At 51.4% G+C, this 1,069,699-nt stretch overlaps 399 protein-coding genes across 399 annotated transcripts; 203 read left to right on the forward strand and 196 right to left on the reverse strand.

Moving 5' to 3' along the window:
- Positions 1-1,013: 1,013 nt before the first annotated feature.
- On the forward strand, positions 1,014-4,248 carry N7532_005003 (Na+/H+ antiporter Nha1; the record flags this gene model as incomplete). The annotated part of the gene is made up of 2 exons (XM_056617497.1): positions 1,014-2,630; positions 2,704-4,248. 2 exons carry the CDS (start codon positions 1,014-1,016, stop codon positions 4,246-4,248), a joined length of 3,162 nt encoding a protein of 1,053 aa, XP_056473656.1.
- Positions 4,249-4,749: 501 nt separating this feature from the next.
- On the reverse strand, positions 4,750-8,035 carry N7532_005004 (tethering complex subunit PEP5; the record flags this gene model as incomplete). The annotated part of the gene is made up of 8 exons (XM_056617498.1): positions 4,750-5,136; positions 5,194-5,592; positions 5,644-6,135; positions 6,189-6,524; positions 6,589-6,777; positions 6,865-7,490; positions 7,599-7,845; positions 8,021-8,035. The coding sequence occupies 8 exons, from the start codon at positions 8,033-8,035 to the stop codon at positions 4,750-4,752; spliced, it is 2,691 nt and encodes an 896-aa protein (XP_056473657.1).
- Positions 8,036-8,524: 489 nt separating this feature from the next.
- On the reverse strand, positions 8,525-10,498 carry N7532_005005 (uncharacterized protein; the record flags this gene model as incomplete). The annotated part of the gene is made up of 1 exon (XM_056617499.1): positions 8,525-10,498. One exon carries the CDS (start codon positions 10,496-10,498, stop codon positions 8,525-8,527), a length of 1,974 nt encoding a protein of 657 aa, XP_056473658.1.
- A 1,897-nt stretch (positions 10,499-12,395) lies between these two features.
- On the reverse strand, positions 12,396-15,690 carry N7532_005006 (uncharacterized protein; the record flags this gene model as incomplete). Its single annotated transcript, XM_056617500.1, has 5 exons — positions 12,396-12,788; positions 12,861-14,567; positions 14,590-15,005; positions 15,062-15,323; positions 15,397-15,690. The coding sequence occupies 5 exons, from the start codon at positions 15,688-15,690 to the stop codon at positions 12,396-12,398; spliced, it is 3,072 nt and encodes a 1,023-aa protein (XP_056473659.1).
- Positions 15,691-17,154: 1,464 nt separating this feature from the next.
- On the forward strand, positions 17,155-22,399 carry N7532_005007 (type I polyketide synthase; the record flags this gene model as incomplete). The annotated part of the gene is made up of 2 exons (XM_056617501.1): positions 17,155-18,381; positions 18,434-22,399. 2 exons carry the CDS (start codon positions 17,155-17,157, stop codon positions 22,397-22,399), a joined length of 5,193 nt encoding a protein of 1,730 aa, XP_056473660.1.
- A 3,463-nt stretch (positions 22,400-25,862) lies between these two features.
- On the reverse strand, positions 25,863-27,638 carry N7532_005008 (sugar porter family MFS transporter; the record flags this gene model as incomplete). Its single annotated transcript, XM_056617502.1, has 3 exons — positions 25,863-26,608; positions 26,662-27,248; positions 27,337-27,638. 3 exons carry the CDS (start codon positions 27,636-27,638, stop codon positions 25,863-25,865), a joined length of 1,635 nt encoding a protein of 544 aa, XP_056473661.1.
- Positions 27,639-28,240: 602 nt separating this feature from the next.
- Positions 28,241-28,441, forward strand: N7532_005009 (uncharacterized protein; the record flags this gene model as incomplete). The annotated part of the gene is made up of 1 exon (XM_056617503.1): positions 28,241-28,441. The coding sequence occupies one exon, from the start codon at positions 28,241-28,243 to the stop codon at positions 28,439-28,441; it is 201 nt and encodes a 66-aa protein (XP_056473662.1).
- A 3,259-nt stretch (positions 28,442-31,700) lies between these two features.
- Positions 31,701-33,467, forward strand: N7532_005010 (alpha-1-3-mannosyltransferase; the record flags this gene model as incomplete). Its single annotated transcript, XM_056617504.1, has 2 exons — positions 31,701-31,827; positions 31,912-33,467. The coding sequence occupies 2 exons, from the start codon at positions 31,701-31,703 to the stop codon at positions 33,465-33,467; spliced, it is 1,683 nt and encodes a 560-aa protein (XP_056473663.1).
- Positions 33,468-33,680: 213 nt separating this feature from the next.
- On the reverse strand, positions 33,681-35,894 carry N7532_005011 (uncharacterized protein; the record flags this gene model as incomplete). The annotated part of the gene is made up of 1 exon (XM_056617505.1): positions 33,681-35,894. One exon carries the CDS (start codon positions 35,892-35,894, stop codon positions 33,681-33,683), a length of 2,214 nt encoding a protein of 737 aa, XP_056473664.1.
- A 2,949-nt stretch (positions 35,895-38,843) lies between these two features.
- N7532_005012 (Spg1/Tem1 GTP-binding protein) lies at positions 38,844-40,090 on the reverse strand (the record flags this gene model as incomplete). Its single annotated transcript, XM_056617506.1, has 3 exons — positions 38,844-38,942; positions 39,004-39,371; positions 39,430-40,090. The coding sequence occupies 3 exons, from the start codon at positions 40,088-40,090 to the stop codon at positions 38,844-38,846; spliced, it is 1,128 nt and encodes a 375-aa protein (XP_056473665.1).
- Positions 40,091-40,511: 421 nt separating this feature from the next.
- N7532_005013 (ribosome biosynthesis protein RRB1) lies at positions 40,512-42,230 on the forward strand (the record flags this gene model as incomplete). Its single annotated transcript, XM_056617507.1, has 3 exons — positions 40,512-40,815; positions 40,887-42,141; positions 42,206-42,230. Coding segments are annotated over 3 exons (1,584 nt in total), but the record flags the coding sequence as incomplete, so codon positions are not given.
- A 2,682-nt stretch (positions 42,231-44,912) lies between these two features.
- On the reverse strand, positions 44,913-45,791 carry N7532_005014 (uncharacterized protein; the record flags this gene model as incomplete). Its single annotated transcript, XM_056617508.1, has 2 exons — positions 44,913-45,465; positions 45,523-45,791. 2 exons carry the CDS (start codon positions 45,789-45,791, stop codon positions 44,913-44,915), a joined length of 822 nt encoding a protein of 273 aa, XP_056473667.1.
- Positions 45,792-49,297: 3,506 nt separating this feature from the next.
- amdX (putative C2H2 transcription factor (AmdX)) lies at positions 49,298-52,970 on the forward strand (the record flags this gene model as incomplete). Its single annotated transcript, XM_056617509.1, has 3 exons — positions 49,298-49,394; positions 49,461-52,811; positions 52,885-52,970. 3 exons carry the CDS (start codon positions 49,298-49,300, stop codon positions 52,968-52,970), a joined length of 3,534 nt encoding a protein of 1,177 aa, XP_056473668.1.
- A 2,597-nt stretch (positions 52,971-55,567) lies between these two features.
- N7532_005016 (uncharacterized protein) lies at positions 55,568-55,885 on the forward strand (the record flags this gene model as incomplete). The annotated part of the gene is made up of 1 exon (XM_056617510.1): positions 55,568-55,885. The coding sequence occupies one exon, from the start codon at positions 55,568-55,570 to the stop codon at positions 55,883-55,885; it is 318 nt and encodes a 105-aa protein (XP_056473669.1).
- An 836-nt stretch (positions 55,886-56,721) lies between these two features.
- Positions 56,722-58,248, forward strand: N7532_005017 (TLC domain-containing protein; the record flags this gene model as incomplete). Its single annotated transcript, XM_056617511.1, has 3 exons — positions 56,722-56,844; positions 56,972-57,709; positions 57,772-58,248. 3 exons carry the CDS (start codon positions 56,722-56,724, stop codon positions 58,246-58,248), a joined length of 1,338 nt encoding a protein of 445 aa, XP_056473670.1.
- Positions 58,249-58,853: 605 nt separating this feature from the next.
- On the reverse strand, positions 58,854-59,621 carry N7532_005018 (uncharacterized protein; the record flags this gene model as incomplete). Its single annotated transcript, XM_056617512.1, has 3 exons — positions 58,854-58,982; positions 59,038-59,395; positions 59,467-59,621. 3 exons carry the CDS (start codon positions 59,619-59,621, stop codon positions 58,854-58,856), a joined length of 642 nt encoding a protein of 213 aa, XP_056473671.1.
- Positions 59,622-60,453: 832 nt separating this feature from the next.
- On the forward strand, positions 60,454-61,419 carry N7532_005019 (uncharacterized protein; the record flags this gene model as incomplete). Its single annotated transcript, XM_056617513.1, has 2 exons — positions 60,454-60,683; positions 60,741-61,419. The coding sequence occupies 2 exons, from the start codon at positions 60,454-60,456 to the stop codon at positions 61,417-61,419; spliced, it is 909 nt and encodes a 302-aa protein (XP_056473672.1).
- Positions 61,420-62,045: 626 nt separating this feature from the next.
- Positions 62,046-63,491, forward strand: N7532_005020 (chitin deacetylase CDA6; the record flags this gene model as incomplete). Its single annotated transcript, XM_056617514.1, has 2 exons — positions 62,046-62,253; positions 62,317-63,491. The coding sequence occupies 2 exons, from the start codon at positions 62,046-62,048 to the stop codon at positions 63,489-63,491; spliced, it is 1,383 nt and encodes a 460-aa protein (XP_056473673.1).
- A 401-nt stretch (positions 63,492-63,892) lies between these two features.
- On the reverse strand, positions 63,893-65,725 carry N7532_005021 (uncharacterized protein; the record flags this gene model as incomplete). The annotated part of the gene is made up of 2 exons (XM_056617515.1): positions 63,893-65,328; positions 65,419-65,725. The coding sequence occupies 2 exons, from the start codon at positions 65,723-65,725 to the stop codon at positions 63,893-63,895; spliced, it is 1,743 nt and encodes a 580-aa protein (XP_056473674.1).
- Positions 65,726-66,907: 1,182 nt separating this feature from the next.
- On the forward strand, positions 66,908-67,366 carry N7532_005022 (uncharacterized protein; the record flags this gene model as incomplete). The annotated part of the gene is made up of 2 exons (XM_056617516.1): positions 66,908-67,213; positions 67,259-67,366. Coding segments are annotated over 2 exons (414 nt in total), but the record flags the coding sequence as incomplete, so codon positions are not given.
- Positions 67,367-67,410: 44 nt separating this feature from the next.
- On the forward strand, positions 67,411-68,219 carry N7532_005023 (Glucose-methanol-choline oxidoreductase; the record flags this gene model as incomplete). Its single annotated transcript, XM_056617517.1, is given in 3 exon segments — positions 67,411-67,552; positions 67,566-67,864; positions 67,929-68,219. 3 exon segments carry the CDS (start codon positions 67,411-67,413, stop codon positions 68,217-68,219), a joined length of 732 nt encoding a protein of 243 aa, XP_056473676.1.
- A 10-nt stretch (positions 68,220-68,229) lies between these two features.
- Positions 68,230-68,819, forward strand: N7532_005024 (Glucose-methanol-choline oxidoreductase; the record flags this gene model as incomplete). The annotated part of the gene is made up of 2 exons (XM_056617518.1): positions 68,230-68,534; positions 68,621-68,819. The coding sequence occupies 2 exons, from the start codon at positions 68,230-68,232 to the stop codon at positions 68,817-68,819; spliced, it is 504 nt and encodes a 167-aa protein (XP_056473677.1).
- Positions 68,820-69,299: 480 nt separating this feature from the next.
- On the reverse strand, positions 69,300-70,883 carry N7532_005025 (adaptor protein STE50; the record flags this gene model as incomplete). The annotated part of the gene is made up of 3 exons (XM_056617519.1): positions 69,300-70,342; positions 70,398-70,559; positions 70,616-70,883. 3 exons carry the CDS (start codon positions 70,881-70,883, stop codon positions 69,300-69,302), a joined length of 1,473 nt encoding a protein of 490 aa, XP_056473678.1.
- Positions 70,884-72,778: 1,895 nt separating this feature from the next.
- Positions 72,779-73,276, forward strand: N7532_005026 (uncharacterized protein; the record flags this gene model as incomplete). Its single annotated transcript, XM_056617520.1, has 1 exon — positions 72,779-73,276. The coding sequence occupies one exon, from the start codon at positions 72,779-72,781 to the stop codon at positions 73,274-73,276; it is 498 nt and encodes a 165-aa protein (XP_056473679.1).
- Positions 73,277-73,636: 360 nt separating this feature from the next.
- On the forward strand, positions 73,637-74,971 carry N7532_005027 (uncharacterized protein; the record flags this gene model as incomplete). Its single annotated transcript, XM_056617521.1, has 8 exons — positions 73,637-73,736; positions 73,784-73,832; positions 73,898-73,963; positions 74,018-74,175; positions 74,225-74,397; positions 74,450-74,556; positions 74,606-74,733; positions 74,787-74,971. 8 exons carry the CDS (start codon positions 73,637-73,639, stop codon positions 74,969-74,971), a joined length of 966 nt encoding a protein of 321 aa, XP_056473680.1.
- Positions 74,972-75,422: 451 nt separating this feature from the next.
- On the reverse strand, positions 75,423-75,722 carry N7532_005028 (uncharacterized protein; the record flags this gene model as incomplete). The annotated part of the gene is made up of 1 exon (XM_056617522.1): positions 75,423-75,722. One exon carries the CDS (start codon positions 75,720-75,722, stop codon positions 75,423-75,425), a length of 300 nt encoding a protein of 99 aa, XP_056473681.1.
- Positions 75,723-77,792: 2,070 nt separating this feature from the next.
- Positions 77,793-79,045, reverse strand: N7532_005029 (uncharacterized protein; the record flags this gene model as incomplete). Its single annotated transcript, XM_056617523.1, has 3 exons — positions 77,793-77,955; positions 78,010-78,778; positions 78,892-79,045. The coding sequence occupies 3 exons, from the start codon at positions 79,043-79,045 to the stop codon at positions 77,793-77,795; spliced, it is 1,086 nt and encodes a 361-aa protein (XP_056473682.1).
- Positions 79,046-79,389: 344 nt separating this feature from the next.
- N7532_005030 (SDR family NAD(P)-dependent oxidoreductase) lies at positions 79,390-80,296 on the forward strand (the record flags this gene model as incomplete). Its single annotated transcript, XM_056617524.1, has 2 exons — positions 79,390-80,010; positions 80,063-80,296. 2 exons carry the CDS (start codon positions 79,390-79,392, stop codon positions 80,294-80,296), a joined length of 855 nt encoding a protein of 284 aa, XP_056473683.1.
- A 169-nt stretch (positions 80,297-80,465) lies between these two features.
- N7532_005031 (uncharacterized protein) lies at positions 80,466-81,698 on the reverse strand (the record flags this gene model as incomplete). The annotated part of the gene is made up of 2 exons (XM_056617525.1): positions 80,466-81,309; positions 81,364-81,698. The coding sequence occupies 2 exons, from the start codon at positions 81,696-81,698 to the stop codon at positions 80,466-80,468; spliced, it is 1,179 nt and encodes a 392-aa protein (XP_056473684.1).
- A 682-nt stretch (positions 81,699-82,380) lies between these two features.
- N7532_005032 (zinc-binding dehydrogenase) lies at positions 82,381-83,749 on the reverse strand (the record flags this gene model as incomplete). The annotated part of the gene is made up of 6 exons (XM_056617526.1): positions 82,381-82,661; positions 82,721-83,068; positions 83,119-83,374; positions 83,432-83,499; positions 83,548-83,617; positions 83,684-83,749. The coding sequence occupies 6 exons, from the start codon at positions 83,747-83,749 to the stop codon at positions 82,381-82,383; spliced, it is 1,089 nt and encodes a 362-aa protein (XP_056473685.1).
- Positions 83,750-84,009: 260 nt separating this feature from the next.
- N7532_005033 (flavin-containing monooxygenase) lies at positions 84,010-86,019 on the reverse strand (the record flags this gene model as incomplete). The annotated part of the gene is made up of 4 exons (XM_056617527.1): positions 84,010-84,587; positions 84,644-84,899; positions 84,957-85,317; positions 85,379-86,019. The coding sequence occupies 4 exons, from the start codon at positions 86,017-86,019 to the stop codon at positions 84,010-84,012; spliced, it is 1,836 nt and encodes a 611-aa protein (XP_056473686.1).
- Positions 86,020-87,373: 1,354 nt separating this feature from the next.
- On the forward strand, positions 87,374-88,930 carry N7532_005034 (fungal specific transcription factor domain-containing protein; the record flags this gene model as incomplete). Its single annotated transcript, XM_056617528.1, has 1 exon — positions 87,374-88,930. The coding sequence occupies one exon, from the start codon at positions 87,374-87,376 to the stop codon at positions 88,928-88,930; it is 1,557 nt and encodes a 518-aa protein (XP_056473687.1).
- Positions 88,931-89,039: 109 nt separating this feature from the next.
- Positions 89,040-90,677, reverse strand: N7532_005035 (flavin-containing monooxygenase; the record flags this gene model as incomplete). Its single annotated transcript, XM_056617529.1, has 1 exon — positions 89,040-90,677. The coding sequence occupies one exon, from the start codon at positions 90,675-90,677 to the stop codon at positions 89,040-89,042; it is 1,638 nt and encodes a 545-aa protein (XP_056473688.1).
- A 455-nt stretch (positions 90,678-91,132) lies between these two features.
- On the reverse strand, positions 91,133-92,326 carry N7532_005036 (MBL fold metallo-hydrolase; the record flags this gene model as incomplete). Its single annotated transcript, XM_056617530.1, has 3 exons — positions 91,133-91,724; positions 91,784-91,924; positions 91,980-92,326. 3 exons carry the CDS (start codon positions 92,324-92,326, stop codon positions 91,133-91,135), a joined length of 1,080 nt encoding a protein of 359 aa, XP_056473689.1.
- A 616-nt stretch (positions 92,327-92,942) lies between these two features.
- Positions 92,943-94,829, forward strand: N7532_005037 (uncharacterized protein; the record flags this gene model as incomplete). The annotated part of the gene is made up of 6 exons (XM_056617531.1): positions 92,943-93,212; positions 93,279-93,561; positions 93,610-93,649; positions 93,722-94,428; positions 94,487-94,695; positions 94,803-94,829. 6 exons carry the CDS (start codon positions 92,943-92,945, stop codon positions 94,827-94,829), a joined length of 1,536 nt encoding a protein of 511 aa, XP_056473690.1.
- A 456-nt stretch (positions 94,830-95,285) lies between these two features.
- On the reverse strand, positions 95,286-97,288 carry N7532_005038 (putative PHD and RING finger domain protein; the record flags this gene model as incomplete). The annotated part of the gene is made up of 2 exons (XM_056617532.1): positions 95,286-96,916; positions 97,015-97,288. The coding sequence occupies 2 exons, from the start codon at positions 97,286-97,288 to the stop codon at positions 95,286-95,288; spliced, it is 1,905 nt and encodes a 634-aa protein (XP_056473691.1).
- Positions 97,289-98,334: 1,046 nt separating this feature from the next.
- N7532_005039 (60S ribosomal protein eL43) lies at positions 98,335-98,957 on the reverse strand (the record flags this gene model as incomplete). The annotated part of the gene is made up of 4 exons (XM_056617533.1): positions 98,908-98,957; positions 98,785-98,815; positions 98,497-98,661; positions 98,335-98,398 (listed from the first exon to the last, which is right to left on the reverse strand). Exons 1-4 carry the CDS (start codon positions 98,924-98,926, stop codon positions 98,335-98,337), a joined length of 279 nt encoding a protein of 92 aa, XP_056473692.1. The 5' UTR covers positions 98,927-98,957.
- A 244-nt stretch (positions 98,958-99,201) lies between these two features.
- Positions 99,202-99,482, forward strand: N7532_005040 (uncharacterized protein; the record flags this gene model as incomplete). Its single annotated transcript, XM_056617534.1, has 2 exons — positions 99,202-99,237; positions 99,339-99,482. 2 exons carry the CDS (start codon positions 99,202-99,204, stop codon positions 99,480-99,482), a joined length of 180 nt encoding a protein of 59 aa, XP_056473693.1.
- Positions 99,483-99,676: 194 nt separating this feature from the next.
- N7532_005041 (saccharopine dehydrogenase family protein) lies at positions 99,677-101,140 on the forward strand (the record flags this gene model as incomplete). Its single annotated transcript, XM_056617535.1, has 5 exons — positions 99,677-99,866; positions 99,927-100,074; positions 100,124-100,196; positions 100,253-100,377; positions 100,432-101,140. 5 exons carry the CDS (start codon positions 99,677-99,679, stop codon positions 101,138-101,140), a joined length of 1,245 nt encoding a protein of 414 aa, XP_056473694.1.
- Positions 101,141-101,387: 247 nt separating this feature from the next.
- N7532_005042 (alpha/beta fold hydrolase) lies at positions 101,388-102,797 on the reverse strand (the record flags this gene model as incomplete). The annotated part of the gene is made up of 7 exons (XM_056617536.1): positions 101,388-101,665; positions 101,717-101,768; positions 101,836-102,166; positions 102,220-102,329; positions 102,398-102,505; positions 102,595-102,647; positions 102,719-102,797. 7 exons carry the CDS (start codon positions 102,795-102,797, stop codon positions 101,388-101,390), a joined length of 1,011 nt encoding a protein of 336 aa, XP_056473695.1.
- A 1,037-nt stretch (positions 102,798-103,834) lies between these two features.
- On the reverse strand, positions 103,835-104,557 carry N7532_005043 (uncharacterized protein; the record flags this gene model as incomplete). Its single annotated transcript, XM_056617537.1, has 2 exons — positions 103,835-104,483; positions 104,547-104,557. The coding sequence occupies 2 exons, from the start codon at positions 104,555-104,557 to the stop codon at positions 103,835-103,837; spliced, it is 660 nt and encodes a 219-aa protein (XP_056473696.1).
- Positions 104,558-104,811: 254 nt separating this feature from the next.
- On the forward strand, positions 104,812-105,138 carry N7532_005044 (PHF5 family protein; the record flags this gene model as incomplete). The annotated part of the gene is made up of 1 exon (XM_056617538.1): positions 104,812-105,138. The coding sequence occupies one exon, from the start codon at positions 104,812-104,814 to the stop codon at positions 105,136-105,138; it is 327 nt and encodes a 108-aa protein (XP_056473697.1).
- Positions 105,139-105,355: 217 nt separating this feature from the next.
- On the reverse strand, positions 105,356-106,645 carry N7532_005045 (uncharacterized protein; the record flags this gene model as incomplete). Its single annotated transcript, XM_056617539.1, has 4 exons — positions 105,356-105,472; positions 105,551-105,781; positions 105,909-106,543; positions 106,627-106,645. 4 exons carry the CDS (start codon positions 106,643-106,645, stop codon positions 105,356-105,358), a joined length of 1,002 nt encoding a protein of 333 aa, XP_056473698.1.
- A 458-nt stretch (positions 106,646-107,103) lies between these two features.
- On the reverse strand, positions 107,104-108,357 carry N7532_005046 (putative succinate:fumarate antiporter (Acr1); the record flags this gene model as incomplete). The annotated part of the gene is made up of 5 exons (XM_056617540.1): positions 107,104-107,717; positions 107,784-107,982; positions 108,043-108,092; positions 108,173-108,220; positions 108,291-108,357. The coding sequence occupies 5 exons, from the start codon at positions 108,355-108,357 to the stop codon at positions 107,104-107,106; spliced, it is 978 nt and encodes a 325-aa protein (XP_056473699.1).
- Positions 108,358-110,119: 1,762 nt separating this feature from the next.
- Positions 110,120-111,462, forward strand: N7532_005047 (uncharacterized protein; the record flags this gene model as incomplete). Its single annotated transcript, XM_056617541.1, has 2 exons — positions 110,120-110,889; positions 110,961-111,462. 2 exons carry the CDS (start codon positions 110,120-110,122, stop codon positions 111,460-111,462), a joined length of 1,272 nt encoding a protein of 423 aa, XP_056473700.1.
- A 1,634-nt stretch (positions 111,463-113,096) lies between these two features.
- On the forward strand, positions 113,097-114,639 carry N7532_005048 (arylsulfotransferase family protein; the record flags this gene model as incomplete). Its single annotated transcript, XM_056617542.1, has 2 exons — positions 113,097-113,906; positions 113,962-114,639. 2 exons carry the CDS (start codon positions 113,097-113,099, stop codon positions 114,637-114,639), a joined length of 1,488 nt encoding a protein of 495 aa, XP_056473701.1.
- Positions 114,640-115,255: 616 nt separating this feature from the next.
- pex26 lies at positions 115,256-116,636 on the reverse strand (the record flags this gene model as incomplete). The annotated part of the gene is made up of 3 exons (XM_056617543.1): positions 115,256-116,126; positions 116,204-116,367; positions 116,397-116,636. The coding sequence occupies 3 exons, from the start codon at positions 116,634-116,636 to the stop codon at positions 115,256-115,258; spliced, it is 1,275 nt and encodes a 424-aa protein (XP_056473702.1).
- A 1,184-nt stretch (positions 116,637-117,820) lies between these two features.
- N7532_005050 (mitochondrial 54S ribosomal protein mL46) lies at positions 117,821-118,970 on the forward strand (the record flags this gene model as incomplete). The annotated part of the gene is made up of 3 exons (XM_056617544.1): positions 117,821-117,866; positions 117,925-118,595; positions 118,671-118,970. 3 exons carry the CDS (start codon positions 117,821-117,823, stop codon positions 118,968-118,970), a joined length of 1,017 nt encoding a protein of 338 aa, XP_056473703.1.
- A 1,377-nt stretch (positions 118,971-120,347) lies between these two features.
- Positions 120,348-121,508, reverse strand: N7532_005051 (uncharacterized protein; the record flags this gene model as incomplete). Its single annotated transcript, XM_056617545.1, has 3 exons — positions 120,348-120,725; positions 120,781-121,213; positions 121,270-121,508. The coding sequence occupies 3 exons, from the start codon at positions 121,506-121,508 to the stop codon at positions 120,348-120,350; spliced, it is 1,050 nt and encodes a 349-aa protein (XP_056473704.1).
- A 978-nt stretch (positions 121,509-122,486) lies between these two features.
- N7532_005052 (uncharacterized protein) lies at positions 122,487-123,140 on the reverse strand (the record flags this gene model as incomplete). The annotated part of the gene is made up of 1 exon (XM_056617546.1): positions 122,487-123,140. One exon carries the CDS (start codon positions 123,138-123,140, stop codon positions 122,487-122,489), a length of 654 nt encoding a protein of 217 aa, XP_056473705.1.
- Positions 123,141-123,791: 651 nt separating this feature from the next.
- N7532_005053 (uncharacterized protein) lies at positions 123,792-124,556 on the forward strand (the record flags this gene model as incomplete). The annotated part of the gene is made up of 1 exon (XM_056617547.1): positions 123,792-124,556. The coding sequence occupies one exon, from the start codon at positions 123,792-123,794 to the stop codon at positions 124,554-124,556; it is 765 nt and encodes a 254-aa protein (XP_056473706.1).
- Positions 124,557-126,218: 1,662 nt separating this feature from the next.
- On the reverse strand, positions 126,219-126,683 carry N7532_005054 (ATP synthase subunit C family protein; the record flags this gene model as incomplete). The annotated part of the gene is made up of 1 exon (XM_056617548.1): positions 126,219-126,683. One exon carries the CDS (start codon positions 126,681-126,683, stop codon positions 126,219-126,221), a length of 465 nt encoding a protein of 154 aa, XP_056473707.1.
- Positions 126,684-130,636: 3,953 nt separating this feature from the next.
- On the forward strand, positions 130,637-131,974 carry N7532_005055 (LLM class flavin-dependent oxidoreductase; the record flags this gene model as incomplete). The annotated part of the gene is made up of 1 exon (XM_056617549.1): positions 130,637-131,974. The coding sequence occupies one exon, from the start codon at positions 130,637-130,639 to the stop codon at positions 131,972-131,974; it is 1,338 nt and encodes a 445-aa protein (XP_056473708.1).
- A 392-nt stretch (positions 131,975-132,366) lies between these two features.
- On the forward strand, positions 132,367-132,873 carry N7532_005056 (GNAT family N-acetyltransferase; the record flags this gene model as incomplete). The annotated part of the gene is made up of 1 exon (XM_056617550.1): positions 132,367-132,873. The coding sequence occupies one exon, from the start codon at positions 132,367-132,369 to the stop codon at positions 132,871-132,873; it is 507 nt and encodes a 168-aa protein (XP_056473709.1).
- Positions 132,874-133,501: 628 nt separating this feature from the next.
- N7532_005057 (arylsulfotransferase family protein) lies at positions 133,502-134,794 on the forward strand (the record flags this gene model as incomplete). Its single annotated transcript, XM_056617551.1, has 3 exons — positions 133,502-133,762; positions 133,909-134,290; positions 134,370-134,794. The coding sequence occupies 3 exons, from the start codon at positions 133,502-133,504 to the stop codon at positions 134,792-134,794; spliced, it is 1,068 nt and encodes a 355-aa protein (XP_056473710.1).
- A 1,577-nt stretch (positions 134,795-136,371) lies between these two features.
- Positions 136,372-140,432, forward strand: N7532_005058 (PT repeat family protein; the record flags this gene model as incomplete). Its single annotated transcript, XM_056617552.1, has 2 exons — positions 136,372-136,396; positions 136,465-140,432. The coding sequence occupies 2 exons, from the start codon at positions 136,372-136,374 to the stop codon at positions 140,430-140,432; spliced, it is 3,993 nt and encodes a 1,330-aa protein (XP_056473711.1).
- A 909-nt stretch (positions 140,433-141,341) lies between these two features.
- N7532_005059 (uncharacterized protein) lies at positions 141,342-144,057 on the forward strand (the record flags this gene model as incomplete). Its single annotated transcript, XM_056617553.1, has 2 exons — positions 141,342-141,419; positions 141,526-144,057. The coding sequence occupies 2 exons, from the start codon at positions 141,342-141,344 to the stop codon at positions 144,055-144,057; spliced, it is 2,610 nt and encodes an 869-aa protein (XP_056473712.1).
- Positions 144,058-145,189: 1,132 nt separating this feature from the next.
- On the reverse strand, positions 145,190-146,980 carry N7532_005060 (nuclear export protein Noc3; the record flags this gene model as incomplete). The annotated part of the gene is made up of 1 exon (XM_056617554.1): positions 145,190-146,980. The coding sequence occupies one exon, from the start codon at positions 146,978-146,980 to the stop codon at positions 145,190-145,192; it is 1,791 nt and encodes a 596-aa protein (XP_056473713.1).
- Positions 146,981-147,194: 214 nt separating this feature from the next.
- N7532_005061 (ribosome biosynthesis protein NIP7) lies at positions 147,195-147,995 on the forward strand (the record flags this gene model as incomplete). Its single annotated transcript, XM_056617555.1, has 5 exons — positions 147,195-147,230; positions 147,290-147,585; positions 147,649-147,760; positions 147,819-147,848; positions 147,900-147,995. 5 exons carry the CDS (start codon positions 147,195-147,197, stop codon positions 147,993-147,995), a joined length of 570 nt encoding a protein of 189 aa, XP_056473714.1.
- Positions 147,996-148,538: 543 nt separating this feature from the next.
- On the forward strand, positions 148,539-149,707 carry N7532_005062 (defective in cullin neddylation 1 family protein; the record flags this gene model as incomplete). The annotated part of the gene is made up of 4 exons (XM_056617556.1): positions 148,539-148,622; positions 148,725-148,768; positions 148,918-149,220; positions 149,275-149,707. The coding sequence occupies 4 exons, from the start codon at positions 148,539-148,541 to the stop codon at positions 149,705-149,707; spliced, it is 864 nt and encodes a 287-aa protein (XP_056473715.1).
- Positions 149,708-150,177: 470 nt separating this feature from the next.
- On the reverse strand, positions 150,178-151,098 carry N7532_005063 (Mpv17/PMP22 family protein; the record flags this gene model as incomplete). Its single annotated transcript, XM_056617557.1, has 4 exons — positions 150,178-150,228; positions 150,285-150,551; positions 150,617-150,892; positions 150,973-151,098. The coding sequence occupies 4 exons, from the start codon at positions 151,096-151,098 to the stop codon at positions 150,178-150,180; spliced, it is 720 nt and encodes a 239-aa protein (XP_056473716.1).
- A 1,823-nt stretch (positions 151,099-152,921) lies between these two features.
- Positions 152,922-154,607, forward strand: N7532_005064 (uncharacterized protein; the record flags this gene model as incomplete). Its single annotated transcript, XM_056617558.1, has 1 exon — positions 152,922-154,607. One exon carries the CDS (start codon positions 152,922-152,924, stop codon positions 154,605-154,607), a length of 1,686 nt encoding a protein of 561 aa, XP_056473717.1.
- Positions 154,608-155,226: 619 nt separating this feature from the next.
- Positions 155,227-156,280, forward strand: N7532_005065 (uncharacterized protein; the record flags this gene model as incomplete). The annotated part of the gene is made up of 2 exons (XM_056617559.1): positions 155,227-155,390; positions 155,503-156,280. The coding sequence occupies 2 exons, from the start codon at positions 155,227-155,229 to the stop codon at positions 156,278-156,280; spliced, it is 942 nt and encodes a 313-aa protein (XP_056473718.1).
- Positions 156,281-156,649: 369 nt separating this feature from the next.
- Positions 156,650-157,070, forward strand: N7532_005066 (uncharacterized protein; the record flags this gene model as incomplete). Its single annotated transcript, XM_056617560.1, has 2 exons — positions 156,650-156,788; positions 156,853-157,070. The coding sequence occupies 2 exons, from the start codon at positions 156,650-156,652 to the stop codon at positions 157,068-157,070; spliced, it is 357 nt and encodes a 118-aa protein (XP_056473719.1).
- A 1,827-nt stretch (positions 157,071-158,897) lies between these two features.
- cdc48 (AAA family ATPase CDC48) lies at positions 158,898-161,657 on the forward strand (the record flags this gene model as incomplete). Its single annotated transcript, XM_056617561.1, has 6 exons — positions 158,898-158,947; positions 159,004-159,031; positions 159,089-159,144; positions 159,209-159,458; positions 159,523-161,014; positions 161,068-161,657. 6 exons carry the CDS (start codon positions 158,898-158,900, stop codon positions 161,655-161,657), a joined length of 2,466 nt encoding a protein of 821 aa, XP_056473720.1.
- A 728-nt stretch (positions 161,658-162,385) lies between these two features.
- Positions 162,386-164,093, reverse strand: N7532_005068 (MFS transporter; the record flags this gene model as incomplete). The annotated part of the gene is made up of 2 exons (XM_056617562.1): positions 162,386-163,283; positions 163,345-164,093. Coding segments are annotated over 2 exons (1,647 nt in total), but the record flags the coding sequence as incomplete, so codon positions are not given.
- Positions 164,094-166,404: 2,311 nt separating this feature from the next.
- Positions 166,405-170,926, forward strand: N7532_005069 (sister chromatid cohesion factor PDS5; the record flags this gene model as incomplete). The annotated part of the gene is made up of 2 exons (XM_056617563.1): positions 166,405-166,743; positions 166,823-170,926. The coding sequence occupies 2 exons, from the start codon at positions 166,405-166,407 to the stop codon at positions 170,924-170,926; spliced, it is 4,443 nt and encodes a 1,480-aa protein (XP_056473722.1).
- Positions 170,927-171,816: 890 nt separating this feature from the next.
- N7532_005070 (SWI/SNF chromatin-remodeling complex subunit SNF5) lies at positions 171,817-174,311 on the reverse strand (the record flags this gene model as incomplete). The annotated part of the gene is made up of 2 exons (XM_056617564.1): positions 171,817-172,260; positions 172,320-174,311. 2 exons carry the CDS (start codon positions 174,309-174,311, stop codon positions 171,817-171,819), a joined length of 2,436 nt encoding a protein of 811 aa, XP_056473723.1.
- A 1,717-nt stretch (positions 174,312-176,028) lies between these two features.
- On the reverse strand, positions 176,029-177,284 carry N7532_005071 (uncharacterized protein; the record flags this gene model as incomplete). The annotated part of the gene is made up of 2 exons (XM_056617565.1): positions 176,868-177,284; positions 176,029-176,812 (listed from the first exon to the last, which is right to left on the reverse strand). The coding sequence occupies exons 1-2, from the start codon at positions 177,248-177,250 to the stop codon at positions 176,029-176,031; spliced, it is 1,167 nt and encodes a 388-aa protein (XP_056473724.1). The 5' UTR covers positions 177,251-177,284.
- A 646-nt stretch (positions 177,285-177,930) lies between these two features.
- Positions 177,931-178,800, reverse strand: N7532_005072 (endonuclease/exonuclease/phosphatase family protein; the record flags this gene model as incomplete). The annotated part of the gene is made up of 1 exon (XM_056617566.1): positions 177,931-178,800. The coding sequence occupies one exon, from the start codon at positions 178,798-178,800 to the stop codon at positions 177,931-177,933; it is 870 nt and encodes a 289-aa protein (XP_056473725.1).
- Positions 178,801-179,247: 447 nt separating this feature from the next.
- On the forward strand, positions 179,248-180,830 carry N7532_005073 (curved DNA-binding protein (42 kDa protein); the record flags this gene model as incomplete). Its single annotated transcript, XM_056617567.1, has 5 exons — positions 179,248-179,275; positions 179,419-179,502; positions 179,590-179,694; positions 179,766-180,578; positions 180,646-180,830. 5 exons carry the CDS (start codon positions 179,248-179,250, stop codon positions 180,828-180,830), a joined length of 1,215 nt encoding a protein of 404 aa, XP_056473726.1.
- A 1,472-nt stretch (positions 180,831-182,302) lies between these two features.
- N7532_005074 (putative PHD finger domain protein) lies at positions 182,303-184,950 on the forward strand (the record flags this gene model as incomplete). Its single annotated transcript, XM_056617568.1, has 2 exons — positions 182,303-183,846; positions 183,915-184,950. 2 exons carry the CDS (start codon positions 182,303-182,305, stop codon positions 184,948-184,950), a joined length of 2,580 nt encoding a protein of 859 aa, XP_056473727.1.
- A 787-nt stretch (positions 184,951-185,737) lies between these two features.
- On the reverse strand, positions 185,738-187,352 carry N7532_005075 (uncharacterized protein; the record flags this gene model as incomplete). The annotated part of the gene is made up of 7 exons (XM_056617569.1): positions 185,738-185,865; positions 185,936-186,470; positions 186,522-186,716; positions 186,768-186,948; positions 187,011-187,080; positions 187,127-187,203; positions 187,267-187,352. 7 exons carry the CDS (start codon positions 187,350-187,352, stop codon positions 185,738-185,740), a joined length of 1,272 nt encoding a protein of 423 aa, XP_056473728.1.
- Position 187,353: 1 nt separating this feature from the next.
- On the forward strand, positions 187,354-187,763 carry N7532_005076 (uncharacterized protein; the record flags this gene model as incomplete). Its single annotated transcript, XM_056617570.1, has 2 exons — positions 187,354-187,417; positions 187,510-187,763. The coding sequence occupies 2 exons, from the start codon at positions 187,354-187,356 to the stop codon at positions 187,761-187,763; spliced, it is 318 nt and encodes a 105-aa protein (XP_056473729.1).
- Positions 187,764-187,850: 87 nt separating this feature from the next.
- Positions 187,851-189,640, forward strand: N7532_005077 (dolichyl-P-Glc:Glc1Man(9)GlcNAc(2)-PP-dolichol alpha-1,3-glucosyltransferase ALG8; the record flags this gene model as incomplete). The annotated part of the gene is made up of 6 exons (XM_056617571.1): positions 187,851-187,927; positions 187,987-188,065; positions 188,118-188,311; positions 188,379-188,872; positions 188,926-189,065; positions 189,116-189,640. 6 exons carry the CDS (start codon positions 187,851-187,853, stop codon positions 189,638-189,640), a joined length of 1,509 nt encoding a protein of 502 aa, XP_056473730.1.
- A 1,882-nt stretch (positions 189,641-191,522) lies between these two features.
- N7532_005078 (uncharacterized protein) lies at positions 191,523-192,373 on the reverse strand (the record flags this gene model as incomplete). The annotated part of the gene is made up of 2 exons (XM_056617572.1): positions 191,523-191,862; positions 191,928-192,373. 2 exons carry the CDS (start codon positions 192,371-192,373, stop codon positions 191,523-191,525), a joined length of 786 nt encoding a protein of 261 aa, XP_056473731.1.
- On the forward strand, positions 192,293-195,715 carry N7532_005079 (uncharacterized protein; the record flags this gene model as incomplete). Its single annotated transcript, XM_056617573.1, has 7 exons — positions 192,293-192,295; positions 192,395-192,460; positions 192,523-192,666; positions 192,733-192,835; positions 192,896-192,912; positions 192,970-194,579; positions 194,641-195,715. 7 exons carry the CDS (start codon positions 192,293-192,295, stop codon positions 195,713-195,715), a joined length of 3,018 nt encoding a protein of 1,005 aa, XP_056473732.1.
- Positions 195,716-196,421: 706 nt separating this feature from the next.
- On the forward strand, positions 196,422-197,775 carry N7532_005080 (coenzyme A transporter; the record flags this gene model as incomplete). The annotated part of the gene is made up of 2 exons (XM_056617574.1): positions 196,422-196,706; positions 196,780-197,775. 2 exons carry the CDS (start codon positions 196,422-196,424, stop codon positions 197,773-197,775), a joined length of 1,281 nt encoding a protein of 426 aa, XP_056473733.1.
- A 501-nt stretch (positions 197,776-198,276) lies between these two features.
- N7532_005081 (RNA-binding ATPase activator ESF2) lies at positions 198,277-199,384 on the forward strand (the record flags this gene model as incomplete). Its single annotated transcript, XM_056617575.1, has 3 exons — positions 198,277-198,848; positions 198,907-199,004; positions 199,053-199,384. 3 exons carry the CDS (start codon positions 198,277-198,279, stop codon positions 199,382-199,384), a joined length of 1,002 nt encoding a protein of 333 aa, XP_056473734.1.
- Positions 199,385-199,614: 230 nt separating this feature from the next.
- N7532_005082 (ribosome-binding protein NMD3) lies at positions 199,615-201,340 on the reverse strand (the record flags this gene model as incomplete). The annotated part of the gene is made up of 3 exons (XM_056617576.1): positions 199,615-200,506; positions 200,565-201,179; positions 201,270-201,340. 3 exons carry the CDS (start codon positions 201,338-201,340, stop codon positions 199,615-199,617), a joined length of 1,578 nt encoding a protein of 525 aa, XP_056473735.1.
- A 222-nt stretch (positions 201,341-201,562) lies between these two features.
- N7532_005083 (RsfS/YbeB/iojap family protein) lies at positions 201,563-203,575 on the forward strand (the record flags this gene model as incomplete). The annotated part of the gene is made up of 1 exon (XM_056617577.1): positions 201,563-203,575. The coding sequence occupies one exon, from the start codon at positions 201,563-201,565 to the stop codon at positions 203,573-203,575; it is 2,013 nt and encodes a 670-aa protein (XP_056473736.1).
- A 2,340-nt stretch (positions 203,576-205,915) lies between these two features.
- Positions 205,916-207,482, forward strand: N7532_005084 (RmlC-like cupin domain-containing protein; the record flags this gene model as incomplete). Its single annotated transcript, XM_056617578.1, has 4 exons — positions 205,916-206,275; positions 206,333-206,548; positions 206,610-206,733; positions 206,791-207,482. 4 exons carry the CDS (start codon positions 205,916-205,918, stop codon positions 207,480-207,482), a joined length of 1,392 nt encoding a protein of 463 aa, XP_056473737.1.
- Positions 207,483-207,773: 291 nt separating this feature from the next.
- Positions 207,774-209,405, forward strand: pex12 (ubiquitin-protein ligase peroxin 12; the record flags this gene model as incomplete). Its single annotated transcript, XM_056617579.1, has 2 exons — positions 207,774-207,831; positions 207,988-209,405. The coding sequence occupies 2 exons, from the start codon at positions 207,774-207,776 to the stop codon at positions 209,403-209,405; spliced, it is 1,476 nt and encodes a 491-aa protein (XP_056473738.1).
- A 209-nt stretch (positions 209,406-209,614) lies between these two features.
- N7532_005086 (MFS transporter) lies at positions 209,615-211,276 on the reverse strand (the record flags this gene model as incomplete). The annotated part of the gene is made up of 1 exon (XM_056617580.1): positions 209,615-211,276. One exon carries the CDS (start codon positions 211,274-211,276, stop codon positions 209,615-209,617), a length of 1,662 nt encoding a protein of 553 aa, XP_056473739.1.
- Positions 211,277-212,899: 1,623 nt separating this feature from the next.
- N7532_005087 (Monooxygenase) lies at positions 212,900-213,312 on the forward strand (the record flags this gene model as incomplete). The annotated part of the gene is made up of 2 exons (XM_056617581.1): positions 212,900-213,057; positions 213,198-213,312. 2 exons carry the CDS (start codon positions 212,900-212,902, stop codon positions 213,310-213,312), a joined length of 273 nt encoding a protein of 90 aa, XP_056473740.1.
- Positions 213,313-213,705: 393 nt separating this feature from the next.
- Positions 213,706-215,556, reverse strand: N7532_005088 (uncharacterized protein; the record flags this gene model as incomplete). The annotated part of the gene is made up of 5 exons (XM_056617582.1): positions 213,706-214,712; positions 214,769-214,962; positions 215,012-215,079; positions 215,131-215,174; positions 215,223-215,556. 5 exons carry the CDS (start codon positions 215,554-215,556, stop codon positions 213,706-213,708), a joined length of 1,647 nt encoding a protein of 548 aa, XP_056473741.1.
- A 1,209-nt stretch (positions 215,557-216,765) lies between these two features.
- Positions 216,766-217,757, forward strand: N7532_005089 (putative phosphorylase; the record flags this gene model as incomplete). The annotated part of the gene is made up of 2 exons (XM_056617583.1): positions 216,766-216,882; positions 216,939-217,757. The coding sequence occupies 2 exons, from the start codon at positions 216,766-216,768 to the stop codon at positions 217,755-217,757; spliced, it is 936 nt and encodes a 311-aa protein (XP_056473742.1).
- A 4,331-nt stretch (positions 217,758-222,088) lies between these two features.
- On the forward strand, positions 222,089-223,012 carry N7532_005090 (uncharacterized protein; the record flags this gene model as incomplete). Its single annotated transcript, XM_056617584.1, has 1 exon — positions 222,089-223,012. One exon carries the CDS (start codon positions 222,089-222,091, stop codon positions 223,010-223,012), a length of 924 nt encoding a protein of 307 aa, XP_056473743.1.
- Positions 223,013-223,042: 30 nt separating this feature from the next.
- Positions 223,043-223,645, forward strand: N7532_005091 (ankyrin repeat domain-containing protein; the record flags this gene model as incomplete). Its single annotated transcript, XM_056617585.1, has 1 exon — positions 223,043-223,645. The coding sequence occupies one exon, from the start codon at positions 223,043-223,045 to the stop codon at positions 223,643-223,645; it is 603 nt and encodes a 200-aa protein (XP_056473744.1).
- A 134-nt stretch (positions 223,646-223,779) lies between these two features.
- N7532_005092 (Six-hairpin glycosidase) lies at positions 223,780-227,611 on the reverse strand (the record flags this gene model as incomplete). The annotated part of the gene is made up of 10 exons (XM_056617586.1): positions 223,780-224,048; positions 224,104-225,314; positions 225,367-225,444; positions 225,891-226,029; positions 226,088-226,523; positions 226,564-226,821; positions 226,913-227,091; positions 227,157-227,452; positions 227,499-227,509; positions 227,561-227,611. The coding sequence occupies 10 exons, from the start codon at positions 227,609-227,611 to the stop codon at positions 223,780-223,782; spliced, it is 2,928 nt and encodes a 975-aa protein (XP_056473745.1).
- A 196-nt stretch (positions 227,612-227,807) lies between these two features.
- rad18 (E3 ubiquitin-protein ligase RAD18) lies at positions 227,808-229,151 on the forward strand (the record flags this gene model as incomplete). The annotated part of the gene is made up of 3 exons (XM_056617587.1): positions 227,808-228,342; positions 228,399-228,519; positions 228,590-229,151. 3 exons carry the CDS (start codon positions 227,808-227,810, stop codon positions 229,149-229,151), a joined length of 1,218 nt encoding a protein of 405 aa, XP_056473746.1.
- A 59-nt stretch (positions 229,152-229,210) lies between these two features.
- Positions 229,211-230,941, reverse strand: N7532_005094 (putative vacuolar sorting protein SNF7 family protein; the record flags this gene model as incomplete). Its single annotated transcript, XM_056617588.1, has 5 exons — positions 229,211-229,897; positions 229,956-230,150; positions 230,223-230,444; positions 230,513-230,801; positions 230,892-230,941. The coding sequence occupies 5 exons, from the start codon at positions 230,939-230,941 to the stop codon at positions 229,211-229,213; spliced, it is 1,443 nt and encodes a 480-aa protein (XP_056473747.1).
- A 543-nt stretch (positions 230,942-231,484) lies between these two features.
- On the reverse strand, positions 231,485-233,783 carry N7532_005095 (TRAPP III-specific subunit 85 family protein; the record flags this gene model as incomplete). The annotated part of the gene is made up of 2 exons (XM_056617589.1): positions 231,485-232,647; positions 232,706-233,783. The coding sequence occupies 2 exons, from the start codon at positions 233,781-233,783 to the stop codon at positions 231,485-231,487; spliced, it is 2,241 nt and encodes a 746-aa protein (XP_056473748.1).
- A 454-nt stretch (positions 233,784-234,237) lies between these two features.
- N7532_005096 (tRNA adenylyltransferase) lies at positions 234,238-236,199 on the forward strand (the record flags this gene model as incomplete). The annotated part of the gene is made up of 3 exons (XM_056617590.1): positions 234,238-235,288; positions 235,347-235,901; positions 235,961-236,199. The coding sequence occupies 3 exons, from the start codon at positions 234,238-234,240 to the stop codon at positions 236,197-236,199; spliced, it is 1,845 nt and encodes a 614-aa protein (XP_056473749.1).
- An 87-nt stretch (positions 236,200-236,286) lies between these two features.
- Positions 236,287-238,199, forward strand: N7532_005097 (Tti2 family protein; the record flags this gene model as incomplete). The annotated part of the gene is made up of 4 exons (XM_056617591.1): positions 236,287-236,436; positions 236,492-236,690; positions 236,743-237,185; positions 237,237-238,199. 4 exons carry the CDS (start codon positions 236,287-236,289, stop codon positions 238,197-238,199), a joined length of 1,755 nt encoding a protein of 584 aa, XP_056473750.1.
- A 198-nt stretch (positions 238,200-238,397) lies between these two features.
- Positions 238,398-241,379, reverse strand: N7532_005098 (phosphatidylinositol-3,5-bisphosphate 5-phosphatase; the record flags this gene model as incomplete). Its single annotated transcript, XM_056617592.1, has 1 exon — positions 238,398-241,379. The coding sequence occupies one exon, from the start codon at positions 241,377-241,379 to the stop codon at positions 238,398-238,400; it is 2,982 nt and encodes a 993-aa protein (XP_056473751.1).
- Positions 241,380-241,931: 552 nt separating this feature from the next.
- On the reverse strand, positions 241,932-243,410 carry N7532_005099 (acyl-CoA dehydrogenase family protein; the record flags this gene model as incomplete). Its single annotated transcript, XM_056617593.1, has 4 exons — positions 241,932-242,437; positions 242,490-242,579; positions 242,634-242,861; positions 242,918-243,410. The coding sequence occupies 4 exons, from the start codon at positions 243,408-243,410 to the stop codon at positions 241,932-241,934; spliced, it is 1,317 nt and encodes a 438-aa protein (XP_056473752.1).
- A 276-nt stretch (positions 243,411-243,686) lies between these two features.
- On the reverse strand, positions 243,687-246,008 carry N7532_005100 (putative protein kinase; the record flags this gene model as incomplete). Its single annotated transcript, XM_056617594.1, has 1 exon — positions 243,687-246,008. One exon carries the CDS (start codon positions 246,006-246,008, stop codon positions 243,687-243,689), a length of 2,322 nt encoding a protein of 773 aa, XP_056473753.1.
- A 2,690-nt stretch (positions 246,009-248,698) lies between these two features.
- On the forward strand, positions 248,699-253,563 carry N7532_005101 (DNA-directed DNA polymerase delta POL3; the record flags this gene model as incomplete). Its single annotated transcript, XM_056617595.1, has 7 exons — positions 248,699-249,091; positions 249,148-251,333; positions 251,396-251,957; positions 252,329-252,577; positions 252,661-252,882; positions 252,940-252,955; positions 253,046-253,563. 7 exons carry the CDS (start codon positions 248,699-248,701, stop codon positions 253,561-253,563), a joined length of 4,146 nt encoding a protein of 1,381 aa, XP_056473754.1.
- Positions 253,564-255,790: 2,227 nt separating this feature from the next.
- Positions 255,791-256,570, forward strand: N7532_005102 (uncharacterized protein; the record flags this gene model as incomplete). The annotated part of the gene is made up of 1 exon (XM_056617596.1): positions 255,791-256,570. One exon carries the CDS (start codon positions 255,791-255,793, stop codon positions 256,568-256,570), a length of 780 nt encoding a protein of 259 aa, XP_056473755.1.
- A 1,881-nt stretch (positions 256,571-258,451) lies between these two features.
- N7532_005103 (uncharacterized protein) lies at positions 258,452-258,859 on the forward strand (the record flags this gene model as incomplete). Its single annotated transcript, XM_056617597.1, has 3 exons — positions 258,452-258,598; positions 258,657-258,733; positions 258,814-258,859. The coding sequence occupies 3 exons, from the start codon at positions 258,452-258,454 to the stop codon at positions 258,857-258,859; spliced, it is 270 nt and encodes an 89-aa protein (XP_056473756.1).
- Positions 258,860-260,180: 1,321 nt separating this feature from the next.
- N7532_005104 (uncharacterized protein) lies at positions 260,181-261,055 on the reverse strand (the record flags this gene model as incomplete). Its single annotated transcript, XM_056617598.1, has 2 exons — positions 260,181-260,528; positions 260,597-261,055. The coding sequence occupies 2 exons, from the start codon at positions 261,053-261,055 to the stop codon at positions 260,181-260,183; spliced, it is 807 nt and encodes a 268-aa protein (XP_056473757.1).
- Positions 261,056-261,539: 484 nt separating this feature from the next.
- On the reverse strand, positions 261,540-262,062 carry cyn1 (putative cyanate hydratase; the record flags this gene model as incomplete). The annotated part of the gene is made up of 2 exons (XM_056617599.1): positions 261,540-261,989; positions 262,042-262,062. 2 exons carry the CDS (start codon positions 262,060-262,062, stop codon positions 261,540-261,542), a joined length of 471 nt encoding a protein of 156 aa, XP_056473758.1.
- A 1,028-nt stretch (positions 262,063-263,090) lies between these two features.
- Positions 263,091-267,039, forward strand: pld2 (putative phospholipase D (PLD); the record flags this gene model as incomplete). The annotated part of the gene is made up of 4 exons (XM_056617600.1): positions 263,091-263,273; positions 263,329-263,713; positions 263,778-266,284; positions 266,356-267,039. 4 exons carry the CDS (start codon positions 263,091-263,093, stop codon positions 267,037-267,039), a joined length of 3,759 nt encoding a protein of 1,252 aa, XP_056473759.1.
- Positions 267,040-268,802: 1,763 nt separating this feature from the next.
- Positions 268,803-270,764, reverse strand: N7532_005107 (uncharacterized protein; the record flags this gene model as incomplete). The annotated part of the gene is made up of 1 exon (XM_056617601.1): positions 268,803-270,764. One exon carries the CDS (start codon positions 270,762-270,764, stop codon positions 268,803-268,805), a length of 1,962 nt encoding a protein of 653 aa, XP_056473760.1.
- A 1,014-nt stretch (positions 270,765-271,778) lies between these two features.
- Positions 271,779-272,234, forward strand: N7532_005108 (serine palmitoyltransferase small subunit family protein; the record flags this gene model as incomplete). The annotated part of the gene is made up of 1 exon (XM_056617602.1): positions 271,779-272,234. The coding sequence occupies one exon, from the start codon at positions 271,779-271,781 to the stop codon at positions 272,232-272,234; it is 456 nt and encodes a 151-aa protein (XP_056473761.1).
- A 170-nt stretch (positions 272,235-272,404) lies between these two features.
- N7532_005109 (uncharacterized protein) lies at positions 272,405-272,602 on the reverse strand (the record flags this gene model as incomplete). Its single annotated transcript, XM_056617603.1, has 1 exon — positions 272,405-272,602. One exon carries the CDS (start codon positions 272,600-272,602, stop codon positions 272,405-272,407), a length of 198 nt encoding a protein of 65 aa, XP_056473762.1.
- Positions 272,603-273,357: 755 nt separating this feature from the next.
- On the forward strand, positions 273,358-275,065 carry N7532_005110 (rhomboid family membrane protein; the record flags this gene model as incomplete). Its single annotated transcript, XM_056617604.1, has 3 exons — positions 273,358-273,844; positions 273,920-274,944; positions 275,006-275,065. The coding sequence occupies 3 exons, from the start codon at positions 273,358-273,360 to the stop codon at positions 275,063-275,065; spliced, it is 1,572 nt and encodes a 523-aa protein (XP_056473763.1).
- A 793-nt stretch (positions 275,066-275,858) lies between these two features.
- On the forward strand, positions 275,859-277,542 carry N7532_005111 (DHHC family palmitoyltransferase; the record flags this gene model as incomplete). Its single annotated transcript, XM_056617605.1, has 2 exons — positions 275,859-276,057; positions 276,149-277,542. The coding sequence occupies 2 exons, from the start codon at positions 275,859-275,861 to the stop codon at positions 277,540-277,542; spliced, it is 1,593 nt and encodes a 530-aa protein (XP_056473764.1).
- A 394-nt stretch (positions 277,543-277,936) lies between these two features.
- N7532_005112 (ubiquitin-conjugating enzyme E2) lies at positions 277,937-278,881 on the forward strand (the record flags this gene model as incomplete). The annotated part of the gene is made up of 1 exon (XM_056617606.1): positions 277,937-278,881. One exon carries the CDS (start codon positions 277,937-277,939, stop codon positions 278,879-278,881), a length of 945 nt encoding a protein of 314 aa, XP_056473765.1.
- A 244-nt stretch (positions 278,882-279,125) lies between these two features.
- Positions 279,126-284,887, reverse strand: N7532_005113 (uncharacterized protein; the record flags this gene model as incomplete). The annotated part of the gene is made up of 3 exons (XM_056617607.1): positions 279,126-283,508; positions 283,566-284,674; positions 284,821-284,887. 3 exons carry the CDS (start codon positions 284,885-284,887, stop codon positions 279,126-279,128), a joined length of 5,559 nt encoding a protein of 1,852 aa, XP_056473766.1.
- A 1,552-nt stretch (positions 284,888-286,439) lies between these two features.
- Positions 286,440-287,833, forward strand: N7532_005114 (uncharacterized protein; the record flags this gene model as incomplete). Its single annotated transcript, XM_056617608.1, has 6 exons — positions 286,440-286,617; positions 286,683-286,801; positions 286,863-286,924; positions 286,982-287,007; positions 287,064-287,413; positions 287,477-287,833. The coding sequence occupies 6 exons, from the start codon at positions 286,440-286,442 to the stop codon at positions 287,831-287,833; spliced, it is 1,092 nt and encodes a 363-aa protein (XP_056473767.1).
- A 973-nt stretch (positions 287,834-288,806) lies between these two features.
- Positions 288,807-297,592, reverse strand: N7532_005115 (FMP27 family protein; the record flags this gene model as incomplete). The annotated part of the gene is made up of 3 exons (XM_056617609.1): positions 288,807-288,861; positions 288,916-289,010; positions 289,073-297,592. 3 exons carry the CDS (start codon positions 297,590-297,592, stop codon positions 288,807-288,809), a joined length of 8,670 nt encoding a protein of 2,889 aa, XP_056473768.1.
- Positions 297,593-298,549: 957 nt separating this feature from the next.
- Positions 298,550-299,367, reverse strand: N7532_005116 (uncharacterized protein; the record flags this gene model as incomplete). Its single annotated transcript, XM_056617610.1, has 4 exons — positions 298,550-298,839; positions 298,910-299,026; positions 299,086-299,199; positions 299,289-299,367. 4 exons carry the CDS (start codon positions 299,365-299,367, stop codon positions 298,550-298,552), a joined length of 600 nt encoding a protein of 199 aa, XP_056473769.1.
- A 1,182-nt stretch (positions 299,368-300,549) lies between these two features.
- N7532_005117 (translation initiation factor 4B) lies at positions 300,550-302,526 on the forward strand (the record flags this gene model as incomplete). Its single annotated transcript, XM_056617611.1, has 7 exons — positions 300,550-300,553; positions 300,670-300,726; positions 300,779-300,823; positions 300,886-300,888; positions 300,972-301,052; positions 301,124-301,417; positions 301,481-302,526. The coding sequence occupies 7 exons, from the start codon at positions 300,550-300,552 to the stop codon at positions 302,524-302,526; spliced, it is 1,530 nt and encodes a 509-aa protein (XP_056473770.1).
- A 1,730-nt stretch (positions 302,527-304,256) lies between these two features.
- Positions 304,257-308,413, forward strand: N7532_005118 (60S ribosomal eL32 domain-containing protein; the record flags this gene model as incomplete). The annotated part of the gene is made up of 11 exons (XM_056617612.1): positions 304,257-304,458; positions 304,601-305,181; positions 305,986-306,015; positions 306,064-306,242; positions 306,328-306,656; positions 306,716-307,189; positions 307,443-307,537; positions 307,597-307,636; positions 307,896-308,020; positions 308,083-308,204; positions 308,305-308,413. 11 exons carry the CDS (start codon positions 304,257-304,259, stop codon positions 308,411-308,413), a joined length of 2,286 nt encoding a protein of 761 aa, XP_056473771.1.
- A 1,022-nt stretch (positions 308,414-309,435) lies between these two features.
- N7532_005119 (uncharacterized protein) lies at positions 309,436-311,639 on the forward strand (the record flags this gene model as incomplete). Its single annotated transcript, XM_056617613.1, has 3 exons — positions 309,436-310,443; positions 310,521-310,849; positions 311,375-311,639. The coding sequence occupies 3 exons, from the start codon at positions 309,436-309,438 to the stop codon at positions 311,637-311,639; spliced, it is 1,602 nt and encodes a 533-aa protein (XP_056473772.1).
- A 644-nt stretch (positions 311,640-312,283) lies between these two features.
- Positions 312,284-314,007, reverse strand: N7532_005120 (pseudouridine synthase family protein; the record flags this gene model as incomplete). Its single annotated transcript, XM_056617614.1, has 2 exons — positions 312,284-313,693; positions 313,768-314,007. The coding sequence occupies 2 exons, from the start codon at positions 314,005-314,007 to the stop codon at positions 312,284-312,286; spliced, it is 1,650 nt and encodes a 549-aa protein (XP_056473773.1).
- A 521-nt stretch (positions 314,008-314,528) lies between these two features.
- On the forward strand, positions 314,529-315,114 carry N7532_005121 (acyl-CoA thioesterase; the record flags this gene model as incomplete). The annotated part of the gene is made up of 3 exons (XM_056617615.1): positions 314,529-314,608; positions 314,668-314,776; positions 314,809-315,114. 3 exons carry the CDS (start codon positions 314,529-314,531, stop codon positions 315,112-315,114), a joined length of 495 nt encoding a protein of 164 aa, XP_056473774.1.
- A 499-nt stretch (positions 315,115-315,613) lies between these two features.
- On the forward strand, positions 315,614-317,161 carry N7532_005122 (carboxylesterase; the record flags this gene model as incomplete). The annotated part of the gene is made up of 1 exon (XM_056617616.1): positions 315,614-317,161. One exon carries the CDS (start codon positions 315,614-315,616, stop codon positions 317,159-317,161), a length of 1,548 nt encoding a protein of 515 aa, XP_056473775.1.
- Positions 317,162-317,453: 292 nt separating this feature from the next.
- Positions 317,454-318,043, reverse strand: N7532_005123 (putative nucleoside-diphosphate-sugar epimerase; the record flags this gene model as incomplete). The annotated part of the gene is made up of 3 exons (XM_056617617.1): positions 317,454-317,519; positions 317,583-317,778; positions 317,835-318,043. The coding sequence occupies 3 exons, from the start codon at positions 318,041-318,043 to the stop codon at positions 317,454-317,456; spliced, it is 471 nt and encodes a 156-aa protein (XP_056473776.1).
- Positions 318,044-318,577: 534 nt separating this feature from the next.
- N7532_005124 (sugar transporter) lies at positions 318,578-320,038 on the reverse strand (the record flags this gene model as incomplete). The annotated part of the gene is made up of 4 exons (XM_056617618.1): positions 318,578-318,884; positions 318,937-319,447; positions 319,497-319,767; positions 319,832-320,038. Coding segments are annotated over 4 exons (1,296 nt in total), but the record flags the coding sequence as incomplete, so codon positions are not given.
- A 1,275-nt stretch (positions 320,039-321,313) lies between these two features.
- On the reverse strand, positions 321,314-321,814 carry N7532_005125 (uncharacterized protein; the record flags this gene model as incomplete). The annotated part of the gene is made up of 1 exon (XM_056617619.1): positions 321,314-321,814. One exon carries the CDS (start codon positions 321,812-321,814, stop codon positions 321,314-321,316), a length of 501 nt encoding a protein of 166 aa, XP_056473778.1.
- A 3,104-nt stretch (positions 321,815-324,918) lies between these two features.
- On the forward strand, positions 324,919-326,088 carry N7532_005126 (basic helix-loop-helix domain-containing protein; the record flags this gene model as incomplete). The annotated part of the gene is made up of 2 exons (XM_056617620.1): positions 324,919-325,215; positions 325,270-326,088. The coding sequence occupies 2 exons, from the start codon at positions 324,919-324,921 to the stop codon at positions 326,086-326,088; spliced, it is 1,116 nt and encodes a 371-aa protein (XP_056473779.1).
- A 58-nt stretch (positions 326,089-326,146) lies between these two features.
- N7532_005127 (uncharacterized protein) lies at positions 326,147-327,474 on the reverse strand (the record flags this gene model as incomplete). The annotated part of the gene is made up of 5 exons (XM_056617621.1): positions 326,147-326,546; positions 326,604-326,757; positions 326,810-327,119; positions 327,174-327,358; positions 327,426-327,474. 5 exons carry the CDS (start codon positions 327,472-327,474, stop codon positions 326,147-326,149), a joined length of 1,098 nt encoding a protein of 365 aa, XP_056473780.1.
- Positions 327,475-328,124: 650 nt separating this feature from the next.
- On the forward strand, positions 328,125-330,635 carry N7532_005128 (uncharacterized protein; the record flags this gene model as incomplete). Its single annotated transcript, XM_056617622.1, has 14 exons — positions 328,125-328,231; positions 328,302-328,498; positions 328,555-328,621; positions 328,681-328,779; positions 328,914-328,982; positions 329,034-329,228; positions 329,281-329,396; positions 329,449-329,546; positions 329,599-329,787; positions 329,839-329,941; positions 330,026-330,091; positions 330,144-330,299; positions 330,352-330,421; positions 330,476-330,635. 14 exons carry the CDS (start codon positions 328,125-328,127, stop codon positions 330,633-330,635), a joined length of 1,692 nt encoding a protein of 563 aa, XP_056473781.1.
- A 561-nt stretch (positions 330,636-331,196) lies between these two features.
- N7532_005129 (alpha/beta fold hydrolase) lies at positions 331,197-331,964 on the forward strand (the record flags this gene model as incomplete). The annotated part of the gene is made up of 1 exon (XM_056617623.1): positions 331,197-331,964. The coding sequence occupies one exon, from the start codon at positions 331,197-331,199 to the stop codon at positions 331,962-331,964; it is 768 nt and encodes a 255-aa protein (XP_056473782.1).
- A 1,381-nt stretch (positions 331,965-333,345) lies between these two features.
- N7532_005130 (putative amino acid transporter) lies at positions 333,346-335,326 on the forward strand (the record flags this gene model as incomplete). The annotated part of the gene is made up of 3 exons (XM_056617624.1): positions 333,346-334,630; positions 334,693-334,878; positions 334,935-335,326. The coding sequence occupies 3 exons, from the start codon at positions 333,346-333,348 to the stop codon at positions 335,324-335,326; spliced, it is 1,863 nt and encodes a 620-aa protein (XP_056473783.1).
- A 1,606-nt stretch (positions 335,327-336,932) lies between these two features.
- N7532_005131 (RTA1 domain-containing protein) lies at positions 336,933-338,102 on the forward strand (the record flags this gene model as incomplete). The annotated part of the gene is made up of 2 exons (XM_056617625.1): positions 336,933-337,095; positions 337,162-338,102. The coding sequence occupies 2 exons, from the start codon at positions 336,933-336,935 to the stop codon at positions 338,100-338,102; spliced, it is 1,104 nt and encodes a 367-aa protein (XP_056473784.1).
- Positions 338,103-338,815: 713 nt separating this feature from the next.
- N7532_005132 (putative DnaJ domain protein (Mas5)) lies at positions 338,816-340,779 on the reverse strand (the record flags this gene model as incomplete). The annotated part of the gene is made up of 6 exons (XM_056617626.1): positions 338,816-339,365; positions 339,430-340,076; positions 340,138-340,196; positions 340,263-340,289; positions 340,343-340,573; positions 340,737-340,779. 6 exons carry the CDS (start codon positions 340,777-340,779, stop codon positions 338,816-338,818), a joined length of 1,557 nt encoding a protein of 518 aa, XP_056473785.1.
- On the forward strand, positions 340,659-342,579 carry N7532_005133 (glutamate--tRNA ligase MSE1; the record flags this gene model as incomplete). The annotated part of the gene is made up of 4 exons (XM_056617627.1): positions 340,659-340,859; positions 340,909-340,981; positions 341,042-341,079; positions 341,134-342,579. The coding sequence occupies 4 exons, from the start codon at positions 340,659-340,661 to the stop codon at positions 342,577-342,579; spliced, it is 1,758 nt and encodes a 585-aa protein (XP_056473786.1).
- A 194-nt stretch (positions 342,580-342,773) lies between these two features.
- N7532_005134 (Arginine permease CAN1) lies at positions 342,774-344,473 on the reverse strand (the record flags this gene model as incomplete). The annotated part of the gene is made up of 2 exons (XM_056617628.1): positions 342,774-344,248; positions 344,305-344,473. 2 exons carry the CDS (start codon positions 344,471-344,473, stop codon positions 342,774-342,776), a joined length of 1,644 nt encoding a protein of 547 aa, XP_056473787.1.
- Positions 344,474-345,361: 888 nt separating this feature from the next.
- Positions 345,362-346,371, forward strand: N7532_005135 (phytanoyl-CoA dioxygenase family protein; the record flags this gene model as incomplete). The annotated part of the gene is made up of 3 exons (XM_056617629.1): positions 345,362-345,795; positions 345,846-346,073; positions 346,146-346,371. 3 exons carry the CDS (start codon positions 345,362-345,364, stop codon positions 346,369-346,371), a joined length of 888 nt encoding a protein of 295 aa, XP_056473788.1.
- A 1,737-nt stretch (positions 346,372-348,108) lies between these two features.
- Positions 348,109-349,927, forward strand: N7532_005136 (uncharacterized protein; the record flags this gene model as incomplete). The annotated part of the gene is made up of 3 exons (XM_056617630.1): positions 348,109-348,373; positions 348,415-348,636; positions 348,684-349,927. The coding sequence occupies 3 exons, from the start codon at positions 348,109-348,111 to the stop codon at positions 349,925-349,927; spliced, it is 1,731 nt and encodes a 576-aa protein (XP_056473789.1).
- An 879-nt stretch (positions 349,928-350,806) lies between these two features.
- Positions 350,807-353,297, reverse strand: N7532_005137 (putative microtubule associated protein (Ase1); the record flags this gene model as incomplete). The annotated part of the gene is made up of 4 exons (XM_056617631.1): positions 350,807-352,734; positions 352,794-353,008; positions 353,067-353,119; positions 353,181-353,297. 4 exons carry the CDS (start codon positions 353,295-353,297, stop codon positions 350,807-350,809), a joined length of 2,313 nt encoding a protein of 770 aa, XP_056473790.1.
- Positions 353,298-353,813: 516 nt separating this feature from the next.
- On the forward strand, positions 353,814-354,910 carry N7532_005138 (Mov34/MPN/PAD-1 family protein; the record flags this gene model as incomplete). The annotated part of the gene is made up of 2 exons (XM_056617632.1): positions 353,814-353,844; positions 353,910-354,910. The coding sequence occupies 2 exons, from the start codon at positions 353,814-353,816 to the stop codon at positions 354,908-354,910; spliced, it is 1,032 nt and encodes a 343-aa protein (XP_056473791.1).
- Positions 354,911-356,591: 1,681 nt separating this feature from the next.
- Positions 356,592-360,486, reverse strand: N7532_005139 (putative cell division control protein Cdc25; the record flags this gene model as incomplete). The annotated part of the gene is made up of 3 exons (XM_056617633.1): positions 356,592-356,929; positions 357,040-357,256; positions 357,316-360,486. The coding sequence occupies 3 exons, from the start codon at positions 360,484-360,486 to the stop codon at positions 356,592-356,594; spliced, it is 3,726 nt and encodes a 1,241-aa protein (XP_056473792.1).
- An 8,972-nt stretch (positions 360,487-369,458) lies between these two features.
- On the forward strand, positions 369,459-371,919 carry N7532_005140 (C2H2-type zinc finger protein; the record flags this gene model as incomplete). The annotated part of the gene is made up of 3 exons (XM_056617634.1): positions 369,459-369,594; positions 369,665-371,723; positions 371,778-371,919. 3 exons carry the CDS (start codon positions 369,459-369,461, stop codon positions 371,917-371,919), a joined length of 2,337 nt encoding a protein of 778 aa, XP_056473793.1.
- Positions 371,920-372,767: 848 nt separating this feature from the next.
- N7532_005141 (uracil phosphoribosyltransferase) lies at positions 372,768-373,592 on the reverse strand (the record flags this gene model as incomplete). Its single annotated transcript, XM_056617635.1, has 3 exons — positions 372,768-373,201; positions 373,257-373,356; positions 373,416-373,592. 3 exons carry the CDS (start codon positions 373,590-373,592, stop codon positions 372,768-372,770), a joined length of 711 nt encoding a protein of 236 aa, XP_056473794.1.
- Positions 373,593-374,138: 546 nt separating this feature from the next.
- N7532_005142 (FluC/FEX family fluoride channel) lies at positions 374,139-375,446 on the forward strand (the record flags this gene model as incomplete). Its single annotated transcript, XM_056617636.1, has 1 exon — positions 374,139-375,446. The coding sequence occupies one exon, from the start codon at positions 374,139-374,141 to the stop codon at positions 375,444-375,446; it is 1,308 nt and encodes a 435-aa protein (XP_056473795.1).
- Positions 375,447-375,860: 414 nt separating this feature from the next.
- Positions 375,861-376,421, reverse strand: N7532_005143 (uncharacterized protein; the record flags this gene model as incomplete). The annotated part of the gene is made up of 2 exons (XM_056617637.1): positions 375,861-376,177; positions 376,304-376,421. The coding sequence occupies 2 exons, from the start codon at positions 376,419-376,421 to the stop codon at positions 375,861-375,863; spliced, it is 435 nt and encodes a 144-aa protein (XP_056473796.1).
- Positions 376,422-377,463: 1,042 nt separating this feature from the next.
- N7532_005144 (uncharacterized protein) lies at positions 377,464-377,760 on the reverse strand (the record flags this gene model as incomplete). The annotated part of the gene is made up of 1 exon (XM_056617638.1): positions 377,464-377,760. The coding sequence occupies one exon, from the start codon at positions 377,758-377,760 to the stop codon at positions 377,464-377,466; it is 297 nt and encodes a 98-aa protein (XP_056473797.1).
- Positions 377,761-379,227: 1,467 nt separating this feature from the next.
- N7532_005145 (putative DNA-directed RNA polymerase III RPC4) lies at positions 379,228-381,036 on the reverse strand (the record flags this gene model as incomplete). The annotated part of the gene is made up of 1 exon (XM_056617639.1): positions 379,228-381,036. One exon carries the CDS (start codon positions 381,034-381,036, stop codon positions 379,228-379,230), a length of 1,809 nt encoding a protein of 602 aa, XP_056473798.1.
- A 1,729-nt stretch (positions 381,037-382,765) lies between these two features.
- Positions 382,766-384,758, reverse strand: N7532_005146 (putative C6 finger domain protein; the record flags this gene model as incomplete). The annotated part of the gene is made up of 2 exons (XM_056617640.1): positions 382,766-383,947; positions 384,036-384,758. The coding sequence occupies 2 exons, from the start codon at positions 384,756-384,758 to the stop codon at positions 382,766-382,768; spliced, it is 1,905 nt and encodes a 634-aa protein (XP_056473799.1).
- A 3,008-nt stretch (positions 384,759-387,766) lies between these two features.
- Positions 387,767-389,826, forward strand: N7532_005147 (cyclin family protein; the record flags this gene model as incomplete). The annotated part of the gene is made up of 4 exons (XM_056617641.1): positions 387,767-387,778; positions 387,957-388,922; positions 388,988-389,527; positions 389,584-389,826. The coding sequence occupies 4 exons, from the start codon at positions 387,767-387,769 to the stop codon at positions 389,824-389,826; spliced, it is 1,761 nt and encodes a 586-aa protein (XP_056473800.1).
- An 812-nt stretch (positions 389,827-390,638) lies between these two features.
- On the reverse strand, positions 390,639-394,895 carry N7532_005148 (RNA helicase; the record flags this gene model as incomplete). Its single annotated transcript, XM_056617642.1, has 3 exons — positions 390,639-390,898; positions 390,954-394,452; positions 394,530-394,895. 3 exons carry the CDS (start codon positions 394,893-394,895, stop codon positions 390,639-390,641), a joined length of 4,125 nt encoding a protein of 1,374 aa, XP_056473801.1.
- Positions 394,896-394,982: 87 nt separating this feature from the next.
- Positions 394,983-395,896, forward strand: N7532_005149 (DNA 5'-adenosine monophosphate hydrolase; the record flags this gene model as incomplete). Its single annotated transcript, XM_056617643.1, has 2 exons — positions 394,983-395,067; positions 395,133-395,896. 2 exons carry the CDS (start codon positions 394,983-394,985, stop codon positions 395,894-395,896), a joined length of 849 nt encoding a protein of 282 aa, XP_056473802.1.
- Positions 395,897-396,260: 364 nt separating this feature from the next.
- On the reverse strand, positions 396,261-397,213 carry N7532_005150 (putative translocon-associated protein, alpha subunit; the record flags this gene model as incomplete). The annotated part of the gene is made up of 3 exons (XM_056617644.1): positions 396,261-396,549; positions 396,619-397,043; positions 397,142-397,213. The coding sequence occupies 3 exons, from the start codon at positions 397,211-397,213 to the stop codon at positions 396,261-396,263; spliced, it is 786 nt and encodes a 261-aa protein (XP_056473803.1).
- Positions 397,214-397,632: 419 nt separating this feature from the next.
- N7532_005151 (CCCH zinc finger protein) lies at positions 397,633-399,224 on the forward strand (the record flags this gene model as incomplete). The annotated part of the gene is made up of 4 exons (XM_056617645.1): positions 397,633-397,707; positions 397,771-397,914; positions 397,975-398,317; positions 398,389-399,224. The coding sequence occupies 4 exons, from the start codon at positions 397,633-397,635 to the stop codon at positions 399,222-399,224; spliced, it is 1,398 nt and encodes a 465-aa protein (XP_056473804.1).
- Positions 399,225-400,120: 896 nt separating this feature from the next.
- On the forward strand, positions 400,121-401,095 carry N7532_005152 (ankyrin repeat domain-containing protein; the record flags this gene model as incomplete). The annotated part of the gene is made up of 1 exon (XM_056617646.1): positions 400,121-401,095. One exon carries the CDS (start codon positions 400,121-400,123, stop codon positions 401,093-401,095), a length of 975 nt encoding a protein of 324 aa, XP_056473805.1.
- A 1,229-nt stretch (positions 401,096-402,324) lies between these two features.
- Positions 402,325-404,401, reverse strand: N7532_005153 (uncharacterized protein; the record flags this gene model as incomplete). The annotated part of the gene is made up of 4 exons (XM_056617647.1): positions 402,325-402,625; positions 402,684-403,065; positions 403,123-404,059; positions 404,144-404,401. 4 exons carry the CDS (start codon positions 404,399-404,401, stop codon positions 402,325-402,327), a joined length of 1,878 nt encoding a protein of 625 aa, XP_056473806.1.
- A 461-nt stretch (positions 404,402-404,862) lies between these two features.
- N7532_005154 (karyopherin alpha) lies at positions 404,863-406,894 on the forward strand (the record flags this gene model as incomplete). The annotated part of the gene is made up of 3 exons (XM_056617648.1): positions 404,863-405,102; positions 405,420-405,929; positions 405,986-406,894. The coding sequence occupies 3 exons, from the start codon at positions 404,863-404,865 to the stop codon at positions 406,892-406,894; spliced, it is 1,659 nt and encodes a 552-aa protein (XP_056473807.1).
- Positions 406,895-408,369: 1,475 nt separating this feature from the next.
- Positions 408,370-411,989, reverse strand: N7532_005155 (cohesin subunit IRR1; the record flags this gene model as incomplete). Its single annotated transcript, XM_056617649.1, has 2 exons — positions 408,370-411,461; positions 411,518-411,989. 2 exons carry the CDS (start codon positions 411,987-411,989, stop codon positions 408,370-408,372), a joined length of 3,564 nt encoding a protein of 1,187 aa, XP_056473808.1.
- A 2,200-nt stretch (positions 411,990-414,189) lies between these two features.
- N7532_005156 (urease accessory protein UreD) lies at positions 414,190-415,584 on the forward strand (the record flags this gene model as incomplete). Its single annotated transcript, XM_056617650.1, has 2 exons — positions 414,190-414,202; positions 414,455-415,584. 2 exons carry the CDS (start codon positions 414,190-414,192, stop codon positions 415,582-415,584), a joined length of 1,143 nt encoding a protein of 380 aa, XP_056473809.1.
- A 592-nt stretch (positions 415,585-416,176) lies between these two features.
- On the reverse strand, positions 416,177-417,247 carry N7532_005157 (uncharacterized protein; the record flags this gene model as incomplete). Its single annotated transcript, XM_056617651.1, has 1 exon — positions 416,177-417,247. The coding sequence occupies one exon, from the start codon at positions 417,245-417,247 to the stop codon at positions 416,177-416,179; it is 1,071 nt and encodes a 356-aa protein (XP_056473810.1).
- A 99-nt stretch (positions 417,248-417,346) lies between these two features.
- Positions 417,347-417,661, reverse strand: N7532_005158 (uncharacterized protein; the record flags this gene model as incomplete). The annotated part of the gene is made up of 1 exon (XM_056617652.1): positions 417,347-417,661. The coding sequence occupies one exon, from the start codon at positions 417,659-417,661 to the stop codon at positions 417,347-417,349; it is 315 nt and encodes a 104-aa protein (XP_056473811.1).
- A 522-nt stretch (positions 417,662-418,183) lies between these two features.
- N7532_005159 (putative rRNA biogenesis protein RRP5) lies at positions 418,184-423,705 on the reverse strand (the record flags this gene model as incomplete). Its single annotated transcript, XM_056617653.1, has 3 exons — positions 418,184-418,732; positions 418,797-423,191; positions 423,253-423,705. The coding sequence occupies 3 exons, from the start codon at positions 423,703-423,705 to the stop codon at positions 418,184-418,186; spliced, it is 5,397 nt and encodes a 1,798-aa protein (XP_056473812.1).
- Positions 423,706-424,352: 647 nt separating this feature from the next.
- Positions 424,353-426,628, forward strand: N7532_005160 (uncharacterized protein; the record flags this gene model as incomplete). The annotated part of the gene is made up of 3 exons (XM_056617654.1): positions 424,353-425,001; positions 425,058-425,171; positions 425,226-426,628. The coding sequence occupies 3 exons, from the start codon at positions 424,353-424,355 to the stop codon at positions 426,626-426,628; spliced, it is 2,166 nt and encodes a 721-aa protein (XP_056473813.1).
- A 1,157-nt stretch (positions 426,629-427,785) lies between these two features.
- Positions 427,786-428,863, forward strand: N7532_005161 (uncharacterized protein; the record flags this gene model as incomplete). The annotated part of the gene is made up of 2 exons (XM_056617655.1): positions 427,786-427,823; positions 427,897-428,863. 2 exons carry the CDS (start codon positions 427,786-427,788, stop codon positions 428,861-428,863), a joined length of 1,005 nt encoding a protein of 334 aa, XP_056473814.1.
- Positions 428,864-429,057: 194 nt separating this feature from the next.
- Positions 429,058-431,279, reverse strand: N7532_005162 (chaperonin-containing T-complex alpha subunit TCP1; the record flags this gene model as incomplete). The annotated part of the gene is made up of 7 exons (XM_056617656.1): positions 429,058-429,441; positions 429,495-430,529; positions 430,586-430,690; positions 430,757-430,842; positions 430,899-430,946; positions 431,003-431,138; positions 431,223-431,279. 7 exons carry the CDS (start codon positions 431,277-431,279, stop codon positions 429,058-429,060), a joined length of 1,851 nt encoding a protein of 616 aa, XP_056473815.1.
- A 5-nt stretch (positions 431,280-431,284) lies between these two features.
- On the forward strand, positions 431,285-433,954 carry N7532_005163 (proline--tRNA ligase; the record flags this gene model as incomplete). The annotated part of the gene is made up of 16 exons (XM_056617657.1): positions 431,285-431,562; positions 431,617-431,639; positions 431,688-431,734; positions 431,792-431,865; positions 431,925-431,953; positions 432,012-432,078; positions 432,139-432,214; positions 432,276-432,292; positions 432,355-432,392; positions 432,455-432,647; positions 432,697-432,723; positions 432,784-432,828; positions 432,888-432,898; positions 432,957-433,312; positions 433,382-433,880; positions 433,944-433,954. 16 exons carry the CDS (start codon positions 431,285-431,287, stop codon positions 433,952-433,954), a joined length of 1,791 nt encoding a protein of 596 aa, XP_056473816.1.
- Positions 433,955-436,121: 2,167 nt separating this feature from the next.
- N7532_005164 (uncharacterized protein) lies at positions 436,122-438,345 on the reverse strand (the record flags this gene model as incomplete). The annotated part of the gene is made up of 2 exons (XM_056617658.1): positions 436,122-436,646; positions 436,726-438,345. 2 exons carry the CDS (start codon positions 438,343-438,345, stop codon positions 436,122-436,124), a joined length of 2,145 nt encoding a protein of 714 aa, XP_056473817.1.
- A 2,293-nt stretch (positions 438,346-440,638) lies between these two features.
- On the forward strand, positions 440,639-442,402 carry N7532_005165 (uncharacterized protein; the record flags this gene model as incomplete). Its single annotated transcript, XM_056617659.1, has 3 exons — positions 440,639-440,966; positions 441,092-441,747; positions 442,166-442,402. 3 exons carry the CDS (start codon positions 440,639-440,641, stop codon positions 442,400-442,402), a joined length of 1,221 nt encoding a protein of 406 aa, XP_056473818.1.
- Positions 442,403-443,114: 712 nt separating this feature from the next.
- N7532_005166 (glycoside hydrolase family 32 protein) lies at positions 443,115-445,192 on the forward strand (the record flags this gene model as incomplete). Its single annotated transcript, XM_056617660.1, has 4 exons — positions 443,115-443,276; positions 443,332-443,413; positions 443,727-444,286; positions 444,344-445,192. The coding sequence occupies 4 exons, from the start codon at positions 443,115-443,117 to the stop codon at positions 445,190-445,192; spliced, it is 1,653 nt and encodes a 550-aa protein (XP_056473819.1).
- A 628-nt stretch (positions 445,193-445,820) lies between these two features.
- N7532_005167 (NAD(P)-dependent alcohol dehydrogenase) lies at positions 445,821-446,657 on the forward strand (the record flags this gene model as incomplete). The annotated part of the gene is made up of 1 exon (XM_056617661.1): positions 445,821-446,657. One exon carries the CDS (start codon positions 445,821-445,823, stop codon positions 446,655-446,657), a length of 837 nt encoding a protein of 278 aa, XP_056473820.1.
- A 39-nt stretch (positions 446,658-446,696) lies between these two features.
- N7532_005168 (uncharacterized protein) lies at positions 446,697-449,488 on the reverse strand (the record flags this gene model as incomplete). Its single annotated transcript, XM_056617662.1, has 6 exons — positions 446,697-447,134; positions 447,200-447,763; positions 447,918-448,078; positions 448,583-448,621; positions 448,931-449,165; positions 449,270-449,488. 6 exons carry the CDS (start codon positions 449,486-449,488, stop codon positions 446,697-446,699), a joined length of 1,656 nt encoding a protein of 551 aa, XP_056473821.1.
- A 1,310-nt stretch (positions 449,489-450,798) lies between these two features.
- On the reverse strand, positions 450,799-451,142 carry N7532_005169 (uncharacterized protein; the record flags this gene model as incomplete). The annotated part of the gene is made up of 2 exons (XM_056617663.1): positions 450,799-450,924; positions 451,011-451,142. 2 exons carry the CDS (start codon positions 451,140-451,142, stop codon positions 450,799-450,801), a joined length of 258 nt encoding a protein of 85 aa, XP_056473822.1.
- A 719-nt stretch (positions 451,143-451,861) lies between these two features.
- Positions 451,862-452,881, reverse strand: N7532_005170 (3' exoribonuclease family protein; the record flags this gene model as incomplete). Its single annotated transcript, XM_056617664.1, has 1 exon — positions 451,862-452,881. One exon carries the CDS (start codon positions 452,879-452,881, stop codon positions 451,862-451,864), a length of 1,020 nt encoding a protein of 339 aa, XP_056473823.1.
- Positions 452,882-454,641: 1,760 nt separating this feature from the next.
- N7532_005171 (phosphatidylethanolamine N-methyltransferase) lies at positions 454,642-457,812 on the reverse strand (the record flags this gene model as incomplete). Its single annotated transcript, XM_056617665.1, has 5 exons — positions 454,642-454,707; positions 454,767-454,857; positions 454,913-456,517; positions 456,583-457,510; positions 457,638-457,812. The coding sequence occupies 5 exons, from the start codon at positions 457,810-457,812 to the stop codon at positions 454,642-454,644; spliced, it is 2,865 nt and encodes a 954-aa protein (XP_056473824.1).
- A 1,721-nt stretch (positions 457,813-459,533) lies between these two features.
- On the forward strand, positions 459,534-460,635 carry nbp35 (Fe-S cluster-binding ATPase; the record flags this gene model as incomplete). Its single annotated transcript, XM_056617666.1, has 2 exons — positions 459,534-459,618; positions 459,689-460,635. 2 exons carry the CDS (start codon positions 459,534-459,536, stop codon positions 460,633-460,635), a joined length of 1,032 nt encoding a protein of 343 aa, XP_056473825.1.
- Positions 460,636-460,883: 248 nt separating this feature from the next.
- Positions 460,884-462,454, reverse strand: N7532_005173 (DUF1593 domain-containing protein; the record flags this gene model as incomplete). Its single annotated transcript, XM_056617667.1, has 2 exons — positions 460,884-462,017; positions 462,083-462,454. The coding sequence occupies 2 exons, from the start codon at positions 462,452-462,454 to the stop codon at positions 460,884-460,886; spliced, it is 1,506 nt and encodes a 501-aa protein (XP_056473826.1).
- Positions 462,455-465,368: 2,914 nt separating this feature from the next.
- On the forward strand, positions 465,369-466,796 carry N7532_005174 (pepsin-like aspartic protease; the record flags this gene model as incomplete). The annotated part of the gene is made up of 3 exons (XM_056617668.1): positions 465,369-465,769; positions 465,859-466,613; positions 466,669-466,796. The coding sequence occupies 3 exons, from the start codon at positions 465,369-465,371 to the stop codon at positions 466,794-466,796; spliced, it is 1,284 nt and encodes a 427-aa protein (XP_056473827.1).
- Positions 466,797-467,040: 244 nt separating this feature from the next.
- On the reverse strand, positions 467,041-468,369 carry N7532_005175 (putative cofactor for methionyl- and glutamyl-tRNA synthetases; the record flags this gene model as incomplete). Its single annotated transcript, XM_056617669.1, has 1 exon — positions 467,041-468,369. The coding sequence occupies one exon, from the start codon at positions 468,367-468,369 to the stop codon at positions 467,041-467,043; it is 1,329 nt and encodes a 442-aa protein (XP_056473828.1).
- A 3,120-nt stretch (positions 468,370-471,489) lies between these two features.
- On the forward strand, positions 471,490-472,235 carry N7532_005176 (bZIP transcription factor; the record flags this gene model as incomplete). Its single annotated transcript, XM_056617670.1, has 2 exons — positions 471,490-471,871; positions 471,931-472,235. Coding segments are annotated over 2 exons (687 nt in total), but the record flags the coding sequence as incomplete, so codon positions are not given.
- A 161-nt stretch (positions 472,236-472,396) lies between these two features.
- Positions 472,397-473,064, reverse strand: N7532_005177 (uncharacterized protein; the record flags this gene model as incomplete). Its single annotated transcript, XM_056617671.1, has 3 exons — positions 472,397-472,718; positions 472,799-472,897; positions 472,952-473,064. The coding sequence occupies 3 exons, from the start codon at positions 473,062-473,064 to the stop codon at positions 472,397-472,399; spliced, it is 534 nt and encodes a 177-aa protein (XP_056473830.1).
- A 1,576-nt stretch (positions 473,065-474,640) lies between these two features.
- On the forward strand, positions 474,641-476,026 carry N7532_005178 (2,3-butanediol dehydrogenase; the record flags this gene model as incomplete). Its single annotated transcript, XM_056617672.1, has 6 exons — positions 474,641-474,724; positions 474,804-474,837; positions 474,888-475,136; positions 475,188-475,274; positions 475,330-475,815; positions 475,899-476,026. The coding sequence occupies 6 exons, from the start codon at positions 474,641-474,643 to the stop codon at positions 476,024-476,026; spliced, it is 1,068 nt and encodes a 355-aa protein (XP_056473831.1).
- Positions 476,027-477,156: 1,130 nt separating this feature from the next.
- N7532_005179 (uncharacterized protein) lies at positions 477,157-480,335 on the forward strand (the record flags this gene model as incomplete). Its single annotated transcript, XM_056617673.1, has 6 exons — positions 477,157-477,789; positions 477,859-478,283; positions 478,751-478,819; positions 478,948-479,630; positions 479,700-480,019; positions 480,072-480,335. The coding sequence occupies 6 exons, from the start codon at positions 477,157-477,159 to the stop codon at positions 480,333-480,335; spliced, it is 2,394 nt and encodes a 797-aa protein (XP_056473832.1).
- Positions 480,336-480,985: 650 nt separating this feature from the next.
- On the forward strand, positions 480,986-482,331 carry N7532_005180 (putative sister chromatid cohesion protein Dcc1; the record flags this gene model as incomplete). The annotated part of the gene is made up of 3 exons (XM_056617674.1): positions 480,986-481,104; positions 481,186-481,931; positions 482,006-482,331. The coding sequence occupies 3 exons, from the start codon at positions 480,986-480,988 to the stop codon at positions 482,329-482,331; spliced, it is 1,191 nt and encodes a 396-aa protein (XP_056473833.1).
- Positions 482,332-482,514: 183 nt separating this feature from the next.
- Positions 482,515-483,678, reverse strand: N7532_005181 (uncharacterized protein; the record flags this gene model as incomplete). Its single annotated transcript, XM_056617675.1, has 1 exon — positions 482,515-483,678. One exon carries the CDS (start codon positions 483,676-483,678, stop codon positions 482,515-482,517), a length of 1,164 nt encoding a protein of 387 aa, XP_056473834.1.
- Positions 483,679-485,033: 1,355 nt separating this feature from the next.
- Positions 485,034-485,791, reverse strand: N7532_005182 (uncharacterized protein; the record flags this gene model as incomplete). Its single annotated transcript, XM_056617676.1, has 2 exons — positions 485,034-485,369; positions 485,738-485,791. The coding sequence occupies 2 exons, from the start codon at positions 485,789-485,791 to the stop codon at positions 485,034-485,036; spliced, it is 390 nt and encodes a 129-aa protein (XP_056473835.1).
- Positions 485,792-486,477: 686 nt separating this feature from the next.
- On the reverse strand, positions 486,478-488,259 carry N7532_005183 (uncharacterized protein; the record flags this gene model as incomplete). The annotated part of the gene is made up of 7 exons (XM_056617677.1): positions 486,478-486,663; positions 486,722-486,850; positions 486,909-487,010; positions 487,066-487,692; positions 487,740-487,844; positions 487,896-487,981; positions 488,031-488,259. 7 exons carry the CDS (start codon positions 488,257-488,259, stop codon positions 486,478-486,480), a joined length of 1,464 nt encoding a protein of 487 aa, XP_056473836.1.
- Positions 488,260-488,967: 708 nt separating this feature from the next.
- Positions 488,968-489,290, forward strand: N7532_005184 (uncharacterized protein; the record flags this gene model as incomplete). Its single annotated transcript, XM_056617678.1, has 3 exons — positions 488,968-489,013; positions 489,049-489,143; positions 489,204-489,290. 3 exons carry the CDS (start codon positions 488,968-488,970, stop codon positions 489,288-489,290), a joined length of 228 nt encoding a protein of 75 aa, XP_056473837.1.
- A 2,639-nt stretch (positions 489,291-491,929) lies between these two features.
- On the reverse strand, positions 491,930-492,763 carry N7532_005185 (putative mitotic spindle checkpoint protein (Mad2B); the record flags this gene model as incomplete). The annotated part of the gene is made up of 1 exon (XM_056617679.1): positions 491,930-492,763. One exon carries the CDS (start codon positions 492,761-492,763, stop codon positions 491,930-491,932), a length of 834 nt encoding a protein of 277 aa, XP_056473838.1.
- A 3,656-nt stretch (positions 492,764-496,419) lies between these two features.
- On the forward strand, positions 496,420-499,679 carry N7532_005186 (uncharacterized protein; the record flags this gene model as incomplete). Its single annotated transcript, XM_056617680.1, has 3 exons — positions 496,420-497,238; positions 497,313-497,842; positions 497,906-499,679. 3 exons carry the CDS (start codon positions 496,420-496,422, stop codon positions 499,677-499,679), a joined length of 3,123 nt encoding a protein of 1,040 aa, XP_056473839.1.
- A 507-nt stretch (positions 499,680-500,186) lies between these two features.
- On the forward strand, positions 500,187-501,608 carry N7532_005187 (class I SAM-dependent methyltransferase; the record flags this gene model as incomplete). Its single annotated transcript, XM_056617681.1, has 3 exons — positions 500,187-500,225; positions 500,537-501,256; positions 501,309-501,608. The coding sequence occupies 3 exons, from the start codon at positions 500,187-500,189 to the stop codon at positions 501,606-501,608; spliced, it is 1,059 nt and encodes a 352-aa protein (XP_056473840.1).
- Positions 501,609-501,913: 305 nt separating this feature from the next.
- On the reverse strand, positions 501,914-503,462 carry N7532_005188 (Zn(II)2Cys6 transcription factor domain-containing protein; the record flags this gene model as incomplete). The annotated part of the gene is made up of 3 exons (XM_056617682.1): positions 501,914-502,602; positions 502,655-503,216; positions 503,388-503,462. The coding sequence occupies 3 exons, from the start codon at positions 503,460-503,462 to the stop codon at positions 501,914-501,916; spliced, it is 1,326 nt and encodes a 441-aa protein (XP_056473841.1).
- An 829-nt stretch (positions 503,463-504,291) lies between these two features.
- aglA (putative alpha-galactosidase) lies at positions 504,292-505,890 on the forward strand (the record flags this gene model as incomplete). The annotated part of the gene is made up of 1 exon (XM_056617683.1): positions 504,292-505,890. One exon carries the CDS (start codon positions 504,292-504,294, stop codon positions 505,888-505,890), a length of 1,599 nt encoding a protein of 532 aa, XP_056473842.1.
- A 293-nt stretch (positions 505,891-506,183) lies between these two features.
- N7532_005190 (phytanoyl-CoA dioxygenase family protein) lies at positions 506,184-507,122 on the reverse strand (the record flags this gene model as incomplete). Its single annotated transcript, XM_056617684.1, has 1 exon — positions 506,184-507,122. One exon carries the CDS (start codon positions 507,120-507,122, stop codon positions 506,184-506,186), a length of 939 nt encoding a protein of 312 aa, XP_056473843.1.
- Positions 507,123-508,004: 882 nt separating this feature from the next.
- Positions 508,005-509,525, reverse strand: N7532_005191 (alpha-L-arabinofuranosidase B; the record flags this gene model as incomplete). The annotated part of the gene is made up of 1 exon (XM_056617685.1): positions 508,005-509,525. The coding sequence occupies one exon, from the start codon at positions 509,523-509,525 to the stop codon at positions 508,005-508,007; it is 1,521 nt and encodes a 506-aa protein (XP_056473844.1).
- A 1,984-nt stretch (positions 509,526-511,509) lies between these two features.
- N7532_005192 (Het-C domain-containing protein) lies at positions 511,510-513,889 on the forward strand (the record flags this gene model as incomplete). Its single annotated transcript, XM_056617686.1, has 4 exons — positions 511,510-511,594; positions 511,641-511,788; positions 511,851-512,009; positions 512,062-513,889. The coding sequence occupies 4 exons, from the start codon at positions 511,510-511,512 to the stop codon at positions 513,887-513,889; spliced, it is 2,220 nt and encodes a 739-aa protein (XP_056473845.1).
- A 1,175-nt stretch (positions 513,890-515,064) lies between these two features.
- N7532_005193 (uncharacterized protein) lies at positions 515,065-516,483 on the reverse strand (the record flags this gene model as incomplete). Its single annotated transcript, XM_056617687.1, has 1 exon — positions 515,065-516,483. One exon carries the CDS (start codon positions 516,481-516,483, stop codon positions 515,065-515,067), a length of 1,419 nt encoding a protein of 472 aa, XP_056473846.1.
- A 586-nt stretch (positions 516,484-517,069) lies between these two features.
- On the forward strand, positions 517,070-517,873 carry N7532_005194 (syntaxin family protein; the record flags this gene model as incomplete). The annotated part of the gene is made up of 1 exon (XM_056617688.1): positions 517,070-517,873. The coding sequence occupies one exon, from the start codon at positions 517,070-517,072 to the stop codon at positions 517,871-517,873; it is 804 nt and encodes a 267-aa protein (XP_056473847.1).
- A 372-nt stretch (positions 517,874-518,245) lies between these two features.
- Positions 518,246-518,689, reverse strand: N7532_005195 (uncharacterized protein; the record flags this gene model as incomplete). The annotated part of the gene is made up of 3 exons (XM_056617689.1): positions 518,246-518,338; positions 518,401-518,513; positions 518,566-518,689. 3 exons carry the CDS (start codon positions 518,687-518,689, stop codon positions 518,246-518,248), a joined length of 330 nt encoding a protein of 109 aa, XP_056473848.1.
- Positions 518,690-521,449: 2,760 nt separating this feature from the next.
- N7532_005196 (DUF4452 domain-containing protein) lies at positions 521,450-522,154 on the reverse strand (the record flags this gene model as incomplete). The annotated part of the gene is made up of 1 exon (XM_056617690.1): positions 521,450-522,154. The coding sequence occupies one exon, from the start codon at positions 522,152-522,154 to the stop codon at positions 521,450-521,452; it is 705 nt and encodes a 234-aa protein (XP_056473849.1).
- A 2,705-nt stretch (positions 522,155-524,859) lies between these two features.
- On the reverse strand, positions 524,860-525,896 carry ssn8 (cyclin-dependent protein serine/threonine kinase regulator SSN8; the record flags this gene model as incomplete). The annotated part of the gene is made up of 3 exons (XM_056617691.1): positions 524,860-525,404; positions 525,478-525,687; positions 525,737-525,896. The coding sequence occupies 3 exons, from the start codon at positions 525,894-525,896 to the stop codon at positions 524,860-524,862; spliced, it is 915 nt and encodes a 304-aa protein (XP_056473850.1).
- A 387-nt stretch (positions 525,897-526,283) lies between these two features.
- Positions 526,284-528,384, forward strand: N7532_005198 (calcium-binding mitochondrial carrier protein; the record flags this gene model as incomplete). The annotated part of the gene is made up of 5 exons (XM_056617692.1): positions 526,284-526,413; positions 526,479-526,818; positions 526,944-527,542; positions 527,615-527,780; positions 527,832-528,384. 5 exons carry the CDS (start codon positions 526,284-526,286, stop codon positions 528,382-528,384), a joined length of 1,788 nt encoding a protein of 595 aa, XP_056473851.1.
- A 600-nt stretch (positions 528,385-528,984) lies between these two features.
- N7532_005199 (Glutathione S-transferase omega-like 2) lies at positions 528,985-530,834 on the reverse strand (the record flags this gene model as incomplete). Its single annotated transcript, XM_056617693.1, has 3 exons — positions 528,985-529,560; positions 529,634-529,831; positions 530,715-530,834. 3 exons carry the CDS (start codon positions 530,832-530,834, stop codon positions 528,985-528,987), a joined length of 894 nt encoding a protein of 297 aa, XP_056473852.1.
- A 53-nt stretch (positions 530,835-530,887) lies between these two features.
- On the reverse strand, positions 530,888-534,038 carry ubaA (E1 ubiquitin-activating protein ubaA; the record flags this gene model as incomplete). The annotated part of the gene is made up of 4 exons (XM_056617694.1): positions 530,888-533,670; positions 533,731-533,816; positions 533,878-533,966; positions 534,033-534,038. The coding sequence occupies 4 exons, from the start codon at positions 534,036-534,038 to the stop codon at positions 530,888-530,890; spliced, it is 2,964 nt and encodes a 987-aa protein (XP_056473853.1).
- A 1,146-nt stretch (positions 534,039-535,184) lies between these two features.
- Positions 535,185-537,509, forward strand: N7532_005201 (uncharacterized protein; the record flags this gene model as incomplete). Its single annotated transcript, XM_056617695.1, has 1 exon — positions 535,185-537,509. One exon carries the CDS (start codon positions 535,185-535,187, stop codon positions 537,507-537,509), a length of 2,325 nt encoding a protein of 774 aa, XP_056473854.1.
- Positions 537,510-539,308: 1,799 nt separating this feature from the next.
- N7532_005202 (putative short chain dehydrogenase/oxidoreductase) lies at positions 539,309-540,365 on the forward strand (the record flags this gene model as incomplete). The annotated part of the gene is made up of 2 exons (XM_056617696.1): positions 539,309-539,627; positions 539,686-540,365. The coding sequence occupies 2 exons, from the start codon at positions 539,309-539,311 to the stop codon at positions 540,363-540,365; spliced, it is 999 nt and encodes a 332-aa protein (XP_056473855.1).
- A 566-nt stretch (positions 540,366-540,931) lies between these two features.
- N7532_005203 (uncharacterized protein) lies at positions 540,932-542,875 on the reverse strand (the record flags this gene model as incomplete). The annotated part of the gene is made up of 4 exons (XM_056617697.1): positions 540,932-541,553; positions 541,608-541,675; positions 541,733-542,388; positions 542,455-542,875. The coding sequence occupies 4 exons, from the start codon at positions 542,873-542,875 to the stop codon at positions 540,932-540,934; spliced, it is 1,767 nt and encodes a 588-aa protein (XP_056473856.1).
- Positions 542,876-543,367: 492 nt separating this feature from the next.
- Positions 543,368-544,443, reverse strand: N7532_005204 (GILT family protein; the record flags this gene model as incomplete). Its single annotated transcript, XM_056617698.1, has 2 exons — positions 543,368-543,872; positions 543,956-544,443. 2 exons carry the CDS (start codon positions 544,441-544,443, stop codon positions 543,368-543,370), a joined length of 993 nt encoding a protein of 330 aa, XP_056473857.1.
- Positions 544,444-545,015: 572 nt separating this feature from the next.
- On the reverse strand, positions 545,016-545,726 carry N7532_005205 (early growth response protein; the record flags this gene model as incomplete). The annotated part of the gene is made up of 1 exon (XM_056617699.1): positions 545,016-545,726. One exon carries the CDS (start codon positions 545,724-545,726, stop codon positions 545,016-545,018), a length of 711 nt encoding a protein of 236 aa, XP_056473858.1.
- Positions 545,727-545,827: 101 nt separating this feature from the next.
- On the reverse strand, positions 545,828-547,115 carry N7532_005206 (fungal specific transcription factor domain-containing protein; the record flags this gene model as incomplete). Its single annotated transcript, XM_056617700.1, has 3 exons — positions 545,828-546,016; positions 546,074-546,343; positions 546,423-547,115. The coding sequence occupies 3 exons, from the start codon at positions 547,113-547,115 to the stop codon at positions 545,828-545,830; spliced, it is 1,152 nt and encodes a 383-aa protein (XP_056473859.1).
- Positions 547,116-548,253: 1,138 nt separating this feature from the next.
- On the reverse strand, positions 548,254-549,725 carry N7532_005207 (monooxygenase; the record flags this gene model as incomplete). Its single annotated transcript, XM_056617701.1, has 6 exons — positions 548,254-548,561; positions 548,616-549,066; positions 549,119-549,232; positions 549,264-549,416; positions 549,486-549,639; positions 549,718-549,725. The coding sequence occupies 6 exons, from the start codon at positions 549,723-549,725 to the stop codon at positions 548,254-548,256; spliced, it is 1,188 nt and encodes a 395-aa protein (XP_056473860.1).
- A 2,866-nt stretch (positions 549,726-552,591) lies between these two features.
- On the reverse strand, positions 552,592-552,981 carry N7532_005208 (uncharacterized protein; the record flags this gene model as incomplete). The annotated part of the gene is made up of 1 exon (XM_056617702.1): positions 552,592-552,981. One exon carries the CDS (start codon positions 552,979-552,981, stop codon positions 552,592-552,594), a length of 390 nt encoding a protein of 129 aa, XP_056473861.1.
- Positions 552,982-554,266: 1,285 nt separating this feature from the next.
- Positions 554,267-556,191, forward strand: N7532_005209 (hexokinase family protein; the record flags this gene model as incomplete). The annotated part of the gene is made up of 3 exons (XM_056617703.1): positions 554,267-554,907; positions 554,977-555,766; positions 555,820-556,191. The coding sequence occupies 3 exons, from the start codon at positions 554,267-554,269 to the stop codon at positions 556,189-556,191; spliced, it is 1,803 nt and encodes a 600-aa protein (XP_056473862.1).
- A 1,055-nt stretch (positions 556,192-557,246) lies between these two features.
- N7532_005210 (uncharacterized protein) lies at positions 557,247-557,665 on the reverse strand (the record flags this gene model as incomplete). The annotated part of the gene is made up of 2 exons (XM_056617704.1): positions 557,247-557,488; positions 557,554-557,665. 2 exons carry the CDS (start codon positions 557,663-557,665, stop codon positions 557,247-557,249), a joined length of 354 nt encoding a protein of 117 aa, XP_056473863.1.
- A 229-nt stretch (positions 557,666-557,894) lies between these two features.
- Positions 557,895-558,385, forward strand: N7532_005211 (transcription initiation factor IIA subunit gamma; the record flags this gene model as incomplete). The annotated part of the gene is made up of 3 exons (XM_056617705.1): positions 557,895-557,935; positions 558,000-558,147; positions 558,239-558,385. 3 exons carry the CDS (start codon positions 557,895-557,897, stop codon positions 558,383-558,385), a joined length of 336 nt encoding a protein of 111 aa, XP_056473864.1.
- Positions 558,386-558,821: 436 nt separating this feature from the next.
- On the forward strand, positions 558,822-560,075 carry N7532_005212 (uncharacterized protein; the record flags this gene model as incomplete). Its single annotated transcript, XM_056617706.1, has 3 exons — positions 558,822-558,984; positions 559,043-559,085; positions 559,157-560,075. The coding sequence occupies 3 exons, from the start codon at positions 558,822-558,824 to the stop codon at positions 560,073-560,075; spliced, it is 1,125 nt and encodes a 374-aa protein (XP_056473865.1).
- A 125-nt stretch (positions 560,076-560,200) lies between these two features.
- Positions 560,201-560,655, reverse strand: N7532_005213 (uncharacterized protein; the record flags this gene model as incomplete). Its single annotated transcript, XM_056617707.1, has 2 exons — positions 560,201-560,518; positions 560,581-560,655. The coding sequence occupies 2 exons, from the start codon at positions 560,653-560,655 to the stop codon at positions 560,201-560,203; spliced, it is 393 nt and encodes a 130-aa protein (XP_056473866.1).
- A 3,987-nt stretch (positions 560,656-564,642) lies between these two features.
- N7532_005214 (aldehyde dehydrogenase family protein) lies at positions 564,643-566,182 on the reverse strand (the record flags this gene model as incomplete). Its single annotated transcript, XM_056617708.1, has 3 exons — positions 564,643-564,756; positions 564,827-565,711; positions 565,769-566,182. 3 exons carry the CDS (start codon positions 566,180-566,182, stop codon positions 564,643-564,645), a joined length of 1,413 nt encoding a protein of 470 aa, XP_056473867.1.
- A 124-nt stretch (positions 566,183-566,306) lies between these two features.
- Positions 566,307-569,190, reverse strand: N7532_005215 (DUF323 domain protein; the record flags this gene model as incomplete). The annotated part of the gene is made up of 6 exons (XM_056617709.1): positions 566,307-566,379; positions 566,431-566,512; positions 566,665-566,825; positions 566,878-567,778; positions 567,857-568,797; positions 568,892-569,190. The coding sequence occupies 6 exons, from the start codon at positions 569,188-569,190 to the stop codon at positions 566,307-566,309; spliced, it is 2,457 nt and encodes an 818-aa protein (XP_056473868.1).
- Positions 569,191-570,480: 1,290 nt separating this feature from the next.
- On the reverse strand, positions 570,481-571,445 carry N7532_005216 (uncharacterized protein; the record flags this gene model as incomplete). Its single annotated transcript, XM_056617710.1, has 3 exons — positions 570,481-570,639; positions 570,936-571,198; positions 571,289-571,445. 3 exons carry the CDS (start codon positions 571,443-571,445, stop codon positions 570,481-570,483), a joined length of 579 nt encoding a protein of 192 aa, XP_056473869.1.
- A 2,000-nt stretch (positions 571,446-573,445) lies between these two features.
- N7532_005217 (inorganic phosphate transporter) lies at positions 573,446-575,382 on the reverse strand (the record flags this gene model as incomplete). The annotated part of the gene is made up of 3 exons (XM_056617711.1): positions 573,446-573,729; positions 573,790-575,232; positions 575,304-575,382. 3 exons carry the CDS (start codon positions 575,380-575,382, stop codon positions 573,446-573,448), a joined length of 1,806 nt encoding a protein of 601 aa, XP_056473870.1.
- A 1,091-nt stretch (positions 575,383-576,473) lies between these two features.
- On the reverse strand, positions 576,474-577,808 carry N7532_005218 (DUF92 domain-containing protein; the record flags this gene model as incomplete). The annotated part of the gene is made up of 3 exons (XM_056617712.1): positions 576,474-577,227; positions 577,278-577,510; positions 577,623-577,808. 3 exons carry the CDS (start codon positions 577,806-577,808, stop codon positions 576,474-576,476), a joined length of 1,173 nt encoding a protein of 390 aa, XP_056473871.1.
- A 768-nt stretch (positions 577,809-578,576) lies between these two features.
- On the reverse strand, positions 578,577-579,755 carry N7532_005219 (putative pyruvate formate lyase activating enzyme; the record flags this gene model as incomplete). Its single annotated transcript, XM_056617713.1, has 2 exons — positions 578,577-579,302; positions 579,360-579,755. The coding sequence occupies 2 exons, from the start codon at positions 579,753-579,755 to the stop codon at positions 578,577-578,579; spliced, it is 1,122 nt and encodes a 373-aa protein (XP_056473872.1).
- A 542-nt stretch (positions 579,756-580,297) lies between these two features.
- On the reverse strand, positions 580,298-583,367 carry xlnR (putative C6 transcription factor; the record flags this gene model as incomplete). Its single annotated transcript, XM_056617714.1, has 4 exons — positions 580,298-580,441; positions 580,505-582,774; positions 582,830-583,263; positions 583,330-583,367. The coding sequence occupies 4 exons, from the start codon at positions 583,365-583,367 to the stop codon at positions 580,298-580,300; spliced, it is 2,886 nt and encodes a 961-aa protein (XP_056473873.1).
- Positions 583,368-584,679: 1,312 nt separating this feature from the next.
- Positions 584,680-586,299, reverse strand: N7532_005221 (Peptidase S12 aminopeptidase DmpB domain C; the record flags this gene model as incomplete). The annotated part of the gene is made up of 1 exon (XM_056617715.1): positions 584,680-586,299. The coding sequence occupies one exon, from the start codon at positions 586,297-586,299 to the stop codon at positions 584,680-584,682; it is 1,620 nt and encodes a 539-aa protein (XP_056473874.1).
- Positions 586,300-587,179: 880 nt separating this feature from the next.
- On the reverse strand, positions 587,180-587,383 carry N7532_005222 (uncharacterized protein; the record flags this gene model as incomplete). Its single annotated transcript, XM_056617716.1, has 1 exon — positions 587,180-587,383. The coding sequence occupies one exon, from the start codon at positions 587,381-587,383 to the stop codon at positions 587,180-587,182; it is 204 nt and encodes a 67-aa protein (XP_056473875.1).
- Positions 587,384-588,729: 1,346 nt separating this feature from the next.
- Positions 588,730-590,139, forward strand: N7532_005223 (cytochrome P450; the record flags this gene model as incomplete). The annotated part of the gene is made up of 5 exons (XM_056617717.1): positions 588,730-588,829; positions 588,899-589,233; positions 589,284-589,423; positions 589,475-589,860; positions 589,934-590,139. The coding sequence occupies 5 exons, from the start codon at positions 588,730-588,732 to the stop codon at positions 590,137-590,139; spliced, it is 1,167 nt and encodes a 388-aa protein (XP_056473876.1).
- A 148-nt stretch (positions 590,140-590,287) lies between these two features.
- Positions 590,288-591,073, reverse strand: N7532_005224 (alpha/beta hydrolase; the record flags this gene model as incomplete). Its single annotated transcript, XM_056617718.1, has 1 exon — positions 590,288-591,073. One exon carries the CDS (start codon positions 591,071-591,073, stop codon positions 590,288-590,290), a length of 786 nt encoding a protein of 261 aa, XP_056473877.1.
- A 599-nt stretch (positions 591,074-591,672) lies between these two features.
- Positions 591,673-595,782, reverse strand: N7532_005225 (DNA-directed RNA polymerase; the record flags this gene model as incomplete). The annotated part of the gene is made up of 2 exons (XM_056617719.1): positions 591,673-594,942; positions 595,009-595,782. 2 exons carry the CDS (start codon positions 595,780-595,782, stop codon positions 591,673-591,675), a joined length of 4,044 nt encoding a protein of 1,347 aa, XP_056473878.1.
- Positions 595,783-596,514: 732 nt separating this feature from the next.
- N7532_005226 (uncharacterized protein) lies at positions 596,515-597,621 on the reverse strand (the record flags this gene model as incomplete). The annotated part of the gene is made up of 3 exons (XM_056617720.1): positions 596,515-596,724; positions 596,790-597,055; positions 597,135-597,621. Coding segments are annotated over 3 exons (963 nt in total), but the record flags the coding sequence as incomplete, so codon positions are not given.
- Positions 597,622-598,394: 773 nt separating this feature from the next.
- On the reverse strand, positions 598,395-603,170 carry N7532_005227 (sulfite reductase (NADPH) subunit beta; the record flags this gene model as incomplete). Its single annotated transcript, XM_056617721.1, has 4 exons — positions 598,395-598,424; positions 598,486-602,874; positions 602,937-603,076; positions 603,140-603,170. The coding sequence occupies 4 exons, from the start codon at positions 603,168-603,170 to the stop codon at positions 598,395-598,397; spliced, it is 4,590 nt and encodes a 1,529-aa protein (XP_056473880.1).
- Positions 603,171-606,637: 3,467 nt separating this feature from the next.
- On the reverse strand, positions 606,638-607,723 carry N7532_005228 (inositol phosphorylceramide synthase regulatory subunit KEI1; the record flags this gene model as incomplete). The annotated part of the gene is made up of 2 exons (XM_056617722.1): positions 606,638-607,624; positions 607,682-607,723. The coding sequence occupies 2 exons, from the start codon at positions 607,721-607,723 to the stop codon at positions 606,638-606,640; spliced, it is 1,029 nt and encodes a 342-aa protein (XP_056473881.1).
- Positions 607,724-608,152: 429 nt separating this feature from the next.
- On the reverse strand, positions 608,153-609,697 carry N7532_005229 (SNG1 family protein; the record flags this gene model as incomplete). The annotated part of the gene is made up of 1 exon (XM_056617723.1): positions 608,153-609,697. One exon carries the CDS (start codon positions 609,695-609,697, stop codon positions 608,153-608,155), a length of 1,545 nt encoding a protein of 514 aa, XP_056473882.1.
- Positions 609,698-611,401: 1,704 nt separating this feature from the next.
- On the forward strand, positions 611,402-613,338 carry N7532_005230 (MFS transporter; the record flags this gene model as incomplete). The annotated part of the gene is made up of 4 exons (XM_056617724.1): positions 611,402-611,735; positions 611,792-611,831; positions 611,889-613,007; positions 613,062-613,338. The coding sequence occupies 4 exons, from the start codon at positions 611,402-611,404 to the stop codon at positions 613,336-613,338; spliced, it is 1,770 nt and encodes a 589-aa protein (XP_056473883.1).
- A 381-nt stretch (positions 613,339-613,719) lies between these two features.
- N7532_005231 (uncharacterized protein) lies at positions 613,720-615,036 on the forward strand (the record flags this gene model as incomplete). The annotated part of the gene is made up of 1 exon (XM_056617725.1): positions 613,720-615,036. The coding sequence occupies one exon, from the start codon at positions 613,720-613,722 to the stop codon at positions 615,034-615,036; it is 1,317 nt and encodes a 438-aa protein (XP_056473884.1).
- Positions 615,037-616,100: 1,064 nt separating this feature from the next.
- N7532_005232 (Galactosyl transferase) lies at positions 616,101-617,483 on the forward strand (the record flags this gene model as incomplete). The annotated part of the gene is made up of 3 exons (XM_056617726.1): positions 616,101-616,231; positions 616,288-616,589; positions 616,648-617,483. 3 exons carry the CDS (start codon positions 616,101-616,103, stop codon positions 617,481-617,483), a joined length of 1,269 nt encoding a protein of 422 aa, XP_056473885.1.
- A 685-nt stretch (positions 617,484-618,168) lies between these two features.
- N7532_005233 (Rab family GTPase YPT6) lies at positions 618,169-619,099 on the reverse strand (the record flags this gene model as incomplete). The annotated part of the gene is made up of 5 exons (XM_056617727.1): positions 618,169-618,245; positions 618,307-618,709; positions 618,783-618,871; positions 618,957-618,982; positions 619,047-619,099. The coding sequence occupies 5 exons, from the start codon at positions 619,097-619,099 to the stop codon at positions 618,169-618,171; spliced, it is 648 nt and encodes a 215-aa protein (XP_056473886.1).
- Positions 619,100-619,458: 359 nt separating this feature from the next.
- N7532_005234 (H(+)-transporting V0 sector ATPase subunit c'') lies at positions 619,459-620,392 on the forward strand (the record flags this gene model as incomplete). The annotated part of the gene is made up of 5 exons (XM_056617728.1): positions 619,459-619,516; positions 619,591-619,625; positions 619,694-619,785; positions 619,876-620,184; positions 620,284-620,392. 5 exons carry the CDS (start codon positions 619,459-619,461, stop codon positions 620,390-620,392), a joined length of 603 nt encoding a protein of 200 aa, XP_056473887.1.
- A 626-nt stretch (positions 620,393-621,018) lies between these two features.
- Positions 621,019-623,378, forward strand: N7532_005235 (uncharacterized protein; the record flags this gene model as incomplete). The annotated part of the gene is made up of 5 exons (XM_056617729.1): positions 621,019-621,140; positions 621,248-621,287; positions 621,359-621,399; positions 621,466-621,503; positions 621,598-623,378. 5 exons carry the CDS (start codon positions 621,019-621,021, stop codon positions 623,376-623,378), a joined length of 2,022 nt encoding a protein of 673 aa, XP_056473888.1.
- A 331-nt stretch (positions 623,379-623,709) lies between these two features.
- Positions 623,710-626,813, reverse strand: N7532_005236 (DDHD family phospholipase; the record flags this gene model as incomplete). Its single annotated transcript, XM_056617730.1, has 4 exons — positions 623,710-624,179; positions 624,236-624,373; positions 624,422-625,730; positions 625,785-626,813. The coding sequence occupies 4 exons, from the start codon at positions 626,811-626,813 to the stop codon at positions 623,710-623,712; spliced, it is 2,946 nt and encodes a 981-aa protein (XP_056473889.1).
- A 715-nt stretch (positions 626,814-627,528) lies between these two features.
- Positions 627,529-628,566, reverse strand: N7532_005237 (uncharacterized protein; the record flags this gene model as incomplete). The annotated part of the gene is made up of 2 exons (XM_056617731.1): positions 627,529-628,128; positions 628,195-628,566. The coding sequence occupies 2 exons, from the start codon at positions 628,564-628,566 to the stop codon at positions 627,529-627,531; spliced, it is 972 nt and encodes a 323-aa protein (XP_056473890.1).
- A 13-nt stretch (positions 628,567-628,579) lies between these two features.
- N7532_005238 (uncharacterized protein) lies at positions 628,580-630,152 on the reverse strand (the record flags this gene model as incomplete). The annotated part of the gene is made up of 3 exons (XM_056617732.1): positions 628,580-628,583; positions 628,625-629,059; positions 629,119-630,152. 3 exons carry the CDS (start codon positions 630,150-630,152, stop codon positions 628,580-628,582), a joined length of 1,473 nt encoding a protein of 490 aa, XP_056473891.1.
- Positions 630,153-632,388: 2,236 nt separating this feature from the next.
- N7532_005239 (putative FAD monooxygenase) lies at positions 632,389-634,349 on the forward strand (the record flags this gene model as incomplete). Its single annotated transcript, XM_056617733.1, has 2 exons — positions 632,389-633,033; positions 633,096-634,349. 2 exons carry the CDS (start codon positions 632,389-632,391, stop codon positions 634,347-634,349), a joined length of 1,899 nt encoding a protein of 632 aa, XP_056473892.1.
- Positions 634,350-634,687: 338 nt separating this feature from the next.
- N7532_005240 (CXXC motif containing zinc binding protein) lies at positions 634,688-635,588 on the forward strand (the record flags this gene model as incomplete). The annotated part of the gene is made up of 5 exons (XM_056617734.1): positions 634,688-634,722; positions 634,871-634,985; positions 635,055-635,120; positions 635,270-635,392; positions 635,445-635,588. The coding sequence occupies 5 exons, from the start codon at positions 634,688-634,690 to the stop codon at positions 635,586-635,588; spliced, it is 483 nt and encodes a 160-aa protein (XP_056473893.1).
- A 702-nt stretch (positions 635,589-636,290) lies between these two features.
- N7532_005241 (small nuclear ribonucleoprotein F) lies at positions 636,291-636,742 on the forward strand (the record flags this gene model as incomplete). Its single annotated transcript, XM_056617735.1, has 2 exons — positions 636,291-636,586; positions 636,661-636,742. The coding sequence occupies 2 exons, from the start codon at positions 636,291-636,293 to the stop codon at positions 636,740-636,742; spliced, it is 378 nt and encodes a 125-aa protein (XP_056473894.1).
- Positions 636,743-637,259: 517 nt separating this feature from the next.
- Positions 637,260-638,063, reverse strand: N7532_005242 (MFS transporter; the record flags this gene model as incomplete). The annotated part of the gene is made up of 2 exons (XM_056617736.1): positions 637,260-637,575; positions 637,648-638,063. 2 exons carry the CDS (start codon positions 638,061-638,063, stop codon positions 637,260-637,262), a joined length of 732 nt encoding a protein of 243 aa, XP_056473895.1.
- A 957-nt stretch (positions 638,064-639,020) lies between these two features.
- Positions 639,021-639,242, reverse strand: N7532_005243 (uncharacterized protein; the record flags this gene model as incomplete). Its single annotated transcript, XM_056617737.1, has 1 exon — positions 639,021-639,242. One exon carries the CDS (start codon positions 639,240-639,242, stop codon positions 639,021-639,023), a length of 222 nt encoding a protein of 73 aa, XP_056473896.1.
- A 3,058-nt stretch (positions 639,243-642,300) lies between these two features.
- N7532_005244 (uncharacterized protein) lies at positions 642,301-642,555 on the forward strand (the record flags this gene model as incomplete). Its single annotated transcript, XM_056617738.1, has 1 exon — positions 642,301-642,555. One exon carries the CDS (start codon positions 642,301-642,303, stop codon positions 642,553-642,555), a length of 255 nt encoding a protein of 84 aa, XP_056473897.1.
- Positions 642,556-645,999: 3,444 nt separating this feature from the next.
- On the forward strand, positions 646,000-646,494 carry N7532_005245 (DASH complex subunit DAD1; the record flags this gene model as incomplete). The annotated part of the gene is made up of 3 exons (XM_056617739.1): positions 646,000-646,098; positions 646,171-646,233; positions 646,297-646,494. 3 exons carry the CDS (start codon positions 646,000-646,002, stop codon positions 646,492-646,494), a joined length of 360 nt encoding a protein of 119 aa, XP_056473898.1.
- A 568-nt stretch (positions 646,495-647,062) lies between these two features.
- On the reverse strand, positions 647,063-648,045 carry N7532_005246 (GTP-binding protein rhoC; the record flags this gene model as incomplete). Its single annotated transcript, XM_056617740.1, has 3 exons — positions 647,063-647,428; positions 647,486-647,689; positions 647,761-648,045. 3 exons carry the CDS (start codon positions 648,043-648,045, stop codon positions 647,063-647,065), a joined length of 855 nt encoding a protein of 284 aa, XP_056473899.1.
- Positions 648,046-649,332: 1,287 nt separating this feature from the next.
- Positions 649,333-651,212, forward strand: N7532_005247 (phosphatase PAP2 family protein; the record flags this gene model as incomplete). The annotated part of the gene is made up of 5 exons (XM_056617741.1): positions 649,333-649,387; positions 649,494-649,710; positions 649,784-650,554; positions 650,611-651,077; positions 651,142-651,212. 5 exons carry the CDS (start codon positions 649,333-649,335, stop codon positions 651,210-651,212), a joined length of 1,581 nt encoding a protein of 526 aa, XP_056473900.1.
- Positions 651,213-651,967: 755 nt separating this feature from the next.
- Positions 651,968-653,239, forward strand: N7532_005248 (SUMO protease ULP1; the record flags this gene model as incomplete). The annotated part of the gene is made up of 1 exon (XM_056617742.1): positions 651,968-653,239. One exon carries the CDS (start codon positions 651,968-651,970, stop codon positions 653,237-653,239), a length of 1,272 nt encoding a protein of 423 aa, XP_056473901.1.
- A 625-nt stretch (positions 653,240-653,864) lies between these two features.
- Positions 653,865-655,334, reverse strand: N7532_005249 (glycoside hydrolase family 16 protein; the record flags this gene model as incomplete). Its single annotated transcript, XM_056617743.1, has 1 exon — positions 653,865-655,334. The coding sequence occupies one exon, from the start codon at positions 655,332-655,334 to the stop codon at positions 653,865-653,867; it is 1,470 nt and encodes a 489-aa protein (XP_056473902.1).
- Positions 655,335-656,404: 1,070 nt separating this feature from the next.
- On the forward strand, positions 656,405-658,016 carry N7532_005250 (uncharacterized protein; the record flags this gene model as incomplete). The annotated part of the gene is made up of 2 exons (XM_056617744.1): positions 656,405-657,170; positions 657,229-658,016. 2 exons carry the CDS (start codon positions 656,405-656,407, stop codon positions 658,014-658,016), a joined length of 1,554 nt encoding a protein of 517 aa, XP_056473903.1.
- Positions 658,017-660,916: 2,900 nt separating this feature from the next.
- Positions 660,917-662,565, reverse strand: N7532_005251 (oleate hydratase; the record flags this gene model as incomplete). The annotated part of the gene is made up of 2 exons (XM_056617745.1): positions 660,917-661,961; positions 662,015-662,565. The coding sequence occupies 2 exons, from the start codon at positions 662,563-662,565 to the stop codon at positions 660,917-660,919; spliced, it is 1,596 nt and encodes a 531-aa protein (XP_056473904.1).
- An 8,058-nt stretch (positions 662,566-670,623) lies between these two features.
- N7532_005252 (uncharacterized protein) lies at positions 670,624-672,240 on the forward strand (the record flags this gene model as incomplete). Its single annotated transcript, XM_056617746.1, has 3 exons — positions 670,624-670,816; positions 670,896-672,027; positions 672,081-672,240. 3 exons carry the CDS (start codon positions 670,624-670,626, stop codon positions 672,238-672,240), a joined length of 1,485 nt encoding a protein of 494 aa, XP_056473905.1.
- A 2,647-nt stretch (positions 672,241-674,887) lies between these two features.
- On the forward strand, positions 674,888-675,435 carry N7532_005253 (uncharacterized protein; the record flags this gene model as incomplete). The annotated part of the gene is made up of 3 exons (XM_056617747.1): positions 674,888-674,970; positions 675,026-675,093; positions 675,152-675,435. The coding sequence occupies 3 exons, from the start codon at positions 674,888-674,890 to the stop codon at positions 675,433-675,435; spliced, it is 435 nt and encodes a 144-aa protein (XP_056473906.1).
- Positions 675,436-681,262: 5,827 nt separating this feature from the next.
- On the forward strand, positions 681,263-682,009 carry N7532_005254 (putative NlpC/P60-like cell-wall peptidase; the record flags this gene model as incomplete). The annotated part of the gene is made up of 1 exon (XM_056617748.1): positions 681,263-682,009. One exon carries the CDS (start codon positions 681,263-681,265, stop codon positions 682,007-682,009), a length of 747 nt encoding a protein of 248 aa, XP_056473907.1.
- A 2,337-nt stretch (positions 682,010-684,346) lies between these two features.
- On the reverse strand, positions 684,347-685,667 carry N7532_005255 (zinc finger HIT domain-containing protein; the record flags this gene model as incomplete). The annotated part of the gene is made up of 3 exons (XM_056617749.1): positions 684,347-685,064; positions 685,125-685,562; positions 685,624-685,667. The coding sequence occupies 3 exons, from the start codon at positions 685,665-685,667 to the stop codon at positions 684,347-684,349; spliced, it is 1,200 nt and encodes a 399-aa protein (XP_056473908.1).
- Positions 685,668-686,119: 452 nt separating this feature from the next.
- N7532_005256 (oxidoreductase, short chain dehydrogenase/reductase family) lies at positions 686,120-687,078 on the forward strand (the record flags this gene model as incomplete). The annotated part of the gene is made up of 4 exons (XM_056617750.1): positions 686,120-686,167; positions 686,232-686,527; positions 686,620-686,920; positions 686,989-687,078. 4 exons carry the CDS (start codon positions 686,120-686,122, stop codon positions 687,076-687,078), a joined length of 735 nt encoding a protein of 244 aa, XP_056473909.1.
- A 1,090-nt stretch (positions 687,079-688,168) lies between these two features.
- Positions 688,169-689,822, forward strand: N7532_005257 (class I SAM-dependent methyltransferase; the record flags this gene model as incomplete). The annotated part of the gene is made up of 11 exons (XM_056617751.1): positions 688,169-688,198; positions 688,252-688,310; positions 688,373-688,429; positions 688,491-688,520; positions 688,581-688,622; positions 688,676-688,751; positions 688,807-688,847; positions 688,902-688,927; positions 688,994-689,180; positions 689,239-689,667; positions 689,726-689,822. 11 exons carry the CDS (start codon positions 688,169-688,171, stop codon positions 689,820-689,822), a joined length of 1,074 nt encoding a protein of 357 aa, XP_056473910.1.
- A 943-nt stretch (positions 689,823-690,765) lies between these two features.
- N7532_005258 (putative endo-1,3(4)-beta-glucanase) lies at positions 690,766-692,064 on the forward strand (the record flags this gene model as incomplete). Its single annotated transcript, XM_056617752.1, has 1 exon — positions 690,766-692,064. One exon carries the CDS (start codon positions 690,766-690,768, stop codon positions 692,062-692,064), a length of 1,299 nt encoding a protein of 432 aa, XP_056473911.1.
- Positions 692,065-692,567: 503 nt separating this feature from the next.
- lys9 (saccharopine dehydrogenase (NADP+, L-glutamate-forming)) lies at positions 692,568-694,613 on the forward strand (the record flags this gene model as incomplete). Its single annotated transcript, XM_056617753.1, has 13 exons — positions 692,568-692,581; positions 692,634-692,713; positions 692,774-692,914; positions 692,973-693,025; positions 693,078-693,310; positions 693,362-693,444; positions 693,502-693,540; positions 693,636-693,720; positions 693,773-694,031; positions 694,088-694,176; positions 694,227-694,342; positions 694,399-694,514; positions 694,575-694,613. 13 exons carry the CDS (start codon positions 692,568-692,570, stop codon positions 694,611-694,613), a joined length of 1,347 nt encoding a protein of 448 aa, XP_056473912.1.
- A 697-nt stretch (positions 694,614-695,310) lies between these two features.
- Positions 695,311-700,434, reverse strand: N7532_005260 (WD40 repeat domain-containing protein; the record flags this gene model as incomplete). Its single annotated transcript, XM_056617754.1, has 5 exons — positions 695,311-698,642; positions 698,698-699,473; positions 699,544-699,852; positions 699,911-700,034; positions 700,107-700,434. 5 exons carry the CDS (start codon positions 700,432-700,434, stop codon positions 695,311-695,313), a joined length of 4,869 nt encoding a protein of 1,622 aa, XP_056473913.1.
- A 2,457-nt stretch (positions 700,435-702,891) lies between these two features.
- Positions 702,892-704,079, forward strand: N7532_005261 (FAD-dependent oxidoreductase; the record flags this gene model as incomplete). Its single annotated transcript, XM_056617755.1, has 3 exons — positions 702,892-702,923; positions 702,998-703,584; positions 703,649-704,079. 3 exons carry the CDS (start codon positions 702,892-702,894, stop codon positions 704,077-704,079), a joined length of 1,050 nt encoding a protein of 349 aa, XP_056473914.1.
- Positions 704,080-705,336: 1,257 nt separating this feature from the next.
- On the reverse strand, positions 705,337-706,571 carry N7532_005262 (translation machinery-associated protein TMA46; the record flags this gene model as incomplete). Its single annotated transcript, XM_056617756.1, has 4 exons — positions 705,337-705,742; positions 705,805-706,349; positions 706,430-706,447; positions 706,515-706,571. 4 exons carry the CDS (start codon positions 706,569-706,571, stop codon positions 705,337-705,339), a joined length of 1,026 nt encoding a protein of 341 aa, XP_056473915.1.
- A 941-nt stretch (positions 706,572-707,512) lies between these two features.
- Positions 707,513-708,471, reverse strand: wos2 (Hsp90 cochaperone SBA1; the record flags this gene model as incomplete). The annotated part of the gene is made up of 4 exons (XM_056617757.1): positions 707,513-707,584; positions 707,679-707,885; positions 707,945-708,270; positions 708,447-708,471. 4 exons carry the CDS (start codon positions 708,469-708,471, stop codon positions 707,513-707,515), a joined length of 630 nt encoding a protein of 209 aa, XP_056473916.1.
- A 549-nt stretch (positions 708,472-709,020) lies between these two features.
- On the forward strand, positions 709,021-709,781 carry N7532_005264 (ESCRT-III subunit protein VPS24; the record flags this gene model as incomplete). Its single annotated transcript, XM_056617758.1, has 2 exons — positions 709,021-709,068; positions 709,140-709,781. The coding sequence occupies 2 exons, from the start codon at positions 709,021-709,023 to the stop codon at positions 709,779-709,781; spliced, it is 690 nt and encodes a 229-aa protein (XP_056473917.1).
- Positions 709,782-710,905: 1,124 nt separating this feature from the next.
- On the forward strand, positions 710,906-712,785 carry N7532_005265 (putative RNA annealing protein Yra1; the record flags this gene model as incomplete). Its single annotated transcript, XM_056617759.1, has 5 exons — positions 710,906-711,130; positions 711,193-711,222; positions 712,158-712,319; positions 712,382-712,452; positions 712,506-712,785. 5 exons carry the CDS (start codon positions 710,906-710,908, stop codon positions 712,783-712,785), a joined length of 768 nt encoding a protein of 255 aa, XP_056473918.1.
- A 783-nt stretch (positions 712,786-713,568) lies between these two features.
- On the reverse strand, positions 713,569-714,301 carry N7532_005266 (EF-hand superfamily Ca2+-modulated protein; the record flags this gene model as incomplete). The annotated part of the gene is made up of 2 exons (XM_056617760.1): positions 713,569-713,935; positions 714,030-714,301. 2 exons carry the CDS (start codon positions 714,299-714,301, stop codon positions 713,569-713,571), a joined length of 639 nt encoding a protein of 212 aa, XP_056473919.1.
- A 653-nt stretch (positions 714,302-714,954) lies between these two features.
- Positions 714,955-716,949, forward strand: N7532_005267 (bifunctional C97 family peptidase/thioredoxin family protein; the record flags this gene model as incomplete). Its single annotated transcript, XM_056617761.1, has 4 exons — positions 714,955-714,990; positions 715,042-715,056; positions 715,130-715,351; positions 715,420-716,949. 4 exons carry the CDS (start codon positions 714,955-714,957, stop codon positions 716,947-716,949), a joined length of 1,803 nt encoding a protein of 600 aa, XP_056473920.1.
- Positions 716,950-719,006: 2,057 nt separating this feature from the next.
- Positions 719,007-719,648, reverse strand: N7532_005268 (uncharacterized protein; the record flags this gene model as incomplete). The annotated part of the gene is made up of 1 exon (XM_056617762.1): positions 719,007-719,648. The coding sequence occupies one exon, from the start codon at positions 719,646-719,648 to the stop codon at positions 719,007-719,009; it is 642 nt and encodes a 213-aa protein (XP_056473921.1).
- A 3,628-nt stretch (positions 719,649-723,276) lies between these two features.
- Positions 723,277-723,674, reverse strand: N7532_005269 (uncharacterized protein; the record flags this gene model as incomplete). Its single annotated transcript, XM_056617763.1, has 2 exons — positions 723,277-723,468; positions 723,579-723,674. 2 exons carry the CDS (start codon positions 723,672-723,674, stop codon positions 723,277-723,279), a joined length of 288 nt encoding a protein of 95 aa, XP_056473922.1.
- Positions 723,675-724,784: 1,110 nt separating this feature from the next.
- Positions 724,785-727,234, forward strand: optD (uncharacterized protein; the record flags this gene model as incomplete). The annotated part of the gene is made up of 3 exons (XM_056617764.1): positions 724,785-724,938; positions 725,024-726,874; positions 726,939-727,234. The coding sequence occupies 3 exons, from the start codon at positions 724,785-724,787 to the stop codon at positions 727,232-727,234; spliced, it is 2,301 nt and encodes a 766-aa protein (XP_056473923.1).
- Positions 727,235-727,438: 204 nt separating this feature from the next.
- N7532_005271 (uncharacterized protein) lies at positions 727,439-727,985 on the reverse strand (the record flags this gene model as incomplete). The annotated part of the gene is made up of 2 exons (XM_056617765.1): positions 727,439-727,706; positions 727,783-727,985. The coding sequence occupies 2 exons, from the start codon at positions 727,983-727,985 to the stop codon at positions 727,439-727,441; spliced, it is 471 nt and encodes a 156-aa protein (XP_056473924.1).
- A 1,244-nt stretch (positions 727,986-729,229) lies between these two features.
- N7532_005272 (MCM DNA helicase complex subunit MCM6) lies at positions 729,230-732,205 on the reverse strand (the record flags this gene model as incomplete). Its single annotated transcript, XM_056617766.1, has 3 exons — positions 729,230-730,330; positions 730,381-730,516; positions 730,581-732,205. The coding sequence occupies 3 exons, from the start codon at positions 732,203-732,205 to the stop codon at positions 729,230-729,232; spliced, it is 2,862 nt and encodes a 953-aa protein (XP_056473925.1).
- Positions 732,206-733,135: 930 nt separating this feature from the next.
- Positions 733,136-734,888, forward strand: N7532_005273 (uncharacterized protein; the record flags this gene model as incomplete). The annotated part of the gene is made up of 2 exons (XM_056617767.1): positions 733,136-733,229; positions 733,333-734,888. The coding sequence occupies 2 exons, from the start codon at positions 733,136-733,138 to the stop codon at positions 734,886-734,888; spliced, it is 1,650 nt and encodes a 549-aa protein (XP_056473926.1).
- Positions 734,889-736,771: 1,883 nt separating this feature from the next.
- N7532_005274 (uncharacterized protein) lies at positions 736,772-739,584 on the forward strand (the record flags this gene model as incomplete). Its single annotated transcript, XM_056617768.1, has 3 exons — positions 736,772-736,816; positions 736,880-738,677; positions 738,734-739,584. The coding sequence occupies 3 exons, from the start codon at positions 736,772-736,774 to the stop codon at positions 739,582-739,584; spliced, it is 2,694 nt and encodes an 897-aa protein (XP_056473927.1).
- A 3,099-nt stretch (positions 739,585-742,683) lies between these two features.
- On the reverse strand, positions 742,684-743,772 carry N7532_005275 (uncharacterized protein; the record flags this gene model as incomplete). The annotated part of the gene is made up of 1 exon (XM_056617769.1): positions 742,684-743,772. The coding sequence occupies one exon, from the start codon at positions 743,770-743,772 to the stop codon at positions 742,684-742,686; it is 1,089 nt and encodes a 362-aa protein (XP_056473928.1).
- A 2,287-nt stretch (positions 743,773-746,059) lies between these two features.
- Positions 746,060-746,503, reverse strand: N7532_005276 (uncharacterized protein; the record flags this gene model as incomplete). The annotated part of the gene is made up of 1 exon (XM_056617770.1): positions 746,060-746,503. The coding sequence occupies one exon, from the start codon at positions 746,501-746,503 to the stop codon at positions 746,060-746,062; it is 444 nt and encodes a 147-aa protein (XP_056473929.1).
- Positions 746,504-747,055: 552 nt separating this feature from the next.
- Positions 747,056-747,940, reverse strand: N7532_005277 (uncharacterized protein; the record flags this gene model as incomplete). The annotated part of the gene is made up of 2 exons (XM_056617771.1): positions 747,056-747,315; positions 747,403-747,940. 2 exons carry the CDS (start codon positions 747,938-747,940, stop codon positions 747,056-747,058), a joined length of 798 nt encoding a protein of 265 aa, XP_056473930.1.
- A 519-nt stretch (positions 747,941-748,459) lies between these two features.
- N7532_005278 (uncharacterized protein) lies at positions 748,460-749,649 on the forward strand (the record flags this gene model as incomplete). The annotated part of the gene is made up of 5 exons (XM_056617772.1): positions 748,460-748,732; positions 748,796-748,865; positions 748,915-749,170; positions 749,263-749,452; positions 749,479-749,649. 5 exons carry the CDS (start codon positions 748,460-748,462, stop codon positions 749,647-749,649), a joined length of 960 nt encoding a protein of 319 aa, XP_056473931.1.
- Positions 749,650-750,323: 674 nt separating this feature from the next.
- On the reverse strand, positions 750,324-750,608 carry N7532_005279 (uncharacterized protein; the record flags this gene model as incomplete). The annotated part of the gene is made up of 2 exons (XM_056617773.1): positions 750,324-750,344; positions 750,375-750,608. The coding sequence occupies 2 exons, from the start codon at positions 750,606-750,608 to the stop codon at positions 750,324-750,326; spliced, it is 255 nt and encodes an 84-aa protein (XP_056473932.1).
- Positions 750,609-751,733: 1,125 nt separating this feature from the next.
- fetC (putative ferrooxidoreductase Fet3) lies at positions 751,734-753,578 on the reverse strand (the record flags this gene model as incomplete). The annotated part of the gene is made up of 1 exon (XM_056617774.1): positions 751,734-753,578. The coding sequence occupies one exon, from the start codon at positions 753,576-753,578 to the stop codon at positions 751,734-751,736; it is 1,845 nt and encodes a 614-aa protein (XP_056473933.1).
- Positions 753,579-754,484: 906 nt separating this feature from the next.
- Positions 754,485-755,779, reverse strand: N7532_005281 (FTR1 family protein; the record flags this gene model as incomplete). The annotated part of the gene is made up of 3 exons (XM_056617775.1): positions 754,485-755,052; positions 755,108-755,678; positions 755,749-755,779. The coding sequence occupies 3 exons, from the start codon at positions 755,777-755,779 to the stop codon at positions 754,485-754,487; spliced, it is 1,170 nt and encodes a 389-aa protein (XP_056473934.1).
- Positions 755,780-756,817: 1,038 nt separating this feature from the next.
- On the reverse strand, positions 756,818-758,359 carry N7532_005282 (MFS transporter; the record flags this gene model as incomplete). Its single annotated transcript, XM_056617776.1, has 1 exon — positions 756,818-758,359. One exon carries the CDS (start codon positions 758,357-758,359, stop codon positions 756,818-756,820), a length of 1,542 nt encoding a protein of 513 aa, XP_056473935.1.
- A 585-nt stretch (positions 758,360-758,944) lies between these two features.
- N7532_005283 (uncharacterized protein) lies at positions 758,945-761,063 on the reverse strand (the record flags this gene model as incomplete). Its single annotated transcript, XM_056617777.1, has 6 exons — positions 758,945-759,696; positions 759,752-759,864; positions 759,923-760,533; positions 760,594-760,739; positions 760,792-760,872; positions 760,934-761,063. The coding sequence occupies 6 exons, from the start codon at positions 761,061-761,063 to the stop codon at positions 758,945-758,947; spliced, it is 1,833 nt and encodes a 610-aa protein (XP_056473936.1).
- Positions 761,064-763,608: 2,545 nt separating this feature from the next.
- On the forward strand, positions 763,609-765,500 carry N7532_005284 (GMC family oxidoreductase; the record flags this gene model as incomplete). The annotated part of the gene is made up of 3 exons (XM_056617778.1): positions 763,609-764,561; positions 764,622-765,238; positions 765,292-765,500. 3 exons carry the CDS (start codon positions 763,609-763,611, stop codon positions 765,498-765,500), a joined length of 1,779 nt encoding a protein of 592 aa, XP_056473937.1.
- Positions 765,501-768,060: 2,560 nt separating this feature from the next.
- Positions 768,061-769,721, reverse strand: N7532_005285 (MFS general substrate transporter; the record flags this gene model as incomplete). Its single annotated transcript, XM_056617779.1, has 4 exons — positions 768,061-768,435; positions 768,491-769,253; positions 769,313-769,518; positions 769,581-769,721. The coding sequence occupies 4 exons, from the start codon at positions 769,719-769,721 to the stop codon at positions 768,061-768,063; spliced, it is 1,485 nt and encodes a 494-aa protein (XP_056473938.1).
- A 460-nt stretch (positions 769,722-770,181) lies between these two features.
- N7532_005286 (uncharacterized protein) lies at positions 770,182-771,003 on the forward strand (the record flags this gene model as incomplete). The annotated part of the gene is made up of 1 exon (XM_056617780.1): positions 770,182-771,003. One exon carries the CDS (start codon positions 770,182-770,184, stop codon positions 771,001-771,003), a length of 822 nt encoding a protein of 273 aa, XP_056473939.1.
- A 106-nt stretch (positions 771,004-771,109) lies between these two features.
- Positions 771,110-771,322, forward strand: N7532_005287 (uncharacterized protein; the record flags this gene model as incomplete). The annotated part of the gene is made up of 1 exon (XM_056617781.1): positions 771,110-771,322. One exon carries the CDS (start codon positions 771,110-771,112, stop codon positions 771,320-771,322), a length of 213 nt encoding a protein of 70 aa, XP_056473940.1.
- A 187-nt stretch (positions 771,323-771,509) lies between these two features.
- Positions 771,510-773,982, reverse strand: N7532_005288 (fungal specific transcription factor domain-containing protein; the record flags this gene model as incomplete). The annotated part of the gene is made up of 5 exons (XM_056617782.1): positions 771,510-772,473; positions 772,528-772,698; positions 772,755-773,338; positions 773,391-773,679; positions 773,906-773,982. The coding sequence occupies 5 exons, from the start codon at positions 773,980-773,982 to the stop codon at positions 771,510-771,512; spliced, it is 2,085 nt and encodes a 694-aa protein (XP_056473941.1).
- A 1,602-nt stretch (positions 773,983-775,584) lies between these two features.
- On the forward strand, positions 775,585-776,571 carry N7532_005289 (uncharacterized protein; the record flags this gene model as incomplete). Its single annotated transcript, XM_056617783.1, has 2 exons — positions 775,585-775,803; positions 775,882-776,571. 2 exons carry the CDS (start codon positions 775,585-775,587, stop codon positions 776,569-776,571), a joined length of 909 nt encoding a protein of 302 aa, XP_056473942.1.
- Positions 776,572-778,953: 2,382 nt separating this feature from the next.
- On the forward strand, positions 778,954-781,313 carry N7532_005290 (putative nucleoside diphosphatase (Ynd1); the record flags this gene model as incomplete). Its single annotated transcript, XM_056617784.1, has 5 exons — positions 778,954-778,963; positions 779,026-779,060; positions 779,133-779,259; positions 779,339-780,802; positions 780,871-781,313. The coding sequence occupies 5 exons, from the start codon at positions 778,954-778,956 to the stop codon at positions 781,311-781,313; spliced, it is 2,079 nt and encodes a 692-aa protein (XP_056473943.1).
- A 764-nt stretch (positions 781,314-782,077) lies between these two features.
- Positions 782,078-783,111, forward strand: lea1 (U2 snRNP complex subunit LEA1; the record flags this gene model as incomplete). The annotated part of the gene is made up of 4 exons (XM_056617785.1): positions 782,078-782,156; positions 782,248-782,288; positions 782,408-782,668; positions 782,740-783,111. The coding sequence occupies 4 exons, from the start codon at positions 782,078-782,080 to the stop codon at positions 783,109-783,111; spliced, it is 753 nt and encodes a 250-aa protein (XP_056473944.1).
- A 786-nt stretch (positions 783,112-783,897) lies between these two features.
- Positions 783,898-784,107, reverse strand: N7532_005292 (uncharacterized protein; the record flags this gene model as incomplete). Its single annotated transcript, XM_056617786.1, has 1 exon — positions 783,898-784,107. One exon carries the CDS (start codon positions 784,105-784,107, stop codon positions 783,898-783,900), a length of 210 nt encoding a protein of 69 aa, XP_056473945.1.
- Positions 784,108-787,222: 3,115 nt separating this feature from the next.
- On the forward strand, positions 787,223-788,785 carry N7532_005293 (uncharacterized protein; the record flags this gene model as incomplete). Its single annotated transcript, XM_056617787.1, has 8 exons — positions 787,223-787,412; positions 787,463-787,482; positions 787,538-787,574; positions 787,628-787,698; positions 787,769-788,070; positions 788,141-788,215; positions 788,276-788,343; positions 788,406-788,785. 8 exons carry the CDS (start codon positions 787,223-787,225, stop codon positions 788,783-788,785), a joined length of 1,143 nt encoding a protein of 380 aa, XP_056473946.1.
- A 721-nt stretch (positions 788,786-789,506) lies between these two features.
- Positions 789,507-791,228, forward strand: N7532_005294 (FAD-binding oxidoreductase; the record flags this gene model as incomplete). Its single annotated transcript, XM_056617788.1, has 5 exons — positions 789,507-789,809; positions 789,877-789,980; positions 790,039-790,384; positions 790,436-790,671; positions 790,724-791,228. The coding sequence occupies 5 exons, from the start codon at positions 789,507-789,509 to the stop codon at positions 791,226-791,228; spliced, it is 1,494 nt and encodes a 497-aa protein (XP_056473947.1).
- Positions 791,229-792,276: 1,048 nt separating this feature from the next.
- On the forward strand, positions 792,277-793,991 carry N7532_005295 (uncharacterized protein; the record flags this gene model as incomplete). Its single annotated transcript, XM_056617789.1, has 3 exons — positions 792,277-792,954; positions 793,010-793,153; positions 793,209-793,991. 3 exons carry the CDS (start codon positions 792,277-792,279, stop codon positions 793,989-793,991), a joined length of 1,605 nt encoding a protein of 534 aa, XP_056473948.1.
- Positions 793,992-794,165: 174 nt separating this feature from the next.
- N7532_005296 (putative arsenite efflux transporter ArsB-like) lies at positions 794,166-796,455 on the reverse strand (the record flags this gene model as incomplete). Its single annotated transcript, XM_056617790.1, has 3 exons — positions 794,166-794,510; positions 794,573-796,305; positions 796,380-796,455. 3 exons carry the CDS (start codon positions 796,453-796,455, stop codon positions 794,166-794,168), a joined length of 2,154 nt encoding a protein of 717 aa, XP_056473949.1.
- A 1,295-nt stretch (positions 796,456-797,750) lies between these two features.
- N7532_005297 (uncharacterized protein) lies at positions 797,751-799,771 on the forward strand (the record flags this gene model as incomplete). Its single annotated transcript, XM_056617791.1, has 5 exons — positions 797,751-797,893; positions 797,957-798,093; positions 798,145-798,403; positions 798,426-798,832; positions 798,897-799,771. The coding sequence occupies 5 exons, from the start codon at positions 797,751-797,753 to the stop codon at positions 799,769-799,771; spliced, it is 1,821 nt and encodes a 606-aa protein (XP_056473950.1).
- Positions 799,772-800,424: 653 nt separating this feature from the next.
- N7532_005298 (uncharacterized protein) lies at positions 800,425-800,867 on the reverse strand (the record flags this gene model as incomplete). The annotated part of the gene is made up of 2 exons (XM_056617792.1): positions 800,425-800,469; positions 800,523-800,867. The coding sequence occupies 2 exons, from the start codon at positions 800,865-800,867 to the stop codon at positions 800,425-800,427; spliced, it is 390 nt and encodes a 129-aa protein (XP_056473951.1).
- A 285-nt stretch (positions 800,868-801,152) lies between these two features.
- Positions 801,153-801,941, forward strand: N7532_005299 (Ser/Thr protein phosphatase superfamily; the record flags this gene model as incomplete). The annotated part of the gene is made up of 1 exon (XM_056617793.1): positions 801,153-801,941. The coding sequence occupies one exon, from the start codon at positions 801,153-801,155 to the stop codon at positions 801,939-801,941; it is 789 nt and encodes a 262-aa protein (XP_056473952.1).
- A 1,174-nt stretch (positions 801,942-803,115) lies between these two features.
- N7532_005300 (arylsulfotransferase family protein) lies at positions 803,116-804,714 on the reverse strand (the record flags this gene model as incomplete). Its single annotated transcript, XM_056617794.1, has 2 exons — positions 803,116-803,796; positions 803,869-804,714. 2 exons carry the CDS (start codon positions 804,712-804,714, stop codon positions 803,116-803,118), a joined length of 1,527 nt encoding a protein of 508 aa, XP_056473953.1.
- A 2,009-nt stretch (positions 804,715-806,723) lies between these two features.
- N7532_005301 (lysophospholipid acyltransferase family protein) lies at positions 806,724-809,430 on the reverse strand (the record flags this gene model as incomplete). The annotated part of the gene is made up of 6 exons (XM_056617795.1): positions 806,724-806,883; positions 806,938-807,194; positions 807,250-807,561; positions 807,619-808,294; positions 808,353-808,608; positions 808,659-809,430. The coding sequence occupies 6 exons, from the start codon at positions 809,428-809,430 to the stop codon at positions 806,724-806,726; spliced, it is 2,433 nt and encodes an 810-aa protein (XP_056473954.1).
- A 354-nt stretch (positions 809,431-809,784) lies between these two features.
- Positions 809,785-810,958, forward strand: N7532_005302 (pantoate--beta-alanine ligase PAN6; the record flags this gene model as incomplete). Its single annotated transcript, XM_056617796.1, has 2 exons — positions 809,785-809,821; positions 809,868-810,958. The coding sequence occupies 2 exons, from the start codon at positions 809,785-809,787 to the stop codon at positions 810,956-810,958; spliced, it is 1,128 nt and encodes a 375-aa protein (XP_056473955.1).
- A 270-nt stretch (positions 810,959-811,228) lies between these two features.
- On the forward strand, positions 811,229-813,520 carry dbp7 (putative ATP-dependent RNA helicase; the record flags this gene model as incomplete). Its single annotated transcript, XM_056617797.1, has 1 exon — positions 811,229-813,520. The coding sequence occupies one exon, from the start codon at positions 811,229-811,231 to the stop codon at positions 813,518-813,520; it is 2,292 nt and encodes a 763-aa protein (XP_056473956.1).
- Positions 813,521-813,588: 68 nt separating this feature from the next.
- Positions 813,589-814,948, reverse strand: N7532_005304 (WD40 repeat domain-containing protein; the record flags this gene model as incomplete). Its single annotated transcript, XM_056617798.1, has 2 exons — positions 813,589-814,639; positions 814,695-814,948. The coding sequence occupies 2 exons, from the start codon at positions 814,946-814,948 to the stop codon at positions 813,589-813,591; spliced, it is 1,305 nt and encodes a 434-aa protein (XP_056473957.1).
- A 962-nt stretch (positions 814,949-815,910) lies between these two features.
- Positions 815,911-816,957, reverse strand: N7532_005305 (uncharacterized protein; the record flags this gene model as incomplete). Its single annotated transcript, XM_056617799.1, has 3 exons — positions 815,911-816,266; positions 816,325-816,670; positions 816,706-816,957. Coding segments are annotated over 3 exons (954 nt in total), but the record flags the coding sequence as incomplete, so codon positions are not given.
- A 1,305-nt stretch (positions 816,958-818,262) lies between these two features.
- Positions 818,263-820,410, reverse strand: N7532_005306 (Zn(II)2Cys6 transcription factor; the record flags this gene model as incomplete). The annotated part of the gene is made up of 3 exons (XM_056617800.1): positions 818,263-818,818; positions 818,872-819,578; positions 819,634-820,410. Coding segments are annotated over 3 exons (2,040 nt in total), but the record flags the coding sequence as incomplete, so codon positions are not given.
- Positions 820,411-821,247: 837 nt separating this feature from the next.
- N7532_005307 (putative MFS multidrug transporter) lies at positions 821,248-823,005 on the reverse strand (the record flags this gene model as incomplete). The annotated part of the gene is made up of 1 exon (XM_056617801.1): positions 821,248-823,005. The coding sequence occupies one exon, from the start codon at positions 823,003-823,005 to the stop codon at positions 821,248-821,250; it is 1,758 nt and encodes a 585-aa protein (XP_056473960.1).
- Positions 823,006-823,531: 526 nt separating this feature from the next.
- On the forward strand, positions 823,532-824,446 carry N7532_005308 (type 1 glutamine amidotransferase; the record flags this gene model as incomplete). The annotated part of the gene is made up of 3 exons (XM_056617802.1): positions 823,532-823,772; positions 823,869-824,095; positions 824,156-824,446. 3 exons carry the CDS (start codon positions 823,532-823,534, stop codon positions 824,444-824,446), a joined length of 759 nt encoding a protein of 252 aa, XP_056473961.1.
- Positions 824,447-825,269: 823 nt separating this feature from the next.
- N7532_005309 (OTU domain-containing protein) lies at positions 825,270-826,981 on the reverse strand (the record flags this gene model as incomplete). Its single annotated transcript, XM_056617803.1, has 4 exons — positions 825,270-825,407; positions 825,465-826,178; positions 826,232-826,644; positions 826,729-826,981. 4 exons carry the CDS (start codon positions 826,979-826,981, stop codon positions 825,270-825,272), a joined length of 1,518 nt encoding a protein of 505 aa, XP_056473962.1.
- A 1,084-nt stretch (positions 826,982-828,065) lies between these two features.
- N7532_005310 (FAD-dependent oxidoreductase) lies at positions 828,066-829,475 on the forward strand (the record flags this gene model as incomplete). Its single annotated transcript, XM_056617804.1, has 6 exons — positions 828,066-828,088; positions 828,186-828,323; positions 828,386-828,489; positions 828,542-828,645; positions 828,703-829,078; positions 829,132-829,475. 6 exons carry the CDS (start codon positions 828,066-828,068, stop codon positions 829,473-829,475), a joined length of 1,089 nt encoding a protein of 362 aa, XP_056473963.1.
- Positions 829,476-829,719: 244 nt separating this feature from the next.
- Positions 829,720-830,469, forward strand: N7532_005311 (uncharacterized protein; the record flags this gene model as incomplete). Its single annotated transcript, XM_056617805.1, has 2 exons — positions 829,720-830,089; positions 830,162-830,469. The coding sequence occupies 2 exons, from the start codon at positions 829,720-829,722 to the stop codon at positions 830,467-830,469; spliced, it is 678 nt and encodes a 225-aa protein (XP_056473964.1).
- Positions 830,470-831,083: 614 nt separating this feature from the next.
- On the forward strand, positions 831,084-831,692 carry N7532_005312 (TVP15 family protein; the record flags this gene model as incomplete). The annotated part of the gene is made up of 4 exons (XM_056617806.1): positions 831,084-831,103; positions 831,193-831,308; positions 831,364-831,453; positions 831,520-831,692. The coding sequence occupies 4 exons, from the start codon at positions 831,084-831,086 to the stop codon at positions 831,690-831,692; spliced, it is 399 nt and encodes a 132-aa protein (XP_056473965.1).
- A 1,930-nt stretch (positions 831,693-833,622) lies between these two features.
- Positions 833,623-835,334, forward strand: sreA (siderophore transcription factor SreA; the record flags this gene model as incomplete). The annotated part of the gene is made up of 3 exons (XM_056617807.1): positions 833,623-833,912; positions 833,996-834,516; positions 834,565-835,334. The coding sequence occupies 3 exons, from the start codon at positions 833,623-833,625 to the stop codon at positions 835,332-835,334; spliced, it is 1,581 nt and encodes a 526-aa protein (XP_056473966.1).
- Positions 835,335-836,205: 871 nt separating this feature from the next.
- N7532_005314 (PTH11-like integral membrane protein) lies at positions 836,206-837,550 on the reverse strand (the record flags this gene model as incomplete). The annotated part of the gene is made up of 5 exons (XM_056617808.1): positions 836,206-836,588; positions 836,645-836,712; positions 836,764-837,205; positions 837,262-837,298; positions 837,362-837,550. The coding sequence occupies 5 exons, from the start codon at positions 837,548-837,550 to the stop codon at positions 836,206-836,208; spliced, it is 1,119 nt and encodes a 372-aa protein (XP_056473967.1).
- Positions 837,551-841,854: 4,304 nt separating this feature from the next.
- Positions 841,855-843,693, reverse strand: N7532_005315 (uncharacterized protein; the record flags this gene model as incomplete). The annotated part of the gene is made up of 1 exon (XM_056617809.1): positions 841,855-843,693. One exon carries the CDS (start codon positions 843,691-843,693, stop codon positions 841,855-841,857), a length of 1,839 nt encoding a protein of 612 aa, XP_056473968.1.
- A 1,199-nt stretch (positions 843,694-844,892) lies between these two features.
- N7532_005316 (uncharacterized protein) lies at positions 844,893-846,437 on the reverse strand (the record flags this gene model as incomplete). The annotated part of the gene is made up of 1 exon (XM_056617810.1): positions 844,893-846,437. One exon carries the CDS (start codon positions 846,435-846,437, stop codon positions 844,893-844,895), a length of 1,545 nt encoding a protein of 514 aa, XP_056473969.1.
- Positions 846,438-846,926: 489 nt separating this feature from the next.
- N7532_005317 (RibD family protein) lies at positions 846,927-847,247 on the reverse strand (the record flags this gene model as incomplete). Its single annotated transcript, XM_056617811.1, has 1 exon — positions 846,927-847,247. The coding sequence occupies one exon, from the start codon at positions 847,245-847,247 to the stop codon at positions 846,927-846,929; it is 321 nt and encodes a 106-aa protein (XP_056473970.1).
- A 1,903-nt stretch (positions 847,248-849,150) lies between these two features.
- On the reverse strand, positions 849,151-850,168 carry N7532_005318 (glycoside hydrolase family 43 protein; the record flags this gene model as incomplete). Its single annotated transcript, XM_056617812.1, has 2 exons — positions 849,151-849,822; positions 849,878-850,168. The coding sequence occupies 2 exons, from the start codon at positions 850,166-850,168 to the stop codon at positions 849,151-849,153; spliced, it is 963 nt and encodes a 320-aa protein (XP_056473971.1).
- A 2,467-nt stretch (positions 850,169-852,635) lies between these two features.
- Positions 852,636-853,790, reverse strand: N7532_005319 (uncharacterized protein; the record flags this gene model as incomplete). Its single annotated transcript, XM_056617813.1, has 1 exon — positions 852,636-853,790. The coding sequence occupies one exon, from the start codon at positions 853,788-853,790 to the stop codon at positions 852,636-852,638; it is 1,155 nt and encodes a 384-aa protein (XP_056473972.1).
- Positions 853,791-854,229: 439 nt separating this feature from the next.
- N7532_005320 (SDR family oxidoreductase) lies at positions 854,230-855,347 on the forward strand (the record flags this gene model as incomplete). The annotated part of the gene is made up of 4 exons (XM_056617814.1): positions 854,230-854,666; positions 854,720-855,085; positions 855,149-855,257; positions 855,315-855,347. The coding sequence occupies 4 exons, from the start codon at positions 854,230-854,232 to the stop codon at positions 855,345-855,347; spliced, it is 945 nt and encodes a 314-aa protein (XP_056473973.1).
- Positions 855,348-855,903: 556 nt separating this feature from the next.
- On the reverse strand, positions 855,904-856,230 carry N7532_005321 (uncharacterized protein; the record flags this gene model as incomplete). The annotated part of the gene is made up of 1 exon (XM_056617815.1): positions 855,904-856,230. One exon carries the CDS (start codon positions 856,228-856,230, stop codon positions 855,904-855,906), a length of 327 nt encoding a protein of 108 aa, XP_056473974.1.
- A 716-nt stretch (positions 856,231-856,946) lies between these two features.
- N7532_005322 (uncharacterized protein) lies at positions 856,947-857,138 on the forward strand (the record flags this gene model as incomplete). The annotated part of the gene is made up of 1 exon (XM_056617816.1): positions 856,947-857,138. The coding sequence occupies one exon, from the start codon at positions 856,947-856,949 to the stop codon at positions 857,136-857,138; it is 192 nt and encodes a 63-aa protein (XP_056473975.1).
- Positions 857,139-858,519: 1,381 nt separating this feature from the next.
- N7532_005323 (Ras family protein) lies at positions 858,520-859,578 on the forward strand (the record flags this gene model as incomplete). Its single annotated transcript, XM_056617817.1, has 4 exons — positions 858,520-858,531; positions 858,805-858,919; positions 858,988-859,263; positions 859,340-859,578. The coding sequence occupies 4 exons, from the start codon at positions 858,520-858,522 to the stop codon at positions 859,576-859,578; spliced, it is 642 nt and encodes a 213-aa protein (XP_056473976.1).
- Positions 859,579-861,284: 1,706 nt separating this feature from the next.
- Positions 861,285-862,416, reverse strand: N7532_005324 (flavin adenine dinucleotide pyrophosphatase; the record flags this gene model as incomplete). Its single annotated transcript, XM_056617818.1, has 3 exons — positions 861,285-861,918; positions 861,977-862,143; positions 862,204-862,416. The coding sequence occupies 3 exons, from the start codon at positions 862,414-862,416 to the stop codon at positions 861,285-861,287; spliced, it is 1,014 nt and encodes a 337-aa protein (XP_056473977.1).
- Positions 862,417-862,655: 239 nt separating this feature from the next.
- On the forward strand, positions 862,656-863,390 carry N7532_005325 (GMF family protein; the record flags this gene model as incomplete). Its single annotated transcript, XM_056617819.1, has 4 exons — positions 862,656-862,658; positions 862,781-862,880; positions 863,000-863,130; positions 863,199-863,390. The coding sequence occupies 4 exons, from the start codon at positions 862,656-862,658 to the stop codon at positions 863,388-863,390; spliced, it is 426 nt and encodes a 141-aa protein (XP_056473978.1).
- Positions 863,391-867,611: 4,221 nt separating this feature from the next.
- N7532_005326 (uncharacterized protein) lies at positions 867,612-868,818 on the forward strand (the record flags this gene model as incomplete). Its single annotated transcript, XM_056617820.1, has 3 exons — positions 867,612-867,766; positions 867,883-868,668; positions 868,725-868,818. 3 exons carry the CDS (start codon positions 867,612-867,614, stop codon positions 868,816-868,818), a joined length of 1,035 nt encoding a protein of 344 aa, XP_056473979.1.
- Positions 868,819-872,323: 3,505 nt separating this feature from the next.
- On the reverse strand, positions 872,324-873,469 carry N7532_005327 (putative oxidoreductase, 2OG-Fe(II) oxygenase family; the record flags this gene model as incomplete). Its single annotated transcript, XM_056617821.1, has 2 exons — positions 872,324-873,031; positions 873,086-873,469. The coding sequence occupies 2 exons, from the start codon at positions 873,467-873,469 to the stop codon at positions 872,324-872,326; spliced, it is 1,092 nt and encodes a 363-aa protein (XP_056473980.1).
- Positions 873,470-874,037: 568 nt separating this feature from the next.
- Positions 874,038-875,270, forward strand: N7532_005328 (alpha-hydroxy acid oxidase; the record flags this gene model as incomplete). The annotated part of the gene is made up of 3 exons (XM_056617822.1): positions 874,038-874,113; positions 874,174-875,057; positions 875,118-875,270. The coding sequence occupies 3 exons, from the start codon at positions 874,038-874,040 to the stop codon at positions 875,268-875,270; spliced, it is 1,113 nt and encodes a 370-aa protein (XP_056473981.1).
- A 235-nt stretch (positions 875,271-875,505) lies between these two features.
- Positions 875,506-876,310, forward strand: N7532_005329 (RNase P/RNase MRP complex subunit; the record flags this gene model as incomplete). The annotated part of the gene is made up of 2 exons (XM_056617823.1): positions 875,506-876,037; positions 876,096-876,310. The coding sequence occupies 2 exons, from the start codon at positions 875,506-875,508 to the stop codon at positions 876,308-876,310; spliced, it is 747 nt and encodes a 248-aa protein (XP_056473982.1).
- A 588-nt stretch (positions 876,311-876,898) lies between these two features.
- N7532_005330 (tRNA splicing endonuclease subunit SEN34) lies at positions 876,899-877,825 on the reverse strand (the record flags this gene model as incomplete). The annotated part of the gene is made up of 1 exon (XM_056617824.1): positions 876,899-877,825. The coding sequence occupies one exon, from the start codon at positions 877,823-877,825 to the stop codon at positions 876,899-876,901; it is 927 nt and encodes a 308-aa protein (XP_056473983.1).
- Positions 877,826-878,310: 485 nt separating this feature from the next.
- Positions 878,311-878,646, forward strand: N7532_005331 (uncharacterized protein; the record flags this gene model as incomplete). The annotated part of the gene is made up of 2 exons (XM_056617825.1): positions 878,311-878,368; positions 878,444-878,646. 2 exons carry the CDS (start codon positions 878,311-878,313, stop codon positions 878,644-878,646), a joined length of 261 nt encoding a protein of 86 aa, XP_056473984.1.
- Positions 878,647-878,676: 30 nt separating this feature from the next.
- Positions 878,677-879,904, reverse strand: N7532_005332 (elongator complex protein 4; the record flags this gene model as incomplete). Its single annotated transcript, XM_056617826.1, has 2 exons — positions 878,677-879,403; positions 879,441-879,904. 2 exons carry the CDS (start codon positions 879,902-879,904, stop codon positions 878,677-878,679), a joined length of 1,191 nt encoding a protein of 396 aa, XP_056473985.1.
- Positions 879,905-880,195: 291 nt separating this feature from the next.
- On the forward strand, positions 880,196-880,699 carry N7532_005333 (DNA-directed RNA polymerase core subunit RPB8; the record flags this gene model as incomplete). The annotated part of the gene is made up of 2 exons (XM_056617827.1): positions 880,196-880,521; positions 880,594-880,699. The coding sequence occupies 2 exons, from the start codon at positions 880,196-880,198 to the stop codon at positions 880,697-880,699; spliced, it is 432 nt and encodes a 143-aa protein (XP_056473986.1).
- Positions 880,700-882,116: 1,417 nt separating this feature from the next.
- On the forward strand, positions 882,117-883,687 carry N7532_005334 (uncharacterized protein; the record flags this gene model as incomplete). The annotated part of the gene is made up of 2 exons (XM_056617828.1): positions 882,117-882,871; positions 882,988-883,687. 2 exons carry the CDS (start codon positions 882,117-882,119, stop codon positions 883,685-883,687), a joined length of 1,455 nt encoding a protein of 484 aa, XP_056473987.1.
- Positions 883,688-884,085: 398 nt separating this feature from the next.
- Positions 884,086-884,739, forward strand: N7532_005335 (uncharacterized protein; the record flags this gene model as incomplete). The annotated part of the gene is made up of 1 exon (XM_056617829.1): positions 884,086-884,739. One exon carries the CDS (start codon positions 884,086-884,088, stop codon positions 884,737-884,739), a length of 654 nt encoding a protein of 217 aa, XP_056473988.1.
- A 503-nt stretch (positions 884,740-885,242) lies between these two features.
- N7532_005336 (thiamine pyrophosphokinase-related protein) lies at positions 885,243-886,263 on the reverse strand (the record flags this gene model as incomplete). The annotated part of the gene is made up of 2 exons (XM_056617830.1): positions 885,243-886,208; positions 886,240-886,263. 2 exons carry the CDS (start codon positions 886,261-886,263, stop codon positions 885,243-885,245), a joined length of 990 nt encoding a protein of 329 aa, XP_056473989.1.
- A 300-nt stretch (positions 886,264-886,563) lies between these two features.
- On the forward strand, positions 886,564-887,289 carry N7532_005337 (OPI10 family protein; the record flags this gene model as incomplete). The annotated part of the gene is made up of 1 exon (XM_056617831.1): positions 886,564-887,289. One exon carries the CDS (start codon positions 886,564-886,566, stop codon positions 887,287-887,289), a length of 726 nt encoding a protein of 241 aa, XP_056473990.1.
- Positions 887,290-892,535: 5,246 nt separating this feature from the next.
- Positions 892,536-893,836, forward strand: N7532_005338 (uncharacterized protein; the record flags this gene model as incomplete). The annotated part of the gene is made up of 2 exons (XM_056617832.1): positions 892,536-892,600; positions 892,651-893,836. 2 exons carry the CDS (start codon positions 892,536-892,538, stop codon positions 893,834-893,836), a joined length of 1,251 nt encoding a protein of 416 aa, XP_056473991.1.
- Positions 893,837-893,904: 68 nt separating this feature from the next.
- Positions 893,905-894,868, reverse strand: N7532_005339 (PQ-loop repeat-containing protein; the record flags this gene model as incomplete). Its single annotated transcript, XM_056617833.1, has 3 exons — positions 893,905-894,454; positions 894,517-894,753; positions 894,834-894,868. 3 exons carry the CDS (start codon positions 894,866-894,868, stop codon positions 893,905-893,907), a joined length of 822 nt encoding a protein of 273 aa, XP_056473992.1.
- Positions 894,869-895,952: 1,084 nt separating this feature from the next.
- On the forward strand, positions 895,953-896,603 carry N7532_005340 (uncharacterized protein; the record flags this gene model as incomplete). The annotated part of the gene is made up of 1 exon (XM_056617834.1): positions 895,953-896,603. One exon carries the CDS (start codon positions 895,953-895,955, stop codon positions 896,601-896,603), a length of 651 nt encoding a protein of 216 aa, XP_056473993.1.
- A 2,727-nt stretch (positions 896,604-899,330) lies between these two features.
- Positions 899,331-904,422, forward strand: N7532_005341 (uncharacterized protein; the record flags this gene model as incomplete). The annotated part of the gene is made up of 6 exons (XM_056617835.1): positions 899,331-899,681; positions 899,741-900,596; positions 900,647-900,889; positions 900,949-901,046; positions 901,113-901,458; positions 901,538-904,422. The coding sequence occupies 6 exons, from the start codon at positions 899,331-899,333 to the stop codon at positions 904,420-904,422; spliced, it is 4,779 nt and encodes a 1,592-aa protein (XP_056473994.1).
- A 1,751-nt stretch (positions 904,423-906,173) lies between these two features.
- On the reverse strand, positions 906,174-907,979 carry N7532_005342 (uncharacterized protein; the record flags this gene model as incomplete). Its single annotated transcript, XM_056617836.1, has 1 exon — positions 906,174-907,979. The coding sequence occupies one exon, from the start codon at positions 907,977-907,979 to the stop codon at positions 906,174-906,176; it is 1,806 nt and encodes a 601-aa protein (XP_056473995.1).
- Positions 907,980-909,153: 1,174 nt separating this feature from the next.
- On the forward strand, positions 909,154-909,771 carry N7532_005343 (uncharacterized protein; the record flags this gene model as incomplete). The annotated part of the gene is made up of 1 exon (XM_056617837.1): positions 909,154-909,771. One exon carries the CDS (start codon positions 909,154-909,156, stop codon positions 909,769-909,771), a length of 618 nt encoding a protein of 205 aa, XP_056473996.1.
- Positions 909,772-909,934: 163 nt separating this feature from the next.
- N7532_005344 (GMC family oxidoreductase) lies at positions 909,935-911,905 on the reverse strand (the record flags this gene model as incomplete). The annotated part of the gene is made up of 3 exons (XM_056617838.1): positions 909,935-910,398; positions 910,472-911,761; positions 911,833-911,905. 3 exons carry the CDS (start codon positions 911,903-911,905, stop codon positions 909,935-909,937), a joined length of 1,827 nt encoding a protein of 608 aa, XP_056473997.1.
- Positions 911,906-913,248: 1,343 nt separating this feature from the next.
- Positions 913,249-915,127, reverse strand: N7532_005345 (flavoprotein; the record flags this gene model as incomplete). Its single annotated transcript, XM_056617839.1, has 2 exons — positions 913,249-913,788; positions 913,913-915,127. 2 exons carry the CDS (start codon positions 915,125-915,127, stop codon positions 913,249-913,251), a joined length of 1,755 nt encoding a protein of 584 aa, XP_056473998.1.
- Positions 915,128-915,315: 188 nt separating this feature from the next.
- On the forward strand, positions 915,316-915,498 carry N7532_005346 (uncharacterized protein; the record flags this gene model as incomplete). Its single annotated transcript, XM_056617840.1, has 1 exon — positions 915,316-915,498. The coding sequence occupies one exon, from the start codon at positions 915,316-915,318 to the stop codon at positions 915,496-915,498; it is 183 nt and encodes a 60-aa protein (XP_056473999.1).
- A 333-nt stretch (positions 915,499-915,831) lies between these two features.
- N7532_005347 (uncharacterized protein) lies at positions 915,832-916,803 on the forward strand (the record flags this gene model as incomplete). Its single annotated transcript, XM_056617841.1, has 3 exons — positions 915,832-915,925; positions 915,986-916,422; positions 916,501-916,803. The coding sequence occupies 3 exons, from the start codon at positions 915,832-915,834 to the stop codon at positions 916,801-916,803; spliced, it is 834 nt and encodes a 277-aa protein (XP_056474000.1).
- Positions 916,804-923,853: 7,050 nt separating this feature from the next.
- Positions 923,854-924,405, reverse strand: N7532_005348 (uncharacterized protein; the record flags this gene model as incomplete). The annotated part of the gene is made up of 2 exons (XM_056617842.1): positions 923,854-924,152; positions 924,204-924,405. 2 exons carry the CDS (start codon positions 924,403-924,405, stop codon positions 923,854-923,856), a joined length of 501 nt encoding a protein of 166 aa, XP_056474001.1.
- Positions 924,406-926,639: 2,234 nt separating this feature from the next.
- N7532_005349 (MHYT domain-containing protein) lies at positions 926,640-929,231 on the reverse strand (the record flags this gene model as incomplete). The annotated part of the gene is made up of 4 exons (XM_056617843.1): positions 926,640-928,127; positions 928,183-928,368; positions 928,420-928,984; positions 929,062-929,231. The coding sequence occupies 4 exons, from the start codon at positions 929,229-929,231 to the stop codon at positions 926,640-926,642; spliced, it is 2,409 nt and encodes an 802-aa protein (XP_056474002.1).
- Positions 929,232-932,366: 3,135 nt separating this feature from the next.
- N7532_005350 (thioredoxin family protein) lies at positions 932,367-932,758 on the reverse strand (the record flags this gene model as incomplete). The annotated part of the gene is made up of 3 exons (XM_056617844.1): positions 932,367-932,561; positions 932,612-932,660; positions 932,727-932,758. The coding sequence occupies 3 exons, from the start codon at positions 932,756-932,758 to the stop codon at positions 932,367-932,369; spliced, it is 276 nt and encodes a 91-aa protein (XP_056474003.1).
- Positions 932,759-934,218: 1,460 nt separating this feature from the next.
- N7532_005351 (uncharacterized protein) lies at positions 934,219-936,557 on the reverse strand (the record flags this gene model as incomplete). The annotated part of the gene is made up of 2 exons (XM_056617845.1): positions 934,219-934,950; positions 935,013-936,557. The coding sequence occupies 2 exons, from the start codon at positions 936,555-936,557 to the stop codon at positions 934,219-934,221; spliced, it is 2,277 nt and encodes a 758-aa protein (XP_056474004.1).
- A 2,914-nt stretch (positions 936,558-939,471) lies between these two features.
- Positions 939,472-939,717, reverse strand: N7532_005352 (uncharacterized protein; the record flags this gene model as incomplete). The annotated part of the gene is made up of 1 exon (XM_056617846.1): positions 939,472-939,717. One exon carries the CDS (start codon positions 939,715-939,717, stop codon positions 939,472-939,474), a length of 246 nt encoding a protein of 81 aa, XP_056474005.1.
- Positions 939,718-942,732: 3,015 nt separating this feature from the next.
- Positions 942,733-943,838, reverse strand: N7532_005353 (translation initiation factor eIF2B subunit alpha; the record flags this gene model as incomplete). The annotated part of the gene is made up of 2 exons (XM_056617847.1): positions 942,733-943,735; positions 943,789-943,838. 2 exons carry the CDS (start codon positions 943,836-943,838, stop codon positions 942,733-942,735), a joined length of 1,053 nt encoding a protein of 350 aa, XP_056474006.1.
- A 253-nt stretch (positions 943,839-944,091) lies between these two features.
- nuf2 (kinetochore-associated Ndc80 complex subunit NUF2) lies at positions 944,092-945,658 on the forward strand (the record flags this gene model as incomplete). Its single annotated transcript, XM_056617848.1, has 4 exons — positions 944,092-944,193; positions 944,259-944,519; positions 944,574-945,488; positions 945,545-945,658. 4 exons carry the CDS (start codon positions 944,092-944,094, stop codon positions 945,656-945,658), a joined length of 1,392 nt encoding a protein of 463 aa, XP_056474007.1.
- Positions 945,659-945,818: 160 nt separating this feature from the next.
- On the reverse strand, positions 945,819-946,460 carry N7532_005355 (uncharacterized protein; the record flags this gene model as incomplete). Its single annotated transcript, XM_056617849.1, has 1 exon — positions 945,819-946,460. The coding sequence occupies one exon, from the start codon at positions 946,458-946,460 to the stop codon at positions 945,819-945,821; it is 642 nt and encodes a 213-aa protein (XP_056474008.1).
- Positions 946,461-946,736: 276 nt separating this feature from the next.
- Positions 946,737-949,394, forward strand: N7532_005356 (AP-3 complex subunit beta; the record flags this gene model as incomplete). The annotated part of the gene is made up of 3 exons (XM_056617850.1): positions 946,737-946,776; positions 946,848-947,005; positions 947,079-949,394. 3 exons carry the CDS (start codon positions 946,737-946,739, stop codon positions 949,392-949,394), a joined length of 2,514 nt encoding a protein of 837 aa, XP_056474009.1.
- Positions 949,395-950,098: 704 nt separating this feature from the next.
- N7532_005357 (serine/threonine-protein phosphatase) lies at positions 950,099-951,202 on the forward strand (the record flags this gene model as incomplete). Its single annotated transcript, XM_056617851.1, has 3 exons — positions 950,099-950,114; positions 950,184-950,417; positions 950,493-951,202. 3 exons carry the CDS (start codon positions 950,099-950,101, stop codon positions 951,200-951,202), a joined length of 960 nt encoding a protein of 319 aa, XP_056474010.1.
- Positions 951,203-951,633: 431 nt separating this feature from the next.
- Positions 951,634-952,447, reverse strand: N7532_005358 (rho GDP-dissociation inhibitor; the record flags this gene model as incomplete). The annotated part of the gene is made up of 3 exons (XM_056617852.1): positions 951,634-951,764; positions 951,858-952,226; positions 952,354-952,447. 3 exons carry the CDS (start codon positions 952,445-952,447, stop codon positions 951,634-951,636), a joined length of 594 nt encoding a protein of 197 aa, XP_056474011.1.
- A 1,121-nt stretch (positions 952,448-953,568) lies between these two features.
- N7532_005359 (KilA-N domain-containing protein) lies at positions 953,569-955,222 on the forward strand (the record flags this gene model as incomplete). Its single annotated transcript, XM_056617853.1, has 4 exons — positions 953,569-953,629; positions 953,774-953,982; positions 954,044-954,206; positions 954,270-955,222. 4 exons carry the CDS (start codon positions 953,569-953,571, stop codon positions 955,220-955,222), a joined length of 1,386 nt encoding a protein of 461 aa, XP_056474012.1.
- Positions 955,223-956,113: 891 nt separating this feature from the next.
- Positions 956,114-957,810, forward strand: N7532_005360 (cleavage polyadenylation factor subunit CLP1; the record flags this gene model as incomplete). Its single annotated transcript, XM_056617854.1, has 2 exons — positions 956,114-956,251; positions 956,332-957,810. The coding sequence occupies 2 exons, from the start codon at positions 956,114-956,116 to the stop codon at positions 957,808-957,810; spliced, it is 1,617 nt and encodes a 538-aa protein (XP_056474013.1).
- A 452-nt stretch (positions 957,811-958,262) lies between these two features.
- On the forward strand, positions 958,263-960,009 carry N7532_005361 (cation diffusion facilitator family transporter; the record flags this gene model as incomplete). Its single annotated transcript, XM_056617855.1, has 10 exons — positions 958,263-958,344; positions 958,420-958,469; positions 958,546-958,590; positions 958,663-958,810; positions 958,865-958,945; positions 959,013-959,149; positions 959,203-959,434; positions 959,485-959,564; positions 959,623-959,920; positions 959,978-960,009. The coding sequence occupies 10 exons, from the start codon at positions 958,263-958,265 to the stop codon at positions 960,007-960,009; spliced, it is 1,185 nt and encodes a 394-aa protein (XP_056474014.1).
- A 237-nt stretch (positions 960,010-960,246) lies between these two features.
- N7532_005362 (Zn(II)2Cys6 transcription factor domain-containing protein) lies at positions 960,247-962,746 on the reverse strand (the record flags this gene model as incomplete). The annotated part of the gene is made up of 2 exons (XM_056617856.1): positions 960,247-962,598; positions 962,654-962,746. 2 exons carry the CDS (start codon positions 962,744-962,746, stop codon positions 960,247-960,249), a joined length of 2,445 nt encoding a protein of 814 aa, XP_056474015.1.
- Positions 962,747-963,436: 690 nt separating this feature from the next.
- On the reverse strand, positions 963,437-964,787 carry N7532_005363 (uncharacterized protein; the record flags this gene model as incomplete). Its single annotated transcript, XM_056617857.1, has 8 exons — positions 963,437-963,497; positions 963,567-963,712; positions 963,789-963,964; positions 964,034-964,102; positions 964,168-964,221; positions 964,291-964,391; positions 964,445-964,534; positions 964,597-964,787. The coding sequence occupies 8 exons, from the start codon at positions 964,785-964,787 to the stop codon at positions 963,437-963,439; spliced, it is 888 nt and encodes a 295-aa protein (XP_056474016.1).
- Positions 964,788-966,776: 1,989 nt separating this feature from the next.
- N7532_005364 (zinc-dependent alcohol dehydrogenase) lies at positions 966,777-967,977 on the forward strand (the record flags this gene model as incomplete). Its single annotated transcript, XM_056617858.1, has 3 exons — positions 966,777-967,427; positions 967,496-967,850; positions 967,931-967,977. The coding sequence occupies 3 exons, from the start codon at positions 966,777-966,779 to the stop codon at positions 967,975-967,977; spliced, it is 1,053 nt and encodes a 350-aa protein (XP_056474017.1).
- A 440-nt stretch (positions 967,978-968,417) lies between these two features.
- Positions 968,418-968,708, forward strand: N7532_005365 (uncharacterized protein; the record flags this gene model as incomplete). Its single annotated transcript, XM_056617859.1, has 1 exon — positions 968,418-968,708. One exon carries the CDS (start codon positions 968,418-968,420, stop codon positions 968,706-968,708), a length of 291 nt encoding a protein of 96 aa, XP_056474018.1.
- A 1,003-nt stretch (positions 968,709-969,711) lies between these two features.
- On the reverse strand, positions 969,712-972,027 carry N7532_005366 (uncharacterized protein; the record flags this gene model as incomplete). The annotated part of the gene is made up of 1 exon (XM_056617860.1): positions 969,712-972,027. One exon carries the CDS (start codon positions 972,025-972,027, stop codon positions 969,712-969,714), a length of 2,316 nt encoding a protein of 771 aa, XP_056474019.1.
- A 1,498-nt stretch (positions 972,028-973,525) lies between these two features.
- Positions 973,526-974,679, forward strand: N7532_005367 (quinone oxidoreductase family protein; the record flags this gene model as incomplete). Its single annotated transcript, XM_056617861.1, has 2 exons — positions 973,526-974,397; positions 974,457-974,679. The coding sequence occupies 2 exons, from the start codon at positions 973,526-973,528 to the stop codon at positions 974,677-974,679; spliced, it is 1,095 nt and encodes a 364-aa protein (XP_056474020.1).
- Positions 974,680-974,906: 227 nt separating this feature from the next.
- On the reverse strand, positions 974,907-976,481 carry N7532_005368 (uncharacterized protein; the record flags this gene model as incomplete). Its single annotated transcript, XM_056617862.1, has 5 exons — positions 974,907-975,861; positions 975,922-976,170; positions 976,228-976,245; positions 976,297-976,385; positions 976,443-976,481. 5 exons carry the CDS (start codon positions 976,479-976,481, stop codon positions 974,907-974,909), a joined length of 1,350 nt encoding a protein of 449 aa, XP_056474021.1.
- Positions 976,482-977,213: 732 nt separating this feature from the next.
- Positions 977,214-978,672, forward strand: N7532_005369 (inositol polyphosphate multikinase; the record flags this gene model as incomplete). The annotated part of the gene is made up of 2 exons (XM_056617863.1): positions 977,214-977,299; positions 977,457-978,672. The coding sequence occupies 2 exons, from the start codon at positions 977,214-977,216 to the stop codon at positions 978,670-978,672; spliced, it is 1,302 nt and encodes a 433-aa protein (XP_056474022.1).
- A 652-nt stretch (positions 978,673-979,324) lies between these two features.
- Positions 979,325-979,895, forward strand: N7532_005370 (mitochondrial 37S ribosomal protein uS19m; the record flags this gene model as incomplete). Its single annotated transcript, XM_056617864.1, has 4 exons — positions 979,325-979,367; positions 979,441-979,456; positions 979,579-979,761; positions 979,853-979,895. The coding sequence occupies 4 exons, from the start codon at positions 979,325-979,327 to the stop codon at positions 979,893-979,895; spliced, it is 285 nt and encodes a 94-aa protein (XP_056474023.1).
- Positions 979,896-980,585: 690 nt separating this feature from the next.
- Positions 980,586-981,505, reverse strand: N7532_005371 (putative TFIID and and SAGA complex TAF10 subunit; the record flags this gene model as incomplete). Its single annotated transcript, XM_056617865.1, has 2 exons — positions 980,586-981,068; positions 981,224-981,505. 2 exons carry the CDS (start codon positions 981,503-981,505, stop codon positions 980,586-980,588), a joined length of 765 nt encoding a protein of 254 aa, XP_056474024.1.
- Positions 981,506-982,063: 558 nt separating this feature from the next.
- On the reverse strand, positions 982,064-984,799 carry N7532_005372 (uncharacterized protein; the record flags this gene model as incomplete). Its single annotated transcript, XM_056617866.1, is given in 6 exon segments — positions 982,064-982,222; positions 982,255-982,839; positions 982,857-983,363; positions 983,417-984,076; positions 984,130-984,599; positions 984,721-984,799. The coding sequence occupies 6 exon segments, from the start codon at positions 984,797-984,799 to the stop codon at positions 982,064-982,066; spliced, it is 2,460 nt and encodes an 819-aa protein (XP_056474025.1).
- Positions 984,800-986,133: 1,334 nt separating this feature from the next.
- Positions 986,134-987,873, forward strand: N7532_005373 (uncharacterized protein; the record flags this gene model as incomplete). The annotated part of the gene is made up of 1 exon (XM_056617867.1): positions 986,134-987,873. One exon carries the CDS (start codon positions 986,134-986,136, stop codon positions 987,871-987,873), a length of 1,740 nt encoding a protein of 579 aa, XP_056474026.1.
- Positions 987,874-990,317: 2,444 nt separating this feature from the next.
- N7532_005374 (uncharacterized protein) lies at positions 990,318-991,133 on the reverse strand (the record flags this gene model as incomplete). The annotated part of the gene is made up of 3 exons (XM_056617868.1): positions 990,318-990,555; positions 990,606-990,687; positions 990,842-991,133. 3 exons carry the CDS (start codon positions 991,131-991,133, stop codon positions 990,318-990,320), a joined length of 612 nt encoding a protein of 203 aa, XP_056474027.1.
- Positions 991,134-991,851: 718 nt separating this feature from the next.
- Positions 991,852-993,935, forward strand: N7532_005375 (putative serine/threonine protein kinase (Nrc-2); the record flags this gene model as incomplete). The annotated part of the gene is made up of 4 exons (XM_056617869.1): positions 991,852-992,713; positions 992,771-992,944; positions 993,000-993,125; positions 993,202-993,935. The coding sequence occupies 4 exons, from the start codon at positions 991,852-991,854 to the stop codon at positions 993,933-993,935; spliced, it is 1,896 nt and encodes a 631-aa protein (XP_056474028.1).
- A 1,038-nt stretch (positions 993,936-994,973) lies between these two features.
- Positions 994,974-995,583, forward strand: N7532_005376 (DASH complex subunit DAD3 family protein; the record flags this gene model as incomplete). Its single annotated transcript, XM_056617870.1, has 2 exons — positions 994,974-995,213; positions 995,341-995,583. 2 exons carry the CDS (start codon positions 994,974-994,976, stop codon positions 995,581-995,583), a joined length of 483 nt encoding a protein of 160 aa, XP_056474029.1.
- A 400-nt stretch (positions 995,584-995,983) lies between these two features.
- On the reverse strand, positions 995,984-997,294 carry N7532_005377 (mitochondrial 37S ribosomal protein uS5m; the record flags this gene model as incomplete). The annotated part of the gene is made up of 2 exons (XM_056617871.1): positions 995,984-996,201; positions 996,265-997,294. 2 exons carry the CDS (start codon positions 997,292-997,294, stop codon positions 995,984-995,986), a joined length of 1,248 nt encoding a protein of 415 aa, XP_056474030.1.
- Positions 997,295-997,693: 399 nt separating this feature from the next.
- On the forward strand, positions 997,694-999,289 carry N7532_005378 (tRNA (uracil(54)-C(5))-methyltransferase; the record flags this gene model as incomplete). Its single annotated transcript, XM_056617872.1, has 1 exon — positions 997,694-999,289. The coding sequence occupies one exon, from the start codon at positions 997,694-997,696 to the stop codon at positions 999,287-999,289; it is 1,596 nt and encodes a 531-aa protein (XP_056474031.1).
- Positions 999,290-999,560: 271 nt separating this feature from the next.
- On the reverse strand, positions 999,561-1,002,315 carry N7532_005379 (glycosyltransferase; the record flags this gene model as incomplete). The annotated part of the gene is made up of 6 exons (XM_056617873.1): positions 999,561-999,781; positions 999,836-1,000,437; positions 1,000,503-1,000,856; positions 1,000,914-1,001,438; positions 1,001,496-1,002,174; positions 1,002,228-1,002,315. The coding sequence occupies 6 exons, from the start codon at positions 1,002,313-1,002,315 to the stop codon at positions 999,561-999,563; spliced, it is 2,469 nt and encodes an 822-aa protein (XP_056474032.1).
- A 771-nt stretch (positions 1,002,316-1,003,086) lies between these two features.
- Positions 1,003,087-1,005,440, reverse strand: N7532_005380 (uncharacterized protein; the record flags this gene model as incomplete). The annotated part of the gene is made up of 4 exons (XM_056617874.1): positions 1,003,087-1,003,662; positions 1,003,710-1,004,028; positions 1,004,077-1,005,008; positions 1,005,057-1,005,440. 4 exons carry the CDS (start codon positions 1,005,438-1,005,440, stop codon positions 1,003,087-1,003,089), a joined length of 2,211 nt encoding a protein of 736 aa, XP_056474033.1.
- A 1,002-nt stretch (positions 1,005,441-1,006,442) lies between these two features.
- Positions 1,006,443-1,007,555, forward strand: N7532_005381 (DUF2985 domain-containing protein; the record flags this gene model as incomplete). The annotated part of the gene is made up of 1 exon (XM_056617875.1): positions 1,006,443-1,007,555. One exon carries the CDS (start codon positions 1,006,443-1,006,445, stop codon positions 1,007,553-1,007,555), a length of 1,113 nt encoding a protein of 370 aa, XP_056474034.1.
- A 367-nt stretch (positions 1,007,556-1,007,922) lies between these two features.
- Positions 1,007,923-1,009,465, reverse strand: N7532_005382 (actin-related protein 3; the record flags this gene model as incomplete). The annotated part of the gene is made up of 4 exons (XM_056617876.1): positions 1,007,923-1,008,822; positions 1,008,905-1,009,263; positions 1,009,355-1,009,377; positions 1,009,431-1,009,465. 4 exons carry the CDS (start codon positions 1,009,463-1,009,465, stop codon positions 1,007,923-1,007,925), a joined length of 1,317 nt encoding a protein of 438 aa, XP_056474035.1.
- A 783-nt stretch (positions 1,009,466-1,010,248) lies between these two features.
- On the forward strand, positions 1,010,249-1,012,025 carry N7532_005383 (threonine aspartase 1; the record flags this gene model as incomplete). The annotated part of the gene is made up of 6 exons (XM_056617877.1): positions 1,010,249-1,010,355; positions 1,010,418-1,010,617; positions 1,010,678-1,011,508; positions 1,011,560-1,011,669; positions 1,011,727-1,011,869; positions 1,011,935-1,012,025. The coding sequence occupies 6 exons, from the start codon at positions 1,010,249-1,010,251 to the stop codon at positions 1,012,023-1,012,025; spliced, it is 1,482 nt and encodes a 493-aa protein (XP_056474036.1).
- Positions 1,012,026-1,012,401: 376 nt separating this feature from the next.
- Positions 1,012,402-1,013,613, reverse strand: N7532_005384 (TFIIH/NER complex subunit TFB4; the record flags this gene model as incomplete). Its single annotated transcript, XM_056617878.1, has 1 exon — positions 1,012,402-1,013,613. The coding sequence occupies one exon, from the start codon at positions 1,013,611-1,013,613 to the stop codon at positions 1,012,402-1,012,404; it is 1,212 nt and encodes a 403-aa protein (XP_056474037.1).
- Positions 1,013,614-1,015,110: 1,497 nt separating this feature from the next.
- On the forward strand, positions 1,015,111-1,017,717 carry N7532_005385 (UNC45-central domain-containing protein; the record flags this gene model as incomplete). The annotated part of the gene is made up of 2 exons (XM_056617879.1): positions 1,015,111-1,015,191; positions 1,015,279-1,017,717. 2 exons carry the CDS (start codon positions 1,015,111-1,015,113, stop codon positions 1,017,715-1,017,717), a joined length of 2,520 nt encoding a protein of 839 aa, XP_056474038.1.
- Positions 1,017,718-1,019,394: 1,677 nt separating this feature from the next.
- N7532_005386 (glycerophosphocholine phosphodiesterase) lies at positions 1,019,395-1,023,165 on the forward strand (the record flags this gene model as incomplete). The annotated part of the gene is made up of 4 exons (XM_056617880.1): positions 1,019,395-1,019,530; positions 1,019,593-1,022,427; positions 1,022,489-1,022,889; positions 1,022,950-1,023,165. 4 exons carry the CDS (start codon positions 1,019,395-1,019,397, stop codon positions 1,023,163-1,023,165), a joined length of 3,588 nt encoding a protein of 1,195 aa, XP_056474039.1.
- Positions 1,023,166-1,024,444: 1,279 nt separating this feature from the next.
- On the forward strand, positions 1,024,445-1,025,593 carry N7532_005387 (glycoside hydrolase family 16 protein; the record flags this gene model as incomplete). Its single annotated transcript, XM_056617881.1, has 3 exons — positions 1,024,445-1,024,541; positions 1,024,600-1,024,880; positions 1,024,943-1,025,593. 3 exons carry the CDS (start codon positions 1,024,445-1,024,447, stop codon positions 1,025,591-1,025,593), a joined length of 1,029 nt encoding a protein of 342 aa, XP_056474040.1.
- A 510-nt stretch (positions 1,025,594-1,026,103) lies between these two features.
- N7532_005388 (uncharacterized protein) lies at positions 1,026,104-1,027,908 on the forward strand (the record flags this gene model as incomplete). The annotated part of the gene is made up of 6 exons (XM_056617882.1): positions 1,026,104-1,026,293; positions 1,026,351-1,026,452; positions 1,026,506-1,026,585; positions 1,026,643-1,026,757; positions 1,026,812-1,026,982; positions 1,027,037-1,027,908. 6 exons carry the CDS (start codon positions 1,026,104-1,026,106, stop codon positions 1,027,906-1,027,908), a joined length of 1,530 nt encoding a protein of 509 aa, XP_056474041.1.
- Positions 1,027,909-1,028,558: 650 nt separating this feature from the next.
- Positions 1,028,559-1,030,531, forward strand: N7532_005389 (putative GABA permease; the record flags this gene model as incomplete). The annotated part of the gene is made up of 8 exons (XM_056617883.1): positions 1,028,559-1,028,678; positions 1,028,726-1,028,796; positions 1,028,858-1,028,881; positions 1,028,932-1,029,021; positions 1,029,072-1,029,154; positions 1,029,215-1,029,612; positions 1,029,675-1,030,004; positions 1,030,052-1,030,531. 8 exons carry the CDS (start codon positions 1,028,559-1,028,561, stop codon positions 1,030,529-1,030,531), a joined length of 1,596 nt encoding a protein of 531 aa, XP_056474042.1.
- Positions 1,030,532-1,031,663: 1,132 nt separating this feature from the next.
- Positions 1,031,664-1,032,816, reverse strand: N7532_005390 (Zinc finger C2H2; the record flags this gene model as incomplete). Its single annotated transcript, XM_056617884.1, has 4 exons — positions 1,031,664-1,031,780; positions 1,031,843-1,032,308; positions 1,032,368-1,032,501; positions 1,032,565-1,032,816. The coding sequence occupies 4 exons, from the start codon at positions 1,032,814-1,032,816 to the stop codon at positions 1,031,664-1,031,666; spliced, it is 969 nt and encodes a 322-aa protein (XP_056474043.1).
- A 5,338-nt stretch (positions 1,032,817-1,038,154) lies between these two features.
- N7532_005391 (putative MFS transporter) lies at positions 1,038,155-1,040,187 on the forward strand (the record flags this gene model as incomplete). Its single annotated transcript, XM_056617885.1, has 7 exons — positions 1,038,155-1,038,575; positions 1,038,627-1,038,844; positions 1,038,902-1,039,075; positions 1,039,133-1,039,239; positions 1,039,300-1,039,736; positions 1,039,791-1,039,919; positions 1,039,973-1,040,187. 7 exons carry the CDS (start codon positions 1,038,155-1,038,157, stop codon positions 1,040,185-1,040,187), a joined length of 1,701 nt encoding a protein of 566 aa, XP_056474044.1.
- Positions 1,040,188-1,040,762: 575 nt separating this feature from the next.
- Positions 1,040,763-1,042,030, forward strand: N7532_005392 (TauD/TfdA dioxygenase family protein; the record flags this gene model as incomplete). The annotated part of the gene is made up of 4 exons (XM_056617886.1): positions 1,040,763-1,040,991; positions 1,041,044-1,041,373; positions 1,041,437-1,041,811; positions 1,041,867-1,042,030. 4 exons carry the CDS (start codon positions 1,040,763-1,040,765, stop codon positions 1,042,028-1,042,030), a joined length of 1,098 nt encoding a protein of 365 aa, XP_056474045.1.
- Positions 1,042,031-1,043,006: 976 nt separating this feature from the next.
- Positions 1,043,007-1,044,042, forward strand: N7532_005393 (alcohol dehydrogenase; the record flags this gene model as incomplete). Its single annotated transcript, XM_056617887.1, has 3 exons — positions 1,043,007-1,043,146; positions 1,043,357-1,043,757; positions 1,043,807-1,044,042. The coding sequence occupies 3 exons, from the start codon at positions 1,043,007-1,043,009 to the stop codon at positions 1,044,040-1,044,042; spliced, it is 777 nt and encodes a 258-aa protein (XP_056474046.1).
- Positions 1,044,043-1,044,226: 184 nt separating this feature from the next.
- Positions 1,044,227-1,045,254, reverse strand: N7532_005394 (lipase family protein; the record flags this gene model as incomplete). The annotated part of the gene is made up of 3 exons (XM_056617888.1): positions 1,044,227-1,044,893; positions 1,044,948-1,045,116; positions 1,045,176-1,045,254. 3 exons carry the CDS (start codon positions 1,045,252-1,045,254, stop codon positions 1,044,227-1,044,229), a joined length of 915 nt encoding a protein of 304 aa, XP_056474047.1.
- A 1,770-nt stretch (positions 1,045,255-1,047,024) lies between these two features.
- Positions 1,047,025-1,048,396, reverse strand: N7532_005395 (uncharacterized protein; the record flags this gene model as incomplete). The annotated part of the gene is made up of 2 exons (XM_056617889.1): positions 1,047,025-1,048,235; positions 1,048,342-1,048,396. 2 exons carry the CDS (start codon positions 1,048,394-1,048,396, stop codon positions 1,047,025-1,047,027), a joined length of 1,266 nt encoding a protein of 421 aa, XP_056474048.1.
- A 1,503-nt stretch (positions 1,048,397-1,049,899) lies between these two features.
- N7532_005396 (PLP-dependent cysteine synthase family protein) lies at positions 1,049,900-1,050,856 on the reverse strand (the record flags this gene model as incomplete). Its single annotated transcript, XM_056617890.1, has 1 exon — positions 1,049,900-1,050,856. One exon carries the CDS (start codon positions 1,050,854-1,050,856, stop codon positions 1,049,900-1,049,902), a length of 957 nt encoding a protein of 318 aa, XP_056474049.1.
- A 1,420-nt stretch (positions 1,050,857-1,052,276) lies between these two features.
- Positions 1,052,277-1,053,211, forward strand: N7532_005397 (uncharacterized protein; the record flags this gene model as incomplete). The annotated part of the gene is made up of 4 exons (XM_056617891.1): positions 1,052,277-1,052,324; positions 1,052,388-1,052,683; positions 1,052,771-1,053,071; positions 1,053,122-1,053,211. The coding sequence occupies 4 exons, from the start codon at positions 1,052,277-1,052,279 to the stop codon at positions 1,053,209-1,053,211; spliced, it is 735 nt and encodes a 244-aa protein (XP_056474050.1).
- Positions 1,053,212-1,054,419: 1,208 nt separating this feature from the next.
- N7532_005398 (nucleic acid/nucleotide deaminase domain-containing protein) lies at positions 1,054,420-1,055,772 on the forward strand (the record flags this gene model as incomplete). Its single annotated transcript, XM_056617892.1, has 1 exon — positions 1,054,420-1,055,772. One exon carries the CDS (start codon positions 1,054,420-1,054,422, stop codon positions 1,055,770-1,055,772), a length of 1,353 nt encoding a protein of 450 aa, XP_056474051.1.
- A 1,971-nt stretch (positions 1,055,773-1,057,743) lies between these two features.
- N7532_005399 (alpha/beta hydrolase) lies at positions 1,057,744-1,058,916 on the reverse strand (the record flags this gene model as incomplete). The annotated part of the gene is made up of 1 exon (XM_056617893.1): positions 1,057,744-1,058,916. One exon carries the CDS (start codon positions 1,058,914-1,058,916, stop codon positions 1,057,744-1,057,746), a length of 1,173 nt encoding a protein of 390 aa, XP_056474052.1.
- A 1,165-nt stretch (positions 1,058,917-1,060,081) lies between these two features.
- N7532_005400 (MDR family NADP-dependent oxidoreductase) lies at positions 1,060,082-1,061,113 on the forward strand (the record flags this gene model as incomplete). The annotated part of the gene is made up of 1 exon (XM_056617894.1): positions 1,060,082-1,061,113. One exon carries the CDS (start codon positions 1,060,082-1,060,084, stop codon positions 1,061,111-1,061,113), a length of 1,032 nt encoding a protein of 343 aa, XP_056474053.1.
- Positions 1,061,114-1,062,069: 956 nt separating this feature from the next.
- On the forward strand, positions 1,062,070-1,063,100 carry N7532_005401 (NAD-dependent epimerase/dehydratase; the record flags this gene model as incomplete). Its single annotated transcript, XM_056617895.1, has 2 exons — positions 1,062,070-1,062,481; positions 1,062,538-1,063,100. The coding sequence occupies 2 exons, from the start codon at positions 1,062,070-1,062,072 to the stop codon at positions 1,063,098-1,063,100; spliced, it is 975 nt and encodes a 324-aa protein (XP_056474054.1).
- Positions 1,063,101-1,069,699: the final 6,599 nt, after the last annotated feature.

Below are 1,069,699 nucleotides of genomic sequence, written 5' to 3' on the forward strand. Positions count from 1 at the left end.
CGCGACTGCCGGTGGGATCATTGGCGACCCTCGAGCCCAATAGGATCAGCAGAGATGGCAATCCAGGCTTGGCGGTCGGCAGGGCTGGGCGCAGGGACTTGGCTGGCGTACGGCGAATACGGTATGGTAATTGAACCCATACTCCTTTTGATATCGGGGCAGCCTGCATGCCGGCGATCGGCAGGGATTGAATTTTCGGAGTATAAACAGTGCAGCCTCCCTATACTCTCAGCGGTCTATTTTTCATGCATTTGCCCTCTGCGACCAGGTGCCACCATCTACTCGGGTTGCTCTTAGTTCGCCTGCGAGGATTCTCCTCTGTCCGACCGCCCACGGACTCTCCGCCCGGCCAAGACTCGCTCCGCTTGCGACGTGGGGCGCAAAGTCTCGGCTGACGAATCCCGCCGCGTCCAAGAATACCTTCGCTCTGGGCAAATCTCTCCCGGGCGCGCAATCGCTTGCTCTCTTCCATCCGGCCAAGAGTCCCCCAAGACTCTTCGATTCGCCTGGTTCTTCTTTTGTTTCTCTCCTTCTCCTCCCGGACGCCGAGCCTGCTTGTCTTTGCTTGAATTTCCACGGCAAAACGCACCCTCCTACGCTGCGTTGCTCGGCGCATCAGCCACGCTCGGACTCGTCGTCCACCTTTCCAACCCGTTGATTCCCGAGACCGTCGCTCTTCCGAGAAAGGCAACGCGCCGCTTGCCTATTCCTCCTTCGCATTCAGCCCTACAGGGCTCCGGCACCCGATTTCCCACACCCCTCCCCCCAATCTCCACTCCCGACCTCCAAACGGATCCCCCAAGGCATGAGGAGCTACGCGGACACCAGACGGTCGAGGCGGAATTCTACCTAGATAATCGATTGCTGCGGGGCGAGGGAACCCATTCTAGAAGGAGGACGTACACCCACCGGGTACACATACACATACAGCAAAAGAAAACAAAAACACCGGATACACCTGCACGGCGAACAAGCTTGAGTGTTTGGAGACTCGTCGTGGACGAGAAGACACCATGGCGTGGGAACATTTAGATATCGATAAGCCGCATCTGGCGTATATGATTCTGGGTGGTTTCACAGGCCTGTTCATGCTGTGCTCCCTCTTCGTGAAGGAGAAGCTCTACATTGGCGAAGCCACAGTCGCCACCCTTTGCGGTATCATCTTCGGTCCGCATGCTGCCAATCTATTCAATCCCCACGAATGGGGAAACATCGACAAAATCACCCTTGAGTGCTCTCGCATTGTCCTGGTCGTGCAATGTTTCGCCGTCGGTGTCGAATTGCCCAAGGCCTATATGGAACGCCATTGGAAATCGGTTACCCTGCTGCTGGTCCCGGTCATGACCTGGGGTTGGCTCATCACCAGCCTGTTTATTTGGTGGATGGTGCCGCCGCTCAACTGGCTAGAAAGTCTTGTCTGTGCTGCCTGTGTCACTGCCACCGATCCCGTCTTGGCATCGTCCGTCGTCGGTAAGGGCAAATTCGCCAAGCGTGTGCCAAAGCATTTGCGAGACCTGCTTTCTGCCGAGTCTGGCTGCAACGATGGCATGGCCTTCCCCTTCATCTATCTCTCGTTCTACATTTTGCGGTACCGGCCTCATGCAAACGAGGTGTCACTGCATTGGTTCTGCGTGACCGTCCTGTACGAATGTATCTTTGGCGCCATTTTCGGCTTCACCATTGGTTATCTCGCCCGCCATGCCATCAAGCTTGCCGAGCGCAAGGGTCTCATTGACCGTGAGAGTTTCCTGGTGTTCTACTTCGTCCTGGCAGTCTTCTGTGCCGGTTCGGGTAGTCTACTCGGCATGGATGACTTGCTGATTGGATTCTCGTGCGGTGTGGGCTTCAGTAACGACGGTTGGTTCACAGAGAAGACCGAAGAATCGCATGTTTCCAACGTCATTGATCTGTTGCTGAACTTGGCTTACTTCGTCTACTTTGGATCCATTGTCCCTTGGGAGGACTTCAACAACCCCAACATTGGTCTTGTGCCATGGCGGTTGGTCGTGATTGCATTATTGGTCATCTTCTTCCGTCGTATACCTATCATGCTTCTGCTGAAACCTATCATACCAGACGTCAAAACATGGCGAGAAGCTCTCTTCGCTGGCCATTTCGGTCCCATTGGTGTCGGTGCCATTTTCGCTGCCATCCTTGCGAGAGCAGAGTTAGAGAACGATAGCACACAGCCCTTGCCGGAAGGTAGTTTGCCTACGCCAGGGGAGCCGGACTACTATGTCATCAGGCTCATCTGGCCAATCACCACTTTCATGGTCATCTCGTCTATTCTCGTCCACGGATCTTCGATTGCGGTGTTTACTCTCGGCAAACGAATCAATACCCTGACCGTGACGTTGTCATACACCCAGGCCAACGAAGAAGGTCCTTCTTGGATGAACCGTCTGCCTCGAGTCCAGTCAATTGCCAAGGGATCCATGTCTTTCCGCAAAGCAGACGAGTTGGATTCCTCCGACGAGAGGCTGCCCGAATACCCCCTGGAACCTTGCCTCCTATTGGTCTACCGAATAACTTCCTTCGTCGGCAGCGAGACGAGGATAGCGAAGTGCAAAGTACCCAGTCCGCTCAGCCCAAGCCTATGCGCCGTCGCAAGCGCCGCAAGCATCCCGCTGGTGGTCCTATCAGCCAGTCCGCCATCATGCCTGCTCCGCGACCGGCGGAGTCGGGAGGTGACGAGGAAAAAAGGAACTCGAAGAGCGGGATGCTGTCGATCGTGGTGCCTCGCCTCCTAATGCTGAGCGCGAGCGCTTTGGCCGTGAACCCGAGATGGAAGTCTTTCAAGAAGGTCATCACATGGTCATCGAAGATGAAGAAGGAAATGTGCTCAAGACCGAGGATACCACTGATATGACCCCTGAGCAGAAGAAGCAACACATCGAGGCGCAGCGCCAGCGACTGGAGAATGACACGACTGGGGAGTTTGCTCACTCTGCTAGCCACCCTCACGAGAAGAACGAAGGCGAGGAGGCGCAACAGGCTGTCGGCGCAAAAACTGGCATCTCATGGGACAAGGCCCGCAAGTGGATAGGGCTTGGAAAAGAGAAGAAGGAGACCACGCCCGAGGAATCCAAGCCTCCAAAGGCCGAGCCTCCGAAGCCAAAGCATCGCTCCGCTCATGCTTACCAGTTTGGCAATACCATTATTGTTGAGGATGAGGATGGCGAGGTGATCAAGAAGTACACCATTCCCTCTGGAGACAAGCCGCCCAAGCCCAAGCCCAAGCCTGAAGAGCAAGTGGCGGCTCCTCCAGGCCATGCGCCGATCAGACGTGGTCTGACTCGTATGGGTACCTGGTTCGGAATGGAGGAGGAAGGCGAGTCGTCCCAGGCCGGTCAGAAGAAGACCAAGCCCGCCCCTAGGACCGAAACCGAAGACTGGGCCACCGATGATGGTCTGCGTTTCACTCTGGCACAAAACCTGGATGTCAGCAGTCACGGCATTGGACACAAGGGCCGCCGCATGAATAAGCAAGAGTTCTTCCAGCAGATCAAGGGCTTGGATGCTAAGGCCCGACGCGATGTGGTCCAGCAGACCGATGCACCCGCTCCGGTCAAGCAAGCAGCCAAGGAGGACGCAAAGCAAGAGGAACGCAAGGACAGCCGTCTCTCAGCCGCCGCTGCAGCAACAGCCGCCGCCACTACAGGCGCCATTCCTGAGGAAGATGCCGAGGACCTCGAGTCCGTCACCGACAACGAAGCCAGTGAGGAGTCCGATGGCGATGTTCCCGGCCCCGACGTGGCCAGCTCTCTCGCCAGGATCACTCAAGGTAGTTCAGCCCAGGAACGTCGTAGCAACCTCAGCCCTGCGCCTCGTGTCCGTTCCCGTCGTGATTCCGACGATGATGGAACTGAGCGTATCCCTCCGTCACGTCTCCGCCAGGCTGCCGGTATCCCAGCTCCATCCCGTCAATTGGACGACGATACTGGTGAGACACCTGCCGAGCGTCGCCGTCGTCTCGCTGCCTTGGGCCAAGCGGATAACGACGATTCCGAATCTGAGGGTGACGATGCTATTGAGGAGGACTCTGAAAGCGATGATAACGGCGAGGAGCAGGAGCGCCATGCATCTACTTCTTCTAATACCAAGATCCAATTTGCGGATGTGACCAGTCCATCGAATGCTAGCCCCAGTGGCGAGCAATCATCTTCTTCTGGCTCTGGCTCTGGTCGCTTCACCCCCGGCCACCGTCCGCGTGTCTCGTGGGGAGGTGAAAAGGGACGTGACCCATGAATGTCTTGAACTATTTCCCGGGATCTTGCTTAGAATCGGGAAATTCAAGGGCTTATTGTTCTCTTGTTTCCATTTTCTCGTTAGATGGGCCTAGTACATTGCTCTGTTTATGCCTTAGTTTGCGCTTATTCTTCCTGTATCTTCTTTCCTCTCCATCTGTGCATATTACCGTTGCTCCTTGGATTTAATGACCGTTGGAGCGGTCTGCCCTGTTCGATATTGGTCTTCTCTTCACGATTGTGATTATTACTAGAATAGCGTGGTCGTTCCAGGAATGCATCTATCTCTGCATAGTTCTGCAAATTTAATCTAGGTCATAGCAGATGTCTGTTTAATTTATCGACTTGTAGTCGAGTGTATTACTACGATCAACCATCCTTCCCAGAGAGCATTGCATGGAAATCGTTACTGTTGTATTGGGCGTCTTGGAGGTATCAAAAGAAAGGAAGCCAACTGGCATGTAAACCAAATCTAGAAACAGGATCCGAGGTAGCTATTGAATCACGCAGACTCCTCCATCGTCGCCTGTGATCTCATAACACCCCTCCCAAAGAAGTCACTAACAACTCCGAATCGATCACGGGAACGCGATAACTCCGCCTTGAACAGATCATGCTGATCTGCCGAGTCTACCTGTCGCTGCCGAATAGCACGAAGCGTGGAGTTCGTCGGGGCACAGACAGGGCACTGGGCGTCGTCATCGACACGGTTGAGACAGCGTTCGTGGAAGGAATGGCGGCAGAGGAAGTGGACAGTAGGTAGGTCAAGGGTTCCACCACAGGACTGACAACGGCGGGATTGGAAGACAACGGGCTGGGTGGCTAGATTCGAGAGTTCTTGTTGTTTCGTTGCTGTTTCGGATTTGTAGCTTGAGATGAGGCGGCGGTTCTATTGCAAATGGTTAAATTATGACAAGATCGGAAATGTCAAGTTGGATGAGCTTACTGTCGAAATCTCCTTGCGTTCACGGTCGATATTTGCGCTAAGGTATTTCTTCACTCGGCCCATTGTTACAACTGCGTTGTTGCTGAGAGCTTGAATGACCTGCAGAGGGGAAAGGAGACCATCTTGGTCAATGCGCTGAAGTACCGCATCCAACTCGTCGCCTGCCTCTTCAAGGATTTGTGGACTTGAAGCGAAATATGCCAAGGCATCGACGTAGAGCTGGGGCTCATCGGGTCCGTAGCGCCGAAGCGCTTGGATGGCACCCTGTGTATCTTTGGCAGAGGTGAAAGAGCGGAATATGTCTAAGCGAAGGCCTTCTTGTTCGCGGACGAGCGTAGAACCTTCGCGGAAGTTAGAGAGGTCTGAAAGAAGGAGAACGTTTGATGTGGAAATTGGTATCTGTAAGAGTTAGATTTCAGATTTTCAGAGAGCCAGAATAAGAATACTTACGTCTTTCCCTTCGATGAGCTTTTTAGCCTTGTTATCCCACTCTTGCTTCTCAGTGGTATCTTTCTTGCTCTTTGCCGTGTCAAGATACATCTCAAAAAGCGTTGTGAAGAGATCCACTTTTGATTCCTGCTCTAGGTCTTGTTTCTCCACAAGCGTCTCCAAGAAGCCGACGAATTCATGTGGATGATCCACGAAAGCAGAGAAAGCGGTACGTGGCTTTGGAACTTTGTACGGCAGTGGTTCTTCGTAATTGTTCTCATCGGTGGTAGGAAGAGTCTCCGGTTGAGCACCAGTCCCGCCCGTCATATAGCGCAGTGGTAGGATGTTGGCGAGACTTTGTATTGAACTCGTTTGTTGGGTTTGGGGTTCGGCTTCAATAATCTCGGTGCGCGGTCGAAATTTGCCAGTGTAATAGACTTTGAAGAGTTCCGTTGTCGATTCCGGGCAATGGGCAAGTAATACGCGAGCATATTTCATCAAGTTGTGATAAGCCTGTTACTCTCGTCAGCTGGCTATCAGGGTGTCGGTACTGGGCATTGACATACCGATTCGGGTTCAAGTCGCCAAATGTACTCTACTGCCTCTGCATATTTCTTGGAGTCCTCAATCAGAATGTCAACAACCATGTCATTCTCGCCATGCTTGGTGGCGAGGTAGGCAGCCTGCTCGAAGTATCCTCCTTGTCGACACATTGCAATGGCAGTCTCCAAATCAAATTTCAGCTCGCCAGGAGCTTTGATGAATGAATCCAGTTTGCTTGTGTCTTTCAGTTTTGCATAACAGTTCAACAGCAGTGTTGTATGATCTACTGTGGCATGGCCATGGTCGTGCAGCTCCTCCAGATACTCAATCAAGTTATGAATGCGCTGCGTATCCAAGTACTGCATAAAGTATTAGCTGGTGTCTGTCAAGTTCGAGTAACATCAAAATTACCTTTCGAATCACCTGGGATGGCTCGGTATTGTCGATTGCTCGAAGATATTGCTGCATGGCAGTGTCATAGTCACCACGTTGATACAAAAAGTCGCCGTATTTGCGATAGATTGCATTCTGCTGCAAAGTGTCGATGCCGGTTTTCTGTGCGAGATTGATGGCCAAAATGTAGAGATTCCGCTCGTAGAGGATTTCTAGTCTCTGTTGAAGGCTTTTCTCCCGATAACGAAAAACCTGCTCCAAGTTAGCTCCTGGCCGCTATTTCAATGCAGAAAAAAGACCACAAACCTTTCCCTCTGTGGTTAGAAGAAAGAGATCACCCCATTCAATGAAAACATGCTTCATTGGCGAGAGCAACGACTCGCTATGCGCAATGAATTTTAGATCCGTGTCCAGCAGCGTGAATGTGGTAGTTCCAAGAATATCGTCCGCCGAGTTGACTCCATATTTTCGCAGTGTATCACCCTTGTCCGGCCCAGATTTTGGCGGGCAAACTAGTGCGACATAATCCCGGAAAGAATTAATGGAAGTCTTGGAACTCTCGAACGCATAGCTGGGACCACGACCGCGAGGGCCATACATATAAATTGCATCTTCTCGCGCGATGAGGATATCGCCCGTTTCGTTATCGACAGTCATACACCCAAGTGCACACCCAGTATCCTCCAACACTCGTGCCGGCTGACCCTGCCCTCGGCCGGCAATGACTAGGGTCAAGATGCGACTTGTCGTTGAGATATAGAGAACCGTTATAAGACCACTTTGCGTTTGAAGGCCGGTGATTGGCTCTTCTGATTCAAAGACAATCCGCTGTCGTGCGCCGCGATCATGAATGAGATCGCCTCGGATGATTGTCACGGATCCATTCGCGAACCCAATTGCCACTTGCGAGAGGTCGTCCAAGGCTGCAAATGCTGAGATCTGTCCGCCAAGTCAGATACTGATATTATCACATCATGCGAAAGGGGGTGCGCACAGGAAACTGCCGCCTGGCATTCTGCACTGATACGGTTGAAAGGCACCTCGGTCCTCCGTCTTTTTCTCTGTATCCAAGGCCCAGGCCTTCAATACTGGCTCATTAGAGAGGTCTTCCGAAATTGTCACTAGCAATGAAGTGCCGTTGATCTGTTTCATGTGCGTTATAGATCCCGTGTCGTGGGCCTTGAACGAGCGGACGACACGGAACGACGAGGTGACGATATGTACGAAGCCATCGACGGTGCCGAGAAAGATGTTTGAGGATCCGGTGCAGAGACTTGAGAGGTCACTCTAGAAGAGCGTGTCAGTGCGTGTTAACTGAGAGGGCTGAGGGGAGGCGTCTTACGCCGAATAGCGCGGAGCTCTCCTCCGGGATCTTGACTGGGGAGACATCGACGAAGTTGAACGCTTTCCACTGAGGACAATGTTAGCAGAGGTTGAAAACACAAGCGACGTGCTGCCGTACTGATGTAAGTGCCATCTCGGCGGACCATGGGAGATGCGACGGAGCTGGCGATGAGGCGGACTGGAAGCTCTCCCCGCCGGCGCTCGGGCCACCCTGTTCTTGCACGGCGCGGCAAGCAGACGGGCCGAAATAGATGAGCCACAATGACGCAGAAAGGATCTACGTACGACCTTTAAGCCACAATAACTAGGGTTGCATTTGGACAGTAAACGTTCATGTCTCTAATCATTGTCATTAATTCGTTAAGCTATGTAATATCCAGCACCGCCGTGTTTTGAAACTTAAACCGGCTGTACACGTCCATAAAAGAAAATCACAAGAATACGTGAGTCGCTAACAGGTATATGCAGAATAACGAAATAGATCAGGATAATTCCAGGTCCATGCCAGGTTCAGGGGCATCTGCGGATAATCGGTTCCGGGCATTTTGGCCGGGGTGTCGCGTTTCACTCATGAAATCGAAGCTTTGCTGTAACCAGCTGCCAGCGTCAGCAATCGCCTGGCTTAGGTTAAAGCTCTCGGCCCTGTGTATTCCACCTTGTCCATCCTGAGCAGTCGTAGAGGTCGATACACCCAAAGCCGATGGCAACGTGGTATTCTGTGTGGTTGGCTTGGGAGCATGTACCACGTCTGCTCGTTGCTGGCCGGGCGAGTGTTGGTTTTCACCCGCAGTCGTTGCATGATGGTCGTCTTGAGCGGAAAGCCATGACTTTTCTGGCGAAAAGACATCGGCCATTCCGGGACATTCAGGTACTGCATTCTTTTTTCTAGCATCGACATCACGGAAGGGTTTTGGGTTTTTTTTCTCTCTGTACTGAAAGTGAACGGCGTGGCTGCATCGATCATACACTGAGTGCTAAGTGCCCGCACTTTTTCGTCGTCCCAACGTGTGAGGCTACGAGGGATCACTCGCTCGGTGGTCACGGGATTGGGGAATGGCGTTTCCTGAGCCAGAAGAGATTCGTCGGCATTATGCCCTTCTTTCTCAGGAGATAAATTGTAGTCAGGCCCTGGGCTTGGGCTTTCCAGGTCATCTTGGAAAGACTTCTGAGCATGAAGAAGAGCCGCTTGGGTCGATAGCTGCGTGTCATGGTCATCTGAGAGTTGCTCGGTATTCTTAAACACCACCGTCGAGTGCAGTGATGGAACTCGATCCGACACTCCCGGGGGAACGGGGATCTGCTGAGCAGATGGCATGTTTTCATGGGTACTCTTCTCCGTTGATACGTCCTGAAACGTGCCACTCGATGTAGATTTTTTCATTTCATGGGAAACCCCGAGGCCATCCGGGCTCTCAAAAACCCCATCAGTTCCCAATGATCCCTGTATCGATTCCAAATTATCTTGCACCGGGGCGTCTGGGCCAGGTGGGTCTGCATCGGAGGCTTCAGACATAGATGGGGCTGAATGCTGATCATCGACACGTTGACTTGAATGCTGTACGGGACTTGAATGCTGTACGGGACTTGAATGCTGTACGGGACTTGAATCTTGCGGGTTCCACCGCCGGTATTGGAAGCGCGGTAGTTGAGAAGTGGATGCAACAACCTGAAACGAGGAGTTTGCATGAGTCTTGATATCCGGCAACGCATTCAGGTAAGGTGGCGCAGAAGTCATGGATCTTTTTCGGTTTTCAGTAGCGGGAGAAGTAGTCTGCCTTCGCGAAGCAGACACTGCAGAATCCACATGAATCTTCTTAGAAAAGTCGGGGGTCTTTGGCGTCTGTGGCATCTGAAGCTTGGAAGGTGACCTGCTTATCTGCTTCCCAGGAGAACATGTCTCAAAGCTGGTCGTATTTTCTGTGCCTCGTACACTACTAGTTGTTTGAGGCGTCGGTGAGCTTGGTGGGTTGAATCTGCCAAAATTCAATCTTCGGCCGCCCTTCTTCAGCCAATCCGAAGTTACAGGCTCAGCAAAAGTCGGCACCTCGACCCTCACGGAGGCATGTCTTGACCTCTTTGGGCGTCGTAATGGTGTATTATTCTCTTCGCCGCCGGCTTTCGAGGAGAAGGCGCCGTGCTTTGGTATGGATCGTGAAGAAGGTTTTGATTCTCGCTCTGATGCAGTCACCGTCGCCTCGTCGCCAGAGGGAGGCACTGCCGAAAGGCCCGAAGTGACCGATAAGTCCCTTCTGCGTTTTGTATTTCGCAAGTCGGTTTCTTGTACCACCGGTGTATCAAGATGATCACCATCAAGGCGTGTGTCCTCCGAAACTAACTGTCTGCCTCTTCTCCTCTCCTTTCTCCATGGATTCTTCCAACCACTCTCGAACGGACCTCTCAAAGAAGCAGAGAGAATGAAGACAGGTTTTCGTTTCAGGTATGATTCGGCGATCTTTTCAATCCTCCGCCATTTCGCTGCGCGCCCATTATCGTCTAGTTCGTCGTCCGACCCGAGAACGTCGTCATCGTCTAGATCAGAAATGGTAGGCGAGCATGTTTCGAGAGTAAGCGGGTTGACCTGCTGCGGGCGGGGCATTGAGCTCGTCGCGGCACTGTCGCACGGGTGATGTTGAAGAAGAAAGCATCTGAGGACTGCGTTGAGAGCAGCTTAGCACGGGCCTTGGAAGCTGTCGTCATTTCTGGAGGTTGCGTTGCGGGCGGCGTTGGCGCCTGACGCGAAAGCACCTAGTTAACGCGTGAGGTGCCCTAGCAACGCATTACGTAAGGGCTGCGGCGCGAACCAACTTAGAACGGTTATGCGCACACGGTTATGCATGCTGCGCAGCCCGCACACTACTAAAGATTCAGAATAAGATTAAACTACCAAAACACCAGTAAATTCATAAATCTATTCATTAGGGTAATAGGTCATTATATGACAAACCTTCCGGCAATTACTACAGGTTAGTGATGCGCGCCTGGCTAATAGGGGTAGCAAAATGACTGTTCAACCGGTGCGGGTGGAGGCTGTTTAACACGTTCAGCTGGCCGCCCATCTGCCAGCCGTTCTTCCACTCACCTCAGTGTCTGCACCCACGCACCCTCCACTGGAACCTCCGCGGCGGCGCCTTGGCTTGCACCTTCGGTCCACTCCCTCGTTGTTGCCCTTTCCTTGAGAGGTATGTCCTTGTGATCCACCAGAAGTGGCTACAGGAGAACTGCAACGTTCGATTTTACTACGGTTGCAGTCAAATCATCGTGAGCTTAATCGTTATCTGTTAGGAGGTTATGTTGCCAGCCACGTTCACGGCTTTCAGACATCCTTCGAGTTCTTTGGCAGTGAGAGCCACTATCTGTATTACGAGATTATGTATTATGGAGCCGTTGGCCAGGCCGCCTTCAGATCTCTCGTGGTCATCATGTCTGCTGTGTGACTTGTCGCATATGACTTATGCGGTCACTAGCAGATTACGCGCACCGAGCCTACAAAACAGTCAAAGTCGCGGCTCACAGTGCTTCGCGGAGTAAAGCTTTGAAGAACCAGATGGGATCATTGGAATGGACAATCACAAATTCCATAATGAATGTTCGATGGATGAAGGAAGGTAGAATTGGAAAATATTAGAGAGATGCGACGGAGTCATGCAAAGGATTGGATTTTATTACAGAGTTTTGTACCAAGATAATTAACCAGTTAAATTTCATGATTTCAGAATCCACGCATCTCCATCTTCTGATCTGACTATCCGACCGATCATAGCCGATCTGGAGCAGTGTTCCCATGTCAATACTCATCTTTGTGTGGCTCAATACAAAAGATCAGAAATGGTTGATGATCCGTCCTGTGTAAGTGTTTGTCAGCCTTGGTCTTCGTAAAGACTCTAGAAAGCCAAAGCTGGAAATATGTGAGCCCCCGGGAATCACATAGCCCCAGAAAATCGTACGTAACTTGTAGACTCACGATTCCCACTACTGTAAAATCAGTCACATTCCTGTTGACAATTCTATCAGGCCTGGGAGCCCTGATCTTGACCCTAGAAGATCCTTTGCCCCCGGGGGCTTGGCACAGTTATTGGGAGCACAGAAGCCGCTTCTCGGAGCAACGTAGCCCCAGGCAGCCCAACGCAGCTCCTGGGATCTTCTGCCCCCACCCCCAGGAACCAAAGCCATGTTCCTAATGCCAGCAATTGAGCCATGTTGTCATTCATTGTTCTTATTATTCAAATATACAAAGGATGAGTTTCCCGAGCAATCACCCCGCTTTGAAGAAAAACCCCCAATTAACTGTTCCAGCCGACTCATTTGGTGGCCTGATATGGGTGGGCTGGTTTTTTATTCTTTTGAATTAACTATAAAACCGAGAGTAGCGTGCTTTATTCTAACCGTAAAAAGGGAGGTCGTTTTCGCTATTTCTAATTGTAATTCAATCAAGGCCTAAGTTAATTTCACCCATCTAAACCCGTAGATCTAGAAGGTGTAATAATAAGTAACACCTAAAATGCCCACTGTTTCAGCCAATTTTCCATCATAGCCGGTGTGATAGAAGGCAGTGATCGCATTGTTTCACTCGCTGCCTTTGTGTGTTCCAATTCAAGTGGAACAGAGAGCACCCCTTCGCCTTCAACAAGGCTCTGGTAAAACCCAATTAGCTTCAATGCTGGCTTTTCTACCAAATCCTTTGGAGATGGATTTTTGATTTCCTTTAGTTCGTCAACCCATTCCTTCATATCCACTGATACTAGTTTATAGCGTGTACTGATCGGTTCCAGGAGACTAGACCAGGATGCCGCTGTGGGATTGACTAAATGAAAGACGGACAAAAGATCTTGTCGTTGTGTCTTTTGGCGGGTTTGAACTATATCCACAATTATCCTGGATAGCAGGTCCTATAAAGTCAAAAGTAAAAACGTTTTTGTCAAAATTCAATCCTTTTAGTGGTATTGACCGATTGTGCTTACCACTGGAACCCAATCAACTTTAAATCCTCCCAGAGTAGATGGCACCTTGCCCAGTGACTTTGATGTGGCCACTAGAGCAGGAATCCATTCCTGTACATTCCAGAAACCAACTCTTTTGCAAGGCCCGGCAATCTGGCCTAACCGATGAATGCTCGTTGGCACTCCGCTCGTTTGAGAAGCTGCCAGACAAATTCGCTCACATATGTGCTTGGCTTCACTATACCCCTGGCGAAGTGCCACGTCACAATCTTCAAATGGGAGTTCCGGGATGACAGGGCCATTAGAAAGGGTCCAGCCTCCGATAGCTCCAATCGAAGAGAGGAAATGTATGTGAGCCCGATGCGCACTTTGCAAGCTAAAGTCTATCAAGTTGCGAACAGTCCGTATATGAGCTTCTTCAAAGGATTCAACTGAAATGTTGAAGTCCATCTTCCAGGCATTGTGAATGACAGTGTTTACTGATCGAAGCATCTCTTTATACTTAGAATCGTCGATGCCAAGGTGAGGGGCGCCGAGAGAGGTCTGAACAAATTCAATCTTGTCTGGAAGTGTCTCGTCCAAACCTCTTTCTTGAAAACTTCTGAGCTGTTTCTCTTCTTTCCCATCGCGGGTTAAACAATACACTTTTCCAACAGACTTGTCAAATCGCAGTGCATCAAGTATGTAGCTGCCAAGTGATCCGGTTGACCCTGTGAGAGTCACGGTGAAGGATTCCGAGCCGCACAGAGAGTGTGAATACTCTTTCTTAGGGAGATAAGCTGTGTGTTTCTTGACCAGTTCGTCGATCTTCTCGTGTCTTGACTTTGTCTGCACCTGATCCCCTTTTATGATATGATGAAGATGGGTTGCGATTTTTCCAATGCTGGGGTGTCCATAGATTGTTTGCGGGACTATATTTGGAAATCCGGTTGCTCGTAGGGCTGCTGCTAGCTGCATGGTACGCAATGAATCAAACCCAGCATTGTAAAGGTCCGCATCGTCTGCACAGGAGCTGATGTTCGAAACATAATCGACAAGGTTTCGAACAAACTGGAGGGTGCTTGGGAAATTTGGAGAGGGTGGCAGGCTGAATGGTATTTCTTCCACGTCGTCCAAGGTGAAGAGCTGGTCAATTTCAACTTTATAACTTTCCGTCACGATCCTTCGCTGGGTGCTTCCTTTGGGAGTTGTAGCGAAAGGCTTGTTTTTGGTCGCTAAGGTAATCTTGGATTTCATGACGTGCCCGTGTGCAGGGCTGATTCGATTGGCTTCTTGCACTGTTGGCCAAACGAGCTCGATCAGATTACTCCCTGGCTTAATTGAATCCCACTGATTCCAGTTTGGCTCAATCAAAAGTGCAGTCTGAAATCTGCCGAGTCCAACTACCACTGCCCGAGCCACTAAAGGATGTCCCTCAATGACTTTCTCCATAGTGACGGGATTGAATTTCTCCCCGTTGTTGAATACAATCACATCGTCCAGTCGTCCATGAAACTTCCAAAGATTCGGAGCCGTTGGGTGTGGCGAGTACAGATCTTTAGTGTGGTAGCATTCGAGATCTGGGAAAGTATGGAAAATCGGCTGAAGCTCTGGTTTTTCGTGTCTGCGTAAGACCATCTCATGTAGACCATTTTCGACGTGCTCCATGGTTATCCCAAAAGTTGGACTCCATTCGAAATAAGACCAGTCTCCGTTTTCTGGCAAAAAGGGAGGGCACGAAGCCACCCTCTGTCATCCCAAGGAAACTCACCAGCTGAGTGGATTCACTGACCTTGCGACCAACATCTGGAGAGAGTGGTCCTCCTCCAAAATACACACGTCTGAGCTTGGACAAGGCTTCCATTGACTCGGTATTTGTGGAAAGATCCTCGAGGATAGAGGGAGCAAAGAGTGCTGCGGTCGGCTGGGTAATGGAAAGCACGTTGGTCACTAATTCCGTCGACAGCGGTTTATCCGGCAGTATGACGCAAGGAATTCCATGAAACACGGCCATTATGAGCAATGCAAATCCCATTAGGTGAAAGAATGGTGTTGACGAAAGAATCAAATCCTCGGGACTCAGCCGGTCAGGAACTCCGGCTGTTCGTCCAGGTGGAATAGGAACATGGGCTCCATAATCCAAAGCTCCAAAGTATCCAAATGTAAGCTGGATTGGTTTGGGGAATCCTAAGGTGACTTGTCAGTACAAGCTGTACGTGAATTAAGAGTTCAAACCATCCTACCCGTTGTGCCCGAGCTATGGGCTATGAATGCCACTTCATTCCTAACATCCTCAAAGGTCTTGGAAAACGGATACCCACCAGTATCCTGCTCCGACATCTCTGCAAAAGATGGAATTTCGCACTCGGTAACATAGGGGGCAGCGGAGCAGATATCCTGTGCATTCAGATGCTTCTCAGGACTGTAGGCGAGCTTGGAACAGTTTGTCATTTCAAACAAGCGAACATGGGCTGCCTGTGAGTTCCTGGTTGAAGATAACAACGGCTGGATTAAAATAAGTAATTACTCAGCTCAATCCTTGATTCATAGGATTTGGACGTCATTGTTGGGTACAAACCTTGTAACCAGTCTTATTACAAGCGAGAACCACCACCAGGTAACGCACATCATTCGCTCCCAGATACGCCAGCGTCTCATTGAAAGTGTCACTGTTGCCAAATTGCTCCACAATCCACCAGGACATATAGTTAACCGCGTGTGCCAGCTTTTTCACATTCAAGTCCACATAACTTCGAGGGTTATCAGGGATCTCTGGTATGGAACACACTTTTCTGCCGGGATCAGTCCTGGCCAAATTATCAATGACATGGGCCATGACCCTGTTGCCAATATTCGGAACCCCGAAGTCCATTGTGGTGATAAGAGAGATTGGATAGAATTGACGATACTTGGCTAGAGTGCCGAGGGAAGATAGGTAAGGTATATGTGGCACAGGTTATTCTTGGAGTACGAACACCCAAGAAGGGTGGTTATCATTGTGAGTTTATATAGGCTTTCTGCTGTGAGATGTGCATTGGCAGATCCATTCCGCCTTGAGTATTGAGCGCTCAGGATTCCTCATAGATGAAACAACAGTTCATCTCCAGAAGAAATATGTAGTTCTGCGTGGACTTTGTAGCCTATAGGGCCTCGTGTAGATTACGTATGATATGGCCACTCGTAATGATTAGAGCCATGCCAAGATACATAGAGGCTACATCATGATATATCGCACAGATCTTATGTTCAGCCGGATGGTAACACAAGATGCGTGGCAGAATGCAGACTTACGTGACACGGGATATAAATCCGTAGCTTTAAGTTCTGCTTCTTAGGCACTATCCATCAATCGATTTAACGAGGTGGTGCCTCTCAGCAGAATGATGTAATCCTGCATTACCCTCGGGCATCTCGAGTGATCTGACCGGCTTTTTGACACCCTCCATCACGCATAACATTTTATTTAACTAACTAGGTTACCAATAACATAATTACCTAATACACATACACACACACAGTCAAGCCTCACCGTGCCATTTTATCACGTGAATTTTTAGTTATGGCAGGTGGCCCGGGTAGGCCTCCCCAAAGCCGCAAGAACGTGCAGAGCAAGGTCCTCAGGTTCGAGAGTAGGTGGTTACACAAAGGATGCGGGAAGCTGCAAACAATTTGTGGTGGGTACAGATTTGTAGTCGTGCATCACTACAGTTGCCACATAATTACTGCATTTGAACATAATGGTGTGTAGTAATTTTATGTTTCCGAGCGAGGCAGCTCGAAACCTTCCAATACAATCCAAGAACTTTAGCTCAACCCGAAAAAAACGAATGTGACTGACGTTATAAGCGACGAAAATGTCCGACTAACAAGCTGATCAGCCGTCATTTCCTCCACACCTCATTATTCAAGGGACGACGTAAAAGGCCTCGGGTTGACGTCCACTCACCGTCAATCAGTGGCAATATCACTCTACCAACTTGTCTTCTGATACATTACTGGTTGCCTAGTGCTGTTGATCTTTGCTAGGGGGGCATGGTGGTGGCGCGAGGCGGCATATCGTGGAGGGCAATTCTTGATTTGCCGACGACGTGAGTAACAGACGATCATGAAATGCTCAGAATTGACCGTGGCTATTGCCATGATTGACTCTGGGTATTGACGCACCCTATAACCTCCCAAGACAGGAAGTTGAAACAGAAAATCTACATGGCATATAAGATCCTTTGGTTCGGTTGTACACATTAGAATTTGACCATTTCATTTCTACCACGTTCGATTTTGAGCAATCAACTTACACGATCAATTTTGAAATCTTTGACAATCAAACTTCATTACAATGGACGATATTGCTGCCATCGGGATGGCGTGCCGACTTCCTGGTGGAGTCAACAGCCCCAGCGAGTTATGGCAGATGATTCTTGAGGCGCGTGATGGCTCAGGCGAAATACCGAGCATGCGATGGGAGCCGTGGACCAGGAAAGATCCCCGAAACCCTAAGGCTTTAGAGAAAATTCCCAAAAAAGGATACTTCTTGGACCATCTGGAGAATTTTGATCCCGCCTTCTTTGGCATATCGCCCAAAGAAGCAGAGCAAATGGATCCTCAACAAAGGCTTGCGCTTGAAGTTTCCTGGGAAGCCTTGGAAAGGGCAGGAATCTCGCCAGATAGCCTCTCAGGATCTGACACCGGTGTTTACATCGGGGTGAACTCTGATGATTATTCTCGCTTGCTGCTCGGAGACCTTCCCAATGTGGAACCCTGGATGGGAATCGGCACAGCTTATTGCGGTGTCCCAAACCGTGTCTCCTATCAACTCAACTTGATGGGACCAAGCATGGCAGTTGATGCAGCCTGTGCATCGTCTCTGGTTGCGGTCCACCTTGGAAAACAGGCTATCCTCCAGGGTGAGTGCAAGCTTGCAATAGTGGGAGGCGTGAACGCATTGTGCAGCCCTGAAATGACCGCTGTTTTGGCAAAAGCCGGTGCTATCTCAAATGAAGGTATATGTCAATCCTTCGATGACGCTGCGAACGGTTATGGTCGGGGTGAAGGTGCTGCCATCGTTATCTTAAAGCACCTTGATGAAGCTATCAATGACGGTGATAATATTGTTGCCGTTATTAAAGGGAGTGCAGTTTCTCAGGATGGACATACCAATGGGATCATGGCTCCCAATGCATCTTCACAAGAACTAGTGGCTAGGAAAGCGCTCGACGATGCTGGAGTTGATTCCACGACAATCAACTACGTTGAGGCCCATGCCACATCTACTGCAGTTGGTGATGTCACCGAAATATCGGCAATTTCACGAGTCTACGGAGGCCCACAGAGATCAGAAAACCCCTGCTGCATCGGCTCCGTGAAGGCTAATGTCGGTCATTTAGAAGCTGGCGCCGGTGCGGTTAGCTTGATTAGGGCATTGATGTCAATTTCCACGGGCATTCTTCCACCTCAGGCCAAATTGGAACAGCTCAACTCAAAGATAGATTGGGGTGGCGCTGGGCTAAACGTTCTCCAGAATGCTCAGAGCTGGCCAGATTCCAAAATACCACGCCGCGCCGGGGTTTGCAGCTACGGGTACGGGGGGAACGGTTTCTCATTTAATAGTTCAACAGTATTTACCGCCAACATCGAACTTCTCGACGACACAGCTAGATGGACCTCATATTCTTCTGCTATCTGTGCCACAAGAGAAGCGTATGAGTGCCACGGCAGAGAAACTATCTTCTTGGATCCATAATTATGGCGAAAAGTATGCCCTGGCCAGCATCGCAACTACCTTGGCGACCCGTCGGGCTCATCACAAATATCGGGCTGCATTGGTGGCGGATAACCATCATGATGCAGTTACAAAGCTCAAATCACTCGCTGAAGGTGCGTCCACGGAATGGGTTACACAGAATCGGGTGTTGAGCAAAGACATTCGCAAAGGCGTCACCTTTGTCTTTTCTGGCCATGGCTCACAGTGGGCCGATATGGGAAAGAAATTGCTCAATCAACATATCTTTCATGATTTTATAGCCTCTCTTGAGCCAATTGTGAAAGCTGAAATGGGCTTTTCGGCTCTGGATGCTCTTCGGAATGGGGATTTTGAGACCTCAGATATGGTGCAAGTTCTCACCTACCTCTTGCAAGTGGGGCTCGTTGCCATTCTTGAGTCGAAAGGCTTACAGCCCAATGCTGTAATTGGACATTCGGTGGGCGAAGTCGCCGCAGCGGTTGCTGCTGGCTGTCTGACTCCCCAGGAGGGAGCCTTGGTTGTGACAAAACGAGCCAAGCTATACCGAAGATTTATAGGAACAGGGGCGATGGCTGTCATATACAAGCCCTTTGATGAAATGCAGAGAGAATTGGGCCCACGCACCGACATAGTCGCTGCAATAGACTCGTCTCCATCGTCGTGCGTTCTTTCCGGAGACAGACAGCCATTGGAGACATTCTGCCAATCCTTGAATGTTCGAGGCGTCAAGTCCATGTGGGTAAAGACAGACATTGCCTTTCACCATCCTAGCCTCACAGAGCTGGCTGAGCCTTTGACCTGTGCTCTCGATGGCCTGCTTGCACCACGCGTACCCAAAGTCGCAATTTACTCCACATCTCAGGATGACCCATGTAGCCTGCAACTTCGTGACATTGATTATTGGTGTCAAAATATGGTTCGACCAGTGAAACTCAGCTCTGCAGTAACTGCCACTGCCAAAGATGGCTTTCGACTATTTTTAGAAATTTCATCGCACCCTGTTGTATCACATTCTGTCCAGGAAACTTTGATGTGCTCGGAAACCAGTGATTTCGGTGTCTACCATACCATGCGTCGCCACAAGCCAGCTGACAAAACCATTCTTTACAATTTAGCGCAGTTACATTGCCATGGCTCTGACATTGAGTGGCACCAATTGATGAAGGCACCTTGGACACCAGAGGTTCCCCTAACTGGCTGGAACCACCAAATGATCTGGAAAGATGTTGAGACAGCATCATTCGGTGCCGCGATGACCCACAATACGGAGATACACGCACTCCTAGGGTCACGCCTCCCTGTGGCTGGTGAAGATATCGTTACCTACTCAAGCTATCTCGATAAGGATTCCAAACCTTTCCCTGGCAATCACCCTGTTCATGGCTCTGAAATCATCCCGGCTGCCGTCTTGATCAATACTTTCCTGCTCGGCACTGGGGCTCTCCAGCTCTCTGAATTTCACCTTCGGATTCCGGTTGCCACTGACAAGCCGCGAGACATCCAGTTTGTCGTAAGTCCGGGTCATGCGAAGATATGCTCTCGCCTTATTCGCGGCAATAAAGAGAGTCAGTGCGATGACAACTCGTGGGAAACCCATACAACCGGCTGCTGGTCAACCACAGAGGCTGCTGAAGTGGGGGTGCCGTACAAAGTTGACATTGAACTGATGAAAGCTGTAATCGGCAAGAGGCTGCCAGATACTTTCTCGGTTGATTATCTGTCAAACATCGGTGTCTCAAACATGGGGTTTCCTTGGATCGTGCTCGAACATTACGGAAATCAGGACGAGATGGTTGCGCTGGTCGATGTCGCTCCTGATGTCGATCACTCTGTAAGCCTTCCTTGGGATCCCCACTCGTGGGCGCCAATTCTCGATTCAGCGACATCCGTGGGATCAACTTTGTTTTCCAGCGAGCCTAGACTCCGAATGCCATCTCACATTGAAAGAATCTCTGTTCTGAGCAAACAGACTCCGCCAAAGATGTGCCATCTTCACATCAAAGCCGTGGAGAATCTTCCCTTCGCAGCCCACATCAATGTATACAACGAGCAGGGAGACCAGCTGGTATGTATTGAATCGATGCAATTTTCAGAGCTTGAGGGTGAAGTTTGCATGGATGCCGGACTGGAGAGCCTCGTGCATCAGATTTCATTGCCTCCAGCAATCTACACAGAAAAGGTCCTACCATTCAGCAATATTGTGTTGATATCGAGAGACTCATCTCTAGCCCACCTTTACAGAGAAAGTCTGCCTTCCAATATTCTCACAATCATTGTTTTGGACAATATAGGGGAACTCTTGAACCGGATGCAAGATCTAGAGGGCGACTCGGCAGTTTTATATCTTCCCACGTCAGATCCACGACTTGATTCAATCGCCACTACAGCCTATAATCATTCCATGGACCTGATTGGTATAGCAAGGCTATCTGCGAACTCGAATTTGTCAATCAAAATCTTTGTCTTGACAAACGGGGTATTTACAGGCCAGTCAACGGCTTTGGCTCAGTCGACGCTAGCTGGATTATCTCGAATTATTGCTTCAGAGCATCCCGATATTTGGGGGGCTCTAATCGACCTGGAATCACCTAAGATACCCCTCGAGGTCATGAAGTATGTTCAGGGAGAGGACGTTATTCGCATTTTTGATGGTATCCCTCGAGTCGCTCGATTGCGGCCACTTTCGCCTGGCCAACTGCTGCCCCAATGGAAGGTTCCGCAACTGTCTTCTCCCGGGGGTACATACTTAATTACAGGTGGCTTGGGATCACTGGGCCTGGAAACGGCAGAATTTCTTGTACAACAAGCGGCTCGTCGGCTTATTCTCGTTTCAAGGAGCGCTGTACCACCTCGCAAAAGCTGGCACACAAACATTGCTGAGTCGTCACCCATGATGCCTACACTTCAGAAACTTCTACGCCTTGAGGCATATGGTGCAACGATCAAGACATTGGAGTTTGATATTGGCTCGAGGTCCAGCCCACAATTGTTGTCCGAAGCAATTGATGCTTTAAACCTTCCTCCAATTTGTGGTGTTATCCACGCAGCAGGTGTGCTAGAAGATGAGCTCATCTTGTCCATCACAGCAAAAGGTCTAGAACATGTTCTTGCACCAAAGGTGTCCGGCTCCATATTACTTCATCGGCTTTTCCCACCAAAGACCCTGGACTTTATGGTCTTCTTCTCCTCTTGTGGACAGTTGTTTGGCTTCCCCGGGCAAGGCGCTTATGCTGCTGGTAACGCTTTTTTGGATGCCCTTGCAGTTCACCGCCGCAGCCAAGGTGGTAACACCATCTCCTTTCAGTGGAGTAGTTGGCGCGGAATGGGGATGTCCACAAGCACTGAGTTCATCAATGCTGAATTGGCCAATAAGGGCATCGCGGATATTACACACGATGAAGCGTTCCTGGCCTTGTTGCACGCCTGGAAATATGATACATCCCAAGTAACTGTTCTGAGGAGCTTGCCTATCGAACACGATGAACCAATTCCAAGCCCAATTCTCGCTGAGATTATTAAGCGCAAAATTCTGGCTTCAACTTCTTCTAGCGAGTCGGCCTCTACAAAAAGCCCAGCAAATTTGTTGCCCCCTTCCAAAGAGGAGCGTCTGTCTTATCTTGATCATACAATTCGAGGATGTTTATCACAGGTACTGCATCTATCTGGACCTGAGGAGATCGATTCAAAGGCAGCGATGAGTGATTTAGGTCTGGACAGCGTCTTGACGGTGAGTCTGCGAAGGGTACTGGGAAAGACTATGGGGGTAAATGTTCCACCGACACTGACATGGACTTGCCCGACTGTCCTGGACTTGGTTAGTTGGTTTGAAACTAGAGCCTGAGATTGAAATCCTCCATCTACGATAGAGTGTACACATATACTCATTGGTAGCCTTCCATTCCCGTCATGACTGGCGCTTTTGTGATAGTGGCAATTATGGAGCAAAATTGGATGCTGCACGGCGTTTTCTGACCAAGACTATGCTGGAATGAAGGTTTGAGAAAATCTCATGCATAATCTTCTGCCTCGATTCTACCTCGGCTTTCTGGCCAACCAGAACGCGGCTATGCCATTAGCTGCGGCTGCAGCCTTTGTGTGCTTTGGCTGATCATCAGAAAAGCTGTTGATCCGGTCCCATTTTTGCTTTGCTTCGATCCATCGTTGGTGATGCTTGGAGCCTAGTGCGGGATTGCAGCAGAAGATATCGCAACAAATCGGAGCAGAGCAACCCTTCGTCCAAGGCTGATTCCCGTTCTACCCGCTCTGTTGAATTTTGAGTTTTTTATGTTTTTTTCTATCTTACAGTTGAAATCAGAGCCAGCCATAAATGAATTAAACCCACAACTTTGTACTATCGCCTGGATATGTACCACCGCTCGAGATCGAGGCCCGAGTGGCTAGTGCATGCTGGACAATAAACACCAGGGATGGTCTTTCCTCTAGTGCGGCGACGAGTATGTATTCCAATCTGGCGATATCTGCGGACATAAAGTTATCATTAATATAGTGCCAGCGGGTCAAGAATACCGAACAGGTTACGCTGCAGCATTGGCCAGTCAGGTTTCTAGTATATAATTTCGTGGTTCGAACATAGCCTTTATATATATTATTATACTTCTAAGATTACTCAACAAATCCACTATCTTATATACGGTCTGTTTTGCTTCAAATTATACTAGCTCATAGAACGTACTAAGATTCACGTAATGTATCAATATAGAGTCATAATAGGAATATTTGCACATTATATTCAATGAAGAGTAAATGGTTAGTCTAATCGGGTTAGCGGAGACTCCACAAGAACGTGTCTTCGCGCGTACGTGCTTTTACCAAGAACAACATCCAAATCGGGTTTAAAAGCTACTGAAGAGCGTTACTTCAGGGTCCTCGAGGGTAAGCGATCGATCAAGACAAAAGCTGGACATACTAATATAACGTTACAGATGACTTCTCCACTTGCTACAACATTTTACTGTCCTAATACTAGGAAGAATAAACGCGATGATGCGGCGCTTAATAAATATGGCCTCCTTTCAGAGGATATACCACTTCCGCCTCCCCGAAAGAAGATAGCGGTCCGGGCCGCCCTTAAGTCGCCGACTCCTCCGATCTCAACCTCTCCTACAGCTCCCAGCAATGTCTCTATGGGTTTATCGAATCTTGATACGGATATACGTCCTTCGCAATCAATATCTCAGGTCGAATGCGAGGTAGAGAGGGTCGAAATCAAGCAGAAAGATGAGACTAGGTTGAAAGAGCGGAGCTGGGTTTGGAAACATTATGTCAGACTTTCGGATACCGGTATCGACTAGTACTCGTGAGGGCCTATTGAACCATCCCAGAGATTGATTGATTGACTGAAGAACTATCTGTCGGCTCCCGTTCAAGATGCTATCTATTCAGGGGTTTTTAGTGTGTTACAGCGCTGCTTTTCCGAGAATACCGGATTACCATACAAAACAGTAGAAGATTGGGTATCTGCTGAATCATCCTGCTCCTGATTGTAATATCAGTCTCTCCTATCGACATATTATTCTAACAGATCCTCGATCAACCATCTTGATTAGTCGACTATATTCGATACTGGCTGACGCGGTATCCAGCCTCCATACAATCTCCTCATTCGAGCAATTTGGTGCATTGAGATTGATTTGATTCTCCTCAAAAGGCCGGATGCTTCACCACATATGCAGCAATGAACTTGGATATTGAATAACGGACGATATTATTCCCTGTGACTATATCACCCCAACAGGAAGTGAACACTGGGTTGGATTCGATTTAACAATACTAAAACCAATCAAAGACGATGACCGATTGAATTGAGCCCTGTTCACTGCAATCTTCACTTCTCTGCGTGGCTAGACGATAGACCTTTCCAGTCTTCGATATTCATCTCATGCACTAAATCAGGTCCATATATGTGACGGATTCAATAGTCTAGACGGTTCTATCAAATGTCAATCATGCCCAACAATAACAACAGAGCTACTCAGAAGCAAGGCGCTGTGGCAGATCTGCAACCCTGAAAGCTACGCGACACACGCAGAGACATACAGTTACGCCTGCTATTTTCATCAAAATGACTTGAAGATTTACAATATTTCCAATGTCGTAAATCCAAAGACGCAAGATTAAAACACCGTAAGATTAACAGAGGGATAAGAGAACAAATGACTATTTTTTCTTGTGAGTTGTACTCCAGTAGACTTGTATTGACCCTTTGCTCCGCCCGGGGAATTGACGTGAAAATTGCTTGATCACCTCCGACCAAGAGAGATTTTGCTTTTCTCTTAGCTTCTTCAAAATGTGATGTTCCTCCCTAGACCACGGTAGTCCTTTTCTCGAAGACGTACCTTGCACTTCAACCCGTTCAGTGTTTAAGCTCGTGTGAACACAGTCGTAGGTTACATCATATTGGCCAGGGACAGGACTTGACGGAGAAGCGGCATCGCGGCTGGAAGTTTTTCCACAGTCAGCGAGTAGAATATTTGCCATTTCTCTTACAGTCGAGGGACTAAGTGCTGCACCACGTGAATATATAGAGAGTATTCACTGTACAAGCGAATATTCTTCAAATTCAGTCAATATGTGGCGACCATGGCGAGTATCACTATGATAACGCGTTTCTCTTATTCGCGCGTGTGCTGTAGCCTCAGTATACTGTATGTCCTAGCTTCAGCGCGGAGACTAGGAAACTGTCCGTTTTGAAAAGCCTGGATATCTAATAGATTCGGCCCTCACGATTAGCCGAATACTGGCTTGATCGAGTGCGTGTTGGTGGCATGGTGGGTGGTTGAAGATAGTGGGTATGCGTCGGAATGCGTTTTAGGGCGGGCTGCGCAGCCTAACGGTTAATTACTTTCTTTAACTTTAGAACTTACAATCACTACCTTAAGGTGCGACCGAAATAGAACCTTGTCAAGCTATAATTCATAACTTGATCCTTTCCTTTGGTCTGTATTGCCTACTTAGGGTAAAATTGCGATAGCAGCCCGCTCAAGATCCTGTTGTTACTATACTACCAGTAGCTAAGTGCCAGCGCCGAGTCTTTGGGCGCTGTTTTGGGTTCAGATAGGAATCTCACTGGAGACAGGTTATTGAATTAAGAAGCAGTATATTTTCGATATATCCAGGAGTATCTCATCATTCTTTCTACATGACATCATCCAGTAGGCAGAGCAATTGCAATGCAACTCAATTTTCCACCCAACCGAGGATAAAAGGAATACAAAGAAAAGAAAGCATTTCAGCTAAGCAGCGATAACCGAAATCACCAGAAGTTCAGGATTCGAGCCTATGCCTTAAGTCTCGGTGGTTTCGGCGTGCACGGCGGCGGACTTGTTTCCAGCAAGCTTCTCGCCCAGCACCTCGACATCGCCCTGCTCAGCAGCAACGGTGCGCTTGGCATCGTGGGAAGTCTTCCAGGCAGGGGTACCGATATAAGGAATGCCGTGAGGGTCCTCGAAGATAGCCTCAGTCTCCTCCAGGGTCTTGCCAGCAGTTTCGGGGAACAGGAAGAAGACGTGAAGAATCATGACAAACAGGAAGACACCAAAGATGATGTATGTTTGCCAGCGGATGTTGGTAAAGGCAACAGGCACGAACAGACCAAGAGCAGTGTTGAAAGCCCAGTTGGCAGAGGTTGCAAGAGCAACTGCCTTACCACGGACACGAAGGGGATACAGCTCAGGCGGATACACCCAGGAGACGGGACCCCAGGTCGGGGCGTAAGAGGCGACAAAGAGATAGGTGCAAGCAATCAGACCCTTGGCAGGAGCACCCGAGAGGCGCATAGATGCCTCAGCCACACCCTCAATGCCGCCAGGGACAACGACACCGTGAGCGCCCATAATACCGGCGTTGGCGAACATCCAGATCATCATAAGAACACCTCCAATAAGCAGGGTCGGGCGACGTCCCCACTTGTCGACCCAGATCAGGGCAGGAACGGTCATAATAACGTTGATGATGTATTGAATGGAAGAAGCAAGCAGAGTGGCGTCGCCACTATAGCCAGCCATGCTGAACACATAGGTGATGTAGTACACTAGAAATCGTTAAGAGTTGAATCAGTCTACATGGCACGGACAAAACACCTACTCATAACGTTCATGCCAGTAAGTTGGGACCAGATTTGGCAGAAGAGACCAATGAAAGTACGGTTGATCATTTTGGGCTTGAACAGCTCGAAGTAGGTGACATCGGCGTTCTGGCGCTCAAACTCGCACATCTCCCCAATCTCCTGCATCTCAGCAGCAACGAAGGGGCTGTTGGGGTCACCCTTTCCGTGGACGAGGGTAAGAACCGCCTGGCACTCTTCCCAACGGTCGTGGCGAGCAAGCCAACGGGGCGACTCGGGCAGGAACATCATACCAATGAAAAGCAGAACAGCGGGGACCATTTGCACACCCCAGGGGATGCGGAAGACCGACTCGCTGTAGGTTGACGAGGTTCTGCCACCGATATAACTGCAGCCGAAGGAGATATAGTACATGATCAGAATACCCCATGTGATAGCCCACTGTTGGGAACCGACCAGGCGACCACGCTTCGACGGAGGGGCAATTTCGGAAATGTAGACGGGAACTTGGGCGGATTCGATACCGACGGACAGGCCGTTGATGATACGACCAGCGATCAGCATACCCATGTTCTGGGAAGCGCAAATGATAATAGAACCGATAATCCTGCAAGAATCATGAGGTCAGTTGCTATTCTTCAGCCATCACTAGATCATCGTGTTGAGGGGTAAATAGCATCTCGCGAACAACATACCAGATAACACATCCCACCATAATAGAATACTTGCGACCAAGACGATCCGAGATGAAACCAGAGATCAGGGCACCGAGCCACGAACCACCAGGCATGGCAGCTGTCACACCACCCTGCGCCAGGGAGCTGAGACCACTGCAGACGTCGTCGTCATTGAAAGGCGGTCCCCTAGGACCATGGTTGAAATAGCACTTGTAGGCGGTGGTACTTATGATGGCCGACATGGACGAGATATCGAAACCAAACAGACCACCGCCAATGACGGAGACCGCCGCAATGGCGTAGATGTTTCCCACGACCATATTGGCTGAGCTATCCCAAGTTTGGGGGAAGTTGGAAAGGAAGAAGAGAAACGGGGAAGAAAGTCCTCACACTACATGTCGTCGCGATGCCGGAAGGGGGAGTATCCTTAAATAGACGTATCGTCATGCCCTCTGGCCTGCATGCAAATTCCTTTTTTTTTTTCTTCTTTCTGTTTCGTGCTGAACCCTCCTTCCCCAATCTAGATAGTGGGTTCCTTCTGCCGGAGCCGAAACCAGACAGGAAATTCGTTGCTAACTCGGATTCCCACTCTTTCTCGGGTAATCTTAGTCCGGGGAGGGCGAATGAACGGGGAGGAACGACGATGCAACGTTTCCAGGCCGTCGAAAACCGCTTAGCAGCCCTCCAGGCAGCCCCAGCTGTGCCAAGGGCCCGTTCGCAACCTAGGAGACGCTTAGTGGTGTCATTGGGCGAGGCAACCAATTTCATCCCCACTGCAACCCACACTGCCTGTCATTTAGCCCAATGATTGGTAAAACCAAGTCGATCGCTGAAAGGATCCGGGGATTCGACCACGAGGTAACCGGTCTAGACCGAAAACAGCAAGGCGCCACCCCCTAGAAGACCAGGGGATTGCACGGCGATGCCGCGGGCTGATGCCGTGAATGATGCCGCGTTCGGGGTTGGTTGGGGCCCCGGCGTGGCTGTTTTCGGCACGGCATTCATCGCATCTCGGCACGAACAGTCAACCACGAGGACACACGAGGCACACGAGGACCGAGTCGAGCGAGAGTCGATCGCAAATAAACATAAGGCCTTGTGGAGTGATGGAGAGGCGGAGTAGGGACCGACACCCACCGCCCGAAGCCAACCCATTTTTTTCCTGCAAATCATGCCATTCCGCCCTACCAGCGTGAACTAACAAGGACTCGGCGCAGCCCGAGTGACATCCCAACACCGCGCTGCCTGGTTTTTCCCCTGTAATCTTCCCGACCGTGGACACCACCGCATACGCAATATCCAGTAACACTTTCACCAGGAATTGCAATTAACCGATCCACCCCGACAGAAATTTTCCCGGTCCGGGGCCCCAGCCAACGGCCATTTACCCAGAACGGGACGTGCAGGCACGGCATTGCACGGCATCGCAGCGGCTTTGACACGCTCTGACTGGCCGGTGCCCGCCGATGTGGACTCGGAGGGGTCCCTTCGGCTGCTCCGCCCTTTCCCCAATGCTGTCCGCGTGGTTCACGGGGTTTCATCGAGCCGAGCGAGATCCCCGGAAAGGCCCAGTGCTGGCCTGACGCCGACGCGCGATGTGGGCCGTGTTTCTGCGAGACGGCTGCCAGAGCAGGTAACCCGGGTCTCAGGATTTTGGTCGGATCGAAGATGACTAGTCAGAATCTGGCCAGTCGTCTGCAGATGCCCTTGCTACACCATGGCCGGTTTTGCACACCGAGACTTCCCCAGACCTCCATCTTCCACATTTCTCTCCACGCGGAGACAAAGAGGCGGGGAAATCGTGGTTCGCAAAATGCCAGACTTCGTTGGACGGTCATCAACACTATATTTTGTGACCTATACTACCCCAATGCGCGTCAGCTAAGAGACTAACCCTGGTGCTTTCGGTAGCACAGACTCTGCCCAAACCCGTCATTTGTCCGAGCCTGGCAACACCCGATGCTCTAGTTGCATCCATGATGTAATACTGGCGGTTGGAAGACGCCCCATGCGGTTGGGGCTTGTTTTGACTTTTTTCCCTCCTGCTATCTGAACCTTGTACCTACCCGTTGCGACTGTGTTACACCTTTGCTATATATCCGGACCAAGCTTACGCCTCGCATGCTTCAAGCCGCTAGCCTGAGGATCCACTGTAGATTGCAAGCTTTCACATTCAGAAGTTATTGGATAAGCCTTACTGGTGGAATAACAGCGACAGGCCCCGAACGATTCCCAATCTGTAGCCGACTTCAGAATTTTGGTCATTACTTCACTATTATTGGCCCAGCGGGGATTTGGCTTGGTCTAGTATATCCACGGTCCGTTCAGATTGTTCGACGTGCTTCATTCGACTTCTATTCTTCCGAGTCGGCTACTCCCGTTTGCCAATCTCCCTCATAGGTCGGCATGATCCAATGATTCCGTCCCTTCCCGGGTGGCAATCCGAGTTCACTTCCAGAACTGGGGCCATGATGCTCCGGGCCTAAATGGAGGCATTTTATGCCTTAATGGATCATTGTCAACTGAAATATTCATTGTCCTGATATTTTCATGAGTTTGCCGAAATCCAACTTGCGATCCATATCGCGGCTGCCAATGGCGTTGATAATCCAGGCAAGCAACCAGGTACATTAGCCAGGATGAGCAACGGATTCTCCGCGTCTCATTCACTGGCTCCCGTGTCTCCAGGTGAACTGCCACTTTCGATCCGTTGCCTCTATATAGTATCAAAGAAAATTCAAAAAATCAGCAATGCGATGACGGATTGATAGTATTTGAAGGAACAAGAAGAGTTTCATGAAAACAACCATGGCAAAACGAACATGAATATGATTGCTATGTAGTCCACTCCCCACAAAAAAGTCAAACATTCTCGAAAAGCTCGGCTGATTGGAACATCCATAGGTTTGAGTAAGCACTGCACTAATGTAGCTCTAGACATTATCCTTCTATTTCTATGCATTTTTACATGCACTTTCTTCCGGGGCTCTATAGTTTGAAGATTGATGCTTCCACAACCCCTTTGTCTCAGACCACACCCCTGGCATGGATTCGCTTAGATAATTCAGAACTATAACCTCGATCGAACATGGTGCCCATTTCAACGCCAAATGTCACCTAGACTATGATGTTGATAACCTGAAACCTTCATTCTACCTACTTGCCAGATTCATTGTTCAGTCACCTACATGATCAGCTGTCTGGTGAGGGTGATGTGCGACCACAATGCCAAATAGATGGAGTTTTGGGCTAGAATAATTTACCCGGGAAGAGCAGAAGGCTCATTTTTTTTACTCGAATAGCCACGACGCTCAAGTTGAAGAACTAGCGGAGATGTAAAAGGCCAGTGAGGGTGTGTATTCTGAGGTAGAAGGGGTGTGGTTGTATCTATTCCCTATAGTTTGGCGAAGAGCATCTCTGTCTCAAACAATTAAGTTACGTTAAAGTATATAGAATTCTAGATCGACGCATTCATCACTGTCACATTTAATTACCATCACAGGGCTGGAAGTGTGAGTACCTGCTGTCGTTATTGGTTAGTGTTGTGGCGCAGTTCGCTCTTTTTCGGAGCGGAGAATGAAGTCCGAATAACCAGGGCCTGCCATGCCAAGAAAAATAAAAGATAAGCTGTCTTCATAAAATTTTGAAAGTATAATTCTAGATGTTTTATTGGTTTCCATGGTTGTACGGGGCGGAGTGCTCTTTGTTTAGACCTGCTAGGACACTACCTTGGGCTTTCCTGATCCTGGATCCTTCCATTGCATGTCACTGATAGACCGTCGTAATGACACAAATGATTAACGCGATCTAAGAGTGCAGTTCCTGCTCAATATTGAGCAGCATTCGAAAAATAACTCACGGGGGAGATAAATTGGAAAAACCGTAGTCTCCAAAATGTCACATGGGGAAAATAAAGTTGGGTTATTTTGGGCATCCGCATGGTCCGCGACCCGTTCTATCCATGGTACTCCGTGCGACAACCGGCTCCCATTCGACTGCAGCAAAGACCTTCAGACGACAGATGATTCATTGATATAAAAGATTTTCTAAATCTATCAACAAATATTCCAACCCCAAATGCAAGCTGCCAAGCGAATTGCTTGTGCCCGTTCCGCTTTGGGCGCGGGTGGACGAAAGCGGCGATGGCGGGGGATTCGAGGTCGCATTGGACAATGAACCCTCACAAAGGCGCCCCCGGAAACCCCAGAGGAAAATTCGACCTCTCTTATTTCTCCGCCGTTTCTCTTGTCATTCTCACGAGACACACATTAATCTATGGACCGTGGCACAGGCGTCTACTGAGCTGCTCGCCGATCTCGAGGAGCCCTTGCAAGCACTGGAATTCGCCACGCCGGCATCTGAGTGGATCTTTAGAGGGCGAAATGAGCAAATCAGTCGGATTTACAGAGATCAAGCTACAACATCGGCGACCGCGGAGAATCCTCGTACAGATCACGGTGATCGTTTCGACACTATGGGCCCTGTTTCATACATTGTCCGGGCTAGGAGGTGTGTACATACTAATTCCAGCGACGAGCGACCACCCAAACTCGCTCCAACATGCAATGCAATGATACTCACGATCGATAACAGAACAACTGTACCCGGAGCCCGCAAAAGAGAGCTCCCAGTCATCGGTGGACTGGGAGAGTCATGCTGCATTCACGCAGAGCCTATCACATATCCTGCAGCTGCTGCCGAACGAACACCAGACCAAGGAATTACTCAGCCCGATTAAATTGACGGGCGAACCGAGATTGAAGGAATACGGAATTCGCACGCGGCAGTACAAACAGCTCTACGAAGCCTGGGAGACATTGCACCTCAACAAAACAACTCCAAACCGATTCATCCAGGACAATGTGATTCAGCGCTTATACGAGAATCCCTCAATCGCTACGATTCTCGGTGAAGATATAACCAGCATTGTCCACGGCTATGAGACCTATCGCTCAACAATCACCCATCTAGCCACCCTCCTCTTCCCATGGACAACGCCGTATTTCGCCGACCATCTCCAGCTCCGACAGCAACTATACTCCGCCGGTCGCGGACTGGTCTTTACAGCAGGCAATGGTCAAGTACGCTACCTGCTGACTTCCATTCCGTCCATCCGCAGATTAGGATGCACCCTCCCGATCGAAGTCATGTACCTCGGCGATGAAGATCTCAGTCCGACTTCTCGCGCCGCCCTGGAAGCCCTGCCTGGAGTTGTCACGCGCGACCTGCACAAAATGATCAATGATTCAGGATGGAAGCTACGAGGATGGGCCGGCAAACCATTCGCAGTTCTCTTCTCCAGCTTCCGAGAGGTCATCTTCATCGATGCAGACTCCTTGTTCCTGCAAAATCCGGCAATCCTTTTTGATGACTTTGCATATCGCGACACCGGCGCATTGTTCTTCAAGGACAGACTAATAATGCCTGAGTCCAAGCGAGAGTGGATGCAAAAGGTCCTCCCAGAGCCTATTTCCAGCAAAGCCCAGGAGGTGCGCCTATGGGATGGCCAAAGCGGGCACATGCAAGAGTCCGGGGTTCTAGTCATCGACACATATAGGCACTTCTTGTCTCTGCTTTTGGTGACTCGTATGAATGGGCCTGATCGGGACGGTAACAAGGAGAAAGGCATTCGGGGAGTTTATGATATGCTTTTTGGTGAGTTTTCCTCCAGCATGAAAAAAAGATGCACAGGGCTAACGAAGAAAATAGGCGATAAGGAGACCTTCTGGCTGGGCTGGGAATTGGTCGGAGACACAGATTATGCATTCCACAATGGCAGTGTTGGAACGATGGGAGTTGCTCATGCTCACGCTCCAGATTCGAATTCGCTGCCCAGTCCAAGCCCTGATTCAAGTGTGCCTTCGAAGGTGTACACCGTCTGCGCACCTCAACTACTCCATTTGGATCGGATGGGGAGACCATTGTGGTTCAACGGATGGTTGCTTGAGAATAAATTCGCCGAAGCTGGCAAGAGACGACCTGTGAAATTCGAGACCTTTGTTCGAGAAGAGGGAAGAGAGCCTAACTGGGAGCTCAAGGAAGGCAATGTGTGTTGTCTCACATCGAAGAAGATGTTCAGTCTCTCGCAGGAAGAAAGTGATATCCTGGATATGATAATTGCGGCAGGAAGACGCGCTGAGGCATTCTAAGTAGGCCTGGAAATCAAAAATAACATAAATTGCCAATGACTAAACCAAGATGCTATGGTATGGTAAAAAAAGACCGCAGAAAACAGAAACAACCAAACCGAGGTATTCCAAGGGAGATGCTGAGAGAAGAAAAAAAAATTCAATGCATTATGGATATCGCTGTGGATAATAAAACGCTCCTCATTGCAGAAGGAAAGTCACCACGAAGGTCCATTACCGTACCAGCTCCCATTCGGCAATATACGCCCAGGCCATGCCCACTCGGCCGGCCTTGGTCAGGTACTCATCTCTCGTCACTCCGCGACAGTCCGTACGATCACCGAACTTGGTCAAAACGCAAAGAAGCACCTTCTGTCCAGGAGCTCCCAGCATGCGAGCATCGGGAACATCCACGTACCAAGTCGCGCCACCACCGCCATGTCCAGAGCCGGGAATGTAGTAGAAAGGAAGTCGTTCGTCCTTCCGCCCGTCAATACCCTTGATGTTCAGCAAGAACAATGCCGGTTCCCGACGACTGTGATGGGCCATCGTCCAATGTTCGCAGACCAATTTAAACTGGAAGCGCACGGGGCTGGACATGCTGTACACAGAAAGACGTCCATCAGCAGGGCGAATAGTACCCCGACCGATATCGTGCTTGTCGACGTCATTATAAATATTGATCGGCGAGTTACCCAAGGGGTTATCCGGGTTCGTGCGCATGTATTCTTCCCAGGAAATTTCTGGACGACCGTCGTCACGGAAAAAGTGCTCCTTGTTGGTGGGGAAGTGCTTCAATCCGAACTCGTCGTTTGGCATGGTGAATTGACGAGGGTGGAACTCCTGCTTGTATAGACCACCAGAGGATTCACAGATATGGCCACCACCCCAGCATGAGTCGATCAATTTCCACTGGCCTCCGTCGATTCTGACCGCGTTCCAGGCATGGCCGGCTTTGAAAGGCGGAATGGATTCTCCCGCCGCAAGCTCCTTGTGACCATATCCCTTGCCATGCCCGGAGATCACCACGGCTTCCAACCCAGCCTTAGTAGCCAGAGCTGCAAACAGCCCAGCGAATCCCTCGCAAACGGCCAATCCAGTGGCCAGAGTGCTTGCTGGCGTGGAAGGTTTGACGCAATTATTAAAGAAAGAATACGTATCGTACATAATATTGTGGTGCAGCCACTTGAAGATGACCCGAGCCTTGTCCGTTGCAGAAGGGAAAGGCGCAGTAAGCTCATTCGCCAACCATCCCAAGTCTTGCGAGGGAAGTGTCTCGCGAGGATACTGTCCAGCACGATGATCTGGGGCCGAAAAGTCTCGGCAAACCAAGCAACCAACGCCGGATGCGCCATCAGCAGCCGGAGTGTGCCCCGAACTATTGAAGAGTGGCTTGGTTGCTTGGATCTTTGAGAGATCCGGACGCGACGCATGGGGAATAGGCGGAGGTGCTCCGTTTGATGGTGTGCTACTCGGTCTTGTTGGTATACTCGGGGCCTTACTGGTCAAGCCACCGAAGCCGGTTTGTCGAATATTGCTGAGGTCGGACGCAGATGGAGTAGGGGGCAGTCTTCTGTTTGGAAGAGCAGGCGCCGGGGCATCGGCTCCGCTGGTTCCATTTGATGGTGAGTCGACCCCCGAGGGACGTCGAGGTGGGAGTTGGGGTACGGGAGGAGCATCTCCATTTGTCGACGGGCGAGATGGCACGCTCGGCCGTGGAGATGGAGACGAAGTCGAAGGCCCCGGCGACTTGCCTCTCAAGGAATTGAATTTGGCGGATGCCCTGCCCGACAGTCCACCCAGCGTTGACTTCGACTCGGAACGTGGAGTCGGCCTCAAATCAGCCAGGTCTTCCTTTGGACGCCGTGGCGGCAGCGCAGGCAACTCCGTCTCGCCCCACGCCGGTGCTTTGATTCGGCTATTCGCCGTACCTGTGGAATTCACCGATGTTGTCGAAGCGCCTCGCAAGCTGGTCGCGGTGGTCGCAGCGGTCGAGTGTGACGCGTCCGACGTGACCGACTCTATCGAAGGACGTCGTGAGTGATCTGTCGGTCGTCGCGGCGGCAACGATGGTCTGGACTCGGCATATGAAGGCGGTTGCTCCGAGCGCGATGGCGGAGGAGGGGGAGGAGCGCGGTCTTTTCTGGTCGGCAGAGGGGGAGGGGCCTTGGGCTTAGGCTTCAATTCCGGCTTCGGTGATGGAGTCGGAGGTGGTCGTGGGACGGGCCTCGAGGTCCGCTCGCCCGCGGGCTGGTTGCCGATAGCTGCGCTGTCCAAGACCAAGCCGGTGACATTATATGATGGGGGATTGTTGGCCGATCTGCTTCGCTCGGCGGGCGGCCGAGGATACGGTGGGGGTTCAGGGTTGGACGGGTGAGCGGCCTGTGATTGTCGCAGGGCGGCGATTCGCTCCTGAATGGAGCCCAGCTGGGGTTCCTCGGTAGCCATCGTGCCGGCGTCTCTCTTTCTCTCTTCTGTTTTATGGAAAGGTCGGGGAGTGAGCGGACGCAGAGAAGATCACCTGTAACGACAGTCGTGTCGACCAAATGGCTTGGCGGGTTCCGGGACGTAACGTCGACTGGCTGGGGCCACAATGCACAATCGTCACGGGTGGTGCACGAGGAAAGAAGGATTGCTGGGATCGAGACGACCGCTGCCGGCAAGTTGAGCTCGCGGAGGCTCAAGTGAGCGGGGCTGCGTGTTTCTAAGATTGGGGGCGGAGGACCCGATTCGATGGCCCGTGGTCCAACCATGATCTAGATATATTTGGCCCCAGGTACAACCACTCAACAACAATGGGACAAAGACAACATTTTGACCAGATGAAGATGTCAGCTACTGCGTGTCGGCGTGAGCCATGGGAGCGGATTGTCACTCGTACTGGCATCTTTCCAATTATAAAGGTAATACCTTCCCAAGCCTAGCGCCTGCAGACTTAAGTTGCCGAGATTGGGCAGGTCATGTTCAGGGTTCAATGGATCACGCATGGTGCCTATCCCACACAGCAAATCTCCCGTTGTATCAAACGGATGGTCTCCTTCTCCATAGAGGAATCCATGCACATCATCTTCACACCAGATTACCCCATTAAGTCCTTAGATGTGATGCGGAATCCTGATAGTGATTAGTGGTCACGATTTATATCTCGAATTAACCCATGAGCGATTTTCACGAATCTGAGTGCGCCCAAAAGTTGAATTCCATGGATCGAAGTGTCTCGGGCAAAACGAGAAGTAGTCGCATAATGTTGGATTGTATCACACAAAATCTAGATAGGCCGAGGTGACGCAGCGCCAACGATTGACCAATAGGGAACACAGTCTAATGGAATGAAATGAAGGCGGGAAAGGTAGCGGTTGTCCTCCCGAGGGTCTTCTGTGAAGGCCTTGCTGGCCGTGGTGTATAGTGCGAAGGATTTTATTTCCTTGGCTTGACTCTGCGTAGAGAAGCCTTCCATTCCGAAGCGAGCGCCAATCCCGCCTTGCCTTCTGTTGGCGACCAATGATCAGAGGCAGTTCGAGGCGGCGAAACCAGGATGTCGCAATATCGCAACGAGATTATCATACTCCTCGTGTGGCTCCTCAAATATTATACAATTGAGGCCAGTTCCGGATTGATGGGCTTTCAGAGCTAGTTCGGAAACTTGTCTGCCGGGCGCATTCTTCTCTCTGCGAAGCACCCGAGCTACAATTCGAAATGAACAGTATCGATCTCTGCTGCGCTCCCTGGCTTCGTTCCAAGGTTCTGCGGGTATTGCATATGAGTTGTCCGAACACGGCCAACCATGTGTAATTACGTAGTTGAATCTTTTTGGGAATGCGCGAATCATCGGCGTGGGGTGTGCAGAGGACTGACAAAGTCGTCCATGTGCCGCTGGTGTAGTAATGATTCTCTGCAGCCGCAGAAATTTCTTGAGGCCATGGTGAAATGCCGCCTCGTCACTGCCAGTAGCTATCACTGAAGCTTGCTGGCGGAGTAGCTCTCGCGAATATTCCCAGCATGTTCGGAGGGGGAGTTGTGCGAGAGTCTGCTCCCCTCGGGCAATCGTATCTGGGCGCTCTCCTATATGCATATCAGACATTTCCAGTTTGTCGATGTTCATTCGACATTCCCTGGCAAACCAATATGGACAACCACTCTCGTCGTCGCTCGATTCGGGTCCTTGGTCATCGGTGCCCAGAATGCATTTTTCGGCGGTAAAGCCACCTTCGTAGAAGCAAAGGCTCATGCCCCAAGAGAGCTCGCATAGCGGCGTAAACTTGGAGAAGCACGCATCACCCCAGATGATTCCGCTCACTCTATGTCAGTACGTCTTGTGGTCTGCGATGGCACGAAATACTTCGATATTCAATGAGTTGGCAGAGAGAAACACTCTCTCCATGCGGAGTATTGTCGCGGCGTGAAGCCATTTGCACGAGAGACGGGGCGACCTAAGGTCACACTATTCGGCAGATAAAGTATGATTATTTGCTATGCTTTCGGGGGGGAAGCAATCGAGTCGTATGTTCTGTTACATTGTGGCCGGGAGTGGGGGTTCAGCAAGAGGAAAATCAAACCTTCGACGATTGAGGACCACCCAATGCGGCGGAAAACGAGGGCACAATTGCTAGTGTAATTGTTGAGCGCATTGACGTAGGCCATGATATTATGTGGTATTTGATCTCTGATCGGGTCCGGGCATGGCATGAGTGAGCAATTAGGGTTGTCACGATAGGACGTCACGTGGCGCCGTCGTAGACAGCCTCAACCACCACACTTTAGCCTGTTGTAGCCATTATACCGATATCATCTTGCCTATTCACGCTTCCAGAGCAAGCTGCGCTACAACGAGACGCCAAAAAAATACATTACGGTGCTATGGACTGTTCAAGATTACACTAGTGTAGTGTAGAGTAATGTATTGAATGTTCCAGGATACATATTCACGTATGCACTTGGAAAGATAGCGCTGTTGCTTTGTTTGAATTTTATTTCCAGTTCGTTGCCTGAATTATTCGGACTCCCAAACGCCTCGAGGCGTTTACACAGGAACCCCGTTTAGGCAAAAGATATCAAATAAAAAGAAATAAGAAAAACCTAGGTACGTCCAGATGCGAAAGGGGATGCCCCGAAAAAGAAAAGAGACCATAATGCACAAAAGAAGGAGAATCACCGGCTGCGTCTGGATTCCAAGACAATCGAGATCAGGGTTCACTCAGCACAACCACTCAAAAGTCAGACACACTGGCATAGGATGGACATAAAAGAAGAAAGACGTGAAATACATCATGTGAGGCGAAGGGGAAGGATTCACAAGGAAGAGAAAGACCACGGCGGTCAGGAGTCAGGATCGATCGTCAAGAGCATCACTTCATCCCAGTGTACAAAATCATGAAAGGTTCATCCAACAGATTCACCCTAGACGTTCTTGTACAGGAGCAGTGGCTCACCGACGTTTTCGATTTCGGGGATGGTGCATTTGAGGTCGAATGCCTTGGCCAAAACAATCTTGAAGATCTGTCGGGAATGTGTTAGTCTGGAATTGAAAATCATGAGACAGAACGAGAGAATGATATACCTTCTGCACATTGATGCTGTGGCTGGTACTGCTGAAGATCAAGCTTGCCTTCATCGCCTTGGCAAATCGCTTGGCCTGGAGGGAAATCTCCTCCTGGTCCTCTCGAGGGAAATTCACAAAGTGGTCGTATTTAGTGCCAACCAAGAAAGGAATAGCGGTCTTGTTAAAGCCTCGGCCCTGACGGTACCATTCCTTGATAGAGTTGAGCGTGCTCTTTCGCGTCAAGTCGAACATGAACAGGATGGCAACGGCGTCATTGCAGACCAGCGGCAGCATGTTAACGAACTCGCGCTGACCACCAAGATCCCAGATGGAAAAGGTGATTTCGGTATTGCGGATTGAAATGGTCTTCTCCATAAAGTTGACACCTACCAAAATGTACCGGTTAGCCAACATCTACAAACTTTGACGAGGGCTGCCACTCACCAAGGGTTTGAATGTAATCTTCGTCCCAGCTGCCCTCCACATACTTGACCATGAGACTGGTCTTACCGATCTGAGCATCTCCGACCATGCCGACCTTGATGACAACACTGTTTTTGGCGGACTGACCGGCCTGTCGCTGAGCAACCTCTGAGGGCTGCGGCTGAGAGAGACCGGGACGCTCGGCCCCACTAGAGAGGCCGGAGCCCGGTCGCGAGGTATGAAGCTGAGGCTGTTGGTTCAGAGAGGGAGAAGAATTGAGACGAGCGGCCGACTCGGCATCCTGGGGATTGTACTCAGGTGCGGAGTGGTGGAAGTCGGACGACCGGGAGTGATAGTGAGCCTTGGAGTCGCTGTTGTAGCCGTGGTCGATGGCGGTGCGGCTGACGGGACGTTCTGCCACAGGCTCTTCGACATTAACACTGACGACAGCCGGCTGCTCAACAGTCGGTTTCTGGGGCTGTTCGGGTTGTTCGGCCTGCCGAGGTTGCGACTCGTCCGGTACAGGGGCCTGCTCTTCAACAGGAAGCTGCTGTGGCTCCGCGACAGCAGGAGCCTCCGGTACGGGCTGCTGCAGCGGATCCATCACGTTGATCTGGTCTTGGATCAGGATGAACTTTCGCGTGTGTGGATCCTGTACGATGCAACCCATCTCTGTTAGCATCTGCGGGGAAAGGAGACCCTGTGGCTACGACTTACTGAGCGATTCCCCGGAGGAATTCAATCAAAGCAAGGCCAGACCGGGTGTGAGCAGCTCGAGTGTTTTCACGGAAGCGTGAGATCAAAGGTTGACAACCCGTTCGATGGAATGGCGTCTCCAGCTCCGCGACTGGAGGGGAGATTGCGAGCAAAGGATCGAACAGTGCGTAGTAAACACTGGACCTGATACGGTAACAGGTGGCGCGGCGGAGGTGAAAGGAGGGATGATAGACGGTGAGCGGAAAAGGGGACGAGATGCAAATGAGTGCACGCAAACGCAGGAACACGAAAGGGCGCAAGGCGAAATGGCAACAGCTCGCGCCGACCTCAGCTCACATCGACGACGCTGCGGAAGCGGGATCTGCGCTAGTCCCCGATAGGCTTAGTGCGGTCAGCGCCCAAAATTTCCCGCAAAAAAGTTCTTATCGGCTTGTGCTTCCCCTCGCTACGCCCAACCCCGCCCTGCAAGAGGCTCTTTCTTATATTTCACGATGTCTAAGAGAGCTGCGGATGCCGTTGACGAGCAGTCGGCCGCGCTGAAGGCCGGCGAGCGCCCAATTGTCGATGCCACTCCGGACGAAGTGGGGGAGTTTGAAGATGAGTTTGAGGACGAGTTCGAGAGCGAGGACGAGATCCTCGAGGCCGGTGTTGATGGTCGCCCTGACGCAGAGCGCGAGGAGGAGGAGAAAGGTATTCACAGTTCTTATTCCTTTTTTCGCTTGTTGTACAATGGCTCTGTGAGCTAATATTTGAACCGGCAGAGGCCATGGAAGTCGACAAGGAAACCTTCATTCCTGGACGGACAAAACTGGGACCTGGCGAGACACTCTCGCCTGATCCCTCTACCTATGATATGCTTCACACCCTCAGTACACCCTGGCCCTGCCTGTCCTTCGACATTGTGCGCGATTCACTCGGCGACAACCGCAAGACCTTCCCCGCAACCGTGTACGCCGTCGCCGGAACCCAAGCAGAGGGAACTCGTGCCAAGGACAACGAATTGATGGTCCTCAAGATGAGTGGATTGAGCAAGATGGAGAAGGAGGGCGAGGACGATGACAGCGACTCGGACTCCGACGACGATATGGGCGAGCCCATCCTCGAACACAAGTCGATTCCTCTCGGCTCGACGACGAACCGCATCCGCGCCTTCCAGGCCCCTTCGCAGTCCGCCGACTACTCGAAGCCCCCGCAGACTCTGACGGCTACAATGCTCGAGAACTCACAAGTCCTGATTCACGATGTGACCCCCTACCTTTCTAGCTTCGATGTGCCCGGTACGATCCTTCCGCCTTCCGCCTCCAAGCCTCTTTCCACCCTCCGCATGCACAAGACTGAAGGTTACGCCCTGGACTGGTCTCTGCTGCAACCACTCGGCAAGCTTCTGACCGGTGATAACGACGGTCTGATCTACGCGACTTCCCGGACTGAGGGTGGTGGCTGGGTAACTGACACCCGGCCGTTCACTGGTCACACTTCTTCCGTCGAGGAGCTTCAGTGGTCTCCCAATGAGAAGAACGTGTTCGCCTCCGCCAGCAGTGACGGTAGTGTAAAGGTTTGGGATGTTCGATCCAAGTCGCGCAAGCCGGCTGTCGACGTGCAAATCTCCCAGACCGATGTCAACGTCATGAGCTGGTCCAACCAAACTTTCCACCTGCTCGCGACTGGCGCCGACGATGGCCAGTGGGCCGTCTGGGACTTGCGCCACTGGAAGCCGAATGCTGCCGGACAGATCAGCGCTTCGCCTGTCGCATCTTTCGACTTCCACAAGGAGCCCATCACTAGCATTGAGTGGCACCCCACCGACGACAGTGTTGTGGCCGTTGGCTCGGCGGATAACACTGTCACTCTGTGGGATCTGGCTGTCGAGCTGGACGACGAGGAGAGCCGCCAGGCTGGCATGGCTGATATCCCCCCGCAACTGCTGTTCGTGCACTACATGGAGTCGGTCAAGGAGGTGCACTGGCAAGCTCAGATGCCCGGTACCGTGATGGCGACCGGTGGCAACGGATTCAGGTAAGTAAAATCTCCGATGATCGATATGGTTTATTGTTTGACACTAATTCGATTTCTCCTACAGTGTCTTCAAGACCATCAGCGTCTAGAGAGCAACATCAGCTACTCTGACCAAAAGTATTAACGTGTGATGTCCCGCTCATATACCAGGCGAGTCAGCACAGGCTGCTCGTTATATCGGATTGAAGCTGTCGCCGCATCGGAGATGAAATGATGACCGGCATGAAAATAATCTCTTACATTTTTGGCGTTCGTAGATAGAAATGCATATATCTGTTACCAGTGACTTTTTCTTTCCTGTATCCATGTAAAACAGTCAAGAATCGGCTTACCTACCATCTCCTAGGGGACGGCACTCCGCGGCAGAACGTAGTATAGACCAGCCAATCCGAGCCCAGCGGAATCCCTCCCACCATTCCGCCCAACCTCGGCCGAGGAGATAAAAGATAAAGAGGACCAAGGCACTGCCAGGATGAGGGGGGAGGGGCAGCTACATCGAGCACCAACTGCAATGCACAACATCTCTAGTGTGGAGCTCGATTGACAGGAGGAGGGTACTCCGGGCGACGCACTAGACCCGATCGCAGAAACCGGCGGACGTGGGTACCTACTACGTACCCCGGGACGTAATGAGCACAGTGAGAAGCGTTGCCTGGCTCTTGCGAGGACTCGCTATTCGCACGACCGCACCGGTGCGCGTACCGTACGGCGGTACTGCAGGGTATGAAATACAGACCCATCTGGGATTGTCGCTGCAGCGACTAGCAGGCGTCCTTACTGAGGCGGGCAAAGCGTGGCCGAACGCCAGCTCGTCCTTATAGGCTGCGTGGTGGGAGTTGAGGGTGGATGTCAAGGACCGTGCCAGATCGACGTGCGCCATTTCGCTCGGCGCCGCCTTGGGCCCGACTCGGGTGCGACTTGGTTTGGTAGAGGATGTGAAAAGTTCCACTCTGGACTGTACGGGAGGTATAGCTCCGCTACTATACCTCATAGTACCCAAGACAAAGTAGTAGTAGGACACACTTGGTCGTACGTACTAGGGTACCGAGTACGCTACTAGTAGTGTCATAAGTAGTGAGTACTATATTGGTACCAATAATGCAGATTACCAGAATACCATAAACACTACACTGCAATGCGCCAATGCTTTTCATTTATGTAGACAGATGGGCTGACGATCGCGGTCTACTCCCCAAAATACACAGGAGGTTAGGCAGTGGCGAAATGATGAGCTGATCGCTCGCAGTGGTTGGGTTGATTCGAATTTCGGACTGTCTGTGCGAGTCGGCGATTTTTTCTACTGTATTCTGAACATTTTATCGAAAGCACGATACTCGACATCCATGGATTGACGTGTCTTTCGACGGCCCGGGGAGGAGTTTGGAGATCATTTGACACTACGTACAATACCTCATGTATTCCTCAGTGGAACCAGTGGGTTCGAGGGTATGACATGCATGGATGGCGGTTTTGTTTGCCAGACGCACGTCGCTTCCGACCTCGGGAGCCTTTCGTCCTGCTGTTCCATCGTTCTGAACCGGCAGGTCAGACAGATGCCCGCGCCGTTGTACTTGTGTCGCCCTGTCTGCGATCAGGAAAACGCACCCTCCACGCAAGGTACCGCCTGCCGTGTTCCTCGTGTCCCTACTATGTCCGCTCGAAGATGTTTCGCAAGCTGGCTGAAAATCGGAACTTCCAGGGCTCGCCCTCATACTACCACGCAGGAGGGTAGGTGTACGGAGAAAGCTACGTCCGAGCAGATTACCGCTAATGCACCACGAGAAAACCAGTCAATCACACCAGATCTAGCCGCTCTCGCCCGAGGCCTGCACGTTCCGTGGAGTGATCATGCACTGCGACCAAGTAGAGTTTGGCACAATGCTAGTCGGCATTTCTCCGGTGAATTTGGACTTGTGAGGAATGATATCAGTTGGTATCGAGGCACCCGTCGCTGTGCGCTGCCGTTGTTCAACGCCCTCTGCCTTGCTGTGGTTCGGCACCTGGTAAATCGGGGCCCCATTCTTTCGTGCTCGGATCGGTCAATGTCGCCATGTCACGATATCGCGGTCCATCTTGATCAGGACACCGGTCTCCGTTCCCATACATCTGGCAGCAACTTTGGGCCTGCTAGGGTTGGGGGGGGAGGTCTCCACTTGGGGTGTTTTGGGACGCGCTGATGGACACTCTGTTCCTAATTATAAGTTCTTCACAGGAGTGTCACCAGATTACAGATCCAGTACACCGGAGAGGACGGAAGTAGTGGTAATCAATACAACCGTGGTGGATGACTCCTGGCGCTGCAGCAGATCCAGCGCCTTGCGACAAACGGCCCGTCGCTACCACTGGCGTTAACTGGGAGGATTTCCAGGCAGTCCTGAAGACTGAGCACGCACCTTGATTGGCCCTGCACATCCTAGATGATCCGACGCTGTGCTGGATGTGTTGATCGCCTGCGCAGGGATTCAAGTGTGCGGGAGCTAGGACCAGCGCCTATACTGACGGGCCAATTGCTGCCTAGGCATTGTGGCGATTGCGAATGTTTACAGATAGATTTGAGCATACTGCGTACTATACAGCAAGTAAACTCGGGGTGAATAATATTGAGCGACATGGCGCCCCGTGTAGAGGGCGATCGTGCGAGCAGAATTTTAGTGCCACAATAGTATAAGGTACTACCCATAGCTGGGAGGTCATACACAAGCCGTGGGAATCTCCAGATGGAATCTAACCTAGGTGCGCAGCGCCTTGGTCCAGCACTGGCAGGTCCAGGCCTATCGGTCTACCCCAAGAAGATGAATCAAGAAATCGAGACGAAAGCCAATAGAATCTCGCGAGTGGTCCCAGCTGGCCTGGCCGGGTGTGTTCTCCTTTCCTAATCTTTCGGTCGGCTGGGATCCACCAGATGGCGGTCGTCTAGGCTCGACACAAATGGCGTTGTGTACGGATAGTCCTGCGCGTTTCAAGTTAATATGCCGACCAGTTGATGTGTGTCGGCATATCGCTCTATTTGGACTGCCGACTTTGGTCACTGGCCGTTGCTCGATCCTGGCACGAAAGGCAGCGTGGTGTCTCTCGATACCACCGAATCCCATAAGCAGGTGTAACAGAATGCCCAGTGTGTAGGTACGAGAAGGCAGCGACCGTTCAAAGGACTCGCTGTGAGTCAAGAGAACCAATGTTTGGAGTGCATCCTCCCATGAAAGCTGCGCCTGACAGGATCCGAAGGGACCCTCCTGAATCCACCCCTGCCGCAGTGGGACGTCGTTATCTTCCAGTGGGCCGCCATGACGCATAGGGCCGAGTGCCAGAGCCTCAGGGCAGCAGCTGCACCGTGTCCTTGCCTTAGCCTCGCAGCAACTCCCGCTGCGAGCCCGTCAGCACGGCCCAGCGTCGCCCCGGCTGATCCGTGCCAGGGGAAGTGCAGGTCGGGTGCGAAGTGGTTGGACCCATTCTTCGAGGGTGCCCGGTTGGGACTGGGCTGGGCTGGGCTGGAGACGACGGCACGGGCTGAAGTCCGATCTTCGCGGTGGACTAATATCCGAGCCGCGCACTTGATGCCATCGTGCACAAGCGGCGAGCACAGGCCACGAGGCGATCAGCCAGGGTTGACGCATCGGAGAATTTGTGGTGGCATGGGTTTGTTTGCCCATTGTGAATTAACGACCGAGTTGCTGAGACGCGGTGTAGTACCGGGGCGACACTGGAGGTAGCGACAGACCCCGGTCGCATCCGGACCGATCACCCGCAAAGCGCGGGTATGCAATAACGTTGCTGGACTCGGCCTGGATATGACGCAGGGCTGTATCGTGAGTACCGGTTGCTGACGCAGTCCAGGTTCAAAGTCGAGCAATCGTGGCGCTGAGCACACTGGGCCGAATGGGTTAGTGTCTGCGTAGGGATTGACTTCTTGCTGCAGCCATGCAGGTCCCCCAAGCAGTATCAAGACGAGGCACAGCACTGGCAATGAGCTTGGACAATTCGATCCGGGGTTTAAATTCAATGCCCAGAGACCGGAGTACAAGTACATACAATCTGTACTCCCGCAGGTACCTACTACTAGAGTGAAGAAGGTAGCAAGTGGCAGAGTGTACAACACTGCCGAGATTGTTTTGATCAGGTGGCTGCCGATGCATCGGCCAGTCTAAGGCAGCCGAACGATTACCCTAAGGGAGTAACATGTTCCCTGCCATTACTATTCCTTTCTCTGTCATAATAGCCACAGCTATCGTGACCATGACCTACGGAGTCGGCAGTACATATATGCAGTGCAGCGCAAATAGACTGGAAGTACCATGAAGGGCGCCGTTTCAGTCGTAACCTCGAGGCCACTCTGGTCACCTGCAGCTCCCTCAGAATCGCCCTTGTGGGCTAGTCCGTCTTAGCGCGCATGGGCACTTCTGGGGATTCTGCAAACGAGCTGTCCGTGCGAGTCTCGCGGGATTAGCGCTGGGAAATGTTGATGATGCTTCCTTTCCATGCATGAGGGCTGTCTACATTCCAGAACCTCAGGACGGCCCTGGATATGAGCACGAGACGGCACGGCGTCTGCCCTCCACCGGCGAACACATCAAGGCGAACCAGTCTAGGGATCTAGGGACGGCTCGCGAGCCTGTCGGGACCAAGCCTGCGCCGTCGAGCTTCCACACTCACGCTCCTCCGCGAGGATCCGGTTTATTGCTCACGCAAGACGAATCACACTGAAGGATCGTCGCGCACCGTCACCCCAGATCCAGCCGCATACTCGATCCGTCGCTGGGGGCCGCGCCAATAGTTGATCCCAATCACTGCCATCCGCAATCCTGGGGATGCGGCCTCGTTCCGTGCGACGAAACTCAAACGTGGCTGCAACGTGCGTCGGGTTGGATTCTAGAAAGGTTGGATCCGGGGTTGGTCATCAGCTCGACCCTGCTAGCCCCCAGCCACTTGACCGTAGCCGGCTGGTCCTGACTCTATTCCCTTTGGCGGCGAATACACTCTCATACACACACCCAATGCATCAAAGGCAACACCCATGTTTGGTCGCCCTTTGCCACGGAACCAGGCGCAAGCAATGTGCCGCATGAACCGGAGGATGTCGTAGACCGGCACGCCAATAGCCAACCCAGCGTCGTCCAGCGAGTGGTCCAGCCAGGACCAGACCTGGCGACGTCCCCCACACGAACCCTTTTCCGGTCGCAGCGTTGCTCCCCCACAAAAAATAGCGCATGGCCTCTTATTTGGGGACCATTTTGCGGATTCATCCGCCAGAGCTCAGCCCCCAGCCTCGCTGGTGGATCGGATGGGTACCTGGCCACATCAAACCGAGCGTCTCAGCGTATCTGAGCGTACGGGTGGACATACTTTACATCTTACCACGCCTTTGCCCTTTTGCCCCTTACCAGCGCCTATCGCCTGTGGGCTCGTCTGCCTACTCAAGAGTGGACTAGCAAGGCATGGCCAGAGTAGTGTCCACGATCGTACGGTACCGTACCGACCGTTTCATGCCGATCGTAGTCACGAGGCCGGGGATTCCCATCCTCGTATGGCGATGCGCAGGGACGAATGGCGATGCAGGCCCCACTGCAGGCTGGTCCGCTAATGCTGGCGGTGCATGCCGTATACTCCGTACTGGAACAGTGTACCTACATTGCGCCGACGCCGGTATAATCCCTTAGTACCTCTGTATCTGGGGGTACCATGTAGTAGCCACCATACCTGCCATTGTATAACGTTTCCTTTCTCCTACCTACTCAGCCATTAGGTCTAGTACTGCGACTAACAGTAGTCACGCCAATGCCGCGGCTATCATTCCTAGGACGGGTCCCACTGTTATCACCACTGTTTCAGGCTCCACCACCCCGGAGTCCAGCAGGTTCCGCCAGTCGAAAGCAAGCCAGGAACTGGTGGGCATCCGGTGCGCAGGCCAGTGCGTGCGCCCAAGATTGACCCTACGCCGCTTTCGGTATCACCTTGGGTAATCGCCGGCCAGCCATTCGCCAGCCAGGCCGCGAGCTCCACTCTGGGGAACCGGTATTGAAACCGTCACAATACCCGTCTGCACGCCGAGTAGCACGATAGTACCCGCCCTAGAGACGGTGCGTGGCGCGTGGCGGTTCTCTCGGAGCAGTGCTGGCAATCGCTCGTCGCCAAGTGCCACTCGCTGCCCACGCTACGCCCACCCGCTGCCGGCTACTGCCACGATCACCACCGTATGTAAGTCGGTACCCAGACCCAGGTACCTCGCTCCAAAGTCAAATGGTTGGGAGGCAACTTTCGATCAACTTCAACCTCTCCTTTCATCCCCTCGACATCTCCTCGTCGTTCTCGTCGACGTGCTTGCCTTTCGCCCGTGTCGCGCTCATCCCAATTCACAACTACACTTATCTGCAATTGTCCGCTATCTCGGTTATCTCCGGCTTATCCACTGATTGCGGACGGTGCCACTGGCGCATAAGGTGCTCCGATCAGTTCTCTGCTGGCTCGCATGGCTGAGGCTTGACATCTTACTCTCGCAAATCACCTCATTCTTCCGGTGAGTCGTCTGATCCTCATTTCCGCCCGAGTTTTGCCCTGTCTTCCCCATTTCTCCGGGCCTGGCTTTGCTGATTGTCTCCAAGCTCGACCCCAAAGACGTCAAGCACACCCGCATACCCGCCCACCGGCTGCAGGGCCTCTCTTCCTGCTTCGAACATACGACGCCCACTGCGACTCGATTCTTTCGAGAAGCGAACCCATTTTCTCCTCTTAGAGTTTAGGAATTCCAACGGGTTCCCATCCTTCCTTTACCCCCCTGGTCATCCGACTGTACAAACCGGCAGCCGCTCTTTGGTGGGTCTTGTCCGCTCCCCGGCACGGTCCATGATAAGCCTCGCTCGCTCCCCTGGATCGGGGCGATGACCGGCGCCGCGTTATTTCGACGCATCATCAAAGGAATATGCTGACCTGATGTCATTCGGACTGGACAGTTCGTTTTATGCGATTCTCACAGACCGTGACTTGCTTTTGTCGTTCCTCCTTCGCGGAGTGACCAAGCACCTCATCTTCTACCAGATCATACACCATCGCAAATTCGGCGATAATTCTCCTCAATTCTCAGCCCCCTTCACTGTTTTCTTCTCCTTGATCAACTCGGCCACCGGTTGTAAACTCTGGTTCAAAGGGGAGCGACGATTATCCTATGATGCTGTTAGGTGCTATGGTCGGTCAAGATCCTGATCACAGCCCCAAAGTCGCAGACCTCGCTAGCATTAACGAAATACCCGGAAATATGCCTGGTAAGTCGCTCCGTCAAAAAATGCCAGTTTTTCGGAGCTCCGCGAATTCTGAACTTCCATCGGTAGCTCCGACCAAGGAGAACAAAAGGACCGAGGCCAATGGTCAGACTGGCGCCAATGGCACCATTCCGCCCCCAAAGACGGACAAACCCAGACCGCACGTCTGTACCACTTGTGGTCGCTCATTCGCGCGATTGGAGCACTTGAAGCGTCATGAGCGCTCCCATACTAAGGAGAAGCCATTTGAATGCCCCGACTGCGCACGATGCTTTGCCCGTCGCGATCTGCTGTTGCGACACCAGCAGAAGCTGCACATGACTTCAACCCCGTCCTCGCGGCCTAGGAATGGTCGCCGGGAGAGTACAGGCGCCGCCCCGCCTGGCGCGGGTGCCAATCGTGTTCGCAAGAACTCCATCGCTAACAGTTCATCATCTATGCGTCCCAGGGCAAACACCATCAGTCACATCGGTGGGTCTGCCTTGGGACTGCCTGAGGGGGCTAACCCGTCCTCTGCCCCAAGCCAATCGGGCCATGCCTACCACCCCAGTTTAGGATCATCGGTCGGATCAAGCATGGACTATCGAGGATTCAGCTCTGGACACCCCCCGGTGAACGGACTGACCAAGCTGGAAACGTCTGGGCTCCCCATGGATATGTCCGGTGGCCTGCGTACAGCTCCTGTCTACGGTAGCTTCGACATGGGCATTGATGGGATGCTCATGGGCCATGGCAGCACTATCAACCCGGCGCAACTACACTTTGCAGGTTCTCCCCCGGGTTTTGGTGACTCGCCGTCTTCCCCGTTCGGTCATAATGCTCATGGCATGCACCCCGCGACGGACCCTATGATGGACGAGGAGATGAACTTTGACTGGATGAATGGTTTCGACGCGGCCGTGGCACTCGGGAATGGCAATGACTCGGTCATCGACGAGTCTTCCCCCTCTGCGATGAGCACAGGCAGCCAGAGCGGGATTAGCGAGGCCATGCTAGATGGTCCCAACCGTATTCCCATCTCTAATGGCTGGCATAATCCGTTCCCTTCGCACGCGGCCACCAACCAATTCGCGATTGACTTCTCCCCGAACACGCTGAACGAATTGGGGATTCCCCCAGAGACTGTGTCGCCCAAGTCACTGATGGCTCAGAACCCATTTGCTGATACCTATGCCACGCCTCCATCCATGACCTCGGTCGGCCAGCCCATCATGGGAGGACATTCGCAGAGTATGTTTTCATCCTCTATGGCAGCAAACGGAGAATCTCCTAATCCTCTCAACGTTCCTTTCCCGAATAGTGCCCTTCGAAGTCAACATTCCCCAGTCTCAACGGATACCTTTACAGACTCCACACGACAGGCTTTGTTAGCGAGCATGTCGCAACCAACTGGTTTCAGTCACCGCAAGTATTCCCAGCCCGCGAATGGCCTCCTGAGCAGTCGTGAATTGTTCGCCCGTTCGACTGGTTTCAACAGCTCCGGTCAACTGCCAAGTACCTCGGATATGCAACGTTATATTTCGGCTTACATTACTTATTTTCATCCGCACATGCCTTTTCTTCACATCCCGACCCTCAATTTCCAGGCTCCAGAGTACACCAGCAACTTGCGCACCCCCAGCGGACATCTCAATCTTAGTTCCACCGGTGTTGCTGGGGGTGGAGGCTGTCTGATCCTCTCGATGGCAGCCATCGGTGCACTTTACGAATATGACTCTGCGGCTTCAAAGGATCTGTTTGAAGCCGCAAAGAAGATGATCCAATTATACCTCGAAGAGCGAAGAAAGGCCGACATGTCTGCCGCCTTGAGTCGTTCGAGCTCTAGCCGGGATAATTCAGTGCACAATACCCCTCTCTGGCTGGTGCAAGCGATGCTATTAAATGTGATTTATGGTCACACCTGTGGCGATAAAACTTCCGCAGATATCGCCAGCACACATTGCGCAGCACTAGTTAGCTTAGCGCGTGCTGCGGAATTGACACACCATCTGGATCCCAAGAATCTTCCGCAAGACCATCTCAATGCAAACTTGAACAATGCGTCCTCCGATGCCGATTCTCCCGATACCGAGGATTGGATGTCGCCCTCGTACGGTCAACCAAAAGAGCGACGTGACTGGTTGAATTGGAAAGTGGTGGAGGAAAGGAAGCGTACTCTCTACGCCATCTTCGTTCTCTCCAGTTTTCTCGTCTCTGCGTACAACCACGCGCCGGCGCTCACAAACTCCGAGATTCGACTTGACCTGCCCTGTGAAGAGGATGTATGGGCTGCTGAATCGCCCCAGGCGTGGAAGAAGATGGGAGGCTTCACGGCATCGACAAAGAGCGTCTCTTTCTCGTCCGCTCTCACATCTCTTCTGACCGCCAGTCAACGCGAGCAGCAGCACCAGTCATCAAATCTCTTCTTCAGCGAGGACCCCACTACAAGTCCTGAAAGCCGACCTAGTACTTTCGGCTGCCTCGTTCTGATCTACTCGCTACACAACTATATCTGGGAGACTCGGCAACGGCACATGGGCCGACAGTGGACTGCGCAGGAAACTGAGGCCATGCAATCTCATATTGAGCCGGCCTTGCGAGCCTGGCAAGCAGCATGGGCAAGCAATCCTGTTCACAGCCTAGAGCGGCCTAATCCATTCGGCGCGGGACCCTTGTCGGCGGATAGCATTCCTTTGTTGGATTTGGCATATGTTCGGTTGTTTGTCAATCTTGGTCGGACAAAGGAAGCCTTCTGGCAACGCGATTGGAATGGAATGGCAGATGAGCTGGCCCGGGGCGCAGAAGTGTTTCAGCACATGGATACTACTGGCATGGGAGACATGGTGGACCCTTCTCTCAGCTCGTTGGGGGACCGACGGGAATCAATCAACGATCTCGGCGTCGGCGATCTGGCGATCTCCAACACGCCGACGCAAGAGCAGCCCATGCAAACACTCTCCGGTGTATACAAGACTGGTCAATCCAAGCGTGAAAAGCATCTTCGCAAAGCTGCCTTCTATGCCGCCGATTCCATTTCCATGTCCGACCGTCTTGGAAATACGTTCGCCGAGTTCTCGTCCCGAGAATTACCCATCCAGTGCGCGATGTGCGCTTTCGACTGCGCGCAGGTACTGGCTGAGTGGATCACGACTGTTCAAGAGCGGGTGGGGCCGTACCTCGGAATTCTGGGCCGTGAGGAGGTTGACCTCACCCAGGTGCCCGGGGTGATGTTACTTGAGGATGAAGATTGCAAGCTGGTGGATAAGATTAAAGAGATCCTGGCAAGCATTGAAAGAAAGATGCAACGTCAGGTGCAGAACAGTAATTCCATGTCTGCTCTGAGTGTGATGCAACGGCTCCCCAGCGTGGTGGAAGGTGGATACGGCTGTAAAATATTGATTGCGACGGCGAGTCTCCTAGAACGGGCTGCTGTCTGGCCAGGTGAGACAGAAATCCTTCCAAGTCACTATCTATCTATCTTTGATTGACAATACTGACTGATAATTTCAAATAGTGACAAAATTGATGGCCCGCTCCCTAGAAGCACAGGCCATGCGAATGAAAGAGCGAGCCGACCACTCCGTTATGATGAGCACCTAATGACCTTTCATTTCCTCTTTTACGCGTGCACGGCCGATTTCAAACGAATTTAAGACCCACGAGCATCTATCTACACATCTCTATATGCCCCCCTCGACTACTTTCTGACTCGATACCTGATGGCCCCCTGCTTCGATACCCCGATCGAATTTGTCATAGACGAATGCCCTGTCACGATTGATTTTGGTTTTGCCCATTTTCTGTGCTCTTTGACGTTCACACGTTCACCCTCTAACGAGCATTGATTGATTTATCTCTTGTATTCTGTTGTACTCTTTCTCAAGGTGTGTTGTGAAGAGGATTGTTACTGGTTCTTTGATTGTGTTGCGATTGAACTGGATGAATCTGAGACCTGGAATATTATTCCTTTGATCCTTACTCTTTTTAACCCTTTGATCCTTTTTTCTCTGTTTTTCCTTGAATTTTTCCATGTCTAATTACGCCGCTTATTTTCATGTGAATATGAATTATTTTTTTTTGAGTTCTATCCGTATGCCTTATCTGAGGGGCTGTCCCTATCATCTAGGCCACTTTGAGCCCCCTTAACGTGAGCGTAGACTGCCCTGGTGATCTGGTTCAAATGTGAACTTTGAGATCAAAAAATATGCACCATGCTCATTCACAATGTTAGTGTATGAAAGATGAAATAATTTCCCAAGCACTTGGTATGATCGGTTGTGCCAGATCCAAGGCGGCAAGCTACCTCAGTGCCCAATAGAACTACCTTGTAGTGACAGGTCATTGTCTTGGGTAGAAGTCGAACCAAGGATCGATTTGTTTAAGGAGAATCAGGTGAAAGGTTCAGAGTGGAAATGGTTTGCTCTGTATTTCCTTTGTCTTTTCCTTCGCCTAAGCGCTGGGCTGAAGTAAACATACGCATTTCCGGTCACTAGTGCAGACTATTATATTTGACGTGGTGGAATTTGCTCGAGATAGCCTAATTGAAAAGCGAATAGACAGCTTCGAGCAAAGCAACCTGCCGCTTTGTTGTACTTTTGTATGAAGTTCAAGGAAATGCGTCTTATGAGCAAACCAGATCAAATAGTTACGTCTAATCTCAACAAGTAATTGTTCTATTTTCATCCCTTTTAGCATGAAGTAGTTGGTTCATTGAGCACACAGTAAAGAGCAAGCATCGATGCTGTCTGAATGATTGGCTTGACAATGTCCCATACATCGAGAATTCCAAATGAATGGTCAGGACTTGATATCCCTAGAGATTTCTTGTTTTGAAGTCGACTCGGCATTCGAGACCGGACTAATGTGTTATACTGTTTCTGAACAACCCAAATTAAACCGACGATTCCTCCTAGGGGATCTTGCGGTGTTAAAGGCTCTTGCGAGTTTACATGAGGCTGTTCCACCGAGGTTCTTCGATGCAGCATAGACGCGAGTCGATTCCTTACGAGCCCGCGCATTGTGGCGTCACGGCTGAGCTTGGTCTGATGCGCGGGATTTCAGGGAGGTTCAACAGCGCTCCCGGACGAATCTTTGGCAGGAACTAGTTGCTGATCTTGCCCAAGTTTTGCCCATGACAAATGTGCAGTGGCGCCAATTTCAAGAGGCAGTCGTTAACTCATTCTGCTTCCGCCGGGGGCAAGAGGTGTTCCAGTTTTCCACCCTGGGCCACACCGACTTCAATGATCGTACAAGCACCCCCGACTGTGGTTCCCCTTGTTAGCGGTATTACCTTACTCGTTAACTATAATGACCGGATTCTGCGGTCTGGCGATCTTGTTACCTTCCGTTTCCTCGTGGCCAAGGCCGGATACTCTGCCTCCGGATGGCTCGTCGATCGACGTCTTGGGCAATGGGGAAGAAGCTATTAGAGGTGATCCGAAAGGGAGAACTCATCCCTCCCCCTGGTGGTCTGGTGGACCCGGTGCAACTCAATGCCCCGTTGCGCATCTGGATCATGAACCAGATGCCTGCTAGCCCTTGCTGCCTCTTATCAATTGCCCTTCGCAAACCCCAAAAACACGCCACCGGAGCCGAATCACCTGCCACGGCTTTGGCCAAGTGAGCGGCTTTCGCGAGAGTGGATCAACCTTGTCCATTGGAGACCGTTGCACCTCTTCCCGGAGAGGCGCTGCAGGTCTCGGGATATACTCCGGCGCAGATAACGGGGATGGCTGCCCCGTGGGAATGGATTCGGCAAACACAATTCCTCAGTGCGAGCAATTACGAGCGAAAAATGGGCATCGAGATTGGGGATCTCTCGACTCCGTTGCCAAACGCCATGCCGGTGTGGCCGTTGCTCGTCGACCGCGCGAGGACGGCGTTTGCCGCAACCGACATCCACCGCATAGTTCACTCGCTCTGGTTTCCCGGCCATGTCAATCTCTTAACCACCAAACTGGCCGGCCAGCGATCAATATTACGTCTGTGAATGGGACCATCTGACTTAGCGTTATCACCCATCCCTGGTTCTTCGCCCTCTGGTGCAAACAGCGCGTGATTGCCAGATTGATGGCCTCGTCGCCCGAAATCGACCCTGTCGCCACGAGCATACTCCGAACGGCCCAATCTCCCCGGTTAACAAGAGCTTTTTGATCGGGATAGCCGCTGTCCGCCATTTTGGCGTTGACGGTGTGAGTATGTTCCGGCACTGGGTCCTTCGAGCCTCCAGCGTCTTGACGCACCGGCGAATGCACTCCCGGTTTTGCGACATCCTCGAGAACATCCTCGACGAGCTGCATTGGAGGTACCAGGGAATCGATCAATGGATTACCACGCCAGCCCAAGCGGCTCGGGCGAAGAAGTCGGCACTGAGGGCGGCCGAGGAGATAACGAACCTGATCCTGGACGAGAGTATCAGAGAGATCCGGACCGACGAAACTCGACCGCCAGGGGATCAGTGGTACTTTGTGACGCTGAACGAGATTCCCGAGGCTCTCTGGACTAAGCCAAGATAGCATCAGCACTCGCTTGACACGGTCGACCTCGTACAGTTCGTTCGGGACCCTATAAAATGTTTCCGTTTGCTCTTCTTCTGCGTCACTTTCCAACCTTGGAAGTTGCCACTTGAAGGTTGTTAGTTCTTGTATATATCATAGTATGTTGATACGGTTCGTATGCTCGATGCTGTAACTAGGTAATATAGAATTGCTGCTCGTAGTATTGGAAATTAGAGGGCTACTCCTAGGATATATAGATGGCTCAACTTCAAAAATGTTGGAGCTTTGCCTAATATCGTGGAAGGGCTCTGAAGAATGCATTGATTGAAGCATACACTGATGCACAGCACCTGAGTAGCACCACGCATTGTGAACGATGGACGTCATTGTGGTGCATCACCATACCTCCTGCGACTCTGCTGCTCCACTGCCCCATCCGGCGATCAACACATGAGGTTACGACTGGCCCAAGACTGTAAATATAGTCAGTCGAACCGGAAGATGATCAGCTGCAGCTGTCTACGATCATGCAGTAATACAGCCATCAAATTGTATACTACTAGCATAACTACAATATACCTCTAGTACTCTATGTAGGCAGACATACTCCCGAAGTGCCTGGCGCCAAGACCGCTGACCCGCCCAAACCCGAAAAATCGAAAAAGGAGAAAAAGTTCACTGCGACTTCAACCCTCTTGAGTACGAATACGAGTGGTTCCTCGCCCCGAGGCCCGACTCGTCTTTTCTTTCTTTGCATCTGATCGGGCTGCAATTTGGTGTCCTCGACCTTCCCCCCCCCTTCCCAACCCGCCAGAGAGTCGCTCTCTCCCGATCTCCCTCATATCATCGCCAACATGGTCCGCCCGCGTGGACGATCAAACCTGGGGGTGGACATCCGTGGCGACACCAGCGCGCCCGCCATGTCCACCATGAACGAAGTGAGCCCGATTGAGCCCACCTCGCCCGACCAGAGCAAGGTATGTGTCTATATCGGTGTCTGCGCCCGCCCGCGCCCGCAGCTCCCCTGCGCATGAGAAGCTCCCCCGGAAGAAGAGAACAACGCCCCAAACCTCGTTGGCAGTTATTGACGCGATCGCGATATAGCAATTGGACACGCAGGTACAGGACAAATCCGCCACCAAGACACATTCGAAACGCCGCCGAAGCCGCTCGTACCTCCATCGCTTCGCCGACACCTGCCTCAAGTATACCTGGCTGCTCCCCCTGCTCATCATGACTTTTCTGCTGTCGCTGTACGCCGTCAACCCGACCACATCGAACCCTATGCACAGCGCCATCTTCCTTTCCTACCCACAGCCGCCGAAGACCCCTGGCGGTCCGATCATGTACGGCAAGGGTAAGAAGGACATCGCCTTCGTCGCCTTCTACACGGTTGTGCTCTCGTTCACGCGTGAATTCATGATGCAGCAGATCATTCGCCCGCTGGCGAAGTTTTGCGGGATCAAGGGCCGAGGCAAGACCGCCCGCTTTATGGAGCAGGTCTACACCGCGATCTACTTCGCGATTTTCGGACCGTTCGGCCTCTACGTGATGAAGCGGTCCACTCTGTGGTATTTCAACACCACCGCCATGTTCGAGGGCTTCCCGCATCGTGAGCATGAGGCCTGCTTCAAAGCGTACTATCTCCTCGAGGCTAGTTACTGGGCGCAGCAGGCCATTGTTCTAATGCTGCAGCTGGAGAAGCCTCGGAAGGATTTCAAGGAGCTGGTTGGACATCACATCATCACGCTTGCGCTCATTGGACTGAGCTATCGCTTCCACTTTACCTACATGGGCCTGGCCGTGTACATCACCCACGATATCTCGGACTTCTTCTTGGCGGTATGTATCTGGCGCACGAAAAGTTAATTAATTCGAGTAGCTGCTAATTGCACCTCCGACAGACTTCTAAGACACTGAACTACCTGGACTCGATTATCACCGCTCCATATTTCGCCACTTTCGTTGGTGTCTGGATCTACTTGCGTCACTACATCAACCTGAAGATCCTTTGGGCCGTGCTGACCGAGTTCCGTACCGTCGGCCCCTTCGAATTGAATTGGGAGACCCAGCAATACAAGTGCTGGATTAGTCAGTACATTACTTTTGGTCTCCTCGCCAGTCTCCAGGCCGTGAACCTGTTCTGGCTCTTCCTGATTTTGCGCATCCTGGCCAACTACATTTTCAACAGCGTGAAGAAGGATGAGCGCAGCGACGACGAAGACGAGGAGGAAGAGGAGGAAGCCCAAGTCGAGGCCGAAAGCAAGGCTACGCTGGCAACCGGCTCTCAGCAGCAGGAGAACCAGGCTCCCCAGGTTATGGTCAACGGCCAGCCCACGACCGAGCAGCGTGGTCCCCGGACCCGCAGCAAGAAGGCTTAGACATTGGATATGTTGCTTTGCCTTCCGGGTTGAACTCCCAGGAACCGTGCCGGAGACCCTTGTGTCCCGAGTACCTGAGACTTCATCACCCATGTTTTATTATTGTCACCGGTTTCATATTTGGCGGGTGCTCATTAGAAGCGCCTAGCCCCTGTTTATAATTACGCATGGCTCGAAGACCGGAATTGGATGTCCGGTATGGTGTTCGTTGTTCGGAGCGAGTCTTTTTCTCATACGGAGAGAGGGCTCTGCCAATTTCCTGTGATGCATTGGGTATCGGGGTGTACGTGTGGATCTTTTCTTTTATTCGATTCATGCACAGAGGAATCCCCGGGGTTTCTTTTTTTGGGTATGTGTTTATCACTACATGTTCCCCTTTTTATTGGTTGTCTGTTCTAGTATGATCGAGTCTCCGACTTGTGCGGATGAAATGAATATATCAATGATCTTCTATGAGCAATGTCAAGTGGAGGGTAAGCACCTATATTTGAACTTGGGCGGTGAATTGAAAATGGCAGCCATTTATTTCATTGTACACGTATAACTGCCGAATTAGACTCGTCATATGTAATACATCAGTACAGTCCGTTGACACTCCTAAAAGCTTACTCCTGTGACTTCTCAGACTTTGCGGACTCAGACTCTCCCTCGCTCTTGTCGTTCTTGCTCGACTCATCCGCCGGTTGGTCTTTGGATTGATTTTCCTGCTTGTCGCCAGTCCCCTTGGGAGCAGACTGGGATGCATGAGAACAATGCTGTGAACAATTGAGGTCAATTGACAAGACTTACCTCCTTCTCAGAGTTAGATGACTCTTCCTTGGAATCTTCCGCAGCGTTCTGCTTAGGCTCCTCAGAGTCCTTTTGCGCGGGCTCTTCCTTGGGCTCTTCCTTAGGCTCTTCCTTAGACCCCTTGGGTTCTTCCTTGGGCTGCCCTGAGGACTCTTCGGCAAGCTTGTCTTCCTTTTCGGCGGGAGCAGCTTCAGCAGAAGCATCTTCCGAATCTGGAGCAGTCTCGCCGGCATGCTCTTCCTTGTGCTCATCGCCGTGCTCATCGTGATCGTGACCATGATCATGAAGATTCTTTTCCGGGCCAGATTGAAGCAGGTAGTAGACCATGGGAACTGTAACTCCAACGGAGCCGATCAACCTATCAAACAAAATGTCAGCAAGAGTTTGTATATCGCAAGTAAACACTCAATTGCGTCTAATTGACCATACCAAGGCATATCACTGGTCGAGTGCTCCTCATATCCCTTCCCACTGGAGTAAAATCGACGACCCAGCAGCTGTCCCGATCGCCGGGCAACAGGGACCGCGCGAAATGTCTGGGCAGCCGTAACGGCGCCGCGAAGAGAATGGCGAGCAAAGACCATGCTGGACGAGGTACGAGAGAGAAAGGAATACGAATGAACGAGGAAGGATAGAGAATCAGGGCGGCGTGATAGGATGAGAGAGAGGTGATAAATTATTTTGAACAGACCACCTGCAGCCCAGCCATCTGCCGTTGCTCGTGACTTCCTCCGGCATCGTAAGACCGCATTCCCTGCTGCTTCCGATGGTCTGTGCGCGGTGATGTAATGCTCTCCCATAGCGGCAGATACCCTACCTATTCAATTTAGATGAAAAAGCTACAGAGTATTCCCCGGATAGAATAAGCAGTCTGGCTGAAACCTTATGAACTTCAATCATCCCTGCTGCTGGGAATCGTTCTGGTCGAGCTCAACCGTGGACCGTGGAAACGAAGCGCCCGACGATCAGATTAGATCAAAGTATGCACTGGAGTCCAATACAGATGGTATTTGTTTTTTAAATCCAGGAGCGTCCTCATTCGTTCTAATAGGTCAATCCTCAGCTTGGATCTCTTCGAGTTATATAACCTCCAATGCGGGACTTTTTGGAATAGTTTGAAAAGGCAGTTCGTGTAACCACCATCGGGTAACGAACTCATGTAATTTGTATGGTAGACCTCAGTGTACAAAGCACGGGCCACTTTATTTATGCCTGAGGCAGAAAGCACTTGTTGCAGCAGCTCCATGATGCCTGAATGCCTCAGGCCGCAAAACCCCACGTTTGCCTATCGAGCCGCCTCTATCGTGCTCGTCCTTAATTAGCTTGAAAGCCACTGGACCTTTCTTCCTCCGACCCCTCAACTCCAATTTCTCATCTCGGGCTAGCTTGCAGGTTGAGTCTGCATTTTTTTTCACCATGGGAGACCGACAGGTGATCCAGCAGAACATCCACAGCTTGCTGCCGAAGCTGGACGACCCCGACGCTGATCTGAGGTACATGTCTTTGAACGACCTCTTTGGGATTCTCAACGATCAGAGCTCTCTCTTTCTCTCTAACGAAAGCCGCACAACTACGCAGCTGGCCGATGGCCTGTTGAAAGCCCTGGATGATCAGCATGGCGAGGTTCAGAACCAAGCTCTCCAATGGTAAGCATCCCCGTCTTGCATCGTGAGGTCGAAATCTGCTAACTCAGCGCGTAACAGTCTTGGACCCCTGGCTCTACGAGTGCCTCCCGAAACGCTCGTGTCTATCCTCGAGAAATTGACCAACTTGACCTCCTCTCAAACCATCGACACCTCTGTCCCCAACACCGCTCTCCGCACTATCGTCGACACCCTTCCCCACCCGCAAGCCAACCAGCCCCCTCAGCCGTCGGTGAGAAATGCGTACCTTGCGATTTCCAGAGTCCTGATTCCCAAATTGGCCGGTTCGACTCCATCGTCCTCGGGCCGACGCGGTTCTGTTGTCAGAGGAATGCTGGAGAAGGATGCGTCGAAGGGATTCAGTAGCGATGCAATTGATGTGCTCATCAGGGTCGTCACTTGTTTTGGTCCACTTCTTCAAGAGACAGAGCTCGATTCCCTTCAACAATCCGTTATGGCTATTATTCACACCGACACTGCTGGCACCGTGGTCACCAAGCGTGCCCTTGCTGCTATTGGGGCACTGGTGTTGTTCTTCTCTGACAACCAGCTCAACATATTCGTAGGACGTCTTGTCGATGATTTGTCGTCCTCCAAAATTACTACCATTCACCGTCGTCACCTGATCGCTGTCATCGGTACCGTTACACGAAGTGCACCGGCTAAGCTGGGCCCGCATCTGGATCGCCTTGCGCCCTATGTGTTCGCTGCGGCGGGGGAGGACGGTGTTGGTAACTGAGCCCGGCGCAACTGGCTTGCTCTACACAGAACAGCTTTTCTGATCGGCCAGCCTACTTTATGGATGGGCTGTCCCTTCTAACCGTCTTGCCTCCTAGATACATGCAAAGTATGTCCATACTGAATGGCAATATAAGTCCTAGAGAGCATGGTATGTACGGCGCTAAAATTTGATACTTTTCGGTAGGCTCGGGGCTAGCCATCTGGAAGCGCTGTCTTCAATTTAAGAGGATTCTCTGTCCAACAGAAAAAATAACGATACCCACGTTGATATATTCGTCTCCTGGCTCCTGTCACCCTCGGGCTCTCTTGCCCAAAATCCCGGATATTTGCATTCTCATGGAGCATGGCGCAGTCGGAGACCATCTTGGGCGCGGTTTATGATTGTCCCGTTTGGTGCCTTCCTCCACGACAGTCATGCTCGCTACGGCTTTAGTGTTTAGCTTTAGACCCGCCCAGTTGAATGTGATCTGCTGCTTCCTTCTCTCTGTCCCTTCCTTTTCCATTTGCTGCTCTCTCTCCCCGCCTTCCTGTACTCATACCTCTCTCCGTCCAGCCCCCGACTACTGCAGCTCAGCTTATCATCCATTTTATCTCCCGTCCCATCTTCTCCCGTATTGCTTCAGCATGCACTTATATCATCTCTTTCTGACTCTCGGTATTCTTGTCTGCCTGGGCAGCTGCTTCGCTCCTCAAGCCCTCGATCAGCCTGCCTCACCCCAGGAGGAATCGAAGGATGTCCAGCTTCAGTTTCGGGATGTCTCTCAAAACCTCGACTACAGGTGTGGCCCGCGATGGGGTAAATGTCCCGGCGGCACCTGCTGCTCGTCCGCAGGTGAGATTTGAGCAGCATCGCGATCCACTCGTCGAATACGTTACTCACCAGCATCTGTTACAGGCTTTTGCGGTTCGACCAAGGCGCACTGCAGGTCCCCGGATTGCATGATCGATTACGGAATGTGTGATGCCCATCGATTGCCCAAAGGTCCGCCTACCAGAGATATCCCACGACCTCTCATCGGCAAAGTCCCATACGGACCCCAAGAAATCCGCACCTGCACTGAACCTGGAACAGTTGCATTGACCTTCGATGACGGCCCAACTAGGTACACTGGTGACCTCCTTGACCTGCTCGACAAATACGAAGCACCGGCCACTTTCTTCATTACCGGCGTCAACAATGGCAAAGGTCAAATCGATGACATGGCACTCCCCTGGGCCCCGTTGATCGAGCGCATGATGCTCAGTGGTCACCAAATCGGCAGTCATACGTGGTCTCATGAGGATCTTAGCAAGGTTACACCCGTACAGCGGACCGAACAGCTGGAGAAGAACGAAGCGGCGTTGCGAAATATCATCGGAAGTTTTCCGACGTACATGCGTCCTCCTTACTCCAGCTGCGTTGCTCACTCGGGCTGTCGTGAAGATCTGGGAAAGATGGGCTATCACATCGTTCTTTATGACATTGATACCGATGACTACAAAAATGACGACCCCGGCCTGATCCAGCACTCCAAGGATATCTTTGACAAGGCACTCTCTTTCGGTGATGCTCTTACCAAATCCTGGCTCGTCATTGGACACGACGCCCACGAGCAAACCGTCCACAACCTTACCGAACACATGTTGCAGACAATTAGGAGACTTGGATATCGCCCTGTCACTGTGGGTGACTGTCTGGGTGACCCACGCGAGAATTGGTACCGCAAGGATAGCCGGTGGCCAGGTCACGCGGGCAAAAAGAAGCCCAAGAAGGGACCTAAGAAGTCCCAGCCTACACAGCAAGTCTCAGTCGATGGAACATGCGGAGCAAACTACACCTGTCTTGGTTCTCCTTTCGGATTGTGCTGTGGCAGCTTTCATACTTGTGGGAACACCACCTTGCATTGCGGCGCTGGTTGCCTCAAGGACGCTGGATATTGCACTATCGAAGCCCCGCGGAATGGCGACGCGTGGGATCCCAGTTTTCCTAGTCGAAGTGGAAAATCAGAGGCAGACTCGGATCTTCGAAATGTTGGCACTGCTGCTGTGACATCTCTCCTCCTGGCTTTGATTGCTGCCATGTGGATGTGAAAAATGCCTTGAACTGGACAGTCTCATGATACATTCATGTTTCGTTGAACAAAGGTCTGAGTTGTCGATTTTATCTGTATGCTTACCCACCGTCGCCTCATTCCTGTCACTCATTACGCAGCGTTGTGTGAAATAATGTCCGAATGGGGTTCTCTACTGTCTTTGACCATTGCTCGTAAAACCGGCTCTTCTGATATTGCTCTATGAAGATCACACATCAAAGACTAAAATAAGGGTTATGGATATGTGTAGCCAAGGGCTTAAACAAGTATGAATTTTGGTAAATATACCAAAAGGTGACTCCAAAACAATACGAGATAAGGGGTATAATAATAAAATGGACAAGAACATTCGACATGCGAGAGATGGAAAGCAGACATCCTACGCAACAATCACTTCCATCACTTCCGAACAACCTTCAATAATGGAGCGATCCGCGCCCTCTTGCTCAGCCCAACGCGATAAGGTACTTTGCTGGTCGACGAAATGGGACTGTGTGTTTTCCTAGGGTTCTCGGGCTGGGGTGTTTGCGGTAAAGAGCCGGATGGAGTCTGCTTGACTGGCGGCTCGGCTGGCTGAGGTGTTGATTCCGATTGTGTTTCTTCAGAGGGACCGGTATTTTCCTTCTCATCCTCGTTTGGAGTTTGTTCGGGGATGGATAAAGGTTGATCTTTGGCTTTGGCTTCCACGTTCGGGGCCAGGTTGCCGAGATGATGCTCTGACTTTTCAGGCTCCGCCGGAGCTGCTTGGGTCTCGCTCGTTTGCTCCGCCGTCTTCCTCCGTTTACGCCCGCGCTTCTTAAGCGCAGGTGATTCAGTTGAGATGGGTGGGGCTTCGGGTGCATCTTGTTTTGTTGTCTCAAGGGTGGTTGAGTCGGTTTCGCCCTTTGCATCTTCCACTTCTAACGTTTTTGACTCAACCCATATAACGTCGTCATTGTCATCTATTTTGCGGCGTTTCTGGAGCTTGCCAGGCGCAGTCTTGCTCCTCTGAACTGGCCTTTTCTTTGGTTCTGGTTTCTCTGATGGCTCAGCATTTTTTGAAGCCTTACTTCCAAAAACAGAAGGATCTGCGGCCTGAGAGCCAGTCTCTTCGTGATCCCCAGTCGTACCCTCTGCTTTTTCTGACTTCGAAGGTCGGCCCGGCCGTCTTTTCTCGGTCTTGGTTCGCTCGGAAATCGAATTGTGAACAAGGGCCAATTCGTCATCTTCGTCTTCTTCTGGCAATGATTGTTTCTTTGGTCGGCCACGCTTCTTCTTAGCTGAGATCACATCAGCCGGTGCTACCTGGACGGTAACTGCCGGCATAGATAGCTCATCGCGTGTACTAGCCGGGGAATGCTGAGGAGACATCAAACCCGCTCTACCATTATCACTCTTCGATCTACTGACTTTTGGTGACCGAACGGAGGAGTTGGGCTCAGTGTCGTGCGGAGAGTTCCACTCGTTCTGCATGGACTTGGAACGCTGGGCAGCTTTCCCTGAATTTCTTGTATGTGTGGTCTCGGTCAGATTTGTTGAGGTAGCAAAAGTGGTCGTCGGCTCTATTTGGTCCATTGTGGAGTCGACATGCTTTGAGGGCGCAGGCGTGCTGTATTCAAATCCATTCGTGAGTGGCGGTGCAACAAGCTGAGTCGGCTCTTGAGGCATATTGGGTAATGGGCTAACAGGCTCAAAGGGTTCGCCCGGGCCTGCTGTTTGGTAGTGCATAGGATACGAGCCAGGTTCGGAGATTCCGCTCGGGTAGGTCGTAGATATCGAATGGTTCGGGTCGACGTTGGTACCTTCATCGTCGAACAGTCTCTGCTGCGCCAGTCCGATCTCGGTCATCATCGCTCCTGTTTCAAATCGTGTAAGTAACAATTGAAATTGCAAGTACAAAAATATGGCATTGCCGCCTATAAAGGCGCTAGGTCCCGTTCACGTACCAATAGAACCCCCACCATCACCAGTCGACGGAATCCACCTTTCCTCCCGTTGCAGCTGCGAAGACGTAACCGCCGTCTGTGACTGGTCCTGCGACTGCAGAAATTGATCGAAATTGACACCTAATTGAGGCTCCGGAAACCCCGCATGCTCTGTTCTATGTGTTGATTGCTGGACCGCGGGAAGGTCACGGGTCTCCTGCTGTCGCGGGGACTCAGGGCCCTGAAGCGGATCGAAGGAGGTCTTAACTTCATCATCCGCGAAGGGCTCATCCTCGTCGGAGTCCTGAATGACTCGTTTCCAGCTCATCTCGAAGTCGCGGTAGCCCAATGGGCGGAATGACGATGGACGACGCGTTTACATGGTCGCGCCGCAATGACCATAAATAGTGCAAACAGTGCAAACACCGCCTCTCCACATCGACTTGTCACCGTTTGCTTGTGCAGGCTAAATAGGTGTTATCCTAGTGTAGTGGCTCCACCACTAGAACTCTTCCTGGCCAAACCACCGTTGTGAATTGATGATTTTGAACGAATAGCTCCAACATCTGCCTACTTAGGAACCTTTTCCGTTTGAAAATTTCGATGCCAGTCTGGATTTGTCCGAAAATCATTAGGCTGCCATGTATTTCGAGATGCAGAGGGTCCATCAAACAAGAATTCTCTCATTGGTACCAAACCCTCCAATTCAACGCGAAGGATTCACAGTCGGTTCTTCAATAATTTCACGAGCCAAAACACCTTTGCCTATATAATTTTGCACGCAAGCCAAATGTCAACAGCCGATAGGAGTCTATTCTTGATTATTCAAAGGACTCAAATGAAATATGCCTGCTCTCATCGACGAGAAATGACTTGAGAAATATATTGCAATGACCTTTTGTCAGTCAACGTAACACTGGACACCCGCGCAATCAATGCGAGAGGACCTGAGGATGTTCATATCCGGATAGCGACGATATTACCTTGGTAGTAACACTCGACGCCGGATCCATCGCCTCGCCATATCTGTTTTCTAGGACACGAAACGAGACAGGATGCATAATTACTAGTGCGATAGAATGACACCAGTTATCAAACCATCTTATCAATGAGTCGAGCACACACGACGAAGGTGAAAACATATTTAGCTCCATCATCCCATTTGTCCACCCTAATGAACCAAAGCCATACTCAGCCGGAGAATTCGGGCATCCAGGAGAGGCATGTTGAATGTGAGCTCAACCAACATTACAGAAGTCCCGACTGAGGGAATTGACAAAAGTACAAGGGCAGCTGAGCCCAATTGATTATCGACAAGTCGTGACAGCCCTGGTGGGCCGCGGCGGGCCGTGCCAACGGCCCGAAGGATTATCTAGGTCCACGAAGACTTAGAGATCCTCTTCTTATTGGCATGATGATAAGCGAGACGTCTCCGAATTTCTATCCTGCTGGCACTAGGTTAATTTAGTCTTGTTCTGAGGAGAGACAATGACGCTCCTGCTAAAGACAGGTTAAAACACTCCTCTCCTCCCCGAGTCAGTTGCGATTGTTTCAACACCTCTCTGCCTTCGAAATCCGCAAAGCGAGGGCTCTCAAGATAGAAACAGGAGTGTATGACTATATCATCATCGGGGCAGGCATCGGCGGCCTCGTCTTGGCGAATAGATTGAGCAAAGATGCCTCCATTAAGGTCTTGCTCATTGAAGCAGGCGCCAATCGCATAGGGGATCCGAGAGTCGACTCTCCTGAATTTTTGGGAATGCTATACGGGGATCCAGACTTTGATGTGGATTATATGAGTTGTTCCTCAGATATGGTTCTTCGCATACTGTTATCTATTTCCAAACTCAAAGATGAATAGGTCCATGCAAACAAACGGCAAATCGGCCAACTCTGCGGGCGTGTTGTGGCCGGTTCTTCCGCTATGGAATTCTCGTGCATCGTCTATCCTAATGCCCCCAACTTTTGAGGCATGGAAGAATTTGGGAAAACCCGGGGTTGGGTGCACAGGACATGGCCCCATACCTCCGGAAATTCCACAGCTATACCACACCGAGTGAAGCGACTGCCGAACTTCTCGATACAGCTCGGTACATGAGAGATGGCAAGCATGGATCCAAAGTACCAGCCCCGGTGTCTCTGCCAGATGTGTTGGGTCCTTTAACAAGGCCTGGGGGGGGGGGGGGGAGACATTTGCGCAGCTGGTTGGCAGACCAACGCGGATCCAATTGATGGTCGTAAGCTGGGCGCTTTTACCTCGCCGTTGACCATTGATAGCAAAAGTGGTAAACGAGGATACGCAGCAGCATATTATTCTTCCAAAGTCGAAGCGCGACCGAGCCTGAAGTTGCCTGCGGAGACTATGGTCGAGCGAATTCTCTTGGAACACGAAAATGAAGAGACTCTTGTAACTGGTGTACAGATCCAAACGCCCAGCGGTATATGTCACATTAGAGCAAACAAAGAAGTGCTTCTTTGCGCCGGCAGTCTGAATTCCCCTCATTTACTTGAGCTCTCGGGCATTGGAAAAGTGCATATTTGTTCAAAAAGCACATGACATTTCGATGGTTATCAACAACTCAGGTGTGGGTGAGAACTTACAGGACCACGGTCTTGCCACAATTAACTTCGAGGTCGCCGACGGCCAAGTTTCCGGAGATATCATGCGCGATCCTAATGTTGTCCAAGCGGCGGGCAAGATATATGAGGAAACCCGCAGCAGACCGTTGGCAGGAATGCTTCTTAGCATGGCATATCTCCCACTTGTCAATGGTAGTGGCGCTGTTCCAAGGGAGGAGATTGGGTCTCTGTCGTCCAAATAGCTTGACAATAATGAGACTCCTACCTGGCTACAGGAACAGTATCGCCATCTCCACAATAGCTTGCTCTCATCTGAAGATGCCTCCTCGCACTAACTCTTCCGGCTCAGCTGAACATGAATCCAGGCAAGACAACTATGACGGATATGCTGGCCAAATCTCTTCTAGGGAACTTTATTTCCATCGTGATGATTCACAGCCACCCATTCTCAAGAGGCTTTATACATATTTCTTCTGGAAACAGCAACGACAAACCCACCTACGACCCCAACTTCCTCTCCCACCAGCTGGATCTGGAATTATGGCAGGACAGCTGCAGTTCGTGGAACGTATTGTCACCACAGAACCATTTCGACTCTTCTCAAACATGGGCAGTGAATGCCGGAGGATACCAGGGACTTGAGTGACCTGGACCACGCGAAGGAGGTCGTGAAGCAGCAGCTATATACATGCTTCCATCCCTCGGGAACTTGCTCCATGATGTTGAAGGAGAGTGAACGAGTGGTTTTCACACTCCGGGTTTACGGAACCAAGAATTTGAGAGTTATCGATGCGAGTGTTTTCCCTCTTGAGCCAAGTGGAATTATCCAGGCCACTGTGTAACCTGTTGCCGAGCGAGCGGCTGATTTGATCAGAGGGCGGGTATAGAGGAAATACTTAGTGTTCGTTTACTAGTGCAGTGTTAGAAATTGTGTTGTCCGTAGCCTGTCAATAATCGTCGTTATTCAAAATGTATGTTCTACGAGAATAAAAGGATAAACAATGACAGCAGGTCAGATGCTATGTTATCGACATTCACGGAGCCACAAGTATCTAAGGGAAGTGAAGAATGCTTATACACGATGCATGTAAAAAGGTGGACAGGACAACTGCCAAAAAAAGAAATGGAAAAAATCGCCAGGCTCATCCACGGGACTACTGATATATAGGTAAAGAACGTTGGCATCCCAACGACCAAAGGAGGTAGACAAAAATCCCGTGGACTTAATCAAATGCGATCAAAGATACATACAAGGCCTCGTCAGAAGTCACCGGGTATCACAAGCGACAGACTCAAAATGCATCACTAGAAAGTAGACAACATCACAGGACGCCCCCTGGTAGGTTGATCTGCCCTCCTCCGGCCGGTCTTCCATTGTCGAAGCCCGCGCTATTGGGGGCCGAGCCAGGGATGGGATAAGAAGGGTTGTCAGGGTGAATCTTGCGAAGCATGAACATCGGTTTTCGCCCTTCTTTCTCCAATTGTTTGAAGAGCAGTAAAGGTTTTTCGTCTAATGCAAGGCACCGTTCTTGGTCGCCATATACAATATACAGAGCATAGAGTTTGGGATCGGAGTGGATGTTGTACTTCTTGAGGGCGGCAGGCAGAACCTTGTAGCATGGATCTTCCCAAGATACTCGGAATGATTTGAATATCTCCACGCTGTTCGGTTCTCCTCCGGGCCCTCGTGACTCGATTCGGGATCCGGAAGACGGAGTTTCGGTGCGAGCCGGTGGTGGGCCGGGAGTGAGTCGATCGGCGCGCGATGACGCTCGCGGTATCTCTTCGGGGTGATCGTGTCCTCTGGAGCTAGGCTGAGTGTAGGACCTCGGATTAAGCGTCTGGTGCTGGTGACTCGGTGAGGTCGGAGATGGAACGCCAGGGGAATGCTGCAGTCCCCCATTCATAGAAGCAGTCAGATGCGACGATGCGGCCATGGCCGCAGCGGACGGGTCCAGACTGGACCCTTCATAGTTCCGGTTCTCATATATAGAAGGAGGTATATGCGTTGGGGAGTTATTTTTAGGTGTGTTCCCACCCGTGTAGGTGCGCTTGGAAAATGCTCGCGCAAGCTTCGACGAGGAGGAGTTGTCGACGAGAGTCAGCTGCGACGGTGATGTCAGGGTGGTGCTGTCGCGATATGACTCGGTTGGCCCTGACACTGAAGGAGGAGGGAGTGGTTGTGATCGATCCTTGGCCATCTTGATGACGGGCAGGATTTCTTCGCGTAGCCGCCGATAATCATCCGCTAGGCGACGCATTTCGGCTTCGACGGTCATAAGCTTCTCATCACGGCGTTGAATCGACAATATCAGCTTTGCGATGTCGTCCTGCGAAGCGTTCTCACTCATGCTCTGGTCCGCGGCTATGGACGAAGGTGTTAAGGAAATACAGTCAGAGCAGGGGAAGGCATTCCTTACAAAGTGGGATGTAGTGGTCAACATCTAGCGGGACTTGTTGTCGAACCTTGATTTCATAGACACTCTTTAAGATAGTCAAGCGGTGCCCGACGCTGTTGATGCCCATTTCCTTGAGTTCCTCGTGCTTCAGCGCAATCAGCGCTTCGCCCACAATCCCATTTTCTGTGGAGATTCATCATTAGCGAAAGCGCTCAATGCTGACATCCGGTTGGTCTTACCCCGAAACGGTCCACAGTATTGCAGTAAGCCGAGCGACGTCAGGAATTCCGAACATTCGTCGGCCGTCCAGTCCGAAATGATTGACCGTGGGGTACGTGGCCCTTCGCTGGAGTAGCCGAATTTGGTAGGCGTGTGTTCGGAAGAGGTGATGTCTGAGTCGGTGGGAGATGCCTCTGAGTCGGTCTGGAGGTGTGGTGAGGTGATCACGCTGCGCTCGTACTCGTCATCCGCATCGGAGTCGGCGTGGTAGGAGGTGTGGAGGGACATGACCGCGGATGGATAAATTTCAGGGTTGTATGATGCGCGCGAGGAATATATAGTAGTTATAGGCACCAAGAGCCACCACTAGCGCAGGCAGTTTGGAGCAAGTCGAGTCTGACAAAGAGGAGGTGTGGCCCAGACGTGCGGGTGGTCAGGTTCATCGGCGGGCGGCTGGAGCAGCGCGGGTAAAATCGAGCGCGTCAAGCAGACATTCACCGGCCCAGGACTGCCTTTTTGTTGCACGGAGATGGCAGTGGGGATAATTCAAGCCGGGTCAAATCCGGTTGAATCGAGTCGTGTCGAGTTGGGTCTCGAGGTGGTGTGCGATGCAAGGCTGGGTCTCGAGGCCCCTGTGACGATGGGAGCTGCGATGGTGTGGGACGGAGGGTAACCTCGGGGTAGGCTAGAGGAAATGACGGCTGACGGAGTGAGCTCGAAGGCAGGTATGGCGAGGCGACTCTCGGGGCGCCAGCGACGACAAACGGCGCAACTGCAGGACTTCGGCCTCGACGTCGTCTTCAATCGTCTTCGCCGACGTCGCCAACGGAGCGGGGCACGTGACTGGGTCTGGACTCGGAGCGCGCCTGGGTGGCCGTGCAAGTCGCAGCAACCAAAAGCAACAAATCGTCGAATGTCGGCTAGCATGCACGCTGGAGGGGGCCAGCAGCGACGGGGGTCTCATTGGGTCTATATACTCGGTGACCGAGTCATCTAGGGCTGCATTCTTCGGCACTTGGCCCTCGGGACCCAGTGTCGTGTCAGGTCTTAGATCCCACCCGCGATCCGCAAACAGAACGTGCCAGTCCCCCACCAAGACGCTACCTGGGTGTTAATCGGTTGCTATATTAGAATTCCATCAATCACTTTGTGCTAAAAGAGCTAGGTCCAAATAGTACACTCTAGTAACCAAGGTCTCTTCTGGGCAAAGAAACACCCTCTCTCTAGGAACTATGCAATCCGTCTGATGAGATGTATTTGACACACCCTCAATCAAGCGGCCCGATTTTGGCCTAGGTGGAAGCATCATCGAAGGAGGGGCTAATTTTTAGGGCTTCTAGAACCCGGATATGAGGGATCTAGAAAGATCTGATCGGTTTCGCGGAGATTGCAGGACCCAGACCCCGGGGTGTTTCAGCACCCATTCCGTCGAGATTCGAGATGTTGGCCGACTGACGTAGGTGGATACAATCTGCGATTCGGGAATAAAGTGAGATGGAATTTAAACAAAACAAACGAATGCAGTCATTTTCTATTTCCTTCATTTGCCAGTCGATCTGATCAATGCCGTATGCTAGTACACTCTTAAGGTAGTGTTATAGATGGAGTGACTTCTCACCGCCCGCGGGGCGTCTACATTCGGCGCCGGCATTGACTTCTCACTTGCGCGAGTCGACAGCCAAGGAGGACTGCATATACTCGCTGACCTGCCAGTGCTCCTCCGTGGTATATATTGGTGCAATGGGTACTTTCCTTTGACACTTTCTCCGCTCTCCTGGCCGGTCTCTTCCCACTTTCGCTCTCCGAATCCGCGCCTTTCAACCCTACCCGACAAGCATCCGCCGGCACTACCGTGACCGTTTGCGCGCTTCTGTCCCTCGATTCCTCCCTGCACCAAGTGCGGCCTTTAATAATAAATTCTTTACTTTCAACCGTAACGTGCGTCAACCAGGGGCAGGCCCCCTCCACCCGTTGTTCGCCGTTCGCCAATCCCGCGCGCTCGACAGCCGCCGGCGCATGCGACAAATCGCTGCGCAAAAAACTGGCAAAGCTGAAGTATTTACACTACAAGCTCTCTAAAGAGCTATCTGGCTGTGTTTCAACATCCAAAAAGCTCCACCGTTGGACTTCGAATTAAATCCTTGAGCCGAGGAACCGTCCCTACTCCCACCCGCGCCGACACCATGCCATCATCTACCCCCGCCGGCGCCTCTGCCACCCCCGATGCCCTCGAATCCGACCTCCTGACAAAGCTCTCTGCTACTTCTGCCCTGGAGGATCTTCAAGAGACCCTCCTCGGCTCCTTGCACCGTGCCGGATGGACGGAGCGGGTCACCGGTCTCGCTACCGAACTCCTCCGCGCTGGCCGCTGCGAGACGTTCGAGGAGGTGATGGAGGCAGTCGTCGCCTCCTCGGAGGGTCGAACCCACACGGCGTTGGGCTCGAAGAACGCCCCTGCCACGGAGAATGGCAGCACGGCAGCCAACGGCACAAAGGCCAATGGCACCAAGAAGGGGGGCAACGCCACCAAGGAGGCAGATATCCTTCAGCCCTACGACCCCCTCAAGTACATCGAAGAAGTCGATGTACGTATCCCAAACACTGTCGTTGACGAGGGGGTACGGGGGCTGAAGGATATTCTGCGGGAGATGGTGGACCTGGAGGAAGAGAACGGGACTTGAGGAGTAGCCCGAAGATGGGCATAGAAAGTTTTTAAAATAAAAAATTGGAACAAGAATTTTCTCTTACTTAACTTATTATCTCATTTGTTTCTATAACTTAGAACATTGACCAGCAGTACTCAAAAGGACGGGCATATGACAGGAGCCCCGCCGGTTTACTCGATTAGGGTAGCCGACACTTGAAGCCTACCAGTAGAAGTTAGATCGCGGGGAAATAACCGAGGATGTCAGGGACGTAGATCCATTTCAAGGGATAAATCTGCAGTGTATTACACCAACAGGAGGCACTAAGCAACCAAGGTATCTCAAAAAGGCGGTCCAACGCAATCTATCATATACTTGTACAAATTTGTGCAGACGATGCCGCAACTATCTCCTTACCAATATACTGGTCCAGTCGATTGCACTATTCCACCGAACTATGAGGTCCTAAAAGGGAAAAGTGTCATTATTACTGGAGGTATACTCACCGAATTCCTCATCGAGTCACCATCTGACATTTTCTAGGGGCTAATGGCATGGGCGAGGAAACAGCCCGCGCTTTTGCAGCGGAAGGGTAATCCCACCTTAATTGTCGGTCCATAGTATGATTAGAATACTGACTGTATTTGGCTCCAACAGAGCCTACGTCACGATAGCCGATCTGAATGAAGCCAGAGGAAAGCAGGTCGCAGAGGAACTTGGCCCGTTAGTGACCATAATGCTTTGTCCCGAGCAAAAGTCTTAATATTCATCCTACAGGAACGCCCAGTTTCTGAAATGCAACATCACTTCCTGGGACGAACAAGTGACCATGTTTGAGGCTGCGATCAAGAATTCCCCTCATAAGAGTTGCGATATCGTCATCGCAAATGCGGGAATCAGCAGGGCTTCTGGGGATGACTTATGGCCGTTGGATGGTATTTATCTCTTTGCGAACAGCCAATCTCTATGACTGACTTCCATTAGACCCCAATGCTCCTCCAGTCAAACCGGAGCTCAATATCGTCAACGTGAATCTGATCGGAACCATGTATACTTGGAAGCTTGCGGTGCATTACTTCAGGAAGCAGCCCGACACCGAGGATCGAGATCGGAGCTTCATCATTACTGGAAGCATGGTCTCTTGGATTGACTCTCCGGTATGGAAATACCCCTTTTGAGATTCTCACAGTAGCTAATCCTGAAATATAGGCAAATTGGCAATACACAAGCAGCAAGTACGGACTTCGAGGACTAATGAGAACAGCCCGAAGAAATTCACATGAGCAGGGCATTCGAATCAACTATGTGGCACCTTGGTAGGAGCCCAAGTAAATATCTCCCCGATAATCCCTGACAAATTTACAGCTACATCAAAAGCGCCATTCGCTCAGCCACCTATGAGGCTCAATTGATGTCTAAAGGGGTGGAATTTGCCCCTCAGAAAGATGTGGCTACGTGCATGATGAAACTTGCAACAGACAGGACAATCAATGGTATGTGAGGATTCTTCGAGGGGGACTTTGGACACAATGACTAAGTTTGCTAGGCCATTCTCTCATGATCGCTCCGAGGTCTGTTGCAAAGGAGGGCTACATGGATGTCGGTATGGACGACCATGTCAAGGAAGGATATTTCAAGCGTACGCAGGAAATTCAGCTGGATATTATCGAAGATAAGTGGGAAGTTGGCTGGAGCAAGGGACGGACTCCAGAGGGTGCCATAAAGTCGTAAGGAGACTTTCAATGACCTCTACGAGGGAGGACTCAGAAGGATGTGGGATCTACTAGTAAATTCGTAGAGAAGGAGGTACGAAATTCTATGACAATCTTCGGATAAGATGATAGCAAAGGGTAATATTCTGTAGATAGAATCAAAGATACTATAGTTCGGTGTCGATTCTAAGGCTGTATTCACGAGCCAGGATCCAATCTCAGAGCTTGACGCAAAAAGCTATCTATGCCACAACCGAGAAAGGAAGTACTCTAAGGGCAGTCAAAAAGAACACGACATCCAGAATCAGCCGAGATACCGAGGCCGTAAAAGTTCGTGTCAGACGTAGGTTCCTCGCCATCGATATGAGTCTGGGTGGCATATGCGCCGTGGCATTCACTATCAAACAAAAAAGTTCATTAGCCCATCAAATCTTCACATATGAAAATCTCTCAAGAATATCGAAATTAGCTTACGTGAATCCGCCGCCGTCGCAGCTAGCACCCCACGAGAAGGTGTCTTTGAGGTAGCCATTCGACTCCCAGGTGATGAGATCGGAGCAGGCCGATTTATCACCCTCGTACGAGCCGATGTTGTTCCCATCAGGGTCATAGAGAGTAATACTATCGCTACCAGTATAGGTGGTACCACCGATTCCAAAGCCTGCAGAGTTGGTGCTCCAAGTGCCAACAGCAGAGCACTTGGCTGCCATAGCAGAGGGAATGTTGGCAGCTGCGAGAAGCATGGCAGGAAGGACACCGTAGGTGATCATTTTGGCTGAAATATGTGGATCGGGAGATTTTGATTGGAATGTAATAGTAATCAGTGATTCTGATGAGATTGAATGAGTTGAAGTAGAGAAGGCCGGTCTATTAAGGCCTCTTATATACCATTTTGATGCTTATGGCCCCCATCCCATCGTCTGGTAAATCAGACGAAAGGCACTGTGTATCCAAAGTCCGCACCCCAGGAAAATCTGCTTTTGTCCCCCAAAGTGCCCAGTTTCTTTGCCCTGTCTCCCAAGAATTCCTGAAACCGATCCTTCGATGATCATATCCAAAAAAGTCTTTCAAGAAAGGATGTCAGTATGGTCTGAGCCACTTTTTTTGCATAATATTTGGGGGCTTCATCGTTGAGATGGTACTATTTTGCCTCAATCATCGGATGACAGAGATTTTGTCAGTCTCTAGCCTATTTCAATTCAGACTATGCAGCTAGCAGAGGCAACCGATAGTCTGCCAATTATATGAGCCTTGATGACGCCCCCGCATGTTTCCATTCATTCACAGGCAAGTCCGTGTGTACCTGGATTCTGATTCACAGCTTAGTGTCTTCAAATTTTAGCCCTGCTTGGCTTCCATCAACGTGCGGAACTACATTGTATGTGAGAAGCAGGTCGCATTGGGAAAATCCATGTCCTTCGTACCATGTGATTTTCTCGCATTGATCTAAAAATTATCCTAACGTCCATGTCATTCATCGCATAGAATGAAAATGAAATCCTCAGGCTTAGAGCAGAGATTTCACTTTGTCGTGAGCACCAACAGTCCAAGAAGAGCAAATATCGATTACTCTCCAACAGTAAACGTGCACTGTCATATCCATGATCTCATGCACGCACCGAAGAGGCTCCTTGTGGCGTACTTGGCACAAAATGGCCCCCGCGGCCCCCGCCCCGCGCCGCCTACGCCAAGTCCGCTTGATCCTTGCAGGTATTTGACTGATTTCAGCGATTTTTTAGTATGAACAGCATATAAAATATTGGGAAAGTGGCGAGGAAGGTATATCGACTTCCTTAAAAATAGTAACCTCGGGAGCCTGCTGCTGATTGACTCAGCAAGCAGTTGAGCCCTACATACATGTATAATCGGGGATCAAACAGGCGAATTATCGTATAGTGTCCTTTCCTTTAGGTAAATATCCCATTGAACTGCAACGGAGAAAGAATTGTCTGGTGCAAAGCTGATTTTGCATTATAACGGAAGAAAGCGTTGCTCGGGCTATCACATTGTCAATTCTGAAGGGCCATGGACCGACAGTAGTGAATTACAATAATGCATATTCAACAAACAAACCCGAGATCAACCAGGCCTCTGTATTCAATTCATCTCCACATCCAGTTCCTGGGTATTCTCCAGTCCAATTCAGCCCCAGCCGATCCCAGCAAAGACCATGCCAAGAAGTTGTACCAGATCTCAGAAGGATCCTCACCTGGGCAGAGCTGAAGACTAAAGTGGTCAGCCACATCATATTCCATACCAATCATACAAGATAGCTCAGCCAAGAATCCCATCAAGGATGGAATTGTTTGCAATGTCACCTGGGGGCAAACGCACTCTGTACGCCAAGCAGATGTGCCCTGCACATGCCGTTGCTTACGCTCAGCCCTACGTCATCAGATTTGATTCTCAGCAAAAGAATAGTAATATAAACGCTGATCACTACTGTATTTACCTACCCTGCAATCCGATATTGAAGTCCGGGCACGCTCGCCGAGAAAACCCAAGGGACGCTACAAACTATGCCAAAGGCGATTCGTAGTTGCTCAGGTGTCTGCCTTGTGCCCTGCGGGGAAATACTCAGCGGATATGCAGGGGCCAAAGTAAAACCCACTTCTTTGAATCAGGAACATGCAGCATGGCCCCAAACACTTCCTGGTTGGGTCACGATGAATGGCTTTGGTCTATGAATGACACGCAAAGATCTCTCACGTGATCTTGTCTCTTTGGTTTAGAGATGACGTCATACGAATCGGTTAACGTAACTATACATTCGGTCTAAGGTAGTTAACTATTCATCTGTTCGGCGCTGCCCTTCTCCCCCAGGATATTCTCGCAACTCTTTAATCCGACTTTATCTCAAAGGAGTCGTGAGCGGGATGCGAAAGAGCCCAGGAGATTCCATCACTCATCACTTCATCCCACCTCTTACTGGCTGACAGTCTATCCCCGTACCGACGGAATCCGTGCGGCACGCCGCGGAAGACATTGACATTTGTAGGCACCCTATGGAAATATGTTATCAATCGCGTTCAGAAAGAAGATGTATTGGTCACTCACTTGTTCTCGTTGAGTAGCTGCGCGTAGAAGAATCCCTCGTCGCGAAGCGGGTCATTGCCTGCAAGACCAAAGGTTGTAGGAGGGAGATCTTTCACCTCCTCAGCGCTCGCGTTCCCTGGGTTCAGTCTGTGATCGCGACCATTGTACTTAATTTGATCGACTCCAAGGAGTGACATGAACAGTTTGATTCTGCTGATGGGCAGAATAGGTGCTTCGGCACATTGCACAAGACTGGACAGTTCCGGACTACGCAACTTCTCTTGTCGTGGGGCATAGTTGTCCAACTGCACGAGACAAGGGATCATCAAGACTTGCCCCGCGATCTTTGGGCATGCAGACACATCGGGATTCTCGTTACGGAGCTGAGAAAGAGCCAGCGCTGCCGTCATCTGTGCTCCAGCTGAGATACCCCCGACGACCACTTCACCACCGCGACCACCAACTTCGGCGATGTGCTCATGGAGCCAAACGAAGGCATCTTCGACATCGTTCCAAGCGGTTGGGTATTTATATTCGGGGGTATGGCGGTAGTTGACGTTAAACACGACGATTGGGAAGTTCTTCTCGAGTAGATCGGCGACAATGCGCGAGCAGATGGCGTCCTCGGAATCAAGCGTGCCGAAAAGATAACCGCCACCGTGGAGATGGATGTAGACAGGAAGCGGGTGCGATATGGGGATATGGGCCGGGTGATAGGAGCGAGCATCCAGAACGAATCCATCACGAACAGTGATGCTAAAATCATTTGTCGAGACCTTGTCATTCAAGCCTTTGTTATTCATCCATTAGAATGAAGTATGGAATTCCTTCTGTGACGCCTTTGGAATATGGAGAAGAACTCCAGAGAATAAAGTATAGCTGTTCAGATCTGCAAATACTAACCTCGGTCGGCGATGCCCTTGGCGGAGAGCTCTTCGCGATTCTTGTTGACGATCTGCTTCAACTCCTCGATCCCGACATTAGGGATGGCAGGCAGGTTGGGTTCAAGAGCAAGCCAGTCGGCGCTCGGACCAGTGAATTCAGAGAAGTCAGCCATTGCGTCAAGCTTTAGATGTGGGTGCAGTACGGCAGCAATACGGACAAGAGAGGCGAATCTGGGGAATTGGAGTCTTGAGGGAGAGAGGTTCAGATGCGTTGATCCGCATCGCATCACATCATTGGCTCCGCAGCAACCGCAGCCCCTCGGAGAGCCTCGGCTCGGTTATGCGACTGCACTTATTACAATCACACCCCGCATATCAGGCCCAAAAAGGAATACCGGTGTTCTCTGCGACACGGTACTATGGGAATCGGACTAATCGCTCGGCCATCCTTTAAAGATATGCGATAGGCACAGGGCTTACCTTCCCCAGCTACCTGGTACAGATCTAGATCACAACCATGGATCCCGGTATTCCCTCGGAACCACCCTCGCGCTCGCTAAAGCGAAAAGCAGCCATCGTGACTGGAGCAGGTTGTCTTGGTGACGGAATCGGCAACGGACGCGCGATCTCCATTCTCCTCGCCGACGACGGCTGCGACGTACTATGCATTGATCTGAACGAAGAATGGGCAAAGAAAACGGTCGAAATGATATCATCCAAACCTGGGCGTGGACGGGCTCTCGCATTCCGGGCAGATGTCACATCCGCCGAGGACTGCGAGACTGCCGTTTGCTTTGCCATTGAGAAATTCGGCCGGCTCGATATCTTGGTGAATAATGTTGGAATCGGAGGCGCGCCAGGTACAGCGGTTGATGTCGACATGGCCGACTGGGCGAAAAGTATGGACATCAATGTCGCGAGCATGGTCCAGATGAGCAAGTATGCGATCCCCGCGATGAGTCGGAATGAGGGTGAAAATAAGGGAAGCATCGTGAATATGGGTAGCGTGGCTGGGCTGAAGGGTGGGACACCACATCTTCTCTATCCGACGTCCAAAGGTGCCATTGTCAATCTTACTCGTGCGATGGCCGCGCATCATGCTGCTGAGGGTATTCGAGTGAATTGCGTTTGCCCGGGTGTGAGTGTTATGCTCCTCTTTCGAGGGAACTATCATCACTGACTCCTTGCAGATGCTCTATACACCAATGATGTACGGAAAGGGAATGAGCGAAGAGGCTCGAGAGGCTCGCAGAAAGCGCAGTCTCCTAGGTACAGAAGGCAATGGCTGGGATTGTGCCGGTGCAGTTGTATTTCTAGCTGGACCTCATGCTCGATGGATGACGGGGGTCATCCTTCCCGTTGATGCAGGGACGACAGCTGCAGTGGGAATTGGAATGACGAAGAGTGCTAGTGTCAATGGCTAGGAGATGAATAGAATGCAGAAGTTCCACATCACGAATTTCGTTTTTGATTCAGGTAATATCATATCCACTGTGAACTAGATTTAATTCACATCGAGTATTAAATATTATACAATATTAAAAAGAGGGCCTATTTCCAACTCCTATCCTCTCAAGGAAAATGTCTTCTTGTTTATCTGAGTCGCTTCATGTTTTTGCTCAACCCCTGGTTACCCAAAAAGTCGGCAATCTGCTTATAACCACCAGTGGCATTGTAATGCATGTTCAGGCCATGTCCAGTGTTAGGCTGTATATAGGCAGAAAACGTCTTGGCATCGGGAAATGCCTCCTTCGCGGCTGCTGGGATCGATTCACTTGCTCCTCCGGTCGCAGTGCAATTACCTCCGCAGGAAGCCATGTCATTGGAGCCGGCCATCACCAGAACCGGGCCAGAAAACTTACTCTCCTGGGGCAGTCCAGCAATAGTCAACAGCTCGCCCACGGTCACGGGCTGCTTGATCTTTTCTGCAAAGGCCAGAATCTTAGGATCATAGTGTGGCGGGTCGAACAAAGTGTATTCAACATTGCCCATGTTGGAGGTGACCAAATATCCCAGACTGTAATTTAATCCCGGACGGCTCCGGATCGACGGGTCCAGGCGTGCTTGCTGGAAGTTGGAGCCAGCCACGAACTGAGGCGTAAAGCTGGAATTGGTCGAGAATCCAGTGAGAACGAGGCCGTCCGAGAGGTCGGGGTACGTAGCACTCAGAGCAAATGTCAGATAGGATCCGAAGGAATGTCCGACGTGAACGATCTTGCTCGGCCTAGTGCGGATTCCAGACAGGCTAGCGTTGCGCAGACTGCGGGTGATCTGGGCTAGAACCTCGACTTCGAGGAAGGCTTGGATCTCGCTCTTTGGGTCGCCGTGCGAAGAGTTGCCTAGGCCTAGTCGGTCGTATGAAAGGGTGTGGTAGCCACGCGACAGCGCATAGTCGACGTAGGAGTAGTTGAAGTTGTTGTAGGGTAGATCCCAGTAGCTGCACGTCAATTAGCATCATATCATTTCAAAAATTTTGTCTCCAAGGACATACGTCTTATCAAATCCAATTCCATGGGTCAAGATCTGAAGCACAGGTTGGCTGCTATTGCTAGAAGCAGAGCTGTTGGGCATGCAATACTGAGCTGAAATGTTGTAGTGCCCAGAAACAGTCGCGTAGCCCGTCAGTGCATCCTCCGTAAAATTCCCTCCTTGCCGGGTGGCAGCGATAGAGAACATGGTTGCCTCCATGTTGTTCTTGGGCGTGCTCAGGTTGTCGAATACTCCATTTCTCGCGGAAACAGGCACTGGCACGGTCGCATTGTAGCAAGTCTTGGCTGATACCAGCCCTGTGGCGAGGATCCACGCTCCAATTGTCGCAATGTGCATTTTTGTTCACCAGAATCGACGCGTTTAGTTGCTTAGGGGGCGGGAGGGCAGTCGGCGATGGCTCGCCGTCCGTCTTTATACTTTGGACCTCGCGTTGTGCCATGACGTAAATACTTTCCATCGTCTCCTGCTGTTGTCGGCTCCATCATCCACCTCGCGACTATGCTTAAGCAGAAAATTCTTCAAAAGACCGACTGTGGGCAGCAATTGGGTTTTTGGGTGGAGAGTCAAGCTCCTGACCCAAATTTGGGGATGGGATCTAGGGCGCACCGAGGACCACTTTTGGATCGGCGATGCAAGCGGAAGCTGCAGAGCTCTCCATCTTGCTGGGAGCTGATTTCCGGCCCTGCAGTGAGTGGGCTAATTGGCACGGAGGATCTATGATCGCGGTCGATCTTGGTTAGCAGGTCGAGTGTTTCCTGGTCCACGGAGGCGGGCGGAAAGCCTATTGGGCCTGCAGGGACGCGGTGACGGACAGGTGAATTCTTCCATGAGCTAACGAAATACAACTTTAACTACTACTAGTACCAGATCCAGGCAGTTGCATTTGCCAGACAGGGCAGAGTTGGCTGCTCTGCACACATTGGAGTCAAGCCATCATGACACCAAGCTCGAGCTGGGAACCGGCTGCAGACGCCAATGAATCATCCACTCCAGTCGTCCAGCAAAGCTGTACCTGGGGCTACCCATCCCTCGCCACCAAGTCAGACACCAAGGCCACTCGATCTCGAATCTTGCCATCTCCGAGGGCTTTCAAGACTGTTGGGAAGTCGCATAAGCGGCCAATCTCGACTTGTGGTTGAATCACCTTCCGAGCGATGAGATCGAGCACCTCGACCAGATCGCGCTGCTGTCCTCCATAAGTGAAAATAATACTCAGGCGCTTCCGAATCCCATTCTTCATATCGAGTTCATTCGTGCGATCCAGTGTCCCCACGCAGAGAATCTTGCCTCCCAAGCGGACTAGATGCCCAAATCTCACATTAGCGACGCAACGATCAGGGGAGGGTATCTGAACTCACCAATCTGTTGGGCATCTTGGAAGGTTTGATGCTTGCCAACAAATTCCAGTACAGTGTCGATCTTCCCCTGCAGTCCGCTCTCCTGTACAAAAGCCTGGACCGACGTTCCGACCGGTACAATGTCCTCTTGTGGAACTCCCAATGCGAGCGCTGCATCGAGCTTCTCTTGCCGGAGATCCGACACGATGACGCGGGCGCCGATATGTCGGACGATTTGTAAGGCATTAAATCCAAGGCCTCCAAGCCCGAAGAGAAAGATGATCTCCTCCCTTTTCACCTCAGCTCGGCGAGTAATGCCATGATAAGCTGTCGTGACGGCATCCGTGGCAACCGCTGCCACAGCAGGAGCTATACCTTCCGGAAGTGGGATTGCAGCGCGAATATTGACTGCAACCCACTCTGCATAGAATCCGTCTTGACCAATACCATGGTGCATGCCAGCAGGGCAAAGCTGTGATAGGTTGCGCGAGCACTCGGTGCAGTTTGGGAGTCCGCAGCCCGGAACAGCCACGAGAGCCACTCGGCCGCCCTAAATTTGATGATTCCATCAGTTACTAGGATTTTCGGTGTTGTCGAGGTCTTGGATACCACTTGAAATCTGGAATCGCTGATTTCCTCTCCAATCTCAACGATCTCTCCGCATCCCTCATGGCCCTGCGCAGGTGACAAGTATTAGTTTCATCGAGATATCCAGAGTTCCCTTAATCTTACTAGAATGTATCGCTCATTGAAATTCAGACGGTCTTCTATATCAAGCAACGGTTGATCGCTGTGACAGACTATCGCGGGTTTAGCAAGGGAAGGTCTACTTTGAAGCTAATACTAACCTCCAGAAGCCAGCAATTTGATCAAAAGTCCATCGGGAGGTGTTGATGGGACCGGTAAAATCTCCCAGACCTTGAAGCCCCGTCAATTACTTCCATGTTCACCGTGCCTATTCTGCGCACTGAAGTGTCGGCTCACCGGCTCTGTGTTTCCCTTGTGCTTCCTCCATGCATGCATCGTGTCAGGACGAGCGTTAATTCCCATGACGGCGACGTTAAGACGGCAAAATTTTCGGCAAAGTATAACTGATAGGCAGCTAGTATCCTGGATTTAGTCTACTCTTTATATTGATCGCCGTTGATAGACGCCGCGGTGACTTCCCAGAAAGGACAGCCGAAACACTCGGCTTGCTTTCCCGCACTTAATCCTCCCCGGAATGAGGCGGTGCACACCGAGGAAGACCTTCATAATCATTGTGATTAACGTGGAAACCATTCACTATATTCAAGTTTAAGGCAAATAATCTAAGCCGAGGGAGGAGTATCAGCGACATCAACATAAAAAGACAGATCATTCCCCTCCGTCATCTCAAACTCGGTGAACCCATTCCCCATAAACCGGAAGGGATTAGCACTATTGTACTCAACCTCAAAATCCTCAGGTCGAAGGTCACTAATCATCCGATTGAAAAGAATTGCACTTCCCCCAAACAAAGCTGTCACCCTACCGTCAACACGATTACGTTTGTACCAACTCTTGCATCCACCCGTCCATACCAGCGTCTTGTGAATCTCATCGGCGTATTTCCCAAATGCATCTTCGGCAGACCTTTTGGGTACCACGTATTTAATGTCTTCCGCTGCAATCTTCTTGATCCATTTCACAAAGTAGTCGCCAGTCCAGTTGAGTGATTCCACGAGGGAGCCATGGCCGCCCAGACAATTCGGGCCCATCATCATGAAATAATTGGGGAAACTGGACGTCGCGACCGACAGGTATGACTCAGGCTCATCGGCCCACTTATCTGCAAGATTTATGGCGTTTTGGCCGACGATCGGGTAGCGGGGGCGATGGGATACATCAAATCCAGTTGCGCAGATAACTGACAGGTCTTAAGTATGTCTTCGGCTGATAGGAAACAGATCAGGAATCACATACCAACATCACACTCAAATACATTTCCATCTGCAGTATGTACTGCATTTTCAGTTAACTTCGTGATGGGGCTGTTGCTGAGATTGCAATTCGGCTTGGAAAAGGCTTCCAAGTACCCAGGTCCCGGTGTGACTCGACGACAGCCAACTTCCCATTTCGGAATCAATTTCTCACACAAGTCGGGATCGTGGTTGAGCTTTTCGGCCATCTGTTGGGTTCCAAATTTCACAGCTGCCTCATTATTCTCTCCTTTGATGAACTGGAGATCATCGTCTCAGAACCGCTCGACCGATAGGGTATGTAGTAGGTAGCTTACCAAGCGGAATGCCTTGTTCGTTCGCGAAACAATCCCCTTCCGATAGTCTTTATGAGACTCTGGGTCGTTGAAACGGGCTATTTCTTCTACAGAATATGCAGGATTTGCGTCCTCGACGTCTCGACCCAAGTGCTTTGACGGTGGTACTCGGTAGTAGACCCACGCAGGACTCCGCATGAAATTGACAACTTCGGTTCCGGGCAACCCTGCCATCTGCGGCGTGATTTGGATTCCAGAAGAGCCATTTCCAATGACTGCAATTCGCTTGTTGGAGTAATCAAAGTTATGATCCCAGTGAGCGGAATGTGTGATATGGCCTTTGAAGTCGCGAAGCCCTGGGATGTCAGGCCACGATTGGTGACTATTGTCTCGAGTCAGTCAGATTTTCCATGCTGAACTCACGCATTTTTGGATAAACCTACACAAGAACACCCTGAGCCGAGATCAGAATATCGCAGTAGTCTTCCCGCTGCCTCCCATAACATTCGACAGTCAAGTTCCAGCGACCAAGGTCTTCTTGCCAGACAGCCCCAACGACTTTCGTGTTGAGTTGGAGGTCGCGATCAAGATTCCATTTCTTCACGGTGCTCTTGATATAGTCCTGGATTTCTTCTCCACTTGAATAGAACCGACTCCAGTTGGGATTAGGGTCGAACGGGAATGCGTAGATATGCGATGGAACATCACACTGGACGCCCGGATAGTTGTTGATCAACCAGGTACCTCCGACATCGCTGCGAGCCTCATAGATCGTATGCTCGACGAAATCTTGTAGCTCTGGGAATCGATGCTGAATTTTGTGCGCTATCAACAGCCCTGAGAACCCGGCTCCGATAGTCACCACACGCAATTTGCGAGGCTTATAGGCGTAGTCTGTGTTGAGGGGGATCGAATAGCTCTTCGGCGAGTCCGCTGAATAGTGCCCATTGGTAGGTGGGCTCTTCATTGTCTTAACTCCATTCGTTCCGTTCGTTTTGTGGACGCCATCTGCCCCGTTGACAGCTTGAAAGTTCGGTGTGCCCGGCATTCCCCCATCCGTTGGCGCAAGGTCTGGGACTGTCATTTTGAAGTATGTGATACGAGGAGTATATATCAGTTCTCTTTTTGGATAATTACAAACGCGAGGCTTTATAGAAGGCGGAAATTTGATCGACACCTTCGCGTCGTTGTGGGCCTGGATGAGAAAGATCAGCCATCCCACTTTGGAATATCCCGTAACTCAGTGTCGTGTCGCCCATGTGAGCGATCTTGCGTAATGGATCCGGCTATTTACCTGGATCATTGCTGTCTCTACATGTTATCGCGTACTGATCAACAGATCCTCCCCGGCCAGCCGAGTACCGGCCTGTAACACTCAAGTATACCGGGATATTACTGCCGGTATTTTCGACGCAGCTCTCCGACATCCCGGCGAGTCGAAGTAAACCCATGTTTACTTTCTTTGCTCAGGCGCATCTGCAGGGCGCTAATTCGTATGGGAGCTGTTTTGAGACAACGGGTAAAATGGTAGCCTCATTAATATGGCGGCTATCTTGGTGGATCGAGCTAAGAGGCCTTTCCAGGCGAATCGGTCAGAACGCCGCTGTGGGAGAGTGAGAGACTAGCAGCCAAGATGGAATTCTGGGCACAGCCACGCGATTGCGGAGAAGCTGGGGTTCCCCGCATCGCGAAATTGCCGGATCTCGACATTTCTTTCTTTTCGTAGACTTCTTCGCGGGGCATGGACTCTTTTTCTGTCTCGGACGCCCTTTGACACGGTTGTAGATGCCAACGGGATAATGTCGGCTCCACTCTGGCTGCAGTTTACCGGCCAGCAGCCAAAAAGGAAGCGAGCGGAGTTAGCGTGCATTGCATGCCACAGTAAAAAGGTAGGGACGTCAAATGCCCAAGTGAGCTAGCTGGTAGTGATAGTGGCAGATTCGCTGCGACCTTCAGGTGCGCGGCGGTCAAGGGTACAGCAACTGCAGCAAGTGCGCGAATACCGGGAAGGACTGCCGGTATGCGACTGTCCCATTCCGAGCCTCCTTGGGGACAAAAATCGACTGCATCATGCCACCCTCAGCGGCTGACTGTCTTCACTGTTCGCTAGCACCCGGCCGTCTCGACGAGGCCGACCCTCCGCCAGCACTGCCCGTCCCTTAACGCCGCCAAACAGCAATGCCAGCGACCGGGCTCGATCCTCTCGTTCGAAACAAGCCAAAACGCGAGTATCAACAAATTGCGATAATTTTGGAGAGTTGCCAGCCCGTTACGACCCGAGGAACGAAGGCCAGACCGCAGAGTACCCTGACGACATCCTTCATCGACCGTCGATATCCAGCGTTCACGATGTTCAGTCATCCATGAGCGATGGCTATGAGAGATGGTCGTCTATAAACGGGATCACTTCTGGTCATCTGGCTGGAGAACCCCATACCATGCCTCTGTCGACTGATTCGAACAACTCGCCAACAACGCAGAGAACAGAAGACCACTCTGAGCACAACGACAGTTACCCGGTCGGACATGTCTTCCTCCCCGAATTGCAAACAAATGCGAGAGATCAGGAAAGACTACTCGCCGAAATACCACCAGGAACCTCCAATCTCCCAGATCCAGGTCTGCAGCAGACATTTGCAGAAACCTACTTTGATTATTGCTATACATGGTGCCCTGTCCTGGACCGAGATTCCCTACCAGATGAGCTTTCAAGGTCACCCTTGTTGGTGAATGCACTGGCTTTGGCTAGCAGTCACATCAAGCCCCCGATGATCCCCCATGACGGACCAGCCTCTTACTACGACCGAGCACGTAGGCGATTCTATGATGACGAAGAGCCCGATGTAATGACCTCCCTCAAGGCGATCTCTTTATTCTACTGGTGGAGTCCACGCCCTCCTACAATTCTCCATCGACATTCATCTTGGTGGTGGACATCGGTGGTTATCCGCCATTGTCAGCAACTAGGCATTCACCGCGAGCCAGCTTTCGACCATCCTCTTCGCCAACGAATCGATTTAAGTCTACGACGACGAATCTGGTGGACGGCATTTGCGCGCGAGCGTCTGACTGCGCTTTGCCAAAGCAAACCATGCGCCATCCACCCGGAGGATTGTACGCTCTCCGAGCCTACATTAGAAGATTTCCCAGATCCACGAGATCAAACCAAAGCAGAAATATTCATTCATTGGGTACGATTGTGTGCGATAATAGGCAAGGTCGCTGAGTATCTTGCCAGAACCTGTACCTTGGCCCCATGCACATTCCCTGTGCGCCTAGCTCGAGAGCTCATTGCCTGGGTACAATCTCTACCGCCTCATCTCCAGCTTCCTATCGAGTCGGATCGAACAACCTCCTTCAATCGAGAAGTTCATCAGCTTCACCTCCCTTACCTCGCTGTCATCATTATCGTTCACCTCAAAAGGTCTTCTTCCTCCCAGCCACTTCCACAGGTTTATCCACCTGCGATACTGGCAGCCACATGCATGGCACGTATCATGCGAGACATCCTTTCTCGCGGAGGGACAAGATTCCTCATGGCCATCACAGGCTGGTACTGCGGTACAGCATTCATTGCCTTGCTCCAAGCACTCCGCATCGAGGGCCTAGCGAAGGGTGCGAATGAAGATCTGGACATCCTCACAATGGCTGTAGATCAGCTACGAGTGATGTGGCCTACTGCCGCAGTGTTCCATTCTGGATTTGATCGGATACGATCTAATGCTGCGGCATCAGATGCAGATTCCCAGCGGCCACCTGGTCCGGAGCTCGGTATAGGCGATAGGACTGGCTATATGGAGATGGCCGATGGCATTGACTGGACTGCTTATTTCCCCTTCGCGACGCCCCAGACCAGTGTTGTTGCAAACAGGCTTCTAGTTCCACATACAGAAGAACTTTTCTTCGACGACGATGTATTTACCGATGCAATGCTTCAGTTTCAGGATTTGTTTGAGCCTTGTGATACCCTGTCGGAGACGAATCTCTTCATGTGAAGTGCAGCTACTTCGCAGTTGTTCTCTCATAGATAAAATGAACCTGTTCTCATTCTTCGTGATTCGCTATCCCAACAAAACTGCAACTGTTAGTCCATTATTACAAACTTCATGCTAATATCAAATCCTCATAATTCCTCGTCGCTACATCCTCCGCCCGCTTCCGATATCCAGGAGCCGGACCCTGATATCTCGCAATAATCCTCTTCTGCTTGTGTGCCAGATTCTTATTGACACCCGTCATCCAGGAGTCAACCTCGTTGGCCAACAAGCCCACCGCGCAGTTGTGAACATGATCAGTCCAGTCCATTACACCCTGATGCGTTGCCGCGGCATACTTAATGCCGTGGCTCCGGCAGTACTCGATGAAGCGTGATACCCAGTCCACAGCATACTCGACGCTGCGGGGGATATTCCCAAACATCTGATGTGGCCCCATCACCATTGTCATGTTGGGGAATCCTTCGACGAACAATCCTAGGAAGGTCCGAGGCCCCTCCGCCCAGCGATCTTTCAACTTGACTCCCTCAACGCCTTGGAAATCAATTGCGGTGAAAGAGCCCGTCACGGCGTCGAATCCGGTCGCATAAATGATCATATCAAATTCGAATTCCTCATCACGGGTGCGAATACCTTTCTCCGAAATACACTCGATCGGGTTAGACTTGACATCGACCAGTCGAACATTGGGCTGATTAAAAGCTTCAAAGTATCCCGATTCGAGAGGAACACGCTTTGTGCCGAATCCATGGCACTTTGGAATCAGTGTCTCGGCCGTCCAGGGATCTTTAACTCGTTGCCGGATTTTGTTCGCGACAAATGCACTGAAGAGATCGTTCGCCTCTTTATTCGTGTTGATATTTCCAAAGTTTCCCAGCCACTTTGCAAATCCTCGCTGTTCATAGAGGTTTTCCCAGAAGGCTTCTCTTTCTTCGGGATCGACTTGGAGCGTATCGCGAGTGTCTGAGACATGCATGAAGCAAGAGTATGTCTCGGCGCATTTTCGAAAGATTTCGGGATAGCGTGTCCGGATCTCGTCCATCTCTTCGGGGCTAATCGGTGCATTACGCAAAGGTAGACTCCAGTTGGGTGTCCGTTGAAACACCGTGAGTTGTCCGACTGTCTTGGCAATCTCCTGTGTTGCCTGGATACCAGTGGCACCGGTTCCAACAAGTGCAACGCGCTTGTTCTCAAAGCTGACAGGCTCGAGAGGCCAACGAGCCGTGTGGTATGCTTCGCCTTGAAAATCGTGCACTCCGGGGATATTCGGCATGGTGTGCTTGTTCAATATTCCGATACAAGTCACCAAAAAGCGAGACGTATACTGGCGCCCTTGCTCATCTGTTAGCAGCCAGGTATTGGTGGAGTCTTGGAAGTGCGCTGATTTAACCCGCGTGTTAAACTGCATGTCTCGGCGAAGATCGAGCTTCTTGCATACAAATTCGCAGTATCGTAGTGTTTCCGGCTGGGATGCAAAATGCTCAGACCAGTTCCATTCGTCGAGGATCTCTTGTGAGAAGGAAAAATTGTATGAATAGCTTTCGGAGTCGAATCGTGCGCCGGGATAGCGATTCCAGTACCATGTTCCACCAACGTCGCCGCCAGCCTCGAGGACTTTCGTCCGAAGACCTAGCTTGTGCATGCGATGCAGGGTGTACATTCCAGACAAACCTGCACCGATGACGAGGACATCATAGTCCAGGTTTTTTTTCATCTGGCTGAAGCTGGGCTCATCAACGCTGCCCATGTTGGCTATGAAACAATGAAGGACCGTGTTGTGTTGTGGATGGACAGTGCAGCGAACAGTTCACTATTCGTGTGCCTTGGCTTCTTCGGGATTTTAACTGTCCATGAGCCTCGGCGTCATCTTTATCAAGTGGTATCATGGGTCAGTCCGGAGATGATGTCGTGGGGCATCGATCTGCGGAGTGGAGAGCTCCACCTCTCTACAGCCGGTACACGCTTGTATGAAGCCGAAACAGACGACTATCTCGGCTTCAGGCTTTGAGTTATAGCTCGTTCCCCATGAATGCCGATTGGCTCAGATGGACCCCGATCGTAAGTTTGAGAAATTTGGTCTCTGGAGCGGCATTCTTTATGCATTGCTCAAGTGTAGCTAGTGTAGACTTTTACACTGTCTAGTGTAGTAGGTACCCTTCTATCTCGAATATTCTTTGAGTCTGTCCTCTATTCATTTTAATCTCAGATTACGCCCTTGGATTTCCAGTATTCCTCTGCATCTCTCAAAAATGTCCACTTGAGATCCTTGGCCCAGCCCTTCTCCTTCCATTGATTCAAACTAACAGGAAATTGGTCAACAGCATCGCGCACAGTTGCATCGTGAGCTATGATAACGAAGATATTTTCCAGGCAATCCGCTTCCTGTAGCTTCCCAATAGTTTCAATAATCTGAGGAATGTCATGGCCGAATGTCGGAGTGAAGAGTGGGTCATTAACGCCTCGGCCCCGCGATGTTTGGAGCTCCTCCCAAGCCCCGCCGGGGCAAAATGCGACCTCGCTATGAGGATGGCATGGATGTGGTTTGATGGAAGCAGGTACAGGCAAGTATTTTGATGGTCGAAAAATGCCGCCATAGTGGCAGACGTCGCCTCCTAATAGGACAAATGTATCAGGATTGACAGTTGTCCTGGCAAGACCACATAGATGACCGATTGAGTGTCCGGGGCTGTCGAGGAGATAGAAAGATCCGTCTGCGAAGTAGTCAAAGGCTCGGAATCGGCCAATCGTGAGGCATTCGGGTCCTTGAAATGTGATTTCCCGCAAGTTTCGCCCTCTGAGGAATCGTGTAATGATTAGCATATTGTGTCTGTATCAGGATGTAGCAGGCCTCACGCGTAATCAGACTCGCTAAGCGGCGAATCTGGATTTGTAGGTGCGCCGGGCAGCATTGCATCTTTGAATCCGGGGCCAACAATGAGGTCAGTTGTATGGGGAAACGTGGATGGGTCGCCTATATGGTCCCAGTGCCAATGGCTGTTTCGATTATCAGTATTTTGTTCTATGTAGCTGCAATGTGATGACGACGTACCTCCAGATCACTGCTTCCACCTCGTCTCCGTTGATCCCCTCCTCCTCGAGTATGTCAATCACATTTTTGGTGACTTCGATCTTGTACTTTGTTGTGGGGATGTATTCTGCAACCTTCGGCGCGTAGTTCTGGTAGTCCTTTCGAATGCCCAGATCAAAAACCAGCTTCCGACCCGAAGTGTGTTCTAGAAGAAAAGAAAACGAGGGGTTGCTTGGGTGTGTTCCCATCCCAGGCACAGGCGGCGCCATGAACCTGTGAAGCTGAGCTGGTCCGAAATTCACGGGATTAATGATTTTCACGGTGATTGTCTGTCCAGCAGGCACGTTGAATGACGAGGTTTCCGCCATCGTCGCTGTTTGCATGGAATCTTTCTGGTTCAACTTAAGAGTTGCAGTGTAGTTCGGAGAGACGAGTCAGTAGCAGACTCCTACGTCTACTCCGGATGGCTCCAAGTCACAAGGACTGCCAGGACTCGCACCTCCCTAGCACCTCCGATTCTCCACATTCCCCTCCAAGCGCCATCAATACCGGCAACTGTCTGTCTAACCTGTCCACGTCGGCTAAACTCAACTTCGGCTACCGTTTCGTCTCGGCCATCCTTTACCACCCGCTCGATCGTGCTCCACATAACTTACCTTTCAAAAAAAAAAAAAAAAAAAAAAAAAGATGGTACTACAAGGCTCCAGTTCCTGCGCGCCACTCCCCACCCCCGGATTGACGCTCTTGAATTCCCGGGGTAAACTTTCGGGGCAGGCCGGTACAGCTCGGCATTCGCGACTGGCAGTCAAAGCTGGTAACAGCTCGATGTCATTAAGATTGCGCTCGGTTTTATAAAATCTCTCGATTCTTCCCGGACCCGAAGCGGACCTCTGGTGGGTCACTCTTTCTGAGAGCTTTTTCGAACTGAATCCGCCAGTATCTTCCACGCCGTTGCAAGGCCGACGCCGCCAATTCCAAGCCCACATGTCGATTTCAGATAAGACGCAAGAAGACTTCGTCTCCGAGAAAGCGAAGAGCTCAAGCTCTCAACTTCCCGAAATTGAAAAGTGCGCGACCCTCGATACGGTGCACAACGATGAAGCAATCAAAGTACTGGCCAACTATACAGGGGATGAAACTTGGACCAAAAATGAGGAGCAGCAGGTCCTGCGTCGCATCGATTGGAAGCTGATGCCGATCCTGTGCGTGACATATGGCTTGCAGTACTATGATAAGGCAATGTTTTCGCAAGCAGTAAGCTCTACTCTACTGACAATTTCCTCTTCCCCATCTGTTCCAAGCTAACGTTTCCTCTTTCAGGCACTATTTGGTCTTCGAGAAGATTTACACTTGGAGATTGGAAATCGCTATTCATTCTCCGCTGCGATTTTATACTTGGGTTTCATGGTGGGAGCTTACCCAGCTATGACCCTCGCCCAGAGATTCCCGATCGAGCGCGTTGCCTCAAGTATCATAACCCTATGGGGGATCTGTCTGATCTTGACACCCGCTTGTTTCAACTACAAAGCACTCTACACGCAAAGATTCTTTCTCGGTATGCTGGAAAGTGGAATCAGTCCAATGTTTATGCTCATCGTGGTAAGTGTACCGGCAATATCTCGACTGAAAAACAGATATTGACACGGGACAGGGGGCTGGTACAAAAAGAACGAACAAGCCCTGCGCATGGGGTAAGTATTCATTGAGCTCTTCTATTACCAAATGAGTAATTGAGCTAACATTGCTCACAGAATTTGGTATAGCTGTACAGGCTACGTCTCGGTCTTCTCGCCACTAATAAACTATGGTCTGGGCCACATAACCGGCTCCCTCTCTCCATGGAAATACATGTACCTTGTCGCGGGCGCAGTGACAATAATCTGGGGTCTAATCCTCGTCTTCCTTCTGCCATCCGATCCAGTTCGAGCGCGAGGATTCGACGAGCGTCAACGATACATCGCCGTCGCAAGACTGCGCGTGAACAATTCCGGCGTCCGCAACACACATTATAAAAAAGGCCAAGTAGTCGAGCTGCTCGGCGATCTAAAATTTTGGCTAGTTTTCTTCATCGCGTTTCTCAGCATGATCGCCAACGGACCCATTTCTACCTTTACGCCGATTATCATCAACTCGTTCGGCTTCAATACGCTCAATTCGCTGCTTCTAGTCATGCCACAGGGCTTTCTCGGAGGATCATATCAGCTCATCGCGCCGTATCTGGCCTACAAATTTTCCGATGAAGGTGTGCGCTCTTGGATTGTCTTCACTGCGCAAATGATCACCACCCTTGCCGCGATATTGCTGGTTGTGCTACCGCTTGATGCGACCGGTGGGCTTCTATTTGCTTGCTATATTCTCCCTGCAATTGGAGGCGGCTATGCGGTCTTGATGGGACTGCAAATCGCTAACATTGCTGGTTATACAAAACGATCTATCGCGTCGTCCGGGCTCTATATTGGATATTGTCTTGGTATGGTTCTCATTCCGCGATAATCGAAATCCTTGATCGTTAACGTTGATAAATATAGGAAATTTCACTGGGCCACTTGTATACAGAGAAGCAAATGCACCTCGATATGTGCCGGGTTTTACCACGGTAGTGGTCACTTCCTTCGCTGCTGGAATAATCATGCTGATCTATCGATTTGTGTGCGTGCGCGAAAACCGGAAGCGAGATCAGTCAGGGACAGCAGAAGGCTATGAGCATGCGTACCAGGATGACCTCACCGATAAAACAGTGAGCAGATGTTTCCTTATTCCGTCGTTTCTCCCTTTTCGTTTCTTCCAATTACAATTCCTATGGTCGATATTTCTCGTAGGCTCGCTAACCTAGAATCTCAATAGAACCCGCAATTCAGGTACATCCTATAAATGAGACTGCAAACCTTAGCACGGCTCAACCCTGGCTCGAAGAAACGAGCGGTTTTTATTTTAATCTAGAGTTTGAATCCCGTTCAATTGGCTGTGCGGTTAATTTCCTATGCTTAATGTATGTCTGTCTATCACACCTAGAGTAAATCGTCCGTTGAAGATAACCATTGCTGCGAACATCTATGTCCGAATCGTAGTGTCTTTGCATGGAAAGTGACACAGGATATAAGATCTCCCAAGGAAGTTTTTTTACTACAACATCGTACATTAATTTGAGTAAAAGTATGTCGAAAAAATGCATGTGTTCAGCATGGGATACAATAGACCCCATGGGATAGCCAAGTGGATTGCTCAGAGTATTAAACGCCATTGTGTTACACCGTACACCACCAATACATAAGTGAATCGCTGAAGAAAACGCCATCCAGATGCTAACGCATGGTCGTAGCTGTCATATCACATTACACTGCCATCTGAATCAGAGCTGGCATGTGTCATAGGTTGTTTGTCCTTCTTCTGGGTGCGAAGCAAACGAATCGCCTTTTGCACTTCGGCTTTGGCAGTTGCTACAAAGTCGGCCCGCGATTCATCATCAAAGGATATTGTGGCTCCGGCGCGCTCGTACAGCTTGAAGGAAACCTTCCAGTTGATTTCTTTGTACTGGTCCTTCGAGATGGTTTTTGCTGCGTAATACGGGTCGAGCGAGGTGCGGACCATTTTTTTGATGTCGGTCTTGACGGCTGGCGAAGGGTTTGGATTAGGACGTGGCGTATCACGTGAACGAGATTGATTTTCGGACTTGGCGGCGACGAACGAAGGACGAGGGCGCGAATTATTGCGTGAGGAAGAGCGGGCCGCCTGAGGAATACGGGAGCGTGGGCTGCCGTTCTTCATAGTTGGGGAGTTTGGACTGTCCGAATAAGAAACCTCAGGAGAGTAAGGGGGTGAAGAACATTCAGAAGGAGAGGAAAGCTGAAGAGGTGATATAGGGCGACTTCGAAGTACTGGAGGTGGTGTAGTCGCAAGGCGAGGCGAAGAATACGTTGAAGAGGCGGGCGAGATGGATGGTGAGGATGGCCCACTGGCAGGTAATCCAAGATCAGCTACAACTGGAGCAGCGGCTGGTGGTACATGACGAGTATTGTGATCAGCAGTCGAAGAATCTTCGACCTCTTTCAAGAGTGTAGACAGGAAGCTTACTTCCCCCGAGCCATCACCATTGAGACGAGGTCTCGAAGTAGCGGCCCGTGAGGAAGATTCTCCATTTCGTTGCGCCATAGCAGCGAGTTCTTCAGGTCGTCGAGTGCGAGGCCGCTTCCGCTGACGCTGTGGTTCAGTCGGCTCCGGGGATGGAGACAGAGTCGGTTCCTTTCGCTTCCGGGCAGCGTTAGGATTGTCTTCGATTTCCCGGGCACGCTCAAAGGCATTCCACGCTCTCATTTCCTCCAATGATTCGGGATCGGGCGTCGGCTCTCTAGGAACGCGAGGCCGCGATGGCCGAGGCTCAAGGCTGAGCAGAGTGGCTGCATCCTGAAGTTGTCTGCCCCCACCCTGCCGGTCGGCGATCTCAAATCGACGTTGCCACTGGCGGAACTCTCGTCGATTGGCTTCTGCACGACGGCGTTCCTGTCGAGCACGGGGGGAGTTTTGCTCATCGTCGAACGGGAAATCCAGGTCGAGTTGCAACCTGTTCCGGATTGACTGCCAGACGCGAGCCCATTCACGGTCGTGCACTTGGCTCCGATCTTGTAGACGGCGCTGTTCTGTACGAGTGCGGCGGCGACCAGGCCAAAGCGAACGAGGTGAAGTAAGCTCCTCAAAAGTCCCAGCAAGTGCGCGTTGTGGCTCACACTGGGCGCAGTACCAATCATCCGATGGGACCTCGTCTAAACCGATACAATATGTATGTGTAGGGACATCGCACTCATGGCAGAGCAGAAGAACATCTTCATGGTCCGCCTCCCCGCAGACTAGGCAGGGTTGAGACTCGGCGTTCAAGTCATCTTCGATGTCTTCGGTGATCATCGATGGGTCGACATCGGCCTGTTGCACACGGTCTTCGACGGCATATGATGAAGAGACAGGGTCTAAAAATGCAATAAAAAAAACATTCAGTATAAGAAATCCAACATGATACCAGGCCAGACGGCAGCAAACGGCGAAAGAAGAGCAACTATATACATACCTCCAAGTCGGTCGCTTAGGTTAATCTGGTGAAAGGAGCGACGACATATCGGACAACTGTTGGCACGCTCGATCCATGGCTTCAAACAGTTATGGTGTAAGACATGTTCACAAGGTAATAGCTGGGCGATCTCAGTTGAGTGGTCCTCCACGAGCCCGCGTTTGTCCTTCGTACCGGTATGCTTGGAAGGCTGATCGGAGCTTGGCACGGGCTCGAGGGGATCACTGGCGCTTTCGCCAAGGTCGCCTAAACAGACAATGCAGGTTTCGGACATTGAAGGGAATAACGGCAGGTGAGAAGGCGAGAGGTGGCATGAAGAAGAATGGAAGGAAGTGAGTACAGAGGAGGGAGTAGGAAGGTGGAGAAGAGGAGCCGGGCGTTTTGAAGGCGGCCGCAAATCCAGTCTAACGCAAAACAGGCAGCCAACGTGACGGAGGCGAATCACCCGCACCTCCGAATGAGATTCCCCGGAATCGCCCTCAATGCCCATCTACACTCGATTCTAAATGCCGGGCGACAGGCGACAGGCGTTAATTCGTTTGGTGCTGGCCTCCGTCGGACATCCTGCGCTGAGCCGGGAATCCTGGGCGATCGTCGGTGCCTGCGCCCTTACTGCAAGCGGGCCCCAGGAACGAGTAAAAGAGCCTTAGGTTTGAGTAATTAACGTTACGGGGATTCATATGAACCGGTGACCAGCTTCGTGACCGCTCGGGCGTGATCTGAGTTGGCGCGGGAATCCTCAGCCTTGATCACAGAGCAAAATCCAGAGGTTTCACGCCTCGAATGCCAGCCCAGGCGCCCAGCAGGATTGGTGGGCCCAAATCGGAGCCCTAGAGAATGGGCCGCGGCGCAGGAATACGAGTGTAATGTAGTAAGAACACAGAATCAATGTAGAGAATAAGCCAAATGATGATATCATCGTCGATTCATGTAATTTTCGTGTTCTGACAACCACATAATGGCAGCCAGACCGGAGGTTCAGCAAAGATACAGGGGCCTGGCATCTACGGCGATTGCCCTTGGCCGACCGATTTGTGACACAGCATGTTCAGAGCCGAAAGAGATCCAGATCACTTCTGAAAAAATCTTGTTCAATGCGAAATAGTCACAGCCATCGGTGCGGTTTGTCGGGCAATCGATTTTCAGTTGAGGGCTCGGATGACTTCAATGTGTGCAGACCGCGGTCGAGACACCAAAAAAGGTTCATCGAGTTACGCAATTGTTCGCGAAGAACGGAAAGGACACAAAATTCTCAGATTCTGGAGTTTTTCATTTTTGGTATCGTGACCGTAGAAGAGAAAAGGAAACCACATAAACCATTTAAACCTCAGCGATCTCACGGAGACGACGGATGGTGGAGCGGGTGGCAGCGGCGGCGGGGGTGCTGTGAATTTAGAGTCAGCTACGACTTCCTTTGAAATCTCCGAATGACGCTGCGAAATATTTTTTCCCGCCGTCCTTGGGGGGTAGAGTGTGACTTACGAGACGGCGTAGGCGCCACCAGCGACGGTCTTGTTGCAGCCCTTGCACTCCCAGATACCAACAGCCTTGCGCTTGACGGTGTTCTTTCCGCAGAAGGTGCAGACGTAGCGGGCGTGCTGGGTGATTTCCATCTTCTTCACCTGCTTACGCAGGGAGGCACCGTATCTGTTCAAAAGAGGTGGTCAATATTCGAATCTTCGTGGCGGGCGTTTTTTCTTTCCGGTCGCTTCTCAATCGAGGGATCATGGTGATTCGAAGGCGAGTCGGAGCATTGGGCGTTGAGCATACCTGGTACCATATTTACCGGTGATACCGACCTCTGGGAATTAGTTAGCGGCTGTTGCATCTTCTTTTTTGTTTTCTTCGGGGTCGGAAGCTCTTATGAGCAATGTTCGGGGGCATTCGACATACTCTTGGTGCGCTTGGTCATCTTGGCTGGTGTGCGGCTGGATGGTTGAAGAACGAAGGGAGATCGAAAAGAGCCCGGCTGAAGAGTGGTTGTGGGTGGGCTCGCTTAGGGCTCGAGGCCTTGGCGGTGTGTGGGTCACATGATGCGTTAGGGTGATCGAGATTATGTCATTCTCTCAATGGGGGCATTTTGCGCACGTGCCATATATCCAGCCTGACTGCTCAGGCATACATAAATGACGAACCCCTCGCAGGCATGTGACGCTTGGCGTTGGCATTTGGGTGCTGACCGAGACCATGCGGGAGGGTGCATCGAACTGGATTGTTCCTTGTGTAAGTCTATAGGAGAGACCATGACGTACCCTAGGAATACCACAGCTCCGTGTTGCACAAAATAGAAAAATCACATTTCTTCCACCATATTCCATTTCCAGCCAGCCCTTATCTTCCCTTTGGTCCTCGGCGCCATCTTCTCGCAAGCTTCCGACTGCATCAACGCCGTCGGCGAGACTCATCTTCCCGGTCACGTGGCAATCCTCTGGTCAGGCTTGGTCGAAAACATCAACCGGATACCTTAACTACCTTCTACGGGCTTTAAGACACGGCACTCTTTGCGGTCTCTTTCATTCTAGGTTTCATATTACCTACGTCGCTTCCTTTATTAGGAGCCATCGCCCAGCTCTGACGGCTGTGCTAAAACACCTTCCAGCGATAGCTTTAAGTGGGCCGCCCGTCTACCAGAGCTTCAGCTAGTGACAGCTACCCCTACACCATGCCCACGAATCCGAAGTACGACCTGGTCCTTCTGGGCCCTACCGGCTACACCGGTCGGTTCTGTGCAGACCATATTGTTCAGAATCACCCCACCAATCTCAAATGGGCTCTCGCCGGTCGTTCGGCAGCAAAGATCGACCCCATTGCTAAGGAGCTCCAAGCTCTGGTTCCTGACCGCGTGTCGCCAGGTATAGTCACCCACTCTCTAGCGCTCTGCCTGACAGTATCCTGCGCTAACAATAGAATAGAGGTTCTGCAGGTTCAGCTCAACGAGACCGAGCTAGATGAGCTGGCAAAGAAGACAAAGATCATCATCAATTGCGTGGGCCCTTACCACAAGTACTCCTCTCCCGTCGTGGAGGCGTGTGCCAACAATGGTACTCACTACCTGGATGTGTAAGAGATTCCCCCTCGTGCTTGATTTGGCACCCACTAACCTGTCCAGTACCGGAGAAACCCCTTGGATCAGGGTTATGGTTGACAAGTACCATGAGAAGGCGAAGAGTAACGGCTCAATAGTAAGCGCTTAAGTTACTCAAAAAAGAAACAAGATCGGAATGCTAACTTTGTCCAGATTATCCACTCGGTTGGCGTCGAGAGTGCCCCTGCCGACATGCTGGCCTGGGCCCTGGTCAAGCGTGTTCGTGAGGACATCTCGTGTAATACCAGGGAGATTTACAGCTGCATTAAAGAGATGAAGTACGAAATTTACCCTTCTCCTTTTTCTTTGGCTCTATCTAACCTCATATCCAGGTCCTCCGGTGCTAGTGGCGGTACTCTCAACACTATCATCAGTATTTTTGACTGGCTCCCAACTTCACAGCTCCTCAAATTCGCCGGTCCCTTCACTCTGGCCGCCTCCCCTCCTCCAAATGACCTCCCCCGCGAGACTTTCTTCCAGAAGCTTCTGGGCGTGCGCTCCATCCGCGACCTGGGCACACTTACCACTTCTCCCAATGGCATGGCTGACATGGCCATCGTGTACCGCAGCAGCTCGCTCATGCCAGAGTTCTACGGAAAGCGCTTCGCCTTCCACCAGCTGCTCAGCGTTCGCAACGTCTTCATCGGTGCACTGGTGCACGTAGGTATGATGGTGGGTCTCTCGCTGTTGTTGCTCTCACCGGTTCGCTGGTTGCTGCGAAAGCTCGTCTACGCCCCTGGCAATGGACCAACCATGCAAGACTCACTCAATGATCGACTTGAGTATCATGCTGTTGCGACCGCCGACCAGAACGTTCCTACTCCCAAGCGTGTCCTTGGTAAACTCAGCTTCCAGGGCAGCATGTACGTGTTTACTGGTCTCCTTGTGGCTGAGGCGGCGATGGTTATTCTCAAGGACGAGGAGAAGATCAAGAAGGTCTCGCGAGGCGGTATCGTGACAACTGCCGCTCTGGGCCAGGAGTACGTGGATCGCCTGGATAAGGTTGGATGCCGTATTGAAACCAAGGTCTTCGAGTATTAGCTCTCTTTGTAGTAGGCTTCGCTAGTTCGAGGTTTTTTTAATATGGTGAAATGGGCCATAAATCTGTCTAGTGCCTTTATGCCATTGTTTTAAATGACCCTGGTATGCTATGATGTTTATGTTTTGACGAGTCTTAGATACTTTCTATGCTCAATCCAGCAATCATATTTCGATAGCCATTCTGCGAGTATGTACTATAGATAAGTGCATACTACTAGTATCTACATTGATGATTACAACCCTCCGATTAGAGCTTCTCGGATCGCCCTCCAGTAAGCGCAACATCCTTCAACCACTCTTCAATGATCTCATTCACCTCCTGTGGCTTCTCCCACAACGCCCAATGCGCAGTGTTGACCTGCTTCAGGGTCAGGTTGGGAATATGCTTGCCCATTGATTTTCCAAGGTGCGGTGGGAGAGCTTGATCCCGCAGAGCCTGGATGAAGAGCACCGGGATGTCAATGCGGCGACCAAGGATATCCAGTTCCTCCGCGTAGTTGACCTTTCGGGTACGGTACCAGTTGACTATATTCGTTAGAAATCCAGCGGTAGCTGGGTTAGAGTGCAAAAACATACGTGGTCCATGAATACCGTTCCTCGCGAATTCGGCCGCATAGAAATCCAATTCCTGTATTGTGATGATTAGCAAAGTCAACGCAAAAGTCTCAGCCAAGGGCTGAACAATTACGACTTACCTCCTCGCTCAGTAGCCGAGAAGGCTTCAGACCCATGACCTTGTCCAATAGAACACCCTTCTCGGCATCGAATCCAAACTCACCCTTCTCAGTACGCCCACCGTAAAGCGCAGCCAAGAATTGCTTGATCTCCTCCTTAGATCTGAAAACTTTTTCCAAGTCCCCACTGGCAAACTGCAACTGATACGCAAAATGCGGTGCCACGGTATTGACCATTTCTTCGAGCGAAATGTCCTTTTCAAGTGGTCTAGCATAAGGCACGCAGACGGTGAACAGGTGGCTGATCAAATCCGGATGCCACAATGCGATGCGGTATGCAAGAGCCGCGCCCCTGTGACCTGTTAGCTGTGGTTTCGAGCATTTATCGAGTCAAGGTCTGTATACCAGTCATGGCCGCCCAGGATGATCTTCGATTCCCCAAGATGCGAGGCCAGCGCTTTAATATCGTCTGCGCAGCGTTTGTGTGAGTAGTACACGAAATCATCCGGCGCATCCTAGCAAGGATTAGTTCATAAATCACTGCGAACCTTGAATTTCACGGAGATACGGCGGGCCTACTTACTGTACGACCATATCCCAGGCAGTCGGGGGCTACTACCCTCATCCCCAGGTTCACGAGCATCGGGATCTGGTAGCGCCATCCCATGGAGATATCGGGAAAGCCATGAATCTAGAATATTTGATATGTCAGCTCAGGATTATCTCATCCGGAAAGAAACATCATTTCATAAAAGTGCACCAGTTGGGCGATTAACTCACCAAAAAAATGGTGTCTCGGTATTTGCCAGATTGAGGCTGGCTGAGAAGATAGCCTATAAAGCCGGTATTATTAATCTCATATTTCTCTCACTGAATGCACGCAAGGGGCTTTTGGAATACTGACTGTACTTATGGCCATTGACAGTGGCAGTCTTGTACTCAATGCGCGGGTCTCCCACAACGCGGATCTTGTCAACTGGCATGGCGGCTTGTGTTGGGGTATCCCCGAGTAATGCTAGTGTTGAGACAATGTCTGAGGCAATACTAGAGCACGATAATCGATTGTAAAGTCACGGGGCAGTCTCGTTGCCGTACGTAGTTAGGGAGACTGTGAGGTGGAGTGTTGTAACTTCGATATATATCCAAGCCTCCGCTGGATATCACGTGCGATCGGGGAAATATCCAAGTCTATTAGGAAACCCGTCTATCTTACACCTTGAAAATGAAAGATAGAAGTTTCTTCGATTTCTGAATGTCAAATTTATTCTCATTAAATTACAGGCCCCGAAGGCAGACGTGGCGACGAGCGGCAGGCCGAGGGCCCCTCCCGGGACGATCGGTCTGCCTCGGCTCAACCCAGGAAGCTGCGGAGAGCTCCAACTTCGCTAGGTGGGTCACGGTTTGACAAGCGGGCAACAAACATGAGGACCTCCGTGTCTGGGTAACACTGTGATTTGTTAAATCGAAGCTTAGGTACCTTCAGTTGGATGAATTCTATAGCCCTGTGGGTAAATATCCTCTATGATGCCATAGTGCAATGTACTGCTGTCAATGTGGAACAGGCCAACATTGGAGATCTTCGGCCAAGACCTGACCTTCAGCCTTTGTTCCAATGACGCACGCCTGCACCATAATTGGAAGAGCCGAGCTTCATTCAGTTGCAAACTCGAACTTGAACATCAGTGGTCGCTTGCAGTCTCACAATCTTTGCAGCACTGCTTGATCGTTTACCCTACAATCCCCGATCTCCGATCTTTGCGCCAATTAATATTAACGTACTTGAAAGACGATCTCTGCATTTGGCTACTGTCGTTAACGCATTCCTACTAGGATAATACGTACCTGCTGAAATTTCTTCACAGACAACCTTCCATCCACCTTGGCCTTGCGCACATATTGCACGGCATTCACATTCAAAGAGTCGATGCAATTCTGCCACCCACCCCACCCCAGATCCAGGAACGAGGAACGAGATAAACCTAGACAGGATGTAGCTCCTGCATGAGGATAAGGCAGGCCGTTAGTAGAGCACAAGATCCTCGACCTCGTCGAGGACCTCGTCAAGGACCTCGCCTTCATCGTCGTGATCAGCTGGACGAGAGGTTTCGTTATCTTCGTACGTAGCAGTATCCTTGTTCGCCGGAGTCGCATCGGCCACATTGGAAGCGGAACTCGGGTTTTGAGTAGTCTGGACAGCCACCAAATTTAGCTGAGTTTCCTTGACCTGAGTCTTCTGATGCCTCTTCACAGTATCTGCACGGCGTTGCTGCACCGGCGTAGGCGAGACTTGAGCGAGCTTACCACCGATGATATCCAAAGCTGGGCCGTAAAGCCGCTTTGCACGGTCTTTCTGGCTGGATCCACGACGTTGCTGCACCAATGTAAGCGAGATTTCAGCGAACTTACCAGCGACTATATCCAAAGCTGGGCCATAAAACCGCTTTGCATGGTCCTCCTCGCTGATTTCACGACGCGGCGCAAGTTGTTCTCCCGCTACGGTTGGCGAGTCTTCGCTGGTACCCAGGCCGCTTACCTTGCGACGCTTGAAGTCGTCTTGTTCGGGCTTGTCGTATTCACACGGGGAAGACAGTCGTCGTTTCAAACCCCGCTTGGGCAGTTGGTCGATATTGGCTTCTTCGTCGGACGGACCGGCTGCCGATGGAAAAGTCCTATAGATAGTATCTTCATTGCCCGTAGTAAGAGGTGACGTATCAGTGGATGATCTGTCATACTTTTCAGCCATCTTGGTTATCAGAGATGGATCAGCTCCGAGAGAGTGGAGAGAAAATGAAGGAGAAAACGCTGGCTGCTGGCACGCCATTGTGATCGTTTGGGTCGCGGCGGGCATATGCACGGACCACCGGCGGCGAACTTGGGAAAGCGCGCAGCTTCTTTTGCCAACCGCCTCCTCCGCGACCCCAGCTTCTCTTCTCCCCTCTTCGGCGCCGTCGAACCCTTCCTGTCACACTCTTTCCGGCAGAGCATTCTTCACCCATCATGTCTCGCCACCACCCTGATCTCGTTATGTGTCGCAAGCAGCCCGGCATTTCGATCGGTCGTCTTTGCGACAAGTGCGACGGCAAATGCCCCGTGTGTGACTCCTACGTGCGTCCTACCACCCTCGTCCGGATCTGCGATGAATGCTCTTTCGGCAACTACCAGAATAAGTGCGTTGTCTGCGGTGGCGAAGGCATCAGTGACGCATTCTATTGTTTCGAGTGCACACGTTTGGAGAAGGACCGAGATGGCTGTCCTAAGATTATCAATTTGGGAAGCTCGAGGACAGACTTATTCTACCAAAAGAAAAGTTTTCGAAATAATTGATCGCGGCTTGCACGCCCTCCGTGGCTGGCTTGGTTGTTCATCTACATTCCGGGTGGAGGGGAGCTACGTGCGGCCATGTTGGCCACAGCGTGCTGATTCAAATGGCTAGAAGGTATGTTTCTTACAAATAGTTTATCGGAGAACTTATTGACCAAGTTGATGTGGTTTTATAGTACCTTTATAACTGTGCTGGAGAGAGAACATAGTCTCTGGTGATTTACCGGCCGGGGCGACGAGGACGAGCGAATCCTCGCGCAATACCCGTGTTCTGTGACGGATGGACTTCTTCTTGCAGTCGATCTCCAGTGATTTCATCCGGCCCTGAAGCCTCGATCTGTCATTCGAATCAGCATATGTTCAGCAGCAAATACAACGACCAGGCGCTCTCCTACCTTCTTCTCGATCTTGAGACCCTCTTCTTCGGCAACCGCAATAGCGTTCCTACGCGAGCTAGCGTGCAGCATGCGCTCCTTAATCGAAGATCCAGTGGGGCAGGTGTACACGAAGACAACGACATCCGAGCCAGGGTAGTGGTAGAAGGAGTACCGGGGGAGGTCGAGGAGATGTGAGTGGCAACAGCGCCGGCGTCAACACCAGACTGGCTGTCGGCGAGAATAATCTTCTCGGTGGAAATATCAATCGTCTACCATATTGAGTGTTAGTTTCGGAACTTGAATGAGATAACGCCCCCATATCGCTCCCAAATCATCCACGCTCGATATCTATGTTAAACTGTAACGCCACGGGAGAGTAGAAACAAGTTGACTTACCAGTTGCACCAGGCCACCGTCTTGTAGCTCTTTCAAAGCCGACTTGGCCGCATCGTCAACGGGCATGGAAACCCTCATGCCAGACCCAGATCCCGGCCCAAAGGTACCTCCAATACCAATATCCCGCTGGAGGGTGCCGCTCCTCGCCTCGGCCTCGGCCCTACGCACAGCTTCAAGCTCGCGCTCCTTCTCGCCCATGAGTTCCTCCCGACGAGCAGGGCTGTTCTCGCCATCCCGCTCACGCCACGCATCCGGGCTCACGATCTCCTCTTCCTCGGTAGCGAAGACGGTGGAAGCAAACTTCTCTGTGCCGAGCTCGCGGGTCAGGGTTGAGCGAGTCGAGGCGAAGAGCATCTTAGGCCGAACGGGCGCATTGGAGGGGATGTAGGTCAGAGCGATCAGGTTCGAGGCGGCGGAGGTTGGGCGGCGGAGCAGGAGGTAGATTGGTGTCTTGGGCTGCAGGATAGAGGAGATCTGGGACAGCGAGGAGAAAAAGGATTCCGGACTAGAAGGAGAGCCGGAAAACGATAGCGGACTGAGGGGCGTCAAGCTCTCTCCGGTGATGGTCACCGGGAGACAGAAGCTCGAGGAGTTGCCGCTGAAGGAGGTGAAGGCATCCTGGAGCTCTGGGGAGACTGGTTGTGGTCAGGAGATTGCTCGGTGTGACCAATGGGTTTGGTTTCCCGTGGTTGAGAATAGCGCATAACGCTCGACGTACCTGAGATTCCCGACTGCATGATGCCGCGCTGTGCCTCTTGGGTTGGGTGGTTGTTGACGGAGGGAGGGGAAGCGGTGAATCGGGGCGGGGTGGCGGCGGGCCTGATGCCCTGTCACAGTATCCTTCCACAATGATCCACAACGGCAATGGCAGGTGTTGGACGACTACACCCTGGCACAATTGAACCTTTGCTACCCTAGGGTATGTTGTCAACGCCAACATCAAGCTGTTTACCGGCTTACAGGACATGGAGACTGATTGATCTATACATTATAGAAGCGCTACACCCGGACGAATCCAACAATGTGGTATACAAACAAAACAATATGTACATAGCCGTTCCAACCGGCCAGCCTTTGAACGACCAAGTCTTGACAGCCAAAGTCAACGCTGTCAAAGACAGAGGGGAAACGCAACGCCCACCATGCAGAGGGAATGGTATCACAATGCTTTCCAAATCATCCTCGAACAAGCACTTTACTCCTCGAACTTGCCACCCACAAAGGCCCAGTTGGATGCCTCCAGCTTACCCTTCAGGAACTCATACACGGTGAATGTCACGGCCTGACCAGGGGCCACACGCATAACACGCGGGGTGATACCCTTGTAGAAGGCGCGGGTGCCTTCTTGCTTGAACATGTCCTTTGCAATGACCAGAATGCGAGAGACGGCAGATTGGCCGGGCTCAGCGCGGGTCTTCTGGAGGCGGGTCTTGATGGTATCGATGGGGGCGTTGGAGAAGGGGCCGACGGCACCGGAGATGAGACCGATGACAGTGGTTTGGTAGGAAGGCAGCTGGGTGTTGCTGTATTCGGGCTGCATGCGCTGCAGGGCGGCCTTAAGCTCAGTATACGCGGTGAAGTTGGCAGCCTGGTTGGTTCCTTGTCGCAGCGCGGTCAGGGAGACACCACGATACAGCGCGCTGAATCCTTCCTCCTTGATCACGGTGAAGAGGGCGTGCGGGGCGCTGCGGTACTTGGGGGTGTCGAGGGGATCGGCCAGACTGTGATGTTGCGCTTGCAGACGGATCTTGACGACTTCCATGGGGTTGACAACGGCCACGGCTTCGGTGACACCGGCAGCGAGACCAGCTAGAGGATACCGTCAGCTCTGAAGCAATTTCGCATTTTTCGCGCGCAAATCGAACTTCGACTTACCCAGGAAAGTGGCTTTGCTGGTGACATGGCCAGTCTCGGGATTGGCCAGCATGCCCTTGTACGACTCGTACGAGGTGAAACGGATGGCCATCTTCGGGATAATACCTCCCAGCACGGCACCCAGACCCTTGTACAGACCCATTGCAGTCTCCTTGCGCACGATATCGGCACCGGTCTTGATGAATCCACGGGGCTTGGCCTATCGAGTGGAGCATGGTTAGCGACGGCATCGGAGAAATGGACACTGAACGGTACTTACTCCAGGGGCCGTCGCTCTCCTTGAGAGTTGCATGCGGACCTTGATGGTGTCTGCACACCGTCAGCTGAGTGTTCATCTTCTCCCCAAGACCAATGTCATGATTCTTAGCGGTTTTACACGCTATACATACCGAGAGGGTGGCAGACGAGAGCCTCCATCATACCAGCACCACCACCAGCTATCCCGTACAAGTCAGCATTCGGTTCTCGCACTGGTTCATTTAATCTGAGGGACTGGGCGTAATTTACCGATGAGGTTTACGGCGGGCGAGGCCTTCTTATTGCCGTTACCGGCCTGTACATTTTTGGCGGACATGTTGGTTGGTATGTATGCTGCTTTGTTGCAAAGCCGAGAGAAGAAAAGAAAGAAAGAGCGCGGATGTTTTTATTCCGCTGCAGATCCGACGATATTTTCCCAGTGATCTGCGCCAATCTTCGAGATCCCAAGCTCAATTGGTCGCAAGGGAGAAAGCTGTAGCCGAATTTCGTGGGGGCAAACCGAAATTGCGGAGAGGTCGGAAGTATACAATCCCGGGGAGTAAGAGCCGAAATGCAGGGTCGAGACGGGTCTGAGTCGAAAAAAAGTAGTGGGGAAATCAATTGCACTTTTAGGTCTTAAGAGAAGACCCGAGGATAAAATATTCGGTTCGAGTGGCGGCTTCTGAACCTTGTGGTGGGGGGGTGGTGGAACAGCTGACGGGGAAGCGGAGGAAGCTGGACGAGCGGAAGTACTGAGTACTACTATATACGCGAGGAGTCCAACGTAGTCGGCGCCAGATGGAAAAAAAAAAAAAAAGAAACCAAGAAAGGAAAAGAGTAGGACCGAGTCTAGCCAGATAAACCGAGGGCAGTCCGGACAGTCTTATATGAAGGTGCGGCGCGATGAGCAGCAGACAATCCCGAGGCCTTCGGGAACAAGGGCGGATGACTCGTCGCGGCCCTGTAGTGCGGCACCGCTGCCCCAGATCTCCATGATCTGACTTCACATGCTTGTCACTGCGTCATCGGGCGATCTACTCGCGATTCTGGCGAAGAGACAAAAGATTACAACGGTCTGATTTTGGGCATGCTCGTCCATGACTCCAGGGATACTCCTGCAGTATGATTGGAGTAATCCTCACCTCTACATCTCTGCTGCCACCGCAGCTCCCACCCGTCGGTCTCTGCCATTTACCAGCTGGGAAAGGGAGCTTGATTACTCCGGCTATTCAAGAGTCCCTGGACCGCCTACCGCCATCCGCTGCGAATTCCGCTGCAGCCCAGCTGGACACCCCGGAAGAATCCGGGCCAGCGTGAGCTCCCCTCAGCCGAGGTTCGATCCCCTCCAGCCTAGGCCAGTGTCTACTGGTCACTTGACGCGACGCGACTCGAGGCAAATTAAAGTACTCGTTCCGCCGTCGTGCAGGTCATCTGACGGGCGTCTGGGGTTGCCCGAGTCTGCTGCGATATTCGGAGTATTCATGCCCTCCAGCGAGGTGTGCTGGTCCTCGCCGGGTGGTTTCGCGGTTGAATGTTTTACCCACCAGCGGAGTGGCCGTGGCCTGTCCGGAGTAGACGGTTAATATGCCGGGGCCTTCACTAGTACCTTAGGGGAGAGCACCCCCCACAGACAAGCAGTCGTGGTTCATCGGTACCTGGGCGCAGTCTGGAGAGATGCCATCATGGCATGTGCGTTAGACTTCACATGTCCCCGATGGTTGCACCGACAGTCGCAGTCGGGTTCCCGATTTCGGCGGGTTTGCCGCGTTGGACCGAGAAGCTTGGCGGATCAGATAATGTCAATTAACCATAATACCGTGAGGTGCTATAGGAAGTCATGAGTAGGACGGAGGAGAGGGTCAGAGGCGGGGGATCTGTAGACCGCAGACCAGCTCCCTGCGGTGAAAAGAATCGCCGCTATCAAGTCCGCATCGCACATCAAAATGTTCGGATTTCCTCCGATCGCGCGATCCTATCGCTCTTCTCTCATCACCGCCCATTCAGCCCGTCGTCAACATCGATCCCTAGTAGGGATATCACACCGTCGGACCATTTGACATTTCAGTCAGATCGATGCCACGACTAGCAAAGTAAAGACAATGGAAAATTCCACGGGCGCAGCCCCAGCGCAAGAGCGCACCCCAGGTCGGCGGCTGGCGGTTGCAAAGCGAGTGTTGATGTTGATGTTGATTCTGCGGCAGTGGCTGCTGATCGGGATGGGCGTCGCGTGTGTCCTGGCCTACTTCTTCCCCAACGTCGCCAAACACGGCGGCATCATCAAGTCCGAGTATTCGGTCATGTACGGCGTGATTGCCATCATCTTCCTGGTCTCGGGTCTGAGTATCCCCCGCCAAAAGCTGTTTACGCAGTTCCTGAACTGGCGACTGCACCTGGTCGTCCAGATCATCTCATTCCTCTTTATCCCGTCATTGGTCCTGGCGGTGGTGCATATCATCTTGGCTGGGGACCCAAGCGGCCATATTGATCGTGCTGTTTTGGCCGGGTATATATTCACGGCGTGTATACCCACGACAATCGCGTCGAATGTGGTCATGACGAGGGCCGCTGGTGGCGACGACGCCGCAGCCTTGGTCGAGGTCCTCCTGGCCAATATCCTGGGTCCATTCGTCACAGCTGCATGGACCGTCGCTCTCATCCCAAACACGGCGGAGTTCGACGTTTGGCGGTATGGGGGTGGCAGTTTAGGCAGCATGTACAAGGACGTTTTTCAGCAGTTGGGGCTGAGTGTGCTGTTGCCTCTATTTGTAGGCCAGCTAGTACGCTGGACGTGGCCGGAACGCACGGCGTCGGTGGTTCAGAAAACGAAGTTGCCCAAGCTGGCGTCGGCCTGTATGCTTCTGCTAATTTGGTATGTCAGCAATGGCGATTCATGAGAAAGATGGAAACGAACAGCCAACATTTGCTAACTTGACCTGATAGGACTACATTCTCTTCATGCTTTGCCACGGGAGCACTGCAGACCCTCTCTGTCCAGAGCGTGATATTTGTCGTGTTTTTCAACATCGGCCTCTATATCGTCCTCACTGCAGTCTGCTTCTTTACCTCACGACCACCACTGTTTTTCTCTTCACGAGGCTGGTCCATATCCATATTCAAACGTATGTCTCCCGAGGAGACAATCGCTGTGTGCTTTTGCGGTCCCGCGAAAAGCACTGCACTGGGCATTCCACTGTTGTATGCCATGTGGGCCCCTGTTGACCTTTTCATCAAGGCAAAAACATCGGTTCCGGTACTACTTTATACGACCGAGCAGATCTGTGTAGCCCACTTTTTTGTCCAGCTCTTCCGACAGTGGCATGCTCGTATTGCGGAGAAAGGGGATGTTGAGCAAGGTCCTTCACACGAGGCTGAGCCGGAGATGGTACAGACACTGGCTGAGAGTCATGGTGTCTTGGGCAGAGATGAAGAGAGGAACAACTGATACCCAAGCCAATTCTAATGTCTGATGCATATACCCAAGCGTTGCTTTACATGATATAGAGAAATCAGCCTCGACTTTTGCGTCTTTGCGATCTTGCAATTTAACGTTTTGTCATGTTAAGACCAGCTAGCTTCTTGCTTTTTCCTAGCGTCTTATTGTGTCGCACAAGGCTTGTTGTCAATAAAGCAGTGGGCTCGCTGGTTTCTTTGACTGATACATTGTTCAAAGAGGCAAAGTTCCGACTGGAAGCGACAGCCCTTGCCGGCCGAAAGTCAATCCGAACCCTAGGGGTCTTGATATGTCTGCCATCATCTACCGGGATCCACCCTCATCTCGGCAGATGTATGTTGATGTACGGAGTACTCCGTACGGGACCATACTGAATCCCCATTCCCAGCGCTTGACATCTCTGACCACGTTCAATCCATGGACCTTGCAATTTCTTTGCCGACACATCCGAAAAAGGCAGCTGCAAACCCCACAGCGGACTGACTCGTGGATCTGAACCAGGTAGATTTAGTGCAGATCGGTGCATCTGATAGTGCTTAGCGTATCCAAGGAGGCTGGAGCAGGCGCACCACGAGGCGACTGTCTCCACGGACTAGCCACAATTCCCTCGGAATTGATCTAAACCGGACTCTCGGGATCCCTCTGCAGGGTACGGAGCCAATGCCATCATACGCAGACCTCAAAACACGCGGGGTCTATTGGCGATATGGGTCCAATGGTCCTGATTATTTGTTTATGGCCATTCTGGTCCCAACGCAGAAAGTCACCCGACACTCGTGGATAAACAGCCTCGATCTCGAGCCAGGTATTTCACATCCGGAGTCAGACTTGAGCACTAGATGCCCTCATCTTACGCCCGAAAGATATTGAGACGAGGCTATTGTCGCATTGGCTACTGAAGCGAAGAAATTGAGATCTTCTGTTCGCCAAGCTTGCTAGTCGGTGGAGTCTCGGCTTTCCGCCGCGAAACCCTATCTTGTGTTTTTTTCATGATTGTGCGGAGGGCTGGATATCCAGGAGCCTCGAATATGCTACCCTTGCTAGCAGTGAAGAAAATAGTCCCTGCCATCTCGGCTTCGCGAGTCAAAACTGGCCTCATGCATCCTCGAAGCGAATACGAATTTCCACGAATGCGAATCTTGCGGTCTGCCTGGCGGGTCTCAATTCATCCAATTTTGTGATCATAAACAATAATACACAGTGGAATGAGCACTTCCGATCCGACTGTGGAGGACGGCGGGCCTTGGAAAAAATCTCGAAAGGGGGTGGAGCACTGATATTTCCGCCGACTGGAGCTGATCCCGCCCCGAGTGCGGTATAGTCCGCCCCGTCTCGACTTCCCGGGTCGTTCTCGATGGGCTCGACTCCCAACCCTGGTGGAAAGCAGTTGGTCACAGCCTTGATCGAGAGGCCTGCGATGGGAAACGATTGACGTTTCTGGGCCAGGTTAAGCTTCTGTCGGGTTTCTATAGAAATCACGCCCGGTCCTCCCCCGGTTCCCCTGGTCGTTTCTCTATCGCGGTGTCTCCAGTGCTGTCACTTGTTTTGATATCACGCAATTCACCCGTTGAATTCGTCACTTTCTAATTCCACGTAAACTTTGGAATTATATGGAGCCGCTCATCATGCGGGGTACTCTCTTTTTAACTGCTGGCGCCCTCCTTCTGAATTCTCTCGGTGCGGCCACTGAGACAAATTGGCCGTATGCCTCCTTCAAGACCGGTCCTTGGGAGCCTCCCCAGCTGGCCCTGAACAAGACTGACGGTGTTGACCCTGGTCTGATCTTCATCCCCATCCGCAACGAGAACACGGCCGGTACCGCGGTGACCATCTACGACAACGATGGCCACTTTGTCTACCAGGGCCCTGAGGAAGCCACCATGGACTTCAGGGTGCAAAAGCTGTTCGACGAGGACGTGCTCACCTTCTGGTCGGGCGAGGTTGAGGTGGCCGGTGGCTATGGCTACGGCAAGGTTCACATCCTCGACAAGACCTACCGTGAGATCCACACCATCACTCTGACCGACAACTTCGTCACTGCCACGGGCGAGACCCGCGACTCCTACATCGATGTCCACGAACACCAGATCACTGACCGCAACACCATCCTGGTCTCTGCTATCAACGTCACCCAGCACAACCTGACCTCTCTGGGTGGTCCCTCCGACGCGTGGATGACTGTCAGCCACTTCTATGAGATCGATATTCTCACCAAAGAGATCCTCTTCACCTGGAACGCTCTGGATCACCAGGACAAGATTCCACTGTCTAGTTCTCGTCAGAGAATGCAGGCTCACCCTGTCCAAGCCACTCCCTGGGACGCGTACCACATGAACTCGGTCACCCCCACCAACGATGGCTACCTGATATCTATGCGCTTCTACTGGTCCGCCTTCTACCTGAACAAGGATGGTACTGTCCGCTGGCAGCTTTCGGTAACTCATTCCCATTGTTTTGGATGAATCCTAGCAATCTTACTAATAACCCTAGGGTGACGGTGACGGCGATGGCGACTTCACCGGTGAAGACGTCCGCTTCACATGGCAACACCACATCCGCGTATACAACGAGACCGACGAGAGTCTAGTCTTGAGTGTCTTCAACAACGCCAACAGCCAAAGCCAATCCCAAAGCGAGACAACCGGCATGGTCTTCGACGTCGACCTGACCAATATGTCCGGCTCCATGCTGTACAACCTGTCCGACCCCACCGACGCTATCTACACAAAAACCCAGGGCAGCTTCGAGTTCCTGGGTGAGGCCGCTACCACCTCCAATATGTTCATTGGTTACGGATCGGACCCCCAGGTGAAGGAGTACAACGGCAAGGGCGACGTCGTTCTCTCTGCGCAGTTCGGTGCCCGTACACACGCCATGTCCTACCGTGCTTTCAAGAGCGAGTGGAAGGCTACGCCTTTCTGGAACCCTGCCGCCGTTGTCGACGACGACACTGTCTACATGAGCTGGAATGGTGCCACTGAGTACGATAACTGGGCTATCTACTCGATTCCTTCTCTCGGCTCCAACGCTACCAAGCTTATGACTACGCACAAGCGTACTGGCTTTGAAACCAATGTCAGCATTGCTGACTTGGATGCCAAGTATATTACTGTTGCGGCCCGTCGGGGTAACACTGTTCTGCGCTTCAGCGATGCTGTTGAAGTCTAAGCCTTGCATATATGGTGGTGAGCTGGACTTGGTTTGATTGGCCCTTGTCCAGCTAATTCTTTGTTCCGTTGTATATAATTCATGTTGCATCATAGACTTCCTTCTTGTACATGCAGTTAGAACATAATTTGCATATAGACTTTAACTTTCCTCCAAATATGCAGAATGTAGAAGAAGCAATGTGTTGTGCGGGGAAGTGGATCCAGGCAATGCATGCCATCCCTGGCTGGAATTCCTGATACAAAATTTTGCATATGGATAATCGTAGTTGCTGGATTAAGCATACCCGAAGAGAATATCATGGACAAAAATATACGTGAGACAACTGACGGCCCAACATTTATGAAGGCGTGCCAATCAAAGACTCTCGTATGACTCGGTCTATCTTTTAACCCACTGGATAACCTAGATAGTAGTAGGCAGCCATTGACAGTATGTATTCCTGAAATCTGGTATTTATGCTAATACATGAGACAAAACAATCACAGATGAAAGAAGTGTATATACGACATCACTTCCCCGTAACCGAATCGGGGGAATATCCAGACCAAACATAGGAGATATACACGATAAGTGCTGCAAGGTTGAAGGCATCAACTCATTGCAAGCAGATATCTTAAATGTAGCTCACTTTAACGCCCATTCCGACTGTGCCCTTTACCTTCTGCCACGCACCACCCGTGATCCTGCGGACTCGCTCACGCACGTCTTGCCGGCTCATCGCCATCAGGATACCTAGTAGGAAAAGCAAGGTGCGAACTATTGACATCGGGTTCCCAGACACGCTCTGGACGATGTGCTTGAACAAGTTGCGTATAGCATTAGCCACAGCTCGGGATTGGCTGCGAGGCTCAGGCTTGAGCTGTTTCTTGGAATTCTTGGAGCTGGATGAGAGGGCGGTTCGGGCCGAGGATTTGCCATTAGGCGACTTGTCTGCCGACTTGGACCCCTTGCCCTTGGAAGCGCTGCGCGGGCTGCTTTTCTCGATCCCGTAGTCCACTTCACTGGTATTCCGCTTGTGGCCATTGGCTTTCGGTTGTGATGCGGCGGCAGCCTCCTCTGCTTGTCGGCGCTCGTCATCCCGTTGCCGGTCCAGCTCGGCGTCTTTCTGGCGTTGCAATTCAGCTGCGCGAAGTTCGCCTCTTTCTTTCTCTTCTTTCAAGCCTTCCAATGTTTGAAGGAACAGCTCTTTGCGCTCTTCGTCCAAAACTTCGCTCAGATTGATGAACTCGGTCGCGTACTCCCATTCTTCGTTTCGGGGAAGCACATGCAGGGTAAAGAGCTCGATGATCCGCACTCGAGCCGCTAGGTCCTTCGGTGTGTCAGCTCCACTCGACGCGGCCATGCGCTGCTGCTGGAAGCCGTTGGATACATCTTGTAGGCGCTCGGCAAGATCGAGATTGGGTTGTCCGTAGGATGAGAGGTATGTTTCGAGGCGTTGCTGGTTCAGAGTTTGAGAGGACGAGTGGGTAAGAAGCAATGTGGCGCTTTAAACATTTCATGGGTCAGATATGTCGGCGAATGAATGGATGGAGAATGGGGAATAGGGAATGGGGCTACTCACAGGTTATAAACGACCTCCGCATCCACGGAGCCTTCGCGGCCTTGGTAGCCAATCTGAACGACGGTGTCCCAGATTCCGCCCTCGCGGACTTGAGTCGCCATGTTCTTCCATTCCTTCTGGCCGAACTGGTTTTCCCCTCCTCTGCGCCAAGGTCGACTATTGCGCTGAGCAGTGTTATGTAGAGGTTCCACACCTTGATTCTCCACGTGCTGGGGGCAATTGCGATCGGTGCGACCGCGGCCACATAATCGCCATTGGTGTACTGTTCATCTTGTGGTGATTCGCCAGCAATGATTGGCTGAAGTGATGAAAGCGACTCCGGCAAGCGGCGCGTGAGGTACAGCTGGGACGCCTTCTTGTAGGTCTTGGAGCAAAGCTTCGTGGGGGAGGCGGGGGAAGAGGGGGAGGGAGAAGAGAGCTTGGTGGTAGACATCCCGTCAGTGATGTGGAAATATCATGGGAAATCGGGAGACAATCGCAGAGGAGACGTCCGGGTTGGGCCAGAGAGGAGAACGTGGAGGTCGGAAGTTGGGGCTGCGATCGGCTGTCGTTTTCCCTCGGCTCCCAAGTCCGGGGTCGTCACGGGATCGCCTCGGCGCGGGCAACTTTATCGTCTATAGCATCAATCGCGATGACTACCACCACAAAATAGATGTTGGGAAATGCGACGAATATGAAAAGAATTTCCCAGATATTGCGAATACTGCTGCGATGTTACATGAACGAAGGGAAATATGACTGGGCTCAAGGTACACGATGGAGAACATTCATGTGTGCTTTAGCGTAGGCGCTACGATATAATATATATAGCCCACGCTGACGGTGTATCATTCATGCCGCAGCAATATGAACATTACAGCATCAGATTTAAGAATACAGAATAAACAATCCATGGAGCCTGCATAGTGCGGCTCAATATTGGAATCTTTTCGGAAGATTTTCTAGGTCGAAACTGGTCCTAAGATGGCCAGCTCCCCGAGAGCATGAAAATCCAGGAGGAATGACAACAGTAATGAAAATAGATGATCGTTCTGCATGAAGTATTGCAAGGACCAGAAGCTCATTCTCATCAGACTCGTTTGTTTCCGACTGGCCCAGCGATGATTCATCTGATCCCTGCTATGACCTGATCGAAGGAAGGTTCATTTGCCCAACGACCTTCGAGGGACAAAGGGCCGAGAACAGGTTGACAAAGGATCTAATTTTGATACTTTTATTCATGCATACCGAGAGAGAAGTGTGAAGAGAGTAAACTTTGAATTCATCTGATATTTGATGGGGTCTACGTCGCATAAAATATGAGATGGATGCCGAAGTGTCCGCGACAGCTATCTAACAGTACACCTTAGGCGTTAAGAAGGTACCGCTAGCGAAAAATAGCCGCTATTCATTCTGAGCACCACTCAATGGTCGACCGGCCGTGGGAAACAAGACGCAGTGACGATAAGGTAACGGGTGCCTGGGAGAAGAAAAGAGAAGGCGGGCCGCCGCTGCGAAGTTTTTAAACAGGTGCCGTGGGCGGTCTAGCCCGCTAGGGTCTAGCGCCAACGTGACCAGGGAACTTTTCTCGGGGGACACTCGACATCACAGCACCAGCATCTGCGATAGCATCACATCATGTCGTCCGGATCCAATGGTGCTCGGCGCATAGCGTCGCTTCTACGTGTGTCTAACCTCTGTTTCCTCCGAGTTGAACGCTTGCTGACAATTGTTCTCAACAGGTTCCTCAAAACTCGACTCCGGCGTGTGCAGAAGCTGTCAAGAAACCCTGGGCCGCCGCAACTACGCTTCCGCTGCGACTACGAGCGCGACTGAGTCGACCCCGGCCACACCAGAAGTCTCCTCTGCGGCGCCTCCTTTCCCCTACACCATCAATGCCGGCGTGGTGCTGTCCCGCCCGCCTCAGGTGACCCGCGACCTTGAGCCCTTTGAGAAGGCCTTCTATTTCTACCAGAAGCGATTGAACGAGCGCCTAGCTCTTCCATTTACCAAATACTTTTATTTCAAGCGTGGAACCCCGGCGGATGAGGACTGGAAGAAGAAGATTCAGGAGCGCCGGACCCCGGCACGCGACATCGGCAAGTACAACGCGTACGCCAGCGACTCGTGGAACGACGAACTTCTTCTAGGTGCGAAGGAGGCTGAGCCCGAGCACCAGGTCGAGATGCTGGTGCAAGATGCCGAGTCGACAGCCAATGCTACCTCCCAGGATACCAGCAAGAAGGAAGAGATACCGCGGCCATTCTCGCGGGTGACAGAGGCCGATAAGAAGGGAGACCACAAGAGTTTGAACCGATTATTGTCGCGAACTCTATACCTGCTCGTTCAGTCGAAGGAGGGGTACTGGAAGTTCCCCAGTACACCTGTGGAAGCGAAAGAGACTCTTCGCGAGGTGCGTTTGACTCGATGCGATTCACCATCGTTCGAAACACAGTAATTGTACTAATGCGATTCTACCTCGGAAAAGGCTGCCGAGCGTACACTCTCCCAGACTGCCGGTGTTAATATGAACACCTGGATGGTCGGCTACCACCCCTTCGGTCACCAGGTCTACAAGAACCGCAAAGCCCACGTCGACAAGGCAACCGGTGCCGAGAACCACGGCGAGAAGACTTTCTTCCTCAAGTCCCGCATCATGGCCGGTCAGGCTGACCTGTCCGCCAACAAGGACCTGAAGGACTTTAAGTGGCTGTCCAAGGACGAGATCGCGAAGTACGTGCTGCCGCAATACTACAGCAACATCAAGAACATGCTTGCCGATCGGTAAATTGAATTGAATCGATAAAGTGCCCGGGTTTCCGGGCTTGTTTTGGTCATCGGAGAGATGCGTGAAGAAACTGAATGGGGAACTGGCCAGCAATGACTGGCGATTACCTTCCCTGAGCGCCATTGGCAGCGTTCTGCATATACTTCTTACTGCGCATGCCATGTATAACTAGATTTTTCTTGTCCCGTCAATCAAATTATTCCAAAGAGACTCCCTGTAACGGAAGCGCCTTCTACGGCAGGGTTCCTTTTTGGTGGAAGAGTACCTCAACCAAGCAACAGAATTTGCCTGCAAGCCTTTCAATCGACCCTGGCATTGACATTGGTACTTGGTTAAGATCTTCTGGCCCTGCCAGTCGCCGGTCTCGAACCTCTTTGGTCCCTTACTTGCGCGAGTCTTCTCGGTCTTCCGTCAAGGAATTCGCCCTTGTCATATCGATGGACTGTATCGAACGCAAGTTCAGCAACCAGCCTATCCGTGCGAATACGCACGGTCGGATTATCTAGTTGCCAGGCTTGCTGAGTGTCAACTAGAATCTAAAACGGCGAGACCTGCAAGTCAACTTGTTCGGTGTTAGACAGACTCGGCGATTCGTCCGTTGTACAAATCACTCTAAATGAGCTTGCAAACCTAACATTGCAGTGTATCCTCGAGATCCCGCTATATATACAGCCACCAGAGATCGCTCTTTAATAGATAATAAATGAAAACAACATCAGGGTGGAGTCCCATGTCATAAAGTGAGGACGTACGTAGCCAAACTGGGATGGTTGGAGTCAACTACTTGAGACCAATAATACCTTTCTCCACATAATATTGCAAGTGTGGCCGAGTGGTTAAGGCGTCACGTTTAGGTTTCGCTCCTTTGGAGCTTGATCCGTGATCCGAAAGGGCGCGAGTTCGAATCTCGTCGCTTGCATCATCAATATTTTTTTTTTTTTTCGATACAGGCTCAACCGCATCTTATTGGATACATCATCGGCTATGCCTCGGTTTATTTCAAGGGCTATTGTGGAATAGAAACCAGTGAGGACAGGTTTCATACTTCAATTTAGTAGCCACTGGCCTTCACCTCTTGCAGGGAAAAGTAATTTCATGCTGTAGGCAGCGACCTAAATTATCCGGTGATTTCCATGAGATTTGGCAAGATGCTATCAAAATGGGAATTTAGAAGTAATGACCAAAAAAAGGAAAGCCACCTTCAGCAGGAAAAAATCAGTTTGGGTATTCGTATACGACATCAACACTAATTAAAAGGATCGCCTTAAAACAATCAGGGCTAGGTATATTTGCAAGTTCACGACCATTCGTGACGCGACTTAATCATGGAGTATGAGGGCAGCTATGAGACCCCTCTGAGCGCAAATAATAATATCTTCACTTCTGTGGCTGCTGCTGATGTTCCTGTACAGGCTGCTGGAACTGCTGAGGATATTGAGGCTGCGGCTGGCCAGGATACGGTTGCCACTGTTGCTGTAATGGATAAGGCTGGTAAGGCGCACCGGCATACGGGTACTGCATTGTCGCTGGCGCTTTGTCCGCCGAATCATCGACATGGCGCCATTTCTGACAACACAAAAGTATACCAACGAGGGTACCGATGCCAAAGATAAAGGTCAAGACCGATGTGACCAGATTCAAGTAGCTGGGGTAGATGTAGGTGACCTCGAGATAGTAGCGGATGTAAATGACGGCATACATCAGGCAGAAAGCAAACCAGCAGATACTGCCGGCGAGAAGGGCATAGACGGGAGACTATTACTGTTAGCTGATATTCTCTTTGCTATTGGTAACATAGGATTCTACTTACCCTTGAGGTAAATCGGTGGGAGCCAGCCTTCATGGCCACAAATACGGTCCAGGCAAAGATCTCCAGGGAAATGAGCCACAATATGATGGCCCGCGCCGAATCCACTTTGTTCAGGTCCCGCGAGATGTCACTGAAGTACTCATCCTGAACAAACTTGACTCTGATAACTACAGACAAGGCCCAGGAAGCGAGAGAGACGGTTGTCACGATGCCGAGGATGATCCAGTGAACGATAGCCACTGTCGCATATGGCTTCCCGGAATCGGTGAGGCGATTCAGCATACGGTGGATCAGGTTGTAGAAAACAAAGACGATGATGCAGTAGGTGAAGACCGAGAAGAAGATCTGCAGCATAATGTCGATATTGTAGTATTGCGTCACAACCGCCTCGGCTAAGAAAAAGATTTCGTAGATGATATCGGTAATTTCGGAGCTAGATCCAATAGTCAGTCATTGCACCTCGCTCTAGAGAACAAATTGTATTCTTACAATAGCCAAAAAATGAGTCCAAGTATTATCCCCTTCATTTGGCCATGGTTTCGGATCAAGCATGCCCAGGTGAGAAAAGCAATGAGGGCGAGTGCAAAGAGGACATCGAAGGCAAAGTCCGCGATAAACATTGTCTTCGAAGGCCACATCTCCATGTAAAATTTCGTTTCCTGGGCCCAGGGATTTGAGTAACTCCAGTAGGAGCTGCTGTAGCCTCCAGATCCCCGTCGCGGTGCCATGCTGCTGTTGCGATGCGACTTTTAGTAGCAGGTGCAGTGAAACAGACCCAGGCGTGAATTCTTGCGTGCGAGAAAATGCCACCGCTTCTCTCGAGTCGACGGGCCTTTTAAGGAATCTTGACGCTGGGTAAGTCTAGAGGCTCTTAGACCCTGAATACGAGGCTGAGCCGACACGCAAGGGCTACAATTGGTCGAGGAGATGTAGGGCAGAGAAGAGGCGTTCTATGATACGAACACAACCTGCTTGGCGGACCCCAAGGGACCCTAAGGTAGGCCTGGATGAGATGCAGTCACGCCCACGAGTTGCCGGGAGCCCTAGACGGCCCCCTTGACACGTTTGGCGCGGTCGTGTCGATCGTGTTGATCTGGTGATGCCCCCCTTTTCCTGCATTTTGGCCCCAACCACACTAACGTTCTTATTTTTAGGCATCTCCTGCAGGTGGGATCGCTTGATTCTTTACGTGTGGGGGAAGTCTGGCCGCACTAGGGAAAGGCGCTCATCTAGGGAAGTTTAACGCGGGTTTCTCGTAGGCTATCCCAGCCTTGTGTGAAATTGGCCGGTGTTTGAGCCAGTTGTGGCGTCTTGGATGCCAACTCATCACTGTAGATAAAGGGGAAGGGGAGAAGAAGAAAAGTGAAAGGTCCTCGCAAAAAAAGAAAAGAAATGAGGGGAGGATAAGACGGAAGGTATAATTACTCGTAGGCCATGCGAATCAGTCATATTGCTGCTGTCTACCGCCATTCGCAGCACGACGGGGTCGATCGCCTTTTATCACCACCACCCGCTCTCACCACTTCAGCTCTGTCGTCAACAACATGAACTAACAATTAGCCACCAGAACGAGAACCAGTGCAGTCGTCCCGTTGTCATCTCGGCATTCCCGTGGCCCATCTTTTCAGCAAGTCTTTCTCTGCTGGTAGCAGATTACCTTCTTCAGCCAGTTGCAGACTTTGGAGAGAGGAGGGACTGTGGCTGAGTCACACCACCGCCACTGAAGCTGAAGCAGATGGAGATCTCATTGCTCCAAACAGACGCTGCCAGGGAATATCCCAGGGCATAATCTCAGCTGTGTCTGCACGAACGCCAGCCATGCGCCATGCATCGACCCGATAGATCGCCTTGGAACAGATCCAAAGGGCCCGCGGTCGCCGCTGTGGCGCTGCCGCCGTGGCGACAGCACCGACGTCGCACGGGCGGGCGTTCAGCAGAAGGATAATCCACCGATTCGAAGGCGTCTTCAGCTGCGTGCGTGCGTCGATCCTGATGGGTCTTTCTTTCTCGATGGGTCGCGGAGCTCGCGAGAGCGGATTTCCTCCTTGGCCTGTTCTCCTGCCACCTCTTACCGTAGGTGCTAGTTGCTCCGCTGCCTTCAAAGCGCCTTTGATGCAGTTCGGCACCGCATAGCCCCCCGGCCTGTCACAACGTGATTGATCCCCGGGGATGCATGGAGACCCGCCACTTGCGAACTGGTCCGCCGAAGCGAAACAAGCACGCGCTGGATGCGAGTCCAGAGGATGGCGACCCAACTTTCTTTTGCACTTGTAGATTCCGACGACGCGGTTCTTCCCAGATCCGTAGTGCGATGCCCGATCGATGAAGTTTCTAAGTGGACCTTTGACGGCACGGCCCATGGTCAAGATCCCCTGAATGACGGTCCCAAGGGGGTAAGAAGCCATTTCATAATATAAATAGGGTACTAGTCAGGATGCAATAGGACTATCCTTTTTCTTTTTTCTTTTTTTTGGCTAGATTTTCTTTTACCCTGTCTGCGGGCACATGCTGGTAGTCGTTTCGGACATTTTAATTCCCTTCTTTGTATCCTTTTTCCAGTGGTTTCTTTTGGTGTCGTGTTCCCTCGATACTTCCGTCCACTCTAAAGACCGCATTCGGCACCATCCGCGGCACCCGCTCCTCACCACTCCATCGCACCCCGAAATTTCGTGGAGCACTGTTCGAGAACACCTAAGTTATTGCAGATCACTCTGAAGAAAATAGAACCTGCAAAGTCGAGGTGGACACTGGTTTATACTTTCTGCCTAATGCTCTGACGCCCCTTTGTGCTTCGACCGGCCTGCCCGACGATCTGATGATCTGCAAAGAATCGGAGCTCATTCACGACGTGCACGATCTGAACTCGAACTTAAATCAAGCGCCACGAGCTCGCTCATGTCTCTCAATCTTCAGCGATATTCGAAAAAAAAATAACGTCCGCCTGTTCCAAAGATACGAGGTTGAGAAACTAGCTCTTTCCGAAGTCGAATAGCTAGCTAGCCTCTTTCAAGATGCCACCGGATGGATCCTCGTTCACAGCCCTGAACCTGCCACCGACATTCGCCCTTCCCCAATGCATGGAATACTTCACCCTAACGGCCGGCCCGAATACCGATCTATGGCGTAAACCGCCCAACGGCGATACATCCACTGCACCCATCGTCTTCACCTCACTGCGACACCCATTCGTCATCGCCGAAGTCACCGTAAGTGCCGATTGGGAAATGGAATGGGATCAAGGCGGGCTAGTCATTTTCGCTGGGGCAGCACCCCAGTCCTTCTTATCAGACACATCCGGTCTATCCCGTCGCGTCGGCACCCACAATCCACCTTGTAAGTGGGTAAAAGCGGGCATGGAGTTCTCCTCTGCGACCGTGAATGCCTCGAGCGTGAGTGCAACGGCCGATGGGGCAGACTGGTGTCTATCGCCGCTTGTTCAAACCGTTCCCGGTCCAGCGGTCCAGTCACTACGCATTAAATTGGAGCGCATCGGAGATGCCTTGTGGATCTGGTACCAGGTTCCGTCAGCATCACCGTATGCCCTCTCGCCCGGTGCCATAGGGAGTACATGGAAAAAATTACGTGAGGTGACGTGGTTCTTCTATGGGGTAGAAGATAAGTTCGTGCACGTTGGTGTATACGCGAGTCGACCGACGAATATTGGACGTGGACAGACGATGTGGGATGCGATGCACGGGGTCCCGGTGGAGCCTGCATCAGCGACTGGTTCAGCTGATGGGTTGGTGGTGGAGTTTGAAGATCTGGAAATCTTCTAGTTTTGTTAACTCTGGGGTTATTACACTGATCTGATATTCTTTCTTTTGCGTTTGCTTATTTCATGACTTGAATTTCTGTCTCTTCTTTTAAGGTCGTGATACCTCCCTGCGTTTGAGCAAGCGAGTCTTGTGGTATGATTGGAGTCGACTTTGCTTTGATCTTTTCGTGTTGATATGTTAGATCTTCTCAATTAATTCATCATTCTTGCAACTCGACGCTTGAAAGAGTGATCTGCACCACACTGAAGTAGGTAACTCACATTGGGAGCCTAGGGCACATGGACACTCGGATTGTGTCAGGCCAAGGTCGACAAATAATGAGACCACGGAAGGCCAACATATTTCATCGGAATGGGGAAAACCCAGATCAAGCTTACATCTATTTCCAACTGTATATTGTAGTTTTGGATATTTGATAAAAAAGGAGAAAGGCATCCCATAAAATGCAAACCGTTCTGTCAACGGGAAAGCTATGTATATAACCGATAGCATACCGTCGGTTAGATGTCACATGAACAACCTCTTTTATCTGATGCTTTACAAATTGAAACAGATCCAAACAAAAATCGAGAGGAATCATCCAAACCAAATGATCTTAATTGAAAAGAGATGATATGTATTGAAGAATTGTATTGCAGTATACTTTTAGCAAGTTGGTATTCCCAGCCACTCATACTTACCGGCGGCCACCATCACCATCCAATTTACCAAGGTTACCACGAACCACAATTGATCATTACACATTCATCCGATATGACTCGTGAACTCAACTCGGTTACTACGGGCCAAAATTATTGTCGCGAAAGGTCGTCATTGATGTCAGCTGAGTCAGCGCACCGGCGGACGGCGGGAGCGCGCTACCCGAGGAGCCGGAGCTAGTGCGAGTTTTCGCTGGGGCGGGGGTTCAAGGACAAGATTGAAGGCCGACGTCGCGCCAGGTATGGCTCCGGGTTGGATCTGACAAGCTCAATCAATAGATTGAGGCTCAGCGAGTCTACATTCAACGCATTGACTGTCAATGGATGGAGGTGGTGGTGTGGTGGTCGTCAGAAGTGTACACGTAGCGCTCCGTAGACCCGAGGTCGATTTGCCGGAGTTGTTATGAGCCCCTTACGTACGGGGGTACAGCTGCCCAGCACCAGCTCCATGAGCTAGTAGCAATTGGCAGTCCAGAGGCTCTTGAACGAACTCTGATTCTGTCGGTTGTACTTTGTAGAGGTTTGCATACGGAACCATGCTCGAGTCTCCCCATGGGGAAGCGAAGAGATCGAGATAGTGAAAAAACCTTGATCTAGGCTGTCCAGGAGACTCCAAAGTCGGCCCCGAAGTAGAAAGGGAATCCAGATACGACACTCAACACACAGAGTTTTGTGGCTCTTTCGAAGTTGGGATGGGTGAGGCCATATAGACTCTATATGTACAGAAAGAAATAGGTGTTGTAGATGACGCTGAAAAGTAGTACATGGTAATACATCACGACCAAATACCCTCCCCGGCGGAAACAAAGGAAAAGAGTAAGAAAAAAGGGTTCGAACAAACAGGAGAGAAACTGTCTATAATTTTCTTTCTTTTCTTCGTTCCTTCAAAGGCCGATTGCTCGATAGAGACTCGGCCACGTCGGCGGACCGCGCGGCGAGCCCGGTCGAATATATAGTGACACATTTAGACGTACTTGCACATCATGGCAACCATCAGGTCGAACAGACCCATGGCCTCGACGAAGGCGAAACCCAGAATGGCGTAGGAGAAGAGCTGGCCACGGAGGGCAGGGTTGCGGGAGACACTCATGAGCAGAGCGGCGAAAACGAGACCGATACCGATACCGGCACCACCGAGACCGATGGCGGCGGAACCCATACCAAGGTTCTTGGAGACCTCAACCATGGCGGTGGCGACCTCGGAGGAGTACTGGCGGCGGGCAGCGGACTGGAAGGCGTTGCGGGCGTTGGCCTGGAGGAGGGTGGGCGAGGCGCGCTTGGGGGCGGCAGCGAAGGGAGAGGCCTTCTGGGAGGTGAAGGTGCGCTTGGTGGCAGCGTTCAGCTGGAAGCGGGCGGCAGGGCGAGCGACCTTGGAGGTCTGGGCCATGGTGGTAGCCAGGCGGCTAGCGAAGACACGGGTGGCGGCCATTGTGATGGATTTGGGAGAGTTGGATGGGGAGGGTGAGGAAAGAGAGGAGTGGTATGAAGAGGAACTTTTCAGGGAGAAAAAGCTGGGAAACTACGGAAGAAGGTCTGCCTAGGACATAAATACTCCACGGCACAATTTTCGCCCGTCCGCCTCCCGGTCGAGGCTAGTGCGCGCGTGAAAAAAGCCCTACTCTGTGCGGACGACGGAGTATTTCACTTGCAAATCATCGGTATTGGGAATGCTGGGGGTGTGTATTGCGTGGTTTTACGTTTGCCATACGCGTATTGAATTTCTACGGCGGCGCTGGGGCAGTCGACTTGATCGGGTTCGTCCGGGCTGGTAATTCCTGGCTCCATCAGCTCCATCCAGTGGAGCTGGCTGCCAGTGTACGTTCCAGTCCTTACCGTGGGTGGGAGGAGTCAATTCCTCAACCATGTCTACTCCCTTCCCCTGCATGATCTGACTGTTGTTTCTCGTCTATCACAACTGGTGCAGTTCTATCAGTTAGGGGATCAGGGGAAGGGATAGAGCTGGGCTCTCTGGTGTGTAGGTATGATATCTCCCTTCCCTGCAGTGGATCATGCATGTTTCCAACCCAGTGGGTCGATCCACTGACCCACTGATGGCCAATCACTTCCTGTTTCGGCCTCACTAACGCAGCCCAGCTTTCCAGATTTCTTCCCGGCGCAGCCCCAAACCGGGCCGACTCGGATTCCAGCTCCACCAACTACAGTTCCACTGGGCCAACGGGATCCAGGCGACTCCCCTTTCCTCGGAAACAGCCTCACCGAGTGGTCTCAAGAGTCCAGCACTCGTAACTTTCGATGGATCCAGTCCACCATTGCCCAGCCATGGTATTTTACCACCCAGCCTACAAAATTTTTTTTACCCTGGCTGGCAAAAAAACACCCTTCAGAAGGACCTGCAGGGAGGGAAATCGGGTCGACTTTATAGTTGTCGGGAAACCGGAGTAGGCCGAGCGGGTGCAGTGACCAGGGCAGAAAAAATCAGGGAAATTAACAAAATAGCGAATTTTTCACGGGTCCGTCCTCGCTTCCTCGGCCTCCACCAAACTGGATTCCCGACCCGCCAGAACCCGACTATCGCACCCACAGATGGGACCCCCTTCCGGCTCACCCCAAAAAGCACTCCGGCACGACAGTAACAGACCCATTGTGAAGCTGTTCCCGAGAAGCCCAACGTAGGCCAGTTTGAACGGGGCCGGAGGGGCTTATATAGCCCTCCCAACGCCCCGGAGCATCGAGGCGTTTACCCAGGGTAACCGGCGGCTCTGCTCCGTGGGAAAAAGCGCCGGCTGCAGCTCGGCTGATCGCACGAGCTTGGCGGACCCACACAAGCTCGATTGAGCGATTCAGGCTGCGTCGCCGTTGGCAAACGGACAATTCTGAATCTTCGACTTCTATTGACCTGACAAAAATGAAGGAAGGCTTGATGGTCAATTGAGCTGTGTTAGAATGCGAGTATAGAATCAGTCTCCGTGCTGAGTTGATACTGTACGGGGCTCCGTCAGGCGGACAGAATACGAACGGGAGTCCAGGGGCTCGGGTGTTGTCGGGTGCTCCTAAATTACCAAAAATACTCCAAAAATACGATAGATTACGCAGGGACGCCCTCGACTCATCTCAGCATCATCGACCCGCCGGGAGGTCATGCGTGTCCCATGCTTGGCCAACCGGCCAGCTGGCCACGGCTGCACGCCGCCTGGCACGCTGGCATATTCTCGAACTCACCCTTGCATCCCGGAAGAAAATGACCACCAAAGAGGGAAAAACAAAGCATGCATGAGTCGGTTTGATAGGTTTGATAGACATGCATGGCTGTTGGTCCTCATCGTCCGACGCCGGAATCAGGGGCAAGTCGGTGGCCACGCTCCACTCACTGGGGCATACATGGTGGTCCGGTGAAACGAAACGACTCCATCACTCTCCACTGCGCTGTACAATATGGGGAGTGCTGTCTGTATCGACCTCGTTATCCTGTATCCAACACGATTGAATTTCACGAGACGCGTGCCGGCAGAAGCACCCTCTGTACCAGCAGAAAACCAGGAGACGACTGCCCGGGTGGGTAAATTTCACGGTCTCGGAGCTGGCGGCTGTTTCTTTGGAAACCGCTACCCTTACAGGAAGCTGCGAATGCCAATCCAAATTGGGGAGCTACAAGTCGTTGCGCATGGCAGAAGAGATGGGTGGGAGCCTATGGGGGTTGGCTTCCATGCGGAGGCGCCGTGCGGATTCAAGAGCCGTAGAGAATAGAGAGTTGATCGAAGGAATGCATGTATGGCGACTATGTGAGATACACTCCAGCAGAAGAAGGTTGGTATGTCCAGCAGTATTAACCCAGGGGATCGTTGTACGCCGTACATGCCAATCTCAGATACGGAGCACCAGCCCCATCCCATCGGGTCTCTGCCCTATCCCAAAGCCACAACGGGGGGCTTGTCTCTCCATCCCATCTACAATTCGACTAGCACGGGCTGCAGTAGTGGCCTGGAGCTCAGCTTTCCCCAGATCTTGTTGCCTCGCTGTGATCCACTCTCTTTTCCTAGACTCAATGGGCATAGCGTCCTTCCCGCGAAGCTTTATGCATGATTATTTTTGGCCTTAATATCGTTGTGCGAAATTAACCAATCCGCGGTACGAGAGGGCCCAGGATTATTTCCCGAAATGTTGTGATGGCTAAAATGTAATTTCGCGCTGGTATATGCATCAGTGTGGGGGCTTGGAGCTCTACCCGGGGGTTAACCTATGTTTTTCAACATCAAAAGAATCTTGTCCCTCCTTTCGTCTAATTTCGCTATACGTTGAATAATATCAACCGAGAAATCCTACCCGCTGGCAACAAGAATGGGACAGTAACACAAGAAAAGGACAGGGTGTTTGTTAAGAATGCAACCTCCAGCTGGTCGATTCATCCATGTTTCAGTCAAGTTGGTTGAGAAAAAGCCGGGTAACATCGATCAAAACTTGCAAGTTCTCTGAATTCCTGATATAGGTCAGAGGGTATTTTGGAGGTCACTTCAGATGAATTCAAAGGCCAAGCCAATACCATCGAAACGGCTCCATGGACAAAGACAAGCCGAATGTGAACGATCAGCAGTCATTCATGTTCAAGGGTGAGATACTCCAGACGGAGTTCCGTCTTTATAAAGACATAATGACAATGAACTGATATTATAAAAGCGACTTGCATTAAGAAGCCCATGCGAATCAATGATTGTTACCTAGGTATAGATGTCGATGCGTCGAATGACAGATCACGAGATTGCGATATGATGAAGCGATTCGCCAAGGAACTGAATAACCGACTTTAGCCAGTATCATGGAAGGAGGACTTAGATTATCTACACAGAACAACAACTTGCTGAACTAGGATGCAGTTCAGTCGTTGATCAATGTACTCTGGCCGTGTGATGGCTTACATCAAGAGCTTTCGTGCTTCAGATGACTGGAAAAAGGCGATGACTATTGTCGCGCCTTCCGCGATCTTGAATAACAATTGAATCGATGAAGGTGCTTATATGAACAAATACAGTAAGCCTACGACTTGTCTATTCACCCTGTCGCGTTTCTCTGACATGGTACAGACAAGAACAAATTACAGCGCCCGAGGCTGATTTGCATACAATAACCTCAGACACGTCAATATAAGGTGCACCGAAGTACTGTCCCATCAACAGTAAAACAGTCGTGGGATCTTCCATGATGATAAGTGAATATGCGGGGTTGTCCCTGTCACTCGCTGCGGCTGCTTGCGCGAGCAGCTTACCCACAAGCACGCCATAACTTCACAACGTCCGAAGACCCGACGATTATAAATCCATCTGATTCCCATCACGATGGCTATTTAAGAGCCTCGCAGTCATTCCAAAGGCTGAAACCCAAGATATTTCGTTACCCAGATTTGAAAAAGGCTAGTCAAGACAATCAAACATGGCAGACGCTCAACCAAGCCGCCAGCTCCATCTGACGGCCTTCATGCGACCAGTATCATTGCACACAGGCGCCTGGCGCTATCCAGGATCCTACCCAGATGCCAACTTTAACTTCAAACATATCTCTGCTTTCGCCCAAAAGCTCGAAGCAGCGAAGTTCGACGCCTTCTTCATGGCGGATCACCTGGCCGTGCTAAACATGCCTGTCGAGGCCCTCAAGCGCAGCCACACGGTCACCTCTTTTGAACCCTTCACTCTGCTGTCTGCCCTTTCATCAGTGACAAAGAAGATCGGTCTCGCAGCAACAGCGAGTACAACGTATGACGAGCCGTATCACGTTGCCAGGCGGTTTGCCAGTCTCGACCACTTGAGCGAGGGACGAGCGGCCTGGAATATTGTGACAACGGGGAATCCCGAGTCGAGCCATAACTTCGGATTCGACGAGCATATGGCTCATAGCGATAGGTATAAGCGAGCGCGGGAATTTTATGACGTTGTGACAGGGCTATGGGATAGCTTTGCCGACGACGCATTTACCCGCAATGTCGAGACGGGGATATACTTTGACCCCGAGAAGTTGCACACATTGAATCACTCAGGCGACGATTTCAAAGTGCGAGGGCCCTTGAACATTGCGCGGCCGCCGCAGGGATGGCCTGTAATTGTCCAAGCGGGACAGAGCGAACCGGGCCGGCAATTGGCGGCCGAGACGGCCGAGGTGGTGTTTTGTAGTCCCAAGGATTTGGAGTCTGCGAAAGCACTTTATGCGGATATCAAGGGACTAGTGGAGAAGGCTGGTCGTAAGCGAGATAGCCTGAAGATTCTCCCGGCAGCCATGTTCATTGTTGGGGAGAGCAAGCAGGATGCGTGGGAGAAGAGGCTCAAACTAGATAGTCTGGTGCATTACGACAGCGGCATCGCATCCTTATCCATCGCAGTGGGATCGGACATCAGCGGCCTTGACCCGGATGGACCCTTGCCGACAGATTTGCCCGAGACGAACGGAAGCAAGACGATGAGGGAAAGCGTGGAAAAGGTGGCCAGAGAGGAGGGACTCACGGTTCGTCAGCTTGCCCAGCGACAGGGCGGGTACTCGGGATTGGCATTCCTTGGATCTCCACAGGAGATTGCAGATGAGTTGGAAATCTGGCTGCGCGAAGAGGGTGCAGATGGGTTCACCTCTGTGTTTCCGTTCTTGCCGCAGGGACTGGACGAGGTGACGAATCGGCTGATCCCGGAGCTGCAGCGCAGGGGTCTCTTCCGTAAGGACTACACTGGCTCAACACTGCGTGAGCACCTTTGTCTGGCGAGACCAGGCAATCAATTCTTTAACTAGACTGATTTAGAGTAGTTGTCCAAGTCAGTTCAGTACCTCAATGCGGATTTCTATCAAACGGAGAGATCCAGAGAACAATGGTTTCACCGAGATGAAGTATAGTAGTAAAAGATGTGACTTGTCTGCGAGCGGATAGCGTGCATCTCTCAAATTGAAGAAGAAGACGCCAGTAATATGGAGAAGTGCGGTCGAAAAGAGAATGACCGGCGAGGTCGGCCAACTTTCAGATCGCCGGCCATCCGTCCAATCAGCGTCCACGGCACCGTGAGTCAAACCGCTGTCGCCGGACGCCCTGCCGATGACAGTCACGGTACAAAATTCTCCGACTGGCACAATGGACCAACTTCTGATATTCAATTCATTCCAAGCTCAACCTGAAAATTCCCCACAAAATGGGAAGCACAGACAACCCCCCTTTCACCCTTCGAAGCCACCGCCCGGGCGACATAGGCTGGATCACCTACCGCCACGCCACCATCTACCACGAAGAATACAACTGGAACGTGAAATTCGAGTCACTGGTCGCTAAGATTGGATCTGAATTCCTCGAAAACTATGATCCTCAATGCGAACGGTGCTGGATCGCCGAAAAGGACGGCAAGTTCCTCGGCTGTGTCATGCTCGTCAAAGACCGCTCTTCAGATCAGAATACGGCCAAGCTGCGACTGTTACTTGTTGAGCCCAGTGCGCGGGGCCTCGGTGTCGGGGGGACACTGGTGCGGCAATGTACAGAGTTTGCGAAGGAAGTTGGCTACTCACGGATTGGGTTGTGGACGCAGAGTATGTTGACTCCGGCGAGGAGGTTATATGCGAACGAGGGATATAAGATTGTTAAGTCGGAGGAGCATGAGAGTTGTGGGCCAAAATTGGTGGGTGAGCTGTGGGAAATGGAACTATAGTATAGCATGGGAGACTTTTTTTGTGCGCTTAAAATGTTGAATACGCATTTCGGACGGAGCATATAGAACAAATGGTTAATTCAAAAGTTGAGCTATCTAATTCGTTGTCTGCCAGACTTCGTAAGTATTCCCAATGAATGTTTCGGCCAGGATGGCCGATGGCCCTGACGATACCTAACGAATACACTCAATCGAAGATCTCCAGATCGGAGCTCCTTGCAGGGATCACGAATGGTGCAAGTGGAGAAGAACAGACGGCAACTAATGCACGGTCGGGAAACCCATGTTTCCCCGCACATGCAACCCTACAGTGTGTCTCAGATCAAGCTTAATCTCTGGACTGTCAATGCGCGGTAGCTTGAGAAAAAGTACCACATTGTTCCTGATCTTGAAGCGGAACGAATGAACTCGAACGCCCTGCCCCACCGCCGAGGAAGGACCGGCACGGCGTATTCCATGCCTATGGGGGCCCTTGCAGGGCCAGGTGCAGGAACAAACATACATATCAGTTGTGGCTGAATTGAGCGGGGAAAGCTCGAAAAGCAAAATCCTTCCTGTCCGACTCACATTGATAACTTCGGCTAAGTTGAACTGGAGTCGCTTCCCTTGGTGCGAGTCTCTGGATACCATGTACAGCCCGGGGATGTGGCTTCTTGCCCTCATACCGGTCATTTCGGTCATGTTTCTATCAATAGCAGAAGCTGCGTGGCCGGTCCAATCATTCAAGAGCTCCCCATTCCACCCACCCGTTCTCGAAGTTTCAAAGACAGGACAGACAGAGCCCGGATACATCTTCGGCGGCCCAGCCGACATAAAAAGCGACACCAGGCCCACAATAGTAGCTGACGATGGGCAGTTGATTTGGAAAGGGGGGCTTGGGCAGTTTCCAGTGCTTTAGCCCCAAATGCTGCATGGCGAGTTCGTGCTTACCTGCTAAAATGGTACAATTAGCTCCTCCGGCTTCGGGTATAGGTCAATCTACATATCGAATCAACACTATAAGGAGATCCATCGGATCGCACTCTCCAAGGAAAGTCAAAATTTTGTCACGTCTTTGACACCGGCCTCTCTTATCTTGACCTGCATGAGGCGGTGATTACACCCCATGGCTCGGTGTTAGTGACTGCGTTCAATACTACGCGTGGGGATCTGTCGGTTCTTGGTGGGTCCGCCGATGGTAGGCTGCTCGATTCCTTGTTCTATGAGATCGACATAGCCAGCAAAGAAATCCTCTTCCGCTGGAGCGTCTTGGAGCACCTCGACCGTACGAATTCGTATATACCACTGGCAGCGAAAGGCGACAGCCAAGAGAGTCCTTGGGATTTTGCGCATCTTAATTCCGTGCAGATGGATGGAGATAGGTATATTGTCACGGTGCATGGGTTTTGTAGTGAGTATATCATTGATCGGAATGGAAGTGTGAAGTGGAGACTTGATGTAGGTCGCTCCCACGTCTTTTCTTCATCATAAAAGTGACACTGACCATTTATGACCAGGGGCCGGGACGGTTGGCGATTTCACGCTTGGCCCAGGGGCCCAATTCTGCTGGCAACATGATGCTCGAATCGAGTCGCGGACCGAAAACACCATCACACTACGTATGCACAACAATGATAATGCGCCCTGGGCCAGTGGGACAGCCGTGACGACCGGGCTTCTGTTAGACGTCGATCTCGATACCAAAGCAGTCTCGGTGCGTCGCCGAATCTGGGATTCTCAGAACGCAATTTACTCGCCATCACAGGGCAGCTATCAAAGTCCCCGCAATGGCCATGTTCTCCTCGGCCACGGCACAATCCCGCAATTGGAAGAATACGATGAACACGGCCAGGTCGTGATGCGCGCCCGCTTCGGACAAGACGGGGTTATGATGTCGTATCCCATGTTTCGGTCGCCCTGGATCGGCCGGCCTCGTACCTAACCGAATATCTATGCCTGCGCGGCAAACTCGACCGAGGAGGTTCGAGTGTGGGCGAGCTGGAACGGAGCCACGCAGGTGGAGGCGTGGGGTGTGTTTCTGGGGGATGACGAGCAGAATTTGCAACATGCAAGCCGAACGGCACACCATGGGTTCGAGACGGAGATCCGCGTGCGTCACACCTATGGGAGGCGGAGGTGTGCGTTGGTCAAGGCGATCGGGGACGCTAGCGGGCAGTCTGCGGTGGTGCGGGTGGGGAGGTGCCCGAAGATTGGATTTGATAGATAGAAGATTTGCATTGACTCTGAATATTTGGCTGGATGGTGTGCTATCCCATCGTAGCCCTGGTGCTATCCTCTGCTACATACTGGACATAGTGCAGGACGGACCTAGCATAACACTCGGAGGGACCTTCGGGTTAGGCTTGTCTAGTCGAACCTTGAGGAGCTTGGGCCGGCCTGCAAGGTTTGCTGACCGCTCTAAACACTGAAGACTGTCCTATGCAGCAGTAAATAGACAGGCAGGAAACACAGACAAGTAGTAGTATGGAGTATATGACTCACTTCGATCGCATTCGTCTGTTTTCTCCATCTCCCGAAGTGTGTCATACCGTGGACTGTTCCATGGACGCGGCCGTTTGACCCGTGGAAAACAGCGGCTCCAGGGTCGAACCCTAGAACCACGGTCAACAATACTACTTGTAGTTGTTTTGAGGTACGTCGCAACAGTCTTCCCCTGGTATATTGGGATTGTTCTTTCTCTCTGCCTCCCTCGCGAAGATTCCTCGATGCTATGGCATGAGGGTCGCATGCAATTCCTGCGCGGCCGATCCTGAGTCAACTGACAGGTGGAGTGGTGCACTTTTGCGCCGCGCCTCCCTATTGGCACAGCATTATTAGTGATGGGGCCTGCATTTCTACCCTCGACGCTCCACTTTTTTTTTTTCGAGTGTGTATTCCTCCGCGTCCGAGCTGTCCCCCATAGCGAACGCAGTTGGTCTCCCCGCCGTCCGCTCGGGGTACAATGGACCAAGTCACAGCCCGTACTACAATCCGCTCGCTATTGTCACACTGTCCCTCTTAAGCGCAACGGGACGATGCGAGGGATGCCTCGGCAGCTCACCGCATGTTGGCAGTGGAGATCGGCCCAAGCTAACGGCCCATGGCCCGACTAGCGACTCGAACAGCACTTGGGCTTGCACTCATTGGGCCTCGATAGACACCCCCATCGACCATTGGAGCATAGCACGAGTTGGTCACTGTGACAACCTGGGCTAGAGTGGAGGGACGGTGGGGAGCTGCAATCATATGCGTCTGGTGTTGTACAGTCGAGTTGGGCATCTGAGTTTTTTTTTATGCGCGAGTTGCCTCTCTGTTGTCCCTCTCCTCTTTGTTTTCCTCTCAGCACATCTTAATCATATCCTCCAAGAGGGTCATCATTTTTCCAGTTCTACCTAATATCCTCCCCCGCTCTGTGAGCCCTGTACAGTTGGTCCTGCGTTAGTGTGCTTTGCTGGTCAAATTGCAAATCCTGCTCTCTCTTCCTCCCGCTTTCACGACCGTTACGACTTGACGACCACAATGGCGACCGCTGCGATCCAGAACGGTAAGTCTGCGAGTTTTCTTCTCTCTCCGCTACTTTTGAGAAGACAAATGCTAATTCTCTCACTGTAGTCTCTGACGAGACCCTACCCAAGGATCCTGTCGCCGTCGAGACCATGGCCGCTGCTCCCATTGTGGACGAGAAGGCCGCCACCAACGGCAATGCCGACACCGAAGGCACCCCGGAGAGCGGCAAGGACTCCGAAGAACCCACCATGACCGCCGCGCAGAGGAAAAAGGCCAAGAAGAACGCCAAGAAGAAGGAGAAAAAGAAGCAGCAGAGCGTCTCCGGTATTCCCGACGAAGAGAAGCCCGAGACCGAGGCCGCGGCCGCCGAGATCCCCACCGAAGCTGCTGCTGAGCCTACAGAGGCGGCTGCCGAGCCTGTTGCGGAATCGCTGCCTGAACAGACCACTACTTCTGCCGAGGAGCCCGCTGAGCCGGTGAAGGAAGAATCCACACCTGTTGAAGCTCCCAAGGAAGAGACCGTCGAAGCTCCTTCGACCCATGAGGTCCCCGTGAAGTCAGAGACTGCAGAGCCGGCTGTGCAGGAATCCACTGAAATCATTGAACCCGCGAAATCCACCATGGAGGAGTCTAAGCCGGCCGAGCCTGCACCGGAACCCGTTAAGGAAGAAGCCGCTGAGCCCGCCGTTGAACCCGCCGATGAACCCGTGGAAGAGTCTAAGCCTGAGCCGACCCCGGAGATCGTGAAGGAGACTGAGGCCGCGCCCACCTCTGAGGAATCTGTCCAGGAGACTCCAGTTGAGCAACCGGCCGCTGATAAGGCTGAGCCCGAAATCACCGAGGTCACATCCGCTGAGGAGAAGACCGAGGAGCCCTCCGTGCGTACTGTTGAGAAGACTGAAGAAGTTGAGGTGAAGGATGCTGCTCCTGAAGTAACTGCCCCCGCGGCTGGGGAGGAGTCGACGCCTGCTGCTTCAGAGGAAAAGGTTGAAGAGATCAAGGTTGAAGAGCCTGCTCAGACTCTGGTTGTTGAGGAAACCCCTGCCGAAGTCACTACTGAGGAGGCTGCTCCTAATAAGGTTGAGCAGCCTGCTGTCGAAGAGACTCCTGCTCAGGAACCTGTTACTGAAAAGCCTGTTGAGTCTACCACCGAAACCACTACTTCCGAAGATACTCCCGCCGACAAGCCTGCCACTGAGGAACCGGTTATTGAGGAGCCTAAGGTTGAAGAGCCTCATGCCGAGGAGACTCAAGTCGAAGAGTCCAAGGCCGAGGAGCCCGCCAAGGTCGAGGAGGCCGAAATGGAGGACCCTGCTGCTGAGCCCGTCACGAAGGAGCCTGCGGCTGAATCTACTACTGAGAATCCTGCCACCAAGCAGCCTGTCGAAGAGACCAAGATTGAAGATACAAAGGTGGAGGAGTCCAAGACTGAAGAGCCTGTCCAGGAAATTGCCCAGGAATCTACCACTGTCGCCGAGACTGAGACTCCCACTGACGAGAAGACCGTCACCGAGCCCATTGAACAACCTGTTCCCGAGGTGACCACTGAGCCTGTCAAGGAGGTGACTGCCGAGGAACCCGTCGAGGTCAAGGTCGAGGAAACAACGGCTGAAGAGCCAAAGACTGAGGAGCCTAAGATTGAGAAATCCAAGACTGAAGAAGCCTTTGTTCCGGTTGAGGAGCCCGTTGCCGAGAAGGCAGTTGAGGAGACATCTACCGAAGCTGCGCCAGCTGTCGAACGCATTACTGAAGTCCCTGCTGAGGAGACTCCTGCCGAGGAAACCAAGGAGGCTACTCCTGAAGCTCCCGTTGAGACCTCTACTGAGATTCCCGCTGAGGCTCCTGCTGAGGAAGTCAAGGAGACTGCACCTGAGGCTCCTGTCGAGACTCCCGTCGAAACCACCACTGAGACTGAGCATAAGGAAACCGTCAAAGATCCTGCTCAAGAGGCCACAATCGAGGAGCCCGCTATCACTGAACGTCCTGCTGAGTCTGTGGAGGAGTCGACTGCTAAGCATATTGAGGAGGAGGCTGAGTCTGCCCCTGCTCCTGCTGAGCCTGTTGTCACCGAGGCACCTGCTGCTGATGTTGAGCCGCCCGCTGCTCAGGAAGAGACTGTCCAAGACACTGAGGTTCCGGCTACTGAGGAAGAGGTTGGTGAGCCTGTCACTGCTGAGCCTGCTGCTGCTGAGCCTGCTGCTGCTGAGCCTGCTGCTGAGCCTGCTGCTGCTGAGCCTGCTGCTGCTGAGCCTGCTGCTGCTGAGCCTGCTGCTGCTAAGCCTGCTGCTGCTGAGCCTGCTGCTGCTGAGCCTGCTGCTGCTGAGCCTGCTGCTGCTGAGCCTGCTGCTGCTGAGCCTGCTGCTGCTGAGCCTGCTGCTGCTGAGCCTGCTGCTGCTGAGCCTGCTGCTGCTGAGCCTGCTGCTGCTGAGCCTGCTGCTGCTGAGCCTGCTGCTGCTGAGCCTGCTGCTGCTGAGCCTGCTGCTGCTGAGCCTGCTGCTGCTGAGCCTGCTGCTGAGCCTGCTGCTGTCGAGGAGCCCATTTCTCAGAGCACCCCTAAGGAAGAAACAATTGAAGATCCCGTGACTGAGCCTACCACTGAGAAGGTTGAAGAAGTCAGCGCTCTTACCACTGTCGAACCTGCCCAAGAGGAACAGTCAGAGAAGCTTGCTGCTGAGGAATCTGTTGAAGAACAAGCTGCTGAGCCTGTCAAGTCTGAGGAACCTTCTCTTGAGGACACTTCTCAAGAGGAGGTTGCTGCTGCTACTGCCGCTGCCGCCGTGGCTGCTACCGCTGCTCCTGTTGCTGTTGAAGAATCTGTCAAGGAGGAAGTTGCTGAGCCCAAGGCAGAGGACACCGTCGAGGCCAGTGCTCCTAAGGAAGAGCAAGCTGCAGTAGAGGAGCCCGCGCCTACTGAATCAGGTCCCGAAGCTCCTGTTGTCGAAACCCCCGTTACCGAGACCGTCACCGAGACACCTGCCGCTGAAGTGTCTGTTCCGGCCGAGGAGTCAGTCGTCGTGGCTGCCGCCCCTATTGTCGAGGAAACTCCCGTCCAAGAAAGAGTGGAGACCGAGCCTGAGGCTCCTGTTGTTGCTGAATCTCACGACGTTCCCCAGGATCCTGCTGAGGAGCCCGCAGAGGAGGCAACTAAAGAAGTTCTGGCTGCTGACGTGCCCGCTCCTGCTGAGGAGAAGGTCGAGGAGCCTGTTGAGTCCGCTCAACCTGAGCCTACTCCTGTTGCTGAGCCTGTCTCCGCCCCTCAGGCTGATGAGCCCGTTAAGGATGAGACTCCTTCTGCTGAGACTGAGGTAGTGAACAAGCATGAGGAGGTTCCTGCCCCTGCTGAGACCCTTGCTGTCGAGGAGCCCGCTCCTGAAGTTGCTCCTGAGGTTGCTCCTGAGGCTGCTCCTGAGGCTGCTCAACCTGGGGCCGTTGTGGAAGAGACACCCGCCACAAAGGATGTTGAAGAGCCCGCCAAGGATAGCTCTCTGACTCCCGAGATCCTGGCTGCCGGTGCTGGTGCTGCCGCCGCCGCCGGTGTTGCTGCTGTTGGTATCACCTCAGCTCTACACGAGTCCGAGCCTACCTCCGAGGCTACACCAACGGACTCTGCTACCGAGGCGAAGAACGAGAGCACCGACAACAAAACCGATACCAGTAAGCTTTCGCCATTCTCTATTGCGCAAAATCGGTCCGTTATGTCGTTCGAAGCTGATCCGGATCTCGCAGCACTTGCTGGCGACCGCGAGGCCCTTCTCCACAAGCTCAACCAGCCCTCTACCGACCAGTTGACCGCGGCCGTTGCCGAGCAGCCCTCCAACGCCGACAAGAAGGCTACCGTCGAGCCTGAGAACGAAGCTGCCGAGTCCAGCAAGCCGGCCACCGAACCCATCGCCCCTAAGGACAACGCAAACGAGGAAGATGCTCGCCCCACGAGCCAGAACCGGTCAGTGACAGCTGTTTCTCTGAATAGTGCACCTGACAACTGGCTCAAGGCGTTCTTGCGCACGGTGTTTGTTGGCTTCTTCGGCACGATCTTTGCGCCCTTCCGCCGTCGTGGCAAGGACCGCAAATAAGATCGTGCTGAATTGAATATTCCACCTTTCATCTTCCCTTGATGCTGCAAAGAGAGAGCCGTTGGGTTCACCCAGAAGCCGTGCGTACGGATCGGGCTGCAGATACTGACATTGATTGACCTCAGGGCCTCGTTCTGGATGACTGTTGCGTTGGTACCCCTTCTTGCGATTCTTTGGCGCGGCATGCGCCTGTGATATCACATCTGCTGCTGAATTGCGTTGCGTTCAAGGGTGATGACTGGCGAAAGAAAAGTTCAAATAGCCAGAATGTTTTCTTTTCTCTCTGCTATTGATTCCCCTGTATTGTTTACGATTTTCCTTTTTTGTGTTTCTGATTTCTCTCGGATCTTTGCAGTTATTTGGCCTCGAGTATTGTGAGGCGCCTGGTTTCCAGGCTGTGTTTATTTTCCTTGGTTTGATGATTTTTCCTTTGTCTCTCCTCCCGGCGTGCCTGGCCTGTCTATCGAAGAGCGTCGAGACGGGGGTTGATATTGCCCGGCTGGATCTAATGAGGCCCCCGATTATGAAGTTAATGAATGGATATGAAACAGTTTCAACTATAGGACCTTCCCTGTTTGCTATGATGGACCGTACTTCAGTAGCACTGCTGCACAGCATAGGGTAGGGTTGTGGTGGCCGCTGTCTCCCCCGTAAGGCAGGTGCGGCCTGGCAGGCGGCCACCCTCGCACCTTCCCTCCGCCAGACATCTGCGCACCTTCCGTCTGCTCTCCTTCAAGCGCTCACTATTCACTTCCAAAAGGCACTTTTCTGCCCCTCCATTCTCTTCCCTTCTTCATCACCCCTCTTCCTTCTCTCGTTCCCCGTTCACCCCATCACATTTCCATCACCCCCTCCGCTTTGTTTCGATCGAAACAACTCTTTTCGATACCTGCATCCCCATTACTCGATATGGGAGATAAATCGACCTCGGGATCTGATGATCCCCGCCAGCCAGGCCGATCGGAGGCCACTGGCAGCCCGCCATCCGTAAGTGCTCTGAAATCAACAACCACTCTCCTCCCCTAATCCCATACTTTCCCAGCCCTCCCCACTTCCGTTTCCACAATTGATATTGATTGTAATTACAATTCAGGATGCCAAAAAGGCAGCGGATGCAAAACAGGCCGCGATCGAAGCGGCGCTCAAGAAGGGCAATGCCTTTGCCCTGATGAAGGCACAGGGCATCCCATATGGTGCCGACGCGCTTCGCGCGAAGGCTGCTGCAGAGGTGGCTGCAGAGGCGGCTGCGAACGAAGGGGACTCGTCCCCTTCGCAGATCCCATGCCCAAGCTCCGGTAGCGCAAGCCCGGCCTCCTCTCGTCGTCCCAGTATGCCTCGCAAGGTAACGGACCTCGACTACGATGAGGAGCTTGCGTTACCCATGCCCAAGCCGCACCCCCGACGAGCAACGAAGCCTGAGAATGAAGCACCGAAACGGTACGTACACGCTCCTCCTACTTTGTACGGGGAGTTTCCCAAGGCAGAGCAGGATGCTCTTCAAGGATACCCTGATTCTGACGAGACGATCAGCCCGACCCACGAAGGCAAGAAAAGATCAAAGTTCGAGCTTCTTAAGTCGAAGCTCAGCTTCAAGGATCTCCGAAAGGAAAGCGTCAAGGACGAGACTCCCATGTCGGAGCCTCTTGCACAATCCACCGAGAATACCAAGTCTCAGGGCCGGCGTCCTCTCAACACTACTCCAACCCTCCCGGATATGCCGAAAATCAAACCCAAGACACAGAGAAAAGCTTCTGTGTCAAGCGGTCGCTCGTCATCCTCTACTTCTCGCGGTCTCAATATCGACGCCGGTTCTGCTGGTAGTCCGCTACCTCCTTCCAATTCGCCGTGCCATGCGCAAGGGGTGATTGCCCCGGTTGTACCCCAAACGACCCCCGAAACCACTACCCCGACATCGAAGTCCTCGACCCACCACAATCCTTCGACAGAGAAGAACAAGCAGAAGGAAGAACAGATTGCGGTCGCGCCAGGCAACACGGCCTCTAGCAACGTTGAAGGTATGTACCCAGACATCGTTTCTACGCAATCAAGCGTGGATAGTTCCTCACTTTTTGCGTCGCGTCCCATGCTGACTTTACCAGAACGAGTTACCCTGGCGAAGCAGTCTGTACGTGGTCCTGTCTCCCCAGAGAGGCCCGGTCCTAGTCTGGTTCCTCAAGTTGATGGCCTTGTGGAACGAATTCGGACACTTCAGAGCAAGTCGAATACAGGCTTCAAAGATCTCGAAAAGAAGACCAAGGAGTACTTGAAGCGGCTTGATGCTGAACTCAATCAAACCGAGAGTTTTGCGGATCTTTCGCGTATCCATGCGGAGATTTCTTCCCAGACTATGCGGTTCAATCATGAGTCTGTGGCATTCCAGCAGGATCTTTACTTGGAACTGGCCGCAATTGATCGTCTGTTCTTTGACTTCCAGACACACTTCATGGACGAGATACACGCACAGATCCGGTCTCTGAGGGATTCCTACAGACAACTGACTCTCAAAACCGAGTCCTTGATCCAGAAATATGGGAAGGATGAAGAAATGGACACAGAGCTCGCCTTTCCAAGGACTAATGTCCGACATGACTCAGAGCCATCTGCTCTTGCACCGCCGTTCTCACGCCCGAGCGAGTCGAGCATAGCCAGTAATGCCCCCTTGGCGAGTATGGACAGCCATGATCCTCTGATCAAGAAGAAGTCCCCCTTCAAGTTGGCTGCCAAATCTTCTCTGATCAAGTCTTCTCTGACCAAGTCTCCGCGTCCTTCCCCAATTTCGGAAGCTGTACTCTCAATCACCGCCGGCCATCCTCCGATGATGCTGACGACTGGAGGCTCTCCAGCAAGCCCCGCTAAATCGCCCAAGTCACATAAGTCAAGCAAGGCAAACGACGAGGTAACAGCCGAAGAGAAGAAATCTACGCTTCCACGCAGTCTGTCTTTCACCAAGAAAGGCTTCTTGAAGACCGCCAAGTCCAGCATTTCTGAGCCTGACAAGAAAGCTCTCCCAAAATCAGACTCCATGGACAATAATGATGACGCCAAGCGAGGTCTCCTCGGTCTTCGTCGAAACACAGGTTCGTTGCAATCCTTAAAAACCCAGGCATCTGGAAAGGGCATGGCTCGAGACCAGGGAAGAAGAGGAAGTGCCAGCAGTACGCGCTCTGTGACACCTCCACTTCCTCCAACTCCGGGCCAAATCATCGACGAAAATGGCCAGGTCCTTGTCCACCCGGCATTCCGAACCATGACTAACCCGCCAGCTCCAGCCAAACTGCAGAAGAAGTATCGCAGCTTTACTTCTCCTTCTCCAATTCCTTCGCCATCCGGTACTACTTCTGCCTCTTCGATTCATTCCGCTTCTGATGCTACGGCGAACGCTCCCGTTACTCCACCTCCCCCGCAGAGCCCGACTACCCCCGCCTCCAGCGAGACCCAGGGATCGTCTGAGGATGCTGCGGCAGAGAATCAGGTAGGTGATAATGATGGTTCATACTGGTCTTCTGATGCTGAGACGACTGTGTGTGATAGTGAATACCGCTCCTCCGAGGGAAGAAATCGCCGCCGTGATGAAGATGAGCAAGAATGGGACGAGAAAGTCTTCCTCCGAGTTCGACGCCCCTGAGGATGAACATTGTATTTCTATTTCGACCGGGACAATTTACGAATTTTTTCGCTGAAGGTGTGCTTTTTCTTGTGCGAGATCTTGTTGCAGGCTATTCACAATGGATGGTGGAGAAATGACATATAGCCAATATGTTAGGGCTCCGGAAAATCTTGGGTGAAAATCTGCCTTCTCGAATGTTTTTGTTTATCATTATGCTGGTGTATGTTTATGCTCGGGGATGCTCAGAGATTTTGATTCAGGGAGTTTACTATTATTTTTACGATGTATGATTATGGTGGATGTGAATTTTACTGTTATGACTCCCAACCAGTTGTTGCTATGGTTTCTCCACGTCGTGGCGGCATCAGTGTAAATGACCTTAGACTTTTCAGCGTTTTCAACTTGAGAGATCATGCGTATAACCCATACCTGCCAGACAAGCCAAATCAGTGCAGTGTCGGCGCAGGCATTCATACCTAGACACCATGTGACGTGTGATATGGATGTCTGAAGCTCAGATGATGCATCAATGCGGGGATGTGGTTCGTCAGTGTGGCAGTAATCTCCTATATGCATTCACACTAGTGTATGCAATCCCTTGAATGATGATTTTGTCTCTACACTTCAAAATCATCTTGAAACGCCGCATCCGATGGAGATCAAAATGCTCTGCTTCAAAATGTGAAGTCAGATATCTTGAACAATTGGACAGGCCCTCTCCCAAGGTGAATTATGATACGACGTACAATTGCGCGAATAGCTCACTGGTATTTTTATGCTGATTCAGAAGCATATTCCGCTTTTTCAGTTACCAAGAAATAAACAAAAAGCTATGCCACGGGATATATATTCACAAGATAAAGACAGAAACCCAGCATTTACTTCGTCGCGCCAAGCAATTTCTCGATATCAATAGCCGCCTCTCTAACTTGGGGACAATAATGCTGGCGCAGCAGCTCGCCTTCCCATACGGACCCAGCGTACACATTGGTGGCTTCAACATCTCTTGCGTATGGGTTGAACACACCATCACCCTTTCGCTCATCAGAATGCCACAACGACGAAATACGACGAGCATTGTGCTTCGAAACCTGATTCATGAGCGCCAGGGTCGCAAGGGCGGACTTTTCTGGCAGCTGGAGTGAGGTGGTCATGAGACGCTTCGAGAAGGTGGCGAGTCTGACGGGGGTGGCATTCCGTGGGCACGGGAAACCAGGGTGTGATGGAGGCAGCGAAGGAGCAGGACCATTGGCGTTTGAAAGTTGACCTTGTTCCTTGTTCGGGCCTGGGAGAGCTGGCTTTCGTCTTCGGCGTTGTTGGGGTCGGCAAGACGCAGAGAGGTGTTGGGATTGAATTCGACATCAGGGTTTGTGGAGAGGGAGTAAAGAGATCGGTAGAGGTGTTGTACGAAGAAGCCGAGGTCTAGGTGGAGGGTAGAGGCGGCCTTGCTGGCATCTTGTCCTTCCAGCAGGGCGAATGCAGTGATTGTACACAGCAGGGCCTCGCGACGAGTATCGCGGGTCTGTGAATCCTGTGTCCCAGTGATTTCTTCACCATCCTCGTTCTCTTCTCCTTCCGCCAGTTCATCACGTTCGGCGTGGGCAATGAGGTCCTTCATAGCCTCGAGCAAATCACCAAAGAAATCCTGGTTAATAAGGTGGGCGTACTTGGCCAGACCCTCAAGCACGGGGCCCATCAGTTTGGGGATACGCTGCTTGAGAATGCGGAAGTAAACACCAAAGACAAGCTTGAGCGTCTCTGCCTGGTTCTTGTCTCTTTCCTCGTGTGAGACCAGCGCATCGGCCTGCTTCATGTCCTTTTCAACCAGTTTGCGCTCTTTCAAAATCTTGCGCTCCTTCTTTGTACGGAACTCGCGTTGTTGCTTCTTCTTTCCACCGATAGGAGCCTCTTCTTCCTTCCTGTCCACTCTGTCTCGGGAGGCCTTTTGCGCAAATTCACCCAGGAGACGAAGATGGAGGAAGGTATCCAGGACTGTCTCGTGGATCTGGAAGTCCCGAGCCTTCATCATCTTCGAGAGCAATCGGACAGCTTCCAAAGAGACCAAACCGTCCATGTCCTTCTCGAAAATAGTTTCCAAGCTTTCCCGGCACTTGACAAAGTCCGTATCTACCTGTCTTCTAGCGAGTCGGTTCACAAGGATCTTCAGTAGTTCGTTGCGGAAGTTGAAGTGCGGCACGGACTGAAGCATGGTGCAGGTACAGTTGATGGCGATGCTCTTCAGACCAGGATCGACGGAAACATTCTTGCCCGGCTTGGTCAGGGCACCCAGCTTTTGTACGTAGTTCCGGTATCCAGACAGCAGCGACTGCTCGAAATTCCGCAATTTGCGCACATCTTTAGAGACCTTTCCGGACATTTCTTCCTCAGTGATAGGTCGAATTCGATATCCAGGAATAACATCTTTGTAAATAGCAGCCTGTGATGCGAGGGCCAGCTTCTTGACTGTGATGGGCGAGTCAGGGTTCTCCACCATGTCGGCCATGGTCTTGAACAAGGCGGTATTCTCTTCGGGGTCCTCGTTGATCATGGTAGCCATCCGAGCCAGTTCCTCCTTTGCCTGTGCAATCTGTACCTTCACCGGGATCTTAGGCTTCTTCTCTTCAACTCCCACCTCTTGCTCGCTCTCTTCGGACGCATCTTCATCGTCATCGTCGTCAGTGCCCAAGAAGCTGTCGGTTTCCTCAGCAGCATCTTCTTCTTTATCCTCCATATTGTGGACAAACCCCTCGGAGGTTTTGATGGGCAATCGGGTGCGCTCGTTGGTTTTCTTCTCCGCCTTGCGCGGCCGACGTTCATAGTCTTGCTCAACATCCCATTCGTCGCCATTGCTGTAGAAGTCGGACCTCTTTTTGGAAGAGGACTCCAACCCGTCACTGGGGGGACTCAATCTCCTCCTCTTGACTGTCGGTCCTCGCGCCATTTTGTCGTTCCTGGGGGTGTGCAATTGCGGGCGTTGAGAGAGACAGAAGGGTCTGCGGCCAAAAGGCGGTCCCAACTTTTTTTGACTTTTCTGCCACAAATCATTTTCACCGCCCACCTATCGGGGCTGTTTCTAGGATATTTTTTTTGGGCTTCGGCATCGACATCAACCACCTACAGCCTTTGCCCTTACATTCAATTCGACCGCAGCCAAAATGCGCCCCCTCGACGAGAAAGAGACTCGGACTATGGTATGATTCTTTGCGGCCCCTTCATGCCGACCCGCCAGCAATTACTGACATCCCGCCAGTTCGAAAAGCTCGCCAATTATACCGGTAGCTCCCTATCGAACCTCATCGCCCCGCCCACCGAAGGGTCTGCTACGACTGAGCGCATGGTTTTCCGAATGATTGGAACCTCCCGATGCTATTATATGCCCGAGCGCATCGCCAACCTCGCCACATCCATCCCCAGAGACGCTCTTCTTACATCCGGTACGCTGATCGGCAAATTCACAAAGACCGGAAAGTTCCGTTTGAACATGACCGCACTTTCAATTATTGCGCCGCATGCCCGCGTCAAGGTGTACATTAAGAGCAACGGAGAGTCAGTATTCGACCAGATTTTGCCGATTCTATGGGGCAGCCGAAACTGACTACTTGAAAATAGAATGCCCTTCCTCTACGGATCTAATGTCTTGAAAGCTCACGTGGCCCGTTGGTCTGAAGATGCGCCTGAACACTCGGGTTGCATTGTCTTCAATTCTAATGATACCCCTCTTGTGAGTTTCCACGAAAATGCCAAGGTCAAGGATAGAAACTGACATGCTCCTTTATCAGGGATTCGGTGTGACCGCCAGATCGACTGCTGTATGTACCACTGAAATTGAAGTGTTCAACCAGTTACTGACTAGATTCTAGGAAATGCGCAAGCTGGAACCCACTGCGATTGTCGTTTTTGCCCAAGCCGATGTTGGCATGTATTTGCGCGACGAGGATACTCTTTTCACTACTTAAACAACTTTCGATCGGCTTGAATCTCGCATGTTCGCATACTTGATCAGGGGTGGGAGTTTATGGAGTCATTTTTGTCATGTAAAAAGTGCTGTCCTTCGGGTACAATACCTAAGTACCTATTATATCACGATATTTGTAACAACGAATCACTGGAGATTCATCTTGAAAGAACTTCCCATCATAAAACATAGCAATACAACCCTCCGATCACAAGAATCAATTCAGGCTGCATTGGATAGGACTACTCCCTTTATACTGTTGAGAATATGACCTGTCGGACCGGTCCCACATTTTCAATCCTCAGGCGCCTATGAGCCGCCTGAGGCAGAATATTAGTCATTACGTCCCATCTGGTCGCGGTGCTGAGACCACTGGTGATTCCAACATAGGGCAACCTATACCTTCATACCGCCAAGGTGAAACACAATTTCTTGCTACAAGACAACTCACTCATTTCTTGCACCTTTCACTTCCGCCACGTGGTAATTTACCCCTCCCAGACCGCCTGTGCCCACGGCGGGGTGCAAATATCACAACCCCACCATGCCGCCTCACACTACGGCTCAGAAACAGGCGATCGCCCAGTTTGTCACTCTAACAAATACTAGGGATACCGTTGCCTCCAAGGTGGGTAATCATACTCGAAAATCATCCCGGCCTGCCGCCATGTGTGGTCTCTCGGCCGCATCTATGCACCTCTCTTGAATCAAGAGCTGACAGTCATTCTAGGCGTTGAGGGCAGCAGGATGGAATGTCGAGCGGGCAGTTGATGCGTATGTCCTTCCAGTGCCTTTGCTCCCGGATTTCTTTATTGTCACAGGAGATGGCGGCTGTCGGTCCCTTGTCTTGAACATCCTGATCTCTGAACCAACCTCTTATACCCATGACTCAGAAGTAACTAACCAATGTTGATCCCCTACAGATACTTCGGGGGTAACCAAGGCCCTTCCAAGAACACCAAGGTTCTTAATGAAATTTTTGATTCCTATCGAGGTAAGCGACGTTCCTCCCGGAAGAGATCACGAAAAAAAGCCAACCAAGCGGTACTAGATGACCCGGCGGATAACCCAGATGGCATCGGCATCAATGGCGCCATGAAGTTTCTCGAGGATATTGGTGTGCAGCTGGACGAGGTAGCCTGTCTAGCAATCTTCGAGATGTGCAAGTCCCCATCAATGGGTGAGTTTACGCGTGAAGGGTTCGTGGAGGGTTGGAAATCGACACAGTAAGATCCTCTATATACTTCTACAACTTGGCATGAATACTAATGATGATGCAGATGCGATTCAAAGGAGAATATGGCCCAATACGGCAAGAACCTCCGCAGCAACATTCCCAAGGATGCAGATCTCTTTCGGCGGGTCTACCGCTTCACATTCCTACTCTCTCGATTGCAAGGTCAGCGCAACCTGCAATTCGATATTGCCGAAGAGCAATGGAAGCTGCTCTTCACCGCAGACCGTGGTGGCGTACCCTGGAATACGAGCGAGACGCCGTGGTTAGATTGGTGGATTGAGTTCCTCGTGGAGCGGGGAAAGAAGCCTGTAAACAAAGACCTGTGGGAGCAGGTGGAGGTTTTCATGCGCAAGTCTCGGGATGATGAGGAGTTTGGATGGTGGAGCGCCGATGGAGCCTGGCCGGGAGCTCTGGATGACTTTGTGGCATATGTGCAAGGCAAAAGGGGCAAGAGCTCCGAGATGGAGGTGGAGTGACTGGAAGCCAATCTTGGTAGTGCTACAACAGGAGAGGAATGTTGTCCTATCTGCTTGCGTACATTCGCCCATGTTGGGCCATCTGTTAATTTATCTACGCATGGTCAGGTCAAAATAGCTTTTGCCTTAGAAACAAAGTGTATTTCTTTAGAGCCTGTCTGTATGACAGGAGGATATGTCACGACCACATGACTGTACTGGCAGATTAAAGATCCGGCATATGTACCTATCGCCAGGTGGAAAGTGGTGAGGTATATGGAAAGGCCATGCGTCGTAAGATTGAAAATAACATCAGGAGAAAGATAACTGGCCAAGGCGGGGGATGTGTACATGCGTCAAAACACCAGGACAAAACGTGAGTTACAAAGGGAAGATAGTAAATGGTTGCAGATCGAGTGGGAGATCCACGGAGGTATCATTCAGACGCGTCAAGTCTCGTAAGCCTCATCTGCAGGGACACCGCGGTCCATTTAAGGGTAGTCACGCTTCTCGTAGCCACCGTCGCGGCGCTCGTTGTAGCGCTGTATGTCGCATTAGTATCACGCGGTATCTAACCGAACCTGGGCATTTTACATACCTTGCGGAGAGCCTCGAGACGCTTCTTCTTGGTGTGGGTGTTAACGTAGGTTCCGATGAAGAAACCGACGATGTTGAAGAAGGGAACCCAGGTGTGCTCGGGCAGGAACTTCTGGGCAAAGGCCAGAGCCAGCGGGGAGGTGACCCAGCTGACCTTCATGACGGGCATGAAGCCCGCGCGGACGGTGGCGCGGACCTGGTGGAAGGTACGCGCACCGGCAATGATCGCCATCGAGGTCAGGTAGACCGAGTTCTGGATGGGAGAAATCTGCGGGAGGACATTTGGTTAGCCGTGCTGTTATCGGGGCTCGGCAAGCCAGGGGAGACACATACGATCAGGTTGCTAACGAGAATCTGGAGGATCTTGGCCTTCAGGCTGGTGCGGCCAGCGAAGATCTTCTGGAGAATGCCGATGAGAACGTGGCCGAGGGGCGCGGCGATGAACATGCCATACAGGGACATCTTCGGGATGCGCGAGCTGAAGTAGTGGCCGTGCTTGCCGACATCGTGAGCGAGCCAAGAGGCCAGCAGCTCCTGCAGACCCGAGAGCACACCGGAGGTGAGCATCTTGGTGCGCAGCGGGTTCTTCTGCAGCTGCTTTAGATAGGCCTGCGATCCACATTCCTCAGATCAGCTGGGGTTCCATCGGTCGGAGAAATCCAGGGTGCCTATTTTGAGCTTATACGTACCGCCAAGTACCCGGTCTGGGTCTTTCCACCGGTCAATCGCTCGCCGACGCGGTGTGCGAGGTCCTCGTGCTTGACGCCGGCGTTCGCGACCGCGCGAACGGTCTCTTCTTGGAATTTGACAGACATGTTGAGGAATGTGGATGGGGGTGGGAGAGGATTTGGGAATCCGAACGCGCCTAGACGGGCGACAGGTCAACAATTGCAGGATGAAAACGCAGCGCGTCGATGGATAATCGCAAGACGGTCTTGGGTGTGGAGGGAGCAGGGGGGCCGGTGCGTTGTTTGTTTATGAAGGTTGGCCCGAGGGGGGGGCTGGGCCGGGTCAACCGAGGCTGACGCCACGGGGCTGAACAGATCGGGATTGAGTAGCACCAGAGGCACGAAAAAATGCCAGTGGAGGAAACGACTCACCTGGGTCATTCACAAATCCGGGGATGGAGAAAAACCACGAGAACCGGGGTAGACCAGAGTATAAGAGGAAGCGGTCGGTCGCCAGGTCGGCAGATGCGCGATGGGGCTGTCTCCGGCGAGATCCATCCAGTTATTGGCGGACGCCATCGGGGGGTTCCGACGCCGTTCGCCGGAGCGGCCATCCTGTATTTACTTCTAAACTCGTCCTCGGCCAGCGACGGGTCTGAGGACCGTCATATCGCTAGAATGGGGTCCCTAGGTATACCATTTCTATTTGCATGGATCAGTGCACGGTCGATCCATCGGCGTGGTGGTCGACTGGGGCTACCTTAACTGCTGGCAAGTCGCTAGTCGACAAATTGGGCAGCTTTTCCCACTACGAAAACCCTCCACAAAATTCCTCTACTGCTTTCGAATCCCGAGTTCTTTGGACCTCATTGTTGATATACCAGTTATTCATGCTCTCATGAGTTCGGTTGTTCAGTTTTACTAGTACACTAATATGGTATATCTGTAGAATATTCAAAAGCCGACAAATCCACCTATTGGACGTACCAAGATCACCAGAAAATGTGGGGCAGTCTGCCCAGTCCAGCCCTACAGTAAGGGACTACCGTTTCCGTGCAAGGAATCCGCTAAGAATGCATCTATGCAGCACCAACCGATGCTCGGCTTGCCGAACGGCCTGTCTGCTTGTCGGCGATCGGTTTCCTTCCATGGATGGATATCATGGATACCAAACATGCAACCATTCTCCTGATGATCTAATAACAAACTCCGAAAGGAAGTGCCTGACCCTAGTCATTCAAGTTCAAGGTACCTAGGTATAGTATAAGTATTACCCTATATCTCAGAGCCCCTGAAGCGTTGAATACTTCCAATGCCACAGCTGCACATCATATCGAGTGAGAATCTACGATTCCGTAGTAAATCTGAACGTGAACACTACGAAATATGCATTTGCGGCGATTCATCATATCACATATGATTATGTGTTTTGGTGATATCCCACAATAGACCGGCAACTCATTGATACATCACTACAAGTAGGTCACATGCTGCCTGCGTACCTGAGCGGGAGACTCCTCGTTAACACTAGCATCAGTCACGAACAATACCGTGTTCCTGGCCTCTAAGAAGTACCAAAATAGTGTAAAAAGGAGAATGTTCTTCTTGAGCTAATCATTATTAGTATATTTTTCTTCCGTACGAAAGCAGCATCAGAGCAATTCCAATGATAGGTTGTAATACCTGAGGGTTCCGCGCCTCAAATTGGAGTATCGCCGCCCTCCACGCGCTCGACGCGTGGAAGGCCTTTCATTTGAGGCACCCAACGTCGTCCACCTCTGCACCGCATCTACCCTACCTTTAGGTGCTCTTCCACACTCTTCCACAATCCCCGACCATATGTGACGGACTTTTAACCGAGTTCGAGTTGAATGGGGTAATACCCCCAGGAGGTCTATTGACCTGTGACAATCCCCTCAGGATTCCTGGAGCATCAGACTGCCGCGCGATAACGTACCTCTCATTTGATCATGGCGATGGAGTCCGGCAGTGAATTAAAGGGCCACTCTCCGCAGCCACCCTCATCTTTGCTCAATCTGGATTCTGCCACTGATTCATTCACTCCCACCCCAGAGCCATCACACCCTCCCGAACTCTCTTTCAGCATGGATATCTCCTCCACGGCTGCACCCCTTCCCAATCCCAACTTCTTTTCTAACATGGATGAGTCCTCAGCCTCAGTGGCCCCTCCCATCCTCGACTCCGATTCCAGCATGGAAGATACCCCCTCAGAGTCATCTGGTTCTCTTTCAAACTCGAATCTTCCTCCCGAGTTCCCTTCCAGCATGGATTTCTTCGCCGCGACTGTGCCTCTTCCCGATCTCGAGTTCGAATTCACCACGGCCACTGTCAACCTTCCTTCGATCTCCTCAATTTCCTCTCAGGAGTCCCGTGAGGAAACACCTTACATAACTGCACCGCATCTTCGTCTGTCCGCGACAACTTTTGAAGAAAGCTCGGCATACAGTAGCTTAGACTCGCCCGAAGACCTGCGAAACTCAATGGACCGAGCTAGAGCAGGGCTGTACTGCCATCACGAAACAATCCAGCGATACTGGGGACCGCCTTCGAATCTTCCTCTGCATTGCGATAACTGCGGGGAGGCTACACGATTTCTCTACGAGTGCACGGCAGACACCGCGAACTTTTCGGCATACAAATCAGAGATACCCGAAAGAAATATTTTGATCCTTCCCGAGTGGGAGCAAAAGGCCATTGCGGAGAATCAATACACGGGCGAACAGGTAGAAAAGCTGCTGGACCAAAAGATGAAAGTCTTGACGCTCGCAGCCGAGTTTCGAATGAAGGTCCCGGACACGGATAAAGCTATGCCTGCAGGACAAGGAATCAAAAACGACATCAATACGCCTCTACGCCAGATCAATCGAGATATCATGCTTAAAGCAGCTAAAGCAGGCGACTACTCGCAGACGGAACCCTGTCGCATGCTGTGGTGTGCCAACTGCCGCCCTGGTTCGTCGGAAAATGCCTGGGGCGGCATCGATCAAGTCGTCGAAGAGCCATACAAAGAGCCTCCTGCCATTCCCCACAACCTGTATCGCCCATTGACTGACGCAAGTGTGTTGCGCAATATGCACAAAGACCCTACTCACTGGCGCCACTTCAAAGGTTTCCAACAGTGGTGGAAAGACAACCGATACCCAGCCGGCAATGATCTCACCCCAGTTCTGGACTGGGTTGAGATACATGGCCTCCCATCCGCTGCTCTTGGAGCAATCGGCTGGTGGGTCTGGTGGCAGCAGATGCCTGCTGACGAATATGAACTCTACCTCGACTGGTTGGAGGTGTTGAATGGGAGACAGTTTGAATGGCATGCCTGCCAAACGAGTGACCCGTCCTTCGTCTTCTTCAACGAAGACCTCATCTACGAGAAGTACCTCCCAGCGGAGATTACTCCAGTACCACTCAGCACGCACCCGATTTGGGAAGAAGCAGACGACGCCTATGGAGAACCAATCGCCATTCCTGATTATGAGTATGAAATGTCCGATCGCTATGCTGCGAGGAATCCCCCGAGGCTGCGAGGAGTAGCAGGTGAATACTACATCCGGCAAACCCAATTTCTCGTTCGGCAGCTGCCTAGACCACCGCCTCAGGCCAAGAAGCATCCCATTTGGGGAGACTCCGACAGTTAGAAAGATCTACGATTGATCCAACGCCAATCCGGAATTCACCAGATCGATTCCAAAAAGCATCCGAGAATCCGACAAGTCGAAAACCCCGATAAACATGTCTATGGGATCAAGTTCAGGCCGGTTAGCGAGAGGGGGAGAGAAGACAGCGGACAAGGGCAGGTCAATAGCCGACAGACATCGAGAGCCTAGAAGTACTTATTCGTAGGTACCCTAAGGTAGGCGGCTAGCGCGATCAAATAAACTTCCCACTGCCTATGAGCCTTTTTTGCACTTGACACTCAAGTCGTAACCTGCGGTGCAGTTCCTAAGTGTTATCCAGGCCATAGACATGTTAGCCTAAAGTAATCACGGGTGGAGCAAGAACAATTCCCGAGAGCCCAAAGCAGCAGGAATTCCGCCGTACAGGACGTCGGTAACCGCCCACCGCCCGCAGGCTCGTGCTGGCATTACCCGCCCATCCGCTGTGGGGCGTGCGCGTGAAGGATCGCCGAGTGAGGCAGTCCCAACCTTGTTCCGAGCCTCGGTTTCTTCCGCGGTCAACGCGCGATTCCGGTCTAGTCGACCCCAGAGGATCCTCTTGAAGCTGGTCTTCTCCCTTTCTCTTTCTGCCAGACACACCATGGCAGACTCTCAAACCCCTCCGGACCCTTCGTCACCAGCAAAGCCGGCGGACGACGCTCAGCATGTGGGGAATGGTCCAATAGCCGCGGGGAAAGCAGCAACACGACGACAATTAGCGGCGGCCTTGACGGCGACCGACGTGACCATCAGAAGATTAGATCTGTGAGTGTTTTTAATTTTATTTTACGGCGTGTGCGGTGCCTTGCTCGTTTTCAAAAGGCTCTGCAAAGTTCGACCTGCCGTCCTCACTCAAGAAACGCCGCTGATTACGCAGTCTCCTATCCACCGCCGACGGGCAAGAAAGAGTACTGGCGACAGTCAACTATGTCGCCTCGATTCTACACCATCTCTGTGCATCCGCTCCATGGATTGCTTTCCAGTCTCGCCTCAGCGTCCTCGCTCGGTTGAAAGGTAAGGCCGCCGAACCGAAAGCTTCCTCGGTGCCCTCGCCCTCAAAATGGAAAGCCCTCTCCTCCCTGGCTTCGGAGACCCGCTACACCATCCGCCTCTTTGGCCTCCTCCCGCTCTGGATCTGGGGCTCGGAGACACTCAAATCACCACCGGCCGACCCGATTATCCGTACCCTGACCATTCTCCAAATCATTTCGAACGTGATCTACCAGCTCCTCGAGAACGTCGGCTACCTCGCGGCCAAGGGTATTGTCTCTAAGCGATGGGTTGAAAAATACGGGACCCTGACACAGTGGGATATTTGGAGCACACGCGGCTGGTTTGGACACATCTTTCTCGAATTTTTTGTTCTCTGGCGGCAGCACATCCTACGGAAACGCCGTATCGCCGAGAAGCGCGCCGCGGCCGGCAACGATGAGAAGGCTTTCAAGGAAGAGGAGAGCGCCGAGATCCGCGCTGAAATCCGCTCTTGGCGCAAGACCCTCGTCAACAACATCTGCTGGGCCCCGCTGTGTCTGCACTGGTGTTTCGAGCAAGGAATCGGCGTTCCTGACAACCTTGTTGGAGTTGTCAGTTTCATGGCTGGTGCATGGAGCCTGCATGACATGTGGGCGGCGACTGGCAAGGCGGTTCAAGCTTAGGCCGCTCTTTTTACTCCTTCTCTCTAGACTGCATTGTTTTTCTCTGTTCAATATCCCATTTTGGTTTTGACGGTGCTGGACATACCCATCCTTGTATTTTCGTTGCATTATATTTAGATCACATAAGAATTTCAACATCTTGATCAGCAATCTTCCCAGTTGTTCTCATCCCGAAGTGCAGAAGTGCCGTGTTTGACAAGCTAACCGCTCCTGTATCTTTTTTAGACTACCCCACTTGGGTCCAACGAGGCAACGACCTGCTAAGGTGATCGATCATGATATATTTCCTATTACCAAACTGCGCCTGTAGAACTCCCCAGGGCTTCACCCTTCAGTGGTTGATCTGACTCCACCTCTTCATGAACAACCATGGCCTACAACGTCTACACCGTCGAATCACTCGGAAATGGTGACCGTAACCACATCGCCTTCTACATCGAAACAAAACCCCATGGCCGCTCCACAATCAATCCGCGGGCGCATATTTCATGTCACGGGCACCATCCTGGTCGGGATGACCTATGACCCGCGTCCAAGCGTGGACCCCGAGATCCTGCACGAGCACTAAAGAGGATCAAAGAAGCAAGTCGCGACGATTGCACCGGAGAACCTCGAAAGATTTGAAAAAGTGTGCTGTTTGATGGTTCCACCGCCCAAGCCACAAGTTACGCTTTCCAGCAAATCGCTGGTCCCCGGGGCCCCGCTTTATCGGTGCGCGGAGTGGCTGCGTGATGTGGAGAAATTGGCGGTTGAGAAGGGCATCTTTACGCGAGTTGCTGGGTCGATCTGAGCTGGGTGTTCTGCTTCAGGTGAATCCTTTGCAGGCGCGATTTCTAACATTCATTGGGTAATGGTCTTTCTCTCTCCCGACATTTCACGATCGTCGTGCGAGAAGGGAATTTCGGCGCTCTTGCTGTCGGCACTTATCACTCGGCTTCGGCAGTGGCGGCAAATCAAATATCGAATCCTTAGCCACTCGGTCTGACGGATCATCTTAAGAATCCTGCTTCTTCTGCTTCTTAGGGGTACGACTGTTCATTTTTTATCTTAAACACGAAGTACACAATAACCAAGCAGACCACGTGCTTTCCGCTCGGCGGCCTTCACACTTTACCCCCCCCTCTAGATCGGTGACATCAACTTGTTAATCAATGAACGCCATCGTGGGCATACGGCCCAATATCAGCTAATAAATACTCGACTTTCTATGTGACCCGAAGAGCTCATCATCTAACCTCACGATCATATGATTGTGCTTCTAATGTTGACGCGTCGAATGGTGAGAAAGGAAATATAGAACGTTCTACCACCCTAGGTAAATCGCCAAGACCGAGTCGAGAGATGTTTGATTGTGAAGTTCGACTTGGGTCGAGAGATAGGCAGCTCGTGCCATGGCGGTTTAATCATGCTTGGATTATCTGCTGCCCAAGACATATCATCGAACTTTCGTAGATTCTTCGCTGACCTTTCCATTTAATTACACCCTTCAACATTCGAAAAATACGCCGCGGCCCGGATGGTCTATAAGGTGAATTTGGACATATAATTGCCGGGACTGTGGCGCGGTGAAGAATTCATAGAGGGCACCATACCACGAAGAAGTCTTCCACGTCCTTGAAAGATTGTTTGGCAGAAAGATTTGCCTAAGGTCCTTCCAATACGGAGACATAGATGTCAAGTCGGGCTCCAAATGCTCTTGCGGACAGAAAATTGAAAAAGAAAGCGAAGGCAAGGCATTGGGATTTCGCAGAAATTTACCTCAGATCTTACCCGTTCGAATCACTGGTTTTCTTGGTGTACGCGATGGTGAGTGATCATGAATGGGTCCAGAGACGCTGTTGCCCAAGAAATTATGATGGCTCGGACGAGCTTTTAATAATGTGAACCACAGCACCTGTGTGTGGTGAACATGTAAGATAATGGCCCAGGTGTCATGATAGCATCCTTGTCTCGTGGTGGTTGTGATCAGGCGAAAAAGAACCATCATCTTATTGTATTTTAGCAATGATGTGGAAAGTAATGAAGTTGGAGCAAAAGGAATAGTACAATCAGTATGTAGCGTGGAAAGAGGATAGTACATACTAGTAGGCTTTGTATAGAATAATGAATATACCATGGTTCTTGAAAAGACGGCCCAAAGCATTATTGCCCCGAATCCATGGTATCACAAATCGGTGTCTACGGGGAGACATCACTGTCTGCCGTAGAGATCTTGATGATCCAGGCTGAATCTACTACCAAACCACGAGTACTAGTAATCTGAGTGAAACTATACCCAGTTCGGCCGCTCACCCAGGCGATCGGCAGCCTCAGGCACTCCGGATCGACCAACTTCCATCAGATTCGCTGGTGGCGGACGGCCGCTGACATAATACGTAGCTTAAGTCATCACATATCGTCACTCGGCGGTACCTGGAGCTCAACACCTCATCCTCATCTCCTCGCCGTCGGATCCCTTCCCTGGTCTGTCGGTTTTTACTTCATCCGCATCTTCACCGCTCTCATAGTTTCTCCCACATTCATCTATTCGAACCGTTTCGCTCGGTCGTGAACACTTCGACCTTGCATTTCCCTTAGTTCCGCTCCCATCAACGTCACACATTTCAGATCCTTCACCATGTCCGCCGAGCCGGATCACAGTCACGAGAAGAAGAGGGTCAACCTCCAGTATGTTCACGATTCACTCGCCCTTGCCCAATGCAACTCTCTAACGCTGGTACCAGGGATGCCTCGGGCGCCGAGCACAAGGAGGTAGGCACAGCCACCAACGGCACCACAGCTTGACCGCCGGATACTAACAAGTTACAGGAGCTCGACACCTCCACTGCTATTCTCAAGAAGAAGAAGAAGCCCAACTCGTTGATGTAAGGCCCCTGCTGAAGTGAATTGACGATCATCTTGGTAACGAAACTGACAACTTATCAACAGCGTGACGGATGCCGTCAATGACGACAACTCGGTTATCGCTCTTTCGAACAACACCATGGAGACCCTCCAGCTCTTCCGGGGTGATACAGTTCTGGTTAAGGGCAAGAAGCGCAAGGATACCGTTCTGATCGTCCTGGCTGATGACGACCTGGATGATGGAAGTGTCCGCATCAACCGCGTGGTGCGCCACAACCTCCGCGTCAAGCACGGCGATGTTATTACCGTCCACCCCTGCCCCGATATCAAATATGTATGTAACCAGTCTTGGTACTATCTCGAGCTCGCTCATTGACTCCATCTCTTTTACTTTCTAGGCCAAGCGCATTGCCGTTCTCCCCATCGCCGATACCATCGAAGGCCTGACCGGCTCCCTTTTCGACGTCTACCTTGCTCCCTACTTCCGCGAAGCCTACCGCCCGGTCCGCCAGGGCGACCTGTTCACAGTACGAGGTGGTATGAGACAAGTAGAGTTTAAGGTTGTGGAGGTTGATCCCCCGGAGTACGGTATTGTTGCACAAGATACCATCATCCACTGCGAGGGTGAGCCCATCCAGCGGGAAGACGAGGAGGGCAACCTCAACGAGGTCGGTTACGATGACATTGGTGGTTGCCGGAAACAGATGGCTCAGATCCGTGAATTGGTCGAGCTGCCTCTGCGTCACCCCCAGCTCTTTAAGTCTATCGGTATCAAGCCGCCCCGTGGTATCCTTATGTACGGTCCCCCCGGTACTGGTAAGACTTTGATGGCTCGTGCCGTCGCCAATGAGACCGGTGCTTTCTTCTTCCTGATCAACGGTCCCGAAATCATGTCCAAGATGGCCGGTGAATCCGAGTCCAACCTGCGCAAGGCCTTCGAGGAGGCTGAGAAGAACTCTCCCGCCATTATCTTCATCGATGAGATTGACTCTATCGCCCCCAAGCGTGAGAAGACCAACGGCGAGGTCGAGCGCCGTGTTGTCTCGCAGCTTCTGACCCTCATGGACGGCATGAAGGCTCGCTCCAACGTTGTTGTCATGGCCGCCACCAACCGTCCCAACTCCATTGACCCGGCTCTCCGTCGTTTCGGTCGTTTCGACCGTGAGGTCGACATCGGTATCCCCGATCCCACCGGTCGTCTCGAAATCATGTCGATCCATACCAAGAACATGAAGTTGGGTGATGATGTTGACCTGGAGACTATTGCCGCCGAGACCCACGGTTACGTTGGTTCTGATCTGGCTTCTCTGTGCTCCGAGGCTGCCATGCAGCAGATTCGTGAGAAGATGGACCTCATCGATCTCGATGAGGACACCATTGAGGCCGAGGTTCTCGACTCCTTGGGTGTTACGATGGAGAACTTCCGCTACGCACTGGGTGTTTCCAACCCCTCTGCCCTCCGTGAGGTTGCCGTGGTGGAGGTTCCCAATGTCCGCTGGGACGATATTGGTGGTCTTGAGGAGGTCAAGCGTGAGCTTATTGAGAGTGTTCAGTACCCTGTCGACCACCCTGAGATGTTCCAGAAGTTTGGCCTGTCGCCCTCCCGCGGTGTGCTGTTCTACGGTCCCCCTGGTACCGGTAAGACGATGCTGGCTAAGGCTGTTGCTAACGAGTGCGCTGCCAACTTCATTTCCGTCAAGGGTCCTGAGTTGCTGAGCATGTGGTTCGGTGAGTCGGAGAGCAACATTCGTGACATCTTCGACAAGGCTCGGGCTGCCGCTCCTTGCGTTGTTTTCCTCGACGAGTTGGACTCTATTGCCAAGTCTCGCGGTGGTTCTGTTGGTGATGCCGGCGGTGCCTCTGACCGTGTTGTTAACCAGCTTCTGACTGGTAAGTAGATTCTATCTTTGGCGTATTCAAACCATATACTGATATTGAAACAGAGATGGATGGTATGACCTCCAAGAAGAACGTCTTCGTTATCGGTGCCACCAACCGTCCGGAGCAGCTCGATGCTGCCCTGGTCCGTCCCGGTCGTCTCGACACCCTGGTCTACGTTCCCCTGCCCGACCAGGCTTCGCGTGAGGGTATCCTCAAGGCTCAGCTCCGTAAGACTCCTGTCGCCGGTGACGTCGACATGTCTTTCATTGCCAGCAAGACCCACGGTTTCTCCGGTGCCGATCTTGGCTTCGTGACTCAGCGCGCTGTCAAACTGGCCATCAAGGAAGCCATCTCCGCCGATATTGAGCGCACAAAGGCCCGTGAGGCTGCCGGCGAGGACGTCACTATGGGCGATGAGGAGGATCTCGATGAGGAGGACCCCGTTCCCGAGCTTACCCGTGCTCACTTCGAGGAGGCCATGAAGTCGGCTCGCCGCTCCGTCAGCGATGTTGAGATCCGCCGTTATGAGGCCTTCGCTCAGAGCCTGAAGAATTCTGGAGGCAGCAGCTTCTTCCGCTTTCCTTCTGCCGGCGAGGTCCAGAACAATGACACTTTCGGCGAAGCCGGCAATGATGACAGCCTCTACGACTAAATGGGTTCTTTCTTTCCTTTATGTTCTCCGCTCCGGTTGACGACTTCTGATTTCTGCTTTCTGGGCCGTTTATCCATGCGGCCGGGGTTTCGCGCTGAAGACGAAACGGATAGATCGTTCTTGAGGTTGGGGAATTTGCTCGCTGCTAAGCAGGTTTATTTCCTGTTCTTTTGATTTGATCTTTCCAGTCCATCCCCTCATACAATGTGCCATAATAGCAATACAAGTGGAGAAATCTCTACGTTAAAGCTTTCCCTCGTAGCCTGTATTGAACGCAAGTCTTCGAAACTGTAGTCGGAATTTCTTTGTAGGCCCAGGCCCCATTCTTCTTATGTTGCATCTTGTCGCTCCCAAGCTTTCGTTGTTTTGGAATCGACTATCGACCTCTGCATGCCTCAGGTAGATTTTCCGGTGCGCTTTTGGTAGTTTACCTTCCCCTAGTCTATACTGGAGAGAAAATATGCATGAGATGCGCCACTATGCACTTCAACTCTAGATACGTCGGACTGCTACTAGCACGTCTATTGTTCGAAATACAGATATTATAGTTATTGATTATCATGCATAAACGTAAGCTCTAATGTTAAATGCAGCGCTAAAAACAGGATAAGAATTGGGGAGACCAGGATATGGTATAATCGGGAAGATAAACCCATGTTTCATTATCCTGGATATCCGATATCGTGAACATGTGCTTTCTTGATTAAATGTTTCCCAGCAGCCCTGGCCTAGAACTTGGGAGTGAAGCGACTCATAGCGCGGATCTTCGCACCATAGAAGAAGAACAGGATGGGAATTGGGATCATTGCGATGGTGATGAAGCCTAGAACACTGGAAGCCCAGTTCACGCCCAGCTTATGGTACATCTGGGTAGCGAACAATGGGAATGCACCACCAAGAGCCGATCGAATCAGGGTGTTCGCAGCGATGGCACTGTTAGCGTACATCATGTACACATCGATGATGTAGTTCAGTCCTTGCATGAAAATAACCAGGATACCCATGCCGATTGGAATGCCGGCAATCACCTGAGGAGCCCAGTGGACGTTCGGAGAGGAGGTCCAGCCAAACCAGAAGAGACCGACAGGCAGGAGAACGGAGGCAATCATCATGGGCAGGAGACGCTCCTCGGGAACGACACGACCATGCTTAGCCAGCTTGCGAGCAAAACGGGTCTTAGTGGTATAGATGATCAGAGCGACACCGCAGAGGACACCAATCATGATACCGATGAAGGGGAGTGCTGCAACACCCTCGGAGGTCCAGCCGCGTACCTCGGAGAAGGAGACTGGGTAGGCCTCGAAGAAGAGATAGAGGATACCGTAGATAAGAGCGAGGTAGATGGTGATGCAGATCAGAATGGGCTCCATGGCCAGCATCTGGAAGGGTCGCAGCAGGTACTTGTAGACAATGTCGGACAGGCTGGGCTCGTGCTCGTCCAGGAACGAGTGCAAAGCCCAGTTGCGGGTTTCGCGGCGCAGGCGAGCAGCGCGCATCTGGAGCAGCTTCGGGCCATAGGTCTCGGGCACGATGATCAGAGCGAGGAGACCAAAGAAAGAGGATGCGATCAGGGTGATCCATGCGGTCCAGCGCCAGCCCAGGTAGGAGTCGGTTACAAAACCGCCACTATTCATCAAGTTAGTCACAATTCCAAGCTCTTTATACGGATCAGCAATATACGACTTACATGATAGGTCCAAGAGTAGGACCCAGGAAGGTAGCGGAGCTAAACATGGCGATTGCCACGGCGCGATCAACAGGGTCCCAGATATCAGCCATGGCACCGCCCACGACAGCGAGAGGAGAGCAGCCGAAGACACCCTGCAAGAAACGGCAGATCATGATGGTCTCCAGATTTTGGGCGACTGCGACGGGGATCTGGAAAATGGCGAAGATGGCATAACCCGAGAACAACGGGAGTCGACGTCCGTACAGCTCACTGAGGGGAGCCCAGAAGAGAGGACCCAAAGCGAAGCCGAAGACAGTCAAGCTAGTACCCAATACCATCACTTCCGTAGAGACGTTGAATTCCTTCGCAGTGACGACTGTAGCGGTCGAGAAGACACTACTGGCGAAGGTGATCCACATCGTCATACTGGACATGACGACAGTAATGACCCATTTGCGCACGCGAGAGAAGTTCTGAGGATTTTCGGGGTCCTGAAGGCCGTCCCATTCTACCAGGTTGGGGTCTTTGTCGGCCGGTTTCTCTGGGGCAGGTTGATTAGGCGCGCTCTCGACGTCGGTGTCATCTCGTGGTATGGGTGTTGGTGTTTCTTTCTCGATAGCACTGGGATCTGAGTTGGACTCAGCGGGGGCGTTGCGTAAATCCATGCTGTGTCGTGGTGTTGTTGTGGCAGAATCGAATTGGTTGGCCATTTTGGCTGATGTGGAGGAAGACGTGGAGGAGGAAGGAAACCGGTGAAGGGAAGGTGTGCCTGCCTCTGTCCAGCGCCACTAGGCTCTTACTATGTTTCGAGAGCGAGCTGATGGCACTGAAGGATCGATGATTTACAGAATCAATGCAAAGTAAAAATCCTGTTCCACGGCGGACAGATCAATATTTAAATGCCATGGATAGCTTTCCCCCGTGGGTCTTCCACGAGAAACATCTAGAACGAGATGCTCCGGAGCTAACAAAAATCAATCGAAGAGCACGCAAGAAAAGGGACAGCGTGGGTAGACCCATATTATTCGCTGGAACTATATCTCAAGGGCCATGGACTGCTCCACTTTGGCTGTTATGTCCGTCGAGGAACCCGGTAGGGACTAAGTCCGAGGTGCGAGACGCGAGATGCTGAAATAGTGCGCTAGTTCGGAGAAAGGGCCCTCAACGGCGCACGCGGGGCCAAGAGATCCCTGCATGTTTAGTGGGGGCTCGGTGCTTGGTGAAGCGCGAGACGTAGTTAATCGCTTTGCATCACTGCGACCAGGGACGTTGCAATTGCGTAAGTCGCCAAGGGCGGGAAAGAGACTAGGCGCTCATTCAGCAGGGCTTCGGCATCGGGCTTCGCGTGGGCCCGAATGGCCGAGTGGAGCGAACGCTGCTCGGCAGATGCCGTGTCTGTTCCGCTTCGCAAGCATCCGACATCGAGACTCCGTACTGTAGTCCTAGTACGATGCTAACAAGTGAAGGTAGGCGTGATCCATCCCACTTCATACAAATAATTGATCACGATACTTCGACGACAGCCTATCATAATGGTATTACATACAAGTAGCAGCTCAAAAGTCGTGCTGAATTATGTTGCATGCCGTTCGGATATGAAAGGGAAATAGGGTCGGTAATTCTAGTTTGATCTTGTTTCGAAATGACTAAACAAGATATACAATCATGACAATACCACGACATGGTGACTCATGCCGATTCAGGATACTGACTCGGATGTCGGATGTCAGATGAATCTTGTTCCCGTATGCAGGGCACAGACCTAGCCAGAGCGACTTACGGTAGGATTATACGAATCGGAGTTAATCCCCTAGCAATCCTCCTCGACCCACGGAAAATTCCATCTGATATCTCCGATTTTTCCTAAAGGAGCCATGCTCCACATGCCTATGTTTGTGGTATCCCAGCCTGAGGGTACAATATCACAATATGTACATACAAGGCTGAGCGCCCCAATTCGACCACGTGTTAACACATGCATGACCAGTGCTCATTGGCTGCATTGATGTCTTGGATTTTATTGGCAGCACTGAGACTTCTATTAAGTGCTGTGATATCTCAAATCCAGGTCCTAAGAACGAGTACGCAGGGATCTGCCAACACTATGATCCTGTACTAGTGTATGTTTTTTCTATCCGATATTTCCGTAAATGCCTAACTACTTCAGGGGTAGATCTTCGCCAGTTTTATCGCACAATATCGCCGCGATGTAGCTATGAAGCAAATGGTGCAATGGCAAGAGCACTGTGAGGAATACAAAAATTCGTAGAATCTAGAGATAGTTCCCAGACGTGACGTGATGTTTGGAATACCTAAAACGCCTGCTTTGTTTTCACTTAATAGATTGACTTCATACTGTGAGGACAGAAGTAGATGAACCGGAGTAAGAAGAAGCAACAAAAGAGGAGCATGAATTATGCAATATTATGCGAGATGTACTCATAGAACCTAAGTGTTAGACCGAGACCGAGACGGGGATGCCTGTTATTTTATTTTTATTTTTTTTGCGGGCTAACTTGGCCGCAAAACCTTGGAGGGTGAATAAAGATAGATAGTACACTAGTGTAAGTCTTTAGCAAACACTTGTGGATATTTACGGGCAATTCAAAGAGGGCCGTAGCGAAACTAGAGATAACACTGTGAAGCAACGGAAAGGAGACTTTTTATATCTTTATATTGCCTAGTAGTGCGTACTCTTTATACTTCGCATTTCCATGCCGTGATCCGCAGTGCCTCTAGCCTCTAAGAGCACCGGGCATATGTAACTTCGTGGTAGTATATTATTGCCTGCTCCGCAGCGGTTGCAGAATAGATGACACCAACAACAGCCAGCGAGTGGAAAAGATAACTTTGAATGATTTGCTTTCATTTTTCAACTAGGTCAACCAAGAGGGCAATCGCAAGAATATTAGTCATATGCTCGCGGTTTCATTGCAATGATCGCTGTCTGTAGGGTCGAAAGGACGCGATCCCGTGCGACGCGTCGGCGGGCGGTCAACCTCCCCTCTAAACCCTTTTTGCACCGCGTCGACTCTCTCTCTCCCTCCCATCTCCCATGTGAGCGCTGTTCCCTCGATCATGCCTTCGCGCACTCGCCAAGGTCCCGCAGATGAGGCGGAGGAGGAATCTGGCCTTCAAGGCCTGGCCTTCAACCAACCCCTCTCCTGGCGCGTGGGGCGCGCCGCCATCCCCATCGCCGATCTACTTGAACGTTTACAGTCCCTCGCCCAGGAGCTCCGTAAGCTGGAGCAGGAAGAAATCGACAAGGAGTCTTTGCGCAAAGTGTCCCAGGAGCTTTCCAGTGCGAACCTGCTTGCCCACAAAGACAAGGGAGTTCGTGCCTGGGCTGCGTGCTGTATTGTCGATGTGTTGCGACTCTGCGCACCGGACGCGCCTTTCACCAGGAACCAACTTAAGGTGTGTTTGATGATACAAGATCCCGAGTTTTGCATCAGGAAAACAGGATAAGAACGCTGACTCTTATCGCACCTAACAGGACATTTTCACCTGCATCGTCACCTCCATCATCCCCGCATTGGCCGATCCATCCAACGCCTACAATGCACAGCAAACTTACGTCTTGGGCTCACTCGCTGAAGTGAAGAGTGTTGTTCTCATGACCGACCTTGACCATCCCGACTCACTGATCGTGCCGCTCTTTTCCAGTTGCTTCGACATCGTCTCCGGCTCCTCAAAATCTTCTACTGGCGAGGAAATCGCCAAGGGCGTCGAATTCGACATGACTCGGCTGCTAGTCACCGTGATTGACGAAACTCCGGTACTCGCGGCAGAGGTTGTGGACACCATTGTCGCACAATTCCTGCGTGTTGACCCTAGGGTGCTGGAAAGTCCCAGGAAAGGCAAACGCGTCGACGCACCAATTGATGCCAAGCAGGACACTCTTTTGCTAAAGGACTACCCGCCCGCCTACAATATGGCCAAGGCCATCTGTCAGGCTTGCCCCGAACGCATGACCAGCCATATCAGCCAATATTTCAACAATGTCATCATTGATGCATCTGCTCCTGGCCAGGCAAATGGCTCCAAGGGGGCCCCACGCAAACCGAATCTCGACGACTCGGATGAGGAAGGCGAGGATATCAAGGAATTGAGCAAGGCGCATCGTTTGATCCGGGAGCTATGGCGTGCCTGTCCCGAGGTCTTGCAGAACGTCATTCCTCAAGTCGAGGCCGAGCTGTCTGCAGAATCGGTGGCTCTTCGATTGTTAGCTACGCAAACAATTGGAGACCTGGCGGCAGGAATTGGTGTTGCTGGCCCCCCTCCTCCGCCACCAATGGACCCAACGGCGTATCCACATGTGACGTTGGAGGAGTATTCCCAGATGATCGCTCAGCCCAATGTTCTCCTAACACCAGTGTCTCCGAAGCCCTTCTCGCAAGTGCATTCCTCGGCCTATGAAGCATTTCTGAGCCGGCGACTCGACAAGACACCCTCGGTTCGCGCAGCCTGGGCAACAGTGGTTGGACGCATTTTGTCGACATCTGCGGGTGGTTCTGGTCTGAGCGAGACCGAAGAACAAGGGCTTGTCGCCAGTCTGGCTTTGATGCTTCGTGACGCTGACGAGAAGGTGCGTGTTGCTGCAGTGGATACAGTTGGACAGTTCGGCCTGCATCATATTGTCTACAAACTCGGTATGAAAGGCGGCTGCTCCACCCCTGACTCCGTGCTCGCTATTCTTGCGGAGCGTGTGAAAGATCGCAAGCCGCAAGTTCGTGATCATGCGATGAAGATTCTTGCACGCATATGGGCCGTTGCTGCGGGTGACATTGAGCAAAATACCGAACCGGTTGTGTCCCTCCTGAAGGATGCACCATCCAAGATCTTCGACGCTTTCTACACAAATGACCAAGAGATTCACATACTTATTGATCGTGTTCTTTGCGAGACTCTACTCCCACTCAGCTATCCCCCGATCAAGTCGAAGATCTCCCGAGGAGGTTCAAACTTGTCGCAAAAGGGCAAGGAGAAGGAGAGCCAGGCCACCGATGTTGATCAAGAGAATGATGTCGACAAAATCCGAGTTCGACGTATTCTGACGTTGCTTCGCGGCCTGGATGAAAAAGCCAGACGAGTGTTTTTCGTTATGCTTGCCCGCCAATTGTCCATGAGACAGGCAACAACACTCTATCTCGAGGCGTGTGAGAAGTACAACGGTGGCGTTGTTGAGAAGGATGGAGACCAAGCCAAGGCGCAACTATCAAAGGTTATCGACTCTCTGTCCAAAACCTTCCCCGATGCCGCACGCGCCTCGGCGGACTTGTGGAAGTTTGCCAAGGTTCATGATCGCCGGAGTTACCAGCTCATTCGGTTCTCCATGGCTGCTGTTAGCGACTACCGAACTGTGACAAAGGCCATCAAGGAACTTCAACGGAGGGCACAGAGCGCCAACAATTCTCCCTTGCTAGAGACCTTAACGCCTCTACTGTATCGCTGTGGTTCGCTTGTTTTCAACCGCAGCCACATTCCAGCGATTATGAGTCTTTCTCGAACTGATGAGAACGGCTTAGCCAATGCTGCCCAGGAAATGTTGAAACAAATATCTTCCCAGAACCCCGAGGTTCTCGAGGCTCAGGTCCAGGAGATGTGCAAAGATCTTGAGACGCAAGCTCCGAAGGCTCGTTCGGCGGGCGACGCCAGCAACGAGGAAATTCTCAAGGCTTGTGCCGGCTTCGCCAAAAAGCTCCCCGGCAAGCTGCCCAAGGAGCGCAAATTTTTCCAGGCTCTCACCAACTATGCTCTCTACAGCGTCTCACCACAGTCTGCTAAACACGCGGTGTCGATTCTCATGGCTACTGCCGATAAGAAGGAGATGTATGCCAAGGATCTTGTCCAGAAGTGTGTGAAAAAGTGGACTTACGGTACTGATCACTATCTTACCCGTCTCGGGGCCTTGTCCCAACTAAATTTTCTTGCACCGCGGGAAGCAGACGAAGAAAGCGATGCCATAATCTCAATCGCTGTCAACCAAATTCTCCTTGAAAATCGCTCCCCAGAAACAGACTCCGGATATGTGTGGGCTGAGACCGTTGATGAAGAGACTCAAGCCAAGGAATGGGCGCTCAAGATCATTGTCAATCGCCTGCGAGCTAAAGATGGCTCAGACAGTGATGCGGACTTCCGCGAGCATGCCAAGCCTGTGTACGAAACCTTGAACAAACTTGTTGCAGGCGAAGGTGAACTTTCTAAAAAGAAAGTAACACCGGCAAATCAGAAATCACGACTGCGCCTTCTCGCTGCCAAATCTTTGGTCAAGTTATGTGCCTCCAACAGTCTCTGTGATCAATTGCTGGCTCCAGCAGACTTCAATTCGATTGCTTTGATGGCACAAGACCCACTCTTCCCAGTCCGAAGTGCATTCATCAACCACCTGAAAAAGAAACTGGTCCAAAGAACGTATTTGGGTTATCGCTGGTTCATTGTCCCCTGTCTTCTCGCGTTTGAGCCTAGCAGTGGTTTGAAGGAAAGCACCCTCACGTGGTTACGATCACGCGCTGCCTACTTCGCGCAGCAAGCCCAAGCTAGTGGGAAGCGAAATGAACAAACTATGGTCATGGAATTGATCTTCTCGCGTCTTTTGTCTCTCCTAGCTTATCACCCCGACTACCCACCCAACGACCTAGACGAGGCGACACAACTTGGTGATCTGAGCGATCTTGCACGATACATCGTTTTCTACCTTTTGGCCGTGGCTAATGAACAGAACATGTCTCTGATCTTCCACGTTGCCCAGCGCGTCAAACAATTCCGTGACGGCATTACAAAAACTGATGAAATGTCAACTCGCCTCCACACTTTGTCGGATCTGGCTCAGGCCACCATTAGGCGTTTTGCTGATATCTACTCTCAACAACACAAGTTCGGAGGTGGCAACAACGGTGCCACTAATCTTCTGCAAACTTATCCCGGCAAGATGGGCGTGCCTAGCTCTCTTTTCGCCTCCATGACGGGCCACGAAGAGGCCCAAGAGGTTGCTAACAAGAACTTCCTTCCCGACGAGCTGGACGACATACTGGAACGTGTCGTGCGCAATGCCATGAAGCCCAAGAGCTCGTCTCATAAGGATCAGGCTAACTCTGCGAAAAAGCGGAAGCCCCAACCCCTAGATTCCAATGGGAATTCGTCAGCGAAGAAAGCCCGTAAGGATAAGTCAACCCGACCAGCTCGGAAGTCATCTACCTCTGTGACACCCCGCCGCAAACGCAAGGATGATGATGGTTGGTCGTCTGATGGTGGCGATGCAAAGGATCTCCCCAAGTCCGCTCGCCGGCGTAGCAGCCGAGGTACCAAGGGTGTGAGCTACGCAGACAAAGACAGTGACGAGGATGATATCGAGATGGAGCATTGGGATCAAGACAAGGACGAAGAAGATGATGAAGAGAAGCAAGAAGGGAGTGATGAGGAAATGCAGGAGGGCGAAGACAGTGCCGAAGCAGAAGACCCTGCACAAACCAGCGAGAAGGAAAACTCATCCCCGGCCCATTCCAAGCGAGGACCCAGGCGGATTGAGACAAAGAAGAACGAAGCTGCAAAGCCAGCGACGACTACCCTGCCGACACGCCGATCGTCTCGACGGGGTTAGGAGAAAGGCTTATCTTGAGCACATATGGATAGGGATACCCTCTGGTTTACATTTTCAATTCTTGTCCCATGCTTTATTTCCCTTTTACTGCGTTCAACTTGCAACGACTAAGCCTTGCTTTTTGTGTTTCTTCCAGCTGCGTTCCCAATATCATTGATATCTTTTTGTATTTGCTGTTGACGACAATCGGAAATGTATACCCACTTGCGTTTGATTCTTCATCAGCCCGTTCTATGATTCAAAGATATGATCAACCCTAAGTTAGCTATCATCGTTTATGTGTGTATCCAGTATTTCGCATTCAAGTGAAATCTCTTCCGACCAAAGCGTCACATGAGTTTGACTTGTCAATTTTAGAATCTACGAGGTACTGACTACTACACTAGTGAAACACCATGGAACTACCAAGTATTAGTAGGCGGCACTAGTAACACCTAGCATACCGAGCACCAATGGCACTCCACTGCAGAGCCCCAGCACGAAGCAACTTGAACTTGTTTTAGGAAAAACAAGACGCAATCTCGGTTGAGACGCGGGGTTTGGGCAAATCAACTGGATTGAAGTGCGAGCGAGTATTTACTTCCAGGCCTACCTTTACATATTACACAGAACAAGCACAATATCATTAGAGAACAAGTCAAAACACCTTGATACGTCGGCATCGGACACCACTCATAATACAAAGACGATTCAATTCGCTCTGCCGCTGCAGACTCAAATCCTATACAAGACCAAAAAATACCAAGGAAAGGGCTAGAGTGTGCTCTTGGAGCGAGAGGGTGAGGCCAGGAAGTTCGAATACAATTCTTTCAAGAGAGGAGCGTTGAGTCGAATTTGATCAAACACGCACACAGGACGCCGTTGTCATAGCTTCGTCAAGGAGGGCCTGACTATGGCTGAGCACCAGGAGCGGGTGATGAGGCAGCGCCTAGAGCAGGGCTGGCACTGGCTGAAGTGCCTGCACCAGGAGCCGGGCTGGCGCTGGCACTGTGAATAGAATCTGTTTTCAATGGGACACCACCGGTGGATCGCACACGCTCTTCCACACGTTCCTTATGTTGTCGGTTGCGGAGGTGAACCTCAAAATTGTCGACGGTCGTGCCGGGACCAGGAGTGTACAGTTTCCCAGGGCAATCGAGACAGCGGATGCGAGGCAGGTACTGATACTTGACCTGCTGGCCTGGTGGAAGGTTGTTTGGGTTTGCGACAGGGGCCATGGTTTCAATATCGACGGCAGAATAGCGCATCACTCCCTCGAACGAGTCATTCGGATGGTCATGTTTCAGTTTTTGGAGTCCAGCTTGAAGCCAGGCAGGTGGAGGGGGCGGCTGGGGCTGAATGCATATGGGTCAGCCAAGGACCAGTTTCTTCGAAGAAATCAAAATCTACTCACTCCAGGGACCCCGGCTGGGGGCGGGTTTGGTGCATCGACTGCTCCAATTTGCTGAAATCGCGGTTGTTGGGCATTTTGGTTCTGCAGTCGTTGCTTGTCGGACGGGGGTGCCATTAGACCAGGTGCTTGAGCTGAACTGAGTTGAGGTGTGTCGACAATGCTTTTGCCATTCCGTAGATCATTGAGTTTATTACGAGGCACTTTGAGCCTCACGATCAACTTCTCGGCTTCTTCCACACTTTCCTCTCGGTATTGCTGTCGCCGAGATGATGTCCGAGTCGGTTCCTGTACCACAGGTTCTGGAGTTGCGGATTGACCCAAGCTGGCACGCAAGGCCGCATGAGCTGCCGTTGCAGCACCTCTCATGCCTCTTGTGCGAGCGGTTCCTTGAGCAAGGTGTGGACCGATTGCTGGAGAGCCGACAGAAGAGTCATCGCTGTCAATATCATCGGATTCATCATCCCCGCGTTGGGTGATTCCGCGACGGCGGCTAGAGCCAGAGCGTTTGATGACATTGCTTTCTTCGAAAGTCTCTGCCGAGTTGGGAATGACCGATGAGACGATCAGCGTACGGATCGTGCGTTGTCGGTCCTTCAGGTCTGGTAGAGCAGGGCCGCCACGACGGTTAATTGACCGCTTTTGACGGCGCTGTTCACGAGATATCGAAATCTCGGTGCGTTCAAGATCTGCCTCATTCAATTCGTAGAGATATGGCGTGTGCTCCTTGGCAGCTTGGAACGGTCGGAAGGCGGAGGTTACAGGGGTCGGGAGGAAGGAGGTGCTCAGGTCGGGATCTTCGATAGGACGGCCATCAAATGGGTGGGCGACAATGTAGAGAGACTTGGTGAAGAGCTGAGATTGTTCGCGGATGGAGTGGGCAATAGCAGTCGTAAACTCCCCTGAAAGGGAGAGGTCATCTGTCATCCGCAGGGCGAATTCTTCAGGTGAATTTTGAGGATCATTGATATCCCATTCAAACTGATCGGTGAGAGTGTGCTGGCCGATGGTGATATTTAACTTGATCAAAATACGCATTTCATCGTTCCGATATGCCGAGTACGGAAGATGCGGGTCGAGAGGTTCCTCGTGCATATAAATTTGGGGATAGTAGTCCATCAGCTGCTCTTGAATGGTCTGCGAGATCATGCGCATCAGAGGCCCAGAAGTCTCCAGAGCAAGTCCCAAGTCCTCTACCAACTTTTCAGCAAACAGGTCCGGTGAAACGATGCGATCGTGGAGGTTCCATGTAAAAGTATCCCGGATCTTGATCTTTTCCCAATCGATATCAAGTCGAATAGGCACCAGATCTTCGATCTGCTCGTTTTGTATTTTCATGTCTCGACGCGGGATTCGCAGTTCTCGAGTCTTGCGGTTTCCGGGGCGGCGTCGATTTGAAGGGTACAGCAGTTGCGGATGTTGGTTTCGCAGATCGGTTCGCGGGTTGCCGAAACCTTCGTAACCGAGGCCATATAGCGCAGCCGGGTTTCCTTGGGTCTCACGACGAAGTTGAAGGTAAAAATCGCGCTCTGCTCGCTTCTGCTGCTGTAATTCTTGGCTTGGGTTTTGCCATGCGGCGGCAGCCGAGTAGTCGAATTCGCGGTTGACGTACTGCTCAAGCAGGATCTTTTCCACTGAGGTCTCACGTGTTCTGACGGCCAACGTCCCCGAAGTATCGGTAGATTGTATCGCGGAGCCGTCGCGCGACCGTTTCCTACTTTGCGCGGAGCCGTTTGTGCCATTCGATTGGGGCGTACCGTTCGACGCTTCGTTGGGCTCTGAAGATGCGCTTACTTTGGCCTTTGCATTCTGTTTCCCCTCTCCGACTGCATCGGGCGTTTGGCCATTGGCCGATTGGTCGGCCGCGATATCAATGGAGTCTGCACCTCCGATTCCCGCATCGGACGCGCCAGAGCCATTCTGAGCGCCAGTTAGGGGGTCAGAGGGAGATTTCTCCGGTGGCATCGAGCCACTCGTCAGCTCAGGCGATGGCATTGTCCGAATATGATAGGCGAAGAGCACGCGTTTCGGAGTCACTGGTACGGATGGACGATAGGGAGTGGTATTTAACGCGATGGGGATAGCACCGGTTCGCCTAGGGCAGCATCATTGAGCAAGACCTACAATGGGCTTCGCAACTGTTAGCTAGAATTTCTAATTGAAAATGGCTTATCCCCAATCAGAGCGCGACCGAGCGATCAAGGCTGTCAGGGTGCAGTGTCGATCGAAGGGCGTGTCGCGACGGACGCCTCCCCTGAAGAAAACATAGCATTGCAAGGAAGAGCTGTACGGAGCGACACAGTTCCATGCGAGAAGAAATGCTTGCAAAGAAGCGACTGAGATAAAAGCATAGGCTTAATTCAACATACCAAAGATGAAGGGGGGTGGAGGTCGATTGCGCTCTCTGGCGGACGGACCCAACGCTGAATGCGATGGACCTTGCGCTTGATGATCAGCTAATCCGAGGATGTCAGATGAAAGGTAGCGGGACCTAAAAACGGCTCTGTTCTAGGCGTGTGGTGCGAGGCTTGGTGGCGGGTGGTGAGGGCGCGCCGCCGGTGGATGCGTGAGAGAAGTTCAAAGGAGAGGCCGGATTACGAGATGTCCGCTCCCGGGCAGAAAGCAAGCAGAGCGCCGGCGCGCTCGCCAACGCGGCCACAACTATTTAAGACTATAAGCTTGACGTGATTCGATCTACAAGGGAGGATTATTTGCAGCTATGGTCATTCTACTCCGTTCCTGCTGGCCGATGCGCCGGCAGCAGGACCGATTCGACGGTATGCTGGTATCATGTGATCTGGGAGGCTGGTTATGAGCGCCTTTTAATTAAGGCATTAATCTGGATTTCGGCCTCAGGCACCAACAGTATCATAAGTTAGTTAGCATCTTCCACTAAATCAGCTAACAGATCGACAGGCCAGGCATTCTTGTTGTGTGCGGATCTGTAATTTATGTAGAGTCATGGTGAATGAAGTCATTAAATCACTCATAATACTAATACTCAAATTAACGATGACACGGTGAGCAGGAGGCCAAAAACGGCCGCACTTGAGGCCGTTTTGAGCGTCTCGCTCACCGGAATGGGCCTTGGCGTCACTTGTGATAATGCCCACGGCCGACCGTCCCTACTTCCACCCGTGTGCGTGGTGCCTAGATGTAGCCGCCACGAGGGCCCGTTCTCGCTCACCCTGACTCACCTCCTGGAGGAGTTTGACGGGGTCATCTACTATCATATGAAGGAGTTGAAGCAGAGAGAACCATCAAGAACACGAAGAGTTCGAGTCTGGAGAGAGAAAGAAGAAAGAGAGAAAGCTACAGTAATCTACATGTTGAGGAATATACATAGTGTCACGTGGTCCTGTCAACTTGTCGGAATTCGGTGGGTACGCTATCCAATGGAATCATCAAGAACTCTGTGTTGCTAACTTCCCCCTATTTCTGGCAATTTTTATAGGAATAGTTAACTAGTTAATAAAAAATATTGGCTGAGTATGCTCATAGATCCTCCACTTCGATATCATATCAACTCGTCAAATCGTCACAGTGTATATTTATAAGAGGATCCTTTTCAAGAAGAATTATAAGAAAGAAAAATTCAATTTTGAGTAGAGTGGAACTCATTATCCAGGTTCGAAATAAGGAAAAGCAATACAAAGCAAAGCAAAAGGGGGAGGAATGGCAAATCACAATCCAAGCCTGTTCAACAAGACGGTCAACGCCCAGGACTACCGAACGGCTTTCTGTCGGGGCTTCGCGGTGGCTGATTTTCTCTTCCAGATGGAGCGCCGGATCGCATTGGTAGTGTGCTTGTTAGTGCGCTTGTTTGAGTCGGTGGCTGGGACAGGAGATTATGAGACGTAACGTGTCCAATAAATGTGTAGGATGGGTCATCAGCCGGCATCATGGTCCAGATCTCTATAGGAACAGTGAAAAGAAGGAGACTAGAGCCTCGAAATGCTCCTTCGACGGTGACTTTGGTGGACAAAACGTTAGCGGGAATATTGCGAGCAAGCCATTCTTTCCATTGGGTGAAATCTAGGGGAATCTCTTCCCGGACTTTGATGCTAAGTAGCACCCTGTAAGACTCTCGGTCGACGCTTCTTGTGACCGGCCTTGAGCGACTACGACCGATAGTCGCGCTTGGCGAATTCAGTTTAGGGATATGGATTGGTGCAGCCCCAATCTGATTCTGCTGTGCGTAGCGGAAAATTCGGGCATAGATACCAGCCAGCGTCTCGGCCTGGCCGTTCAACCGACGGAGCTCGTCGATGAGAATTCGGGTGAAGGAGAAATGGACATTCGATACTGCTGCCTGATCCCAGGTAGAGGCTGCCATAAACTCTGCGCCGTCGTACGCACCCAAGGCCCCTGATCCTGCGGAACAACAATCAAAAAGATAACAAACTTCGCCCGTGTATTGTTCAAGGTAGCCACGAACTTCCCACCAGTTGAGTTTGGGACCTTGCAGGTTACCGGTATTCTGATCGCATTTGCCGCTATTATTTGTTGGCTGGGATACATTGGTAGAATTAAAGATGGGGTATAACTCACGCCAAGTCCCAGCGACTGTCCACTGTTCCGGCAAACCCCGCATGCCCTGAGTAAACAAAAATTCGGAGCGTATCTTCTCCAGAACTTCGTCGTGACCAGGAAACAAGACGTTCTAGAAGTTTGAACTGGGACTCGATAAGCGGAATCGTGAAACTCTCGGTCTCAAATCCATAAACAGATTTGAAGACGTCCAGGAGTTCTCTCTCGAGGAGCTGGACCCCTATATCATCATTCTCCCAGTGAAAGGCGATTACAGCTGTCTTTCGATAAGGTTTGAATTTTGTCGCATGGTTTATGGCCGTTTCCAAGTCCGTGGAAAATTGATCAAGGCGCTTCCTGGCCTGGTGCGCTTGAAACGAGTCGGGTGTTTTTGAGGTCCTCATGGTGAAACGTCAAGTGTGAGGGTCGAGGGTCTTGCTGAGAGGTGTAGTAAGGTCAAGAAGGCGGTAAAAGCGATTAGGGACGGGGCTAAACCCAAACGGGGGCCCGGGCGAGGGCGCTTACCAAAAGAGGCAGGGAAGGGCAGATATCGCCAGGGGTGGCAAAATGACGGTTCAATAAGGGCCGTTTCTGGCGGCCCGCTCACCGTGTCAACTAATACTGTTGAACTATACTCTATTAATGGTGATCTCATTAGTAAATATACTCCTGCAGTAATCATAGTAGCAGCGTGAATTAAAGCAGATACTGGAGTAGGACCCTAGACCGGCTTGATTTGTTGTTGTGCAGCTGCTCGATCCTGGGGCGAATGAATGGCACCTTCTAATACCCTTGCTGAGTACTACAATCATTATAATAGTTCACCTTTCAACCATGTCAAAGCATGTCATTTGACGTAGTGAAGAGTATCTTATGGCATTCAGTCGCTACGCCGGCGATCAAATGCAACACCCCATGCCGCTCGATTCCGAACAGCTTAATGTGTACTCGAAGGTCATATATAGCATTAAAGATTACCTGCCTGCTGACTGCACCGGGACTCATTCACCAAGGCATTCATAGATGACGCTACAGCTGCACCTCAAATCAACCTAACAAGTCGAGTCGGCTTAAGATCGTACGGCTATCCCCGCAAGGCCAGATCGGCAACTACGGCCCGATGGTCTGAATTCATTACCCCGTCATCAAACCGGTTGGCTAACACGGAATATCCATCGACCTGCCAGGTCTGATTTCCACCAGGGGCCAGAAGTACATAGTCAATACGCTTTGACGGTTCTTTCTCATACCCGAACCCGGTGAAGGTATTGACGTTGCCATATTGCTTGCATGGTTCAACCATTTTGTAGGTGTCAACCATGTCACCGGGTCCCGTTAGGTTTGAGTATGCCTCCTGATATTCTTCGCTGTTCAGATCCCCAGCCAAGAAAGTACCCGATATCAAACCACCTAGTTGTCCATCTTGATACTCTTGGATCTTGAAGCGGATGATGCGCGCAGCCTCGAGACGAGCCCGAGATCCCTGGTCATCCAGATGTGTGTTCATCGCCAGGACTGTGTTCCCACTTCTTAGACTTGTAAAAAGGCCAATAGTGACAATGCGAATAGACGCCGCGTCCCAGCTCTTCGAAGGCTTTGTTGGAGTTTCGGATAGCCAAACCGTCTCCCAACGCTGCAGAGTCCAGGCCGACGGTCGGTAGAGAATCGGTGCGTATTCACCGGCCTGGTGGCCGTCGTCTCGTCCGACTCCAATGTAGGCCCATTCCGGATCGACACCAGGATTCAAGCCCTCGAGCAGATCCACGAGTTGATTGTGAAGAACCTCCTGTAAACAGATGAATGCGTCAATGCTGGCGCGAGTATTGTATTGAAGCTCATTCAACATCAGTTGCCTGCGCTCCGCCCATGGCCGCTCGCCTCTGAAAGGTGACGAAGTTGCATATCGGATATTGTGGGTTAATACACGGAATGGAAACGAGGGTGTTGATCTCATGGTGTTGGTGGCTGTACGCCGTAAACGAAGCAGAGGAGACGCTCGGGGAGCTGACGGAATGAGGGGAAAAGCATGACCATCTCTGCGCACAGCGCGGAGGTATCGAGGCTCACGCGACCTGTCCCGAGCCCGAGCCCCTCACTGACAGTGTAGTAATCGTGCCTTAGTACATGCAGTACCTAAGGAAAATTGCGTTGCTGGGACTCATCATTGGCAGGAAGGCGTGTTGCGCCTGCCATGACGTCTTTGCCGTAACCCTAGTCCCGGGCGGCCTGAATCGTCGGGCATCGATACAACCCCACTACAACCTTTAGCGGTTCTCGTTCGCTGCACACGAGTTGCTTTCGATCCATTCCTCTCCAGCTCCCTGCGGATTTTAGGATCTGCCGTCAAACCAACCTACATCCATCTCTTCCTCGCACTACCACGAGGCCATACCACTTCACAATGGCGGAGACTCAAGCTCCCGAGGTTGGTAAGTGCTTTGCAGCGTGTCCCACGAAAGCTCTGACGTTTGTGGGCATCCATGCCCGGCAACTCGAGCTTCGCGCGGACATGCTTCCGGCCGAGCGATGCCGTGGGAACCCTTCTCAAGCTAATTGTGCTGACTTTTCGCAGATTACACCCTCAACAACCCTGACACCTTGACCAAGTACAAGACCGCCGCCCAGATTTCGCACAAGGTGCTCGAGGCCGTCGGTGGTACGTTGCGCTCCTTCGCTCTCTCTCTCTCTCTCTCTCTGCTCTCTCTCTCTCCCTCTCGTTATGGCCACTAACAGTTTTCCTCAGCTCTGTGCTTTGAGGGTGAGAAGATCGTCGAGATCTGTCAGAAGGGTGACAAGCTCCTCGACGAGGAGATCGCCAAGGTCTACAAGGGAAAGAAGATCTCGAAGGGTGAGTTTCTGTTTCTCCTCTTCCTTCCAGCCCTAATGAGATTTGTAAATTCTCACACTCCTGGGATGTAGGTATCTCCACCCCTACCACCATTTCGCCTAGCTCCTATGTGACTCCCTACACCCCTCTGGTGTCCGACGCCGCCGAGGCCGAGACCACTCTGAAGGCCGGTGAGATCGTCAAGATCCAGCTGGGTGCTCAGATCGATGGTTTCGGTACCATTGTCTGCGACATGCTGGTTGTTGCTAAGAAGGACGCTCCCAAGGAGCCTGTCACTGGCCCCGAGGCTGACTTGATCGTTGCGACTCACTACGCTAATGAGCTTCTGCTGCGCCTCATGATCCCCCCTGGTCTGCTCGCTCAGGGTACCGATGAAGAGAAGAAGAAGGCTGCTGCCCAGCGCGCCCCGACCCAGGCTCAGATCTCTACTCTTCTGGAGAAGGTCGCTAAGGCTTACGGCTGCAACGTCGTCGAGAACACTACCAGCTGGCTGTTCGACCGCAACGAGATCGAGGGAAACAAGAAGATCATCCTGTCCCCTGGCGATGGTGTCCGCGGCGATGGTACCCCCGAGGTCGGTGAGGTCTGGGGTGTCGAGGTCGGCCTCACCCTGGGCAATGGCAAGGTCAAGAACCTCGACCACCGTGCTACCCTGCACCGCCGTACCACCACCACCTACGGCCTCAAGCGTCCTAGCTCCCGCCAGACCCTGTCCGAGATCGTCAAGAAGTTCGGTACCTTCCCCTTCAGCTTGCGCCAGCTCGATGACGAGAAGGCCGCCAAGGTCGGTGTTGTCGAGTGTGTCCGTGGCGGTGTTCTGCGCCAGTACGAACCCGCCGGCTCTGCTGACAACACCCCCGTGTCTCGTCTATTGACCACTATCGGTAAGCAAAGAAATCTCTATTGTATCTCAAGAATGAGGTGAAAGAAACCAGCTAATTGTCCTTACAGCTATTACCAAGAACGGTGTCACCAAGCTCGCCACTGCCAACCCCATTGATTTCGACCAGATCAAGAGCGATAAGAAGATCGAGGATGAGGAGATCCTCAAGATCCTTGAGCAGCCCCTTGCCCGCTCGACCGGCAACAAGAAGAACAAGAACAAGAAGAAGAAGGCCACTGGCGGTGACGAGTAATGCATTAACTCGAGCATCTCTTCTATGCACCTACCATAACCGATCTACAATACTGTCAATAAAAAAATTTTATCAAATGACGAAACGTCCCACTGGGTGTTCTGGTGTCCGTGCAAATCCAAAGCAGACAATATAGCGAATAGCCGACCGAGCCATGCCTGACGAAAGGCCGGCGATGGCGAGATTTTATTCTTGACTTCGAAATACATTTGCTGGCTTGGCTATTTGCCACTGAGCATTGGATGATCTGCCTATCATGGTGTAATAGTGTATTGAATTATCCTGTAATGATCCACCATCTTGGGAATTTAGAGATAATCCGTACCTTAGGCTAGCAATCGCAGATGGTAACTATCTTCCAAATTAGGGTGAAAAAGCATCCAGCATAATTATATGGGTGAGACTTTTATCGGTTGAAGGGCAAATTCTCGATGTCTAGAAAATCTTGATCTCGACTAGCCGAAGCAACATGCCTCACAGGTGCTGGTTCCCTTGCCATAATCGGCGGTAATATTCTAGGTTTTGTGCGTACTTTACCAGACGTCAAAATAGTTACAAGGGCTCCCCTTTTCTGTAGTATACTGTAAATACCAGTGGTGAGGAAGGACATGGGTTCGAAGAGGAATACGAGAGGCTCTTACGGTGCTAGTACTAGTTCCGGACAGGCCAAGTAATCCGATGGGGATGTGACGTGATGATGCACAAGTTACCACACACGAGAACATCTTTGCTTGAAACCGCTTTCGTCGGTCTCGTCTCGTTTGGACTTCCTCAGTGATACATTTGGTTGAGTTTCATGGATTCATCGAGTTTCGCCTTTTGTTGGATCGTCGAGGTTTGTGATTTGAAAGCATTCGAGAACCAAAAGAACGAGGCAGTAGCTCACATTCATTCCCTTCAAGCTGTGTATTTCAAATCAGATGGACATCGACTTGATTACATGGAGTTTCCGTCCGGCTTCTCGTATGGTGAGTGAACGGAGATCTCGGGGGAATGGACGGTTGCCTAATAGAGGCAGCAGGCACCGTTAAGTTACGACGCCATGTGGTTTGGATTGCTTTAAATACGAGAAATGGACATGGGCAGCTAATACTGCTACTAGGATATCATTTCGCGCCCCATCGGGCTGGACGCTGTGCTGGTGGTTGGCAGGAAGGTCTTCAGTTAGGACCGCGCGTGTGGCGCTAAACCCTAGCACGGCGCTTCCGCCTACCGCGACGGGCTGCTTTACTCGGTCCGCAAGCCGTCGGGCTAATTCTCAACCAGCCGCTGAACCGCGAAGCCTCGCAAGCTTGAAAAGAAAAATCCGCGTCAGAAACGCGTAGGTTCAAAACCTCCTGGCGATGCGCCTGTATCCCTGGCCGCCGCGCAGCTCCACGGGTCTGGATGTGAAGAGCCTGCCCTTGCACCCGCGCGCCATCCTGGGCGCATCCAGACGACAACTTGACCTGCCGGCCGTGGCCCCCTAGGCCATGAAGCCCATCGGAGAGTACCCGTCGCTTGCAGAGTACAAGCTTGCGGGCCTCAAGCCTCCGCGAAAGATCCCAAAGATAGCGCGGTCTGACGAGGATGAAGGCGCTCCCGGCACCCCCCTCACTCCCGTCGCGGAGGAGGAAGCCACTGCCGTCAAAATGCTGCGCACAGATGAATATGAGCAGATGAGCGGACTCAAGAAGACCGATATCCTAAACCATGTCAAGTCCTCTACTGAGGACGTGGTGGTGGCAAACGGGTTCGGAGTCAAAGACAACGAGGAGCTTGTAGTGAATGAAACCAACTCCGCGACTCCCACTCTCGAGGCACTCGACCCTCACCCTGCGTTCACTTCCATGTCTCTTTCTATTCACCCGCCGGATCAATTACCAGCCAGCGGTATTCATTCTTCCGTTCACTCTACTGCTCACTCGACCATTACTTCTCTTGATACCCCTGTTGATGAGATCAACTCTCCCCTTCTCACACTCTCCGCTCCCCCTACCAACCTCACTATCCCCGATATCCACCTTTCCTCAAACAAAAACTTGCGACAGCCCCTTTCTCCTGGTGCTCCGGTTTCTGGTACAGACGGAACCATGTCCAGCACCCCCGGCTCATCCGATTATCTCACTATCCTTCGCTCGCTTCCCTGCCCCGTGTCCACCAGATTTGATGTGGCGGAGCTGAAGCAGGTGATGGAGGTGGCCGTCACTCACACTGCCAACGCGAAGGCAGACAACGCTGCCTTGGCCCTAGTTTACTACTGGGCGGGGATCTCGGGAGACGAGTTCAAGTTTTTACTGCTCCACAATATGGGCCTCGAGAAGAAGGACCACATCCTTGAATTGGCTCTACAGACCATCCTCCGTCATTCCATCGACGAGGCAACCCTTTGGTACCAAACCTATGTCTCCGAGAACCGTCGTCTCTTCGCTGGGCCTAGGTCGCCCGCCTCGAGCTTGGGCAACTTCTCCCGGGCAGACATCTACCGAGACACGAGCGGCAAGAAGGCACAGGATGATTTTCTTGCCGGAAAAACCAATACCGCGCCCCTAAAGAGGGCCACGAAGCCGTGTCGGGCAGATGAGAACCCCTACAGGCGCCGCCGTGAATGGGAGGCGGACCCCACCCATGAGGAGAGAGTGAATGAAAAGCGTGTCCAGCTAGCTAAAGCAGCCAAGTCTGACTTAACGGTCGCTGAGACCAGCCACGTCCGTCCTCAACGCGGTCCACCTGACGCCATCCAACACCCATATTCTCATACAAGTGAGAAAGAAGACGACAACATGTCGTCTACGTCTTCTTCGACTGCTGTTAATTCTCGACGGACACGAAATCTCAAAAACCGGTTGAAGGCGAAGGGCAACTTCAAGGGTAAGGGTAAGGCCAAGGGAAAGGAGAAGCTCCTTCGACTTCATACTGCCCGTTCCGTGTCGCCAGACTCTGGCGTCGGCGACTCCGATGAGACCAACTCCTACTATTCGGACCATAGCGGCGGCTGGGATGCCGAGTTTGAAGCTCGCCAGATGCCCAATGAAATGTATGTGTGGATATTCGAAATTCCTTCACTTGTGAAGTGAGAATAAGAGAGCTGACATTGTCGTACAGCATTATTATGGATAATGACGATTTCTGCTACGTTTGTGGCGAGGAAGGTGAGCTGCTCTGCTGTGACAAATGCGACAACTCCTTTCACTTCGATTGTCTGGACCCCCCAATCGACGAAAACGACCCGCCAGAGGGCGATTGGTTCTGCGGGCCTTGCTGGGCGAAAAATCACTTTACCGAAACCATCGCGCGGGCCATTCGCAGTAAGAAAAAGAAGATCACTTTCTCTCCTCCTCAGAGCATCAAGGAGTACTTCGAGGGCGTTTCCGAGGAGATACTCACCGACACACACTACCCACCGGAAACGAAGCGGACCCATGGCTTTTACAAGTCCGTCCCGACCCTGCCACGGCTAACCAAAGCCCCGCGGGATAATAACTCCAACAAAACTCCTCTCTACGACGACCCTAACCTTACCAAAATGATGGAAAACGGACACGTCATTCTCTGCAATAGATGCGGGACATCTACTGATGATACCCGGCCGATCATTCGTTGCGATTACTGTGAATGTCGTTTCCACCTGGACTGTCTCGACCCGCCCATGGCCAAGCCCCCTAACCCCTACAATGGCTGGCAGTGCCCCAACCACGTCACTATTGATGACTTGGTGGTGACCAAGGTAGTCGATGGCCGCCTTCAGCAACGACGACCCCGCCGACCAAAAGACACGGTGACGGTCCGATCGCCCCGCTGGGATGCCGATCGTACCTGGCATGAAAGCTTTGAGGGTGAAGGAGCTGAGGCCGAATCCCCTGATCTTGCCATGAACTTCATCAACCATGTCAAGAAGCAAGTACCGCGCATCGACCCACAAACCCAAGAAGGACTCGAGGGCCTCCTTCAGTTGTACAATTCCGAGACGGCCAGCCCTGATGCGTACGATGCAGCGTCTTCTCTTCTTGATATTTCCCTGGGCGAGCCGATCATGACTAGTGAGCAATCAGGGAGAAAGAAGCGGTCTCGCGCTGAGTCGGAGGCTTCCTCGAGCACCGTGAAGCCGGCTCAGAAGCGCCAGCATACCGATGCTGATTGATTTACCCTGATAATTTTTCCTTAATTTTTTTCATTTCACTCTATATCTCCTTTCTTTTCTTTCTTCTCCGTGTTGTTTTTTATATCTATCATTATTATTCTCTTATCTTTCTTTGTTTCATTAAACATCATGATCATTGGATTTGTTGGGATTTGTTTTATTTTGCCGTTTCAGCGCGCATCTAAAGAGACAGGGCAGGGGCGCAATGGTGCCATCATGAATTTTGATTGTTTTATCCCATCGAGTGCATTGAGTTAAGGTGTTATGGTAACGTTCAAGAATGTTGTAATGAGGAGGTAGGGTATGATTGTATTTAGGGTACTATGTGAACCCTTTTTGGAGAGCAGTACTGCAATTGTAAATTCGTGTAAAGATGACACCAGACTTGATTTGGTAGATTTTTTGATACGAATTGGCAGTTGCTTTATGATAATAGAACTTCGAGTTCAAACTCGATCAACGTGTTCGAAGCTTTGATTGTCAGGAAAGTCACTACCACAAGATCTTAATGTAACCTACCTGCCTTTTTTTTTGAATTAGATCCTACCGACGGCACGGTCATGCATTCGTTGCTCTACATCAAGAAAGAAAAAAAAAAATAAGAAACCGAGACAACGTACAGGCCAAAGCATCTTGAGAACATACATCAAGCTAATAAAAGACATGAGAATAAAGACACCCTTTCAGTCATGCAAGTAGCAGGCGAATTGTGAGAACGAAATGGAGCGCTACAGAATTTGCAGGTTTTACTACCACAAGGTTGGGTTTGCGAAATCATACAGGGCATTTAGAGGAACTTCTTCGGCATGTTCGCGCGACGACGCTTGTAGACGATGTAAGAGACAGCGAGGAGGACCTGGAAGGCAATGACCAGGAAGATAAAGAATCCCATGCGAGGAGTGGAAGCAGTGATGGCTATGAGAGAGATTAGTATTTGTGCTTTGGTTATAGCAGGTTGTTCCAGTAAGAATTGAAGGACACGTACCGCTCAAAACGCTTCCCTGCAGGCTCTCGCTCAAACTAAGATGCGATGACCGCAGAGTATCGTGAAGCTGGTTAAACTTGCTGCTATAGTCCTTGCCCTCGAGGTCGCGCTGAACATTCTGAAGTAGCTGCTCAATGCGTTGAAGACGAGCGTCCAGGGCAGCAACTTGCTCCTTAGAGGCAAGCTTTTGCAGGAGTTCTGTTTGGCGAGCATCGCTCTTCGAGGCCTGGGCCTTAAGGTCTTGGATAATGTTGCTGGTGGCCTTGTTGGTAAGTTGAAGACGGCCGCTCAGGTCCACGAATTGAGCGGCGATTCCGTTATCCAACACAGTGTTGCCGGTGGACGGGTTAGGGTTCTGGTTTTGGTTCTGATTGATAATTGGCTGCTGCTGTTGCTGGGCACTTTCTTGGTGGGAGGGAATGGTCTGGCCCTGCCCAGCGGCAGACTCGAGGACGAACTTGAACACTTCGAAAGAGTCAGGGTTCTCAGGTGTAGCGGCCGTGATGCCGAAAGTGTTTCCAGCTGGAAGAGAGACCTAAAAATAGTCAGAGAGGTATTAAACGATAAACCATGGGCTGGGGCGTACCTTGTTCGTGGAGAAGCAGACCTTGTCGTCTACCGTAACCTCAAAGATAGAGCTGGTGTGTTTTAGCTTAACAACTGAGGGCCGACCGAGGTTACGGTAGGCGTAATCGCAGTGACCGAAAGCCAGACTATCGACGCTACGATGGGACTTGTAGTCTGTTGTCCCATCGTTCAAGAATCCGCGAATGCTGCCACCCTAACATTGTTTAGCTTTGTTCTTTCTCGATAGTTTGAAGGCCAGACATACCCTGCCTGCATGCGTATCAATGACAAGAGCGAAACCATCAAACTGGCCCACGGTATAGATGCTCGAAGTGCCAACTCGGGCCTGTCCATCCTTTGTGTACCATAGTTGGAGGTTACCTCCCGATCGTTCCTGGCCACTGCCACGGAATTGGAACTCTGCCGTCCATTCGGATTGTGTAATTCTGTATCATAGATAATAGTCAGTTTATGAAATAATTATATTGGAACCACAGAATCAACGAACGGGTTTTGTGCCCAGGCCGACCCGCGGACGTTTCCAGGAAAGGGGGAGTCAGGATGATCTTGTTCGACATCTGAAATAAGGATTAGCGCCAGGTCCGACCATTATGAGGAGCACACGCAGACTCACGATCTGAGGGTCAGCGCCCTCTCCACCAATGTTCCATCCCGGGATCGAGTCTCGCGTGGGCGAAATCCTGCCAAATCAATGTCAGTTGTTGGCCGAGGCATAGCATACGGGGGTGGGACGAATTGCGCACGTCTTGTCGTATCCGAAGCTAGAGCCCTCGATGACCTGGGCCACAGCACCAGCGGCGAACAAAGCAAGCGAAGCGAAAGTCTTCATAATGGCGGGGCGATCAAAGCACGGAGCAATCGCGCAGCACGTCCAGAGCAAACCCTTTGAGAGTAGTAAAAATACTTGCTCAAGATTCCAACGGTAACAATTTAAACACAACTATCTCCTCGGGTTTTTTTCTGGGCGATTCGAGTCGCAATCGCAGGATTTCCGGGGAAGATCGCAAAGACTCGAGACAACACGAGTGGTTATCCACCCAACCACAACGGCAATAACGCAGAGTCGAACTTCTTTAGCGATGGCAGCGGCGGAAGGAGAAACGTCGATAAAATGATGCAGCTGGACACTGTTGAGAATTGTGTGGCGGACGCCGACGTCCGAGAAGTCCATGCGGAGGGTTTAGCTGCGGTTGATACCTGGCCTTCTCTCCTGATTTGTTCTCCGCATGCGTGCACGTGACTGCGGAGGAGCTGCGGTTTTGATCGGCGCGTGTTCATTTTTGGCTCCTCCGCTTTCCTGCGATCGCCTGAGCCCAGAAGATGCGCAATGGCTGAGCTCTATCCGTTATTGGCGCAGTGCGCCATCGTCGCAGCAGCTTTCAAGGTGCTGCTGTTCCCCGCATAGTGAGTCGCGGCCGTGTGAGCCCCTCAGGCGTGTTCTAACTGTGTCGCCATGTTGACAGCAAGTCGACGGACTTCGAGGTGCACCGCAATTGGCTTGCGATCACCCATTCTCTTCCTGTTAAAGAATGGTACTACGAGGTAGGTTCTTAGACAGGTTGAATTCTCATGACTTGGTCTAATCGCAGCGCAGAAAACCTCCGAATGGACACTCGATTACCCCCCGTTCTTCGCAGCCTTCGAATGGCTCATGTCGCAAGCGGCTACACATGTGGATCCGGCCATGCTGGTTGTCAAAAATCTGCATTATGATTCCTGGGAAACGGTCTATTTTCAGCGGGCTACTGTAATCTTGACCGAGTTGATTCTGGTGTTTGCATTGAGTCGGTAAGACATACCTTGTCGTCTCGGGTGCTAGCATGGTACTAAGCGATTTTTGTTTCGAGAACTATAGATTCGTGAAATCGGCTTCCCCGTGGAATAAGCAAGCTGCGCATGTGGCCAGTCTTTCGATCCTCCTCTCCCCCGGCCTCTTCATCATCGACCACATTCATTTCCAGTACAATGGATTCATGTACGGTGTTCTTATTCTCTCGATTGTCCTCGCCCGCAAGCAGTCAACAATGCTTCTGAGTGGAATTCTTTTTGCCGCTTTACTGTGCTTCAAACACATTTATCTCTATCTAGCCCTCGCATATTTCGTCTACTTGGGTCGCGCCTATTGCCTCGACCCGAAAAATGTTCTCCGGCCTCGATTTGGTAACATTCTCAAGCTTGGCGTGAGCGTGATTGGTGTTTTTGGAGTTTCATTCGGGCCTTTCGTCCAATGGGGTCAGCTATTCCAGCTTAAAGATCGCCTTTTCCCTTTCTCGAGAGGCTTGTGCCATGCATACTGGGCACCCAATATCTGGGCCATGTACTCGTTTACCGACCGGGCTTTGATTCCTCGTATGTGCCACCTAATGCTGCTCATTGTCACAACCTGCTGACCTGGTTTATAGTCGCACCACGCTTGGGACTATCGGTGAATACAGACGCCCTCAATAGTGTCACCCGTGGCCTCGTGGGAGATACCTCTTTTGCGATTCTTCCAGAGATCACCAGTGGACAGACGTTTATACTCACTTTTGTCTTTCAACTGGTATGTGTTCCATTTCTGCAATATTTTGGCTCGTGGCTCATATGATACAGATCCCGCTTATGAAGCTATGGCTTCGTCCAGATTGGGATACCTTTCTCGGCGCACTCACGCTCTGCGGATACGCATCATTCTTGTTTGGCTGGCACGTCCACGAAAAAGCTGTCTTGTTGATCATCATCCCGTTCAGTCTGATCGCTCTCAAAGATCGCCGTTACTTTAGCGCATTCCGACCTCTAGCCGTTGCCGGACATGTGTCTCTCTTTCCCCTGCTATTCACAGCCGCTGAATTTCCGCTCAAGACAGTTTACACTGTATTCTGGCTGATCCTCTTCCTCTTTGTTTTCGACCGGGTCGCGCCAGTCCCAGAACGACCGCGTATCTTCGTGTTCGACCGACTTGCTCTGCTTTATCTCACCTTTGCAATCCCTTTGATTGTGTACTGTTCACTAGTCCACCAGCTGATCTTCGGGTTCGAGCGCCTGCAATTTTTGCCCTTGATGTTCATGAGCAGCTATTGTGCGCTGGGTGTTGTTGGTAGCTGGATTGGGTTTATGGTGGTTTATTTTACCGCATAGATTCCCTGCTAGAAAATTAAAAGAAAGTCTGTTAAATATCCACGTTAATCCAATAGTGTTATTTGACATTAGGTACATGTCATGTTCTCTTGTTGAAGATCTTCGTTCTCCCAGGTTGATTGTCGCTTCGGTGCTTGCCCACTTGTTTAGCGTGGCCCTGATCCTAGCAGTCGGGGAAATGGACCCGCACACGAGAAATGTCAACAATACTGGTAGATAACCCTGACCTGTGAGAAAAAACTGAAAGGGATCGGGAAATATCTTCTACTACATAGTACAACTAGTAGTAATCGTGGTTGATGAGTCTTTTCAAAGACAGCCATCAGCGGTAAATTGTGGGCTCAACGATGATGTAATCTGTTTGCACTGTTTGTGACACCACGTGGGACCGGCCCACCCCAACCATGGAGTCTATTTGGCGCTATACCAAAAGAGGCTAGCTACACCTCGACTCCATGCACGATGCCGGCTGTGAGATGCGGGCTAAATATGAACCCTGCGTGTCACAAATCGGGGGGAATAATAGGTTCTGCTAAGACTTGGAAATGTCGCCGCCAATCAGCACTCCTCCAATATATGGTCGGGAAGCTATAATGATTAGCGACATCAGACTGCATTGTTATGAATGCCTATATGTATATTTGCTGCCTTCCATCTGGTAGCTTCCGCGGAACAGTGGTTCACACCTCAACAGTCCGGATGGTTGATGAATGTTTCCTTCCGAAAGCAGGTTGAAATTTGCAAATATCATAAAGCGGCATCCTCACCCATGGGATAAATATATCACAAAATGCATTATCATTCTCTACCATATGCACAGTGCTTGGCACTTTAAACGCATCATGATACATTAGTTTCGTGGATACGCTGATATCATTCGACTATCCCTCGACAACTTTCCATTATCTCTCGCATGCAATACACCTGTAGATTACTTGGCGATCTTCAAGGAGATCGTATGACTGGGCGCTCATCTATCAATATTCCTGCAAGGATATATACAATGGCCAGTGTTGTAATGTACACTGTGGCTTGTTTCGTGTCCGTTGTCCGACAGTCCGCCTCGTAGTTTACATAGCCAGCGCCTTGGAAGGAGACAGTGCACAACACGTTCGCTTTTTCGAGAGATATTAAAGACAAAGAGCTAATACGTAGCCGAAGATTAAACGATTCAAGGCGTTATTTCCTGGAGTTGACCTTGAATTTCGGCGGTGGGAATATTAGAGTCGGCAAGCCGACGTGGCGGTTGCGACCGCTTTTACTACATTGATTACACGTAAAGGCACCAAGATTATCAAGTATAATTGAGAAGCACGTTAATTAAGCAGTTACGACGTATTTAATGATGATTGCGACCCGAGTCGTAAGGCGGGCCTGTTCGAATGTTGAATTGGGATTGGCAACGTCGAGATTTGTAAGAAGACGATATTGAATAGGGTAGGAAAGGCCTAGAGTATTTTGAAAAGGGTCAACAATCCCATTTTAAATTGCATTGGGTCTTTGCAGCTAGACAAAAATGAGAGAAAGAAATGCAGATAGTGAATGAACTTGTCCTTTGACTGAAAATATATGCGCAGACACTGGATCAACCATACTGAGAGGCGCTCTACTTAAAAGGAAAGAAGGGATTTGCAGCGTGATACTATAAAACAGAATAGATTTTGAAGCTGGCGTATTTTGAGATAAGCAAAGCCTGTGTGGTGGACAATGAACTACTAGTGAACATTGTCCGAGGCCAGATAAATTGCCTGCAAGAGGTGGATCCCCTCGGAGTAGGATGTTGATTGGAGAAACGATCGATTCGAGAAAGAAAGAGGTTATTCAATCGTCCTTCTTTAGATGGCTGATATTGGGCCATGACGGTGAGAAATGATCAGTCATTTTAAGTCTCCGTGTGGTCGATTGTGGAAATCCAGACTAGGTTTCGAGAAAGCACTCCATGGAAGTATATGATTGTCGCACTCGGTCGCGATATGAGTGCAATGAAAATTCCACGAACAGATCCAGAAAATTCTCCTGATCGCTGCGATTCGAACGAGGGGAAATACGCGGGTGGTTGGGGGCGGTGGTGGAAGGCCAGGCCAGGGGGAAAGGCAGCAGCGGCGGAGGGCAGGAAGTTCGCAAAGTCGAAAAGGAAAAAGTGGAAACCGACGGCTCCCGTCTGCTCCTCCTCTCCGCCAATCACCGCCCGCGGCCGAGAGCGCGGTTGATCGACCGCTCGTCTGCGCTTTTTACCTTTTGACACTTCCTGCTTCTTCCCCTTCCGCGACGTGCGCGTTCATCTCACCCACCTTCGTCCCCATCCCCGCCTGCCACCAAATATCCCGGGTTGTACCTGTTCCTACGACGCGTTCCTTTGTAAGTTTGCGCGAGTTTACTCCATCTCCTTCTCCACTGCTTCCGTGTCGCCTCGACCTCCTCCCCGAAACTTGCCGTGCCACTGTTCTGGACACCAATCTCGACAAAGTCCGGCGTTAATTGTCGTGAATCATTGTTGTGCCTGTCGCACGGTTGAAATTCATTGTCTGCACCGTTTCTATACTTCGACAAGCTTGCTAACTCTGTCGCGTGTTGTCCAGCTAGTTCATGTACGAGCTCAGTCGCGGTCGTCTCCAGTAGACACACGCGTACCTGCACCACCGTTAAGAGATCATGGTATGCGATATCGCCCATCCCGATTTGATCTTTCGCGGTAACACCGGACGCGGAGAAGCGACTACCAGTGACGGACATGCAGCTGACATGATGGGCTAGGTCTTTTTCAAACGAAAACCGGTCGTCTACCTCCCACGGCCTGTGATCCAAGATGAAAACGCCGAGGTATATATCTATGCAATGTGTTCCCCAGGGGAGGACTGAAAGGCTGACGGGTCCCTTTCTAGGTCTGGGTCATCCCCGCTACCAGCGAGGTCTTCACCAGCTACGAGGCGTACCTCTCCCGAATGGACTTTTACAAACAGCGTCGGTTTATCTGTGAGATTACGGGCCATTCAGGCTTGAATTTTTTCGAGGCACTGCGAAGCGAGGTACGTGCCCATGGCATTGCAACTATAATGGAGACGAGTAATGAGCTGAAATTTACCGGGCCCTAGACGGAGGAGTCGCGCGAGGTGAACAACACTTTCCCAGAAGCGCTTAAGGAGCCGATTCTGCGCCGAATTCAGTTCTCTACAGTATCGAGGGTCGACAATCTAGGTAAGTCTATTGACCCTTTGTTGAGTCGCGTGAGATCCAAGCTAACTAACGTTCTTGCAGTGGATGAAATCTTCGAAGTAAGAAGACCGATTGTAAACGCACAAGGAAATTAAAAATACTAACCTTGCAACTAGGAATTCAGAACTGACTTCTATCCCGGCGAAAATGTACTTATTCTACTGGAGGACACCACCAGACTACATGGGATCATCAGAGACAAAGCAAACTTCGCCGAACAGTTGTATGCTGATGGAACCATCAAGACTCCCGCCTATGCCAGGTATCTAGTAAAGATCCAAGACCGACAGAATGAGGAGGCGTTGCTTGACCACGACCACATCACCCGGGATCGAAAGGCATTCACCAAGCTGATGCTTCGTGGTTTCATCAAAAATAATGTAACCCGGGAATCATGGACCGGTGCCCCATGGCTCGTCAAGCCCTCCATCGCCGAGGAGTACAAGATCGCCACCGAGGTCCCCAAACACCTTCAGTATGGCGCCAAGGTCGCCGAAAAGAAGGCGCAGAAAAAGGCGGACCAAGAAGGATATTTTGGCTTCTTCTCTTCTCAGCAATTACCGGCACTAAAGCCGGCTACGAAGGCACAAAAGGCCAAACTGTCCGCTCAGGACCTCGCGAGGTCCAGCCAAGCACAATATGAGGAGTACCAGCGATCGCTCAACGGAAATCCCACGTTCCTACTCCCAAGCAACCCCCTCCGCCCATCAAAGCCTCCGGTGGTCGGCGACAAAAAAATGCAACCACCTTCTATGCCCTCTGGACCGTCTGCGGTGTCTGTACCTTCGGTGGTTATCACGAACGAGTCAGTGCCCCCCGCGCCGTCGCCTCCACCAATTCGCTATCCAGTGGAAGATTTGGAACTTCCTCCACCCCGGGACGGCAGTCACCGCCCTACTCTGAAGTTCATGATGGTGGGCGAGTCGGATGAGGATGGAGTCGAGAATCTCTTGCCAGATGACTTGGAGCCCGACTCGGTTGGTTTGCTTTTAGAAACCTGGGATACTCTCAATGTCTACTGCGAGGTATTTCAGATTGACTCATTTACCTTCGATGATTTCCTCCAAGCCATGCGATTCTCTTCTGAGGAAATGGATTGTGAACTTTTTGTGGAGATCCATTGTGCCGTTTTGAAGAAGCTGGTCAACTCAGAAAACGACAACGGTGCCATTCAGATCACGCTCCCAGATTTTCCTGTCGAAGAATCCGATGATTCTGAGGACGAGGAGGACGAAGATGAAGAAGAGCCGGAGGAATCGGCTGGGAGAATGACGACCCGGGGCAGCCTGGCCAAAAAGGAACTCGAGTCGTTGAAATCACAGGCCGATAAAAATGAAGAAGAAGAGGACACGCAAATCCACCGTGCCGCCGAGATGTTCACCAACTACGGGTGGATTGATCGCCTTCGTCGACGTGATTTCCGCAACGGTGGATGGGAGCTCGTGATGATCGGTCTTTTGCATCAGCTGTCTGTCCGTCCTCGGTACGAACAAACTTGCAACGACATTCTCAAGCACCTTGCACCCTTGGATGCAAAGCCTACACAGAAGACTGCCCAGGGACAGTATCGCACTCTCGACATCAACTTACGGGTTAAAGCTCTTCAGATTCTCACTACGCTCAGCTTGGAAACCAAGGCCATCCGCAATTATCTGGAAGAATGTAGCAACCAGATGACCGAATTTCGCAAGGTGAAGATTGAGCATCAGAAGGCGCGCAAAGCAGCGTAAGTGACATGAACCACTGACCATATTGTGTTTCTAAAAACTAATCTCATGCCTCGCCAGACTCGTTGAACTTCGCCAGCTTCACCAGGATCGGAAGGCACTTCAGCCGGAACCCGAAAAGAATGAGAAATCTCCCACGCCTGTACCAGACCTTGAAGGCATGGACGATTCCAAGTTAACTCTCGAGGGAGATTCCGAGATGCCCATGGACACCGAAGACGAAGACACGCCTCGCCCGCGCGCTCTTCGTGGTGGCGTTGACCGTGCTTTGGAACGCAAAAGGAAACAGGAAGTTGAGCGAGAACGCAAAGAGCAGCTGGCCAAGCAACCCAAGGGCTCGAAGCAGTACCAGAAAGTCCTCAAGAAGATCGATGATCAGAAGGCCAAGATCGAGAAGCTGCAGGAAGAAATCGACACGGTGGACAATGATTTGCGGGAGGCTGACTGTCCCCGAACGCGATGTCTGGGTCTTGATCGATTCTGCAACCGTTACTGGTGGTTTGAACGCAACGCCATGCCCTACGGAGGCATGCCAGATAGTTCAACTTCTGAGGCTTGCTACGCCAACGGCCGTCTCTGGGTGCAAGGCCCCGATGATATGGAGCGCGCAGGCTTTATCGACTTGACCGATGACCAGCGCAAGGTGTACCACAAGCACTTCCAAACAACCCCTGCCGAGCGCAAGAAGCATGAAGAAGGGTCCACGCATCTGCTGAACGCCCGTGAATGGGGTTACTACGATGAACCCGAGTCGATCGAGCAGCTCATTGCATGGCTGAATGGACGTGGCAACCGGGAATTCAAGCTCTTGAAGGAGCTTCATCTCCAGCGAAAGCACATTGTCAATTACATGCAGAACCGCCAGGCGTATCTGACCGAATCCCGTGACCGAGCCGAGTCGGAAGAGATGCCCACCAAGCGGGTGACAACCCGCACCAAGACCTATTTGGATCTGAACGAGAACGGCCTTCGCTGCCTCCGTTGGAGAAATACGACGGCTTTGAACGAGATTGGGCATCTTCACGTCGACCCAGACCGTCCAACCAAGCGCCAAAAGCGGAACACGGACGATGCGCGCGAGATCAAGGCGACTCGAGGCAAGCCCTTGACTCGACAAGGTTCGCGCAGAGGTTGATTGTTCTCCTTTCTAACTAGCTAGGTAAAATCTACTTCAAATCATGCGACCACGATTTTGTACCATTTTTACTATCAGGCTTCGGTGAACTGTATACATTCCGTGCATCTGCGTGGGAACGGGAGTCAGGGGGGTTTTGTGGTCTTCTTTTTTTTTGGCTGGAATCAGATAGAAACGCGCACATAGAAACGTTTATATTTCGAAAAAATTCGTAGTACGCGTATGCTCCAGTGTACTTTGGTCGTGAGACGCTGACCATTCGGCCTTTCGGGAATCGTTTGACTTGGAAGACTTACCCGCTTCCGCCACTCGGGAGTGTAACCATACCGTAATAACGCGGCTACACACGGCGGGCGGTTGGTATCGGCATGTCAGGCTCGTACGCCGAAGGTCCCACGGCGCCTGGCGAAAGACGTCAGTGCTTGTCCGAAGTTCAGCGTGGGCTTTTGCCTCCAGACAATCTCTATCTCTCCCTCTTGACTCTGCAACATCCTCAGCGCGGCGGAGAACAGCATACCACCACGGCATACGGTATATTGCACGGATTGACTGCTGTATCGCCCCGTCCATCAACCCGACGATCCTCCGGTAGCCCGAATCAACTTTTCCAGATATCGCCGAGTGATCACGAGGGGAAGACCGTTATTTCCCAGACCCTCCCACCCGGTGCGCCTCGGCCGCGCACAGCGCCCCCTCCCTTCCGCTCATGTCGACGGGACCTCAAGACCATGCGCAGTCCCATTCCGCTCTTCTTTCACAGCCACGCCACCGTTTTCCCTCAAGCGCGGATATCAGTCCGCAACCTAGCCATCCGATGAGTGTGCTCGCACAACAAGGATCGTCCTCGACGCCGGTTACAGGTGGCACCAATGGTCAGGTTGTGAACGTGGAGAGAGAGCAGAAGACAGGGCAGCAGCAACTTCCCTTTCAGAAGCGGAGTGTGGACTACGTATCGCGAAGCGGCCTAGCAGGAGGAGTCGCCGGCTGTGCGGTAAGTGCGCTGGAATAAAACACGAAGATCTTCTATCCCATTGAGCCTTTTCTGACGATGCAAATGAACACAGGCCAAAACGGTGGTCGCACCGCTCGACCGCGTCAAGATCCTCTTCCAGGCATCCAACCCGAAATTCGCAAAATACACAGGCAGCTGGACCGGACTTCTCGCTGCAATCAGTGACATCAAGCGCTATGAAGGGGCCAGAGGCTTATACAAGGGACACTCCGCTACCCTTCTGCGTATCTTCCCCTACGCGGCCATCAAATTCCTAGCCTACGAACAGATCCGTGCCATTGTTATAAACTCCCCGGACAAAGAGACCTCAGTCCGTCGATTGGTATCCGGCAGTTTGGCCGGTATTACCTCTGTATTCTTCACATACCCGCTCGAGCTTATTCGCGTGCGTTTGGCATTTGAAACAAAACGGTCGTCTCGGTCATCCCTGACGGATATTTGTAAACAAATCTACCGCGAACGCATCACGCCCCCATCATCCGGCGCAGAAGCAGCACCGGCCGTCGCTGCCAGCACACAGCAGGCCTCTGCAGGATTTACCACCGCCGAGAATGTCTCGTCAACCGTGACCAACGTCGTCCCCCGCTCCGGCCTCGCAAACTTCTACCGTGGCTTTGCTCCCACCATCCTCGGCATGCTCCCCTACGCCGGCGTGTCGTTCCTGACCCACGACACGATAGGCGATTGGCTCCGCTACCCATCTGTCTCCAAATATACCACGATCCCCGATGAGGAGAGTAAACCGAAGAAAGGCTCTCGACACCCCCAGCTTACCGCCGCAGCAGAGCTTTTCTCTGGAGCTATCGCTGGTCTCGTGGCCCAGACTTTTTCTTACCCACTTGAAGTCGTCCGACGACGGATGCAGGTCTCTGGCGCAGTCGGCGATGGCCATCGCCGCAGCATCCTTGAAACGGGCCGCACGGTCTGGCTTGAGCGAGGATTCCGTGGGTTCTGGGTTGGGCTGACGATTGGGTACATCAAGATTGTACCGATGTCTGCCACCGCTTTTTTCGTTTACGAGCGTATGAAGTGGTCTTTGGGAATTTAGGCAAAGCATCGTTCCCTTCGCCTTTCCATGTGGCGTTTTTCTTTCTCGCTGCATACCCTATGCTAGCCTCAGCATATCGCGATAGATCGACGCACACTTTTTACTTTTTCTATTTCTTGCGGATTTGATAAACTCTCATTCCTGGCTCTTGATTCCCACTTCTGGCGTTGTGATTTTCTGATCTCTTTTCGGTTGAGAAGCATAGAGAGGTCACTTGGCTTTTGGTGATACACTGAAGATGCACATAACTCGGGCAGGATAGACCTGTCCTTTCTGATACCAATGAACAACACTTCTATCTTTAACAAGAGAACCTCTCTATAGAAGCAAATATCAATCATTGGAGATTACTGGGAATACCATAGTTACCCCTCTGTATTTGATACCTTAGTTGAGTAGAGTGGGTGGGTCCTTAATAACGCACGGGCCATGTCAAAAAAAAGATTCCAGGCTTAATCGCGACTGACCTCCCGACTTCCCTCTCGCTGCAACCACAACAAAATGACAACACGCATGCATAACGAGTTCCTCGACCTCCCCGAAAGCGATGAAGAGCTTAGCGACCACGGCTATGAGTCCGAAGAGAACCTGACGAGGAGCAAAGGCCGAACGACCAAGCGACAGCGACGAACTGATACTCAGGATCTGCTCGGCCTACAGTCAGACCAATCAGACCAAGAAGTTTTTGACGATGATGAGCCCGAGGGAAAGGGAAAAGCGCACAACAAGACAACGAAGCCTCGTGATGACGAAGTCTCCGAAGACGACGACGAAGCCGAAGATAGAGATGGTGGCGTTTACCTCGACACCACGAAAGACAAGAAGCCTCTCTCCACAAAACAACTGAAGCCCACGAAGAAGTCGAAAAAGAAGCCGGGTGTCATTTATCTGAGCTCTCTGCCGCCATATCTCCGACCATCTGCTCTACGCACGTTCATAGAACAGCGTGGTTTCGGACCCATCACGAAAGTATTCCTGCAGCCGACCGTTCCCAACAGCTCCGCGCCGAAGCGTCGGTCAAATAAAAGAAAGACTTATTCAGATGGATGGGTGGAATTTCAGAGCAAGGCAACGTAAGTTTATCCTTCCCCGCTGTCCGGCCGAGCTGTATTAATTTACTTGCGAAAATAGCGCGAAGCTCGCTGCAGAGACGCTTAATTGCCAAATCATTGGAGGGAAAAAGGGATCGTGGTACCATGATGACATTTGGAACATGAAATACTTGACTGGTATGGAAACCTCAGTACCTCGATTCTTACTCATACTAATGATGCTAGGCCTCAAATGGGATCAGTTAATGGAGCAGATGAGAATCGAACGAGTGCAACGAGAGGGACGCCAGAGAGCTGAGGATATGAGGGCGAAGAGGGAAGAAAAAGCTTTTCTGGAAGGCGTGGAAAAGTCTCGGATTCAACAGGGTATCGAGAAGACGAAAGAGGCACAGAGAAAGCGGCGCTTGGATGCGGGAGATGCCGCGGAGGAGCCCCAACCGCAAAAGCCCCAAGAAAAGAAACCTCGGAGGACATTCAAGCAGAATGATATCGTTTCTGCGAAGAAGACGGAGAGTCTCGGAGACGACGCGAAGCGAGTCTTGGGCAAGATCTTTTGATCTATCTACCCTGCCTGGGCAGCTGCTATACCAAATACTCTACCAAATACTTGTATTGAGATATCCATGTGCCATCAATATTTGACGATGAAGGCACCTATTTGCATTTGTGCATTCTGTACACCATATGTGATGATTCTAAATATTCGAAACTTTTGATTTCTTGAGAGCCCATCGTAAAGAAATATAAACGCCAGCCATGATCGTCAAGGATATCACACGCAGAAAGCTCATTCGTCACCACCCATGTTCAACTCATCAAAATCATCAAGCAGCTCTTCCATGTTGATCTTCGGAGCCTCGTCTTCGCTGCCGCTATCCTCCTCCATGGCATCAGCCTGCTTACGAGTCTTGTAAAGATCCAGGGTCTGTCGGAGCTCCTGATCCTCTTCAACATCACGCAAGAACATCTCGAAGTCGGCTTCGAGGCGATCGGCATCTTGCTTCTGGGCGCGAGTGGGGGCAGCAGAACTGGCAGCAGCAGCAGCAGCCTCTTCTTCATACTCGCGGGCCATGCGCTTGAGGCGCCAGGCGCGGTTCTTGGGTTTCTTCTTGCGTGCGTAGTGCTTCTTAACCAAGACAACATCTGGAATAGTGGAGCCGTATTGACTGCTAGCTTCGATCGCATCGTAGTTATCGTCGTTGAAGATGGTATTGGTCAGGTGGTATCCGAGGACTGAGTCTCCGACGTGCAAGACGCCGCCAAGGTGGGTTCGTGTGAAATAGGTGGTGTCATTAGATCCAAGATCCGAGGCACGAGCAACAGTGGCCTCGGCCAGGTAGAAACGACCGTTTGTCTGACCGACAGGCTCAATATCCAGCACCATAAACTCCTTCAGCTCGGTAACATCGGCGAGACTCTTGAACGGAGAGCGCCAGTACACAGCCGTGGGAACGTCACATGTCTGGAGTGTCTGGGGGTCGATGAGGTTGACAGAGCTGCCGACGCGGTGGCAAAGGGCCAAAGGAGAAATGTTTCCAAGCTGACGGGCAAGCTTGATAGGGAGTGCAACCAAATCATCCTTGCAGATGGGGATGAGTTCGATTGAGAAGGAGTGCTTATACTGAGCAACACTTGTATGGATATCCATACTAATCAACTCGTGCGATTTGGTGACCTTGCTGTTGAAATAATTAGCATATATGCCTTTTCAGCATAAGAGGGAGTGGCTATCCGTACCATGGAGCCACACTACACAGAAACTCAACCATGCGCTCGGCTTCGTTACGCTTAGCGAAGTAGAAGTCCAGACCATCCTTTGCCTCTTTAATGTTGACAGTATCCTTGTGTGCGCCGTGCTTCAGAATGAGCTGTTCGAGGTACAAGAAGGTACGCTTGTGAGGGACCTTCTGTCGGAGTTGGATCGACGCGCGCCAGGCATGGTGGGTGAAACTCTTCTGACAGTCGGGGCACTGCTGCGTGGCAACCACATACTCAACCTCGAAGGACTGTTGAATGATGGTACCCTGGAAAGCCTCTTGTTGGATTGTGAGCTTGACCTTGACACGGCGAGAGTGAGGTTCAGTCCAAATGAAGCTGGCATCGATAATTCGGACTTTCGATAGGCCACGAAGGCGGCGCAAACAGATCGCTAGGAGTTCTTTCGATTCGGGAGCGGCGACAAGCCAGCTGTTAGGGGGTTGTAGCCATCGCTCGCAATCCCTGCAGAAATGCAGCGTCGATTCACGTTGCACGCCTTGCGAGACATCGACCGAGAGGCGAACACAGTCTTGGCAGAGTGCACCAGCAGCAGTAGTTCCATCAATAGGAGCACCGCAGTTGCAGCAGAGAATACTGTAAAAGTTAGCATACAGATCAAAAAACATCTATCGAAGTCTCAAAAAAAAAAAAAAAAAAACCCCGCGATAAGAGAAAAAAACTCACGTTGCAGTGACGGGTTGGTCCTGCTGCTGCATTCCCGACATGGGAACGGGGGCATCCAGATCCATCGACATCTTCGCGAGATTCCAAAAGGAAATTCCCGTTAGTTCAAAGAGTCTGTGAGAGGGACGGAGTCACGAACGAAGTCGATTTGTAACTTTTGCCCCGCTGTTGATCGAATCTTTTATCGCTGACTCAGCGTTTGCACTGTTTGCACCCCGATACCAGTTTCGCCGGCTTCTCGGTCGGGATGATCTCATTGATTTCATCTGATTTCTCTACACCGTTGCGCCGCCATGAGCAGAGCCCTGTTGCGAGGGGCCGCGTGCAATTCCTGCCGCCATGAGGTTGTCAGGTCATTCCTTGCCGCCTCCGGCGTTCCGATGCCTCGATACACCTTTGCTATCCGACCTGCCTTCACTTCCAGAGCTTTCTCCGCAGTAGGAACGCTACGGTCTGATCGTCCCCCTGTCTCGCAACCCCCGGAGATCAACCCGTCACCAGTGGAAGGGAATGCTGTGGAGTCAACACCCAGGAGCTCTGCTGCCACGCCGCATGTTCCTTGGTATTTACAGGAAGAAGCGCCCGTCGACGAGTCTCGTGCCGTACCTAGTGACCACATCCCGCAAATCCCTGAGAACTCTCCCGAAATGCTTCCGGTGCTCCTCGAATATACATATAAAGATCTTGGTCTGGACGAGTTGAAGCTTTTTGATCTGCGTGGACTTGACATTCCTGCCGCGCTGGGCGCCAATACCATCATGATCATTGGAACGGCACGCAGTGTGAAGCATCTGAATGTGTCTGCTGATCGCCTGTGCCGATGGCTTCGGAGTAAATACAAGCTCTCCCCATATGCCGACGGTTTGCTAGGTCGCAACGAGTTAAAGATCAAGCTCCGTCGTAAGGCCAAGCGAGCGCGTGCTGCCGCCAATGCTGGTAGAATGGTGGACGAAAAGGATGACGGCATCACTACCGGTTGGATCTGTGTGAATGCTGGAACAGTGGATAAGGGAGCCACCGTGACAGAGCTCAGCGATGCTGGATTTGAGGGATTCGGCCAGCTTGACACAGGCACCAATGTTGTGGTCCAAATTTTCACCGAAGAGAAGCGAAGTGAGGTTGATCTGGACGGCCTCTGGCAAGGAACCTTGGATAGAGCCGAGCGAAAAAGACAGCAGGATCTTCAAGACAGTACCGAGTCCACCCCAATCAAAGGCCGTGCACCCAAGATCGCTGGCTACCCTGGCGGCCAGACGAGAGGAATCCACACCGTGCGTGACGGCCCGAGCAAATCTGCCGACTCGAATATGACTGCCGTCTTTTCTACCCCGTCAGCCCTAGGGCAAGTTCCTGGAAGTGGAATGTCCACAGAGGTGCTACTCGAGATTCTCACTGGGCTGCCTCATGAAAGTGCCAGGAGTGAGCTTGGAACTGGTCCCGATGATTACCAATCTACTCTTTTTCTGCGACTGCTACATGGGAGTCTACCATCCGACATGTCCCACAAGGACATCGCGTCATTGCGCTTGAAGTTGCAATCTATAGGAATCTCACGCCAGCACCCGGCGTACAGCAAGCAAGGCTTATTTACTTCTTTTACCGACTATCTCGGCAATACCTATGATTTGAAGGATGATCTCGCGTTTGAGGTAGTATCAGCATTATTGACTCCCCAGAAGATGGAGGGCCAGTTTGGGCAGCCTGTCTCAATTCTGTCTGAGGCGGACATTGAGCTGGCTTTGCAAGTTCTTGAGCGCCTCAGTCTCCGCGGTGTCCCGATCCTTAATCTGAAAGTATTCAATATGCTATACCAAGTCGCCGGCACCACGGCTGACCTTCCATCGAATCAAGACCACCCACTGGAATGGACCGAATCCCAGCGCCAGATGCTGAGTCGACTGTCCAAAATTGTGGCCGCTGCCGATGTCCCTTTCGACGTGGAGCAGGCGCGCCAGCTTATGGTGACCCAGTTCCAATGTGAAGACTACGATGGGTTTTGGCGCCTCTGGCGACAATTTCCTCTCAAGGGAGTCAGCCGTACTCCGGAGGACTACAGGAGACTGTTCCAGCTACACGCTGATCTGGGTGAAGAAAAACGAGCGCGCGACTGCATCTCTGCGTGGGTGCCGATGATGGAGCGAGAAGCTATTCCAGTTCTGCTCCAGGGTTCAGTCGTGACTCCCCTCATGCACTGTCTCCTCGTCGCAGATGCAGATATCCAGAACCGGGCACAGGAGGGCACCGCGAGTTATTTCCTGGATGTTTGGACCCAGTGTCAAGAAGCACTTGTCCAAGGTCCCGGGTAAGGGTGGATGAAGATACATTGTATAGTAGCTGTAGCATATATTTGTCCTATACCACACGCGTCCGACTATGGTCCTTGCCAATTTAAGATCTTTTAGGAGATTGTTGTAGCCACACTCTTTTTACCTCGAATCGCGTCCTCCCGTGACATTTGAAAGCATGTAATAAAATCCAGACCCAAGTTGCAAGTATAGGAATAGTACAGGCCCAATTTGACCTGGATCCTAAACATCTTTTCTTTCAGACCAAGATATTATTCGAAGCCAGGGACGAAGATATGCCGTCATTTGAAGCCATGGCGGATTCAAGTTCCCGCTGCCTACCTAGGCTTAGTGCGACTTGACTTCGTCAAAATTCCCATTGAATTCAACCATGATAACTCCTCTAGTTGTTTACCTTCGCTGCCATGCTGTCGCATTCCGCTGATTCCGTTGAACGTTGGTAATTCTGCTGACAGTACTGCATAGCACGATCGGGCGCTCCGCAATGTACCCGGTCGATGCCGTTGCCCTTAACTCGCTTACGGACAGCGCCCCGCCCCGATTCGTGTTGTAAACTTTACTCACTTCGAGCATCTTAAAGTCGATACCGAGGAAATAAAGAGACTATTTATGGAGAATGGCGACGACAATCAGTGGCTTGTTGTCCTTGGCCTGCCACCTTCGGCGATACAGAGGCTCGACAACGAGAAGCGCAGCAGTCCCTTGGGTGTTGACTACCGCTAACAATGGGAAGGTTCCGCTGCACTTATCAAAGTGGTCCCGTCACAAGCTCATATTATAACGACCCACAATATTGCCCGCATTATTGACGATCAGCTTAACTCAATGGGACTGAGAGGAGAGGATTGGCAATGAGCCGCAACAGCTACCTATAAGCCGAATTCTTTCAAGGGGAAACAGACCAGGCGTTTATTTCATCTACCCGTCAATCCTTCGCCAACCGGCTTTCACGTTTGGGCAACGCTTGTCATTGAGACTAGTATGATCGAATCATATCCCCGTCTTCTTCGGGATGCGTACTGGTGGTTCTCTAGTTCCAGTGAGATGGTGCGGATGGTTTTGGTCATCAGCATCAGCATTAGCTCGAATATCCAGAAACGGAGCAGCATCTTCGAGAAATAGCAACTGGCTCCCCACACGATCCACATCCTCTCACCAGCGCCGTTATCAACAGACTATACCCGGACGGGCTCAGATGCTGTCTCTTGCCCAGCAGCCCGCAGCAAACCAGCTGGCATACTGTTCCCGTAAAGTTGAGGTGGCCCCCAGCGGCATCGTAAGTCTCCCCACGATTATCCCATTTGCGGCGCTATTCGACCGGGCCCCGGAAAAATGAGAGACTGACATTATCCTTGGAGAGCAGGAGTTTGAGATCATTACACGCATCCTGTTCTAGTTCAAGATTGTGAATTACTACCTATGGCTATCCAATCCCCTGCACCAGTTCAGCTGTCTAGCTATATAAATGTTTAGATAACTCAAAAAGTAAGTATTTTTTAAAAAATCCTCTGTACAAAGGTATCCAGGCGCCGCCCTGTACTACAATGTATGTGACTGGGTAGATGACCAGGTAGATAATTGTTTAACAGATGACTGGGACTTTACTCAGGTCTTCAGGTAATATATAGAGTAAAATAGCGAGAGCACTTTGGGCATGGGGCCTGAGCAATCGCTGTCACATTGAAACAGGCAACATCATTGGCGTAGGTTGCTTGGTAAGTATCTAAGTAAAAAATGACGGGAAGCGAGCGTGGTAGGAGAAAAGGAAGCGTGGCTGCAAAAACCTCCCTGTCTTTTATCAATTATCACACGAAACTGCGATCATTGCCATTGTTGTCCATGTCCAATTTTTGTTCGTAGGAAACTGGCGAAAGCCGACAGCTCTGCGGGTGATTCGTATTGCCGCGGGCTCCAGTCGGGAGAGCTAAAGCCGGGCGACGTGCGGAGACTGCGGAGTACTGTGGTAGAAGGAAAGATGCTGCCTTGGCTCGCAACATTCTACATCCGCGGTCTAAAACATTCCTAAGGGTTACTATGGCACTTGTGGATACAGCATTTGAATTTGTAATTACCAAGAGGTCATTGGATATGCTCATTTATCCTTCATTGCTGCTGAATGAGCCGTGCAAACACCGGCCCAGGAAGCCATCGCCGAATTACGTGCTCCTCACTCAGAGTGGCAAGGGATGTCTTGGGCGTCATTGCGCTCTTCCCCGCATCCCGTTTTGATCCGCCCTCCATGCTATCTCCTTCTTTTGCCATCTTTTCTTTTTACTTAAAAAGCCGCATCCCCTCAAGCCAAGACGCGTGTGACACAGAGCCAGCAGCCCTAGTGTCACCATGCATGCCCATTTTCTGCTGGCCCTTGCAGGCCTATGCAGCGCAATCCCTGTCCAAGATGGACCCCAGCAACGTCTTCTGAATGGTCTCGAGCTCCCGACTAATTACAACGGTGTCACCGGCGGCGGACGCATCCCGTTCACCCCCAGTCACCGAGACCCATATGACAAGGCCGTGGACTCTGTTGGCGATAAGCTTGATCCGCTCCCTTGGCGCAATGGACTGGGTGCATCTGTCCTCGGTCCCTGGAATAATGGGCGCTCTCGACAGAGTCCTGACCTCGTGAGGCCTCCCAGCACCGACAAGGGCAATCTGCCCAACATGCGCTGGAGCTTTGCCGATTCCCACATCCGCATTGAGGTAGGTACTGCTACTCTTTTTCAAGCGAGCCGGACAAAGTATTAATTATACATACAGGAAGGAGGATGGACTCGACAGACCACAGTCCGCGAACTCGGAACCAGCGTCGAACTTGCCGCTGTCAACATGAGACTTGATGAAGGAGTGATTCGTGAGCTTCACTGGCACAAGGAAGCTGAGTGGGCGTATGTTCTCGAGGGCGAGGTCCGCGTGACCGCACTTGACTATGAAGGGGGTAACTTCATCGACGACTTGAAGAAGGGAGATATTTGGGTGAGTTCTTGGCTGCTGCCGCAGCTACTGCTCTCGGTTCACAGCTAACTTATCTCTATAGTACTTCCCTAGTGGTGTGCCTCACTCTTTGCAAGGACTGAGTCCCAACGGCACCGAGTTCCTCCTGATTTTTGACGATGGCCGCTTCTCCGAAGAATCAACATTTATTCTGACAGATTGGTTTGGTATGCTTGTGCAGTGACCCCAACCCATGAACGACATCGTGTTAACACATTTCACAGCGCATACCCCTAAGTCCGTGCTGTCAAAAAACTTCAACCTGGATCCCAGGGTGTTTGCCCACATCCCTGCCGGGGAAAAGTACATTTTCCAGGGCTCTCAACCAGGCTCCATTGATGAAGAAGCTCCACGGGGCAAGCAGGCGAAGAAGTCCAAGTACCAATTCACTCATCGGATGCTTGACCAGGACCCCATCCAGAGCACCAACGGCGGTGGTGAGGTCCGCATTACTGATTCGAACAACTTCCCCGTTTCCAAGACGGTCTCAGCCGCACACGCAATCATCGAGCCTGGTGCGATCCGGGAAATGCACTGGCACCCCAATGCAGACGAGTGGTCATTCTTCATCAAGGGTCGTGCCCGTGTCACCATTTTCGCTGCCGAAGGCACTGCTCGAACCTTCGACTACCTTCCCGGAGACGTGGGCATTGTGCCTCGCAATATGGGTCACTTTGTCGAGAACATCGGGGATGAGCCCATTGAGATGCTCGAGGTTTTCCGCTCTGACGAGTTCCGAGACATCTCCTTGTTCCAATGGATGGGCGAGACTCCTCAGCGACATGTGGCCGATACCCTCTTCGCCGACGACCCTGAAAACGCGAAGAAGTTCCTTGATCGGATCCAAAATGCTGAGCATAACGTTGTGACCAAGCCCGACTTCCGTCGGGAGGGCCATTCGGGTCTGGAACTTTAGCTTTCTCAAGGGCTCGATCATTTTCGCTGTAGATATGCCATTGAATACTTGAATACCTAGGCATTTAGAATACTGCTTGTAGAGAGAATCAAAATGGCTACGTTCAAACACACTATTCTTCAGCATAATGTAAGTCGTGACATTGTAGAGTGGGAGGATGGAGGTGAATCGGATGTCAGGATGAGCCTCGGCTGCCGATCTCGTTCCGGCAATCGACCTCCGCAACTGCACCTCGCCCACCTCCGCCTCCGCCTCTCCTTCAGCCTTCGACGATGACTGGTGCTCCCCACCATGGAGTACCTTCCTAGTCTTCAACAGGAGTTCGATGAGCACAAGCCGTCGCTCTTCGGTGAGTCTCCCATGCCCAAGCCTTTGCGGGGGAGTCAGATCCCCAGACTGGGACCATCCTACGTCTCTATTGCGGAGTCTCTCACAAGCCGCGGTCGCAATCGCAGTCGCAGCCAGAGTCACAATCGCAGTCCCTAACCAGTCCATCACTCCTCAGAACTCCTCGCCGAGCAGCAGTTATCCGACCTCCTTCCCCCTTCCCTCCGATACCTTCTCGCGGTCGCGACTCACCGCCATCCTCGGTATCTTCTCCGGATCCTGAACTCATATGATGAGGTCTACGCCCTTCTATCGCTTATCGTCGAACGCTACTACCTCCGAACTTTTGGCGGCTCCTTCACAGAGAACTTCTACTCTCTCAAACGCGAGCGCGTCCTCCGCACCAAGAATGGCGAGATTCCACGCGCCCAAGTCGGCGCCGGCGGACCCGTCCGCGACGCCTTGAAACTGCACTCAGCCGACGTGTGGAAGAACTTGTTAGTGATGGTCGGCATCCCGTACCTGAAACGCAAGCTTGATGAAGGGTACGACATCCATGCTGCGCCACAGGCGTCTCTGGTCATGGGCGGCGGGCCACGATATAACCCCAGCGACGACCTGCCCGCCAACCCGACAGTGCGTCAGCGTATCTTCCACTATTACAAGTGGTTCTTGCGCAATGTATACCCGTCTGTAAATGCGGCGTACTACTTCTCTATCCTGGCGTTCAACCTCGCCTATCTCTTCGATAATACCAAATACTCCTCCCCATTCCTCTGGCTCATCGGCTCACGGATTCGCCGCCTCGGAGCCGCTGATCACCGTGCCATCGCTGAAGTGTTGGATCCTAAGCCGGCCCCTGGTGGTTCTCGATCTCAGCGTCCAGGTTCGGGGCTCATGGGCCTGCTCAGCCCGCAGAACATGTACCCGCAGCTCTTGACGTCGCTTCGATATTTCCTGCCGGCATCGATCTTTGCCCTAAAGTTCCTGGAGTGGTGGCATGCTAGTGACTTCTCCCGTCAACTCGCTCGCAAGGCGACAGAGGTCCTCGATCTACCGGCACCTGTGATTTCAGGGTTGACCAACCCCGCCGACCGGAAGAAGTCAGCCCAGGAAGAAGAGAAGAAGCAGGCAGTGGAGAAAGAGAAGAAGTCCGCTTCGGGAGATCTCAAGTCTGCCCTGAAGTCTTCTCGCCGACACCAGCCTCCCATCTCCGCGACTTCCTATCTCCCCATTTTCACCGTGCCCTTGCCCCCGGCCGATTCCTCTAGTGCCAATATGTGCCCCGTCTGTTTGAATACCCTTACCAACCCGACAGCCTGCCAGACAGGCTATGTGTTCTGTTACGTGTGTATTTTCCACTGGCTCAATGGCGAGCACCAGCGACAGCTGGATTTCATGAATGGAGAAGGCGCCGGTGCTCCTTGGGAGGAGGAAATCACCGGGGATGAGGAGAATGTAAAGCAGGATGATCATGAGCAAGAGCCAGGGTCTCGCAAGCGCGGCGGGAAGTGGGAGAGTGGAAAGGGCAGATGTCCGGTTACAGGGCGACGAGTCCTCGGCGGCACGGAGGGTCTGCGACGCGTGCTGATTTGATGATGATGCACATATTCAACCAGCATCGTATTCCTACATATACCACTTTGGCAATAGAGTCAATTTCCAGTGTACATTTGCATATTTTGAAATCAACGGATGTGGTCTGCTGAAGACATTATGCCATTATCTCAAATATGTGTAAAGTTCTATTAATAGACTCTGTATTTCTATAGCTTTTTTTGCCCAAGTATTGGTGCAGCGCTCACTCAATGCAGTGTCGTTGCCCGTTCCAGATTGGACTCTTCCTGGGGGGCCTTCATCGGCTCAGACTGATTCGCAGTCGCTTGTTTTTCCTTCAGAGAATGCGCCATGATGCGCTGCATATACTCCGCCGACTCGGCAGCATACTTGCACTTGGATCGAATAGCGGATCCGTACTTGTAGAAGAGGAACGGAATTGGGAGACAGGCCACGGACAGGAAAGCCGGGATGGACGGAGCCCAGTGAATGCCCAGGTTGCCATACATCCATGTTGAGATAATAGGGAAGATGGCGCCGAAGACAGAGCGCAGAACGGCGTTGGATGCCAGCACGGATGCCGAGTAGATTGTGTACGAATCGATCAGGTAGTTCATGATGCCCAGATAGATGAGGATCACTCCCGTGCCGAATGGTGCTGTCCCGATGATGGAGACGATCCAGTGGATAGACGGGAAATCGGTCCATGCGAACCAGAACTGGCTGATGGGGATCAAAATCGCCCCCGGCATGCACTGGATAAGACGTGCCTCTGGAGGCGCATGTCCTCCATGGGCATCCATGATCTTGATATAGTGGATATTGGCAGGGACCGTCCATCCAATTCCAATAATCATGCCAATCATGATCCCCAGGAACGACAAGCCACCCACGCCAGGGTTCCATCCCCGACCTTGCTGGAAAACGACGGGAAAAGCATCGAAGAACATGTAGAGGGTACCGTAGATGATGGCAATGTATACTGCACAGAGCAGAACGATCGGCTCTTTGAACAGGAGGACCCACGGGCGAAGAAGAGACTTGTTCAACAAGTCTACCAGCCGCACTCGACCGTTATCGATTTCGACCTTGCTTCGGTACACTTTGCCGGTCATTTTTGAGAGGGTCTCAGCGCGACGACGGAGCAGAACCGGCGGATACGTTTCAGGGATTACAAGTGTACTGAGGATCCAGACAAAGCCTGCCGTGGCAGCAAGCAGACCTTCCACCCATCTCCAGCCGGCCTTCATGCCAAGGAATCCACCGATGATGGGACCCAGGGATGGCCCTAGGAACGGAGCTGCAGCATACAAGCTGAGCGCCAGACCGCGCTGTCTCGCTGTGAATAGATCGGAGATGGTTCCGCCGGCATTGCTAAAGGGCGACGAGCCAACGCTACCAGCGAAGAAACGAAGAATACACAGCGTCCAGATATTCTGAGCGCCCGCACAGCCTGCCAGGAAGGCTGCCAGCGCAAACATACTGAAGAAGAACGTGACCTGTCGGCCCCAGACTTCGCCAACGGGGGCCCAGAGTAGTGGGCCGATAGCAAAGCCCAGCACGTACAGCGACAGTCCTAAGGTCGCAACCTGCGTGCTGACATTGAAGTCCGAGATGACCTCATCGATGCTGCCGCTGTACGCAGACGAAGCCAAGGAGACGATGAGCGTGGTCGCCGCAGCCGTTAGAGTAATGGATAGTTTCCTGAGACTACTAAACAACTTGGGATCGCGCGCGTCGTCGGGAATCCAGGTCACGGCGTAGGGGTCATCCTCGGTGCCCGAGCCAGCGAACTCATAGTCGAGGACCTCTTGCGTGACGGCGCCGTGATCGACTAGCACGCGCCAGTAAGGGATCCCTCGCGGGTACACCCCGGGCGCGGACTTGGGCGCACCTCTGAGACCCAGCATACTTCATGAGGAGAAGAACACAATTGCCGGAAGAAGATTGAGGGGAAAGAGTTTGACAGAATGTCGATCGACGATCGCGATCTCACGCAAGATAAGCCCGGTCTGGCCTTGGGCACTAGGGCATAACAAATCTTTCCATCGGATTCCCGGCACAGCCTCGGGGTTGTAAGGGGGTGGGTCGCTCGGCTACAGCAGCGGGATTGCCGAGGCGTTCGTCGGACTAGTTCATGCTGGCTATTATCGCAATCTGGGCGTTGTAGGGGGTCCAATGACGGTCGGGGACGAAGCGGTTTGCTCGAAATGGTGATTTTGAAGGGTTGCCTTGGGGTTGCATGACAATTGCATCAGCGGGATCGACGGAGGCGTCTTTTGGGTTTCAAATGGCCACATTTGGCTTTCTGGGCGGGCCCACTTTATACTACGACAAGTGTATACGTACACAATGTAGGGTAATGGGGAGCATCACTGGACAGGACAATCACATTGTCAGATTATGCTGTGGGACATCACAGAGGTAGATGAGAGAAGCTTGAATTGGTATGATGCTCAGAAACGGATCAGGACTGCCAGAACCTGAAGAATGTATCACATGATTCGTCCCCATATGAAGAGATAAACATCAGGATCCGAGGCAAGGGCCTGCACGAAAACGAGCACCATTGTACCAAAATCCCACATCGGACGGATCGAGCAGTTTTGGGCTAAATAAAGTGAATTTTGCGCCAATCAAAACAAGGGGCTGTCAGCACTGTGTAACCCCGAGTACGGAAGGTTATAGCGGCCAAAGCTCACTTTTCAATCTCAACAGGGTTTTATACCTGGATTATAGAGATATGTACTCCACCTGACTACCCGACATGCTCTAAGAATAGTCAAGACAGTATTACAAGCAGACTCCTAAACAGTCTTCTGAACGGTCAACCGAACGGTTAGCTGAACAGGCATCTGGACAGTCACCTAACAGCATGGATCACTCCCAATCTTGTACCGTCAATGAAGTCCCAACAGAATATAACGCCCCTTCGTATTTTAGCAACTGTTCGTCTGTCGGTGCCATGCCGGCCATAAATTACAAACATGGCATCAACATGGCGAAAAAAGGAAAGCGAGCTCTGACCGTGATAACCTTTCTGTACCCCAAGGGATCGTCCGGAATTCATTGTACCTGCGAGTAAGTACCGGCGACCGAGGACTTTCTAAAAATGATCTCGCAGCACATGTCAGACACTACGTCGGAACGTTCAACCTGAATATGATCACATCAGAACGTGTCAGGTACACTCAATATGACTCTGAGAAGGAGCGGTGGAGGTTAAGGTCGAGACGCCTCTGGATAGCGCCAAGTAGTCTCGAAGCAGCTTGTCTTAGCGACAAATATCGGATCGCAGAAGCCCAATGTCCCGCAGATTGCGAACAAGGACGCCTACCAGGGGATAAATATGGTCGACAGTTGAAAGAAAAGGGTGCCAAGGTGAGGCGCATCGTACATGGGAAAATCAGAAAGAAAAAAAAAAAAATAAAATGTACTGGCATGATGCTCCTCAATCCGTGATCGTGGTGGAATCGGCCAACACAGCATTCGATGTCCTGGAAGATTGCCACGCCGCAGGAGTCGAGTCCACAATGGACGTCCGGTCGCAGACCTATATCATGCCCGTCGAATACTGCTGCGACAAGATGAGTCTCGGCGCCTATGACGCGGGCGTAGAGGCTGCCGACAAGCTCTTCCTTTCTCTCCCAATGTCCGTGGACAGCCAGCTTGCCCGCGGCCTGTTTCAAGTGTTCGTGTCAGGAGCCAAAACGATACGCAGGATTGGAAGCGGCTGGATTACCAGTCCTCGACAGCGCCGTTCCCTTGCATGCGTTGATGCATAACCTCGAGCGTGCTGGTGGTTACTTATGTGGATGTGTGCGGTACCAGGTTGATTGAGGAAAGGAAGGTGGCTATCAAAGCCCTTGCCGAATCCGACGCATACACCGTGACCGGACTGCGCTTTTCGGAAGGGAGCACTCTGGAGGCGGATGCAATCATCTGATGTACAGGATTTGCCTATAGAAACATCTGCAACACCGCGCCAGAGATCCTGGGCGGCTCTGTTTCTCTTCACAGGTCTCGCTGTGTGGAAGATGCTGGCAATCAGGCCTGACTTGGTCCGCGAGAGATTGTTATGATAACATTTGGGTAATGGGCGGCTATACGCAGCTGCATCAATGGCATTCGCGGACGCTGGCGTTGCAGGTCAAAGCATCGCTGGAGAATGTGCTACCTCCAGCTTACCGCAAAACTCCACAGCCCGAGGCCAAGTAGAGGGATCATGAAGCTAACAGACGGGAATTCAGATTTTATCACAGATGTCATTGATATGCAAGAATGTACCACGCTGAAATACTACTAGCACTGCCATTACATCATGTACTCTCATCACGACCTAACCACGACCGATTCCTCCTCGGAATGAAAAACTACTAAAAGCACTGCGTCTTCTCAAAGAACTCATCACCTTCGCTTCAGCGACTGCCTCGACTTCCTCGCTCGTTGATTTTTCTGGCATTCTCTTCATCTTGGGCTCCTTGGCTTTCTGGTAAACCCACCAGCAAAACATCACTGCCAGCGTCAAAGGAAGTGTAACCACCAACCAAATAAACCACGATCTCTCCCTGACAGCATTCCCCAAGATCCCAGCATCGACCACTGTCGCGGTGAACGTGCCCGGCAGAAACGCCATAGTCAACACCGCAATCGCCGTCATCGACGTGGAGTCTGCCTTCATGCTGCGGGCAATCTGAATGTTATTGGCAGCGTCCTGCTGTGTCACGAGATTGTACACCAGAGACATAGTGCTGTCTTTGCGCTGCTTGTAATTGAGGAACCAGGTCTTCTGCTTCTCCATCGAGGAAATGACGTAGGCAATTGAGTCTTCGACTCGCTGGTGGATATAAGGACTAGACTCCGGTAACGCCGAGATGAGACGAAAATGGGCGTTGCGGATGGCAGTAGCCGTGAATATGGCAACATCCGCATTAGCGATGTGTGAATCTGCATTTTGCGATACGATTTGAAGTTGTTTTGTTAGGTCACCGAGTCTGGATCGATCGCTTGCTTCCAGTCCAGCCAGATGGTCGTTCACCTTGTTGATTTGAACCCACATGAATCGCTGGAATCGCTTGACGTGGTGCTTCGAGGCTTCCAGTGAGAGGGTCGATAATATGACGTGAATATCGAATGGATCGTCCATTAAGACAGCTGGCTTGTTGGAAACGTTGGCGGTGTTCATGGCAATGTTGAGGAGCGATTTTAAGGTGTTGATGGATGTATCCCCTTCTTTGTGAGAGATGACATATGTAGTTAAGTTGCGAATGATATCATGTCGCACATAGACGGATAGCGGAGAGCCTTGAACATGAAGATTCCACCGAGGATGTTGACAGAATAGGTCTAAGTAGGAGTGTTAGGTGTTTGACTTCCTTTCTTCGTCGGAAAGTTCTGCGTACCACAAGCTGTCAACTTGCCGTCGCTGTCAGATTCCCAGTGCGATTTAGGCGCCCAATAGTCGGGCCGCCCAATCAAATTCAAGAGAAAGAGAGGGTTAACTTGTAGGGTTTTCATAAGCTGAAGGGCATTTCCTTGTGTCATCATAGCTCGCGCGCCGAATGAGGTTCCGTCAATTGGCACCAGCGGAACAAAGCTAGGAGAGTTAATACTCAATAAACGGTAACAGGGAAGATGAAACTCACAATGCTAGCAGCCTGCGGCCGGGCGCGGATTTCCCTGGAGAGGGAGGGGAATGCTTTGAAGCCATATGCTAGCAAAGTCAGGCATAAGTAGAGATGCGGGTGAATTACTCGCTCTATACCTTGAGAAAGACATCCATGCCATGCTCGGTCAGGGCGTGCCATTCTACCCAAGGTCAGTCTGGGAAATACCAGAAGATACTAGTTGCCATACCTGCTCCCCGCGAGTCAACATTCAAGCATTCAACATTGGTCCCGAGCGAAAAGTTCGAGGAATTATCCAGATGCTGATGGAACTGGACGGCGTCGAAGACCTGTTGAAGCGACCTGAGGTCATCAAGAGGGTAGTCCTGGGCCCCAAGATTGAAGTTGAAGTCGAGCTCGTTGACGTTGAGGTCGGTGGCTTCCGCATGTCGATCGATATCATTTTGCGCTCTTGAATTAGGGCGCTGCTCAACCTCAGTTTGGACAAGCGAAGCCTCAAGCTTCGAGAACCTGCCCAGGTCCCCAGTCTCGGCTCGGCTAAGTGGGTCTCTAGTTTCTGTCATGGTATCGGTCTTGAGATTTAGACTCAACGTCCGGTGGTGCCAGAAAAGTAAAGAACAGTTTGGGATGTGGGGTAAGCCAGCACTTAAAATAGAGCCATTTTTTTTCGAGTCGCGGTGGCGTGGACGCCTCTCTCACTCAACCCGGGTGAAATCCGATTTCGAATTGTATGTGGACGAGAAAGAACGAGACATTTTGAACTCGCCTGCTGAGGCGAGCGGCTTTTGAAGGATTGGCTGATTGGTTGAATGGCTGATTTGGGGCGACAGGTGTCGAGCCTGTTTTTGGTGGCTTCGAGATAACATGACCGTCGAAACTCCTTGTTGGCCCAGTAAGCTTCTTAACAGCAGCCCACACGATCCTCTTCGACTCGCGCGTCACAAACTGTATGGTATTCTGCTTGATCCTTTCCTTGTCTTCAGAGACGTTTCCGTGGAATTAGTCACAGCACTGGATGTCTCGAATCGTTTCAATCCCGCGTCGAGATACGAGGATGTACAGAATTGGCATGTACGAAGAAGCCTGTGACTTGTCCAGATTCGGAGTGGATTGGCAGGTAAGCACTAGCGACAAGCCACTGGGGAATACGTACCGCAGAGAAACAGCAGCAGCCAATTATCAAGCCTGGATAGACACACGTGGGCCTCCTTTCCCTTGTGCCTGCCTGCCAGGGTCCGCGACTTTGCAGACACGAATTAGGATCACACGCAATAGCTGCAAGATGATCAGCCTTTTATACCAGCCTCATCCCGTTTCTATTTCCTCGCCCCTTGCCACTGTGCTGGACGGGGCACCCAATGCACTATGCGGATTCGCCTGATGGAATTTAATCACCGGAATGATTTTCTCTTGCTTCATTGGTTCTTGAGCTGAAATTTGGCGTAGAATGCTGGCAGAAGCGAAACAATGACTTGGACATTCATACACGTTGCTAATTTATCATTATTAGTTTTTCGAAACATTAACTGACACGCTTTTCGCTTTGGGATTGAACTTGCATTTGCTGTACTGAAGCCATTGAGTTCTCAGTACCCAAGGGGTTTTCCATTTGCATTGCTGATGAGGGCTGATATTGGTTGTTGTGTTGGGCTGAGTCGCGTGATCCCGCCGGTGCCTTTTCTGCTGGCACCGCCTATTCCGCCTGGAGCTTGCGCTTCAGCTTCATCCCAGCTCTTTGAGCCTGCGACAAGCCCGTTTTCTTGGCTTCGGAAATGCCTCTCAACATAAGCTACGACGAGATCTGCTCGAAATTCGACCGACTCGTCTCTAATGGAATCATTGTCTATCAGCCCAGCCACACGGTCGCGGTTACCGACAACGGCATGCTTGTTCGTTCTCACCGCTGCATGAACCCCACCATCCTCACCTTCTAATGAGAATCAAGTTCTGTTTCCACGTGGTTGAAGGTCTAAAGAAGAAGCCACAAGCGGGAGAGGGGCTTCAAATCCCTTCGGCCAACTCGGCCACTGTAGCCGATGAAGCCAACGTTCATCCTAAAACATTCGGCCCTGGCAGCGATCTGGCATACGACCACCCCGATGAGTGCATCACCCTTGTCAATGGAACACATTACCTCGTGATCAACAAATTCCCGGTCTTTCGACCCATGCTCCTCCTGCTGACGACGGATTCCTACCGCCGCCAAAATGAGTCCCTTGACTTCGCGGATATCGACGCTGCATGGAGTCTGGTCCAGGGACTGGAACGAGATCACTTTGCCTTTTTTAATTGTTCAGAGCTTGCGGGATCTAGTAGGGCCCACAAGCATCTGCAGGTTATTCCAGAACCAAGTTTGCAAGAGGGGTATTCGGAAGGATTCAAGTTCTTCCCAGACTATGATCCAGAGGAAGAAGCAACTGTGCCGCCTTTCGTTCACTTCTTGCAGCGATTCCGAGATCTACGTGAAGGTCACATCACAAGCAGCGACCAATTGTTGTGGGTCTATCAGCGACTGTTGCAACAGACGCGCGAGTCGTTGAAAATCGATCAGGATCCATGCCCCCACAATGTGGTCCTTACGAAAAGGTGGATCGTGATAGTTCCGCGAACAACCAAGGTATTTAAGGGTATAACATCAAATGCACCGGGAATGCTGGGGTCAGTCTATATCTCCAATCATGATCAGCTCCGTGCCTGGAAGGAGGTTGGTCCTACAAAGGCCCTAGCCGAACTAGGCCTGTCCAGTTCAAATTCCCGAAAATAGATCCCTCTTCAATGGAATAGAATATAGAGATCAAGTTTGAATTTAGTCAAATTTCCTATTCTTTAACGAACAATGCATTTACAAGGATACATACTACACCCTCACAGCCCTTTGTTCTTGTCAGACATGCTTCAACGGATGATATGATGAGATTTTGCTGCATTGGCAATTTTTTCCTAACTTGATCCTCCAAAACCAGCGTAGATCCAGAGTCACAGACGTAGACAATTTCCCTTTTTTTGGTATATGCGCCTTGTATTTGTCTTCCCGCCCGAGACCGGAAGTCCTATTGCATCTCAGACATCTGTATTTGTTTGGAAAAAGGTGTTTTGACTTTATGTGTCGCCATAAGCATGCTTCTCTTGAAAAGTGCCCTTGGTATCTGCAGCCGTCCCAACGACAAGAATAGGACTGGTTGTGGCTCACACTACACTTTATCAGTCGCTTTCTCCAAATAAGTCTTTACTATCTGAATAATTGACAAACTTTGATTTGATATCTTGTTGATGGCGGGATTGGTGACCTAGCAGGCTGTGGACTTGACCGGTAGGATCCGAAATCATTCTGTCTCCATAGATGGAATTCCATTGTGATGAACCGAAAATTGAACAGCCTGGCTCTTGAAATTGGAATGGTATGCTAGGCGTTGTGCCATGCGGATATCTGTCTTCATATACGCCTATTCCAAATGACGGTGACAGAGAGTATCCAGGCAAGGTATTCTCTGCGTTGTATGGAGAGTCCGAGATTGTAACGAGCTGCAGGTTGCCAGCATACATCACCGGGGCCTCGGGAGGGCACTTTGTGGCTTGGTATGCCTTTTTTGAATGGCAGCATGCTCGGTTCCCAGTTTGATTTGTCGCGTTAGAGCGGGCCGCCATTTGAATTAAATGGATTGCAGGGCGACATGATGAGAAGATGTTGGTATATAGAGTGAGGCAGAATATTTTCTGGACGCGACCTGAAATCACTGAAAAAGTGAGAAAATGCGTCAGGATCGGAACTGTGTTGCGTTTTAACCCGGGAAGACTGTCAGATTTACAGGCATACAAAACGGGCCAACTAACGGTCCCACTATGATTCTGAAGCGACCTATCGGTTCCTCGGGCTAAAAACGAGTGTCTTACTCCATATCCTAGTTAAGATTTCAGTGGCTTAGATCCAGAGATGGTCCAAGGCTTGAACGTCGTTCGTCCCTTGAGTGGGGCAAAACACTAGATTGCATTGTAAAGATCGCCAAAATATCAAGATTTAACTTTGTTTCTTGAACTAATCTGTAAAACGGGGACTAGGTACATGGTACTGAGCCGAATCTACTACGTCATTCAGCTTTACCTCCCCCCTCCGAGTCGCAGGATTCTGCTCAGCTAGCAATCCCTGAACGGCTTTTTGGATACTGGATTAGCGAAGATAAAAGTTCATCTTGATGACTAATGCTTTCACCCCAAGGGGTTCTCCAAAGGATGTGTGCCTGGAGGTGGGTATACTTGAAAGGTCCGAGTCTGTGTGGCAACTGTAACTATGGCGAGGGAAGCGTACAGCCTGTCTACTAGTCCTGAACGCCATGGAATGCACCCTGGACAGGGCTTTTGCTTTCAGCCAATAAAATATTGATAAATATTGGCCACAGGTTGGTCAAAGCTGCCAGTGTCCTTGTCTCCTGCGTATAGGCATATTCCATTTTAACCAAGGGGCACATGATAAGCTCAAAAGGAGGAATCATCGGTCGGATTTTGACAATGACGAATCACAGATGGCTGTCACACAGCTGGTGTGTCATCTCAAAGTCCGGGCGGTGCAAGTCGCCCACAAGGCGCAGCCAAGCATCCAAAACGGGCTGGGAATGGCATAGGACTTGACTGCCCGCGCAGAATGTTTACCAACCATGTGCTGACAAACAGACTGGATATGTTTCTTCTGATTCATTCTCTGATTAGATGTATCTTCGCAGTTACTGGATGCTACCAGTAATCCTAGTCGGGTACAATAACAACCATGATGGCCGGGGTTGCGGCATCTAGATCATGCACACCCTGATTGGGCGAGGTCAGAATCCTGGCTCCACGGATCGCCCGGCTGTGGTGTGGTGCCCACTCCCACTCGGCGTTGTCATTATAAGTGCCTGTTGACGTCTACTGAACTAACCGCATCCCTTTATGATCGCTCTTCCACCCAAGTCCAAATATACCAGCCCTGGAATGTTTTACATCTTACCGACGCCTAATGGCAGACTCAGAGTGGCTTGTGTGGCTTGTTCACAAAGCCGAGATCGAACGTCTCTACATTCGAGGAACGGAAACTAGATGTCAGACACATCATGAAAACTCGTCATGGGTTTGATAAATCGTAAGACGAGCCATGCTCCTCCCTATTTTGTGACTTCGGCTAAATGGCGAAATAGAAGGGGCTAGTATGGGACGAGATTCAAACACTGAGGTTTCGTCAAGTACAATGGAGGCCCTAAGACATGGATATATGCCGATAGAGCAGTAAAGGAAAAGAAAGAGGAAAGGAAAAGAGAGCGATATTTACATCAACGGGGTCTTGCAGCCTACAAAAAAGTCAAGTATGAGATTCGTCGCCACGCCTACCAATCTACAGTCAAGCGATTTCGTTCGGGTATGCTGAGAATCCCTGAACAGTATGGCTACAGGCTGCTAACTGATATGATATAGCTCCACCGCCTGAGACGCCCAATGGGGTCTTTGTATGCACTCCAGCTGTTGATTCTTCTTTGCCTGGTCCGCTCCAGCTCGAATTGCCTTCGGATCTCCCCTGGTTTCAGTTCTGTCACTCTCTAGGTATTACCGGAAAACATGGTATGAAAATACCTCAATGTGAAAAAGGCCAGGCGCTAACATACGCGCAGCAAGAAGATCAATTTCATCAAGATATTGCCACTTTGAACCTTCGATCTTGAAGCCATATCGCATGGAATTCAACGAGAAATTTTTCGAAGAACTTGAATCATTTCAATTATTGCTAGGAACAGACGAAGAGTGGCAGTTACAGAGAATGTGACTGGCATTTCCTTGAAGGCCCAATTTGATATGATCATGCCTGATGAACTAGACAGCGATCTGGTCCAGACCGATAGGGCAGCTCGAATAATGCGTTCAGACATTGTACCTGTGATGCTATTTCTTCTTTCGAAAATTTTTTTCTCTCGGAAAGAGGGATGAGAATGAGCTCGTGACGAAGTGGATTAAGCGAGAGGTCTTTCTTGTACTCGCGATCTTCAGAGGCTCTGAACTGAGCTCATACGAGGACTTGAAGTATTTTCTCCGCACAGGAGGACCGACGGCTGAATCAATAACAGAGAGGATATTTGCAAGTGCCATAAGATCTTGCGATATACGGACTGTCAAGGTACTGCTTCAGGCGGGTGTAAAACCAAACACGCTCATTCAAAAATTCAATGTGTCGGAAAGCTTCCCTTTGGAGATCGCTGCTAAGTTTGACTCGGAAGATCGCGCTCTCGAACTGACTCTTCTTCTACTATCATTCCATGCAGATGTGAGTCTTCACTCACGTCATTGGCCCACTGGTGCGCTTGGAAGTGCGATTGTTAGCAAACACAAGAGGTTGACAGAGACAATCCTATCACATGATGCTAGCATCAAAGAGGATACGATAAAAATTGGCTATTGAGACGGGAGATCCAGAATTTCTCCATCTGGTTCTTGCAAGAAGTCACCGAGATTTGGACATCATCCGCTTCGACATTGCGATGCATGTTTGACGCCCCTGGATCTAGCCGTGAATCTCTGCTTCTTGGAGTTGGCGCAAATCTTAGCTAACGAAGGAGTATCAGTTGATGTAATGCAAGTCATTGTCCTCGAGGACGATGAGCACTACGAAACAACGGCACTCGGTTTAGCTGCGCAGAAAGGTAATATCGAGATGACGTCTTTTCTTCTTTTCGAAGCTTCTGCTGTTGTCACCCAAACACAGTTGAGCATAAGCGCTTCATTCCACCACTGGTTCTTGCTGTGATGAATAGGGAAGAAGACGCAGCCCGACTGCTGCTAAATGTCGGCACCAATCTGAATACTGCAAACAATTTCAGAATGATCAATGAACAAATGCCAAAAACACTCATTGAGCGAGCGCTGGACCAGAACAACATCAGCATGTACTAGTTGCTTTTGAAAAGAGGATCCCAGGAAAGTTGGGATACACTGGAGAGATATTTCGCTTCTCATCTGAGGCTGGCTAGCATGGAGAACGACACAAACAGGGTTCGCGCGATGTTGATGATGGGGCCATCAGCCAATGAGGTATATCAAAGGTATTGCGATGCTCCTGATTGTGCTCTCGGCATGGCCATAATGCATGGGAATCTTGAAACGATTGCATTGCTCCTCAGAGCCGGAGCATCTTGTGTGGGCCGTGATATCCCTCGGATTGCAAATATGGAGACCGCCAATTTCTTGCAGCGAATAGGTCTTCTACCCAGTATCCTCCTCACGAACGGAACAAAAATTCTGATATCTGCCACAAAAGACAATAAGAGAGACCTCACAACCTGGCTTCTGAACTATGGCATCGATGACCAGGTCCATCACAGCAGATCATCGGTCCAGCGAAGCGTGTTGTGGTGGTCAGAGTCTCCTCTCGAAGTAGCACTTACCCAGAAAAACATTACCCTTACAAAAGCTTTGTTGGGTCGAGGTGCTGTGGTCACCGAACGTGAACTAAACGCGATAATTTGGCAGACTTTGGAGATGCCAGACACCCGAACGGCCGCCAACTTCCTGACATTGTTCCGCAATCGCTTCCCCGCGCCCAATTCAATTGCCGCGGCTATACTTGCCGACAGAACTGATATTGTGGCTCTCATGCTTCGATCTGGACTTGACCCTCACGGCAAGGTATTAGTCGTGGAGCCGGCACAATTGACCTTTGACGGCCTTGAAGATCTCGCAGGATGGTGGAATATTAACCCAGAGGTCCTGAAGACCAAATTCAGTCATTCATCACTCGGTGCTTTCTATGCTTCGTCCTCTGTACTAGAGGCAGCAGCCAGAGCTGGGAGCTTAATGATTTTGAAAATGTTGCTCCAATCGACGACATGGACAAGACAAGAAAAGGGACTTGCTCTCACCGAGAGTATTGTATCCGGGAACCACTATCTTGCGAGGACCCTTCTGGCTGCTGGAGCGTCGGTCAATCAGAAACTCATTAGGGTATACCCACTCGACGGAGAAATGAGGTATGTTTCGCTTCATCAACCCACATCAATAGATGGCTAATCGCTTGTTGATTTTACACAAAGGTCAACAATGGAAGACCTTCTACTACTACAATCTGCTGTCAGCTCAGGCAGTCTCGACTTAGCGCGAACTCTCCTTGCGGCCGGGGCCAACGTCAATGGGCGAGCGAAAGGCCCTGGCAGTACAACCGCGCTGGAAATTGCTGCGCAGACGGGGAATATCGAGATGGTTGACTTTCTCCTGGACTCTGGTGCCGATTTTGCTGCACCGGCAGCATACAACACCGGAGCGACCGCCCTTCAGTTCGCTCCTATCAATGGTTTCATGCGCATTGTTCGTCGGCTTCTAAATTCAGGTGCCGATGTCCACGCAGCCGGTTCTGTGGCATACGGAAGAACCGCTATCCAGGGAGCCGCCGAGTATGGTCGCATTGATGTACTTCAGCTTCTCCTCAGCCGGATAGATCCTTCCGAGCGACCTCAGCGGAAAGAACTTGCCAGAGCGGTCCATCTAGCCGAGAAGGAAGGCCGTTTCACAGCAGTGAAAATGGTGAAATCAGCCTGCGGGTGGTCTGACAAGCGGTCTTCCGACCTCAAGTCACTGTATTTCAGATCAGAAGGGTCCGGTAGAGCCGACGACTGGGACAGCTGCAGCTGCGCAAAAAAAGTCTGAGCTAGGCGATGACCCTTTGTTTGAAGAATTTGTGGATTTTGGCCAATAATAGTGAATCTGTCATTGAATTCGCTCGCTAGCGTTTATAATAATGCTTCAAAGGCCCGATGCTAGGAGACCTCTCTGTTTCACGACTAAATATTATATGGCTCGGCTCCCTCTCCGAAGATCAGATGCGGTCTCTCAGCCGCAACCTTCAAAAGGGTCTGCGAGAAGACCGAGTTCGCCCAGGAAAACCAAGGGCGGGTATAGGCCGTGATGTTGGTGACGTCGATGGACTCATGCACCAGGCCGAGTAGACTCGAATCACGAACCAAGTTGATGGACTTCATGATCTCGGTATCATTGTCGGAAGTCTGGGCCTGCATGAGTAGAGACATTGGCCAGGCGTTCTCAAGACCGACTGGAATGAGAGGAATTAGTGAGTTACTCAGGAATATAGACTGTGTGCGACTTACTGTGAGGACCACCGATACCGTGGAATTCAGGTCCCTCCAGGTAGTAGGGGTTACCGGCCTTGTCTGTGATCATCTTGCGGGTATTCTGATACACCTCGTCACTCTTGTCGAGGAATCCCAAGTAAGGAAGAGACAGAAGAGAGGGAATGTTGGCATCATCCATTAGGATACGCGACCCGTAACCGTCCACCTCGAAGGCGTAGACATCGCCGTACTTGGCGTGGTTAACGATACCGTGCTCACGGACAGCCGCAGCAAGCTTCTTGCCGCGCTGCTCCAGCTTAACGGCAAGATCGTCATGGCCACCAGCCTTCTTGACAACCTTGGCAATTTTCTGGAGCTGGACAGCCATCATAGCGTTGGGTGGGATGAAGAATCCCAAAATGGTCGCATCGTCGCTAGGGCGAAAAGCACTGCGAATGAGGCCAGTTTCGCTGTTGAGCGGGTTGCCAACACCCTGCAGGTTGAGAGTCTCAGTGCCGATATTCGTTTTGCGCTGGAAGGTATACTGGTTGGTGACAAACTGGTTCTCAGAATTGAACGTGGGCAGAGACTCCGCGTCAATGACTCGGAGAACAGTATTCAACGCCATGAACCAGCGGTCTGTCAGAAACTCGGTTGACCCAGTGTTCTCGTGGAACTCAGTACCCAACATCAGGAAGTGTGCTAGCGAGTCGAGTTCGTATTTGCACTCATAGACAAAGGACCTAGAATATGGGGGGCGAACAATGTCCTGCTGGGTGTTGTTCTCGGGTTTCACGCCGCTAATGGAAGGTGGCTGGAAAGCGTTGCAGTAGGGCGATTGAATGACAAACTCGGCCTGGGTATTGATTGCTCCGAGAATGAGCGTATACAAGTTCTTGTCCTGGCCCGTCAATTTATGGTAGTTGGTGAGTTGGTTGGTCGAGTCACGCAGCCACTCTGCATTGATATCTCCCGTCACGATGAAGGTCTGCGCGCCGCTCCAATCGGATCCATCGCGCCTGACATTTCGCTTAGAAGATGTCGGACTGGAGCCATTCACATGCCACTTGATTGTAGTGTCCAGGGTATTGGGGAAGGCGTTGCGGAAGAGCTGTGCGAGGTCCTTGTCGACCAGACGCGATGTCATATCGTCAATGACCTTCTCCACGGCCGAGGAGCTGAATGTACGGCATGCTTCGGCGGGGCGCTGGAAGGGGAGCTTCAAAGGTCCCTCGCTGTAGGGGCCGCTGGAAGGCATTAGTCTCAAATCAAGCATCCAGGTTTGGGAAGGGCACATACTGCGGCTTCGCGGCGTACGAGGTGTAGTCAGGGCAGGCACGCTTCGCGAGCGCAGAGCTGTCACGCCCAGAAACCGCGCTGGCCTGAGATGCCAGAAGCGCACCGACAAGCAGTGTCGAGAAGGTCATGGCAAGCAAGTTGAGTGAAGAAAGCCTGGCGCGGCGGGTCCGGGGTAAATAAGAGGGGAGGAGGCATCGCGGATGTCGATCCTAACCGTGCAGGGTCACGCATTCCACCGTGACAATCTGGGCTGATTGCCGATTACCGTGCTAGCATTAGTAGGCTTTGTACCTGGTAAACAGCTGTGTGCTCGATCCTGCAACGTGGATTTGATTAGATTGGGGAAATAGTGGGCGCAAGGTGACATCGCCCACGGGGATGTTGCACCGTCTCCACACAATGCGGAGAAGAGATCGGCGGGTTTACATCGGGCCACATCGGTCTACTTCAGCCCTCGCTACGCTGGGATATCGCAATGCAAACTTCCATTCATGACTAAACTCCCTATACTCCGGTGCGCTCACTTTTTGCCGAAGAACGACATGATGTTTCCTTGTCCTGGCTTGGCTCCCTTGCCCTTGGGCACGTTGCCGGCCGTTTTCTTCTTAACCGGCGCCGGCTCATCTTCGGAGAAAGACTCCCATGTCGGCTCCTCGCGGGTCACTGCGCATAAAGATTAGAATGATGAACCTGAAGGGGCTCTAGGTACGCTGGTACTCACCAAGGTACCCCTCTTCATCCTTGACCGTCCGCTTTTTCATGACTTGACGTTTGCCTCTGCGGCGTCCGCCTTGCGATGTAGCTTCCTCCTTGAGCTCAATGGGCTTTGAAGGCGGCGATGGCTCGACTGGCGTAGGCTCGCGCTGAGGCTCATCGTCGGCATCGGGCATTTCCTCGTCTGTGCTTGCATAAGGAATCCACTCGCTTAGTCTCCGGGAACTGGGGATCATACCGTCTGCATCCTCATCCTCCATCATTTGTTTGAGCTTCTCTTCCCGTTCTTTCTTGCTCTCGCGATTGGCAGATGCTGCTTTGTCTCCGGATTTGTCTTTGAAATCTGGGAATAGTTCCTCCTGCTCATCTTCCGAAGCATCGTCCAGGACAACTGCGATATGTAAGCTATTGTACGATGTTTCGGACCTAGTAGACTGACCATCCTGGCTTGTCTATACTTAAAGTTAGTCAAAAGAATTTTACAAGATACACAGCGTGGGTGACACGAACCGATTCAGTCGGAGTTGCCGTTTTTTGCTTAGGCTTGGCCTTCGCGAACGAATTGAAAAGGTTACTCTTCTCTCGCTTGGGAGCCGGTGCCTTCGTGGCAGGTTTAGCTGAAGACTGAGACTCGCTGCCGGACGTTGGCTGGCGCTGCTCCTCTGTCTTCGGAGTAGGCTTTGCTGGAGCCTCTTCTTTCTGCAGGGGCCGCTTAGCTGGTACCGACGCTTCGGACTTGGGCTTCGGCGCCGCAGGAGGGGGCGCGCTCCAGTTCGTCGCTGTAACAATATTTGTTAGCGTCAGGGGCTTCATTAATGAAGTTGAGACTGACCTTGACTTTGCGGTTTTGGATCATTCCCCATTGCGCGCCACACTCCAAGGGATCATCCTGCGCGTGAGCTGTCGCAACTTCCCGGCAAACATCTGTCAAAGTATTGAGGTCTTGAAGAACATCAGGCTGGAGACTGTAGATTTGAATTGTCGATATGGATTGAAAAGTTGATTTCGCATCTGTATATTGTGCCCCGGTGTCAATAAAAGGTTACCGCAGTGGAGGTTGCGGGGAAAGAGCCTACCTTCCAAATCCTCCTCCCGGGCAATTATGATCGATGAAACACGCGACGAGTCGGGGGAAGAATCGGGATTCGGCATTGAGCTTGGAAGGTAAGGACTGCTTTGCATAACCTCATCTTCGTCCTTCGCATGGCCATTTGTCGCGGGGGGACTCTGGCGGCTTTTGGAATCCGGAAATGACGTATGTTGCGTGGACGCTTTGAGGCCTCTTGGCATTTTCGCTGCGATGAAATTCAAAGAGAATCCTAAATAACAGGCATGAGTCGAAGTTTTCTTTCTCCAAGAAACACAGGCCTTACTGTTTGGCCCGACTGGCATGAACCTTCAACGCGCGGCTCAAAGACCGGTAAGTGACCTGGAAGTGATGAGTAGGAGACTTCTACACTCGTAAAGAGAGCATTCATACCGTGCGCCGCTCATTGAGCACGTTCTCGGCGAGATACATCTTGGGGTCCATGGTGCTTTGAAGCTCTGAAGCTCGGATGCTCGCAAGTTGCTTGACGCGTGCCGCAACCACTTAACGCGTATCAGTCAGCCGGTCTTGGCGCTCACTCCACCTACGCCTGCGCCGACTTCCTTTCGCGACGCCGCGATCCTGCGCAGTCCGCTACAAGGGGGTTCCTATTTGCGACCTGACCCCCAATATCGACCCGATGGAGCCGTCATTTGATGTCCCGGACTCCACAGACTGGCTAGATACGCCACTTTCACTCCTAGCGCCTCTCGAATCATCGCTACGATGTCAAGTCTGCAAGGACTTTTTTGACAACCCTGTCATTACCTCCTGCTCGCATACATTCTGCTCTCTTTGTATTCGGAGATGCCTCAGTACCGAGGGGAAGTGTCCTGTGTGTCGTTCGGCTGATCAGGAACTGAAACTCCGTCGCAACTGGGCTGTCCAGGAATTCCTCGAGACCTTTCAGAATGCGCGACCAAGCGTTCTCGACCTCGCGAGAAAGGAGGCCACGCGCCTCAAAGAAGGAGATAACCATGAGCCTTCGCCCAAAAAAAGGAAAGTGGAGAAAATGAGCTCAACAGAGCAAGTCGCGGTGGTTCAAGCCAGCCCGCAACATGTGCGGACCAGGTCGCAACGAGTGGCGGGAAACGCGTCAAAGCCACAGCCGAAGGAAGAGGAGGCGGTCGAGGTGATAGATGACAGTCAGGATGAGGAAGAGGAGTACATTCCCGGTCAGTATATTCGATTTCGCCCACATGGGCTGCGGACCAATCTTATACCTTCACAGAAGACGGAATGGTCGCGTGCCCCATTTGCGAGCGCAAAATGAAGGCGCACGCAGTTTTTGCCCACTTGGACAACTGTCAAGGGAAAATGGAGACGACGCCGCCTAGGGCCCCGGCTTTCGGGTAAGTAAAGATGTTAAGACCAGTCACATCAGCCTAGGTCATTGAATCTAATATAGAACGGCACGCATAGATCCCTACAGTCGCGGACAAGGCCTGTCGAAAAATCGCCCGGAAAAACACTGGACAGGATACCTGCTATCAACTACTCTTTATTGAAAGACAACCTACTACGGAAGAAACTGCGGGAGCTGGGAATCCCGGATTGGGGCCCCAGGCCACTCTTGCAACGGCGGCACACCGAGTGGATGAATTTATGGAATGCCAACTGTGATTCAAAAATCCCGAAAACCAAAAGAGGCCTACTGCAGGAACTTGACGTATGGGAACGAACACAAGGGGGTAATGCAGGGCCGTCGCCTTTCACATCAACCAACAATAATGTGATGCGCAAGGACTTCGATGCTGCTGGGTGGTCGGCAAGTCACGGCGATGATTTCAAGCGTCTGATTGCGAATGCTCGGAAACGAAGCGAAGCCCAGGTGCGATCAACGATCCCCGAAGCTTCTAGGTCGTCTGAGAGTGAACCAGCGATACGTCCTGCTGCTCCTGGGGACCCTCGGTTGGGAAATGGTATATCAGTAGAGACCAATCAGAACGTTGGATCCCACGACTCGCTTGATCCGTCGAGCTAACGAGTGAGCATTGTGTGATGCGGTAGGCCACAATGAAGACTCATCCCTCGATGGGGCTACTACTTGGCTTCCATTGGGCGGTCTTCCACCGATAGATTTGACAGTCTGCCAGTCAACAGAGCCTCGGCGTCTTTGTCTCCTTTTGCTTGACGAGCTGCTTCGGCCGATGCCTGTTTCAAGCTATCCAGCTCGGCCAGTCTCTGCCGTGTCTCTTCCGCTTGTTCTTCCTCCTTCACCCTTCGTCCACTCTCCTCTAGTGCCTCGAGCTCGTCATCGATTTCACCTTCATCGATTACGGGCGCAGTCTCATTCATGATACTGCCAACCTCGTCCACCTTACTCATCTCCTCACGCAATTCCTCGACCACATCTTCCACTCTCTCTGCACCTCCAATTTGGGCATGCAGGCCACGAAGGACACCAGTGCTCGCTTCCATGACTTGCACGATTTCGACCTGTCCAGCGGCTTGCTCGATTTTGGAATAGACCTCCTCGAGTTGCGCAAGGGCATTTAGACGTTGTTGCAGATTATGCTCAACGAGTTTCTTGGAACGCACTGCCCCAAGTGCTGAAATGCGGTTTTTGTTGGCCAGCGCCGTTTTCGCAGATGCTGTCAATTCTGCGATCTTTTGTTCCAGGCCCTCGATCTGCTTTGTCATTGTCGAGACGAGGGTCTTGATAGAAGCAATAGTCGTATCTTGTTGCGTGATATATGACGAGTCATCTGCAGACTTGAATTTGATAGTCTGTGTGCCCGGTGAGTCATCTCTTTATAGAAGCGTTGTGTATATAGTCACCACGTACCTTCCCATCATATGCGATCTTGCCAGTATCGCGAGACAAATAAGTCAAAAGAACATCAAAGTCTAAATCTGAGAGTTCTGTAATGTCATGTAGCACGTCGGCGAAATGTTCGACAAAGCTTTCTTTCGAAAATATAAGGTCAAGTTTTGATGGCTTGTGGCCAACGGCCCTTTTGACAACCAAGTCTGCTGCTTCCTGCCGGACGAAACGAGTTAATCAGCATAGCTATCCCATGGAATTGTTGATCACGGTAAAAACGCATCATACCTGTAAGTTTTCCACCAAGACCAACTCTTGGACCTGCAACTTGGGTGCCGATTCATCTGAACCCACCACAATGCCCTTTAACTGGCGCAGACCCCAGCTCATAACATTCCAAGGGTTCAAAGCCCCGGGGTCAATTATTTCCCACTGGGTCTTCTTCAGGAACCCTGCGTCGGTCTTGTACATCGGCAAGGGCACCATGGTTCGCTTCTTCATTGCCTCGTTCTGCGAATATCCATATCAGTATATTTCCTTGATCATTCACAGCTCAAGGCGTTCACTTGGTGACATACAAAGACAGCTCCAAGCGCAACTGGCCTCCCCAATTCTGGAAGTTCGAGATCTCGTAATAGTGACTCATCCGTCCGAAGAATGAGATGATCCGTCTTCTTGCGACTCGGTCTACCGATATTCTGTGACGATGCTGACCCGGAGCGTACGCGCACACCCCGCGAAGAAGTGTATCCACGCTTTGCAGCGCGGTTCAGTGCTTGTTCCCAGGCGGCGACATTGATGGCATACCCATCGGGGTTGGTTTTCTTCTGGAGGGCGAAATCGGAGTAGAGGGACGGCAGGCGGTTTCTACGCGGTCGATGCGGACCGGTTAGCTCGATGCAGCATTTCCAAAGGCTCATCTTGAGCTAATTTTCAGGGTTTAGTTGTGTTGAGTACCTTCTGAACGCATCCTCGTGCCGAAGGATGTAGTCGAGCAGCTCGCTCATGTTGGCGGTCTATGTACAGTGGTGGCCGGCTGCCAGCTAATGAGGAGTCCGAAGCAGTGCCACTAGGTAGAAATACCAGCTGTCGTGTGCTGTAGAAGGAAGAGGGGCGCGTGCGCTCAGTTTCGGGTGTTGCGGTGCGGAAGTCGCTGTCAACAACGACTCCAAATGGGCCTGTTGCGGTGGGATTGCGAGAGCTCCACAGCTTTTATCGATAAGGCCATGTGACCAACCTCAGATAGATCTGATATTAAGTTGGCTCGGGATCGATGCAATAACAATCTTTGTTCACAATTACGGTGAAAATGAGGCTAGTGCAGACTATTGTACCCCCTGAGTTCTTCAATTGAAGACTCAGACCGGAAAAGGAAAGCACGACAGAATGACTCCCTTGTGGCCTGAAAGACAATGATTCATAAGAGTTTCGAGTTGTTCTACTTGACAAGAACCAGAATCCAATTGGAAACTCAGTCTGCCAATGTGATAAAGCAGCAAATAAATATGTAGTCTATTCATATATGCTATGATGAGATATTAAGTTCATACTCAAGCTCGTTCAAAGTCATCATTCGGCGGGTCCTCAGGGTTCCTGGCTCCCGGAGACATGTTGAGATTTCCTGCGTCTAGTGTCGCCGGAAGCCCGATCAACGAGCGACGATGGCTGCGCTTGTCAAGCTTCTCGCTAGTTTCTTCAGTGCCGATGGGATCTTCTTCGGTCGGAGTTTTATCCGGAGCATCGAATCCTCGCGCCTCGAGATACTCTACCTTCACGGCATGTCGTAGGTTATCGACAAACGCTTGCATCTCTGGCATCGGAAAAACGCCATCGGCCTCCAGAACAACGGCATACAGACGTTCGGCTTCTTCAAGACAGGATGAAGCAAGAGACGGCTTCCCTGCCTTGAGCCACTGATCGGCGGCCAGAATACTCCACATGCCGGCCTTGCGTCGACGAGCACCCCATTTCGCTCCGGTTGCTGGTGTCTTGGAAGCGTAGCATGCGGCTACCCGCTCCATGAAAAGTATCTGACCGATTGACTCAACCAAGCCAAAGTCCATGACCCGCATGGCCCACCTGGCGGCACTTTCGGTAGCAGATCCGCCCCGGGATTTCAGAAGCTCGACAGCCAAAGTAAGGGACCGGAGGGCGTGTGGCGCATCAGAGCAACGTGTGAGATACGAGTAGCAAGCAGTCTCAAACATTTGATCAACGCTCTCCAGCTTGATCTTTGCGGACATGGCGAGTGGATTCAAGAGCATGCTCACCGCACACATCTCATGAGCACCGGCATGATACTTCCACGCTTTGTCATTGCCAAAATCCGAGCGAATCATGTCGTAGGTTGACGCAGCAAGCTTCCAGTCGCGGAGCATAAAAGCGAAATCAGCCATCTTCCGCAAGATGGCCTCCGGGGAGTCTGGTGAATAGAAATTCTGCGTGGAATCATAATTTCCACTGTTGCCACCCGAAGACCCAATGCCTGACCGTGAACTAGAACCGAAGCCAGCCCATCGTCGTGACATGGACATGAAACGGCCACTGATACCGCGCCGTCGAGATGCAACTTGGTCATTCCACACAGCCACTCGGTTTTCCATGAAGGGTATTACTGACTGCACGATCAACTCCCGGATGAAAGATTTGATTGCAGTGACGTCGGAGTCGAAGAGATAGGGGGTGCCATCGGTTCCTAAATCCACAAGTGTTTCTAGGTAGAGCATTAGTATAAACCCACAAAAGACAGTATAAAAGGCACGGAGACTTACGGGCTTCTCCTACTCCCGACAAGTGCTCTCGGGGTGATAACCATTCACACGAGGGTACTTGCGTACTATCATCATCGGTCACCACACATTGACTGCTCCGGAGTCTTAATAGATGGCAATGGAGCCCGAAATGGCGCTTCATCTGATCGTAAAGTCTGGTAGACTCAGCGATATCATCTCGCTCCTCGTCGTGGACCAAAACATAGTACCGGAGATACTCTTGTTGGACCCAGTCAGGTAGCCGTCTGTCACCTGTACTGCTCTCGGCATAAAGCTGCCGAAGAGTCTCCAAAGGTGCGGTATTGCGAGAGCTAATGGAGATTACACTGGCGACGGGATGGCCGAATGTTTCGTGGGGTGCGGCAGGCGTGGTCGACAGAAGCTGACGCAGGAATAACTTGCATAGTGGCGTTGTTGCCGGGAGCCCCAAGACATCTTTGGAAGAAATTGGGCCTCCAAGCGAATTTTCTCCAGAATCTAACTGTTTCTCCAGAACTTCCTCCATTTGTGCGAGTGACGAATCCCTACCAGGATCTCGTCCGGCGTGGGCTTCGCCGAACCCTTTAAGATTCACAAAACGCACGCCATAGTCTTCCCAAGCACGACTTGACCCAATGCTATCCCGAATGACAACCTTCCCTGGGACCGTCTCCCCAAATGGTCGTATCAATTCCGAGAAACCTCCCTTGAACCCCTTATTCCTCACCAGCTCATCGGTATCCTCGGAGGCATGGACGGCGACAGTAGGCGAGAAAGCTCGAATAATCAGTGACCGGATATCTTCTGAGCCATCAAAGCGCCCATCAAGAGGTGAGCCGATAGACGATCGAGCTAATTGCGGGGTGGACGATCGGCCAGAGCGGGATTGCGGTGACGCTGATCGAATGGCCAATTCGGCAGTCGTAGCTGGCAGTGACGAGGTTGGAGACGACCCTGTGCGAGTCTCTGCCAGCTCAGCATCCAGGGAAACCGTGGCGTCGTGCTCATCCGGGTACCTTGACTTGGACGCGTTTCGCGCAACGCCGGGCGAGAAGGACGGCGGAGGTTTCACCGGAGTACCATCTCCGGGCGATGTCATGGACACCGACTGCTTTTCGTGAACCTAAAGCTAGTTTCAGGAATCGGCAGGCCCCATGGACTGCAAGACCGAAGAATGGTGACTGCGGCTGTGCGGAAGAGGGCTGGGTAACAAGGTCGGGCTCTGATCAGATGGTGTTGTGGCGGGAAGAAAGCCAAGTTGCGGATGCGGGCCGGGAAGATGTGGTTGCGACCGGGGTAGTGGCGCGCTGCGGCCGTCAAGCAAGTCAAGGAAGTAGCCGATGGGCATTGGGCAGCAGAGTGCTGAATGCAACCTGAAGCCAGAGATAGTAGGATGTGTAGATCGTCCGAGGCGCCTCACGCATTCGGGGAGATTGCGCGTGATGCAACCACGTGAGAGCCGCAGCTTATCGATCAGCACTGAGTGAGTCGCTTTTTTTTTGTTCGCTTTGAGCCACTGACCTCTTGCCCACGGTCTTCGAGGGCCATAGTCAATGACCAGACTGCGCTCGTTGAACTCTTTGCTCGTGGCCTATCGCCTGTCCTCTGTCCACTCCCCACTCCGCCCTTGCGCGAGAACAGCTCTTTCAACACGCCTGCGCAGCTTCTCCAAATCCCCGCTCCGAACCCCCCTCACACCTAGCTTTCACTCTCTCATGCGCGTTCGCGAAGGTAATTCGCATTCTCCTGATCGAGCGAGCAAAAAGCGACGAATCACTACACCCACGCGGGGTGACCTGCACGACATGGCGCAAACCCACCCCGCCATTCAGCTCACGCCAATTGAAAGCGCACTACGAACCCTCCTCCTCGACGTCGCACGGCACATTCAAGAGAATGGAATAACCGAAGAAGGGAGCGATGTGACCAAGCATCCCGAGACGGTGTTGCGCTTCACGGGCGGCTGGGTTCGGGACAAGCTGCTTGGAGTGGACAGTCACGACATCGACGTGGGGATCAGCAGTATGACGGGTTATCAGTTCGGCTTGGCTTTGAAGGACTACCTTGACATCCCCGAGAACCTCGAAAAATACAAGAGGGCACTACCCAGCGGCGAAATGAATGATGCAATTGTCAGCCTCCACAAAATCGATGCCAATCCCGAAAAGTCCAAGCACCTGGAGACTGTCACAACCAAAATTTTCGGACTCGATATTGATCTGGTCAATTTGCGTAAGGAGACATACACAGAGGATAGTCGAAATCCCCAAATGGAATTTGGGACGGCGGTCGAAGATGCATTACGCCGAGATGCGACAATCAATGCGCTTTTCTACAATCTCAACGAGGCACGACTAGAAGATCTGACAGAGCAAGGGCTGAATGACATGAAGAAAAAGATCATTCGCACTCCAATGGAGCCCTATCAGACTTTCAAGGATGATCCGCTCCGTGTGCTTCGACTGATTCGGTTCGCTAGCCGCTTGGAATATCAAATCGACGAGGAGGCTGAAATGGCCATGCGGAATGAGGACATCAGTGCCGCCTTGAAGCTTAAAATCAGCAAGGAGCGCGTCTTTACTGAGCTCGACAAGATGCTGCGCGGTAAGTAGGTCTATGCCATTGCAAGAGGGCAGTTTCTAACGCAATCCCAATTACACAGGCCCCCACCCTCTCCAAGCTTTGCAGTTTATTGATCGAATCGGGCTTTACTCTACCATTTTCGCAAACCACCAGGATGATATAATGGCCAGCACAACCACCTGGCCATTGGCATACAACGCACTCCAGCGACTATTACATCCCGAGTCGGGGGATCTTCAGGCTGAGATCGAACGTCTTCGCAAAGCTCTTGTGCTTGACGAATCTAGCACCTACTATTCCTGGATAATCGCTGCCTTTGCTCCATGGACATCGATCCCTGCGCGAGTCGTCAAGAGCTCTAATTCAAAGCCTGTTCCTACACGTCCAGTCGAGGTTGGTCGCGAAAGCCTCCGTTGCGACAACAAAACCCTGAACATACTTCGCGATGCGACATTGAATTACGAGGATATTACTCGGTGCAAGGCTTCTTTAGCCGGCAACGCGATCCATGGGACCCCGGCAGAGATCCGGCAGCAGGTTGGGCTGCGCATTCGATCCTGGGGCAGAGATTGGAGACTGTGTATGATCTTGGCCATTCTTCAAGAAGTAATGCAGGGACGTAACTTTACTGAGGGTATGAATTGTCCAAACCGATCGATCTGCGTGCGCTAGTGAACTAACCTCTGTCGGCAGTGGTCAAAGAGTATAACCAATTTCTTGCGTACGTCGTAGATAATAACCTGGACGAAGTTTGCGAGCTCAAGCCACTCGTCAACGGTGCCGAGATCATTGAGGCGTTGGGCGCCAAGAAGGGACCCTGGATGAGCCGGGCGACGGCGATGGCGATGGAATGGCAGTTGTTGCACCCGCAGGGCGAGAAGGCGGAGGCGCTGGCCGCGATTTGCGGGCGCCGCGGCGAGTTGGGGCTCTGAAGGCGGGGCGCCAAATTCTATTTCTTCACCTCTTGTTTTTTCCCTTAGCCACCCAGTACTCTACAGGACTACATATCCCCATCCACGATGGACCGCATTCGAAAAGAGGCCCGCGAGGTCCTTCAGAGAAGCCCCTGGAATCGACCCACCGTTTTAGAATCGGCCCTGTCTGCTCGGCTGAGCTTGGCGCAGCTGTGGGAAGATGTCTCAACTCATGATAATTCCACCCGATTGAATGTACGCAGACCATTTTCTGGGAATAATTGAATGTTACTAAGTATCCTAATGGTAGATCTGCGAGAGCCTCTATGCTGCATTGTCTTTCGTCGATCTCGGCTACGATACAATGCTGTCGGATGATGGTGGACCAGCGCCATTAAACATGGCGGATGCCACTGCTTTGAGCAACTTGCTCCAGTGGGCCAGTCACCATGCTCGCCCTTCATCTGAATTTGCAGTCGATTTTGATGACCATGCCGAGATAGCCGAAGGTAGGATAGCCCCGATCGTGATCAAAGATCGCGGCTAATGAAAAAGCTACAGATCAGAAAATTGCCCAAGAAGAAAGCCGCCTGAAATCAGAGATTGCGGTGGAACTCATTTTAATTCTGGGCGCAAAACCAGTGAATGGCCTCCAAGACCGCTCAATCATCAAATCTCCCGGCGTCATTGCAACCATGGCCAGCTTCACTTCCAAGGAGGACCCATGGATCACCCAAACCAGCATGGACTCTGCTGAAACGCATATTAATGTTTCATGCCAATCCGGTATCTGGCCCATAATTGAAAGAGTTCTCAGAGAGGAAATTAGACCTCTTTTTACCAAGACCAGAAACCCTGCCATCACAAGTGAGGGACGCAAGAACCTGCATCCTATGCCATCCGCTCCCTTCGACGGAAGCAAGATTGATGACTCGACCAAGCCATGGAAGAACACCGATATCTATGCTACATCTGTGCTATCATGGGCTATCTCTCAATATCAGGTACTTCCAACGCGGTATCGACCTTAAACTTATTGAACTGACAACCCCAAGCCCACAGACAAAGCCCACCTCGAAGCACATTTTCCACTCCTGGTGCCAGCAATTCTCTCTTTGATAGATGATAGCAGCATCACGTTCAAGGCCAAAGGTTGCCACCTCCTCGTCAAGCTCCTAAAACCCATTCAAGAAAGTGGCTCTGATATTCTTCTCCGAACCAACCTCGTGTCTGTCTTCCAGGAAGCTGTCACGGCCTGTCTTCTCTCGCTACCAAGCATCACCCCCGAGGAAAGCTCCATCCAAATACTAGGAGCAGCATATCCCGCTCTCCTTGCACTCTTGAAAGCAGCTTATCAACCTACGCTCAATAATCAAAAACCCTCACAGCTAGAAAAGAACAGGGAAGCATATTTGACCAACCTTACCAAAATTCTTCGATCGCACCTCATTCCTTCCTTCCACCACATCAGCTTCTCCACGCCAGCCTCCGCCACTACCTCCGCTTCTTTCCCTTACCCACGTCTGTCTACCTTCCTTCTCGGGTGGATATCAACTTTCTGCTCTGAACTGAAAATCCACACAACAAAGTACCTGCAAGACATTGTTCCGGTACTTTACACCACCCTCTCAAATCCATTTGGAACTGCACATCTCCCACTTCTCTCTGCTGCCGTCTCAACCACCAGGGCCGTCATCTTGAACGCGCATCCTCGAGTATGGAAGTGGCGCGGTGAATTACTGGGTGGTCTTGCGGCGTGCTGGCTACACGTTGTTACAGACACGCAGAGTGAAAATCGGAAGAAGGGGAAGTCATCTGGATTGAAGCGGGAGCTTCAGAGTGCAGTATTTGCATTGAAACACGCGCTGCAAAATCCGGTTTCTGTGGTTGGGGAGACGCCGGATCCAGACCAGCAGGCTGCTAAGGAAGGGATTGAGGATGAATTACTAGCGCTTGTTGAAGCTGACGCAGCGCTAGAAGGCCTTTTATTTCCCAAAGCCGACGGCTTCAAGTCCTGAAATACTACAATGGAAGCGGAATAGTAATAATTGTTAATCGAGACACAATTCCTGCGATTACTCAAACATGCTTAAGAGTCTCTTCACATGACAAGGCTCTTGCTGAAGGAATCCTGTAGAGTACATGAATATCGAATAGCACATTCCGGGTATCAATCTCAAATAGCTCGTCCAAAGCTTGCATCACGAAGAGTAAAATCAGACATCCACACGTTGCTTAAAAAGGCTCTTTCCGCGCAACCATTGACGGTATCGTTTGTATCGTTTCTTTTCGTAGTCCTCTCCAACAACAGTAAGACCCTCCTCGGAAACGCTCAGGAATTCGGCGTAGTCAGCCATGTTTTCTTCAGCGTTGGTCTCTAGCGCAGCTTCCTCGACGTTGCATTTGTTGACATGCTCAACAAGATCAGAGTTTGGACCTTGTTCACGCAGCGAAACCGCAGTCACCTCGTCTTCCGATGTTGCGACCAGAGGAACCTTCAATGGATGATTGATGTATCTCTCGTACTCTTCTGCTTCTGTCCCTGTGACTGATGGGTTCAAAGAGTCAGTGACGAGCTGACCGAGGGTCCATTGAGCGATTTGCGCTTTGCTAGGAGCTGCCGGAGCATTCGGATGATGAATAGGCGGGATGTGAGAGGTTTGGGACGTCTCGAAGACGGGCTCCTTAATTATGCCTGTCGATGGAGGCCGTTTCATTGAAGATGGGGTCTGCTGCCTCCATATGTCGGTGATCTCTGAGATCGGTGTAGTTTGTGCGTCCTCGTCACGTCCGCTATTTGCTGGCTCCTGAATCTTTACACTTCGTGTGGGCGGACGATCACGCTGGACTTGTTCCGCTGTGATACGCGGTACGAATGGGCTGCAATCAGGCGGTGCGTGTCCAGGACGGGGCTGTGGGAGGTAATGGATTGTGGAATTTAGCTTGGAAGAGAACACCTTCGAAAGTGTGGACAAGGCGAATGGGCGGTAGTATTCCAACCAGTAGTCATCGAAGTGTGAAAGAGGCTTCTTTGGACGAGATGGAGGAGGAGGAACTTCTCGATCTTTCAGGTTTTCTGGCGTGTACCACGATATGTAGTTTGGTCGCTTTTTCTCCAGATATGTCCTGGGGTCAGTGTGATGCAGGTAATAATCGGTAGAGAGATCCCAAAGCATGGGGGCACCCTGTGTGAAGATGTAGTTTCCAAGGAAGAGGTTGTATGCCTCTTGACGCTGGGCATCCAAGAAGGAATTGTTGTAATATCGTTTGAAACTCTCAACCATGTCTCGTGAGTGACTGCTCCACTGATTTATCTTTCGATATGTCGCCATCGTATTCACCAAATGTGAGCCTCCATACTGGATCGCGATTGTGTCACCATGGTCATGCCACATATTGGTAAATAGATTGACCGCATCTGTGTCGTATTCAACTGTGGTCTCTTCAATGACACCGAGGGCATGAAGCTGATGCCCTAGCGCTCTTTTGCCGATCACAAATTGCGCAGCATTGGTCCGGTCCAGGCAATCTATGCAGTTAGTCCGCGCAACGCCATTTTGAATTTGCAATCCGGTTTCAAGGTCATGCCCATTCTTGAAGAACGCAGTCTTCGGTATTATGTCACCAGCTATTCCTTCCAATGTCTCTATAACATCTTGGTCTCGACTCTTTGCCGCGCGACTCATATCCCAGGCCTTGTAGATGAGCTTTTTGTCTGGTGGCAGGAATTGGTTGAGATATTCCACTGCATCAGTGAACTCCTTAAGTAGCTTGGACTCTCGCGGTGTTCGCTCACGGGACTTGACAAGATTGAGAATGTAGACTGGAGCGCCATATCTCTCGAAAAGATTGTCAAAGTGCAGCGCTGCAGCCGAATAGAATGGGTCCACCAGATTCAGTTCAATATCTGGCTTTGGCGAAACCCCAGTGTTCTCTTGGCTCCAGTACAGAGGGATACTGCCGCGGTGCTGGACATATGAGGTGTAGTTTGGGTTGGCATCGAGTGACGGGCCAGCGGAGTGAAAAGGTGTCGTTGTCTGCTCAGAGACAATCTGTTCGGTTTCCACATCATTCGCAACAAATCCCAGATCGTTCGCGCCGCGTTTGAGGAATCTCGCACCCGCAAAGAATCTAGACCGTCGAGCAATGATCGTGATGTAAATCAATCGTCCATATACACTCAGCTTGGACTGGTCCACGTAACCGTGGATGATGGGAATGCACCACTCATGTGGGTGCTTGAAAACCCCTTCAGCGGGGGAAAGTAGGTGGTTGTTCCACACAAACATCGTGTTGTAATCTCCCAAAGAAGACCGAGCCAGTCCATCTCTATGGTCCTTGCGTTCCCGAAAGATATTATGCTGGAGGGTTTGCGTGATGTTATATGAATAGCTAAAATAAAACGACCGAGTCAAGTCCAAGTTGTTGAGGATCGCCTTATAGCGATCCTCTTCGGACTGTTTTTCAGATTTCGGGCGAGATAATTCGGAGGTCGTCAACGAGATCAATTCGGTTTCATCGATCTGGAAAACATTGTGTCCGCCCAGAATAGCGACTTGACTTCGTTTGGTGACAAGCAGCATGTAGTATGCACCTGTAAACCGAATAAAGCCAAGCAATGCCCATGCACTACACTTTTGCTTCAATCCACCCGAGCTCTTGTTACCATCATCAATTGCATCCAACAACTGGCTCATCTCCCTCTTAGTGTAAACCATGTCATCCTCAGTGATGCTGAGCTCGCCGGACTCGGATGTACGATCAATCTTAAGAATCCGGAAGCGGGTGTCGGTGAGATTTATGCCTACCATGTAGAAACGGGTCGCCGTCTCATACAGAGTAAACTTGTACATCCGATTCATGCTTTCATCTTCCAGATACATTCCCGACCGATGTTTCTGTGCAAAAATAGGCGACGATTCCCGCTCGAAGGACGTAGCGACGCGGGGTTCTTCGTCTTCTTCCTCGGGTGGGATCTCCGACGAGACTGAGGGCTCTGCCGTTATTTCATTCTTCGATTCGGCTTGGGCGACACGGGTTGCAGTCACCGATCGATTCGAGGTGGGGGTTCCCGATTCCGCTGACTCGCCATCGCCTGGCTTTCTCGTCTTTGCATCATTGTTGGGAGGAGCTAGGTGCTCGTCAATAGTGGTATCAGTGACCGGACCGATCAGGGTCACATCGTCGAAGCTCTCCATCCCCACAGCGATGAGCCAGTAGCTGTCGATATGGAGATTGGAGCGGACCAGAAGGTTGAGAGCTTTCCCCACACGCGTAACACGGCTGCCAATGGGCCTCCTGTGCAGGAGGGGGCTAGCGTCAGATTCGCTGACAGAATTAATACGTCTATCATTGTTGTACTAGTTATGGTCAAAGCCACGTACCTGGAAAGTTGATGGGGATTGCTTGAGACAGGAAAAGGTAGGTCCTGTGCCATTTGTTGTTATGACGTAGAGGACAAAGGCGGTGGCTGATGATTCTGCCAACAATTTCTATGAGTACATTGTATATGCGAAATGGATATGCCATCGCGGAATGCATTCAAGTCAAACATTAGGGAATTCATTGCTCGTTTTGTGGAAACTTTGGAAATCTCTCAGAATCCCTGCCAGCAGCACTCACGTCTGCAGTCCGTACCAACAAGATGATAGTGAGTAGTCAATTATATCTTTGTAGCAAACGGATTTTGGAATACTCGGAGATAACGACTTGTGGCTATTAGCTCTTTGAGAAACGTCGCACCATGAGGTCTAAATCTTCGACTGCCGTTTCTCGAGAGCCTTTCTTCTAGTCCTCAGAGCCTTGGTCTCCTCTTGGAGTGCCAGTTTCTGCATAATTTCTTCCGATCCCCCACCCACGACATGGACACGAGCATCACGGCTGATTTGTTCAACCCGTGCTCCCTTGCCAGCTTTGTTATAGCCAGCACCGCCGAATATCTGTTGTGCCTCACGAACGCTTTTCTCCAGTGCTCGAGTAGACATTACCTTCAACAAGGCTGTCATACCACCGATCTTGACATCGTCCACCGGCCGGTCTTTGGTCAGCTCGAGAATATTGACGAGTTGCTCCATGAATGCATATGCTGGCTCAATCATCAGACCAAACTTGAAGATCTTCGACTGAATAGCCTCCTTCTGAATGAGAGGAGAGCCGAATGTTTCTCGCTGAATTGCATAGTTGAATGCATCCTCGGCACAGACACGAGCAAGTCGCAAGGATGCACACGCTAATGCTAGTCGTTCAGGATTGAAGTCTGGATTGCAATTAGACTGTATTCTTGAGCATGACTTATTCTCAAAACATACTTGACATGATCAGAGGGAAACCTCTGTTCTCCTCTCCAATTCGGTTTGCGACAGGGACGCGGACCTCGTCGAGTTCGATAAAGGTTGATCCTATTGTTTCACAAGTTAATAGTTATCCTGCAAGCCATGCTGGCGAAAACTTGCCGCTCGCGTTCACGCCCGAGTTAAACATCCTTCGAAGGGCCACTCCAGGTGCAGCCAAAGGAATAACAAGCAGACTGATTCCAGTTCTTCCAGGACCACCCGTTCGGACTGCTGCCGTACAGTAGTCAGCCCAGATACCATTTGTGATCCATTTCTTTGCGCCATTGACAATATAGTGGTCGCCGTCACGCGTCGCAGTCGTGCGGATATTCGCGACGTCGGACCCAGCTGTAAAGAAACATTAGCATTCTGCCTCGAAGGTCTTGGAAAGAAGCTGAACATACCATCTGGCTCGGTTATTCCTAGGCAAAATCGAATATCGCCCTTCGCAACACCAGGCAACCACCGCTTCTGCTGCTCGGGAGTCCCAAATTTAGCGATCGGCGGACATCCAATCCCATTTCCGCCACCAAGGCCCCAAATGACGCCGACGTAGCCCACGCGCGTCAGTTCATCTGACACGATCAGCGAGCACCAGGTGTCCCACTTCTCTGGCGGCACATTTCCCGGCAGCGACAAGCCAGCTGCGTTCTCGTTGCTTGTGAGAGGGTGAACGATTCCGAAGCCCAGCTCGCAATGACGGCGGCGGACCGACTCGGGGACTTCCCCTGCAGCTTCCCACTCTGCTGCATATGGAGCAATGGAAGTTTCGACGTATTCGCGGACCCAGGCGCGAAGGTTGTGGTGTAGGTCGGTGTAGTAGGGATTTCGTAGGTCGAGTTGAGGTAGCAGAGGCTCGCTGTAAGGGGCGGTTGGGGCGCGGAGATTGCGTGCCATGATGGCTGATTTTGAGTAGCCGCAGAATCAAAGTAAGCCAGTTGGAACCCCACAGCCATTCGACGCCGTTGTATTTCTACATGGCTTTGGGGTGTGACATGAATGCGGGGACTGCCTGTGAAGAACGGCTGCCTCCAGGCCGAGGCCCCTCGGTTATGTCGATCGTTCCCGTATGTAACAGTAGATTGAGGGAAGAGTGCATTGGTTTATGCTGGGTATATCTTTACTTTAAATTATGAAAAGGTCCATCGCCTCCACAATAGATCGTGATCATCCCTAGTGCGCCTCCAGTCGTTTCACGGCCTTATAAATCTGGCGTAATTGCTCTTTCACGTCCTGGCAACTCCACCGCCGCTTTGACTGCGGTGTCAACATGCCCTTAATGCAATTCATCAGAGAGTCGGCAACTCTGATTCCAATATCCAGATGCGTCTCTCCATGATCAATCTTGGCTGCAAAGTCACTGGGGAAAGTGGTGGTGCCCCGGGTCAAATCATTCAACACCATTTGTCGCTCCATCTTGGTGTTTAGCTGGTAAACGAGCTCGAAGAGAATCACGCCAAGAGCATAAACATCCAATTTCTCGTCGATCGTATATTCATCAAAGTAGCCGGGTGAATCAGGGCCCTCGGTGTTTGCGGGTGGTCGGTAGAATTCAGTGCCCACAACGCGCTGGATCTTCGGTCCATGCTGAAACGGTGTTACTGTACCCTCCGATGCGGTCGAATTCAGGTGCGAAATATCCGCGACCAGACCAAAATCACCGATGCGGGGGCGGCAGAATTGAGTAGGAGATTTCGATTCCAAGCTGCAGGTATGGCAGGTATCCAATTTGCTGTTTTCGGGCAAGGATAGGAAGATATTTGCTGGTTTTAGGTCACGATGCACAATGTTCTTCAAGTGGAGATACTCGACCCCCGAGATAATGTCCAAGATCAGCTTCAGTGACGGCATCAAATGGAAGCAATGGCGTCGTGCCGGAGAATATCCATCGTCATTATTTCTGGCTGTCGTTTGAGGGTTCAAATAAGAGCCGAGGGATATTGGGTGGAGGGACATCTGAATATGGAGGATGACCGCTGGTGGCTGACTCCCTGGCTGGTATTGGCGCTGTACTTGAAGTTTTGACTGATCCTGGCTCAATCCATCGGTGAAAATGTCGTCGGTCTGAGCGAAAGTTGATGTTTGTCCATATGAAGAGCTGTCGAAGTTGCGAGGAATAGACTCGATATCTTCATCATCTTCCCAGCCTGCACCGGAGCTCTTCTTGGAATGGTGGGATGACGTTGTTGCGCGACTATTCCAGCGTCGAATGTGATTCGACGATTCCTGGTCATCTGGATAAGAGCCGGCATGCGAGTCCACCGCAGAGCTCTCGGAATTTTCAAAAATGATGCCCATGCTAGGTTCATTGGTAGATTCACGGCTAGACAGATGAGGTTGAGATGGCTCACGGCGAGTGCGAGTCGGTTGCTCGAATGACGTGTGGTTTGAGACATGTGCCTGTTCAACCCAAGCTCCATAATATCGAACAATATTGGTATGCTCCAAGCGAGCGAGCGTCCTGATCTCTTTCATGATGGTCTCCAGCTGATTCTGTCCCCCGTACTGCAATTGATCCAATCTCCTCTGAGACAGAGGAATCATCTTTACGGCATAGTCTTGACCATCCATGTAGTTCCTGGCGTGGTAGACCTCTCCGAAGGAGCCTCGTCCAAGAATTTTGAGCTCCTTAAATTCGACAGCATAGCGCGACATGCTATTCAATGGCGGCGCCGAAGGTTGAGCAAACAGGGAAACGCCCACTGGTGAGCTCTCAAAAAGCGGTCGCGATGAGTGAGGAATATTTCCAGGGCCATTGGGAATACCGTCAAGAAAATCGACTTTGTTGATCGATGGAAGCTGCCGTCTGGAGCGTCTATCGCCTCCATTGTTCTGCCAGAATTGCGAAGTGTTGTCGGGAACAACAATTCCATGTGAGTTCCGAGGAACCAAAGCAAGTTCACGGTCATCCTCACCCTCTATTGGTGATCGGACTGGAGACTCATTGAGGTTCAAGCCTTCAAGGGCGGAAAGGCCAAGCATGTCAAGGCGTTCGCGGTAGGTTTGTCTTGTCGCACCGAGCTCTTCTTCGTCCACTCCGTCCGCTACCAGGCCGTGCTTTGCAAGAAATTGTGACTTATACTTGTAAAGCTTCTTCCCGAGATACTGTGCCTCGGGAGACTGTTTGGTGAAGGTTTTGCTCGAGCCTTGCTGGGCATTGAGGATATCCGCGGCACGGCTTTGGCAGTAAAATTCCAATAAAGCAGATGTCATCATGTTGGCATGGTGGTCGGCATTAAGGTCAATGGTGTCCTGCGACAACCCGGACACATCTTCAAGAGATACTGAGTTCCCTGCATGGCTAGAGCTACTACCGGGCTCTTTCCATTCGGATGATTTTCCAGGTAGCCTGTCCCGACTGGTTTGACGGGATTGCGATCTAGACTTCGCCGTTCCTTTGGTCACCGGAGATTCTTCTTTCTGAGATTCATTTCCATCTGAGTCGGACCCGGACTCTGAAGACGATATTTCTGCGGCTGATTTGAACATCGACATGATGGTATCGACCAAGAGCCCAGTGAGCAGGTGAGAGGAATTTAAATTCACAACATGAAGATGTTGAGGAGAAAGTGAGTGTTAAATAACTGCAAGCTTTCGTCGGATAATCTTGTTCTGGGTGAAATTGAATTCCGCTGCAATTGAAAGTGTTGTGTGCGGGTCGCTGGAATAGTGGGGTTATATATAGTTTTGCTTGGGCGAATTCATCAGAAAGCTCAGCCAGTCTCAAAATCAAGATGAGACCACTCGTGACGGTGTCGGAAAGAGCCAGTCCGAGACCAAGAGATCTTGTTGGGACTGCCTCAAAACATGCAAGGTGTCAACATGCCCTGCACAGGCGAAGATTGACTCAGAATTCCATCGGATTCTACTTGTCTCTGACAAGGCGTGTGATACTAGTCTTGCCTGTCTCAAGCATGTGTCAGGTAGTTGCAACGTCAATTATCACAGGAGAAGATGAGAGACAGAAAGAAGACGCGTGAGACAGCCGTATTCAGGAATGATATCCCATGCCGCGTTGATGGTGGACAGAAGGGTGCGCGGGAGGCGAATGCCGCTGCGACAAGTCTTCATTTTCTGCCGGCAAAACATCCCCGCCAGAGCCTCATGGAGTTCCCCGCCAAATGGGCCACTAAGGTGAGTCCCTGCAATAATGTTCTTGCAGAAAAGTTCTGGACATGCTAGTTTGCCATTGAAAGGACTACTATCCGAATTGCGGGCAGACGGGGATAGAAGAATTCGCAAAACCACTTCCTATGTAGCTGGAGTGATCAACCTTAGCGCCAGGGAGATAGAAGGGTGTTCATATGGTTCAAACTGGCCAGTATATCGGGGTTGATTCGATAAATAAGGATTTTGAAACGCTTTGGCAATCCCGTATTGCCGTATATTTCCCCTGCGCTCGTCCTCTCATTCTTGTTTCATGTCTAAAGGGGGGTTATTATTGCCGCCAAAGGCTCCAGCCTTGTTGCCTTCAAGTAGCTAACCACTTTGGGACGAAATACCTCTCGGATAGACTGTTCTAGCAGCGCTACGCGCTAAGTCCATCTTACATAAATCCCGGCTCGACCACGGAATCCACCACATTTTAGCTAACCAAAGCGGATCTCTTTTATTGCCTTCTGGCGTCGGCAAAGTTCGATCAATTCCGCTATCATGGACATCCAGGCCTGGACACCAGAAGAACGAATTTCGCGTCTCTCTCATCGACACTGCAGAATTATCGAAGAAATGATCACAATATCGGAGCCAGCTACTTTCTCCTCTGTCAATCGCCGAGACGGTTCTTCCCTGGGTTTACTGGACAGATTACCCGTGGAGATTCTCCATATGTGTTTTAAACAGTTGGATTTGCAGACATTGTCACGCCTAGCGTGCACATCTCTACTGGGAAAAAGAGCTGTCGAGGCTTTCCCCGCGTATCGTGACCTGATGAAATTGGTGCCTGACACATTGAAAGCCCTTGGTCAAACAGGACTGGCTCAAGTCCACTCCGCTGCAACTGTACACCAGGCTTTATGCTCAACAGACTCTGTCTCTTGTGACAATTATGGAGCTTTTCTGTTCCTCCCAGACTGTGGCCGAACATGCTATGAGTGTCTGCTGCATGTTCACGATCGCTGGGCGATGCCCATATCGGTTGCCAGGAAGTGTTTCCGGCTTCCTGGCCACCAGCTAGAACGGTTACCAGTTCTCCACAGTATCCCGGGAATATACAGCCGACATCTTGATTCGCGCCAGCGACGTCTTCGTCTTGTGGGCGTCAAACAGGCCAGGGAAATTGCATTAGATTTCCATGAAGATATTGGATGGCTTGATAATGCCGATCGAGAAGAGAAAAAGACGCTACCGAGAGAGACGGGTCTTTTCAAACTCCTTCGGACTGAATGCTCACACCCGAGCGCACTTCAGACGCCATCGGTATTTCATTATCGAGTAAGAAACCCACAAGAAGGAATGGGGTCCATTTTATTCCCTTCACTTTTACCTGGCGGTGAGCTCGAGACGGCGGTCTGGTGCCTGGGCTGCAATTGGATTTATAAACAGAGGTATACATCCTATTCGCAATTATACTGGCGTAAAGACATCGATCTTTATGCTATGAAAAACCGTGCCAGGTCCCAGTCTGAGCTAATTTCACACGTGCTGGACTGTCCTGGAGCCAAGAAACTCGCCGAAAGCTTCTCATTAGATGATCGCACTCGCGATGTCGGCTTACAAACCCTCTCTTGAATATGAGATAGCCAAAATATGCAACCCATTCTGTCATCTACCCTAGGGTACATAACCCATATCGTGCTTGAGACACTATTGCCATCAAGTTGGAATGTCACTTTCAGAAAATAAACTGATGCAACTATATTTTTTTCCCTCAGAGCGTATCACATTCCGTTTCCTAAATTGTAGTGCTGGCTTTTATGACTGTAATCTGAAGGTACCATCTAATGCTGCTTCGATTACCAGCTGACCCACTTTGTGAATAACGTGCGTTTTGATTGGTCGATTTTATCTTATCATCATGTGACCGCTCACGCGTTAAGAGCGTCACGTCGAAGTCGCGACTTGCGACACGACTTTCGGAGGTTCGGACAGTTGCCCGCCCAACCCATTCTCCTCTCTCCTGCGTGACACCCCGTCCAATTCAGCTTCGCAACGGTGCACGCATGCACCTGTGACAAGCCGCCACAATGCCCGAAGCCATCATGCCCCAGAAGCGGGTGCTGGGCGAAGCCAGCGCCAACCCTCGCAATGACTTCGTATCCCCCGCCGTGCTCAAGAAGCGTAAGATCGAAAACGAGTCATCCTCTCAGCTGAAGGCCCCGCCTATGGGCACCCAAAGAAAAGGATTCGGCTCTAGCCAACCACAAAAGAGCCATTTTGAGGAGGAAGTGCTGGAAAAGTTAACGCAAGATATTGGAGACCTGAAAGAAACCAACGCGGAGAAGGATCAGCAATGGGAACGTCCTCCCCTTGGAGATTTCAACCCGGCTACAGAGAACATTTGTTTCCAGCAGATTGACGCCGAAGAAGGCAGAATGGCTGGAGACAAAATTGCAGTTCGCCTATTCGGCGTGACCGAGGTACGTCGCCTCTTCGTCTGAATTAGCGGTTTCATAACGACTAATACAATACACAGGCCGGTCAATCAGTACTCCTCAACGTAACAGGATTTCAACACTATCTCTACGTCGCCGCCCCGGTCGGTTTCACCCAGGAAGACTGTAATCCCTATCGGGCTTTCCTTGAAACCAAAATGGCGCAGTCGGTCCCCGTGATCCAGTCAGTTCAGGTTACGATGCGAGAGAACATCTATGGTTTTCAAGGAAACCAAAAAAGCTGGTATCTGAAGATTACTGTAACAGACCCGAAGTTCATCGCCAGGCTTCGCAGCGCCCTCGAAACTGGAAGCGGGACAATGAACTACAAAGGCCTTTGGGGAAGTTCGGCCGACTCGGGTATTCTGACATTCGACAACATCCAATATCTGCTGCGATTCATGATCGATACGGGGCTGCATGGCATGTCTTGGGTGGAAGCTGCTGCAGGCAAGTATCGTCTCATTCCCGAGTGGGAAAAGGTGTCAACATGCCAGCTTGAAGCCGTGATGGACTATCATGATATGATTGCACATGCGCCAAACGGAGAGTGGGCTAAGATGGCTCCCCTCCGCGTGTTGTCATTCGATATTGAGTGTGCTGGTCGACAAGGTATCTTTCCAGAGCCCAATGTGGACCCAGTCATTCAAATAGCCAACGTCGTGACCCGCTACGGAGAGTCGAAGCCTTTCGTCAGAAACGTGTTCTGCCTCGATACATGTAGCTTGATTGTTAATACACAGATCCTCGAATTCGAAAAAGAGGAAAAAATGCTTATGGCGTGGAAGGAATTCCTGCAGAAGGTGGATCCCGACGTCATCATCGGTTACAATATTGCAAACTTCGATTTCCCGTATCTGCTGGATCGCGCGAAGCATCTGAAGTGTGGTCATTTCCCCTACTGGACTCGCTTAAAGGGAACGAAAACTGAGGCCAAAGAGGCCAATTTCTCTAGCAAGCAGATGGGCAACCGTGAGACAAAAGCGACGAACACAAATGGCCGAATCCAACTTGACTTGCTACAACTCATTCAACGAGACCACCATCTCCGAAGCTATACCCTCAACTCGGTGTCCTACGAATTTTTGCGCGAACAGAAAGAGGACGTTCACCATACAATGATCACGGAGTTGTTTAACGGCACGCCCGATTCACGACGACGATTGGCTGTTTACTGCCTGAAAGATGCCTATTTGCCGCAACGATTGATGGATAAGCTGATGTGTCTGGTGAACTACACAGAAATGGCAAGAGTAACGGGTGTGCCCTTCAACTTTCTGCTTTCTCGTGGTCAACAGGTGAAGTTTATCAGTCAGCTTTTCCGAAAAGCCCTTGAACAGCAGCTTGTCGTCCCAAATTCCAAGTCGCAAGATGAGCAGGACTATGAAGGTGCTACTGTGATCGAACCGAAGCGAGGATACTACAACGTTCCCATTGCGACACTCGATTTTGCGTCCCTTTATCCCTCTATCATCCAGGCCCATAACCTGTGCTACACTACGTTGCTGAACAAGAGCAGTGTTGATAAACTCGGCCTCAAGAAAGACGAAGATTACATTGTGACGCCAAATGGGGACTTATTCTGCACAAGTAAAGTTCGCAAGGGTCTTCTGTCGCAGATTCTCGAGGAACTCCTGAGTGCTCGTAAGAAGGCCAAGAAGGAGCTTGGTGTGGAAACCGATCCTTTCAAGAAGGCTGTGCTGAACGGTCGGCAGCTTGCCTTGAAGGTCAGCGCAAACAGTGTTTACGGTCTAACTGGTGCCACGGTCGGCAAGCTCCCCTGTCTTCCTATTGCCAGTAGTACCACCAGTTACGGTCGTCAAATGATCGAGAAGACAAAGGAGGAGGTCGAGGCTCGCTACACCATTGCCAATGGCTACTCTCACGACGCCCAAGTCATTTATGGTGATACTGATTCCGTCATGGTGAAATTTGGGGTTAGTGACCTGGCTGATGCCATGAAGCTCGGTGAAGAGGCTGCGGAATATGTCTCGTCCAAGTTCATCAAACCCATCAAGCTTGAGTTCGAGAAGGTGTACTTCCCGTACCTTCTTATCAACAAGAAGCGATATGCTGGTCTTTTCTGGACTAACACCATAAAGCACGACAAGATGGACACCAAGGGAATCGAGACAGTTCGCCGTGACAACTGCGTGCTTGTTCAAAACGTGATTGAGACCGTCTTGAACAAAATCCTCATTGACCGAGACCCCGACGCGGCCCAAGAGTAAGTACATTTCATCTCCACCAGATGTATCTGCCTGACAGATGCTAACACGTCTCATCTAGCTACGTGAAATCGACTATTTCAGATCTTCTGCAAAATAAGGTCGATATGTCGAAACTGGTCATTACAAAGCAGCTTTCTCAAAAGGAATATGCCGCCAAGCAGGCTCACGTCGAGCTTGCCAAGCGTATGGCGAAGCGTGATGCAGGTTCTGCCCCTGCCCTTGGTGACCGTGTAGCCTACGTCATGATCAAGGGTGCGACGAACTCCAAAGGCTATGAGCGAGCGGAAGACCCGATCTACGTTTTGGAAAATAATGTTCCCATCGACACGAAATACTACCTGGATAACCAGCTTGCCAATCCGCTCGGCCGTATTTTCGAACCCATCCTGGGCGAAAAGAAAGCCAACCAGCTGCTGACTGGCGAGCACACACGGTCAATCTCTGTTGCTGCACCCAGCTTGGGTGGATTGATGAAGTTCGCCAAACGGACACAAACATGCATGGGCTGCAAAAAGCCTCTCGCGGGCAAGGAGGAGATGGCCGGTGCAGTGTGCGAGAACTGCCGCCCTCGTGTGGGAGAGCTCTACACCAAGACGTTGATCAAGGCCTCTGATCTGGAGGTTCGTTTCGGCCGCCTGTGGACACAGTGCCAGCGATGCCAAGGCAGTCTTCACTGTGAAGTCATTTGCTCATCGCGCGATTGCCCCATTTTCTACATGCGCATGAAAGCGAAGAAAGATGTCGAGGATGCGCAGAAAGAGCTTTCGCGGTTTGACTTTGATGCCGCAGCTTGGTGAAGAATGGATTACTTGTCTGTAATATTTGCATTCGACTACGAAATGTTTTCTGCTTCGAGACTTTACGGTTGGGCTTGGTGGTTTCTGAGAGCGGCGTTGGGAGTTCATTCTGTACACAGCGTAATCAACAGAAGCATTCACATCTTTAGGATGGAGGGATATTTTCTTTCGCACTAAAAATTAATTCGATCAAGTCAATTCCCTCAGAGTCTGAACAGAATGACTTACAAGTTCGGCTCTTCACAGCGGAGATCCGTGACGTCGCCAAAGTCTTGGCGCGGAAGAGCTCCTTCTCCGCCGATCCCTTCGAGGTCTTCCGAGTCCTTTCGGCGAAGAGCATGTTCTCTAGCTCCAGCTTCAGGATGAACCCCAACGACAACGGGACCGGGGATAGGCTTCCGAATGGCCAGCAGGCAAATGGCTCAGCAATTCCGTGGGCAGAGGTATGTCGCATCGCCAAATTTCCTCGTCGCATCGGAAATCCGAAGTCGCGAAATGCGCTGGAGATACTCGACCAATCTACTAGCAAAAAGGACTTCTCGGGCGTAGAAACAGACAATGGCTAACACGGCAAACTCGAGCAGGTCTTTCATCGACACGAAACTGTCCTTACCTCTCATCTGGAAATGCTCGAGGCCGTGAAAAAGAAGTCTCGCTCGAGGGCGACGAGGCACTCCGGACGGTGTCGTCTATGGTGAGCAAGACGGTCCAAGCAATGACACAATTTAAGGTGGTGCGAAAGAAGGTGGTAAGTGGCTAGTGAAGCTCCTTTTGGATACTGCGACTAAAAATTCATGTGATCTAGTTGAACATGCACAACAGTACGTTGATCGACCTCTCCACCTCGCGATTCCACACCTGCATCAGTCAGAAGTACATGTCGGGGAAAGCAGGCTAACGAAAGTCTTCAGAGAAACTAAGCGAACCTGCCAACCCTACCGAAAACCCGAAATCCTCGTCCACCTCGCAATCCACACATACCGAATCTGGCAAGAGAAAAAGGCGCTCTCTGACAGAGAAGGAGAAAGAGAATACCCCTACAGACCGCCATATCAACCCCCCAAACGATGCGACAGCTGAAGGGCCCGTCCCAAAACAAAGACGAAACAACCATCGCACTTCAAGGGGTCATAGTGCTCTAAATGCTGCCGAAGAGCTCCCGCATGATGCCTCTCCCGCCTCTGATACCGAAGATATCTCTGCCGAGGTCCAACGGCGATTACGAATTAAAGAAGAACTGCGTCGGAAGAAGGACCTTGCGCAACCAGAGAAGCGTAAGCGGGAAAGCTTACTCTCTAACGAGAGTGTGTCGCCTGGAGGACACGGGCATCAGAAAAAGCGCGTTCGTTTGGACAAAGGCACGAAGAGAGGCGGAGGCTTAATATCTGGTCAAGAAGATCGCTGGATCCCCAAGAGACAGAAGAGGTGACTGCACTGTGGAAGCACGGACCCCGCAGCAAGATGCGATTTTGCTTCATTGCATTTATTCTTACAGAACAGTCGACTGTACCAACATCTTTATCACAATCAACGGGTCTTCCACCTAGAAATGAGACGAAACTCAAATATTGCATACAATGGGCGTATAGAATTAATGAGCCACTTCATCATTCGGTACTGTTACAGTAGTATGGAGAGAAAAGGCGAGAAACATACGATAATTTTAATTGCTATTCAGACCCTCTAACTACTCTCCTTTGTCCAGCCGTGAACCAAATGCAAAGCGACATGAAAGCCCATTGTGAGTCGCTTACCACTTTCTATTCAAATCAAATTTGAAGCGGAGGCGGCGAATTGGGTGGCGATAGGCATGGCGATGGGCATGGTGTTGACGGTGGTGACTGATTCTGTGTGACGGATGAACCTGGGAATAGCCTCATCTCGTAGAAGGGTGCCTGAGGCATAATTTTGGGTCGTTTGCACTACGCGTTTGCTGGTGCGCGATTGCTGGGTACTTAAGCCCTCTTTTTCTGGCGGACTTTCTTTCTTTCTCCTTCCTTCTTCATCTTGGTGCATCATCGAACGGGACTGTGCTGGTGATTGGGGGGGCGAAGGAGGCAACCAAGGAGGTGGAGGTGAGGGAGACGGGGAAGGATACAAGTGCGAATGATCATAGTATCCAGCGTCTTCGCTGTCACGAGGCGAACTCCTCGCCGATGAAGGCGGAGAGTCCTGAGATGAATTTTGCTGCAGCGAGAGAGGAGTCATTGAAATTAATCAGCTTGATGCTTGACCGAGGATATGAACTATTAGATTGCTCGATGGCGTTAAATAGTTCCTCGAGGGAGCTTGCTTTTATACCAGATCCCCCTCTTATTGCGGGACGCGAAGAAATACTCGAGCAATGCTCGTTGTTCTAAACAATGCGATTGAGTACAAAGAATACAATTCTTGTTTGTATCGCTGGCGATCATTGTCTAGTATCTCCCGGAAGCCAAAAATAGCGACTGGGGAAAGCTTGGCAGGGTCAGGAGCAACAGAGCGCGGCAACCGCATATGGCATCGGACCATGATTTTGTTGGAGATCCTTCGCAAGTCAAAATTCGAACCAATCCAAAGATGGCTTAGAACCCTCAGCAAAAGGGTTAAGTTAACTCGGAATAAACTTGTCGGGGGTCAGGGCTGTCTCGACAAAATGTAGACCACATATAGTATCGGACCATGAACAGTGTCGAAAGCCGCACCACTTACCTCGTTACAGCAAACAAAAAGCACACAAAATCAAGATGTCTGATAAATAATGATTTTCATTGTATAGTTCAATTGCCCTGTACGCGAGACTCATCTTGAAAGAATGCATTCATCTACATCAAAGATGATATCATGCGCTAGAGGCTTTTTGCCTCTACTTTTGGACAAGGGTATTTGAGCGTTGTGGAGTTATTTTCAGTTGTTTTCTGGTGAGCTATTTCAGATTGCTCTGGCTCAAGCACCCTGGCCCATGTAACATGTGATTCCCACATATCGTCGTCTTCATGGACGGCACCCATTTTATGTCATGGGCTACTTTTCCTATTCCAGTAGATTACTTTACTCGTTACAGATCCAAACCACGGAAATCTCATAAGGCTATCTAAGCTCAAGGCAGTGCAGAGACTTGACCTCAATAGGCGAAACTTCGCTCGTCTTTACCTTGAGTCGACCTATCTGGTATCGAATTGCAGCACTCCGCTGTCAATTCGGTACAGTTTTCCAGGTAGGCTTCGGAGGAGAGGGAGGATCTACAAAAGCCCCAATCGTTTCTTCCACCGGAGCCTTTCTCCCATTTCCTCCATCTCTCTCGCACTCTTCCCCACGCGCGATCAGAAAGAAAAAGCCCCTGGCAAATAACCTCCTCAGCAGCAGTACGACAAGGTGAGCCTGCGTCACTAAGTCGTCTTGAGTGTAGGACTTGTAGGAGTCACCGAGTCCGTGAGGATCTTGTTTCTGCGTTGCTTTCAAGTTTGTTCAAAAATTTTCAAAAAAAAAATTTCAACTGCGAATTGTCCTATCGAGATCCAAAAAAGGATAGGTGAATTCCGAATCTCGGAAGTTGAAACCCTGCTCTCCACAGACGGCGATAGGACCACTCTTGTCTGCTCCTTGCTGAGGCCCGACGCAGGGCTTCTGATCTGCATATTCTTCCACTGTGCATCTATCTTTCTTGTATCGCAAACATGAACAAAAATTCGCATTTCGTTGATCGCCCCCACGGGCCTCGGAGTCAACGGAAAAACGGTCCTGCATTCAACCCAAATCGTCAAACACGCGGACCAGGACCGTCGAACAATCCACGTCGAAATGGACACGTGCGATCTCAGCACCAGGACTGCAGCCAGCACAATCACCAAGTCACGCAATTTTCCAGCGTGCAAGACGGCTACTCGACTTACTCTGGAAATGAGGCTCGCCCTCATGAGCCGCCTATACCCCATCAGCAATACTCGGGGCAAGAAAATGGCGACCAGAACAGACGATTTAACCCAAACTGGCAGCGAAGCTCTCGTCAACGAGGCCAAAATTACCAGTCTCGCAACTCCACTCGTCCAGGTCCGGGGCGTGTGCACAACCACTTCCGCCAGAACAACAAGGGTCGTCTGAGCCAACAACAACTTGAGTACGCCATCCAACAGCACAGTGGTTACCAAGCCTGTACCGACCAGCAAGTGCATATCCAACCACAATATCCGGTCCAGTCTCAGCCAAACTGGTACCAGGAAATGGACGTCGAGATGTCAGACGCGCCACCTCTTGACGAAGAGATCTGCATCTCCTATCCGGTCAGTCACTACCATTCGACGATCATTGCAACAAACGAGAACTTGAAGCTGAACATGACATACAGACGCCCGATCCATTTGTCAACAATACCTCGGAGACATGCCAAATCAACGTGGGTAACCCCGTACAACCCCCTGTTTGATTCAAGTTCACCAAACCAACACCGTGACAGATGAACTCCGTGATCCCCGAGATCGTCTTTGAAATCCAAAGGCTCAAGGAACAAAACGAAGAAATGAGCGCGACCATCAAATTTGCGCTGTGGCACATTTGACGTCCCGTGATCGAGCCAAGCAGCATTTTCGACGCCAAAACTCGAAGGGACGACCGCTTCATGTGTTCCGCGAGGCATCGCGCCGCGCACGCCTGTCATTTTGGGAGACAAGGGGGCAAATTGAAACATGCGGGGAATTTTATTCTGTGCATATAATGCACAGCATCTGAACTGAGCAGGGCTTTTACCTCGTGAGACTAAGCCACGAGAAGGTTTCACCTGCTCCCGTGGCATTCGTCCTAATCTCAAGTCCACGACCCCAATGTGGGACCAGCCACTTATAACCACCCTGGAAGTTTCCTGTTGTCTTTCATTTATGTTTCTTTCAAGTGGTCATTTTTTCATCAGCGGTTCATTTGGGCGATGACATGCATGATGTGAATTGGAAATCTGCAAATTTGGGAAAACAAAAAGAAAAGAAAAGAAAAAAGAACAAAAAGAAGATAAGGTGAAGAAGAAAAGAGGAAGGAGGGGGAAAAAAGGCCAAGAAAAAAAGATGTTTGCAGCCAGTCGGAGAATGGTACCGAGGAGAGTCATGACTTTGAGGTACCTTTCGAAGAGTCCTGGTAAACTCTCGTGGATGAATATAATTTCTTTTCTTTTCCAGGACCACAGTAGAAGGCATCTTGGGGTGTTATGGCTCCGGGGCTTTTTCGGAACTGTTCCTGCTTGATATTCTGATGGTCGATATTATATCTATACTGGTCAATATATTTATTGTTTGAGGACTGTCTGTTTGATATCTCTGGTCTCTGATTTATCTGAGAGTTGTTGTGCATCGCTTAAATTGAAAACATATCATTTGTTTCCATTTTTGCGCCCATAAGCCGTAGGTTGTTTAGGCTCCACCCCCATGTACATTGCGTTCTGCAGAAGTGAATTGATCTTGGTTGATGTAAGTTGTTGAGAAAGTTGACCTCGTCCGTGAGAACGCTGTTCAGCCACACATGCGTGTTGTGTACTTGGAGATCTGAGCTACGGGCGGCGACTACAAATAGGGGCGATATGCACGAATGACGAAGCTTGACCGAAGCTTAGCGCTCCAGGGCTGAGTGGAGCCCGCTCACTTCCTGCGGTTGAGTCGGATGTTTCACCCCGACTCACTCGCATTGTGCATAAATTTGAATGCACGACAGGCACCAGGCCATTCGTCACGGTGGTGTCGTCATTCAGGGACCGGAACTCTGGGTCGGTTCGACGTGTAGTGCGCGGTATCGAGTATGTCATCTCTGCGAAACAGCTTGAGGCTGTACTTGCTTGAGGAGATTATTCCTCGACGTCACGTTGGGGCCCGGTGTGAATGTGACGATCATAGGTAAACGTGGCAGGCCTCCCGGGGGGTGGGTGGGGGAGGTTTCGAATGTGCCCAGAGTATCGCATCCCATGCGGCCAGGGTTGGACTGTCCAGGGTGGACGCCACTCGCGTTGTTAGACCTCCACATTACGCATGGTCATCATTCGCGACGCTGGGGCCTCCGATTTATCCGAGTGCTTTCCGTGTGGCTTCAAGCCGAGCTGGGAGGTGTGTAGAAGTGCGTGTGTAGAGTTTGCGCACCTACCTTACCCTCAGGTAGAAAGTAGTGCGAGTGGTATGAGCGTGGCTGGTATCAGGCGATCTATATAAAAGTTTCCGTCCCTTTCATCTTCCCTCAGCTGACTGCTCTCCTTTGATCTTTTACAACATAACGTCTGTCTTTCTCTCTCTCTCTCTCTCTCTCTCTCACACACACACACACACACATATTCGCTTTCACTTGCTTCTCTCACGCCAATTTTGCTCACAATGCTCGGCAACGTCTTCAACTGGTTCTCCCCAAAGCGGGTGCCCTCCCCGGAGGCTACCCGGGATGCGACCACCACTACTGTCCAGAACCAACAGCCGTCCAGCCCTGATGCTCCCTCCGCGGAGCGTGTCATGACGGAGCAGCCCGTATGCACATCGCCTGTACTATCCACTATCTTGCTTGGGAGCAATGATTGCTGACCAGATTCCTCCTTCCTCACAGAATTCCCAGGAGAACATGAGGCTTCGCGGTGGTGGTGCGGGCGATGTCTGCTGCGGCGTGTAAGTGGCAGGTCTATTTCTAGGTCTACAGGGCACTCTGCTAGGTCTCATCCTGGTACGGAAATGTTGACATGAAACAGCTGTGCCGGTCTTCTTTGCTTCGAATGCTGCGAGGACTGCTGCTAAGCCTCCGCCCGACCCGAAATTCCTTGACTATCATACCACGATCGACGACCCGAATACATCTTCGTTCCTACAACCATTGGTACCTTCAAGTTCCCAAAGCCGACTCTCCTAGTGGTCAATCTGGAATAAACTCAGCGGATTGAGGTGTCTGTCCTGTGTGCGGAATTCGGGGTATGCTTTCTTCCTTCGTGCTCTTCTAATTCTTTTCTTCAGTTGCGAGGCGTGCTTTGGATACTATCTCCAGCCAGGCCCGCTGCATCAATACCTTCTTCGCCTAGCAAATACTTTTCCGTTCTCCCAGTCAGATATTCTCGATAGGCCGTAGTACTCGAGGGGGGGGGGAAGAGTATAGCAATATGCACCTACCACAGGATTTATGTGGTCCTTGCAAGTCATGTCCGAAATTCAATTTGTCGGTATCCCTTTCACGTCGCCAGTATCAACAGAGGAGCGGCATATCTTTGCTCTCAGTGATACGCCCTTCACCGTCTTCAACTTTGCTCCGACACAACAAGCACAATCCTCTCAAACGCTTCTTTGATCGTCGAACCCATGCCCAACATTTATCAAGGCCGTTGGCAGCCGTCTTGGTTGCTCAAAACGGAAGTAAGCCAGTAAATAGAATGATTTTTCTCTCCTTGATAATTGTGCCTGATAGCCTTTGATTAATTCTCCCTCGCAGAAGATCATCCAGAAAGCCCTCATGTGTCACCTGTCTTGTACAGGTTCCTTCCAGCCGGAACCTGACCATCAAGTATACCTGATGTCCATGTAATTTGGATAGTCTCGACAGATGTGTCAGGGCTGTCTCGAAATAATACCTTGCTCTCTGTATCTTGAGTTTTTCTATGAATTTCAGAAGATGACTGTGCCGACACCCCTTTTGGCTCAGGCTACACCCCTTCTGCCTTTTCGGGCATCTAATGTATGTGTAGAGTAGGTGCCTAGGCAGTTAAATGTGCAGTTGATTACCTTAGGTATATGACCGTGTAGATAATCATATAGGCGATCGAAGAGGAATCCATGGCTAACCAAGATCGTAAGTGAGCACCCAAGGGGGCATAATTACATGAATCTACTTTTAGAAAGACATGACTCTTATGAGTATGACTCTCATTCCGAGATGATCGAAGAAATTAAAAATTTCCGAAAAAGATTTCAAAACACCACCCAAAAAAAATAAAATAAAATAAAAAACAGAAAATAAAAAAAAGCATGAAATTCCAGTACGCCTTCTTGTCCCAGGCAACGTCGGTCCCGATCACCAAAATACCACGTGCGTTTTCTGCTCTCCGTCGCAGTCTTGGGGGTCAGGCCTGCTTTAGGTTTGTCTGTTTTGGTTAATCAGATCATCCAGATCGATGTCAGTGTCGCTATCTGAGTGATTCTTACCTCGCTCGGGAGTGTCGGCAGGAGCGGAACCGGTGGAAGGACTAGAAGCAGCGATGGTTACCTCTTGGATCTTGAGGTCATTCAAGAGTTTGGCTATGTGAGCTTCATGCTCTTGCATGCGCCTCTCATACATGCGTCGCATCTGCTCCATGACTTCGGCCACGATACCCGATCCGCATTCGTTGGTACGCATGTGCGTCATGTGCTGAGAGCCGAATTCGAACAGCTTCCCACAGCCAGGGCACTTCGGCTTTCCGTATCGGACGGGGGGATGACTCTATGACCGGGGTCAGCATATCAGAACACAGAGTAACAACTGAAGGGAATTGGGGACTTTAGACTTACCGATCGGACATGGTTTCGGAGGGCAGATTGGCGGATGCAGTACTCTCCGCAAAGTGGGCATCGCCAGTGCTCAATCTTGGCGTCCTTCATCTCGTGGGCGAGGAGGTCATGGTCGTTCTCGAAGAGCTCCTCGCAGCCAGGGCAGTAACTGTGCCGGTCCGCAAGAACTGCATGTCTGAGCATGTCCATCCTGGTGTGGAACAGCAGGCCGCAATTCCGGAGACACCGGACAGAGGGAGGGCCTACTGGGTTAGGACCCTCAACCGTGTCGTTGTCATTCTCCTCCAACAGGCCCCGGGCTCGCAGGCTTTCTCTGGCCGCGGCCGCCTTTGCTCTGTCATGGAGGGGAAAATGAGAGCCAACCTCGTCCCTGGCCGGCGCCTCTCCATTGCCAGAGGCCTCTCCTGCGTTGGAGGCCTCATCTCGGTCAGGAGCCTTTCCCGGAGCGCCGGTATCCATGGTGAGCGTCAGTAACGGAATTATATTGGATGAAACTTTTTCGAGGGAGAGATTAGTTGAGATGGTGACTCGATGGAGGGGGAAGAGGAGTCGATGGGTGGGAGAGGGTGGAGTAAATCGCAATGGGTTCCAGTATTTATGGTTGCTGGGTGGTTGAGGGTGCGTGGCTTGCTCACTTCTCTCACTTTCCCGTTGCGGGCAGGGCGTCATGGAAGGTTGGTGACAGGGAAACGGCCTCACTCGGTCAAGTCCGCATCAAGCCTGTGTGCATGTTCCGTCTGTCGGTATCGGGGAACGAGAACTGCCTGGGCTACAATTGAGCCAGAAACTATTTGATCAAAAGTGATTTCAATTGCAGTAATACAATACCCTATGGGTTATGCTACGCTGGCAATCATCACCCTCCCATTCCCCCGTTTTAGAACCTGGAGAAGGGCAACCTTGGCAGTCCTGTCAGTCTCAATCTCTTCCGTTCTCCGAACATTCATACGCACCATTTGCCTCGCAGAGTGATCACAGCCCAGTTATTCCCCTCCTCGTCGGTCTCCTTCTCCACCTTTGTTGAAAACGAAATGGCGCTCATGATGCCGTCCCCGAACTTCTCGTTCAGCACCGCCTTATACGCATACCCATAGTTCTGCACGATCTCATACAAGCGATAAATCAACGGTTCCTTGGGAGGCATCTCCACCGACCGGCCCCGGTCAGGGAATCCGCTCAGCTGTTCCTCCAGCGGGTGCTGGGGGATTTGGAGCAACGAGGCGAGTCGGTGGATGTCTTCCGGCGAGGCCTTGGCCTGGCCGTAGAAGATGGCCGCCACGGCGACTTCATTGCGACCAAGATACTCGGCAATCCTTTCAAAGCTGAGCTTCTTGGCTTCCTTTGCCCGGAAGAGGGTCGCCGATGCGGTTGGCAGGTAGGGGTGTTGCGCGGTCTGTTGCGGTCAGTGGGGGTGAAAGAAAACCAATTGGCGAATGACTTCTTACATCAAGAGTGGCGAGCGACATGGTGTCTGGAATGGGTAATTGAAAAGATTTTCTCTGGAGAGAATAAAGAAAAAGAAAATTGAGAGACTCAGGGGGTTGAATGAGTTGGCAGCAACCTGTTGCATATCCAGCGGGGCTCTCTTAGATAAGTGCGGGGACGCAGCTGTTGCGCACCAGCTGGTTTTACAGCGACGATGCACTGCGTTTGCCTTTACCAGACAGGCTTCAGAGATTGTTGGATCTGGCCAATAATTGATTCGGTTTCTCCACGAAAGGCTTTCGAGTGTTTCTGCGTAGGTGTCTAGTTACTGTAGCCCCAACTATACACGGGGGTTAGCACGGGATCGGCACTCCCTGCTAAACAATCCGAATGACTTTGTAAGGCCGCGATCGTATGAGAGATTTGCCTTATTTTTGCAATCATATTGTGATCTTAGAGGTTCAAATTATTTATGACACTTAGTTGCCTTCTCTTTCCGTTTACAGGAGATTTTTCCAAGCTGTCTGAGGAGGTATTGGCTATATCTTGCGGAGACATGGTGGGGATCATCCCCGAGGGCGATTCCTCGGAAACCACCACGCTACCCGCCTTCATCAGAACGGCTTGGCCAGCCCTGCTTCTGCATACAGATCCCTGGATGCCGAACTTGACGTAGGCCAGACAAGGGTAAAATGGTAGAGGGAGAAATGGTCCCATGGCCGAAACGTGGCCGGTGTGATCGGCGCTGACGTGGAGCCACGGACGATCGCACGTTGCGAAGCGGATGTACATACAGCAGTACCTAAGGGTACTAAGTACAATGTATGCACCATGCTGGGACAGGCACCGCCACACTTGCCCGAAGCGGCTGCTGAGTGCGACGCGACAGCAGCTTGAACAACGTACCCGCAGTACATAAATAGCAGTAGTATCGGCTGAAGGGAATTTGGAAGCCTGGGGCCATGGGGGCTCAGCCACCACGGCTCCATCGTGGCTGGGCGGGGCATCGACAGCTGTTAAAAACAATCCCCTCCGCCTGATCCTCTCCCCACATTTCCCCTGCATCGCGATGTCGCGTCAAGAGGATGATCTGGCTTACGGCCGCTATTACGAGTCCTCGCGTGGCTCTACGGGTGACAGCGCCCGTGGACTCATGGGCGATACCTTCAAGAAGCTGAAGGACACCTACAAGACACACCAGGGCTCGTCGCAGCACTCCGGCCAAGGTTACAGCCAGTCCGGCTACCAGGGAGTATGTCGGGCCCATTGCCCCCCAGGTCGCAGAAAGCTTGCTAACACGAAGACAGCAAAATCCGCAAGACCACAGCCAGCCCCCGTATGGCTATAGCCACGGTCACGATGCCAACACCCCGCAGTACCAGCAGACCCAGTACCAGGGTCAGCACCAGGGACGACCCCCGAAGGAAGATAAGATTGGCGGGTTCCTAGGAAAGATCCAAGGCGCAGTGACGGATTTGGGTTCCGAGATGGCCCAGAAGCTGGGAACCACCATCGATCCCCAAGCGTATGCCCAGTACGGCGCCAGTAACCCGACCACCGAGCATCGGTTCGGAAGCTTTGCACCGCCGCGCGAGAAGAACGATGTGAAGTGGTATGTCGATGGATGTAGCTATTTCTGGGCGGTCTCCAGGGCCCTCGAGACGGCGCGGGAATCGATTTGGATTCTTGATTGTAAGTTGCGACCCCCTAAGCCTCGAGAGACGCACGAGTATGGCTTTAATGACATATTTACCAGGGTGGCTCTCGCCCGAGCTTTACTTGCGACGACCCCCGGCCAAGAATGAGCAGTACCGGTTGGACCGCATGCTGCAGGCAGCGGCCCAGCGCGGCGTACGCGTCAACATTATTGTCTACAAGGAAGTCACCCAGGCCTTGACCCTCTCGTCCTCCCACACGAAACATGCCTTGGAAGACTTACATCCAAATATCGCGGTCTTTCGCCACCCCGATCATCTGCCGGATCGCCAGGAGTTGGCACAGTCAATCACTAGCTCTTTCCAGAACATGTCGCTGGACTCGGCAAGTCTCAGTAAGATGTCCAAGGATGCGTTGAAGGGCCTGTATGGTATGAATGACGACGTCATTCTGTATTGGGCCCATCACGAGAAGCTGTGCCTGATCGATGGCCAAACTGCGTTCATGGGTGGCCTCGACCTGTGCTTCGGACGGTGGGATACCCACCAGCATGCCATTTCCGACCTGCATCCCTCAGATCTTAACGAAACGGTGTTCCCTGGTCAAGACTACAATAACTCGCGTGTGCTTGATTTCCATGATGTCGTTCACTGGGAGAACAACCAGCTCGAACGCAAGGCCATGTCCAGAATGGGCTGGTCCGATATCTCCCTGAGTCTACACGGTGCCGTCGTTGAGGATCTGCGTCGTCACTTTGTAGAAAGATGGAACTTCATCTATGACTCGAAGTATAAGGTCCGTCAGCAGTCGCGCTATGCAAGACTCGCTCTGTACGGCCGGCCTACCTCCACTGGTCAACAGTATGGCGGTGTCACACCCCAACAGCAGCAGCAGCAGCAGCAGAGCCCCTATCCTTCTGGAACTGCAAGCCCTCATGTTCAGCGGCCATCTTGGCAAGCTGGAAGTGCTTCGGCCTACCCGCCTCCTCCGGGACAGACGACCTCTAGCTCGCAGTCCCAGCAGCAGCAGAATCCCCCGTCATCTTCCTACCCACCACCCCAGGGTCAACAGCAGCACAACACTTTCTCTTACCAGTCTGGAAGTACTCTGACTTACCCGCCCCCGCCTGGTCAGTCAACGAGCCCTCGGCCGCAGCAGCAGCAGTACAACGCCACCCCGTCTTGGCAGTCTGGATCTGGAAGCACTTCAAGCTATCCACCTCCGCCTAGCCAGACATCTGCTAGCCCTCAGCCGTATCAGCAGCAGCAGCAGCAGCAGTCGACGGCATCGTCCTATCAGCCGTACCAGGCTGGCGGAGCTTCGCCCTCATCGCATTTGACAGAGCTACCAGCCAATACCTCGCCATCCAAGCCAAGTTATTCCAGTCACTCCCCTAACCCGGGATCGACGCAGTACACTTACACTGGAGACTCGTTCCCGCCACCTCCCCCAGGTCCCCCGCCCAGTCAGTCGCCTGCCAGTCATTCATACCAGCCGCAGCAGTCGCAGAACCAGGCGCCATACTATCCTCCACCTCCAAACCAGCAATCTGATAGCTCTGCCCATCACCAAGATCAACAAGGGGCGCCATATTATGCGCCTCCGCTGGGACAAGAGACTTCTCATTCCAGCACTCGCGGAATTGGTGATTATTACCATGATGGAGACCAAGAGCGTGGATTTGCCCCGCGTCGACTTCGTGAAGATGTTACCAAGTATGGAAATGCATTGAAGGGTCAGTTGGCTGGTCAAATCCACACCTACCAGGACCGTCTGAGCACTTATGGGCGTCCGACCTCGAGCCGTGGCAACATGTCTTGCCAGATTGTGCGAAGCTGCTCCAAGTGGAGCAATGGCAGCCCCCTGGAACATTCCATTCAAGATGCATATGCTGCTATTATCAGAAATAGCGAGCACTTTGTCTACATCGAAAACCAATTCTTCATCACGGCTACTGGTGACCATCAGCACCCTGTGAAGAACAAGATTGGTGCTGCCATCGTGGAGCGTATTTTGCGTGCTGCCCGCGCTGGTCAGAAGTACAAGATCATCGTCGTGATTCCTTCTGTTCCCTGCTTCGCTGGAGACCTCCGAGACGATGAGACTCTTGGAACCCGGGCCATCATGGAGTTCCAGTACAACTCCATCAACCGCGGTGGCAACAGTATCATGGAGCTTATCGCCAAGGAGGGCTTCAACCCCATGGAGTACATCCGATTCTACAACCTGCGCAACTACGACCGTATCAACAATGCTGGAGTCATGGCTGCCGTCGAACAGCAAAGCGGCGTCAACTACGGCAATGCGCAGAGACAGTATGATGTCAACACCGCTGGTCCTGGTGGCTATGCCCCGGGTATGTCTGCTCAGGGCGCTCCCGCCCAGGGTGTGACTCGCAGTGCATTTGACACCGCCGCTCCTTTCCAGCAATACCAGCAGGCTGCGCACCAGGTGCAAGGTAGCAAGGCCACAGGATCCGGTCGTTGGGATAGTGTCAGCTCGTGCTATATGCTAAACGGGGAGGATATTCGCAACGTGCCGTGGGATGGCCATCCTGATGCTGAAATTGATGCGTTCGTGAGCGAGGAACTTTACGTGCACTCCAAGGTTTGTCTCCCAAAATTTGACTCGAATTTTTCTTTTTTTTCTTTTTTTTTTTCGATGCTAACAACTTGTAGGTGATGATTGCCGACGATCGTATCGTGATATGTGGATCTGCGAACCTGAATGACCGCTCGCAGCTGGGTGATCATGACTCCGAGATTGCCGTGATTATCGAGGACTTCACCCCGGTGCAGTCCAGCATGAACGGCAAACCTTGGACCGCCAGCCGCTTCGCTTCTTCTCTTCGTCGAGAACTGTTCCGTAAGCACTTGGGTCTCTTGCCCCCACAAGACTACCAGCGACCAGAAGCAAACTTTGAACCCGTCGGTGTTCCCAACAACTTCGACTTCGATTGCCCTGAGAGCCGGATTGTCGCAGACCCTCTTGCAGACACCCTGCAAAGCATGTGGAACACCCGGGCACGAACGAACACCGATGTCTTCCGCAAGGTCTTCCACGCAGTGCCCGACGACACTGTGCGCAACTGGGCCACTTACAAGGAATTCTATGAGTACTACTTCCGTAATGCGGACAGAGAAGCCGACGGACAGGGCTATGTGCGCCCCGCCAGATTCCAATGGGGTCATGTGGTGCGCGATGATTTCGCGCCGGGTGCCGAGGGAGTCAAGCAGGTCAAAGAACTGCTCAGCCAGGTCAAGGGCACTTTGGTTGAGATGCCTCTGATGTTCCTGATTGAAGAGGATGTGGCTAAGGAAGGACTGACTCTGAACGAGGTGACCGAGCCCATCTACACCTGAGAGAACGAATATGTGATGTCGTGACGACTTTGCATTTTGCAACATCGATATATTTTTTCGTGACTTAAATTGAGCCTCAGCGAATTGCAATTTACCGTGATTCCCCTCTCGTAACTCTCCGTCCTAACACGTTCAAAATTCTGGGAAATTCAGAGTGAATGAACAGGTGCACCGCCAAGCCGAGTGTTGATATTGTTTTCGGAAGTTCAATATTAAGGCGATTCTCGTCGCGTGGCAGCCTCGCCCCACTGTGGCGGCAACCTTCAACCAACCAGGCACCCGCCCCCTGCTTGTAAGTTAATATTGTTCTCTTTCCGCAGACGTACCCGTCCCAAATTCGGGCCCGACGACAGCGGTCACCGACCCCGTGGCGCACCCACATGAAAACTCCAACCTCGCTTCCGCTGTCAGACAGGTCTAATCCTATCATTGCTAACATGAAACAGTCACTTCCTCGAGCTTCATCCAATTTTCTTAGCTGATGCGTGTCCACGAAGGCCTTGACGGACCGCCACGTGCTTTCAACATGAGAGAACAATATTAAGCAAACGCCACTAGAAGCAGGGACAATATCAAGTCAATCGATTCAAACCCGGATGTCTCCAAGATATGGACATTGAGAGCAATTCACCGCGACGTCTTGCGTCCACCAAATGGTATATATAGGTCCAAGTCCCCAGCCCAAAACTCTTCTTCTTCTTCTTCTTCTTCTTCTTCATCATCCTCATCAATTCCAACCATCCAAACCATATTACAAACCAACTTTCGCTTTTACGAAGCTCCATCTCATCTACCAACATGTTTCCCTCCCACATCCAGACTCCCGCCGTCATTGTCAATGGCATGCAACAGCTCCATTCTACCTACAGTGCAGCTGATGTGGGCCTAACATCAGTCGCCCGATTAGCCTCCCCGGCGGTGGCTGTGTTGTTATGTAGATACTCTACATGGAGCACACCGAATCAACCAAGTTCACAGCACACCGCATTGACAGACCTGCTCCGATGGTTCGTCTGCGGTCGACGATGAAGTCTTGACCTTCGATAATTGATGCCGCAACCACCTGAGAACCACTATCGACACCTTCAAAATCATCTCTCGAAAACATGGGCAGCGTCGTCTTATCTTCAGGTTGGTTCAAGCCATTCCTCACCGACAAGCAACGCGGTCCTCACTTCTTTCGCCTGTCGCTGTGGTTTACACAGAATTCCGATTCTACGTCTATCACTCTCGCCCGTGGGCCGGTCTTGTGGATTCGTCTTCTTGTCTTTCTTTGGACGTGCTGGGGTGATCGGGGGTGATCCCATCTAATTACGAATGGAGGTGCTTCTTCTATATATCCTTATTATTGCAGTTCGGGAGATGGCTTAAAAATGATCTTCCAGTTGATGGTGGTCAACTTCTGTGGAAGCGGTGCTGATTTCCCTGGCTTGGTTGTCTGGGTAGTGGACTTGTGCGCGATTCGGTACGTTCTTTTCATTATTACATCGCTGGTTATGGCAGTTATAGGGAATGCAATCATGCCTCCGAACTCTTCTTTCTTTCGTAGTGTATTGGAGTTGACTGACTCAGAGAATGACTATTAAATCAGATCCCTTCATGTTTTGGTACAGCGATGAGCGAATTGTAAAATTGAATTTTTATATCTATACGTAGGAAAATATGTCAAAACAACGTGAATATGTTCAAAATTCCTTGGTCAAATTTACAAGGAAATTTACAAAGGCCAGTACTTTCAGTGGATCGTACCCCTTGAGACTAGACTAGACCCAGCTGTGTGTTTCCTTCCGAATCTCTGCCAGTCGCGCTTCATCCGCCTCGGAGTAGGCCTTCAAGTCTGCTTCGTCGGTGCCAAAGGCATCGGCAATGACATCCTCAATTTGATCCAGGATAAGCCCGATCAGCCCCACAGACCGATCATTTCCAACTTGGCACATTTCCTCGCCGACAGCAGCCTCAATGAGACCGTCGCCTCCTTTAGAAGTAAGATCGGTCTCGAAAGAGCGGAAGGCATCTCGAAGAGGAGTGCGGACTTGGCTATGGAAGAATTTGGCGGTCTTTTCCAGATGCAGATGGTCGCGGAGAAAAGGAGAGGAGAGGAGCAGGTAATAGAGGTTCAGTGCGGAGTGCAAAGCCGGTCCATCGGTCTGAGTGAGACGGGTCCAGCTCTGAGCCAGATCTGTTGATGAAGCGGCGGTCTTGACGGTGCGGAAGAGCAGAGGGAACAGCACCCAGAAGTAAAGCGGATCCCGGAAAATGGTGTCTGTAGACTCGGGTGGGGCGTCGAGAAGCTCTTCCCGGAGCCAGGTAATGGCGCTGTCTCGGGCGGAGTTCAGACGATCATCTTCCAGGACCGTCCGGATGAGCTTGAACCTAATAAGCTGCGATGGGTTGCCTCGCACTATGGTATTCGGGATCTGCCGCACGATACCGTGACTTTGGCGTGCTGTACAAGCAGTCAATGTAACCACGAAATCTTTGAAATCAGTGTCGCTGGGCGGCGAAGGGATATCTTGTTGAGTGGAGTGGACGGTTAGTGCCAACAAGGAATCCAGCAGGGCTTGAGGCTGTCCAAAAGCGACTTCGTCGAGGTTGTCTTGACCACCAACAAAATGAGAAAATATCCTAGCCAGGTCGGGATAGACGGGGAGTGGCGGCATGGAATGTCCAGATGGGAAGAGCGTGGCACCGGCGGCTCGAGCTGCCAGCAGCAAAAGCGCGCCATGACGCTCCAGTGGGATCCCATCAGGCGTAACGGGAGGCTCGTCAAAGTCAAGCGGAGGGGGCTGATCCGCCGCCGATTGTGTGATAATAGACAAAAGGTCCTTGCTGTCGATGCCAACATCACGGGAAAGAGCCACAAGCTTGCCCATGATCATGTCCCGCTCCTTAAGTTCTTTACTAGTTTTGTATGCCTCCAGCTGCGACTGCCCGGGCAAGCGCAAGTTTGGATTCAAGCTCTCTTGCATGCGAACGGTCCATGACAGGCCTGGATCCGCTGGACTGGAGAAGCTCAATAGGTATGACTTGAGCATCTCGACCAAGCCAAATTGAATGAGTTTCAGTACGAGCAGGGTCTCGTTATCAGCCGTTGGAGAGGGCGACTGGGCTTCCGCCTCGGGATCGGGGGCGGATGCGGCATCGACTCGTAGCACACTCGACTGGCTTTGGGTCCGCGGGGGTGGCGCTGGTCGTTTGCTGGGGGATATGTCCCGAAGGAACTCGAGCAGAGCCAAGGTGGACTCGTCACAGGGCATCGCCTCATAGGCCTCCAAGGCGGCCTGGAGAGAGGTGCCCACGAATCGACTAGGAGCTTTGGTCTTGATCCGGTTATGGAGTATGGACAGCATGCCCAGGAGACAGTTGAATTGGATCACATGCAAGGGAAGAGACTTGCCCGCACCACTTTCCTCCTCAGCGAGCTCATCGTCGTCATCCTCGGGTTGAAGGTGTTCGAGAGCTTCGGATACTCGCAGAATTACTTCGCGCGGGTTGCCGAGTCGGGCTACATCTTGGAGGCACTCGGTGGATGCGGGGAGCATAGGAAGGAGGAGTTTGACTAGGTCCCAGCCAATGTTGGTGGTGAGGCGTTCATCTTGCAACAACTGGTGCAGCAGCGGCAGGCGTTTGGGCGTCAACTGGTATTCGAGAAGGGTGAGGTAGGTCAGGTAGTCAGTGGCCGGCGGCAGGGCCTGGACCAGTGGATCATTGGCATTGGCATCCATGATGGTGTCGTGGACGGAGTTGCGAGATGTCGCCAGCGTAGCGCGAATAGCGGGGAAGAGGCGGCGCGGCCGGTGACATCACTGCAGCCACTTTGTGGCTGGGACGAAAGTATACAATTCATCCCAGCACCAAATCAGATCGAAAGATCTTGAGGGGAGGTTGATGAGGATGCTCCAGCAGATGTCAATCGGGACCATCTCGGGGTCCTCGCCGTCTCCGCCGATATATGGGGCGTGGCGACCTCATCCACTACTACTGCACTACTACATAGTACATGCGCTCGCCAGCTGGCCCGCTTGGGCCACGGTTTGTGCCTGGCGGCTCCCGCGATCGGCACTACCCATGGCTATCCTCAGCCCTGCCCTGCTTGGATCAGACAACACGACCTCGACTGGAATCGGGCACTTCCCAAAAATCGGGCTCATTTTTGCGCCGCAAACCCCACCATAAACCGGTTTTCTGCACTTGCAGCTGCCATGTCAGCCCTGCTGTTTCCGACTGGGGCAGATTCCCATTAATAATGCAAATTTAGGGTGTGCCTTGTCCAGGGCTGAATAGGTCCGACAGTCATAAAATCCTTGCCGACAACTCCGATCAATTTCCTCTTTCCTGTTTGGGGCCCGGCTTTCCCCCTTTTTCCTTGTCTCTTGTTCCTCTCCCCTACGCTTCCTTCCCTTCTCTTATATCCCCGCGTTGACGTGGTCGTGTTTGCCGGGCCCTACCGTTTCCTTTGACTTCACCATTGTTGTGTTCTTCACGTTCATCGATCCTCGAGTATAGCGGCCTGTGCACATCCGCCTACATCCGCTACTTCCGGCAGGTCCAGCGCAGGGGGAATTTCGTTCAGGCGACTCGCTTCGCATTATTGCATCAATTCTTCCGGTTCCTCCTGGCTGAGAGAGCCTTTGTATATCACAAGAGAGGGCACAACTTCAACCCCAGATCGCGGTCTCACTCCACTCTGTGCCTGAAGATCGGCGACAGATCGTCGCCATTGTTTGCCATTGTTCACCATGGCCACCATGACCACCGAAATGCACCCCTTCTACACGTCCAGTACCTCGCATATGTCGCATGCGCCTGCGGCCGTGGATAAGCTGCTGACCAAGTACTCCTCATCCATGACCAACACGTCGAATTCGCTGCTCAACCGCCGTCAGAATCCCTTTCAGCGTGTGATCGACCGCGTCCGACTCGAGTACTACCGCTACGAAGTCACCTTCGGCCTCTACGTCATGACCCCCAGCGAAAAGTGTGTCGCGAATACTTTCGTCTTTGTCGTCATCAGCCTCCTGCTGTGGGCGCTGCTGCTATACTTCCCGCCGCTACTCTATAACAAACTCGCCCGCGTCATTTGGCTGCTGACCGGCCACAGTGGTGAGGGGGTCACCGCGGCACTGGGAGTCCTGGACATGAACGGTAATGCATTCTCGCCTACCTCGATCGCCGAGGCTCCTTTGGCCTCGTGATGAGCCTCGGAGCTCTATCCCCCTGCATGAATAATACCCGGAATCATCCTAGTCTCGCCCCGGGGCAGGAGTTGTTTGAGAAGGTATATACCTTTCGCATATCTTTTTCGAGCGACTCTACAGCACACGGACAATCGCATTATACTTTTGGTTGTTTGGGTGTCTTTTGTTTAAAGCTTCTTGTCGCGCTCCAGCAGCATTGCACACTTCTTGTTTATTTTCTTGGCGTTTTGGAGGAGCACTCGGAGGACATACCACATTCGTTTCCACGATACGATCTCCCAACCTGATGACGCCGCCAATGGGTTCCGGCGGTCAACGACATGAACACGAGCACCACGAATCGGCCCAGCCTGCATGCGACGCATGTACCAGGGCCACCGGGGCTACCTGGAGGTGACTTTGTTTTTCGATGGGGAGCATGGCGTGGCTCTTATTGCTACCCATCCTAATACTTAATGTCAACTGTCTACCCTATACTTTTTTTGATAGTAGTGTGCTGCAGCCCAACTGCTGTGTACAGTTACACTAGAGGGCGCATCGTGCTGTGTACCTCAAGGTATAGTAGTACATTATTGCATACTCCGTATAGAAGTGGCTAGTCAGCGGGAAGGCTGAGCGAACACGATAGCGCGGCTTGGCAGCTGAGGCGTCAGGCGGCCACAGGGCCGTTAAGCTATGCCTTGGACACCAGATGTACTCTCTTTGCCAGCAGAAAATAATGGTAAACTAAACAGAGATAAACACTAAACAATTTAAATCCAAATAGAGGAGCAGCAAATGATAACGGGCAATTTCAAGCAAAATAGAGTCAAACTGTGATCGCCGTTCGTGTGTCGCCGGCCAGACACGCACTCGCCGCGCGGCTGTGTTGATGATCCGCCCCAAAAATAACTTCGAACGTGACTGCCTGGCACTTTCATTCTTAATTCTTTGATCGCCCCTCCAACCCATTTGGACTCACCACCGCTTTTTATCGCCCTTTCGATCGCTTATAGGGCTGTATTCTTTCACTTCCAATCGACTTCCATTCTTTCCTCGTTCTTATCGGCTTTTTTACGACTTGACGAGCCCCGGACTTGCGGGCGCTTCCCCTGTCCTTCATTGCCTCGGCTTGCCCATGATGGCCGCCAACGACTACTATCACGCCAACATCCCCAGTCCTCCAAGCTACGAGCAAGCAGCACCAGGGAGGACAACTCCAGCTGCTAGTACGACCGGTGCGCCTGGTGTCGCCCCGGGCCTGGGCTACGCCAGTAGCAGTCCCTCTCATCGCGACGACCCTTCGGCCCCTTATCACAATCGCGAGAGCCAACAATCATTCCTTTCAGATGGAGGATACCATGCGGCGGGACGGGTACCAGATGGCGATCACTACGCAGAGAATATTCCGTTGAAGGCGCAAACGCAATTTGGCAACAATCCAGAATGGATGCAGCAGCAAACTCAATACCCCCCATACCCGGCCTCGCCAGGCGCAATCGAAAATCGCGGTCGCGGCAATCCCCGTCAAAGGAAGCGCGGGTTCTTTAAAAAGAAGCCCGCCTTCGTAACATGGACATTGACGGTGGCTATGATTATCGCTTTTATCATTGAATTGGTGAAGACTGGTGAGTATCGACGTGAAATCCTACGAGTGAGGCATCACAGATCCGTATGCTAACTTCATCGCCTCGTTATTCTAGGCCAAATGACCGGATCGCCAATCACGAAACCATCGAATAACCCGTTCTTGGGGCCTTCCGCCTATATGCAGATTTACATGGGCGCTCGATTCACTCCGTGCATGAAGAACACTCCTGGGATTCAGGACGCCGGCGAAAGTGTCTATTTCACCTGCCCCAATGCGACTACGAGCCAACTCACCGAAACTAAATGTACCCTTTCCGAACTATGCGGCTTTGGCGGAGTACCGAACCCTGGCAAAGACACCACCTTGAACAGCAACCCGGCCCCAAACCAATGGTTCCGCTTCATCCTTCCCATTTTCTTGCACGGTGGATTCATTCACATTGCTATCAACCTTTTCGCTCAAATGTTTATCTGCACTGATATGGAGCGGTTGATTGGACCTTGGCGATTCGCCCTGGCCTACTTCGCTAGTGGTATTTTCGGTTATGTTCTCGGAGGCAACTACGCTTCGCAGACGGAACCCAGTGTTGGCTGCTCGGGTGCCTTGTTCGGAATTATGGCCCTGTTCCTGCTGGATCTGCTATACGACTGGCCCAACCGTGAATCCCGATGGGTTGAATTGATCGTTATGATTATCGGTATCGCCGTTTCGTTTGTCCTGGGCTTGCTCCCGGACTTGGACAACTTTTCCCATATTGGCGGATTTGTCATGGGCCTGGCGATTGGTCTCTGCATTATGCGGTCTCCTAACACATTGCGCGAGCGAATCGGACTTGCCCGCCAACCGTACGTTGCTATGAGCGGCGGTGCGGCCAACCCTGAAGCCAATACCCGCAGAACGACCTCCTTCAAGGACTTCTTCCATGGTCGCGGAGGTATGGTCTCTTCGTCGGATGATATGGACGCATCCAAGAGCCCTCTGAACTTTTTCAAAGGTCGTAAGCCCCTTTGGTGGGCCTGGTGGCTGATCAGAGCTGGTGCTCTGGTCGCCGTGTTGATCGGCTTCATCATGCTGATTGTCGACTTTTATCGTTACCACTCTTCTAACTGCTCTTGGTGCTACCGCCTGAGTTGTCTGGTAAGTCAATCATGTTCCCTGTGCCGAAGTTCGCATCTGCTAACATGTCTTCTACTTTTAGCCCGTCAATGGCTGGTGTGACCAGGCCACCACCACTACGACAACGCAGAAAGCCAATTAGGCGTGCTTCCCTTTCCCATTCTATTTTGTCCCCTTTTTTGGCGTTGATCTGGGGTTGATCGGCCGGAGGGATACATGATATATCTGTACATAAACATCCGGGCGTGCGAGGCGCGACCTTCGTCATTATACCAGACTGCTTGACTACGTAAGTTGATCGTCACCCTCAAGCAGTTGTCTTGAATTGCATATGAACCTTTGTGAAGTCAAAGACTAGCGGTTTCGGACCTGTACATGTAGAACACCATGAAAGTAAGTGCCTATCTGGCAAGTCACTTCTACCGAAGGTTGCCCAACATATCATGATTTCGTAAGCTAGCCCGATGACAATTATTGAAAACTCTTGCAATTCATGAGAACGAAACGCAGAGGGTGTTGAAGCTATGTAATGTACCTCATGCAAAGCGGACGTCCCATGTTGTATGAGATACTTCATCTGTCCTACTGTATTTAGGATGAATGGTGTACATATAAACTAGAACCATTCTAATTTCAGCCACATCGCCACTGACGCTGATCCAAGACGAAATATTGCTTATCGCAGCTGAATTATCACTAGTGAAATTCCCGTAGAAGCTGTATACATACCAGTTCATACACCCATGTACTCTTATGACATGTGGAAGCTCCACGCTAAAAAACAAGGGCGTGGCTGGGGTGGCTGAGTCAGGCCGCTTACGAGTCGCCGCCATCTCCAAAGCATCAACCCCCGAGCCATGCAGGACTCGCCTGAACACTGAATAGTTACTCGATGCCCCTCGCCTACCCTTCGCTGGAGTGAGCGAGCATCAGTCATGGCCACCCTGGCCACCTCACCACCAACCTCGCCCTCGTGGCCAAAGCGGCGCCCTCGCGCCTGGGCTCTCCGCTGTGAACGGTACTGCTGCGCAGCGGCCAGCTGCTTTCCCCTCGTTTTTGTCTATGGCCTCACAACATGGGCGGTCTATGTTGAGGCTAGTATCGGGTTCAAGGATACACGAAGTGAATGGCTTGGTATGTACTCAACCGCTTCTCCAGTGTCTTGCGGCTTAATGGCTTGTGGGGGGCGCGAACCTATTTACTAACGACGAGAAACGTATGGCAGGTATACCCAGCACGCTTCTCGGACTCTTTTTCTACGGCCTCCTAAATATTTGTTATACTGTTGCTGTCTTCACGGACCCCGGATCGCCCTTATCGACCCGCCGAGGTAATGGCGGCGGCCAGTACAGCGCCTTGCCCGTGACCGAGACCCCCGAGTTCACTTCCTACACGGTTAGCTCAACCGGTGGATCGCGATATTGCAAGAAATGCCAGTGCCCGAAGCCTGATCGTGCGCACCACTGCTCGACCTGCAAGCGGTGTGTGTTGAAGATGGACCACCACTGTCCTTGGCTCGCGACCTGCGTCGGACTACACAACTACAAGGCATTCCTGTTGTTTCTAATCTATACCTCGATTTTCTGCTGGATTTGCTTTGCCACGGCATCTATATGGGTGTGGACAGAGATTCTAAACGACACCCGTTACATGGATACGTACCTACCCGTTAACGTGGTCCTGTTGGCGATCCTCGGTGGCATCATCGGTCTGGTTCTGACCGGATTTACAGCCTGGCATATTAGTTTGGCGGTGCGCGGCACAACGACGATTGAATGTCTCGAGAAGACACGTTATGTGTCGCCGCTGCGCAAGGCGCTAGAGCGAGGGCATTTCGACCAGGGACCCAACGGCCACGACAGCTATCCAAACCAAGAGAGCTTGGCCCATCGACTGCAAGGGTACGGAAATCAGATTCTCGATGCTCATGCGAATGCCATTCCAGGCGTCACTCGCGCCGAGGAAGGCGAGGAACGTCTCTCGCCCGCGCCCTATGGCCCGGGCCAGGGCCCTTCCTTCGCGTCTGAGACGCAGAATCTCACGCCAGCCCAGCAGGCGCTGAGCCGGTCATATGCAGAGATGGAACGACAACGTGAGCACGAACGATATCAGGAGTACCTGAACGATGAAGACAGTGAGAAGATGCCCAATGCCTTCGACCTTGGCTGGCGTCGCAACCTCCTCCACCTCTTTGGTGAGCGACCGCTCTTCTGGGCAATTCCGATCTGTAACACAACCGGCGACGGCTGGCGGTGGGAGCCAAGCGCGCGTTTCCTCGAGTCACGCGACCGATTGCGCATGAACCGTGAGCAAGCCGCTTCGGAGGAGCAGCAGTATTACCGTGATTTGTACCAGCGCAACATGGACAATAGTCATAGCTGGACCGGCGGTGCTAGCCCGGCGCAACCTCACTGGATCCCCAGCCGCTCGCGCCAGGATACCCCCGAGCGTCCGCCCACCAGTGTCTCTATGCAAACGTTGGCGCCTGCGTCGCCGCGACCCAGACCGGGTGATAGTGACTTTGAGGACGAGGCCGAGGGCAATGGGCTACTCGAGCCCAGCGACGCAGGCCGCCGAGCACGCAGTCGAGAGACAGACGAATGGCGTGACTGGGACTGAACATTCCATCTGGCCTAATTACATATTTGCATTGGTTGGCGTTCAGAATAAGCGATCGGTCAAAAGGCCAAGTTGGCATTTTCCATGTATGACTACATAGTATGTACATCGAACTTCAGATTTATTCCCCCTAGGTATTTCTTTTCTAGTTTTGACAATCTGAATATTTGTTTCAACGTTCATGACTTCATGACCCATTGAAAACTTACTCTCTTACCTTCTGTAGGGCGATGATCTGCACTGTGATTGATTGATTGCTTGCACCTTACTCCGCAAAACCGGGATCTAATCACGTCTCCACCTTGGCGTCTGCAACTCTCCTTCAACCACCGACCTTTCCAACACCACAAGAGCAGTTCCAAGCTACGCAGAACACATAACTCACGATTCGAAGATGGCGTCCGCATCAACCCGCCGCCTCCTCAAAGAATCAACCGACCTCCACAAAAACCCAAGTCCCTACTTCGCCGCCGCCCCAGTCAGCGACTCCAACCTACACGACTGGCACTTTACCCTCGTCGGACCTCCAAGTCCAACTCCCTACGCCAAGGGCCTCTATCACGGCCGGATTACATTCCCCTCTACGTATCCTCTCCGCCCACCTTCCTTCCGCTTCCTCACACCGTCCGCGCGTTTCGAGGTAAACCGCGAAATATGTCTCAGCATGTCAGCTCACCACGAGGAAACGTGGCAGCCAGCGTGGGGTGTACGCACCGCGCTGATGGCCATTCGGAGCGTCGTCTTTAGCGGGGAAAGCAAGGGACAAGTTGGGGGTATGGAAGGGAGTGAACAGCTCAGACGTGAGTATGCAGAGCTCTCGAGAGGCTGGGTGTGTCGCGAGTGCGGGGGATCGAATGAGGAGCGTATGAGGGAGTGGTGGGGGGTCTGTCGGGAGATGGAGGTGGAGGTGGATGTTGAAGGTTTCGATGAGAAGCAGATCGAAGATCAGAACAAGGCAAAAGGAGAAGAGGGGCAGGATGCACAGAATCCTGCGCCGGTGCCCGCCCCCGAGTCGGAGAAACCGGCATCAACGCCTCCAGATGCTTCTGCCGCTGCATCCGCACCTGCGCCAGAACCAGCACCAGCGCCAGCATCAACCTTTGCTCAGACACCTACGCCTACATCTCCAGCCCCAGCTCCGGCTGTGAATCCAGCAAGATCAGTACCGGAATCATCTGCTTCTACGGATGTCGAGTCGCGTCCTCGGGCCACGCCGACTAGGCCTGCCATCGCAATTTCTCCAGAAAATAGCCCGTGGCTGGACCGGGCCATTGTCTGTGTCGTTGTTGCGCTAGTCATTCTGATTCTCCGCCGGACGATAGACATCGATGACCTATAGTCGCTTCAAGCAGTCCTATTTTGTGCTTCCGGTTTTTGATAGATACCCGCATGGTGTTTGGATGGATATTTTGTCATGTTTCTCTACAAATGTCAGAATAAAAGGTATTAGTAGGCATTAAACGTTGAAGAGCTTTATGATTTTTTTAAATTATTTTTCAACTGCTTGGTGGTCTCTGGTAAATGAATATCCTAACTGTACGTTGGGCGGGTCCCCAGCTGTTGGAAAATCCCAAAAAATGGTATCAATGGACAGTTAGCCACCACCACTCCAGTACTTTCCACCGTGTCTCTTTGCCGCATTGCCATTTTCGCGCAACACCGATTTCTGCAAGCCAGCCTAGCAGAAGTTCGATTTCCCAAGGGGCCATAGATGGCTTGATCATGCTGCCAATGCCCTTGGCAGAGATTCCTTCACGCAACGCCAAGCATCCCAGGATCGATGAAACAGCCATTTCCCACAACGGACGTACCAGATGGCCGTTGAGATCCATCCAGAGCGGAATCATCCGCATCTCCCCAATGACAGGGGCCGATAGCGGCGGTCGTCGAGTATTGGCGGCAATCTCTTGAATGGGGTTGCCGTAGACATAGGATTCTCTCGGGCGCACCTCAACCGCAAAGTGGAGCTTGGCTTTGTCAATTTGTCGAGTGAGATATCCATCATCCGTAAGACCGAATTTGTTCCTTGGGGTTCCACGTGGGACGAGATCGACGCGGCCATTGGCGAAGAGGTTGACTATGGCGAGGATGTGAGCGTCTGGTGCAATGTACTCCACGTCGAGGAAAGCCTCTTGTTGCAGCTTCGGGTCAACAACGGATGACTTGTAATTGGCGGCGTTTCTCAGAATGCCAATTTCGATGAGACGTTTGCGGTTCAGTTGCTGGAGCATGTATTCGGTGATATCGTAGTTGCGGCCTGGTGTGACACGACCATGATTACTCGTGATGATGACACGGTCCCGGATCAGGGTCTGCACTGCATATTCGACACAATGTTCGCCGAAGCGCTGGAGGGTTGTCTTGGCTTTGATGGGATCGTGTGAATCCTCTGGAGTGACAATGTTGGCACGAACAAATGACTTGACGAGTTCGTTCCATCTGAGTTCGTCCTGTCGTCGACTTGGCGTAATCTCGGTGCCGCTGTCTATCGTCGCTGCAAATGGGACTCGAGACATTATTGCGCGCTTTTGGTTAACGGTAATGCCGGAGGTGGTGATGAAGATCTCATCAGCGGTAGGGATGGGTTCCTCGCGCATGACGAAGATTTCATCAAATTGTTCACGGGTTGCCGGGAGAGAAGGAGCCCTCTCGGACGTGGAAACGTCGAGTTGGAAGTTTGCCCATTCAATCAAGGTGGGCCAAGGATATTTTTCCAGGTTCGCGTAGTCAATTGGAGGCACCTCGTCCTTAGCGTAGGCCTCTAAGAACTTCTCCTGGAAGTCGTGCTGCATCTTCAAGATTTGCAAGCGGGCTTTGCTGAGGACATTTCGCCCCCGGTCAATCATGGTTTGCGCATCATGACCGGGAAAACAAGCAGCCACAAGATCCCAATCGACGTGTCTGGATTCTGACCCTCCTGCTAGAACTCGCACAGCAACGATGGCAAGCATGATCTTTCGATGTAAGGACTCAGGGATCGGTTGGAGATTGCGTCGCCTGCCATGTCGGGGTGCAGACGGTGCGGCTTGCCTAATTGGCTGGGTATTTTGAGAGGCTGCCATAAACGCATCGACCATCTGCAATCGTCGTTCGCGGCGTGGTTGCCCCTTCGTTGGTTGTCCTCTCTGGCTCACCAGACGTCTCCTGCCCCGTCTAGGCTCTGGGGCCGGCTCATCGACATCAAAGCGGATTAAACCACCAGTGGGAGCACTCTGGAAGTTATCACTGACAGCATGCGAAATGTAATGCCCATCAGCAGGCGTGTTATCAAACATTTCCTCATTGTTGAGTTCCCATCTGGCGATTTGATCAACGGTTTTGAAGAAGTCGTAGTCATCCGAAGATGTGGTCGCCAATTTTGAGATATCACCAATAGAACTTGGAAACCTGATTGCGCTTTTCCTCATCACTGGGGTCAAGTTCCGACCGCAGTACGTAGCAAAAGTGCCTGTGCTAGGGTGGAATATTTGCTGTGCATTCATGAGCATTGCACGCGGCCCAATGATCTTCGTAACAAACGGAGTCCTGGCTGGGGTTTTCTTCATCAAGCGATTCGGGTCCAGGCCACTGGCAGGCTGCGTAGAGAAGGTGCCTGTGTTGGGATGAAATGTCTGATGTGGATTCATAAGCATTGCATACGGCCCAAAGCTGAAAATCCTCTGCCCAAGCCCCGTCGAAAGCAAGCGCCGTAGCCAGCCATCCGTCCGCTTCGACCTGACGATATTTGTCGATCCAGGATCTCCTCGTGGACCACGAAGTCGCTTGAGTCGCCCGGGCCCAAGGGGCTCATCATTTTCAGAATCCCAGTCATGGTTCTTCTTCATGAGACGTTTGTATAACGCTCGTTCGACTCTCTGTTTTCGCAACCTTTCAGCCGTACGAACGAAAGCCGGTACTGATTGCAGATGAACCTGGGTACCCGAGACAACCGGTAATTCGAATTTCCTTTTCCCAACCGCGCTGTTGCTAGGTTTGGAGAAATCAGGATGCACGGTAACATTTGGGGAGAAAGAAACCCTCGGGTTGTTGCGGTCGGTGGCCAGCATTTTGTCTTGCATGTCTTTGATTACCGGGTCGTCTGGCGCAATTTCCGGCATCGCAATTATCGTCTTCGTGATCATTACTCCGGCGAGATCTTTGCCGCTGAAGGTATGCTGTCGAAGCTTGCCGGTTTCAACCAGATAACCGATCGATGCCTTGATGGTGCGCATGTCTGGTTTCCCTTTGTATTTCAAATTCATCCATTCAGAAACAAATGGATACCAGATTTCATTACCGGCAGGATACGCGCCTCCCGCCTTCTCCACGATACCCAAGATGATCTTCCTTCGAAGAAAATTGACGGAGCCACCTCTGTCCGCTGCGGCCTTTTGACTCTTTTCCTTTGTGGCACCACCAACTGGAGTTTCTTTAGCCATTGGCGTCTTTGTCTTCGATGCTGGTGTTGGTTTCTGTTTAACGGGCACATCGGGGTTGACTGGCATAGACAACTGTGTCCCATTTGTCACAGTAGCCCGCTCCGGCGACGCGGTTCGCTGGCGTTTGTTAGATGATGCTTCTTGAGTGTCTTCAGCGCTCAAAGAATGCTTGGTTGTTGTTGTTGTTGCGGCATCCTCTTGTGTTGAATTCTCGATAAGGACTGGTGCAGTTGGTGTTTTCGAAGGGACATTCGTGGCTCCCGATGTTCTTGACGTCTTCTGTTTAGGCTTGCCCTTGGTTTGTTTGCGGGCTTTGCCTTTTTCTTTCAATTGATCTTCTTTGCGAGGCCTACCCCTTTTCCGTTTCGGTGAGATCATCGAGGCTGGAGTAGGGGTTTCAGCAAGGCTCGAAGCAGATCGGGCTCGCTTCAAAGAGACGCGGGGCATGTCACCAGCCATTTCAGCATTAAAGGGTCTCTCTTCGTTGTTTAAAGACCCCTCTTCGGCATTAAGAGGAACTTCCTCAGCATTCAAAGTGATTACTGTTGCTGTCTCTTCCGCAGCTGCTTCATCTTCTTCGTCCGAGCCACTCCACTCTTGAACAAACCATGGGAAGTCGCGCAGCTTGTCGGATTTGAAGACTGCGATTCGACTAATTCTTGGTCGACCTTGCTTCTTGCCCGCGGGTCTTCGCTTTCCCTGGGGTGTTATGTAAACGCCAGGAGAGGGCTTGTCCATGACAAGAGCTTTGTACTCGGTCCAAGTTTCATCCAGTCCCAGTGCTTCAAATCGCTCCTTCCTTGAAAGACCCCGGAACTTGTCTTTTTTATTCTTTGTTCCCCTGGGCTGTCGGAAAGAGTCTGGACTGTCTTGTGTTCCCGGATCAGGGCTTCCTTCCCCAGCCACGCTCGGTTTGCTATTAAGCAAACCTTTAGGACGACCAAACATACGAAGAGGCGTCGCTTGGCCGGCCGGCTTTCTCTTCATCCCAGGCTGGAATTTGACATGCCCAGCGTTAAGAACTTGATGTCGCAATTCATGGTTAGTTGCAATTGTTAGACTTTCGGGGAGAGGGGAGGGAGAGGGGGTGGGCGTGAATGATGACTTACCAAATTCTCCATTCGGGAGCTGGATTACCGAAGGATCACTGCTAGAATAACAGTAGTCTGGTGGTTTACCATGCACTATCCCTTCAAAAAGACTGGCTCTGCCATTGTTCAATAGACCTTTGGGGGGACCATATATAGGTAGCCCATATTGGTCAAGCTCAACTGTAGCATCGATTGCCGGGATCTCATTATTTCTTTTGCCTTTGTTTGGGAATTCAACGGACTCCCAGGATGCTTCGCCAGCCTCGACACGTTTGCGGAAGCTTTCGAATGAGAAGTTCTGGTAGAAAATTATAGTCTTTTCGATAGCTGTGTCTCGGACAATTGTGAGGTGTCTGAGATGAAGTGGCTGAGATATTTGCCAGCAATCAGTCAAACGATGCAGCATGCTCTCCGATGGTCGCCGATAGAAGCTTCCAAAGCAAATTCGATTGACAGCCTAGAGCGAATTATGTTAGCACATTGTCTTTCCCATGATCTGTTTTATCCGACTCACCTGATTCGTGAGCCCGTGAAAACCGGCTTTATTGACAGCGTCAAATATTTGATTCGGTAAAGGGCGATCTGGATTCCATGATGGCACGATCCGTCCAGAGCTCACGACATGTTTCTCTGCCTTGGTATCCACGTCTCCATCGTCTGCTTCAGGATTTTGCTCAATAGTATCCAGCTCTAGATCCTCATCTAACTCTGCCCGATCGTCTGCGTCAGCATTGACGTCGCCACCGTCTGACTCGTGAAACCTCTCTATATCCTTCGCAGTTGGCTCACGAAGGAGCATGACACATGGATGCAACTTTTGATATTGCGACTCTGCTTTCACGCGCTTGAGAACTCCGATCATTTCGAATTTTCGAAGAGCTCGAGACAGGATTTTCCAGCGCCAGCGGTCTTGAAACCCCAAATGCTTTTTCAGATCATCGCGGGAAATTATTTTGTGCTCTTTGAGGATGTCAAAAAGCCGGGTCGTGAAAAGCCCAAGATCAATATGCGTTCGTTCCTGGGTGGCGATTTGAGAATCCGGCGGGGCGTTCACGAATCGGCGATGCGTGCACAAGCTAGTCCGAGCCGATTTAATTTGGATAGCCCGCTTTTCGATGTACCCCTTCCTCAATAAGGCGTCTGTTCGCTTTGGTATGGATCTCTTGTCCTGGCCGCTGGCTTTTACCAGCTGTACTTGATCTATGCCTGCTGATTTGCGGGAGGCGATGATGGACAAAAGGGCAAATTCGGAGGCAGGAACCTTAGTATCGTCAGGCGCGTGGCCGGCAATCGCATGCCAAGTTCGCTCCGCCGAGACGAAAATTCGTACTTGCGTTGCGATTGATGGAGCAGAAGCCGGTTCTTCATCATGTGCCGTCTCCTCTGCTTCGGGAGATTCTAGCGTTTGCTGGCCCTGGCTTTCAAGCCGTTCAACATCGTCCAGGGTAAGATCTTGCCACTGGTTTTCCTTTCCCACCGAAATCTCTGGGTGGTGCGTCAGCCAGGACCATAGCTTCGCTTTGAAACGACGATCGACATTTTGACGTCGCTGGCTTGTGTCCTGGGAAGCTCTCTCCTCATAAAAAGCTTCAGAAGCCTTGAGGACTTCTGAAACGGTCGCGCCTGTGAATTAATCAGTAACCTTTGGCTCATATCAGTTGGTCGTGTAGTGCGAGCTCCAGCGGCTGGTGGGTGCTGGATCTGGCATATGCATGATGTATACAATGTGCTGAGTAAAGTGGGTCTGGGGTGGGAAGAGCTATACGCACCTTGATTGCCGCAAAGGGCGACCTCGTTGAGTAGGAAGTCAATCAGCTCCTGCAAGCTCGGAGCCATGGCTCAGTGCATGGTTATGGAACTGGTGGGTGATGAAGGTAGTGGTTAAGCGCGAGCGCGGGAGGAAGCGGACGAGGGATGAAAATTGAAGTGAAAAGGTGGGTTTCGAACGGGCGCCGTCGGCGTATCGCTCCCTCAGCAGAAACATCACGTGCTTCAAGCCTGAGATATGTGGCAGAAACCAAGGATCTGTGAAACTGAGGGTCGGGGTGAGTTGAATAGTTATGAGTATGAGTGCTTTGTAATCACTAACAGGTTATGATCACTTGAAGCTTGTCATTATTCCGAGTTACTATCAGCCAAACTAGAGGTAGTACTTTCTTGGGCCATGCAGATTCTTTGCTGAATGCAACAGATCTCGTTGATCGTTGTTCACCAAGGCGTTTCAAGCTTATACCCAAATGCCTTCATTTTACTTGGATTCCACACTGGTAGTCGAACTGACAGCTACGGGAGAACAGTTCAAGTTCGCACCTCGTCATGTCCGTTGCTTCCGTTGACAAAATGGATCTGCATACAAAATGCGGCCCAGCCAGATATGGCCGAACGCAATCTCCGCTGAGTCATGTACATTAGCTGCACGTACATTGTTGTACTCCTGCGGTAACCACCTTGGGATAATTCCATATAAGAGATTCTCTTCAGATGGCAAAGTGCAAGAAGTGACACATTCTACAAATTACTTTTCAGATACCGCCCGGGCCATCCGAGAAGCCAAAAGTCTCACGGATGGTCGGCAACACATGCCCTCCTTGCGACATTTCGTGCATTTATGAAGCATAAACATGGGCTGGACCGGATCGGCGGGATTGTTTGGCTTGGATCGGCGACCGAGGAGAGTCGGAGTTCCACGTCTCACCACCCCGATTTCCTTTTCCTGTTTCTCGGCACTGCACTTGCATCCAGGGATAACGGCCTGCAAGTCTGCAAAAGCGTCTGTGGTCGCTGCGGCTGCGCGTTGTGCTACAAGCCCGTTGCTCTTTATGGACTAGCCTACCATGGGTAGCGTCGCGAACGATAAAAATCGCCTCAGCAGCTGACCACGAGTATACTCCTCAAAGTATTGTTTGGCGGCGGGTGGCGACTGGGCAGTGCAAGGGCAAAAAACCTGCGCCTCGATGTCAGCCGAGACACAATGGGTAGTCAAATGGTGAGGGGTTGTGAGCGTAGTCCATTCCACGACTGAAGTAGGGGACAAACAAGAGGAAAGGGCGACTCGTATCAGTATCCTGTTCTGCTCATGACATCACGGCCTTACGTCAGGTACTGCACTGCGCGCCTAAATTTGTATGGCGGCGGAGGTACTCTGCGCCGCGCCCCATCTGGCCCCGGCTCTCCGTCGTTTCCGGAAATCTGCCCATGAACTAAAAAAAAAAAGCCTCCTTTTCAATGCGAGTGTTGCGAGTTCCGTATTCCAATCTCTACCCGCCATGTCCTGATCGCCTGAATCCTCTTCACTTCAGCCTGCTCCCCGTTCGAACTCTCCTCATCCCCTGAACGCTCCGCTACATACCGCTCATCCCCGACGCGGTCCGTCCCCGTCGCCACGCAGATGGAAGAAGGAATCGCTCCTCCGCTGCACAACGAGCCTCCTCCGCTCCCCTACTCGTTGCATACTCGCAAGAAGGCGATCGCGATCTTCTGGACCATCTTCATCATCGACACCTTGGGCCAGCCGCTCATTCTCTACTGGACACTATGGTACCTCACCGATCTGTCGCACAATCTGGGTATGTTTGGGTCGTAGCCGCAGGCCGTTTGCGCGAGATCCAGGTCAATGGCTAATGGGTCGCAGTCTTCTCGATTGTAACGGCATGCTTGGGAGGTGTCTCGGTGTTCGAGTACTTCTATCGTTTACACAATCTCTTCCGCAAGAGTTCACGCGCCCGGCCGCTGAATGCGCGGAAATCATGGGTAGGACGCATCGCGCGCCCCAGGACGCTCTTCAAAGATTACTAACTCGCGAATACAATAGCTCGACTTCTTTCACATTAACTTCACAATCGTGTGGCTAATTCTTGCTGTGGAACTCATTGCGTACGTTGCCAAGCAATGCCCAGATTGAAGCTTGAATCCTGCTAACCCCACGAACAGAGGAACGGTGCCCGAAGAGCCTTATGGTCAGCTAAATGTCCCCCATTGCGATCGCCTCGCCTTTAACTAACCATTCGAATAGTGCGCCTCGTCGCCATGGTTCTCCCGACTGTCATGTTCTACTTCGGCATCGTCCACCTCTCCCTCGATATCCTCCGCATGGCCGGGTTCAAGGCTCCATTCCGAATCTCTTCCACACCTAAAGGATCCGTCATGCCCACCGCTCTGTACGCTCTCATCGAAGATGTCGTCGCCGTTGATGGAGGTGGTGGTCAGATATACAGATACGCTTTACGAACCCGGTACCTGTCCAGCCCCTATTTCCGCCGGATGCTCTTCGAAATGAACTGTTTCTGGAGTGGAGGGTCCATCATCTTTGCAGCGGCCTTCACTGCCGTCATTTTTACTGTTTCGGAGCCTGTCGCTTTCACGGTAAGTACCTACATGAATGGATTGCTTCAGGCGTGCACCATCAGACTGACGTCACTTGTACAGCTTGGCTGGACACTCCCCTTCGCTTGGGCTGGCGTCTGGACATTGATTACCATCCCTTGGGTTCAAAGTGACCTGCGTCGTGAGAAGAAGGCGTGGGCAGAGAACCGAGGTCAAGGTGGCATTCCATGGACCGATGATATCACTGCGCCGACAGCCCGTACCCGTTTCGAATCCGTCCAGGAAGCCCTGCCCAGCCTTCTCCCCTGGGTCCGCGAGAAGCAGAGTGCTCCGTCTACACCGTCCGCTGATGGTATTGATGGGATTTCTCCCGAGGCCAACCCCGAAGCCAAGCCTGGGGGGCAGTCCAATGTCGATGGTGTGGATGGCGTTGCCAATGACACCCCCACACAGCGCTGACAACCCACATGATGCTGCACCTGACAGCGTCCCGCCAGCCCCTGGTAACCAAGAAACGCATTGAAAAAACTCTCTGACTCTGCACCATTTATGACTGATGATTTGGTTACGGGTTCATTTGGCGGGTCCAAAGTGAAAATCAAGATTTCCGGTGATGAAGATCTGTTTATTCTAATTTGCATACGAAGACGTTCGGCTTATAGATGGTGATTTGGCATTGGCAGTGTGATTTTGAATCCTTTCAGCAAATTCTCGTGGTTGTAGATACCCTTTCAGTCCAGCAAACGTGATTATATCCAATTCAGAATGATTGTTCTATAAACTACACCTTTTGCCATCACTCAAACATTCAGACAAACCCTAGCATACATCGTAAACGCATCACACTGGTGCAGTGTCACAGAGAGTTATCTGCGCAAGTGGTTATTAGCTCATGGTCATATCGTACATGCCCTCCGGATGATTGTCAAAAATGTACACTAATGCTTTTTCTCATACATAAAGCATTGTCACGCTTCGGGAAAACATGGATGAATAAGGGCCATCGAAGAAGAAAGGGTTATCAACTTTGCCAGCCTTCACAGCAAAGGCAACAGCAAAAAAGAATATTCGAATTTCCAAATGAGAATAGGAATGGGGTAACAAAAAGCCAAACCACCACTCCCTCTATGCATGCATGCAAACGAAATACAGGTAGATAAAATGACAGGAAAAGAAGACTTTCTTTTTCCCGCCCCCATAAGCCCCAACAATCAAATCAAATCAAAACGCCTATATACGGCCCGTTGCACATAGAGGGTATCTAAGGGAAGACAAAGGGCCTGAGGAATTGCGGTAGAGAAAATGTGCTTTACAAGATGTGTAGTAGTGAGACCAGGGGGCCGAAGGTCACAGGGGTGTAAAATAACGGAGGGGAAGGGAGTATTAAAAAATGATAAAAGATTTTGGGTAAGAAAGATGCGGTGATGATCATCTATCTTCGGCCGCCCATCAGTTTTCGACTGATGTTGCGTATTGTCTTCTTGTGGCTAGAAGAATATTAGCATTTAGATATGGTACCTGAGAAAGGAGAATTTCCATACCTGTCATCTTGCTCAGTGCCACTGGCTTCGACTGTTGTCACTGTTTGACCTGAGGTCATGGGTCGAACAGGGTCATTGATAAAACGACGCGATTCCTTAGCGAATCAATTAGTATGGTGGTCGATACGACATTGAGGGGATCAGGTAGTTTACTCACCTCCCAGCGAGAATCCACATCAACCTCGCCCGCGGACCGGGAGTCGGAGATTGTGTTATCTTGTCCTTGACCATCGCGCGCATCTGAACTAAGGGACATCGATCGGACCAATGGCGAAGAGGTTGACTGCATTGATTTCCGCGACGGGGACTCGGAGTACTCGCTATTGGAGTCGAAGCTTGCCATGCTCGGCGCCTGGCTGCGTTCAGAGTTCAGAATGCTCCCCGTGTTCGAATTAGGAAGCAGCTGGGAAGACGATGCCATTTCGCGATACCGCTTTTGTTGTTGCTTGTTCGGTCGATGGTGAGAGAACTTGTTCCCAAGAATGGCAGGGGCGTGCGAGATAAGAGCCTTGATGACATCTTTCTTCAAACGCAAAGCAAGGTCCAGGTTTGACCAGGTTTTGTTGCCGTACTCGAGAACTGGGAGACGGAAGACGAAATTGTGCAGATCTTCGAAGTTGTGTTCACCCTTGCCTTTGTAGCTCATGCACAGGACTACGTCATGTACCTTGACCTGTGCGAGGGTCATGTAATTGGAAGCTCGAGACATCATCTGCGACAGATCGTCTGTGGGTTCTGAGGACTTGCCTCTCCGGGAGCCCTTGCTAATGCCAAATTTCCTCTTTTCTTCACCGGCACTTGTGCTGTGGCTTGACAAGGATCTCTCCGTAGGCTGCTTGGTGAGCATGCGAATGCTGTCAGCAGATTTCTTCTTGGAGAGGGCACCGGTTGTTGACGGGCGCGGCAGGTTGCGAGGCTCCGGGACTCCCAGCTGAGTGTTACTTCGGTTGATAGGAGTCATTGCGAGGCCCTTGAGTTGACTTGGTCGCCGACTGGTCTTGCCTTCTTCAGACAGAGACAAGGTGGGCTGCAATCGAAGCTCAATGGAGCCAGGGCCCTTAGAAGCTTGAAGGTCATCTATAAGCACACTGTCTCCATCGGTGCTGATTGACCGGCTCAGCGTTTCGCTGTCACCTTGGTCTTCTTCATCGTCCGAGCCATCGAGCGGCTTCATGTTCTTGATCATGAAGGGCGAGAAACCACCATTTTCAAATGCACCCGAGCCCATGTTAGGGAAGATGTACTCGAAAAGTCTTTGGCCGAGCTCGCGTTCCAGTTGAATCCTGAGTGGGAACAGCGATACTTCGAAGTTGTCAACCACAGGAATACCAGCGACAGCTTCAAGCATATGCCATCGAACACGGAGCATGAAATCATCCAATGGGCGTGGTTGCTCAAGGTATGGCGCGATGATTTGAGGATAGATAGCATCTGGAAGCAAATTCAGACCGCTCAACCGTTCGACGGCCACGAGGTTGTGATTAGATCCATCAGTGTTGTCAGTTCTCTCATATTGGGCATTCTTGAGCTGGAACTCGACCAAGGGCGCCGACGCTTCCTTCATCAAGTGCCAAACAACTTCGCTTGCAGAAATGTTCCAACGCAGGACACCGTCGTTCGTCTTTGTCGAGCTCGGTTCTGCTCGTCGCTGAGACGTGGTGATAGCCTTCATCATGAAGAAGAGTTCATCCTCGCACTGCGAAAGGTCTCGCTCCAGAGCCAGACGGTCCTCCCAGCCCTGTTTGTCCAGGTACTTAGCATTGATCTGGAAGTACTCCTTAATCTCCTCGAGCTGACGAATGCGTGCTTGCAGCTTGAACACCATCTCTGGCGCTCCCCGAAGATCACTAAAATCGGACATGAGCATGATCTTTTCAAGACGCTCATTTCGAACCTTCTCGAGTGGTTCGCTGTAGAGCATAAGATCCAAGACGATGATGTACATGGAGTAGTACTCCGCAGAGTCGCAGATCGCACGGAAGTGTGGGAAGTCGACACTAATCTGGTCCATTCTGGTTTCGTCTCCGCCGGGGTGAGGCCCTTGGTGGCCCTTGGCCACTTCTTCGTTGTACTTAAGTCGGAGATTGTTGTACTTGTCGTAGCGAAGGGTCGCAGACGTCTTTTGGACAATGCGCGAGAACCCGAATGGGTTGAGCTCGAAGTCAAACATAGCCTCAAGAGTCAGCCAAGGAGGCCATGCAGATCCCGGTGAGTTGCCATATTTGTTGCCAGCGTAGAACTGCAAGTTTGCCATGAGTTTCTTCTGGGTTGCAACAAAGAATTGGGCGCCATCCATCTCGAGAGAGAAACGACGTTGAACCAGGCCGCTAACATCGTCTGAAACACGTTCCTTGTCCATGATTGACACCACCTTGAGTTCCATGCCCTTGGCAGCCACCAACAACACAGATTTGCGGTTCTTTTCACTGAGAAGCTGGATCTGGGGGGCAATTAGCCGCAGATAGTAGCTGTTTTGCGGAGTGAATTCGGGTGCAATATTCTCGCTGGAATTGTCGGAGTTGGAAGGCGATTGATTGTTCGAGTCAGAGGGCTCGGTCTCGTCGGCGTTGACGTAGCGTTTGGCACTGTTGAGCAGTTCCTCAATACGATCTTCCACCTCGTTTTCATCTTCATTGTCACTGCGAGTATGAGTCTTGGACATCTTGGGGTTCTTCTTTTGGTTTTTATTTTGCTCCTCCACGATGTCGAGAATGAATTTGACCGCTCGTCTGGACATATAGTAGACAAAGCCACGGCGCTGGCTTACTTGGTGACTGTATCGCAAGATGATGTTCCGAAGCGAGTTGTTCCACTTCAGTTGAACGTTGTGGATCATGAAACGATTGTTGAAGTCGCTAGAAAAGTCATCGGCAGCTGACGAATAAAGACCATCAAGACCAGAAGCGCGGCCATCGTTTGTGGAATCCGCATCCCGTCCTGTCCTGGACGATGTTTCGCTGGCAGCTGCGTTCAGGCCTGAGTTGCTTCGGTAGGTGGTACGCTCATCTCGTGCTAGGTGTCTTTCAAGTCGTTGCAGCGTAGCAGTCAAGAATTTCCGTCGCCGGGCCAGGGATTCAGCCTGTCGCAAGTAGGTCTCATGTTTTTCCTTCAGCTCAGGATCGTGATCCACATCCTTCATCAGCTTGAGCTCTTGCTCCCCGATGGTACGATCGTAATTGCGGATCTGAGCTTCGACCGTTGCCAGGCGATCTTTAGTGAGTTCGATTTGAACGCGTCGAGGATCATTGGTCTTGGACATGACGCAATCATGGGTAGGCTCATAACCAAAGGTGCTATAGCCAGTCTCCTCAGATCCTAGGTCACCGTGATCCGTCTGGCGGAAATAGGTAAACCGAGGAGTAAAAGCCAGTGGTAGGATCTGCGTCTTAGGATTCGACTCTTGTGGTAGGATCCAGTCGGGCTCCACGAAATCATCCATGTCAATCCAATCCAAGTTGTGATCGGGAATGGTAAAGCGAGAAAGATCGACAGATGGCACTGGCTGCTGGAACGAAGAGATGATATCGTCTCTGTTCTGTGCAACGTCCTCGGCCGTTGTACCTTCGATGCTGGCAGAAACGGCCCGGAAGTCGGCCGACTGCAAGTCAATGAGTGCCTGATTCATGCGCATGGCACTTGTCTTTGTCTGCTTGGAACGTCCGCGAGCCTGCGTCTTGATTTGCTCCCGTCGCTGATGAACATCCAGTTTCAAGGAATCAAGGCGAACCTTGAGACCAGTGGCAGTCACAGCATTCTCAGCATAGTCCTCTCTATCCTTATGCTTGTAAATATGTGCCACAAATAAGGGCGCCAGTAGAAGCTTGTACTTGACAGTGGCCAGGTGACGGTTGAACTTCTTGCTCGTTTTGGTGATTCCAGGGAATAGAGGACCCTGTCGCACTGGGAGGGACATAACACCGGAGAAGAGAGACCACCAACTGAAGAAGTGAGTAAAGAAGCGTGGGGTCAAATGCGTTGTGTTGTAGCTTGAAGAGGGCTGGACGCCATCGAGGGACCAGTCCCTGCTTTGAGGAGCAATGACCGAGACTGACAGATGGATGTGATCACTGCGGAAGCCGCGGAAGGCATCATAGCCAGCACGCTCTGATGGGTGGACGAATTTAGGATTCTTGAGAACAACATCGTAATGCGGTCTGAATGAGAATGATCTTGAATCGGCATCGACATCACGTTCAAAAACCAACCCTGTAGCCCACTTCACATCTCCTGACAACTTCATGACAACCTTCTTAAAGTGCGCTGCGTTTTTCTGCTCACTAGAGGCAGAGCTGCTTTCCAGGTCGTCGATGGACGTCTCGTTCGCCCATCGAGCTTCCGCACTGTAATCAGGAATTGCCAGGACATACTCGCCACTTGTCACGCTCATGAACTCCATTGGGTCGTCACTGGTATGGATTTCCCATTTGACGTCCCTTCGCCAGCACATGACGAAACCGCTTCCGAAGCCGGTCACCACATATGGATCTCGAGAGCCTTTCAGGCGCAGATGAACATCGCCGTCTTCCTTCCACAGCACTCTGATCCGGGAGTGGAAACTTAATCTGATCTTGTCCCAAAAGCCGACTCGCTCTGAGGGATCAATTTCGGGCTTGGTGAAACCTTCAATGATCTTCATCATGTCCTGAATGACTGGTTGGTAGGAGACTCCCCAAGAGATACTCGTTGGTAGGCTTGTATTGATCTCGAAAGTGGGGTCGGAATAGGTCTTCACCGGGGTCACAGATCGCCAGACCTTCATATGGAATGGATCAGCGTGAGCACCATCAGCCAGCTCAGTCGGAGGGACAAGCTCGACATCAACCTGTCTTGCAGATTCATGGCCCCGGAACTCTTCAGCAACAACGAAATTTGTCCGCAGAGACCAACTAGGAAGCCTTGGGGATTGACCAGGGCGAAGGGCCGGAATATGGAGGAGATCGATAGGATAGTCTCGCAAATTGACGCGTGCTTCGCCCATCTCCAGGTTGAAGCTCATTGGCAGCAGCAAGCCATATTTCATGTCCATTGGCATCCCTTTGCCAATTTTATGGAGGAATGAGGGGATCTCGTCAATTGGGAATGTGGGCTTGTCAATGACAAGATTCACATCACTGATCAATGCGGACATCAGACCCGGTCTGTTTGGAATAGCAAGAATGGTCTCGGTCTCTTTCACATCATCTGGCGGTTCGTCCGCGCCGGAAAACAGATTTCGAACTTCCTTGATAGACGTTCCTTGGAACTTGAGAGCAGCGTCAATCTTCTCTTTCCAGATCCGAGAATTGTGCTGTTGAAGTCTGTCCCAGGCGGTATCGGGAGATACCTTGCACTCAGAGGATAGACAAGTCGCGCCCTCGGTGTCGTAGCGGAATTTACGGCTTCTGCCACCGCCGTGGTGCTCTTCTTGTCTTGGACGTGGTCCAGCGCTGCGGCTTCTTCGGGTGTCTTGGCTAGTGCGCTCACTTCGTAAAGTGCGAGAACTTGACTTGGCTCTAAGCCTCGATGAAGCGCGTTTCTGATCTGTCTCTCTGACTTTTTGAGTCTTCAGGTAGAAGGCTTCTTCGCGGGCCAATCGTTGTGACTGTTCGATCAAACCAGTCCGATAGATGCATCCTAGTTTCCATTCGAAAGCATCATCTTCCAACTCGAAGAGTAATGCTTTGCTGCGAAGTGACACTCTTGGCACTTTCTTCGGCTCCTCGGGCTCTCGGGTGGACACGAATTCTCGGCAGCGATTTTTGAAGCGATGGTGCAGCTGCTTGAAAGCCTTGGAGGTGTTGATGAGATTGTCAAAAATGCGGTGCATCACCATATGGTGCGGGACACCCAGTCGAATGAAATCCGCCCAAAGATCAATCGATCTCTCTTCCGTCAGTTTAGCGCCCTGCTTCATTTTCATTTTTCGGAAGTCCAGTCGAACATTGTTCATACTTCCAATCCTTGCCCACACACCCTTGAGCTTTGGTGCTTCTGCGTGAACTCGAACCAGGGTGGCTTTGACATGGGGGGTCGAGAGTCGTTGAGAGCCGCCTGCCAGACCGTAGATTTGTACCATCATTGATGGATCTGCGGGAAGATTTGCCTTGAGTTGAATAACAGTTGCTTTCACATCGACAGTGATCAATTCGCTCTTGCCAGGAGGGGGTGAAGAAGGAGGTGGGGGTAGAGAAATACTTGGAGCTCCTTTCGTTTTTCTTGTGGCAGAGCCAGAATCTTTCGGTGGGAGGGGCGAAATAACATCTTGTATCACAGAAATCGCAACGCCAAGGCAGTAGAAGCGGTAGAGAGAATATTGGAGATATATGCCCTTAAAGACAGAATTGATATGAAGAACCGGTCCAAGGCGGTCGCTATGAGTGCTGAGTGCAACCTCGAAGCGAGGGAGGGAGAAGAACGGCTCAGGCTCAAGATAGTCATCCGATTCAATGACAAATCCGTCGAAGCCACGCGCATGGAACGCCAGTCTCCGACCATCTGCGGCGCCGCGTTGGGTATTTTTTGGAGGGGATGTCGGCTGAAACCTAAACGGTGATTCATCGCCAATGGTAGAATGGCTCGAAGTACGCCGTCTAGCAATGCTGCCGACGGCGTGCTCGGTTTTCTGGGCTTTGTATTCTGCTGTCCAGGACTGCAGTTGCAAGGATACGCCACGGGAAGTCTCAGACACTGTGTTGTCAACTCCCGCGACTTCCAGGCTGAATCCCGTTGACTCAAATGAGAATTGAAGAAGCCAAGGAGGAATTTTTCTGAGCGGGCTTGTCTTGCGTTCGTTCAAAGACATCGGCCGTTTCTGCGACTGTAAATGGGCTCGGAACTGTTCAAGGACTTGGCGAATCCCTCGATTGACTTCACCATTGATCATATGTACCGAGCACTCGTTGACGCTTCCCGATGCAATGACGCACACTTCTGGGCTTGCATTGAGATGTGCCTTGAGCTCCAGGCTTTCTGTTGTGAGCAGGTTATGCTTGTTGCCCTCGGGAGTCTGGTAATAGAACTTGTGAGACGCAACACGATAGACGGATGACAGAGAGTAATGGGCGCCTCCTTCGGCGGAATGAGAGGATTCGATATCGAGCGAAATTGAAGAAATGGACGATATTAAGAGGTTGTAGTCGTCAGAAGTACCAGACTCCTTTTCGATGGGCAAGACAAATCGAATGACGGGCTCGTGAACAGATAGCTTGATGCTCGCCTTGGGAAGTAGACGAGATATCAATTGGTGGTTGCTCCGCTTTTTGACTCGTGAAGAAGAAGCGCGGACCTGTGCCAGTTTCAAGAGTCGAGAAACATGTTGAGGTTGCAGATCAAGCGATGGAGACGTGACGACCAGATTAGCGAAGAGCACATTGGAGTTTCGTTCTTCTAGGTTTTCATCATCAAATGCGCTGACCGTCTTCGAGGGCAGGGTGGTCTTGATCGTTGTCGTAGCCATAGGGATGTACAGGATATTGTCGGTTTCGCCCGAGTCGTCATCTAAGCTCACTGAGAGAGAGATAGCTGCGAGCAACGCTTGATGAGCAATATCGTTTCGCTGGAAATACATGCGATGTTCCGGGCTTTTCTGGTCCATCCGATGAAGGTCGATTCCAAGTTCGTGGGATACGATATTCAAGAAGACAGGATTCTGGCCAGAGAGCGACTGGAGGCCGCGTGAGAGTCGGAAGAAACTCAAAGCAACCTGTATCTCTTGAATACCACGAAGAATTGAGCTGGCAAATTCCTTAGAGTCCGCCACGGTCTGGACGATCGAATCGTCTCGGGTCCCAGGCTGATCCAGTTCCTTCACGAAGTCTGCAAACGACATCTCGTCGTCAGTCTCAGTGGGTGCCGGTTCCTTGACGGCGGCTGATTTCTGGGCCGACTTGATGCGTTTCAAAAGCGTGTTGAGATCGTCGTAAGGAATATACAGCCTTCCGATCTTCAGAGCCACGGAGGCATCTCGCAGTCCTTCCAAGTCTTTGTAGAGCAATCCATGAAGATTCACGCCGACGTTGTCCAAAATTTCAGTCGGCTCCATGCCCTCAATTGCAAGCAGGACATTCTGCACATTCATGATCCACTCTGCCGGGCGCTGTTCTCGAGACATATCCTTTTTGCGACGGAATAGCTTGCCCCGCTCCACCATCTTACTCCGGGTGTCGACCGCGAGCGAGAGAGACCCAACGTGGATCTGGCCTGCATCGTGAAAATGAACAGCAGTGTTGATAACCGTAACATCAACCAGGGCTAGCCAATTTATTTGTCGGTGCAACCTTTTGAGGCGCTCTTTCACTCGCGTCAGGGTCCTCCATGTTTTGCTCCGCGAGCTGGACGAGTCGAGGGTCACATTGTCCTCGGCCGGGCTTCCAGGGCTGGCTGGTCCCAGTTGATCTCGCGTCGTGTCAGTCCTTCCTTTGGTCAGAGTCGCGGTGTCCAGCGTAATCTTCAGGTCGGTCAATCGAATGCTTATCCATGTTGGTTGCGCGAAGGAAGGCGGGTGTAAGGAGAAACCGAGACCGCGGATTTCGATTAGGAGACCTTCTCTCGGGGCGTAGGCGATTCGTCGAAGTGAAAAATATCCGATTCGCTGAATTGAGATGCCGGTGGCAATGCGCACGATCGCAAAGACAAAGAAGGATGACAGGTAGAGCAGGAGAAAGCCCACCAGGATCGAAGTCGGGTTGAAGAGAGTCATCGCGACGTACGATCAGCGGAGGCTGATCTGTCGAACAGGAGCAGACAGCAGCACACAGGACATCGAGCGTTGCACGAAAGGAGTTGAATTGTACCGGTCACTGGGAGTAAGCTGGTCCGGGGTTCCCAAGCGTCTCGATCCTACCACGGGGGGGTAAAAGCAAGGCGATTGCACGGACCCGAACAGTGTGCGCTTCTCCAGATCAGTAGGAAAAGCCGACACCAGGCTGGTTCCAGACACAGGGGAGGTGTTGGTAAATCATGCTTGGGAGTGTAGATCAGAGGAGTCCGGAGAAGCCAGATTCATGGTTCGGACGCGCCGGAGAAACTGGGAGCGGACCGCAATCTGCCAACCCGGCTTTTCTCGGCACCCGTCATGTCAGCGTCCAGGTGGGATACGTCTAGGCCCTACGAAGTCTACTATAGGACTAAAGTATTTTCCTATTCTTCTCTGTATTTTCTAGGCTCCAAGCGACTCGATACGGCTCCTTATCGAGTGCCCATGACCCCTTCTTGAGCGGTACAATCGTACCCTTTAGTCCTCCCCTCTGGTCCTGAAGACGAAATGAGGCTCCCCAAGAAAAAAATGATTTCACGATGCAGAAATGGCCGTGGGGCCCTTCTGCCGGTCTGCGATCGGCGCGCCCTGATTCGGCCCCTTTTACCTGGTCCAGGGTGAAGTGGGTGCATCAATAAAAACAATAATAATAATAGTACATGTCTTCGCTTTGTATCGTACAAAAAGTATGCAACTATACAAAGGGTTTACCCCCTTTTTCCCACGTGTGGGGCAGGTATTTTTCTCGCATGGAGACGCCGACGCAGTCTGACACAGATGGGACAAGAAGTCCTCCTGTCCGTGCGCTACATCCCACCCGACCCAGATTGCCTATCTGGTCCAGAGACAGCGTCGCACCAGAGCCGCGGTGTACAGAGATCCTGAAGGTGAGCCCGCGGTTTACTTGGCAGGATCCCGTGTCGGCCGAATGCTCTCAAGTTCCTCGATCTTCTCGTCCAAGAGCGCAATCTCGGCCTCGACGCTGAGCAACTTCTCATTCAACATGTTCCGATATTCTTCATCAGACAAGTGCCGAAAAGGAATCCATTTGGACTCGGCCATCCGCTGGGCGAATGGTTTGCTGAGCGTTTGGGCCCTTCCCATCTGCCAGGCATCAACCTTGTTAAAGACACTTTGGCCGCCGAAGCCAAGTATCGAAAAAATCACCAAGCCAGGCACCAGTCGACCTCCTATTCAACCATGAGCGATTATGTCAAGAGAGAAGCTAGGTCATCGGAAACGAGCCAGATCAATACATACCCATCAACCGCGTCACCACGCCCCCAGATAGCCCACTACAGAGGGTACTGACGTATGCTCGCTCTTGCGGGGATGCTTGGTCATGGTAATGGTGTTTGATGATGTTGCTTCGCATCCCTACAGCCAATGCAGAATGAGTAATTGAGCGGAGCTGGACAAATGCATGGGAGACATACACCAAAAAGTTGAACCGCATGCAAACCAGTGGATGCCACATGATAGAGAATGAATGGCTGGATGAGGCGACTTGATTACCCCAGCAGCTCCTCCATAAATCAATCCAGCGACTCCTAATTGCCAAGTTAGTCACTTTATCGATTTGACTGTCTCGTCTTCGCAGATAGGTCTTCAGTTTCGGGCTTGGTGAAAGGACACGAACCGCTCACAGCTCCCACCTTGATCGCGGGCACCAGGGAACCGACCACAGGATCGGCATTGTGGCTATTTTGACCGCTCATCTTGCGACCGGTCCGAGAGAAAAGCAAGCATTCCCTGCTCCATCGGGGAAGAACCGCAGAACTGACAAGCGCCCTGCGATATCCGTCCTGCGGAGCTAACCATCACGTGTGCTTATGTCATCGAATTCGATCTGTTTTGTCGCCCCAAGAGAAAACTATGGGACTGTTGTCTACTATTCGGTGACGATTTGAGGATTTGGATCTGAAACAGAAACAGGATTAAGTTGCAAACGGTTCCCTTTTCGCGCCACGTTCTTGGTTGCCAGTTGAGTCCATTCCAGGGCTTAGTTGCTGCATAGCCCTATAGATCGGAGTGAACTACTCGGTACCCTCTATATATATCGCAACACTGGTGGATCCTCGTCCGCTTAGCTACATGTGATGCAAGACCTGTTTAATGTCACATTTTGATGCACAGCCAGTGATCAGCATCAATATTATATACGGTTAATAAAATCTATTCCTTTTTGGCATTCGGAGAGGAACACCTTCTGAAAGTAGAAAAAAAAGATGGCTCGACCGCGGAGACCAACAATGCTCCTTAGTCCATTCAGACGCACTCGAGAATCCTTGAATCAGTTCGCAAAAAGAAACATTCTTGGATTAGCCTCAAAGATCGCTGCTAGACTTATTGTCTGTCAACTGTCTACCAGGTAATCCCGAAGTAGAGCTTGCGCCGGGTCCAATGAACAAAGAAGTATCTTCCTAGTGGGCGATCGCAGGGACCCACCGCTCGAAGGAAGTAAAACTTCCCAAGATGTGACAGCAATGGACTATCTGCCTCGGGAAAATAGGCTGATCGGTCCAGACCGACCGAAAAGTACTAGTCCTGTCGTCGTCGTGCTACGGAAAGTTCCTTGGGGCAGCGTCGACGGTTGCCGCTCATTCGGACTAGCGCACCACAAAATTATAATCACGGATACGGATTAACTCAGCCGAGCACTTCCATCGTGCAGCCCCGACTGCTCTTCCCCTCTATCCAACTTTTCCACGATCAACTTTGACCTGCAGATCTCGTCTCTCACGACATCCAGGTCGTTCCCAACACTTCTGATTGACTCCTGGTCTCCTACCCGGGCGTCTTCAAATTTTTCTTCCTTTTTCCCCCTCCCAAAACCCTACTGTGTGAGAAGCGCGCACCAAGTTCGCTGGCGCGTTTCCTGACCTTTTCGAACCGCAATCATGGGTAAGTGACGATCCCTCCAATCAGTCTTGCAGCACGCTGTCGAAAGCGACATGTCCCCTGCGACTAGATGTACATGTGGTGGTGTTCGACTTCGACTAACGAATTTCCCCCACTAGCGCCCGCAAAATCCAAGGCCCAGAAGATGTCCATTGGGACCTTCTTGGCTGATGAGAGTGAGTGACCAGAACCCCCGTGGATGTGCGATGGTAGCTGAAATTTGAACAGGCCTTGGCTCTTGGGCCGACGAAATGGAGGATATGCCTCTCCCCAGTAAGTTACAGAAACCCCCCGCCCCGGCTTGTTTACCTCGTCGCTGACAATGATACTTATAGGTGGTACGTTACGAACCATGTTGAACTGAATTCTATCTTGCGACAAACTTCAAGTGCCCAGAAATGTCTGACAAGATTTTCAACAGGCCCTCCTACTTCCAGCTTTGGTTCTCGCCCCGCCGGAGGCATGGGTTTCGGTGGTAGCAGCTTTGGCGGCGGAATGTCCGGTATGGCGCACGATCTGAGAAAGCGAAAGTGATATTATTGTATGGAGAAAAGCTGACATTCCCATAACCAGACCGCATCGAGCGCGGCGGATACGCCGTTCGAGAGCCCCTCCCTCTCCCCACCGAGCCGCCTTTCACCTGCCACGTCGGCAACCTGTCCTTCGATGCGACTGCCGATGATATCTCCGATCTGTTTGCTGGATGCGGTGTGACCAACGTCAGAATCGTCGAGGACAAGTTGACCAAGGCTCCCAAGGGATTCGGATATGTGGAGTTCGAGACAGTGGATGGCCTGCAGAAGGCCCTGGACCTCTCCGGCACTACTCTGCAGGGACGAACCATCCGTACCAGTATCGCTGAGCCTCGTAAGTACCGACCTTGGAGATCTACAGATGCAGCAAAGGCATCGAATCTGACAAACCCTTCAGCCAAGGAGTCTCGCCTCGAAGGCCGTGATCTCGACTGGACTCGCCGTGGTCCCCTTCCCCCGCCCCCCGAGCGCCGTGTCCCCGATCGTGCTAGCTTTGGTCGTAACATGGATGCCGCATCAGATGCCGGCAGTGAGCGTGGTGGCCGACGCAACAACTTCGAATCCGATGGAAAGTTCCGCGACTTCAGCAACTGGGAGCGCAAGGGTCCCCTTTCTCCCCCCGCTGGGGCTCCTCCTCGCGAGGGTGGCCGTCCTCACCACAACGACGATGGTGGTTCTTTCCGGAGGAACTCGCCTGCTTGGGGTGAGGGTCGCTCGCAGGATGGCTCGCGCCCGCCGCGCCCAGAGCGCCCGGAGCGTGCCCCTACTGCTGCCGAGATGGACAACCAGTGGCGTAGCTCGATGCGCCCAGACCAAGAGAAGAAGGAGCCTACTTCCCCCGCTGCTCCCGCTACCCGCCCTAAGTTGAACCTCGCCAAGCGTACCGTAGCTGAGGCTCCCTCCACTCCTGCCGGTGGTGGTGACTCGAAGGCCAGCCCCTTCGGTGCGGCCCGTCCTATTGATACCGCTACTCGTGAGCGTGAAGTTGAGGAGAAGCGCCAACTTGCGGTCCGCCAGAAGAAGGAACAGGAGGAGAAGCAGCCCAAGTCCGAAAAGTCCGATAAGCCGAAGCAGCCCAAGGAACATACCAAGGAGCAGACCAAGGAGCAGACCAAGGAGCAGACCAAGGAGCAGACCAAGGAGCAGACCAAGGAGCAAACCAAGGAGACCAAGCCTGGAACCGACTCCAACAAGGATGCTGTTGAGCCTCCTCGTGGCGGAGGCAACTTCGAGATCCTCCGGCGGGCCGGTGGTGACGACAGTGGAATGACTGCTGACCAGGAGCCCGAGCAGGCTAATGCTGCTGAGGCTGCTGAGGCTCCGAAGGAGGCCGCCTCCAATGGCAACTGGCGCACCGCCGAAGCCCCCGCTGATGACAACGATGGCTGGAGCACCGTCGGTGCCAAGCCTCGCAACAACCGTCGCGGTGGCCGTGGTTTCTAACCCATCGATACCCTACCCAACCTCCGCTCTCGTTTCAACTGTGGCCCCTCATGTGATATCAAAGCCTGACGCTGCGTACTCCCATCTGCTCTTCCTGGCGTGTTTCGGAATCTTCCTCAAGGCGTTCCGACGTCTTTTGATGTGGCAGGATTCTTGCATCTATTCCACTACACGGCAAGCAGACGACGGTGGTTGCTCTGTCTTGATTTCCCATCCTTCCTCTCGTACCTATTATTTCATGATCTTCTCCTTTTTCGTGTCGGGCTAGATTCCCGACATTCATCTAGTTCTTGCTCTGATGATCTGGCAGTCTGAAAAGTTTTTCTAAGTTTTCCTTCCGCCCCCTTCTTTTTTGTGATGTCTTCGTTGCTGCTCGCTATCTAGCTACTATTCCCATGCGTGATTCAGTGATTTGCCCATGACCATTACAGCCGATGCGAAATGAAGGTTCCTGTTTTTCTTTTTTCTCCTCTTTCTCTCCTCGATCTGCTTTGGATGGTCTTATTAATGACTCTGTCTGCGCCTAGAACCCTTGGCCAGCCATGCAAGCACGAATGACTGAATGAGAGACGAGGTGGATATCCCAAGCCCTTTATCCTTGACCATGCTCTCGATGACCATGAATTACTGATCTTTGTGCTTTTTCTCGATTCTCTCGTCTACCCCTCCCCTCCTGATATCCGGTCTGACGTCTGCATGGCCCCTCCAATACGAAATGATGGAGTGGGACTTTCACGTGTTTCTTTTCTCCAGCATAGATTGAAATGCAGTCTTCATTGACATATCAATGTGCGTACGGTGTAGTCTCCTGAAGGTATTCACTAGTGCTGCTGTAAGTATACATACATTTAGAGTAGTCAGTCGCATAGTATGTACTAGCATGCAGTTCCGTCTGGGGTACGTGCCCTACCGCCCTGTCCGTTTTGGGTGTGGAGCAGCAGAACGCAGCACGGCGCAACCACGCAGTAGCCCCATCTCCAGCCAATCCAATAAAGTAGTGTACTCTTCTCCCTACCAGCAGGTCCAGCAGGGGACATGCAGGCTACCGAACCTTAGATCCTACCTCCCCGCATCGCTTGTCCCTCTATGAATGAATCTGGCCCCAATCCTCTGAAGGGATAAACTGCCAACCATCGGGCAATTGGTCGATAAATGGCTCGCCCAGCAAGGGCGTTATAAATAGGTGGGACTAGTCCCAGTCGAAATGGGCTAATGCGGACTAGTCCAATGTCCATGAGCGTAATGCACACCGCACATGTGCCGTGTACAACAGTTGAAATGTCCGCGAGCACGGGGGCCGATGTAGTGGTAGGTTGTGTTGGGAACCACCCGGCGTAGCGTGGCTAGTAGAAATAAAAAAGTAATCGCAATAAAAGGAGACTCGAAACAAAGAAAATGGCCATGAAAAGAAAGATCAATAGGGCGCAATATTGCAGGCAAAAAAAAGGATTTGTTCCTGAGACAGCGATGGGTCCCCCAGCCATTGGGCGGCAAATAAACTGGTGGCGCAGTATGGAGTTAATGAACCCCTTCAAAGGGTCCGGAATGGAAAGGAACCCGTGTTTCATGACTCTTCTCTCTGAACCTCACCACCTGTCCATTTGGGCTTTACGTTTGGTCGGTTGATATCGCTGTGCCTGGAGGTTGTCGGTGTTTACTGGTCTCCGCCTTACCATACACCCAAGCCCGTTCGTTTACTCTGAAAGTTGGGGTAGCATCCCCATGTTGTCATGTCGGCCACGACCACCTCGACGCTCACGACTACCACTCTCGTTGGGACACCCTCTGCTATGACGAATGTAGCGACCCCCGACAAACCATGTCCGACATGCGGCGGCGTCGGCGATTCGCATGAGCTCCCAGACGCGCGGCGTCAGATCCAGGAGTTGGAGGGGCAGATCCAGGATTTGGCGGCGCAAGCTCAGGTCAATGGTAAGCATGAACCGCGATCTGTCACTGTTGCATATCTTGCGTCGCAAGTCCGAACAGGCAGCGAGAAGACTGTTGTCCTTTCAGTTCCCGGTTTCATTCAAACCTGGATCCTTTTGCTGACCGACACTTTTCCATCTGGCAGCCGAGAAACTCGCCGACTACGAAGAAGAAATACACCGACTGCGCTCATCACAACAAATGTGTGGGACGCCCAGAAACAGCTCTTCCCAACCACCCTCGTCGCACGCGGACAAATCGTTGTCGCCGACCCAGACTCCGACCCCAGTCTCACCCGACAGTCAGTCGCAACACTCCTACTCAGGTCGTCTGCAAACACTCACCAACCTCCTCCCCTATCGCCGTGGTAGCGCAACCCCAACTAGTGCTCCAGCCCCCTCAACGCCCACGGCATCCATCACCCCGCTCCCGCAGCATGCGTCCCCAGCCAGCAGCGACAATACCTCGGAACTGCAAGACGCGCTGACGCGCGAGCAGGGCCTGCGTAAAGCAGCCGAGACGCAGCTCACGCAAGCCAATACTGAGCTGGAGGAGTTGACGGTGCAATTATTCAGTCAGGCCAACGAGATGGTCGCGCAGGAGCGCAAGGCGCGCGCGAAGCTGGAAGAACGGGTTGCAGTGCTGGAGCGTCGAGATATTGAAAAGCGAAGCCGACTGGAACGGTTGGAGAAGGCGATGGCGCGTGTGGAGAGGGTGCGGGCTCTGGTGAGCTCCAATCCATAAGCCTGTTCACTCTCGACGCGCGTTTATTCCTGGCTTTGCCCGTTTATTGCGTTATGACTGACACGATTTTTGATTTTTCTTATGATGGGTATATGGATTCGGGCGTCTGGAACCCTGGATTGATTGGATTTGGTTCACGATGATTCCCGCTTTCGCATTTTGGGATGGATTTGGCGCTTGGATTGGGAGTGTCTGTCGGTTTAATGGACTGGGTTTGCGGCTATTGCCTCGTTCCCAGTTTTATTTCCTATACATGAGTCTGGTGTGAATTTTAATATTGCAACTGGGACTCGTTATACAAATTCAAATTGCTTCTTTCTTTTCTAAAATGAGTGTAGATCATCACGTTTTCTCGGGGTAGCTCTTGCGTCATGCATGACTGATGTGTTATTCCGGTATACCTCGGCGTGCTGAGCAATCTCCTGTAAACAAAGCAAATATTGTAACTCGGCTCGACCGAGCGAGTTTGAACCGTGGAAACAGCGAAAGGTATGCCGACTCGGCGCCACTTGCAATCGGAGGTTGGACCTTCCCCGGTGCGCGGATGTGGAAACCGGCTACGGGGCTCGGCGTCGACAACCCCACCCTCCATGCTGCATGACATTTGTAGAACCTTCGTGATCCGATCTTGCTTTGACTCTTTCTTCTGCCCGGCAGACAACTAAGCGAACCCAGTTGATCTACTTGTCACCATTATGTCTATCGGAGTTGCCATCGTTGGCAGTGGTCAGTACCTATAATCCACTACATTGTTGAACAGCTGTCACTAATACAACCCCGCACTAGGTCTTTTTGCTCAAGAGCAACATCTGGTCTGTATGCTTAAGGGGTTAGCCTCTGCTTCAAGTCCTAATTTTGATTTAGCCCGCCGTGAAAGCTGCCTCGGATCTCCAACTCAAGGCGATCTATTCGCGGTCTTTGACCTCGGCTCAGACCCTCGCGAATGGTTCATCTGAAGTCGACCTGTACTCCGAAGATTCCGGCGCAGGCAAGTCTTATGCAGACCTATTGGCCCGCGCTGATATCAGCGCCGTGATTATCGCGTATTTTTCCCGTCACCCGTTCCTTCTGAGTGTTGAACTAGGTTTCCACGCGGGACTGCTCCAGCTGATTATGACCATCGATTAGTCTTCCTATTCTGGTGCAACCAGACTTCATCAAAAAGGCCCTCCTTGCTGGAAAGCATGTTCTATCTGAGAAGCCCATTGCCAAGGATATCGCCACCGCGAAGGAGCTCTTGCAGTGGTATCGAGCCAACATCGATACCAGTAAGATCTTCTGGGCCGTGGGCGAGAACTTCCGATACATGAACAAATACATCTTCGCGGCCGAGCAGATGAAAAAAATGGGTAAGGTTCGGAATTTCCGTGTTGATATCCAGAACATGGTGAAATCGAATAACCGGTATTACTGTACGCACCTCCCCCCGGCCGGAGGCCCGTCAAGCTCCATGTCTAGTACATCTGATAGAAAAGCCCCGCATGATTATGCTGACTATTGAACCACCAATCCGCAGTGACATCTTGGAGAAAGGTTCCTGAATATCAGGGCGGTTTCCTTTTGGACGGCGGAGTACACATGATTGCTGGCCTTCGTCTGATTTTGGGTTCTGCGGAGCAGATCACGACAGTCTCAGCGCAGTCTCAACTGCAACAGTCCCATCTTCCCCCAGTTGATACAGTAGATGCAGTTGTTCAGACTGGATCTGGTGCTACGGGTGTGATTTCTCTTTCTTGGGGATCTCCGTTCAGTCGCCACTCCTTCGAATTTGCCTGCGAGAGGGGTTCTGTGGCTCTCAACTTTGATGATGTAATCGTCGATGGTGTCACTCATACAGTTGAGTTCGACGGTAAGGGGGTTACCCCGGAGGTTACTGCTTTCGCTAGTGCTATTGCCAACGGCCGCCCGGTTGAGACAAGACAGTCTCCCGAGGAGGCGCTGGCAGATTTGGAGGTGCTGGAACAGATGCTCCAAAGTGGAGAGAAGCAGGGTGAGCGTGTTCAGCTGCAACTACAGGTGTAAACTACCCAACCATGGATTTGAATGAATTATTTGCCTGAAATCTAATTCTGCTTGTTATATTCGCTGCCCAGTTGGACCGACATCCTAGGTAATTTGCCAGTCGTACTCTCGTATAGATCCAGGTTGTCCCGAAGAGGAAGTCTTGGCAGGGCTCGACCCACGGCAAGCCCTATGCTTACATCATCAGACCCCGTTCGCTTAGCTCGCTGAAAGCACACTAGTGTGGGTCACCCACTCCGCCAGTGCGAAGTTTTCGAGATTGCTTTCGTTCCGACTCGACAACCCTCAACGCCCGGCGAGACGCAACACCGACAAAGTGAGTTGAACAGCACTCCCTCGATCTCCTCGATATACTGACGATTTTTTTCTTGCAAGATGGTCGCCGCCAAGAAGCACATCCCCATCGTCAAGAAGCGTATGTTTCCGATCCCCGACCGCACCCATACCCTTTGGCCTGGATAGCATCGCCCCTCAATCGACAATCAAAAATTGCCAGATGAATTGGTTGGAGGGGGAAGGAGGAAGAACTGGAATCGACTGCAACCGAATGGCGACATACGAACGATTTTCGATGATCGGGAGGGCGATGTTTATCCAAAGGGTTTCGACGTTTCTTGAACGATTTTTTGACACGACCGGAATCAAGAATGAAGGACTGACAAGGATTGCAATAGGCACCAACCGCTTCAACCGTCACCAGTCTGACCGGTTCAAGTGTGTCGCTCCCTCGTGGCGCAAGCCCAAGGGTATTGACAATGCCGTCCGCCGCCGCTTCAAGGGCCAGCCTGCCATGCCCTCGGTACGATAGCTTCTCGACTGATTTCAACACGACGAACATCGCTAACCCACCCGGTATTATAGATCGGCTACGGCTCCAACAAGAAGACCCGCCACATGATGCCCTCCGGCCACAAGGCTTTCCTTGTCCACAACCCCAAGGACGTTGAGCTCCTCCTGATGCACAACCGCACCTACGCTGCCGAGTATGTCAACATTTACCCGCATTCTTGCCCTACGATCAATAAATGAAAAAATCCGAATTATTTTACGTGTCGAAACACCCGCTAACCTCTACGCTTTTAGGATCGCCCATGCCGTCTCCTCCCGCAAGCGTGTGGACATCATCGAGAAGGCCAAGGCTCTCGGTGTCAAGGTCACCAACCCCAAGGGCCGTGTCACCACCGAGGCCTAAATGGACTGAACCCCCAAAAAGTTCTGTTTCCTTTATTTTTCCGGTGGGGTATTCGCAGGAGCACGAGAGGGTCGGGGTTTTGTACGGTCGTGAATACTATCACTCTGGCGATAACGATTCCAAGGATTGTGCATGGCATTCCATGTGCGGCTCGCGCTTTGGTCGTTCCGGGCGTCGAGCAAGAGAAATTTCTCTGAAATGACAAACAAAAATTGAAAAATCCTCTTGCATTGTGATGCCAAACCTTTTTTTATACCCCGACAGGTGGCCATTGGGTTCTTGACAGTAATTCTTCTTAATATGCCGCCGACGGCAGGTTTCTCTGTGCTCCGCCTTTGTAAATTGTCCGGACTGTTTCGATTTGCTCTATGTCTTTAGAATTTGGCAATGCATATCCTTCACACGGAGCGCCCAGAGATAGTCTCTATCTCAGTACTACAGTACGAGTCGGTGATAGTAGACGAACAACAGGGTACAATTGGACAGCACTACACTACATACAATGTACGATGTACGAACCGCAGGACGCCGGCCCACCGATGTCGTACTAGTCTCGCACCAAACCGCTGCCAACTGGTCCCTGCGGAAGTTTCTCTAGTTTCCCTGCTTCAGGGGATCCAAAGATGACGAGTCCAGAGAGATCGACCGACCCACCTTCCAGGGGCCTCGTGGCTGCCTGCGTGGAGGGCAGAACGACCGCACGAGGACTGCGAGACGGGCAGTCGACTTGAGCTGTCATCTTGTCTCAGATGTCAACGCCGCACGGCATACTGTCGTCCCGAGAGATGCCTCCATTTGAAACCGGGCGCTAAGAAACAGGAGGGGGGCACGAATGCTTGGTCGAAGCACATGGTGCCACTGAGCGATCTGGCCAATGTCAGCCTCAAGACAAGCCACCACTCCGAAACACGCCCCCACGTCGTTCAAAGGCTCGTCGATCCTTTGACGAGCTCCGAGTCGCCATGGAGCTGTGCTTCTTCCTTCTCCTCTTCTCCTAATCCCCTCTCCCCGCCATCCCAAGGATGTTCACCCTCCCCGCCCGGTATGGGCGCTGGGTGCCTATTCTTGCCCCGCTGGCTCTCGTCTTCCTCTTTCTGCATCTCCACAGCAGTTTAAGGGACTCTGCGGTCATCGTGGAACCGGCTGCTTCGAACCAGAGGGAAGCGAACAAGACCGAAGTCGACATTTCTTCGGCTTGCCGCCCGCTGCCTGGCATCGAGGATGTACTCGTTATTCTCAAGACAGGCATCACCGAGGCACAGGATAAAGTGCCGGTGCACGTCCGCACGACGCTTCGGTGTATCCCGCATAAGCTGATTGTCTCAGATTACGAAGAAGACATCGCTGGCTTGCGCACACGGGATGTCTTTCATAATGCCAGCGCTTCAATGCTATCGAGCGACGACTTCGCTATCTACCATCGTGCTCGCAGTGGCGGCCGAGCAGGTCTTCTTCAGCAAGATCACACAAAAGTCGCCAACGGCCCTTCCGGTATGATGGACAATCCGGGCTGGAAGCTCGACAAGTGGAAGTTCTTGCCGATGGTCCAGGAAGCGCGGGCTTATCGGCCCGAGGCCAAGTGGTTCGTCTTCCTCGAAGCTGATACCTACCCGATCTGGACCAATCTACTGGCTTGGTTGGCGCAATTCGACGCCGAAAGACAACTGTACATTGGAAATCAGATGCAAATCGGGGAAAGCATGTTCGCCCACGGTGGCTCCGGCTTCGTTCTTTCCAATTCTGCGATCCACAACGTCGCGGATCTTGTCACCAAGTACCCCGAGGAATGGGAGAAAATCACCAATGCCCAGTGGGCGGGTGATTGCGTATTGGGCATGGCACTCTCTACAATTCATATCAGCTTGGTTTGGTCTTGGCCGCATGTTACCACCGAGTCCGTCTGGGGACAGGATGCCTTGGGCGAGGGCTTTGGTAAGAAGCAGTGGTGTCATCCTCCGTTTACTTTCCACCACATGAGTCCCGCAGACGTTGATCGTATGTGGGACTTTGACCAAAAGTGGTTCTCTAATGTGAGTAGTTCATAGTCTTTGAGACTTTGGCGTAACACTCGTCGTTCGGTGTTGGTAAACTTACGATAAACCACCAGGAAAACCACACTGTTCTCCACTATGGAGACATATTCACTCATTTTGTCCGACCAACATTGGCGCATCACCTCGATAATTGGGACAACTACGCAAGAGACGAGTATAAAAAGAAGAACTCTGAAGGCATTGAAATTCCCATGACCGTCTGGGACTGTGCAGAGCATTGTGCCAGTGACAGGGCGTGCCTGCAATATCGATTCTCAGACGGGAAGTGCTATACCTCGCCGCAAGCTCTTCGTGGAACACCTGCTCCCGGTGTCGAGTCGGGTACCTTGATGTGGCGCGTCGACGCCGCCGTTGCGGCGAAGGAAAAGTGTGAAAAGCCCTTGTGGGTAACTTGATCAACAATCTTTTGTTCATCTATATATTTCTGTCTTGTCTATATACATCGGGGCGCTGGGATTCAAGATTTGAATTTGTACTTATCATGGCGGTGTCCTTTGGAATTAGCGGGTACATATTATTCGGTTTCTAGTCTATATTGTTAGCATCAAAAGTCATTCAGCAGCCAACACTCATGTTCGCTAGTGGTAGTTTGCACCAGTGTGATGCTTGCAAATTCAACAGATCCCAGGGCTGTTTGAGTGGATACAGCATCTGTATCCTAGTGTAGTTCTTTATGGTGCGACAACAGAGGCAGAACCTAGTGTTATGCTTTATTTTGATGCAACACAGACCGGTGCATGTGACAGCTCAAATATATTTTGGGGAATCGGTGCATGGACTACTGACCATCTCCTATCAAATAATGTTTATCAAACCTCCCAAAAATCAGAAACCTGTTCCCAAGCAAACAGAAATCGCCCTTCATCATCCAGTTCAGCCATAAACATAAGCTCCTTCCTCTTCATAGTCCTATCCCCGATTCCCAAATCGCCAACAACGCGCGCGGCCACTTTATTCTCTTCTTGAATGAAAAATTTCACCTCGCCTTCCCACTTGGCATTTGTCCGGAAGAAAACGAATTTCTCGACCACACCCTCAAAATCCGCTTTGTCGCCGCCTGCCTGAAGTCGGGTGTAGTTCGGGTTCAGCGTGTCCTCGCAAAACGCGCGTGCGTCGGCAGGGTCACCGGTGAAGAGGCCATCGAACCAATTTTTGAATATTTCGGCCGATAATTTCTTTGGAAAGGCATTATATGACTTTCTAATTCGAATAGTAAGGAAAGGCTTGGTTCGGGAGGTGGTGGATTTTGGGACTGCTCAGTTCGCTATGGGCGAATAGTTTAAGGTTCTTTGAGAAGGAGAGTGAGCGCCGTGAACTATGCCGAGAATATTAGAAGAAGGGAGCATACCGGCACCAGATTTACAGCATCGTGAATATATGTACCGAGTATTGGAATCCTACAAACTGATGCACGTAGGGCCAGTCGGAACCAGGTGTGATAGGGTCATGTCCGTAAATTTAAGCCTCCAAACACCACAGTCCCATCGCCGCAACAACTACCCAAACAGTACGCTAGTGCCCATCGGAAGCGTATCTGATTGGAAGACCCACGAGGACCATGAAATACCTAGTAGGCCTGAACCCTAGACTGTCTACAAGGCCGGTATGTCGCCCGTAGGTAATCTCGACCAATTAATGGAATTCCAACGTTGATAGAATGGTAGCCTTGCAAGAAGCAAACCAAAACGCTATGATTGCATTATGACCTTTGGTATCTCAGATATATGCCAGTATCCACAGAACCTAACAAAGATGGTATCATGTTGTTTTGAAAAGAACGAAACGACATCTCATGCAAATGTTGAGCGGACAACATTTAGTTCGTAGTCGAAGATGCAGACTCGGTTGTTCCCTGCTGCGACGATTCATTACCACCAAACGCAGGATCGTTCTGAGAGATATTGACATAGCCAACGCCCCGCAGAAGTACGTGGCCCAAGTCGCCGGGATTCTTTTTTCTTCGGTTACCCGAGTTAGGAGGGTCGTCCTCAGTGCCAATCTCAGGAGGAACGGTTCCATGCCCATAAATGATCTCTTCGCTTTCAGGACCAGTGACCCAATCTGGCACCTCTTGTGGTCCTTCCATGCCCTTGGGAGGCAGACCCCATGTGGGCATCTTGCTTCTATACTTCCAATTACCATTGAGGTCAGCATATGCGACCGCATGCAGGAAAAGACCCAGCTCATGAGGGCCCGGATCGGTGTATAGCTCTGTTCCACAGACGTCGCACAAGTCGCCAGACAAGCGCTCTCCCTTGCGCTTTTCATAATCCTCGGCGGCAGCTTGTTGCTCCCGAGACATAATCTCCGCGAGGACAGCAGGGTCGGTCCCCGGCGGCACATTCGGTGCGGCTGTCAGGTGTGTACGGTAAGTAGCCGTATCAGCAACCTCTGTCTTGCCCATTTTGTGAAGCCGCTCCATAATTTCCTCATCGCGTTCCCCGTGGTCTTCGTTACGGGCCAATTCCGGCCCGAAGACCCTTCGGTTCGAATAGATTGGGTCATTGGTAATGGGGTGGCCGAGGAATTGAAGGTGGACACGGATTTGATGCGTGCGTCCAGTCAGGGGAAAGCAGTGAACAATGCTGTACCCCTCGGTCTCGTTGGCAAGGACTGGAGGCGGAGTTACGGCGCGCGCTGTGTCCCCACCGGGTGTGTGGACTTCAGGAGCAGTTGTTGATGCGGCTGCTTCAGGAGGGTAGTAAGCCAGTCGACGGAATTTGGTCTTAGCCTCTTTGCCTGTAGCGCGCACACGGTTGAGTCCCAGCTTGGGACTGACCTGCATTATAGGCTGATCACACACCACGACGCCGTCAGGAAACTTGCCCTTCACGCGAGCAACATATTCCTTCTGTACTGACCGCGCCTGCAGCTGTGTCGTCATTTTCTCAGCTCCTTTGGGGTGTTTTCCGATAAACATGACGCCAGAAGTCAGTCGGTCCAATCTGTTGCATGGTCGCGGCAGCCATCCCTGGCCACGCTCGGCGCGCAAGATCTCGCAAACGGAGTTGTAATGGTACCGGCCAGCGGAGTGCACTGGAACACCAGCTGGCTTGTCGATCACCAGCAAATCTTCGTCTTCATGAATGATACCAATCGGGAGGGCGGTGACGGGCGGCTCGTGGCGATGAAGGGTGTGCGAGATCATTTGGCCGTTCTTGATCACGGTGTCCCTGCCCGCAGGCTTTCCATTGACACAGACGAGACCATTATCAAGGGCGTGTTTCTATCCGCAAACATCATAGGTTAGCCAAATCTTCACACACTTCTCTCGATCATTCACAGCAGGTAAATGCGTACATAGTACTCTGGGGGGCGGTCGCGAAATTCGGAAAGAAAAATGTCTTCCAAGTTTCGACCACGCCATCGCTCCTTGCAATAGGTGTTGAAGGTGTAGTGATACGGGCGCACTCGGCGAAATCCACCCTCCATATAGTATGGCGCAGGCCAGGGATCACAGGGCGTCACCATGACATCGGGAGGTTGTTCGAACTGTTCCGCTGGAGGGGCCTTGACGGCATCGACGTTGACGAGAGCCATCGTAGGCGGCGGGGGGACTCGTAGCTTACCTCGCCGAAGCAAGTAAGCGGTAATGCGCGGTGAGGGAGCCAGGGAGAACCGTCAAATGCGTCGTAGGTGGTTTTGTTCAAGTTGTTTGCGGTCCCAAAGGTGGCGGCTACAACCTTGGGAAGGGAAAAAATTAGATTGGAAGCGATAAGACCAGGCACGGAGTTCGGTGGGGGCGCTGCCGACTGGGGAAACCCCCGCCCACCTCCAACCTGCCCAGTCGCCCTCGTTTCGTCTTTATATGCTGTTCCACAAGCCTGACAGAATGGAAAAGAGGTTCTTTATGCGACAAATAGGCTGCAAATCGTCTTCAGATGAAAACCGCATGTCTATTACATAAGCAGGGACCAACCTCGGTCCAGCGACTCCGAGGCAGCGGGGATGCGACGAGCCCGATCATCTCCATCTCGCTGGGTCCCGCTGGACGGCGTCTCCAGGACATTCTTCCCTTTCCATCAGCTGCTGAGACCTTCTTTGAGACCACCCAGACAGCCATGGTACCTACAGAGTACGAGGCAAAGAAGCGCCGCACGCGCAGTGACTATGGCTACCACCAGGTGCACCAGACACGATGGTAAGGACTCCCAGCATGGATTACCTACTCGCTCCCAGCTAGCTAACTATCAAGCCTAGGTTTGACAATGACATGTATGCCCACCTCAACAACACCGTCTACACGGCTCTCTTCGATACTATCGCCAATTCTTACCTGATCGAGCACTGCGGCATGAACCCCTTCACGGTCAACAATAAGCCCCCTCCCAAAGCGAACAGGCGTCCAATATCTCCGGCGGAACCGACCAAATTGGCCTCATTGTATCCACACACTGTGACTTTTTTGCATCCGTTGCTTTCCCGGATACACTGGAAGTGGGTCTTCGCGTCGCTAAGCTGGGGTCGTCTAGCGTCACCTGGGAGATTGGCGTGTTTCGTAAGGGCGAAGAGAACGTCAAAATGGTTGGCACATATACCCATGTCTTTGTGTTGCGAGAGACTATGCGTGCCGGAAAAGAAGGCATGGAAAGCCGTGTGCGCCAGGGACTCCAGAAGCTACTAAGCTCGCCCGAGGCCAAGCTCTAAGGAGACTGCGCTAGCCCAGCAGATTTAGAGCTAAAGCTGTACATAATTCCAATAGACTCTCAGGGAGTGCTCGTTGGGCTCGCCATACCTTCACGCACAGTTATGTGCGACCTGGATTTCTATTCGATTTAACACAATACAATAGAGACGATAGCAAGCCCTGTAGCATGTCTAGGAGTAGTACTTTGCGTATAGTAAGAACAAGTTTGTAGAGGCGAGACAGCATGAGGTAGTAAAGAGATACCGGGAGAAATGAGCCAGAAGGCCTAGCTATTGGAAGCTTATCGCTTTCTTGTACTCAGAACCAGCCAGTTCTCTAGGAAAAGCCGAGGAGGCTGCGCATCTCGGAAATCCCGGCCTCGGGAGGGAATCGACCGGAATGACGATCTTCGTCATTTCTCCACAAAGCTTGACAGTACAGTGGAATAAATAGACGGCAGGTACGCATTATGCAGATTCTCTGGATTGCTTTGACTGTGATTGTCTTCTCTAGTTCATCATGCAGCTCATTGGGGCTGGTATTCTCTTGGCCTCCGCATTTCAAGCGGTCGCCGACCCATCTCTAACAGTTCGCACTAGAACCGGTGTCTTCACTGGTCTTCATAATGCAAACTTCAGCGCTGTGCGCGAATTCCGAAACATTCCCTTCGCACAGCCTCCAGTTGGATCGCTGCGTTTTCAGCCTCCGGAGCAACTGCCCTCGTCGTCGAAGCACCACTACTCGACACAGTTCCCTCCCTCATGCCCGCAGTTCGTGTCCAGCAAGCCAAGCTTCTTCGAAGAGGTCACGCCCTACCTGCTCGCAAATAATGGCCATCAGGACCACTCGACGGGTCTCACCTTGCAAACATCATCCGAAGACTGTCTGCGCCTCTCCATCTGGACACCATCTGGTATCTCTGCCGACGCAAAGCTTCCTGTCGTATTCTTTATGACCGGAGGAGGCTTCAAGACCGGTGGAGTGGACGTGCCAGCTCAAAATCCATCTGCATGGGTCAACCGGACCCAGGAGCACATTGTCGTGACCATCAATTATCGGGTCAACATCTTTGGCTATCCCAACGCTGCTGGGCTTGACAACCCCAACCCTGCCTTGCTGGATCAGCGCCTGGCCCTGGAATGGGTGCATGAGAACATCGCTGCGTTTGGCGGCAACCCCGAAGCTATTACGATGTGGGGACAGTCAGCTGGCGCAATCAGTACAGACTATCATAACTTTGCTTTCTGGGACAACCCACTTGTCCAGGGCACTTTTTCGCAGTCAGGCACCGCCATCAAGACGATCACATCGTCTGATTATGCCCAGTCGAATTTCACCTTCGTAGCCAAGAATTCTGGCTGTGACTTCCCTGACAACTCGACAAAAGAGCTAGAGTGCATGCAGCAGGTGCCCATGACCAAGATAGAGAACTTTGTCGGCCAGTATGCTGGTAAGCCGGGGTTGATATTTGGGCCTATCGCCGATGAGCATTTTATTTTCTCTGATTATCCAGCTCGGGCTGCTGCCGGAAAGCTCTCGACTTGCCCAGCTATCTTCTCCGATGCTGCCAACAACGATGTCAGTCTCAGTGCATGGCCATCGGCGAATGTGACCGAGGGCCCTTATCAACCTACAATCAACGCAGGTACTTTGTCTGGTTGGGTCTGTCCTACTGCCAACACCAGTATTATTCGTACTGCCGCCAATCGAACAACATACCGATTTCAATACGCTGGAAGCTGGCCGAATCAGGATGCCTATGCCTGGATGGGCGCATTCCACTCATCGGATTTGATGATGTTCTTTGGCACCTATTTCTACAATGCGGTGAACACTACCGCTAGGCCTACCATTCAAGAAGTCAAAACGAGTCAGATCATGCAAGACCACCTCTTGGCTTTCATGAAAGACCCTAAGAAGGGCCCTGCTTCACTAGGCTGGGTTCCATACACCTATGGAGGCAAGGTCATCCGCTTCGGAGCGAACGGCATCCCAGCGCAAAACGTCAGTGGATATGAGATTGATGGCCCCTGCTTCGGGAACGGCACATATAACCCATTTCCCTGAAGAATGAGAGGACACGGAAAGAAATGTACATAGACAACACTGTATTCAATAATGGAAATGATCATTAGCAAACATAAATTCATGTCAATTGCAAGAAACCAACCATCAGGACTCACACTACGGATCTACAATTATTTCTAGCTCAACTCGGAGTTCTCCAAGGTATTCTTGTCTCCACCTTACAATGCCAGATCCAACATTTTGGCAGCCAAAACATCTACCTTCACCGAAGGACCAAGGCTAAACACTAAGCTGTGCAGATCCATTCCACCTGTCACAATCATGCCTGGCCTCACAATAAGAGCTTAAAACCACTGTGTTCATCGGCGAAAGCCAAAAGCTCAATCTCTACTTGTCCCTATGACTTGTTAGGACAACGAGTTCAATTGCAAAGAAGGGATCTACGGGTGGGATGTCATACTCGGATGCGTCGAAAAATTTGCATAAACCATAGCGGCTTCTTCTGATCTCGCTCTGCAGCCGTACCACTGCAATACACGAATCGGAACGGCTTCTTGCATGTTTCGTAGAAAAATCGCGCCGCAGCAATTGTGTAGTCGATGCTGACATGTGCAGTTTCGTCATCGGGTGCCTTGGCCCCCGTTATCCCAAGCGTCCTATTGTAGCTGCGTCAATCTTTTGGGTTGGATCATCGAGTCTGGTGCCACTATACCAAATACATGCATCGGCGCCCTGAACGGCCTCGCGGACAAAATCAGGATATGAGGTGAAATCCTCAAGTACGACAACTTTGAGCTTATCATGCGCAGGTAGCTCGCATCGGCTCAATACCACAATCGAGGTGATGGAAGGGTTTTGCAAATACTGGTTGAGTACTTCGCGGCCAGCGAAGCCGGTAGTACCGGTTAGAACGACCTTCATGATGCCGTGGTGATTTTACAAGGAATACTGGTCAGAGAGAAGGTATGCGGGAGTCCCCAAGGGATAAAAAGGATGGGAAGTAAGATTCAAGAACACTTATATGTGCGATGAAGTGACCAAGGCACAAGGCCAGCCTTGCGATCATCATTCCGCATCAGGGCTGGACTCTGAACTTCAAGCCTTATCTCCGGCTATCCCCGCCACCGATCGTCTCAAGACGGAAAGTGTCTGATCGGAGGGCCGAGACTCATCCGATACTGATAGAGATTGGTTGAATGCCTCTGTATCCACTGGAAGCAAAAGACCAAGTATGCCAATAGCCAAATAGCAACCGCAAGAAACCCAAATAGGCGCTGCGGAGGAAACATCTGCAAATGTTGCTATGAATGGGGCGCTGAGAGACGACAGGCGGCCACATGCGAGCAAAAGACCATTTCCCAGCCCACGATTTTCGACACTCAATACCAGGGGTGTATATCTAGAGCAACTAGTTACTCAATGTTTCAACATGATGATAGAAAGGCAGACTCACGAGTATATGATCGCATAAACAGCATTCAACCAGAAATTCACCATGCAAGAAAAGGCGAGATTCTGTGCTTCGGTTCTGACAGATGTAAAGGCTCCCGAAAAGGCTGCGCAGGCAGCACCAGTGATAAATAGTGATCGTCGAGATCGGAAGAATGTTGTCGAGACCATCCACATACTCAGACATGGGCCGAAGATACCAACGACCGAGGAAATGGCCCAGTCCCTATATGTGATATAGTTGCTCTGGTTGCCTAGTTGAGCCCCATGTGCTGCGAGGTAGTAGGGTAAGAAGATTGTGTAAAGTGGATACCTATTTGAAATTGGTATTCTCATCTATGGGGAAGAGGAAAAACATTTCTTACGCGATGCCAACAAATGCCCACATCCCGACCATCAACAAGACGAGACGCAGCTGTTTGGGTCCGACAAAAAGTTTCCTTGCTCGATGGAAAGTTTCGCCGAGTGACTGAGAAGGAGATTCCAGGCTTGTAGGAATGAACTGGTCAGAGCGAACCCGATATTCTGACTTGTTAGTCGCACTTATGGAGTTAAGCACAGAGACGGCTTCATCAATGCGTCCGCATGAAATAAGCCACCCTGGCGATTCTCGAGACCTCAGAACAAGTGCACGGATAAAGGACATCACTAAAGACAGACCACCAATGATGATATAGAGGTACCGCCACCCCATATTCGCGGATTTCGGGCAAGTTGAAGGATCAGAACCGCTGGCACAGCCAAAGTTGACGAGAAGTGGCCAAGCAATCAAGCCAGTAATTGCATTGCCAATGCCCCATATACTAGCAAGTCCTGATAAGATGAATGACCACCTAGGTGGAATACTTTCCGCCAGAATCGCCAAATCGATCGCAACTGTGCAGTGTCAGTGGTAGATCTAGTTCCACTTCGTAGGAAAGCCTACGGTTGCCGCCCCCAAGGAATCCTAGTATTGCCTGGAAGACATTCAATGCAGCCCAATTCGGGGATGCAGCAGCAATCAAGCCGAATATAGAAACGCCGAAAATAGTTCCGTGCCACACGAGTCTTCGGCCAACGATGTCTGCTAAGCCGCCAAGGAGAAGGGCACCCGCGAAAAGACCGGCATAAAGCGAAGCCGAAAGTAGAGTTTGATATTTGGGACCAAACTCAAGAGCAGATTGTGGAGTTGTAAGACTTATTGAGACCAATAGCATCTATAAGACCAAAGGTTATCAGAAAGTGGCAAAGACGTACTACTTAAAGGCTAGCAAGACTTACCTGGTCAACAAGAAATCCGAAAGAGCAGGATAGTGTTAATCCCCATTGGAACCGCCCGAATCCGATTTCATTGAAGGCTTGCTCCAGTGTACTCATATTCGATTGGATGTCATCCTTGTTGATAGATATTGGAAGGATCGTACCCTGGCGCTGACTATTGATACGCTCCATCTCAACACTTTTGATTGAAGTATCGTCTCTCTCCATCTTGATTTCTGGTAAATGGACCGTTGTAGGGGATATTTGAATGAAGATAGAGCAGTACCACTCGAGGCTGACATCCCAGTATTATCTACACTATATAGCCCCATGACCAGCGAGCTTAGTGTCTCCTTCCCCGCATTTCTTGAAAGATTGGAGATATCATTATATAGCCTTAACCGCCACTAACTGAAAACTACCAATCATCTCATGGATAAGGGTAATCTCAGAGAGAGAGAGCGACCAGACCCCGCCACGGACCCGGACCGTTCCCGTGTTTGTCCGCGCCAGAAGATGAGAGGACACGGGGGGAATTCTGGCGGAGAAAATTTTCTTCTTAGTATTGATCTCTCGACTATGGCTCAGTAACCTTTTACCTAGGGTACTTGCTATCTGCGACCAATATCAGATCAAATTTCTCAGACAGACAACACGTGACATAGTACCTACTGCTAGAGTAACTAGTGCTCTAGGGCTGCATATGTTTAACTAAGTTCTTCGAAACCGCCCCTCGACGATCCTTTAGGGACCCAACGTTTCTTCAAGCTTCGAGTCAGGGCAGTCCCCAAGGCTGCGCAGTGCGAAACCATTGCCAGATTGCCTTGACATAAGACCAGCGACGTAGTCGTACTTTTTGTCTAAACAGTGGTCTATTTGGCACGCCCGCCGAAATAAAAGTACTGGTAATGCACTAGGTAATGCGAGTCTTGGAGCCTATCAAGCAGATGATCATATGATTAAGTAGAATTGGAGACATGCATGATGACGTAGAGTACGGCACAAAAGTGTCTGCTTCAGAAACCTGAAACACTCTTTGTGAGCTTGGATCTCATTGTCCATGTGGCTATCGATCCAGCCTGAATGGAAAGGACCACAAGGTCTGAAGAGTGTTACACGAGCTTTGGCATCTCAATTGCCGATCGGACGAGGAAAGAAATTCAGTCGAGGATAGTTCTATTAAGAATTCTATGGAATGTGCCATCCATTTATAAAGGAAAATGACCGACACTCATAACCGTGCGCCGTTCGCAGATCACAGTGCCCAGTCCCAATACCAACAAATAAATCCAATCAGATCTATAAACCCCATAATTACCAACAAGAAAAAGTAGACACCATAATCCAAAGAGGTATAACCGAGTCATGACGCAGAATCCGAAACGAAAAGCACTTTTAATAACCAGGGAGGACGCTAAAACGCTTGCCAAAAGTTGAAAGATGAAGGCAAAACCAGCGTGTTGAAAACTGTCGTGATTGTATTGTATGTTTTGTCATTGCCACTTAGTCGAACTTGGGCACGACAATACTGTTGCATCGAGAGACGTTGGCACTCGCGGGCGGCGACACGCCGCGGCGCATGGTTTCGCCATCCTCGTCCAGCCACCACTTGGGGTAAGGGCCCGGGATGAAGCGACCCTTGGCGTCCCAGCCGGCCACCCAGTGAATGCCATCGTCGAGGAGGAAGAAGCGGAGCTGCTCAGGCCGAGCGCCCTTGTGCAGCGGAGCCGAAAACCAGCGGCAGCGCTCTTCGAGTTCCGACTCGAACATGTAACGGTGGAGGATGCGGCAGTAGACCAGGGCAGCAGGGGCCTTTTCTTCGTAGTCGCAGCTATCGCGCTGGATCAGGTGCCAGCCGCGACCGGGGAGAAACTTGTAGGTTCCTGGGACGGGGGTTTCCCAGTGTTGTTCTCGGTTGACATTGCCGTCGATGCGATCACCATGCTGGAACCAGTAGGTCGGGCAGCAGAGAGTGCGCAGGCAGAGGAAGAGGTTTGGAGCCATGATTATTGATGGCACTGAGGTTGTTGACAAAGGTAGACGAATGAGTCGAGGTCGTATCACGAGATGACCAAAGAGTAAGAGATATCAAAAGCCGATGATGGGTATGTAAGCGACGCTGAAGTACGAAAAAAGATATATCCAAAGGACAAAACACAAGTTATAGGTCGACGTCCATGATGAAATATAAGGAATCAATCGCGTGAGAGTCGAGTTGCGTTGAGAATGGCGAGGGCGTTCCTTCGGCGTGTACAGAAGCTCGGTGAAGGAACCCTGGGGGGTTGTGCAGCTTATCACAAAGAATGTGGAAAGGAGACTGCAGCACGAGCCAAGATCCGAGGCAGAGACTGGCTGGGAATGTTCAATGGCAAGGCGTTTGAAGGGTTGCGTTATCGTTGCGGTGAGCAGCCGTCGCACGGGATCTCTCGACTTCTCTCGGAGATGGTCGCCGGTTTGTTTAGTTTCGGGAAGGGCCGTAATAAGCGTGCAGCTTAGCGGGCCAGGCACAGCTCAAACCGTTTTGGCGTTCGGCGCGATTGCAAGCTGGAGGAAGGGAGGAGCGTGATCCACGAAAAATGAGGATGTGGACACAATTGGAGGCCAGACCGGGGGGAGTCGGCCAGGAATCGGCAAGATGCAGCGTAGACAGGAGCCGGTGCTATTGCTCAGCGCAAGCGCATGGTAGAGAGGGAGGCTTTGAGTGGAGGAATGTCATGGTGAATATAACGGGGGTGTGTAACTTGAAGAAGAGGAAGGATGGTAAAACCGGAATGTGTGATGCTGCTCCCGCGAAAAGCTGGTGGCTCCACCGCCTGCCTTGCCACCAGCACCGCTCGACTTTTCTCGACTTTCCCGGTGCCGGTGGAGCCCACAGGAGCTGTCTAGACCTGAGATCGCCGCTCCGTTTTCTGTTTTGGCGCGGGAAAGCCGTCCCTTGGCGCACGCCAATCCATCGGGTTCGCGCGATTTTCGATTTTTTTCTCTCCGGGTTGACTCTATACGGGCATCGGGTCCCAGTCCTAAGAATAGTGCGTTTGGTTCGTATGTCTGAAGTCATCCCTCGAGTCATCGCGACCGTTTCAAAGCCTGCGGACCCTCGGGTTCTCAGTCACACATCAGTCTTTTTTTCACTCTTTCTACACTTCTTGGCGTGCAGGCAGGAATTTTCCCGTCAGGCGAGGCCCGCGTGGCTCAGCCTTACGTCTCGCCGGCTTTGCCTAAAAGAGCGACCGAGTACAAGAAGCGCCTACAAGAAGCGCCCTCTGACGCATGGGTTGTTTTGGGCTAATGGAGTATTTGCAATTGCCTTTCTGGCATGTCCGAGGCGTGCCAGCTATGTTTGGCTGCACTACCTCAGCCATGCTCCATTCTATAGTTCTTGGCCGGTGCCTGGCCCCCCCCTTTTTGGGCACACACCTGACTTGCGAATTTTTTCTCTTTCAAGGGGGCTGAAAGCATGGTCCACCGGCTTCATTGCGGTTGCTCTGTGCTACAGTTGAACCTGCAATTTCGACTCCTCACACCGGCGTTTCGTGGCTGGTCTCCTCGCTGTGACGAGGAAAGGGGCAGTGTTTGTGATTGTGGGCGTAGCACTGCCACATGACAATCGTACTATGACTCCCCGTTAGCTCTACTAGTACGTCGTTGCACTCGGGGGATTGCTGATGAATCCATCCTCGAACACTGACCTCCAGCTGGGAAACAGGCATCCCGTTCAGATAAACACCAGAGTAACCAATGCCAGTTCATGCTGGTGATAAAGCAATTGCGGGCCACTGCTGTCCGAACGAATAGCATCTTGCTGTGCTACAAACACCCCTGATATCGCGCAGCTTCGCGTCGTCACAGCTACCGTGCGACGAGCTGCAAGCTGCTCAATCCAGCCGCGATCGACTTCCATAACCACTGCATGACGCACAATTCTCGTCGCTCGGGCTCGGGCCAGATATAGTCGAAAAAGACAGCGGCGCCAATGAACAGACCTATCAGAATGCCGACCAGGGCATCAGTCGCGAAGCTGCCCACCAAGTCAACCGAATCTCTTTGAGCCTCGGGGAAACCCGGCACGTTATGCATTCGCAGCTTATTGCATTCTATATTCCCATCTATCAATATTCCGACGGAATAGTGAGCTTGAGGAGCTTTCCTATCCTTTTGGTCATTGACACCAGAGGGCTGTGGCAATACACCTGCTGTTTGTGCGTAGTTGATAGATTGCAAATTTCAAATCGTCCGCCGCAGGTAGACCTTGTCCTTCCACGTGTAGGAGGGCCAAACTTTACCCATTAGGTGTCCTCGTGGGAAATATTCGTGATCAAGGATGACGTGCAATTCTTCTGAGTGCACTCCAAAACTTACAGATTTTCGTATACATACAGCCAACTCTTCAAAGGGTTGAAGAAGTCTCACACTGTCTTCATTTCACGCCATCGAACTGATTATCGTGAAGATCCCGTTAAGATCGCCCCGCCCCTGCCTACATTATATGATCCACGGGTTGTTATTTTCCAAGGTTTGTAACGCAAGAACATGCAACGGAGGATCTGCCCAATTGAATGCAGTGCTAGATCATCGAATTGAGCTGCACCTTCACTGGTTAAAACGGTCCAAGCACTGGTCTGTGCAGAAGGCCTATCCCATCAAGAACCTCGCCATCCCGGAGCACGTTATGAAAGGGCATGAAAAGTTCCTGATTCCCAAGAAGATCGGTCTTGCAAGCTGAAGAAAATATTTTCATTTCTGCGATTTTTAAGCCCAACCTCTCTCATATTCAGTCGTCCTTAAAACCTGCTAGTAATGTGGAGCTTATTACGAGCTGGGCGAGTCACTCTCCAGTGTGAGATATGATAATAGAATGAAGAAAAGCATCATTATTCATCTGTAAAGATGATTACTTGTCTGATGCGTCAAAAATTTGCTCTTTATTGCCTGCTATAGTGTTTCGTCTTATGGAAACCAATATGGGATCACCGGACTTTGCTTTAGACGACTCAGTCTTGAGACGAATGGATGACATGAATGTGCGGCAGCAATCTTAGAGCTAACAGAGGGATGAATAGCTGTAAAGAAATCCAGCTGGCCTGCGACTTGAGGCTTTGTCCAGCTCGATGACCTCTGGCGGGGAAGAGCTGTGGGCTTCGGAAGAGTCACAGCCGACGCTTCTCCGCATTTCCCCCACTTCCCCAGATCTCGCCATACACCTCACCCCTGGTGAGTGCCATGCCAGAGCAAACATGGAGCCAAACGCCGCATCAGATCAGTATAATTCCCCGATGATGGCCCCGTCTCCTTCGGGGCCACAGCGAACAAAGAAAAAGCGAGTCCGGAATTGGACAGCCGAGGACCGCGCCGTGCATCGGGAATTTGAGAAGTCCAGACGAGAGGCTTTTGCCGAGCGCTTAACGGTGAGTTCCAAAGGTGACCTTGAAAAATTTGAAAAGCTATAACTCGGGACCCAGGAATTGACCAACTTGCTCCCAATGCTCAAGGGCGAGCAACGCCCTTCAAAGCACGTCATTGTAGATGCCAGTATCTCCTACCACAAGACACAGGAGACCAGGCTTCGACAAGCGGCCCGTGCCATACAAAACATCCTAGCTGAGCGTGATGACCTCCTTCAAGAGGTTAATATTCTCCGTTCCTTATGCCAGCCGGGCGTGTGCGTTCCTCGGCAACCCCGGCAACCTCGGCCAATCGACCCCGCTGTGGTTGCGATGCTGGCAAACGGCGAAGGACCTGATCAGGTAGACTCTATTACAACTGTGCCTAGTACGGTCTTGGAGCAAGCGAGAATACTCCCTGGTGTCTCGAACGGTGTCTCCCCACCCACGCGTACGCTTGAGGAATCCGGTCTACCGCTGCTCCCACAACCGGCCTGTAACACAGACGACTGGTCATGGCCTGGTTCCCATAAGCCTCAGTCCATGGATTTATCTCAAAATATTGCGGAAAATCCTTCGATATTCTGGAATCAGTCACCCGGTACGATTACAATCACGCCGCCGGAGCATTTGGAGGCATCACGCTTGGTCGATGATTCGGCGTTCTTCTGGACCCATCACCCAGGCGTACTAGCTACAACTCCGCCCAAAGATGGAGACTTACAAGATGACTCCATGCCACTAGACCTGCCTGGCAACCTCGCTTTCTCGTGGTCACCAAGCATGCCCATACCTATGCCAGTCACTACACCATCCAGCAATGAGGATTCAGTTAGGAACAATCAAGATTTCCAAACTGCAAATTCATTCCCCAATCCAGCGAGTCTATCTATATGACCGAGTGGGATCTCGAATCGTGACAAAATATTAACTCAACAATACCCGTGTCTCTACTTCAGACAGCTTTCATGGCCTCCTCGATCTTCGCCTGACTTCTCTTTTCCGCTCCAATGAACAGTGTGAGAGCCTCACGAAGCCGCCTCTTGGTCTCTGGGTCCGCCTCATTTGCCTTATCAAGCTCAGCACCTCCATTTGCCAGGTAGTCGATGTCCGTTCTCGACAGTCTTCCGTCCCAGTTGGGTCCGATCAGCGGGTCGATCTGGGCAAGCTTCTTCAGACGCTCCGGAGTTGGTGCCGCGCTCTTGTACGGGTGAGCTGGCTTGTTGACACCAAGACCCGGCTGCTTGGAGGCGTCGTATGGAAGATTCGCCAGCTCAGTGAGGACTTGGTGTGAGATCGTCGCTGAGTGACAGCCTAGCTCGCCGGCTGCCATTGCCTCTTGCGGCGAGATGAAACTATCGCATCGAAAATCTGTCAGTTTCACTTCCAGTGGTGTTCATTCTCCGACATACCTGGCATTCTTCAGGAAAGGCTGCTCCTGGCCTGTCTCCCTATAGAGACGCTTGTACGTCTCCAGGATCTGGACCAGACGAGGCGACATGGGATGCAATAGTGCCGGATCTTCAGACTGGGGCCACAACTCTCGCTCGTCGTGAGCACGAACCTCTGCGCCATGAGTCAGTCATCGACCTTGCAAGAAGGCTTGGGGATTTCCTACCGTTATAGTACGGACTGATGTACAAGCAACCAGCCTGGCTTGCCGCGATGGCCTGGTGGACGCTGAAAAGTGCCGTGCCGAGCGTGCGGATGCCTTCTTCCTTTAGGATGGGGCAAGCGTTTAACGCGGGGCCAGTACTTGGAATTTTGATGCAGAATCGATCTTTCGAGACACCCAGTTTCTCGAACTCGCGAGCATAAGCCCGCGCATGCTCTAGAGTCTTCTCGGTGTCATAGGCGTTGGACGGAAGTGTCTGTAGAAGACAGCGGCCCTGGATGTTGTCGAGGTTGGCCTTGGACATCAAGCACGCCTGGGGGTGTATTAGTATTTCTCTTGATTTGAGCTGGGATTGGGGAAGCCGTACCATGTGCGTATAGATTGCGAGCCATCCCTGATCCTTGTACTCCTTGACGACGCTCTTAAACAGCTCTTCGTTGACTGGATTGCACATTTGTTCGTGCACCCAGCCCTGGTTACTGGTCATGTCATGGGGGACGATTGGCATGCTTAGAGTATAGGCCGGGTCCATCCAGTCCACGTCCACGTTTACTTTGATAGTGTTAGAAATGATAGTATCGAATTGCAGCTTTGTCACCAAAACATCAAATTTACTTACACTGCTCAGAGAGCTTCTGAAGCCATGTTACGTTTTCCGCGCTGCCCATGGTGATTCAAATGGAGTGTTTCTGCGGACTGTTTGTAGACGGAAAGCAAATTCGAATAGTTGGTGTTCTTACAACTCTCACCTAGGAATCCCGCGACGAGACTATATACCTTTCTCCCGCTTGTACAGCTGGCAACCACCCAGCGATCGCCCCTCCACTTGCCACCTCCTGCATCGGACACACACAGGGTACCAGCAGATCGGGGAAGAAGCATCATCATCTGACACTCTGATACGCGGCTTACTCGGCCTTGCAGACAGACGAGCAAGGAGTACGCACGCAGGGCATTCCTGGCCTGTACAGGGCCGGCGCATTCCCGAGGCCCGGTGAGCTGCCGAGTCCAGCCACACCCACCATTTCCCCTCATAGGCCCGCCCGGTTGCACAGTCGCACACAGTCCAGAAAGTCTGACAAAGAAGTCGGCGTTGACGCCGCTGGCACACGCAGGGCACTCTGCGTCATGACCTGCCAGTGAGGGGGTACCGCTGTCATGATTGGACGCTTTCTCGATCGGCGCCGCTAGCGCACCCCGGATTCCAGCATCGACGATCCGCCAATCGTGAAGGCGGCTGGGTCTGCGCGTGGAGTATATATTCCAGGTTCCACCTGGAGCTGCGGCGATCAGCTCGAAGCTATTCACTGCTATCATCATGTCGAAGCGAAGTCTGGACGACGACCTCAAGCCTAACGCGGTGTTTGTCGAGGATGCCGAGGCCCAGGCGGATCTGGGTAGCTATAGTCACAATGTGAATGCGAGGTACAACGCGACCGGATACCAGTTCTCAGTGCCTTTACGGATTGAGCGATGCTGATTATGCTTTGAACAGGATCTATAATCCCCTCGGGGGCATCACTAAAGTCGATCTATATGATCGCGTGCTCCGGTTCTGTCAGGAATACGGATTGGAAGACCAGGTCGAGACTTTTCAGAAAGGAGCGTTGGCCGCTCAGCATCAAAAGGATTTCGAGGAGCTGTCGGAGTTGACAGAGGAAGATAAATATCACTTGCGACGGGAAACCACTCGTACGTGCCTTTGTCTTTCGGTCTTTAGGGACCTGGCCGTACTAATGCCGGGATAGATAAGTGGCACCTGCCCAAAGACCTATATTACAGCATTGCTCTGTGCTCTCTCGGGTCGGCTATTCAGTGAGTCAGACGAGCTGAGTCTTCGTTCATCGATATGCCAAATCTGACTTGATATTTAGGGGATGGGATAACACGGGAGCAAATGGGGCGAACCTTTCTTTCCCGCAAGAGTTTGGCATCGCAGATAACGCCTGGCTGATCGGAGTCATCAACTCTGGGTGAGTTCTTTTGTACCGAGCAACTTTGTACATCTTTGTCTAACAGCTTTCCTAGGCCAACATTATTCGGTCTTCTCAGGCAAGCCAATCGCAGACCGAAACAACCAAAGCTCTCGCATTCTAACAGGTTCCAGTGCCTGGGCAGCAGATCCTCTCAATAATTGGCTGGGCCGACGTGGTACTATCTTCTTGACTGGTCTATTGTGAGTACTGTCTGATCATATGGAAATTCTACCAGCTTACAAAACAACTAGCTGTGTCTTCCCCGTCCTTGCACAGGCCTTTACTCAGAACTGGTGGGGCCTCTTGCTCTGCCGTCTCTTCATGGGTCTAGGAATGGGCGTCAAAATCTCAACTATCCCCGTATTCAGCGCCGAAATCAGTCCCGCTTCAATTCGTGGTGGTCTCGTCACAAGCTTTCAGTTGTGGGTGGCATTTGGCATCTTTGCGTACGTTCACGGCAAAGCAGCATCCCGAGTGATAGCTAACTTGCATCGACAGCGGATTCTGTTCAAACTTGATATTCTACCGCATCGGGCGTCTGGCATGGCGTTTCCAGTTGGCAGCTGCATTTGCTCCGGCCGTGCCAGTGTTGATCTTTGTCTGGTTCTGCCCTGGTGAGTGTGATACAAAAATCATGTATAAAGGCCAAGACTAACTTCCTTCTAGAGTCTCCAAGATGGCTTATGAAGAAACGTCGGTATCAAGAAGCATTCACAGCATTCTGTCGCCTGCGCAACACAAAGCTCATTGCCGCCAGAGACTTGGTAAGTATTCGAATCTCCGTTCATTATCTGTGCAACAGCTAATCATGCCTAGTATTACGCCCACTGCCAGGTTATGACTGAGCGAGATGCGTTTTCAGGCAAATCGCTTTCCCTTCGAGTATGGGAGCTTTTTACGGTACCCCGTTTGCGACGAGCGATGATTTCAAGTGCCATTATTGTCATTTCGCAACAGTTCTCCGGTATTAACATCATGAGTTTCTATTCCTCAACCATCTTCTCGGTAAGTCTTAAGTCCTTGATAAACACTTGGGAGCTCGCTAACTTCTAACAGGAGGCGGGGTATTCAACCCGCGACTGTCTACTCGCCTCTCTCGGTTTCGGGCTCATCATGTTCATATTTGCCTTGCCTGCCGTCTGGACCATGGATACCTTTGGTCGACGCAATTTGTTACTATTTACTTTCCCCAATATGGCCTGGTGCCTTCTTGCTGCGGGATGCTGCTTTCTAATTCCCACAGAATCTGGAGCCCGAGTACCGCTCATCGCCTTCTTCATCTACCTTTTCACAGCCCTATATGGACCAGGTGAGTATCGCCCCACCCGTTCTTCAGAGCACCAACTGATGTATGAATACAGGTATTGGCCCTATCCCGTCAATCTACTTCAGCGAAGCCTTCCCACTTTCCCATCGCGAACTAGGAGCAGCATTCACGATCTGCGTCAACAATTCCGTCGGAAGCGCTCTCAGCCTTACGTTCCCGTCATTGCTTGCGAAGACGACGCCAACGGGCGGTACGTCCCAATGCTACTGAATCTAAGCTCCAAAAACTCATGCATGATATAGCTTTCGGTTTCTACGCGGGACTGAATATCGTCGCCTTTCTTACCGTCTTCCTCGTGGTCCCCGAAACAATGTAAGTTCCCCAAATGAGTCTCTGCTTGGTACATTTCTGACACCGATACAATAGGCAACGCACCCTCGAGGAGCTGGACTATACCTTCGGAGTGCCGATCCATCGGCACGCTCGGTACCAGATCGGTACCTGGTTGCCGTGGTTCGTCCGGCGCTATATCTTCTTCCAACGGGAGGCGAAATTAGAGCCGCTGTATAAACTTGAAGGATTGTAGTTAATTACCATAACACTCAGGAGGCACCAGTGTATCACAGTTACCGTTACCAAGATTAATGTAGAGACAGCTGAGTTTATTGATATTCAAGCCATTTGATTTGTTTGAACGTTCGGTCTTGGCGTATGGCGATCGATGCCGATCCGGTGATTATCAGCTGAAGTCTTGGCACTCTAGGACTAGGAGATCTAAGAAATGATGCATTCCCCAGCTGTATGATTTTCACAGTGAATCAAGGATTCAAGCACACAAGATTGCTAATCACTGGATAGTTATTCAGCTTCTCCGGTATATCTATTGAAGTCTATTGTGAAGTACACGCACGCTGCGCGATTCCGAGAGTTTTGGTGGATGCCAAACTCGGCGAAAAGGGATTTTCCCGAGCTGTATATCGGCAAACGGTGGTTCTTCGCCTCAACCACGCTGACTGAGCATTGATATCAGGATGGCAATTTCTCCTCGGTCAAGTCGCCATAAATCCATCTATTCTTTCCATTGCAATTGAAGTTCCAGTCTCAGACAGTCACACTCTTTTATATACTCATCAGCATCAGCATCAGCATGTCGCTCACATACGCGACCGTCCCGCTACAAGTGGAGGACATCAACCTGGAGGTGTCTACAGTGCATCAGCTCACCTCCAACCCACCAATTCTTTTCCTACACGGCTTCGGGTCCTGCAAAGAAGATCTCGCAGATGTGCATATGCACCCGACCCTGAAGGAGCATGGGTATATTGCCTACGATGCCCCTGGCTGCGGCCAGACGAAGAGCGACAAGCTTTCTGCCACCGACATTCCTTTCCTGGTCGCCACCGCCGAAGCCTTCCTGGAACACTTCAAGATCACTCGTTTTCACTTGATGGGCCATTCCATGGGCGGATTGACAGCCCTCTACCTGGCGCATCGCAACCCCGAAAAGGTGTTGAGTTTTGTAAACATCAAGGGCAACCTAGCCCCGGAGGACTGCTTCCTTAGTCGGCAGATCTTCACCTTCAAGTCCGACGACCCACAGGACTTCTTCAATGCGTTCATTGACCGGACGCGAACTGGGGGTGCATACGGCAATGCGTTGTACGCGAGCACGCTGCGCGCGCGGGTACACGTGGAAGCGGTGCGACCGATCTTCGAGTCGATGGTGCGGCTATCTGACGACGAGGACCTAATGGGGATGTTCTTGGGTCTGCCCTTCCCGCGCATGTTCATGTTTGGCTGGGAGATGAGGGGGGCTCTCATACCTGGGACGTCTGGCGCAAGGGGATGTGGAATTGGCGCAGATCGACGGGTGTGGGCATTTCCCCATGTATTCAAACCCGGTAGACATGTATAGACGGATGGCGGGCTTTTTGGATATGATAGGGCGGAACTAGAGGATAGAGGATCGACCGAATCGTCTCGATAGACATGCACAACATCACACCTGCAGCAGTGGCAGATTTTCTAGTTGTAGTTGGACTCTGCCCCCATCGGGCAGAGTGGCACGCGCTGGAGGCGTACGTAGTATTGACTCGTCGCACGCAAGCAGCCATCAATGTTGTCACATCTTTGTTTCTTTCCTTTTTATTTTTATGTTTATTTTTTTTTTCTCGTCATCATCTTCATCTTTTGACCAGTGCTGATAGGTATGCAATCCCTATCATCTCTATCTAATACCACTTATCCATCCAGACATGGGGTTCATCCGCGGAGTCCGAGTCCACCAATACCCATGAAATCAGCACCCTAAAGGGCGCCGCGGTCTACTCCGACCCAAATTTATATCGCTTCGTGCTCGACCCACTAGATAACGCGAAGTGCCCCAAACCAGCATATGAACAAAAGCCAAGGTCGACCGAGATTGCGGAAATTGGCGGGCAATGGCCTTCTGTCCCCAAGCATTTGATTGTGTAACTCTCGTGGCGTATCACGGTCGGATCCAACGGGTGCGGAATGCAACACCCCAGATCCAGGACGCCGGACAGCATGGCCCTAAGCCCAAGCCACATGTAACTTCAAGCATGACGTACGCCTTGGGCTAAGCTTGCCCAAGCAATGCCATTGTACCGCCGCGCGCGGATTGTTCGACAAGTGCCGGGCTCCGGTGGTCGCCCGGCGCACGGAGGACGGACGGCGACCCAATTGTGGGAGGAACAGACGCAGTTTGGTGCCAACCGGTGGCAGATGGTGCCGTCTTAGCCGCAAACAGTGGGACTGTCGCGAGGACAAGCAAGGAACAATTGGCCTGCAATTCACACCGGGCAGCGCAGATGCGGAGAAGACAAGCTTCTGCCCAGCAATTCAAGGGGGCCCAAGTGGAGCGGCCTGGCGTCACTCCACTTTAGGTCCCATCAGTCCCCCGGCTTCCCTCTGAGACACCACCCGCACCCCCGAGCGTTGCATCCGCCCGCGCTTTCGGTGGTTCCAGACGCCATGGGAGATAACTCTTTGCACAAGGACTGGCCGGCCAGAAACTCGTCTATGGAGGTGCCTGCTCCACTCGGCAACCTAGTGGGAGGAGTTGTTCGGGAAGGAACAGCCCGGAGATGAGGTCCAGTCCTCTCCGCAGAACGAGGCAGCACTGACCGGAGGCCGTCGTCAACCCCCCTAGTCATCTATTTCAACTGATCTGCTGGCGCCTTTCCTTCTTGCAACTCGTTCATCTGCCGCGGCCACCTGCGATTTGAGGATCTGCACGGCTGCTCGTCTCCTCTATCCTACATCCTCCCTCCACCATGGCGGGTAATATCTCGGCTGCCAACATCGGTGGTGTGGCCGACGCTCGCCTCGGTGTCGAGGCAGACGTCATTGGCACCAAGGATGAGCATCCCGAATCCATGTCACACGAGATCTCGCCTCCAATCCTCCATGGCCCTGGCTCGATCTATCTGGACACCAGTATCACCTTCGAGAACTACGTCTACTGGGCCAATCGCTCGCGCGAGGTCGAGAAGAACATTCGCACCGATAATGCCGGCTTTGCGCAGCTAGGTCGAACCGTCATCGGCAAGAAAGAAAAGACGCTGCCGACCTCGACCCCAACCCCATCGGTCCCAACCGAGAGCAATGCCGCGCAGCCCCCTGATGAGAAGACTACCGACGAGAAAAAGGCGCCCCCGGGCTACTCGGACCCGACCGCAAATAGTGACACCGCATCCGACAATTGGGGTGTCAGTGAGTCCGAGTGGGAACAGGCGCAGCGAGCGGCTCGGACCGCCACCTGGGGCTCCATTTTCTACTTGATCACCACCGATATTCTTGGCCCGACGAATGTGCCGTGGGCAATTAGCAAGATGGGATATGGGCCGGGATTTGCCCTCTACACAGCCTTCGGTATCATGGCCTGTTACTCGGGCCTGCAGCTGTGGCGCATCTTCGTCGGTCTGGACTCGACCCGGTTCCCCATGCGCAACTATGGCGACGTCGCATTCCGCGTGTTCGGCAGCTATGCGCGCATCTTGGTGAATTTTTTGCAGAGCTTCCAGTTCTTCCTCAATGTCTCGTTGTTGATCACCAGCAACGGACAGGGACTTGCGCAGATGGCAGCCGGCGTCAGCGGCAATGGATTCCTTTGCTTCATTGTCGCTGAAGTCATTTTCATGTTGATTGGTTTCATTCTAGGACAGATTCGCACTTTGCAACGCCTGTCCTGGCTGGCCAATATTGCTATCTGGCTGAATGTCATTGTCATTATCATGACGATGGCGGTCGTCCACGAGTACCCTCCGAACTACGAGGCCGTTAAACAGAGCTACGGAATCCCCAAGGGCCCGGTGGAGACGAGTGCTTATTGGCCTTCGTCCTCAACCCTCAATGACAAGGTCACTGCCATGATGAACGGTGTCTTTGCATATGGCGGTGCCACGCTCTTCAATGAATTGATGGCCGAGATGCGACGCCCCTATGATTTTTGGAAGGGATTCATTTGCGCCGAAATTTTCATCTATGCTTGCTACTTGATCATGGGTATGGTCGTCTACAGTGCGCAGGGTCAGTTCACTTTCAACCCAGCCTACCAGGGTAAGCTCAAATCCCCCAATAGCCCCGAGTCCTTTCATTTCCGTACTAATACTTCTTCGCAGGTATCCCGAACACCGCTTATCGCTTCCAAACCCTCGGAAACGCAATCTCCTTCATCACTGGTGTCATCGCAGCTCTGCTTTATGGAAATATTGGCATCAAGGTCCTCTATTCCGCTATACTCCGTGATGTCTTCCATTTCCCGCCTCTGGATAGCCGGCTGGGAAAGTGGATCTGGGTTGCGCTCGGTAAGCTCGCTCTACACTCCCGATTTAAAAAATCAGAAATACTAACTGTCATATAGTACCAACCTACTGGTGCCTTGCATGGGTGATTGCCGCTGCGATCCCCCAGATCAGCAACCTGACCTCCTTCGTCGGTGCCGCCTGCATCTTGCAATTCTCCTACACCTTCCCGCCCATGCTTCTAGTCGGATACAATGTCCAGAGAGACGCGATGCTGCCCGAGGAAGAGTTCAACCCGCATACAGGTGAGGCACACCGAGTCGACCACGGCATCAAGCGCTGGATCCGAGGCTACAAGAAGAAGTTTGTTTGGAACACCTTCGACGTAATCTACTCTCTTGCTGCACTGGCAACCGCTGGTCTCGGAATCTGGGCCTCGGTCACAGCCATGCACGAGAGTTTCTCGTCCACGGCACTGACACCCTTCACCTGCGCGAATCCGGCCGGTTAAGCCTTACTCGCATGGGACTGGTAAAAGCTGATGGACATTGGTTTAGTTTTTTCTAGTCTGTCATGTGCGTGTATGAATTCTCCGATGGATTTTCCGGAGATATCTCTATTTTCTACCGACGGATAAAAGCCGTACATGTACTATTCAATTCATGATTTTTTCATACTTTCGATTGTTTCGTAATTTCCATCGAAATAGGCTCCATCCTCAAGAAACTTGCTCTCGGTGTAAAAGTACTCCGCCGAAGCTTAAGCGGGCTTGGAGATTGAAAATGATACGCTACACTGCGCTAGTGTACGCGTGTAGTCTAACACTAAATCAACAGCCTTTAACTCCCTGGTAGAGCACACTAATGAAAGGTTGCCAACCATTTCAACACTGTCAAGACTATTGTCAAGATAAAGTGGTTCAAATCATTCTTCTCCAGCCACTTTCATACCTAGTTAGGCGACCTTAAAATGCGAAAGACACTTCTTTGGGTATTGACCACTCCCTCTTCTTCAAGCGACCGGACAAGCCGATCGAGTGATGAAAACGGTCGCGTCGATCGGAGGTAGTGTAAGCCCGATGACACTGTGCGGCGAGGCTTGCGCAGAGCACAGAGGCCAGGCCGCGAGGTACAAAATTCAAATAATCAAAGACGTCTTCCGGAGAAGACTTTCAGAGAATAAACTGAAAAGAACAGATACTACACTTGATCTAAGCCGAAAGGCAAAGAGAGCTGGAGAGGAGAAAAAGAAGAGTGAAGTTTGAGGAGGCAGGCGGCGTTTATACCGAGGGTGTGGTCCGTGCGTGATGCGGTTTTCTTAGTCAGCCCAGTGAATCGCCACCAGTACGAATGTGACTGCTTCTCTGCTTGAATGAGTCTATTCTGTTAGCGGGTTTGACGATACCTTTTTAAATATTGTTACCTCACATCTCATCACCATCATGCGGTCAAGTCTTCCAGGCCTGCGCCCTCATCGCGAGGACGCCTATTTTGGGAAACCGAGACCAACGGGCCACGAGGGGTCCACAAAAGCCCAGGGGCTCTGTCGTGCTCACCGATGACAGACGAGCAGGACGTTAGCACTAGTCCGGATGTGGCAATATTCGTATCCAGCGAGCGATCGGCATTTCTAACTTTGTTAATTCGAAGGCGGCTTTGCTGGTTGCCAGCATACTGCTCATTGCATGGACTAGATCTCAAGACTGGAGAGCAACTACGAATGGGCGACTTGATAATCCATCACTACCGGCAAAGGAACCAATGCTGGGGAAATTGGCTTCTTGGGGTATTCTCTACACACGCAGGTCTGACGCAATGTCGTTCTTCACTTGCTGCCCAGCCTCGACAAGCTTGGACAAGAAACAGCCCTACGAGACCTTATAGGTGCCAGGGCGCTGTGTACTACTACAAACGGAATGATCGTAAAAAAATTGCAGTTGACCAAGGCTGCGACCGAATGAGCGAGTACTGCGAACCAATGAGCAAGTTCGACCCTGCGGCTGGGGTCAGCTTGTTGGGGGCCATTATTTTCGCACAGCCTCCCGATGGATTTTATAAAGTCAGCGCAGCGGACTCGACAGGGGAACACTATTCAGAATCGCATTCACAACATTCATCATGGCGTCAAACGAAGACATGAACCTCTACTCGTACTATGTACCCAACAAAATCGTCGCGATTGTTTTCGCTGCGATTTTCATTGTTTTGACAGCGCTCCACATGTGGAGGATCATCGCGACACGGCAATGGTTCGGCATCGCCATCATCATTGGAGGACTATGTGAGTACTTCTTCTATCTACCCCCGGATCCAAAGAGGCACTACTAACAGACTGTCACCCGAATAGTCGAGATTGTGGGATTAGCTGCGCGGGCCTATGGACACTCACATCTCAACCAGCTTGGCCCGTTCATCGTTCAATATGTTCTGGTCCTCCTGGCGCCAATTCTGTATACGGCTGCTGTCTACATGTTCCTCGGTCGTCTGATCCGCGTATCTGGGCATCCTAAGCTTTCGTTTATCCGCATCAACTGGATTACCAAGATCTTCGTCGTCGGCGATATTCTCTGCTTCTTGGTTCAAGCTTTCGGTGGTGTCAGTCTTGCCAATCTCGCGAACTCCAAAGCAAGCGATACGGCCCACAAAGTCGACATTGCGAAGAATGTCATCTTGGCCGGTCTCGCGTTGCAGGTGATCTTCTTCTTGATCTTTACGCTTTGCTCGGTCATTTTCCATGTGCGGGTCTCCAAACGCGGCATTGCAGAGACTGTCGATCCGACTCTGCACATCAATATCATGCTGCTATCCATCTATGTGACCGCATTCCTCATCACCGGTCGGAATGTCTATCGTCTTGTTGAATACAAGAGCGGGACAAGCGGATACCTCCAGGAACATGAGTGGCCGACCTATGGCTTGGACGTTGGCTTGATGGCACTTTTCATGGTCATCACCTTCTTCTGGTACCTTGCAGACACCAAGGCTCGTGTTCACGGGGCTGCTACCGGGAATGGAAAGTACGGTCGCGTCTACGACAAAGACCACGAAGGCGCGTGGTCTGGCAACGTTCACGACGATCAGTTCCCTCTGGCTCAGGCCAATACCAACGAGGAAAACTACCCTGCAGTTTCAGCCAACGTCCACGAGAGGTTTTACCCTCCCGCTCAGACCAACGCTTACGAGAGCGGTTATGGGAATCCCCAGAGCCATCTTGATGATAGTTATGCCGGCCGTGGCTACGGCAACACCTATAACAGTTCTTATGGCCGTGTCCACGGGGAAGTCTGATGGGCTATTTATTAATACTGATCTTTTCCTTTCTCTGTGATGGCTTTCCTTGTCCCAAAATCTGCATCTAGTTTCGTTTAGATTTGCATGTATATACCATCTTATTTGTTGCTTTTAGATCTAATTCGAGTATACTTGAACAAAATACTACAACCAAGATTCCAGTTTTCCAATTTCAAAAGGACTCAATGCTTGAAATATAAGGATTTGTACTAAACAGTCTTCTCAACGATCAGCCGAGTCAACTACCCTGAGGTAATATCATACCACCCCTTAGTGCACTTGTACCGTGGACGAAGCTTCAACAAGCCATGGCCATATGTGCTATGGAGATGAAGCGTTTTCATATTTCCAGTAAAAATTTTTTAGTGTTGGATCAGCTATTAATAGAAAATAGGGCACCAATATAGGCGAAAAAGGGAAAGTGAACTCTAGCCATTGTAACCCTTTGTAGACTACGAAATATGCCACTGTGTATGTACTATGAACAGGTCGCGTGAAAAACACCGCTCCCCGCAATATCAGAATGAGATGCCGGACAAACCGAAGACAGCAGATTGATTTTAGCTAATAGCTAACTGCTTGACTTTGGATATGAATCATCATCATGGATGGGAGATTTATCTGTCCCTAAAAAATCAAACAAGCCAGAAATATGCAAACCCCAGACGCCTTCTATGCCTGACAAACAGGGTATCGCTTGCAGAAGCTGGTTACTGAGCCGCGCACTGCGCCGGCTCCTCCTCATCATCGTCATCAACCCATGCGGAGCCTCCTTGCGCATCCCGAGCGCCGAACTCTTCCATGTTTCCATTGGCATCATAGTGGACCTCATCCACGGGAGTGGCTTCAATAGGAGCGTCGGGAGAAGGTAGCGTCTCCTTGAGCTTCTCAAGCATCTCAGGGCTGGGCCTCCAGTTCTCTTCGGGGAACTTCACGTTGACAACAAGGTAGAGGTCGCCCTTGGAATCGCTGCGTTTGATCGGCATTCCTTCGCCCGAGACCTTGAGAACTTGTCCGGGAGTAAGAACCTTGCCAGCAGGGTGTGTGAGCTCAATACCGCGGCCGTCGAGGTGCTTGATCACCACGCGAGAAAATCCGGTTAGAGCCTCGGCAACAGTGACATCAATGGTAGCTCGGAGATCGGCACCGGCACGGTCGAAGACTTCGTGCTCCTCCTGCACGAGACGGAAAACGATATCGCCCGGCTCTTGGTCCGGGACCTGGTCCGCTTCACCTTCGAGCACGATCTTGTCTCCCTCACTAAACATTGGGTTAGCACCAGAAAATCATCTTCACCAGAGTTGGCCGAAGGAGAAGGTCTTACCGAGATCCAGGAGGAATGTACAGCTCAATCAGCTTCTTCTCCTCGGTCGTCTTCTTTCCCTTGCACTTCTTGCACTTGTCCTTGGGGCTGAAGAAAGAACCCTGGCCGCTACACGTGGTACAGGCCTGGGTCTGCTTGGTCAAGAAGCCGCCCATTTGGTTGATAAATTCCTTAACTCCGACACCGCCACATGTCGAGCACTGCTTGGCCTTCGCCTTTTCTTTGCCGCCCTTGCCCTTGCACAGGCTGCAAATGACATTCTTGGTGCTGTAGAATTTCACGGTCTTGCCCTTGTACAGCTCCTCGAGGCTGAGTTCGTAGTCTTGCTGCTCGTCACGGCTTCGGCGCGGCTTGCCTGCACCGGGCATACCCCCAGGCATACCTCCCATACCAGGCATACCTCCACCCATGCCGCCCATGCCACCGAACATCTGCGCTAGAAGGTCATCAAGGTCGACGTCGCCGGGCATGCCACCCATACCTGGGTCTCCGGAGCCGTTGAATGCGGACATGCCATGGGTATCGTAAATTTGGCGCTTGTTGTCATCGTAGAGGATTTCGTACGCCTCTTGAACCGATTTGAACTTGCTCTCGGCGGCGGGGCGCTCATCTTCGGGAACCTTATCGGGGTGGCTGGAGAGGGCAGCCTATTTGAAATAGCCATCAGTTTGTGTTTGAGAATGAGGTCGGAAATTGCTGATCTCGTACCTTGCGATAGGCAGAGCGAATCTCTTCCTTGGTCGCTCCTCTTTCAATTTCCAAGACCTCTGCATCGGTAAGAATACTCGGTCAGGTTGCTTGTCAAGTACTGCTGCTGCGATAGGTCTGCTTACCGTAGAGGTCAACTTCGACTTTGGCCACTGTCGCTCAGGTCAGTAATGTCAACAAGACCAACAGAGTGGTTTTCACTTACTGCTTTTGGTTATTCTCTCTCGCGACGCCTGTGAGCTGTACAAAACTGAAAGAACCCGAGATTCAAAACGGCGCGAAAGAAGCAACGAGACAGTATCGGCGCGGAGTGGGAAGAGGCGAAACGCGGCGGAGTTGGAGCGGGCCCATCGAAATTTTGCGGGAAGCTTCGCGCGGAGCTGCCGAGCCTCCGCAAAAAACCCATTCTCGAACCACTCCGGCTCGGTCGCCCGCCCTGTCGATCACGTCGTCTTGTATTCGGTCTCGATGAGGAGTCCTCACAGCGGGCTTTTTGCCCGGCGGTCCTGGACTTGCATTCAATGCAGAGCATCGTCCTCGTCCGCGGGCGCGCAACTCCGCAAGCCGAAGAACAATCTCCCCGATGCCCCTGCGCGCACGCGTTTGCCCCTTCGCCCACCGGTTACCTTCACCTGGGCTCATTGCGAACGGCTCTGTTCAACTATCTCCTCGCGAAACGTACCGGCGGCCAATTCCTATTGCGCATTGAGGATACGGACCAAGTTGGCACCCTAAGAACCATGTGATGTGGGCAGCAGCTAATCGGCGCAGAAACGAACGATTCCAGATGCAGAGCAAAGACTCTACGACGATCTACACTGGGCGGGACTTCATTGGGATGAGGGTGGGTGATCGAAGATTGCGCTATCTTTTAAAAGCAAACAAAGGCTGATTGTAGTGACAGGCCCTGTGGTCGGTGGTCCGTATGGACCTTATAGACAGGTAAGTGGGCATCTCTTCTTTAATCTGGAATTAGACTGACGAAAAATACTTCAGTCCGAGCGAACATCCCTATACCGAACTCATACAAATGACCTGGTCTCCAATGGCCATGCCTATCGATGTTTCTGTTCCTCCGAACGGCTCGATTCCTTCGCGCGCCACCGCAGCCAGGCGGGACTGCCAGCCGGATACGACAGAAAATGTGCCGGTATCTCTCATGAGGAGTCAGAGGATCGTGCGTCTAAGGGAGAATCACACGTGGTTCGGTTGAAGGTGGACAAATACCCTATGTTCAACGACCTGGTGTATGGCAAGACTGGCCAAAACAAGCCCAACGCCAGTAAGCTCGACTTGATTGACCGAGTCTACGACGATCCGATCCTTCTCAAATCGGACGGACACCCAACATATCACTTAGCGAACGTGGTGGACGATCATTGCATGGAAATCACCCATGTCATCCGTGGAACGGAGTGGATGCCGTCTACGCCAATGCACATGGCTTTGTACGATGCTTTCAAGTGGACTCCTCCGCGTTTTGGCCATGTTCCGCTCCTTGTGGACAAGAACGGTCAGAAGTTGAGCAAGCGGAATGCGGATATTGACCTTTCATCATTCAGAGACGCGCAAGGCATCTTCCCCGCCGCTCTGGTCAATTTTGCCGCGCTCTTGGGCTGGTCTCATTCTCAAAAATCAGATGTCTTCAACTTGGAGGAACTTGAGAATATCTTCAATCTGAAGATTACGCGTGGAAATACTGTGGTAGCTTTCGAGAAACTCTGGTTTCTTCAGAAGGCTCATGCACAGCGTCTTGCAGCGGCCGGCGGACCTGATTTCGACCAGATGGTGAGCCGGGCATCTGCTACTGTGAAGGAGAACTACCGTGAAGAAGGACTCGCTTCGATCTTGGATGGTCGTACACTGGATGAGTATATCACTCCTCTCCTGCGCGCCGACGCCAAGTCCTATACCACGGCCTCCGAGTTTGTGGAGCGCAACTCTACTTTCTTCACCAAGGAACTTGACCGTTCCCCCTATACACCCGCCTCCACTCCTCTCACTTCATCTTCCTCCTCGACGCCCTCTGCTTCAATCCCGATGCAAGCACTCCACACTGCTGCCGCCGCCTTCGCCCTTGTTCCGTCCGCCCACTGGACGGAGGAAACACACCGCATGAATATCAGTTCCTACGATGGATCGGAGTCTGTAGAACTTCCGGCAGAGCTAGCGGATGCACCAATTGCCATGGACAAGCTCTTCAAAAAGGAATTGTATCACTACATCCGCTGGGCTTTATCGGCTTCGGCACCAGGTCCTGGAATCCCTGAGACCATGACAATTCTGGGTCGAGAGGAGACGGTGCGCCGACTTCAAGATGCGAAGGCGTTGACACAATCCTTGGTTCCGCAAACCGGCCGGAGAGTTCCCAAGTCCTCTGCCAATAAGGAGAAGGATGCAGACCAGAGTTGGATGGGTTCTCTTGCTCCTGGCAAGCAATAAGCCCCCCTCCTTGTCCCTGGATGGCGAATTGTACGATATATGCCGGGGAAAAGATCTTTGAGCTTTTCCGGTGAGACCGATCTGCTACTCCGAACAACTTGTATCTGTATATACTTTGTCAAGAACGCTTCAATGCAACATATACATGAAATAAAAACGCAGCAAAACCAACCGCGATTACCTTCACCAAGCGATCAACCAGCAATCATATACCAAACCTTACCATACCAAGTGGTCGGCATAGTGACTTCCCAATGCTCATTCTCGATCTCAATGCGGCCAGTATCAAGGTCCGCTTGCAAGGGAGAAACAAACGCATCGCGGAAGATAATCTTATGGCCAATCCACAGAATCGCAAACAGAATCAGACTGATATATGCCACGAAGAAGCTTTCAACGCTGAAAGAAGGGATCCAGGACGTGAAACCCTGAGTGAATATGATAACGATGTTGACCACAAGCCCATACCAGGCGAGATATGGCTGCAAGGGTGCTTTGTAAGGAAGAACATCTCGGCTAATCTTGCGGGCCTTCAAAGCCCGCATAAAGGCAATGTGGCAGGTGTTCAGAGTAGCCCAGGCTATGAATCCCGCAACGGCTGAGATATTCAACAACCAATTGAACACTGTTGCACCTGAATTTGAAACATTCAAGAAACCCAACAGGCCGATGGCCGACGTGAGGAAGACCCCAATGAACGGCACGCCACCCTTGGTGGTCTTTGTGAAGAAAGAGAAGGCGAACCCTTCATTTGCCAGGCCGACGAGAATGCGACTGCCGCTATAGATGTTTGAATTTGCGGCTGATAGAACAACAGTCAAAAGAACCGCGTTGATGATTGAGGGCAGTACCTTGACACCGGCTAATTTCGCGGCAATGACGAACGGCGACGCTGTTGCATTTGATGAATCTGAGAGAAGGTCTTCATTGTCAGACGGCACGAGAAGACCGATAAAGAAGACTGTGAGGACGAAAAACAGAATGATTCGGATGAACGTGGTCTTGATCGCTCTGGGAATTGTTTTACGCGGGTTCTCAGTCTCGCCTGCCGCCACACCAACCAGTTCAGTACCCTGGCATGAGAAACCGGCCTGGATCAAGACTGCCCAAAAGCCCACAAACTTGGCTGTTGGTCCTGGGGTGATCAGGTAGTCCGCAAAGGGCCCAGGGTGGACCCAATTGTGGAAACCAAGGTAGCCCTGGTCACCGGCGCCGGCGTCAATGCATATCGCAAATATCATGAATCCAATGACCGTGAAGACCTTGATACTCGAAAACCAGAACTCTAGCTCACCATAGAAATTCACGGGGAGCATATTCAGCGCAGTCATCAACACCCAGAAGATTGCGATGAATATCGAAACTGGGATCGAACTATCCCAGTATTGGATGATCAAGCCGGTGGCGGTTAGTTCGAGGGCGAATGTGATGGCCCAGGAGAACCAATAGAGCCATCCCATGGCAAAGCCCAGACTGGGGTCGACCAGGCGGGTGGCATACGAGGTGAATGCGCCGGAGATGGGGAGGTAGGTTGCAATCTCGCCGAGCGAGGTCATGACGGAGAATACTATCGTGCCGATGAAGATGTATGCAATCAGGGCACCAACGGGCCCCGAATGGGCCAGGGCAGTTCCACTTCCGATGAACAGGCCAGTGCCAATGGTTCCACCTGTATTCGCATGAGCCCACGCATTCTCTTCAACAGGGCATGTGTTATCTGCCTACCAATTGCAATCATATGCAAGTGTCTACTCTTCAACTTGCGCTTCAATTCCGGCTCGCGTCTGGGTTCTCCGGCGATCGGAGCATCCTGGTCGGTGTCGCTGCCGGACCTGAGAAACGTCGGGTTGCTCTTGGCCATGGTCGTATCGTCTTTCTCCACTTCAGCGGCCATGGTTCTTATGGGGAAGGCGACCCTGTGATTTGGAGCGCGGCGACGGTGCCAGTGGGGTATGTACAGAAAAGAAAGTCACGACAGGCACGTCTGGGAAAAGAAGATGGGGGATTTTTCCACCGGGAAAGCCTTCTCGCCGGCCGAGGCACCGACAAGCAATGAAATGGCTGAAATGAGTCTAAGAGCAAACTTCCCAATCGAGGCTAAGCTGCTTGGCTGCAGCCCCTCGCGGTCAACCGTTTCTCTATGTCAATCCAGTCGAGGCTGATGGAAGATATAGAGAATGAGGACTGTCAGATGAAAACGGTAATTCTGTTAGTCACATCTCACGATCTTTCTTGTTCTTGAGCCATCTACTAAGTAACCCTCGCGGGCCCCTTTTGTACCCCGCATTGTTTTTTCGCGGACCTGCCCCATCCGACTTAGTCGTGTCCAGCGGTTAACCTCGCTAAAGCCCTTTCCTTTCCTGGTTTCCCTTTTTTCTCCCGGCCTCCCCGAAACAGACTAGACGGCCTCCACCGAGACTCGAATCCGGCGGCCAAGGCGCATCTACGTGTTGTGCGGGCTCCAAGCTTCTCTGCGGCTCCACAGGATTATCGGTGCCAATATCCCATCTACCAGAATCCACCCCATAAACATGGAGACGCCGTTTGCGGTTTCTCTCATAACCTGTCAAATGAAGCTTAGCGGGTTGGTTTTCTCTGCAGTGATCATGATCTCTGGTTCAAATTGCTGTACTAGAGCAAATGATATCAGCTCCATCTGGACCCCAATTATAAAGATCAAGCGATTGCCCTTCCAATTCTTCTTTCATTTATTTCTTGTATAACATTCAATTGATTGTTTCTGTCTTTGCCCCTTGTCTACTCGACAGAGCTCTCATTCGCCATGATTGCCCGAGAAGAGAAGCCTTCGTTCGTCCGACTAAATGCGGCGGATCCCTCTACAACCACCGAGGATGTGGTTGTGGTTCTTGAGCGCGAAGGCGGCGTAATCATTGAAAACTTGATCTCCAAAGAGCTCGCACAGCAAATCAAGTCAGACCTGAAGCCTCATTTCGACGGTGATACCCCCGATAAATACGGGTTCTTCCCCGAGACCACCCAGCGCGCCAGTGGTCTATTAGGCATTTCCGATGCGTGTGTAGAGCTCGCATGCAACCCTCTCTATATCAGCGTGGCCAACGCCATGGTGTCCTCAAGCTACACTTTCTGGAGAGGCGATCACCAGGTAACTGTCAGCGGGAAGCCCATTATTTCGTCTACCGTGGGCTTCCGGGTGAACCCCGGGGGTCGGCAGCAGGTGCTGCACCGCGATGATAAGTACGTGTTCCTTCAAAAAGCAACGTTAACTTACTACTAATACGTTGAAGCGATTATCACCCCAGCGACAAGAGGCTGCCAGTCATGATCGGCTGTGTGACCGCGTTGACCAAGACCACAAAGGAGAATGGGGCGACCATTGCCATTCCTGGATCACATTTGTGGGGACCAGAACGGCGTCCGCTAGACGAAGAGGCCATTCCGGCCGAGTTGGAGCCCGGCGATGCTCTGATATTCCTGGGCAATACCTACCATGCCGGTGGTTCCAATGTCACCCAGTGAGTCGTTTCTTTCGCCCACCCTTGTCGTTTAATCCATACACTTAAGTCTGTCTCCTTGCTATCTCCTAGAAATGACTATCGAGAGACCGTCGGGATCTTTCTCTGTCAGCCTACTCTTCGTCCGGCTGAAAATCAATTCTTAATGATTCCACTTGAGAGGGTTCGGCAGTTGAAGCCTCAGGCCCAGAGACTGTTAGGATACGGGCTTACAGAGCCCGGTGTTGGCTTCATGAACTACCAGGACCCCATGAGGGTACTATTCGGTGTTGAGGATGAAGAGACAGTCAACATGTGAATTGGTAGATTTACCTCAATAATGATATACATCTTCTCACCTTGGGACTTATATCCAATGACTCCAGTGATGGCAAGGTTTACTTCTAAGTGCTCTCCTGTCGAGTTGCATGTGGTTTCCCCTTTCAGTGCCTTACAAGGGCTATAAGGGTGCAGCACTTGACGCAATCAGAACTACCCACATCCACGATGTGGAGAATCAGAACCAGAGTGATCATGTCCACAGAGTATGTCAATGACCGAAATAGCAAACTTTCCAAGTTATATATAGGAAAGGACTGAACTTACGATCGCCTTCTCCGTGAAGATAATCAATGGTCTTTCCCAGGCCAAATCCGCAGAAAGTACACCAAGCCCCATCAGAGCCGATATCATATCACAGCCTTGAGCTTCCGGCGGATTTGCAGGTTCCAGATTACGAAAACTGGATAAATTGCGAAAAGTCGGTTGCGAAATTCCATGCTAGACACATGCAATCATTCCTTAGCTATCTGTGAACTTATACTTCAAGACGCATTGGGAATCTGATATGTACGCACCACCAGCACCAACAAGCCAATAGTCCCCCATCTCTAATGTCTCGGGCCTTGGCCCCCGGCATATAGCATCACGAGTCAGCCATACCAAAAGGCAGATGTGAACAAAACAAAATAATGTTGTTTCAATATCAATTTCATCTTGTAAGCGCTATCAAATTTGATAACTTACATTTAGGCTCACAGTGCCAAGCATAAGCCATTTGATAATTTTTGCACCGGCGCCACCCTGCTCTTCAAAATGTACATCGCAAACTCGAGCTTAGCTAAAGAAAGCAAAAAGCAAGCCAGGTATATAGCGATGCGTATCAAGCACACATTAGTGTGTGTGAAAGTGCAAGGTTGGTTGCAACTATACAATAAAATGCTCCCAAAATCTAATCTTTGTTAGTATTATTCTTAGTAAGGAAGGCCACTTACAACCATGCAACAACTGTCCATAAGAGTGCCTGGCTTCCTTTTCTGTGGATAATATAGAAGAATGTATATAGGCGCAGTAGAATGAGAATTGTTGCTATAAGGAACGATAGATTGCCAGTGATGATAATTGCAAGCCCATCGCGTCCAATGGTTGATTCCATAGAGATGGTATTTCGTCTTTGAGACTCGTGGGATCTTTGAAGTTTTAGGAAAGGACACCGGGATAGGTATATATCAACTAGCGGTAGCAAATCGCTTTCATAGGACGTGATGTTTCACGAGCCAAAAAGAGAATGTTATTTTCTTCGTGGCCGGGTCCTGGCATTGACCCGAAGCGTAAGCAGTCGGATCCTAACCGGGGGCCTTATAGCAAGCAAGCAGGAAGCTTTAAAGCCTCAGGGTACAGACGTCAAGGAACTGCCTCTCAGTCGCATAAGACCTTGTCGGGTAAGAAAATGTATCTTGCAATTTTATGTCATCGACGATTTCTATGGGTGGTGATGTAATCAAGCTAGCAACCCTCGAGAATCATTCTAAATACTATCACCAATGAATATCCATCTATGGTCACATACATTATTCATGTGGTTTTTATTAATACGTAGGTAAAGCAGCACTGCTCGGCATTCACTCAGTGATTTCTCGTGAGGAATCTCAGGTTCGCCTATTCCCTTTTCTCTATACAGAAGCTTTGAATCCGACGGGATCTCGATATTTCTAACAAAAGGATAGGTTGACTATTTTGAAGATTTTGAAAAAGAGGGCTTTCATTGGCAACTGCCATGGCGGGGACCCCCACTGCACACTTGGATCCCCTCGTGTTTCCCCGTGGGATGGCCGATAACATTGAATTGCGCGTGTGCGGGGTAAAATCAAACCCAGATCGGAAGTTGCTGGTAGAAGCCAAATCTGACCATTTGAATATTGCTCCAATCCCTTCTCTATTGTCTACATCAAGGAATGTCATCATGTCATCACCAACAGGGAAAGGGAAGAAAAACGTCCGAATTGACTCGCTCCCAGTCAACCGCCGAGTGGCATCCAGAGGTAAGGCAAAGCCCTCCCACAAAGCAGTCCAGCAACTCAAGGATCACAGACTGCCGTTGCTGCACTAAGCGCCGCATCAGATGCGATCGGACAGTTCCAGAATGCCAGAAGTGTACTGTTCGCGGGTTTTCTTGTCCTGGATTTCCTCTTCTTCATCTCAGATGGGATCAAGGTGTGGCTAGCCGAGGCCACTTTACGGGCAAAAAAGTACCAGTCCTATGTGAGAAGCAGTCGAGAGACCAAAATAGCATCTCCAAGGAAGAGTATCTGAGAAGTCGTGGGCCTGTGAGATCACAGGATGGAAGAAAAGACCAGATCAATCCATGCCAGGGGGCTTGCGCTTCCAGGAATTCGGACCTGACGAAACAACAACTTTCGAACTCACTATCCGACAAGCTACTTCAACATTTCCTATCTAACGTCGCCTTCCGCTTGACCTGGCTTGATGGCCCGAGCAATCCATGGAGAAGTCTTGTCCTGCCTTTAGCAAAACGATCATCGTGTCTTCGTCTGTCCATCCTAGGCCTTGCCGCTGCCCACCTATCTGCCATTTCGCCCGAGCACGATCGACTCAACATGTTGCAAGTCAATCATCGTATCCGAGATGAGATCCTCGGTGTGCTGAGTCGAAAGATGCGCTTCGAACTATGCAAAACTCCTTTTTCATCTAATGAAATTCATCAGGATCCCTCCCTCATCGAAACTCTTGCGTCCATGGTAGTTCTCTGCTACGGAGAGATGCACATACCTGGATCCCCAGACTGGAGGCTTCATCTTCGCGCTTGCCGAGCCATTATCGAAAGACATGGTCTGCAGATCTCCCATGGGCGTTCTCAAGACCACGTCGTCAAATTCTTCATTAAGGAGGTAGTTGATCTGGAAACATTTGGCAATGTTTCTGTCTTCACAACGGCACTCAGCTCGCAGGAGGCCATTCCCGGATCTTTGCTATCTGATGAGCAGCCCTGGGTCTTCACATCACTCATCCGAGATATCACTTTGGCTGAAAGGTCACAATACGGTCATTCGTCCAAATGTGTCAGAAGTCCGACGCGAGTGGACATGCAGCACTGGCACATCAGAATTCTTCAAGCATACGATAAAGCAACAGCCATGACTGCCCTTCTACCTGCAGGACAGGTGTCCCTGGAGATACATTTCCGGGCCATCATCGAGGCTCACTATCACGCGTGCCTCATCTACAGCTACCAAGCATTGGTCCCCCACGCAAGGGAGACAGGTGCATTTCAACCCTCGATAGACCTTCTTTGGCAAATTATTGAGTCTTTCGCGACTGATTCATTTCCCGCCTTTGCCCATGATATCTTCTTTCCTTTATTCGTTGCCGGCACGGAGTGTCATTCAACCGAGCGTCGGTCGCAAATTGAGGCTCTTTTTTTGCAGTCGATATCCACGACGGGTTTCTGGTGTAACTATACTGTCTTGCAATTCCTTCGTTTGTTCTGGGAGAGTGGAAACGTGGAAGTGGAGCGGAACTGGATTCAATTTGCCAGGCAAAATGAGTCGCAAATTAATACCTTCTGCGTTTTCTAGACATGAGAAATCCAGGTTCTCCGAGTACTTTGGGCTCATTGTTCGAAACAACGACCTCAAATGGCGGAGCGAATACAGAGCTCGCATGAAAAATTCCCCGATGGTGATTGTGAAGCTGTCTAAAACTTGATAGAAAGACAGAAGTGAAGGTGGTTTCAATCAGATAATATTATCAGCAAAGCTACTGCGAGCATTGTACGGCGCTAGAAGTAAACAGATAGAAGTCGAGCAAAGTCGACGCAGACAAAAGAAGATCCAACTCCGCACGATCGGGAGCCAGAAGAGGGAATAAATGAACCGTAAGCACCGAACCCGAGGAAAGAAACCATTAGGCAGAAAAAAGCAAATAACACCATGCCAGAAGAACCACGAAGGAACAAAAAAAAAGCACAATTAAAAGATCCGTCCGGGATTGAAAGAGGAGTTTCGTCGTATGAGGAACGACGTGAAAAGACACAGAAAAACCACCCTCGGGCAGCGCCAGACAGGCTCCATCATGCTACTGCGGACTTGAAAAAAAAAAATCAACACAAGAAATTGAAAGCATAAACAGGATTGACATGATGAGCGTCGTAATTTTGGACACGAAGGGGAGCGGAATAGGCGAATGTCGATAGACAGTGCGTGTGGAAAAAACACCAGCCCGTTTGAAGGAATCTGAAAAAGCTCAATCGTAAAGGATCGTGAACGTCCGTCGTGAGCCATGAACCGTGCAGAGTCCAGCCATGGGATCGTCAAGTAAATCAAACGATTGCATAACCACAGCTCAAAATTCGAAGCGCCAGGAATAAAGGAAAAAGAATGTTCCAGGGAAGTAAAGTGCAACATGCGTCGGAGTCTTTAGACAAGAGGAAATAAGATGCGCTTTTTCAGAAGCGATCAGTAGGTTTCGAAGTCATCAGTCCACTCGGTGTCGCTGCCCGCAACTCGGAGGACCTGGCCAGGGTGAGGTCCGTCAGGACTAACGCTGCGGATACCCTTGCTCTTCTTGCCCATCAAGTCCATGCCGTCGTCGGGGGCAAATCGCTTGCCGTGCGCGGCACGAAGCTTAGCAAAGTAGACTTCGCTGGCATCGGCCTCTGCGTCGGAAGCATCGTCGAAGGTCTCCCAGTTCTCAGAACCGGAGACAGTGGTGTTTCCAGCAGATGAGCTCGAAGTCTGACGGAGGGCGGGGGGAGGTGGCGCGTGCGAAAGGTAAGGGTTAGCTCGAGGGTAACCCTGAGACGAGTTCAGGGACAGAGAGGAAAGCGAGGAGTGAGATGAGTGAGAAATACCCATAGCGCGGTGGTTGGACATGACGGAAGCACTCATGAAGGAGCGTTGGCGATCATCATAAACATCCTCGGGACTGACTGGTCGAACAAACGCACTGGACATGGCACTGTTGCAGCGAGGTGGCTCCATAATATGGCTGTTGCGCTCCTTGGATTCGACGGTCAAGGCGCGCATTCTGGGAGGAGGTCCACGGGGAGGAGGCATCTTGCCCATGGTGCTGGAAGAGTAGTTGCCGGGACCAGCACGACGTTCCGGGGAGTTGTTTCCATGCGGCATGTTGCTCAAAGGAGCACGAGCAGGAAGCTTGGTAGGGGACTTGGCTCCAGATCGAGATCCAGCATAGCCAATAGTGTTGTGTTTGATGGGACCACTTCCATTGGGAGTCTTAGTAGCGGAGCGGGGAGGAGGAGGTCCTCGCATGGAACTGCCGGGACGAGAAACCGGCTGTCGAGACACGCTAGATTTGGTAGTGGATGGGGGCGCAGAGGGAGTCTTCGAACGGGTGGGCGGTCTCATGGTGGAGGCAGCAGGAGCAGGAGTCAAGCTGTCAAGGTATCGGTCACCGTGGACCAGGAAGGGCCGTCCATACTCGTCCTCCCAGCGCTCCAGCTCCTTCCGCAGTTCGGCCTCGAGCTTGGGGAGTTCCTTCGCAATGCGCTTGCGCATCTTCTCCTCGCGCAGGAGCTTGCCGGGATCACGCTTCTCGCCCTTGTTTCCGCGGGCCATCAGGCGAGATGCATCCTGGCTGGACGAGGAAAGAGCCTCGCGGTCCGAGAGAAGGCCACGGTGCTTATCAATCATCTCGAGAGTTGGGGCGCGTTGCTCCTTGAGGGTTTCCAAACGGGCAATCTCGGCTTCGTGGGCTTCAAGCAGAGCGTCGCTGCAAACATCCGAGAAGGCAGGTGTAAAGTCGAGCATTTCCTCTTCGGAGAAGTAAAGGCTGTCCCAGAGCTCCTGCAGGCGGCAGCGAGCATCCTCGACAAACAAGTGCAAGTTCTGTCTCTTCAGCTCATTGAGACGAGCCAGTTCCTCCTCGAGTTCGTTGATAGTGCGAAGGCCGCAGCCGCGGTTGGCCGACAAAAACGCTTTGCGATCCGATTCTTCAACCCCGAAACGCTCCCAGAGACTCTCGACAGAAGAGCGGAGCTCCTTAATCTTGCGCTCACGGCCCTTCTTTTCTTCCAACAACTTGTCGCGTCTTGCCATCAGAGTACCGAGGTCGGTCTCGTGCAGTCCGAGTTGTTCAGGAGACTCGCGGTAGAACTTGACAATGTTGGCATCGGTTTGCACTTGGGGAGTACCCAGTTCGGCCCAGAGCTTGATGATCTCCTCGCTGGTGGTTTGGACATAGGAAACGCGGCGGTGGTATTCTTCATAGACACGAGTAAATTCTGAGTCGAGGGCAGTCACGTAGGCTGGAGAAAGATCAAAGCTTGGGGGAATGGTGGAGCCTGGAGCGGTGGGAGGCAGTTCGATTTGGAGGAAAGAGGCTTCAAGGTGGGACGAATATGACTCCAGGGCGTCAACAAGTTCTGTCAGGGGTGTATTAGCCAGCTATACGGAAATATTGAAGTATTACATGTAGACTTACTCTTGACCTGCTCGAATCTCTTACGGTGAAGCTTGCTCATAGCGTCGCTCTTTTCGCGGAGGAAAGTAATGCACCGGTTGAGCGGGTAGGTGACGCGCAAATCATCGCGGTTAAGTTCGAATTGACCACTGGCTCGCTCGTCACCCAATGATGCCTCCATTTGTTGAATGGCTGTGATGAGGCGCTGAGCTTCCAGGGTCATTTCTTCCTTTTCTCTGTAGACGGTCTTTGTTAGAGCATGGTGTTGAGGGCGCATTGGGGACATAGACTTACTCGTCAACAAGCTTGAGGTGGTTGTTCAATGTTTCCGACAAAGCACTGAAGAGCTATAGTCTCAATTAGTTCCGATTCTCGACAATTGAGGCGATGGTGATGGGGTTGGCCTACCTCGGCTTCGCGCGAGTCGCGTTCGCGAGCAGGCACTCCGATCTCATCGAAGATGCTGTGAAGTTGCTCGACAATACTGTTGACCTGAGTGGTCAGGTAGCTGGTGTCGACTGCCATGGTGAGGTGAGACCCAGAGGGGCAGCGAGGTGGTCAAGGGAAAGGTCAAGGAATGTGTCTCCAGACAGGGTGTCGGGACTACGACAGCGTCGATGGGATCAAATCAGAAAACCCAACGCGCGGTGAGTATCCGACACACGGCACCGAACAATGAAAGAAACGAAGGTGGGTGGAAGTTGTCAGTTTCGAGACATGAATGGGGTGAGTGGGTGTGTTTATGAGAGGGGAACGGAGAAGGCAGCTCTGGATCGCAGTGATAACAGGTTCATCCAGCCCGCCCTGTTGTTTGGCGCCGATCGTCTCCAGGGGCAACCGCTGACTCAGGCCGCCCGACCGCCCGCGTTTTGCCTTATGTTGCTCCACCGCCTCCCCACCTCCAGCACTATCCGACTTATGCTACTCCCACTTCGCCCTCCATCCCATCCTCACTACCTCCACTTTTCGTGGATCTCTTCTCTCCTAGCTTCATCCTTCTCCTTGTTTCCCAATTAGTTGAAGCCACCCTTCATCGTCAAGATGGATCCGCATCCTGCGCAGCAGAAATTAGGTAAGATTACCACTTCGTGGGGTGTTAAGCTATCGCGACAACGGGTTACTCACCAGCCGAAGCAGAACTTCTGACCGCAAGCAATCTTTTCGACCCGGAACGCGATGCCCTCTATGGATACGACGAAGAGTACCAGCGCCAGATCAATCAAAGCCGCCCGTGGGCCTCCGACCCTCGTTATTTCAAATACGTGCGCATCTCGGCCCTTGCACTCCTGAAAATGGTGGTACATGCCCACGAGGGCGGATCAAATGAAGTGATGGGTTTGATGCAAGGCTACATCCTGTCTGAAACTTTCGTCGTGACCGATGCATTCCGACTTCCCGTGGAAGGGACCGAGACTCGGGTCAATGCCCAAGACGAAGCGAACGAATACATGGTCGCGTATCTGCAGTCATGTCGGGATGCTGGACGCCCAGAAAATGCTGTAGGATGGTACCACAGTCACCCGGGATACGGCTGCTGGCTCTCTGGAATTGACGTTGCAACTCAACAAACGCATCAGATGACCGGGCCATTCGTGGCCGTTGTGATTGATCCTCAGCGCACGATCTCCTCGGGCCGAGTCGAGATCGGTGCATTCCGAACTTTCCCTGCGGATTACACCTTGTCTAAGCAGGATCAAGAAGATGAACAGGATCAGTCCATCCCGCTCGGAAAGGCAGAAGACTTTGGCGCGCATGCAAATCGGTATTACTCGCTCGAGACGTCTCACTACAAGAGTACTCTTGACACCTACCTCTTGGATATTCTGTGGAACAAGTACTGGGCTTCGACCATCAGTCAGAGTCCCTCGGATGCATCCCGTGACTATGTGACCAAGCAGATTACGGACCTCAGTCAAAAGATCAATAAGGTTACGCGAGGTATCGAGACGAGCGGACCGCGAGGCGGAGCTGCCGCGACGAAGGATCAACAGCTGGACAAGGTCGTGCGTGAAGGAAACCGGATCGCGGCTGAAGAAGAGAAGGGAGCCTTATCCCTGGACATCAAGATGAAGCTCTTCCTGCGTCGCTCTGGGGACACAAAAGATAAGAGACAGGAAAAGCCCGCCCCAGAAGTTTAAGGTTGGGTGCAACGGCCATCTCTGACGGCATGGATGTCCCATCTCACGACAGTTACGTTTCTTTCGGATCATACGCGGAGTCACGGCGCATAGTGGGTCAATTTTTTTTTGTCTTCACGTCATGATGTAAATGCTTCTTTGGGTTATCTGGGCAATTTCAAGGAGCATTACGTCGATCCTAGCGCATTTACTGCAAACAACAAATGATTTCAGATATCATCTATCGCATACCACCATAGACGTAATGCAGGCTATCGAGTTGATTTCTCTTTGTTTGTGGAAAATACGATGCCCCTTTTCCGCGTGTAGTACGCGGTCTGCTTGGCCAGGCTCTACGCCACAATTGCTGGTCAAGCAATGCCAAGTGTTGATAGCTCATATCATTTATGCACGTTGCACACCTCAAGCATGGTGAAATTTTTTAAGATAAACGGAATATTGGTAAGAGAAACTTCTATTGACCCAAATCATAACGAACCTAGGGTATAGATAAGATAGATGTTGAAACAAGGTAGATACATAGAAGAGTCAAGAGGTTGCAATGAACCCTGCTCTGGTGAATGCCGGTCAAGAAAGGAAAAAGCCCATCTGACAAGAACAGGGGGCTGAAAAGTCGTGACAAATCATTAGAAAGATGGCATCCAGACATTAACCCCGAAGGATATAGATGACCCACTCCAAAAACAAATGAAATGGGATATGTGAGAACAAGTATCGAGTAACAAAAAAAGAAAATGGGGGAAGCGAGTGGCCAGAAATATAACCAAGAAGTGGCCGATATGTGCGTTAGTTTGAGTACAGAGAACAGCAAAGTAGAGTAGGTTAGTGTACCCTGTGGTTACAAGGGTCTTCGATGTTAGGGAGAGAAAAGACCCCCGGTCGATGTCCAAGAAATGAAATCTATGTTGAAAATGCTCGGTTTGTCGGGAAAAACAGAAGTAAGGATATCGGCGCGTGCAGTAGTGGGTTCACCTTATGCACGAAAGGCCAGCTGCAGCCGTGAGGCCCTGATGAATCAAGTACTCAAGAGAACCTCGGTTTTCGACCCCACCCTACCCCCCACCAGATCGCGGGAAGGTGAGCAGTGGTGGCGAACATCTGAGCAGCAGAGGTGAAAAGGTGGAGAGAGTTGCATGTCTCGTGACATGATCAGTCATGCATGGTATCGACGAGTGGAAATTGGCAGCGTCTTGTGCGAAGACTAGGTAATCTTGGGCACGGTCGCGGGACTCAAAAATTGCCAAAAGGGGGCCAGCAACGCATGCTAGCCGCAGGATGGTGAGACAAATAATTGCCGGTGCCGGTGACATCGTGTATCCCTCGACTCTGATTGGAGCGATTCGAATGCAAATCGATGTGGCAGCGGGCGGGCCACGATATCGGTGGGCGACGGACGCCCGCAGGTGCAGGTGGACAGGGGTCTCCGCCACAGCCTACAGGAAACCGGACTCTGAGAGTAGCCTACGCGGTTCCACGTCAAAAGCGGTTAGTTTCAACTCAAACAATGTTCAAAATGATGGCTTTGCTGCCCCCGAAAACGAAAAAAAGATGTGAAAAATAAGGTCAAATTTGGGTATCGCCGGGAGAATCCAAACACCATGTCCAATAGAGGAAAGAAAAACGAAAAACGAAAAAAGAAAAAAGAAAAAAAAAAAAAAAAAAAAAAAAAGCCCAAAACAATTCATCGCAGGATTGCGACGGTGCTTGCAAAAAGCAAGGAGCCTTTGTCTCTGCTTGTGGTTTCAGCGTACCTTGCAATCTTTTCGTCTTCACGCTCGCGGGGTTCGATCTCGAGACTCCGGTCATACATGTCGTGCACATCGCCCGCGGCTTGTAGATTACTAAGGATATAATCCTGGAGCTCGGGGACAGGTGAAAGGAGATACGGGACGTTCTGGTATTGTTGGATGTCCCGAATGACTTCGGCGGTCTTGGCCCGTTTGTTGAAGTTGATGAGTTCGGATGGCGTCAATGAAGGGATTCCATCCTCGATGAAAGTCAAGTCCGTAAGATAGACACCTATAAAGAGAGAAAGTCGTGTGAGCTGTACACTCGGGGATAATACCGTGGCAGATTAGGGTCTCCAATGCAAGTCCACGGACTAGCCGGATGTGGGGAGCATGTCATACCGAAGAAAGGAATACAAGGGGGGTTGGCCAAATGCAAAGTCTCCCGATATTCACCAAAGTTCTTGGTACTGGCCATGAGTCGACGCATCTGCTCCAAGATTGCAGAAGTGCGGCCGCTGACTTGGCCCCACGTGCGGCCCAGCCGATGGATGGGCGCAGTGCCCAAGGCGGAAATAATCGATGTCAAAGTCGAGTAATTGTTGAGCGCGCGGCATTTCTGCGGCCTCCCGTTAGTAAAATGACCAAATTTTCAAGGGGTTGCGGGAATCCACGTACATCGGCAACATTCACAAAGTGTTTGATTACAACCACGCGCTTCTTGACGTCACCTTGCATCAAGATCATTTCGGCGACCCAGTTAGTCAACTGGTTGGAGTGCAGGATCAAGGCTTTGACATTAGAAGCTGGCTCTGGTTCGCCAGGGCCAACCTTCTTTTGCCAGGTCTTGTTCAGACACTCGGTTGGTCTAATCTTAGAGTAAAGACGTGACTCAATGATCGTCAGCTGTCGAGCAAACTCTGTCGGATCAATATCCAGGAACTTGAGCTTCTTCATGTTCTTGGGAATGATCGGCGTCGGGGCAGCCGTGTTCTGAGTGGGCACGAGACGTTTGTTGGTTGTATCTTGGCCACGGAGACGCTGTTCAAGCACGGCGATCAAGGCAGGAGCTCCGGGTGTCTTCGTAGTTGCGATAGAATCCTTGGTGAAATCATGAACTCGTCGCATCAGATCCATGTTTACTTCGTCATTGGGCTCCATCCAGAACTGGTCAAACCAGCTCTTCAGAATATTGACCACTCGGAAGCGAATGGGCTTCTGCTTTCGATCGATCCACATTTGCATGTCCTCGGAGTTCAAGCCAAATGGTGGCTGAATATTGAAGCGCTGAACAAGCATCTCAAAAAGCTCGGACGCAGAGGTGAACGATCGATAGGTGAGAAGGAAAGTATTGTTAAACGACGCGTCGAGCTTGTCATGGCGTGTGAGATGTTCAACCAGTCCAGCCAGTGTTCCACATTTCAGGATAGGAACATCTCCCTTGGTATCGTAGAACACTTCACCCTCGTGATCCATCTTCAAGAACCACGGGGTCTCTTCCGGCTCCTTGACGGGCTCACGTACGGGCTCTCGGGTAATGGCTTTCGGTGGTGCCTGGCCAAAGAATCTCTGGGCCTTATCCATATTACGGCGCACCTTGTCATTTCCCTTACCCAGTGCATATGACGATGGAATGCCAATAGATTCGTTGGCAATCTTTGCTTGGGATTCAGATCGGCCATGAGAGCCCTTGATGGACTCGTCCTCTTCATCTAAGCGGCTTTCGCTTCGGAGAGGGGCATTAGGCTCCTCTGGAATTTGCTCAAGAAGCAGCGAGAGAGAAAACCCGATCTGCGAGACATAGTTCTCGAGCTGCTTGGCCACGCTGCGCACAGCGGTGATTCGGTCATCGAGAGAATCACCGCGAAGTTCTGCCCACTCGTCAGCGAGAGGAGCAGAGACTGCCTGGCAACTCAACACAAAATCACCGATGCCATCGTAGACTCGTTGTTTTTGGAGGCTGAAATCCACGAGCTGGGGGTTCTGGAAACTTGTTCCGAGTGGCACCAGGTTGATCGACTCGACGGTGGAGATCCATGGGCGGAACTGCTCCACAACCTTGATCGCGGCTTCTGCCACGGCGTCTGAGATCTCCTCGTGTTCGATCACAGTCACAATCTTCTGGTTGACAGATAAACGCTCTTCCAATCTGCGAATACTGCCAACGAAAGATCTCCGCAGAATGTCGATCTGGTCGAGGAGGGTGGCATCGAGGGATACGGAGGGTTCAGTTCGCGAATCGCTGCCTTCCGGGACGAGGAACGAGGTCGGACCCGAAGCGTCCAAGGAGACGCCGTTGTTCTGCCAGCTGCCACCACACGAGCTACCACTCACGAAGCCAGGGACAATACGGTGGATGCTTTCCCCGCGTTGCTGCCGTGCGACATCCACATATCCATACACTCCTTGCATGACGCCATCGGCTTCTTGCATACATTTATTGACCGAATCAGAACCCGGCCAATCAGCAGCAGCAATGTGGGAGGAGAGAACAAGCTTGGAGAATTTCGACATCATGTCCCGGAAGTAGGGGTACAACGCCTTGTTGGTTGAAATGATCGAGGGGTTGCCCGAGTGGTTGTCGGTCGTGTCAGAGCCGGCAGCCAAGAGCATGCGCAGATGGTCGGAAATGTCCTCCGCGCGTCGGACGTACTCTGATCGCTCGCCAGCAAGTAGCGTTTGGCGGTAGGTCTCAACAGCATATCGCATATTGTCCACGAGAAGTGGCCATGTTATAAGGGGCACAAATCCATCATCCACGAAGTGCTGAGGCGTTCCCGATGAGATGGACGGGCGGGAGTAGCTTTCCGCAATCGATGTGTTGACACTGGTGGCTCCGCCGCTGCTGAAATTCGCCTGCGGGCTCTTGCTCATGTTGGGGGAGGGCTTGAAATCCTTGGGTCCGGGAGGATACAGGGAATCCATCGAGGTCGCTGGTGACACCCCGTCCATAAAGGACTGGCGCCGGCGCGAAATGGAGTCGTGTGAGGTCAGCATCAGCGACTCTCCCTCTGCCTCTGAAGCCGATCCATCATACTCATCCTCATCCCGCTCAAATCCGCGCGCCATCAGTTCAGGAGGCGGGCGAGTCTGGTCGGGAACGAAGAAGTTATTCCGGTCTCGAGGGCCCATATCATTCGCTGCCGTGGGGTTCTCGAATGGTAGTTCCATCGTCGAATATCCGGTCAGCGTATTGAAGTAAAATAAGCGACCGTCGGGGGTGGCCTGTGGAATCCAAAAAGCGGCCTCCTCCTGCTCTTTCGGCTCGGGGATGCCCTCGATCGGGAGGATAGGTTGTGAGTCGCGCGGATTTCCTTCTGAGTCAAGCTCTTCTTCCTCTTCTTCCTCCTCATGGCCATTTCCGTAATCATCTTCGAGTCCTGATTCAGCACTCATGTCTGCCTCATCGTGGCCGTGCATCATTTGCTCGCCGAAGTCGTCCGCCTCCGTAATAATTGTGCAGTAGTTACTCGGGAACCAGCCGCGGACATTATCGATGACTCCATCCCACCACCCGGTTTCCAGCTGGTTTAGTACCTGAATGATGTCGCCGCGACGGAAGCTCAGACTGGTGTGGTCGTCGGCGTCATAGTCGTACATGGCCCGGACGAACAGCGCCGGGGGCTCGGGGCTGACAGCATATCCGGTCGCCATCTTCTTCAGGGGTGAGGTATCCAAGCGATCGTGATCCTGGAAGACGCTGGTGGCCCGACCGCGATGGCGGGTTGCAGCTGTGGGGGTGGTGGCCTGTTCGTCGGTGTACTCGAAAGCGGTCGCAAAAGCTCCAGCTTTGGTGGCCAGCGCAGATCGTGTGTCGATGGCCAGCTCTGGCGCACGATAGTCGAACATGAAGCGGTCGGTCGCAATGCACGAGAGGAGGGGGGAAGGAACAACCGTTTGGAGGGGCGAGGTTGGGGCTCAGTAACCCCCGTGGCTCATGGCTAAAATTGACGACGTTTTGGAGAGGGGCGGGTGGGTGATTTTGCAACCCACTTTCCGGGGGTAAGATGGTCGAGGACTCGAGGCACAGAACAACCACAGATCCAAGCACTTGGTGGGGGGAGCTCGACTTAATCCATGGAAGATGGGAAAGTGCAAGACGAAATTCGGTGTCTCTGTGACTCTCTTTTTGGGAGGGGGGGGAATGAGGGAGAGGGAGGTCAGGGAGTGGAGGCGGGACGGATAAGGGCCTACGCCGTGGTCCAGAATGGACGAGTGTCTGTATGGGCGGTACGCCGCCGGCGTACGGTTACCACGGTACGTACGACGAACGGCGTACGGCGTATGTACGAGGGCGTGACACCTTCCTTCTCGGGCTCGACGCGGCTCTGATTCTGGTTCCTGGATATCATCAATTCAATCTCTCCTTTCTACACGGTGACTGGTACGTAGCGATGGTGCCTACGTGAGCTACAGCTGTTCTCGCAGTCCGTCGTCCAATGACACTGCACAGTCCATCTTGATCCACCATCCTACCGGGTACCACCGCAGGTACAACACGGGTTTGCCAGTGTTACCAGGCGTCTGAGCACCCGGGCTCCATAACGGAGGACGCCATCGATCCGACAGGCCTCTGAGATCGAGCATGGCACGTTCGCGCGGTGGGTTCGAGGCAAGTAGGGAAAATCAGAGGCCAAAAATACCTAGTGCCTACATCAGAGCCCTAAGGGGATACGAGCCCCATACTACTCGTGCTATGGCAGTCCCCAATTAAATCTGACCTTCCGCTGTGTGACGCGCTCCTTTTCCGTCACATCCCCACGGGTCTGACTTGGGGCGTCAAACTGAAGCGCTGTACGAAAGTGGATTATTATGAAAATCGTTGCCTCAAGGGCTTTAAGATCCAGACCAAGAAGCCTGTTACGCCGGCTTTCGTTTCGTGAAAAGTGCGCCCATGTGGATCGGCCGCGGCTCGCGCTGATTTGACACATGGAGTGGGCACGGCGGCCGTGAACTTTCAATATCGCTTTCCACCGCAACGATCCAATGGGATATGCCACCTTGACTCTCGTTCGGAGCGGTTGTACGTGTCCTGTCTCTCTTCCATTGATGGAGACTGTATGAGGAGTTGGTCAAGGGCCATCCTGGCTCTCTGCCTCGCTTCCCAGTAATGGATACCCCGAATTATCCAAGCCCACACAGCCAAAATACAATATGTCTAAAAAAGTGGTGTCGAGAAGACTGGCAATGTGCAAGTCAGCATCAACAGTGGCACCTGACTAACCTTCTGGCACGATGCAAAGACGTCGAGTGGAGCTCAGTCGTCTTGCGTTGTACTATGTAAGTAGAGGACTTTATAGGATACCAGCTCTCTTTCGGGACAATATCCAACTAAACTGGATACCATCGGGGAGAATTATGACCGCGGGTTCTACCCGGTCTTCTTTTTCATTTCTTTTCATCTTTGTTTATCTTATTTGTATCGTCCACGCTGGTCATCATTTGTTCTCCTCTCGCTCGGGGCTCAAATTATCATGAACCCTGTCCTCGTCCAGGGCGCTGAGTGTTGAGTTTCCCTTATGCACGAGCCACCAATAGCACAGAGAAAGGGACCCCCAACCGGCTCCAGAACCATTCTAGAAGGTTGCGCCGTTTATTAAATTCGATGTGGCTTGCATGGCTCCCGCGCAAACTCGGGGCTTCGGGGTCAACCTGGTATCGTGCTGACGTTCCTCGGTTGACAGTGGCTGCATTGCAATAAACACGTCCACGCGGCCGGTCTGGGGAGAGCGTGTCTGGCTGCTGCTGACATGAATATTGACTGAGGGAAAAAAAAAAAAAAAGGGGGGGGGGGGGGGGGGGGGGGTAGTATAGCCCCCATGCTTGCCCTATGAACCGTCAAGTTGCCGGATAACATGCCGCATGCAGGAGCCCGGGGCTCGTGCTTCAAATCCTGGCCTACAATGCTAGTGTTGATGCTACGTGGTAATCAGGCCATAGTCGGTTATGTTTGACCCATTCGATTCCCGGATAGGTATCTGCACTCAAGGGGTGAGTGCCTGCTCAGCATGATGCGATTCGATTGTCGTCAGGGCATGCTTGGAGGGCTCACAGGACTGCGGCGCCGCTCGACGCGATAGTATGAAGAATACCAGGTCTCGTCACGGTTAAACAACAGCGATTGTCTCTTCTATATTGGCGCTAATCGGCATTTGAGTTCCGGGTTCGACAACCATCAAAAGTATGTGTTGAACAATGGAGTTCGGAGGCCTGCCTTCGGGGGTAATCGATACGACTTTCGACTCCAACCCGTCTCCAACGAGACATTTTCCGATTCTCTGGGCATTGCATGGGCAGAAGGAACGCATCTCAGGACCCCGATTCCACTCAATATATGCAAAACCGTTGGCCATTGGCGCCGACTGCTGACCCCCAAGAACCCGACAGGTAGTAGGCACCCACCGCGCCGGGCCGTTTTGCCTCGTGGGCATGGCCATTGGGCACGACCGCGGAGAAGGTCGAAGGCGCAGTCGTCAACACTCCGCATTTCCATTCAATGGTAGCATTTGGTATCGAAACCATTGTTTTCATTTTCTAGCGCTGGCACGGACAACGATAGTACCTGTAGATCGAAGCGGACCACGCCAGGCTGCGGGGTTCGCGCGTCGACACGACCAGGTAAAATCAAAATGGGGCTGGACCGCCGCCGACTTGCTTGTCACTTGAAGCGATATTTCGGGAGCCGTTATGCTTTGAAACGAACCATGGTTCGAACCTGAATCCATCTGGTGATCCTGTCATACCTCCTCCGAACTATGCCATCTGGTGTCGTGGTGTTGTCATCTCAAACTTGGGAGGTGGGGGGGGCACCGCGGCGCTGAATATTTGGGTCGAAGGTTGCGCGTCCGTCTCAAACATGTTTGCCGGTGTTACTAGATGAATACTGCATATTGGTTCGATTTATGGCTCGATGTCGCTTCGGTGTGTCGGCTTTCTGTCAGTATATACTAAGTGTTCTTGGTTGTAGTTCATCTCTTCATTTGGGCCACGCGTGGTGTGCACAGTTCAGGCGAATATATATCAGCATCATCCCGCTGATCAATTATGAAACAACCCGAAACAACCTTGATATTTGAAATGACATGGATGAATACAAAGTCACAAGGCATGGTTAATCAAAGATACTTTTTATGCTAAGGGTCGTGTATGTCTGATGGCCGGACCAGGGCGATCAAGACACCATGGGCGGTCACGGTGTCTTGATGTGATGTTTACATTGTAGAATATGGTACATTATCGTAAATGTTAGTGTAATCACGGTGCTTTCAAACACGAAGAGAGTCAACTAGTATATCTTGCGACAGAGCTCTACTTTGATATTGAATAGAGGCAGTGAATTCACATCCGACGAACGACTGATTATCGCAAAGCATGAGAGCATACAATCAGGTCTTTACAATAGAAGGGAAAGTATTTGAGAGTCCTGTAAAAGCAACCACACGGAATCGGTCGCAATAATTTGCAGGACATAATTCTATCTGTAAATAAGTTATATCTTGGATCATGCATGACACCCTACTATGGGACCTTTGTCAACTGCCTGGGAAGTAGTTATAAACTATCGACAGAAGTCGCAGAGCACCACGATGTATACCAGGAGCCGGGCTCGACCTCCCCGGCCCAGCCCACCAGGCACCGCACAGGATGAGCTCCGAGGTCAATTTGCCACCCGTCCCTTGTTCCTTGCAGACCCGGACATTACGGGAGTCGCAGGAACTCCCTCCCCCCTGTAGGCAACATCAAAGGGCGCTCACCCAACCGGACGGATTTCCAGTAGCGGAGTCGAATCCTGCCGCTCGGTACGGCTCTCATCCAATGGTGATGCCCAGCCGGCCCCTATATCCAGAGCGTCGGGACCCCGATGATCGTGATCATCCCTCCGCCCCCTTTTTCCTTTTCGTTCAGTTTCATAGCGACTGAGGTCAACGAGCTTGCCCACGACCGAGGCATCTTAGCGAGAACAGAGGGCAGGGGCCTGGAGGACTGACGACTGCTGCCCCCTCGGCAACCCACTCCCCAATTCCAATCCGCCCGCCTCCCCAATGACACTTTCACACCGGGCGCGCAATTAGTCTCGTTGCTCAAGACGACGGACGTCTGACGTTAAACCTTGAGGACGAAAGCTTCCCAGCTTCTCCGTTTCTGTTCCCCCCTAATGTAACTCCCCTCCACACCCCTCCCATTTGCGCAGGTCCACCTTTTCGAGAAAATTCGGCGAAAGCACTCCTGCGCGGGGCGCAGGTGATATCCATTTTTTCAGATGAATATACATACCGGAAAGAGACGGACCGATGGTTATTTGCAAATGGGCCACCAAGGTACATCGCATATACTTACTCAGCGTACATCGTACATAATTTAGTTACGGAGAAACTACAGTCACAGGACTGACTGATCCCCTGCATCGGGGGAATGAATCCGCGACAAGGGATCCAGACAGGGCGAGGGTAATGCCACGGACCGCAGATGCGCTGCATATGCAGGCCTTTTTAAAGGATTGAACGTGAGAACCAAGATCTCGCAAGGGCTGGATGCAGCGGGAGTGAACCATGGACCGGGACTTCCCCGGATGCCCTTCCCACGATCGGATCGTGGATGATCGATTGCAGGGTCGACCGCATTAAGTTCGATGGTTCCCACCGACTATCCTCATCACCGTGACTTCAATTTGTCTCATATCGATTTAATTGCCCTTTGCGTCGCGAGTCTAGAGGACCGACGGAGGTCGGTATACGCAAGCTCCATTTTTCTCTGTCCACCGCGCGGTCGCGAGAACCTCCGTCTGACCAATGCGGACGAATAACGAACCTGTCTCAGAACGGAAGAGATACGAAGTGACGAAACTCAAGACCCTCCCGTGGTACCCAAGTAGGCAGGCGTAAGGACGGCATATCAATAGAGTATGAAGTATACCCTAGTTAGGGTATGGAGGAGTTGTAATAATCAAATCCACCCGGTCACTTTTGCCAGTGGAGCCCGCCCTCCATCGGAGGTGTTGCTCGACCAGGGAGCTGGGAAGTCTCGAAGGGCCCCTCCCCAGTCTTTAGCGAAACTGTATTGAGATAGCGCGCACAATGGAGCCTGTGGTGGTCCATGTTGAAAATGTGCGATCACACCAACCCTGACCAAGATGCGGTCATCCAGTGGGGGCGTGTGTGTGCATTGCAACGGGAACTACGGTATCAAATCCTGGCGGGACGACGATATTGAAGCGGTGAAGCAATGAAGTCCAAGACGATACTGGCGACAGACTCACCGACATCTCGACGAGACCGCCCACAACCGATAGAACTTCCAGACCGTCCTGGCGTCGTCGGCGGATCCCACGGTGTTTCCTCCCGCGCGAAGCTAAGGAGTTGTCCGGACGATAGGGCCCCAGGCTTGGGGCCAGGTGCCGGTGGCCATCGGCCATTAGATCAGGGGCCGGCGCCGGGGAAGAAGTTCCTGAATTCCTGCAACGGCACTGGGCGTGCAGTGGAGACAGCGACACAGGTCTGATTCGCAACCCGCCCGATTTCGATCCCTTTCGTAGATCCATTATTGGGCCGCCTGGAACCTTTTTTTTCTTGGGTGCGAGGATCAATTCGGGTCCTCGTCAATGGAATGGAATGAGACTTGGATTGGAGCCCCTCTCCACTGACGAAGGGATTGGGAATGGGGTGGATCGCAAGAGGGTACCAGCTAGCGTGGCAGGTCCGCACATCACGGCAAGGCAGCAAAAAGACCCTCCCCCCTCCCCTTTCCCGGGGCCATACCTGTTCGAGTAGTAACGAGCCCTGGAGAGGGCACAAAGGTACCATCAGCTCCGTTAGGGCACTCTAGGGGTACGCAGGACTAGAGGCGGTCAAGTCACCGCTGAATCATGCACCGCGTCGTCATGTCCTGGTTCCTGCTTGGGTCGAGAACGTTGGACTGGGTCGGTCCGCTGCATCGGGAAGTGGATCGTGCTGCTGCTTCCAGCTCTGGTTTGCCTTGCTGGCCCTGAAAAGCGCAAGTTCCCCGACAGACCGCTTGGCTGGATGAGCAAATCGGACGCGGTTGCGGCGTTGATGATCGTCCGGAAACTGAGGGAAGGGACTCCAAGAACTCGAGGGCAAACAAGGGCGCGCAACGGGAGTATACATCTCAAGCTAACTACTAGTTCATCGGATCGTCTGCGAGGGTGAGTTCTTTGCAAAGCCCGCGGGAGTAAAAGCCGAAGATATCTCACATTGTCTATCTGATGGGACAAGAATTCGACAGGCAGGGGGCATGGATTATTAGTAACGTTCGTAAAATTGATGTCTCGCCCGGGGCGCTCGATTTGTGCCGTGCGCGCCACTCGCCAGACGCGTTTCCCAAGTAACCGCGTCGGCCCTCCGCGTCTTCGCGATCTTCAATGCTAGCCCCACGGAGGGGATCCGGGAATTCGCGAATGATCGTGACAGTCGCGTTCGCTGGAGGATCCACAGCAGGGCCGTGGCCGTTTCTGCGGTGTACGTGACAACTCACGACCAAACGAGTGGGCCCCGAGCTTTTCCTTGGAGACAGAAAACGGGACCCTATCCACACTGCCGACGCACTTCGACTTGCCTTTGAGCACTATCTGAGCAGAGGAGCAGATGCACTCGACAGGACCCGGATGATTTGCTTCCCACCTGGCGTCGTGCCCTAAAGCAGCAGTCGCAGCCTGAATCAGATGATGAGGGCATCACACCCACTCGCCCGATTCGCTTTGCGGGTGCAGATCGCCCTGCAGTCCGGCAGCTGATGTCTCGAGGGCTGTTGGCGCAACACTACGTAACACAGACGACTGTCCCGGTCGCACATCCCTTTTTTGGCGCTGCCTGTGATGGACACGCCGAGCGTGGCACAGTTCGAACCGCCACATAGCGGGGCCGTCCGAGATGAAGCCGGCCTGCCATTCAGGAGCGCCATCCGTCAGGGAAAGGCTGAGACGGCGACAGCTGGTGTGGCGTTCCTCATCAGACAGCTCAGTGATCACTGATTTGGTCCGTTAATATCCAATCTGCTCTGTCATCGTGTTCGGGAGTCGATGGGTGGATTGATCGACCACCGTCAGCTGCAACTACTGCGACGGCGCCGGGGAATCGTGTCCAAGGATTCACGGCGGAGTCGATCGAGACCCGAGACCATCCCAAGCCCTAAGTTTAGGTAGGGGCCTAAAGTGAATTCTAGCGCCGACTCGTAGAATTCCCAACTCAGAGATCGTCCTCTATAGTGTCAGCGGGGTAGACGGAGAACGCAATGATGAGGGCTATCAGAATATGCCCGTATGCCTGCCCGTAGTACCGACAGCATAGTCCGGTAGGGTACCTTACCCTAGGGTCATGGTGCCCCCCTCCCGTACATAATCCAATGCGCGTGCAGGTGCCGCTGGGAAACTGATCCGTGTCTCATTCCCAACCCACCCGATTGCCTCACTCGGAACTGTGTGACGGTACCCCGATCAAGCCAATCTGGCATTGTGTGTCGATCGCAGTCATGGAGGGGTTTGACGGAGGGGCGAACCACGGTACGTGGATGGCGGGGTTCTACAGCATCATCCGATAGAGGTTATCAACAGAGATCAAATCCCAGATGACCAGATAAAGTATGGGCGAGGTGTACGGCATCGCAGCGTGGCATGACATGATGGCATCGCGCAGTGCGGAGACTCGAGGTACACTCTTCCTCTGAGAGGTATAGGCGGTACTTTGGCTACGATCACACACTAAATCGCCTCACATGCCAGCCACATATTTTCTCCTGCGATAAACAAAGGGCCGCCCCTCGCTCCGCGAGGGGCCTGCATCACCGTCTGGCCCACTAGCCCTCGCAGTGCCCACTTTGATATTGCTTTTTTGGTTCTTTTTCCATTTTTTCCATTTCTTTTTTCCAGGTCATTTTTTTCCTTGGAACTATCAAACGGGTTTTCGCGATCAGTGTTGGATCGCTTATGATGTGTTCACTCTAGTGTCGACTGGTCCGGTTCTCCTTGTACATACTGTAGACTGTTGTAGCCTCTGGGAGCATTTGGTCACCATCATCTCGTCGATCAGGTTTTCTAGAGCACCAAACGTTCGGCTGAACCGAAATGATGGGTTCGAAGGAGCCAGTTTTGAGCCATGTGGGCCTTGCGATCGGGAACAGATGTAATAATAAAATTATTACGACGTGTCGTGTGTCTTGAAAAGGGGGCACATCATGTTAGTCAAGCCGCATGTGGGAGGAAGGGGAAGTGCGTGGCCGTAGCGGGCACCGCCAGCAACTCACGACCAAACGAGGGGGCTGGGGTGTGCTCGGGGGGTTTGGCCGGCGTTTTGCCTGGTCCTCGCGCCCGCTGCTCCCCCTCCAGTCCCGCTTTTCGCCCCTCTGTCCACTGCGGCGCGCCTCACGCGTAGTAAGCGATGCTTGGGCCCACGGCCTTTCCCCCTCCCTTCTGTACTGGCCGTGATCCCCTCCTGTGCCCCCCCCTCCCCCCGAACTGTTCCTAAATTCCTCTTTTCTCCTCATCCACATTTCCCCCTCTTCTCTTCCCCTCTCCCTCCCCACCTTCCCATCTCTTCCCCCCCTCCCTCTATCGCGGTGTTCCAACGCTCCCGCTTTTCTTTTCGAGCGTTCCTTTTTTGATTCTTTTCCCCATCGTCCGCCTGTGGCTGGACAAATCCCACTTTCGCGAACCTGCTTCCTCGAAATCCCCCACCAAGGAATGATCAGACATCCCAACGAACTCCTGTCGTCGACACGCCTACAGAACCGGTGCGAGCTCACCCAGGGGACGATACCACCGCCGTATTTTCCGCATTTCGCTTGAGACGATTCGGCACAAATTCACACACATGGCTCCCTCGGCTCCCGGGACGGCCAGCAACTCGCCGGCCAAGAAGACCTCCGCCCCAGAGAAGAAATACAAGTGCCAATTTTGCAATCGCGCCTTCAGCCGAAGCGAGCACCGCAGCAGACATGAACGTTCTCGTAAGTTAGAAGCGGCGGCTTTGCCATTCCCCTCATCCCCAGCAACCCCCCACTCTAACCCATTATATAGACACAAAAGAGAGACCCTTCAAGTGTTTGAAGTGCCGGAGTACCTTTGTTCGTCGCGACCTTCTCCTTCGCCATGATCGGACTGTACACGCCAAAGATGGCGGAATTCCCCTGGTTGCAGAGGGACGCAGACGTGGTGGAGGTGTCCAGAAGTCTTCCTCATCTAGCTCTGGTCCGTCTAAGCCTTCGATCACCATTGATCCGGCGACACTAGAGCAGATTGAGGCAAGCAGTGACGGTATGGTCGACCTTGAAACTGCAGCCATGTTGATGACAGATTTCCAACATAAGGCTGCAGCAGCGGCGACCGGTCAGGTCTCCGAACGTTCCGAATCCCTTTCCCCCGGACGCGGTTCCTTCGAGCCCTATCTCTCTGGGAACGCGACCTTGCCGCAAATGCCCTGGGATACTCTCGCCTCCCCCGCGGATACTGGCTCGATGCCGACCCTCGTCGATCGCCATGGCCCCGTCGGAGACGTGCTCCTGTCCAACTCCCTGCCCATGTCCGGAAACTCGACCCCGAATGCCCTGTCCCCGTATCCCTCCATGACCGGCCCCGTTAGCCCCGTCAACTACCGTCGCTCTCCCGGACCCAGCCAGGCATTGACTCTCCCCAAGGCCCCCCAAATCGCTGACGAGATGGAGCGCAGACTGGTGGTCGAGCGTGTGCAAAGCGCTGATACGCTGGGTGCCTTGCCCGAGACTTTCCAGCTGCCAACTACTGTTGCGCTGAACCGGTATTTGTCCACGTACTTCAATCTGTACCATCCTCACCTGCCGTTCCTTCACCAGCAGTCCTTTAACCCAGCCACCGTCTCGGCTCCCCTCTTATTGTCCGTCTTATCCATTGGCGCTCTGTACACTTTCGAGCGCGAGCATGCTTTCATGCTGCACGTTGGCTCCAAGGTCCTCGTCAACCAGTTCCTGCAGCACAAGGAGAACTTCGACTCCCGCAAGTGCCCGCTGTGGCTGATGCAGGGCACCCTGCTCAATATGGTCTTCGAGAGCTGGAGTGGTGACCCCAAGGGCCTTGAGTGGACTTGCTCCATCAAGAGTCTGCTGGCCAACATGGTCGCCGGCAACCGGTACCAGCTCAAGGTCCGCACCGAGGCCCGCCAGGGTATCCAGCCCTCCCGTGAGGAGTGGATTGAGGATGAGTCTTGCCGCCGCACCTACTTCGCGGTCTACATCTTCTTCGGCATGCTTACTCTCACCTTCAACCACACTCCTGCCATGAGCTTCGACGAGTTCGACAACCTGGAACTGCCGTCCTCAGAGTCACTCTGGAACCTTGATCCTGCTGACGAGGACTCCTGGCGTCGCGGTGTGGCGAATGGTACCCTCACCGTTCGCGAGGCCCACGATTTCCTGTTCCAGGGCGAACAGACTCGCTACAGCGCTTTTGCCACTCGTGTTCTCATCAACGCCCTGTTCTTGCAGGTTTGGAACCACAAGCGCAGCTTCGAAGCCCTGCAGGATGTGGTCACCGAGTACAAGTTGCGTCTCGCTCTGGAGACTTGGGAAAGCTCGCTCGAGGTCTGCGAGGCCGAGACCATCGTTGTTCCCCTTAGCACCCCTCAGAAGGGCCACCCCTTGATCTTCAACTCGATGGCTGTCTACCGTAACACTCGTGCTCGCCTGGAAGTTGACCTGAAGTCCATCCAGGAGGCCATGCGTTACCACTCCTCGTACGAGGTGGCCGCCGCTATGACCGTTGCCCGCGAGAAGGTCAAGCGCTCACAGGAGATGAACAAGGTTGTACAGCAATGCTTCGAGTGCATTGAGATCGCTGCCATCCAAGGAATCAACTGGGTTGCGAAGACTTCTGCCACCAACTGGAGTGTCGAGCACCCGCTCTGCGGTCTGGACCTGATGGTCATCCTGAGTCTCTGGCTCTACCGCCTGGAACATGACGACGAGCCGGCGACTGAGGCGGAATTGGCCCTCTATAACAAGGTTCGGAACCTGTTCGACGACGATGCCATCGATGCATTTGGCAAACTCAGCTCCACCGTGGCCCGTGTTTGGGGTAACATCCTTGACGGCGTGGTTGTCTGGGGGTAAGTTCTATTCCTTCCAATGTCTTGATTATATCTAACTAACAACTTCAACAGAATCACCAAGTTGATGGGCGAGTCGTTTAAGCTCCACTCCCAGGCCTTGGTCGGCTACGAAGACTCTCTGCGAGTCGCCAAAGACCAACCGATCCACGTAGTGCCTCCCAAGTCGCTCGCCAGCGTCGGCACCGCGTACTAAATCATCTTTCACCACTCTCCTTGAGTTTTGTTTGATTTGATTGTTTTTACGCATCTTTTTATACCTGTCATTTTCGGCCTTTCTTACTCTCATTTTTTGGACGCTTTCATTGGGACACATGGGAAATCAGGAATGAATATGCCAGGTGGAAAGGCGGGGTGTTTTGGTTCCGTCAAGATGCCTCTGGGCGATTCCTGACTTTTCTGCTTTTTTGGGTTGCATATTCCTTTTTTTTTTTTAACCCCTGCTTTTTCGCACCAGGGAGTCCGGTGAGGTGTTTTGCTTTTTGCGTTTCTCGTTCGACACCCGGCTGGTCCTGTGTGTTCCTCTCGCACTCGATGGAGTTTTCTCGTTTCATCATTAGCCCCTAATTTGTGCCCCCTCGTCCATCTGCTATTGATCTCTTGATACCTTTTGCCACCTTTTTTGCTTTTGAATCGTGTTAATCGCGTTGATTTTCTGGTTTTGATTCTGATTCTTGTGGCCGGGGATGACTTCTCGGTCGCTGTATTTGATGTTTAATTGCATGCTGTCTGCTCTCCCCGCCCGCGTTGCTTCTGTCTGCTCAGCATTTGTTTCGCATTTTGATTTCACTGCACATGTTTTGATGCCTATTTCCATGTACTATACGTAATCTATGAATACATTTGGCGGGGACATATCCAACATGACTCAGTTGTAGGCATGTATTGTAGTCGAGTACCTCGTACTTTGGAAGTAGGATAATAGAACAAATCTTGTAGTATTGAAATGCAGTCTCAGCAGAACGCCCGACATAGTCCATTCCCGAGACCTTTGGAGGTAAAGACTCAGGTTGTATGCTTATATCCACTGGTATAGTCTTCGATCTATTTCCCTATGGCAACAAACAATCGATCCCCAATATCACCCACGCCCGGCACAATCATTCCACTATCATTGCACTCCCGATCAACCGCACCAACCCACACCTCCACCTGATCCCACGCGTCCACCGCTCTCTTGACACCACTCTCAGAACCCAGGACACTCAACATGATCACCTTCTGCACACCCCACTCGCGAAGCAGGTGAATCGCAGCCTCGGCAGTACCACCCGTCGCGATGATCGGGTCCAGCAGGACGGCGAGCGTGGCGGCGGCGGTATTGGTCTTCATATCTAGGGAAGCGGGGGAGGCGGGGGAGAGCTGTTCCCTGTGGAAGGGGAGGTTGTTGTAGTATTCCACGGGGGTGAGGGTGGCCTTTTCACGGAAGAGGCCGAGGTGGTAGATGGGGACGGGGGTGGGGAGAAGGTCGTTTAGAGCTGTTGAGGACATGTCAGATGGGCTCATGGATGGTCTCGCTGGGAGGATGCAGACAATCTACCATCCCCAATCCCGAGCGGAGAATCGGGACCAGAGCCAGGTCCGCGGGGTCGATGCCCTGCGTTTCGTACTCGATTCCGAGCGGAGTGCGGTCCTACAAGAGTGTTCAGAGCTGCAGCGGAGGAGATTCTTTGATGTTTTCTGAGAACTTACCGTTCCTGTCTTCTTGAGCGCTAGGCCGCTCGCAAAGGCCTCCACGCCCAGGATGGAGGTGATCTCCTGGACCAGCGCGCGGGTCTCGCGCGGGGTAGTACTCTGCGAGCGCAGCTGGGACAGCTTCGCCTGTAGGCAGGGATGCGAGGAGATATGGACTGTCGGAGGGAGCGTCATGGTGGAAGATGGGAATGGAATTAGATTGGCAAAAGCGGAGGGAGAAGGTGGTATAGTTGCAGTCGTCCTGGGACGAGAGGGGTTCTTATCTGCGGTGAACGCCTGCGTGTTATCGCATCCCCCCTCTCTGCAGGTCAAACTGCTACCTACTCCTACTAGCATAGACGGGGCAGTCATTAGTCCCATTTGACCAGAGGTACGGAGTATAGTGCTACATCACAGAGATAGTAAAATCTATCAGTCTGCTCCACCTTGCGACCACCTTCTACATACTACCGATAGCACATTGAGGTGTTCTGCCTCCACTACGGCCATGCTGAACCCTGGTCCTATTGCTATTAGCAGTATTTTACAGTCATGCAGTAAGAATAATTGCAGCTGCTCAGAATCTCTGGCTAGAACGATGCTATCCACAAGCCGAGCTGATTGGAATGCTATCGGGCGAGCTCTGATCAGCTCCACCGCAAACCCACTTATCCACTTCGCTGCTCGACATTCCGCCCGCAAACCTCCTGACCACCGTGAAGTCCCCAGCTTCGGCGCAGGATGCCCTCCGCCGGCTCGGAGACACCCGCCATGCTGGACGAGAAAAGCGCAGACCCGCCCTTAACCGAAACAAGCTGCCCTCAACCCGTCGAGCCCGTTTCATCCCAACGCCAACTATGGCGCGCATCCGCAACAGGAGAAACACCAGCGCAGACAGAAGCCCAACCCGAAATCGAAGCCGAAGGCGCAGTCCAAACTGAGCCCGCGCGCACCGCAGAACCAATCCTCTCCCCACACGTTACGCACTTCTACACCGTCTCCTACCTCATCTTCTTCGCGATCTGGGGCACCCTCGCACGAGTGGGCCTGCAAGCCTTGACCTTCTACACTGGCGCACCCGTCGTGACAGGCGTGCTATGGGCGAACGTCGGCGGAAGCCTCGTAATGGGGTTTCTAGCTGAGGACCGCAAGCTCTTCTGCGAAGAATGGGGCCAAACGCCGATCCAGCCGAAGACAACAGACGAAGCGCACGAGCTCGCAAAGAAACACAAAGCCGTCAAGAAGACCATTCCGCTGTACGTGGGACTCGCGACTGGATTCTGCGGCTGCTTTACCTCATTTTCCTCCTTTATTAGAGACGTCTTTCTCGCTCTGTCCAATTCCCTTCCGGACCCTTCCTTGCCTGCGGGTGATAGTATCGTCTCCCGGAATGGCGGGTACAGTTTCATGGCCTTGGTGGCGGTTATTATCCTCACTGTGTCTCTGAGTTTGTCCGCGTTGATCTTCGGCGCACACCTTGCCCTGGCCCTCGCGCGGTTTACGCCCACTGTCCCCTTCGCCCCGACGCGCCGCATCGTGGATCCCGCCATCGTCGTACTAGGCTGGGGCTGCTGGCTCGGCGCTGTTTTTCTGGCTATCTGGCCACCCGACCGACATGATGGACCAGATACATGGCGCGGACGTGCGGTGTTGGCATGCGTCTTTGCGCCGTTGGGCTGTCTGTTTCGATTCTACGTATCCCTGTATCTGAACAGTCGGATCTCGAGCTTCCCGCTCGGCACGTTTACAGTGAATATATTCGGGACGATCATCGAGGGTGTCTGCTATGACCTGCAGCATGTGAGTGGACTCGGTGCTGTGGTGCCGGCTGCTTTGAGTGGGTGCCAGGTGTTGCAGGGTGTTATGGATGGGTTCTGTGGGAGTGCCACGACGGTTAGTACGTGGGTGGCTGAGTTGAATGGGTTGTCGAAGAGGAGGCATGCGTATGTATATGGCGTGACGAGTGTGGCGGTTGCTCTTGGATTCTTGGTTGTGATTATGGGGTCGTTGGCTTGGACGCGGGGGTTTGATGAAGCTGTTTGTGGGTGAACAGCCGAGCCGAGTTGCTTGTTGCTGATAACATCGCTTGGATGGATGTATAAATATTAATCTACATATAGGTGAATGGATGTAGGATGCTCTAATGACAATACACGCTATCATAATAATGATGGTATTGAACGGTCCAGCTCACTGATTATCCAATACTGCCAGTCTTTCTACCTCAGTTATAGGAGCGGTAATTCATCGGATGGAAGGAGGTTATCAGATGGGAGGAGATAAGATGATATGCCTTGAAACGTGACGAATCCTGGATATGGGACGAAAGTCCATCTAATATCTCCAGGTGCCATTATGCCGTACCCTACCTATTGGTAGGTACCTCAGGATATCAAATAAAAACCAAAATATACTGATCCGCTAACTCCGACCTCACAGCAGAACATTCCATCCTAGCATACCTCACAAAAGATCCCTCCTCTGCACCCCCGAAGCAGAAGCACCCCCAAACCCAAACCCAAACCCCTCCCCATTCCCGCTCCCATTCCATCCAGACCCAGAACCAGAGCTCCTCTCGCCCATCTGCCCATGGACAGGCAGTTCAGCTCGATCCTCTGGGATCGCATACCGATCCAGCATCTTCTCCGCAATCCGCTCATTACGACCTCCACCGCCGGTCGTCGGGCTGCCGAGGAGCCGCGTATCGGCTGCTGGTGCGGTGCGGCTGTGGAAAGCTTTGCGGCGGTCGAGGTCTTGGGCGGTGTTTTTCTGTTGGACGACTAATAATATCGGGTTGATTTTGTTAGATTTGCAATATCAAGCAAGGTGTAGGTGAAGATGTATAGAGGACATGGCCAGAGTAAAGCCATGCTTCCCTCCCTTTGACTTCGGGGCGCTTTACGTACTTCGCCAGACAAATGTATAAATCCCCATCGTCACCAAACAAGCCGCGATAAATGCGAACATAATGCCCAACTCACGACCAAGCGAGGACATGGGCGTGTAGGGCGGGTACTTGGTCATGGTTGTGGTCAGCCGCGGTGTGGGGTGAATACTTCGACTTGAATCCCGAGCAGGGCGAAGACAGAAGAGGATAGAGAGACGTCTGCTCGCCTCGTCGGAAAAACGGGGTCGTATATGTCAGACGTAATCTGATTGTGGAGAAGTGGAGAGCCGGGCGTTACAAGGTTAACGGGGTTGGGGGGCGGTGCCTGGTCGGATGCAGTTGTGATTTGGGCCGGGGCTGGATTCTGCTTGGCATTTGGTCTGATGTACTCTATAGATTTGGGGTTGATTCTGGGGTGTGAATTATGGGATCTTTCGTGGAAATAGGGAGCTACCCTAGGGTATGCAATTAATTAGGTTAGTCGTGTTGGGGATACCGTGGAACTAGGTAGAGATTGGCCTCGAACAAAGACGAGTCGCGGCCTGGTCCGGCTGCAACAAAGAGCAAGGTCGGCGGTGGCTGACGAGGCGTGCTCTAGTTAAATAGTCTGCCCGGTGGTAGACGGTTGGACGCCACATTGCTCTCTCCGGGCCTATTTAAAATAATACGTGGGATGGAATACTTGGCACGTCGCGTTCGGAGATGGTAAAGTAATAATGGTTTTGTGTGATGGATCTATATACACACGCAAGAAATCGTCCCAGGTATACACACAGGGCTCCAGGTATCATGTACAACATGCAGCTCTATACTCCACGCCGCCGCGGGAATGCAATGTGCTCGAAAAGAAAGAAAAAAAAAATAAAAAAAAAAATTGAATGCCCATGCCCGGGGTCACCGGGTTATGGATGCAGGATAGCTCAAAAGTCGCTGAAGAATCGCCAAAGTCGAGAGCAGAGGAATGTGAGAGATGAAATGGTAAAGGTGAAGAGGGAAAGGTGAGAAGAATGATCGAGTCGAGTCGACCAGATTAAACATTGAGATAAGGTTGTTTGCTGTCGGGGGGCGCGTATTCACGTGTCGGTCGGTAGAATCGGAAATTGAAGAAGGAAGATAAGGTAAGGTTGAAGGTAGAAGTAGCCTTGGTCCGTCGCGGAATTGTAGATCAGGATGGTCCATCTAGCCCAGCATGACTGCGGCGAAAGCAGTGCAAGTGAGGCCAATGGCCATCCCGATCCACGGTGTTTGGCCGAGAGAACCCTCACTACGCGCCTGGAGGACATGTCTCGCGGCACGGCGGGTGATTGTCGAGTCGAACGAGTCAGCGATGGGCACGAGATGTTCCCCCACAACGTATTCCGGTATTGATGCGACGGCCGAGCGGTGCGCGAGGTCGGAGGCGAGGTTGTTGGCGCGCGGCTGCGGCTCGGCCAGGGCGGCAGGCGCGAGCGCGACGAGGAAGTAGGCGGGCCTCATAGTAACACGAGAAGCTGGCAGCGATATGTGTATGTGTGTATGTGAGAGTGGCTCGCGATGGCCGGGCGAGGGCCTTGGAGGGGTTTTGAGAAACAAGCAACGCCAAGGAGGCCGGCCGTGGGGATCAGGTTGCGAGATGCGAGTTGGCGAGGCAACGGAGGTGGAGTGATGCAACAGTCGGGACGACTGGTTTCTATAGGACTCCACGCGCCGTTGGCAGAGCAAGCGGGCGCGTCGGGGTCACGTCTATATGGGCAGACACCGATCAAGTCGAAAGTCGAGTTGGGTGACCGGGGCCGTGTCGAGGGTGGGATAGGGGCCGAAAAAGTCGGGAAAAAGAGCCTCACACGGACGCCGTCGCAGTCCCAGTCGCAGCAGTCACACACAGCGGAATAGCAGAAGCTGGAGAGGTGGAGACGAGCAAGCAGACTCTGCGAGCAGGGCACAGCAACTTAAAAGCAAAGCAGGAGAGAAGAAAAGAAAAAGCAGGGACCGGGACTCGTCCGTGGAACTGCCAGGGGAAGCCGAGCAGCGCGCAGTCGCAGTCAGGGACAGGTGGGGGGCACTCTATTCCCGGTGTGCTGATTGGTCAGATGCTCCTGGCCGCTTGGCTTGTTGCAGACGCCACTCGCTTTCTCCCAGTGCTCTAGGTAGTAGTAGTTTGTATCTAGTGTATTAATATATCAGTAGGGAATATAGAATAAGATATTTTCTAATGGCTCTTTCTCTTAACTTGCTGTGCTACCACAGAATACTAATCGACAATCCCCTTGGGTATATGACCCTCGCCTGATCCTGCCTGCAACGCCTGGACCCACCATCGATTGTCCTGGACCCAGCACCAGCAGTGGGTCGACACAGACATCCCGACGGCAAGCCGCCATGCAAGGACCTGCGAACGGCTGGTTCTCCGCTGCTCAGGGGCCCCCTGAGCAGTAATGACTGCTGGCCAGCGGCTGGTCGCGATGAGCTGGAGGTAGCTGCGACATGGGACACAATTTACAGATGGACTAGGGTTAATCAAGCTCCAACCCCCACGCCCAGCGGGAGGTCTTGGCGGCGCCCGGCCATAGGTTCGCTATACATAGAAGCACCCAGGCGCAGCAGGCATCGCCAAGTATGTGCAGCTATGGCCTCGGCCTTACATCACCTGCTACCTGCAGCGCCGAGCTGCCTTGTTCGACTCCGTAAGGCATGCTGGCGTCCTGGTTTCGGGTGAAAATAGAAACCACTCGTTCTACGACCTACGAGTCGCATGTACTTGCCGCTCGTGTTGTACCCTTACGGCAGAAAGGACCTAAGTATGCATACCCCAACAGAGGGTAGTGTAATTGTATTGTCTTCATCTTTATACATCATGAAAACACCTTTTTATGCATCATCCCAAATAAAATCATACGTTCGATAGCACCCACAGACCTTATACCCCAAGGCAGTACAATCCCAGGGCTTACCTCGGAAAGGCAATCACAGCATGTCGTCCCAATTCGGCATCACTGTAAACTTGCCACAGAGTTGGCCCATCGACCACACCCGGTTGTCCTCATCCGCTGCTTCCTCGGGCTTCACGTCGGGATCATCGTTGGAAGAAGACACGATTAGCGCCTCTTGCACAAAATCCACCATCGCAGCCCGGTCAAGCTCGAAGCTGATGCCACCCCAGTCCATCGTAATGCGACCGGACTTGTGAACGTTCAGCTTGCCCACTTTGCCCGCAGGCAAGGACCAGTCTGTCGTGGCTGTGATGACCTTCGGGGTCTCGGTGGGAGGCATCGCGTCGACATCCGTGACTTCGATATCCCCGCCTTCGGGCTTCACCTCGCTCCCATTCTCATTTTGGTTGGTGGCGGCCGCAGGTGTAGAGTCGGTAGGCGCAGAATTGTTCGGCTCGGAGCCAGGAATAGAAAGGTTGGGCGTCATCGGGGGGAATTGCATCAAGAACAGCTGGCCCAGAAGGTTCTTGGCTGTCTTGTCCTCCTTGGACTCATTCTGCTCGTCCGTCTCCATTTGATCATTGTCGCCTTGTCTCTCCCCACCCTCTTTCTCCGTAGAAGAACCGTCGGCTTCGCCCTCGGTGGTAGACTCGACGGTCTGTCGCTCAGCCGATTGGGTCTCCGGACTCGTATCTTCCTCCTCTTCGCGGAAAAGCTCTCGCACATGAGCCAGGTCCTCCATATGGCGATCATATTCATCAATCTCCTCCTTGGTGCGAAGGAGCTCTCGTGGGTCGCGCTTGACCTTCTGTGGCTCCGGCGCCTTCGCTTTGGGTTTCGTGGGGGACGATTGAGGATCTGAGGTCTTCCGGCGCACGCGCATCCTTTGCTTGGGCAGGAGACCATCGTCCTCCACCGGTGCCACATCTGCCATTGGGGTATCATCGTCATCCACAGGCTCGTCCTTGACACGAGGCTCATCCTGTTGCTCCGGAGTGATCTCTTGTCCCTGTGCAATCTTGGCTTCCTGCTCGGCCTTCTTGCGCAATTCATCCGTCCTAGCTGTACTGGATTCCATATTCACAGAGACCACACGGTCCTCATGTTCGATGCGATGCACACGAACGGGCTTCAATCCCTTGAGGTCCGGGTCTTGACGGGCAGGAAGCTTGCCCTTGCCCTTGCCGTCATCAGGCAGATCTTCATCCGAGTCAGAAAGACCGATTTGGTCAATGCTGATCCGAATCCCACTATCCTCATCATCGTCCGAGTCGTAGTCCATAGGAGGCCGGCTACCGCCAGCGCTAAATACGGAGCGGGTTTGAGATCGATCGAATGACCGCGGACCAAATGTGCTGCCACCGCCACGACCTCTCCGGGCACCACCCAAAGGACCTCCGAAACTGCCACCGGTAGGTCCGCCGCGGCCACGGAAAGCACCACGGCCACGTCCACCACCACGACCACGCTGGATGGCAGCAGCCTCCCGCAATCGCTCATTATTCCGTTCCTGCTCGAGCTTCGAGATAGCATCTCGCTCCTCTTTGCTGCGACGCTGGACGCCCTTTTTTGGCTGATATTTGAGGACCGGTTTCGTAGGCTCGCCGGGAATGTTGGAGGCGGGGCGTCCCGTGGGGGCAATGCTTCCGGATGATTCGCGCTTCTTCAGAGATTGTAGTCGTTGCACAGGCTGTCGACCGGCCGGACCGGGGGTCGCGCTCTGCCCCGGGGTCGCGCGCGAACCTTCTGCGGGTGCATTCTGGGGTGTAGAGACCGAGGCGCTGCCTTCAGCTTGCTCGGTTCGTCGAGCGGGTGCTCGCCGGACGCTGGACTTGGGAGGCATGATGTCGGGTTTTGCGCAAGACGCCGTCGGCGCCCCGCTACTTAGGGCAAGGTGGTAGTGGAGAAAGAGTCTAGCGCATAGAGTGTAAGGTCGCTTCTGTCGCTTTTATGACTCTGGGGAAGTCGACAGGTGTATAATGAAAGGCGTAAGCTATAATGACGAGTTTTAAGTGAATGCGGGCAAAAAGTTGAGCTCTTCAATCGTCTCAAAAAAGTTGCGGGGCCTTACACCGCTTTCGTTAGCACGTGACAATCGTCCGAAAATGAGCAGTGTTAACGGTTTGAAAAGGCCAAGTAGCGGATATCTGAAGAGATGACCTAGGGAGTGAAGAATTAATGATGCGCGATATGCGACAGGTTTTTCGTGAACTTGTAGAGAAAGGAGATTGACCCCGGTGAACATATCAATATATCGGCGTGTACGTGGATTGCGATCATGATGGGAAGCGACTAAGCTTGACCAGTATGTTATGGCGCAATCCTCTTATGCTGATATTGACCCATATAGATAATTGATATCATTTTATTTCTACATCGCTGCTATTTCCATACACTGATATTCCAAGGACAAACCGAAGCTACTAACTACTCATGTACTCTGCGAGCTCGGGTTTCGGAGCAGTTTTGGCGGCTGCACATGCAGTGATTTGTTGGACCAATGAGACAAGTCAATTCCAGCCACCTCCTCTCCGCGCCCTTCCCGGCATCTTAGGGCAATAAAGGTCGGCAGTATCTCGCTACACTATACCTCCCTCGCTTTCGCGTACGTGTGCCTTTGATCTGATCTATCATTGGTAAAACTCGAATCTTCTCAGGATCTTCAAAAGCGGGCAAAAACTGTCCACGCCACACTAGTGTGGTTTAGACAAAATACCAGTATAAACCGGTCCCATGACCAATAGCTTTCGCCATAGTAGTAATCTACACTGAATAACAGTCTCTTCGGCAACATAGGCCAGAGTTCCAAAGCAATTACTGTGCTCCGAAGAGGAAGTTGGTCCCATTCAAGTTTAATTGAACGTACTAATGTACGAAACTGGCAGTCTTACCGCCCTTTCAAGATCACGTGATTGTCACTGAAGGGCACACCATCGCAGGTGAAGCGTATAGGACAATAAGAAAATTAAATGAAAAAAGCTCAGTTCATTCCCAAACTACTCATAAGAAACACAAAAGCCCATTGCATCTTTTACAGCCCTTGCAAGCCCCCACATCAATCTGCCAGCACCGGAAGTATATATCTTCTGGTACCCGACATCCGATATCCCACAACCACAGAAGAAAATACTCCCGATAGTAGCATGAAGTTCAGGGGACTAGCAGCATTGAGTCTGAAAGAGTGAAATGAATATAACAGAAGAAAAAGAAAGAGAAGATCCGTAAACTCGAAGACGCCAAGAAACACACGACAACAGATCAACCCGCTGGACTTTGTATAATCGAATTCGGGAGCATGGGCATAAGCACGAAGCTCGGAAGGAGTGTGTGAAGGGATACGTGGTTTAAGGAATGTCAAATACTCGGCCCCAGAGAGTGTTTCAAAGGAGGGTTAGAGAGGGAGAGATGGTTGTGATGGTGAGGTGGTGCCGTTCACAGGTGTATGCAGGCCGAGTAAAAAATGGTTGAAAGAGGGAGAGGATTGAATTGTAGGACGAGGGGTTAAAACACACTCAATTTTCCCTTTTTGGGAAAAAACGCGGGTTCCCAGAGGAACGTATCGTGATGCTAGACTAGCGCTTTCGCTTCTTGTTCTTGTCGGCAATGGCCGCATCTGTCAGAGGGGTATCTGGCATCGGCGAAAATTCGTGGTGGTGACCATCGTCCGAGAGTTCATCAAGAGACTTCTTCACAGGAACACCCATGTGGCGCCCATAGCGACCTTTGCGACCATTGCCTTCATCCTCACTGATGCAACCTTCGATACCGATGCCGGCATCCTTGCAACGACCACAGGGACGCTGGCGATCGCAGCCCTTCTTGCTTTTTCGGCAACGTTGGCAGCGAGGCTTGGTAGACAAATCCTCTTCGTCAGCACCAAGCTGGTGCTGGAAGTTGACCGAGCCACCCGATACCTTGCGAGCAGAGCTGGGGCTGAGCGGGGGGACGGGCGCAGCCGACTTGTCGGAGGGCTTTCGTGCCGGGGGCGCAGAGGTCTTGGCCTTGTTGGGCTTGGAAATTGGCTTCTGGCTGCGAGGTTTGGCAGGCATGGGACGACCCTTGGGCTTCTTGGCCTTGGGCGCAAACTCCTTGTACAAGACATCATCCTCGGCTTCACTCTTGATGCCGTCCTCGGCTCCATCAGAGCTGTGGTCGCTACTGTCGGCGCTGGGTAGAATATCATCCAGGCGCTTGTGATGACATTTGATAGCACCAGGCGGGAGCATTGGGCTTGACTCGAGCCTGCGGCGGGCCGGCAGATCATCTTCATCTTCGCTGAAGTCCTCGCCATCGCTGGTTGCACCAGTTGAAGAAGCTGCATCGGCAGCACCACTGAAGGCATCGTCCAATGTGGACGCCGATGTGCGCCCATGAGAGAAGTTCGACGCATCGCCGAGACGGATCAGCTGCATAGCAACGTCCTCGTCAGAAATGCAACTGGCGATCGTTGGGTCCGGCGTGGGCAGGATGCCAGGACCGCTCGCCCGAGGAGCAGAGTTGCTGTAGGGAATGCGTTGCGCATGGTCCAGAACCACAGGAGTGGAATAGACCGGAGCGCGTGCTGACCGTACTCCATATTCACTGTGTCCATAGCTTTGTGGCGACGGGAGCGCTTGTTGGTAGTTGAATGGGCGGTGGGTAGGACGAGCGAAAGGTGAGCCGGCACCTTCTTGGCCGACCGAGCGACGTTGAGGAGAGATCGAGGAGGTGGAGGTAGTAAGAGGCACTTGGGGAGGAACAAAAAGTGGGAGTTCCTAAGAGAAAGGAATAGTTAGCATCCATCAAGAGTGGGAAAAAAGCTTTGAAAAACTTCAGCGCGTAAGGTTCTTGCATCGCACTTACAGAACTGTCAAACTTCGGACGTTTGCGACGACCATCTTGTAGTATGTTCTCCATACTTATTTCAGAGCTGGCAAAAGCATCGCCGCGAGACTTGCGCGAGTAGCTGTCGCTGTCGCTAAGGCCAGCTTCGTCGTCAGGGAAGCCGGCATGGCTCGAGCCTCGACTTTTGATGCCATTGCGAGAGCCGGACTTGTGCTGAGAAGCGCTGCGAAGGCTGCGACTCGATGGAGACATACTGCGATTCCTAGCGAGCCGCGACGATGGGCGCGATGGCGGCTCCAATGCTGGCGCCGCACCATCGGGCATCTGGAAAGGCTCGCCTAGACTGGGTCGCTTGCGTTCGACGGAGTAGCCGCCGTAAAATTCCCCATACGATTGAATGGGAATGACTCGCACATACACAGTCATGTTGTTCTTGAGGTTCTCATACCTTGCGATGAGGGTCGTCCCATGTTCATCCTCGAAGCTCACCCCACTGGCGGTGCCGTCGTAGATGCCATAGAAATTTTTGACAGTGGTTACGATAGAATCCGTCGTATCATGAGGGTATATTTGAACGCGCATCGGGATACGGGCTCGAACCTTGGAGTTTTCGTCCAGCAGCAGCTCGAAAGCGACGTTCTTGGGGACAGGACCCTTAAGCGACAGGTCCCGGGACGAGCCATCGACAAGAACCGGTTGCTCTGCAAAGGCAGAGAGCGCATCATGGTGGACTGCTTGCATGATGGGCAAGTCCAGAATGATCACGAGTTCCCTGCTGCTATAGCGCTAACTGCATCAACCCACTGCTTGTGTGTAATAGACGGCGGCTAGACGGGAGGACGAGGGACTATGACCGGGTGACGCAGGAAAGGCTGGTGCAGGAGAGGAATTCCGTCGAACCTACCACTATGACAAGGAGTACGAGAAAGTGGACAGTGGATGGACCACTCCCGGGTTGTGGATGGGCGAAAGTGTTGACGAAGGGCTTTTCGACGGGGATGGAGGGGAATCTGCTGTCGCAAGAGAGCCGAGAACGAGCCGGAAGAGGAGTCGGTAACCTAGACGAGAACCCACCACCAGCGTCAGCACAATGCAAGCCCAAGAGACCGGAAATCGGAACGAGGATGGATTTGAAGTGGAAAGGATGAGTAGATGGAGGTTGTTGACCGAGTCCGGCCCAACCTTGGGAGTAGGCCTCGGGGGGCACGACGAGAGCAGACTCGGAAGAGGATGGGGAGTAGTGTAGACGAACCTAGAGGCAACCGAAATGAATTCCTTCCGAGTCGCAGGGGTTCAGGCAGTCGAAGACCGGGCGATAGGATGATCGATGGGTGGTGACGATGGTGGGCGAGGGGATTGTTGGCGGTCTCGCTCGTTCTCTCGCTCTGTCTACGAAGCACTGCGGCTAGGTCAGCGATGGCCCCAGCGAGAGGCCAGGAGCGATGCCAGGCCAGACGAGCAGAAGGAATGAGGATGATACCCAAGCACGGAGGAGGGAGCGACGCTGGGCGAAGGGGATGGAGCGGAGGAAGTGGTGGTAGAGTTGAGGTGGGTGCGTACGATGGTTTCACCTAAAGCGAGAAAACGGCCTGCCTGGGTCGGTGACATGGCGATTTGCGCTTCCGGCGCCCGTCGCAGCATGCCCCTCCGTTCCACGGGATCTACGAGGGCGAGCACGGCAAATTGAATGTTAGTAACTACTCGACTGCGCTTTTTATCTTTTCTGAAAAATCCCATCTTCTGGGCTGGTCCCAAGTTCAGTCCTTTCGCAATGCGCACGCTGTCGCAAGCCGGATGCTCATTGCGCCGAGCGCCCTGGCAAACTAACCCGGGACAGCTTCGCTGCAGGACTCGAGCTAGGTTTACAGGCCTGATTGAAAGCGCAGCTCCTCTTTTTCCAGGACGAGGGTGGCCAGCGCAGGCGCTCGGAGAGCCGGTACCTGGTCGCCGCCCCCTCGACGAAAGCCGGATGGCAGTCATCCAGACCGCATCAGCGGCACCTCAGCGGCACCGATGGTAGCATACTAGAGCATATTGGGCAATATAAACTCTACTAGTACCCTACTATAGTACCCTAAGGTTGAATTCGGAACATTGCAAAATATATGGCCAATGCAAGCCGCGGCGATGATCTCTGGATCCCTACTCGTGCCCTATTCGGGACTGCTGCGGGCGAGCGACTGGCTGTCGCACACCGGCGACATTGGCCGTGCCCATGCGATCCAGCTCACCCTTGTCGCATTGCCCATTTCGCAAGGTAAAGACCAAAACTCGACGCCGCGACCATTCTCTTGGCCCTGAAAACCCGGAGAACGGACGGCGCGGGGAGGAAAAGCATCCAGATGTGCAATCGCCCGAGGAGGAACATCAAACGAGGGCTGCAGAATGGGGACTGGCGCGCCAGGCCGATCTCTGCCAGCAGCTGGAGAGCCGACGTCTGCTGAAAACCAGGAGGGCCAAATCGCATGACTGATGGCTGTCACGGCGTGTTTCGCATGATCTGCATCGGCTGAGTTTACCCCTCCTCGGGGCCTACGTAAGGGCAGCGAAGGGAAAAAAAAGGAATGCCGACAAAGTAGGAGGAGGCGAAGGAGGAGGGGAGAGAGGGGGACTAAGAGGTTACAGAGCATTCTCCCTGGAACCTTGCAAGTGAGCATCGCAGGGTCCTCGAATGAGGAAGCAGGCCGTGGGCGGGGGTGCGACGAGAGGGCGTACGGAGTACATCGATCTACTATTTAACCCCAACAAGGACACTAGGAACTGAAGGTCGGAACTCTGGAACCACCCAAAAAAGGACCAGCAGCCAGGGCCCCGCGGAACGTGGAGCGAATGGGTTGTCCAGGCCGATCCAGCGCAGCCGCGAGGGCGCCCCGCCATTTCGGAGCGGGAACACACGATGTCCAACTTTGTCGCAATGATGAGCGAGTTCGGATGCGCTTCGGGTGAAATCCCAAGCTGCCAAACGTTTACCGCTCGATCCGGTGCGGTGTGGATCACGTGGGCCCGCGTGCTAGCGCGTCCGGGGCCACTTGCCGACCGCCACGGCGATTGCGACCGCCCCAGCCGGTGGTTTTCAGGGGAAACAGTCGGGATAGTGTGAGCCACGCTGCGCGACATCGATGTCAATTCTTTGTCGTTTCGCAATGCCGGGAATGGGAGGTTTTGCAAAGAAAGACCAAAATCGGACCCCCGAGGGAGACGTGACGATAAGACGATAACGTCATAGATAAGCCGATAAGCTCCAATGTGGCCGTGCGACATGCTGCTGACATAAGCAGACAAAGGATGCAAACTGGATGGGGTGGTATTCGGTATTGAGAATGTGGTATTGGTATGGTCACATCATCCCCTTGGGCGAGCCTCAGGCAGAGAACGAGAGATGCCAAAATCGAGTATAGCAGCCTGCCCAGGGGTGCCTAGCGATAAAAATTGCTCAAGACGGCTCAGGAAAAAGCTCAGAATCTTCAACGCCATCAAAGCCGTTTTCCTGCTGCAAATTTTTTGTCAAAAATGTTCTCAGAGCGTGGGCAACCAGAGCGACCGTTGTCCCCGACAATCGCGTACCGCCCTTACGTGAGGCCGAGCCTTGCACGAGCGCTGTTTGTTTTGTCCCAATTGCTGCAGGTGGTCGGGCCCACCCTGCTTCCAGCTCAACTGAGCAAAACGTAAACAATTCCCGTTCTTCGTTCCCATCTTCAACCTCTCACCACCCAACGCTTCTGCCACTCACCATCCAGGCGGCAATCAACATGGATGCGAAGGTACGTGTGGATTGTTCTTGTTGAGTCCTTTGCTTTTTTTGCACGCGTCTCGTTCCATTGCTGGCGATTGTCCGGACTGGTGTGGTGCCCTATGGGACTATACATCGACTTGTCGGTTTCGCGACATCGCGTTCAGCAATCCGCCAAATGATTCCCCTAGCTGACAGCAATGATTTAGCCGCAGCGTATGCGCGTCCGTGTGGACGAGAATGCCCTTCCTTCGGTTCAGCCAAACAAGGCCGTCCACCAGCGCAACAAATCCACCCCGGCCCTGAACCTGGCGGCCCAGAACGCGAAGAATGGCCCCCGACGAGTCTTTGGTGAAGTGACCAACAACATGGGTAGGAATAGGGTCGCGCGCGATGATTCCGCACTGCTGGGCAAGCCCAAGGCTCAGCTGGCTGAGAACAAGGCCCCCCTGGCTCAGCCCGCCCAGCGTCCGCTCTCCATTTCCGGCATCAAGGATATTCTCAACAATGTCACTGCGAAACCAATTAACCCAGCCGGAAAAGCTCAGCCCTCCAAGGCCAACAAGCGCAATAACGCCATTTTCCGCGACCAACTCGAAACTGTCACCGAGCGCGAATCATCCAAGGAAATCCCCCAGCCTGCCAGCCGCAGCGCACCATCTCTCGAAACCGAGAATGCACGGAAGAACATTGAGGAGAACAAGGAGGAGACGGTGGCTGTCACCGTCGACGAGTCAGCCGTCATCGGCCTCGACGAAGCGGAGGCCAATGAATGGGACGAATTGCACAAGTCGACTGCATCCGATGCTACTCTCTCCGACACCGAGGAGACAAAAGTCTCCTCTCTTCCTGCTACCAAATCGTCTGCGCCATATCATGGACGCTCTTCCAACGACCTGGCTGCTGTTACCTCGGAGCCGGAAGCCGAGGAGTGGGAAGACGAGGAAGCCGATCACGCCGCACCCCGTTTCCTGTCGCGTATCGACAACACAACAGGAGGTACCACCACTGTGATTTTCCCTCGCTCTACTGCGGCGACCAGGCGCGAGATCTTTGAGGCCAAGAAAATTGTCGATGCCACCCAGACTGAGGAGGATCTCCTCGAAGACTTCTATGACTCGAGCATGGTAGCCGAGTATAGCAGTGAAATCTTCTTGTATCTTCGCCAGAAGGAGGTGAGAAGCTCTTAACACATCAGTAACCCTTCCAGCTTGTAATTCAATACTCACAAGCTCGACAGATCGATATGCTGCCCATTCCCGATTACATGGCCAACCAAGCTGAGATTCAGTGGTCAATGCGTTCCGTGCTCATGGACTGGCTGGTTCAAGTGCACTACCGATTTGCCCTCCTCCCGGAAACCCTCTTTCTCTGTGTCAACTACATCGACCGGTTCCTCTCGCACAAGATCGTTTCTCTCGGCAAGCTGCAGCTGGTCGGCGCCACCGCCATCTTCATCGCCGCCAAGTATGAAGAGATCACTGCGCCTTCTGTCCAGGAAATTGTGTACATGGTTGATGGTGGCTACACCATTGATGAGATCCTGAAGGCTGAGCGCTTCATGCTTTCGATTCTCAACTTTGATCTGGGCTGGCCCGGTCCAATGAGCTTCCTTCGTCGTATCAGCAAGGCAGATGATTATGACCTGGAGACTCGTACCGTTGCTAAGTACTTCCTTGAGCTTACCATCATGGACGAGCGCTTTGTGTGCACGCCTCCTAGCTTTGCCGCCGCTGGTGCTCACTGCCTGGCACGCTTGATGCTTCAAAAGGGATGCTGGGTAAGTTTCCAATTTCTCTGACTTCGTTGATACTCTGCTAACATAGCGTCCTTTAGACACCAGCCCACGCCTACTACAGTGGATACCTGTATGACCAGCTGCTGCCTGTCATGTCGACTATGCTGGAATGCTGCGAGGACTCGCCCCGCCACCATCAGGCCATCTACGAGAAGTACTCCGACCGACGCTTCAAGCGTGCTGCCGTTTATGTCGAGGCCGAGATCGCTCGCGGATTTTGCCTTGCTCGGCCCACGTCGTTGAAGAACCCTTACCGCTATGAGGGTATCGAGAACTTCTGAACATTTCCGTTTCAGCGCCTTTTATTTCGATTTCGCACTGCTCACCACGCTCTTTAACTCATTTCCTATCTCATGGTCTGCTGTCTGGGTTTGATTATGGGTTTCGGCGTGAACTGTGGAACTGGATCTTTCACCGGCGTTTTTTCTTTTTGCTCGACTCTTTTTTCAACCACTACTACCCCCTTTTTCAAACCTCACGACATCGGTATGACTTAACGCCATATTCCGGACGCGTGGAGTCTAATGGTCGGAAGGCGTTTCGTACATGGTCTGCTTTTCCCGGCGTCTCTAATTTTTCTCTTCTTGATTTCATTTTTTTTTTCGTGACGATACATACCTCTGCCCTTCTGGTGACGACGCATTTCCAATCGATCCCTGCCTTCGGGTGCTGCACTACTGGCAATGCCTCTCATGATTTTTATTTCTTTCATGTTTATGTCTTTCGATCACTTTCTCGAGTGCGTTCCACGTACATTGATCGTCTCCAGGCGTCTATCGTGCATTTATTGCTAGGTGATTCTCATTACTAGGCAGATATCGCATATGGAAGTAGCTTTAGGGGTCAATGATGACGGTTCGGTACATGGGTTGTCCCTTGTAAAGTTCGTAATCTCTTCGAGATCTCAAGGTATTGTAGTAGGGCTTTTTCATCATTGTCTATGCCTAGCTCGCGAGCATCTTTGGATGGTATTTTTGTCTCAGTCATGCATTTGTTCTTGAACCAGCGAACTTGTCTATCGAAATCGATGCTTTTGATCGTCAAGCCCATTGAAAGGGCGTCTAAGTGAAAACCTTGACCCGAACCTACCATATCACTGATCAAGTCCGTTGAACTCGATCAACCTCTTCACAGCTTCAATTACTTTGTCGCCAGCACCTCCATCCAATTCAAGTGATGGGTTATCAATACGAGCAGCAAGAGCTTCATCTAGCATTGTCCGAAGTCGAGAGACTAAAACGCCAATACGGGCCCAACCGCGAAGGCGAAGCCATCCATCAACGACGAGTCCACGGCCCATTGTGTCAAGGGTTATGGAACCGCAGAAGAGAAGGAGAGAGTAGGCGTTGAATGCTGAGGGTTGGTTAGATTGAATTGACGAATGAACTGAAGATAGGTGGAAACTTACGAGTCAGATCGCGAATAAAGACCTTGCTTGTCGCCATCTTGGTGAAGTAGCTCAGATAGGCCGCAGCACTTGGATAGCCCTGCGCAGAGAAAAGAATTGAGCTTGGGTGAATAAAGACACGGCCATTCTCCTGGTTAAAGTATTTGATCGTTCGAGCATCGGGATCAACCTCGACTGTACCAGTGACCGAGCTGGCGAACTTCTTATCTGGGAACGAGATCTGCGCAACCTGCGGCTGGAAGGCACCGGCGACAAGAGCTCGTAAGAGGTTGCGGTTGGAGGCATTGCGGTTCCAGGTTGTTGAAGAGTCGGTGTAGTCTACCGGCAAGATGCCCGCATCTTTAAGTGAAGTGACGAATTGAGCGCGGTTGGACGAGATGTCGCGGAGTGTTTGATGAGAAAGGAAGTTTGATCCACACCATGTTTGCGTCTGCCAGTACCCCTGAGCACGAGCTCGGTCAGACCAAGACTGGTATGCAAATAGATCAGTGAGAAGGTCACCGTCGCCGGGTCGAGAAAAGGCTGCCTTTGCAGCATCTGCATCTTCTCGCTTCTCGCGAGGAGAGACGAAGGGACTCTTGACCGTCAAAATAGCAGCGATCGTCAGACAGGGCTCCATACAGCCAAAGATTGATCCGTAGATCATCAGCTTTGCGCAGCGGAGGTCTGCCGGGATCATGGCAAGGTATCGGCCCAGCGCTGTGAGACTGCTATGGTCCATGGCTCCGATTCTGTGCAGGAAGGTGAGAGCACCTTCAACGGCAATGCTCTCTGGCGGGGTGATTGTGTTGGCAAGGAAAGTTGCGACATCTTCAATACCCTTCATGGATTTCACTGACAGACACAATTGCTCCAAGGGGACTCGGCGGATCTCGGGGTCTGGTCGTTGAGCCATATTGGATTCGGCTTTGCGGGTATACAGTTTATAGCAGGTACCTGCGCGGACACGACCTGCACGACCACGGCGCTGCTTGCATGCCGCCTGGGATGCCCAGACTTCCTGTAGGCGGACCATGTTGTCTTTCGGATCATAGCTTGTTTCCTTGACTCGGCCGGTGTCGATGACAGCCACGACATCTTCGATAGTGATGGAGGTTTCTGCAACGTTAGTTGCAGCGATAACCTTTCTCTTTCCCTTGGGTGGGTTTTGGAAGACTCGACGTTGCTCAGCTGGTAACAAGGATGCATGCAGTGGGAGGGGATAGGCATTCGGGATCTTCTTGACTGCCGTGAGACACCTTTCAATCTCGATAGTACCAGGGAGGAAGATGAGGATTCCTCCCGGGTTATCGCCTAGCTGAGAATCGATGTATCGAACAGTAGTTGCTATCAATTCATAGTTGATGCCCATACCAACACTGCGCAGAGCCTTGCCCAATGACTGATCGTCCGAATCATCCTCGTAGTCATCACCTAGCTCGGGGGCGAATCCGGTGTCACGAATAACATCATCAAGGTAGTAGTCATTGACAGGGAATGTTCGACCAGGGATGTTCACTAAACCAACATTGCCGCGCCCGCCAAAATAGTCCATGAAGATGTCCGCATCAAGCGTGGCACTCATGAGAATAACCTTCAGATCCTTTCGGTATCGGAGTACGTCTCGCAGCAGGGCCAAAAGGAAATCGGTATCCAAGCTCCGCTCGTGAACCTCATCGACCACGACATGAGAAACATCTGAAAGAGAGCTTGTAACATTGCCATCCGCATCGCCCCCAGACTGGATTCTGCGAAGCAAGACACCAGTAGTCACAAAAGTGATCCTAGTCGCGCCCTGCTTGGCCTTCGATTCGCCACGAATCACGTATCCAACTTCGTCACCAACAGTTGAGCAACGCTCGTCACTCACACGATCAGCGAGACCCAGAGCAGAAATTCTTCGAGGTTGAGTACAGACGATATTTGCAGCACCCCCAAGACCTCGCTTGATCATATCGTCCAGGACAAACTGTACAGACTGCGTACTCTTACCACTACCGGTCTCACCGGAGATAATAGTGACCTGGTGTGAGTTGACGGCGTGAATGATATCTTCCTGGGTATTCCAAGCAGGAAGTGATTGTCTCTTCCGAGACATCTCAACCTGTGCTGCACTGATCTGCTTGGCTTCCCAAGCTTCGCGGATAGTGATGCTTTGTGGTGAATTGGCCTTCCAGTCGATGCCCCTGCGCTGCTTCCGACTAGAACGCACAGGGATTTCTTTGGTCTCGGCAGGTGAAGAGGCTGTAACTGCAGAGATCTCTCGCAATCTGCCAGGGTTCTCCATAATACTAGGGAGATTGACCTCCAACCAGTCCATGATGTTAAAGATCATAGATTCCCCACTGAAGTTTTCCTCGGCATACTGTACAGCTCGACGAATCGCGCTGAGGCGAATGTATGCTGGCACACCCTTCGATTGAATGAAAATCACGGGAGGAGTACTTGGATAGTGTGTTGATGGTTCCTGAAAGCGGAATGAAGTGTTTTCAGGAACTTCGGGTGCTTCACTCTTGATCTCGCAGATTTTGTCGGAAATTCGGGAGTAACGTTCACCGAAGATGGCCTCAAGAGTCTCCTGTTCCTCTTTCCATGCCTCTGTATCTCCATCAGGGGCCGCAGCGGATGCAAATGCTGACCCATGAGCCAATGTGCCCTGGAGATACTCTGCGGCTGCGAGCTCATCCCCGCTCTTACTATCGAGAATCTGCGAACACAGATCGGCCGGATATCCAACAGACGAAAGCCTCTTGATCTTTGCCTCACGAGCCAAATCTCCAGCTGCAAGGCTAACACCGGCGGAATAGCCCTCGGGCAAACTCCATCTCGGTAGGTCGTCTTCCGGGACATAGACCAGCAGCCACTCCAGTACTTCCTCCCGATCCTTACATTCAGCCACAGCCTCTTCAACGTGACTGCGACGGAATCCAAGCTTCGAAAGTTCTCCCACGATGGATTGACATTCTTGTCGCGGTATCTTCACGCCATGGGGGTTCCAAGTGGTATGTTGCCTTAAAAGACCCTCGATATCACGCCGGATGCGAGTACCCATATCCACTTTGGGTGCCTGCGACCAAATGCGCTTGCTTTTTCCATCGCCATCTCCCAGACCAAGGTCCGTAGAAGACACTTTTCCTTTTGCCTGCGCTTTTGCGCGCTCTGCCTTCTTCTTTTCCAGATCTGCAGCAGCGCTTTCGCGCTCTTGCTTGGCTAGGAACGGATCGGCTTCGTACAGCCAGCCTTTGCCCTCCTTTGTATCCGCAGTTTTGATGTCGGTGAAATCCTCTCTCCACAGCTTTTTGTATGTCGGCGGGAGCATCATGTGCAAGTTGCGCATGTTGCAAACACGGAAAAGGGCATATGCGGCGGCGAAATGGCGGGCTTCTAAGGCCGACGATTGCGTCGCAAGGTGCTTATGAGTCGGCGGAATCTTCATGGGAGGAAGCACCATAAGCTCCTTCGTTTTCGGATCGATCTTCTTGAGTGTCACAGAGGACATGAAGCCGTCGCGGGATTGAATCTGTAATCGGTGTCGCAAAGCCTTTTTCAGCGCTTGGCCAGGGGATTTTTGATTCCTGTGGGTGCAATGAAGCTTACCATCCCATATTCCGGCTTCTCCCATTTCTGCTTTTGACAATGCTCCGACAGCATGTTCACCGGCAACTTGCCTGTCCATGATGCGCCGCCAATGACCTCCTTGACGGTCGGCTTCTTGGGCTCTTCGGGCGCGGGCTTCTTGTCGGTTTTTTCCGCTGCAGCTTTGGCCTGTTTGGTCCCAGGCTTAGGGCCACCTCCGCGGTTGTCGACCTTCTTTTTGGGGCCCATTGTTACGCAGGACGAAGAGCGCTGGGCATTGCACACTGCGCAGCCTAATTGCTTTTCAAATCGTCCCGCACTAAACCACATCGGGATTGCGGGGAGTGCGGCAAGTTTTGGAGATCGCCGCGTCCAAAACCGCCCCATTGATTGCTCCATTCCGCTTGGAGCAACACTTCTTATAATTCAGAAGGCCCTTCCCATGTGAGCGATCTGGAAATCGCATCTGACCTGATGTCCGGGACAGAGCCAGGTTCCGCAAGCTCTGTTGCCGGGCCATCCAAGCAGCAGAACGGCTCAGCGGAGAAGAGAAACGCTTGTGAGTCGACTTCCAAGATGGGCCTTTGGAGACCATGTCAACTGACAAGTGATTATTTGACTTAGTTACCGAACTTCTTTCATCCCGCAGCAAGCTGTCCAAGCACACGATGGCGAGCACATCCAAGACCCCGCCTTTGAAGAGCAGCCCGGCGCAGTTCAGTCAGTTCGGAGGGCGCGAAGGACTGGGTGCCTACATTGCAAAGCCAGAGTCTTACCCATCCAATATAGTGATCTATCACAATGCGGAGTTTGTTGCAATCCACGACTTGTTCCCAAAGTCCTCCCTGCATTTGCTGCTTCTCCCTCGCGATCCAACTAAAACTCGTCTGCATCCCTTCGAAGCCTTTGAAGACGTCGAGTTTCTTGCCAAAGTGAAGTTCGAAGCCCAAAAACTCCGCTCCTTGGCAGCTGGCGAACTACGACGCAAATACGGAAAGGACTCTGCGCAGGAAAGAGCAAGACAACAGGCTCTGAGTGCCGATCCGCCACCGGACGAGCTACCACCTGGACGAGACTGGGACAAGGAAATCATGTGTGGAATCCATGCCGTGCCATCAATGAGCCATCTTCATGTGCACGTGATTGCAGTCGATCGTTACAGTGACTGCTTGAAACACCGGAAGCACTACAACAGCTTTGCAACACCGTTCTTTGTGCCCATTGACGACTTTCCTTTAGCCAAGGATGATGTGCGGCGGTATCCCACGCGGGAGGGATATCTACGACATGACTTCATTTGCTGGCGCTGTGGGGAAAACTTTGCAAACAAGTTCGTCGAGCTGAAGAAGCATCTAGCGCTGGAGTTTGCAGAATGGAAGAGATTATAACAGAACCAAGGGGCTAGTTCGCGCAAGACAATCAATTACGCCTGCAGCAAACTGCCTAGTCTGGCTTGTATTGTAGGTCGAACTCCCACAAGTCTCCCAGATGCCCCAAACATGGCCTTCTGGTGGAAATGGTAATGGGTCTAATCGTAGTAGTGATATAGATATACATGTCTTGGCCAAGGGGTGTCAAGAATAGCAGATGATTACCTTGGGGTATTTGTTGATTGCGCGCATTCTCAGCATAGAACCGTTGCTATACCCTCGCTCCAATCTGAAACGCTCGACAAATCTCCAAACAAAATCCCTAGCTCTTTCACAGCCCCATAGCTCCGCCATCCGGCTGAGAATCTGTTCGCATGCAAATTTACGCGCGGGCGGCCTTCTTGCCGCCGCCCTTGACCTTCCGCGCCTCCGGGCGGTTGATGTGGTGGGAGGGAATCCAGTCGGCATTGTAGGTGGTGGCAGAAGTAACGGCAGGGCTAGGGGTCTCCTCGACAGACGGGGCATCGGAGCGCTTGGCACTGCCCGGGGTACGCTTCTCGCCGGTCTTGCCAGCCTTGCGCTTCTGAGGGAAGTATGGGGCGACCCAGACGGTATAGAAGAAGTAGACTGTGCCACCAAAGCAGGCCAGGAGGAAGAAGTAAAGGAAAATACTGTCGAGTTTTAGTGAGTTGCTCGCTCATGAACACGGAAATGGGGCGCAAATTGGGGAGCGTTCCTACATTTGGGGGTCGAAGATGCTGGTCTCGGGCTCAACCACGCTCACGGAGCCATTGAAGGCCTGAACGGTGAAGAACTTGCCCTCGCTGTCAGACAGGATAGCGGCGATGTTCAGACGGAGATCCTGAGGGTGCATCTCGGTCGAGAAGCTGTAAGGAATGGTCTCCTTCTGGCCAGCAGGAACCTCAACGCCATAGCGAGTGGCAGTCAGGTTGCGGACCACCTTACTTTCCTCCTCGAGGTTCCAGAGGCTTCCTCCAACGAAGTTGATAACAACGGGGTTTGGCTCGTCGTTGGTAACGGAGATCAGCGCTTCGGTCGGACGACCGTTGACAAGCTTCACGCCGAAAATCTCGGATGCCGGGAAAGAAGCCTCGGCCGTAACGGCCAGGTTAGCGACTTCAGTCTCCGCGACGGTCTCGGCATCCTGAACGAAAAGAAACAAACCCGGTCAGTCAATTGAGTTCTTCAGTCGCGAAGAGTCACGCGAACGCAAGCAAATCAGGCGAGATAAAAAACACTTACAGCGGCGAGACCGGTGCCGACGAAGGCCTGGAGCGAGAGCAGAGCCAGAGAGAGGAATCCGAGGCGAGTCATCTTGAGAGCCTGAAGAGAGAGGGAGGTGAGGATAGAAAGAGTACACGTCAAGAAGGGTAGGGGTGATCACACGTTGCAATTTAGGTAGGCCCACTTGGCTGGGGAAACTGCTGACTCAGCATCGCGTCTCGTCGCCATTTCGAGATTCGATTTTTTTATCAGAGAGGGAAAAAAAAGATAAAGCTAAAACAAGCTAAACCCTCCCCACTCACTGCATTGCCTGGACGGCCGAAGCCAAAGCACGCTAAAACCTCCGCGCATCCTTGAATTGTTACTACCCAGCAGGTAACCGCCGTGAAGATCGCGCAAGCGCCTACTTGGAAACCTGGATGGGCCTTTCTTCCTGAAGATCCAACCTTCCTTCACATACTTCCCAACCCACTCTCTCACCCACCTCCTCCCATAACTGTTCCAGCACCATGGATTCTACCTCCTTTCTCGAGCGATATCGCCAATTAGGCACGATCGACCAGCAAAAAAATCAGCTCATCGAGGTACCTGCGATACCCTCCCTTCGTTTCACATGGCCAAGCTAATGCAATGCGATCATACGACAGGAACTCCTACAACGTGTGACCGAACTCGAGAACTCTTTCCAGCAGGAGAAACTGGACCATGAACGCGAGACTCGTTTCAATCGTGATATTCAGCTTCATGAAATGGAGTTGATGCAACAAATACACCAAATCAAGTCCATTATGGTAAGCGCTGGTGGACAACGGAGTTTTGGGCCCGCGCTAATACGTGACTGGCTTATGTAGGACCGAGAACCATTCGTCGTCCTTCTTTTAGACGGAGAAGGCATTATTTTCAAGGATGAATACCTCCAGCAGGGCGAAGAGGGCGGTTGCAATGCGGCGAAGCAACTCTACACCAGCCTGAACAAATATTTGACTACGAACCTCCCGAATATTAAAGTGCCGAAGCTATTGACAAAGATCTACTTGAATGTGAGAACTTTCAGTGAGCTGTGCACTCGGGCTGGGCTTGTTTCAGACCCCTCTACGATTCACGACTTCATTCGAGGCTTCAATGAGACAATGTCATTCTCCGAGATTGTGGATATTGGGTCCGGCCAAAACAAGGCCCTCGATAAAATGAAAGGTGCGTCATCAACGAGTCCCCCGTCCTTGAATATCTGGAGAACCCCAGCTGATTGTCATCTTTTCTTACAGAGACACTCCAAATCTTCCTTTACAACTGCCATTGCCACCAGATCTTTCTGGGCTGTCCGTCAAATAGCGAGTACACCAACTTCCTCGAGGACATACTGAAAGAAGGCGATCTCACCGGTCGCATTTCTCTTGTGGAAGGCGTTACATTCGAGAAAGAACTGGAGACCGTGAAGACCTCATACCGGATTGCTAAATTCCCAGAAGTTTTCCGGACATCCAAATTGACACCCATCTGGGCCCCGGCTTGGAAGAATACATTGCCTACACGATCAATGCTCACCCCGTCTCCATCGCGACAATTTTCAAATCCCCCACCTCTGTCGCGTACCTCTACCAACACCAGCGTGTCGGGTGCCGGTGCTCCTCTGGCCACTATCACACCCAACGACGATACTGCGTCTCCCGACTTTCAGCAAGTCGTCCGTTCCAGAACGGTTGCGTCTACTTCGCCTCCTAAAGCCGTGGAGAGAAATAAGTATGGGCAGCGGGTGGACCGCCTGGACTTCAAGAGCATCCCTCGCGATGAACTGAATCGCCTGAAGAAGCTGAAGCTGTGCAATTATCATTTCCTGCTCGGAGAGTGCCCCAACGAAGAAAACTGCTACCATGATCACGATCGCAAATTGACACGGCAAGAGCTTCATATCCTGTCGGCTATTGCTCGCATGACTCCCTGCCGTTTTGGGCTGGAGTGTGATGACCCCGAGTGTATCTACGGCCACCGTTGCCCTCAGAGCGAGCCTGGTAAGAAGACCTGCTTCCGCGGTGACAGCTGTCGTTTCGATCCAGTGGCGCACGGTATCGATACGAATATCGTCAAGGTCACAAAGGTCTAAATAGCGGCTACACTACTGCCCTTTTCGAAAAACGCCGGCATTTCTCGGTGCTAGTTTTGATTGTTCCAACCTTTTCCCCCCTCGATTCTCGGGTTCCGAGGGATCATATAATTTGCAAATTCGGCGCAGCCGGGCATACATGGACTTTTTTATCTGCAGGCTTTGGTATGGGTTAAGGGCATTGCATCCTCACCAATCAAGTTATTACTCGCTGTTACACAGAAAAGATTTTACCCCATGTCCTACCTGCAATATTGTATTGTGTATGGATGTTCGCCTGGGTTGTGGATCGTGTTCGAGATTGAAGAAATTTCTGGAGTCGGGCATGGGGGTTGTATTTCGGCGTTTACAAGGTCGGCGCGTGGGATAAGATATATGTGATGATTTACCTTAAGTAGTGAGTATTATTGTCTGCCCACAGGGAATGGGGTAGTAGTTTAGCCGATGCTTTCAGCAGACTTCTCTGGGGCATCCATTCTATCTTCAGATAGGATATTGTATTAGTATCAACGACGAAGATTTTCACGAGATTCCATCCACGCTTTTATTCTTAGTCAAACGATTGTATCCACAGCCGATCAATTCCGTGCACTATCTGAGCATGCTATTACCTTAGGGTAGACCGAGGTATGATAGGATGATTTCAGATAGTACCAAAGAGATTGTGATAACCAGATGCTGGGACCGAATCTGAAAAGTGAATCTCGCGTCACGATGCAGCATCGCTCGCAAGATGAAGCGGGTGACCCGGAGCGGAGCCAAATGTGCCCCCGAGACACTGTATATCATTCTGCCTAGCGTATAAGCACAATTGGCGGGGAATTTCTCGTCTCTCTGATGAATATCAAGATCGGGATTTCTTGCTACTTCGCTGGGTTGCATATTCCCTCAGGCTGATGACAGTGAACGAGATTGCAGGTGCCTTGGTGATAAGCGAAGGCGTTGACGATGAAATCGAATTTGATAAGCTTCCAGACATCATTGACGACGAATGCATTGATATTGAAATCTTGAAAGATTGCAAGTCACTTCTTGCAGTTCGATGCCGCACAGCGGAGTCCGCCCCTGGACTCAGAGCAGTACATCTAGCTCAATTCTCTGTCAGAGAATATTTGTTGCAGAACCTTCCGGCCCAAGGAAATGGTTTGAGACTGGACTCATCGTCTGGAGATACTCGGGAGGCTATCGAATGCAGGATCCTCGCCGGGCTTTGTCTTCGTTACATGATTTGCCCAGCAATCTGTAGTCCCGATACCGAGGACTATCAGATCTTGAGACACTTCCGCGACTACGCTGCTAACTCATGGCATCGACATGTTTCGCTTGATGAGCTGAGTATTACAAGTGACTCGGGATTGATGGAGTTTGCCGCTGTGCTCTTTGACGAGAAAGGCCCGGTCTGGGCCCCATGGAAGAATGGTTTGACTCAATTGATGATGGCACGAGAGGTAAACTCTCCTGCAAACACTCCCCTAAGTCCTCTGTGGCATACAGCGTGGTATGACCTTGTCAATCATGTGAATAATCTGTCACATGAAAACAAGGCGAAAATCGATGAAAGAGGCTATTCCGGCAAGACGGCATTCACACATGCAGCCTGTCAAAGAGGCCACCTCAGAACCGTGGAGTTATTGCTCGAGAGCGGGGCTGAGATCAACCTCAATGCTGAGTGCGGGTCCAGCCCTATTTTTATCGCATCTTTCAACGGCTACTTGGAAATTGTAAATCTTCTTATTGCCAAAGGTGCCGACGCCAAGATTTTCGGCATTGATGGAAGCTCTCCACTTCTAGCAGCCTCATACCCAGACCATGTAGATCGTACGCCTCCTTGTCCAAGCGAAGGCACATGTCAATATGTCGGATATAAATAGATAGGAACCTCCCATCTCAGCCTCGCAAAATGGCCACTTTAATCCTGTGCAATTACTTCTCGAATCAGGAGCAAACGCTAATACCACAGAAAGGACACCACTCCTGGCGGCCTCAATTGATGGCGAAGCCAGTATTGTGCAAATCCTCCTTGATGCAGGAGTAGAGGTTAATTTGCCAGACCAGGTTAGATGGAAATAGCCACATCAATACTGTGCAATTACTTCTTGACTTGAGAGCGGATGCCAACGTCTCAAGCGAGAATAAGAACCCGGATATTGCACAGTAGCTTCTTAATTTAAGGGTAGATATCGATACATCCGATAATGACAGCTGGCCATTGGCTACCGCGTCGTGCAAAGGGCGTTCATCTGGCAGTCACGAGACTACTTGGCAGGGGAGTTGATCCCAACATAAAAAATAATGAAAGCCGTGCAGCTATACGTCTTGCTGCTCTGTATGGACTTTGTGACATAGTGCGCCTTAGTCTTGATCGAGGTGCCGATGTCAGTCTTCCATTACGCCCTGATAGGTGGACTTGCCAATATACTTGATTCGCTAGTCCACTCATCTGGTATGGACGCTGATACTCCAGATTATCATGAGCCGAACCGCCTTCCTTTGGGCAGTTATGAAGGTTTCTAACAAACATTTTGAAGTCACTCGTTTTCTTCTTGAACAGATTATTAATGTGGGTGCAAAAGATTACTACAAGTCGACCACATTGTTCGCGCTGTGAGAAATGGACGTACACTGGTCGTTGACCACCTGATTCAGTTGGCAAAGGCTCCCGTGATGCTCAAGATGGGCTGGGTCGGACATCACTATGGTGGGCGAAAAGAAGTGGACGCAGTGAGGTCGTTGAAAAGATTCTTCGATATGCCGAGGAAAAGGAGGTCGAGTTTCCTCGTGAGGATCCCGAAATGTCTTACTCGAGCCAAAATAGCTGATTGCGACATTTGCACCCGACGTATCCCTCTAAAAAGTCATGTTAGGGAGGCAAAGTTTGTCACGACTTCTGTATCTGCCAAGAACGTTTCGATGCCGGAATGAAGTGTTTGGATTCTTCTCATGACTGGTTTTTCCAAGCTTCTTCTGTTGCACAGGGGGATGGGGCTGGCCAAAGGCACAATGACGCATAGCTTATGTAAAGCACCGGGGTGATATGGATATTTTTCATAAAGGACACGGAAGAGGCTGTTTGCACCGAGCCATACTGAATTTCAGAAACTCAGGAGTGAATGGTGGTTCCGAACATAGCAAATCGTCTCTCCCAGCCAAAGCATCCAGCCTGACTACATATCTCTCTATCCGAGCCGTCGATGGCCATAGTATCGGAGTCCTCGTGAGAACACCTTACCCCATACTCTTTGATACAGCAAGTGAAAGGCAATGACGAAGACTTGACCGGTGCCCAAGACCCATATTCGTTCGCAATAGTAGCAGTGGCCTCCTTGCTCTCTTCAAGATCTCCCCACAGAAGGAAAAGCTTTTCTTTAAGCTCATGCACTCGGCCTGGATTGTTACGAAGGCTTTGAAAAAATGCATGTTAGCAAGAGCATCAATCTTTTGTTAGAAGTCGGAACTCACTTCACAGCATCCATGTTCAATAGATGGTCGCCTTCGCCACCGGTAACGAAGATCTTCATGAGCTCTCGAGGCTGGTCTTTTGAGGCTGCGGGCTCTGTTCCTTCCACAAGTAGACAAAAGCGCCATTCCCACGACATGTACTGATGGTCTCTTCCCTCGTCTCTTTCCTCTTCGTGGTCGAGGATAGATTCCATGGGAACCTGCACGGCGAAATCCTCTAGATTCGGAGGATAGAAATCAACCACACGGACGAGGACCTGGTAGCAGACATTTTGAAATGGCAAAGTGTATTTTATATCCCCAGAAAAATGGTTTATGTGAGTCTCGGCTGATACGATAGATTCTACCGATCGAATTGGAACTCCGTAATCACGGCATTTGACTGTACAGTTGGTTAGTAATAAGTTCTTTGCAGAATTCAATGGTGTTTTTTGCTTACTATGGGAATTCTTTTTTCGGGAGGTCACTGCGGGTAGTACTTTTTGGCCTTCCTCGATGTGGACTTCTTTGGTCTTCTGTTGGCTTTTTTTTTGCTTCGCCGCAGCCTTTCTGTCTGCTTTCTTGAGATTTGATTTCGGCTCGCCGTGGATCTTCCAGTATGCTTTGCGACGATCCATAAGCTGCTGTGTCTGGTCGTCATATTGCTCTGAGACGATACGGACATGAATTTTGTCTTCAAATCTCTTGTCTCTGTGCACAGCAGCTTCTATACCCCCGTTAGGGGAATTCTTGATATGCACATAAGTGAGAAGAATGAGGTTGCCATCCTTGACATACTGGCGCGCAAAGGTGGCGTGTGGCTCCCAGAGCACAATTTGCAGTGACAGTTGACCCCATGGACCCGGCCAATTGTGCTTTTTCCTAGCCAAATACCCATAAGCATCTCCTTCGACACCGGGATCGTCGTCTTCCTTCCTGATGTCATTGAGAGATGGATTGGCCGTGTAATCTGTAAGGTAGATCACAGTCTTTTCGGTGTCGTAGGTATTTATCTTCACCACTTGGCCCAGTAATTGGTTGAGCCGTCCAGGCTGGACATCCTGTATGAGAGAGAACGGAGGGCCCCCAGACTTTCTGGTCGTGGCCGAAGCTGGAATAGTCCAAGCGGTTTTTGCCACTGGCCTGGGCGATGGGGCTCGAACTGGAGTTGGCAGCGCAGGCGATGGTTGTTGTGGCGCCGCAGATGGTCCTTCTCCATGGAGATTCTTCAGAAGCAGGGTCGCTGCCTTCTTTTCTTCTGGATTAACATCAAAATTACCGGGCCCGCGAGTGATCGATATGTCCTCGCTAGAGCCGTGTTGCAGCCGGAAGATGGCCCAGCTCACCCTTTCCTTCTGTGAGGCAACGGCCATTACACTGCCTCTGAACTCGTTGACCTGTAACACACAATTTCATTAGCATATTTTGGTGGGAAGAAGGACCCTAATCCTTCCACGTCAACAGAGATGTGGGCAGCTTACTTTGATGTGTCGAAGGAGAACTACATCGTTTTGTTGGACGGGAGGAAGTGTAGAAGCATCGTCATTGAAGTATTTGACTCTCAAGCCCCCTTGCCAGCTCGGGGCATCAAATTCGCAGTCTTTGATGGTAAACGTGACACAGTATGAAGACCCTCTGGTCTGACAAGGGTCAAGAGCATCCACCACCACACCAATGGTGTTAACCCAGCGGCGGGAATCATTCGCGGCGCTAATGCTCAATAGTCCAGCCGAAGCCATTTGTCATGCTTTCCCCAGGCACCCTGGGAGTCCAGAAAACGGAAAGGAAGCTCCTCGTGAAGCTCGAGTCTTCGCGGATAGCAGAAAGTTGACGTATCTCAAGCGGCAAAATAACAGATGCAGCTGGGACTTGGCGCCAGTCAATCGGTGTCATTCATGGTCGCGAGAGATGGGACTTCGTCCGACAGGAAAAGAGAGCCTTGGGGATTCCAGAGCTGCAATTTCAACAGGAAAGATCCATTTCTTTGATGTCGTGCTGGGAGAACCAGCAGGGCCGCGCGAACGCGCCTGACAGGAGCGGGCGTCACATGATCGCCCCCTCCTTGCACACACGAATCCTTTCTTCCGCTTCCTCCCCCCACATCTCTCCCTCTCCCTCCTTCCATCCTCAGCGCGCCCATTCTACCCACCTTTCTTCTCCTACATTTCTGAGGCGCGCTTTTTTCTACACTCGAGCAATCATGGCTGAACGTTACATCCCCGAGCACCGCCGGACCCAGTTTAAGGCCAGGAATCAGTTCCGCCCCGATGAGCTCCGCCGCCGCCGTGAAGAACAACAGGTCGAGATTCGCAAGCAGAAGCGTGAGGAGAACCTGGCCAAGCGACGTGGTATCCAGACCCGCGATGGAGGAATCGGTGTCGGCGGTGGCATGGCTGCCGCCACCGAGAGCGATGATGAAGCAAGTGCTATCGAGAGCGAGGTAAGTTTTCGAATTCCTCTGAGCGTTTGTTCTGTTCTCACGTCGCTGTTTCATTTGTTCTGTAACCCTTGGTGGGTTTTGTCTTTTACGGACATACGGTGATCAGAAGGATACCTTGAAGGTCCCTCCTGATTACGGCGCCCGCCTATTCCTTTGTTTTTTTTTTGATGCGATCATCAACATGGAATTTTTTCACCGCCCGGTTGCCATGGGGCCGACCCCTCCAACACGGGCCATGGCGCCCACCACCCCACCACGCGATGCTTTGCGAGATGCCGTGAGAGAATTACAAGCAGCTAACACAATGCTTTTCATAGCTTAATGTCGAGCTTCCCCAGATGGTGAAAGGTGTCTTCTCCGACCAAGTCGAGGAGCAAATTCAGGCCACCACTAAGTTCCGCAAATTGCTGTCCAAGGAGCGCAACCCTCCTATCGAGCGTGTTATCGAGACTGGAGTCGTCAGCCGCTTCGTCGAGTTCCTCCGTTCCCCTCACACCCTGGTCCAGTTTGAGTCTGCTTGGGCTCTGACCAACATTGCCTCCGGTTCTGCCCAACAAACCCAGGTCGTCATAGAGGCCGGCGCTGTGCCGATCTTCGTCGAGCTGCTGAGCTCCCCTGAACCCGATGTTCGCGAGCAGGCCGTTTGGGCCCTTGGTAACATTGCTGGTGACAGCCCTCACTGCCGTGACTTTGTTCTCGGGGCCGGTGCACTGCGCCCTCTGCTGAACCTCATCAACGATGGTCGCAAGCTTAGCATGCTCCGCAACGCTACCTGGACCCTAAGTAACTTCTGCCGTGGAAAGACCCCGCAGCCCGACTGGAACACGGTGAGTCCTTCAAAACTGACATCCTCTAACCCTCAACCTTTCTCTGACTCTTCTAGATCGCTCCTGCTCTCCCCGTCCTTGCCAAGCTCATCTACATGTTGGACGATGAGGTTCTGATCGATGCTTGCTGGGCCATCTCCTACCTGTCTGATGGTGCCAACGATAAGATTCAGGCTGTCATCGAGGCCGGCATCCCCCGTCGCCTGGTTGAACTCCTCATGCATGCCTCCACTTCTGTCCAGACTCCTGCTCTGCGCTCTGTGGGTAACATTGTCACTGGTGATGATGTCCAGACCCAAGTCATTATCAACTGCGGTTCTCTCCCAGCTCTGCTCTCTCTTCTGAGTTCCACTAAGGATGGAATTCGTAAGGAGGCATGCTGGACCATCTCCAACATTACCGCGGGCAACTCCAGCCAGATCCAGTCTGTTATTGACGCTGGCATCATTTCTCCATTGATCAACTTGCTGGCCAACGGTGACTTCAAGACCCGCAAGGAGGCCTGCTGGGCCATCTCCAATGCCACCTCGGGTGGTCTGCAGAAGCCTGAGCAGATTCGTTATCTTGTCTCCCAGGGTTGCATCAAACCCCTCTGTGACTTGCTGGCCTGCCCCGACAACAAGATCATCCAAGTTGCTCTTGATGGCCTTGAGAACATCCTTAAGGTCGGTGAGATGGATAAGGAGGCTGGTCAAGGCGAGGCACGCCTCAACCGCTACGCTCTGTTCATCGAGGAAGCCACTGGCATGGAGAAGATTCATGACTGCCAGAACAACGCCAACGAGGAAATCTACATGAAGGCCTACAACATCATCGAGAAGTACTTCTCTGATGAGGATGAGGTTGCTGGCGACATCGAAGAGATCGCGCCCCAGCAGACTTCGACTGGATTCGCTCTCGGCGCTGGCCAGCAGCAGCCGGGTGGATTCAACTTCGCCAACGGTGGTGACTCCATGGATATGTAAAAGGGCGCATTCTCAACCTCACCGCTATCTTCTCGGTCCATATGTCAACCCGCTTCACAAATTGCACTTGGTACCACATGCAAAGATGCAGTCATTTTTTTTTCTTTTTCTTTTTCTTTTTTTTTGGATTACCCTCGGTTCAATGTCCCAACATACTTCATTCCCGGGTTCTCTTTCAGTGCGTTGCGCCTAGGCATCCGTTTCCTTGATGTCGTGGCAAACCACTTTGAACCATTTCCATCCCCACCAAATATCCCCCTTTGGCCCCCTCAGCTTCGTCACGATTTTTTTTATTCCCTTTCCCCCCTTTTCTCCACGCCCAATTTGATTTACGATAAGCAAGATTCACCATCATGTAACCCCCCTTCCCCTTTAGCATCCTCATACACAGGCGTATTTCTTTGCAGGATCGGAATTTTTCTTTTTACGTTAATGTCTCCCTCGTTTTCGAATGGTGCTTCTGGCAGGGCATTAGACCTCAAAGGAAGTGACCGTGGCTCGCTGGCATTATGAATGTGAACAAGGCAATTCTCAAGCTTTATCTAAGCAGTAGCGTTCCCACTACTGAGTTTGCCTATTGCCTGCCCAAGTTACGCCTCTGGCAATAGTGCTGGTTGCGCTTCGCCTGGTAGTTTCTTTCGCAATTTGCCAGCAAAAAATGACAAGTCTTATGCAGTAAAGGATTCCAAGTATCAACAACAATTGGAGTAATATAGGAGTAACCATGTTCTGTAGGCTACCTGAAGATACCAGTTTCACATCTCGATATTTTGGTTATACCTCATTCCATCCCATCCATTGTGAGGTACACTAAACTAGTGTGTAGGCATGACACGTTCGCATTGCACTACAAGGCATTGTAACACCACCACGCTTGTTAATCATTTTGGTGTTTCACCAGTGTGCTCACACTAGCTCGTAGACCACGCAGACATCCATGGGTTTATGTGCGGTATGAATGTGGGTTCAAATCTACCTTTAGTGTCAAATAGCTTCCAAGCCATTCAAACGCATTACAAAAGATATTTTTTATCCCCTCATTCGAGGCTCAAGGTATCGTCGAAAAATATAGAAGCATACCTACACTTTCTGGTAGAACACCCACAGCTGTAGCAATGCCAGTGTGGTTCATATTGTATTATGGTGCATAGAGCGCAGTCACAAATATGCGCTCTAGTGACATAGTTCTATACCGCGGCCCGGAAACAACGGTTCAAGGCGCTGTACCTTCCACATCTTACTAGTAGGTACTCATCCAAGATGACAAACATTAAGTGTTGAAAGAAAGAACAGGTAGGACGGGGTGAGATATCCATAGCATACACAGTCAGAAAACTTGTCCACCCGGGGAGCAAGGACTTAAGGAAGAAAATTTAGACACTAGAAATAGAAAAAGCGAAGAAACAAAATCAAAGGCTGAAAAAGAGAAGCAAATCAAAATCTCATCAAATCGCAGCAATACCGCGAAAAGACAATCAGTCACCCATTATCTCATCGTCAACCAGATCAGGACCATTCAGATCCTCATTTTCATCATCCACAATTTCGTCCTCGACGAGCTCCCGTGCCCGCAAATCATCTTCATCGTCCTCCTCGATAGGATCATCGTGGTCTCCTTCCTCTTCTTCATTATCTTCCACCCGCTCGGCTGATTTGAAGTCCTTGCCCCCTATCGCAGGTGCTTGGCCTTCTTGTGCGTTCTTGGCGGGCTGCTTTCCCTTGTTGCGTAGTGCACTGCGAGGCTTGCGCTCTTCCAGGTATGACAAAACCTCGCGGTAGTTTTGGCCGAGAGCGGTCTTGTTGCGAAGAAGACGCTTCTTTAGGGAGCCGCGCTTCGAGCCGGAAGCATCTAGAACACGGCCAATGATCGCAAGAACAAGTTTTCCGGTTAGCTCACACAGGCGCTGCTCAGCAACGATACTGCTGCGAAGACGCTCGGTCATGACGACTTCATCCTCGTCATCGCTGCCTTCTTCATCGTCCTCGGGCTCATCTTCGGATGCGGGTGCATCATCCTCGGCAGGCTCAAGATCGTGCTTAGCCTTCTTGGCAAAGGTTCGCTCAGCAATGGCATGTATCTTGGCGATGAGGGCTTGGGAATCTGGCGCAATTTCGTGCACGAGGCTTTGTGCCTGGAAAATGATGTCTTCATCATTGCCAACGCACTGGCCGGCATTTCGAAGTGTGCTAAAAAGAGTTTGGAGGTCAAGGAAGGTTGTTGTAGCGGCGAACCGCAAGTCATCCAGGCGGGAGAGCCCGTTCATGATGTCCAGGAGTGCCGAGGCAAAGGTCTCGCGGCACTTTGTGAGAGCTTCGAAGTAGGATGTATTGAAGGTTGCTGTGCCTTCACTCAAGGCAGTCATGAGACCCTGTACCTTCCACATGAAATAGAAAAGCAGGGTACGCATGCTGTTGGTCACCAATTCGGTTTCCGCTCTCGCTATATCCTCATCGTCATCCTCCGGCAAAAGAGCACGTCGTGTAAGATGAATGAGGGTGTTGAATGGCGCCTCGCCCTGATCCTTTTTATGTTTTGATCGGGAAGTTGGCACCGTTTCCAGGATAGTTGAGCAGTCCGTGATACCCGCAAGGTTAGAAATGCGAGTGATAGTATTGGTGAGATCGGTCAGAGTTGGGTCGGAAATGGAGATGCCAGCTTGGACTTCCCTCTTGCGAGACAATGCGCCCAAAGTCTCGACCATATCATCCCACAATTCCTGGACCTTGCCTTCGAGCGCCTCGCGCATCTCGTCAGAGCTCTTTGCATGCAAAAAAGCAACGCTAGCTTCCGCCAAGACATCATGATCAGAATGTGTCAGGAACTGCTTATTGATGTCATTGAGCAAAGATGAGTAGGCTGTGGTATCTTTTTGCAGGTCTTGAATGGTGTCCAAGTCTACCAAATGTTCGAGTCGGAGGACGGCAGAAGCTGCTTCCGGGGCGGACCCAAACTTGTTCAAGAGTTGAGGAATGATCTGAGCGAGGTTGTGGGAAATTTCCTCCTGCAGCTCAGGGATCTTAACAGTCAAAGCTTTAATCTTGCGCCCGCGCTTGTCGATGTCTGACTTGGCAACCTCAAGTACCCGCAGTTTGACCGCTGCACACAAGATCTCGAGCAGGATTGACTCTTGGCCTTCTTGCATCTTATACAGGTTGCGAACAACACCTGTCATGTCATCTTCAGACGGGTTATCAGCAATCTGCGAATGATCATACAAGAGGAAGCCAGCCAACGACTGCCACTGTGCAAGTTCTTCCATATGAGGATAAATAGCCTCGGTAGCCAAAACAAAGCGGGAATTGGCGGGCGCTCCGGCAAGAACGTCACGCGCTGTGGTTATCGGATTCGTTTCTTCGGTCACTTGACCGTCGTAGGACTGAAAGATGTCCACTAGACACTTGAACTTGATCCACGAGCGCTTTGGTGACTCAAAATCGTCTTCGTCGTCATCGGCAAACATTTCGTTCATCTCGTCTCCGACTTCCTCCACCATCGAGTCGAAAGCGTCCTGAACATTGTCTACAAAAAATCCGCCAGCAGCCTTCCGAATTCGAGGGTCAAGGTCGAAAACCAACCGGCCAATAGCATCGATGTCGCTTGGTTCGAGAAAGCCTCCTTCCCGCAAGTGACTCAGAAGTTCAATCGCGGCCACACGCACATTGATGTCCGCGTCCTGAGCAGCAATTTCCACTATACGCTGACGGAAACGTTCAGTGAAGGAGTTGAGTGCACCGACATTGTCTTTGCTCTCGTATAGTGGTAGCAACTGCGTCAAGGCCACCAGTCGAGTTTGGGCAACGGTATCAGCAAGAGTCCAGCCCAGGTAGCGCAAAGACTGGGCTTCCAGGAACATTTCTCGATAGGTACGAATCCATCGGCCCAAGGCAAGCATGCATTCAGCTCTGATCGCACCATCGACGTCGCGATAGCGGTGAACAAAAACTGTATCAAAGCCATCTTGGATAAAGACATTCAGCTGCTCAACCTTCTGCTCGCCTTCTATAACAGCCGTCTGGATTGCCTCCACCCGACCCTTATTCACGGTCTTCTTTTTCTTCTCATTTTCGAGCTGCTTGCGAGAGGTTGTAACGGTTGAACTCACTTCCTGTGCAATGTCACAGAGGGCGCTCATGATTGCTAAAGCAATGATGGTCGATGTGTGCCGAAAAGGTCTGCAGGAGGCTGTCGACATCGAAGTAAGCCAAATCTGGATATTCTCAAATAGAGCCTCATCGGTATACAAAACCGAAGAATGATGGAAGGTTTGGATCAGGGCACTGATGAATTCTTCGAGAACAGGTTGGAACGCCCTGTATTTCCTGTCACGGGAGATCAAAGGGTAATCGGTGATACCCTGCTCGTGGTAGTCATTTTGGAGATTTGCAATGTGCTTGGGAGTATGGTCCACATCTTTCACTTCGTCTGTATTCACCTCCAATTCGGCCCCTGTACAACGGATGATAAAGTTGATCAAGTCGCGCATGGCCACCCAGCTGTCACGTTGGTAGAGACTTAGCCATTGTGCGGCGGCTGTGTCGGTATTGTTGTTCTTTCCAAAAACCTCCGCTATTCACATGGTGTTAGTTACTAAGCTCAGTTGCAACATAGTTTGGGAAACTCACCGTATAGTCCACGCTCACCTGCTGCCAGGCTAGGTCGTATTTTGGGCTTGCGGGAACGCGAAGCTGGAAGTCGGCCATTGACAGCGGGCCTGAAAGCGAGCTGTCTCCCTACTCCATTTCCCACAACCTTTGGCTTCTTTGTAGCGCGCGACCCCTTTTTGGTCGCGGGCTTCTTGGGGCCAGCCTTGCGAGCTGCGCGGCGTTTGGCCTTCAATTCCTCCTCGTCGGCATCATCATCACCAGCATCGTCGCCAGCATCGTCGCTCTCGGACTCGGACATGTCATCGTCATCGTCATCGTCATCGTTGCCAGGTTCAAGTACGTCTCCACGCTTGCGCTTTCCGCCGGCGTTCGTTTCGTTGGCGGAGTGTGTGCTTTGTGAAAAGACCTCGGGGCGGCGCGTCATGCGACCCGATTTGCGTCGGTCCTCGCCGGGGGTGCCCACTGGGCTGCTTGGATTGTCCACATCCATGATGAATGAGATTGTGTGATTGGGAGTTTCGCGACTGGAATAGTAGGGGCTTCGCGTCTGTCAGCCCCGAATGCAGAACAAAGACACGGGGATCGGTGTCAGGTCGAATCGCGCTCCGTGAAACGCGCCGTGCGACGGCAGCAAACACGATCCGGCGAATGGACGCGTGGGCGAAAGCCGTAGACCGATCGTCGTTGACACAGGTCGTTAGAGCTGAAGTCCCAGGTGGTCGAATGCCGAACAGTTTCTGGGAGAAATTGCGAGGGCCGATAGATCGGAGGGCGGGGGTCCCTGGGAAGCGTGAAAGCGTACCAGGAGGTGGACGCGACTCAGGCACTAAGGCACCAACTCGCCGTCTTGGCGCTGTAGATCTCAGGCCGCAACGATCGATATCATCTTCGCTTTGAACGGCTCTGCTTTAGGGTTCATTCAAACTCAATCCACGCGCGTCAAATATCCAAGCCATAGTTGGATAGTCTTAATTCCTCTCCGTCGGCAAAGAGCCGCCTGGCATACAAAACCTGGGTCGTAATTGAACAGCGGGGCAGTGATGGGCTTCGGGAGGCAGGACCACAATTTTGCGAGTGAAGTAGTTGAGTCCAAGCGAGTAATGGTGCTGCTTGGAACATATTGTTGTGAGCTTAGTAGATAGATGCGCACTCAAACTGCATTGAAAGAGTGAAGGTTGCTAGACTAAGGCAATACTCGATCATGATTTGCATGCTCTACTGGCTGATTTTGTCGATTATACTGATACTTTGTATGATCTCACAGCGAGTTTATAATTTCTAGACCTCTTAACTTGACACAGTAAATGTGGGGTAGCAAGTAGTCCTTATCGAGTCCATCCTAAGGCAATTTTTCTTCAAGAAAAATAAATCCCGCCCCAGAAATAAAACACAATTCGAAAGGATTGAAGAGGACCACAAGAAGCCGTCATGTCATTCTCTACCACACGGATTGTAAGCAGTAGCTCTGGAGTTAAAGAGAAGAACGTTTGGGATGATCTTGAGCGATATTATTGACCTTCATCATTTCTCAGAGCCGGGAAGGGCTTGGATTCCGGATGTCATCTTCAGTTAAGGCAACGTGGAAAACTTTACGGAAAGCTTGATTGGTTCCAAACTTGATACTCTCACCGAATTCCTAGTACCTTGGCATCAGATGGAAAGTACAGCCACAGCCATGGGAGATAACACAGATGACTGGGTTGGTGATGAGGCAGGTGACCCAGGTGAGAATACCAAGCTTATATGTGGTCAATCTTGGAAGCGAGACATTTAAGGGGCTCGACCATTGTTTCTATCTAGGACGCCCTTGGAAGCGATGCTGGTCTCCCGAGCCGAGCAGACTGGCCTCAATCGCCATCGACTAGTCAAGAGGCGGGATGCACTGCCTCCAAAAAAAGGGGAGCCTGTCCTCAATAAAGGGCAGCCTACTATGAGTGTAGATCAGAATGATAGACAGTAGCCTGAATTTGGTATGCGATCTCTGATAATATAAGAAATTTTGATTCGAAAAAAATTATATAGAATAGCACTAGTGAAAGCTCTCGCAGCATATAGAACAGTACCTAGGTGGCTATGGGACTGACGTGTTTTGAGGAATTCTACGTACACTAGGCCTAGTGAAACAATAATGCAGCAACATACTGTTGGCACTGTCTTGGCCCTTAAGCATATGCTGGGGGGATCAACAGACTACCTCTTCAGATGGCCAAATCAAAATCGCGAAGTGATACAGATTGCTCGGCAGAATACGCAGAATACACGGCAGTGCGGGATAGAATACGCCAAATACCTTGGCGGCGCTGGATCGCCGTCGCGATGACATAAGACGGTCATGTGCTGCAGGACCAAGCCTGCGTCTAGGCCGAGTTGAGCCCGTCGCGACGGCTTGGCCGGGTTGCGGTTTGTCATAGAAATGCAATTGTGAATCCCCCGCGGCGGCCGCCAAATCCACTTCATCCACTTCATCCGCTTCGCTCGGTCTCGCGGAGCCCAGCAATGCTCGCACATGGGGTCAGGGCGCCCCGCTTGACACATAGTCGCATCTAGTCCATGGATAGCCGTGCCACCGCAACCAGGATGCGCGAGCCCATTGACTAATGGATGCCATCATCGCCCCTGGGCTAATTTTATATACCAGTCACGCTCCCAAGAATTCCGGGGTAACAAAACCCGGGTTTCTGCAAGACATCATGCTGCAGCCTGGTATCACGCCTTACTGATTCACAACATTCATGCCCGCTTGGCTTATTCCTCAACGCCTTCATCCTGCGCCGTGAATAAAGGCTGCCCGCCCCTCCTCCGCTCCGTCCACCGCTTTCACCATCTCCCCACTTCTCCCTATCTTTCGACCCTTCGACCTTTCTCCAAAACACGCACATCACATCTGCCACCATGCGACAACCAGCAATGCCCATCCGCTCGCCCTTCGAGTCTTCCATCGCGAAACCGGGGCAGGGCAACGTCGTCCTCTCTCTCCTCCCCCCAACAATCCCACCCTCACTACCCTCACGTATAAATACCCATTGAAGCTCGTCCCACGTGCTCCCGGCTTCGTCCCCAGCCCGGACACTTCTGCGCTATCGGACTCGTGCCCATCAAGGCCTATCCATCTATACCTTCTCACCTATGGTGGCGGTCTACTCCCCGGAGACCACATCGAGGTGACGATCAAGCTTGAGCCGAAGACACGGATGGTGGTGACCACGCCCCAGGGGAGCACCAAGATCTTCAAAACCGAACCCGGCAACGACAATGGTGTCAGTGTGATCAAAGGTCACCGCAAAAAGATGCCCGCGAATGACCACCTCTCAGACATGAGCCAGCAGTCATTAGACGTCCGAATCGGCCGCGAGTCTGCGCTCTGCTACCTTCCAGATCCATCCGTGCCCTACCAAAACAGTCGCTACGCGCAAATTCAAACATTTACCGTGGATGCTTCCGCCCGGGGTGACCAACGCAGCAGTCTTTGTGTGCTGGACTGGGTGACGCAAGGCCGGACCTCGCGTGGCGAGAATTGGAACTTCCGATTCTGGAAGGGCCGTAATGAAGTCTGGGCTACCGATGAAAAGACTGGGAAGAGCCGACTGCTCCTCCGAGATTCCGTTATTCTGGATGACGAAACACAAGACGACCTCGCCTCAGATGACGATGAGGACAATGAGGAGACTAGCCACGAATTGAATCCCCACCCGGATGGCGCGGACGTACCGCCCCAGGCGCAGGCCGGCCTGCTGCCTTTGAACGTGATTCAGGAACGAACAAGACCTCACGGAGTCGTGGGAACCTTGATCCTGTCAGGCCCGGTGTTTGACAGGCTCGGAACCTTCCTCATCGAGCAATTCACCTCACAGCCGCGTATCGGTAGTCGGAATTGGTCTTCATCAGAATCATCTTCCGCACCCGAGGGAACCCCCACTAGCCGGGGCGATGTCACCTGGACAGCGGCTCGCGTGCGCGCCGGCTTTGTTCTTGTGAAGTTCGGTGCCAAGGACTTCGAGACAGCCAAGCATTGGCTTGGCGGTCTTCTCCGCGAGGAAGGCAGCATCGTCCGAGAATTCGGCGAAGAGGCTCTCTTCTGCATGTAATTTCCTCACATCTCATCTTCCTTTTCTCTTTGGCAACCTGACTGCCACCTACTTACTCTTGTTATCCCGCCTCTCCCACCTGGACTTTCAACCCATTCAGCTCTGCCGCCCTTCCTCCAAGTACCAACACAACCGAATATTGATGATACCCACTGGGTCCTCGGGCCTTGTCTACCTTCTGGGCCTTCGGGTCTCTACTTTTGGTATTCTGCATTTGTTTTTTTTCAGCCTATTGCATGTGATTGGTGATTTGGAAGCATCCCTCCAGCAGGGCCCTGCAAAACCATAACAAATTGGGACTATAGCATAACTGCATCAAGGCAGTCGCCAAAAATTTTTTTTGACTGCAAACATGATATTTATATTGCGCCATGGCGCTATCACCTTTCACAAAACTTTGAATGTTCTGGATCGTAGCACAAGCCATGAAATCTATTAAAGCAAAAACATCCAAGGAAAAAGGTATCTCAGATGTCAAGAAAAAGCCAAATCAAGTCTCATAACGCCCGTCATAATCCCATACGTACGTCTGGAGTAGATGGTATGTATATATATCATGCCATGACCAGGATCATCCAAGTTCTAATAAAATCTAGAACCACCAATCGAAAATACGAATTTTCCAGTCGCCCTTGGTGGCAGCAGCCAGATCATCAGCGTTTATAAAGTCAACGCCCTCCAGAGCAAGAATCCGCCAAATATGATTACGCAGACTGACGGGCCAACTCGGCAACGCCCAGTAGCGCACCTTCAGGCCGTGACGGTGGGCAACTCGGACCTGGTTCCGAATGATATTCATCTGATGCTGTGTGAAATGAAACGGCCACGGGTACCCAACGGCCTTCCGGAATGAGACAGAGGCGTAGAAGCTGTTCGTCACATTGAAGGTAGTGGGCGTGATGATATTTGGCATCCCCGAGTGACCTTGCCCAAGGTCGTTAAGCCGCTCGTCGCTCGGGACAGACAACGCCTGGTCCGCTTTCTCGTCATCGACAAGTTTTTCTAGTGGAGCGTCGAAGAAGATATCCCGGTAAGTGGAGTTCGCTGTAACCAGATCGAAGGGCGTGTTGCCTGTTCCGACGACCGTGACAGGCCCCGGGATGATCTCGCGTCCATTGAAGTAGGTTAGGTAGCCCCGATCCCGCAGCGGCGCAAGGTGCTTGACAACAGCAGGCCAAGTCGCAGCGCCGTCCGTCTTGAAATCGATCAGCAGAACCACAGGCTGTTCTGGGTCCGTATCAAATACACCATGCGGTGGGTTATCGACAGTGCGGTGGAAGGGTGTAACGGGGTTCTGTCGGTTGAGCACCTTCACCAATGGATCGACATATAACGACCGGAGCGTCCGGCGCGAAGTTAAGGACGAGGTAGTATGACCGACGTACAGCTCCTCATCGAACAGCCAGACATCTGCCTCGACACCGATACACCCCGCCTGCAACGCGGAGAAGAGTGGAACCCGGCGCCAGTAGTCATTGTGCGAGTGGCAGTTCACAGGAATAATCTCGCGCGTCCGATCAGTTGGCCAGTGCGAGGTGTCGTCAGCGAGGTCTTCATCACCTTTCCTCCATGAGCTCGCGGCACGGTCATACTCATCCGGGAAGAAAGAGAGGACAATTCCGAAAGTAAGGGAGATAAATTGGATGATTCCACTGACAGTCATTGCGTTAGCCATGCCATATCGCGCAGATCAAGGGAGACGTTGAGGAGCTATGGATCGACCTTGGCCTGGGCCGAATCGAGCTGCAACAGCATCGGAACCTTACAGCATGACGAAGAAGATAAGAAGACCGCGGGAGAAGCAGCCCCAGCAGCGCGAGTACTTTCTGCGGTGCGGCTCTTCAGATAGCAGGGGCAGGGCGTGGGCGTTGGCAGAGCGCGTGAACCGATTCCATGCCGTCAGCCTGCGCCATGTTGACGGCCCCACCCGATCGCGGGGAACAGCATCGTCCATGAGAGGGTCATCCTCGGGCCTGATATCGGGCGAGTCGGCGTAGGCCTCGAAGGGGGCCTCGAGCAAACACTCGGAGGAGGCACCGGGGCCTCGAGAGGTCTGCGGCCGGAAGGAAGTCCCCATTGCTGCGTGGGGGATGCGATCGGGAAGGGAGGAAAGAAAGTAGATCCGACCCTGCAGGTCTCATCCGGGTTATATTGGGGGGATTCTCCTGTGCTCTTTTGGTCTCAATTCTGTGTCCGTTGCCAAACGTGAAGAGGGAGGATGCAAGTCGCAAGCAATCAGCGTCCAGCGGATGCAGCCATGTTGCGGAGGGGCGGGCACTGATTGGATTGCGTGGCTCGTTCGGGCGGCACAACCGTGGACACTCCACGCTCCTACACTACTACTAGTAGTAGGTACCACTCAGTATGAGAGTGGAATACCCATTATATGATCAGATGGTAAAATTGAACGACGAGATCGTCTACCGTACAAATTCTAATAGTCAGGCGCATCAGGTAGAATAGTAGAAAAACAGGAAAAATATCAGCAGATCCGTCAGATAGCGCTTTATATACAACGAATGCAATGGTCCCAAACACCCACGGGTCAATCATCACGGACCCGTTGCTTTTTTGAAGACAAAATGGAGCAAGAAATATCTTACTCCTCCTGCAGAGACTTGACGTAGGCCGCCGCCCGCGCCTTGGTCTCCTCCACCATCTTCTCGTCCCCACCCGCGGCAACAAGCTTCTCCTCAAAGGCGAGCCACTTCTTGAACAGGAACTTGGCCTGCTTGGGCTTCAGCTTCTTGCTGGAGTCGATGCTGACAGCACCCTTCTTGTGCGACAGGCCGAGCACACGCTCAAACAGACGGCGCACCTGATCCGCGTCACCGTTCTTGATTTCCAAATCAAGCAGGACGTTCCACAGGTCAATGCGCTTGGGAAACGAGGAGAGCAGGCCCTCGAAAACGGTACGCCCGCGCTCAATATCACCATTGGCAGAGCGGTACTCCAGCTGAGCGAACTTGGTGGTCGTCTCGACGTGGGTGTGGGTCGGGAGCGACTGCAGAGCACGCGCGAGCAGGCCGCGGCCGCGCTCGGGGTTGGCGAGGGTGTCGAACAGGAAAGTTGCGTAGTTCAGGAAGAAGCTGGGGGACTGGTTCGAGATCTTCTTCTTCATCGCGGTGCGGAAGATATCGTCCGCTTTCTGGAGTCAAGAAATTAGTATCGATACTGATGGCATCAAGAAATGTAGAGCGAGTTGAACATACCTCGTTCTTGCCAGAGCTGATGAAAATGGAGGCCATCTTCTCGTACATCTGCTGAGGGTCCTGGTACTGACAGGCACGCTGGAACGCCTCATCGAGGGTGTCGTCGTTGCCATAGGTGTTCTCCAAGTTTAGCAGAGCAACCCAGATGTTCAGCTTCTCGGCATCTTGGCCCATGGTGATGGTGCGAAGAGCACGCTCAGCAATGGTCCGGGCCTTGTCGACCTCACCAAGCTCCAGCTGGAAGGCCATGTATTGCAGCCAAAGAAGAGAAGAGTCGGGCTCACCCATGAGGAGACGCTCGTAGTCGGCAACGGTCTGAGGGCCATTGGCATCCAGCTCGCCCGTACGGTCAACCTCGATCTCGGGCTTGCGGTTCTTCTTCTTTTTCTTCTTGGAGTCCTCCTCGTCGTCACTGTCCAAGGCAGCCGCCTTATCGTCGACCTGGACGTTGCCGCTCCAGTCGAAGCCACTGGCGCCGAGACCACCCTCCTTGGAAGGCTTGGTGGACTCGTCGACATCGCTGTCTTCCTCGTCCTCGTCCTCCTCATCCTCCTCGCTACCTTCTTCGACATCGACACCCCCCATAGAGACATCGTCATCATCGCTGTGGCCCTCCAGCTCGACTCCACCAGGGCCATCCTCGCTCATCTCTAATTCGCCCTCGTCTTCACTCTCGTCCGCCTCGTCCTGGAAGTGAGAAGCCTTCAAAGAAAAAGAGATCTTTTTGGAATCACGGTCGATCTTGATGATCTTGGCCTTGACAGCGTCACCCTCATCGTACAGGGTGCGAGCATCCTCGATACGCTTGTCAGCCATCTCGCTACGGTGGCAGAGACCGCTGACATTAGAAGACTTGTCGATGACGATGAAGGCACCGAACTCCTCAACCTTGCGGACTTTTCCAGTCACGATCTGGCCAACCTTGAGATCCTGCAGGGTCACTGGAGCCTTGTAATTAGGGTCGAGGAGAGACTCCTTCAAGCTGAGCTGCAACTTGTTCTGGGCAGCATCCACCAGAGTGACACGGCCCTTGACCAGCTGGTCAGTTTGGAATGCGTCCTTCCACTCCTTCAAGTAAGAGTCGGAGAGATCAGAAACACGGACGTAGGCAGTAACACCGTGACCAACAGACACGAAAAGACCAGCGTCGGCAACACGCTTGACGAAACCACGGATGATCTCATTGGGCTTGACATCCTTGATCGAGTTGATCTCGCGGTCCTGCACAGGGAGCGAAGAGCTCAGGACCTTTGATGGGCGAAGAGACAGGTGAATCTTCTTGTTGGCCTTGTCGACGCCAACAACGTAGGCTCGAAGAATCTCGTTCTTGCGGTAAATGGTGGGGTTGGCCTTCGAGTAGTCATCGGCCATATCAATGAGGTTGACAGCAGCGACGAGGGCCTCGCCGAGCTGCATGATCACCTGCTTTTCGGTGACCTTGGTCACGCGACCAGGGAGAATCATGCCGACGGAGACGTCTCCGAACGAGAGCTTGTCGAAGCCCTGCTTGGCAGACAGATCCAGGTGTCCCTTATCAGCATTGACCGCAGTGACCTGAACCTTCAACGCAGATCCGATAGGGAAGTTCTTCTCGACATCAGTCAGGAGAGACAGGTCGTCCGAAGCATCCATGAAGTTGAGTCTGCCGCGCACATTGGGCGATAAGTTGATCCAGAGGCAGTCATCAGCGACGTTGTTGACGAACCCCATCCAGGAAGATCCGACCTGGACCTGCTCAAGGTTCAACGGGACAGGGTTGGCAGCCTTCATGAAGCTGGGCTTGACAGACAGCTCGAACACGGGATACTTGCCACTACGGTGAGAGATGGGCAGGAACTTGTGGCTGCGAGCATCGTGGACACCGAGGATCCGAGCGGACAGGACCTGCTTGGCCTTGAAGAAACGCAGGGGTTGCTTGCGGTCCTTGAATTCCTCCCACTTGTCGAAAATCTCCGAAACGTCAATGCGTCCCTGGATGTTGTCCGCCAGTTGCACGTTGACCTGAGTAGACTTGATAGAGGCAACCTTGCACTTGACAACACGTCCGAATGTAAAGTCAGACATGGTCTTGACATTCTCGTCGACAGGGTTTGAAAGGGCATCATCGGTCTGTGTAGGAGACTTGGTCGGCTTGGGGCCGGCGTGAGTAGCCTCGGAGGCCTTTTGGCTGAGAATAAACCGCTGGAAGTCCATGTCGACGGAGTGGATTGTCACGGAAATGACCTGTCCCTTCGACATGCCAAAATGGGGACGAGAGAGATTGGCCTCCTCAATAAGACGCTTGGGGAGGAGACCAGTAAGACCACCCAGGAACTCAATGAACAGTCCATCAGGGGTGATGTTGCGGATGAAACCAGTGACAGTGGCACCCTCCTGCACATCCTCGAACTTGGCAGGCATGCTCTTGTTGGCGGCCTTCTTCAAGCTGGAACGGCCAGAAACTCGAATGAGGCGGTGTGCGCGCTGGATGTCAAGGACCAGAAGGTCGTTGAGCTTTTGACCAACGCGAATCTTGGAGAGGGTGGCACTCTGCTTCGAAGGGGCTCCGTCGATGATGTGCTGAACGTCAAGGCGAGCGACTAGACCAGACTCGTCAAGCTTGAGAAGGACGTCATCATTGGACTTTTCGAAGACGGTTCCGGTTACAAGAATGCCTGGGTGGATATCGTCGAAGGCCTTGCGGTATTGCTCGGTGAAAGAAGACGGGTCCTTGCAAGAAACAGCAAGTCTGCCCTGGGCAGCATCAACGCTCAGGGCGTGGACATTAACGACCTGTCCCAGTCTAAAATGCATAGCGGGATCCTTGATATAGGCCTCACTCATCTCGGAGACGGGGAGGAAACCGCGGACATCACCGTAGAACTGAACAACCGCACCGTGATGCTGCAGACTCACAATGGTACCAGGAGACTGGGCACCAGCGACGATATCCTTGTAGTCCTTCCAGACAGCGGACTCACTGTTCAGCAGACTCTTCTTCAGAGTCAAACGGATCTGACGCTTCTCGAGGTTCACGGACAGAATTCGGGCAGAGACCTTCATCCCCTCGCGGAATTTCTTCTCGGGGAATTGCAACTTGGCGTCGGCAAAGTGCATAGACGGAACCAAACCGGTGATACCATCAGCCAGGCTAACAATAAGACCATCCATGCCGGTGGAACCGATCAGGAGCTTCTCGACCTTACCCTTGACAATGGCTCCGACGGAGACATCTTCGATGCGCAGGAAGGGCTGCTCAATGACACTCTGCTCGAAAGAAAGAAGGTAGAGGTTGTCGATCATGTTGTAACCGACGACACGAGCTTCGTGGGTGGATCCAACCTTGAATGGACCTGAATCATCCGAGATCGACTCGACTTTTCCGTCAGAAAGTCGCGAGATATGAACAAATCCAACTTGCTTGGTCTCGCCAATCTGCACATAAATACCCATACCAGGGTCGACCTTCACAACAGTGGTCTCCGGAACGATGGCAGAGACGGCAGGAGCATCTTCAGACGAACCAGGGCCGTGGCCATCCGGGGAAAGCTTGAGAACATGGTCCAACATGGAGAAACCAATTTTATAAGGCTCGGCAGAAGGGAAGGTTGAAATAATGCGACCCTTGATCTTGGCACCAATCTTGAACTTACGCTCCAAATCGAGCATTCCATCAGTGGCACCGGATTGGACCAGATCGACGGTCGTATCAAGCATACCCATGATTTTACCGATCATGCCGTTGGTGGTAACTTCAGTCAGAAGAATCTCTGCAGCAACACCGGGGAGATAAGAGTTGATAGTAGGAGCGGCAGCAAGGAAGTGGGACTTCTTGATAGAGTGTTTAAGATTGGCCGAGAGCTTAATGACATTGCCGCTGGCATTCTGGCCAGTGACAATACACAAGAAGACTGTACCCTCTTTGATTGATGAGTAGTCGACGTGAGTATCAATCTCCTTGGAGCCCATGAAACCCCTCAGGTCCGAGCCCTCAATACCAAGGTCCATCACAAGACCGTGATCTTCCACGCTGACGACCGAAGCCTGAACAGCCGTTTCCACAACTAGGTCAGATTTCGAGAGGCCAGAGTTGGTCTGTCTTGGGTCGATTGACAATTCAATGCGTTTTTTGCCGCGACCACCAGTCTCGGTGGCATCGGTGCCGGTGGAAACGACATACGCTCGCAGATATTGACCGATATAGAAGTGGTCCTTGAGATCGAAAGAGATTTCGTCCGAGCTATCGTCGTCGTCGTCCTCTTCTTCGTTGAGCAGCTTCTCAATCCGCTCTTCGAGTTTCTTCGACACTGAGGTGAGGGGAACGTAGCCGACAAGGTTGTTGGGCAGGGAAAGGGCAATATCGTGGGCGTTGATGCTCGAAACTTGACCCAAAATCATGGAACCGGGGACGATACGCTGTAGACAAATTAGTCGGCTATTCCATAAATCCAGGTATAATTCAATTGGCCGTGCATACCTTGTAGGTGAGAGGCTCAATGCGAACGCCTTCCTTCTCAGCCTTGTCCTCCTTGTTAGACTTCTTTCCCTTGGTCTTCTTCTTGCGCGACTTCTTTGCAGGAGCCGCAGTGTCGGCGTCTTCCATATCGACATCATTTTCGTCTTCGTCGTCGCTGTCGTCAAATTCGCGAGACGGCTTCTTGGGACCCTTGGGACCCTTTTGCTCGAACAGAACATCTTTGTGGGCCTGGATTTGGATTTGCTTGCGCTCCAGCGGGGTCAGAACGCTGCCACCGCCACGAGGGAATGATGGTTCGTCGTCGCGGAGAACAGAGAGCTCCGAAGCCTTCGGGGCGGTGTCTCTGGGCTTCTGCTCATTTTTGCGCTCTTCGGTTCCAACCTTGGCGCGCTTCTGTGGCTGGCGAGCAGCCGTTTCTTCGGGGGCATTCCCCTTGCGCTTAACTGGCGCCATTGTTTGTAGAAAAACCGAAACGCTCACGGTTGAAGAATCCCGTCGTAGCGCAACGAAAAAAAATTAATATGTGGGCAGAACCGCCCACCGCCTAGGCCAGGTGGGACCGACCGCCTTACCTGTGGGCAGCGATAGTCCGGCCAAGTATTAGAGCCCCAATGTTTACTTGTTGAGAAATGCGATTGAAAGCCCATGTCTGACATTTAAAATAATAAGAAAATCTGATGAAAGACAATACTCGTAGCCGAATTGGACTTTGAATTTATAATCATATTCCGATCCACTTCTACGACGGGGTAGTTTGTATGGGAAATTTTCTCTCCCAATTTCGAGGAATAGTAAACTGAAAAAAAAATCGGTAAAAAAAAGTATTCTAGAAGCATTGGACTACATCATTCCCGACTGCCAAATACTACGCAAGGATAGTGGCCCCAGACTGCTCGGTGTGCTTCCTCCGCACCTCAGGCAGCCCTGGCATGAAGCCTGGGTGCCTGAACGCCAAATGCCCGACGCCGCGCTCCGCGTCACGTCTGTTGCGCGCAACACGACCCGCTTCAAATCCCATCTTACCCCCTTCGGCCAAATCTTTTCTCCATGTAAATCCACCACCACGGAGGCTCTCTCCTTCCCTCTGTCGTGTGCACACCATGGATACGGTTTCGGGTCTTCCTGAGCCACCCAGATCAGAGCCTATCTTTCCTCCCACTCAGGAGATCCCATCCTCCCCGCCCTCTGTCGCATCTGAAGCCGGCGGTGGGCGACGACAGCGAAAACCTCCCACAGTCACACCTCGGTCCTTCCGACGCTTCTTTACCCCACGATCCTTGCTCAACAGCGGGAGCAATGGAAGCCCTGTCAGAACAAATCGCCAGGCCCTGCGGACGCTAAATTCGCCAGCAGTCAACCGCCTCGGACCCGCCTTCACTAGATCCTCCAAGCCTGGAAGTGCCAGGAACCCGAACAATGGCTTGGCCGAGGATCTTATGCGCACTCCGTCTAGAAAACGGAAGCACTCGTTCTCCTCGGCAGCTTCTCCGATTCAGTCTTCGCCATTGAAGAAAGTCCGTATGCGATCTCCAGTGGGCGATGAAGTGGAGCAGCGGACCAGCGTCCGAGATATCGATGTCACGACCCGAGGTCGGTTTGTCGACAGAGTGCCAATGAGCCCGCCAAAACGCCGACCAGTTTCTCCAATTAGCAAATCCCGGTCCCTTCAAACGTCAGGATCATTTTTTATGCGCACTGTACACGGTTCTCGCGCAAACCGGCTCACCGTGCGATCAACAGCTGGAGCTGGTCGGTTGCCTCTAATTATGAATCTTCCAGAGGATTTGTTACTGACAAATCTTTAGGCTGGCAAGACGTTACATCCGATTTCTACACGCAGGCTGAAGACCGCCACTCATCGGTCAGTCAAGCCTCCCCGGGGTCGCTGTCGCTTCCATTTTGCAGCGCTTCTTGTAATAGTAAGTACCTCTGTGACCCCAATTCTGCACAATACATTTACTAACATCTAGAAGCCAATTCTTTAGTGGCTATTGGCGATGAAGAAGGTGGAATCAGACTGCTGGATTCTTCCAAAGAGGACGAACGAGGCTTCTCGAGCGCGTATCTCGGCTGGCGTGCACACATGAACTCGATTATGGACCTCGAATTCTCATCCGACGATACATTCCTAGCTACGGCTTCTGGGGACCAAACTTCGCTGGTCATTGATATGTCTACCCGACAACCAGTCTATTGCCTCTCGAACCATGTCTCTTCTGTGAAGCGAATTCAATTTCAGCCCGGCTCTAATAACAAAGTTCTTGCGACCTGCAGCCGGGACGGAAACGTCAACATCTGGGACGTGCGCTGCAAAGGATTTGAGCGCCCTGCCCTGCAAGTTCGATGCTCGCTGGAATCCGAAGCCGATAATTCGATCACGACACCTCCAAAGACGACACATCCCCAGGTTCTCAATACGATTCATGGTGCTCATTCATATACCACACCACAAAAGTCAGCTGCGGACAAAAATGATCCTCCTCCTCCTTTTGGGCGCCACGACATTACTGTCACCTCCCTGGCTTTTCTTCCTATCGGCCAGGAAAACCTCTTTGTGACCACATCCGAGGCGAGTGCTAGTGTTCGACTGTGGGATCTGCGAACGGCACACAATAACCGGCGCGGCCGACCTGTTCTTCCATTGTCCTCTACCAAAGAGCCCGACAGCCATGTTAAATACCGCAAGTTTGGCTTGACTTCGATGGCTTTCAGCGGTGATAGTTCACGGCTGTACACTCTTTGCCGGGATGGCACTGTCTATGCATACTCAACCTCGCATCTAATGCTTGGACACGCCCCGGAGCTTTCTCTAAACAACACTCGCCCCCGACGTATTGGAGGATCTGATAAAGAGGGCCTGGGTCCTTTGTATGGATTCCGTCACCCGCGTCTTCAGGTTTCCTCCTTCTACGTAAAACTCGCCCTTCGCAAAGCGTCTGGTGACCGCCCAGAGATGCTGGCGACTGGCAGCAGTGACCATTGTGCCCTCTTATTCCCAACCGACGAACGATTCCTGCAGTCTCCTGTGAAAACACTGGACGATGACCTGCCTACTCGTACGTCACTGTTTACGACTCGGTCCGGCCTTCGCCGTACCAACTCTGGCGTTGGCCTGTCTGGACGTCTCGAGGACACAATCCCAATTTACCAGTCCGGTACCCCGCTTGTCCAAGCGCACAAGAGAGAAGTTACAGCGGTATCCTGGACTGTTGACGGTGAACTGATTACTGTGAGCGATGATTACAGCGCCCGGTGCTGGCGCGAGGGCCCTCAGGCCCGTGAACTCCGGTCTCGTGGTCACATTGAAGGTCCTCGTCTGCGCCACGAGGCCGGTTGGGCGGCTACGAAAGATTCATACGATGACGAAGAGGAATGATATCTGCAAGGTCTTGTTTCTTTTCAACTAGTTTTTATCTTCTTCTTTTCTGCTTCTAGAAGGCGTTCTCTTCGGGGCGTTGGTTTTGAATGAGCATTTTACGGCGCTTAGGGAAGGCATAGTTTCTGTTAGCGCAACATACCCATCTTTTTTGTACCGATTATTTTTCGGCATTCAACCGCAATATGTTCTATTCTTCGAAGTTCCAATACATCAGATATGACACACACGGTTTCTGCTCCCGGCCAAATGCTGATAATCCTCCTCGGTCTTCCTAGCTTGCCCGTATCACCATGGCAATCCGACCAACAGCCCAGCTCGACGTTTGTGTTCACATAAACGCCCGATGCAGGAGAGCCTTGATCGAGGAAGCTGAATCAGGAAGCATTAGTCGGATGAGTATCGTCACTGATGTAATGCTGAATAGTGCTTACAGAGATTCCTAGGGCTCTTATCCTAGTGTTGTTTCTTCCCGAGGGCTCGAGTTAATGGTAAAGTGAACGCCTTTCGAACAGAAGCTGGAGTGCATCACTACAACCAATTAATCCTTCAGAAAAATCTGCAAAGTCTCGATATACTCTTGAAGGAGACCATGGGCTCCGACCCGAGCGGATTGGGAAGGGGATTCTCGGTTCAGGTCGTAGATGAACAGTTCCGGCTCCATGTTGGAAGAATGGACAATGATTGAGATTCAAGATTTGATGGATAAAGCAGCCCAAAAGGGTTTGGATACGCTGAAAACTTCGGTATAGTCAATCTAGAGTATTCAAGGACGGTTAATAGTAGATCCCTTGACCATTGAGGGATCTTTTATAACTGGTCAGTTTTATAGTGGCTGCCTAGGCTATAAGTTTGATTTCCCGCAATCGAAACCACAGGCGATTTCAAACGGTTTCGATGTATAATTTTGTTGCTGACATTTGCTGGCTGGGAACTCCTCAGCTGCAGAAGCAGTCGACAATTTCCGGCGACCCATCGTACATTGAACCGAGACAGTCAAGGTATCCGAGTACAGTAGGCGTGCTGTTGTGGCCGAGGGTGATTCTCCAGTGCTGCGATAAGACGATTGGCCGATAAGTCAAATTCGAGGTCGCCCCCCAAAAAAAAGTCCGCTCGACCAAATTCAACCCTTCAGCACTTTCAACCCAGCTCTCACAATGCCTCACAAGCACAAGAGGCGCGAGCGGGACGATACGTATGTCGTTTCTCCCTCTAACTTGAGTGTATGACTCGGTGTCGCGCTGAACTAACCCCCATCCTCTGGACAGCCAATTCGACCTTCCGCCGTCCGTGATCGCAAAGCCTCTTCCCGTGCGTGAGCAGCAGCCCAAGCCCAACACCGGCAAGAAACAACCGCAAGATGATGGCAAGAAGGCAGCGGCTCCAGCAGCTAGCCGCCGCAAGGGCGCCAAAGAAGATGACACCCCGCGAGCCTTCCGACACTTGATGCAATACCAGACCACTGGTCGCCGGGCGCCCTCGGGACTCGAGACAGGCGAGAAGAAATCTAATAACAAAAAGCGGAAGCGCGAGAACGCAGATTCCAAGAATGAGTTGAACAAGAGACCGACAAAGCCCGCAAAGACGCTCTCTGAGCAAAATGAGTCAAGTGGCAAGGACGCGAAACAGGCGCTGCCGAAAATCTTGCCTGGCGAGAAGCTGTCCGATTTTGCCGCGCGTGTTGACCGTGCTCTCCCGCTTTCTGCGATGACCAAGTCATCGACAAAGCCCGGTTCATCTAAGGAGCGCGATCACAAGATGACCAAGCACGAAAAGCATCTACGACGATTGCAGGCCGGTTGGCGTGAGGAGGAGGCAAAAATCCGAGAGAAGGAACAGGAGGAGCGGGAAGAGCGAGAGGAAGAAATGGAAGAGCAATTGGAACTGCTGAGGCAGTGGGACTTGGAGAGACGAGGTGGCAAAGCTAAGAAGAAAGGAGCGGTGCCTAAGAAAAAGAGGTCTGGTAACATTGGGGATGTCGACGATGACCCTGACCCTTGGGCCAAGCTGAAGAAGCGAGACAAGGAAAGCCAGGCCAATCCCTTCGATGTTGCTCGGGAGCCGCCGCAGTTGAAAAAGCCCCGCGAAATTTTCAAGGTGCGTGGTGGTGCGAAGGTTGACGTTGCCAACGTTCCCAACGCCGTTGGTAGTTTGCGACGAAGAGAGGAATTGGCTAGTGAGCGAAGGAATATTGTGGAGGAATATCGGCGACTGATGGCCGCCAAGCGGCAGTGAATGCATACACTCATGATTGCATTGGGTTTTACTACTATAGGATATCCATTTGATATTTTGATATAAAATTTGGTTCATATGCAGTCGCAGTAGAGGCTCATCATATCCACTGCCTTCTCATTTCTATGTAACATCGAATTACTGCCTTTTTTTGTAAAAAATCCCGGGGTAGTTGTAGTCAAAACATCAGCCCCTTAATGGCCGTGGCCGTCATCCTGCTTCTGCTCGGGGTCCAGCTTGATCATAGTGTCAATACGCATGATAGCAATGCAAGCCTCAACAGCACTCTTCAGCTGCTTGATCTTGCTCATGCTGGGCTCAAGAACACCAGCCTTCAAAGTGTCGTGAACACGTCCCTTCATCAGATCCAGACCGTAGTTACGGTAGGTCTTCTTCTTGGCAATGGCCTTCTCCTCCTCATTGGCATCGCCATCCTGCACACGCTGTGACAGGGCGTGGCGGACACGGAGTTGAGCGACCAGCTCGGATGAGTCCTTGGCCGCGTTGACGGCAAGAGTCTTGGGAATGACAAGCAGCGACTGAGCGAATTCGCCGATGGCAAGTTGCTCACGAGAGCCCTAGAAGAGGGTTAGGATTTTAGAGTACGAATGATGCAAACGAAAGAACATACCACTGTGACGGCAAATTCCTCCAGGTAGATGTGGAGGGCAGTCTCAACGGCACCACCACCAGGAACAATGCTACCGCTCTCAAGGGTACGCTTGATGGCGCACAGAGAGTCATGAACAGAGCGCTCCATCTCGTCCAAGCTGAACTCGTTTGCACCACGGAGGATGATAGAGGCAGAGGTGTGGACCTTGGTACCCTTAACCAGAATGCACTCGTCGTCTGAGATACGCTCCTGGACCACCTCCTCGGCGTGGCCGAGGTTTGAGGCCTCGAACTTCTCGTCTCCGTTCAAGTCGGACAGAGTGCTGACCAGAGTAGCACCGGAAGCCTTGGCGATGCGGCGGAGATCCTCCTTCTTGCAACGGCGAACAGCCATGGCGCCCTTCTCGACGAAAGTCTTCAGAACCATATCATCGATACCCTTGGTCGTCAGGATAACGTTGGCGCCAGACTTCAAAATCATCTCAACGCGCTCCAAAACAATACCGGCCTCCCGCTCGCGGATCTTCTCCAGTTGGTCGGGATCATCCACTGTGATCTGCACACCAAGCTTCATTCGCTCCTTTTGCAGGTTCATGTCCAGACAGGCGATCTTGGCATCGGTGATGCGGGTCTTCATGGCCTGGGAAGCAACAGTGCAGTTCAGAGCGTAGCCGTGAACAAGAACAGACTCAGTACCGCTCTTACCGTGAGCCTTCAGCAGGTTCACAGCCTTGACCGGGTACTTGGTCTCTCCCCTCTGGTTTGTTGACTTCACCTGAAGCATGGCATCCACACACAGGTTGGCAAAGAAATCCGAGTCGGAACCAATGATCTTGCTAGACATCGAGGTCTTTGCAATGTTCACCAGGCTGTCCTTGCCCAAGCTATCCACCTTCGTTGTCACGTTCTCGTTCATGTACTTGACAGCTTCCCGCAGCGCCAGGCGGTATCCGTTGATGATAGTCGTAGGGTGTATCCGGTTCTTCATCAGCTCGTTTGCTCTGCGCAGAAGTTCCGAAGCAATCAGGACCACCGAGGTTGTGCCATCGCCGACCTAGTGTTGGTCAATATTGAAGGACCCGATGCTCCCATTGGGTGAAGGGTTCATACCTCCTTATCCTGCTGCTGGGCCAGGTCCACCAGGATCTTACCCGCCGGGTGTTCGATATCAAGCAGCGACAGAATAGTGGCGCCATCGTTTGTCACGGTCACATCCTATCGTAGCGAGTGTTGTTAGAAGCTGTCCGCTCAAGCTCTGCGGGATTCTGCCATATTCCATACCCCTATGTCATCCACCATCATCTTGTCCAGACCCGAGGGACCGAAAGAGCTCTTGATGACATTTGAGATAGCCTGGGTCGCGAGAACTATTGACCACTCAGTAAAAGCAATTGACACGGCAAGGTAATTCCATTCAACATACCATTCTGCTCCCGGACATCGGCACCGGTGATTTTCTGTCCGCCCAAGACTGTGTGCGAGCTTAGTTAGTCCGCTGCTTCGTTTAGAATAAGGGACGGGACTTACAGAGAGTGTCCGCGTTCCGCGGAGCCTCGAAGATGCCTGCCATGGCGGATGAAATGAAAAAACGAGGGCTTTCGAGTGCGATGGCAGAGCTCTGCTTGCTGAGACGGGGGGGGGGGGTTTTGGTGGATTGACCGCGCTAAAAGTTCTGCCCGGCGGTGTGGGGAATGAAAGATAACATCCCACTTGTGCGAAGAGTCATCCCCCCGAATTTCGCCCTCACATTCTGCTCTCGAGCATAGCTCATCTCTTCTTCTCCTAGCCAGGCGCTCGTTCTCATTCAACATGGCTAGCCAAGCCCCGACTGACGCAGCCCCCGCTGCCGAACCCAAAACCCTGCCCGATCGCAACCAGGCCGCAAACCCCGCCGAGGGCGAGTCGAAGAATGCTGCGAAGAAGGCCGCAAAGGCTGCCAAACTGGCTGCCGACAAGCTGAACAAAAAGGACAAGGCGAAGCAGGAAAAGCCGAAGCAGGAGAAGAAAGCGCCCGCCAAGAGTAAGAAGACCGACGGTGCGGCGCTCATTGGAATTGATGTCGCCAAGGAAGAGGATTTCCCCGAATGGTAGGGACAAATGCTCCTATTCGTGCCATACAATTTTAATTAACATTCGGCCAGGTACCAGCAGGTTCTTACCAAGGGTGTGTTGAGAAACAAAACCAGAAGAAGCTGGATCTAATACTTGTTAGGTGACATGTTGGATTACTATGATGTTTCGGGCTGCTTCATCCTGAAGGTATCTTATAACTAATTTGTCTGATTATCCGAGCATATTCTAACGGTCATGAACTAGCCCGCCTCTTATCATGTCTGGGAAACCATCCAGCACTTCTTCGACACCAGGATTAAAGGAATGGGAGTCAAGAAGTAGGTCTCATTACATCAACTTTACTTAAAATTGTATATACTGACCTTTTTTGCTTTAGCTGCTCGTTCCCGCTTTTTGTTACTGAAGGTGAGACTCGCGCTTCACAACGACCAAAAAATTGTGTTCTGACGATCGATATTCAAAGATGTGTTGAAGCGTGAGAAGGATCACATTGAGGGCTTTGCTGCTGAAGTCGCCTGGGTCACTCATGCGTATGGATCTCCCTCTCCAATGAAGTGATGATGCGACGGTCTTCTAACTTCACATTCAAGTGGAAACACCCCCCTCGAGAAGAAGATCGCCATTCGCCCTACCTCGGAGACCGTCATGTACCCTTACTATTCTAAGGTATGTCCATCGAGGTGCTTTCCCCAGTGCAAATATATGTCCAATTGCTAACGTATTTCAGTGGATCCGCTCTCACAGGTAAATCTCCCTTCATCGGGATGTCCTCCAACATATTACCAACCACTAATTCCCGAATTTAGAGATCTGCCCCTTCGTCTGAACCAATGGAACTCAGTCGGTATGTTTTCGTTGATGGCATTGACTAAATCACTCATATATACTGACACCTTTTGATAACAGTGCGCTGGGAGTTCCAGCACGCCACTCCCTTCCTCCGAACACGTGAGTTCTTGTGGCAGGAAGGCCACACTGCCCACCTTACGGAGGGTGCTGCTCGCGAGGAGGTGCTTCAGATCCTTGACTGGTACTCCGATGTCTATGAGGAGCTTCTTGCTGTTCCCGTTGTCAAGGGACAGAAGACTGACAAAGAACGGTTCGTGTACCACTTCCCATTTGAGGGAGCTATGCTAATTTTATCTTAGATTTGCCGGTGGATTGTATACTACCACGTGCGTATACCAAGACTGATGAGGCCATTGTTGCGTTGATGGGGCTAACAAATTCAACAGTGTTGAGGGATACATTCCTGCCACCGGTCGTGGTATTCAAGGCGGGTACGTATTTCCCAGCTTCTGACAGGTTAATTGAGCACCTTTGCTAACATGATTCCCAGTACATCTCACGGTAAATATGAATACGAGCGTCCAACAACTGAAACAACTGAGACTAACATTATCCTCAGGACTTGGTCAAAACTTCTCCAAGATGTTTGACATCACTGTTGAGGACCCGAGCAATAAGCCCGGCGAGAAGAAGCCCCCTCTACACGTGTGGCAGAACTCCTGGGGTCTTTCCACCCGCTCTCTGGGTGTCATGGTCATGATTCACAGCGACAACAAGGGTCTGGTCCTTCCCCCTCGTGTTGCAGAGACCCAGGTTGTCATCATTCCCGTCGGTCTCACCGCGAAGACCACTGATGAGGAGCGCACCAAGCTTCATGCTGAGATAGACGGTCTTGTTGCCGTCTTGAAGGCTGCTGGCCTTCGTGCCGAGGGTGACTCAAGAGATACTTACTCCCCCGGTTGGAAGTTTGCCGATGTCAGTTAACCTCAAAGATACAAATACCCGTGCACAGCTAGAAAGATATTGGCTAACTTTTTGCTACAGTGGGAGCTGCGTGGTGTTCCTCTTCGCCTGGAGTTCGGCCCCGGTGAGTCGGCCGGCCACTTTGTCACTACTGCCCGCCGTGATATCCCTGGCAAGGAGGGCAAGGGCACTATTCCCATCCCTGATCTTGCTACTGCTGTCCCTGAGCTGCTGGATACTATCCACCGTGATATGTACAACCGTGCTGATGAGCAGTTCAAGGCTCACCGCAAGATCGTTTCTAACTTTGATGACATCGTTCCATTCATGAACGACAAGCACCTTTGCATCGTGCCCTTCTGCTTGGCCGAGGACTGCGAAACTCAGATTAAGAAGGATACTGCTAAAAAGTCAGAGGAGATCGCTCAGTCTGGGCCTGCCGACGCGAAGGCCCCCAGTATGGGTGCCAAGTCCCTGTGCATTCCGTTCGACCAGGCTCAGTTTGGCGAACTTCCGGCAGAAACCAAGTGCATCAACCCCAGCTGCAACCGCCTTGCCCAGAAGTGGGTCATGTTTGGCCGTATGTTTACCCCTTCCCCATCATATTTGTCTGCGATGAGCATAATGCTAACCTCATCTTTAGGCTCTTACTAAGCTGGTTGATTTCATTTGCATTATCCATCCAAATACTGGCATCTGCTTCGCAATGGGGACAATCATTCATTGACCCTTTCTTTCTGCAAGGACTCGGGGTTTAAAGAAAATGGGAACCATAAAGTCGTGCATCATCTGCAAATCGTTTCCTATGTCTGGCGTGGGTAACAGGGGGTTTCCATTACTGACGTTTACCTTGCGATTTGTTTCATTGTGGAGTCGGGGTCAGGTAGCTAGTTGCAATGTGCCTATGAGGAGAAATGAGCAATGTTTTTTCAAGAACAGACTATGTAGATAGGGAATACCAATCTTATATCGTCCTTCGCCGAGTTCCTACTAATAAAATCTAGAGGCGTGGTGCTGATTACGATTATTCTCTGTTATAAGAGGGGCAAATGGTCATTTGACTAGATTGCCTTCGCCGCCTAAGAGGACACGAGTCAGGATCACGACTCGGAGTGAGGGAGGGTGATTTGATGGCCTTTGTCTGGATGGAGCAGATGCTCCTTGTTAGACAGGCGTGGACATCAGCGTTTGATTCGCTCACAGGGACCGACCTCCCAACACTTGGTAGCACCACAGCCCGCAGAATCACAAGTATAAAACCTGTCAAGCATCGAGGTCATGGCGAACCGAGTAGTGTGAGTGAAGTGTTTTTGCGGCGGCGGACCAGCTTTATATAATTTAGCGGGTGGGTCAGCGGCGGCTGGAACCTCCTACACTTACGATCACCTATGACAAATTAATGCCCACAACAAATGATCCCATCTCAATATCTGGGAGTTGCATGTTTATAAAAAAAAGCATGTAAATACATGAATTCTGTACGAAAACATTCTCCATATGGCCCTGCTCTCGATCAGGTTCCCTATGGTCCTCTTGACGGTATCCGTACTTTCCTAGAAAAGCATGTTGCTGGGACAGCAGTATCTATTATCTTCTCTAGAAACAAAACCCATTCCGTTCAAGTGGTCATTAGAAGCCTCGCGAACTTGATTCTCGACCCTTTTAAAGACGTTAGAACTAGCACAGGGTTAGAGAAGAGGAGGAAGATTAGGGAAGTGTGGCACAAACTAAGACAATATGCTGCATTTACTGCTGGTCTGAACATTCGAATCAGTATTTGTAGAACTGGTTTTGAAGGGTTTAAAAATCAAACTCCTTTGATACTCACGGACTGCACAAAAGCGAGAGCCGGCCTGGGCCCAGTCACCACATTTCTGACAGAGAATACTGCGAGAGCTCTCATCGACAGATTAGTTGCAGAATCGTTCCTCCTTTTGCATACAGTGTAGATGTTGCCCTCCAAAAGAACAAACCAAATGAATCAGGTTAGCTTCTTGGGGGTACAGTTAACACCCCTGGACATGCAGCCAAAATCTCATACCTTTGTCCGCAGGACGAGACGACTAAAGGACTGGAAAAAGTAATGACAAAATAAGAAGCAGCGTCACAGATATAATGGGAGCATCCTCTCGAGGTTATGGCATTCTTATCCGTATTCACATCTGAGCTAGGCAATAATCACATGACCTCTATTGACTTCACGTCGCGTGCCTTATATATACAGACCAAACTTGCTCAGATTTTTGATGTTAGTCCAGATGTTGTCGGTAAAATCGATCTTCGATTTCTTCTTATAAGCATTAATATGAAGGCTAGATGAAAAAAAGAAGCATGGTTGAAGCAGGAGTATATAAATCGGTTCGCGCCATAGTAAGTATATAGTAGTAGTAGTAGTATACAAATGCGAAGGAATGACAAAAACGCCCCCCCTCCCCCGGGACCGGAATAAGCACATCCGATGATAAGACATGATAAAGTAGGAAAGCTTTTGGTCGCGAGGACCGGCGGTGGAATGCCATGATAGCAGAGATAGCAAAAGGATAGACAAAGGGTGAGGTAGTAGTATATAATAGGAGAGGTAAAGAGTGGAAAAGATGATGAGTTGGTAGGAAATCGGTCGATAGTGGAAGTTGGTGAGAGAGTAGCAGGAGAGAAAGGCTTCAAACTTTGAGACCAGGCGCTTCGAGAAGTTCAGAATCGCTATACAAAGAAACAGACACTGAGTGATCAAGCAAGCTTTTGGCAGAGGTATCATGAAAGCATCATATCATGCGAGAGGAGGTATTCTCCCGACTTGAAAAGAAAGTTGGGCATTGCCCGTTTAATAGGTCTCGACTGAGTGGGCTCCTCGCAGTTGCATCCTTGCACGAGTCAGAGGAGACAGGCTGTTCTCGCAAGCGGGCTGGGAGGAGTTGGAACGCCGCACGCGTTGGGGCCAGCTCATAAATTTGTGTGCGTCGCCGACTGTCGCGGAATCAATCACGTAGCGAACATTGTTCTCATCCACGCCTTCGATTTGTACACGAGGCGGCGCACCCACACTGGGGAGATGGATAATTTCGTCGTCACTCTCCTCATACGCGTCGCGGGAGCCGTTGTTCCGGCCCTGAGAGGAGTCGGAGTGTGCCTGCATGCAGTACACCGCTCCAGGAGTATAAGGTCTGTCGGGGGTCGAGCGGGGAGCGGTAGAGAGGTTGTTTGTAGACTCGGAACGCATTCGGTCTCGAGACGATGGAGGGTTGGTGGATGTAGAGTTGGAGGTCTTGTCATTGCTTGCGCGAAGAAGAACGTCCATATAAGTCAGCTGGTTGCCATCAGATGTTTGAGGTGCGGCAACAGCCTGGGGCTGTTGAATTTGAGTCAACAATTCCGAAGATGGGAGGGGGGGCGTCAGTATGTCTCCGGCGCCCAGGAGAGGATGAGACCCTGCGGAGAAAGCCCTTGGAGGGAACACTAGTCGAGATACTTTGGCGAGATTCGGAGTTCCTCTTGTGTTTCCTAAAAGAGCCTTTCCTCATTATCTTAGAGAGTTGACCAGCAGAAGCACTCCGGTTTAAGCCCGAGCTATGAGAGAACCGGTCCTGATCCGAAGGTGTGAAAGGCGGACCAGCAGTAGGGACAGGGACGCGCTTAAATGCATCATGGGAATTAATCTCGCGAACGATGGCATCTTGCAAAGTCTCGTATGTTGGGTGAGGGCTCATAGCCTGAGTAGACATGTACGCTTGCTTGAAGAGGTCCATCATCTCAGACACCTTGAAGCGAGGCGATGGTTGACCTGAACTGGGAGTGGGTTCTGGCAATGGGCTGTTCATAACTTCCGCGATGCTCGGAGCCCGCCTCATTTCGTAATTGGAAGGAGTCGGCGGTTGAATGGCACGATGCGAGATCTTCGGCCGTCCTTGAGTGGCTATTTGCGTATTGATTGAAAGATCTCGAACATTCTTTCTCGAGGTCGACCCCGACGAAGGAGGCGGAGAACGCGACTTTGGAGTTAATGATGATGCTCGGACAGTTGTAACGGGTGCTTGCAATTCCGGAGGGCTTTCAGCACTGCTGCTGCCCTCAGAACCATCGCTGATAGGGAAAGGCAATGTCGGGCTATCAGGCAAAGGAGTGTTGCTCCATCGCTTGCCTTGCTTGTAAGCAGGAGGGACACCCAACCGCTGAATAGCAGCGGGTGGCTCATTATCAGCGGCATCCTTCTCCTCCGGAGACAGAGTAGGTGCTGATCTTTGCAGGCGTATTAGGGTGCTGGCGTTTGACGCCTGCGACGAAGCACCAGAGGAACGATCTGGAGTAGACCGATTTCGAAGGTCTCCATCCGACATCCAGCTTCCCTTTTTCAGGTTGAGATTTCTCGAGTCGCGTCTCTTGCCGTCTGAACCCATGGGACTCAAGCCGCGTCGTCTACCCGGAGCCGGGGGAGATGAGCGAGAGCTCAGTGCGGACGATGAGCGAGTTTGACCGCCATACTTTGCAATATTCCTGTCCGCAACATCTTCTTGATATAACGCAGATAATATTCGAGAACTGGCAAAGCCTTTTCGATGTTGGATACGAAGAAATCTCGTCATGTTTCGTTCCGCGACATCTTCATTGTAAGGACTAGTGGGAGGCGAGGCAGGCGTGGGGATTGTTTCTTGATATGGCCCAGAGATGAACAGAGCATCCATCAAGTCGATATGCCTAGAATTGGAATACCTGGGAAATCCAAAGCTAGTAGAGACAGAAGGCGGTAGCTGGGACTGAGAAGAAACCGGCCGCGTGCCCCCCATGTGCTGGTGCAGATCTTCGAATTGCTTGTCGATCTGATCAAAATGATGAGACACATCCATAGACTGCGATGATTTTGAACCGGGCGATGGGAGACCTGGTGACGGCGGCGCGACAGATAATCGGTCCGGCTCGAGGTGATTTCGAGTGGGTGACGTCGGGGTGCCATAAAAAGATTCACCCGCCTCATCATTCGCCAATCCAAGCCTTGTTGAAGGTCGCGATGAATCCTGCTCCTGCTGCTGAAAGAATTTCTTCAGCGCAACCATATTGACAGTTGTGCAGCACATGGGATCATGCGTCGACGTTGATCCGCAGGTGGGATCGGAGGCGCGCACGAGACGGCCGAACGAGTGACGTTTTTGGAGGGAGAAAAAAAAGGTCTGAAGCTAACGAGAAGTGGAGTGACTAGACCAACGGTCGTCGTGAAGAATCGAGCGATCGGGGCATGTCATGGCAGCATTGAAGCTCAACTGGAGACCGTCATACGGATCGGAGTTGCCAATGCTAGGTGAAGGTCGCCATGATGGAAAAAGGAAGAAGAACAAAAAAAGGTGCCATGACGAGAGGGTAGCGGAGACCTGCCTTGTCAAGTGCCTTGTGTGCAGATCCAGCACCCTTTGGTGTGCCTGGATCAGGGGGAAGTGGCCCGGTCTTCTCCATAGTCCATCGCCGCGGGCACAAATGGGGCCAGGCCAATGCGGCCTGGCCGTTCGAACGCTAAGAAATTAAGAGTGCTCCATCTGCCGATGGTTCTGACACATGTACGGCCGATTGTCACACTAGGATATCTTCGGGAAACTCAAACGGACTGGAGGACTGCACACGACTGCCCTGCCCTACACCCTGCCCTAGCTATACTTTAACGATGCCCCTAACCAACACGAGGGGATGTAGAACCCAGTTGGGGCCTAACTGGGTCGGCATATGCAGCTAGCAGAACCTTTCTCCGGAGTCAACGTCCAGGCTGCATAATAGGCCGTAAGCTCGTAGCTTCCAGCCCCAGTTCCAAGCAATCAGGAGGTCCACATGACAAGACTTCCATGACAGACAACGACAATGATCCCGTCAAGACCCGCGAGGCAGCCTGGCGGGGGCGCTACCTGGCGGGAAGTGGCCGCAGTGTCCTCCGAAGGATGCCCATTCCAATGAGAGCCCTTGCGATGGGGGTCAGATGCGGGCGCATGACGCCAAGTGGGAGACAGCCGAGCGTGGGTTAGGGTTGAAAATGGCAGGCAATGGAGCCCCCAATTTCCGCCCGAGGCACGATTGGTGTGATGAGCGTGATCGACGGGCATACCAGTGGAGCCTCTCGTTCAGCGGAGCGAGGCCGCGAACCGAGTGCCAATTTTGGTTCGTTGGGCGTATCCGAGAGCTCGGAGTCCTGGTACCAATGGAGCAACCCAGAGGCCCGGAGCGCGCAGAAGGCGTCACGAACAAAACCGCAGATCCAACTTTCGGGAGTCGAGAAATTTGCGATGTTGGCAAAAACTTGGAAGGCAGGATCTCAATGTGCCTCTCCGCCGTTCCCCGATGGAGTCGATGGGCGCGAACTCTTCAGGGGTTGCGAATCGAAACACTAGCTCGAGTCCAAACCGTCAACTGGACCGCTGGCCAGTATGGAACCGTGGATGGCCATGTCGATCTGGGCGCAGGTGTCAGTCGCTGCGGATTGCGGATTGCGCAGTCGACTCCCCACGGGCAAGTCTTGTGTGACTGCTCGAGGCGATGCAAACCGGTGCCCTCCAGTTCTCGTGCCCTGATCCACTCCATCTCATGTTAGATTCAGATCTATCGATGCCGATGCCGATGCCGATTGAGATTTGATTTCGATGGGTCCCCGATCGGCGTACTGTGTGAGGTGTCGAGGTGTCAAAGGTGAGACAAGTGCGTAGTGCTCATTGCTTAATCACGGGGCACGCACTGCGATAGGCAACCCGCCAGGCCGCTCACCCACATGGCACCAGTGCTACTGTGCGGCGTGTGTGATGCGAACTTCTTCACCGTGAAACATCCTGCAGGATCGCTGGGATTCCGCCGGAATCGGCTTTGACTTGTCGTGATGCCTCGTGCCTGGTTCGTGCCAGGTGCGCCAGGATGCAATATGGTCCTATCAATGCACACCACCCCACATCGTCCAATAAAGGGTTCTACGAGTCACATTTGGTAATTCAAATCTACATAAGCATTCCAAATAATTTAAATTAATCTATTCTTCATCCCGGTCGGTGGTCCCTGCAGTGTACTCCATGGCAATCTCACTAAAAGAGAACCACGCCTACATTTAGTGTTGGACGGGACATAGTGGATTGCATAAGAACGGAAAACAACATTTGGCCCGCGATCCTTAACAGAGAATAAAATATATGGTCGAGGCCTGCATCTAGTTCATTTATCAGTGTGTCGGAGAATAACAAACAATTAAAATAGATTAGAGGGGTACTGTACCGCCAGGCGCATGGTAATCTCCTCAGACTTCTGCATGATGAAGGAGGAGGGGTCCTGCAGACTGTTAATCATTACTATGCCGATACCTTGTCTTCAATTCGTCAAGAAAGAGTCATGGTAAGGTTTGAAAATCTTGGACTCAGTGATGGTACATGGTTCGACATGGGCAGAGTGCTGCAAGGGGTACACTTGAGCAACGAGGACCAAGCTGTTTCTGATATCCATGATATCTTGAAGGCTTACTATAAGGTGGCTATGAAACGTTTCATGGCCAACGTCGTGATTCAGGTTTGCGAGCGATACATACTGAGAGACGGTGGCCCGGTGAAAACACTTTCACCTCTTTTGGTCGGCGAATTTGAGGAAGACAAATTGACGGAAATTGCAGGTGAAAACTTTGCAACGGCGAGAAGGCGAAATGATTTGCTTTCCAAAGCGTCGCGTTTTCGAGAAGCTTTAGATATTGCAAAGCGGGCCATCATCTGATCTCGCTGAGTCCACTGTATTTGGGTTCAGGATGATGGACATGTAGCGGGTTTTTAAGGATAAGTCGGAAGTACTTAATAGGATCATCGGTTGAGGGTGACTATTGGCATCACTGGGTGGGTGAAAGAGGAATCGAACTTTGTGATACCTGGCGAGTCATTGGTGCCGACTCGGAAGTGTTTGCACTACGATGGGAAATAGAACCGCTGATGAACCTGGGCAATGCTATCTCGGCACTAGTCACCAGCGCGGGATGGTCTGTTGCTGGACGAGAGGTTCTATCCCGCACCTTCTTCGCTACAATCATGAGCGCAGTGATGTTGTCAATGGGTCTCATGAAAGTTGCCCGTATTGTCCACAACCCGTTCAGCGTGGCAAAATCTCGTGCTGATATAGCAGAAGTGCTTGCGGATGCACTTATCAGCAAGGTCCAGGGAGAAAGGCCCGTTACCCTGATCGGCTACTCTCTTGGATCCCGTTTGATCTTCTCCTGTCTCCAGAGTCTGTCAAAAAGAGGGGCGTACGGGCTGGTCGAATCGGTCATCATGATGGGTTCTCCGATCCCGTCAAATGAGGAGCACTGGCGCCGCGTGCGGAGCGTCGTGAGCGGTCGGGTCGTCAACGTCTACTCCGAGAACGACTCCGTGCTCGCCTTTCTTTATCGGACTAGCAGTTTCCAACTTGGTGTTGCTGGACTACAAGTAGTTGAGAACGTCCCAGGCGTTGAAAACCTCAATGTGAGCGACATGATCAGTGGCCACCTTCGATATCAGTTCTTATTGGGAAGGATTATCAAATCGATCGGACTACAAGACGTCGATAACTGTTGGTATCACCAGCTAGGTACTGTGTACACAGTTAAGTGGACAGTGTGTATGCTCCAAAGCAAAAAGTCAATTGATTCTTGTTGATAGATGTAGATAGATGTTCAGTCTAGTTGGAAAAACACCCCTAGATCCCACACGCCGGCCTTCGGCGGTCACAACACCGAGGCCACAGCCCAGCGCAAGAATGTGTACACCAAGCAAGGGATGTTATCCATCGGTCGCTAGCAGTGGGTCACAGCCAGTTTGTTCTGACAGGAGAATATATCCCGACAATAACCAAGAAGTCGAGCGCGAAGAAGCTGTTCTTGCGATTGAGGACAAGCGACAGGAGGCAGAGAAATTACGACATGAAGAGGAAGCTGGGGTGAAAGATCCTGAGTCGTCTATTGCCCGCGAGACCCTCAATAGCCGTGAAGGATTTGGAGAGGAAACGCGCATGGAGAAGCAGGTCAAGTCTCGAACCGAGGAGAATATGACGCAGCATCGCATTGTGATGATGAATGTGGACGACGAGGATTATAAGTCGCCTCTGATGGACCATCCTGGGAAACACTCTGCTATCTAGGCTGGTGATATACCAAAGCTTTCAACATGAAGATGCGTGTACAGAATTCAAGGGGATATTTAGATGCAGGCATATATTCAATTTTGAAACCAAGACTCTCAGTCTGATCTGTGATATTCTTTTGCTCACCGAGTACATCATCATTGAGCCGGACCTGGTCTCCAGCAATACCCACGCTTGACGGTGAAAACGTGGAGAAATCTCGCCCCCAGAAATTTCGCCCCCCAGAAAGCTACCGGGGAAACAAGCCACATACGGAACGACTGGGCTCTGATTGACTGATTGATTGATTCAATTCTCCGGATGAATCGAATCCCAGCTTCTCCACGTGTGGCTTGGAGCGAATTGGCAGAAATGAAGGCGATGGCACAGCGCTCGGGGAAATTTCGGGGGAGTCCCCATATTAACTTTACTCGACCATTGGCTTCAAACATCGCCCGTCTGAGCCTGCCACTATCTATTGACATCTCGTGAAGCCTTTTGAGTTTCTCCAGCGAGACGCGATCCAGCATCATTCAAGTGGCACTTACAATCCCAAATGTAATATAAGTTTGCGGGTGGAGCATCCAAGCTCTCTGATACCCCGTGGGCAAAACTCCAACCCGAGGATATTGCGATAAAGGCCCGGGGGAGCAATGCCTCCTTTAAAATATATATAAGGTGATTCTCATCCTGTCAATGGCAACCTGAGAAGACGATCACAACAACAATCATGGCCGTCTTGTCAGTTCTAAGTGTGGTGCTCGGTGCCACCGTCTCAACCGCATGGGGTCAAACCCTGACGGGCGAGATGATCGAGAAGATGGGAAACAACACTCTCTTCACTCGTTGGAGACCCTATTCTCATTTCCTTGCTCCGGCTGGATGGATGAACGTATGTTCCTCTCCGTTGGTACCTCTTCAATGGACTGATGTTAACACTCATCTAGGATCCTTGCGGCCCTATGTACGATCCGGCCCAAGGTCTTTATCACATGCATTACCAGTTTAACCCTAACCACGTCAACTGGGGTACGAATCCATCTTCTACATAATTAAACTATGTGCTAAGTTCATTTAGGCAACATCTCATGGGGACACGCAACCTCCCCGGACCTCCTAACTTGGACGGATGTGGATAACTCTCCCACTGATGGACTCGCTGCCTGGCAGAACGGTCAAGCGCAGTCGCTTGTCACCACCAACCTAACCAGCGACCACCACGAGCCAGCGCTGTACAATCACCTGGGTATCTTCTCCGGAACAGCCCATCCTGTCAACATCTCTGGTGTATCAGACGGCACCCTTCTCGCTTTCTATACATCTGTTTCAAGACTTCCAACAGGATACAACGTGCCGTATTTGAACGGAACCGAAAGCCAAAGTATGGCATACTCTACTGATGGTGGTGTCACCTGGCAAGAATACGAGAACAACCCGATCATCAGCAGCCCCCCTGAAGGCTGGAACATCACTGGCTGGCGTGATCCCTTCTTCCTTCCAATCCCGGAGCTGGACACGCTGCTCAGCTACCCAGAGCCTCATTACTATGCTGTCTTCGGCTCTGGCATCAAGGGTGTTGGTCCTCGCATGCCATTGTACAGCGCTCCTGCTTCTGATCTCACCGACTGGACTTTCCTCGGTGCTCTCTGGGAGCCAGTAGCGAACAGCACCTTGGGTTCGTTGGTGGAAACCGGCTCCTATGGGTTCAACTTTGAAGTTTCCAACTTTTTCGAGCTTGATGGCCGTTACTTCGTCAGCATGGGCGCTGAGGGCGGTGAAGTGAGCTTCCACGACCGACGGTGGTCCTTGTGGAATGAGGGCACTGTTTCAGCTCGCTCTAACGGCAGTGTTGCTTTCAACCCTATTGCAGGTGGTGCCGCCGACTGGGGTCTTCTCTATGCGGTAAGAGGAAGAGTGTTATTCCACAGACTGCCACATGATGCTGACATGGCGTGATAGATTACATCGTTCAATGACACCAAGAACAACCGTCGTATTCAGTACGGATGGGCAGCGGAGGACATGGACAACTTCGGCATCACTCAGCAAGGTTACCAAGGAGCATTGTCATTGCCTCGCGAGCTGTTCATCAAAAACACCGTCGGTGTTGTCCACAACCCTGCCGACACCACTCCCGGCAACTCCCGCTACTTCCAAACCTCCAACGGCACCTGGACCGCCAGCACTCTCGGTGTCCGTCCAGCCAGCGATGTCGTCGAAGGTCTTCGCCGCGGCTCCCACCACACCAAGACTCAGTGCAGCCGCAGAATCTGCGACAACACCAGTCGACTCCCGCTGCCCAGCAAGCTCAGCAACTCTTACGAGCTGAAGCTGGTCATCAAGAACACCACCGGTGCCACGGGTGTGACCGTTGCTTCCTCGCCCGGCGGCGAGGAGTACACAAACATCTACTACGACCCGGCCAAGCACTCCGTTGTCCTCGACCGCCTCCACTCCTCCCAGATCAGCATGTTCCCCAACACAACGCTTGCCGGCCACTTCGAGCCCTACCGACTGAACAGCGCGGGCACAGAACCCATCGAATTGGACATCTTCGTTGACGGCTCTCTCGTCGAGGTCTTTGTCAACGACCGCTTCGCTCTTACTGGCCGCATCTACCCCAGCCGGGACGACAGTCACGGATTTTCTTTGTACTCTGCCCCTGGCGCTCACGTCCAGTACTCGGATATTGAGATCTGGGATGGCTTGGTCAACGTCTGGCCTCAGAGACCGTTGAACAGCAGCTCCGAGCTTGTCTTTGACACACCCGCTGAGACGAACAACTACACTTGGTGGCTGGGGAACTAGAAAAGGTACTTTCTTTGAGAAATGTATTATTGATAGTTTGGACAAAACGAAGTGCCATTTTTTCTGTCTCCGATGGCTCATCGGCTCTGTATCTTCCAAATTCTCGACTACTTGCTGAACCCAAACGTACTCGAATATATCTTGACTCAATATTACATACAATTCGAGGCAAATTTTCGAGACTGAGTGTTTCTTGGAGAAAAGACGTCCTGCCATGCCTTAACGATATATAGTTCCAGCTTGCCCCGCCAAGGAGCTATGACCACATTGAAGGTCACCTTGTCCTGACCCCATCGAGAATCCAACCTCATCTTTCAACCAGCTACCCATATATTCGCTTCATTCGAACTCTCTGCAAGCTCCAGTCTCTTCAATCCACTAAAGCCCTTCAGAGCCAACAATACGTCTTCCAAAGAATCAGCAAGAACCACAAATAACCCACCAACATGACTTCACCACCACCAGCAACAGTGAAAGCCTGGCTCTACAGCACCACCACAAACGGCCTCGAAAAGAACCTCCACCTCGAACCATCCGCCTGCACACCCCCACCCCCCCCCAAAGCGACGAAGTCCTCGTCCAAGTCCTCTCCACAGCCCTCAACCCCGCCGACTTCAAAGTCCCCGAAATGGGTCCCCACGCCAGACTGGTCATCGGCACGCCCGCCTCCCCAGGCATGGACTTCTGCGGCCGCGTGGTGTCCACGGGAACCGGTGCAACGCATCTCTCCTCAGGCCAGCTCGTCTTCGGGTGTCACAGTCGCCCGATGAAATTCGGGTCGTTGGCCGAGTACCTCACCATCCAGGCGGGACTTATTGCGCCGGTGCCGGAGGGCGTGCAGGTTGACCATGCGACTGGGGTGGGTATTGCGGGGCAGACGGCTTATCAGACGTTGGCTGGGTATGTGAAGCGTGGTGATAAGGTGTTTATTAACGGCGGTTCGGGTGGGTGTGGATTATTCGCTATTCAGGTTGCGAAGGAGATGGGGTGTCATGTTACGACGACGTGTTCGACAAGGAATGTCGAGTTGTGTCGTGGGTTAGGGGCGGATGAGGTTATTGATTATACGGCTGTGGAGGATCTGGTTGCGACGCTGAAGGAGCGTGGTGTCGTGTTTGATCATGTCCTGGATCATATTGGGCTTCCTTCTGAGCTTTATTTCCAGTCACATCATTTTTTGAAGAAGGGAGGTGTGTTTGTGCAGGTGGGGGCGTCGGCGATAGGGACGTTTGTTGGACGGGTTGGGTGGCCTTCGTTTTTGGGGGGTGGGAAGAGGAAGTATGTGATTTTCATGTTTACGAATACTCATGAGCATATTGTCAAGCTTGGGGAGTGGTTGCAGAAGGGGGTGCTGAAGGTGCAGGTGGATAGCGAGTATGACTTTGAGGCTGCAGTCAAGGCATTTGAGAAGCTTCGTTCGGGGCGTGCGAGGGGGAAGATTATCGTACATGTGGCCAAGCAGTGAGTATTCATGATGCCTTGACTAAAAAGTACATGTACAATATCATTTCCTCAAGAATGTCAGCGCTGCCACAGCCATCGCATACACTCCAGGTTGAATCGCCGGTGCAAAGAACGGCGAGTGATTACTGGGTAACTCATTGACCGTCCCCTTCGCAACAGCCCCATCCCAAGTCTCCTCGTCAATCCCACCAAACATCCACATCACATACGGCGCCCCCACAGCCGTCGCCAGCAACGAAAAGTCCTCGCACGCACTCGGCCGCTCAATCTCAACCAGACTATTCTGGAAATACGACTCGAAACTGGCGCGGAGCTTATCAACCGAGCCCGCATCGTTGACAGTAGCCGGCGTCGAGTGCATCCTCACGATTCTCGGTTTCTCCACGGCACCACCAGCCCGGCACTCCGCCTCAATGACACGGTGAATCGCAGCACAGACACGCTCACTCACACGGGGATCAAAAGTGCGCACATTCAGCTGTAGGTCCAGATGGTCGGGTATAACATTCGGCGAGTTCCCGGCATTGATCTCCCACACGAGACCACAGCCACTTCACCAGGGACAACTTCACGAGAGACAATCGTCTGCAACTTCGTCACGATCGAAGCACCGATGACGATTGGGTCAATCGTCGTCTGCGGCGAGGAACCATGCCCGCCACGACCGAAGACCCGCACGTCGAACGCATCCGCCGCGGTGAGGAACCGTCCAGCTCGGAGATGGACTGTTCCAGCACGCATGCGCATGACATGCTGTGCAAGGACGACGTCTGGCATGGGAATCTTCGAGTATAACCCGCCATCCAGCATCGCCCGCGCGCCATCCAGGTGTTCCTCAGAGGGCTGGGAGATACAGATCAACGTCCCGGTCCAGTATTCCCGCGCAGCGTGGAGTAAAGTCGCGGCGGTCATGAGGGACGTGACGTGGGAGTCATGGCCACAAGCATGTGAGATGGGTTTAGACACCCCGTCTGCATCTTTGACGTGCCGCGCACTCGCGTAGGGTAGACCGGTCTTCTCTTCCAGCGGGAGAGCTTCCATATCCGCCCGTAGGAGGATTGTCAGGTCCGTCGCCATTGCGGAGGACACCTGCGACGCCTTGCCCGCCTATGTTTGTGTGCCCTTCGTAATTCAGGGCTCGACATCGCCTTGAGCCATGCCGCTCAAGAGAGCTGAGAGGGCAAAAAAAGTTCCTGAGGTAGTGGAATTCCTGATGTAATGTTAGCCGTCATCACCTGGTGTCTGTACGCAATGTACTCACATGTGCGAGCGCTGCAAGCCTGGCGTCAAGGCCCCCAGCAGCCGCAATCTCCTCCCCTTCGTAAAACAGGAAATCCAACCGAGCAGCAAGACGCTTCAGATGACACTCGTTTGCCATAATCCCATCGTAACTGATTTTGCGAAACTCGGCCAGCGTGTCGACTAATTTTGCGGGCTACTGTGACGGAGGATTCCTCAAGAAGAGCAAGCAGTTTTGTGTCGGTCTGAAATTGTTGGCCTTGAGCCATGGCTGTACACTCATTCCCGAAATTGGCTTGACCAGTACACACTGAGCAACTGTTTCTGAAGCCACCGCTAAGGCGTTAGCGCGAGAACCTTCATTGAACAAGCCACACCCAATTGAGGCGCAAGACAAAATTCTTTGATACGACCATTATCTTGCCAACTGGAATTATATGGTACGCCTTTATTCTTTGGTTCTTGAACAATAAACCTTTAGTGGCAACAGTATTATGCGGCGGCATAGTGTTGCGGCCCTCAGTTTGACGTAGCTTGTGCAATAAAGGTATCCGCGCTAATGCCTTGGCGGTGGCTTAAGAAAGAGTTGCTCAGTGTGTATTGGTCAAGCCAATTTCGAGATATGATCTCTCCGTTTGTGCCTGAGGAAAGTGCAGAATAGTATCACTATCCTCATTCTGGACCAACCCGGCTGGAAGAAATCATACTCGGGTGGAACATCTTCGTCTAAATACTAAGCATGTCATGTTTTCGGGTGAGGTATTCCAACGCCCACATCTCTCGCTGGATATTATCGCAAGTTGTGACTTTTCTGGAACAAAACAGGCTGCTCCATGGGTGAAGGTTTTGCTGTACTCATGTAAATTTGATGAAGAGACGTAGGTTCGTGGGAAAGTCGCATTCACTGCATACATAAGAACGAAACAAAGACCGAAAAGTTAAAAAAAAAAAGGCATCACCTTCAAACCTCCTCACCGCAGTCTCAATAAATCAAGCCCCGAAGAGCGCATCAGGCATGCCCTTAGGTAGCCTCACCAACGTCCTCGCCCGACGCTCCCTTGGCCACCTCGGCCTCGTCGCCGGTCTCCTCGACCTCCTCCAGGTGTTCCAGGTCTGAGGATTCATCGCCAATACCAGAGGATTCGTTACTTGTCGGGGCATTCTTCATCACCTCTTTGTAGGCGTTGATTTGCAATCGAAGACGGGAGAAGCGCTTTGAGGCGGCACCCTTGGTGGTGCTCTGCTCGATAGCCACGGCCTCCCAGTTAACCTGTATGCCCAGTCAGCATCATTCAAACAAAACACTGAAAGAAGTGGCTTGGTTTTCTGCTCCAAACGCTTGGTTCAGGATAGCTGGAGATGGGAACTACTCACATTGGGCCCTGCTCCCTCCTCCTTCATAGCACCGCTGTGGGTGAGGACGTCCCACAGGAGCATAGTCGAGCCAGGGATTTGATTGTCCTTGGTCGCCTGGGTGGCTCTGGTCGCCTTGGTGGCCTTCTTGGTCTTGGTTACTTTGGTCAAGTATTTCTTTGGCTGGGGGCCCTTCTTGGCCTTGTCGGTGATCGGTGTCATTTCGGTCCCGGAAGCCATTGCGAAATGCGAACGTCGTCGAGTGGTTTCGGTGCAGTATACTGTGTTGGTATGACTGATGTTGGTATGGGATTCGCGAGAGTAGTAAGAGAAGAGAGAGGATGAAGAAGAAAGTCCAAGTGAGAGACAGTCGCAGCTTTTATAGTCCACTGTGTATGCCCATAGTGGGATGTATTAGGGACACTCGCCTCACAGCACCCGATCCACTGACAGCAATGCGTGTCAATTGTGACGGGCCGTGCACATAATGATGATAATGGAGAGAAGCGAGGAAATTAAAAAGTTCTCCTTTCTATGAAATAGCATTCATTTTTCCTGAGATTTGCATTCAATTTATCCTCATTTCATGGGGTTTCTGCATCATGGCCGATCCTGTCTTCAAACTCGCGTAAACCTGAAAAAGCATAACCCATCACATCATTTTAGGTACAATAACACCCGTATTCTCGCATCCTGAACATCATCACCCAACAGAGTCATTTGATCATTCTAGTCTTCGTTTGTGGCCACTCTTCCTTATTGTCCCCTAGAAGATCTTCCTACTGTGCCACAGATCCCCTCTTTCGTTCCCTTGGCCTTGGTTCTTCTCTCTTGTAACTTCCGAACACGGGCACCCATGTTGGAATACAGGCTTTGAGCTTTTTTGACCGTTATTTGAAGATTCTGAGAGATAGTGACGTGGTCGATCTATTGGGCGAACTGATTTGCTGATGGATCGATTATGATCCCGCGCGGGGGCCCGGGGGGTTGGTGCCTCTAGATCATGCACTGGAATATGTCCGTGACAAGAAGGAATTTTTCCATGCTGCCACTATGTTCAAAGCACATCCACAATAGGAGGTGGTCTTTTTCATGAAAAGAACCTTGAAATCATGGGTCGTAGGAGCAGGATCCTTCGGCTGATTTTTCGGTTGCTGCTTGGTCTGCAGGATTGACATGGTAGCCTTTCTCCTTGCCTTTTTGGTAGCCGAAGAGATGATGATAGATAATAGGCAGTAGTAAGAACCGGGATGGTGATAGGCTGGACGAGGATTGCCAAAGGCTTGGGAAGGTGAAGCGCAAGATGACGAGGAGTAGAGGGAAGTCTATAAGAACCTGTAGGAACAGAAAAGAAGCCTTACTAAGAACTGGTGGCTACTGGTAGAATTATGAGATTCCAAACGCAATAAACTTAGACACGAAATTCCTTCTTCGGGCTTACACCAGGCCCAGCACTCGTGTTCTGCCTGCCAGCCATCCCGGAATCTCAGGAATATCCTGGGGAGCCGTGCTTCACTGAAGAACCATCAAAGTTCCCTTTTGAGACCCCATTATTCTGACTTCTCTTCCAGGTCATTCTTGTCCATATTCTTGTCCCGCTTTTCGAGCCGCTTTTCGATGTAGTAGAGTCGCGTACGAGCGACACCGATTGTTATTCCAAGCTCCTCTGAGATAGGCTGGAGGTTGTCCTAGTTGTAAATCCTTTAACCGAAGACCTTGATAGGAAGCTCTTGGGCCTTGGTCATCAAAATTAAGTACATACCTTGGACATGGAATTGCAATTTTTGACGCAAGCACACAGGAAGGTGAGATCCTTCTCTGCCTGGGTCTGGACATTTGGCCTCTCGAGAGGCTTTAAGGTCTTGTCTAATTTCTCACTTGGCATCTTGCCCATTGAGGATTATCAGTGAGAATAGATGTCTGTAAAAGAAGGTGAGTACAAAAGTGCAGATATAGTAGACGACTGTGGGGTATAAGTAGGGGAGCTTACTGAAGAGGTAAGTACTTGAAGTGACTGGAACTGATAACGAAGATATTAAGGTTGGTGAAGAGACCCGGAGAGAAGAGGGAAAAGAGAAAAAAGGGTTGCATTTGCTTAAATGTTCTTCCCAAGATCATGTGCCACTATGGCCGGCACTTCTACCTCATCTCACTTCGTACTCCCGGGGCCGCAGTGCTGCTGCTAAACGGACGCGGAGAAATTGCCCAGAGTTGCTTTAGCCACTCCTGTAATTATGAGGATGCCCCTTAACTCACGTTCTTTGCGTGCGCATTATCTTGGGTGAACCATGGTGTACACTGTTTTCTCGGTGGATGCAATATATCTGTTCGTCAGAACCATCGTTATATGCTTCTGGTGTAGAATACCCAAGACCATCTCAAGAGAGATTGGACACACGGGAAAGAAAGTTACTATCGGAAGGTAGCATATAGAGTACCCCCTGCAGCTCATGCCAGCGGAAAGATTCCAGTACAAAAAAAATCATAGCAAAGGCTACTGCTTCATATTCACATTGCCATTGAAATTGTAGTACATTGAGCTTTTTGAGGACCATTTGCAAGGCAAAATATTTTTTGAATTTCATTTCTTCGTTAGAGATGGTATCCTAGAGGTTAAGACTGATCAAATGCCCTCTGTAGGGACTCCCTCACGGCCTCTGCCAGAACGGTGTAGGCCCCACGGGCAGCATCCACGGCACCATCAATCAAAGCCTCGTGACCTGTTCGCTGATCACCAGCGGCGAGGGAAGCCTTCGAGCTATCACCCTTGAGCCAAAGCTCTGTGATCTCATCCCGAGCAGGCATATATGCCACGACACAAGCAGACACAATAGAGCGATGCTCGGCCGGATCGGCATCCAGCATCAACCGTGGCGCAGATGACGAAGAGTTTGTTGAGTCATTAGAAACTAGAGCAGCGACTCCACCGGCCACAAGATCCAGACAATCGATATGCGCATCGGCAATAGCAGCTGAAGCGGCGCTAATACAGCCCGCCAGAACGTTCATCATGCCCCACGAGGCATCGTGCGAGTCTGGCGCATCGCCCCACCAGCGGTCATCTTCAGCTTCAAGGATAGTGATGGTAATGTCAAGCCCACTCTTGGGCCAGCGCTCCGCAATAATGGCGCCGCGCAGAGCCGTTTCGAGGTGGACGCCGAGATCGCGCTCGCTTGAATCCCGGACATGACCCTTGCGCTTACGAGCCGCGAAGGGCGCATACTTGACGTGGGTTGTCAGAACGAGGTTTGGGGAGAATGCGGCCGATCGAGGCAGCGGTTTCGGTCCATGGACTGTGCAAGCGAGCTTCAGAGCTGAGGAAGGCGGGATCAGAGATTTGGGATTCGCACGAGCGGCGGTGAGAGACGCGGAGGGTTCGAATTCGAGGTAGGAAGAGCCTGAAGCTGAAGGGATGAGACCGGTCTTGAGGACTGACGTGCGAAAGTGCCATAGGTTAGTTTGATATGCTGGCGCGGACAAGTTGTCATCGTGCATACAGATTTTCCTCAACTCAGCGGGTTGTCGCTGGCGCTGTGAGCGATCACCAGCCCCGGTGCCGGTTTCAAGCAGCGAGGCATACACCGGGGGCCTCGTGCCGCCCGGAGGCCCATTGACTCGTCGTCTGTCATTCATGATGTGTGTGCTGGAAGGTCGATAATCTTTGGAAGGTAACGCGGCATGGATCGCCCAGAAACGGAAATCTTGGGTGTTTGCATTGTTTGCGAGGCCCCACCCATCAGCTTTTCTCAGTTTTCTTCGCTGTTTCGCTTTCTTCCTCTTCCACACTCCTCTGTGCTGTGTATGCCCTGGGTCTGCAAACCTTTTCATGCCAAAGGAGCTTACCCAGGGCCCAAATTATCTTTGTCTGTTCCTCTTCTTGTGCACTAACCCTCTCGTGAGTTCCTTCGCCCCCCTGCACTGCCAATTCCACGCTCTCCCCCCGTCTTTATGAGGAAAACGATCCAAATCTCTGTTCGGCGACCAAAAATGGGCCAAGAACAACATGCACTACCATCTGATGGACATTACATTATCATGCCATTATTCAATCAGTAATTGCAATCGGCATCAAAGCTGACTATCATCGAAGACAGGTCCTTCATGATCGTCACTCACTGCTCTACGAAGCACGTTGCCCACAGTCAATTCCAGCAAGGTAAGCTCGCGCTTTTTGAAAATTTCTTTCTCCACCACACCTCATCATGATGAGAAATATTTTTTTTCAGTTCTGCTTCTGCAAAATTTTTGAAGAAAACAAAATACCTTACCAAAAACTCCTGATCTTTTATTCTATTTTGTCATTGTCTTTGCATTACTCGCTACCGACGACAGGTGCTAACATGTTGAAGTGTCTTTCTAGATTCGCCGGACAACTTCGGTCCGCTGTCGCGAATTTTACAAAAGGTACGGTCTATGATTTGTTTATTTCACACAACATCTCCCCTCTTATGATGACAACTAGTCAATCCATTCAACGATCTCTTTGAGAACCGCCTTCTGGGCTTAGCACCCATGTCGTGCAGCAGTCCTTTAGGAGCAAAGTGATGATCTGCACTCTGCGACTTCCTATACTGGACCTTGGATGTTCTTACGGATGTCCTCGGGAGGAAGGTTGTGAAGCTCCGGGGAGTGTGGGCTTTCGTCGTCGCTTGCTTATGCTTCTAATGGGACCGTTGTTTCGGTGTGGTTCTTGCGATGTCCGGCTTGTGCTGTTTTTCTCGGACTGGGCTGTTCGTCCGTGTTGGGTGTCAGTCTTCAGTTCGGGGGCCAGCAGAGGATGGGATGAGTTAACCGGCTTGCTGATTATATTCCTTGCTTGCTATGCTTGCGAGTGATGTCACCTGTGCCTTCATCTGTTGCGCTTATCTTGCAGTTGACGCTAACAACGTCTGCAGTCTCTTCAGTTCCGCCGATTAGCTTAACCATAATCAATGACAAACTTTTCTGATAAAATTTATATCATTTTGGATTTCCTTGAAACGTTCTAATAATTCTCACATAAGGCTATGTACACATAAAAATAGTGGGAGGAAGACATTGTCTTAAGCAAGATCCTGTTGAGTACCCAGGTACTCATCCTGCCACCCCTGGGTCCCCGAACGGTACAAATAGCAAAATAAAATCACGGCCATCCACCCCAAATCTAAACATTCAGGGGAATCAACTCACACCTGCAAGTGAAATCGAACCCTATTATCGACCATCTTCTTTTTTCTCAGTTTATTCTCTAAGACTCGCGGGCATGGGGGCCTCGGATTTGTTGCAAAGAGGCGTCACTATGCAATTCAGAGAGGAAACCTGGACTCGGTGAAGTTCACGCCATTGCCAATCTATCTCGATTCCCAAGTCCTCGCTCGAACGTTTGTCATACCTATTGGCTGTATTTCACCCATTTATTTTTCCTCGGTTCCCTCAATCGGCGTTGTTGTCCCATTTGACAGGGACATACTGTAGGGGGCCTATGATAGGTACATTAATACCGGCCGTCTCTTCTGGCCAAGGAAATAGCGTGACTTACCAGAACTTTCTTCGCATTGCATATCCTCCAAGCCAGATCGCGGACATTGCCATCCGCCTTGACGACTTCAGGCGCTAGTTCGACACCAAACCTATATGAGAGCGGTTAGCTATGATTTCCAGAGGGGATGCCAGGGAGAAACTCACATTTGATGAACAGCGAAGACTACGCGCTTGGCGAATTTGCCATCGCGTTCGACAAGACCGCCAAACTGCTCGTCCACAGTTTCAGGAGCAACGTCAGGGTCTCGGTCAAAGCAGTTGCAGACGACAGGCAGCAAGGAGTTCTCAACTGTCGTCTGAACGATGCTGTCGCCGTCGACAGTGGTGTCGTCCTCGTCAAATCGGCGGATGCGGATTTCAAATGGTCTTGAAATAGCCATCACATTGTGCATGCCATTGTGGTGGTAGCGGATTTCGAAGACACCTTGGGTCCAGAAAAGTTTATCGCCAGAGAAAACAACCTCACCGGAGGCAAGTTTATGGCCTTGTCGATCCTTTTCTTCGGATGAGTTAATGACCACATCACTGGTAATGATGCCCTTTTCACAGGTTAGGTTGTCGTAAGAGCCCTCGTTGGTTGCGATCCAGCGGCCCTGAGAGGAGACACGAGAGACTTCGCGAGAGGTATTGTCGGTGACACGGTAGATACCAATCCAGTCTTTCTTGCTGTGGGTAAGCGGTGCAGTCCACTTGACCTTGATTGGAGCGCCGTATTCGAAAGTCAGGTTCTTGAGATCACCTCGTCGGTCCAGAGGCATACGGGCATTCGCACCCTCACGACCCTTGCCCAGTTCGCTTTCCTCGAAAGATTTCGCATCGGTACCTTCAACAGACAGAGAATAATCACGCATGTCGATTCCAGCCAGGTCCGCATCGATGCGAGAGATGGTGACACGAGCGGGATACTTATGGAAGAGGGCTGTTGTGTCTTTGACGAAAGTATTGACGCCGGCAGCCAACTTCGGGCGCGCGTTGTCAAGAATCTCCTCGATGAATTCATAAGAATCGTCGAATATCTTGTCGACACTTCCGTGTAGCTGTCTGAGAGAGGACGGCAAAGACTTCTTGAGGTTCTTGACCACACCTCCATCTTGCCGAAGGCTACGACCGTACAGCTTCTGCATATGAGGTCGCTCCACAAATTGAATGAAAGCCAAACTGAGAATGTGGCTCAGCAGAGCCAGGAAGGTGACAGCCCCACTGCTGGTGATGAGGACAGCACCCCAGACACCTGCCAAACCCAGAACACGCTCGGGGTTATTGAGGAAGCGGTAAATACCGTTGTAGGTTAGTTTGGGGGACTCATCAAAGAAGAAGTCACCGTAGAACCAGCCAAACTCGCCGAGGGAGTCGTAGATGCTGATCGAAGTCCACAGTTGCAAGCTGATCAAACCAACACCAAGGACGTGCCGGAAGAGAACCAGGCCATAGCCCCAGTCCGAAGGGAGGGTGTACATCTTCCACACCGCAGCAATGAAGCTAGCATAGCACATGATCATACTGAGGTGGTAAGTACCCTTCCATTGGCTCCATGCCTCGTGTGGGGTTTCACCAAACTTGAGGAAGTGCCTCGTCCAAGCCTTGTTGTTAGACTGATTGTTCAGAAGGTACCCGATGCCTACAGAGAACCACACACGCCATACGACAGCATTGACCACAAAGAAGAATTGGTAACGCGGCGTGGACGGGGTCAAGGCCGTGACTGCGAATACGAGCATCTGAACCAGCATAGTGGAGGAATCAGTGGTTCTATACAGATCCAGGTTGTGCAGTCCCAAAAGGTTGTGAATCGAGGGGGCGGCTTGGTGGAATACAATGACGCATTGGGAGAAGGGTCCTCAGACGGAGTTGGCGCAGTTGGGGTGTCTAGGTCCGAGGGTAGGCTGGAAGTCGAATCGACACAGACCGAGCGCTTGCGGGGAGGAGGTGGGTTGTAGGTCTTGTCGATGTGCGGGTTCTCAACAAGGACGAGGAAGGCGAATTGTGCTGCATGGGCAATGATCGAGATGAAGAGCACCTTATAGCTTGCTGCCATGAGCGAGATACCGTAGTAGCCCGCATAGCCGACTGAGTACATGGGGTGAGGCGCCATCTCGAAGACACCGTCGAAGGTCAACTCCTGGTCGATGAGGTAGAAGAAATCACCCCAGTACCAGGCAAAGTCCTTGACTACTCTGTGGGCATCTAATTTGACCCAGAGGTTGAATAGCACCAGCACGATACCAGCCGTCCAGCGGAGGGCGGTCATGAGAATGCCCTCATCCACAGGACGATGACCACATGCTATCGCAAAGAGACAGTAGGAAGTGAAGTCACACATAAGTATCACGTCCACCAGACGTCTAAAGACAAGCCAGGTGTTGTATTCAACGGGTGCTGTTTCGAACTTGTAATCGTGGGGGATCTTGGTCTCCAGCTCGCGCTTGATCCAATTGTACAGGGTCGGGTGCGGGTTGTCCCCGGTAGCCGGGTTCACGAAGATTTTGGTCTTCTCCGCCCATCGGATTAGGGTCTTGTGGTGCGACTGGTTATGAAGGAGCCATCCGATACCTCCATTGTAGGCCGCGCGCCAAGAGAGGTAGACAACAGCGAATACCGGTACTTTGGCGCACGCGGGGAGGGCCCAGAGGAGTAGAATGTGAATCGCCAGCAGCACGAGAACCACCGCATCTGAAAAGTTCTTGGGTTCCGATGGCGAGAGCAGCTGGGAGACCATGTCATGGGTCTGAGGCACCGTGAACACTAGAGAAACGCGCGGGAGCGGGTTAGAGATGGGGAAAATCGGGAGGGATAGCATGAGGCTTGATGTTGATCGCTCGAAAGATCGATCGCGATGATGCATCACACTGATGAAGAGGGGGACACTTACCAGTTCCATCGGGAGTCCGTCCAAATGTCTTCTTGTCCTTGCCGGCCGCATCCTTGATCTCAGCCTCACCAAGGGCAGTTAGAGCGTCTCGGCCCCCAGTTGAATCAGGGCGTGATGTAATCCGCTCTCGCAGCCCGTCGGTTTGCAGGGCACCTGTTGAACGGCCCTGGTCCATGATGTTGTTGTTGAGGTTGAAGAGAAAGAGGATTGTTGGGGCGTAAATGACGACAGAAGCATGTGACGGACTCCGCGGACCACAATTGACCTGTTTGCATCCGGTGGGCTGTCAATCTGTCCTCCGCGTTTTCAATTGTCTACTGCGACCTGACCTACTGGTGGTACCAGAAAAGCAATTTGTGCGCCTGCGAAGATTTCTGCAGAGAAGTTTGTCGAATTCAAAGAGGTTGAGAGTCGTATTTATGTTTGACTGGACGGTGGACACGCTGAGTGGAACCGTCTCCTGCCCACTGCTTCCCCCATCACAGCGCGAGTTTAGTGCGGGCCCCCGAATGGAGCAGAAGGGAAAGGAAGAAGGGCTCTGATCGCCCACACTAATGCCGACCCTCCTCTTCAGATATTACCCTAGGGTACTGCAAGAATGACGCCCGTGTCCTGTGAGGATACTCCATCTCTTTTGAGGTCCGGGCTTTTACGGCCAGCAACGCCAATCCGCCATCCGCCATCAGCTGGCTCGTGCGGCATGGGTTACACGCTGGCGACGGCGGGGCCTCGTTGTTGACGATGTGCAGCAGACAGCGGCAAGTGCGGGTACTAAATGCGAGTCTTCGTGCATCACTCCACTCTGCAGTAGGTACACGCTACAGGAGCCTGCACCCGATTTCATCCCACCGGCGACACAGATGTCCAGGATGCGAGGATTATGGACGACTGAGGCCAACCGGCCCAAGTGGGGAGCCTTGACATCATGTTCCAGTCGCCTTTTGAGGACTGTTCGAAGCTGTTGGTCAAAATGGTCTCCGAATCGCAATGGGTGGTCTCGGGTACGAAACCGGGATTGAAAACAAACCATTTGTTCCGCCTGATGTCAGTGCGCCGAGCCTCTGGAGATTTGATAATGGATACTCCCGCTATATAGTAATGGATTGGCTCGCATTGAGGGCTTTGCTCTGCTCATTTGGAGACCCTCAGGTGACATCATGGTCGCAAGACCATATTCTCTCTACTCGAGACCCCATTCTCTCGTCTCACCCGCTCAGCATTAGACTGTCCCACCCGCAATCAGAAATTGTTGATCACCATGCAGTGGAGGCGCCAAATCAAGATTCGGTCTGCTGCTTAAGTTCTGTCAATCGCAGGCCCTCCTGGTCCCTGGATTGATGTGCAGAGTAATTGTGCAAACGGGAGCATCCCTTGGTCCGTGGACGCTTCCCCTAAGTGACCTAAGCAGGGATACGGTATTAGCATCCTTTTAGGCCCCCTCAACATGAGCTAGGGCGAGAGATTGATCGAAAGAATACTGGGTCGGCCTCGACGTGTCCCTGGGAGTAACAGTCATTCGACAATGCCGCCGAAGCGTCCTGTACTACAGACTATGAAGAGGGGGCCCTTCTCCAACAGATTTGAATGGATAGTCTCGAGGACCCCCGTGGTAGCATTATTTTCATTTTCATTTTGAATAGCACATCGTTCTAGCCTCATTGTATCAAGGGTCAAATATGACCAGGGGATATCTTCGCCGACATGCCACCGGCTCGGAGAAGCGCCTTTAGCCGCTGCTGTTGAAATGCCCTCCGACACCGCAGGCCCCGCCAATGGCCGCGGGCTTTTAGTCATCCCCGCTTATCAAGCACTGGCCCTCGCCACCAACACTTTTCTCCGACACTTTTGAACGGTGCTTTGTACAAGTTTGCTATTTGAATTTCTCGATAATTGAAGATGGCGCCCTACGTGGAGGAGCCGAACGAGACGTCTCTCGAAGCGCCTTCCAAGAGAGCACCCAACCTGGTGGCTCCGGAACCAGGTACGTACCGCACGCGCGGGGAAATCGCGAGCCCTGTACAGGTTCTCAAAATCTTATTGTTCTTGCTCAGAACACTGTCCCGGTCCCGAGTCCGAAAAAGCAGGCCAAGGCGATGCCTGCGCCGGCTGTCCGAACCAGCAGATTTGCGCCACCGCGCCCAAAGGCCCCGACCCCGATATCCCAATCATTACCGAGCGGCTCGCGCAAATACGACACAAGATCCTGGTGCTTTCGGGCAAAGGAGGTGTAGGGAAGTCGACATTCACAAGTCTTCTCGCGCATGCGTTTGCCACAAACACCGACTCGACCGTCGGCATCATGGACACCGATATTTGCGGACCGTCAATCCCCAAGATGATGGGCGTCGAGGCCGAGACTATCCACGTGAGCAACGCAGGCTGGAGTCCTGTCTGGGTGACGGATAACCTAGGTGCCATGAGTGTGCAATTCATGCTGCCCAACCGCGACGACGCGGTAATTTGGCGAGGGCCGAAGAAGAACGGTCTGATCAAGCAGTTCCTGAAGGATGTGGATTGGGGCGAGCTCGACTATCTCATTGTAGATACACCTCCCGGCACCAGCGACGAGCACCTTTCTGTCAACTCCCTCCTCAAGGAATCCGGCGTTGACGGCGCAGTCGTCGTGACTACGCCGCAGGAGGTGTCGTTGTTGGATGTGCGCAAGGAGATCGACTTCTGCCGCAAAGCCGGTATACGTGTCCTTGGACTCGTGGAGAATATGTCTGGTTTTGTGTGCCCCAGCTGCACTCACGAGTCTCAGATCTTCCGTGCCACTACCGGTGGAGGGAAGCGGCTAGCGAAGAAGATGGGCATCCCATTCCTCGGAGCTGTGCCTCTCGATCCTCGCGTTGGCATGGCATGTGACTATGGCGAGAGCTTTGTCGAGAATTTCCCGGATAGCCCGGCCTCTAAGGCGATCAAGCGCGTCGTTCGTGCTGTTGGCGAGTCCGTCGGAGAGAACCCGGAGGATGTCCTCCCTGAGGAACTGGTTGAATGAGGTTGACTCGTGTCTCTATTTATTGCATGGCATACGGTTTGGGTTAGTGAATCCACCATTCGGCGTTTGGACATACTTCACACCCCTGGCGGTTCTGTCTTGGGGTGTTGCATCATTCGATACCATGATTATACGATTTTTACGAGCAGATCAACACAAGATTTCCTTTTGAAATATCACAGTTTCCTGGTCTTTTCCCCCTATATGTACATTCAATGGGCTATGCAAATATTCCAGACCGAGCCCGTTTAAGACACGGTCTGTGTCGAGTTCATCGTCTGCAGAAGCACCCGACGGTAGCTCGTCAATGGATGGTAGCCATTGTCCGTGACCTCCAGAATCAGATGGAGCAACCAGCATCCCGAAGGATTGAAGCCCTTGCCATTGCAACTCTCCTTCTCTTCTGGAATCTGCACCTGCGCCATTCGACCACTCTGCGAAAGACTGACATTCAACACAGGCACTTGGCCAGCAACATTCCAGTCACTAGAGCCCGGCTCCTCATACTGGAACCAGCGGAAAGAAAGGCGATCTCCATCCGGATCTGTAGTCCCAGCGGCATTCACTGTCACAGTCGACCCGGCTTGTACGGTCATGTTCAACGGTGCCAGTTCCTCACTGCCATTGATGGAGATGATGGGGTGGTGATTCGCCCGACTGGCATTAGCGGGAAGAGACCATTGCATGCGTGCGGCGAAATCATTCTGGTAGGCCTCGCGCCAGCGCCAGATGGTTGCTCGGCTGGAGATGAAAGTTTCGTTGTTCTGACCCTTCACACGATCCGCAGCGTCGCTGTAGTGGTTGAAGTTCAACTCAGTGGACGGGATCACCTTGGAATAACGGCCTCCCCACGAACCATAGTCCGGCTGCTCAGGCACACCAAGGCCGTTTTGGATGAGGTACAGGAATGTCGGGGTATCTCCCTCCATGATGTATTTGAAACTGGGATACGCAATTTTGCCATACGGTCCAATCTGGATATTATCGCGCAGCCATTTGTGAGAGACCTTGGTCGAGTCAGGACCACCCACATCCTCACAATAATAGTTTTCGCCCGAGATGCCAGTCCATGCTGCCAGTCCATACTGGTTCCAACCATGTGTCGAGGAGATGTAGAAGATATCCGGGTATTGCTGGCGGATCCAGGGGCCGGAATCATCCTGGTCGGAGACGGCATACACGCGAAGCTTGGCTCGCAATGCTGCTGCGTCGGTCTCGGAGTGCGTTTCGTGGACCTTGTACAGGACCTGCGCGAGGACATTCACGCCGCCCCAGCCCAGCACCCAGAGGGGCTGGTCAGAGTCGTCTTGAAGGCGTTCGAGCAGGAGCTTGCCTCCGTCACTGAGAGGAACGTCTTTTCCAACGGCCTTCATTCCATAGGTCTTGTTGAGTTGAGCTATTAGAAAAATCGGTCTATGCATTCCTCATGAGTCCTGGAGGTTCTCACCTCGGCACCCTTTCGCAGCAAGCTGCGAATGTGGTCGCCCGTGGGATAAGGCGAGTCTGCCGGAGCGTGACGGTTAAGGTTATCCGTGACATTCCCATAGGCATTGACGACAGACAGCATATCCTCGGTGTGAACTTCGTCTGTGAGCCATGTCGACGTCACCGCGCAGATACCCTCAGTCTGGAACTGGTTGGCGTAAAGCAAGTACCGCGTCAATGACTCTTGATCATCGGGCTCGTTCGAGATATCCGACAGAATAAACACCCGAGGCTTGTTGGGAATCGGCAGCAGAGAGCTAGGTTTTACTACAAATTTGGCAGAGACCTGGACCACCAGGGTCCACAACACCGTGAGTGCGATGAGGGTGGCCATGATGTATCGTGAGAGATGCGACCCTAGTCCTCGCCATTTGGGTGAATTCAATTAGTTATATACTACCGACGGGTCATCGCCGATCTCTCTAAACAAATATTTTCTGTCGTCTCTCCACATTGAACGAACTGCAGACTCTCCCTGATGATGGCATAGTGTGGGGAAGGGCCCCGCGGGGATTGTCCGAGGGGTCCGGCATGCTCGATCGAGTCGAACCCTCCCCGAAACAGAAGTTCTAACCACTGGCTTGCCGATCGCCTTCGGCATTTGGCAACGATGAGCCCGAGACCTGCCCAATTTAATCAGATGCCCTGAAGACCCGATCAAGCCAGTCAGGCTGTCTTCGGGCTAATTTTCGACATCGCTGGATATAATATCAACCCTAAGAAGCCGGCAAAACGATCTAGTTTATTTCGGACAAAAAGCTTAGTCGTGTGGGGGCAGTGAATTGACCCTGGCGGGGTGTCATGGGGGTTAGCAAGCTTGGAGACCTTCCAGGTTGCAGTATATTTTCGACACCCGTCTTCAATCAGACTGGTCCGGACAATGATCACTTCGCCACCATGCTTGCGAGGATAGTCCACAATGAACACCCACAGACTTTGCAAAAATTCTTCTCTGTTGCATGGTCACTTTCCGCAACCGACGTGATATTGTAAACAGTAGTCAGCTCCTACGGGTCCTGCAGCCGAAGCTGAGCACGGGAAAATCTCGCAACCTGATTTCATGTCAGACACACGTATACTCCAAATTCATGGGACCATAGAGTCACGATAGTATCCCTGGTTGAAATTCGTGGGTCATACAACGTGACAGGGACCCCTGCATTTAGGGCGCAGTGACGGCAGTAAAAGGCAAAGACAAAGACACCCTGCAGTGCTCTGGACAGAGAAAATCGAACCTCACCACAGAGACAAGCACCACTGTATTCTTTCATATCTTCATAAACTCATAAATTGAGAACCTTTGGTGTGATCTTTTAGGAGCATATTCTAAAATAAAAGAACTTGATGCTTGGGACTACTCGAGGCTGCAGCCATAGTAGAGGACTGGACATTCTGGCTGACATCCCTGCGGTATACGAATTGCAAAGAGTCAGTTGCGAGGAACCCAATTAAAATTTCGAATTTTGATACTATATTTGATCGATTGGGTGTAACAAAAATGTATTTGACCCTTCCAACCAGATTGGGCGTTGTATACCTGGGGGCCACATACAATGTAATCTCGTCTTATTAGATACGAAATTGGTCTGAGTGTGTAAGGTTGTGACAGCGAGGGAAAGGACTTTTTCAAGAGAGAGGAGGTAGGTATTGCGTGACTAGAATATGGCATGGATTAGCTATGAATATATTTTCCCATTGGCAACATTGGGCCTTACAGGTCATTCCCAAGTGTTGGGCTGCGATCAACGATCTATGTCCATGGATAAAGCGGATAAGAATGTGGATCTGGCTCGATCAGCGAGAACCTTATTGGGCAAATGGAGCTGGACATAAACAACCTCCAACTAAGGAGTTGCAGCAACACTTGAACGGGTACTGAGATTAGCTGGCAAATCATAGTTGTGCTGATATTATTATTTCTCAGCATTCATCTTGTGTATTTCTGATTTCGGTCTTGACTGTCAATGTTGCTCACCGCCACTGCTGTGATCCATCTGGTACACGTGATCAGGTCCTGCTGGGTAGACCCTGGAAGCAGGGTCGATGCATTTGAACTGTCCATTAATTCTTGTGGCCAAAAATATCCTCCAATGCACCCTTAGGGCGTTACTAGTAGTACACTATTGTAGTCGTCAATATTAGATGCCGAGGTGTCAACTGATTCGGGCGGGTGATCCGAAAGCAATCAATATCCGCCACAAGCAGGCAACTCCGCCCGAGCGCAATCTCCTTCTTTTGTGCAATGCCCAGCACAATCGGCATGAATTACTTCGGCGGCCGACCGCCAAGGGGAGAAGCATTGTGCCCTCTCACAGCGTCTCCGACTCCGCCGTTTCAAGGGGAGCAGGCACCTGGCGACGATGATTCGCCCCACACCCGCCTGGGGTGTTTCAGCTTCAGTCACGGCCAGCACCAGTGACTTTCTCGACGGCGCTCACCTGTCACAACTCGCGCCCAGGAGGGGCTCCACCTGCCCAGCACGCCACGCAGTAACAGACAAATGGGCCGCCGAGAAACCGCCAACTGCCCTATCCGGAGCTTTGTCCTGTCGCGGAGCTCTGTGACAGCTCGCTCGCTCGTTCTGGTCTGGCGCCAATCGTGGAGAAGCGCCCAGCTGGGCCAAGGGCTTAGCTCCCCAACTGTGGACGCTGCTGCTGGTGATAGGTGGGTTTGGGTGGATTGGCCGGGAGATCAGAAACGTACTACGTAGTCCACTCGACGTCAACCCTTTTCTTTCTGCTCCTGTCAGTGTGCCGTATGGAGAGGATGCTGGGTGCAGCGGGTGGTTTGGGCGTCGTCCCTTTTTTTCTGAAATGAATTATGTCCCTGCCGACTTCTTTGTTCTCTTTATAGATCTGCACCACCCCCGGGGATTGGCGCTCGCTTTCTCCTTTTTTGATTTCTTGATACAGAGTACTGGGTACATTTCCATCGACATTCTCTTGTTCCATCTTATCTATTTCGCTTCTCTTTTCTCTTTTCCCTTCCTTCTCGCCGTTGCCTACGGGCGTGTCGAGTTTTGGCTGTGCCCTAATCGCGTCGCTCCTTCAGCGCATTTGTTTACCTATACCACCATTCACTCTGTCAACGGACAACACAGCAAGCCTTCGTTTCGTTTCGTTAACATTCACGCCCTGGTGGTCTTACTATTTTATTTTTAACCATCCCACCTCTTCCCTTTTGAAATTCCTGGCCGGACCAGTTCATACCATCTTTCTTTGAACACCCTGCCAGTGGGATCAGATACGATGCACCTGTTTATTTCACTGGTGCTCTTTCTCTCACTGGGCTATGATGCTCTGGCAGCGCCAGCGGGCGTCGTCCGATCCCAGCACAAAAGCAAGTCTTTTCGTGTGGAACGCGTGAGACGCAGCGATTACGTTCCGAATGGCCCCGTTGCCCTCCGCAAGGCCTACCGCAAGTTCGGCATTGCCCCAACCGATTTCAGTGGGATCGACCTGGACGATTTCGAGCCTTTTGATGTGAAGCACACCAGCATGGCCGTGTCCTCCAACAAGGCCGCGGATGAGACCGAGCAGACTGGCTCTGTTTCGGCAACCTCGGTCCAAGGCGACGTGGAGTTTGTATCGCCCGTCCAGATTGGCGGACAAACGATCATCATGGACTTCGACACCGGTTCATCTGATATGTAGGCCCAACTGAATTCCTGAATTCCCATTTTTTTTGTTTTTGTGGCTCAAACACAACCCAAACATCAGCTAACAATGCATGTCGCAGGTGGGTTATGAACACCGAGCTTCCCAAGTCCGCCATCTCCGGACGAACCGTGTACAATCCTAGCAACTCGAGCACATTCCAAGAGGTCAATGGCACGTTCAAAATTTCCTACGGTGATTCGTCGTACGCGAACGGTGGTCTGGGCAAGGATACTGTTTCGATCGGCGGCGCAGTCGTCAAGAACCAAATATTCGGACTGCCCACTGAAGTTTCAGATTCATTCATCTCCGACGAAAACTCAAACGGACTCGTCGGACTCGGCTTCAGCTCAATCAATACGTTTGATCCGGGCCCACAGAAGACTTTCTTCGACAACATTGCCCCCGATCTCGACGAGCCGGTTTTCACCTCCCGCCTAAAGAGCGAAGGTGTCGGTGAGTATGAGTTTGGTACTATCGATCACAAGAAATACTCCGGCCAGCTCGTGAATGTCACCGTCGATAACTCGAATGGGTTCTGGGAGTTTGAGGCTGCGCAATTTTCTGTGAATGGAAGCTCTTTGCAAACGATTACCGACACCCCGACTGCCATTGCGGATACCGGCACCTCGCTGATGCTCGTCAGCCCTCAGATTGTCAAGGCATACTACGGTGGTTGGGCCCAGTACTCGGGCAGTGTTGGTGGATATATTTTCCCGTGTGACTTTGAGCTGCCCAGCTTGTCGGTTGCGATTGGAAACAAGTTCCAAGCGACTATCCCCGGATCACTAATCAACTTTGCTGAGATTGGAAAGAACAAGACGACCGGTGGAACTGGTACGACTATTCCTTCCCTCAAATGGAATCCAAGGCTAACTTGATCTTGCTATAGTGTGCTATGGTGGCGTGCAGTCCAACTCGGGCTCCAGTCTGCAGATCTTCGGTGATGTCTTTTTGAAGGCTCTCTTCGTTGTCTTCGACCAACGCGGTCCATCTCTCGGTTTCGCATCTCCTAAGTGATAAAGTATTTTGGACAATTTGAGCCCAATAATGGCGATTGGTGGTTAGCAGTGGCTAAAAATATTGTACATCTTCTTTTCATAGAAGCGAAGTTAACCAGGCGCCAATGAAAATATATCCGGTGGTAGGCAGATGCAGAGAATGTAGTCTATTTGCTCGATCAAGTAAATTGTAAAAGCTATTTTATTTCGTCTTCTCGTGGGTATGCACTAATGGATCGTATTTTGATATATCTAGAAACTTTTTACCGGACAGTAGCATCCTTCAGGGTCTTGACGGTACAGACAACACCAGAGGCGGTGGTCAGCTTACCAATGGCGGGCTTGCCCTCCTGACCAGCAACAGCAGGGACAGCACTGCTATCGAAGCATACCTCGAGGTCCTGGTTGGTGGTGAATCCAGGCTGGAAGGTCTCCCATTGCTTCTTCTTGGGGTTCAGCTGCTTCTCAGGCTCGCCCTCGGACCAGCCCTGGAAGGTGATGCGCTCACCGGCAGGAGCATCAGCGGGAGGGCTGACGAGCTCGACAGGGCCGGCGTGGGCATCGCCGCCCTCGGGGACGCGAGGAGAGGCGGCCAGGACCATGGCGCAAGACTTGATACCGCGCATGGTGACGGGCTTCAAGTTGCAGACGGCAACGATCTTGCGACCCTGCATCTCCTCCAGAGGCACCAAGCCGTTCAAACCGGAGCAGACAGTGCGCACAGTCTTGCCAGTCTCCTCGTCCAGAGAGGTGTTATCGGAGCCGGGGGCGTCACCGCAGTCGATGGTGGAGACGTAGAGGGAGTCAGCGTTGGGGTGGTTGATGGCGCGCAAGATGTGACCGACACGCAGGTCAATGATTGACGGTGAGGGAGGAGCAGCGGGAGCCGGTGCGGGCTTAGGAGCCTTCTCCTTCTTCTCCTTCTTTTCCTTCTTGTTGGTCTTGGGGGCACCGGCGGCGGCAGCATCGGCGGCCTTGGCCTGGTCCTTTCCGGGCTTACCCTGGCCCACGACGAGAGGCTTCTCAGCAGCAGCATCGGGGTTCTGGGCATTGGCCTTCTCGCGCTTCTTGCGCTCCTTCTCCTCCTTGGGGTCGACGGGCTTGGGCACGAAGCGAACGTCGTTCACGTCAATGGCCACCTTCTCCTCCTCGGGGATCTGCAAAGCAAAGATGCGGGAGTTCTGGACAAAGTCGATGTGACGCACGATATGGTGGAATCCCTTCTCGCCGGTGCGCTCCTCAGGTGACCACTTCTCGACCAGCGGGGCGACCAGAGCATAGACAGCAATATCGGCGACCGAGGGCTTCGCACCGAGCAGGGTGGTGCGCGTGGCCAGGTGGATGTTCAGCTGAGCGAGAATGCTCTCGACGACGGGCTTGTCATCCTTGGCGAGAGCGGTCTTCAGACCGGAGACGGTGTTGAGCCACTGCTTGATGTCGGCCTCCTCGGCCTCGACGAAAGAGGTTTGCGGGAAGATCTTGGGTGTGGCGTGGAGGTAATCGGGCGAGGTGGCATCGGGCGAGATGACGGTCGGGTACGACCGGTAGAGGAGGGAAAGGAGCGAGGACTCGGGGGCAGCAGCGGTCGCCATGGTGAATGCGCGTGGAGGGGATGGAAGGAAAGAAAATCGAAGAGGGGCACGGAACTGTGTCAACGATTGGACCCGCGGGGTCGTGGTTCGGGCCCGCAATAGGCTCGCACACCTGGAGAACGACAACTTGACGGGCGATCCCACGGGGATCTGCTGGGTGCAATTGGGGATTTTTGATACTGTTCACAGCGATATATCCGTAGCTTGTCCTTTTTGGATTTGGCACTCGGACAATGCTCGTGATGACTCAGCTGTGCCCAGCTAACTAACGTAATCCACTAGCGAGTGAGACACACGGGCCCGTGAGACAGAAAACCAGCTACTATAATTTCAAACCAATTTATTAAACCAACAACGCCATTGATTTCAAATTTCTATTTATTAGACTTATCAGGGCATTGCGTTCTTTTATGCCCTATTTGATGACAGTCGCTGCATCGCGGGGGTGCGCGTGTAATTGGCTGGGAAGCTGACGCAGCTGGTTCCGCCGGGGCAGTATTAGGAGCTTCATGAGCCTGGTTCATCGACTCCCTGGCTTCTTGGCCCGTAAAACCCTCCGTATGAGCTACGCGCTTAGTCGTTCTGTTGCGTTTTCGCTTTTGTGTCTCGTTTTCAGCCCGTAAATCGCGGACTTCCTTTAGAAGGATTGCATTAGAATGCAATGATTGCTGATAGCCCTTGAGGAGCTGATCAATAGCTATATTCGTAGGCGTTGGTGGGCTTTGCGAGCGTTTCTTAAGCAGTGCCTTAATTGACGAGCCCTGTCGATTCAATTGTTTGAGATTTGCCGGCGTTTTAGGGCTCCACGCGCTCGATTGGCTCCCTGGTCGACTACCTGAGGGGGTAGGTGTCTGAAGTTGAACATCAAGCTTTGAAATGACCTGATCGGGATCATATGGTACTAAACCAGCTGCGACGAATGCATTTTGAATAGTCTCTGGTTTAAAGGCCTCTTTGCGAGCTTGTGGGAATGCTGCAAGGAAATCAAGCTTGTCGATATGGTTGACCCCCAACCGTGCTTTGCGCTCAATCAAGCTCCCATACGCGCGCTTTAGGGGGCAAAACAGCCTATATCCAAAGGCTGTAGTAGATGAGACGAATGCGGAGGCATGCAGATTGGAATAATATCATTTTGCTCGCACAATCGATCAAAACGGGGGGTCAAATGACTGCCATGGCCATCGAGAACTAGTAGTCGATATTTACCCCTAGTACGACTAGTAGTCGCAGGGATAAATAGCTTTTCTAGCCATCGAAGCCCAATTTCGTCTGTAGTCCAGCCATTCTCACTGATTTCGATTCTCCAATTGTCGGGTAGGTCATCAAACCATGCATATTGTTGGTACTTTGACGATTTGAAGATAATGCATGGTGGGAGTATAAAGCCCGTTGAATTCACACATTCAATCGATGTGACCCATTCGCGATTCCCTGGCTGTAGAACTGACCTCCGACCATAGTATTCAGCTCTTGTAATGACTTTCGCAGTGGCTATAAGCCCCATTGCGAAGCCAGTTTCATCAAAATTGTAGATATCCTCAGGTTGGATACCATTCTCATCGATCGTGCGTCGTACAAGGTCGAACCATGGTTTAATAACCCTCGGATCTTCGCATTTTGCCCTCTCATAATTATATCGACGAGAATACCGCGATTTGAGCTCATCATAGCGCTCTGTATATCTGTAAACCCAATTGACTCCAACAGTCTGACTACCACGCTCTGCTAGTAGAATATTGGCCATATCCCTTACCATACAAGGCCGGGGAGCTGATCCACGTGTATCCATAGAGAGTATCCACCGTAGGAGCGATTCCTCTTCAGTTGGAGTCAATTTATAATTGCTGGCGCGGGTTTCCGATCGATGAAGTTTGCCATTGTATCGGCGATGGAGAGTTGCGGTAGGTACTTGAAATCGGCGCGCAGCTTCGCGAATTGATCGAAATTCTTTGTTCCGAAAGGCTTGTATTGCGAGCTGGATCCTACCTTCTTGGTTGATAGAATTTTGAGGATTTTGACTGCGAATTGGGGGCATAGTGGGTAGTTGAAATGAGGAGGTTGACGCGCTGGGGCGCGACCGCGGTTTCTGTCTCACGCGCCCGTGTGTCTCACTTGCTAGTGGATTACGTTAACCCTACGACTGTACTAGTTAGTTATAGGAGTCGCACTACGCAATTGCTCCGAGAAAAATGAGTGGATTGAGGTGACTGCATCCTTCGTTTCACTTGATTCCTTTCCTAAATCTCAATTACGACGCGAGATTGCGGACCGAGCCTATCAGCTTTGGATCTACAGATCGCGTGCAACAGTATGGTCCTAAATATTCTGTGCCTTAGGCACTAATACCTGAGAGCGGATTCCTGCCCAATTAGGGTACATTCTGTGCCGTGATAGTATAGCACCGGCGCTTATGACGTTGCAGACACCTTTGAGTAGGACATTGAATCATAGGTATGGGACAGAATGGCTGAGTTTGCTCAGCCTCAGTCTGCCACTTCCTGAGGTAGGATTTTGCTAATCGCCATTGCGCCTGGGTTCAGGTACTACTGGACCTAAAAGATGCATAGATCACTGCACTAAACTAGAGAAGGAACTTTTAACATGCTTGTTTCTCCTATCCTGGCTCAATGGTCGTTGTGATTTGCGAATTTCTCAGTCACCTACATAGGCTTCTCCATATTCGAGCACATCTTATGCCTCTCATGTTCCAAATACGGCCGTCTCCAGTATCTACGGGGACTGTGATAGGCCGAGTGGCACGCACTAAAATGAGTCACGATGAGTCGTGTGTCATCGGCCCAATCATGTTGCCGTGTTATGTGGCGGTGGAGTCAGAGCAGTGCGGGCAGGGCAGGGCGGCCAGAGCGGCCATCTGGTCGCAGGGTATATCTCGCCGCCATCTCCCTTTTTTCCTCAGGACACCATTTTTCGGCCCTCCGTGACCGAGTTTGATCCTAGCACCTCAAGGGTCCCCTTCAACCCTTTTTTCTAAAGCTTTACCGCGCCACGGGCCCGCTCAGGCCCGTTTGAACGATCTCGTCATGGCGGCCTGCGCTTGCAACAGTGCCGCAGCCCTTATCCAGGCAACAGTCCTCTTCTGGCAGCCTTCTCAATCACAGTCCTTCCTCAAGCCTCCAGGGGTTGGACTGCCTGCCGAGGCCTAATTACTCACCCCATCACCGTCAAAATCACTATCCGACAACATCCTGGGCGTCGCCGTGTCTCCCCACGACTGCGTCATCCTCTCAATCCTTTAATACTTTTGGACAAGAGTCGGATCTTTGGACACAGCAGCACCTGTCCTTTGCCGATACCGACTGGAACCTCGTTTCTATTGATCATGCATTGCCGTATCCGACGGGCATTGACGTAGCAGTCAATGGCCTGAGTTATGGCATGACACCGACCTTTACTTCTATTTCGGACTCTGTGTCCAACGTGCCTAATACTTTCACTCCTTCACCTCTTGTTCCCAGTCCGGCAAACTCAGCAAACTCCCAAGGTGAGCTTTATGTATGCCCTTCGTGAAACAATATCCGCCCATCTTAACACCCAATATAGACGGATTCTCCAATCTTTCCCCTGCATCTCAAAATTCAGGATCCGTATCAACATCTCGTTCCAGTCCTGCTATATCGCAAGGGGATGATGCCTTGACCCGTGTCGATTCATCGCGCGTTGAAAAGCGCAGACTCAATACCCTTGCGGCTCGGCGGTGTCGCCAGAGACGCGTTGACCGAATGAAAAGCCTGGAAGATGAGTTGAAAAGTGTGCGGAGAGAGCGGGATGAGCTGAGGTTGAAGGTCTCCAAGTTGGAGGGCGAAACAGATGCTCTGAAGGGACTTTTGACCCGGAAAAGCAAGTGAGGTTATTACAGAATTTTGAGCTGCTCTCATGAATACAATTTATTATGTACCGGTATCAATTATTCCTCGTCTTGTAGTGCTATTGTGCTGTTCTGTACTTCCACTGAATGGTCCATGACTGATCCAATTATGCATCTATCTAACCACATGAAACGCCGGTCTCAAAAGGCAATTCCAATTCCCAATCCCAGAAGAGCCAGCCAGCTCCCTGCAGCCTTGGCAGCAGCAGCTCCCTCCGACGGCTTTGTATCCTTCTGCTCTTTCAGAGGTTTCGTTGGTGCACTGGTCGTCTTCGCTTTATTGTCGTCGTCATCGTCAACGCTGTCAATTTCCGCCGGGGTCGCCGTCGATGGTCCGGGGGTGGTCCAGGTCGCTGGCACAGCCGTCAATCCGGCGTCGTATGCGTTGGCAGTGGCGCAGGTTTCTGCGGAGGCTAATTGAGCCGAAAAGCTGTCTGCGTTGTTGAGACAATCAACGTAACAGCTGTCAATTTGTCAGTATGTCTTGTTCAGAGTGGAATTGCGATCAAAGAGTCAATTGTGGCATGACAGGTCGAGACTTACTTGGCGATGTTCGCTTGAGCTGTGCACTTGCAATCCCAGTCGTTCGTCGTACATTTTGCTAGCGCACTCTTCATTGTCATGACGCATTGATCGACGAGTCTGCTTTAGTTAGACCGCTTTCGAGCTCCTGGAGAAGTACCACCCCAGACTTACTGCTGAGAAGAGCAACCCCCGTTGCTAGGTGGCGCCACGGGCGTTGGATCTTGAGCTGCCACGAAAGTAATCGAGATCGCAAGCAAGAAGGAAAGTCTGACAGAGCTGTACATTGCAAAGGAAACGTTCAATTGGTCACTTGGGTAACGGAAGAAAGTAAAATTGTAGGAGGTCCCTGTGATGAGTGTTGAGTATCAATATTGAGAAGTATCGAAAATTAGAGTTCAACGAACAATTGAAACAAGAGGGGTTATAAGGAGATTGAACAGAGTCGAATCTGAGCGTTACATCGTCCAAAATTTAAGACGGATCCCTGGGGTTCCCTTCTAGATTGATTCAAGTGATGTCTAATACCGGCCACAAGTCGGCGCGGTGTCTATGGAAGAGTCCCGTTTGGAAGTTAGCTCCGGGTCCAGACCAAGGAAATTGGCGTGAGTACCGTAGATGGCTTGGGAGGATCCATGGACAGATATTCGATTTGTTGGTTGATAGTCTAAAGCAGCTAATTTCTTGTGATGAATGAATGCTTAAGAATAGCTACTAGTTTATACTTCGTGATCTTGCTTACTTCCAACGTACATTCTCTGTAAATGATGATCGAGATACTTTGCCATGTATACTTTGCCATGCCATGCGCATTCTTGAACGACAAGAGGTGTAGACCCCGATCACCGTTTTGGGGCGATAGTTTTCCCCGAGGTCGCATTCCAACCAGAGTCCGGGGTTACATTCCTGGATCGACACGGCTGCTTTCATCAGTCAATGACGAACGTTAAAAGAGCACGCCCAGGAACAAGAAATCTCCATTCTCCATGCCGAAATTAATTCAAATACCCCGTCTATATCTTGGCACACTCAAAGAACTCTGGAGTTGTGTCGATATTACGCAGTTAGTGCGGCTTGTGTCAAGAGCGGAAGGGTTCCAAGGCTGGAGGTCAAGTCGGGATCATGTACACTTCACGAGGATTCCTTTATTTGCTTTTCAGATACAAGTTACGAATACAATTATTCTTTGATTGATCCATTCGACCTTCTCAATGGGATAATTCGTCCAATATGTTGCCGAAATGGTCTTGGGATGGTTTTTCAGATAAGGTCACGTGTCGGCTACCGGACATGGATTGCTGTCAGCCACAGTACCCTGAGACGAGTGGTTCTTTATTTATTTATGCGCATTTTATCTCAAATCTTTCTGAGACTTAAGTTCAAATACAAAGACCCCAATTAATTGCCCCGATCCGCGGATTCCTTCCAGGTACTAGCATGGTCGAGTCCCCATGCATGTCCATCTGTTCCCCGCTATAGATTTAGTACTGAATGCATGCTTAACAATCCGAGATTAATTTGTCAATATTTAGTCATACAGCTGCACGGGGTTAGTCCGCTATTACATCCTCGTTACCGACAGTTTGAGTGGGATGTGGGACTTTTTTCAACATCTGTGCTACCCCGTGGGGTGCCTCAGAAGAGGGGTTGTTCTCCCCGGGCTCGGACAATACCCGACCACACTGCACGGTCCGGGTTGCAATATTGACGTCTGAAGTTGTCAGAGCAGCCAGAAATAAAACACTGGATACTGCCTCGTGTCTAAGGAGCGAGGCGCCTTATCGCGAATCTCATTTCTACAGTACCAAATCTGTTCAAGTGGAGGAATCTGCAAAGCCCCATTTTCAACCAGGGTCATTCACTATGCGAGCTGTTCGCTTCCACGGCAGGGAGGATGTCAGGCTAGATGAGATTAGTGAGCCTGTTTGCGGGCATGGCCAGGTCAAGGTATGCTGTTATGGCTGTCCTCCCAACCAAGGATTTAACGATGATTTTTCCAATGTTTCGGCACTGACATTGCGCAAAGATCAGGCCTGCCTTTGTAGGCATATGTGGCAGCGGTAAGTGGTCCAAAGTGGTTCCGTTTCGGTCTATCTCCTCACGAGATTAGATCTTCATGAATATCTCGCCGGACCCTTGACAGTCCCGACCACGCCACATCCGATCACGGGGGTGACGCTACCCACAACCCTGGGCCATGAGTTCAGCGGAACAGTGGAAGAAATCGGAGCTGGAATCGTCAGTCTGAAGGTGGGAGATCGGGTGGCTGTGAAGCCTAATTTGTCCGACGGCTCGTGTTCTCGATGTATTATGGGTCGACAGAACATCTGCAGCAGTTTAGGATTTATCGGGTATACCAGTGGGTTGATGACCCCGGTCCCCTTTATGCTGTAGGCCTGACATGTCTTAGGCGAGGCCGGTGGTATGTCCGATCATGTGGTAGTAGATGTGAAACATGCAATAAAGCTTCCCGACTCGATGCCTCTGGATATAGGAGGTGAGGTGAGCCCCCGGATGTGATCATGAGATTCTGACCTGTTAACATTTGACAGCATTGGTGGAGCCACTTTCTGTCGCTTGGCACGCAGTCAGTCGCAGTCCGCTCAAAGTAGATGATACCGCTCTAGTAATCGGAGCCGGACCGATCGGCCTGGCAATTGTTCAGGTGCTGAAAGCCAGGGGTATCAAGACCATCATTGTGGTCGAAATCTCCGAGCAGCGACGACAATTTGCTCGGACTTTTGGCGCCTCTCTTATCCTCGATCCCATGGAGGTAAAAGCCGTTGAAAAGATACAAGAAGCCACGGGTCTCGCGAAAGGCGTGTCGGTCGCTTTTGAAACTTCCGGCGTGCAGGCTGGGCTGGACACTGCCATGGCCGGCCTTCGAGCCCGAGGAACAACGGTCATTGTGTCTCTGTGGGAGAAGAAGCCGGCCATCAATGCAATGCTCGATATAGTCTTGGGCGAAAAGCATATCACTGGGGCAGCAGTCTATGACGAGGGAGACTTCGAAGCAGTCATCGAGGCGATTGCGTCAGGTAAGCCCTTAGCTTTCCCTTCCAGTAGCCTGATGATGCAAGAGCCATTCATCTCCATGTGGCTGACCTTTTCGCTCTTCTAGGCAAAATCCAGCCCAGGCCCATGATCACGAGCAAGATAGGATTGGATGAGGTTGCTGAAAAAGGGTTCAAGGCACTCATAAACGAGCGGGATAAGCACGTCAAGATCCTGGTGGACATCTCCGTTTGAAGACTCTCACCGGCACGGCCGTGTCTGCATGCTTTGTGTTGCTGCTGTTAGTCCTTTTGTGAGCATCCAGAAGTAGTCTGTCTCTTATAGCATGACAATATCACTCGAGTTTATTGGATCTCTGAAAAGAAGGTGTGCGGCTGAATTCAATCGATGGGTCGTCCTCGGGTGGCGGCGCCAAGACCTTTTTTTTTTTTTTTTTTGTGTTTGGTTTTGTTGAGACGAGGTAAAAAGCCTGCCACCGGCTCGGTCAGCCTTGCTTTTTCTTTCTCACCACTTCGTCATTCGGAGTATGCTTGGCTGCCACCGCCCAAGCGAGTATAAACCCAGATCTGACCGTGAATACGAATCGGATGAAAGCGATGCCCCCAACCGGGGTGGAGTCTCCCAGGCTGACAGGGCCGCTCGATCTCGGCCGCTGATGTGTCAAGCCACGTCGACTGGGATGTCCTGGGGGAGTTTTCGAGAACCGATGGAGAGCAGATCGGCGCAAGTCCACCGCAGTTCCACCACGGCACGATCGCGAACTTCGCACCGAACCCAATCTTGCCGATCTTTCCGTGTTCTACGGTCGAGCCTTCCCCTGGACCATCTAGGTTGGCCTTCAAAGGTTCCTAAACATGCCTAGAAGTAGTTCGCTTAATGCTAAACAATCGTGTCATGAAGAGAGTTATTTTTGTCGACCGGGTGGCTGATGGGGTCGCTAGGTTTTCCTTTTGGGCCCCTCACTACTCGGCACTAAAGCAATGCCAGCGTGTGTCCGCATCTGATTGATCCACTGTCTGGTCTTCCAGAACACACGGGCTGAGCTGTGAACCTGAGACATGCCGACTCTGGCACCGCTCCGGGGCCATTGTGACCATTGGTTCTCGGCTTTGGGACTCAGATCGGCCCTCCATGGCGTATATAGCCCCCGGTCGTGGCGCATCTAGGATGTTTTTAGTTCATCTTTGCGTTCAATACCTGTTTGTCCTTGGCCCTTGGCCCATTCTCCCTCAATCGCGCCATCCGAGCATCGAACACCACATAAGAGCCGGTCTCTTATATGCACGCCAGGCAGCCCTTCGGTGCGGAACACGAGTCCTTCACAGTAATACGGGTCAGACACAAACCGTGACTGCGACGGTGACATGGGAAGAGCACTGACGGGGACCGTTATTATTACGGGCGGCAATGGGCAGCTAGGATCAGAGATCGCTGTGGCCATTGCCAAAACACAGCCTTTCGTTCACCTCCTCTTGACGGCACGAAATCCTAAAGGCGACGATGTTCAAGATCTCGCATCACGGATCCGCCTCATCGGGCCACGATCGATCGAAGTATTGGCGATCGACTTGACCGACCTTCAAGAAGTCGCCAAATTTGCCCAAAGCACAGTGGACCGCGTACACAGCAAAGAGATCCCGCCGATCGTCAATCTCATCCATTCCGCAGCGATTGCATCCTATACCGTCGACGAACTCACCCTCGACGGGTATGACCCGGTATACCAAGTCAACTGCGTCGCCCCCTTCCTCTTGACCGTCGGCCTGCTCGAGGCTTTCCGGGCCGGAGACGGAACACGAGATGGCGGTGCCAAGGTGATGTACATTGGATGCTCTGCAGCGTCTTACGGCAGACTCGATTATTTCGACCGCAGCCAAGGCCGAGACACGCGTCCGCCAGGAACCTTGTTAAGTGCGCGGGAAGGGAACATTCGATTTGGCAGTAGCAAATTAATCGCGAGTGTGGCGTTGTATGCGCTACGTCGAAGTCTGGCCTGTGTAAGTCTGACGCTCGCAACAGCCCGCTGACCGACGACCGCTGACGACTGACTTGACTTTGGCTTCCAGACAGGGAATATCGCCCTCGACATCTTCACCTTAGACCCGGGAGGCATGGCGGGCGACTCGCACATGCGGACGGGGGCGCCCTGGTCCGTCCGAGTTGCACATCAGACGCGGACCGGACTCCGGCCCTTCCTGCGCATGGTGTCCCGAAGTTCGATCAACAAGGCCAGTGTTCCAGCCAAGGTGATCGCCAGGGTCGCATTCCAGGGGGACGCGGTTGAGAACTGCCAACGAGAGCGCTACTATATCCTCGACAGCGAGTACGAGGCCGCCTCAGTCCTAACGGCGCTGCGCGACGGGCCGCGGGTGGCTGGCCGGTTGATACGGGTGATGCAAGAGGTAGAGAAGACCAAGGCCAAGGGATCGCCGACGTCGATCAGCACACAAGCGACACCGATGGTGTACAGCGAGTCGGAGGGTTCGCATGGGTAGACGCTAAGCCCGCGATCAGCAACGACCCTGTAGATAGTTTCACCATCAAAAGCCCATTGGGCCGGGACAGTCTACCTGGTCGACCGTTCAAATGAAAAAGCACCTCCACGTAGATCCAATCGCATGCAGTGGGTGGAAACTCCGATCCATCGAACGCCACGCTTCGATCGCAAGGTGGCTGCAAGCGGCAGGCCGGATTGGGATGACGCACTCCTTTGTTTTCTATCCGCTGCCATTTCACCTTCTCTTCCCAGTCATTCGCGTTCCTTTCTGAATGGCATTGTCTGTTCGTTGATTGCTTTTCCATTTTGCTTGCTTTTATTTCCCCCTTCATTCTTCCTTCGCTCTGGACTCTGGACTCGACCTGGCCTATCTTCCAGACTCTGGGGCGCTGCCACCCTGGCCTAGTCTCCGCCCCAACCGCCAATGCAGTGTGATTGCCGTTAGCCATGAGTGCTGACAGGCATCACGCCTTTCCCAAGGGCTACTCGGCCTATCCTCGCGGGTCGGCCTTTTCCATCTCTCCCAATCGGTATGTGGTTCTGTTTACAATGGGCATGAGAAACAAGCTCGGCGCGCCTCTTGCCCACATGGGCCAGTTGCAGATGTCAAGGGCCGATCGTCACGGGAATATGGATGCTGACTAGGGTCGTTTCATAGCTTCCAACCTCGCTCGCAGCCCGCCTTCCGTCGCCGCCGACAGCTCTTTCAGCGACTGTTTCTGATCGCCTGTGTCTCCCTTCTGGTGGCAGTCTGCATTTTTCCCACCTGGCGCGCGGCTATCCTCCCCACCTTATCGCTCGGCCTCCTAGCCCCATCCGAAGACCTTCAGCTCCAGACCGTCCGATACTATGATCTCTCCGAGGTACAGGGAACTGAGAAAGGCTGGGAGCGCGGCGAGCGCGTTCTCATGTTGACCCCCCTGCGTGATGCCTCCTCGCACCTCCCAATGTTCTTTTCGCACCTTCGGAACCTGACCTACCCTCACAATCTCATTGACCTCGCATTCCTGGTCTCCGATTCGCGCGATGATACCCTCAACATGCTCTCGACTATGCTCACAGAGATTCAAAATGACCCGGACCCAAAGATGAGCTTTGGAGAGATTTCTGTGATCCAGAAGGACTTCGGCCAAAAAGTCCTACAGGACGTGGAGAGTCGCCATGGCTTCGAGGCCCAGGCTAGTCGACGTAAGTTGATGGCTCGGGCCAGAAATTGGTTGCTGAGTGCGACGTTGCGGCCCACCCATAGCTGGGTGTACTGGAGAGACGCAGACGTGGAAACGGCGCCATTCACGATCCTCGAAGACCTGATGCGTCATAACAGAGACGTTATCGTTCCAAGTAGGTCATTCCTAGGGGGAACAGTTCATCCTGGGTACTAATTGGGTTTTTTTTTTTTTTTTTTCACAGATGTCTGGCGCCCACTTCCGGATTGGCTCGGCGGAGAACAACCGTACGATCTCAATTCATGGCAAGAGTCCGAAACAGCCCTGCAGCTGGCCGATACACTCGACGAGGATGCCGTGATCGTGGAGGGATATGCCGAGTATGCAACTTGGCGACCCCATCTCGCCTACCTTAGGGATCCCTACGGTGATCCAGATATGGAAATGGAGCTAGATGGCATTGGCGGTGTCAGCATTCTCGCAAAGGCCCGGGTGTCCCGCGCAGGTGTTCACTTCCCGGCCTTCAGTTTCGAGAAGCACGCGGAAACGGAGGGATTCGGCAAGGTAAGCAGGCACTTCATATCCCGCAAGTGTTTTTACCACTAACACATTCCAGATGGCTCGGCGAATGAACTTTTCAGTCATTGGACTGCCTCACTACACGATCTGGCACTTGTACGAACCAAGTGTGGACGACTTGCGACATATGGAGGAGATGAAACTGGAACAAGAAGCTCGCGAGCAAGAAGAAAGGGAGCGCGAGCTCGCTGAACACAAGCAACAAAAACATGGCAGCAAGCCCAAGACCCAGAACGCTGCAGGAAATAAAGCAGAGGCCGCCAAGGGTTCGAACGAAGGCCCTGCTGCTCAACATGCATAGAGCGATGGGAATGCCGGGTCTGGACCCCTAACAGGAAGCGAAATCGCGACCTTATATAATCATTCGGCGAACCATCCTTCTTTTCGACTTTTACGGCGCCTTGACGGCTTTTCAACCCCAGCTGGCTGGATTTTACTCTTTACGGCCTCGCCTTCATACGTGCGCTACCTCCGGTCATCTCGGTCATTAATGCCATATTTACTCTTCCTGCAATGTGCTAGAGTTTAATTTGCTGTGACTGAAGTGAGTTTCTGAGTGCCTCATGGTTTTTGTTCTATTTTCCCTATTTCCACATAGATTTTCATGATCATCGGATTCTGTCTTCATTTATTTAGCATACTGCAAGGCGCAACGGGAGCACAAGAAACAGGGTATTCTGAACTGGCAATTTCGAAAGTTTCTCCTCAAAAACTCACTGATGATTCAATACATCGTAGTATATTAACTATAAGACCATTACTACAACGAGCAGTGGGTCGTTGGATCAACAAGTCTACTCGCATTCGCATCATTAATTGATTCATTGGCCTGCGTCCATTAAACGGTGGTCTGTGCGCGGGCAGCGCGTCCATCGCGTTCCGCCGATTCTCGCGTCGCTTTCCACGAACGCATCTCGCTTTTGCTGACCGCAGCAGCATTGCTTCCCAATAATGTCAACTCAAACCGCACTAAGCATTCTTTTCACCCATACCCAGCCACAGCAGGGTTTTCGGTTGCTGGAGCTCCCACCAGATCTGGAAGAGCTATTGACATCAAAGGATGCACCCTTGTACGCCCACCAATTCTCTCTCTATCTCCGTCTTGTCCTCCCCAGGCATGAAACTGACCTCTGAAATGGCTATTTGTCTAGGCTCGAGCTCAAGTCGCCCTCATTCGCCCTCGCACAAGCAGTGAAAGACCCAAGTGCGCAGGAATACGTCAATCTATGCACCCCAACAAAAACCTACCGCATTCGCCAAGTCCACTCTTCGAATTCAATCCATATTATCCAACCAAGCCATGGCGAAATCTCCCAGGAAGATATCAAAGTCGTTGAAGAGGAGGCTGGGGAGGGTGGTGGGTTGAATCTACCCGACGAGGCAGTCACAGCTATCGCGAAGTGCGGATCAACACTGGAATTGCACGTGCCGGAAGGAGGATTCTCGGCCATCAAGTTTCTCGAAAAGGCCTTACGACTATATGACCCCCGAAGCGGCGATGATGATGGCGACATGACTATGGGCGAGAACGCTTCAGAGGGGGTTTTGAGTGTGACGCAGCACAGAGAATTGAGAGACCAGGTTTGTGCGGATATTCCTGTGTCTGCGGCGCAGTGTGAGGCAGGATGGTTGGAGCTTTGTGCGTTTGTGTATGGAAAGCAGGAGGTTTCTTGCTGGAGACCTTCAGCGCGCATGCGCTTGAATGTGTGGAAACGCTTCGTCGAGGGTGCTTTGTTGCAAGGGATTGATCTGGAGAAGCAGTTCCTCGTCGGTGATCTGTGGAAGTCGGTGCTTGATGACGATTCGGATCCTCCGTTTCCACGTCCCCTTCTTGAAGCTTTGGTCCGGAGACTTTGTACCGAGGACGAGCGACCTCCTTTGTCCGAGGAGATCAAATGTGAGTTGGCGTCAATTGGTTTTGTATAGTTTCGGTGATGACTGGCTAATACTGACCTTGCTTTTTCACTTTAGGGGCAAGCTTTGACAAGATGCAGTGTATCCAGTGGGTTGGTGAAATATGTCTGGCAGCTACAGCTCCCATGGCCTCTTCCGCAGTTGGCCGAAGCGACTTTCTTCGAGTATGGAAGGATTGCCTTCCTGAATCATGGAGGAATGACGCTACGCTCTCGAAGCTACCAGAGGGCTCATACCAGAGCCCTGATCCTTCGGCAATGTTCTTCGTCGAATCATCGCAACGAAAACAGACCAGTAAAGTACCAGCTACTGGAGCTGCAGCTGCCAAAGCTAAAACTACTCGAAATTGGCATGAGCTATTGAAAAATCAAACGCGCCGCTGACTGCGCAAATTGCCAAAGCGATGGTTTTGCCGTTGAGTCTCCAGTCTATAATGCTGGCCTCTAAAATATCTTGATCACATCTGCCGCCCAAATCAACTGCAGTTATGTTCAGGGAATGTGTTGAATGCATCAGAAAAGGAAAAATAAAACAAAAAGAATCCCGAAATGATACCGAAAGACCAATCAGCACCAAGTGAACTTCTCATTCAATAACCACGTCACATTCTTACCCAAGCCTTGGTCGGCGCCTGTCCACCGCAGACTAGCAATGCTACTCTCCTCACGGTGAACCAGCTCGGCTTTAGGATCGAGAAGAGACACGGCCTTTTCCAGCAATGGTGATGGGTTCCAGAACTCCACCTTGCTCATATTCCATTCGTGGGCTTCCAATTGAGCTCGCCGCAAAATTCCAGCCATCGCTTCAATCAGGACTTGCTCCTCTGCCGCCGACTTGGGATCGTCGTACACCCAGCGCAGGATATAAAGGACATTATTTTCTGGCGTCTCGCCAAAATTGCGGTTCCACGCGCAATAGACACGAGCCTGGTCATCGCCGGCACCCTTGATTGTAGGAGGAGCCCGATGCGCAAGAAGTTTCTCCGTATAGAACTCCTCACGAGCCCAGTGCCAAATGAAATGATCAAAGTCGGGTATGATGGCAATCTTGGCGCCAGGCGACTGCGAAGCAATCTGCATACACTCTCGGACCTTGGCGAGGGTCACATCGTCGCACATGGAGTTCTTGATATCTTCGGCAAGGAGCGCTCTCGTCTTGCTATTCTCCACCGCGCCATTAAGCACCTCCCTCGCAACCGCTGGAAGAGACATGTGCGAAGATTGGAACGGCCGCCATCCAAATTGAGCGTAGAATTTCTTGCCAATATCCGAGAAAAGAATAGTGAACAAAGACTGTCCTCGGGACTCCTTTTCCATCTGCCATGTGTCCAACCTTCTGCTCAACTCCTCGAGCATACGCTTGGCGTAGCCCTTGCCCCGGAACTCGGGCCGGCAGTAAACACTCCCGATACCGTGTGTCTTGACATCTTCAACGGTACCATTATGGGCCAGCAGAGCCTTCTTGCGATAAGTTTCGCAAGAGCTGAGGATAGTCCGCTCGCCCTCGGGCTCGTTACGGTCGACCAGGATCCAGCAAGTGAGGTTCTCACGAGTCAGGCGCTGATTGTAGAGGTGGTCTTCACGCGCAATGTACGATTCCAGGTTCAGCGGTCCCTTCCAGGCAACGCTATTGAGCTTGATCGATTCAATACGCTCATGGGGTGTGGCGGGGACCAGAATGAGATCGGGAGAGTCTCCCGCGGGAAGAGATGGGACGTCTGCGGCAATCATGGTGATGCTGCAGGTGAAGCTGACAGTGACGCCTACGCAGGTGTTGTGGGCTGAGTGGATCAAGGGAGAAGTGTTCCCCGCAAATTGCTCCGAGGGGCCAAACTGTGACAGGCGTGGAGCTTGGTCTCGATTGCAGACAAGACTGCTAAGGCAAAATACCCTGTATGCAAGGGTCTGCTGGTCGGCACGAAGTAGGAATCGAAGCTGATTGTTCTATTGGAAATCGCCACGGGAGATTGGATCTAGGAGACAAAAGAAAAAAAAATCCGGGGTTGAGAGCAAGCCGGACTTGAAGTGCTGTCAAAGTCAAAAGTGGACTCGGAACAATGGCGCCAACCAGGACGAAGGCCCCATATATAGGATGGTGAATGGCAGGATTACAGCGTCGCACCGCGGCCGGATCCCCTCTCCTCCCACGGATTCCCCGCTCCCACCGCATCATGATCCGGGCCGGAATCGCCTGCTTTACACGGTGACAAGCGGGCAATGCATTTTTCTTTGTCAAGCGGACCGAGGGGAAGCGATGGCAAGCGGCTCTCTCGACTCGAACAGCAGTTAGAGGTTGAGGCCCGGTTGCACCTGCCGTTGACGTAACTTGCGGGTCAGCTGGTAGGGCATGCTGGGTCAGGTGCCAGTCAGGTGACATGTCAGGTGACGGTATCCGTCTAGGCCACTTGATTTGGACAGTTCGCATTTTTGTCCGGGGGGACCCTGCTGAGGCGAACTGACTCTGGGCAACGATGATCGTAAAGGCGCTGATTTGAAGAAAAGATCATCGGTGCGTCCCAGCGGCTATGACGACGTCTTCGATGTGACCTCGAGCCTTATCTTGACAATTCTACAGTGTCTGCGAATTGTACATCCAATGTGGAGGCCGAGCTTCGAATCAATACTCAGTATCAAGTGAAAAGGAGCGTGTGTGAGCCGGTCATGAATATACAGAAAATTCACACTTACATATAACCGCATTCAGCAGCAGCAGCAACAACATCATCATTATTGTCATTTCTGCCACTGTCTCTCATTTGCATAGTGCCTTCTGGCCCCAGTACCTATGATTCGTATCGTCTTGGGGTGAATAGCTGTCAATGACACCATAGTTGTCATTGCCACTGTCACCGTCGTAGTCTTGAGTACTGGTGTACTGGTCAGGGTCTCCTCGGTTTTGATCCACAATAACTGTCTGGTCCTGAATATGTGTGTCTTCATGGTAATTTTGATAGAGTATGGCTCCACCAGCACCAGCAGCCACACTGAAAGCAGCCCCAGCTAGTGCCTTTTTCTCACCACCGTGCTGTTTCTGCTGCTGCGGATGTTGAGTTATTTTTCGTAGTCTTGAGTTCATGTGCGGTCTGCTAGGCAATCTGCATCTGTGTCGCTGCATTATGCTTGAGAATCTGACTATGGGTTGCCACATTCTGCTTCAATATATGCTTCTGCGTCTGCGCGTTCTTCTTGGCAAGCTCGTTCTGGTAGGCAGAGTCTCGCTGGTGCTGCACAGTGGCTTGGTTCTTGTAGTGCCGCTGCCTGTTGGTAAATTTGAGCATTCTGACGAGTAATCTGTCCAGTTTGTACATCTTGCTGATTCTGAAGTTGGGCAAGCTGCGGATTTGGACAGCCTTGGTGGTGTTGATTTTGTAGCGGGTATTGCATTTGTTGTGCTGCATGCGGATGACACGGGTGTACGTGAGCTGGAGCGGGTGAATAAGGAAGTGCCTGTCTATTGACAATTGGCTTGCAGTTGGGATGAGGCAATATGATAAATAAGGCTTATCGTATCGGGACTGGTAAAATGGGCATAAAGTTATAGTGGTTATGGACAGCTGGTCAGGGGCGCTGACAACAATTATATGCCACACACTTGATCAAAATGACTTTCAGTAATGCTTGTCAAGTGGCGCTACTAAAGATTAGGACAAATGTTAGCCCTCTAGCCAGTCATCAAAGGTGTACTTTGGGGTATCAGCCATAACCTCACGAGCTTCTTACAATCTGTATGCGATAGCACGTTGCACGTACATTCACAATCAGTAAGCTGCTCCTATAGGCGAAGACATACTTTAGGCTCGACACGCTTTCGAAAATGCCACATGGAGTCTATTTCGAACGACATCAGGGACGATGTTCCATAGCAACATCACTGCATGCAAGCCACTTGGCCACTGATTCAAGCCGAAATACAGCTGAGCATTTGGGATTTTGCCATCAATATAAAAGCCAATGAGAAGCTAGTTTACTATTTTCTCCTCGGCGTATTTCCCTCAACGCAATTTGTAACCCAGGTATGGTTTTTGTCCTAGCCCCTAGAATACGAGCGCCACCGGCTTGCCCGCTTCTTCATATGAAGTCAGCCCCATTCGCGATGTGATTACTTATATGCTCAACTGTCCATCCTGTCTACCGACCGCAGAAAGCTCTAGATTATTAACCATTTGAACGATACGCTTGCTGGAGTCAATTTGTATACATCTCGTAAACTGAATCAATGACCAGGCCATTTTTATTGGGAGCTGACAAACAATATCGGTATTTTGTAATAATTACCAAGCGCTTTGCTTTAGAGAGTACCAGGCGAATAATCTCTAACCTCTTTATGCCGTCATGATGTCTTACACTGTTGCGGATAGAGGATATTCTTTATGTGACTTTTCGCCACAAATGGTCTGACGCTGCTCTGCATGCAATGGCCTAGATCAAGTATTTCCAACTATACGCTTTTTCCGAGATCTCATGGAATTTCTGTTGACTGTGTAGCTGATATTCCCGTGATTTTATCATGAATCCCATTAAAGTACAACGTTAGAATGAACGCCGAACATTGCAAGGCGATCCCCAGGGAACGAAGGTAAAGTGGTTGGTCCACTCCCACTCTTTTTTAGGGTCTGTCAGTTTGAATTCGAAGTCGCGAATCAGTGTAGCTGTAATCTTAGTGATCTTAAAGTGAGCAAGGTTAAGCTCGGGGCATTGGTTGTATCCAGCTCCCCACTAAACAAAATAAAAGATGTCAGTGCATTCGAAAGTATTCTCTTGAAAAGGCACATACGTGAATAAGGAAAGATTCCATGGTTTTTGTGTCGCCCAATAGCCAGCGGTCTGGGTTAAATTGGTCGCAGTCTCCACCGAATAACGCCGGGTTTCGATGGTATACCCAAGGATTGATACTAAAAATGACCTGCAAGTTTTAAAAAAGTCAAAGGTAATTCCATGGAGAGCAATGGCGGGGATCTTACACCTTCGGGGAAATATCTGCCTCCAATTGTCATTCCACCCTTGGGTACGACACGCGGGAGAGGACTGGGCACCGAATTTTGAAACCAGTAGATCTCTTTTATCTGTTCAAATTATCAGTAAATTAACTATGCAGAACCATTCTGGGCTATTGCATACACAGGCCTGAAGGAATGGGAGCTTTTGTGCCTCATTATCCTGGACGATCTGCGTAAGTTCCTCCTGAGCCTGAGCTGTGTCAAGCTCCGCACGTAGTTGTTGCAGATATTGAGGGTAGCGTAGGAGATAGTAGAAACGAGACTGCAAAGCTGCGATGACAGTGTCCACGTCAGCACCGACATTCGCAACAGCAGCCGCAAATATCTCGTTCTCTGCCATGCGACCTGGGTACTTGGCACGCGTATCAAGCCATTGCTGCATCATATCCTTTCGGACTTCAGGGTTCTCCTTTCTCGCGCTAATAGCAGCAAGGCAAGTACCAAATATGTGCGAAGAAGGCTGGATTCCCAGGCGACTGAGTAGTGGATTTCCGAGGGTTAGATTATGGAACCATGTATAGTGGTCCATGACAGCAACGTATAGAGCGAGGGATCGGGTATTCGCAATGGCATTCCCGATGTTTATGCCTGTCCCGACAAACCCAAAGGAGTTTGAGAAAGTCACTTCACCGAGAACATCAAATGCAAAAAAGGTAAACCAAGTGCTGAATTCGAATGGCTTGCCGGCTTGAGAGTACTTGTCTATGGCCTTGGTAAACAACGCCAAGACTGTGTCAACGTCGTAAGGCTCCGATTTAATTATGTTAGATAGAAGATAGCCGGACGCAACGTTACGGCTTCTTCGATGTGTCGTCGAGGAACCATTTCAGACATTTGGTTCACATAGTGGTAGTCTGGAAGACTAAAGATTGCATACCATGTGCCCTGGATATAGTTGAACTTGATGAAAATGCTTGCCAAGCTTCGAGTGGCTCAGCGAGTACGACGTACCTTGGCAATGTTCGCATGCAGCAGCTGTCTGACTGCGTCTGGATGGGAGACACTAACTTCATTGTCTCTGATGCGAACACAATATCCTATTTTGTTTCGTCAGAAAGCCCATAATATAATTCGGCGTGGTCATACCATGTTTCCTATGCAGCCTCGTCTGCTCAGCCTCAAGGTGACCTTTCCAAAGCTGGGATACCACCCAGAGACTGGGGAAAGATCTCCAGAATGGACCCGAAATATCCCTTATCAGTGTCCAATACCGTCTGCTGATGATCCGGCTAACAACAGCAGCGATGAAAACCAAGACCCAAATGAGCCTTGAGTTAAGCGAGGCAATTACCTCGGGGGGCACAAGTAAAGCCATTTTGCCCTCACGACTTCAGTAGGTAGGGATACGGATAGGCGCAACAAAGCAGAGAGGGGGCCTAAAATCGAATTTGGATTATAACTCGGACAATCTGCAGGGGGGGAAACGGTAATGGCAATTTGCCGGTCTCTGATAGCCCGATCGTCATAGGACTCTGCATCTCTTAATTATCCTGTTCATAAATCGGCCGTCAAAAGGGGCTGGACCCAGCCTTGCGAAGCCCAAGCTCATTTCCGTGAGCAGTCCCGTCCTTGCATGTCCTAGCATCCCCCTATACTTAAAAAGTACAAGTGACACACCTAAGCGATTCCTCGATCCGTTCGAGTGGGCGCAGGTGGGGCCTTGGGTAAGATTAAGCTTGTTGAGAACCAAGCAATTGTTCCGGCAACGCTGCGCTAACGCAAAAGCGGGAATAAGATGGCGCTATCATGTCTCGCACGTTCCAAATCTTTTCATGGACCCGCGAACTAATTGGCACGAGTCTGACTGCTAGTTCAAGGATGGGAAACAGGATCAAACATCGCGACGATTGGCCCGCTCTTTGGCAGTTGGGGATGCGGGACATCGTTCCCGCCCCTAAAGTTGAGATTTGGCAATGCCTTGTTTCGACATAGTCGGTCGAATGTCTGGGTAGTTCAACGTTTTGCTTTACTTTAACTTTCGCGAAGCTCTCATGACAGAATCTTGACAGCAGTACCTGCGAGCATGTCTTCGCAAGAGGGCTCTGCGGCGTATCTGGCCGAGGACCGCGGTAAGCCAGCATTGATAGGATGTACATTGTCGCAGCCTTGTCGACAATAGTCGTGCTGGTTCGGCTGTACGCTCGAGGGCTTCTCATCCGTGAACTGGGCATGGATGATTATCTTATCTTTTTCGGACAGGTAAATCTCCTATCGTTCTTTTAATGTCTATTCAATTGCTTATGTGTTCTTCTCGTATAGGTAATTGCGTGGGTCGACATGGCACTTTCAGCAAAAGTCATCCGCTACGGTGCTGGCGAACACCTGGTGGCTCTGGTACAAAATTAAGGGAAGATGGTTAAGATGTACAAATGGCTCGTCGCGGCTCAGATGCTATACTTCGCGACTCTTTGGATCTGCCGGGTATCTGGTCTAGCGTTTTACGCTCGCTTGAACCCAATGCCCAAGCATTTGAGTTCATAACGGCGGTCTGGGTAGTACAGACACTCATTATCGCGCTTCAGTGCATTCCACTCCAGGCATTGTAGGATAGCAGTATCACCGGCAAATGCATGAGCTCGACATCCGTTTTCGTCTCAACTTCCGTTCTTACTATTATCTGCGACTCACTTATCCTACTTTTACCGCTGAATATAGTATTGAAACTACAAGCCAATTTTGCGAGGAAGATGACTCTGCTGTTTTTTTCTGCTTTGGTGCCTTGCGAGATCATACCACCTCCCCTTTGAGTCGATGACGAGCAATGCTAACCAATTCCTCGTTCAACAGCACGGTTGTGTAAGTACAGCGAACACATTGACGACAATTTAAACAATGCTAATTTCGAAACAGTACGTCCGTTCTCCGAATAATTTCAATGATCAACGCACTCCGAAATCCAAGCGATATTAGCAGGCACTTCTCCGTCGTTATGGTCTGGGGCCAGGCAGAGATTGCTACCATCATCACCGCCCTCTCGTTACCCGCGTTGAGAGGCTTGTTTGGATTCCTTCGAAACAAAATCCGCTCTACCAACCAAAGCAGCTCTCGGAGCATCGTTCTTATCTGACATCAGTTTAAAAATTCCATGCCCCAAAATGTAGGTGGTTGTAGGTAATCCTATTTAATTGGACGTGGAGCGCGGTTGTTGAAGTATTCTCTTCCAACATCCTACGAAATTCCTCGAAGGCTTTAATACCATATTCTCCATATTCAAGATCGCCATTCCACATTTATTCTGGCAGCTTCGTGCCTTCCACCTGCCATGGCAGAAATCTGCTCTGCTGTCGGCTATCTGGTAGATAACTCAGTTGTGGGATTCGGTCCTCAGGGGCGGAGAGTAGAGTCTGCTCGTATACAACGAAAATGGCGATCAGATCGGCAAATCCGAGATTTGTGATAGCTGCAACCAGGTGTGCTCGGATGAGGTCTGGGTCTCGGGTGATGGGCTCAGGGACAAGGTTGGATGGGGCGCTAGCTGTGGCGTCAATCACTTTTTGTACGTCCAATCATCTGTACCTTCTTCTTTTTGACTACTAAATTGGCTTTCTAACACTTTCTTTCTACTAGTGAATGCCACGGTTCTTATAGCGATCAGTCTCACATTGATGGTGAGAAACTGTCGTCCGACTCCGGTTTCTATGGTATCAGAATCGCCCACAGCTCTCAGTGAAGATTGAATTCGAGTGCTAGGTCAGCGTCAAAACCGATTACCTGCGGTATCCAAGATTGCATCTGCGAAATCAAATGGCTTCTGTTGGGAAATTGCGGGTGGACGATAATGTAGCTCTCACAAAGATGTTGACACGTTCCCCCAATATATACACTACCCAGGATATTATTCTAGTAGGAACATTAGTGGGGTCATACGATATTTCAAGTTATTCAAAGGTTGACCAAATGCTCTTTTCTTTTTGCGACGTAAAGGCGCTGGCTATTTTTAGGTTAATATGGAATCACTGGTCGGTTCTCGCCACTGGTGGTTACGCGTACCATGCTCGCTTCTATTGTGGCTGTTAGAACAATCACACTGGGGTAATGTTGCAAACCTGCGGTAATCTGTCCACGAAAACATCCATTACGTATACTTCACATGTGACTAACTATTCGATACTTACAAATGCTGAATGACCTATTTTCCATCAGCTGATGGCAGAAGATTCGGATTAAGGGCAAAGAGGCAGAAACCAAACACAGGGTGCCAGGGACCGCGGAACAAAAAACAATAGATCGAACCTTGAAAAGATGCAACGACATGACGACGTGATCAAACACAGCAAAGCAACCCAACAATTGCCCGAGCCCGTGAGTCCATGAAGAATAACACAGAAATAACAGAAAAGAAAAAGGCCAAACACAAGAGGCACAAAGGAGACCAGAAACGAGACGACATTGGGAACTAGTTGCTAGTAATTGAATTGGCTAGAGAAAAAGAGAATCATGTAGTTGAGAGAGATTCGACAAAGGAGACGAATGAAATACAACAGAAAATGAGATGGTATGAAATAATAAAAGGCCGAACCGCAAACAAGAGGAAAAAGATCAGCATGAGTCAAAAGCACTCAGGGATTCAGCAAGATGCAAGACAGCGAGTTGAGTCAAATAAAAGAAGACCAGAAATCAAAGAGGGAGAAGAGGGAGAGGAGAAGGAATGTCGTGAATAATGAAGGGGAATAAAAAGAGCAGGTTGACGGGAGGGAGGGGTAACTGGTTAGAAGATGAGCCAAAAAGGAAAGATATGAACCTGATCTATGTAAGTAAAAAAAAAAGTAATGCCATGCGAGTCCCAAAAATCGTCCGCTCCCCTTTTATATATTTGCGCCACTTTCTTGCGGACGGCAATTCCTAAATTTCCTCGTCCATCATGTATGTTCGATCATTGGTCACGCTAAATCAAGAATGAGACTGAGATGGGAGTGGACAGGTAAAGAAACGAACAACAATTCCCACAGGCTTGACACAAATATATCCCGACTAGGAATCATAGTTCAAGGTGGCTGCTCTGAATCCACCGGTTCGTTAAATTTCTGCCGCGCTTCTTCTACCCACAACTCCAACCGTAGTTCTCCGGCTTCCACGCGTCGTACCGGTACTGTTTTGGCTCGGCCGTTCGAGGCCGGCGGGGGCGGCCGCTGAGGCTCGCCATTCCGTACTTTCGAGACGGAAAATGGGGCGGTGCAGGATCGTAGGTGTACCTTGCCGGGTTCGGCCACAATCCATGTTTGTTCTTCTTTGGTGGTGCCGGCGGGGGGCAAAGCATCCTCCCGCACTTCGATGCAGACCGTAAAACTGAATTCGTCATCTCGCGGTAGCGGGGTCAACCGCGCACAGGCGGATGCCAGACGGGCCAAACAGGCCCGGAACTGTGACTCGAGATCGACCGAGGTTGGCGCTGGGCCCCGGTCAGAGACGGGGGCATCTGGATTCGATGAATCTCCATTTCTGTCTTCGAATGTGGTGTTTACCTCCCCGGCCGGTGCCCGGGGGAAGCCTGACAGATCAAAGGCGTATCGTTCGAGGGGCTGATTTGTGCGGAGTGATGAAATAATGATACTGACTGCAGTGATTGTACCCTTTAAGATCTCTGTCCCGACCGCGATCGATGCATCATTAATATAGTCACACACTTTCGGGTGACGAGATTGTCGGACGGGATAGTTGTATGCCCGCACGGGGAGGAAGGTCGCGCGCGGGTAGACGGAGCGCAGGAAAAGTATTTGGTGGACAGACACGGTAAGGAAGTTGGTGAATGACGCCGCCAGCGCCGACTGGTTGGTGGGCAGCGATCTGGTAGCAGGGACCGGGGCGGCGAAGGTGGTCATGGTGGTGGTACTACTGGTCTCACTGGCCATCGGCATTGCCGTCGAACGATCCGGCGTCGGTTCCACGGTGAGGGTGATCTTGACGGAGTCTCGAAGAATCTGAATGATGTTCCACCCTGAAGCTAATCATCGCTCTGCCTTTCTAAAATCGTCGGTCAACGCGGTGAACGAGCAATATTTAAGTGGTGGGTGGTGGAGATCTGATGGGTGTTTTTTTTTGCCCAGATTGGGGGTTGGTGGAAGGGTCCGATTAACAAGGATTTTTTTTCCCGCCGGTCCTCGGCCAACGACCCGCTGGGTCGGGAAGGATGTGCGAACGGGCTGGGACAGTCGGAAAAATGCGCAAGGTAATTTGGAAGTTGTCGTAAGGCCAACAGAGGTAGTAGGTGGTGGATGGGAGGGGGTAGGTTGGAGGTGGGTTTGGGCTGGTCTTGGTGGATTGGTGGGAGGGGAGGGGAGGGGGTGAGGAAATCCGAGGGACGTACGCTTGGGTGGACAAAACGACAAGATGCAAAGCCTCAGAGCATGAGGGATGGAAGCCGATAACAACCTGTGCGCCGATCCCAAAATCCAAAGAAGGAGCGAGGTAACTTTTTTTGGAGAAATGATGTTCCCAGGCGAAGAGGGGAGGGCGAGGAGGGGTGGTTTTAAAGCGAGAGTGAACGGCGAGCGGGCGAGGGAGGGGATGGTAACCCTGATCTGAAACGGGTTAAAAAGGCACAGGGCCTGTCGAGGACTGGCGAGGGTCGAGCCGGACGTTAAGCAGATGAAGGCGATGGTGGTTCACGATGTACCCCGTGTGGCTCGCTCGAGGGGAAAAGCAGGAGTGGAAGCCGCCGGTCAGTGGAAGTCACGGTGTCCGTCACGTGGTTGCGTCATTCTACAGCGCCCTGGGGTCCTATATTCCCCTCTACATCGCAATTTTCGGGTGGATTCAAGCGACTCAGCGACTCGATGGGCTGTATCTTATTTTTGTTTCACTATCCCTGTCTGATTTTTTTCTCGAGGATGGCTGACCGGCGTGGTGGTCGGTGTTGAGGACGAGCGGTGGCCGCCTACTTTTTGACACCATAATAATAATACAGGACCCCGTACCGTACACTGTACAGTGTCACGCACAGTTTTTCATGCCCTTTTTTGCCTCTTTTGCTTTTCCCCACCAAGTGAATTAGTGAGGTGGGTGGGATGATGGAACACCCGAGGAGGGGCGATCATCACGGCCAAGCGAAAAAAAAAAAAATAGGAAAAGAGAAAAAAAAGGCGTAACAAAAAATGATTAGTACGATCCGCCCTCGCATACAGGAACATCTAAAACACCTAAAACACTTAGCTAAAACACCCTGTTGGGCCATAGAACCATCACAACCACGGTGGGCTCAAGTTTGGGCGCGAGGTAAGAACCGACGGGGTATAGCCGAGCAGAAAACCACCACCCCTCTCTTTGTGTGTAAGCTTATCTGTACTCCCTGTCTTCTTTTAAGCCCTGTGGGAGGTTGGGGGGGACCCTCAGGTACCAGGCGACAAAGAGACTGCCGGAGATGTACCAGAGGTACTTCTTCCCACCGGTTCCCCTCTTCTGTGTCGCTGCTCCTCTTTTTGTACCTGGATACGGTGCTACTGGGACGGTAACCAGTCAGAGGCGGAGGAGGGTGCCGAATACTCCCCTTAAACCCAGCAGCGTGCAGTATTGCAGTACCTACAGGTACTCTGGGACGGTACAGGCGTAATGTGGTACACACGGTACGTAATCTGGTGACCGCCCATTACACCGCCCCCTCTTTGCCAGGCGTGGTTCTCAGCTGTTGAGGCGTCTTTGCTGCCAGACGAGCCCCCCAAGTGTGACCGGGTCGGCGTACCAGCTCGTACCGCCCTTGGGCCCTTTACCGATGATCTTCCCAGGTGACGGCAGTGGCGGCACCAGTATTTCTCCCCCGGACGACCGCCTCTTCTTCCGGCGCAACATGCTAGGGCTCTAGGGCGATGTACACACAGCGCGGAAATATACTCTAAAAACCAGTTCCAATAGGATCGACTCCATATACCCGCCAGATTAGCAATCGTCTTCCATCCGTTTCTACTCCTTCTCTGGGACTGTCACCGCCGCCACCGGCGATGATCTTCGGCCGCTTCTCTCCGGTGATCATGGAGATGGAGGGGCAGCCCGCTTTGGATTTGGCTTTGGCTCTTGACGCTTTTGCTCCCCAGCAGATCAGACGCACGTATTCGCATGCCTTCCCTCAAGTTCGCTATTTATCGATCCGCAGTTGAGACTAGTTGGTCTCAATCTTTTTATAGTAGACACGGCACGGCTATAAACAGGCCCGGCATTGGCATTCACGCGGCGTTTCTAGCAATGGAGTCTGAGTCGAGGTCTCAACGCCGGCCGACATGGAAGTAAACCCGGTGGGCCTTTGGGGATTCTTTCCGAAAGACCACGATCCACCCGATGGGACAGGCGGTGTCAGGCCGTGGAGGCGCATCGCACCGTACGAGATCTGAATAATGCGCCGGGGAAAACTGTTGAGGATCTCGGGGAGGGGATGTTATCGCCTTGTCCGTCCGGGCCCTCTCTCTTCTCGTGCCCACAGGTACCCGAGGTCTATCGAGGCTGCAGTGTGCATGACTGCCTCCAGGGTGGTAACATAATTACCGACCTCCAGGTGATAATTACGAATCGCGCATTGTCTGGAGGTGACGTGTTGGATTGACTAAGCTGGGGAAATCAGACAAATGTCCGAAACATTGGATCCAGCTGTACTGCGGCAGTTTCATCCATGTTCGATTTGGGATGTACCATCTCAAGTTCAATTGGAAGAGCAAAAAAAAAAGATAGGCTCGCCGGCAGCGATCACGCCGCGATTGGATACCAAGCTGCATCGTCGAAGATACCACCTAGCGGTAGAAGTACTTCAGGTACTCAGTAGCCTATTCAACCTAGCCCCAGCAGGTATCCAAGTACCTTAGCTCTGCAAAGCTCGTACCTTCAACTTGTTATCGACAGTACCCCAGCGTACGACTAGACAATTGTACCATAATTACATGCATGTATGTACTCGGTGTACCTTAAGTCATGCCTTTTGCTACATTTGATGCTTCTGTACCACATGGGTCGATCTAGTCAGCACTATCCCTCGCAGGCCTGTTAGCAGATGCAGATCACTTGGGGCGTCTTGGACCGTGTGCTGCTAAAAATGGAGACCAAACGACCGAAAAAACAGACCACGGGGAATGCCTGCTCCGTACGGTGAGTCCACCCTCGAAAACCGGTGCTGCCGGCTCGTACCTTATTCGCCTCGATATTCTTCCTGGCCGTGCTACCCTCGACCCACCATGGCGGCATTGCCCAAGAACAGCTAGAATCAACACAATCGTTCGAGGAAAAATTCGAGAAAAAATGGAGGTCCTCAGCGGATCGTCGAGCTTCCCCAAAAAAGTAATAGGTGCCTCCGCAATGGCCTATCGAACCCTCGAGGGGCTGGGGGGATGAAAATGTTGCATGTAATCCAAACAAACAAATGCGAGGGCCCAGATTAGAGCATGTGACCGCCTCCGGTGCCCCTCCGCGTCCCCTTATCGCGCAACAAACTCATTTGATTGATCTCTCGTTCCCAATCCCTCCCCAGCTACCCCACGGGATCCAATTGCTCACTTTCGCCATGGAGCAAGAGCTTCTGTCGCTCCTGGCAGACACCCAGTCGGCCCAGGCTGACGCCAGGAAAAACGCTGAGCTACAGCTACAGAGCCTCTACACCAACGAGTCCTTCCCGATCTCCCTCACGGCGATTGCGTCCCACGAGCCCGTCCCTGTCAACCTGCGCCAATCTGCGCTGTCAGTGCTGCGCACCTTCATTTCCGCCGGCTGGTCTCCCAATCTCGACGAATTCAAGGGTCAGCTCCTTGTCCCGGACACCAACAAGGCGCAAATCCGCCAGGCCCTCCTCGAACTCGCGACAACCATCGAAACCCCCGAGCGCAAAGTGAAGGCATCAGCCAGTTACGCCGTGAGCAAGATTGCCAGTGCCGACTTCCCCGATGACTGGCCCGAGCTCCTCCCTGCGTTGCTGCACATCATCAACAATGCCTCCACCACCGACATCGCGATGCACGGCGCGCTGAAGGTCCTGCTGGACCTGGTTGACACGGGTTTCGGCGAGGAGCAGTTTTTCAATGTCGCTCGTGACCTTGTCTCTGGTCTCTTCGCGGTTGCTACGTCAGAGACTCGTCGCCCCATGCTGCGAGCTCTCGCAGTCGCGGTGTTCAAGTCTTGCTTCGACACCCTGGAAATGGTCCTGGAGCAACACAAGCAGGCGATTAAGTCGTTTGTCGATGAGATGCTGGGCGGATGGTCTCCATTCTTTGTGAAAACTTTGGAGGCTCCCTTGCCGCAGCCTCCATCCGAAGAAGAGGCGAACAAATTGGGTGATGTTGCGACACAGTGGCGTGGAATCATTGCCCTGAAGGTCCAGGTTGTGAAGGTAAGAGAAAAGCCAGTGCACACAAGAAGCATCTGCATTTGTGTCTGATAGATGACTAACTATTTTCTTACTAGACTCTCATGAAAATTCGCATGGTCTTCCCCGGTCTGTTGTCGGCCCCGAGCCCTAGCTACTTTTCGACCGCCTGGACAGAGCTTACCAATGCTCTGGAGGTCTACCAAGATTTTTTTATCGAGAACGAGCGCCAGGGCCGCCTGGAAGATGTCGACGGTCTCCCCTACTCCCTTGACTACCTTGTCCTAGAGGAACTGGATCTCATTCAAACATTGCTGAAGGCCCCTCCTGTCAAGGCTGAATTGCAGCAGCGGATTCAGAATGCCGGGGCCGCGGCGGGCTCGTCGGGGTGGGTGCCCGAGATGATGAAGCTCTGCAGTTCCTACTCGCAAATCACTATGGAAGAGGAGAGTCTGTGGGAGATCGATGTGAACCTGTTCCTCTCAGAAGAAACCTCCATCACCGCCAACTACACCCCTCGAACCTGCAGTGCTGATCTCGCTATCAAGACTGGCGAGTGGCTGAAGGAGAAGGCGGCCGAAGGTCTCCTTACTCATATGAACGCCCTTTTCGCAGATTCCTCTGTGTCGTACGTCTTTCAACCCCCTCCTCCAATTCAAATAAAAGCAGCCTGTTGACTGACATGAATTAGATGGAAAGCTCGTGAAGCATCTCTTTACGTCCTGAACGCTCTGCTGAGAGACTTCAGCGAGGTATCTCTGCAGATTTCTCCAGAGCTGGCCACCCAGTTCAACCGGTTCGTTCATTACGGTCTCCAGCAAGAGCAGGAGCTCCTGCGTGCCCGAGCTTACCTTGTCGCTGGTTCATTGGCCAAAGTCACTGGTGACTACTTCCAGCAGAACACTACCTCATTTCTCGAAGCCGCTTTGAAGGCGATTGCCGAGGACCCCGCAGAGGTCGTTCAGGTGTCGTGTATCCGAGTTCTTCAGGATATCATCCCGGCGCTGCCCATCAGTGTGGCTCGCCCATTCCAAACTACAGTAATCAATGCTATTTCCGAATTTGTTTCGGCTCACGATCTGCGCGAGCAGACCGAGAGCGACGACCTCAAGATCACGCTGGCGGAAACCATCCGCGATGTGATCATGGCCGACTCCAGCGTGGTCCTGTCGTCTCCCGCCATTGATGTCCTGTTCAACATTGCCAGCAGCGGGGCCGAGAACTTCCAGCTAACCATGACTGTGACTGAAGCCTTTGAGGATTTGCTGGACCAGATTGCGGATTTCGGCCCCGATGGGTACCGCCAGCTTTGCGAGAAGGTGCTTCCGTCGTTGATGGGTGCGATTGATGTCGGCAACCTCACAGAGGAGAACTCGTTGACGAACTTCGCGGCCGACCTTCTCCGTGCTCTTGCGGAACGAAGTCCGGAGCCCATGCCGGCCGGATTTGTGGAAACTGTGATGCCCAAGCTCAACTGGTTGCTTCTGGACTCAACCGAGGCCGAGCTGATTCGGCCTGCGACTGAAGCAGTGCGCCACATGCTTGCCCATGACTTCGCCCAATTTGTGGCTTGGCGGGACCCGCAGTCCGGTAAAGAAGCCATTGAAGTCGCGCTGGTGATCATCGACCGTCTGCTAGGACCGGCCGTTGATGACAATGCCGCCGTTGAGGTGGGACAGTTGGCGGCCGAGCTGGTGGAGCGTGCTGGATCGGAACGTCTGGGGCCCTATCTACCTCAGTTACTGCAAGCGGTCGCCCAGCGACTTTCCACGGCGCAGCAGGCGCAATTCATTCAGAGTCTGATCCTGGTCTTCGCTCGTCTGACACTGATTAGCGCACGCGAAGTGGTGGATTTCCTGGCCCAGCTGAACCTCGGTGGCCAGAGTGGACTCACGCTGGTCCTGAGCAAGTGGTTGGAGAACTCGGTCAACTTTGCCGGTTACGACGAGATCAAGCAGAACATCTTCGCGCTGGCGCATCTGTACGAGCTGTCGGACCCGCGGTTGGCCGAGGTCCCTGTCAAGGGCGATTTGATTGTCGAAAACACCGGCCGCATTAAGACCCGGTCGCAAGCTCGTAACAACCCCGACCGATTCACAACAGTGCCTGCATCCCTGAAAATCATCAAGGTTCTCGTGGAGGAGCTTTCAGCGGCGTCTGGCAACAAGGAAATGGATGCGGCGACCGCGGCGGCCCTGGATGATGCTGGCAGCGACGATGGGGATGATGACTGGGAAGATATGCCCGGACAGGTGCTGGATCTCGGCCTGGGCATGACCAAGCAGCAGCTGATGAGCTTTGCGGAAGAGGGATCGGAGAGTGTGTTTGCGGTGCGCCGGCGTGACGACGAGACCCAGGCGTACCTGTGCGATTTCTTCCGTCGGGCATCGACGCAGCCCGGGTTCCAGGAGTTGTTTGCGGCGCTGACGGCTGATGAGCAGACGAAGCTCCAGAGTCTGGGATAAAGGAATGAGGATGGATGATTGGACCAAGATTTTACCAACTATGAATAAGCAAGGCTACGAATTAACTACTGTGGGCAAGAAACTTCAAAAAGCTCCAGGTCGCAAGGAAGAACTATGTATTACTGAGTATGTAGGAGGTAGAACTTAGATTAGCATTTGCCCGACTCAGTTGCGGCACCGAGCGAGGAATTTTCGAGTCGATCACGAGTCATGGAGCCCCCTTATTCCGCGTAGCCAAGTGCAGGCAAGTGCAAGGGCGCACCCGCGGGAGTGGAGACGAGGCCCGGCTGGACGGGCCGCAGGGACGGCCTTAGTTTGGGAGTCAGTCCCTTGGCCAGGCCTGGGGTACCTAAGTAGGGTAGGAAGGGAGTTCTTTGGCGCAGTCAGCAGTAGAGCACCGGCAACCGGGAACTGCGGGGGCCACCCGGCTGGAACGAATGCATCACTCCCGGCGACCTGCCTCTCGGGACTCTTGACCCCTTCTCACCTTTCCTCCCTGCCATCGCCATGTCCCAGCCAAACCCCAACGAGCGCATTCAGGTCGATGTGAGTATCTTCTGCTTGTTCCGTTGCGTCAAGTTCCTTGTTCATCCACCCGCCCTTCCTTTCATCCTCGCTTTGCTCTGCCCTGTTCAGCCTCGTAGCTCCGATCCCTTGTAAATCACCCGTGTATGATGTCCACTTGCCCCTCCAACCCCCTCACCATTTGTGAACTCCCCAGAAACTCTCCGGACAATGATCTTCCCCTCCTAGCCCTTTCGTCCAGTTCTATTTCATCCCACCTCCCCCAACAGTACAGCCACCGCCACCTCTCCACCACCACCTCTCGATGGGTCTGCTCAGTCTAACCGGAACAGACAAGTGACGATGACTCGCTCTTCGACACAAAATCCCTCGTGGGCTCCGAGCTCTCCTTCGCCTCGTCAGTCCGAGACTACTGCTACGAAAATGGCCGACGCTACCACGCCTACCGACACGGGCAATATCCCTTCCCCAACGACGAGGAGGAACAAGACCGACTCGCATTAATGCACCACCTCTTCAAGCTGCTCAGCGGCGGCGATCTAAACCGCGCACCTCTCCGCGACCGCACCAGCAGCCCCCGTCGCATCCTCGACATCGGCACCGGCACCGGCGAATGGGCCCTCGAGATGGCCGAGGACTTCCCGGGCGCCGACATCATCGGCACCGACCTCAGCCCCATCCAACCGAACTGGGCCCCGCCCAACTGCCGCTTCTTCATCGATGACGCCGAGAGTGATTGGACGTTTGCCCCGGGGGGGGCCTTTGATTATATTCATGCCCGGAGTCTAGGTGGTGGAATTGGCGACTGGCCGCGGCTGCTGCGGCAGGCCTGGACGCATCTCAAGCCGGGGGGTTGGTTTGAGGCGCAGGAGTTTGAGACTTGTGTGCTGTCAGACGACGGGACGCATCACCGGGCCACGGCGATCATGGACTGGCAGGATCGGTTGAGCCAGGCGAGTAAGCAGTTTGGAAAACCGGTGAACGTGGCACCTATGATCTATGATTGGATGATGGGCCAGGGGTTTGTCAATGTTATGGACGATATCTACAAGGTATGTTTTCGACCCTCCACATGGTCTTTCGAGAAGTACTAACAAGTTATAGTGTCCCGTTGGTGGCTGGGCGAAAAATCGACGGCTCAAGGAGATCGGTCGCGTGGGCAAAATAACCATCCTCGAAGTTGTCGAACCATACACACTCGCCCTCTTCACCCGCATACTGGGTTTCACCTTCCAACAAGCGCAAGAGTATATGGAGAAAGTACGCGCTGAGCTGATGAGCAGCAAGTTCCATCTCTACTTGCGATTCCATTTCGTCTACGGACAGAAACCTCTGGACCACGCTACCACTGCGAATGGGAATGGAAATGAATACGAATATGAAAATGGGAATGGCCAGGCTTGATAACATGGCTACACGAACGACTGTATCGGTATTTTCTCTACAGAGAAACGACCCTCGAAGACATGATCTTCGACCATCACGGCTAACGACTTATGACCTGCATTAATGTATAAAGGCGTCTCTTCTATGTAATAGACTTTCCTTTTCTTTTCTATGGACAATATTTGGCGAAGCGATGGAACCAGTCCATCATGAATTGCATTATCCCATTTGGATCCAGGCCTGGACTGACCTGATGGACTCCAATCCCACGTTAGGCAAAACACCAGCAACACAATACAAAGTCCCCGCGGCAATGGGCTTGGTCATTGAGCATTGACTCTACCGGCGCTAATTCCCAGCACCTGACATATCCCCGAGACAGCCTCTTCGGGTGTCGCACTGGTTCGCACGACGCCCACAACCTGCGCGACGCTGCTTTCGTCGCAGCTGCTGATCGTCTCGAGTAAGATCTCTAGCAGTTCTTGCTTGCCTTCGCCTTTCCAGGATTCTGGCACGGAATCAATCGGATTCGGGGTGGTGTCTCGCTGTGACAGGGTCTGATCGAGATGGACGTGGGCGGGAGTCGGGACCTGGGCCTGGCTGATCGGTGCAGGGGGCATCTGGAGTTGCGGATTCGGGTTTGGTGTTGGGGTTGAATTCAAGATCGGGATTGAATTTGAATCGAAGGTATTAATAGAAGAAAAATATGATGAATCCGAATATGGGACGATGAATGGATGTCCGATGGCATCGTTGCCCCAGTTTTGAGGATATACGGTTGTTCTGCTGTCGGGTGGTTTCTCGTAGAGCGGTGCGGTCTGTCCAGTGCCCGGAATGACTCCTGGTCCCTGTCCGAATCCCCCGTCGAACATCTGCATGGACATTCTCTGCATGTCCTGCTGCATGACTGGCTGCGAGGAGATCCCTTGCATGGGCATGGAAATCGGAATGTCTCCCCCGAAGGCGGGAACTCCCGTATGACAGTAGGAGACGGTGACTTCATTCATAGTATCTGTTCTGGTCAGCACACTCCTATATAGAACAACATGTCAAAAAAAACTCACTGCTAGAATATGCGACTTCCCCCACAGCGCCCGCGCTCACGTTCTCCTCCACAACTCTCGTCCTAAACGGACCCGCCGCAGGATACATTGATTGCACCGCACTTTGACCATTCTCGCTGCCCGTGCTATCAGGACTCGTCATCGTCACCGAATTGGAGTTGGTCATAGTCGTCGTCGACGAACTCGGCGACGAACCCGCCCAACTCCCCTCGACCTCCGGCGCAACCGCGCTATGCGCATTCGCAGGCGCACTCCCTCCTCCTCCTGCTGCTGCCGCTGCCGCCGCGCCGGTGCCTGCAGCTACTGCGACAGCGGTATTCGCATTTCTCATGCCATTCTGTGTCCGCGCATAGAATTTCCGCTGGCGCATACTGCCTGGACTGGGCCGTCGGGGGCGAGGACCGTGGCTCAATTGGCCCCGCAACTGTGCGACCTCGCGCCGTAGCCGATCGATGATCTCGGCCTGGCTGATATGGGCGTGGTCTTCAGCGGTGGCAAGGTAGGTACAATCGGCTTCGAGGCCGCGGATGATACAGGCATGACAAGGTCGGGAACGATCGCACTAGTATTAAGAGTGAGGATTAGCGACAGTCTTCTCCTGCTCCTCGTTTTGTTCTCGTTCTCATTCTGGACGCTGGGGCCCTTGCGGAGTGATGTTCGGGTAGAGATCGGTGGCGGTGGAGAGCTGTACGAGCTGCGGTCTCGCCAGCGATCCCGGAGAGCGTATACATACCTTGACTTTGCGCTCGCGGCATTTCAGACACGACTGCTGCGGCCGAAGTTTGGTTTTTGAATCCGTGGACGACATTGCTGGGGAGGTGTGGGAGTTCGTCGAGCTGATAGCCGTTGGGCCTAGGGACTCGCGGGTGGGGTGGGACTGCTTCAAGGCTGCGTCTCCACCAACTGATCCTCTTGCGTGCAGCGTACATTTTCTGGTCGAGCAGAAGTACGGACTACTCTCAGCAATTCCTCAGCAATTCCTGCTCAGCTGCTGCTCAGCTGCGTCGCCCACGCCCCACCGCCCAAATGTGATCCATCGCATCTCGGCTTTCCTCCCCATTGGCATCTCATGCCGGCTTTCGTCCCGGGTAAAACCTCCCTTCCTCCTCAGTCGGCTGGCCCAGTAGGCTGGTCGAGGCAGCGTCATCTCCCGACTTCCCACGGTGCCACTTACCTTAACCAGGCCTGCACCGCAGTTTCCGAGCTTTGTGACTGCCGACGCTCAGACAGGCCTCGATGCAGATCGCATCCGTGCAGGGGCGCCCTGATCGACCGCTGCTTTGCCTGGTTCCTTAATTAATCCGAGGGCAAAGGCCGTACCTTATCGACGATGCCACCGTCGCAGTCAACGTCTCTGTTCGACCCCAGCCATCTGGACTGCGACTTGCCCCGACGTGTGATTCGCGGCGATCGCGGATCTCCGGTGCGGGGGATGCGGAATGCTTCAGGGCTTAAAGCTTGGACGCGCCGGGAGTTTTTGGGCAAAATGGAATTGTTCAGACTATTTGCGCTAAGACTGTGCAACATCAAGCTTGGCATTCCTTCCGCCCTGATTCCAAATTCGCTCGCCCAAATCCTCGGGACAACCTACGACGCTCGTGCTCGGGACTATGACAAAGTCCACGCGTTGGGCTAGCATGGCCGGTCTATTGATGGTGCCATTGTTGCCTGTGCAGGCGTCCGTGGGGGACCCGGGCCTGCTCGCAACGCCTCCGATGGGGTTTAATAATTGGGCCCGATTCCAGTGTGATCTTAACGAGACTCTCTTTACCGATACCGCCGAGGCGATGGTCAGTCGCGGTCTGCTGGCTGCGGGATACAATCGTCTGAATATCGACGACTGCTGGATGACCCACGAACGGGCGGCGGATGGGTCTTTGCAGTGGAATACCACCTTGTTCCCTCATGGTATCCCTTGGTTGGCCGAATATGCGAAGAGTCACGGTTTTCACCTGGGTATCTACGAGGACGCCGGCAACGAAACCTGCGGTGGGTATCCTGGCTCCCTCGGACACGAACAGCAGGATGCAGAAACCTTTGCCAGCTGGGGCATTGACTATCTCAAGCTCGACGGCTGCAATGTCTATGCGGAGGACGGCCGACTACTGCGGGACCAATACCGCTATCTCTACGGCAAATGGCACAAGATCTTCAGCGCCATGCCGGAGCCGCTGATTTTTTCCGAGTCGGCCCCGGCGTATTTCTCGATCAATGCCACCGACTGGGCCATGGTCATGGATTGGATCCCGGAGTACGGAGAGCTCGCCCGACACTCGGATGATGTCCTGGTGTATAGTGGAGAGGGCAGTGCTTGGGACAGCATCATGGTCAACTACAACTACCAGACTCTGGTTACGCGCTACCAGCAGCCGGGCTATTACAATGATCCGGATTTCCTGATCCCCGATCACCCGGGTCTGACGGACGCCGAGAAGCGATCGCACTTTGCGATCTGGGCGTCGATGGGGGCGCCGCTGATTATCAGCGCGTATATTCCCGATCTGTCGGATAGCGAGATCGAGTTCCTGAGCAACAAGGATCTGATCGCCGTGGATCAGGACCCACTCGCGGAGCAGGCTGCCTTGGTCAGTCGCGATAGCAACTTCGACGTGCTGACTCGCTCGCTGGCGAACGGAGACAGGCTGCTCACCGTGTTGAACCGGGGTTACGACACGACCAAGACGACCATCCCCCTTGCTCGACTGGGCCTGGATGCTGGCTGCAAGTACAAAGCCCGTGATCTCTGGACCGGTGCCGTCTCAACCATTCAAGATGCCGTCGACATCACTCTCGAGAGTCATGCCACCAGCGTACTCCGCATCACGCCTCCACGGAAATGCACCACCACCACCCCAACCGGCATGATCCTCAACACAGCAACGAAGCACTGCTTAACCGCATCTGCCTCGGGAGCCAAGTTCGAATCGTGCAACGCCGCCGACTCCCAGGTCTGGCGCATCACCTCGCAAGGCAGCAAGCTCACCTTGAGCCCGCTATCTGATAAATCCACGTGTCTGGCAGCCAGTGGACACGGTGCCGGGGTCTCCCTCGCGTTGTGTGATGGTGGTGTCGGTACGACGTGGTCGCACTTTATGATTGGCTTTTTGCAGAACGCAAACGGCGGCTGTTTGACGGAGTCCGCCGGAGCTGGTCGGTTGGGAACGTGCAATCTGGAGCAAGCGGGGCAGATCTTGGGATTGCCGAGTGGTGTTCGGTTGGCGAGTAGATCAGAATAGATGGGGATCTACAGTAGTATACAGCTTGGGTACTACCCTTGGTACATGTATTCAGATATTCTTGGGTAAGGTAATTTACAACGTAGCACTGTACATAGTTGTACATAATCCAGGTCAATACTTTAATCAATCCACCTACATATGAGCAATATTCAATGCATCAACATCATCATAATCTATTTGGTCATACACAGTTGAAATAAACGCTATACAACCTCATTCAACTTCCCAACTGTCCAAATCCGCCATGCCCAACAATATATACAAGAATCAATCAGCACGACTGAATTGGATCACCCCTGCAACGAATACCCAACACCTTCCCCAGTCCCCATAGCCACCAAATTCGCCCGCATCTTCTCCGGCCTCTCCCCAAGCCCAAAAGCTGCCTCGGGGGTATGCACCCAAGCCCCAACACCATGCTGCAAGACCGCCGTCGCACGCACCTTTTTCTTCTCCGCATCGTCCGCATCATCCGCCTTCAGCCCCAAACTCCCATGCAGCGTCAGCCGCGTCTCTTCCCCGCTCGCCGGCTTATGTCTGTACACCCCGCGGTGCAGGATATTGCTATCGTAGAAGACGGCATCACCCGGCTGCAGCTCGACAACGAGCTGATTCGGCATATTAGGCTCGTAGGCATCAGCCGTGCGCTCGGCGTCCGTCCGCGCTCGACGGTGTGAACCGGGGACAACGATGAGCGAGGCATCGGGACACAGCGCGAGGTTATACTGCGCGTGCGACTGACGACCACCGGGCGACTTGGCGGAGAGCTGCTGCACCTCTTGTTCGGCCGTCGCGGTCTCGGGCACATCATCGCGGTGCCAGCGGAGCTCGAAATCCTTCGTTTCCGGCGCCACGAGCAGATTAAACAATTCCATGACGAGAGGTTCTTCCTCGGTCGAACCGGGCGTCACGCCCATCAGTTCCTCGGCGACGGCCAGGATGGTCGGGGAGAAGTAGCATTTGGCGAAGGAGTCGCGGCCCGGCATGGAGGGGTGCATGAGGTGCTGGACACCCCAGATGCCACCCTCGGAGGCTGGAGGTGGTGTGCTGGGCCAAGGCGGGAACTGTTTGGGGACGGTGCGGAAGTGAGGCCAGCTGCCGGTGCGGGTTTTGGTCGTGGCTTCTGTTGCGACGGTGCGGTAGTGGGTGATTTCGTCGGGGGTGAGGAGGTTGCGGACGACGACGAAGCCGTCGCGTTTGAGGGCGTCGAGGTTGGGTGTTGTCGACATCTTGAGATTGATGTTGAATGGTGAATTGGAATGTGCCGAGAGTGAAATCTGGAGAAGGTAGCCCCAAGTCAGGTGTTTATACGGTGCTGCGGGGTATGCCGATGCTACGACAAAAACTGCGACTGTGACATTCTTTTCCTCACTTGTTCCAGTCGATGCTACTGTGGATCCGATGCGACCTCCACAGTCCATGTGTTTATCAATGCCTTTGTGAAAAACCCCCCACGATCCCGTAGGATACTCGTCTGGAACACGACCGGGGTACTTCGTGGGGTTGAATCGGAAGCTCCGAGGGACAATAAATTCCGATCCCCACTTGGAGCTGTCCGTCGCACATCGGCTTGGGTGGTATTTCGTATTTCCAGTATTCCGGGACTACCCTCGGGTGTGGTGTCACTAAGCTTGCAGAAGCTTGGTTTTACGACAGGCTTAATTCGATATCGTATATTCCGTGTCGTTATCTGGTTGATCGGAGGGAGGTCAAAGTGTAGGTCTCCGATGTCTAATCCGAGAGGGTACTTGCTCTGATGAAGACTTCCAATGCAATGTGCTGTTACCAGATAATTCCCAGGAATCCAGTCCAAGTTCAAAATGCAGCTGTAGTGATATCAATCGGAAAATTCTGCTAAATAAGAGGATCTTGCTGCAACAGACGGGGAAGTCGTCTGCCGCTGCTGATCGAATCAGATAGCCTCGCAACTATAACATGGGAAACTTGATTACAATAGGTCGATTGTGATGAAATGTACTTCATATATCTGTGTCTCTCACACTATACACTTCTTTCCCCATGTGACAGGTTGCAAACGAAAGGTAAAAAAGGAAAAAAAAAAAAAAAGGGGGATCTACAGCTTTCCCTGTATACTTAGGACTGCGCTATGTTCAAGCAAATCCAGTGCTAACAATCCAGCTAACATCATCATTGAACGAAGTCGCAGCATCAAACGTGTGAACGCCACCATTGCTCGCAATGTAAAGGAGATTGGTATAGTGACGGAACCAGCGAGTGGGATAGTTCCAAGATCGAATGGAAAGACCCTGGCCATTAAGACCAGACTGCGGGCAGAAAGTGGCATCCTCATTGAATTGCTTGGTGCTGTCGTTGGCATTGAGCAGGAGGACAAAGTTGTTGTGTCGCAGGTAGCTACCGGGCGTATCAACCGACTCGAAGGAGTAGCAGCCGCTATTGGCAAGACCAGTGCGGACGGTCCAGCTGGCCTGCTGCTTGAGTGTGGTAGCGCTGGATGAGGTGACGACCTGTGTATTGACGGTTGTGCCTGTGTGTGCGAGGTAGCGGGTCGTATAGCCGGATGTGGTGGCCCGCAGCGAGATCGAGGATCCAACAGTGAGGGCCGATCCACTGGTCAGCGATGTGGTGGCATATTTGGCAGCGACAATGTTGGCCTGCACGGAATTCTCGGTGGCATCAGATGGATAGCCGGAGGTCATCACTCCCTCGTAGAAAGTGCCCTGGGCACCGTTGCTGTTGTCACCGCCAATTCCGAGAATGATGGCACCTTCTTTGCTCATCGGGTTGTAGCCAGAGACATTGGGGCGGGCACCACTATAGTACGTCGATAGCGAGCCAGACGCAGAGTTCCCACCCCGGATGGCCCACAAGTTTGACGTGCCCTTCACGATCGCAGTGAGGAATCGGTAGGAGATCGACGGATCGCCAGCGTTGTTGCTAGCACTGAGTCCAGAGAACAGGCCGTTCTCCAGATCAGCCATGACCCAAGGGCCGCTGCCAGCACCACTGCCCCAGACGGTGTTGTCACCAAAGTAGATGGCCTCCATGTGGCCATTGCCTGTATCGGTACTGCTGACCTCGGCATTGCCGTAGTCGAAGCAGCAGGCGCCGTTATAGTGGGTGCCATCTAGAACGGCATACATGCCTTCCGGCTCATCGTTAACAGCCGTGCCGCTAGCCGCGTTATTGCTGTAGCCAGTGCCGGGCGAAACAAAGACACCGTACGCCTTCTGTCCGTTCAACGTGACTGGGGCACCGATTGCCCCGGCCAGGTTGTCGTAGCCATTCGATTCAGGGCCATTGAAGCCACCGGGTGGGGCCTGCTTGAGGTGATTGCCGCGGCCGGACTGGTCGTAGATGATAGTGATGAGGCAGGTGGTGCGGGCACAGAAGGTGTCTTGGGCAGCTGCGTTGGCGACACCTCCAGCGGAGAGCGGCGAGATGTTTGTCGTCGTGTTATCGGAACCGCGTTTCACTTGGTAGAGTGCGCCAGAGTAGGAACTGTACAAGGCGCGTGTGGTGCTGTGTGCGGCGATGCAGGGTGTACCGCCGGAGGAGTAGATATCGCAGGGTCCGGCGGCGACAAGAGAGCTGGTTGCAGCAAGGCCGACGGCAAGTAGCCCAGCACGGTTCAGGTTGAGCCGTGAAGACATCTTTTCGAATACTAGACCAGCGTCTTTCCGCTTATGACCACAGAAGTTTTGATCACCACTGAATAAGTGCACCGTGACGATTTGACTGACATTCTGGCAGCCGTCCCTTTTATACTCCTCGGTCCCGTTTCAACCCAGGTTTTCTAGGCATTCGCCTCGACACTAGGCATGTCCTTGCTCCCATAGGTACCAAAGCGGGGGGATTTTCCTCCAATAATTCCAGGTGGAGCATTCTGGTCGGCCCTGGTCAGCTAAGCGAAGCTTAGTTCATTCTGCAGACTCGGTTAATACTGCAAAGGGATTTTACTTCTATTTCATGCGACTTGTCCCCGAAACTCATTAAGATGAGATGAGACCTGGACGTGGAAAGTACCTGCAGGGCATCATGAATCGTTGTAGAACAAGCGATCTTCAGGCACGGTTTCAGCTCTTATCAGCCACTGATAGGGATTCGTCTCACCTTCTCCAGCGACAACACAACTTTCATGATCGGAGAAAACACGCTTAATTGAAGCTTCCGCTACCAGCGGGTCTCTTGGACTTCTTTGTCAAAACCTCTGTCGACATCGGCCGTGCCCCTTGCGGCCACCTGGCAGGACCATGCGACTTGGCTGTAGTAGCCTAATGGGCGGGGTAAACTGTATCGAATTGTCTCAGATGCGGGGAATCGCAATCTCAGTCTATTTGGCCGAATCTGCTTTTTTCGTGTTTAGACGGAAACGCCTTGTTCCGCTGGCCCTATCACCGGATTCCCTAAGCTATTCGACAGCTGGGCAGCGATGCGTATCTCTGTGTCGACGGAGATATTTTCGACCATTGAACTTGTACCCCGCAGAGTACTAACTTCAATCGAATGCTTGACAGTATGAATTCATGCGCATGTAGAGTACACTAGTGTAGGGACAGCGCTAACGAAGCAGCTGGTGCCGCCGGGCTTTTTCCAATTTCCTTCAGGGCAATTAACCGAGGCAACCATCGTCGCTAAATAATGCAGTGCTTCTGTTTATTGGACTGGATGCAGACAAGCATAGTCGGAATATTCAGCGTAGGATTGTGGCGTCGAGCAAGTTCACTTCGTCGCGGGGGCTGGCGACAACCTGCGGGGCTCCGGAGAAGGACAATTACCCTAGGGTACTGTGCGTTTAGTACCGATATATGAGACGGCACTGGTCGTTTGATTTGCGCTGAAATAGCAGTCTGCTCCTTGGCTCAGATAAAGTTAGAGACATGTTTCTCGTTCCTGGCGCCATTATCTGATTTGCGTCCATTCGTCTATTGAAAGGGTCTTGTTGACATCGCGTGGGTATTGGTATGGACATCGTGCTTTGAGCTCGTGCGCTTTGTTTTCATATATTCTCCAGGCTTCCATGGGACCGCTCATCATCACTGGGCTAGCATTCAGTAAGTAGGGTGCCCACTTTATCTAGTAAGGTAGCACGAAGTTGTTCCAGACGACGAGAGGCTGTGATGGAGGGTCATGGACTGGTACGAGTTTATTGTAGACCAACCCGCTATCTCGAAGCAGCGGATTTTTATTCAAATCATGTGAGCCATTTCTAAAAGATGCTTCTTCTCTCTGCTGTTGCTGGGCGAGTGGTGATGGCTGTATACTTCGGGTGGATCCGATCTGCCCCGCGGAACAGCAAGCCGTGAGAACGTGGATCTCTCGGGGGAGAACTTCGCTCGACTCTGGACGAGCGGCGCAATCCATGGGACGTCCAGAAATACCCCCACTGACCGGTATATCGAGCTGATTGCATTCAACTGGTTGTTTTGTCTCCGTTTTGACCCCTTGCCCACGTCGAACTATAAAAGGCCCCCAACCCAACGTCATCGAGATCATGGGGCTGCCAAGATCGCCCGAGCTGAGACACAGCCAGCTCGTGCGATCTCTTTCTCTTTCTCCCACCAGCCTGACTTGGGACGATTTCGTGCTATTCCTCCAACTCGCCCCCCATCTGACCTTCCGTGCCACCATCCCACCATGCCCCTCCTACGCGTGGGCTTTCCCGCCCTACTCGCGTGCCTGCTGCTGCTACTGCCCCAGGTTCACGCCTTCGGTGCCGGCAGTATGTCTCCTCGCGTGACTCTCTCGACTGTCGCTAACAATCGCAGATATCGCTTCGATCTCCACCGTTGAGGGAAAGAACTGGCGCCATGGCGATATCGAAGACGTCCTCAAGACGGTCGCTTTCATCCACGGCCACAAATGGACCTCCACCATGATCAAGCGCGTATACTTTGGAAACTGGCTGCGCGACTAGTGAGTCTGCACACTGGCAGGCATAGTGTGAAGACCCCGCTTGGCTGACATTGAGCCTTCAGTTCGCAGGCAATGGACGTCGGGACCCTGAAAAATCTCCAGGCCGACACAATCCGCGTCCTGGTGTGGGTCCTCTCATTCCTGAGCTTCGGCTATGCGACGGGTGAATTCGAGGTCACCTCTGATCGACTGGGTGTCTATCGGCCAGAGGAACATATTGAGTATGTACGAGGCTTGAACCTACCCTTCGATTCATTCTAACTGCTTGCTTAGCAACCCCAAGGACTACGCCGACAATGAAGATGCGCGCCAGTACGATAAACGACTACGCCCTCCCGTCCGCAATGTCGAACTGGAGATCGATCCCGACACCGGCATGAAAAACTACATCGCCAATGAGCGTGGAGACTGGGCGACTAGTGCTGCATATGTGAAATTCAGTCTGAGCCGTAGCATCCACTACGGCCGAATGTACACGAATGGCGGAGACAAAAAGGGCAACGAGGAGGACCTCTGTGAGGCACTTAGATGTCTGGGACAAGGACTTCACACGCTGGAGGACTTTGCGGCTCACACCAACTACTGTGAGCTCGTGCTTCGGGAAATGGGCTTCCACAGTGTCTTCCCGCACACGGGCACTGCCACTCAGTGCAATGTTCGTGGACACCATGTTTTCCCTCTTGTCACGGGAACCTTTGGTATGGTCGATTTCTTCCACTCCGTGCTTGGAGAAGCCACCGACCACTTCACTCAGTCCGAGGTCAACGAGATGGATTTGGCACTAGGTGATGCAGAGAACAATGCTCAATCCAGTAACTCTTTCGGGGCTCTGACCGGGTTGTTGGGCAAGATCCCGGGGACAAGGGAGCTTGTGTCTGAGGCTGAAAACTTGAAGCATCTGTCTGAGGAACAAGAGACCCTGAACCGCTCCCGAGGCTCGCACATGGGCTACGTGGAGAACGAAGAAACTCGTGCCTCTGGTCCCTCCTCTGGTAGCACCCCGGGCCCTGGCCTTTCGGGTATGCCAGACTTCAATCCTCAGGAGACAGTCGCCAAGATTTACCCGATCCTCGCTTTCCGTGACAAGGTCGTCCGGAAGCTCAATTCCATCATTGAGAAGATCCCCGGCCTCGAGGCTATCATCGAAAAAATCTCAGAGACACTGACCGTCTTCATCATGTCTCTCCTTGCACCTTTCGTGCGCCCTCTTATCAACGCAGCCTCCAAGTCTTTGCAGACTGGTTCTGCGGGCGTTATCGATGCCTCGGGCAAGCACCAGTACGAGCCATGGACGGACCCCCATTGCACTGACCCCACCCACTCGCTGCTCTCCAAGGACCATTTCGCCAACGTCCTGAATGAGCCCGCTGGACAAGTTGCGTCCGCAATTGTGAAGTACGTTGCACCCCGTGTGCTGTACGCCTGGCAACACATTGACGTTCCCGAGCACGAGGTGTTGAATGACTGTCTGCGCGTATTCCACCACCCGGTTCTCCGGGACATGAACAACGAGGCTCATCGGACCATGTTCGAAGCCGTCCAGGGCTGGGTCCATTCTCGTCCGGACCGCGGTGCTAACTTGAACGACATCCTCAGCTCTGAGGGTGTGAAGTCAGGCCGTAACACTGGTGGAGTCCCTCACACGCACGGAGGTGGTCAGGGCGGATTCGCTGCTCTCGGCGGCGGTCATGGTGGCCATGGTGGTCACGGACAAGGCCATTCTTCCAGTGGTCACCAGTCATTCCTTGGCGGGTTTGGCCAGTCTTCGCAACAGCATGGATATGGACAGCAGCAGTCCCACTCTTCCGGCATGCCCTGGGACAAGCTTTCCAGCCTCCCGATCCCTGGCATGTCTAATTTGAACAAGCTGGGAAAACTCGAGAGCACGATCTCAAACTTCCTTCCCGGTGGCTTGTCGCATGGCTCCTCACGAAATGTTGAGGGCGACGGTCCGGAGAATGGAGGTGGCCATGACCATCGGTCGTACCAGCAGCAGTACCAACAGCAGTACCCTGGATACCAGGGCGATCCTTACGGTCAACATGGTCAGCATGGCCACCATGGTCAACAGGGATATGGAGGTGGCGGATATGGATATTGAGTTGGGTAAAAAATATTGACGGTTGTGTTTTATGAGTTTACGACTATAAACGTGTGAAGACGTTTCTGATGGGAGTAAAGTTTGGTGGTGAAAATCAATTTGGATGTCAAATAGCATTGCGCAGTTTTCCTGTATTGTCATGATATCGCATACTAGGGTAGTAGTCACATCACATTGAGTGTCCCTCACGGCTGTACTGTGGGCGCTTAGGATTGCCAATTAACAACTTTATCGTCGTGAGGTGGTACACATACGATGCGCCAACGGTGTTGAGAACTCAATATTGAAAAGCTGCAGAAGAGATATAATCGATCGACCTTGCTAGAACCAAATCCCAACCAACGCCCTGCGACCGAAATTTGGAGGTAAGGCCCGAAAGACGGCTGCCATTGCCTAAAAATTTGTGTACAGCTTGGAATCGCGACTCTTGAGCATTCAAAAGGGCCGCGTGGCGGGTTAGCGTGCGAGCATGTTGGTTTGGGATTATGTATCCACAACTGGGTACCTTTTTCAACAGCCCTGCCGGGCTAGCTCAATCGGTAGAGCGTGAGACTCTTAATCTCAAGGCTGCGGGTTCGACCCCCGCGTTCGGCTATTCCTATAAAAACCTCGAGATTTTTTTTCCCAACCTTTCAATAATTAAGTGTGTTCTTCATTTTTTTAGGGATTTAGAGATTCAAAAGAGGGGTGGCTGGGTTTGAGCTGGCCGGACGCACCGTACAAGGACTGGCAAGAACAGGGCTTCACAATTCCTGAAATTCGGACGCGCGTTGTCTCGGCACTGAAACAGTGCCGGGATACAAGGAGTTATATTGTTCAGATCCTCGGGGTTGTTCCAGACCGTGTGACTGGATCACTAACGCTATTTCAAGGCGTCTATGCGTTGCTGCTTTCTACTAAATGAAACTTGTCAATCAACCCATGTACATTCTCTAGAATACACATCAGGGCATAAATATCGTATTAATAGATGCTGCGATACAAATAGTAGCTTATTAAACACAACAGGCATAATCTACCTCAATACATTTGGCTTGCCTGAAACAAGCAAGCCAATCATCAGTCATGGATTAAGATACACTGAAAGACCATCCCATACTCCCTCTCCTATCCACACTGGACCACATGGAGAAAATGCAACGCTAAAAACATGGTCATTTGAAAGACCAAATCAATTATAGTTTCGTTCCCTCGCGCCCACTATCACTGGGCCTTCGGGGCCGAATTGGTCCCAAGGAAGGACCAGCAGCATTGCTCGGGCCCGGCGCGGAAGTAGACGTTAATTGCGAACGAGTCGTATCATTGCCGGCAGTGCTGGCGTTGGTGCGCATGCCTCCGGCCCGGGCGCCATTGTGGAGCCGGGGGTTCATGAGCCACTGGACCTGCATGCGTACGCTATTGACGGCCGCGTTGGTATGGGCCATATCTTCTTTGATGCGAAGACATTCGTTCATGATCGTCATACTAGCTCGCGCATCGAGGTCTGTGAGTGCGTGCGACATTTGGCTCACCTCTTCGCGCAAGGATTCGTGCAGTGAGAGGAGGTATGTCGTGGCGTTGGATGAGAAGACGTTTGAAGAATTTGCAGATTCATCGTCGTCGACTCGGCCGTGTTGACTTCTGTCATTTTCGGTGGCGGATCTTCCGCCGCGGTTACCCCCAGTCGCACGGGCAGACTCGAGTAAGGTAGAGCGGATATTCGAGAGGCCATCCTCGAAGATTTCATTTCGTTGTTGGAGGTGGCGCATTTTTAATTCGAGTGAATTCAACCGAGTGTTTTGTGCTTCGAAGTATGGGCCGATTGAGACTAGCGGACAAGACTGTTCATGGGTGGCGATTTCTGCGCGTCGAATCTTGGCTGTACATCCGTATTTTGATGCCATGCAAGGACTCACGACCTCAGGGCATGTTTCGATATGCTTCTTCAGATTTCGCTGGGGTATAGTAGTTCCACAGTCGACACATGTTGTTTCGAGGCTAGGGCAAAGCTCTTTGTCGTGTTCCTGAGACACACAATTGATTAGGATTGTCTCCAAGTTGAATAATGCAGGGGCATTACTCACTTCATAGTCCTGTTCCATGATGTCCTCCTCGCAGCGCGAACACCGGCAATAGCTATGCATGCATCTTTGTTCCACCTGAAGATCCTTTTTCCGGGACATCTTCTCACAATCCTCATCCGGGCACGGTATGAGGCGATACCCGCAGTATTTATCCACATGCGACTGAATATGCCCTCGCGGCACGACCTCCTGGCACCCCTCTGTCGCAAAGGGACACCGCACTTGGATTTCTTCGCACATGTTGATCAGCAAGCGGGGCACGCTCGTCGATATCTGGCTGGTGGGGGTTCGGCAAGAGGGACACGGGAACTCGTCCGTATCGGCCGAGCGGAAGGTGGTGATGGCCGATCGAAGGCACTTTTGGCAGAAAACGTGATCGCATTGTAGGCGCGCGGGTTCGATTAAAGGACAGTGACAGATTGGACACATCAGGTGCGAGTCGTAGCTGGAGACGAAATCAAGGGAGCGCAAATCGATCAGCTCGTCGTGGCTGCTGTCGGCCTCGAGGGCCATGAAGTCTTGGATGTTCATGATGCGCAGGAGTCAGTATCGCCGGAAGTGTCCATGGACGGGATTGCCTGGGCTTGGTATTCGTCTCCTGTTGTTGCGCTCCTAGAATATTTTCTTCCGAGGAGGGCGAAAGTCAGCTCGTGAATGCGGCGGATATTGGCCGGGATGTAGATACCGAGGTCGATGACACTTTGCGGTGAGCCCGCTAGGGGTATTTTCAGAACAGCAGGGGGTTTCTCGATAAGGAGGCACAGAGAGGATTCTAGGTCCGAGTCCGAAAAGGGAAGCAGGGATGAAAGGATGAGAGTCGAAGGAAAGAATGAAGGTGGTATTGCGGGGGCAGAGGCGAAAGGCGGAAACGGCAGATCGCAGACCCGCGCTCGGCCATGTCGGGGTTGCCTTAGCTGCAACTCTCGTCTCACCTCACCTCCAAACACATCCAACATCCCCTCCTCCCTCTCTGTCCGAGCGACTTGTCCGAGCCCGGCTGACTGGAAGTCTCTCTCGCATTGTCCATATTATCCGGGGGCCCTCAAATACCCGTTTCACGACCAACGCCCCCGTCCCGTTTCCCGTCTCCGTTCGCCGTTCGCCTGACACCATCGCCATGTCAAACCCGTCGCAGCTCTTCCTTCTCGCCGACCACATCAAGCTCTCGCTGTTGGAGCGACAGCGCGCAATTTCTCTTGATCTCGAGCCGAATGCGCAAGATGGCGAAATCTCCCGCTCCCTCGAGTCACTCCGAGAGGGCATCCGGACCGTCGAAGCCGAACAAACCCATCTCACCGAGTCCAATGATAGCACCGGTGCCGCTGCTCTGAAAGACCAACTTGGCCCTCTCAATGACCAACTACGCGACCTATCATCCCAGTTCTACGGCACAGACACTGGCTCCTCCAACCCAGATGCAGATGTCGCCAATTGGTCCGCAACATCGCCCGATCTCAAACAGCCCGTCCCACAGCATCCCCCGTCTAAATCGGTACGCTTCATGGACAATTCGGCCGCGGCTGCAGCCGTACAGGATGAGATCGACGAGGAAGAGCGGAACCGCCAGAATCTCTATCCGTATCGCGATGAACCGTCGGCTGTTGATCAGTCTGACTGGTCCAATCAGCAAATCCATGCCCATCATTCGCAGGTTATTCGCGATCAAGACGACCAGCTAGACCAGCTTGGAGAGTCGATTGGCCGACAGCATGAATTGAGTATTCAAATTGGAGATGAGTTAGATGGACATGTTGCGTTGCTGGATGGGGTGGATGAAGATGTTGAGCGCCACCAGGGCCGCCTGAATACTGCGCGGCGGCGAATCGATCGATTCCGGCGCCGCGCAGGTGAGAACTGGAGTATGATGACCATTATTGGGTTGATTATTATCTTGGTTATTCTCATTGTGATTCTGAAATAAAGGGTGGGCTAGAGTCTATTCCCTATCTGTTTGTTGTGAGCGGGCGTTCTTTCCGGGTGTATTGGGCAGCTGATTCTGCTTCTTGTTTGTTTCTACTGAGAGGGTTTCGGCGTTTGGAATTGAGCCTACTAGCCTGTCACCAGTTCTCCTGGTTGACATACTACACTACCTTTTGACAGTACATCTACTACACTGTTGTGTTTCTCTCATCACAATTCATTGGCTTAGTCCTAGATAAAAACAGAATGTGATGGCTCAATCTAAGAGGAAGGTCGAGTCAAGGTGCAGCTGATTGCATTTTCTTCTCATCCCGGTATCCCAAACTCCTTACAACAGACAGCAGAGCAATCATCATCATGCTACATTAGTCGCTCATGCTACCTTTCCTTTCTTGGCTTTCTCTTTCTGCTGCAGCTCCTGGAAGGCCTTATCACCGCCACCCAGCTCGCCTCGATCGGCTTTAATCTATTATCACAATGAGTCAGCGTTGATTCAACTCCAACAAATTCCGGTCGCTGGGCTCTTACATCTGCCTCGCTGTTGCTGGCCAGACTCGGGTCCCAATGTCCCTTTCCTTCCTTGGATTTCTTCACCTGGGATTCTTTCTGTGATTCATAGAGGTTGGGAAGGTCATCGCGGTCTGTGGAGGGGTAAGCGTGTGGTCAAATCGGGGCATAAGTTATCCAGCTCACTCTTATCACTTTCTTTGAGAGTTGATCGCGACGCGGAGGTGTGGAATGTAGAGATTGTAGGGCGAAGGGCAGTGCCTTGTGCGACTCGGCGGGCGTTGGCCCGGATGGAGGGGAGGAATGACATTATTTCAGGTTGGAGGAGTGATTATGTGGTTTCGAGAGGCGAGGGAGAACCGTCGAGCCGAAACGTGGCCGGGATTCATCATATATACTCCCGGGCGACCGGCCATGACGACATCTCCACACGCCGCCAAGGTATTTGGGGTGGTATTGCCGCGTATTAGTATTCTGCGACGCCGCTTTATATCACAACAACTTCACCTTCCAGGCAGTGCATTCCATCTTTTATACTTGATAACAGGCGAGAAAATACTTTGGCACTAGATTTCGGTATTGCTTCCCGGAATGATCGCAAGAGAGGTGAAATTTGGGTCCTTGAAGTCTCGCTTTCAAGATTGATCATCCGTGGCTAGCAATCCCGAATTCATTGCGAAGAAGATTATAACGAATACCACGGTCTCCCAAGAATGCAAAGATTGGGAATCATAGTTGAGCTTTTTATTGTTCATAGCTTGCACCCCCTGTTAAGATGGCGTTACTACAACTCTAATAATGCCCAAGCTCACGGCGTTACAAGCATCAAAATTACTCGCTCAGACTGGCCCGCTGGAATAGCAGCCGCCCTCTTGAACCAGCTTTTTTCAACTTCTCATTAGATGGAAAGATTGTCAGTCGATCATCAAAAAAAAACCCACATAGAGAAATTTCCGTGCTGGGCTGTTTGCGAGTTTACCGAAACAAATTGGCACCAACCGATTATTGTGACATCATCGAAATCATCACTCATAATCATATCATCCATCATAAAATACCGTAAAGTTTCTTTGACAAGTACTTGTACAGATACGCTACAGTAATCAGTTCTGTACCTTAATCTACCTCTACTAATCATATTCTGTTGTTAGTAATACCTTGACACATTGCCACCTCTAGGAGCTAGACTTCCAAGGTTCTGCCGTTTCGCAGCTGGGCATCTGTCCAAATTCGTTCCTTCTGGAGCACCCACATGCTTCTCAACCTGTATCATTTACAGTTTGGCTTTCAGTACTGATTCCTTATTTTTCTAGGCTGATCGGGTCAATAGGCCAATATGCAGAATATGTGATATCTCACAAGCCTAATAGTCGAGGCTACTCGGGGCAAGGTATATATATCTCTACATAGAGTGATGAACTTGCAAGTCCTCACCCCAACACTTGTGAACAGCCGGCTGTTTATTTAGTACTGCGACTCCTCGAGTGTCGTGTGAATTGTGAGATCATCTAGATGCACGGGAATATTGCACCCAGTGCATCAGCGAAACAGGCGCCGAGAATGAATTCCGGTCTGAGGCCATGCGGGGGATGGGATGGAGAATTTGATATCGCGTGGTAGTACGCAATGGCAAATATGATACTGGCAAAAGGCATTCCAGCATGAGTTCATGTTTTTGTTACGGAATGAAGGAGAGTTCATGACAGAAGAGAAATAAGGAACGGTCATGGTCACATCAATTGTCCAGAATACACCAGTAGCGTAAAAATGCTATTGAGAATATGAACAAATGAGATGTAATTGAATGACAGTGTGCAAGAAGGTTCAATATGGGAATCAGCATCATACAGCGTATTCATGACTCTCTAGGAGCTGCACCCAAGCCTTTGTCAAAAAGTCCTGGGCACCAGACGATGAACCGATCGAGTCAAAACGCAGACATGAGAAGTGAAGTGAGTGAAAATAAACAGTGGGCGTCACCAAACATGACCAAAACCAAATACCAAAAAAAACAAAACCATTCTCAACGCATATGGTCTAAAACTCGCCAATACCGCGAGAAGAGACCCCCAGGATATCGATTCCAAACAGACAACAACTCCGCATCCCATGGTTTCGCTCGCAACCAAACCCAACCAGCCACTATACCCCGTGGCAAGGAAGTAATGAGTATCGCGTATCACCCATCCCCCCGATAAAACCGATATACAGGAAGATAAAAGCCCAATGAAAACCAAGAAAACCAAGGAGCAAAACCGTAGTGAAAAAGACAAAAAGCACAACCCAGATATTTCAACAGTGCCCAAGCAATGCAGACGTGTATCGTTTCCGCCTCTAGATCCTTGAAAAATGTGAAATCCATCCCGCCCCAAGAACATATTAACCCCAAACAATGAGAATCCAAAAGTGTAAGGAAGTCGTCGAAAAATAAGTCACAGCGTAGGTGAGTAGAGAGCTCGGGCCCAAGTCGCTCGCGAGCGACCCTCCCCCTTTTCCAAAAAGTACAAAAAACAACTCCGGTTTCATGGAACATGCACGTCAAGTAGCAAGTCACCGTTCTGTACATCATCGGTCGGCCCCAATCGAAAAGAAACAGGGGAGGCCATGAAGATAGGGGTTTCTCGTCCCTCCCGAGAGACGGTCGGTATCGTTCGAAAAAAGGATGCAAAAAATAGAATCATATCGCAAGCACCGTCGCTGGCAACAAGCTAGAAGCATCGCAAGTGATCTAGATGTATGGCGAAAGGTCGGTTCGTAATCGGCGGCGGAAGAGGAAAACAAGGGGTGGTATGTACAATAGCCGGATTTTCGAAGGAATTTTCGGATTTTTTGAGAAGGATTTTTTAGGGGTCGATCGCCGTATTTCGTAGAAAAGGAAGAAGCCCTCCAGAGGTGTCGTGTCGAATGCAAAGCCCGTATGAGACAAGTTATGCAAGATAAAAAGATCAAAACAGAAAGTATTAAGACCTGCGATAAGGAGACCATTCGGATGATGCAGAAACTCAGGTGACGTGCAAGAAACATGCCGCTAGGGAGGAGAGCGCAAGGCCCTGTGGACCACGAAAGGTCCTCACCATCGCCGCTGGGCCGTCTGCATCATCGCCGGGGAGATGGATGAGGGCGGGCTCGCGAGGGTCATGCCGGTGTTGGGGTTGACAATGGGAATGACCTTGCGAGTCCTGTTGGCTTGGTTGGCGGCCTGTTGGTAGTTTGCGTGATTAATGTTACCGGTAACCCCAGCGTGGACGTATGCATTGGCCTGAGCAGGCGACAGGGAGATGGATGGGGTGACCTGCTGCACCGGCTGGATCTGGTGTTGCAGGGGCGAGGTATCGGGCGACCCGCTGGAGAGCGAGGAGCGGTCGGAGGAGGCGGAGTGGATAGAGTGCAACTGCAGGGGGCAAAAAGAGTGACCGTTAGCTCGCAAGCTTTTCAAGGTTATCTCCTGGGGGATTTCCTTCCTTGGCGAGAAGGATCGAAGGGAGATGTGATCAGCAAAACATACGTCGTCCTCGGTCAGCAGGTTGGGACAGAACTCCAGGTCGTCATCGAGATCGAAGGAGCGACCGGCTTCGAAACGAGCCCGGAAGGCTGTGACGGCGGGAGCCTCGGCCAATTCCCGCATGCTCTTCACACCCCGGAACTGACGCTGAGCATTCTGCTGGGCCATTTTGGGAGCCCGGCGGCGGCCGTGGTGGTGATTTTGGGTGGACATGTGGGCGTGAGGGTGTTGTTGCTGGTAGTGGTGGTGGTGGTGGTTGTAGAAAGCAGACATCGTGACGGGGTGGAATGGATTGAGGGAAGCCAGCACCCAGAAAGAGAAGACGTAGTTAAAGAGTAGAAGGGCGGGAAAGAGAAGGAAAAGTGGGAAGTCGAGACTGGAAGCAGTTGGGTATAGCACAAGATGGTAGAGGAGAAGATTAGAAGAATCGAGTGTGGGAGGGAAATGAGAAAAGAGGGGTGGGTGTTTTGGGGGAGACAGAGGTATGGTCACCGTACGGTCACGCCCTTGCCCGAGCACCCACCGGCCGCTGCAGGGCTGTCCGCACCCAGCGGTAATTTTGGTAAGGGGTGGTCACTACAACGGCGCTAGCGAGGGCCCCGGCTGAACATGCACCAACCAAGACCGGCCGAGCGGCCGCAGTGGCGAGAGTCGACTGCCTGGCTTGACCCAATGGCCGTCTCCCCTCGCCCTCGTCGCATCTCCACCAGGGCGCTTCCCACCAGTTTCCCACTGTTTTCTCAGCACCCGCCGGCCGCTTTACTGCGGGACAAAACAACGTGACGTCGTCGACCCAATCACCCCCTAGTCCCGTTGGGGCAGGGAGTGACGCGATCCACCCGCTAGCTGCGTCTACGAGTGGCTGCGCCCTTTGCCTCCCAAGCCCACGATGAACGGCGTGGCCGTACGGTATTGCGGCCTCATTACGCAGGTCGCCAGTGATCGGCTTTTCCCCAAGGTAAATGCCATGACGCCCTCCGACATGCGATACCTTCGATTTTGTGCCCTGGGACTCGTGGTCTCCATCGCAGGGCTATGCACAATACGGATTGTCGCCCTCCATTTTTGACCACGGCTCCACCACCTTAGGGATTCCCCCCAGCCTCCCGGAAGAGGAACATTCCATAGAGGGTTGAGGCGCTTCCTTTTTTATTCGACCGGTACAGGCACACCCGTGAGTACACGAGGGACCGTTGGACCCCATACTCTCTCTGAGGGTACTCCATATTGTACACAGTACAGACTGGACGAGGTTCTAAGTTCGAGCTTGCTCTTCCCGTCGTAGAGCTTACGCCCATGTTGAGTTTGCAGTGTCTCGCAGGTCCCAGGCACACATTCTCCCTCCCCCATAGGGCCCCGGCTGTGGCTGCTGATCGCTGATCGCCCCCCCTTGGGATTCCCCAATCCTTCGACACACAGGGGCGCAGTGACTACTGCACTGGGGAAGATTCTGCTCGATAAGACCACGCCACGACTGATGCTGCAGGTGCACTGTATATACGGCCTCCTCATTATTGGCTACGCGCCCCCCAATGTTGTTCTCCAAAACAAGATCCCGCCGGACCCATCGTCCTCCCAAATCGGCAGCCGGGTCCCCATCAAACGAGTTACGGGATGCGGCGTGTCGCTGGCCTCCTTGGGTTGCATTTGTGACTCACGGCCCAAACCCTCTGGAGGTTCCACCAAGGTGTGGCAGATGCTCATGCTAAGGATCCTTCTTCCATTGCGTATGTACCTGACCGACCCGAGCCTGGGAATGCCCGGCGCCTGCTGGAACACCCCGAGTGCCCCCTAGTCGGGGGGTCCTCCCCTCGTGTCCAGTCACTTCGTCGGACAGGCCCCTCGATGGGAAGTACCTCGAGGGCTCACCCGTCAACGTACCACCTCGTGGTCCTCGCTGCTTTCACCGCTCCTTTGGGAACCGGCCATCCCGAATTCTATTTCGAGCCTTGCTAGCGAACTCTAAACTGTAGAAGGGGGAAGAGAGAATGCGTAGCGCGGCAAATATGTACTTTCAAGAGCGAATAGACTGCTCGGTGCACACTACGGTAGGCACTAAGGCGCAGGTGCAGGCACCGTGAATTGAAGCTTGAATCATGCAGCTGACGCATCCAAGCCCATGCTCGGTCAGTGCACGACATGCGATGAGATCTCTCAGATCCTAAGCTAAGATCTAACTGCATTACATATGCACAGCCGTGACCGGGATCAGTGAGGGGTCAACAGAACCCTGACTCGATCGTTTGCCTTCCCCAGACCTCACGCAAGGGGATTTGAAGACACAATCTGGTTGCCACGGTCTCGTTTGAAACCTTGCCACAGGCTCTGTATGAATCTTGATGCCGTGTACTCTGTAGTTGTCCTCGAAACGGACTCCGATTCTGCGGTGGTTTCAGATGTTAGTCCGAATACAAACAACCCCGCAGAGCCAACAGTGACGCCGTAGGTACGTTCCAAAAGTTCGATATATCTCGAGTCTACTCGATTGATTGAACTTTAAATTTGTTTACAGACTCAAGCCTCTGCATATTCTCCAAATGCATAAGGGGATACATGTATAATACTATATATTTTCCAGATAGACTCTCACGTAGATCTGAGTTTGAAATCTACATAATATTTCAAATGTATCTACCAGATTTTGTTCGCCTGAATTGCCAAAATAGAAAGAAATTGACATTACCGTCTAGGCGAGACATTCGATAGATTAGTGCTCAGATGAAATGATTCTTAAACTTACGCGAAGGAACGTACGGTCAAGACATCAGAAAATTCTTTGTTCTATGCTTGGATTTAAGACTTAAATCAAGTGTTTGTTCAATGCAGAAAACGATAAACATGAAAACATGAAAACTAAAATGCTCATATGCAATGCAGAGTCGTCAGTAACGGATGATACTTAGGAGACAAAAAAAACCCTTTCCTAAATCCAAAACGCCATATCGTAAAGTACTGAGAAGACTGGCATGTAGACCTCATCACTTGTCCAAATTCTTGCTCTTTACCATTCGCCCAATCAGTTCCTTGCAGTGCTTTTCGCTGTATTGCTCCCATACCTCATACAACGAGAGCAGCTCCTGGGTGCACTCGATGACGGCTTTAATGTCCACCTCGCTCTCCGCTAACCACTGAACCAGCTTGTGAATCCGAGGAGGACCAGCCCCGGAATTATCCCCAAGAGCGGCGGCGAGCATGTTCATGCCAGATCCATCTCTCATCGCACCCGCCAACGCAGTTTGCGCGGAGCCAGGGAAGCCTCCTGGGTGAGACGGCTTGAAGACCACAGCAACGATGATCGCCATGATCGCAATGATATGAGGTGGATGTAGCAGTGGCAGATCTGTTAGATAATGATCATTGATTACAGACCAGGCGAGTGCCACCTCATCCGAGCTGAGGGGGAGCTCGGGCTGGAGCTCGGATAGAGTCCGGTATGGGTGATGTACAATGAGCTGGGAGCTCATCTCAGAGATTAAAGCGAATTCACACTCCCCCAGTTTGGCCACGTCTGGAGTGATGAATTCTGTAAAAGTGTCAATTTGACTTGAAAACGAAGAGCGCAAGAGTATAAGGCATGAGCGGTTCATCATACGTACCTGGCCATAGGCCACGCGCCTCTCCAACCACAAAACGAATGTGCTGGGGGCATTCTTCCATCTTGCAGGCCAGATAGAATGCGGTCGTAAGTACAAGATAGGGGTTTGTTTGGCGGATTTCATTCTTGGTATAGAACCGCTTGAGGTATACCTGAGCGGTTGCGATCGCCTGTTGCCGAGTGGACATGCGTTTCCCCAGCTTAATTAGTTCTGAAATGGATTAGTAGGAATCGATCATCGATGGGGGAACCATCCTTACGCTGATTGAAATAGACATTCAGCAGACGCTGGTCTGGAAGAGGAAACTGGGAATGCGTGACCTTATCGCGGTCCCGCAAACGCTCCCGAACCTCCGCCAGTTTCTCACGAGAGAAAAGCCAATATCGGCGCTGGGTCGAAGCCCAGTAGTTGGCGGCCATCTCAGATGAACTAGAAACTCGCCTCAACGAAGATGCATCCTTTGTCTGCCACTCAAGCCCTCGGCGTCTGCGAGTGAGGACGTATCGAGAAGGCAGCGGCATAGCAGAAGTCCGGAGAGCAAGCCGGGGTGGCCCAAACAGGAAAGTAGGGCCAGCCCTAGTCCCGTGCCCGGCCCGGCGATGGCGTCAAGGTGTTGCAGCAATGATCGGGCGCCGATTAATCATTCCTCCCCACCCGCAGAGCTCTCCCTATGCTCATTTTTATGCTTGACCTTTAAAGAGTCCCCTGCGGAGTCTTAATCCTCCCCCCCCCACGACCCTGTTATCCACCGGAGGATATGCGCTCTCGAAGCATGCCGGGTGCTCAATAACAATTTTCCTCTCAACATGGCACCCGGCGAGTCGAAGGATGAGCGGGACGAACGAGTGGCCCGGCTCTGGCAGACGCTTGATGCGCGCAAGGAGGGCCATATCGATTTGAACGGGCTGAAGAAAGGGCTGAAGAAGATGGACCACCGTGAGTGCCGACGAGGTCTCCGTCCCGAAAACCGTGCCGAACAGTCCCGACTGACGTGGTCGCAGCTCTGAAAAACGCAGATGGCATGCTGCGCAGTATCTTGCGCGAGGTCGACACGAATGGAGACGGTCAGATAGATCATGCCGGTCAGTTCTCGAGCGATCCTCTTTTCCTTGAAGTGAATCTAAACCATCCCTTTTCCCGCACCACAGAGTTCCAGGCATTTATCAACCATACCGAATCTGGGCTTTGGCAGATGTTCCAGGCCATCGATCGCAACCACAACGGCGAAATCGACAAGAATGAACTACGGAACGCATTCGCACACTCAGGTGTCACCGTATCGAACTCGAAGCTCGACCAGTTCTTCGACGAGGTCGACAAAAACAATGACGGCGTGATATCGTACGCGGAATGGAGGTTCGACTTACCCACCCTTTCCCGGATCGGCCTAGTGAATGAGACAACCGCAATGAACGCGCTCCGAATAATTTGCAGGATTGAAGCTGACCACGAGCACCATTTTCCAGAGATTTCCTCCTCTTCCTACCTCTCCGCTCTCCGTCCGACCTCCACGCAGTCCTCTCATACTATACGGCCACGGGCAATCTAAACCCGGAAGGAGATGTCCACATCAATGATCTACAGGGTTTAGGTACAGAATCTCCGTTTCTTAATCGTTATCTTTCGGCCTTCAAGTGCCTTTTGTACAATATCCTCTCCTTGCACGCCCTCGCCTCCCTCCTCCCATCAGCCTACGCGCAGACCAGCCCGCCCTCTGACTTGCCCACTGCTGTGGGCGGTGACTTCGAGCTGGAGATTCTGCCTATCCCCAAGACCATCGCCATGTGGATGTCTCTGCGATATTATGAACGGAAGTTGACCGAGAATACACCTCAACTAGGCTACTTTGCTGCAGGCGGGATTGCGGGCGTTGTGTCCAGAACGGTCACTGCTCCTCTCGACCGTCTGAAAGTGTACCTCATTGCCCAGACGGGCGTCAAAAACTCGGCAGTTCGTGCGGCGAAAGAGGGTGCACCACTCGCTGCAGCCGGAAATGCGTCCAAAACCCTCGTCGATGCGTTGAAAGAGCTCTGGCGTGCAGGTGGCATGCGAAGCTTGTTTGCGGGTAAGTTGATGAATCTCGAATGCACCCATATACTCCCAATATAAATTTCTCGGATTAACTAACACCACGCAGGTAATGGTCTCAATGTTGTGAAAGTCATGCCTGAGTCTGCGATCAAGTTCGGAGCGTATGAGTCTGCAAAGCGTTTCTTCGCTCGGATGGAAGGTCACAATGATCCTAAGCGCCTTCTTCCTACTTCCCAGTTTTTGTCCGGTGGTATCGGTGGCATGGTGGCTCAGTAGGTCGACCTTCTGTTTCCCTCGAAATACCATTACTGACGATTTGCTAGATGCTTTGTATACCCCCTCGACACATTGAAATTCCGAATGCAATGCGAAACTGTCGAAGGTGGCCTGAAGGGTAACAGACTCATTGCGGCCACTGCTCGCAAAGTTTGGAATGCCAATGGCTTGTTCGGCTTCTTCCGTGGACTCCCCCTGGGTCTGATGGGCATGTTCCCATATGCTGCCATCGACCTGACGACCTTCGAGTACCTGAAGCGTGCACTTCTCGCCCGGCAGGCTCGCATCAAGCAGTGCCACGAAGACGACGTCCCACTCAACAACTTCGTTACAGGCGCCATTGGTGCCATCAGTGGAGGCCTCAGTGCCTCGGTCGTCTACCCATTGAACGTGATGCGAACTCGGCTTCAGGCCCAGGGCACCGTTCTGCATCCTTCAACATACGCCAGCATTGGCGATGTTGCCCGCCGAACCCTCCAAACAGAGGGACCTCGCGGCTTCTACAAGGGTCTCACACCCAACCTCCTGAAGGTGGCACCCGCCGTTTCCATCAGTTACGTGGTTTACGAGAACTCGAAACGGATGCTGGGTCTGAAGTGATGGCCGCCATATACTATCATCTTCCACATATCAACCTAATATATCACAAACAGCTAAACTCACTTTCACCTTGAACATCAAATTCTCCTTACTTCGCTCTCGATCCAAAGGTAAAAAACCCTGACCAAGATACCCGCAAAACAAGGTCACATGTGCGGTTTTGCTCATTTGTACATGCTATCATGTGTCGCTTGGCTTGACCTTGTTTCTATTTTGCATTTATCCATTGCTCTTAATTGCTTTTGCTCCTTTTTTTCGTGGATTTCTTCCAGAAATCCCGTGCGAAAGAGGATCTCGGCAGTAGACAATAGGATAACACATTTACTACCAACCATCTGCATGGCAAGGCGTCGAGGCATGTGGGTTTCACACGCAACACCACTTGGGTTCTGCCTCTTATTTCTGTACATATCAAAAGAATCTCATATTTGATAACATACGATGCCGGTAGAGCTATACCAATAAACCAAATACTGTACTAAACGATTGTAGAGCAAATTGCATGGTACTCAAAATATTTGCATTGTCATTTTTGATCCTACTGTAACTCTGAATATAAGGGTGTCAGGATAGGAGCCTTCCGTTCAGTGCGCTCCTATTCTAGGAAGCCTTCGCAGCGGGGACCTCTTCCTCCTTAGGCAGGATATCCGGCACAGGCCCAAGCGGCGTGATAGCAAACTGATTAATCTGCTTATGCGACTTGGTATAGTGTTTCTTGATATGCTCGAAATCGGTTGTCGAGCGGAAAGCATCAATATCCCAGTAAAGGCCACGCACCCATCGGTGAATAGCCGGGAAACCAGAGCGGATATCACGCAGGTTGCACTTGAAGTGCTGGACATAGACGGGATCGAAACGGATGATTGTCGTGAAGAGCCGGATATCAGCTTCGGTGACGGTGTTACCGAAGAAGTACTTCGAGACGGATTGCTGCTTGGATAGATGGGCTTCTATTTTGTCCAGCGAGGAGAAAAGAGTCGTCACGGCCTTTTCGTAGGCTTCCTGGGTTGTTGCGAAGCCAGATTTGTAGACGCCGTTGTTGACGTCGTTGTAGATCCATTCGTTGGAGGTGTCGATATCATTGCGCAGGGCAGACGGGAATAGATCAACCTTCTTGTATTGCTCTGGGAGGATATCGTCGAATTCGTAGTAGAGCATGCGGATGATTTCCGCACTCTATCGTGTGTCAGCGAAGAAATACTCTATATAGATACTATGGCCAATGCAGCCGTGGTTCAAAGCTGCTTACCTCGTTGCTGACGATTCGGTTGGTCTTCTTGTCGAAGAGAACGGGGACCGTGAAACGACCAGTGTAGTCTGGGTCGTTGGAGAAGTAGATATCACGGAGATGAGTAAACTCGGGATGCAGAGGGTCAGGGATAGTATTCTCTCCCGGCAATTTCTCATCAGAAGTCACGAAGCGCCATCCTGGAGAGTCAGTATCCGACTAAACAATATATATCAGAGATCGAAGGCTTACCCTTTTCCCCAAGGTGCCAATGCACGGAGGAGAATGTAATGATGTTCTCTAGTCCCTTAAGCTTGCGAGTAATTAAAGTTCGATGGGCTAAATTTGATTAGCATGTCATAAGCGCAAATGGCTCGATTGAAGCTTTGTCTTACCCCAGGGACAGGCATAGGAGACGTAGAGATGGTAACGGTCCTTCTCAGCCGGAAACTCCGCACCAGGCTCGCGGGAAACGAAGTTGCGGAACACCGACTGCTGGCGCTTAAACTCGCCCGACTTGTCATTGGGGTTCACCCAGTCGGTGATTTTACCCGAGTTGCCGGTCTAGATGCATAAAGACCATTAATACTATATTGCGAAGGACACGTATCATTTACGTACCGCCATAGTTCTGAATCTGACCGATGATCCTGCGGAGAAGCTGTGGTTGGAAGCTGCGAGGAAGCCTGTGCGAAAAGTGGAGCGTGGAAGATGGTACAACGCTGGAGACCGCAGAAGAGCCAAGAGCATGGGCAGAACAGGGGTAATTATAGCTTGCACCGAAGCCAATAACTAATTGGAGAAGAGAAAGAAAGAAAAGAGGCTTATGAGCTCGCAACTGCGGGGATGACGTTCGTTGACGAGATGCTTACTCAGCCCTAAATCCGTCAGCTTTGACAAAGCATTGCAAATACGGAACGAGTGGGAACCATACGCAGGAATAAGAATAATCGCACAACAGTAAGCATTGTGATGAGCAATGAATTGGTTATCTAGGCTGAAATTGGGTCGTTGATCATATCCGTCACTCTAATACTAAAAATCTTGGCCACCTCGGCATAACAGATAGCTTTTAGGTTGGCATTTATTTCGCCAATTTGACCATCACGTACGGAACCTCCACATCCTCCTCGGTCTGGTCTTCAGCGGTCACCTCAAAGATGATGTTCTTCTGGTGATCGGGCACCGGCTTCTTGCTGACATGCTCAACAAGCTTGCTCATTCTGTAGAAGGTGTGATTAGCGTGACTCTGTTAAACGTACTTGAAATATATACTCACGGCAGAGGGAGACGGTCCTTGACCTTCGCAGGAGGGTAGAAGCTAGCATAGAGGAGGCTCACGCCAGAGCTAACCATGGTGATGTCCAGGCCCTTGCTGGCAAAGTAATCCAGGAACTCCTGGAGAGGGATGTCCTCAACCTCGAATCGATCCCACAATCGGTCGATGGTGACTTCGCCCTCCTTGCCCTGGTACTTGCCCTTCTCGCTGCCAATCGGCTCACTGAATCCAAAGAAGGGAAGCGCAAGGTTGATGAAGCCGTTCTTGTACTGCTCAATGTCATCCTTGCCATCGACAACCTTGAAAAGCTCCAGAGCGACCAGACCAGTGACCAAGGCGGTAGCAGTGGCAATTGCCGGGATAATCTTGCCAGCAATGAACTTTGTCTTATGACGGTCCGCCTGGGGGATGTCATAGTTATCAGCACGGAGGTTGCTGGCAGCTGTGATGAAGTCAATGTGGTGGTTCGTGTCATCATCCTTCTCAAATTCGACAGGGTGCAAACGGAAGCCGGCAAGAGACTGGGGTGACGGGAGAGTTGCCACAAGCTTCTGGATCTCTTCATTGTCGTTGGTAGCGCCAGCGGGCTGAGCATTGGGATCCGGATCATTATCATCGGCCTGGATCTTGACGTTGGAGCTGGGAGAGAACTCGGGGATGATCATATCATCGACAACCTTGCGATAATAACTCTTGTCCGCACCGGGGTTCTTGATATCGTAGTTGAAAGCGTGAAGGTTCGCACCAGCAATCACAAAACCAAGGTGAGTGGGGTTGGAGCTATCGAATTTGGCAGGAGTCGGGGCGCGTTTAGGACCAGACCAGAAAAGTTGACCAGTGGAGGTCTTCGAGTCACGGGGAAAGTTGTACAGAAGCTGCTGGATAGCGTTGTTGTACTGCTCCTCGAACTTATTGCGAGCCCAGATGATGCAGTCGTCGAAGGTGACGGGTTTTTCAGACACCAGAAAGTCGCGGAGATGCTCCAGTGTCTGCTTCTCATTGCCTGCCTGCTTGAGCGTTTGATCAATGTAGTCGGCCTGCGAGAGATACATGTTGACGGCCTCAGGCGGGCCAACGAAAAGGGTTTGGAAAAGGTCCCGGGCCCAAGCAATGGTGTGCTCAATACGATTGGGGAAACTCTTGAGAGTGCACATCGGGAAAGACTTCTCAGGGGGATCCTGGGAGCTGGAGTAGGACTCGGTGATGAAAGGCAGGACGACCTGGGTGTTGCCCTTGGTTCCAAGAGTACCGCTCTCAAGAAGTGGCTTGCGGAAGAACACACAACGACGGTCAACGTACGTCCGCGCATCCACGTTATCCAAGGCGTTAGTCACGCCATCTAAATTGTTCCAGAAGTCCTCGTTGAAGATGTGCTCGGTATCAGCACCAACGCGATCACGAAGAGTGACAATCTTGTCGTTAAGCTCAGGGTTCATGGCCTGAACAGCAGCAGAAGCGCACTCGCTCTTAAGGCGACCAACATCCTTAGCCCGGAAAAGGAACTGGCGATTGAGGTTACTCTTCTCGATCTGGTCCATGTCGGTAACAAAGATCTTGCCCTTGGGACCGGTGCCCAGACCCATCATGGCCCAGTTCTTCAAGGTTTCACAACCAATGGCACCAGCACCAACCAGGAATTGCTTGACGTTGGAGAGCTTCTCCTGGTACTCCTTACCGAAAACAGCGATCTGGCCATCGTAGCGAGTACCGAGAGGCTTGCAGCTCTCCTCGGACCGGGTGCTGTTAGATGGCAAAGACTCCAGCGAGTCGAAATACATCCACTGGTGAACAGGGTTGAACTTTCCGGAAACAGCCTTAAGTACTTCCTGAGCAGCAATACCACCAAAGAAGGCAGCCAAGGGGTTCAGGTCACCACGGGCCTGGTAGCTCAACTCTTTGATGATCTTCTCATCCAGCTCAATCTTCTCTTCTGCAGCGGCAATTTCGTTGGCGATCTTCAAAACCTCCTGGGCATCAGCGTCATGGTGCGGACGCGGCAGTTGACGGTCATGGGCCTCCGCAAACTTGTGGAGAGCCTGGATACCGATATGAAGCTGCTGTGGACGATCGAATTTGGCAAAATCAGAGATCAAGAACTCGGGGTTCTTGAGCTGCTCTTCCAACGGCTGGAAATCAACAAACTTTGGCATTTTAACCTGGTTGAAGAGACCTCCTCCCTGGTACGAGCCAAGATCGGAAACATCACCAATGGTAAAAGTGTAGGGTCCCTTGACGGTGACCTTCCGCGGGGCACTGTTGTTGAGCCCGTCCATACCCTTGACTTCGGTGAAAGTCACGAAGTCGCCATCTTCCAGTCCATGACGGGTCTCATCCAAGGCAGAGACAAGGCCATCTTCGGAAATGTCGGCAACGATGCCATTGACGGGGTCTTCGCCGGTAGGGTCGCCGACGGTGAAGTTCTTGCCGAAATCATTGAAGATGTAACCGAACAGACCGAAGGTGTCTGTGATTGTTACGTAGATACCGTTCTTGTGGCAGAAATCCGCGATGGCCAATTGCTCCTTCAAGGGTGTTTGAGTCAGAACGACAGCCTGGTAACGCTTCAGCTGCTCCAAATCCCCGACGAGGTTTCCGCCCTCGTGAATGGTGACTGGCACATATGAGTTGAGCTCAGCGACTCGGGGAGCGGTAGCATCGGCTCGCGGCTTGCCGACATCTTGCGGTTGGAGGAAGAATTGGGAGGAGAGATCGGAGATGGCGACAGGGGCGGGGTCGTAAAGAGTGAGGGATTTAACACCGGCCAGAGCGATGTTCTTGGCTGTGAGGTATGAGTATTAGACCAACGATAGTTGTTTTCAAGAAGATTCATTGCACGCACCAATTTCGACACCAAGACCTTTAAGGCCGACGACGAGAACATTCGACGATCCCATGCGCTTCATAGCCTCGTGGCCGAGCACATACCTATCCTCTGTTTGTTAGTTATTCATTTTGCAACCATGGTGGTTTTGAGGAGAGAACTCACAGTTGGCGGCTGTAGAGGGATTCATCGATCTCCCCCTGCTTGATCAACTCAACGGTCTCTTGTGGGTTGTCGACCTGCATCTTGCCGTCCTGATGTTGGGTGTTAGTGGCGATGCGGGATGTCGGGGCGACTCGGGGACGATAAGGTAGACGTACGGACATGATTTTCTTCTGAGGCCGAGCTGCGGTGTCTTCGTCAGACGCTCTGCGTTTCCCCGGCTTAGCCGATTCACGAACAGCAAGGTCGGAAGGAATGATGGAAATCAGAGGCTGAAAGTCTCGCCCAGCGAGCAAGACCTTCGACAGTGCTGGAAAGGAATGAGTTGCAAGGCCTAGCGTACCAGGTACCTAAGTAGAAATGGACAGAAAGAAGGTAGCAATGGGCCTCCAGGTGTCCGAATGCGAGAGAGCGGGTGTTCGTACAGAGAAGAGTGATGATGAGACAAGGGATTGGGCTGTTGGTCCCGCATCGACGTAAGAGGGGAGCTCTTGATGACTAATGTGCCCGCGGCCTCGGAACTTGGTCGCCACAGGCATCAAGGCATCAATAATAGTTACAATACTTCAGGGTGATTTTATCATGTTAAATTCTCTCCTCGTTGTACTGGATAGAATGTATCCAGCAGGGAGAATCCAGAAACTTCATTTGTATAACCTCAAAATGCTTGTAATGTTACACTTGTCGCGTTTTGACAGGGAAAACAACTAGTAGATGTATCTCATTGATAGATCAATCCGTGAACTCTGGATATCAAAAAGAAACACCGAATTCTAGAGAGAACACCGAGGCCGCCAAGGTGAAAAGGCCATATGATCTTTTCAGATGGAGTTTTTGGCTATAATAGTTACTGTGTAATCTGAGAAAACAGTACTCCTACATATCAAGCAGAAAGTAAAAAGAAGAAGAACCCTTATAACTGGTGACGAACTGATCTTCCGGGGGGAAGGAACAGCGGCCAATCACGTGCGATAAGGCACCGCGACCCAAGCGATGCGGAATCGCAAGGAAAGTCCAACTTTTGGTTGACAACAACTCTCATAAGAGCCAGAATGACATCCGCTTGACCTCTCTGTATAGGGATAGATCGTTGATCGCTCGGCTGAATTTCCGATATCACCAGCACCTGCGGCGCGCATCGATTAGGCACTTCGATGTGTCGCTTCGAGCTTCTGGGACGCGTTCTGCTATACTGGCAACGACACGCAGATAACAAACATTCTCGCAGGTAAGTGAGACTGCGATAGCAAAATAAGAGAGTTCACAATATGAACTGTATATTGACTTCTATCTAGTGACCAGCGGCCAGAATGCTCCACGAGATCCTGCTCTCCCTCTCCGGCCAGTCGTCGCCCCTCCTCGGTTCTCGACTGGGGGAGGATGTTGTCGTGCAAGATGATTTCGCCCTTCTATCACCTCCGGAAAAAGCCCTCCTCGGATCGATTGCCCATTTAAGTCGCCTCCACGCCGACCTGCGATCGCATACCTCTCTCACCTCCACCTCACATCCCTCCGTGGTCTGCCGTTCGGTTTCTACAGCAATTGAAGCGACGCACCTGGGCGATTTTCAAAAGACCATTCTCGAAGTTGAGAAAGCAATCCTTGCCGAAGATAGCAAATATGTTGGTGGTTATGGTATTGTCCCGCTGTCAACTATCGTTGGGGACTTTGCTCCTTGGACACGGCGCTTAGAGTGGCTCTGGGAAATCATCAGATTCATCGGATCGCAGAGCCCACTAGAACGTCGAAACCTGTGCACAGGTGCGGCGCTTATCGACCATCTACGGGGTGAGCTGCAAACTGGCTACCCAGACATTAAGGAAATGGCCGTGCAGCTTGTGAATGCAGCGGAAACCGCCTGGATGAAGCAACTATCGATGTGGCTCTTGTATGGTAACTTGCCGATATACGGTAAAGAGGACTTTTTCATTCAAGAAGATCTCGACAGCGAAGAAGACGACACCCAATTCAAAATGCACATGGATCTACTCCCAAAATTCGTCTCGGAACAAACCGCAGGGTCTATCTTGTTCATCGGAAAGTCGTTGAATCACATTCGTGCCAAACGCAAAACGTCCAGTGGGATATCAACTGCACCGGTCAGATTGTACCAGGACCACATAGATCAACTTTCCGGGTTGAAGCCACCAATATCGCCCTCCAAGGTTACTACAGCCGTGGACTGCATTCGCCTATCATTGTCGCAATCAACACTGTCTAAACTGCTTCCCCTGCCCAAAATTCTCGAAATGCTCACTTTGCTACACGACTTTCTACTGCTGGGTCGGGGTGAGTTTGCCGTGGCGCTGGTGTCGCATGCGGATTCAAGAATCGAGGAAAATCGTCGACGGGGAGCTCTGGAAGGATATCTCATCAAAGAAGGGGACGTCATGACCTCTTTGGTCCAAGCGTGGGCTGAACTTGTCTCGCTACAAAAAGAAGAAGACCCCGTGGATGAGGAGCTGGAGCTCGCTCGTGAACTCCTGCGGCTGTCAATCAGTGACCGCAAAACTGGACGTGCTGCGACACCATCACATATTTCGAATACAGTCCCAGAAGTCTCAAACGTTTCTTTTGATGATCTCCTTTTCCCTACACCAACCTGCTTGACAGCTCAAGTGCGCGCCCCGCTGGATCTGTTCATCTCAAGTTCCGACATCGCCTGCTATTCCAAGATCCACTCGTACCTTCTGGGTATCCGGCGAGCTCAAATACGGCTCGGTGATCTATGGAAGCGGACTTCTCTTCGCCGGAGCCATGGATCTTCACGAAAACTACCTCGAAGCAACAATGCCTTCTGGCAGAATAAACTGAAGGCAAACCGTGAGCGCGAAAATACTCGCACGCAACTAATGCGGCCTATCTGGGCTACAGCAAGTGCCTGTTTGTTTGTTCTCTCGGAAATTGGCAGCTTCTTCCAAGGCGAGGTGGTACACGAGTCCTGGCAACACCTCTGCGAATGGATTGAGGGAGGTACGCTGTCTTCCACCTCTGCCCCCAACTCTAGGCCGGGAACAGCCTCCTCATTCAAAGCACAAAGAATTCCCGGTCCTGCTACCCCAAGCCATACATCGAGTCGGCCATCGTCTCGACCAAGTCCCGTTTCCATGGGACGACATGACCCTGAAGCCTTGACTGTTGCTCACCGTCGCCATCTGTCGACCATCATCCATTCACTATTTCTCACGGATGTGCCTTTCACCAATGCACTGCGAGCTTTGCTGACGAGTGTTGACCGATTTGTTGCACTTGCGATCCGGCTAGAGACTATTCAACGAAACATGGACTTGGAAGAAGATGAAGGTGTCGTGGACGCACTAGTCGACTATGCCCAGGAGGAGCGAGAGGTCTGGCAGGGGCTACGAGAAACACGCGACGATGTGAAGACGGAGATCCAGGAACTTATTGGCAGCCTGCGCGAGATGGACGACCGACGCTCGGGCTCGGGCTACTCTACGAACCACGGCACAACAGGAGCAGCAGGTGGACGTGCCGGAAGTACTGGCCCCAGCTTCAGTCACTACGCACCGCGTCAGCCCGCAGGGGTGGACCGATTGCTCATGAAGCTGGACTTTGGCAGTCTGCGCAGCGTGGAGGGCGCAGCGATCACACCGGGCCTAGCTGATCTGGAATAGTGCTAGACGTATATGCGGAGACTATCTTATTAGGCTTATTCTAATGATAAATGACTATGCAATGCTTTTATGGACATGAATTCATTTCTGCGGGTTAAGCGCTAGAAGAAATTACTCATGTACAACCACCTGCAGGACGATATACTTCAAGACACTAGTGTTGAGAGGCTGACCGACGACCGGAATTGAGTTTGCGCATCCGCGGCTGCAAGATCAAGTCAGCTGGTTTGAAGCAGGCTGAAAGGAGGTGCCGGTTCACCACCCCTACCCATATCATTGGAGCTCCTCAGGCCATTGTCAAGTTCGTTTGTCACCGATATTTCTCAAGGCTCTTATCTTCTCCACCGTGTCCAGGTGACCAAGGACGTTTTTCGAAGCAACAGCGTTCGAGATCGGGTTCCATGTTTCGACGATCCCTGTCTTCGGTACCAGGAAGGCCAGTAAAAATGTGAGCTCCAAGCTAATCGGCAGCATTGGCATTCCCGTTGGAAGCCAGGATCGCGAGTGGGTGTACAGTTTCACTGCATTTAAATTGGATTTTCAGTCCCATGATCGGGCTGGAGTTGGTTTGGGTGCCAAGTTGCAGCAGGGTTCATGGAGAAACAGGGGAATCCGGGGTGCTGCGTCCCCTGGGAGAGTTTCATCCCAGCCGAGACAGCATTTCGAGATATTCGAGATATTAGATGGACAACACGCCACCAAATCGACCAGGACGGGGGCTAGCAAAAAGATCCGGGGTCTCCAGATGCTCAGCCAGTCACTCGCAACCCATTGACCCCGTTGCACAAACGACGAAAGTTGGACGTCCGCCACCGCGAAGTTGCCAGCGGTGTGAAGCCGGGCGCTCGGGATGTCCAGATTGGGTAACCCTTGGGAGACTCTGCACCACTCTCTCCGCGCTGTCCCGGTAGTATTTTTAGCGGGGATTCGTGGAATGCATTCCAGCTCGACTGAAACTGTTCCGGGATCCAGGATATCCTTTCAGATTTTTTTCCCCGGTGGATCCAGACCGCACTCCAAGCGGCGAGGCCCTGAAGGCTGGCATACCCGGAACCTGCACGGAGAATAAACACAAGGTGCCATCCCGAGCCCGTCGTTGGCTACAAGCTGGAGATCGGGGATCGAGATGTGCTGGAGGCCCACCTTTAATCTCCACACCAAGCCCGTTGCGTCTTAGCTGGCGAGCAAGGACTTTGCTGATCTGCCATACTTCGGGGGACCCGTCCAAGTGGGCCATTCCATCGAAGCCTTAGAAGCATTGCCGTTCTCAGCCAAGGCGAGCGAGGTCACGATGTACACGGGATTGCACCCTAGTCCAGGGGTTTCTTGCACTGCCAAGCGGGGGGATTTTCCCCCTACCCCAGAGATGCTCATTGCTCCCGGCTATGTGGCAAGCTCCTACCCGTGGATGCTCCCGGCCGACTCGTCTGGATCTTGAGTCATGGTGAAAGCAGCAGGCGAATCCACCTGAGTGTCACGCGCAGCTCTCTTTTTCTTTTCTTTTTCACGTTTGAATTTTTTTTTTTGGGCGCATCCCTCGAATTAAAAAAAAAAATCTTTGCTTTCGGTAAACTGGGCTGGGCAATGCCGTTCCGGCCCTCCCTTGACATATAAACCCATTTCCCTAGGGAACAATGAGTCCAGCGTTCAGATAGATTGCATACTCGCGTGTCGTCGACTTTCAGACAGTCGCCCGGGAATACACTTGCTGCCCTACAGTACCCTTAATTGCCTAAAAAGTTCCTTCGTTTCATCCTTCTTGTCGATACAACATTTCTTCTAATTACGCGACGCCCAATATGTCTTTCTCTCTGTCCCAAGCATTCAAACCGGCTCGCGCTCGCTTTGCTGGCGCTGCTGTCGCCGCTCCCCGTGTGCTGGCTTCCTCCTCGGCTCGTCTGTATTGGAGCACGAAGAGCGCATTCAGCCCGCAAGACATCCACAATGTCTCCCACGGCCCCGATCACATCCAATCCAAGATGTCATCTAATAAGCAGCTGCGAAATGCCAACCGATTCCGCGAGTTTGATCTCGAGGGGCGCGTATTTGCCATCACCGGCGGCGGTCGAGGACTGGGACTTTCAATGGGAGAGGCATTGATCGAAGCTGGAGCAAAAGGTATGCAATTGTCCGAAATCCTTTTTCCAATTGAACAAAATGCTGATAATAAGCTCAGTTTACGCCCTGGATCGTCTCGAGACTCCCCACCCCGATTTTATTGCGGCTCAGGAGAAGTCCGCCACTGAGTATGGAGGTACTCTGGAATATATCCGCATCGACGTCCGCAACAACACCGAAGTGAACAACACCTTTGCTGCAATTGCCGCCCAGAACGAGCGTCTTGATGGATTGATTGCTGCTGCCGGTATCAACCACCTTCAGAGTGCCCTCGAACACTCCCAGCAGGCCTTAGATAACGTCATGACGATCAACTACAACGGTGTCTTCAATTCCGCCACCGCCGCCGCTCGCCAGATGTTCAACTACCAAGTCAAAGGCTCCATCCTCCTGGTCGCCAGTATGAGCGGCGTCATCGCCAACAAGGGAATGACCTCCCCAGTCTACAACTCTTCCAAGGCTGCGGTCATTCAGCTGGCCCGCTCGCTGGCTATGGAATGGGGCCGCCACGGCATTCGCGTCAACAGCCTGTGCCCCGGCCACATTATCACTCCTATGGTCGAGGAGGTCTTCCAGCAGAACCCTGCCGCTCGCGCCACCTGGGAAGCCGAGAACATGCTTGGTCGTCTGGCTATGCCCGAGGAGTTCCGTGGTGCCGCTCTCTTTTCCCTGTCTGATGCTAGCAGCTTCATGACCGGCAGCACCATGCTTATTGACGGTGGCCACACTGCCTGGTGAATTGCTTTTGTTAACCACGATAATACCCGGCCTATACGAAAGTGACATAATTTCCCCTATCAAAGATTCGCTGTTTGGAGAGGAAAAAACTTCTACACCAAAACCCACCGCCACGAAGCCCGTATATACGAACGTTCTAGGTGGGCCTCGTCAACAGGAACGAGCTTCACCCGAGACCTACTGCTTGCCCATGTGGCTCTCTCTGTATGCCGAATCGCTCGGCTCGGGACGTGTGGAGCTGCTGTGATTGAGTCATTGAAACTTCCAATGTTCCATGGGGTTCAAGGGTCCCGTTTGGGTTCGCGCCCTTTCAATTCTACTATCTGTACAGATTTCATATCGAGTTATGGTGAGAGATCACAACATTTAATTTTGCATTGAGGCTTTGAATGGTCTTGTACGCGTTCAACTCGTAGCTGGAAAGAAATGCCCAAAGGCGACCAATCCCATGAAAATTCGAAATCGAACACTGTAGATAATATATTAGATAAAATTAAAATAGCCACTGTATCATGGTACAAAGCATGCGAAATCCTAACGCCCCAGTCGCCATTCTAAATAAACCTTTAAATGATGTACACAAGTCTTCGATCACCTGATTGCTCAAGATCGTCACGCCTTCCGCCACCCATGAGTTCGTCGCGCTCCTCGCCCGAGTGCGCAGAGTTGTCGTTATTACCAGCAACGACGATGCGATTCGCCTTCTGAAGGAGAACTCTCAACGCGAAAGCCAGCACAGCAACAAGAACCATGAAAAAAGAACAAGTGGCCATGCCGTGAATATACCACGGCCCATCAGACTCCGGGTACAATCTGGTTCCGAGTAAGGGGCCGCATTGGCCGATGATATTTAGAATGGCGATGCTGGCTCCTCTGCCTTCTTTCTCGATTCGGTTATCCATTGACCAAGTGATGATCAATGTGATAGCGGAGAAAAAACCTGCCGTAGCTGGGTACACACAGATGTACCGAATGAAGATGTGCAGTTCGATGGAGAGGTGATTGTGGAAGTATCCTATTGCGGCGATGATGGAATACGCAAGTGAAGAGACCAAAGCATGCGCGATTATGTAGGGGCTCCTTGTGTGAGCTCGATCCGAGGCGTAGGCTGTCAGAAGGACAACTGCGAAAGCCACGAGGTAGGGCGGCGCGGATAGTGCTTGGGCTCGAAGTGAAGAGTATCCCATGCTAATAGACTTGGTGAGTAACTCTGCACGGAGTGATTAGATCAGGGAACTTTACTCTTTGATGATAGTCGGTAGAAAGACGGGCATGGAGCTAAATGCCACATTGCAGCTGAAGAACATGAACTGGGAGCAGACACACGTTAGCATCGACTGATAATTTGCAGGTGACGGAAATCTTACAGCAGCCATGTAAGCCTTGGGATCAGCCAATGTTTTCTTGATTTCTCCCCACTTGAATCGTTGTTCTTTTGTCTGCTGATAATCGGGCTTGTTCTCTTCTAGACGAAGCCGAGCTACCACCCGCTGTTGACGAGTAAGGAACCGAGCACGTCCAGGAGAATCTGGAATAAGTGCCCAGGCGAATACAGCAGCGATGATACTGGGAAATCCCTCGACCAGGAAGAGCGTGCGCCAAGGAGAGATCGGGCCATCGGCGCTAAATTTCGTGATGGTCCACGCCAGACTGCTCGCGAAAGACGTTGCCAGCGGTGCCGCTGAGATAAACAGTCCATTTCTGAAGGCAAGCTCATGACGGCGGTAGAATAGCGACAGGTAGAAGGGGACACCGGGGCCAAACGCGGCTTCTGCGATGCCAAGCATAGCACGAAGGACGACCAAGGTTCCGAACGATGTTGCTAAACACTGAAATGAAGCCACAAGTCCCCATCCGCAGACGCAAAGGGAAATATAAATATGCGGTGGGACGAGATGGTACATGAGGGTCATCCATTCGAAAAGAATGTAGGTGATGTAGAATGCTGTAAGGAGCCATTCATACTGCGACGACGAGAGATTGAGATCCTCCTGCAGACCAGCAATTTTCGCATTTCCGATATCTAAAAGTCCACATCAGTCACCATCCTCAAATTTCAGAGTATAGAAGCATATCAGTCCACACATACTCGAGCGGTCCAAGAAAGCCAGCAGATAAAGAAGGGCTAGAAATGGCACCAGTCTCCGATCAAACAATCTCACAACCTCGGATTCTTCTTCGGAGGTGTATTTCGGGGCTTCCCTTGCTCGTCTTCTCTTCGCCTCATTACCCTCAGCTGAATCATACCCATTATCCCCGTCCACATCGGAAACAGCAGAAACAGGCCCGCCTACTTCCACGCTGTCTCCAAAGTCCGTTTGTAAGCGCAGGGGTGCCCCAGTTGGCTTTGAGGGCTTCGACCTCAAGTATTCTTCTTCCAAGTCATTGGAGACAGGCGTGTACCGATGGTTCGAGGAGGAGGAGGAGGAGGAGGAGGAGGAGGAGGAGGAGGAGGGTGAATCGTCGGGAAAGCCGTTCCCCGCAGCGGGAGCAATGTGAAGATTGCCCATTTTGGTTCGTTCGGAGCGCGTTGGAAAGGGTGTAGCTGGTCGTTTGCGTAGGCGATCGTCCAGAAGGCCCTCCCCAAGCTTAAGACCCTCTCACGATCTCTGTCCGGGGAATTGCTCCTGACCGAAAGAAGGTTGTTTGCAGCTGACCTGATCTCGAGACCTGGGGGAGCTACTAGCTTTGTCAGCGCAGCACGTGTGGGTCCGTTACCAAAGGAGGTTAGCGACGATCAGTGGTTTGCTTGATTACGAAAGCTACAAGGCTGAAATAGGTCGAGGGGTATTTGACGTGAAAAGTAGTGTATCTTCGTATTCAATACTATATAGGGTAGTTTAACTCGGCCCGATTGTTCAGAAATCTTGAAATATTCAATTAAACCGAAAAGCATCGTATGAGTCAAGTCGCTGGCAAACCCAGCAGGTGAAACCATCAGATAATCATAATCATTTCCTCAGACATTTTCTTGGGGTATCAATAGAAGTGTCATGACAAGCCTAGTTACTATCTTTATAGAGTTTATTGATCTGATCGATCAATAGTTGAGGCTTACCACCCTCGCCTTCCTTAACGCAGTTCTTCCATTTACCGTCATCGCGGACACACCAGACCTTGTTGTCCAGTCGAACCGTGCAGCTGGTGGTGACACCGAGATCCTTCCCACGTTTCACGTTACTTCGGAGAAGTGCGATACCGCTCAACGAGTCGTCCGGGTTATCGTCCTGTTGGCTGGCGCAGCGGTTCAGGGAATCGAAATCAATACCGTGCTCCAAGGCACACTGGTGAACAAATTCACGCTCAGGTATACGAGGGTATTGGTTGATCAGACAGTTGGCGAATCCCAAAGATCGAATGATAGGAGTACGCGGATAAGACGTGGGGAGCAATGATTCATCGGCCTTTGGAGGGAAGGGAAGGTTCGCGGCGCAGAGCATGAGCATGTTTCCGATACATTCAGTAGGGCCATGCATGCATTTTATCTCTTCAGAGGCTGAATTCCAGCTATGAGATCACAAGAAAGGTCAATAAGTGTTGTGTACGGGGTGTTTGACGTCTGGAGGAGCTCCTGGAAGGTGGGCACTTACTCCGCAATAAATGACAGCCGGAAATCCACCTTGTCGCTGACCTGTTCCATGGTTGGCAAAATCAATTGTTGGATGCATGCTTTCGCATCCGGGCATTTGCTCATAATGTGAGCCTCCAAGGGGATCTTGGCGGACTCAGCAGGTTGTGAGCTGTTGAAGGTCGAGGGCCGTCTGTCGTCCGCAAACATGTGCTCTTGTGAGTGTGTCGAGTATTGTTCGGTTTCTGAATCAGGGATAGAATGACCACGCATATGACAGGGCATGGGAATACGGATCGACTTGGTGAGCAGGTAGAACCCCGCCAGGAAGCCCAGGGCAATGACGATGCGGCGCAGCAGGCAGTTTCTCGGGGATCTGTTGCGAAGTTGCCCTGATTTGAACCCTCCATGTCGAGGCGGAGTCTCGAGATTCTCACCGGTGTGAATGGGCAGTTTCTCCATACTGCCAGATGAACGCTCGAATGGACCGGGTGTAGTAGAATCGATCATGCTGGGTAGGGGAGCGGAGCGCGTGCGGAGAGGTTGCGCTCCAGCCGCTCTTCGAAATGGGTTACATAAGATGGCATGAGGTCAAGCTCGTGACCTAGCGACAGGCAACCAAGCCAGTTTCAGCCAATGAATCTATTAGCACGACATCAGAAGAACATAACCCGTTCGACAAAAATTAAATGTCGAAAATCAAGCAGCGAAAGACTTCTAAGCTAAAAAAAATAAATGACAAGAGTGGGATTCGAACCCACGCCCCTTTCGAGACACGGAAATCTTGAAGATCTCTGAGGAACAGGTGAACCTGAACCGTGCGCCTTGGACCGCTCGGCCATCTTGCCAGGTGCGATGACATCACCTTGCATGATGGCTTTATAAACAAAAAGATAGGATACAAACTTTGTCTCATATATGCTTGACAGATTTCTACTATTCAGAAATCCGCCGATTCTTAGCGCAATATTGGTATCAATTGCGCCTTGTTTTAACAATCAAATAAGCAAGTCCCAGGCGGGACAAGCAGATTTAAAACGTCTGTTTTTATTGTCGCAAGTATTTTTGATTCTTAATGAGGGTCATTCTACACAAAGAGCACTCAATATCTGCCCATAAATCCTACTGATGCCCCAATGATTGAGTGTCCGCATCAATGAGATTGCTTCATCGAGAAGCCTTCTCGGACAAGCCGAAGAAGAGAGGAGGTTTCCAACACCGGGTATTTTGACGCAACCTCGCCCAGATTCTATCCAACGGAATTGCTCCGGGTCATCAGGACCCAAGGTACTAAGGACAACAGAGCGGCGTTCGGATATGACTGTCATATCTGCTGGAGGAATATTGAGAGCCGCATAGAGCCACATGGTCAGGGTAGCGTGGAAAAGCATGACGGGCGTTGAGAAGTGAGCACAGGCTTGGTTCTTGATTGTCCCAAATAGTTGTGCAGCATATGAAACTGCTAGGCGGCGGGAATGAGGCACTGAGTTCCACTTGTCGGTCAAATAGCTCATCTCGGTGGCGGTGCACTTTTTATATTTGAGTCGCAATGCAGTCGAGAAAAGTGACATGCCAGGTATATGAGACATCATGAGGGTAGAGATAATCATCATTCGATGTACTGAATTCGCCTTGAGACCCAGGGTAGAAAGACGAGGTTCTTCTTCCCCCAGTGTTGTGAGAAGGTCTTTGAGAACAATCTCGGCCTTCTCGCGGCCCATGACAGGCTCAGCAGATAATTTTGTCAAAGGTCTTTGACTATTGCTGATGGCATTTGTCAGCACTTGAAGCATGGTTTGCTTTCCAAGTACTCCTGTTTTCATCCACGTGGATTTCCAGGTACCGTCAATGATAACACGCTCTAATGTCGTATGACTGTTGGTGTCTGCGGTTCTTAAGTATGCAAATTTCCAACGGTGAAGACACTGGCGAGCCACGAACCTGGGTCATGAGAAGAACAGGCCCATCCTTGAGCATTCGAGGTTTCCCAGCGGTTTTCCTCATGAGGCAGCGAGTTCTGCAGCTCCTCAATTCTCATAATTGGAGTAAGGTCGAAATGGGTCTCGCATGCTTGGTCAATGAGCTAGGCAGAATATTAGTATTGAGAGACTTTTCAGATGAAAATGATACTAAGCCATACCCAGATAGCGAAACCAGTCCGCCGTCGTTCTTCGTCCAGTACCCAGACTTGCCACTTCTGTTGAAGTGATAGATCCAAGGAAGACATATTTGTTAGAGACATGACGTCGGTAAAAAGCTGTTTTCGTCGGGCGACGGTGACAGGCAGCGCTTGTAGGAACTCTGCGATTTCTAGTGCTCTGCGTTCACCAGAGTATCTCATGGCGATTTGATTGAGCAAGATAACTTGCACCATCCAGAGCTCTCGGCCAAGCCTATTTTGAATTTCACACTGAAAGTGGTTGTTATGTGATTAGTAAAGTTTTCTATACTATGGAGGATAAGAGAAATGACACAACGCATAGGCTTACCAGGTAGATTGCCTGGCGACGAACTACTTCATTCATTGCCCTTGAACAAATGTGTGCCTGGGGAAGTTGCGAGAATTGAGCACCAATAGCACTGACAGCGAACACTAGCAGCCAATGCGTGCCAGCCGAACCGAAGCTTGCCTTGTGCAAAACAGGAAAGACGGGATGAAAGTGTTCAAAGTATAATTGCACCCAGGCATTAATGACAGGTGCTGGTGGAACGCGAAGATCTGTAAATGGAGGGAATGTCGGGGTATATTCCATGGCTCTGGCTAGCTTGGTCACCTCATCGACTGTATCTTGTCGAATTTCGGGAACATGGGCGAAGTTTTCTTGGTCCACCTGGTCCAGATGTACCTGTCTCATATCTGGGAAAGATAGCTGTGCGTCAACACTGGGGTCCGTAGGGTGATATTGGCGTGGTTCCATTGCTTCCGCCTCCGTAGATGGTGAGTAGCCCTGGTGGTAAATTTCGGCGACAGAATCGGGGATCAGTGGGTTGGATTGTTGAGATGGTTTTGTGAGAGAAGTTGGTGTCGACTCAGAAGCTCCCTCGGATTGTATCGGGGTCATCCACATGCCATTGAAGAGGTTCAGAGGCGGAGGCAGATCCAGCAGATCCGGAAATATATCGGTGCCAAGATCTAAGCCTAGGTCCATGTCCAAATCCACCACATTTTCCTGATCTGGCATTTGGGGATCTTTGTGCCCAAGATTCCCAGAAAAAGTGGTCGTGTTTGGCTGCGTGGGCAAAGCTGGTGATCGTAGTACAGGTTGCGCAATCTCAGATGATGGTGGATTCACTCTTTGTCGCTTAGGTGGTGTTGGGCCGTCTGAATTGCCTTCATGTATTGCCACCTGCTCCTCTGAGGACCTGTAGGAGCAAGTTGCTCCCTTGTCCTCACATCGTTTGCAGGGTTGCTCTCCATTGCAGCGGAGCTTGGACCGATGGCAAGACCTGCAGGCCTGGATGACGCGACGTCTTTCCCCAAGGCCATTTGAGTAGCTTTTCCGGTGGACTCCTTTGAGGTGGCGGACAAGGGAGTCTCTACATCATTGGGTCAGCGTGAAACTTTTCCGGACCGATCTTCACTCTCGAGTTGCTTGCGTTTGTTGCTGATGAAACATACACCCTTGTGAATTTTGATCCACATTCAGAGCAAGCCTGTCCAAGTTAGTTCTCTTGTCTGGAAGATTTTCAAACTCATTGACTCACATATGGCTTTTCCATCGTATGGGTCCGGAGATGCCGGTGATAATGCTCGCCCCGTGTGAACGACAGGCCACACTCCTCGCATGACCAGCCCGACGACTGCATATTGGGCGAGGTCACATGGAGGAAGGATATCAAGAGGCAGAGTGACGATCAAGCAGTCGACGTTCAAGAGAATAGAAGATCGTCGCCCGGAGCGGAGATACCGGAGACGGACAATTCGGCCTCGGGCAGAAATACACAGACCACAATAGCTGGACCATCATCTCAAAATTGTCTGGTTGCATGGAAAATTTAGTACGATAGCGCTTGGGTCAAGATTGATCTTCACACAGAAAACACAGATTTCTTATTGCTACCTGTCTAGAAGGGGACTTTCGGTTAATCCTGCGAGTTACCACTACATACCACTAATTCTCGGCCGGCGGTTGACGCAGTGAGTCTTAAGGCAAAATCCTTGCCAAGCAATACTAACTAGAAGGGATTATTTTTCACCCCCCGCGACTTGATCTGCATGTGTACCCAGCGTGAGCCAGAGAGTGTCGGGTTGTTTTCGTTGGCTTCGGCTCCCCACTCGGGTACCGCACTGCAATATCTGGTCTGATGTGGAGCCATCTCTCAAGAACATGTTTCCGCACGTCCTAGTAGGACCTGAGCTTCCCGCGCTGGACAAGAAGGCCATGTGTAGGAGACCATGTCCGTGGGCGTCTCAGCGTCGGGCACGTATTTTCGGAGCTCGTCCAGCATCTCTGCTCGGCGGTCATCGCTTGTCTTGGACATCATCATCACCGTCACGGCATGATTGTACCGGACTTGGTTGTACATCTCCAGTCGCGCTGGGATCTGTTCAGGTGTGGTCTCGAGTGGAAACACCGCTGCCAGTGCAGCTGCATCTTCGAATGACTGGGCACCGCCTTGTCCTTGGTCTATTATATTCGTCAGTTCTCTAAACTATTCAGAGGAATGTAAGTGATACTCACGGGGCAGCGTTGGGTGTGCAGCATCACCAATCAATGCAAGCTTCCCCTTGACAAAGGTCGAAGGAGGCGATCGCGATGCCAAACTCCAGAGCTTCAAGTCCTCAGCCAAGCGACATAGTTCCTGAAGCTCTGGACCAAACGAGCTAAAAGTCGCCAGCAATTCCTCCATGTTCCCAGAGTCCAGCCAAGAGGCATCGTTGGCGGGGGTTGTCCCTGAAGGGTGAATGCCAGCCACATTGAGCAACTCGCCATTGCGGCAAGGGTAAAGGACGATGCGACGATCCTGGCCAACGAAAGCGTGCACGCCATCAAGTCCGATCTTGTCGAGCAATGCGGTGGCAATTGGATTGGCTTTTATTTTGGAGACTGGTACAAGGAATCTGAAGCAGTTCTGTCCAGTACTTTCCTTTGGTCTGAACTCTCCGCCAGTCACCGCGTAGACAGACTTGGACTTTATCAAGAATGTTAGACCAAGCATTTCCTCAAAAGTTGGTAATTCTTACATGGATTCCATCTGCACCAACGACGAGGTCTCCATTGAATTTGATACCGTCGCATAGAGTAACTTCCCCAGCTTCCGCGTCCTGATCAGGCACGAAGTTAAGATTAATGAGCAGCTTTGAGCAAGGATAATTTGAGATCACTAACCACAGACGTGACCCGAGACGCAAAGCGAATATCAATCTTCCTTCCATCAATTTCCCGGGATGCAGCAGCTCGAAGAGCATTATGGAGATCAACACGGTGAGTCAAAAGCCAGTCGTCATGAATATCCAGCTTTTTCTGGATCTCCTCCGTTAACTAGCGACAATGTTAGTCAACTAGCTGAAAACCATTTAATCATGAAATCCGGTGACCAATATAACTTACAAAGGGAGTGCTGATTATGTTGGCTTGCTGATCCCAGACTTGAAAGCGCTTGCACTGGACCGGGTGCAAAGCGGCGAAATCGCAAGCCCAATCGCGGAGAATCCGAGTGGCGTTAGGTGCGACATGAATAGCCGCGCCTACTTCATTTGAAAACCTGGACTGTTCAATGACCTTTTCGAAATATCCATCCAATTAGCTTAATTCGCTAAACCGGTAGATGAATGGCTTTTACTTGGACATGATGGCCAGCTTTATGCAGGCCAATTGCTGCGCCTAGACCTGCCAGGCCGGCACCGACCAAGATAATTTGCAGAGGCATAGCAAATTGAAGTAGTCAAACTCGATCAAAATGGGTGAGCAAAAAGCTCCATTGGCGCTGGTCTTCGAAAGTACTTAAAGGTGAAGTCGGCCGGACCACTCGGATACCCCCACTCCAGCCGGAGCGGCGGGCACCCGCAAAGAGTTCGAGTGACTCATGTAGAGAGGTAGCTATATTCTCGAATAAACCAAGTATCTCGAATATCCCGAGTAGTTTCTCTGAGACAAAGTTCCGGTATTTAAGCTGCCGTGGTATGGGAAAGCTGGAATGCCAAAATGCAATGAAAGCCAATCTGGGGAACGGAAAGAGTGACGCCAACGTATACTCCTCGCCCTAACTCCCCCTGATCTGACGCTCAATAATAGCAAACGTAGTCAAACAAACCATGATTTCCCACTTCCGAGAATCCTCTTCAGAGGTCATCTCGTGAGGAATTCCCCTTTCTGCCGGCGATGCGAAGAACAAGCTTCCAGCCTTCATATTCCAAGGACTGCTTCCAACCCACTTTGCCAGGAGCTTCCAATTCTCCTCGTCAACGCCTCCAGCCCGAAGCTCCATACCCTACAAAGGCCCTAGTGTCCGATAGGACTTCCTGCAGGTGTACGTCGTCCTTTGCTTTCCATCTCCGAAATCAAAACAGTATAACTTGTGAGTCCACTTCTGTGGTCGTTCCAACCTCTCCCATATCATCAAACTCCCCTCTATCTCCTTAGCAGGATCGCCAAGTCCGATCGTGGAACCGCGAAGGTGCATTTTCGCTGCTCCGAGGACCTCTCCGTCCTTCGAGTCTCCTTTGTGAAGGAGGAGGTCAAATTTGTGTTTCGTGAGAGTCTCGTGGGTTTCGATGTAATAGATTGGGCGGGTTTCGGGACCGGGCGTGACGATGCGGTATGTCTGACGCTTCCATTTCGATACGAGCTCGTCTAAAAGCCCTTGGCTGGAATTATCGGGAGCTGTAGTATCGGGCGTGGGCGAGTCAGCGCCAGTCGATGCTGTAGCTGCTGGCAATGTGAATCGGGGGTGATCTGGAGTAGCTGGACTCGGCGAGGAGACTGCTGTTGATGCCGTTTCGATGGATGCGACGCATTGTGAGAATGGAGCTGCAAAGGTCGTTCGATCTCTCCGTCATATCGTGACTGCATTCCCGCGTGGGTGTTGACGGCGTAGCTCCAGACGAATCAAGGTCGGCGCTAAACCCGACCTGGGCAAAACCCGCGATGGCTGATCTCGTATTGAATCCGGGGTGCCTACCGCATTGGTGAGAAGAGAGGCAAGATCTAGGCCTTGGAGTTGCTCGCGCTCGTAATTTAACAGAATAAGATCAAAAAAGAAATACGCATATTTGCAGCAAGATATACGAAATTTTGTTGTAAAGTGGTTGGCGTTCCCGTTTAATGGTGGCCTTACACGGTCCTCTTTGAGCCGCACTTACCACCAAACCCCGCACTCGAGACAAAATCATCAGCGGATTCATAGGACCATCTTCTCAGGTAGTTTCTTGCACAATTTTCCAGCTTTTGTATATACGGACAATACTTTGGCTCGGGAAAAGCCACTAACTTTCTGACCGTGAACGTGCCAAGTGCCTTTCCTTGAAGCATGAATCGCACCGAATTTGACAGCGAAGGAGCATGGCAGGACTACCAACTGCATCTGTTACTTCTGACACGCCAAAGACTGCGAGAAAGAGTCGCATGCCTTGAGAAACAGCAAGGTCACTAAGACCCAGCCTCTTCGCAATCCAGTCTTTGAAGCCGTGCCCTCGAGTCTTGAGCCTCAAGTTTGGCGGACAGGCCCAGCAGAGTCCGAGAAGCTTAAGAAGGAGGTTAGGAGGTAAGGCTTCTTGAAGAGAAAGCGTTTCGACATGAGGGAAAACCCGAACTCTGTAATTGGGAAACAAGAACGGAGTATGTAGAAGTCGTGTGTGCTCCGGGAGGACGAAGTTATTCTCCCTCATTTGATCTGGACTCAAGATACAGCGGACATACCTACTAAATGTAGAAGCACCTATGAGACATCAAAACTTTCATACATTCCAGCAAGTCAGGTTGCAGGTGGATTATGCTCGACTTCATTGTCATATAGCCCTTATATCTACCCTAAGCTACTTAACGTAGTGGTATTATGTCTATCTTCCTTCTTACGTGGAATCCTAAAGGAATCATCACTTACGAGGCAGGTACTGTACTTAGCACGCCATCCACCAGCTCCGCTCCGGGAGGCTAATGCTGCCGACTCGCCACAATCCACTCGACTACCGGCCGAGTGCTGGCACTCCCGGCATAATCGTCGACGATTGTCTACGGTCGTGTCTCAGACTGAGACTGGCACAGTTAGTGAAACGAAGGGCCCGCTTGTTCAGACCGAGTTAGTCTCTCGTGTACACACGCATGGCATGGGATTAGCATCGGACGTATGTTCTTGGTGGCTCATGGCCGGGGCCCGCGCGAACGATCTTGATCGTCTTATCAGGGCCAGGTGCATCGTCATCCGCCCCATTTCTCGAGCCAGACGAGCCTATGACTACCTAATGTGAGGTGCTAAAACACCCGTAAGACGCAGCGGAGCCCCCCTCCACCGCGATATCAACTCTGCGTCTGCCTGACTCCGATCTCGGAGGCTCTCCGTCGCGCGTGGGTGCCCAAGCTTTAAAGTTCCCAGCGGAGGAACAAAAGCCGTGGCATTTGCAATGCAAAATTCCCGATAGCGTTCCCGTTTAGCGCCGTCGGTGTGGCACCGCGTGGGTTGAGGCTCTCTCGACCGTCTTGGGTGTGTTTTTAGGTTTGATTAGTTGCGGCCTGCGAGGGTCTTGGTCCAGTTCTTTTCCGGGTCCTGCAGCCCTTTCGTGACTCGTAATGACGGGGAGCAGGTGATAGATTCCGGGGCCCCTCTTCCCGTCTTGAAACGAGGTTGGGCCAGTCGCGAGGCGCTGATGGCGTTGTCGGTGGCCACCACGATCGAGGCCCAGCTGGCAGCTGCCACGAGGAGACCAAGTGGGTTGGCTGGGTCTGCCAATGCACACAGCACGCGGTTATTCCCGAGTTGAACCAGCAAGCGCACAGCACGGCAATTCGCCTCGTGGCAGGGAAGAATAGGAAGGGGAATAAGAAAGCGTTCCTCGTTCTCCAGTTGAGCAGGTTTCGGCGAATGACGCGATGGCAGATCAACCCCATCCATCCTGTTGCGCCCCACCTGTTGACCCTCGTGTTTTGCTGAGGCTGGAGGACCTTAAGGTGAATGACCTAAGAGGATAGGAGCACGAGGGAGCCGAATGTGCTAACCGAGGAGGCCTGGGGGGATCAGTTCGGGAGCGTAGGGTTACATACCTGCTAGGCAGGTAGTAAAGTCCCAGCTCCAAATGGTGGGGTTGTATGAAGCAGCGCGGACCTGCCTCCCGCGATCTTTGCCATGCGATGGTTTTTGGTGGGAATAAATAACCTTACTCCTGGGTAGGCATACTAACCCGAGGAACTCTTTTTTACCTACTAGGTAGGAATTATCGTAGTCTGCTCGGAGAGAGATCCAATCGCGGGTCCAGCAGGATGGTGTACGATCACCGCTGCGCAAGTGGTGACGGGAAAAGAACAGCGTCGCATCGCGTGTCCCGACGGTCGCACCTCCACCAGCTCGCGCAGAAATCGCGGGCCTGCGAATAAGGTAGGAGAGCCACAGAATCTCGTTAGGATATCTTATAGGCGCACGCAGGGACCGCCGGCTGCTCCACTTGCGCGATTCATTTGCGGACCCTCCCAACCATAAATGATCCATCATAGAGTCAGGCTCACACTTCTTTCAACACTTCGAGTTGCGTGAAGTTCCTTCTTTGTGGGCAGACTCCGTCTCGACGTCGCAGCATCTGCACTGTGTGGCTCTAGTTGAGCCCCAGCGAGACCTGTACCCTGTTACTGCACTTGGTACCTGAGTCCTAGGGTAACCTAGGTAGGTGCGAGGACACTAGTCGTGTACCTGCTCGCCGGCAGTGGGTATATATACAGGGGAGCTCCCCTGGTCGATCGCCCGCCCCCTTCCGTCGTGGAATTCCCAGGGTACGTAACTCAACATGACAGCTGAAGATCGCGGTTTCCCTGATCGCCGCCCCCGCACCGCTTCTCTGCAGTCCGCGTCACCAAAATGCTCAACCCGCAACCTCACTAACCCGCCGTTAGGTATTTTTAGCCGTACCTGCCCTAAGACCTTACCTAGCACCACTGAGGTACGCTATCAGATCCCGGGTACTTCTCGTATCGCCAACCCCAGCTACGGTAGACCCTGAGTGCCCTATCACCTGCGCGGTCTTCACCCCTCCCTTCTTCCGACTCGACCCTCCTGGTGCCGCGCCAGAGTATTTCCTAGGTCGCGGGTGCCTAGGAAATACTCCGTCTGGGTCGTCTGTGGTAGAATTCATCCCACCCGTGCAGTCTTGAGCTGGACCCTGATCACAAAGCCATCCCTGTATTCCCGAATGGCGTCGGTCAATTCAATATCGTCCGAAAAGGACAATGACGAGGACCGTGACATCATGCATGAGGATGTCATCGAGGACGAGGAGCCCGAGGAGCCCAGCTCCGAGCTGGATCCCGCCCAAAAAGAAGATCTCGAGCACCATCAGCGCCTCGATGACTTCCTCGCCCCGCTCTGTCTCGACGAGGCCGTGCTGTATCGGCTGGCCCGCCGCTTCTCCAGCACATACCGCCATTTGGCCCTGACTTCAGACCAGCAATTCTTGCCCACGCCCGTCACCCAGTTGCCCACCGGACAGGAAACCGGTCGCTACCTGGCCATCGACGTCGGTGGAAGCAACCTGCGCGTGGCCTTTATCGAGTTACTAGGTGAAGCTGTCGAGGAGTCGGAGAGTCGCCCTGCCGATGCATCGGAAAGATCCCGCGACACCATCCGCAAGGCGCAGCGACAGCGCGTGAAGCGTACGCTGGAGCGGGCATGGCCGATCCAGGAGCATTTGAAGATGGACAAGGCCGATGACCTGTTTGCCTGGATTGGCGATTGCATTGCAGAGGTGGTGGCCGAGAGTCTCACCTCGGACGATACCAAGAAAGATATTCCTGCGGAACTGGACATGGGCATTACCTTTAGTTTCCCCATCATGTCAGTATTGGCCTTCACCATGATTCTCTTTGTCTGGTCATTTTCTTTTACATGCTTACATCTTTCTAGGCAAGAATCGCTGGCCGAGGCTACATTGATGCCCATGGGCAAAGGCTTTGCCATCACTTCCAATCTCAACCTGCGCAAAATTCTGCTGAATGGCTACGAAAAGCACACCAGGAGGCCCGAAGATGAGGATGAGCCATCCTCGAAACGCCGCAAGCTGTTTGCCCTCCCTAAATTAAAGATCCAGGCAATCACAAACGATACCGTGGCGACGCTGGCTTCGCTCGCCTACGCCGTCAAATCGCTGCCCAATAGTCGAGTCGCCATGGGCATTATCGTGGGCACAGGATGCAACGCAACCATCCCCATGAAACTGAACTCCCTGCACGAATCCAAAGCCAAGAACGTCAATGCCATGAACGCCGACGCCGTAGAAACCATTGTCAACACCGAATGGACCATATCCGGCGCCGCACCACCCCTGCGAGAATTGAATGTCACTACCAAATGGGATGTCGAGCTAGACCGCGCCTGCGCACGCCCGGGCTTCCAGCCATTCGAGTATATGACCGGCGGCCGATACATTGGCGAATTGATCCGGCTGATCCTTTTCGACTACCTCACCGAAGTGGCGGGCCTCTCAAAACGGATCCTGCCCGCCAATCTAATCCAAGAATACGCCCTAACCACCTCGTATATCTCCGACAACGTCGCCCGCGCCCGGTCCGATTCCGAACTCGCGCAGAAACTCAACCTCACCCTCCCACCCCCGAGAGCAGCGACTGGCGCTGGGACGCGCGAACAGCAGGCGCCTTCCGCCGCATCGCCCGGACAGTCCAGAGACGATCGGCCGGTCTGATCGCCGCGGCGGTGATTGGGCTATTGGCCTGCTGCCGCGAAATCGAGCTGAAGGAGGATAGCAACGGGAACACACCCGAGAACGCCGCCTCGCCGCAAAGCAACGGCGACGCTCCTACGACCCCAGACAACACGGCCCTGCCCACTCCCAGTGTGAGCAACAGCTTCCACGGCCATGTAGTCCCCGTCCTCCAACCTGCGGCGGACTGGCAGTCAGGTCCGGAGGAGCTGGTCGTTGCATACACGGGCGGCATCATCCAGCACTATCCCCAGTTCAAGGAGATGTGCCAGCAGCACATCGACCGGCTGATTATGCGGACGGGTCCGCAGCAGGGAGGCAAGTCTGTTTTCTTGCGCGAGGCTTCCGACGGCGGAGTTATTGGGGCGGGCGTTTTGGCGGGCATGGTCGTGAGCAAGTAATAGGTTTACCTTGGTCGGCCTCTAGGTGTATCATGACTCTTTCATGACTTAGACGTCTCGGCGGTTTGTCTTTTGTCTTTTGTCTTTGTGGGTTTGTGGAGTCTGTGGTAGGAAAAGAGCTAGGATGGGATTGTTTGCGATTCATTTTGCTAGCTGGTGCCATATAGAAATGGATTTGCTTGAGACTGTCAGTCAGTGTATTGTGTCTACGTGGTAACCGCTACTCACATTTTCGGCCTTTTTTTTTAATTGGATCTTGTACTAAAAGCACATGGACAGGTCCACAAGCTAAGCAATTTCATTTCTTGGGTATCTTTTAAGTTTGATTGATATATTCATCCGCGAGCATCTTATTATTGGGAAATCTAATAATGCGTTAATCAGGCTCGTTCTACCTAAACCCCAAGAAGCCGTTTAGATCTAACTAGACATCCAGACCGGGTCATACTTCGCACATTACGCCTCGCATTGCATGACTAAGCATCGCTTAGCCAGGCGATGCTAGAGATCAAATTAGTGTGCTGTCTGGCATGTTTGAAGATTGCAAAACAAACGACGCGAATCCTCACAACGATCTCCAGCAGCAATGACTACAGATGTATGACCACCTTGCGCGAAACGCGCCATTTCCATTCGGCACGAATGCAAAGATGTCTCAGACATGACGACAAGGCTGATTGCGCGGCTCATCAAAAGCAGCGTAACGAGGAATGCTGCCGAGTCAATCCCTGCAATGACGCGCATTTTTCGCATGACACGAAATCACGAAATCTCCAGATCCCCAGATCTTTCGCGCAACCTTTTTTCGGAGGGATTTCGGGTGAAGGGTTGGGTGTCGGGAGATGGAGCATATTCGGCGAGTCGTTTGGCATGGTGATGGGGCTCCAGGCTGCAGCTGTAGGCACGACGGAGCTTCCTTAGCTTATACGCCATGGCTCGGATTAAACATGGCCCAAAACTGCTTTAAGTATTCCTTATCATGCGGATCTGGGTTGGGCCGGAGGCAGGCTTGCTGAGAGCAGTGGTTTTTGTGTAACGATTCCCACGACTGTAGTTCAAATCAGCCGGAATATGTTGTTCCGCACACCGCGCTTCATGGCATTCGGCTTGCCATCTTCATATTCGATTCCAGCTGCACCTCCTTCTCCCGACATCTTTTCCAATCGTTCGCGGAGCTCGGCGTCGGCTTGGGCGACGGATTTGGCTTTGTTTTGTTCGGGCGATTTGGTGGTGGATTTCGGAGAGGGTTCGTTGGGTTCCGTCTTGGATTTCTCGCTATTCTTGGGTACTTGCGAGTCTGGACTTCAATGAGCGTTCCTGAGCTTCAGTGGGAAATATATCCTTCGGGAAGGCGCAACTAACCTTTAGATGCTGAGGAGTATGCTGAAGCCAATGGTGGGGTAATTTTCGAGTGCTTTTGCTTGAAATGCGTTCTTGTCGCTGCTGTCACTCGTAGTGAAGGTCTTAGCAACATTTTGAATGAGATCTGAGGTGAGAGGAGAGTAATTGAAGCTATTTGATGATCAGGTTCTAGACCAATTTTGAGGACTGACGTAAATTGACGATAAGAAATACGATATCACCTGACAGTCACGTGATTACTCCGATCGGCTGTCCCCGCCATCGCCCAGGTCAAGGCAACTGAGCACCGGACACCATCTCGACTCTCACCGACTCTCTCGCCACCCGTCCGTACGCTCGAGATGTCTTCCCCGTCATACTACGAACTCTACCGTGGGAGCAGGTATATAGGATCCCACCTATACGTAAGCAGAGGTGGACCTGAAAGCTGACCTGGACTTGCCTAGTCTCGGTCTCGCATTGACCGATACGCTCGACGACCTGATCAACGATGGCCGCATCGAACCGCAGCTGGCAATGAAGATACTCTCGACGTTCGACCGAGTGGTTACAGAGGTCCTGGCCGAGAAAGTCCGGGCCAGACTTACGTTCAAGGTACATCAATTCGGGACACCCTTAATACTTCTTCACCACCAGCATGCTGTGAGCCCAATGAACCAGGCTAACGTCTTTTTCCTTTCTACAGGGCCACCTCGACACCTACCGATTCTGCGATGAAGTCTGGACCTTCCTGATCAAGGACGTGACCTTCAAGCTGGACAACCAGACCCAGGTTACCGCGGACAAGGTCAAGATCGTTAGCTGTAACAGCAAGCGACCGGGCGAAGCTTAGATGATTGACATGGGCAATAAATGACCGGCGTTTTAACCTGGGCGGTTTTCAAGGCGTTTTTGCTGGCCCGCCATTTCTATCCCGGGCCCCTTCTCTTTGCTGGCGTTGATGGGCTCCTCGTTTACCCGCCAACTTGATCTTTGCATAAACAAAATTGTCAATATTACAATAGATACCCAATAAACGGAGGTTGCCCTTGCGAATTGACGTTTCCAGTAGATGTGGAATTAGCGCGAGTGTGCTGTTCAATACTGCACATGGTGTTGTAGGGCCAGGCACAAGCCGACCATCGGGAAAGCGGCAAGTGACCTCATTTCTTATCGGGACCGATCTAAGATCCGGAGGACGTTGCGATCCTATTTGACTTAACCTCCACACCTTCGACGGCCACAGCCATCCAAGTCGCCTGATGGTGAAGTCTCATTGAGGACACAAGATGCCCAGAATTCTACCTTGGACGCGCGCCCAGGATGATGACAGATCCGCAGAGCGCGATTCGCCCTCGCTGAAGCGCGTCAAGCGGGAATCATCTTTCAGCGACCAGACGCATGCAGAGAGGCCGGCGTCACCAAAAGCGAAGCGGGAATACCTGAAGTCTTGTACGTGACTGTATTAGGTTGGATTGAGCTACATGCTAACCTGTTGTCATGTCCATAGCCCCATCGCCTCCATATGCTACCAAACGCGACTCCCCCGTTGAGTATGTGAAAGCCTCTGGCAGTCATCAGCAAAGACAGCGGCCGAGCAAAATCACTGACCGAAACTGTACAGGTCGTTGGCCGAAGTGTCGAAATACAAGGAACACCTCAAAGATGGAGTCCTCGACGACACTAAGCCTTTCGATCGGCCTTCCAATCACGCGGTGTACAAGACTCCTGGAGATGATACCGATCGACCGACAGATGGCAGGACTCCTACCTCAAAAGAGATTCAACTGAAAGGGAAGTCCGAGGCACTTTCGGCGCGTCAGAGTACCGGGCTTGAACAGATCAATGCCGAAGACGCGAAGAAAAGTACCGGCAATGGCAGTAACTACGACGACGATAATTTTCGAGGAACTCATTTGTATCATTTGATGACAACCCCGAAGAAATCGCGATCGCTTTTAAACGTCCACGGAATCGAAATAAAGTCGTCTACGAGAGCTGCAGCGGGTTTCGGGCCCCCAGCTGCATTCGTCATTGGCCCGAATAGAGCATCTAACAGTGCTGCAGGTGCTTCGACCGCACCACCACCGGAGAGGAAGTCCCAGGTTCTCACTGGAGATCTGACACAATCAAGCGATGAAGATGATCTTGATGGTCCCATTCATCGAGCACCTACGTCTACATTTACAAAAGCGATAGAACGACCGGAGCCTAGAATTTACCAGGAATCGCCCCGGCCGCGTGAAAGAATCCCAGAAAATAATATGCAAAAAAAGAACAAGTCCACGAACAAGTCTACAAGTGAGAAACGGAAACCTTCGCCAAATCGGCAATCCGGAAAAACCACAGTGGGGTTCAAGTCGAAAATGCAGTCATTATTTGATGACCTCGACGAACTACCAGAGTCATCGAGATTAAATACATCTATATCCGACACGAAAGACCATTCTCCTGCAGGTCAGGCAGCCGATAGGGGATCTGCCGAAAACAATTTGGAGTCCAAAAAATCTCGCTCACATAACGTTCCGACATTTTTAGTGTGATCAAAACAAATTCTCCATTGTCACCAAATTTCCTCTTTTCCATCTGGCCCAGATTGATCGCATTTCTTTGAGTACATATTTGATTCCTCATCCAGGAAAAATTCGTGAATATGGTGGCCTGTTCTTCAAGGCGCGTCGACTTTGGTCTTTTTGAACCAGAGCGATGGCTTGAGGCGGTCTCGAAAACCGACCGTGTGAGCTTCGTGCTCTTCCGTCAAACAGGGCTCTGAATCTTGTCGCTGGGAGACTGCGGACACGAAACTGTCTCGATCGTCATCTCGCTCTTCTCCATCGTTGCCCCGCGGCTGTCCTGAGACGTCAATGTGCTGTTGTTCCTTTGTCAGAATAGGTTGCTCGACTGGATTCTGGCTGGGCGAGAGAACTGACTCGGCATCCGAGAAGCAGGCAGGTAGTTCTTCCTTTCGGAAGTTGGTTGGAGGTCCCTGTATCGCGAAAATGTTGTTAAGACACTGTCTCGCTGTCCGGTAAAAGAGAAAATACTTACAATTTCAAGCACTCGCGGCTTCTCGCGAGTGAATGGCGCCTTGATGCACCGAAAGATCTGTCGGAAACACTCCATATCGACGGGTGCGTGGTGTGTTTGCTGATCCGTGGATCGAAGCGGGTTCGTCTCGAGTTTATGAGGTTGGGGTGGCAGTGAATATGGTCGGCTTGAGGAGGGGATATGACTTCTGGCAAAGCGGGATCGTCAAAGCCAGCAATGGGGGGTATATCGAAAACAATAAGGCGAAAAGCAACGCTTTGGCTGGTGAAACAAATCAATGCTAAACGAGGGACAAGATGCGAAACGAGAGACTGGCGGCGAGACGAGCCGTAACAAGGAACAATAAAGAAAGGACGCCGAAAGCTGCAGGCGCTCTATGTCATTGAGGCGCTGGTGGGTGGAAGAGAGAAGAAAGCGAGGCTGCATTTGGGTACATATACAACGCGGCCGTGTTCAGTCAAGTTCCAGGCGGCCCATGCAGTATGCACATCCATACTACCCATGGCTTGTCAAGGACAAAAGTGATCCACCGCCCCGCCTATGCAGGTTGAACTGGGCGACAGCCGGCCACTCCCTGTGGCATGGGCGAGGACCACAGTGTGACAGGCTCGGAAGGATTCGCCTGTAAAATCCCTTTCATCGGTCTGTGACACATTCCAACCGGCCAGGCCTTGTGCTCTCCCTGGCGGCAGAAACGGGCTAGCCATTTTCAACGGCCGGGGTTGGCTGCTATCGAGGACAACGAACCGATATACCGGGGCAGTGTGCCTGATTTTCAGTTCGCAGTATGCAGGTACTGTCCGTGAGCATGGGCTTTTGATTTTCAATGCCAGCCACACTTTTTCTTTGATCGTTGGAGGGAAGGAGGAAGGAGGAGGAGGGCTTGGAACGGAACCATGCACACGGTATTCGATTACTTACAGGCAGCAAGGTCACTATGACCTGCAGCCTGCACGGAATAGCTATGCGTCACAAACCCGTGCATGAGAGGCACTCGAGGATCAAGTGGGGAGGGTGGGGATGGAGTCCTCCGAAACAGGCAAAAGGGATGGTCGCGAAGGCACACCTCGTGTGTCAGTGACTCCGCACTACATTCCTCTGTCCCTTTACGGCCAATACAGGTCAATATCCTTGTTAAGGTTTTGCTGCTAGCTCCTGAATATTGCGATCGTGTTGAAGGACGAGACATTCGCCGTTTGTCGAATCGGCTATGTGCATGGAAGGCAACATCCGAATGCCGGCGGTTCAGGATGCTCTACAGGAGTCAAATACAAATTCTTGGTGGTATGGGATACTCACTGGGAGATAGGGGTGATCGGAATACCTTGACTCAGGTAGTGTACCTGTCAAGGTACCAAAATCTAGGTAGCGATAACCACAAGACTGCTAGTAGGTAATTTCTACACACTCTATTCCTTGACAACCATGGTCAAGACGAGCCCTAGGAACCCTGGCGCGTAATGATAATCTTGCTGGATGCATAGTCGATCGCGGATCTCTAGCCCCATGTCGATCGATCATGAATTCGTAACTGACAGGGATGATCGGTCTAGTCAATACGGCCTAGTACGCTATGCCGCATAACCGTCATCGCAGCTGGGAGAGCCTCCAATGTCTGCCTCGTCGTGTTCGCTTCTAATACAATCGCTTCACGGAACCCTTTTCCGAATTACTGTAAAAAAAGGAAACGCTTTGTCTTAAGCAAACAGGGGCACTGTTTTTAGCCGACCTCTTAGCTGGCACTCTGAAAATATCTCCGCGAAGATCTAACATAGACGCCAATTATTGATGCTTCCAACGCAAACCATTCCTTTGTGTCCTTTGCCTTTGATGCTATCGACACACTCACAACCTTTTTCTCTGGCTAGCGTTGCCACATGAAGTCAAAGGCGAAAGAGTCCTTGCGGCAAAAAACTCAGAAACGTTCGTATTTTTCTCACGCCTCCCTTGCGTCGGAGTAATGCTCCTCTCAACCGACACATCACAAGAGCAATTTCGGTCGCCTACCGACCTAAAATCTCAACGCAGGTACATTCCATGAGATCAGTCCTTTAATACTGTATTGTAGTAAGAAGATAAGCATCGCCGGAAAAAGGGTCCCGAAATGATTCTACTGCATTGGGTGTTACCATCTTGTATTCCTCAGCTACAAACGTCCTTTCCCAGCATCAACCCTGACTCGAGATGGAAAACAGGAGGTCATCGTTGTCATCACAGGCTTGAGCCTCATTAGTGATTTACACATTCGTGGCATAATTAACCGCAGATAGTTTTCCAAACTAACTTTGGCGCTATTGATATTCTCATAGAGTTCGGCGGCGATCTAGCAACCAAATCTATGGTCGAGACTTCCCTAGTAACTCGTAGTCAGTCTTGGGAGGAACGCAGTATACAGCGCATAACCCTTTAACTCGGCAAAATGGCAGTGGGCGATATGAAATTGAGATGACTGGCATGTAGTGGGGGAGGATTTCTGCGCAACGCAAGGCCCGCAAGATATGCTGGCGCGATTTGTCCCGAGCAACTGGATCCTTGAGAGCTTGGCTTACATTCCTACCCTCCATTCACGGAAGATTCCAGATGCTCAAGCTCTCAGTGAGCTAGGGATTGCCGCTCTTGGTTATTCCTGGAACTGTTCGGTCCCATTCCAGTAGATAGCTCTGGCGCCTGGGCCCGAATTGGGGGCTCATCAACCCGCGCTTGTGAATTTCCTTACACACTGCACCCCAGTGCAGTGTAGTATCATCCCTACTTAAGGTAGAATATTATGGGCCCTCCAGTATGGGTTAAGAAGCTGGAGTGAACATCAGTGAGAGGGGCGGACTCTATTTTGATGAACCTATTGTCATTGTTTACTCTGTCATTGGAAAGGGCATTTACCCCGGCCGGGCCGAACATCCCTCGTTCACCTCCCTGTCCCGTAATGATGCGTTACGTACTAATGACCCTCCAGAGTTAGGAGTAGGACTAACGTGGTAAGAATAAGTAAAAACACAATGCTAATCGTGAAATTTTTAGACTGGGTACTATCTTGAAGAATGCGAGCAAGGACAACCTCCAAAACATAGGCCGGAAGAGCTATGGCTGCCGAGGTCTTGAGAAAAGTGCATAAAGTTCAACCAGAGAGGGTTGTGTGGCCTTGAGCACCTCGCCCGGGTGCAACACTGAATGATTTAATGAGACAGCAGCGATTTGCCTCCAAGCTTGGTTCCAGCATCCAGGGGGGTATATATTTCAGAGTTCGTGATATGACCGACTGTGGTTTCATTACACTTAAAAGATAATTCTTAGTCTTCAACACTGCGACGCATCTACGCAATTAACGGGTAGTACATGCAGCTTCAAGTTCCTGGAGCTCCTGGCAATGTTCGGTTCCAAACTTAATATCTCGATCCATATCAGAAACAGCGTGTCCAGGCATGGTTGTTATGGTCGTGATGGCCGGGGTGCCGGCGTGGCTGGGAGGAGTATCGTGCAGATTCCCAGATGAATTGCTTAGTGTATCATGTGCAGTAGCTGAAAAACGTCGCCATGACTTATGTTTCTTAATAGCTAGACCTGTAGCTTGCCCCCGGAGATATACGAATCCTCCAAAGGCTAGCCCGCCGAGGACGGACAAAAAAAATGTGGAAGATGAGCAGGCCAAATCGAACTCAAGCTATAAGTGCAACTTGAAATCTTATCAGAGTATTTGTTTTGAAGTTTTTTGAAAGTCATGATAGGATGAGGAGTTCAGAGGCTATATCTGGTCAAATACGTTATAGTTGCGTAGCATCACATAGACTACCTAGGTGCCCTATATGCGACATCAATGAAACCACCCAAGGTCAAACCTTAAACAAACCGTCAAGTTGGAACTTTTGAAATTTACGCAATAAGGTTCGAACTAATGTGCGGTACTCCAGGTCGTTAACTGTCATTTCAGCTATATCATGAAGGTATCATAATCCTATATTTCAGTATTGAGTATACACAAAGCCCGAACCGATCCTATCAAGGGGCGCACAGGAATGTTGAATGAAATTCTTTTCCATACTTTCCAAGAGATATATATTTTACACATTATTTCGGGTAGTCCTTGATGTGGTGGCTCTTGAGCTTCACAAATTGCTCGAATCCAAATCGACTGAGAGTCACGCCACGACCAGAGTTCTTCCATCCAGTCCAGGCGAGGTCCTGCGAAGAGAAAATTTGTCAATAATACGTTCAAGAGTGGTAGAGAGGCCACGTAGTTGACTGTACTTACAGGACTGGGGAAGTCCGACCGGTTGACAAACACGGTTCCAGCCTCAACTTGCTCAACCAGCTTCTCGGCAGCAGGAATGTCCTTGGACCAAACGCTGGCAGTCAAGCCAAACTTGCTGTCGTTCATCAGGCGAACAGCCTCCTCGTCGCCAGACACCTTCATCACTGGGATGACAGGCCCGAATGTCTCCTCGGTCATGACAACCATCTCATGGGTCGCACCGGTCAGCAGCGTAGGCTTGACATAGTTTCCGCAGGCGGGGAAGTTTTCAAATGTTCCGTTGGCAGGAGTATCGTCCTTGGCACCCTTCTTCACAGCATCGGCGATGTGCGTCAGGATAGTCTCTCGGGCATTTTTGGAGATGACCGGTCCAATCTGAGTCTTAGGATCAGAGGGATCGCCGACGCGGTAGTTGCTGAGCACCTTCTTGACTTCCGCAATGAATCCGTCGTAGATCTTCTCGTGGACATAGACACGCTCAATAGCGCAGCAGCTCTGTCCACTGTTGAAGATAGCGCCATCGACAATCTCCTCTGCTGCCCAGGAAAGATCGACATCATCTCGCACGTAGGCAGGATCCTTTCCACCCAGCTCCAGTCCGACGCTCACAATCCGATCCGCGGCCGCTCTTTGCACAGCCAAGCCACCAGCTTCGGAGCCAGTGAAGCAGATGTGGCTCACGAGGGGCGACCGCACCACCGCCTCGAGCAATGTAAACGAGCCGCAGTGGAAGTATTGGAGAACATCTTTTGGGAGGCCGGCCTCATTGAAGGCGGCGGTGATTTGCTCGACGATGGTAGGGGTCTGAGGCGAGGGCTTCAGGATGACGGCGTTACCGGCCAGAATAGCGGGAATGAGACTGTTGACCAAGGTGAGGTAGGGATACTAAAAGTAGACGTTAGTGAGTTTCGCCCCCGAATAGTATCACCGCTGGGCACTCACGTTCCATGGGAAAAGAACAAGCACCACCCCAACAGGTGAGCGCTTGATATATCGCCGGAAGCCCTTTTCCGCCTCACCAGGCACAATGCCCTCTTCACCAAGCACCGAGTTGCTCACACTGATCAGGTATCTTCCCCGCTTGATAGCGGTCGCGATCTCGACACCAGTGTAAGCGATGGGCCGGCCCATCTGCTCCGTGACTTCGCGTGCCAATTCATCCTTCTTCTTTTCCAGAATGTCCAGAGCGCGTTCGACGATTTTCTGTCGTTCTTGGAGGGTCGTTTGCGAGAAGACGCGGAATGCCGCCTGTCCCGCTTCGGGGAGACGTCGCAAATCCTCCGACGAGACTCCCGTGCGGGTGATGATAGGCTCGTTGGTCGCGGGGGAAATAGTCGTGATTGTTTCTAGAGACATGATGGATGATGTTGAGAAGTTGGAGAAGCTGCAGTCGAGGAGGTGAGGGGTAGCATGACGTTACATAATACCCCTCGCCGATGAAGTCATTGCATTCAAGCTATCTACACGTCCGCTATCAAATCTACACATCGCGGTCTCTCACCAGGCGTGCTCCTGCCCACGCATACAGATAGTTGTGCTGGTACCAGTTCACACTGTAATTGTCAGTCGAGATCGAATTGGTCGTCGCGAGACTGAGTACTTACAACGTGGTTCGACCCGCAATCCGGGGGAGCGTCGCCCATGAACCGCCCTGGATGACGTTGTGCTTTCCATCGAAGAAATCCGCTAGAAAAAGAAAACAAAAAATGAGTTGATGTTTCTTTAATTTTGGGTGAATCTATACTCACAGGTATAGCCAGGGTATATGTCCATTGCTTGGAAACCTTCGTGGGGTGCTAGCGGCGTGCTGGTCCATTCCCAAACACCTCCCAACTCACCCTGACCAGCAAGTTTATCGCCGCTTGGTGTAACGGGGACAGGATGCCAATTCTTAAAGCCCACATTGCAACCGTCAAGATTGCGGAAGACGGGCGGTTCTTCGAAGGCCTGTTTCTTGATGCCGTTGCTTCCGTTGGTTAAAGTTCCGTTGACTCCATTGCTGTGGCTCCATGTTAGTGGCATCTTTTACACACTAAGTGTCCTTCTCTTACCTATGGCCATTGAGCTTTGGAGAATAATTCTGACGAAGCTTATCAGAATACATATAGATGCTCCTGGTTTCCTCAAATGTTGGGATACGGCATCTCATCCACTTAGCGTAATCGGCGAGCTCATCGTAGGAGGCAATCAAAGGCCAGTCCTGAGCTAGTGAAAGGGGAACGAGTCCGTAAACAGTACGAACAGAAATACCCTCCAAGGGATCTTGGGTTGTGGCGGAGCTTCCACCAGAGTATAACTGGGCCATGCCCTTGGAAATGGGGTTCTCCTGAGGTGAAGGAGCACGCGCCCAGGAAGCTGGCAATACCGATAGGTGCTGAGCTTGCACGTATTTTGCATATTCTCCATTGGTAATCGGTCGAGCCTGCGCTTCGAAAGAATGCACCGAGATGGATCTCTGGGGCTTCTCGTTGTCCCAGCCAAAGGAATCACGGGGTAACGTAGAATCATCCACATCATTCAACCCGACTGTAAACGTCTGCTTGGGAATATGAAACCATTGATTAGGTTTCTCGTTCTTCTTTGCATCCTGGGCTATCTGCCTGAAATTAGGCGTGTTGAACCCGATCGGCGGCAGTGTTCTATCGCTTTGAAGTAACATGTAGAGGAAAGTCTCCAGGTGCATTGCCTCGTGCTCAAATCCAATCCAGAGAGCCTCGGCTAGGAAGCGATTTTTCAACGCTGCACCATTTTGAAGGAAAGATCGTGCCCGATTGCGGACTCGCTCTTGGTAGTCCAATATTTCGTCCAAAGGTGGCCATTCGTCAGGAATTTCACTGTGGGAGTGGCACTGCTCTGGGTCTTCAACATCGGGGTCTATTCCTCGCTCAAAGATTTGTTGATAGTATTTGGGATGCGTAGGCTTGCCACGCGAGGCTCGCGTAAGATGGATATCTGCATTGGCCGACTGTTAGCAGCAGGATACTCAGCTAAGGCATTGTCTAGACAAACCGAAAAATGTCGGAATATGACCGAGGTAGAAAATCAATGCATTTCGGAGCTTGATGGGCTGAGAAAGAAGATCTTCACGGGGAATCATGGTTTTCGTGGCAATATCCCACGCAGTCCAAAGGGACTGGAAATCTTCAAGGCTTGGAACGGGGTGTGCTGCATATTCAGATGGCTTGGTGGGCCTACCCAGAGTGGCAGGTGAGTACAAATGGATGTCTGTTATTTGATTCTGAGTGAGCACAGTTCGACCTGAAGGTATGAAGGACTGTTTGGTTAACGTACGATAATCATCCCTAGAATTTCCGAACTCGACTTGAGATATCAATCCCGCCCTCCGACAGAGCTCATCACGTTCTTTGCGGTGGTACTTGTAGGCTTCTTCAAAAAGGAGTTTTTCTCCCTTGCGAACTGTGGTATCGCCGATAGTTACGTCAACCTTTGGAGAATAGAACGCTTGATGTCGTCCTTCCCGGTTATCGTAACTTGTCAAGATCTCCCACTCATCGGCCTTGAAAGCCTCGTAGCCCATAACGGCATTGGCATGCGACAGCCCATTCTCATAGAATTGCTGGGTGATGCCCTCAGAGTCATTGTAGGCTTTGAAGACCCTTTCTGGGATTTTACAAGCATCCAGACCGATGAGTAGAAAATCCGATGCCTTTAAAACCTTCGACCAACTCCCAAGAAATTCTGCGGCACTTGCGCGAGGGAAATTTCCAAGAGAGGACCCCATTGACATGACAATGACTGGCCTTGTAGAGTTCTCCGGGTCTTGTAGCCACACTAGAGCATCGTCGTATGTGCCATGGAGACCATGCAGTGCAACGTATGTGAAGCTTTCCGGGGTGATTTCCGCGAAGGTCCGTTGCAGTTCCGCCAAAGACAAATCCAATGCATAGTAGTCTACGTGCTTCTCGACCCGCTCACACTCTCGGAGGATGATTTCGATCTTGCGCAGATTCCTAGAGACATCAACTGTATGTTAGATACTATCAGACACAGACACAAGGGTCCAAATCCCGCATGCTCCTGGGTTTGGGTGCTAGGACAACGTACCCACTGCCTAGCTCCACAAGCATTGCATTCTCCGGGATTCGCTCCACAATTCTTTGCGCATGTGTTTTGAGAACTTCGATCTCCGCGTTGGTGGGATAGTATTCATCTAGGTATGTGATCTTCTCAAAAAGCTTCAGACCCTTGGTATCGTAGAGGAGAAGTGTAGGGAATGAACGGGCTTGGCCCTTTGGCGGGTTGAGACCCCTGTGTAGCTCATCTGTGAGAGAAAACTGAACGTCATCCTGATGAATATCGACAATGTCGACCGTGTCGACATTGGTCAGTGCTGATGGAGACATCTTGCTGCGGGGGATGTGCGGAGAATGTGCGGAAAGCGTCAGAAGAGCCGCCGAACGAGCAAAAAAAGGGAAATTGGAAGGGAAAGTCGAGAGACGACCGAAAATTGAACTGAAGCGACGACCGATGAGGTGGGAGGGGGGAAGGTACAGGATTTAAGGAATCGACGGAAGCTACGCTTGTAGAGCCCAAACTCTATGACGAATTGTCACGGAACAGCGGAGAAAGGAGCCATTTGGGAGTAGAGCACAGCCAGTGAGATGGGAACCCCTGCCACACGAGGGGCCGCAGGCCAAGTCAACGGAACACCGGATTCATCCTCGCAACAGGCCAGCAACGCAGGGCCAGGCAGGGAAAGCCAGATTGGCCCTTACGACCCGGATTTGGCGCTGAGAACATGTTTGCATCAGGGACCCCGCACAGTCTAGATCGCGGGTCGGACAAAATGTCGCGCGGATCCGTATTATCAGATTGGATGTTGACTCATCCGCAGGTTACCGTCTGACGTCGAGCATCCCACTTTGGTGTTTGCAATGCACTGTTGCAGCCAGTTGCGGCGACTCGCGGCGGTTCACCAAGTGGGGAGCGCGACGCGCTGAGGTCATAGCTGGGTTTGCCGGGTTTGCTCCGTTTGCACCTGCTCCGATCGGGGTGTTTTGATGTTTGCATTCTAATTATAGACCCACATAGTACTTGCACTAGCACCTCGTATATCCCTCGGGTTATTTGATTTCACAGCCTCAAGAATGCTCTAGAAATATGACAAACCAATTGAAAGGTTTTTATAAGGTACATCCAGCACCCCGGGGGTACTGAGATACACTGGAAACCAAAAGGGATGGTCAACAGTAGAGGTCCATTTCATATTTTCTTCGTGCTATGTAGATTTAATCAATCAGGCCGTGATATTTGTGTTGAACCTCATTCAAGGTGTATCTCTAACTCGCTGTGACAGCTATCAAGCCTCTCTGATCATGACTTTGTAAAAGTAGTTCTGCCCAGTCAACAGCCACATGGCGTCACGGCCACGGCGTGGACCTCTCTCCAGCTTGAAGATGATGTCTGGTGTATTGATCTTGCCCAACAGAAATCCTGTCTTAGGATCAACAACATCCACGCCCCCAGGACTGCCACCAAAATGTATCCGTTTCGGGTGACTTGAAGTCCATCCAGCCAGCCACTCTCGGTTTGAGATGGCCGGTCACATCAAAAGCCCACACGTTCCTCAGGCTGGCAGCATAATTATCCATCGGCTTTCCCGAAGTCGAGTTGGAGTCTGCAACATACAGCGTTTAGCCATTCGGAGAGAAAACAAGGCCATTTGACGTGATGACAACGTTATTGGTGGCAACATTCAGGGCCTTCGTTTTCATGTTGAAGACGTATATATCCGTAGGGATCTCTGGTGCTTGCACATTAGGGAAAACCTTGATACCAACCATAGGGAGGATCTGTGAACCACATATTGGATTGGGAATCGAACCTCAGGTCGTTGGGCTTATTCAGATGCCGACCGCGGTAGTTATTCACGATCGGGATCGCGGTGTTGTTGAGAGGATCTAATGACCAAACGCCTCGAGCTGAGCCTCCATTTGTAGTTAGATAGACACGCCCTTGGTGATATCGCGCTCCATTGACATTTGGTAGTGACGGAATTGTTCAACTTTCGGGTCTTCAAGACAAGCAGTCAGCTAGATCCAGGCCCAGCATTGGCGACGGTGCTGTCATATATACTCGGGTCACATACCTGTAATGTGTCCACGTGAATGGCCCATAGCCACCCCGTGATTTGAGTATCGGAGAAAAATAACTCATTGGTCTCAGGAACAAAAGCCGGTGCCTCGTGTACCGTCGCAGGCTCTCCAAATGTCTGGATCCGCTCGAGCTTCGCATTTGGTCCGATAATGTCGAAAAATGACGCGTCCCATGCGATGAAATCGGACGATTTGATTCTGGCCAAGGCATCTCTCACGGCCTGTTGGTCGGACTCAATATCATAGAATGGTGTTTCTAAGCAGATGTCAGACTTCGCTCAGCTTCAGAACTCGAGACACGCGAGATTGTTTCTCACGTAAGAGACTGATACTTGTTCAAAGTCACCAGGGACCATATTGATGAAGGCATCTTCGCTGTTCAATGAGAGTGTGTCAAGTTGAATTGCAACATGTGGTTGTTGATTCAACCCGAAATAATCGAGGGGGTAAAAGGTGTTCCCTAATCCGAGCGCAGATAAAAATGGAATGGTGCTGAGATTCATTGCGATGTAGGCGTTGCTCCAAAGCAACTTAGGCTTCACCTTGGTTTCTCCGCTTCTCGGCCCAAGTGCACCCTAAGGTAAGTATGGGCTGAAAGGGGAATCTTGTTGCTTGTGTGCGGAGGGGAAGTACATTGTCCTAAATACCGCGGGGAAATCACCCATTTAGCTGGTGAGAGCTTTCTCCACATTTCGACAGTTCAGTGTTATCCCACCTCCAAACATGCCTTGTGTCGTCGTTATTGCTAGTAAGTTTTTACAACGCAAAATGGATCTAGCTACAAAACAACATTTCCAATTACGCATTAATTGGCTCTGAATTCCGAAGATTCGACCGCGATATATCAGGTGACAGATTTTGATTTTCTTGCCCTCGCAAGGTTAATTTGGAAGCTCATAATCAGCCTAGGTCTGGAATCTAGTGCCATGGTGTTGGCTACAAGGGAAGTACAACGAGTAATAGGTACAATAGGTACTTGAGATGATTACGGGTCAACCACGAGAAAGCCTGTGTCCCAGGCAATCCCAATCAAAATATCACGTGCACGATTACATTGTTCTCAGCACGTGATATGCTTCGATTCTGTTTCCAGTGTATCCACTTATAATGCAGAGTTTTCAACGTCTAATAACAAGTTGGCCGGATGGTGTAGTTGGTTATCACGTGTCGTTAACACCGACAAGGTCCTCGGATCGAGCCCGGGTCTGGTCACTTACTTTTTTTGTCCCTTTTGACAAGCACTTCTTCAATAGCAATCCACGAAATCACTTTCATTGGAGTATTACGGTATCTTGCTTATGATTTTTATTATGTGGCTGGCCGAAATTTTCTTTTTTTTAACCTTTGCATTTCACTGGGCTTGCTTCGCGGGGATAATTGGCTCAGCTAGACTTCCTAGAGAGATTTCACCTGAGTCTGCAATACATATATTCCATCGCTTAATAGGGTTCCTTTGCGGCAAGATATCATTAGTGCAATAAAACAAAAAACCGAGTAAAACTAGCCAAGATCCCGATTCTTGTATTATTCATAAAATGAAAGACTTGCTTCCATTCGCGTCACATGTGGTGGAATAAAGAGGAGCCAAATCCAGCTCTCAGGTGCTAAGGCCAAAACTCCGTGAGCTAAGGAGCTCACCGTTCTCACCATCTGACTACCGATGCATCTATATCTCTTCCTCCACTGCCCCACTTTAGCTTCCTCCGATCATCAGTGATACAAAAAACTACTAATATCTCTTCAGCTTCCTATCGTCATTCTGACCTTCCAATTGTTGTGTGGCAGCGCTCGTATCAGGGACGCCGATCCCCAGTAAAAAATCGGCAGAACGGTGTACTGGCGGGAGTATATCCTAACATAGATAATACCGTCTAGCATATGGAGTTATTACTCCTCTTGCTTGAGCATTTATTCGGTTTTGCGGCATTGTCAGGACCTGGGTAATATCGCCGTGCGCGCCGAGTGATGAAGTGAGATATCACTATTAAAAGTAGCGCAGTCACCTCCCTGTGACGACATATCTGGCATAGTAGCACTCTTTATCGATAGAAGACATATGGGATGAACTTGGGATAGAAGAAAATCAAAGGAGCCAAAAATATTTACAAAATTGAAAATTTATCGTATACTTACGGCATAATTCCGTCAAAATTACTACATAATTAAGTAGCCAGCTCTCTACGAAAAACGCATATCCCTCATCTTCTGTCTTAAAAAAATCAATAAAAGCCTTGATTGCCACTTCCATATGTTTTTGCTACATTGAAGGCTTCCGCCCCCCCCAAGTACCAACTCATTATTATATCAACCAGCGAGATACTCCACTGAGTATTAAAACCCGTTTCTCTACTCTACAGTTTGCACGATTGAACGACAAACGCCACAGAATACGGCTTTCATATATGCAATGTAACATTAAGTGCAATAACTGTAGTGGATATCAACTCTATGGAATACAAATTTTGACAAAATTCAACAAGCCTAGCGGCTTCTATCAACGGCCCTAGAAGTGAGGTGCGTTGAGGAATAGACCCATCAAACAACCGCCGATGGTACCAGCGATGGGGATGGTCATGATCCAAGCAAGCAGCAAGAGACCAACACGCTGGAAGTTAACAGCCTTTAGAGTGCCGTTGCAAAGACCGACACCAACAGTGGCGCCCGTAATACACATCGAAGTGGAGACAGGAAGGGAGTATTGGGAGAAGACCAGGACCGTAATAGCGGCGCCCATTTCCATGGAGGAACCACGGCTCGGGGAGTGATAAGTGATCTTATTACCCATGACTGTTTGAAAATTGATTAGCAGCTGTACAAATCTAATAGTATGTGGAAGTCTCTGCTTACCCTTCATGATGTTGTAACCGTAGGTGCAAAGGCCCAGGGAAATGCAAATAGCCAGGACAGCCAGCTGCCAGACGGGAACGGTCGCCTTAGCAGCGGTGGTGTGGCCGGTGGACCAGGCAGAGTAGATGGCAGCCCAGGGACCGACCGAGTTACCAATATCGTTGGCGCCGTGAGCGAAAGAGGCAGTGCAGGCAGTGAGGACCTGGACGAAGGAGTAGGTGTGCTCGACCTCGTTGGGGTACTTCTCGGCAGCGGCGTAGACACGCTTCATGCGCTCGCCCTCAGGAGTTCCAGAAATACCAGACTGGGCAGTGTGAATGTCGTAGTGAACACCATACAAGAGACCGCAAACGATCATAGGAGGGATGCGCTTGAAAAGAGTGATGATGTTGCGGATCTCGTAGATCTCGCCAGCACCCATGGGGTTGTCGCGGAGGAAACGCATAGCCCAACCTAGAGGACCACGGCTGCGCAGAAGCTTCTGACGGTGGCGCTCCTCAGACTGAGCCATGATCTCCTTGTAGCTCAGCTGAGCGGACTCGGTAGCAACGAGCTGCTTCTCCTTGTCGCTAGTAGTGCTGGCCGAGGCGGTGGAAGCGTGAGGGTTCTTCTCGTCGTGGATAGAGCCGGCCCGGGTGGAAGCCTCATCCTCATCATCGTCCTGGACAACTGCGTAATTGGGAACCTTAGCGGTCTCGGCATCGGTAGGGGTAGGGCGGTTGAGGAGCAGAGGTCCCATGGCGAACATCCACCACTTAACAGTGTGATCCTTCTTCAGGATGCGGGCCCTGACAAAGGGAACGAAGAAGATGATGGACAGGAGGCAGACTCCAAATCCACAGCCCAGAGTCACAGCAACGATGTACCAGGCAGGCTTCTTGCTCAGACCCAGGTTAGGAGATCCCTTGTAGACAATAGACAAGGTACAAATGGTGGCGGCGATGAGGAACCAGAAGGGGGAACTGTAGACAGCCCATGGGACCGGATTCTTGCGCATGTGGACAACGACCTTGATGAGTGTGAAGATGATCGCACCGAAGCAGCCAGAGATGACCGGAGCCATTCCCAGACCGGCGAAGATAGCACCCAGACCCTTACCATCATTCCAACCCCACTGAACCTGCGAAGCACCAACAGTAGCAACACCAACACCCGCCACAGCCGAGATCAGAGAGTAGGTCGAGGAAACGTGGGCGGAGTGCTTGGTGCACCACATCACCCAAGACGAGGCGGCAGCCAAGGCGCAGGTGAAAGCCATCATCTGCACTCCAGCATTGTCCTTGAAAGAGGTGACGGGGATGATACCATTCTTGATCGTCTCAGCCGTACGAGAACCGACAGTCACTGCACCGAGGAACTCGAAGATAGTACCGAGAACCATCGCTTGTCTGTAAGAGACAGAGCGAGAGGAGACACTGGTTGCCCAGGAGTTGGCCACATCGTCTATTGTTCAGGGCCGGCCGTTAGATACCAATACCATAAGAATAGCAGGAAACGGTCAATGAGTTACTTACTTGCACCGTTGTTGTAGGCATCAAGAAAGGCAAACAGAGTGCCAATGGCAAAGATGTAGTCGTACTCGTGGAGGTACATCTTGATAAAGGGCACAGTGGCCGAGGGGATGATTGATCAACAGTGAATAGTACAAGTTGTGTGGCAGAAGTTGCAGGTAGAAGGGCCTTATGTACAAAGCAGACAGACACGCGGGCTCAGTTCTCTTAGTATTCTCAGCGTTCTCCCTCATACGCTCGGCAGGAAACGCCCCATGCTGAGACGCAGCCTGCTCTGGGCTGCCAGAGACGGCCATTTTCGTTGCAACTGGCAACACGTGCGGCTACGACTCGCAATGAAGCCGTGCTGAACATCGTTCGCTGCCCTCTTGGCAGGTTGTCTAGTGTCGAAGTCAGACTGGTGGCGGACAAATGAGGGTCGGTTCTGGGGGCGCAATCACGCCATGACAGGGCAACCAAGGCGAGGTGGCGGCAGTTTCCGTGGACAGAATGAGACGCTGTTTGCCAGAAGCCAAATTGGCGGCCTTGGCGTACCCTTGGCAAAGCTGGGCAGGCGTCGTTCTTATAGGGCCAGCCGAATATCAGAACCGGCCCTTGACCTGGTTGGGTCAGAGCCAATCTTCGGCAGCCCTACCATTGGGTTGGGCCCGGCTTGGCACGACCGGGGCCGCAGGGACCACCGCTTCCTATGAGATCGCGGGAAGCTCACACGTGGGCCTGCAATGGGTGAGGAGAGGCATCCTCGAGATGCGCTGAAACATAATACATGCCATCGCGAGGCCGCTTTGGGAAAGAGTTCTCGTGTTCTAGAAGGGGCTGTCCTCCGGTCTTGGCATCGTTTGCTCAGTACATCCCCGTATATACCTGGCCCTGTCATAAATGCTCCGTACTGCATGCGCCCTGCCTTAGTATTCCATAATAAGATATAATATAAAATCTAGGGAAATAGCGACCGACCCAGTCGGTGGGGGGGGTTCGCATGGCCTGCATGGAATTGGGGAATATGTACGAAGATGCGGACCAATGCATAGAATGCGGCAAGCCATGCTTAATCTCATTCAGCCAGTACAGCAATTCACATGGAACAGGAAGTATACTTCCTCAAGGGTTAACCCCGTATGCCGCGAGTAAGAAATATGTATCCGGAACATGTAACGTCTGTCGATACAGGTTTCATGCCCACAGCTCTCGGAGCTCGATCCCCCAAACCCACTGGGCAATTGCCATCGCCCCCACACTCATTGACACGGCCATCAGCATGTTCACGCCGTTATTGTCTAGCCAGTCATGTCCGGTCTCCACTCTTCGACTCTCATGACTTTCATCGTGTGCCCGGCCAGGCTGACTGCCTACGGACGTGCCCGTCGCTCGGCTTCCCCGAAGCGTAGCCGCGTTAGCCACCGACTCGGTCTCTCGCAGATGCGTGCTGCTCGTCACCGCCGACGACGTCAAGCCAGAGGCCACGGCGGGTTTGGTAGAGCCCGGGTGAATTAGGACCTGCGTTACTGTCAGAAGCTTGCACGTGGGTGAGCACGCGACTCGGGAGACGATATCAAGATTTACCTTACGCCCGCCACTTCCTTCCACGACCTTGCCACTTCGCTTGTCAACCACACTAGCCTGGAGCAGACCACCCAGTAGGCTGTCGAGCACACTTCCCAACAGGCCCCAAGAGCTCAACGCCACTGTCCAAATTACACGATCCCGAATTCCACTGGAGTCGGAACAGAATGGCAGGAAGATAGCAGATGTCAGGGCAATCGTGAACGATCCAAGCAGTCCAGCTGCAAGTCCTGTAGCAGTCACGCCGCCATTTGTACCAGGGGGTACTTCGCGGAGTGTGAGCGAGGTGATAAGACGCGGCTTCGACTTGGAAAGAATGCCCAGCTCAGAAGAAAATGTATCGGAGGCGACAGCGGCATAGTTGCTACAGAGAACAAAATTGTGAGCCAGTGTGTCAAGCCAAGAGCAACTAACAAAGGAAAGTGGGCGCCATACGCAACAATTCCGACCATCAGGATATCCGCCGCACTCTGGCCGAACGAGAAACACGAGTCCGCGGGGTTTTTAGCTAGCACCGCTGCGTGTGCGATGCTGAGGACCGTAGCAACTAATGAGTTCGCGAGGACTTGGATATGGTTTCGAGGCCCTTCTCCTCCATCTGCGCCGGTCGCTGAGAGGGTCAGGCGTGCCTTAACGTCGTGTTTAACCTAGCCCGGGAAGAGAGCCTGTCAGCATGTGGTTTTCGCCCAAAGTGCCTCGTGCCCCAGAGACAGAACGACAGAAAGACTTCATGGTCGATAGAATGTGTCCTCGGCATACCTTTGTAGCCTTTGTGCCGCCATAGTAAAAGACCGCAAGTAAGAGGAATGGGGTCGACCACGGGTGCAACGCGTGCATGGTGGCTGACACGCCCGCAACAACCAGCCCAAGCAGGGTGAGCGACCTGCGGGCCCAGGCACGATACACGAGGGCAGACACCGCAAGAATACCGATTAAGGGCTTCATCGTGATGGGTGAGAAGGGGTGGGGCGTGGGAGTTGTCGTCGGAAACCATTGAGCTGCGCTGGTGTGAGTGAGGCCGATCGGGGCGCGAGCTCAGGTGGGGCCGAACATTCAGGCATATAGTCCCGTGCCACTTCTCCAGTTCGGGGTACGATTTCAAAGCGGTTTATACCTTCCCAGGTTATCGTCCAAATATCGCAAGTCGCTCTAAAATGCAGGCCTAAATCCAAATATACCTTCAAAATGTGGCCTCAAGTAGTTGCGTCTAGCCATTCCAGAGATAAGGACACTTCCTCTCGTGCAAATTTTACCCGAAAACGGTACAGATGTATTAGTGCTCACTGCAGGCGACTACTCTATGTTTCACTCGGCCGTACAGTCGCAGAGCATCGAAATTATTGAGCTCCTTCTATTGCAAAAAGCAGACATTACAGCAGAAGATCTCGTTTTGGATGAATTCCACTACATTGGGCAGCAGAGCCCGGAAACATCCAAGTCATGGACTTGCTCCTACAGGCTGGGCCTACATGTCACAGATTGAACATGAAGGAAAGATGCCATACAGTAAGGGTCGATACCAATTGTCAAGGAATTGAGGAGTTTTTGAAAGCCTAGGCACCCTCTCTTGCAGCTTCAATCATTGTTCAGTCTTATGAAAAGGGCGCTCGCATGGGTATGATTTTGATTCATACACATGAGTGATATCAAGACTTTAGATGCTCAGCCCTATATAAAAAAATAATATGTACAATGGTTCCCTGATGCTTTGCCTCAAAGGTGGAATGCGCTGTTGTTCTCATTGACTTCGCAGAAGCGCCACAGCCCGGCTTTGACAGCTGCATCCCTCACCGAGCCAAGTTCCTCATCGCGGACGGCACGATTAATCTCAGCATACCGCGTTTTCTCGGTGGTTGTTTCTCCTCCTTCGCCCATTCGTACTCTCCGCGTAACGCGCTTCTTCTTTCCAACATGTGCATCTGGGTGGTACTGCTCCATGATATGCACGTAAAGATCTGTGGATACATTTTCCGCCAGCCAGCGCATAATTTCTCTCCCTTCGTCCTCTTTGCCAGGCATTACAAGGTGCCTCAGCAGTACACCCTTTTTTGCAATACCATCTGAGGTGAATGAGAGGTCACCGACCTGTCGGTGCATCTCCTTGATACTCTCCATGGCTGTCGAAGTGTAATCCTCTGCCTTGAGGAGCCGCTTTGATGTGCTGCTCTTCCATACTTTGAAGTCTGGTAGGTAGATGTCGACTAGCCCATCAAGTAGCTTCAACGAATCGAGTGAATCAAATGATGAGGTATTGTAGATGATCGGAATTCGAAGGCCCATGTCCCGCGCCGTCAAGATCGACAATGCGACTTGTGGGACGACGTGCTCGGGGGTGACCAGGTTGATGTTGTGGACATTGCCGATCTGCTGGAGCTTGATGTACCAATCAGCCAACTCCTCGGGAGTGAGGTCAAATCCGTTGCGCTGATGGGCGATGTCCTATGACATTTTGTCAGCCATAGCTCTATAGAAGGGCGAGTCAGTTGAACAACGTACGTGATTCTGACAGAATACACAGCGCAAATTGCAGCCCGAAAAGAAGACGGATCCACTCCCATGAAAGCCCTGTATACAAGGCTCCTCTCCACGGTGCGGCGCAATCACATTAACCTTGGCTGTCTCGGCGCCGATCAGACACATCCCCGTTGTCTCGTATCGATTCACCCCGCATTTTCGTGGACATAGATTGCATTCGCGCAGATGCGCATATGCGTGAGATCGCTTCATTGCCGCATCAACAGACGTGAGAAGCTGATACTTGGGGAGGTAATCGTCAAGTAAGAATGCTGAGGGTATCCCGAGAAACCGCTTGGAAAGTAGTGATGGGCCGCGTGGGAACAAGGGCCTAGGTGTGGAGAGGATTCGCCGTGACGATCTGGCGAGGAGGGCCATGATTGATCAGATGGTTGCATCTCCGCTCCTTGTAGGATTCAGGTTTCATGTCACGAAGAGGTAAAGGAATGGAGAGATCAGATTGCCTGGCAACATGGATTGTCTCAGTGACGTCATACCATCTCGGTCCAATGGGCTCGCATGTGTTTATTAATGTACACTCCTGCCTTCAAGCTAGCGGTAGGCAGCACTGCTAGTAGAAAAATAGAACAATTACAAAGAAGGGTAAAAAACATGGCTATATTTTCCAGAAGAAAGAGGGTATCCTGTTCGGGCTGAACTCAAGAACATGCAAAATTAGAAGTCATCGGCTCCTCTGCACCTGGGGTATGTCCATTGTCCAAGCGAAAGCAGTATGCAGCAGTGTAGTTTACAAAATTAGAGCACAATCAATACGCCTCCATCTTACAGCTTTGATCCAGTATTTGGTTCTGGGCGAAGATAGGCTGAAGGAGAGCGAGCGCATAAAGCGAACACATTTCGGCCAGCGTTGATAATCCAGAAGTACACACGAAAGAAATTTTGGCCAGGTTGAAAGCGAGCTAGAGAGCGAGACCACTTCCATCGCCACTCCAACGATACAAGGCAAGGACCTCTCGCCTGCGTTGCTGTTGCTCGCCAAAGTCATCGGGCATCCGTCCACGCACTTGAGCAAGTGCGGACCGCATCACCTTTCGGAATGTTCTCTGAGAGTCATCGTTAGCACAACTTTTTATCATGAGGTTTAGGAGGAAAAAGGATAATCTTACTTGGTACTCTGTGTTCAAGGTCACAACACAGGCCTCGTGTGCCCGCACAATCGTTTCACAGGCTTTGACAACGCTGGGACTGGCGTCTCCTTGCAGCTTATCCGCCGTCAGGAGAAGCAAGAAGCTGCCCTGCAGTAGGTATATACCAAAGAAGAAGGGCATGAAACTGAGATCGGGATCATAGTCCATGATTTGGGATGCTGCTTCCGCAGCATTAACCGCATGGCCCATAGCAGTGATGAAAGAATCAGAGGAGATCCAAAGGTCGTTGTCATCGAGCAGATTGATGGGATCCCATTTCCCTGCCAGAAGAATATGGAGAACATGCATGATATGTGTGCCATAAGCAACAACCATCTTGGTATGCACTTGGCTCACATGGGATCCGATCGTACTGCTTGAATGGCCAGAGGGACTGACATGGTTCAGATGAGCTCCTTCCATCGCAGTATCGTTGTCATTATTCCCGAGGCCCAGTGAACTAGTATAACGGGCTTCAAATTCCTTCAGGCTTGCGGCATATACATCCAGCTGTCGAGTGATTTCCATTGCTTGGTACTCCCATTCACCGCTATTGCGGAAATGAAGGCCGAAGCGCGGATGGTTGCGAGCATGTTGCAAATCCACGATTTGCCCGAGGATAGACATCAAAGGCAAGAAGTATCCAAAAGTACTGTGGCTGGTGCATTCGAATGCCGGGCCTGCACGTCGATAACTGGCCGCTGAAAAGTCGCCCGCTTGCCAAAGGTCATCATTCATCGGCTGAAGCAAGCCCTCACATTCCTTGTCGAGCAGGGTGAGTGGCCGGTTATAGCATAAGGCCAGATGTCTGTCCATAACGTATAGCAGCCACCAGATACGACGACGTTCTTCGCGTTCTTCCTCTGTCAAATTGACACCAGAATTACCCGACCCATTGCCCATGGGGTTCAGAAGCGACGATTGCTGCTTTTTGCGTCCATCCATATCCAGCTCCGATTCGCCCTCTAATTCGCCATCTTGTCGGTTGGCTGAATTTGGTGGCAGTTCACGTCCCAGCTTGAGTTCTCGTGCCAGTGACCATGCTGCAGTCCACCAGCGCATACTGGCTGCTTTATACTCACTTGCCGAGACTACAGTAGCTAGATGAACGTACGTAGCGACGTCATCAACCGCGCCTGTGGCACTACTCTGAGCGCCCAATTGATCCATCGAGACACCAAAGCCTCCTAAGGCCACTCCATTGATGACCATATTCGCTGCGTAATTAGGGGACGCTTCCCCGGTGGCTGGCCCATGAATGAGAGGTCGAAGCAAGCCCACGGTCAATTCTAGCAGCTTCTGACATACCCGACCTCGTGCGGACGGTGGTGATGTCAGGAAAGCAGCCTCACTCGTCTGTGCACCTACCCACAACATACTAGCCAGGAGACCAGGACTGCATGTTCTCGGCTTCGTTGGATGTAGGAAGGATTGTTTGCGAAATACGAATCCGACAACGTACGGTGACAATGGCGAGAGGTGGTGCGAGACAGAGCTGGCGAAATAGACATCCAAAAGGTCACAAGCCAACGACTGCGGAATGATAGATGCAATGTGGGGAAGAACAGGTTGCAAAACGGGGTATCTTAATGAACTGGAAAATGGCGCCATGCTGAACGATGGGAAATTTGCGGGCGAAGGAGATGGCAAGGGAAGCCAGCTGGGCGATTGGGCGGGAGGAGAGAACCCTAGAAACGGCGCAGGCGGGTTGTCGACTGGCCCTCCGAGACGGAATTGGTTCATCGAGGACGAACTTGCATCTTGCGAGTTCATCAGATTATATGACCCGTCATTGTAGCCCGACCCAAATCCTTGGGGATTGAGCAATCCTGACGGCGATCGGGAGTTGCCGTTTTGATGCATCATTTGAACAGAGCGCAGGTCAGAAACAATGGGTGGGCGGCTTGATTCTGATACGTTTCCATAATTCAAGGGGATACCCTCCATATTTGATCCCGAAGCCTGCTGCGAGTGTGTGTTCTGTTGCATCCTCATGATTCCTGGAATACTGTTGTTCCGCAAATGGGCCGGTGTTGTATCTGGCATACTCCGAGCAGCATCGAAGGTTGGATCGTATGACCCATGAGGTTCCTGGATCTGATCGTTGGGAGAGTCGCCTTGCATAGAAGCATTATCTGTAATGCCTTTCTCGCCGCGGGCGCTGACTGCTGCGGCTGCTGCAAGGTCTTTCTTCGAGGCCTTCCCACGCTTCTTGCGCTCTCGTGCGTATTCGCAGCTGAGTCCGAACTCTGAAACAAGTTAGCGACTGCGATAGCTATGAGCACCTTTTGGGGAAAATAGTACCAACGCAATGTGCGCAGGGTTGTTGACCGTCGCATTTGGTGCGCAACTGGTTGCACTGATCGCAAGCCCGGCTTATCCTCCGGCGCACAGGAGTGGCTGACGATGACTTGCGAATGGTGGAACGAGATTCCGTTAGTGTGTCGCGTGGCTGAGAAGAGCCCCTTCCACCCATACGCGCCCCATTCTGCTCGTTGTGAGGCTGCGGATGTTGCGACTGTCGTGCACCCGGATCGGTCGGGGGGTTCGAGGCTGCGCCCGCTTGTCGCGCCAGCTGCAGCTGCTCAAATGCATACTGCGACCCCTCTGCAAGAGTGTCGAGACCGGACGTATGGGATTGGGACATTCGACTGGATTGCGACCGCGAAGAGAAATCGGAGTAGGAATCGGCGAGAGATCGGAGAGGGCCGTTGACATGCTTCTCCGTGAGATCAGGGCTCGAGCGGCATAGAGCCGGAGGTGTCAGTTCTTCTATGATTTTCCAGGGACCTCAGTCGATATACAGTGAGTTTTCCGGGGTAGAAGGCAGGCGTCGGGGCATGAGGCGAAGACCGTCCAGTGTCAGAATACCCCAGACCGCGGCGCAAACGGCGAGGTGACACTTTTTCTCCCTCGGACCCGAGCGCCGAAAGCTTGGATGGGAATGTTCTCGGGCGATCCCACTGGGAATTCGCACGAACAGGTGAGAGGGCGACAGAAAGCAGGGTCCAACAGGATCTTCTACACGATTTGCGAGGGAACGAACTGAAAATCCGGAGATGCGGGGAACCGGGCGGCACGTGGTGACGGGGGCGTACCTTATGGAAGGTGCGACTGACACTCGGAGTACTAGAGGAGTAGTATGAAAACGACACTAGATGGACATCTCAGGTAGATTACGATCAATTTGGGCTCTCGCGCTTCGACTACCCAGTACTTGTCGGCAGAGTTGCAGCCGGAGGGCACCCCTTTTCACATTCGATGCAGGGTCGCTTCTGGCCCGCGATTTTGCCGAACTCGGCGACGCGGCGTCCAGATCTATACAGACGACCGCTATGAAGCCAACATTCTCTGGTGTAGAAGCCAACGTGGAGGTAAGCTGACAGTGCGGAATAAAACATTCCTGGATGACAAAATTAGGTCGGTTCAAATGGTATGCATCTTGCACCAGATGTCGTCCCATTTCAGCAATGAGGCTAAATTCGATAAACAAGAAGGCCGGGTGCATCATTCGTACTAAAGGTGTTCCTGCTTTTCGATCATCTCTCGATCGGCAGAGCCACTGGCCGTCCGAGAGGACGTTGCTCTGCAGACTAACCCCAAGTCCGGCTCTTCTATTTTGCCTAAATCCAGCGGAGACAAGACCTGTGGGGCGTGTCTGCGGACCATCAAATCGTGCCATGAGATGGTGATATTGTGTATTGCATTCTCTGTACACCGACACCTCGAGGTTCGTTGCTCAATCACCTATTTGGTCAGCTACCTTGTCATCTACCCAGTCACCTACGTGAACGGCTGTCTGGCCAGCCAGTCTACAGTGATGCGTCATGCCCAATGCATGGGATTCGGGCTGAAATATTTCCTCCGTAGAGCAGAAAGTTCAACTTTCTACTCGAATGACCAGGGTGTTCAAGCCAAAGAATTAGCAGACACCTGAAAGGTCAGGGAAGGAGTGTGGTCCGAAGCAGAAGGGTGTGGCCGTATCAATTCATAATGTTCCCTTATTCAAAAGTTTGAACTAGCACCTGTGAATATGAAGCTCATTTCATCCCATAAAATAGTATAAATCTACTTAGGTATTGGACGGTCACAGTCATCTAGGACCGGCATATGAGCAGAAAGTGCTGTTTCCAGTCCTAGCTCAGCACTGACTTTCAGACCTTGACGAAATGAAGTCCTCTCGCCAGCCAGCATCCAATTCGGAAACCTGCAACGCCACCGCTCTCATCGCGATAGAATGACACAGTCCAGTCACCAGGCGCTGGCGCATCCAGACCGCGTGGGCAAGTCAGCGCCCATACATCGTCACCGAGATACTTCATAGGCGTGAGGGGTCCGTTGCCCAGGTATCCCTCAAAGGTGCCGTACAAAACTCCTGATCCACCGGAACAGTGAAAGGTTGATCCAACTTCAGCACATCTGTATTCCCCTGTGAAGGATTCATCCTTGGAGATGGTTTCGCGAATCGTGATCCGACGGGCCTCAAGTTTTCGGTTGTCTGATATGCGATGGATCTTCAGCACATCGCCTTCCACAACTGCAGTCATAGACTGGAAGTGGCCTTGATTGGAGGCTGTCAACTTTATGACCTCAGCACTTGGTTGGAAGCCGTAACTGATTCGAACTTCCCCCATATTCAATCCCTTACTCACAACAATCGCGAGTCCCGTCTCTTGGTCGAGGAACGTGCCGTTCCAATGAGAACTTGCTTCAATTTGGGGAGTTTCTGGTTTGGAGAGCCCCAGGATATCCCGTAAAACATCATCGACGGCAGACGACGCATCGGCTTCGTGGTTGAATAGTGCGACCACGGAGATGTGCTCATTTGGTGCATGGCGTCTGTGAAGTCGATATCCGCGTAGAGCACCCCCATGTCCAATCGTGTCGACACCATGGAGATTCGTATGACCAAGGCCGTAATGATATCTCGCCGTGTTACCATCGCTGAAGGTATGCGGCTCGATCGCAGTGCGATACCAGCTCTTCGGGTCGGAGGAGAGACGCTCCAGGTACTTCTCGTAGGCGACCATGTCGGTGAGCGAAGCCACCAACCCAGCATCGCCAGACCATTCCATCCGATTCACCGCTTCATAGTATCCATGCTCCTCAGTTCCTTCGTAGCCAACACACGGGCCTGGGTGCTTCGCAGTGTTGGGACAGAGAAGGGCGGTCGTCATTCCAGCTGGTTGGAGAACTCGCTCGGCAAGCAGCTTTCCAAGGGGCTCACCAGTGACCTTTTCGATCACACGTGCAACAATGTAGAAGTTTACATTGCAATATGAGTATTCCATTCCCGGTTTGAAATGAAACGATCTCATCCGATCGACCATCGGTGGACAATCCCTTTCAATTAAGAACTCGTCATCTGGTTTGGCACCCCAGAGCGTGGTCATGGCCCAGTAGTCTCGGATGCCCGACTGCATGTCGCATAGATGCTGAAGTATCAGGCCAGTACCCTCGGTCAACTCCGGGCGAAGGAACTCATGGAGCTTCTTTGTCAATTGGCTCTGGATGTCGCCCTTGGCCGCCACTGCCGGTGGTGGATTTCGCTCGAGGTCCAGCAAAAGGGCACAGACGAATTGCTTTGTGATTGAACAAATGGGCATCTGAGTCTCTGATGTCAAGGGGATTCGTCGGTCGAGATCGGCGTAACCCCAGACCCGTTGGCCGACAAGTTCGCCATTTTTGACGACGGCGATGGCCCCGCCTGGTCCTCGATAGCGGCGAGCAACCGTGTTCAGGATTTCATCGATGGGTCGCTGGGTGGCCGGCATCTTTGCTCACGGGTGGCGTGGTTGTTGGGTGGAAAAGCTGGGGTCGACTATTGTCTTATCAGCTGCTCCGCCATGCCTTCCTAATTCAGATGAGGGGTAAATGCAACATGGACTATGCAGCATCCGCCCCCAAATAGATCGGACAACTCGGACTCGAGGAGGTGTCTGGTAGATAAGAAGTCATCCTATAAAGAGCGAGAATCTGCTGTCTGAGGTACTGGCTGGGATCGGAGGGCATTGTAAATATTTTCTCTTCTTTGGACGAAAAAGTAATAATAAAACGGTATCCTTGTATATAATGAGGGACGAAAACACGATATTGGGCATTTTCGGATGAGAACCTGACATTCTTAGCTCATAGTGAGAAGACCCCTATCCAGCATTCATCCACCAGTCCAAGTCTCTTTCCCCCATCAATACACTGACGGTATGATCTCCGTATCTGGAGCACCGAACATGGGGTTCGTTCTTCACATTGTAGCCCGCCTCGCATTTCTCAAACTTGTTCTTGTTCTGAACTCGGTAGAAATCATTGTATCTCGGATGGAGTGCATCGACCAAGCTCTTCACATATCCATCTGGGTGCAGTGTTTCCCACGGTTGGCGGCAAGTTTTATCGGAACATGTCTTCATGACCAGGACCATTGCATCTAGTCCGTGCTCGAACATCTTCATTGAGACACCTAGTATAGTGTTTGAAGGATTGTTGCGGTTGTTCATTTGATAAGGATCAGTCTCTCGAATTTAAAGGTACGCGCACGCCATTAGGACTTAACTTTTCGCGGGCCGGTCCGATTTCTTTCATTCTGCTCTTGTCTATCTTTTCCCCCAGCTGTCTTAGGCACTGCCCTAGGCTATCCTTCTGCAGCTTCGCTGGAGCTTACCCCAGTTGATGCCTGAGACAGCCACGTGTCGTTTGATGGAATAATGCCGGGGAAAGCTTCACATCTCGTGTGCATCCGTCATCATCATCATCATCATCATCATCATCATCATCATCATCATCATCATCATCATCATCATCATCATCATCATCATCATCATCATCATAACCGCCACTTCGCCGTTGCTTTCTCCGCGGCATCTCTCTTCTTTTTTCTTCGCCCTTCAGCTACACTCTCCGACCTTTATCCGGACTTCACACATCATCAGAGGCTGTGCTTTCCCGCCTCGTCTCACTCTCCGGCCATCATGCGTTGCCCCCTTCTGGGAAAAGAGGTTCCAAGGGCCAGCAATAGAGTCACTTGCAACCATCTTCATGAGCCCGGCCCTCGACAGAGCTGAAAAAGCAAGCCACTCTATGTTGATGACGGAAGTTAATGAAGGGGGCCGTACAAAGGTACTCGACCCGGGATGACTGTACCGCGGAGGTCTCCCTTTACAGCTTAGTTTATATCCTTGGGGAGCAAATCAAGGTGGGTTTGATTTGAGCACAAGAATGGACCCGCTTCGACTAGTCTCTATTAAGATGCTGAAGGTTACACCAGGCCGACTGGAGCCGATACGAATCCATGTCATTGGGTTAGCTTGAAGACATGGGGGCTAGTGCACTACATTAGCTTCGCAGGTAGAGCGGGAAATGTATGCAGCGCAATGTGAACCCCCCACTTCTGTCGTTTCAAGGACCGCCGTGTCGTTGACTTACTATGTTGGAGGGGTCAATGCGACTGGGACTGCATCGAAAGACCTCAGTCTAATTTCAGACTAGTGACAGCGCGATCATACTGAAACTACATGACCCTTTAGCAAATTTAAAATAGTGTGTGACTGGGATTTATTTAGCCAGCTGCTTGCACCCGGTGCTGCACTTTCCACAAACATTTCAGTGCGAAATCTCCCGATCCCTGGATCTTGAAAATGTTCTCGGGATTAGTTGCAGAATTTCCAACGGATAATGGGTCTATTGCGGCCGGTTGCTCCCTTCTGGGGGTCATATGTCATCTGAGCATTCTGTCGAAGGAGATCGACAGCTCTGGTGGCAGCTTGCTCATTACATTTGGAGCTGTTTGGATTGGCTTGTCTATGGTATGGGCAAATGCTTACACTCTGGGTATTCTATCCGGAGTCTTCAAGGCTTCGCTGGCTTGCTCTTGTTTTGTTGCTGGGCTTCTCTTCAGTACAGCGATCTACCGCCTGGCCTTCCATCGCCTGCGAAGCTTTCCAGGTCCCTGGAGAGCAAAGCTCAGTCGATTCTACGCCTTCTCAATGGTCAAAGCTTCAGACTCTCAATACCATCTTCACCTAGAGAGTCTGCATCGTCAATATGGAGATTTTGTTCGCACTGGTCTAAATCCCAATGTGTCCACTTTCAGCCATATCTTTCACTAACTATCCACAGGGCCTCGAGAACTGTCAATAAATCGCTCGTCTGCAGTGCGGAGCGTACATGGTCCACAATCTGTGTTTTCGAAGACATCATGGTATAGCCAAATGTCAGATAATCCAGACAAGGTCAATGTACTCAGTGTCCGCGATGCTGAGCTTCATCGTCTTCGTCGCAAAGCATGGGACAGAGGTCTGGGTCCCAAAGGTGCCTACTTCCTGAGTCAACGTTGAGCCATCAACTCAAGAACAGGCTAACATTCCTCTGCTTGAATAGCTCTCACTACCTACCAGCCCGACATCCAGCGAAAGGTGGATATTTTCATCAAGCAGCTCAACGAGCGCCTCGGCCAAAGCATGGATATCTCAAAGTGGACGATGTATTTCTCTTTCGACATCATGGGGCGCATCGCATTCAGCAAAGATTTTCATCAGTTGAATGAGGCGAAAGAGCACTTCGCAATTGCCGCGATGCGCGACCAAATGGCCCAAGTTGGACTTATGGGTTCGGTTCCTTGGTTGATGCATATCATGGTCCGCATTCCCTTCCTCAGCGGTGCAACGAAGATTTTCTTTGACTACACGAGGAAGCAAATAGAACAAAGGAGAGAGGTAGGTTCGTCCTATTATTTTCCTGCCTATTCATCTTTGACCCAAAGCAGGAGTGGCATCGAGACGCAACAAAAACTCCTACAGACGTTATTTCATGGCTACTCAAGGCAAATGATGAGGGTCGTCATTTGGGTCCCCCTGGAGATGAAGCTCTTTATGATGATGGCAGACTGGCCATTATAGCTGGAAGGTACAGAGATTCCAGGCTCCTCTCCCCGTTGCTATACTGACACTAATTCAGCGATACGACTGGAGCTACGCTGGCCAATATTCTGTACTACCTCATAGTCAATCCTGATAAATACCGTAGACTACAGAAAGACATCGATGAGGCTTCGAAATCCGGGGACCATAAATCTCATTTGCCATATCTTGAGGCCATCATCGCAGAAACCCTTCGACTGAAGCCTGTTGTTCCCAGTGGACAGCCAAGAGAGACTCCACCAGAAGGCCTATTTATTGACGAAGTCTGGATTCCCGGCAACATCAATGTACTTGTTCCTCAATGGGTTGTTCAGCGGGATGAACGCAACTACAAGCGTCCTTTGGAATTCCTTCCAGAGCGCTGGATAGAAGAGGGGAAACACTTGATCGTCGACGATCAAGCGTACTTTCCTTTTAGCATTGGTGAGATCCCTTGATCCGATTATCTTGAAAATTATGACTCTTTCCCAGAAATTTCTGACTTTTCTTTCTACAGGCGCGTATGCCTGTACCGGAAAACAACTTGCGCTTCTACAAATGCGAACACTGCTACGTCGGGTTGCGAGTGAATTCGACATTTCGTTTGCACCAGGGGAGGATGGCAGGAACTTTGACACTGGAGCTAAAGACACTTTCACCATGGCTGTTCCATCGCTTCCAGTGGTATTTGAGAAGAGACAAGAGCCGGTTATAGAGCAGTGATATTACAAGTCGGGCGACTATGTTATTCGCAGAAGCAGTAGATTCCAATGATACATCTTTCGGCCAAGTTGATGCTACGAGTAGCAAGATTTGTGGTTATTTGAGAATTGATAAATTCGGTCATGGATGAATCACATAGTTCGAAGGCTTAGCTAACGGAGCAGGGGGTAGTAAAAGCTTGCACAGCTTCGAGGATAAACCCGGTGGTCTCTGCGGGCTTGCTCAAGAAGGGGCTATGTCCAGAATCCAAGGATCTGGTCGTGAAGCTTGCGCCGGCGTTTTGTGCGGCTGAGACCATCATCTCCTGTATTTGGATCGGAATAGCTTGGTCACGAGTGCACAGAAGATACCATACAGGAACTTCGGCCCAGCCTGCATGGATGTTCTCCTCATCTTTTAAAGTAGCAGTCGACTGCTTGAGTAGGCGACTTGTCCGAATCTTAGCATCCTCTGATGGAATGTCATTGTAAAACAGATTGATCGGGTCGCCACTATCGATGACCTCCCATCCGTCAGGACCAGAGTGATGAAATGCGTTGTCAATGTCGATCATGTTGTACAAAGACTTGCCAGAAGGTGGCGTGAACGCGCAGACTTGAACTATTCCGATAACCCTACCGGAACCAGGTCCCAGTCTTGATGTATCCTTGTCAGAGAAACCTTTCACGGAGCTGCAGCCGACAGCACCGCCGAAGGAGTGGTTGATGAGAATGACATTCCTCTTTTGCTTGGTTTCAGCTTCAATAAGGTCTTGGACCTGACGAATGCTCCCAGCAAGCGACTGTACTGGTTTTTCGGTGCCACAGAATTCGAGCTGCGGGACGAGACATCGATAGCCCTGTTGCTGACACCGGGAGGTCACGTCCATCCAATAAGCTGGACTATGCCAAGCTCCATGAACGAATATCAAAGTCGGCGTGCTAGACATGGTCATTGTCACTGATGGCGATTCAGGAGGTGAACGGTAAAGCGAATAATTGCTGAGACGCACTGGAAACACAGCGGAATAGGAGGATTAAGGCTCCCCGCTTACGCAATCCTGCCGAGGCTTGTGCAGTGTAAGTCTTCATAAGTGTTGTGGTTTTGGAAGAACTCAGCAGCAGTGTGCCTACCCAATGAGAGGTGACATCATAACAGCAAAGCGCAATCAAACCTGGGCACATTCAAAGTGTTAGCATACTCGGAGACACCACTTGGCTCGAAGCACAGGGCGGATAATATCAACTCGACTTCATTAACTACAGTGTCAACTTTCAGTTCAACCAAAGCCACGAAAGTCAGTAAATATGGTGATGGTATATTGTGACTATATGCTGGCGTTTCATTCGCTCTTTCAAATGCTCAAATCATGCGCGTAATGTACATATATGCAATGTGGCTGCCCCCTGGCAGCCATCAAAAATGAGACGTAGATATACAAAGGGTGAGAGGGGGAGGGAAGTGACACCGATTAAAAAGATCCAAGGTGCCATGCAATCGCGCCAACAATATGCGTTCAACGAAACCCAGAAAAGTGAAAGAAAAAAAAATGTCTCACGAGAAGAAGTACTCGCTCTTGCGAATACGAGACACGTCCCAGGAACCTTTAGTAGGAACATCAGGGAATCTCATAGGCATCCAAATCCAGACAGTATGCGGGTCTCTCCTTTTCTTTTTGACTTCCTCATCCGGCTCCGCCAGGGTTTCATGCTGCGTGTCCATCAACTCGACATCTTCGAACAAACTTTGAATGGCCGGGTCGCTATTATCAACAACAGTTGCACCTGGTCGTTTTTCAGCGACTGCCAGGTCTTCCGGAACATGACCAACTTTGGTTTCTCCCAAAGTACTGGTATTCGCAAAATCGGCTTCAGTTCCACCCATTTCTTCGAAAATGCTAGCAGCAGTCACCATTTCACGACCTTTCGCTTGCTCATACGGGTCGCTAGATCGTAACAGGGTTTGTCGTCGATGTTCCTCAACTAGTTCCCCGACCTTGCCCTTCTTCATTGAAACTTCTTTGCGGTGTTTGCTGATGGCCCTGCCGACAGCACTTTTCAATGAGACTCTGGTAAGGAAGAGGTGCTTGCCATAGCGAACATGGAACTCTGCAGCAAGTCGACCGATAACGTCATCAGAATGCATTTTCACGAACGCATCCCGGAGAATTTCATTCATAGTATCAACATCAGAAGCGTGAGTCCAAAAAGAATCGTGAACAGCGGAGAAGGTGAGACCGGCTTTATGACAGGCATTGGCGGAAAGCATCATGTGAGTTGCATCGAGAGAATGGATGAAATTGGGAGGGAAAGCCTGAAGCTGCTTGCGTCTCGAGATCACATCATTCGAGCTCGGGTCCACAATGCTAAGGTCTTGTAGGGTAGTCTGCACACGTCGTGCCTTTCGAGAACGGTAGGGTTGGACGACCGGAAGACCGAGGGGAGTAGTCCAGATGACAGTTGAGCGGAATGCTCGGGTTGGGTCAAGGCTCTTGGCGTCAACCTTGGTGTCAGAATCCTTCGGTGACAAGGCTCTGTTGGCAAAGTCTTCAATCTCTTCTGGTGAGAGAGATTGAGTGATGCGATTTGCGCAGTTGCCGAGCCAATACTGAATGTCGTGGGCACCATTGAACATTGAACTCAAAGCCTGGAAGATCTTCCGAGCAATGTACAAAGCGCCTTGTTTCTTCTCTTCAGTTGAAAGCTCGGGGTAATGGTCGATCAGCTGCTTGCGAACTTGTCTCATCGCACCCATGAATGTCACACCGTAAACATTGGTCATGACGGTTTGCTTGACAATCTTTCGGGTGATTTTTCCATTCAAAATTTTGGCGATCTCAAGGCCCTCCTCAGCTTCCTTGGCCACAGCCTCTTTGACGAACTCGGAAACTCCTGTGTAGACATCAGAAGGTCGATCAGAGGGCTCTAGATTGACCTGCTTCGCGCCGACGATATCACCGCCCAGGGCAGCATAATGCTGAAGACCGTTGCAAGATCCGTCTTGGTGAATTGGAAGTCGGCTGGGGTATTCAGTGGGGTCGGAGTAGCGGAGGGCATTGCGCAGCTCGATGCAAGCGGCCAAACATTGCCACGGATCGGCTGCTTTGATCCACCAACGCTTACCCTTCAGGCCATTGTTGGCCGAATCAAGGATATCATCAAGATGATCCATGGCAAACTGTTCACGTTCTGCCATGCTTGCTTTGTCAAAGCCATACAAGTTGGCAAGTTGAATCTTTAACCAACGCAGCCCGTTCACGCCGAGTGGCTTCGCATCGCTGAATAAGAGAAGACCTCGTGAGTTGTCGGCACCCATTTGATTAAGGTATGGAGGAAGAGGGTAGGCTCGACCACGGAAGTCCATATTGTGAGGAAGGTAAAAGGTCTCATTGCGGAAGGACCGCGCAACTTCCATCTGGAAGTTCTGGAAGCACCGCACAGAATGGTAACCAGACCGTAGATTCTCGATCTCGCGCATCCGAGTTTGCCATTCCTTCTCGGCCGCATGCCCGGCTTCTGGATCAGGCTTTGGTGGAGCTGGAAGGTCTGGTTCCAGAGGTGCCAATGATGCAACCCCTTCTCCAGAGTTCCAGGCTTCCAACATCACATCAAAGACCTCTCGATTGACCGCCCAACCCGTACTTCCAAGGACATCAAGGCCCTGGCGAATTTCCGTCAATCCTGTTTCCTTCATCGCTGCATCAATGTACTTTGGCTGCAGAAGCTCGCCTGGTGTGGAGCGGATCAGATTACTTTTGTAGATCATGTAAGCTCCCTCCTTCGCCCCTGTCCAAGCTTTCGGCTTGCAAATCATGGGGAGATGACGACCCAAGAGGTCGACTGCGGGCTCCTGCACCATCATTTTGACCAAAGAAGGATGCAGATGAACAAGCCCAGCGCGTTTTCCGAACGTGATTTGGTAAGAATGGTGAAATGCGGGCTGCATGACTGTCGTCCTTTTCTGTGTGTTCGAGTCTGTGTTCCGTACAGGAACTTTGCCGACTTCAAGAAGCAGACTCATCAAAACTGCACCCAGTCGAACTTGAACTCTTGGAGTCCACGCCAGGGATTCGTTTTCTGTCTGCATCTTTTCACTGATGGCCTTCCATCGCAGGCGACCATCCTTTCCCTTGCGGTCTGCAAGCATCTCCTTAAGCATTTTGGTACGCGTCGGACTTGAGTTGGTTTCTTGCTTCAGGATTTCCTGCGCAACAAGCTCTTGCTGTACCTCTCTGCCAATCGTGGATGCAACTGCAGACAGTTTGATGCCCTTTTCCATGCCTCCACGCGAAAATGTACTCATGACTGCGAGAATAGTCAGAGCGGCTAGTCGGTCGCCGCTCATAGACTGAAGGAAAACAAGGTGCTCAAGACGACGTGCCTGTATCTCGGTACGGATCGGCTGGGTCTCAGCTTCCATGCCTAACTTCACTTCCTCCTCGATTTTTGAGACAAGCGCATTGTGCCATTGGCTAACAACAGAATTTATGCTCTTTTTGCCAGTGGTGACATCAATCCCAGCCTGTGTCCTTGACATAAATTCTGCCCGCCAGCGATTCATGGACGCATTGATGGTATCTCTCTCAAGTTGCCGTTGGCGTAGCTGATTTTGCAGTTCTTCTTTCTCCTCCTCTGTTCCATTGAAGTCTTCTGGAAGGGCAAAACGGGGGTTTTCTTTGAACAGAGACAAAGACTCCATCAAGGATGACAGACCAAGGCCTTTTTGTTCTGCTGCGAGAACATTCGGGATATCGTCGATTTGTTTAGCTGTGTGTTCTTCCGTGACCAGTTCGAGGTTTACTGGGTATAGATCGGCGAAGCAAATCTAAGGAAACAAACAAGTCAGTATACTGGCGGTATGTGAATGAGAAACAAAAGCATGTAAGCTTACTCTGGAGAGTTCACCAAGGTCCAAATCAGTAAGCACCTCGACAGCCAGAAGATCTTCGTGAAGACCAGCTTGCTTAGCAAAGTTCCAGTAGCGACGAACAGTTCGTTCCCGCTTTGACCCGTCTAGCATGCGTAGAGCCATGCGAATCATGATGGCAAATGTTGTAGCATCCGGCTTCACGTCTGCCGCAGGCATGTCGGTTTCGAACCATTTTTGCAGGGGCATAATCATCTCTTCCTCTCGAGTCGCAATCATGTAAGCGACCATTTCCTTCAGGTAGCGGTTGTGAAGGGAACGATACTCGGAGGAGTTCGCGGTGTAATAAGTCTCCAGTCGATTGAGCAAAACGCTTGCTCGGTCAAATCGCCCAACTTTCAGTGACATATCAAAATTTGCCAGCATTTCACTCAGATCACCACCGATACCGCGGACCTTGCGGAAGATTTTTGGTTGTGTCTGGGGGGTCTGATTGATAATGATCAGAGAAGAGGTATCGATGGCGGACATGCGTTCGACGCTGGTTTCGTTCAAAGACATGAAGGAGTTATGTTCGAAGGTGGGCGGGTCGGTGGCCGTTGCAAGACTGCGCAGAGACTGAAGTGAAGGTCTCCGGCGTCGCTCCGGGTTTGAATGAGTTTTTGGAATAGCAGCTGGGTTCAGACGGGTAGAGGTCGAATGGAGGCGCGGTATTGACGATGCGCCCAATGCCTGATGGGCATGGGCCTTCCGAAGGTGGAAGAGCGCATTCTTTTGACGAGCGACCCGAGACAACATGGCGCATGAAGGTTCGACTGTTTGGCGATCGAAGATTATATGACGGCGTGAAGATCAGAAGAGAATCTTGGAGGATAGGAGTATTAAAAAAGAAGAAAAAAATAAGAAAGTATAGATGTAGAAGAAAACGCAAGTATCGCAATGAACTGGAAGTAGACGGTTGCAGGTAAGGACGGGTGAAGCAGAGAATGAAATCCCGGCAGCAGACGTCCACCAGTATCCTTCAACCGACCTGCAGCCCTCAACCCGTGGGGAATTGAGAATGAAAGAATGGGGGTGATTGATGAAAAGGGATGATCGCGTGGGAAAAAACTGCGGCCGAACGACGCGGACGCGCACGTGACCCCCGGGGGGATCGCAGATTGCGGGTCGCCCTGATTGGCGGGCCGCGGCCGCGGTTCCCCCGAATCGCCACTCCGGCTTTTCTACTATGGGATGGATATGGATAGAAATTCAGAGTCTATCGTCCTATTCTTGTTGCAGGATTTCGATTCAATTCGATTTGGGTCTGCTTACCCAAAGGCGTTAAGACAGGGTGATAGAGTTTGCTGCCAATATATACTTGCCCAGAGTACTTATAAGGAAGGGCCTTAGAACACATGGCATTCATGTTACTTCGAGCTATTCCCGAGTATTCCGTATACCTCAGCTTGCGACCACGAGTTTGGAAATGGATGAATAGATGGATTGCCGCTTGTGATATTTTCCGCCATTTATTATTTCTAGTCACCCTTCATCCTCGCTGTCGGATGGCGCCTCCCGCTGCTTCTGCCGATTTTGCTTCATGGCCCACCCTGTCATCTCTGGTCGGGCAGGGTCAATTCGTGGAGCACTCATGCCATCCAAATAATCTTCACTATTGATGGAAGCTTCCAGCTGCGGCAATTCGTCGGGTTTCTGGTGCATCATATAATTTTCGTAGGTATACCAAGATTCCTCGGTCTGCGAAATGTTAGAATACCGCGAATAAAGCAAACGACCACAAGAAAAAAGAGCAGGAAACATACCTCAGCATCCACCCAATCATACTTCTTCCATTTCTCCTCTTGCATCTTCTTAAGCAGGTCCAAATTGCCGACAAGCATAGCGCCGCGTTCTTCTGCGCCCTTGATTTTCACGTCGATCGCCCGTGCTTCACTCTCGGCCGGGCGTTCTTCTTCTTCCTTCTTGCCTTTGGCGCCCCTCCCTTTAGGCATCTCGTCCATTGCATCGAGATGGTGGAGCTGCGGGTGTAGCTGAACAACTGCAGAAACGGGGGAGAGGTGCAGGTTTTCTAGGCCGCGTTGTTAGTATCTCGGCGTCGCTGCATGATCGCATCCTGTAGGAGACGCCCGTCCAGGGATTTGACTCACTTCCTTTGAATGTGGCCAGCATATGGACCGGATCACCCTCTTCCTGGGGCTTGATGCGTCCACCGAGCGCCTGCGTTCGGACAAGCGACGCTTGGTCCGTCGTTTTTTTGTTTTCCAGCATCTCGATATCACCAGTCGCTTCGGACTTGACTCTTCCACCGCCACTAGTAGCCATGCTCCCAGCGCTAAATCCACCAGCCATTCCGAAAGCGCCCCCGTCGCGGGCCGCGCGGCTCTTTTTTATTGCTTCACCGTATTTGAGGCCTTTGTTCACATCGTAGGTCGTTCGGGTAAAGATCGGGACCTCGACTTCCACAAGCCCGGAGTCCGGTTTCATGCGCATTGCAGTCGGCTTTTGACCCATGCGCTCATTGTAAGGATGCTTTCCGGGCCTGTCGATGTATTGAAAGACATAGCGAGAGACGTCGGAATCGGTCAGGAAGACATCGTAGGAGGCAACAACCGGATCGTCCTCGGTCGAGCTCATGACTGCGAATTAAGGCAAAATGGCGACTGTACGGATCGAAGGCGAGTCCACAACCCCAGGGAAAGCCCAAGTAAAGGTTGAATGGAATTGAAAATATGGACTAGGAACAGCCTCGAATTTAACTGCCCTCGTTTTTTTTTGGCGCGGTTATCGGGTTTGATAAGCGGCGTGAGCTCAAGTGAATGACCGTGAGGTATGGCAGAAAATATCCAGCATTCACCGCCCGATTCTCCCACAGCCACTGGCAACCTAAAGTCTCGCCGCGCCTACGTTTCTAACCAAGAGCCACGCCTTGGGTGTATCGATGGATGGGACCAAGCTTCCAATCACTTACTCAGATAAACAAGTAGGTTCTTCGTGTCAAAAGAAAAATATTTCCTTAACATAATCATACGCAAATGACTACGCTCGTCCAAGACATACGATCTTCAAGCTGTCAGCAAGTCACAAGTGAGGTTAGGAATTCCACCCTACAATGTATCTACTAGTACTTACTCAACCAAATGTTGGGAATCATTCTATGCATTCAAGCAGCTTTAAGCTCATAGAGACACATACATATGTGGGGGAAAACGATGTAAATGGATGATATCAAGAAAATCAGCAAGGTTTTGCACGAGCGGAATCATCGTTCGCCAAGAAACAATGCATCTAGACGTGGAAAAGACATGGACACAATATTATCAACAGAAAGAAAGGAACAAAAAATCACACATTTTGTTTCCCGTGGCGGTCATGACACGTTCGGTATATTGGAAGAGTATATTTCAACATTACTCCTCTTCTTCATCTTCTTCGGCAACCTGTAAAAAGAATGTTAGAATCCAAGAATCCGAAAACAAGTTATCATGGAGCTGTACTTACGCCTTCGTGGAAGTTCTGGCCGTCGGTGGTGGCCTTGATAACACCAGCACGAATGCAGAAGTCACCGAAGCGCTCAGGAGTCTCGCCATCAGTGTTGCGCTCTTGGGCATAGCGCTTGAGCAGGTCCTTCATGATCTCGAGGATCTCGTCCTCCTTGATGGAGGAGCGGAAGAGCTTGTTCAGACGCTGGCCATGGTATCCACCACCCAGGTACATGTTGTAGGCACCGTAAGCCTTGCCAACGAAGGCAACCTCGGCAAGCCATGGGCGGGCGCAACCGTTGGGGCAACCAGTCATACGCATGACAATGGAATCCCGAGCCAGGCCGTTCTCTTCAAGAGTGGACTCAAGCTTGGAGATCAGGACGGGCAGGTAGCGCTCAGACTCAGCCATAGCGAGACCGCAAGTAGGGAAAGCAACGCAGGCAGAAGAAGACAGACGCAAGCCAGAGAATGCGGTGTTATCCAACTTGTACTTGGCCATGACCTCCTTGATGAGGGGAAGATCCTCATCCGTGATGTTGGAGATAATAAGATGCTGGTTACCAGTGAGGCGGAACTCTCCCTTGCCCAGCTCGGCGAGTTCACGGAGACCAGTACGCATGGAAAAGTCGGCAGTATCCTCGATACGGCCGTTCTCGATGAAGAAAGTGAAGTGGTTCAGACCCTTCTCATCCTTCAACCAGCCGAAGGTATCGACGTTGGAAGCAAACTTGAACGGACGGGGCTCGGCGAAACGCAGACCGTCGGGCATGCGCTTCTCAACCTCGGCCTTGTACGTGTCAACACCCATGTCGTCGATGGTGTACTTCATACGGGCGTGCTTGCGGTTCTTGCGGTCACCGTTGTCACGCTGGACAAGCATGATCTTCTCACAGAAGATGTGGACAGAGTCTTTAGGAACGAAACCGAACATGCGACCAGTCTGGGGGTAGGTCTTTTTGTTGTTGTGGGTGGAGCCCATACCACCACCGGCAAGAAGGTTGAAACCTTCCAGATGGCCATCGGCGCCCTTGATAGCGATCAGGCCGATATCATGAGCGTAGACATCGGTATCATTGTGGGGAGGAATGGCGATTGTGATCTTGAACTTTCGGGGCAGGTAGGTGGGGCCGTAGAGAGGCTCGTGGTCGACAACGGCATCTCCAGCAACCTGGACCTTCTTGTCATTCTCGTCCTTCAACCAAATCTCGTGGTAGGCAGTTGTCGAGGGAAGAAGATGTTCACTGATCTTCTTGGAAAAAGCCCAAGTCTCGCGGTGGAACTCGGACAGCTCAGGAAGAGAGCTGCACATAACGTTACGGTTGACATCACCGCAAGCAGCAATGGTATCCATGAGAGACTGGTTGATGGCACGCATAGCACCGCGAAGCTTCTTCTTGATGACACCGTGGAACTGGAAGGTTTGACGGGTGGTGAGCTTCATTGTCTCGTTACCGTGGGAGCTGCTAATAGCATCCATCTGGAGCCACTGCTTGGGGGTAGCAACACCTCCGGGGAGACGGCAGCGGATCATGAAGCTGTAGGCGGGCTCAAGACCCTGGGCCTTGCGCTCATCGCGAATATCACGGTCATCCTGCATGTAGGTACCGTGAAACTTGGTCAGCTGAGCATCGCTGGCGGAGATGGCACCAGTGCTCTCATCAACAAGACCCTCCTCGATAGTACCACGGAGGTAGTTCGACTGGATCTTGATGTCCTCGTTGGTCAGAGGAGCAGGCTCCTCAGGTAGACCCTCAACCTTGTCGACACCCAGAGCCTGCCACAGACGAGGCTCCCACTCGGAGTAGCCAGTCTGGTAAGCATCGGGATCCTGGTCGTCACCGAGACCAATATCGGTGAGCTTGCGACCACCCAAGAAAGCAACCCGGGCGTCAAGGTCCTTAGTAGGCTTGTTGTAGTAGATTTTGTCCTCCTTGCGGGGCCAGTAATGGCTATCACCCAGACCGAAGACGGAGTAGTTGATAGTAGACAAGTCCAGGTCTCCAGAGTTCTTGATGTGCTCCCAAAGGGCACGGCCGTTGACAGGGAACTCACCCTGACCAGCGGTACTGGAAATGAAAACGACGTTTTCCTCGGTGGACAGGTCCTCGGCAGGGAAATCGTCCATAGCCATAACAGTGGTCTTCAGGCCACGAGCACGACCGCGGTTACCTAGGCGCTTGGCAATGTTCTCCGCGTTTCCGTTGTCGGAGGCGAACAGAATGGTCAGAGGAGCACCGAAAAGACCTTCAAGGAGCTTCTCGTAGGCATCCTTGGCATGGCGCTTCTGCAGGGCGCGAACCTCAGTGCCGTAAGAGGCAGACAGGGCAGAGGAAAACTCGGGGTGACGGTTCATGAGCTGGGTGAGCTGGTTGTCCCGACGAAGGAACTCCTCCAGCTCGCGCTTGATGCGCTCGGAATCGAGAGCAAACTTAGGCTCACCCTTCTCCTCGTTTTCGGGGTTCCAGCGGTACAGAGGCCAGTAGCCAAGGTCAACCGCCTTCTTGGTCTCCTGAAGAACAGTGAGAGCGGAATCATTCTCCTGGTTGTAAGGCAGATAAGCAACAACAACCGAGGGGCCCTTGAACTGCTCGGCCTCAGACATGGCCTGGAGTACCTGGGTATAGGAGCCGTAGACAGCTGTAGAGGCAACATAGGCGTTGCCAAAGTTCATAGCATAGAGACCGATGTCCTTCTTGCGGCGAGTGGGGTCGGCAGCAGCACGCTCGGAGTAAGGCTGCGAGTCAATGATCAACATGTTGACATTGGCACCGGAAGCGAGAACGTGGTGGACACCGGAGTTGCCAATATCGTAGGCCCAGGCATCGGAGCCGACAAGCCACTGGGACTCCTCGTAGAAGAGCTTCTTAGAGCCTAGAAGCTGGCGGGACAGTTTGGAGCCGTCGTTTGAAAGACGAGCAATAACATCCGGGGCAATCTTGTTAGCCTTTGCGGCCTCCTTGGCACTAAGTGCCCACCGAGACAGCCAGGACTTGGGAACATCGGTAGCGAAGCTGGACGACTTGGAGGCCTCCTCGACTTCGCGAATAAAGCGCTCACGGTGCTCCTTGCGGGCAATCAGAGAACCAAAACCGTACTCGGGGCTGGCGGCAATGGTAGACGAGATACCAGCGTTGTTCGCGCCAAGCTGGTTGGCAATGTAAAGACGCTCGCCAAAAAGCTGGTTTAGGATCTTGATGTAGGCGTTCTCGATGTGAGGCTGTTCAAGGGCCTCCTGAATAGAAGGAACGTCGGAGCTTCCGATGTCCAGGTTTTGGATGGGAGAGGGGGCTTCCAGGTTCTGGAGAATCCCACGGAGAGCCTGGACAGCAGTCGAAGGCTCAACGTATCCCAGACGGTATCCAACAACCTTGAGAGTCTGTCCACGGACGCTGGAGGGGGTGACACTGGAAAGCAGATCCATGAAAGATGGGCCCCACTTGGTGGTCTTGCGAACCTGCTCCAAAACGGCAATCTTCTCGACTGAGTTCGGGATGGAGTTCACAATCTGGCCACCAACCCAAGGACGGTACAGACGAGCGGTGATGAGACCAATGTTCTCAAGCTCGTTGGCACCAGAGTTGGACAGAGCATCGACAAAAACTCCAGTGGAGCCGAAAACGAAGACAGCAGACTTGGCATCAGCAGGGCCGGTGTATTCAATGGCGTTGTAAGTGCGGCCAACCTCCTTGGACAAGGCGGTCCAGATCTGGGAGGTCCAATCAAAGATATCAGCAGCATTGACCGGACGGACACTGGAGTTGTCCACGGTGGTGGCAGTCGAGCTAGGTGCTTCGCTTCCAGCACTGCTATCACGTCGCGAGGATCCGACGGAGGAGTTCTCGACACTGAAGTTGGACGGAGTCTGGCTCTGAGAAGGCACAGCCAAGTTGGCTGAGGCCTCTTCCTGACCAGCGGGAGTGGCCTGCGATCCCTCAGCAGAGACTGTGGCCACACGGCCAGAGTCGGTGTAGAGAGCCTCAGCACCGGCGGTGTGAACAGCGGTGTTCCCACCCAGGTTCAGAATCTTCTTCACGACCTCGACATCTTCAGTGGCGATAGCCGGGTCTTTGGCGGAGTTGGCCGGGTCAAAGAAGTGGATGACCCCCTTTCCAGACTTGTGAGCCAGGGCATGGGCAGTAAGAGCAATATCCTGAGCTTCCTGGATGGTCTCCGAGTGCAAGAAGGTGAAACCGCATTGCCTGATGGAGCTAATTACGGAGTAGTCGGGGAATGGGGTGGGCTCCAGGGCGACGTGGATGACAACGGGAAAGTTGGCGAGGCGGTACAGGTGCGGCACAGAGGAAATAAGGATAGAAGAGCCAGTAACAACAGAGACAGTCTCGCCCTTCTGGAGAGCGTAGAAGGTGGACAGAAGAGGGTCCTCGTTATAGCGGACGGCTTGTACCTATTTCCTTATGTTAGCCAACTCCTTCCCTGAAACACGGCTATGCGGGCGATGTGAATTACCTCTGTGGTACCCCTTGACAGCACACCGGCGGTCTTGCTAGCCTTAAGGGACTTCAGGGACTTGGAGAACAACGAGTCACCTTGCAGAGAAGGTTGGACGGAAAGGACGAGGTCGCTGGCCAGGTAGGCGATTCTGGCCACTAGTAGCACACGAGCATTCAATAAGCAATTGTCCAGCGTCTAGGAAATATGTGCATACTCACCCGCTTCGCCCGCATTTTGAACAGTTGCCATGGTTGGCAGATGCTGCGCAAGTCACAGCAAGGTGGGATGGGGAAATCAGGCGCGATATTGGGTTATCGGCGCATGCAACGATCTCCCACGCTCAACGCAGATCCACCACAGAGAAGAAGGGGTAGAGGAGGAATATGACACAATTGATGTCCCTTCGCACTTCTCTTAAGATCTATCCAACAACAAGAAAAAAAAGTCGGCAAGTTTCCTCCAACGAGTTCTCCGCCATCGGGGTTAGATCAGCAGCTCTCTCATTGGCGCACGATCACGACATCAATGCAAACCCCGGCATCGGGAGATGCAAACATGCCGCATTGGGCCGTAGTGCGGGGAATCCCGTGACCGGGCGAGCACGTCAGCGGGCGGCTTTTGCCTGCCGCACTTTAATATGCCCTAAATGCGATTTCTACATTGTCAGCTGCCGTCCAAAAAATGAGGATTATCCTTGGTCATGGAATAGTGCTTCGCTCGTTATTGATAATCTGCACGATCTTGATATAAATACTTCCACACAATCTACCTTCACCCAGTACATGACTATTCTGCCGCTTATTCTACTGCTCTGCTTTTTCAATTGTGTGTTCTCCTCACCCCTCCCCGTCCAAGAGTACCAATAGCACAGCGGCGATTACCGATTCTCGGTCGAGAGCTGCTGCCATCTCTGGAACACCGAGACGATCAGCCGTGAATCTGAGTCATCGCCCAAATCCCTAAATGGCGTGATCAAAACATAGCCCGATCATGTTCTGCAACGGTCTTTGCGTCCTTCCCAGTCAAATAAATAAGCTATACAAACTATAGGTGAATCTTGATAAATTTAATGATCCTTTATGTAAAAATTATAGTCTTCAAAAAGTGACTCGACGGATCTAAATAACATTTAGACCACCTTACTACCTTGTACCTGCCCTTATGAGCCATTTGTCCCATTCAACTCCATTTCAACCCATTTCAATCGTGAGAAAGGGATGGATGATAAATGAAGGGATGGTTGCCAAAAAAAAATTCATTGATCGACGCAGGGTTCGAACCTGCGATCTCCCGTGTGTAAGACGGGCGCCTTCACCACTGGGCCAGTCGATCAATCAGGGATGACTAACCTCATCTTCGTATCAAGACACAACGGAAAAGTGTGCAAACCATCTTTAGATACTATCAAGGTCTCACAACTTTTACTCGCTCTTCTCTTTCTTTACGCCAAATTGAGATTTTTCCTTTCTCAAACTGTTCGGGGGAACTTAGGAGCCGGTCAGCTTAGATATTGTTTTCACACCACACGAAGAATTGCTTGGCAAATTTGATATATTTCTTCTGAATCAAAGTACGCCATACCTTTTTATTCAGATAACCCGGTGCCATTAATGTCAAAATTTCAAAGACTGACACAAAAAGCATTGATCCAATACTCATGAGTTCCAACGTATACCTCAAATGGCGAAAGGAAAACTCTAGGACAGCGTCCAAACCCAAGTATATAGAACGATTTAAAGTACGCGTATCGGAAGAGTAGTAGTCCAAACCAGTTAACTGCATTATCAACCATGAAATAGCGACCAATAGGCCAGGGGTATAGCAGTAAAAGCTTTAAAAAGCCCGCTTCCTCAAGTGACGCTGTAAGTTTCTCCAAATACCAACGAAGAAGGCCTCAAACACCATTCGCAGAGTCCAAGACATACTCGGACTCATCATACCCTCATCCCAGTGCAATTTAATAGCCCGTCCAAACCGAGAACTCTCCAATTCTCCTGGAGAAATACGAATAGAATCTACGCCATGGCAGATCTCGTATAGTACCGGTCCGGAGTTGTCAATCCATATTGCTGGCCGAGCGTCGGGAGATGTCCCGGAGCGATGCACGAGCCGGTGTCGAAATCTACCCAGCACTCCTTTCAAGACTTTCAGTGGATGGCCGTATTCGAGTAGAGCGATGATGCCGCCTATGAAGGATATCATTTCCTCGAAGGAGACGTGGAATTGTCGAGTTCGTGTGCCAACTTTGTAGATGCCGGCTGCGTCGAACTGGATGGCGAACATCTGTGGTCATTTTTAGATGACGACTTACTCGCCCGCAGATCAAGAATAGAACATACCTCCGAGCTCCTCCGAGCTCCTCTGCTAAGAAAAAGTGCAGTAATATTCGTGGTTCTTACGCACAGTCCCCTCTCGTAGCCAACTCAGCCCCACAGCCCCTTGCGATTTTCTAGATTGTTAGTACTGGATGGTGACAGAGAAGCACAAGTAATTGAACGACTCACCGACAATCAGAAAACACCGAGAATAGACAGACATCATGGTATAGGGGTTGAAAGTCAAACAGGGGGTTCAGGTTGGATGCTAAGGTACGACAAATACGTCTTATGTAGGCACCGATACCTTGATCACGGGATAGGGATCACAATCCCAGAAACCAGCCTGTCGGGCGCTAACCGGGCGCTAAGCCACCGGCGGGGAGTTCATTGTCGCAAGAACCCCGTTTTTCACATTTTAAAATATAAAAATTAACATTTGTGACGAAAGTAGGCCAGTTGGGTAATTTTCGGGGAATCATTTTTTGATCTCGGGCAGCCATCGGGCACTTTTTCATACCCACCGGATGTGACAGGAGGAAATATCGCTCAGAATAGGGGCTGCTCATGCAGCTGCCTGTCAAGCGGAGCTTATTTGGATTTCTGACACAAGATACATACCTAACTCGTGTGATCTTTGTGGATGCATCGAGAAACAAGGGGCCTATGTTAGGTAGCACCTGCTCCACGTATCGAGTCGAAGGTAGATACTGAGATTACGAAGAAGAGCGGGGTTATTGGTAGAGTATTGGCAGAGAAAATCATAAGACATGCATGTGTGGTATATAAGCAAGGCTGTGTACAATGGTAGACTATTCTGAAACTCTGTCATGTCTGTCCCAAGGCGCCAGAATACAAGACACCCAAATCCCGTATGAAAGCAATGTACACGTTCTGACGCCAAAAAAGCAGATGCACATGAAAGGTATGGCGGTCGATTCTCTTTTGATATCATTCCCATTCAAACCAACGCTTCAGTGTAGCGTATGCATCTTATACATCCGTGAGAAAAGCGATGCACGCGACAACAAAGATGTTCGACGTGATACAGAGGCCCCTACTTGCTGAGCCCAAAGGACCCTCGGCATAGCTGATGGCGCTGTCGCGAAGATGCGATCCCGGGCACGTGATTGGAACGCGAAGCTTGTAGCGGGTGGTTCGTCATGCTCCGGTAGTCGGATTAAACGATAGAATGGACACAAGAGCCGCTTTGGATTGTGTCCTCGGGGGTAGTCAAGTAAGGGACTGCCAGACGTTGCTTTAAGATTGTAATAGGAGACCAAGGTGAGGATTAAATCGTGGGAGTCATGTCCAGCACGACGGGATCCGAACGATGTCCTGGTCGACCACCGAGGCAATGCCTAGCCTGGACTAGATTCTTCCATGGGTAGGTCCGCAAGATTACCGAGTCTCACCCCAGTCCTGCATCTTGACGTTCGTTCCCGGGTGCTCGTGGATGGGCTGCTGGATCACACCAGAGCGAATGACTGACGGAGAGGGTTGAGGAGGACCGGTGCCTGAGCGACGTCTGCGCTCACGCTCGAGGGGACCAGGCAACTCGATGTTGTTGCTGCGGTTACGGAACTTGTGGTTGATGCCACTGAGCCAGTTGCCATCCTCCTCTTCACCAAGCCAGTAGCTATGACCAATGCCAACCATGATCCGGCCCAGCTTGCCCTTCCATCCCTGTCCATCGGGGCTATAGGCAGAGAATGGTTCGCGGTCGATGTCAGCCACACTCGCGACCGAAACGTTGCGGCTGTGGGTTGGGAGCGAAGTGTGCTTGGGGATAGCGACCCAGAGACGAAGAGCCTGACGGGCGAATGCAAGCATCACCAGGACGAAATAGACGCGCACGGCCCAGAGAAGCGAGATGAAGATGATGCTCTGAAAGCTCTCGGGCTGGTAAACGGCGTTGCTGAGGTGCTCAGCGCTGCGGGGAGGGTGAGCGACGAACTCGTTACCCTCCTTGGTGTGTTGAATCTCGACGTAGGCGGCATCGTACTTGGGGCTGGTGAAACCGGCCGTCTGTGCAATGGTGTCGCCGCCGGGGCCGGAGGCCTTGCCACTATCATAATGCTGCGACACGACCAAGAACCAAGTGACACCGAAGGCGGCGGTGTAGGCGGCATTGATGAGACTGTCGAGGAGATAGAGCCAGGCAAGGCCCAGGCACTCGAGAGGCGATTGTTTGCGGATGTGTGGGAAGAGCAAGGCGGCGAGGGCGAGGGCAATTAGGGAGTACAGGTACATGGACAGTTGCACGGGGGACAGGTGATATCCGGTGAGGAGGGCGAGGAGGCCGTAGAGACCACTAATCTTGTTCAGCAGCAAGGATAGAGTAATCAGCGACGCGCCTGTTTCCAGGCTCATCACGTAGAGAAAGGTCTGCGGTCACGAGACTGTCAGCTTGGGACTGGGCAGGCGAGGCATCGGTGATTTTACCTCTGGCCGCGGAATGCGGAGGAAACGGGATGAAAACCCCATCTTTGGACCCGAAGAATGTATGCGATGGAAGGGCTTGGACGATGGAGCAAGTTGCGAAAGAGAAAATGGCTGGGAGATTATGGGACGCCCAGTGGCCCAGGGGCGCAGGCGCCAAGCTGAGCGGGTTTCCGGGAGATCCGCCGCCGCCGATCGCTGCCCGATTGCGACGCTGAAGTCATTATACGACTGCAACCACTTATTATTACACTATGTACTATCCTGACACTACCTCCTATAAGGCATGATCCCAAATCATAAATGAGCCGAATATGTTTACTTCGGATGAATACCTAGATCAATCAGACAAAAGAGTTGACACCGAGTTGCCACTGTGTCAAACCGGGTAAGAACGAGTCGGTCCGATTCTGAATACGAATACGAATTATATTTCCATATAGCCTCGATACTCAAGGACTAGATAGCAGACTGCTAGTCGCTAAACGGTAGATCGAAGCAGGGGCCATTGTTCTCCCTGCTGGTCGTCGCCTTCTCCACCCTTGGCCGCGACATCTCACGCCGTATGATCTCCATTATTTCTTCTTGATCGGCCTGGGTAGCCACAGTTGTCCGTCTTTGCATGGCACCTCCAGCCTCGGGATCGGTCTCAGATGTTTCGCTTTCTCGCGGCCCATCAGCAGTTATCTCCGTCGGGAGTTGGTCCTGTCGCTCAGAGACGGCTGGTTCAATGCGATCTTGGATGGCCTTTTCATCGGCCTCATGTTTGAGCACAGCGTAATGTGATCGTCGGTAGACCCCGATCGTGCTCAGGGTCAGACCCACAATTTCATACACAAAGAGAACTGGTAGCGCGTAGTAGAGCTGGGGATTGCAGCCACCAGACCAGATATCGATCAGGATATTGAAGATGCTGTGCGCGGGTAGAGCAAATCCCACGCGATAGAAGGCGGGCGAGAGCTCGAAAGGAAGCAGAATTGATGTGACATTTGTCACGATCCAGGAGATCAATGCCATTGGCACAATGGGAGGTGGAAGCCAAATCGTGAAGACATCCAGAACGAGAAAGTTGAGGTGCGCGAACAGCCACAGGGACATCCAGGTAATCACGAATTGGTACCCATTGACGTGCCAACCATGCCGAAACGCCCAGATGGCTCCAGTGGTACAGAGAGATCCAATGAAGGTATAAACACCGGAGATCACCTGGCGGACAATCGCAATCCGATGCGGATGAATTGAGACGTAGAGTTGGAATTGTTGGTATAAGCCATTCACATAACCCAGATAGAAGAACTCCTGGATAAGAATCAAGATGATCACTAAAGTATTGTAGATTAATCGAGACCCTTGTGATGTCTCCTGGAGATTCACGGATGATAAGACCCAAGGGTCTGAGAAAGCAGCCACAGCAGCTGAATCGGAGGTGTTCAGGGCCTGGAGCATTTTCTGGCCATCGGCTTTAGCTAAGGCGACTCGGGCAGCCTCAGTGAGGGATTTGAGGGTAACAGATATAGCGGAATCCACAGTCGTAGGATAGCGTGCTTCATTCCACACCATTGTCATCACATTGCTTTTGTCATAGTCCGCTGCGGCAGATCCGCCTCCCAGGGCCGCGGTCAAATGATCTGAAGCATTCGGGGCGATGTAGAGGGCTCCCCAATATTTGATGTTGCAAACAGCTTCGTCGATGGTGTTGGTGGAAGGATACGATGTTGCCGGTCTTTCCATCAATGCTGGGAAGCTAGTACTCTCCAGCTGCTCATACGCGGTGCGCACCGCATTCCCTATGGCGCCACCATCATAGTCGACGAAGAGAATATTGATGTTGTGAGTATGTTCGCCCTGTTGGAAAAGAGAACCGAAGATGTAACAGAAAAGGCCGAGGAACAAGAACTGCAGCACCAGCAGATTGATTGTCGCCGCTTTCAAGAGCGCCAGGCGACGCGGCCGTACGGCGGGATCATGGATGCTAGGCCGCTGTCGCCGGGCCTTGGGGTAGAATTTCCCCGGAGCCATGTGGCACGGGGCTGCTGAGACACACGATCCCTAGGGCGTGAGATTGCGAGGGCAGGCTGGTCGAGGAAATAAGAACTTTCTTCAAAAGAAAAAAACAGAAGCTTTTGTCGTGGTCGGCGTTTGTAGAGGCCGAGATCAGAGGATCCGCCAACAGATCCCGCAAGGGCCGCGACAACCAAATCCCGACCACGGCTAAGATAGTATCGTCATGGCGAGGCCAGCGACGAGGAACCATTGCTCCAGAATGCCCAAATACGAGAATTTAGGCTTCTTCGGCTGACGGTGGATCCTGACTGCTTCTCGCGGGCGGCAAATAAGCAGCCTGCATTCGGGTCTGGGCCTGTCAGCCCGCATTTGGAAACCCTGGGTCGAGCAGCGGACCAGTCACTGCCTCGTTTCTCACACCGACAGAGATCCCCAGATCATGATCATAGGAGGAAGATTAGCCTAGATATATTTCATCGGATAGTTAATCTTAGACTTAAATAGATATTACTGCAGTAGTAGGAATCGACTTCCCCCGTGCATGTATATCGTGTGCTGATAGATTGATGGCAGTGAGAGGCACAACAGATGGCTACACTATCGTATACTATCAGCCATTGATGAAAAAGTTCGACAAGAGGGTTGGTCGGCATTGGTTTCCCAAGTACAAAGAGACTCGGCCCATCGGCGTTTCTTTGTTCTCGTTCCCCGATATGGGGCTGGCGATTACAAACAGAGAGCAGTCAACAGTATACTACTGGCAGATGGGTATGTGATATATCGTAATTAGGGCCGCTGTCAGGTTCAAGCCATACCCCTTAAATACTATGCATAGAATTATGGGATAGAATGCCCAGTGGAGGCATTATGCGCAAGAACAGCGGTCGAGTCGTCAGCAAACATCCCCTCGTGGGCGCTAGTGTCTCCAGACCGAGATAGCCGTGAGACCCATGATTCCCTCAAGATTCCGTCAATGCTTGTGTTGATCCACCCGCTGGTTCCTCTGCTGTCATGCACAGGCACCGGGGCTACCGATGCTTCGGTCCTCGCCCTTCTATCGCCCCGACCGTTCTCCTCTCTGTTCTGGTATGGAGTAACGGGTGTGCCTGGCCGCATTTGGTAGCCTTGCCACCTTTGCGCCTCGGGGGGCAAATTATTAATAGCTCCACACCTCGCACTGATTCATGACACCCAAATGGATGACATCAGTTCCGCCTGCGTGCACATATTTTCCCACTAGTCTCGGAGGGCCCCACTGTGAGAATCTGGCCGTGGATGCGTGCAGCCCAAGTTTAAGGCCGATCGTACCACCGACGCGATGCAGAACACACGCGCATCAACGGTAACGGCTGCCAACCACTGGCTATCGATCGCTTGTTTCTACTGCTAATTGTAGAATATCGAAATCCTTTCAGCCAGAAAATTCTCACCGGACGGCGATGTCCCTGAGGTTCGGCACTTGTTGTCGCAAGGCGAAGCCGTCGGGTGGTGGGTCTGGACGGTTAAGTCGGATCTTGTGCCTAGCCCCATTTTCACTTTTTATGGCCACCTTCAGGGCAGCTCCTGTTTATATTGGAGATCCGCCGCGCCTGGAAAAAAGTCTACTTATCTCATTCGGACCTCTCTGCAGTCAGGGCTACCGGGGACATTCCACCTGATCACCACGGCCCAAGGGCCATTTGAACTATAGAGCTCGAGACAAGCATCTGAACTGTCGCCATGAACAGGACCGATCAGCAGCTCCAACAGGCCGAGGCCGATGTCTCAAACTGGGGCGAGGGAAAGCCCAGAGCATCCGCCGAGGCCAGTAGACCGACCACATCAGGGACGACGGGGTCGTCCTCCGGCTCGAGTAGCTCCGTTGACTACGATCCCTATGTTCACCGAATGCAGTCGCGCAACACAGAAGTTGACCTGGAACGCCGCCGATCGACAACCTCCCAGGCCCTCAGCCGAATCGAGACCCAGCGATTGCAGCATCAGCTCACCGTTGGTGAAAGCGCCCAGTCGCGACCTTCCAAGGCCCCCTCCCCAATTTCGGTGCCGGCAAGCCGTATCCCCCGCTGCTCCCCAGCCGTGAAGATTATGTGGTGGAGTTTGATGGACCAGACGATCCTCTGTACCCACAGAACTGGGGGCTGTGGACGAAGTAAGTCGTAAAGGCTGAAGGAGTGAGGTGTGCATCGTGCTAACTATTCCTCTCTAGGTTCTACATCAGTGCCATGCTCGCCTTCACCAGTATCTGCTCGACTTTTGATTCTGCCATTTTCAGCGCTTCTTCTCAAAATGTTTCCAAGTATTTCGGCGTGGGCCTCGAGGTTTCGGCTCTGTCCAGCTCACTTTATATCGTCGGCTACGCGTCGGGACCGCTTATTTGGGCACCGTTGTCCGAGCTCAAGGGCCGTCGCCTAGGCATCGTGATTGCCATGCTGGGCTTTGGAATCTTCAACACCGCCGTTGCAGTCTCCAAAGATCTGCAAACCCTCATGATTTGCCGCTTCTTCTGTGGTATCTTTGGCAGTTCACCCTTGGCAGTGGTTGCTGCTGTCTTCTCCGACATTTACAATAACCGCACGCGCGGTGTCGCCATTGCCTGTTTCTCAGGCACGGTCTTCCTGGGACCTCTGGTTGCTCCGTTCATCGGTGGTTTCATCAACATGTCTTACCTGGGTTGGCGCTGGACCGCTTATATCCCGGCTTTCATGGGCTACGCCGCATTCGTGATGAACTTGTTCTTCCTCAAGGAGTCGTATCCGCCTGTCGTCCTCGTTGAGAAAGCCTCGGAGCTTCGCCGACGAACCAAGAACTGGGGGATCCACGCCAAGCAAGAGGAGATCGAGGTCGATTTCAGAGAGCTGGTTGTCAACAATTTCTCTCGCCCGATCAAGCTGCTCATTCACGAGCCTTTGATTCTGGCAGTGACTATCTACCTGAGCTTCATCTATGGTCTTCTCTATTGTTTCCTGACGGCCTATACCCTCGTCTTTCAGCAGGTCTATGGCTTCAATGCCGGTGTTAGCGGTCTTCCGCTATTTGGCATGATCGTTGGTCTTTTCATCGCCGCGGCATACATCATTATATCTTCCCCTTCATACGTTAAGAAGCTGGATAAGAATGGCGGCGTGGGAGTTCCTGAATGGCGGCTGCCACCAGTGATGGTTGGCGGTGCCTTGTTCGCTGCTGGTCTTTTCTGGTTCGGCTGGACCGGTTTCAACGGTACCATCCACTGGATTGTGCCTACCCTGAGTGGTTTGTTCACCGGCTTCGGTCTTCTGGTTATTTTCATTCAGCTTTTCAACTACATCATTGATACCTACCTCATGTTGTGAGTAATTCCCTCTTTCTGAATTCTTCAGAGACTCTCCTAACATTCAAATAGCGCCGCCTCGGCCATCGCAGCCAACACCTTCTGCCGTTCCATGGTAGCAGCAGCCTTCCCTCTTTTCTCACGCCAGATGTTTGAGAATATGGGTATTCAGTGGGCGTCTACACTGCTCGGCTGTGTCGCTGCTGTCCTGGTTCCTATCCCGATTGGATTCTACTTCTTTGGCAAGAGGCTCCGAATGAAGAGTAAATTCGCACCATTCTTCGAGCCGGCTCAGGAGTCTTTTGCCGCGGAGCCCGAAGAGAAGACGGAGGAGAATGGAAATATTTAGAGCACATAATACTTAAAAAGTTGTACATACCAGTTTATCCTCTATGGAGGTGCACAAAAATTACCCGAATAATGTTAGTTTCAAAATCTCTCTGATTTTTCACAAAGACAGTGTCAAATACGGGGGTCTTTCGAGCAGACTAAATACGATCGTGCTGAACCTGAGGGAAGTACCTCGGGTGCGTGATGGGGGCCTAGGGAGGCTTCTCACCAGGACACCCTAACCCACATCCAGTTAGCACACATTGAGTGGCAATCCGTGGGAACTTTTGGCGACCTGACTTGGGTAAATTCTGACATCGTTTCTTGTCTTTTGCAGTCTCTTGCCATCCAGATTCGGATACGAAGCGGTTGAGAAAAATTTATGATCCGAGGAACAACAATGCCAAGTCTACCTGATCTTCCTTATGAGGTGATCATGATGATCGTCGAGTACCTGCAACTGGACTCTAACTGGACTCAATTACGATTCTACGAGATCGGCATCGCATACCAAAAGGCCTTCGAACAAAATCAGCCTCGCAGAACGAAAGATCTGCACTCTCTTCTCCTCACTTCGAGCCGTCTGTACAAATTTCTGAAGCCAATGCTCTACCAGAATCTCTTTGTTCGTGACTACAACCGCCACGGCGAGAAGGCTCCTTTGAAGCAGCTAAAATGGAGCTTGGAAAACAGATTAGGTCTTTCTGAACTTGTCAACTCGGCAATTATTCCGTGCGGCACCTCAGGGAACAACCGTTCCATATTCGAAATCTACACTGCTTTCTGGCTACCGAACCTGTCAACCCTGACTATCTTCGAGTTCAAGGATTGGAAGCCAATGGTGTTCGATGATAATTCCCATGTGGGTACTTCGCCCGTGCAATGTCTTCGACTGATTGAGTGTGGGGCTCATGAGGAGGCTTTAGCAGCTGTTCTGAGCTGGCCTGACTCCTTGAAGGTGCTTCAATATGACGCCGATCAATTCGAATGGGAAGGTCATTATGAAGGTGAGCAAGTTAATGGTTGGACATGTGAAGCTTTTGTACGCATGATTCGGTCGCAAAAAGAAAGCTTGGAGGAGCTGATAATGACAAGACCGCCGCTCGATCACGAGGGGCTGGGCAATGGGTCTCGGATTGACCTGTCGGAGTTCACAGCTCTCAAGACTCTGCGCATATATCATGTTTTCTTGTGTGGCTGGGATGATCCAGAAGGCGTCTCAAGGTGCCTGCCTCCCAACCTGGAAGTTTTGGAGGTCTTCTATGACGACACAGATCTCACCCAATTTTTCTGGGAAGACGATGAGCAGCCCTACGATACCTTTATCTTGGATGTGATCCGGAACAAGACGCTTCGCCTACCTCGTCTACATACAGTGAAAATATACTCGCCTGAGTGGCTCGGTGACCGTGAACTGGAGGAAACAGGGCAGACAGGATCTTCGGAGTGGTCACTCCCAGGTCCATTGGCGGCCGAGGCAAAGGAAGCTGGAATCAATATGAGAGTTTGGATAGGACAGGATGTTTGGTTCAGGATTGATGGACTTGACGATGTCGACCTTTTTCGCTCTTTGGAACTCAGTCAAAGTGGTCTTCCAAACCAACCTGCTCCTGGATCGACCGCTGAAGCGAGCCATTCACCACCAGGAAATGCATCAAGAGCTGATGCAAGGGAACAAAGGAGATTCTTTGGATCCTATGCTGAGTTACAGCTCTAATTTAGAAGGGTGCTCTATTGTCCTCTTTGGAGCTCGTTTGACACGGAGTTGGGGATTTTATTTGCGATCTCTGTACATAGTAGTATGAATCCACCATGTGATTGGCCGTTTGTTGCGGAGCAGTTATTGTTATAACCAGATGAATCTTATCTAATTGCTCTCTCCCTGTGTGCAAGTTCGTATCCAGCTTTTTGTTCATTCACTTGACCGATGCCATTTTCATCTTTGTTTGTCTATTCTATCTGACCAGACACCTCTTTTTCTTCCCGCTCCTGGCATTCCGGATGTATCCGCTGACCTACGTAGTCATGGTGTACCTATATATCCGACTTAACACTCAAGATGATAATTGTTTAGCAGGGAAATACGGAATATACTTCTATGTGCTCTCGAGGGTGAAGTGATCTTTACCGTTGAGATAATTCTTGGAATCGGTCTCAGATGGTAAATCTGTGCCTACAAGTCAAGGCGGAGGTAATGATGGCATCAGTTCCGGATGTGACCCAAACATAGAAAGGCGGTGCCACAATTGCCGTGATGTTTACTCTATGACATGATTAGGCAGAGTGGGATCTTCCCCCAACAACTCCGGACTCGACCGGATTTGATGTCTCCGGGGAATCTTCTTGGGTAAGTAAACCTCAATCAGAATATTATCTGCCTCTTTAGTGGACATAGGCCAATCCCAAACTGACTTATCGAGCCTCAGGAAGGAATCGTGAGCCTGTGGCGGCCTAGGACTACTGGTAGGCTCCAAGGGTGGCACGGTTTCAGTTGAAGAAGTCCTCAAAAGGACTCGGCCTGGGCCAAACGAAGTTGAAGATTGCCTGGTCGTAAAGTCTGCCACATCTCTTGGCAGAAGCTCTGGACGAGAGCGCGTCAACCTGTTCCCTAGCGCACTGCATTGCCAATTTTGCTGTCTGCCTCAGGTTTTCCCGCCTCCCACTCTACTCATTCTCCCCAATTTCCCTCCTCTTTAATGATATCCTGCTCTCTCTCCCAATACGTTATTCTCTCTTTCTCTCTCTCTTTCTCTCTTTGCGCACCGAGATATCCGATCAATCATGTGCTGGAAGGAGATCTTGACGTCCCTCCGGCGCCGCTGGGTCTACCTCACGGTGACGCTCTACATCGTCAGCATCCCATTTGTCATGTTGAATACCGACTCGCGCGTCTTTCAGGTCGGAGACCAAAAGTACACCCCGACTCAATCACTTGTGATGAATTGATGCTAATGGCTTTCTTCTCTAGGAATCAGCTTCACTATGACCACCGAAACGCGTTCGCCTCGACCTTCCACCGACTCTTGGACCACACCCGTCTTCCCATGACAGCTGACAATTTCACGATTCCTTCTGGTGAAACATTTCGACTTCCTATTCCTTCATCCCCGACTGGATTCAGATTCCAGACCCCCATTGGAAAGAAGCTCCTGATCCTTGATGTTGATTCTCGCTCTATGAACGAAACGGGCGGTCTATTGAATTCGACCTGGGCAACCACCGAGAGGATCCAATGGGAAACAAGCGGCCGACTTAACCACTACCTGTTCGGTATGTTCTTTGACACCCCCCTTACCTGATCTCTGTTCAGGAGCTAACCGCTCTCTAGCTCAAATCCATGGGTACGACTACCAGTTTGTCCGTGTGCCCAATCTTCGCCCTGAGCTATGGGGAACATGGTCGAAAGTCTCCGTCATCAAGGAGAAGCTCCGTCACTATGCCTTCGTTGTATTCACGGATGCAGATATCCTGTTTCCCTACCTTCATGTGCCTCTGGAGTGGCTTTTTAATTATTGGGACATCCAGTCCAATAACCTCGTCACTATGGCTATGGATCCGCTGGACCCACTGAACTTCGACATGTATGGCAAAGTTGTCCTCAACACCGGATTCCTCATCGCTCAGCGAAGCCCCCGAGCACACGAGCTGTTCGAAGCGTGGGAGACTTGCCCAAAAGACGAACGCTACCCTGGTTGCTCTTACTGGAGTTTCAACTGGTCGCACGAGCAAGCTGCCTTTGCGAACTACATTCGTTACGATTTTAACTGGCCAGATGATGTCAAGGCTATCCCATGCCACGAGGCCAATGGGAACCCCGAGGTAGCAAATATCACCTGTGCCGGCAAATTGGTGCGCCATTACTGGGCCACGAAGGCTGCGGTTACCTCTGCCCTCGAGGAGTCCATCATGCAGTACTTCATACATGACCTCTTCGACCAGTTCCACGACAATTACGACAACATCGTCTCGACCACGAGACTAACTGGAGTCGCACCTGACACACAGTCCATTGTGGTAAACGATGGGAACATTGTTATCACCCCCTATACAACCACATCGAGAACTCCAGGAAGCACTGACACTCCAGAGGATCTGAGAGGCCAAGAAGACTCGTTCAAGCTGGAGGAATTCGACGGAATGCTCGAGGTACGTCCTTTCGCTTGAGGTATGTTCTGCAACAAAGTACCTGGGTCTTGCGTAGGATGCCTGCATGAATGATCCGTTTTAATGTTTATAACTGTGCGTTTTTGATCTTGCTTTTCTACTTTCTGCCTTCTCCCAACACCTCCTTTAGTCACTACCTCAATCAGCACATACTCCACTGTCTCGATGGAACTCGTGTCTCAGTGGAAACAGTGACTGCCGAGAAGTGCTGCAATTTCGACGTGGGGAGACTAATTCACAAGAAGCTGGTAAGGAGGTACCTTAATGTTGAAATGATAACCCAAACTACGCTAATTTACCAATACTGTGAAGTGTAAGTGTCATATTGTACAGCTTCATCAATTAGAGGATATGCGACACACCGGCCAAAGGGCCATACTGACGAGGAACAGCATCCGAGAAAGGATTGGAAAGATGAGAAACCTCCAGTGACGAGAAAAAGAGATATGATGCGGGGAAGAGCGGAAATCGTAACGCCCAGCTTGATAGCAACGGCTCACAGAAAGCAATGGACGGGGCCACATTCAGCACTGAAAGATCTAAACACGCTATTCATCCGACAAGCAACCTGAAAAGTGGAAGTGAAACATGTACATCTTTAAAAGAAATGGTGCAATATCATGGACGGGCGCGACTATCGTCATGAGTCAAAGGTATGGGAAAAGAAAAGTGGGAACAGGGCGATTTAACAGGCACAGCCATCGTTGTTGGTGGTCTCCTTCGGGTGGATGTTCACATCGATCACTGCGATGGAAGAAAGAACTGGTTAACATGTATGACCTTACGGAGATCCGATAAACAGCAACGGCTCGGATCAACTCACTCTGGCTTTCTCCCTGCTTAGCTTCACCCTCCATACCAGGCAGAGCCTGGGCGATTCGTCGGAACAGTTGCTTCACGTTGTGTCCGACCTTGGCACTGGTCTCGATGAACATCAGGCCGTTCTTCTTAGCTTCCTCCTCGCCTTGTGCCGTGGTAACCTCACGCTTATCGTTCAAATCGGTCTTGTTGCCGACCAGGACAATGATCACATCGTTTCCACGCTCCCCACGCACATCATCAATCCACTTCCGAGTGTTCTGAAAGGACTTGGCATTCGAAATATCGTAGACGACAACGGCGACGCTCGAGTCTCGGATGTAGGAAGGAATCAGGGAGCGGAAACGTTCTTGACCGGCGGTATCCCAGAGCTGAAGGCGGACGGTACGGTCTTCAAGGTACATGGTCTGGAGAGATTCAGGGTGAGTCCTCTTGTTGCAGAGAAACAATTGAGAGAGTAACAGCGGATGAGGGGCATACCTTGGATAGGAAGTCGATGCCAATAGTGGCCTGGTATGTGTTGTCAAAGGAGTCGTACATAAACCGGGTAATGAGAGACGTTTTTCCAACTGGAACAGTTGTCAGGTTTGTTGTTCTAGTTTTCAGTGCACATCCGTAGTCATGAATTGGACGTGACGTTTGGAGATGCCATACCGCTTTGTTCACCCAGAAATACCAGCCTTGATATCACATTAGAATCGGGCGTTTCCACTAGAATGGGATCTAGCGGGCACAAAGACTCACTTAAACTTCTTCAACGGGTTCGAATACGACCCTACCCCAGAGGCGGAAGCCATGGTGATGATGCTGTCGTGAGTGGGAGGGGACTCAGGGGGGTGAGATGCGCCGCAGAACCGGACGGGGGCGCTCGACAGGCAGCCGCGAAAAAGATGCTTAGGCAGAGCGTAATGGGCACGAGTGACGACAAGAATCGCAACTTTGAGGAACAGTCTCCCCGCTGAAATCAATGAGGAACAATCCGTGGATCTGGGGAAACAAGACGAGAGTCGCCGCGTCCACCGCCTCAGCGGAGCAGTTAATCCGCTCCGGCCACCGAGTCCGTTCCACCACCATCAACAACTGCCACACCCCCCTCGTCGGCGGCGTTTTCCAACTGGCCTTTCATTCATTCGTCTTCAGGTTGTCAGAGGTCGTGATGGCTGTCCGGTACCTGCTTGGTCTCTCCACGACCGCCCTCGTGGTGGTCGGATTGTGTACGTGGAGCTTCTGAATGAAACCCTCCTCCCCCGAGCTGGAATGACAGCTAACCCGGAGATCTCGCATGCAGATATGCTTTTCCAGGGCGAGGGCGAAGCCTTCAATGTATGATCAATTCCATAACCCCGACCGGCTGAGGCTTCTGTGTACTTTATTGACATGACACGTCCCAGGTCGGCCGCTTCCTCGAGGAGGTATCTCCCTTCGCCTTTGCGAACGTCGGTATCGCGATGTGTATTGGTTGCTCGGTTGTCGGAGCTGCATGGTAAAGCTCCCGTCTCCACTGCGAAATGAACAGCCTAGACAGGCGTATTCGTGAATGGCTTCATGCTAACGTGGTGGCGCTTGCTTGCAGGGGTATCTTCCTCACGGGCTCTTCGATCCTCGGCGGTGGTGTTCGGGCACCCCGGATCCGGACTAAGAACTTGATCTCCATCATTTTCTGCGAAGTCGTCGCCATCTACGGTGTCATCATGGCGATCGTTTACTCCGCAAAGCTCAACTCGGTCCCCCAGGCTGAGCTCTACACCCAGAGCAACTATTATACCGGCTATGCGCTCTTCTGGGGCGGCTTTACGGTGGGATTCTGCAACCTGATTTGCGGTATATCTGTGGGCATCAACGGCAGTGGTGCTGCCCTCGCCGACGCTGCCGATCCGAGCCTGTAAGTTTACCCCAGACTTTGCCTTTTGTCTGTGCCCATCCGGGAGGCATCAGCATTGGGAACTAGCTTCGGGATACTTACCACTTCTCCGAACCCTAGGTTTGTCAAGATCCTTGTCATTGAGATTTTTAGTTCCGTCCTGGGTCTGTTCGGTCTCATTACTGGTCTACTTGTGGGCGGCAAGGCCCTGGACATCGGTGCCGCCTAAAGGCTCGGCTCCTCCCCGCTCTCCGCACTACCGGGTTTAGTATAGTACTCTCGCTGCCCTCGGCAAGAGGTACGACCATCTGGCATGGCTATGCTTGCCTGATTCGGGCACCGACAGTGGCGCGGCCCGTAGCCCGCCGCATATGATCTCGGCACATTGTTTGAACAGTTTTCGTTTGGCCACACTTCATGTTTTGATACACAGCATTGGGGCGTCTGGATTCGATACCGTAGAGAGAGCACGCTTGCTCTAAGGAGGGTTTATTTTTTATCTGCTGGAATTGCATTGATCGTCGGGAGATCATGTATGTGTACAGTAATGAGTAGCAAATGGAACCAAGTGAAAACCCTCCCATCGCTCCACCCCCGCCTTCAATCGCATGGCAACCCACTTCCGTACCGGCGTAGGCTCGATGGCCGCATCCTGTCGTCCCTCCATTTCGTGCGCCTCTGATCGTAGTGGATATCCAGCCGTTCCAATCGACCGGTGTGAACCAGCACGGACCGGCGACTAGTGACAGGGTTGCAAATTCGCGCACCCGAAGTTTCGCGATACCCCGGGTTTTTCGACTGCGCCTTAAAAGTCGACCGCTTCCTCCCCCACTTCCCTCACCAACCAACCCGCAGATGCAGCACACGATGGACAAACTGAAGGCAGCCATTCTGATCGTCTCCGATACGGCCTCGCAGGACCCCGCTTCGGACAAGACGGCCAATGCCCTCGCCCCCATTCTCGCGGCCGAGGGGAAGTGGGAACCCCCGCAATTAGGATCGTGCCGGACAATGTGTTCCAGATCCAGCAGGCCGTTTGCGAGTGGAGCGATGGTCCCAATTGGCACAACCTGATTCTACTCAGCGGCGGAACTGGCTTTGCAGTCAAAGACAACACGCCCGAGGTAGGTCGTTACCCAGTTGACGTTGACCTGCCGCTGCAGGCGCGAGGTTTCCCGCGCTGATGATATCACAGGCGGTGTCTCCCCTGATCCACCGCCATGCCCCGGGCCTTGTGTAAGTGAATTCCTGGCGTTTTTGGGGCTGGAGAGTTGGCGCTAGAGCACGAACTAATTTCCTCAGCCATGGCATGATCGCCGCTTCGCTGAAAGTAACCCCATGTGAGATGACATCACCCTCTGCCTTCCCTTGGCAACCCATTTGCGACATTTCCCAAACTCGACGTATATAAACATCCCGCTAATGCCCTTCTAGTTGCGATGATGGCCAGACCCGTTGCTGGAGTCCGAGACAAATCCTTGATCATCACTTTACCCGGATCCCCCAAGGGAGCTATAGAGAACCTTGAAGCCGTTGTCAAACTACTTCCGCACGCCTGTCTACAGTCTGCTGGCGCCAATTCTCGCAACATGCATGCCGCTGGAGTCCAGTCACTAGAGGCCGAAGCTGGTATCAGCTCCGGCGCCAACTCGGCGCCTCTGTCTCATCGCCCGAGCCACTGCAGCCATCACCACGGCCCGGGACATGTAGCTCCAAAGGCACATACCTCATCCAACCGACCCCAGTCAAATGACCCAGCTGCGGGTCCCGGCCGTCGGTACCGTTCATCTCCTTACCCCATGCTCTCTGTAGAGGAAGCCCTTCTGCAGATCAGCGAGCACACCCCCGAACCGACTGTTATCGAAATCCCCGTGAACACTGCCATCGTGGGCTCTGTCCTTGCAGAAGATGTCTTTGCGGCCGAGTCCGTCCCGGCCTACAAGGCCAGTATCGTCGATGGCTACGCCGTCATTGCCCCCGATTCCACGAACGGTGCCCCGAGTACGAAAGGTGTCTTCCCTGTAGCATCGATCACCCATGCCAATGTTGGCGGCTCCCTAAAGCCCCTCCAACCAGGCACCATCGCAAGAATTACCACTGGAGCCCCTTTGCCCCCGAACGCCAACGCTGTAGTCATGGTCGAAGATACTGACCTCGTCTCCACCACCCCCGATGGAACCGAAGAAGCCACCATCGAGATTCTGACCGGAGACATCAAGCCCGGCGAGAACGTCCGCGAGCCTGGCAGCGACGTCCGTCTCGGTTCAAAGATCCTCTCCCGAGGCGATATCATCTCCCCTGTTGGCGGCGAGGTTGGTCTCCTCGCTTCCACCGGTATCAGCACTGTCAAGGTCTTCAAGAAGCCCACAGTAGGCGTCCTGAGCACCGGTGATGAACTCGTGGAACATGACGACCCTCGCACACTCACTGGCGGTCAAATTCGTGACTCCAATCGCCCTTCTCTTCTCTCCTGCCTTTCCTCGTGGGGCTTCCCAACCGTTGACCTGGGCATTGCCCGTGATACTCCAGCCAGCGAGCTTGAACACGCTCTACGTGACTCCCTGCGCGGTGTCGGCCGTGCCACTTCCAGCGTGGACGTGATCGTGACCACCGGTGGCGTCTCAATGGGCGAACTGGACCTCCTCAAACCAACTATCGAACGTAACCTCGGCGGCACCATCCACTTCGGCCGTGTTTCCATGAAGCCTGGAAAGCCTACCACCTTCGCAACAGTCCCCTTCAAGGAAGCAGGCAGCGGTGCCGTCCAACAAGAACGCAAGTCAAAACTCATCTTCTCGCTCCCCGGTAACCCAGCATCTGCCCTCGTCACGCTAAATCTCTTCGTCCTGCCCTCCCTGCACAAGCTCATCGGCCTCGGCGAGAGCTCGCAGGCTTTGAGCACAAAGCCATGGCTCGCACCGCAACTCGGTCTGCCTCGCGTGGCCGTTGTTTTGACTCATCACTTCCCTCTTGATCCCAAGCGTACCGAGTACCACCGTGCGGTGGTCACGGCTTCGCGCTCGGACGGCCGGCTTTATGCCACCAGCACGGGAGTCGAGGGCGTGGGACAGCGCAGTTCGCGCGTGGGCAGTCTAGCCAGCGCAAACGCACTGGTTGTCCTACGCCGCGGCCGTGGAGTCGGCATCAAGGGCGAGATTGTCGAGGCTTTGATGATGGGTGGTGTGTATGGCTCGGATACTCGACTCATTTGCTAAAGAATGTGCCACGACTAGAACGATAAAGCTGGGCTGGTTCCTAGATTTCTTTGGTGTTGCTTACATTTCTTCTGATGTCTTTTCTCCACATCACCTTCAAGGTGCTTTTTGTGTATTTACCTCTCTTCTCTTGGTTTGACTTTTGGATGATCCATTATCTATGATTCCTAGACTGCCAGCCTATACAAGTCTATGAGCAAATGAGAACATGATACAACAAAGATCCCGGATCCCATTCCAAATAAAGTGATTTAATGCATCCAAACTACCGAAATATGCCCCACAGCGATTTCCCGAAAATACATGGTGACTTTGAAACGTACACCTCCAATTAGCCATGTGAGTATTTCCACCCCTTCTTCTTCTCCGCTCTGAAAGCAGGCAAGGTCCCCTCTCGCCCCTGTTTCCGAGCAATCTCCACCACGAAAAATCTCACGAAATCAGTCAAGGTCCAGTAGCTGCTGTGTGCACTGAGCATATTGAGGTACTGGATGTTGAGCGGGCCGCCCCCACCGGAAAGATAGTAGTCGATTTGGCCGTTGTCGTTGAGCAAGAGCATGCGTTTCTCGGCGATTTCTTCACGGGTGAAGTCGTGGGTTTCCATTTCGACGGTGGAAGGTAGTTTTGTTACCGCCGCGGGTCGGATTGGGGCTGTGGGGGACATGAAGGCTGATGTGGAGTTCCATTTGAAGACATCACTGAAGGATGACCAGAAAGACGAGTTGGCGCTGGGGATTGAGGCTGTCTTGAGGGAGTTGGAAAGCTCTGTGTCCACAGCGGCGTTGACGCGGTATGCGATGGCTATAAATAGTAAGCATGGTGAAGAACACTTAGAAGCAAATGTGGTTAGTACTCACGATCTGTCGTGTGCATGATGTTGTACATGTTGTCAACTGCCAAGCATCCATAGCCGCCGGCTTCTCCGGCGACACCGCGTACGAGATCTTCGTCCTCGCTTCCCGGTTTACCTCGACCCTTCCGGGGAAGGAGACTTGCTGGATAGATTGTTAGCGCTGCCGGCAAAAGTGAGCTAATGAACATACCTTTGTTCAAAAGAAGGAAGAACCCAACGGGGCTTCCGCACAAGAATAGAATTCGGGTATCAAATTCGAAGATGTCACTGTGCAATGGTGTATTATGGAAATCGAAACGAGGAACGTGAGTTGGCTGGTGACTGAGAATATCAAGAGCCATGACACTGCCAAGGGAATGGGCGAGAAGATGCACCCGGCCGCTCTCTTGGAAGCCAGGGTTATTCTTGCACCAGAGCCGATAGATGCGGTTTGCTTCTCTGACAACGGCCCTGGTCATTTTTGGCTTGTGATGGGACAGATAGTAAGGAATATCGAGCATGACATCACTGATGAGCGAGCGCACAGCCGGAAGTGTCTGCGGCGTAATATCGTTGAGTGAAAAGTTATTGGCCGCGGGATCATCTGCATGTGGTGACTCCTCCAGCGACGGGTCTTCCAAAGACAAGGTCGTGCGCCAGTTGACGGGCAGGACCATGATACCCCCATTATCCTCGTCCACATGAGGCCACACAGGCTCATTGTTCAACTCCACGTTCACCTGCCGGCGGAAAGAATTCATCGCATGAGTAAAATGAAAGCTCTCCATCCGCTCGGACAATTTTTGCCCAATGCCGTGAATCACGAGGACAAGATCAGTAGGATTTTGTCGTAGCTCCTCCATCTTGCAGGCATAGCATACCTGCTCACCCGGGGCAGGAGCAGGCCCCTGGGTTTGGTTTCTGCGAATGTACTGGCGTACATCTACAGAGTTGGGCTTCGAGGGGTGGAGTTTGTCATACAGTCTCCGGCTGAAGCCACGTACCACAGGTATACCGATCTGCCGACCTTTGCGAATGGCGTTCAGCGGTCGCCTTCCTCGAGAGACGGATGGGAGCAAGCTCGGTCGAAGTATCTGAGCATTCCTGGCATCCACATAGATGGCACTGGAAGAAAGATAAGGCTTGATAGCATCAACATATGCTGCTATACCTCCAGCTGCCCGATTATGGTCGAATGAAGGAACTTCTGGGGCTTCCTCGTCCGGGGTGGTGTCAGGGCCCATTTCCTGGGTCTGCGCGGTTTCTGGTAGGTTGGCAGAACCTGTTTCATCTTTATCCCAGAGGCGATGAACGATTTTGATCTCTGCATCCGCTCCGTTCTCCACGCAGCTATTTAGCTCGTCCTGCCACGTCTCAGTCCAGGGCTTTAGGTAGGTGTAGCCCTCTTCTAGCTTGTTCGCCAGTGGAGTCTCCACGGGGAGCATGGTATTCTTGTAGAACCACGTAGCTCGTACAACGACCGATACATCGTGGAGAGGACTCCAGTAGATGGGTTTCATCTGCAGGCAAAGGTTAGAAGAGCAGCGGTTATTAGTTTCAAGCGATCAACACACCTTCAAGTTCGGTAATTCAACCAGGTGAAGCCGAGAGGCACCGACTGGGATCTTTGCCTTGACCTTGACCTCCCGCTTTTTCGACTCTTTTTTGCTCTTTTTTTGATCGTCCTCAGAAGTATCTTGAGTCAACTCGTTCAAGCTGACAGTTGCTCTGAGTCCAGAGGGCTTAGGGACCTGGCGGTTTGGTGCACTGCTCCGCACTTCACTTTGCCAGTCCTGAGGCCCGTCCTTCGACGGCAAGGACTCAACTGAGCTCCCAAATTGACTGTGTGATTGAGATACAGGAGCCCTAATAAAAGGCGACCCACTGATGCTGGCATCGCGAGATCGATTTGCCCGGAGGCTGCCAACACCATCTTGCCCATATTCCGCATCGTCGTCGCCGAGAGATGAGTCGCTTCTCCTCTTGGCAGCACTGGTCTCTATCAATGAAGAAGAGCGCTCTCGTTTCCGGGGACCGGGGTTGCTTCTGGGTCTATCAACAAACGTATCGTCCACCGATGATGCTCCCTGTCTTCGGGCATCAGAACCCGTAGCTAAGCCAGACCGACTCTTGAGATTGCGTCCAGGGATCTCATCGGGAAACGAAGGAGGATTGCTGAAGGTGCTTCTGCTGCTTTCCAGTCCTGCATCTTCTCTGCTTGCTGTCTTGAAGTGGCGCCCAGCCTCCACCTCCGACCTCTGGCCCGGGACAGCTATGCCAAGATGCGCCCTTGACGTGTCCGGTCGCGATGCAGCCTTTGCCGCAGACTTGGCCTGTCGAGATCTCCCCAGCTTCTGCCAGGATGTTTCCAGCGCGAGGTTATCCCTAGCCGAGAATGGTTTGGGTGGAGCTCTTTCATTTCCAGATCCCTGCCCACTCGGTGGAGGCAGAGGGGCCAACGGATCATCAATCGGCAGGGATGAGATGTAGAAGAATTGAGACCGGACCTCTGGTGGTGTAGACAGCGAGTACAAGCTCGACAGCTTCGGCTCCTCATCTGCCAGCAGGCACGTCGAGCCGTATGTATGGAAAGGGCCCGTCATGGTGAAGGAGATGGGGTCCCACTTTTCCTAGGTCCCAACAATCTGCGCGAGATCTAAACACCGATCGCTAGATGATAAACATTGCCAAGAACGGTGACGGATCGCCCAAGTCCGATCGGCTGTTTCCGACCGAGAGAGAACTGGAGGGGTTGGGTAATTTGAGTTGTATGAAGAACGCAGCCGAATTGTCCTCCACTTCGAAACTGGAACGCTGCCTGGCGCGTTGGAGATGACGTCGCAGCACGTGCCGCTCTTGGCTTTGGTACCATGCCCCAAAAGCAAAGAGAGGCGACAACACTTTCTCGAGGGTTCTGGCAGAAGTTAGCTACTCGATTTAAAGAGATTTTTACATTTATTCTTTCAATTTGAGTTGATAGTCGACTAGTACTGCTAGAGCTACTGAGCTATTGTGGCAATGAATTGTCGGTGGAGGCTACGGGTGAGCAGTCAAAATAAAATAATAATAAAGATAATAATAATATTCCTTAGTGCTTTTTTTTTTTTTTTTTTTCATTTTTCTTATCTTATTTTGACATTAGATGTCTTCAAATCCAGTAAAGTAAGCCCCAGCAAATTAGAAGTCATCAATAAATGAGTGGAATGGACCTTGGAAATTGCGATTTTTTTTTCTTTTTTCACTTCTTCTACGGTGTTAATTGTAACGATTGCATCAGACACCCTCATGATTAATCCTCATGATGAATCCTCGATAGTATCAGCAGCTGTTCTGGCCGTGCGAACGTCTGGCGGAGTTAAGGACACCCACGGTAGTCTGAGACAGGCGCTTGCCGAACTCGTCCTGCAGTTTCTTGGACACCTGCACGCCCATAACTTGCATGTTGACAATCGCGTCATCAGTGGCATCAAGCATTTTCAGAATATCAATCGTATCATTGATGTGCTTGCGGACGACACTATCAGGCTGACAGAGAATGCGCTTGCCCATATCTTGGGCCATCATCTTCCAGTTTGTCATGATCTTGTCAATGACGATCGGATTAGTTGAGGCCGCGCCGGCGAATTGAAGGGTGTCACGGTTCGCAAAAATCAGCTTTTGCTGGATAGCCTGACTAAAGCAAAACTCCAAGACCTGGGGGCGGTTCTGCGCCTTCCAATGTTCGCGGACCATCGCGATAGACTCCGTGGAGACCCTGCCTGCGTAGTAGTTCTTCATAAGGAACTTGTTGGCGGTCGTGCAAACCATGGAATCGATGGTGCCGTAAATTTTTGACTGGTCGGAGATTTCGAGCGAGTAGATGGCGGTTTGAGCCTCACCGAGGCGCTTGGGAACGGCCTTGTCGGATCCCATCCATGACTATGAAAACAGAAAGTCAGATTCGATCAATAAAAAAAAAAAAAAAAAAAAAAGAGGGAAGTATACACTCAGTCGCATGATCTTTTGTCCGAATTGTTGGATCAGACTGGGTCGTCGCCTCAAATTCAGCTGGACTCCTGGAGAAGCCACAGGCGTAAACGGAGGCGTGGGCGCGCGTGAAGGCGGAGGCGCAATGAAAGGCATAGGCTCCAGCTCAGACTCGGAATTCTCTTCAGGATCCTCGGGAATCTTGCGCATCTGAAGGTTTCCGCCACTCACCGGCTGGAACATTCGCTTGCGGACAGATGCATAGGTAGCAGACGACTTTCGCTTCTTGCCCTGACTGCCTTCCGAGCTGCTCCCCTCATCATTGCGCACACGCGAGCGAATTGCGGGAGAGAAAGATGCCACAGGCGCCTTGACCACCTTGGGAGACATCGAGAGGAGTGACCTAACTTCATAGAACGAACTGGCACAGCTCTGAGGACGCTCGGACTCATCGGGAGTCGTCACATCGGGCGTCTTTTCAAAAGGCTCGGGGGTTATCGTGCAGTCGCGTTCGTCCGTCTCCCTGCAGTATGTCTTCGGCTGAAGGAAGAGTTCGGGGTCAGTCCAATCGATCTCCTGGTTGCCATATATGTTCGAGTCAAGGCCATCAATGTATGGATAGTGTCTAGTCGGACTCGTATCCGTCTCCTGGGCGCCATGTGTGCTCGAGTCAGGGCCGTCAATGTAGCTGTCAATGTAGCTGCCAATGTAGGGATAGTCTTCACCCAGACTATCGTAGGGGCCAGTCAAATCAATCTCCTGGGCGGCAAGCGTGCTCGTGATGTAGGGACGGGGGTCAGTCCAACCCGTCTCCTGGACGCCATATGTGCTCGAGTCAGGGCTGCCAATGTAGGGATTGCTTCCAATCAGACTCTCGTAGGCCCTGTATGAGATTGTCAGCAGATATTCAGTGTGGGAGTTGTCTCAATTGGTTCTCCTTACATAGCACCTGCGCTGTGCTCGGCCGAGGGAACAACAGGCTTTGGCATCTCGCAATCGGGCAGAGCAAAGCCGACCATGGTAGAATCGGGTTTGTCAAGTGCGTTTACCTCGTCGTCGCTGGTACTAGGATTGTTGGATTGGAGGCCGTAGACACTGGTGGGTGAGCCGCAGTTAAGCTTGAGACGCTCCACGCCCTCCTCGTAGCTGTTGTGCTCGTCGTCACCGTCGTAGGTCAAGTCGTAGGACGAGTCGAATTGAACATTGAAACGGTCCAGGCTTTTCCTATCACGGGTGGATGAGCCGTTTCGAAACTTGAACTTCGGGATGCCATTCAGGGTGTTGCCATTGTAAACACTGACGGTGTCACGATCGGTGCGATCGGTGCTGTCGTCATTGGACGAAGTGCTTCGAGAGAAGGAAAAGTCCGTCTTGTCGTCATAAGGATCGGGGATATCATGGCGTAGAATGCTCTTACGGGGAGTGTGGTCATCGCAAGACGCAGAGGGGCCACCGCAGGACGCAGAGTGGTCACAGCAGGATGTAGATTCAGATTGACTTTGAGAGAAGGAAAACGCTTTCTCGCCGACGTCGATGCTGGCCAGGGAGCCCGCAACACTGGAGGGCGGAGACTCCGATCGAACTTGAGAGTTGAAACGCGTCCGGTTGTTGAATGTGAATGTCAGATAGAAGTCATCGTCTCGATCGAGGAAATTGTTCCGGGCACGGTCAAACCGATTCTGTCGGGAGCCATCCACTCGGTTGCCACGGTTCTTCCGCTCGGGGTTACCATCCCGGTCAAAACGGTTCAGTCGCTCGAACGAGTTATTGTCCACTGGCAACTTGTTGAAAAGGTGCTCAAAAACGGTCTCTGGTGCGGGAAGTCCTAGCGCATGATAGAGACGACGCTCTCGTTGGATGTTACGATGCTGGCGCCGAAGACATTCAAGATTGCGGACCGTGAGAGTGGCAGTGATTCTGCCTGCAAGAGCATCGAGGTAGGTCTTAAATTCAATATCCTGCTCGGTGGAATCCATGGCTAATCGCTGTGCTGGACTCGTTGGGATGCAGTAAGTCGAGACGATTTGCGCCCGGAAACTGGGATGAGAATTGGTAGAAAGGGAATCGGTGGGGTGGGAATTGGAGGAATGGAAAAGGGTGACGAAGTAGGAGAGGGCGAAGCATTGGAAACGCCGACGTCTCTTATGCTCCGGAGCATCGACAGTGAATCGTCCAGGACAGTCACTGCAGGAGCTGTCATAGTTCTCCGAGACTTCATTGGCCGGTGGGCGGCTCGCTAGGACCGAAAGGGTAATTTAGTCTCTTTGTCCGTGACTTGCTTCACTTGCCGACCCACCCTGCTGCTCTAAGCTCCGCCGTCGCGCGGAGGGCGACGAAAGGTCACGTTATGTCGAGACCCCGTGAGAATCAGGCACTGCATCTTGAATGACCAAAATGCATGGACATGGAGCAATCGTCCATCGGCCGCACCATGTCGGGTGGTTGACGAGGGAAGATTTGAAGCACGTGTACTCTGCGCCCTTCTCTTTTCTAACTAGTCGGCAACCGCTGCGGCTCGAGGACACCAAAATCCTTGCAGGGCAATGCGCACATTTCACGAGGAGTCGCAACCTTAAAATCTCTGGAAATTCAATCCTCACCGAGTTATCCGGATTGGCAGTCCCCATGTATTGGACGATTGCGCAAGACGAAGTTCCAATGCCGCTCCAGAATCTGGTGTCCCATGCCTACACTATTATGCTAGGTCAAGTATTACTACGAGTTAGTAAGTGATCTTCAAGAATCAGCCTAAGAAATCCTACCAGAGCTTAGACACTGGTTGCATATTGCTTGACTTGTTCCATCCCTCAACTATCCGTGAAGCCATTGCGAATACTCAAAGAGGCAAGATCCCGGGTCTCCCGAGCGCTGGGCAGCGTTGAGCCGCCCAGCCGACATCCCAGCCGAGCCTCCCCTGGGCGCCTCCATAGCCGGAGTTCCCGGCCTCCATGTCCGCGGAATTTGCTCTTCGTGTTTGCCATGCCCACTCCCGAGCCAGATCGAACCCGGCGAGAGAAGGAGGCACGAAGCAGAATATATAGCCCGAGGTTAGGGGACGGAAATCCCCCAGCGGCTCGTTTCTCGGATGAGATCATATTAAAGTTTATTTCTGCACGGCCGATCATACCCTAGGGTATAGTCCAGCAATCCTATTTATCCTATTATGTGCCTTGGGTAGATACAGATTCGAGGTTCAGTACGGAGGAGCATATCAGATCGGAGGAACCAGATGGGATTTCAAGGACACTCTGCTCTTGTACAGTGTACGGAGTGTACGGTGTCTGCAAAAGTGTGCACAGACAACCTTGCAGCACACATACCAACCGAAGGTATATGAGCAAAGAACAACCACCGAGTCATTTGCCATTTTAGCCGATCGTTTCGCAGCAAAGACCTAGATCCAACCGATCATCTATATTACATTACCCTGGTACCTCAGAGTAGCCCTGTAGGTGTGGTGTCTCGCAGAGCCTGGCACTGCACACCGGTTGTCTCAGCCTGTAACTGCCTCTCGAAACTGCCACCCCAGCGTGGGGACCGGTGGGTAGAGCGGCAGGCCGGTTCTCTCGAAAGTCGGCTAGACGGGACAAGCCTCAAGGACTGGGCCAATGGCGCCCACGGGAGTGTCGCGTCGAGGTCTTTTCAGCAGAGGGCATTGACAACATCCCGGGCGTGGCAGCCGAGGTGGGCACTGCCGACTGCAGCAGCCGGCGCGGTGGGGGAAGCCCCGCGGCCGCGGCCAGTCAGCAGCGGGCGTCCGCCGGCCGCATCCACAAGCGCGCAGAGTAGCGGGCCCTGCAGCTCGGGATCAACGACGGCATTCTGACGCTGCGCTGGACGCTCATCGCAGCTGGGCGTTCCCACACGCACTGGCTCGCATAAGGCGCATAACCCAGTCCATGCGGTCCCTGATTGGCCTTCCCCAGCTCCATCCCAGTCGCTCCCCACGATACAAACCGATCCCCAATGCCGTGGCTGCTCTCCGTCACCTCAAACTAGGTCCAGTCGGCCCGCTTACCCCAGCCTGCTGGCAGTATTTATGAGCTCGCCATGGCCCTCGTGGACCTCGTTCGATTCGGTGCGACTGTGCAGACTATACTCTCTCTCCAACAACCCGGTTGATATCTGTCTGAATTGCGCCGATCGCCTGCGGTACACCCCTCCGACCGAATCTCCCATTTTCGTCCCGACTCCCCTTCCCAGCCATCGAAAATGGTGCAAGAGACGTATGACATTGTCATCGTCGGCGCCGGCCCCGTCGGCCTGCTGCTGTCCCTCTGTATGTCCCGTTGGGGCTACAAGGTCAAGCACATCGACAATCGTCCGGTGCCGACCGCCACTGGCCGCGCCGACGGAATTCAGCCGCGCTCGACCGAGATCCTGCGCAACCTCGGCCTGAAGCGTTCCATCATGGCCTACGAGCCCGCCAAGGTCTACGACGTCGCTTTCTGGGATCCCAAGGGCGATGGCTCGGGCATCGCCCGCACGGGCAGCTGGCCCAGCTGCCCTCGCTTTATCGACACCCGCTACCCTTTCACCACCCTGGTGCACCAGGGTAAGATCGAGCGCGTCTTCCTGGACGAGATCGAGAAGGCCGGAACCCACGTCGAGCGTCCCTGGACCATCGTCGGATTCAAGAACGACGGCGCCAATGCCGAATACCCCGTCGAGGTCAACCTGAAGTGCCTCGACACCAACGTCGTGGAGAACGTGCGCTCCAAGTACCTGTTCAGTGGTGAGGGTGCCCGCAGCTTCGTGCGCGAGCAGCTTGGAATCAAGATCCACCACAAGGACCCCATCTCCTACGTCTGGGGTGTAATGGACGGTGTTGTTCGCACCAACTTCCCCGATATCGAGGTAAGCTTACACAAACTTTATCCCATCAGATCAACAAAATCTGCCGCTCACACCTCACACAGACCAAGTGCACGATCCACTCCGATGCTGGTTCCATCATGGTTATCCCCCGCGAGGACAACATGGTACGCTTGTACGTCCAGATTGCCTCGTCGACTGACCCCGACTTCAACCCCCGGAAGACCGCTACCGCCGAGGAGGTGCAGCAGACCGCGAAGAACATTCTAAAGCCGTACTGGTTGGAATGGGACCGCGTCGAGTGGTACTCCGTCTACCCCATAGGACAGGGTATTTCCGAGAAGTACACTCTAGACGAGCGCGTGTTCATGGGCGGTGATGCCTGCCACACCCACAGCCCCAAGGCCGGTCAGGGTATGAACACTGCCTTCCACGATGCGCTCAACATGGCCTGGAAGATCCACGCTGTCGAGAGTGGCTTTGCCAACCGCTCCATTCTGAGCACCTACGAGACCGAGCGCAAGGATATCGCTGAGACCCTTCTGAACTTTGATGCCAAGTATGCTGCGCTGTTCTCCAAGCGCCGTCCCAGCGCCGGCGAGGTTTCCGCTAGTAAGGCCGTGGCCGCCGAGGGTGTGGAAGAGGATGAGTTCGTAAAGACCTTCAAGTCCTCGTGCGAGTTCACCTCCGGATACGGAGTTGCCTACAAGCCCAACGTCTTCAACTGGGACTCCAGCCACCCGGCCAAGTCGGCCCTCTTCAACATTTCCAACGTCCGCCTGACCCCCGGCCGCGCTTTTACCCCGTCGACCGTCACCCGTCTTGCGGACGCCAACTTCGTCGAGCTTGAGCAGGAGGTCCCCGCCAACGGATCCTTCCGTATCTTCATCTTCGCCGGTAACCAGCACAAGACTAAGAAGGCCATTGCGGATTTCGCTGCCAACCTGGAGAAGGAGCGCTCCTTCCTCTCGGTCTACCGCCGGCCCGACATTGCCAATGTCTCCTTCTTCGAGCGCCACAACCCTCACTCCAAGCTCTTCACCCTCTCCCTCATCTATGCCGCAGCCAAGAACGAGGTCGACGTGGACTCTATCCCTCAGGTCCTGCGTGACTACCACCACCACCTGTACGCCGACGACATTCCCGATGTCCGCGTTCCTACCGCCAAGTTCTCGGCCCACGAGAAGCTTGGTCTCGATGCCGAGAAGGGTGGTGTCGTTGTCACCCGGCCTGACAGCCACGTCGCTTGCACCATCCAGCTGGTGGAGGGCAGCGGCACCGTTGATGCTCTCAACGAGTACTTTGGCTCGTTCGCGACCAAGGCCCTGGGACAGGACTCCCAGGCGAGCCGTTTGTAAAGACCCACTGATGTGCCTGTATGAACTTTTGGTTTCGGTTGTACATATCTTGTTGTTTCTCTCGTTCATTTGGAGCGACTGCTTGGCATGATTGGCGTTTCGTTTTGATAAGATAATTATGAATAGAATTATTACCTTACGCACTTCCATTTTCCTCTAAATCCCTTCGCTCTTCCGTGATGTTCCATGGGTATATGTCTCGAGCAAGCTTAGTCGTCAAATGCCAAGACTTGAATCTATTTTCGGTCTCCACCCCGCATCCAGCAAACCTGCACTTCCACCGCGAACCTTCGGATCAGAGACGCCAAGCCCAGCCAACCCGATTCAAGTCATCCAAAATGCTCTCACTCACTCTTACTGCCGAGCTGGAAGGGTAAGTCACTATTTGCCCCCTCGATATGTCTGATGTTTCCGTTCTTTGCGAGCTCCCCCGCACCGCGCAATCCGGTTTCATTACGGCCGCATTGAGAGATTGAACGGGCCCTGATCTGAGGATTGTTCATCTAATTTTCTCTCTCCAGCGTCACTGCCCTCCGTCCGACTGATACTGAAGAGAACCCTTACTACTTTACCTTCAAGGTGCAATGCACTTCTTGCCGTGAGACCCACCCCAACTGGGTGAGCTTCAATCGCTTTGTATGTACAAGATCCCTCCCCTCGAACGATACTCGGATGTCACAAAGACTTATTAAAATAACTTTGCAGGAGCAGCACGAAATCCCCGGCAGCCGGGGCGAGGCAAACTTCGTCTGGAAGTGCAAGCTTTGCACTGTATGTGGCTCTACCTCTAATCTATGAGAATTTCGAAACTGCTCGAAAACCTGTGTCATTGATTGATTCCATGGGCAGAATTTTCCTTCTGGTCATGCGCATGGTCATTTTGTTTCTGTGTTCGCTGAAGCTAATCATGCAAACGCCAGAAAACCCACTCTGCCTCCATCACCACCGGCCCGAACGCCTACGAGCAGCAAGAAAAGAAGACCGCGCAGAAGATTATTGACCTGGACTGCCGTGGTCTGGAGTTCACCGAGTTCAAGCCTGATGTAAGTGTTCACCCCCTACTTGATCCTGAATGGAAATGCTCACATCGTCCAGGGCGAATGGGAGGCCACGGGCGTAGAATCCTCCACCAAATTTGAGGGAATCGAGCTTTCTGAGGGTGAATGGTACGACTATGATGAGAAGGCCGGTGAGGAGGTCAGCATTAAGGAGTTGAAGTGGTCGGTTGGCCGTGCTTAAATATGTGCTGTCGTCCTGATGTGCGGCGTCGCTCCACAGACGGACCGGACAGATACTACTACCCAAGTGGCATAATCCTCTTCATACATTTCCCCATGTGTCTTCTTCTAATGATTTTGAATTTCATAGTCTCTTAGCTGTGTTTGTTACTGGCGCGTTGATGAGCCTGGCGTGTGGGGTAGTGGGGAGTTGTGGTGTGTCGCATGAGCGAGATTATGATTACGAGACTACAGCAATTGAAATTCTGAAACAAAGTGTTCACAAAATCACTTTGAGTTGCATTCCCCCCTTATGATAGGCATCCGTGAGCTTCAAATCGCGCCTCGAACATGACGCCTCTTTTGATGCCAAAGGCGGTGAGCCTTATTCACTATTGATTGGCCCGTGCGTTCTGCCGACCAGCTTACATTTTCGCGCAGCTGCCGACTCCGCCATCCTCATCCACGCGCGCTCATCCCCAACCTCCAAGTCCGAGAAGCTGATCGCCAAGCTCCTCCGACCTCTTTATCTCTCTAGAACCCACTCTCTACCTTTCCGACCGCGCTAGATCACCACCCTATCGGGAACATCCGCAATGTCGGTAAGTATCAACTCCGAATCCGACGAGTCAAAGGTCCCGGTATTGCGCTGGGGCCAGAAATCGAAATGGACTGACCGAAGCGTTGGTTTCAAGTCTGGATCTGCTCCTTTGATCCCTCGCCAATGGCTGCAAGCTCAGTATGCGATCCCCTCCCGACCCCTCGCCCCATTGAGACTACCTCGCGCGAACCGCCCGCCGCGACACTGCGCAGTGTTTTCCGTCGTGCCGCCATAGCTTCAATACTAATTTTACCTCCTTCTAGACTCGGCACCGAGATTCTCGTCCGCCTCAAGTGGGGTCAGCACGAGTATAAAGGCAACCTCGTGAGCCTCGACTCGTACATGAACATCCAGCTGAACAACGCTGAGGAGTACATCAACGGCAAGCACAACGGTACTCTGGGCCAGGTGGTAATCCGGTATGTGAAGGATCCTACGCGCTTGTGTGCGATTTGAGTATGAACATGAATTCGCTGACTCTGTCCCATTGCAGATGCAACAACATCCTCTGGGTCACTAAGTTCGAAGGTACCGAGATGACCGATATGACCGGCGAGGAGGAGAAACAGGAATAAAATGGGGACGAGGAAAACGACCGTCTTGTCCAGTCACGCTGATGATAATGGACTGGTGCCTGTGCGGTCGAATGCTGTCCAGCGGAAGCGGTCCTTGGACATGGCCACGAGAGCTCGTTGATTTGTTGCTTTTTCTTTTGCTTTTTTCCATTTACCATTTACAAGGCGTTATGATGGTTTCTCGAGTGCGGTTTCCGCTTTCCGGGGTATTCTCCCACGGCTACTGATATCAAAATCAATGCACATTTCGATGCCCACGAACACAATTACGTACCTCCAGCTCCGTTGACTCGCCCAGGTGGCAGATTGATGTAATGTTATGAATGTTTCCCGACTTGGCATCCACGCAATATAGCACGTGATGCCCTCTTGTATAGATCTCGATGTAAACTTGCTCTATTGCATAACCAAATTATATTATTCAATATAGCACTCTACTTTCCATCTCTCCAAAAGAAGGAGGAAGACATCATCACATGAATGCCTCTTAGTCCCATATACTCTCTCCGTTTACAATTCAAACTTTATTAGCAGCATGTTTGCTGAACTGCCGAATTCTCGCCCCGTAAAAGTAGAACATATATGGAATAAAGGCCATGGCAGCACAAATGGCGCCGACGACGGTCAGGGTATAATGCACCCCATGCCGCTCATAAATGGTGCTGCCAGAAATCATAACGCCACCGGACAATAGATATTGAGTGAATGCCACGAAGCCCAAGGCGGAAGCTGAATACATGCCATATGAGTCAATGACATCTAGATAGTCGCTGGTGAAGATAGTGGTCATCCCGAAACCCACGAAAGCGGATGTGATCAGCGGAGACCAGATGCTGATAGAGGATTATTTGCTGGTTAGCGAATGTCCATTCCCAGAAAGAACTAGAGGAGAGAGGTGGTCTTACATAGCTGGTCCAGCCCATCCAGAACAAGCCCACTGGGACAGCTGGAGCCAGCCCACCCTCCCCCCCAACCCAGCATCACATACCACAGACTGGATTCGGGGAGGACCGATCCGATTCGTGCGTTTGTGTTCGGCGCGGGTCCGAGTATAGACAGTGGAAACAATCAGGCACGTCAGACCCATGCCGACAAATATACCGGCCCAGGTGATGCTGGTGAGACCCTGCGAAAGACCGTATGTCTCTCCAAAGATGAACCTGTATCCTTCCGGAAATGTGAAAAGGATGATGTACTCCCGGAATCCATTTGGCCCACCATGGTCGCTCTCGAGAGACAGCGAGTTATGGGGAGTATCAACGTCGCACCTGGCATGGACGTGTCTGGCTAGATCGGTAAGAGAGTGTCGTTGCTTAACCATACCAGTGTGCTTGCACTTCTCCACTCGCCTGCTAATTCACCCATCTCAGTGTCCTCTCATCCACCTTCGGCCACCCTAGCATGACACCCAATTGGCTGTTCAATTCTATCCCGTTGCCATCGATGATCAATGATGAGTTTTTCGAATCCCAGATGATAGGCTCGCCTTTCCGACCAGATGGACGACCGTGTAGGATGGCATTTTTCATGAAAGACGTGGAGCTATATCAGATTCTTGACGAAATCCTTGTCGACATGTACCTCAAGGCCTCCAAGGGCGAAGGCATTGAGAGTAAACTGAAGCATATCTCCAAATCGACGGTAAACTACATGCATGGAACAAGTCATTCCCGATTTTCTTTGTCCCCGACTTGCTGTCGAAGGCAATAAGATCCTGAAACGACAAGTCATAGTCTTGATAATTCGGTGGGTTTTCCTAGCAGGTCTTTCCAGATTTTAATTCTTAATGTTCAAGCAGTTTCTTGCACGCGCGCCGTCTCCTCTTCCGTCCGACTGTGATCTGTTATTGCATGCGCGGAGTCACTGCGGCCACGACTACGACCGTGGACTCTTGTCCGGAAAACAAACCCATATGATTCCTATGACGATTCCAGCCTGTCTGAAGTAATATTGGCACAATGTGCCCGCATTAGCTTCCGCGTTGCACCTTGAGCTGATCGAAACCTTCGACCGCCATCTTGACCGACAGACCTTACTAGGTCCGTTGCCCAACTGGTGTATTCCGTTCTCTGTTAGTTCCATATTCCAGCGACCTGTTCTTCTCCGAGCTCTTCTAGCTGACAAACTGGGGCGTGATCAACTAGATGTATACAACGCTACCATGATAATTCTCGTCGAGCGTTTCCTAGAGGACGAGGAGGGTGCCTCCTCCACGGTCGAAACTAAGGCCGAATTGACATGGAATGCGGCACTCCGGGTTCTGAAGACCTACGGGATCCTAGCCGACTCGGCGACCCGATGCGTTGCGGTTCTGGAGATCTTTTTGGAGAAGCTTCTCAACAGCAGCAAGAGTAAATACGGTAATAATGACAGCAGGGATACAGCCAGTCTCCCCATTGCCCAGCATGGTTTCGATGGCCTCGACTGGGATGCGCTGTGGGCCATTTCGAGCTCCTTCGATCAGGAATCCGGTCTTTCGAATTTTCAAATTTGTTCCCATTTACGATGGATGATTTCCTTTTGTCGAATTTGCGGTCGGCACCGTTGGGGCAGGGGTCCAGTCCAGGGTGATAGGTAACTGAAATCATCAGAGTACCTTTTCATAATACTTTAAATTATAGCCATTAGGCTCACTCGGCACCGTTGAGAGTTCAATCAGCGGATTGGTCAAATTTGATGAAATATCGTGTCCGAGGTCGTCCACGAGTGTCGTTGAGACCACTCACTGCGCGACGAAAACAGAGTCTGGGTCCTTGAGGATCAGCTCAACATCTAGGCGATTCTCCTTGATTGTGAGCTTCTGTCACCACAGAGCAGATCGTTCTGTTTACGTAGCTGCCTCTCCACGAGCATCCAATCAATGTCAGTCCATTTATAGATATTTTCCGGGTGCCTCTGAGATGACGCCTTCAGTGTTGCCATCTATGCGACAATTGATGAAGAAAACGCGCACATCGGTGATGTGGCGGCACTTTAAACCTAGCGACAAGAATCCGATTCCTTCAGGGGCAATCTGCAAGACATGTGTCAATCGCGGGAATCTCACTTCGGCACTTGTGTACATTCTACAGTACCTTAAGTACTACTGTATGTAGCCTACCGTTGTGCCCTACAGCAGGGCAGATATCTCCACCCCACGAACCACTGACAATCCGAAAAGCAGTCGGTCGGGAATTCTCAGAGCAGGTATCCGATATTGTCGATCAGTTTGGTCTGATCGTCTCGCTGGGTATCGATGTGCAGTGGGGGTGCCGAGAGCGAATACTTTGGATGTACTTTGCTCGAGGTACATGCCTTGTGTATATGGAACCTATTATACAGGATTCCCCAACAGGAGCGAGCCGGACAGGAGCTCAGATATCCCATACCCCGCATCATATGAATGTTTCAACCCTTTTTACTTTTATAGTTGGAGTGGGGTTGTTGGAGGGTTTGATCGGCCGTGGAGCTATGTTCATCTCTTCCCCAGCAGTACCAACACCGGCCGGGTGATAAGATTCGGCCTCTGATGCACTACTCCAATCATGGCCCCATGGTGTGGTGGGGGAGCCTAGGTGGGGGTTTTCTCTCTCCTTCACCGAGTTACCACATTACTATACAGTGTCACAGGAATACTGTAGATGTTCGGAGCGATCTTCCAAATTTTGATTGGTCATCCTCGCCACAGGTTCGTAGAACTTGCGTGGGCTAGTCAGGCGGTGCATCGTATCTCATATGCGTGATTGCCGCTGGGTTAGGCGGTTGGGGCTTGGGGTAGACTCGTCAGCAGGAAGCTACGGGATTGCGCTGACCGAGGGTGGCTTGTTTCAATTTGAATGTTGGACCTCGGCCTCCCGTATAGTTCTTCGCAATGGGGTGATTCGTCGGCCTGGGGCGGTCATAGCAACGTACGAACTCAGTAGGAAACTAAGGAATGCGCACGCCTCGTGTGATGCAGATTCATGCGTTGCCCATTATTGGTCTGACTCGGACTAATCAAGGTACCGATGGTGTGGAGAGTAAGCACTGCCAAAGCCATTGCAACTGCCAAAGTGGTACGTAGTGTATTCTTTCCGAGCGGCCCCCGTTTGTCCGAGTAGATTCGTTGGCAGTCAACTCTGCAACTCATCAGAATTGCCTCGTCCATTGCACTCCCTCGAGCTGAGCTCTGCGCCTCATTTCAAATATACCGGCCACCGTTGCGGCTTCCTACTTGCTGCCTCCTTTATCAGCTGGTTCTCCCGCAATCGAAGCTGGGGTCCATGTGGCGGTGCCCCGGGGGCGAATCTGACGACGAAGGCTGACGGATGGGCGTGTCTATCGCGCCGCGGTTGAGTGATGCTCTCCACCGAATATCACGGAGGGCAATCCACCTGGAGGAGGGGGATGGCCTTTGTATGGCGAAGGGGGATGCGTGATGCTTCTTTAATTAGAAAAGGCGATCGCAGAAGTACGGAAGCCCCGTCGAAGGCGAATGCGCGATAAGATTGGAGCCCCCGACGTCATGCAACCGCCCTTTCCCTTCGGGACACCCCCTCAGGACTACACACCATATTCCCCTAGGGTAAGGCAGACCCAAAACAGAACACTCCGTCATGGCACCTTAGGGTCTGCTCGTGTGCGCTAGACCAAACACTAGTCCGACTGAACCACCCTCGTCCCCAGGTTGGCGGCCATCCAGGCCCAGCGATGGAGTTGGGGGTTGCTACTAGCGCACCGCAGGGGGCCGCCGGGTTCCTCCGTGCAGAAGTTGCGGTGTTCAGCATTTCCCAACGCGGGTCCACACCACGCACACACAAAGACACACAGAGCCCACCCTGACACCCTCGAAACTCTCCGCATGGTCGTCGGGGACCCTCTCAGGGCCACGCAAGTGCCCTCTCCACCGGGCTCCACGCCGATCGAACAAACCATGACTGCTCGCGGGTTCGCCCTCGCCAACGGCCAGTGGCCGGAATGCAGACGCCACGGCGTTCGAAAGTGGAGGATGGCCGCCGCTGATCCTGCCTGCGTTTTGCTCGCACCCACCGTGCCCATCGTCCATCAGCAGGCCTGCGCCGAAAGAGGGAATTCTGCGTGCGCGTGGGGTCTGGTGTGCATGATTCATCAGACTGAGCTATCGGGATGCGATGCGATGCTGTGCCAAAGAGCAAGACGTTGCACATATACTTAAGCGTCTGCCTGGCACAGACACCGCAGTACTTCGAGTACGCTGTACACGGCGTCAGGGACAGAAGCCTCGCTAAACAAGGGACCCAAATCTTCGTTTGCCTCCCCTGATCTGCAGTCTCCACTTCCTCATGGAACACTCAACCGTGGACTCCCGCATTTCCCCAAATATTCGGTACTAATCTCCTGTTCTTATTTACTTTTTTTTTTAAAAAAAACCCCTACCTCGCCCTCGTTCGTGTTATTCTTCCTCCGAAAAACCAAATTCCCTCGCTTGCCCTCCGAAAGTGAAACGCGCTGCACAGTCCCGCGCTTACTTGCGACATTCGCTGTCTCATCCCACATCTATATACTTGCACACCCACTTGCAAACGAACTTGAGTCTAAAAAGTTGAACACACTCGTTCGCGATGCGCGATACTCCTTCGAAGTTCATCGAGATCCTCGATCCCAAGGACTCGCACTTGCGCATGTCCGACTCGGACGTTCGGCTCGAGGATGTCCTCGCCGATCACGAGGCCACCATCAGCAGTCGCCCGCGTTCCTCCACGCAGTCCTCTAAGCCCATGGACAAAGCACAACTGGGTCGAGTCAACTCGACCTCGCCGACACAGCGGTGGAAGAGATTCAGCAACATGCTCGCACAACCGCGACGCAACTCTTAACCCGATTTGCCCTCTTGATCTACTATGACTCGATACGGAAACACATCTCTTCCCTCCTCATCTCCCCTCAACGTACTGAGGGATACGAATGACACGATTACGGATATCATGACCTACCGGATACTTTTTCACGAAAGGATACATGGGCAAAACGGAGTTACGGATCCATGCGCGTGTGGTGCACATGGAAAGCAAAGCAGCAAACGAAGCAAACCCTCCCACTGGACTTGGGTGGAACCCCTCCCGAGGGGAAAGCAAAGAAAATGAGGGAGGGGCTGGTTGCACCCTCGGCCGGTTTGATTAAGCTGGTCGGATTGGCAAGGCAAGGCGATGGACGTGGACGTGGACCTGAATGCGGATGCGGACGCAGCAGCATTGCTTCCCCTCCCCGGGATAACGATGTGATGAGGTTTTTTTTTTACTTACCTGAGGGTAAATTGTTGGGCATACTGGTTTACTGGAGTGGATACAATGGAGTCCATGACCGAACAATATCCTGATTGTTTCTGAGACGTCCTCCCCTTACACCTGGACACGTCGCCATTCACATAGAATTGTATAGAGAAAGGCTCGAAGCAACCTTCACGTGCTGTGCTCTGCCGATCTCGCCCTTGGCTCTTCCGCTCTTCGCCCCCAGGTGGTATTCGCATCTACATCCGCATCCGCCCTAGAAATCAATTTTGCACTGTAATAATCAGCAACCCCTCTGCATCGATTCAGTCTGAATCGCGCCGTTACGCGAGAGGCAGTGGATCTGAGACAGGCCCTGGGCCAGGTCCTGGATCATGTATCGTTGCGGGGGGCGCTGGGTTCCTTGGGTTCCTCAGGTACACTGTGGGCCCTGGCTGCTTGTCCGGGCCCGGCGCCGGACGGTGGTTGGCAGGCTGTGCCACCGGCCCAACTGGCGTCCATGGGCGCAACGACACTAGCCGCAAACTATTGGAGGACTGGACTGGTCGGTAATCGTGAAATGGCTCCCAGGTACATGTGCCTGAGACCTCTGGAAATTAAAGGCGTTCTAGGCACTGTCCGATTTTCACAAGTGTTCTTTACCGTGCGCCATTCTATGTCTTCTCATTTTGATGGGTTTTTTGGGACTACATCCCCAAACGGTCCTCAGGGCTCCATTTGCATGATTTACAAGCATGCCTCGACCGAGGTCTTATCGCTATATGCCCACAGGTGCTCGACAAGCAAATTGATGATCTGGTCCCCCACTTCGTTCTGGAAGTTTTCCACCAGCAGCAATCTATTATATGCCACGTCTAGACCCAGGTTACAGGATACGGCGAACCACGGCATCGCGATAATTGGGACTGCCGATCATGTCAGAAGCGAGCCAACGGGCTGCTAATAATCCTACTGTAGAACTCTGTTTGCTATACTATTTAAGGTAAACCCCGCTGGTCACAGTGTACCTTCGGAAATGAGAGTAGGACATGATAGTAGTGGATGTTTCACGAGAAAACCCTGCACATCCTATACTACTCTGCTCCACCAGACTCTTCAGTTCTTCAAATCGCCGTCGATATTCTAATTCCAAAGGACAATTCCCAACGAAAACAGACACGGTGTTGATGAATTTACTGTAGGGCGTGGGCGTGCTTCCGATAGGGAGATTAGATTGTAACGTCCAGCACAAAATATCCTATCCATCCAATCAAAGGATCGTCAAGATTAACGATCCCGTACGAGGATCGCAAGAAAGAAATAACAGATCCACTCCAGAAATTGGAGCTTCAATCCGTAGTGTGGAGTTCCATCACGAACAATGCGAGTTACAATGCCAGGCGGAGCCGCCGCTGTTCTCGGAACCGGGAGTCATTCAAAAGACCTCAGCGAAGAAGATAATCTGGATGGTGTCGAAGGCGGGCAATCTTCTTTGTCGGTCGAGGGTGCAAGTGCGGTATTGCCGACCCTGTCGATTGGCAATGTATCCTAGCCATTTGGTACCTTTGACACGCTGTCTTGGTGATTACTGCGCACAGATCGAGGATTTTGACAACGTCTGGTGGAAGTTCGTGAGGGAATCGCGGTTCGAGGATCGGGCGGCAGAATAGCTGTCTGGGTTTTGACAGAGTTTGTTGTTGTCGTCATCGCCATCCTGTGTACCTCACTGTTGTGTTTCGATCTCTTTTCAATTGGAATTGGTGGTAAAAACGACATGGAAGTATACCCTCTTTTTCAGAATTGTACAATGCATAATTCGAGCCGGGTGATCAAGGGGACATTTGCATCTGAAAATAGAAATGAGCCAGGTTAAAGGCTATGGAGCTCAGCGGCGCGGGACCGGAATGGTCCTATCCTGATGGCCCTTGATCGAGTCCTTTTTCGTGACTATAGTAAGCTTCTTCTATTGCCGGCGGCAAGTCCAGTGGTCGAGAATGTCAGATTGTACGCGATGCAGCCGTTCCTGTCAGCTGCCGGGTCGAAACTCAATCAGGGTTAAGCTTACTTGGTTAACATCTCTGTTGATGCCCAGTATCCTAAGGTAGGTCTTTGATCTGTTGGATCTCCTCGTTCATAGTGTTCATTCAATTAGCTCGATATACTCGCTGACCAAGTGGTGGTTGAAGATATCCACGCTGTACTGCTCTTGGATACTTTTTTGGACAAGCATTTGCAGCAGGTATCGAACTGACAAGGCTACCATCGTTGACAAATGACAATAATAATATGATACCTCGAGATTCCAGATTACATCATGGATATTCAGCAGATGATTGCCTGTGTGTTTCCTGCGTTGCAACAAGAAAGAGATGTTGAAACTTTGGGGCAGTCTACCGCAGCGCAGAAATGTCCTTTGCGTAAATGGTAACCGTTTCCCAATCACTGTCAATTCAGTACCATTCTGCTTATATCTGTGAAATATCGTTCAGTTTATCCTACGAAGTAAAGATCCTGGTAATGATGATGCTGCGACTCAGTGTGGGGAGTCCGATAAGTCTCGACAAGCATCCAAAATCGACGAAGAAAAAGAAAAAAACCTAAGGCAACTGTGTAAATATAATATCAAGATTACGTCGAGAACTCCAGTCTACATTATGAACAACATGATTCTTTAGCACATGACAGCGTATAAAACGCTATTTTAGTCACATGACCGCTCCATCTTTGATGTGCGAGGGTTTTCTTAATCGGATCTCTTATCATATGCGCAAGCCCCACCACGGCGTCCCCTTCTCCAAAACACGGCAAAAACAAGCCAGCAGAACACAACAGAAGCACGACGCGCGCCTGACCTCCGCTACCGTTCTCGAGCCGCAATTTCAATCCCGATCGCGTTTCGGACCCTATCCTCCCAATTGAGTGCCAACCAACCCGGCCCCTCACACAACCGCGAGACGCAACAGCCTTGGCCTGCAGTGCTACTCCCACCTGTGGCTGCAAAAGACTTCTCACATTCGTCAAATCTCCCCAACAATCTTCCCTTCAATATCGGTCATGGGGTGGATCTCGGAAACCCCCGGCTCTGGCGGACGCGCTGCATCCCCCACTGTCTTTGAGCAACAACGTGAGGAATTGGTTCGAGAAATTGCGGTGGTGAGTGACAAGAACTATGCTGCCCGCATCTTTTTCCCGTGATATCTGTCGTGACTCTAACTTCTGGCACAGGGCATGGAGCAGGTACTCCAGAATATGAACCGCCTGAACCGAAACCTGGAGAGCATCATTACCGTACGTTTTACCCCTTGCTCGACATCAAATACTAATTTGGGATCGCTAACTGGGCTTTAATAGGTTGGCAATGAATTTGGGTCTGTTGAGGCTCTTTGGTCGCAGTTTGAGAACTTCATGGGCCGGCCCGAAGAGGAGCTCGAGGAGGCTGGTCAAGGGAAGCGAAAGGTCAGCGGCGAGAGTGGAGAACATGGAAACTCAGGCGGGCAGCGTCAGCACCAGCCTGAGGAGGGAGAAGGGGAGTCGACTGTCAGCCAGTGAAAATGCTAATCAGCATTCGTGTTTGGTTCTGGTGTATGTTCAGCGTTCGAGTTTCATTGTTGAGATACCATTTTTCCAGCATATTCAGGAGAGAAAAAAAATACACTCTCTGTCTCTACACTTTAATCTTACGAGTCTACGAATAACAGCTTCCTATGAAATGCAATGCTGAATTGCTAAATTCGTATCAGGTAAGGTAACATAAGCGAGAAACACCAGTCCCATGCATGCCGCAAAAGGGCAACGACCCAGGTCATGAGAGCAAAAGGAAAGATAAAAGACAAGGGTCATGAGGTGAAAATACAAGAAAGGAAATACAAGCGATCAACAGTCGAAGGGCAAAAATAAAACAATTCAGAAAACCGCCTCCAGCAAAGAACAAATCGGTCAAGGGCGCGCAGCGTCCCCCAACGCCAAGGGAAATTTTTTGCAGTTCATGTCCAGCTTTGTCCTGCGCAGAGTAGACAAGCAAGCCGATGAAGCAACCAGGCTTGTGATCGGACCAGGGGTGAGAAACGAAGGAAGAAAGGATTGGTCATGAAGAGAGTAGACGTGCAAGAAGGAAAGTTTACAAAATCTTGCAGCTTCGCTTCTTAATCTTCTTTCCTGGTCGTATTCCGCCGGCGTAAGGCTTGCTACTTGTGCGAGAATGCGATGAGGACTTTTGAGTCATGTAGCCTTGCTCCTCGATGGAAATGACGGTGTCGACAGCCTTTGCGAAGACCTCATCCACACCGCGCATTTCCTTGCTGCTGCACTCGACGTAGGTAGCACCCATCCGCTGGGCCACGCCTTGGCCTTGCTCTGGGGTGATTGGGGTCAGGCCTTGTGTCTTGAGGAGCTCGATGCAAGTTCGCTTAGTGCGGAGATCTGATTTGAGGCCGACGAGGATGATGGGGGTTGTCGGGCAGAAATGCAGAACTTCAGGGTACCACTACGCATTTGTTAGAGCGATTTAATGGAATGAAGTCGAAAACATCCAGTAGCTTACCTTGTCCATAACATTTTCCAAAGAGGCGGGGCAGTCAACAGCAAAGCAGACGAAGAGAAGGTCGGTCTCGGGATAAGACAGCGGACGCAGGCGGTCGTACTCTTCTTGTCCAGCGGTATCCCACAGCGCTAGCTCGACTGTCTTCCCCGACTGTCGGTGCGTGGTCTGGGTGATATAGTTTTCGAAGACGGTGGGGACATATTTCTGCACTAGTTTTAGTATCACCCCGCGCCTCAACCATGGATAAGGAATCTGGAGTATAGAAGAGAACCTACCTCGGGGAAATAGCCCTGAGAATAGCTAATCAATAGGCACGTCTTGCCGCATCCACCATCGCCGACCACCACAAACTTTTTTGAGTAGGAGGGCGGTTGAGTGATATTCGTGGCCTCCGACATTTGAGCACTGGAGAAGCTGGTGTGGGTGCTGGCGGTGCCGTTGCTCACTCGCACGCTGTGGCTGCGGGTACGGCTGTGGCGCGGAGACATGGATGGAGGAGGAGTTGCGAGAGACCGGCGTCGCGAAGCCGCATAGTAATTCTCGTCATACATCTGGCTCATGGTGTGTTTGGCAGGTTGGAATGGAACCCCCTTGTTGTAATGCGGGTCGCGGGTCCAGGCGTTGACGGCTTATTATCGGGCCGGAATGAAGGCGGTGGTATCGCTGGGTAAGTTGTTGTTGACGTCGAGGGGAAGAATGTCGAGGACAAAGGGAGATGTGAGAAGAGTTGACAAAGAGAAGGAGGAAGGCGTGATCTAAAAGATCTTGATAAAGATCGACTGCTGGGAGGGTCTCGTCCTGGGCGAGACCCGTGTTTACACCCGCGCTGCCATAGCAACGGCCGTCCGACGATGACGCCAGGGCTCCGCTCTGCACGATTCGCCCAGGCTTGTGCCTGTCAATTTCAACTTGATTCGATCTGCTCCGATCCGTTTGCTTTTTTCATCCTGCCTCCACCAAATGCCCCTCTTCGACATCCCCACCGTTCAGCTCTCCAGGAAACCGGATCGTTCTGCCTCGGGGCGGCCGTGTCATGTGAACTATACACCCCTCTAGAGGGGTAATCAAGACAGAGTGGCGGGGAACTAAATCGCTAAAACGTTGGGGGCAGAGGCGGTGCAATGGAGATTTCAGCCGAGATACCTCCATTCCATCAGATCGGAAATCTTACGTCGTAATAAGCGCCACTGTCGCAGAACTATGCAGGTCAAGGCACACCGAGCACTCGTCGAGTGCTACATCATTTCTGCGATGTGTGCAAGGTACCACACGATTGTTGCTCGTCGTTGGCTAGCTTCTATTTATACTCGCCCAGTTTGAGATCGTGTGGACACTGGTCTGTGCAATCAAACACCATATCTAGAAACCGGCTTCAGAGTATATTCCGGGAGGTATGTGGATCCCCTCCCGACAATATATATTGAAGGACCATCAAAGATTCGCTGGAAAACGAGGAAGAACTATAATCTCAACTTGAGAAATATAATCAAGTTTTTAGTAGGAGTAAAACCAATAGTTGTCATCCTTCTGTACTAGTATGCTTCTCTTTTCACGATGTTCACTGCAACACCGTTGTCGCCGCCGCAGTCATGACTAAGCCCACACATGGGGACATCAGGGGCCAACAGCCAAGAGCCGCGGCCGCGATCTCCCCGAGTCTACGGCCTTCGCAGCCTCACGACCATCCTCCCACCCTAAAAGTCTCCTCATTCTTCCAGGCATCCAACTTTCATTCGCTCCTTATGTCCACGCGCTGAGACTCGAAGTAACCGAATCGAGCGGCAGGCACCGGCCTGCCCGTATATGGATCATCGGTCCCTCTAATCGCACCTCGGATCGATAGCACGATGGGAAAACCCGCGAAGGATCAGCCCGATGCTGGGCTGAAGAGTCTCAATCACTGTACGTGTCGGCTGCTACATTGCGCGCCCTTCGCCCATACTGAACCCTGACCCTCCGCGTTGTCGCGACAATCGCTAATCATGGCTCCGTTTGCGGCTTGCGACAGATTCAAGCCGACTACCTCTCTGGCGCTACTGGCCTCGACAAAAGCTCCTCCCATTGATCCGATATGAAACGCCATATCTTGCCTGGGTGCAGGAGAAGGTTCGCACCCCGACGCTGGACTCGTACTTTGCGTTCACCGCGAACCTCGGCACCCACACGTTTTTCATGGTCTTCCTGCCATTCCTCTTCTGGTGTGGTCACACTAGCTTAGGTCGTGGGTATGTTGATCGCCGAGCAAGAACAAGAAGATGCAGTGGAAGAATAATGCCTTACTGATGAGTTTGCGCGCAGACTTGTACACATCCTTGCCGCAGGTGTTTTCTTCAGTGGCTTCATCAAGGACTTGCTATGTCTTCCCCGGCCACTATCTCCGCCTCTCCAGCGCATCACCCATTCCGGATCAGCCGCTCTCGAATATGGATTCCCGTCCACGCACTCTACTAATGCCGTCTCGGTAGCCGTTTACGCGATCTTACTTCTCAACTCCGCCGATTCGACCGTCAGTCCGCAGACTAGTCTGATCCTCCAGATCATCACATACCTTTACGTGACATCGATCGTGCTGGGCCGACTGTACTGTGGTATGCATGGTATGCTGGATGTTGTTGTTGGGTGTGTACTGGGTGCACTAATTGGTCTTGCGCAATTCAGCTTGGGTCCCGCATTCGACAACTATATTCTCACGGCGAACATGAAGGAAATTCTCGTGATTCCAATTGTCATCCTGGTCTTAGTTCGCATCCATCCAGAACCGGCTGATGACTGCCCGTGTTTCGATGACAGCGTCGCCTTTGCGGGAGTAACACTGGGCGTGGACGTGGGCTCATGGTACTTTACTGGATCTAGCCTCGCCTGGGATTATCCTCTCCCTGGCACCATCCCTTTCGACTATGAGAGCATCGGAATTGCTAAAACGACCCTGCGTCTTGTGGTAGGAGTTCTGTGTGTCTTTGCCTGGAGGGAGATCACAAAGCCTACTTTGCTTCGCATCCTGCCGCCTATCTTCCGCAGCCTGGAGAAGCTCGGTCTCCTTCTGCCCCGGCGATTTTTCACAACTGCTTCGTAAGTGTTCTCAAATTATGTCTCATTGATTTGAATACTCTAACCTAAATATGCAGGCGTTACACCACGGTCCCATCTAATCTGAAAGACAACGAAGTCTTCCCCAACTTCTCCGACATCCCATCAATCATCACGACCATCCGTCATCCACGACGCCGCGCTATCTCCGTCGGTCCACAGTCCGAAGCCGATGCATATGAGACATTGGCATATCGAGAGAAGCGCCGACGTGAAAGCCAATCGGGAGGCAGCCGCGAATCTCCCGCGGATGTGGACTTCAAGCCGAACGGCACTCCCGTGTTGAACAGAAAAACCTCAAAGCTCGACCACTATGAGCACATGATGGGTAGGGGTAGTCCAAACTCAGCTGCCGTGGAGGATGATAATATCCCCCGATCATCGCCACTTCCCCCTCCCGAAGTCAGTACCTCCCGAACAGATGAGAAGGAGGTGTTCTCTCAGATTAAGAAGCCTCGCGTACGATATGACGTGGAGGTAGTGACAAAGCTGGTTGTCTATGCAGGTGTGTGCATTTTCCGCCCCATTCAAGCTCTTTCGCATCCGCTTACTTAGTACAATACAAACAGGAATCCCATGGATCGTCATCAATGGCGCGCCACCAGTGTTCGAGTTGCTCGGGCTCGGAGTTCCCAGTTAATCGCATTGCGTGGAGTTTTCTCTTTCCATACAAGCACTCCCCTGTGTCGGGACTGTTCTAGTCTAGCGGGATCTGCTGGAAGAGCGTCTTTCAGAGACATAGGTATGTACATACTGTACCGCGAGCGATTTTGTATCTTTAAAGTCTTCATGCTACATTGAAACCATCAGAGCAGTCTGGTATTAGAATAAATCAAGCAAATTCATATATAATAGAATAAAAGCAATTGAATTAGGGCTATGGGCCCTTTAATTTGGAAATAATCGGTGTCTAATGCTCACTTTTATTTTGTCTTTCCTCTCTATACTTCAAAGAGTGGCTGCAGGTGGATCGGCGCGCGCTCGGCAGTGATGACTCAGCGCCCATGATGAAATGGACGTCGCGCTCCATCATTCTCGCAACTCCGCGATCAGGACCGACTCGCTGAGGTGCCCTCTCAGCGATGGAAGCTGGAGCCTGCTCACTTCTACCGCTTCCCTCTCTTCATCTCAGTCACCATTCGTCTTTTTCATCTTAAGCCGCCCTCCAGCCACCCGCGCGCGCGCCTTTGTCGATCCGCACACCTCCCGCATCAGATCGACCTGGCGCAGGTTACGGTCAACGCAAAATGGATTGGATCAAGAAGTTATTGCAGCGACGCAAGTCGGATACAGCTATCTATACGAGTCCCACAGTCTCATCAGACACCCATGATCTTCCTGGTGCGCAAAGGCTAGCAAAGGATCGTTCAGGTATAACTAACAGCATTCGAGGATATGGAATCGCAGAGGCTAAAGGTCGCTCCAGGTAGTCAAAATGCAGACAGATTCATGTCAATCCCTGGCGCTTTCCCGCCAACGCCACCTCAATCGCCGCCCCAAAGCCCTCGCGTGGCCTCTAAAGATGTTCCAACCGCGGAGCTTGAGGAGGTCGAACTTGTAGCTCAGACGCTACCAATATTGCACACTGAACTGGGGTCGCACCTACATCCGAAGCCGACCCTGACCCTCACACCATCGCCAAAGCGTGCCGTGGCCCCTTCGACTGCCCCAGCGAAAGCCATTCGCAAGCCAGCGCTTCAATATGATATGGAAATCCTGGATCCGTGGATGCGACGCTCTATCGCAGATGAGCGAGTACCACTTTCGGCGGTATCACTGTTCTCCAGGGACTACAAGGAGCAGAGAGCTATCCCGCCCGGTCGTATTGAGTCCCCTTGGGCGTCGGAATTGGCGGCACGCGAAAAAGCGAAAAGAGAACGCGAACGGGCTCAGCTCCGGCCCACGCGTATATTCCCAAAAGGACCTGCTGTCCGTAAACTTTCGTCGGCGTGGTCTGAGGAGGTTGTGGCTGCCATGCGAAGGTCCCCGGACCGTGCAGTTGCTCGAATACCGGCTGGAGACGATCTCTATCCCAAAGATATTTTAACTTGCCTCAGGGAAATGTCATGGCTCAATGATGAAATCATCAATTCCTACCTGACAATTCTAGTTCAGTACCTCCGCCAGTCTACAGGGAACACTGGCAATGAAAAGCCACGCTACCACGCCTTCAACACATTCTTCTATTCCAATCTGCGGGATAAAGGGTACCAGAGTGTACGCCGCTGGGCGAACCGAGCTAAGATTGGTGGCGAGTCGTTGCTGGATGTGGACACTGTCTTCATCCCTGTTCACCAGTCAAGTCATTGGACTCTCCTGGTAGTGCGGCCAGCAGACCGTACCATCGAGTACTTTGACTCATTGGGCGCTAGAGGTGCTCAGCAAGTTAAAATCATCAAACAATGGCTCTGCGGCGAACTTGGAGCAAAATACGACGAGGGCGAATGGAATATTCTCCAAGCTGTTTCTTCTCAGCAAGATAATGGTAGCGATTGCGGTGTGTTCCTTCTCACAAATGCAAAGGCCATTGCTTTGGGCATCGAACCGACTGCGTTTGGACCTACAGACACGCGATTGCTACGCAAGAAGATTGTTGCGGAGCTTATCAATGGCGGCCTTCATGGGGATTTCTCTCCCGTTGACCAACTGGGCAACATTTTTCTCTGAGCGATCCAGCTCATCCCTCTCACTTTCTCAATCATCCCAAGGGTGTTCGAACAAAATCCCTCTAAAGCTTCTTTGTCATCATAATCATCATCATCGGGACCGAGTGTCTGGCGTTTACGGGTTACAAGTGTGTTGATTTTTTTTATTCGGCGTGCATGGCGAATCGGAAAGGATGGGGCGCGACAACCATAGTCCGGAGCTCGGCTTTTTGTCCTTTTTCCCCGTCCTCTTTTTATTGACGGTTGATGTTTTGAATGAGTGAATGATACCCCCCTGTTGACAGTTGAAGTGTTGCAAGCAGCATACCTATGACCCTGATCTCATGGTGCATGGCAGCTTGCTCCCCTCCAGCCTTGAATATTTCTTATCGCATTAACATAGCATCGACATTAAACTCTTTCCTTGGGTTCGATTGATGCCTGTTCGATATTGTACTGTTAAGTATTACGAGCGTGTACTGTTTGGTGAGTGAAGAGTGGGAAGTACTGTACGAGTACCTACGGTAAACCGAGTCAATATCAATTTTGGATTCCAAGACGCTCAAAGCTCATCTGCTTTTATAAAAATAAAGCAACACCACCAAAGCACCCCGAACAGGGAACAAGATAGAATAAAGATAGACGCATCAGCCCAAGACCTCATCTCGGAAGTTCTCGCCATCAATATAGCAAGCCCTCTGACAAGACGGTTCATGCGGACTTTGACTCGGGTCCTTGTGTGGCTTCTTGGGCTTATTCTTTCTCTTTCTGCACTTGTCGCCTTTGCGACCCTTCTTACATTTCCGCTGTCCCTTTTTCTTCTTATTCTTTTTCATAGCCTTCGTAACCCTGTCCGTGTCTGGCTCCCATGACTCCTCGAACATATCCGCGATATCTGCGGCAGGTGCATTGACATTGGGTCGTTGATGTCCACCATGTCGTTGTGAGGGAGGGATGTTGACTTCGTTGGATCCATCCGAAGATCGGTTATAAGCGAGTTCGATATACTCGATACCCAGGAAAATGCTATCACCAAGCTTCATGTCACCTGTCCATACGCCGCCATCGCTCCAAAGGTTGATCACCAGTCTGCTCTGGAGATTAGGCACCTGGTATCTCTTTGTCTCTTGGATCTTGTCGTCCACCCACCACTGCGATATATCCGAAAGCCAGTCCAATCGATGAGTGTACCAGTCTGTCCAGGGGACTGGTAAGTCTGCGATTGTGCTTGCCCCGGGGATCATTTCGTCCGTGACGGGGTCGTAATCTGGCTGGTTCGCGTATCGCACTCGATGAGACGGATCGCTCGTCAGGATTTCAATGTCTGATTCGCAGTTTCGAGAATGGTACGTGAATATACCAACGCATGCACCGGAATGGGGTTTGCCGTCGGTGAGGGATGTGGCATTAGTTTTGGGACCAGTTGGTAGGAAGTTTAGGGCCGGGATAGCGTGTTGCTGTGGTTCTCGCGGTGGCCATTCCTTCACCACGCTCGATGGAGTCGCAACTGCCATCCCGGCTGGAAGGATGCGAAGGCGTACACGCAGGGAACAACGGTAGACATTACGGATTCGGGTCTCGATTTCCGCTGTGGAGGTATAGTTCTCATGTCGGGTGGTTCTGAGAGCAAGATATGTTGCATGAGGGTCCTCGACCTCGTAGTTTCTCGTGAAGAAAACGTTCCGCTTCGAGTTAACCATGTCCACCGGAGAATTGGGGGTACGTGAACGTGCCCACTGCTGGCTCATCCAATCTTTGTCGAAGGTGGTTTCGAAGAACCACATGGCGTTGGGTCCCAACACAGGCTGCGAAGCTTCATCTTGACCATCGTCTTCGTCGTCATCTTCCCACTCATCATCGTCATCGTCATCGTCATAATCCGGATTTGGCAGCTCTGGTTCGATGGGTTTCTTGAGATGGACCGACCGAAAGTCCCAGAGCTTGTAGTGTTGATAGTAGCCTGGGTCGGGACCGGAGACGGTGAAGCAGTCGCAATCAAAGAGCGATTTCTTGGAGGGAGAGCGGGCAGTCGCGTTGACCTGAGAGCTCGGATTGGTCGAGTTGGACAAGAGTGAGGCGAATGACAGGATGCCCGACCATAGCATGGTTGGCCTCATGGTGGTCAGTTGGGGCAGAAAACGCGGCACAACGTGAACCGTGAACGAGTGAAATCGCAAAATAACAGGTGCAAGATCGACTCATTCTCTGTCCAGGTGACCGCCACGGCAGTCACAGCAGTCACGGCAGATTGAGGGTGCTTGGCGAGGAAGTCGCGATGTCGAGTTAGGGCATCACGATTTCCTAATCGGGTATGCATGTCCAGGTTGGGTGACTCCGAATCTGTCGTCGCATTATAATGGCCCTTTGCAAAGCTGTCAATCTAGACTCGAGCTGGACACCACTAGCCGGAATGGCATCCGACAATTCACTCGATCTGATCGAGGTTATGCTCATTGTGTTCGTCCGATCTTGGATCTTGGATGGTCAACGGTCTATTTTTGGCGTTGACTGGTGAGCGAACTCACATCTGGTAATACGGATACCGCGGTGTCATCATTGCGCCGGATGCGCCGGGTCCTCCTCACGCAGAGTTTCCTGGTGTGTGCGCATGCGGTGGCGACGGGCGGTAGTCACCAGTCAGCGGCCCCCTTGCCTGGTGAGGCGCCCCACTGCGGCCGGCTCTACTGGCCATGATTGGCGGCGAGTGGCTATTTGGAATCATGCGTCGCACTGCTGCACGCCAAGCGTCTGCTGTGCAGCTCGGGAACAGAAGACCACTGCTGTAACATTGCTGTCACAGCTGGTATTTTATCTTGATTCTGGTTTTCTCGCTTCAGATGGATCGATTAAAACTAAAAAATTTGCGTAGAATATTGTCTGAAGATGACTCAAATGGTAGTGTAGCCACTCACAATGACCAAGGCCTGGGGAGGGCCAGTCAGGGGTGAGTAAGGATGTGTCGACCTGGCAATGCGACCCGACCGTCTGACCGGTGAGTAAGGCTGTGCGACCCCCTTCTTTGTCGCCCGCCCTTTTCTACTGCTCGCCCCCCAGAATCGCCCACCCACCACACATTGTCACGGCAAAATGGACAACTTCATCGCCTAGAGCGCTCTCGCGACACCCCATTATACTCGAACCCACTATACGATGTTGATATAGACGACCACATTCTGCCGATCACGACATGTCTTCCATGACGACTCTGGAAAGGAGTCTCTCCTGTACCTCCAGCACCTCTCTCTCCATGTCCAGCCCTCGCCTGTCTGTTCGACGCGAGACCACACCGCCCGGCTCCGAACTATCCCTCACCCACCTCCATGACCGTATGAACCAGTTGGACTCGCGGGTGCTCGAGCTGCGGTCCAACGTCCTGACCAAGGACGGCTACGTTGACCGCCGCAACCGCGAGGACGAACACATACGCCGCGAATTCGAGAATCACCGTGCCATCTCTCACCGTATCGATCTGAATGTTGTTGCCCTTCGCTCCGATGTTGAACAAATTAAGACGAGTATCTTCCAGTTGAAGTCCAGTATCGGCCAAGCGGGTACTGAGACCGTGTTTCTGCGAGGAGATGTCGATCGTTTGCAGAAGAGCGTGGACCAGCTTCAGACGGATGCTGAGCAGATGCGATCGGATGTTTGTGCTGCGCGAATTGATATCAGCAAGCTCCAATCCGCCACGAACCAGCTTCGGACGGATCTCATCACTTTGGAGCACAAAATCACTCGCCAGTTGCACGCAATGGATATGAATTTCACTATGCGCATGGATGCCATGGAGTCACGGATGAGGCATTCGGAGCGGGTCCGGTTCAACTCTCTGGCCCATACGACACATGCTCCCATCAACCCTGTTCCCGTTATTCTTGATGACGGTGCCCTCGAATGGCCCAAATACTTCCCGCGTACTGTGTGGAGGTTCTGGTGCCTGAAGAAACGCAGTCGAGGTAAGCTTTTGAAAGAGATAAATACGTTATCCTCACATTCTAACTTCGGAATGATCAGTTCATCGTTTGGTTGAACTGGCCGAATTTTACCAACTGGGTGGTTACCAGGATTGGTGCCACATGAATCCCACTGAACTCTTCGCCGATGATAGCGATTCCAGCAGCTCAAGTGATGGGTCCAACAATATGACTCGTGAGGAAGCTGTTCGTCGCTTCCCGGAGGCCGCACACCAAGCACTGGCTGCCACTCTAGGCCTAGTGTACTATAAAATTCGCAATGAAGTGGGAGATGGTCCTCACGGCCAAGCTCCCATCGCTCGTCCGCCGAAGAGGCAACAAGAGGATGTCGTCTCTACCAGCACCAGCACCAAATCCAAACCGGTGAAGATGCCCCGTCGACCTAGTGTGTCGGACACATTCCTCCACCGGCTCATTACGGGACCCTCGATTGCTTCAAAGTCATCCACTTCCGGTGAGGAAATGGACAAGCTGGGATGGAACCCGTTCTCTGATGTTTCGGAAGATGCTATGAGCAAACTCCGATCCATCGATCCGCATGATATTGGCAATGTACTTCGTGCCCTCGAGCAGGGCCGGCTGAAGATGAAGCCCAGCGGATCTGAAAAGGCGAACATGTCGCCGACCGAGTCAAAAGCTAGCCACCCCGTTGGCAAGACGAGTGTCCCTGGCGCCACGGCTCAGGATGTACCTACTATTCCGAACACCGTGCCAACCCAGCCACTATCGTCTTCCGAGGCCGCCAGGGTCTCGGTGGCTTTCAAGGCTCCGGAACAAGTCTTCCATGAAGATGCCTCTTCATCTGGAAGCACAAGCTCGTCGGAATGATCAACTGATCAATTCCACGCACAGACTGATCTTGATGTTGTCAAGTTTGGTTGATCTTACTTCCTACCTCTGGATTCGCCTTACACTGCCGAATGAAGCATTTGCTTCACGATGTCGTTTGGCGCCCAGCGTGGACACTGTCCACCAGGGTTCGAAGACTTACTACATCCGACGAAGTTTCTTTCTGAATCGGGTGTAGTACATAGCCACCTTACGCAGGATGGTACCGTGCCACAGAGGCCCAACCCACGCATCGCCTCAAGCGATGCCATCACCGACCGGGATGCATCTCACGACGTGAGCCTGAGCCGGTTGATGAGCTACTCGGCCTTGAGTATTGCATTTGATCATTACATCTGTTTTGGCGTTTTTGATTTGATTGATTCTATTTGGACTGCATAGCGATGTTGGCATAGCCTGGTGTTATTTTTGAGCCATATATTGAGGCTTTTGGACTTTGTGATTTAGTTGAATACCCCTAGGCACCTTTTCCCTGTTCTGGGTGCAGGTGTTTTGGTGTTTGTCTATTCTGATTTGATGATCAATCTGATTAACTCCTCGATGGTACAGTGTACCCTCGACCGAGTGAAGTTGAAACCCGTCTATCATTCGTTCGCACTGTATGCCCAAGCGAGGGCCATGCATCTCGCCTTGACCGAGCCCGCGGACGTTGATCCCAGTCGGTTTCTCTAATTGCCCAAGGAGCTTTGTCGCCCTGTACAGCCCAGCGGCGCTTACCAACGCGCACATCTAGACGCATACTGCAATTGGAAGCCACCCAGTTTGGCTTGTCGATGGATAAGATATTGATCCTAGTATTGCCCTTGCCCTTATTATGTGCATCACTGACCCAATCAGCGCCGAATATAGTACACCACAAAGCTAGCTGACGGTAAATCGGACGCCGAAAAAGGCTACGTTTGACGCCATTTTAAGCGTCCTATTTACCAAATGATTACTCACCGAAGTCCCGTGACCGCAGACAGCCCGCTTGAACATTGAGCTCCCGAAGTATGCTCCCGGAGCGCTCTCTGAGAACTCCGGGAGTCCCTCAGGTTGCTTAGGGATCAGCTCAGGGATTGTCCCGAAAGCTTCGGGCTCAGATCAGGGTAACGTCGAAGCCATACCGTTCTTTGTCCGCTTATAGCCGCTCGATGCAAAAATAGACAGTCAAACAGAACTATTGAACCATTTTCTCCTATTTAAAAGGGACTCTTCCCCCCTTCATCAGCTCGTAGCTCAGGGTCTACTGTACTTGTCTTCATTGTGCCTAACAGATCCTTTCGAATTCTTCGTCTTGGCTTTTTCTTTCCCTTTTTTTGAACTATACTTCTCATATCCTTCCTCTCTTCTTTTTTCCGATCGGCGTTTTCTTTCCCAAAGCCATGCCTCTTCCAGATGGGTCTGGCCCCATGAACATGAAGAGCCCATACTTGGTCCCGAGCACTATCGAAGGCGTCGTCGGCAATTAGAGAAAAGTGTTGTCCAAAAAAGACATGCCGTTTCTACCAGAAACAATATTGACTACATTAAAAAGAAGCGAATCAGGTTATCTTCACTTTCCTTGAATAATTCTGGTTTGTCAAGCAGATAATCTCAGACACTGTGACTTCTCAGGCGAAAACCCTCTTCGACTTTTAGCAAAAGCTTAGAAACGCGATGTCATTGTTTTTCTAGAGTTGTTCCAGCATGTGTAGTCCCCAGGTATTTTTCATGTCACGTTAGTCGGAAATTGCTTAAGAAATTAGGATGCAGATGAACAGAACTTACCCATGCCCGCAAAGATTCCAGTGGCAAAGGAAACGAATCCAACCCCGAGATTGAACTTCACCTTGATAGGTAGGTGATCACAGGTATGATTGCCGACCAGACGGCTATTACTGATTGAAGAAGTATGTCGTTGTTCACAGGTTTTGAGAATTAAGATGATTGCGGCCTCGAAAAAGAAGACAGACAAGACACAGAAAGGTCTTATCTACCTCTTGAGATGCTAAGACATAACGCAGACTTTGAACATATTCTCTGAGCCCTAGATGGATGTGCCGTCATGGACCCCAAACTCCTGTCCCTTGTCAATGTAGCAAGACTTTGGCACTATCTTAGCGAACAAACTACGTGACCGTTCAATATAGCTCACTTAAAGCTCACAGTGGCACACTTATCTTGGAACAACGTGAGCTGGTTGTCTGGTCGATTTCATTGGTCAAGTCAGCACAATATTTCGATAAATTGAAGGCGAATATAAGCGGTCTTTCTCACACCTATCGATTCACATTGAAGTGACAGCCTGCAGCCGCACTCGATACTGCCAAGAGAAGAGGGAATTGGGGACATCGGGGCCATTCGTTCCAGTTACAGTATCCGGCCAAAGGATTTCGAAGATTTTCAAAGGATTTGAAATTATCCGGATAGAATTTCTTCGTCATTGGTATAAATCTGGAAATTGGAAAATCTCAATCGGCATTAATAAATGCTGTCAAAACAAAAGGGGTTATATTATCGCTGAGACAAGGTTATTAAGCGAGTACCTGTTTTCCTTTGTATTTTCTATGGTAGCCGGGGTACATCCGGAACACCGGTGTCGTAACACAAACCGAACCCCTTAGATCTACACTACGCTTCAACAGCGTCTTACACCTGTCATTATCAGCAGTCCAATCCGATTCGATCCATCCCACACTAGCCGATACCAATATCGCCTGCTCCGACATATAATACTAAATGAATTAAACCCGAGTAAGCCTTATAGCTACGTATTTCACAGCGTCAAAGTAACCACCCATGAGTCCATGACGTATGGCGTGGGTCTCGAGTTAAGCGTCCTAGCCAGCACTAACAAACTAGAGGAACATAAAATCAATCGAATCAGTTCAGGTTAATTTCTACTTGATCCTGCTTAACTAATACCCGGAACCTCCCGACTTCGTTGTGTCCTGACCCAATCCCATCAAATGATTAACCGCCATCTGTGCGCTTCGCACGCTATAGTCCATTGTGAAAACGGCTTCGCCCTCGACATCTACAAATTGTCCGACTAGAGCTAAATTCTCCGTTCCATCGGGAATCACTCTTGGTCGATCTCCATATGCCCGGGGTAGTAGGGCAGCTGTCATGCGTGGGGCGATGCAGGGAATGGTAATAATCTTTTGGAGTATCTTCCCTACACTGGGAAACTGCAGGTGTTGGAAGAGTTCTGTCGCAATTTCTTCGCCAGAGCAATTGATCATCTGTTTATCGACAAAGTCGCCCTTACGTTCTGGGAACAATGCATAGCCCCAGAACACTTGCACGTCGGACGGTTGGCCAGGAAAGAACGGCTGTTGCGGGATGGTCAAGTTTAGTTGCCAATTGCTGTCTTTCAGGGTAACAAAGGTAGCACTTCCAGCCGTATATCCTATTACCTCGACAAGTCGGTCGAAGAATTCAGGTGTTTTGAGTGTAACGGTGAACGATTCGAGACGGGATTCGTGCATCCGTGTGCAGAAGTTATAAGGGTTGCCAAATTTTTGGTGTTTGCTCGAGAGTTCTAGCCATAGGAGCCAGTTCCCATCCAGGTCTTTCTCAATTTCCATGGGTTCGATGGAGGGGGCCGTCGAGTTTGTGCCTGTTGTTGCACCGGACATGACAGACCCTAATGAGACGATGATGATGTCGTCAGGACTAAGAGTAATCGTAGTGTCTGTCTTATTTTCCTTCACACGGATAGCAGTTATACGGTTATGTTCGTCCGCAGGTTCAGTAATAATATCGGTGATAGTAGTGTGGAAGCGAAAGTCGACACCTTTAAATCGCAGGAAATCGGTAATCGGGGCGATGATGGCCTCATGAAGGTTATGCCGTCCGTTTTCGAGAGGGCGAGAATAGTTTAAGTGGTCAACATTATGCATAAAGCGGTGTATATGACGGCGGAATTCGGCAGCGCTGTGCCATGACTGGAAGCCGAATCTAGCTATGATATTAGTATAACTCCCTGGGAAATATTAACCGAGGTAGCGCACGTCGAAGCCATCGTAAGCCAATAAGTGGTCTTAAAGAATCTGTCGCGAAAGTGGTCGCAAATGCGTGATCGCCCTAGTGACCTTTCAGACTTAGAGGCCAGCATGTACACGCTGATGCGATCTCGTAGACCTAGTCTAGCTCGATTCGCGTCGATGAGTCGCAATCCAGACGGCCTCCGGATGAGGAACCTCGTACGAGGCACTTCTTTGGGGACATTCTTTTCATTATCTTCCTTCATGTCGTCTAGTACCGTCTTACTAGAACGCGGTGTTGAAGGGATCCTGGAAAGTAGATCCTCTATGCCGACACTGTTAAATAACGGCATGCCTCCCGCAAGGTAATGATAGCCATTCACTGGATCACCAGCACTGACCGTTCCACCACCCACTAGACCTTGTGACTCAAGAATATGGATGCGCTCTGGCGGCACATGCGCCTCTTGGAGCAATTTCACCGCGGAGGCGAGCGAGGAGATCCCGCTTCCCAGGATCCAGGCATCAAGATTAGGCGACCGACGGTCAGCGTTGAGCATGATGTGCGAAGAGGACATGACGATGGGGAGTGCGACGTGTACGATAGCATTCACTGGGCGTACATTTGGGGAAAAGAATGGTTTCGGATCATTTTCCCCTATTATTTTGTTAAGCGGGGGATTGTTCTGGGTAAACTCAGGCGACAGGGAGAGTCTGGTGCGGTGATGACTGGTTATTCCAGCTGGCACGTCAAGGCAGGAAGGGTGTCAACCGCCCAATTAGTCTGGGAGTAATGATGTCATGGCTGGAAAGTAAGCTTCGCCTCACAATCTGTAGGTTTACATTAGGTTTATCTAGCATTCCGTCCGGACGAAAGGTTAGCCACTCAGATAATCCATTCGGGCAGCCACTCTCATTCCAGTTGGTTGATTTCGGCTAGTTGAAGTTTGAGACGCGGCATTTCTATACGATAGGAGTAACAATCTAATTGGTCGCTAAAGGAGCCTAAATACTGTACCTCAACTGGTCACATTCTTCGGGCCCCGCAATTTGCTCATCTTTATCGCAACCGCTCACGCAGCTAGCGCTGCGCCACCTGGAACTCATTGCGCGCCATACAACGGCAACCTCTCCCAAACTCAACCGCACTTTCACTTCCGCGCCTATCAACATGGCGAATGGCTTCGTCGCTGAGCTCATGACGTATGTCGATTGCCTTTCTGTGGGACGAAACAGTTAGGCTTGACCATAAATGTCCTCCAGGGACGAGGAGTATGAGCGGAAAGTCAGGCATTCGACCGAGACCATCATGGTAACCTTCTTTTCCCCATTAAACGGTAAGAACAAGGCGAATCACAAAGCTAAGCAACAGTTCACAACCGTCCAGTTCTACCAAGTCGACATCAGAAGGCACACTATGCTCCACAGTGCCTGTATCAACAAAGAATTGCCTGTGTTGTAGTTCAGAGGAAATTGATTAATTCTTTTTATCGACGGGAGAATAACCGGGGCTATATATACAACGATAAGATCAAGTTGATTGTTGATTGGAAATCAACTTGACTCTTTGTATAGACACCTCGGGAAATATTTCAGATGGTGCGGCTTCGTTCCTGATCTACACCAGCCTCATATCGCAACAGCCTACTACAGTCTTCGTCAAAAACGGCGCGGACTTCTTGACCCTAGACGAAAATGTTTCCTTTCCGAATATTCGGAAATGCCTCCAAGTGCTCCAGGGACATCTGAATAACAAATATGTGCCTGTTCAAGAGTAGCAATGGACATTTTCAAAAATAAATTTTGATTTACTGCAGAAGCGCACTTTGTATCGAAGGTCGAGCAATAGCCTGAATTGTACCAATCATAGGGGTTACATCAGAGGAGCAATTTGTTCACTCAGCCTTGTTTACCGCTAATGCATGTATAACACTGCTATGACTGGATACTTTCTGGTGTTCTATTAGCTGACTGGTTTATATTGCTTTTTTTGTACGACAGATAGTCGTATTCGTGGAGGATATAAAGTACTCTTCCATTCAGGGGTTATTCCCAACCCCGGTCTTCAACAATTCATCCCTTTTGAGACGCCTAAGTTGGCGCATTCCCTTCGCATACGCACGATACATGTGACTTCCCTGAATCTGACCAGTTGCAATACCCACGTCGATTATCCTTCTGAGCGCTGGTGGTATATTGAACTATCTGCGCCTATCAGTAGAGCAATGTTCTATGATTACAAGCCGTTCGGCTATGTTCCATCAACCGCAGCTTCTGAAATGGATTGGTTCTTATTTGCATATCTCGGGTAACATCGCACCTTGTTGGTTCCTGGAGCAGGACTCAGGTGAGTTGTCTAATTTATGCAAGGAGAACTGTATGCTAACAAATTCGCACAGACAGAGAGAGCGTTATCTTGCACACTACACCAACTCGACCATCAACAGTAAACGGCGACATTATCATTCTTCCGGGTCCGCTACAATATCCACCTAGGGTGGCCAGGCCACAATGTCGTCATCGGTGCATATTCACGCCATCAGAACTTATGGTTGACTCCTACAACTGCACAGCGCCACTTGAACAGCCCAACGCTAGCAATACAATTTCGAATCCAAGCGGCGACAAGGGTCCGTGAATGCGAACAGGAAACGAGTGGCTAGGAATTAGGAACAAATCTTAATTTGTTATGTCCTTCCTCTCTTCAGGCCCTGATTCGGAAGCGTACCCCGCAGCCACTGCAGCTTCTTCCATTGGTATTCCGGCAACCATCCAGCTTTGCTCCCAGTGATAAACCGGTTCTATCTGTACTCTATGGCGAAACATAATTCAAAATACCACCCTTTCATAGCCCACTCCCGTGATGGCCCTTTCGACATAATGTTACCTAGCATTGATGTTCCCCGGCCGGTTTTGCAGACGTGGCGCAGTCCTCTGGACCCATCGTTCAGATTAATCACAATATGCACCTATATAGACAGGATAATGTCTGTCAGGTGGGGCTTTCTTGTCTCGGCTGCCGCCGCTTTTATGAAGGCGCTCAGGCTCAACGGCCGTTTTCTTTTCATGCTGCCTTCATGGTGTTCGGCTTTGAAACAGATGTGATGCTTCGGCGAAGTCCAAGACAGCCTCCACTGTCTTAGCCCTTGAACCACTGTTGATCTTACCCCTTCCGTCTTCGCCAAGTCCCCCCAGCAAGGTTGACATGCTGTTAAACGCCTCACCGACCTTCCCTCAGAGCTCTCGCCGTAGTTCTCTCAGCTCCGGACAGTCCAGCAGAACATGGGTTACACTCTCTCGTTCGCCACAGGCACATAGATCATCATCGTGGAACCGAAAGGCCTTCGCGTATGTTGATAGCCAGCAGTGTCCAGTTCGCAATTGCGTTAGTAAGCCCGGTTTCTAGGTAAGGACCCTGCAGAATTACGAGAGTTTTATCTCCGCAATCTCTCGGAATTTGAGTCGTACCACCTGGTCTACGTTGATGAATCTGCATGCGATAAGCGGATCGGATTTAGACGAACACGCTGGTCGCCACTCGGTGTAGCCCCCCGTACAAGTGCCACAGTTCCACCACGACGAGCGGTATCAAATATTGCCTGCTTATGCCCAAGATGGTATTGTGTTCTCGAGACTTTCGCGGCTCGACGGATGCCGCTGTGTTCGAAGACTTCATCGGACAGCTTCTTCGGCACCGCGGAAGATGGCCGGAGCCAAAGTCTGTCCTGGTCATGGACAATGCGTCATTCTACCACTCCGAACGGATTTTGCAAATGTGTACCCATGCCGGAGTCAAGTTGGTTTATCTAGCTCCTTATTCACCGGACCAAACTCGATTGAGGAGTTTTTCGCCGAGCCCAAGGGCTTCATTAGGTGCGCGCGTAACTGGAGCTACTTGGCAGAAGATCCGGACCAAGGATTTGACTGCTTTCTTAACTAGTGTACTACCAAGTTCGGAGCAAGAAGGAGAGTGCTAGAGGCCATTTTCGGCACGCCTGCCTGACTATTCAAGATTTGGACGTTTGACTGTCTCCCCCTTGCGGCAGCATTACATCGAACGAGCGGTCTCTCATTGAGCCTGAAGAGCTGCTGTCCATTTGCCCCAGTCGCATTCATTCTTCTGCCCATTCAGACAATGTTCTAACCTGGCTAAACCTCTGCCAGTAGAACTACCGCTGAAGTGGAAAGCTGCCTCAGTTACGACCACTCCAAGTGGAATCAGTTCCACGAGAAGGGCCAGTTCCGCGAGTTGGATCCCCTGCACCAGAAGAACCACTCTGGCACTGACATCTCCCCGGCTCTCTCAAATCTTTACTGTCACCGCCGCTCCTTCTCCCTTCGCCTCATCTGCCTTCGTCTGTTTGACTCCTCGTCATCTGGCCGAGGAAGAATATATTTCTGAGTCATCACCGGCTCGCCGATAAAGAATGTACCACTTTCTTTGACTCCGTAAAGACGGCGTCGATAAAGTATTCGAAATAAGATTTCCCCATTTACTCTCACATTGTTTTCCGAACCCTAACGTAATATGTAGCCGTGGCTCCACTCTAATCTAATTTTAGTACTGTCTCAACCAAGTCTGCTCCAGGTCCAACATAGCCTTCCCCCACACAACCCCTGCCTGTAAATCTATCTCCGCTTCCTGCATTCTGATTAGTCAAACCGGAATTCCTCTGGTCCATGTCTCGCAGTCAGTTGGACAACTTCTAAAGGATGGAGTCACCCGCGGTAGATAATGCTAAGCGTACGTAGGACAAGTACACCCACACTAATGTAATTTTGGTTACTTTCTGAACAATCCCTGTCACCTGTTTTAACAAATGAGTCATAGTTATGACACGGTAAGGATCCCTAGAACCTTCTAGAATCTACTCAGCGACCGTGGAGGAAAGTGGAAAACAGATGTATTCATACCAACTGCAGAAGTCAGTGGGAATGTCTCGATTTCTCTGCTAAGAGAAAGGAAAGTATAAATTCCTTACTCTCCCCAGAAACTTTCTTTGGAAAGAGATAAGAATATACAAGAGATCGTAAACTTTAGACTTCATAGAAGCGACTTTATAAATGAAACCCCTCCAGATAAATGACCGAGAGCTAGAGTACCTGCTCTCAACGCTAAACATTCTGGGCGAAAGTCTGGAGGAAGCCACAGTCCTCTCTTACCCCGAAAGAAAACCCACTGCTTGTCTATAGATAACGCAACATTTCCTTCAGACCAAACCCAATCAGAATGGCCCTCGAGGGTACGGCGCGGCTCGCCTGTGCTGGCATCCCAGAGCCGGACTGACTCGTCATCGGAGCCAGAGGCCAGCAGCTGGCCGTCGGGTGAGAAAGCCACAGACTGGACCCAATCGGAACGGCCCTCGAAGGTACGGCGCGGCTCGCCTGTACTAGCATCCCAGAGCTGGACGGGCGTGTCATCGGAGCCAGAGGCCAGCAGCTGGCCGTCCGGTGAGACATGCTTCCGATGCCAACGGTTCGGTCACCAGGCCTGGTCCTGCAAAGAGAAAGCCCCCCGATGCGGGCACTGCGGCGGCCCACATGAACGAGCAAGATGCCCACCAGGAATCAGAGCACGGTGCCTGGAGTGCAGCGGCGAACACCCGACTGGGGACCCCCCTGTGCCCGACACCCACCGTCCCTCTCTCCTCGCAATGTTAGAAAACAACCTCCGAATCCTACAACTGAACATCATGAAGTCGAGGGGCGGGCATGGAGGCCCTCATCAACGATGAATAGAAGATGCTGTTTTTTGTTCTGGTCAAGAGACTATAATGTGCAATCTGGGCCAGAAAAAGATAGTGAAAGAAGGACCGGTTCTAATCATCCATTGTAACATCCATGACGATAAAAGGATGTTGCTCCAATTTGACAAATTTGGGCAGTGGAGCCTGCCCAAAGGGTGTGTAGCTTGGTGCTAGGGAGACTTAATTCTTGGGTCAGGATTGCTTCAAACATTGCCGCGTTCCAAAATAAGCGAGACTGCATATCTGCAACCCACGAGTTGCAGGGACTATGTGGACTATAGGTCCATCAGTTCATACTTCACCTTGCCACATCCCAGAGATGACCAACTTACTTCTCCCAAAACATACGACACCACGTGGCTGCTCGGGCAGTCATGGTTCACCAATCCACAAGTCGAACCATTTGGGCGTAAAAAAGTCTGGAAAAATGGTTAGTCTTGCCGTCCGTTCCACTAACAAATGGCAGAGAGAGATACCCAGCCAAAAGATAACATTGGCAGCTCTGCATGCTGTTATCATCAAGTAAACAGCCTGTGCGATATTGGGATTTTTGAAGAAGTGAAGTCCGAGGACGTTTTCTTCCAGAGCTGCATCAGCCTGATCCGAAGTGCACCGTTCATTCTCAGAATGATGCTCAACGCCAGCCTCGGAGAGAGCCCTTTTGCCCCAACAGCCCAATGCCATCATCGCAAGAACAACACATCATTCGATTTCGTGGCCAAAGTTCCCGTGAATAGCCTTCGGTAAAGTGTGATGAAAGAAGAAGCTTCAATCCAATATTGGGTGAGTAATTTGAAATGTCGCAAAGTAGGTATCGCAAAGCTCATTGATAATGGAAATACTTAGGTTGGACATCGTATTGGGTCTCTTCTGTCCACCATAGGGCGGCCAGCACCGACAAGGCGCGACCTTTTTGTCTCAAGCGAGGTTGCATAGCCCATCCCATGCTCTGCAAATATTGCCTGGACAGGATGGGGAAGCACTGCAACGACAGGGCTCCATGATATAACTTGGTGGACACTGAATTGTATCACACTTGAATTGATAATTCAGATAAATTGCCCACAAACCTTGGGCTGCCGTATGATAAAGGAAGGTTTGCATCTGGGGTCAGAAGTATGCCCTGCGATAGCGCTTGGGGAATTGTATCGAGAAAGTCCTGCGGACCAGGAACATGATTCGGGAGCATTACGGAGATATGGTCAAGTCTTGATTCAAATTGCTCCAGAATTCTAAGGAACGTGTCCGATGATACCTCGGAACTATTGTCGATGGGACTGTTAGACTGAGGGACTACATGCTCCAAAAGCCTTTGCCTGCTCACCGAGATGACTTTCGACTACGGTACACACAATCAACCCCAGTATTCCGGCATATAACGCACGGAAATTGTTCGTCACAGCGCGACTTCTTCACGCGACGGAGCTCACATGCCTAACGAAAGTCTCATCAGTTGAGTCTTTCTGTGCAAACAGCCGAGATTACCTGTTTCGCGACGTGACAACGTGGCCTCTTGCTGCGTCTCTCTAACTGCTTCGACATCGGCTGCAGCTCCGCGGTGGACTCATCACAGGCATTGTTGGCCATAGCATCGGAAACTCCGTGTAAAACAAGGCCAGTGGACGTAAGCATGCACAGAAACAGGAATATTGCTGGAGTTACAGGAGAGCGGGGAGAGAATTTGCGTTCCAGTCTCGAGGTAGTCGCGTAGGAAGATCTCCGGCCTGCGCCCCGATAAAATTCAAATGGTCATTTAAAGTCACCTTCCTGGATGTGTAATCATAAGATCATCCCGAAAGCCAGGTGTAACCCCGCAGCACTCGATTCCGGAGTGTTCCCCAAGCATATCCGAAGCTGTGTGTGAGCGGCATTGTGTATTATACATGCAATAGTACATACCATCACTTGAGGGTCTTTCAGTCTAGTCGTGCGCAACAGCTCGCTCTGTGAACCAGCTGGTGTGATGAGCTTCGATGAGAATAGGGACTTACCGTATCCGTGCAGTGTCGGCCCTTACTCTACCTTCTTTGGTTCCTAGAAGCGGGCGTTTAAGCAACAGCTTTTCGCTAGCTTTTTCGCCCTTTGTATCACCATCTGAGTTGTTGAACATGAAATCACTGTTTCGTCGCCGCAATGTTCTCTTTCCACTGGCGTTGATGTAGTCAATTCGACCGAATACAGTGATGGGTGCGCAAAACAAATTTGCACAAAGTAAAGAATCCAAATATTGGAACAGAGAGCAGCCGCAACTCTTGCTCCCCGCAGAGGTCCCAGATGGGGAGTGAAGCCAGAAAAAAAGGATTCATAGTTCAGGCGCGGACATGTGGTTAACTTGCCCCTCTCATAGATTACTTTTATAACGAGTAGTTGGCCTGCTGGCAATTTTCGTCCCAGTCACTTATGAGCGGATTCCATTGAACATAGGAAGACGGTCAAAGAAGGTATACAATGCCTCATACCAATCCACGGATGAACTGCGAGCGAATACCATTACCAGTTACGGAGTCTGTTCGACCTTAGGGGGGACTATCGGTTCTCTTATCAGCCTGGCATTTGAATAGTATTTTAGGAGGTTTCTCAATTAACGACGTCTCAGTATACAAATTCCCGAAAGTAGGGAGGACGCTGCCACCTTCGGCTTACGCATTTGGCCACCAAAACCTAAAATTCCGGATGCCCCGCATGCTGTGCCAGAAAATCGGGGTCAAATAGTGGGGTAGAAATCCTGTGGTAGAATTGGTTGGGGCCTGCTGGCTATTGTGGTGTTAAAAGGAAAACTAGGCGGTTACCTAATGGCATGGCAACTAACTGCGGGGAAGCATCAATCGTCTTCGTTATAACCGACCTACGCTGAGTATAATTTACGCTCAGCCGACAAACATCTTTTTCATGAAAGTCGTCTGCCACAACACTGACATCAAGATGTTTATGACAATCGCGGCCGCTTTTGCGGTCAGTATCGCTTTCGTGGTCCATTACATTTGCAAGTCCCTGTTCTTCAGTCCTTTGGCTGGGATCCCAGGGCCGAAGGCCTTTGCCTTAACGAAATGGCGACTTGCCTTCGAAGATTACAAGGGCACGCGTACCCGCAAACTTCATGCGCTTCATGAGGAATATGGGCCGGTCGTCCTTGTGGGCCCAAAAGAGATATCATTTAACAGTCTTTCGGCATTGCGTGTATGGGGCCGGGAGCGGCTTCGAAAGGACCACATTCTACAATATGTTTTCGACATACGGGCGGCAGAACATGTTCTCGTTTAGCTCGGTAAAACAGCATGGAGACCGGAAAAAACTCTTCGCACATGCGTATGCCAAGTCTACGATGCTGAAGGGGGAGACGGCGCGCACGATTGAAACGAAGGTCAGGAAGTTCATAGAGCTTTTGGATAGAGAGCGAGACGGTCGATCTATCGACATTTTCCCAACACTACATTACTTCTCTTTGGACAACATCACAGAGTTCGTATTTGGCAATGCTGGCAAAACCGCATGTCTTGATGGCGTGGAAAAAGACCGTGCACTTCTTCGCGATATTATGGCCACTGGCAGTCGCAGACTTACATGGTTTACGGTCCATCGCCCGAAATTCACGACCTGGCTTTACTCGAGGACCGGATTAATGGGCTGCGTCGCTCGCCGGTTCTACCCACTGCAGGGCCCAATACCATACACTGATATCAAACTGCATGCAATGAAAGCTTTCCGGATATTCTCAAATTTCTCGACCAAAGAGAAGGCCAAGCAGTCCTCTCTCATCTCGAAGCTCTGGAAGCATCATTCCACTCAGAAAGAGGGTGGCCTAGATGATCTGGACATAGCATCTGAATGCGCAGATCACCTCGACGGGGGAATTGACACTACAAGTGACACTCTTATGTTCGCAATTTGGTCTCTTTCTCGCCCTAAGCATGAGAAATTCCAGCAGAGACTCATCAACGAAGTCCGAAATCTATCAGAAGACGAGCTTAATGCGGATGGTATACCACGGGCAGAAGTGGCCAGCAAGCTAGAATATGTGGATGCAGTTATCAAAGAAACGCTGAGACTCTTCGCGCCTCTTCCAGCGTCACAACCAAGATCGCTACCAAAAGACACAACCATCGATGGTTATCCCATTCCTGCCCGTACTGTCGTCTCAATCTCACCCTATATTTTACATCGGAATGGAAACATTTTCAGGGACCCTCTAACATTCAATCCAGACCGCTGGCTTGATCCATCTCAGGACACTGCGGGAATGAATAAGCTATTTTGGGCCTTCTCTAGTGGCGGACGGATGTGCATTGGGATGCAGTAAGACACCTTCCAGTGGGTGATGTGAATGTTTTGTTACTTACTTTCACTAGTCTTGCCATGGCTGAAATGACCACGTTTCTGGCTGCGCTTTACCGCAAATATACAACGGAACCCGGAGATGATTTTGGCATTGTCTCCCCTGGCATTACTAGCCGTTTTGAGATCTTTTATGACGAGAGTTGCAGTGGTGTACGAGTACGTTTCACCTGAACCTATCACTGGATTGTGTGCTTACTATAATTAAAGGAACATCAATGCCAAATTTTATTCAAGCCTCAGTGATACCCGAGATCGAGAACCATCTGTGTTGATGATTACAAGTCAGGCAAAGAACAAAGCACACGTGGAGATGCCTGACGCCTGGTTTGATGCTCGCTGCCGCAGGTGTCCCACTTGGATACAGGTCTCCCCTCACAATCTCTTCTTCTTTCCTTCCCCATGCTTAGTTGCTTCCTTAATACTAATACATTGGTTGTTCCTTTCGTAACTGAGCGTAACACTCCTGGCAGATAAATGCCTGGTCATTACCCCCGACCCTAATGGCAATTTCCTTAAGATCTCTGGGTAGCCCTTTATTGCTAGGTTTCCTGTAGCACTTTAACCGGTAAAGGTGATCTTATCGATATTGTTACGAATTAGACAGTTGGAACTTCAAGATCTGGCGGAGTTGGACTGAGGAACCAACATTTCCGGATCGGGATGATAAGTTTTCGCATCTGCAATCGGAGCGTGTATCGGAACGCTTCTCCCACGTTCCTGGATCTTCCTTCTTTTCTCTCCTAGCTTCGATACTTTCGTCAGTAGGCACCGAATTGATCTGTTCTTTTCGATTGGCCCGCAACAGATATCCGGATGCTCGGTAAGTACGGGGCTAAGATTGTCCCCTTCGCTAAGTACTTGTAGCACACTAGGAGGAAAAATCGCAAAGCCAATTTCTCCGACTATAAGATCATAGTACATAACGGATAAGGTAACCCGTAAGTGAGCCGCACGTGTGGAGTTGCGCACCCCATCAAATATTGCACCCACTCCACAACACATACCAACTTTGATCATCAATAATGCCATCAAAATGCGCTCGATCTTTTCAAAATTATGCCAGTTGACAGGGGCGAGATCTATTTTCTGTACAAGCCCTTCGAACAACGAAATTCAGATCTTGAACAAAGCCGCGTGTCGATTGGACCTGCCCGAGACTTCGCGCCGCAAGCGTCGCGATGGTATTTGCCAGCGTACTACTCGTGCCACTACGCGCGCGAACAACCGTAGATTGACTGAGATTGAAAAGTATTACTTTGGAAATGGATAATCTCTGCAGGTACACACAGAATCGCGCCTAAGCAAAATATGGTACGCGCCATAGCCAATTTACCGTTTTCTAATCGCAATGAACATTCCTCCATCCAAAAACGAGGGAAATTAGGTGGATAATGACTAAGCCTGTTCCGAAGGGTCCTAACTATTGAATCCATTACCCGCGGTCAATTGAACCTCATTGGCTGACCTTGATAACTAGCCGGGTCTAGAAACGGGAATGGCAAGCGCGGGGCAAGTGGGGCGCCAGCATGGTGTGCAAAACTTTTGGCTCTTCAGCAAGTCTATGTATCCAACATCGGTGGCAATTCTATGTCACTGGTTCATTTCACGAGACCTGAAATAATGAGACCGGTTAAACGTAGCTCTCAAATTCGCACTAACTTGGCAGCCTTTGATGAATGCCAAGCGGTCAGACACTTGGGATCATTTGTCTGCAGGGCCTTGGACCTCGTCATATCGCGATACAATTTCAGACAAGTCTGACAGATTTATCAGACCCAAGAGCATCCAAAATCGCAGCAGAAACCGTTATAATTCACCCTGGCTAGACCTGTCGCGCCTATGGGTCAGAAATAGTGGTGACGTCAGCGCGCTGCGTCCCAGATTCTCCAGGACATGTTACCACAGAAGCCGTACTGTAAAGGGATCGGGCTCCACCTCTCCGAGGTCTACTCTATTGGGAACCCCTTCTCACGGTCTCTCGTGATACTTTTAAGTTTAAAATTGGAGTACCGTATCTCCTTAGCTGCGAGAGAAGTTCCTTCATTACACGCCAGAATACCCGAAGTTTCTGCTTGAAGCTCAGCTGCCTCGCCATTTTTGAATGACAGGCCGTACAGTGATTATCGCTGCGGTTTTTACCGGGCTGTCTACCTTGTTTGTCATATCTCGCCTGTGTATACGATGCTTGCTAGTTCGTAGCACCGGCCGGGATGACTACGCGATCATATTATCTTTGGTCTGTCTTTCTGAAGGTTGTGGTCCTGACAGTATAGCCTGCTAAACTCGTGATAGGCATTCGCATTAGCAGCATTTTCTATGCTGGTTTTTGGTTAGTGGGAATCATGATTACGGTGCACAATGACTGACGTACTCATATAAGAGGCGCACTACGGCCTTGGAAAGTCACAAGCAGCACTTTATCCTCATTATGCTCAAATGCAGTTGCTGGTTTGTTCTGCCGCATTTTCTATTGCAAGAATGCACGTGTGTCTCAGATTGACTAGATGCTGATCGGACTGTCATCCAGTTTCTATGGCTCAGTATTCCGCTGTACAATCTGTCGATCACATTCACCAAAGCCTCGATCCTGCTTTTATATTTGCGGGTTTTCCCTCTCCCTCACTTTATCCTCGTGACACGCATCGCCCTAGCGGTAATAGGCATTTACGGACTGTGGTGTGTACTGAGCTCTATTTTGACCTGCATCCCAATAAGTGCATTCTGGGTGCCTTCTGTCCGGGGAAGCTGCATCTCTAAGACCTTTTTGTGGTTTTTCAATGCGGCTATAAATATTGTCACAGACTTGGTCATTCTGATAATGCCCATTCCGGTTTTATCCAACTTGCAACTTCCTCAGAAAAAGAAGGCTGGCCTTATTTTAATTTTTGCGGCTGGCAGCTTGTACGTGATGTGCAAATTCCCAAAAAAAAAAGAGAGATGGTCTAACAAGATGTAGTGCCTGTATCACGAGCATTGTCCGTCTTAGAATAGTGGCTACTGATACGAAAGCCACGGATTCAGCAAGTCAGAATCTCCTGAACCACCAGCGATCTACATATGCAAGACTAACAGCTATCTTTAGAACCCATAGCCAATGCCGAGCTTGCAAAGTGGTCTTTCGTGGAGATGAACATGGGAATTATTTGTTCCTGTCTCCCCTCGTTGTATCCTATATTTACGCGTATTTTTCCTTCCCTATTGTCTCCAAACCGTCAATGCTGCTGTGACAGGATGGCCCCCCTAAACCGACGACCCACTGCATTTACTACTGGGCAGCATGGTCAGGTAAGCTTTCACAGCGGGATTGTAGTCACGCAAGAGGTCGATGTGGAAACTCCTGAATGTGCGTTTATGAGGGGAAGTTAAGCGTTATCTGATCTCGATCTTCCATTACATTTTCTCAATGTATTTCTTGAGCTACTCGAAAAAAATTGCTGTCATATACCGGAACAATAGTTACTACACTCTTCGATATTTTGAGGTCTGTCGATATTAGAGCTCAAGTATTGCCAGTACTTTTATGTCATCCTGGCTCAGGCTACTCATGTATTAGGGGTAGACCTGTATCTACTGGAAGACGCGCGTATTACGCGTATCGGCCCTGAAACGAAGAATTAACAAGTGGGAAAGAAAGGTGAAAAGAAATATTAAATTGCGTGGTTTAATCTTCACTTGCATGTAAATCAAGATTGACCAATGAAAGAGGAAATTCTAGCTGACTAATAACCGCATTATCGAAAGACGGAAATAGCAATTTGCTAAATTTGCTATTCAGTACGAGAAGCTTTCCTTGGTCTCTGAGAGCGCCTTTCTGAGGTATGAGTGCTAACTAGACCTGGGCAGAACCCATGGGCCGGCCCAAATGGGTTGACCCATTTGGGCCCATGGGCCGAAAAATCGATTTTCTGCCCATTCATGGGCCGGCCCATTTGGCCCATTCGACCCATTTTAGGGCGAAAACTAGTGTACATGTGACTTTCATAATTTATGTACTTTACGCGTGCTCTTGGCTGTAATGCCTTGGTAACAAGAATGATTGATTGCTCTTAGTTATATACGATATTCAGTTAAAAGAGGGCATTTTGATATTACTGTAGAAATCAACTATATCTCATAGCCATCTAATAACCTTGAACGCTTTCGAACTCTTCCTGAAACACGCTGTGTGTTTTGCTCAGGCAAATCAGGCTCCTCAGGCTCAGACTCCCCCTCAGGCTCTTCGGCAGGCTCATTAACACTCCTTCGCCTCTTCGAATCATATTGCGCAGGGCCTTCTTCATTATCACTAATCTCCAGAATGCCCTCCTGCGTACGCTCATCCATCTCTTCTTGTTGGAATTCTATCTCAGTCTCAGTTGCGTACTCCCGAACGAAAGCAAGCTGCTCCTCTTCTAGATCAAATCGAATCCCACACATAAGAAGCATTAGATCCTGAATAGTACTCGATTGTAGTGAGCCACGGCGATAGTGGCAGATATCACGCGCGGAGTTAAAGAGACGCTCTACGCCTGCGCCTGTGGCTGGGACGGAAAGGAAATCTCGAGCGAGAGCTGCGAGCACTGGAAATCTGTGTTCATGATCTCTCCAGAATTCGCGCGGAGGCATTGATACCGTGGATGTTTAAGGTATTTAATTTAGAAAGAGTGTTTGGTTTAAGAATAGAAGACCACTTACTACTCTCGAGATACTGAGTGAGCTCAGGGACTGGGGCAGTAGGCCGACTACCACAAGCGAGTAGTAGATCAATCTCACTCGTAGGCTTCACAGTCTGTAAACCTCCAGTCTGTGAGAGAGAGCTATATACACTATCCTCGTAGTGCTTAACTCGGGCTTCGAGAGCTTGTCTGTATTGGGCAGCAAAGTCTTTCTCGTCATCCCGCCAATCTGAGGTCTGGAAGAATTCAAGCTTATACTGCGGCGCCAAAATAGTCCCAGTTGAGTATATATCACTAAGACCTTCAAGGTCAGTCATCATATAATAATCCCTGAGCTTACTTTCGGCTGCTCTCAGAGCATCAAGCATTTGTCTTTTCCATCCGATCTTCTTCCGTTGTAGCTGGCGGATCCGGCTCTCAAGATGATTAAAGAGACGATTGTAAATACTGAAAACAGTATGAATCGTTATGTCTTTTGTTTTTGAGAGAGCAGTTGTGAATCTGTAGAAAGGCTGGGTGATACAGATCAGGTAATCAACCCGCCGCCACTCATTTGATGTGACCTGAAGATGAGAATGATGAAATTCGGAGCAGAAAGTATCAAACACAGGTTGTAGCTTCTTAGCCCGGCGGAGCATTAAGAAGGTCGAATTCCAGCGCGTCCTGACATCCTGGATTGGGAATAATCGAGGTGTATTAGACTGGAGGTTTTGGAAGGATTCACGGCGCTGAGGGCTTGCATTGATGAAGATAGCGAGGTTTCGGATCTAAGCAATTGTATAATTAGTATATGTTTGATAGGTAGAAAGAATAGTTTAAGATCAAACCTTCTTAAGTGTATTCGCCATACTATACTCTCTTGCTGTTTGGCGAGCTATTTTCGTATGCTCTTCAGTCCAGACCGTATCGACATTCTCATTCACTGGGTTGGCTTTCATTTGACCAAGGAGCTGCTTTAGGCTCAACTGAATCACATGGGCGAGGCATGGTACTCGGATAATAAGAGTATCAGAACGAAGGCCCTGAGACTGAAGAGAGTCTTGCAGAGATGAAATAAGAGTCGAATTGTTAGACGCATTATCAGTTGTGACAGCTAACACTCGCTCTTTGATCCTATGCTTTTCAAGCAGGTCTAGGACAACTGTGCTTAGATAAGCCCCAGTATGAACACCAGACAGAGGCTCAAATCCTAGTAAAACCTCCCGATATTCCCAATCAGCGTCAATAAAGTAACCAGACACTGCCATAAAGGCCTGTTGGAAAGGGGACGTCCAACAATCTAAGCTTATTGAGAGCTTTGCCTTTGGTGGAAGCTTCTGAAGTATTTCTTTCTGCTGATCTTGTGCTTTTGTTTGAATTCGACGCTGTAAGGTTCTTCGAGAGGGAAGGCTTATAGCTGTTGGCGATTTCTGAGCTAGTTGTAGAAGCTTAAGGAACTCGGGATGTTCAACAGTCGTAAAGGGAAGCCGTAAGGTAGTAATTGTAGAAACTAATTGGTGTTCCCAACGGGACTCGCTGAACGGCTCTGGTGCGATTTTTGCCTATTAAGTAGCAAAATTAGCTTTGATCTAGGAATAAATAAATGAGAGACTTGCCTGCTTCTGTAGTAGCCGCCGGATGCTTGATTGACCCTTTGTTTTACATATTGCCCGTTCTAGGTGTCTTCGTAGAGCAGTTGTTCCTTGCTTCCCTGCCGTCCCTGCTTTGGTATGAACTAGAGAGTTCGGATGGTTCAAAATTGCTCCGCAGTTCTTGCACATCACCTTAGGTTGTCCAGTAATAAAATGGGCAACCTGTTCGAAGTCTGCCCATATATCTGCTCGCTGGCCCTTTCGATCCCAGAAAGTAGATTGGTGCTCAGAGTGCCCACTCTGGGTCTGAATCCACCAATCCACGAAATCCTCTTTATTCATATCTTCGCACAGAACGTAGGTTTGTGCTGGATCTGTGGAGCGTCTGAGAGAGGTGGGAACAGAGAGAGGGGGAGGAAGCTGCGTTTGGCTTGCGGAGTGCTCGGGCGCGACGCTATCCGTTAAAAGATAGGATGAATCATCAAATTCCCCACTCTCTGAAAAGGGTACTGAGTAGATATCCGGTAGTTGAGACATGATAGTTTGGTAAGAAAGCTCAATAATCCCAACGTTAGAGAGAAATCATCGTTGACTATAAAGAGGAGATAGGTTGGCCTATATTTAAGCTAGAATACAGAGTCCGTAGATAGCCTGGGCTATCATGCCAGGCGCAGATATCCCGGGATAACGCGTCTCCTATGTTCGCGATAATTGGCTATTTAGTCACTAAGTCCCACATCTGAATATCTTTTATTAGTTAGTTCCATGGGCCGGCCCATGGGCCGGCCCATTCGCCTTCGAAATTCGTGCTACGGCATCCCCCGCAGTTTTTATCTCATCGATAACTTTTTTTTCACCCTTCCACGTTCACTATATAAAAGATTTATTCCATCCCTACATCTAATTCGTAAACAAGAAAGCCTTTAAACATACATAAAGTTATATTTTATTATACGATACTTTAAAAATCCAAGCAAAAATGACCTGCGTCGAGATTTCAGAAAATAAACATCAAGAGCTGAAGGACAATTTGAATTAATTGATCGTGAACACTTCAATATATATATATATTCAAGTTAGAAGAGATTACGCTGTGCGTAATCTATTCTGTAATTCGGTATAAGATTTAAGACAGCTATAAATTACGCTAGTAATTCTGGATATTTTATATATTTATTATGCAGATTTGGGGGCCAAATGGGCCAAATGGGCCAAATCGTGGGCCGACTGACCCATTCGTGGGCCAGCCCAAATGGGCCGACCCACGAGGTTTTTGTCCATGGGCCGGCCCATGCCCAGGTCTAGTGCTAACCCGTGGTAGGGATATGATCTCGGCTGCCGTGAGCGACCACGTCATTCGAGCCTTTTCCCCGTCCTCATCTTCTGGAGCTTTCATTCCCGTGGGTTTAGCATCTTGCTGATCGTCCAGACTCGTGCTTGATTGGCGGTAGTGGTAGGGCCAGCCATCTGGGACAACGATTGAAGTGTTTTCATTTACTAGTTGACGAGGAGTGAGTCGAAGGCAGATGGTGAGTTGTCGTCGGGAGAAAATGTACATCATCGGCGACGATAGCCAATTGGCGATTCTCTTTTGTGAGGCCAAAGCCGCGGCCTGTCAAAAAACACGGGGGGTTGCATTGAAAGGCAGAAAGTCCGCCCAACGTTGTCCGTTCTCAAAGTAGGCAGTGATGAGTAAAGTATGAAGGGTACGAGTGGACGGATTTTAAGCGGTGATCTGAAGGAGATAGGAAGGATTCGACCATCGATTAGTTGACCACCGCGCTCAAGAAAGACACCGAGAACATTTACTATTGGCTGAAAAGCTCTGGGACAGCGCATGAAATATGAAACAGTATCTTTCTGATTAGACCTCGGCGAGACCCGCGGGTGACCTTCCGAGGGTTGCGAGCCGGACTCCTGTTGAATATCCCGGTCACTGAAATGATCACAGGTAGACTTCCGCATACCCCGCGGGTTGGGACCGGGCCCCAGTAAACCCCCGGAAATGCATAAATTTGCTAACTAATCAACATAAAATACTGTCTTTTGTGATGAAAATAATTTCGAGCGCTTCTGTACAACGTTGCATATTGTATTCATCTCTTTCATCTCATCAATGTTAACGTATCAGTATTAATGTTGGGGTTTTCAACACCACCCACCATGCCAAGCAATCTCGTATTTTCTTCGCAGTTTGCCAACTTTTTAAATGTATTGCCCCGAAGAACGTGGATGCAACTCGTATATGGCGAGGCTCAAGTAAAGAAACAATACTTTTTTTAGCAGCACCGGAAAATTATTATCACGTCGTGTTTCTTTCTATCCTCAATATTGAAGTGGCTTGTCGATCATTCATGCTTCTGCCAAGCAATCTCGTATTTTGGTAAGCCCCTGCCGATCGCCCATGCGGCTCGTATAGTAACGGGACTATTTTTAGCAGCGTATCTGGGAGCTTTCGGCCTCACATCATCTTCACCCGAATTTTTCATACAGGCGCTTTAGCCCCAGGGTAGGATTGATATTCAGCATCTTCCCCGTATTAAGAGAAAATGAGACTAAGAAAGCCTAATTATGAGAGCTCTGTGGATTGAGTATTCAAGTTACGGGAAATAAACTCAAATGCATACTTCCCCATCGTCTACAATACATTGTTTGGTATGAAAGGACATTCTGAACTTTCGTAAATATACTTTCTAGCACTAATTTTAGACAAATCTGCCTTGGCGATGATCCTGTTAGGCTGTACAAACCCATAGTGATCAACACCTGTGAAGATCGACACACCAGTCAAAGTATAAGTATCCACGTCCTGCCTCATGCACAACATTTTGGTTACAAGCTTCAAGCCATAAAAAGTTTTCGCTATCTCTTGTGGCAATCGAAAGGAAACGCAGACCAAAAACACAACAACCTTTACCGAGGAATCACCAATACGCAGAATTCATCTAACTGCCACTATTTGTCATCATGCAGCTCACCAACTTGGCTCTGACCCTAGCTGCGGCTTTCTCTATGGCCAACGCATATAAAATCACTACCAGTGATGTCAACTGTCGCGAAGGTGCCTCAACGCATGATGTGGTTGTCACAAAATACGACAAGGGTGCCGATGTCAAGGTCACCTGCCAGACTTACGGTGAAGACATCCAGGGCAACTCTATATGGGACAAGACATCTGACGGCTGTTATGTTTCCGACTACTACGTGAAGACCGGCTCAGATAGCATGGTCACCAAGGACTGTGGCGGCGGCAGCTCTGGCGACGGCAGCTCATCCTACAAGGGCGAGATCAGCCGCAAGGAGATCCTCTCCCGCGGTGAGTACTGGGTCTCACGCCACGTCCCATACTCTATGAGCGCCTATTACCCGGACCCAAATGGTCGCAAATATCGCACCGACTGCTCGGGTTTCGTTAGCATGGCTCTCCATGCATCTTCTCCAGGCCTCAGCACTGTCAGTCTCCCGGAGATTGCGAAGCCTATCTCTTGGAAAGACATCCAGCCCGGTGATTTTGTTGGCACCCTTGGCTCCGGTACTGGCGGTGCTTCTGGCCACGTCACTCTGTTCAAGTCGTGGGCCGACAGTTCCAAGAAGGAGTACAATACGCTTGAGTGCCGCGGTACCTACGGCTGTGTCGCGTACAAGCGCCCTGTTGGTTGGAAGGTTGGCAGTTACACGGCCAAGCCCTACCGCTACAACAATGTCAAGGAGTAAGTTGGAGCTTGTACAATTTTGGGGTTGAGAAGGATGGAACCGATTCTTGGTACGTGTATAGTATTTGTGACTAGACTGTTGAATATCCCGATCACTGAACCGATCACAGGGACTGGGAGCACGTGCATGCGTACATATATATTACTGTCAGCCCACTTGTATCTAACACACAAGAACAACTATCAAAATTTGAACACCGAAGCCTATTTGTATTTCAATGATAAATCTGCGATTTGTGCCTCAACATCAATATACTTTTTTGAAGTGAATTACGTTATAGGCTTAGGAAATTCGTCCGTGGACCCTTTCAATCCAAAATCAATATCCGCGGAGCAGAAAACAAAAATTCATGTCCTCGAGGAGAGGAATATTGCACTACAGCAGCCTAGGAGCGGCACTGTATCTTGTAGTGCTATTACAGGTGGCGCCCAACGAGCTGCAAACCCGTCTGCCCACTGATCTACGTTACCAGTCGGGTACAACACGTTTGTTCCTAGACAGCCAATTCCGGAGCAGAATGACGGTTCTTGTACCGAGACCCTACAGAAAACCACACAAATTATTTCTCTCTCTCTTTTCATCTTTACGCTAGTCATATTGATGATACGGGCCACCCCAGTATCAGGCGATTCAAATTGGCCACGATGACATATACCTCTATCGACTAAATTATCTGAAAATTGAGCTTTAGCGCTGGCCAGACGATAAAAGTGCTCCAGATATCAAGTACGTGATACTGGCGTAATTATATAAGTGGCCAGCCTTATCTTCAAATAGAGTTTCACTAGAATACCCTGTTCTGCTTGCGCACGAAATTTTCGTATCTACAGTGGTAGAAATCTGAATCTAGTGTGTTTCTGTAGAGACTGCGTCTCTTCTAGGGCTCGCTTCTTTCCTCTTACACTAGGCTGCGTTTACAAGTGCTCGCTTTCTTAGTTAGATCATCGTGAAATATATTAAAGATCCTTAATATCCTAGGCCCGTCAAGTCTAGCCACAGAACGGCTGCTGCTAACTCGAGAGGAAGGGTAGAGTGCGACCTCCTCGGGGTAATCTAGATAATTATCAGCGGTCGATAAATCGCTAGTAGAGGCTTCTAGTGGAATCTCTTAGGCAGATTTGGTATTTTGCGACACTAACGTGAATATGTTAGATCACCTTAAATAGAAATTAGATACCTAAAGAAAAATACGTACTGAAGTCCTCTGTTTTATACCTATTATGTGGTCTGTGTTTCTATAGCACATAGCTATTTGCCTCGCGTCGTTCTCTGATAGTAATAAATTACCTCGTTATCCCAGAGGTGCTAATTTCAGGACCATTATCTGAGTATTCTCTAGAGGTTTCCTTAGCCGGTTGCTAAAATATTCAATGATTGAGCGTCACAATAGGTTGGCGTAATTTAATCAGGGAGCTGTCGAATAAGGAACTCGAGGATAGGAATCCTAAAAAATATATATATATTCTAGGGATTCGTGAAGTAAGGAACAACTGTGGCTATTTATATTTTGATTATATGAGCGCCCTTGTGCTTATCGTGGGCCTAATGCCGAGGAAGAGATATGATTGAAGAATCGGCTTCTGCTCAAGCTACAAGTGGCTACAGAAGAAATCAAAAATACACGGGATTAATACACGACTCAAATCCACTGCGAGTTGCCGTAGCTAATTAAAGGGCCGCTCTTGTCCGGAACATATCTGCGAAAGGAGGTGCTCCTAGGAACTCCTCTAAAATGGACGCGTGATCAGCGAATGGACAGTAATTATACTTTGGCAGACTATTGACACCTTCCTAGGTGCTTTATTTAGGGTAAATACAACCTATGGGTCATGAAATCTGTGGTGGACTATAGTGATGAATGACAGTCCTGGGGCTGAACTAACCATTCGTCTTTCAGTATCCGGTCAAGGGAAGCACGTATTACCATTGTGAAAGAAAGGAAGAGACAATGGAGACCGAATTCAGGGAACATTCATTACTCCTACAGAATGGTGGATCATGGTCGTCAGGCGATGAGCTCGAGTAAGCAAGCGCTGGAGAATAGATACAATGTGAGATCAGGTCATTTCTTCGCTCGAGCTCCTAGGAGAGGCAGTAGGCAGCAAAGCGCTTATCATCGGAGGAAGTGAAATAAAGAAAGAACCGTGACGTCGGCCAGCCGGAACATCGGGGGTGAGCGATCGGGGTGCTAAGGAGCAGCTCAGGGCGGCGAGGGGACTAACTCAGGCTGGGCTCCGGGAGCTAATCGCTTCCCAAGAAGGCGGTGTTACTGTCACCTTTTTTTACACATGAAACCCTCTTCGTATTGCCTCGGCCTAACCAGGCCTCCCCCAGTGTTCATGAAGCCTCCCCCTCTGGAATAGGCTCAAAAAGATCCTTCTTCAAAACCTCCATAATCAACTTCTCATCCACATTTTGCAAATCCGGCCCGGAATCCATATCAGTTCCTGTCCGCTCCAGCTCCGACTCCGCAGATTTGTCGTCGAGCTCTTCGGCACTTGCCGTTCGTAGATACTCCTCTTCCAGAATAAAGCGACTGTCCTCGGTGAGTAATGTCGCACTCGGGTCTGGTAGTGCGTAGATGGTAGGGAACTCCAGAACCGTGCGTCCGCGCAGTACGGATCTGAGCGTAGCTGATGGTGGCAGCGGAGCTAGGACGGGTTTCTTCGTTGCTGTTCGGGGACGGTGGACGTAGAAGTAGAGATCGCGGTGCGGGACGATTGGTAGCTCTGGTGCCTTCTGCTCTGTCTTTTCCTCTGTTTTCTCTTCGGTGGGAGCCTCGATTATTTCTGCAGCTGGGGGTTGCTCTGGTTGTTCCTTTGCTGGTTCCGACGTAGCTGCTTCAGCTGTGGGTTCCTCCGGTTGACTTTCTTTCGCAGGATCCTGTTGCCCCTCTATCTCTTCCTTTGTTGTATTCAGGCTGGGTCGATCCTCCTTCGGGAGCGGGAAGGCGCGATTATAGGCCTCAGAGAGCACGGTAGTCTCCAGAGAATTCCTGACAACCTTCTCGCCAGTCGGCGAAATCCATTCGACAGACCAATTCAAACACTTGTGCCTGCGCAAGAACGGATTAGTAAGTACCACCATATCCAACACCCAAAAAGATTTAATTTACTTAGGATGCCACCTCGACCCATTACTCTTATTCCTCGACATCCCTCTCGGCGCCCGAACAACCCTCACACCCCCAGCCTCAGCTCCCCGCAAGAAACCCGCCTCCCCCTTCACCAGTCCCTGACCGGGATGTTTCCTCTTCTGCCCAGCAGCAGGCTGCGGTGTATCTTCGTTTTCTTCCTCCGCAATGGCCTGCGACATGTCAATCCCGCGATTCTCAACATCGCGTTCGGCGCGCTCCAGTGTGCGTTCAATGCCCGAAATGAAATTGAAGTCGCGGTCGAAGGCGGAAGGGTTGGCTAGTTCGCTGCGCTTGAGGTAGGCGGCTGGATCGCGGACGCCGGAGCATTGGGACCAGAGCTTGTGGCGTCTTGTGCAGGGGAGGGAGCAGGTTCGAGTTGCGCAGCGTGGACAGCGGTATTTTGGGGGGTTGACGTGGCTGTGTGCCGGATTTGTTAGACCTATCATAGATTGGTAGGTTGGAAGGGGTGGTAATGTACCAGATGGAGCAGAGCTCGCTCAGGGGAGTGTCATGATTGTCCATTCTGCTGGAATATGGTGCCTTGAGGTAGCGATGGACTCGGCGAAGCTCAAATTGCTTGGGAAATTTCCGGGCTTATCGCGATAGCGGCCTGAGGCAGGAATGTCTTTCTCCACTTTTACTACCTTGAGTAGTAGTAGTATTGCTGTCAAGGTACATAGAATGCCCTATTCATGAGCACGTTAGTGTGGAGATATTTGCAGAAATATGCATGACTGGTGTCATTGGGGTTTCCGACTGTTATTGTCATCAATGGGGTCTGGTTATAGCGTGACGCCAGTCCCGTCCAGGGTAGATGATATCATTCACCGAGGTGATGATCAATCCCCGCTGCATTTCTAAGCGTCGGCGATGCCACCCCGAACCATCACGGACTATTTAGTCATGGCCCAGCCCTTCGCAAGCAACCTGTACTATAAACACATACTACTGGAAAAGTATTGAGAACATCGAATATGGCATCAAAGGCACTAGCAGTCATCGCGGGCGTCGGTCCAGGCACGGTATGCTCTTGAGTAACTAGGACAGCTCAGATGATCCCCAGACGCCATTCTAATGAAAAAATAGGGTGCATCGATCGCCCGGCGCTTCGCCCAAGCCTACTCCGTCGTCCTTCTGGCTCGCAATCCCGATAACTTCAATCCGGTGGTACAGGAGATCAATTCGAGCGGCGGCCAGGCTATCGGGATCAGTACCGACGTCGCCAACGCGGATAGTGTCAACACGGCATTCGATGAGATTGTGAAAAAGTTCCCCGACACGCCGCTAGCGGCTACGATCTTTAATCCGGGTGGTGGGTTTGTGAGGAAGCCTTTCCTGGAGCTTACGGAGGACGAGTTCTCTCTAGGGTTTGAGGCGCAGGCGTAAGTATTGATTCAATCTTTCTTTTATTCACAAAAGAAAACCAAAAGAAAGACCAAATGATTTAGAAGTTGGATTCACTGACTCTTCACAGAAAAGGCGCATTCCACATCGCGAAGCGTTCTCTTCCTCTCTTTCTGGAAGGTAAAGACAAGCTCTCCTACCCGCCCACGCTGATCTTCACCGGTGCCACGGCAAGTCTCAAGGGCTCTGCGAATTTCGCAGCTTTTGCGAGTGGTAAATTCGCTCTCCGCGCACTGGCCCAGTCGCTGGCACGGGAGTTCGGACCACAGGGCGTTCACGTCTCGCACGCTATCATTGATGGGGTGATTGATATCCCCCGGACCAAGGGCTGGGTGTTTGAGCATGAAGATGCTAAATTGAGCCCTGATGCGGTAAGTTCTACCATATTTGTTATACAAAAGGGAAGTGATAAAAGAAGAGGCTGACAAAAGTTGTCTAGATTGCGGATTCGTATTGGCATCTGCACACTCAGCCGCGGACGACGTTCGCGTTCGAGCTGGATCTGCGTCCTTATATCGAAAAGTGGTAAATTCAGAAAGATAGAATTATACGATGTAAGAACGAATTTATGACCGCTAGTACTATGCTTTGGCCATCTGCCTGTTTTGCCTTGTTGCAGATCATCAAACTGAATTTCCTGTCACATCCAGTTTTCCGGTATCACATCACACTGTTAGGCTCTGGCATACTATACAGTAATGACATCTAGCAGCCTGATCATCGAGTAGTTGCAGCTGCCAATTGGCCTGAAGTTGATTAGGTCATCTGCGAAAATGTCAAAAGCTTTTTCCGTCGTCTCGGTTCAGTATCAACTCCGTGGTGGACCTCCAGTTGCAATGACCCGCGACCCGAGCATAAACAGCTGGGCCAACGCTCAATCACCACGAATTTCTTTTCAGCAGAGTGCCAACCTCGATCGACTCCGTTTATTGGCTCTGGTGAACCCCGCAGTACAATTCATCCGATCGGATTTGGGAAATTGTGTTCCGAATAGACACGGCGATCGAATCAGTCCTGGTGGATGCCTTTCCCGCACAGGCGTAAACTATCGCATAGCGTCGACTAGTGCGGAGCGTGCATGAAAAAACAGCTGGGAACCGGCTGCCGACTTCTGCCAGCAGCACCTCCTACATGCCGCGGACGCAGGCCATCTGATCTCTCTCGCCGGGCGTTATTGGCCTGTTAAAAGGCTAGTACACGTGGAACCCAAGGGTACAGTAATACTGTTCCAGTAGAGTACACCAGTCCATCAGGCCAGACACGAACTGGAAGTGCCCCACGCGTGCGTCAAGGCTGCAGGACGCTCTGAAGCGTAATACGACCTGCCGAACAATGGCAGATCGTGTCGATTGGTGGCGCCAGTGGAGTGTGCCCAGTTGCTTGACCCCTCGTACTTTTTTTTTCTCGCATGGTTGGGCCCAGCGTAAGGTAAAGTAGTTACTAAGTGTAACGCGGTGGGCGACTTGCTTCTGGTTCGTACGTTGCAAGTCAATAAAACGGCTGGAGCGGGTACTCGGGGGTCCCGCACCCGCCAATGCTCCACCCTTACCCCCCTTTGCTGTCTCCAAGGCCTCCCCTAGAATTTCCTCTCTCATGCAACACCGCCCTCCATCGCAATCATGACGGACGACAATGAAAAGATCGCGGTCGTAAGTGGTGCCGCAACCAGGGCCATGGGACCCCTTCTGACCCTCCTTCCCAGGACCCCGACTTCTATTCTATGGCCGCCGGCTGGGGCACAGATCCGCAGGATTTCCAGTCGTGAGTGGCGAGATGCAGACTGACTAGGGTATGGGAGGCCGCAGGCTCACATTGGAATTCAGAGAGACCACGTCGATCGCGTCTACGATCGCAAGGGGCCGTTTAGAAAATGGTCGCAGGTGCGTTGTTTGAGAATCTCCTATCGCGGACCGAAAACTAATTCAAAATAACAAACAATAGGTACCAGGCCATTAAGGAGGATGACTACTGGTACGTTTTGTGCATTTGTTGTGGGTTCTCTGCATGAGTTATTGACTAAGGATATCATAGGGGTCCGTCCGACGAGCAGCAATTCGAGGCTTTTGAGATTGGGTACAGCAGCCCTCGACTTTGGCTTTTTGTGAGCAGTTGCTAATTATGTCAAGTCACATGTTGTTTCTCGTCATAGATCACAATGAGGAGAATCCCCTTTTCCGTTCTCCTATTGGCAATTCCCCCAAGGTGAGCATGAGCCGAGGTCATTCCATCCTGAACATGGGGCTTAACAGCACGGCAGAATATTTTGGATATTGGAACTGGTCAAGGAAGCTGGGCAATGTAGGTCTTGCGCAGGACTCAATGCATCTGAAAAGTCCCTCTAACAATTTCCAGTGACGTTGCCGATCTCTATCCGTCAGGTACCGTACCAGATGTCTCGATTCAATTCCTGCAAAGCAGAAACTAATCCCAACTTTGATGGATAGCTACCATCCGCGGTGTGGATATTTTCCCTCCGCCCGTCACATGGATGCCCCCGAACTGTGTTTTCGAGGTGGACGATGTGCTGCGCGAATGGACCTGGAGAGAGCCATTTGACTTTATCCATCTGCGCATGATGTACGGCGCATTCCCTCCTGAGGGATGGGACAAGGTATACAAGCAGGCCTACGAGTGAGTTTTAAGCCCTACCAGATAGCCATGGCCCAGTCCTAATTCCTCGCTTCGATAGCGCCCTCGAACCCGGCGGCTGGATCGAGCAAATGGAACTCGACGTGCGCGTCTACAGCGACGACGGAACGCTCAAGAAAGAACACCAACTTTACGGCTGGGGCGACATGTTCATCAGATGCTCCGAGCGCGCCGGCCGCTCCCTCAGAACCCACGAGACCATGCGCGGCGCCATCGAAAAGGCCGGATTCATCGACGTTCATGAGGAAAAGTACAAGATCCCCCTGGGCCCTTGGGCCAAGGACAAGCTGCTGAAGGAGGCCGGTCACCTTCAGTTTGCCCATTGGAATACCGCGCTGGAGGGCTGGGCCATGTGGCTTCTTACTCACTTTGGTGAGCCGGAGCCTTGGACGAAGGAGGAGGTGCAGGTGTTTTTGAGTAAGGTGCGCGCGGAGTTGAAGGACCCGCACATTCACGCTTATGAGCCTGCGTACGCTTTCCCTGATTCTGATTTGGGAGTGGATAGCCGTGCTAATTTATATCATTAGGAACCGTGTGTGGGCAAGGAAGCCTACCAAGGAGGAAGAGAAAGCGAGAAACGCCAAGGAAGCCGCGGCCCGGGTCAAGATCGAACCTTCGCCGTAAGGCTTCTGAATCTTCTTGCATCGCCCATGAACATAATCTCTCTGGCTGCTTATAGTACTGCACATGGAAGGCTTTTCTGTTATCACCGGCTCTATTGGGAATCTACTGTCATTTGCGTTGGGCTGATGTGTCAGTCATTTTCATGAGAGCATTGTAGACCCATAATGTAGAACTCCGCGGGTTTATGCAGGCTCTTCTATATAGTCACGGGGAAGCTCTTTTATTTACCATTGCTGAGCATCCAGAGCGAGTGGCTTGGTCATCCAAAAGCGTAATAAGTCTGTAAACAAACCAGGCCTGTGGTGTAGACATGTAAGAATCTATGCCATAGAGAAGCTTTGTTTAAACCATGCATAAACACCCTCTTTTGTTCTATAAATTATCTCCGCTAGGTAAATCCACACGTATTCTGCAGGGATACCATAGGGAAGGCTAAACGCACAGCTGTGCAGTATGGTCTTGGGCCCTGTCCCAATTGGGAAGGATTACGACTGACACAAGTCTAGAGTCTTCAAAAGCATAGCTCCTGGGTGGGATTTAGACCTTTCCAGCACATCTACTCACGAATATTCTTATCATCATTATCAACTGACAACCTTGGGAGAAGCTTCAAATGCTGCGTTGGCCTTCACGAGCCAATACTTGGTGGGGAGATACAATGATCAGACGACAGAAGGCCGAGACAGTAAATTGCCCAGCTTTTTCCTCAATTTTGAAGCAAATTACAAAAGCTGCTTGCCTCTTTTTCATTTCACATCAACACCTTGGTAATAGGTACTTCTGTTGAAGTCTGCTTTGGCTGGGATGAACCCAGCATGAGATGACTAATGGATCGCTTACTAAGAAATTAACATCACCTCCGCAGAGTTGCCGACCTTGGAAGCCCTTCAGCTCCGAGCTATCCCCTTCTTCCAATCGACTACCACTCCACCAAGATATCGCCATGGTGGTTGACGGTGACTCACCGCAGGGAGGCGGATACCCCAGCTACAATGCCTCAAACAGTCTCCCCCAAGACGGCCACAATCCTGCAATGGCCAAGTACTTTCCAGTGCAAATTCGACCGGAGCTTATCGTCAAGCCCGACGTCTTCACGCTCTACTTCGGTTTCCTCGGCGTATGGAATTGGAAGAGACATGTGGGCAATGCGCTGACCGAGCGCGTGGAAAATACCTGGCTCTTGACCGGCCGCGCCCCGACACAAGACGAAATGGACTGCATGACGACATTGTCGACTCAAACGATTTACTACAAACGAATGGGATTGCCGATTTCATCTGCTCTCGGTACAGCATTGCTTTACAATCAAGCACGCAAATCGCCCACGTTCCCCAAAAACCCGACGCCGGCCAACCTTCTCGCTCGGCTGCACCAACTCCGCCTGGCCGATAACACGACATTCTATAGGCTCCTTGCTCAATCTGCGTTCAAGATGATTTTTATCACATCACTGGGTGTGATGGTTTCGAATGGGACGGCCCTCTGGAAGGAAGCTTCCTCTATGCTGTCGGACCCGCGGATGAAGAACTTCGTTGAGGAAGCGCGGAGCCAAAAGCCCGAGGATGTACGCAGAAGGAAGGTTGTTGCCGCCACTGAACGCTATAAGCGTACAAGAAGCGGCGAGAAGGATGTTGGACGCGAGGTTCGGGAGGAAATGGGCCAAGCTGGCTCTTATTCTCAAGGGGAACAAAGCTATGGTTATGAAAGTGCCTCACCAGCTGTGGCAGCCTCGGAGAGTGATATGGCCTATGGCACAGAGCAAGCCGATAACCAGGGTAGTTTCGACCAATCATACTCGGCACCTGCCCGCAACCAGCAGGCATACGGCCAGCCCGGCTACGGACAACAAACCAACAACCAATCTTCCCAGTCGAGCTCCGGCTCGGACTTCTTCTTCGGCTCTAACGACGACGACGCAAGCCCCACGGCACCTGAGTACCGAAATACCGGCATGGACGGTGTGCCAGCTGGCGGTGCGTGGGAGCGCATTCGCAAGCAGAACATGGCTCAGAACTCTCCACCCGCGGTCTCGCCCAGCCAAGCTCCTATGCAATGGGGCCGGTCTCAGGCACAGAGTTCGCCGGAGCCTGTGAATGATTCTCTGCCCAGTGATCGGGACCGGTATGATTATGAGCGGAAACGCGATAAGGAGCAGGCTCAGGCCGACTTTGATAAGATGATGGAGGCTGAGCGGAATGCTTCTAATGACGGACCGACCCGTGGTCGAGGCTGGGGATCATAATTTTCCTCTTTGATACCTTGTACAATACATCTATGCCTATATAGCAATTGAGCGCATCCGTCATTCTGCAATATTTCAGTGATTCGATGTATGTGTTGGTAAATACTCTGCCTATGGGATAAAAACTAGCTATATTTGGTATGAATTGACACTCACCGTCAAAGCTAACTTGGTCATCATCTTAAACAACTCGTTACCTGCGTAATACCCACCTTCTTAGTATCTACTAGACAGTCTGCCTACTGTAAGGTATCATTTGATTAGTACGCTATGTAGTACAAATCGCGTTGCCCACCTAGGATACCCTACCCCGGCCCGGTCCCACCGCCTGCCAGAACTGGACCCCGCGCCCGCAGCGGGGCCGATGACATAATCGGGAAGCGAGCTCGGAGGGCCGCCATATATTGGTGGGGTCGATGACTCGGAGGTGCTCTTTTGCTTCACCATTCCCCTCCGATCCCGGATTCAAGTCAAAGACAATCAATTGACTCCAAACCCTCACAATGGCTTCCCAAAAGTATTATCCAAGAAATCTGCGCAGTATGAACCTCTACTAACATCCTGGCTAGGGTGCTGATGCTCGGCGCTGGGTTCGTCACTCGGCCCACCCTCGATATTCTTTCTGAGTCTGGCATTGCCGTCACTGTTGGTATGGCTTCTTTTTGTTTTGAAGTGCTATTTTGATGAGAGTTCGCTGACAGTCCCTTAGCCTGCAGAACCCTCGAGTCCGCCAAGGCCCTTTCCGCTGGTGTCAAGAATGCCACCCCCATCTCCCTCGATGTCAACGACGCCGCCGCCCTCGACGCCGAGCTCGCCAAGCACGACCTCGTCATCTCCCTGATCCCCTACAGTGCGTCCAACCATACTCCACAACCAATTCACTTCGTCCAAACTGACAACCAGGACAGCCTTCCACGCTGTGGTCATCAAGTCCGCCATCCGCACCAAGAAGCACGTTGTTGTATGTTTTAGATACTCTCGACCGAGTAACGAACATTCGCTAATGATTCTAGACTACTTCCTATGTTAGCCCCGCCATGATGGAGCTGGACGAGGAGTGCAAGAAGGCCGGTATCACCGTTATGAACGAGATTGGTCTCGACCCCGGTGTCGACCACCTGTACGCCGTCAAGACCATTGAGGAGGTTCACGCGCAGGGCGGAAAGATCAACTCTTTCCTGTCATACTGCGGTGGTCTCCCTGCTCCCGAGAGCTCTGGCAACCCCCTGGGTTACAAGTTCTCCTGGTAAGCCCATAACATCTAGATTGGAAGGTGAAGTACTAAGAATTGGTTTAGGTCTCCCCGTGGTGTCCTGCTTGCCCTGCGCAACGCTGCTCGCTTTTACCAGGGTGGCAAGATTGTTGACGTTGCCGGTCCCGGTATGTATTTGCAATATCTCTGCTATTCGATTCGTTACTGACGATGGCATTTCATAGATCTGATGGCTACCGCCAAGCCCTACCACATCTACCCCGGTAAGTAATCAACCAGCCCCACCTACACTCTGTGACCAGACGTCAATGTTGAAGACGTCAAATGCTTTGTGGCTAAATACTGACCTTCAATAAAGGCTTCGCCACTGTCGCCTACCCCAACCGTGACTCCACCCCCTACAAGGAGCGCTACAACATCCCCGAGGCCCAGACCATTATCCGGTACGTTTTACTGCCATCATCTAGCCGGCATACGTTACTAACATCGATTCAGTGGTACTCTCCGCTACGCCGGCTTCCCCGAGTTCGTCAAGGTCCTCGTCGACATTGGCTTCCTCTCCGACGTTGAGCAGCCCACCTTCAAGGAGGCCATCGCCTGGAAGGACGTCCTGCAGAAGATCCTTGGCGCCGCCTCCTCTGACGAGGAGACCCTGATCAAGGCCATCTCCGCCAAGACCGCTTTCAACGACGAGTCCCAGAAGCAGCACATCATTGGCGGTATGCGCTGGCTCGGCATGTTCTCCGATGAGAAGGTAAGCTCTTGTATCTCGTTGTGGCCAAGCTGATTATTTGCTAATATTCTTTCAAGATCACCCCCCGCGCTAACCCCCTGGACACCATCTGCGCTACTCTTGAGAAGAAGATGCAGTACGGTGAGGGTGAGCGTGACATTGTCATGTGAGTTGCATCAAACCATACCAAGAAGAACAGAAACTAACATCCCCAAGCCTGCAACACAAGTTCGAGGTCGAGCTCAAGGACGGCACCCAGGAGACCCGCCTCTCTACTCTCGTCGAGTACGGCAGCTCCGACCCCAACGGTTACTCCGCCATGGCCAAGCTTGGTAAGTCTTTTGCAACTAATTGGATGAATTTTAAGACATCAACTAACCATACGCAGTCGGTGTCCCCTGCGCCGTTGCCGTCCAGCAGGTTCTGAACGGAACCCTCTCCGAGAAGGGTGTCCTTGCCCCCATGAACGGCAAGATCAACAACGCCCTCATCAAGGAGCTGAAGGTAAGCTTCGCTCAGTATGCGGTGCAACGAGTCGAAATGCTAATATGTATTAACATCTAGGAGAAGTACGGCATTGCCTGCAAGGAGACTGTCGTTTAAAAGGTCAAAATAGACGGACGATTGACGGAATACAAAATTATCATATAGGAAGACGGGAAAAGAATACAACTGTTGGTTCATGGCTACCTTTTATCTTCATTTAAACCATTCATACTTGTAAATTCTGCTTCCTCATCCGGAAATATCATTCAATTTCGGCTGCAGCATCTGCCACCCATCACCAGCAACTCGCGTTGCTTTCTATCTAAAACCAGCTGTCGTCTCTGCCACCATCCATTCCATTTCCTGTCAAATTAAGTTAGGATTGCTCCTATTGAATCACCGTCGTGTAACATCGCCTTTTTTTCTGCTGTCCTGCTTCGGGGATTCACTTTTGTGGTTCATGAGACACGTACGCACAACTCAGTCAATGCAGGCGTTATGTGAGAACCTTATTCACGAACCATCGAGGTATCGAGGTCAGGAATTTGAAAAGCCGAAAGGTATAGAAGTACCACAGCGTAGTCCGAAAGGCGGGGACAACAAAACAAATTGTTTCATGAAAGATTTTAATGAAATAAATAAGGAAACTAGATCGTATAGCGAGGGTGGGTATAAATGGTCAAAGGGGGAGTATCAAATATGAAGAGAAATGGTTACAACGCTGGACATGGGGTAAATGTAGGTATTCAAGCATAGGGTAGGAAAACATTAAACTCATGCAAATAAAAAACAGAAATTCATCAAGGTGACCGGGCTAGATGCCGTACGTTGTAGGTGCAAGGGTATAAGGCTGCACACTTTCATACGGTACATCTCCCTCGTGAGGTGTACCCCATGGCTCGACGCTGCGGCTGTTGCTGCGCATGCGGGTCAGACTGCGCAGCTTGTTGGTGAAACTCTCGTTGGAGCTACGGTTGCGACGATGATCGAATGACATGCGTCGACCAATGCTCTGACGGGCGTCGTTGGCATTCAGCGTTGGGGCGGCTGTCATTGCGCGAGGGAGTAGACGGCCCATGTCAACATTGTCGATAGCAATGTCGATTGTCGCGGACGACTCGCGGGGCGAGATTGGCTCGTGGGAGCCGGGTATCGGGGGCGGGGGTGGAGGTGTGTTTAGATGTTGCAGTTCTGGGAGGATCGGAGGCGGAGGCGGAGGAGGGATGGTCTCGACATGTGGTGCGGAAGGCCGTCGCTGCATTGCGTTCTCGATTGTCTCCTCGATGCTCACAGTGACTTGCGGGGATGTGCCCGAGACATATCCGCCCGAGCTTGTGCGTCTATGACCCATCGTCCGGCTACGGCTGTTGGAGCGGCTTCGAGGAAGATTGGGATTGAAGCGTGGATGCATGGGGATATCCGTTGGCACCGGTGCAGGGTTCATATATTGATTCTCCGGCATGGGGACGGACATTGACCGGCCGATTCTCTCTGCCTCGCCTTGATACCGGGCGTCAGAAAGGAGAACTGCACCAGAGCTGTCCGTGGGGAGTGCAGGGACAGAGGGTGGACGCTCTTGTTCGTGGCCATTCCCACCGTACTTGGGGTGTCGCATTGCTCGTGGTGTGGCCGGAAGCCCAATTGGAGGGCCAGAGCGACCAGAGCTGGAATCCGATCCGCTTTGGTATTCGGGCGAGTTCTTGCTTGGAGGGATATGGTTTCGGTTCCGAGATGGCACTCGAGGGAAGTACGAACCGCCGGACAATGGAGGGCCCTCAATTGGACTTCGAACGGAACCAGGGCTTTTGGCAGATTGGAGATCGCCTGGGAAGGGAATGTTGGGCGCAGAAGGGTTACGCGCGAGAGAAAGTCGGCGCGCTTCGAGTTCTGCAGCTGCTAGTTCTCTTCTCTTTCTCTCGGCCAGGCTAACAAACGGAGTAGAAGGTGACACGATGGGAGACACAACATCTTGAGCTTCGTAGGCGTCTGCGTCGTCATTATCGATAGCAGAAGCGACAGCGACAGGAGTCTTTGTCACATCTTGATAGGTGTCATTGGCCAAGGTATCTTCTTGTCCAAATGTTTTGCTGCTCAGCAGCTCAAGGCCTGCAGGCTCGGCAGTTTTCACGGGCTCTGAGACGTGTCGGATTTCTGGCTGGCTGTGGGACGGCCGGTGTCGAGTCTCGGGCGATCCGTCACGTCTAGAGCTAACGCCCCTCTCTATACGACGACGGCTGGCACTCCGGTGTTGCGAGCGAAGCCGTTTTTGATTTCCGGCCACGATGCGAAGCGGGTCATCCACCTCGTTTGGCTTGGATGGATCATGATTGGGAAGTGTCATAGGAAGGGACATGGGAAGCGGCGAAGATGGCGAGCGGACAGTAGATCCATGACGATCAGCACTACGACCGCGTGATGAGACGTCCCTTGCAATGCGGTTGGTTGTGCTTCGACTCGAAGAGCGTTGACGATTGCGCGATCCGGCCTTTCTCATTCTGCTTGAGCTCCTAGCACGAGACTGCGACTTCTTTCGCGGCTCATCCGATTTCTCGGGCTCATCAACGTGGTATCGAGCCAGTTCTTCAGGTGACATAGGCACAGGCGAGGAAGGTGATCGTTTGGCTGGCTGGATATATCTGCGTTCGTTTCGACCACGGATCTCCTGGGAGGGCTCACGAGTGTGGTGGACGCGTGAGCTTTGGCTGGTAGTCTCGTCGGTGTTCCTCCTTCCACGACCATGAGAACGGTTTTCCCGGTGCTTTCTTGCGTGATAGTTCGCCTCGTCCAAGCTGCTGATGTATTGATCGATGCTGCGGCCGCTCACGCTTGGGCTCTTTGTCGTGGAAGCGTAGCTGTGGGCGCTCTTTGCACTGTGGAGTAGATCAATCGGATCTCGGCCATCTGACTGAGACTCGTCTGCTTTGACCAGTTCAATTTGGAGACCATCTGGCTTTCGATCCCGCGAGCCATTCCGAAGATCGTAATGGTCTTTCAAGGCTTCAAAGACGCCGGGTGCCGGAGATGGAAGACCCTTGATAGCTGCGAATTTGTCTGACGCCTGCACGGCAGTCTGGGGGCTTGGCTTGACCGAATCGTGTCCAGGATTGTATACTGCAGCGGAGAGGGTCAGTAGACCACCATTATCTCCTTGCTCGTCCTGACTCTGTTCGTGTCCACTTGTCTCATCGTTTTCCGAAGTCGAGCCATAGCCACTGGTGTTGTATGAGCCTGCCCGGGAGAACGTCGGGGGATGTACATCCACCGGTGTCTCTCCGATTGAGGGTAGTCGACGACGATTGGATGTAGGGGTACCCGTCCGAGAAGACATTGCCTGGCTGAGACTTTGGATATTGTTGAGCTTGTAGGAACCAAAGCCACCGGGGGACAGAGCCGAATCGGCGACTGCGGACTCTGCAATTGGAGTAACACCAGGTGCATTTGTGGGAGTCCTATCATCAGACTTCAACCCGGGAAACTTGAACCTGTAGTTAGGCTGGGTATCGAAAGACGTGATCAATTTGAGAGCAGGGCCCTTTGCAGCTTGGCGTTGTTGATTAGATGCTGATCTTGGGCGGGCTGGAAGAGGCATAGGGCCAGCGCTCAAAGGTTGATTGAACGCGGGAGATCCCAGTGGCGATTTCCCTCTAATGACTTCTGCAAACGAAGCTGCCTGTTGGGCAGCTGGAGAAGTCCAGGGCTCAGTAGGCTCAACCCCAGTGCACATGAAGCAGCGGATGGCAAGCTGTTGTTGAGAATGAGACACCACATACTCGCCCCAACGGCGAACGAGATACGACTGCCGCTGCCAGTCTGATGGTACCAGAAGACAGGTCATGAGAATGGCCTCCATGAAATGGTTCCGAGACACATAGACCTCGATCGCATCGTTGACATCACCGAGACCAAGGAGGACGGTAGCTGCTGTGTGAACATCTCCAATTTCGAGGAGCTTTTGTACAAAAGCTTGTCCAACTTTGTTTGCCTGTGCTGAGCCACTCATTTGACTCAGAGCCAGAACCATCCAGTCGAAAGCTGTGACTTGGCCCGGATTCGAAGTTAACATGTGAGCCATTTGATCTGTGTCGATTTCACCCAGCCACTGCGCTAGAAGAATGGCGCTTTGGCTTCCCGTGGCATGACGAGTCACTATATTCATGTTAATCGGTGTTGTAAAAATCGCCTCGCGTACGCAAAAACATACATTCGTCTCTGATAAGTCCCTGGACATCTCCCTCCCAGCCAAAAACAACACTCAACATTTGCTGTCGTAAATCTTCTGGAGTCAAATGGGATTCATCAATTGGCGGCTGTGATCTATACGGTACGTCGTTCAATCGGGCGCGAATGAATGGGAATAGGTCAACCATGACCTTGTCGGCAGGGCTCATCTGAACCTCATTTCTAAGTCGAGACCCAGCGCGAGAGCTCTTAGCCGAAGACATCGAAATGGACGAAGCGTAAGGATAGCCGGCGGAGGGTTGCGGAGTATCGCGACCGTTCGATGTCAGCGAAAAGGATGTGCCGCTCTGAGCCGATCGGCTGGGTGGTGAAAATGGTCGGTCGACCTTGTATCTGCCAGACGAAGCTTTGGAGCTAACGGACTCTGTCTGGCTCCTTGATGAAGCGGGACTCATCAAATCCGATCTTTGATGTTTCGATGTATCTCCATTTGTATCAAAAGGTGTCCGTCTTCCGGAACCCCTTTCTCGGATTTCCGGGGCGTCTTGTAAACGTCTCGGTGACATTCCTCGTGACCGGCCTCCCTCTGATACTCCTGATCGAGGAACGACTGGAAGATGCTGAACATTGGCGACCATTGCCGGGTTATCCAAATCGTATTGTTGGACAGATTCATTGGGACCTAGGGTAAATAGGGTGGCGGTCGGACCATAACTCGCAATACCCCGTACTCCCTCAACTGTCGGAATCGGCTCATAGGTGACATGCTTTGTTCGGACATCCCATGACCATGTTTCCCTGGAAACAAGATCGATGGCGTTAGCATATCCATTTTGATGACTAGAAATTTAGTCTGATAAAGACTCACCCTTCGAGATATTGAACGATTCTTCCATTTTTCGACCATGACATCCACTTTGGATCCGTGGAATTCGAATCGGATCGCTTCAACACACGAATTACCCGAGGAGACTCCTTCCCAGGAGGTTTTGCCACGCTCCAGACTCTTAGATCGCCATTCGAAGCTTGCGTTGCCAGCATGTCCGATTTTTGTTTCGACGACGAAGCGTGCCAGGCGAGCGAAATTATAGGAGATGGCCCGCGTGAGGTGGTTAATGTGTGAAGAATGGTGAATTGGGGGTGGAGATTTGCAATCAATATTGATCCATTTTGGTATCTGGTTGGAATGGTTAGGTCTAGCGCAGTCCCAGAGCGAATTGCAATTGTTAACATACCCAATCGCATAAGTACGACAATCTGTGGCTGGTGCAAGAGATGTGATGGGATCAAAAATGGTGCGCGCAGAGAAATGTTCCGAGGTAGGAGGCTCAAAGAGAATAACTTCGCCTTTTCCATTTCCTGCATTCCGGCCTCAATCAGCTTTCGAACCAATTCCAAATCCCGACATGGGATGGCGCGGGGGAGCCATACCAAAAGCGACATTTCCATTGCGCATCCACGTTGCAACCCGCAGTTGTTCGAAAGATGCAAATCGTGCGATCTCAGTTCCGGTAAAAATATCCCAAACAATAGCTGTCTGGCCGACATCGTAGCTCACGACCAGTCTCCCTGCGCCACGTTCGCTCACATTGTCCACGGAAATGAAGTCGATATTCTCTTGGTGACTCGTGAACCGTCGCTCCACCGCTAGTGTATCATGGTGGAGACATAGAATCGTCGAACCTTGGGCGTAGAGAAATAACGATGCCGTCGAAGCGCACGCCTCGAACCGAGGCTCGGTGACTGGCTTCGGCGCCATTAATTTTACGGTCTTCGAGGGTCGCGAATCTGGCAGCAAGCTTCTTTTCCAGGTTAATTCGACCATTTTCGTTTTCTGTATCAATGCCCGACGTCGGAAGAGTGAGGGATTGGAGTCCGGCAGAGCGAGCTTGTTCAGCACCGCTAGCTGCCTGGGTCTCGTAGTTCCAGAGCCAGTGAACTCGAGAGGGAGGAGACAAGGTAGAGAAGGAAAAAAAAAAGGAAAAAGATCACGAACCTGACCAGCTCCAGAGGGGCACGTTACTAATCAGTCACGACCCTGTTGGCACCGCTCAAGGCAAAGGGAAGCAAATAGCCAGGGTACCACCAGGCATTTGGGATGAGAGACGCCTCGCGGATTTAGTGCCTGCAGTGGAATCAAGCGGGCAAACTGTAGCGATGATCTGGACCCTAATAAGGAAAAAAACGCCAGCTGCGAGGATTATGCGACCAAGCGAGAACGGCGTTGCGGAGAGCGGACAGACCGGGGGTGGGAGGTTGGCAGGAATATCAAAAGCTGGGAACAGGTATAAGTGGGATGTTTTTTTTTTTGCTGTGGTTGCTGCGGTCTTTGCACACCCAACGTTCATCACATTCCCGTATGTTTAGCGTGTAGGGGCCTAAGTTTGTGACAGGACGCAGGACGCGGGGTGGAGAGGTAAAGTGACTGGGGGGGGGGGGCTTCGTCCTAAGTATATGCGCTGTATATTGACTAGGCGATATAAAAGAGCTGGCGCCACTTCCTTGCCGTGGATCCAGGATGCGACCAGGGGGGATATTCTGACATCTGGTAGGACAAAGGCAGAGTTCTCCTGTTTTCGAGGATAGACGATCCGAATCTCCAGCCATCGAGCAATCGAGGTTGGCGCCCGGGGCAAAGAGCAGGGCGCTTCATTTCACGACCGACCATACAGTGACGGGTTGGGAAGTGACCGAGCCCTCGGAGCATCCACTCTAGCCCCCGTGTCCTAGGATCGGAGACAGGAGCATCACATCATTAGCGGAGACGGTGAGATCGAGCCCTGGGTGGCTGGGGGCAGCGTGGCTCTGGTGCTGCGAGCGCGCACCAACGAGCGAGCAGAGACCCGGACGCGGATGAAGTTACGGGCTTAGATCGATGCAGGAAGCTCCCGAATCACAGACGGGAACCATCATCGCCGGACGGGTGGGTCTTGCACGAGTTTGCAGGCCTGCAGGTCTAAAGAGTCGATCCCTAACTCTGTTGCACGCGGTTGAAACCCGGTGGTGCCCCGGTCTTGTCGTGAGGATGTTGATCTGTTTAGTTTGGGCTTGCATCTGGCGGATTCCACGAGGTTGGTAGTTCTGTGTTCATCCCTCGTCTTGCCCCTCCTGGATTAGGAGGATCGCTGGCACTTGATAGATCGCAAGACTGCGGGAAACCGAGAGTGTTCTGAGACACACGATGTGACGAGGATCCGTGCAATGGTTGACAAGCTGCACCTCTATCACTTCGCTCGCCCAATCACCGCCCGTCACTGCTGATCCCTCGGCGCCTACAGCACATCGCGCAGCCAATGCTTGCCCACGGTCCGCCTTTTCTCTGATATTCGTGAGGCAAGGCTTGCCAGGCGTTAGGCTCTAGAGAATACTGGGCCAAATTGGTGGATTCTCAGTAATGTAGTGGTGGAGCCATCGTGATTGCGGAGAATTCTGGCCGTTCCGTCTCGGAAGTTTGATGCGATGATGTCGTGCCGATCTCAGTGTTTTGCTTCTTTCTGCAACCGGTTGGAAATCCGAGGCTCTTTTTCTTTTCCATCCAAGAGCGACGACTAGTTGTAGCTCAAGAGTTCGGGAGCTCCAGGGAGCCCCTGTGTGATGTGACCGTGTGCCTGGAGGGGCGGCCGGGGTCCTCATGCACATTAAGCACATCCATCTCGCTGCATTCTGCTGTGGGAGCTTGGACCTCGCCGTGATAGCATTGACAGGCACGAGTAGTTCACAATCGAGCTTGGGCATATCGAGAGCAAGATGCTGACGTTCCACGGTTTCTGATCACCGCCATTCTGGCGATGCGATGCGACGCGATGCGGTGCGGTCGGAAGGCTGGCCGCGTGGTTGGTCCGCGGCAATCTATACATTCAAGTGTATTCTGCCACCACAACTGTTCACGCTGTGTTGAATTCCAACTGAATTGCATATTCTTAGGTCCCTAAAAAAGAGGTAAGGTCTATATTTGATCAAGCCTCGCCCTCGCCGTTCCCATCGATCCGGTTGAACTGCAGGCCCACCGGAGTCGCATCGGCTGCGTATCATCTGACATTGGCGGGGTCTTCCCCGGATTCTGCCAACCGTTGGGTGACTCACGATGCTTACCACCAACATCACCCCAACTCGCGGCCTGCCACCGACCACGCTTTGTGCTTTATCGCACGGATTATAAGAGTCGTTGGGGCCCTCCACTAGTAGAGCATCACCCTCGTGATCCGTTGCACCCACCATGGCCGATTCCGAGACCATTGTCGTAATAGGGTACGACTCGCCTATCAACACCGACATATACTCTCCCAACAGCAAGTAACCGGCTCAGCTGACGCTCTACATAGTGCGGGAGTAATCGGACTATCCACTGCCTTGTATATCCAACAGTACCTGTCGCCCTCACAATCCGTCCTTCTCGTGGCCAGAGACTTCCCCTCCCATGAATCTATCAACTATACATCCCCTTGGGCAGGTGCACACTATCGGCCCGTGCCCGGGTCGTCACCACAGGCGCTCCGGGAAGCCGACCAAGCAAAACGAACGTACAACTATTTTAAGCGAGTGGCGGCTGACGAGCCGGCGGCCGGAGTGAAGCTCATCCAAGGCATCGAGCACCTCGAGGCGCCATCCGCAGAATACCTGGACAGCCAAGGCATGCGCAAACTACATGCCCATTTGGATGGTCTGCGATACTTGACGAAAGATGAGGTGCCCGCTGGTGTAAAATGGAGCGTGACATATGGGACATGGGTGGTCAACTCCCCGGTTTATTGCGCGCATATGCTGCGCAAGTTCATTTTGAAGGGTGGGCAGATGAAGCAATATACGCTCGCCGATGTGAGGGAGGCGTTTTCCGTCACCCCAAAAGTGAGGACGGTAGTAAATTGCTCGGGCTTGGGCTTTGAGGACCCGAAATCATTCATTATCAGAGGTATGCTTCAATCGATCAGTAACGAGTTGTCCATGGGATCAGCGCACTAATTTAAATTGAATAGGCCAAACCTGCCTGGTCCGCAACCCCGTCTCTGCAACCATCACCCGCCAGAACGCGGACGGGACTTGGTCCTTCTGCATTCCTCGTCCACTAGATGGCGGTACCATCATCGGAGGTACCAAGCAGCCCAACGATTGGGACCCCAACCCATCCTCAGAGACCAGAGCCCGGCTTCTCGCCAACGCAAGCAAATGGTTCCCCTTCACTCTCGAGAGCGGGGGTCAGTTCGACGTGATTCGAGACATTGTGGGCCGGCGCCCCGCCCGCAAAGGCGGGATGCGCATCGAGGTGGAGAAGCTCGCAGATGGCAAGAGCATCGTTCATGCTTACGGGGCCGGTGGGCGGGGCTTCGAGATCTCTTGGGGCGTTGCGGAGGATACTGCGGGGTTGATGTTGGAGAACGGGCTGCTGAGGGCCCAGGCAGCCCTGTAGCTGAGCCTTAAAGAGTGGGCTCGCCACGGCATTGAATTTTTCTGTTTTATAGATAGAGCATCTGCCTGTATAGATAGAGCATCCGCCTGTACAAAGCCAACTCAGTAAATAGGGACTCCATATATACAACGTACTCTCCGGCCTCGCGCTGCACTTGAAGAATCCCAGTCACCCATGCTTTCGTACAGGATTTGAGTTTTTGAGAGACCTGTTGTTACGTAGGAGACAGCCCGTGCATTGGGTTTATCCCTTGCGGGCTATGCGGTGCTGCTTTTGCTGGGATCTGATGCTAGGAAAGATTGGGAACGATCTTCAGAATTCTCTCTGCATTCACCGTGTTCAAAGTGTTGTTGTTTCAACTCAGGATTGATGGTCAGGGGGACGGTACTCGGAAGCCCAAGGAGCAGAGATGAAATGATTTTATACCATACTTGATCCGATAATTCGATGCGTTTATGGATGTGCTTCAATGAATGCAGCATTGTGTTTGACGTTAGTATACCATGACGTTATCTACACTTGTAGAAACATACACTATCAGATAGACGTACACTACTAGTGCAGTGTGTATACTCAATAATGAAACGTAGTGTTGAGACGAAAAGAAGCCCCTGAAAAGCATGAAAAAAGACGCATTTGCGTTCAACACACCGATGCAATGATACATCCACGGGCAACAATTAGGTACAGCACCCCAACTGTTGCTTGATCGCAATTGATCATGTAACAACTCTGTTAGAAGTCGGTGTACAAATCAAAGCATATAATTACAAGTACCGGGAGCAATTGGGGACCTTGTAGGCCCGCTCATATATCTCGGTCAGTATTTAAGTGGGAATCGTCGCATTAGAACTCGTGCAAATACTGGAAATGAACGGACTTTTTGCCATAACAAGATATCAGTTCGTTGATTCTTCCGTCACATGGGACAGGGGAGTCTAAAATCCCATTGTCCATGGTGGCCAGCCACCACCCACCCTCCTCTCAATCCCGGGGATATGAGGAATCCTCGCTATATCAAGGTTGAATGAACAATGCGGCCGACCGGGCCTCTGAAGACATGACATGGTCACACAACGCCAACGCTCAATGCATCCATGGATATGTCATGCTGAACTGGGAATTGCGGTGATCATTTGTCAATCGGATCATCGCTCGTGGATTCGAATAACTGGACTGACAAAGTCGGTTTCCGGATACCAATCGAGAAAGATCCTAGAGACCCGCGATACTAGTCTCGAGGGGACATGAAGGGACTCAGCCTGCGGCCTGAGCAGTCACCTCACTGCTAATATTAAGCCCCTCGAATCGTTGTCGCTCCTTCTCGTCCTCCTCGTCCTGAGTCTCCTGCATCTGCTGTTGGTATTGAGCCAGAAGATCATCATCCTCATCGTCCTCGCTATCCTCTTCCTTCCAGTCACCATCCTCGAACATAGCACGACCAGTGGCATCCTTGGCCTTCTGGGCCTCTTGCTCGGCGGCCTTCTTGCTGAGACGATCCTTCTTCCAAGCGGCGAAGGTTTCGGGGGTAACCGGTGTCAAAGTACCGGTCAACTTGTGACGCTCAGACTCCAGCCAGTCTTCTAGTGTCAAAGTGTTCAACGGCGACTTGTCCATCAAAGCCTTCTCGGCGGCCTTCTGCTCCTTGGTCTTGAGGACAAATCTGCTTAACCAGTCAGCAACTGTCGGATACTATCTCTGGGGGGGGAAAGGGTTGACACGTACCCTGGCGGCAAGCTGTGCTTGTACATGCATTTGTCACCCCCATTCGGACAAGTCCAGAACCAACCGTATTTCTGGTTCTCCACAGCCTCAATAAAGTATTTGCAGACCTTGTCGGTGGTGGTGCGGGGGTTGCCATGCTTGCTCAGAACGACACTGCGCAGCTTCTCCTCGTCCCAGTTGTCCATCGTATCGGCCTTCTTCTTCTCCTCGGGGTTTTCCTCGCGCGAGTCGGTATACAGATCCTTCTTGGCAGACTTCCGCTCGATGTTCATGTCGTGACTGAACTTGCATTTGCGGCCCTTGTCGCAACCTCCCTTCTTGTGGAAAATGCACAGCACAGTCTTCGGGTCGACACCGAAAGGCACCCTTTGTACCTGCACGGGCTTGAAGAGATTGGCGGCTTCGCGCTTCGCATCCTCAGCGGCCTTCTTCTCGGCCTCACGTGCGGCCTTCTCGGCGGCTTTCCGCTTGTCATCGGGCGTCTTGTTGGAGGCCGATTGAGCCTGCAGTTGCTGAATCTGTTTCTTGGCGGCACCACCTTTTTTCTATTGCAGGGTTAGCGATTGTCGTCCTTGGAGCGGGGGATAATCGTTGCGCGGGTGGCCGGTCGCGGGTTTCGACGTACGTTTTTCATGCCAAAGGTCTGACGTGATGGTCAAGGTTAGCAACGGTTTTTCGCGTGTGGAAAATTTCGTTTACGCAGCACGAACCTTGTCATCGACGGTGGCCTTCTTCTTCTTGGGCTGGTCAGCCTTCTTGGGGGGCATGGTGACGAGGTTGCCTGGTTAGGCCGTTGGGCTTTTCAATGGGATAAAAAATATGAAATGCGCCCGCTCGGCGAGTCGCTCGTGAGTGAGGAGAAAGGAAAACGCTGATATGCAGAGAAAAAGGAAGATAGGGTCACGCCCAGACCGGGGAAGTGTGGTTGGTGAGTAGGTTGAAAAGCCAGGGCTGAGATTGAAGGCGCAGCCTCCACAAATTCGAGGGGTGAGTGTGGCGGCCTCTCGCGCTGACCAATGACGACGGGAACCCTTCAAGTATATTTCTGGTCGGCCGGCCTCACTTAGTAACGTACCAGGAGAGTAGTGAAAAAGGAGAAAATCGGAGTTGGGGTAATAATGATTAAATTTTATCTCGTGCACTTGATCGTCCATCACCGACTGTTCACCTCTCTGCATCTGCATCTCATGGTGACTTTGCGCTTTCGGTTGGGTGACCCTTTGCGTCATCGCCCCAGCGTAGGGTCGAGGACCCGCGCACAGTGCGCATACCGCATACTCCAGTCAATATCACCAACCCTCTTTTATTTTTCAGACCGAAATGACTATTATATCAGCCAGAGATGCTTTCAAGAATACTGGTTTCACAATAGTTCCAGTTAAAAAGTCCACGAATGCTACTTACAACACGGCGTCTACGACGGAAGGAGGGGAGAAAAAAATCTGAAACATATTCTACGTCTGTTGCGAGATGAATACCACTGCATACATTCGTCAGGAAGACCCCCAAAGATCCATACATAAAACTTAGAAGGTCGGTCAATTGCTAGTGGCAAGAGTTGAGCCTGTCGCTGTGCTCTACGAACAATCGGGAAATCCCAAGCAAACCAAAATCTCCAGCACACCATCCCACTGGCGCCTCAAAGCACCCTTATTTTTCGTTTCTGGTCGTCAAAGCTCTGTAGAGGGGTTGCGCATTTTCAGAATATTTAAGAGACCTCCTGGATCTTGGTGGACTTTTGGGCGTCGCCACCCTCTTCCTCCAGCTCGGGCAGGTCCTCCTAACCATGACGTTAATACCGACTTCGTAGAACTCCACCCGAGACCCGGATGTCCATCTAAAGGTAGACATCGAGGAGGGAACTGGGTACTTACATCATCTTCCTCGCCCTCTTCCTCGCCTCCAGCACCGCCAGCAGCACCGGCCAGAGCGCTCAGGTCGGGCATGCCACCGGCACCACCCATGCCGCCGAGCTTGGAGAAATCGATGTTGCTGAGGCCACCTTCGTCACCACCGAAGCCGCCGAAGTTGTTGGCGTAGTCATCCTCCGCAGCCTCGTCCTGCTCGTCCTCATCAACCCACTAAGATGTCAAGTCAGCATCGCGTCCAGCTACCCCGCTTTTAACGATTCGTGTCATACCTTGTCGAAATCGGTCTTCAGGAAGTGGACCTTCTTAGAGTCCTTCAGAAGGCGAGGCCAGAACTCCAGCTTCAGCTCCTTCTTGCGCAGAACCAGCTCAACCTCACGAGCAGTGTGGTTCACTTTGCTGTTCTCGGGGTCGATCTCGCCGTAGAGGTCAAGCGAAACAGAGTATGTAACACCCTTGCCGGAGGGACCGGTGAACGAGACATTGTTGGGGGTAATGCTCAGCTTGGACTCCTCCTTAGGAACATCGGGGGTCTTCAGGTTAACGTAGAGGTAGTTGCGCTCGGCGTCCGAGTCGGAGGAGCGCTGGGCCCAGGTAACTAGGCGGCGACAAAATTAGTATATTCCTTCTGGTCACTTCGTGGATTACAGCATTGAGAGTTGCTATATGTTTCAACACGACCCATGCAAACGAATAACGTCATCAGGGCCATGGGCAGAATGTGCAGAGTCGGCGAGTGGTTTGGAGCGGGGAAGTCGAGCTGTCACAACTCACCTTCGGGGTGGACGGTGTCGGGCATTTTGATGGAAAGTAGGAGAGATGACAGATGTAGATCGCGAGTGAGAGATGGAAGAGAAGAGGAGACTTCAAGAAAGAGATGGGGGAATGTGTGTGGTAGGGGAGGAGCTGCTCAAGTCTCAAAGCATGCGCACCGCATTCATGCTTCCAGTACATTCTAGCAGCGCTGCCTGTTTGCCTGGTTTGTCTCATTTCTGCCTGAGGCATTAATAGTGGGTGTCATATGACTAAGCAGGGATCCCCTCCACTTCGGCCGCATCCTGTCTGATCGCGGAACTGATAAGACACTTGCGAGGGCTGAGTGAAGCGCCTACCACTCTTGTAGCCTGTTTTTGCCCTTGTTGAGAATTCCATCCGGGCCGCCGCACAGATTTATTGCCCGCGCCATTCGGTCCCTGAGAATGCTCTTGCTCCTCTAACGCATCTCCTTGCTCCCCACGTCTTTGAATCCACCACCTGCAGGTTGATCGCTATCAGCCTGTTCGAAACGCCGATCGACCTTTGTGTACAAACCTACCAGCATATACAAGACAGCGCAAATCCTTTCACTATGGAAACACTGAAGGCTGTTTTCTTCGGGCCCGACCCCCAGGCCCAGGTAGGCTCGCTCCCTATGCGACAGCCACTCCGCCCATTTCCTGAATCCACTAACTCGCCTGGCTCGACCAGATGAGAAAATGCAATGCCCTTATCCGCGCAAATACTCGGCAACTTGACCGTGATCTCGCCCATCTCAAAACTCTTGACAGCAAGACCCGGCAACATATCGTTAATTCGTCCAAACGAGCCCAGCGAAACCCCTCCCAGGCCAAACAGGCGACCAGCGAAACGAAGACCTTCGCGCGAGAGCTTGTGCGAATTCGGAAACAGACTACCCGTCTGAATACGAGTCGAGCCCAGCTACAGAGTGTTGGCATGCAGGTCAATGAAGCCTTCTCGGTACGGAAAATCCAAGGTAGTCTCCAGAAATCTACTGGCATCATGAAGGACGTGAATACCTTGGTACGGCTACCGGAGTTGTCATCTACAATGCATCAATTGTCGACTGAGCTGGTCAGGGCTGGCATCATTGAGGAAGTTATCGATGATGCTCTTCCCAACAATGAACTTTTGGAGGATGAGGAGGAAGAAGCGGAAGAGGAAGTGGACAAGATCCTGCAAGAAGTCTTGCAGGGCAAGCTTTCCCAGGCCCCCGCTCGACCCTCCGAACCAATTGTGGACGAACCGCCTGTAGCCGAGGAACCCGAATTTGAAGACCAAGAAAAGACCCTCGACGAGATGCGAGGTCGCTTGGAAGCTCTCAAGAGCTGAAATTTCTTGTTTCTACCTATTGGATATGCACCTGCACAGTACTGCGTCACCTTTCACCTGTTCCTCAAAGCCTTGAGTCAATTCTTTTTATCTCCTCATTAATAGGAGTCTGGCGGTTTGTTCTTTGTTTCTTGTTCGTGGGCTGGCCCTTCCATACATAGAATGAAAGAAAGTAATTCTACACACTACACTTTGCTCCGGAGAGAAGCCCTTCTTCTGGACATGCAGTCCTCTCAACGTACCTGTGGCGGGTGTCATTCGGCGCTTACCGTAGCGCTACAATTTCCTGCTAGTGGCATCACTGGGGTTCGAATTCCTGTATATCAACCAACAAAAGCCCATGATCAGTGGAAGTGGTGAAAATGAATCTGAGTGGGATGTCTCAGGTATCGAGTTGGTCTTTTCTTCTTTTTCTTTTTCTTTTTATTGAGGTTGGTCTTTTTATTTCCCAGCCAGTGAATTAGACATTTGCACTCGAGCGAAGACCTACATAATGCGGAAAGCGGCTACGTTTACAATCTGGGCATACAATTGTACTATACCCTGATCGACCTCTTCCGTTTGGCTACGTGTGTACGACACCATATTTATGTCCTTGTTCTTGGAATGAAGTGAATTAGATAGTACAAAATTGTACCATGTATTTGATCAATTTTGGAGGTAAGTATTTAAGGAGGCTGGCTAGAACCAAGCACTGCCATTAGGTAGTTATCCAGTGTAATTAGATTATTCATCAGTTGCGTGCTGCGGCGCTATCGACCGCCGTAGCTGCTCAGCCTCGATGCAAACAACGCCGGGTGCCCGACACCCAAACGGGCTAGCTCAGCCCCACTAGCAGGCACCTCTCTCTCCCTTTCCCTGCCATTTCACCCTCCCCATTCCCTCACTTCACCCGGTCATCGCTCCTGCCTCATTCACAGCTGTCCCCGGATCGTTCACTGGGAAGACCTCAAGAAACCGCAACCGCTCCACCATACGTCACTTTTCGCGCACCGTTTAAATTTTAAGCGGCGTACTTCTGACGCGTTTCTCCTCCCGCAACTCCTCTTCTCTTACCATCCTTCCCACCTCACTACCAGCTTTACCCATCGCCTTTTTCGCTTTCAGCCATCACTCTTGACAACATGTCTGCCAACTTGGACAAGTCGCTTGACGACCTCGTCGGCAACCAGCGCCGCATGCAGGGTCGCAACCGCCGCGGCCGCGCTGCCCGTCGCGGTGCTGCAAAGACGACCTCCGCTGGAGGTGTCAACAAGGCCAAAGCCAACAAGGCTCTGGCCAAGCCTGTGCACCAGGTCGCGCCCGCGTCAGGCGCTACTAGTACGAGCAAGATCATCCTGAGCGGATTGGTAAGCTTTCTCCCTTCTTCCCACCTGATGGATCGTGCATGCGCTAACATTAACCTCTGTAGCCGGCCGATGTGAGTGCCGAGAATATCAAGGTATGCGTCTTTGCTTTCGAATTTTCCGAGGCGTGAACAACTTCAACTCGCATTTCCGACCTGTCACGTTCCTCCTACCAATTTTTATGGTAGTCGCCCAGTGCGCGCGCTCGGCACAAAAAAAGATGCTCCTTCCATGCGTTTCTGGCCGACATAGCTGCTTAGCATTTACAGAACAGGAGGTCGACGCTCTTTGAAACACAGTGGCTGGGTGGACATTGCTTACGTTGATCCCTGCTAAAGGCGATCCGCTTGCTCTGCAACTCGACTACTGTGGTGCCGGGGGTTGGAGATGAAGCATTCCCATCCCGCATTCCTTTTGAGGACTCGCTCATATAATGGAACTTGGAGGAGAGCATTAGCGAAGCGCACCAGTGACACGGCGGATTTCGATTTGGCGAAGGCAACCCGGACACCGGGAACATGGGTCGCCTCTGGGCTTTCACCTGGAATGGCTGGTTTGCGGGGTGATTTCCCATCGCAGTCACTACCGAGAAGAGCACCTTGGATTTTTTTGGCAACTGAGAGCGATGATGAGAACACAAGATGAGACCTTGCTATCCAACGCAGTGCCGAGCGCATGTATTGTTGATAGCGCCGAAGGTTCATTCATGTATCCGAGGAATTATCGCCCTTGATTGATGAATTGGTCGATCGACATATGCCACCGAGGGGGGATGAATAATTTGTCTGCGCAACATTGTGGGAAAACGGTGCCCTTTGATGAGAGTTGTGTTCAAATGTCCAAGACAATTTTGCGGGATTCGATACGAAATATCCGACCGATCGCTGCTGTGTGCTCGCTGGTGCTCCTTCGCTGCTCCTACATATGGGGTCCTGTCCGGTCGCGCTGTCGTTCTTTTTTCAGCCAACCGTTTGCCGTCGATTCGAACTCAGCCCGTCATACGCAGAGACTAATTTTACACGCGCTACAGGAATACTTCGGCCAGCGAGCTGGCCCCATCAAGAAGGTGACCCTTAGCTACGACAAGAACGGTGTGAGCATCGGCACTGCCACCATTATTTTTCGACGCACCGAATCCGCAGTCAAGGCTCTTGAACTTAACGGCACCCCTGTTGATGGTCGCCCCATGAAGGTCCGACCTGCACTATCGATTTACACACGATTTTTTAACGGTTGATTGACTCTCCCAAACAGATCGAGATGGTTTATGATGCCGCCCACGCCCCCGTCGCTCCCACTCCCGCTTCTCTTGCTGAACGTGTGACGTATGCTGATCCTCATTATTTCCTTCCAACGAAAAAGTCTAACTCCGCCACAGGCATGTTCACAAGCCGCAGCCTAAGCCTGCCACTGCTACCAAGGCTGCCAAGGGCGCCACCAACGACAACAACAAGAACAACACCAAGGGTCGTCCTGCCAAGGGCCGCAAGGGCCGCAACCCTGGCCGTGGCAAGCCCAAGACTGTGGAGGAACTCGATGCTGAGATGGTTGACTACTTTGCCGCCGACGGCAACAACGCTACCAACGGCAATGCTGCCGCCAACAACGTTGCCCAGGCCAACGCCGGCGAGGATGTCGGCATGGCTGAAATTTCTTGAATGAACCCAGTCCTTTCGCTCAGTCGTATCGACCTGGTTTGATCAGTTCACATTGATATCGATACGAACTATGAATGGGTACGAACTATGAATGGGTTTCTAGGGGGATTCGATAGTCGATGCGCGGGCCATATCTTCTGCTGGTCTCCTTTGTTTTTTTGCTTCTCAAGGTTAGTTTTTCGCGATGCCCGAGGTCATTGCGGGTTGACGACTAATTTGACCCTGCAGTTCAAGCTTTCTTGGGTTTAAATTTCCTTTGTTTCAGGAATCAACAATCACTTTCAGGTAAGTAAAATCCTCATGGAATTCTGTCTCCCCGGTCTCAAAAACTAATCTTAAGATAGCTCAATCCTTCGTGGATTGTTTCTCCTCGGGTTCGGAACTTATAATTTTATATTGCGGTCGCGCTTGAATGGGCTTGGGAATGGGATGTAACTACGTATACAATCAGATACCATTACAACGTTTTAAATCGAATTATGAGCTTCCGTTATGAACTTCCATGGAATTCCCTGAATTTAGAAACCCTTCGTTCAATATGTTCCCTACTCAAAATGAAAGTTGCAATTGAGAGTATTAATTGAACATCGATGTACACAGAATGCCATATCCCGAATTGAAGTCATGTATCCTCAACGCTATTCAAAACAGACAGCAGGAAAGGCATGCCCATTGAACTCCATTGCCCCGTACGCCGAGCTAAATGAATTGTACAAACAAGGTCCCACAGAATCCGGGAAATCGAAGAAGCAGTGCTTTCGGAAACTCCACCACTCCTAGAATTCAAAAGATTCCCGCGCGCTTCATAACATCATGGAATTGTTCCAGGGTAACGCCAGCGCTGACCCCAGCGCCCCCATTCGCCTCAATGATCATGTCCTTCAGCAAGTCATCACCCACAGAGTCCTCCTTGAGCTCACGCGCAATGCGCCGCAAGTGGTTGAGCGAGATCGGTCCCTCTGCCCCTTTCGTGAAGAGTTGGTACGCAGAATCCACCTCCGCAGCCATGGCATCATCATCGCGCGAACGGAGTTTGGCTGCGACGACCGAGACAAATGGGCTGTAGGGTATGTAGCCGATTGAGGTTGGGTCGAGGGCGGACAGGATATCAGACAGTTCGGTTGAGTCGGAAGGAGGAAGACCGAGGGCTCTGTATGGAAGCATGTCTCATTAATATGTGCGAAGGTAAAATGTAATGGCGGGGTAAAATTTCTAGAACTGCGCGTCGGAGAGGCGGGACATACACCATGGCTTTGCGCACATCTTCGCGGGGAATGACACCCTCTTTCTCGCCGGGGAAATCATCGTGCGCATCTGCAAAGAGCTGGAAAACTTCCTTGATCTCGTTCTCTTCCTCGGCGGAGATGTTGTTTTCCTTTGCGAGCTTGGATTGGCGGGCTTTCTTTGGGGTTGCGGAGGAGCTTGCGGGAGCTCCGCGCCTCTTGGGAGGCTTTGGCGCGGGAGGATTAGCAGGGCGCACACGGAGCTTTAGTCGAACGCGGGCTTTACGTACCATATTTGTATAGGACAGAGCTTACGCGTCGGTCAGTGCTAAATGAATCGAACCTGGAGTAGGTGAGCTGCGAGTGATCGCGATAACGCCGGGCGGGGCGGTCCAATACATCACGTGATAGTCTGGATGGGCTTATAAGAGGCTTTAAGGTACCTCCGGTGTCCTTCGGGACATTTGGTCAAATGAAAATATACAGAGAAGATTAGCATGGCCCCTGCACTAAGGATGACACGCTCAATCAAAGAGAAGCTACCATTTTTTTTTATTCCTTACAGATCTTTCGTTGACGTAGGGGATGTGGTTGAGATTTTGGGCTATGCGATTCGAAACCGAGAAGGATCGTTCTTTTTTGTTTTGTTGGGCGGTCGTTTAATGACAGACCGCCGTGTGGCAGCCCTGCCCATGGGATTCGTAGTAGGTTTAAAAAAAAAATTTTTTTAAATTACTGCCGCAAAATACTTTCTTCTTTTCTCCCATAAATCTCGAAACAGCTTGCCTGCGTGCCATTGTGCAAAGAAAATGGTCGAAGGCACCGGAATCTAGAGTGCTGACGTGATCCGATCGGTGCCTGGTCTGGCGGGTGCATATCAAGGCGGAACGGCCCTTAGAGCATAACCGTCACAACATAGAAACCATCAGCTAAATCAACCTGCCTCATGGACGTCGAGCTGTACGTCTACGATTTATCCAAGGTAGGCCCTTTCCCTCTCCAAGTTTGAATTTATAAGCTGATTCGTGTACAGGGTCTTGCGCGCATGGTATGTAGAGACCACAGCGACAAAAACAAAGGCGCCAATGAGAAGTGCTTCGACTAACAGGGCCTGGATACAGTACTCGCAGCCCTTGACAGGGACCCAAATAGACGCTATCTACCATACGTCGCTGGTGCTGAATGGCGTGGAGTACTTCTTCGGCCAGGGCATTCAGATCGCTAACCCAGGGAGCACCCACCATGGCCAACCGATGGAGAGAGTACACATGGGAAAGACCGAGCTTCCTAATGAAGTGATTGAAGAATATCTTGGTTCTTTGGCCGCCATCTATACCCCCGAGGTTTGTCACTCCGGATATCATATCCCGGCGTGCAGGGTTCTCTCAGCATCGAGTCTAACACGTTGCAGTCCTACGATCTCTTCCTCCATAACTGCAACAATTTCACCCAAGACTTTGCAATGTTCCTTGTTGGGAGGAGTATACCAGAGCATATCCGAAATCTGCCTCGCACTTTTCTGGATACACCATTCGGTCAAATGATGAAGCCGCAGATCGAGCAGGCTTTGCGTGGCATCACGCAGGGCAGTGGCCCTGGCACTGTCCCTGGAAGCAGTGTTCAGCCATCACCACCACCACCATCCATCTCTGGCCCTTCATCTGCGGCATCATGGCCGAGTACTGCGCCCCATCAGGCGCCTGCTACTGTTCGCAATGTCAGCAGCCTGTCTCAGCTGGAGGGCGAATTAGCCGCAGCGTCGACCTCGTGCGCTGTGATCTTCTTTACGTCCGCCACATGTCCGCCTTGCAAAATGGTCTATCCGACTTATGATGAGCTCGCAGAGGTGGCAGGGGACCGGGCCAGACTCATCAAGGTTGATATCAGCACTGCCTACGATGTCAGCATGAAGTACGGCGTGCGCGCCACGCCAACCTTCATGACCTTTTTGAAAGGACAGAAGCTTGACGAATGGAGTGGTGCGAACCCTGGCCAGCTTTCAGGAAATGTGCGGATGCTTCTAGAGATGGCGCATCCAGCCCATCCCCACCGTCAACTCCGACTCCCGAGTCTGCAGCGGTCGATCTCCAACCTTGTCATGTATAAGAAGGTCCCGCCGTTGGACAAGCTTGTGCAGAAGCTGCCTACCTCTTTTACGGAGACCGCCAGCGTTGCAGCCATCATCGACTTTGTCAAGCAACGTCACTCTACTAGCAACACCAACACCCCAGCCGCAGATATCAGAGTTCCTGATCTTCATGCCTTCGCCAATACCCTGCAATCAAACTACACCACTCTCCCCAGTGAGAGTCACTTTGCCGTCGTGGACCTCGTCCGTCTACTCTTCCTGGACCCGCGCGCGAGCGGCTACTTCGCCGAAGAACCCCAGCATCAAACCCTCCTCACAATCCTATCCCCACTCTCCACCGACAATCTCTCCAACTGTCCTTACAACCTCCGCATCGTGGCCCTCCAGCTCGTCTGCAATCTGTTCAGCACACCCCTCTATCCAGACCAACTCACCTCTGCCACCTCTCCACTCCGCGAAACCTGTCTCCGCCTCGCCATCAACTCCCTCTTAGACTCCCACTCCAACCTCCGCGTCGTCGCAGCCTCCTTTGCCTACAACCTCGCGGCATTTAATCATAACTCCCGCTTTGATGGCAAGCCCGACGCACTCTCGGAGGAAGACCAGGTCGAGCTGACAGCGTCTTTGCTCGAGGCCATGTCGCGCGAGGATCAAAGTGTTGAGGCTCTGCACGGGCTGTTATTTGCACTAGGTCTATTCATCTACGAGGCTCCGCTGGACGGCGCCTTGATTGATCTGTGTCGGGCGATGGGCGTCGCCGATACCATTCAGGCCAAGTTTCAGGTTCCTGCTGTTCAGAAGGAGCCTTTGCTGAAGGAAATTGGGGGAGAGTTGTTCGGAAAGGGACTGTAGATACCTTTACACGGCTACAGGATAGTACACCGGATCGATTCCACTCGACGTATTTGTCATCTTATCTCATAGTCTGCCGTTCCTTATTCTCCGGGGATATCCTAGCATCAAAAACACTTTTGACTAATCGTATTATCCATGTCACTGACTACAACTAGCACGTTTCAACGCCCGTATTCGTGATTATCGCCAAGGCCAGGCTAGGTCGGATATCTCGGCTTCATCCCCGATAATACAATCGTAGCATCGGCCCAGCGGATTGCACCACGCTGTCGCAATCTGAAATACTACTAAGTCGCAAATTATTAGAAATTCGCCCTTCTTATCCAAGTACCCCGGGACATTCTCCGCAGGATAAGTTTATCAGGCTGTCAGAAATGACAGCACTAGCAGACCGCTTCCAACAGCGTAACAATAACCATACCCACAGGATTAGAAATCCGACACGACCACCCACCAACACTAAGCATATCCTAGTGGAGGAGAGAGAGTCGCACAGAAGAAATGAATCAGGCCCACCTACCCCAGACTTATCCCGGCATCAGCAAGGCCAGCAAGGGGAGTCAGAGTCAGCTCAGAGTCCGATGAGCATTAAAAAAGAGAAGTGTAGAACCTTGGAGGGTAAAATGGAACAAGGTCGCGTCGCAATCCTACCTTTGCGTGTCATCTGCAGGGCCAACCGTCAGACGCAGCAAACAGCCTCCCGGACCTGCGAGTGCAAGTACAAGTGCAAGCGGACAAACCCAATCAGTGCAGATGGATCCAACACGAGGCAAGCAGGGCTGAGACTCGCCGAGCCTCGTGCGGGTTGTCGGCCTTAGGCGCGGACAACACCAAAGTGGTCGCGACCGGCTGACGATTCCAATTTTAGAATTGCGACGGTGTGCTACGCTGAGTTGGCAGTCTGTGCAGAGTACATTATCACTTCGAGGTTAGATGTATAATGTATCTGTACATTACGGTGAGGGCTTAACTTGGGCGGCATCAGCTGCAGCAGGGTCGAGGATGTGGAAATGAGACTACGAAGTACAATAGAATAGTAGATAAAAATTGTAGTCCAGACTGTGGATTGATCCTAATGAAATAAAAGTACCGATTGCGTGCCCGATAGGTTCATCAGATGCGCGCCAACTCACACCGACACTCTTGTACAGTGATAGTGGTGGCATGTGGCGCGCACAGGGCTTGAGAGCGCGGAGCGCGGGACCGGGTAAAAAAAAAAAGAACTCGAAGGGGGGAACATTAACCGTGAGTAATAAAGAATAAGCAAAAACGGCACAAGAAAAGCCGGCGATCGGAGGGCCGCGAGTTCAAATGGGCTAGGGCAGGAAGCGGCGGAGATCGGAACGAAAATAGATAGGGGGATACAAGATGGGGGGGGTATAATTCTGGGGGTATCGTGAATCAAGCGCTAGAACGGAAAAAAGAATAAAAGTAAAGTCAAAACACCGGTTCCGTTTCGGGATGCAATCAGAAGATCGAAAGAGGAAATGCGCAACTCCATGCGACCACGGAGGGAATGCGAAGTATGAGTCAAGACCGGCGGTGAGGGTGGTACTCCCTCGGGTGCTTCCTCAGAAAAAGGTGTTTGTTTTCTGGAAGCGCCCACAGCGAGGAATTAGGTAAGCGCGGGGTGGGCGCGATGTGGAGATAAGGCGAGGGGCGAGAGCAACGGGGCGACTCTCCCCAAAGCTCGAGGGGTGGCAGTGGTCCGGCGTCATCAGCGGCGTCCGCCAATAAATCTGTACGTGATCGGCGCTGCTGACTGTTGATCGCGCAGCTGCCTGAAGGCCATCATCTGATTCGCTCGAGGAGACAATCACAGGTGTGATAAACACAGACCGACAGTAAATAGACTGCGGCCAGATGCAGGCGATAGTGGTGGCGTTGGTGGGACATGGTCAAAGATGTTGGAAGACATGAGGGCTATTGCCAATAGCGAAGCAAAGATGGATGGCAGATAGTAATGGTAAAGATTAACAATACCGTGGGATAATAATATTATGTTGGCGAAGCGCCCGCGCCGCGCCGAAGGTATTGTTGGTGATAGCGCACGTTCAGGTGCTGGTCACCACCTTGGCCGATGACGAGTGGGCGCGGCGCTTGGGGGTCAGAACGGGGCGACGCTTCCTGCGCTTCGATTCCGGCTCGGGGACGCGGGTCATCTTTGCTTGTCGCACGGCTTGGGTGGCTCGGGCATGGGCCTCCACCTTGGCCATGAATCGCGCGCGGTCGTCCTCCTCGGCGGCGGCGCGGATCAGCTTGAGCTGTTGCTCCATGTCCATGGAGCAGAAGAGGGCAGTCCGCTCGTCCTTGGGCGCCGGCTCCTCGATCGCCATCTCGGCGGCCTTGTTCTCGGGCATCCACAACAAGTCCTCGTCAGTGAGGTAGGCGTTGTTCACGTAGGCGTCGCTGGCGTCGGCGTTGGAGAGCGAATCGCGGTTGGGCCAGGAAGGAAAGGCGCAGGCGGCGCCCATGCCATATTCGCTGGAGAAAGAGGACTTGCGAGGAGTGATATCGGTCAAGGAGTCGGTGGGAGTAGGCGGAGGAGCGGAGGGAGTCGAGAGCGGCGAGCATTCAAAAGAGCTGCCACCCCAGCTGAAGCTCAGCTCGGCGTGTTCATAGTTGGCCATAGGGGCGAGCACGCTCGCTTTGGTCAGGGCCCTATCGCAAAGACGCGACTGAATGGGAATCACCATTGCGGCGGTGATGTATGGAGGAGTAGTAAAGCGATGTGGAGTAAGGTAATAGTGAAGTAGAGGGTTGAGTGCAGTGTCGTTATGAAAGGTGTGGAGAGAAATATAGAGGGGCAAGGTGAAAGAGATATAGGCGAAGGGTGTGGAGTGAATGATGGGTGAAAGGTGTGCAGTGAATGAGAAGCGGCGGGCCGGTGTTTATCAAGAGACGGTGTGAATGAAAGATATCCAAAGCCGGGGAAGGCTTCTAGACTTGCCGCGACACCCTTGCAGGCCCGGCTGAGACAAATAAACTAAATCGATTTTCGAGCCCAAAGGGTAATTTCCTTTTTTTTTTTTTTTTTTTTTTTTTCCCTTTTTTTCGTTCAGGCGGATACGGCTTCCGGGGCGATCAATCAGCGCCTGCAGATCCGCGCCTTGATCGGGCCTCGATTTTTCGATTTTCCGAAAATCGACGATGTATCACTTCCGGGGAAGGACGGATCGGACCTGTCTGACAGGAAGTACCTGGTACAGGTCTTTATTCCCCCGGACCTGGTGGTTGGGAGGAATCGAGATCAAGAGATCAAGAGATCAAGAGATCAAGCCTCCGGATCTTTAGTTTCTGATCCCCAGAGGCCCCTTGCTGCGGAAGCTGTCTTCCCCCGAAGGGCCAGCGCGGGGAGGTTGGTCCGTTGAAAATCGGATTGTTGTTGCGGTGTATGTATGTATGGCCCGCCCCGATGGGAATCCCCCAATCGCGGATACTCGGTGCACAATGCTGGCAGGTCCCGTGTCAAACAACGAGTATCTCAGGTACTTCAGGTACCTGGAAGAGAGAAAACGTTGCAATGTTTGATGTGTAGCGGTCAACGGCGCGATGGCAACACGTCAACACCGTTTCTTTGTGAGGACCCTGGTCGTGTCGATCGATAACGGGTACTTTTTGAGACAGTCGATAGTGCACCTTAGGCACTTTAGGGTAGGATGGTTAGGCGTCGATAGTCGATAGTCGATAGTCATACGGTAGGGTGGTTAAAAGAGAAGGACGGGCGGCTAGGGGCATCGATCATTTTTGAGGACGGCAGCGCAGCGCTTTCTTTGACGGAGATGTCGCGAGTTCTTCCGCCGCTCCACCGGGCCTCCGCCTCGGGACAGATGGAGGAAGCCCGTGGAGAACCTACGCTTCGCATGTGGACGAGAAGCCTTAGGAAGGTCGGGGGCCAGGCCCGACGGGCGGGTCCGGGGTTACTAACACCCATTCCCTAGGGTACTAACATAGGGAGTAAGGAACTCCGCAGGGGCTAATTACTCCAAAAGGAGGCCGTGGCAATTTGGCAACGGTTCCCGCTGGTCCGCCTTCCTTCACTTCGCTGGGCCGAGGTCAACTCAGTGGCAACCTCCGGCGCGTCTCCGGCATTCGCCCGGACTATCTCGGGAGTTCTCGAGACGACTTGTGAACAAAGTGAAATCACGACGAAGAAAAAAAATACCGAGGTGCCCTGCGCTCGACGCACTACGGTCTGCTGCGAACTGCCGACGCACTGCGAACCCGCCGCGCGATGGCTTCGGAGCAGGGATCGTGGAAGACGGCTCCTCCTCGAGCCTAGAGCTGGAGTTTTCGCGCGAATCAGCGGGTTCCCATTTACCCGTCGAGTTATCCGTCGAGGCCAGACTCAGCCTGAGATGAGACCACTAGTACAGTACGGAGCACGAAGGCACGACGGTTCTTTGTTGACAAGTCCAGGCCCAAGAGAACACATCAAAGAAGAGCGCGCACTCAATTTTCTGACATGCAAATCACCATCTCGATCTGCTGTTTGGTCCCTACCCTACTGACCCTACGGGGAGGTAACTCCTCCAGACTACTGCTGCATCGACGATCGCATCTTTGCGATGCCCTACCCAGTTCGTGCATAGCGCCGCGGAACACCCAGCTGCTCCCCCCGGCGCCCCCCAGTGGGTCAATCCATTACCCTGGGTCACTCCCTTCCGAAATGATTGTCGACCGCCTACATACAGGTCAGATTCGTTCCTTCCCAATCCATCAGCTCCAGGAAACCACCTGCAGCGCCAGATTTCGTACTTCCGTCTTCCGCGCTGTGCGCTGCGCGGGGATCAAGGGGGGTGCGGCCCGTTGACACAAGACACATCAATTCTGTGAGCCACCGAGTCATGGCTACTTACTTAGTCCATTTGACAGGTTCCTCGGGACTTTTGCGTGCGACGTATCCTGAGTAAAATGATCATCTCCCAGCTGTTCCACTGCCTGCTCAGCTTCAGTTTCCGACTTTGTCTGGGTCTTGGGACGGCCCGCGGCCCATAATTTGATCGACACAGCGCCAGCATCGTGGTCTTCCCCTTTTTCCCAGGCCCTCGGTGTTTCATCAGCCTCCGGTTCCTGCTACCAGAGTTCCGGGTGCATTTAGGCTTCCAGGTAAAGGGGGTCGGGTCAATATCTCGGAGGTTGGGAGACCTCCTAATGGGGGTTGAATGGAGATGATGATGCCCAAAGTGGAGGAAGAGTGGACAAGCACTAGACATCAGGGTGACAGGACGGGGCTGGCCGTTGTCCGCTGCCTCCTGAAGTACGCCCTCCTCCGTCTCCTGATCGGGCAGGTCGATTTATTACGTTTCCTCAGTAGGGGGCGCTATTGCCTCACTCTCCGTACCCGAGCCCACGAACACGATAACGCTGGAGCTCGAATGCTCGAGTGAGATCTCGCGTCGATTCTTCCGAAGCCAATCTCAGAACACGATCCATCGTGTCGCCTCTATCACTTTTGTTTATTTGTCGGCGCTAGTCGGATACCTGCTGTAGCGCGCTTTGCGACGGCTCGTCCGCGAAAGCATTGATGGACAGCAGTTGTCCAGAGCAACAGATCAGCAGCAAATAGGGACATACAGCCATTCACCTGTACACTTTACACTTCAGTAAAGGTCCAACTGTCAATTGAGTCAAATTGTCCTACCACACGGGCGGTGCTCATCACCCCAGCTGGGTCTTCCCTGCAGTTGCAGCTGCAGCTGCAGCTGCGATGCATATGCAAGATCCTCAAACCAAATCGTCGAAGCTCGGACGGGGTGGCGCTCGGTCCTTGCTCGCAGTGCCGCTGTGTGCGAGAGCGATGGCTGGACAAGGCGTCAGATGCGGCTGCCACTGCAGAAATGAGGAGTTTGAAATTGATCTTTTGGGCTGGATAGAGTGAGGTAGAAGTACGGCGGGCGGTCTACAGATCATACAGTATGTAGGAGCTGGCGCCACTGATGATCGCAGTAGCCACAGAATCACCCCTGTAGGTTTACTTATCAAAATAGCAGATACCATGAATATCTTAAGAAGATGGGTTCTAGATCAGAGGATAGCACTTTTATCATATCGTCTTTATCATTGTAATACTGTTCGGGTCGGGAATCCCCGCGGAACCACGGAAGCGAACCCGGTGGGGCAGATCGATCTCATCTCTCTCTATCTCTATTCCCCTAGGGCAGTGTTACTTACACCCCGGCGCTCAGTCCTCGGCCATTGCAGAGTGAGTAACCCAAATCACCGGAACCCCCTCCGCTGCACGGTCTGGCCTTGCAGACCCCTTCACCGCGAATCCGAGACGTGTCGCAGGTATTGCAATGCCATTGGCGTGCCACCACGCTACTACTCCTTCATGGTGATTAACAGCCCCTGACTCATTCCAGCACGGAGCATGAAATGAAAGACCTCGAGTCGAGTCGATCCAATCCAGATGTATTTCCTCTGGGCTGAGTCCGGGGCGTCTCCGCGCTGTGTGAGGCGCGACCGGGGACTCTCCGTCGCCACTGCGCCGATTACGGCCCAGATCTCTGCGTGCTGCCAGTACTAACCCTACAAACATACCTGCCTGAAAAAAAGGACATCGGCACTGCATTCGGCTGTCAATGCCGGGATAATAATAGCCACCCTACCCTACCCTAACCTACGAGGGCACCATTCTCGAACGCTTCCACAGTTCGACGGATGTACAGACCCGCCTGTGGCGAACCGCCAGCACCATAGAAAGGGCCCTGGATTCGCATTCCGACGGCCGGTGCATCCTTCGCGGCGCTTCTTCGCTTTTCCGCTTGCTTTGCGGGCTAACGGCCCGAGGCTGCGCTGTGCTTTCCCTCGGGCGGATGCGGCAGCTCTAACAGCAGAGGACTGTCTACTGTAGGGTTATGCTTTGCTTGCTGTGCAAGGATTAGTGGATAGCGGGTGCCGTCAACGGCCATGTCCCTTTGTACGGCCGAAATTACTATTTGGGCTGCGTAGGAGTGCAGGAGAACCGAACCGCTGAAGCTGTCAGACGCTACCCGGGCTACATTAGTGCTGTCACAGGGACCGGGCAGGGCATGAGGTTGGTTAGGACCGGCATGGGGGGAAATGAGGATGTGGGAGGGACATGGATTGTTCTAATGGCGGTGAATCTGCGCATGCCAACATTGCCAGTGGACGCTATCGTGGTGTCGGGGCCTGTCGACATCTGTGTCCATGCCTGAGGCGGGCAAGGATATACTTCTGCATTCGCAACGTTGATCGCATCTGAACGATCAAGTGTTGTCTCGACCTTACGATGCAGCCTTATCTTGCTATCTCGCATCGGCAAATACCGTTGCACTCGGGTTATTCCCATGAAACGCCTAGTCCTAGGGCTCACGCCTCGGTCATATCTCCTACTATCATGATATCCCATTCAACTGCCGGCACTCTTCTGCCCAGACATATCCTTCCACGATGCCATCGCAGCAATACTCCGAACCGAAATCTCTTTCTTTCCTCACTATGCCACTCGATTGCCTCCGCTCCGCCTCGACAATTCTCACGATCAACTGACTACACAGTCATGCTGATAGGACGGGCGAGCGGGGTTGCCTGCTATCTCGAGCTAAGCTCTAGCAACGTTTAGGCCGGCCCACTCGCCACGGATCAGCCCAATCCATTCAGTCCATTCCGATACTCAGACATTCCCAGGCTGATATGCGCAATGCTGGATGGCTGTTATCGATGCTTGCCCGCGTTTCCAGATACGCTGCCACTAGACCAACTTCATCCTAGAATCCAGGACGGCGCGACATCGCGGGTCAAAATGTCGCGCGCCTGGACTTTGAGGGCTGGCGCGGACTCGGAACTTTCTCCTCATCTTGTTCATCATGGAGTCCAAGGAACTCAACGTCGAGACGCTCACCCCCGATCTGAAAGGGGAGGAGGAGGGGGGCAAGCCAGAACCAGACCTCAAGGAACCGGACGAAGTGATTGAGAATGTCGAGTACAGCTATGAATCGCATCGCTCGCCATTTCCGGAAGGTGAGCTCATCCACGTGTTCCAACCACGGCGCAATCTAGCATTGCACACTGCAGTGATGAAGAAATGATCCTTACAACGAAAAAGTCAGGGCCGTCGTCCCCGAGACAGACGACCCCAGCATGCCTATTAATACCGTGCGCATGTGGGTGCTGGGGATCGTGTTTACCATGCTCGGCTCCGGCATCAACCAATTCTTCTCTCTGCGCTACCCGTCGGTGCATATTGTCGCCTTGGTCGCCGAGCTATTGGCATACCCGCTGGGCATCTTCCTCGCGAAAACGCTGCCTATGACGACAATCTCTTTGGGGCCGCTGGGCTCGTTCTCACTCAACCCGGATCGACAATTCAATATCAAAGAGCATGGGCTCATCGTGATCATGAGCAATGTCTCCTTCGGATATGCCACCGCCGACGCTACCAATATCATCCAGGCCGCCAGCGCGGCATTTTACGACTTCAACCTCAAGCCGGGATTTTATGTTCTGATCGTTCTCTGCGCCCAGCTGCTTGGCTTCGGAGTCGCGGGTCTTGCAGCCCCCTGGCTGGTTGAGCCAGCCCGCATCATCTGGCCGGGCGTGTTATCCAACTGCGCGATGCTCGAGTCTCTGCATTCGCGAGCGAATATACTGGCAAATGGATGGCGCATCTCCCGTCTACGCTTCTTCCTCTATGTGACGGCCGGCGGGTTCCTCTGGTACTTCTTCCCCGGATTGATTTTCACGGCTCTGTCTTACTTCACCTGGGTCTGCTGGATCGCGCCAAAGAATGTCATCGTCAACCACCTTTTCGGCATGCAGACCGGACTCGGGTTAAGCCCGGTCACCTTTGACTGGAGCCAAATTGCCTACAATACCAACCCACTCCTATCCCCCTCGTGGGCCGCCATCAACGTCTTTGCCGGTTTCGCCTTTTTCTTCTGGGTCATCGTTCCAATCCTCTACTACACCAACGTCTGGTTCACAGGATACCTGCCTCTCATGACGGCAGACGTCTACGACAGAACCGGCGCAGTATACGATACAGCCCGAGTCGTCAGCGCAGACCACAGCCTTGACGAAGCGGCTTACCGCAACTACTCACCCCCCTTCCTCAGCGCCACATTCGCTTTCATTTACGGTCCTTCCTTTGCAGCCATCACATCTGTCCTCTCGCACATTGCTGTCTGGCACAGCCGTGACCTCTGGGCCGCTTTTAAAGGCCGCAATAGACTAGACATCCACGCCCGACTGGTCCGCGCTTCCTACCGCCCAACACCGTGGTACTGGTATGCAGGCATCATTGTGATCATCACAGCAATGGCAATCGCCATGGTCGAGGTCTACGAGACTAAACTCCCAGTCTACGGCGTCTTCCTCGGCCTCATCGTCCCAGCTCTATACATGATCCCCTGCGGGATCGTGCAGGGCATCACAAACGTCGACGCAAACCAGCTGAACGTACTCTCAGAGTTCGTGGGCGGGTACATGTTCGAAGGAAAGCCACTGGCAAATATGATTTTCAAAATCCTTTCAACAGACGTAGTGGGTCAAGGCGTTTATTTCGCCATGGACATGAAATTGGCCCATTACCTCAAGGTTCCGCCGCGCACGACCTTTGTCGCGCAGGGCGCGGCTACCATTCTCGGTGCGCTGACCCAGACCGGCGTCACGCTTTGGATGCTGGGTCATATTCATGGAATTTGCCAGTCGGACCAGGCAGATAATTTTACTTGTCCCAATGGGAGAACGGTTTATTCGTCCTCTGTGATCTGGGGTCTTGTCGGTCCGCGCCGTCTCTACTCCGCCGGCCAGATCTACTCTGGTCTCCTCCATTTCTTCTGGATTGGTGCCGTTATGCCTATCGTGACATGGCTACTGTACCGATTCACCAAGCAGAAGTTCTGGAAAATGATTAACTGGCCTCTTATTTTTGTCGGCACTTACAATGTTCCTCCGGGTATGTCCCTTTCCTATATCCACCCACCCCACTATTCAATATCTGTATAACTGACGTGATGCAGCAACTGGAATAAACTACTCCAGCTGGGCCCTAGTAAACTACATATTCAACCACGTCATCCGGCGACGCTGGTTCACATGGTGGACGAAATACAACTATATCCTCGCCGCAGCCCTGGATACAGGCCTCGCACTGAGCGGGATTTTCATATTCTTTTGCATTTCGTATCCTGGTGCCAAGTTTCCTGATTGGTGGGGTAATACGGTTTATCTGGATACGGCGGATGGGCAGGGATTACCCTTTAAGGCTATGGCGGATGTGGGGTATTTTGGGCCTGCTAATGGGACTTGGGCTTGACCTACCTATTATTGAGACGGTAGGATGGATTATGTTGGTATTATTGCCCATGTCTGGGGATTGATGTGTTCATATTCAGATATTTGATCAATGCACATTACAGGTAGTGCACCAATATAGCATTAAAACCATCATCTAACACAGCCTCTGAATCCATCTCAATAATTCACAGACAATATCTAACCCATCCTCAACCCATCTATCTCAAGGCCACGAAACAGGAAACTCCAGTGTCCCAGCATAATTGCAACGAACAAGTACCGTCTCATTAGGATTATCAACACAACTCCAACCAACACCCGGCCCCCCAACACTCGAATCCAAAACAACCTGACCCCTCTCCCCAATAGGCTCCGGCTGACGAACAAGCTCAAGAGTAAACTTGTGCAAATCCTTCACGCCGTCCGGGAAGTTGATTTTGTACTTTCCGTTGTTGCAGCGGGCTCGTCCGTTGGGGCTTTCGCCGTAGATCCTATACATATATCAGCTTTTGCCTTGCTTAGATCTACAGTAGGAGTGTAAAAGCCACTGGCAATAATTTGACTCACCAGAGCAAGTTACAGTCAGTCGGGGTATCATCTGGGTAATTGGCGTCAGTAACGACGAAATGCATGCTTGCGCCTGCGCCACCCTTGGAACCGCTGGCGTTGAAGTCAGTGATTTGGAGAGAGTGGCTTTCGCGCTTAGTCGTGGATGGTGCGGCGATGGCTAAGCTGGCGGCGAGGAGGATAGAGGTGATTGTGAGATTCATTTTGATGAATTGGGATAGTGAGTTGGGTGTTTTGTGAGAAACTGGAATTGGGATTGCGATTGATGTTGCTTGATGGAGAACAGATGTTCGGGAGAGCGAAGCCTTTTATATTTCCAATCTGAAATTCACATAGTACGATACAGTTTGCAATGTGCCGCCGATATTTTGAGACATCCCTCTAGACTGTACAGCGAATCTAAGTCATCGATAGCCTGAATACGATATGTGATGCTCCAACGAACCGTAAGCTGTGCAGTGGTGGCTGAGCATCACAGATGGAACTGTCTCAGGGCAGTAGATCGGACCACGCCTTTCGACGTCTCGACTGTATCTAAATCAGCACCTGGAGCAACTCAAACATCAACCAATTTTCAAACGAACCATGACCTTCAATTTGTGGGAGTCGTCCAATGATCTATTTTGAAGGCCTCATACGCTTGAAAGTAGTTAGTGCTTCACGCATGCAGGGTATAAGGCCTCCAATCCCCACTGGGCTGCAATTAGCCAAAAACCACGCCCGAGTTGGGGAAATAGTCTAAGGGCCTGTTCAAGCTAGCCCGGTCTAGATTGAAGTTTGGTGTTTTTGTTATGCGAGAGCTTACTTCTTGACGAGATTCTAGTTGGGAGGATTAATATGTCTCAGTCGTGCTTAGAGAATAGTGTTCAGTTGAATTGAGTTGCCCTTGATCCTCGAGGCTAAGATACAATGGAATGCGAGGCACTTGTCAAATAGCGAGGCTGGGCATGGAATAAATATTGTAGACCTCAACTCCACATACATATTGAAGGTAACTAACACCTATTTGGTCACCATTGAACAGTTTACTCCGACACTGATAAGTGGGACGCCTGATACAACTGCTAAGCGCCCTGTCTTGCCATCCTGGCACGAGTTGATCCTTTGTCCCGTTGCGGGCCTTGCATCATGATTCAGTGTTACTTGGGCAGTTACACGGCGCAGCATGGCCCCAAAAGGGGGAAAGGAGGTAAAGTAACAGCCCGTAAACGTTAATGAAATAAAAATAAGATAAAACAATAAACAAAGCTGTAATTCTTGAAACGGCTCAAGCTACAGTTGGAAGAATCACAATCAAGATATTCATGGATTATACAATCATGCTCAAGAACTATCGAAGAACGGATATCATCACTCATGACCCCTGTGCTCCATTTATTTCACCCTGAAAATGCAAAACAACCCAAATCCCAAGAAAAATAAACACAAGCCCGGAAAGCGCGCCGAATCACAGCTCCTCATACGCAACGTTGGGGTGCATCACGTAAAGAACCTTGTCATCCGACGCCAACTGGGTAGTGCCGTCGTCTTCCATCAGGTCTGACGCGATGCGAAGCAGGACGTGATCCTTGACCATGCGCTTCAGAACCTTCTTGGCCAGATCACGCTCGCGCTCCATGTCTTCCTGGGTGTTCAGCTCGCTTTCAATCTGTTCCAGGTACCAAAGAATCAGGTCTTCCTGCTCGACACCCTCGCCCTGGTTCACCTCGTCCTCGCGGATGCGTCGGACGACCAGGTTCAGGATCTTGGAGAACTTGTCGTAGGTAATCTTTGTCTTAGTACGCTCTTGCGGCGTGGGTTGTTGTTGTTCGCCGTCTTCGCGCATGGGGCTGTCGCCCTCGCGGTCACGATCGGCCATGTCGTGATCCTCGTCGGCGTTCTGAGCGGGGACATCGTCGTCGACTTCGACGTCGTCCTTCTCGACGGTCACGATACTCTGGCGGAGCAGATCGTAGGCCTCGATGACGAACTTGGGAATAACCTCCTCCACACAGTTGGCCTTGGCAACAGCCTCGGACAAACGAATGAGGGACTCGAGCTGACGCACAGTGATACGGTACGAAGAGCGTCCCATACCACCTTGAGCATCATTGGCACGAAGCTCCTTGTACTTTTCAACAAGAAGAGCCTTAGCCTCGTCCGTGAAGACGGGGCGGAAAGTCCGCGCAAACTGGATGTAACGCTGCAGCTGCTCGGTGCTCAGCTCAGGCTCGACGGCCTCATCACGGTTCATGTGAACGTTGACAATGTGCTCGGCCAGATTGCGGTCCACGCTCTCCTTGGGGTCATCGCGGATGACGAAGAAAACATCGAATCGACTCATGATGGGTGCGCTGAAGTTGAGGTTCTGGCGGAGAGTAACCTTCTGGTTATACCGACCGCCAATGGGGTTGGCGGCGGCAAGAATCGAGGCTCGAGCATTGAGAGTGGTGTGGATACCAGCCTTGGCGATGGAAATAGTCTGTTGTTCCATGGCTTCGTGGATAGCGACTTGGTCGGCAATATCCATCTTGTCGAACTCGTCGATGGCACAAATACCACCTCCATTCTAAAAGAGCGTTAGTCACTGCCTCACTCTTAAGGATCGCTAAGACTTACAGCCAGCATCAGGGCACCAGCCTCAATGGTAAACTCTCCAGTCTCGGTATCCTTCACGACGGATGCTGTCAAACCGGCTGCTGACGAAGCCTTACCACTGGTGTAAACCGCACGGGGGTGCAGGGAGCAGATGTACCTGAGGTAGCCATGTTAATGTCTCGAACTACTTCCAGTTCCTACAAAACTGTTGATGTACTTACTTCAAGAACTGACTCTTACTCGTCGAAGGATCACCAACAATACAAATGTTGATATCACCACGCAGCTGCAAGCTCTCCTGCTGAGTTCTCTTACTGACACCACCGATCAATTGCAACAACAGACCCTTCTTGATCTGCCGGTGACCAAAGATCATGGGTGCAATCGAGTCGACCAATCGTGAGTAAATGTACTCCGAGTGCACCAATCTCTTCAGATCCTGAACCTCAGTCGGGGTCAGGCTCTGGAGGAAAGCCTCCTGGGCCTTGTCGTCATTCATGTCGGGATCCTGGTTCTGATTCAGAGAGGCCAGGATGTTGTTGGATTGACCACTAAGCTGCTGCTCGGGCTTCTGACCCGGGGTCGTGGTGTCAGGCGTCACCATGCAGGCAAGGAAGGCAAGTCGGTAGGTCAAATCACGGACACCCAGAGCTTTCAATCCGGAAACACCACCTCCACCAACCTCGCTGCCACGGAATGAGCCATTGTCCCGGACGGCTTCAGGCCGAACACCCGGAAGACCCAGCTGACTCACGTCGGGAACAACAATCAAGGTCCCGGTGAAGATACAGCGTTCACCGGCCTTGGCGCGGTCCACCATCTCACCACGCAAGATCACATCCATTGTACGAGGCATGCTACCCGTGGGAATCTCATGCGAGGACTCCTGAAGCTTGACCTTCTGCCAATCCACAAATGTACTCTTGCCAATGTCGAGGCGCCAGCCATTGCGGTTACCGCAAGTCTGGTTGGGACATTCGCTGGGCTCGGTGTACTTGAAGGTCTGTTCGACGTTGTTGACCACGGTCTTGCAGCCCTCGCAAATAAAGGTACCCAGCGACAATTCTGGTCGAATTTCGGAGGTTCGAGTGACGGTACCGGAGACGGACAGCAGCTTTCCGATCTGGTTTGTGCGCAGTTGACGCAGTCGCGAAACTAGTGGCAGGTTGTAGAAGGCAAGAGCGAAGAGCTTGTCGGTCTGTTGGTGACGGGTCTTCTCACGGATCTGACGCTCCAGGTCGGGGTTATCGGAGACACTGGCGTAGGCTGATGCGATGGAGGTGCTCGGTTGCGAGGAGGCGCTCGAGGCCAATCGATGCGACACAAAATAGTCACCCTCGTATTTGGCCACGAGGTTGTGAAGCGCCTTGGTGAGGAAAGGGAGGAAACGGTAATACTGGCTGGCGATGGCATCGGCAAGAATTGGGTTTTCCAGAGAGGTCAGGTGGGTGAAATCCACGTAGAGAGTGGACAATTCGAATTTCTTCATGCCGCGAATCTGAGCAATGTAGTATTTGTCGCTGAGAATCTCTCCCGAGGACGGAGGGGCTGATGATGAGGGCTCCTCCATGAAGGTCTCGAGCAATTCTTCAAAGGCCTGCTGCACTTTCTCTCCGGCCTCGTCGACCACAGGCGGGGGACCAGGAGCATATGGGTTTCGTAGCCGGCTAACCGCCGACGAGCTCGCTCCGACCACTCGATCATCGGGGAAGGCATTCATATCACTCATGGGGCCATTGCTCTCTGAACGTCGAGAGCTGGGCAAGTGGTCGGACTGCAGATTCTCGCGGGTACCAGACCCCGAGCCCAGCTCGGACTGGAGGACGGCGTCGAAAAGGGAAGACATGGCAAGAGAGCAGCTACCGGGGGACGTATACGTGCTCTCGTGCGGGACACCGGACGTTGGGGTGGGGGATAGTAGAAAAAAAAAAGTGGTGATGGCAGGCACTCGCACTGGCACTAACAGCAAAGTCACGGTCGCCCTGCCACCTGCCTCCGCTAAGGGGCCATTTTTCGTCGGGACGCGTTCGCGTGTCGCGTCGCCGGCAGACAAGATAATCCGGACCGACGCGTTAAGTGGTTTCCCGATTCGGTAGGGGATGCACTAAACCCGTTCTGGATGTCCGTTCATCCGCACCATCCGCTGGGCTTCTTGACCTGCGCAGGTGAGGGTCCCTACCTTCGCCCGAACGAAGGCCGGGAGAGGCGCGGAGCTGGCAAGCACATCCCGCCAGTCACGACTCTCGAGGCTCTCGGAGTGCCCACACGTTCACCGCTGGCTAGCTGGGAAAACCGCCCCCCTTTACCCTTTTGCGAATTCGCGCCCTTCATCCTGCCGAGTTACTCAATGGCCCACCTGCTGCTCTCCCCGCCGACTGCCAAGTTGGGCAATACCCAAATGCTCCCTCTAACCCAACTCGGGCATTGGAGGTGCACACACTCTGCAACCCCCGTGGCTGCTTCACCTCGTGTTACCAGTACCCTCTCATTTCTCCCCGATTTATGGGGATCGCATTTCTACTTTGCATTACCGAAACTCGACTTTACTTCTTACCCACCTGATCCGGATCTAATGTCGCCTTCCTACGCTCGTACCCTTCCGTGAACCCGTCCCGCCCTTTTTTGCTTGGATCGCCCCTCGAGGGAGCCTGCGATGGTTGCCACCAAATCCCGAACATCTTGGAGGAATTTTGGCGATCGTCGGTCCGGCATGCCGCTGTAGCGGGTGCATCGTTGCGCCGACAATTTACTGTACTGACTTCCCTCACTTCGCGAGATGTCTGGCTCCGAACCACGGCTGGGAAATGCGCCGCCGGCTTCGTCCGCCGCTGGACCACCTGAACGGGAGCCGTTGGGCCTGGATGCTCCCGGTTAGTTCTTTCTCAACACCCATACCTTCTGCATAGCCTCGAGAACTCCCATTGTTAATAGTCGATATACTACTGTCTAGGCTCATCCGGTGATTCGGCCCAGGCGGCCAAGTCGAGGCGGCGGCGGCGCCCCACGGATTCCGGGGTCAGCCGAAAAATCAGTTCTATTTTGTCGACTCAAGCTCATCATCCAAAGAAAAGCGCGCTCATGTAATGCGCCACCATGTCCAGGAAAAGCGCAAGCAGCGCAAAATGTCACATGGATCCCTCCAGCCGGATCAAATCCGAGAATCCATATCCTGGCAGGCCAGGAAAGACTCGGGCTATGATACGGACACACAACCGGAGGCGGCCGTGCTACCGGACCCCCAGGGACCTTCGGTCGATCAGGATTCTTCGGTATGGACAGCAAGTCTGGCGTCAATGCGACTGCAACGACATGACCTGACAGTGTCAACCTGCGGGCAGAGGTTCGGCGATCTCAATGCTAATGATCTCGATGTTCAGTTGCAAATCAGGTTCTCAACCGTGAAACCCTACGCCCAGCCAGCCGTGCCACTACAACTGGGCTCCCCCATGACCATGCTCGATGCGTCACGAAAGGATCCCTTTGGGAGCTTACCGATCGCCCGGAACCCAGAGGACTTGGAATTGGTGGACTACTGGACTAGCAAATTGGCGTACTGGTCGGGACAGAACCCATACGTCAAGAATCAAATCTTTCGAACCGCCATGGAACATCCCGTGTCGTTCCAAGCGGTCATCCTCTGCTATTGCGCTCGATGGAAGGCTCAGCTCTATGGAGTCACTGAGAGCCCGGAGGTCACACGACATGTCGGCCAAGCCCGGCAAAACATTGAAGACGCCGCCAAGGGCTTGATACAAGTCCCTCCCGACCAATTGGCCATGGCCCTCTCAGGAATGGCTCTTGGAGAAGAACGATTTGGCGATAAAATAGAGGGTCAAAGATGTCTGAATCAGGCCGCTCACATCATGCGACCCCGCACTGGAAGCCATCCAGGCGTGGAGGTGTTTCTTCATTATGTCCGTTATATCCAACTGCCGCAACACATAACAGCTGATCCGACCGATCAGCGATGGCTCATTGCCTTCCTCCGAGGAGCGGAGGATCTCATGCGGCGACACAGCTCCTCGACCTATCTCTCTCAAGTCCCCCAGCGAGGCGATGCATTCCAAATGGAAAGTCCGCTGTTCTCCCTCTTGTCCAGTGGGCCGCGGCCATCCTCTGTCCCGCAGGCGTCTCGCATGTACGTTGTACGCGACGCGCAGACCCAAGAAATTAGTCGCACGGCTGCGCTTATCAACATCACCGCCGCTCTGTGGGATTTTAAAGATTCTGTCCACAAGACCGGTCGGTTCCTTACATATCTAAGTGCCATGATTGCACACCATCAGCTCGACCGAGAGCCCGCTTGCGAAACCCTTCTCTGGTTGTTATTGGAGCAAGGCTGCGACCCCGACCTGCGGGTTCCCGAGCGGGCATGGTCGACAGGCGAGCTGCTGACCACTCACAAACAGCTCCGACCCGACCAACAATTTCACTTTAATGAAATCCTCATGAGTTTCCTCACCATGCGACCGCCCATTCGTGGCATCGATATCTTCGAGAACGAACTCTGGGCGGCCTCGAATACTTAGCATAGCAGCCTTGACCAATCCTACCGAATGAATGAGAATTTTTCCGTTAAATTACCTATTCATCATCATCTATGCATTGTGTGATCGTCATTTCATGATTGCAATGGTTTTTATTTTTACATACAGAATATTCATTGTACTCTATGGTTTATTCGGGGTTTTCTGCATGCATTTCGTCGCCAACTGGCTTGACGGTCAGGCACGAGGCTACAACGTGGGCTTGGCAGGACCCGACAACCGGGATGGGTAGTGTAGGCGTCATCCACGCAAAGCGAACCACGGCCGCAGTGGAGGCACCAGGGCGCCGGTGCACCCTCGAGTAGCCTCGGCCCCGCCCAATTTGATATCAGAAAGCGAAAATCCATGACCTGTCGATCGTTGATCGGAGTTCACGCTTAACGCAGTTTTTGCGGTGGCGAATAACCAGCGGAGTCCCGACCAAAGGTTCTCCGAGGTCACTTTCCGAATCCACCCACCACGGGAGGTACCTGAAGGTACCGAGGAACGAGATCGCATTCAGGTGACTTTGGGGGCCAGCGATCGTCGATCACTATGCACTTTGACACCGATGACGATATGAATACCTCCCGCGGGGGATACTTACATTCCCCCTTGAGATCCTGGGGCAGCAGTCAGAAATGCAATACAATCTGGGGTGCATCTCGAAGAATTTGGTGCAGCAGAGCGACCAGGGCGACCTCAAAATTGAACAGGGGCTCTTCTCGCGACGTTCGCGTCGAATGTGGACTGCCGTATGGTTCGCAAAATTTGATAGTCCAGACGCGGCCCATGGGTAGCTAGATCCCAGGCAATAGCGCAACCCACTAGCTACTACTAGCGTCGCTCGCCCGTCCGATCCATTGGATCCAACTCAGCAACGCAGCAGCAGTGCAGTCCCCTGTCGGCGATCCTGTTGATCGGGCAGTCGCGAGCTGTACAACGCCCTCGTTGAGCTGTCCATGCACGCCATCGCACCTCTCCAAGAATCCCGAGATCGTCACACCGCAGGATTTGTCGACAGCAAGTGCCATCTCGGCAATTACTTCCCCACGGAGCTCTGATAGGTGTTTGGCCCAAGCTTCGTATCGCAATGGGTACACACGAAGTCCTTTTGAAGTTGACAGCCCCTGGATTCCCGCAGGCCCTAGATGTGACCTGGTGTCGCCTTCGCGCATACTGTGCGCTCCCGGCGCAAATGAGCCATGACCGTAGTTTCAAATCGGACGGGGTTGGTCATGCTTTTCGTTTTGGAGATCGCCATCCCTTGCACAGCATTTGCCCAGACGTTTAATTTGTTTCTGACGCAGGCTGTGTGGCTTGACGTGGCTGGGCACGGTCTTCTCCGAGCGCCTCCCTTGCCGCCCGCAGAACAAAACACCCGAGAATACATCAAATCCCAGGTCATAACAAAAAAAATGCCGATAAACCCTCGTGCGTGATCAATCTTCGAGTCATCGATTCCAAGTGGCACCAAGAATACCCAAGGAACCGGCCGATCCCAGAGCGCGCCACTGCGGGTGCAAGTCTGGATCGATCGCTCACTCGCCACGCCCAAGTGGAGGTCACAGGGGTGAAGCAGACGCTAGCTAGCCCATTGGCACCTGGAGCTCTCGGCCCCTGCAAAAAAAATGCTGCAGAAAAAAAGAAAGATATGCTCCTATTACGTAGGCCAGATCGCAGATCGTAGCACCCAGATGCCCCTCCCCTTCTAAAGCTTAAACCTGCCCTGCGCTTTTCTCCCCTTCTTTTTTTCCTCTCCGTCTCCCCTCCTCCATCGACACCCTGGGGCAAACATCTGCAACCCCCTCTCCGACAACAACACGTGGGACCAATTCGGACCACATCTCCGCGTTCGAGCTCGACTCGACTACCTAACCTCCACCATGGCGGATCACGTCGGTGGTGTGCACCGGTTGTTTAGCCGTGCCGTACGTGCTTGTATTCCACGCGACGCGAAAGGAAAAAAATAGCTTGCTAACTAGAACCTCCAGGATGACCCCGGTAGTGCATCGAATTCACTGTCTGGCTTCCTGTCGTCGCTGGTCGTCAACATTGTGATCTTTGCGGTGATGGTCATCTTCTTTATTATTCTGCGCAAGAGCCAGCGTCGCCAATATATGCCCCGTACCTACATTGGCTACCTGAAGCCATGGCAGCGATCCCCGGAATCCCCCACTGGCCTGTGGAGCTGGATTACGGCCATGTACCAGCTGCCCGATACCTACGTGCTCCAGCATCACTCGATGGATGCTTATCTCCTGCTGCGATTCCTGAAGCTGTCCGCAATCATCATGTTTGTGGGTTGCTGCATCACCTGGCCCATCCTGTTCCCTGTCAATGCCACTGGCGGTGGTGGTCAGCAGCAATTGGATATTCTGAGCTTCTCCAATGTTGCTCCCGACGGCTACGGTCGCTTCTTCGCCCATGCCTTCCTTGCTTGGATCTTCGTTGGTTTCATCTTCTATTTGATCACCCGTGAGCATATCTTCTATATCAACCTTCGCCAGGCCTACTACCTGTCGCCTGCCTACGCCAACCGCATTTCCTCGCGTACGGTTCTCTTCAGCGCCGTGACCGATGACTACTTGCACAAGGAAAAGATTCGTGCCATGTTTGGTGCTGAGAAGGTCAAGAATGTCTGGATTGCCACTGATACCAAGGAACTTGAGGAGAAGGTCAAGGAGCGCGACGATGCTGCCATGAAGCTCGAGGCCGCGGAGACCAAGCTTATTGTCATGGCCAACAAGGCCCGCAACAAGGCGCTCAAGAAGAAGGGCTCCGAGGAAGAGGGTGCGGAGAGCTCTGCCATCGGCGAGTTCGATGACGAGTCTGGTTCCGTTGCTGCTCGCTGGGTGCAGGCCAAGGACCGCCCTACTCACCGTCTCAAGATGTTGATTGGCAAGAAGGTCGACACCATCAACTGGGCTCGTTCTGAGATCGAGCGTCTGACCCCCGAGATCGAGGAGTTGCAGGCTAAGCACCGTGTCGGTGACGCCAAGCGTGTCTCGTCTGTCTTTGTTGAGTTCTACCAGCAGAGCGACGCTCAGTCTGCCTACCAGTCCGTTGCGCACAACCTGCCCCTGCACATGGCGCCCCGCTACATTGGCCTGGACCCCACCCAGGTCATCTGGTCCAACCTCCGTATCAAGTGGTGGGAGCGCATTGTCCGTCACACTGTCACTGTCGCCTTCATTGTCGTTCTGATCATCTTCTGGGCCATCCCAACTGCCGTCGTCGGTGCTATCTCCAACATCAACTTCCTGACTGACAAGGTTCCCTTCCTGAAATTCATCCTGAACTGCCCTCCGGTAATTCTTGGTGTCATCACCGGTATTCTGCCCTCCGTCCTCATGGCTGTCCTCATGGCGCTGGTGCCCATCATCATGCGTCTCTGTGCCAAGTGGGGAGGTGCACCCAGCGCCGCTTCCGTCGAGTTGATCACTCAGAACTTCTTCTTTGCCTTCCAAGTTATCCAGGTGTTCCTGGTCGTGACTTTGGCTTCGGCCGCCACCAGTGTAGTGACTTCCATTATCGAGGACCCGACTAGCGCCGCCAGCCTGCTCGCCAACAAGATCCCTCGCGCTTCAAACTTCTACATCTCGTACATTATCCTGCAGGGTCTGTCCTTCAGTGCTGGTGCTCTTCTTCAGATCGCCGGTCTGATTGTCGGCAAGCTTCTGGGCAAGTTCCTCGACAACACACCTCGCAAGCTGTACAATCGCTGGTCCAGCCTGGCTGGCCTCGGATGGGGCACTGTTTACCCTGTTCTCAGTCTGCTGCTTGTCATTGGTACGTTGATTTAACTCTTTACATACCACAACCATCCTTTTCCTAACCAATTCCAGGTATCATCTACTCTTGCATTGCCCCTCTTGTCATGGGTTTCGCTACCATTGGTCTGTACCTGTTCTACTTCGCCTACCGGTACAACCTGCTGTACGTGTCCAATGCCGACATTGACACTCAGGGTCGCGCCTACACCCGTGCTCTCCAACACATCACTGTTGGCTGCTACCTGCTGATCGTCTGCCTAATCGGTCTGTTCGCCATGGCCTCCGGTGACAACCAGATCGCTGTTGGCCCGCTGATCCTGATGGTCATCTTCCTGGTCTTCATCGTGCTGTACCACGTCTCAATGAACGCCGCCATGGAGCCGCTTCTCAACTACCTGCCCAAGAACATGGAGCACGAGGAGGAAGCCCTCCTGGCCCTGGAGCGCACCAAGCTCAGCCATGACACGGACGGCGCCAACAACGGTGCTTCGGCCGCGAACAACGGCGTCAGCAACGTCGATAGCGGTGTTGGTGCCGTTGACTCCGCCGACGCGGAGAAGGGTCTTCCCCACACTTCGCTGCCGCCCGCGCACTCGAAGCCGAACTTCTTCACCAAGTTCATGCGCCCGGACATCTACGCCGACTACGCCACTCTGCGCCGTCTGGTCCCCAACCCGCTTGATGCTCCCCCTTACCCGGAGGAGGCCGAGCGCAACGCTTACTTCAATCCGGCCATCAACGCGACGGCTCCTCTCCTCTGGATCCCCCGCGACCCTCTCGGCATTAGTCGACAGGAGGTTGCCCACTCCTCGCGCGTCATTCCCATCACCGATGAGGACGCGTTCCTGGACGAGAAAGCCAAGATCTCCTGGGACGAGGACAAGGGCCAACCCCCTATCTACGAGGAGAAGATAGCCTGGTAAACCATGCGGATCAGAACAGAAGACAGTCACTTTTTCAATTCAGTGTCTGTGATCTGCGGATTTGTTTCCAGCAACCTCGATGTAAAATGCTGTTCCTGGTTTTGACGTTTGGTCCGGCCCACTTTGATACCCAGCCGATCCAGCCTTTTACAAAAGACAGGATCGGCCCCGATTGGGCCGTTGTTATTTGACTGGATCTTGCCTCGTGTAGTGCACATTGCCCGGGTGATTTCTACATTTCCTTATATCTATTTTATATTCGTAATTGCGGCTGATGTCTATGCGTCATGTCCATTAATGTTTGAGAATGTTGCCATGAGACTGGGATTGATATATGTGCTATCTAGGTACATTTATGAACGAGATTTTAATGGCAAATGTACTATATTCCTACCTTGTGCTTTGTAATGGAAATGTCTAGTTGTTTCAATTGCTATCTCCACTTGGTTCTGACCAGGATGATTGTTAAGAGTATGTTGACGGTCACAGAATGAGGTACAGATCTCATTGATTAGGCCTCAAGCCCTACTGAAATCCTACGGAAGGCCCAGTGTAAAAACTAGCATGCACCAGCGTCTCAGCCAGGCTCGAGGCTTCGCCACCTCAAGCCCAGCGTCCTGCCACGTACTATGGTTAGTACATAAGTCGAAGGCAACACGAGGGATCTTCCTTGAGTGTCGTGCACGACCCAACACTACCACCACCGCATGCTGCTCCTCCGTACTGCGACATCACTCCGTTATCGCTCGCAATCTGCAGAAATCCTAGTGCGTGAAATCCCGAAGAGCACTCCGACCACCGTGAACTTGGGAGTGACATCCTGGCGGTCGTGGTTCTGGGTCGCAACACAAGGGCCAACATGTACTTGTATTCCGGCTATACTATGTAGTGAAGGGAGTGCGGAGTTGCTTCCCAAGGGTTGGCATCTTCCTTGTACAGTACATTATTATATTGCATTCTCCACTCTATCCCGGCGCCGCTGCCGACTCCATGCAGACGGGTGAGAACAGGGTCGGTGGGCAGTAAGTCTGCGATTCTCCACTGATGTACCTACTCTTCAAGTTTCAAAGCAGCACCCGTCTCGTCCCCTCGCCAGGTATGTATACCATACTCATGTAACATACAGACGTATTGTACGGAATACGCCAGCCCCGCGTGCCGCCCCCCGGGAACCGCCCGGCACTTTTACTGGTCCTCCGAAGTGAAGTCGCATTCTGATGCCCTTTTGGGAAGCGGAAACATCTTCCTGCCGCGACAGCAGGTCGACAGAAGTATGTTGCGGTTGGTTGAGAGTGCTAGACAAGTACTTCTGGATCCTTTTCGGGGCGTCGTGCAGACGGCAGCAGCAGAGCTTTCCTTGGCCGAGACCAAGTTCTCGGCTCGTGATGTACAGGATTATCTACGACAGTACTATGCTGTAGTGCCTACTAGTAAGGGGGAACCAAAATAATAGGATAGGGCACGGGAGAATCGATCGGCATATTTAAGTTGTAGCTATTCGTCCGTGCAATCAACCAACCCCGTGACGCCGTGTCCGACTCGCCAGTCGACAGGACCTACGCCAATACTGTAATCAAATTCAGCGGAATCATCATCCTCCGCCCAATGAATGGATGTATGGGGTAACCATGAATAGACCTGCATCCCATCCCGTCCCGCATGCAAAGCGCAAATGCCCAGTCGCAGCGCAAGTTACGCCCACCAAGTGCAGACGTATACTAACCAATACGCAATCCACCGCCACACCCCCATCCCCAACCTCATCAGGTCTATCCAAACCCCTGCCAACGCCATGCAATATTAATAAAGGGGGAATACCCTCATGACTCAGTCTGATATCCAAAAGCCGCCCCTCCTGCCTTCTTCGGCATGTGACCAGGGTCCCAAGTAGACACCGGAGCCCCCGTAGGTTCGCTCGCTTAGCCCTGTCCGCAACGCCTCTCTGCAACGACTCGTCTGGACTATGCACCACTATAGAGAGACCCGTCGAGGTGCAGACGAGGGAAGCTCCGAGCGCCACTTCCATCATGGTCACCCCTGTGGCAGTATGTTATTGGCTCTTGGCTGGTTGACAGGGGCTGGGCTCGTTGCCCTTGACACCCGTATTACCGCTGCACTGGTACACGTCTACACTAGTTAGTAGTAATAAGTCGGAACGGAATCTACACTACATTAGTGTACTGGTAGAAATGGTATGAACAATTGTATACTCATACAATGGTAGAGTTGACGATGAGGTGTAGAAGATGGAAGATGGATTCTTCATATAAGGATGTTTCGTATTTTCCGTCACGCCCTGTAGTGGGGTACACACAAAAGGTTCAACCTCCCTGTCCCCGAGGTCATTCTATCTGTGAACCATTGAGTTAATCAGTTGGCTCCTGGGCCTTTCTGAGTGATGTTGAAATCACGAATGTCAATTATATTCGGTTCATTTTCAAATCAAAGTTCTTGCCCGGCTAGTTTAATAATGAAGCTCTTTTCCTGTTCTTATATCAGGCCACTACCAGTACGTATTCTACTTTGGCTGGTAATTGCGTAAGCTTTACACTGTAAGAAACAAATTCGACTCCCACTGCTAGTGTTGGAATAAAAGCCCAATTCACCAAGACAGAACACAGTAGATACTGGACGAGTTGGTCCATGAAGAGACCACAAATAAAACAAAAACGCCGCCGTGCTGTTGCCAACGCCATGCTCTCCGGGCAAATGAGGCACCCGTATACCCAATGCGAAATGATAGACAGGAGATGGAAAGAAATAAAAGCCCGGTTCAAAACAAGGAGCTCCCAATAGGAAATGACTGTTGCCGGTTGTCAGGAATATAATAATAAAGGTCAGTCAAAGAGAGACAAGACAGTATAGGTATAGGTATAGGTAAAGTAAGAGGGCATGGTCCCGAATGCCGCAAGTGGAAGTCGAAGTCAATGTGCAGAAAAATCCCAGAACAGATGGTATCTTGGGGAAAATAGAAGGTATATCAACCGGCGGCGATGCTTTTGCTGGAAAATGGCTTCGCCCACACACGCTAAATCGCTAATAGATGACCGAGAGCGGCTTCGAAAGGAAATTTCCTGCCCCGGAGTCTCTCTCCCTCTCTTACACTCGAATCCGAGAGGCTCGGAATGCGGAGAGGTCAATTGACTCGGCCGATATGGAGGAAGTGTCGTCGACTTCGATGGCACCGGGAGTGTCCGAGGTGCTTGATTTGTCCTTTGCGCCAGCGGAGATGGCGGCGATCCGGGCAATTCGGGCGGCGGCAGGGTTGGGAGGCGGTTTAGCGGCATCGTCTTCGGCTTGGGGCGACTCGGTTTGAGGTTCGGATTGTGATCGCGCCTGCTCTTCTTCTTGTTTCCGTTTCTCTTCTTCCAGGCGCGCCACTTCGTTGTTGGCCATGTCCAGGAGCATTTTGAACTTCTCCTCCACGCCGTCCAGTTCGGTTCCACAGTCGCCCGATCGGAGGACCTGGTATGCGGCGGTCTCGCAGAGCCCGTGCGCCAGCTCCAGTTGTTTGTCGGCATAGTCGAAAGGAGACTCCTTGCGGATTCCGGGTGTTGAGCCAGTCACGCCGACGATGCCAGCACCGGTACGCGTGCTGCGCACACAGGCCAGCGAGGACAGCGCCGAAGGCTCCCCACCCCCGGCCGCGTTACCCGTAATGGCCGCAGTCCGGTTGAAAAGACCAGCGCGCAGGCCCATCCGCGGCATCATCCCCATTTTACCGCGTCGGATGTTGTTCCTGGCGATACCGATGTCCTTGACGATTTGTTCCAGGGTCGTTTGCGTGTGGCCGTCGTATTCAATAATGACATTGTGGCGAGTGCTGACAAAGGTGTGTCGGTCGCCGGAGTCGATGGAGGGGGCTTCGTCGGTGCCGCGCTTGCGACCGGCCTGCTGGTTAGGGGTGGGCGTGTCCCGGGTCTCTGGGGCAGCCTTTTGCACGGCCTCTGCTGGAGGCTCTTTCCTCTCGCTAAGTGGGACCAGGTCATCAGTGTGAATTGAGCATACGGAGCTGTTCTTCCGGCGGCGAGGTTTGTACGATGCGTGTCGACGGTAGGCTTCCGAGTATTCGGCGTGCTTCGCGGCAGTGTGGTCGGCGAGTTCTGAGACACGAGTGATCCAGGCTGGCAGGTTGGTCTGAAGGTGGGAGAAAGCTCCCAGCGCATCCATTGATGATGCCATCGCCATGCCCGGACGGAACGTTGTCGTCGGATGTAGAGTTCAGCAGAAACCCCCAACGGATGGCAGAAAGTCCGGTGGGTTTCTGAGTGTTGGCAAAGAAGGGGGAAAAGTCTGGTCCTCGGGGTTGATGGATAGATTTTCCCCGGTGGGCTCTTTTTCGTGACGGTCGTTTCGTCGTGAGTTCGGAATCAGGGAAAAATAAGGAAATGGCGGGCGGAGCAGACGAGGGTCCCGGGGGGAGGGAGGGCGGCGAGGGATGGTTGCGGCAGTAGCGCTTTAGTATAATCCGAGTTGGCGGTTTTTGTCAGACGTAATAAACGGTGTAGGCCGAGTTGGAGGAGGGGTTTCGAAGGAAAGGAAGACGGGAAGAAGGATCGAGAAAAGAGCGCAGCGCCGCGTATGATGGAGGGTGCGGGAGGTTACAGCGTAACCAGGCGGGCATACGGGGGACCGGTATTGTACGGTATGGTAATCTTCCCAGCCGTGCGTATGCTTCAGTATGCCTTGGTGCACGCACCGAATACACGTACTCGTACAGTTCCAGCGTACTTTGTGGTCTCCATAACAAAAAAATAAAATAATAATACCGAGGCCAACTGCATGGCTGCGGCCCTACGGGCTTGTGCTACTGTAGCAGACTGATTGGGCTGGTTCTTGCGACGGCCATGATTGTTTACAGCGATGGCCCAGTACGTACAGACACCTCGATATACTCTGTAAGGAGCGGTGAAGAGCGACATGCATGGCCCCCTCATTTCGACTGACAGATGCCAAAAGAGGAGACAAATGATGCTCATCTTGTTTCTTATTTTTTGGGCCTGGGCGAAGACCTCTCTGGCCAGAGCGACCCTCCATGCACGTGTCCCGGGGGTATGTATGTGCGAGGGTCGTGGAGTTGACAGCATATCGTGGATGACAGTCTGGCGTCCATCCATTCCTCGCCCTCGCTTGGATGGAGCTTTCCTGGCAATGTGACAAATAGTGGGCAGATCCTGCTGCCGAAGGAGCCTGGGGCTTCACGTCAGTCGACGCATGTTGGGGCCAAAATGAAGATCCTGCAAGAGCAGCAACACTGGAGACTGGCAGCACTACTGGTGCTGGCATTGGCCCTGGAGTCCAGGGGACACGGGTACCATTCCCAAGAAGGACATGACACGTAACGGTCGCTCGCTTGGGGATTGTAACCATCATTTGCCGGTGATTCGGCGATGATGGAAGTGGGAGTCGTCGGGGGCCCGCTTCCGCACGATGAAATGCACAGGGGTCCCATGTGTAAGTATGGACAGATGCCTCTAACAAGCTGTATTGTCAAATACGGTGCAACCAACTCCCGCGCAGGCGCCCCGGGCGATCCAGCGCGCGGAAGGCCGGGACAACCCGTGGATGAGAAGGCGGGTGGCCCCGTCGCCGCGATCGCCGCCCGTCATTGGCGCATCGGAGGGAATTGTCACTGCTGCAAGCACGCCCGGGCGTAATGGTCGCGTATCCGTATGGGATTCCTGCGTACGGACCTCATCTCGGTCGACAAGCTACTTCCATCGAGGAACCCGTCCGAGCTTTGTGATTCAAACTGGATCGCCCAGGCGAACACCATTCTGTTTGAAACAGTTGAAACCGCCGGACGCGCCCACGGAGCAAACTACCTGGTAGGTAACAATAGGTCCGAGTCGCATGGTGTTGTACGACCGGGTGCACGTGATGGATCGAGTCATTGGCGTAGACGCGGCTTGCGCGACCATTCGAGGAGGCTGCAGGTTCTGCAAATCAGACTGATGACAGAAAACGCGTTCCAAGTTTCAGAATGCTTGAAGACTGATTACAGGTGGGTTTTGCCCGGCAAGGAGTACAGCTGAAGTGTCTCCGATTCGGGATGATCTAGAGAATTAGATGAAATCCATAATCATAGTGCATTGGTTCCCTAAAACTACCCTTGCACACGAAACATCAAAGAACGAGTCCTCAAATTTCAATCATCAATTACCAGAAACGAATCCAGTTTCCATCAAATGTGACAACCTTGCTGCGTTTTCACTAACACTTGGTCGAATCTGAATGTTCGAACCTTTGATGTGTACCCACGGGTAACTATGCCGAGGGTTGGCCCACTCCCACGGTTCAAGTGAGTGACCAATTGGCTTCTACGTGTTCGGAGGTGAGTATAAGGATACGCAAAAAGGCGTGCATTGAGCTAATTACCTTCTACAAATAACCAGAAAACGAGAAACAAAAGGCGAGAACTCGAACTAATATGGGAAACGGTAGCCAAGGACCACCGCCCCAAGCAGGAAAATGTTCACTTCTCCTGCTTCTGATTACCTGATGCCTCCCGATCGGCGACATGGGCCTCCCAGGCACGCCGCCACTCGTCCAGCGTCAGATAGATCTTCTCCGTGGCTTCATCGAAGGTCTTAGCCGATCTATCATAGGACTTGTGGGCGGCAATGAACTCCTTCGCCGCCTCACTCAGCTCAGACTGCTTGCTGCTGCCCTTCTTAGGGGTGTTCCTCTGAGGCATGTTAACCTGAGGGATGTTGCCCTCGGGCTGCGCTACAGTCTCCGGCTGGGAGACCGGCATGCTGGGAAGAGATGGCCATCTGGCCGGAATGACCGGAAGGCCACCAGGAGAAGAAAGGCCCATGCCATCGCTGTGACCTGCGACGGCATCGATGGGGGCGGCGGGGAGGGTGAGAGAAGGGAGAGTGGCGGTAGGGGATGCGGTACCGGCCTCGTGGCTCATCTGGGGCTCCTAGATATCATCAGCTCTGATTGTTCGCAGCGATGGGCGTACGCTGTTTCAATTCGCTTTGGTCACACTAACATTGATATAGCCCTCGGTATGGCCACTGAGTATGGCAAGAGTGAGCTGGGCTTCCTCCTGCAGGGTACGCTTGGGATGCTCACCTTCCGACATCTTCCAAGGTTTCCAAGTTGCGAGTTTGTGGCCACCGGGTGAGGATGGCAAGGCGACAGGGCGTGATGGATGGCAGTTTTGGAAACGAACTGCTCAGCTGAGGGATGGGTGAAAATCGATGGGAAAGAAAGAAGAGAGAGGGAGAGCGATTCCACCGACATATACATACGTACAACACGTGATGCTGGCGCCTGTTTAGGCAGGCACGCTTGTTGCACCTGCCTCATCTCTTTTCCTTGCGGCGTTGCGTCATTTCACAGAAAGCCCCATTAAGGGACACCACGGTGCTGGAATCACAATAGGCTGCAGGGGTATACTCTACAGTTCCTCAAATGCAATGGAAAATCGTGTTTCTTATGATATCAAAAAGCTACCATCTTATGGCCATACTTCAGTCTCAGTCCAAGTATATTGACCGTAATGGTCACCACGGCTGTTCAAAACCCATATCCATCTCCTCATGTCTTCCTGGCTCGAAAGATCCAGACGCTCAACTACATCAGGTCGAATGACCACAACTCGGAAGTTTCCGCGGGCCACAGGATCATGCAGATCGTTCACCTTCTGCCCCATTCTCAAGGATGGATCGCTAGGTAGCTGGGATCTCGGCTGGCCAGGGGCTGGGTTCTTGAATGATCCTAATGTATGTTAGACAGCGGCTTGAAGAATGCAAGAATTCACGAATAATTGGGAGCAAGCAGTATGACAAGAAGGCTAGTGCTTACCCCTTGCCAAAGGCGAGTGATTAGCAAAATACTTTGTCACAGCCCTCTCCCAGGTCCATTCCTCGATAGGGCCGTTAAAGTTCTGCTTGACTCTAAGGAAATCCTCAAGTTCTGAGCGAGAGATCTTCTCGTGTTCTGCGTCCTCTGTCGGGTCCCCAATAGCAAAGGCTTTCCCTTTCACCCGCCACTGCGTCATCAAATCCTTCAGCCAGAATACGGCTTCAATGTCATTTCCAGAAGACTCCAATTGGCCAAGCTTTTCCATTCGAGTATCCGTGGTAAAGCAGAACATGTCGCTCTCATATGTAGGCGGGTTGCCGCCATCTTTCACCTGTTGCTTCATTTCTTCCTGGGACTTTGGATGAATTTCCAGCTCGGGGAAGAAGCCACGGTAGCCGCAGGTGCGGACGCGAGGGACCGGTCGCTTGTTCTCATCTTGGCCCACGGTTGCCACGGTGAACTCGTAGCCGGGAGTTTGGGCCATATGGGAGGCCAGGAGATCGCGCCAAGGCGCGCGGACATTGCTGGTTGAGGCCATTTTTGATCTCGTCGAGAGAAGTTGAACTGAGCGGGTGGTAGGGTATTCTCCTGAATGCGAGGACGCCGATCCTATGCTGATATGGCGAGATGAGAGCTGAAGCCTGCCGATAGCTTGCGAAAAAGCTGCGGAATATGTCATCCAGAGTCGGCAAAACAGGATAATGCTCTATGGTCAGATGTCAGAAGGTACTCAGCTGAAGGAGACTGTATAATCTCACAGTATAATTATTCAACCTGGACGCCAGTTCATAGGGCCAGATAAAAACGAATATGTATAGCACCGGGCAGATAAGCGGGAAGGTTGTAGTCAAGACAGACCGAGTGACATCAACCGCCTGGTGGTCCGTGCACGGATGTCGGCGCGTCCCCGAGCTCGATTGCAGTCGCCCAGTTTGCATTTAACACCGAGCGAAACATTCCAATTTATTCATCCTCCTTTTTATTTCTCACCTCGAGAGCGGGTAAGATAGCATTGAAGAGCTTGAATTAATTCTCCCGAGCTTGCCTGCAGCCTGCGATGCTATTATCACAAAGGATATTTTCTCGACGTGTCCATTTGAACCGGGGAATTTGCACGCCCAGAGGACATCAATTTTATTTCCGACCGACTTCACATTCCACACGTGCAGCATGCACACCACTTTCTTCCCGACCATATGCTACAGCTTCGGATTCTAGTCGTTGGCCTTTCGAATCTGTTCCAACCTGTCTGGAACTCAAGTCACGTCCACTAGGATGGGAGGCTATACAAAACAAAGTGGATCCATACTTCGGTCAAAATTGGAAGTTTGTGAGTGAGAAAGAGAGGACGAGCTTTTGTGGAATGGGGTTTTCCCATGCCTTTGGTGTATAGTACCCGATCGTACTCGATGATCGAGTCGAGCTAACGGGACGAATGCTTTACCTGGTTATGTTGACTGATGGTGAGACGTCACCGCAATAATCCCCTTGATACTTGCTAATATTGTATAGATCAGCTGGAGAAGATGAACATGTCCGGAATGCTGCCCTACCGAGAGCGGGTAATGAAGATAGCACATGGCCAACAACCTCCTAATAGAGGATCTTGTCTTGAATGGATGCTTTATGAAACATTGAATCTTATTAGAGGCATGGATGAGGCTTTGACGAATGATCTCTTTCAAGGAATTTGCACTCTCCTCCAAGGCCAGACAGCCGAGGACTGCCTATCTGTCAACACCTCGGTCCATATCTGGAATTCAGAGAAGTAGATATCGGCATATTGTGAGTGCTTTCACAAAATGAGTGACGAGTAGTCGAGGGCTGATACCATCTTAGATTTTATACAGCTCTAATCAGATTTGTGGCGAGATTGAACCTCCTCCCTGAAGAGCTGGAGCAAACCACCGCCCTTGGAAGCACTACTTTCAGATTCGTTGGTGTCTTGAACGATATCTACAGCTGGGAGATGGAATGGCCAGACTATCGAGAAAACAAGACGATGGGGCACATCCTTTCTCTGTCATTTACATTTTCGCGCATGAAACAGGTCTATCAATATCCGGCTTGCAAAAGACTGATGCACATGTACTGTCGGAACTAGACCTGTCCTTCAGACAGTGCAGCGAGGATATCAGACACAAGAATCATGAGAATCTGCGACCTGAGATGTCCAATTACATCGAAAGCCTGGGGTATTTCATGAGTGGAATCGAGTCATGGTCGAAATGGACACCGCGATATTGAACATGACCCTGATATGCACAGGGCCAGCCAAGATGCCTTGGCTTTATACTACAGAGCTAGAAAGAGCATGATGATACCCTTCAACATGGTGGTAGCCAGGCTTTCATTTTTTGATATGTTTCAGGGTGTTTCAGTATTTTCGATTGTAAGAAGCAATCCTGGGCTGATTTGACTTATCTATAACCACATCCTTGTATTATAGTTGTTGATCTGCTTGACCTGCCTATATAAGATCTCTTAATCGGGGTATCTGTCTTCCGGTTGTTGTCGCAAATGCTTTTGAGATTGGTTAGTCGTCTCCATCATCCGAGCAATTCATCGGCATCTCGTCGACTTTTTGAATTTCATCACGAGTCGACGCCGTCACGTATCCAATACGGACGCATGCTGTATTCCTGAGTCTACAGAGCTCGGTACAGAAAAGATTCGTTGGAGAACTGCCCCAGTTAAATTGGTATGGGCGGGAAACCCGTCAATCCAGTTTATCCCATGTGCCCCGATGGCGACGGCCTGCTGGGACCAGCGCAAAGACCATGGAGATGACCTGCTATTCGAGCTCGTCTAGCTCCTTATTTGAATGGGGTCGTAGAGGTTGGTTGGTTTGGTGGGCGGTTTTCTTTCAGGCTTCGGCAGGCAGGTCATGATCAGTCGAGCATTTCTTCCCGGAGTCGGGCTCAGTTGGGCATGCGAGAACCCTGGGATATATTTTCAATCGGGGCACTTACCGTCCTCAAAAGGGTGATGAGCCACATCCAGAATGTTCGGTCCGTTACACTCGTTGCTCTCTGCCTAGGACGGGGGGTAGTCCTCTGTCTCTCCCCTGGGTTTGCCTCTTCCAGTGAAATTGATCCCTCTTGGCCAGGCTTGCTTGTTTCCGCCTCATCTGCAACAGGACGTTGATCTCGTCCACCATCGGGGGTAATGCGGTCTGTATCCTTGTCCGATCCTTTCATAAACATCATGTCTTCATCCCTTTTTTAGTCTGAAGGAAGCACGGACATCTTGAGTATCGCCAGTGACGTTGGTTGACTAAGAGAAAACCGATCTTGGGTAGATTATGATGGTTTGGATCTCACCGTGGGACCTTGAGCCCCGTAGTGGGGTGGTTTGGAAGAGAAGTTGGTCGAACGAGGAAGAAGTCACTGAAGTCGTTGACCCGTGGGCGAGGCGGATGACTGCACAGGAATATACCAGCGTACCCTGTAATGTTGAATATATATTTTAGTGCACCAAGTGTGAGAGGGAATAGAAAGACAGCACCACCATAATCCTGCTATGCTAGCATAGGAATCACGCAAAGAAAATGCCCCAGAAACAATTGACTGAAACATCGTCATCTTAGAATATATGGCTCGCTATAATGTAACAAAGAGGGTGGACTGCATTGTGCTGAGCCGCCAGCTGGATTGTCGCAGATGGCCGTAGACAGTTTACACGGTCGCACTTTGTGAAGCAGCGGCGAGAAGCTCAATCATTAATTTGAAGCAATAAATGGACTAGGACACTTTTTTTATATTCAGACAGCAGAAATTCTATATTTGCTCGATGGTTTTGCCCGATAGTGGTAATTCGTAGTACTCATGGCTATAATACAATGGGTCAATATGTAACTTAAGATGGGTCCACTCCTCCAACCAGAGCCTGGCTGGCACAATTGGTTAGCGCGTACGGCTTTTAACCGTAAGGTTCAGGGTTCGAGACCCTGGTCAGGCGATTCTTTTTTTATTATTTTTTTTTTTTCCTTTCCTTGCCGAACGTCCACTTGTGAGAATTTTTTCCCTTTATTTCCTCTTGTTCTTTTTATTCCCCCCCATTCGGTAATGTAGCGCGATCCCGGTACGCCATCCCCAAGGCCCTTCCTTCAAATATCTGGGAGAACCAGCCACTAAAGTCACCGTGAATTACCCGATTTGATCTCGATGGGCGTGTTGAATCTACCAATGTCGGGGGAACTCGGAGCCAACCTTAGGAGGAGCCAATGTGATCTCGGAAAACTAGCGGCAGCTCAACTAGGAAAGCCACGCCGTGTAGATATTAGATTCATGCTCTCGTAGGTGCACATGTATTAACGTTAAATAACAAAATCAACCATCACGAGCTGCCGAGTTCTCGCCCTCTGCGGCTGTCTCTACCTTCTTAGACTCGATGCCCGTGGCACCATACATGGAGATAGATGCCATTCCAAGGAAGGCAGAGACACACGAAAACACGAGTGCCACGATACCCTTGGTGGTGAATCCGGCCGGAAGCCAGTCGACCTGCTTATTTTGACCAGTCAAATCGAGCCAGTCCTTGGTGTTGGCGGCCGCATTGCCCTCGAAAGGAATATCTTTTGCTCGACAGTTATCGTAGGCTTGCGATGAAACCTGCTCCTGTTCCTGAATCTGCTCGGGCGCTTCAATCAATAGCATACCCAGACCCTGCGACAAATGCCAGTCAATGTGGCAATGAAAGAACCAAACGCCCGGATTATCGGCCACAAAGCGAATCACGAAATAGCCCTGTGGGGGGAGGATGAAGGTGTCGCGGCGCATGGGGTATTGAGGGAAGTCTCCGTGGTTGGATGCATCGTATGCCACTGGGCCTCCATCGAGATAATCGTAGAAGTGCTCACCGTATCCAGGGGCGCGATCTACCAGCTGGAAATTGTGTCCGTGCAAGTGGAAGGGGTGGGAGCCGGTGTCGCCGTTGTTCAGGATGATCTCGACAACCTGGTTTTTCTTCAGAACAGTTGGCTGGGTGTATTCGCCGTAGATTGTGGCATCCGTGGAGTAGTTTCCGGAAGAGAGTACGGTGTAGAGAGCTGGGACCTTGGGCATGGTGTAGGAGATATTATTCAGGAATGCATAACCTGCACCATCGCCAAGATTCTGCATGATGACAGTAACATCGATGGTAACGTCGGGGTCAGTCAGAAGCTCCATGCGATCGTGGGGCACGAGAGTCATATCATCAATTGGATCTAAGTTCGAGACATCATCCACTGTCATGACAGCCTGGGGATGCGCAGCCTCCGCGTTGTACTCCAGCCAACTGGTAATATTGAGTTGAAGGTCGGACGGGATTGTATCCAGAAGCTGCGAGTCGGCCGCCATCACAATGGGATAGTTCTTCTCGGTGGAGTTCTTAGCTTCCACCAGAATGGTATATCGCTGTGCGACAGCGATGTATAGGATGCTAGCTTCGGTCGGATCGGTGTACACGCCATCCACTTCGACGATCTTGAAAGTGTGGTCCTCAATGTAAAAGTATTGTGCTACAAAGGCACCCACATTGATCAAACGTAGGAGGTATGTTTCTCCAGGCTTGACAGAGATATTCGCAGACGTCATATCGTTCATCAAGAAAGCCTGGGGGACAGGCTCTGCTCCGGTAGGGTTGGCCTTACGGATCCAGTTGATGTCCTCAATGAGCTCATGGTACCAATCACTCATGGTGATGGTGTATTCCTTGTCGTACATTTCGTTGAAGTAGGCATCCTTGTCGTGCACGATCAACGCCTGTCGATGACCATCTGGGTAGCAGTTGCCCGTGTGGCAATGGTACCAGTAGGTACCGTTCTGATTGATGGTGAAGTTGTAGGTGAAAGAGTGGCCCGGCGGGATTGGGCACTGAGTGACCATGGAGGGGCCGTCCATTCCATTGGTGCCATTTTGAAACATCCCATGCCAGTGGACAGAGGTGTCTTTGTCACCGAGGCCATTGTACACGTTCACGATGAGACGGTCACCCTTGTCCACTTCGACGATGGGCAGCGGCCACTCGCCATTGATACCGATGACCTTGCGCTCCATCAGGCCATCAGGATTGGCATTCACCCAGGTAACATTCCAGTCATATGAGACAGTTTTCGCCTGGACAAATTGGAACAGACACAGTAGCGTCGCCAGACGCAGGAAAAAACCTCCCAACGAAGCCGCCATTGCCATCGAGTGCGCGTCTGTGACAGATGGGAAGAAGGCGAGGAGGGAAAGGGGAGGGAAGACTGCAAGGACCGTGGATCAAGATCAAAAAATTTGAAATCAGATCGAAGCCACCTCCCCGAAGAAAAAGGCCCAGCATGCCGACCGTCGCGCGATAAGATCATTGATCTTACCGTCTCCGGGCCTTACAATTCCTACAGCAGGGTAACTTTGTCAATGCCGGGGACACGTGGAGCCCTGGAACGGCGGAATTGCAAAAAACACGAGTCAAACCAGGGGCTCAGGCCGCCACCAAGCTTGCTGAGTGGGCTCTGCTGTCGTTGCTTGTTTGTGTGGAAATGCACCTGCCCACCGCGGGGCTCATTCTACCGGGACAGATGCAGATCCATTTCACGGGAATTCCGTACGGCGCGACATGCATGTTGGAAGTGCCGAGTAGAGGGGGATTTCCCCATAGCCGATGCTGTACGGCCATGATTGTGATGAACAGAGCACGGGACGAAGAGTGGATAGCAGCCGAGAAAATCGCCGTGAACCCTGTTGTTGGTTAAAACGGCCTGACCGAGAAAGGAGGGTGGTGGCCCAATGGGCAGCGCCGGCCAGGGCCCCGGAGCGGGGCTACACCGTTAAGCTTCGCTAAGCCTGTCCAGTCGCGCGCTAGACACCTGCCTGTTCGGTGACTCGTATAAATTACACATTTTTGCAATTATAGTGTGGTATGTCAAAGCAGACCAGAAGCCGATTAATCTCAGTTCGCGCCTAAATGAATTCTCTTCTGGGACACCACCAGGACGTTTCACGGTTCTCCATTCTGGTATATTAGAAAATTGCTATCCACTTTCAATGACACCCATTATCCTATTAAGGCCGAGGTACTGTTATCTGCACCATATAGCCAATACAGCCAACTTTCTAAGTGTTGGCTTGCTTGACGTTGGCAGAGAAATCTGCGCCGGACATCTTCTCCTTGCCGAACACACTCTGCTCAAGGGCGCCGCTGGAATTGTCAGGAGAGCTTGTGGTATCCTCTTCCTGATAGGGTCGGCGCAGCACAAAGGCCCGGCTCCTAGCCTTGAAGTTTTGTATCTTCTTCATCGCAGGATCAATGTAAGGCAGATGTCCACGGCGCTCGCGGTACATCATGCAAGCATAGGCAATGATCACACAGATCCAGTAAAAGTTGTATGCGAGAACCGATCCGTAGGTAGCCGAGTTGGTCCATCCTAGAAGGGCGTTGAAGATACCCCACCCTCCACCACCACCAAGTTCGGGGTTGCAGCAGTTGACGTGCCAAATGCTCTGGTCAATGTCGTATGATCCTGCACCGGAACCCGTCTCAGACGAATCGCCGCCAATGACATGGTTCCAGGTGTTGTTTTCGAAGTACCAGACGCCTCGGGAGAACAAACCGCCGGCCACGAGATAGAGGAAGCAGGTCGAAATGATCAGGAATATTTGCATAGAGGTCTCTCGCCCGCCTCTAGATGGTTTATCAGCATTGGTTCCTTCAGTTCCAATTCCGTCGAATCACTTACTTGTAGATCAGGTATCCAACCAAGATACCGGCTGCAAGCCCGCAAACCACAGCTAGAGGGAATGAGGTGGCCGGGAGCCCTAAGCCAACACCACCAACATATATCACGGCTTCCAGACCCTCACGCAGAACCGTGACAAAAGGAAGCACAAACATCACGTACTTCTCCATCCATCGCTTGAATCGGCCTTTTCGCGACTCATTCGGATTGCGCTCATGTTCGAGAGCTTTGGCAAGCTTGACGCGCCATTTGTCCTGCAACTTGGAGACGCGCAACAAGGCTGCGCCCATGATGGTGATGATCAAAGAGGCGATGATCCCCAGAACGCCTTCCCAAATGTCCTCCGTACTGGAGAAACTATCGGTGCCGAGACCGTAGAAAGCACCGATCATGCCGCAGCCAACGGCGAGACAGACGAACAGTCCTAGACCACATCCCAGCCAGACTTGTTTCACAAGCCTTTTGTGGGTTTTCTGGTCCTCGCCACCTCCAAGTGACTGCTTCAAAAATGCCAGCAGAACTGACACGACGACCGTTGTCTCCAGACATTCTCGGAAGCAGATAAAGAACACTGCGCGATCGCGTGAGCTTAGCAAATGCACCTGGGCATGGGGTAACTTGGGGAGACAGGGCAATCTCACCAGTGACAGCAAAGACTGGATTGTTGCCCATGTTGACTGGATTCACTGTCGTCCTCGCGACTTGACTGGAACTGCGACGATGGTCGAGGAAAGAATGCAGGACGACATTTTTACGGCTTGTGGGAGGTACTGATTGATAAGGTCCGTGCTAGTCCGCAATAGTTAGAGAGTTGAAAATTACTAGTGCGGCCCGCCCTCCCGCGGTATCTGATCGCGCTCCGACAATCGCCTCGTGTTTTCCTCGTGGGAAACTCAACCTACCGAGCCCGACATCTGCCGCACACGGCAGCTTGCTTCGTGCCTGCCCACACAGAGAAGATCTCAGGTGAGTCATTTTTGCAGGTGGAGGCAAAGAGACAATCGCGGGCTGGAAGTCAGGTAAATCACGATCTACGCAGCGCATCAGGGGAGATACTGGCCCGACAAGCACGACGGACAAGGATGAGCGTTACAGCTCAAATATTCTTTTTCGCGGCCCCCGCAGCAGCCGCAGATGGCCCCATCTATCCATAGGATATCTGCAATTCTCGGCCCTGAAGGCTGTACGTGCATTAAGGTGGTTCCAGGTTCCACCCCAGGGTCTGGTTGTGGCGGACCATGGCGTCATCTCAGATGACTCTGTTGCACTGCGCCTCTTTTTGCCAATTTCGATTTTCTGATAAATCTCTCGGAGCTTGTATCGGAAACTATATTCCCGTTTCCATGCAACTGGTTGAGCGCGGCATGGTAAGATTATCTGATCGATAATGTCGGGCTGCCCAAGGTTGAGGTGGCCCGAGTCCTTCGGCTGACGAAACTTTAATGGCGATTGAGAAAAGTTTGTTGGCAAGCATGGCCGACCGTGTCATCGGTGGGCTTTGAAATGTGGAAAGTGGAAATTGCTGATCACTTGCAGCAATCGATACTGTCACACAGGGATCATTGGTTGCTTGCACTTGGCCAATTGCCGTAGTGAAGGCTGTCGTTTGATTAATGGATTATCTTGCAGGGCCTTGCAGGAGCATAGAGAGCCCTCAATGCTGGGATCTAGTATACACGAAGTTGGCCAACAGACACCCTGGTGCAGGGATCATGACTCAAAAGAAAACGAAGCCTCCGAACCCTTTTCTTCTTCCGTCGGCTTTGATATCCGTTCCTCCCAATAACATTTTGCAGTGAAAATGACACTGAGGAAGATACCCAGCCCGCCCAGACCGGTCGAAAAGTACAGCGCTCCCCGATAACCTTTCAACGTATCACTTGGTGTGGTTCCTCCGTTGTTGACGTGCGTTTCCACAGTTCCTGCAAACCCCAGACTGAGCGAGATACTGTAGTTGACGATGGTCGTCACCAGCGACGCAGCGATGCCTTGGTGCTTCCTCTCCACCGAGTTGGACAACATCAGTGTGGCAGCAGGGAACGACATGTCCATGCCCCAGGGAATAACCAGAAGACAGACAAAAGTCAAAGCCCAGTAAGTCTGGTCCACGGGCGCGATGGCTGTGAGAATATTTCCCAAAGTGAATGCCGTCATCGACATGATCATGATCCAGCCCGGACGCATTCGGGCAATCAGGAAGCCCGTCACAAAGCAGGCAAGAATTCCCATGGGTGAGACGGGAACAAACTCCGCAGAGGCGAGAAGCGGACTCGTGTTACGGAATTCCATCTCGAAGCGCCAGAAGTACCAGATCCAAGTACCAAACGAACCCCAACCGCAGGCGACGCACCCCAAAACAAATGAAACATCCCGACTAAAGGCCTGGAATGGAATAAGGGGATGCTCTGCGAATCGAAACTCGACGACGAAGAACGCTGCGATCAGCAGGATTCCAATGATTAGAATCACATAGACGTAAGGTGTGCTCCAGCCAGCGACAGGAGCCTGGTTCCAGGCAATGTTGATGAGGACTAGTCCGCCAATACCACAGAGAGCGCCAACGGCATCAAGTGCCTTAAGAAGATCGACAAAAGTATTGATTTGGTTCGGGTTATCATGATGGATGGACGGAACAACGATGAACCCGAGAATGGCACACACAATTGACACAATAGTTTGAGTCCAGAAAGTCCACGGCCACCATGCAAGCTCGGAGAAGATGGCGCCAAAGACAGCCCCCAGAAGAGCACTGTTAGGGGCGACAGCACCAAACAGAGCGAAGATCATGGCCTTTTTCTTGCCGGGTTGATAAGTGGCACCCAGAATGGCTAGCCCGTTGGGCAATAGCATCGCACTGCCGATGCCCTGCAACACACGCGCAATGATGAACAAAACATGATTCGAGTAGACGCTCACGCCTGCGACCAGCGACCAGACTCCGAGCCAGACAAACCCAGTGAGAAACATTCGTCGGTATCCGAAGAGATCGCCACATCGTCCGAAGACGATGATAAACGTGCCAACGGTCAAGGAGTAGCCGGCCAGGAACCAACTGAGAATGCCGGGATCATCGATTCCAAAGCTCTGGCCCATGATATCGAGACTGGGGAGACAGACACCGACATTGGTCTGCGTCATGAACTGTGCCATGCAGACCAACGTGATGAACAGGGCCTCCCGGAGAGGCGAAAAGCTCTCCGCGATCGACGGGGTTGACTTTACCGGGTTGAGGTCATTGCTTTTTCCCTCCATTTTGATAGTCAGAGTGGCCGTTGCCAGTCGACTGGAGGGTAATAGGGGATAGTGAGAATCTATGAACGAGATCAGATTTACATCATGGGCCGCTTGTTCGCGAAACCGGCATGTCGCCGTGTGGGCAGGAGCCGATGGCTAAGAATAAAATTGTGGTTCTGGACTCAGGCACGGTTTCGGATTGGCATTATCAATCATTTAGTCAAAATTTTCTGGCCCGTTAGGACATCTTGGAGACTGATGGTGGGTCGAATTACGACACGATCCACTTTTCTCGGGCAGGAACTTGGTTCGGCTTACGGTCGGGAAGTACATCTCTGAAACCAAGAATGTTTGGAGATAGAGATACGATGGTCGGTGACAGGAAGTGGTATGGGAGAAAGTGATAGTTTTGGTGATGTGCTGTTGTTAGACTCAAGTTGAACAATGAAGCTCAAGTGTACGCCTTTGAAAGAGTTTCTACTCAGCGCAGCGCCAAGGCCCGCTTCTACATTGGTGGAGTTGGTATCAGAGGGTATACTCTTGTAGTATTGAAGACAATTTTTTGACATTCTAGTATAACCCATTGACTGACATTATAGTAATTTAGTCGCTACGGCCAAGAACGTTGAGCATCACCTCGCGCAGCTTGGCAGCGCAGTGAGACTCATCGCCAAGGACCTCATGACACCTCCAAGAAACAAATCGATCGGGGCGAGCAAGGACACAGCCAGTTTCGTCGACACCACGAACTCTGGCCCAGTCAAAGTAGACATCCTCATAGTCCTGACGGAACCCAATCGAATATGAATTAATCGTAACGCCCAGCTGCAGACCAACCCGACTTGCTGCCGACTTCCAGGCCTCACCTCCAATACCAGTGATGAGTGTGTAAGCTCCCTTACCAGCAAGATCAATGCTAGAAATCCGCTGAGTGGGAGTGGCGTTATTGAGCCAGACATGGGGCACTCGGCATCCTGGGTATGTGCTCCGAGTCAGGACGAGGTCGGGGTCCTGTGCGACGACTTCAGGCGAGTAGAATGATTCTTTCTCGTCTGCTGAATGCACCGCAATACTCTGGTATAATTGGCCCATCTCTGTCCCCAGAGCGTGATATTCGTGTTCGGTCTCTTCGATGGCGGCTTGGAGAGCAGCACGGCGGGCGCGGCCCTTTGGAGTCGCGTGGGTCAATTCATCAAGTGCTTTTGTTCGCTCTTCAGGGGTAGGCAGTGTCACACCGAGTGCTGCCCATACTGGTCCGTGATGACGGAAGGACTGATTCGCTCGTGTGACAACCCCACGACCGACAGGCTGGCGCTCTGCGGAGTATGTTTCAAGAATAGACGGAGATGCTTGGCCTGGAAATATTTAGCGTGAAACATAACCTTTGATAGTAGCACAAGTAAGAAATACCTTTTAGCACATAGGCGACCTTCCACGCGAGGTTGTACGCATCTTGGATGCAGGTATTCGAGCCTAATCCGTTTGAAGGCGGGTGCCTGTGAACTGCGTCACCAAGGCAGAATCTGATGAAATGTCAGAGATTGAACGAGGGGACTCGGAATTTGGGGGTGCAAGGCATACACTCTGTCTTTGGAGAACTTCTCGGCCACGACATCATTGATGCGCCACTTAGACACGCCCAAGATCTCTGCGTTGATCGAGTCGTCGCCGATGAATTCCTTCATTCGAGTGAGCCACTCTTCATTAGTAGGATTGATCTCGAGCTCTTTGCCTCTCTCTGGTAGAACGATAAAAAGCCATTCGTCCCATGGTTTCACCATTCGGGCGATACATGCCCATCCAAAGAGTGGGTGCTCCCTGTCCGGCTGAAGCAGCCAATGAAGATTACCGGTACGATACTGCATGTAGCTTGAAAGGTCCGCCTTGAGGTGAACGTTGAAGGCAAGTCCTTGGTCTGGCCGAACATCCAGAGGAAGGTCTGCCTGCCGAAAGACTTCGCTCCGTGCGCCGTCCGCTCCAAACAGGTACGTCGACCGAATCTTGTATTCCACCCCAGTAATATTGTCACGCAATGTGGAAGTTGTACCGTCGCGATCTTGGACGAAATCAACAAAGGTGGTATCGAAGCGGCAGTTAAAGCCGTTAAGGGTGGCGTATCGTACGAGAATGGGTTCGAGGAGAGTCTGAGGAAGATCGACGGGATCGCAGGGACTGGCGATTTCGTAATCACCCTATGAGAAAGAAAGGTTAGAATTTCTGTTCTCTAGATCACTCATACGCCTTGCACATACCTTGCGCTTTGGATCATGGCCCCAAGAGTGAATCCGTGCATATTCCTCGCCTGCCATGCTGTATGCCCAGCGCGTGTGCATCATGTTCATTCCGTTGGTCGCAAGGCGGTTGCATTCGACATCGAGACCAATATCTCGGAGACATTCTGATCGTAACTCTGAGCATGGATTTTCTTTTCCAACGGCAGAGGAACTTACCCATGGCTGCCATGTTGGTGATGTGGGCTCTCGGGCTATCAGCGCTTGTCGGACACGAACTGACCATAATGCCGCGAATCCCTAAATCATGTTTAGAAACATGTTGCAGACAGCCGAATAGCTTCGCGGGTCATGAGCTCACCGTAAGAAGCTAGAAAGCATGCCAGAGAGGCACCAGCTGGCCCCGCACCGATGATAAGTATATCGGTCGATGTGATCGGTATTGTCCTTGCCTGGTGGCCATCACCGTTGCTATGGTTTACAATGGTCATTGTGACTGAGTTTGGTTGTTGGAAGAAAATGAGAAGGGTGGCGGGGATACAGCAGCTGGGAAAGTGAAGGCAGTCTACGCGGGTGACTTTGGGAATTATAAAATTTACGCAAAACCGTACAAGTTACTTGCTTTTGATAGCTAAAAGTAATTAAATGAAACGCGTCACGCTCGTAACAATGGATGAAACACACGAGTTTAAACAGATCAAGACTCGACCTATGGTTTGGGCTATGCCAAAACGGGAAGCGATCCCCTGGACACTTCATTTCAGGGTATGCTCAGCGATCATCGTTGGCGGGACAGTAATGATCACCCATCTTATCAGATGGTATGACCAGGGAAGCGGGAAAGGAGTCGGCAAATTCAATAAATTTATTTTCGTGAATATTCCGATATCCACAATCGGAAATTCATCGATGATCCCCGCGATCTACTGCGTTTATATCCCAAGTCGTGTGTAGTGTAGTAGTGTCTCTGCATGATGATGTAGTTCTTAGTGGGGTTACTGGCTACAGTGTTATGAGAGCATGCTTGGTCCTCGTTTTGCAAAAAGCAACAAGACCGAGGGTATGTGTCGCGATCGACGAAGAAAATAAAAGAACTCAATTTCACCTTGATTCCATCTTCAAATCCCTCGATGTTTATGAAGCGACTGCTACCGCAAGATCCATGTCAACCTTGAAAAGATGTTTGACACAAAAATAGGGCTCCTAATCGCCCGGCGCTCGGTTTCCGAGGACATCGAAGCTGCAACGGTAGGCTTATGTTTGGACTGAACTCTAAGCAGCGGCCTCCTAACTGATTTTTTCAGAAACCTCCCTACAGTGGACCTTCACAGGCTGGAATGATGCCTCTTCCTCATCTCAACAACTCTTTTCTCCATTTGCTAAGACCTCACAACCCCAAAATCTCTAATTCTTCGTCGACAGGACCTTTAATCAAGGATGTCTCCCTCATGAAGGCAGCGGACGACAAGAACAAGAATCGGGACCTATCAAGATGAGAAGGTTCCTTGGTGAACCATAGCATCTTGATGCTGGTGTGCTTGGCATTAGGACGAAAGAATAAGGCCGCGGATGTGGAGCCTACACTGTGTACGAACTGGGAAGACTTATGGATGAATCGACGACTTGGCCTGTACATATATCTCGATGATCGCAATCTTTTGTTTAGCCCGCTCTTGGCAATTGCTTGTCTTCCTAACCTTGAACAAACTTTCAACAGTGCGAAAACCTAGCCTTACGCCGGAATACAGTGACTGATTGTCTGTTTCCCAGGGGCCATGCCGCATTGCCGTGGCTACGTTGTGCTTTTTGACAAGCAATATTCAACGTGACCCACTTGTCCTTATTCCGATATGATCAACGTCACAGATTCTCCGAGTTCATCTCAGTCCGTCCAGTGAGGAGGTGCAAGTTGGGCTGGGACGGGTCTATCCCCACTGTTAAGCCACAGAGGGAATGTGCTACGACAGGCGACTCCATCACCTCATGAGACCACTCGGAACGCGGGTTCTGGACAGGCTAAAGTTTAAACCACGACACGCGAGAGTTTCCCGGGCACGCAGACGCGGAATCTTATCAGATCGGCTTATCCGGTGGTACCAGTCAACCAAAGGTGAAATTCTCTTCCACTCTCAGTCGACCTGTGGCATGAACAAAGCACAACCTTGGCCCACGAATCACATAACCATCCGCTGGGTTATGAACTGATTATTATATGCTCTGTCATCTGTCTCAGGTTGAGTAATCACTTGGCAGGTGTCATGTTGAAGGGCCTCGACCCTTTTCCAGGTATCGGTGAACTGACCCCTGGCCGGTTCTCCACATGACGCCGATCGGGCTTATTTCGCACGCCCCGAAGATTTTTCCATGTCGATCCCTGGGCCAGCTTTCTGTGGCGGGTTTGTCGAGGTAGCCGTGCGACCCTACAGCACGCCGGAACTATGGCAAGGGCCTGAGCGCTGTGGACTCTGTACCTGAATGTTCGATGATGAACATATTGATCGTGCATTCAGTCCCATCGCTGCTAAGTCTCCTCTATCCTCGCGATGAAGAGAAAAACTACTGCAAATGTGACAGTCAGTCTCACGGAATCCATCGGACGCACAATGCTATCGTCTGCCTAGCTCACCCGACCGAGGCGCAGCACTGTTCTGATGCTTCGTTTTGTCTCTATCCACAGAAAAGGTCTTGATTGGCTTCCGAATCTTTGAAAGACCCTGAATATATCCGCCCGATACCGGGTACACCTGCGGACTGTCTCTGTCGATCCTATCATCTTCGATACCCTGAAATTACATGTGGATCTGAGGCATGAGCGGATGTTCCAAAACGAATCTTTCGTGAGGTAACCCATGCTTTATAATGATTTGTGATGGTTTCTAGTAGCCTATCCCTGATAATGAGGTGGAATCGACTGAAACGTTCCTAGTTCGTGCAACCCAAGGCTCCAGAGGTATAAATAGCAGGCGGCTGGCTCTGAGGATTTACCTTTGGAGATCGTCCAATATAATCTATTATACTCCATTGTTCGCATTCATCATGCGCAGCCTCGCAAGCCTAGCGCTGCTTCCTCTGGCAGCGGCCGTGCCACACGTCTCTCCCGCATCCGATTCGGGAGCTACTTACGATTATATCGTCGTTGGAGGTGGAACCAGTGGACTGGTGGTTGCAAATCGCCTCTCTGAGCTCAAAGACATCAACGTTCTCGTTATCGAAGCTGGAGGATCCGCATACAGCAACCCGAATGTAACCGACACGGCTGGATACGGAAAGGCTTTCGGTACTGAAATAGACTGGGCCTATCAAACAACCGACCAGGAATATGCCGAGGGCAACCGCCAAACAGTGCGGGCTGGAAAGGCGCTGGGAGGTACATCACTCATCAACGGCATGGTCTATCTTCGCGCCCAGACTGCTCAGATAGATGCATGGGAGGCTATTGGCAACAAGGGCTGGAACTGGAAGAGCCTGTTTCCTTACTACAAGAAGGGCGAAGGCTTCCAGGTGCCCACTGATTACCCCTGGCTGGAGGGATCGGGTGTTGCCTATGACCCTGCTTACCATGGCTACGATGGGCCCTTGAAGGTCGGCTGGTCTGAGGACCAACTGAAAGATGGACTTGCTCAAAAGATGAACTCCACGTACCAGAACCTGAGTCCCGAAGTTCCATACAACAAGGATCCCAATGGTGGCCAGATGATCGGATACTCTCTTTACCCTAAGACGGTCGACTCGAAGTTGAACATTCGTGAAGATGCTGCTCGTGCATATTATTATCCCTACAAGTCACGAAGCAACCTTCATGTGTGGCTTAACACCAATGCCAATAAGCTCACCTGGAAGGATGGTGAAGATGCTACTGCTGATGGTGTCGAGGTTACTTTGACCAATGGAACGACCACTGTCGTCAAGGCCTCTCGCGAGGTTATTCTGGCTGCTGGTGCATTGAAGTCTCCACTCTTGCTTGAATTGTCGGGCGTTGGAAACCCCGAGTAAGTGAAGAGACATTTTGTTCTCCACTATATCATTTGCTGACATGAACTTTGTAATAGTGTCCTATCCAAGTACGAGATCGAGACCAAGGTCAACCTGCCGACAGTCGGCGAGAACCTGCAAGACCAGATGAACAATGGCCTTGCCTACGACTCGAAAACAAGCTACTCCAAGTCTGCCGACTACGTTGCTTATCCTTCGGCCAATCAGCTCTTCTCCAACGCCACTGCTATCGGCAGCGACCTCCTTGCTAAAATCCCCGAGTATGCTGCCCAGGTCGCGTCCGCTAATGGCAACATCACCAAGGCGAAGGACATTGAGCGCTTCTTCAAGATTCAGTGGGATTTGATTTTCAAGGCTCACATTCCCGTCGCCGAGATCCTGCTTGAGCCGTTTGGAACTACATACGACACCGAGTACTGGGGTTCTGTGCCCTTCTCGCGTGGCAATGTACACATCTCGTCTGCCGACCCGACTGCTGCCGCCTCTATCGACCCCAAGTACTTTATGCTGGACTTTGATCTCCATGCCCAGATTGAGGCTGCTCGCTTCATCCGCAAGGTTTTCCAAACCGAGCCTTTTGCCAGCATGGCTGGCTCCGAGACTAGTCCTGGTCTGTCTTCGGTCGCTGCCGATGCCAATGACCAGGGATGGTCCTCTTTCATCAAGAACAACTGTATGTATGCCTCGATACTACCAAGTGTACATAATATACTGACAAATTTACAGTCCGATCCAACTTCCACCCCATCAGCACAACTGCTATGATGCCGAAGGAAATCGGTGGCGTTGTTGACACCTCTTTGAAGGTTTACGGAGTTTCTAATGTCCGTGTTGTTGACGCCTCTGTGATGCCTTTCCAAGTCTGCGGACACCTTCAGAGTACAGTCTATGCAGTTGCGGAGCGCGCCGCCGATATCATCAAGGCTCAGATCTAGAGCGGATAAGTGATAGTGAATGTTAATCGAGTGCAGAAACTCGAAACAAAGAGTTACTACTAAGGATGTATAACACACGCAATCAGGTCACGACCTTTTACGCAATATTAAGATATCACCTCATTGTTGCATAGAGATGAAAGCTAGACCACTCCGCGATAGCAATGAATTCTCGGACGATATCACCACGTAAAGGTTTCTCCAACAAGACCAGGATCTACCCCTTCGCGATTGTATCTTACCCTGACCTGTCGCCCCTGGTCAAATTGAGGAGATAAAGATCTTATACGACAAGAATATCCAATATCATCGAATGTGTAGTCGGTCCCTGGCGCGATCCGGGATGTCATATCTTCAATCGTCACAATCCGTGTCGAGATCCGAGCTGCCAAATCCGCATCCCTGAGCCCTTCACGGCACTGACAGTAAACCATGAGACCAATAGCAAGGTGGCGAATTGAAGAATCTTTATATCGTGTTGCACACAGATAAAGAGGCGTGACGATACCAAGAGACGAAGAAAACATAGGCATTTCTAGCCTAGATGGCTTCGGACGGAGAGTGGGAAGGGAGGCGGATGCAGAGGCAGTCTCTGGTTGAGCGGGGTTTTGATTTTGTGAGGTAGGCGACGAATGCCGGGATAGTATATCGAATGAAGGAGCCCGAATCATTTCGGTGACGAGAGAGTTCGCTGCGGAAAGGTCGTCGTTGAAAGCATTCCAGCCCATATCTGAAGGTGGGATTGGCAGTCGAAGAAATATGCCATGACTCGCCTCCAGGCCTGGAGAGTTACTACTGCCTCGCTGTGACCTCTTGTGGGAGGTTGTTTCGCAAGCCAACCCTCGCCAACCCTCGAAGATAGAGATCCAGGTCTCAATATCTATACAAATCTGGGTGTATCCGGCGCTTAGATGCTGAGCCTGTGCAAGGTATTCAAATGGCTGTTCGTCCTGTGGCTCCCCTAGCAGCTCACACATAGCTCCGAAGCGCGTGAAGCGATTGTAGATGAATTAAAATGAGACGAATATTTCATCCAAAGTCGTTGGAGGGTGAGATAAATTTATGATGGGATGCAAAAACGATGAGAAGGCTGCTGGCCGCAGTTCCGATGCAAGTCTCTCCTCGCCTTCAATCTCTGGAATCTGATTTTCCAAGATCGAAAACAGAGGAGCAATATTTTCAATGGGAATATAGGTGGAGACAGCAGCCGAATTAATGAGCGGCTGCTGTTGGTTGATAATATTTAGTCCGGAAGTAGCATGCTGAAAGGCAGACTTTTAATGTCCCTGATGGCATTCGAAGCAGAAGAGTAAAATGCAGGCAATGAGGATGGTGACATTTTATCGAGGGCTCGTTTGAGGATGAATAGAGACTAGTTATCGGATGGCTTTATTGTAGTGAAGAAGGGTAGACTGGGTTTCTTCATGTGTGACTGCATGTCCTCTTTGACCGTGTACGAAGGATCGATACAAAGATCTAATAGTAACTGCAGTAGATCTCACGATCGTTTCATGATAAGCGGCCTGGAGGAGGTATGTGAAGATGCCGGAATCAAAACGAAGCGTAGTGTGAATTTGAAAAAAATTCAAGAGAACGCTATTCAGTCTCTAGAATCAGATCTGTTGACTGTGAAACCTGCCATAGGCGGGTTGGATGCGATATACCGGGGACATGCTGCACAATGCGAAGATCACGCGTGGTGGCTACATTGGTCGCCAGGTTCTGAGGTTCTCCGTAGTCACCCGCACGTCCTTCCTGTCGACACGCACTTGAGACAAGCAGGATTTTGCTCGTCACACTTCACTCGACGTATTCTGGTAATTGATTTGTCAACACCAAAGAGGTTCTAAGGTGATATTGAAGTGGCTGGACACGCAAATCCGAGGGGTATCCAATCAGACGAAACGGATGACTACTGTAGCGGGTACTTACTTGCAGGTAGCGCACCCAGTACGCGATCGACCCCTGGAGACTCGGCGATTAGGTGTACTCATGCTGGAACTATGAAATCTGCGTACAGGCCTCACGTCTTCATCTGCGGGGAATTTCTGGCTAAGCTGATTTCGAAGAATTTTGTCCGTCAGACCCCGTCCCCTGTCAGGTCCAGGACACAGGCCTTGCCTAGGATAGAAGCATGGCCCTGGTGCTAAGCCTCCTTAGTTTAGCTTTTCGAACGTGGCCTGTTGACTGGCCTGGCATGCCAGTACATGCCAGCGCCGAAAAAAGGCTATTTAAGCCTAATGATCGAACCGACCGTGAATATCCATGACATGGAGCTTGGAAGCGGCTGTTCCTGGACTTTGCTTTCAAATATTTGCAACCTTGTCCAATCTGGCCAGCCTTTACCATTCCTCGTGGTGTCCTGGACGTAGAAATCCTTTGTGGGGGCCGAAAATTAGGGCAGATGCTTCCAGATAAGCTTATGTTACGGGAATGACGAGCGAGGCCTCACGATTGTGAGACATCATCAAAGGTGGGCAATATCCGAATGAGTGACTAAAAGAGCTCCTAATATTAATTTTATTAGACGAATATTGGTCCTTCAACTGAACACGCTCATCTAGTAAGCATATTGAAACTTTTTATCATCTTTGTCCGTCAAGTCGTTTCGGGGTAATCCGTTTTCGTCCAATTCAACATCCCATCTCATACTTTCATTATTTGAGCTCATTTGCGAATCTCGTCTTTCGTTGTCGAATACGCAAAGAAGGCGGTATACAATCACGGCAACGAAAAGAAGACACCACGTAACGATGGAGGTTATCACTCCCTCTGTATAACGTGGTCTGTGAGTCCAGAGCTGTGGTGAGCCAATGCAACCAGCACAGTATCCAATGAAAAACATGGTGTTGACAACTGCGCGTTTCGTATTGCCCTTGACATTGGACGCCGAGAGTGAAAGAAATATTGACATACATGCAGTGATGCATGACGCCTTTGGGGAAAATGTCAGCTTTCCCAATTAGAAAATGTTGTGGATATAGACTTACCACCCAGGAGGCTACAATAAGGCCCCATTCAGCCGCTGCATCAAGTTTCATAAGGAAGATAGTGCCAATGAACGGCGGGATGATCAAGGCAAGAGCGATCAATGTTCTCTGACGTGGAAAGCAACAGACCAGAGCAGTGCCAATCCATAGCAGGCCGACTTGTACCGCACCCGACGGTGCAGTATACAGCATGGTGTCGAGCTTGCTATAGCCGATAGACTCAATGACAAGGGATGCGAATGTCAAAACCGGAGACTGCATTGTTGATAGAACACCGAAACAGAAGACCATCCAAGCCTTCGAGTCTAGCACTGTCTCTTTCAACTGGGGAATAGAGAATGAGGTTTTGTCTCCACCCTCGCGATCTGCAGCCATACGGAGGGACAGGACTTCTTTTTCGCGTGGAGTAAGAAACCACGCATTCTTGGGGCCACTAGGCATGAGCAAGAAGAAGCCGATTCCGGCAACCACGGTCAGAGCACCACAGATAATGAAGAGTACACGCCAAGGGGCGATTGACAAGGAATTATTCTTGCCGATGCCGTACATCAGTAGGCAACCGATGACTTGCGCCAAGCCATTCATGGTAATCCATAGAGCAGTTCGCACTGTATGCTCCTTTTTGCGGTACCAGATTCCGGTGATTGTGACAAAAGCGGGAGAAACAGCTCCCTCGCTGAATCCAAGAAGAAAGCGAACTGTGGCAAATCCGGCGAAGTTATTTGGTGCGGCGAGGCACATGCAAATGATGCCCCATATGATACTTAGCTGGTTAGTTAGCAAGATGGATCGCGCTACCGGGTTTCTCAGTGAAAGACATACACGGTTGCGCCGACAAATTTGGTGAGTGGTAGCCGGCTCATCAGGTAGATGAAGGGGTATTCCGATACCAGTTGGCCGACGTAGAAGATGGAACTCGACCACGAGTATTGCGAGTTGGTCAAATTGAGATCACTGATCAAGCCAAATACACCTGCATAGCTGAGACTTTGTTTGTCCAGATATTGCAAGAAGAAAACGAAGCACATCTGGGGAACCATTATGAGTTTATTGCCTGGAAGGATATAGGTCATCGGCAGGCAATACTCACGAATGGTAGAATGACCATGTCAATCTTTCGCAAGACAGCCTTTTCCTCTTCGGCAGTATACCCTTCTGAAACGCCGACAACGTCGCCGCTCGATCGGGGACCATCATCTGTGACCGACCCTTTATCTTCGGAGCTGTCCATGACTGGGGACTTCTGGAAATATATATTCCTTCCCATTACGTTCGATCATATACTCGGGACAGGTTGTTTGTCACCAAAGGCAGCGCGGTAGAAAGCATATGAGCTATCAACGAGCCTTGAGGTCACAAAAGGATCAACAAGGGATAATATATTCGGCCAGCTGTCAACGACAGATCTGGCTGCGAGCCAAGAGTGCCTATCTGCCACCGACTCGGAAGTGATCAACCAGGATTGTTGATAAACAGGACAAATATGGAGGCGGGGGCATCGGATCGATGCATCATCGGCAATCTGCACGGCCAGCTTCCCGACGAGGAGGATCTGCGATCTGACCATTTTCCAGCCATCGCCAGATCGACCTGCTATTTCAGCTAGCATCTTCCCGCAAGACGAGCGATTTAGTCATTTCGATATTTGAGAATTCCGAAGAATTCCGACTTCATCGACTATTTTCACCGCCATGCCCGACCACCATCCAGCGCCTGGCTCCGACATCAGGCCCTGGGCGCGACCGGCGCCGCGAGGTTATCTCTTTACCAACGCGAATGTCATCGACGTGCAGAAGGGGAATGTCCTGGAAAATGCCAGAATTGTTACTCGCCAGGGAAAAATCGAATCAGTGTCTTCATCAGCCGAAGCTTCCTCGTCGTCCGATTTGACGGTCATTGACTGCGAAGGTCACTACTTGTGCCCCGGCCTATTTGACGCCCACGTTCATCTTTGCGCCGTGCCTGGATTCAAAGATCTCTCGAAAGCTTTCGGTAATTCCGACCATGCATCCTTGCTGCGACAGCCATTTGTCGCGTCTCAGATGCTCCATCGTGGATTCACGAGTGTCCGCGACTGCGGCGGTGCACAGCTTCCTCTGAAGGAAGCTATCGACGACGTCTTCCCAGGCCCTCGTCTATTCATCTCGGGTCATGCTTTATCCCAGTTCGGTGGCCATGGAGATCTTCGATCATCGCATGACCAAGCTGAATGCTGTGGGGGCCTCCACAGCAACAACCACCTGGGGCGAATGTGTAACGGCGTACCCGAATGCATGGCTGCTGTCCGAGAAGAGATCAGATGCGGTGCAGACTTCATTAAAATCATGGGCTCAGGCGGAGTGGCTTCTCCGACCGATAAATTGGAGCACCTTCAATTCACAAATGCCGAGATTCAGGCGATGGTAGAATGCGCCGAGAATGCCGGGACATTCGTGACTGCCCATGCCTATACCGTCAAGGCGATTCGACACTGTATCGAAAACGGCGTGAAAGGTATTGAGCATGGGAATTGATCTGCTCGGTCCACTGGGTTCGGCGCAAACACAAGAGTTCGCTCTGCGGTCGCAGGTCCTCTCGCCGTTAGAGATTCTGCAGAGTGCAACCACCAACCCAGCTAAAATGATGGGCTGGGAAGAGTCAATCGGTCAGATCAAGGGCGGCTTTCAGGCAGATATTGTTTTCCTAAACAAAAATCCCCTCGAGGACGTGACCGTCTTTGACCGACCGGAGGAGCATGTTCTTGGCGTGATGAAGGACGGCCGAGTGTGCAAGAGTCGCTGGAGCACTCTAGCAGAGGATTCTGAGATCCCTGTGAGAGTGAAGTATAATTAATTGAACATCATGATATTTCCTGGAGTGAGGTGAAGCGCTTGTTTGTCGATTGTGTGAAAGAAGCATTGGGATGGTTTATAAGCATGCATCATGAAGTGCGAATGTGATATTCCAGAATGATCAAATTGACAAGTATGAATATGAGTGATGGTTTCCGTGACAGCTGGAAGCTTGCTCGTCACTCCAGTTAAACCGTAAGGCCAGAGAAATCGAGGGCATCCAACCCAGTCAGCCCCATCAGAAACGCCTGTTCGTCATTGCGGAAGTCCGAGAGAAAGTCGTACTCAAACGGCTCCCAAGGCTCCATAGTGCTGTCCAGGTGACTCGAATCTCGTGAAGCTGTAGATACCCCCACAATCTCTTCTCCTCTAGATGCGGAAAATGTAAATGCGCCCCTGGGAGAAATGACTGGCAGAATCCTCCAGGGATCTGCCTTCTCAGCCCTGTGATCTCCACCGGAGGATGTTTCAAGACCTGAACGACTGGCCTGCTCCCGTCGTTGGGGGTCTTCTTGCATCGTAAGCCATTCGGTCCACTCATCATAGCCAGAAGAAATATTCATGTTGGAAGTATCCTCTGAGATAGCCCTGACGCGTTCTAGTTTTGCCACCGCTTCGTTTGTGATGGTTTGAACGGCCTCGACGAATCGAACTCCTAGCTGAGCGGCCATGTTCCCTATAGCCATCCTTTGAAGACATTTCAACCCAAATTCGACTCGAGCATCGTAGCCAGAGTCACGCTCCAAGATACCAGAAACTAATGTAATAATTGTGGCGATGCTGCAGCCCTGAAAGTCGGTGAATGAAAACCTGGTAATTTTCCGATTTTTCATCAAGCTTTCGAATAAACGAAGGACTTTCCTCGCAGCCTTGGTGCAAGAGCTTGCCATCTTCTTGGCCTTATCACTGGCTTCTGATGTTTCAAACTCAGCCTGCCCCAGCTTGTTCTTGGCGACAGTGACGAGGGACACCTTGCCTATTGTGATCCATGCATAGTAGTAATTCAAATAGAGGTGGGCGACAGCACGATAACAGAGATCGCTGGGTCTGAAATGGTCAAGTCTGAAGTCTGCGGGAAGGGACCTTTTCCATTCTTTAAGACCTGCTTCCCATTTTGACTGAGGAAGCCACCCCAGTTCTGAAGATCCATCGCTTTGTAATGTTAGCGAGGTGAATATTAGACAAATGGTCGGAAATAGAACATACCCAGAGCCAGCGATTTTGTCAAGTATTTTGATAAGCCGCGCGTAGGCTATCTGGCATTGAAGATTGTCGAAAACCTGAGACCGATCAAGAGATGCACATTGAGAGGGGAGGGCCGCTGTGATTATTTTTGCATCAACAGAGCACGCTCGATTCAACTTGGTCGTAGTACAACTAAGAAGTTTATCAATCATTCAGTAACAAAACCAGGGGCTTGGATGAGTTCGCACCGTTCGAGAGAGTAGATAGACCACCAGAGACGACGTCGTATCTCCTTGTCTCGTTGGCTCATGGAATGATCATCCACTTCAAGGTGTAGGTCAGCCACCAAGGCTTTTCGTACTGCCAGTCCCAAGTAAACGTAAGATGTTCCAACTGCACAAGCAGGCATGAGGTAAACGCCCAGTACAAAAGGAGCCTGGACCGATCTCAGGCATGAGCGTTCGATTATTTCAGGTATGAGAGCTTTTGCATGGGAAAAGAAGACACTGCCGACATCAAGGTATTCTTTCTGCTGACTGCTCTCGAGCCTTTCAGGTCTCTCTAGGGGCGTCCATTGGCTCCCAAGCGCGAATGTAGCCATCGCAAGACATATAAATGCTGGATCAAATCTCAATGGCGAGTATTGGTCTGTGTAGAGCTCATTCATGTCGGCGAGCATCTGAGACTGGTCAAAGTAGAAAAAAACATCGGTCGCGTGCTTCATGAATACCGCAAGCAGAAAGTCCGCAACAGCACGAGGTGGAAAAGCGTCGATAGCTACTTGAAGTTTTGATAGCTCGGAAGGATGTAGTCCCTTTTGACGGATCATGCGCTGTGACCGTTAGCCACAGACACACTCGTTTCCGGGGAGGACGGAATCATACTGCTTGCATCGCAACCATATCGCGTTCCTCCGGAGCTGGCTGAGGGTCCAGAGAAAATGCTTCTCGGAGACGAGATAAAATGCTTGGCCAGAATATCCGTTTCGACTGGTCCGCAATGACATGCTTGGAAAGTCTATGGGAAATAACAGACGCTGGCGAAAGCACTTCATGACTCTCAGCGGCTACATTACCAGACGAGGCATTTTCGGCCTGATTCGGCGGCGTCGGCGATTGCTGTTGATCCGGTAAAGGTATTCGAGCCTGCTCCCCTGGAACCGACAGAGTTTCGCTGGTTTTTTGTGAGCACAATATCATCGCGATGCGATGGGTGTCACTCCTACTTCTCAAATCTGCAGTTCAAATTGCTCACTGAACATCGCTGGCATTTTGGGAAAGCATCCACTCGAGCGTTACCCTTTGCTGGGACACATTTACTTTTCCTTCGTTTGCAAGGCGTGCATCTGCTTCAGGTATCAGTAATTGCCCAACTGTAATTCGAATGCCTGTTTGCGTACGCCCGTGGTGCTCTCCTGCGATTTTCATCTGCAACGCGCCGGCGCCTTCTCCGCCGCTCTGCAGCAGTGATTTCCATCTTCGGAAATTTCCGGAGATGCAGTTTGAACAAGCTTGAAAAGGCGGACAATTGGTCGGTTCTTTGGGCCTGGTGTGTGCCACCTGGTGGCGGAGTATGACACGACCACTTTGCCGATGCGTCGGGATCCTGTCCCCGCTCATTTAAATCCACTCATCCGCGCCGCGTTATGTTCCCCGCATTTCGATATTCGGAGGTCGGCCGAGGCCATCGGCAGTTGGATAGGAGTGCTCCGCAGAAGAAGAACTCCTGTTAGATGCTTTCCTATGAATGGTAGAAACGTTAGGAGGGTACCCACTCCCTGTACTTTGTGGCCCTCCTGATGGAGTAGGCTTATCTCCATCAACGTCGCAACCAAGCCCTTCGGGACATTCAAGTCATCCATGGGACCTCCCCAATGGCAAGATCATTGACCCAGTCCATGCACCACTTTCATAAACCAGGATGTCGCCTTCCAACTATTTTGATCCCATGACTGATGAGCTCCGTTGAGCCAAAGGACTGATAGACTAGCGCATGCCGCCCATAGATATCCAACTTCAGATTTCCAGAGATCAAAGACCCCAGGCATCGCGAAAGACATCATGATAACTCTTTCTCGGAGCAATGGCAACGGAATCAGATCGAGGCTGGCATGGTGGGGGATCAAGATCTGGGCCATCGTCGGCTGCAGGTGAACGGGAATCGTGGAATCGAAGGTGGATGCGACCAAATCTCGAGGCTTGTCTTGGGAAGGAATTGATCTAAAAAATGGTGATATGTAGGCTTTGCTACAATCTGCTAACTGGGCGAGATCAAATCCTAGACAGACGGCATTGGTCAGTACCGCCTCCCAGATCGTGTCTCGCGTAGTGCGTAGAGTGTTCATCAACGGATTAGCGAGTGGCACTGGATGGGGTTTCTCCGCAGTTATGAGCTCTGATATACTCAGAGAAAATGCTGATGATGCCGTGGATACAGGACTGGCCACTGAGGAACTCTCCGAGGACGTAGTTGACGGTCGAGGTGCCAGTCGCTTATTTACCCCCGTTCAGCAATTTCCTGGTTTCGGCGCTCCTTTTGTCATTCCCCTGAGAGAATTTAGTGTCAAGTACGCAGATTTTTGTATAAGAAGACGCATACTGTAAGCTTTTTGCGCGGCTCTGTTTTGTGATTTCCGGGCAGGCGTGATGACCCGCTTCTTTGGTAGATTGGCCGAGTTAATAGCACCGCCCGGGTCCTTGGCGACTGAGACTGTCATGGTGTTCTTCAGAAATAGAATACCGCGATAGTAGCTCGATTAATACGGCAAGACGATGTGGCGAGCAAAGCGACAGGTTGAGGCAAGTTGGCGACGTGCTTAAGCCGATCTCCGTTGGTGCCTCAGGCCGCAGCTGGCTTACTAGGCGGATAGCTGACTGGCTTACGCTTCTGGGCCAATCAGAATGTGCGAACTATGCTTTCCAGAATCACCGGATTTTTGCCCTTGAAGGGCTTCTCAACATATAAAGAGCAGTTTGCTGACCGGAATGAATGTGAAGCAATCCAATTCGGAGCAGAGCCGATATATCATAGAATTTCGGGTCAGTACTTTACCTTACGCCCCGAGATCACATTCCCGACATGGCTTCTCTTGCGAAAGAGACCGTCGCAGTTGTGGGTACAACAGGCATTCAAGGCGAATCTGTTGCACGTACCTTTTTGAGCCTCTCTCACTGGAACGTCCGCTGCTTGACACGCCAGCCAACTTCCGACAAAGCCCTCGAACTTGCACAGCTCGGAGGCGAGATCGTTCTAGCCGACCTTAAGGATGAAGCCTCCCTTCGAAAAGCTTTCAGCAATGTCCAAGCTATATTTGTCAACAGACTTCTTGCATCCCTATCGCAAGAATATGGACTCGGGACTCGACCCAGGGACTAGCGCGAAGCAAGCCTACCAGGTCGAAGTCACCCACGGAAAGAACGCTACCAAGGCCGCAGCAACCATCCCGACCCTGGAAAAGTTCGTCTACTCAGCCCTGGGACCTATGCATGCTGCATCAAATGGCAAATACTCTTTTGCTTTCCACTTCTAGACCAAAGCGAGTATCGTCGACTACATCGAGACCTGCAGGTGGAGCTGGCGAAGAAGACCTCCTACATCTACATCGGCGCTTATACTACCAACGCCTTTCTCTACCCTCAATTCGTTCCACAAACTGGTGACTTCATTTCCATCCTTCTAACCCGAAAGGAGACCTGCATGCCCATTATCAATGTCCCACGATCCACAGGACCCTTCGTGAGAGCGCTTGTGGAGGATGAAGAGCCTCGAACGAAGCTCCTTGCGTACGAAGATTATCTTTCTATCGAGCAGGTGGTAAACATTTGGAAGAAAGCTCTTGGAAAAGAGTTCAGGTTGATTCAATTGACCATGGAAGCGATGAGAGAGAAACCGGGCGTGCCAAGGGAGATTCTTCTGGGTGCTGCATATCTCGGCGAGTACAGCTACTGTGCGGGTGTTTCGAATGTAATTAAGCCCGCTCGATTGAAGAATCGGCTAGAGACACAAAGCTTTAAGGACTGGCTTGAGGGCAAAAATGCGATGGAATTGCTGGGAGCGAACAAATAGATATTCTCCGCGGCTGACCCAGTGTTATTTCACTATCGTTTATTGAGTGATGCGTATCGATAAACACTTGTGGAATGCTGTACTGGTGATCTTTGTTGAAATCAATATGAGTTCTTACATATGGTGTTGCTTTTGAGGTCAGAATACTAATCAATGAATCCTTCAAGCGTGCTAGATCAATATCTATGTTGTATTATTAATAGAGATAGTATTATGAATGGCAGCATATAGTCATGTTTATATAAGGCACGATTAAGAATAGCCTGTAACAATCAGCATCTTCCCCGGGAACAAGGTCTTTAGTGCTGTTGCGACGTTGCTGTAGGTGAAGAAATAGCACAAGGTAGTTATTGTCTGTGACAGTACACATGCATGTCGCATTCGGAATGGCCCGCCCTTGCATATGCGCTCGATGTTGGCGTGAGGGCTAAATTGGTGGTAATCATTTCGAACAGGGCGGCTCGAACCTGTGTTCTCGAGTGATCTGTACACTAGTGTAGTGAGCGCGCATCTCAAAACCACCTATGTAGACATGAAAGGCCTTTTGTGGAGAGGGGCATGTCAGGGTGCCATTGCTGGTTTAGTGGACCTCTTTCTGGCTGCCAGCTGCCATTGGACGCAAAAATTGGTTACATATAGACTAGCGCATGCATGTATCTAAGCGTGATGGTGCTGGCGGTATTGTCGGCACATTCCTCAGGTATCTTCGCGCTCCACTGGATTAATCGCAAGACTTGACTGAGCTACTGAGCGACTGAGCGACCGAGGTGAACGGTGGCTGCGACACTTATGAGACACAAATCGGAAAGCAATTGGTCGAGGGCTTTGCAATGCCTGCTTACTCCATCATTGTATCGGTCTGGCTGTAGCTATCATGAGATATGATTCCGAGTCCATGCATTAGCCTACGTGTTTACGAAGAGGCGGAGAAGGTTGGCTTGATTGAAACACAGTTTGTTGGCGAGCAGTCGGCGAGCGGGCCATACTCGACGATCTGTTCGCGTCGTCGTCACCTGCATCTGCAAGTGTGGTGAACAAGGCTCCCGGGTTACCAGGTGGTCGAGGCGTAAAGGGTAGTTCTCAAAAGAGTGTATGAGTCCAGGATGGCTTGCGTACTTCCACTTATGTCGTAGAGGAGGGTATCATTCCACAGAAAGAGTGAAGAAGGACAGAACCTGACACCCAAATTGTGCTGACGACGAATCGATCCGGAGGCTGAAAGGTGGGGCATGGCGACCGAAGATCCTCGGGGACGCGGGAAGACCCTGAATGACGCGAGCGCGCAATAAAATTAAAACGAGGCCGACAGGGTCTCACGGGTGACCTGCGGCAGGCTGTCTAGGTCTAGCCCAGCGCCCAGCCGCGTCTGATCGGGCCGTGTCTGTTCTATTTTTCTGCCTCGCACTATTTCGACCCGTTCTCTCTTTTTTTTGAAATAGTTTTTACGGTTTCTCCTGCTGAGCGTGGCCAAAACATCAGTGGCCCCGCGATATAGATGCGGAGGTTGCCAAGAAGACCGCGCCGGCACTCAGCATATCATGAGGCAGTATTGGCCAGGGCAGTCGGCCCCATCCTCCGGGGAAGGAATGAGCTGACGTACGCCGACGCACCAGCACGGGCCCGACCCCCTGCTAGGCCAACCTAGCGCGGGTTGCGGCGTAACTGTGGAAGGGCGAGATCAGCACGGACAGGGATGAGCTGCGATTACACTGGAGGTGCAACACTGCGAGAATGCCGTGGTGACGAATGCATGGAATAGAGTTCCGGTAGCTTTTTCTTTTTGGACCCTGGAGATCAAGATTCTCAGATGAAAGAAAAGCGAACGTAGAGGATATGCTCGTTTGTTATTGCCAGTAATAGTGAGGAGAATTGCCAAATACAGCCACCGAAGGGAAGAAGAGAGGCATACCCCTCGGCAGGGGCCGGTGGCAGGAGTGACACCGGCAGGAGAGGCCAGAATGAAGCTGTGGAGAAAGGAAGGTGGAGGGCCACTACGTCAAGCTCAGGTGTCGAGGCATCAACACGAACAAAACCGGGTAAAATTACCACTTGGTGTCCTGCCGCGTATCGGTATTGCACTTTCCCCGTTGCGGCCGCGCTGGAAATAGCCCGGGGCCGCCCAAATGCAGTGGGAACGCCCCGCCGCAAACTCTGGCCTCGCCCGTCTCGCCCGTCACGCCTGCGTATTGCCACCCGTTGTCGCGTCTCCGTTTTAAGCCACTCCTTATCTCCCTCTGTTCCTTCTTTCCTCGAAGACCCTTTCGCTTCCTGTCACTCGTTCGTTCACCATCTCGGTTTCCTCGGTCCTCTTCGGGGTGATTCCCTCTCTCCCGACTTACTCTCGCTTTTCTGGTCATGCTCGAAGGATAGGCTCGAGTCCAAATGGGCAAGTGTATGTCGGTCTTGAATCCGTGCAGCCAAGAACCCACCAAATCGCTAATCGTTGATCTGCAGGGCGTTATGGCATCGTCCTGGACGCTGGCTCGTCTGTATGTAGCTTTGATTTTATTCCGACAGTGCCATGTCATCCGATATCTTTGAACTGACTTGCAATCGCTCAGGGGACCCGTGTACACGTTTATCGGTGGTTGCGCAATGCGGCCGCGCGCAAAGGTGCCGATGCGGATGAACTGAAATCACTACCGGAGATCAAAACCAAGGAGGACTGGGTTAAGAAGATTCATCCTGGTAAGTGCACCGAACGGGGACGACATTCTCGGCAGTTTCACAAGAGCCATTCGTGCTGACTGCTTTCTTCTCGTACTAGGCGTCTCTTCGTTTGCCGGTCAGCCTGAAGCTATTGGACCCGACCACCTAGCAGAGCTCTTGGAACACGCGAAAAAGATCATCCCGAAAGAAGATGCGAAGGATACCCCAATATTCCTACTGGCGACAGCGGGCATGCGGCTGCTTGGGAATTTGGAACGCCAGCTCTTGCTCGATCAAATTTGCTCATACGCTCGAGTAAACACTGATTTCCTGCTACCCGACTGCGAAGCGCATATCCAAGTGATTCCGGGAAAGACCGAGGGACTCTATGGATGGATCGCGACAAATTATCTCATGGGTACCTTTGACGCACCCGAGAAGCACGACCATGGGAAGGGCCATCACACCTATGGCTTTCTGGATATGGGAGGTGCTTCTGCTCAGATCGCATTTGCTCCTAATGCGACGGAAACTAAGAAGCACGGGGAAGATCTCACCCTCTTGCGGCTGCGGAACATCGATAGCTCCGTGCAGGAACACCGAGTTTTTGTCACCTCGTGGCTGGAATTTGGTGTAAATGAAGCCCGGCGACGGTTTGTGGAAGCTCTACAAGAGCAAATGAGCACAGGCACCGAAGTGCAAGAGTTGCCGGATCCTTGCTTGCCTAGTGGGTTGAGGACTACCTTGGATGGGAAGAGTGTCCCAGCAGAGTCTACGGGAGTTTCATTGCTTGGTACCGGTCAATTTGACGAATGTCTTCGCAAAACCTTCCCTTTGCTAGACAAGGATGCGCCATGCTCCGACCATCCGTGTCTGCTTCATGGCACTCACGTTCCAGCTATCGATTTTGATGTCAACCACTTCATTGGCATCAGCGAATATTGGCATACTACGCACGAAATTTTTGAAATGGGGTACAAGGATAAAGCATACGACTTTAATACCTATCAGGAGCGTGTTAAAACGTTTTGCTCTCAGGACTGGGACGCCATCGAGCATGGTATCGAAGATCATAAATGGGGCAAGAAGGTCGACCGTCAAAAATCCTACGAGGTTTGCTTCAAAGCATCATGGATCATCAATATGCTCCATGATGGCATTGGAGTGCCTCGGGTTGGCCTAGAGGATACGTCGGGCTCTTTTCACAATGGCACGAAAGAAGTCTTGACGCATGGCGAGCAGAAGGGCTATCTCGATGCCTTCCAGGCTGTCAACAAGATCGATTCCACAGAAGTGAGCTGGACTCTGGGGAAAATCGTCCTGTATGCCTCATCTCAGGTACCAACCGAAGAGGACGACGAAGCACTGCCCGTCGGCTTTGGCAGCAATGTCCCGGGGGTCCCTACCGACTTCCAATACCCCAGCGTGGCACTGCTTCCTGACTCGGATGGGTTCCACAGCGAGCACTGGCACGATGCACTTTTCAATGGAGACTCGCCTCGCCGGATTCCTGGATTCCTCCTGTTTCTATTTATCATCGTGCTAGCCAGCTTTTTCCTCTGCGGACGGAGCCGTCGCTTGCGTATCTACCACCGCGTTAATAACCTCCTCCGGCGTGGTGGACCTTCACATCCTAATCACCCTAAAAAGCGCAAGCCTTTCGGTGGCATGTTGCCTTTCTTGAACCGCAGCGCCCCTCTTACGAGCGCGTTTTGGAAGATGGAGCTCAGGAATTCGATCTTGGCGCGAACGATTCCGATAGCAGCGATTTGGATGGTGGTCGTACCTCCGATGCCGGGTCGGGTACTTTGCGGCCTCCGAAACGGGCCTCAAGCTGGGGCAGTGGCAGTAACACTCCCAGCCTCAAATACACACTTGATAATAGCTCTTCTGGGACGATTGGTCTAGGGATCAGTGGTGGTTCGGGTGTCGCCATGGACCGTGCAGGCCTGGTAGTGAGGACAGAAAGTCGAGACCACTTGGCTCCTATCGCACTGGGACCGACTACGAATGGACGTCGCTCTAGAGCTGGCAGTCCCACGCGATCTCATCACCAGAAATCGCCGAACATGAGCCCCCTCGCCGACGACTGATGTCCCTGACGCAACCCGCTCTGAATTATGCTTTCCGACCTTCTACGTGCTTTATTTCTCCTGCATCGCATTTTCCATTGGCGTTTGTTTTTCTCTTTTTTTTTTTTTTTTGGCGCAGGTGCCATCATGCTAATAAGTGCGCGGCCCTTTTCGCTGTCGGTCCTGCTCTCAGCCTTTTCCCTAAAGGGTTGCTTATGGGCAGCCGATGCTTTCGATTCTTGGTACCATATTCGCCTTTGTGCTCTGGAGTACTTCATGGTTTCGGTGCTTTCGATCTGATCCGGGTGATTTGATGTATTAGCAGTGTACCATTAGCGTCTCGCTACCAGTTTAATGAATATAGAGTAATACATTGCTTCAATGTCTGAACATCTTTCTGGCTGCTAAGTCACTTGTATAATAATACTACATATATAACAGACTACTGCTCCGAGTTAAATAATTGCTGGTCAAAACCGTGTTTTTCCACAACAGGACAAATACCTTAATCTGAAGGCTTAACTCGACCTTACATTAATGTAGTTGGGTTCCTATCTCAGATATAATCACGTGATAATAGCGCATCTTCTCACCGCCCGGCAAAAATGGTTGCGGACCATCGGTTGATTAGAGAAACTGCGACAGCTCCCCTCGTTCAGCATCCTTCCTGCTTTTCGCCGCATTGACGTCCCCCACCACACTCTCCGGTCTGCGTTCACTCGAAGTGACCTCCCGATAACTAATTCTCCTTCTGTTGCACATCGCCGAGAGGCACGACCGCCGACATGCGCATCGACGGCGACCTCATTAACAATGCCCTCTCATACATCAATCCGCTCCATGACCGTGAGCTGGATCTCCGAGGTACATTTTGCTGATACACACCTACCTGCGAACAATGGACATGGCAATTTCTTTTGGAACTGTATTAATCATCGCGTCACGAGTCGTATAGGACACAAGATCCCTGTGATCGAGAACTTGGGTATCGCAAATGTGAGTACACCTCAGGGCTGCCTGGCTCTGGATTCCGCGGACCTGAATTCTTTCACTCTGTGTAAACACCCAGCAGCGGGTCCTCGCCTCCCAATATCTGTACTAATACAATTCACCAGGATGAACACGATACAATCGATTTCACGGACAATGACATTACCTCCCTCGGGAACTTCCCCTATTTCCCTCGTCTCCGCTACCTCTTGGTTGCTCGCAACAGCATCAGTCACATCCAGTCGAGCCTTGCGCAGTCGCTCCCACACCTGCAAACCCTTATCTTGACCGCCAACAACATGACCGAACTTGCGGATATCGACCCTCTCTCGCAATTTCGCCTGGTACATTTGAGCCTTGTGGACAACCCCATTACCCGGAAAGAGGTATGCTACCATTTCATGCTAACTTTGATACGGTATTCATGGATAGTGGCTGACCAATGTATTCTATCTAGCACTACCGCTACTGGATCATCTGGAAAATCCCCACCGTGCGATTTCTCGACTACCAAAAGGTGAAGAACGTGGAGCGCAACAAGGCGAAGGAGCTTTTCGGAACTGCGGAGGAGCCGACTCCTCTGGCCACAAAGATCATGGGTATCAAGACGTTATACTCTGGCCCCATCGAGTCCGCGGACCAAACTCCGGCAGAAAAGACTATTCGCATCAAACTCACCGATGACGAGCGTGCGCGCGTAGAGGAGATGATTCGAAATGCAACGAGCTTACCAGAAATCAAGCGGTTGGAGAAGGAGCTGGAAGAAGGACGTATCCCCGGCGGACCTCTCGGCAAGGATGACGATGGCGATAGCGAGATGCGGACGTGATTTCGCCAATTTGCATACCCCGGATTTCTGTTCATGGCTACGTCTTTTCTTTTCACGATCACGGGGATTTTCACTTTACTGGGCTGGAAGTCGCGGAATTGCCACGGTAACATCTGTTTTCATATGGGGAATTTCTTGCGTTTTACTTTTCATGGGTGCTGGTGTGGTTTCTTTTTTCCAGCTTCGCGGACTAGCATTACTGGGCTACGTATTCATACCCTCAAAAGCGTTGTCACACATACACTGTATGGTAGCCTCTGGCTCGTCACCTCTTAGGTCGTATAATAAATGCAGGCCTCGATGTGCCATATTCTGCAAAGAACTTCCAAAATGCGCGAGTGGTCTGGAGAGCCAGTCCAATAGTGTACACCAAAGTACATCTAAGCTGGCAAGACCCTGAGAGGTCGTGGATATCGAGACTTCCATCATACTGCTTTTACTTGCCAAGGACAGCCTTGGAGCAAGTCATAGTTTGTCAATGGAGTAGCCCTTTGACTTTTATTGGAGTCGCATTTTGCTGACGACATGTCTAGTTAGTAATCCTGCCCAAGGCGCCCGCAAGGGAACGAGTTGAAGTCATGACTACTTGGATTCAATGCGTACAAGAGAAAATAAGGACGGGGATAAACATGTTCATGAATGATGAATGGAGACAAGTCTCCACTATCTAGATGGCACCATGGTATGCCGAACCGCTAGATACAATCGAAACACATCCATAATCATAAAGGAACAGTCTGAAAGACCCTCAATCAACAAGATTCCTAATCCGCCTGACCTGGATCTTCATATCTCCGCAAAGGAGCAGTGAGAGTATGTCTGAATTTCCCTGGATTCTTCCTCTCGAGCAGCGAAGTGCTCTCTCTCTCGTTCTTTGTTTCCTTGGTCGTCGGGCCAATTTCGCGCAGCTGGTGTCGCCTGCAGAGGGTCGTGGACAGCAGGGCCGATGCCGGGTAAGGTTGAAGAAGCCTCTGGTTTAAGCAAGCCGCTGGACATCGTGATGCAATTCAATCACGAGCAGACGGCAGAATGTCAATCGGTGGTGTGCCCACTTGCGGGTATCTTATCCATCGAAGGCCGGTATAGTTTATCCACGATGTCGGTGGTGGTAGGTTCTGGTCGTGCGCGCCGTCGCAGGAACAGGTACTTGATGTCGAGTCGGAAGTCAATCCGATGTAGTATCGTACCATGCTCTGGTGGTTTGGCATGTCGAATGCCGCTAAGTCGGTGGCAGTTTATCCACGCAGAGGTGGTTGAGCACAAAGCTCTGGATTTGCTCTCCTCCGTCCCAGTCCGTTCTATGGAGAGGGCGAGGACCGATTTTGAAGTCGATAAAGATCTTGAATCGGAGGGAGTGAGGCAGGCTATTCCTATCACGTGTGTGCATGCCTGAAGGTTGAGGCCTGAGCAATACACGCAGTCGTATGAGATGTACTATGTGATCGGCAAAACGATGGAATGGATTGTCTGTCTCTCCAACAATACGGCACGATGGAAGACAGGATTCTTATGGTGTTGGAACTAACCAAGAGGGATCGCAAATATACCCACAGTCTATTGCTTTCGAGATACATCTCGTGAAGCGAAGTCTCACGTACATGCTACTGAGGAACAAGAGAAGCTGGATTGGGATGATAGTGATGGATGGGCGAATGGAGTAGGCTACACTATCTAGATTTTCCTTCTGCTCAAGCACCCGAGGCGTCCCTCAGGGAAGCAGCCATGCCATGAATTTGACACAAGGTTGCAACACACCCACATGCGAAGAGACCTCATCCTCGAGTTGTAGAAACGGAGGGGAAAAGTCGCAGGAACTAGCCTGAAAAACCCCTCATTTGTCAGTAACAGCCAATCTGCCCACGTCCGAAGTCTTCCTTGACAAGCTATTCGTAATGGAAGATATGGTTGAAGTTCGGTGGCCGCCGGCCTGGCCGGTTCGGTGCAGTTTATCTCCACATGCAGGCCGCCGATCGCTAGACACTTCCCTGGTCGTTCGAGCGCAGATTAACACCATATGCCATTGGTCCGTGTAGAAGTAGCCTCGCTGGCCGTTCGAGGCTTTCCGTATGGCGGTGTGCTCACGACGATGCATTCTCTGGCCTTCCCAATGTAGGTACATAGCAATGGTCATCGTAAATGGTGGTATATTGTATCGAGAGATCATGTACTGGGACAAAGCATTTGTTGGAATATTGTGTCTCGTGGAAGGCGGACTCATGGGACTTGAGAAATCGTGGAGATCGTCAAACCGTGAAATCTGTGTGCACAGTAGCGAGCACGTGGCATGCAACTGAGTATGTAGCTCTTTCTCCCCCTCCCCCGCAGCGCTGCAGCGGGCGCAAGGAGGGGGGAGAAGATGGGAGGCAGAAGGAAGGAGGGATGCTCGTGCGATGCATCATACGATGTAGATGTGTTGTCACGTGATGACGCATTTGAGGCCTGAAGCCGGCGTCAGCGTTTGTATGCGATGCTTGGTACTCTACCCTGGTAGATCTAGATTTCCATGGTTGGAGATAAGCAGGAGGTTACTGGAGTAGATGCGCTATGCCGATCTTCTCAAGAATGTTGTGTGATGACACAAAACGACTCCCATAATTCGACTTGATCTCACCCTCCGGAGACCTTTTTGGGAGGGACCACAATTCCATACAGTACTTCTGTATGCATACAGCAGATATCCAATCTGCTTGAGTGCTTTTTTTTTATTTCTTAAGCAGTGAGTACTTTCGCCACACTATGCGAGCCACTTGGATTAGCTTTAAAATCTCAAGGTCGACGGCAGTCACCAGCTATGACCTTCATTTGTTGATTCGTTATATATGTATATGCATTTTGGGCCCTGTAAGCTAAAGAGTAGTCCACACACATGAAACGCGAACAAACTCTCATTAGGATGAACCAGCCCAATTGCCTGTGGGGCAAGCTCGGCTCTGTCCGTTTCTGGCTGATTGCTCCAAGTAGAGCTTACTTCGCTGTATCAGTTCGCATTCGCATTGTGATCTGCCGCGTGTCGATCGTCGCCGACTTCAGGGGTGAGATTCAGCAGCCGACTTCCGCCATCCGCCATCAACACTGACCCGCCTCAATTAATTCATTTGCAGCCACGCTTGCACGCTTAGCAGACTATGCGAATCGAGGCTGAAGTGGTCCTGACTGGCGGCACACGTAGAGAGAGGATCCCAATGTTGTGGGTCGAAGCTGTCGAACACTAGAACACAGTGCACCGCTCCACCCCTTCCAAGGCAGCTCAAATGGAGGTTCACGGATAATAGTTTGGCGACTCGCGCCTCCGCGATCTGGATCTTCCGATGCACGAATAATCGCCGGTCGAACTCAAGTACCCACCATTTCACCACGCGAAACCGGACGTGGTCCGCGTACTCCGCCAGGCGATGCGGACAATCGAAACAGATCCATTCCGCAGTTCGTGGCACGCCCATCGTTACTGCATTAGGGCTGCAGATCCAGGCGTTCAATCGATTCAGGCGCGCCGGCGAGGCACGATTTCCAGACTTTCCAACGCCCCCTCGGCTCGATCACTGTCCACCGGCGCCGCGGGCATCGTATGGGGAGAGCTATGCCGGATATAGCATGTCCCCCGTTGCCTGCTGCATGTCTATTCATCCGCAATGTCCTTTTTTCAGATCCGCCGTTCCCCGCGGGCCAAAAAGTTGTCGTTGGTGGTCCTTGTCAGACCATTGTCGCGACGCCGCATTGTTCGTTGAGACCAGAAATTGCCGACTGATAAACGGGCAATACGAAGGGCATTAACCCGAAATGATCGATGGCGGCCACGGGCCCTGTCCTGAACCGATATTTGAATGCGTCGAACTGGGTCCGCGGTGGACCTGCGATGCGGTTCTCCACGAGACGCAATAGTATCGCAGTAGTATGATAATAATATAATATGGGTAAATGAAGAGGTGAAGGTTCAACGGTGAGCACGCGGTCCTGCAGTTCCGGAAAACTTGACGGCTTGACGTCTCGGGACCCAATTTCGACTTCTCCGCCATGTCATGACATTCCACTTATTTACTCCGGTCCCCATCGCACTCGTCTCTTCACTGCACTGCACCCCGCGTGGATGGTCCACCGCCCCGACTGAGCCGTGATGGCTGCTAATTCAATAACTCCGGCCCTGGCGCCGCCGCCCGGCCAGACGTCAAACTGGGTCAACCCAGATTACATCGGCACCAAGTTCGTCGTCGTCAATTGCGTCTTTCTTCCCTTGGCCATTCTCGCTCTCGCAGTCCGAACATGGACAAGGCTTTTCGTGGTGCGGAGCTTCCGCTGGGATGACTGTGAGTACCGCAGCCCCGATACATCGTGCATGTGCTAACGCATCGAACAGATTTGATGATTTCCGCTCTTGTATGCAACATTCCAATGAAACTGATCGGTGGTATACTCAATAATTGTTCGATAGATATTGTCTTGCACCCTCACTGCAGTGACATGCGACAGTGAGTTCTCAGAGACTCTAAGCGAAAGAAGCAACCCAATACTGAGAAGACAGTGCTTAACTGGGGTCTGGGAAAACACATGTGGGATGTCCCATTAGCCCATTTGACACCCTCATTCATGAAGGTGCGTATCACGTACCATGTCTCGATTCTTGATCCATTGGAACTGTGGATACTAATGAAGTTGCCGATAGTTAAACGTAATCGCCGCCATTCTCTACTGCGCCGCCACGGGATTCACCAAATGCTCCGTCCTTGTCTTCTACCTCCGCATCTTCCCCAGCCGCAACTTCCACATCGCGGTCTGGACCATTGTGTTCATTGCGGCAGGATATAGTGTGGCTAGTATCCTCGCCAACATCCTCAGCTGCAGTCCCGTGGCGATGGCTTGGGACTTGACGATTACAGAGGGGCATTGCATGAATCGACCGGTGTTTTACTTTGCCAACGCGGGACTGGGTATCTTTACTGACTTTGCAACTGTCATTGTCCCGATGTATGTGGTTTCTCTCGGAGTGGCGATATGTCGAAGATCTCGACCAGTGGCTAACACTAACGCTGTGCAGTCCGTGGCTACGCCGATTGCAGATGCCCCTGCGACAGAAGGTTGCCGTGAGTGGAATTCTGGCGATGGGTTGCTTGTGAGTATTCTTCGCCCTTGCCCCGAGCACAAGCCATGTTGAGACTAACACGGTGTACAGCGTTGGTATTGTCAGCTGCATCCGCCTCGCAACGCTATACCAGCTGATGAACAGCACCGATCTTACCTGTAAGGAAGCCTGGTCACCACAACTCCTAATGACACACGCTCACAAATCTACAACACTACAGGGGTTACGACCAATGCACTTATGTGGTGCGCGATCGAACTCAACCTGGGCATCTTCGGCGGCTGCGTCACAGCCATCCGACCCTTTATCCGACGATACATGCCTCGTCTGTTGGGCCTCTCCTCGGCCGGCGACTATTCGATCTCGCAATCTCGCAAATACGGCCTTCCCCTCGGCTTCGTCCCTCGCAGCGACCGACCCGATTTCACAAATGGCGAGAATCAATACTCGGCGACTCTTACGACGCCGGGTGTACACGGAAACGACAGCGAGGAGCACATCCTCTCGCCGCATCTACTTGGGAAGGACGTGGATGGCACTAGCGGGATTATTCGCACGGTTGAGTTTGATGTGGAAAATTCATCCACCCGAGCTCGATGATGATGACAAGACAGACCAGACTCTACGGTGTGCTCCTGAGACCTTATAGAGGGGTCCGGGATACGACCCTGTATAAATACGACTTGGAATGTATATTGATGATCAACAAATAATACCCCCAATATTGAGCACGAAGGACACTTGTACCTGAGGGCATTCGATAATGGCACGATAAGATCCAATGTTTTCCTTAGGTCCTCCTTTCATCAAAGCGAGAGTGGATCCATTCGACCCAATCCAACCCTTTCTGGCGTGCTAGTTAAGACTCGCGAGATGGCCGACGAGCCGTGCCTGTCCCAGCAATTCGCAACACACAGACATCACACCTCGCGAATTAACTTTGCATAAGATCTGCAGATATCCATGGTAGCCATCTGTACAAATGTTGTGCACTACTGCCACAGTGCATCTGTTCGCGGGAGGTATTCATCCTAATTTCCGCCAACTCGTTCGTGCAATGCACCAAGTGGACAGTCCCCACAGAACTATCCGACCCGTTCCAAAACATCGGAGCTAAGCCGCTCCATCGGGGGTAAGCACCGTGCAGGCCATCACCGGTAAGGCACGTTGCTGCGCGAGTCAGTCCCGGGCGTTGACCTGGTTGGAAGCAAGCTAGCACAAGTAATTTCCGCCTCGGCGTCGGCGTCGGCCCGTCTTCTTCCCCATGGGATGATGCCAGTGCTTTCTACTGTGATTGTATTCACGTCTGCCTCGATTCAAAATGCGCGTCGGATCTGTTGCTCTGCCCCTGGCGGGCGCCGCTGTGACTGTCGCGGCCAATTCGATGCCCTCGCTAAGCGCTGGCTGCCATGCGCTGGCTAAGCTCCTTGGGGATGCGGTGTTTTACCGCGACAGCAACGTTTACAAGTACGAGTCGAAGAACTTTTGGTCCAGCACGGAAATTCTGTCGCCGGGATGTGTCTTTCGCCCGCAGTCCAGCGCGCAGTTGGCTGAGGGTCTAGAGGCGCTTGTTGATGCTAATGCCGAGTTTGCGGTGCGTGGTGGCGGCCACATGGGTATCAAGGTAGGTTCAGCGCAAGATCTTGGAGAATTGCTGCACTTTGAGGAGCAGAACCTAACGCTTTTTCCAGGGCTCAAACAGCATCAATGGCGGCGTGCTCGTCGTGATGTCCAACCTCACCACCATGCACCTGAACGAGGACAAGTCCATCCTGTCGGTCGGACCCGCTTACCGGTAAGGCGTTGCTTGTTGTATATCTGAGTTTGAGGGTTCGACTAACTGAGGAGTACAGCTGGGCCGATGTCTACTCGTATCTCGGCAAGCACGACCTGTCCGCTGCCGGTGGTCGTCTGGGTCCTGTTGGTGTCCCCGGTCTGCTCCTCGCTGGCGGCATCAACTTCTACGGTAACCAAGTTGGTTTCGGCTGTGACACTGTCGTTAACTACGAGATTGTCCTGGCCGATGGATCGATCGTGCAGGCCAACAAGACCAGCAACCCTGACCTGTTCTGGGCCTTGAAGGGAGGTAGCAGCAACTTTGGTCTGGTCACCCGCTTCGATTTGGAGACCATCAAGTCGCCCAAAGTCTGGGCTGGCTCCCACACGGTGTCTGAAAAATATATCGACCGCTTCCTGGCTGTATGTTCTCGTCAAATGATCTGTTTGTTCGTTTCTGACAGTATTGATTAGGCTGCCGCGAAATACGCATCCGACATCTCTGACCCCAAGACTCACATTGTCCCTGCTCTGGTGCCTGGTGATTCCACCCTGGCTTCTGTGATTCTTTTCTACGACAGTGACACCGTCAGCTACCCCGATATCTTCAAGCCATTCACCGATATTCCGGCCATTAGCAGCACTGTCGGCTTCAAGACTGTCGCGGAGTTCGCCGCTGAGACCGGTGAGATGGTTGTCGATGGCATCAAGTAAGTCTCCTATACATTGAGAGTCTGTCGATCGAAACTAATCAGTTAGTAGCGATGTATTCATCGCCGGAACTGTCAAGGGCACCACCTACAAGGACCTCCACCAGGGAATCAGCATCATCAACACCACCTTCTTCAACGAGCTCCCCAAGCTCTACAAGCAGATCCCCGCCGCCAACATCTCCACCATCCAGCTGGACTGGCAGCCCATCGGCGCCGACTGGATGAAGGCCTCCGAGGCTCGTGGTGGTAACGCCCTGGGTCTGGATTCCTCCCAGGTCTACCTCTGCTACGCCGAGGTCGTCGAGTGGATCGGCTCGGCCTACGATGACATCGTGGCCAAGTGGGTGGAGGACACCACCCACGCGATCAACAATGCCACCAAGAAGGCCGGTCTGTATGACGCTTTCAACTATATGGGCGACTCTGCCGGCTTCCAGTCGATCTTCCCCGGCTACGGCGAGGAGAACCACCAGCGCCTGATCTCGATTGCGCAGAAATACGACCCCCACGGCGTCTTCCAGACCCTCATGCCAGGCGGATTCAAGGTTTATTAAATTCATCCGACTCGGGTGTAACGAAATAGGGTGGCCTGAATCGCACTGCCACGCGATGGCATGCACAGACGACATCAAGACTCTCACGTGTACTCGATTCGGTGGGTGCACAGTCGATAATAACTTCGTATAATAGCATAGATATTTAAGGAAATTCAAATCTACGCCACGATGCTCTTCAGCGCCACGATAATGCGGGTCCAATGCCAGTGCCCGGTGATGTCGAATAATGGAGATTTGGACCCCAACCCGCGCCAGTGGATGGTCCCACTTTATGCTCAGCAATCGAGAGGCTGAGAGGCTATTTTTGGTAAGACCGAAGGACTTGGAACTGTCCGGTCAAGCATAGGATATCATGTCTGCATACTGCAGCTATTAGTTTTTCAGAAATATTCAAATTATCCGCCCCGAACATCTTCAAGCGGTGCAATTGCACATTCTTCACCAGCACTGCTTCTCATGCGGGTGAACCATGATGTGGACTAATGTAAGGGCCAAAACCTTACCAAAAACAGCCTGAGGCTGTACATTAAACGCCAATGACACCTGGGTCGAGATCGACAGGTACAGACAGTCAGATCAGGTAGTTCGCAGCCATGATTGGCGTCTGACCATCCCTCGATATCTGTGGAAGTCATGACACTGCACCATACCCTAGTATATGGGATACTCGACCCCTCTTCTAATCTACAGCCTCGCGGGGTTCAAACCCGTTCCATGCAGCCTTGTTTATTTTCAGCTCGGGATCATCCCATGCCCTCGCACTTGATATTTCACTCGTTAGCACTGATCAAGGCGGCTATGTTGATGTCCATTCTATAGAGTAGGTGCTGCACCCTGAGGGGTAATACTCGTGAACCTTGGAAGTACACTAAGGGCAGACGTCGAATCTGCCCTGGCTATGGACTGAGCAAAGGTCGAACTTGCTAGTATAGCTTCTATATATATAGCCCCGAGTCATTCTGGTTCATGCAGTTGATCACAAAAAGGGTGCTCGAGAAGCTTACGCAAGTCTGCAAATGTCTTCTTCGAGAGTCATCAGTCGAGGATGCGGCGAGTGCCGCACACGAAAGATCAAGGTCAGCAACACATTGCACACTCTCTAACACTACACCTCGTGTCTCAACTAACCCCCCCACCACTGCAGTGCGACCTCCAAGAGCCCTCCTGCGCCCGCTGCCTCAAATCAAACCGCCAATGCCCCGGCTACCGCGACCAACTCGCCCTCTGGTTCCGCGACGAAAGCCAAACCGTCGCCCAACGCACAAAAGCCACGACACACACCTCCCCATCTGTCGACCGCCGAACGCAGCGCTCCCTCATGGAAGAAGCATTTGAGAAAGCATGTGCATCCAGCGAGACCGTGCAGCGGGGCGAACTATTCCTCCTGCCGATGGATATCTTTGTCGTGGATGTTCAGGATCGGGCGGCGTGTTACTTCTTCGAGGTATTTAATTGGGTTGGTGCGTCGACGTTGGTCGAGGGCTCGTTCGATTACAAGAAAGATGCGGCTGATGCACCGGTTGGTGAAATGGCGTTGTTGGCGGGGATTACGGCCGTGGGCAAGGCGTCGTTGGCAAATATTCATCGTTCTGATGCGTTGCGGGAATCGGCGAGTGATGATTATGTTACGACGCTGAATCTTGTAAATTCGGCGCTTTGTGATACGGAGCAGTTGAAGGAGGATTCGACGCTGAATGCTATTTTTTTGCTTTCTATTTTTGAGGTGATTCGGTTTGTGTCTGATCGAGCTGAGTGATGTTGCTGACAAGTTTCTTCAGATTGTCGTCGGCCAAGAAAGGAAGTCTATCGATAATTGGATCAATCATATTATAGGAGCATCCAGGTTACTCGACTCGAGGGGAAGGGAGGATGTTTCCAAGACGTCTTCGCCAGAAATGTTCTACTCATGGAGGAGTGCAATTGTGAGTTCTGTCTCCCCGATCTCATGAATTTATAGTAACTGACAGGTATAATTAGGTTACTTGCTGCATCTGCCGCAAAATCCCCTTTCCCTCGATAATCATTCGATTATCCCACCAACTCGCATCAACAACCCGCGACCCTCTCAGCGCCGCATTCCGCGATCTCACACTAGTGACAGAACATTTCGCCAACCTGCGACATAAAATAGACACTGGGGAGTTAAAAGACGCCCAAAGAACCCTGCATGATCTTCGAGTAGTTGAAACCGACCTCGAAAATTGGGCCAGCTCCATCTCGCCGAGCTGCTATTACGATGCCGTTTCCACTCCGCAGCCATTCCAGATTACATCCAACTACACACTCAGTCCCTACACAAAATACGCGCATAAGTACGGAAAGTTCTGGATCGCAAATATGTGGAATGAGTTCCGGACTATCAAGCTCCAAGTTTACGATATGATGCTCACACAGCTCCAGCCTTACGTAACGGGGATGGAAGGAAACCCAGAAAGTATCGAGAATTACAAGTCTCAGTACTGTCATATTAGGAGGCAGTTGTGTCAAATTTCTGAAGAGATATGTTGCAGCGTCCCTTATATTCTTGGTTTTTTGGCCAATGAACGACGCGATACTTCCCTCTCAGTGAAGAGCTCTGCTGGAGGAGTCGTTCTTCTATGGCCTCTGACTGTAGCGGGGATTGCAAATAGCACTGTCGTTGAATTTGTTTCGAGATGTTTTGAGATGATATCACATGTCATGGGACTGCAGCAGGCGATGGTCTTTCGTCATTGGGTGCTCTCTTCGTCTACGCAATATACATGGGCAGATTGCACCTGATTCTTACAACTACACTAGTGTAGGAAGTAACGAATCAAAGCTATCAATCTGCAATAAAGATTGCATCGATATGGTGCACATTACACAGCTCGCATGGGATATCTTGCTCCAAACACTATCCAAAAACATCATCACCTTCTTCCTCATAACCCATCACCTCCATGTCACGTCACATCAAGCATCATACGGCGTCGTTTTCCTCATTAAATAAACCTCCCCAACCAAAACCGTACATCCAACAGCCATCGAGATAGCAATAATGGGCAAATTAACCCTTGCAAACTCAATACTCCCAACGCGAATATACTTTCTTGCCAGAATATCCCGCCACAGCAACCCAGCGAGCGATGCGCTGAATGCCGTGCTGAACGCGCCGTAGTTCACACCAAGCGCCATGCTGTAGACCGTTGCCCAGAATGTGCGGTCGCTGATGGGTGTGTTGTTGACGCGGTGGATTTCTTGCCAGGCTTGGATTACGCGCGAGAGTAGGATTGTTGTGCCGATGTTTGTGCCAGCGAACTAGATATGAGATTTATTAGCCTGCCTGCTCACACTTGAATCGGGTATGTCATAGTACTCACGTTACAAAGAATCACAGACAAAAAGCCCATGCCGCCAATAGCTCCTACTGTTCCCGTCTTCTCAACCCAGTGGTCCCACCCATAAGCAAAGACAGGTACCCAGCCCTTAGTCACAAGCGCCTGGACAAGCACGAACATGGCTAGCGCAAATGGGACCAGCGGGAATGGCAAATGCGATATCACGACTGTAACAGTCGGGAAGGTCTCTTGGCACCATCGGTAGAGATCTTCGAAGAGAGTGACCAGTGTTGTTGGCTGCTTTGTTTCTGTTTGAGACGTGCCAATTGACTTTTCGTCTATCACCTCTCTCCCTAGGACCTTGGTGGACTCGGGCGAAGATGAATCCGATGCATTGATAATCGAACTCGGAGACCGGTAGTCTGGGAAAGCCTCTTTATCATCCAAAATGGGATCTGGGAGGGGCGGCTCGTAAGTGTTCTCCGACTCTTTTATCCCGGTGCTGACGTGAATAGGATCCAAGCTTAACGTATCACGACCATCCAGCTCAGAGTCCTCCGATCTGGAATCATGCGCTCGCGCCCGAAGGCGTTCAAGATTGGCTTGCGCAATATTATCTGGCGAGTTCTGGACCGACTGCTGCCTCTCGCGCTCGGCCCGCGCAGCCTCCAGTTCTTGTCGACCCGTCGCGGCAATCTCTCTCGTCTCATGTCGATGGATCCAGCCCGTCCCCATATCCCAGCAGAACATGACAAAGGCAGCTGGCAAGGTCACCCAGAACACGGGACGCTCATGTTTAGAATTGGAAGCGGCGTTTAGCGCTAGGATGGTGACAAGAGTCGCGGCCATTATCAGGCCGCCGAATGCGGCGCCTCCTCTGTCCAAGAAGGGATTCATGATCTCCTCTAATGAGAGGAGTTTACCATTCTCATCGTTAACTTCGTTCTCATCTTCTTCCGCGCTTCCTCTCGCATGCGGGATGTTTGGGTTGACGGGTTTTTTAGCTTTCGCTTCATCGGACAGTTCGTGCATCTCGATCGAGACTGGGATGAGTGAGGTATCGGCGAAAATGATGTATAGCAAGAAGGGGAAAACGACGATGGCTGTCACGACCACGGGGACAATCATGTTCACCGTGTACACGAGGAATTTGATACCGAATGCCCCCGCCAGCACCAAATTGGTCGGGTTGGAGGAGACCAAAATGGCGGATGAAATATTCGCAATGGCAAACTGGCTGTGAATCCACGCTCGAGGGTGGACAATATTGCTCGATACGCGGGTCATGTAGGCAAGGAAAGCTGTGCCGGACAAAATGATCGGATCGTTTCCGATGAAGCTGCCCAGGACAAAGAAGAAGGTGTAGAGGTAGAAAAAGAGCCGGTGGCCGACGCCGTTGCCCTTTTGGAGAACCTTGAACGCGAGATACCGGATGAGACCTGATGCGTCGATGGAAATTGCGATGTAGGCCAGCGTGAGGAAGAAGACGAGAATATCGATGGGAGAAATGCCGTTGGCTCCCACTGTCCCGTCGTGTACTTCTTGTCGGCCAATTGCCAAGATGGCCAGAAGGAAAAGATCGGCTATTAATGGTGCAGTGACAAAGTTGAGGGGTATGTTCAGTCGAACAAATGATTTGGACTTTTCATGAGGTTGAGAAGTGTCGTGATTGCGCGGAGGTATGATTCGTATCGCGGCGAGTCCGTCCAAACTTGCATTGTAGAGCCACCGAGGAATGTAGAACGGGACATGAAATGGGAAAAGCACGATGATGTCTATGACGGTCAATAGAAACCCTAGAAAGTCGAAAATGGAGGCCATTCTGATCGCGCCAAATGCACCCACTTACTAGTTATCACAAAAAGTATGAGGGTAATTATTGATCGCCAGTTTTTGATCTGGTTGGTGTCCAGACTCTCCGCCATGTTGGTGTTGTGGTTGCCTCAGGCCCCACGTAGATCATCGGCGGGGTTTCGAGATGCAGGATTCGGTCGCAATTGTGAATAGAGACATCAAAAGCGCAGTGGGACCGGCCAGTGCCTATCGAAGAGCAGGCGCCCCGTCAGTTTTTGTGCTTGCGGGAGGGTGGCATGTTGTGCCGTGAGGATGTGGAATGTAAGGAAAAAACCCTCCTACATTCAGAATTCAGTTGGACTAGAGGGACTGAAAAGCGCCACGAGGGGCTGGCGATGGTCGTGTCGTTTTTAGGAATGCAGGGCTGAGTGTCTTCCTCTATGCGGAAGGCAGCATGGCGGTGAGGGCGACACGGGGATATGCTGCGAAGTTCGAGCAGCCGCGACTTCCCGTCACTTGCTCACACTCTCTTCGATCTCGATCCGGGGAGAATGCCTCATATCACTCGCGGTGAGCTGGACGGGCACACAACGGCAAAAATCGGCAGGTATTGTCGAGCACAGGCTAAGCCTCACCAGCAGCAGCAATCAGGAAAAGTACAGATGGCACGGGCTGGCGACACCGGGATGATTAGCCTGCTTGCCGGGCTCAGCCTCCTTCAAGCGACGTGAGACTGCAGGAAAAAAGACTCAAAGAAGCCGCCGCGCCAGCAGGTTTGTGCCCGACCCCGCACGATTGGCGTGGCAGTTTCACGCTTCAATGTGATTTGGATGCGGGCTGGATGTCGACAGTGGCACTCTGATCCGCCAGTCCAGTCAGTGATACGTCTGATATTTCATCGAGATCAAGTCAGCAATCTGCCTTTCTGTCAATTTTGTCAACAATTTGCTCTTCTTAAGATCGCCGCAAAAAAAAAGCCAGGCTTAGCCTGTCTGCACTGTCTGCGATGAACCAACCACGCCAGCCGGCGGCGCCCCGTCTCGTATTCCACGCCCCGATGACTGCGGACGCCCGGCCGGACATCACGAGGGCACTTGCCCGCTCGGAAACACAGAGAACGCATGCCCATTGGGCCCTGATAGTCTCGTTGAAGGCGGTCCTTTGAGAATGAGGCTCGTGCTGACCAAACAATCTGCAGAGTGGTATGTGCGGAGAGCTCGCGTTCGTGATGATCCTGAACCCGGGCAGACGACGCCTCCTTCATCCGAGACCCGATCTTTGCCCTTTAATACTGGTTTCCTGTCGTCTTCGCATCTCTCAAGGCAGATGCGGCGATGCAACGAATTCGAGTGAAGCGAGCTGGCTTTGTGAATGCCCTTCTTGTTGTTTTTCCCGTTCCGACTGATCGGGACGTAGTTGACTAGCAATGCCGGCGATTCCCATCTCGGAACTACTGGGGAGCCAGTTTGTGCAACGCAGTGTTACTGCGCATAATGCAACAGATCCAGGTCTAGCGGTTATCTGTGCATGGCCAGTATCGGGCCAGTATGGACCAGGGACTCGAGTTCTGTATGATTTCTCTCGCAGATATCTCCATTGCAGAAATCCCGCGAGTGCTAACATCACTGGAAGATACTACGTACTGGTGGCAGCTTGTGTCTTTGCTCGTAAAGCAGAATGGATCCGGAATGCTGGTCTGGCGGCCGTGCTGCTGTTCCCTGCCGTTGCGGCACTCCACGGAATTGTTTTGGCGGCCTTACATCGAGAGGGTAGGTTGGTTTCCAGCTATCTAACGCCTACAAACTTCTAACTCGCTATAGGTGCCGTCGATATGGACGTCTATGGTGCCTTTCAACTATGTTCAATTGGCATCTTGACTGCACCAGCCACAGTGAGACTCTCCAAAACGTACTTCAATAACCCAGGCCGCGACATCATCTTTCTCTGGACCGGACTGATCCTCGCGGGGCTTCTCAGCTTGACAGTAGAGTTCATTCGCCTAGAGTCTACGATCTGTCCGCCTGGTGACCCTGCAACCATCCAATGGCTTAAAAATGGCACCTTCTCGTACGAAAGCAAGTGCGGTATGATTTGTGGAGAGGAGGAGGGGCCTTTCTCACCCCCTGAGGCAAGGCGCTGCCGCCAATATCTACGTGATCGAGGTGCCTCATGAATTGTCATTCAACACAGCCACTCTCCTCGCCGCTGCTTGCTGCGTCCCAGCAATACTCTCACTAGTCTCTACCTGGATCAAGATCCTCGAGAAAAATTGGGAGAAACTGTCAGCTCGAAATCCACCGACCGAGAAACCTGATGAGCAGCCGATTAGTGGAACAAATGGAGCCACGCCCAAGCAGATGAACTGGATTGCGATGAGAATTCGAAGCTGGTTGACTCTGATCGAAATTCCGGTATTTTTCGCCGCAGTCCTCGCCATTTTGGTCAAGGGTGAGATGAACTTTTTCAGCAAGCAACTGATGTATCAAACCGAGCCGATCACGAGCATTGGTAAGCGATTTTGGACGTCGTGAGTTGGCTGCTCGCTCGCTAACATCCAACGTGTGTTGTCTAGGCCAGTGGGCACCCATTGTCGGTACGGCGCTTGCAGCGGTCGGTTCTCTATATCTTCTTCTAACGGCCGACATGGACGCCGAACAGAATCAAAAAGCCGATCAGGAAGCGCCATCAAATGCCGAAAGTGGCAACCCAGAGACAATCATCGGTCAATACTATGATCCAGATAGTCCCGACAATAGTCCACGCCACAGCTCGGCAGGCAACGACGATCGACGCTCTGAGGATGTCACTCGAACGATGACGTCAACTACTATCTCACAAAGGATCCCCCGTACAACCACAAACCATAGCGAGATATCTGTCGACCCAGGTGGTCGACGAATAGTCGCCCGCTGGCTCAATTTTTTGAGTATGCAGATGGCCGCGAAAGCTCACGACCAATTCCAAGACTCCGGTTTCCACGCCAAAGAGCGCTCGACGTTTCCCGAGGTCCCAGGCGAGGAATTTCGAAACAATCGTCTTCCCGACTTCCACAAAGCGTATAGCAACTCCCCGATTCCTCGCTCTAGGGCTAGCAGCTTTATTGGATCGGAGTCTTCGAATGGCGAGGGTAATTCCAGGATCCCGGTAGATATTGCGAGGCATTTATCGTTGCCTGGTCCTTCTTCGTCGCGTCCGGTGACTCGCCCGCAGCATGCGTATACTCTGCCGTCTAGGACTTGCTCGAGCGAGGCATCCCGTGGACTTGACATACAGAATATATCCAGTGTCCAGCGTGCGAGCATACCTACGGAGGTTATCATGAGTAGGCCGGATGTGAGCAGAGCATCGTCCACTACCAACACTAGTCCTGGTACACCGGCTCCGAGTGGGAAGACACCGCCTAAGATTGTGGTGTCCTCGAACTCGGGGTTTGATTTCTTGGTTTAGACCTTTCATGAATAAATAAATCATTTCAAGAAAATACTTAGTTATAAAGATTTCAATATCATTCGCGACCAAGTATAACAGTTCTGCAAAGAATGACAAATACTAAAAAAAAAAAAAAAACAGCACAAAAACAGCAAGACAAAAAACAAAAAATACAAGCACCAAACGAACAGCATTTCTAGGATACGGGACGCTGAAAGAATAATCTGTCTTTCGATTCCATCAGATATCTCACCGGCGAACTCCTCGAGCAAACTTCTCCATAAAACCCCACTCTCGAGTTGTCCAGCATCAAACCCCTCCGCTCAAAGAAAGCATTAGAAGGCGAATGTTTGAGCTCAAAAAGAAGAATTAAAGCTTCTGCGGGGCCGAATACTTACTTGCTCTGACTATCTGCGCTTCTGGTCAATTCAGACAAAGTTTCGATGTTTACCAGATGCTACCTTTATCTTGACTTGGAAACTGGATCACATAGTTTAGGTCTATTTTTCTGCGTAAATGACAGGGCAATGTGGCTCTTTGAACTAAGATAATCTGCCAGGGTACTGGCATCAAGAGCACCACGAAACTTCTTTGACGTGTTGGCCGCAAACCACAACTATTGATTTTGAAAATAGAAGATATAGCTCAGAGATGTACAGCAAGGAGCCTGGTTAAAGGGCTAGAATCGAGAGCGCCATGGATGAGACATAAGGTGACTGTAGGTCATTAGATTATAGTTCATTGAAACGATCGATATTAGGATGCACACCATCCAGTCTTGAATTATATCGGTCTGGATTGATTTGCCGCCTGGTCCCTTATAGAAGAACTGCTGTGTTTGCTGCTGGAATGGTGTCGACGGAATAGCAAGTAGCTCGTCCTTGATTGCCTTAGGAGCACCTTGGAAGCAGTTAGGAGAAATTCGAGGTCCTGATGCAAAAGAATTGACAAGGAATCTCGAAGCGGGTAGAAACGGTGCTACTTCGGTACTTTGATAACCACGAAGGTAGTTCCAAATACCTAAGCCCCCAATAACAGAAATACTGGCGTGAGAGATTTCGGGCATATCAGCGCCTGCGGCCGTGTCGAGTTCATCAAATGATGGGGCGGGCATTTCTTTGATTTGATGTCAATGAATCGAGATAAAGTGTCATTTATCCATTTAAAAATCGTTGGAAAGAAGCCTTTATTTACATTCTTTGCTTTGGAAATCGGTACTAATTTGGTATGCCACGTCAGGTGCATTGTAATGTAGTGTCTGCCACATTAGGCGCCAACTGCCTAGCCTGACCGCCTCAGTGCCGCCACTGTATTAGCGCTGTGGGATACCTTCCCTCAGAATATACCCAGCATCTAAAACAGTTTGCGTTTCGCATAGCCACCCATGGCTGAAACACAAATGCAAATCCTGTCAGATCTTCATCTGGAAGTTCCTAATGCATACGATGTTTTCCATATCGAGCCCAAAGCGCCATACCTGGCATTAGTTGGCGACATTGGCTACGCCAAAGACGATGGCTTCTTCCGCTTTCTTCGCAAACAACTCGAGGAATTTCGTATCGTGTTTCTGGTTTTGGGAAACCATGAGCCCTATTACAGCAGTTGGACCGAAGCTAAAACGAAAATCAAACGTTTCGAATCCGGATTGGCGCCTCTCCCATCGGGCAAACCGCTCGGCCAATTTGTTTTCCTCGACAAAGCACGCCACGACATTTCATCAACACTTAGCATTCTTGGATGCACCCTGTTCTCGCAGGTGGCACACGAACAAGAGGATAGCGTCAGTTTTGGCCTGAATGATAATTATTATATCGATGATTGGTCTGTTGAGGCACACCAAGAAGCGCATCGCGCAGACCTCGACTGGCTCAACAATGAAATCGATTCAATCTCACGCTTCGAACCAAATCGAAAGGTTGTCGTGTTGACTCACTACTGCCCATTGATCAGTAAAGATGTTGTCGATCCTCAACATGCTGGCAGCAAAATTTCCTCTGCTTTCATGTCTGATTTATCAAGTGAGCCTTGCTGGAATCGTGGCGTCGTGAAACTTTGGGCATTTGGACATACGCATTTTAACTGTGATTTTCGGGACTCTGTCGATGGCAAACGAGTTATTTCAAACCAGAGAGGATACTACTTTTCTCAGGCGGCGAATTTTGATGGCACAAAAATAGTCGATATTTAAATAAATTTCGAGGCGCTCATCTTCCGAACCGTTATTTAAGCGCATTTACAAAATAAGAAATGAAATTCCTCTACATTTTATAAGTCTGTGAGTACTCATTGCCAATACGTATGGCTATGAACTTTGCTCTCTTGGCAGGCGCCCACTCAAAGACAAATCACAGCGAAGCTTACCCAGATGTGAAAACACTACCGAGTCGCAAGAGGGCAAAATAGAACTCTCCGTACTCATTTCCTAGTTCTTTTCCGTCAATGATGCCTTTATAGACCATGTATTTCGATATATAAGTCAGAATCGCCATCTAATTGGTTTCATAAACGGTGTAGTAATCTGACAGAAGCGCAAAATTATAACCTCGCAAATTTTGGCAGGACTTAAAATCATCACCTCAGAACATTCTGATGCCAACCGTCCTCGTCTGTAGCCCGGCAATGCAGGGGTAAGCCGAGGATCTGCCACACTGAAAATAGATGGAGAGTCTTGAAACCCCTCACCACATAAGTCTTCTAATCCCCACTGAGTATCGAATTTCAGGTGCAAAGATAAAATCAGATTGTCGCTGATGTGGATGTGCTCCGAAGCAAATTGAGCCTGATATCGATTTAAACGAGGACAATCTAGGCGCTTTGTGCAAGGTAGAAAAAAAACCGGCTTGCGTAAGGACGGAAGAGGCTACCGTCATCTATTCATCGGGAACCACAAAGGCCACATCCTGCCATTAACTCCGCAATCATGTCATCAGACGAAAAGAGGATACCAAATTTGGTGATGGGTTGAGACCCGTAGGTGACTGGTTTCGAATAATACTTACACCAAAATGCCAAGCCTCGTGATCTAAGCAGGTCCGCTTCTTGAGGATATCGAAAACTCCGAAGGCCGATGCAAAGAGTGCTCTCACCAACATCACCCGCATTAACGATTTAAACCAAAAGGCGTTCAGGAAAGTGACTGCGATTCGTATGTGGCTTAAGTACGGCTGAGCGGACGGGAAGTCCTCTTCTCCACACCCTATGGTCGTTTGTATCGAACAACAAGTGAATGAAAAGAAGATTGAATACGAGAGATTTCTATAAGACAGACCATTTAACGCTACTCCCTCCTAAACTTGGGGTCTGATTATATACCCTTGTCAGATTATGACATATGGAGTTATGGAGGCTTCCTACCACATGAATCAACAACTCTGACTGATCATGACCGAGTCAGACCTAGTCCCATCTCCAACACCCCCAGCTGCTTCAACAGTAATCTCCTCACCAGCACTCAAATCGTCCACCATGATTGTCGTCTCGAATCCATTCCTTAAAGCGGTCTGTATAAGGTCACCCCCCGAATACACCTTCCACGATTCAAGATCCGTCGCCCCATTCCAGCTCACATACACAGCAGCCTTACCACTTCCGCTCTGGACACAAGCAGCAACGTCCGGCTTGGTAGACGGGGTCCCAGTCCAGGGGTATCGATATACCCGGTAAGTCTGCATGGTATTATCATACCCAAAGCGGGCCCGCATCACAATTCTTCCGTTCTCATCAAACTCTTCGATTTTCGGAGTAGCTCCGTGATCCTGCAAGACGTGCCCATTACCAAGAGACTGGTAGCTTCCCTGGGACTCGGCATATACCGGCTCGTCGGCGTCCCACATCCGGCTCTTGAGGGTGACTTGCTTTGACCCCTGGAGTTCGAGCTCAAGGACAATGCCTGTGGTTAGGGATGTATGGCCTGTGAACTCGGTGTTGTCGTTATTGTGCATGGAGAGCGTGACGCGCTCGGTAGTTTGTGATATGAAGCGGACGTCGTGCTGGTAGCAGAAGCTTGTTCCGAGACCCAAATTAAAATCGCCACCAGTTCGGCCCTGTGGGATGTATTAGCGTTGTCTTGATGAAGCTTGCTCGAACTTGGTTGCAGAAACAATGAAGATACATACATGGAGATGCCAGATGACAGACCCGTTGGATGAAAGGAAGAAGACACTGCACATGTATCGAGATGAAAGCAAATAATCATCACCATACTTGTAGATAGCATTGAGATGCGGATATCCGTACGGACTTGTCTTGTTTTGACCAGATTCAGGAGCCTCAAGCGGAGCCCGCACATCGCTGAGTGGCACCTGATCAATATGCTCGTGGGCGCTCCACCGAAAAAGGATCTCATTGGTAACAAGATCAATCTCGTAGATGAGACCATCCTGGATCCAACCATCCTTTGGGCCCCCGACAGAGCTGAGATCAGCCTGCGTGACATTGACAGCAGTAACCAGAATGGTGCCATTATTCGTAAGCTGGCTCTCGTGGATATCGATACAAGACTCGAATTCCATCGGGTCAAAAACTGTCACAAAGTTCTGCGACTTGCAGTCCAGTGTGACGCGATGGATCTCATCATACGAGCTATTCAGGATGCTAATGTGTCCGAATCCGAATCCCTCACCGGAATAGCCTTCCCAGTAGGCAATTACGGGCTCGCCGTTGAGCATTTGAGGCTGAAGTGCGGATTGATTGCCGCTTTGCCCCTGCCAGACGAGTTGTCCATCGTCTGAATAGATGGCTGGTTGGCCGATATTCCGAAGAATATCTTGTGGAGTGAAGAAAAGAAGACCAGGTTCCGTTTGGCCCATCTTTGTGACGTTCATATGTGGTGTCTTGATAGGAGAACTCTTGTACGTCTGCAGAGGCCATAGTTCTCCACTTGAGGATGCAATGACAGGACTCAACAATGTAGAAAAAAGAGTCAAGGCCTTAGGAAGGCGTGCCAGAACAGAGTGGCACATTGTGATTGATAGAGTGACAGTAGAAGTAGCCCTACTCTCTTTCTTAAGTGTGTTCATGGGTTTGGAAGTCGCAAACGCCTCGATTTATACTCTTCATCTTAATCATTTGCCTCAACTAATAGCCTTAGCTGTGGAACCTCATATCTCCGCAATTTGATCCCCGGAGAGAAGGAGTGGATTCCTCGGTAATTATCCTTCCCCCGCTAGCCGACTTTGCGTCCGATGCTTCTCAATGTAGTGTAGGGCCTACTTGTATGCGGAAAGAAGCCGAAGGTGCCCCCGCAGTATGGGAGGAGCTCGAGCTTTGGAGAGGATGTGATCATGCTTCAAGTGCCTGTATAAAACTTTATTCTTGATCTTCCATGATAGAATAAATGGGATAAGAGCAACCTTCTGAACAAGCGAATATCTGAGGAAACTTAACCTTTTTGGTTCGTGAATTATCTCTATAGATGAGGTTGATGAAGCATGAGAATCTGGACATTGTATTAAGTGTTTAGTAGGCATCTGATTCGCCCTCTTTTGATAAGACGAGTGGCAGGTATTTATGACAGGGATCAGACCAAGCTTGAGCGAACTAGGTATTCGTCAATATTATCAGGTAAGAGAAGGCCATATCGTGGGCTTCTACCCGTCGGATACCCCCGTGACTTGATGTCATCGATTCATCTTGTGAAGGATTCTTGGCGCGGAATTTTTCCATTCCTTACTGTCGGTACATATCCTTTTGTCAGAACAAGCAAGCGGCAACTTGCCGCTGACGACTGGTAGATCACATTCCTTTGCTGGGTGACCTTGCGCCAAGCCGCGGCACCGGTGTTGGGACCACCGAGGATCGGCGTATTGGATTCAGGGGTATTTTGGACCGGACCTGGTACACATCTACATCTATCAAGAGAATCAATTGACTTTTTGCTCTGGAGCATAAAAACTGTCCACTTAACTGTGTACACAGTACCTAGCTGGTGATACCAACACTTACCTTAAGGTTCTTGGATTCGATGCCTCCTTTGCTCTTACCGAAGAGTAAATATGTCCGACTAATACAAGAAACTTCAAGGCAAGCTCTGGCATCGGAGCTGTCAAAGTCTGAATGTCAATTTGCGGAGAAGGAAGTGTGGGGGAGGAGGCACATCGGCTTCTCCACGATCAAGCCTTCACCTAGTTAAGCCGAAGGATGCAGCAGGCGCAAAGGCCACCAAGTAGAGACCCGATGAGCGACTGCCGAGCCTAAGCAAGAGAACATTTGCATACCTGGTAGTCGGCTCTTCCGATCCAACTGATGTGGCTTCGGTGATAGGATGAATTGGCCCTGAAGGGACTCGCCGCCCAGCAAGAAAACCGGCGATCAGTGTAACCACTGTGCATGGGCCCTTTCTGGACGACGCTAGTCAAAGCCCACCTTTAGACATCGGCTGGTCAAAATCCTGGGGTCATCGGCAAAGTGATCGGCAATTATATGCTGTGGAACGCCCTATGATGTTGCTGGGCTAGTGAGATTTGCCGATAGTGTCTTTACCTGCTTTAGATCCCCATTCTAGCGCACTTGGTGAAAATGAGTTCACTGCCCAAATTCTTGTTTCAATTATTGCAATTATTGTTCAGGCACCGCAGCTGTCTGCAAAAACTAAGAGTTAAGGTTCGCCCTGGGACACTCGGGCGGAGCTTGATCGCGTGGCGGTGCGGAATAAGCCCGCCGCGTTTTGTTTCGGGCTCGGGTAGAGCTTCCAAAGAGTGCTAGAAAAATCAGAGGGAAGATGCCTCGATGCCGTGAGAATCCGCGATCGTGGTGCCCGGAGAGACATTGCTTCTGGAGCACAGGTTCTAGATGTCAAGGATTTTCCCAAGACGTTATAAGAAAAAATCCAGCAAGGTCGAAGTGAGATATATTCGTGTATATACAAGAAGTCAACACCAGTGACGGACCGGTTGACTTCGGGGTATTTAAGATGTAAGTTGAATTAGCTGAGAAAATTGAGGAACCAGAGAGATCTCCGCTGCTGATGGCATTAGAGCTTCGCATCTGTTCCAATGGCCTTTCGGCGCATCTGCCGGGATGAGACACCAGCTGGAGGCGGAGCTGCAGCATTGTAGAATAGCTGGCGACCGACAATGTCCGACATGGTCAAGACACGCGAGGAGACAGTGGCGCCATCGCGACGGTTTTTGCTAGCGGACATGGTTAGCATATACTCTATGGAATCATTGAGATATTCAACTCACCCCTCACGACGGGACTGGGCAATGAGTTCAGTAAAGTCCCAGAGTTTTCCTCGGTCCAAGACTCTCCCGCTGGTAGGGTCTCTTTCTGGTGTCCATTCAGGCGCTAGTTTGAGCGATGGACCGGCACGAGATTCCTTGTCCTTGGCCACGAGGATGATTCCCTCTTCTTCAAAGCGCTGATATGAATTTCGAAGAGTCTCCTTGTTCACAGCCTCGAAGTAGGAAAGGTCTCCTTGATGATAGAGCGTTTTTCCAAGCTGGGGTTTCAATTAGCCAAGTCAAATTAGCAGCTGGTCGAAGATGGTCACTCACAAGCTGCGCGCTGTCCTGGGCCTTTTTCATGTCAATCCAGGTATTGTGTCCGCCATCGAGAGGTGGCGTAAGACCAAGGAGAGAGACTGCACCAAGCCAAGAGGCCTCGATGAAGGGCCAGATCAGGAAGCAGTAAAAGTCGTAGTTCTCACGGCCACAGTGACGCTCGGCCTCACTGAGTTCGACATATTGTGGTGTGCCGGAGCCGTCGCGAGTGATCTTGATCACGTCATCGGCCTCTAAGCCGCGTAGGGTATTTTCCATGTTGGCCGACAGACCCTCCGGGGGGAAGATGAATTCGCCACGGAAAAGCTTCAAGATCTTAGACTCGTGTTTCTACCATTTACATCATGTAGACTGAAGACTCACCTGAGACAGGAAATAGACCTGATTCCTCAACGCCTCGTACGTGATGCGCTGATTGGCAGGGCCACCGCCTTGCTTGATCTTTGTGTACATTGCGACTGAGACTAATGCCTCCGTGATGAACAAATGGATGAGCATGTTGCGGTAGAATGACAGTTGGAAGCGATCGACTGCATAATAGGTCGGTTCGGCTAGGCCGGAAATTACACCAACCAGCTTTGGGCCTAGGACATCGAGGGCTCGATCGACTACCAGATCAGTGGGCGAACGGTAGAAGTGGGCAACTCGACCGCCCTTGGCTCGGACCCGCTCACATAGCCAGTCAAGACGGCGGACTAGTTCACCCTTGCCGACACCACGACCACGCAGAGTGAGAAGAACGGTCCCGACGAGAGCTGGCGGCATCATGACAGAGACGTCGTTGATCTCGGACAGAACTCGATATCCGAGTGTTCTGAGGATACGGCCTTTTTCGGTTTGAGCAAGCTTCTGGTTAGTACCGAGACCGGATTGGTTGAGCCGCGAGAGTTGCTGGTTAAGGAATTCACGGAGACTCCATGGTTCATGAAATCGGACATCGACTCGTCCCAATTTCAGAGACAAGACCGATGACGAGGAAAGAAGATCAGCTAAGTTCTCTTTCTGTTTGGGTTGTCCCAAAAGTTCACTGATATAAGACCTAGAGTAAGGTGAGTATGACCATACAGTATGGCGGCTAGTGGAATTGATGGACTGACTCTGTCTCGATGACTTTGTCGTACTGTGTACTGACGGGGCAAATAATTGTATCCTCTGTTCTCCCGGACAAGACACTGTCGACAATAAAGTTCAAAATTCCGAATTTGGGTGAGAGCAATTTTCCAGTTCTGGAGCGACCACCCTCAATGAAGCATTCGAAATTGAAACCTTGCTGGAGAATGGTGTCGATATATGCTTGTACGACAGTATGATATAGCGGATCGTTTCCGAAACTGCGTCGAATCCACATAGCACCTTTTGAAGTCAGTATCATCCACGCAGCACGGGAGAAAACCAAAACTAACCTGCATGCTGCAGGAATGGACCAAGTAGGGGGATGTTCAAGTTGTCGCCCGCGACAACAACAGGCAACCCAATTCCCAGACGGTAGCAAATGAGCTGCAACGATACATAATCCACATGTGACTTGTGGCATGGAAGAAAAACAATGGACTGCTTCTTCTTGGCGGCTTCTTGGGCCACTGCTCGAAGACGCAAGACCTCCTCACTGGACACATGGATACCCTGGTGGTAAGCACGAGTCAAGAGCTGTGTACACATATAATATGCACCCCGGATAAAAGGTTTGCTCTCCATCTTGCAAATCATGTTGTCCATCATGTTATCCACCACTTCTCGGAGGCTGCTCTCGATTTCGTGTCGGCGGCGTGCTCGTTTCTCATCTAAGTTGGCCCCTTCTTTAAGTGCCAATAGCCCCTCCTTCTCCTCGACCGACAGACGTGTACGCGCGAGCTCCCTGACTTTGTCCTGTAGCATCGGGCTACCTGAAATGGACGTCTTCATATTTTCGGAGAATCCCGAGTAGAACACTGGTTGTCCGATCACATCGTCGTATGCGCGCCAGCCCATGCCGGACATGTACAGGCTGATCTCGCGGAGAAAGTCGAGGGGGTTTTCGCGGAATCGGGCCATATGCTGAACAAGGTTGCGCTCGGTAATGGTGTCATCTTGAGCTCCAGGGCCACCAGTGAAGCCCGACGGATGGATCGTCACCTGCTTGCCCACGATCTCCAAATCCGGAGCCTCGTCACTGACGGCCGATTTAGGGGGCGGCATGGTGTCGGAAAAGCGGGGGGAAGGGAGGACGTCGAAAGCAAGCTGGCGAGGTCAGAGACGACCAGGTGAGGCCATTGATGAGGTTGCAAATAGGAACAGAAGGATCCACTCGGAAAGAGGAGTGCGGGACTGGGCCATAGCTTCGAGTTCCCAACAAAAAGGATCGTCCCCCGGATTGTCTTTTCACAGGTGTTTCCCCAGACGCAACCGAGGCACGGAATGGCTACGGTGGGCGGCAGCGGCCAGTGCCGCCGATGTAGCCGCGGGAAGCCTCAGGCCGCCCTTTCGCCCACCCGCCGTTTGACAGCTGCGGCACCGTTAGATTGCTTTATTCGCCAGTCTTCTCTGCACACTATGTCTCGTCTGGTCAGTGGGGTCAGGTCGTTGTCGAGTAAGTGAATATCACACCCCTCGGAATCGCTATAGGGGATTCTGAGGGCTAATCTCCCTGCTCTCCTTAGCTACGGCCTCGAACTTGGCCACCGCAGCTTCTCGACCCGCGGCCCAGCCGTCTTCGTTCCAAGTGTTTCGCGATGTTCCGTCTCTCCGCCAGCTCCGTCACCAATTATTAAGAAATGAACGTACCGTGGGATTTGTGCCTACGATGGGTGCACTCCATGAGGGGCATCTCTCCTTGATTCGTGAAGCAGCTCGCGAGAACACCGATATCTTCGTTAGCATCTACGTGAACCCCACTCAATTCGGCGTCAACGAGGACCTATCTAGCTACCCTCGCACCTGGGACAGTGATGTCGAGAAGCTGGAGAAGCTGAATGAGGAGTTGGGCCGTTCAGGGGCCCCTGGCTCCGGACAGATCACGGCCATCTTCGCTCCCACGTCGAAGGTCATGTATCCAACTCTGCCCCCATCATCCGACATTGATGGTCAGGGATCTTTTGTTACAATCACTCCTCTATCCTCAAAGCTCGAGGGAGGCTCCCGACCCGTTTTCTTCCGCGGTGTCGCAACCGTCTGCATGAAGCTCTTCAATGCCACCACTCCCGATCGTGTATACTTCGGCCAGAAGGATGTACAGCAGACTGTCATTATCAAGCGAATGGTGCAGGACTTCCTAATTGGCACCGAGGTCCGCATTGTCAGCACTGCTCGCGAGGCCGACGGATTGGCAATGAGCTCTCGCAACGTGTATTTGGGTGACCGCAGACGTGCCGTGGGACTCACAATCTACAAGGCCCTCAAGGCGGCCGAGGATGCGTACCAGTCGGGCAAGGTTTCCCGCGCAGACATTCTCGGGGCTGCTCGGAGTATCACCGACCAGGTGCTGGCTGAGCAGCGTGCACTGACACCATCTGAGAGATCGCTCTTTGAGGTGGATTATATTTCCTTGGCTGATCCGAACACTCTCGACGAGCTGGATCTCGTTGACCCTACTCAGGGCGGTGTCCTGAGTGCTGCTTTGAAGATGGCGCCCTTGGAAGAGAACAAGCCCGGCGAGGACTGCGGATTGGGAGACGGTAAGGTGCCAGTGCGTCTGATCGACAACCTGATTCTTCAGCCACGGGCTTGATTTTTCCTTCCTATTGAAAATCTGTGTACATCAAAATAATCCATTGAAACTGGATTGCCAAAATAGGATAGAAGATAGATCCCCTCATAGACATTGACTGGCATTACATCCTCCGACCTTCTCCAAACGGCAAGTAGGGCAGACTGATAGGGCTCGGGCCGAGAATGTTCCTTTGCGGGTGGGCCTTGGCGGGAAAAAAGTCTCGACAACCCGCGCCAAACATCTCGACCCCCAGATTCAACCCAGCTGCTGGGTATTGCAATTTTCACCATGGCCGACGATGGGATGCTTCTGAATTTCTCCATTGGGGACAGTGTCATCAAGCCGGAGGCCAAATACAAGGGAGGAACATGGCGGGACCGTCTCTCCGCGAAAAAGCGCTCTCAGCATAAACCTCGACCTGACGGCGAAGGCAACAAACGCCCCAACCAGCCCAAAAACCCGAACCAAATCCAGATTCCGAGCTCGCGGCCGACCAAACGACAAAAGACCGACTCAAGTGAGTACAAGGGCGGAGACGCCGGCCAACGATCCCGATCGCAACCGCAGGCTGCGCGCCGACACCCAGGTCAATTTGCCTCATCGCTCTTCACCAGCAACCCCGAGTCGACATATGTGGAGGAGGAAAAGTCCGAAGAACCCATCGAGGAGGCGAAGCCGACCAACGCGCCGCTGATTGATGGCATCGACACTTTTACAAACTTGGGTTTATCGCCGAACCTGGCTGCGCATCTTCTCACTAAGCTTGAATTGAAGGCGCCGACTGCGATTCAAAAGGCCTCGATCACACAGCTGCTGAAGGAGGAGAGTGATGCGTTCATCCAAGCTGAGACAGGTTCAGGTAAAACTCTGGCCTATCTACTCCCGCTGGTGCAGCGAATCATGGCTCTCTCGAAGGCTACAAAAGAGGAGGGCGTTCACCGCGACAGTGGTCTGTTTGCTATTGTTCTAGCTCCGACTCGTGAGTTGTGTAAGCAGATTTCGGTCGTGTTGGAAAATCTTCTCCGATGCGCGAACTGGATTGTTGGTGGAACGGTTATTGGTGGTGAAAAGAAAAAGTCTGAAAAGGCCCGCTTGAGGAAAGGTCTGAACATCCTCGTCGCTACACCCGGTCGCTTGGTAGACCACCTGGATAACACACAAGTGCTGGATGTCAGCAACGTGCGATGGCTGATTCTGGATGAGGGTGATCGTCTGATGGACATGGGTTTCGAGGAAGAATTGCAGGGTATTGTCAAAAAGTTGGACGCGAGACAGCGGCCCAGTCGCATTCCCGGCGTGCCTACTCGTAGGACCACTGTCTTGTGTTCTGCTACGCTCAAGATGAATGTGCAACGACTTGGAGAGATCAGTTTGAAGGATGCAGTCCACATCAAGGCTGATCCCGCTGACGAAGATGATGAAAACCGCGGTCGAAAGGACGATGAAGATTCATTCCGTGTACCTGCTCAGCTGAAGCAGTCATATGCGGTTGTCGCAGCCAAGTTGCGTCTGGTCTCACTGACTGCATTCCTCAAACGGACCTTCATTCGTAAGGGCTCTGTGATGAAAGCCATTGTCTTCGTCTCCTGTGCCGACTCGGTTGATTTCCTGTTTGAAGTGTTCTCGCGAGAATATGGCAAGCGAAAGGGGAATAAAAGAGACAGTGACAGCGACAGTGAAGACCATGAAGAAAACGAAGAAGAAAAGACCCAGAGTGAACGCGAGAAGATGTCTCCCCACGGCACCATTGCGCCTGCTACAGCATTTTCCTCTCCGTCAAATTCCGTCACCCTCCATCGCCTTCACGGTTCGCTCCCCCAGCATGTACGAACTGCTACTCTAAACTCCTTCTCTCGCAGCGGCGACCCCTCAGTTCTTGTTTGCACTGATGTCGCTGCGCGTGGTCTCGATTTGCCTAACGTCGATCTTGTCATTGAATACGACCCAGCCTTCAGCGCAGACGATCATACCCATCGTATCGGTCGTACCGCGCGTCTTGGCCGTGATGGTCGCGCTCTGGTCTTCCTCCAGCCTGGATGCGAGGAGAACTACGTCGAAGTCTTGAAGCGTGGATATCGTGACGGTGGCAAGGCACTCACCCGTACCGATGCCAACGAAATTCTAAAGCGTGGTTTCGGTAGTAATGTGGATTCGGACAGCAAGAATTGGCAGGAGAAGACCACAGATTGGCAGATGGACGTGGAGCGTTGGGCACTGGATAACCCCCAATATCTGGAGATGGCGCGCCGTGCATTCCAGTCTCACATCCGTGCCTACGCAACTCACATTGCTGCTGAGCGCAGCATGTTCAACATCAAAGACCTTCATTTGGGCCACCTTGCCAAAAGTTTCGCTCTGCGTGATCGACCAGGCAAAATCAATGTTCCCGGTCTGCGCCCCGGCAAGGAAGACACGAAGAAGGATTTCAAGGCCTCGCGGGGTGGTGCTGGTCAGAAGAGGAAGGCTGGTGGTGCTGATGATAACGCTCCGGCTCCTTCTAACACTGACGATGCGGCACGCAGGATGCGCGCGAAGCTGCGCGAGCAAATGGCCGGAGCCAGCGAGTTCAATCTTGCTTAAAAATTATGTTCTCTATGTTGCCTCGATATGTGGCGATGCATTATTGTACAAGAGCATTAGCATTTGTTTCAGTAGATATCCCATAATGAGATCTTTCCGTCCTTGGAACCGACTGCCAGCCAGTGTGTTTGTTGTATTTTGTGATTTCGTTGTTGGTGAATATTAGCGAGTGAGGCGTCGTATCTTTGAGTTGTGTTGTCTTTTTCGTCCGGTTCTTCTGGCTCTGTTTTGGCAGAAGATGCGGGTTGAGTGGTGGAGTTGGCCTCGCCAAAGGCCACGGCATAGCAGCCCTCCTTGTGCCACTTGAGGACAGCGAGCTCTTTCATAGTCTTGCACGAGTACACCCGCACCCTGCTGTCCCAGCCAGCAGTGGCTAACACCTTGCCATCCCCGCGAATCCGCAATCCCTGTTGGCCAGAGTGCTTCGTATTAATTGTTTTCATCGGCAGGTCCTCCTGGTTCCCGATAGTAGAGCTCTGGCTACTAGTTGGAATGGGGTGTTTGATGATCAATGCATCTGCTGACGAAGAGAAAAAGAAGTCGCGGGTGGGAGAGGTGTCGATAGAGAGAACAGGCTGGGTGTGAGGGCGGCTGCCGTAGAGCTTTTCCCATGTCCAGGGATTCGAAGCGATATAGTTCGGATCAAGACTTGACGAGTCGAGAGGGCCTCGTCGGACAAAGGCCATAACATGACCATCCTCGTAGGCGGATGTCACGAAGATGTCACCGGAGGGCGTTACAAAAAGGTTGACGCCCATGACCATGCCGGTCTTGATAGCAGGATCCGACCGGATGGTGGTGAGCCGACGCTCGGAGGGCAGATGGAATATATCGATGCCACCAGAGTCAAGGGCATTGGGGACTGCAAATAAGATATCTTTCCTGGGTGCATCTTCCGGTTTTGACTCATCTCCGGACATCTCCTTGCTGGTCATGTCAATGAATGACATAGAAAAGGCGCAGAAATTGAGCGCGTTCACTGGGAGAGAGTGAAGCAACCACGGCTGAGTTCTTTGGTTTTGATCAGAAACAGTGGCATCCACAGGGAGAGACTTGTCAAGTAAATCCTCATCTTCCTTGCGAAGCCTCCAGACACATAATTTATGATCGCGACCATGTCTGTCATCTGAATCAGCACGTATTCTCACTTAGCATTTGGGGCTGGGCTTCTCACGTATAGATCTCAGACCCGCCACCCTGAATTGAAAAGCCCTTGACTTCGAGCACGGCGCCTTTATGGGCCTTCCATACCGTCACCGGTCGCTTGGTGACTAGATCCCAGACGACGATCCAGCCCTCGGCATCCCCAGACACAAGCCGCAAGTTCTGGGAGAACACATACAAGGCATGTATCGGCGCAGCATGCCCGCGGAGGATGTATACCGGCGTGGCTGCAGATTGCTGTTTTTTCCCAGATGCTTCAGCCATACCCAGTTGATCTCTGCTTTTTGTAGATGTGGGTTGTTGTACTGGGTGGGTGCCGGCGGATGAGTGTGTTGCCCGCGACAAATTAGCCTTACCTAAGTCACCGCTTTTGACTGAGGTCCGGAGGATTTGGCTTGCGATTTGTTAAATGAGCTCTGTACAACTACCAATCAGATGGCTTGAAGAAACAATGCGACATATGAAAATGTGCAGTCTTAGCTCCTTAGAAAATGTTTGATCGCTTTCATTACAATAGTCATTACAATAGGTTGCCACCAACGACTGTGACTTTCGGGGACCTTCAGATTCCGAAATATATTTCACGGCACCGAGAAAATCATTCTTGGAGCAGACCTTGAATTGACAGTAACACTACAACATATGATACATTATGTTTGAGGAACCTATGCCATCCATGATGTTTACGTTTGTTGCACGAAAATATGAAGCAGGTATTGATATATTCATAGTCAAATTTTCTCCGACGATTAGGGTGCTGCTATTATGGCACCAAAAAATGACACACGATGCACGCTATCATTTTGTGATTAATTGAACTTTGAGTTCTCCCATGCCTATTATTACATTTTGTCCAGGACCGAGAGTTGTTCCAGAAGCGCAAGAGCGCAACCTCACCGTACCTAGCCATACATTATGTATCTCTATGAACCCTCCGCGCTGGAGGCCAGAACATTCCACTTCCAACTTGATTGCCCAAAAAGAATCATATCGTGACAATTCACCACCCGAAATATTCGACTAATTGTCTGCACTGGAACCAGACCTTTCAATGTCTCTAAGCTTCCTTCGTCCCAGACCAAGCTTCTTCCGAAGGTTGGCCGTTCGCACATGCAAAGCCCGCTTCCGTCGTCGGGGTGGGTAGTTGATCGGACTTTCACCTCCAGTGAAGACATAGCAAGGTCCTCGGTGGAGAATTATTAGCATTCCTTAAGGATATTATATGTTCAAGGTATTGGAAACGCGTAGCGGCAGCACGTAGCAAGATCCTCAGCTGTGAATATAATATTTCCTTCACTTGTGTTAGGGGCTGGCGGGCGGCGCATCACAGATTCGAATTCTAGCCCCAGTGGAGCATTCTCAACATTGCTTAAGGTAACGATGATCTCTTTGACCGCTAATTGAGGTTGTAACACAGTTGAGGAGACTGTTTGAGATAACGCAGGATCAGGGAGCAAGGTGCGCCCAACCTCTGCCTCTAGTCCACGGGTGACTCTAGGGTTGGTAGATCTGAGGTTGTAGAGTTTCAAGATGACTCTGCGCTCGGGGGATCTTTGGATGTGAAAGAGTATAACCATGTTGACTTTGTAGTCGGAATTTGAGAACCACCAATATCATCGGCTCGCAGTTGTGCTTCTGACTCAGAAAGACCAGTTTCAAGAACGAGCGAAGGCCAGTCGTCATCGTCAGGAGATTCCCTGACGGAGTGAGAGACTGTTCGGCTTCTTTGTCGCATGATTTTCCGTGGTACCGGGAGGCTGCGTTCATAGTATAGTTTCTTGGACGAATTCCCATTTCGAATAATTTCAGGACAAGTTCGTTTGAAAATGACTGCATCACGCGCTCATGAGCTTTTGAGGGCATTATTCGAATAAGCGCTTGCTGGTGCTGTGTATCGAGGGTCAATCTGTAGGAAACCTCAAGAGGATTTCGATCTCCACCTAACAGCTCCTGCAGAGGCTGGGATATGTTTGAGACGACAATGAACTGGTTCGAGTAAGACGAGTCGGAGTTGATTTGACGATAGACATCGTTCGCAGTTTGTCGAATGACAGAAATGGAGGGAGCAGATAACACCACGGCACCCGGGATTCGAATGGCAGGTGCGAATCACAGTCCCTCGCTGCCTCGACTGGTGAGAGTGACTCGGGACTACCGAAGTCTTCGCCGACTCGGCATCCTTTGTATCCAGGGTGGAGGAGGATACTGTTGATGGGGACAGACACAACATGTTGGCCGAATGGGGATGTGTGAGGAAAGGGGGAGGAGACAGAACTAGAGAAGCAAGATGGCTATTGATGAAGGAATGGGGCGGACGTAGAAACGTTACTGCGACAGGAGCACTTCTATGTGACGTCAGTCTAGGGCAGGCGGTCAGCTACATTAGGTGGGTATAAAGGTGCTGACCTGCCGTCGCGTGGAATACTCAAGGAGTTGTGACAGTGATCACCGAGTTTAAGCCCGTGCTGACATTAAGTGAGCCTGAGGCTGATCGCCCTCATAAAAGCGGCAGCAGTCCAGACAAGGAAAGCCCCACCTAGCGGACATTATCCTGTGTATAGAGGTGCATATCCCGGTTTTTGATGATAAGATTCAACTTTTGAGTGGCGAGCATAGAGCATGATGGTTTTTGTCATCGCGGCGCAGTTTCTGGGCCTTTCCTCCCGGTTTGATATCCATTGTTATAGCGATGGACAATAGAGGGTGGGTTGTATTCGTAGGTGGCTCCTCGTTGTACCAGTTTGTGGTTTCGATGGCCAGAATTCCTCTGCCAGATCCTGTTGGGGCTTTTTAATATGCTTGATCAAGCATGCCCTTGATAAATCACCTACTTGGTACAAAGGATCCTAGAAAAATTCCCTCGCGGACCGTTTTGCTTCGACCAATGAGGCGGGTACAGGTTCGCGTACCTCTCCATTCAAGGCTTGGTGTATTGAAGTCAGATTTCATGCCTACTTAACCGTACCCGAACAACTTGATAATTACCTCCAACTTTGCTGTTGTGATCTTCCTTATTGAACCACGGTTCTACCTCAATTCGAGCCTTTAGAGTGCATCCAGGGTGGTGGAATTCTCATCACGCAGCCATCCTTCTTCAGGGCTTCGATAAACTGATTTCTCGGGGCTGAGTATGGAAGCCTTATCATTGAGGTACTAATATTTTTCGTGTTGACTTTCTTTGATAGAGTTGGTGTGATCATCCGAAGAGGCAGGTGTGTCCGACTCTCAAGCCTGGTCGTCTATCAAGCGGGGAAGCACAAGCCAAGCGCAAAGTGAATGGTGAGGGTTCATTAACCTCTAAAATGGGGGTTGAAATAGATAATCCCGACCCTACATGGACCTTCGGAGAGATATACTTCAAGGCTGAGATTAATAATACTGAATTGAGATTATTCATTTTATCACCCCAATACAAATAAACAAACCATACGGGTGTCTCTATGGTATTTTGTAAAATACCAAAATCAAATGGGCAAGAGCAATAGTGACCGACAGGAATTATGGTCTTCATTTGCATTTTAGGGTATTTCGCATAATGTCGAACTTAAACGTTCCAGAACTCCTCCACTAAAGAAACATTAAAGGTAAGACCCATAGTCATAATGCGGCGCATGATGAGGAGCCACATAGAATGCCTGATAAGGATGATTGTCCGTCGAAAAGTCCCCCGTATTTAAAAAAGGATTTACAAGAGACGAGTGCATCTCGGAGCCCCTCGAGATCGATAATGCCGGGTCCAGTTTGAGGTCATAGTAATCATGGTTGTGCATCTGGCTTGGATCCAGTGTTTCCGGGTGTGGAGCAGGCCATCCCCAGTGATGCTTCAGTTCGTCCTCGATAGGTTCCTTCTGCCAGATGGTATTCTGAGTCGTGGAATGCAATAGTCGAAGTGCCTCCTCTTGAGCTTCGCGGGACTCGAGACATGATGCCGCGATGGTGAGGCAACGTATTGATACGTTAACCACACCGCGGTCTTTCACGTTCACGATGAGGCCGCAGATATCATAAGCGTGGGCATGCTGCATTTCTCTCATCTCTACCAGGAAGTCAGACTCCATCGGGTGGCATTTAGCTAAGAGGATGCGAGATGTGTGGTAGAACAGCTGGGCAAGAATCGCGGGTCTCTTGATAAGCCTGGCCAGGAAGGTTAGCAATGAATGAATCTACATGGAGTATGTCGAGCATACCATATTGTCGGGAAAACTGAACTGTCATTTCTGCCCCATGGCTGCATATGACCCAATGGTTGCATTGACGCCGGCGCGGTCTTGGCCCATTGATCACACCAGGAGTTATAATGACCCCATTCTTGCAGGTCCGAGCTGAGGTTGCCATTCTGCATACCCGCGTCATCAGAGGATTGCCGGTGCTGTCGTGCAGCTCGGAAAATACTTATTTTTCCGCAAATATAGAGTATGCGGTGGAGCCACAGTTCTTCTCCCTTTGCAAAATGATGCCCTTGATCCATGTCCATATCGACCCCCCATGTATCTGGGTCCCAAGAGAGCGACCAGCCATGTTGCAAGCAACTCAGCAACTCCACGCAAGTATTGATCCAAAAGCACGCACCACCGAGACCGGGCGTCTTTGATGTCCAATTACACTCGCGGATCAATGCTCTTGACCCTCCAATATGATTAGTCTTGAGTGCTGGTTGCGCGGACATCAGCTCGTATATGCTGAGGACGAGTGCGGTTGTCGCGCACAAGACCGAATCGCGATTTGGATCTTGCATTAAGACCATGAGATCCTGCGTGGTGCTCTCGTAGTAATGAATCGCTCTCTCTTCTCCAAACGAAGGGTTTGTTATCGAGAGGTGTCGCGCACCACAAGCTAGGAAAGCCTTGAGTAACATCGGCTCATCAACGGCATAGTATGGTAGAGTTTGTGTGAACTATTTTCCTGTTAGAAAACAATCCATGTGGCGGCATGTAATCATACAAACATACATGACGGAATGAATCCATCGACTCCATCCAAAGTCCGACCTCGTCCACAAAGGTTTGTAAAAGAAATATTTGCTCGGGATCACTTAGTGAAGAAGGGCCAAACTGCTTCGTTGCCAGCTTTCGTGCAAAATTCGAAGTGCCATGCGGGAGCAATTCATCGCCGGGCACAATATGTGGCCCGTGCCAAGTATCAGGCCCAACAATAAAGTCGTGGGGGACATCAAAGCCAGTTGAGTCAAACGAGTGGGCTGCCGATTGGAACAAGCTCGTCAAGAAGTCTTGGCTGATGGCATTGAAAGCCTCATTATGTAGCTGCCGTCGCTCCTCGATCGGGCTTTCCGGTTGGGGCGGAGGATACCGTTCGAAGCCGCCGACATATTCAGATGCAATGAAGCGCGAGTCGTCTCGGAATGTCACCTTGGCGCCATGCGGTCGATCGATTACATGCGGCGGCGCGACAGTCTGCGTATCAATGAAATTGAGCCGAACGCCCCGTCGACATATCCGATCAGACTTCTGACAGTTCAGACATCTACCCAGCGCCTCGTCGCACTTGAGGTGCCTCTCCCGACAGGTGAGACATCCGGTTCGGACCCGTTTCGCCTTTGTATCAGGCGCATCGGACTTCTTGCGATTGACAACCGCAGCGCGCGGCGAGCTGCCTTTCTGGCTTTTCGGGGTCGACGTCCTCGAGTCTACTCGAGGTGACTCGGACTTGGAGTGACCGCGGAGACGCATTCCGGCGACTCCAGCGGTTGACCTACTCCTCCTTGTGATCTAGCCGCCAGTAGGAACCGGGGCAACCAGCCTCCAGACCGATCGAGGGATTCCGAATTCACAAAATCTCTTTGATGACAGTGCTCGAATGGCCATGTTCGCTGCCAGCGCGCGAGGGTTTTGGGTATAATCAGCGGCAGACCGACTGGTCTGGAGTGTTTATGCGCAGTGTCAAAGTCTTTTGACGTCTCTCTTTGTATGATCGAGCCGGGGGTATTGGCAACGTAGCGGGAGGGGCAGGACGAGGCAAGGAGTCAGGGCAAGCAGTCTTTGACGCACAAGAATGTCAGCTGAGGCCTGTCGTCTCGGGGGAGTTTACTCACCAGCCCATTGCCTCAGGGTCGGCACGATGCGACGTCAGGATGGCTGAGACAGTCGAATGCAAGGTGGGTGTCAAAGGATCGGCTTCGCATTCAACGCGGAGATTCGAGAGAAAATGTGGGGCCCTCCAGGTTGAAGACCGATCGGTCAGCAACCACTAACGCAGTGCGATTTGACGTATGATGTACCAGGACTTTGACGGGAGATAGTTATGATTTATATTATATTTATTTTTAGTTAGATTGTGATCAGTCTATTTTGGTATTTGAAATTATGCATGGACCACTACAATGGCAGGGTCGTGTCGGGCAATTTACTGCCAGTACACTAGACGATGAAGATATACTAATCCCATTGCTTTTTGCTACCAAGCCGGGGAAGATGAATTCGAGAATGCAGCAGCAGCATGAGAACAGCCCATACAGCCGCCGATAAGAATGTCGCACGAAGGGCGTTGGCATATGACCCGATTACTATTTGGTCCAGGTTGTCAGCGGGAGATCATTGAGAGATACCTTAGCCTATTGGAGCATTGGAGTACAAACCTTGGTGTCGGTGCAATGCATCGAGATCGGCAATCGCTCGGATCGACTTGCGCACGAGGGCAATGATGTGGCCCTTCTCCGCACCAGTCACGGTCCGTTCGAGCTCATAGTAAAGTGTGTTCTGGAAGATCCAGCTACTGATGGACACACCCATCACAGACCCCAGGTTGCGTGCGAGGCCAAGGGTTGTGGTTGCGATGGCCTGGTCATCCTGTTCGCTGGTGGCTAGTACCGAGACCATCAGTGAGGGGTATGTGAACCCTTGCCCCAGGCTGGAGAAAGCGACGCAGAGCATGGCAAGTGCATAGGACGTGTTGCTCCCCAAAGATCCGGCGGCACATCCACCCAACAGCATGGAAAAACCACCCAGGATGATAGTGGGCTTCATTCGTTTCGTCCAGGTAATCAAAAAGCCAGTCCCGACACTGGAGACGGTAACGGCAATAGATGCGGCGACGAGACGCAGACCCGAGTCCGTGGGGCTGGCGAGCTTGACGGCCTGAAAGTATAAAGGAGCATTGAACATGACTGTGTTAACGGAAATCGCACCGAAGAAGTTTCCAATGATGAGACTGGCTCGGGGGTTTCTGGAGAGAAGCTCAACCGGAAGCACTGCGCGCGGTACACCGCGCTCATATCGCACCAGGATGGCGGCTAGAACAAGAGATGCGACTAAGGAGCAAATGACAAGCGGATGCCCCCAAGAGAAGACATTTCCACCCAGATTCAATCCCATAATCAAAGCAGTAACCGCAGAAGCCAGAATAAGGGCACCGATCAGATCAATGCTACGGATTAGCTGCATGACCGTCATGCGCTCCGATCCCACGCGTTTGATGCCAAGTTCCGCTGGGATGGTCACGGCAGCTGTGATAAAGTAGATGAAGATGAAGGGCAATTGAATGAGGAATGCTCCTCTCCAACCGATGCGATCACACAGAAACCCACCGAACGCCAGCCCCAAACAACTCCCGGTGCCGTAGCAAAGGTTGATGTAAGACTGATAGACACCGCGGTACTCGATACGGACCAGGTCACTTGAGAGAATCTGGCCCATCGAGAAGACGCCACCCGCACCAAGACCACATAGTGCCCGAGCAGCAATGAAGCTGCCGATGCTCTGTGCCAGGCCGCACCAAGCTGTTGTGAAAAAGAACATGGTGATGGAGAAGAGGTAGACGGGTTTCCGGCCGAAGGCATCGGAGATACGCCCGAAGAGCGGCAGGAAGGCCGTGGAGGTAAGCAGAAAAGCCGTCGAGAGCCATGAGGCCGTATTTGCGGCGTTGAAATAAGAGGTAATCACAGGATGACTTGATGCCATCAGAGTCGAGTCGAAGAAACCGATCAGGTAGCCGATGAGGACGCCCACAAAGATCAGCCAGAAACGAGTCGGTGACACATCGATGAATCGTGCCGCGTAGTCGTCATCGTCGTTCTTAACACTCTGTCCGTCGGCCACAGAAGCATTGCTCTTCTTTCCCGAGAGGGAACCCCGAGACGAGAATCGTTCAAGGTCGGGTTCGATATTTAAGCCTTCAGTCGAGCTGACTTGGACGAGACCGAGAGCGGCTATTTGCTCCTCAGTCTCTGTACCTGAGTATCTCGTTTCTTCATGCTGCGACTGGCTGTTGGAATTGATCACGCTGCGATAGTGTATATTTTGCTCGCTTGACTCATGTCGCAATAGTGGAGTGGCCTCGAACGTGGACCCCCCTTCACCAGCGCTCATTTCGAGAAGGACCAGACAATATCAATGTAGTGTTAAATGCAAGGCCCGCGGAATCGACACTTCATACAAAAAGCAAGGGAGAGCCTGCGATGAAAGGCCCCTAAGGAAGAAGGTGACACGGAAAAAAGCAGAAATGAGGGGGTGGTGGATTCTTATTGCGGGACTGCCTTAGTGTGTTTGATAGTAACGCGTCGAGACTGCATGAACCTCAGATCGGATCGACCAGGGATTCGCATGCAGCATCGCAAAAAATCGCCGTGCTGGACATGCACTGGCAGCATCGACTGAGTCCCAAAGTGGCAAAGATCGAGTTGAGTCAGCCGATAATAGGCGGCAATTTGGTGGTTGGAGACCGTTGGAGTCGCCGCGGCCAACAACGCCCTGCTACTCCGCACTCCTCATCCCGTCCCAAGTTGCATTGCGCTTTTACTTCGACATCTCTCTACACAATTCTACGTCCTTCACGTCCGGATCAGTCACTTCAATCCTCCACAGGAAGATAGGATCGTGTACGCCCACTGAAACAATGCGCCCCCCTCTTCGGATCGCCGTCCTGGAATGCGACACCCCGCTCCCCAACATCGACGCCCGCTACGGAGGCTACGCAGGCGTCTTCACTTCGCTACTAAAGGAGAGTGCAAAAGCTCTAGACGGTCCTGACAAATTGGACCCGGAGAGTGACCTAGTTATCTCGAAATGGGACATTGTGAACGGCGAGGAATACCCGAAACTCGAAGACATCGATGCCGTGCTACTGACCGGATCAAGTGCGTGTTCCTGCCCTCCAGCAAATGCAGTAATGCAACATGAACATCATCCATACTTCGTACAAACGGCATGCTGACGGCCTTGGAATGCGACAGAACACAACTCCTTTGAAGATATTCCCTGGATCCTCCGTCTGGTCGAATTCACACAGCAAGTCCTCGCGCAGGACCGAGTGCGCATCCTCGGAATCTGCTTCGGACACCAAATCATCGGACGTGCTATGGGCGCAAAGGTTGGACGAAGCGACCAGGGCTGGGAAATTGCTGTCTGCGATATGGACTTGACCGATAAAGGGAAAGAGTTGTTCGGCCGGGATAAAATCGTACGTTCCGAAAACCAGGAAGTTTACTGCGGGCGAGACTGACATATACTCCTCCATCAGCGCATTCAACAGATGCACCAAGACATCGTCTCCACCTGTCCACAGGGCGTCACTCTCCTCGGCCACTCGCCGCGCTGCGCGATCCAAGGCATGTATCTGCCCCGCCGATTCATCAGTGTCCAAGGACACCCGGAATTCACGGGATGGATGGAGACAGAGATTATTCAGACCAGGGCAAAGGCGGGCATCTTCAAGGAGGAAATGGCCCAAGACGGTCTCAGCAGAACCGACAATGAACATGATGGTGTTTCGATCGGGACGACTTTCCTGAAGTTCCTACTGGAGGAGTAAGAGGTGCTATATTTGCATTGAATTGCGCCATGGGGCGGGTTCAGCGTGCATGAGATTGTCTGAACATGCGTTGTACATGCAGGGCACGCGTACATAGATGTTATTTTATCGTGTACTAGCACTAGGTAGTCACCGATGGTTGTAGATATTAGCCAGCGGTCTTGAATTATTGCAACAGCATATAGAAACTACGAGAAGAGAGCATGAATTAAAATTTTTTTTTATTTGCAACTGGTAGCTTGCACCAGTGTGATAAGCGAAGGACATTGCGCCTGTGTTACTCGAAATTGATAAAGCACTGCAGCCTTCCAGTCGTTCATATATGATCCTGCACTGTGACAAACAAAACAAGTAAAGAGAACGCGAGATAAGACCGAGGTTTCCAAAAGGTGGATACGAGAAAAGCGTGTACAAGCAACTCAGCAACCGAATGCTGGGCTGTTCAGATTGTGTCTCATTAGGCGTCGAGAAGTTTGCGCATCTCAACACCTGCAAATCATCTAAGCTAAAACATTCAAAAGTCTCTAGGTATTCGCTGAGAATGCATGTCGTGATTCATTGAGAAGAATGCCCCAGGCAATCCCCTCCCATGAGAGTAAACTCAGAACGCCTCCGCAGCCAATCCTGGCTGATGATCATGCATATGCCGCTGAAAGAGATTTAATGTGCCAGCCAGATAAAACTTCTTCGCGTGAACGCCGGTACAATGCAATATATCGCTGCAAAACGAAGTGGGAATCGAGCGGATGCAGGCAAGAAAGTAAAACAAAAGTGAGAGCTGATAGAAGCAGCTCAAGAAGTTATCCACTCACTGTAGCGACAGCTATGCTGCGCGGGGTTTTGAAAGACGACCGCTCCGTCGAGGCCGAGTGCCTATCGGCGAGGCAGCTTCGGATAGTTCTGATGCACTTTCCTCAAGTGCCGAATTTGCTTTTTTGTCTTTCTTGCCTTCGTCCTTCATCTGCGGGGGTGGGTTAATCAATAACCCGAGAGATTATTCTTTGTCGGGTAAACTCACCCGGATATTCAACGAGACGACCTCATTTTGGTCGTCTCGGAAGGAGATACCAACGCCCAGAGTGAGGTTGGAGACGATCCGTCTCTTGGGGCGACCCCGACGGATCGCCGGACGTGGCTCCTCGGAGTCGTCGCCGCTATCTTCCGCGGAACGTTTGCTGCCGGTACTAAACGGCGACGACTCGCGTGACATTTGCACGCTGGAGTTGAAACTCTGGGCTGGTGCCGCCATCCTCTCGGCGGGCGTTTCCTTCTCCCCAAGTAGAGCTGCGAATGCCCGGTCAATGTCGCCGCGGCATTTCTGCAGCATATCTACAATTGTGTCGCGATCATAGCGACCGCCGAGACCATCCTGAATAGATTGGATGTCCCAGGGAGGGAAAACGTCCACCGCCAGACCAGAGTCATTGGCTGGATCGGAGGCTGTGGTGTGTGAGGTATTGGTTGAATCGGTGGGTGCGGAGTGTGAGTCGCTGGAGGAATCAGTAGGTGTCGAGTGTCGGTTGTTGCTCGTGGCGGCGAGGGCGTGCTTGGGGATATCCCTTTCGGATTCCGCATCGCTGTTCTCTCTCGCATCGACGTTGTGTTTCGTATCGATGCTCTCTTTGGAATCATCGCCGAGGATTTGCTTGGGAAGGACGGGTGCTTGCAAAGTCTCGAAAAGTCCCTTGTGAGTGCCATCGATCTGACGTACGGAAGAATAGTGCTTGAAATCCTACCAAGATATTAGTTATCAGTTGTCACAGCCCAGACGAACCACAAACTTACATGGAAAGCGACGTGAATCACGTCACGATGCTCATCGGGCGAGGCATTGACATCGCGAAATGATTGCACACCATCCATGGTATACACATTGACATCCACGCGGAAAACCTGGCAAAATGCTTGCAGATGCTCGGAGCTTCCCCATTCGGCATTCTTTCGGGTCGTGGCCACCATCTCCTCGAAGCGACGTTCCTTGTCCTCGTCCGAAGGTGCAGCAACATCGGCCGAACGCGTAGCGTACGCGGTGACGGCGGATCTCTTGGGTCGACGACGTTCACCACCTTCTGCCACCACGAATTGCATGAAATATGATTTGTGATTGGCCATGTGATCGGCCAACTTTTGGCGAATTTCGTCTCCGTGGTCGAAATTGCTGTACAATTGGTCGGAAAAAGAGTAGTAAAGGCAATTTCCTGTTTTTGACGCGTCAGTAACGACTTTTCTTTTGATGGAAAGGGTTGTGGTTCCAAAAACCACGTGTTTCGGGGTAGACGTACCATCTCCTTCGGTGGGCAAAGCAAATAGACCGCGTTCCTTCAAACAAGGCATCTCCAAGCTCTTCAGGTCCAGGGATTTCTTGTCAAGGGCCATATTGTCCTCTCGCTGATCCAGCAGCGGAGCCTTGGCAATAATGTTGGGAAACGGATGGTGTTCTAGTACATTTGCTGTGCTAGGGGTGGAGTCGAGGTGCTGTTGTTCGTGGCCCCTAAGTATGGGCACGATTCTGCCACCGTGCAGTGACTCGGACATAGTGAATTGGGACCTTCCCAGGTCGAGGGCGGCATCTAGGGGGAAGTTCTGAGTGAATTTTGGCTGTTAGGAAGTGAATTGCCTGTCGTAACCGAAAGAGGAGCGCCCCAAGGGAGAAACAAGAATAAGAAACCCGCAGAGTGGAGGAGCCCTGCGGGTGCCGATGGATAAAAAGGAAAAGTACTAGTCCAGATTTGCGTGCCGAGTTGGGGGCGGTCAGCTTTCCGACCGTACTGATTGGACCGCACGTGAGGGTTTGCCCACTATGACATCGTTTTTAGGGCGAGATTGTTTGGAGCACACTGAGGTCGAGTATGACTCCAGGTGAATCAGATATGGGATTCGTGGGGTTTAGCTATCTGAAATAATTATTACGATTAACTACAGCACTCTGCGAAAAACTCTCAAGCATTTGAACCAACTTCAAGTTTTCACGGTGGGGATGTGGAGTTGTACAGGCAAAACAGCTTGGACACAATACGCCTCCGCATCGCCGTTGCGGAGCCATCCAGCTGGCGAGACTCGGGAGGGTGAGCATCCAATTGTAGCAGTCACTATACTAAAATAATTTTCAGACACGTACCTATAAGTACTAGTCTATGGAGCTGAATCGAACCTGTACACCTTTCCCTTCCAATTCACTTTCAACTCACATATCCATCTATCCTGGCCCACCGCCTCAACTGCAAGGGCCTCCGTAATGACCCGCGTTCTCCATCCAGACCTTAGGGTAGACTCCACCGTACCCCTAGAAGTGCATCAATCACATCTTTCGAATGTCTCGTGCCTTGAGGTCGTGTGATTGGCGACAGCGTACACCGCCTCTCCGGCCGCCCCTCCAAAAGGCAACCGGGTCGTACAGCCGTACAATTGTAATTTAGTTAACCCGAGGGCTTGGCCCGATTTCTCTTATCAAATGGCATGATAACGGAGGAGCTCGACGTTGCTTCCACCCCCGCCTTTGCCCTCGGCTTAGCTTGACTCATTCGCCGCCTTGTTGCGAAAAGGAAGCAATCACTTCTCTCGCTTTGCGCTCACTGTCTTCATTTTCAAATACCTTCTGCAGTTCGAATTGCAATACAAGATGCCAAACATTGTCGTTTTGGGGTAAGCTGCTTCTCCCTCGGTCGTAGAGTCGCTAAGTCCCCGCTTTAGTGCAAAGGCATGGAGTTCGTTTGTCGATTTCCACTGACCGTCTTTACAGAGCTGGTGTTTCCGGCCTTACAACAGCCTACCTTCTGTCGAAGGACCCGTCCAACAAAATCACCGTGCTGGCCAAGCATATGCCAGGCGACTATGACATCGAATATGCTTCTCCGTGGGCGGGTGCCAATTACATGCCGTACGATTGCATATCTTCCGGGGTTCATTGGTAGCTTAAGTGACTAACCGTCATTTCCAAAGGGTCGGAAAGCAGGGCAGCGATCATGAAAGGTGGGAGCGAGCCACATGGCCGTACCTGAAGGAGATCACAGAAAAGTATCCTGAGGCTGGCATCCACTTCCTCGGTATGTTCCAATATACAGAACTCTCTTGGGTATTCTGCTCATCAGTTTCCAGGGACCCTTATCTACAACCGCAAGAAGGATCAAGAGTCTGATACCGGCAAATGGTTTTCGGAATTGGTCCAACCAAACCCTTGGTACAAAGACGTCGTGCCCGATGTATGCTTGCCAACACACTGCAAGAACCTCCTAGATCTAGACTGACACCTCTCCCAGTTCAAAGCAATCCCCAGCGAGAAACTGGCCCCAGGAATCGATAACGCGCAGGAGTTTACCTCGGTTTGCATCAATACTGCCGTCTATCTCCCATGGTTGGTTGGCCAGTGCACCAAAAATGGAGCTGTGTTCAAGCGTGCCGTGTTTAAGCATATCGCCGACGCAGCCAATGCTCATCACACCGGCGAGAAAGCCGACTTGATCGTCAACTGCACCGGGCTCTCGGCCAGAACACTTGGTGGCGTAAATGACAGCAAGATGCACCCTGCTCGCGGCCAGATTGTGGTCGTTCGCAACGACCCTGGTCCCATGCTTTCTGTGTCTGGAACGGACGATGGCGAGGATGAAGCATTGTATATTATGACACGTGCTGCGGGTAAGATTGTTGAAGGGTTTGAATTATTCCATGAACCGAGCTGACAATTCTAGGCGGCGGCACTATCCTGGGTGGATCCTACCAGAAGCACAACTGGGATGCAATGCCAGACCCTAATCTCGCCAATCGCATTATGAAGCGTGCTATTGCCATTGCTCCTTCACTGGTCAAGCCAGGCCAGGGAATTGAAGGTCTCGATATCGTACGACACGGTGTTGGCCTTCGACCCCTGCGTGAGGGTGGCACGCGAATTGAAAAGGATGAGATTAATGGGGTGAAGGTCGTTCATAATTACGGACATGGTGGGTTCGGATACCAAGCTTCTTTCGGCTGCTCCGTCGAAGCTGTGGCGCTAGTCAAGGAGGCTCTGCAGAGCACGCTCCGAGCCAAGCTTTGATGGCAATCGGCCTGAGACAAGCTAAATTGCACTACCCGTTACAGTGTGAATCCCCACATCATTGGTTGATGGAGATGACCCTGGTGTGACGTCAGCCTGATGAAGTACATATACACTACATTCTTTATCTGATACAATTTAATAAAGACCCCCAAGAGTTCGCTTCTGGCTTTTTGATCCTTTCGTTCTGGACGTGGAATCTCAAACAAAAGTACCCTTTCACTCGACCAGCAAAACCATCGCAATGCCACGAAACAAATCTAGCGATATCTCTGCTCGAATTCAAACGGTGATCAATGAGTACGGCCATGGACCACTCGGCAAGACCCCAATGGCAGGACGTGAACCAGTGCCGTGGCCCTTAAAGGCGTCGCCGGAGGTCATTTTGGCTATGGTTCTGGATGCAATGATCAAGTCGCGGCCTATATCTCATGACCTGTCACAAAGGACTATCAATCATTTGATCGAGGTGGGCTATCATGATATAGACAAGTTGCATGCTAGCACATGGGAGGAGCGGACGGTCGTACTCAGAGAGGGAGGATACAATCGCTACAGGGAGCAGGCTGCCACCAATTTGGGAAACCTTGCGGATTTTGTGGTCAAAGAATACGGTACGCGATGGCTACTCCTCAGTCGGGCTATCTTAAATCCCTCTCATGCTAATGACTACCGTTGACTGATAGATGGCGATTTGAACAATTTATTAGAAGCTGCCGGTGGGAAAAGAGACAAAATCGAGATCCTTATGAAAGAGATCAAAGGTATTGGCGATTTGACGGTGGAACTTTTCTTCAACAATGTCCAGGCCGTGTGGCCTTCGATCGCCCCCTTTGTCGACTCGCGGAGTCTCAAGACGGCAGGCGATGTGGGGATTGGGAGTGACATCGAAGCCATCTACGTGGCCCTCCAGCGGGATCCGGAGCAGATGAGCTGGTTTGCCAACGGGTTGTCGACGATACGACTGGAAAAGAGGCAGCAGGATATTTACTAGATAGTGCAGCGTGTTCTTTGTCGTGTTTTCTTTTTAGCGATCTTCTGATAATACTGCACTGCGTTGACTGCCGTCATTTCATCTCGCTACACTAAGAATAGCATATGTACATCACTCCTCTTTCGGACCAGCCACCTCAGCCACGTGACCCGCAGCCACCTGAACTTGGCAGACCCGCTGCTTGCGACAGCCAGCTCTCCATCCCCCATCTTCCGTGCCCCTGTTCTTCGTGCGCTATTGACAGCTGTGTGCTTCTTGGCTTCGTTTTTTCCTCGTCCGCAACACTACCTTCTCGGTCGCTCCTTTTGGTCTTCACCAGACAGGCACAGGTACGGACGCCTCCGCTCCGCATCCCCTCGGGCATTAAATCCACCCAGCCCTCCCCCAGCTGTGGCACTGTTTCTAGCCTGAGCCACCCCATTTTCCGTCATTGCCGGCTAAACTAATGACGAAACTAGCAAACTTTCCAACCACCTTATTCTCACTTCTTTCACCTCTCCCTCAGTGCCAACAGCAGCCTAAAAACGCGGCGACGTTGACCCTGAGAACGCGGACCACGAGACCCTGAAGATCCCTCGACCCCAAGTGGAAACCACACACGCAACACCGTCACAATGGACTTCTCTAACATCTTGTATGTTTGATACTTCTTCACCATCTCGGCGCGCTGACCGGGCGCGTTGCCATCCGCTTGTCAAACGGCGCTAATTACCATGTCTGCAGTCGGCTCGTCAACATCGCGATCGGTGTGATTATGGTGCTGGGCGGTATCAGCCAGTTCTTCCCCGCCTCCATGAGCTCCATCATCGTGGGCATCTATGTCATTGCCTTTGGTCTTGGTATGGGGTTCTGTCTGTCGCATTGTGTCGTGTCTGCCTGCTAACCTTCTCGCAGTTGTCGCCGGTCTGGAGTTCTTGCCTAACGTCCCCGACTACGCCTACCGCTACGCCTCGTTCCTGTTCTCCTTCCTGGGCCGTGGTGTTTGTAAGTTGCCCCTGACAATACCACATGCGGGTGGGCGTACAATCGCTGACTGATTCGTGTCTGTAGTCTATATCTTCGTTGGCTGCATCATCCTGCACGGCCACATCCTGCGCGAGATCGCTGCCTCCATCGTCGGCATCACTGGTATCGGATACCTCGTCCTTGAGTTCATCCCCTCGATTGAGCCTCCCTCGAACATGCGCGAGTCCGACCAGGGCTGGGGTGCTGAGCAGGTCTAAGCGCACTGCGGTGCTGTCAGAGCTCCCGCGGGTGAGGCCTGCTGCCTGAGTGACGTGGCGCACGTGATCTCCGCCTAGCGCTTGTCAATTCGGCGCTTTCGGCTCGCCCTGCGAGTATACTTGATGAGTGTCATGAGGGCTGGGCGATGTCATTATCCAGTAGAACAGTGGAACCACTGGATGAGTATGTGCTCAGCCAAGGTTTTTTTTTTTTTTTGGAAGATGAAGTTTCAGAGCAGCGCATGAGCTTCGCGTTCTCTTTGCTTTGACTTCGATGTGTTTCTTTCATGTCTTTTTTTCGCGATCCTGACCTGCATAATGGTCCATTGGGGACGACTCAAGATTTGTGTACTATAACGGCGTGCTACTACTTATATTAGTATTACTGGTTACTAGTGCTACTAGTACTGTATGAATGGTGGAGAGTTTTCCCCAAGTGGATAGAACAAAGTACGAACCGATCGGATCTGTCCGCGGAGAAGTCAGCACTGTAATCACTGTGATTCGATGACTAGCATTTTCTTTGTCCTTCTCGGTACGACGTTATTAATCGGCCTCGCCTCGTTGGGTGGCGTCTCGGCACTCTGTTGCTCCTTACGTGTTCTGGGCCGGCGTGGCCTGAGAATAAGGGCCCGGATGGGGCTTCCGCCACCCGGTCAGCCAATCCACAGCTGGGGATTGCTGCTGACGCCACCCGCCAGCCAATAGGGAGCGTGGCAAAGCTGCTTGCCTGCGCATTGGCCCATCCGCGTCTCACTTGGGAAGGTGCGATGTCCACCACGGTCGCCCCCTAAACTTCATCAGGTATCGGTGGAGCTGGCAAAGAGCGATCTGGGGAGTGACAGTTCGATCGCGATTTCGAGAAAAAAAAGCAAAAATTGAAGAAAGGGTCTGGTGTATGAAGGCGTCAAAAAGAGTGGAAGGCAGCCACAGATTAGATGAGATAGCAGGCTCGGCAATGATGCGATCAAGCCGATAGATTGATAGTCTCCGTCGATCCCCCCTTCGTAGATCGATAACTTCTTCCCCCGTAATCCGGATCCCTTTTTTCTGCTTCGATAAGCGGTTCCATCATCTTCCTGCCGAGTTTGCACCTTCAACTCCGCGGCCCTCTTGCTCTTCCTCCTCCCTTTCAACTCTCAACCACCATTAGCCCAACATCAGCCCACTCGCCCTCGCTCCTCCGCCTCGCTGGCCTCACCCACCGTCATATCTCCCTGACAGCCCCATCCCACACTCTTCCTCCTGGTGCCATTCTCGATTACGGCGCTTTTCCCGACGCAGTGTGATCACCGTCCTGCAGGCCCTTAAAGAACTCGGTCCAATCCTAATCTCGTTTGGCCTCGTGTGCCGGCCGCAGTACCGAACACGCCTGTCGTCCCCCACAGCGCCAAGTCAGACCAGGCATTCCTACGGTGCTGTCTGCTGTCAGCTGTCGCAATCGCCATCACCTGACTGTCCCGGCCTTCTGGGTCGCCACACTCGTTGATTGATATCGCCGTGGTCTTTTTCTCGCTGCGGTGACTCTCCGGCGTCCTGCCCCTCCGCCGCACCCCCTTGAGCGTTCGTTTCACCTTGCAAACCCTCCGGCTCTGAACGCTGCAGATCCGCCAGCCTGCGCTTTGCCCGGATCGACCGCTTTCCTACAGGCATCGGTGACCGCTGACCGACTTTTGGTCTTCTTTGGCGTCCGTTATCTCTGTGCGTGCAGACGGACGTGCTGGATACTGCGGAATTCTGCTTTAGACTGCTGTGCGACATAACCCTCACGTCCTTACCGGCATACTCTTTTTCCTCTCTTCTTGTTCCCGACGATTCGGTCCTGAATCCCGCTTTCATTCTCCCTCCTGAATCCCGAGCAGAACAACCGGCCGACAAGTTCCTGGCCATTCGAAACAATAAGGTGGTAATGTTGGCGTCCATCTCACAAATGGAAACGGTGCGCTCTTTCCCTGGGAATTCTGGTGGTCCCATGCGGCAGCCCTCTGCGGAGGACTTGGATGCTGCTCAGCAGCTGATCTCGTCTGCGCAGGCCGGTCGCGAACACTTGGCTCAGCATTATGGCGATGGTCCTACATTCAAGGATTCAAGGAATCCGCCGCCTAATGGGCCGCCATCAGCATCCGGACAGTCCGTCGATGGACGAGCGGAGAGTCAACCGCCGACAAAAGCATCTCCGCGATCCCAGAAGGACACAACATTTCTGGGTCATTCCTGCAGGTAAGTGTCCACATCTGCCACCCTATGCAGCAGCTCAATGGGTTTGGAGAATTGCCAAGACTATATACTAACAATGAATACAGCAACTGCGGAACGAAAAACACTCCACTCTGGCGTCGATCTCCCACGGGAGCCATGATTTGCAATGCCTGTGGCCTTTATCTCAAAGCCCGCAATGTGGCTCGCCCGACAAAACGAAATCGTGCTCAGCAAAATGCCGACACCGATAAACAAAATACTCCTGCTCCTCCGGCAGACCCGAACTCAGCATCAGAAGGCGGCTGTCATGGTCCGAAGGGCTCTTGCCCCGGTGGTGGAAGCTGCAATGGCACGGGCGGTGCCGAAGGATGTGATGGATGCCCTGCATACAACAACCGCATTTACAAATCCTCGCACCGCGGTGGCCCCGCCGTACAGTCGCAATGGGGTCGTGCTGCGGCTCCCGAGGCGGAACCGGTAGTTGCGACTCAAGAGGCAGAGACTCCGCCGAAAAATCCACCTACCGAGGGGAATTCGACATTGGTCGCTTGCCAGAACTGTGGGACAACAGTAACGCCCCTCTGGCGCCGAGATGAGCATGGTCATCCCATCTGCAATGCCTGTGGTAAGTCCTCTTGGATTTCTCTCCATGTGCCTTTCTAAGCTTTGACAGGATTGTATTACAAGCTGCATGGCTGCTACCGCCCAACGACAATGAAAAAGTCTATCATTAAACGTCGGAAACGGGTTGTTCCAGCACTGCGAGATCAGTCTCCCACCGCCGCCACGCAATCCTCGAACGGATCATCGGCTTCTCCCGAAGCCTCCCCGGCTGCCCTGGCCCATCCTCACGACGAACACTACCGGTACATGAGTAGCGAGCCTATGGACCGTGTTCCCCAACCTATGGCGTTTGCACCACCCCCCGTCGACTTCACCGGGTTCCACATCAGTTCCGCGTCCATGCAGCATCAGCATCACCAGCATCACCAGCTCCCGAAACTGATGGAACCTGAGCGATTGGGACTCTCCCCAGTGTCGTACGGACGACGCTCCGCGTCTCCCAACTCTCTCAACCTGCCCAAGAAACGCACTTTGGCTGAAACTGCTGCCGAGGCCCTTCCCACTACCACCATGGAATCAAATCAGCTACCACCCATCATGTCTTCGGCCAATCCCTCGCCTCCCGGTCGCCTCAGCTCAATATCCTCGATCCTCAACCGCACCGATACCCGTGATGACTCGCTCGCGGAGCCACAGCTGAACCGGCCGCCGGCACTGCAGCCCCCGATGCACTCGGCTGGACATCAACAAGCGCTCCCGGGCATTTCCTCCTTCACAGAAGTCTCGTCTGACCGCCGTGCCCAACTCGAGCGGGAGGCAGAACAGATGCGCGAGGCCTTGAGACAGAAGGAGCGCGAGCTGGCCGCAATGGGTCGGTAATCGTACCATAATACCCTATCGAAACGAAGTCCAAAATGTGACGAATGTAACGAACGAAAGAAATAATTTGGTTCAGGCTGGAGGTTTTCCCAACACACGGCGCAAAGGACATTTGCGCAAGATACCACTTGATTTTTTTTTAATGGGATCGGGTCCGATTGTGTTACTATCCTCTTCCCCAAAAGTCTAGCGAGCAATGTGTTCCTGACGAATCTTGTGTTTCAAGCTGTAGACGGGCTGTAATCGCTCTACCAGTCGCCCCAATCATGACTTGACCATTTATCCCCATCTTGTCTTCAAGCTCCTATGTTTCGCTTGTATCATTTGACCGCACCACTAGTCTAAAGTTCCAAGACCAAGTTTCAACTACAACATGGTCATGTGTAAACTTATATACCACCTGCGAGGTGAGGCAGTGTGTTCGCCCGACCCTATGGTACATTATCATACAGTGTGATAAAGTACCACTATGTGTATTACGATGCTAGTGTTGCAAATGATAGCAGGATTTCCAAACACTTATCGAAGCATATTTGAGAATTTGATCAATTCCTTCGCCAAAGTTGAATTAACATGGTTTACACATCAATGTATCTATTTCAAGACAGGTTATGATATTCCGTCTGCTAAGTGTATTTCTGAAAAAGTTCACCGTGAAAAAATAAAGAAAAGAAAAGAATATCCACATGTATTGTTCATGATTATAAGGTATCGTAATTCAAAAGATCGAAATAGGAGCGAACCACCCAAAACCCAGACCAAAATATATACTCGAAGAAGAAGAAAACGCAATAGGCCGTCGCAATGCAATCGTAAGTGTCGAAAATAAGCCACAAAAAGGCTTTAGTAGAAAATCGGAAAGGTAAAGATGTCATGAATGATCCATGACCAACCGACGCTCACTAACAGTCTCATCAACCTTGCTCTGCTGCATAACGCTCATCTCAGTGGTAACCTCGATACCACCAAGCGAGCTATGACTCGAGTGATTACCAGGCTTGACATTAATCGAATACATATCGAAATCCTTGTCTACATTCTGGCTGAAGAGCTCGGTGTGTTGACGCTGTGAGCGGCCGGCGGTGATGTTTCGGGTGTTGGTGCGGGTGTTGGAGGTGTAGCGGTTGTAGCTGTTCGTGGAGAGGAGCTTCGGGAAGCAGCGGCTGATGATGGGACGGAGGAAAGGGAGGCAGGCGCAGATGATGGCGACGTTGCATTCTGCTGCTGTCCAGTAGGCGGCGTCGACGTTGCTGTCTGTGTGGGAGGGTTAGACGGCGTTCATAAGAATCTAGATGGTGGGTTGGGCATACAGGAAGTGTCGGCGCTTTGGGCGACGGTGCGCAGACTCGACAGACGGAGGATACTTGTGATGACGACACTAGATACGCATGTTAGCGGGGTTTCGAATATCCCTAAAAGAAACACATACAGAATACCAATGGCAAAAACAGCCATAAGGGCAATTTTTTGCATGCGCGGCAATTGAAGCTTCACAAGGAACGGCATCGGAAGCACCAGAAGCGTCACATCCGTCGCAATATTCATCGATGCATTGAAGAACCAAACCGCCTCAAAGCTCAAGCAGTTCCCCGGTAGATCATGGTTCCAGAACTTGGCGACGGGTACACAGTTCACGTAGCCACTGACAATGGCCCAGGATGAGTAAGTCGCGACAATGCCCATGACGATGTAGCAAGCGAGACGGAAAGAGCGAGCGGGGAAGATTCGGATGTATTGGAAAAGAATGGAGAATTTAGTGAAGGCCAGACTGGCGTTGTACATCGGGATGGCAGCCCAGAGGCATTTAAGTTGTTGTTGGAGGATGTGCGGGGATAGTAGACTTGAATGGGTGCCCATTTTATAGTGGTATTCTAGTGAAGTGTTAAGTAGGAAAGCTCAGGGTTGGCCATATGCAAGGAATACTCACGCGCAGCAACGAGTGCGAGGTATATGATTGAAAAGACCTGTCAAGCCCAGACAGTTAGGATCATGCCTAAGGTGCTGTGATTGATAGTTTCGATGCATACCAAAGCAATGAGAACACTCCAGTCTTCCCGGCCGGTAATTTTCATCAATCCCAGTCGGGCGAATAAGCGCATTCCCACAATTAAAGTAGCAATCCCCGTTAACACCGCTGTTACCACCAACGCTCGCTGACCGCGCTCAGAGCCATCGTCACTCGCCCGGGGGAGCAGATCGTGCAATGTGGCATCCATGTCGATGGATGTATGAAGGAACGAATAAGGCAGGGTGTAAAAGAATGTGATGGAGTGGTCGAGTCCGTGGAATTCCAAAATAGAACACCCAAACAACCCTCGTAATCAAATCAGAAGCATGGGGAGGGGTGATGTCGATGCCCGGCCCCGTTGATCCAGATTGCAATCAAAGACAGACTAGAGAGGGCAGCGACGAGCGGGGGTGGCACTTATGAAGCCCCCCGGTCCCCGTCCTGGAGTGCTTCAGGGTAGTGGAGTCGATCTGTGTGTTCATGCAAATCATCCCCGAAGAACCTTGTTGGCTTCCGTAGGATCGCCGGAGAGTTTGCATAGTGCACTCAATAGTCTACGAATAGGCAGCGATCTTAAACGGCAAACCAGGTCCCCGGGAGGGCTTGATGGCGCCTTGTGAGCGGGTACGACCTCAGCGGGACGAGCAGCATGTGGCCCCGTATGGAGACGGCTGCGTTGCAGCGAACATCTGACTGCACCGAAGCCCGCCATGAGAAGCTCTAGCGCTCTAGTGGCGTGGTTGCTCGCCAGTTTCCCCACAGCAATTTGCAGCCAACGGTGGACCCCTGGCGCTCACAGCTTGCAGTTTGCCTTTGGCGCTGCGAATCTAGGCAGGATTGACGTGTGGCGGCCGGGCAATCCATAGATCTCCGGCTGTCTGCGCGTGTTGTCGTCGAATATCATTCTCTGCCGAGCATAGGGCGTGACTTGCTAGTTGGGAACGGGCCTCTCTATTGTTGACCCACTCGCGCGGATACGATGTTGCAGTTGCACCAGTCCTGCATCAATGTGTGGCGGGCATTGCGTGGTTGCGGGTGCTCCAAAGCCATGCAGTCGATGCATTATGCAGGTCGAATCCTGTAACTCCGCTTCCACCGCGCCGGATTTCCCGAAATTTCGGTCATGCAGCTAACGAGACTCGTCACCGGCATTGCGGACGATCTATGTGAATCTGAGACCGCAGATGACAAGATGAACTCCTATGCTCCGGACAGTATCAGTGCATGAAACGTATGGCACTTTCGGCTCGAGCATAATGTCATGAAGATCCTCGACGTTGGATAGCGACAGGTGAAAATCCAAGCATGTCGCGAGTTGGACGTGGGTCAGGTTCGTCCCGTTGCGGTTAGGCCGAAGCCCGGGACTTCCCCTGAATCGCCCCGTTTTTTCCCCGGCCTTTTTGTCATCGGAAAAAGGCCATCGTCTCTGTGAAGTACATAGACTACGTACTAACATGCTAGCAGTATTTGTCTTGATGAATCAATGAATCTCGATGGTCAGGGCCAAGCATCAGAAGGAATCGCGTTTCCAGTCTCCCGGAACGAATTCAGCCGCGTCGAACCCACCATGTCAACAACCCCCACACAATCGCCACTGGCATTTCAATAATGCGATGGCGAGGCTCCACCGTGGAAGTCCATGGCTGTCCATCCGCGCGTATCAATCAAACTCTCTTAACTTTCATGGGCCATTGGATTCGCTGGCAGAACTGTCCAGGGGCGATCCCTACTTCCTTCTCCGAACGTTAACGGGGCAGAACGTGAACCTCGGCCCCTTGATGCTGAGTCTCCGCCGTTCCGAGTCTTATGCGTGCCCAGTGATCGACATGTTCCTGCCTAGACCCCGTAGCTGATCATCTATTCCTCGCGCTTGTCCGTTTTGGTCTAGCCGAGCATCATAGTTGAAGCCAGGATCTTATGGCGCGCTGCATATCTCAAATTTGGTCGCCATCAAACTATACAAAGTACAGAAGTACGATGGGGAATGTGGAATACCATCGTGTGCACGGCTGCCCTTGATCTAGATCGGGTCTCGGGGTGGTCCATGGGACTCAAGAGATCCGATTTGCATGAGCCCTGCCCAGGTGGTGGCCCCAAAAGAGTTATCCGAGCTATGTGGAACTAGCACAAAAAACAAAGTATGACACCCATCTTTTGGCCACCATGATTTGAAAGCTGATGCAAAAGCTGATGCACACCAAGGTATGTAGCATGTTCTTCCCCCATGATCTTACCTCTCAGCCTTGTCACAAAAATTGGTCTCTCGGACATGCTCCCTTCGTAGCTCGCAGGAACTCAGGCTCTTCCAAATAGGCGAGAGATATATCGGTGCTATTGACTATCCAGGAAACATCATGTGCAAGTGCAACGTGGACCCCAAAATCTCTTCCCAAAGCACGCAAGCGGGCCTCCGTACCTCTCGCTGCGGGCAGATCCGTTTGAAGACCGCCTTGGCCAACACCAGGCACAGTAAATCGGGCAAAATCCACCGTCCCCCGTCCCATCAAGAAGAGGTCTTCGTAATCGAACTCAAAAGTTAGCACGCTTCAGATCCCACGCAGGAATGAGATCGTCCGATCTTCATTATCTTAGGGCGCATACCGGGAGTGACAGCAGTCGGAGCCTAGAAGCACCCATGCCCCATTTTCCAGGTGTGCGCAAGCGCAGAGGTTACTGGACATATGCCTCGGTGCATGAATGATCCAAAACCACCGTTACCGAAGAAGTCCATGGCTTTCTCAAAGGGGCCGGAAGAGGTCAATGGCCCAGGTAGTTTTCCCAGCGCTCGGTCGATCGTGATAGGTCGAAGAATCGTCCGTCCCACTGGGACGTGGGGTCCGCTATGTGTCCTGGGCTACAATAGTCACTTTGTGTAGGGCCCGAAATAGCCCATAGCGTTGGCGGAAGATGTCACATTGGGGTAGCAGTGGTCGAAATGCGCGTGGCACCTTGAGATGTACCTGAATAAGACCGAATCTATCTTCTCGGATGGTATATCATGTCTTCTGAGTATTTGGCTGGGGATGGAATCGATCAGTGCGGTGATTTTCACCTTATCCCAAAAGACATTCTGGACAAAGGGTGGATAGTCGCTTTTATTCTAGCGGTGTTCAGTCAGAGCATAAATCTTCTGCTCGATTTCGAAGATCCTACCGCCGCTAGTCCAACATCCCATAACACATGTCTGTTCTTGTCGGGATTGTAGATGTAGAATGCCCAGTCGTAGAGTCGGAACTCGCTTGGCGAAGCACCTGCGTGCAGTGGGTCCATTGAGCCCGTCATGTTACCCCCATTAAGAAGGGATAAATTCACGAATGTTTTGTCTCAGGAAGTCTCGAAGCCATAGTCATCGTGATTTCTGGTTGTTCTTCAGAGTTGGGTTATGGTCTGAATGCCAGTTAGAACGATGCTCTCCAGATCGACATGAGCCCAGGATAGACCTAGGCAATACTGCTGAAGAACAAAGCCTGCAGTTCACATTGCAGATGGGCCCTACCAAGGAACTGATAGAAGCTGCACTTTAGAACGAGCACTTTATATGGAAATTTCCTTCTAGAAAGCAACTTGACGGGAACTATCTGAACGAGGGTGGCAGGTTTAGCCACTTGACCACTCCACAACACACTACCCGAAGGTACTCGAATTCGAAAAAAGCGAGTGCGGTGGCAAGATCAATTTAAATTCGTGGTAAACTGTAGTGTCCCCAATCAACGAGCTTGGTGGTATATATTTCAAAGAGAAGCGAGCCCCTCTAAGCCTAAGCAATCATGAATTCATAAAGCTACTGCCCTGTTTGTGGTACCTCTGGCGGACCCAAAGTCGTCACTGTATGAAAGTGAGTAATATTTGCTCCAGCGGGCTGGTAGGCCAGTGAGAACAAATCCATCACTTACCCAGGTACTAGGAAGACCCGGCCCTTTTTGGGCTTAGCTTATTCCGGTTACACTTCTTCTTCGCTCTCCTTATCCCCCTCGACCTTCTCTTCTCCATCGCACCCGTCTTTCTACACTACTATCTCCTCATCAGTGTCATTCTCAGAACGGCTCCAGTCAAGTTCCGACTAGCCTTGAGTTGCCGATCCGGAACAAGTCGATGCAGCCCAAAGCTATTGATCCTCTAAATTCTCCCACTGCGGCTCAGGACCCGCAACGGAAACAGCTCGACCGTTCCACTCAGCAATCTGAAAGTTGGAATATCTTTGACGACTTACGAGTCTTGGAGTCTTGGACAAATCGCTGCGGGCCTAAAATTCTCAATTGCCTGAGCCAGAAGCCGAAGGACGGCCACCACGACAAGCACATTCTAGGCAACTCGTCTATGCACTACTCGTCTATCCTGAGAACTTGACTCCTCAAGAGATGACGAAATGGTGGACTTAAGGGCTTTCTACGTATTTGACTGACAAGAAACAGGTGGTGTCTACAAACCTAAAGGTGCTACAAATGCCAATGCTAGGAACAATCAAGTTATCGCTTATGCTATGCACATCTATGTCGTTATATGACAGCCAAATTAGGTAACATGCTCCTTTTCTTCTTCCTTGGGAATCCTCACCCAGATAACAACCACCAAAGCAGCTGTCAGCTGAGCTGCCAATGCAAACCACCAGATAGCCCGCAAACCTTCTAATCCAATCTCACCATCAGCTCCGGTATCAACCCGTGTGCCAATTGCATCGGCAACACTGGTCATGATAGCCGAGGACAGGTTCTGGTTTGTAACTAGAAGACTGCCCGCGCTGCCCTGGTACGAACGCGCGACATTGCTCGTAATGAAGATGGAAGCAGCCGCAAAGGCTAGATCCGGTCCAAACGTCACGAGCGCAACACCCGGAAGCGAGAGGGCCCAGTAGGTTGTGGTCGCGGTTTGAGGAATGAAGAATGCCGGTCCGAGGGTGAAGGCGAACATGGAACAGGCGTAGATATAGTGACCCGGTACAATGTGGAGGGTACGGCTAACCACCCAGGTAGCAAGAACACCCACCAGTGCATTAGGGATGTGATAGAGTGCCACGGCGATGGGCGTAGCATGTTGAATCCGCAGCCAGAACTGGATGGCATAGAACTGCCAGGCTCCGAAGAACGAGCCGAATCCGAGGAAATATGCGACCATCAGCGGCGTGAAGCCTGGCGTTTTCCAGAGACGGTTGGGGATAAGTGGGCGGAACGCAGCTCGCTCAGCGAAGAATAGACCTCCTAGAAGCAGCAATCCGATAATGATGAGCACGTAGGTGTAAGGTGACCAAGATGCAACGGGTCCCTGTGTAAGGCCGAACAGCAAGCACACACATCCTCCAGCAGCACAGGCGCCCCCGATATAATCAAACTGCCGCAGAGAGGGTGCTTCAGCACCCGCGACATCAGCCTCGGGCCGTAGTGGCGGGATTGAGAAGTATGCGGCAACACAGCAGATTGCGCAGATGATGGCGTTGGTCCCGAAAATCCATGGGAGATGCTGATAAAGACCGCCTCCTTGCAAGGCACCAAGCGAGAAACCGAATGGGGCGGTCGCGGCCATGGCTGAGAAGACGCGGTTCTTGCGGATGCCGGGTTTGTACACGCGGCCCAGGATACTCATACTGCCTGAAACGAGGACGCCGATCGCGAGGCCCTGCATGGCCCGCACGACGAAGAACAGGATGTACCGAGACGGATGTAGTGAGAAGGCACCGACAATGTTCCAGACTGAAAGCCATGCGAACGCACCAACCATGAGACTCTTCGGCGGCGCGAGGTCTGTTAGCGATCCTGAAATAACGACTGATAAGCCGTTGGCTGTATTGAAGGCGCCTACCACCCACGGGAGCTGTGTGTTCGTGATTCCGAGAGCCTTTTTGAGCCGCTCCTGCGGGGCAAGCATATCGCCCAACAGGAACGAGAAGAGCATTAACCCTGCCGAACACACCATGATCAAAATTAGCTCGGCCGCGAAGCTCGACAGCTCCGGCGGCACGCCCTGCTTCGTTCGGGGCGGCGAAGCCGATTCATCGGCCTCCCGGGCTCGGGATACCGAGGCTTTGCGGTTGGTCAGTCGGTTGCCGAGATTTTCAAGTTCGTGCCCATCTTCCCTGTGTTGGCTAATACTGGTGATCGTGTGCGACACGTTATGCAGCGCGTTCTTGTCAAAGGGGTTCTTGTGTCCCAGTAAAGGGTCGGGGGTCGCTGTGCCGGTCGCGGGCGTGGAATATCCTCGGCCGTTCGAGAAGGAGGAGCGTCCTGAGACCGGGGCCGAGTCGCCAGGAACGTCGGGCTGGCTTGCACCGGCCATCATATTGGGATTCAGGTCTGTTTGCACATGTGGAGGGGTATGTGGAGGGCTCGCGATGCCGGAATGCGGGTGCCCAGATGGCATCCTAAGGTGACGGCGTGGGTGGGAGACACGCGCAAGGTGGCGACGGAGCGCGGAGGGAATGGGGATAGAGGAATATATACGACCGACTTCCCCTGCGCAGGAATTTCTCGCGAAGGGCACACCATAGTGGCGAACAAGCAAAATATTTTGTCGATGATCTCAAACAGTGGAGTTGGAGTGGAGCTGCACCGGGCTATCGCCAAAAGCCGACGATAAGAAGCGACAGGGGCTGTTCTATGTACAGTATGGCTGCACTGCAGGAACCCACGATCGCAATGGACTCGTCGTGGCCTAACGATCCCTTGCCGGCGCTTGCGTGTATGTTCAGGTGGTGCATCTGTCGATCGATATGGTGGTGAGGAAGATCCTGTCGATAGGTGATTCCGGCCAACTAGGGATGCATAGCCCTGCCAAACTATCTCATTCATGACCGGCGTGCGCGTCCGTCTCAGAAGGTCCACTACTATGATCGAAAGTGCAGAAACCGGTCCATGGCTCGACTTTCATTATGAAATACATGCGGGTGGCCGATGATTTTCCGGGATCAACGTGATGGACATGTTTTTAAGCAATTACATGCAAAGCTTTGCATACCTGATCGACACGGCCCGACCCAATAGTCTGTTCCTGCACTCGCTATAATTCCCTAACATATGTACCTGACTTTACCCTACGTAGGGCAGCTGGCCATACCGAAGGTAAGAGAATCTACACCAATGGGAGACTTGTCGTTTCATCCTCGTGGCAAGATCTAAATCTTGAGTGATCGGGGAACAGGTATTTGCGTCACACATGGTATGACTGTATAACAAGGGGCACAATGACTACGCGTCATACCATAGACACTGACAGACTCTCACTGTGGAACCTTTGCGGCCCTGAATGGAAAGCGATCGTTGTTGGGTACGTACAACCCCCTGTAGGCAGCTCGAGGAACCTCTCATAATTTTGGTGTTCGCGTGCTTCTCATCACATTGTCGACATCTGCTATACATCTCATGGCTGCTCGGTTGCTTGATTATGGTCCAGGCCTACGATCAGGGTGATTCCAAGTTAATTGTATCACATTGTGACTGCTGTAGGGGGGAATGAGTTTCCGAATGCCTTGAAAACTTTGATTTCATCGATGGCATACAGCTGTGGCTGATTGTCATACAAGACTGATTATATTGTTATTTGCACGTCAAGTGCAGAGAACATTATGATACACGAATACTGGCCAACTCCTCAACTATCGACTCCTGCTCAAGATTCCGAGAGACCACTCTCCATTTCGTCCCCATTTTCCTTATCTTTTCCCAGACATGAGTCCTATTGTAGCAGGTTTCCCCATGGGCCGCACATTCCTGACAGATATCAAAGTCATCCTCGTTGCAGACGTTGCAATGAAAATGCGTGTCGGCAGGAGAAACAGACACTTGGCATCTATCACAAGTGGCATCCCAGCTTTCCCAGTCCACGCTGTCAATGTCTTCTAAGGCTGTAATCTCTGTAACAGAACTCATATCATAGACCTGCTGATTGTGAAGCAAGTCCCAAATTTGCAGTATGCTCTCATTATTTTCGTTTCCTTCTGCTCGCAATTGAAGAGTCGACGTCGACAGTGGAGTGCGACCTGCGCAGGTTGGAGTCGACTTTGCAATGCTGCCGTAACACAGGAGTACTTCAACAACTTTCTGTTCCGCGTACAAGGTAGCAGAGAAAAGGGGAGTGCGACCCCGGTTGTCTGGCTGGTCGATATATTGCTTAAACTCATGGGGTGACAATTTTTCTTTGGCGTGAGCCAGCAGGATGAGGACAACACTTGCATAACCCTTTCGAGCTGCAAGAATGAGGGGTGTGTTCCCCATGTCATCCGTAGTTGTGATATCTGCATTATGATGTAAAAGCACTTCCACACCCTCTATAAACCCGCGGTCGGCGGCATATGATAGGGCGGTTCTCTCATTGCGGTCTTTCGCATCCACATCGACATTTCGTTCTAGAAATAGTTTCATCACGTTCACATTCAGACGGAAATGGAAGGCGCGACAGGCGCAAATCAACGGTGTGGTGCCATAATCTTCTTTGGCATGAGGATCTAGACCTTTTTCGAGTAGATAGGCCACTGCCTCCACATTCCCTCCCTCAGCTGCGAAGTGCAAGAGATTTTGTCCGCTCAGAGTCACCGAGTTGATATTCGCTCCAGCCCGTATCAGTCGCTGCATCATGTCATAATGTCCGCCTCGTATAGCATATCCAAGCACTGACGGAGCTCCAGGGGTCATGCGGTCTACTTCGTCAACGTCAATGTTGTGCGCCAGGAGAACCTTGACAACATCCCCGAATCCCAACATAGCAGCGTACGTGAGGGCTGGAGTGTTATGAAAGCGGAAATCAGCGGAGCAGCCTCTTTCAAGCAAAAGACTCATTGTTTCTGCGTGTCCGAAGTCGACCGTCAATGAAATTGCTGAGTTTCCCGAGTGCGGCCGTACGACATGTAGGTCTGCACCGGCATCGAGTAGGATCCGCGCATTCTCCGTGCGTCCATACCATGCGGCTGCCATCAATGGAGTTGTCTCGTCGCAATACTCGTTGCTCGGATCGAGCCCTGCTTCAAGCAGCCTTTTCACAGTCATCTTTTCTTCGGAGACCAAGGCATTTTTGATCAATTCGTCGCAACCCGGTGTTCGGATAATGTGTTGATATAGACGGAGGTTGAAGTTGTTGTAGGTGTATTTGCATGTTCGAGAGAAAGCATTCATATCTGGTATCTCGGTGACATGGTCCCATATACACTGAATCAATTCGTGGGGTAACCTTAGGAGCGACATAGTGAAGGGTGAAGAATATAAAGAATCTATGCCACTCGTAATCATCGGGTTGACTTTGTTATATATCAAGATATGGAACCCAGTGAGTCGATTTTATCTCGGTTTCGGATTGTTATGCTGTTTGGGTCGACCAAAAGGGGTTCCCGACTGCAGCCTGCACTGCCATGTGGCGGTGCGGCTATGTGCCGACAGCCTTGCGGCCGACTACCCGTCCAGATGGCGAGATCCACTTCGATTCAAGCGCGCCCTTAATAGAATTGAAGGATTGCACATGACTCGCAGTAATGCTGCGCTAATCCCACATGTATTCGTTCTGAAGGGGCCGCATGGAAGTGAATGCTTTCGGGCCCTTCGGGCCCACCCGTCAAGAGGATCGCCAGCCATTCAAATCAACGGTGTCATATTCACGCATTTCCTATCTCACTCCTTGATTTGCCCGCAAAGAACAACATCTTCGCCGAAAGGATACCACTTGACATTCTTGAGGCGTGCAGCGGAAATAGCGTTTCCTTCCCCGTCCAAGCGTCTCGCAGGAGAAACGACGACGCCACCTCGTCCCAACCAAGTCGGCGCAATAGTCACAATCACCCGATCAATCAAGTTCATGTATGAAGGCTCCAGGAGAGAATTGATGACTTGGGCCCCGCCTTCAATCATAACGCTTTGTAGTCCATTCACCCGGAGCATCTTGAGAAGGTCGCTCCAATCAATCCGATGCTGGCCATTCTCAAGCGTCGACATTTTGAGCTGCAGGAACTTCCCCCATATTTTCTTAACAGAGCCCGTTTCTCAGTGGGAGGCTCGGGGAGCGAAGTAATGATCCAAGGCGCTCGACCACGACCTTGCCTGCAAAGCTGGAACAGCTTGCTTTCCTCGGAGAAATCCCATCGAGCACTGGGGTCAATCACGATTGGTCGGGGTTGACCATCAGTTCCCTCTTTCCCATACCCGCCCACTCCAGAGATACGACAGTTGAGTCCTGGATCGTCTGCAATGGCAGTCCCAACCCCAATGAGAATTCCATCGTGCCGAGATCGAAGGTAGTGAGTCATGGCTTTTGACTGAGGGCCCGAAAGTACAGTGCGTATACCCGGACAAAGTGCCAACGATGAGTCGAGTGATGTTGCAAATGTCAGGGTCGTGAAGGGCATTTCTGGGCCTAGACCTGAGCCGTCCTGAGGCGGGAGCTGAGGCTCAAGGAAAGCCCTATCTGACCATGGGAATACCAATGCATCTCGTGTTGACAAAGACATTCTGCAATTTCTCTTTTCCTTTCAAACTTTGAGCGAGCCTGTTTATTCGATGATGATGATAGGCGACTGGTGCAGTGTGAAGTAGGGGAGGTGATGTTTTGCGGCAGCTTAGAAGGTGGGATGTGTGAATATGCCTGAGGCAGCAAAGCAATCGCTCTCTGATCGAGGTCACGTGATATGGCATCTGACGGTGCAGCATCCAAGGCGAATCTCATAATGCAATGGCCTCTAGGCATTGCCCCTTGTGTATCCATGGACCTGAATGTATTTTCGGTCACATATATTTGAGTTGAGTGATCTGTAAGTCAACGCGTCCTTGCCACCGCCTTGGCTTGTTCATGTATTCGACAGATTACTCTGAGATATATAGTGGATTGTTCAAATTTTCTTAGCGTATTTGCCGAGATCTGGGAGGAAATGGAAAAGGATATTTTGTTCGATCTAAACCTATGTTAGTGATCTTGGATGAGATATTCTGTCACAATTACTGAGGTCTTGTCCTCTATCAGGCTAATGGCTTTGATATTAATTATGTATCATGTTCTCCTACGGTATAGTCGTCTACTTCGTATCCTTCCCTGACGCTCGCGAATTGTCTCCGTCCCCTAGAGGCGTCATTTTTAGGCCTAGTGTGTGAAGATATTTAGGATGTTTCTGTAACCGGTTACTAGAATTTTTGATAGTTCAGCGTTACTATAGTGGCAAAGTATTAGTGTTCTTCTATTAGCGATCTGTCGAAGAAGGAATCGGGAGGAAGAGGATTTTTTTTAAAGGAGAGGTGTGTTCTAAAAACTCATAAATGAGAGACAAGCGGGGCTATTTATAATTTAGATTGTACTTGTGTCTTTATGCTTGTCGAAGGCTCAAAATCCGAGGACGAGTTGTGTTCAAAGGATCGGCTTCTGTTCTAGCTGCAAATGTAATCAGAAACAAAACAAACTAATCCCTAGATCTCCTCAGCCTCGATATACCGTAGCTAATTGAAGGGCTATTCGTGCTGGCCACATAATACCTAGAGAAAGTGTTCCTAAGAACTGAATTTTAAAATAGACATATAACCAGCGATTAGACCTAAATTGTGCTTTAGCCGACTATTGCCATTTCTATAGCTACGTTATATGGCTTAGAGTGCAGTTTAAGAGGCCGGAGCGTCGGGGGTGAGCGATCAGGGTGCTCAGGGAGCAGCTCCGGGACTGTTCCGAGAGTGCTCTGGAAGTACTCAGGGTCGATCAGGGTTGATCAGGGTGTAACTCAGGGCGGCGCGGGGGACTAACTCAGACTGGGCTCCGGGAGCCGATCAATTCCCAAGGCGACAGTGTTACCATCAGCCAGATTACATGAAAAAGTTATCTTATGTGTAAGCCGAGTGATCAACCCGAAATAAGATAGCTCTACTGCACTGTGATCACGCCGTTGGCACAGCTAATGTCAGCGACATACATCGCACGGCCATCATCAATATTCTGCCCATTCTCAAACGCGTGGAAAACAACCTTAGTGCCATCGCCATTGAAATCAGCACCACCAGGGCCTGCGAGGTTTCCAACGTTGCTCGGATCCCCCGAGACAAGCAGAGGGGCATTGGGGGCCGTGGCCTTAGTGTAGGGTCCAGCCAAGGCCGTGGCGGTCGCATAGCTCACATCATACTTGGTGGTGTCGTACATGTTGGAGGAGAAGGAAAGATAGTAGGTACCATCCACGTTCACCAGGCTGGGCGCCTCGATCAGCGGGCCATCGTTGTCATCGCGATCGAGAAGCTGAATGGGATCGCCATTTGGTGTGACAGCATCGGAGTTGAGGCCTTGAAGCATGATCGGCGTGGGGTGGGTTGATCCATCGTTATTGAGGCTGTTGCCATCAATTTTATAGACGACGTAGTAGGTGTCACCGTCCTTGAAACCGTCGGCATCGATCGCGCCACCCTGGTCGAGAGGACAGGCTAGGGCACTGTCTCCAGGAGTGTATGGCCCAGTGATGCTGGAGGAGGTCGCGGCTCCAATGCAGTGCTTGGAATTGTCATCGGCCGAAGCAGCAGAAAAGTACATGACAAACGTTCCATCGTCCTGAACGGTATCAGCGGGGAGATCTGCAAATATTGCGTAGTGTCCTTTGGCTTACTCTCTGAATCACATCAGGAGCCCAGATAGCAGGGCTTTCAGCAATCCAGCTTGGAAAAGGGCCGGGCATGGCGTCGGTGCCCGATTGGAGCTCCCACGATCCGAAATCAGACGAGGTAGCCACTTGGACATTCACTCCGTTCCCTGCGGTCCCGAAGGCATAGTATCCATCGTCGGTCCGGATAACACTCGGGTCCGCAAAATCAGTGTCGAGGGCGCGCGTAGACTCTGCGGCAGAGATTCCATTCAGCAGGACAACAGAAACGGCCGTAAGCAGAAGTGCCGAGCACATTGTGGCGGGGGATCAGGGGGATATGGTCGCGATAGCAACTTGAGGCTATTTGACCCGACCAGGGGATTTCTCGCAGACTTTATAATTCAGGGTCGATCATGCAGATCCCATGCTCGCATTCCACTAACCTGATCAGACATTGCCCCTTGGGTTCTGATCTCGCCAAAATCCAGACTGGTGCTGCAACTTTCAGCCCCCAGCTTTCTCCACTGGAGCGATCGGCGTCAGCCACTAAACCGAGGATAGAAATTGGCCCTGGATTTCTGCACAAGTTGTGTACCGGCGGTCTCGACCGCATCAGAACGTTCATAACGAATACTTCTTGTGGGAAAACCCTTGTCCATCATCAGCTGGGCTGTGTAGATTGAAAATAGGGAGGCGTGGCTTGGCTAGAGGGCTTACCCATCAAATAATCAGGCCTGCCACCTGAAACCGAATTAATCGGAGATTTCGCTTTCGGCAGTCTGATCGTGAGAATGCGGAGCTTGCATCTTTTGCCATGCTTCATAGGCTGTGCATAATTCCCCCGCGAAAAAAAATACCCTAAACTCCAACATCGTGCTTCTTTTCGATGATACCTTCGGTTTCAGGATGCTGACGACGTTGTATCGAGAATTTGGGCGACAATCGTGAGGCGTATCAGGGAAAGGCAATTATATTTCGAGCTGTGAGTCTCTGAAATCAAGAGGTGTTTGGGCTGATCATGTGGTAAGGTAGATCGCATGTGATGTAGTCGAAGATCGAGGGCAGCTGTGATCCTAACAGCATGTCTTGGCGCTGGTCACGGGGGTACCGATATATAAATGGCCGACGATGCCATGGCGGCGCCCAATTCTCCTTCCTTTTCACTATTTCTCGAATATCTATAGGTATCTTCTGGCATCGTTCTGACTTATTCACGCGGTAACTTTCAGTGGATGAAAGCGAAGAAAAGATCACGCACACGGCTACCCTGGTCACCCATCAATATCGGAAATCCCCCAGTCCTCATCTGCAGCCTTACGGAAATAAAAGTACTATCATATACGAACTGCTAGCGTGGTACCGACAAAGCCCCATTCACCTTCGAGGTCTTTGCGTACGTCTTCAAATGCGGACCGCTATATCTCATGCGCAACTGGCGTTTACTGCCCCGGGGCCGTTTCGACATGCAGTGGGTACTGGGGTCGTCTTCGCGGAGACGTCTCTGTTGAGCTGAAAAGTAAAACAACCCTCAAAACCGTGTCGACAGAGTCCACTGCTTAGAGCAACCTATTGGATAACAACGAGACTCAGCCGGGACTGACGGGCGAAGATGTTAACAAATGGAAGCCGAGGGGCGCTCGTTCCACATCCAGCATTTCGGCCCCCGCGAAGCTTAGTCCCACCAGAATGTTTGTCCACATTATACCTATTCTGCTTCCGACTACGGTTGAAGGTAGTTTTATACTTTCTATCCTCGTCGACAACACTCTACGATACTATATTCTGTCAAAAGTCATGGTGTACAGAGGAAAACCGGGGCTAGGCTGTGCGCTATGCCGAAAGCGACGTCTGATAGTACGTCCATGACCCACTGTCTGACTCGAAACCACCCTCCTGATTGACAAACAGTGCGATCAACAACTTCCGTCCTGCTCGAAATGTGTATCCCGTGTGAACAATCACAGAGGGGAGCTTTGCGTTTTCTCACTGCGCCTTGAAAAATCTTGCCGGATACAGGACTTGCCGCCCGGGACATTGGGGCTTGCAGCTGGCAGCTTGATGTTCTCAGCAGGCAGCGGGAGCAACGCAGCAGCCTTGTTAAAGTCCATACATAACGGTGAGGGCTCCGATCTTGTTGATACGCGGATCGTTGGAATTCGCGTGAAGGAAGAAAGGAGCGTTTCGGTAGTACGTTGACAAGCGGAAGTAGGATTCACGGGCTGAGACGGAGAAGCGCGTGGCATTGATGGCAGTTGCCTTGGCGTGGATGGCGTTGCCAAGGTACAAAAAAAGATAAATGTGCCGAAAGTTCCAGGTCAGTTCGAATTAAGACACTGAACTCCCCGGGAGGCACATCTGCCAATGATATATTCTATTGGTGCCAGGTAGACATGGACGTATGAGTCGGATGGACTTGGAATGGAAGTTCCACATCTTCACAAGACCGCTACATTGGCTGTTCTGGAGGAATCGGTGGATGTGACAGTTGGAGCAAGCGAGGCTGTGATTGTGTCATTGATTTCCTAATCATACAAGCTCTTGCTAATCAGTACTAGAAATTCCTGGTCCTATTTGAGAGATCTCCTGTACTTTATTTAGCATCTTTTGCCGCTTAAGCTCCTTTGCTCCAAGTTGAACAGGAATTGTTTTTGTGGTTTTCTAAGATTTCTCTCCAATTTCCTATATCTTCCTTAGTTTCTGGAAGATGGAGTAAACCTACAAAACGAGGACAGAAACTGAGCAAGCATAGCCCAAGGTTCCACAATTTGGCCGATCACCGAGTCTATCCGCAGCGCAGACAACATAGCAGAGACTTCAAAGCTATCTTAGGAGCTGCCTTCAGACTAGTACTCTGTTTATCATTAGAAGGGGGCCTTCGATGTGAAAAGGAGTAGTACGAGTCCGATTTTGTGCCCCGAGGCCAGTCAACGGAAGCAATCGCATTGCGTCGGCTTGGACGCATATTTCCGGGTCTGTTTTCGAGATTATTCAGTATCCGGGCCAGTCTTTCATTAACACGATCTTCATCAAAGCTGGGTCCCTCGGCAGCAATGTTCATCACCTGGTTGAGTGGAGATCGTTTCGGTCGCCAGTCTACCTTCTTGCGAGAACGCTGATTAGTGATTCCTTTAGCCGTCAGTCCTCTGCAGTTAGCGAACCATTGCTTCCAAGACATGAGATGGCTAGAGCTGTAGAATCCGTTGCCGATACCAAGGTTAGCAATATAGTTATGGAGGCTACCGTCGTCAATGTGAATCCCTTCGGTAAGGCAGTTCGCAAGATTAGCACGAGCCTGTCTGTCAGCTGGACTATTCGAAAATTCCAGTGACCAAGTTCCATGGGAGGTATAATATTTGAAAACATGGCCTTTCATTGCTTGCTCGAGACTGGATCCTTCCTCTGAAGTAAGTAGGCGAATGAGATCATCCCGGTTTGGACCGTCAAGGTGGAGAATCACAGGGTCAACGTATCGGTCGGCACGGTTCATGATGGACTGTACCCGAAGATTCGAAGTGGCCTTGGGGACTTTGGGCTGAGCCATGAGGATTGCGAGAGACTCTTCTGGGAGAGTTAAGCTGTGCGTGTAGATCCCCATGCCGAAAAAGTTGAAATGGTGGATACCATTGTCATTTCTTACCAGGCATCTTCTTCGGTGGAATTCGGACTCGATGGAATCCCATTCGGAGTCAAATTTCAGTCCGGCTAAATATTCCCAATATTCCTCGCGATCGCTTTCAGAATGGAATTCACCCGAAGAGTCACTTAGTTCGCATTGTGCGTGGTCTCGCCCGTGTCCGTCATTTGCGAAGGACAGCTCCGCCGGGAGATGCTGCTCCTGATCGTATTCCCTGATGAAGTCCTTATCAGGGTCTCCGAGGTTCAAAGTATTGTGTATCTCGCATCCAGGGTCAAAGTCGATATTCAATTCGAAGGACATGCCGGCGATGAGATATCTACTACTCCATGAGAAGTAGACAGGAGTGTTCAAGCCTTAAATATTGTCGGCCTCATTGTCTGCTTTCTTTCACAATTACATTGTTGGCCATTTTTCATTCTGCTGGGCCGCTTGATGTCGTTGTCTTGTCAGTCTTGTCTTTCATCATTCAACTTCAATGGGCTTTTGATCGACACCCCGTAACAAAGATCCGGGGGTTTTCAACTCCGAGCAATTGCAATCACTCACAAACACAACCGCGCATCTGCGATAGAAATGTCCGGTCTCCACCGTCAAGTGGTGCAATTCGGGAGGAAAGCCGAACGCCATAATAATTAGCCGATTACATAACCCGATATGACGCCAGCCATCCCCGCACGCCGAGGGAGCCCTTCTTTTGTATTCTCTGCAATTCGCACCGAAACGTGACTCCTATCCCTCCATGATCCATCTGCGAGCCTGTGGTAGATCAATTCAGCTTCTTCGCCGACTCACGAGCCCCCAACCCGTCTCGTCCCTCTCCGCAAACCCGACCCCGCTTTCTTTCCTCCAACCTACATCCGTCCGACGCACCATGGCCTCAGCAATGGCTAAGCGCCTCGAGGGCAAGACTATTCTTGTTACCGGCGCCTCGTCCGGTATCGGTGCTAGTACCGCTAAGGAATTTGCGCGCACCTCGCCAAAGAACTTGAAGCTTATCTTGACGGCTCGCCGGATTGACTCGCTCAAGAAGGTTGCTGCGGAGATTAAGGAGGAGGTTGGTGATGGTGTGCAGGTTCTCCCTGTCAAGCTGGATGTTAGCAATCCTGAGGAAATCAATAACTTTGTTCCCTCTCTGCCTGCGGAGTTCAAGGAGATTGATGTTCTGGTTAACAATGCGTGAGTCATGGTCTCCGTTTCAGTTGCAGAACGAGAACTGATGAATTATGTAGTGGTCTGGTCAAGGGTGTTGCCCAGGCTCCCGGTATTGCGGCCGAAGATATGAAGGTCATGTTCGACACCAACGTGACCGGTCTGATTAACATGACCCAGGCGGTTCTGCCGATCTTCAAGAAGCGCGACGAGGGCGGCCGTGGTGATATCATTAATATTGGCAGCATTGCCGGCCGCGAGCCCTACGCCGGTGGTAGTATTTACTGCGCGACCAAGGCGGCCGTCAAGTCCTTCACCGAGGCACTGCGGAAGGAACTGATTGCGACCCGGATCCGTGTCATCGAGATCGATCCCGGCCAGGTTGAGACCGAGTTCTCTGTCGTTCGCTTCTACGGCGACAAGTCCAAGGCCGATGCCGTGTATAAGTGAGTTCACTAACCTCCATTGGACCAACTTTATTCGCAACAAGGCTGATGGAAGCGTCACAGGGGCTGCGAGCCGCTTACCGGTGACGACATTGCGGAGGTGGTTGTCTTTGCCGCTGGCCGACGTGAGAACGTGGTCATTGCTGATACGCTGGTCTTCCCCAGCCACCAGGTTTGTTGACTCGTACCCGTGTGCGTCGGGAATTCATCCGAGCTAATGATAATATAGGCCGGTGCGGGCACCATGCACCGCAAGTCATAAGCTTGCGGTGTCACGGACGGATATCACTTAGGGAAGAGATAAATAGATAGCGTTTTGTCGAACATGACTTCAGGATACACAGCTACACATGCACACCTTGAATGCAGTTGATCGGTGGTTGTGTCACCGGGGATGCATAACCATAGAATCATGTGAGGCTAAGTCGTACAGCTGAGATGATTATAATAGCACATCGAAGTGTAATCGGACTTTTTCCGAGAGTGACAGATCAATTGATGATCGACATCTACAGGTTTTCAGACATTCTTTCATGTGGTGTGACATTCAGTATAATCCTACACGATCAGATGAAGGGAAGAACTGCGAGAAAGAGGAAAAAAAAAAAAGGAATCTTCATTTATCACTCCGGTCAATCACGAGTCCAACCCGCACAACTTCGAGTCCCCAATCGGACGAGGCTGTTTATTAGCCGCCGCACTCATCGCATGCATATTGCCCCAGTCGAAAATTTCCTGCTGCAGCGCCGACAAGTCCTTGCACGCGAGGATCCCGGTGGTTACCCCCTCCAAAGGCTGTTGGAGCTCCGCGAGAACATCTAGAACCCACACTCGACACGTCTGAGCCGAGTGATTGAGATCCCCATCGAGCGATCGAAAGATCCGATCGAGATGGGGATGAAGGTCCGGGGAACGTCGGCAATACGTAGGAGACCCACGAGCAGGAACTCCTTCATGATGGCGGCCGTCGTGCCATGGTCAGGGATCCAACCGGGACCGACGGTCTTGATGTGGTATTTTGTTCCTCCGCTGACGGGGTTCTGGTGGAGGTAGAGGCCCCAGTGGAAGTCGTTGGGCTGGGGTGGGTCGTTGCGATTAAAGAGGAGGATGTATAAACTATTTACTTGGAGATCTGGTGGAGCCATGGCGAGATCGGAGATATCGGAGGATCTTGCGTTTACCAACTGGGTACTGAAGTGTACCGATGTACCTGGTAGTGTTGAGAGATCGCAGGGGAATTGTGGGAATAGGGGCTTGATTGTTATTTAGACTGCCAGACTCCCGAATGTCTGAAGCGTCCAATATCTGTAGTTGTCGTTTTTCATTTCATTCATCGCATCGTATACACATACATACACTATTAGCAGATGATTCACCCTTTCGAGCCTCCAACGCCTGTGAACACAGGGTCTCGGGTCGAGCATCACCCACTTGCCGCATTCCGACACCTGCAGGGCCTGATCTGTCACCGACCGTGCGGATGTGATGTGTGTGTCGGGTATGCGATTGATCATATTCGGTCAATTTATATGCGGGTTGCTATTTTGTTTTGTGGAGAATAGGAGGATTAATGTTGGTAGGGCTAAAGCACCCGAGAGCTACACTATGTAATGATATATTACGGGTATAGTGTCAGCTTCTCGTCAGCTTGATCGCTCCTTGACATTGCGGAATCTACATGCAAGTGTCGAAGTCCAAGAATGATAGCATTGTTGGAAACAAGAAAATGGGCTTACGAATGGACAAACTCTCAGACAAGGCTAGGATGAGAGGGGCATCGCGCCCGCCAAAGACCCAAAGAAGCCAGCCTGGGATCAGCCGACCCCATGGCAAATACCTCTCACAGCTAACATGCAAAGAAATGCCCCGGTTTCAGACGATCATTACTCCTGCGGACCAAGGATGGCAGATCCGCCCGTTCAATGTGACTCTGTACGCAGCGAACCCGACACCCTGGATCCATTGGGGAGCCCATGTCGATGCCCGGTCCCGCATGGACGGGTTCGATCCCGCGGACGCAGAGGGCGGTCGCACTTTGACGGGGTTTAAATAGCCGGGGAGGGCGTGGATTTGCCCGAGCTGCAGGTATTGCATATGTCAACGACGGCGTGACCCGTCATGGGCGATGGGCGATCACCGTGCTTCGGAGGGAGACGGGGTCCTCTGTAGCCGAAAGAGCGAAGGCAAAAAGACGAAGAGAAGAAAGAAAACAAAGCCACTGAGGTATGTGGGTCAGTGTTGATACATGAATTGACGGCGACGGGATGATGCAATCTAGCTGCATGGCGGACCTCTCCTGCAAGCCATCCAGGTGCAAAGGAAAGCCAAGATCGGTACGCCCTCTGGAAGATGCGGTGTCGCGGTTGGTGCCCGATGCCCTTGCAGAACATTCATTGCTGTAGGATTGAACAGTAGAATTGACCAGGCCAAGGTCGCTGTTTTCCATCGGCAATACTCCACCTTATCCTAAGGTATACACCTGTTCGTACATCGAGCTAGGATGCACCTCGCCAGGTAGATTTCTCGATCAATTGACAGGCCGATTTGCGCCAGTCACAGCATCACGGCGCTAGGCGACGAACTAACCCGGATACTCTAAAGCGCCTAACAGCGAGGACCCATCCTCCCCACCAGCCGATCCACTCGGGTCTGGAGGGGACTGGATTCGAGCTGCGGATGAGTGGATGAAGGATGCAGGTGTCAGTGATAGTTGGCACTGATCGTTGTCTTCCGCGTTGTTGTCTCTGGATGATTGATGGACCATCGTGGCGGCGTCTGCTGTTTGTTGCTAGGCTAGCTGGTCCGAGGCATCAAGACCGGGCGCAAGGCCGAGTAGCGTACCAAAGTTGAACCTTGATACTGAAAAGGAGAGTCCAGCCAAGGAGTGGAAGTAACGGGGTGTAGGAGGAGTAGTGACGTTGGTAGTCGTAGGTAGGTGCCGCTGGAATCGGAATCGGATGGCTCGCCAGCACTGGGACTGGCCTGGGGGAATCCGCAATAGATGAATTCGAAGTCGATAAAATAGATGAACTCGAATTGCGTCCTCGTCCTCCCCTTTTCGTCGCCCAATCACGCTCGTCGCCCTGCTCGCGGTGTTCTCCTGAACGGTGACTGGCCCCCGGCCCCCTGCTTTTCGTCTTTTCTTCTTGAATTTTTTTTTTTTTTTTTTTTTTTTACTTTCTGTTCGTCCAAGTCAGGTCCTTCTCGAATACTCTCTCCCTCTTTCGCCCTGTCCACCCCATTGCCCGACCCGAAGGTAGGAGGCCAACCGAGCCCCGCGTGAAGAGGGCCCACCGAACCCGAGCTCACAGCAAAACAGCGCTTCCCTTCGACAACCTCCTGATTTCCTCCCTTCTCCCGCCTTTCCCATTGCGACTCCCCCGAGTCCCTGATTACCTCCCAGCGACCCCTGCCGTTCGCTTCACATTTCGATCATGGCCTCCAAGGTGAGCTCGACCCCCTGCGCCGTCTCCGTCTCGTCGCTTCTTTTTGCCTCTGTCCTTGTGCCTATGCCGGCGCAGGCGCAGGCGCGAATGCTCAACGCAAAACGCGAACGCAAATCCCGTCACCGTACTATTGCTCGGTCCTGCCCCAAATTGTCATCGTCATACCCTGCCTGTTCATATCCTGCCTGGTTCGATCCAGCGGAACCTTCCGTCTCATGCGAAACTCCCAAGGAGGAGGCCAATGGCTAACTGGCGCGCGTCTCCGCAAAACAGTTCCTACGAGAGTACAAGCTGGTCGTCGTCGGTGGTGGTGGTGTCGGTAAATCATGCTTGACCATCCAGCTGATCCAGAGCCACTTTGTTGACGAGTACGACCCAACAATTGAAGGTGAGCCACACCATCCCTGCCGCAGAGGAGGCTCCAATCACTCACATCGTCCTCTCGAATCTCAACAGACTCCTACCGCAAGCAGTGTGTCGTTGACGATGAGGTTGCCCTGCTCGACGTCCTCGATACGGCCGGTCAGGAGGAGTACTCGGCGATGCGAGAACAGTACATGCGCACCGGCGAGGGTTTCCTGCTCATCTACTCCATCACCTCGCGCCAATCATTCGAAGAAATCATGACCTTCCAACAGCAGATCCTGCGCGTCAAGGATAAGGACTACTTCCCCATCATCGTTGTCGGCAACAAGTGCGATCTCGATAAGGAGCGTGTCGTCTCGGAGCAAGGTGCGTTTTTTTTTTTTTTTTTTTTTCTCTCCTTTGCTCTCCCCGGACTTGGAGGAAAGAAACTAATACGAAACAGAGGGTGAGGCTCTGGCCCGACAGTTCGGCTGCAAGTTCATTGAGACCTCCGCCAAGTCCCGCATCAACGTCGAGAACGCCTTCTACGATCTCGTCCGCGAAATCCGCCGTTACAACAAGGATATGGCCTCCTACCCCTCCGGCTCGGGTGCTTTCGGCTCTCGCGCCCCCGAGGGCAAGATGGATGTCAGTGAGCCCGGTGAGGGCGCCGGCTGCTGCTCCAAGTGCGTTATTATGTAAAGTCGCCCTCAACCAATAATGGGCCACTGAACACCTCCTCCAAATACGATGCGGCAGTCCATTCAGTGCGGAAACCTACATCCGAACGAGTTACAAATGAATGGGTAATAGGGAATTGTGGGAAATGTGTGGGATTTCTACTGGGATGTGGATGTCCTACAGGGTGCTCTTGATATAATGCATCCACGTTTCGAGGATTGCTATGTGCTGGAGCGGGAACGAAACTGGATTTTTTTATTTTATTTTTTTACGGCGCGGGAAGGGAAGAAACACAACAACACAAAACGAAAGAGTTCAAAAAAAAAAAAAAAAGGTGTACTTGTTGTTTGCCAGATCCAAGTTCGTTCAGGCCTTCTGCGCGACGACAGCCCGACATCTTGACGCTAACCTCGTCTCACGAACATTTTGATTCCCCTTTTGTTTATTTTGTTTCCGTCTGCGGTTCGATTTTCTTAATTTTTACATGTCTTGTTTTACGCGAAAGAATTGTCTCCTGGTCAAACCATCTATTTGTCTATCATCTTGTCTGTCTCGGGGTCGAGACGACATGGCTGTCAATATATCTTCCTGGGGGTTTTCCCAACGATCAGCTGGTCTTGCATATGTTGTTTCCTCGCATGATATGATCATGGAAGATTTCGTCGAGGTTATCGATTGACGATCTGGATTTGCCGGCCATCCGGCTAGGTGTGAAGATTCATTTGTCCAGACCATCCATGGGTGTTCGAACATATGAACATATCAATTCATTCAGTATTATAGCACGGTCTCAATGTGAGAGTGAGCGAAGGTGCTCGTGCATTCCGTTGGAAGATATCAATATTGTACAATGTAGAGTTGTTCAGCGATCACCACCTTCCGCTGATAATGTTCTCATTGAAGTTTCCACCAACCTTGAGAAATGATTAAAGTTTGATAAGATTGTCTAAACTGACAAAATCGTTACATCAAAGCGACGTCCATGGATCATTGAAGCCTCATCCGAAACACTAATGGCTGTGGGAAAAGAATCCTCCTATTGAACCAAACTTACTAAGAAACATCAATTTGCATCTTAGACGACCCTTTATTGCCTTTAATTCAACCTAATTTGATATTTCAAGACTTAACACTTTGTCACTCGCTTCCATAATGTAGCTCAACTTTCCATATATGAGCCCACAATTAGTATCATGTTTCTCTGCCTTGGATCCTCATATGTAATCAAACAGTATGAGGTATTAGTAGAAATAACCTCTTTCCGTTCAACGGTGAAAGAAGAATCTTCTTTCTTCCAACTTATCTGATGCCCATCGTTGCTAGGACAGTCTTTTGAAAAGTGTATTCTGCTTGTGGAACACAACTTACTCTTAGTCATTTGTTTTACCCTAGGTATAAGCGATTTGATAGTATTCCCTTTTTGCCCATTCCGCCTTATAGCAGATCTACTAGTACTTGTTAGGATGAAGTACCCATTTTATACAGTGCAACTCACGGAACTGTAGATATAACCACAGTTGACCTGCTCACAGTTCAACTCTCCAACTTTATAAACCTGCAATGATACAATCAATGCTCGCAAGGTCCTCACCGAGAATACCATCAAGGGCCCATAGGACATAGACACTCGTGGGAAAGAAAGATTGCTCTAGTCAGAAATATGTTGTAACTCGTAAAGAATCATTTCTATCTGCTAAATGCCTCACCAATCGTATGATACAAATCCTCTACTGACTGTAGATATGCTCCTTGTCATCCGGCAGATCCATCTCATCCTCCTTGGTAACATACTTCCCCTGCACACCAGCCTCAACTTCCGCAACCAACGATTCAAGATAAGCCTTATCCGCACCGACCAAGGTAACGGTATTCCGCTTCTTGCCCCAACGAGGATAAGAACCAACCTTAACCCCTTTCGGCTCGACCTTAGCCGCAAGCTCAGTCAAGAATGGGGCGACTGCACTCTCAGGTAGGGGCGTGCTAAACAGGAAACGGAAGGTACCCTTGCCCTCGGGATCGGAGAGACGGTGGACAATGAAGGGCTTCAGGTGTTGCAGGAGGCGCTCGAAGAGACGGGGGACGCCGGGGAGGATGTGGACGTTGCCGTTCACGACGGAGATGGGCACCCACATGTCCTCTGCCACAAAAAGGGCCTGGTTCTCGGCTGGGATGTTCTCGTCGAAGGGCATCTCGACCATGCGGAGCTTGGCGGTTAGGCCGGGGGAGGGGGTGTCCCAGTCGAAGTTGGGTTGCATGGGATGTGGGCGAGAGAGACGCTTCATGCGTTCAAATGCGGCTTGATGGAGTTGAAGTTTTAGGCCGAAGGCTTTGGCTATGGAGGAGTAGGTGATGTCGTCGTGTCTGTGGTGGTGTTAGCTGTTTCTATGCTGTGGGTTTATCATGGCAGACTAATACGTACGTCGGTCCAATGCCTCCACTGGTCACGACAAAGTCGTATCGGGCACTCATGCGGCGAACCGCTTCGATGATATCCTCTTCATCGTCGGGGATGACCTCTACCCTCTTCAACTGGATGCCGAGGTCAAAGCAGAATTTGGCCAGGAACGGGGAGTTGGTGTCGATGGTCTGGAAGGACAATGTGTTAGCATATCCCTACGATCCTTTGAAAGAATTCTTGGTATATACCTTCCCCCCAAGCACCTCATCTCCAATAATGAGGCACGCAGCCGTGTGAATCGGCTTGGTGAAGTTCAAATTGGCGGCAGCAGATGCTGATGTCATCGCGAACGGAGCCGAGCACGGAGCCAGGGACGAAGTCGAGAGGGCCGGGGTAGTTGGACGGGCGGGGCCAAACGACAGAGGAAGGTGGCGCTTAAGTAGATTGAGTCGACTGAGCATGAAGGAGGGATGTTTAGGAGAGCAAACCGGGGAGAGCTGGAGAACTGCGTGGGAAGCGGAAGCGTGAAGTGGGGGGAGCGGAGGGGAGTCTCCGCCCGCATTTTTCATCACCTCCCGCATTCCTCGTGCATCCACCTTGACTTGCGCCGGTTTGCAGGTTGTTGTTCCTGAGTCGCGGAGTTCTCCAGAGCAGGGCTCATTTGTCTTCTTCTCTTCTCGTCTCGTTAATATTTGCCAGCATGGTGAGCTCCAACCCTTGTCCCCCCTGCCCCGCGCATATCTACGGCAGCTGGACCTGGCAGCTTGACATGCCAGCTGCTCGCACGCCTATTATGCCCGTAAGGATAGACGCTGACAATCTCAGACCGACTCTCGACTATACTCCTTCTCCCCGGAGACGAAGGAGCAGCTGCGCAAGTTCCGTCTCACTACCTCGCGAGCCAAGGACCCGCAAGCTATCATCTGTACGAACCTCGTGATCTCCTCAAGCTCTTCCCAGACATATCTTCAATGTTTTCTTGGATGATATACTGTCCCATTTACCGGTCAATGTGATGAAATATCAGTCTAACAATCGGTTCAGATATCATCGACGCTAAGAACCAGGAGATTCGCGCCCAGGATGGCGAAGTCTACAGCAAGATGGAGGACCTGGCTGACGACCTCCCTGAATCCTCACCGCGGTTCATTCTTCTCAGCCATCCCTTGACACTGGTACGTTGTGTCCATGCAGCAATTGACTTGGCTTCAATGATACTGATGGTGTGATATGATTGATTTAGGGAGATGGCCGTCTCTCCGTCCCTTACGTTATGCTTTACTATCTCCCTGTGAACTGCAACCCGTCACAGCGCATGATGTACGCTGGCGCCGTGGAGCTGATGCGTAATACCGCGGAGGTCAACCGGGTGATTGAGGTTCATGAGGAGGAGGATATCACCTCCATCAAAGCCCAGCTGGGCGGCACCGACTAAACAGGTGAGCATAAGCTATTATTGTAAGGGTTGGGTGACGGCCTTGTTGAGAGATTGACCAAGCGTCTTATGAAACTGGTCGACCGGAGTCGTATATAGAGCAGGCGTTGCAGGGTACCCTTTTTTTTTTTGTTTTTTTTCAGGCATTGAGTCTGTCCACCATGATATGTCAACAAGAGACTTTTGATATTTGAAATCATCGCGCGGGGAAACGCGGAGAAGAACAATTCCATTCCGGATTAGCATAAGCTGTCAAGCTTACGCTTAGAACTGCCGTCAAATTATATCGGCTCCTCGTCGTCAGGCGTGCGGTCTATCACAATGATTTGCAAAGGCGACGCCGCAGATTTACTACTACGTTTGGCATTGGGTCGACCCGCCAATCCTATTTTGGGATTGATTTGCTTGAAGCCCTCGCGCCCTTGCCCCATGGATCATGCAAACGCAGACTAGTCCTGTCTGCAGGGCGATCGCCTTGACGGGATGCCATCCGGGTGCCCGTAATGTCAAGAGCCTTGTCCAGATACCCGTACCCGTACTGGTACTGGACGAGTATAGCACCGTCATTCGTAGTTCAACTTGCTGGACTCAGCCAGCCCAATGTCATGGTCCAGCTAGGCAGTGTCGCACAAACAGTCCTCGAATCGCGACGAGTATCGTGTCCATGTCGACTTCGTGTCAGGCCGAGGAAAGGGAAAGCGGCTGATCGACCGTGCTTCCAGCGCGCCCGGATCTCACCTACTCAGAACACGTCGATCGAACAGCCCCGACTCAATGGCCCCATGCGAGACCGACAATCCGCATTAATTGGTCCTCGATCGCAGGGATCGCCAGCTATTCTCCCACGCACGCATCCTCGCAAACTCAGATCCCTCTAGTTCTCCCTGCTGTTTGGTCGACGGTTCAGCTGCTGTCATCCACTCCATTGTAGGTGCGTAGAGCAAGACTTGGACGTGGCCGGAGATGGGATCCGGTGCCCTAAGCACGATGTCGAATAAATGCTAGTACACCTGGTGGTCGAGGCTCGGTTACTCTCTTGATAGGGTCTGGCTGAATGGCCGCGTTTCGGATCTGGTGCAATAGCGATGCAGTATCCTGGTCGTGGTGAGCACTCTATCTCTGAATCCCTGTCAGTCCATGACGAATGCTGGTTTGGAGCGAGGTGGCAGACAACTACGCGGTGGCTGAAGCCATGTTCCAGCGTGATGGCTCGCAGCAGCCATGACGGAGGGCTGAACGAGGCACATTCAGACAACTACTTGTCAGACGTTGCCTAGTATGGAGTACACGGTGGTACATAAACGGTTCTCTGTGAAATCTTCGGGACATGTTATTACTGACATTCATCGGTTGGGGGCCAGTTTCAACGCACGAACACATTACAATCTGGAGTACGACGCATCTCGCATCCAGTCGGAATACCCAAGTTGGGACCGAGCTGAAGTCGACCGGTGCAGTTTCGAAGTAATGACTCTCGGAGACATTGGAATTTGAGGGTGTGATCAGGTTGTGTTAGGAGTCGCTGGCGGGGTTATTTCCTATTATTCGTTGCTGATACTGCGATTGCGAAGACATGGCCATTGATCTTCGTATCTGCGAGGCCTGAGATCGGGCCGATGAGGAGTTCGTCGAGATACACTACTCCTTTCAGGTATGGTACTACTATAACACTTGTACCTCTCCCTAGGGTAGGTGCGGAATGACTATGAATAATAAACTATAAACAATGGAAGAATAGAAGAATAGAACAATAGAACAATGGCCGGATAGCCGTAACGGTCAGATCGTGCCATCCCCTACAGATGACTATATTAGCAGAGGGCAAGTAGTACAATACAATACACACTTCTGTACAGTTAAATGAACAGCTATACACTGACCCCCTCCCCCCGAACGGCTCCGTTCTCCACCGCGAAAGGCTGGCTTGGCTGCTTCACCCGCCACAAATAAGCGGCACGAGGCCCAGTGGAGCGCAGGAGCGCATCTCAAACGGAGACCCACGGGACCCGGCGATCTGTGTCGCTGGAAACCCCGAGATGCGAAGGGGGAAACCCGACCGTCCGGAGGAACCCTCCTGCCAGGCCTCATTGCTGGTACTTACAAATAGCCAGATACACCAAGTTTCCAGGGGGCCGGGTCGGTTGGCGGTGTGCAGCTATCGACTTCCGCACTTCACTCCTATACCTCCTACCCTTGGGTAACCATCTACGAACAGAGAATTTTCAACGACACGGCTATTTGAGATGAAATCTCACTCTGTGGGAGTGAATGTGATTCACTCGCCACGCGACTGACCGTTATGTTCTCATGTGCAGTTGAGGGGGAGTCGACCCCAAGAGGAAGGACTACGACGCTGCAGGCCAGACCCCGAGCCCACTTTTCTTCTGAAGCGAGAGCGAGGCCCGACCATCTGTCCAGTGTCCACTGGCAGTGTCCAGCAATTGAGGCAGCTCGGTGGAACTATTGGGCAACGAGGGATGGGTGGCCGATGGAATGATCATCGGCTGGTGGGCGTCCTTAGTGTGCAGTAGTGCTGCTGTGGTACGACCGTCCGTCATGGGTAGCGCCAAAGTCACGATCGATCCCGTCCCATCGTTTCCTCATGACCCAAGTCGTGCCCGTACCCCCCCCCCCCCCATCATCGCCCCGGCTGGGCTTCACGCGAACTCGTCTAGTGTGCATCTGCATGGTTTCGCTTGTGTCTACATAAGTGTTGGCGATTTGCATTATTCGAGTCCATTTCATTTTCGAATTGCTTCTGTTTTTCCTCTGGAGCACTCAGGGGACTTTTTCAGTCTGTGTGGCGCGGTATGCACCCGACAGACTGGTTCTCCCTCTGTAGGGTGCACTGTCCCTGTCAGTAGGTTCGACATTACAGGTTTGTGCAGCTCGCGAGTACGAGTCGGCACAAGCCCCGAATGTCAACGATTACTGTCTCCAGGCATGGTAAATAATGAATATTCACATGGGCGTGTATACAGTGTAGTAATGCAGGTGTTGCCTGAGCACTCACCCGACACCGTGGATTGGTACCAGTACATACATCAACATCGGATAGTACGCAGATGCAGCGCCTCGTGAAGCAGAGCTCAAAGTTAAATGCCCCTCGGGGCTTCATGCTGCCTTTGGGTGGTGGTGCGCCTCTTGCCGTCGTAGTATGAGATCATTTGCAAGCCACGGCGCAAACAGGAAAGACAATGGAAACCCAGGGCAATGTTCTCTGCAGACCTGATCCTTCAAAGAAACAAAAACCATTAACCCCCCTAACAATGGCACTTGTCAGCGATCGTCGACAATGGATCCTCGGGAAATCGAGATGCCATCCACCATCCATGTCCACCTTGATCACCCAAGTCCAGCGGGTCCATGACCTCCTATTGTCCGTTCCAAGGTTAACTGGTTCTGGCAACGCAGCCGAGCTGGGCGGGTAGAGCCGTTCCCACTGCATTGTTCATGATTCATGTACTCCAATGATCATGATGGCTACGTACACCGTACTTGTACACTGTACTTGTAGGAAAAGTACTGCTATGTTTACTCACTTCCCTCTCGGTAGAAGATGCAATCCACCGTGCAAAGTCTCTGAGTTGGCAAGGGCGTCTCGGCCGGGCGAGTAATGCACGCACGGATACAGTCATGGTTCCAGAGGGGCCCCATCTGCCAATACACTCATACCCACAGTGTACCACAGTACCATACCGTATAGCCCGCGGAACTCGTAACTTTCACTCTCTGTCGGGATTCTGCACTCCTGTACGTGAGGGTATTGTATCATACCCCTCCTGGAAACTGTTCCATATGCCCGGGTCCAGCCTCCACTTCCCCAAAATACCAAGTGGAAAAAGGTATGGGAGGTACAATAATACACCCAAGTATTGCTCGCCGTTTATTAGTATTAGCTCCTTCCCCGGCTCTGTCTCTTCACCCTCATTTCGACCATCTCGACACATCACAACTCGCCCCCAGGCGTTCCCTGTAGACCCTCAGCGCCGGGTCTCCCAACTCGCTGGCTCCTGCAGTCACCGCTCCCGCCAATTTGGTTCTTCTTCACCGAACCTGCTGCGCAGTGCCACTTCGACTTTTTTGCCAGTCCATCTCGAACACTGAATATCGAACTCATTCAGGAATGGAATGAAGTGATCCCACCTTGATCTGCATAGCATCGCCATTACCCAGACACATTCACGTTCCTGTGCCACTCCGTTCCGCACGTCAATCGCCATGTCTCCGCAAGACCCCGGTCGCCCCGAGGACAAGCCCGAGGGGTTGTCCAAGTATATCAAGCGCATGAAAACCGTCTTGCGCCCTCGCTCTGGCTCCAAGCGACAGTCGCTCGCTACCCTTCCCGATGTCGCCGGTCCATCCACCCAGTCTGCGTACGTTGTCTCCAATTGCGACCGATCCGATCCTGTCAGCGCAGAATATCGCCCGGTCGCGAAGTCGCTATACTTCCCGAGATCAAATCGCTAACTTTTTTTTTCATTTTGTATAGTGCTCCAGCATCTGCGCCCGCCCGCAAGTCTACGGGCGCCCCCGAGCAACCCTCCATGCTCACCGACTACAGCGTCATGCAGCAGGAAAAGGCGCGCGCCCTGTTCGCCAAATACGGCCTGACCCTCGACCCCGGCGAGTGGAAGGCCCCCGCCGGCGACGTCCAGTTGACCCGCGTCACCAAGCCGATTCGCATGCGCGTGCGCCGCACCTGTCACCGCTGCGACACGACTTTCGGTCCTGAGAAGATCTGCGTTAACTGCCAGCACCCGCGCTGCAAGAAGTGTCCTCGATTCCCGGAGGCCAAGGAGAAGGAAGACAAGGGCTACCAGGAACTGTCCAAGACCAAGATTGGCGAGATTCGCTCCCGTCAGCGCGGCGCCTTGCCTCTTCAGCCGCACTTCAAGTACACCGGCAATCCCGCGGCCCCCATCATCATTCCTTCGCGCTCGGGCGGACAGGATCTGGTTCGCAAGGAGGCGAAGCAGCGCGTGCGCCGTATCTGCCATGTTTGCGATACTACCTTTGTCAAGGGTAGTAAGGAATGTGCCGAGTGCAAGCACACCCGGTGCAAGAAATGTCCGCGCGAACCACCTAAACTCGACAAGTATCCGGACGGCTATCCTGGTGATGCCGAGCCGCCGAAACTCAAGCCGGAGCGGGCGTTCAAGAAACCACAACGTCGAGTGCATTACATATGCCATGTCTGTGAGACCCAGTATAATGTCGGGGCCAATGTGTGTTCGAAATGCGGACAGGCGAAATGTGCCGCCACCATACGAATCCCGTATGTTCTACCCAGTTGATCTACTCAGAACAGTTGCTGATAATGGTAATTTACAGGCCCAAGAAAATCAAACGGGAGCCCGATCCCGAAGTCGTTCGCAACGTCGAGGCAAAAATACAGGCTCTGGCTTTGCGAGATACCAATGACTGAGCCTGAGCATTTGTACAGGCAGAGCTACCGGTTGAAGATATCAATTCCACATGACATTCTGTTTCGTGCTTTAGAGTCGATCTCGGACTCGCCCGATCATTTTTTGTTGCATACATGACCATAGCAGACAATGTGCCACTCTCTTTGCAAATACTCATACTCTCCCTCTATACATACAGATACATTTTACAATGTCATGATGCCCCTCGACCGAGGACCGCGAGGTTGTGGATATTCAGAATCTTACTGCGCCAGTGTTACTGTTTTTGAAGTCAACGTACAGTAGTCGTCGCACATCCGGCGTACATCGGATCTGATGGCACCACAGCATTGCTTCCGAGGGTTTCATCGGTCTCAAATCCTGTACATACCCGGTGAATATTCCCAACAAGGCGAATGGTATACCAATACCAACACTTGGAAAGATAGAGGGTGCTTCGGTCCACAAAGGCCGAGTACGAAAACGAGCACCTCTTCGGCCGGAACAAATCCCACATGCTAAAACAATACTCCAGCTCAGAACTAGAGAGTCCAGACCCGACACCACCTAAAGAATGGATCCTCTCCCGTCTGTCACATCCACAGTCCGAAATAGTGTTTGAGGAGAGACAGCAGTCCACCCCGTCTCCTATGCTTGTCGTTCCACCCTCCCCCACCGCAACGGCGTCGTGCCCGCTTCGGGCGTCGAACTCCTGCCCTCCGCGCCGTTAATTTAATTTCTCACCGGCGATGTCATTGTGGGGTTGCACCGGGTCCCGCGCTGTTGTGGTACCGTACTGTCAACTTCAGTGAGACTGGTTAAAATCCCGGTTGATTCTTCAGGGTTTGGTTGTACGGTTCATACGGAGCGGAGATTCCCAGTGTCTGGCGATCCTGAATGATCATACCACGAGAACACGGCTGAATCATGGTCCCCATACTTAGTACTAAGGTATGGATATCCATACGTGGCCGGGAAATCATACTCCGGCGCACGGTCCGGGCCGGAGGGATTAGACCATGGCCCCTTGATCTCATCGTACCTCTGTTAACTTAGCAGAGATTCTAACCGCAGCCAGGATGGCGGTCACCCAAACCAGGCATTTGAGGTTGGTGGGGAGTGTGCTCGCCACAGACAACCACTGGCAGAATACAGCAGTGCACGAGTCAGTGTCTGTATGTTTGTACTGTGTGTTGTATAGACATGACACATCATTGGCTCGGAGGAATCAACCATGGCAGCGGGTTCAGCCATTCCCGAGTCCTGCGAATCTAGCCACTCTGAGGTTAGCGAGATGGGTCTGGTCCAGAAAAGCTGGGAACCTGCGAATTACTGAGTTTACTTCGGATTGTTACGTGAGGATACCTCACCGAATGTGGCAGCAGAGAGAACGGACTTGGTTTCCGTGTTGATTTGGTCGGCGCTACACGAAACATTATTGAATCTAATATATCCAGAGGGGGTACAGTATAGCCTATTATGAGTGATAAGTTTACTTCCGTGGATAGCATGCAAGGCCCTCGTTCGAACTGAGCCCGTGCTCGGCGCTGTGCTGGCACGCCTGGTCGAACACACGGCCGCACCGTATTTTGCATACTAATACATAAACCACTTAGCATTGATCCCGATTGATGCGCTAGATCATTCCTTCCGTCTACGATGTAACTTCTGCATCTCCGGTGCCTCATTATGGTGTAAAGGAATCCGCTTTGCAACTAGAATAACTGGCAACCCTGAACGCAAGGCGTTTCAGGGTCCCTGCAGCAAACCCGAGGGTTGCCTCGCAGTCGGTACGAGGTGCTTGACCTGTGCATACATACCGACAAACCTCTGTACAGAGTGTTTCTCCTCTTACCAGCCTCCACCTTGCTGTACATCTTGTACATGGGTGTATGTTTGATGGATACGCGGAAGAATAGAGTAGAATAGGCTCGGGTCACCAACAAGGGTGGCGCCGCGTCAAGTCGCAGCAAGGGGGAGTCGGGTCCGGACCGTTGGGGTTCCCATCGACATCCGGTTGGTGCGGAATGTCAATGAGTGACATTTACAGATGGAGTCGAAGCAGAAGAACTTGAAGTGGAAGATGAAGGGGGATCCATGATGGGTCCAACGGTCACCCTAACCACATCCGCGCAGACCTTGCGTACTCCACCGGCCGAAACCAAAATGTCCCTCAGTATTCACGGATGGATCAGATCGCCACGCTTTATTATTTGGGCAGGAATAGTCGGAGCGTACTGGAGTGTGGTATTGATGCACGTACTTTCTCTCCGTTGCCCCGAGATGTATTCTGAGCAATTGGATAGAAGATGGGATGGAAGACGGAAGGAACATGCCTGCACCCGCAGCAGGCAGACACGCATCGAGACCGTCGCGGTATACCCTTCAGTAGGGTTACAGTGTATGTAATGTCAAATATCTAGGGAGATCCAGCGAAACCACCCAAGTCCAAAAACAAGCCACATACCAGATGACACCCCTGTTCTTCGACGCCCGACGACCTACCACTTCCAACACTTGGCACATCAAATCCCGGTCTCTCGGTATCCACTGGGATGCGCATCCGTCTTCTCCCCGAGAGTTTCCACCGGGGAGGGCCCGGCTACGTATGCCAGACCAGGGCGTTCTGCTCAGGTGGGCGTTGCCACGAAGATCAGTGGTCTGGTCTGTTCTGGTCTCGTTCGTACTGGTGGATTGTTTGCGTATGTTCCGAGGGAGTATTTGTTTGGGCAAACTTCAAAGTTTTCACGGAGGCAGGGAGGCAGGGGGGAGGGATGGGGCTGGACTCCACGCACCTGTCTCGACCAGATTGTCGGGTCAAATTATCGAGGCTGTCGAGTTTGACCTAGTTTCAACCGCCAGTTCACAGGGGATGGTCATTTTCAATTTATTTTAAGGTTTGGCGCTCCAGGGGCTGGAGAGAGTCTGATGCTGTGAGGTGTGTTGACAGGTCTGTCCAAGGTGGTGGTGAAGAGGATGATGGGGTTGACGGGTGGATCCTAACGGTTGCTACTATTTTGGTGGTGATCGATGCGGGCGGAGATTCGGGAAGTGTGTTTGGATTATGATTCGGGAGAAATATCCGGGAGGTGTGGGGGTAACTTTCTTTGCGCTTTGTTCGGGGGTTGAAGAAAAGCTGCTGAGGAATTGTTGAGTCAAGTGGTCTAGTTTGGGAGAATCTCATGAATCATTGTGATCCACGGGTGGTTCTGACCGTTTGCTCTCGTAAGTGGCCATTTGTGTACAGTACAATCATGTATTTGAGTCAGTTAACCATAATCTCATTTAATAGACGACTAATCTTTCGACCCATCATTTGGATTGGGCCGAAGTTTGGGACATTCATATGACAGTGGTCTATATTGGCAATATATATCGACTCACATCAGACGATTGATTGAGCCTAATGTAGCCTATCCTAGAACACACTAATTACATGATCTTCCAGGTGTCAAGACGCAAATTCTACATACGTTAATGCTAGATCCTCCAAATTGCAAGTCAGATTAACACAACTCACAGCTGCTACACCTTAATCCTCCTACTCATCTGTTCCGTCCCAGCCGACTTCTCATAATCAATATCCTTAACCAAGTCCACACGTCGTCCCAGCGCCCGCCGAATAATCCAATCCTTACTATTAATCTCCTCCTCAACCTGACCATCCTCAATCGGCGGAATAAGATTCGACCCATCAAGTCGTCTCAACATAACGTCATCCTCCGGCCGCGCAAAGTACACAAGACTATACCGTGTCGAGTCACCCTGGATACCAGGCGGAGCAGCAACGCGATGAATATTCGATCGGAATAATCCGTTCGTGAACTTGACCATCGCATCGCCAAGATTAATAATCGCGTGTCCTGGTAATGGCCGCACATATACCCATTCCGCCTCGGCGCCAGGTGGGAGCACCTGCAGTCCGCCGAGTCGATTGAAGAGGACTGTCACGCTGCCGAAGTCAGTATGTTGGCCCAGCGCGGTGCGCCTGTCATCTATTGGTTGCGGAGGTGCTTTTATGAAGCGGACTTGGTCGCCGCTTATCGCTTGTCTTCGGTGCATGTTGGTGAGAGTATCTTTCGGCAGGGCGAGTTTGTCGTTCAGGACTTGGAGTATGAGGGTGACGATTGCATGTGAGCCGTTTATAAACGATCTTAGCTTTTCCCGATTGTTGTGTAAGACGTCTGGGGCTGGGAGCCGGTCGGATATTCCCAGGGTATCATCTTTGGATACCTAACCATTTGTTCAGAACTCGGTGCTCCGTGGTATATTCAAGATGCAACTCACGTTGTAGAACTCATTTCGATCCAAGTTCCCGCTCTTGTCAACAACCGCAACTCCCTGGCCTTTATACCCAAAGTATGAGTTCTGCGCACTAAAGTCATATCGCATCTTCTCTTCAAGGGGCAGCTCGAATAACCTCTCCCCAATCTGGAAGAGATCATCTGCATCACTGAGGAGAGAGTTTCCATGTTCCGAGTCTTGAAGATCCAGGTAAAAGAATCCAATGTCGACTGAGGCTTGGAAGAGTCGCTCATACTCTGCTGTCTCGCCGGCTAGCAGCTTTCCAAGCGATAGCCGGAGCAGGGGTGCTGTGGAGACGTTGTCCGGGAAGGGAGGCAGGCTGGGGAAGTTGTCCTCGATGTTTTCAGTGTTGAGTTTCTGTGTCATGGTTTCGGTAGGTTAAACGTCTCAGATCCGACACTTGTAAAAAATTGGATATTTTTGTTTCGATCCAGTACGTTGACGCCGTTTATGTGGCGATACTTCCAGTTGATCATAATGCGGGGAAGGCTCGTGAGCCGAGGGACACTCGCAACTGTGGTTCTGGGATCGGACACAAACTCTGAAGTATCTTCCGAGCTGACGGGGTAAGTGTTTGATTAGTGTCAGGCCTGTTGGTTGTGAAGTAACACTGAGGTTTCGTCGAATACTGAACTGGTATACTTGTTTTGGACGCCCATGCTGGACGTTTCCAGAACAAGAGACGATATATATGTGATTTCAAGATGGCGGCTAGGCGACCCATGTGAAACCAAGGACCATCGAATGTTAATGTAAAACCCAGGATAGTAAACTGGCTGGATTGTTGCAATAATACATGATAGCCTCGTATCACATAGGGCGCAACCACAGTGGAGCCAGCCCCCCCGGTGAGATGGCATACCCCGCAGCCTCCGCTGAATGCTCAACCACGCTGGCGCAGTGAAATCCCTTCTCAATAAGCCAACCGATCAAAATGGCGGCAGAAAAAATCCTGTCCATTGCGGATCTTGAAAGAACAGCTTCTAAAATTCTACCAACAGCCTCTCGAGGTAACTTCTCCTTCCCGGGCATCGCTTTTGTTCAATGACTCACAGAGGGACAATGTCTAGATTTCTTCAACTCTGGCGCGACTAACCAGGTTACTGTTCATGAAAATTCCTCTGCCTATCAGAAGTACAGAATACTTCCTCGCGTCTTGAAGGATGTGTCCCAAGTCAACACTAAGGTCAGCTTGTTCGACCGGGACCTCGCATTCCCACTCTGCGTCTCGCCCGTCGGACTGCAAGGCATGGCCCACGCAGACGGAGAATTAGCGACGAGCAGAGCCTGCGCCAAAGCAGGCATCAATATGGGCATTTCTTCATATGCCAATCATTCCGTTGAACAAATCACCGCAGCAGGTAAAGAGATCGGACCGATCTATCATGTCATGCAGCTATACTCGATGACAGACCGTGAAAAGGAAGCGCGGATCGTCCACCGCGCAGAAGCAGCAGGCTGCAAGGCCATTTTCCTAACAGCGGACAGTCCGGTCTTGGGCGTGCGATACAACGAATGGCGGAATGGATTCCTGCCGCCAGCCGGACTCGACAATCCCATGATTGAGAAGTCGTCCGAGCAGATCCAGATGATGTCGCATGATGATGGGTTCTCGTCGTTCAATTCGGACTCGCACTCGTGGATGCGGGAGATCCCTTGGTTGCGGAGTATCACCAATATGGAGATTTGGATTAAGGGAGTACTCACGCCTGAGGATGTTGAAACTGCTATTGAATATGGGTGTGATGGCGTTATAATTAGCAACCACGGTGGACGGCAGCTCGATGAAACACCCGCGACTATCGATGTTCTCCCAGCGTGTGCAAAGGCCGCGCGTGGTCGCATTCGGATTCATATCGATGGTGGGATTCGGACTGGTAGCGACATTTTCAAGGCTCTGGCGTTGGGCGCTGAGTGCTGTTGGGTTGGTCGTCCGATGCTTTGGGGGCTGGCGGTAAGTTCATTCCTGCCCCTTGAGAGAATTGCAAAATACTGATCGCGGCGATCTGATCAGTATAACGGCCAGAAAGGCGTTGAGTTGATGCTCGACATACTATACCAGGAATTCAAGCGGTGCATGCAGCTGGCGGGTTGCAAGTCGATCTCCGAGATCAGCACCTCGAGCCTGGGGGTTGTTCGCTCCGATGGGCCACTGGCAAGATTGTAGAGCTGGTAGTTGTTTAAAAAAAAATTATAGACTTCCCATGCTGAAAATAGAAGATGATGTTAAGTTGCGCTGCTTCCATAATAACAATAGTGTAAAGCATATCTTATCAGCGGGTGACATCAAATCCGCTGCGGTTTTTTTCCAACCTCGACTCCGTCCTCACCTCCAACCACCTCGAAGTTTCCCAAGCCCGCAATCAAGCAGAAGAAAGATTGCAAGGCCTCAAACCGCGAAAATGACAGACTCTCCCGCCCCAAAATCCCACATTGCGCACACCCTCCTCTCACGCGCCCACTCCCCCGACAGCGCCGCGCAACAATTCACCGAGCGCATCAAACAAAAGCCCCTCTTCCTGCGCCCAACCTCTCCCTCCGCCTCAGACAACCGCTCTCGCCGCCGTCTTCACCGTCTCCGCAAGCAAGAATACTTCCACCGCCACCAGCGACCGCGGCCTCTGTCTGCGCGCGAGAAGCGTGCTTCCGGTCTGTACGATCTACCCAAGGAGGAATGCAAGTATGCGATCTTCAAGGGGTTGCACGCGCTGTGGATCGAATATATGCAGGAGGTTCTGGATCTCAGGCCTGACGGGAAGACTGGAGTGTTGACGCCGGCGTCGCATGGGGCTAAGCTTGTCAGTGCGGATTATCATGGTGCTGAGGTTGAGGTTGTGAGGAGTCGGTCTTCTGGGCGGGTTGGGATTAAAGGGATTGTGGTACGCGATACCAAGTTCACTTTCGTGGTTGTTACGGAGAAGAATCAGGTTAAGAGTGAGTTTTGCGGTCGTTGCTCAATGCGTTTTGACCCTGAGGCTAATGTTTGTTGCAGCTGTCCCGAAAGAACATACCGTTTTCCAATTTACGTTGCCTCTGCCGACGAGTGAAGAACCTGCTGTGAAAGAGGGCGATAAGATACAAACAGACCAAAGCAAATCGGGGGGGCCGAAACCATTGGTGTTTGAGTTGCATGGAAGCCAATTTGAGAATCGGCCTGTTGATCGGGCGAATAAGAAGTTCAAGTGGAGGAATATTGACTACCTCTGAATGACCTACAATGGGCTCTGTTGACCTGTTGGAGTTTACGACTAATGCATGAGCGTCGCATACTGAATGAATTGGATGTTTAACTACTTTGTATCCTAGGGTAGACATTGTTCGATAGAAGCTTGTATATTGGGTATCTTGTGAAAATCTCATACATCGTGGGTGGTGACGAAGTTGATCAGTCCTCCGTTTTGGGTTTCGCTGCCTGTAAAGCACGGAAGCCTGCATGTATCATGAGTGTCGCTGCAGCCTAGCAGAAGTAGGCCTGGCCACCATTCAATGAGTCAGAGAAGACTGTGTCTCATAACTTTGGCATGCTCAATCCGGCTTCAGACTTGAAGCAAGATATTTCCGAAATGGAGTTGGGACGGCACGTTCATAAGCCATGGCATTGTTATGGATGAAGCACCACTGTGGTTGTTCTGGTGTTTTAATCCGTGATGGAAAAGAATCTCATGATGCCAAAACTGTAGTAAGGCGAACAAGTTTTGCGCCAGCATGTCGCCATTTCCCATGATCAATGCTTGGCTGGAACATGGGCAAAGGTGTCGAATTTGGGTATAGAAAGAACAGAACTGAGCTGGTCTCTCACATCCCTGCCCACTCGATGCTGAAAGTGCGCACACTTTCCACGCGCTCTGCCTCAGACTCGGCTTCATCGCGAGACTTTTGAGGACCACCCAGGAGGAACCCCTTTTTAACACCAGTTCCCAGTCTGCCACCATTCACAATGCCCATCAAATCAATTCCTTCATCCCACTCCGAAGAGACCGTCAAGAAATGCGAGTGGAAACGGAGCGGATCTCCCGGGTAAGCCACATATTGGCATCCGAATCGTAGTCCAGGCGAGAGGAAGTAACCGCGAGTGGACAAATGGGCGAAGAGAGGATATGAGAGAGGCACTTCGGGCGGCGGCAGGTGTTGCGAAGAGTTTGGCTGAGGTAGCGGTGGATATGATGTTGCAGGGGTGACGCCCATAGCCTGTTGACGACCAGTGTTCTTGCTTGCAGGTGTGCTGGTTGTTGGCTCCGGTGCGACGAGGTCCAGTGGCTCTTCCTTGGCCTCAGACGCCGGCGACGAGACATCTTTGTCCTCCTTTTTCTCCTTGGCTTTCAACGCCTTGGCACGGCTCTTCTCATCTAATTTCTTCAACACCTGTTCCCGGTTCTGGTCCCTGCGATCCGAGAGGAGGCGTGAGGCGTGGAGACCTTGGGATTCTAGTTCGCGCAGATACTGGCGGCGATCTTCCTCGGCGAGGGATTCCATGCCGCCATGTGCCTTGGCTTCGTCTACGATGCAAGCTACACCTTTGTCCACCAACAGCCGGGCCTCCTCGGGCATCAGTTCCAACGGCAGGCCCAGGAACACATTCTGTTGCGGGAGTTGGGAGAGGGTCCCGATCAACACGCCGCAAATGTGGTGCTCGCGTCGCAGGTATGTCACGGCGTCAATTGAGAACAGCAGGTATCTACCAGATATGTATGAGATCGGAATAGGCAAGGTAGGGTTGTCCATTTTTCCTCTTTTCTTTTCTTGTTCTTTCTGCAAGGAGTTCGATTCAGATTCTGTATCTATTGCAAATGCGATGTTAGCAGGAGCTCGCAATAAACAGATGCAAGAATGAAACAAAGAAGATTTCAAGGCAGGTCATTTTCAAATACGTTTCTCAGTCACCGGTGCTCTTTTTTGAGATATTAAAGCGAGCTTCAGGGGATTGACAGATTTTGTAGATATATAATCATGCAAAGAGTGGGGGAATGAAAAAGATGGGAGTAGCTTACCATTAACGTGGTGAGTCTGGGATTTGACCAGCAAAACGCCAGACGTGCGGGAGAAAAGGAAGAGGAAAAAGAAAGCGAAGCGAAGAAATAAGTGGATTGTGTCAGCTTCCTGCGCTTATCCCAATCGGGCCGGGCGGTCTGCGGTCCTCCGCATGCTCGCGCGGCGGCAACGGCGAGTCTGGCGACTTCGATATTCGTGTCTCATTTCATGTGCTCGCTATGAATTTCCTGCTGCTGCTGTTCCTCGTTTTCTTTGCCCCCTTGCTGCTGTTTGCTGGTATGTATTTTTCCGCAGTCGAGTTTCGAGCTACCCTAGGGTATACAGTATATTTTGGTTGCTGACATCCGACAGCTTGGCTGGCGGCCTCATCCTGTCTAGGGAATCGCTTTCGCACTCGCGTGGGTGGATTCTCGGTACGGCCGGGTCTGGACTCATATGGCCAGAGCTACCTCCGAACGATGGCCAATTCAGGGCCTGCATTGTCCGAGCAGATCGAGATGGATGACATGCTAGCCGAGCCAGGCACGCATCGGCATTTTGAGGAAGAGGATTGAACCCTGCGCTACAAGCCACAATCGAATACCTTAGAACTCCAGGTCCGATTTCTTGGGCATTCCGCCTTGTGCCGAGGTATCCTGAGCTTCCGTATCACCCTCGGCGGGCGGCAAGCTGAACGGTTTAATCTCGAACCTCCGCCGACTCAAAATGAAAGCCCAATCTTGTCCCACATTCTGGTCACTTCCACCACCACGTTCATGAAGCACCGGGAGTCGATGGGTCTTGAGCATGCCCTGCGGGGACTCCTCCTGTGATGTCGCGGCTCCCGATGTTGTGAGGGCATCCGCGGAATGGGGGAATGGGCAAAGTTCGATTACGCCGTCGCTCAGCAACTCGATCCAACGAACCACACCGGATGAACGAGGGAACAAACAAAGAGGAAAAGTGATCATCGCGGTTACACGAGTAGGATACGCGCTGAGCAATGCCTTGAGGGAATGGAGGAATTGCAGGACATATTCGGGGTGGCAGGACTCGGCCGGGTACAAAGTCGGGTTGAGCAATGACGGTATCACGATGCGATGGATAGTGTTTGGCGCACTCGAAGCAATTGCGGTCTGGAGTCGGCTCAGAACCGGGGGGAAGGGCGAGTCTTTCGTGGGCGTGAAGGGGATGAACGTCATATTGGTGATGGAGGGGTGGGCGAGGCGCTTGGTGAGATCGAAAGCGTGACAGAAGGCAGGCGGCTGTTTCGCGTTCGGATCTTGTTCTCCGGTAGCTGCTGGTGCCGAGGCTACGGCAATTATCAGTCTTCTAAAGCTATTCCAAGCTCGCTGTTTCTATGGGATACTCACCACCTCTCGCGCCAGCCACTCCAGCGCCAAACTCGCCCAATCGTTCATACCGCCAGGCAATCTTCATTCGCTCGTCCTTGCGCTTATCGGATCGCTTCTCCTCCAGAGACTCTGCAGTGCCAATAAGACCCGGTAGACTACGACCCCATTGCTCGGGCACCGCGACCACATGAACCTTCTGGTCTTGAACCACACCTTCCGCCGCGTAGTATCGTAGCAATGCACCCGCAAAATCCGTAGTACCGTTCTCCTCAATCAGCAAGCTCTTGCCCATCGGGAGACCAGCATGGCCCGCAAGAAGATTGTCTAGCGACGGAGTACCTGTCGAAGTTGTTGGTCGTCCATCGTCGGGGGAGGGGCGAATGCCTGGAATTACTCCAGGCGGGGCTGGTTGTACGGCACTGGCCGCAGACCGATCAGCGCCTGCAGACAGGCCGACATTTCGCTTTCGAAATGACATTATGCTAGTGTCAACAGGAAGGAAAGCGCAGTGACTGACGTGAAGGGGATGGTTGCCCTTGGCTGGGAGTGACTGCAAATCGTTATCGGCGGGGAGCCAAGCGGCAGAAAAAAAAAGAAAAGCTCCCAACTCCGAACAACTCCACCTTCAAATCCTACCACTCCTCCGCCTGTTGCCCCCGGACTTCAATCCACCCCTGCGCACCCTCCGAAGGGGATTCATTCCAGTCGCGCATTGTTACTCCGCTACTTTTCGTCCTATCGTCTTTACATCGCCGATCGCAAAGCAACCATGTCGGACCCTCTGCTCTTTGAAGATACCTTCACCGTGACTTCGGTCAACCAGCAGAAATATGACCGTGTCTCGCGTATTACCTGCAGCTCTACCGATGCAACTATGAGCTTCACCCTCGACATTAACACCGATCTGTACCCGTGCGCCGTCAACGAGACGCTCTCTCTGGCGCTGGCCTCTACTCTCTCTCTTGACGGCAAGGAGGACGCCCGCAACAGCTGGCGCAACGTTGCCGATGGCGACCAGACTCTCGCCAACGAGTACGACTATGTCTGCCATGGCAAGGTTTACCGATTCGAGGAGGGTGCGACCAAGGATACCATGTGAGTTTTACCCGATGCTTGTTACAGGCTGATTCTATCTGGGAGAATATTCCGCTGACACAGATTCCATAGGGCTGTGTTTGTCTCGTTTGGTGGTTTGCTGCTTTACCTGGAGGGTCCCTACAAGAAGCTCGTTACGCTGCGGATCGACCACGTCTACCTGCTTCTGAAGAAATAGACGAGCTATGCTCTCTGATTCCTGCACAAAATTCAATGAGTACGGAGGCCTCGGCTTTTTGGAAATCCTGGCGTGATCAGGTGGAATTTGAGGGGATGGTATATTTGGGTGGATTATCATATCTCTTTTGTCGGGTTATGCAGCGTTGGCGTTTTCTTTGCATTTCGATTTGGGTGTACCAATAGATGACCCTCTATTAAAATTGTGACATTGCTCAAGTCACCCTTTCACCACGAAGCTGTCTTTTTTTGTGATACTAAAGCACACTAAGTGGCCATTGCTGCGGCATCTCGAGCCGTCCATTCTCAGCAATGCAAAGCCAGATGGCACAATTGGGGCAGAATCCATACGGAAGCCCAAGGCCTCAGCGAACGTCTAGACCCTGGCCCCCGTCACTCTACCCAGGCTTCGCCCCGGCCCCATTGTGACATTGAACGTCCCGCGGGGTGGCTCTGAAGAGGCGGTGATCCGGTGTGATGAATATAATTGTTAGGGGCCAGGGGCCAAAATCTTTAGAGAAAGGTAGGATAGACACCTGTGAGCCATGTTTTATCCCGAGTGATTGATAATCGGAGCTATTTCTGCTTCATGGACACCATATACATGTGGGACTAGTAGTCACTGATGCTGTGCTAGCGAGTCAATCCATGTCTCCCACAAGGCTGCACACCCCTCGACAATTTCTACGGATGATTGCGGCAGCTTCGCAGTCCACTGATTGAGATAGACAAGTTCGACCAGGCTGGCTATTCTTAAATTGGTACACACTGCGAGGGATGCCAAGCCCAGCCTGGGGGCGATTCAAGCGGAATGGTGAAACTTCCATATTCGACCCACCATCGCTTTTCAGAAACGTAACATGTCCTGTCGATCATCGCATCCGGCTGCAGTCGATGGACGCATGTACCTGGCTCAAAGACGGGTCTCGAATTCCCACCCATTCACCATCGCCCGCGGGGCCAGGCGACCCAGGGTCAAAGCGACGAGAGGCAATACCCTAATACGTCCAGCAGCAAGTGTTGTCTCAACCTTGGAGAGATAAACCAGCACCAGATGATAAATAAAATACAAGATGCAAATATGCCTCTGTTTGATGAGCTAGATCCCTCGTCATCGCGTCTCCTGACTGGTCAGGATGTCGCACGGCGTGAGTCAATATCCTCGATTCGGACCCCAACCAACAGCACCTGAGAGCTCCCAGGACTAAGATCCCCTGCCAAGGTCGCCCCCAGATCCTTCAGCCTGAAAGCCTAGATACAAGGGGATTGTTAAAATTGGGGGCAAGGAGCAATATCCCAATGGCAGCAAGGTATTGGGTTGGCCCCTCGAGGGTCAATGCTCTATAAAAACGATTCGCATATCCCATTTTCGAACTTGATGCGCAATTGCTCTCCTGGTACCTCGGACACGCCTCAAAATGGGCTCATTTGGAGGTGCTATTTTGTTGCTGCTCCCTCTGCTTCAAGGTGCCAATGCAGCTGCTGTACAGAGGCGATGGGTTAGCACCTTGACCTCTGTCGTGACCGTCCCTGATCATTCAAGCCCTGTATGGGATATTAGTTTTGTCGGCGCAAGCTCAACTGCAACCCCGGTGATTCAGTCTGAGCCTTCGACCACGACGCCTTTCGTTCCATCGAATGAGCCTGAATCCGAACCTTCTACTCCCCAGGTACCACATTCGACTCCAACTCCAGAGCCGATTCAGCCTCCCTTTTCTAGTCCACTGAGGTCACAATCACCGACTTCGACTTCATTGTCTTCGTCTTCAGCTACCGAGCCTCCCAGACCTTCGCCCGTGAGAGGATCTACCTCGGTGCCCACTCAATCTCCCAGCTCTGTTCCATCTCAGCCTCCTGCCTCTAATCCGCTGCAGTCGCCCTCGAGCCAGGATCATACTTCTAGCGAGGCAGGCCACTCCAGCAGTGAGACACCCAGCGACACCCCAAGCAATACACCCACGCCGGATCCCAGTCAATCGCCCGGCCCTGGGTCATCTAAGCCGCCAACGCCAACACCATTGGTGCCTTCGTCTAGCGGAAACTCTGCTACCAGCGACTCGCCTTCAAATAATGCAACACCGAGCGAGACTTCAAGTGACACTCCAAGTGATACCCCTACGCCCGATTCAAGCCAGCGACCGAGCTCTTCCCCATCTCAAACACACAAACCCACGTCCGCTCCGCTGAAGTCCTCCACTACTGGAAAGCCATCTGGTGGGACTTCTGCCCCCATCCATAGCGTAACAGCCATTATATCATCTGGCTCAGACCTCACCTCTCTCCCCCCAGCCAATCTGCCTTCAAGAGCAATCTGCCCACGGGCACGCCTACAGGAGAAGAATGGACCAGTCTGACTCCTCTTCCTTCTGGAACTCTGACGGGCGAACAAGAGGATGAGGAGGCAAAGAATTTCATTGGGATCCTCGGCTGGTTCTGGAACAACAAGGATGACCTCGATGACGAGAGATCCAGACAAGAATACAAGGAACACCTTGACGAGACCGAAGATTGGATTGAGAATTACCTTTCCAAAACCGGCTACGATTCGAGCAAGTCTCCTTGCTCGGGCTCGTCCAATTTGCTTGATACGCTCTCGGGTCTTGCAGAAGATGTCAAAAATGGTGATAGCGGCAAAGTTGGTGCTTTGTTTAGCTGTGCCGAGCCGTTGATTCAGGATCTGAAGGACAATTTGCCTGACGAGGGTGAATTGTCTGATGACAATCGGAACAAGATTGAAGAGGACACAGAGATTCTTCAAGGCATTGATAACAGCGTCGAAGATGCTGAAGATGAGCCTGATGGTGATGACAATGGGGGAGATGATGACAACGGGGGGGACGATGATAACGGAGGGGACGATGACAACGGGGGAGACGATGACAACGGGGGAGACGATGACAACGGGGGAGACGATGACAACGGAGGGGACGATGACAACGGGGGGGACGATGACAACGGGGGGGACGATGACAACGGGGGGGGACGATGACAACGGGGGGGGACGATGACAACGGGGGGGACGATGACAACGGAGGGGACGATGACAACGGAGGGGACGATGACAACGGAGGGGACGATGACAACGGGGGAGATGATGACGGTGGCGGTGGCAGTGACAATGGAGACGATAATGACAACGACGATGATAACGATGACGACGACGATGATGACAACAAATCCTCGTCGTGTACATCGAGCACAACATACACCGTCTGGACTACAACAGACATTGTCATCACGACTACAACGGAATCAGGTGGCACGAATGTCCAAACTGTTGTCACAAACACCTCGTCTTCATCTGATGTGATCACCGCATGTACATCGACCGAGAAGGACGAGACTTTGACCACTACAATGGGATCTGCATGCGAACGTCGATCTCCAATGACATTCGAGACTCTCGGGGCAATTGAAACGGCGTCGAATTCTTTGGATGATGACAATACGAGCACCGAAGCCACTCCTGGATCGAGTCCTACCATCACCTCGACGCCTACACAAACCACCACGGCCACTAATACTGAAGCCACAACTACCGCCGATGACGGCGATGGTGATGAGACTACAAGTACAGACGGGGCCGCAATGACCACCGATACGCCCACCACCACTACAAACCAAGCCACAACCACCTCCCTTGATGATGAGTCATTGTCGGATCTTGATGATCTCCTCAGCATTTATGATGCCATCACATCAACAGCTGCTGCAATGCAAGCCACCCCTACAGGCGATGTCTACATCGCGGCAGTGAAGGAAAAGAAGGGTTGGTACTGGTACACATGGATGGTTGAGCACGGCACCTATCCTGACTGGTGTGTTGATGGAAATGATAGCCAGGGCCAGTCGAGAGAGTATGCAGGTGACTACGACGGCATCGATGATGTTACCCTCCCGCACTCCCTCTCGGACGCCGACCAAGCCGAATATGTCTATCCGGACGATGATGACACCGCCACGCAACTCCGCGACTGTGTTTTCACCCCAGGAATAAACACCTTCCGGTGCGACGGTCTTGAAAACCCCCATCAAGTGTGAGACAGACTTCAAGGTGACCAACGGTACACCGGCGCGCGATGAGATTGTCCTGGACGAGGATACTTGTCTGCCAATCTATCCTCTTGTCAAGTGTGAGTTTGGCAAGTCTGACGGTTTCCACTCTATCTCGTATACTTCTGATGGGGTTCTCATGACGGTGGCAAGCTACGATTCGTGGTGGACATCGTCTATTTGAAATTAGAATAGGGTACTGTGTTTATTTCGCAATTCGAATTTCTTTCTTTTCTCCAACCTCATTTTCAAGAATTCTATCCTTAGCAATTATATCATGACACTTTGGGATAAAAACACCGAAGAAGACAATTGATCTCATATTTCGTACTCAAGATCCTCAGTTCGAATCTGGACGTGAGCATGAACTTTACGACGAAATGCATCTGATTCATCTCAAGTATATACAAACGACAATGAATCAACTCTTGGTATCGTCCTTACAGATCTTCATATCATTCTGTACAGATTCACGTCTAGATTGCATATAATTACTTACCACAATGCGAGGCAGTCGGGTATTCCAAACGACGATGCAGACGCGCCACAATATCCAAGTAATCCGGCTCATTCTCCGCTGTGAGAATACCATGACGGATAAAGAAATCGATCATGATAATCGCACAGTTCGGCTTGAACTCCCCCCGAACCAGCGCCCCTTGCACCTCGGAGACAGAGAGCAGTTTGAACTCTTCGACCTCGTTATCTCCTGGTTTCGGGGTGACAGATGGGTCGAGCTTGAGATCATAAACATACTCCACCTCAGGCTGGAGAAGACCCGTCTCGCCGCCGGCACGCACATCACGCACATGTGTGTAGGTGACACATCCTCTCGCAACGATCGAGGCTCGAACCACCGGCTCCGGGAGCGAGGCCTCCTCCATTGCTTCGCGGACAATGCACTCGAATGGCTTTTCGCCTGTGCACATCCCGCCGGCCACGGTGTTATCCAGCATTCTCGGATAGGTCTGTTTAGTCTTTGCGCGACGGGGCACCCAAAGCTTCACTCCCTCTCCATCCTCTACGTAGCCGGTCATATGGGCTCCGTAGGTCACCACGCCGAAGAGGCATGATGCACTCCGCTCGATTTCAAGCAGGTACTCTCCGCCCGGCGCAAAAACCGGGTATTTTTCATTGCGCCATCCCTTGAGGACTTCGAAGGTATTCTGCTTGACTGCTTCGGCAATGCTGTCTTGAACCAGCTTACTGCGGAGCGCGGGGTCTGCATTTTCCGGAGTAAGGAGAGTCACGGTCTTGGCCTCGGAGTCAATCTTCCAGTACTCCTGCGGCCAAGGGAATCGCTCGACAACCGAATTCAGCATGTATCCCAGCGTGGCATCGTATCCAGATACACGGAATGCATGGTAATTGGCAAGATTCGCGGTATAGGCGGCGCGATTGTCCTCGTAGTAGGGGAAGCTGGCGGGCATCAGACAATGCAGCGGGGTAGGTGCAAGCTGGGGTGCAGTACTTATCGCATTCGCGCACCAGATCCAAATTGGACTTGACCATATTGGCTTTCCCAGAAGCTCGACCGGGTATGAACGAACCAAAGCTGCTCAGAATTGACAGAGGTGACAACAACAACCTTAATTTGGAGTCGTCGGAATGGCTTAATCTGCCAAGCCCTTATCGCCCGATAAGGGCAGCTCCCCGCAGTGGCTTCCTGTTTGAGACGGGTTCTGTCACCGACGTCAAAGAGAAACCGGGCAACTCGACCTGCCTTTTGTACCCCACCGAATCCTTTTCTCTCACGCCCTCGCCCTCCTTCCATCCCCGCGATCGCTCTCGCCCACTCTCCCACCCACCACGATGTTCTCGGTCGTCATCCCGGGCCGTCCGTGCCTAACAGACATTGTCCCGGTGGACAGCCAAGCAAATGGCCAAGCAACCAAATTTGCCTTCACAATTCCCTACAGCCCACCCTTCACCGACATCGTGGTCTTCTTCCTTCCCGGCACTGTCCTCCCCCCAAATACCGGCGCCGCAATCTACGCCCAGCTCCCCGACCAAAACGGCAATCCGACTGACTTCCGCTTCGTCGGCGCATTAGCAAACGAAAAGCCATCGGGCATCTTCAGCGTGCGCTCGCCCGCGCAAGGCAATGGCACCGGCCGAACAGAGGCTGAGGAAGAAGACGAGATGCTGGACGAAGGATCCAGTAATCTCGTCTCCAGCGCCGCCAACGGCATCGTAACCCTCGGCATCTCAATCGAGGCGGCAGAGAACATCGCGCCCCAGCTCTCTGCGCTGGAGGCAGAGCGCTCACAGAATGCAGCCTCGCGCTCGATGGATCTGGTGCGGCAATCTGGATCCGGTGCACAGCTGAATCAAAGTCCTATTTCGACAAAGGTGCTGGCGCAGCGGATTATCGGGAGCGCGTTCAATTTCCTGGCCAGCTTTGCGGAGTCTGATCCTTCGAAACAGGGCCATGATGTTGTGCCGTTGAAGAGTTTTCGCGATTGGTGGACTAAGTTTGAGCGGCGGGTTGAGATGGATCCGGCGTTTTTGGAGCGCGAAGATCCGAATGCTAACTAGTGGTTGCGTTTTGCATCTTCGGGCTGTTCAGCTGTACGATGTGGATTTGGTGCGAAATTTCCATGGGGTACGTTCAATATTGGCTGGGAAGAATTGAGAGACTGAGAGTCTGAGAGGGATTGAGACGACAATTTGGAGTCTAAATGTTACGTTTGCATTCTTTGAGCGACTGATAATTTCTTGATGTGTCACGATACAAAATTTTCGTTCTCATATATAAAAAGCGAGATTATAATCTATCGAGTGTACGTTTTAGTCCAATTATTTAAGTGTTCTCATCGTTGTGCTTAATCAATTTCAATGTAGAGATGAGTATTATATACGAAGGCCCCAATAATCCGCGCTCAAAATTCGAATGTACTGACATATATACCGGATAATGCCTGGCAAGGCTTGGCGCTCTCCTTCCGTTCTAGTGCTCACCCCCTCGCCGCTTTTGCTCACTGAGTAGAGTTGAGCACGGCCCTGACCGACCTGACCTGATCAGGGAATTGCTAGGGACACAACAGCTTTTACTACAGACAGGGAATTGATGCAGACAGAGCATTAACGTAATCCACGGCCGACCTGTCCACACGGCCGACCTGTCCACTTTCGCGTCCAACCTTCCGGCAACATCTTTCAACGCGTTGTTTTTACACCACCAGCATACAAAATGCCTCTTTCCCAAGAAAATCGAATGCAAATGGCTATTGCGGCTTACAAAAACAAAAAAATTGGATCAAAATCAAGGCTTGCGGCAATATTTGGAGTGCCTAAATCCACCTTACTGTCTCGGCTGAAAGGAATCAAACCACGGTCGGAAACACGCGCTAGCGGCCATAGATTAACAGCGACTGAAGAAGAAGCACTAGTTAAACGGCTACTAGATGCTGATAAATGAGGATTTTCAATTCGGCCAGAGTTTCTACGTGGAATGGCGCAGAATTCACTCCAAGCGCGTCTACAGGATCCTTCAGCAACCCTTGGGGTTAACTGGGCCTACTCCTTTACGAAACGCCGTCCTGAAATACAAACAAGATATAACCGGAGGATTACATACCAGCGAGCAAATCAGGAGGATCCAAAGGTTATAAAACAGTGGTTTGCGACCGTATGAGAAGCTATTCAAGAACATGGTATCCGTGAGGATGATATCTGGAACTTTGACGAAACCGGCTTTGCAATGGGGCTCTGTTCAACCTCTAAGGTTATCACTGCGGTAGATCGTAGTGAAAGACCTCGGAGAGTTATTCAGGGAAATCGTGAATGGGTTACAATCATTGAATGTGTGAGCTCGAAAGGCATTTCTATACCTCCATGGGTCATTTTAAAGGCTGGATCTCACCAGGCCGCTTGGTATCAAGAGCCTGCTATCAAGTATGGCTGGGTTCTTGCAAGAAGCCAAAATGGCTGGACAACAGATGAAATAGGCCTTGCTTGGCTAAAAGAGACATTTGAGCCATATTCTAAACGCCTTTCAACCGGTGCGAAACGATTACTTATTCTCGACGGCCATTCTAGCCACCAAACTGCAGAGTTTGATGCTTTTTGCAAAGAGAATGCAATTATCTGTCTCTGTATGCCTCCTCATACCTCTCATCTACTACAACCACTCGACGTTGGTGTTTTCGGCCCGTTAAAACGCTCTTATGGGAAATTGGTTGAAGGAATGATGACTGCCGGCAACAATCATATCGACAAGGAAGACTTCCTACACCTATATCCTCCTGCACGCGAGATGGTTTTTAATCTAGAGAATATACGGAATGGCTTCGCAGGAGCTGGTCTTAAGCCACTTAACGAAGACCGGGTCCTCGAAAAGATTACATTTCAACTTCGGACGCCAACACCACCTCTTGTCGAAGGATCAATATCCTCTACTTTTCAAACACCTGAGAATCCTCGCCAGCTATATCATGAGGTCCGCAGTCTACAGAAAAGCCTTCGAAAAAGAATGCTCTCTAGTAGCCCAATTTCTCATATTCAACATCTTGAAAAGGCTGCGCAGATGGCAATGAATATGAACGTTCTCCTCCAACAAGAAATCAAGGTTCTACGTGCTGAGAATGAGCGGAAACTGAAAAAGAAGGCAAGAAGGCGTGGTAAGATAGGCGACGATCTCTTTTTATCTAGAGATGATGGTCAAAATCGCGTTCAGCAGCTTGATACGCAGCCGAACGAGCAACATAGTGAGCCTTCTGCTAGGCCATGCCAGCGAGCTCCACGGCGCTGCAGTGGGTGTGGGACTATTGGACATACTGTAAGAAGTTGTCCTAGTAAATAGCTATATATTCAGCGATTAGATAGACTAATATAATTTTGTCTCGTGGGTGAAATGCCGCAATTTTATTGAGGGTGCGGTGAAAGTGGACAGGTCGGCCGTGTGGACAGGTCGGCCGTGTGGACAGGTCGGCCGTGTGGACAGGTCGGCCGTGGATTACGTTAAATCCTGTAGTGTCCGTAACAATTCCCTGTCTGTAGTTAGTAAAAGCTGTTGTGTCCCTAGCAATTCCCGTCATGTCATTGTATCTGAATTAACATAGCAACATCATTCTAAATGCCTATACCATAGTACAGTACAAATCACTAGTTCTTCCCGTTCCTCTATTATCTTCAATCCTCTACCTCTTGGATTTTCAAGTATGGAGCCTCCAACTGAGCAGATCTTTGATAGTAGAGAGCTACTAATAGCCTCTGTGCATCAGCATGCTCTCTCCCAAGGCTACGCTATCGTCACTACAGGAGCAAATGCAAATCGAAATGTCTCTCTAGGTTGTGATCGTGGTGGCAAATACTATGATCGGGTGAATGTGGCAGAAGGGGCAAATCGACGGTTGACAACTACACGACGGATTGGTTGTCCATTCAAGCTATATGGAAAGAGGATTCCTAATAGCGAGAAGTGGAAATTAAAGGTACGAAACCCAAGTCACAATCATCAAGCTGATAATAGTATGATAGCCCATCCATCTGCTCGCAAATTTACAGAGGAGCAGCTTCAAAATATCCTTTATATGTGTCGGGATATATTCTCCTGTCAGAACAAACTAGCGGTGACCCACTGCTAGTGACCGATGGATAACATCCCTTGCTTGGTGTACGCATTCTTGCGCTGGACTGTGGCCCCGGTGTTGTGACCGCCGAAGGCCGGCGTGTGGGATCTAGGAATGTTTTCCAACTAGACTGAGCATGAACATCTATCGACAGAATCAATTGACTATTTGCTTTGGAGCATATAAACTGTCCACTTAACTGTGTACACAGTACCTAGCTGGTGATACCAACAATATGTCTGAGGTGGGATCAAAGCCTCGTGATATCCTTGCTTTAATTATGAGAGAGCATCCAAATACCCTAATTACCCCTAGGGATATCTATAATGCACGAAGTGCCTTGCGAAGACAGAAGCTAGGTGATAACACTCCTCTTGAATATCTACTAAAGTATCTACAGGAAAGCTCTTGGAAATACGCTAAGCAAGATAGTGAAGGCCATATCGTTTTCTTTATGTTTGCACACCCAGAGTCAATTAAATATGTTACCCAATATAATAGAATTTTCGTGCTAGATTGCACTTATAAGACAAACCGATATAAGATGCCTCTATTACATATTATTGGTATATCGCCATCAAACTCGACGTTTAGTACTGCTTTATATTTATGCAGAATGAACAGGAAGAAAGCTATATCTGGGCATTAAAGACCTTTTTCACATTTATTAACCCTTTACCCTTTAATCCGGTTCTTTGTACTGGTAGAGATCTTGCCTTACTAGGTGCAATTAAAGTCGTCGTCTGCTGTCAATATTCGCATTTACTTTGTATATGGAATATTAATAAGAATGTGACACAAAATACGAAGCAGCACTTTACCACAAACGATGAGTATCAAGAATTTCTAAAGTCGTGGAATCAGCTAGTCTATTCTGTGAAGAGCTGTAGCAGAATTGATTTAATTGTACTAGGCCAACATGCAGTCTACAACAATCTTGAGGAAAGAAAGAAGAAGAGACAAGAGTCGGTCGCGGTCCTTAAGAGTGCTGGTCCCGTTTCGGATAGAATCCTCAAGAACCTCGTGATGGAATCGCTTGGAATCCTCCTGCCAAGACGGTGTCCGAAAGGCCATGCACATGGTTTACCACCGGGCTCTGGCCCGTCACATATTCAACTACTAAAGAGGAGTATAATATAAGGCTACAAGCCTTCGAAAAGCGATATCCCCTACCCCCTATTCGATATATTAAAGAAACATGGCTAATTTATGAGGAGAAGTTCATAGTTGCATGGACCCGGCAGTGCCTTCATCTAGGTAACTCGTCTACATCCCGAGTTGAAAACTCACATGCCTTCTTAAAAAAGCATATAGCAGCTTCAACTGGAGATATATTACTTGTATTTGAAAGGATTTCACAGGCTTTACAAGCCCAACATACGACGCTTGAATATGACCTTACAAAAGACCAAATTGAAAGGCTAGTAGTGCCATCACAGGGACTTTATACTAATATTATGACTAGAACTTCTCGGTATTCGATTCGACGAATTAGTGAGCAAGTTTTGAAGGCTAAAAGTGCTACGGATCTTGCCCTTTACCTCCATGTACGAATACATTCACCAGGACATTGGGCCTTCCTTGTGTGCACAGGTTTTCTAGTCTACTGGAGAGTAATAAAGCTATTCCACTGACTGATATCCACCCGTTCTGGAAGACTGGCCTTTGTGATACTCAATTAGAATATCTCCCACTCTTAGAGCCTGTAGTTCCCCTTCCGAGGCCTAAGAAACGGAAGTTAGATCAAATAGAGCAAGATAAAGGGGCCAACGAGGGTGAGGCTATGCAAAAGCGAAAGAAGGCACCGTCAAAGTGCACTACATGTGGAAAAATAGGGCATACACGAAGATCCTGTAAATAAATAGACTGAAATTCTGGGTTCTACCTGGATCGCAGACATACCTCGCCCTTGCCCCGCGTTAACAAATGTGGAGATGATCGGACCATCCATCACGAATGTGGACCATTTGTGCACACCCATTGTAAATACCCGAATACTTTTTGATAAATGGCTCTTTACCCCAGCCGTATCAGAAGCTTGTGGAAATTGCTCTCTAAGTCACCAACACCCGCAGGCCGCTGCTATCACATGACCGCACCTGACTATGGGGGCCATCTACTAACTAAGCTAACACGTATGTCGTCAAATGGTCTCACTTTCAAACCCCGACGCAAATATTTGATCCTCCCCCACATAGGACGATCTACACAATGTCTCCCGGAGACTTGTTGACGGAGATCGCATCTTTCAAGAGATACTCCGATGCAGACAGACCGTACGTCAATCCGACAAGAAGAAAAATAACACGAACGCTGACCTCACCAGACCAGGAACACCTCGCCTCAATCTTTTTATCAACTCAGAAACCACATCGCACGCCCACGACACCTACTATCGCGTTGAGTTTACAATCAACCGCGCTAAAGATGACCCAGAGAGACGACCATTTATCATCCACTGGGATCCCATCGAAGACGGATTCAGCCAGTCTGCCCTGATACTTCGTTGCCGTTCAGCTTTCCAGCCAGAAAAAGGCTTTGAGGTTCTCGATATTGACACGTCCGAACTGCCCACTAAATCCCTTCATCCTAGGGAAGTGTCCACCAAAGACCCTTTCTTCAAGCAGTTTGAACCCGGCACCAGCGCCTCCTGGTCCGTGGATTTGCCATCTGTCTATTTCGACGCCCGACGCTCAATGAATGGCTACCACCTCATCTGGGTAGGCGGACAGATTCCCTTGTGGGATTGGGGGACGCTAGCGGAATATAGCGAATCACGTCGCCGGCTCGCTCCAAAGTCACCTGCGATAGTACTTCCCAATGGAGCATTCCAGTCATTCACGGTTATCGACGATGAAAGCGATCTTGAAGATGACGTGGGAGAATGGGGTTCATCGCCGCGACCGATGTCCCCGTCTGCTCGGGTACCGGACTCTCCGGTACTGAGTATGCAAATTGCTGGACCTGAAACGCTATCCGTGAAAGATCGATCGCTCCAAGGGAGACTTCACTATCCTGTTACCGTTATGATCTCATATGACGCAGCGCCAGGCCCAGATAATGACAAGAAGCCGATCGTATTCCACGCGTCCATCTTCAATATTATGGACAGTCACTATCATGGGTTCCGGCTCTATGTTAAAGACAATGATGAGTGGAGGGGCCACAATGTGAATGGAGAGCTCCTACACCACGTCTACAGCTCTCCACCTGAGCTGGTATGTGTTGGTCAGAATAAACGGAATGAATTTCAGACCTTGATGCCTGGTGAGTCTTGGTCGTTTACACGGACTGTGAGCGATTTCCCGAAGAACTTTGCGCCCGGGGATCGGTTTCGGTACGGGTTCAATGGAGCTCCTCTTAGCTGGTGGGATTGGGGCAATTTTCACGATCACAACGATACTCTCGTTGCGGCTGGAGAGATAAATGTTGCTCGCCCGATAGACAATGATGGTAGGCCTGAGCTTGTGGTGCCGGCTAGTAACTGGGTTGAGTTTACATTGGTTGAATGAAGACATGTATCACTGCAAAATATTCAGAATCAAACCCCTGCTTGCATCCAGTACGTCTATTGAGGCAATTAGCCACCAGAATAATCTCTGCTGCTCGCATCTCCCAGTAGTGGTTCCGTCTCGCCTTCTCGTGGGATATCATCTGAAGACCGCCGACGCAAAGCTAGTGCGAGAAGGATTGTCTGACCGATGGCAAAAACAAAGCTATCAACAATAACCCAACCGATACTCGCATACCAGATGATGAGGACATTCATATTTACCTGGCCCTCCAGTTTCTCATAAGGAAACGGAAGAGCGAATATCCATGTCACCGAGAGAAGCATGAACACAAATGCTTGCACAGCAAGTCCGTGCAGACTGAGGGAATTCGGAAATGGGACTGCACGGATCGTTTGGGCTTGACGATAAATGCTGAAGAAGCCTAGGAATGTAATGATCGGCCAAATGAAGAACGAGTGTAGAGCCCAGTATCCCACCAACCAGAACCTCCGTGACCAGGGGCGCATTGGAACGATGCCGTCGATGAGAAGAGGGATGAGTGAAATGAGGAGGAAAGCGGTATATTGGATGCAAAGTGAGGTGCGGCGGTCGCTGTAGCGCAAGACTTGAACGAATCTAAGGCGAGGAATTAGAAATTTATACAGCTCTTTCCTCGAGAAAAAATGGTGTCAACTCACAATGCTAGGAAAAGGAGCGTGACCACGGCACAGTGAGCCAGACTAAACCAGTCGCCTGCAGAGTAGGGAAAGTGCAAGAAAATGGTTTTATCTGAGGGGTCATATTGATTGACAAGTGTGAAGATGTAGATCGTGACATTCTCTGTTGAGCTGATGAGATTCCACAAAACGTATGATAGAGAGATACCCTCTATGCTCTGCCTCTTTTGAATGCGCCATATTTGTGGTGCGAATGAGCTGATTGCGATTATCAGTAGTATACTGCTCGAATTAGCTTTTCACATCCTTCTTCCCCGTGTTGAAGCGGGTACACATACATTCGACACCATAGAGGTGGTTCTGGGAGTGTCATATTTGTGCGGTTATGGCAACCACTATCGAAATTCGAGACTGATAGTGGGAATATAAGCTCAGGAACTGTGGTACCGAGCTTCAGACGGTGGTGAATTATGTCTTGGAAAAGTTGGAAGACGGAAAAGGAAGATGGCAAAGGCCCCGGAGGTAAAGCCAGGGCAGGAATCCGGCTCGGCGGTTCCAAGTTTGGAAAGACAAGTGTAGTGTAGGGGAAAGTGGAGGGGCCGTTAGCAAAAGAGGGGCTGTATCAGTTGTAAAGGGAATACATTCTTGGCAATATCCTCACAAGATGTGAAACCTGCTCAGGAGATAATGCCTTGGAGGATTTGATTCCGAATGCAAACTACACGAAGACTATGTAGCCGACGAGTAACAATAAACTAGTGTAGTTTTACATTTGATTTAAACTGGGATCAGTCTGACTGGTTAAGAAATCATGAGCTGTGAGAGTCATTATATACGATCTTATCCATCTCATTTATAAATATCGGATGAATCCATTTGATGAGCCGCCTCTTCAGCCTAAAAGTCTATACCAAGGAAGATCTGAATGACCTGATTTAAACACAGATGCTTATAATTCAAAGAGACTTGTATTTCTGCTTCTAAATTGCGTGGGTATCGGTGTTGGGGCCCATCAGGCTTCGTTCTACCCCTGCCACTAACTAGTTAATCCTGCTAGCTACTAGTTAGCTAGCCCATCTCGGGCCATGCTGTTAGCCTCGCGCTATCTCGAGCGCATCAACTTCTTAACGCCCCAAAGAGCCAATAATTTAATCCGCAGGTGGTATCTGATGATCCGTTGGATAAGGGCTCTCTGGACCCCGAAGGGCTTGTTTGTGGCGGTTGGGGGCCGGCCCCACGGGGGGCCGGAGGGAACATCGCATTAGAGATTTCGCAGCACCCCATCACCTGTCTTCGTATAGGATACTCTTGGTATCCGAGACATTTTGGAGCGTGAAAGTACGCAGGCAGTCTCAGCTAAAATTCCTATTCCTATCGGACTGCTCGCATATCTCCCCTGTTCAATGTTGCTCGCAACCTGAGCCACTTCCCCCCTGTCCGCTGCGAGGTCCGTCAGAATGGGGTTGGATTTGTCACCATGGCCTACCCAGGGCCCTTACAATACCTTGGGAACCGAAGAAACATCGGGCTATGTCGTTTATCGCACTTCAAATTTCTGTCATCAGAGAAGTGCATTCTCCGGGTTCATCGACGGCCTCATTTCTCAGGTCAAAGAGCGATTATTTTCCGACTACAGCCCCTCAACAAAAGATAAACAAGAAATTGCAGAATACATTCTGCATCTCGGGATCTGGCCCGAAAACAGTCGAGTTATCGTTGTCGATCCAGCAGAGTTTGATCCAGCATCGCTAGACTCAATTCTTGCTCATTTTGAAACCTGGAAGATCTCTCAGGAGAAGCCGGACGGGTCTGCGATACACTGGAAGTGTATCATATACGACGAAATTTCAAAACAGGCATTTCAGAGCTCTCCGTCTCAGAAATTGGGAGAGGAAAGCGAGCTTGGCGAGAATGGATTCCTAAAGGTCGATGATCTGAATGCTACAACGCCAGCTTCGGGTTATGACGATGATAATTACGATGCTTTCATGGGAGGGGAACGATCGGATCGAACAACTTTTAAACTAGATACCCACAAGAAAGAGATGGAAGCGCTGTCGGATTCTGAAGATGATGAGTATGACGGTTTTCTTGGAGGATCTTTTTGATGACCTGTTCGAGAAGGTCTATCGTTATGCGTATGCCGAGATCCAGGCTCATAGCAGGTTTTAGCCCAGCGAAATTTGGTATTAAGACCAGCACCTCTTTTCATTCACGATTGCTTCCTCCTAGCTGGTAAATTTTAGCGGCCCTCCGATATAGTGGGAAGTAGTTCAAAGTCAAGGCCAGAGGAAGCGACACCGGCACACGGGTAGAGAGTAGTTCGCCCTTCAATGTGACGTTCACAATGAGATTGTTATCAAAGGTCCACTCGACTAAAACTTTCTTGACTCTACACCGGGCTTGCCAATAGCAAGGAACTAGTTTTGCGAATGGCTCGTCCCCCAACTGTGATAGGAGTTCCGTTCACGTTACGACGTAGACGGACCCATTAGTCTGGAAATTCTTCGGAGGAATCCTCCTTCCCAATCAGGATTTTGTAGACCCTTGCACTAGTTTCAGAGCTAGCCTGATCCTTGACAGTCCAGTGAGGCTCGGGAGTCACAAGTGCGAGATGCGGTCCGGCGGCTGAATCCTCCTAGTGCTTCAGCTCCGGACAACACAGCCCCGATGTGCCCTGCATGTTCAATCACAAGGCTTAAAAATGGGTATGAAGGCAGCCGAAAAAGATTGGGGCTATTCGGGGCTGAACCGATGATAATTTTTTTCATAACATAACAAAGAGCTTCGCAGCTTCCGCCCTTGAATCGATTTGGTAGCGGCCAAGGACAGAATCACCGATTTGCTGTCCACATTTTTCCGAATTCAGTCGTGCTGGCATGAACTTGCTGAATCAGGGTCTCGGTAGATGCCTAGCGTGGATTATTCCCTGACAATAGCAGCCCACTGAGGGTCGCATGGAAATCTGGGGGCCGCAAACTTCCGAATGCTTAGCGAAGTCGCCAAGCAACGGTGACCGATGGGCCCTCTTGGCAAACACTTTAGACTTTCCACCGGCAGTCTGTTCACTGAATCTCTCGAGAGGAATGATGGTAGCACATGCGCGTGGGAGAGCGGTCGTTTGGAAGTTATGAAGGGAGTGAGAAAGAAGAATAGGAAGTGAGACGAGAGTCCTCATCACATGACTTTGGCAACGGGCATCGGTCAACAATGTCCGTGTTAGCACGTGTCGCACGTGTAAAAAGCAGCTTGGCGAACGGAAGTATTTGTTTATCAATGCTAGTTCTGCCAGGAAATGCTTCCAGGGTCTATACTGGCGTACTAGTGTGATAGTATGCAGGTCTCCTCGGTTCGACTAGCCGGATGACTGCAGCCGCTAAATCTATAGATCACCCGATCTTGGAGGGTTACATTTTTGTTAAGGGGCCATGGAACCCCCGGAAATGATCTTAGTTGTGATTCTAGATATGTATTAGTTGTATAGATACCTAGCTTATCGTATTATACACTAGAGTAGTTTGCCATTTCAGCCTCGGTGGCCCCATGGGCACCTATTGGTAGGCATGGGGCTAGTTTCAACACAAAATAGGTATTCCATTAGGTCAGGTACAGACCCACTGGTAGCCACCGTACGCCTCAAGCATATGAGTTGATTGGCTGTGAGTACCGGGACTGTAAACTACTATGTGCTTCTAGTGCGTGTTATCATTCCGTCCACATCTAACCGACTCAAACGACCAACCTGGGCTTCAGAGAACGGGTATATACCCTGAAGTACTACCTAGGTACACGGAACACTAGAAACGGATACAGCAAAGCGGAGTTTCCGTCACCTATTTCACTGCCACAGCTTTTCATCATCATGCCGCCCTGGGTAATCCCACCCAGGTTTCAGTATACCAGGCCCTGGAAGTTCTGGGGCCACCGGGAACCAACGATCCACTGGAGAGAACATACACAGCCACTCAAGCACACTGCTGCAGTGGTTCCGCTCAAGCATAGCCTTCTCGCTTTACTGGTCTAAACAGGCTAGTTTCGAGGAGCCTTATATGCAGATTAGAAGCACTGATGATTATTTGAGTACAACGACACCTTGTGGTCTGCAAAAGTTGCTATTAATGGTCATGTATTTACCGAAATAGATGTATAAAAGACGGCTGTTGCACTAGTCGAGCTTCTGTAACCCCAACCAACTCGTCTATCTCAAAACGGCATGGAAGGATCCAAGGCGGATTCTCCAGGAATTGAAAATCTTGCCTGGGTGCAATAGCCTGCAAAGGTATATGGGCGAAACTTGAAACGATATTTACCAGCCTTGGCATACGAAGATTCAGACGAATGCTCCACATTGGGCCAGTCAATACTTTCCGAAGCCGGGCAAGCCGTGGAAGTCATATTGGCGTGTAAGACCCAGGAGGGAATATACCAGCCAACAGAGAGAAATAGACATTCGATTGTAGCCATCAACCAGGTGGTATGAAGGAATTCGATGGATCTCAGTGGTTTCGTCGGGATATAGAGCCAAAAGTATCGAGAACAGACGAGAGCTCATTCTAAGCACACGGAATGGCTACTCAAATTTATCGAACTAAAAGCCTTGGCCTGCAGCTTTGAAAGCAAAACGAAAAGAAGCCCACATGTGAGTCTGTAGGAAACACACCTGGTCTCCCCTGGTGTACCTTTTTCCAGGGCCCGAGGGCTGTGTCTATCGACGTTAGACCCCAATTGGCATTGGGGGCGTATTCTTTCATTAAACAAATACTCCAGGCGTATATAACAGAGTTTTGAAGTTGTCGATAATTTGAGTCAATTGTACCATTTTTTCTGGAGGGAGAATGGCGCGCTCTGCATGGGCCTCGTCCCAATCTCTGGCATTTTCATGCTTTTTTCTTTCTTTCATCGTCTCAGTTGCAAACTGCTTCCCTTATGTGGATGTTGCTAGTTCTGCTGAGTATTTCAATACAAGCCTCGAAACCGTCTCCATCGTTGATGAAAGAAATCACCTGTACAAGAAAGATGACAAGCCATTTGAGCTTAGAATCCTTCCACTTGGTGCCTCTATCACTTATGGATATCTTTCTGAAAGCGGGAATGGCTACCGCAAGCCTCTTCGTGACCAACTTCGGTTCGATGGATGGGCAGTGGATATGGTTGGAACCAAGACTCACGGCAGCATGAAAGACAACGTTTGTCACTCATCCTTGAACCCGTGGACGATTCGTCTAACAATCCCGGATTTGCATAGGAATGCGAAGCCCACTCCGGAGATATTATCGACGAGGTCAAAGAAGCAGCGAAAGGGTCCTTGTCATACAGACCGAACGTGGTCCTCATCAACGCCGGCACGAACGATTGCAGATTGGACACAGATATCCCGAACACTGGCGAGCGCATGCGATCTCTCATCAGCACCCTCATAAACGCCGATGGAATGAAGAAGACAACCATTGTCCTGTCAACTCTCATCCCATCTAATGAGAAGAACACGACGAGAAACCGACCTGGAGTCAACGACCAATATCGCAGCCTGGTCAAATCCATGCGTGACGATGGTGTAAATATTGTCCTGGCGGACATGGATCCCCCTGCGCCTGCTGATGCCAGCGGTTGGATCTCATGGCCCGATGACTTTAACCACAATGGCGACGTTGATGATACTCATCCCAACGATCATGGATATGCTAAGATGGCTCGTATTTGGTACAATGCCATCAATGATGCTCATAAACAAGACATTATCGAAGGGCCCGGTGTCATGTCGTCGACTACCTGTGACAAGGAGTATGGTGATGGTGTCTATGCTGGCGGTCTCACGCAGCAGGGAAGCGGAGAAGATGACGGTATCTATTATCATTCGAGTGAGCCCATGGGTGTCATCTTCGAGGTCGAAAGTGAAAAGTCCGATCTGAGTTGGGGTTTCACACGGCTTATTCGGAGCGATCGTGATGATCTTATCTTGTGGCATCAGAAAGAGGGCAAGGTTGAATATACCGTGTGGAGAAATAGTGGTGCGGACACCGATCGTTTTCAGCAACTGGATAGTTTTATGAGTGTGGATGATAATTGTATCCCGCGGGGGATTCGATTTATCGATATTAACGGCAAGTGCACCAGGGTGATTCAAGTCATTTCAGTGCTAACATCGATATAGCTGACGGCTTGGACGATTTCATTTGCATTGCCAAGGACGGGACTGCCTATGCAAGTGTCAACCAAGGGGACGGCAATGAGGTCCGTCCTCCCAGCTTCAAGTCCATCGGAAAATGGAAGGATGCAGAACCTGGATATGATCAGTCTCATGTTGTGATTGGCGATGTGGATGGAGACGGTCGAGGTGATTACTGCGTCATTGAGGGCAACGGCGATCTCACTTGCTGGCGTAACGGCTGGATCGGTAAGTCTTTCATTTAAAATGCAAATGGGTATGAACGGATTTGCTGATCATCTGCTCAGATGATGCTCCCAAGTACTGGCAGCCGCTCGGAAAGAGATTCACAGGCAAAGGGATGGGTGATATCGCGGGTGTTCGGCTGCTGGATATAAATGGTGATGTGAATTCACCCCGAGTTCCAATCCAAGCATCTTGAACAAAGAAGAAAACTGACCTCCTTCGATAGGGTCGTGATGACTGGCTATGGGTTGATGATAATGGTGCAACCTACACCTGGACCAATTCCCGAAGCTGTGTCAAAGGTAAAGAAGGCGACGGACTCAACATTGTTTGGCGACAGGGCTTTCAGAAAGGACACACCTCAGGACCAACCCACAGCGGCATGACAGACTTCGACAATGTCAGCCGAGGAGAAATCAGTTTCCCGAGAATCTATGGCACCAAGCAAGACTTTGGCCTGCATTCCCGTCGAGACTATGTTTTTCTGGAGTACAAAAGTGCCGGGAAGGGAAAATATTCGTACAAATTCCACGCGTTCAAAAACACTGGAAGTGGAGCGACTAAGATCAAATGTAAGAGCCCTCACCCAACCCAAAAGCTCTTCTTGGCTTCGTGGAAATTCTGCGATGAATATCCACTGACAATTCCCAGCGGATGGCAATCGATATTGCAACATGATGGGTCATGACAATGGCATGATGGACTATGTCTGGATTCTGTCCAAAGGAAGTATGCATATATACCCAAACAAGGGTCTTACCAGTGTTCCTGATGACGGATCGAGTTTCTGGGGCCCAAATAAAGGTATCTTCGATCCGCATACCACGGGTCCGAAGAAGGATCTAAACCGTCGGGATCTACATCTCGTCGACTGGGATGGAGATGGAGCCTGTGATATCGTTTGGACCGACCCGGATAATAAAAACCGTGTCAGTCTCTGGATCAATCGCATCAAAGACACTGGTGACTTTAACTGGGAATACCATGTAGACCCAGCACCAGACCTATACTGTCCAGAGACACGGGGGATTGGCGTGTTCGACAACCCGGTTCATATGGCCGATATCTCTGGATCCGGCAGGGCAGACTACCTTTGCGTTGAAAAAGATGGCCGATCTTGGGGATGGACTCAATCAAAAACAGGGTCCTTTGAATACATCGATCAGTTCAAATTCTCCGAGGGTAAAGATCGAGCCAATCTCCACTGGGCCGATGTTGACGGTGATGGCAAAGCGGACATGATCCACACCGATAAGTTCAATGGCGATGGCTCTGTTTGGTACAACAAGGGTCGAAAAGACATCGGTGGCTCACGCTATTGGTGGGATCCTGTTGGGGCGAAGTTCCAAGGTGCTGTTGAAGGCTCTTGTACCTATTTCCCGGACCTGGATGGCAACGGCCGCGCTGACATGCACTCGATCATTCACTCGATCGACAACACTGCTAAGACATGGTTCAGCCTATGCGGTCGAACCGACAAGACTGGCGACGATGGATCCATCGAGGACCCTGATCTTCCTGTTATCCCCGAGGGCGGCAATGTTGGGAATCCTACGTTGAACTGGGGAGCAGTGGGCACATCTGCTGAATGTAGCTCTACCCAGAAGCCCCAGATCCTGACAGAGTTTCGATTTGCCATCCAGATGGCAGATACTGCAGAGAAAAATACGCAGAAATGGGGTTTCTATGACACATTTTTCTCTGCGGGCCTGCGAGGTTCGAAAGATTTTGCCAAACAGGTGTCTGATGTGTACAAGACCATCGGTTATATGCTTGATGGCACCGCCACTTTTCAATTTCAGATCACTTGCGACTTTACTACAGATAACTGCGTGAACGGAGACCTTGCCTATATGAATGCGTTTCAAAAAACGATGAACATCTGTCCCAGGTTTTTCAATGACCAGGATATGACTGCCACGCTCGACAAAGTTCTTCATGAGCCAGCGACCATCAGAGAGGCACACCATGTTCGGTCAGCCGTCATTTTGCATGAGATGACACACACCAAATACTCGATGAGACTTATACCAGACTCGGTCGGAGTAAAAGCGTATGATTACGCCTATGGCTGGGAGACCTGCAAGGAACTTGCTGAAGGTGTTTTCAATCGAGGCTGTCAGAAATGGGCGATGCTCAAGGGAGCTCTGTGTCAGGTCCCAGGCAGCAACCCACCGCAGGACGGGATATGCGATGCAAAATTCTCGGCTATTAACGCCGATACCTGGGCCGTGGTCGAGGCTGGAATCTATTTCAGTGACCACTGGAAGAAACAAATTCCCATTACTTCATCGACTGGCGCATCGACGTCTATCAAGAGAGATGGATGTGTCAGTCATGATGCTCTCATGTTTGATCATGGAAGTGCATATGAGATTAGCGGTATCGTTGCATTCGGTGATTCTTTTGCTGCTGGTATGGGTACCGACCCGACGGAGACGGACTGTCGCATCGGCGGTCAAAATTACCCTGGCCTTGTTCAAAAACATTACAAGGATGCAGGTGATTCGCTCGATATCGAAAAGAAGATGTGTTCCGGTGATACAACGTCCGGTCTCAAGGAGCAGATCGAGAACTGGAAAAGCACCGATCTGTCGAACCTGGGAACATTGACAATGGGAGGAAATGACCTTGGTTTCTCGGACATCGTGTGGAACTGCGTCGTAACCCCAAACACTCTGCATTTCGGATCGACATATCGACAGTGGTGCGTGGAGGCAGAGGATAAAGCCCGTAACATGATGAACGATCAGGGGGATACTGGTCTGCGGTCGAAACTCAGTGCGCTTTACTTGAGTATTCTCCAGAAGGCCGCGCAGCCCGACTTTCAACTATTCGTTGCTGGATACCCAGGTTTCTTCAACCATGATACCTCCGACTGCGATGATAGCACCTTCCATTACTTTTGGGCCGCATACAAGCCGCCTAGTGATGGACCATTGGGGCGAATCGTTTATCTCACGAAGTCTCTGCGCAAGGAACTCAACGATCTGGTCACGCAGCTCAACAACGTGATTGAAGACGCTGTCAGAGATGCCAACAAGGCGGCAGGAAGAACCGCTGTCCACTATATCGACATCCAGTCAAAATTCGACTCACATCGCTGGTGTGAACAGGGAATCCATGAGCCTGACCCCAAAGCTCCGAACACCTATTTCTTCTTGAGTGCATGGAACGATATTCCTCTGGCAGGCAGTGCTTCCACGTCAGATTCCAACGACATTTCAGCTCTGCAGCAAAATGGAATCAATCTTCCAGATGCAGATACCTGTAAAGAGACGCAGGGCGAGAATCCGGATCCATATCAGAACTTCTTGTGTCTTGCTTCAAAAGCCATCGCGCTTGAACCAAATGGATTGATGGCCTGGTCGTATGGTAATGCAACCGAGGCTCTCAAAAATGGAGACTTCAACAGCCAGAAGGTCAGCGGGTGGTATCCAACGCGGCAGATCAAAACATTCCACCCACGCAGTCCTGGGATGGCTCTGTACCGCGACGCTGTTGTCAAGCAGATTGATGCTGTTATCGCAGAATGATGAGCTGCTGATGACAATTGTATTCCAAGTCGGTCAGTTGGGTTGCGTCAGAAATGGTAGTTGAGGCGGAAGTCTTGTTCGTGATGTTGTCTGGTCTGTTTGGTGTGTTTGCACAGTCCCTCAGATAGCCTTCCGTATTTGGCAATGTCGTTCCCGCTCTTGCGTACTGCATACATACCGGATAATGTCTGGCAACCCTTGGCGCTCTCCTTCCGTTCTAGTGCTCACCCCCTCGCCGCTTTTGCTCACTGAGTAGAATTGAGCACGGCCCTGACAGACCGGAGCTGATCAGTGACCATTGTAATCAAACTGATCACTCACTGAGCCTGATCTAGGCACCCTGATTTGCTCAGTGAGCCTGCCATGATCTGATCGTCTGTTCGCGAAACAACACGTCGTTTTGGGAGTTTCTTCAGGTATCCTTTGCGATCGAACAAAAGCCACGAATAGTTGCCAAGAGTCTCGCGCCATCAACCATAGATTGATCAACGTCGACGCCCCGACCAGAAATGGTGACAGATATTGTCAAGCTGTTACTCTCTATGCGCGGCTCTCATGTGACCCGGCAAATTTTAAGTCTCAGACTATGTAGCGACACCCAAATCTGACGAACTCGCTTTTCAAAGGGCTTTTAAAAAATCATCACGAAGCCTTTGCAAGGATGCAAAGATGGGCCACACCTCACCCGGCAAGGTAGTCACTTCGATGGAGATCTCAGTCTCGTGTGGCGCATAGCAATCCAATCATTCTGCGCGTCTGCTTGGTTGTATCCACCATGCATTAACTAGCTCCCAACCAAATATATTATCTAACCATGGTTGGACGATTGACTTTATAGATTGGCGGTATGAATTGGATTAACTTCTGAGACTAGGCTACGCTAGTTAAAAGGTCTTCATTCGTCAAATACCCGTACATAAGCATAATTACCGACTATTGGTCATTGATGGTCGTAGCAGCCATTTGACTGCAGTGTCCGAGAAATCCCAGAGAGAGAATGGTAATGTTACGATCCCTGCAACAGCCCAAACTGCTGCAGAAGGATGTTAGATAATAACCGACAGCCAACCGTTCCAAGGTGAAGTCACGTGATGAATACCTTGTGACCCCAGGAAGCACAGCCAAGGCTAGTTCCAATTGATCAGCGAGCTGAGCGAAAGCCTGAGCAAGCCTAATCGCAGAATCCTACTGCTACCTAGGTTGAGTTGACAAAGTAACTTACAATCTGGTTTATATTTGCATCGTTTCTTAAGAACTCGGCTAATGAATAAGAATCCTTGGCTCAAGGATAAAAGCTTCTATTTCCGCAATTGCTCAGTAGAGAAATTGAAAGAATGTGTGTGGGAAGGACGAGATCAACAGAAGATTGGCGAGTTGAAGTGAGTGAACGAATGGATCAAGGCAGACAGATGTGATGAGAACGACACTATCGGAGTCGAGAACAAGACACATCTACAATGAAAGAGTAGTCGAATCGGTGATAGCTGGATTGCTATATCGAAGACAGGTAGGTAGGTGGTGAGAAAGAGTGAAAGAAAGAGAGAGGAAGAGAGCTAGTGCATCTGCAAACAGAGCTATGCTTATGCCTCACAAACGAGATATCAAATGCCTCAAGCATCTGTGCCAACAAGATGAAATAAAATGAGTGGATGACGAGCTGCCAGCCGGAGCGTCAGTACCCGTAAATTGAAGAAACTTCGCCCTTCTCTTGAAGGCCGTACCTGACATAGGTAGTATTTCTACTACCATAATCAGGTAATAGACCACTGTCCCTTATAGGCATCATTGATGTGGAACTGGCCAAGTGTCTGGGCATTTTCCATTGTCACCTTTTCACCCTTAACCGTCCAATCCGAGATATCCAGGCCCATCTCGAGTTTGTCGAAGCCAGGATTCGTCGTGTCGTCCGTTGTGGCGATAATTGAATCCCCAATGTGAATATTACCGGCAATCAGGCCGTCAGGGAATTGAACGTTTTTCACGGTGAAACCCGCATAGTTCTGCAATGGGGCTAGCCGAAATAGCCCCGGGCACGGGCCTTCACAGATCACGTTTGAAATAGAAATGCTCAGGGATTTTGACTCGTCAACAGTCTCCGAGCCGTCATAATTGTTGGAGGCTCCGATAATGGCCGAGGGAACCACGTTCTCACTCTTACGGTAGCGAGTGTGGATGATATAGAGAGTGTCGATAGAAACGTCATGCACGTCTCGAGGCGTCCAGCCCATCTGGATAATCGGATCATTGAAGACTTTCCACACTGTGATACGGGAGGCCTTTACCCCAGAGTGGTAGGTTTTGATAGCGTCATCGTTGCAGTGATAGAAGACATCATGGACGTTGCCATTGGTGTACATCTGTGGGCCATCAGTCTGCATAAAGAACGCGCCAACCTGCTTGTAATCGGAAATCGTGACTGAAATATCTTCCCGATCGGCGCTACCGTCCTTGAGGTCCATACTATTGAAAGGCGGGGCATTGGTTGTGGGACCGAGGGCATGCCATGCCTGCCCACTTTGGATGCCGCGATGCCACCACATGCGTAGGCTGCTCACGTCGTCCTTCTCAGCTATGTAGCCTTTATCAGCGTTAGCCTGGTAGACGTATATCTCTCCAGATAGGACGCCGTGGCCAGTAGCGTAGAAGTCTTTAGCAGTGGTGGTGTATTCGATAGCCCCTTTCACGTACGCCCCGGGAGCCAGATAGACCCAGTAAGTGGCAGGATCGAGCTTGACATGGGCTGCTCCGAGAGGCTGGGAGTCGATATAGTACACTCCAGGGGGGAAATAAACAATGGGAGATGCTCCAATGTCGGCCACAGTGAAGGCGCCCGGTTCCATCAACTTAGTGTTGGTGTCGTTCTTGGAAGGGATCGATGCGGCGGGTAGAGACGGGCTGGCAAAGATCATAAGGGCATTGGTGGGCTCGATACCAACAACATCTCCAGATCCATCCGTGGTATACGCTTGACCATCGGAGCGATATGTGAAGAGATCGTTCGCGAATTCGACAGAAAACCGGTGCCCATTAGCATCAGCGGGCACTCGGACAAACACGGCACCACCCTCGTGTTTAACATCGTAATGAATAGCGGTTGGTCGGATCGTGACATCTGTGCCTACATCTGCACCATCTCTTCTTGAGATCTTGACATCAACATCCTTCTGATGTTCGAAGTGCGTCCAAGCCATAGTGATGCCGGCGTCAATTTCAATAGAGATACCATCATCTCCAGTGAAGGTGTCGCCACCCCCAGGACTCGAAATATCGCCATTACCATTGCGCGGGATGGTTTCGTAAACGAAAGAATCATGGTATTGCCCCGTGCCCGCAATGGCCACCTGGACGAGATACCGATGGGATTGCCGGACATTTTCAGGCTTGACCGCAGTGGCAGTATTGATCTCAGCGGTGTCATGCCACCAAGTGCATAAATCGGTGCCACAGTAGGCGGAAGAGGTCGAATTGGTCTGTCGGGGAAGCACGGCTCCCGCCCCAAGGCTTGCCAAAGGAAGGGTAGCGCAAAGAGCCACAAGAGTTTGCATCCAAGCGATCATCGGCAGAATCTGGAGAACGACTTGTATTGAGGTTCAAACGAGAGTGAACTTGTGAGTGGACCTGCTGTTGAAATCCAAATGTTTGTCGACCAGTGCAAGCTTTATATGCTCTCCCAATTTCTTCGTGATCGGACGGATCCAAGGAAAGTCGTCAAACATGACTTGCTGCTATAGTACTACAATGTGGAATTCGATGATCATCTTAGCATTGTCTTGGGGTCGGGGAAATAGCGGGCTAAAATCATCGTTGCAAACGGTACAGTTTTGCTAAACTAACGGTCCAACTTCCTGACGAAGGCGGCACGGGTTACCTGGCTTTAAACGTCCAATCATCTCCGCCAAGTCCTTGGCAATTTCAAGGCCCCGATCGCAACCTTCGCTGAATAATAGAGTTCGGAAACTCCGCATCTTCCAAATGAGCGGAACTGTAGACCAATTACAGATCACGGAGCAGCGTCGATCATCAATGGACCCGCAGTCTCGCATATATATCGGACAGTCTATTTTAGGTAACTACCCTACCTCCAAGCTTGAGCTTCACTTAAATTGAAGCGATCATTGGCAACGTCAACCTCTAATTGATCAGCCCCTGTCACTAAGGTATGGTTATTAGTGTCACCCACCAACGCTAGAGCAACCTACGCATCTAAGGGGTTTGCCAAACCAGAAACTTACATCCAGCACGGGAGTAGATATGGTAGACGATACTGTTTGTTTCTGAGACTAATTGAGTTTACGGCTCGGAAGATTACCGGAAACTAGGGGGATAGATATCCGAAGAGTGCTTGACGTGAAGGCTGGATCGGTCCTGGTAGGATAAGCTTTAAAAGGGAACGTTTTCCCGTACATTCTGGACAGAATTTCTAGTCCTGGAAAACATACAATGCTAGGCTACGCTTTGCTGTTTCCTGCTGCAGTGGGAGCTGCTGCCTTGAACTCAAGGGCAGCTCTTTCCATCGATAGCTGTCCCGGATATAAAGCAAACAATGTGCAAAATCATGGCGTCACCTTGACCGCTGATCTGGAGCTGGCTGGGAGAGCTTGCAACACTTATGGCACCGAGATTTGAAGGTGGAATATGAAACCGGTAAGTCCAAGGCAGTTGCCCAATCCATATTCGGAGACGGCAGCCTGACTAAGATTGATTGTCCTGCTAGATACCCGGCTCCATGTTATGATCTACGATCCAGATGAAATTGTATATCAGGTTCCTGAGTCAGTTCTCCCTCGTCCTGGCGCAAAAAATGCTACTTCAAGCTCCAATTCGGCGATTCAATTTTCATACCAAGAAGAGCCCTTCTCCTTTGCCGTGACTCGGACGGACACAAAGGAGACTTTGTTCAATACTTCTGGCTCCAACCTGATCTTCCAGTCGCAGTACTTGAATCTCCGGACGTCCTTGCCCCAGAATCCTAATTTGTACGGGTTGGGCGAGCACAGCGACAGTTTTCTTCTGAACACTACAAACTACACTAGGACACTGTGGAATCGCGATGCGTTCGAAATCCCTGCAGGGACGAACCTTTATGGAAGCCATCCAATATACATCGAGCAGCGCGAGACAGGTTCACATGGAGTTTTCCTGCTCAACTCCGATGGCATGGACATCAAAATCAACCAGACCGAATATGGCGAGCAATACCTAGAGTATAATATTCTGGGTGGTATTTTTGATTTCTACTTCCTGGCTGGTCCGAGTCCGAAAGAGGTCCATAGAGAAAGCGCCACTATTAACAGCAGCTCCAAGTCCCCGGGAAAAATCATTGTATGGGGCTGGATTGAGAGCGCCTAGAGTGCGAATCCGATTCACATTTAGAGACCGACGAGGTAATGTAACTGGCTGCGGGTGAACGCTATCGTAAAAAATGTTGCCCGAACCATTGTGGATGGGAGCATAGGACGTTTCAACCCAGTCTTCATGAAAACACAATTACTCTGCGTATAGCTGCTTTCTCTTACAAGTTTGCGACGAAGGGTTTAGGCATGACACTGCCTCCCTTGATCATTTCACTGAGCTTAGCAGCCATGGCCGCAATGGGCGCGGTAGGGTGTCCACTTATCTGTTCCGGGAACACACTAGCATCCATGACACGAAGACCGTTGACCCCATGAACCCTGCCCTCAAGGTCCACGACACTTGAAGTGGGTGAAGGGCCCATGCGTGCCGAGCCGACGGGATGATACAATGTAAAGGCCTTTTCATCCATAAACCGCAGGAGTTGCTCGTCGGTGATCGCATCGATATTGCTGCTTGAGTAGGGCCACCAGTACGAGGTCGGATCATCATTTACAGGAACCGGCTCAAGATACTTTTTGAAAGCTGGGCTTTTGATGATTTGGAGACACACGCGAAGCCCAACGAGGAGGACATTTCGGTCGTTGCTTCCCTCGTCGCTCAAATATTTCGGGTCGATGATTGCTGTAAACAGTGATTGTGTTGTCAGCTCTGGTTTCAATATTTCCGCCAATGAAGAACATGGAAGTAGACTTACGCGCATCAAATGCGTCTCTGCTCTTCAATGTAACTGTGCCGTGGCTTTGCGGACGAAGACCGATCGGGACGATAGAGAACACATTGCTTCCACCCAAGGGCTTCTCCTCGCCATGATGAATAAATGCAAGCGGAGCACCGATGATCTCTATATCCGGCGAATTATCACCAGACGTATAAGAATTAGGAGCATTCACGGTTTGAGAGAAGTTGTAATCCGTAGACTTGATGAAGGCAGCCGCCTCACCAACGTTGCTAGACAGTGGGCCACCACCTGTGAGAAGCCAACGCGCTAGTGCTGGAATGGCTTTGAGATAACTCCCTAGATAATCCAGGGTAGTGCCGTTCTTTGCCTTGCCTATTATCGGCGTCGTGCAGAGATGATCCTTAAGGTTGCGACCGACCGCATTGTTCTCTTGGACGACGGGAATTCCATGGGCCTTCAGTTCATCGGCCGGACCAATACCACTGAGGAGCAGAGTCTGCGGAGTATTTACAGCTCCTCCAGAGAGTATAACTTCGTTTCGCGCATGAACCTGGAAGCGCTCACCCCCCTGGGAAGTCTGGAACTCCACGCCGATTGCTGTTTTCTTCTCGCCTGTGATCGTATCAAATAACACACGAGTAACACGGGCCTTACATGCGACATATAGATTTGGTCGCGCTAACACCTGCGGGGTCAAAAAAGCTGTGGCAAGTGACGAACGCTGACCCTTGGGATCGACAAAAGTCTGGAATCTGGTCACACCCAGGCTGCCTTGGTGGGTGTTAACGTCCGCGATGGCTGGGATCTGAGCATCATGACAGGCGGGAAGGAAGCCATGTTCTACAATTTCTGAGAGCCATGAATAACCCGTCTGCCATTGCCCGGAGCTGCCACGGTGCTGGAAATCGATCGCCGGGCGACCGGGATTCGCGGTAAATCGCTCCATGTCTCGGAGGTAGGGAGCCAATTTGTCGTAGCTCCATCCATCACAGCCATGAACCGAGGCCCATTCATCGTAATCAGACTTAGAACAGTGATGGTACATCATTGCGTTCAGCGAGCTCGAGCCTCCGAGGATTTTTCCGCGGGGCCAATACAGCTGCCGGTTGGCGAGCTCCGGCTGCTCGATCGTGTAGTAGTCCCAATCATGCTCTGAGTGAAAGAGTTTCGAGAACAAGATGGGCACTTTTGTTTCAAAGACCTTCGTGTTGTCACCGCCGGCTTCAAGGACCAACACCGACACATTCTTATCCTCGGAGAGTTTGTTGGCGAGGACACAGCCCGCCGCACCAGCGCCAATGATCACTTTTTCAATAGAGGCCGCAAGTTAGGGGGGATGTTTGTAATAATATTTTTGAAGGCTATTTGTGACACACCGTAGTCGTAGCTGACAAGACTCCGCTCGGCGGTCGCATAGTGCAGCGGATTGGTAAGCGGGTTGCGACCCATGATGTTAGATGACCAGGAGTATATGCGAGAAAGATCAGAGGTCGAAGCAAATCATACTTTTTCACCTAGCTCTAAAGTCTCGCCTTTCCTTTATACAATTCCAGGGAATGTCTCCGCAACCTGTCGAAATGCGGGGAAACTCGGTTCCACCGCGGGATCACAACACGGACAATGGCAGCCTTGAATTTGAGATTCGTGAAAAAGGTTGTTTTTCACATGTCTCAACATGGGCCTATGTTCTCACGGTTGGACGGTTTTACAGTTTATAATGGAACCGCGGAGCTGCAAAGCCTCGGAGCCGAAGCTAATGTATGCAGCTCCTCGGTGATTGAGGTATGAGTCGAGTATGATTGGGTGGGAATCAATAAATATGGGGCTTGTTTCCCGTTCCCTCGGTCTTACTGCGTTACTGCATGAAAAGTTGATAAAAGGGCTTACCGAAGCCCATCTCTATCGCCTTGTAAAATTTGTCTCTTGGTTTTAATACATATTAAATCGCTATATGAAGTATTCCTTACAGATCTGCAGAGTTGCGAAAATATAATTGTGAAGTGGATCCAGGCCCAGTATTCGGTGCACGGCAGACGCTAGCAAACTGATGAGGTATGCTAGGTCCAAGCCAAAAGGCAGTATCTCGAAATTGAATTGATTGAAACCCAGGTATCAAGAATATTGGAGGGAGACTTTTCACTTTATCTACTCAATCTGCCCAAGACTATAAAACGGGCCACAATCCCGAAAAGGCCATGTTCGAAGCTACATGCCGTGCTGGACCAACGCGCCCTGTCCCCTTACCAGCTTCGAGGGATAAGAACATCATGAAATCTTGATAGAGGCCTCAGTTGGATTTGAGGAGTCCTGTTATCCCAAGTCATCGAGCTCAACGTCTAGACGGTGAGTCAAGTCTCCGCTGTCGAGCAAGGAATTTATCACCACCCTTGGCCCTTGATGATCTCGATCTCCGGTTGCTCCAGTCACGCTCTCAAACAGGGAAGATCCAGAACAAAGAACCCAGATTGTTCTTCGACATAAGTTGGCGTCTTCATCTGATCTCGAATCATGTTCTACGTCGCGATTTCTGAGCGAGCAACAAGCATATCCGCCTCCGGACCGGGAATCGTTGCCCAAAGCCAGTACTTCCACGCCATCAATGAAGACGTGCAGTCATTTCTTGGGCAATGTGTTAACCCAGACGAGAATTCGCTCAAATATGTGCAGATGTTGCAAGATATTGACCACAATGAGTCTGCCACATCAGAAAGTTATGCCAACCACTCCATGCCCCTCTTGACATCGCCCCACCGTGCGATGGCTAGGTCCCTCCAGAAGTACGAGCGCGGCTGCTATGGGCCTGTAGACGCAGGCTTGGGAAACGGATTTCCGCCTTTCTTCACGTAGGTCGCCGTTAAACCCAGAAATGGGCGTTCTTCCAACACCTTCCTTTCTTCCACCATAATTCGCGGCACTATCACCGATACTCCCTGTTTCCTCATTCGTGTGAGCAAGCGACACACCAGCTGCACCGTTGAGTCAGCCCCGAGCGTCCAGCTTGCGTCGGCGTAAACCCATGATAGCGCCGCGTTCGGCAGAGCCTCAACCATGGCAGTCCTCCAGGCAAAGTGATCCGAAATGTCATACGGCTCACTGTCGATAGTAATAGTGATACCACCACTCGAGCATATTTTAAGCCCGGTCGCTGTCACGATGATGTCCGGATGCAGCTCCTCACCGGAGGCCAGTTCTATGCTGGAAGTTGTAATCTTTTCAATCGCGCCCGTCTTAATGCTTTTCTTTTCCGCTCCTAATAGAGGCATAGAAGTCGCCATCGGGACAAAGACACAAGCGCTGCTCCCATGGATTGTATGAAGGCACGAAATCCGGGTCTAGTTCCATGTCTGGCGGTAGAAGTTTGGCTGTTTTGCTGAGGAGGACAGATCTGGCTGCACGAGGGAAACAACGGCAAAACGACACCATAACAAATGAGAAGAGCATCCATCTAAGACGTACGAGTACATTGGCCGCAAATCGGGGTAGAACTTCTGAGACGATGCTCTCGAAACCTCCCTGCCTGGGAAGAGACGCGATATAGGTCGGTGAGCGCTGGAGCATGGTTACGTGTGCAGCGCCTGCAGTAAGGGAGGGAAGTAACGTGATGGCGGTGGCGCCAGAGCCGATAATAACGACCCGTTTGTTGGTGTAGTCGAGGTCGACAGGCCAAAACTGGAGGTGGATGACCTCGCCTTGGAAACTGTCTATCCCGGGAACGTTCGCCCGTAGCGGCTCCTGGCAGTCGTAGTAGCCTGTGCCGAGGAACACGAAGCGAGACCCCAGGGATATCTTCTCTGTGTCGTTGGCAGTGATGTCGAAAGTCCACATGTTAGACGAAGATGCCCAATCCATCTTGTTTACCTTGTGGCAAAATCGCATCTTCCTATCGATGCCTTCTTGGGCAGCCGAGCCTTCAAGATACTGGCGGATGAGAGAGCTCTGGACGATAGAATCTTTTCCCGTCCAGGGCGCCCATTTGGCGAGATTCCAGAATTCCTGGATAACTTGCGTAGCTTCTTCCACGCGTTCTCGATGAGCAGTTCGGGCTATTTTAGCGCTCTGGCGGCCGAGCTTATGCCTAAGCTGTCGAAACTCCAAGGCATCCGAGTCCTCCGCCTTCGCGCGCCTACGAGCGCGGCGGACCTCTGCCCTGAGTGGTGCGAGCTGCTGCGTGTATCCCGGTATAGACCATTCATTCACGCCGGTTCGGGGAACGTTGTCTTGGGCTGCTTGGAGAATGTCGGTAACCATAAGTTCCACGGCCGCGTCGATCTGTTCTGTTGTCTCGTACGGTCCCACTTTCCAGGTCTGGCTTCGCGGCGTGAGAGCTGCCAGCCAGGCTTTCCAATCTGCGTTCTTCCATTGTAGCCGTTTGTGCCGCGGGCGTTGCTGTGTTTCAATGTTGACTTCTGTGAGGACCGGGACGTGGTCCGCTGCATGTAACGACTGGCGTTGGGCCTCACAGCGTATAAGACGGTTGGCCAGGGTGGATAATGCCCACGCTAGATCGATTGTCGTCTTCCTAACCGCGCCTCTCTCGTGCTTTTCGCAGGTGGTTGTGCCTCTTGGAGTCAGCAGTTCCAGGCCGTGATCTCCCATTAGACCGATGAGATCCTCGGCCTCTACGCCTGTGCGATAATACCCTCGCCGGGACCACTGAGGGTGGTGAGCCATGAATATCCCAGACTGCCCATAGGCCAGGGACCGCACCCAGGCCAAGTGCGCAGCATGTATCAAGCATGAAAAGAAATCCAATCTTAACCACTTTGCCTTCGACAGAGGCTGCCCGATCAGGCGGAGCGGCTAGACATCATCCGCGCGAATCGCATTAACGGGCCCCAGTGGCATCATCACCCGACGCCATGAAGTCCCTATCATCATCATCAACGACGACAGCCAACCCAACACCATCCGAGGCCTCACAGCTACGACCAACGACGCGTCAGGCCAACGGCCCCACCAACCTCAACGAGAGCACACCCAGGACTCTCGGGTTTTCCGAGCAGCGCGTTCTGCAGGCCCCCTTCTGCTCCGGCCGTTCCTGAACCACGTCAGCACCCCCCAATCCGCGTAATGGACCCCTCGTTAAAGCATAAGGCTGGGCTTCTCGTGGGGGCCTCCCTCAGGGTCGTCCCTGGTTTCTACCCGTTTCATGCCTCGGTCCAAACCATTCAGGCAGCGCTGACGCACGACAGGTCCTAAGTACGCCTTAAGGGTGTCGGGCTTGTTGTGCAAGATTGCCATGGTGATCCCATGAGAAGAGCTTTAGTCGTATAAGACACTATGTCCTGATCCAGAATGCGGTTGATTCTCTTCTGTTCTGTCGCTGTCACTCTTTCTATTTTCTCTTAGCAATCTCGAGTTCCTATCGCTGGAAGATGAAAATCCACTCATTTGCTCTCATCGGCGCCATTTTTGGCTCTGCCTCTGCCTCTAGCAATACAAATCAGGGTCTTCTCTCAAACGGCCAGGGTAAGCCGGTGCAAGTATTGCAAATACTTTGGTTTTTGTTGCTGACTACAGCCTCAACAGTCTCACTGGGCGATTGGCAAGCCGCATACGAAAACGCCTCCCATTTCGTCTCGAAGCCGAACACCACGGAAAAGATCAACTTGATCACTGGAAGCAGCGTCAACACCACCGATGGTCAGACCTTCACGGCACTCGAGTTTCTCGATGGCTCGATGGGTCTCCAGGATTACTACTACGTCTCGGCGTTCAGCCAGGCTTCGGGACTGGCCATGACCTGGGATAAGGATGCGATATACGCCCAGGCAAAGGCCGTAGCCACTGAGTTCTACCTCAAGGGCATTCAAGTTGTCGACGGACCTACTTCTCAGCCCCTGGGTCGCACGCCCTGGGGTGGGCGATCGGTTGAGACGTTTGGATCGGATCCGTACCTGAACGGCATTGCTACCGGATTGAGTGCTAAGGCATACAAGGATACGGGTGTTATTGGAGGAGCCAAGGTATGTCGTGCTGCACCACTCACATATCTCACGGCGTTTTGATTGACCTTTTGATAGCATTTTATTTTGAACGAGTAGGAGACCAACCGTACTGGAAGCATGGGAGGAGGCGTTGGTGCTGGCGGCGGTGCTGGAGGACCGCCCAGTATGGACTCTTCTTCTTCTTCCGCCTCACCTTCCTCAAGCTCTACTGCGGCTCAGCCTTCGTCCTCCTCTGCCGGTGGAATGGACGGCGGAGCTTCTATGTCGTCGCCTTCCTCGTCTTCATCCTCTGGTGCTCCTTACTCCTCCAACGCCGACACAAAGACCCTTCATGAGATGTACCTCTGGTCTTTCTACGATGGAGTGCATTCTGGCCTCGGTGGCGCGATGTGTCTTTAGAGCGCCGGCATCAGGCGACGCATAATATTCACAAGCTCTTTCGTTGACATAATCATCCCATAAATTGCTTCCAGTGACACCCTTGACGATATTTGCATTGTAAAACAGTGAATGAGTGAGGTTGTCCCTCAGGGAGGGCATGTCTTCATGTAAAACAACTTTCCAACTCTTCCGGTGCCGATAATGATGATGTGTTCAACTTCGGTGGCGAAATGGTTGCTTGCGTGGCTGTGGATGGCTGTCTGAGAGGTTGTCATAGGGACAGAAGCTGTGGACCAGCCTGTGGACCAGCTTGACATCCAGGGTCGGTTCACTCCCGGCGTCGTTGAAGACCCTTGGCGAACACATTGTGGACCAGAGAATCGGTATTGGTATAATCAAGCAGCGAGGAGGAAAATATGCCGTGTCTGTCCCGAGTTGGAATCCGACCGGCAAGTTAGATACACGAAGGAGAAACAGTTGTATAACCAAGAAAGAAAAGATTGGTACGTGACGGAGCATTCATCGCGACGGAGTACATCAAGTTATTGTGCGGAGCATTCCGCTCACTGGAGGTCTTCCTCGTGGCAAGTCCAGCAAGTGACTAAGTGGACTGAAAGAAATTTTCTTTCCAACTTTCACCGAGGTTAATGGGGTCGAATAGATTTTGTATTGTAGCGGTAGGGTTTGCTGCGTATGTCGCCTTGTATTGATTCTGAGCAGGGCCATATTCTGTTTCAAAGAGCCTGCAACGATGCCTGAGTTCTCGGCGGCTCGAGCGATTTGGTTCTTAGACGCGGTATTCTGTTCTGGCTGCAGCTGAATAGCTTGCTGGAGAGGATATGTACACTCCAATGGTAGGTTGATGTTGCGAGGACTTCGGACCTCATCAGTTAATTCGATGGGTGTCTCCGTAGCTGCTGTTGAGGGCCAGGGTGATCGTAGCAAAGACAAATGATGAAATTCTTTGTAACCGTTGGGGGACGTGGACAAGTGATGCGAGGATCGGTTGTAGATAAATGGATGGTCATGTCGGAAGACCGTGCTGAGAATATAGGCAGGCGGCGCATTGAAGAGGACGGGAGTATGGAAGATTGAAAGACTTGAAGAAGAGCTGGGTCCGAGTCAGTAATAATCCGACAGAGGGGGGCCAAGTCAACAATACCTTTTGTGTGCCCATGGCTGACGAGATGTAGTCTGGTGGTGGTGGTGGTGGTGGTGGTGGTGGTGGTGGTTTTTTTTTTTTTTTTTTTTTTTGGTTGTTTTCTCCCCTTTTCTTCGTCTTCCTCTATTTCCCTTTTCCCTTTTCCCTTTCCTTTTCCTTTTCCTTTTCCTTTTCTTTTCTTTTCTTTTATTTTTTCTCTTTTTTTTCTTTTTTTTTCTTTTTTTTTCTTTGTTTTTCTTTGTTTTTCTTTTTTTTTCTTTTGTTTTTAATTTTGACAGATGGTAAGATGAGCAGCGAAGGCTTCGGACTGCAGGCAAAAATGCCATATTGGAGTATGAGTAAAGCAGCAAGAAGAGAATTTTGATAGTGGATGTTTGGTAATGAGGTTCTTTTGTTGGGTTTGGTGGATGTTTGGCAATGGATGGTCGGTGGTGAACGTTTGATGGTGGATGTATGGTGGTGGACGCCCGAGGGTGGATAGAGCGCAAGAAAGGTAATAGATAACGCCTTGTTCGATCATGAAGGCAAGCCTGTTAAGAATTGGGCAGAGGCTCTATTAAGAATGGAGACAGGCTGTATGCGCGAGACGTTTTTCAACGAAAGGAGAACGCGTGATGGCTTGAATGGTGGTAAATAATGTTCTTGATCAGTAATGAATCGAGACACGATGGCCTGGCCGAAGGTAGACAAGGGCCTGATGGAGAGGTCTTCGGTGGTAGAAGACAGCGCGGCAGTTTGGTCGGAGGTAGATGTGGAATTGATCGATGAGGAGGTAGCATTGGTGAATATAGCAATTTTGATGAAGGATGAGAGCGCGAGGGCTTGGCGATGAAAGTTTGCGTGGTTGAACGGCGTCGCAGTAAGCCCAGGTATACGTCCTGTCCACAGCCCGACTTGCGGATTTCGAAGCAGAAATAGCCCCTTGCAAAAAGCCCCGGCAAATTTCCATTCCAAATTTGGAACCCCAAGTTGGGTCTTCGGTATCCGAGAGGCGAGGTGTGCGGACAGTTGTCGACAAAGATTGTAGGGAAAAAGAATGTTTAACGGTGGGCGATGAGTTGGCGGTAGTCAGAATTTGGCGACAAGTGAGTTTGACGGTGGTGGATATTGAAAATAGACAAAGGTGTGATGATGGAAAAGGCTTCGCGGTGGACAGAGCCTGATAGTCATGCTCAATTATTGGGAGAGCTCAATGATGGATGGAACTCAAAGGTGTGATTTGTGAAATGAACAAGTCATCCGCACGGACAATGATGGTGGAGGTACGTATGAACGAGACCATATCAATGCATGGCCTGTATCTCCGCGTTCCGTCCACATCCTCACTGGCGGTTTTCGAAGCAGAAGTAGCCCCTTGCAAAAAAGCCCCGGCAAACTTCCATTCCAATTTGGAACCCCAAGTCGAGTCTTCGATACCTGTGGAGGCGAGTTGTGTGGACTGTTATAGACAGAGTGTGTATGAAAGAAGAATGTTTAATGGTAGGCGATGAGTTGGCAGTGGACAAATTTCGGTAATTGACCGTGTCCGATAGTTGAAGTTGGTGGTAGACGGAGCTCGACGATGATAAACTTGATATCAGAGCCTAATGGACAGGTTTTGGTAGATACTGTCCGATGGTTGATGGGTGGTAATTTCCGATGATGAACAGGTCTTCCGTATGGACGATGACGGTGGAAAATATGTAGAAGCGACACCATAATTTTGGCTTGGGTCTCATGTCCCGTCCACAATTTGGGCCTCACTGGCGATTCTCGAAGCAGAAGTAGCCCCTTGCAAAAAGCCCCGGCAAACTTCCATTCCAAATTTGGAACCCAAAGTTGGGTCTTCGATATCTGTAGAGGCGCTGTGTGGATTGTTATGGACAGAATGTGAAAGAAGAATGTTCAGTGGTGGGTGGCGGCGCCGATGAGTTGGTGAACAGAGCTCCACTATGATAGTGCTCGATAGCAGACAAAGTCTGATGGACAGGTTTCAGTAATTGACTGAGTTCGATAATTGATGAAGTGGTAATGTTTGACGATGAAAGAGTCATCCGTATGGACGGTGATGGTGGGAATTAGGTATGAGCAACCCCATAATTTTGGCTTGGGTTTTCATACTCCATTCACAACTTGGACCTCACGGGCGAATCGAAGCAGAAGTAGCCCCTTGCAAAGAGCCCCGGCAGACTTCCATTCCAGATTTGGAACCCCAAGTCGGGTCTTCGACATCCGGGAGGCGAAGTGTATGGACGATGGTGGGTGAAGATTGTACAGATGACGAACATCCGATGCAGACAGCGAGTCGGCGGCTGCTTGAATTTGACCATGGACGAAGTTTAATGATGTTGGGCCTGGAGCTTAAGAACAGACATAGTCTGAAAATGAAAATTACTCCATAATGGGCAGGGTCCGAAAATTGATTATGTCCGACGGTTGATATCTGGTTATTGATTCTTTCGTGGTGGTTGACGGAGCTCAAAGATAGAGCTCAGCAGTGTGTGGAATAGTCTTTGGCCATAAGCCAGTCGATCATATGAACGAAGATGGGTGAAGGTATGTATGAGCGAGACCATGTTCATGGCGTGAATTCTCAAGATACGTCCACACTCTATCTCACTGGCAGATCTCGAAGCAGAAGTAGCCCCTTGCAAAAAGCCCCGGCAGACTTCCATTCCAAATATGGAACCCCAAGTGGGTCTTTGATATCCGGCAGACAAAGTGTATGGACAATGAAAGTTCGTGATGAACGGTGATCGGTGGTGGACAGAATTTGATCAGGGATGAAGTGGTGGTGGACTCAGAGCTTGAAAATAGACATAGTCCGATGGCGAGAAACGCTCTGAAAATTGACCATATCCGGGTGGTTGATGTCAAACTGGTGTTCTTTTGTCGTAAATGAAGGAGCTCAATGATAAAGCTCGGCAACGAGTAAAAATCTTTTGGCCATAAGCCATTTGTCTGTGTGAACGACGATGATCGAAGGTGTCGAAGGTATGTATAATTGAAACCGTGTTCATGGCGTGGATTCTCACGTCTTGTCCACATCCTCGAAATTGTGCCAGATCTCAAAGCAGAAGTAGCCCCTTGCAAAAAGCCCCGGCAGACTTCTATTCCAAATTTGGAACCCCAAGTCAGGTCTTCGATATCCGGCAGACGAAGGATATGGACGGTGGTAGATGGACGGAGAGCGCACGGAAGTGATTTCCGAGATGGACGGACTCGGCTGTGGATCGATGGCTGAGGAGGTCCAATGAAGAGTGGAGTAATCTTGGCGACGACCACATTGTCGGTATCGGCTGTGGGCAAGTCGTCCGTAGAGATGATGATGCTGGTGGAAATAGCTTGTATGAATTAAGCCATTTTCATGGCACAATCCTTATGTCATGGGTTCGTGTCTGCTCACGGTTCTGTAAGCGGAAGAGAGACGAAGGATGTAGGTGGCAATGAGGGACAGTGCATCAACGGATTGGTGTCCTGAATCCTCGCTTATTGTTCATGTCACCCCTGTAGATCTCGAAGCAGAAGTAGCCCCTTGCAAAAAGCCCCGGCAAACTTCCATTCCAAATGTGGAACCCCAGGTGGGTCTTCGATACCTGGCAGACGAATTGAATGAACAGCGGTGGACGCAGAGTATGTGGACGAGGTAAAATCCGAAGATGGACGGACTCAATGGTGGATAGAGTCAGATGGTTGCTGGAGCTCAACGAACACCCGAGTGATCTTCATCGATGGAGAAATTGTCTGTATCTTGTGGAAGACAAAAGGCTCTGTCGTACAAGCGAAAACGGTGGAAAGTGGTATGAATTAATGGAGCCCCATTCATGGCATGAATCTCGTATTCAGTTCGTCCTGGTTGGCGAATATCGGAATGGACATACGAGGCATACGGTCGGCGATAAATGAAGAGCCTGAAGGCGAAGTGGTCTCAATTCCATGAGACTTCGCGACATTTTTAGGTCGTCACTGGCAGTAACCTCGAAGCGGAAGTAGCCCCTTGCAAAAAGCCCCGGCAGACTCCCATTCTTGTAGAACCCCAAGGAGGGTCTTCGAGATCGCATCAATGAAGCCATGCGCGACAGTGGATGAGGGTCCGCTCAACACAAGATGGAGTGGTTTCCATTGCATGAGTGCTCGCATCGTTTTCACGTCGTCGCCGGTGGATCTCGAAGCAGAAGTAGCCCCTTGCAAAAAAGCCCCGGCAGACTTCTATTCTTGTAGAACCCCAAGGAGGGTCTTCGAGATTGCATCAATGAAGACATACTAAATGGTGGATGAGTTCCCATGTGTTGAACGGGGACGTGTACGACAAACGAAGCCATGCTCCCTGGGCGAGACAATATCGGAGAGGCAGATGTTGTGGACCATGTGGGCGAGTGCCACAGAAACGCGGAAACACAGTCAAAAGTCTTGATGAGCTCTGGAAGTTGCTGCACGCAGAGAATGTTTGTCCTGGCAAACTGTGGTAGTACCACAGGCAGAGCATACTCAAGGCTCAAGTGAGTGAGCTCCGTTGGAGGAAGGCTCAGTGAGCGAGGCCAGTGAGCAAAGGCTCAGTTAAGTAAAGCTCACTAGAAGAAGCCTCGAGTAATTTGGGTCTCGATGGAGGAAGCTTCAGTGGATGAAGGCTCATGGGGGGAAGGCTCAGTGAAGCGAGCCTCGATGGAGGAAGGCCCAAGTGAGCAAGGCCTCAGGGAGGGAAGGCACAGCGAGTGAAGCCTCAGTGGCCGCATGCATGGCCGATGAGCAAGCAAATGCATGGTGGGCAAAGCCTTGATGGATGAACAGGATTACCTGTGGTGGGTTGATGGATGAGAGTGGGAGAAGAGTGATGGATGAGAGTGGGAGAAGAGTGGAAGATGGGAGTGGGAGAGGAGAGAAGGAGATGACGGGTGGAGGGGTACGGTTGCCTTGGAGTTCCTTCCCTTTTAAACGCCCATTGTGCGAGCACGTGCCCAAGCGAGACCTGCGAAGCGAGTCACGCCACTACTTTTACGGAACTTCCCTTTAAAATAATTCTACGGAGTTCTACGGTTGACAGTTGCTAGGTGGGAGGGGGGGGTGTGTGGTAACCGAGGGGAGGAGGATTGGGTCTTCGATAATCGCGAGCGCTGTCCGTAGGTAGACTGATGATCTTGAAGTGGGTCATTACTTGGAAGCTGGAGACACTCTTGAACTTCTGCTTGGAATTTTTGCCACTTTTTCTTTCCCTCGTACGCGGTAGTGGCATATGAGTGCGTCGCAGGCTGTGTGTTTGGTTCGCGGCGTCCGGTACGCTTCCATACTGGAGCACATTACGCTCCCCGTCTCCGACTCCTCAGAGTAGAAGAAGTCCAGTGAGGATGGTGAGGATCCCCAGTCCACAACAAGCTGTATTACATTGCCTTTTTCCATTCTTCAAAAGCGATTGATCTCCATAATCCAGGAATGCTTCAGCGTGGTCTCACAGCAAACTTGCTGGACTCAAGTTACTTTGACCATCTTCCAACAGTTTAAATCAGTCTCTTTAGTGGCATTTCGCTATACGTTCAAGTCTATTCACTACAGTATCAGGATTCTCTCACTCGAAGTATTTTGGTGGGGCATTTTATAGATCGTGAAGGTGGGTCTCTTCCTGAGGCACGTCCTATCACATCCATGGATGTGGTGAGCCCGGCGATCTTCTTCAGCACTCAGCCACATCGTAGTATCATGCTGACATGCTCTACGAATGTCATTCAGCAGGCCTCTGGTGGGCGAGCTCTATATGCACACCATGTATGCGTTTCAAAGCTTGGAAATGAACATTCATACTTTGGCCGAAGATCTCCATCAGCCTTGAGACAGGTGGACCTCATGCCTACGGATAGTGTCGGCGTCCCAGGGTAGCAGACGCAGACGATGATCAGATTGAGGAGGACATCAGGGCTCACCACCCCAAGCGGCGCTCAGCCGGTCACCTCACTCAACGATGTCAATATAGCCAGCATCACGGACACGATCAAGACACTCAACGAGAACGCAAACCACTGGGGCCCGTTAATGCGATTCGCGCGGATGATGTCTAGCCGCTCTGCCCTGATCGGGCAGCCTCTGTCGAAGGCAAAGTGGTTAAGATTGGATTTCTTTTCATGCTTGATACATGCTGCGCACTTGGCCTGGGTGCGGTCCCTGGCATGTGGGCAGTCTGGGGTATCATGGCTCTTCGCGCAAAATGCGCATCGAGCCGTTCGCTTGCAGTTTCGGGCTATATGTCCATACAGTTAACAGTTAAAGCATTGCTGCAGACGTTAGTTACCATCAAAGAATCGGCAGTCATGATTTCTCCCAAAGAGCGCGAGGCCCATCAAAATAGCTTGGTTGGCTGCGTTGGCGTCATCAAACTCAATGACGAGTTTCAAGGTCTCTGGATTATCCTCTTCCATCTTACGGCGGCTGAGCAACCACCCAATAAGGTTGATCTCAGTTGGTGTATCAGCAAGGCGGCCGGCATTCTCCATCTTAATCCTTGCTTTCGCTTCTGGTTGATATGGATCGAAGCTGCAAGGCACGCCGTGCATTACCACGGCGTATGCCGGCTTCTTGAGTCCTGCGCGCGGTTCGCAAAGAGCTTTTTTTTTTTTTTTTTTTGTGGGGACGCGACGTTGATTGATTGATTGATTGATTGATTTGTCATTCTCGGGTCTGTCAGCCCATTGGCCGATTTGCCGGCAGGTCACGTTGGGGTAGCCGGGTCAACTACATCACTATCTACACTGGCTTGCCATCGATCTCAACCCTCCGCAATTTACACCTGCCGGGAAAGAGGTATATGCCTGAGGGTTCTCCCAAAATCATGGCGTATTGTCCAATGCTCCCGTACGGTCCTTATTTGCGGTTGATCCTCGACGGCCGAGGCCGTTTCGGCTGGTGGGGAGCTGCGAATCCGAAGGCCCGAAGGTAAGCGGGGGACGCAACGTTCGTTTTGGATTTCCTTTGTGTTTATTTTGTGTATTTTGTCATGTTTACATACATTTTCGGGCGACCAATCAGGGGCTTGCGTTGCAACCCATGGAAACAATCGTTCAGTGGGCTGGCGAGCACCTTCGAGCTGTCGGCAGGCCTGACAGCACTCCCGCATAGCAGCATATATTTAGAGCAAGCTACATCGGGCAAATGAATTCTTCATCATGTTATTGAGGCATAATGGTGACAGGACGATTTAAAACTCAAAATTACGTGATGATTTTTGTAGCTGCAAATAATTGTACAAAGTTCCACAGTTTCGAGATCCAGAGCCTCAGATTTCGGAAAATTGCCCATTGGGGCCAAATTGCGAAATACTCAGTGTAGGAGAGATTTACAGGCATAGTTGTCACACACAAGTTGTTGTATGATTGATTTTTCACGGGATAGGGTTAATCGACGAGTGTCTATGGTGAGCAATTTGCATGGTAGTCCGAAAAGGATTTTTCTACTGTGTACAATGACACAGGATAACAACCACGTGGTCATGTTTTACAAGAGAATGGATCAACCAATCCGGCTGAGTTCCTGCAAATCGCTCTTTTCCGCATGGCTCAATATGCATAGAGGCGAGTATCATCTTTACTACATGTAGAATGATCTCAGCATTACTCTTTCTATTTTCGCTTATGTATTATTAATTTTCTTTTCGTGCCAGGTCAAGGAGGTCTTGCATAATTCTGACTACGCGTTTTCATACCTCAGTTAATCAGCCATAAATAGAATTGAGCCCTTTTTTATTTAGCATGATGTGATATTCTCCTAATGCACAAGCCCCATTCTAAGTTGCGTCCGTAAAAGTTGCCAGGGACGGCTTTAGTGCTCACAAGAGCATCTTGATTCAAATGTGCCTGCGGATAAATCTTGACATCCCTTGCTTACAAATTAGTGCAATTGAGCGCCTGCCTTATGTTCAGATGACAGTCAATATGCAGCATCCAGCAAGGTTTTCCCAAACCTCAATTTGATGAGGTTCAACAATGATGAAGTTCTTCTGACTCTTTTGTTTTGAGATGCTAGAAAGATAATGGGATGAGCATAAGAACTCAAATCAACCGTTACCTCTCTCCTGTCTGAAATCAAAAGTATTGTGATGGTCTGAGTTTTAATGGGGATTGCACTTCAATGGCCACTATCAACACCGCTTCAATTGGCCTGTTTACATCTCCCACATTCCCATCAAAGAAGAATTTTTACATTGTTGTCAATTTCTTGCAATACACAAAATTTCAGATTTCATTCCAACATCTCTATGATCAGTAGCATTTCTAGACTTCAACAAGATATTGGTGATTGGCTATTTCAAGTAGTGCTGTTGATAAGAATCTGTGTCTTACTTCCCGTCCATCAAAAACTGCGAGCTAAATTGAGGGTCATTACATACTTCTGAAAAATGATAAGTGCGTCCCAGGAGCCCATTGCATTGTCTTTCACACTTCCAGGAAGATAATGTTTGCTTCCAGAAAAATCATTGCTCTCTTCCTTGAGCTGTAAGTCATTGCATGTCTCTAGGAAACACACTTAGAATACTATTCTTGATTCGCAAGAATCCAAGCTTCCACAACCTAGGAAACATCGCGTTCCCAAATGTTCGTCGAATGGATGTTCGAATCATGGGTGCTCACTGACGGGCTGAGCACTCACTGAACATCTGTAATCTCTCACTCAAAAGACCTGAACATGCCTGAACCGTTGTTGACGTCTACTCAGTGAGCAGCAGGAGCTAGGATCATGACATATCGGACTTTTGTGAGCGCCGCAACGTCGAGTCCGGGCACAATCGAATTCCCGGTGCATAACACAAACTATACAACTCATCGACATAGGTAGCAGGCGTCATAGCCGCATTCCCAGCCGCAATAATCGCACCATGCGTGTTAACGGCATTCTGCACGGCATTATTCTCGCTCAGCCGGGTCACATCCACCCGGACCTCCTTCTGCACGGTAATATCACCCAATGCCGTGGCATGTGGCTCTACCAGTGATTCCTGGGAGAGACCAGAAGGTGATTTGCGTGGGTGTGGAAGATTTCGCGAGGGCCAGAGACGGAGAATTCCAGACCGGGTCGATGGGACTGATTCGTATGCGGAGGAACCAGATCGTACATCTGTGCAGAAGAGATCTTGGTTTAGTTCGCGGCTGAAGCCTTCGCGGTCGGCAAATGTGTCGTTGACTTGTTGCTGGACGCGGAAGAGACGGAAAGGTGTGAAGGTGAAGTCGGGGTTGGGGACTTGGGTGTCGAGGGTGCCGACGACGCAGAAGGTGAGGAGAGTGCATTGTTGGGGGGTATGGATCTCTTCTGAGGTGCGGACGGCGCTACGGCAGGGTGCGACGAGTGGTCGGGCAGAGAATGTTGCGGCGGAGCGCATTTCTTCGGGGAATGAGCTTGCGAGAGAGGTGATTCCTCGTACGAGGTATTCGCGGAACTCGTCCAGGGATTTGTCGACCTGGACTGCGGTTTTGGATTGAAGGTATTTGAGGCAAGTATTCATGGACCATCCTTCCATGTGGGAGAGGATGTCGAGGTGTTGCACGTTCAATCGCTTGATTGGCAATGTCGACGACGGGAGTGGGTTGCCGGTTCCTTTGGTGGTTAGAATTTCGAAGTGGTCCTGGACTGTAGGACGCATGACAAAGGAGATGAGGTGCACGCCTTCTTCGAAGCCGCGATTGGACGTGGCATAGTCGCGCATATCACGGAGATGATCGAGAAGTGTGACCTCCGGGACATGGATACGGCGAGATAAAGTGGATGTGACATGTTCAATAGTAGCGAATCTGAATCCGGTGGATGCCAGACGGTTTGCTTCATGCTTCTGAAGCTGGCGGACACTGAAGATCAATTGACCCTTGCCTGTACGCAGAGACGAACGGCCCATAGCTCTAGAGAGACGCGAAACTGGGATGGCGGTGGCGAGAACATCATCGTATAGAGTTCCCAGATCCTGAAGAGGCTGTCGCAGCTCATCTGAGAGCTCTTGGGCCGTCACGCAGAAGAGTTGCTTGAACAGAGTATCGAAGTCCGTTTGCAGTTCCGTCTCCTTGTCCATAACAACTCCTCGTGATAGTACATGTTTCTGGATGGCTCGTTCTTCGGATTCGAGGCGGTTTCGCATGAATGGAATGAGGTCTTTGACAACACCCCAGTTCCGACTTGCCCTAAAGGCCCAAAGGAAGGTCGGGTGTGTGCGGGTGAGATCGTCGTCTTTGAATGTCTGCGCGGTATTAAGTCAGCTCGGTCAACGATAACATAGCGGAATAGTAACGAACCCGTCCGATATAGTGATCGACAATCTTTCGGGTAGGCAAAAGAGCCTGCGGGGTAACCATGACTCGGCCTGCTGGATCAAAGTACGCACAAGCAAGAACAAGCTGGTGTGCACGCGTTGTCGATCTTCTTCGGTTTCCACCTGCCACAATCGCACACGCAGAGAGAATCAAACATGAAACACAGGCCTAATAACATCGTCAGTTTCCATTCATGTGGTGCCTCGACGTTCAACTGACCAGAACAGCGCAGATAATGACGACCTGGCTTCGAGACAATTGCGTCCCTTGTCTAATCGACTTATCACGCCCCTTATATTTCGTTCCAACAGCAGCCGTCCAATGCATTCCCGAGACCGCAGCTGCAAGCAAGCAAGCACACATCCCCCGTCGCCACCAGCTGTCCGTCCAAGTTGCCCTCCATCGAAAGAAGATTCCCAGAGCAGCAGTGCTGGAGAATATGGCGATTATTGCGGAGCCGATAACGTTCGCGACGCGGTAGGAGCACCTGTAGTTTGCAACGCCCAGTTGACCCACGTAGTGCATTCCACATACTGAGCTGCCAGTCAAAAATCCACCGGTCATGATGCGGAGATATCCTGCTTTCCCTTCAACGCCGACGGAGTAAAACGCGACAAGCAGGACGATCACCGGAAGGATGAACGAGGTACCAGTGAAGGCGACGTTGTAAAGGACTTGGATGTCTTTATCGCCGTTGCCGAGGACGATAGCTCGATTGCCGATAAAGTGCATGCACCAGATTCCGATGCCGCCCATGGTAATGGATGATGTGAGGAGTAGATACCTTTGATGAAAAGAGTTAATTCTTTGCCTGCCGCGTAGTCATAGTCACATATCAAGGTCCATCTGATTGTTGCATACCAATTATAGAAACCAGATCGCGAAGTCCTCCGATGCAGCAACTCCAGTGTTGTTGCACATCCCATCGAGCTGATCACGTAGGAAAGAAAGATATAGCCCGCAAGGTAGGAGACATGGATCAGAGATTCCGGGGCCACCCCACTGTGGTCTGGAGTGTTTGAACTCGACATTTTGAGCAATAAGTTGTGGGATCAATTACTACAGTACCAGCATCTGTGGCGCGTATTGGCGTCGAGTCGCGTTCTCAATAGGGAGAGTAACGATGGCCGACTTGCAGAGAGGAATTATTAAATCAGAATAGACATGAGGGGTATCGATGACCCAGAGAGAAAGTATAAATTATTTGACGAAAGGAATGACGATGAAGAGGATGCAAGTTCAGCTCAAGTGTGCGACACAAGTGCCGTGGCGATGATATTGTTATAACCCCAGATCACCAAGCCGGGCGACTCGGATATTATAGCAGGTCAGCGCGAATACTGCGTCTTGACAAGGGTATCGGAGAAATAACTGGCCCCGTAGGCGAGCGATATGGATCCAGATCCGAGCTCGAGGACGGTAGGTCCCCACCCTGAGCTGCACATGGCCTGCATCCATCCACATGCGGCTTTCGCGTGGCAGTAGCTAGCGATAGCTGGCATTCGTAGAATTCGGCCCAATGCCGAAGGAGAATAGCCTTGCCAGGATAAGAGGCCCAAAAAAAAGTTTCAGATTGATCGCGTGGATTCCAGTGGAAATTTTCACGATTTGGAGCAAATGGGGGCGTTTGGCCGTGGAGTACACCCTTGTCTAGAGTGGACTTTCGAAGCGAGGATGTTTCCCCCGTCGACGGCCGCTATTCGACCGTGCCCAATCTAGATCGGATCGAAGCGGGTAGGGAACGATGGGGCCGCTGGTGTGATGGCGGCGTATCAGTATCGCCCTCTCAAGCTAGCCTCGCTAGCGCCGCCGGGGAGGGCAGTGTGTTCAATGAACCTGGCGCAACAAATCCTACCCTCCGTAGGAAAGTTGGCGCCGCGACGCCATCAGCATGCGTACTTTAGTAGCCTGTACTGTACATGCACTAGTAGAATTCAATTGTTACGTTCGCACTCGAAACTCAAATAGAGCAGCTCGCAGTAGAGCCGGTTCAAAGTTATTGCCAGTGGTATCCGCAACGCAATCGGCGCGGCCGATGGATTGATTGGGACGGCTGGGGCTGCCCTTCTCGAGTCCAGCTGCGCCGTGTCGCCAGTCACAATGGCCGGATGATGCAGCGGCAGCCCCACGGGATCTGATGGGGTTCGACAATCACGATGGAGGGTTTGTGCTGTGTCGCCTGCACTTTGCCATCCGGATCTGCACGTCGAAGCTGTCGGTGATCTGTCACAAACGCATCCAAGCTCTGTTAGCGCAGCCCGGCGCCTGAAATGCTCACTAAAGTACGAACTGGTCTGATGATCGGGGCGTGAAGGCATCCCAGATCGTCCCGGGTGGATCAAAATTCCATGTCGTCGCCCCCGGCCCCAGAGCCGCACTGCACTGCGCGCACACGTACGATACTTCGGTCGCGGCTCGGCCTGAGGGATGGGAAAATATCGCAATCAAATTAATATCCGGCCCTCCCCCCAACGGAATCCTAAGCTGAAAACCCGGCACTGCTGGAAGGGTCTGATTTGGTGGCGCAGATTGATTGCTCAGCCAGGCCCGTCGGGGGAATCTCGATCTATTGGCCTAGCGCCGCCCAGCGCCGTGGTGATAGCAGTGGGATGTTTCTCGTCGCCCACGCTTCGGGGATTTGGGACACCCAAATTTGATCTTTGGTCGAACAGATCGATCTGATCCATCAAATCGGGTCCACCAGCAACGGGACCAGTCTTTTCTTTTCGGCTGCTTAGCCGAACCACGAACTCGTAGCCTGTCGACTTGTCGGACGCATTTTCCATCCCCATGGATTACCCGGGATCATTTGCCTGCCGCTGCAATGTGGTGTGGCTGGAAATTGAATCCTGGAGGAAGTAGCGGCAGGAATCGACATATCGGGGAGATTGAAGTCGGGGCGTGGGCGGTGGTGCATGCCGGAGGTAAACTGTCAATCGCATGGCAATTGTGGGTTCACAGTTTTGACTCCACGGTACTTTGTAATTCTCCGACCCTCTCTCATCCGCAGAGTTCGATCACATTCTGCACAGCTTCTCGCGGGAAATTGTGCATTGGCAGTTTAAACATGCAGCCACACAGCCATCGCGAGGGTCCTCACGTCTAGACTCGACTCCATCCAGGCGGCTGCAAGTCCAGAGTAAAACCTCGATCAAGATAGCACTAGCGAGGCCCTGTTTGTGGTTTGTTTCCTACTCGTCGATGAGTTTCTCCCATTGAAGAAATTGACCGGCGACACCGAAGTCGAGCTCGCAGAAGTTCTCATTTGAGTCCCAAAAAATTAACAGAGAAATCTCTACGTCTTGGTCGCAAGGTAGCATTTTAATTGATCCAACCTTTGAGTCATTAATGAGATAACACTGTGATAGCATTGAGAGGTTTACCTGCTTAGGTAGAGGCACAATTTTCTACTCCCACCTGTCATACGAACACTTCTCATCATGTCGAGTGACTGTCATATTCCTGCAAGCCATGCGCCACAGACAAAGTCCTAGTATGTGACACTTTAGCTTATCATAACTCGGCACCTGGGCGCTCTTGACATTACGCTGTTAAGAGGTTCCCAACATACGCCCGAAAACGCCCAAAAATGAAGTACACAGTATCTTTCAATTAGAAAATGATAGATCATCTACAAAACAAGAACATATATACCATTTGCTACTTCAACCTAGCTTCGAGGCAGTCACTTCTCCACTCTGAACCCCTCCCCCTCAACTGCGGTGTGCACCAGCTCGTGCATCTTGAACTAATGTGATCAACTGACTACATTTCTCGCGGAAAAATCCCGAATTTGTTCTCGAAGTTGATGCATATACTTGTGCATGCGTCTTATCACTGGTTCAATTGCATGCATGATGCACGCGATCATGATCGTCTGTGGAACTGGATTGCAGTTGGTACCCCGCGGTTAATCATGTATGTGTGCACCGGCCAATGTCCACCGGACCAACACTCAGTAAAAGTCTAGAAGATGCTCTACATGTCTTATACGCACGTCATTATAACAAAACCACATAGAAATAATGGGAATCAAAAACAAGGACCCTCAGGCCCAAAGATACAATTCCAATCCTCAGGGAAAACTAAATAACACAGAAACGCGACAAAAGCCCCCATTATTTATCTTATCCATCGAGGCACAGTATCAAGGTTTGGAAACATATCTAAAGCAGCTTCTGGATACCAGCCTGGATGGCAGGAGGGTTGGCGCCACGGACAGTCTCGATTTTCTCACCACCCTTGAAGAAGAGGAAGGTGGGCATGGCAGAGATGCTGTTCTCGGCAGCAACCTCGCCGAGCTTGTCGACGTCGACCTTGAAGAACTTGATGCCGGTGTACTCGTTGGAGAGCTTCTCGATCTGGGGGAGATGGCCTTGCAGGGGCCGCACCACTCGGCGAAGAAGTCGACGAGGACGGGGTCGGAAGCGTTAAGGACATCAGAGACCCACTGTTCCTTGCTGTAGAGGGAGAGGAATTAGCGTCTGGTGACATTGGTGAAAGTCAATGTGTATTGGTGAACTTACGAAGTGATCTCAACAACGTTGCCGCCGGCCATTTTGAATGTGGATTGCGTGAAACGCGGGATTGGGGTCGAGGTAAAGGTACGGAAGGGCGTCTGCACGGGGAGACGAGTCGGGATGGAAGTGCGGAGAACGGACGGAGTAGCTCTAGTCAGAGAAACTCGCGCGAGACGGAGAGATGGAGTGAACTGGAGGAGAGGGGCGTGAGCTTTTTTCGGTATTTCAAGGGAGGGGCAGCTCGGAGGGGCGGGTTCTTATAGGGCGATGACGTTCTGCCGGTTGGATTAGGTAACCCTACAAAGGTAGGACTTCAGGCAGGCTGAATAATCCCCGCCGAGCACCCTCCAGCTGGTTCCCGTCGGCGGCAGAGACCGAGATAAAAACTTACGCGCATGGTCGGATTGGTTCTCGGTCTGCAGGACTTGGTCTGGCGTGATCGACAGTCCAATTGTTGCTGGTTGCTGGAGGCCGAGAAAAGGGAGGTCGGCGGTCGGAGTGGGCAGAATCGGCTGGAAGGCGGAAGACGGATGACGTGCTCGTTGCTTACGAATTGGAATGGTCGGGACTTCCACCACCTTAAGCATAACTACTACTTTGTACATCCACTTCAATACTTAAATATGTAATGACTCAATATTTACATTAGAAATTAAAGGATTATTCAAGTCGCGTTCGAGAATCCCGTCCAGACAGGATGGAACACGCGCATCGTCCAGCGTCTTCTATGTAGCTTCAAATGCCGAATGAACAGTACAAACACCGAAGTAGTCTATACATAGGGCATCAATGCGTTTGGCGGGGTTGTTCCCTCGACCGCGAGGAAAATCCGGAATCGGCGCCGCGGGTGAGAGCTGGGAACTGCAGGGTTTCCCCGCAGTCATCTAAGCGTGGGAAGAAAAGAGATGGAGAAAGTAGTATGGGCAAGGGTCATCGACCGGCGAATCGCGAGAGGTATGTGTATTAGAGACAAACCCAATCGTTCGTAGGGTATATAGCTGGGATCGTATGTAGTCGATCGAGGTGGATAAACAGGTGGAAAGGGCCAATTGAATGGTGCTATTGAAAAATGGAAGTGGAATTTATGCATCTTGAACAAACTCAAAACATCGGGCGAGCTGGGGTATCAACAAATCGAAGGGAACAGCTTCGGGAAACAACAAGCTCAGCAACTCAACGGGTGAATCGGGCAGGGGGAGATGGGGTAGGTAAGGGTTGGGAACAAGGGGGAGGGGAGAGGAAGGGAAGGGGAAGTAATAGATGCAATTATGTGGTGGAAGGATACTGGAGCCTTGCATCAACACATCGCATCGTACATGGCAGACAAACTGCACCGAAGATCACTGATTGATCATGAACAAAGGAAAACCAAAACAAATGAAAATCTCTAAGGAATGACAGGGTATGTACGTCGCGAGCGGAATGGGTCTAGGCCCGCAACTCAAATGGACGTGGGGTAGGGTGAACACCGTTGAACATGGATGAGACGAGGACGAGTTTACTCTTGTTCCTGCTCGATGTGGCCGATTTCACCATGCATGCTGGCGATCCGGCGCACATCAACAGGACGAGTGGGCTCCTGCTCCTCTTCAGAGCTGTGGCCATCTTCTGCCGAAATGGGCGATAATGATGGGATGCTCTTGAGCATGCCCTGGTTGGATTTGGGGCGATTGACCGGGTTGACAATCATGGGCCTCCGACCAACTTCATGGTGCCACATCTCGGAGGGTTTGCCAGAATCCGCTCCAGTCGCATCGGTCTCCAGTTCGGGCTCGCCCATAATATTGCTCATGGCGCCACGGGAATCAACAGAGTCACGGGCATCGTCATGGGTATCGGACGGTCCGTCAGTCATGGCAAAGCCGACTGTGCTCATTTGATTTCGCACAGGGCTGCCAGGCTTCTGGGACATCCGCTTGAAGAATTGGCCAGACATCCAAGAGCCTTCCGAGTCAATCGAGGCCAAAGACTGCGACAAGGGCACATTGTCGGACTCGACATCAAAGCTCTCGTTCCAGGATTGGTGGCGACGTTTATGCGGGTTGATAATGTCCATGCCGGGTGTAGGCGAAGGGCCGTGCAAGAATGTGTTCTCTTCGTTCTCCATAGAGGACTCGGGCACTTGCTCGGGAATATCTGGAGACTGCAGGCGGGAGTCGGGGGGCGAGAGGGGCTCATCACCAAAATGCTCGGTGAACTTGGACTGTGACCGTTTCACAATTCCAGTAGGCTGAACAAATGCGCGGGGAGGGATAATAGAGGAAGAGGGGGAGGCGAGGATTGCGTCTGGACCTTGAAGAACGACTCGTGGGATGCATTGGACACCTCCGGGCTGGACTCGGCGAAACGCTCACGGTAGCGGCGTTTGAGACGAGAGGAGCCACGGCGGAACAAGGAGGTGATGGTATTCCCTCCGCTACGGTGGCCGCTGGTGTCAGATGGCCGTCGATCGGAGATATCCGAGGTGGAGCCAACGCCATAGGTCTGCGACTGGCTGCTGCTGAGGCCGTGGCGAAGAGAGGAGTGGGAGGGCGAGAGGGTGGTGCGGGACATGCCCATCTCATGCGAATGAGCAAAGCTGGAACGTGTCGCCAGCTTGGGCTCGCGAATCGAGCTATCATCGATGTTGCCAATCACGCGGGCACTCTCCAGCGAGTTCCGTTGAGACTCGCGGCCGGCCAGAGCATCGCTGCCCTTGGATTCACCGCGCAACCAAGATCCGGTTTCTTCAGCAGTAACCGCCGCTGTAGTTTCTTCCGGGATGGTCTCCACGACATGGTCGTGGTGATATGTATCTTCGGGCACTGCTGCGGTGGGGACCTCAGCTTCAGGTTGGCGTTGCTGAGTTACTTCCGCCTTGGACTCTGCTTGCGCTTTTTGTAGCTCTCGTTGCCGTTCTTGCTCCTCCTCTGCTTGTTGTGCATCCGCCCGTTCCTGCAACTTGCGACGTAGCTTTTCCTGGTCGTCGATCTGCTTCTTCTCACGACGACGGCGATCTCGGTCAAGCAATTCTCGGAGGGTGCTTGCATCCAACGAATCGGCCAACTCGTTGACTCGTCGCCGGGAATAATAGAGATCCTCTTGCGACGTAGTCATGGCCTGTATTTTATTCTTGTCCTGTCGGGCAGCACCAACCGGTTCGGTATTGCTTCTCACAGTGGTCGGTCGCGGCGCTTCAACGTATCGTACAATGGGCCGGGGAGTCAGCGCGGCGAAAGCGTTGACCTTGTAGGTGTAGGGATCGGAGGCATCAGAGAGGGAGGATGCAGCGGAATCACGAACGGAGAGACTGATGTCGGACTGGTAGCGTTCGGCGCGCTGTCCGTTAGCTCTGCGGCGGCGTCGTTCGAGCACATAGTCCCCCGCCTGGGCACTAGACCGACGAGGGATGTCGATGGGCGTGGAAGACAACATCTTGATCTCACGTTCCCGCATCACCTCGTCGGTCTTGCGCTTGCTCTTTCGTAGCTTATTCGGTCCATTCTGCGGCGTCGGGGGTTGGTTCAGTTTCTTCAGCAATGATCCGGTACGGGAGAGTGGTCGCTGCGGCGCGCCGCGATCGTTCTCGGGCTCCGAGGTGCGCTGGTCCAGGGATGAGATAGGGCGATGCGAGGACAGTCGAGCAGAGCCCCGAAGGCTTTCTGTGCCATCGCCATTACGCGACAGACGATTTCCTTGACGGTTGGATTGGCGGCGGGATGGCTTGCGGGCCAACGTGGGCTCGGGGGCAGGCGCAGGAGGTTCTTGCTCCAGTGATGCCTGGAGGACGTCGGCTTCGTCGGCGCTCACCTGGATGGTGTGGCGCTTGTTCTTCCGACCGAAAGGCCATATCGCCATGGCGCTCGATGGGTGGGCAAGACGCCCCAAAATCAGTGGTGATTGGGATCTCGCTCGCGGTGGTCGCAGATGCAGATGCAAAGAGAGCGGGCGGAACGAGGCGAGTAAACAGTGGGACTCATGGAGGACGCGGGTCGACAGTACTCGGGAATGGCTACCCTTTGGGTATGTAAAGTATTCGAGTCTAGTGAAAGGCGAGGGCCACCGGCGTCATCCGTGGGTTAAAGTTCGGGGGATGCGCAAGAAGTGAAAAAGCGATCGTGGGGGGCCAATAATGCCTTGTAGGCAGTGTGGCAATCGGGCAGGGGGATTAACCCAGGGAGCGAGCGGACGTCCTGAACAGCTCCAGGGGAGGACAAAAGGGAAAATGAAAGGGGAAAAGTGATTCACAAGAAGTAAGGGCTCGTGGAGAGAAAAGGCCAGACCGGCCCCGGCTTGTTTTGGTTTCCCTAAAAATAAACCCACATTCCCCATTTATTGTCTTTCCTCGAGGCCTTATTATTATTATGACTCCCTGAGGCACCCATGGTGACGGACTCCTACTAGTCGTCGACGCCCTGCTTCTCCTGTCGCACAGTACCTGGTACCTGCTGGCCAGATGCACAACACGGGGCTGGCGGGTTGTCGATACAACGCCTACGCTCTGCTCGGCTGCGTCGCACGAGTCTTCAGGGGAGATCGGCATCAACATCGTCATTGGAAATTGCTGTCTCCATTTGTGGGGGATATCCACTCTCTACACGACACAAAAAAATCAATAACAGCACACCGATGCGGTCATATCGCAAAAAACCCGTCGCTGCACAGGCGTTCGTCCTCCGCTCGCACTGGAGGAAGAGTCTGCAGCGAGCAGGCTAACGCAGCAGCAACCCCCGGTAATAACAGCATGGCCGCGGCAAAAGGATCTCGTGCACTGCGCGCGTGCCTCTTTAGGCCAAGACCACCGTTGGACGCCCGGTGGGCCCGTCCTTCATCCGCCGGTCCAGACGCCTGCAATCCCTGGGTTGACACGCGGGAATGGAGTCGATCTTACGCACTCGCCCCGACGGACTGGCTCTCGGCGAGTGCCTGAATGGCTCCAGTGTGTCGTTGCCGTCCAGCGCCGTGGATGCGACCCGTCTATCGTCCCGTACCTGAGAATAGTGTGTGTCTGCTCTCCCGATCTCTGGGGGCCAGGAGCAGTGGCATTGGCGCTCTGTTGGGCTCCCGCGACACTAGTAGATATTGGTGTATTCGGAGTGGACCCGATCAACACGTAAAAGGCCGATTTGGTCGAGGCTACGGCCGAACTAAGGCGATGGTGAGTTCTTCGTTGCAATCGGGAGCCCTGCAGGATCGCTGTGACGACATCGAGTTCGGGGCACTAAATTGGGGTCTGCTGAAGACTGCGATATGCACAGAATCGAAGTGGCAATGGCTAACTGGTGCGGCTGGAGGCAGACGAATATCTCATCGTGGGGAAGGGTGGCTGTGTTTGATGTTGGACAAGTCTCCCGCCACACAATATATTGCTGGCCTCGTGATTGGGCCCCTGTCGCCAAATTGCCTTCGCGAACACAATATTCAATATTAATCGGCAACCAAACTGCCAAACCGAGCATTGGCCACAGCCCACGGCTGATTGCCACAATTCCAATTACCACAATGCAATAATGACAATTACCCGCGATGAGATTCTGCCGATGGAGGTCCGATGCCCCGTTCTATTGCCTTTTGCCTTGGCTAGCGCGGAGTTTTGCTCAGATCGCCCTGAAGAACACGCATCTGCAGGACACACCTACACTACCTACTAAGAGGTCCAGAAGACACTCGACCGCATTTCGCACCCTCGATGAGTGTCTGCTTGAGACATCTGCCCAGTCTTGTGTCTGGTCACCGGACAGCTTCCGACGGACTCGCACTGGTCAAGACCCTGGTCCCCTGCTCTCCACCTGCATGTCCCTCTCGAGACGGCAGATTTTGACGGTCTGTCGGGTGAGATAAAGCCCAGCCCGAGAACATACAGGTCTCCCCGTTCCCTCTGAGACATCGCAGGATCAATCCATTCGTACAGTATGTAGTAACCGGAGGTCGACTCATCGCAGATGTGACGAGCATGTAAGAATCGGCCGCCCCAACAAACTCGACCTGCAGCAGTGAGCGTGCAAGGCTTGGGCATCGAATGCGCCCTCCCTACCTTAGGGGAGGTACAATCAAAGTGCCAGGCGCACACTTTGGCGATAGGCCGCGGAGATGAGCCGACCTGACAGTATACACCCAACCAGCCGTCGCCGGCTTGGCCGAGGCCAGCAAACACTGCTTGCCTTCAAACCATCGCCGTGGCGTCGTGCAAGCCACTCGGGGTATGCCCCGGAAACACTTCTAATTAGAGTATTCAATTTGCTGAGTCGGCAATTGTTCATTTCCGTCTATACCTTGTACTGTGTACGGTGCATTGTAGTCTAGCATAAATCATAACATTCCCTTTTTCAAATGATCAGAAGAAATGCCGCCAATCCCCAAGAAACCTCCCAATCCGAAACCTCGTCTGTAAAACGCCGAACAGATGCAGCTCGTCCAATAACCGCTAGCCTCGCGAAACAAAAGCAATCATGAACTCGCAAGATGCTGCCGGCGGCAGACTGCATGTCGCATTCTCGGCCTGTGCAAACTCGCCTGTTCGACCAGCCCTCTAGCACACTGCACCTGCAGTATACTGAGAAAAGTCAAGAGTCCCTCCAAATCAAGGCCAGCCCCACCAGATCCCCCGCTTGGTCGATCGACCTTTTTATCCACCGTGTGGCAAGGATTTGATACCCTAATTGGGAGTTGGATGCATCACAAGAGTATTACACCGCACTTGTGCATACTCGATGCCTAAGGTACCATACTTCCCTTGCCACCTCATTTCATCCTTATCAACACCCCGACTCGATCACTGACACTGACTGACACGTTTCCGCAACCGATTCGGCTCTCGCTCCAGCACGCGATACCGGCGACTCCCGCGTCGACTGAGCAGTCGCTTGAGAGACCACGATCCACTAGTCTGATGGGCGTCGCCATCGCCATCGGCCGATGAGCCCGGGTTGTTTTTTGGCGTCGGTGTATGTGTGCGAGGGGCCCTGGGACCGGCATTCACATCTTCGGAGCGGAGGGTTGTTAATGGCTGGGCATCCATTTTCCGGGGTATGTGGGAGGGTATGTGATCTATCCGGAATCTGATGTACGCGGGAACACTGTCCGGACTTTGATTGCCTCGGATTAGTATGGCGCGGAGGTTTTGGCGCTGCGGTTGTGGCCGCAGGGTTCTTTGGCTGTTGCGGGTGTGAGGAGTTGCACTTGCTTTCTTGGGATGCGTGCAGGTCGATGGCGATGGTAGTATGTCGTCAGGTGTTGGATCAGGAACCGGGGAGCGGGGTTGACTGGCTGTGGGGCGCTGGGGCAGTGAGCTCGATCTTCCACGAGGACATATCCATCACTACAATGTATGGTGTTCCTAAAATTTGTCCAACAGAAGGGCAGTTTCGTGACTTCGCCTTATGGCAGGTGATCTCACTGTCTGCCGAGGCTTCCGGTCTGACCATAGCTTAGAGGTCCCTCCCGCCAGCAACGATGCACCAGGGTGCAGGTTGACGATCCCAACATTGGGGCCGGCCTCACTATTTCGTCATTGCAAGGCTCACTCATTTGAAACCGGAATGCACATCGGCCAAGCTCCCAGTTGTGTTGAGCCCTGGGCTTTCGATTGGAGCGGCAGAGACATGAATGTGAACAGGTATATGGGCAAAGGCACTGCTGATGGATTTGTACAGTGCGCCAAATATATACCTGTACTGAACCACTCATTTCGCGCGAACAGCCGCACGCGAGTCGGATTTTGAACTCATTTCGATCGGAAGTGTTGATTCCAGTCTCACAAATCCATATTGAGGTAGCACATAGAAAGATTCGATCTTATCTGACAATATTGTTATATCAAACACAGAAGCGGACCTTGAACCTTCTTGGAACACTTGTGAAGGTTCAATACATCCCTGCTAGTAGTGTCTCAGCGATCAATAACTCCATGTACGGCCGACCTGATCTACAAGACATCAAATCATATTGCGTAAATATCTGGAATGCCTGCCAGGTTTTAAGTTGACGATACCCCAGACCCTGATTGATGCCCCCCAGAACTTCTGGGGCCGTCCGAACCGAAAATGCCGCTAATGCGTGGTACGCTCTACGTTTCCAGCCCAGCAACGCGGCACAAAAACATGCTGCGATCGTCAGGGCGATCCATGCCCAGCTCATCTCATCAAACCCACCAACAAGGCTTCGCCTCGTGAGAAGAATCACACAGGCCAAGACACTTCCACTATGAGTGTCATGTCATGATATTCCCGGTGGAGTCCAGGAACCCCGCATGGCCGTCCTCGGGATGCGTCCTCAATGGCCGGAAATGCAATGCACGATCGACTCGTATTGGGTGGAACAGCTCGGAGATGATCCTGTTAGGCTCTTTTCCTCACAGGTGTTTTGCGGTCTGGTTGGGTTTAAAACCCTAGACCGTTCGAGTGGAGGGGGCGAGTTCCATACTCCCGCCCTCACGTTCTTATCTTTCTTCCTCTTTACCCTCGACGAGCCGTTGGTACAACTTCGACGTTGACAAGCTGGTATTGTCCTACTCTTCGAAAATCCGAAAAATTATAGCCTCCGGCACTGAGATCCGGTGAGGCCCGTCTGGTCGTCTGCCCAAGATCTCTCGTGTCCGCCAACATCACCACGAACAACACACACCGACTTTTTCACCTCGAAATCCTTCTTTCGTGAAATTCACAACATGGCACCATTATGGATTCTGGTGGCACTCGGATACCTACTTCTCTACGCCTTTGCGGCCATGCAAACGCAAGAGCAACTGCGCACTCTTGTTTCCAACCGGATAGAAGCTTGATGCTGTCAGGATGTGTCTCGGACCAGGAAGCCTAACGGTATGCGACTGCAGCCAAAATGAAGAGATGGCCATGGGAGCATACCGAGATACATCAGCGCCGCAGCAGAGCGATCAACAACGAATATCGACCGCCAACCCCTCCATACATCATCAACTCATCCCTTTTGCCGTTCTTTCGCTATGAGATATGACCTTTTACAATTTACGACTTCGACGATACCCAAACAAAAATTGCTTTTCGAACAAAAATTATACTAGTGGAGGATTATGGAAAGAGAAGGTCTCTCATGTTGTCTGGCACAACTGCACTCGTTACGATTCATGATTACGATGCCATGACCATGGTCAGGGCTCCATTTACAATAAATTGAAATTTTCTTCTCTATTGAAAGAGAATCCACTCTAGTTCTTGATTTTGAAGATTGATGCTTCCACATCCATTTTTGTCTTAGACTACACCCCCTGTCATGGCTTCGGTGAGATGATTCAAGACTAGAACCTTGATCAAACATGGTTCCAATTTCGACGCCAAATGCTACCTCTATTATGGTCTTTATAAACTGGAACATTCATTCTACCTACTGCTGTCAGGTTTATTTCTCAGTAACCTATCTCGTCAGCTACCTAGTCATCTACCCGGTTACCTACGTGATCAACTGCCTGGACAGCTACCCTGGAGAGTAAAATGTAATCCTAGTGCCAAATACATGTGCCCCGAGCTAGAATATTATCCCTATTAGAGCATAAAACTTGAATCACCAGTACACCCAATTCGAAGAGCTAGCGGATACCTCAAAAGTTGGGAGGGGGTGTGGTCTGAGGCAGAAGGGGTGTGGTTGTATCAATTCCCTTGACTTATTATGCTCCGAACAGATGTACGAACATCTAACTTCTTGAGAGATAGTGAACCACCACTTGAACCATTGGGGCTTGTATTTTCGCAAGATGATGTTACAGTCGTGAGTACATTGGCGTAGCAGTGGAGCAAGCTGCAGGACCCTCTGCCAAGAGGCCCTCCACGCTATCGGGAATATCATCTATAGACGCACCTTTCGCATAGCATATCTACTCATCTGAATCAAGTCGCTGCTGGACCTGGCCTTAAACTACGGTGTATGAGAAACCAAGTGTAACAGAAAGACCACCATGTCATTCAAAATCATGTCATCTATTTCGTAAAGTACTTTTTCAACCGGTTTCAGGCGTAAGCCTCTGAACATCAAGTTCGAGGAGTAGAACACACAGTCCTGGAAATCAGAACCAAATCTTAATCAGTTCCTCACTAACGGCACTGGGCGTCAGAACCCCACTATCGGTAATCAGAGCCGAGATCAGATGGGGAGGCGTAAAATCCACCGAGTCGCAGAGTGGCAGCTCGACCGGCCGGTCCCCGCTAATGTCGGCAGGTTGCTTGCTCTGTTCAGCAATATCTTCTTCGGACTTGAAGTCGAGGACGTGCTGCTCAATGGGCAGATCGTACTGTCCCAGTGGATACAGACGAACGAACTTGTGGCTCTCCGCCACACAGTAGAAAGGCTTGCCGATAGCCTTGGCCAACAATCCGATTTGGTAAGTTCCCATGCGCGACACGATACCTCCATTCTCCACCACACCCTCAGCACCCACAATGACCATGTCGGCCTTGCCGAGAGAGTAGGCGACCGCCGACTCGGGGATGGTCGACACAGGCACGCCCTTAGCGCGCAGAGCGCGAACTGTCTCCATGCCCTCCGGTTCCCCTGATGGCTCCTCGATGTTTTTGCTGATTGGCGAAAGAACATAGATAACCCGGAAGCGCACAGCAGAGGGGCCGCCCTCCTCGTCAGCCGCCTTCTGCAACAGAGAAGCGACAGCTCGAGATCCACCGTTCGTTAGGACGGTGCAACCATCGCGGATGAATCCTCTTCCAAAAGCCACGATCTTCTCACGGCTCTCCTTGGCGCGACGAATGAAAAGTCGCCCGTTCGACAGAAGATGTGTGCGAATGGCCTTGAAGTCGCCGGCAGGTCCCAGTTGCCCAGGTCGTTGTAGTGTGGTTATCAGATAGCGTTGAAAGAGATCGGTTCCGGCCGAGAGACCAATGGGGTTGGGGATCGATTTTTTGAGGTGTGCCGTGGACTTTTCAAGGAGATCGAGGGTTTCGGAAATTGTTGAAGAGGGTTCATGTGTGAGGAGAAGCACGAGAGCTTCAATAGCCGCGATGGGCATAGTGAGATCGGGGTCGGAGCGTAGGAGCTCATTGTATGTCGCAACGATACTGCCGCGGGGATCAGCGCCGAACAGAAGCTCCGATGGGAACACAGCACTTACTCGAAGGGCTTCGCACCGGCCGCAGCCGTGCTCTCGGTAGTTGTCGCCATGATGTTTGCGAAATGGCAGCTCACAAAGCGAGGGAAGAGTCATGATTTCTTTGAGGGGTTTGTCATGTTTGCACTGTGCCCCTCGGCGCGCTAACCGGATGCAGCCAGGCGGGCGGGCTTCGGTCGGAACTTTGGAAGGTAAACAATCGCCCGCCCGCCCACCTCAACAACTCTCGTTCTCGACCTCCCCCGCGACTATTATTGTCTGGTTTCCGGACCGGGCCCAGTTTGATCGCGAATCACATCTGACGGAATGTCATACAACCATCGAATGAGCATGGCTGGTGGTGGCTCCCAGCAGCATGGGCACAACCGGCGCAAGAAAGAAGACGATAACGATGCATTGATGCGCCTGGTGAGTTGCATTTCCCAGTCGCGAGACCAGCAGACCTGAAGATTAGTTTGCTAACTCTATCGAAGCCCGACAAGGAGATCGCAGGATGTATCAACGACATTGGAATCCCGTTCAGTCCCTCCGACCTGGCGAAGCCCAATCCCCAGCAGATTCAGATGGTCTTCGAATGGTTTGCAGAGCTTCTCATGAACACCACACGCGAAACGGTCGAGCCAGCCATGCATCTCGCGGCAGAAGATATTTGCGGCGACTACCCTGACATTGTACCCAACGACACGCGCAACCTGATGGGATTCTTTGTCAATGTTCGGAAGCTTCTGGCAGAGGTAATGATCGCAATCCCCAGAGACCAAACTATGGTGTATACTAACTAGACCAAGTGCGGTGTGAACGACTTTACTTTTACCGACCTGACGAAACCGACACACGACCGACTTGTCAAGATCTTTTCCTATCTCATCAATTTCGTTCGATTCCGCGAGTCCCAAGCCTCTGTGATCGACGAGCACTTCAACAAGACCGAAAGGACCAAATCACGGATCGAGACGCTGCATGTGGAAAACCAAGATATGGAGGCACGACTGGCTGAAATGCGACGGGATCAGCAAGCGAACGAGGCCCAGGTGCGCGAGAAGGTGGCGCGAAACGATGAGCTCAAGGCGCGTCTTCTGGAGCTTCGCCGCGAACAGACAAGGGTCGCAGACCACCTGGAACGAGTCAAGAGTGAACGAGCGCGCCGGCAACAACAGCTGGAGGAAAAGACCGAAAGAACGGTCCGCACGCGACAAGAGGCGGAGAAGCTCCGACCATATGTTCTCGAGTCCCCGGCTACTCTGCAATCTTCGCTGACAGAGTTAGCCGAGAACTTGATGCGCGAGAAGGCTCAGATCGATGCAATGGAGAAGCGAGCGCGAGCTCTCCAAACATCGTCAGATACATTCACTGTGGTTTCCAATGATGTGCAGGCATGTGTCAAATTATTGGATGATATTGCCACAGAGCTGCAGAAGGAAGAAGAAGAGGAGTCACATGCTGCCAGAAACAAGGAGGCGATCTCGGACAGAGGTAACAGTGTGCGAGAGGTAGAACAGACCGAACACCTCCTGCAGCGACAACTCGCTCGTCTGAACGATAGGATCGAGACCCTCCGGAAGAATGCGCAGGAGAAAGCGGAGATGGCGCAGGCCCGCATGGAAGAGCTCCGCAATGTCCAGAAGCAACTACGCGAGGAGCGAGCAGAGAAGCAGCGTGATATGGAAAGAAGGCGCATCCGCATTGAGCAGACAGAGAAGAAGGTATGGTTCCAGTATATGCACAGAAGACCTTTGATCCCCTATGCTAACTTTCCCAGATGGCCGACCTTAAGGAGAATATCGAGAGTGAAATCCAATCAGCCCACGACCAATATCTCAAGCTCGAGTCCCATATCAAACTCTATATCACAGAGATGGAAAAGTCGCTGTGACGAATCGGGTTTCGTGGCTTTTTCTTTCGAATAGGAGTTCAACGGTTGGCTCTAGGATACCCGGGCAGTACAGATTCATTCTATGGAGTTTCATCATCATATTGCAATATATTTTTGCCTGATTTTGTGGTTGTCAACCCAAACCAATAGAAGGTTTATTTCAGACTTCTGGTCTATTAAATTCGAACCAGCGTTCGGCGACATGCTTGACTGGCACACCACGTCCTCCCCAGGCCCCCTCTTCACCACGTAGTCGCACCGAGCCATTTAGCAAAGGGATCTGTGTGTCCCATAACCCTGGCCCCCAATCTGTACTCGAGGGCATGGATGCGTTGGTGCATTCGCAGAGCAAAAGGTCCATCCCAGTCCGAGATGCCGTTTCGACAGCCGCAGCAAAGGTTCTTGATAGTCCTTGCGCAGAGAACTCGGTAGTTGTAGTGTGTAAAGCCACGAGATTGGCAATAGCGAGTACCTGTGGTCTCTCCGGGTCATCAGCTGCAAGTGCAGCATCATTATCTGGGCCCAAGACCGCCATATATGCGCGCAGGCTCTCTAGTGACGGACAGAATGCTATTCGAACCTTGCTTGAGTTGGCTAGTAATCCGATGCTTTTCGTAAGTAGACTATGGCGTTGCCCATCTCCAGAACCAGCATCTTGCGCGTGGATAGCTGCAGAGAGCTGTACGAGAAATTCAGCTCTGGTGCCGCAGAATATAAGACGAGTGCCTGCGCGTGTATCGAGAAGTTGTTGTAGCAGATTCGTGACTAAATCGCAGAACGCGATAGTTCGTGTGGGGACCATGATGTGACGTATCAGCTTTGTCAAGGCTGTCGATTCCCTCCGATCATCTGACCTGCGACCCAGGAGTTCTGCCCTGCAACCATGATTTTAGGTGGTCGCCATTGGTACTGGTAGTGTTGGAGGGTCGCTTTCCAGGGTTGGTTCTGCGGTGCGGAAGATCGCCTCTCCCGCGGAGGTCACGCTCCTCCGCCTTCACTCCCCCACCTGTCTTCCCCCAACTCCCGAGGCCAATTCTCGCGCTCTGGGACTGGGCCCCTCGGAGGTTGGATATTCAACATGGAGACTATATCGCGGATATCCTCGATGCTGGAAACAGGTAAGTTGTTCCGCCCCGACCATAGGCGCCGCGTCTGAATGGAGCTGACCGTGACTTCACTGTGCGCATAGCTCGAGAGCTCACCCTAGAAGCCGCCCAGTCCGCTGCGAGTAACCGAAGCTCCAAACCAGACTATTCGTCGCGCACCTATAGCGTTCCCCATATCAAAAAGCTTCTGGATAGTCGCCACGAGAAGGAAACTCTGGATGGGCTGCGGAGGGTCATTTCGGTATGATGATGTCGTAACCGCTGACTCAAGCATGTATGGGATGACCGCTAACACGATTTGGTGCACTATCTAGTTGATGTATCGCTCCGAACCTTCCCTTGATTTCTTCTCGGCCGTCGTTAAAAATGCCGCGAGTGCCAACCTTGAGATTAAGAAGTTGGTTTACATTTATCTGGTTCACCATGCGGAGGCCGAGCCGGACCTAGCGCTGCTGTCCATCAATGCTATCCAGAAATCATTGACTGATCAGAACCCTCATGTGCGAGTGATGGCGTTGCGGACCATGTCCGGCATTCGAGTGCCCGTGATCAGCCAGATCGTCTCATTAGCAATCAAGAGAGGATGTGGTGACATGAGCCCGCATGTTCGCAAGGCTGCTGCGTTGGCCATTCCCAAGTGCTATCGTCTGGACCCGAGTACGCTGCCCCAATTGACTGGGTATATTTCGACCCTTCTTGGTGATTCTCAATACTTTGTCGTGGGTCCCGCAGTTTCTGCATTCCTGGAAGTCTGCCCGGAAGAGATCGATCTGGTTCATAAGCACTACCGCAGCCTCGTCAAGAAGCTAGTCGACATGGACGAATGGGGTCAGCTGGCAACTCTTCGTCTGTTGACTTTCTATGCGCGCAAGTGTTTCCCTCGTCGGACTCAAAAGGTAAAACAGAAACAGGCGGATTCGAAACCCTTTTACGACGACGAACCGGAAGACCAAATCGCCCAAGCCCAAGATGAAGTCGGGGAGCAAGAAGTTCTAGTTGTCGATCCTGATCTTGAAATGCTTTTCCGCGCATGCAAGGTGTTGCTGCAGAACCGTAACTCGGCTGTTATCGTCAGCGTTGTCCGCTGTTTCCTTTACCTTGCGCCCCAAGAGTACTTGGTCTCAGCCGTCGGTCCCCTGGTGGCTCTTCTTCGAAGCCCGCAAGACATGCAGCTTATTGCTCTCTACAACATTGTTGCTGTTGCCCTCAGGCTTCCCAAGCCATTCACAAGATATATTGCCCATTTTCTCATTCACGCCAACGATCCGCCGCATATCTGGCGCTTGAAGCTGGAGGTTTTGACGATCATCTTTCCTCACTGTGGAAAACATTGGAAAAGTGTCGTCATCAGTGAGCTTGAGCATTTTTCCAAGGGTACAGACCCAGAATTGGTTCGAGAGAGTGTACGGGCCATTGGTCGCTGCGCGCAAGCAGATACCACCATGGCGGGACTGTGTCTACGGATTTTACTTGGGCAAATCTCTAGTCTGGACGGAAACCTCGTGTCTGAGTCCCTGACTGTCATCCGCCACCTCATCCAGCAGGACCCGGCCTCGCATCGCCAGACTGTTATTCGGTTGGTCACGTACCTTGGCAACACTACCAATCCTGATGCCCGAGCTAGTATTATTTGGCTCGTGGGTGAGTTTGCGGGTGCAGAGAAAAACCAAAACATTGCGCCCGACGTTCTCCGCATTCTGATCCAGGGTTTCGCCGATGAACCGGAAGTTGTCAAGCAGCAGATCGTCCTTCTTGGCGCCAAAGTGTATCTGCACCATCTACTTCAGAATCCTCCCGAGGGGAAAACGGAACCTACATCTTCCTCGCCTTCGCAAGGATCTACGAGTCTCGAAAATGAAATCCGCAATGAATGGACTGAGGATCGAGCCGAAGGAGACAAAAGCGTCGACCAGGCCCTTCAAGTGCAAGAAAATGATCAAGGAGAAATTGAAGCCAAAGAAAATGGTGAAGATCGTATCACTCTGCTTTGGCGATATATTCTCCTCCTTGCCCGTTACGATACCTCTTACGACCTCCGTGACCGTGCTCGCCTTTACAAGGCCCTCCTTGCTAGTCCTTCTTCCACCCAACTAGCTAACTTGCTCCTTCTGGCACCCAAGCCCGTCCCCCATGCCCCCAGCCCCTCAGAAACTCGCAAGGATCTACTTATCGGAACCGCAACACTGGTCGTTGGATCCGAGGCCGGATACCATGGTCTTCGAGGCTATACCAACCTCCCAGGCTGGGTTGAGCCTGGCAACGAGCCCGATCCAAGCCTACGGGTCGAGGATGTCAAGGCAGAAGAACCTACTACATTGGAAGCTTCGATGACCGCTGGCCAGAAGCTGGACAAAGCGCTTCGCGAACACCAGGCCACAGCCCCGCAGCGCAGACATAAGGGTTCACCTGCACTTGGGGGGACAGTCGGGAAGAAGAACTTGGATCAGTGGCTTGATGAGGAAGAGGAAGAAACAGAGTCCGGATCGGAAACCGACTCAGAGGACGAGGCCGATTCAGAGGAGGAAACCGACTCCGAAGAGGAAGAGACAGATTCCGAAGAGGAGGAGGATGAGGAGGAAACCGATTCGGAGACTGAGGCTGTTCACAAAGAAGAGCAGAAGTTGCTTTAACAGCCGCATTCAAAAGCTTTGGAATTCGTAGCTGCTTGCTGGCCGATTGGCTTCCTCGGCGCAGGATGGAATGTACAGGATCGCATCATATCTAGATCTAGATTATATCTTCTGCATATGGGATCGGTCTTCCACATCTCAATCTCCAGGCATCATCTCTCACTTCTTGGGTTTTGCAGTAAACAATGACTCGACCTCATGCACTTGGTGCGTTTATTAATGTTCATGTAGAACAGGGGCCTAAGACAATAACTAGCTCACTGAGAACTTACATCAGTCCTGATTGCTCTCAGTAAGGGTCACGTGTACAGGCAATCTAGGCACCATGGCGGTGTGTACAGGCAGAACACGCCGAACCCCGAGAAGCCCAGCTCGACGGAGCCTTGCCCACGGATCTCTCTGAGTTGGGTGCGCAATTGTTGCAGTGCCGGTTTCTCCAAGCCATGATGCCTGTGACTAGCCAGCGATCCACATCCACCCTTCGTTGAACTCTCCGCTGCGTTTCGAATTTCTCAGTGCCGAGCTGTTCCTCTCTTAGCACTCCGCCGAGGACCCCTCTGCTCTTAACCGGCATTCGCTGAAGTGTTTCCCTACGACCCTCGTAGCTTTATTCGGCGCGGTTGCCTATATTCCGACTTGAATCTGTTCGAATTTGTCGCTCATTTATCCGGCGCAACCATTGCTGCCTTGGGCATCTCGCCGCAATGCCGGGCATTCCTAGTACGTCTGAACAATTGCAGCTGACTGAGACTTGACCTTGTTGGAAGACAATAACTAACAATCTGATAGCGAATATCGATATGGATGAGTGCATCGAGCGACTCTACCGCAAAGAACTCCTCGCCGAGTCAGTTATCGAAGGGATTTGTGCGAAGGCCAAAGAATTATTGATGAAGGAAGGCAATGTGGTTCATATCCAGGCACCTGTCACTGTTGTGGGTGATATTCATGGTCAGTTTTTCGACCTGTTGGAGATCTTTCGGATCGGAGGATTCTGTCCGAACACAAACTATCTGTTTCTTGGTACATGTTGGCCCCGGATCGTGCTGCTACTTCATGCATTGATGCAGGATTGCTAACCATCTCAATCTTGAATAGGCGACTACGTAGATCGCGGTCTCTTCAGTGTGGAGACGATCACTCTACTCGTCTGCCTCAAACTTAGATACCCCCAGCGAGTTCATCTCATCCGAGGTAACCACGAGTCCCGCGGTGTGACCCAGTCTTACGGCTTTTACACCGAATGTGCACGCAAATACGGCAATGCCAATGTATGGCATTATTTCACAGACATGTTTGACTTCCTCACGCTGAGCGTGGTGATCAACGACGAGATCTTCTGCGTACACGGCGGCCTTTCTCCGTCTATCCATTCCATCGACCAGATCAAATCCCTCGACCGGTACCGTGAGATCCCGCACGAAGGCCCGATGGCCGACCTAGTCTGGTCCGATCCCGACCCAGAACGCGACGAGTTCTCTCTTTCCCCGCGTGGAGCTGGATATACATTTGGTTCGCAAGTGGTTCGGAAGTTTCTCGAGGTCAACAACATGTCCCATATTTTGCGAGCCCATCAGCTGTGTAACGAAGGATACCAGGTTCTTTTCGACGACCGACTGAGCACGGTGTGGAGTGCGCCTAATTACTGCTACCGATGCGGAAATCTTGCTAGTGTACTTGAGGTGGGTGACAAAATGCAGCGCTACTTTAACATCTTCGACGCAGCACCCGAGAACGATGTGCATCGGAGCGAGCAACAGGCCCAGCAGAACAGGGATTCTCAGCCGACCATTGACTATTTCTTGTGATACCCCTGGTTTTTTTATTATCTCGGTCTCATGCCTTGTTTGATCTCGCAATTGCACTGTACAGGAGTTTTGGAGAGGGTAGAAAATATGAGCTGCACATTACACGTACGGTTCACCACGGAGAGTTTTTTTATTCATGTCTACTGCTACATTTCTGGGAATGGAGGACAGGATCATAGTTCGACATGGCCAGACTCAAGACAGGTATGGAACAGATATGAAAAGCAAAACAATAAACCAACAGAGTCAAAGGCATCACTATCTACCCACAGATATCCGTTGCAAAAGGTAAGGGTGCGTGAATCTGTGCAGTAACTGGCCTAGACTGGACCATCTCTACCAGGCTTTTGGTATCAAGGAAATTCGTCACGCTTGCAAACAATGGGCCGCTCAATGAATTCAACACAGGTTGTCCAGGAGAGATTCCTCGACTACCAGTCCTTGGTGATGTCGAAAGCCCAGTCAAACTGCAGGAAGGTGTGGTCATCATCGTCAACGAAGCGAGAGACGGCGTTGTAGTGACCGCGGGCGAGCATCCCAGAGGGAGCCTCCTCCTCTTGGACTGTAGATAGGGGTCAGTAACATATCATTACGTAGGGTAGGGAATATGTCGCTATTGGCAAGGCGAGGGAGGGGGAATAAAAGGAATACTTACACTCCTTCTCGTAGATGGGCTTGACAGTAGTGCTGGGAGCATAGCTACCCAGCATCTCCTCATCCTTGCTAATGCGGATACCCTTGCGCTTGACGGCGTGGACGTACTTGAGGCCGCTCAGAACTTCGTGATTGACCTGGAAAGCAACCTTGATGTGGAACTTGGCACCCTCCTTGATGGTGAAAGGCTTGTCCTTGAGGCTGTCAAGAAACTCCTTGGTGGACAGGTCGATCACAACATCGGGACGGCCGGCAACGACGAGGGCGAGCGACTTGATAACGCACTTGGGGTCACCGGGCTGGCCGATGGGATCACCGGCGTTAAGCCCCAGGGAGGCTTTCCAGCGGTTCATGGCCTCATCGTCCTTGTCTATGAGTGGAGAACAGTTGTTAGCAGTCTTGGACTCCAAGTGAGGGGAAGAGGCGATCGTGTTGAGGGTGGTATGGGATAATCGATCTGCCGGCAGCAGAGCATGGTACTATCAATGGACACTTACCAAGCTCCTGGTACTCCTGGAGAGTCTTCTTCTCGCCGACCTTGAAACCCTCGGTCTTGGAGGTGGCGAGATCATCGTCGTGGTGGTCGGCCATTGTTGATGGCGGGGTACCGAATTGGGGAACGGAGAGGGGTTTGGACTGGAGGGGAGTGGATGGCGATCGGCTGGTAAGATAGTAGAAAGAAAGGGGTAGCGCGAGTGGACAAGTAGGAAAGAGGAGGAAGAAAGAAAGAAAGAAAAGGAGTCTCGCGCTTGCGTCTCCTGACTGTCGCTGGTGGGGTTGGAAAGGCGGTGGGAGGAGGGGCGAGGCTATTCGGATCGCCCGTTGTTTAGTTTGCGAGTCTAAACCCGCATGGGTGGAGGTGCCTGAGGGGGACGGAGTACAGCAGCTGCATCGTCAATGCGAGTTTATTTCTATGACTACCCTATGTCGATTCGCAGAATGTCTAGAATGCAGCCGACGTACGTTACAAAGCAACGTCAACAGGTCGCCCTCACCGTAATTTCGGCCACTTGATCTACTGTATATGAGACAGCACCACTCATACACCGGCAGAAGTACACGTAGCGCTCGTGCTCCAGTTGATCTCGGCCCAGATGCCACCGCATTGGACACGATCACAGTAGTGGACCACCCCGCTTGAGTGCAGGAACGACAGTCTCAGGCTGGTAGCAGACGCTGACCGGACGTATATTGTCTTTCCTCAGGGTCGACGACGGTAAACATCTGTTATTGCCGGTGGAAGAAGCGCCGGTGCGCCAGGAGGAAAAGCGGGAGAATGCGAGGTCACGGGGCCAACGCCCATCCCAACACGGCGTATGACTGGAACGGTATTCGACCTACATTGCCGAATTATAGCCCCCAAGTACACCATCCTGACAGTACCTTACCGGACCATCCCGGAACAAGACAAGCTCCGTACGAGCAGCGAAGGCCCCAATTATTCTGTCGCGCGCCTTTCTCCCCTGATCGCTTTCTTGACCTTACATTCTGGCTTTTTGCCTTGCCAATCCGATAGCTCTCCTGTGTCGCACTCGCTGCCGCCGATTTCGCCAGATCGTCCCAGTTCCATCTTCGGTGGAAAAGTCCGGTCCGTGACCTCATTCGGCGACGCGCCTGCTACGTGGCCGCCATTGGCGCATCCCATTTCACGTTCGCATTCATTCCATACATCTCAGACATCGCACCGTTCGACCTCGCCGCAGCTGCCCATCATGACTCGAGACCTTCCGAAGCGATACAACCCGCACATCCTCGCCGACTCGGCTCCTGCCTGTAAGTCTCGTCTGAAGACGCGTGATCGCGCGACCGCGCGACCGCGCATTCGCGCATTCACTCCCCTCCATCACACCCCCTCTCTTGATGCCCTGTTTCGGTCCGACCATCGCTGACCCTCTTTTTTTTGCGCCCGCGTTATAGATGAGGACCTGCTTGCGCGCCGCCGACTTGGAAGCACCAACCTGTCCGTTAAGCCCGGCCAGATCGGTACCTCCAATGCTACCAAGCCCGAAAACCTGGGCAAATTCGAGTACGCCCATCTGCGGGCTCCCTTGCCTAAGGATCTCAAGGGTTCCGAGATCTTTCCGACGCACAAAGCGGCCCAGGGCCCCGAGACCTATTTCTTGATGGTGAGCTACCCCCCTCATTATAGCACTGGTCGCGGACTCGGTCACTTACCTACTAAAACAGCGGAGGAGCAAGGACGGCTTCGTCAGCGCAACTGGCATGTTCAAGATCGCTTTCCCCTGGGCCAAGACCGAGGAGGAGAAGGCCGAGCGGGAGTATCTGAAGTCGCGCGAGTACACGAGCCAAGAGGAAGTTGCTGGCAATGTCTGGATCTCTCCTCTTTTCGGTATGTCCTCCCATTTTGCGAAAGACTACTCTGATTGGGCCGATACTGACTAGAATCTCACAGCTCTGGAACTCTCAAAAGAATACAAGATGTACGACTGGGTTCGTGCCTTGCTGGACCCCACCGACATTGTACACAGCCCGTCCAGCGCGAAGAAGCAGAGCACCATTACCCCGCCTCCTAAGTTCGAAATCCCCGAAGACGAGGAAGCTCCATCCCAACGCAGCCGCAGCCGTCGCTCCGTGTCTCCCAGCAAGAAGCCTTCATCTCCTCGCAAGTCTCGTCAAGCTCGCTCCGCGAAAGACATCATGGGTACCCCGTCGACTGCTGCCGCAAACAACAGCCTCCAAGAGGCCCTGGAGACTACGGTCTCATTGGAGACTGATGAACAAAACGGCATTATCGAGACCGTGGAAAAAACAGAAGTGAAGACAAGCGGTTCACCAGAGAAGAAGCGTGGTCGCAAGTCCAAGAAGGCCATCGCCGAGGCTGAGGCCCAAGAGGATGCCGAGGAGCAGCAAGAGATTAAGGAGGAAAAGAAGTCCGACAAGAAAACTGAGAAGAAAGAGAAGAAGTCCGACAAGAAGAAGGAAGCTGCCGAGAAGGAAACTGAATTGGAGGTGACTGCTCAGGCTGAGACCGCCGACCAAGCCTCTACAACCCAGACCACTGTCTCGCTTGACGTGCCTATCAGCCTTCCTGAGGTCCCTATGTCAGCTGCTGAGACGCAAGAGATGATTGCCAAGGCTCAGGAAATGGTGGAAGATGCCATCAAGACCCAGGCGACAGATGGTGTTCCCGCAGAGACGACCGCTACGGTGACCAAGAAGCGCAAGCCCACTGACGAGGATGACGAAGAGACCGCCGCTGAGGCTGCTCAGCGGACAAAGAAGGCCAAGGTTCTCGAGGATAAGCTCAAGCGCGAGAGGGTCCGGAACCGTGCCTTGTTTGGTGTCTCCGCAGCTTTTGCTCTTGCGTACGTGATCCCCTTTGTCTTGATTCAAGCCGTATACTAACCGCGATTCTAGTGCGGCCGTCCCCTATTTCTTCTAGGCTTAAACCCCTGGACCGAGTCTGATCAAGATATGCTACGAGTTATTACTTCTTTCTCGCTTGGATTGTTGCCTTTCGTTTGCTCCCTAAATATCCCCAAATCCCCACCCTGATACCGCCTCGCGACTGGACCTGCTAAGAATTGCTGCATTACCAGCAAGGTCAGCCTTCCATTCATTTGCGAACCCCGACTTCTCATCCTCTCTCCATCCCCCTTGTCGTTATGATAAATATATTCCTCCCTGCCCATCCTCCAGTATGCACTGTACTTTCCTCCAACACAATGTTTTCTAATATCCTGCTTCTACCTACCTCCTTTATTCCCACTGCTTGGTTGTCCTGCAGCCCCAATAACTAAAGAGACCATGTACCGAATTCATTCTCTCCGGACCCCTGTGATCCTCCCCTATTCTCCCTGATACCAAATCTTCAATCTTGCTTTTGTTTTGCCAGGCTTTTTGGGCGCCATGGAGTCAAAGAGCGGTTAGCCTACTGATAGCTTCTCAAAGTTTTTTTAAAGACCAAGACTTTGTTTCATTGCAAGTGCAAAATCCTCAATCTAGTGAGTGATTCGCAAAGTCCTTTACGCTCGCGATTAGTAGTTTTATCACATGTGATTTGGTGAATAAATCCACCTGTAAATGTACATTGTAGTCGTGTGGTGGCCGCCTGATTACGATTGTACTGGCAGAATGAGGCGGCGTCACGGCTTCCGCTGCGTATCTTGTCCAAGTTCCCGCGCAATCGCTCTTACTTTCACAGTCTGCTGAACATCTCTGCGAGTCCTGATAATATTTTTCGACCTTCAAACCCGGTCGTGAGTCGATAATTGATCTTCGGAGATTGGCCGTGAAATGTCTCTTCCTGGCCTTGAGCTGGCGCAGCCCTCCGAGGAGAGGCAGCATTCTGCCGCTCCGCCGTCGCAAATCACCCTGAAACCCGGATCAGAATGGCGCTTTGAAGTCGCGTTTGGGCATAGCATCAAGGTCAGAGTAAGTCATCTCCTCCAAGCGACCGCACTTAAGGTCGCTGCAAGGCCAGCGGTGTGGATCCTAACTCAAATTTGTCATAGCTTCTCACCGGAACCGCTGAGCTCTTCGGCACTGAGCTTGCTGAATTACAAACTTACACGTTCTGCGGCACCAAAGCGGCGATCTACACATGGCACGGTTGTGAATTGGAAGTGAGCGCGGGAGAAACGAATACGGCGACGCTGGATGGAGTCACCCCGACGGCTGGCCACGGCGCAGGCGGATGCCAAAGCGAATACGTCGCCGAGGAGACACCCATGGTCGAATATGCCAATGCGCACTTCGCGCTAGAGACGATTCGGCAAGAAGCGCATGGGTCAGGCAAGGATGGTCCTCGGGTTTTGCTGCTTGGTCCTGAGGATGCCGGCAAGACCAGTTTGGCTAAGATCTTGACTGCGTACGCCACGAAGTCCGGCCGACAGCCGATCGTTGTGAACCTAGACCCCACTGAAGGAATGCTGAGTGTTCCTGGTACTATCACAGCAACTGCATTCCGAACGATGCTGAATATCGAAGAGGGCTGGGGTAGCTCCCCGATGTCTGGGCCTAGTCCTGTGCCAGTGAAGCTTCCGCTCGTCTACGGCTATCCGCACCCCAGTCCTCTGGATGCAAATGGCTCCGTGTATCGACCCTTAGTGTCGCGACTGGCTGTTTCTGTGACAGGTCGTATGGCCGAGGATGAAGATTCTCGTGAGACCGGCATCATCGTCGACACCCCGGGTATTCTGAGCTCTGGCAAGCCAGGTACCACTGAGCTCATCAACCACATTGTCACCGAATTTGCGATTACGACGATCATTGTCTTGGGCTCGGAAAGACTCTACAGCAATATGGTTAAACAGTACGACAACAAACCCAGCGCAAGCGCCTCAGCCGACGTTTTCGACGAACGTGTCTCCGTTCTCAAGCTGTCCAAATCGGGCGGTTGTGTCGATCGCGACCCTTCCTATCTGAAAACTGCACGGGAATATCAGATTAAGTCGTATTTCTTCGGTACCTCCATCTACTCACCGTCCCCCTTCGCAGTCACCCTGTCTCCACACACATCACAGCTAGACTTCGCCGGACTGTCAGTCTACAACTACACAGTGACCTCGGAGGAAGATGAAGACGAGGACGAATACGATCCTTCTCAGCTCGGCATGGACTCATTCGGCGAAGAGACCAAGCCGACGGAATCAGATCGCCCGGCACCTCTCCCGGGCATCGTTGGCCTGTCCGTCAATCCTCCAACCTCATCAGCCGACAATACTCCCTTCAGCAATGTTCCCCTGAAGAAGGTCCTCCCGCCCGCGCCAACCGCACTCACCAATACCCTTTTGGCCATAACCCATGCGCCGACCACAGCTACACCGGCCCAAGTCCGCGATGCAAGCGTCATTGGCTTCCTCTACGTTGCTAGTGTCGAGCCCGAAAAGGGTAAGATCCATGTACTGGCACCCGTTGGAGGCCGAGTCCCGCAGCGCGCCATGATCTGGGCTAAGCGCTGGCCGGACGAGGTGATTGGCCTGGTGAATTAAGAGGAGCTTGACTCACTCTTTTGCATTTCTTAGTCTTGGAGCGGCTCCACAAGACTCAAGAACCGGCGTTTTGAGTGCTTCATCTGCTTCCAATCACATGTTTTCTTTGGAGCATTTCTACAACTTTGCATGCGACACCCAAATCTACTAGCGAATCATATAAAAAAAGTACAAAAGAGGCATTTTCATGTTACCATTTCCGTTTCTATCGCTTCGTAGCGGGTGCATAATGAACTCGTCCCAATAGGTGAGGTTTAGGTGAGGGTGAGTAGTGCAAACATGTCAAAAGGACCCTTCCTTTGCCACGCCACCCTGAACCGCCGCCTTCCGAGTCGCCAATCCAACCCAACATAAACTAAGCGACTGTCATTCGAGAACTCGAGTCCGATCGATGTACGTAGTTGAGGTATTTGAGGGTAGGGCAACAAAACGCTTTCACACAACCTACACCGATGGCACCGAAGATATCCCGCATCCAGCGGTTAAGTGCCGTCATTGGCATTTCTTTCTGCTTTTTCATAGCTGAGATATCAGGTATGGGTTCCTTCGAGTGAATGAAATGGCATGGGTGGCTTCCGCATGAAACAAAACAGCTAACCTGTGGTACAGTTGGCTTCTACACGCATTCCTTGGCCTTAGTGGCTGATGCATTCCACTATGTATGTCACTGCCTGCCGCTTTTATCCGCGGAGATCAGCCTTCCTCAAAATGTGAATACATAATGACTTGTCAAAGCTGAACGACCTTGTCGGTTTTATTGTCGCACTTGCGGCTGCAATAGTAAGTGAAAACTCACATGTGTCTCTTGCCTTCGGCTTTTACTAGGTGAAATCTGTTACTGATAATGATTAGATCGCAGAGAAAAGGTCACCTCCAAAGGTTCTCACTTTCGGCTGGCAACGAGTACAGCTTCTCGGGGCATTCTTTAATGGCGTTTTATTATTTGGACTAGGAATCAGCGTGTTCCTGCAGTCTATTGAGCGTTTCATCTCTTTGCAAGGTAGGTCATTTCCTTTCCAAGCGGTTCTCATTCCGGGGCTAACGTAATTTCCAGTGGTCGAAAACCCAAAGCTAGTCCTTATTATGGGCTGTGTTGGGTTTGGGCTGAATGTTATCAGTGTATTATTCTTGCATGGTAAGTGAATTTCGATCTTTTCGTCGCTGTCTTCGTTTGATCCGAAAGTTAACGAAAACATCGGAAGATCATGACCACGACCATGATCACGGACATGGCCACGAACACGAGCATGGCCCCGGCCAAGAATCCAGCGATCATGAAACTGCTAATGAGGACGCTACGAATCAAGATCCAGCCTCAATCGGCTTAGTAGACCAGAAGGTCTGTATCGACAAAGCCTGCAGATTGTCCCCATCACTAACTTTCCCAACCAGCACTCCCACCACAAACACAACATGAAGGACCCCAAACACTCGAAGAAGTCAAATCGAGATTTGGCTATGATGGGAGTATTGATTCATGTACTCGGCGATTGTGCGAACAACCTCGGAGTTATCATCGCGGCTGCGGTGATCTGGTTTGCACACTATGGCGGAAGGTTTTATGCTGACCCGGCTGTGAGTACGGGGATTGCTCTCATGATTTTTGCCTCCTCTATTCCATTGAGTAAGTTGAGCACTTCCTGATTTATGCTCGAGTTACTGACCTCATTGCAGTCAAACAATCCGGCCTCATTCTACTCCAAAGTGCCCCTCATGGAGTCGATCATGACGACGTAAGACATGATCTCGAGCAGGTAAGGAATTATGACCATCTTGTATTGACAGCATCTCAGTTTGCTGACAATGACACAGATTCCTGGCGTCCTTGCCATCCACGAGCTTCATATATGGCGATTGAATCAGACAAAATCTCTTGCCTCAGTCCATATAGTTTTGGACGGTGATGTCGTCCTCGACTTTGAGAGTCTTTCAAAAACCACCAGAGAATGTTTCCATGCCTATGGTATTCACTCAGTAACCATCCAGCCGGAGGTTCAATCGTTCCAGAAAATTCGATCTGAAGGTCCATCGGAAGGTGGTTGGATGAGGGGGACGAAAAGGCCTGAGACGAATGGAAAGAGACGAATGAACCCCGAGGAACTAGAGCAGTGTATGCTGGGCTGCGGGACTATATGCGTGGATCTTACATGCTGTCACTGAGGCACAGCTCCCGGAACATATAGTAACAGCTCAGGTTGACTGACAAGGCTCCTACATAAGTAACAAAAATTTCGATTTTATAAAAAGAGTTTAGTACAATGCCATGTTCTGTTAATATTCATTCGATTCCACATGTTGGTGCATGATTACATTACAAAGGTCACCGGAAAGCTACCATCGTGTATTGTTGTAGCGAGTGATGAAACTTCCAAAGGGCAAAGGGAAAAGTAGGTAATCTTGTTTGCATATTCGTAGACTCTCTGGCCTTCCCATATCTCATAACATCCGAGTGAGCTTCATGCTCAAAGATCTCGACAAATTTCGAGCTATCATGAATGCCATATCGGACTTCCTTCCAAGGTACTGCAATGCGCAAATACAAAACTCGCAATTCTGTCGGAAAGAATCGGCTAACATACTGTGCTCGTCTGACATATCCATTCTTTCGTAAGAGATATATGCCGCCTTAGCGAACGAATGGATCAAAACAACAGTCCACGGCTCAACCAAGAACGCAACCTCGTTGAGCGAATCGTGAAAATTCTGATACATAGATGGATTTTGCCCATGCAGCGAGGCACGAGCAAGTGAGCCCACCGCAAACGCATGTTCTATTCTCAGCATTGAAACGAATTCCGTAGCTTTTCGAGCTTCACGCTCACTCTCCGAGCCGAGACTTCCTTTGTCAATGCCTTCTAGAGTGTCGGCCAAAAGCATCGTAGCAAGATGCCAATGGCCGTCAAGAATGACATACCAAGACTGGATGCGGGAAGGCAGTAGCTCGTGGTTCTCGACGCAATCCAGCATGAATCGCTGGTAGGTATAGTTCCAGTGTTGGTAAACAAGGAGAGTCTTCTGTATAACCTCCTCTAGACGCTCACGACTGGCTCCTCTATACACCAAGGTTTGTAGCTGTGTGACTCGGCGATAAAGCAGAACTTTGACGGGTGTTGCTTCTGAGAGTACGGATGCTGCCTTTTCGTAGGAGCATGGCCACCTTAATTGCACTCGACTCAGATCTTGATGCGGAGCGGGATGGAGGAAAAACTCCCCCCAGACGTCTTGTTTCCTGCAGGGTGTCTTCTCAATGCTGAACTGAAGCTGGTCTTCCGAGTCGGGGACTTCAGGAGAGGCCGATGCAATTTGGCTATCTTCATCCGATACCACCAATGGGCGTTGGTACATCGCTGCACTCAGGGTATCGAACATGACGCCAAGCCAAAAGAGAAGGCTTAATGTGCTGCGGTGCTCCTGACTGGCGATAATCGGGTCCGCGGCCGAAGACGCCGACGTATTCAATGTGTCTGATTCGGGGGTAAATTCTGACCCTATCGATCCTCTTCGAGATTCTTTCAATTTCGGAGGCGACTCTCGAATAAGTCGAACATATTTGTGGCGGAATGTGAATAGCTGGCGATTGGCAGTTTCCAAGAATATCGGAGCGCCGTCATTTTCCAAAAGTTGACCAAGACCTTTGTCTTGATTATTGTCAAGCGGGCTTTGTGTCAAAGAGAAGATGATATTTGCGAAGATGATGCGGAAGGATGGTATCCTAGTTGAACGCTCTAGGCCATGGCGTGCTTCATTCCAGACATACTCTCGAATAGATCTCTCGTCACGAGAAATTGGCTCTGGAACGGACAATCCTGTGCCTTTCTGTGCGTGTTGAGTCCACTGCGAGGCAAACGCAATAATGGCGAGATGGAGCACTCGAGCGGCGGTTCTATCTTCCTCCACGCTTAGTACTCGCCCTCTTATCGACGAAGCGGCACGATCCAACTGGCATACCCGGATGCACATTCTGTTTGACCAATTGGGACCCCATTCCTTTCTCTCACGTAGTGGTATCATGGAGCTGATCGTTGAGTCACTGTAAGGACAGTTGTGCTCCGTCAGCCAGCATGACAATGCGTTTTCCATACTGTCATGGTATATTCGTATCAGGTTTCGCGTCATTGTTGAGCGGGCATATTGGTTCGCTGCATTTTCCGAAGCAATGCAAAAATTGGACGTAGAATTGGGGCTAGATCGTTGAACAGAGGTAGGTGTTGATGGGTAGTTGAGTCCCAGATGGTTGAGCCCTGAGGCCTTGGGTTTATGCGAGAAGGGTGTGAACTCGTTTTCAGACTGTTCGGTTGTTTCGGGGGGACTATGAAAATAATTGGTGTTGTGAAAGACTGCTTGGGATTCCAGACGCCGGAAAACTTTTTCGGATTCCTGGCTTGTAGCGCTGATTTGCCAATCAATTGGATTATCCATGCTCCAAGAAAGAAAGTCAAACTGATCAACGCTTGACCCTGTCCCCTCTGATCCTCCGATAAACACTTCCGGATGAGAAGGGAATGAGAAACCACTAGCAGTGTTTGCGGCATGGCTAGAAGCCAGGATGTCATCGGAAATGGCGGGATGCCATTGAGGGGCAAGAGAAACTTCGTTTGGAGCAGGGACATGCGAGATCATAGATGAAGCAAGTTCGTCGACCTGAGAATTTTCTTGGCGTTTGGCTTTTGCTCTCCGCCGAGCTCCTGTGGAGTCATCGCGTTTTGAGGACAGCCAGTTGAAGGTGCACTCTTTGTTCCATCGCTTGCAGTTAGAACAGAGAAGGAAGCCAGTGTCTTTTCGGTTCTTCTAAGGTCCGGAATTAGCTTGGCGCAGATAGGTGAGGTTTTTGATCTCCACTCACCGGTGCATCGCAGCGCCGCTTGCCTTTACGGCAGGGGTCGCAGCTATGAAGCTGGCGTCGACGGGTGTCATCCATGCCTGGAGATCGAGCCATCTCGTTGCAGGGTATATCAGCGAAGTGCAGTCCCGTCGGAGGTCACTGGTGGCCTATATATATCGCCAGTACAGGTCGAAGGGTCAAAAACTCCGACGGACGCGGGTGAGATCTGGGGAAGCATCGCGAACTTTGCGGGGTATTGTTCGAGCGGGCTGCGCCCAGCCCAGCCCCTTCGGGCTAACGGAACCCGATCGCCGGCCTCATTCGTCCTCCACGAAATACCTAGGGGCGACGAGCTCGTTTTTGGTAGTGATAGTCATTTCCAAGTGCCTATGGGTGATAAATCCACATTAGCTCCGTGTACGAAACGATGGACAGATCGACGATACGTCGATCACCAAGTTAAGCTCACTCGGCTTCCACGATATGTGCACCACTGTATGTGCAGTGCGTACGAATTTGATTGCCTATTTTAATTTAGCGAGTCACTCCAAATTGTCAATCATTTTTGGTTTGTACAATGTCTTCTTGGTCGGCTAAATTGGCCAGTGCGGCACCCCAGAGCTCAGTCAAAATATATTCTTGACGGGATCAGTGCCGTGTTGATATCGATCTACTCGTAAGTGTGCAACATCCAATATCCTACTAAAGCAAAGTTATAGATTAAAAATGCCTGCAGGGTGTGAGCCCTTTATCATTTCTATCCGCGACACAACGATAGAAGCTCCCAGTAGCTCATAGCAAACCTCAGACACTTCTATCATCTCCAATAGCGGCCAAATCTTCATCATAACGACGTGAATCACCGCTTTTTAAAAAGAATTAGCATAATGCAAAGCGAATTCTCAAATTGTTCATTCAGAGAAAACTGTCTTACCTTTTATTGTTGTGACTTTCATCGGTCCAAAGCACCGCCAAGTCCCCAACAGGCAACTGGAATGGGAACTCTAAAGCTTCGAAAAGCTGCACTATTAACAGGTAAAATCCAAGCAAGCTAGCGACAAAAAGTGAGGCGCCCGCACCCTATCAAGAAAATAGATCTCAGTCATCTTCTTTCATTCTCGTCTTTGAAATTCCCAGGGAGAGAAACATTGCTCACCTTAACACATCGATCACCAACACTAGCATCTCCCTCCGCTAGTTGCCAGTAAGCTGACGACAATAGAAGGAAAACCACGAGCAGCGACAAAAATATGAGTGTATACACAATGTTGGTGCGAGTCGCGCATATCATGAATATTAGCATCAGGACAGCCATAGTTATGAACAGAAATGCTAAGATGATTGTCAGGAATCAAAGGTTTTATTCACCAACGTTTTAAGGAGGAAACAAGTGGTACATACCGTAAGTAGTCATAAACCCAGGACTCGAAAGCCCAGCAATTGTATCAGTAGCCGAGGGAGAGTAGGGGGCTATAAACACGTCAAAACCGTTGAGAAGCCGATTATTCCAATCAAGTATTCCTGGGGACGCTTACCAGCTGCATTGAAGGAGGGAATCATAGAGGCTGCAAATGCAAACCAGAATCCTCCTGTCAAAGATATCAGAAATTATGAGACCGAAATGTCGGCGTAGCTGGCAATATGTGGAAATAACTCACCAATAGTGCCAAATACAACACATGGAAACGTGTTACCCAATATGAATTCGAGAATACTTGTTATAAGCAGCAAAAGGCCGCCAAGGAAGACGATTGGTCCGCTACTTATATTAGCAGGAAGATCTCCGGAGAGCTTGTTGTCAACTAGACCCACATGAAGGCAACTCCATTCCCGCTGGCTCCTCTCCAAGCCATCAGACAGCATGAGAGTGGAGTGGTGGTGATGACAAATCCTCCCAGTGCACTAGAAACCATTTTAGCGGCGACGCTAGGCAAGATTAAATGATGTGATTGACATAGGCTTACAGAGGAGTGGGATTCCCGACCTGCTTCGCCAACTTGGGCCGTTGGCAAGTCATCCGCGTGAGATAAAGCCTCTCGAATTGCTCCGCCGATAGTGTCACGGATGTAGGGACCATAGAAAGAGCCTGCGACGGCGTTTCCCTATTCTGAAATGAGGCCTTCTCTTCGCCATTCCGATCGAGATCGCTGTTCATCTTGCTGTCCGATTTGGGCCTTGTCCAGGTTATCATGAGATGAATATAATTAGCTCAGATAATGAGATGGGATGAAAAGACGGAAGGGCTGTGTGTTCCTAGTGTTGATATATCCTGGAGCTCGAGGGCTTTTATTACAGAAAATATGAAGGGGGGTTCCAAGTCCGCCCGATGATATTACGGTGAAAAGGAAGAGTCTAGACTCAATAATTCTCAATCTTGCTGTCGCGGGGAAACGGAAGCGTACGAAATGCGCTGCTCAATTTAGCAAACAATAAAATCGTCGACCGCAGGTGCGAACATCAATTGAACCTGTAAAATGGATGGGTGTTCATGGTCTTCATTTTTTGGTTACACTGACTAAACTTTCCATTGTGCGGAGCCGCATGGTCGTACGGCCAGAAGCTACCCCATGGGGTTGACGAACCTTGTCAGCGCGCGACTTCTAGCTGATAGACCCGTATAGGCAGTGACCCTTGTTACTGGTGGGTGTTTTCTATTTTTTGAATTAGGTTAAAATCCATGTTCGTCCACCTTCGGGTGGTGTTGATGTTGGGACGAAACCAAGCAACATCCGTCTATTGCCAACTATTGCAAGAAACAAAAAGTGTTTAATATTCGGAGCCCTCGGTGCTACTCAAACAGATATTTTATAACAAAAAGCATCAGCACTGTCAGATTTCTTTCGAAAATGCACGCGGCACTCTATCCTGAGGATGGTAACCACCAAGACAGCAGAGCATGGAATGCAGATAAAAAAGCCCCGCCCCGCAGGAAGGCTAGACGATCCTGCGCCAACTGTCAGAGAGCACACAAGACATGCGGTACATCTCCAAGAGCCGGAATCTATTGATCGACATTGTTGCCATGGAACTGTGCTAAATAAAATATAGGAGATGAGCGACCCTGCAAGCAATGTACCAAGCGTGGAGTACCATTGACCTGTGTCGACGGAAGTCGGAAGCTGCCAAAATATCTCTCCAACTCACTTAACGGGCCGATCATAGATCAGGGTCGTTTCATGGTACACTCGACCAAAGAGAGCATACATCTTGTGGATCCTAGTGTTCTTGAGAAAAAGCAGCCATGTTATTCACAGAAGACTATTCCAACGCACATTTCGCCAGAGACATCGAAAACAGAAAAAATATTTCCTTCATTTATCAATACCAACCATGGAAAATACGATGAGAAATACCTTATATGTGGTCGTGGTAGTGAGCCTGCCTCTGGGTTCGCAATTCGGAGTGGATGGTCGAGCACATTTTTCCCCTACGGGACGGATGAAGAAAAGGAAGCCCTTATATGACAATGTTTCAAAATCCAATGACTGTATGTAGCTTTTGTTCTCTCGACGCATTCAAAAGACCGGTCTCTATGCCCAAAGATATGTACATATGATGCTTTCAGCGTCTCCGCTCAAACATCCTAAACAGTCGACGAATGAAAACGAACTCCTATTTTAATGCATATTGTCTGACCACCACGGATATTTCAAAGAGGGATATAATCGACAAAAGCTCGTTTCAGCCCACTTTTTCGGAAATCAAAGACTGCTATCCTGATATTATTCGGTCTGGAGGAAGTTGGGATGCGAAGCTATGATTGGCTGTTCATGCGGAGCCGCACCGGGAGGGCCGTGCGCCGACCCCGCAAAACTTCCCCCGCAGAGGCATCGCGGCCCGCGATCTAATCTTGGCCATGGCCTCAACAAACCTGCTACAGTATCCCGTGCGATACTGCTTTGTTCTCAAGTCCGGCTGTCCGACCCGATTCGCCGAAGATATGTTGACAATGCGGGTCGGAAAGCCCATGCCAAGGGCACGGCGGTTTGCATTTGTCGGTCTTTCCCTTTAAATCTGATAAGTATATATAGACCTTGTTCTCACGCAGAATCTATGGCTACCACCAAGCAATCGAATAACTTCGATCCTTCTCATCTTTTTCGACTCAAATCTTACAAACTCGATTTCATCTGATTCATCTATCATGTCTATCCCCGAAATGCAATGGGCGCAAGTAGCGGAGAAGATTGGCGGCCCGCTTGTGTACAAGCAGATTCCTGTCCCCAAGCCGGGACCTGACCAGATTCTAGTTAAGATCCGTTATTCTGGTGTTTGCCATACCGATTTGCATGCGATGATGGGACACTGGCCCCTTCCAGTCAAGATGCCTCTTGTAGGTGGGCACGAGGGTGCCGGTGTGGTCGTTGCCAAGGGCTCTCTGGTCAAGGAATTTGAAATCGGCGATCATGCTGGTATCAAATGGCTTAACGGCTCATGCTCCGAATGCGAGTTCTGCAGACAATCCGACGACCCCTTGTGTGCCGATGCGCAACTTTCGGGGTATACTGTCGATGGCACTTTTCAACAATATGCCGTCGGAAAGGCGACCCATGCATCGAAGATTCCAAATAATGTTCCTCTCGATGCAGCTGCACCAGTTCTCTGTGCAGGCATTACTGTCTATAAGGGACTGAAGGAATCTGGGGTGCGTCCGGGTCAGACAGTCGCAATTGTGGGAGCCGGTGGTGGACTCGGATCCCTCGCACAGCAATATGCAAAGGCTATGGGTATCAGGGTGGTGGCTGTCGATGGAGGCGATGAGAAACGGGCCATGTGCGAGCAGCTCGGTACAGAGGTATGAATACTCAGCCTTTACTTCCATCCTGGCGGGAAAGAACAAGAATGCGAACTAATTATGTGCAGACTTTTGTCGACTTCACGAAATCCAAGGACCTCGTCGCCGATGTGAAAGGAGCAACTCCAGATGGCCTCGGCGCGCATGCAGTCATTCTACTGGCGGTTTCTGAAAAGCCTTTCCAACAAGCTACTGAATATGTTCGCTCCCGCGGAACAATTATCGCTATCGGATTGCCTCCAGATGCTTACCTCAAGGCTCCGGTTCTCAACACAGTGGTCCGTATGATCAGTATCAAGGGAAGCTATGTTGGAAACCGACAAGATGGTGTTGAAGCTTTGGACTTCTTCGCTCGGGGTCTTATCAAGGCCCCATTTAAACTGGCCCCTCTTAAGGACCTTCCAAAGATTTTTGAGCTCATGGGTATGTTTCTCCCCTGTTTCTCGCGAACGTTTCTCGCAAACGGTGCAAGATTGTAATGAGTCTCTACTAACTCGTCTCAGAGCAAGGCAAAATCGCGGGTCGCTATGTACTTGAAATGCCAGAGTAACCGATCCACATCTTGTCGGAAAGATTCTATATATAGTGTTTGATAACTTGGGAGTGATGTGATTTGCGCAAATGGTACATATTTGAGGAGTTGAAGAGGAGTGATGTGTACATAGTATATCAGGCAATTTAAACTCGCAGTTTTACATAAGAGCCCTTCCACTGCAAATTAGGAAAAGCAGTTGCCCGTCCTGGGCGCTTCGAGGCCCTCGGCGTCCTCGACTTGCTGGATAGTTCCTCAAACTACCAATTGCTCAACAGTGGTATTGAAATATCGAGCTGGGAGGCTATTAATCAAAGCTATTGCTATTGGGATATTTGGCCCTGCGACAAGGGTGATTGAGAGTATGAAATAGCGGTGAGTGCGCTGTGACGAGTCACCCATTTTCTTATAACCCCTCTTTGTCCTTCTTTCCTTCTTTCCCACCAGCCTTCATCATAATGACAACCTATGTAGTCTACAGCTTTGAGAGCACCATCGCGGAGTTTTTCAATTCGAGCACTACAGTGACAAGACGGCAATGCGATGAATTTGCAATCTCTCTCGTGGGCGGAGTTTCTACTCCTTTAGAGATGCAAGGGGTGTGTAGCTACACCGTGAGAGCGGGACCCGACAAGTCCAAGATCATCCAGTTCGGTGGGGAGGACTCTATCATTGATATGGGGAACATTAGTATTGCGAAGGCTGCTCACCCGAATTCGTCGCTCGCTGCAAGTATCTCGGGACCATAGGCGTTTCACGGCCGCTCCATATCTACGAGATGGAGAATCTATTTGTGACTCCTCTTATAATGGCACGAATTCCGCCAGACAACAATTTTCGACAAAACAATACTATCAGAGACCTTGCAAGGTACACTTGACCAGTAATCTGCTTCGTTTACAAGTCCTTACATTATAAGACAGGTTTTTCGCACAATCATGGAACAACGATCAACGGTTCTGTCCAGATGAAAAAGCTCTTTGCTGGCAGAATCTGAATCAAATTTCGAAAGTCTCTGTCAAAAGCTAGCATCTCGCTTTATGCCAAATCTAAAAAGAATCCGCATGGTCCTTCTATCTCTCTTCTTAAGAGGTCTCCCGTTTGTCCTTAGCCATAGGGACTTCAACATGATGAATCTCCACGTCAATCCTGAGACTGGAAACATCACGGGAATTGTCGATTGGGCGGAATCAAGAGTCCTACCTTTTGGTTTTGCACTGTATGGGCTTGAGAATGTTCTGGGCTATATGGATTCAAAAGGGTGGCACTACTACGAGTACCACCGTGAACTCGAAGCTCTCTTTTGGCAAATATTTGGAGAGAGCGCTTATGATTTCTCTGATGCTGATTTATTCTTGGTTCGTGCCGCAAGCATGGCTGGATTGTTTTACCAGTGTGGGTTTAATTTTGACATAAAAGGTGTGGTGAAAACTGTGCGTGTGGACCAACCAGATGGTTCTGTCGCATACCTTGATGCTTTTTGCACTGTAGACGAGTGGAAGCCTATTTCGTTGATGGGCTGAGCTTTTACATCGAATCAATTACACTGTATGATCATCTTTTTGGAGGAAATAATGCGAGGTTTGTTTTTCATTTTTTGAATTTTGATTGAAGTTTGTACACTAGACGAGACCTAATCCGACATAGCCAAATTGATACATCGCGAAGAAAGAATTTACCCAACCACCAGACAAGGAAAGAAAGAGAATACATCAGAAAATACAATCTCCCAAGAAAAGCCCCCCGAAGAACCTATTCCCATCGTCTCCATTCGTCAATGGCCTTCTTCATCTCAGCGGCGCAATCATACCCCTTTTTCTCCGCCGTAAGCAACTCCTCTCTCCGATCCTTGAATCGCTGCTCAGCCTCAAATCGTCGCAACGCAATATTTTTCAGTCCGGGGAAATCCGCCTTTGTAGAGGCATCGCGGAAGCGGGCCCGCATTCGGGCCGAATACAACTGGCAGCTTGCGTCGCGGCAACGATTGGGACCATCGCCAGGAAGCAGATGCATTGAGGTAGAGAACATGCGTGCAATTGCGTGCTCTTTCTTTGCGAGAGGCCAGACAACTTCGTCGTAGCAGTCCTCGCAGACAGTCAGTTCTGGCAGAGACGGAATATAGTGCCAGGTGCTCATAGTTGGTCTGTCACGGCGACAGTCACGCAAAACGACCTTGCGACGGGCGTAGGCGAGGAATTCACGTAGGTCAGGACGACGCGACGGATCCGATTCGGCCCGCGAAGCAGCGCAGTCGAGGAGGTCAATGAATTGAATAAAGCGCGGACTATGTGTGACAAAGTCGCAGACACGCTCCTGTGGTTCAGGGCAGTGCTGGAAAGTATCACGGTGTGCCGGCATCAGGACCCGAACGTTTCGGGCGCAGGTGCCACAGATATGAAAGCGCGGCAGATACAAGCCTGTATCTGGGTCGACAACGCGATGCCAAGTTTGATCGGTGACAATACGACCTGGGCAGGGACGAGTTCCTGGGGGTGGCCGTGTCATCTGGTAAAGCATCTCCAGACTATCGTGTTTCTTTTTGATCATCTGCGCCCAGGCCAAGCGAGTCCAAGGGTTAGAGAAGGCGCAGCGAACGGCTTGGCTTTGTGGCTTAGGAAGGCTTGGAATGAAGAAGTCACGGAAACGAGAGTTTCCGACCTGGCTCATGCAGCTTGGGCAGACGTCCAAATGAGTGAGTCCTTTGAGGGTGTACCAGTCCTTGTGGCCAGCCACTGGAGTAGAACGAGGGCATGGAATGAGACACAGCCCAACGGTAGGAGAAGGCCGTTGTGGTGGGCTCGGCTGCCGGCTTGTCGCAGATTGAGATAAGCTACGCTTTGATATATGCTTCTCTTGAAATTTGACAGATGGTGGTGGTCGAGAAGACTTTCGGGTGCTCTGCGGAGCATCATCGGATGACATAGATCTTCCCGTCATGCGCGTTTTCGAGACCGATCGAGGCGGTGGTGGCGCAACAGAAGACACCGAGGTCGTCCTCGGACGTGTAGCAGGTAGTCGCTCCATGGGTCTGGCTGCTGGAGCACGATCAAGATCCCGAGGAGGTATCTGAGATGCTGGCCCTGGGAGCGAATTCTCTGTTGCTGTGACGATAGGCTTCACAAAAGACACACTGGGGCGCGTCTCCATGTCTGACAAGGAACCTGCCTCGCGGCGCTCCTGGCGTCGCTCTCGCATTTCTTGACGAAGTCGTAGTTTCTCCTCGAGCCTCTCAGCAATAGTAGGTCCGTTGGACTGTGTACTGGGAGGTGTAGCTTGCGCAGTAGCGACAGCTGGGTTGGAACTCTTGCTGCGAATGGTAGCCGAGTCAGAGAGGTATCCTGAGCTGGATTCTCGTTGACGTTGACTCGGTACTGGTCGCTGGACTGAGGCTGCGTATCGGGCACTCTTGGATCTTCCAATCGATGGCTTTCCTGTATTCACAGGAACCCTTTCATACACGGGCCCTCGAACGCGAGTTGGTTCCGGAACATCCTTCCGAGAATTGTGTGGAGCAATGAACACTGGCGCTTCTTCCTTGGAAATGCGGTCTCGAGAAGGTGATCGGGGTCGTGGCTGACGTGGAGCTTGTGAATCACCGCCAAATTGTTGATGAACATGGGCTTGAGGTCGACCCCGACTTTTGCTGGATGTAGATGAATCTGATGGAGGTGGAGGTCTGGTCTGGAGGGTTGGTTGTGATCGAGGTCCCGGGACTTTGCGAAGAGGAGGCTCTGGAACTGGTGGTGGTGGTGGTGAAGGTGTGACTGGTCCGGAGCTGTCGTCTGAAGAAACATTCCCCAACCCAGGAACGTTGGGTACACTGGGTGGGGAAGCTGTTGGAGAGATGCTCAGCCCCAAAATAACAGGGTACTGGTCAACAGTACCTCTTTCACGAGCACCCTCGACACCGGGGTTCTCGCTGAGCTGCGACAGGCCATGTAGTTCTTTGGCAAGAGAGGCAGGTTCTTCCTCGGCACAAGGTGGTGGAGGCCACCGACGGTGCACACTACCGCGAACAGAGGGCCTTTTGCTGTAAGCAGGCGGTCCGCTGCTGCGAGAAGTCGGCATCATGAAGTTGGTAAGGTCTGGTCATACACAGGTTGAAAAAGCAACCAAAAAGATTCTCCGTATAAGTGCTAGCCGGGTACAATCACGTCTTGTGGTGGAGCGTGCCGAGGCGTATGGATCATAATCTTAGGTAGCGAGGAGTTGGGCAGTAAAATAAACAGGAGCCGTTACACAATGAGGCTCGAGTGGGCGCGAGGAAAAAATTTTCACGTCGACAAAGCTGGACTAGGAGAGGTAAATGTGCGCCCTCGAAGAGGCCGGAGTATATAAATTGTTGGTCAAATAGCATCGGGCACCATCTGGGCCGGAGATCGCTGATAGGGCCGCAGTGGCCATTGGGCCAAAGTCGACGAATCACCCGAAATAGTTATCAGGCTGAAGCAGAGCGACCATACGCCGTGTTATGCAGTGTTGTCATTGTCAACAAGGGGCACAACAAGCGCGACTGGCCAAAACAAACCACGAAGGGCGTGGCTTTGGCAGGCCTTGTCAGCTATTGGGCACAAATGCTGGGGTTGGGGGGTGGCGTCTCGTTGACGTTTCAATAGTTTGTGTTCCAGATTTATCGCCCAAACCTGACTGTAGAGTGGCCGGCCAATGTTTTAAAAATATACTCGATGTACGTCGCTCGGGGCTCATGGTGTTTGAGAGCATCGAGGGGCGGGCCAGATCAGAGGTCGAGTGCGAGTCTCAACCTGTGTCAACTGGCGCATAGCGCCACCGCGGGGGTGTCATAGACATCCATGTTAAGGGCGACATGTTTGAATCGAATCACGGTGCTGGCGCCACACCTGCTCAGCCCGCAGCCGTCTGATGATGGTCTGGCGCAGGGCCGTCAAAACCAGCAAAAGGTAGCCGGGGGCTCAGCCCCGTTTGGTAGGGATCGCGGTGCATAATACGTCGCCTCGACAAAGGCAGCCAAAGAGACCCGAAAACAATGCGCAGATAGGGAACGAGAAGACCGGGAATGCTTCCCCGAAGGACCCCTGAGTATCCCCTGGTCCTGACCATGCCATTGCGATGCACCTGATCGATACTCCTGTCTGAGGATGTCGGCGGCGGCTATGATGGCTGGTGGGCGATCACCCGAGTGCAACAGGCAACAAGATGGATTCCAGCGAGCGACACACCAATTGAGAAACCTCAAATGTCTCGTCAGGCGCCCACAAGGCGTCTATCACCGAGTTCCGTCGGTTTCTGCAGTCCCGACGGAATGGCAGCCACCCCACATTCGGATGCTCCGAGTCTCGGCACGGCATCCGTGAGGGCCAATTGAGCCTGTGGAGGACACGCTGCGCAATTGTCGCGACATGATGGGCCCAGTGCGATTGTATTTAGGTCCTCAGCGATCTGAAACTGGCAGGCAGGGCATCGGCTGGTGGAGACAGGGAAAAGTGCCGGACTTGCCGTTCGGAGAATGCGGGGAGGCGATGACAAATTGAAGCTGTTGATGCAATCTACTTAGTTAGCTGCCCTCCACGTCTTCCCCCAACCTGCCATGTCTTTCGCTGCTCTTCGTCGCAGTAGTATTCGTCTTGCAGCTCTCAGCAGCCACACTCCGTCATTGCCTGTCAATCGGCCATTCACACCGTTCCGCAAAATGTCCGTCCCTACCACTATGAAGGCCGTCGTGGTCGAGAAGACCGGTGGCCCCGAGGTCCTGGAAGTGAGGACCTCGTATCCCGTGCCTACTCCTCAAGAGGGCCAGCTGCTCGTCAAGAATAACATCTCGGGCATCAACTTCATCGACACATACTTCCGCACGGGTCTCTATGCCTCCGCCAAGCCGGAGATTCTGGGTCGCGAAGGTGCTGGCACCGTCGTCGCCCTGGGACCGAATACCTCGGGCTTCCAGGTGGGAGACCGCGTCGCCTGGATGGGTACGAGCGGCTATGCCGAGTACACTGCTGCCCCGGCTGCCAAAACCGTGAAGATCCCTGAGGGTTTGAGTGATGAAGACGTCATGGCCTCATTCCTGAGCGGATTGACCGTCCTGTCTTTCGTCAAGGAGACCTACACAGTGCAGAAGGGCGATTGGGTCCTTCTGCACGCCGCAGCTGGTGGTGCTGGCTTCTTGATGACTCAAATTCTGAAGACGATCGGTGCCAAGGTCATCGGCACTGCTGGTGGTCCTGAGAAATGCGCTCTGGTCAAATCCCTTGGTGCAGATGTCGTGATTGACTATCGCAGCGAGGAAGGCAAGGACTGGGTGAAGAAGGTTAAGGAAGCCACCGGTGGTAAGGGCGTCGATGTTGTCTATGACTCTGTCGGCAAGGACACCTGGGAAGGCAGCCTGGAGGCCGTCAAGCGCAAGGGTACCATAGTTTGGTTCGGCAATGCCAGTGGACCGGTTCCTCCCATTCCCCTCCCGTGAGTATACAGCCCAGCTCTACTTATCCTAATATCACTGCTAACCTAAGAGAATACAGCAAACTCTCCCCCAAGTGTGTCAAGATTGCTCGTCCTACCCTCTTCGGTTATATCGAGACCCGGGAAGAGTTCGAGTTCTACACCAATGAGCTCTTCAACCTCCTCAAATCCGGCCAGCTCAAGACCAAGATCCACAAGATCTACCCGCTCGAGGAGATTGCCCAAGTTCACAATGACCTGGAGGGAAGAAAGACCACAGGCAAGCCCCTTCTGAAGCCCTGATCTGTGTATGAGTTTTGAATCATGCACAAAGTAGGACGGGCTTGTTAGATATGCGAATGAATGAATCTCATAATTGTATCTTTGCTCAAGATACTGCTTTGAACGTAGTCATCTGACATCCCAACGCGCAAAATTTTCTGAAGACCCTTAGCAAATTTGGCATAAAGAAACTACAACCAAAACCCAAAAAGAAATGCAAAACGAGCAGACTTGGTGGTGGTCACGTCTCAATAGTCGTCATCATCAGAATCGGAATCAGAGTCCTCTTTCTTGGCACTCTGAGCTGCTTCTCCAGTTACCAGGATCTTATCCACTGCCTCTTTGACGGATTTTTGAATTTCATCGTCTGGCTGCGACTTCGTCCTGTTGATCTTCTTCGGCCATTTCCAATTCAACATCAGATCGTTTGCAATCACGGTGTAAAAGCTCGGGTAAGTCGTCATGATCTCATCGAAATAGTACACATCGCAATTGAGTTCCCACACGGAGGTGATCACCTTCAGTCCAGGGTAGCAGAGCTCCAGAAGGTTGGCCTCCACGAAGAATTCAAAGTCATACTGCGGTCCGTTGCCCTTTTCCCAGTCCTGTCGCTCCTCGGCAGACATGTCAATCTGCGGCTTTGCGGGATCCCGGTAGGACCTGGCGCGAACTTTGCCCACAGGAAGCAGATCCAATGCGTATGCATTGTAGAAATCACGAGCATTGTCATCAGGCCGAAGGACTTCCACAACCTCGAAGCCATCGATATCCTCCACTTTCATGCTGGTGAGTGTGTTTTCATTGGCCATTTCTTTAAAACGCGTAGCTTGTTCATGAGAACCGGCGCCCACGATGGCATACTTCACAACCTTGTGAGCGACCTGGATCGTCAGGGCCTGGATATGATCCAAACTGTCGTCGGGCTTTCCCAAGTCATTCCACGAAGATCCGAAATAGTACCCACCGAAAAGCGTTGAGCAGCATCTGTTGAAGGGACCCGGGGCTTCATGTACAAGCTGGACGTTCTTCCACAGCTCTGCAGTTGCAAGGTCGCAGGTAACCCTGGCTCGCAGAATATCCTCCTCGTGCTCCGGACAGACATTTTGATAGAGCAGATAGGTGTAGAAGTTCTTGATGGTGACTGTTGCAAGCTCAATATCAGCCTTAGTATCTGGGTTGAAATGACTGATAAAAAAAGAGCTCCTGCTTCAGGTCAGTATGCTTGGTGCCAGACTAGTTCGGTCACTGGATAATGACACTCACAGGAACCCTCGCAGCACCTTGTCGAAGTTGACTTCCAGGTTTGCGCGTGACTTCTCAACGGCAGTCTCGGTTCGCGCCTTCATAGCATCCTCGGGGCTCATGGCTTTCACTTCCTGTTTAGTCACACCAGTGCCGTAGTTTGGCCCAATGCTGACTCCGCCATACTGCAAGTATTTCTGGAAAACATTCATACGCTCCGATACGATGCGGCGCTTGTTCTGGAATCGCATGAGAGCATCTTCCAATCGGCTGTACAAAGAAATTAGTGCCTCGTCGAGAGAACGTGCGCAGAAACAGACAACGCACCTGATAAATGGCCGTTTCCTGGGATCATAATTAGCGTCCAAAAGCCGCAAAGTGCATCAGACAACTCACGAGTCATATAGCTTGGTTATCTCAGCGTGGTCCATCGGAGTCATGGGGCCGTCGCAAAAATATTCTTCAAACCCGGTAGGCTTGCCCTGCTTGAAAGACAAGTGAGTGGTTTGTGTCAATAACCTTTACATTCATCGACATATTACCTGTCCGCGCTTGCTGCGAGGGCGCTTCTGATTTCCCATTGTGGTTGGAGATTCGAGGTTCAGTCGTTTCGAGATGTCTTGTTGACCGTAGAAGGTGGCTTGGAATGGAATCAGGTGTTGGAAGAGGAAAGACGATGGAAAGTGGAGGGCGACGAAGATATAAGAAGTGAGAAGAGGAGGTTGTGGAGATGAAGATAAGAATCAAAGAAGGAGAGGGCAGGTTTGATACAGAGTGAGGAATAACCGCGTGCATGGAAAGATGTCTCTACAAAGTGAGTTGCTATTTTCGGTATTCACCATGACGAAGATCGGCGAAAGGAAAGAAAATGTAAAAAGCCATGACTACGTATAAACGGCTGTATAATCGTTCGTTGCTGAACATTTCTGAAGTCCGGAGTATCAATGCAGCGTTTTCTTGTCGATATATAGTTGTGGGGTACTTACTTTGTCCCTGGGTACCTTACAAAGTACCTTAAAGTCGTCTTGGCGGAGGATACTCCAAGGAAACGAACAGGTATATCCACAAGGTACACAAGGTACCGCTATCGCACGGGCGTCGGCTCCCGTTTCTTATCCCTCGTCGCACGTCGTCCTCTGTCGACCATGATGCCACCCCCGCTAAGAGCCTCGCTTTTATTTCTCCGTCCCGTCTGTTTTGTTCACCGTCTCCACGCTTGCCTAGCCCAACCCCGGAAACCTTCAGTTGGTGGGTTGACTCATCCGGAATGCTATACACTATCCGAATCACTGTCGCCTGATCCTCCCATCACCATGCCCACTTCGAACTCGGACAGTCGGAAGACGCCACAGCTGGGCAGCGATGATTTAGTCCCATTCGACCACGTCGCTGCGGGTCAGTAAGTTTCGTATTCCCCAGCCCAGAGCCCGCGCGACCGCCTTCAAGCTTGCAGCAGCGCTCGTGCAGGCTGATCAGGGACTACCATCCGCCTCCTTGGGAGACTTCATGATGATCTCTGGGATTTGAAAAATGCTAACTGATGCGCTTGCTACTAGTGATGGTGTGCGCTGTACTCATTCCGGCGCCCTAATCGCCAAACCGTGTACGAAGCAAGAGGTCGAATTCTACGAGTCGAGTGCCCTCCACAAAGCCTTCGAGGAGTTCATGCCGGGGTTCCTCGGAACTCTATCATCTGCCGATCAGCAGCAACAGCTAGCGATTGCTGCCGCGCAAGAATCCGGCGCCGTCTTTCTTCCTGGCCCAGCCGACGCGCCCGCTGCTCCCACCCACTCCGACGGACCGGCATCCCAACCCGAGACGGAAACGAGCACAAGGAGACCCCATCATGAGGCAGAACAATTGTGGGTGCCGTCTGGAGGTAAAAAGCTTGACACTGGGCTCTCTGTTGTTCTGGAGAATGTTGCTTGTGGGTTCCGCCGACCGAACGTGTTGGACGTGAAGCTCGGAGCGAGACTCTGGGCGGACGACGCGCCACCGGCTAAACGCAACAAGCTGGATGCGGTGTCCAACGAAACAACGAGTGCAAGTTTGGGATACCGCATTGCTGGGATGAAGGTGTGGACTGGGGAAAGCGGCGAGGCTGATGAGGGCTCCCGTACCAATCCATATGCCACAAAATACGAAGCGGCGGAGGGTGCAAAGGGTGAAGTCGTCGAGAAAGATGGTTTCCGTCGTTACGACAAATGGTACGGACGATCTTTTACTGCGGAAAATATCAAGCAAGGGTTTGAGACCTACCTCGCCGGTGCCAAAGCTGGCAAGGTGGATCGCTCGAAGCTGATTGCGGAACGACTGGCCAAAGAACTGAAAAATATTCAAGCGGTCCTTGAGTCTGAGGAGAGTCGAATGTATTCTTCAAGTGTGTTGGTGGTCTACGAAGGCGACCCGGATGCCATGGAACACGCGTTGGAAGAAGAGAAGAAACACCCCGATCCAAGAAATCAATCGGACGAGGAAGAAGAGGACGTTGACGATGTCGGCTTCGAAATTTCCGAAGAAGCTTTGGAATTAGTCGATGTCAACCTGGGCAACGGTGTGCCACAAAAAGCCATCAACATCACCATCGATCCTCAAACGACTCAGATGCCGGAGATCGTTGATGATGACGATGAGGAGGATATACCCAAGGTTCACGATCTCCGTGTGATCGACTTTGCGCACGCAAAATGGACACCTGGTGAGGGTCCTGATGAAAATATGTTGATGGGCATTCGAAATCTGGTCAAGATATTCGAGGAGCTTGCTGTTTGAGCAAGAAAAGCCCAAATACTACTGCACTAGTGTAGTCGTATCTCATTTCTTGAGCCCTAGAGGTTGCTGGCAGCCGGCTCAATCATATTGTTTACCGAATTAGCCATAATGCATTTCATTTGAAGCGACATCAATAGCCAAATTCTCATGGAGCCTATATGATCACACTATCGTGATGTTAAATGAACCATTCCCAGGTCGCTATGTCTGATTGATAAGTAACGTCGCACTTAGTGCTGGGGAATAAACGCATCACATCACAGATCAAGTTTTCTTCGTCAATGTGAAACTTCGCATTGTTCATTGTTTTGTGTTGTTTGGTGTTCTAACGTGTTTTGTTATGTTTGAAACTGTTGCAAGTGGTCGCTCGGATCGCGACGAGTAGTATAAATTGGGTTGTATACGTTGAACTCCGTCCTTGTCAGGAATTATTCAATGACTTGACCTAGGCCAATGATGACGAAGGGAAAGCTTTATTTAGATACAAAACTCAATTCTAGGAACGAATGGCAGAGATCTTCATGATCTGCTTGATACAGGTAGTAGTAACTTGAAACAAGGCCGGTTGGACGCTGACTAATCATGTCATGATTGAATCTCCGAAAAGGTTTCGACCTCTCCGGATCACTGCCCCGGACAACCGCACATCACTATGTTTCCCACACGCGCCCTGCTGGGCCGCTCGGTCTGGAAAGGTAAGAGCAATTGACTCCATTCGAAGTATTGGCTTCATCGACGTCAAGCAACTCGCCGCTGACTCTCACCTAGGCCCGAATATTGTCCCGTATGTCCAACCCCAACTCATCGGCACAATGGCAACTTTTTTCGACAAGGGCGTTGCTCTAGAACCCTGAGAAAGAAGTCTTTTGAACTTGGAACAAATCTCTAATTATTTTGCCAACTCAGTCTCCCTCTCCCGCGCACCCTGCCGCCCCCGCCAAACACACCCCCGATCCGCACCCAAAAGCGCGGCGCAACCATCCTGCCCAACTTTGTCGGCCTGCGCTTCGCTGTTCATAATGGAAAGACCTACCAGGAGGTCCAGATCACCGAGGAGATGGTCGGCCGCAAGCTCGGAGAATATGTTGCGTATGTCAATCCTAGTCTGCCATCGAGCCAGCCGCCAGCGGTACCTGGCCAGTCCTTCGGACAAATTGTTCCTAACATATTACGATGACAGTACCCGCAAGCGCTTCACCTATAAGCAGTCCAAGAACAAATAAGCGGCTCGCATGATTTCCGCTTGGCTTGGTTGGAGTTAACCTTGAGCTCCTCCAACCCACCTAGGCTGATACCCCCTCGAATTCCTTCCCTGGCAATTGCCTTTCCCTCTATATTGGCCGTCAATGGATCTCAAATTGCAGATTCCCTCGCAGATCAAACCTATACCCCGCGGAAGTGAAGGATTCGAGTTAGAATATGGTCGCATGCTTCGCTTGAAGCACCTTTTATTTTGATTTGGCCATAGTGCCGTGTACAGATACATCAGTGCTTTTCCCTTGTGACATTAGCTACTCGTCGGATGGAGTTCTCCATGGAAGAAATGCATTTACCGTTATTCATATCCTCATTTGACCAGTGGTATACATCGATCGAGAAATTCCATACAGACTACGTCGACAAGGCAAGATACGACGAGGAGAAAGCAGAACAAGAAAGGAAAGTCCATTTTTAGGCGGAAATCGCCTCCCAACCAGAATGCCCAGGGCCGAATCCGAATCCAGGGTAGTAGTAACAATAGGTAGTAACAATAGTCATCCGCGGCCTGCTTGACCGATTTGTACGCCTGCGCCGAAACCCAACGTAGATAGCAATGAGAAACCAGGATATTGAAAGACATGCAACAATGAGGTGGAGACGGCATGAAGGGTCGACAAGCAACATGCAGCCCGCCGCCCTCTATATCGTCCAGCTTAGCGATAGAACTCGCCCCGTTTGACGGTAACTCCATACTCCGAAACAGCCATACCAAGATCCTCCATGGTGAGCACCGTCCGACCTTGTCCCGTTCCACCCGAGCCACCACCGCCGAATCCAGCGCGCTGAATACCAAGATGCGTACTACCCTTTCCACCCTTTGCGCCGTCGCCGCCGGCCACGCCGCCAGGCGCGGGACCTGCGGGACCGCCCAGTCCAGACGCGGCGGTCAGACTGCCCATGGGGTTATTTGCGGAGGAGCTGTTGGATGCGCGGATACGGGCGAACTGGTAGGAGTCGGCTGCGATATCGGAGACGAATTTCTGCGTCGCGAGCGCGAGCAGGCGCGCGAGGTGAGGTGGGGTTTGGTTCGGGCCTGTGCCGGGCGGAGGGAGGCCGGCCAGGGTGAGGTAGTGAGCTGTTACTGCGTCGGGGATCTGACAGGTGGAGAGATACGTTAGCTTCTTGTCCGTGGTTTCCTATTTTTGAGATCGGAAATGAATTCCCCGGATGATACTTCGCGACGACATGGCCAGATGTTCGGGCATGAAGTATCCGGGATCTTTCGCTAGAGTTGCCCCCGAAGAGAATGGAAGAAAAGACGAAAAACTAATAATAGGGATGGATCTCTTACGATCGGCGCATAATCGTCCATCTTGCCCAGGAATTCGCGCAAGCTGGTCTCCTTCTTGGAGGGCGGCGTGGGATCGACCTCGGCCGGGACGGGGACGTTGTCGTCGGCGGCGGGCTGGCTCGGTTCGGCGTTCATGTCGATGTCTTGTTCGATGGAAGCGTCGATATCGGGTTCAGGTTTCACGGCGGGATCGGTGGCCGTCTCGGCAGGTGTCGCTGATGGTGGTACGGATTGCTCTGACCCGTTTGACGGTTGGGGGATGTGGGAAGGTTGGTCGGTCATAGTGGGCAGATCATGGACAGTAACCCTCCCCTATACAATCAGACGACAGGCTGCAGGAGCGCTTGAGACCAATCAATGCGGTGGTGGCCTTCTGGGGTGGTTGGTCCAGGTACCTTCCCTCCGAGGGATATGCACTGGGCGTTGGCAGAGCCAGTCACACGCGGGCGGAGACGGGAGCACGGCCCACCGGGGCATATTCACTCCAGCTTGACAGTGCTATACTACATACTAGGGTACCATTAAGGGTAGTTATACTACTACGCACGAGGTGCTTCAAACAATAGCAGAATATATAATTTATGGGAAAGAAGATCCGCCTCATCGCTTTGACGCTGCATAGGTCAATATGTACTAGTACAATCGGGGTCTCCCGCTGCCTTGTTTCATGCTTCGTGACGCAAAACCCAAAGCAAAATCCCACAGGTACAATACCTCAACTCCAAGCAAGAAAGAACGGCAAATAAATCAAGGCAAGATGCGGATCGAATCTTGCTCTTTGAACTACACATAAAAAGGAAAAATAAAAAAGCTCGAGGCCCGAGAGGCCAGGAAGTCAATTTATTGGCCCATCTGCATGTGCGGATCAATATGGTCTGAGGGTGGCGCAGCGTGGTGCTGAGGGTATTGACTACCATGAACCTCCTGGCTAAGGGTCTGCATCAGGTTCTGTTCGGCGGTCTGGTCGAAAACAGACTGGTTGCTGGCATCCGGAGGAGACTGGGTGAGGCCGACATTTCATGGCCAGGGACAGGCGACGGGTGTGCGCCCGCCAGTGCCATCATACCCTTGATCCCTTCCACGTGCGCCTTGTCTTCTTCGCCTTGCTTCTTTTGTCTCTCACGGGCCTCACGTTTGGCAGCCTGGGCAGGCGCGCGAGTCTTCAGCTCGCCAGTCACAAACTTCAGGTAGTAAGGCACCTCGATTCCACTCTTGAGGAAGAACAGCTTCAGGTTGCGAGCCTTGTCTTTAAGCTGTACCTGGTTGCGGTCCTTCAAAGCTTCGCTGATGGTACCACCGGGACCGAACATTGCGAGAATTTGGCTCCAATGAGGGCCCTTGACTCGGTCAAGACCGGCCATGAGCGCGTTCTCTTCTTCAGTTGTCCATGGCCGACGTTGGCTGGGGAGTCCAGACTTGCGGCTCGTTGGTGAAGACTTGGCTGAAGCAGCCATACGAGCCCGCTCATAGAGGACTTGCGTCGGTTGGGATTGAGAATAATGAGGAATCCCTGGTAGGTAGCCTTGCTGTTGTGACGACATCCCATTGGACCGAGCCTGCATAGCCTGCGCCGCGTTAGGGTTGTATTGCTGGAAGTTTGCTTGCAAGGGACTTTGCTGGAAGGTTAGTCCACCAGATTGTTGTTGATGGTACCCCCCGGTGGCGTAGGGCTGTGATGGAACTGCTGCTGCGGCTGCTGCTGCGGCTGAGCGGGCTGCTGGGCAGCGGTGTAGCCATGGAGATACTGGTTGTCGTCCTGGCTAGTCTGCTGAGGTTGGGCAGGCTGATGGTGCTGGTGTTGTTGATGTTGTGGTTGTTGTTGTTGTTGTTGCTGCTGCTGCTGCTGTTGAGGTTGAGCGTGATGCTGAGAAGGCGACTGGCTAGCCTGGGACGGAGGCTGCTGCTGTTGGTATTGATTTTGTTGTTGGGATTGCTGCTGGGAACGTCGAAGGCCATGGCCTTGGAGAGCAATCTGCGCAGCACGAGCAGCACGCGCAACAAGGTCGCCGTGCATATTCCGATCGACAGGAACCTCGACCTGCTGATTGACTGAGAATTGCCCTTGATGGGTGGTACTAGGGGTTTCTTGGGCGTCTTCATTCGAGCTGGATGCCTGGCGTCCTTTGACGGGTTTCTGTGTCTTGCGTAAGCATTAATACAGGTATAAGGTAAATGAAAATAATCAGAACACACCTGCGGGTTGTTGATGGCATCGAAATTTTTGGCAATGTAGGAACTGAGATCCCTCAGGAAATGTTCCCATCGGTACTTATCCGGCAACGCCTGGAGTGCCTCTTCGTTATTGTTGTTGATTTCGTTAAGAAGGATGTCGCGGCGAGATGTAAGACGGTTGACAAAATCGGTTTCACTAGGGGCCAACTGCTTGATTCCTGGCCGCCTGTTCAACAGATGTTGTTCCATATCTTCCGGGAATAGCTCATAGAGCAGTTGCGTCCGGGTACGACTTTTGGTGTTCAAGGCCGCAATGAAAGCCTGGGTCTTGAGTTCCAAGTAAAGGGCTCCCTGAACCTTTAACAAACGACCACCTTCAGGAACAAAAACATCCAAAAAGTAGTCGTTCAAGTCGGCGAACCCGATTTCTTGAGAGCCGAAGATGCTTGACACGAACGACGCAAGGTTGGCTTTGCGGATAATGTCGATTTGGGAAGAGTCGGTGATCTCGAGATCGGAAGCTTGTAGAAAGCAGTGGTGGATAGTGTAGACTCTTTTAGTATGATCAAAGAGCGACCGCATCGTGGCATAGGCTTGACCGTTTTCGGAATCCGGTTCAGACACCATGGCAGTGAGGTCCTGGTAACTGTTTTTGGAGAGGAAGGACAAGATTTGCGTTGACTAGATTGTGTTAGTATTCCTGGGTTCTGATTATCGGAGCTGCGGACACTTACTAGGTTGTCCAGAATAGGGAGACTTTGGATTTTCAGATGGGAATTGGCCCGGAGAAAGATGTAACCCCGTGCACCGGGAAAATCACTGGATGGAGGGATCTCCTGCGGTCCCAAGTTCGTGAGCGCTTCCGAGCGTTCTCCAAGATCCATGATGTCGTTGATGATAGAGACGACGTGCTCTCGACTGGTATTGGATGTCTCATTCTGAGAGGCGGGGGCGTCGGACTGGGTTTGAGTACTGTGACGGGGGTCAGGAGACTCCAGAGTGTCAACGATCCCTTCTCCAAGGGCCGTTGCGAGTTCCTCTTCAATTTTATGGCCGGGGCCATGCTGATCTAGGCTGTCGAGCGATTGTTGGAAAGAAGTTTCGTCGTCCGGACCAGGGCCGGCATCGGCATCGGTACGGCGTTTTTTGGCAGCAGGAGTGTCATGCTCCTCGTTATCCTCCAAGGGACGTGAAGTTTTCTGGTCTGTTATGCGTTAGTAAACTGCGGTTTTCCCAAGGGCCATGTGGAGATTTCGAATCGCGGGATGTATAGCGGCCGGCTGCAGGGTTTGAGGCAACGCGCCAAAGGCACAGGAGGAACCTACCCAAGTCGCCATCGTCAGGAAAAGACGGCAGGTCAGAAGCGGCATCAAAAGATGGCCGATTGCCTCGGGTCTCGACCATCTGGATGCTGGATGTAGATAGGGTTAGGCTGGTCAACTTCCAAGAGCAGAAATGAGGGCTTAGGGGTAGGGCGCGGGTGTAGGGCTTCCAGGAGGTCAGGTTTTGCCCCAACCGCAAGGATTTTCTGCCCACGCCTGGTTGGCTGACCGGGCGGGGGTGGGCCGTGTAATGTACTTACGTAATTACATAGGTACGTGAGAACGTTCAACTAACGTCGCCAAGTCCTGAGGTGTGCAGTATTTACAGCTTGGGATGTGAACGAAAGCTCTCAAAGAAGAAGCGGACCTAACTAAGAGAGATTTCCAGCATAAGGCTGGTGAACAACTGTTCTTTCTATAACCGATGGCAGGTAAGCCAGGCGCCATAGTGATTACCAGCCGATCCGGGATACGGAAGATATTTGATCCGACACCCTTCCCGCATCGATAGCCCTAGTTTTCGCATGCCCATACTAAAATACCTGCAAATTCCCAGATATACGTAAGCTTACAGAGGACAACAGCAGGAAGAACGGAAAAACGGTAATAACAAACACTCGTTATGTCAAATTCGAAATTTCACCACAAATGAATGCCATGACAACTTGTGCCGTCTGGCCCACCCAGGACGATCACCCGGACTTGTGCGCGTCATTGACAGGTGGGTCTGCGGATCTACACGCAGCATCTGTAACCCTCTTCCCAGTCTCGTGCAGCGCCAATTGGGATAATTCGAACAGGCTTAACTTGAGGAATATGTATTAGATTCTTCTTAGGGGCGAATTTTCATTCGTATTCCATGTCTGGATTAATAGCAAGGAGAATCGTATGAATGGATAGGGCACACGGCTTTCCTCGAGTAGAGATCCCACCAGATTAGTCGCTCTACTACCTCAAATAGGCTGACGGATTTGCACCTGAAGATTTTTTGGGTCCATGGAACCATCGGTCTCGAAGCTTGAAAAGTACTTCGCAAGACTGCAACTATCTGGCGATCCACAAGATGCTCCCGAAGCCTACGGCGCCATGAGCTTAATGTGTCTCCTGCAGCGATCCTGTCCAAGGTTCCCGGCACTCTATAAGCATGAAAGGTTTCCGAAGGCGGATTTTTAATGGTACAATTCCTGATATTCTCCCTCGCACAGAATCTGGCCCAGGGGTCTAGCCCATCTATCCCACCCTGGGTCCCAGGAAAGAGGGAAGCGATAGCTTTTATTTCAAGATGCCCCCGCAGTTCGGTCGACGTCTTCGTTCCGGTTGAAATTTCCACTATCGAAGCTCTCTTGAAGAACATCTGGTATCACGTTTGCTCAATACTCATCGGCTGGAAGTTACATGTTCGCTTCCAACGCCAGGATGTTCTCAAGCCATCTCTTTCTCGCTGGGCTTGCGCTGTCTTTCCAGGCGCCAGGTCTGGCCACGGCTCAACAGTATACGGAAACAGTCTGGGGTGTTTTCGCATACACCACCTATGGAGACAGCACTCCGAGCGTGATGGGGTCGCAACCCAGGATCCTGACGGAATACGGAGCCAGTCAGCTTGAGGCTGCAGGAAGGGTGTTCCGAGATCGCTATATCGCGACTGGAGGATCAGTCAACAGCACAGGAAGTGCGGTCCAGGAGCTATCACCATATTATCTTGACTCGAGGGACCTGAGCATCCTCGCAACGACCGATCAATATGTCATGGCTTCCGCGCAGGCGTTTATGCAGGGTCTCTACCCGCCACTCAATCAATCAGGTTTCCAAGACGTCGACTCGACTGCCAATGGTACCTTTTATAGTTACCCTCTGGGAGGATATCAGTATCCACGCATCATTGGCCTCGGCAATGGCGACCCGCAGTCGATCTTGGTGTCGGGACAGACGGAGTGTAGTATGCACCAAGCTGCGGTGACCAAGTATCGGAATAGCAGTGAGGCCAGCGACATGACGCAGGAGAACGCGGCCTTTTACACTGGTCTTTGGAAAGAGGCCCTGTCTGGAGCATATGATGAGTCGCAAGCAACATATCTCAACGCCGTTGAAATTGCGGAGTACCTGGAATACGAGATCTTGCATAACGCCGACGCCTATAGCAATGTTGCCGATTACGACATACGGCGTACACGATGGCTGGCCGACCAGTACACATATGCCACAAACGCACAGACTGACTCTCATTCTATGATTGGAATGATGAGTTCGGTTGGCGGACAAACCTTGGCATCTAGTATTCTCTTCGCCTTGAAGATGAATGTCCAGTCGTATGGAACTCAACAGAAGATGACTCTGCTCTTCGGAAGCGATGAGCCTGCCGTCGCTCTGGCTTCTCTGATGGGGCTGGCCACAGAGCAGCAATCCAACTTCTACTCCCGCCCTGTCCACGGCGCATCACTTGTGTTTGAGCTTTTCAGCTTCGAGTCGGATGAGGTATATCCCTCGTATCCAGGTGCTGACAACCTCTTCGTGCGGTTCTTTTTGCACAATGGCACCGAATCATCCACATTCACATCATATCCCCTTTTCGGATCAGGCCCAAGCCAGGAATCGATTCCCTTCACTGAGTTTCAATCAGAGCTTGAGACCTTTGCAATGCAGTCGACCCAAGAATGGTGTGCTCGTTGCAACGCGGAGTCCATCTTCTGCACAGGCGTGATGGGAGAGAGCAGCTCCCCGAAGCAAAAAAAACAGATGGCCCCAGCGTTGGCAGGCGTCATTGGAGCCATGGTAACCTTGGCCGTGATTCTATTATTTGGCGTAATTGGCTTCCTCTTTTGCCTTCGCAAGCGCGCCGACCATAAAGCCAGTATTGGCGGTTTCAAGGGCAACGACAAGCATGCGAGCGACACCGATCTCACGTTTCGAAAGTCCATTTGGGGTAGCGCCTCCAAGCCAGAAAACGGAGATCACGAGGACCCGTCCGGTGGGATCTTTGTGCGCGGACATGAGCGACTGGGCAGCTGGGAGATGGGTCAGCAGAGGAAAGAGGTCGAGGATATCTCGTCGCCAACGCACGAAAACGCATGCCCTGTACCGCCGTTTGATGATGAAATTGAAGAGGAGTGGAGAATGCACAGTGTTTTGCAGCCAGTCAAGGTGCGGGAAAGTATTTAGAAGATTGATGTTGTTGTGGTTTGATCTGTGGATCATGTGGAATGCTAGCAGTCGCAGAACCTGGTGGGGGATCCTACTACGTAGAGATATCTATTTGATAATAGGCGCAAACAACTTCAATGGCTTTCTTCTGTCTTGGACCATGGCGCATCATCTTCCAGAGTAGCTACACAGACAGCTGATCACGTGTGTGACCCTGTACGGTAGATGATCAGCTAGATCACCAGGTAGGCAAGGAATACAGCAGTAAGTAGAGTACAGCTTTCAAATAAAATAAACATAACTATGGTCGAGGCGATACAGGTAGTATGTTACCGCCGAAACAGGCATCATGTTTGGCTAGGGTTCTAAGTGTATTGGGTATCTAGATGTTATGATACTGGTGTGGTCCAGACAAGTGAAGTGTAGCTGCCGCACCTTCCTCAAAAGCCGAGAACATTGTTGAATGCAATTTTGATTTATTTACCTGGCTCGAAATACATCGAGGGGAGCCTAAAATGGAAGTTCCCGTTAGGCCTTGTCGCGTCGTTCGCTCCTGTTCCTGCTGCTGCTCCCTCCAGTTCTTCCTCTTTCAACCTTCCCCGTCAACACCTTTTGCTGATTCGCACCTACCGTTTTCTTCAGTTCCCAAGTGTGATAACCTTCTTCATTCGGTTTTATTTCTTTAACCCCATCCACCTGCTCGCCAGGTAAGTTCAACTTCATTTTCGCCATGTCGGAAAAACCACCCGTCAAGATGAAGTACACCATCCCAACGCTGTTGGCTCTCTACCAGGAGACAGAAATTCTGTGCAGCTGGACTGAACACGCAAAAGAGTGTAAGTGACTTCTTCTTGCGACTTGTGCTGGAATGCGAAACCTGGCTTGTCCCAGGCTGACATCACTCATGATGCCGCAATCAAAACATCAAACCGGACTGTTCTAAGACAATAACAGGCCAGATTCTACGCTCCGATCGAGACCAGAGGCAAGAGAACCGACAGACAGATATCAAACGACCCCTTCGAAAGATCTCGCCCTCGAGGTGGACCGCCGGCCAGCAACGAGGTCAGCCTTGGACCCCTAAGCCGAAGCCGCGAGACCGGATCAAGACGAACAAAAGAAAGACAATCCCCTCGCGGCTCCCGACCGACAAGGAAGGGTTCACTCGATTCCTCAGAGAACATTCATCTCCGAAGCACTATCGTGTGACAGCTGGAGGCCAAATTGTTCCATTTCTTGGGGACAACAGCCCAAACCAGAAAGATAAAGACCCCAAAGAACCGTCACCGTCACTGCTGGGTCAAGGCCAGTGTCCATTGGCTTGCCAAAACTGTCCCGCAAATTTGACTACTGCAAGCGATCCAAACATCATCGAAAACACCATCCACGGCACAGGACAGTTCTCTGGTGAGACTCTGCAACAAGGCGACGCACGTCGAGTCCCATTCACAGTAGCTCAGACACCGACTACGGTAGGACTGTCAAGTCAACCATTCCCATCGCCTGTGTGCTTTCCACCACCCATTGAGTTCCACCCGATGGCCAATATGTCCTCTCAGGTGGATGGAAGCCGCTCATCCCCTTTCAACATGAACGCAGCATTCATCACGAACCCGACCGAGCTGCTCGAGCTGAGATTGAATCGAATGCACTATGTCGTACGCAATGTGAAGGATGGAGGTGAGGACTTCAGCTTGACTGAGTTCAGAAACTGTCTCCAAGAGTTAGTTGATTTGGTTGGAGAGCCGTCGACCGACAACGATATTGAGGTGCAGTGGTTGATGTATTTGCATGGCAATGTGAAAACTGCTTTGGCCGAAGCAGAAAACCAAGTGCGGCTAATCGATGCTGAGATCGCCAGACACTCTTCCACGACCCCAAGTCAAGTGCAGTCGCGAATCCGGTGTAAGCAGGTTAGGGCCTTGGTATACGACACTTTCGATGAGGTCCAGCAGACTTTGAACGAGACTCTTGATCGATTCGAAGGGGACGAAGACGTCTGCCAGGCGATTGTCGCAACTCTTTGTCCCGATCCCGAGCACATGGAACAACTGACACTCTCGGCCGAGCCTGATGCTTCCAACGAATCTGTGTCGGCGTCGGGGCAAGTTCACGATCCACCTGGTGCTTCAAACGAGCCTGTGTCGGCGCCAGGTCAAGCTCACGGCCCTGCCACTGATGAAGTCCAACGATACCATGACATGTGCCGGAATGCCTTTGCGACCCAGACGAACCTCGACTCCATCTTTGATCCACGCAATTGGCCCCCTGAGTTTAGCAGACCTGTCCCACGCTCTCCCTCTCCTCCGCCCGGTGCCTACAATGACCTTTACGATGACTCGTTCAGTGACAACTCCGAAGGCCAAGCGGCCCGGCAGAAGGTGCAGGATAATATTGACCGCTCTTTCAGAGAGGACGCTGCCAGAGAGCAAGCCGCCAAAGAGCAAGCTGCTGAAGTCCACTCAGAGGAACCACCGGCAGGTGGTGACGCCTGTCAGATTGTCGAGCCCACGGAGACCTCTGGAGAGGAAAGTGACGACGAATACTGCATTTCTGATCAAGAAGATGACCCGGCAGATATTCGCACACCCCGCTTTCTCCCACAGAATCTGGAACGCCGTGACAGCCAGACGCTGCCTCGCAACTTCCCGCGCAGCTTCAGCTTCAGTAGCGCGAGTCCCCTTGCAGCCGAACGACGCACTACGAGTAGTTCGCAGCTGTTCCCCTCGGGAAGACAAACTGGAACTCACTCTGATTCGTCCATGGAGCATGAGGACTGGGTGGAGAAGAAAGAGACGAGCATTGCCGACGGCCGCGACCTGGAGTCGAAAGCTGTTACGCTGCCCGATCAGCCAAGCACTTCAGAGGATGGTGTTACGAACGAGGCAGTGCCTCTGCTTGAATCAAACACCGAAAGCAAGCCCACTAAGCTAGATCGAGATGCCAGCAACCGGGGCATGCGAGATGATTCCTACGATGCGGATACCGACGAGGTCCTCCCCAAGGGCCAGACCGAGATGGCTGCGGGCGTCGCGCGCAACACCAGACAGCGACTCAACCGCAACAACCTTCGCGCAATGCAGGGGATTGGCTGCGAGCGAGCCACCAGCCATCCGACCGTCCAGACCTCCTCTGCGACGGCCTTTGGCCTCCCAGGTCGATACAAAAACGGGCCTGGATGGATGGCCAAGCCCTTTGATCGGCTTTCCGAGTGAAAGCCGAATTGACCCAATGAGTGTGAGTGATGGGGGGAAAAGATTGGGAAATGGAATATGCATTGTACGAGTAGAGTAGTATGGTGGAAGGAGGAGAACATGCGGAGTGAAGTGTGTCTGTATGTACTATGTAGTCCCTGCTGTGTGTACAACACTGCCCCAAACTGCACATCACGTGGCGTGTTCCCAGGATGGCCGTCGCCACCGGAGGCTGCAATATGCCTGGCCTCCGCTTTGTACTATTTTACCCTTTTGTCAGAATCCAACTGTTGTCACTCGTTTTAGTGTCGCGCCATAGAATATATTCTATCCGTAGTATGATCCTCTAGGACACCCTACCTAGGTACTCTTGTAGGCTCCGACAGCGCCATGTCTCAAGGACTATCAAGATTCTACAAGGCGCAACCCTGCATTGCGATCGGGGCCCCTGACTAATCGGGCCTCCGCGTCCTTCTCCACTCGCCTTCCGACTCCTTCTCTCTTTCGCCTTCCTATTCTACCCAACTTACCCTGCCCTTCTTTTCGTCGGATCCTAATATGCAGTCTCATTAATGAGCACTGCTACTGAGGTCCTTTGTCTTTCCATTCTTTCGGGTGGTTAGCCCTCGTTTCATCGAGTTGTGATCATCTCCCCGCCCGCGCTGGTATCCCCATCCCGGGCCTTGCACGTCCCCCCGCCTTTTGCCTTTCCCTTCCTTTCGCGCAACTTTCCTTCAGAGAACGTCTTGTTGCTCTCGGGGAGGCTGCCTGTCAATTCTACCGGATACTGCTTCACCGCGCCATGACGCAACTCTTCGCATCCAACCCGTCGACCATGTCGAACGAAAAGCGCGGGAATTTCCCCGGCCTCTCCTTGCCCACCCGCAAACACTCCAACGAATCAGGCCACCTACCTACCAAGATCAAGAATTTCTTCCGGATCAACAGTTCCAGCAGTCACTCGTCCCACAGCGGCAGTCCCGTCGGCCACGATCGTGAACGAGAGAAAGAGTCGCCCACCAAGAACGAGAAGTCCACGTTCCGACAGTCTCGATTCCTCCCCACCATCGGCCGCAACCGGTCCACCACTGTCGCCAGTGAGGGCAATCCGCTAGATGACGGCGTGTCGCCCACGGCTACCGCCAACCCCTACTTCGCCCACCAGGGCCAGCCTGCATTGCGACACCGAAATGACTGCTCCCCTCCTTCGTCCCCTCCCGATACCCCCGAGCTGCAGGTCACCGGGGTCTCTGCTGTGGAGCAGGCTACAACCGCGAACAAGGAGGAATTGGCTCGCAAGCTGCGCCGCGTGGCTTCGGCCCCGAATGCGCAAGGTCTCTTTAACAGCCAGGGGGACGAACGTCCCCAGACGGCTGAGATTGGCAAGGAACCTCTGGCGGAGGTCTCTGGTGTCGATAGCTCCGTGGGTCTCACCGACGGCAAGGGAGGTGTGCTGGTTGTGCCTCCGGTAGGCGTTGACAGTAAAGTGTCCGGCGGTGGAGACGCTCCGTTTCGCCGGACCTACAGCTCGAACTCCATCAAGATCCGCAATGTCGAGGTGGGACCTGCCAGCTTCGACAAGATCAAGCTGATCGGCAAAGGTGACGTCGGAAAGGTGTACCTGGTCCGAGAGAAGAAATCAAGCCGTCTGTATGCCATGAAGGGTACGTTCTACCTCAATTTCGGTCTGCAAATATCGCAGATTCTAACTTTTAAAATAGTTCTCAGCAAGAAGGAAATGATTAAGCGGAACAAGATCAAGCGCGCTCTCGCCGAGCAAGAGATTCTGGCGACAAGTAACCATCCGTTCATTGTCACCTTGTATCATTCTTTCCAGTCCGAGGATTACCTGTACCTCTGCATGGAATACTGCAGTGGCGGCGAGTTCTTCAGAAGTAAGTATCATCATTGATTTGATGCGCTTGCAATCTATTAACCACAGCCAATTAGCTCTTCAAACCCGGCCCGGAAAGTGCATTTCCGAGGATGCTGCCAGATTTTATGCTGCCGAGGTGACCGCTGCTTTGGAATATCTCCATCTCATGGGATTCATTTACCGCGATCTCAAGCCAGAAAGTATGTTACAATATGCGCTGTCTGCCCTGCACATTGTATAGGTCTTGAGCGAATCAATGCTAATTTACTTCTACAGATATTCTTCTTCATCAGTCCGGCCATATCATGTTGTCGGATTTCGATCTGTCTAAGCAGTCTGGTCCTGGCGGAGCTCCTACAATGATTCCTGGTCGAAGCGGCGGCAACTCATCTGCTGCACTGCCAACTATCGATACCAAATCCTGCATCGCTGACTTCCGCACGAACTCGTTTGTTGGGACGGAAGAGTACATTGCACCAGAGGTCATCAAGGGTTGTGGCCACACCAGTGCGGTTGATTGGTGGACCCTTGGTATCCTCGTATACGAGATGCTCTACGGAACTACCCCTTTCAAGGGCAAGAACCGAAACGCGACCTTTGCTAGTATCTTGCGGGACGAGGTGAACTTCCCCGAGGGCTCGGGTGCACAACAGACCTCCACTCTTTGCAAGTCTCTGATCCGCAAGCTACTGATCAAGGACGAGACCAAGCGTCTTGGAGCCCGTGCCGGTGCTTCTGATGTCAAGACTCATCCTTTTTTCCGGTCGACCCAGTGGGCTCTTATCCGTCATATGAAACCACCAATGATCCCTCACCAGGGCCGTGCTGGTACCGACACTGTGAACTTTCGCAATGTCAAGGAGAGTGCTAGTGTGGATATCGGTGGCACTCACCCGGCCAAGATGCAGGGTGTCCCCATGGATTCTGGCTTGGCAACTCCTAATGGCGAGTTAAATGACCCATTCGAAGAGTTCAACAGTGTCACTCTCCACCACGAAGGCGACCACTGAATCTTGTGCTTTCGCATATCAAAGCCCATCTTGTATTTTTTTTTTTTTCTCCCCTTTCACTTTCATTTCGTTTCCCGATACACCAAAGGGAGGGCAGCCGCCTGGGCATCGGCTCGACGACGACCATGATGCATTGACGACTGCATGTGAACTGTTTCACTCCATTGCAGGATTCCACCGGGTGGATGGCGGTGTCTCCGGCCTTCTAGCATCGATTTATGCTTCTGCTACTCTTTGCTTTTTTCTGGCTATTTCGCACTTGCATTTACATCTCTTCTGCCAAAGGCCTTAGACCACTCTTGATATCCTTATGCGACTTTTCTAGCCACTCCTTGTGTCACGATTTCATGTTCTTCCCCGAATCCTGTTTCAAGCTCCGCTATACATCGTTTTACTCTTACTCTGCAGCGGGCGGCGTTTTAGGCACTTGTTTTCACTTGTTTTTCTCTGACTCTCGTGACACTTCTCGGCTGGTTTGCCTTGCGTTCTCCGATTTCTTTGTTCTTCTCGAATTCTGGCGTGGCACTCTTTCAACGAAGCTCGGTTCAATTCTTGTGCTCTTAAATTATGCTGTTTTCGTTCTGTGGACTCCTCGGGTTGACTTTCTTGCAGAACTCGGGTCCACTAAAAAGAAATATGAGAGTAATATGATTGTACATTCTGGTCCAGGAAGTATAGATCTGACACTTGTAGAATGGACAGTAGCTTCGGTTATCAATAAGATTGCGGATTTGCGGAAACCGAGTAATCCCAAAGCCTAGCAAATAATCCAGGTTACTCGCTTGCCTGTCATCACTGAATTGGCAGAAGGAAAGTAGCTGGAAAAAGCACCCAATATTTGCTAGATAAAAATAACCCTTCTTGAGATGCTCATGTGTTGTTGCTTGAGTACTAATAGTAGGACCCAACTTCGAGCTGCGCGGAGACCCGCCCAATTTGATTCTTTGGCTTCAAACAACTCCCCGCACTGCCGTCCACCTCCTCCTCCTCCTCCTCCTTCTCCACGAATCGACAAGACGACCAGAAAGAACACACACAATGTCTGCTTTCGCGCAATCCGATGATCCCGATGCTCAACACTACTCCTACGTCTCCCCCGATCCCGCAACCACCACCCCTCCCATCCCGCCAGAGCAATCAACAAGCTCCGACGCAGAAGCTTCCCACGGCCACAGTCGCTCCAACAACCCCCTGCTGAGCAACGACAATGGCCTTGTCTCGGATCTAGAACAGGAAGTGCTGGACGAGTACTCCCGCCTCCTGCGGAATGTGAATCAGGTGAGTGCGAAGGTCAGCGTTGGGTCCGACACGACGCATCGGGCTGCAAATAAACACTGTCCATTGCCCCTTGACGCGAATTGCTTTGCCCGCTTCAGTTATACTAACTCTGTTTTCTAATTTGCAGCTCTCAGAAAAAGTCGCCGACCTTGCCGGATCTCCATCCTCCATGACCCTCGACGGCCTTGGGCTCCTTGAGCGCAAAACCGCGACGGTGTGCACGTTGCTCAAGGCTAGTGTCTACAGTATCGTGTTGCAGCAGCAGATCTGGAATGAAAACGAGGAGCAACAACTACAGGAGGGGCAGGATGAGCAGTTCCAGGATCAATACGGAGGTTATGAGGGAGATGGAGATGTTACTTTCCAGTGATGTCTCCTGCTTTTTGTCTTCATCCCTGGACTCAAGTTAGGAGCTTTTTCTTGTTTTTTTGGAGCTTCATCTGGGCTAGCTTTGTAATTTTGTATACCCTGGTTGTTTATTTCCGGATCGGCGCGTTGGATACTAATGACTGTGTTTTGGACAACAAAGAGACTCGAGGATATTTGTCCATAAGCAGCAATCGCACATACATTCATGATTTCAAAATCCAGCAGTAGCCAAGAGAACACTAGTGTAGGAGACAACATCATCAATGAGTTTGGATTCCTTTTTGAACATATGACCAACGATTTTACAAGTACATGCAAAAGACAAGGAGAAGGGAATAGAAGAACATTATATACACGCCGAGAAACAATGCACGACCTGACCGCTCGTCAAGACGCGATGCCTAGACCTTCCCCGCGTAGTACACCTTGCGGACATCGACCATCTTCTTGCCGCGGGCCCGGGCAACTTCCTCCGGGTCGCGTTGGCTCATGAGAGCCTCGTAGGCAGCCTTGACTGTGTTCATCTTGTTCCGGGAGCGGTTGACCCGCGCAGCGAGGTCATGGATACCGGCGGCACGGCACATTTCATAGATCAGGTGCTGGGTACGGAGACCGAAGCCTGGAAGTTGTTAGTGGTGGGGACTCGCTGTGGAATTGGAGAGGATACAGAAAGAAAACATACCAGGAGGACGGTGCATCAATTGCAGCTCCACAGCCCCGACCTTGCCCTTGACGTCGCCGAAGATGGTGCGGTTCTCATAGCGAGGGACAGGCTGCATGTTACGAATGGCACGGTATTGAGATTGGATCTTGGCATCGGCAGCCTCCTCGGACTTACCCTCGCCAATACCCAGAAGACCGTTTCCATTGCCAGCGACGGACAAACGGTAGGCGCGACGAACCTTACCCAGACGGGTCTGGTTGACGACACTGTGAGAAACAAGAGTCTTGGTGCGCAGCTCCCGGACCTGACGCTCGGTGTAGCCGGTAGCCAAAAGAAGGCTCTTTAGGGCATCGGTCAACTCCTCAGCCTCCAGAGAACGCTCCTTCTCGCCCTTCTCCGCCGCAGTCTTGCGCTCCTCCACGCGAGGCTCGTCAATGGTCTCGCCGGGGCCGAAAAGATCGGGCACCAGAGCGCTGTGCGGGTTCAACTCGTTCTCCTCCTTGCCCTCCGTCAACCGCAGGGACTCGGCGAATCGCACAAAGTCCGCTGGCCTGATATCCTCATTCGACTCGGCGAAGAATCGACCAAAATCCTCAATGAATTGATCCTCGGACTTCAGCTTGAAGTTGTAATCAGAGTTCGTCTCGGGGGCGCGGACGTGGCGATCGATACCGGGTTCGATAACGGAGAAGTCGTCGAGATACTTGAATCGGTAGGGGTCGGTACGGCGAACGGACTGTTCGGACAGATCCTTAGGGCTGATGGCTGCTTCACCAGCCTTGATAGCCTCCATCTGGGCGGCCGAATACTCCTTGGCCAGGTGGGCCGTCTCCTCCTCGGTGTAGGCCTTGAAGTCCTCCGGCTTCAGGTCTTGTCGAGATGACGAGCCATTCTGTTTCTCAGGGGCCTTAACACTGGGAATCTTGGGTTTCCGGTTCGACAATGGCGCCGGGGTCGGGTGGAATTGGCGACGAGGGACTCGCGTGCCGGGGATCGCATTTCGGGAGAAGTTGCAGAACAGACATCTCGCTGGCCGGGCAAAGCTCATGATGTGTAGCGGTGTAACGGCTCGTCGGCCAGCAGCGCGCCAGCCACGAACTCTCAAACAGAAAGAATTAAAGAGCGAAGGGCGATTGCAACACGCAAAACAATCGGCGGAAGAGCAGCGCCGGGATGGAATTTCTTGCTCGAGGGCGGTGAGCCCCCGACCAATGAGCAGCGCGGGAGATGCGTTGGTAAGCCCCAGCTTAAATTTATGGAAATCGCCCGCCGCTTTTCTTTTTGCGCTTTTCCGTCGCATATGTTGGCTGTGCGCTATTCTCGCTGGCGGTTGCCTTTTCTCAATTCTCTCCAATTGCGCCCACTAGTTCGAGTACAGCCCAGTTCGAATCCGGCCTACCCTCTCTCTCCCAAAGGTCTATCTCCGCCCACCGGACGTCCGCCCAAAATGAATCACCAGAAGCATAACTTGAAGTTCGAGGCGAGGAGGCGCAAGAAGGCGAAGCTCGATAAGAATAAGAGCAGCGGCCACGATGAAGTCCTGCAGGCCGACGTCGACAAGCTGATCCAGCCCAAGTCCGAGGAACAGCAGCCCAATGGCGACAAGCCCCCACTGCCTGAGAAATTCACCGAAATCGACGTGACGATAGCTATGCTCTCTTCGACTGGCGATGGTCTTGCGTATGATGAACACCTGAACCATGTCTTCGTGGTGCCGTTCACAGTCCCCGGCGACAAAGCGCGGGTAAAAGTGGTGCGCCATGAGTGGGACCTCCACTACAGTATGACCGACTTTATAAGCGTGATCGAGCCCGGCCCGACCAGAGATGACTCCCTCATTAAGTGCGGTTACTTCGGCAAGTGCTCCGGCTGCCAATTGCAGATGATGTCTTACGAGGATCAACTTGCGCATAAGCGCCGCATTGTGGAGAAAGCCTACGCCAACTTCTCTGGCCTCGTTCCTCATCTGGTACCAGCCATTGAACCGACCTTCCCATCGCCTCTGCAATTTGGATATCGAACTAAACTCACCCCTCACTTTGCGCAAGCCGGTCACCCCAAGAAAGACGAACATGGAAACCCGCTTCCGAGAGAGGTTCCTCCCATTGGATTCACCTACAAGAATCGAAAATTGGATATGGATATCGAAGATTGCCCTCTGGGAACAGATATTGTACGCCGCGGTTTGAAGAGCGAGAGGAAACGCGTGGCTCAAAATATCGCTTCCTACAAGAAGGGTGCCACTCTACTGATGCGCGAGTCGACCACTCGCATCGCCAAGGATACGCCGGGTGCTAAGACCAAAGTAAAGTACATTCCTGGACTTGAACCAACCAAGGGCACCGACAGCGGTGACCTGATCACAATTGAGGAAGAAGACTATACTGTGGAAAAGCGCTGCGTCACCGACAACAATGCAGTGTCGGTCGAATACATTGACGACTATATATTCAGCAACAAAGCTGGCGGGTTCTTCCAGAACAACAACTCTATTCTGTCAGGATTTACCGAGTATATCCGCTCCAAGGTCTTCCCTCCTGGCAACGAAAATGATTCCAAGCCCATCAAATACCTTCTCGACGCCTACTCGGGCTCCGGTCTCTTCACTATCACACTCTCTCCTCTCTTCAAGTCAAGTCTTGGTGTTGATGTTGCTGGTGACTCTATTGTCTGTGCTCGTGACAACGCTCGCGCCAATGCTCTGCCTAGTACTGGTTTTGCCGCTGCGGACGCTGCCGTCTTATTCAAGGACGTCCCGTACCCGCCTGACCAGACTTTGCTGGTCATTGACCCGCCTCGCAAGGGTTGCTCCGAGGACTTCCTCCAGCAACTTCTCGACTTCGGTCCTCGTCGCGTTGTCTACGTGAGTTGCAACGTTCACACTCAAGCTCGCGATGTCGCGGTTATGGTACAGGGTGATGAGAAGCGGAACATTCGTTATGAGATCGAAAGTATCCGTGGCTTTGATTTCTTCCCCCAGACCGGACATGTCGAAGGTGTTGCAATTCTGAACCGGGCTACATTCCCTCAAAAGTCTGAATAATATGGCCGCTTGGGTCTGTCAAAACTTTTGTTTGCTAGTGTAATACATAGAATTGGGCTGGATATATTGCATTATTTGGCGTTGATCACGGGAGCTATACAAAAAAGTAAAGCAAAATGGTGAATGATAATTTGCATTTAATTATAGCTCTGATTCGCGATCTTATCTTTCCAAGATTCCACGAGTGTCGTAGTCCACAAGATGCGTGTGATGTGATGCTCAAATTGTGCATACCTGGTTTTGTCCGATTTCGCAATGAGCTTCACCACTTTCAGCTGGACGAACTGGCAGTCCTGACAGGGTTGCGATAGACAGCCTCGAAATTGCGAATGATGGCCTGACGATTGCCTTGTGCCTTGGGCGAATGCTCTGCTAGGTACTTTGCTTCTCGTACGCGCGCTTGGAGAACACGTTTTCTTGTTTTGGAATGTGTGGCCACATACAGGCTCTTCATAATCCCGTGAGCAGGATAGGCTACCAGCCCCAAAGCAGCTGTGACTGTCCTTTAGTATTATTCAATCAAATTCGCTAGTGGAATCCACATACCTGATGACACCTTGGTAGTCACCCCAAGTGTCCCCTTCGCGATTCCTTTCATCACACCCTTTGCTCCCTCTTCCTGGCCACCGTTGTATGGCTGATTGAAAATATCGCTGAAACCGTCTGAAATTCCATGAACAAAGTTCTTCCCTGCAAATGTAGCACCGGATTTCCAGTCCGTTACGATTCCATGATCTTTGACTTCGTCGCCATATAGCCGGGGTACAGCTCTGAGGCCTTCTGCCGCAGCCAAAGGCATATCGATGAGCATGCCTTTATACCAAACTCCAACTGCCTTTCCAAGGCTTTTTGCTGAGCCGCCCATTGCCACGCCGGTGTTTCTTAACCTGGAAGGCTTAGTTGTGGCGGAAGAATCCACAGAAGCTGTTTCAATGACGGACGCATTGTCAAGAGACTGGGAGCGGGATGACTCGGGATAAGCACGTTCTGCTTGATTCGTGGGGGCTCGCGAGAATTCCACGTATGGTCGGTAAACAATGTCGCCTGTCGCTTTCAGCATATCGGTGCCGGTAGTGATCAGCGAGGAAGCGGTGCCCGTGACAGGATCCCAGCGTCGATTCTGAATATAAATCGGACGGACATGATAACTGCCTTTCGTCTAAGTCAAATTTTTCTATGGGAGGGAGACTTTCTCTTGGACGAGTGTACTTACGGTTGAAGATCATTCATTTTCAGACGATGATGGTCCACCAAGACCTCCGCCGCAATTTTCGACAAGTGAATATGGGTCTTGGAGGATGTTTTCAATCGCCACACTGCCGGTTCAGAGTTGAGAGCGTGGCATCGCATGTCATCCAACGGTAAATTGCGATGAAAAGAAGCAACCGCGGCCGCCACACCATTCTCATGGGTCATCCGGTTTGCGACATCTCGTGCCGCAGACTGCGCTTCGGGTTGGAGACAGAATTGAATGGCCGCCGCCAAGTTATCAGAGGTCAAAGACCGGTACGGAATAGGTTTTGGTCCCAGGCCACAGGAAGCAACCATATTACCCCAGAAGAGCTGACTAGATGAGGTCAGTATATAAAAAAGCACTTGAATGATCATGATAAGGAGAGCATACTCGCCGAAAAACGGGATGATAGTTGTGGATCTTCCAAAACGCAGCCCACATGCTGTGGTGCCTGCACCTCCATGGTGAACAACAGCAAGGACATGTTGGAATAACCACTCATGTGGACAATCCCCAAGGTAGAAGATCTGCTCGTCAGATACGGAATCTCCGATGTTACTCCAGCCACGAGATACTATTGCGCGAATACCGAGTGATCTAACAACTCTTTTTATGATTTTTGTCATTGCAACCGGATCTTCGATGACAATGCTACCGAAGCCGATGTAAACTGGAGGGCTGCCCCTTCGAAGGAACGTATCGAGGTCAGAAGGCGGAGTGTATTCTGGAAGAGACCGAAAGAAGAAGCCGCAGACATCTATATTCGATGACCAGTCTGATGGTTTCGGCATGAGGCTCGGTGACCAACAATAGGTAAAAGGTATTTTCAAAGTGTCGGCCAAACTGGGCGCTTCAGTACCCGGCACTGGCTCCAAATCAAGCGTGGACCTCCACTCGTTGATGATATCGCCGAGACTAGACAAGTTAGCACGTCTTCGATCAAAATGGAGGTCCTTTGTGCACGGTTCATACCCCTGCCATGTCATCCATTCAACAATGCCGTATGAAATGTAGTTGGCGATTTTTGGCTCGGTATTCGAGTATTTGAGGTTTGCCAAAGGATGCGGAAAGGCTCTTGTACTACTCCATGGCATCGTAAACATAAGATGCAAGGGAATAGACAAAGCTTGCGCACAGTGAACGTGGGCAAAGCTAGGAGGATTTGCGATGATGGCATCGGCCACGAAAGGTGCTTTGCTTATTGGATCATCATTGATGCATGAATTCCAACAGCCCTGTAGCATCTCGGCCACCATGGCCCGCTTGCGTTGAATTTCTCCATCCCGCAAGCTTTTCATCTGTGGTATCAAGCCGGGATTTTTCACCATGTAGGCCATAAGCTCCGAGGGATCACCGCCAATAGGATAGAACTCTAGACCTGATTCCAGAACGAAGGATTCAAATAGGCCATGAGTCGCCAGTCTCACACGATGTCCATAGCGCTGGAGCTCATTTCCCAGCGCAATAAAGGGCTGGACGTCGCCCCGACTACCGACAACTTGAATCACAATGTTCAATTGGATATCGCAGCCAGCAAATTCTGCATGATCGGGTATCGATGGTGGCGTCTGCTCCTCGCGTGGGATCTGAATGAGCTTCGCAACAGTTTTACAGACCTTGGAGTCGAGATTGACCTCAACGCGGCCATCATCTGTCAAAGGTCAACATCGCATCATTTGCTAGTCCAGGCCTTGTGGATCTCACTGTTGACGTTTGTTGCACTTTGAAGACACTCATCTTCAGGCCAGCCAGCTGCCTCGAGCATAGAATATCGTGGGGGTTGATCTTCCATGAGGATTTTGGGGCATAAAGCGCGGCAGAAGAATCTTTGAGTTGGTAGGAATACCAAATGTCAAATTTTCTAAGCTTTTAACTTGGAAAGAAACATGGTCAAGGCTGCCGAGAGATGGGAAATTTCCCAGCACATCCGTACAGTAGTGACTCAAAGGCCCCACGAATTAACGGCTTGGCATCGTCGTCCTCTGTTTGACAGAGCACTATGGCCATGCAACTGCCGTCGCAATTGGCCATCCCAAAAAAATGTTTCGCTAGTAAAACAAGGTTCGAGATCAAGACGGGCAGGTGGAGATGCAAATCTGATACATACCGCAACCATATAGTACTAGTACTTACGAGTTCTGTAATATTACACACGATGCCGCACGTGCTTCGTTGATGCGCAAACGATCGGAACGACTCCGACACAAGGCTGCGGTAGTTTATTGTCCGAGGCAGTAAGAATGGTCATGATGGTAAATTTGCGTGATTGAAGAGGGAGAACCCTTGGGAAGCTTCGTGGTCGAGATAAGGCCGGGTGAACAGTCATGTGACCTGTGGCCATCGTATCAGTCTACAAGGATGCAGAAAGAACAGAACAAATTAGAGGCCTGTGTCAGTCTACAATTCAATTTTTAGCGGCCAATATTCATAATAATATAATTTTAGAGCGCTTACCCTCCTATGTCAAATCGCTATGAGTAGTAGATCATGATTCGTATGTAGAATGTAGGGTGGCACAGTAGTGTATTAGAACTCCTTGCAGCCAGTTTTTCTCTGGGGACATTTATAGACAGCCAGTCCTCAGATTCCGAGGTTCTTTTGAAGCTCCTTCTACTTTAACGTTCATTTGTCCTCCGGGATGCCACCATCTCAGGCATTTGATCTTCGTGTTATGAATGTCCTGTTCGACAATTTCCCATTTCCCATCACTCACCGTAACCACGATAGTTCCATCAGGGAAATGAAAGTCCGGCAGATATATTTCGCTTGGCGAATGTATCGCCGTGTTTTCTGCAGTCAGATCCATCATGAAGGTGCATTTCTTCAAGTTGAAAACATGGCTCCCCAATTGACCATTCACGTGGATCGGGCTTGGGCGAATGTATGCCTCTGCTGCGCGATAGCCTCTCCTTTGAGGCAAATTTTCCTGGCAATGGTCACAATCACCCGAAATCGGCCGAAGTGACAAGGCGTCTTGGACATCCGTATTCACCCCCTTAGTCTGTTCAAGGGAATGACATCCAGACAGATCACTGTATTCTGAACTCATAGAAGAAACAATCCTCGGTAGCTCTGAATCATCATGGGAGAATATTGACAAGTCCTCACCATTCCATTGATCGCCCCATTCGTGATTATTCTAGGCACAGTCAGTATGGCTCACATCATATGAAAGGATATAAATACCTCGGCCATGTATGCCCACAGGGTAAACCCATTACCAGTACTGCCTTCCAATGCAAAATGATTTGCATCCATTGCTCGAATTTGACTCTTGTAGTTCCCTGTCTTGTATGCATGTTTATTATCAAGATCAAAAGGAATCCCGATCTCGGTAAAAATCAAGGGATGCTCTCCCATATGCATCAGACTTTCATCGCGGAGAAATTTCAGCTGCCTCCGCAGGCTTTTCCGGATCGATTTCTCGCCGAACTTGACTGCGAATATTGGTGATAGGTGTTTTCCACGAAGAATGCTAATCACATCGATATTGAACAGCCGATTCCTAGAAAGAATTAGGGAATGACTTCAGAGCCGGGTAATTAGTACAAACCAGTGCTTTGTCAAAAGTGTCAGACCATCATAGAAGTGAACAGCATGAACCATATTTGAATCATCATCGACAGTATTCTTCAAACTTGGCGGTTTCTCCATAACTGGAGGTTGGCAAAACATAATAGCGCCGATGCAGATACTGCGAATACCCTTTTTGAATGCTTTGAAGTGACTTAGAAAATAGGAGTTGGTGAACTTTTCATAGTCAAGCCTTTCATTAGAACCTGGCTTTTTTGAGAAGTAGTCCTTTTGTAGTAAGACGTTTGTGGTCGGATCCCAAACCCCATGTTGTGCCCAGATACACTCTCCGAGTTTCCAACCAGGGTCTCGACGCCAGCCATAATGGCTATCATCATAGTTGGCTGGGAGCCATACTGACTCCCCATTTGGGTCTATCAGCTCAGTGCCACACTGTCGTGGTCCGAATCTCCCGAATTTCCAAGTTGTCACTTCACAAGGTCTCCCAGAGCCGATAGTCATGCCTTCAAAGGCAGTTGGCGATGTCCCTAGCTGAAGGTGCTGTTCTGGTGGAATCTTTGATATATCCTGGATGCCAATAAGGCCTTTATGGGGCTCATTCAAGCTTTCCCATCCAATAACCACATCGTGCTCTAGGTCACCTGAATCGTGGATCCTTTGCGCGAGATATTTGCATGCCGCGATGAAGTGATCCTGAAGGTAATCCTGAATATTCACATCATCAATCACTGCCTTCGGCGCAAAGTCTCTCCCTGCCCAGAATAATGTGAACATTGTCTGGCAGGCTAGCCTCGAGTAATTTGTACACCATAGCATTTTTGGAAATTGTGCAGGGTTTTCCCATGTGTTATGTGGTAGAGCGGCTTGCGTATACTTGAACGCTCGTGGATTGAGACCTGCTGCATACAGGGTCCATGCAGGTGCTCCTGAACCTCCTGATAGTCGGGACCACTGGAAATAATTAGCCCAGGACTTCCCAAGCTGTTTGGACCGTCTTACCACATCTTGATGCGGATCCATGAAGACATAGAAACGATACTCTTTGGCGATTCGGAGCACTTGAATAGTGAAGTCTAGCCATTCTTCGTCGTAAACACCAGGGCCAGCATGCTCAATCGCCTCCCAGGTAAAGATGTATCGAATGCAATTGTATCCCCATTCCCGGAGTCGCTTAAAATGAGTATGCGCATCCTCCAGAGGGAACGGTCGTCCGACAAACGAGACATTGTCCGCATCGAAGAAGTTTTCTGGGTTGTGTGATCGTAGGTCAGGAAATTTCGGGTATTTCGCCTCTCCTGCCACGTTGATTCCCCTCAGAATAATTTCTCGATTCTGAGGATCTCGAAAGGACTTCCCCTCGACACGCAGCCGGTGTGAGCACATATTCATGCGCCCGGCTCTTATCACGTCAGGTCGGAACTTGGACCGAGTCGGGCACAGCAGAAGTGATTGAGATCCGAGCCTGAAGGCTGTAACGCTGATGACAACTAGTCGACACCCACAGGGTAAGCGAGACAGATAAAAATACGGCGTCGTTTCAAGGGATGTGCAGGTGCAGTTGGATGAAGAGTTCTCCGTTTGCGAAGTGCGACAAGGACACCAACCCAAGCCCGCTTAGAAACCCCCAGACCTCGAGCGGTATTAGTGTAAGCTCATTGAAGGGTAAGATAGGCCCAGTATTAAAAAGGTATGGTATTGAAGCAAACTGAAATCGAACGGATACAAGACTTCACTAGTAGTTCCTAGTATGCACCTGTGATTCAAGATCCAATAAAGCCGCGCTAGACCCTCGTACTCGTATTCTATGCCAACATTGGATCTCCACATATCAGCGACGACCAGTAGTCGGCGTTTGTAAAAACATAAATGGAGAATTTTGACCCACTCCTCGATTCTGGCCTGAACCTGGTATTTCATCCATAAAACTCCTTAATTCCTTAATTCCTTCAGAAACAGCACTAAATACGAGTACGAATGTTGCCACCTGAGCATCTACAGGATGCGGCCTTACTCCTCCAGGGTCGCAGCAACTTTCTTTTTTTATTTTTTTTTTCCAACGAAACATTGATGCCTTTCTATACACTGAAAGCGTATCATGCCCGAACACGAATACGAAACTACTTCTTCATCCTCCTGTGTACCATTAGCCTGAAGCCTGATTTGCCCTTGTCCACGCAGATGAACTTCCTGTCCATTCCTCTACCTAGATGCCTAAAAGATTCTGCTGCGGGGTTCATCATATTTTTGGTATATGCAACGGGCAGCTATCGAGCCTTGAGAGATTTTTTGGTCACCTTTTGTGCCCTTCTTGCTCCTATGATACCTCTCCGACTACATTCGATCCATTTTCACATACCTGAGATTTAAGGGCTGAAACGACACGTTATGGACACCGAAACCGATGAGCGGGCAGCCCAATCAGGCAATAAAACCATGGATTCTATGATACCCTTGTTACAGACGGGAAGAAGATTGCGCTCCAGCTCGTTGTCGACTGCCACGAGGCTCCTCGCATACAATCCCGCCGGCGGGATGTGGCAGGCGACGGGCACGGCCATCGCGCACGCCCCAAATATCATGGATCTCAAATCATCAGATGAAGTGGGGTTTGATATACACGGCCGCAGTGTACGTCGAGTTAAAACGCAAGATATGGTCGTTGGCCAGATGGTTCGGAGAGCGACTGCGCCTGCGATTGATCTCCAGTCTTCGGAAGCAGGGAGGTTGATGGACGAGTCTTCTGAGATGCCTCATGTACCTCAGCTTGAACACATCGAAACCCACCGGAACGAACACATGCCAAAGTTGTCATGGCGCAGTCTATGCAAGAAGATATCGACTGCGGTTTGGAGATTTATCTGTACCCCGACAGGCCTTTTCATCACGATCTATGGCCTCAACGTTGTCGCCTGGGGTGCCATGCTGTTCTTCCTTTTGCTAAATGTTGGTTCTTTGAGCAAGGAGCGTAAGGAACTGTGGATCGAGATCGATTCGCAAATCCTCAACGGATTGTTCTGCTTGACCTCGTGGGGCCTAGCACCGTGGCGGATTCGTGATACATATTGGCTGCTTATGTGGCACTTTGGCTCGAAGGAAAAGTCAAAAAGATCGGTATCGCAACTTGCAAAGCGTAATGCAAGCTGGTTTAGAATATGGGATACTGGCTCTGTTGAGGAAGCTTCCGACAATAGAGACTTCATCAAAACAGCGACGGGCAATATTGCTCCAGCCACCAGTTCGTGGAAAATGGACTTTGTCGTGATCAATATGCTGCTCAATAGTCTTTTCCAGATTGGCATGGCGACTTTCATGTGGTATTATGATAGACATAACCGTCCGAGCTTTGGGGTTGGTCTTTTCATCGGTCTGGGCTGTTTCAGCTCGCTTTTGGCTGGGATCATGTCATGGTGGGAAGGGCGAAAAGTCAAGTTGATCGAGGGGCCCATGTTGGAATCAAAAACAGAAAGTATGAGACATTGCCATGTGCAAAAGGTATGAATAAACCAAAGAAAATGGAACCGATAATCTTGAAACATCATGGTCCTTGTCTTCCTATGCTTCGGTGTGGGATCCATGTGTCAAAACTTAGGGAAAAGGGTTCGACTGGATAGTAGATAATAATTTTTGCATTTTCAAGACGCTTCTGAAAATTAATAAAAGAAAAGTCTTAGGCTCAAAATCCACCCGTCTATCTACTTGGGAGCCAGAAATAACTTGCTGAGAACTCACCAACATGCCGCCTGCTTTGGACCAGAAATAAAACGAGGAGCATGCGAACAGTAGGAAGAGATAAAATAACGGATTATGAACAAAAGAGTCCAGCTACACCAGGCTGTGAAGACACGATACTGAAGGAGACACTGTTTTAAGTGCTTCCCGGGCCACCAAGCAGTGCGAATCTGCGCACAATGCTGGGGCCAATCTCGTCGTACTCGGCCTTGGTGTGGCAGTAGCTCCGAAACTCGGGCGTCTGACCCAGCAGGCTGCCTCCGAACCAGGGACCGTGTCGCTGGCGCTTGTGCGTGACAACCGCCACATCCAAACCACCACTCCGAGCACCGCCACTACGGGCCTCAGAAGCACGAATGCGGTCATCCACCAGGTGGCGGATATCACGCTGTAGACGACGGCCAAAGTCCTTGTACAGGGTGGAACCGCCGGACAAGACAATGTTCTTATAGAGTCCTCGTCGCACATCGATGGGTGAAGATTGAATGACGCCATCGACAACGTTGGGGAGAGGGGTCAGGAAGTCGGAGGAGTAGATTTCGGGGTTGAAGAAGATCTCCGGGGCGAGGAAGCGCTCGTATCCGATGTCGATTTGTACGCTACGTCCGTTAGGCGAGGTCACGGTGTGCTTCAGGAGACGATCGGGCTCGCGGTCGTAGCGGGCAAACTCCTTGACAATATCCGGGCTCACGTAACAATACTCCTCCTTGACCTTCTCCGCGGTCTTCAAACTGCTGTCCGGCTCCCCGCGGTCTCGCAGCAGGCTCTGCACAAAGTATGTGATATCGCGACCGGCGATGGGTATACTCTTAATGGAGGATCCGATAACATATCCCTCAGCCACGGGGATGACGTGAGTGACACCGTCACCCGAGTCAATCACAGTTCCGGTGAGCGATCGGTCGGTCACTTTCGAGGAGGTCCAGGATGCGGCGAGGGCAAGCACGGCTTGTACGGCAATGTAGAGACCAGCGCAATTAAAAGATTCAAACATAATCTCGGCGGTGTTTTCGCGGTTCTCGGGAGGGTTCAGCGGCTAACCCCAGATCTCGATGTTAGCCTTCTATTTCTCTTTGACATCTCGGGGCGGAGGGGGGCAATGGGGATGGTCTCCTTACGGGTTCGGTGAGGAGGAAGTAATGATCTTCGGGCTCAACGCGGAGATACTTGAAAATTGAATTCGACCAGAAACGCTCCATGTGATCCCAGTTCTCGATCTGACCGTGTCGGATGGGGTAGTTGACACCATAGCCAGGGCCATTGCCAGCGGCTAGAGCCTCATCGCCGATGAAGAAGTCCAGATCCTCGGTGCCACGCTTTGCGGACAGATGCGAGCTACCACCGCCACCGCCGGACAAGAAAGAGGGTTTGTTTGCGACAGCAGGCCGAGCACCGGAGCTGCCAGCGCTCCCAGCACCGGCCCTGGTTGCAATGGCCGTGGGAAAGACGAAGGAGGGAGAATCGTTACCGGCAAAACCTGTCAACACCCGAAAGGAAATCTCGTTAGTCTCATTCTGGAGCGAGCGATTGCAATGTTACAGCTTGCGTTCCAAGCATTCAGCACCTACCCAGCTTGGAGTAACCAGTACCGCTAGATAGCCGGTCAGCTTGGAATCAATTCCGGGGGGGACTTGGGCCACTTACTTGTCCATGACAACGGCAGGTGTTTGGGACGCCATGGCGGAGAGTGATTCAGCAGGCCAATCCAAATACTAAGGAGAATGGCAGGTCCGCCGTAGAATGGGGGGGGGAGATGAAGTCGACCGTGGCGGAGCCCAGGCAGACAGGCGGGGAGCATGCTGACTAACGCACCCACGTCATGTGCCTGGAGCTGGATAGCAACCGGTAGGGGAGTCGAGAAGCCCGCAACAAAAAAAAAAAGCGAAATTCAATGCGATAGACGCTGGTTTCTATCTTGCTTTTGAGTATTCTACAGGCCCAGTCAGCAGTATATACTGGCGATCACATAGCATTGTGTACCCAAAAGTAAATAGTTTCTTCGATCGGCTTTGAAATGCCGTGAGTTACTTCTGATCTCCTCCCACCTCGTGCTGCCAGCCGGGAAAGGTGCGGCAGAACACCAAGCTCAGTGGGCGACCAATTTGTCTTTTATTTCGCACCGCGTTGAATTTCTCTCTCTCGCTCTCTCTTCCCACTCTTACCCATATCTTCATCCTCACGCCTGTCTTCGGGCATCGCTATCCTTCCCCGACATTCTTTTTCCATTCCTTATGAGCATTGCTCTGCACATCTACACGACTATTGTTCCACGTACAGTTGGGCAATCTGCCCAGCTGCAAGACTACCCGCCACTCCCCAGCTCTAGAATTCGGTCACTTGGTGACCAACTGCCTCGTGTCTGTCACAGGCTGTCATCTAACACACGCACCCTGCATCGTCATCAACAATCAACCTGACACGAGCTCGCTGTCAGTACTCTCGCTTCACGCTCAAGGATAAAGATGGGTGATGCAGGGCAGTCGGACGGCCTCTGCGCCATTTTCGTTCATGTCGGAGCGGGATTTCACTCCCTCGAGAACTCAGAGCAGCATCTCCTGTCCTGCAAGCAGTAGGTTATCCATAGCTCTGTCACCTGAATGGGCAATTGAGTTACTGACCTTTCTCTTCCAGTGCCGTTAGGGCCGGCATGGTCTTTCTGCGGAATGGCGGATCTGCCGTTGACGCTGTCGAGATTGCCATTTCCGCCCTCGAAGACGACCCCATCACCAACTCAGGTTATGGCAGCAATCTGAACGAAAAAGGTGTTGTGGAAGGCGATGCCACGATTGTCGACCATTTTGGGCGCAGTGGTGCTGCTGGGGCTGTACCCCGTAAGATCCCTTCTAGCCATGGTTTCACCCTTGATATTAGCTAATTCCTGACGGTCACAGACGTCAAGAACCCCATCATGCTTGCCCGCAAGATTTACGATAAAGCTTCAAAAAACCCTGGTTGCGGTCGCATTCCGCCCAATTTCCTAGCTGGAAAAGGCGCGGAGGACTTTGCCTTCGAAAACGGACTCATTACCATGACCAATGATGAGATGGTTTCTCCTGCTGCAAGATCTCGCTGGATTTCTTGGAAAGAACAAATTAAAGCCAAAGAGTCCGTGGCTCGCAAAGAGCGCCCGGATGACTTTCTCCGTCAAGTTCAAGATCCGATGAAGGTTCGCATCTCGCAAAGTTTCCAGGCCCCCGATATGCAGACCAAGGTCGAAGGCGAGTTAGAGACGATGCGTCAGAACATAGATGCTGCACATGATGAGATGTCAATTGACCGGGATGCCCTCAAGTACCAACCTCTTCATCCTTTGGACTTTGAGTCCTTTTCAGAAGGGTCGGGTCTCGGCGATGGCCAGGGCTTCGGTGATGATGGGGGCGATGCAATCACGGACACTGTTGGAGCGATTGCCGTTGATCGGTACGGAAACATCGCTGCTGGTTCTTCTTCGGGGGGAATTGGCATGAAGCATCGTGGAAGAATCGGGCCTGCCGCGTTGATTGGCATCGGCACTCATGTCATCCCTGTTGACCCTGAGGATCCAGACGAGACTGCCGTCGCGGCTGTTACTTCCGGTACGGGGGAGCATATTGCTTCGAGCTTCGCAGCCAGCACCAGCGCCGCCCGGGTCTATCATTGTCAAAAGATGAACGGAAATTCTCATTCTGAACAAGTCACTGAAGAAGAGGCTCTTTCTGCTATGATCACCAACGAATTCATCGGTGTGTCTAGTTGCACATGTCAGCATCTGTCGGAAACTAACAGTTCTCTAGGTCACCCAGCGGTCCGGCACAGTTCCCTTGGAGGTGATATCGGTATCATGGCAGTTAAAAGAACAACGGACGGAATCGCGCTATACTTCGCACACAATGCCAAGTCTTTCGTAAGTGCTCACAACTCCATATACCCGAATCCATGAGTTGACAGACATCACTTGCAGGCGCTTGGATCCATGTCGAGCAATGATAAACTACCTTCTGCCGTCATGTCACGCGTCCCGGACAAAGGAAAAGGTTTAGGTCGTCATCCAGTTCGTATTGCGCAAGGAGGCCTGATGTTTCGGCCAGTCAATCGCACTCCAGCGTACGTACACTCCTGGAGACCCTTTCTCAGGTGCATAGCTAACTTCAGGATCCGGCGCAAAAAAGCCCTCGGACTAACCCTCTGCAAAACGAGGAGCAGACACCCGAGCCTAAACGCAAAGAGCGATTGCATTACTTCGAAACCCTCAATTTCTAAGCGTCGGTAAGCTCAGCTTCATCGCACTTCTTCCAATCAGTTTCAAGGGTGGTTTTGTGACGGTGTTTGGGGTTTTTGATTTTTTTGTCTCTATTATGGCAACAACGGGCTCTGGTCACACTTCTCTGCGCTTTGCATACCGATAGCGACTGGTTCCGCTTTTTTTTGGTCTTTTTTGTGGTCCCATACGTCTTCGACAAAGGGTATTTTCAATGTGCACATGGCAGGAGTCTTGCAGCGGTGACGGCTAGGCGTTTCTACACTCAAGTTTCCAGATTCCCTAGAAGGTCTACATATCGAAGCTGATTGATTTGCATTCTTGTAAGTTCATTTTGAGGTATTCAGGCTCCTAGTAAACTCGAAAATTGAGATAAGATCAAGGTCCAGGCGTAGGTGTGGGCGTCGACATGGCATCGGGCGTTCCCGTTGCTGAAGTCGCATTCGCCCGCTTCTTTTTCTTCTTCTTTCCCCGTGGAATTAGAGCAGGCTTTTTATCATCACCTGCCGGATCCAACACAGTTCCACATGTCAAGCACTCGTATCCAGGGGGTGGCTCGCAAAAGATGCTCAGGCAAATGGAGCAAACATAGCCAATGTCTACGACCCGACGATGACAGAAGCACACAGCGCGGAAATCAACATCGTCACTGGTGGGGAGCACAAGATGCCGGCGAGAGCGCTGATCAGGCAGGAATCCCATCATTAGGTACTGAAGCAAGCCCTTCGGTTCGTCAAGTGCCATATAGACGCCCTTGGTAGCGTCGCAGGCCTGTTGTAAGAATACCGCATCACCACTGAGCTTGCATACGTCAATCGGGATTTGTAGACGCTGGCAGGCGAAAATGCAGTTCATGACAGGGATGTATTGGTGGGCGGAGTCGCTGGATCCGCTGACCGAAACAATCAAAATGCGACTTTGGAGGCGATCATCATCATCTGAGGCGGAGCTTCGACCCAGTCCGGATCCTATGCCTGTGCCCCCACTACCTTCGCCGACGGCATCGTTGAGGTCTGCGCCGCCGTGTTCCTGAGCCCAGGCGATCCTGCGCCGGTTGGTGTAGCTGAGAGCGAGTGTGAGCGCGCCGGCTAGCATGGTTGATGTATTCTCTCGGATATCGTCGCTATTTGTCGAGTCCATGAGATCGTTTAGGTTTTTGAGGACTTGTTCCTCAACGAGGCGAAAGGGACGGTATTTGTTCGTCTGGGCAGGTGTCGGGGCATCCATGTCGATGTCGATATCCCCGTTGCCATCGTTATCCGTGCTGGGTTTCGCGGAGATATCATGACGGTAAAGCCAAGCAGCTTTCTGACTGTGCGATGCGACAACTGCGACTTCGTTTGCATAGTTGAACGCAAGGTGGGCATTGATGAAGACGAGGATGTTTGCGACGGCTTGAGAGAGGGCGAGTGAGTCTTTCAGTGCGGCCCAGGCGCGAGGGTTGGTGTCGAGAATGACTGTGAGGAGAGATGGGGCAAGGTCTGCATGGTAAGAAATCATTCGCGAGCGCAGTGGCGTGTGGAGGGATCTAATATCCAACTTACCGACGGCTCCCTGCTCAACGTGCTCCGAGGCATCGACAGAATTCATGATGTGAGTACTGGTCACTGAGGGCGGACCCTCAGGACCAGAGGTACTCCGGTGAGACTTTTTGCGGTGCAGCTAGGGGTCTGGTTTGCCTTCGGCGTGCGAACCCTATACTGAGATCCGAGAGAAGTAACACCAGACAAAAGAGACTTGGGAGAATGTTCGCCTGTCTGGTCGGCAGACAAAGTAGTCCGATAAGGACGGTCACGGGTGATAAGGATCGGCCTGCCCTGGTGGTCCGAGGCGGTCTGCATGTATGAATTCGCCGATCAAAACCTGGCCATGCTTCTATACGACAACATTATGAATGGAAATTTGAAGTACGAGAAGTGTGTATTTGGTTTAACGTAATATCTCTATTTCTTCATACATTCAATGGGAAACCTTAACCCTGCAAGCTCGAGTATGTAGTTGGATCTTTCAGTGAATCCTCTATGGGCCCACAACAATCGAGTTATAACCCTCATGCGGATATATATATGTGCCACAATGGCGTTCACAAAATGCTCCAAAATTTGACCTGACAATATCAAAACAAGCCAATAGTGTTCTTTTTACCATTTCTATTAAATTGGCTTCACTACAGTGTACGGGTGGCCTTCTCCGATTGACTGTGCTAGGGAAGACACAATAGTATTGGACACTGAAAGGTCTCCGAATGGGAGGGCGAGGAGCTGGACGGCTCCTTACATGCCAACAGTTTGTGATCCAATAATTCTCAATCTTGGAATCCTCTGGGGTACCCCCGGAACCGACGATTCGCTGGAGCTATGACAGCTTGTACTCTGTATGCCGGAGAATGGAAATTTAAGGATAGCGCTACGCGGCGCGCTCCTCGAATGAGAGGGCGTCCCACATGCTCGGCCCCTCGCGAGGACGCTGTCGTGCGTACCGCGTTTAGCTCATCCTGTTGGGACTATCTTCCGGTGGTTGTTGAAAGGACAAGGGGAATTCAGCCAAGGAGCCCAGGGAAGGGTTGAGCACTTCACCGCAGAAGGTTTGGAGCACGGGCAAACGGATTGCCCACCAGGTCGTCATAGCCAAGCAGAGGAACGTGATGGAAGGGCCCGCTGTGGTTGGCCTTATCAGGGGGAGTTGATAATGCGTGAGATGGGATGGCGTAACGATACGGCCCGCGGGGGGATTGGCTGGTAATACCGGAGTATGTGTATCGCCCTGCACGAGTAGTAACTCCATGGACTAGTCGACTAAATTTCAGTAGTAGCAGCTCCAGCACCCAAGACCCATTGCTTTTTCAACCTTTCTCCCCTTCAGGCCGCATCCGCTTACTCCCCTTTCGCCTGACGTGGCCTGTCCAGACCATCTGATAAATCACCCTCCCTTTCCTCCGCTCCGCCTCTCCGCCTCCGCCTTCCCACCCCTCACCCCGAAAAAAAGTTCGCGCACTCTTTTTTCCACCACCCTTTCAACAATCGAAACCCCAAGACCCGATATCCGGACTTTGATCTCCGCAGCGTGCTGCTCCCTAGCAACCCTGCAATGGTCCAAGCAACGGGTGAAGAGCGCGCTGTACACCTGGCACGAGAGGCTGTCGAGTTGGTCGACGCCGGCCACCGCGAGGTAAGGACACTCTACACACCCCGGCGCGGTCTCGTGCAATTGATCGCCTTCGGCGTCAATTTACTCACAGGAGAATATCTAATTTAGGCGGCCTCACGAAACCTCCGAGAGGCTCTTTCCATTGCTTCCGATAACCCCGAAGTCAAAGCCGCCTTCCTCAAAATTCAGCAAGAGGAAGAGATTGGCCACCCACTGCTAGGTCTCTGCCGCCGTTACACTACCCGCAAAGATGACTCCATCGGAAAGGAGGCAGCGGCTTACCTCCGCACGGACGGCCTGAAACCGCCGGAGAATGTGGCACTGGAATCTCTGAAGCTGCTCCTGGCAGAACCAGCACATGCCCTCACCGAGACGCAGGATGAGATCATTTCTGGGCTCGTGCGACAGAGCGCCAGCGTGCGCCAATACTTCTCAACCCAACTCCAGGTTTCGGTCACGACTTTTTTTGACGAGATCTACGATCGAGGCGATGGGGCAGCAGTGTGTCTGGACACCGTGGTGCTGGACCCCAGCGTCTGGCCATCGGAGGGCACCCGGACACACTGCGAAGATGAATTGTTCCAGCTCTTCTTGGCTAAGCTGATGGAATCCGGCCATGACCTGGATGGTCGTTCTTTGAAGGGAATCACCCGGCTACTCGCCGTGGACGCCGAGCGTCTCCAAAAGTTCTTTGATGATGAAGGATTTGAGGTCATCCTGACTTCGCTGGACTATCGATTACCACTGGAGCTGCGCAGTCAAGCCACCCTGGCGACGGCAAAGTATCTGGAGGTCTCGAAGGATGCAGGCGCAAAGAAATTCTCCACGCTGATCTCGGCGATGATCGCCAAAGGCCGCCTCGACGATCTGATTATTGCTTTTTCGGCCGTGGCTGCGGTCTTCCCTGTCGCGCCCTCTGCAGCTGCCGGCGTCTTCTTGTCGGATGAGTTTATGAACGCATTGACCCCGTTGGCGACGCGAGAGGCCAAGCGCAGGAAGGTGGAGGTGTCGATGTTGGAGCTGTTGAATGCAGCCTGTGTCAACCGCCCTTCTCGGGAAGCAATTTCAAAGAACTTTTCTGAGTGGCTTTCACACACCTTGACAAATGGAAGCGATGAGGGCTCCGAATTGGCAGCTGTGGTTCTAGCCAAGATTCGGGCATCCGAGCCCACTAAGCCCGAGGAGAACGGTAAGATCCAGGAGGAAGACACCGTCTCTGAGTTGGTGGAACGATTCAAGGGACTGATGTCTGAATCCAAGGTCGAAAACATCTCGCACGCCATTGAAGGACTGGCCTACTCTTCCGTCAAGCCTTTCGTGAAGGAGCAACTGACTAAAGATCCGACATTTACACGGGACTTGGTTGCGGTGTTGAAGAAGCATACCCGTGATTCATCTTTGCTTTACGGCGGCTTGATGACGATTGTGAACCTCACAAAGTTCCTCCCAAACCTCTCCGACGAACAGAAGAAGATGGGCCAATTGAAGGATTACGCGGATGCTTCGACGGGCAAAGCCACGGCGAAGGCTGGCCCAGACCCTCTTGACCAAGACGACGTGGTGCTTGCTCGATGTGGTGTTGTTATTGACGCTGGGGTCATGCCTCTTCTTGTGGAATGCGGCCGACTTGCTATGCCTGCCGTCCACGATCTTACAGCCAAGATCATCCTGGCCCTGGCACGGGTTCAGAAGTCACGCGGTGCCCTCGCCCAACAGGGCGCCGTGAAGCTGTTGCTCAGCTTGACGATCCCGAAACAAGGTAGCCCTACCATCGCCTCCGAGACAATCCACAATGCGTCTCATGCACTAGCCCGAATTCTTATCTCCGTCGATCCTTCACACGTTTTCCCGTCGTCCGGGTTCCCTCAAGTCACGACCGCTGTACGACCTTTGCTCTCCCTTCTGTCTTCCCCTGAGCCGGCAACCTTCTCAGTGGACCAGCCTCGTGATCTCCTTCCCGTTTTCGAGAGTCTGCTTGCTCTGACGAATCTTGCCTCCTATCCACATGACGGTTCGCCGGCCGAACTCACCGTTCGGGAAGGTTGGTTCGCGGTGGAAGATCTCCTTCTGTCCAGTAATCCTCGTGTGCAGCGGGCTGCGTGCGAATTGGTTTGCAACCTGATGACCTGTGAGTCCGGCATTGTCAAATTTGCCGATGGCTCCAAGCGGGCTGCACAGCGACTTCACATTCTCCTGGCACTGACTGATGCCGATGATTTTCCGACTCGACGAGCCGCCGGTGGCGCGATTGCTATGCTGACGGAATATGACGCGGCTGTGGCGGCTGTCCTCGACCGACCCCGCGGGGTCGATCTTTTACTGGGTCTGTGCCAGGAGGATGATGATGCACTCGTCCACCGCGGCGTCGCCTCGGTGCGCAATCTGACCCTTGCGTCGTCCGGTGACATCGGAACCCGGGCAAAGGCTGCCGTCCACGCAGCTGGGGGTATCGATATTTTGACCGCGTGCCTCAAGAAAACCAAGAACCCGGCCGTGTTACAGGCCGGGGTGGAGGCACTCAAGCCACTAGTTGCAGATCAGCAGTAGCTCCCGGCCTTTCTTCTCGAAGGGGGCTAGAATTGCGCTTTTCCTCACGTTCTGTCGCTTTTACCCGAAACGAGATGCAAAACTGGGGATTCTCCACTGGGAATATGAGCGTTTTTATTTCTACTTTTGCTGTGTTTCCTTTTTATGATCTCCGACCCCTCATGAGCACATCCTTCGGTTTAGCGATTTTGCTTTATTTTTGTTTTATTTTCTTGTCTATCTTTCTCTTGGCTTTGCTGGGACTCTGGATTTGGGGCGTTCGTTGCCGGACTGGCGAATTAGTATCTTTTCAGCATAGGATTACGATTGCAGTAGCGATAGAGAATATGAAACCATGAGCTCTTTGATTTCCGCAGCATGGAAGAAGGTTTTCTCGAAAGGTCAGGGTATAGAACAGATTGCATCATCGTGCTTGCTGGAGGGGTGGTCATGTCGTGGGCTTGGCTATACAAGAGTGCTCAGGTACTTTCCCCAGGTCGTGCGAGCACTGCCTACCACAGGTACCCTGCTATGTAGTACACGAGTAGTGTAGTGTAGTGTAGGTAGGGTATTGGCACCGACTTGGGCAGCAAATCCCGCCGGTCAGGCGATGGCCATGCCCTCCTTGAGTTTCTCAAAGCCCTTGGGTACGCTTTCTTTCTCCATCTATCTACACCTTCATTCTTGCTTGCCGAAAGTATTTCCCGTGCTTGATGTTGGATAAATCGTGGACCGCAACTTGCTCACGGGGCTCGCTATATTTAGGTGGTTTACCTTATCCGTGATTGAGACCATTCTCGGAAATTAGTACTAACTCCAGTCAAAGAAAGAAGCCCCAGGAAGATCCTAAATGGGCAAATGGGTCAGAATCACGAGGCTTCTTGGGGAGTCGGTGGCTTCGTCGTGAAACTATCGCCAAACTATTTGCTAATTCACTCCGTTAGCGCTTTACCGACCGGGGACAACTGCAGACCCTGGTCGATACACCAAGCGGTCTGTCCTGATCACGAGGATGACGGAGAACAACAACTGTTGACTCCCCCAGCATACCTGAAGGCAATTGATAGGGCCTGACTTGGCAGTACCGGAGGGTACTCTTGGGTACCTCCGAGACCGCCATTTCGCCATGGCAGTGCAGGTACCGCCAAGTAACCCCGGGGTGCCCAGCCGTCCGGCGAGGATGACTGTGTGGCGGCGCAGAATCTCGGGGCGGAACCACAATGGCCGACCCCGCGGATCGACAAATCACCGCCAGGCGACGGCGCACACCTCGGACCCATTCGACTTCACCTTTTTGCACGGCTTCACGTGGTCCTCCGTCTCTCCTTTAGATCCACTACGCCTTCACCTCCTGTTGGAGATCCTCGCTCGATTTTTCACCGCTCCACTGACCCCTTCCCCACATAAGCAGGTACAGTCGGTCTTTGAGCTCCCGTTTCATTCCACCTTTCACTTCTTCTACCTCCACTTCCCTTCCCACTCTTCCACATGGCGCCATTGAACCCCTGCGTACGTCCGTTCACCTGATCACCCTTTGTGACTCTCAGGCTGGGCTTTTCCTTTGTTGTTCTCGACTTTGCGACGGCGGGAATTCGAATACTAGGTGGAGGAAAGAGAGCGGCATAGAGTGGTGGTATCAAGACCAAACGGACATCACTGCACAAGGAGACAGAGCAGACAGCTGTGCCGACCGTCAACATGAAGTTCGGCCGCAATTTGCCCCAGTTCACAGTCCCCGAGTGGAGCGCCCACTACATCAAGTACAAGCCGTTGAAGCAGCTCATCAAATCGGCCGCGGAGCAAGTCAAGGCGGGCCAAGATGCGGATCTTGCCGGTGAGTGGCAGTCGTGGTTGATTCCAAAACTCCCTCGCAACTATTTCTAATTCACGACTCAGGATTTTTCTACTCCCTCGACCGAAATGTCGAAGATGTCGATTACTTCTACAACAAGAAATATGCCGAGTTCTCGCGCCGCTTGAAGCTGTTGGAGGACCGGTACGGATACTCAATGGAGGGCCATCACGCGCTGGAGGCGGAGGAGAGCCATGATCTGCGTGAGGCCCTACTGGACCTGCGCTATCACTTGCGCCGCTTACAGTGGTATGGTGAGGTCAACCGCCGAGGCTTCGTAAAGATCACCAAGAAGCTGGACAAAAAGGTCGGCGCTCAGGCGCAGAAGCGTTACCTCGAGACCAAGGTCGACCCCACTCCCTTTGCCTCGAATGCGCGTGCGATCAAGGCCCAGGAGCGCATCAATGCCTGGATGGCGGTGATCACTGACCAAGCCAAGACTGAAGAGAAAATAGCTGATGACGCGAGCTCGACTCACTCTTCTCTGTCACTGAAGCGTGGTTCCGCGCGTCCTTTCTTGAACTTGCCTGCCGTTGTGCTGACATCAGTGGATGACTCCTTGCGAAAGGACGATACCCATGTTCTTCTGGAACTGCTTGAGACCTTGAAGAATGCAGCCGATGACGCCGGCGAGGGAGTCTTCGCCAAAGTCCTCAAGACCCTCATCCAGCGTGGTATTCTGCATCGTGCCAAGGCTTGCCTGACGGCCCTCCTGGCTCGTGTGGACTCCCTCGACGAGGACGACGATATCAACCGTCGCAATTGTCTGCACCGCCTTGTCATTTCGGTCGGCCGTGAACAGTCGACCAGTGATTCAGAACCGGCTGCTTCTATGGTACTGGACTTCCCGCCAGAGACCTCCCGTTACATCACTCCCGCTGCGCCACCGACCCTGCAGCCACCTCGCTCCGTGGTTAAAGAAGCGCATATGCCCCAGCAGCTTGGACGGGATGACCCCGCAGTGGCGATCCTGCAGCATCTGCTAGACCACCTGCGTCCCGACCAACGGGAGTCACTGATGACCAAGGACCTTTCAGGCCGGACTCCGCTGCACTATGCGGCCCAGTATGGTTTCAAGGTGGTTTGCGAAATCATTATCGAGCACCTCAAAGAATGGGAAATGTTCGATGTGAGCGATGGTATCGACGGCCCTTTGTGGCAGGACGAGGATGGCTGGGCGCCTCTGCACCTGAGTGTGATCGGCGGTCACCCGAAGACCACTCGGTGCCTCCTGGATGCTGAAAACTGGAGAGAGACACATGGACATTCCGACCAGGTGAGGAGACAGGTCTCCAAGTCCAGTGCCGTTCTCGCTCTAGCTACCAAGGCCAACTTTGTGGACATTGTTCAACTGCTGGTGGATGCTGGTATTGATATCAACTACCAGGATGAACAGGGTGAAACTGCTCTGCATGTCGCGGCCCGCTTTGGCCACGACGTATGTGCGCGGATCATCCTGGAAGGCTCGGAATATCAAAAGGCCAACACGGAACTGGCAGAAAAAACCTATGCTTGGACGCCGCTATTCATTGCGTGCGTGGATGGTACCCTCGGTGTCGCGAAGCTGCTTGTTGAAGCAGGCGCAGATCTGGAGCGCTTCGACTCTTCTGGCTGGACGGCAAAGGAACACGCAGCGCTGCGAGGCCATCTTGAAATTGCGCGGTGCCTGGCTGAGGTTAGTCCTGGGCCCCCTGCTGCCGAACCCGAGCCCTCGCCCTCAATTCCTAGCCACAGCCCTTCTCCATCAGGATCTCCTCCAGCACAGTCATCCTTGACTGACCGACGCTCCAATGCCCCTGCTCCTACCTCTGCCGGGAATTCTGGCCTCCGTAATGCTGAGCCTATTAAAACATTTGGACACCGGTATCTCACCGACGAGACCATGATTCTGGTGAGCCTGGGCACCATGGACATGCGGAAGCCCCTGGAAACTGTCAACCTCGACCGAATCCCCATGGAGAACGCGCATGCTACACAGCTGGATACCTCACTGTCACTCGTGGTGACTGCGAGTGGTGCCCATGGCGAGCCAGAGGTGATTGATCTGCCTGTGCAGGACAATATCTCGACGGAGCCAATTGTGTTCCACTCGACCAATGCCAGCAAAGTCCGTCTTCTCTTTGACCTAGTCCCCACGTACTCAGGATCCAAGGACCAAGTCGTTGGCCGTGGTGTTGCACTGCTTTCCAGCATTAAGCCTACCGTTGGATCACAGCGTATCAATCTGAAGGGAGACTCCACCGTGCCTATTGTTGCGGCAAACACCCTGGATGTCATTGGATCGGTCACCTTCAACTTCTTGATCATCACACCTTTCAAGCATCCAAACATGTCCATCACGGGCAACCAGACCTACTGGCGGTCCATGAGCTCGACCATGGTTATTGGACACCGTGGCCTGGGTAAGAACATGGCCAGCCGCAATTCTCTCCAGCTTGGTGAAAACACCATTCAGTCGTTCATTGCTGCCGCCAATTTGGGCGCATCCTATGTCGAGTTTGACGTACAGCTGACCAAGGACCATGTGCCTGTTATTTACCATGATTTCCTGGTCAGCGAAACAGGCATTGATGCCCCGGTGCACACCTTGACACTGGATCAGTTCTTGGAGCTTGGAAAGGGCCGACACCGCAATGCGCTCCCTGATAGCGTCGATGTCAACGGAGACTCGAATATTCCTCCCCGCCAACGTTCCATGTCTGTCGGTGGCTCACTGTACGACCCGGCCGAACTGACTGAGAAGATCAAGCATACTCGGGATTTCAAGAAGAAGGGCTTCAAGGGTAACACCCGCGGCGAGCACATTCAGGCACCTTTCGCCACTTTGGAGGAACTTTTCAAGAAAATTCCCAACCCTGTGGGTTTTAACATTGAACTGAGTGAGTTATAATCCCATCCCGAAGAACAGCTACATTTCGACGATCTAACCTAGATCGCCAGAATACCCCATGCTCCACGAGAGTGAGGAGGAAGAGATGGACACCTACGCTGTCGAACTGAACTCCTTTGTGGACACGATTCTCGCCAAGGTCTACGACATGGGCCAGGGCCGCGACATACTGTTTTCCAGCTTCAACCCCGACATTTGTCTTTTGCTTTCCTTCAAGCAGCCCTCGATCCCCGTTCTGTTCCTGACTGATGCCGGCGCGTCGCCCGTCGGCGATATCCGCGCCAGCAGTCTCCAGGAAGCCATCCGATTCGCGTCCCGCTGGAACCTTCTCGGCATCGTCAGCCAGGCCGAGCCACTCGTCCTGTGCCCACGTCTGGTGCGCATCGTCAAGGAATCCGGTCTCGTTTGCGTTTCATACGGCACGCTGAACAACGATGGCGTGAATGTGGACGTAAGTCATCTCCCCCAACCCCAGGAAAACAAAATACAAGTCACTAACAAATTCCAACAGTACCAAGTCGCCGAAGGCATTGACGCCGTCATCGTCGACTCCGTCCTCGGAATCACCAACGGTCTCATTCAGCGCCAAAACAAATCCGAACGCACCCCGGGCCCTTCGCCTAACCCTATGCCGGTGGGTGACAAGGGAGCTATCAGGGTACCGGTCCTTGAGCCGACCAAGAAGCACGCTGCTACTGACCATTTGAATCCTTCTACTTTTCTCTAAGCATGTCATTGGCATAGCTTGCATCCCTCACATATTTGCATTCTTATGTCCATAGTCGCATTAGGCTTGTGCCAGCTTCAACAGCAGATATCGATATTATTTCAATATCATTGTTCTTGTTGATCTCATCTTGGGTTGTAGAAACCTCCTGATGGAAGTGGAAATAAAGAATTTATCTCTCTAGGCTATGATTGTAGTGAGATACTCCACGTTACTAAGATTGAAGAAAAATCCACATGAGTATCACTTCGTGATCCCAGGTGCCTTCCTGGTTGACCCCCATATCGGATTCACCGTCCCATCAAGCTGCAACATGATTTACACCGAGGCCTTGTGCTCGATTAGGGGATAGATAACGATTGTTCACCTCCGGGAGACTACTCCTATGGACCGGTGGCGATTTGGGACATGAAAGCGACTTTCATGGCTTGCACTGGCTTTGGGTCTCAGGTGTGTCCATATTGGCGTACGCACTTGATCGTGGCCGGCACATTAATTCCGAGGGCGGCCCAGTTCTTGACCGAAGAGACGAGTCCCAAAAGAGACCGTCGCGTATGCGGCGTGAGACACCTCGATTCCCTGATCGATCTCTTGGCTGGATAAGACAATATCAGCTGCGTCGTGGATAGTGGGTCCTCTCTACCATGCGTGGCTTCTTGGTGGCTTTGAGTGCCATTCTGCGATTCTTCGATGCACTACCATGGAAGAGAGGTGCTATTTTTGCTCTATTCCTCGTCGCAGTGAGATACCTCCTCGGCTTTGTATGAAGACCTCGGTGCTGATGACTGAGTTAGGGCAAAAGATTCAGACAGGGCGTACGTAGACCGCCCGGTTAGATCCGCCGCGCGAAACCAACCACGCAAGCTGCTGCCGTCATCAACCAACCCAAGCTTTTTCGGTGGAGCCCCATTGATTAAATTGGGATGCCCTAAGAAGACGCAACAAGATGCAATGCTGCTTCCTCAGGTGCCTGTCTCCACTGCCATTGAGCCATTGCCCAATTGTCGACTCGCGTCGCTGTGGTCAGACATATCGTCTGCGGCGGTGGAGCGAAAGCCCCATAACCGAGCACATCGGCGTCGCTGGCTTGCGTCTGATGGGGTTGGGGGCGTATAAATAGATGAATTAGGAAATTTATGGACTCGTCCCCCGGTTCTTGAGTTGTTTCGCTGGCCCTTTAATCGAGCGACTTCGCCGCTCGTCCCCATCGTTCGTCTGGTCTTCACCTACACAGTTCACTCGTTTGAAAATTGCCAGATTTGCTTGGAAAAAAGCCACGATGGTTTCCAACTCCTTTTTGAAGTTGACTGCGGTTGGTCTGGCCACTGCTCAGCTCGGTGCTGCCCAGACTTACACTAAGTGCAACCCGTTCAAGAGTGAGTAGAGGTCTTGCCATTCCGTCTTATCAGCAGATAGCTCACGACTTCCTTGCAGAGACCTGTGCTGCCGACACCGGTCTGAACCAATGGCAACTCAACACCGACTTTACCTCTGGCTCGTCTGCTTTCAGCAAGTGGAACACGACCTCGGGCTCTGTCGAGAGCACTTCGCTCGGTGCCAAGTTCACCATCTCCGAGCAGGGCGATGCTCCCACTATCGAGAGTGACTTCTACATCTTCTTCGGCCGTGTCGACGTCAAGATGAGAGCCGCCAACGGCACCGGTATTATCTCTACCGCCGTTATGGAGTCCGATGACCTCGATGAGATCGACTGGGTAAGTCAGACACAGAGAGCGACAAGTCCCAAACTAGGCGTACAAACCTAACCCCAGCACAGGAGCAAATCAGCACCTACGACTCCTCCATCGAAACCGACTACTTCGGAAAGGGCAACACCACCTCCTACGACCGAGCCACTACCGTTGACGTCTCCAGCCCTGAAGAGACCTTCCACACGTACAGTATCGACTGGACCTCCAGCCGCATCGAGTGGCTCCTCGACGGCTCCGTCGTGCGCACCCTCGAGTACGCCAATGCTGTCTCCGGCAAGAACTTTCCCCAGACCCCCATGCGCATCAAGATCGGTATCTGGGCCGGTGGTGACCCCGATAACGCCGAGGGTACCATTGAGTGGGCTGGCGGCGAGACCGACTACACCAACGGCCCCTTTACCATGTACGTCGACTCGGTCAACATCACCAACTACAACCCCGCCCAGGCCTACAAGTACACCGACAAGACCGGTTCCTATACTAGCATCAAGGCGAGCAACAGCACTTCCTCTACCAACCTGGGCAGCTCGTCGAGTTCGGTGGCCAGCTCCAGCATGGCCTCGTCCAGCTCGTCTGCTTCCAAGACTGCTAGCTCCGGCTCGGCTGCTAGTGCCTCTGCCTCCTCGACCATGTCCTCTGCTGCGTCGCTGTCGCAGTTCTGCTTCGTTTTCGCGGCTGGCATGGCTGCTTTCGCTGCTGGAATCTTCCAGCTGTAAGATGTATTGACTGTAAATTATTTCTATTATCTCTGAGAGAACCTATATAGTTTCTACCCAATGGGAGCTTGGAGATAATTCGATTTTGACCAACCATTTTCGTTCCTTTGAGGTCTAATTTCGACTGACTAAAAAGCAAAATGGTCGATATATGGGCCCAAGCGACTTTGGTAGTCCGTGATATCATGCCACTTGTAGGCCAGAAATGTCGTTCGGTTCTACTTCGGGTAAATAGCCGACATGCACGCCGAGAAACGGGTCGGTAGTCTTCCCGAATCGTCAAAGCATAGTTCCTCAACAAAGAACCTGGAGAATTCAGACTCCGGGGCTCACTCCGGGGCTCACACCGAGATCACCCCGGGGACCGGGGTAAAGGCGGGGAAGTGGGGAAATTCCATGTTCTACAAAACGGATCTGCCACCCACGGTGTTGTGGAACCTGGGATGAAGCTTAGATTTTCTCCAATTCCAATCTCAACGACGCCCCACGTCGTGGTCACACAAATTCGAAATGCAAAAAAGCTCTAGCCTCGAGAAGCGCGACGAGGGAGCAGGTGATGAGCTTGAAACTTTCCCGCAAGATGAGAAAGATGTAGCCAAAGTTGAAGTGGCCAACGTGATAATTCCGAACCGCAATGAATTGGAAAAGAAGTTCATTCGAAAGCTCGATATGCGCTTGCTGCCTTTGATGATGTTAATTTGTATGTGAAGTTAATTCATCATACTGCGACTTTGACGAAGCTAATGGTCTATGAAAGATATCTTGAACTACTTGGATCGAAATAATATTGCGACGGCGCGTTTGGGGACACTTGAGAAGGACCTTAGCCTTCATGGAAATCAATACAACACAATCATCAGTCAGTCATCTGTAATAAAAATGCGGATTCAAATTGGAATCTGACTGTGACAGGTCTATTCTTTGTTGGATATATTCTGACTCAGGTCCCGACAAATATGATTCTGAACAAAATGAGGCCCTCGAGGTTTTTGGTAAGCCAAAAAGGAGGTGCAACATATGAAAAGTATAGAGGGCTAATGAGCCAACAGCCCGCTGTGATGTGTGCATGGGCCATTGTAAGCACATGCACTGGCGCCGTTCAAAACTATCAAGGCCTTCTCGCCTTGAGATTCGTCCTCGGTTTCGTCGAAGCTCCATTTTTTCGTTGGTACCCCCGGGAAAAACTCGGATAATGAACAATTCTGACGAAATATTCAGCCGGTGCACTATTCCTGTTCTCCTCGTGGTATACCAAGAAAGAGCTTGCAGCGCGCATCTCCATTCTCTATGTCGCGGCTCAGATCTCCGGAGCCTTTGGTGGGCTTCTAGGAAGCGCCATCATGTCAGGCATGGATGGTAAAGCGGGACTTCCAGCCTGGAGGTGGCTGTGTAAGTTCACATCGAGGATATAGACGAAGCTCTGCTAACAAATACCGTTTAAAGTCATCATCGAAGGAAGCGCCACGATCCCCATCGCTTTCGTTGCGATGTTTCTTCTCCCTGACTACCCAGAGACAACGAAATGGCTCACAGACGAGGAACGGATTCTAGCCGTAACCCGGCTCGCGGAAGAAGCCAACGAAAGCGATCACGACGAGACGCGCAGCAAATGGGAAGGCCTGCGACTTGCCTTTGCCGATCCGGTACTGTACATCATTTGGCTGATGCAGCTTGGCCTCAACACTGCCGCATGCTTCACCAACTTCTTCCCGACAATCGTCGAAACGCTCGGCTACGGCACCACCAAGACACTGCTATTGTCCGCGCCACCATACATGTTCGCCGCCATCCTCAGCGTAATGAACTCCTTCCACAGCGACAAGGTTAGCGAGCGATGGCTGCACGTCGTCTGGCCGCAGGTATTTAGCAGTATCGGGTTCATCATCAGCGCCGTCACGCTGAACGTAGCGGCCCGGTATATCTCCACGTTCATGATGATGTCGATCTACGGGTCGTTTGGATGTATCCTGTCATGGGTGTCGACCTCACTCCCACGGCCTCGCTCCAAGCGGGCGGTTGCCTATGCCGTCGTCAACGCAGGGTCGAATTTCGCCTCGATCTATGCCAGTTATTTCTATCCGGAGACACAGGGGCCGCGGTACTGGCAGGCCAATGTAGCGAATGTGGCCTTTTCGGGGATGTGTATTGTCATGGCGACAGTGCTGCATTTTACGCTGCGGTGGAGGAATCGTCAGCTTGAGAAGGCGGCTGATGCTGATGTTGATGCTGGGGTGGATCCGACAAGTGAAGACTCGATGTGTCAACAGCTGGCGATGCGGTGGAATTGCCATCCCCATTATCGATACATCACCTGATCTGGCCATGCCTTCGGGGTCGGCCAAGGCTCGGCCCGCGGCCAGCCGTGGGTCAGTTGGGATGGAAATGCTTCCTAGTTAATTAAGTGAAATTGGAATGAATTAGAACTTATCACATGCAAAAGAGTCATACGAGTCCAGTCCAATGAAAAATGCATTATAATTTATAGAATGATTCCTAGACGGACTAGTGTACAAATTAGCAGTGTAACGTCATCAGCCTCGCCGAGCGAACAGGGTTTAGGACGTGGACCGGCCAAACAAGCCGGTTATCTGTTTAATTCGATACAGCCATCGTTATACGTGCTGGACAGCATAGCAAATCAAATGAATTGCCTGGGAATACAGGGGGTCCTTCTTCCGCGACTGGAGATATAAGCTCATTTTTTTGCCTCAGAATATACAAGGGGAAGGCGGACAATCACGTCTCCGACAAGATTTGTTCAAGCTGGATGCTCTTGGCCCGCTCAAACTCGAGGAGTGTTTCGCGTGCATTAGTGCAGCTTGCTCTTCCCACTAGCATGCCAGTTAGCCGTTCAACCTGTCCATTCCTGCATCTCGTCCCGCGTCTGCTTTTCATCTTGTGAAAGAATTTGTGTGGACCTGCGATCGCAGAGCCTTCACTTATCCTGCAATATTGCATGATCACCATGTTTCCTCACGAGCCGAAACATGCAGATGCGACCGGAGCGCAGGAGATCGATCGGCTCTCGAGCCAGGAGATCGACGATGCGAAGCTAGCACGGATGGGGAAGCGACCGGTTTTGAAGGTGATTCTCACTCGAGCAGAACATGTCGAAGGTGCTGACAAGATCAGCGGAACTTTGGGCTGTGGTCGATTCTGGGATTTAGTTGCACGATTCTGATTACATGGGAAGGCATTGTGGTGTGAGTATAGTGGTGTGCTGTTGGATTGGGAGCTTGCTATCGGACACTTACCTGTTCCCAGGCTTTTCCTGCAGGCATATGAGAAGTAAGAGAGCTGCATATTCTTCTGGGTGCTTTATACTGACGATCTCCTAGTGGTGGTCTAGCTGGCGCCGTGTACGGGTTCATCTTTGTTTGGGTTGGCGTGGCATCAACATTCGTGGTGCTATCAGAGCTGGCGTCAATGTAAATACCCCCGGACAACGTCGCAAAGCATCGATCTAATGACTGACCAGGGCTCCCACATCAGGCGGTCAATACCACTGGTGCTCAATGCTAGCACCCAGGTCCGCAATGAAAATCATCAGCTACTTGACAGGTACTTCGCCTGCCTTCCCAACATCCCGGAATTTCCGATAGACAAAGCTAACGAGTCTAGGCTGGCTGACTGTCATCGGCTGGCAAGCGACCTTCGCAACATCGTGCTATCTCTGCGGTACGCTCATCCAAGGACTCATCGCCCTGACGCATAGCAACTACCAGCCGCAGAACTGGCATGGCACACTCCTTTTCTGGGCTGTTGCGGTCTTCTCCCTGATCATCAACATCGTGGGAGGAAACCTGCTTCCGCGGTTTGAGGGATTAATACTCGTTCTGCACATCCTTGGCTTCTTCGCAATTCTTGTTCCCTTGGTCGTCATGTCGGATCACGGTGATGCACATGAGGTGTTTACCAATTTCCTAAATCTGGGCGGATTCCCGTCGCAGGGTTTGTCGTTCTTCGTTGGAATGGTCGGGTGTATCTTTGCCTTTGCGGGAGGTGATGCTGCTGTTCATGTGGGTTCAAGATGTTCGAGTTTCCTGTTTAATTGGAAAATTAGTTAACTATGACTTTTTAGATGTCCGAGGAGATCACAAATGCATCCACCGCTGTGCCAGCCTCGATCATGCTCAGCGTATTGATCAATGGCTCACTTGGTTTTGGTATGTTGCTAGCGATGCTCTTCTGCCTGGGAGATATTGAACTTGCTCTTCAGTCCCCCACGGGCTACCCGTTCATGTCAATCTTCTTGCAAGCGACCGGATCAGTGGTTGGGACAGCTGTCATGTGTTCCATCATCACCACAATGGGCATTAGCACTTCTGTCGGTATGCTAGCAACAACCTCGCGCCAATTCTGGTCTTTCGCGCGTGATCGGGGTATTCCAGGCTGGCGATTATGGAGTCAAGTGAGTAACCCCCCTCGAGATCAAATTGTTGCTAACAAACTATCCAGGTCCACGGCCAAAACCGCGTCCCGGTATACTCCGTCCTACTAACAATGTGCATTGCCTGTCTCCTCGCCCTAATCAACATCGGCTCCTCCGTCGCCTTCAACGACCTAGTCGCAATGTCTATCTCCGGTCTCTACCTCTCCTACATGGTCGTTGCCGGCCTCCTCCTGTACCGCCGGAGTACCGGCGCAATCGGACATATCCGCAACGGCGACTCCGAGCTTGTCAACACAGTCGGTGGCAAGCTCGTTTGGGGGCCGTTCCATTGCCGTGGGATATGGGGTATCCTGATCAACGCATGCGCTCTCGTTTACATGAGCATTGCGGTATTTTTCAGCTTCTGGCCCCCTTCTTGGGCGGTCGTTGTTGATACTATGAATTTTAGCGTTGTGGGTACTATGGGGGTTGTACTTCTTAGTTTGGTGTATTATTTTCTTCGGGCTCGTCGGATTTACGATGGGCCTATTGTGGAGACTGCGTGAGCTATACTCAGGGTCATGGAAGGGGAGGATGGGGAAAAAGTCTGATTCCGAACTCCCGAACGCTGCACTTGTTGATCTGTTTATCAGTGTAAATTGAGAGGGATACTACTGTACCGGGGATCACGTCAAGGGTGGTGGGGAACGTCGCGATCAAGACCAGATGGAGAGAACGGGTCGTGGTATTCGACAGAGTGACATTGTGATGCCACCCTAAAATTATGGATATGTTCATGAAGTCATCCGCATAATCCCGACGCGAGTCTCTTTTCAACGGATTTCAGGAATGTGACTCACAATGACTGGCCACAATTGCCAACTCCAGAAATCTCCTGAAATGTGCTGCTCATAGGGGCAAATCCATGTGGGGCCAGGTGGTTAGGGATCTGCAGACCACCATCGTTTTACCATCTATTTTTAGCACAAATCGCAGTTCTAAACCGATAGAACCAGTTTGAAGAGCTCTGATGTTCATTGAAGATCACGATGATTTTTCTCCTGGTCCAAGCTCAACTTTGACTGGATCCCTTCTCACACTAAGCTATAGTGTTAGTTATCTCGACCCATGCGCACCAAACTGGGAATCTGCATCGGATCTACCCTTAATTTCATGTTCCTGCAATGTCCGAGCTGAGGATTTGGGACAGGTCTGAGCCCAAAACGAGCCGCACTAGATACCACGGACTACTGCATGTACCCCGAATCTTTTCTAATGCGTTTCACGATCGAAGTTTCAAATTTTGATGCTGAACGGAATGTGGGGGCTGGTGGGGCGGATGCTCTCCATGCTCGTCGGGCCGATAATCCAGCACCAAATCAATAATCCGATTGCTCAGCTCTCGAAGTTTCGCCTTCGAAGATCTTTTGCTCTGTTCAAAAACAGTAATCAATAATCGAGTACCAAGTTTGACGAGCAATGTGATGTTGCAGCTTTTCGGCATCTCATTGATTATGGGTTGGAGAAGAGAAATCGGGTACAAATCATAACCGTAGCGTGTATTTCGATAAGATTTGGTAAGATTTGTTGATAATTCAATGATCAAGTTTGCGCCGTTGGTAAAAATGGTATTTAGAATCGTAATACAATTTGAAAAAAAGCACATGTAGAAGAAGCGTCCGAGTTCGCGATGCAACTTCACGAATTCCTTGAAGGGGACGTATAATCGGTCATCTCCCGTGTGGAATGCACTGGAGCTGGTACGCTGTCGGCACCGGTGGTCCACGGAGAGTATGGTGTAGAGTTCTGAAAGCCCTGTAGCGTGGATATTAGCGGGGAACTCTCTTTTGAATTGCTCAAAATATTCTTTTGCGTACCATGGCATTCAATGGGGGCAATTGCGGGTCGATAATTGATGCCCAGTGTGCAGACCCCGGCTGCTCCTGCTTTGGCGATGACGAGAGCGGTTGCGGCGTTGGGAGAAATGCTTCCGGTCGCAGAACGCTTCGGAGATACTGATCCATTGATGTTTCGAAAGCAACTGGTCCTTGCGATGTTGCAAATTGCGAAGGAAGAAGCGGAGCACTCGACAGCGGTGGTTGAGGTGTGCTAGGATAGAAGTAGATAGGCTGCACGTTTACGCAAGGTCCTGTACGGCTCTGGCAGTTGTAGCAATGACAACAGGCGACCATGGATGATGTCGAGGCAGGTTCCGTTCTGGGTAGGACGGTTTGAAAGGCTGGAGTGACTGGCGATCGAACAGAGTTAGGGTGAGAGTGTGTTGGAGATGAGACTGAGCTGCTGCGAAGAGGTGGTGTTCTGAGGGACGAGGCCTCGGATTCGCTGTTGCTGATTGTTAGCTTGAGAGCCATTTTCAGTTGGAAATGATAGGAGTCACATACTGTCGTGCAACGTGCTGAGAAAGGTAGTCGGATCGGTGAAACGCCTTTGTGCAGCCCTCATAGGTACAGGCATATAGCTTCTTATCCTTGTGACTCAACTCGTGACGCCGGCGATGTTCGGCTCGTGTAAAGATCTTTTGCGAAAGTTAGCATTTTGAAAACGTCCTTTGCTCGATCTATTCATGTTGTTGACTCACCTTATTGCATCCTGGAAACTCACACCCATGCACTCGCTTTCCCTTCTTTGCCTTGCTCACTCGATGCGAACCCGTCGAAGAGGACGGCGACGGAGGCAATTCCAGCTGAGGGCTGACGCGGCTGAACTTGGCCGGCCCAGGCAGGTCTATCGGAGGTGCTGGGGCCGAAGTGATGTAATGCGAGTCCATATATGGCGAGACGGAAGAAATGAACGGAATGTTAAACTGAGGCGTGCTACAGGTCATGGACATTTTTTGGGATCTGGCGAGGACGCCTCTTTATTCAAAGGCCAGTGGGCCAGGCTCAATACCACCTAGGAGGTAGGAACGGAAAGACGCCGAGAGTCGGAATCGACAGGCGACTGGCGATGGGGGCAGCTGAATCTGAAATAGCGACGAATGGGGCTGGCGAGTCCATTTATTGCGTTGCAGGGAGAGAGGAGGGGGGGGGGGGGGGGGGTTCTGGTGGGAAGTTATTCGTATGAGCGGGCAAATTAAAGAGACGAATCCTGCAGACGATAGCCTTCTATAAATGCCCGTAGATCCAACAAGATCAGCCGGTTATGGTACTTTAAATCGTCCAAGTTAAAAATAAAAAGATGAAACGGCAAACGTGGTGCGGCTAAAGATGGTGTCAAATCGAGCTTGCTGATCTTCACCATCATCTTTCGACCCCATCCGCCCCCATCGCAATGAGCTCACGATTCACCCACCTGTCAAATGCCAAAAGGCATATGACAAATGATGGTGATCAATTCTCCGGCCAACAGCGGCTGGTCTGCATGATGCTTCATACTGCTAGTCTTTTCAACACCTCAATCTGCAGTTGCTGCAGCGGCGCAGTCGTTGCAGGCTTCCAGCACCGCCTTGGGTTTCAGGAATGGACCAGTCGCAGCAGCGATGGAGTGTTGGTTCCCCAGCAGCAGGTGAGAAGCTTGTCGGGTAAGTCGGCGGCCGGTGGAGTGGAGCTAGTTCCCCCAGACACCCTCCTCTCTATTCCTACATGGTGTTAGTACAGTGCTAGGGACAACCAGGGTGACAGGGTTTGGCCGATTCGACAAGGCTGCCTGAGTCTGCCTGGCCTTCCCATTAGGCAATCGAGACGAGCCTAACACTAACCCCCCTCTAACATTGTCCGAGAGGAGCGTGGGGCGATTGGAATCTTCCCTGCGACGGCCCAGACTTAAGCAGTCGAGCTAGAGATGCCCTCCACATCGCCGTTGCGGTGAGGTGAGAGAAAGGCCCGAGCTTGTGCTGCCCTACATCGATGTGCCTTAGTAAGAATGATACCGTGACTTGCCTCATGGCAACTACTCCTGTCACAATTCTACTACTGGCAGAGTATCTACAAGTACCACGACCTGCTCCATTCTCTCTCTCACCATCTCTCATCCTGCTGATCGAGCGCCAATCATAATTTCTCCCCCGATGGGGTCGCCTCATGGGGGGCTTTTTTGCACCGGCGGAGCTTTCCTCACGCCGGCTCATCCGTCACCCTTTTTTCCTCCCTCGAGCGGATCTGCGACGGCTCGGATGAGATGCTGGCACAGGCCAACCCGGTCCACTGCGGGCACGATCACTGGTTCTATGCCTGGCCAGGTTAGCTCCGCGGTGGTAGTAAGCGCGACACTACTGGCGAAGCGAGTGTGCGGGGCGACGACACGGCTTTCTTATTTGAGGCGAACGCCCGAGCGGCGCTGCGACCACCTGTGATCCCCTGTCCGACCACCCGCCCTAACACGCCCCGAGGTTGGTTCTAAGAGGCTCTACTTTGCCCCAAGTGTCGAGGAGCCTCACTGTTGGGCCCGTCCAGGGCCACCGGACACAACCCTCCGCCGCTGCCCCTTGAGTTTCCCCTTTTCGCCCCCACAGTGCGGCGATTCACATTCGCCCTCAATGCAACTCTGTCCGCCGGTTTGTGTCCTGATTTGCACTTGCTGTTGACGAGCTCGATTGTACCTACGCTGTCTCTACACAGGCTTGGGGGTGTTATTGACAGGGCGTCATAGGTCAACTCGGAGTGGAGCATTGCCGATGCCCGCCGGCCAACGGGACATTCATTAGACGATTCTGTGGCCCCTGGATGAACCAGAGATGGCAGCAGTAGTAGCTTCCATGAGTAGAAATCGTGCACAGATGTGCTGCAAGAATTAACGAGCTTATTGCACTGTTCGCGTGGGATGGACAACAGCAAAGTGTTCAGGAATATTTCCAAAAGGGAGACTCAAAATTCCGCAGGATCCTTCGCCCTGAAATCCAACACCACGTCGAGCTCGTCATTGGCTCCTGCACGCCACAGTGATTTCCAAAATCCCGCAACGCCACGATCTGCAGTTGCAGATATTTGACTACGTATCAAATGTTGCGCTCACTACATCCGTATCCAACGAGAATGCTTGCCTAGACGCGGGAACATCCCGCCAAATTATCACCAGCCGTCCCAACCCTAAACATTTTGGTTCTCGTTGGGGAGAACTCAGCAAAATGGAATCATATACCCCACTTCAATCTACGTACAATGCTGAATCTGAACAGCGACAATGGAATGGCAAGGCAACTCATCACTATCCCCCTACACATTCTTGCAAACATACAGATAGCAGACCAGCCTCCAAGGCCAAGAAACTGGCGCTCTGCGAGCCCTAGCAGCAGAAATACGATGTGATCTCAGCTGGCGAATATTGGCACAATCCTTCTTGTTCCGCAAACTTGGAATGGGTATACACATATCCATCTCTACGTCCCGTTTTTGAGCTCTCTCCAGTGCGAGAAACTCACCTGAGCTTTCGAACTAAGCCAACTGCGCCTAGTAGACGGCATGTCAAATTTGTTGAAGTTTAAATTGCAAAGTCGAAGCGATTTTTCTTCATCCGAGCTTGGTCCAGACGTGGTGCCGCTAAAGGACAGGTTTGCACTAAACCACCGATCTGCCCACTAAATCGACGCATCCCCACACTATACCGTGCCCACTGGACAAAGTGGGTTGCCAGATTAGTCCGCGATCATCGATGATTTGGAATTCTTTAAATTGGCCCTGACTGGTGGGAATTCGCTTCACGGAGGGCCCGACTCGACGATCGTAAAGTCGCCCCATGGCTCGCTTCTTCACTTTTGTTTGATGCATTATTTTGTTCGATGGTTTCTGGCTCAAGTGACAGCCAGTACGTTGTCTAAAGGAGGAACTATTCTTGGCGACACACCGAAACTCCGTTACCCCTGCAAGGAACCGATTGCAGAGCCAACGAACGCCCGCTTTATTGCTCCAGATACCCACGTAAACTCGGCTCCTCGAATCCTCTAGGACTAATCGAATCCGTCTATCGTCTGAATGTTATTGTTGGAGACATATTTACACCTATGAAGTGAAACATTTTCGCGAATGAGAAGAACCATTTCATTATTTGGAATACCGCGCAGGCACTCCTCACCTTATTTCTTGAGACCCGCTGTAGCTGACGCAGCCCCCGATGGCACCCTGGGGGCTAGAATTTAATAAATAATGTATCAACGGCATTTCAGGTGTATATTGTGCAACATGAAGTTATCTCGGTCCAGATTTTCCAGCAATAGACGGGATTAAGGACGATCAGAAAATTCCATCAATATCCGACTCGCTAATCACTACCTGACCAAGTGATAATACTTGACGAGCCTGGAGTTATTCGATACTTTGAGAATGAATTGTTCAAGCCCCCAAAAAGGCGAACTAGCGACTCCATAAAAAGAACGGCGAATCCCGCTCACTGACAAATATCACGAGCAAACAAATCAGAGGAGAGTGCATACCCAACAGATTAGGGTTTTTAGAAGCGCACCCCGCGGCCGGCTGTAGTAGAAGCCGAGAGTAGTCACTTGGGGTATTGTTCCACATACGTCACGGACGGCCGGTGCTTGGCTAGTTTTGGTGACGAGATTCTACGAGTTGACGGGATAACTCTGGGGCGAAAGACTCGTGACAAATCGTCTGCGTTTCGAAGATCATAGCGTGTTTCAATTGTCCGAAATTTGATGATGTTGTCTTGACACTGGTGCACCCCAGTTTTCCCAGTAGTGAGCTACTCTTCGCTATCTGCACAATCACTTCAGGGCAAGTGTCGCTCTCTATTGGCCGAAGATTTGCTCCGGATAGTGTAGACGCTACTATAAATCCCTTTACGCCAGAATGGCTAGGACCTAGTGGAAACCGGGATTTGTGTAACAGTCGTGGATTAAGCTGGGCGAAGCAGAACCGGAGTCAGAGTCAGCACCAGGCTGCGTCGGCAATACCTGCATTGCCGGCAACTTCTGCTGCTTGATGACAGCCCATGAACATTGGAGTGCATTGTTAAAAGGGACTGCGGACTTGAACATTAGCAATTGAAACTCCGAGCGAGGTTTGATCGCTTAGTGATATGTATTTGATACGGACTTGGATTTGACTTTGATTCAGCGAGCATGAGCGAGGTTCTGGTATGTCCTTTCCCAAAGTTGTCCCTTGTCCCTTGACAAGGGGTACGAGAAAACTTTTTCATTTCGTGTGCTTTCGATATCTTCGATTAGTATATTTTTTTAAAAATTGAGAATGCTGTTGTGATATGAGGCTAGCGCAGATCAGGAACAAAGCCCAACATCGGAAATAATCCCGGGTTGCCTATACGAAGAATCAAGTTGATTTGCAATCAACTTGGTCTTCTCGTTGTATATATAGCCTCGTGTATCCCATCAAGAAGAAAAGGACATAACATATACCAGTGAATTACAACAAATGCAAATGGGGTTTATTAGCTTCTATTTGAAATCAATCTTATATCAAATCATGATATTTTGACTGTAGATCAAATGGTAGATGATCAGTTGCTCATATAGACGAGCCAGAATCCGATGAAGGAGATCAAAAGCACCATCGAGCGGAGTACGTCAATGGACATACCCCTCGAAAATCTCCAAGGCCCTTGATCAGACCGATCCATCGAACAGTGCAATACGAATACCAGTGTATTGCGAGTCACTTCCACGGTCGCAGCAACCAAGCATGGTAAGTATGAGGAGGGGAAGTTAGAGGACGTTTCAAACGGTAGGCGGAGGGCGGCATTCATACTCCCAGATCTCATGTCGACGAAGCTGGAGCAAGTCCTTCGCTTGTGGGCGACGTCCCCGGAAATCCATTTTCCTCGGGTCTTCGAACCATACCGAACACCTGCATGATTTTTATCCAGATCGAGAGAAAAGAATGACGAGATTGCGATTCGAAGATCATTCCGCGCCTGTCAAAGTGAACGCTTCCGGGTATCGGCTACTGTGAGATGATGCGATAAACCGACATCAAGATGCAATTCCGGCTAACTTCAGCCAGATCGTGTTTGGCGTTCTTATCAGGTATTCGACCCCTCGAATGATATTCAACAGCGCGTACTAGATGCCGGTTGTATCATGCTTGGCCAGATGATGCAAGTTGCTGCCATGCATCTGGACCAGACAGTCTGGCGTCGGGTCAATACGATGAGTTCGTTTCCACGGGCGACTTCGGCCAGTATATATATCTCGAGCTCCGCGGAGATACTCTGTCCTAGGGATCAAGTCAGCAGATGATCTGTGCACCGTTTAAGCAGTCATGGCCACCTTATTTCCAGAGTCTCTCTTGAAAAAAGGACTGAATGAGTTGATCTCCGCCCATGATGGGACAGATTCGTTTGGGGAACTTACTCCGCTGGGAGCACCCAGTGACGAGCGGCGATTCTGGTTCCAACGTGCGAAAGAATATAACTCAGAAGCGATCGCAACCCAGCCATCAGTGTTTGACAACCCCGATACGGCAAAAGAATATCAGCCCCGAGCCGATTGGGAGAATTTGCACCGATTTGACCCTTCTGCACGATGGACTTGGGGTGAGGAGTATCAATTGATTCGCAAAATTGACCTTCGGATTATGGTCTTTGCTTGCTTTATGTTCGCGGCTCTGGAGCTTGATCGATCCAACCTCCAGCAGGCTCTGACTGACAATTTTCTAAACGACCTTGGCATGAACACGAATGGTATTGTTTTCAACTCCAGTACGATACAGAGGCCACGCTAATATACAGTAGACTACAACCTTGGAAATACCGTTTTCCGTCTCTCGTTTCTTTGTGCTGAATTGCCCTCGCAACTTGTCAGTAAATGGGTTGGGCCAGATAGATGGATCCCCACACAGATGGTCCTCTGGTCGGCTGTGGCTATGAGCCAATATGGCATGCAAGGGAAGAACACCTTCCTAGTCTGTCGTGCACTCCTTGGTATCTTACAAGGTGGTTTTATTCCTGATGTGAGTTGTCTTCCAAAGTTGTCATCTTAACTTTTTTCGTACTAACAAAATTGCTAGGTGATTCTATATCTGTCGTATTTCTACAAGCACCATGAGCTCTCGCTTCGATTGGGATTCTTCTGGACTGCAATGAACATTACAGATATCATTGCAAGCTTCTTGGCTTTTGGACTATTGCACTTGCGTGGCGTTCAAGGACAATCAGGCTGGCGCTGGCTATTTTTGCTCGAGGTACGTGTGGATATTTCGCTGGAAGTCAGCTGGGTCAGCGACTAACACAATCTTAAGGGTCTTACCACTCTCTTGATGGGTCTCTCAGCTTATGTTCTTATGCCCCCTGGACCGTGTCAAACAGCCAATTGCTCGCGAGGCAAGTCTGGGTGGTTCAGTCCACGGTAAACACTATTCCCGAATTCTGCGTGCGAAATGTCATCGGTCCCTAACTGTCCTTTTAGAGAGGAGACGGTCATGGTCAATAGGGTTATTCGGGATGATCCTAGCAAAGGCACAATGCATAACAGAGAGCCCATTACACCCAAGCTTCTCTGGAAAAGCCTCTGCGATTTCGATCTTTGGCCCTTATATATCATCGGGCTCACATTCGAAACCCCTATGACAACTCCAAAGCAATATCTAACTCTCACCCTCAGAGACCTGGGCTTCAACACATTCGTCACAAATCTGCTGACAATTCCAAGTACGGTTATATCCATCATCACGATGCTGGCGATCACCTATTTATCGGAGGTTACCGGTCAACTCTCATGGGTATCGATCATTGGACAAGTATGGACTTTTCCGTTCGTGGTCTATCTATATGTGGTCGATGTGAACACGGCCAACAAATGGGCCGTTTGGGTGGTGATGACATTGCTCCTCGGATTTCCAAACTGTATGTTGCCCTTTTCCAACACCCTGCATGGCACCATTTCTGACAATCGACAAGCACATGCAATTCAAGTTGGCTGGAACTCTCGCAATTCCAACACCGTCCGATCTCGGACGGTCTCAGCTGCCATGTACAATATGTGCGTTCAGGCCTCGGCAATCATTTCCTCGAATATTTATCGGGCTGGTGAGTGGATGAAAAGGACAAGGATTCTTGGCAGATCTGACAATAATGAATAGATGATTCTCCTCGCTACCGACGCGGCAATCGCGTCTTGGTGAGTCTGGTGGTTGCGAATATTTTCATCTACACCCTGACCAAGATATACTATGTCTGGCGGAATGCGAGCCGCGACAGGAAGTGGAACGCAATGACAGATCAAGAGAGAGTTCATTATATAGAGGCCACCAAAGATGAGGGAAACAGACGGCTTGACTTTCGATTCGCACATTGAATCTCCAACACGGACTACCATGAACACAGTGCATAGTTCATTCGTCTGTGTTGGCATGCCTTTTTTTACCTTTGTCGGCTAGCTAGTCCAGCTCCTTGGTCTCTGATAGACGTCTAAAACAGGCATCTCGTGATTGATTCATGTAGCGGCACTCGCCGACAGCCTGATAAGCCGGGGAATTGCAAGAAATTATGAAACAGTTTCAAAGAAAACCTCCGGATAACAGCTACATTCGTAATCACTGCATGGTGTGGCGCCACTTCAAATGTATATTGCCCATAACCCCGCAACCCATCAGGGAACCCTGAATGATGGAATGTGACACGATCTCTTAAAGTAATTGCGAAATGCTTTTTTCTATAGGATGTTAATAAAGACTTTCTGGGGATCGAGCTTCGATTCGTGATTTGGCAGTCAGTGTGCGACATTTGCCTATGCTTTCCTGCGGGGTTGTCGCTGCTCCTGCCATCTCGCAGTCGGATGACCGGCAAAGCCCATGTACGTTGTCATATAAAGAAAAGACACATGCACTCGATTGATCGATAGAGAAAGTAACTAGCTATTCTTCGGCAAAAATGGCACCCTCGCTCACTGAAACCGTTGCTCCTGTTTTTCCTGTCGTGGAAGACAAAGTCGCCTTCAAGGGTTTAGAGAGAACTCCAATCAAGCTCAACAGAGCTCTTGATGTTTTTGAATCTTTCGATGTCACCCCTGTAATTGGAAGAGAATTCCCTAATGCGAATCTGAGAGACTTTCTCCGCGCTCAAAACTCGGATGAATTGCTTCGCGATCTCGCTGCCACCAGTCAGTAGTTCCCATCACCCGAACTAATTCTTCATCTCACAAGCTACAATAGTCTCCCAACGAGGTGTTGTATTCTTCCGCAAGCAGGATGGTCTCGACGATGACCTGCAGAAGGAACTCGTCCAGCGTCTGGGTGAACTCTCAGGAAAGCCAAAAACCTCCGGGTTGCATATCCATCCGGTCGCTAATTCAGGACGCGAAGAAAGTGTCGAAGACGATGAGATCAGCGTTATTAGCTCTCAACAGCGAAAGAAACTGTACATCGACCGCAGCGTCCGCAAGCAGACTGCTCGACGGGAGTGGCATAGCGATATCACTTTCGAGCCTATCCCGAGTGATTATACCCTCTTGCGATTGACCGAGCTTCCGAGAACCGGCGGCGGTAGGTTTATTGACTAATCCTGGCATTTTTCGAAGAATAATTCGAGCTGATGTACTTGTTCAGACACTCTATGGGCTTCTGGGTATGAGGTTTACGACCGTCTCTCGGAGCCATACCAGAAATTCCTGGAAGGACTCACGGCCACCTACGCCCAACCACGTTTCAACGAAGTCGCCAAGAACAACAACTTCAAGATCCATCCCGGCCCTCGAGGCGCACCCGAGAATGTCGGCGAGGAACTTCGCGCTGAGCATCCAGTTATCCGTACCAACCCAGTAACAGGGTGGAAGAGCGTTTTCGCCGTGGGGACACACGTGCAGAAGATCAACGGTCTTGCGGAAGAGGAAAGCAACCATCTGCTGAATTGGTTCGTTAATCTTATTGTGGAGAATCATGACCTGCAGGTCCGCTTGCGCTGGCAGAATCCCAACGATCTCGGTAGGACATCCTGTGAGAGCTTGAGCTGAAACTGTGTGATCTAACTGCGACACAGCTATCTGGGATAATCGATCGGTGTACCATGCCGCAACCTGGGACTATGAAGAGATCGGTCCACGGACGGGTCATCGGGCCGTTGGGGTCGGAGAGCGACCCTATTTGGATCCCAAGAGCACTGGTAGGCGTGAGGCACTGGCTCAGGGAGAAGAACCAGTGTAGTTAGGTTTTTGGCGTACATGGCATATCGCTGCGACAAAAACAAGCCTAGGAATGGGGGCGATAGGAGATGAGACAAGTCGGCTATACACTGAAGGCCCTGTGATTTCCGCGGTCTGAGGCAGTAGGGTTGCAATGCGTCCTCCGGGATCAGATCGATGTAGCTTACTATCACCCCGAAATCGGAAGTTGATAATATGTTTGCTCACAAGATAGAAGCCGGTTTTCACATTGCTTCATTTAAAAGCCTAGCCGGGTTAATTCGGATTATTGCCAGTGAAACCTAGGCCATGATGTCGATCAACAAGGACAAGCTTACTTCTCCAAAGGTCGGCTTGCCGACTCCGGGGTTACAATCAGCCTTGCAGTTACCAACTACCTGTCATATGTCGTATTGCAGAGTAACGTTCAGTAATCATCTTGTTGTTCTAGTGCAGTAGTTAGTTGGTTAAGTAATCACGTTCATCAATTACCAAGCAGTAACTTTCGAAAACGAAGTGCTGTACTAGCCAAGCCGTACTAGCGGGCAAAATAAAGAGAACCATTGGCTAATTCAAGTAAGCTAGTATCTGACGAGGCTGCGAATTGGATTCCTAGATTATTTGCTTAGTAAATAAATCAAGACATTGGCAATCGCGGCTTCGGAGGTAACTAACCACGTTCTAATTACCAAGCAGCCAGTCTCAGAATGCAAGTGGCTTTTCAAGAACCGAAAAGTTATAAATCCTTTTCAGATTCTCAATGGAAACTCCATATTCATCAGATACAAGCAGCATCCTCTTTAGATCGCTACAATGGTCTCAATTTCGAACCAAGCCGCGTGGATTCCCTCCGCCAAGGCAAACCCCTCCAAGTTGGACCGGCACCGGATCCAAGCCCGGCAGAAAACGAATTGGTCATCAAGGTCGCATACGCTGCTGTCAATGCAATTGATTGGAAGGTAACAGTCATGGTGTCAGATACAACTGGTATGAGATAAATGCTGAATACTGTTCAGATGCAACAAATCGCTGCCTTTCCATTGAATTACCCATTCATCTTCGGCACCGACGTCGCAGGAACCATCGTCCAGCTTGGTTCTCGCGTATCACGATTCAAGCTTGGTCAAAGAGTCATTGGGTAAGTCTGCACTGGTCATGTTGACACGATCAGGCGTCAACAGTGACATTTACTGATCAATCTCAAGACACTGCGATAGCTTCCGAAGCGGCAAGACTACAAACTCAGGATTCCAGCTGTACAGCACATGTCGCGAGATCCTAGTGTCCGAAGTCCCAGACTCTCTTCCCTTAGCTAATGCCGCCGTTCTTCCATTGTCAATCTCAACAGCCTCCAGTGCCCTCTTTGTTCAACTAAATGCTCCCTTGCCTTCCCTCAAACCCAAACCTACCGGGAAAACGGTTCTGATCTGGGGGGCAGCTCGTCGGTTGGAATTTCTGCCATCCAGCTTGCGCGCGATGCAGGTCTCGGGGTGATCGCGACGGCCAGCGTCGCTAACCACGGTCTTGTGAGGGAGCTGGGCGCTTCCCATGTCTTTGACCATAAGAACCCCGGTGTCGTTGATGAAATCTTAGCCCTGCTTGAGCCGGGCGACTTGGTGGTGGATTGTATCAGTGATGTTCACACCCAGGCAAAATGCGGGGAGATTCTGTCGCGGATCGGTGGCGGCAGACTTCCAATAATGCTCCTCCCTGATGGATCTGCACCTGAAAATGTAGAGGCTGTCTTCGGTAAGCTGGCTCTAGCTTTTGTGTTATCCTGGAATATTCCGCTGACAAGGATATTTTCACAAAGTCAATGGCTTGGACCCCGGATTTTCGAGTCCAGAGGTTGGTGATGCGGTGTGGCGGAAATACATTCCTGCTGCATTGGCTGCTGGGACATTCCAAACGAAGCCGGAGCCCCTCATCATCAAGGGTGGTCTGAAGAAAGTACAGGAGGGTTTCGATATACTTCGAAGGGGCGTCTCGGCCAAAAAGGTGGTCATTGAAATTTCACAAGAGGAGCCAAATTAGAGAATTTAAATGTTGGCAAAACTACTTTGTCCTCATCGTTAGTGCGTGCGGTTGAAACGTTATAGATATTGTTTGAAAATATAAATACAAATCAAACTCTATACTCTAAAAGGAAAATTACCAGCTTCGACTCCTCCAACACCGAAAGAAAGACGCCTTGCTGAAATTAAAATGTAGGTATGCTTTAAACCCGGAAAGGCAGACCGGGACCCTTGCAGCCATCAGTCTCCTCAAAGTACCAATGGTGGGCAGGGAAGTCGCCAAGTCCAGGCACACCAGTGCCAGTGTTGCCGTTCCAGTTGATATCGCCTTCCAAGACCTTGATATCACTCGCCGAAACAGTAGCATTGTTGGGCGAAGTGATGTAGTACTCCGGGCTGACGTGGACATATCCCATCGCAATGAGAGGCAGCTTAGGGACCGGGTCGTTGATGTGCGTAAAGCGGTAGTTGTTCGGCTGGGCAGTGATGTACTTGGCCAGGGCAGGGTTGGCCACGCGAGGCGAGGCATACGCGTATAATTTAGCGGAGGGGTAACCTTTACCACGGAGGTCGGCGGCGGCGAGGGTAGCGACGCCGGCACCGAGACTGTGGCCGACGATGACCAGGTCATAATCAGAGTGCTGGGCGACGGTATCGTTCAGGACGCCAGAGATGGAGTCGCGGACGTTGGTCCAGGAGCTCCAGAACCCCAACTCAGCGGAGCAGCCGTCACAGAGCTTTGGGTCGGTATAGAAGAATTCGACGTCGGAGATCCAGTTGCGAACGGAGTAGGAGCCACGAAAGGCCAAAACGATGGCATTGTTGGTGTTGTCGAGCGCGAGGTAGCCGGCAGTATCGGTCGAGGTAGTGCTGGGCTGGTTAGTACGAGGCTCCTTTTTCCTCGCCAGGCGGCTTAGTACTCACTTGGAAAAGTCATAGACGATACTGGTGTCGGCCTGCTCCACCTGGGGGCAGTTACCAGCGCTGCAGGTAATCTTGTGACCAGGCTTGGAGGCGTAGTTTTCATTGCAGTAAGAGGCTGCTGCATACTGGGCCCAGAACTTGAACTGGGACAACTCGTCGGTAGAGACTTCTGCAGGCGCAATTAGCAACAGAAGACAAAAAAATGTTTAATCTCCTGGCAATGCATACCTCTGGCTTTCAGGTTCCTGGGAAGGGCATGCCCGATAGCAGCGCCCGCGGAGAGGACTGTCAGCAAAGAGAAACGCATAGTGGCCGTGCAACAGGATCTCGATCTCGTCGATAGGCTCGGGATTCAGAGTCTCGACGAGGGCGACCTTTATAACGCGCCTCAGCGGCTTCGGCTCCCACGCGGGACACGAAAGACTGGACCCTGCATGGCTACCCACTGTCCAACGGTGCTTATCCTGCGGGGATCCACGGATTTCCAGTGTGATCGGATGATACGAATCCGGTGATCGCCCGACTGCCCGTCTCAGGATAGTATGTGCCTCTGCCTCGGTGTGTCGGTGGCCTTACCTGTTAGTGTCCGATCGATGCAGATCATATTGCCAACCGGTGGACAAGGCAGCCCATGTGACCCATTAAGGCCTGATGGGTTAAGCTTGGCGATAGACAGCCCATGGATGACGATGGGGCTCCACGGGCGCCTTTACTGTTTCCGGAGGGCTGGTCCGCGGAGGATTCAAGACATTGCTGATCATTGACGGCAGCCACATGGGAATCGTTCGCCCGTTCGGCTGTGTACCTGACATCGTCATCCCGTCTGTCTTCATGGGATGCGGGCGAGGTCTCGTGGTTGTGGTGTAGGGTAGATGTTCATGGTGAGTGCGAGAGCAGTTCGTGGACGTCCCGCGCATTCCAGCGCCACCCGATGCCACCTGCACGAACTCCTCCAGCCGGCCAATCTGGGCGGTCCTCCCCATACTTCTTTTCAATTCGGGCTGAACTCATCCCGCAGCAGTGCCGTGACCGAGGATACACTGCAGAGCCCGGTACCACGAGCATGCATCCCTCGGCTTGTCCGTCGAGATGAAAAACCCGCAGTCTGTGGAGTTCATGCGGAGACGAGCCCGTCACCGTGGACATTGTGATCGGAAGTTGACCCACTCTCGGAGTGCAAGATCGTCCCGGCACCGGCACCGGGCACGCAATCTGATCCGAGGCCCAGGCAGAGAGGCGAACGTGCGTGGGGGCGGAATTGCTTAATTTCAAGGTCAGTTGCGCGTTGAAGAAGTGGGCTGACCCAGGATGTGAGCGGCTATTGGCTCGATGATGTCCCAGATAGGCAGCTGGAGCGTGAGAAGAGGCATTATAGCGTAACTGATTGTGATACTACTGTTCCACTATCCAAATTGAATGAGCTGTTTTCTGATGTTCACTCTTTTGGTGTTGGTCTTTCAAAATTCTCGTGGTTTCCAATGTTTTGTCCTGCAGAGTAGTAATGCGAATATACTACTGTATCTAGTACGTACACTACTAGTGTAAAAGTATACATCATAGATGGCTGCAAAATCCTCCGTGGCGCACCAAAGTGCTGTACACTAGTGAATGTGTAAGCTCGTAAAAGCATTCCGGAGAAATACGTTATATCCTCTAGTAGTCATCACTTATGCTTGTCGTCTCGCTAGAGCATCTTGATGGTTAACAGTGACAATTGGAAATTGTAAGTGATGGGCCAGACATGATCAGACGCTGTGAGATGACCGTATGGGTCACTGGGCAAGGACCAAAGCAATGCAGAATATATCACATCACTTACGAATGTCGCGGTCAAATAGCGATAACCATAATGCTCATACGTCAGTGTACACGTTGTTGAAGCACGTACCATATAGTAATTCGATCAAGGTTTCCTACTAACCAAGCATCCAAGAGATGCTAGAAGGGTAATGTGGCCGTAAAACTGCCGGTTCAGGAAATAATCAGCTACTGCACTAGTGTAAAGCTTTGGCTACGTGAGGTAGTATATTTCCCCAGACCGAGTCCTTTATGCCACACAAGGTACCCTCGATGTCGTTTACCATCCCCTCGAAGTGGCCTCCGGTGTCGCCGCTGCCAATGCGGCTTCAGGTACAGCCGCCGCCAAAAACTGCTCAGTCGGTTCAGGCGTCGATGTGACGGTGATCGTCTCGCGATCGAGTGCTACCATCGTCACGGGCGGAATATACCAATCGCGGTCACACACTGTCCAGCTGGGGTCAACTCCGCGGACCTCCTCCGGAAGCAGCAGCCAAGGAGTATAATTGTCACGGATAATAGAGCAGGTATTTACATCCGCTAACGGGCATTGCTGGCCACCGCGGAACTGTGGCCATGGGATGAGCGACTGTGTATAATTCCCGATTTCTTGGGGCATGAGCTCGGCAAAGTTGAATGGATATGCTGTTCCAATAGTCGGGTATTTGGCGTTTCGATGGTGGCGGACGGAGGATACGGTTTTTGGATTAACCGAGATGACGACGTTGCTGTGATCCACGCCGCATTGGTATCCTGCGTGACCACGACGATTGCTCCAAGCGTAGATCGATGTAAAGGATACATAGATCGATGGGGAGGTGAAGGTGGCGCCATTGACTACAGCTGTGCTGAGTCCCGACGCAGGGACGGTGGTTCCGTTCTGCAGACAGAGATCGCCGTCGGCGGTAGTAGTGGGCCAGTAGAAGAGGGTCGCGGTGGCAGGGAGAAAATGACAGTTGGAGCAAGGATTTTCTTCGGGGTACTCGCGACTCGTCTGGGGACAGTCCGCAGGGCGAATAGGACTGTTGGTGTCGCCAGGTACAGAGGTCACGATGGAGTCGCGCCAGGAGCTAGACAGGCTAGACCAGGTTTGCCAAATTGGGATACACTCGCTTGTTTGGAGGGTGCACTGTGGGGTCGAGGACGGCTCTCGATAGAAGGTCTCTGTGTTCGTGAAGGTCCTATATCCTGTAATGCAAGGACCGGTTCCGGGGTAGTATTGGGTGGCCGTTTCGCGAGGCCCTAGGGCACGCGGAATCCCATCACAAAGAGTGGTCAGAGAGCCCGTATGCGTGTCGGACCATGCTTCTAATGAAATAGAGGTACGGCAGGCGCCCTCGCTGGTGGCGTAGGAACCGAGCGAGGTGCTCGTGGAAGTCGAGCCTAGAGACCATAGGCCCTCGGACCGACCAGCGTATTCAACCCATTCAGCGTTGCAAGAGACTGCGGACGCTTGGGGACCCGTCGTGGGCCCGTAGTAGTAATTGGTGGCTGTCGGCCAGAAAATCGATGTATTGAGGGTAATGAGCCATTGCGAGCTGGTGGTGCCTTTTCGGTTATTAGATCTGACCCCAAAAATGCTAGGGCATCAACACACCTTCCTCCTGGCCGGCAGCGAGTCCAAAAAGCAGGGTGAATAACAGGGAAGCCATACTCAAGTTATTAATGAGCAGTCAAATCCAGAGCAGACCAAGGGGGGGGGTATTTCTTCAAGGCTTCCTTTGCATAGTCCGCACCTGCAGATACGCGAGAGAATCGTGCCTTGGCAGAGACTTAGAGTGGCCTTCATGTGAGACAATGCCAAGCATTGTGCATCAGGGTCTGGCGTTCAGAGGACATGTTTGAGAGTCTCCTGCCGATGTGGTCGTACCCTATGCACTCCTCGTGTTGATGCGGGGCTCTTCGCCATAAGCCTTAACATCAAACCAATCTGATCCACTGACAATAGAGATCCATCAAGCGTAACGGAGTTGTTGCCGTAAGAAAAATTTCAGCAGAATCCTCCTGACCAACTACCCAACAATAATGTAGAACCACCATTCCTCACTCACAGCACCGGCATCAATGCTCTTCCACTACTTCCTTCAAAGACTTGAAGTCCGTCAGGTCATTCGCCCCTAATGAACGCTCATCACACACTGACTGTCTCCCATCCATGGAATTGAAGTAAGCTGTGCATTTATCTCGTCTGTGGAAGCCGATACGACCTTCCGCGGTGCCACAGAGCCCCGTGATAAGTCTCGAGCGGTTTCGGGATAGATTCAGTTCATGCTGGAGCGGAAGGGCGGAGTTATTCGGGAAATCCAGGTTTCAGGTGCCAAGATGGCTAGCGCAGCGCCCGGTACCTTAGGGCTTATGGGTAAGACTGACGGACCCTGCCGCTGCCGACGTCTGTCTTGGAAAAATTCTTATTGCGGCGGGGAAGTTGGCTTAGGCATAGGTCGGACTTGATCTTCAGGGTGACAACATCTGTGAAGAGAAATGATTATTAATACTAGGAATGGACGCTTGCGATGGCATCATATGTAGCCATCTGTGGTGTTCAATTCCCCATGAACTGGAGTTGTGGTGAAGTAATACTCTCACAGTAGCGGCATATAGCTAGTACACCCAGAAAAACATTGGAATTCGTATATGCAGCCAATGATGCTGCATCATCTGAGGAGTGAAGCAAAGCATTTCCCTAGGCTCTCCGATTAGTCATAGTATGCTACACCAGTAAACTGGTTACTCCAAAGTACTCGTTAACTAAAGGTAGTAGTAGCGATAAAGAGTCATATTCACTATCTACTATAGTAGTAGCGCATGGTCGCTCGGCGTATTGGATTCAGGGGTATTTTGGACCGGACCTGACACATATCTACGTCGATCAACAGGAATCAATTGACTTTTGCTTTGGAGCATACACACTGTCCACTTAACTGTGTACACAGTACCTAGCTGGTGATACCAACAGATACAAACTATGCAACCTCGAAGGACTCTAGGATATAACGAATTGTGTCGATGGGAGAAATGGAAAGCAATAGCAATGATTAAAAGTCGGCCCAATTGAAGCTAAACCATCAGTTGCAAGTACAAGTCTTCAACTGCAAGTAACCGAAATGATACTGTCAAGTCTTTGTTCAATCTGGTACTACACACGCATCCCATTCTCAATAATTTCCGTTATCAGCGAAGAGGTTTCCGTTCATGTATTTAAGTCCGGTGTCAACAGCCACGGTGACTACCGTCTTGTCAGGACCTAGCTCCTTGGCCAGGGCAATAGCAGCGACGACATTGAGACCCGTGGAAGTTCCCACAAGTAGCCCCTCTTCCTGGGCAAGTCGCCGACACATGGTACGCCCCTCTTCTTCGGAGATACCCCATGCCTCATCATATAAACTGCGATTGAGGTGAGGTGGGATAAAACCCACCCCAACACCCTCCACGCTATGAGAGCCGCCATGACCCTCCGTGAGGATGGGTGAAGATTCCGGCTCTAGAACTATGAACCGTGTCTCTGGCCACCTCGATTTGAGCACTCGAGACACCCCGGTGACCATGCCAGCCGCACCAAACGTGCCACAGAAGGCATCAATTCCATTTGGGAATTGTGCAATCAGTTCTTTGCCGATTAAGTCATACCCGGAAAGACTGTCTGTATTATTGAACTGGTCGATGAGGAAGTGTCCTTCGTGGCTGCCAACACCTTGTGCATGGCGTATCATAGAGGGGATAAGGTCTGCTGTGACGCAGCCGGATGGGCTGTGAATTATATCGACAGTGGCACCTAGGGCACGCATAGTTCGTAGCTTTTCGACTGCAAAGGCATTGGAAGAAGCCACCCTGAATTTGTATCCCTTGATAGCACAGACAAATGCCAAAGAAGAGCCAGTACTGCCACCACTGGCTTCCACAACTGTCATACCTGGCTGTAGCTTCCCCTTACTCTCGGCTTGCTCAATCATGGACTTCGCCATACGATCCTTATACGAACCGGTCGGGTTCAAGTATTCAAGCTTCAGAAAGACCTTGGCGTGGCCTTCCGGAACCACGCGACGGAGACGCACGACAGGCGTATTTCCAATAGCATCCAACGCGGAGTCGACAGGCGATGGGGGTGAAGCCATGCTGTAGGCTTTGCTGATTTGGCTTGAAGTTCAAACTCGGGTCTTGGGCTGAATGATGGTTTCCGGGCTAGAACGGCTTAGGTGCTGGAAGGATGTCAGGAAAGCAAACCGAATTTAGGCGATACCAACGCAGTCGGTAAGTGAGTGGACCAGCAGAAAGCACGTAATATATGTAAAGGAAGTCATCAGCATAAGTCATGAAACGGACATCTTCGGCGATTGAACCTCAAAGGCCGAATCTCAAAGGCCGAACCTGGAAGGCAACTTTCGAAATGATTCAGCAGATACCCAATCTCCTACCTGTTTTGTATGGTAATCGGATATTCTCGGAAAAGCAGCGCTGTAACACACACTAAAAACCCCTGAATAGATGGCGTCCTGAACGGGAGCCGACAGATAGATCTTCAGTCAATCAATCGATCGCTGGGATGGTTCAATTGGCCCCTCACGAGTACTAGTCGATACCGATATCCAAAAGTCCGACATACTGAGTGATCCACGTTCCTTAATGTTTTGTACAGTAATTTAGAATACTTGGCATTACGGTTTGTCGTAACACGATGTGCAGTGATTCCTCTTACACCTAATCATACCAGGAATACCAAGAATGGCCAATATAGTTATGAAAATACACTGAATTTACTGGCTAATGAGAGCAACCGAATCAAAACGGGTTCATGCAACGATGCAAAGATGAGATGGAAAGGTTTGTTGATTCTGATGAATTAAACAACTGAACTTCATGGGGTTAAATGACTCAGGGTTTACAAGAAAGAGGGGGGCATTCCTGATATCAAATACCACTAGGAACTTTCGAGGTAAAGATTACAGGGACTGGACATAACTTTCTACACCCCACCCAGCTCACCGCCTGTATAGATTTATACCGTCTACCTAAAAGACGTAGTATACAGGTGTGACGAATGTATGGTTCAAAATTGACAGGCAGTAAATTCTGCCGAGCGGGGAATTTCCGTACTGACTAATATTAGGCATATCCAAATGAGTGTTTGTTGATTGAAGATTGTATCCGTTGAGAGATCCTCAGGAGCCTGCTATAGCGTGTTACGGCACTATACTTCGATCTATCCGGATTACCATACAAAAATAAGGGAGGATGATGCGGACGCTGAATAAGCCTGTCCGTAGATCCCTAGCGGTAAGATATCCCTGCCTCAGTTCGTCATTATTTTAATCATTTAGTGAAACTGACCCTTAACGATTATTCATCTGGATTGTAACTTTTCTACGGGGATACACCAGTCCCATTCTCTGCGGATGATATCATCCACCGAGTGATGACCAATCCCCCCTGCATTCCTAAGCCTCGGCAATAGTAATCTGCCCGAGAGCTTTATATAGCTCCCCTCCATTCCCAGTTCATTGCACTCGACGGAAACTCTTCATAGCCATATCAATTATGGTTTCCAAGTTTATCGCAATTATCGCCGGCGTTGGCCCTGGCACAGTACGGTCTACTTATACATACACCCCCGGCATATAAGAAATACAGCACTAACAAAACATACAGGGCGCCTCGATCGCCAGGAAGTTTGCTAAGGCGTACTCTGTTGTTGTTCTGGCCCGAAACCCAGAAAACTTCGACCTAGTCGTTCAGGAGATCAATGCTAGTGGCGGCCAAGCCTTCGGCATTAGCACAGACGTCTCAGACTTAGAGAGCGTGAATGCCGCCTTTGATAAGATCGCAGCTCAATACCCATCGTCTAAGGTTGCCGCCGCGGTGTTCAATGCTGGCGGCGGCTTAGTCCGAAAGCCATTCCTTGAACTTACTAAGCATGATTACTCAATCGCACTTGCATCTCAAGCGTACGTTTCTTTCCACATATTTTGCTCTCGATAAGAACAAATCAAAAAGTATGTGAATTTGGGACTTAGCACTAATTCGTATAATAGGCAAGGTGCTTTCAATTTCGCTCAACGCTCTCTCCCGCTCCTCTTAGATTCTCGTGAATCCTCCGAGTATCCGCCAACTCTGATCTTTACCGGAGCTACAGCGAGCCTAAAGGGCTCAGCTAACTTTGCTGCTTTTGCCTCAGGCAAGTTTGCACTACGCGCGTTAGCACAGTCGCTTGCTCGTGAGTTTGGACCGCAGGGTGTGCATGTCTCGCATACCATCATTGATGGTATCATTGACATACCCCGGACCAAGGCATGGGCCAATGAACACGTGGATGGGAAATTGAGTCCCGATGCTGTAGGTGTTAGTTCTTTTGGTATATTGGTTTGGTCACTGACTTACTTTAGATTGCGGACTCGTATTGGTTTCTGCACACTCAGCCACGGACGACATTTGCCTTTGAATTAGATCTACGTCCATATGTCGAGAAGTGGTAAGACATTGATTTAAGTCCCGGGGTTCTTCGAATCTACTGTACATAACCTGAGAGAAGCGAGTTTCTCACTTGTTCCGGACTGCCTGACGCGAGTATCTCAATTTGTATCTTTAAAAGTAATGCGCACATGATACTATGAGAATTGATTCACTTTATTTCCAAACAAAAACTAGTGCTAAAAAGAGCCAGGCTACTTCCATGGGCAAGCCCAGCACTCATCAGCTTTCTCAGTGCTCAATATCTGGGGACAGATCTATGATTCATTGATGACCTTTACTTTAATTTCGTTATGATCTGATCTCATTGCGGCTGGGAATCTACAACCTTCTAATATCTTGGCAAATTTCCCATTATGCAAACTTGGCGCCAATATGACAGGGAGCATAAAAGTATATACAGTGCCACTGATGCAATCTCTATATGAAAACTTAGAAGCGAGTATACCGTTTCATGCATTGCTTTCGCCCTGGTTTAGCGTCTTTTTCCTCCCAATCTCGAGTGCCTCAGGTTGTATGTGCTTGGTGGGTTGACCATGTAAATTAATTTATATATGTCGAGACGAGTTCGGGGCAATAAGGCGGCTAGACCAAAAATGCTCCATTGGCTCGCCACGTTCTTAGTTGTTATCGTTATTTATTGCCTCGACAATATGTAACAGCAATTTTTATAGCGGTGACACCGTGGAGAGAATATTGCTCTCAATTACCTGCTGCATGAAGTTCCTGAGCCACCGCAACAAAAGCCCACAGTGCCCTCTCGCGGCTTCGAGAACGACTATACGCTTCCCTTTCCTAAAGAAAGTGAATTAGTGGAAATTCTCTCCTTTCTTGCCAAAACGAAAGAAGGATCTGATTATATTCCTGCCATGTGCGTTGAGCAAGACCCCAATGGTCCAACATTGAAGGCCCTCTTGGCGATCAATAAAAGGACATATACAGATGGAAATCACCTGCTACAAAATCTGAAAACTGGATTCGAAAACATATTTAATGTACTTCGAAAATCACCATATGGTTCGTTGATCTCCCCCATGTGTTTTAGCTACTGATCTGAATGTCGCCAGAGCGAGGGAGCTCTACGGAGATCATGAAACAACTTCTCCGCATGATCGTGCAAATGTGTTCTTCTCGAATCGCTTGTCGATTGCGACTTACTGGTAGAAAATGGAAAGAATCTAAGAGGTCCATCAAAGATAATCTAGAAAGAGCAATGGAAGGCATTCGGCAAATAGATCCTCAGAAACTTACCCAGTTCAACCTAGACGCAAGCTTGCTATTGTTCAGAGCCGAGTCTAAAAGCGTGATTCAGTCGGTCAATAAATGGTCCAATCATCGTGTCTCATATCTTCTCGATGATATTGTGGATAAGATGTACCGATTGAGCAATGTTTATGGCTTGCAGCAACTCCTCCATCTGATCCCCTCTGGTCCCACGAAGATGGTCAAGGAAGCAGCCTTCGCATCTACCTTGCTCAACGTCATCCGAAAAGTATCCAGATATAAAGAAGCCGCTCGAATAATTCACCGCATTGCCAAGAAATTCCCTCTTGTCCGAAACATCGAGGTCCATCTGGCATCTCTCCCCCAAGAGGCTTTCGATCGACCCCATCTGCTGGCATACTTGACTAGTCTTCCAGTCGTGCTTTCTCGTTTAGGGAAGATCAATGGCAAAAAGTATGATATCTCCCAGTTCTCTCAATTCATAACGGGCAGGACGGTCGAGAGTCTGGGTGAAGAGTTCTCCCAGCAAACTACCAGGACACTCCACGAAGCCAAGATTCACGCAGAGATCCAGATAATCGCTTACTGCGAAATTCAATCACCTCCGCTGTTCCCGCGTGTCATCGCTTCCAGTAAGGATGCATGTTTTTTGTGCCATACATTCATCCAAATTCATAACAAGATGCATACATCACGCACACATGGGAGATTGTACCCTGGCTGGCGGCTACCAACGCTTTCGTCTCTCAAGATGCTAGAGCACAAATTCAATGAAATTCTCCTAAACCACGCTCGACAGACAATCAGAGCTCGCGCAAAAGTTCAAATGAATATCCATCCGCACCCTAATGAAAGTACTTTACTTCCTATGTTGGCTTCAGTGTCGACAATTAGCGCTGTACCAAATCAGACCAGTATCATGGAGAAAACGACATTGCCCCAGATTGTGCCTCCAGGCCCCAGTATCCTGGAAACTGCGGTCTCAACTGCAGGTCTGTCTGTGGGATTTAAAGAAGCTAGTAGCCGTGTTCTGGCATCCAGCAATCCGTTTACCGGCGTTATCACTCCGACAGCCTCATCTCCATTCTTCCTGACTGGCCCTCTGCATATCCAACTCGAGATGGAGGAGGGCTTAGATCCCGAATTCGCAACAAAGTCTCTTGCGTACTCCATTGAAAAACTGACCGTCGATCAGTCCAACGAGCTACCGATCGAGACTCTGACGATGGACGTCGTGAAACTAGAGGGGGAGATCACATATGCACTCCCGCCAGACGGGAGGTTCTGCATTCAAGCTCACGATGTCAGATTGAAGATCGTGTGTCAGCAATGCGAAGGCTAATTTTCAAACCAGTACCGATAATTTGCAGCTTCAGAAGGAGGGAGGGGTACTATACAGTATCGTTGGAATGGACCAAGAATCAGAAGCCGTCGAAAGAGTCACCGTAGTCATCTGCTCGCAGTAGAAGAAGACAATGCTGAGAAATGGCATGCTTGATGTCCTTCAACAAGTGGTGACGACGAATGTAGTCCGAATAGCAGCAACTATTCGAGTCAATTGCTGGGGCTAATTCTGCGACTCCTCAATATTTTGTTAAGCTGTAAAAGCTTTGCGGCAAAGACATTACCCCGCAATTAGGGAATTATCGCCAGTTTCATCACCGACTCCGCTCTGCCAACCCCTTTTCCCCTCTCTCTTTTCACCACCCTCTCTTTTCACCACCCTCTCTTTTCACCACCCTCTCTTTTCACCACCCTCTCTTTTCACCACCCTCTCTTTTCACCACCCTCTCTTTTCACCACCCTCTCTTTTCACCACCCTCTCTTTTCACCACCCTCTCTTTAGAGCTATCTCTTTACAGCTATCTCAAGATTAATTAATAAGTTGAAATAAACTACATTTCCTCGTTGAGACTCAAAATACAGTGAGAGCCGTTGAAAAATAAATCCGGAACAAAAGTTGTTCAACAGAGTCGCTGAAAGAGTCGTTGAAGGTGACTAATTAAAGCAGGTGAAGCCATTGTTGAGAGATTGCAATCGTTAATGCTATCTTTCAACGATCGAGCGGCTTCACGTCTTAAATAGAGAAATACCAACCTCCAATTTTTGAACTATTCGCTTTTCATCATATATCTATAATTATGTATCCACTATTTCGTCTCACCGTTGCTGAACGTTGATTCATCTCAAATAGAACAGATTGCGTTCTTCACCTTTTGGCATGCGGAAATAACAGTTGGCCCTGGGACTTAGAATGAGCGGCTGTCCTTGCAAGCACGGTAGAAGCAGGGGATGCGAGACTAATAGCAAAACGCGCGTACCTATGGCAAGAATGGAAAAGGTGTTTGTTAATATCATTCAATTAATCCTACTTTCCATGAAAAGGCCGCTGTTTAAAGCGACTCATCACCATTACCTGCGGTTTCCTATATTCAACCGAAGTTTGGATTGCTCTTTCAATCCGTTTCCCTCTATCCATTAAAGTCACAAATAGGCGCTATTTCCAGACCTTGTTCATTCCATCCGATCTAAGTGCTAGTGCTACCATTTACTTGAAAATCAACGGTAGTCGTGTGAATATTCCCTCACAAATAAATGAGGCCAGTAATAAAGAGAAGCCGCATGAAGTTTGCAAGTATGTAGCCGTTAATACGTGAATACAGTAACTACTGGATACGGAGCGTCTGAAAGGGACGACTTGGAAGTCTCAGCGACAGTACCGGAACTTGCAAGTTAATGATCATGACTAGAGGGAAGACCCGAGTCTGGAGGTTGTACTGTAAGTGGGCGACCGCCTATTCGTGGATGACTCTCTAGCTATGAGCGACTACCAATTTCCACTATGCTATTCGGAAGCCTTGGAAAAAACACCAGCCAGTCATATTTCAATCACGCCTAAACAAACGCGAAAGATATCTTGTTGAGGGAAAATCTTTAAGCAACTTCATAATTGATTCCATTAAATTTCACGAGTTTGATTTTTTTTCTCTGGATTTACAAGGTCTAAATGAGGATCCAATTTCTCCGCAGTATTGTCCGAGCAAGCTAAAACAGTATGGACTATTATACATCGTAGACGAATGAGATCAAACGGAACCAATCCAGGATGATAGGATTGATTGCAGAAGGAAAGAACACACTCGAGGGCAGGTTGAAATACCCCCAAAATGGGCCGATACTCGGTGGTTACAACACCGAGATTGCCAAGGTAACCAATTTAAAAGAAATGCGGATCTAGAAGCAACGAATCCCTTGCTAGCGGTAAGTTACCGCTCCATAGTTCTGACAAGTATTAATGATCCGATTCTCCGCACTAACACACATGCTCGTCCATCCAGTCATGCGCCACCGCGTACGCTACAATCGCCTCGTAATGAAGATTAATGCAGTGTCCGATATTGTCGAGCACGGTGACCGAAAAGCTGGTGGCGGCGGGAAACAGAGACGACACGCGGGCTGGGCCCGAGGTCTTCCCCTGCCCACATTCGCCGCCCGGCCCTGAGCCATCCGAGGTCTCATTGACAAAACAAAAAGTCGCGTCTTGGTCGCCCGTAATCACCGTCACGGGTCCGGAATAGTTGGTCGCAACCTTTGCCAGGCTGGCCGTAGCCATTTCCCCTACAGAAACCGTCTGTTGGATGTCAAAGTCGAGCGCAGACACCCGGGGGTCGAAGGTGCTATTGCGGCCGTAAAACGCCTTTTGTCTGCCAGGAAGGGACGACGTTACCAGATATCCGTCATCCAGGCTGCCGAATCTGGCCGGAAGTGCCTCCTTTGCCGGCAGGAGCCCGGTTTCCAAGATGAGCGGGGTGTCCGACTCGGCGGCGTACCCCGTCAGCATAAGGGCATCGACGGCATCGGGGTACGTGGCGGCCAGCTCGACGCCAATCATAGATCCGAGAGAATGGCCGACATAAATGACCTTTTCAAACGACCGTCCGTGGATAATCTGTCCCCGCTTTAGCTGCGCGGCGATCTGGTTGGCCACCGCCGCGTGCAGAGGAATTTGGTCGGTATGGAATGGATTGGGGCGAGAGGAAGCGCCGTCACCAGCACGATCGATCGACAGCGTGGCGTACCCTCTTCGGGTAGCAAAGTCCACCCAGGAGTAGAGCCGCGACTGGACGCCCGGCATTCCCAGGGCAAACCAGTAGTCTTTGGTGTACGTGATGCCGTGAACGAGCAGTTGAATTGCGTCTCGACGTGGGGAGGGGCCTATTGGCTCACAGTAGCGGGCGCTGATATTCAGTGCAGTGGACTCGTAGGCCCAGGTCGAGCTGTTGGATGTCAGCGCCAGCTCGGACACCAGGGCGATCACCGAGCTGCCATTGGTGAGGACCGAGTCTTCCACTTGACGGTTCCAGGAAGAGACGCGCAAGGGGATGACAAGATCCGAGCAATCAGCAGGGCTGTCCCAGGCTTTGCTGAGTGACGACGAGATGAAGAGGGTGCATAGTGCCACCTTCAGATATTGGAAGTTGAACATGGCGTCCCAAATGTTCCGGCTCGAGGGATGAGGCCCGTGGACAAGGGGATGTCAAGCCGCTTTTATAGACTTCGATATGCCTGCTAACCCCCCTGAGGATAAAGACAAAGCTCCACTTCAGCTGGTCATTTAGATCCTCAGCTGGCTGTCAATTTCGCCAATAGGGCCCTCTCAAGATCGGATTTTACCTCAGTTCAGATCAGCATATAACGAATATACAAAATACAGCTATCGCTTCTGTGCCATAGGATGTTAGTCCATCTACTCGCACATCAAGATGTCTCACCACGAAGAGTCCATTCGTCCTCGACATAGCGCTTCCTACTGGCGCTTGGTTCTAAACCAGGGGTTTCTTACGCCAGACATCCTGCAGCATTTCGTACCCAAGCAATGGTCGCCCTCTCATTACAAAGCATTATTCATTATTAGTTAACTAACTAACCCAAGTGGGCAGGGCGCGCCGCTTTGTAACGACAGCGCGAGATTAATAATAAGGGGACCCAGGAGATTCAGAGCACACAAAATGTAAAGTTAGTTAGTTAATTAACTTACACAGAGGATAATTAATAACTTAAGCATTTTTCGGTCATCCGCGTGTACGGCAATCACCAAGCGAGTGGACCACACCTGAAGTCGAAAGCTTCTCGGTAATGGGGAACCGAGGCCTGGATGTTCATTTTACACATCACCCATTGAATCATACGCAAGCATTATAACTCCATAGTGCTACTACAGCGAACAGGGTGGCCTCCTCAACAAATGCGGCCCTCCTGCCAACAATGGCCGTTTACATCGGACTGGGGCGTTTTGAGTTCCTCCGAGCTCCACCATCACAATGAGCTTTGTGACAAAAAGGGGTCTCCGCGATGGCTAATTCGATGGCTATGATCAGACCTCCGCATGCTGATAAATCTTGACGTACAGTAGATACGTTTGACAATGGTGAGAAAGTTTCATCAATCCGAATCAAGGTACGCTCTGATGGGGTGCGATGTACAGGAAAGTGGAACCGTCAGCATCTGGAAAGAACCAATTTCACCAGCAGTATAATACCATACAGTACAAGCCTTCCTGCTCAATTATCCGCCAATTCCCCCTCATCAATCCTTCAACTCAGTTCACTTTTTCCTCCTCTCACCTATCCACATTCCATTTAATTGACATCATGGCCAACAAGGCGCTCGTTTTCAAGGAGATCCCTCAGGGATACCCCGTTCCTGGCCAGCACTTGACCGTCGTGCCCGCCACGTATGACGCCAACGTTGCCGCTCCCGCCAATGGTGTCGTGATCCAGTCCCTCTACACCAGCTTCGACCCATATATGCGCGGCCGCATGCGCCCCGCCGAGGTCAAGTCTTACGGTCCAGTCTTCGAGCTCAACGAGGCCATCGACAGTGCCAGCATTGCCAAGGTCCTCCGTTCCAACAATGCTTCCTACAAGGAGGGTGACCTCGTGATTGGCCACGTGCCAATCCAGGAGTACATTTCGCTCGATGGCCAGAACCTGCAGCGCATTCGCAAGCTGGAGAACTCTCTAGGCATCGAGGATATTCGTGTCTTCCTAGGCGCTCTTGGCATGCCCGGTCTAGCCGCGTACTCTTCGCTGTACGCGATCGGTAAGCCCAAGAAGGGCGAGACTATCTTTGTCTCCGCTGCTAGCGGTGCCGTCGGCCAGATCGTTGGCCAGCTCGCCAAGAACGAGGGTCTGCGCGTCATTGGCTCCGTCGGCTCCGAAGAGAAGCTCAACTTCATAATCAAGGAGCTTGGTTTCGACGGCGGCTTCAACTACAAGAACGAGAAGCCTGCCGATGCGCTGGCTCGTCTTGCCCCCGAGGGTATCGATATCTACTACGAGAACGTCGGCGGTGAGCACCTCGAGGCTGCTCTGGACGCGATGCAGGACTTCGGTCGTGTCGTCGTTAGCGGTCTGATCTCCCAGTACAACTCCGCTTACAACCCCATCAAGAACATCCACAACGTGATATTCAAGCGTATCACGATGCGCGGTTTTATCGTCAGTGACCCCGACATGGGTCCCCTTTACGCTAAGGAGCACCAAGAGCGGGCGCAGAAGTGGATCAAGGAGGGCTCGTTCAAGGTGCTCATTCACGAGACTGTCGGTATTGACAACTCGGCAGAGGGTCTGGTCGGTATTTTCTACGGCAAGAATAAGGGCAAGGCCGTCTTGAAGTTCTAAGCGACTGAAATATATATACCATCCTTAGCCTGTATATTTGGGATTTGGAAGGACGAAAATCAATTGAAATACATGCGGTTTAGTCCACTCGGGAGGGAGAGGCAGTTAGCTATAGACATGATCTGAATAATCGCATCAGAGAAGGAACCTCACCAACGTCAATATAAACTATATATTTCAAGACGTAACCAAATATCGTAGCCGTGGTCTGTCATCACAGAGTCAAGATATATTGCCGGGCTAAACAATTCAAGGTCTCTCTCCATCTCCCCTTCTTTCCCTCCCCATGCTTAGTTATTTCGTTGAATGCTACTACGTTGGTTGATGTCTGTCACTTCGTAACTGAGCTGTAACAGGAAGAACGGGTCCAATGAACACTAGATTAGACCATATATGTGGGAGGCCGGAAGGCGCACCAGTGCGATGTGGGCCTTGCTCACCCTCAGTGGTAGTTTCATCAGATATCCCAAGATCTACGAAATCGAGCTAGTTTTCAAGTTCCTCCTAATCGTTGTGATGTCAATTGATGAAACAAGTAAGTTTGGAATGATTGCACTGTGCCCCTGAATTTCATGATGCTTAAGGCATAACATCAGGACAAGTTCGTATCCTTTCTCCGGAGAGTACCGAAAATTTCGACGAATGTAAGACGCTAAGCCATCCCATTTGCGCACCATAATCTTCATCGTGTAGTTTCAAGCCATGGTTATGTTCTCTCGGCTCGGCATGATCATTAATCATTACCGTTAACTATCTTCGTCTCCGAAAGCTTAAAAACAACCAAACCACAGTACGGCCGGACTTTAGAGATGGGTATTTATAAGAATTATTAATCGGTAATTAGATGTCATCTAATTAATTTCTCTCGATCTTGATTTATCAGCGTGTCTTGCCTGGCGTGCACTATATAAATGAGAACACTGAACTGACTTCCACTACACCAAACAACTCCCAAAATGTCTCTCGTCTTAATTACCGGAGCAACAGGCTTTATCGGCTCCCAGGTCGTCCTTCAGACACTGGAAGCCGGCCACAATGTCCACCTCGTCGTCCGTCGCCCTGAGCAAGCCGACAAGCTGCGCCGGATTTTCTCCAAATACTACGAGAAACTATCCTTCGCCGTGCTACCCGATATCACCGCACCAGGCGGCTTTGACGAGGCTCTCCAAGGCGTAGACTACGTTATCCACGTGGCCTCACCCATAGCTGGCTCGGGGGAGTCGGATCTGCTTACCCCCGCCGTAAAGGGGACTGTCTCGGTACTAGAGTCGGCGGTGAAGGTTCCGAGTATTCGGAAGGTGGTCATCACAGCCTCGATTCTGTCCATCATACCGTTAACACCACCTGCGGATGGCGCAGTTGTGAAAGGTACCCCTCCTGGCTGCGTTTAATTCCAAGAGTGCGAACCCACTAACATTAACAAGAGGACAACGACTTCGACTTCACATTCGACGCGGAAAGTCCCGCTGCCCTCTCACCAATAGGCCAATACCACGCGAGCAAAATCGCCGCCCACAAGGCCGTGATCGACTTCGTGGCAACCAACAACCCGTCTTTCGATGTGGTGACCATTCACCCCGTCCTCGTCTTCGGCCGCAGTCTCATTCAAGAAACCGCCGAAGAACTATCCGGTAGCAACGGGTTGCTCTTCCAAACGCTTATGTCAGAGACTCCCTTCGGGAAACAATTCCTCGGCGTACACGTTAGCGATGTCGCCTCGGCGCATGTCAGCGCCCTTACGAGAAGCTGTACCACCATCAAGGGTGTACAGCCGTACCTTGTTTCGTCTAAAGCGCGCCCGTGGCACGAGGTGCATGATTTCGTGAAAAATAGGTATCCTGGTCTTGCTATCAAGCTGCCTCCGTTGGATACGTTAGGCTACGATGTTGATACAACTAGGGCGCACCGAGAGCTAGGGATTGAGTTTCGAGGCATGGAGGTGCAGGTTGCGGACCTTTTGGATCAGCAGTTGGAGTTAAGGGGATAGTGCGTGTCCAGTTAGATAGACTAACGACTGCTAGTTGGTGGTGCTGATGTGGTGATACTGTACTTGCGCAGAGTCAGTGGGGCTACAGCTAGTTTATGGGGTTAAATGCAGCTCACATTTCCTACTTGCAAATTACCAGGTCAATTATTTCTATCAAGTAAATCTGACTTGGGCGATCCTATCTATGCTATGCACGACTATGCCAAGATAGCCAGGTTGCACAAGCTGGCAACTATGGCCTTGGCGGTCCCTACCACCAATTGGCTCGAGTTTTCAAGCAGGTAACATCTCGGCCACGAAGATATAAGGATATTCTCGCCAGGCTCCGAAAAAAGAGAGTTGACATTGCGGCTGTGTCTATTTATGCCGCCGAAGAACCTGGGCGGCTTCGAATGGTTTTTGCGCACCCGCATAACGTGCTGGAAGAGGGACTTGTAGGGTGTTTCAAGCTATTCAATAATTGGCGGTGTTTGATACAAGATGTTGACGATAGCGCATAATACATTAAAGGAATGTTAGTGTGTGATATCATTTACCGCGAGCCCTCGCGAGTTGAGACTCTAAATTGAGGCACAAATGTGATGATCATTCTCTAACTATGCGCGTTGGCGCAGCGATTTGTAGCTGCCTTCTGCCTAGAGCGGTTCTCGCATTAGGCTACCACTACAATCTATTGTCGAAGCAATAAATGACGGTAACAACTAAGAATATAGCCTATGGAGGATTTTCCACTCCAACTTATCTATCGAATATTGAGATCAATTCTGGAGACCAATTCGAGCGGCCAATTCAGCATGTAAGTTTGACCAACTCGGGTGAATTCAGACGCCCGTCTAACTTCATATGGATCAATTTGAAAAAGTTCACATCGTCAATTTACCGCTGAATTAGCCACCAGAATTTACCTAGACCGGCCATCCCAATCCTGACAGTCAATTCTGGCAACCTATTCAAGTGTTCAACTCAGATCGCTAATTTAGACCAATTCGAGAGTATTTGCAAGGTGAATTTACGTGAAATGAGGTTAATAAGTTTGACGAACTGGGATTACTGACCAGCCTTATATAGAGGTCCATACGCTTTACTTTTAGTAAGGAAACTGAATGACTGGGCTAGGTTAAGTCATGCAGCCAAAATTGTTCTATATGTGAGAGGGATTGCGCGAAAAGTAACCTCATCGAATTGTATCGAGATTTGGTCTGAGATATGGGCTAATGGACCAAAGGGAACCAATTCCAAAGATGAGTTGAATTGAATTAGTCGAAGAAAAGATGAAAAGAGCGCACGATGCGAGGACATGTTAGGACGTCCTGCTTATATAAGTAGGGAAGGGGGTCGGAAGTCGCGATTCTCGGAGTGTCAAGAATCCCTAGCATAAACAAAGGAACCACGACACAAGTGAAATTAAACCATTCTGCGTATATTTTACGATCCCACTTTCCTCGATATTAACTACGTATCGGCCAGGTTAACTACTTATCGGCCAGGCTAACTAGATATGCAGAGCAGGTGCGCTAGCACAAACCTTAATTGGACCCGCTCCCGTCGGACTCTGTTGCTCCACCCTCGACATTAACTAATTATCGGCCAGGCTATCTCGATTTGTAGAGCAGGTGCGCTAGCACGAACCTTAATTGAACCCGCTTCCGGCGGACTCTGTTGCTCCACCCTCGACATTAACTAATTATCGGCCAGGCTATCTCGATTTGTAGAGCAGGTGCGCTAGCACGAACTGTCAACTCTGAGAGGTAAAATACTGTGGATTCTCCACTGCTCTTGGTTATTCAGCATCCACCCACATTGCAATAGTAATTGTATGGTAATTCGGGTCATTCTCGGAAGAACTGTGATGTAATACGCAGTTTATAGCCCCTGGATCATTTTCAACAGATCGGAACACACAGACACACTCTCGTTAATCCATCTCATGCATCAATTGGCCGTCCCTCGATACTAGATGATACACGTATCCGACATCCTGACAGTTATGAGCCCGGTTAGCCGCGCCGCACACGTGTAACTGCGAGCGTACCACCCCTGGCAGCACTGCAGCAGCGATTCGCACGATCGGGATACCCCTGAACGCACGCATCACGCGAGAAATTGGAACCTCGCCCCGCGCTCAACGCAGCAATCCCGTACCCTTGAACCTAGTATCAGCACAGTATCAGTATCATCGCGAGAGAAGACAGGATGGCCGATTCACAAAGAGAGGAGATGGCAATGATCCCACCCGATCAGAAACTACGGGCGGAATCGCAGTGGAGGATCTGGATAGGACATATCAGGTCAGCAGCCATATCTGAAGATGTGTGGAATTATCTTGACCTCGAGAAGTCGGACGAAGAAGTTGAACAGCTTCCAATCGCACATCGGGAACCTATGATGCCCGTGGACCATCGCGGTAGAGAGAAGGATATCATGGACCTCACTGATGATGAGTTAAGGAGATGGCAGTTGCAGATACAGCTGTATGAGCGGCAGGAAACAAAGCGACAGCGGCTTGTTAAGGCTATGGCGCGCGTGAATAGCCTTATTACCCGTTCAGTAGCCACTGAGTTTCACTATCTTATTGTCGATGAGGAAACTCCAAGGAAGAAGCTATTGAAACTAGCAGAGACATTCAAGCCAAAGCCTGAGAATCGACGACAGGAGCTCCGACGTGCGTGGAGATTGATGATCAGGCAACCTGCGAGAGATGTTAGCATTGATCAGTGGCTCACACAGTGGGAAAGCTTATATGAGGAGGCAAAAGCTGCCAAGGTTCCTGACTGTATTGAGAAAGATGATGCTATTCGTGACTTCCTAGATGCTGTGCAGGGGCTAGATGACACCTTCTGCTCGGGATGGCGACGTGAGCTTCGTATGAACACGACTGCTACGTTTCATGAGGTTATTGCCGATTATCGTAGCCGCCGTGGAGATCTAGCACTCACTTCTGGAAAGAAGCAACCGAAGATGGCCTTCGCAACCCTGGATGGTCAGAAAGAGGCAAAGCCAACTGGGAAAACAGAGAAGACTTATCGAACGAAGTGCCCATGCGGATACCCTCGACACCACTACTCAGAGTGCTGGTATATTGATGAGACCCTGCGAAGTGACAACTGGAAGCCAAGAGAAGGAATTGCGAAGCGCTTAACTGATGCTATCAAGCAAATGAGTCCTCAGGATCAACAGAAGATCAAGCAGCTGATGGAGAAAAAGAAGGAAGCACCACCAGCGCAGGCTCAATTAGCAGTATCAGAAGAGAAGCTTAGCTTCTTCATTGCAGCTGCAGCATCAACTGGTCAGCATCAGGTGGCCAAACCGCTCAGAAATCGCTGGATTCTTGATTCAGGCACTACCCTGCATATCTGTAATGATCGTGGGCGTTTCAAAGTGTTCATCAAAGGGGAAAGCTCTGTTAAAACAGGTGATACTATGACTGCTACTACAGGGTATGGCACTGTGGACATGGTAGGCCAGGACCCTCAAACTGGCGAGCCTCAAGTGGTAGAGCTCACCAATGTTCATTATTCCCCGGGCTTCCATACCAATCTGATATCCTATTCAAAGATTGAGGATAAAGGATATTGGTGGAATCCTAGCAAGAAAGCCATTGTCAACAACAGCGACAGTCCAGTGTTACATGTGCGAAAGGAAAAGGGATTATACTTCATGGAATACTGCTCTTCTGATGCAGCCTTTGCCACCAAGCAGTCAGAAAAGCCACTCATTTCAGCAGCATCAGCCAGGCGCTGGCATCGTCGGCTAGGCCACGCATATAGCCAGAAGATTGAACTGTTGCCAGCGATGGTGGATGGAGTCAAAATTGATGGAAAGAGTGAAGACAACTCTCATGGTAACCCTGAACGATGTGAGGTCTGTCAGATCACCTCTGCGAAACGTCAGATATCAAGAAGACCACAGGGAGCCACATACGGGAAATTTGGGAGAATACACTTTGACCTTGTTCAAATTGACCCTGCCTATAATGGTGATCGCTGGTTATCCCATTTCTATGTGGATGGAATTCGATTCCATGCAGCATTCACTCACGAGAAGAAAAGTGGTTGTCAGCAAGCTGTGACACTCTTCTGTGCATATGTGAGGACCCAGTGGAACCTACCAATCCGAGCCTTTCGCTATGATAATGAGCGTTCAGCAGGTCGTACGGTAGAGCAATTTCTAGCAGAGGAAGGCTTTGTTGTTGAGCATAGCGTCGTTGGAACGCCAGAGCAAAATGGCTTCGCGGAGCGATCTGGGGGGGTGATAGTCACTATAGCACGCGCACTACTGCAGGATGCAGGTCTTCCGAAAGACCTGTGGCCAGAAGCAGTCAAAGCAGCTGTTTGGATAGTTAACAGATCGCCCACGAGGATGAGAGATGGAAAGTGGATTGTCCCATACCAGGAAGCACTTCATGTCCAGCAAGACCAACCACCACGAGTCAACCTTGCCAACCTCAGAATCTATGGATGCAGAGCGTATGTACGCAAGCAGGGCATCCCGAATGCAGCGAAGATGGAGCCTCGCGCAGAGATCGGTTATCTCGTTGGCTATGAAGCCTCAAATATCTGGAGAGTATGGTTTCCACAGAGAGGAGCTGTACGGGCAGTGCGAGATGTTGTCTTTGATGAGAACCAGTTCTTCAACCCACGAGAACTAGACAAACCACCAGTCAGCGATATAATTGAATCAATGCCTTGGATCACTGAACAGGATGAGGAAGAGGAGATACAACACCAGATAGTCCCTCTTTCCTCAAATGAAGCAGGAAGCAGAGAAAGCGCTGCTGAGAACATGCATGAACAAGCAGCAAGACATTCAGCAGGAAAAGCAACAAATTCGCAGCAGAAGGAGGGACGACAGATGGCTACACCTTCACCAACGCCATCAGCATCACAGCAACGGGCACCTTCGCTTCCACCAGGAACATTCCCTAGCTCGCCGCCACGGGAGTCATATGACCATGCTGAGCAGCTTCAAAATGAGCTCACAGCTGCATCACCCGCACAGGAGACTCCCAGAGCACCTAGAGATATCGATGGTGACATTTCAGAACGAAACATTGTGAGAGGAACGAGAAAACGACGAACAAGAGAGGATGACAACTTTGTCAGCTTTCAAGCTACCTCTGAGAAGGAGGAGGATAGCGTACTCGCAGCCTTCGCTACTGGATTAAACAGCTCCCGCACACACGCGCAAGTGCATCAGGATGAGTTACCTCCAGAGCCAGGAAACTGGAAGGAGATGATGAACCATCCTTACCGAGAGGGGTTCCTGGCAGCTTGTGCTCTTGAAATTCACACAATCAAGAGGAAAGGCACATATGAGGTCATACAACGACCAAATGACCACAGCATACAGATTCTACCACTCCGTTGGGTGTTCAACTATAAGGTTGATAGCAATGGCTATCTCAGCAAGCTCAAGGCCAGAATCTGCGTGCGAGGAGATCTCCAGAAACTTACCACAGAGGAGAAATACTCGGCAACCCTCGCTGCACGCACTGCACGAGCAGTCTTCTCATTAGTGGCTGCTTTTGACCTTGACACTTACCAGTATGATGCTGTCAATGCATTCCTTAATAGTTGGATTGATGAGGAGATCATCACTGAGATGCCAGAGGGTTTCAAGGAACAGAGGCAGTGCTGGAAACTCAAGCGAGCTCTCTATGGCTTACGAAAGTCTCCAAGGCTATGGCAACAAGAAGCTTCTAAGGTCCTGACTTCTTTTGGCTTACAAGTTGTACAGGAAGACCTCTGCCTCTTCTCCACAAACGGCATCATTGTTTTCTTCTATGTGGATGATATCATCATCGTCAACCATCCAGCCCAGCGCACACGCGCAACGGAACTGCGCCAGAAGCTTAATGAGCAGTGGGAACTACGTGACATGGGAGAAGCAGCGTGGTTTCTTGGAATCCGAGTTGTTCGAGATCGGCAGGAGAAAGCACTCTGGCTCTGTCAGGACTCTTATATCTCTTCTATGGCAAGCCGGTACCATCTCACAAATGGCCGCAAAGTTGACACCCCACTGCCCTCAGCACTGGCACTGAAGCCATATGAAGGAGAAGCAACTCGACAGCAGATCCATGAGTATCAGCAGAAAGTTGGATCAACGCAATATGCTACCACAATCACCAGACCAGATGCAGCAAAAGCAACCTCTGCGCTTGCACAATTCCTCACAAATCCAGGACCTGAGCACCTTGACGCCATCAACAGGGTCATTACCTATCTATATCACACGCGTTCTCTTGCTTTGACGTATCGCTCACGTCCACATGGAGACATTGAAGCAGTATCCTTCTTCAGCGATGCATCATTTGCGGATAACAGAGATAGGAAGAGCTCAGAAGGATATATCTGCAAGATGTTTGGTGGAGCAGTTGATTGGCGTGCCAGCAAGCAACGTACGGTTACCACTAGCACCACGGAAGCAGAGCTGCTAGCGATTTCGGAAGCCGCGAAGACCATGGAAATGTGGAAGCGCCTATTCTTATCCATCCGCTTTGATCCTGAACACCCTTTATCGATCAATTGCGATAACCAGCAAACGATTGGTATACTCACCAGGGAAATACCTCATTTACGTACGAAGCTTCGTCATGTCGA

Source organism: Penicillium argentinense, assembly GCF_028826775.1.
Source record: "Penicillium argentinense strain IBT 30761 chromosome Unknown utg000005l_segment0_segment0, whole genome shotgun sequence".
Taxonomy (NCBI): domain Eukaryota; kingdom Fungi; phylum Ascomycota; class Eurotiomycetes; order Eurotiales; family Aspergillaceae; genus Penicillium; species Penicillium argentinense.